The following is a 1,153,433-nucleotide window of genomic DNA, read 5'->3' on the forward strand; positions in this document are numbered from 1 at the left end:
GACAAAAGTATGCTCTTTGGTGCTGAAATTACATCAAGAGTTAGCATACAGGGTCAATGTGGAAAAGGTAGGCAGCTTAACTGGCTTCTTTTTGCTATTGTCGTTTCTTTTGGTTTTTATTCTTTTTTATTATTATATTTTAAGTTCTAGGGTACATGTGCACAATGTGCAGGCTCGTTACATAGGTATACATGTGCCATGCTGGCCCGCTGCACCCATCAACCCATCATTTACATTAGGTATTTCTCCCAATGCTATCCCTCCCCCACCCAACCCCATAACAGGCCCCTGTGTGTGATGTTCCCCACCCTGTGTCCAGCTGTTCTCATTTTTCAATTCCCACCTATGAGTGAGAACATGCAGTGTTTGGTTTTCTGTCCTTGTGATAGTTTGCTCAGAATGATGGTTTTCAGTTTCATCCATGTCCCTGCAAAGGACATGAACTCATCCTCTCTTATGGCTGCATGGTATTCCATGGTGTATATGTGCCACATTTTCTTAATCCAGTATATCATTAATGGACATTTGGGTTGGTTCCAAATCTTTGCTATTGTGAATAGTGCCACAATAAACATACGTGTACATTTGTCTTTATAGCAGATTTATAATCCTATGGGTATACATACAGTAATGGGGTCGCCGGGTCAAATGGTATTTCTAGCTCTAGATCCTTGAGGAATCACCACACTGTCTTCCACAATGGTGGAACTAGTTTACACTCCCACCAACAGTGTAAAAGTGTTCCTATTTCTCCACATCCTCTCCAGCATCTGTTGTTTCCTGACTTTTTAATGATCGCCATTCTAACTGGTGTGAGATGGTATCTCATTGTGGTTTTGATTTACTCTGATGGCGAGTGATGATGAGCATTTCTTCATATGTCTGTTGGCTGCATAAATGTCTTCTTTTGAGAAGTGTCTGTTCATATCCTTTGCCCACTTTTTGATGGTTTTTTTTCCTTGTACATTTGTTTAAGTTCTTTGTAGATTCTGGATATTAGCCCTTTGTCAGGTGGGTAGATTGTAAAAATTTTCTCCCATTCTGTAGGTTGTCTGTTCACTCTGATGATAGTTTCTTTTGCTGGGCAGAAACTCTTTAGTTTAATTAGATCCCATTTGTCTATTTTGGCTTTTGTTCCCATTGCTTTTGGTGTTTTAGTGATGAAGTCTTTGCTCATGCCTATCTCCTGAATGGTATTGCCTTGGTTTACTTCTAGAGTTTTTATGGTTTTAGGCCTAACATTTAGGTCTTTAATCCATCTCAATTAAGTTTTATAAGGTGTAAGGTGTAAGGAAGGGATCCAGTTTCAGCTTTCTACATATGACTTCCTTTTTTTTTTTTTTTTTTTTGAGATGGAGTTTTGATCTTTTTGCCCAGGCTGGAGTGCAATGATGTGATCTCAGCTCACTGCAACCTCCGCCTCCTGGGTTCAAGTGATTCTCCTGCCTCAGCCTCCCGAGTAGCTGGGATTACAGGCACCTGCCACCACTCCCAGCCAATTTTTAGTATTTTTAGTAGAGACAGGGTTTCAGCATGTTGGCCAGGATGGTCTCGATCTCTTGACCTCGTGATCTGCCCACTTCGGCCTCCCAAAGTGCTAGGATTACAAGTGTGAGCCACTGTGCCCAGCCTTTAATTGGCTTCAATCCAAAAGGTTCAAGCTGAGAGAGCAACTGCAGGTATGAGATAGCAAATTAGAAACCAGAGATGCTAGAAATGCCGCCCAGCAAAAAAGAGGCCTGGATAAATTCTCCATACTGCTGGGGCACAAATGAAGACACTTTTATAGGATATCTGTGCTTCAACTATAGATGAAGAGAGCTGTTCCATGTTGGTTTGGACACATTTCTTTTTTGTCTTTTTTGGCTCTGTCGCCCAGGCTGGAGTGCAGTGTCATCACAATCTTGGTTCACTGCAACCTTTGTTTCCCGGATTCAAGTGATTCTCCTGCCTCAGCCTCCTGAGTAGCTGGGACTATAGGTGTGTGCCACCACACCTGGCTAATTTTTGTATTTTTAGTAGACATGGGGTTTCACCATGTTGGTCAGACTGGTCTTGAACTCTTGACCTAAACCGCTTGCCTTGGCCTCCCAAAGTGCTGCAATTACAGGTATGAGCCACTGCACTAGGCTCCAGACACCCCCTTTTATTTGACAGATATTTAGCAAGAACTTCCTATATGTGCCAGGCCTTGTGCTGAGTATTGGGGAAGTAAAGGCCATTAAATCCTTAAAGTTTAGTTGAAGATAGAGATAAGGTAGCAATTACCAAGTCCTGTAAAAAGATAGAGGTAAACATGGGGTTATATAAGTGCCCCCAAAGAGGCATCTCTGTTATTCACCAGTTTGTGTTGGTAAGGGATGGTGAGGGTGTCAGGCCAGAGATAATGTTCCTGAGACCTGCCACTTGAACTGGGTCTTGAAAGGACAAATAGGGGTTGGCAATGTGAAGGAGAGAAGGAGGGAGAAAAATGCCAGGCAGAGCAAAGCAGAAAAAGTCTGTGTGAAAGCACTGAGGTTCAAAAAACCATGATGCCTCTATACAAATTCCATTTCTGAAGAAATTGACCAGGAAAAGGTAGTGGTTTGGGAAACACTCTCAAACCAGAGCCTCTGCTGAGAGTGAGCCATAGAGCTGAGCAAGGGCATTAAAAGGAAGACTGCACAAGAAAGGTGAATCTTCAAGCCCCGACCCTATGTTCAGAATGCCAGCATGCAAGCTGCTACCACCTGGGGCAGAAGTTTATTCTAGTTCAGTGTTTCTGACACTTTAAAGTATGTATGATTATCCTGGGTATCTTGCTTTGCAGATTCTGATGCAGTGGGTTTGGGGAGGGGCCTGAATATTGCATTTCTAAGAGTCTTCTGAAGGATGCTCACTCAGCTGGTACATGGACCATACCATGAAGAGCAATGGTTTAGAGTGGACTCGTCTCCAGAGCAGACATGAAAACATTGCATGGGAGTGAAGGAAGAAAATATTAGAACCTACAATTTTTGTAAAAACTGTTTTATAAAACATGTAGGAAATTAAACTTCGCTAATGTAATGTAGAGATCAACGCTGGTACCTTCACCCACTCTGTCTGATGGATGCTTGAGAAGCATAATATGAAAGGAATTTTGAAGGCAGTGTGACATTCTGGAACTTGGAGGCATTGACAGTGGCACTTTTTCTCACGTTGAATTTCAACTTATAGCCACATATTGCAGTTATAACATACTGTTCAATGGATATTATATTACCTAGCATTAATTAACATTCAAAAAATGAACAATTAGCTTAAAAGGATCCTACAAACAAACCACTGATCAAAAGTAATACTAGGGATATAAATACAAGTGAACAATAAAGTAGCGGTAAAAACATTTCCACTACTCCCTTCACATAGGGAAGTCAAAATGGTGATTCCAAGATCTGACTCCAAATTGGTCAAAACAAATCAAAATTATGAATAAGACTTTGTGAACTATGAATTTACATCTAGTAATATTAGCAATGAAGCTGGCTATGATATTTTTAAATTACCTATATCTTGTTTCCATATGAATGTGTTTTGTTTCTTGGGATATTAGTGAAGCCATCATGATTGGCAAGACTTTTTAAAACAAAGCATCACCATGAAGCAAACCTCTACTCTTTTTTGGCTACATTTAAAGACATGCAATACTCAACCTGGGACAACACTGTTTTAAATTTGATGATAAATTTTTAGAAACTGTTTTCAAATTTTCTTGCATAATAGCAGAGGCGAAAAAGTCACATACTAGGAACAAGTTGCTCTTTCTGGTGGAACAAAAATGGCTGAAACATTACAGGGAAAACAGTCTGGCATCCAAGCATGTTGAATATACACTGATCACCAATACTGTTTGAAGACCTATAGAAAAATCTGCCAGTATGTAAGTCCCTTAGAAAAATATGCCAAATATTTAAGAAACAAAAGCTGATTAAAAACTAGTCAGCTTTTCACAGTTCCACTCTTAAGTATGAAGAAACATCTAAGGATCACTAGGTATGTGAGGAAATTCTCTAATGTGAGAAAAAGAAACAAAAACTAAATCTAGAGCACATAAAGAAAGGAGAAAAAAAAGTTTTTTAAAAATTACCACTAACACTTTGAGAGAGGAGAGAAAAGATATTGTGTATGGTGTCCATGAAAAAGATGAAGGGAAATAACCAGCAGATAAAAATAGTTCTTGAAAATTAAAAATAACACAGCAGAAATAATTCTGTAGAAGAGTTGGGAGCTAAAGATGATAGGGAGATAAGGAAAGTTGAACCAAAAGACAAATAGATTAAAAGCAAGAAAGATAAGACAAGCTGATTAGGCCCATAGGTTCCAGATATGAGTAAAAGGATTTCTAGAAAGAGATTACAGAGAAAACGAAGGGAAAGAAAAAAGCAATATTGAAAGCTTAAAGAAATGTCTTTGAAATTTTGAAGAAAACAATATTTCAAATTCAGTCAAATTATTGCATTGTGAGAATTTTAAAAAGACATTTTCAAAAATGTAATTATTTAGAAATGTTACCTACCATGTATCTTTCTATTTTTTCGGCAAACTACTAGAGGATATACAGTAAACAAACAAACAAAAAGAGGCAGTAGATCAAGAAATGTCTATTATTCGGGCTGGGTTAACTGCTATTTAAAAAAACCCCTAAATCTCTGTGTTTTGGCACAATAAGTTTATCATTTATGCATCAGTCCAACAGCAACTCTTGAGACCAACTCTCCTCCAAACAGTGATTCAAGGACCCATTGTTTTAGGTCCTGAATCCCCGCCATTCAGCGGGAAATTGGGAATAATATCAGGGAAATTTTTGATAGGCCTTGAAGTGACTTGCATCACTTTTGCTCATATTCCACAGGCCTAAACTCAATAACTTGCCTGCAAATAATTGCAAAGGAGCCTGGGAAATTTTATCTACCAAAGACTTAAAAAGAGCTGAGTTGGTATCCCTGTTGAGTAAGACTGGATGCTGAGTAGTGGGGCAGGGTATATCATTTTACTTACTGGTTAAACTATGTGCATGTTGGTTTTTAAACATTATTTTGAAGAATAACTTTTTAAAAATAATAAAAACAGAATAAGTGGACATCTAGCAAGGCATTTAGGATCAGCAACCAATCTGTTTTAGGTATGTGTGTGTGGTATTTTTAAAAAATTTTTTAGAGGCTATACCAGTACCTAGATCTATTTGAAAATGTAGATAAACAAACAGGAAGGTCAGCTAAAATTTTACTCAAAATACGTACAAACACCTTTTTACTAGATTCCTACAAAATCAATGAAAATATTGATAAAATTTGAGGTTATGTTAAAGACTAAGCATTAAAATATATGAATCTAGGTAAGTTTACTTTCTTTTAATATTAATCTATAAAACTACTATCTTAAATTACCATTTATAAATGCTTAATTGATATCTAATAATATTCTCTAGAATTTAGGGAATTAATCTAATTAATTTTGCTAAGCTGACAACAAAAAGCACAGAAAACAACTCAAGAAATGCAGACCATATAACAGATGACTGTTCTTATTACCTCTGGAAATAATAATTCCCAGGGAAGATAAAATGTTCATCATACTGTTGTAAAATGAATGAAAGCTGCAATTTAAAATTCTGAATCCTGATAGCATAACTGTACAAGAGGGGAAAGTGAAATTTACAAGGAACAATTAGAAAAATTATAAATACTTGGGTTTTCTAAAATTATTTTATAATGTATTTGATCACTGAGCTATTAAGATTTTTCTCTTACAAAATTATAATAAATCCTAGGCAGTCTGAAAATCCTATCAGCAGGAAGCATGTGTCTTTTTTTAATGCAATGTGGCTTTAAAATGAGCAATTCCCAATTATTAACCTTAAAACATCTCAACAGACAGAAATAGAGATAAATGCATTGTTTTTCTGGAGCCCCATACTAGGCATTTCCATCATCTCCTCTTTCCTTCATGGGAAGCAATTAAATTTTGCATATAAGATTTACAGTCTTTGGAAAAGCTAAATCATTAGAACAAAACAATGTGGCCATTTGAAAAGAGTATCAGGGTAGGTAGTAACAATTGAACTTTGAGTTATTAGAGCAATAAATTTTTTAATCAATTTGGAAAGTATGATGAGTATCTGAAATCTTTAGTTGGTATTAGCTAATTTTTCTATTCTAAGACAAATATTCTCAGAGTGACCTCTTAAGATCTCTTCAAGACCTAACTCAATTATTACATTTTTCTTCAGACTTCCTAAAGAAGTATAAAATACTTTAAAAAATCAGTACAGTCTTTATTTTGTTTAATTCTTGTGACAGTTACTTGTTCCATAAGTCTTAGGATTTTTATAAATACACTTCTGCATTTTAACCTGATGTGATATCTGTAGTTGCCAAAAGCAGTACCACCACCATTTATTGCTCTAAGTAGAGTTAAGGTTAATTCAGGATGATATCTAGCACCTCATAGCTGATAACATCATGTTGGGACAGTCCCACCAACAAAGGTATGAAACAAGTTACATAACAGGTTCAGTATTTGAATAAGAATTCTTGAAGTTGTAGACAGGATCCAAGAAACCAAGACTGGAATATTCTTTCAAATCTCCTGGGAAACTCTTTCCACTCAGGAGAGTGCAAACACCACAAAAAAATCTTTCGGTTGTTGAACAGCTGAATGCTGATGAATGTGTGCCCAAAGTGCTCACACCAGCAGATTTGCTAGATATATGGTACTGTTTAGGGGAGTCAGCACAATGTTGTGTGCTCATGATCAACCAAAGACTCCAGACAGGCTGCAGCCCAAAGATACAGATAGGAAAAGGCACGATTCAGAAATATATGACTGTGAGCCAAGATCAATTCAAAAATGCTCCCAAATATTTCCAAAGGGATGAAACAATTTGTGTGGCAGTTACTTTTAACAAAACAACAAAAATTCTTACAGTACTGCCTCCATCCTTGTCATGGTCCTAATGCCTCTCACCAGGGTTACTGATGCAGCCCCTGATATCTCCTTAATTTCAGTCTCTTCCATGAATTCTCATATCTATGTGGACTATTGCCAAACTAATCTTCCTAGAGAATTGCTCTATTTTTTTTTCATATTCTCCATACTGCAGTGAGATGGCCCATGTGGAAGACTGCAAAAGTAGCCTTCCCTGTATCCTTTATGATGTGACTTTGCAGCTCCTCCCATTTAAGTCTCTACCGCTGGAATCCAGGCTGGCCTTGTGATATGCTTTCACTAACAGAATTTAGCAAAAAGCGATAGTGTGCCAGGTTCAGGTTGATGCCTCAAGAGACTTTGGAACACTTTTGCTCTTGCTCCCTTGTATCCCTACCATGTGAGGAGAACAAGCACAGACCAGGCAATTGGAGGATGAGAGAATAAACAGAGGTGAGCTGAGGCACTTTGGCCACCAACCAACCAACAACCAGCCAATGAGCCTAACGTGTGAGTTACTACAGACCAGCCCACCACTGCCTGACCTTCCAGCTAACTGCATCCCACCTGATAGAAAGTCCAGCTGACATCCACAGAGCCTGGCCCAGATAAGCAGAATCACCCATCCAGTCTTACAATAACGGACAATGGCAAATGGCCTTTGTTTTCAGTCACTATGTTGGGAGATGATTTGTTACATAGCAAAAATGAATGAATGTAGCCCCCACATACTACTTGCTTATTCTCACCTCTAAGCTTACATCTACACAGTGATCTTCCTGGAATGCTTTCTTTCTCTTTCCTCCACTTCCATCTGTCCAGACACTTTAGGTTCCAAGTCAGTCCTCTCTTACAAAGCTTTCCTTGACTACTTCAATCCAAATAAATATCTCTTTTTAGTTTAGTAAAAAAAAAAAAAAAGTTATTATCTAATATTTCACATATCCTTTATTATATTACATAAGCCCATAGTTATCTCAGTCCCTAATATAGAGCTAATTCATTCTGGAGGCTTAATAAAAACTTACTAGCTGGAAGCAAGTATTCTCCCAACCCCTTCAACCTGTGGCCTGGTTTAGGCATCAATATAAACTCTGTCAACTGACTGTGTCTTGGAACCAATTCACAGGTGCAAAAATTTCCCTGTGGAAGATCTTTATAAGGAGAATTGATGGCTATACAAATACAGTTTACTTAAACCATCAATTTCCTTTAAATAAAAGAACTATGTTGATAGATTTTTCATATATATATATAAAGCTTAAGAGAGTTCCCCCTTTGTAAGAGCTATCAGTTTTTGTTTCTACTTATTAAGGATGTACTTCATATTCATTTTACTTGACACCACAGGAAATTGTGCATGCCTCAGGCTACATAATTCTGAGTGTATTTCTGAGATCCTTTGTCTATTATTTCAAACTGTCACAAGCTCAGTTGACTCTTAAAATACGTCAGGTGAAATAAGGTCACTTAATATTTTATGTGTAATATTAATTTAAATGTCATAATAAATATCCATGTTCAGTAACATCCATGATTGCCTCATGTTCTGACATTACTTTTTCCAGAATATGATACATACACATGATAATGCAAGAGTTACAGCACTAGAACTTTAATGCAATAAACAATTTTAGCATTATTTACAATTTTGGACTCATTTGTTACCCCCATATAATTCCAACAATTAGGATGAAAAATTTAACTATTCAACCTATTTTAAGTGTATTTTTTCCCTTTACTGAATTTTTATTAGAAATCACAAATGCATACTTGTCACCAAAAGAAAAAAAAAACTGTCTCAGCTCAAAACTCTTATTCTAAGATTAATATTAAATAGTGATACTACTGAATATTATACACAGGACACTCAAGAAGCAAATTTAAGTCAATGTGCAATTTGGTTTATGCAGAAAAAGTTATCTGTTAGAAGTGATACTGGCTAGGAGTGAAAGTAGCTATTTGTTATTTAAAGGCAAACACTTCCTGAGTATTTGCTATGTGAGGTACATGTAAAGGGCTTTACCTTTAGGATCTGATGTAATTCTCACAACAATCTCATGAAAGAGGTATTAATATCAGCTTCATTTTTGTGAATAAGGAAACTGAGGCTCTTCAAAGTAGTCACTTGATCATAATCACACAGATAATGGGTCATATTTTTAACATCACGTACCTTGCAGCTTGCTCTTGTTTTCAAAAATTCCAAATGTATTGTTAAGGGTTCCCCTTGAGATTATTCTGAAGACAAAGCTTCTTCCTATTAACATTTCCACCCATATCACCTTTACCTAGGTAGCTGCTGCCTTCTGTGTACAACCAGCGCAGGACAGTGGGTGTGCTGCATATGCGGTTTCCACACATGTATAACTGTAACTTTAATGCTTGTGTCTTCATTTACAAAGTCTGCTAAACTCACTAGTCTAAATTATTAGAAACTTGATGTATTAAATCTTTGAAAAAAATTATGTTTTAAAAGAAGATAACCAAGAAAGAAAATAACCAAAAAGGAATTGCTTAGTCTGAAGGAAACAGTTACTCATGACAGAATTTTAGACAAGTGTGAGGATATGTAATTAGATGAGTGGTTCTCAGTCTTGGCAGCACATTAAGATCACCCGTAGCACTTAAAAAAGTTCTTAATCAGCAATCCCTAGAGGTTCTGATTCAATTGCTTTTTGTGGTGGATACTGGGTACCAGCATGTTTGAAAAAATTTCCTAAGGTCGTGATAATTGTCAACCAGGGTAAGAAAACCACTAATGTAGATAAGGAGCTCCTAGAACTGTTCACAAAATGCTTACATATCCAAAAAATTGGATCCATCTTTGGTTTTCCTCAGACAGTGAATCGGTCTGTGGCACTGAGCTTGCTCTCTAAATGAAACACATTTTTTTCTTCACCAACATAAAAAAATGTGCACTTTAAGACTTTTTAAAATATAGTTTTCTATGAAAGAATTTGAAGAAGACATTGGGAAAATGTTTTTAACTCTGAAGTGTGGAATGGCTAATAAATTAATCCCAGAAGCAAAACAAGAACGGTGGGCAAATTGGGCTGCAAAATGATCAATTATTTCTGAACAGGAAAAATTAATCACAAAGTCAAAACAAAAACTTCACACTGAGAAAAGCTACTTGCAATACATGTGACAAATGAGTAATTTTCTTCAACTATAAAGAAAGGGCTTGAAAGGCCCAAGAGAATTGCAGCAGCAACACCCCGATAGCAATATGCACACCTAGCAATCAAAGTTTAGTTTCTAAGTACCACTCACCATTAAAAGGAATTGGGGTCCTTAGAGAAATGGCTGATTCCAGGGCTGGGGCAGAAAAAGGACCAGATGAGCCCAGAACATCTTCTTGTGCCAGGAAGTAAGCAAGTACTAAAAAAAAGGTAAGGACATGTGAAAAGGACATGGGAACCACCTTCAAGGGGATCCCACTGTCATTTGAGTACCAGAATAAATATAGTAACATTATAATCCATTGAATGAAGTAGGAATCTAAGAGTCCACAGTGAAACAAATAGAAAGTCAGATATGGAACAAGATATTTATGTAGCTTACAAGTTTCTCCCCATAGAGCATTTATTGATTTAAGAAGGGAAGAGGTAAATACAGATAAGACTGGTAGGTGTGACTTTAATAGCGTGATCTAAGTTAACATCAGCTCATCAGACAAATTAAAATCACATTCCATCTGATAGGCTACAATGAGAACCAACATCCCTTTGGTGGTATTCCTGCCAAAATTCATACTGTGATTCTAATCATGAGGTAACAAAATGACAACCATTCTATTAAAAAAAACAAAAACAAAAACAAAAACAAAAAAAACTAATCTGTAATCTTCAAAATTGTCAAAGTGAGGAAAGTCAAGGAAGCACAGAAACCCATTCCAAAATGAAGGCAACTTAATTAACAACTAAGTGAAACACTTGATTCTGAATCAGATGTTTTTTCTGTGAAGGATATCGTTGTGACAGTTGGCACATCTTGAATGGAATCAGAGAGCTAGATAGTAGTAAAATATCAATTTTGGGCTGGGCCTGGTGGCTCACACCTGTAATCCCAGCACTTTGGGAGGCCAAGGCGGGCGAATCATGAGGTTAGGAGATCGAGACCATCCTACCTAACACGGTGAAACCCCATCTCTACTAAAAATACAAAAAAATTAGCCGGGCGTGGTGGCGGGTGCCTGTAGTCCCAGCTACTCGGGAGGCTGCGGCAGGAGAATGGCGTGAACCTGGCAGGCGGAGCTTGCAGTGAGCCGAGATCACGCCACTGCACTCCAGACATTTAGGATTACCACTAAAAACCGTAGCAGATTGCTGGAAGCAGAGGGACTTCTTGGAGGAGAAATGACTTATTTTCCCCCTCAAAATTCAGTGGAAGAAAGAAGGAATCTGTAAAGAGAAAGATTATGTAAATAAAGCTCTGAAGTTTTGCGGCAGCTCTCTAGCAAATCTGAACATTTAACTGCAGTTAAAATATTGTTTAAAGTACAGATACTTATGAAGTTTCAACAAATATTTCACAAGTACAATTTTTTTCAAAAGCAAACACAGTTTTTTAAAATGCTACCTCTTCTCAGAGATAAGAAAGACAGTGGTCATTGAATTAGAGCTTAAAGAGACCTCTGGAGCTCATCTAACCCATATACCTCCTGCTGGATTATAACCCCATACTTTTTGTTCTGCCCTGGTGGGTGTGGAGAACAGATGGAAGTCATCCTCTGATCTGGGTGAGCTCCAGGGTCTGCAGATAGAGTGCCTAGCCCCTACGCAGCCTACAGTCATGTCGTGCCTGATTCCTGTCAGATCTCCTCCAGCTGATGTCAGTGTTGATATTTTGTGGTTCACAAGCTCCATGGGCAACAGGCTTTTCAGACAATGCTTACCTCCTGGCTGACATTTTCCTAATGCTCCTGAACCATGTAGCTTGTGGACCAAGCTAAATGGGAAAGGGTGGAAATTGGCTTTCATCATATTCTGAGGATATCTCTGGGATGCACAATGGGCATATTTCACCCCTTCCTAGAGTATAATCATCTTTCAAACAAGATTGCTTCCTAGAATCACTTGTACAGTTTCTGTTCCCAGACTTCAAATGCCCTGCAGAAAGAACAGCACTATCAGTCTCCTGTTCCTCATTCCTTGCCCCTTCCTTCTATGTGATGTATTAACCAGTCATCAAGTGGATTGACTGAACGACCCCTTTATTTTTTGCTTTCACCTAACATGAGATGACTGGGCCCAAAGTGGAGAGTTCCACAGGAGAGGGAAGACATGGACAGAGATAATGCTAAAATTAGGGAAATAATCAGGGAAATCTATCTCTGAGAAATCCGAGTTCACATGTTTTATACCTGAAATAAACTGCAGGAAATCAGTGAATCTTCATAAAACCACAGAGTGGGAACAGACTTTATAGCCACTTGTTCCAGCTGAATCCTGTTTACCATGAATACTTATAGGAGTTCTTGAGCTATAACCCACATTCCAGTTACAAAAGCTTTTTTCTTTCCTCTTTCATCCATAGAAGAGGCAAGTTTGTGTAGTACTGCTTGGTCCCTACAAGTTGTAATGTCCTTACTTCTGGCTAGATAAGAATATACAAAGTCAGTGTTTCTTAAGCCTCCCAACTTACCTATGAGGTAGGAACTATTATTTTCCCCATTTCTCAGATGATAAAACTGATTCTTAGAGAGGTTAAGTGACTTATTCAGGATAAGTGACAGAAGCTAGGAGTGGCAGAACCAGGATTTGAAGCCAGACAGTCTGATTCCAACGTGTGTTAATAATCTCATTTCTGAAAAAAAATTGCAGTGTTTGATGCATAAAAAAGAATATATGTGACATCATGTTCTGACTATCTCTTGTATGACCAACCATTTCCAACTTTGTGGCTTAGAACAATGATGTACTACTCTCTCTCACAGTTCTGAAGGTTAACTGGGCTCAGTTGGGCAGTTGTCTCTTGGGGTTTCTCATGCAGTTGCAGGTAGTGGCTGGGGCTGGAGTCATCTGCAGACTCAACTGTGTTGGACACCCATGATGGCTTCTTCACAGATATAACCAGCGACTCAGCTGGGAATAGCTAGCCAGACATCCCTTGTCTCCAGGCAGCCTCTCTATGTGACTCACTTGGGCTTTCTCACATGGTAGTGTCTGGATATTTGGACTTCCTGCATGGTGGCTTGCTTTCTCAGAACATGTGTTCCAAGAGGCCCAGGAGGCAGATACAAGGCTTCTTATGATCTAGGCTTACAAGTCACACGTGTCACTTCTGCTGCATTCTCTTGATTAAGGCCCCAGGTTCAATGTGGGAGAGGACTATACAAAAGCATGAACACTGGGAGGCACCGTGCTTTGGAGAGCCATCTTTGCAGACTAGTTACCAAATATAAGTTATGAAGCATAATCAAAACACAAACAGCCATCAATCCACCATTCAACTACTGAAATAAAATGTTATCATCACCATTGAAGATACTGTGTATTTTATCCTTAGCCAAATCCACTGACCTCAACAAGTGGTAATGCTGTCCTAAATTGTGTGGTTTTATTCCCTTGCTTTGTTGAAAAACAATGTGTGTATATAACTATTTAATTTTATTCACTTTAAAACCATATTTGAATGGTATCATATAGTATTGTCAACCTAAATAGCAAACAGAGAGAGGCTATCTAAAAATATTTAGTTTAATCAGGAAAAAATAGGGCATTGCAACATGGGACACATATTCTATGACAAATCACAGGCACATCCAGGAAAGCAAAGAAAGACAAGCATTTTTAAAGGTAAAATGAGGAGGGTTACATAAGTTGTTGTGAGACAATTATCCTGGGTTACAAGGATCAATAATAAGGGTAGCATCAGTCCAAGACTGGAGAGGCATTTGCTAGGCAGATGTCCGCACAAAAATATCTTTTTCTTTTTCTCTTTTTTTTTTTTTTTTTGTTCGGGGGGGAGCACAGTGTGCAAGGTTGTGGTGGTTTTATGCAATATTATGGGTTTGGCAGAATCTTGTGATAGTTTCTGGCAAATATGTGTAAGAATCCCCCCACTTCATGACTGCCTAACTCCATTTTGCCAGCATCTGACATAAGTCACTCCATTTTGATCCCAACAACTTTCACAGTATGTAGTCTTTCATTACTGCTTTTTTTACTCTCAAAACTCTGTAGTAGTCCTTATTTATCCACAGTTTTGTTTTCCGTGGTTTCACTTACCCATGGTCAACTGTAGTCCAAAAATATTAAATAGAAAATACCAGAAATAAACAATTCATAAGTTTTAAATCACAGGCCATTCTGAGTAGCATAATGAAATCTTGCACTGTCCCACTTCTTCCCAGCTGGACACAAATCATACCTTTGTCCACCATATCCAAACATCCATGTTGCCCACGTGTAAGTCACTTAGTAGCTGTCTCAGTTATCAAATCAACAGATCACAAGAAGAAGAAGGCTAAGTACAGTACAATAATATATTTTGAGAGGGAAAGAAAGGGAGAGATCATATTCACATAACTTTTATTACAGTATATTATAATCATTATCCAATTTATTATTCATTGTTAATCTCTTACTGTGCCTAATTTATAAATTATAAACTTTATCTTAGGTATGTATAGGAAAAAACATAGGATATATAGGGTTCAGTACTATCCAAGGTTTCAGGCATCCACTGGAGGTCTTGGAATATATCACCTGAGGATAGGGGTCCCCCCCCATGTTTGTAACATTCATCTATTTAATTGCATTTAGATTTGAATCATTCATTTTCACTGTTGTAGCATATCCTTTTATGGGAAAACACCAAAATTTATTCTCCTATTCATAGATATTTGGGACAGTCTTTTTTTTTTTTGCTACTCCACACGTTACTACTATGAACACTTTTCTACTGTTTCCTAAGGTACATATATCGGATTTTTTTCTCAGACATATACCCAGGAGAGGAGGCTGGGTCCTGAGTTACAAAGAAAATTGTCTTTTAATCAGTCTCCCTGTCCCCAGAATCATACCCCTCAAGTCTGTTCTCTACGCTCTTTGCACAGTGATCTTTCTAAAATACAAATCTGTTACTCCCTTACGACAGGGTCTTCAGTGGTTCCCCACTGACTATACCAGTGGCTCTCAAACTTTTGTGTACACCAAAAGCACCTAAGGGGCTTGTCAAATACATGTGTCCTGATCCTGCCACTGGAGATTCGGATGTTGTCACTCAAGGGCAGATGCTTGTGTTTTAATAAACCCCCCCAAGTAATTCGATTGCATACGAAAATTTGAGTATTACTGAATACATCATTAAGGTTCAAATTCTTACTGTAATGCAAAAGACACTGCACAATTTGGTGCCTGTCTATGATTCCAGGCTTATCTTTGGCCCACCTTGTCAAGCACCCTCAAATCTAGCAAGGCCAAAGGGCTTGAAATTCCTGGAAGGCCTATTGCTGTCCCTAGACCCATCCCATCTATTTCTTATTGTGGCAAGTGTAGCTCTTTATTATTATTTTTTTGCTGCCAGTCTTTCTCAGGGGAAAGCCGAGGAAGTTTTCCTATTGCCATTTTAGCTCCGACATCTTGCATAGTACCTAGGTGATTAAGGAATATTTGTCAAATTCATTGATTTTTCCCAAGGTCACAAAACCAGTCAATGATGCATCTGGGATGAGAACCTACAGTTCTTCCTTTTTAGTCCAGTGACCTTTCTACACCATGCAGTCAGTCATAATAACCAAATATCACATTACTATAGTGCTCCTAATATCTGGACTAAAAGAAGGATGACCCTTCATTCTCCTTAGGAAAGGAGTACAAATTCGGTCCTGAAGGATTACACTGAAAAGAATATCCTCCTTTCAGAAATACAGGTTGAGCATTCCTAGTCCAAAAACCCCCAATCAAAAATGCCTCAAAGCCGAGCACGGTGGCTCACGTCTGTATCCCAGTACTATGCAAGGCTGAGGTGCGCTGATCACCCGAGGTCAGGAGTTCGAGACCAGCCTAACCGACATGGCGAAACCCTGTCTCTACTAACAATATAAAAATTAGCCAGGCGTGGTGGTGCATGCCTGTAATCCCAATTACTTGGGAGGCTGATGCAGGAGAATTGCTTGAACCTAGGAGGCAGAGGTTGTAGTGAGCCAAGATCGTGCCATGGTACTCCAGCCTGGGCGGCAAGAGTGAAACTCCATCTCAAAAAAAAGAAAAAAAAAATGCTTCAAAATAGGAAACTTGTGGAGTACCGACATGATGCCCCAACTGGAAAATTCCCCACCTGACCTTGTGTGACAAGTTGCAGTCAAAACTTTCTTACACAAAATTATTTTAAAATATTGCATAAAATTACTTTCAGGCTATGTGTATAAAGTGTGTATGAAACACAAATGAATTTCATGTTTAGACTTAGGTCCCATTCCTAAGATATCTCATTGTGTATATGCAAATATTCCAAAATTTAAAAAATAATTCTAAATTCAATAATACTTCTGATCCTATCATTTCAGAAATACTCTACCAGTACCTGTAAATCCTTGAACCTCAATTTCTCTTTTTTTTTTTTTTTTGAGACAGAGTCTTGCTCTGTGGCCCAGGCTGGAGTGCAGTGGCCTGATCTCAGCTCACTGCAAGCTCCGCCTCCCGGGTTCAGGCCATTCTCCTGCCTCAGCCTCCCGAGTAGCTGGGACTACAGGCGCCCGCCACTTCACCCGGCTAGTTTTTTGTATTTTTTAGTAGAGACGAGGTTTCACCATGTTAGCCAGGATGGTCTCGATCTCCTGACCTCGTGATCCACCCGTTTCGGCCTCCCAAAGTGCTGGGATTACAGGCTTGAGCCACCGCACCCGGCCCATTGAACCTCAATTTCATCCCAACAGGACTAAATTATGGTTCTCCAAAAAATACAAAGTTTGTTTCTGTTCACTTTAGTAAATAGCTTTGAAAATCTACCATTGTTTTTAAAGGTTGCCTTTGAAAAAGTCATAGAGGTTTGCTTATTTTGTCACCCATCTTGTTTCTATTTGTTTTAAATCTATTTACCTTCACTTATTTTATAAATCTTTTCTGCATTATTTATAACTGATTCCATTGTTTTAATAAACTTAGGCAAGCCGTGTGTAACCTCTTCAAAACTATCCATATTTTATTATGCATTTCTGGGAGGCCTTTTTTGGAGATTTCCCATGGATCAGAATATGAATGGAATTGTTATTGTTTTGTCGTTGAACTCGGCTTCTAGCTTTAGAATTCTCTCTAAATGTTTTTTCAATCAGACTCCTAGGGTCTTCTACAGTTTAATGTTCTCACACTTCTGAATTTCCGCTCTTTTAGAAAAGCAATGTTGTATGCAACTTCAAATAAAATATAAACAACAAAAAGATTTATCTGAAAAATCAGATAAGGTGATTATTGGGTAAATGAAGTTAATCTCATGTTGAAATAAGCCAAGATATTTCCATTGAGCAACATATCCTATATTACTGATATGAATTCTTGCCCTGACAGTGAGCCACAGCAGACAACTTGAGACAAGAATAATTAATTAAAAGATACATTTCATGGAGCAGATGACATTGACAGAGTAAGAAATAAGTAAAGCAGGAAGGCAAAACAGAATTTACAATCTATAGATGAGGCACTAAAAAAAACTCAGCCCTTTCAAGTGGTATAGGTATTTTATTCCGATGAACAAAAATTCAGAAGGCAATTCAACCCTTTAGAGGTCTGTTTTTCATCAGCTTTGATCTGAAAATTGAGACAAGTGTTTGGAATACTGTCACTGATAAGGAGGAAAGTGAGGGCTGGAAGCATAGTCGAACAGAATGTGGTTACTTACACTCTGAGCGATTAAACACTCACTGCATTTTTTAAGGCAATTTCCACAAGTCACACAGTTTCAGAAATCATTACAGGGAAAAAGAACACCACACTCAGTACGTTCATAAGAGCAAAAGCTGTCATGACCACAGAATACCAAAGCATAAGCTGTGCACATATTCCCAGTTTCATCTTTAGTTTCTCTTATTTGTTTCTAGACACTGTTTTCTCTGCTACCGACAGTGTTTACAGTCTCTGATTGTCACATAATGAAACAGAAGCAGAAAGCTTTTATCATGGTGTTCATACTTTGGAAGACACCAACATAGCTGGGTGCCACACTTGCTTTTGTTTTATTTCATTTTTATTCTCTCACCTGGAGAAGGTTATTTCCTTGCTCTGAGGATCCTAAGAAGTTTCAGGTCAGCAGGTTGTTAGTAATTAAAAGATCAAATTAATAAGTCCAGTTGCATGGTTGAGATACAAGCCAATGGGACCTAAATTATTATAGACATTTGCTTCCAGAAGAGGAAGAACCATTCCATAAGCCCATCCTTCACTGTATTCTAACACTTTTTGGTCCAGGCAAGAGTGAAACTTCTCCAGTTGGCCTGGGTTGAGTTTGTGGAAAATCTGACCATTTTATTCAGTGCCTCTCTCAATTTAAGGGTCGGGCAAGACCTAATCATCAGCTAAAAAACAGAAACTTCTGACTTAACCATAGTGCTTTAGTTTCCTCCTTGTTAGCAGAATGCGTGAAATCTCTTTAGAGTTGCTCCCTTTCTGTATCTGTGCTAAATGACTGAGCATGTGTGACAAAGAAGTATAGTTAATGAAAGCATTTAAACATTACTCAGCACCCACTATGTGGCAGATACTGCAAGGCACTGGAGACACAAAGAAGAATAAAACGTAATTATCCCAGGCCTCAAGCAGTCATGGTCTAGTGGGGGGAGACAGATCTGCAAACATCTAATTACAACATAATGACATAATGCGGAAAATGCTGTAATAAGGAGTACACAGGGAGCTGTAGGAGCATAGAGGAGGGATGAACTCATTCCACAGGGTTTCCAGGAAAAGGGAGACTGGGACCATGTGACAAAGATAATGATATATCTATCTGCTAAGCCAGAGTTCTCCAGGTAGAGACGGAGTAGAAAGGCACTCCCAAAAGAGGATCTAGCAAAGACCAAAGCTGGTTGAATGTTTGAAAATATGTTTAGGAAACAACTGATTTGGAAAGTTTGTTATCAAGGGACCGCATTCAACAGGGGAAACCTTGGAGAAAAGAAATAATCCCCTTTCTACCGACACACAGAGGAGAGCAGATGAAGTAAACATTAGAGTTGCTTTGAAAAGGAAAAGAAGTAGAGATGGTTCAAAGAAGCAACAGACAGTGTGATGGGGAGGGAGGAGGGTAAGATAAGGTAAAGCCAGTCCCAGATGGATGCCCTCATGTTTCCATATTGTTTCTAAGTCCATACCTTTATCTGGTGCATTCTATTCCATTATTACACACGTTCCCCTCGCCACCTGGTCTCTGAAGCAGCACTGAATCCCTTCAGTGACAGGGTTCAAAGATGAGTCCAGATGTGGCCATGCCCCAGGGATGGTGTTATCTAAATTCCAAGAGAGACATAGACTAAAGGTCCCCTCAAAGAACAAAAATAAAAGGGAGACAAATATTTCCTCAGCCAAATTTGGGATCTGGAGGAGGAGAAAGGCTCTCTGGACAACTGAACTCCTGGCAGAACTGGGGGACAAAGCAGAGGCTTGTTACCTAAAAGACCAGGAACATTCAGCAAGAAACTAGTGATATGGATTAATTTCCAGGATATACTTTTTTTTTTTTTTTTGAGACAGAGTTTCGCTTTTGTTGCCCAGGCTGGAGTGCAATGGCGTGACCTTGGCTCACTGCAACCTCCGCCTCCCGGGTTCCAGTGATTCTCCTGCCTCAGCCTCCTGAGTAGCTGGGATTACAGGCATGTGCCACCACACTGGCTAATTTTGTATTTTTAGTAGAGATGGGGTTTCTCCATGTTGGTCAGGCTGGTCTTAAACTCCTGATCTCAGGTGATCCACCCACCTTGGCCACCCAAAGTGCTGGGATTACAGGCATGAGCCACTGCGCCCAGCCCCAGGATATACTTTTAAGTGAAAATACTGGGGCTGTTATGCACATCCTAGTGTGTATAACATAGTATTAAAAAGTATACACATAAGGCCAGGCATGGTGGCTCATGCCTGTAACCCCAGCACTTTGGGAAGCTGAGGTGGGTGTATTTCTTGAGCCTAGGAGTTCGAGACCAGTCTGGGCAACATGGTGAAACCCTGTTTCTACAAAAAATAAAAAAGTTACCAGGGTATGATGGCATGAGCCTATGGTCCCAGCTACTCTGGAAGCTGAGGTGGGAGGATCACCTAAGCCCAGGAGGTCGAGGCTGCAGTAAGTTGTGATCATGCCACTGTATTCCAGCCTGTGAAAAAGCGTGAGAGTCTAAAAAAAAAAAAAAAAAAAAAAGAAGAAGAAAGAGAGAAAACAAAAAAAGGAAAAGAAAATATACATGTATCTTCTTGTTTGTGCAAATAGAAACACAGTAAGAATAAACCTGAACTAATGAGATTGGTTACCCAAAGGAGATGGGTAGGGACTCGATAGAAAGAATGGGAGAGCAGGAACAAAGGAGAAGGACTAAAGGGAGGTGACATTTCTCTGATAATATCTTTAGATATAGATGTGTGTATATATATATATGTACACACACACATACGTGCTTTGACTTTTGGTATCACGATCATGTTACTCAGATTGAATAAATAGTCAAAATGAATTAGGAAGTAGAGAATATCCAAAATGAAATACAGTAACAAATTTGAAAAACAATGTTTTGACTATATTTTATAAGGCTAAAGACAAAAAAAAAAAAAAACTCTTCACAAATATTGTTACTGAATTTGTTTTTCACCAGCAGATGAGTTAGCAATTCAATAACTACTTTGTAAATATTCTAGGACTGCTCAAATAAATAAATATATTGGGGGTAATGAAAGTCTGGTTCCTCACTGTTGGAGACAGAGATGGGACAGGCTAGAATGAACCCTGAGTTGGTGGTTTGGAATCTGAGATATCAGTGTGAACTTATGTTTTTGATATATTTGAGATAGCTAGAGATAGAAAAAGATGTAGATGGATGTACATGGAACTTACGTATGTGTATACACGCATATATTTCTCGTCTGTTTTCTCTGTGAGCCCCTAGAAACAATAACACCTTGGCAAATGAGCCCACCCAGCACTAAGATCGCATTTTCATTTTAAAACCATTCTCAAATAAAAGGAACCAGGGCTCTTTGGCTGATTCCAGAGTTGATGAAAAAGAAATACAAGGGGAGCCTGAAATATCTTGTGATGGCAGAAAGTAAGGAAACGATAAAAAATTGACGAGTCATGTGAAAAGGATATCAGAGTCCACTTGAGGGAACTCCCCACGGTCAAAGCTGGGAACGGTAACAAAATAAATGAGACTAATAGATTATAACCTACTGATTACAATAAGTATTCATGAGTATATCAACACTGATAAAAAGATATACTGTTTTCATGTGGGCCTTTATTTTCTACAATATCCCCATCTATAATAATGGAATTAGTAATATTTATCTCACAATATTGTTGTGAGGATTCATTTGGGAGAGGGTTTGAAAGAACTATTTAAAACACATGAAAAGTGCCTAGAAATGTTAATTGACTTCCCTGCCTCTTTGTACACAGTCATTTTCCCAGAAAACCAAACTATCACAATTTTGAAGCTGAATCCCCGGTAGAGTTTTGATTTAGTTTTAGAAATACGGAGCTAGTCACTTTTTAGCAGCCTCCTTCAAACTGAAACCTTCTACCCATTGACTTGTCAGTGGTATTTAACCTAGAATAGTTGTTAGGAATTCATCATCATCTCCCTATGCATTCTGCCTTCAGTTTCTTCCCTCCAGGTAAATTGCGGAAGTGATGCTCAGAATTAAACCATCAGGATGCTGCGATTCTGCTGCATGCTCCGGACAGCTGGCCGTTAGGGAGCACTACAGGCTTGGAAGAGGTGACTTTTCTCCCTGTGTATAGCCCTCTGGGTAGAGCAGCTGTCATCTGAATACGGATGCTGACCTCCAAAAGAAGTTCCAGTTTGATTACAGATGTCATTTCGGCATTTTTTCCTTTCTCTCAATATTTGAGTGGTCCATTTTTAGGATTGTTTAGAAGAGCTTCAATGGACCTATTTTCCTACCTATTTTCTATGGGTATTGTCTTCCCCTTCCCGTAATATGATCCTTGAAGGCAGAAAATGTTTCTACTTTTCTTTGCTGATCCCTCAGCATCCAATTTAATAATCTGCACACTAGACTTGATGCTATCAATCCAGTTATGGGTGCAAACTAATCTTAGGAAGCAGATATAAATCCAATCCTCCTTCTGTTAGAGGGAGATAATAATATCTGTTTTTTACCTATCATACAAAGATGTATGTTCACATCATTTTTTTAAAAGTTAGAAAAACATACTATGATTTGTGTGTAAGTGCTTTAGATTCTCTGGCATAAAGACAGTTAATTTGTTGATAACACTACGATGTTACTTATTCAACAAATATTTATCAAGCATTCATGACAGCCCTGGTATTGTGTTAAATAGTGAGGATAAATAAAACTCAAGGCAAATAAAAGACTATAGCATCTGTCCTCAGTGAGTTTATAATCTAATAATACATGACAGATGTATAAATATGTTCAGCAAAGTGCCATAGTATGTGTGCTATTATAACCATCTGTACAAGACACATTGAGGCACAAGGAAGGGCAAGATGTTCTATTGAAATTGTTGAGAAATGCTTCACAGAGAAGCTATCAATTTGAGCTAAGTTGGAAAGACAGCCTAGCAATGGCATGAAGAACAGATAAAAAGGAGAACTGACTATAAGCAAGGAAACCAATTACGAGACAATTCCAAGAGTCCAGGCTGGAGACAATGAGTCCTGCAGCAGTGACAATGGCAGCAGCCAGCACTCTGTAGGCCCCGTATGAGGAGCTGAGTGAACATTTATTGAATATGTGAAGAATATCCAAGGAAACTGATAGAGACAATAAATGTTGAAGGAGTAGGTATGATAGTAATTAATAATACAGTCATTTAACAAATGTATGTTGTGTCTCTACTAAAGATTGAACACTGTTCTAGGTGATGAAAATATAGTTAGTAAACCAGACCCTGGTTTCAGGGGATGCACATTTTAACAGAGAAAAAAAATAAACAAACAAAATAAGTCAGGTGTGTAAAAGTGCTACGAAGGAAAATGAAGCTGGATAGGAAGACAAGAGAACAGTAGGGGAGTAGGTTGCTAACTTTATGTGGGGTGGTTAGGAAAGGCCTCAAGGGCAGATATTTCTATCAGTAGACAGATGAGCAAAGGAAGGTGGGGAGCTGTGTATCTGGAGGAAGAAAGATCCAGGCAGAAGCAGGAAGGTTAGCATTTCTGGCACAGAGGAAGCAGGAAGAAGAGAAGCAGAAGGTGAGGGCACAGAAGAGGAATACAATGTGATAATGTGGGATGGTCTTTCCAGGATCACAGGTTGTCCCGTAAGTCCTGTGTGCGAACACTAAGTGAAATTCTGAGGGCTTTTCTTGGCAGCTCCACGGATGCTGCAGGTGGTGTCTTTAGGAGTACTCAGGGCTCTAGCCTTTGAGGAAAAGGAGTGCTCTGGAGTGGCTTCATGCTTCCTTGTTGAATTCCTGTGCCATTCAACCAGATAAATAGTAGAGGTAAAGCCAACCAGAGTGGTGGTGAATGAGATACGTAATGAGTGTGTTAGGATATGTTGAGGTTGAGGTGTCTATGAGTGGCCAAGAGGGGCTGTCTAGTAGGCTGTCTATATAAAAATCAGTATCCCAGGAGAGTGTTCAGAGCTGGAAATAAGTGTTGTGTGCTAGTTTTTGATAGTTCTCCCATGGGAGTTGATGTGGTCACTGAAGGAGGGGTGAGGGAAGCAGAGGATGATGCTAGCACCTGATGATTGCCAACATTTTAAGAAAGGGCAGAAATAAATGAGATTGCAAGTAAGACTGAGAAGGAATATTTGGAGGTAGAAAAAGGAATAATAAAACTGTGATATCATAGAAGTCAAAAAGAGGAGATTTCTCAAAAAGGCAGGAATGGCCAATCACGGTGGCTCATGCCTGCAATCCCTGCATTTTGGGAGGCCACAGTGGGTGGATCACTAGAGGCCAGGAGTTCAAGACCAGCCTGGCAAACATGGCGAAACCCCATCTCTAATAAAAAATACAAAAATTTGCTGGGCGTGGGGGTGTACGCCTATAATCCCAGCTACTTGGGAGGGTGAGGCAAGAGAATTGCTTGAACCCAGGAGGCAGAGGTTGCAGTGGGCTGAATTCAGCCCACTGCACCCCAGCCTAGGTGACAGAGCAAGACCCTGTCTCCCCTCAACACACAAAAGACAGGAATAATGAACATTGTGCGGTGAGGAAATGCCAAATGGGAGGTAAAAATACAAAGACACTGAGCACAAGTTACTTTTTCAAGGAACTTGTATAAAGGAAAATGCGTGGGATATTAACAGGAGAAAAATCAAGGGAATTGAAATGAGGCAGTTCTTGCTTTTGTTTTCGTTTCAAAGGTGGTTGGAACTTAGCAAGTTTGTAGGCTTTGGGAAACGAATGCCTATACAGAAGCTGAAAATTTAGGAGAGAGAAGAAACAGTTAATTGAGCAAACTCACAGGAAACAAATGAAAATGGGAATAAACACATTCCACTTGGAAGCCTGGTTCACTAGTGGGAACAGCACCCTTATCCTAAAGTCTAATCCTGTCTTTATTTCAAATTTTGATATTCTATGAATCATGGGTTTTTTTGCATTAAGTTTAATTTTTAAAGTATATTGCATTAAAATACTATTTACTTTTATCACAGAGTTTTTGGTCCTCTGAAATTTTACAGCAGAACTCACACACACACACACACACACACACACACATATATATAAATATATATGTATATATATCCTTTACTCACCAATGAAAATATTATTAGGATTAATTATTCAGGAATAAGGTTAATCCTCGGACAAACATTAAGGACTAGGGATGTAGGACATAAGGTGGAGGTGAATTCTCTCTGGGGCTCAGGGCCTGGACTCCCAGGAAGTAGAAATACTGTGACTTCCCTCGTGAAGGAAATGAAACAGAAAGGCACCACACAAGGCGTCCCCCTCTACAGATGGGTCTGGCTTTGAATGTGAGCCACATTGACAATAGCCATTAGATGTTTACTAAATCATTCTTCTGTGACCTGATCCCAGGATCTTTAGTAAAGCTTTCTATCAGGGACAAACTACTGCGCAGCAAATATACAGCAACTAATGAACTCATATAATTACCAAATTATGAACCCATGCAGTGCATTTTCTTATATTAGCACATTGTTTTCACAAAGCACAATGTATGTCCCTCCCCTTGTGATAGCTTTTCCTCCATCTCTGACTGATATATTCATGCAATAGACTTATGAGTTTCATATATTTACTTCTTTTCTAACAGCATAAAATGCTACCCACATAGTTGATTGGCATCATTTTTATTTCTTGCTGAAACCCAATTTAATTCTTTATTGCTGCTGATTTACAATTTTCACTGGTGATAAAGAGAGAATGAAGGAATTCAGTTGTGAGTATCAAGGCTCACAATATTATAAAAATAGCTAGTTGATGGCAAAATATCTCACTAGCCAGTCATGTAAACATAAGTAATTGTTTTGTGAAGTATTGGCAAAGGAATTGACATCTATTCATACTCTCATTGTCAATGGTGTGATGGTAAACATTTAACAACTAGTTCTCTTGAAATAAATCAATAGCCCTATGTTTTCGTGTTTGCCAGTTTCCATGGTGTAAATGCTCCTAGTTTATTTCAAGCTACCCATGTGACATCACTGAACGTGGAGTGGAAAAGAGTTGCACAGTTTTATATGATATTTCTACCATGTAGATAATATGAACATAAATAATGAGTATAGATTGTTGTAAAATGTAGTAAAATCACTAAGATGTGAAAAGTTTGGATTATTTGTTACCTTTTTAAAAAGAAATCTATTTAATTCTAAGGTTATACAATTTAATTTTTGATAGTGATATGTATTAGTTTGCTGCAAAAGTAACTGCAGTTTTTGCCATAACTTTTGATTACTTTTGCACCAACCTAATAAAATAAAATTCCTGAAAATGTAACAGTCAGCTCTAATGAGCCTGTATTGTCCAGCTTCAGCATACCACTGTTCCTTCCAACTTTAATGAAGAGAATTAGTTAGGAGGAGACAGATAGGAAGCACATAACTTCTTATTTACTGTAATAGCAGCAGCTCTCAGAGATGGTGGCTGCCTGCTTTGAAGGAACAACAGAGAAACTGAAAACTCAGGCAAAGAAGGTTTTCAATGCAAAGGTACAACACTGAAATATATAATCATGATTGTCACATACCATGAACAATTCATAACACTTTGACACATCTAGCTTTGTGCTATGCAAGTAGGGCCTTACTACTGAATGCCCAACTCTGCTACTCTGCCAGGTAGCTTTGTTTAGGATATGGAAATGTTTTTCCCTCGTAGATTTATAAAAACCAAGGGTTCCAGTCTAGAACTGGAAAATGGGGACTCATCTTAAAGATGGTTAGTCTTCTCAAATATAATGCAGGGGATTGCTGTTTGTAGAATAGTGCCTCTAGGATCAAAGTTCCCTTTAGCAAAACAAGGTTTGGCATGCTTGTGTTGGAAGAAAAATTCTTTCTCTCCAGTCTTATGTCAAAGTCTAAGCAACTTAGGAGTATATCTTTATGGTGCAGGATTTTTGTCTGCTACTTTGCCAGTTGGGGCCCTCCATGGCCAGCGATGCACCCACCTGGGCCTCACTTGGCCCCAGGCCTGCTGCAGGAGGCACTTCACCCACTCGGCCCACCAGGCCACACCTGGCTCGTGCACCAGCTTAGCCCACAGCTGTGCCCCTGCCTGCCTGTATTACAGCTTGCACCTGCATTTGGTGGTTCTTGAGTTCTTATCTCATGTCCAAGAAGAATGAGGTTACACTCACAATCAAAGGGTAAGGAGGATGGAGAATTTTATTGAGTGAATGAACAGTTCTCAATGTGGGGGGAGGGAAGGGTGGTCCCCCACCCAAAGCTGGGTGGTCTCTCTCTCAGTGTGTCTGGGTCCAGGGCTTTTATGGGCTCAGAATGGGAGAGTGCATGTTGATTGGTTTATGAGTATGCAAAAGAGGCTAAAACAAAGGCACCACAAAAGGTGGGCATGATAGTGTAAAAAAACAATTAGGGAAGGGTAGGTATATGTTAAATAGGTGAAGGGAGGCGATCAATCAGAGGAAAGCATGCCAAACAGGAAGAGATGTTTCCAATCCAATCCATGGATTTATCCGAGACTTGTGGCTTGGTTTTCAGGCTTTAGTTTAATCTTTGGTTTCAAGGTGGGGTTTCACCAGCAGCCTGCCCCTATCTGCCTAGGCAATCACCTCCCACCACTATCATTTGTACTGTCTCGACTGGGAATGTGGGTTCAGAATACGACCCATTTAGGTTTTCTCCCAAATGGGTCGTATTCTGAACCCACATTCCCAGTGTTTGGATCAGTTACCCAGTTTGAAAGCCCTAGGCTTAGGACATGTGCAACGTTGAATTTTTGGGAGGATATCCATTCAGGAGAGAGGCAAGAGAGCTAACTGCTAATGTGCTGCTCCAGAGCCTCAGCCCTTCCCACCTGTAGGAGATGGGGAATGCAGACTGGGAAATTCAGTCTTGAACCTGTGTAGCCATTTCTATATCTGGTCACAAAGCCTAATCTTGGAATTCAACTTTTTCAAGACCATAGTTACTATATATTATTTTCTACATATGTTACTTAACAAATTTCTATTCTTTGAGCAACTTAGATTTTTAATGTTCCTCTATTCTGGTTAGGAAACCTGTCAGTGAAAGTATTTTTGGTATAGGGCAATGATTTTCCAGATAGGAAATACTTCCTGAGCAGTTCCACTATGCTGTTGGGTTCTGAGTCAGATTTTATTTGATAAGAGATTTCTCAGCACAAAACGCAAGTTTGAAAACCACTAGTAAAAAAGAGACTGTACATGTGCTACATGACAAAAGTAAGAAAGAATTAATCTGGAAGCATTTGAAAGTCACTGTTGGAATTTAGACTATGATACAAGTCAGTTTAAAGCTAAAAAAGATGTGAAAAAGGGCCCTCAATATTAAATTGAAGATTGTTGTCCTGATGTCATTCTTACTCAAGTACTATTGATTTTTTAAAATTCAAGCTGTTTAAAAATGTGGTGCTAAGAATGAAACCATATTCAATGACAAATGAACTGCATAAACTGTCTTCACAGGGCCTTATCAAAGCCTTTCACATGGTGCTTCGATGGTTTGTTTTGATGGGCAGAATCTGAGTCATGTACCCTTATCTAGCTTCATTATTATGGATATGAACTTGGTTCCCAGAGACTCTCACTAGTTCCACAAAGGGAGATTTTAAAAAATGCAGCCTGATAAATTCTCCATTCAATGAGAGATGGAGAATGTTTTATTCTACTGTATTGCAGCTTAAAGAGATCTGACCTGAGTTTCTGCAGGAAGTTGTATTTATAGGGAGAATATTTAGGTTACAATCTTCAATATTGCTCTCCTCCCTTTACTTTCACTTTCTCCAAACCAGGTTTAAATATTCCCACCCCATTCACCCCCCTCTCACCCACCCCTTTCACTTAATAATTCAGGAGAACTTAGAATGAGAGACCATGATTGGAATAGAAGGAATTAAGAGCTTTGCTAAACATCTGGAAAAGCATTTTGGAGGAATATCAATTCACTTCATCACTATAGTAGCTCAGTTCAACTCTCCTAAGAAAAAAAAAAAATAGGCTAATCTTAGATCTGAACCCCCACAGTGCTAGATTTGCTATGACAGATTCTCTAGTTTATGCAGTTGTTCTTTTCGGTTTTTGTCATAACTTAAAAGTAGAAAAAGATTTAATACGTCGGTCAGGAAAAGAAGAAGCCTTGCCATTGGGGTCAACAACATCAAACTCTGAATTTACTAGCAAGGGTATTTACTACAGACTGCTATTATGCTAAGAGTACCTGATCTATTTCTGTATGAGTACCATGTACCAACTGATTGTGCCACTGAAGCTCCATACTTGATCTATCTGTTATAACAACTCTGAGAAAGAAAACATTATCCCTACTTCATTGATTAGAATATTGAGGCTTAGGTCAGGCACAGGGAAGCTCACACCTGTAATCCCAGCACTTTGGAAGGCTGAGACAGGCGATCACCTGAGGTTGGGAGTTGGAGACCAGCCTAACCAACATGGAGAAACCCTGTCTCTACCAAAAATACTAAATTAGCCAGGCATGGTGGCACATGCCTGTAATCCCAGCTACTCGGGAGGCTGAGGCAGGAGAATCGCTGGAACCCGGGAGGCGGAGGTTGCGGGGAGCCAAGATTGCAGCATTGCACTCCAGCCTGGGCAAGAAGAGTGAAATGCCATCAAAAAAAAAGAAAGAAAGAAAGAAAGAGAGAGAGAGAGAGAGAGAGAGAGAAAGAGAGAGAGAGAAGGGAGGGAGGGAGGGAGGGAGGAAGGAAGGAAGGAAGAAAAGAAAGAAGAAAGAAAGAAAGAAAAAGAAAGAAAGAAAGAAAGAAAGAGAAAACTGAGGCTTAGAGGATTTAGGTGACTTACTCAAGGTCATTCAGCTAGAAAATGGTAGAAAAAGGATACAAATCCAAGCAGCCAGATCCCAGGGTCTCAGCGCTTAACTGCATCCTGTACTACGGTAGAGTCAAGGATGGAGGGCTGTGATTCTAACACATAGCAATGTGACATGATGCATCAAAACAACAGAAGATGGAGGACAATTGGTTTCTTAACATTCATCTATGCTCTAGGCTACTTTTTGTTTTCATATAAAATGCAAATTTTCTACATTTCTAAAACTTTACTGTGTTCCTTATATAATAATTTGTATAAGGTCAAATTTGCATAAGTCAAGTGTTGAGTAATCTGGTGAGCATCTGTACATCATTATACTGTAACTAAATAGAACAGCAAAGGAGAAAGATAGGTAGGATTAGGTTTAGGTTTGGTTTTTTTTTTTTTGAAGGCTACGAGAGAAAGGATCACAAAGAATAAAGAAGTGGAAATGGGCAGGAAAACTGAAATAAGAATAAAACAGCAATTGGAGGAGAGAAGTTAGCTCTTACTTGATAAGAAGAATGATCTCTCTTTTTCTTTTCTTCCTTCCTTTCTTCCTTGGTGGTTTTGTTATTAAACTCTCTCAGATTTTCAGGATCACCAACATGCCTAGGGCATCTCAGATAATAAGAGTTATTTGTAAGGATATGTTAAAAAATAAGGAAGGAAGGTAGGTAAGGTAAACACACACACACACACACACAGAGAGAGAGAGAGAGAGAGAGAGAGAGAGAGAGAGAGAGAAACATCCAAGAGTTAAACAAAACCAGGTCTTCAGGATAATAGCCCTTTGCTCACCAAGTCAGACCTCAAGGAGAACTGGAACACCCTTCAGCTACCACATGGTTGTGTTTCATTATTTCACCCTCTTCATCCACAGGCTCCCAGTGTTTCTCTCTGTCTTGGCTTCTACTTTTCTTGACACCACGGATTCTCCTGACCCTCTGTTCACCTCATATCTTTTTCTCACCCTAGACTTCTGATGACCCATAGCTTTGGCTTTCTTCTGTTTATATCACAGCGTTTGCCAAGCCATCCAAGAAAGTTCTGTGTATTAATTCTTTCACTCAAAGAATATTCAGCTTGGACGAGATGTCTCTCACACATATATTCTAGACACCCATTTCTGTCCTGTATTGAAGACCTTTTGAAAGCTCTGACCAATTCACAAGAAATTCCCTTAACTGCCCCTCTGTTACGGGTAGTTAAGCATGAGCAGGGCGGGAGAGGGCGCCCTCCCCTCCACCAGGAATGTTGAGTGATGGTTTGGCAATTATCACATTGCCTGTCTAAAAGTGATAAATTAGCAGCCAGTGCCAGGGAGAGGCCATTTCCTGATGGTCTACACCTGTTGCACCAAAGTGTTGACTGACTGCAGATGTGAGAAAAAGCAACTTCCTGGGCATGCGCATTATGAGACAAAATGGTGGCGCATGACCTTCCTGTGGCACTCCATCAGAAAAGGGAAGAACGCCTCAGGTGGCTAAGCGTACAACTTCCTAAACACACTAGGAGTGTTCACTTCCTAAAGGTAATGAGGACACTGTGCATGCGGGCAGCCCACGCTAAGGGAAGAATCGTGGAAAAGGGATGCAAGACACCAGAAGTGGGCCAGCCTTTAAAGTCCTAGGATCAAGGTTAAATGCCGAACTTGTCCTTCAAGTTGCCTGCTTGGGTCTCTTCCAAGTGTACTTTCCTTTCTTTTCTATTCTAAAGCCTTTTTAAAGAAATTTCCACTGCTGCTCTGAATCTTGCCTTGGTCTGTTTTTCTGCCTTATGCCCCTCAGTGGAATTCTTTCTTCTGAGGAAGCAAGAATTGAGGTTGCTGTAAACCCATACAGATTCCCAGTGGGTAACTCTGATACATTCCACTGGTAACACCCCAGCCGACCTCAACATAGATGTGGATACAACTGTCATTTTGTACATAATCCCACTCTTCTATCAGCCCCACTTGTCCCAAGATAAGCCAACCAGAATTCTTTCCTGGTCATCTGAAATTTAAGAAAGAGAATGAGTCAACCTCTCCAGGTGGCTAAAACTTTAGCTTGTGTGACTTGGTTGTTCCTGCTCCCCGGCACTGTCTTATTTTGCTGCAACCCAGACAGCTCAGCTCTTTTGTTAGTTTCCAGTAAAATATCCGTCATCCCCAATATCTTATAATTTTAATAGTCTTTACTATAAATGGAATGGAGGTGGGAGAGTTCATTCAGTCCCTCCCCTCTCCCTCTCCTTCCTAACTCTGTCTCTCTCCTGGGCCCCACTAATTCTCCTCCACGTTTGGTGCATAGTAATTTACAGCAAGCATCTTTTCAGACGTGAGCATGCCCTGAGGGCTCACCTACTAAGGCAATCAACTAATCGAAGAGCTTATTGAAGCATTACTTTCAAGAGTAGATATTCCTCCTTAGGGGAATTCTGGTCAATATAATTGTCTTCTCTGGACAGGTCTGTACTTAAAAGCTGTGACCAGTTTTACAACAGCACTTGGACTGGGGAGCAAATAAGACAGTTTTTGGGAAAAGAAAAGGAGAAGCAGAGAGGAGAGTCAGAAAGAACATTTCCTAGGGAGACAATGACTCTCCAATTCCCAGTCCCTGTCCTCCCAAAAGTCAGGCTGTGTTCCTCCTCTTGTGTTCTGCCAGACACCCCATTAACTAATAATTCCCTTTTTAACTTGGATTAACTAGGCTATCTACTTGTCATACCAAAACTATAACTAATCATATATTCCCCCTATCAAAAAAGTATTACTTGGCCAGGGGTGGTGGCTCATGTCTGTAATCCTAATATTTTGGGGGTTGAGACAGAAGGATCTCTTGAGGCCAGGAGTTCAAGTCCAGCCTGGGCAACATACTGAAATACCATCTTTATAAAAAATAAAAAAAAATTAGCTAAGGGCGGTACCACATGCCTGTAGTCTCAGCTACTCAGAAGGTTGAGGCGGGGGGATGGCTTGAGCCCAGGAGTTTGAGGCTACGGTGAGCTATGATCATACCCTGGTACTCTGGTGTGGGAGACAGAGTGAGACCCAGTCTCCTAAAAAAAAGTATTACTTTTTATTATGCTATTTGCCAGTTATCATTTTCTCTGTGCTTTCCACTTGAAAGCTTCTTAAGGGGAATGACTGCACTTGTCTTGCTCACTATTTTATTCTCAGTAATTAGCATGTTCTCCAGACACTTGATAAATATATTTTGAAAAACTGTAGAGTTATTGACTGCCAACTGTGTACCAAGCACTATTTTATGCACTGTGATTATAAAGATGAATGATATAATCCTTTACCTCCTATTGCTTAGAGCCTAGGTTACTCCCAAATCTATCTTGTTCAAGTTTAATTTTTCCTTGTATTAGTCAAAACTCTTTCATGGGGCAGTGTTGGCTCAAGTGGACAAATATTATGAAGGGCAGAGATAAAACTGGACCTAGGGGACGGCTGGAACCAGGATCAAATGTGGTCAGGACCCTTTCCCCTATTGTCTCCATCCACAGGTTGACTTCACCATCTCAGACTCATTTCCGCCTGAATATGGAGTATGGGACACTAGGCAACAGCAGTTTTCAAGCTTATGTTATTCCAGTTTTATCACTCTCCATGGTTCCAACTTGAAAAATTGGAAGAAGTCTTCCAATTGGCTCAGCTTGTGTTAAGTGTTCTTCTTTGGGCCAATTACCGTGGAGGGAAGGCAGTAGGATTATTTTAATTTATGTTTCCATTTCTACATCAATCACCACAGCAGAATCTGTAGGAGGATGGCAGCTTCCAAGCTCAGCCATATGAATGGGGCATGGCCAGAAGGGGAGTGGATGCTCTTCTCTGCAGATAAAATAGTAGTTGTGTGTCCACTCCATTCCGTTGTTCTCACATCCATAAACTCTTTCCCTGACTTTAAATAACAAATGTTTATAAAATGCTCATTGAGCACAAAACATTGTTCTAGGCGCTTAGATTAAGCTTTTAGATTTTGTATATCAAAATTAATTTTTTTAAAAGAACATTTTTTCTCAATTCCTGTAATAATAAGCTAATCTTTTCTGTGTTTCTTTTCCAGAGTTACAGCGTAGTGAAACTTCAAGCACTAGTTTTTTTTGGACTATCCCAGTGCACATGAATCAGGTGATTTTATCTTTTGTTCCTCTTCTTGCTATCCCTAACCTGTCAGGCAGTCCTGAATCTATACCATCAGGCTTGTTTGTTCCACTTCTCTATCCTTTTATCATGGTTCTATTAACTCACATCCAAGGGTGTCAAGAGAATAAATAGCCCAATAAAACAAAAGAATATACTTCCAGATTTAAAAAGAAAGAAACATATGAGAAATACATAAATCATACTATGTGACAATAGCCCAAGAGATTGCATGGAGGATCTTTGCGTTTCCTGTAGAAGAAAAGAAAAATGGAATTTCCTTCTCTTGCACCAGCACTTGACAGCTGGAGTTATTGTTTACCAGGCACCAAGAAAGGAGGGATACGCATCAAAAATAATTTTGCCTGAAATAAGCACAACTCCATGGAGGACAATGACACATTTTCTCTGGGGATCTTATAATTGGGGATGATGTAAACATGAGTCTAATCTGCATTTTATCTAAGAAATTATTCATCATGAACATCTTCTCCGAATAAAACATGGTTCCTTACAACATGGGTTTGCATGACAACTTCTTACCACTTCATGTCACACCTATATAATGGAGACTCATGTCTCAATGAACGCTTTCCAGATAAACAGAAGGCACTTGTCCAAGAGTAATAAACACCTGCCATACAGGTTGCTAAGAGCTCAAATAAAGATAAATTTGTTGGCTTGACCCAAACATTCTCTGGATCTCAAATTAATCTAATGTTATCAGACATTTGGCACTTTCTCTATCTCAACCAAAAAGACCAGTCTTTGATCATGGTCTCATCACTCTTTTTCAAGAAGTAATTGTTATTTTTCTTCCTGGTGTTCACATGCTGCTTCAGTAGGGTACATCGTGATCTCCAAACGTAGCACCCAAACTCGAACAGAATATAATTCCCAGTCAAATCAAATGTTTGCTTCTTGGAATTAATGTTAATGTAAGGCTAAGTCTAATGTCAAAGGAGAATTTTTTTTTTAGGTTCTCTACATGATTTAGAAATTATATTAATATTTAAAAAATTAGAAATTATATTAATACTTTAAAATGCACTTTAAAGATTTCTTAATTTAGGCTTACAGTTTTACTAGAAGATAACTTTGTTTTACCTTAATTATGAAGAAAGTGAAACCATTTAACTTCAAAATATTTTCTATATATCTTAATGTGTTTAGTTATGACAAATAAAGAATTTTTGTATGTCAATGAAAGCTGGCTTGGCAAGCAGCCAGCAAGCTTATCTATTAGCTTCTATAGATTTAAAAGTTAGTAATTACCTTACCTTTCTATGACGCAAAGATTCAGTACAGAAAGCTCAGAGGGAAAAGTCAGTGCAGAGAGGGAGAGTAACCACTGAGAAGGTCACCAGCTGTGGATGCAGAAAACACCTGCCCCAATCTCCCCCATTAGATAAAAACAGACTTACACTGTTAATATTATTATTACTATTACTGGTTTTATTCCATTTAGTCTAACCTCTGATGTCCTCCCAGAGCAAGCTCTAAAACATAGGTTACAGCACTTAGGAAACTTTTTTTTTTCTAAGCAAACTCTTTGTGCTGTTGTCTGGAAGCCTGGAATTTGCAAACAACAGCTTGCTGACAGCTGAAATTGTAAAGAAAGTTTTTCCTCTTCATTCCCACTGGAACCTAAACTGATCTGAAACAGGTGAGATGGGCTTACAGTAGAACAGAAGAGACCGCCGGAATTGCACTGCATCTGCCTCAAACCCAGGAGTCCAGAGGGCTTTGGGATTGCTGTGTGTTTCCTGCAAACCCAGGAGTGCAAGCTTCCTTTGTTTACCGTTTTAGCCAGCTCGTTATCTGTCTGCTTTCTAGCTCTGCCAACACCCTTAACAGGATTACCACACAATCTTACTGATTTTCCCAAACATGCTCTTAAGTGACTTTTTTTTTTCAACTTTCTCCTCTTAAAATAGTTTATTTAACCATGCATTTATTTTACATCACAGTGAAATTTAAACAAAAGGAAATACACTGTTCTATATTCTGTAGGAGGCAGATTACAGAAATCGTAAGTCCAGTGACAATGAAAAACAATTCCAGCCTCACGCGCGTCATGGATGAATTCCCCAAACGTAACGTTGAGCAAGAAAAGGGAGATGCAAAAGAGTACGTACTGAGTAATTCCGTATTTGTGAAACTCAAAAGCAGCAAACCTAATCTGTGGAGATACAGGTCAGATACCAGTTGCCTTCAGCAGTGGTATCAACTGCAAGTGGGCATGAGCAGGCTGCTGATGACACCAAAAGATCTCTCTTGACCTGAGTAGTGGCGAAATGAATTTACAGTTAAATAAATATTCACCTAGTTGTAGACTTTAGATTTTTGTACTTTACCGTATATAAATGTATATATAGTCATGCTTTAATTTAATTTAATTTAATTTAATTAATTTAATTTAATTTAATTTTTTGAGACAGAGTCTTGCTGTGTCGCCCAGGTTAGAGTGCAGTGGTAGGATCTTGGCTCACTGCAATCTCCGCCTCCCAGGTTCAAGCAATTCTCCTGCCTCAGCCTCCCAAGTAGCTGGGATTACAGGTACCCACCTCCACACCCAGGTACTTTTTGTGGTTTTTAGTAGAGATGGAGTTTCTCCATGTAGGCCAGGCTGGTCTTGAACTCCTGACCTCAGGTGATCTGCCTACCTCGGCTTCCCAAAGTGCTAGGATTGCAGATGTGAGCAACTGTGCCTGGCCAATAGTCATGCTTTAATTTGAAAAATTATAAAAACATGTTATATCACTACTTAGAAATATAATCTTTTTTTTTTTTTTTTAAGATCCAGTGTTGTGCTCCAGTCATTGATTCACATAAGAAACATTCCTTGGGGTTACCATTCCTATCATCACAAATTTCCTTCTAAGGTTTCACAAGTCTATAGTCCTACTCTTTGTTGATGGAGGGGCTCACCTGTCTCTACCAGCCTGCTTGCTCCACCCGGGGGAAAATCCTGCCAAGCTGCTCTTCAGGGAAGGTAGACTCCTCACACTTCTTCACTGGAGTCAGTTGGATCTTCCAATGTGGCTGTGATCTCTTGGTGTTTTCTCCTGGTTGGAATCATCGTCCAGATATCCAGGGTACCCACACATCTTTCACCCACAAGCATAATTTTTGAAAGCACTCTGAAATCATCTTTAAAACATTTTTAAAACAGTTGTAATATAACAGCATCATAATTGCAAAGAATACTGTGGTACATTCACAATCATCACAAAAATAATATTAAAAATACAGGACAGGGATCCCAATGATTATAGCAAGCTAACAGGCCATTTATTTTCCTGGGTTCATGTTGTTTATCAGTCCTTGTCTGTAGGTATAAATAATTTAAAATATGTAATATAAAACATTTTTACTTAACAATTGACCAAACATTTTTTGAAAAATTAGTTGAATTGATAAAGTCAAGTATCCTCATTTTGTACAACATTTGAGGTTTTCAGCTTTTTAGTATTGTAAAGAGTAAATCTTCAGGCATATAACTTTCTTCATAGTTTCAGCACTGAGCGTGGCTTAAATTCCCAGGGGCAGGATTACTGGATGGAAAGACTTGTACCGCTCATGGAGAGTATAGTCAAATTTGCTTCAGAAAAGAATTGTACTGATTTCTAAGCTTTAGAAAAGAATTGTACTGATTTCCAAGCTGCTAGTAATATGTAATTGTACCAATTTCTTCAGTCCTGACAACATTGAATGATACAATTTATTTAAAGAACAGATTTATTGAGATATTGTTCATATATCACCCATATCCGTTAGGAGCCACTTCCCATTTTCCTTTCCTCCCAAATCTTGGCGACCTCTATTTACTTTCCGTCTCCATGGACCTGCCTGTTTACAGAAATGAAATCGTGTAATATGTGATCTTTTATGACTAGCTTCTTTCATTGAGCCTAATGTATTTTAAGTTCATCCATGTTGTAGCATGAGTTAATACTTCATTAATTTCCATGGCCAAATAATACTGCATTGTATGGAGATACATTTGGTTCATTGATTCATCAGTTGATGCACATTTGAGATGCTTCCACTTTTGACTATTATCTGCTATGAACATTTGTGTACAGTTTTTGTATGGAAATGTTTCAAATTATTTTGGGTATATAACCAGGAGTGGAATTTCTGGGTTATAGTAACTCAGATAACTATAACTATTTCTGAGTCAACTATAACTCAGTAACTAAAATTCTTTCTGGGTTAACTATAACTCAGTAACTATAACTCTTTCTGGGTTAACTTCATGAAAAATTGCTAAACTGTTTTCTAAAACAGTTTCACTTTTTGTATTACTACCAGCAATGTATGAGAGCTCCAGTTTCTCCTTATCCTTGTTGACATTTGTCTGTCCTTTTTGGTTATAACCATCCTCATACATGTGAAGTAGTATGTAAATTGATGATGGTTTAATTTACATTTCCTTAATGATTCATGATGTTGAGCATTTTTCCATGTGTTTATTGGCCATTTGTATATCTTTCTTGACAAAATGTCTACCCAAATTGTTGTCCATGTTTAACTGAGTTATTTGTATTTTTATTGCGAAGTTGTGAGAGTTCTTTACATATTCTATGTGCAAGTCCTTTGTCAGGGACTTGATGTATGATTTGTAAGTATTTTCTCCCATTTCTGGCATTGTCTTCTCACTTACTTAATGATATCTTTTGAAGCACGAAAGTTTTAAATCTTGATGGAGTTCAAGTTATTTATTTTTTTCTTTTTGTCATCTTTTGATGTCATATCTAAGAAACCGTTTTCTACTCCTAGGTCACAAAGATTTATGCCTATGTTTTCTCTAATACTCTTATAATTTTAGCTGTTACACTTAGATCTATGAACCATTTTGAGTTTATTTTTGTGTGAGGTAGAGTCCAACTTTATTTTTTTTCATGTAGCTATCCAGCACCATTTGTTGAAAAGACTATTCTTCATTGAACTGCTTTGGGATTCTTGTCAAAAATCAGTTGCCGAAAGTAGAGGATTTATTTCTGGGTTCTCAATGTAATTCCTTTGTTCTATGTTTCTATCCTTATGCAATCTATCACATTGTCTTTATTACTGTATCTTTGTAGTAAACCTTGAAATCAAAAAGTGTGTGTCCTCCAAATTGGTTCTTTTTCAAGAATGTTTTGGCTATTCTGGGTTCTTTGAATTTCCGTAGGAATTTTACAATCAACTTGTCAGTTTTTGCCACTAAAAAGGCAGCTTGAGGTTTTGATAGGCATTGTGTTGCATCTGCAGATTAATGTGAAGTGTATTGTCTTCTCAATAATACTAAGTATTCCGATTCAGAAGCATGGGTTGTCTTTCCATTTATTAAGATCTGTTTAAAGTTTTTTCAGTGATGTTTTCTGGTTTTCAGTGTACAAGTCTTGCACATATTTTGTTTAATTTATTCTTATGCATTTTATTCTTTTTGATGCTTTCATAATGTAATTGCTTTAATTTCATTTATACATTGCTCATTTATAGTCTATATAAATACAATGTGGCTCTTATAGCCAGTAACCTTGCTAAACTCATTTATTAGTTACCATAGATTTTGTGGCTTTCTTTAGATTTATGTCATCTGCAGTAGAAATAGTTTTACTTTTTCATTTCCAATCTGAATGTCTTTTATTTCGTTTTCTTGCCTACTGGCTGTAACTAGTATCACTAGTACAATATCAAATAGAGCTGATGAGAGCAGATATTCTTATTCTTGATCTTAGGAAGAAGTAATTCCATCTTTCACCATTAGCTTTGATGTTAGCTATGGGTTTTTGTAGATAGCCTTTATTAGGTTGAGATGATTCCCTTTTACTTTTAGTTTACTAAGTGTTTTTTTCTTTCATGAAAGGATGTTGTATTTTCTTAAGGCTTTTCTAATTTACTGAGAGATTGTGTGGGGTTTTTTCCTCCCTTCATTCTGTGTGTGTGTGTGTGTCTTTTTTTTTTCGAGATGAAATCTCACTCTGTCACCTAGGCTGAAGTGCAGTGGCGTGATCTTGGCTCACTGCAACCTCCGTCTCCCAGGTTCAAGCAGTTCCTCTGCCTCAGCCTCCCAAGTTGCTGGGATTACAGGTACACGCTACCATGCCCAGCTAACTTTTTTATATTTTTAGTGGAGACAGGCTTTCACCATGTTGGTCAGGCTGGTCTCGAACTCTTGACCCCAAGTGATCCACCTGCCTTGGCTTCCCAGAGTGCTGGGATTACAGGCATGAGCTACCATGCCCGACCCCCTTCATTCTGTTAATGTGGTCTGTGACATTGGTGACCTGGGATAAAGCCTGTTTGGTCATGATGTATAATCTGTTGTTGTTTTTGTTTTGTTTTGTTTTGGTTTGGTTTGGTTTTTGTTGTTGTTTGGTTTTTGTTGTTGTTTTTAGAGACAAGGTCTCTTTCTGTCACCCAGGCTAGAGTGTAGTGACACAATTATAGCTCACTACAGCCTCTACTCCTGGGCTCAAATGATCCTTCTGTTTCAGCCTCCCAAGTCGCTAGGACTGTAGGCACATGCCACTGCATCTGGCTAATTTTTTTTTTTTTTTTTTTTTTAGTAGTGACAAGGTCTTGCTATGCTCCCCAGGCTGGTCTCCAACTTCTAGGCTTAAGCAATCCTCCTGCCTTAGCCTCCCAAAGTGCTAAGATTACAGGCATGAACCACCACGCCCAGCCTGTAATCTTTTTTATGTGTTACTAGATTTGGTTTGCTAGTATTTTGTTGAGGATTTTTGCATCTGTATTCATAAGAGACATTGATCTGTAGTTTTCTTTTCTTATGATGTGTTTGTTTGTCTGATTTTGGTATTAGGAAAATAGTCATCAAATGAGTTGGGAATTATTTCCCCCTCTTCTATTTTTTTGGAGGAGTTTGTGAAGGATTAATGTTAATTATTCTTAAACATTTGGTAGAATTCACCAGAATATCATTTCTCTTACACATTAAAGTGGTGTAGGATATTAACACAATTATTTTAGCTTGTTTTTCTTTGATAACTAGCAAGGTTAAACATTTTCCCATATGTTTGCTTGCTAATTATCTTCACTGGTATGTATTGTTTATTCATGTCTTTTGCTCATTTTCATATTGGGGTCTCAGTGTTTTTCTTATCAATTTTAATGAGTTCTTTAGAATAGTAACCCTCAGACCATTATGTTCTAATCTAGTAATTTTTCACTATCCGGAAGTATTAATGTACTATAGGCATACAGAGGACAAGTCATGTTTTAAAGACACTTCTGTTCATAATTTTCTCGACCAGGCACAGTGGCTCACACCTGTAATCCCAGCACTTTGGGAGGCCAAGGTGGGTGGATCATTTGACGTCAGGGGTTCAAGACCAGCCTGGTCAACATGGTGAAACCCCGTTTCTACTAAAAATACAAAATAATTAGCAGGGTGTTGTGGCACACACCTGTAATCCCAGCTACTTGGGAGAGGGGGGTGGGAGAATTGTTTGAACTCGGTGGGGGAGAAGGGGTGGAGGTTGCAGTGAGCTGAGATTATGCCATTACAGCCTGGGCAACAAAGCAAGACTCTGTCTCAAAAACAAAACAAAACAAAACAAAAAAAACTGTTTTTCTCACAACTTTCATCCTGTTGGCATACAAAATTATTCCATATTTGGAGAGGGAAAAACAGGAGATCACAAATCTAATTAAAATATATTTATGTCTCTTGATGCCCAGACAAATTTTTAAAATTTATTTTATTGAATATTTTATCATTGTTACTCATCAAACTGGGTATATATGTCAGACATAATCAAATCCATCAAGTTTTACTCTTCCTGTGACTTCCTGCTGTGGGTTCCAGTCAGTGAGTTTGACTTACTGTGTATCATGCCTGAACACTTAGTTCAACATCTAATTCAGCTTCCTCTTTTTCATTTCAGGAATATAACACAATAGGAATCAAAAATTTAACAAAGACATATATTCAAAAATCAATTTTGTCCACTATGCTAATAAAGAGCCAATTGTATAAGAAAATGCTTGATGAGCTCACTCTAGGGTCAAGGATCTATTTAAGAAGACAAGTTGGCATAAGCTATTATTCCCCACAGGCCTATCACAATGCCTGTACCTCTCCCATTAAAAATGTACCATTTGTGATTAGATCTGGAAAAGTCCTATTCCAAATATATTTTGTGTGAGTTATTGTGTGTGTGTGTGAGGGTGAATGTGGGTATGTGATTTGAAATGCAAGAAAAGTAAATAAAACACACAGAGGCACAATGGTGTACTTTGGTAGCACAGATTAGGAATCAAATTACTCTTAAAGTCTGTCTCAAGAAAGTAATTTAAACTGGCTGGTAAACAAGAGTTTTGTTGGCTGTTTGCACTGTCACTAGAAACAAAAACTGCTGTTTGGGTTAGGAGATTTTTATCTCCTATTCTGTTGTCACATTGGATAGGTATTGCACACAGTTATACAACTTCTTCCCATTCCAGAACTATAGAGATAATGTCCACACAGACTATATGGAGAGCAGAGGGAAAAGTGTACTTTGTTTTCGTAATTCTTTAGGTTTTCCCTTCTATTTTAGTCCATTTCTCCTGATCATAAATTGACACCGATCCTGTGCTTTACAAATCATCCCCACACAATATGTTTCCATATGTATAACTTAACAAAAGTATAGCTATCACCAGAAGCTTGCTAGAGAGTATATTGAATACAATTCTCTTTCCCCCCAAGTTATCATTTGCATTTCATTGTTTGAACTAGACAAGCCTGCAGGCGCTATCATTTATATCTACATAATCCTAGTACAAGTCACCTAATCTCTCTGGGTCTCAGTTTTCCCATTCTTAGTAGGATAATCCTTTCCTTTTGAGATTGTTGAGAGGGTGTGCCAAACTTGTTCTCATGAAGCTTAGGTTGTAAGGCTCCTTACTCAGTTTGATGAATATAACATGCCTATTCTCTTCCATCACAGCTGGATCCATGTTGACAGAATTGCTGAAAGATTGAGGAGTGGGAAGAAGTTTAAAACTGTTTCTGTATCCTTTCTCATTGTTATATCTTCCATGGATATTCCATTCCTTATTATATCCTAAGTGTTGACATAAATACTTAGATATCTGCTTCCTTTCTGTTGCTGTTGTTGTGGTTGTTTGAGATGGGGTCTCACTCTTTTGCCCAGGCGGAAACACAGTGGTGCAATGTCAGCTCATTACAGCCTCGGCCACCTGATCTCAAGTGTCCTCCCACCTTAGCCTCCCAAGTAGCTGGGACTACAGATGGATGCCACCATGCCCAGCTAATTTTTGTATATAGAGGCAGGATTTTGCCATGTTGCCCAGGCTGGTCTTGAACTCCTGAGCTCAAGAGAGTCACCCGCCTTGGCCTTCCAAAGTGCTGGGATTACAAGTGTGAGCCACCATGTTCAGCCTTCTGCTTCCTTTTGAAGCAAGATTTTTAAGCTACCCCTTGAAAACTTTTCTCCAACCTTATCACTATTTATGTTTGACCTATTGCTAATGGAAATATTTTATCCAATGTCCAGGAAAAATGTACCCTTTACTCACCTTACTCACATAATAACTCAAATTATGAAAATATCTACAGTCCTAAGTGTATCAACACTAGAAATAATTGTAACTAGGTCATTGGAACTTGAAATTGATAATAAGCATTACTATTAGCAGAAGCCCAGAGAGCAGAGGTCAAGAGTTAGGTTTTCATGCAAACTAAAGGCTTCTAAAAGCTTAACACAGGAAAGTATTGATTAGCCCTTTGCATCCAATGACGTGGGTAAGTTTTATTCATCTAGAGAGTGAACATTGATGCTGTGAAGGAAGAAATTGCCTCCCTATAACAACTTTCTCATCACCACTAAGCGATAAAGCTCTTGATAAGAGTCAATGCTGTACATTCACATTACCTCTTTCTACAGCCATAAGCCCTTCTCAGCATATCATCAAGAGCAGGAAAATGAAAACCTGAAAACAACTTGAAGAAAACGGAAGCACCTCCTTTCTCATTATGGAGTTTAATTAACTGAAACGTTTTCCCTTGAGTTTGGTACAAACTCATTTGGCAGCAAAACCTGAGCTGATATAAGGCTGTTTAAAGACTTTATTTATACAACTTAGTATGAATATTCATTCCTTTTTCCACAGAAGTAACAATGTGCTTGATTACAGGGCACAGACCTCTTGGTGATGTTATATAATATATATCAGTACATTACAGAAGGCATATGCATTCAAGTACCTTTCTGAAAGCCTAAATAATTTTCTAGCCTAAAATATTTTCTAGCCTAAAATATTTCTCGCCTTAAATGTTTTTAAGAAGAAAGGATGAATCTATACTAGTTTTTCCTATTTAGGTTATATGGAATATTTCTAGACACTTTTACTTCATATAGCCTTATACTTGGCCCATAGTCCTGATCCTAGTTCCTTTCCTCCTTCCTTCCTTCCTTCCTTCCTTTCTTTCTTTTCTTTCTTTTTTTATGAGACAGAGTTTCGCTCTCGTTGCCCAGGCTAGAGTGCAATGGTGCGATTTCGGCTCACCACAACCTCCATCTCCTGGGTTCAAGGGATTCTCCTACCTCAGCCTCCCAAGTAGTTGGGATTACAGTCATGCGCCACCACACCTGGCTAATTTTTTTTTTTTTTTTTGTATTTTTAGTAAAGACAGGATTTCTCCGTGTTGGTCAGGCTGGTGTTGAACTCACTACCTCAGGTGATCTGCCTGCTTCGGCCTCCCAATGTGTTGGGATTACAGGCATGAGCCACCGTGCCCGGCCGGTCCTAGTTTCTTATTTTGTATCCTTAATGCATCTCATCTTAATCAGAGTACTAGGTAATTAATAATAGCTAACCATTTAAAATGATAATACATATATTATCATATATATATTCATGTGTATACAAACACACACATAGCCGCTACAACAAATACCTTGAATTTAGTAAACATAATTGATAATGGATACTTTCACTCAGTTCTCAACAACAACACTTTCTCAACAGGAAAGCTTTCACGAAGAGCCCAGGCTGCCAGCAGGTAGGAAAGTGAACCATTGAAATATTGTTTGGTTTTAAAGAGGCTATCTCTAGGCAGAGAACTCACGGATCATTCTTCCAATTGCTGAAAGTTTTAGAGGAGCCTAATATTCCTACTGAAAATTGATTTATCAAAATATTGTTTAAAGAGCTTATATGTGACATATATATCTATGCAGAGCACTGTAAGCATTTCATGATTGTGTTGCAGGAGTATCTTAGGTTTCTATTATGGTTTTTCAAAGAGCTGCAGTATATAGTCTCTATATTTGATTTTACATAATGGGATGATAATAATCATATCAAGAGTTGTTTTGAGAATTAAATAACACATTAAATGTCAAGCCCACTGCGTTCCATTTGGTATCACCGTGCATTATTATCCCCAGTTTTCAGATGGGGCCCAGAAATTGTTGGTCACTTGCCCAAGGTTACATGACTAGTAAGTTGGAAAACTGACGCTTGATCTCATTTTGCTGTCAACAATTGTTGTTCAGTGTTCTTTACATACTATTTCACTATCTAAAGTAAATGATGGTATCTTTTACCATAGCTTTTTGTAAGATGGAAATGACTCTGCTGTTTTTACTGATTATTCAAATAGTACATGCTTAGTGTAAGGACAATAGCACAGATCTAAAATTGAATCAATATTAAAAAAAAAGTACACAGAGAAATCTCTTATTCAATCACCCAGAGAGAGCCTGAATAGGAATATAAACTTTAAGACATTTTTCTAGCTGGGCATGGTGGCCTGGGCCTGTAGTTCCAGCTACTTGAGACACTGAGGCAGGAGGATCACTTGAGCTCAGGAATTCAAGGCCAACCTGAACAACTAGTGAGATTTTACCTGTAAATAAATAAATAAGGCACTTTTCTATGCTTAAACGCATGTAAATACAATATAACAATTTGAATATAATAACATATTTTATAATGTGGTTCTTTCATGTAATAATATATTGTAGACACCTTTCCCTATCAATACATATAGATTTTGTTTATGCATTTCCAAGTAGTTACTAAGATGCACAAAGAGTACCTTTCTAAAATGCTACTTAATTTATTCTTAAGATCCATGACTAGTTGAAAAGTCAATCTGGCCAATTCATGATCAACTCAGTAACTCCATTGTTTTCTTGGTTACTCCCATTTGACCTAATCTCACCACTTCAGGATTTTTTTCTCTCTCACTTCTCTGTACCTTCACCTGGGATGATTTTTGTTTTCTGTTTGTTTGTTTGCTTTTTTTGAGACAGAGTCTCACTCCGTTGCCCAGGCTAGAGTGCAGCGGTGCAGTCTCGGCTCACTGCAACTTTCGCCTCCCGTGTTCAAGCAATTCTCCTGCCTCAGCCTCCCAAACAGCTGGGATTACAGGCATGCACCACCACACCTGGCTAATTTTTGGTATTTTTAGTAGAGACGGGGTTTTGCCATGTTGGCCAGGCTGGTCTCGGACTCCTGAAGTAATCCACCCACCTCGGCCTCTGAAAGTGCTGGAATTACAGGCGTGAGCCACCATGTCCGGCCCACCTGGGATGAATTTCAGTAATCACACAAGAGCTAAAAATCATCTGGACAGCAGAGAGGCTAAAGTTGCATCTGTCCTTTGGACAGTGGCCTCTCCACTTGCTACATCTGTGAAGAAGTTGGAATCATTCCTTGACATCTGCCTGTCTGTCAGATTCCTCATTCTTCATTCTCCTTATTCCAAATACAAGGCCTCTTCAAGTCTGCCCATCAGTCTGTGCTCTCTCAGCCAACACTAAACTGAGGTTGCCCTTGGGACCATTTGCTGACACATTTAACGTAGTCATTGCTATTCTACTGTTAGGGGTACTATGTGGTAGTATGCAGAGTAATGACTCTCAAAGATGTTCAAAATTTCATTTGCAGAACCTGTGAATGTACTATCTTACATGGTAAAAGAGACTTTGCAGATGTGATTAAATTAAAGATCTTGATATGGAGAGATTACACTGATTATCCTGGTGGGCCAAATGTAATCACAAGAGCCCTTATAAGAGGGAAGCAGGAGAGTCAGAAGCAGAAAAGGAGGTGTGATGATGGAAGCAGAGATAGAAAGATTCGAAAGTGCTGTGCTGCTGGCTTTAGAGATAGAGGAAGGACGCTGGAGCCAAGAATGGAGACAGCCTCTAGAAACCATCTTTCTCTTAAAAAGTTCATGTCTGGCTGGGCATGGTGGCTCATGCCTTTATTCCCAGCACTTTGGGAGCCTGAGGTGGGCAGGTTGGGAGTTCAAAACCAGCCTGACCAACATGGTGAAACCCCATCTCTACTAAAAATACAAAAAGTATCCGGGTGTGATGGCGCACACCTGTAGTCCCAGCTACTCGGCAGAAGAACAGATCCTCCCTTCAGGCCTTCAAAAGGAATGCAGCTCTCTCACCTGTCTCGATGTTTAGCCCACTGAGACTGATTTTGGACTTCTGACTTCTAGAATTATAAGGTAACTAATGTGTGTTGTTTTAAACAACCAAGTTTGTGGTAGTTTGTTAAAGCAGCCATAGGAAACTAATATATTAATACATACTGAACAGGAAGTTTCTTTAAAATTCATGCAGTATTCCTGGGCTATACCTAGAAAAGTAAAACACAGGTGCCTTTTCCATGAATGCTCCCCACCCAAACTCATTGGATTTCTATTGTTCCTACTCATCCCACCTTCAAAGCTTGGCCAAAAGGGCAGCAGAGAACTGTATTTCTTCTCAGAGACCACCACCCACAGCCAACTCCATTACTCTATTCTCTGTGAAAAATAAACCTGTTTCTCTGTCCGGTAAGGGGAAGGACATTGTGCTTCCAAATCTACCATTTATTTTTAATATCTTAGGACTTTTGCTTTTAACATGCAAAGACAAACTTTTCAAACTAAACATCTTTCTCTTAAAAAGTTCGTCTCTGGCTGGGCATGGTGGCTCACACCTTTAATCCCAGCACTTTGGGAGCCTGAAGTGGGCAGATCAGCTGAGTTTGGGAGTTCAAAACCAGCCTGGCCAACATGGTGAAACCCCGTCTCTACTAAAAATACAACAATTAGCCGGGTGTGACGGAGCACTCCTGTGTCCCAGCTACTCGGGAGGCTGGGGCAGAGAATCGCTTGAACCCAGGAGTCGGAGGTTACAGTGAGCTGAGATCGGGCCATTGCACTCCAGCCTGGGCAACAGAGTGAGACTCCATCTCAAAAAAATAAAACAATAAAAAATAATAAATTCAGCTCTTACAAACCTAAAGCTTATTAAGTTTAAAATTTTATTCCCAAACATACATTTTCTCAGTTATATTTGTCCTCTTCTTGAGTCAAGAATGCATTAATTTAACAATAGGTGGGGAGAGAATGTGGGTTAATATCACTGCAATTTAACTCTGTTCATATAGGACTCCAACAACACTTTAATAACTGCGGAATACTCTATTATATGACTACTCTATTTACCTAATTCCTTTTTGATGAACATTTCTATTATTGCCAAGCTTTTACCACTATAGATAATGCAGAATAGAACATTCCTGTATATACATTTTGGTCAACTATATAATCAGTTTTTTAAGGAGAAAACCCTAGGAACAGATTTTTTAGGTTAAAGTGTGTAGACATGTTTGATTTGTAATCTTACAGCCAAACTGCTTTTCTTTTTTTCTTTTTTTTTACATTGGTAAATAATAATTGTACATATTTATGGGGTACATCTATTTCAATGCATGTATACAATGAATACTGATCAACTGAGGATAAATATCTTTCTGACCACAATGAAATAAAACTAGAAATCAACACAAGAGGAACTTTGGAAACTACAAACGCAGACATACCTCTTTTTATTGTACTTCACTTTATTGCACTCCGTAGGTACTGCAAGTTTTCCAGATTGAAGGTTTGTGGCAACTCTGTGTCAAACAAGTCTATCAGCACCATCTTTCCGACAGCAGGTGCTCCCTTTGTGTCTCTGTGTCACATTTTGGGAATTCTCATGATCCTTCAGACTTTTCCATTTTATATTATTAATGTTGTTTCATTATCTATTATGGTGATCTGTGATCAGTGATCTTTGATGTTACTACTGTCATTGTTTTGGGGCACCACAAGCCACACACACCCATATAAGACAGTGACCTTAATCAGTAAATGTTGAATGCATTCTCACTGCTCCATTTATGGGCCATTTCCCATCTCCCTCTCTCCTTGGACCTCCCCAATCCCTGAGAACAGCATTATTCAAGTTAGGCCAATTAATAACCCTACAATGGCCTCTCAGTGTTCAAGTGAAATGAAAAGTCACATGTCTCACACTTTAAATCAAAAACTAGACATGGGCTAGCTTGAGCAACACAGTGAGATGCTATCTCTACAAAAAATGAAAAAGTTAGCTGGGCACGGTGATGCACACCTATAGTCCTGGCTACTTAGGAGGCTGGGGTGAAAAGATTGCTTGAGCCTAGGAATTCTAGCTTGATGACAGAAGGACCCTCTGTCTCAAAAAATAATAATAATATAATAATAATAATAATAATAGCTAAATCCAGAAGTGATTAAGTTTAGTGAGGAAGGTATGCCCAAAACTGAGACAGGCTGAAAGCTAGACTTCTTGCGCCAATCAGCTAAGTGATGAATGCAAAGGAAAAGTTCTTAAGGAATTTGAAAGTGCTACAAGTGCTACTCCAGGTAAACACACAAATGATAAAAAAGCAAAACAGCCTTATGGCTGATGTGGAGAAAGTTTGGGTGGTCTGGATAAAAGATCAAACCTACCACAACATTCACTTAAACCAAAGCCTAATCCAGAGCAAGACCCTAACCCTCTTCAATTATATGAAGGCTGAGAGAGGTGAGGAAGCTGCAGAAGAAAAGCTGGAACCTAGCAGAGGTTGGTTCTTGAAATTTAAGGAAAGAAGTCATCTCCATAATATAAAAGTGCAAGGTGAAGCAAGCCGCAAATGCTGATGTAGAAGCTGCAGCGAGTTATCCAGAAGATCTAACCAAGATCATTGATGAGGGTGGCTACACTAAACAACAGATTTTCAATGTAGACAAAACAGCCTTATCTTGGAAGAAGACACCATCTAGGACTTTCATAGCTTAAGAGGAGAAACCAATGCCTGGCTTCAAAACTACAAAGGACAGACTGACTCTCTTGTTTGGGGCTAATGGAACTGGTGACTTAAAGCTGAAGCCAATGCCCATTTACCATTCTAAAGATCCTAGGGACCTTAAGAATTATGCTAAATCCTCTCTACCTGTGTGTTCCAGAAATGGAAAAACAAATCTTGGAGGGCAGCACATCTGTTTAAGAATGCTTTACTGAATATTTTAAGCCCACTGCTGAGACCTGCTCAGAGAAAAGTGGTTCATTTCAAAATATGACTGCTTGTTGACAATGTACCTAATCACCCAAGAGTGCTGATAGAAATGCACAAGGAGATTAATGTTTTTTTGTGTGTTTTCTTGTTTGTTTGTTTTTGAGATGGAGTCTCACTCTGTTGCCAGGCTGGAGTGCAGTGGTGCCATCTCAGCTCACTGCAACCTCTGCCTCCTGGGCTCAAGTGATTCCTGTGCCTCAGCCCCCCAAGTAGCTGGGATTACAGGCACGAGCCACCACACCCAGCTAATTCTTTGTATTTTTAGTAGAGACGGGTTTTCACCATGTAGGCCAGGATGGTCTCCATCTCCTGACCCCGTGATCCACCTGCCTCGTCCTCCTAAAGTGCTAGGATTACAGGCATGAGTCACCGCGCCCAGCGTAATGTTGTTTTTATGCATGCTAACACATCCATTCTGCATCTTATGGATCAAGAAGTCATTTTAACTTTCAAGTCTTATATAAGAAATACGTTTCACAAACCTGTAGCTGCTATAAATAGTGATTCTTCTGGTGGATCTGGACAATGCACATTGAAAACCTTCTGGAAAAGATTCACCATTCTAGATTCCATTGAGAACATTTGTGATTCATGAGAGCAGGTCAAAATATCAACCAATATTAACATGCGTTTGGAAGAAGTTGATTTCAGCCTTCATGGATGACTTTGAGGGGTTCAAGTCTTCAGTGGAGGAGACAACTACAGATGTGATAGAAACAGCAAGAGAACTAGAATTAGAATAGGAGCCTGAGGATATGCCTGAATTGTTGCAATCTCATGATAAAACTTTAACAGATGAGGAGTTGCTTCTTTGGCTTCTTGAGATGGAATCCACTCCTGGTCAAGATGCTATGAACATTGTTGAAATGACAACAAATAATTTTAAATATTATATAAGCTTAGTTGATAATGAAGTGGCAGGATTTGAGAGGATTGGCTCCAATTTTGAAAGTAGTTTGACTGGGGTAATATGCTATCAAACAGCATCAAATGCTACAGAGAAATCTTTCATGAAAGGAAGAGTCAATCGATTCAGCAAGCTTCATTGCCTTATTTTAAGAAATGGACACAGCCACCCCAACCTTTAGCAGCCACCACTCTAATCAGTCAGCAGTCATCAACATTGAGGCAAAACCCTCCACCAGAAAAAAGATTAGGACTTGGCTGATGACTTAGCTGGTTGTTAGCATTTTTTCTCAGCAATAAAGTGTTTTTAATTAAGGTATATACTTGTTTTTAGACATAATGCTATTGCGCCCTTCATAGACTATGGTATAGTGTAAACATACCTTTTATATGTACTGAGAACCAAAAAATTGCAACTCACTCTATCTGAAAGAATAATTAATACTTTTTCTGCCACGTCTGTCCTTTGCAGGATTGTTTGAATTTTGGAAAGAATTCAGAACACTTAGTCTCTAGACTTTATTGCGATATTTGCTGCAGTGGTCAGGAACTGAATCCATGCTTTTCTGAGACATGCCTGTACATGGAAATTAATAGCATGGTTTTTTTTTTTTTTTTTTATTATACTTTAAGTTCTAGGTACATGTGCATAACATTTATATCATGTATAACTCCCCAATGCAATCCCTCCCTCCTCCCCCCTCCCCGTGATAGGCCCCAGTGTGTGATGTTCCCCTTCCCGAGTCCAAGTGATCTCATTGTTCAGTTCCCACCTATGAGTGAGAACATGCGGTGTTTGGTTTTCTCTTCTTGTGATAGTTTGCTAAGAATGATGGTTTCCAGCTGCATCCATGTCCCTACAAAGGACACAACTCATCCTTTTTATGGCTGCATAGTATTCCATGGTGTATATGTGCCACATTTTCTTAATCCAGTCTGTCACAGATGGACATTTGGGTGGATTCCAAGTCTTTGCTATTGTGAAGAGTGCCGCATAAACATACGTGTGCATGTGTCTTTGTAGTAGAGTAATTTATAATCCTTTGGGTATATACCCAGTAGTGGGATGGCTGGGTCATATGGTACATCTAGTTCTAGATCCTTGAGGAATCGCCATACTGTTTTCCATAATGGTTGAACTAGTTTACAATCCCACCAACAGTGTAAAAGTGTTCCTATTTCTCCACATCCTCTCCAACATCTATTGTTTCCTGACTTCTTAATGATTGCCATTCTAACTGGCGTGAGATGGTATCTCATTGTGGTTTTGATTTGCATTTCTCTGATGGCGAGTGATGACGAGCATTTTTTCATGTGTCTGTTGGCTGTATGGATGTCTTCTTTTGAGAAATGTCTGTTCATATCCTTCCCCACTTTTTGATGGGGTTGTTTTTTTTTTTCTTGTATATTTGTTTGAGTTCTTTGTAGATTCTGGATATTAGCCCTTTGTCAGATGAGTAGGTTGCAAAAATTTTCTCCCATTCTGTAGGTTGCCTGTTCACTCTGATGGTAGTTTCTTTTGCTGTGCAAAATCTCTTTAGTTTAATGAGATCCCATTTGTCAATTTTGCTTTTGCTGCCGTTGCTTTTGGTGTTTTAGACATGAAGTCCTTGCCCATGCCTATGTCCTGAATGGTACTACCTAGATTTTCTTCTAGGGTTTTTATGGTATTAGGTCTAACATTTAAGTCTCTAATCCATCTTGAATTAATTTTCGTATAAGGGGTAAGGAAAGGATCCAGTTTCAGCTTTCTACTTATGGCTAGCCAATTTTCCCAGCACCATTTATTAAATAGGGAATCCTTTCCCCATTTCTTGTTTTTGTCAGGTTTGTCAAAGATCAGATGGCTGTAGATGTGTGGTATTATTTCTGAGGACTCTGTTCTGTTCCACTGGTCTATTTCTCTGTTGTGGTACCAGTACCATGCTGTTTTTGTTTACTGTAGCCTTGTAGTATAGTTTGAAGTCAGGTAGCGTGACGCCTCCAGCTTTGTCCTTTTGACCTAGGATTGTCCTGGCAATGCGGGCTCTTTTTTGGTTCCATATGAACTTTAAAGCAGTTTTTTCCAATTCTGTGAAGAAAGTCATTGGTAGCTTGATGGGGATGGCATTGAATCTATAAATCACCTTGGGCAGTATGGCTATTTTCACGATATTGATTCTTCCTATCCATGAGCATGGTATGTTCTTCCATTTGTTTGTGTCCTCTTTGATTTCACTGAGCAGTGGTTTGTAGTTCTCCTTGAAGAGGTCCTTTACATAACCCTTGTAAGCTGGATTCCTAGGTATTTTATTCTCTTTGAAGCAATTGTGAATGGAAGTTCATTCCTGATTTGGCTCTCTGCTGTCTGTTACTGGTATATAAGAATGCTTGTGATTTTTGCACATTAATTTTGTATCCTGAGACTTTGCTGAAGTTGCTTATCAGCTTAAGGAGATTTTGGCTGAGACGATGGGGTTTTCTAAATATACAATCATGTCATCTGCAAACAGGGACAATTTGACTTCTTCTTTTCCTAACTGGATACCCTGGATTTCTTTCTCTTGCCTGATTGCCCTAGCCAGAACTTCCACACTATGTTGAATAGGTGGTGAGAGAGGGCATCCCTGTCTTGTGCCAGTTTTCAAAGGGAATTTTTCCAGTTTTTGCCCATTCAGTATGATATTAGCTGTGGGTTTGTCATAAATAGCTCTTATTATTTTGAGGTACGTTCCATCAATACCGAATTTTGAGCGTTTTTAGCATAAAGGGCTGTTGAATTTTGTCAACAGCCTTTTCTGCATCTATTGAGATAATCATGTGGTTCTTGTCTTTGGTTCTGTTTATATGCTGGATTACGTTTATTGATTTGCGAATGTTGAACCAGCCTTGCATCCCAGGGATGAAGCCCACTTGATCATGGTGGATAAGCTTTTTGATGTGCTGCTGAATCCGGTTTGCCAGTATTTTATTGAGAATTTTTGCATCGATGTTCATCAGGGATATTGGTCTGAAGTTCTCTTTTTTTGTTGTGTCTCTGCCAGGATTTGGTATCAGGATGATGTTGGCCTCATAAAATGAGTTAGGGAGGATTCCCTCTTTCTCTATTGATTGGAATAGTTTCAGAAGGAATGGTAACAGCTCCTCCTTGTACCTCTGGTAGAATTCAGCTGTGAATCCATCTGGTCCTGGACTTTTTTTCGTGGGTAGGCTATTATTGTTGCCTCAATTTCAGAGCCTGTTATTGGTCTATTCAGGGATTCAACTTCTTCCTGGTTCAGTCTTGGGAGAGTGTAAGTGTCCAGGAAATTATCCATTTCTTCTAGATTTTCTAGTTGATTTGCGTAGAGGCATTTATAGTATTCTCTGATGGTTGTTTGTATTTCTGTGAGGTCGGTGGTGATATCCCCTTTATCATTTTTTATTGCGTCTATTTGATTCCTCTCTCTTTTCTTCTTTATTAGTCTTGCTAGCGGTCTGTCAATTTTGTTGATCTTTTCAAAAAACCAACTCCTGGATTCATTGATTTTTTGGAGGTTTTTTGTGACTCTATCTCCTTCAGTTCTGCTCTGATCTTAGTTATTTCTTGCCTTCTGCTAGCTTTTGAATGTGTTTGTTCTTGCCTCTCTAGTTCTTTTATTGTGATGTTAAAGTGTCAATTTTAGATCTTTCCTGCTTTCTCTTGTGGGCATTTAGTGCTATAAATTCCCTCTACACACTGCTTTAAATGTGTCCCAGAGATTCTGGTATGTTGTATCTTTGTTCTCATTGGTTTCAAAGAACATCTTTATTTCTGCTTCATTTCGTTATGTACCCAGTAGTCATTCAGGAGCAGGTTATTCAGTTTCCATGTAGTTGAGCGGTTTTGATTGAGTTTCTTAGTCCTGAGTTCTAGTTTGATTGCACTGTGGTCTGAGAGACAGTTTGTTATAATTTCTGTTCTTGTACATTTGCTGAGGAGTGCTTGACTTCCATTATGTGGTCAATTTTGGAATAAGTGCGATGTGGTGCTGAGAAGAATGTATATTCTGTTGATTTGGGGTGGAGAGTTCTATAGATGTCTATTAGGTCCGCTTGGTGCAGAGATGAGTTCAATTCCTGGATATCCTTGTTAACTTTCTGTCTCGTTGATCTGTCTAATGTTGACAGTGGAGTTTGAAATCTCCCATTATTATTGTATGGGAGTCTAAGTCTCTTTGTAGGTCTCTAAGGACTTGCTTTATGAATCTGGGTGCTCCTGTATTGGGTGCATATATATTTAGGAGAGTTAGCTCTTCCTGTTGAATTGATCCCTTTACCATTATGTAATGGCCTTCTTTGTCTCTTTTGATCTTTGATGGTTTAAAGTCTGTTTTATCAGAGACTAGGATTGCAACCCCTGCTTTTTTTTGTTCTCCATTTGCTTGGTAGATCTTCCTCCATCCCTTTATTTTGAGCCTATGTATGTCTCTGCATGTGAGATGGGTCTCCTGAATACAGCAGACTGATGGGTCTTGACTCTTGATCCAGTTTGCCAGTCTGTGTCTTTTAATTGGAGCATTTAGTCCATTGACATTTAAGGTTAATATTGTTATGTGTGAACTTGATCCTGTCATTATGATATTAACTGGTTATTTTGCTCATTAGTTGATGCAGTTTCTTCCTAGCCTCGATGGTCTTTACATTTTGGCATGTTTTTGCAATGGCTGGTACCGGTTGTTCCTTTCCATGTTTAGGGCTTCCTTCAGGGTCTCTTGTAAGGCAGGCCTGGTGGTGACAAAATCTCTAAGCATTTGCTTATCTGTAAAGGATTTTCTTTCTCCTTCACTGATGAAACTTAGTTTGGCTGGATATGAAATTCTGGGTTGAAAATTCTTTATTTTAAGAACGTTGAATATTGGCCCCCACTCTCTTCTGGCTTGTAGAGTTTCTGCCGAGAGATCTGCTGTTAGTCTGATGGGCTTCCCTTTGTGGTAACCCGACCTTTCTCTCTGGCTGCCCTTAAGATTTTTTCCTTCATTTCAACTTTGGTGAATCTGGCAATTATGTGTCTTGGAGTTGCTCTTCTGGAGGAGTATCTTTTTGTGCGTTCTCTGTATTTCCTGAATTTGAATGTTGGCCTGCCCTACTAGGTTGGGGAAGTTCTCCTGGATGATATCCTGAAGAGTGTTTTCCAAACTGGTTCCATTTTCCCCCTCACTTTCAGGCACCCCAATCAGACGTAGATTTGGTCTTTTTACATAATCCCATACTTCTTGCAGGCTTTGTTGTTCTTTCTTTTTCTTTTTTCTTTTGGTTTCTCTTCTCGCTTCATTTCATTCATTTGATCCTCAATCGCTGATACTCTTTCTTCCAGTTGATCGAGTCGGTTACTGAAGGTTGTGCATTTGTCACGTATTTCTCGTGTCATGGTTTTCATCTCTGTCATTTCGTTTATGATCTTCTCTGCATTAATTAGTCTAGCTGTCAATTCTTCCACTTTTTTTTCAAGATTTTTAGTTTCTTCGCGCTGGGTACGTAATTCCTCCTTTAGCTCTGAGAAGTTTGATGGACTGAAGCCTTCTTCTCTCATCTCGTCAAAGTCATTCTCTGACCAGCTTTGATCCGTTGCTGGCGATGGGCTGCGCTCCTCTGCAGGGGAGATGCACTCTTATTTTTTGAATTTCCAGCTTTTCTGCCCTGTTTTTTCCCCATCTTTGTGGTTTTATCTGTCTCTGGTCTTTGATGATGGTGACGTACTGATATGGTTTTGGTATAGATGTCCTTCCTGTTTGATAGTTTTCCATCTGACAGTCAGAAGGACTGTCTGTTGGTCTGTTGGAGATTGCTTGAGGTCCACTCCAGACCCTGTTTGCCTGGGTATCAGCAGCAGAGGTTGCCAAAGATAGAATATTGCTGAGCAGCGAGTCTACCTGTCTGATTCTTCCTTTGGAAGTTTCCTCTCAGGGATGACTCCACCCTGTGAGGTGTGGGGTGTCAGACTGCCCCTAGTGGGGGATGTCTCCCAGCTAGGCTACTCAGGGGTCAGGGACCCACCTGAGCAGGCAGTCTGTCCGTTCTCGGATCTCAACCTCCACGTTGGGAGATCCACGGCTCTCCCCAAAGCTGTCAGACAGAGTCGTTCGCGTCTGCACTGGCCCCCGCTCTTTCCCCTATTGGACTGCAGCTGTGGGCTGTCCCCAGAGGTGGAGTCTACAGAGACAGGCAGGTTTCCTTGAGCTGCTGTGAGCTCCACCCAGTTCGAGCTTCCCAGCGGCTTTGTTTACCTACTTAAGCCTCAGCAATGGCGGGCGCCCCTCCCCCAGCCTCGCTGCTACCTTGCGGATAGATCGCGGCAGACTGCTGTGTTAGCAGTGAGGGAGGCTCCGTGGGCATCGGACCCTCCCGGCCAGGTGTGGGATATAGTCTCCTGGTGTGCCTGTTTCCTTAAAGCGCAGTATTGGGGTGGGAGTTACGCGATTTTCCAGGTGTTGTGTGTCTCAGTTCCCCTGGCTAGGAAAACGGATTTCCTTCCCCCTTGCGCTTCCAGGTGAGGCGATGCCTCGCCCTGCTTCAGCTCACGCTGGTCAGGCTGCAGCAGCTGACCAGCACCGATTGTCCGGCACTCCCTATCGAGATGACCCCAGTACCTCAGTTGAAAATGCAGAAATCACCGGTCTTCTGTGTTACTCGCGCTGGGAGTTGGAGACTGGAGCTGTTCCTATTCGGCCATCTTGCTCCGCCCCCCCAATAGCATGGTTTTGAATGAACAATGGGTCATTGAAGAAATTGAGAAGAAAATGAAAAATTTCCTTGAGATGAATGAAAACAGAAAACATACTAAAACAACTAAAACATACTAATACAACAAAAGCAGTACTAAGAGGGAAGTTTATATTAGAGGTATATATCAAATTACTTTTATTGTTTACATAAAAGAGGAATCATTCCATTGCTTGTACAAATTTTTGCTTTCATATATACCCCAATGTGTGAAAGTCCTAGTTTATCTACACTCTGCCAATTATAGATGCTATTCTTTTTTTCTGTGTTGTCTTAATAATCAAAATAATATCGAAGTGATATTTTACCTTTTACATCTGTAAAGTCAGATTAATCATCTTTTCCTATGTTTATTGACAATTTCTATTTTTTTCTCTAGATTCTTCAACCATATTTACAGCCCTTTTTATGATGTTTGAATATCTTTTTAGATTCAGGGTCTCACTCTGTCACCCAGCCTAGAGTGCAATGGTATGATCATAGCTCACTGCAGCCTCAACCACTTGGGCTCAAATGATCCTCCCACTTCAGCTTCCCAAGTAGCTAGGACTACAGGTGTGTGCCACATACCCAGTTTTCAGACCATTTTTCTATGTTTTTCTGCTTTATATTAGCTTTACGTGTCACTATAAAAATTTCCAGCATCCTTTTTGCTTGCCTTTTTAAAAATTTTTACTTTTTATTTTACTTTCATGGTTTCTTTGCCCTAGGAGGTTTTCAAGTATGTCAATCATTCCTTTGAATTTTCTGATTTAGATATTACTCCAGCTTTTAATTTTGGTACTATGGATGATTTGCAGAGTGTGATATCTGAATACTGGGGTTAAGTAAGAAAGTTTTAAAAAAAACTTTTCAATGACACATGTCAACAGAGTTTATTTCATAATAAATAAATAAATACACTTTGATTTAACTAAAGATTCAGGGTCTTTAAAAACTGTCAGGCATAATTGAATGGCTTTCTGAAATTTTACAGTAATGTTCATAGCAGCATGTCTCCACAAAACACGCTCATTTAATGTTTCTGGTTCAACTAATGATTTTTATTTCACATTTGGCATCTTTTTCTTCTACAAACTAATAGACTCTCCAGAACCTATTCACCTGAGATTTCTTTTTCTACCATGCCTGTCCTTTGCAGGATTGTTTGAATTTTCAAAAGAATTTGAAACACTTAGTCTCTAGACAGTTTCTTTCAATGTAGCCCTTTGCTCTTTAGACTTATGTGACAGGAGTCAAATCACTGTCGAACACACCAGAATTACCTCTGTGTCTGCTGAAAGGTTAGCGTACTTTGTTCAGTAGGTGCGTGTCTTCAGTCTCTGAGGGTAATGCAACCTTGAAAGTAACCAGGGGGAAACACTGGGACAGTATTTATACTAAACTACCAGATTAAACATTTGAACTAAAATGAACAGTCAATTCAGTTAGGCAACTAAACTGGCTGTTAAGCAAGCAGTTGTTTGTATAAATTAATGAAATCAATAAGTGATTTGGTATTTTGTAAATACCAAACTATATTTTGGATTCTATAAAACTGAAATCATTGTCATAGCCTTGATATTTTATTTCTTTTTTACATTCTTCTTAAAACTTTTAAGTATTTAATTGACAATTGAAACTTGTATGTATTCAAAGTGTAAAATATGATGATTTATGTATACATTGTACTGACGACCACATCAACTTAGTTAACGCATCCATCACCACTCATAGTTACCATTCGTGTGTGTGTGTGTGTGTTTGTGCGTCTGTGTGTGTGTGTGAGAGAGAGGAGAGTGGTGAGGATACTTAAAATTCTGCTGTCATCAAATTTCAAGTAAATAATACAGTATTGTGAACTATAGTCACCATGCTGTACCTTATATCCCCAGAATTGATTTTTTATTTCAACACCTTGTTGCCCTTGGTACTCTAAAGTGTGCGCGCGTGTGTGTTTTTGTGTGTGTGTGTGTTTGTGTGTGTGTTGGAAAGCGGGTGGCAAAGAGAGTAATTCATGCCATGTAATTGTTTATAGAAAAAACTGTTTTAACATGGAATTTTTTAAAACATCAATGATTCTTTCAAATACATTCTTGACGAGCGGATTAACTGATTAATAATTATCTAAAAAGTACTATTATAATTATGTACCAGATAACTTTAATATTCTTACTTAAAATAGTTACATAAAAGATACTGTGGAATAGTACAGAGCCACCAAAAAGAATTAACATAAATTAAAAATTGTATTTGCTGGCTCTTTCTCTCTAATGTACTTTTATCAGTTGAAACTTACTTTTTCTAACTGATACATACATTCAAGAATTGTTAAGCTATGAATGGAAGCAAAACCAATGTACTTATTTCTTAAAATAATAACTTCTGGCTCAAAAAAAATTATGTTGACTATTTCTAAATGTTAGATAGCTGGAATGTTAGAAATCTTTAATTTGGTTTTACTAAAACAGCTTGGTTAAAAGTTGAGACCATAGGTGCTATGTTTTTCCCCTGATAAATTCAAGTGGCTTGCATGAAAAAATCTGATATATTTTCATCTTATAATCTTTACTACAGACATCAAGAAAGCTTTGATTTCTCTTGACCACGGTCTATCTAAATCAAATTCATTTTTCTTCAAGAAAAAGTTCAGGAAGGCATCATAGAAATATTATTAATGTTGAAATACCAAACATTTTCCAGATAATTCTACAAAAAGATAATTTTGAATGGGATTTTTATCTTGATAATGTGTTACTATTCACTTTTCTTGGAACTATTTTTTCCTGATATATATAGTTTTACTCCTGTGGTGGTGAAGCCACTGTTTTGCTAATAGTTAACAATATATCTCCCAGATGGTCACTCCCTCTGCTTTGGTTCCTTGACCTTTTCCTTCAGCAGTGTAAAATTCTTTTCAACAAATACTTTTTAAAGATATCCACCAGCTTTTAACAATTAAATTGGCAAGGAACCCAGTAGGTCCTCTGTCTAATTGCTTTTCATCTCTGACTAACTTGTCATTGGCTGCTGATTCATGTATATACAGAATCCCTAACATCCTTACCTTGCTATCATGCTATCAACTGTTACTTTGGCAAGATCTTTCTTATTTCTAAATGGTAAAAATGTCTTTTCATTTTTCTTTTTAAAAAAAGATTTTAAAAAAATGACTTCAGTGATACAGTCATAGTTTTTTGCTTGTCCTCATTTATTAGCATATTTATTTCCTTTAGGTGATTTTCTTTGAGTGATATATTTGTTAACATCCTACTGATTAGTGTTAATCCTTTTTTATTATTAGAATATTTTGCTTACTTACAAACACATATCTTTTCATCTAAAGTAACTTCTCCTTATCTGATGTGTTTGCTTTGCTTCCTTGTCATCTTTTCCTTTGCCACACAGATTTTATTTGTCAAAAATTCTTTTAGTGGTATGTACTCAAGTCACTGTTCTATAGAGTTCTCATTCTTAAAGGGTGAAAAGATGCGCTGGGTTTTAATTAACATCTCTTAGACTGAATACTTCCTTCACACTTCTTGATTTTAGTACATTTTTTTTCCTCTGAGCAATTTTCAAGAGTTATTATATAGTTAAGTCTCTTCTATTATTCTGGAGCTAACAATCTTCTGCACTCCTACCTGTTTTTATATCTATAGTGTTTGGCAAAACATGTATTTACGTTTAATCAACAAAACATCTTTTAAGAATTTCTAAAAAGACTTAGTCATAGTACTCTACCTTTTTTGCATCACCTAACATTTAAAACGAAGAACTAATTTAAGAATATAGTGGGCCGGGTGTGGTGGCTCACTCCTGTAATCCCAGCACTTTGGGAGGCCAAGGCGGGCGGATAACCTGAGGGTAGGAGTTTGAGACCAGGCTGGCCAGCATGGTGAAACCCCATCTTTACTAAAAATACAAAAAAATTAGCCGGGCATGGTGGCACATCCCTGTAGTCCTAGCTACTCAGGAGGCTGAGGCAGGAGAATTGCTTGAACCCCAGAGAAGAGAGGTTGCAGTGAACCAAAATCGTGCCACTGCATTCAAGCCTAGATAACACACTGAGACTGTCTCCAAAAAAAAAAAAAAAAAGTGATTAATACTAGAATTCTTTGGATTTTTTTTTTTTTTTGAGACAGGGTCTTACTCTGTTTCCCAGGCTGGAGTGCAGTGGTACAATCATAGCTCACTGCACCCTCAAACTCCTGGACTCAAGTTATCCTCCCACCTCAGACTCCTGTGTAGCTGGGACTACAGATGCCAGATGCGTGCCACCACATCTGGCTCTTATTTTGTTTGTTTGTTTTTTGAAGAGATGAGGTCTTGCTGTGTTGTCCAGGCTGGTCTGAAACTCCTGTCCTCAAGCAATCCGCCTTTCTTAGCTTCCCAAAATGTTGAGATTACAGATGTGAGCCACCACACCTCACCCTTATTTGGAATGACTACCTTCTACTTACTTATTAGCAAGTAACTCGAGGCAACTTGTTGAAATTGAAAAAGAAAGCACAAAATCTATATTTTTATAAAATATTTGAGTTTTAACACTGCTGTTTACCAGCTATGATCTTGGATGGATTACATAAGCAATCTATGTCTGGCATCTTTATCTATAAAATAATACAAAAGCACTTTGAGAATAAAATAAGAGCATATAATTGAAAGAGCTACATAAAATGTAAGAGACTCTCTAGACATCAATTTCTGTTAAAACTCCCTCTTTGTTTATGTATGCGTTCAGAAAATGTGATGTGAATTGATTTATACATAAAGATTTGATCAGGGAAAGCATATAAATTAAAAGAGTCAAGGTTGGAGAAAGGAGGAGGAGAGGACTTCTCATTCTTCTCTTGATGGATTTAATTCTCTTTTCTCGGTTTTCTATGGTTAAAGTTAATTAAGAGAGTGCCTTTTCTCTCTCCCACTATTGCTCTTTTCTACATTTCCACTTACCCTATCATCTCAGGACAACATTGACTTTGATTTGGAGGATGCAGGCAGGTCATACTAACTCTGGAGGATGGTAGGTCACTATTGCCTGATGGAGCCTTTATAAATATTTTATACCTAATCACCTCTCCCCCATGAAAGTTTAATACTGTAGATTTAGTGTATATGTGTTTTCATAATGTGGCCCTTCAGAAAGCTGCAAACCATGGTAATAGCTCATTTTTTTGACCCTATGTAATAATTTTTACCTTCTTCGAGGTAATACTGCCCTTATTGAAAATTTGTGCTATGATGGAAAGACAGTAGAATTAATTCTTCCAAGTTCATCCTCCTCTTCCTGTCCACTCTTATAATAAGGCTCCCCTTAGCTAAACATAGCAGAAATCCAGGAGGCGAAAGTGTTCACAGTCATAGTCTGTACAGATCAGACTCCTAGGACACAGAGATGAAAGAAGGGTGAAGAGTGGGTCTGGATGGGTGAACAGAAGATATTAACACAGACAGTAAGCCAATAGCCATGAAATGCATTCAACCTATGTGGGTTGGTTTTGAGAACAGACAAAGTCAAAAGTCAGATTTGTTGATGCTCTAGAGGAGACAGAGCAGACAGGAAATCAGAGCAATAAAGAGAGAGCTGAATACAACACACAAAACAAATAGCAGGGCTAGGCAAATTCAACACCTAGATCTTCTTCCCAAATCTTCAAGGCAGGAGTCCTCAAACCTAGTGACAGGATTGATGATACTCTACTGTGGGTGTCTTGATGGATTTCCTTAGTTAAATTAGGTTCTGCCAGGGATGTGGCCCAAAAGGGTTGAATAAAAGATTCCATTTAAAAGAATAAATGAGGCCCAAGAGAAGTGATTGGAAAAAATTAGAACTTCTGTTTAAATCTCTAATATACTCCAGGGCTTTCCTGGTGTACCACATTGTGTCACTACATTTCTCTTGCTGACCCAAATTTTCCAGCTCTTTCCTGAAAGTGTCCAGTTTATAACTATTAATACTACTTGTAAAATGTTAAGAGAAAGACTCCACTTTCCTTCCCTTAAAATTTCACAAGTAGTATTAACAGTTATAAATAGTTATAAAAATCATATCTAATAAATTGTTTTTGAGTATTTACATGGTTGATTCTTCCACTTTTGATTCATAAATAATCGCAGATTTTCATGTCATATAATACAGTCATCTATCAAGGGGCAATGGGCATATGTTCTAACAAATGCTTTGTTAGAGCAGTTTTGTTGCAGGAACATCGTAGAGTGCACTCACACAAATCTAGACGATTAGCCTACTACACATCTAGGCAATATCAGTATAACCTATTGTTCTTAGGCTACAAATCTGTACAGCATGCTACTGTACTGAATACTATAGGCAGTTGTAACACAATGGAAGTTTTTGTGTATATAAACGTGTAAACATAGAAAAGGTAACCCATTGTGCTGCAACTTTATGACAATTACAGTGTCACCAGGCAATAGGAATTTTTCAGTTCCATTATAATCTTATGAGACTATCTTGTACATGCAGTCTTTCTTTGACTGAAAGGTCTTATGCACATATGACTACGATTTGTAATTTTGCTGGGGATGCTGATTTTAGTTCTTTGTATTACATGGTAGCTGTCCCTTAGCTAGTGAGTAAGGCTGGTCACCTATCCTGTGTGAACATTCAAATGAGCTTTGTGTTTAGCAACTTTTATGGCCATCACAGAGCAGCTAAAAAAACTTTTTGTTTAGTGACTCATATGGTCATTTAATGCCAGAAATTATGCATTAGGATAGTATTTAGAAAAAGAGGAATATGAAAATATATGGTAAAAGTTCACTATAGTTGAAAAACTAAGTGTGTAAAACATAAGAGAATGATATTTCTCATAAGATTTTAGTTTTGTTGTCTTTTAGATGCCACAAGAGAGAAGTCTTCAATAAATGCAGTCAGAAAGAAAAAAGGAAAGAGGCTTAGTCATTATTCTCTTTCTGATAAAGTCCTGTCACAAACTAAAAGTTTTCTCAATTTGTCTAACACTCTTTAGAAGAGGTGCAAAATGAAACAAATGGTAATTTTTAAAAGCACAAATACTGACTCCGTTCTGCTTAAAATAAAATTACATATTCCCTCATAAAAGAAAAGATGTCAGAGTTAGCACAGAAGAATGAATTCATGTTATTAAGAATTCACAATTAAAATATTAAAATTCTGACATTATAAAAATGCTCATAAACCCATAACCATCATTTGATGTCAGGATGATATTATAGTCATTAAAAAATAATATTACCTAGAAATTGCACTTTGAACAAAGAAATTAGATAGAAGAATTTTATTAAATAAAATTACTAAACCTAAAGATGTTTGAAATCTACTTTGGATAACTTTTGCATTTATGAACAGTAAATATGAGCATTAAGTGCATATTTAAACCTGAGGAGTTACATTAACTTTTTATTTTTGTCACATATTTAGTTCTCCAGTTTGTAAGAAATACTAGCAAATTTATATTTAGAACAGCTTTCAATTTTTATATGCACATTTAAACATGTTAAAGATAGATTTCTCAGCAATGTGATACCTTATTAGGCACCGTACATAGTCAACTTAGCACTGTGGATGAATTGTATTCATCTATACATTCATCAATAAAATATAGAACATGCTTATTTATTTTTGTCTGCATAGTAAAGTGACATTGACAGATAGTCAGCCTTTAAATGGAAATCAGAACCTATCCCTTAGCTTTATTTCACCTGGGATTAGAAGCAAGTATCAGTTAATGATCCAGTTTGTGCAGTGTTAGGAATATACAAGGTACCTGCAAATTGATTACAAATACATTTAATCACACAAATGACTTTATAATAACAATAAAGTGTCATTTAAAAAGTATATTTTTCTCTGTGCCATGAAAAAACAAAAAAGTACACTATTTTTCTTTATGATGGAGGAAATGATATTTGCTACTTTACAGAGCAGACATTTGGCTTTATCATATTGCAAATGTGGAAACAAAGATTTTATGAATGGGTTTGTTTTCAGATTTTAGGGGATAGTTAAATCTTGAATAGCAAATTATCATTTTTATATACTCCAGTAAACTGTTATTTTTCACTATCTTTATTATGTATGTTGACTCTCTAAGAAAACATTTTGAAATCTCGGGGTTTATTGTAGTTCCACTGGAAACATCTTCATTTTAACCAGAAAAATCTTTGCTGGTTGTACCAAAGTATTATTTTCCACACCTATTTTTAGTCCCAGTAATATACATTTATTTAATTACCTGTCTTAATTTGTAAATAACAGTTCTGCTATAAAAATATTTCAGTTCTTATGAGTAGAATGATCCAAGACATAGAATAGTCTTGCCCAGCTATTTATTCCATTTCTATGATTAAGAATTAATGTTTCATGTTTTCTTTCTCACTGTCACTTATGTTTAAAATGCCTTTCTCTTCTCATTCAACTAAACTTCCTCACCTTCTTCATAGTCTCTCTGAAGTCCTACCTTTTAAAAACTTTTTCAAATAGCTAAAATGGGACGGTTTCCTTTTAGAGTAAATGGCAACGGATGTTGACTGCTCTGGTAGAGAGAATAATGGCCCACCAAAGATGTCCATATCCTAAACCCTTGAAACTGGTGAATATGTTATCTTACATAGGAAAAGAAAGTAAAGGGTGCAGATGGAATGAAGGCTGTTAATGAGCTAACCTTAAAATAGGGAGATTATTATTGCAGTGGACCCAATATAATTATAGGGAGTCTTAAAAACAGAAGCAGAAGATTGAGTCAGAGCTGCAATGATAGATGAAGAAACAGATGAGGTTTAAAATTTGAGACATCTTGATCCTCAGTTGCTGGATTTGAAGACGGAGGAAGAGAGATTTAGTAAAGGCATCTGAGTGGTCTCTAGAGGCTGGGATCAGCCCTCAACTGACAACCAGAAAAGTAATGGATGCTCAGGCTACAACAGCAGGGAAATAAATTCTGTCAACAATCTGGATGACCATAGACATGAATTCTCCCCTCGAGCCTCCAGACAGAAATGCAGCCTTACTGGACACATTGATTTTAGCCCGATGAGACCCATTTTCAAAGTTCTGAACTCCAGAACTGTAAGATAATACATTTCTGTTGCTTTAAGCCTATAGAGAGGGTTGGGTCTGTCCCACTGTGGCAAACTGAGCCAAAGGCTTTTACCACCCCTTTTCCCAGAATTCCGTTGAAATATTAGTAAATAGAAGAATTTACTCATAAAAGACTAAAAAACAAGGCTGGTCTGATGGTAGTGGGTTATCAAAACATAACATTAGTGTCACTAAAGTTAGTCTACAACCCCTCACTGCTAAATTTGACTGGCTTGAAAGAAAGAAATCAAAACCAAGAGAAGGAACATCCACAAATATTTAATGAATTGTAGAAGATAGAAAATAGTTGGGAACATATTGATGAGTAAGCTGAAGTGGAAGAATTAGAGACCCAAGCCTGCACAGACAAGCCTGTGTTGGAAGCGAGCATGGCCATTTTCTGCCAAGTCCTGGAAGACTGGCAGTTTAAAATTAGGGAGTGAGAAGTGAGACAGAAATCACAGTGCCTATGAGAAGAAATATCTATAGATCAGCTGTGCAAGTTTCTTCATTCCCATCCCCAGGTAAAAAAATTAGTGGAATAATCTTGCAGAGGAGTAAGGTTTCCAGAGTGGGGGTTGTCCACTGGTGTAAGCCCGCTTCAGAGTGAAAGGTGGGAAAGAAGACTTCCTGCCTGTTCCTGGATCTTGTACTTAAGGGGAAAGAGTCAATAGACTTAATTATACTTTTGGGTAAGTGGTATAAACTTTGATAATGTAAACATAAATAGTTGATAGAAATGACAGGGGGAGCTGCCACCAGGGAGGTAGAAAGAAAGAATTCCCTCATTTTATGGTGGTTGAGAGATATTATCTAAAGATGTTGAAATAAGAAGCAAGATTTAGTTATGTATATTGTTTAAAATTATAAGTGTGATCTATTGTAGTAGGCAGCCCCTAGGATCATCCCTATGGGTCCCTGCCTCCTGTTATTCACTTTTTGTGTAATCCCCACACCTTGCCTGCGGGCTGGGTTTACTAACTTCTGAAAAAACAGAATAGAACACAAGCAGGACGTCACTTGAGACTAGGTTATAAAAAAGACTGTGACTTCAACCTTAAGTGCTTTCTCATGCTCTCTCTTGGATTGCTTAGCCCCCAGGTTATGGGACAATCCTGTGGAAAGGCCTTCTTCCAGAGGTGAGCCTTTCATTAAGACTGAGCTCCTGGCTCAGAATTTGACTGCAGCCTCATGAGAATCTTGAACAAGAGGCACCCAACTAAGCCACATCCAGACTCTTGAACCAAAGAAACAATTAGATAGTAAATTGTGCTCTATTTATTTTTGTATTATTTATTTGTTATGTATTATTATTGTGTTATTTACATTATTAGGAAGGTAATTTATTATGCAGCAATAATGAATATACATATTTATATGTGTATTTGCACACACAAATATATAACTTGTTGACTTTGTAAATTTTGAACTTTTGTGTAATCAAATATGTCTCATTTCTTACAGAAATTTTAGTTTTCCTGTTCATAGATTGTACATATAGTATCCCAGGTATTTGTGTAAGAATGTCTTTTTCATTTTACATTTGTATTCTCGATCCGTATAAAATTTGTTTTTTGTCCAAAATGGAGTAATGTACTTATATGACCAGTCAGTTTTGCCAGCAACATTTATTAAATAATCAATTATTTTCCCACCTAAATGAATGAATATAGTAAGTTTAATGAATTATTATATACACTTGGATTTGTTTCTGGAGACTCTTCTTTTCTGCAGATCCATTTGCCTCTTCCTGTACAAATATCACTGATTTGATAAATGTACATGCTGCTACATATGGTGGTGCAAAAGTAATTACGGTTTTTGAAAAAAAAAGAAACCACATTTACTTTTGCACCAACCTAATAGTAAAGCAAGGTCTGACCCCATCCCAAATGCTTTTCTTTTTCACATTTATTGACTATTCAACCTATAACATACAAAGAGCTCAAGACGGGTAAGAAAAAGACAGCTCAATTTTTAAATGGGCAAAGAACACAACAGTAATTACAAAATAGCAAATCTGGCTGAATGTGGTGGCTCATGCATGTAATCCCAGGTCTTTGGGAGGCGCAGGAGCATGAATTGCTTGAGGTAAGGGCAGATTGCTTGAACTTAGGTGTTCGAGACCAGCCTGGGCAATATAGCAAGACCTTGTCCCTATTAAAAAACTTTTTTTTTTTAATCAGCAGGGCATGGTGGCACACACCTGCAGTCCCAGTCACTCAGGAGGCTGAGTAGCCAGGAAGTTGAGGCTACAGTGAGCCTTGATTGCACCATTGCTCTCCAGCCTGGGAGACAAAGACCTGTCTCAAAAAAAAAAAAAAAAAAAAAATCGCTTTGCATGGTTTTAACTTGCATGGCCATTCCAGTAGTGCTGTCCTACATGCAAAGAGATTGGCTGCCTCTGTAGATTTTTTTGGCCACTGTTTAATGTTGAGATCATATCACCTGTACTTTTCTGCGTTTTGCTTTTCTCATTTGACAGTTCTTTGTGGAAATCTTTCTAAATCAACTGATACAGTGTTAAGGAATTTTTAAATAATCATTGCAAATTTTGTGATATACATGTACTATAATTTATTGAACTATTCACTTCTAATGGGCATTAAAATGCTTTTTTTGGGTGACGGGTGCCTGTAGTCCCAGCTACTCAGGAGACTGAGACAGGAGAATGGCGTGAACCTGGGGGAGGCGGAGCTTGCAAAAAAAAAAAATTTTTTTTTTTTTTTGTACCACAGTGGTAATCACTTCAATAAACATTCTGTACAAATGTTCTTAAGTATTGCTTGATATATTTCTGTGAATTAAATCCCTAGGAGTGAGATCGCTAGGTTGAAAATATGTGGTCTTTAAAAATTATTTTAGATGTCATCAGACAAATTTTCCAAAAGTTTGTGATGTTATACACTCTATTAACTGTAAGTAAGTTAAAGTAAGGAAAGTAAAGTTAAAAAGTTCCTCACCAGAAAGAATTAGAGCTATTAAGTTGTTGCCAGACTCATAAGATAAGATTATATCTCATTGTTAATTGGCTATCATTGACTATTAGAGAATTTGAACATAGTTTATAGTCTGTTGGTCATTGAGACTGGTTTTTGTTATTGTTGTTGTGATATAGGGTCTCACTCTATAGCCCATGCTGGAGTGCAGTGACACTGTAATGGCTCACTGCAGCCTCAATCTCCTGGGCTCAAGTGAGCCTCCCACCTCAATCTCCCAAGTAGCTGGGACTACAGGTGTATGCCATCACCCCCAGTTAATTTATTTTATTTTATTTTATTTTATTTTTGTAGAGACAAGGTCTTACTGTGTTACTCAGGCTAGTCTCAAACTCCTCGACTCAAGGGATCCTCCTGCCTTGGCCTCCAAAACTGTTGAAATTACAAGCATGAGCCACCACACCAGGCAGCAAAGTGATCTTAATAGTAAATGGAGAAAACTATAACTGTTTTGAGACCTTTAAAAATTTGGTCCAAACATTAAGTTTTTTTTACTATAAGTTATAAATATGTAGGGAAATAAAAAAGTTTAAATCTAGTATTTATTTAGTATGCTGTACATGAAAATATTAGAAGCATTAAAAATTAAAGCATCCTTTTTGTAAAATCATATTAAAATTCATCCATGTAATCAAAAACCACTTGCACCCTAAAAGCTATTGAAATAAAATTACCTATACACATGTTTAAAAAAATAGCTGGCCACAGAAATGTTGACACTGCCAATGTTCAGAAGACTAGCTATTGTGGCTAGAGGAACTTAGTGAAGGTGAACTTACTGACGTAAATGAGGAAAACAATTTTTAATTGTGGTGAAAAAACATGAAACATAAAATTTAACATCTTAACCTTTTTTTATTTTGTTTTTTGAGACAAGATCTCACTCTGTCATCCAGACTGGAGTGCAGTGGTGCAATCAGTGGCTCATTGGAGCCTTGACCTCCTGGCCTCAGGTAACCTTTCTTCCTCAGCTTCCCAAATAGATGAGACTACAAGCATGCATAACCATGCCTGAAAATTTTTTAAAGTTATTTGTAAAGACAGGGTCTCACTATGTTGCCCTGAATAATCTCTTAACTCCTGGACTCAGGTGATCCCCCTGCTTTGGCCTCCCAAAATGCTAGGATTACCAGTAGGAGCCACTGTGTCCAGTCCTCTTAATCATTTTTAAGTGTACTCTCTGGTAGTGTTAAGTACGTTCACATTATTGTGGAACAGATGTCCAGGACAGGTGTGGTGGCTCACACCTGTAATCCTAGCACCTTGGGAGACCAAATGGGGTGGATCCCTTGAGCTCAGAAATTCAAGACCAGCCTGGGCAACATGGTGAAACCCCGTATCTACCAAAAAATACAAAAATTAGCTGGACATAGTGGTGTGTGCTGGTAGTCCCAGCTACTTGTGGGGCTGAGTTGGGAGGATCGCATGAGCCTGGAAGGTTGAGACTGCAACGAGCTGAGATCAAGTCACTGTACTCCAGCCTGGGTGACAGAGTGAGACCCTATCTCAATTTAAAAAACCCAACAGAACAAAAACCAAACAAGCAGATGTCCAAAACTTTTCATCTTGCAAAACTGAAACTGTATATCCATTACACGAAGTGTAAGTTTTATATAATTATGTAATCATGAAGAAATATTGAAGCATTCTTAGTAGGTTGCAAATGTGTTAATGGGAAGAGACTATTTCTGAATTGCGGGAGGGAGAATTAGGTTAAAAAAAAAAGACTGCATTTAAACAAAACATATCATATTTATGTGCTTATAATAATAAATGTAAATATATTTGTGTGTATACTTGTGAATAAAAATAAAGGTAGCTAATTGGATAGAAATAAACATTAGCAAAAATTGGGAGGAGGAGAAGCGATGGCAGAAGGTAGAAATAAGTGAACTTTTTCATTTTTTCGTAATAGCCAGTTGATACCACTAAGCACCAATAAATTGAGAAAATGAGACCTAAGCATAAAATTCAGCATTTTTGAGCTAATGACCAGAAGGACTTGAAATAGAAACAGTTAAATGTGGTTATCTCTGCTGAATAGAATTGGGAGTAGAGAATGGGAGATTTTTACTTGGTATCTTATAATCTTTTATAATGTTGAACTTTTTAATTACCATATTTATCTTATTTTTATAATTTTAAGAAATAGTAAACTTAGTACATATTCTCTAAGTGCTTACAATCAAGTTATACTTCACATAATTAATTAAAGTACCATATAGGGCAGTATCATTCGACAGCATAATTATCTGTTTCGAAATACATATATTAATATGATCATTTTTCCTTAAGAAGTGAAGCTTAGTAGCAGCATTAATGAGGAGAAAGGAAGTACTACATTTAAAACTTCTATGATCATTATGCAGACAGTAATATCTAACACCATAAAATACTAAGATGGATTAAGGTAAGTAGCAGGACAGCAGTAAGAACATTAACCTAAAATTTGAAACCAATTTAAATAGTCTTTGGTCAGCTATACCATATAATGGATAAGCATGTCAGTTTCCTCCTTAAGTGAGCCAAGGCACTTTACCATTACTTGTATGAGGCAGACATAATAGAAAAATGGATCCCGATTTAAAAGGTTTTCTAGAACATCCTTGATATTGAGTAATTTAAGTAGAAGTTATTCATTTCTTTTAAAGTTAGCCATATTTAAATCATGGCTGTAGATATAATTGTGGGCCAATTTCCAGACTTTCAGAGAACATGTGTATGTACACCAGTATCAGAAGGGGCAATGATTGAATTTGCCAGAATGTATGAGTGAAGATCTAATAATATTTTAAAGATGTTAAAACCCTTTGAGAGCATGATAGTGTGGTAGTAGTTCTGTTTGTTTTTCTGCTGCTGTTATTAGAAAAATGAAGTTGTATCTTGGTATTAAGCTGAAGATTGGTGTGGGTTTTTATTTGTGCATGACACAAGACTGTAGTTGGTACCAGGCATTCTTCTCCCTAAATTTTGGTATTGAAAGGATGACACATTAATGGGAGAGATTAGATTTTGCTTACCAAGAAGAGAAAATTCGATTGTACCTTCTCAATACTAATTTTCAGAATCGCTCATGTAAATGGACAGAAAGAATAAAATAAATTAGCAAACCACATGGAGGAGAACATCTGTTGTCCAATCTTATACATGGTGATTAAGGCAAATAGACTTATTTATTTGCCTATTTTTTGGTACCAGCTATTTCTGAAGGCATGGGAAAATCCATTTTGTAGCAATGACTATTGCTTTTCCAAGATTTTGACTCTATGTTAAAAAAAACAGAGAGAGAGAGAAAAACATAGGGCATGTATTTAACATTTAGCATGCTTTCTTGAAGAAAATATTCAATATTTATAGAGGTTCCATAAATGAGTGCACATTAAAAGGTTTACAACCTTTTAGTTATGTACTACATTTTGCAAACATACATACAGAAAAAGACCTATCAACCATCTCGTATGATTAAAAAATTTTTTAGTCCTCCATGTAGTTCTGAAGGTATGATCCACATTAACCTAAGTGAAGTACATTAAAAAACTCAAGGTAGTTAAATAGAAAATTTTCAAAATGTTTAGCTTTTAAGAAAACTGGTTATTTATATCAGTTATGAGTCAATTCTCTTTGTTACTCTGCCAGTGTAATAAAAACAAAATGTTGATTATACTTTTATCTTTTACCAGTTCTCTTGTTTCTAATAAATTCTCTATTTAACTCTTCCTAGAAATTTAACTTTAGTCCTTTCTCTTTGAGGGTGTAGAGAGCTGCTTTATCGTCTTTAATGAACTTTCAGTAATGCATGAGCTAAGGTTTAACCAGTATACCCATGTGTAAAAGAAAGGAAGCTCTGGAATATACTTTATAAAGTTGAATGAGAAAGACACAGAAATAAAACAGCTTGTATACCTGAATAGGTAATGAATAGTAGGGAACCTTTAGAAAAGGGCTCGTCCTAAGACTCTTGGAAAAGTTATATTTGGTAAATTTTTAAAATTCCATCTTGTTATCTCCAAAATTTCAAAATTTTTAAAATTCCATCTTGTTATCTCCAAAAGACAATTTGTTTATCATTACAAATTGTCCATCTGTACTGAGGGAAATTAAAAGACAGATGATCAAGTTTTTACAAATAATGTGTACCATCTCTATTTAGGAAAACCTGTTCTGGAAAAAAGTTACAGTCTTTATATTGCAAACACAAGTTTCTTGTCACCTGTCCTGCCATTTGTCCTTCAGCTTTCTCTCAACCATTATATTAGTGGGTTTTGCAGAAGAGATTTAGAACCAGCCAGAATCACTGTGCAGTTCATCTTTACATACAGATTTGAAAACCGTACCTCTACCCCAAATTAATGATACAATTCTTTATCTGGGGCCCACACTATCATTAGAAAATATAAAACAGGCCGGGTGCAGTGGTTCATGCCTATAATCCCAGCACTTTGGGATGCCGAGGCTGGTGGATCACCCGAGGTCAGGAGTTCGAGACTAGTCTGACCAACATGGTGAAACCACATCTCCACTAAAAGCACAAAAATTAGCTGGGTGTGGTGGCACATGCCTATAATCCCAGCTATTCAGGAGGTGGAGGTTGCAGTGAGCCAAAATTGTACCACTGCACTCCAGTCTGGGCGACAGAGTGAGACTCTGCCTCAAAAAAAAAAAAAAAAAAGGATAAAGAAAATATAAAACAGGCCGGGTGCAGTGGTTCATGCCTATAATCCCAGCACTTTGGGATGCCGAGGCTGGTGGATCACCCGAGGTCAGGAGTTCGAGACTAGTCTGACCAACATGGTGAAACCACATCTCCACTAAAAGCACAAAAATTAGCTGGGTGTGGTGGCACATGCCTATAATCCCAGCTATTCAGGAGGTGGAGGTTGCAGTGAGCCAAAATTGTACCACTGCACTCCAGTCTGGGCGACAGAGTGAGACTCTGCCTCAAAAAAAAAAAAAAAAAAAGGATAAAGAAAATATAAAACGAACGAACTAATATTTGTTGAATGCCCATAATGTAGTATTAACCACTTCATTTAATCTTCACAACTGTGAATTGAAAAGATTAAAAAACTACAACCAGTAGGGTGGCAAATCAAACCCAGTGGGTTTTATGTGGTAATTTCAGTTTTCCTTGTTTAGGATACTGTTCCATCTCATGTTTACTGGTAAGAGCATTCCAGTTTCCTTTAGGAGCCCTTCCCCAGTTCCTTGTGATTTGGATGTATGGGTCCATACCATTATTTCACATGTATAACTCCACCTCTCCCCCGCAGATCACCTCAACAGAGAGGCTTTTCACTTAGGCCTGACCAATCAGAGCCCTCTCTGAGACCTTACGTGCTTGAATTAGCAAAGAAGACTGACTCATCCCCTCTGCAGTAGGAGACAATGAGGAAAAGAGAGAAGGAAACAAACAAACAAACAACCAAAACCAAAAAGTAGATATAAGACATTTCAGACGGTAAGAAGGGAAGTCCTGGTTGACTTGAATCTCCAGCAGGACCAAGTTTATGGGCATGTCACATGTATAGTCACATGCAATTCTGATCCTAGAAGGGCCCCCACACTTGGTTTCATGCTCTACCATCTAGAAATTCTTAATAATTTTTAAATAAGACATTTTGCTTTTTAATTTTGCAAAGTGTGTAGGCAGGCCTCATTGCCACCTACAGATCTAGTTGCTTCTATCATGTGAACTTCCCAGGTATTTTTCTCAGTGTTGTGAGAAAATAAAATGCCCTATGTGCTTAAACTAGTTTGAGTTGAGAATTTGTGACTTGCAGTGAAGCGGTTCTGACAAATATATCTCTGAACCTGCACTTTCTATCAGCCCTCAGATTGTGGTACTATCAACCCCTGATTATCTGTGAAGGATAAATTATTCACTTATGAGTGATTTATGACACAGTTCTAGTACTAAGTGTTATTTTCTTGCCATCTGTCATGCTTTCAGCTAACTTCACAACATCAGTTAGGTAGTCCATGGAATGAAAACTAATGTTAACAACATGTTAAAATATATCTATTTCTTGTATACATAAAGTATATTTTAATATATAATATAAGAATAATGTAAATATTTAAAATATAACACATTTGAAAATATACATTCTATATATTTGTGTATATATAACTATATCTCATATATATGTAACTATATATCATATATATATTTATATATTCTGATACCTATATAGCATACCAGAGAAAAACATACTGGAGAAATTTACAACACAAAGAAAAAGTTGTAATTTCTTATGTGTATATATATATATATAATTTTTAATGTATATATACACACACATATATTTGGAGACAAAGTCTTGTATATATGTATATATATTTGGAGACAGGGTCTTTCTTACTCTGTCACTCAGGCTAGAGTGCAATGGTGTGCAATCACAGCTCATTGCAGCCTCAACCTCCTGGACTCAAGTAATCCTCCTACCTCAGCCCCACAAGTAGTTGGGAGTACAAGTGCATGCTACCATGCTTGGGTAATTTTAAAATCTTTTTGTGGAGATAGGGTCTCACTGTGTTGCACAGGCTGGTCTCGAACTCCTGGGCTCCAGAGAGCTTCCCTCTTCAGCCACCCAAAATGCTGAGATTACAGGCATGAGCCCCATGCCCAGCCCATAATTTGTAATTTTAGAGTGATTTCCAGTTTATAAAATGCTTTTACTTACAACATATTACTATAAGAAGTTCGAGGCAGGTGGATCACAAGGTCGGGAGTTCGAGACCAGCCTGGCCAACATGGTGAAACCCCGACTCTACTAAAAATACAAAAGCCAGTCGTGGTGGCCCGGGCCTGTAATCCCAGCTACTCGGGAGGCTGAGGCAGGCGAATTGCTTGAACCAAGGGGGAGGAGGTTGCAGTGAGCTGAGATCTTGCCACTGAACTCCAGCCTAGGCGACAGAGCCAGACTCAGTCTCAGAAAAAAAAAAAAAAAAAAAAAAGTTTTCTGTTTTGAAATGAACTCATGGGTCATTGTTAGGTAAACTATTTTGAAATGGGTACATTTTCACATTCGAATCTTTAGAAAATGAATGAAAACTGTATCCCATTGCCATATAAAAGCATGGTTCATTTATGTATGAAATTCAGTCTGTGGTTCTGTTTATCACATGTTAGTAAAGACACAGAGAAGTAGAAAAAAATTCATCTAAAATCAACCAAAACATCTGAAGGGGCTGAGTGCGGCTATATTGAGGTAAAGCTCAAAGATGGGAATGCTTTCCACCAAAAGAATGAGACTGGGGGAGGACATTCTCAAAAGGCCTAAAATCATATGTGTTAATTCTATGGAAAAGAACATGTACTTCAAATTCTGAATTATTAGAATGAAGTCTTGTGTTCTGAAATACCTGTTTAGAAAGTTGGGTCAAATTAGAAGTACCATTTAATTTAAAAAAACATTTGGTCAAATTTACTAAAGACACAGGAATAAGTGGTTACCAAAAGAAAACAGACTATGCCTGAACCTTAGGGTTTAACATACATTTGAAGGAGGCTAATACCTGTTTGCACAGTCTTGTGGTTTTTAGGTGGGACCTTTGGGAGGTGACTAGGACATGAAGGCAGAGTGCTCATGAATGGGGTTGGTGTCCTTATGAAAGAGACCGCAGAGAACTTTCTTGCTCCTCCAGTATGTGGGGCTGTGGCAAGAAGACATGCGCCTGTGAACCAGGGAGCCGGATCTCACCAGACCCTGAGTCTGCTGGCACCTTCATCTTGGAGTTTCCAGCCTGCAAAACTGTGAGAAGTAAGTTTCTTTTGTTTATAAGCTGCCCAGCTATTTTACTATAACAGCCCACATGGACTCAGACAAGTCTTCTAGGTGTTCATATCTCAGAAGTACTTCAGCAGGGCCATGGTGCACCAGAATTGTCTTTTCAGCATCTTTGGTAGTGCTCCTCCTCTCTTCCTTTGCCAGTGTGGTTTGTCCTTGCTCAAGACCACTTTCAGGAAACAGGTAAGTTGCAACTCTTTCTTGTCATAGTGAATGTTTTATTTTGTTTATGACAGTTCACTCTCTCCTGTCAGTAAGAAGTGGAAATTAGGTTTAGGGAATCATAGAACTGAAGAGGTGAGAAACAGTTATAGAATGGCAAGACCTTAAAATGAATTCAGGATTTAGTAGCCACCTGAAGGACAATAACAGATGGTAAGTTTAGAGGTGTACGAATATAATGGGAAGAGGTCAGGTGAGTTTCGATAGCAATTGCAGAAGAACTGCATGATAGTTTTGAGGAATAAAGAAGAGAAGAGAAACCATATGGTGAGATGATAATTAGGCTCAAGTATTTGTCTTTAAGAAAAGAAAAAATATTGGAGACGTATTTATGAAGACACAACCTGAGGTAAAGGAAAAGAATTACTGGAAAAGAGAAGAAGGAGAGACGGTGATATAGGTCTAAACTAAAGAATTTTGGAGAGATTTTGCAGTAAAATTAAAGCTAGGAAAATGGAGGAAGGAAATACAGTTATACATTGCTTAATGGCAGGGGTATGTCCTGCAAAATGCATCATAGGTGATTTAGTCATTGTGCAAACACCATAGAGTGCACTTACATAAACCTAGGTCATACAGCCTACTACACAGCTAGACTATGTAGTATAGCCTATTACTCCTAGGTGGAAACATGTACAGCATGTTACTGTACTGAATACTGTACAGTATAATATATTGTGAATACCGCGTAAATAATTTCATTTTGTTTATATATTGTGTTAATACATTTATTTTATTTTGTTTGTCTTCTTGCTGGATCCCCACAGGGTGGAGGGGCAAGAAAGTTATCTGAGGTCCCTATTATAAGGACACTAACCCCATTCACAGGCACTCTGCCTTCATGTCCTAGTCACCTGCCAAAGTTCCCCCTAAAAACCACAAGACTGTGGAAACATGTATTATCCTCTTTCAAATATATGTTAAACCCTAATGTTTAGGCATAGTCTGTTTTCTTTTAGTAACCACTTATTCCTCTGTTTTTAGTAAATTTAGCCAAATGCTTTTATCATTATTATTATTATACTTTATTATTATTATAAGTTCTAGGGTACATGTGCACAACGTGCAGGTTTGTTACATATGTATACATGTGCCATGTTGGTGTGCTGCACCCATTAACTCGTCTTTTACATTAGGTATTTCCCCTAATGCTATCCCTCCCCACTCCCCCACCCCACGACAGGCCCTGGTGTGTGATGTTCCGCTTCCTATGTCCAAGTGTTCTCATTGTTCAGTTCCCAGCTATGAGTGAGAACATGCAGTGTTTGGTTTTCTGTCCTTGTGATAGTTTGCTCAGAATGATGGTTTCCAGCTTCATCCATGTCTATACAAAGGACATGAACTCAACCTTTTTTATGGCTGCATAGTATTCCATGGTGTATATGTGCCATATTTTCTTAATCCAGTCTGTCATTGATGGACATTTGGGTTGGTTTCAAGTCTTTGCTATTGTGAATAGTGCCTCAGTAAACATACGTGTGCATGTGTCTTTACAGCAGCATGATTTATAATCCTTTGAGTATATACCCAGTAATGAGATGGCTGGGCCAAATGGTACTTCTAGTTCTAGATCCTTGAGGAATTGCCACACTGTCTTCCACAATGGTTGAACTAGTTTACAGTCCTACCAACAGTGTAAAAGTCTTCCTATTTCTCCACATCCTCTCCAGCACCTGTTGCTTCCTGACTTTTTAATGATCGCCATTCTAACTGGTGTGAGATAGTATCTCATTGTGGTTTTGATTTTCATTTCACTGATAGCCAGTGATGATGAGCATTTTTTCATGTGTCTATTGGTTGCATAAATGTCTTCTTTTGAGAAGTGTCTGTTCATATCCTTCACCCACTTTTTGATGGGGTTGTTTGATTTTTTCTTGTACATTTGGTTAAGTTTTTTGTAGATTCTGGATATTATCCCTTTGTTAGATGTGTAGATTGCAAAAATTTTCTCCCGTTCTGTAGGTTGCCTTTTCACTCTGATGGTAGTTTCTTTTGCTGTACAGAAGCTCTTTAGTTTAATTAGATCCATTTGTCTATTTTGGCTTTTGTTGCCATTGCTTTTGGTGTTTTAGTCATGAAGTCCTTGCCCATGCCTACGGCCTGAATGGTATTGCCTCGGTTTTCTTCTAGGGTTTTTATGGTTTTAGGTCTAACATTTAAGTCTTTAATCCATCTTGAATTAATTTTTGTATAAGGTATAAGGAAGGGATCCAGTTTCAACTTCCTACATACGGCTGGCCAGTTTTCCCAGCACCATTTATTAAATAGGGAATCCTTTCCCCATATCTTGTTGTTGCCAGGTTTGTCAAAGATCAGATGGTTGTAGATGTGTGGTATTATTTCTGAGGTCTCTATTCTGTTCCATTGGTCTATATCTCTGTTTTGATACCAGTACCATGCTGTTTTGGTTACTGTAGCCTTGTAGTATAGTTTGAAGTCAGGTAGCATGATGCCTCCAACTTTGTTCTTTTGGCTTAGGATTGTCTTGGCAATGCGGGGTCTTTTTTGGTTCCATATGAACTTTAAAGTAGTTTTTACCAATTCTGTGAAGAAAGTCATTGGTAACTTGATGGGGATGGCATTGAATCTATAAATTACTTTGGGCAGTATGGCCATTTTCACAATATTGATTCTCCTATCCATGACATGGAATGTTTTTCCATTTGTTTGTGTCCTCTTTTATTTCATTGAGCAGTAGTTTGTAGTTCTCCTTGAAGAGGTCCTTCACATCCCTTGTAAGCTGGATTCCTAGGTACTTTATTCTCTTTGAAGCAATTGTGAATGGGAATTCACTTATGATTTTAGCCAAATGCTTTTTAAAATTAAATGGTACTTCTACTTTGACCTAACTTTCTAAACTGGGATTTCAGAACACAGGATGTCATTCTAATATTTCAGAATTTGAGGGACATGCAATTACATACAATTACAACACAGTGGCAAACGTGTGTATCCAAACATGCCTAAACATAGGAAAAGTACAGTAAAAATACAGCATTATAATCCTATGGGACTACCATCATATTTGTGGTCTGTCATTGACCAAAATGTTATGTGGCGCATGACCATATGTAGTAATTTAAACAATACAGAACTATGAATCAGGCTTAATTGTAAGAATAGTAGAATATTGTGTTACAACAAATTCTATATTAGAATATGTTACAACATGTTCTAATTTTTAGAATGAGAAGGTTGAGACTCACCTGACCTATAAAATTAGCAATTCTGTGTTTCTGAATCCAGGATTACATTATAACTATGGGGGACCATGACACATGTGGTTTTGTCCCTGACAAATTAAAGAGTTCCCAAAGAAATTATTTATGAAAGCAAATAAAAAACATTTTGACACTGAAAATAAACTGAGTAAAACTTTGCTAAACTCAGGGATTACTCCTTTACCTAGACTAGGCCCAAGTTTGTTTCTTTTAAGGTCAACAGAAGGTAGGTTTCATGACATAAAGCAACTAGTTAAAAGGTTTTTCGGCCGGGCGCGGTGGCTCAAGCCTGTAATCCCAGCACTTTGGGAGGCCGAGACGGGCGGATCACGAGGTCAGGAGATCGAGATCATCCCGGCTAACACGGTGAAACCCCGTCTCTACTAAAAAATACAAAAATCTAGCCGGGCGAGGTGGCGGGCGCCTGTAGTCCCAGCTACTCGGGAGACTGAGGCAGGAGAATGGCGTAAACCCGGGAGGCGGAGCTTGCAGTGAGCTGAGATCCGGCCACAGCACTCCAGCCTGGGCGACAGAGCGAGACTCTGTCTCAAAAAAAAAAAAGGTTTTTCTTCTGCCAGTTTTCTAGTCAAGGCAATATTGCTATATAGCTTTGTAGCAGTTTCTCCTGGAGAGGTTTCCCCTCCACACATTTCTTTGAGGTGTTGGAGGGGTGTGAAGTGGAGTAGCTGGATTTTAAACTGTGGGAGTTATGTAGATGATCAGACATCCTTTTTGCAGAAAGCACCGTGGCAACAGCCTGCAGAATGCGTTGGAGGGATCCAAGACATAGCCTGAGAAAGCTGGACTGGGTCACCTGTCTCGGGGAGCAGGGCCAGAGCCTGTTCTCAGGTGGAGCAATGATGTGGAGAGAATGGATTTGAACTATATTAAGGATGAAGAATTGACAGGATTTAGAGGCTGGATGTGAAATGGACCAGATTTCTTCTTAGGTAATCGGGTAGGCTGTATTGCTATTGAGCGAGATGAGTTTATTGGGTGAGACAGGTGTTGGGGTAAAAATGCTGAGCTTACATTTGTAATGCGTTGGATTTTTAGATGTCTGTGGGATAGGCTCATTTTTTTTCTCCTTTCCAATTCTGATGGCCAAACTTCTGGTTAATATTCTTCTTTGCTGATAGATTAATATACTCTTGAAATCAAAGTTACCAGTTCTTTAACTCAGAAAACAAACAAAAAATAATCTTCTTCCTATTATATGTTAATGTAATTGGTTTAATTCTCAGCAAGACAACCTATTTCATTCTTTCTTCCCAGAGTTTTGGGATAGTACTCTTTGTTCACCCTATGCCACCTTGAATTAGGTGTAATTTGTCAAAGAGAGGGAAAAATCAAAGAGAATGTTCAGGATTTCTGCCTGGAATACTAAAGAACAGTGCTAATGCTGGCAGACACTGGCAATTGGGAGGGGAAGGTGATAGCAGTAGGACTGTGAGAGATGGCTTTTTATATGTTTAAATTGGGAAGATCCAAGTAGAATTGTAATTTCATAGAATGTCAGACTGCATGAGACTTTCAAGGTGAAAAAAAATTAACCTTTATTGAGTATGTAATATGTACCAAGTGCTTTCTCCTGTTTTGTAAATGGAAATAGAGATTCTCAAGAATAAGAAAGTAGCTCGAAGTTACCCAGTTATTTATCTAGTGAGTTATTTAGGGGATTTAGGGTACAGAGGGGGACTATTACCCTTGAAAATTTACATTTTGAAGTTATGAAAATTGGTTCTTATGAAAATTAGGGGGCAAAGAAATGTTCTTTTTAGATATAAAGCAGTGATATACATACAGTACATAAACATATACAGTATATCTAAAGTATTAACATTTCATAGAGGAGGACAATTAGGAAAAAATGTCTAAAAGATTTTTTAAAAGGATGATTTATTTATTTATTTGTTTGTTTATTTATTTATTTGAGATGGAATGTCTCTCTTGTTGCCCAGGCCGGAGTGCAATGGTGCTATCTCAGCTCACTGCAACCTCTGCCTCCAGGGTTCAAGCAGTTCTCCTGCCTCAGCCTCCCGAGCAGCTGGGATTACAGGCACGTGCTACTACGCCTGGCAAATTTTTGTACTTTTTTTAGTAGTGACCGGGTTTTGCCATGTTGGCTAGGCTGGTTTCAAACTCCTGTCCTCAGGTGATCCGCCTGCCTTGGCCACCCAAAGTGCTGGGATTACAGGCATGAGCCACCATGCCCAGCCTAAAAGGACGATTTTGAAAAAAGGTTAAGAAAGCCTGTGATCCCAGTACTTTGGGAGGCCGAGGTGGGAGGATCACTTGAGCTCAGGAGTTCCAGACCAGCCTGGGCAACATGGCGAGACCCTCATCTCTAAGACTGAAAGAAAAAAAGGAAGAAACACTGATTTGCAACCCATTTCATTTAATAAACTTTTTATTCTTTTTTGCTGACTTCTTTTTTTGTTTCACATGGTACCTCATGTTGAATAATAAAACAAACAGGTAAAAGCAATGTCAGTTTAAATGTCCCTACAGGGAGGGTCTAGAATCATACCATGTGGATGCTTTTTCTCTCACCTTCTGTAGTGGTCCCTGAAGTACTGGTGTGAAAACTTAGAGCTCTGAGCATCCCAGTTTGACTGTCTGGGGGATACAATTTAAACTCCTCATTTTGCAGGTGAGTAAATTGAGGCAGATTTGTCCTGTGTAAGCATTCATTCCTCCAGTTGTTTTATTATTTGGAAGTTGCCCACATAGTGGAACTCAATCGGGCTTTCTGTCTCAAAGCATTCTACACAAAGAGGCACACCATTCCACTAGAAGATGGGGAGAGAAAGAAAAGCCCAAGCAGAGGTCAGGGAGATAATTTTTAGAGAGATGATGAGAGAAATAAGTGAGAAAAGAGTCTCAAGAAGGATACTGTGATCAACAGCAGCAAATAAGGAGGGATCAAAGACTGAGAATGAGGCTCTGGCAGTATAAAATTCTCTGGCGACTTGTGACTGCCGTGTCAGGACAGTGTGCAGGCATAGCTTGATTTCACGAGAAACTGTAAATATTTCAGACATCTCAGCAAAAAGGTAAGGACGCTAACTTGTCCTTGTAACTGTTGCAACTAATTACACATTACTCTTTCATGACCCAAATATAAACACCAATACCTTAATCAAAGCAAATTTAGTAAATACTTTTAAGTCTATTTTGTTACAATGAGTTCAAAGAACAAAACAGAGAGCAAATAATGCACCAAATGGACACCCTAAGGAGAGACGTAGATACAGACAGGTTTTATGTACATTTGATCTTAAGGAATGTCCACAACACAGCAATTCACCTGAGGATAAAAAGAAAAGCATATATGGTGATGAGACAGAGATATAGATGAAAGAAACAGACAATTTGAAAATCTCTATTGGGCACCGCAGAATTCTTATTGTTTATTTTACACTTCTATTTAGCTTTGGGTGACATAATTTCTATTTGCTATTGTCAGACAAATTATTTTCCAAGTGACTCAACAAATTATATTTAGGTTTTAGTAATTATACTTTAAAGGAATTAGACTGTAATCTTACAACAGTCTTAATAATTACATAATTCCTTTTTTCTACTTATTTAATACTAGGAATACGATCTGGTAGTGAAATCTAACACTTTCAACTGAACCTTAGTTAAGTATCTCACACTAATAGGAATATTTCTGTTCTCCTTTAAGCAGCTCTATCATCTACAAACAGGGGCAGATTAATTTTCTAATCAAAACATTCTGGGAAACTATTAAGCATGACATTAAACTGTGTTATACTAATTACATTCCCTATGAAGAATTTCTCTCTGAACTTAGAGCATAAGACCCTGGAGAAGACTTATCAGAGCACAAATTGCTTTAATGTATTTTAAGAAGAATCACATATCCATATAATAATTTTATTAATTTTAATAATTTGGCTTTTTTTGCCATCTCTTCCTGCTATCATTTTGCTTTTCTCATGTACCTGAAATCAATTTGGTTCTGCACAGTAATTCATTATGATGGCAAGATCTTTTTGACCTTGTTAAATAGGTTAAAGAAAAAAAAGGGATGAAAGCCTGTGTGGGTGTATAATATGGCAAAGGCAAGTACTTGGCTCCATTGTGAACACTTGTCCAAAATTAGCATTTACTTTTTACTAGAATACTACTCTCACTGAAGAAAAAGAAATAACCAAACAAAAGTAATTGTGATACAATAAGGGAAAAAACATCCTTTAGCAGGGCTCGGAAAACATTTTCTGTGAAGGGTTTGATAGCAAATTCTTTAGGCTTTGTAGGCTATGTGATCTCTGTTAAAACTTCTTACCTCTACTATTGTAGAGCAAAGGCAGCTATAGACAATATATAAAGGAATGGGTGTAGCTATATTCCAATAACTTTTTTTTTTTTAACAGAAAATAGCAAATCAAAACCACTTCATACCCACTAGGATAGCTAAATTCAAAAAGTCAGATATTAAAATATTGCTGATGAGGATGTGGTGAAATTAAAACCCTCACGCACTGCTGGGGAGAATGCAAAATGGCCCAATTCCTCAAATACAGGATTACTGTATGACCCAGAAATTCCTCCACTGCATACTGACAAAGATTCTTTCCTTTGACCAAACTTCAGTCAGCCTCCTCTGAGTTCCTTCTGACTAGGCTTGACCTTGAGTGTCCCTCTCTGTCCTTGCAGAATCCATAGTAAGCAAGAATCCTGCTAAGTCAGTGTATCCTCCACCACTGGTATCTGACTGTTTTTTTTGTTTGTTTCTTTTTTGTTTTTTTTTGTTAGGCAGAGTCTTGCTCTGTTGCCCAGGCTGGAGTGCAATGGTATGATCTCAGCTCACTGCAACCTCTGCCTCCCAGATTCAAGCGATTCTCCCTGCCTCAGCCTCCTGAGTAGGTGGGATTATAGGCGCTTGCCACCACACCCAGCTAATTTTTTGTATTTTTAGTAGAGATGGGGCTTCACTATGTTGGCCAGGCTGGTCTTGAACTCCTGACCTCAGGCGATCTACCCACCTTGGTCTCTCAAAGTGCTGGGATTACAGGCGTGAGCCACCATGCCCGGCCTGACTGTTTCTATCACTCGAGTCTGTTTTCAACAATAATTCTGTTGAGTCGGTTTAGCAGGAATCTCCTTACCCCTGATATTTCCTCTTGGTAATTTTCCATCTACTGACCCTCTAACCCAGCTCCTTGGCTATAAATCCCCACTTGACCTTCTTGTATTGGAAGTCAAGCCCAGTCTTTCTCCCGCCCTGCAAAACCCCATTGCATTGGTCCCTATACTTACCTTGATGGTAGCTTTTTGAATAAAGTCCTCCTTACTTTCTTTAACAAGTGTCATGAATAATTTTTTCCTTAACAGTGTATACCTGAGAGAAGTAAATACTTAGGTCCACTCAAAAAGTTGTACGTGAGTATTTGTAGCAGCATTATTCAATATAGCCACAAAGTGGAAATGTCCCAAATGTCCATCAACTGATGAGTGGATAAGCCAAATGGAAGTGTTATGCCCATATAATGGAATATTACTCAGCCCCTCAGGGATATCTGGAAATGTCTGGGGAAATTTTTAGTTGTCACAACCATGGATCTGCTACTGGCATCTATTGGGCAAAGGCTGGGAATCCTGCTAAACATCCTGCAATGCACAGGACAGCTCCCACACAAACAATTATTCAGCCCCAAATGTCAATGGTGCTGAGGTTGAGAAGCCTTAGTGTAGACCCACATGTTATGTGACTATATCAGTGGTCATTCTTTGTACCTATTTTGTTTCTTTCCCATGTAACCTTATATTGTTAAACAGCAGCCATCTTAAGACACAAAAGCAAAAGCATGTGATGAGTGTGGAAAGTGCCATGCCACAAATCCTGTAAGGCAAGTAACAGCGTTATATCTTACCACCGAGGGTTTGAAATGGAAGGTGCAAAGTCAGTGCTGTTGGCAAGATAATTATTCTAATACCTTGTCATTAAGCACAAAATGCTATAAGATTTGTGTACAGTGAGGTATATTTCTGCTGTAGTCAGATGGTGAAATAATAATGAAAGTTGTGAAATTAAATCAATTAGGCATTGAAGTAGGTAACTGAATGGTTCTTCTTTTAATATACTGACCACTTGGAAAGCATGAATGGTAAAGAACTGAATTTTTAGTCTAACCTGAAACTGGAAGAGTGAAATGTTTTCCTGTCTTTTGACTCTCTGTCTCTGCAGTACTTTAAGGGAGAGAAGAAAAAGGGATGTGAGAAGAGCGAATAGAAGAAAGTGGAAAGGTAAGGTGGAGCGGAAAGAATATATTTTATTACCCAGAATTAAAAATCAACTTAAAATCATCCTAAAAGGAAATTAATTATTTTATACTTTCTTATATAGACTTAATATCTCATTGTGGGCTCAATGCCAATAAACCAAGAATTTGTGGAGGAACAAAGTTAAGGGACCTACTTCTAAAGTTTCTATTTTTCTGTTAATTTGTGTATTGTGTTAAAAATTTAATATGAAGCATTTCCAACAAACAGAAAATAATAATATAGACACCAATATCCCACCACTGAGATTAAATACATGTTAATATTTTGCTAGATTTACTTCAGATCTTTCCCTATTAATAAATAAAACATTTACAGATATTTTAGCTATAAAGTTTCAGCTTTAATTCCTTCCCCTTCTTTTTTCTCTTGAGGTAGGTGAAGTTGTTATGTATAATTCCTTTGTGTTTTCGCTGTTATAACGTGCACTTACGTCTAACATATTATATATACATATATGCACATATATATATACACAATTTTGTTTGTATGCCGTTTATATTCTGTGACTTGATTTTTCTGTTTTTGAGATGTATCCATATGTAGGTTTATTTATTTATTTTATATGTAGTGTAGAATTCCACTGTAACAGCTCTTTCACACTGTAATCGCTTGCTCTTTCCCTGACTACAGAACAGTTAGGTTACCCATTTTTGCTACTATGCAGTATTTAGAAAAAAACTGTCGGCCGGGCACAGTGGCTCATGCCTGTAATCCCAGCACTTTGGGAGGCCGAGGTGGGCAGATCACAAGGTCAAGAGATCGAGATCATCCTGGCCAACATGGTGAAACCCTGTCTCTACTAAAAATACAAAAATTAGCTGGGCATGGTGGCGGGCTCCTGTAGTCCCAGCTACTTGGGAGGCTGAGGCAGGAGAATCGCTTGAACCCAGGAGGTGGAGATTGCAGTGAGCCGAGATTGCGCCACTCCACTCCAGCCTGGCGACAGGGTGAGACTCCATCTCAAAAAAAAAAAGAAAAGAAAAAACTCTCAAACTGTTTTTCTTCTGCTCTTACACATCAACAATCAACACAGAAGACTTCTGTGACTCCAAAATATGTAAGGATTTCTCCCCACCAGCAAGCAAGCAATCAGTTCTGCTGTGGACACCAGCTGAGTGTCTTCCAATTCAGTTCTGATACTACTTATGCAGAGATAGTGTCAGATCTCACAGGTTGAGGGCTCAGTCCTACAAGATTGCATCCTCCTTCCCATCGGTCACAAGTCTGGGCCTCTAGAACTTCTGTTCCACTGGCTTCAAGCAGGGGTTTCCATTATACCTTCTTTGGGTTGCATTAATTTGCTAGAGAGGCACAAAAAACTCAGGAAACACATTTTCTGGTTTATTATGAAGGAAATTTTAAGGGATATAGATAAACAGCCAGATGACAAGATACCTAGGGTGAGATCTGGAAGGGTCCCGAATGAGCTTCTATCCCGGTGGAGTTGGAGTGTACCACCCTCCCACAATGTGGATGAGTTCTTGTTCACCTTCCTGTCAGCCTCCATGTGTTCAGCTCTCTGAACCCTGTCCTTTGGGCCTTTTATGGAGACTTCATTGGTTGTCCATGGTTGAAGTATGGACAATTATGTCGAAATGTGATTGCATAAAAGCGTATGCTCTAAACCCAGCAAGGCCTGTCTGTGCTGTTCAGATTCTTCCTGGTCTTTCTGTGCAGCATTCCTTCCTCCAGAGTATAGGGCAGGACTCTCTCTGGCCTGAGGGTCTTATGACCCACAATCAGATTAGATTCCTGTCTTGGGCAGGTGAAAGGAGAGCAGGAGAAGGTCCCAGAGAGAGATTCTGTTCCCTGAGGCCTACTTCTAAGGCCTAAAGCACTCTCACATTATAACAAAAGGCTGTAACATGGGTTACAAGACTTAGAAGTAGGAACCATGGGCGAAAATCTCTATCTATCTATCTATACATACATAGATAATCATAATATGGCAGAAGTGTTCAAGGAGTATTTTTGTAAGTGTATGTTTGGGCTTTTCCAGGGAGACATCTAGACATGGAATTGCAGGGTTATAGGTACACATACCTTCACCTTTACTGGGTATTACCAAGTTGTTGTCCAAAGTGTCCATACCTGTTTTGCAATTCCACTATCTATCTAGGAATTCCCAACTTGGCCAGAACTTGGAGACATGGAACTTTGTAATATTTGCAAATTTAATGAGGGTAAATTACATCTCATTTAAAAAAAATGATTATGGATAATCAATTCCTTTCCTCAGCTTTCAACAACTTTCTCATATGGTCCGTAAGAGTGAGCCATCAAAAGAATGGCATTAGTAATTTTCTGGATGTTGACACTGAACAGAAATGATAAAGGAAAGACAAAACAACTCATCTGCTTCTCATTCCTTATTTCTGTTCTCTAGCTTTTTTCTGCCTAAAAGCCAACCTCCTCTGCTTAGCTCATTGGAACACTGATTCTATTTTAGGGAATGAAATTTTGCCTATTCTGGAATTGCAAATAAAAGCCAATTAGATCTTTAAAGTAAATTTATTTTGTCTTTTTTTTCACCTTCAACTTTTTACCAGCTCTGCACACTAGGCCTGGCACCAGGTAGCATTTCCATGACTATTGACTCAGTGGGGTGTATCATCTTGCTGGGTGATCAAAATGAGGGTCAGTGCATGCTGTTACGAGGTTTAAATATGTTGTGGGCACACATGTAAACTGTACTTAAAAAAACATAAAACTTAAACAAAGATATTTTCACTAATACACTGAAGTTCCAGTGCATTTCTATGAGAAAAAATTCAGACTGCTGTACGTAAACTTGAAAATTAATTATCATGGCTCCTGTTTACTTACATTTAGTACCTTCTATGTGGCAAGGACATGATAAAGAAAGGAGCAGCCCTTGACATCAGGGCACTAGTTTGACACTTACAGCTAAGCCTCAATGTTTTTAGAAACTGGCCTGACACTCATAGCTAGGCCATGTTGTTCTGATGAACAGCATCTCACAGAACAACAGTATCAGACAGGGTCACTCTGTGACCATGATGAAGTTAGACAAAACAAGACCACTTCCATGTTTTTTCTAAGCACAGACAATAACAAGGTCAGTGTGCAAATCACAAAATATCAATGTAAAATACATTCATGGGAAACGATTATAGACTAACCTGTTTTACACTAATCTGCTGCACTAGACTCCGGCAGACCAGACCTAAGCAGAATGGTCCCTCATGCTTATTGCCACATAATCCAACTCACCTCTGAAATTAGCCAGTTTTCTAAAACCAGGAAATTCATAGCACCCAATCAGAAGGGGCCAAGTTTATCTGAGCTGGTATGTTAAGAAAGTTCCCCTCTGTTTTAACCCTATAAGGAAAGTAACTTTGAAACAACTCATCTGCTTCTCATTCCTTATTTCTGTTCTCTAGCTTTTTTCTGCCTATAAAACCAACCTCCTCTGTTTAGCTCACTGGAACACTGATTCCATTTTAGAGAATGAAGTTTTGCCTATTCTGGAATTGCAAATAAAAGCCGATTAGATCTTTAAAGTAAATTTGTTTTGTCTTTTGAAATCAAACATTCCCCTCTCTCCATGATATGGATTACTAATGCTTCTTTGTCAGTTACAGCTTTAGGCTTGTCTTTTAGCCTGCCATCCTCCTAGATATGAACTGTCTGCACTTCCTGAAGGCACCTAATCTTGAGCAACCCTTCCCACCTCTTTCCATGGAGTCTTCCCCAAATCACCTAATCAAAGCCCAGATCCTTTAAGTGCTTTCTAATACCATTTACCTAAGACACTCCATGGCTCCGCATAATTATTACTCCCTGAGTAATAATCCCAACTTGTTCAACTACAAAATTCCTGTAGGAGCATTTACGAAACTCTAAGGGCTTTACATATGCTATGTTATTTAGGCCTGAAAATGACCCTCTTTCATACGTATTAGTATAATTAGCCCCCTTTTGTAGATGAAGCAGCAACGAAAGTTAAACATCATCTCCAGTACCAAATAGCTAGTAAATGGTAGGAATAAAATCTGTATCTGGGTCTGTCATCAAGACATAAGGAACTACTTGTAGTTCTCCTGACCTTGCTGTTCTCCTGTAAGCTTTCATACAGATTATGTGCTCTTTGAGGACAGAGCTGTAGAGTCTGGCACAGTAAAACAAATATTAAAGAAGAAAACCTGTAGCGTGAAGACTGACTGAGAACTAAGGCTCATTTTTTGAACCTCTGTGCCAATCTCCTCAGAGTACCTAGAGTTGCTTCTTTTACCAAATCAATACTGCATGTTTCTCAGAGTCTTGGCCTACACCACCTCCATATAATCAGAAGACAGATATCTGAAAGGAATAGTTCCCAGGAAAAGCTCATTTTTAAAGGGGCTATATTGATGTGTTGAGAAAACAGTATTGGCCTTGTAGCTTGACTTTGGGTTTACACAACAAACTCTTTTGCATGGTTTCAATTCAAGGCCCTTTGTTATGTGACCTTAAAGTTTCTTCACCTCTATGCTCTCTTGGCCTTGCTCCTGCCTGGAATGGAATGCCTTTTTTAAATGAATGCCCCACCACTGTTTCCTGCCTAGTGAAAACCTATGCAGCCTTCCTTTTACCTTTCCAGATCCACTCCTTCAGATTTAATAACTCCCCTTTTTGTTCTCAAGGAACTTCTAAAACAACTGCTATAGACATTTACATTCCTTGGTTAATTGTGTTAGGGTTTGCGAACCAGATGAGACTGTGAGCTCCTAAAGGGCTCAGCCTAGCCTAGCTCTGTCTGATTTTGGGTGGACCCCTCTGCACTTAGGCAGGAAATATGTACAGAAGGCTTCCTTTTGGAGCGTCGTGGGCCCCGTCGTTTTGTCCTGCCTAGTACCCCTTCCAGCAACATACCCAGCACCATACCCAGTCCCAGAACTACTTTTTCCAGCCCCAGACGTGCAAGGAGAGGGCTAGCAGATGGTTTTATGTTCCAGCACTGCTCAAATGGTGGCGCAGGGTCTGTCTCGCCCGCCTTCCAGTTCTGCTGGAACCCTATTTCCAAATCCAAAGAAATCCAGACCGATGACTTCCTCCATGGTCCCCGGCCCTTCTCCAAATCTGACGCCACTCTATGCCCTGAAGGTGAGTGGCCTGGACCGCCAGAAGGGTTGAGCGGCGGCATTGACAGGCGGCATGGCCAATCATGTTTCGCGAGGCCCGGAAGGGGCGGTACCTCAGCGTGTCATTGATTCGGCGGCACGGGATTGGCCAGTCCGGGCCAACACGGGTGGCGGGAGTTTTCAGTTGTGTTGGCTGCGGCCCCGACTTCAGCGGTTGGGCTAGGCTTTGCTGACTGGGTGGCGGACCCCGGGAGACAAACCCGTTGCCGATCCCTCAGCTCCCCGCTGCAGCTTGCTGAGTGGCCACCTTCTTTCCGGTCCCGGGAGCTGCGGGGAAAGATGGAACGGCACCGGCCGCGGCTGCACCACCCTACCCAAGGCTCAGCCGCTGGGACTCCCTACCCTTCCTCAGCCTCACTCCGCGGCTGCCGGGAAAGCAAGATGCCGCGCAGGAAGGGCCCCCAACACCCTCCGCCGCCCGGTGGCCCCGAGGAGTCTGGGGAGAAGCGCCCCAAATTTGTAAGTATCGCCTGGAGCTAGGGTGGGGCCGCTCCCGCCCCGCCGTAGGGCTGACTGCCGACAGTGGGCCCACAAGAATTTGGGGACCAAATTTTATTCTAGAGATCCCGAGGTGCCAATCATCATAGATTGACAACGACCGGGTCTAGTTGTAGCTGGATCCTGTGACAAATGCCCAGATCTTTGTGTTGCCCCCAAATTTCTTAGGGCTGATGTGAAAAGCAGTTCAACTGTATATATGCATTGACGTCATCTAGGTGGACAATGCATTTTTTAAGTCGAACTTCTCCCTTCTTCCCTAGTGTAAGAAGGTATAAGATGTGTCAAAGTGAACTTTTAGGTCACAGCATTTTTTTTTTCTGCTTATTATTTTAATCTAATAAGAACTTTTAATTACGTATAAGAACTTTTAAGGTGAGTATAATTTTCCAAGTTGAAACAGCTCGTTTTAAAACTTGGCGGGTGATGTGGTCACTACTAAAGAATGTTTTGCTTAGCTTGGAAAGAATTCTAAATATTTGAAACTTGCTATTCTGGTTTGCTTGTCTTTAACGCTTAAGGAAAGTGTCATGATTAGCACCTTGTCTTTTCGTTGGTGTCAATTAGTGAAAGTATAGGCAGTGATGATTATTTTGGGGTATGTGTGTGTAAATAAATCACATAGAGGATTGATAGATTTGGGATGAGTCCAACAGAATTGAAATTTCACATTTACCACTCCACCATTTTCCTTAGGAATATGGAAAAACTATGTGTGTGTGTGTGTGTGTGTGTGTGTGTGTGATAGTACAGTATTTGTCTTATTTGGGCAAGTAAAAATTGTGAGAAATTTAATTCATGATTCGCAAATTAAGGGAATAATGGTTTGTGAACCAGTTGCTAACTATAACATTTAGTTAAAAATAATAGTTGAATAAGACTGAGAGCCCATATTCTGATACATGAGATATATCAGAATACTGAAAATGAGGAACAGCATAGATTAGTTATGCCAAATTAAGTATCCAAATGGTCATAGGAATAGTGACATTTTGCGGAAGGATCAGATATGAACTTGATCATTATCTTGACAGATCTGAAGAATGAATAGGACAGAGTTAACTTCCCAGTGAAAGATTTTTGCCTCATGTGAGAAGAATCCTCTAAGGCAATGACTTTTCTTCCTTTTATAGTCTACTCTCTGGGTTAATAATCATATTTTATTTTGTTTTAACTTCTGTGGTCCAGAATACAAAGTGTTATTTTCTGTGACTCATTCCCAGCAAGGAGGTCATGAAAACAGGATCTAAATTAATATTTATGTTAAGTTTCATTGAAGGACTTGATCATTTGGTTTCCAGTCTCTGTGCTGTTTTTCATTCTTATGTATGTCACATTGACCGTCTCAGCATGCCATTTGTTAAAACGGTTCTCATAAAGATGAAATGACATCTAAAAGATGGAACTCTTAAGCTGTAAAGGTAAAAAACACATCTAAAACACTGTGTTTTGGGGCGGGAGTCTGATTTGAATCATGACTTCCAATTAATTTAGAAGTAATTTGGACTCTTCTTTGAAGCTAATTTAGATTTTTGCTTAGATGGTAACTTCTTTAGTTGTATCTTCCAGTTCATTAATTTTGTTATCAGCTATGTCAAATCTGCTGCTTTTCTGAATATTTGATTTTAGCAATTATTTTTTATTTTAATAAGTTCCCTTTGCTTATTTTTCAAATCTGCCTGGGCATTCTTGATAGTCTTTTGTTTCTTATTCATTTATTTCTTTAGACATTTCCTATTTGGTTGTTCTTATTCTTTATTTGACAGTTCTGCTATTTGCAATCTGGGCAGTCTACATTGACTCAAATTCATGATGCCTTGCTCTCTTTCGTGTGCTTCTTTATCTTTGTAAGCTCATTGCTTTATCTTCACCCTTAAGATTCCAGAGATGCTTTTCTTTGGAGAGAGTTTGAGTTTGTCTGGCAGGAGCCTGGGCATGCTACTGATTTTGGACCACCTTCCTGTTGAACTGGAAATCTTAAGATGGACAGAAGTTCCAGGCACAACTCTACTCTGTTCCTGTCCTAAAGCTCAGTATCCCAGTCTCAAGGCTGCTTCCTGAGCAGCTCTTCCCAGTTTGCCTACCTTTCACTGCTCTGGATTTCATACCAGGAACTCTTGTTTTTTGGATGGAGAGGGATCTTTGAGACCATCAAAGGTCCCAGCAATGCCTCAGAAAGTAATTGTACTTGCAGGTGTCAAGTCAGTCACTGTTCTTGCAGATCTCATGTCAGTTCTTGGCTTTTTCTTGATTGGATGAATTGACGTTATCATAAATCTTTTCAGGTCACCCAGTCATTATCCGAGCCTGGGACAGCTACTTTTGATTGGAACAAGTAATATAGGTTGGTGATATGATGGATAGGAATAATTTAGGTGGCTAGTGTTTTGCACACTTCTGCAAAGCAGCAAGCAAGTAGTGGAATGGAGTGGTAAACTGGTCACTCCCTTCTGTCTTAGTGTAAGAAAGCAGGAACTCTGGTACTCGCTGAAATCTTACTTTGAGTCCTGATAAAGTAGGCAAACAAATTCTTGTTTTCTACTAAATGTATAGTTGCGGGCTTCACGTCACTTGTGAGTTGGGTAAAAGAGTTTGTAGCATAGATATCTGTTCCCATAGATAAGTATAAATAGTAGAAATTAGTCTATTGTAATTGTATGATACTTTGGCTATGCCATGAATCAATTGACTTTGGGCTGCTTGTGAATTAACCAACATGGTCTCATTTTAAAATATCTTAAGCCGTGAGCATTGAGATGGTAGGGATAGCTACTGGGGCATAGAAGAGAGATGGAGGAGGCTGAGAGGACAGGGCAAGTATCTGGGTGGAGACTTTGTGAAAGCAGATAAAATTCCATAGGAATTAAACTTGGAACCTGCCCTAGGCCACCCTCTTAATACCTGGACCCGAGGCCTATATCCTTTGTAGAACAGAACAGTTGTCCTATAGATTGTGGAAAGCCTTTCAGTAATACCTGTTTCTCATTGCTCTTAGCAACACACAGGTAGTGGTGGCAGAGCAGGACATGTGGCTTCTAGGAGAAGTGTCCATCTCCAGGATGTAGGTCAGTCCATTCAAAGGGAGCCTGTAAATTGGTGGTCCAAGTTGATGAAGGAATTGGTTTTAATTAAGAGAGTCCTCTAAAAGTTCTTACAGACTTCAGTTTAAATCATCTAATCGTTTCCATCGAATAGATTGGTAATTATTGATTGATTATGTCATTGTAGTACTTTCAGTTTTGGTTTTGAGATTTTTCTTTTTCTTTTTCTTTCTTTCTCTTTTTTTTTTTTTTTTTTTGAGACGGAGTCTCGCTCTGCCACCCAGGCTGGAGTGCAGTGGCCGGGTCTCAGCTCACTGCAAGCTCCGCCTCCTGGGTTTACGCCATTCTCCTGCCTCAGCCTCCCAAGCAGCTGGGACTACAGGCGCCCGCCACGTCGCCCGGCTAGTTTTTTGTATTTTTTAGTAGAGACGGGGTTTCATCATGTTAGCCAGGATGGTCTCGATCTCCCGACCTCGTGATCCGCCCGTCTCGGCCTCCCAAAGTGCTGGGATTACAGGCTTGAGCCACCGCGCCCGGCCTCTTTTTTTTTTTTTTTTTGAGACGGAGTCTCGCTCTCGCTCTGTGCCCTAGGCTGGAGTGCAGTGGAGCGATCTTGGCTCGCTGCAAGCTCCGCCTCGCCGGTTCACGCCCTTCTCCTGCCTCAGCCTCTCGAGTAGCCTCCCGAGTAGCTGGGACTACAGGCGCCCGCTACCACGCCCGGCTAATTTTTTTTTTTTTTTGTATGTTTAGTAGAGACGGGGTTTCACGGTGTTAGCCAGGATGGTCTCGATCTCCTGACTTCGTGATCCGCCGGCCTTGGCCTCCCAAAGTGCTGGGATTACAGGTGTGAACCACTGCGCCCCGCAGGTTTTGAGATTTTTCATCTTGTCCTTTAATTTCTGTATATTTACCAGTTAACTTTTCTGAGTGAGCCAAGCACTGTTCTAGGTATGTTATAATTAAAAACTCCTTTAATTCTTAGAAGAATCTTGTGAGGTAGGTAGTATTATTAACCTTGTTTGCCGTAGGAGTAAACCAAGGTATACAGAGATTAAGCTGCCTAAAATTACGCAGCTGCCAGTTCATGAGGCTGAGATTTGAACCTAGGCATGCTGGCTTCAGAGTATACAATCCTTTTTTTTTTTTTTGAGATGGAGTCTCGCCCAGACGGGAGTGCAGTGGCACAATCTTGGCTCATTGCAACCTCCACCTCCTGGATTCAAGCGATTCTCCTGCCTCAGCCTTCTAGTAACTAGGATTACAGGCATGCGTCACCATGCCCAGCTAATTTTGTGTTTTTAGTAGAGAAGGGGCTTCACCATGTTGGCCACGCTGGTCTTGAACTCCCGACCTCAAGTGATCCACCTACTTCAGCCTCCCAAAGTGCTGGGATTACGGGCGTGAGCCACTGCGCCTGGCTTCATCACTGTCCTGGGCCTGTTGAACTCCACCAGGAGGCAGCCCCAAAGTTCCACACATCTGGACATCTGGTGCCTTGGACAGTGATAGGGTCAGCACATAGAGATTGAATCTATGTCTGAGGTGGATACACATTAACTTAGCTCACAAGCTTAATGAATAAACTGTAACCCAACTCATTAATGTATACCAGCCAGTGTGTGGCAGCCAAATCCTTCAAGGCATGCAGGCCCCAGAACAAAGGGGATTAACAAAGAGCAGATGAAAACAATTCTAGCCAGTAAGCTAAAGGAGAAATCTGCTGGGGAATTCTGAGAAAGACGTCTTTGCTCTGTAAAAAGGGACTAGCAAAAATTTTGCATCCAGTATTGGCTGAGTGGCTCTCATTGGACCACAGACCTCTCACATGACAAAATTATAAAAAGCAACTATTAAAACACTGGAGAGTGATCAAAAGACATGGCTATTGGAGTCAATACTTGAAGAACGGAATAGCACTGGATAAGTTTGTCATTTTTTGCAGCTTTTTGCATAAGGGAAGCCCCTAATCAGGGTCATGATGGGTGGTTAAAACTAGAATATAAGCCCACAGTTGTACTGGCATAAAAAACCAGAGGGCAGAGTTCTGGTGACCATACAGCTGATAAATGAGGAGGAAGTCCTGGAAAGGAGAAGGAGCCACAAATGGGTAGCCCCAGATTCTGTGTGTAGACTCCTCAAATTTCTGAACCCCATATGTATGGGACAGACTCCAAGCAGCACAGGTAGGGCTAACATATCTGAACTAAGATTTCAGGTCCCATCCAGCAGATGGGACAGTATGTGCAGTTTGAGAGTTCAGCCAAGTTAACTGCCTGCTAAAACAAACACAAAAAGCAATACTTCTCAGAAGAATAGAAGGAATTCAGAGTCCCGACACCATACATTCACAATGTTCAGGATACAGTGCAAAGGTACTTGACGTTAGGAAAAAACAGGAAAATGTGATCCACACAAACAAGAAAAAGGAATCAGTGGAGACCAACCTCAAGATAACTCAGTTGTAAACATTAATAGATAAGGATTTTAAAGCAGTTGTATAACCATATTTAAGAATATAAATGAAATATGCTCACAATGAATGAAAAGATAGGAAACCTCAGCAGAGAAACAGCAACTTTAAAAAGACCACAGTGGCAATTCTAGCATTGAAAAATACAACACCTAAAAGAAGAAGGCTAACAAGAAGCAATAGCCCATTTTTTTTTGCCTTTGGCCGTAGTCAGGATGTGATGCTTATTTTGCCATAGTCTTCTTCTGGTCATGAGGATAGTTAGCTGAGGACATATGTTCTGTGCTACATATGGCAGAGCAAGAATATAGGAAGGGACTGGGTACTGTGGCACATGCCTGTAATCCCAGCACTTTGGGAGGCCAAGGCAGGTGGATCACTTGAGGCCAGGAATTCGATGCCAGCCTGGCCAACATAGTGAAACCCCATCTCTACTAAAAATACCAAAATTAGTCAGGCGTGGTGGTGGGTGCCTATAATCCCACCTATTCGGGAGGCCGAGGCAGGAGAATTGCTTGAATCTGGGAGGCAAAGATTGCAGTAAGACGAGATTGCGCCACTGCACTCCAGCCTGGGTGACAGAGTGAGACGACTCTGTCTCAAAACAAAACAAAACAACACACACACACACAAAATATATAGGAAGGATTTGGGTCTCTGAGCCACTATAGATTAGGTTAACCTAGGAACTTACCTGCCAGCAGACATCTTGTACTGGTAGAAAAAGAAAATGCACTTATTCAAGCAACTTCTGTTTGGAGCTTATGATACTAATATGAGAAAGAAAGCATTGTTAGGGCTCAGAAAATTATACCCCCAAATATGCCACTCTGGACTTCAAATCGAGAGAACCTGGGAGCCGGAAATGCAAGAAAGGGTCTTCTCTGAAGTTCCCCTATCTACCTAAAGGTTGTATCCTCCAGAAGATACTCAACTGTTGTGAATCCCTTTCTCAGACATCTCAACTCAAATAGATGCATCCTGTAGGAAGGAAGACTAGAGTTGACACCACACTGAGCCCAGACAAACTTTGTCTCAGACTGTTATCTCTTCTTTGGGCCCATTCATCCCCCCTAAAGATTATTTACTCATCCTGTAAATTGCCTTAGATCCCCCACTTCCCTCTTCCCTATGAAGAGGGTATTTAAGCTTTAGCCATCTGGCCCTTCTTTGAGTTTCGTACTTTGTATGACTCCACACTTGCCACATTGGCACATAATACCTCTGTATGCCTTTTCTCCTGTTTTCTTTTTTAAAGGACTTTACACAGATGATTAAGGATTTTAAAATGAGGAGATTATTCTGGATTATCACAGTGGCCCCTAAATGCAAACACATATATTGTTATTTGACCACAGAAGAGGAGAAGGTGTTGTGACTGCAGAGGCAGAGATTGGTAATGCAGCCATCTGAAACTGGAAGAGTCAAGGAGTGCTACTCCCCTAGAACTTCTAGAAGGAGAGCAGCCCACCTTCATTTTGGTGCAGTGAAACTGATTTGGGACTTCTGGCCTCTAGAACTGAGAGAATGAATTTCTGTTGTTTTAAGCTGCCAATTTGTGGTAATGTGTTAACACCTGCCATAGGAAACGAAGCTAGGTATAGTTACAAGGAGGACCATCAGATTCATTTAAATCTCTCCTTTCACTTTATTTCAGAGGGTTCGTAATTTGGGAGGGCAGAAGATAACCAAATTACAAAAGCAAAATAAACAGTAACTGGAGTAACAACCAAAACCTCTGTTCATGTTTTGTCTACTCTATGATATTTATAGTTTCTGTACAGCTGGGAAAAGATAGAGGTGATTTCTGAATGCTCTTTTTGGTTTTTTGAACTTGTTCCTTCATTGAATTCTCAGCTTAAGTGATGCTCTCAGTTGTCCTAGGGTTAAACCGTCAAGAATTTAGATACTGTTTTTAGTTGAAAGCTTTAGGCACCTACATTTTATTCATGTCAGAATTCTACCTAACGTACACCAGACGTTGTAACCTTCAGAAGGAGGTAAAATCATTTTATTCAGGCTGCTCCTCTAAGAAATTGCTCTCAATTATACCAGCCTTTCTTTCCTTTCTATGCTTCTTAATAAAACAGAAAAACCCCATTTTTTTTTTTAAATAAATGATTTATCAAAAGAAACCATATATGTTAAGTGGCTTTTTGGGGGATATATTTAGTTGCTGAAAGTAGATAACATATGGTATTTAATACTCCTGGACCACTCTGGGTCTTTTCTTTGAGGGTAAAAAGGGGTAGGGGTAGGGATAGAGATGATTCTCAGATTTAGAGCAAGGCTTAATTGCTTTTTTCAAAGACTCATGTCTTTAATTATGAAGCAAGCAAACTGACATACATTTATTACATGGTGAAACCTTGCATCTCATCTAGTCTATCTTGTAGTAATTGCTTCTGAACAGATGTTACCTGAAACACCTTTGTGCAGTTGGTGGAATGATAAAATTTGTCATGCTTTCATTATTGTTGTCTTGAATTAACTCTACTTTATGATATAACTTTATTGCTGTGTCCTAGAATCTTTATGTATTTATTGCCTTATAAATTGGATTTAAAATTGGCTTTTTATATAGAATGTAAATTAACATGTGTATAACTTGTTTATGCTTGCAGAATAATACAGGAAAAAACTGCTACGTATTACACTAATGTAATTGTCTTTAACTCAGCACATAGTATCCTCTAAACTAGGAATCAAATGAATGCTAAAGAATATGCTTATCCTTACACTCTTGCTTGTTTATCTCAGAAACTAATTTGACTTTTAGATCTATAAAATATAGATTAAGCATAACCTTTTACTTCATGGGATATTCAGGATCAAAGCATGGGCTTTCTTTGAACAGGATCTACAAAGGTAACTTTTCTCTCAGTAGCAGCAGGATGGCATTGAAATACCTTACCATTGGGAGTAATTTTTCTCAAATAGCAAATTGAATAGTCTTTATTAACTTAGGGGAGAATTTAAGAGTTTAAATAAGCTTTGGTCCTGAAACATTCATGTTACTAGTTACTTAGTGAAAACTATTTGGAAATGCTTACCATAGATTTTATTCCTCAAAAGACCCACTGCTATCTTTTCTTACAGTTTTTTGTAGAAGAAGCATTATGAGTAACATTTATGAGCAGTGACTTGAACCACTCTCAGGGGTTGAATCCCAGCAATATCACTTATTAGCTGTGTGAACTGAGCAATTACTTAACCTTTCTCTGTGCCTCCCCTTTCTCATGTGTAACATGGGGTTGTCATGAAGATTAAAAGTTATGTTTTGGGCCTGGAATAGTACCTGGCTCATTGTAACCTCTATATAAATATTTACCATTTACAGGATTGTTGTTTTTGTTATCATTAGTAGTAACAGTAATCATAGTACAATTTTTGCCTATACCTTAGGGCATTAGGAATACATTGGATATTTTAATAGCTTTCTAATACTGGAAAACTTAATTGAACCAGGCTTTTTCCTTTTGGTGTGGTAGAGGCAGAGGCATTCTGTTCTTAGTTCTTATCCTGGCATACCAGGTGACATTTGGATTGATGCAGACTTCTGATCTGATGGCTGAATGGTCAGAGCAAGTTTCTGAAGCTTTCTTAGGGGCCTGTTCTTTATTTCTAAAATGGGGGTAATATGATGATGAAACTTGGGGTACAAATGTAACTTACAAAAAACCCTATAAAGGAAACAACTTCAAACTTAGGAAAAAAAATTCTTGTGATACTCCAATGTGGACTTGAATGATAATAAAAATAATGTTACTAATATATGTACAGATAAAAAACTAAGTATAACTCTTTATGCCTATCACTTTTTACAGCTATAAAACTAAAACAGATTTACATCTACAATCCAAAACAAAACTATAAAACCCATAAAATTCAAATTAACGGCAACATTAATTTAATGCGATTGATGATGTTTTGCTGAAATTAAGTCATCATTATTGGATTTAATAGTGAAAAATATGTGTATATTTTGCTGTTTTTCTTTCTATCAGTTTGATTCTTGGGTGGAAATGGAATCCCAGAGGCTGAGGAAGATATGTGTAGACTGAGGAGTTCACAGATAGCCTTACACTGTTAGTAGGGGCCTGTCATCAGAGGCCTATTATCTTTTTCATAGTTCTTGGCTTGAGGCTGTAGATGAAGTTGTGAACTGTTATACACCTGTTTTTAAAAAGAAAATAGCCATATATATACATTTTTTAGTAAATGTTATGAAACTGTTGAAGCAGCAGAAAAAATCAAAACTCTTATACTACCCGCTTCTATATTCATTTTTCTCTTGAAATCTAATTTTCCATATCTGTGGGTGCATAGTTCCCAGAATAGGGTGATTTTGGAATTACACATAGGCTTTTGGAACTGAATTCTTCCTAAGTGGAAGAGCTTGTGAAAATCTGTTGTGTCATGATGTTGCTTGGCCCTCATTGGGTACCATATTGGTAGTAAATACAAAAGTATTTACAAAAGTAAAACCAAAAGTTCCTGACAGAACACGGTTATAGAGTGGGTCATTCACAATGTCCAGAATATGCTTACTTTAGTTCTAATGTTTAAGATGATCTTGAAAAAATGTAAGACTTAAGTAGAATTTGTGGAAGGCCTCTGTAGACCACTTTGGGGTACCCAGAGATGACTTGAGTCAAGAAATTAGATGTGTACCTGAACCAGGCAAATGTTTTTCACCTTAGTCCTTTGTTTAGTGATGAGATACAAGTGATTAGTAAGTATTTATCAGTAGTGAAGGATGTATACAATGTGTTTCAAACCAGTTTTCTTCTAATAGTTTTTTTGGGTAAACAAGAAACTTGCAATTTTTAAAAAATATATTTTATATATGTGTCATACAAAAGAGGTGTAAAACACTGTATACTCACCAATAAGCTTAAAAAAATGAAATATCAGAAATTCCATTGAAATGTTCATTTTCTCCCTTCCTATCTTTATCTCCTTTTAATCTTTACTCTTCATTTCCTGGGTTTATAGGGCTTTTTTTTTTTAAATTCAATTTTGATTTTTTTAAATTCAATTTTGATTTTTTAGGGTTCCAATTTATATATATATATACACACACATATATATGCACATATATACATAGACACATATATACACATATATGTGTGTATATATATTTTGCTAATATATGTACAGATATAAAACTAAGTATAACTCTTTATGCCTATCACTTTTTACAGCTATAAAACTAAAACACATTTACATCTACAATCCAAATATATATAGATAGCTAGATAGCTAGATAGATATATGTATCTTTCCCTAAAAGTAAATCTGTGAATGGAATTAATACTCCATAGCTTTCTGATCTCTCCATCTTTGAGGATCATGGCAGATCTTAAATATTGGAAAGGAAGGAGGAGACTATCATTTAATGTATCAAATGTGAGTTCATTCTGTGTGCTGAGGGATTTGAGATATAACCAAGCAGCTGTGGTCTTCAGTACACACTCTCTTGAGTTGAAGATGGCTGAATACCTGTTTAGAGTACTGTAGTTCTCTCAAATGAGTTATGATGTAGAATTTCTTGAAGCCCTTAGTAAAAGCCCTTAGTGGATTAATTATGAGATCCATAATGCTGCATTTATTTGGTTAATTTTATTATGAAGTATCTTCCCAAGATATGGAGAGTTTATCCCATAATTTCTGCATTTTTTCTGAGGTTGGCTGTTTATTTGAGTGTCATAAAATGAAACTTTGTAACATTCAGTTTTTAAATAAAAGATTTGCAAATTGGTGACATTAGTTATGGACTTTACTATAGAATTAAACTGTTTTTGTTTATTAAAACGTTTGATTGAATTCATTGCATAATGACAATTACAATTCTTTTTTAATGAAAAAGTTGACAGCCTGGGAAATGAACATGAAAAATGGAGTGCATATAATCTGCATTGAGAAATTCAATGTGACAATTTCACTTCTTTATAAAAGATGACGGTCTCAAATTAAAACCATGTTCTAACTCCACTCGATCTCTTTTGAGGGTACAGTTTTGCTGTTATTGTTATGTTATATTGAACCTGCTTTTAGTTACTTTATGCATGTGTTTGTAAGCTTTTGGAAGTCACTTTCTCTGTGGTGCCTGGTATAGACTTGTGCTTACAGTAGGAATCTAAATGTTTGGCTAATTGAAAATCGAAACAAAGTATTCTTGTAACTTTATATTTCCTGGTTCATTAACCCATTCATGATGAATTTGTTTAAATGTTATTAATATACCCTAATTATTCATGTCTTTTTATAAAAGATCCTAGTGGTGGTGGGCAAGGGTATGTAAAGACTACCAGAAACATATGTGGGTTATTGAAGAACTTGGGCCTGGCATTGTGGCTCTAAAGTCCCACCCTTAAACTGTGATAAAAAGACTTGAGAGAGACTCAGACGTGGCTGTATATCCTTGGGCAAATTATTAACCTTTGTGCCTCTGTTTTCCCTTCTGTAAAATGGAAGTAATTAGTCTCTATGCTTATAGATTGTTGTGCGCATTAGTTAACACATGTTAACTCAACATGTTAGCTTAGACACAGCACAATTAGTATGTGACAGCTATTATTAATAGGGAAGATCTCATCACTGTAGTGTTAAATTCCCAGTTATTGACAACATTTTAACCTCTTCTTCTTGTTTCCTACTTCCTTTCTCCTCATAGCATTTTTTTTTTTTTTTTTTTTTTCCTGGGGGACACTGGCATTGTGTCCAGGGACTCAGCCACTCGTTGCAGTGGTACACACACCGGAGGTTTGTTTGGTGCCTGGATATATTCCCTTCCTTTCTGTTTCATGTAGACCTACAGCCTCTTGACATTGCCTCTCTTTCTCTCTCTGCCTCCTGCTGTCGACATTTGCTCCACACTAAACCCACACTCCACAAAAGTAACCATGGAGCTCCCTTTGAACTGGGATGCCTTCAAACTCCTCGCTGCCTCACACCTCACATAAGGTAGAATATCAATAAATAATAGAACCTTTGGCCTCCTTGTTCAGTTGCCTCAGATCTCCAAACCTGGAGCAACCTGGCAGGCTTCTGTGGCTGAACTGGGTTCCTGCATCCTGGTGGAAACCACTCCCAGCTTTGTGAACTGATGCCCTTAGACATTGGGTATCTATGTGTCCTCAGTACTGCTAGATAACAATCATCATCACAATAACTGCATTTGTTCAGCTCGTACAATGGGCTGGGCAGTGTTTTAATCTCTTATCCCTCACACAGTGCTTTGAAATGAGCACTCTCCCTACTGTTATTTTGCACATGATGGGGTTGACACAGAGAGAGGTTAACTGGGAATGGGGTATGATGGGTCCTGGCTTTTAACTAGCTCTTTGGCCATCTCCTTTTCCATTTCTCACAGCATTTATGCTAAACCTTTATCACTGTCTTTACCTTATCTATGGGCCTGATTCTTTTTTGTTCAAATAGTTTTTTTCAACTGAAAAAGCGGCCGGGCATGGTGGTTCATGTCTATAATCCCAGCACTTTGTGAGGCTTAAGTATGTGGATTGCTTGAGTCCAGGAGTTCAAGACCAGCCTGGGCAACATGGTGAAACCCCGTCTGTACAAAAAAATACAAAAAAATTAGCCTGGCATGGTGGTGCATTTCTGTAGTCCCAGCTGCTTGGGAGTCTGAGGTGGGAGGATTGCTTGAACGTGGAAAGCTGTGGTTGCAGTGAGCCATGATTGTGTCACTGCACTCCAGTCTGGGAAACAGAGCGGGATCCTGTCTTAAAAAATAAATAAACTGAAAAACAACGTCTGTACTTCTTAAAAAGTCCAACAATGTAGGAGTACAAAAGGAAATTCCCTAAGCCTCCCTTCCATCCTAGACCACCAATTAAGGTACCCCCCACCACCCGCCATGATGACATTTATTATTTTTTCTTTTTTAATGTGAAAGAAAGTACCAGAGAAGTAAAGAAACAAAAGATGGCTACTCCATAGGGAGAGCAGCTCCAAGGGCTGCTGGTTAGCTTATTATTTTCTTTTATATCCTTTTTTTTTTTTAAGACAGTGTCTCACTCTGTTACCCAGGCTGGCGTGCAGTGGTACAATCATGGCTCACTGCAGCTTCCACCTCTTGGGCTCAAGCCATCCTCCCACCTCAGCTTCTGGAGTAGCTGGGACCACAGGCACGCTGCACTGCTTAGCTAATTTATTTATTTTTTGTAGAGACAGGGTCTCATCATGTTGCCCTGGCTTGTCTTGAACTCTTGGGTTAAAGTAGTTCTTCTACCTCAACCTCTCAAAGTGCTGGGATTGCCGATGTGAGCCACTGCACCTGGCTCTTTTGTATTGTTCCAATGATATTCTGTGTATGTGTCAAGCACCCACTTGTTTCCCACATGGGAACATACCACAGCATTCACTTAAGGTCTTAGAAATGATTACTTCTGACTCTTAGCATGCCCCTTGATACCTGTTTCAGAGAAAGTTTTCCTAGAGCTTGCTATAATTGTCTATATCTGCAACCATTCTTCATTGTTTCTCCTCCAATATCCACACAAGGAATATATTTTCCTGTTCAAGGTTAATCTCTTTACTGCTGTTTTTGACCCATCCACATTCTGTCAGGAAAGTTTTGCTCTTTACACGCTCCATCCTGTAATGATGCTGAAATGTTTACCATTGTGAAAGAAAAAGCAGAAAGAAAACCAAACAACTCCTCTCTTCAACTTTCCCTTGACCCTTTGTCTCTCTGAATACCATGCTCTGCTTTCTTCCTTTTTAGCCACTTTTTGTGAATCACTTGTTTTCATTTATTCAGTAAAGTTTTGAATGCCAGTTATACTGAGCATAGCACACAGGTAGATGCAATTTGGTCCTTGATTTCCAGAGGTTTATATTCAGTCTGGTATGGGGAAAGAGAGGTGTGAATCAATACATATGCTTCAGTGTTACTGGGGAGTTCATGTAGCATAATCTGTAAGAACTCAGGCTGTGGAGTTCTTAAAGCTGTGGGCTTTTTTTTTGAGTCAGGGTCTTGCTCTGTTGTCCAGGCAGATTAACTGCCAAACCCAGTGCTGATTTTTGTTTTAAGCCTCACCCTATATGACTTCTTCATTGTATTTGTACTAACCTTGCCCTCCTTGAAACATGTCTAACATGTTCTTCTCTTCTGATCTTTGGTTAACCCTTTCCCTACCCTTTAAAATGAGTGTTTCCAAGTAATCTATTTTTCTCTTTTGACTTTATGCGTGCTTCTAGTGTGAACTCATCCATTTTTTTTTTTTTTTTTTTTTTTTTTTAGCTTTTACTACCACTTAGATTAGTGCTTTCTGAGACGATGGAAATGTTGTGTACTGCCATGTTCAATTTGATAGTCACTAGCTATATGTGGCTTTTGAGCACTTGAATGTGGCTACTGCTACCAAAGAGCTGAATTTTTAATTTGTGTAATTTGAATTAAGTTGTGTTTAAATAGCTACATGTGGCTAATGGCTGGCATATTGGACAGCTCAGATTTAGAAGCTGATGACTTCTTAAACTCCATCTTTATTTTAGGATGCTCTTTTGAGCTTCTGTCCAAAATATTCAACCTTATTTTACATGGATGGCTTAGAGGTACCTCAAACTCACCGTATCTCAACTCGAATTTATCTGCTTTCTTATAAACTTCTTTCTTTTGTTTTCTCTTAGTCAATGCCATCATTTTATCCTTGGATTTATTTGCAACTTCTTGATCTTTAATTTCCATATGCATTGGTTATTCAGTAACCTTGATTATGCTTCCTGGATACTTATAGCAGTTGCCTCTTCTCTTCTCCTACTGTCCCTGACCTCATTTATCTTACCTTCCATCTCTCTGCTGGGTTATTGCAATAGCTGCCTAACTGATTTCCTTGGCTCTGGTTCTTGGGTCTACCCTGTTTCATCCACCATGTTGCTGCTATAATAGTTTTCTTTGGAACCCAAGTGTGATTATGGAACCTGCTTAAAACCCTTCAGTTTTTCTCCTGCAATCATCCACAACTTAAAGGCCAGGTAGCATGATCTTGTCCTTTAATGACTTTGTCGTTGCCCACATTTCTAGGTTGGATCCCCCAATTTCCACCTGAAATTCCAGTTCCTCATCCACACAATTTACTTGTAGGTCCCTGCATGATTGCAATGTATTTCTACAAGCTAGACCTCCTGTCTGGAAAGCTTTTGCTCTGTGCTGGTTTGGTCCATTCCAGTGTCCTCTGTGCATGCTTGAAGCAAATCTGCACCCTGAGGTGTTCCCTGGTATCTGTAAGCAGCTCTTCTGGAATGCTTAGATCAGTATCAGTTATAGCACTAATCTCACTGTCCTATACCTTACTGATTGAAGTTTCTGTTAGCCTTACTTATCTGATAGATGTGCTGGAGAGGGGAAGGGGAGGCCTAAGAGAAAATTTTCCCTATTTGAGTCTCTAGTTCCAAACATGTACCAAGTAGACTGATGAACAAATTACCTTTTTTTTTTGGTCCCAATCTCCTATACATAAGAACCTTGGCTGCTCAGTCTTCCAAAAATGGCTATATTTTCCAAATGACCTTTTCTCTGTAAATAGAAATTTGCACATGTTCAAGACACATGCTGAGAATTTTCCTATGGTATTCTTGGCCGCATTTTTTTTTTTTTTCTAGTTCTCCTTCAACTGACAGACATTGGCCTACATTCAAGTTTAAAGGGACTACCTATGGCCCTTGGAGGCTTCACCTGTGAGTCAGGTATTTCTTATAGACTACCTTCCAGTAACATGATTTAACTCTTAGAGATATCATGGACATTTTATTCTGGCAAAGATGATGCACCTTTATAGCCTATGGAGCTACCCTCAATAAGTTTATGAGTGAAACAGTATCAGTGATGACAGAAACAGGCATGTGAGAATTATCTTCACATCCTTGCGAGATCTGCAGTCCTTAGTAATTTTCACTAGATTATTAGGATCATTGGGTGCCTTCCCTTACCTGTGGCTGTCAGCTGCTAACTTCCTGCAACCCTTGTTGCCTTTTTTTATTAGTATGTTTGAATGGTGGGATAATCAACCTAAAACTATTGTACTTTTTAAAGTCCTATACAAATATGCTTGAATCATTGCTGAAGTCTCCTTTGGCATTGTTGGAAGATTTCCAAGGACAGTTAGACTGCAGCTGCTTGAGCTTGTGGCTGGACTACAGAAATTGGTGTGTTCATAACCAAAGTGCAATATAGAATGTAATGTGTTAGGATTTCACTGTATTGCATATCTCACAGTGCAAATTAGATACAGTATTGGGCCGCTCTGTATCAAATCCCATTCTAGAATTTATCTCTCCAAATTCCCCACATTGCTTTGGATGACAAGTGCAAAGGAAAGCATTAAGGAGATGAATCTGTGTTTTTCAATATGTTTAGCTCTGGCAGGCAGTTACTAATGTTATATTATTTTTTGAATCACCAAAAAGGGAAAATAAGTGACCCAGCTTATTTCTTTTTCCTCTAGAACTTATTGGATTGTAAACTTCTTCAGGGCAGGTACTGTGTTTTATAGGTCTTTATGACCCAGCCCTCACCTGGTGGCCTGGTAACTTAAATGTGCAGTAACTGTATCCTGTTCAGTTAATATTTCTGAAAGAAATGTAAAATGTAATCTGTATCTTATGTATAGTACTGGAACTGCGTGTAAAATCTGGAATTGTGCTCTTCATTTTTCAGATGCTAATTTTATAAATATGTAATCATCTTTTTGATTCCTTTTAAGAGATAAAACAATTTACAGGGTATAATAAAAAGTAGTATTAAATTATGCAAGAAAACTTAATGGTAATTCAGTTATTTAGAAAAAGTTCCACTGTTATCAGTAATTTAAGAAATTAAATTTTCTTTAGCTGTTGTATTATAATTCCTGACAAGCATTTTTTAGCGACATGTTGGAACGTGGATAATTTTGGCTCACGCTTCAGTCTGAATTGGGAGGGTATGGTTTATAAGGTTTGTGATATATACCATAGCTTTAAAAATCTATAAATGAGAAATAAAAAAGCTTTTCATTTCTATTATATATTTGAGAGCAACTTAAAAAAAAAAGGGAGGAAACACCTTAGCAAATCATGTGTTCTTATTAGTGTTAGTCAATTGACAGAATTGCAACCCTCCTCCATGCCCGTTTATCTCTGAGGTTTTAAGATATGGTTTTGTAGTCAGTGTTGTTGTTATCATTTAGTAATCATCCAGTTGGAATTATGCTCTTTTTTCTTGTTGAGATTTCATTTTTGAATTCTTTGCTTCATAAATAATTCAGAAACTGCTTCAGCAGCTAGCTGTCCCATCATAGTTCTGGGGACTGAGGGAAAGGAAGGAGAATGAGGCTGGATTTTTGACTCATTCCCAGCCTAGGCACTCACCAACCCTTATAAGTCACTTCTGTGCTATTCAATTTCCTGTTCGCTAAGATGGGGATAATAGCAAATGTTTAGGGTTGCTGGGTATACTAGTAATTGCGAAGTGCCCAGTAAGTTGTAGTAGTAGTGATAAAGTGGGCTGTATCATATGGGTACTTTGGGACCCATTTAGCAATTTTGGGTTCTGTCTCAAAGGCTCAATTAAAGGTCTAAAGGAACAGATCCCTATATAATATCTACTTTAATCCTGAAAGGAGGAATTGTAAAGATACGTAAGAGTAGCACCTGGAATCAAGCTGGCCCTCATGAAGGACCGGAACCAAGAACTAAAAGCTGACAGCTTTTCTCATTCTCTCTCCCTTTCTCAGGCCATCCAGCGTCTCTTTGCTTCTCACTAGGCATAGCTCCACTGTTGGTTCTCTGCATTGTGTGACTTCCACTGCTTTGATCTTCACACAGCCAAGCCTAGAACCTCATAATTCCAGATAGACATGTATGTCCTTGGTGCATGCAAGAGTAGAGCCTGATTTTTCATCTCTGAATTCCAATTCCAGAATTCTGGGAAAATGGGGATTTGATTGGCTATGCTTGGGTTTATATTCTGTCTTGTGTTTAGCTGTGGCCAGGGCTGGCTTACAAGGAACAGTGAAGACTGGTGGGCCTACCTCTATGGCACAGGCATTCTCAGAGAAGAGATGGTGTGCAGGAGGCAGATACACTCATAGGCGTCTACCTTGTTTACATGTGGGGATCTTTGGAGATTCCTTGATGACAGTCTTGGTACTGAAAGACTGAGTCTAAAAGAGTTTACCTAGTTTTAGTCGTTTGTATCCTGGTTGCACATTAGAGTTACCTGGGGGATCGTTAAAATTATCCGTGGCAGGCAGCTTTTCACGTGTTGTCATATTTTTTTGGGGGCTCAAATATGGGGGTTGAGAAATCTACACAGTGGCAGTTTCCTAATGCCATCCCCAGAGCCAGCATGTTGCTAGGGCCTCAGGAGACTCACAGTCAGCTGGATGAATGAGATGTGAGGTAGACAGATCGAGTAGGTACTGCAGATAAAAATTTAGAGTAAGGGTGGATCAACCTTCATTATTATGGAGAAATGATTTCATTTCCATCCTCCTACAGCTCCATCTTTGGGTATTGATTCATTTGGCCTGGGATATTACATAGGCATCTGTACTGGGAAAAGAAAACAAACTTTCAGGTGATTCTCATATGTAGCCAGGTTGATAACCACTGCCTAAAATGTTCCCTGCACCATGGTAGGGCTGGGATTCAAAGTTGAGGGGAACATAGTACCTGCCACATGCAAACAGAAGAGGAGGTATAAACACAAACTGCATCCCCTGCCACATACAAACAGAAGAGGAGGTATAAACACAAACTGCAAGACAGACCATGATCAGGGACCCGACGAAATTGTAAACAAAAGGCTGTGGGAGGATGGAAATGAGATCATTTCTCCATAATAATGAAGGTTGATCCACCCTTACTCTAAATTTTTATCTGCAGTACCTACTCGATCTGTTTACCTCACATCTCATTCATCCAGCTGACTGTGAGTCTCCTGAGACCCTGGCAACATGCTGGCTCTGGGGATGGCATTAGGAAACCACCACTGTGTAGATTTCTCAACCCCCATATTTGAGCCCCAAAGAAATATGACAACATGTGAAAGGCCCCAGAGGGCAGTCCAACATAACTGACAGCCAGCAAAACAGAGCTGCTGGTAAAGTGACCATGACAAAAATCAAGCCGACAGGAGAGGCAGTTCACATTTAAAATGGATTCAGATGGATTACAGACTGGTTACAGGGCCCTAGAGGAGAAGACTGTTGGGAGTATCCTTGGGGAGAATGATTAAAAGCTATGAATCTTACTGTGAAGGGAGCGGAATAACATAGGTCAAAGTTTCTGAACCTCAGGTGTAGTATTTTGTGTACTACAGCCTTTTCTATTAAGTCTCTTACCAACCCTATGGGGAAGATGCTTGTTTGCCTCATGGCACACTTAAGAAATTCAGGCTCAGAGGGTTTAAGTGCCCAAGATCACACAGATGATTGGTATCAGAGCTGGATTCTAATCCAGGTGAGTCTTATCCCAAGGCCCAGGCTGTTCACCTCTGCTCAGTACTGCTCTATTGTGCCACAGCGCAAGGCAGGACGTAAAAGTCCCATGAGAGGCATGCTTGATGTGGATAAGCTTAGAGAACCTTCCTGAATCAGGCAGCATTTGAAAGGTGAGCCAGGTATTGAGAGGGAGAGGACTGCAGTAGTGTCTTGGTCAAGGCCCGGAAATAAACAGAAAACAAGGTAGGTTGGTTTAAGGTGGGGATTATTTAGGAAAGTAGAAAGGCTGGCCGGATGAGATGGCTCACAACTGTAATCCCAGCATTTTGGAAGGCTGAGGCAGAAGGATCACTTGAGGCTAGGAGTTGAAGACCAGTCTGGGCAACATAGTGGGACCACCGTCTGTACCAAAAAAAAAAAAAAAAAAAAAAATGTGGAACATGGTGGTGTGCTCCTGTAATCCTAGCTACTTGGAGACTGATTGCTTGAGCTCACTAGTTCGAGACTGCAGTGAGCTATGATCACTCCATTGCATTCCAGCTTGGGTGACACAGCAAGACCCTGTCTCTTAAAAAAAAAAAAAAAAAAAAAAAAAAAGGAAAAGGGCATATTGGAGATGCTGAGGTAAATCAGAGATTATTAACTGCAGGAAGGAAAAAAGTCCCTGATTGTAGGTGCTGTAGGAGGGGCAACCGTGGCTGGTGCTGGACTGTCTGCAAGGGTTCCTGTTGCGTGGACTCACACATGTATGGACCACGTTACCATCTGAGTTTAGACCTCTTTGGGGGACTCCTTAGGGTTGGCGCTCGAACTTCCGAAGGGCCCTCGGATTTATGTTTAAATGGTTGTAAATACTGTTTTTCTTACCCTCTTTTCTCTAGACATGCTTAACTGGTCCCTCTACCCCCTGGACTAATTCCATATTAAAAAAAAATAGTTGATAGAATTAACTGAGTTTTTCCAAAAATTGCCTGTATTGGCTTTACAGTGCTTTGAGAGTATTTCTAATACCTTCTGGTAAATAACTCGTGGAAGCATAACCAAGCCACTTAAAGAGCACTCAAGTAAATAATGATTATTTGAGTACAGACCTTCCTCTCTGCCTTCAGTAATTTGTATAATATGCTGATCTGATTATTATTTACTGTGTAAGTTTATTACTTATATTTGTATACTTAAAAAAATTTGTGATTATTCAGTTAGAAAAGTAAAAGCCCATGTCTTTAAAATGGTCTGGGACTGATCTGCCTCCTTCCCTCTCACTGACTTCACTTTGTGCTGTTGGAGCCAGCAAGCTCTCTTGTTTCTTGAACATCAGGCATACTCCTGACAGCCTTGTTATGGCTGTTCTTTCTGTTGGAAACACTCCCCTGCCCATCCACATAGATGACACCTTAGCCCACTGGCAACTCTGCTCAAACACTACTTTGTCAATGAGGCCTATGCCTACCTCAGTTCCCCATGTTTAAAATTGCAACCTGCAAACCCTCTTGGCTTACGCTACTTTTTATTTTTATCAGAGCATTCATCACCTTCTAACATCTTAAATAAGTAATTTGCTTATTGTCTGTTTCCCCAATAAAGATAAGTTCCTTTAGGGAAACATTTTTGTTTTATTTATTGATCTCTCCCTTGTCAAGAATATAGCAATATTTAATTAACAGTTGTTGCATGAATGATTGTTTTAGGAATCTCTCATTCTGTTAGAAGAGCAAATTCTACATTCCAAGTTTTACCTGAATTATAGCTAAAATTTTATTTGCCTTTAGTTTTAGATCATTGCTATAATGCTTGCCTCTTAATTAGCATGCATTTAAGCATATGTGATTAGCAGGTGGAGACTCCGCCTCTTCTTCCAATCACCATTGAATACCTTGTTATGATGTATTTTGGTTATTGGTTTATCTTGTTCTTTTAGTTGTAAGCTCATACGGGGAGAGACTGGGTCTGCATATTTAATGTGTCTCACACATGTTGTTGGCCTAATTATATTGTCTAGTAGAAAAAAATTAGAATTATGAGACTATGTCTTGCCTAAAATCTTAATCTTTTATTTTATTTCTTATATTTCAGCATCTTGACCTTATTTACATTAAGGAATTATCTAGTAAGTGGTATTTACCCTACCTTTCTCAAGGTGGCATCATATCATTTACATTTACAATAAAGAAAAATGATAGATTTCTTTTAACTCTGCCATTAATAAGTGTCATAAAGTTGAAAAATAAAGCAAAGTCAATATATTATTGTTGCCACAGAAATTGAATTTGTGTCAAAAGGATTTGTGCTTGTGATGTAGTGATTCGTATATTTTTCTTGGAATTAAGTCTGTAGCAAGTGACAACATCAATAATTCACAGAACCAAGGAGCTTTTTGAGATTGGTTAATTTATATATGTGAATTAGAAAACAAATGAATAATGAGCTTAATATATTCTGACATACTTGAAAATATGCATTAAAAACTAGCCTATTAAAAAGTTTGTACATAATATTTATTAGATGTTTTTTAGATTTTCATTTTTTCTTTTTCTAATACATACATTTTTATTTGAAAAGGAACAATCTATATTTTCTGCTCAATCTGAAAAGTATTATCCATAGTAACTTAAAAAAAACTTTCTAGGCCGAGCGCGGTGGCTCAAGCCTGTAATCCCAGCACTTTGGGAGGCCAAGACGGGCGGATCACGAGGTCAGGAGATTGAGACCATCCTGGCAAACACGGTGAAACCCCATCTCTACTAAAAAAAAAATACAAAAGATTAGCCGGGCGAGGTGGCGGGCGCCTGTAGTCCCAGCTACTCAGGAGGCTGAGACAGGAGAATGGTGTAAACCCGGGAGGCGGAGCTTGCAGTGAGCCTAGATCCGGCCACTGCGCTCCAGCCTGGGCAACAGAGGGAGACTCCGTCTCAAAAAAAAAAAAAAAAAAAAAACTTTCTGTATTGAAAATAAATATGCTTATTGTAGACAGCTGGGAAAATACATGAAGCTATGAAAAAAACCCCACAAATCCCATAATCCAGATGTATAAAATTACCTGTGATTCCTGTTTTATTTTTTCCATATATATGTATATTAATGAAGGTGGAATTATGTTACATATGCAATTTTAAATGCACTTTTTTTCAGGTACCATTATATTTTAAGCATTTTTCCATGTCATTACAGTCCATATTGGTAGGACTGTGATTTACTTAATCTTTCCTATGTTTGGGGAAATGTCAGGCTGATTACAGTTCTAGCTATTTAAAGTAATGCTGTAGTGATACATATTTGTATATAAACTTTTAATTCCATTTCTTAATTCCCCAGTATAGATTCTAGAAGTAGAATTATTAGGTTAAAGTGTGAACATGGAATTTGTTTTACCAAATTGTTTCCTAAAATGATTTAACCAAATTTCCTTTGTTTAGGGTGATGCTGAAATATAAACAAAATCTTTCTCAAATATATGTGAAAGAATGGGTGATGCTCTGTTAGTCTCAGGAGCATCCAATCTAAATTTGTGTTGTGGACAAGATGTCTAGGATGCTAAGCCACTCTCAGAAGTAATTTAGTAGTTGGGATAAGCTTCAATGTGATTCTGGGAGTTCTGCGATCATTCTAATTCTCTGTATAGCCAATACTGTAAATGCTTTTCAGCCTTCTCCAGACAGTGAAAAAGGTCTTGGATTCCCATAACCTAGAACTGAACCTACTTGTAAAGTGGTTCAGAGATTCGATTTGCTTTTCCCTGGACATGTTGCAGAAGAGTTTTTGATCTGGTAGTATAGGTGAAAAGAACTGGAATAGATGAAGAGACATCTTAAAATAAGTACAAAAGCTGTGTTACTAAATTAGCCATTATATTTTTCCTTTTACCCCAACATTGAATGAGTTCATTCAAGGGAAAAGAATATTGGAGTTATGTTAGAATGGAAAATGACTTGTTAGGTACCTAGCCTCTGTAGGGTGCAATCTAGTTCAGAGTTCCAAGCTACAATATGAGAACTGTTTTTTTCTAGAGAGACAGTTCTTTCCTAGCAGGTATGTTGCCTCCTTAAACCTTGTGTTCTCAGAGTAAAGAATCTTTTCACTTCTGTGGACACTTGAATCATGCCTCCTGAAAGCTGATCTCTCTTGTTGGCTCTCCTTTCACGATGGAGAAATTGAGGGGCAGGGAGTTCTGGATACTTGAGTGCATGACAGTAGAGAAGCCTTGGATAATGAGTAATACATGGTATGTTTGTCTTTCTGAGGTTGGCAGAATTACAGTTTTGAATAAATGAGCAGATTAAAAGAGGCTGAAGAGTGTTTCCTAATTCTCACCTGTTCCTAACATCTCCCCTTTCACTTTTTTCCACCTTGGACTGAAAAAACATGTGAACTTAAAAGTTTTTCTTTGTAGTATCAAAGAGCCAGCTCTACTCTTGTCCTCAGTGCTATGAAAGCTTCAGTGTTATTTTTGGACCTTTCTTAGATGTTAAATCTGGAGCCCTTGAAGAATAATATTTTCACATCTATGTGTGTTGTGTAGTTGCCAGGGAGATGATCCATAGATAGACTCTGTAGGTGTGTTCAGTGTCATGGCTGGTAGGAATATTACTTTAAATTTTCATAGTCTTTATAATTGGTGTTGATGTTAAGATAAACACAGGTGTGTGGACTAGAAATGTTATTAAATTGAAGTACATATTCATAAATTATTGGTGGAAAAGAATAATCTGGACTTCAAAACAACAATGGGAGCAACATCTCAATCTATTATCAGCCATAGATTATGATTAAGAGAAGACTGATCTTTCCTTTTTTCCCTTAAGATATCCTCCCCTCCCTCCCTCCCTCCTCCCTCCGTCCCTCCCTCCATCCCTCCCTCTGTCCCTCCCTCCCTTCCTTCCTTCCTGTTAGTAACCTGTGATTTATTCATTTTGTCAAGCAAATGGTGTCATGTCATAGTCTGATATAATGAACAATTTTAATACTTAGGTACTAAGTTTATATTTGAGACTGAATGATTTGTACCTTAGACTAAGCATTTAAATAAATGATGCAATTGGTAATTCATCCTACATACCAGAGACTGTTGAATTATCTTAAAACAGTACTAATTGATACTTTTCACTTCATGGCAGTAAGGCCTGTCCCAACTCTATCAGCTCCCTGTCTTCACTTCTTTGAAATCCTCTTGTACTTCTTATCTATACTCTTCATGTGGCTTGTTTCAGGTATGTCCAGTTTTTAAAGTGAGCTACATGATGAGAAATTCATATGTGTGCAGGCTGAGGGAATGTTTAATGGCTGATAGTGGTGGAGTATGGAGTAGAGTTTCTCATGTGGTCCTGGGCATGCCGCCACTTCATTACAGGCATGACTCCTTAAACATGTGGGTTCCCAGGTCCCACCTTAGACTTACTGAATAAGAATATTGGTAGACTGAGGCCCTGTAAGCTAGCTTTTCAAAGAAAGTCTTGGTGTGATTCTTGTGCATGCCAAATGAACAAAAACCTGGAAGAACCAGCTGGTCCAGAGGATCTAGCTTATGAAAATTGTGTTTGAGTCTGTAATCTTACAAGTTTTCCTCTTGTTGGTCATCCCTCATAACCCACTTAAATGATGTAAATTTTTGGCCAAGCGTGGTGGTTCACTCCTGTAATCCCAGCACTCTGGGAGGCCAAGGTTGGAGGATCGCCTGAGGTCACGATTTCGAGACTAGCCTGGCCAATATGGTGAAACCCTGTTTCCACTGAAAATACAAAAATTAGCCGGGCATGGTAGCGCATGCCTGTGGTCCCAGCTACTCGAGAGGCTGAGGCAGGAGCATCACTTGAACCTGAGATCAAGTGCACCACTGCACTCCAGCCTGGGCGACCGAGTGAGACTCTGTCCAAAAAAAAAAAAAAAAAAAAGTCACTTTTACTGGAATTAAACTGTGTCAGCCAAAGATTATTTAAAAATACTACCACATATTGGTTCTTATAATAGTAAATTGATACAAGCCTACTAGCTTGAATCTGATGGTGGCTGTCATGTTCCTAATGATATCATTGGACACATCCTTTGCTCCACTGGCCTGCTAGTTCAGATGTGCTAACCAATGAAAGAAAACATAAAATTTGCGAAAAGTCTTGGGCTACAGCTTGGAATCTTTTTCACTGTGTGTGTACCTCCTGGGTTTGTCTATTGCTTTGTGTACTACAATTTATCTGTCTTTGTTACTTGTAAACTAAGTTAGTGGGGAAACTATTTCATATGCCTCTTGATATTCACAGCATTTAGCACAGTTCTCTGAAAGCTCTAAATCCATTTTTTGACAGCATGCACTGTCTTCAATAAAAGTTTTGATGCATTGCTTAAATGGGAATATAGAGACCGATGTTCTGTGTTTCTCCTTTTTTTCCCCCGACTCCTATGTTCTTTTGAAGAAAAATCTATAAAGGCTTTTTTTCCTTTTTCAGTTCCAGAGTGACCCTCTTGACCATTCATCCTAGGAACTGTCATTAACAGAAAACACTGTTACCCATCTGTATGTGGGTCTCCTTACTTTTTAGGGAGAAAATAGAAATAGTAAGTTGAGAAACATAGGACCATAGGAAGAAGGATGAGTTTTTAGCTTAGGAAAAGAGTCCTCATGTTCTTTAATGTCACACCTTAAATTATAAACAGAACTGTTTATAATTTAATATCATGAGTTTTACTTGATTTCAGTGCCATAAAACATTAATAACATCTATAGAGTCATAGGCCGGGTAGGTAATATACACAGGGATCACAAAGTTACATTTAGATATGAAAGTCTTAATAATGTCTAAAACTGTATGCTTCTACCTTTTTTTTTTTTTTTTTTGGTAAATATAACCCTAAAAAGTTGCTATCAGGTTATTATTAGTTTTAAAGGTGTTCCTAGTTGCTTCCATTTAATAGTCAATTTTATGTTTATATTTCCTTTTTGGAGTAGATGCCCACAATGGCTACTCAGGAACTGGATTGATGTTTGCAGTTCCTGTTTTCCTGAACTAGAAGATAGTAAAGAGCATTGCTGGTGGCTATAAAACAGAAATACTTCATTTTAAACAGTACCTCAAGTTACACCATAAAATCAATGTTTTTGTGTTACAAAGTTTTTTCTTATTTTAATTAAGGATATTACCCTTAATATTAAGTTTTGTATTTACAAAAGTAAGTCTTAAAAGCCTCAGAGTTATGTGAGGATTTAGTCAGTCATTCTCTTCCTTTCTCCCTCTTCTTGGCAATTTCTACTTCATGGAGAGTCCCTATTTTATGTGTATAATACAAGCAGGCAGGGCCTTGAGATCATGTAAACTTTCTAATGATAAACTTGCGTTTAGTATTAATATTCCAACATCCTACAAAAGAGTGCCACTTGATATAGTGTTTACATTTTTTCACTAAGTATTGAGTGTTTATTTTTTCTTTAATTCACGTTTAACTTTTAAAGTAAACTATGATGAGACATTCCAGTTTTTAAGGGAAATTATTAGTGCTTAGATTTATTTAGATTTTTTAATGCTAGCCTATCTTTAGTGGTTTAAGATTGCATGTGTGTACTTAACTATGTAATCTCTATTCTTCAGCAAGCTAAATCTTGAAATGAAACCTATTCTGACTTCATTGTTTTGATGTAGACAAACACAATTCTAAGATCAGTTTTCCAGCTCGTTACTCTGTTAGTCAGTTTCTCCAGTCCTATCTGGACCCTTGAATTTGCTGTGATTTCCTGCCCTATTGACTTCTCTTGCTGATGGTGAGAATTGATAGGTAAGTGTTCTCTGGAAGAGAAGGAATAATGAATTTGACCTTCTTTTCTCTCAGACTCGGTTATACTCTCCACATCTACATCCCTTTGAGTTTTCTTACTTCTCCCTGCAAGATACACCTGCATCTTAATTCTGTTGTGATTCATCACATGTTCTTTGGGAAATATAATAATATAGGTTAACTGGGCTTATGTACATACCTATACAGTTTGAAAACAGATCAAGCCTTTAGGAAATTAAATCTTTTAAAAAGCTATACCCTCAATGAGATAGTTTCAGAATGTATATATTAAAAAAAAAAAAAAACAAAAACCATGACCAAAAATGAATTCTTGTGTTGCCTTGTTTTTACATAACAGTGTCTGTTCTTTTTCCTGAACATTGTGAGCCCAGCTGAAATTGTAAAAAGATGGTCTAATTTTAGACCTTTGACAGTATATAAAAGTGTTTCTCTTGGATGTTTACAACTGGATTTTGCATCATGTAACTTGCATTTCCTATTTTCCTATCTAGTGTTATTTTCCTTTTACTTTCTGTATCTTTTATGTAGTTTTTAGATCATAAATCTTGCCTGGACCCCAGTAGTCTTTATTTTAAAATTACTTATCTATTTTTATTGTCTTTTCCTTTTTAAAATATCACTTTTGTGACACTTTCCTGAAGCAACTCAAGCTGGTTTTTGGGAATATTTTATTTGTTTAAATAGATGTTTTCTCTTTATTGTGGCATACCATCCTAAATAGGATTTCAGCTTTATACTTTATTTCTTTGGCTTTACTTTTTAAGCATTAGCCCACTTGGCATGCCATTGTGCCAGAAGTTCACTACATGCCACTTTTTGTTTCTTTGTCACAGGAACTTGAACCCTTTTGAGAGTGAAACGAGATGTGATTGGAGTGATACCTCTGATTGTAGAATAACAAGAGTGAAATGTGGTTAACCAAATGCAATAGGCTGGAAGCCTCTACTGGCGGGAAGGCACACATACAACTGTTAGAGGAAGGGCGCCCCACACAGGCATTGCCCCAGCTCCTTTCTCTGCAAACTCAAGAGCCCTCTACATTTGGGTTTAATTTTTGTAATGGTCTCTGGGGTGACACTCTGGCCCTAAGTTCCTTACATACTTTACGGTCCCGCTCAGGATCCCAACCACTTTTAAGGACCACTGTGCATACTTGTTAATTTCAAAGGCTAAAGATAGTATTGATTAAAAAAGCAAATTCTGTAGCCTAGTATTAGACACTAATCCTTAGTTAATCCACTATTATTACTTCCTTATTCCCAAGTCAGTGTAGGTGATTCTAATTCAACAAGGCAGTTCAATCTGGAGCCTAGTGGTGTGGCTAATGGTCTTTCATTTGGCTACGTTTTCTTTGATAGACACAAAATTCATTTTAGATCCCAGTTACCTTCTTTCCTTTCTACTAGAAGAAGGAACACCTTGGTGAAAGAAAGGGAGAAAGGAATCTGAGATGGTGATTTACATTGTACAGATTTTTAATCTGGATCATCACTGAGATGGATTCATGAGCATGAAGGTGTACTTGAGTATACAAACATGAATGATAAATTTCATTCTATTAAGTAAATGTTGAATTTAACTGTGTACCACTTAGTCTGTTAGATAATGGTTGTTAACACCTGTCCTTATAAAAGAGTAGACCTTGTTTCCTACTTAGAAAATGTGTTTTACTCTTTCCCTGCCCCTTTAAAAATTGAATGCTCCAGTGAATAAGAGAAGGAAGAATTGGTAATTGATTCCAGTTACTTGAATACAATATCTTGCCTGACACTGGGACTTATACAACTTAGATTTCTGTGTTTTTTCTCTAAATAATTGTTTTTCTTTTGAGTTGTATTTTGTAGGAAACTATTCACTCTCTAGAATGGTCTTATATTTGTCTAGCAAGGAAATCAGCAAAAGGGTTCTTGAAGCTAGCAATGCAATTGAAAATGTCTACTGTCACCACTGGTGATAAATCAAACTGATGTTAAAGATGCAAATAGTCATTTTAGTACATTTTTCTCTGTTACTAGAATTGTTTAAGTTAATTAAGCCAGCAGAGTACTTTATCATCTATTATGCTGCATATTAATGGTAAATTTAAAGTTTCACTGTTTTATAATATGAAAAGTTTTCTGAAAAATCATCACATTATAATCTTTTATATCCAGTGTTCTTTTTTGTTTTATTTTTTTCTATGTGCCCTCATTCTCAGACAGATCCATTGTGTTCTAAGTTCATATACTTAATGGTAATTAATACTGTTAATTGGGGTAATGTATTTATTGTACCATAGTTAATTTTTTAGTTTATGAGGTTTACAAAGTAAAAAAATTTTAGTAAGTGTTTGGAACTACCGCATGCGGGGTAACTTTTGTCCGTCTTTTTGAGAAAGAGATTAAAACGATTATATATAATGTGTTTTTATTGGACTGTCAACAATTTAATTACATCCAAGTTAGGATTGTAGAATTTTGAATGTACCCTATTAACTAAAATAAAAAAGCTGTTATAAATTACTGATATGATTGCTTTTTTTTAAATTTGCAGCATTTAAATATTAGGACACTGACGGATGATATGGTAAGATTATCCTCAACTTTTCTTTTGTTATGAATTGTAACTAACCATATAATGTTGATGGTGTGCTGTGCTAACATCTTTGAAATTGCTAAAAGTCACAAATATTGGAAACGTACTGTTCTTATAGTGCTGAAATAAGAGGCAGAAATGGTAAAATACACTAAATTATTGGTTTTAAGTTGTAAAGTGAATGGTGGATATGTTAATTTAAAAAATTTATTTAATTACAAATTGTTAGTCAACTTTGAATCATTCAAATCAACTCTCATTCTTTAGGAATGAGTTGCACACTTCAAAAAACAGGTAAAAATAGCTAAAGACATGTCAGCTTTTCAGAAATATGTAGTTGCTAATTAAAGTAAGCCAGACTAAAATATTATGCATGTATATTTTTAAAATTTTGCTTAAAAATGAGAGAACCGGGCATGCCTTACTATGTTTTTTATGTTGAAAATAATAGGGCTTCTCATAGTAAGTAACACTTTAAAGCACCATTATAGATTCTTGCATAGTCAAGTAAGTTTTTCTGAGAAATATATTTTTAAATGTAACTTGTGGTTAATAGTAAAAGAATAACCAGAAGAACAACAACAAAACACAAATAAACAATGACACCAAAAATATGTAAGTGTGTTGTAGAGGAAAAAACATGGCCCCCCATCGACCAGGCTTTGCATTCAGCTTCACCATATATGAAGCATGAAGAATGCCTAGATCATAGTAAGCACTTAGAAAATACCACCTGTAATATCCAAAGTACTGTCTTATGCACCTGGTAAGGCAGAATACAAAGATGAATGAAACGTAGATCTTGACATGAATGATTTAAAAAATTGTATTAGAATGTTGATATGTTTTATTCCTTTGAATAGTACCTAAGAAAAGCATATTTACATATAATTTTCTGGATGACATTTTCATATACTAACACATAGAAATTGGTAACAGTACAGATTTCTCACCTTGCAAGGTAGATGTCTTTATTTTGCAGTTGACAATATTGAGGCTCAGACAGATTAAGTAGCTTGCCCAAGTGTGCCCAGCTGGCAAGTGGTACAGTCATAGCTTGAATTTTGTTCCACGTTGCTTCAAGTCTTATACTTACTATGCTAACTTAACCCAGCTTGCAAAATGGCTTCTTAAGGCTGATAAACCATCTGCAATTTTTATGTTTGTATTTTTATGATATTCAATGGTATATTTGTAACAGCTTTGATCTATAATTCATGGAGCATACAATTCACCCATTAAAAGTGTGTAATTTAGTGGTGTTCAGTATATTCAGAAGAATTGTACAACCATTACTACAGTCATTTTTGAACATTTTTGTCACCCTTAAAAGAAACGTCATGTTCATAAATAGTCCCTCTCTGTTTACCCTCAACTCCCTCAGTTCTAGGCAACCACCAGTCTACTTTCTGACTATAGATTTGTCTGTTCTGGACATTTTATATAAATTGACTCATATCATATGTGATGTTTCGTGACTGACTTATTTCACTTACCATAATGTGTTCAAGGTTCATTCTTACTGTTGCATGTATCAGTACTTCATTTGCTTTCTTTCTTTCTTTTTTTTTTTTTTTTGAGACAGGGTCTCACTCTGTTGTCCATGCTGAAGTGCAATGATATGATCACGACTTACTGCAGTCTTGACCTCGTGGACTCAAGCAGTCTTCAGCCTCCTGAGTAACGAGATTACAGACATGCACCACCTCACCTAGCTAACTTTTAAGTTTTTAATTTTTTGGAGAGACAAGGTCTCCTTGTGTTGCCCAGGTTGGGTTTGAACTCCTGGGCTCAAGCAATCCTCCTGCCTTGGCCTCCAAAAGTTTTGGGATTGTAGGTGTTGAGCCACTGCACCAGCCTTATTCACTTTTATTGCTGGTAGTATTCTGTATGATGACATTTTTGAGGTTTATTCATATTTCATGGACATTGCATTTTTTTCTCTTTTAGAACTGCCCTTACTTTCATTATATGACAGTCCTTGTGCACTGCCAACCCACAATCTTTACCTTTAGTTTTAGAAACTAGAGTCATGGGGTGGCTTCGGAATGACATTCCAGAAGCCATGTTGCTCTATCTTATATTAATAATTGGATTCCTCATTGAGGACTTTCTTAGTTCTGTCTCTGACCTTCTGCCATTCCTCACCTCTCCCCTTATCCTTGCAATTGGCCTTGGTAAGGTAAAAACTTTTGAGTTGTTACCATAATGCCTAGTGCATATCTTCAACAATACATCATTTATTATCTGCCTTTCTCAATAGTTTAAACCTTTTGAAGGCAGGGACGCTATGTAATGAATACTTCTAGTACCTAGCATGCTTTCTGGTACATAGTGAGTATTTTAATAAATTTTTTGTTGAACAAGTGAGAGAGTCACTGCTCTCATAACCTGCCTGGTATTGGATCTCAGCCTGACTTAGCGCTACTCAGGCTTCCCAGAGACAGAGTCTTGCTTTTTTTGCACAAGGTATGGTAGCTGTAATGAGGACCTTCTGTCAGTCTTTGTGACCGCTTGCCTGGATTGCTGAATGTTGCCTTGCCCCTCCTTTCTTCTTCTTAAGTGTACACATGTCTGTCTCTCCTGGATTCCTCATTGACCCTCTTCACATGGACTTGCTGACAGAACTACTGTCTGTTCACTCTCACTGTTCTCTTTTGATCTTGTGCTTTAGCTTGTCTCTTGAGTAGGCCCAGAGTTAGTCCACAGAAGGATCAGGCAGGTAGCCTAGTTTAGGCATCTGTATCTGTTGCTCTACAGATTTGAGAATAAGCATGGCTATCTTCAACAGGAGACACCAATGAGTAAATTCTTTCTTATTCATTGTTGACTGATGCAGTGTAGAAAGAGCATTGTTGGAATTGGAATCAGAAGATTCTTATTGAAAGACAGAATTTTACTACTTCTTAGCTCTGTTACCTTGGCAAATCAATTATTTGATTTTTCACTTATTTGTGAGTTGGGACTAATTAAATTGTTTCTTCCTTTCTCATAGAGTTTTGTTGAGTTTCTTAAATTTAAGAGAGTTGACCTGCTGTATTCAGTTCTGTCCATTTTTACTCCTTTAAAAAATATTTCCTGATATATGGACGGAGAAGTGGTGTGATACATTTGCAGCTGAGCCTTCCAGGGTATATGTGTTACAGATCAATGCAGAGTTGTGAGAAGGGAAAGGGTAGATGGATATTTTGAGGGCTCTTTAAACTATTTCTGGTGTGTTAGACCTCAGGGCAGCATTTGCCAATGCTACTTTGATATGTGCTGGCAATATGTTTTCTGATTGAAGTTTGCCCCCTTACAGCATATACATTGCATGTATGCTTTCAACGTAGAAATTCTTCATGTGAATAACCCTTTTTTTGGGCAGAATTTGAGAGAGGCATATAAAAATAGCATTGTGCTGTAGTCATACATTTGAATAACAGTATTTTAGAAACATTAAATGGAAACATCACAGGAAGCATTTAGTTGTTTTGTTAAGGGTCTGCAAAAGTACTTCATGTTATAAGATTATTTCTTGAGTTACTATCAGAATTGAATTGCACTGTCTTGTTAGAGGAATAATGGATTACTATAGTGTTGGGTTCCCTAGGCAGAGTAAATAGACTATTAGCAGTGTTTGTTCTATAAATATGAGCATTCTCTTTGTATAAAGTGCAGCTTAGGTGCTAGGGTAATAAATAAAGGTGAATAAATAATTGTTTAGCTTATAACTTCCATTGTTTATACCTGGGTTTTGAAGAAGGTTTTCCTCATAGAGGAAAAAAGTTGGGAGGAGGGAGAGTGAGGGGAGACGGGTCTGAAAAGGTAAGTTGGGACACGTTGAATGTGGATGTGACAATGCTGAATTATCCATCACTGTGTCCACTGAGTGTTTTTGGAGTCTAGGAGTTGTTTTTGACTTGCTCTTTTCTCCCCTGTCCTTCACAGCCATTTGTCTACAGTATAGTACTTCTATGATCCTCATCTCTTTGTTCTTCTGACTGCAGCCTGCTTTATTGTTGTAATCCCTTGTTTGGCCTGCAGCAATGGTTTTCAAATCTTTTTGACTAGGTACTACAGTAAGAAATACATTTTGTTTTGTAGCCGGGCATGCATAAACTCCAAAACTCTGCTTCTCAGTTCAAACAAAAGTTTAAAAACCAATATTTAACATTTCTAAGCAAAATGAACTCATCTTTTTATTTCCATTCCTTTCTCATTTTCTTAACTCCTCTCCATTCCTTAAAAAAAAACCAAAAAACAAAAAAAAAGGGTGATAAATCTACTAAACTGATTTCATGACCCACAAATGGTTAACAGCTATAGCTAGAAAACCAAACATTGGCCTGCACAGAAACTAGAGGAAGTCATGAGATCTTTTCATTAGTGTCTATTGTTTATTATATGTAGTTGCATGTAGGAAAGCCAGGTTAGAGTGCCACCTCTGCCATTTACTAGCTGTATGACTCTGTGTAAGTTATGTAGCTTTTGAGCCTTGGTATAGAGATAGTTTAAGGGACAAATTAAGTAAGATGCTTGGTAAACCATGCATTTATAATTTAGTTCTATGATTAGTTACATACACTTTTAAAAATTGAGGTGTGATCCAGCAGTCTCATTGCTGGGTATATACCCAAAGGAATATAAACTTTTCTACCATAAAGACACATGTACACATATGGTCATTGCAGCACCAGTTACAATAGCAAAGACATGGAATCAATCTAAATGCCCATCAATGGCAGATTGGATAAAGAAAGTGTGGTACAAATGCACCATGGAATACTATGCAGCCATAAAAAAGAACAAGATCATGTCCTTTGCAGGAACATGGATGGAGCTGGAAGCCTTTATCCTTAGCAAGGTAACACAGGAACAGAAAACCAAATACTACATGTTCTCACTTGCAAAGTGGAAGCTAAATGATGGGAACACATGGACACAAAGAGGGGAAAAACAGACACTGGGGCATGCTTTAGGGTGATGGGTGGGAGGAGAGAGAATAGTGGAAAAAATATCTATTAAGTACTAGTACTAGGACAAGTACCTGGCTGAAATACTCTGTACAACAAACCTATGTGACTTGAGTTTATCTATATAACAAACCTGCACATGTACCTCTGAACCTAAAAGTTAAAAAAAAAAATTGAGGTATGATTTACTTACAATATAATGCACCAGTAGTGAGTATAATCTGATGACTTTTGAGAAGTGTATGCAATAATGTGCGCACTAGTTGTGATATGAAATATTTCCATCACCCCAAAAGGTTCCCTCTGTGCCCCCTTGCAGTCAATTCTCTTCTCCCATCCTGACTTTTGACAAACAATTATCAACATTCTGAGCTATAGTTCAGGTTTTAGAATTTCATATAAATGGAGTCATAAAGTGTGTTGCCTTTGTGTCTGGCTCTTTGGTAATACTACAATTCGTTTAACTATTCAACAGTTTGGGTTGTTTCCAGTTTTCAGCTATTATTAGTAAAGTTGCTATGAGCTTTTGAGTACAGTGTTTTTTTGTGTGTGTGTATATGTTTTTATCTTTGGTGGGAGTCATATAGTAAATGTGTGTTTAACTTGATAAGAAACTGACAAATTGTTTCCCACAATTACTAACGTTGAACATTTTTTTATGTGCTTATTTGACATTATTTTCTTGTTTAAATGTCTGTTACTAGACATAGGACTATTCAAGTAATCTATTTTTTCCTAAGTGAGCCGTGGTAGTTTATGCCTTTCAAGGACATACATTTTACCTATATTGTTAAATTTAAATTTTTACCTGTATTTAAAATTTTACCTATGTTGTTGAATTTATGGGTCTAAAGTTGTTTGTGGTATTTTCTTATCCCTTTAATAAGGGATCTGTATTAATTACCCCTTTGCAAGCCTCATATCGACAATGTGTTTTCTGTGTTTTTCTCTGTGACTAGTTTGACTAGAGGTTTGCCAGTTTTACTGATCTTTTGAAAAACTAGCTTCTGTTTTCACGAATTTACTTTATAGTTCTTTTGTTTTTGTTTGTTTTACCTTTATTATTTACTTTCTTTTGTGTTATTTTTTTTTCTCTGATTTCTTAAGGTGGAACTCTAAGTCATTGATTTAAGACCTTTGTTTGCTAGCATATTAGATTTTTTATGCTATAAATTTTCCTCTGACAGCTGTTTTAGCTGCATTCCACAAAGTTTCATTGAATTGAATATTTTTAAACTTCTTGTTTTCTTTGACCCATGGGTTATTTTGGTATGTGTTATTTAACTTCCAAATATTTAGGGGTTTTACTGATACCTGACTGTGTCTGATTTGTAATTTAATTCCCTCATGGTCAGAGACCTGTACTTTGCATGAATTCTGTCCTTTCTGATTTTTTAAGTCTTACTTTATGTCCCACAACGTGGTCTATCTTGGTCAGTGTTTGTGTGTATTCTGGATAGTTGATAGTGCTGTTCACATCTTCTGTATTCTTGTTAATTTTCTATCTGTTTTAACAGTTACTGAGAGAATTGTTGAAGTCGTCAACTGTGATTTTAGATTTTATTTTTCCTGTTTGATCAGTTTTTGCTTCATGTATTTTGAAGCTTTGCAGTGAAGCGCATATGTATTTAAGATTGTTGGCCTTCTTTATCTTTAATAAATGATGTTTTAAAATCACAAGTAATTTTCATGAGTTGTTAGTTCTTGGAAATTTATTGGATTTACCTACTCTACTTGATATAATCGTATGCTGCTTCTTTGGAGAACAAAGATTTCTTGACTTCTGTGACATCAAATTTTCTCAATTTCATACCCCTTTGACCTTTCATTATCTATCTGATAGCATACTTTTTCCTTTTTGCCTTAAATTATTGTTTTTTTCTCAGTTATTTTTCCTGATTCTACTGTTCTTTTCCTCAGTATGTAGTGTTTTACTTAGGTAATCACCTCTGAAGTTTTCAACTAACCATGTATATCTCTGTTTAGGACCTTTTCCTCCAGTTGAGAAATAATTCATTGGCCTACTGAATAATCTCCATGGATGTCTCATCTATTCTAGAAGCACTGTGTGCTTTAAGTTAAACCCTTTACTTTCCTCGTAAACTTGTTTTATTCCTTATAGTCTCTTAGAAAGTAGCTTCACCTTTCCAATGTTTCTTTCTGATTATTTCTTGAATCTCTTCTTCTCTCTGTTCCTTCTATCAGAGTCCTAGTCTTCTCATTTTTTCCTCACTGGACTCTGGCAGCTTGCTGTTGCTACCTAAAATGCTGCCTTCTCACACAGCTATCAGACTGATCTGTCTACATTGCCTATCTGTTCATGTTTTATGCTGTTTGAAACTGCTTAATTGCACCTGTTTTATATAGGTCAAGTCTAACATGGCAGATAAGGTCTTCATGGCAGGACCCTGCCTCTCTAACTTGATGATGTATCTCTCATTAGCATGCAGAAATCTTCTAGGGAATAGAAAGATATAAGTTGCTGGAGAATTTACTTAGGGAGTATAAAAACATAATTGGGGGCTAGGTGTAGTGGCTCATGCCTGTCATCATAGCACTTTGTTTGGGAGGCTGAAGTGGGAGGATTGCATGAGCCCAGAAGTTCGAGATTAGCCTGGGCAAGATAGGGAGACCCCGTCTCTACAGAAAAAAAAAAAAAAAAAATTAAAAAAATGAATAGCTGGATGTGATGGTATGAAGACGTGAACCTATAGTCCTAGTTCTAGCTACTTGGGAGACTGACGCAGGAGAACCACTTGAACCCAGGAGTTTCAGGCTACAGTGAGCCATGATTGCACCACTATACTCCAGTCTGGGTGACAGAGGGAAACCCTGTCTTAAAAAAATAAAACAAAACAACTTAACTAGGGAATTGTTCTTGCTAATTAGAAGAACAGTGTGCTAAGTTACAGTAAGGACTATGTAATTGTTAGCTATGTGCTAAAGAGTGTTCCAAACGTTTACTATATAAACACATTTAATTGTAACACCAAGCCTCTGAGTAAGCACTGTTATTGCTCCCATCTTTAAAGATGGGGAAACGGGGGGTGGTGGGGGAAGAGAGAGCTTAGGTATCTTGTTCAGAGTCATAGGGGGCAGCCAGGAAAACTCTGGCAGATTGGCTCCAGATAACATGATCTTTATCAAAAGCATTACAATGCCATTTAAGTACTATCCTTTTCTCCACTGAGAGCACCAAGTGTAAAATCTAGACGTATATCTCATTCTTTCCTTTTTTTTTGAGACAGGGTCTCGCTTTGTCACCCAGGGCAGTGGTGTGAACACAGCTCACTGTAGCCCCCACCTTCTGGACTCCAGCTCAGACCCCCAAGTAGCTGGGAATACAGACATACACACCTTGACTGGCTAATTTTTGTGTTTTTTTTGTAGTGATGGGGTTTTTCCATGTTACCAAGACTGTATTTTCTGCTTTTCCCTTGATACTATCTATATGAGACTTTTAAATGGAAAGGAGAAATTGTATCATAGCCATTGACCTTAATCCTGAGAAAATCATTATAATTATAAAGACATACTATATCTTAGATGTTTTCTAAGATGAGAAATGTTTTGAATATCTCAAGTAAACAAAACTGAAAAAAGTCCACCCCAAAGAAATAGCGAGGTGTTGGACTGAGAGGTCATCTGTTAAAGGATATGAGATTCTTTTAATTGTAAAGGACATGGAAAAACTTATCTGTATAGAAAGCACTTCACATATCTCAGAACAACTGCAGCCTGCACCCAGATACAGATACAGGCTTTCCTCGTTCTCCTCAAAGTTCCCGGGGTAATGGGGTCATAGAGCCACTGCAGAAATCACCTGCTGTGAATGTAGGTTCTAGTGAGTGAGTGGAAGCCTTCACCTCACTATTCACTTACCTCCTGACTGTTCTCTGGGCCTTCTTACTCAGTATAACTAACTGTTACCAGACAACTCTAGTACATTCCTGTGTGATTGCTGTGAGACTTCACTCAAAGATGAGTGCAGCCTAATAGGACTGAGCTTTGTTTACCTGTGCCTACCTAGATGTGATGTGCCTTGTGAGATATATGCTAAATTAGACATCATATTTATGAAAGAAAGGAAAATGACTTTAATTACCAGAATTTGTGCCTAACTTTAAAGTCAAGTAATAGAACATAAGTCAGTAGCTTTTAAAAATAAAAGCTCAACCTAGAATTAAAATAGTTTTATCTTATTCTAGTAGGATATAAGGCTTTCTGTACTATAATTTGCTTTCTATTTTCATTAGCTTTTTATATTTTCCTTGGTAAGTTAATAACAATGAGTGATTAGAAGTGTGACCTCCCATCTGCCCCACCACATTTTTTCAGTAAAACTATATATGCATATTATACTCTTCTGTGTAAAGTAGAAATACCAGCATGGACTGGGGTGACTGAATGTAAAATACATCAAAACAAGTTCTGTTTTAAAGAACTTAAACTATTCACTTAGTCAGGTGGGCCTTTCTTAGCCCATTAATGCGTTAATTAGGACTTCCTGTACTTAAAATTTCAGTAATACTTAAGTACTATCTTAGAATCTTTAAATATTTATAGGATAGTTTAGAGAGCTCTTCCTCAAATCAGCACAAACTTGGGAATAAGATCAAGAGCTCTCAGAGTTGAATATACTAATATGTAGTAGGGTGTACAGACTTGTTTATTCATTCTTTTGTCCACTCGTTCATTAATAATTTGTTGAGTGCCTAGTACTATTTCAGAAATACAAATATGGAGAAAGAAGGTCTCTGTCATCTGGGTGCAGTAGAGAAATGAATGTATAGACAATCAGTAGTTTTGGTGTGGTATGATAGGAGCTGGAAGGTCAACTTGATCTTGGAAGACTTCATGTGAGGGTGAATTTTCAGCTGAGTTTTGAAGGATAGGTTGGAATCTGGGCTGGCAGGAGTTGGTGTAATTTTTACTTCTTAATAATTTTACTTCTGGCATACCAATGAAATGGATTCGTAGTGGAAGCATGTCAGGTTGGCGAGTAGAAAGCGATTACTGATGTCTTCAGATGACTTTTTGTGTATGAGTAATATAGGTCTATGCTTTTTAAAATAAAATGTAATATATACAGAGCTAATTTACATTACTTCTCAAGTATACAGTATTAATATTTAAATATATGCAATAAGAATTGTACTTTGAGTAGATGGGTAGATAGAACTTTGGGGTTTCTTGAATGTTAAATTTTTTTCAATGATGTTTGTGCTCCTTTTTGAATGGATGTTTTTCTTATTACCTTTTATCATGGTATTCAGTAACATAAATTTATCCTTGTTTTTAATGTAGGGGACTACTCTAAATTATCAGTGTTAGGAAGAGTCTGGGTTTTCCTATTGAATATATAAAAAGCATAACACCTGACATTCTCCCTTGATATGCTATGTTAATTATTTTTTATTTAAAATATTGTTGAGAAAAATTTAGCAAGGCAAGAAGCAATGGCTGGGGTGTTCCAGGCCTAGAAGAAATTATTTATTCACTTAACCAATATTAATATAACATCCACTACATGTTTAGAACTATGGTAAGTTCAGAGGTGATTTAGTGAATAAAATAACAGTATCTGTTCTCAAGGACTTAAAGCCTAGTTCACAGGTAGTTAAAGAATTGTATACAAATTGACTGGGTGCTGTGGCTCACGCCTGTAATCCCAGCACTTTTGGAGGTCAAGGCGGGCGGATCACGAGGTCAGGAGATGGAGACCATCCTGGCTAACACGGCAAAACCCCGTCTCTACTAAAAATACAAAAAAAAATTAACTGGGCGTGGTGGTGGGCGCCTGTAGTCCCAGCTACTCGGGAGGCTGAGGCAGGAGAATGGCGTGAACCCGGGAGGCAGAGCTTGCAGTGAGCTGAGATCGTGCCACTGCACCCCAGCCTGGGCGACCGAGCGAGACTCCATCTCAAAAAACAAACAAACAAAAAAAAGAATTGTATGCATATTATATGATGCAAGCACTAAGTCTTTGAGCATCTAACTCAGTCTTGAGGAATCAAAATAGGCTCTTACATGAGCTGTAGTTTAAGTTGGGAGCTGAAGATTGAGTTGAAATTAGCCAGGTAAGGGGTTGGGGTGTGAGGTGTGGGTAGGTTTTAGGCACAAGGAACAGCCTGTGCATGTTTAGGAGGCTTTAGGTTGTTCATTGTCTCTAGATCATTCAGTGTAAGGTGGTGGAGTGGTGAAGAGTTTGTCTAGAGAGGAAATAGGTTCAGATCAAGATGGACCTTTGAGCCAAGAATGTCATCCTTTGAGTAAGGAGGGGCTATTGAAAGAGTTTAACTACAGAAGTGAGGAGCATGATTGAATTTGCATTTTCAGGAGTTTGAATAGTGTTGGGGTACAGAATTGCTATAGCATGGTAGGGGGGAGGGCAGTGAAGAGATGGAGGCAGGTTAGAAGGCTAGGAGGCAGGTTAGAAGTGGCCTGAGCTAGCGACAGTAGGGACAGAGAGATGAATTTAAGGAGGTGCAGTCCACATGCTTTATGTCTTTATTAATTTTCATTACAGTTATCACAATTCAAATCACCTTTCAGCAGAGCTGAGTCATAATCAATTCATATCATCAGTAAGCACCCCTTTGCTTCTCTCGCCATTGAGGTCCATTCATTCTTCTAATCTGATATTATCTCTCAAGTCCTTCAGGCTTTCCAAACCCTCCTACTTTGCCCTTTGGAACTCAAAGTCTGTCATCTTCTTTGAATGTTCTCTTTCCTCCTTGCTGTAGTTGAAACCTGCATGTTCTTTGATGGCTTTATTTTCCTGGTGGCTCCTTACTTCAAAAGCTTCCAGCTCTCTTTGAAGCATAAACCATCAGAGTATACAACCTGTTGGTTCCTCCTTGTTGGTGGTCTCAACTGTAGGTCTTTTAGTCCCTCCCAGTGATTCACTGAAGGCATTGGAACTTGAGTTACTTTCTTCTTTTCCACCACAATTTCTGCTATCATTCCGTGTCCACCTACCAGAGGTTCTTAGTTTGTGGTCCATGGACCACCAAGGGGTCTTGGTGGAATTCGTGGTGTCTTTGAAGAAAAAATTAAATCTTTATTTTCTTTAATCTGTAAATGAAATTTGGTATTTCTTTCAATTATGCATATAGGAAAAAAAACCTATCAGCATACCAGAAAAATCCACAATAGTATTTGGCCTGTGACTTTATCACCAACAGAAATCAGATATTTTCAAAGCACAGTAGTTACTGAAGATATTTCAAAATGTGATTTACATTTGACACTATGTTGAAATTAGACTTGTCATTACCTTTGTTATTTAATGCAATAGTGAAGAACATTTTCTGATATATTAAAATTTATTAATATTTTGATAACCTCGTTTTACTTTCGTTCTTCGTATATATTTTAGGCATTTAAAAGTATTCTATGAGGAGCTCTGTAATTATCTATTGCTATATAACATTTCTCAAAACTTGGTGGCTTCAAGCAATAATAAACACTTGGTTTCCAAGCTGTTCTTGGATGGTTCTGTTTTGAGGTCTTTCGTGAGATTATAATCATCTGTAGCCTTGATGGGGCTGAAATACCCATTTCCAAAGTGGCTCACTCATGACTGGCAAGTGGGTGCTAATTGGTGCGGGGAGGCCTCGGTTCTTCCTTGTACGGGCATCTCCAAACACTGCTCAATGGCATGACAGCTGGCCTTAGAACACATATTGCATGTTGTAACTTATTTTCAAGCAATTGAAGAAATTTTAAGATCATAAATGTGTTTTTCATTTAATAATATAAAATACTATGTGAAACCTAAATGTGGACTAAATATAGGTAGATAATCAAGTATTTTTTGGCAGGGAGGGAACAGTAAGTTTTCGTCTTTTCAAAGAAGCCTCTGGCTAAAGAACTTCTTATAAATTTCACCAAAATACAAATTAAGAGCCAAAAAAAGCCCATTTGTAACGTTGAGGAATATTGAAGTCAGAATGCAGTTGATGGGATGGTAGGAATTGTTCCTGGATGATAAGTCTATGGCCTAAAACTGGCCTCGGCTTATCATACCTGAAAGATCGAATGGTTGGTTTTTCTCTCCACAATAATACATCTTTGTACCAGTGATGTCACTAGTGTTTAAACGTAAAGACCATGGAACAGGCAGACATACTGCTTAGCAGTTAACATGTACTATAATTTTCATATCAGCATCACAAGTTCCCTGTTGTACTCCCATTCCAAAGCCCCTCTTAAGGTACTTTTCCCCACTCTAGAATTAATCGTTCATTCCTGTTGCTAGTTCACTTGGCTTATTTTCTTGGGGGCATTTAAAATATTGTACCTTAAATTATGATCCTTTATTGTATATTTTTCTCTCAAATGGTAAGCATCTACAGGGATGGTAACTATGTTTTATATATTTTATCATCTAGTAATTGCTCATTCATTCATACCTTCAGCAAGTATTAATTGACTGACTGCTAACTATCAGGCACTGTGCTATAGGCTGCATATACAACATTACTGTAATGGTTATCTGTTGGTATGTAACAAGTTGCCCCAAAACTTAGTGACTTAAAATAGCAAACATTTATCATTTCATACCACTTCTGTGTGTCAGGAATTTGGTAGTTGCTTAGCTGGGTGGTTCTGGGTTGGGGTCTGCCTTGAGTTTGCAGTAAAAATGTTGGCTGGAGCTACGGTCATGTGAAGGCTTGACTGGTACTTTCAAGATGGCTCACTCACATGGCTGTTAGCAAGAAACCTGTTTATCTTTTGGCGGAAGCCCTCAGTTCTTTGTCACGTTCTTTGCCTCCCTTCGGGAGTTCTTGAGTGTTCTCATGATCTGGCAGCTGGCATACTCCAGAGTGAGTGATCCAAGAAGGAGCAAAACAAAAGCTGTAAAGTCTTTTATGATCTAGTCTTGAAAATTGGACTCCATAATTTCCACAATATCTGTTGGTTACATAAATCAGGATCACTGGCGCCATCTTAGAGACGGGCTGCCACAGTGATTAAAACAGTTGATGGTTTGTCTAGCATGGCTCTTACATTTTAGTTGGAAAGAGACAGAGTTAAAATTACAAAATAAATGAGATAATTATAGATTTTTGTAAGTCATGTGAAAGGACATAGGAAGAGAAGGTACTGTGTGTTGTGATGGAGAAGGGGTGGGTACATGCGCTACTTTAGGTAAAGTTGTCAGGGAAGGCATTTCAGCCTTTTAAATCCAAAGATGAGAGTGAATAGCACTTTTATTTCCTGTTAACACCTCTCTGTGACAGGTACTATCATGGGAGGTTTCAGTAGCTTGGTTATGGTAACACAGTAAGCAAGTGGCTGGGCAGGATTCTGAAGTCAGACTCCAAGAGCCTTGCTTGTTTTTAATCAGCAAGTTCCCAGATTAGTAATAAAGTTAACTAAAGAGCCAAGCTGTGTTAGCTGTTAGGTTTTTGCCCCCTCTTTAAGCATAGTGTAAGACTGCATGAAAATAGAGAATTTCAAGCAATATATTTTATTCTGTATTTCAGGTATGTATTTGTATAGAATTGATTCTATAATGAAAAGGAATTTTTGTTTGCTTAATAATTCTCCTGGATTTCGTGAAAATTTCTACTCCCTTCTGGGTTCTAATGAAGTATGTTTATGATCATATGTAGTTTTTTCATACTTGTGAATTGTAAGATGACTAATTACAATATTTTCCTTTTATTTTAAATAAAAAAATCACTGCCCTTGTTGTTTAAAGTGTTGTAATACTGAAAACCTCAAACACCGAGTTTTCACTTTTACAGTGATATACTATAGCTAAAAATTCAGATAGAGTTTTTGAAACTTTTTTTTGTTCAATTTTTTCTAAACTGTCATTACTGATTATCAGTGTGATTACTCAGTATGAGATAATACTCAGTAGGGTGCTCATTTAGCTTCCCCTGAAGATAAGTAATATTAATTTATAAAACTTAGTATACCCCAGACACAGTCAAAGCCATATTAATTAAGTGTGGTGTACCATCTCCAAATTGGCATTATAACAGAATCTCCTCAGTCTTGCATGTGTTTAATTCTTCAATAACGGCAAATTGTTTGTATACTTCACCTCTCTGGCTTGTGTTTCTTGCTCAACTTTAAGAGAAGAATTTCGTATAAAATTATGAAAATTTTACATGAAATAGGAAGTGCACAAACTGTAATACACACACATACACAACCCTCAGCCAAATTGCCAAATACAAGATAACCAACTTATGGTCAATATTAGGGGGATTCCTGTCATATTTTTATGTAAAAAGTATTTTTAAAGTTTGCTCAAGTGTTCTATTGTGCCTTGGTTTAAGCAAATTGTGTGTGCAATTTAATCAAAGATAGATTAAGAGTGATTTTTCCATGTGTGAATGGAGTCATAGTAACCTCTCTTTTTAAAAATGAAACTTCTTTTAAAACATGTAAAATGATTTGATAGTAAAGCTCACTTTGCACCTAGCTTTATAATAGTGCCCACATTTTGTAGAATCTGCCTGGAGTGCTCCATAGTGCATGGAATGCTTTTACTTTTAGCCTGAGGTATTCACTGGTTGCTATTCCAGTATAGGAGGAAGTTTCAAGTTGCTATTCAAGTTGCTATTCCAGTACAGGAAGAAGGATTGTACTTACTTTTTTTTATGTTTCTTTCCTTATTTTTTCTTTTATCCCTTCTTTTCTGGGAAAAGGAATAAAAGCATTATATTGAAAATGTGAAATACTGATTGATCCTTTTGTATCTCATATTACTATTTTGCCCATTGTGGATTTAGAAGCTAGAAGAAGGGAGTGCTATTTTTTTCCTATCTTGCCTTCATCCGTCTCTACTAGTGGTAGTGTACAATTTTATTTTTCCATTTGGGTAAAATTTATCTTTTCCCCAGAGTTTTAGGTGCTAAGCTTATGGGATAGGTGTGATAATTATATTTTATTATTAATATTATTACCTTTACAAATTATGTTATTGGTACAAGTATGGTTTTACTAGCTTTACCCTTGAAAACCTTAAGGGCAGATTTTTTCCTTTGTCCTGTTTTTGCGCTCAATACTATGAAATTGTTAGGTACAAAAGTGTTTTGGAGCTTGTTCTTTTATTTTTTAGACATGCAGTTTCCTCACTGTAAGGATTAAACAAATGTATTCAACCTAATGCTGCATTTCAAGCTCTTAGCCTGGTGCTCTTCATATAGAAAAGGCTCAGTAAATATTAGTAAAACTCTTGTTAATTTTTATGACTTTTAAGGATTCTTTTTAAAAAAGTTTTGGTTTTTGGTGAAAATTAAGATTTTATGTCTTTTATCACTGTTAGAACCATTAAGTTATGCATTTACAATTAGCTTGTGAAGTGCTTAAGCTTATTATTCCCATTTATTGACATGTTTACATTTATAATATTGATGTTGCATTAATGAAGTTTTGCTTAATTTCACTTCATTATAAGTTTGGCATATTAATTAAGCTACACTGGATTGTTTTGGAGGGTGTGTGTATGTAAAGAGCCAGGATAGTTTCTGTGCTTAGGAATTGATATTATCTGCACAGAAATGATGGCAATGAAGTAGTGACTTGGGAGATAAGTAACCAGTCCCATTTCCTAAAACAGTTTTTTTGGTTTCTCTCAGTTTTTTAAAAAAACATCAATAATGAGGGTACAAATATACACAGGGATAGTATCTTCTGGACATATATTCATGTGGAGACAGTTTTATTTTTCTGAGTTATTCCAGAGTAGGAAATGCTTATGGTGGTGAGTTAGATGCCACTCTTTTTTGCTATTATAATATATTTCATATACCTCCTACATTTTCTGTATAGCTATATAATTACCGGTTTATGTGCTTGTCTCCTCCACTTGATAATTATTTAAGGTAAGTCTTATAAAGGCTCATTTATCTTTGTATCACCAACGTCTAATAGACAACTGTTGATTGCTCTTCATTTCTTTTTGTAGATCTGGGATTTCATTCCAGAACAAGTTAAGAAAAAGTTATATATGTATCACTTCCCTACAGCCTGAAAAACTTCTTTTACACTTTTTGTAGTACAGGTCTGCTGGAGACAGATTATCTCCGTTTTTGTCTGAAAGTGTGTTTCTTTTGCTTCTACTTATGAAAAGTAGTTTCACTGTATATGGAATCCCAGGATAACACTACAGTTGATCCTGGAACAGCATTGATTTGAACTGCACAGGTCCCCTTACACACAGGTTTTTTTTAAAGAAATATATTGGAGATATTTCGAGATTTTCAATAATTTGAAAAAACTTGCGGACAAACTGATTAGAAATATCGAAAAAAGAGATAATTCTGTATGTCTTGAATATATTTAAATAGTAGTCTATTTTCTCACTTAATACCGTAAAACATTTACAGATCTATCATAAAAAAGTTAAAATTAATCAAAACTTATACGCACAAACATGAACTAAAGATGGTGCCATTTGCAGTCAAGAGAAATGTGAACAAATGTAAAGATGCAGTATTAAACTATAACTTTATGAAATTAACTGTACCGCACACTATATTACTGTGTTAATGTTGTAGTCACCTCTGGTTGCTATTACGGTGAGCTCAAGTGTGTTGAGTATCTACTTAAAATGTCATGTGGCACTAATCATCTCCACTTGAGCAGTTAATCTCTCCAGTAAATTGCATATTTCAGTAAAAACTGATCTCTTGCAGTTCTTGAGTATTTTTCATCGTGTTTAGGGCAATACCGTAAACCCTGAGTAACACCATGGGACCCATACAAAGTGCCACTAGTGATGCTTGAAGTGCTCCCAAGAATCAGAGAAAACTCATAACATTACAAGAAAAAGGTGAATTGCTCAATACGTGAATTGTATAGATTGAGGTCTGTAGCTGCGTTGGTCACCATTTCAGGAGACAATTCATCTTGTAAACATATGATGTAAACTTACAGTATTGATAAATATAGTACAGTATTGTGAATGTATTTTCTTTCTTTTTAATAAAATTTTGTTTTCTCTAACTTATAAGAATACAGTAAATACATTTAACATACAACAGTGTATTAATTGACTGTTTATGTTATTGGCAAGGTTTCCAGTTAACAGGAGGCTATAAGTAGTTAAGTTTCTGGGGAGTCAAAAGTTATATGTGGACTTTGACTGCCCCAATCCTTGTGTTGTTCAAGAGTCAACGCTACCTTTCTTTTTTTTTTTTTGAGATGGAGTCTCACTCTGCCGCCCAAGCTGGAGTGCAGTGGCCAGATCTCAGCTCACTGCAAGCTCTGCCTCCCGGGTTTACGCCATTCTCCTGCCTCAGCCTCCCGAGTAGCTGGGACTACAGGCGCCCGCCACCTCGCCTGGCTAGTTTTTTGTATTTTTAGTAGAGACGGGGTTTCACCGTATTAGCCAGGATGGTCTCGATCTCCTGACCTTGTGATCCGCCCGCCTCGGCCTCCCAAAGTGCTGGGATTACAGGCTTGAGCCACCGCGCCCGGCCAACCCTACCTTTCTTTCAGCACTTTAAAGATGCCATTCCATTGTCTTTTGCCACCATTGTTTCTGATGAGAAATTAGCTGTCATATCATTTTTTTCTTGTGTATATAATGTATTTTTATTTCTCTGGCTGTACTTTTATGGTTTGCTGTTTATTTTTAACTTTCAGCAGTTTGACCATGAAGTGCTTAGGGGTACGTAGGGTGTGTGTGTGTGTGTGTGTGTGTGTGTCTCTGTGTGTGTGTCTTTTGTATTCTTTTTGGGTTTTGCTGAGCTTCTTGGATCTGTGAATTGAATTATACATATATATATATTTAATCAATTTTGGAAAATTCTTAGTCATATCTTCTGAAATATTTCTTCTGTACCATTTCCACTCTGTCTTCTGCTTCTGGACCCCTGTTACACTTGTGTTACAACATCTGATGTTGTATCACAGATCATACTCATTTTTTTTTCTATCTCATTATTTTGTTTGTGTTTGAGTTTGGAACTTTCTATCAATCTGGGTTTAGGTTCACTGATTCTTCCTCAGCTTTCCAGGTTACTGTTAAGCTCATCTAAGTAAATCTTCATTTCTGATCTATTTTTTGTTTCTAATTCATCCTTTTTTTAAAAAAAAATAGTTTCTGTGACTTTGCTGCTGAAATTATCTCATGTGTAATGTCTACTCTTCATTATATCCTTTCAGGAAAAAAAATGCCAATTTTAGGGTTAATGTAGAGTTCTCTTTTTGTTTTCAGTTCTACTTCTGGCCATTTCTTCAGGAAATCTCTTTGACCAGGCTTTGCCCCAGCCTTTAGATGGCATTATGACATGCTCTTTGAAAGTCCATAATGTGTCATGGGGATTTCTCTCCATTCTTTTGCCTAGTCTATGGCCTTTGGAGGGCACCTGTTTGCATATGCCTTATGGAGTATTCATACAGCTTTCCTGTTCTGCTCTGAAGCATTGGCTTACTACCCCATTCAGTTGGTGAAGACTAGGGGAAAGAATTGGTAGGTGGGTATAGACTTGCCAAATGGCTTGGGCTTCATGTGGGGCTCCTTGAAATTCTAATGCCAGCACCCATGGAGCTATCAATATTTCCTTAAAAATTTGGCTGACTTTTCTTCACCCTTGTTTAACTTATTCTTCTTCCTCAACTGTTTGTCAGGGATAAGAGCATCTTGTCGTTTTCTGGTATTTGATCCTTGTAGGTTTCTTTGGGTCCTCAATTTTCTGTTGGATTGACAACAGCAGCAAGTATAACTTTATACGTTTTCTGGTTTGTTTTGGTCGTTAGAAGGAGAGCAGTGGGCCGGGCGCGGTGGCTCAAGCCTGTAATCCCAGCACTTTGGGAGGCCGAGACGGGTGGATCGCGAGGTCAGGAGATCGAGACCAACCTAGCTAACACGGCGAAACCCCGTCTCTACTAAAAAATACAAAAAACTAGCGGGCGAGTTGGCGGGTGCCTGTAGTCCCAGCTACTTGGGAGGCTGAGGCAGGAGAATGGCGTAACCCGGGAGGCGGAGCTTGCAGTGAGCTGAGATCCGGCCACTGCACTCCAGCCTGGGCTACAGAGCGAGACTCCGTCTCAAAAAAAAAAAAAAAAAAAAAAAGAATGAGAGCAGTGGTGTTTTTTGACAACTTTCTAAATCCTACAGGAAGCTGTCATATTCTTAGTACTTTAATGTTTAAGTGATATTAGGTGGACCATGGGTGAGTGCAGTACATAGTATTTTTCGTAGACATTATCTTCACAGTAAATTTAGAAACCTATTTTGAAAGATAATACTTACCTTTACATCTCATTATTTGAAGAAATCCTATTTCTTTAGTGAATTGAGTAAACAATACTGTGACTTAATTGTCCTTTTAAATTGAGACTTTGAGGTATCAGGTGTTTTTAATGGCTATACTAGCTCTGTCCATTAAAACTTTTTGCAATGATGGAAATGTTCTATATGCATTAGTTTGCTGGCCACAAGCTACATGTGGCTCTTGAGCACTTGAAATGTAGGCTAGTTCAATGAAGGAACTGAATTTTTAATGTCATTCAATTTAATTTAATAATCATACATAGCTAGTGGCTACCATAATGAATGGTACAGGTTTATATACAGTATATGTGGTGAGAATAGTAGCTTAAAATGTATACAGCAATGATGAAAAACTCATGGAATTACTGTGCTGTTTGAATATACTTCTATTCTTGATGCCTGGTTCAGCTTAAGACTTTTTGCATTTTTTATTGTTGAAACATTGTATGACTCATGAAGTGTATGAGTCTGGGTTCTTTGTGAGCAAGAGAACTTGTGAAATTCAAACAATTTTGAATAAATGAATTATTAGCTTGGTAAACGAATATCTATGCTTTTTTGAAATGTCAGCAAGCTATTTGATTATCTAGTTATAGAAGAAATCTAATTGCAACAAAAATCTAGCTTATTTCTTAAAGCCTTAACCATTCTGCCGTGTAGATATTCAAGAAGTTTGCATACTGACCAGCCTGAACAAAGATAAATAGTTTATCAGGCCAATAAACTATGAAGATAATTCAATTCCTAAAAATTCCTAAATCATGTTCCCCTCCCACCCCCACTCCAAGAGACAGTATGCATTATGGAAAGGGCAATAGGCAAAGGGGCCAGGAAGGGGTGGGGGATGTGGCACTGAGTGCTAGTTTGGGACCAACCCTAAATTAAGTAATCTTTCTAAACTGCTTAATTTACTAATATATAAAGCAAAGGTCACCTGTCATTAGAATCTCAAATCTATGTGAGGTTTTAAGATTAGAAGGACTCTTTCAGTGTTGTCTGAGCTCTCTTCAATCTTTAGATAGAATGGTTACCGAAAAATTTTCACCACTCTTTATTATTATTTTTAATTTTAAATATTCCAATGCTAAATGCCTCCTGATGAAATCACAATGATAACGCGATTGGCCCTCTTTGTTTTTCTCATTTTTGAGATGAGATAAATGTTGGGAAAGGAAATACTTAACGTGTGTCATTCTGTCTTTCTTTGTAGCTGGACAAATTTGCCAGCATAAGAATTCCAGGAAGCAAGAAAGAGAGACCTCCACTTCCCAACCTGAAGACGACATTTGCAAACAGTGATTGTGCAGCGGCACCTTTAGAGATGATGGAGAACTTTCCAAAGCCATTGTCAGAGAGTGAACTCTTAGAACTTTTTGAAAAAATGATGGTAAGAATTTGATTCTTTAGGAAATGTTTGAGGAAAAAGCCTTAGCTTTTGCTCATGTTAATGGAACTCTAAGCATTTTTGGTAGTCATATTCCATGGGCTAATTTCTGATGTCACTTAAGATAGCACTTTGGCCACAAAGAGTTTTTGGATTACAAAAATATGAAATCTGAAGAAAAACAACCTACCATGTTTTGGTTTCGTAGAGAGTATGTAAAAACAAATACTCCAAAGTATCGAATGGTATATTTTTGTCTTGAGTAGACTATCTAAGTCAGCGGTCCCCATCCTTTTTGGCACCAGGGACTGATTTTATGGAAGACAATTTTTCCATGAGCGTTTCGGGGGTGGTGGAGATGATTTTGGGATGAAACTGTTCCACCTCACATCATCAGGCATTAGTTAGATTCTCATAAGGAGCATGCACAATTCACCATGGGTTTGTGTTCCTATGAGAATCTAATGCCACTGCTGATTTGACAGGAGGCGGAGCTCAGCCAGTAATGCTGGCTGGCCTGCCGCTCACCTCCTGCTGTGTGGCCCAGTTTCTAATGGGGTTGGGGATCCCTGACCTAAGTGGTCTGAGTCCAGTCCATGTTAAAATGATAGTCATTGTGCTCTACTGTTTTCTTTGTTACGGGCTGGATCTTAGACATGACTTGTTCTATTCTTTCCTTAGTTTTTAGGATAACCAGGTTCTTTATGCAACATTTATGTCTGTAGAGACTTGAACTCACCCTTAAGTCTTTTTCTGGGTGCCTAACCTTTTTCTAGTTAGCTTTTGTCTCTGTTAATGAGGCTTATATAAAGATAACTCTCTTCAGTACTATCTTTGAGGACTCAAGATCGTCAAGTGCCGTTTTCTCCCATCCATGTGCTATGTATTGAACCACTCACCTAAGTTATCCATCCATGAGATTCCAGGATGGCACTCATATGGTTCACTTGTGGCTACTAGGTTAAAAAATTTCATCATAGGCCGGGCGCGGCGTCTCAAGCCTGTAATCCCAGCACTTTGGGAGGCCGAGATGGGCGGATCACGAGGTCAGGAGATCGAGACCATCCTGGCTAACACGGTGAAACCCCGTCTCTACTAAAAAAAATACAAAAAACTAGCCGGGCGAGGTGGCGGGCGCCTGTAGTCCCAGCTACTCGGGAGGCTGAGGCAGGAGAATGGCGTAAACCCGGGAGGCGGAGCTTGCAGTGAGCTGAGATCCGGCCACTGCACTCCAGCCTGGGTGACAAAGCGAGACTCCGTCTCAAAAAAAATAAAAATAAAAAAAATTCATCATAATTGTTGCTGCCATCTGAGTAAGTGGACTAAGTAGCCCATTTATGTTAAACATTTATGGAGGCCACATTTTATTTTCAGAAGTTAAAAGTACAACTACCTAGGAAGTACTGAATATAGTTTATGCTAGTTTTCTGTTACTCTTAGCTGGGAGGGGGCTAATACTATAAATTTTAATATTATTTAGAGGTCAGATGAATATCAGCATTTTTGAAATGTTTACAGAATACTTTTTAAAATAACTGGGCCACATCACTTTTTCATCCTTAAGCAGGTCTACCTATTGGCATTAGATTTTGGTGATTAAATCCTCACTAGAGTAACTCAGCAGAAATAAAATGAAATTGTTGCCTTCTCAGGGCTGTCCAGTTTGCTAAGGGACGAGATAGTTACAACGAAGGCCTTTTTAAAAAATAAGGAACAGATTCTTTCTTTCCCTTACTGATTCCTTGAGTATATTACAATACTCTGTAGGGAAAACCTGCTGTTGATTCTGAAGCTGAAAGGCTTTTGAAGGGTATTGTTGCCTTCTTTAAATGTGGATTAGGATATTTTTCAAACTTCTCAGCATACCATATTTTTGACAAATTTAGAGCTATTTCTATGTCTGTGGAGAATGCTAAATTTATACTGGCTTGATTTGTGGCTTATACATATCTGTTACATTTTTATTAGTAAGAATTCTCTTGAGAAAGCAACATTAAATAATCAGCCATGGTAACCTTTTGGCATTTGTACCTACAGAGGCTTTATACCATTTAAAGTTTGCATCTAGGTTCTTTGCTTTGGCATTGTACAATTTTTAAAATGATTGTTCTTATTTATCATTATCAAAGGTATTTAGTAATTTTTACATGAAGTAACAACTTTGTTTTGAAGAACACCTCTTTTCCCTCCTCAAGACAGTCCTTTGAAAGACTGTGCTGACTTGATTACTTAATGAATGTGAAGTATAGTGTAATAACTTCAACATTTGTACTCATTTCACTTGGGAAATTGATTTACTTCATCTCTGGGTAATAGTTTAGTTTCCGTGTGCATTCTTAAAAGTGGTGTTGAATTTTTAATTATACCTAAAGGCTTTTTCCCCTGTTTGTCTTTAGGTGAAAGATGAAATTCTAGCTCAAAGCCCATATTGGTTTCTGTATGAGTATTAGATATATGAAATAGTTGTATTCGTCACTGCATTTACAACTTACGTTTCTAAAGTCAATTTCAGTGATTACTCCAGAACTCTTAGATACTTGTAAGTAGTTTCTTTTGAACAAGGTGATATAATCGGTATCAGTTGGAAGTGGCTAGTTTATTCCAACTGTTGAACAACCTTTAAATCAGCCCTCTCAGCTTATTTTTCTTCTGACCCTGGTTAAAAGTCCCAGGTGGGTTCCAGATATTTCCTGTCAGTTTCAGATAATAAAAATCCTAGCTTAATATAAATTAATTTTCACCCAAAGAAAGCTGCTCCTTTTCCCCTGTTCAAGTTTGTTCCATTTCTAGTCTCCGGGAGGGGCAATTATTGGGGATGTGGTTGGCCTCTTCTGTTTCTCCATCTTGCTTTTCCATTCTTCCCTATTCTCTGGGCTGAATCTGTCTCTTCTAAGATTAGATTGGGGTAGGGGGAGGGAAGGAATGAGCACTTGCTGGCCTAAGGTATCTATTGGTACCCTAGAGTGTTGTATTAGTTTCCTATGGCTGCTATAACAAATTACCATGGACTTTTTGTTTAAAGCAACACACATTTATTATAGTTCTGTAAGTGAGAAATCCTGGTCGGCTTGACTGGTTCTATGGCAGTCACACACCATGTGAAAGAAATGTGTGTCACTGTGACACACACTTGTTTACTTTACTTTTCCTAATTTTCCTTCTCTCTGGCCAGTTTTTTCCAGTTTACTCTCCATATCCCCTCTTCTATATGTTCTTTTACTTCCTCTGAGTGTTGCCTCTGCCTCTCAGTCTTCTTATCTTTATATACTTGAGTTTTCTGCGCACTCCTTTTGGGGGACTGGAGCCCTTTCACATTGTAGAATATCTTTTATATTGTGACACCTTGGTATGTCTTCTACAGAAGAGCAGTTATAATCCAGCTCTCTAAAAGATGCTGAACCTCAACACATCAGAAAGTGAACTCATCATATTAAATACACCCCCCCAACACACCTACCCACCCACTCACCAAAATTTCTGCTTCACTCTTAATTCCCTATCTTAAAAGTCCCCACTGAAGTCATACTTGGGAGTCATACTTGATTTCATTAAGGCATCGGTCACATCCATTTACTTCTCTATCCTTATTAGCTCTTAATTTTATTTCCCCCCTGCTTTAGTTCAAGCTTTCATGTCCTCTTATCTAGGATATTGCAGTGTTCTCTGCCATTTATCTCCCTTTATGCCTCTGTTAGAGAATTCTTATACTTCATTTTTGTATTTTTTTTTTTTTTTGAAATGGAGTCTTGCTGTGTCACCCAGGCTAGAGTGCACTGGCACGATCTTGGCTTATTGCAACCTCTGCCGCCTGGGTTCAAGCAATCCCTGCTTCAGCCTCCTGAGTAGCGGGGACTACAGGCACACACCACCATGCCAGCTAATTTTTGTATTTTTGGTAGAGATGGGGTTTCACCATGTTGGCCAGGCTGGTCTCGAACTCCTGACTTCATGTGATCCACTCGCCTTGGCCTCCCAAAGTGCTGGGATTATAGATGTGAGCCACCGCGCTTGGCCTTATACCTCCTTTAAGTCTTAGTTCAAGCATTACTCTAATTATCTTCGCATGTGTTCTCTGAGTTACGGATCCCTTAAACCTGCCTATCAGAACTGCTTGTGTATGAGTCCATTGTGAAATACATTCTTTTTTACTTTTCATTTTTTAGATATCTGTCTTCCCATTAGATTAAATCCATGCAGTATCATCCATTGGTTTATCATAGCAAACAAATGTCTGTTAAGTGCAGCTTCCTAATGTAGATTTCTAGGATACTGTATTTCTCTTCACCTTAGACACTATACCTAGATGGAGATTAGCTTTAATTGCTAGTCAGCCCAATAACACAAAAATATTAAAATAATGAAAGGAAGATAGCTTTTTTCATGCATTCATACCTTTTCTTCTTTTCACTATCAGTTGAGAGAATGAAGGCTGTGCAAGAAAGCTCATCTATCAGGATGCTATCATTAACAGGCATTAAATGAGTGCCAGTGATATCAAAATCATTCTGACAAAAATTATTTTAATTCTGGACTTCCTGTCTAGAATTGTTGTAAGCGTAGAAAAAATGACCTGATAAAATTGCACAAAGTACTTAAGTATGAATAGTGATGTTCTATTCTTTTATTGGGAAGATGTTTATCAGGCTTTTTTGTAATGTAGGAGAGAGCACATTTATAAAATGCCATCATCATCTCTTAAGCATATGTTTGAAGTATGTCCTGGTAGTAAGAACTTAGATGACCTACTGTCTAATACATATATTGGCTTTTCAGTGTGGGAAACCTGGTTTGGATAATACCAAAGACATTAATATTTGACTTTGAAACAATTTTCCGTGTATAACATAGAGTGGAATCTAATTTTGTCCTGCAGTGTTTTTTTTAATTATACAGTATTTCAGGCATACCAAAAATATAGAACATAATATTAAAAATACAACCACAGGTATAATTGAACTCCCTTTTGTAATTCTTCTAATTCCCACTTTTATCTTCTTTTCTTCCCTGAGGTGAACAGTACCCTGAATCCAATAGTTTTGGTCCCATACATTAAAGAAACTTTCCTTTTTTTTTTTTCTATATAAGAATACAGTTGTATGGAACAAAACCTTTTTTCTTCTGAGATAGTTGTTGGTAAATTGCTGATTCAATGCCCCACAATCCTCTAATACTTTAGTGTATATTTTCTACAAGTAAGGACTTCCTTCTATATAATCACAATACAACCACCAAAATCAGAAAGTTAACACTAATCAATTTCTACCTCAGACACTATTAAAGTTTTACCAATAGTATCAATATGCTCTTTATAACAAAATAATCTAGTTCAGAATCATATGTTGCATTCAGTTACGTGTTTAAAATCTTCTTCAGTCTGGAATAGTTCCTATGTTTCCTTGTATTTTATGAATTTGACAGTTTTGAAGATTGCAGCTGGTTGATTTGTAGAACATCCCGATTTGCATTAGTATTAGACTTTTTAAGTTTTGCAAGTAAACAAATGTGAACAGGATATCTCATACTTTAAAGATTTATATTTTTCTGATTATAAATGTGTCCGAACATCTTTTCACATGCTTATTGGCCCTTTGGTTTACTCTTCTGTGAATTTCCTGTTTATATTTTTGCTCATTTTGTTGTTTGAGATTTCCATCTTTTTCATATTGATTTGTAGAATTTCCCATATAGCCAGAATAATACTCATGTGTTCAGTTTTTATGTGTTGCAAATATCTTGTCCTAGTCCGAATCTTGTCTTTTTACTTTTGTTAGTGGGGGAGCTGAAGTACAAAAATGTAAAATTGTGGTCAAATTTATCAAGCTTTTTATGGTTTGTCCTTTTTGTATATTATTGAAGAAAGCTATCCTGACATCATAAATCCATTCTCCTATATTTTCATTTAAAATTATTAGAAATATATATCTCTATGCCTGATGTGAGATCTGGATCCAATTTTTTTCCACATAGTTTTTCCAACAGCATTTATTTGAATAGTTCATTCTCTTTTATGATTTGTAATATCTCTAGTGTTATAGATCAAGTTTTTGCACATGTGGGTTTGTTTCTGAGGTTTGATTTTTGTCCATCAGTTGGTTTGTCTAATTCTGCATTTATGTCTGTTGTCTTAGTCACTGCAACTGTATAATAAACCTTAATATCTAAGAGCCCTTTTTCCAGAGGAGAAAAGAAGAGCTCAGGTGAACCGATAAAAATCAGATATGACCATGTTCTTTTGATATTTTCGGTATAGAGGTGGGGAAGATTCATCTTGCTAAGCTTATTCCATATTGCTACTCTTAGGGTACATACTAATGGCAATTTTTCTTTCTTTCTTTATTCTCTTTAATTCTTGGTGTTAAAAACTTACGCATAGCTATTACATTGGTCAAATAAATGAATACCTATTGTGTTGAGTGTGCAAGGAATATCTTAAGGGTCAACCAAGGGTCTGAATGAAAAGAAAAACCAACAAAGACCCCTTTGTGTTCTCTTAAGTGTTTATTAACAACCGTAGATTTCTACCAGCAGCTTATTTCAAGTATTAGTATTCTTTACAACTCTACTTTCCTATATCATGAACATTTTCTATTTCTTACAAACTAAAAACGTATATTAAGGCTTGACTAGATAAAATGAGAGAGGTTCTGTGGGAATGCTTTGTTCTGATTTATTACTTGTCACTGTTTTCCCTCTCCATTGAGTAGAAATTGAAAAATTCAGGGAAAGGTGGTTTAAAAGCAATCCAAATAATAACCCAAGTATGAAGAGGAAGAGGGAGAGAGTATAGTAGTTCAAGGCAATTATCAAGTTGATTCATGGGTTGTGTTTGTCAGGGGGATAATGTTAATGTTTAGTTGTTTCTTCTAGATCCAGATAAATAAGAAAATAAATGATTTAGGTGTATTGGATTTTGCCTGGTGGGATTTTTTAGCACCACTAAAATGGTTAGAGGGAGGAATTTTAAAGGGATAAATGTTATGGTAATATTTCAGCATGCTGTTTCACCAATTAGGAGCTGTGCAGGCAATTATTTGTGTATACCTGTGAAGGCCTTTTCTCAGTCATGTTTTCTTCTGTAAAAAAGTTGGCCTTAAGAAAAAAGTTGTATCTTAAGTCAAATGACCATTTTATCCTTTATGTAATTTATGAAGAAATTATCATTTACTTAGAAAAGTTGAAAAACAAATATATGAATGAAGGTCCTTTTTCATCACTGGTAGTGGTTTTTTTTTTTTTTTTTTTTTTGAGATGGAGTCTCGCTCTGTCCAGGCTGGATGGAGTACTGTGGTGCGATCTCAGCTCACTGCAAGCTCCGCCTTCTGGCTTCATGCCATTCTCCTGCCTCAGCCTCCCAAGTAGCTGGGACTACAGGCTCCCGCTACCACTCCTGGCTGATTTTTTTGTATTTTTAGTAGAGACGGGATTTCACCGTGTTAGCCGGGATGGTCTCGATCTCCTGACCTCGTGATCCGCTGGCCTCGGCCTCCCAAAGTGCTGGGAATTACAGGCATGAACCACCACGCCTGGCCAATCACTGGCAATGTTCTTATCTGTAGGATTACACAACAGTTGTCTGTGATTGTAGGTGCTTATGCATATACTTGAACAATTCTGGCAAGGTTACATTCCAAAATAAATTAGAGTTGTGCAGCTTTCTGAATATTCAGCTCACTTCTTGTGTGTTCTGCTAAAATTTACAGTGTATGAAAGAAAAGTGATATTTAAATTTCTTATTTTCTCATTGTGTATGTCTGTGTGTGTGTGTGTGTGTGTGTGTGTGTGTTCCTTGATACTACATTAGGATAAACTGAAATTTGTTTTTCAATTAAGATAGTTTACACTCTTCCCATATTCTCCAGTTAGAATATTTGGCCAAAAAGTAGTGTTTATGAGTTCATTACCAATCTCTGGGTAAATGTCATTCTTTGGCTGCTGTTCTATTAATGAGCCAGCCATCTGACTTTCTTTTAATTTTAATGGGAATTGAATAATCCAGTGTCTACTGGATAATACGGTGGAATTTCAACCCCACTTATGGTAAAAGCAAAAAATATAACTTTTTAATAATCACATTTATGTTAAAAATGATTATTTAAAGGTTTACTATAAGGACATAGTAAAGCTCATAGGCAAAATATTTTATAGCTGTTTTAAGCTTTTTTATAGCCTCAATGTATTTATAGACATCTTGAATATAGAAAAGTAGTAATAAAGTTAATTTTAAGTTCCAGGTTCTTGGTAGTATTTATCTTTTAGTTTTCTAATTATGTCTAAACACAATCTAAGAATAAAATTTATTAAATTGCAGAACTAGATGAGATTCATTTAGTCTGCCCTATTCGACAGTGTATAATGACCCTGAATGAGGTCATGAAATCTTCTGTTTTTTTAATTTGGCACTGAGCCTTTCATGGTAGTAAAAACCTTAGTGTAATGAAAAGCTTGACCATTTGATATTGTGTGATGTCAAAGATGAATTCAAATGTAGTTAAGAACAGAATTACACTTTTAGCAGAACTCTGGATAAAATTGTGCTTATATGATGTTGAGCTCTGTCACAAGAGGGGAAATTAGGGGATCATTGTGGACCTCTTAAGATGCTTAACCAATTTGTGGCTTTAATAATATAATGCTAGCAAAACAGAGACTGCTACCAAGAATAATTATGTTGGCTTTAACCCCTAAAACAAAACATAATGTTATTGAAATTAGATGATTGCTGTTGACTTAGTATGAATAAATGTTTGGTTTTGCTATGGCAGTGCTTCCAATTTTTATCTTCCAACATTATGCTTATTGTTCCATTATAATACTGTATTTCCCGTATCCATTTTGTAATGCTAGTCATGCTCTGCCTGTCTGTAGTGTTTTTCCTTTTTGGTTGAATATCCTTCCACCTGACCATCTTCAGCAACTTGCTGCTTGTATATATTCACTTAATTCTGCAAATAGTCAATCATTTTAAATTTAATCTGACTCTCCATAGTGTTAACTGTCCTGCTCAACTTGATGTATGTAAATTTAATGAGCATGCTGTCTTGTAAAATCCACAGCCATGAATGAAAATATTGAGTCTAATGTGTGTAATTCAGTTGGAAAAATGTCTGCTCTCTCCTTGCTCTTCTCTGCTTGATTGTGCCTTAGTGCTCCAATAAGTTGCATGTATGTGCACAGGTACTAAATTACATATTTTCCCCCTCTGTTTTTCCAATAAAATGTGAAAAATATTTATTTTGTACTATTTTTAAAAAATCAGTCTAGTAGGGACTTAGGGTCCCTAAAAGCAGTAGCAAACTGGCAGTTTGCTGGTGTGTGGGAACTTCTGACCCCATGCAACTTGTGGGAAGACTGTTTGGGAATGTCTTAAAAGTTACTTGCTTGACCTGGTTTCCAGGTCAGGGCTGCTGCTGACTAATTTGGTGTCCTTGCGCAAGTTACAAAACAGGTGTATGCTTTCATTCTGGATGGACACAGCACCATACAAGGTCACAAGTTTGGAAGTTTGGAAGGGATGATGGAGTGAGTCTGGAAGGGACCTTGACCCCATTCATTCCTCAACCAGGTACTGCTTGGCAGGGGTCAGTTGTTATATTGACTATGTTCTAGGCCACTGAGGTTTAGTGTGGTTCTGCTAGTGTTCCCTGGAAAAGTGGTGGATTTTAGCTTGGCCATCTCTGTGTCAGTGCCACGACCTGAAGATTTCTACCTCCAGAGTTGGAACTTATTCCCATCGGTGTTATCTGAAGATTCTTGAGAATCTTAGGAGCAGCAATTGCTCAGTGTTCTAGTCTGAGGCTGTATCATCTCCAGCTTCAGTTCCATCTCCCAGAAGATTACCTGCATCTCATATGTTTGTCCTAAAATAGGATGAGCAAATTCTGTTTGAGAACTTTTCTGTCATCTTCTTTATTTAGGAAATATTTAAAAAGTGACCATTGTGTTCCATGCACAGTGAAGGAGGCAGCATATATAGAAATATTTCTTTTAAATGTTATCTGTGAGGGAGAAAACAGAGAGTTACATATAAAGAGCCAGAGTTGAGGGAAGTTTTTTTGTTTAATTTTGATCCATTAAAGATTAACTTGCTTATATATTGATACTCAACCAACTGAGAGAATTTAGTGAAATAAAATAGAAGAGGATAATAGACGTGTAATGCCCTTTTTGGAGGTGGGAGGAAAGGGGATCTCGAGCAGAAATGAATAGGAATGTCTTTGGATAGATGCATTGGTTGGGTAGGGAAAGATATTAGTGTGCAAATAAAATGGTAAAACAGAAGGAAATGGAATTATAGCTTTCTTTTCATAAAGGGAATTGAAATTTATTTACTGAGAGTGATAGGCAGAAGTAGTAGTTTCATAGCTCCTGGAAAATAGCTAGGGTTTGAAATAAGTACCGTATGAAATGTGAAAAGAGAGACTAGTAGGATTTTCCATAAATGTTGTAAGAATTGATGAATCAACAGTGGCCTGCATTGGAAGAAAATGGAAGGGTCAAAAAACTGGAGGTTTTTATTGGGGCCAAGAAAAAGTGGTTTGGGAGTGGGAGAAGTGACAAGATGGAAGATTGAGGTCAGAGATAAGGATTATGGAGATTCTGATGGTGCCTGTGGCGGAGCAGGTTTTAGATAATGAAAAGGTACAGATGTGGTCATTAGAACTGTAGCTGAGGACAGTGGAAGTGGAGGTTGCATTGGCGAGGAAGCCAAGGACACTCTAGGGCAGGGGTGCCCAGTCTTTTGGCTTCCCTGAGCCACACTGGAAGAAGAAGACTTGTCTTGGACCACAACTAAAATACACTAACACTTTTGTAAAACATTATGAGATTATTAGAAAGTATTCGAATTTGTGTAGGGCCACATTCAAAACTGTCCTGGGTGCGAGCTGGACAAGCTTGCTCTAGGTCCATTGTGGGTGATAGCAAGGTGTGGAGTGACAGAGGAATCAACCCAAGTTGATGGCAGTGGACATGTTCAGTTAGATGGTACTAGCCCCAGGGAAATCGGATTTTAGATGATAACATAGATAAATAATATGGAAATAAGAATGAGGGAGATAAGATAGAACAGAGTTTAAATCTAAGTTAAAGAACATGGTCAACTTCCAAAATTTTCCTAAACCTCAGCTCTCGCCTCAATAAAGAGGACATACCTCAAGTTACTGAGGATTAATTAATGCTTATAAATGTTTAGCACAGTGCCTGGCTCAAGAATTTGACCATGTTTTAAGATTACAGGGGTACTAGAGGTCTTTGTAAAATGGTTCTGGGAGAATGGGTGAGAAGGTCAGTGCACAGAGCAGGTTTGGAATGAAAATAGGAGGAAATGTAAACAGTTGGAGAAGTTTGTGTTTTGAATGGAATTCTGTTACCTGTGTCTGACCTACTTAACCCTTCCTCTCAGGACCCTTGGATTTGTCTTGATTGTGGTTTCGTTAGTCTCCTTTCCTCCTTCAATTCAGTGTGTATTTACTATAGCCGAATATTCTACAAACCTCTTCTTTTTATTTAGGGAATATAAAAAAAAAATCTTTTTTTTTTTTTTTTTAACAATGATATTCTGTTTTTCTTTTTTTACCCCAAATGATTTATAAAAAGTTCTACTATTAAAATATTTTAATTTAGTCTTTTAAAATAACTTTTTATTTTGAAATAATTTTAGACTTACAAAAGAATTGCAAAAATAGTATAGAGAATTCTTGTATACCTTTCACCCAACTAACCCTAATGTTTACATCTTATGTAACATTAGTACAATTATTAAAACTAAGAATTGAATACTGAGATAATATTACTAACTAAACTACAGACTTGCTTCAGATTTTGCCAGTTTTCCCACCCATGTCCTTTTTTTTCCCTTCTAGAATCTAATCCAGGATCACATCTTGCATTTATTTGTCATGCCTCCTTCAGTCAATGACAGTTTCTTATCTTTTATGACCTTGATACTTCTGAAGAATTAGGGTTAGTTATTTTGTAGGGTGCTCTTAATTTGGGTTTGCCTGATTTCTTTTTTCCTTGTGATTAGATTGAGGTATATTTTGGTACGAATACCACAGAGGTGGTCACCCTTCTCATTATGTCATAGCTGGAGGTTTGAAATATCAGTATATCCTATTACTGGTGGTGCTAGCCTGGACAACTTTGTTAAGGTGGTGTCTGCCAGCTTCCTCCCTTGTAAAGTTAGTATTTTCCCTCTGTAATTAAGGAGAAAAAGGATATCTGCACAGTCTTAAAGTATCTCCGCAATTTATTTTGCTTTTTAGGTTTTAATCTAATAATATCATTTTATTTTTCAAATTGTTCTAGTTTTGGCCACTTAACAGTTCTTGCAGTTTGGCTCATGTCCTTTTGACTTCCTTCCTCCTTTCCTTCCCTCCTTCCTTCCTTCCTTCCTTCCTTCCTTCCTTCCTTCCTTCCTTCCCTCCCTCCCTCCCTCCCTCCCTCCCTCCCTCCCTCCCTCCCTCCCTCCCTCCCTTCCTTCCTTCCTTCCTTCCTTCCTTCCTTCCTTCCTTCCTTCCATCTTCTTACTTTCTGGTACCACACTAATTGGGTCTTTCTAATTCTGGTCTTTTTGGATGACATAGCTGTGTTCCCATGTATTGAATGAAAAAAAAAGTTTTCCAACTATTCTACTTCTGAAATCTATTCCTAGTACTAGTCAGATTAGCACAGTAAAACAGCACAGTGATTCCGTTTAGGTATAGATTTTAGTTAGAAAGTAATTGGCCAAAGGAAAACTATTTTTTTGATGTTGCAACTCTCAGTTTCCCCTGTCAAAACTGTGTCTACACATTTACAGGTGGTCCCCAACATATAGCAGTTTGACTTCACAATTTTTCAACTTTACAGTGGTGAAAGCAACATGGATTTGGTAGAGACTGTACTTCAAATTTTGAATTTTGGTCTTTTCCTAGGCTAGCTATATGCAGTCTGACACTCGTGTAATGTGGGGCAGAAACTGAGAGTTGCAGCTCCCCTGTCAGCCATGCAGTCATTAGGCTGAACGGCTCACTATACTGTGTCCCCAGCATTTTTTGGATATTGTGCTTTGTGTGTTTGCATCCCACCATGTCTACAAAATGTGCATCTCTGTATTCAAAATGTTATTATAAAATAGCATTTGTGTTAGATGATTTTGTCTACCTGCAGGCCAATGTAAGTGTTCTGAGCACGTTTAAGGGAGGCTAGGCTGAGCTGTGACATGCAGTAGGTTAGGTGTATTAAATGCATTTCTGCATTTCAATTTTTAATGGCTTTTTTGGGACATAACCCCAGTGTAAGTTGAACATCAGTATATTAGGAAGTACTATAAATGAGATAATTCATAATGTATATTGCTAACATGTTAATAGAACTTTAACATCAAAAACAATAATATGCTCTTCAGACAGATTAAAATTTTGGATAGGTGACTTGTCAAATAATGTTTTTGAATGAGATATATTCAGCCCGATAGCCAGTTGATAAGATTTTTCCATTTAAAGGGTAGAGATTTATTTCATACATCCATGGAAATTTTAACCTCATTCAGATTACTCACTGAGCCTTATGTATTTATGTTTTCTTTGTATTTCCTGTTCAATATTTTACCTGTAATAGATATTTAATGAGATACGTATATGTATCGGCATACTGATAGATTGAGGTAAATGGCCATTTTAGAGCTGTTTTACAATCTGTGTCTGCAGTGTCATTTTGTACCTATGCAGTGTGGTAGCACAGTAAAACAGCATGTTTTACTGACCTGTGTTTGAATGGAAGGATCTGTTAATACACAATAGTTTATATTGTCTTTTTTTTTAAGGTCATCTATATGTGTTTCTATATTTATTCAGTTCAATTTGAAAGAAGTCTTATTTTAATATCAAGTAAATTATTTTCAGATGGTATAGTGGGTACTGTGGGTACCCCCCCCCCAGCTCCTTTTTACCAGGTTGGTGCACCCATGCCCCAGGTGATGAGCATTGGCTTCTAATGGCTCATAGATGCCCCTTTCTCCAGAGATTTGCCCTCATCAGAACTAGGATTCTGCAGCTAATGACTAACTTGAGGTTGTCGAGGCTGGTTTCTGCTACCAGGTTATCCTGACTGTGGTGCATTTCAGGGTGAAGTGAGAATCCACCAGAGGCCACCTTTAGTATGTCTTTTTCCTCTTTTGTCTTACCTCCTTTACTCTATCCTGAGAGCAGCCCCACCTACACCTGAATCCCTGTTTCAGGCTTTGCTTTTAAGGGAAACTGACCTTAGATAATGGAGATACAACATGATAATTTTGAGGAAATATAAACTAAGAAGCATAAAAAATGATGACTTGCTCACTTCTCCCCCACTGACTTTTCCCAAGTCTAGTTTCTTAGATAGCCTTGGGAGATGCTTAACCCTTCTGGAATTGCAACATAAAATATGGATATGCGTTTTTTAGGAAAAAAACCTCCCAATAAATTTTCTAAGGACTTTGTGACTCCCTGAAGTTAAGTGCCACTGCCTCATGGAGTTTTCTTCTTTCAGCCTTGTTTTCCATAAATAGAAATTCAAAATATATTCTAAAAATACCGTACCCCTAATGCTTTCACTCATATTTTCTCTCTATTGCCCCCTTATTTCTTTTTCTCTCTCTCTCATTTTTCTTTTTTAAAGGGCAGAGCTTTTCTTACTCTTTCAAGTGCCATTTCCTCCTGGACATATGGAGAATGACCTGTTAGATGAAGTTACATGCCTAGTGGGTATCCCACAAAGGTTTAGGGTGTTATGTAATTGATTCCAAACTTTTTTTGTTTTGTAGTATTGTCTTAATCCATTTTTATGTTGCTATAAAGGAATACCTGAGACTAAGTAATTTAAAAAAGAGGTTTATTTGGCTCTCAATTCTGCAAGCTGTACAAGAAACATGGGACCAGCATCTGCTTTTGGTGAGGGCCTTCGGGAACTTCCACTCATGATGAAAGGCAAGAAGGAGCTGGTGTGTGCAGAGATCACATGGTGCGAGAGGAGGCAAGAGAGAAGGTGGTGGGGAGGTTCCAAACTCTTATTAACAGCCTACTCTCATGGGAATTAATAGGGCAAGAACTCAGTCGCCCCCACCCCAGGAAGGTCGTTAATCTATTAATGAGGGAACTACATCCATGACCCAGACACCGCCCACTAGGCCCTACTTCCAACACTGGGGATCAACTTTAAATATGAGATTTGCATGGGGCATCATCCAAATTAGAGCAAGTATTATTTGTCTCCTTTTTGTTTTTTACACTAGGACTGTCATCACACTTTTGTCAGGAAGGTGAGTGCCATATTTAGGCAAAAGAGGTCGGATAAACCATTGGAAGCAGCTGGGAGAACTTTGGGTTTTTCCCTTAATTTCAGATGTATCACTGTACTAGTCAGAGTTCTCCAGAGAAACAGAACCAATAGGATGTCTGCCTGTCTATGAGAGGGGATTTATTAGGAGGACCGGCTCACATGACTATAAAGGGTGAGAAGTCCTACAGTATGCTATGTGCAAGCTGGAGAACCAGGAAAGTCAGCAGCGTGGCTCAGTTCAGGTTCCAAATTTTCAAAACCAAGGAAGTTGTTGATGTAATTCAGTTGGAGGCTGAGGAGGTGGCTTAAGGCCTGAGAACTCCAGGGAGAGTGCCACTAGTGGAAGTCCCAGGGCCCAAAGGTTGAAGAACCTGTAGTTCTGATGTCCAAGGGCAGAAGAAGTTTGTCCCATTTCCAGAAGAGAGAAGGAGACTTAGCCTTCCTTCTGCCTTTTTGTTCTATTCAAGCTTTCAGCTGATTAGATGGTGCCTGCCCACATTGAGGGCGGATCTTCCTTACTCAGTCCACTGATTCAACTGCCAATCTCTTCTGAAAGGCATACCTAGAGATAATGCTTTACCAACTATATGGGTATACTTTAAGCCAGAAGATTAACCTAAAATTAACCAACCCCCAAAGTTAACCATCACAACCACTTTTGTGTATGAACTGGTGTTATCATGAAGATGTGTTTCCAAAAAGAAAGCAGAGGCCTTTGTAAAAAATTCTTTCTCCTACTCACCTTGAAGTTTTATTTCAGTCAGCCATAACTAAAGGACTTTCTGTTTTTTGATATTCTGTATATATTAAGTATTTTAATTTACTAAAGAGACTGGATAATGTTTGGCCATTAGCCTGAAAATAAAAATACAGTGAATAATTTAAAACATAATTTCCCAGTGCTCTCAGGTTCCCCCACGTTTTATAACAATTATCCCCTAACTATCTCATTACTTTCTTCCAGTGAAATTCTTTGTGGATAATGTTACCTATGTTCATAAATTAAGAACATCAATTTGTCTTACTGTACTATATAATAAAAATATGTATTTCAATTTAAACAATTGGCCATGACTACTCAAGAAGGTATAGTAAATTCACACTCTTGAATCTCTGCTTCATACCTCTGTGAGTATAGAAGTGGCATTGTAGATTGGTAGATTGATATAGTTGTGCTGTTTTGGGGATTCAGATACCACAAACAGTATTTCCCTGGGACATCTACATTTCAGAGATGAAGCACAAGTATTGGTAAAGCTTAAAAAAAGCACAGTGTAACTATAATTTACAGAATAGTTTGATTCTTGGAAAATTCAGTAAAGTAAAACCATGCAATATAAAGTATTTAATACGTAATCATTTAACGTTTTACATCTATTTCTGGAATAGGAGACTGACAGAACGTGTTTTCTAGTCACAACACTGCTGATCAAAACAGAAACTGGTCCAGACAGACTAAAGTATAAAAAAAAAAAAAAACAGCAAAAACTGGCAGATGGGGCAAAAGCAATCCCTAGCTGCCCTCATTACTCATTAGTATAAGACACTCCCACGAGCTCCATGACAATTTACAAATGCCATGGCAATGGCCCAGAAGTTACCACCCCTTTCCTAGAAAATTCTAAATAATAATTTACATTGACCCACCTCCTAATTTGCATATGGCTAAGTGGGTTTAAGTGAGTATAATTACAGTTGCCAAGAGCCCATACATTGCTGACTCTGGGCACACTGCCTGTGAGTTAGCCCTGCTCCGCAAGGAGCAGTACCATTCGATAAAAGGTTGCTGTGTAACACCACCTTGCCTTTGAATTCTTTCTATGATGAAGGCATGAGCCCCGCTGGGCTAAGCCCCAGATTTGGGGCTCACCTGTCCTGCAACAGTTCCATTGAATTAGGCTTAATTAAGGAGGATTCTTTCTCTCTCTCTTTTTAAGGTATGTGAATCTCTCTGTGGGGCACAAGGTAGTTTTTACTGTACAGGTCAAACTGTGATGCTACCCCTGTAAATGCTGGTAGCATCACCTCAATTATTGTGACAACTAACATGCCTCAAGAAGTTTCCAAAATTTCCAAAATGCTTCCTGTGTCGTATTACGGCCTACTGAGCCTTCCCTCACTAGCTTAGACAAGAAAAACGAAACAAAACAAACCTTGATTCACACAATTGGGTGTTTCTAACTAAAACAGCAAAAGTGACTTTACTAATTACTACCTTTTATTGTAGTGTCAAATGGAACAGCTTCTAAGATCTTAAATATTTCTATCAAGGTAAAATGAAGGGAATTTTGACTTTTAAGAGCTTGAAGGGTTTGGTAGCCAAGAATTGAGTCAGCTAAAGACATAAACTACAGTGTTTGATTAATGTAGCACCCTTATAAAATCTGTAAGAAATTTAACTTGCTAGGCTCCATAGGTGATCCAAAGTCCTGAATTTTATGATCCATTCTGAGTAGATACGAAGTTTATATACATTCAGATATTTTACATTGCACATTACAAATGACTCAGGGCTAAGTTCATGAGGACATTCATTTGAGCTGCCCTTCTCCTTTAGCCATTTCTGTCTTACCTCAGACGCCCTTTCCTTTGCCAGAACAGCCTCTTACTTCAGCAGCTTAATTAAGAGCAATTCATATATTTATGTGGATGTATACCTGACTTGAATTTTTAGTTAAAAATAAGCCTGTAGCAAGATCTTGGTTACTTAAACCCTTATTTTGGTTGGTGCTGTTGAGAAATGTTCGATTTTAGGTGGTAGCTGTTTTTATAAGTACAACTTTTATGTAACTTAGAACATTCAATAAGTTAACTAGTTAACATTTTTGATAAGAGTAGGGAAAAGACAAAACTAGAAAGTGCTTTGTCCTTTGCTGGAATCAGTACTGGATATTTGATATGTGCTTGCGGCTGTCAGAATCTGAAACTTGGTTGGTTTATTTACTTTTTATTTTTTATGACTCACACGCAGCTCTTTCAAAGCAAGTGCAAGATAGCTTCAGGTGCAGCTGTTGTAAAAATACATAAATATATTGAAATTGTGAATCCTAATGACCTTATGAATGGCAGAAATCTGCAACTGTCTAATTATCTATAGTGATGTGAATATAATTTTATTTGCCTGCTGTGAATTTTAAAAGTTCTTTTGGTAAGTATTTTACCTGTTAAAATGATCTAGAATACTTTCTTCTCTCCCTCTCCAGCTCTTTTTTCTCTCCTTCCTTCAGGCAGAACTACACGTAAATCATTCCAAAACAATTAATGCTGCTTTAGTCACAAATTATTGATTTTTCCATTCGTAGTGCATGTAGAATTGCTGCTCTACTTAGATTCTAAACTGAGGCATTTTAATTGTGTTTTCCAGGAAGATATGAATTTAAATGAAGATAAAAAGGCACCATTGCGGGAAAAAGACTTCAGTATCAAAAAAGAAATGGTGATGCAGTACATTAATACTGCTTCTAAGACAGTAAGTAAAACTGTCAAGTTGAAAAATACTGCCGAACATGTTTTAATATGGAAAACAACACATTTGTTTAATGAAGTGCTTAAGGTTGTGGGCAACTGTAATCAGAGGGCTTCTGAATATATAATTAAGGGCACAAGTATTATACATTTGTTTAAATTAAAAATATTTCTCATCTTACAACTTTTAAGCTGCTTGTGTTTTTTAGCTAGTTACATTGCTAAGAAACACTGTGGGGGGACTACTCTGTCACCTTTTCTTATTAGTGAATTAATATAGTCATTGATTTTTAATGTCACTTATAAATCAGAGTGATATTTGCATTATAGAAAAGTGAGACTGATTTTACTGTCTACATCAAGGTACATAATAGTGGCTTAGAAGTGTATCTTAGTAATGTGAATCTCCCTATGAATAAAATTATCTTGTAACAAATTATAAATGTTGGTATTAAAAGGAGCATTATGCCTCTATGTGGCTGCCAATTTTCTAGAGACACATGAAATATGTGGGCGGAAGTAATGACTAAATGTCTAAGAAACCATGACTGGCACACAGAATCAATTGCATTTATTTCATGGGAAAACAAATGAGCTTGACTAGTCATATACAAATTGTGAATAAATGGATTGGATGAAAAATATAAAATGGAAGCCAATGAAGAAGCAATCAGTAGAAAGACAGTAGAAAATGATTTTGGCTCAATTTACAACAGAATTGGATTAGGAAAAAGTAGCTTAACACACTAGTTTTCCTTATGTATTTTAACCTAAGTTCAGGTTACAAGAACATAAGTTATTTATACTTTAACTACGTTTATCTGCTAGACCAGTGACTCTGAGGTATTTCTTTTGGAAGAAAGACACAAGTGATGTTTAATTTTTAAACATGTCTCATGTTTTGGCAATTTGCTCTTCAGGTATAGAAATCACTATGAGTACTGTGCTTTTTTTTAGCTCTTTGTATAGATGGACTCTGTATCCCTGCTACTATGATACTGATACTAATTGCCTTTGTCCTTTAATGATACTTATATATCACAAATTGGTATTGGTCGGTTAAGAGTCAGAGCTCTGGTGTTTTGGATCTGCTTATGTATCTCTGCCTGACCTTGGAAATCTTATTTTACCTCTTTGATTCTCAATTTCCTTACCATAAAATGGGAATACCTACATAGTGGACTCATTATCAGAGTTAAATGGGCAGGCATGGTGGTTTGAGATGTCAAGGTGGAAGGACCTCTTGAGGCTAGGAGTTTGAAAGCAGCCTAGACAACATAGTGAAACTTTGTCTCAACCAGAAAAAGAAATTAGCTGGATATGGTGATGAGATCCTGTAGTCCTGGCTACTTGGGAGACTGAGGTGGGAGGATTGCTTGAACCCAGGAGTTCAAGGCTACAGTGAGCTTCGATCACATCAGCCTGGGTGACAGAGTGAGACCCTGTCTCTAAAATAATAATAAAAACAAAATTAAATTGTTTATTCCATGATTAGAACACAACATATTTTATGACTAGTGACTGCCTCTTGTGGTAGCAGTGGTGGTGGTAGCAATCGTTTGTTTTTCTTTGTAATTTATTTATTGTTCTTGTTATCGTAATAAAAAAAGTTCCTTAAAAAAAAAAAAAACCTTAAAAGTTCACATTTCTAAGGTTTTTTTTTGTTGTTGTTGTTTTTTAAGTGTCTATAAGGCCAGGTGTGGTGACTCATGCCTGTAATTCCAGCACCTTGGGAGGCCTAGGCAGGCAGATCACTTGAGCCCAGGAGTTTGAGACCAGCCTGGGCAACATAGTAAGGCCCTGTCTCGACAAAAGATACAAAAATTAGCTGGATGTGGTGTCTTGTGCCTGTAGTCCCAGCTACTCAGGAAGCTGAGGTGGAAGGATTGCTTGAGCCCACAAGGCAGAGAGCCGAGATAGCACCACTGCAGGTCAGGCAGCATTTTAGGCACTAGAGGATAATCTATCACTGTGTCCTCTGGAGCAGCACTGGATGTACATAACAGAAACACATAAACATATATGTAATAGGAGGTGAAAGGTGATATGGAAAAAAAATAACAGACGGGTGAGTGTAGATAGTGTTCATGTTTTGTGTAGTGTTCATGTCAGTGAAGACTACCCTGTTAAGGAATTGTAAATCTAACAAGTAGGAATTCATTTAATATAATTATAAGAGATATGACATCAGTTAGAACTGGTTTAGAAAACCTTGGCATGATAGATCATATTAATTCTTGAATTTGAGATAATAAACATACTCTAAAGAAACAAACTGTTTTGAACGTTGTTATGTGGATCTATTTCAGTTTGCATTCACTGATTTTCAACTTTAATCCTTTAATCATTTTGGACTAAGGTTGAAATTTGTTTACCACAATTAGGTAATTAAATTATCAGGATTGAAATAGATTAGTTATCTAAAGTGTGATTACAGCATTGACTTATTTAATTAGTGTGTGGAGGATCATGGCTCTTCCTAGGAAGGTTCTGAATAATTTGGCAGATGGTTAACATTCTAGAAAGTTCAAGCTGACCAGTCATTTATTTTTGCTCTGGAAGTAGAAACACATTTTATTAACTCTAGGGTACTGACTTTGTCATGCCACTTTATTTACATTAATGACTGTTGAAAAAGTTATGCTGAAAAGAACAGAATCAAAATTCATAGATACATTGTTCTACAAAGGATATGAAAAGGATAGAGGATAAAAAAATATACTTTTGTTATGGTTTTAGGCTTACAATTGCTTCAAGATTCTCTTTTTTGGGTAAGCATTAATATTATTTTTTGGAAATTAGTACTGATGTCTAACAGTGTATATGGTTTGAAAATATTTAACCCTCAAAATATTAACCCTCAAAGTAGGCCTAACGTAGATAAGGTTGGTTTTTAGAATTTAAAAAAAATGCCACCAATCAAACTAAGTTATTTGTAAACCTTAATAAGTTTGCATTTAGATGGCACAAGAATAAAACTGAATTTGTGCAGTTAGGAAGGATTATTACAATTTTATTAAGCAAGTGTTGTATTTAGAAGCAGAAAATACCAGATTTACATTTTTCTAACTTCCAGGTCGTGGGAACGTGATCCAGGTTATTTTTTTATGTACACTCTCGTGGGCAGTTCCACTTGGGGGTTTTTGAGAAAGATTTCCCTCCCTCATGAAAGGATCTAGAGTTGGAGAGCCACTTTGTTCTGCCATTGGATGTGGTTGTGAGAGATTGTACAGTGCTTGATGTCACGGAGCTGCTTCTCTGGCTTAATGCATTCCTGCCCCTAGACTCTTCATTACGTGAAGTGATGCAGGTTCTCATGGAAGCTGCTCCGAGTTTTTTCTTTGCCACTGTCAAAAGTCCTGATATACCATCCACATGCATTTTTGCCTGTGCTGGATCTTTAATTCTAATTCATTCTGGAAATTACTGTTTCCATTCAAAGGAGCATCCTTAAGACGCTCCCCTCACTCAGTGTGGGCTCACTCATAGCATAGATGAGAGAGGTACTACAAGGCACTATGCCCATTCCATGGTAAATGACTCAACTCAGATGTTTAACAGCAAGTTTATTGGAGAAAATGTCTTTTAAGAAGAATCCAGACTTGACTTGTTTGATCATATAACTGGAGGGTAAGACTGTGATGCAGTTAGTGGTAAAGACCTTGATAGCAGGATGTGATGTGAATAGGCCAAATGGAAGAGGATCCATAGTTTCCAATAAATGTAAGAACAAAAAATTCTGGACCAGAACAGAGAATGCTCTTGTAAACCACAACTGCCTGAGGATTTTCACTATTTTTTAAAATAGAAAAGAATTAGAAATTAATATACAAATCTATTATATACATATAGATGTATGTAATAGTAATGCTTAACCTTGAGTATAGTTCTCATTCGTTATTAGAGTTTGACTATTTTTAATCTTATCTTCCCTTAGAATGCTTAAAGTACTCCATCAGATACTGTTAAAAGATGATTTCTGTGGTTAAGCTTCTTATGTTCAAGTGCACAAACCAAACATAGAAGATATATCCTAATAGAATTACTGCCTTCACTTAGTTTTCTTTTTGGGATGGTGCATCATACCCTATGTCTGTGATAGAAATGTTTATTAATGCTTATTTTATTGTAGGTGCTTGAGTTATATTAAAGGTGAGCTGTTTCTAGATATATTATTTCTGGATAATGTGAGAAAAATCTCATGATGGGGGTCATGGGACACCATGGATTAATTTATATACAATTAAAGTATGTGTTAAAAAGGATTCTTATTGATCTAAATCCATTCTGAACAAGATTTATATATTTTTTCTCTATCAATCACAAAGGGTTAGTAAAAATAAAATATATGGCTGGGCTTGGTGGCTTACGCCTGTAATCCCAGCACTTTGGGAGGCGAAGGCGGGTGGATCATTTGAGGTTAGGAGTTCCAGACCAGCCTGGCCAACATGGTGAAACCCTGTCTCTACTAAAAACACAAAAATTAGCTGGATGTGGTGGCACGCACCTGTAATCCTAGCTATTCAGGAGGCTGAGGCGGGAGAATCACTTGAACCCAGGAGGCGGAGGTTGTGGTGAGCCGAGATTGTGCCACTGCAGTACAGTCTGGGCGACAGAGTGAGACCCTTTCCCCCCCCTTGCCCCCCAAAAATAAATTGCATTATACCTTTCCTGTCTGTTGAGAGGGAGGAGTCTTCTATTTGCCATTCTACTTTTAGGTTTGACAGGGTAATCTGCAGCAATATGAAACTAGGGAAGTCCTGAGAGGCCAAAACCTATATTCCAGACAAGTGAAAGCAGACCCTTGAAAGGAGGAGAAGATTCTTGAAGTCGGCAGAGACTCAGAGGGGCAGAGTAAGGATAGAGGGAAGGAGGCCAAGTTTGAGAGATAGATTAGAAAGGAGAACCAAAAAGATGTCTGGTCCTTTGTGGGGAGGTGGGGTTTCTGGGAGAGATTTGGAGAGATATTTAAAGAGATTTTGAGGGAAATTTTGGTTTATGTTATGTAGTGCAGTGTGTTTGTTGTGTCTCCAAGAATACTTCAGTGGAGATGAACATTTGCTTATCAGTGCTTTGGGAGTTATCTTCCCCCCCAATTAATTTTCGTAGTTCAAGATGATTAAACTGTCCAGACAGTTTAATTACCTACAGATTACAACTGGACTGCTACCTGTTTAGCATATTGCACCGCCCCTGTCCCCCCCACCCCCACTTTTTGGCTATACCATTAGGTTTAGATAAATGCTTTAAACATTTCTCTTTGAACTTTGTACTTCTACTTAAAAGTTCTTCTGAATGCACTAGCTTGGAATCAGAAGTTGTGATAGACTCCTCATCTCCCTTATCCACATATCATTGGCATCTGTATTACAGCTGCATTAACATGTCCAGTTTAAGTGAGCTGATATCTAAGGATAGCCTAATCTCACATTTCTAAGATTCTTAATTATAACATACATTCTTTATTTTATATGTATGTTTTTGTTTTATCTTTTTTGATTTTTTTGGATCAAGAAGCAGAATTCCTCTTTTATAAATGCTCCTGAAAGTTTGCTAGCTCCTTCTTTTTTCCTGTCAAGCTGGTTTCCAAGTGAATGTAAGGGCTATTCTGAGGCATTATTAGAAAAGTTTTGGATACAGTTTTAATTCTTTGAACGCTTCCTTAAGTATTATTGTAGTAGTTCTTCCTCAGCCTTTTTAAACGTGAAAGTTAAATATCAAGTATTAATGATCATAACTTTACGAGGCGTAAAGATCATAACAAAAGTTTTTTAAGCAACACAATGAACCAAATGAGTCTAAATTGAGTTCATAAGTGTAGAATTATAGTTTCTTGTGTGTGTATGTATATATTTGTGTGTATGGATATATGTATAATATAGTGTTTAAAAGTATTTTGAAAGGTCTTGTCATAGTACTGTTGTTCTAGCTCTATAGGCCATGATGTTCTCAAGGATGGAAGACCTTGTATTCTGCAATATTATTTTTCTAGGCATATCTTGATCAGAAAAGAACTATATTTAAGAAAATATCAGTCATATATTTGGGTTTATGTGCACAGTCGACCCTCTGTATTCATGGGTTTTTCATCCCATGAATTCAACTAACCACAGGTTGAAAATATTTGGAAAAACAATTGTGTTTACGCTGGACATGCACAGCTTTCTTTTATTGTTATTCCCTAAACAATATAATGACTATTTACATAGCATTTACATTGTATTAGGTATTGTAAGTCATCTAGAGATGATTTAAAATGTATGGGAGGATGTGAATGTTATATGCAAATACTATGCCATTTTATATCAGAGCCTGGAGCATCTCTGGATTCTGGTGTCTGTGGGAGGTCCTGGAACCAATCTCCCATGGATACCGAGGGGTGACTGCGTTTTCTCTAGATGGAAAATTTGGAATTGATTTGTTACTTTTAGCATTGATTTGTTAATATTGTAATATTAGTAGGGCATTTTAATGCATTTCAGTGTCAGTTTTTCTTGCTTTCAGTTACAGTTTCCAATGTTAATTTTGTAAAACATTGTCAGGTACAAGTAAATTAAGTTCTTTTTGTTTTCTCTCACTTTTTGGTTGTTGTTACTTAAAGGAGGCTTACATTTTAACCACTAGAAACTTAGAAGAACCAAAGTTTCACACATTCTTGTTAACATTAACTTTTTTTTTTTTTTTTTGCTTCTATTTCGGATTACGGATTTGATAAAAACACCCCTGTAACACAAAAACTTAGTAAAAAGTTTGTGATTGACATTAGATGTATCTAATAAACACAATGCCCTTATGATGCTTTGCCTGCTTGTTTCCAGGTCTTACTTGCTGACTAGCAGAAAATTTTAGAGCCTCAGCACAATGAACTGATTTCTTGTTAAGACTATTTTCTAATAATCTAGCTGGCACTTTAGTTTTCATTTGTCCCTATATAGGATAGGTTTTATGTATGCACAGTGAAAATGATCTTCCAACAGCTAAAATTCATCCAGATTCCTTGTGAGTTGTTTCTGGGCAGCACCAGTGGTGTTTCATGTTCTCTAGTATTACTGAATTGTGTTTTTGTTTAGGTAGGAGATGATAATGAAGAAACGGATCATTTTTTCTTTTTTTATAGGAGTAAATTATATTGCTCACGTTAGAATTGTATACTTTTGATCTTTAAAAAATCTTATAGGTAGTTAAGACAGCTTTTCTTTTATTATAGCATTTTTTAAAAAAGGTTTCATCAGATATAGAAAAACTGCTATTTACTAGTTGAATTTTATTAGATCCTGAGTTGATTAATGATGTTTATACCACTTGTTGGCATTAGAGGTCATCCAAGGTTGTTTTCATCTTGTCACTGAATTGTTTTCATCTTGTCACTGAGTTGTTTCTTGGCCTAAGACATTTTGCTATGCTTGTGCTTACTTTTTAGATTTTTATGAACATAATTAAACTTATGTCAAGTAACCATGAATGTAATGATAACTTTGAAAGTGCCACAAGAGGCATGTGACATCCGTATATACAATTATAAAGAACCTTTTAAAACAAGGAACGCTTCTAAAGGAAAAAGTGAAAATTTATAAATGCTATGTATGTGCAGGTGTCTTTCAGTGAGCAAAAGGGCTAAGTAATTGATGAAATGAGGAAAAAGTGTCCAGGAGTAATAACTCTTGATCTTGATAGCCAGTAGAATCATCTGGGGAACTTTAACTATTTAAATGTCCAGGCCTTACCACTTAACACTTCCATAAAACAGTTCCTGTGGATGGGACCCAGGCATCAATATTGAGTAAAGCCCTCCTGGTGATTCTAGGGTACAGCCAAGAATGAGAACCACTAGGCTGTAGAAGATGAGCCTTATCACCAGATGTCTCTTAGTATAACATTAATTTAACAAGAGATCAGGAATTGACAGAATTTAAAGGCTAAGCATGGACCATTTACTATTAAAACTATTATCTAGTCACAGTGGCTTCAAGGATAGTTTGCCATATGCATAACATCAAAATGAGTGTTCAAGTAGCATAAATACAGGTAGCTGCCAAGAAATTCTGTATGACGTTTGGTTACTAGTAGAAATAATCAAAGGAGAAGGTTAGCTATTGTAACAGAGAAGAACCTGCTTTATTTTGGAAAAAGATGCCCAATAGAACAGGTATCAGTAAGGAGAAGAGTATGCCTGGTTTTAAAGCTTCAGTGAACTTATTCACCTTCCTAGTTGGTGGCATTAAACTTAAACACCAATTTGATTTCTTAGTTATTCCTAAAGGGCATAAATTCTATACATACTTTAAAAAAATCCTTAATAGGCTAATCAATCACCTTGATGCCCAAAAGGCATTTGTTCCCAATTTAATGGTTTCCTGACTTGTTAGCATTTCCTCACCAGCTCAGTGTAGTGGTTTCCCCCACAACCCTCAAGACAATAAATATGGTTGGTATAGCCTCTTACTATCAATGTGATGCGCAAATTTTTCAAATGCTTTTATTACCAGAAGGCCTTCCAGAGTAGATTAAGTAAATTAAGGATCTGTCCTTAGGATTTGTTGAGGTGTGGAAACCAAATAGTCCAACAGTAAATTTAATCTTGGGTTTTGACTATTCCTTGTATATTACTGTTATGGTAGATTTTATTTTTGGATTTTTTTTTTTTTTTAAATTTTCTTGGGAAACTGCTTTGTACTACTTTGGTGAATTTAAAACCTTTTTTCTGCATTTTTGTTAAGGATGACTTTGTTATACTCTCTTATTTAGTAGATATATTTAGTAGTAGTTTTTTTTATTTTTTTATTTAGGTCTAGAAGATATCTTACACCATCTTTAAAATTTGCACATGAGGGAATGGTTCAAGGGAGTGTGTGACATTCCCACGTTAATGCCATGGCTAGGACTAGAAACTAGGGTTTTTGACTTAAAGAAAAAAAAAACCCTTTGTCAAATAAAAATAGTTACAGAAGACATCAAAAAAACAAATGTGTAGCTTAATGAATTATCATAAGGAGAACACCACACAGATAAGTAAATAGAACCTTGCCAGTCATCCTGCAAAGTACTCCATCTGCCCTGTCCCATGCTAAAACCTCTCTTCAGTTTTATGTATATTTTAGCCTAAAAGTAATCACCATCTTGACTTTTATGGGAATCACTTCCTTGAGTTTCTTTCTAGTTTTATCACTCAAAAGTGCATCCGCGGACTATAGTATATTCTATCTATCTATCTATCTATCTATCTATCTATCTATCACTCAAAAATATATCATCAGACTATAGTTTATTCTTCCATCCATCTGTCCATCCATCCATCCATCCATCCATCCATAGGATCTTGCTCTGTCACCCAGGCTGGATGGAGTACAGTAGTGATCATAGGTCACTGTAATACTGAATTACGTAGTGATCATAGCTCACCGTACATAGCTAGAGTACAGTAGTGATCATAGCTCACCATAATACTGAACTCCTGGGCTCAAGTGATCCTCCCACCTCAGCCTTCCAGAGTGCTGGGATTACAGGCATGCACCACTGTGGCCTTTCTTTATTTAAAAATTTTTTTTGAGAGAGAGTCTCTGGGTCTATTCTGTCCAATCACTGTTGAAGCAAGTGGTAGATCCATGGGGTCAACACATGTGCTACTGTTGCTTATATCTTAAAATTTGGAATATCTCTATGTCTTGTTTTATCTTCAGTTATTTTATCCAGGACATTCTGAATTTTGCTGATTTTTATGTTTGTGGTAAAGTGAACATCCTATCCTCTGTATTTCCTGCACAGAGACAGCTAGATCTAGAGGCATGATCAGACTCAGGTTTCATCTCTTTAACAAGATCATAAGGAGTATTATATTCTTTCATTAATATCTAGTTTGCAATTAGAATTCTATAATTTCGTTTTCATTTATTGGAATACTTTTACAAAGAGACGTCTCTCAAATACTGTTTGGTTAGCCAGTGATATCGGAAATTTAGGATAAATGCTTTATTTTTTTCCTTTATTTGCCAGTTTTCAATACATTGATTTCATTCTCTATCATTCTCTGAAGATGATCAATCATTTTTAATATCATAAAAATTTATGCATTACAATTATTTTTAGTGAAAATCAAATTGTCCCATCTTTGGCCACTGGGACTTGTCTAGTTGACTCCTAGTCATTTTGGTCTGATGATCAAGCTCCTCCTCTAGAATATTTATCCTGCTAAACCTGGTATCAGTTGACTCTTTCCTTTAGTGTGGGGAATGATATTTCAAAGTTTACAAGCTGAGGGCCAAGGATACTTACTGTTCTTTTTGTTTAATTGCTGTTTTTAGTGGAGAGATAGAAGAATAAAAAAGCAAGTGTGGATGTGTATTTAAAAAGTTTTTATTTTGCATATGTTCTGTCTCCAACTGCTATTTTTGTCCTACTATGTCAACATTGACTAAGTATATAGCCATTACATTTCACACTTTTCCTTTTAGTCCTCATTTAGTTTTAACCTCATTTAGTAACTATATGTGAATGCTCACCACTGTCCTTACATTATTTCTGCAGACATTTTGTTTGTCTGAAGTTTGTTCTTTAGTAGATTCCTCTGAAGGACTCATGGAAACAGTATTTCCTGAGTTTTGCATGTTGGTAATAGTGCATGCCCTTTATTGTTTAGTCAGCTTTGTTGGATATAAAATCCTTGGCTCACATGTTTTTTTGCTTAGGATCTTGAATAATACTATTTTTTTTTTTTTTCTAGCGTAAAGCTTAATGGCATTGTTGTCAAAAGGTCAGCTGATAACTAACTTTTAGTTATTGTCTGTCTTTCTTTGGGATATCTGACTTAGGATTATCAAGTACACAGTATGCTCTTTTATTGTGTTTTTCTTTTTTTCTTAAATTTCTTTTACTTTCATTGATGTGTTCTAGTTTTTTGCTTTGGTTTTCTTTTTCATGGATTCTGTTATCTGTATGTTGGATTTTTGTCTATCTGTAATATGCCATCTTCTCTCAAATGGTTTTTATCTTATTCTTTATTTCTTTTTAAGTTTTAAAAATTTTATTTAATTCATGTCTGCATTCTCTTAGGACATTATGTTTATTCTTGTGTTCCGTGTTAGTTTTTATTTCTGAAATGATTTTTTAATTTCTATTTTTTTCTTGAATTCCCTCACTGCATTTTTGAGTGTGTCTTAGTCTACTTTAAATATTTTTTCATGTCTTGTATATTCTCTTAATGTCTGTTAGTTCACTTTGAAATTGTAAGTTACAATTTGATTTATGGATTTGTCTTTGAGGTGTCTTTCATCTTTTACAGGAATTTTCTGCTCAATTTTGATTTCACTTTCAGCACTTTCTCTTCAGTGTAGGGTTCTGTTCTGGAAGGAGCTGTGGCAACCCATGGGACATAGAGTCCTCCAGCCCCTTCAGATCTTTTCTGGGCCTCTTGTAGTCACCCACATTCCTTCTAGTTTCAGCTGCTGCTTTCAAATTGGCCTACTAAGATGTCCAATGGATATCTCTGGGCCATTTTGGAGTTACCTTGTTTTCATGTTCATTTAACTACTCTGTTGCCTCCCTTTGGTTCTTTCCATAGGGATATTGCTACTGTGGGGATTTTGTGGGTGTTGGTGGTTTGTCTTCAACTTCCTTTAGTTTGAGGATTGTTGAGAAGGTATTTTGTCACTCAGTACTGTTGGGTATTTGATTTTGCTACTTAGTTATTTTGTCTTTTTTTGTGTGGGAGATCAGGGAGTTTTCAAAATTGTATTGCTGCTGCCATCTGCCTAGATCCTCTAGTCTGATTTTGAATCTCATATTCTTTTCTTTATTCTATGCCAATTTATGTCTTTGGTTAAAAAAACAATTCAGGGTTATTAGCACCCCCCTGCCCTAACTATTAGGGTAGAAAATAATGACATTTTTTCTATGTAACTTTTAGCTGTTAGCTCTTGGTTTTGCTGTTATTTCATCCATAAACTTTCATTAAATCTCTTAATGGTCCATGACCTACAAATAGTTTTAAGCTTAATTTCTACACTATGCTTATTCAGTGTTATCACTTCCTTATGTAGTTTCAGTAAATTATGCAGGATGCATCCCTTTCTGAATCCCACTGATAGCTGGGAAATTCAGACTGCCCTTCAGTACTATACCCCACCCCTAGAAAAATAGGTCTCATCTGCTTGTGTATATCTATAAATTAGTGAGTGTGTTAAATCTATCACAGCATGAAATCACTTCAAGCGCTGTGAAAGACTATCTTAAAGAATTTAAATTGATTGCAGATGTTAGTGCAATTAAGCAGGCCTGATGAGCTCAGAATCATGTTTCTCAGATTTGAATATGAATTCATTTAAAAAAATTATAGTGATGTACTCCATGTAAATGGAGTTCATAGGCATCTAAGAGTTTTTATCACCTTCTGTTTTAAAATGGCTGAGCAATGTGAAAAGTGATGTGTGACCCCTTGTGCAGATACTTGTATTACTTTGGATAAATGTGTATTATTTGTCTTGAGTATATAGAGGTGACACTGAATGATTATTTCCTTTGTTAATTCATTTGTCTACTGATTAGTTTGTCTATCTTTCATGTCTATAATTCATTTAAAAATTATCCTATAGACAGAAAGTATAATGTTATTTTGTTGCATTTTTTAAGACAAAAAATTGAGTATGACAAACAAGTCAAATGTGTTGGCTTAGATTACAATTTTACTCTTGAGTTCAGATCTCTTGACTAATCAAACTTTATCTACCTTAATTTCTTTTACTTTATTTTAGCTGAAATGTGAAAGCTTTCTAGTTATTATTTTAAAATACAACATACTGGGTTTCAAATTAGAAACTAAACTATAACAAGATTAAGTAGAGTGTACGGTATGTTCATTTTCAATTTATTTCAAATTGATCTGTGCACATTAAGTAATTACACTCATCAATTTCTATAGCACATTGTAGAACGTTATGGACATTAGGGCTTTATTATATATACAGTAGTAAAATAAAGTAGAAGAATGGTGAATCATTGTATTTTGCTACTGTTTTTAAATACTAAGAAAATCACTGAAATATTGTTTGAAGGGTAATGACATTAATGATTTTTAAATAGGGACAAAGAATACAATATATTTTTTCTAGATGGTAAAAATTAAAGCTGTATTCTGTACTATTTTATAATAACTTATTTAGCTTTTAAGACTAGACTTTGTTTCCTGGAGTTAAGAATCTAGCTTTGTTGCTTCTACCTTTGTGATTTCATAAAATTCATTATTTTTCTCTAGGACTCAGTTTACTAAATTATAAAATTTAGGGGTTTTTGTGTGGGAAAGTATGGAATAGGGGCTAGGTTTAAAGTCTTAACAGTTCAAGTCTTCTAATCCAAGTTCAAGTAAAGTGTAAAATGAGCCTGAGTAAGTAAATGTTACAGTTGAAGCCTTCTTAAATCTGATTCATATCTGTAATGAAAAGTTGAATAAAAAGTTAATAAAACTGAGTATAAGGAAAAATAACACATATTGTATTTTTCCCACACATGAAATATACAAGTATTGTATTCACAGCCAATCTTTAGATACTGAGTCAAACCCTTTTCTTTGAGTAGGAATGGCTCTCACTTTGTTTTTTCCCACGTAAGACATGCCCATAAGACATCATCTGTGATCATTTTTGTGTATGTTTTGAGTAGACCAATAATTTATACTTGTAAAGCAATCTAAGTTTAGACTTATAGGAGATGTATATGGTTTTTACAATGTGATTTTTTATCTTAAACCTATATGTAATTTTTAAGATAAATTGTTTTAAGAACTTACCCTAATCTTGTCTTTCTTAAGCCCTAATAATACTCTTTCTTTTAATTTTCATATATGATTACATTAATGAACACAGAACAGTACATAAACAGGGCTACAAAAAGTCAACTCTTGGTATTCCCAGAATTCGATTTACGGAAGTAGATGTGTAGCCTTCGGTATGCTTTGTGCATCTATTACTTACTATGTTATAGAATAATGGAAAGCCTAATATTGAATATCTGTCTCTGGAATCTTAAGTAAATCATGCTTTATTTTTTCTGGTGAACTTTGTTTTCTACCCCTTCCTCAACGGAGTCATAGCAATATATTTTTCTGTAACTTGTTTTATTTTTCCCCCAGTTAACTTTTCTACCCTTTTTTTCTGTCAGAAATGACCTACTGAATTCAAACTGACTCAAAAACAGAGCATATTGGCTCGTGCATCTGAGAAGCCTAGTATTGGCTTCCGGCAGGCGTAGATCTGGGTTCTCAAATGACTTAAGGATCGGTTCTTTCCGTATCTCTTAGCCCTGCTTTTCTAATCTTGGCTTCATTCATGTAAGTTATTTCTATATATAGAAGGTTAGTAGAACCTCCCAGTTTAACACCTATATTTTAGGTCTATTAGTCTCCAAAAATTTTAGGTCACTGAACCCATTGATTTTTAAAAAGTTGATTATATGTTACTAAGCTAATATATATGTATTATGAACATGTCTATACCTCATATTTGTTATATTCATTTTATATGTAATATAGATTTTATTTCAAATATATGTGAATTGAAAATATAAATAAAACAATGTATTACTATTTCATTTGCAAACTTTGCCTCTTTTTTTTTTTTTTGAGACAGAGTCTTGCTCGTCACCCAGGCTGGAGTGCAGTGGCGCGATCTTGGCTCACTGCAAGCTCTGCCTCCCGGGTTCATGCCATTCTCCTGCTTCAGCCTCCCGAGTAGCTGGGACTACAGGCACCCGCCACCACGCCCGGCTAATTTTTTCTGTATTTTTATAGAGACGGGGTTTCACCGTGTTAGTCAGGATGGTCTCGATCTCCTGACCTTGTGATCCGCCCGCCGCGGCTTCCCAGAGTGCTGGGATTACAGGCATGAGCCACCGCTCCCGGCCCAAACTTTGCCTCTTAAATCAGTTTGGTCTCTATTTAATTTTTAATATTTTAGGTATGTTAGATTCATGACAAATTCTTTTTATTAGTTTTCTTCTAAAAATTATTCCCTTTTCCACTCCTGAATTTTAACTTTAAAAGACCCATTCTATTCAATCCCGTATAAATGAACTTAACCATATTCACTCAAGGATGTTCTGGGATCATGTGCAAACATGCAGTAACCATTATACTTCTCCAAACTTCGTGCTGACCTCCACCTTGCCCACTTCAAGTCTTTTTTTGTTCTTGCCTTGCCTGGACTAATTCTGCCCTTCTTATACCACAAGCCAGCTCTTGTTCTCTCTTTAGCCACATTTAATTATTCATTTTGAATTTGCTGTTTTGACTTCAGCATTGCCACTCTTTTTGCCTATTGAGTTAGTAGTTGAGGGCACTGAGTGAGATATAATATGCTTTGGTTCTGCCTTTTTGTGTTGCACTTGGAGGAAAAGACATGTACTGAGGTAATGTGTCATTCAGGCAAAATAAATCCTTAAAAGAGTATTACTTTTGTGAATTCTTCATTATTCACTTTGATGGGGATCTTGGAGGCTCACAAACTTGACTGGTCAACGTACAAAGACTCAGTTTGCATTTCATGAGCAGGCATACAATCTGTTTTAATGGAGACTGGTGTGTAAAAATCCAAATGTCACTTTAGTAATATACAATCAGAAATATTGTTCTTAAGACTTTTGTAGTCTCTTCTCTCCTTATAGGCTAGTCTACACAGGAAGCCAAATGATAGAGAGTTGCTTACTTGGTTTGTTGGATGACCCACTATGGAGATAATCGGGCATATATTTAGACTAAGATCCTGCCACTGTGCTTGCACCCAGCATCATGTGCTTTCCTTTAATGTAATAAACTAGAAGCTCCACGAAGGCAGAGAAATCTTGCTGCAGCAAAAACTAGATAATTATGTTTATGTGTCTAAGTACTCCCTTTCCTGGGGAGTTGCAATGGTATTTTGCAGCACTTTAGGTCTCTGGACATGTTTGCAGGTACCACACAGACTGCCTCCCCCTGTAACACATGCTCACCTCTCTTAGAGTACTCTGAAATTGATAAAGTCATACTTTCTTATGGCAACTAAAATAAATTTATTTTATTTTGAGGTCACAAATTAATTTTATTTTGATATTGGTGCAACTGTGTGTGTGTGTGTGTGTGTGTGTGTCGCCTGGGTCATTTTACTGGGAGGCTCATTTTATCTCATATTTTGATTTTCCTTAATTTAATCTGAAGTTAATTATACTTTAAGATTTGGGAGTATCTTATAGTTGGCAAAATGTATCTCTCCTAAAGTATACTTCTTGTCTGGTTCTGTTTTAGAGAAGAGTTAGATGAGAACTGGTGTTCTCATTTTAGTTTTTCACTATTTAGATTTTATAGCTCATGATCTTTACACATTTCCCCCTGTCATTTTTGAGGATTTTTTTTTTTAGAACACAAAGGTTGTTTCAGTAATCAAAATAAAATAATTAGAAATTCTAAGACCAACTTGTTTAGTAATCAAGTAACATTCCAAGTATCATTCATTTATTCATATGCTCAAATTTAAAATTATTAAAATCAAAGATACAACTTAAAAGAATAGAGTATCTCTTAATGAAGCAGTCTTTAACTAGTGTGAAATAATTTGTTTCTATTTTATTGCTTTGTTTTGTCTACTTATGTGAAAAAGGTGTATGATTTATATATATTTCTCACATTAACAGTGCTATAGAAGTAATGCTTTTCTTCTGATATATGATCAGAATTCAGATATCATTTTAATGCCCAATAAATAAGTAACAAGACAAATGAGTGAATAAAAGTCTTTAAATAATTACTTTTGTATAATGCTTATTTAAGATTAATGGCAAAATCCAAGTTAAGATTGTGACCAGTGGGTAATGTGCTAAGTAAAGATATTTAAAATATAACAGTTTTAACAGTCTTTTTTCTTCTTTCAAAAGTGATTCATTGTTACAGAAAATTTAGAAAATATAAGACATTATGCGGAAAGAAATAAAAATCCTACTAAAGATAAGGCATTTTTATATAATATTAAGGTTGTTTTGATTTTTGAAAAGCCTATATAGGAATATTATAACAGTAAAACTAAGATTTCTATAACAGAAAAATTAAATATGACTTTTCCTGTTATGTCAGCATTTTGACAGAAGCCCAGAGGCTGAGGCTATCAGGGGCTGAAACAACACAGCCATGAAAACAAATTGCGAAGCCTACTGTGCTACCATTAGCCTGTCATCTACTTTGAAACTATACAAGATAAGGTTCACAGTAATTTAAGAAATGGAAGGTTGACAGAGGGGGTTTCTTTGGAGAGAGAGGTGTCAGAGTGCTGTGATATTATTTCTGACCCTTTGTGAGGGACTGGAGCCAAATGAGTAGACATTTGACAGAAGTACTCAGAGGTTGATGTGTATCCCTTCCAGTTTGGAGACACAGATTGGAACCTTACTGTATTCATTCTGCTAGGTCCTAAAGGCAAGAAGCTATTCAAGCTGCTTTGGTGGCAGAGCAAAGAAAAAAGATTAGATTTATGGTTGGAACAAGCTGGACTTGTGCCAAAACATTGGCCAGATGTGGATCTTTCAGGAGCCGTTGACTTTGACTTGTCTTAGGAGGAATTTTGTCCCAAGGGGACGCCCTGAATGTGCAGTGACCCCAATAGGGGCAGTTTATGTAGGGTGGACTGCTATTTCTTTAGTAGTATTTCTTTACTGTCTGAGTAATGCACATATGCATTCCATGGAAGATGTAGTCAACACTTGGATTTCAGCTACATCTGGAGGACCATGGCACCAGAATTTAACAGTGATGCTTGATTATTGCAGTTTTCTGCATCTGTCTCCCTTTCTTCCCCACTGCGTCCAGCCCTGAAGGTAATGGAGGAAACCTGATAAGATGGCATGGTGGAATGGAAGTACAAGGTGGGAAAATGGTGAAGATCTGCAGCCCTGTTCATCACTATAGATTTCTTTGAGTGAGGTTCACACTGAGAAAGGGGAGAAACTTTAACATAGTTAAGACTGTCTCTTCAGAAAGAAAAACTTTATGAGGCTAGATAAGTTAGCTGAAAATTATCATCGTGAGATATTACCAAAATTAAACTTGAAGTGAGAGAGTGTTATTGAGCAGGTTAAAATCCAGAAGTCATAAGGGAAAAAAGATGGCTACATTTGCTAAAAACTTTTGTATGGGTAATGAAGGAGACAGAGAGAGGGAGTAAGCAAAGTTACAAGAAATAAAAAGCTGGAAGAAAATGTTTGCTGTGTATCAATAATGTGTAAAGAACACCTACACATCATTAAGAAAAAGATGAACAAACCAACAGGAAGAAATTTATTTCATGTGAATAGGCAGTTCACCCAAGAAAAAAATATGAATGTCATACATCCATATGAAAAGATGTTCCGTTTCAACATGTAAATTAAAATAGGTATGGAGAACATTTTTTGTCTGTTATAATAGAAAAACTAAAGATTTTTGGCAGTAAATGTTTGGTGAGAGTGTAGAAATATATATCAATGCAAACTATTGCTAGTATAATTTGGCAATATCTATCAAAATAAAAGCTTGTAAACCCTACTGATGTAATAGTCCCACTATGTTGAACCTATTTTGTAAGAATAGCTTGAACGTATAAAGATCTATGTATCAGGATGTTCTTGCAGCACTGTGTGAAATGTCAGGAAATTTAAAACTAAAATATTTATCAATAGAGACATGATTAAGTAATTTATAGTACAGTCATGCAGTTGATGGATAACACAGCTATTAAAACCAATGACTTAGATCTGACTTAGAAAATTACCCAATATTAAAAAAAAAAATAAAAGCATATGTATAGTACGAACCAATTTTTGTTTAAAGACAGTGTGTGAGTTTATACTGTGAATGAGTGGATGTCTGTGTGTATCTGCCCATGTAAAGGAAAACCCTTGATGGATTCTAACCAAACATGTAAAAGCATTTGCAGTGATTATCTTGCACTAGGATTGGGGAAACTGGGGCAATAACTTTCATTTCCTTGTGTACTTCAAAAAGAGTAGTGAGATTATGGTTGACTTTTTATTTTGAGTGTTTTTGTGTATCTCAGGATAGTATTTTTTGACACACACACACACAAAGGAGAATGTGGTATAAAGAGCTAGGGGAATAGGAAGGGCAGCCATCCCTCGGATCACATCAGTCTTCTGGAGTGGTGAGATATAAACCGTTGCATAAATGACTGCTTCTTGATTTTAGGCTAAAATAATCCAGTCTTTCTTCTGTTAAGTGCAAGAAACTTGGCGTAATGTGAATAAGATAAGGTGTGTAGCACTTCAGAGAGCTCACAGTTTAGTAGAGAGAAAATGTATAAGCAGGTAAGAGGAGTACAATGTGATATATGGGCCCTAAGTATGTGCTGAAGTGCTGAAATATTGGCAGGAGCACAGTGTTGAAAATGCAGTACTCTGACTTATTGGATTTAATGGGAGAGACCCTGGATTGTCATCAGCATCTTAGCTGGCAACCTAAGCACTGCAACAAGCATCTCCTACTGTGGCTTCCTTTATCAAAGTTTTCAGCATTGGTACCAGAAAATATCCCTTTAGAATAATGTTTTCTTAGCAGAAACAACATCTGATGTTGTTCCTAACAGAAAACACCATTTTTGTCTTGTTTACCAGGTCATTTTGCCACAGTGCAGATGGCCTGATAACATGGACCACATTTCAATTAGGAAAAATAAAAACAAATCAGCAGAGCTAATAATATACTGTTTGCAAAGCTTTTAAATGTGACTTGGAATAGCACACAAATTCATTTTATATTCTTGTAGTAAATTGGCACTCATTTAATCAGTTTTATTTACAGAATTTAAAGTTTTGGAAACCTCTGGGTAAACCTATGAAGAATTTAAGTGTTCAGTTTGTGATCATTGCCAAATAGTGTTTATTAAGCATTTACCTATGTGTTACAATGCTGAATGCCATAAATATCACCATAAATGAAAAATAGAGGCAGCTTGGATATTTATCTCATAAAGGAGGTATATTACTACATTAAAATATATGAAAAGTATGATTTTATATTTGAAGGATTCATGTATTGTCCATCTGCGAGTTTATTTAATGTTACGTAAACGGATTTCTTTAAATCTAAAAAATTAGAGGACTAGATTTGATAACATCTAAATTACTTTCCATTTTGCAAATCTTTCATTCCTTCATTTACCAGGAAATGCTGCCCAATTATAATTCTTGCTTCCAAAACGATTCAGTTGAAAACTTGATATTTTCATCTTTTTTTTTTTTTTGTGAGACAACATCCCATTCTGTTGCCCAGGCTGGAGTAAAGTGGTGCCACCTTGGCTCACTGCAACCTCTACCTGCTGGGTTCAAGTGATTCTTCTGCCTCAGCCTCCTGAGTAGCTTAGATTATAGGCACCTGCCACCATGCCTGGCTAATTTTTGTATTTATAGTAGAGACGGGGTTTTGCCATGTTGACCAGCCTGGTCTTGAACTCCTGACTTCAGGTGATCTGCCCACCTTGGCCTCCCGAAGTGTTGGGATTACAGGTGTGAGCCACTGTGCCCAGCCTATATTTTCATCATAACACAACTTTTCAAAAGTGATATATTATCATGGTAGAAAATACACAAAACAAAATGCAAGCCATTCATAATTTCTCTACCAGAGGTAACTGTTGTTAACATTTTTGGTTACTTTATTTTCAGTGCCTGAAAATGAGATTGAAGACACCAACCTCAAAAGGTTGTTGTGAAGAATAAATGAATATTACTTTATGTGTGTTGGCTGGCATATATGTTTGTTAAAGTATCTAGCAGTACTAAATGTAGGTGCATTCTTTAGTTATCTTTTAAGTGTCAGCCTTATTTCTGATATTATTTCTCTTTTATTTCCATGATGTCCAGATTACGTTTCAACTTTTTATTCTGAGGTTTGTTAGAGACCTTTAGTAACTATAACTCATAGTAAGCACTATAAGGTACATTTTGATGAAGATACATTTATAATCTAGTGTTTCTTGGTACTATCCAATTTTCCATTTCAAGGAAAATGTTAATGTTCATATATATGAAAGTTAAGTCTGATAGAGTACTTATCTGTAGAGAAGCGCAAGGAATACACATTTTCCTCTGAAATTAATAAAATTAGTTATGGCCTGCTATAGATTGGTTTTCTTGTTCATGTGTGTAAATGCATGTATGAAAACTTATCAATGACGTTAACTCAGTAAGAAGAGAAAAAAGACAGAGTAATAGTGAAAGCCTCTGTTAAGTGGATAGATGAGGAGAAACGCATGAAAGGACAATGACCAGCTGCTACAAGCATATCTATATCTATAGGTACAGTGGAAAGAGGTAGAGAAGAATTAGATGAGATAGTATAGGAAGAGGGCGGTTCAGGTAGGAAAACACATAGTATCTTCCTTCAGGAGATTGGCAGATGCACATCGAGAAGAGACTTGTAGATTATGAGGTTCCTGATGGTCATTTGTCAGAGCTACCATGGGAGAGGACCCATGGGGGAAGGTAACCAAATCTATGGAGCCTTCTGAATTGAGTGTCTAGTGAGGAAGGGGGTTGGTGAATGTACCCAACACTGCTCAGATATTTGGTGGTTAGCAATGAGGGATGAATTAGTAGCCTAATGGGAAGCAGAATTGAGGGAGGTTTGGGTGAGAGGGTGAGTGATTGAAAGGTTTGTAGAAAAGGAGTCACTAGGGAGAAAGAGATCGAAGATAAAAGAGGCAAATAGATATTGGGATTAGATTGATGGTTTAGGGTTAAAAGTTTTAAAAATAAGAAATCACACATATTTCTCTGGGCAGAGAGATCAAGCATAGATAGAAGAAAACTTGTTTCCTTGACAGAGGAAATTTGAACCAGTTCACACTGCGTAGCTTCACTATTCTCAGTAAAGTAAGGGGCAAAGTTATGTGTTCAGAGTGGAGCAGATTTGAGGATAGTGTTGAGAAGAGCTCATAGGTTTTGAAGAGGCATTGAAAGAAATGGGATATGATAACAATATCTGAAAGCTATCTTGAGGGCCCATGTGAGATTGGAAAATATAAACAAATAATAATGCAGAATAATAGTTCTTAAATTCTGTTTAGTGCAGGAAACCTTTCTATAAAAATGGAGTCTTACACAGTCCTCCCTCCTCCCTATATCTGAAAGATAAATATGGAGCTATTCTGTTTGAAGAAGGATAGTGGGACTTAGAAGCCACGGTCAACTCTCTTACAGTCAGTTCTGAATCCTAGAACTCTGAGGAACTCCATGCAGACTGGTATTGTCTGTCCTGATGGGAGAGGAGTAAAGTGATCAGAAAAGGAAGATGATAAAAGAGAAATGGAAACTTTGGGGACAGCTTTTCCTTGGCTACAAATAGGTCAGAACAATCTCCATCTGTAAGTAACACAATAGTGATTCTGAGGTTAAGGCTAGAGAACAAACATATAAAATGGGAAATATTTTCTGATATTAAGTATTAGCCATTGTATCCATAACTTTTGAGTGAATGGAAGTGGGAATAAAAATTTTGTGTATTTAAGAAAAAGAAACATTTGTCAAATGGAAATTCTAAGTGTATTATTACTGTGGTTCTTAGGAATAATTTAAATAATAATGTCAATTATACATCAATTTCAAAAACTTTAGCTATTGTGCATCAAGAAATAATTCAATTCCATTTCTCTCAAAATAAGCCATGTAATGATATGTTCTTTGTATAAACATGTGGAGACTTAGGAACGCTGACATGGGTAGTGAGAATGGAAAATAATTTGTATAATACCAATTTTCTAGTACTGACATAAAAACTGCAGTGTATCAAACTCAACAATTCAGTTGGGTAAGTACATGACAGTGTTAGATATCTTTGGGTTGTCGGTGACAGAAGCCTAACTTGAGATAATTTGAGCAAAAAGGGTAATTTGATTTGCTTGAATATTTGGAAAGGAAGGGGTAAGGTTTGGGATGACCAGAATGAAGTCTGATGCCAGGACATTTTCTCCTTTTTTCCCTTGTCCTCTTTCTGAATGTTGATGTCCTTTTTGCAGACTGCAGAGCAGTTTTCTCCAAAAATCGAAAACTTGAAACTAAAATAAAACATTAGTCAAATTAAGCACAGGAAAAAGACAAATAATAGATCTGGTAAAAAATATTTCTGATGATTTTTACAAAGAGCTACTACCAATACCCTGCAGTGGGCTTTTAGGACTTGGCTAGAATAAAAGACCAAAAAAAAAAAAAAAAAAAAAATCCAACAGAAAAGCCAAATCAAGAATGCAATCCCATTTACAGTAACCACAAAAGGAATACAATACTTAGTAATGCAGCTGAGACATGAACGATCTCTACAATGAAAATTACAAAACATGGCTGAGATTAATTGGAGAGAACACAAATGGAAAAATATCCTGTGCTCATGAATAGGAAGAATCAATATTGTTTAAATGGCCATACTGCCCAAAGCAATTTGCAGATTCAGTGCTATTCCTATCAAGCTACCAACAATATTTTTCACAGAATTAGAAAAAAAAATGTATTCTATAATTTCTGTGAGCCAAAAAAGGAGCTTGAATAGCCAAGGCAATCCTAAGCAAAAAGAACAAAGCCAGAGGCATTTCACTACCCAACTTCAGACTATACAACAAGCCTACAGTAACCAAAACAGCATGGTATTGGTACAAAAACAGACATACAGACCAGTGGAACAGGTTAGAGAAATTAGAAATAAAGCCATACACCTGTAACCATCTGATCTTTGACAAATTGACAATAACGAACAATAGGGAAAGGACCCCCTATTTAATTAATGGTGCTGGGATAACTGGCTAGCCATATGCAGAAGATTGAAACTGACCCCTTCCTTACACCATATACAAAAATTAACTCAAGATGGATTGAAGACTTAAATGTAAAACCTAAAACTACAAAAACCCTTAGAAGAAAACCTAGGAAACACCATTTTGGACATAGGACCTGGCAAATATTTCACGATGAAGACTCCAAAGGCAATTGCAACAAAACCAAAAATTGACAAATGTGACCTAATTAACCAAAGAGCACCTTCACAGCAAAAGATACCATCAAGAGAGTAAACAGACAACCTACAGAATGAGAGAAAATATTTGCAAACTATGCATCCAACAAAGGTCTGATAACCTGAATCCATAAGGAACTTGAATCAACAAGCAAAAAACAACCCCATTAAAAAATGGGCAATGGACACGAACAGACCCTTTTTCAAAGAAGGCATACAAATAGCCAACAAGCATATGAAAAGTGCTCAATATCACGAATCATTAGAGAAATACAAAGCTAAACCACAATGAGATACCATCTCACACCAGTCAGAATGGCTGTTATTAAAAAGTCAAAAAATAGCAGGTGCTGGCGAGGCTGTGAAGGAAAATGAATGCTTATACACTGGGTTAGAGTGTGAATTAGTTCAACCATTGTTGAAAACAGTATGGTGTTTCCTTAAAGACCTAAAAACAACCACCATTCAGTCCAGCAATCCCATTACTGGGTATATAACCAAAGGAATATAAATCATTCTCCCATAAAGACACATGCATACACATGTTCATTGCAGCACTTTTCACAATAGCAAAGACATAGAATCAACCTAAATACCCATCCACAGTGGGCTGCATAAGGAAAATGTGGTACGTATACACCATGGAATACTACACAGGCACACAAAAGAATGAAATCATGATCTTTGCAGCAACATGGATGGAGCTAGAGGTCATTATCCTAAGCAAAGTGATGCAGGAGCAGAAAACTAAATACTGCATTTATAAGCGGAAGCTAAACATTGAGTACACATGGACATGAAAAAGGGAGCAAGAGACACTGGAGCCCACTTGAGGGTGGTGGATGGGAGGAGGGTGACGATTGAAAGACTATCAGGTACTGTGCTCATTGCCTGGGTGGCAAAATAATCTGTACATCAAACACCATAATACGCAGTTTATCCGTGTAACAAACCTGCACATGTATCCCTTGAACCTAAAATAAATATTGGAATAAAAAAAAAAAAGAAAAAAAAATGGGCTAACGATCTGAAAAGTCAATTCAGGAAGAACAAATTGAAATAAGTAAATACATCTGTAAAGACAGTATGGCCGGGCGCGGTGGCTCAAGCCTGTAATGCCAGCACTTTGGGAGGCCGAGACGGGCGGATCACGAGGTCAGGAGATCGAGACCATCCTGGCTAACACGGTGAAACCCCATTTCTACTAAAAAGTACAAAAAGCTAGCCAAGCGAGGTGGCGGGTGCCTGTAGTCCCAGCTACTCGGAAGGCTGAGACAGGAGAATGGCATAAACTTGGGAGACGGAGCTTGCAGTGAGCTGAGATCCAGCCACTGCACTCCAGCCTGGGCGACAAAGCGAGACTCTGTCTCAAACAAACAAAAAAAAAGACTTACAGTATGGATATCCAAATTAAAGTAACCTTATACCTACCAAGTATCTTTACTTTTCTAGTGGAGAAAAAATACCTTCATACGTGGCTGGTGGAACTGTGATGTAATATAGAATTTTGGTAGAGTTATCTGAAATGTCTATGAAAAAAGAAAATATGCATGCTCATTGACCCAAGAGTCCACTCCTGGAACTCTATGGTATAGAAATGAAAGCACCAATAGGTGAGCACATATGCACAAATGTGTGTTTTCTACAGTTTTATTCATTGCTGTTAAACAGTTGGAAACAAAAGGAGATGGTGAAGTGAATTAAGACTATTCATGTTATGGAGTAATATGCCCATATTAAAAAGAATGAATTTGAATAATACCAGATAACTTGAGGAACTTCCATGAAGTGAAAAATGAGAAAAGCAAATCTGCAGAAAATCATATAAGATGATTCTGTTAAGAAATAATGGAGTTATTCTCTATGTGTATATGTGTGTGTTTGCATGCACACACCTATATAGGATTTTATCTGTAGGGATTAAAATACAGAAAAGTATATATACCAGGCTTTTTACATGGATTACTTTATAATGGGAAGGAGATAGAGAAGCTAGGCAAAAAATTGTGCTGCTATGGATTTATGGAAAAAAATCAGATAAATATACACTCAATAAAGAAGAGTTTAAAAATTGTTTAGAAAACCATACTAAAAGGGTAATATAGATTTGGTTACTTTCAGGAGTTATGACTAAAGGATTTCAGAATGCCATATTTAAAGTCCACTTTTCAAACCAAAGAAGTTGAGAAACATGAAAATGAGTCTCCGGACATAGTTTGAAGATGGCAAGTAGACTTACTGTGAAGGAAATTAGCTTGAGGTAATGGCATATATAAGTCTAATTGTATCTCCTCATCCTAGCAAGGGGTCAGCTATCTGTACATATCCATGGCTGTATTTGGCATTTGATAGATGTTGATTGGGTAAATCATTATGCCTATTTATCCAATATGTATACCTACCAGGCCTGTATATATTTGACTTAATAAATGTTGGTTGAGTAAATGCATTGGAAGATGTAAACAGTGTGACTTTCAGTAAGAAAGTATTTTTTTTTTTTTTTGAGATAGGGTCTCACACTGTCGCTCATGGTGGAGTGCAGTGGCGTGATCATGGCTTACTGCAGACTCAATTCCTCGTGCTCAAGCAATCCTCTCACCTTAGCCTCCAGAGTATCTGGGACTACAGACTTATGCCACCATGCCTGCCTAATGTTTTATTTTTATTTTTTGTAGAGATGGGTGTCTCATTGTATTGCCTTGGCTGGTCTTGAACTCCTGGACTCAAGCGATCCTCTGGTCTTAGCCTCCCAAAGTGCTGGGGTTATAGGCGTGAGCCACCTTACCCAGCCAAGAAAATAATTTAAAAAAAAAAAAAAAAGCAATTTAGAATACCAATTATATACCTCAATAAACATATAGTTCCTTTTAGGAAAGATCTGTAATTCATTGTCACTTTGATATATTTTGGTTAACTTGATGATTTTGAGATATGTATGAAATCAGGTTGATGATTGAGCAATCTAAAATGAATGTAAGCTGTTGCCAATTTAAGATGGAAAAAATAAATCTGTTTTAGATTTTTAAGCAGTTTAAAATTCATATGGCATTGTGCCATTTCTGATTTTCACAAGAACTCTAATTTCATTGAGGGCAGGGATTATGTAATTTTTAATCTCCTCAGCCTGTAATGCAGCATATGAACAATAAGTTATTGATGAATAAAAGTGATTTGTAACTACAGTATATCTCAAACACAAGTTAGTCTAGCACAATATATCCTTCAGTGGTGGTCTAGATTCACTTTCTCCTTTGCATTCAGTGACATTGCACTGGTTGCTTGTAATCAGCCATCTGGAAGTATTTACATCACATAGGTTGGCAAACAATATTAGATTGTTTCTCTGTTACTGAGAAATGGTTGTTAAATATTTACCAGCAACACCACTGTATTTATATGTATGAATCATGACCTGTGGTATGGTGACTATACAAATTAATTCATGAAAGTGAATGTTACATTCTGTAATTTGTGGTGTAATTGTCTTCATCAGAAATTAGATATAACATTTATAACATATAAGATATTTTTCTCACTTATAAATTTTATTATTGTTTTATTGATTATTATTAAAAAAATCTGTATATCCAAGTGTGAATTACTCCACGTCCACTACTAGATTTGAGGGTGATAGTATTTCAAGGATAAACCAATTTACTTTCATGTTTAATGAGTGGCTTATTGCTTATGATACATGTTATTGAGTGCAAATGGCACTTAAAAATTATACTTCTATGAAAGTTATACTATTGAATTTTCTTAGCTTGTTTCTAAAGAAATGATTTATTTAAAATGACATTTTATTTTGATATATATGATTTGTAGGAAATGTGTAGGTTTCTGCAGATCATCATGAATATTAATTATTCTGAAATATCCAAAACAATGATTAAATAATGGCTTTTCAGGACCACTGTATTTTCTCCTTGGTTTTCCATTCAAAATTAGAAAGATACTTAATTACTTACCCACCCCCACCAGTTTTTTGTTGCTCAAAGCTGAGATTGTTGTGCTTTTCTCTCCTGTTAGAAGTTATTTTAGTAGTTGGCCTGGAAGATAGCATATTGATAAACTATTCTGGGAACTTGTGAAAATTTTTTAAAGATCAACTCCAGAAATGGAAACTTATTGATGAGTTGACATGGATCATGTCTCCAAGACATACATGTCTCCACTATCTCCTTTAGTTTGAGATACTGTAACAGCAGAATATCTCTTAGATTAGTGGAATTGTTTCATCTCTCCCTTGTTCATTCATTTTTCTTTTGACAAATATTGCTGTGTGTCAGGCACTGTTACTAGGCAGCAGGAATACTATGATGAACAAAGTTGATCATAGCCCTACCCTAATGTAGCTTACATTTTATTAGGGGAGTCAAAAAATCAGTAAGTGCAACCTAAGATCAGATCTGGGAACAGAAGAAATTGTAATAGTTTTATTATAATAGTTTAATAGTTGTGTTTTTACTATTATTAATATACATATACCTTGTTTTATTATGCCTTGCTTTATTAGTCTTTACAGATGCTGCTTTTTTTTTTTTTTTTTTTTTTTTTAAATAAAGGACTGGAAACCCTGCATTGAGCAAACCTATTGATGCCATTTTCCAACAGCATGTGTTTACTTCATATTTCTGTGTCACATTTTGGTATTTGGTAATTCTTGCAATATTTCAAATTTTGCATTATTTGTTTGTATATCTGTTATGCTGATCTGTGATTAGTGATCTTTGATGTTACTTTTGTAATTGCTTTAAGGTGCCACAAACCACACCCATATTAGAAAGTGAAGTTAATAAGTGTTATGTGTGTTGTGACTGCTCCATTGACCAGCTCTTTTCTGTTTCTCTTCCTCTCCTTGGGCCCCCCTGTTCCCTGAGGCATAGCAATGTTAAAATTAAGGCAGTTTATAACCCTACAATGACTTCTAAGTGTTCAGGTAAAAGGAAGAACCCCAAGTCTCTCATTTTAAATCAAAAGCTAAAAATGATTAAGCTTAGTGAGGAAGATGAGATAGAATGAATAATTTCCTGGACACTTACACTCTCCCAAGACTAAACCAGGAAGAAGCTGAATCCCTGAATAGACCAATAGCAGGCTCTGAAATTGAGGCAATAATTAATAACCTACCAACCAAAAAAGTCCAGGAACAGATGGATTCACAGCTGAATTCTACCAGAGGTACAAGGAGGAGCTGGTATCATTCCTTCTGAAACTATTCCAATCAATAGAAAAAGAGGGAATCCTCCCTAACTCATTTTATGAGGCCAACATCATCTTGATACCAAAGCCTGGCAGAGACACAACAAAAAAAGAGAATTTTAGACCAATATCCTTGATGAACATCGATGCAAAAATCCTCAATAAAATACTGGCAAACTGGATCCAGCAGCACATCAAAAAGCTTATCCACCATGATCAAGTGGGCTTCATCGCTGGGATGCAAGGCTGGTTCAACATACGCAAATCAATAAACGTAATCCAGCATATAAACAGAACCAAAGACAAAAACCACATGATTATCTCAATAGATGCAGAAAAGGCCTTTGACAAAATTCAACAGCCCTTCATGCTAAAAATGCTCAATAAATTCGGTATTGATAGAACGTACCTCAAAATAATAAGAGCTATTTATGACAAACCCACAGCCAATATCATACTGAATGGGCAAAAACTGGAAAAATTCCCTTTGAAAACTGGCACAAGACAGGGATGCCCTCTCTCACCACTCCTATTCAACATAGTGTTGGAAGTTCTGGCTAGGGCAATCAGGCAAGAGAAAGAAATCAAGGGTATTCAGTTAGGAAAAGAAGAAGTCAAATTGTCCCTGTTTCCAGATGACATGATTGTATACTAAGAAAACCCCATTGTCTCAGCCCCAAATCTCCTTAAGCTGATAAGCAACTTCAGCAAAGTCTCAGGATACAAAATTAATGTGCAAAAATCACAAGCATTCTTATACACCAGTAACAGACAAACAGACAGCCAAATCAGGAATGAACTTCCATTCACAATTGCTTCAAAGAGAATAAAATACCTAGGAATCCAACTTACAAGGGATGTAAAGGACCTCTTCAAGGAGAACTACAAACCACTGCTCAGTGAAATCAAAGAGGACACAAACAAATGGAAGAACATACCATGCTCATGGATAGGAAGAATCAAGATTGTGAAAATGGCCATACTGCCCAAGGTAATTTATAGATTCAATGCCATCCCTATCAAGCTACCAATGAGTTTCTTCACAGAACTGGAAAAAACTGCTTTAAAATTCATATGGAACCAAAAAAGAGCCCGCATTGCCAAGACAATCCTAAGTCTAAAGGACAAAGCTGGAGGCATCACGCTACCTGACTTCAAACTATACTACAAGGCTACAGTAACCAAAACAGCATGGTACTGGTACCAAAACAGAGCTATAGACCAATGGAACAGAACAGAGTCCTCAGAAATAATACCACACATCTACAGCCATCTGATCTTTGACAAACCTGAGAAAAACAAGAAATGGGGAAAGGATTCCCTATTTAATAAATGGTGCTGGGAAAATTGGCTAGCCATAAGTAGAAAGCTGAAACTGGATCCTTTCCTTACTCCTTATACGAAAATTAATTCAAGGTGAATTAGAGACTTAAATGTTAGACCTAATACCATAAAAACCCTAGAAGAAAACCTAGGTAATACCATTCAGGACATAGGCATGGGCAAGGATATCATGTCTAAAACACTAAAAGCAACGGCAACATAAGCCAAAATTGACAAATGGGACCTAATTAAACTAAAGAGCTTCTGCAGAGCAAAAGAAACTACCATCAGAGTGAACAGGGAACCTACAGAATGGGAGAAAATTTTTGCAATCTACTCATCTGACAAAGGGCCAATATCCAGAACCTACAAAGAACTCAAATTTACAAGAAAAAAACAAACAACCCCATCAAAAAGTGGGCAAAGGATGTGAACAGACATTTCTCAAAAGAAGACATTCATACAGCCAACAGACACATGAAAAAATGCTCATCATCACTGGCCATCAGATAAATGCAAATCAAAACCACAATGAGATACCATCTCACACCAGTTAGAATGGCAATCATTAAAAAGTCAGGAAACAACAGGTGCTGGAGAGGATGTGGAGAAATAGGAACACTTTTACACTGTTGGTGGAATTGTAAACTAGTTCAACCATTATGGAAAACAGTATGGCGATTCCTCAAGGATCTAGAACTAGAAGTACCATATGACCCAGCCATCCCATTACTGGGTATATACCCAAAGGATTACAAATCATGCTGCTATAAAGACACATGCACATGTATGTTTATTGCGGCACTATTCACAATAGCAAAGACTTGGAATCAACCCACATGTGCATCAGTGACAGACTGGATTAAGAAAATGTGGCACATATACACCATGGAATACTATGCAGCCATAAAAAAGGATGAGTTTGCATCCTTTGTAGGGACATGGATGCAGCTGGAAACCATCATTCTCAGCAAACTATCGCAAGAACAGAAAACCAAACACCGCATGTTCTCACTTATAGATGGGAACTGAACAATGAGATCACTTGGACTCGAGAAGGGGAACATCACACACGGGGGCCTATCACGGGGAGGGGGAAGGGAGGAGGGATTGCATTGGGAGTTATACCTGATGTAAATGACGAGTTGATGGGTGCTGACGAGTTGTTGGGTACAGCACACCAACATGGCACAAGTATTCATATATAACAAACCTCCACATTATGCACATGTACCCTAGAACTTAAAGTATAATTAAAAAAAAAAAAAAAAGAAAAAGAAGTATTTATACATTATCTGTTTAGAACATAATAGTGCCCAGGATTCTAGGAAATATAAAAGGCATATGAGACAATCTGTTCAGTTAGTTACAAGGAGGATGAAGTATAAACAAATGAACAACACAGCTTTTCTCATTTTGATCTATTCATTTGTTCAAGTTGTTCCCTTACCCTATCCCGCAAACTATGGGTTAGTACTTTCTTCTTTTGCTTTACTCTATTAACTGCATAGCTTTAAAAACTGTTAATCATAATTTGCTTATTGTGACAACAATGCAGGCATTTTCCCAGTATATTTCAATTTTGCAACTTCTTCCACTCGATAACCACTGTTAGCATTTTATACTGAGTAGACCGGAGGCCAAAGTCCCATAACAGATTGTAGTAGAGTGTTATCCAATGATCCAAAGATTTTGTTTTATCCTCTCTACTGTTTATTTTTTACCTGTATTTAGCTGGTACTGTTGTTTATATGAATAATAATCTAGAAAGTGAATTAGATTTTATTCTGTTTATGTTTTTGAGCTTTTTACTAATATAAATGATTACATTTATAAGCTAGCTTGTACATATGAAGAGGCAAGGTGGTGTTCTTCCAAAAATCAAGAAAATAAAAAGAAGGAAGACAGACTTAAAGTGTAAATGTAACAGTGACACTTGAAAGTAGTACTCTGAATTGTGGAGGCAAATAATTGTGCAATTACCTGAGGGATTGAAAAACAAATTGCCTAATTTTAAAGACTGGAACAGCTGGTGTTTTCTTGTCCCTCCTCCCCTTTTGTTGGTAAATGCCCAGTGAAGTTCTGTTGTGGCTTTTCTTTTTACATAAACATAATCAATGCAATAAAGACGATAATGAACCAATGACTAAGAACATCAATGGATTTTTTCTGTCTGTTCAGATGTGCTGAACACATCTTCATCCTTCAATGAACCATCAAATAGAGGCTGGCAAATTAGAACATCCATGTTTATTTAATCAGCTCACCCTCCCCCCAACTTTGAGCTGCCTTTAAATCACAATTTGTTTTTTAGGTGAGATTAAACATTTTACAGTACTAGAGGCATACTGAAGATGCCAAATAAAAACAAGTGGTCCTGTATGACACCATATGACCTTTTTATTTCATTTTATTGTTCAGAAAGGAAACATAATAATGATAATCTATGTAAATAAAGTATTTTAAATGGCATGTTTAAAAATCTGAATTAAGAATCAGAAAAATTTGATTTGAATGTACCTTATAAATAGCATAAAGCATGAAACATTTGTAAATTTAAAAATAGTTGTCTAGTACTTTTAAATTATGTTTATACAGTAAAATCTATAAATCTTAAGGATACCACTTGATAAATTATCAATGAATAAACACACCCATGTAATCAGTATCTAGCTGGGGAAATAGAATAATGCCCATAAACTCAAATGTTTCAGTCACTGCCCTTTCTCCTCTTCAGGACAGCTTCTCTCCTGGCTTCTAACACTACACATTAGTTTTTTTCCATTTTATAAATGTTTTTTAAAACTTTTTATTTTTTAGTTTTTTAACCATTAAAAAATTTTTACTGAACATATAATACATATATAGAACATGTAAATCATACTTTTTACACATATCATATTAACAGTTTTTAATCTAATTCATATTTTTAATTTTAATTTTATTTCAACAGCTTTAGGGGTACAAGTGGTTTTTGGTTACATGTATGAATTGGATAGTGGTGAAGTCTGGGATTTGCTGCACTTGTCACCTGGATAGTGTACATTGTACTCAATAGGTAATTTTTCATCCTCCAGGCTTTATTATACCACTCTGTATGCCTTTGTGTACACATAGCATTGTTCCAACTTATAAATGAGAACATGCAATATTTGGTTTTCAGTTCCTGAGTTACTTACATAGAATCATGGCCCAGGTTCATCCGAGTTGCTGCAAGATATGATTTTCTTCTTTTTCTATGGCCAAGTGGTATTACAGTGTATGTGTATGTGTGTATATATGTGTGTGTGTATACACACACACACACCCCAACACACCCATACACACCACATTTTCTTTATCCACTCACCAGTTGGTAGGCAGTTAGATTGATTCCATGTCTTTGCAATTGTGGATTGTGCTGTGATGAACATATGCGTCCTGGTGTCTTTTTGATAAAGTGATTTGTGTAACTGCTACATCGAATGGTACATCTACTTCTAGTTCTTTGAGAAATCTCCCTACTGTTTTCCCATAAAGGTTGTACTAATTTAAATCCCCACCAGCAGTGTATAAGTGTTCCCTTTTCACCACATCCATGCCAACATCTGTTATATTTGGCTTTTTAATAATGATCATTCTAGCTGAGTAAGGCAGTATCTCATTATAGTTTTAATTTGCATTTCCATAATGATTAGTGATGAGCAATTTTTCATTTTTGTCCATTTTTATATCTTCTTTTGAGACTTCTTTTGTCAGAAGTGTCTATTCTTGTCATTTGCCCACTTTTTAAAGGAATTATCTGTTTTTTCTTGCTGATTTGAGTTCCTTTTAAGTTCTGGATATTACTTCTTTGTCAGATGCATAATTTGCATATATTTTCTCCCATTTTGTAGGTTGTCTCTTTACACTGATGATTTCTTTTGTTATGTAGAAGCTTTTAAGTTTAATTAGGTTCCATTTATTTTTTGTTTTTTGTTGCATTTGCTTTTGGGGTCTCACTCATAAATTATTTGCCAGGGCCGGTGTCCAGAAGAGTTTTTCCTAGGTTTCCATTTAGAATTTTAATGATTTCAGATCTTAGATTAAGTCTTTAATCTATTTTAAGTTAATTTTTATATGCGGTGAGAGATAGGGATCCAGTTTTATTCTTCTACATGTGGCTATCAAATTTTCTTAGCACTATTTATTGAATAGGTTGTCCTTTCCCCAATTTATGTTTTTGTATGCTTTGTTGGTGATTAGTGGTTGTAAGTATTTGGCTTTATTCCTGCATTCTCTATGCTGTTCCCTTGGTCTATGTATCTCCTTTTATACCAGTACCATGCTGTTTTGGTTACTATATCCCTGTTGTATAATTGGAATGTGATGCCTGCAGATTTGTTGTTTTTGCTCAGTATTGCTTTGGGTATCCCTTTCAGGGTCTTTTTTGGTTCCATATAAATTTTAGGAATGCTTTTTCTAATTCTGTGAAGAATGAAGTTGTTATCTTGATAGGAATTTGCATTGAATCTGTAGATTGCTTTAGGCAGTATGGTCGTTTTCATGATGTTGATTCTTCCAATTCAGGAGCGTGAGATGTTATTTCCATTTGTGTCGTCTGTGATTTCTTTAAGCAGTGTTTTGTTGTTCTCTTTGTAGAGATCTTTCACCTCCTTGGTTAAGTATATTCCTTGGTACTTTATTTTTTTGTAGCAGTTTTAAAAGGGATTGAGTTCTTGATTTGATTCTCAGCTTGGTTGTTGTTGGCATATGGCAGTGCTACTGATTTGTGTACAGTGATTTTGTAACCTGAATTCATTGATCAGATCTAGGAATCTTTTGGAGTAGTTTTTAGGATTTTCTAGGTATAAGATCACATCATCAACAAACAGAGATAATTCGACTTCTTCTTAATGCCCTTTATTTCTTTCTCTTGCCTGATTGCTCTGGCTAGGACTTCTGGTACAGTGTTGAATAGAAGTGGTGAAAGTGAGCATCCTTGCCTTGTTCAAGTTCTTAGGAGGAATGAAAAACTTGTTTTAATTGGGCAAAATTTGAATAATATAAAATTTATATTTTAAATTGCACAGTTCAGTGGCATTTAACATCTTTACAATGTTATGCAGTAGCACTACCATCTAGTTCCAGCACATTGTTGTCAACCCAAAAGGAAACTTCGTATGGTTTAAGTAGTAACTCTCTATCTCTTCTCACTCCCCCAAATAGATTTGGCCAGTAGAAGTCTCTTCAAGCTAGTTCCTTTGTCCTTTTTTGTCCCTATCATTCTTTGAATACTTCCTCATTATCTTGCACACTGTCTTCCAGGATCATTTGGTACTGTTCTACACCCAGCCTTGTAGTCAGGCATTTCTCCAAGGACCCCTACTTCCTTTTAGTGGAGAATGTTATTTAGAATTCAAGATCTGGATGTAGGTCTTTTAATGGTATATCTTCTGGGCCCTTATAGACAGAGCTAGGAAAAATAAAATAAAATAAAATAAAATAAATGAACATACACACAAATACATATGGGTGTGTATTTACCTGTATGTGATACCTGTATATGTACATGAGTATATGTGTGTATATGAAACATGTGTAGATCCATGTATAGAAAAAACATATTTGTATACACATACCCATCTTTATTTTTCTTTTCATCTATATATATCTATGTATCTCTATCCCTCCAACTCTCTCCTTTCTCTGTCTCTATTTCTCCTTCTCTCTCCTCTCTTTTCTCTGTATATATAGATAGATATTATAGCAGATAATATATCACATATATAAAATAGATAATAGATAATATAGGTATTTTATATATATATTCAAAAACCGGAAGTTCATGTTGATAATCTTCAGTTAGAGTCTAACATTACAGGGTTCATTCTAGCCTTCCATATTTTTATTTTCTTATTTCTCTGACATTATTATTCATTTGAAATACAATTAGGTTTCTTGTGTTGGGATTTTTAGGATTTCCTTCCTCTCTTTCTGATATTAATATTTCTCATTTCAAGTATATGAAACATTAACATAGTTCCAAAAGTCAGAACTATACAAAGAGGACTATTCTAAAAAAAGTCAGAACTTCACAAAAAATAACTATGCAAAAAAATTGTCGCTTAGTCTCTCATCCCCCTTTCTTCTCTGGAAGTTTTCTCTCCTCATCTTTTCTACCATATTCGCATCCACCCCGAAGTATATGATTGTATTAGTTCCTTGTTCCTTCCTGTGTCTTTTTGCACAAATGAAGAGATACATGTATGTTTTCATTTTTTTCTTTCATAAACTTAAGGTAATATACTGTAGATATTCTTTGGCATGTTTTCCCATTACACATGATTTCTAGGATATGATTTTATCAGCTCATAGAGATATTGTCTGTTTTTCTTATAATTGCATGCTACTCCATTATGTGGTTCATCATGGTTTGTTTCAACTAGTATTCTCTGGCTATGGGAGAAACAGTTGACTGTTATCTGTATAGTATATCCTTTTTGAGGCTTAAGAGCTAAAACAATATTTCAGTTCTGGTCATGGTAAGCAGGTAAAAGTGTTATAACACTGGAGTACTGCATTCAGCAGTTGAAGCAACACTTCTTAAATATGTAAAATAGTCTAAATAATCAACTGTCTTATTGAAGGCAATGGGCCAATGCAGGAAAGCTTTTCCATTAGAATGGAGGTCTTGCTGGTTAAATATTGATGGATAATAAGAGAATGTTGTGTGTCAAATTTCTTCTGTTATTTCAAGTTAGTTTCTAAGGGTCTAAAATTAGTATAAAATCATTATAATTATTCTTTATAGAGATATTTTAGAAGTGAAAAGGGAGGGAAGTAGCATATTTTCTGTACTTTATCTTTTTTTTTGGGTAAAATAGAGTTGGTAATTTTAAGCTTTTTAATGTACCCTATAACCAGCTTCCAAATTATAGGCAGAGTCTTTGGCACATAATGATACTCATTAAATGTTTGTTTAAAAAGCCAAGTAACTCTTTAAGCTAATTCCTTGCTAAATTTTATTTTGTTGGTGAATGTACCTTTCTGCAATATTCTTCAACTTTCATAGTTTCTACTATGTGTTTGCATAAAATTATCTGTGAATAACAGATTTTATTGGCACTGGAGATCTGTTTGTATATGTTCTGAAAATGAGTTATTCATACAGCAGTGACAGCTTAGAGTTTCTGTTGATCAGTTACATTAGAGATGCTTGAAATCATTTGCAAAATGCAAGGAAATAGTCGCAATGCATTTTAATAGTAATATGCATGGTAGTAATTTAGATTATAATTATCCTCTTGGCAGCAAGTGTGCTTACCCTTGTTTTGTACTGTGCTGACTCTGCTCTTTTCTGAAAATATTGTCCCTATCAGTGCAAACTATTTCTTTAAATAGTCTTGACATTTCATATCATCTCATTCTTGTTCACAAGTCTCATCACCTGAGTAGGTACTGGGAATTCAGCAGTTGCAAAACCAAAGAAAAAACGAGGCAGTTAATTAATGTTTATTGACTTCAATAGAAATCTACAGACATAGAGATAGACACATATACCCATGCAAGAGTGCATGTAGCTTTCTTATCACTATGAGAACATAAGCTTTTTCACTATTTAGGCTTTATGTGGATAACATTTTTCTGTTTTTAATTTACTCGCTTAAAATTACAAAGTAAATGTTACAGAGAAGGATCTAGAATCTAGTAACTAACTTCACATAAAAATTAAAGTTCAACCTATTATAGTTCTCTGATGTTTTAATATTTTAATCTCTAGAGGCTATATATTATGGGCCTTCATGTTAAAAAAAAAATACTGGTTTTTCTTTTATAGGTTTAAGTGTGATTTAAAGATTAAGCTAACACCAGCAGTTGAAGATGTTGCATGGTGAATTTTGGTATAGGCTATTATCTGGGAGAAATAAGGTATCATTTAGTGAGTTGGAAAACAGTCTACTGTGATTGGAGTAGTGTTTAAGAATATAATTTCTGACTCCTTTGATATCACAGATATTCTAGGCAAACTTTTGCTTTAAGCAACTACCATATGTTAGATACTTTATTAGGCAGATAAAGAAGGTCATTGTCCTGATCGATATTGGCATTATGCTGTATCATCTTCTTTCAGAGTGTGTAGATATTTTAGATTTAGTTTTTTATTTTTTTTTTACATTTTTTAATTTTAAAAATCTGGTCATTAATAAATGGTAGATTCTTCATGGTTGTATAAATACCATTCGGTTATTTCAAAAATCAACTGGTAACTAGAAATTCAATGTATTTTTACTTTGTCATAGAAATGGTATTCCAAATACCATTTCCTTTTTTTTTTTTTTTTTTTTTGAGACGGAGTCTTGCTCTATCGCCCAGGCTGGAGTGCAGTGGCCAGATCTCAGCTCACTGCAAGCTCCGCCTCCCGGGTTCACGCTATTCTCCTGCCTCAGCCTCCCGAGTAGCTGGGACTACAGGCGCCCGCCACCTCGCCCGGCTAGTTTTTTTGTATTTTTTAGTAGAGATGGGGTTTCACCGTGTTAGCCAGGATGGTCTCGATCTCCTGACCTCGTGATCCGCCCGTCTCGGCCTCCCAAAGTGCTGGGATTACAGGCTTGAGCCACCGCGCCCGGCTCCAAATACCATTTCTATGCAAGCAAACAAATGAGATAGAATAGTGAGTGAACATATACTGAATAAATGAACACCCGAACTGAGATGAAATGTAGTCATTTAGATAGGGACAAAATAATCTTTTCAAGACAGGTCAAAGGAGAGGGTTACTATTACCTGAAATAGTTATCGAGCAAAAGAAAGAGTGTTTAGTTTTAGACAAACAGAAACGGTAAGGGAAATAAGTATGGGAAAGGGCATATTACTTTTTCTACCTTAGAATACATTTAATAAAGAATATGATAAGAGGAATCTATGTACTTTTCTTTCTATCCTGCATTTGGTATTTTAGAATAAAATTTGCTAAGGGATTTAAAAGATTTAAAAATTATGTTAGATAAATATCCTTCTAATTTTTGTGATGTCAGGCAGACATCCTTATCTCACTAATGTGTTTTGATACCACAGGGGATAAAGCTTTCTAAGTATTTTCATCTTCATGGCTAATAGACTTAAAGATATGCAGCCGTGAGTATCCTTTCCCCCCTCCCTGTACTTCCCTCTTCCTTTGAAGTTATGTGAAATGAAATACAAGAGCTGTTCTTAAAAGGAGTATTTCTGATTATTCTTGTAATATAATATTTTTCCCCTCAATTTCCTTTCTTTTATACCTGTGTTTGGATAGTAATATAATAAAAGGTAGTTAATTGTGTTGAAAAATAGTCTCTCTGGTCTATTTCCTATTTCTTTAATTTGAGGGGTGTGTGTGACTTATCTTCTTCTTTCTTATTATTATTTCTTTTTTCTTCTTTTGAGATGGAGTCTGGCTCTGTTGCCAGGCTGGAGTGCAGTGGCATGATCTCCGCTCTCTACAACCTCTGCCTCCTGGGTTCAAGTGATTCTCCTGCCTCAGCCTCCCAAGTAGCTGGGCCTACAGATGGATCCTACCAAATCTGGCTAATTTTTGTATTTTTAGTAGAGATGAGGTTTCACTGTGTTGGCCAGGCTGGTCTCGAACTCCTGACCTCAGGTGATCCGCCCGCCTTGACTCTTTTCTTATTTTAACCCTTAGTCTATGTGTACCTTCCATTTTATTATAACCTTATTCATTCACTGAACACCATTCACTTTGCAAAGGACTGGTGATACAGTGATGAATTAGGCAGAAGCAGACACTGCCCTGTTCTAGTGGAGAAGATGGCATCACACAGAGATGCTGGCATGTATGACAGACTTCTTATACCTTGACGACTGGGCTACCTAGTTGATTGCTTTTCCTTATGCTACTACCACTTCTATCATCCCTAATGAGTTCATTATTCACGTTGGTGATCTGTCCAAGATTCCACTTTCTCATTTACTTGACTTTATCACTCCTAGTGAACTTTGTTTTTTCACCCAGTCTCAGCCACCTGGGACAGTAAAATACTACTTCTAAATTTGATTTACAGACTTGCTTTCCTGAGCATTGTCTATCTTTCCTATTTACTTGGTATCCTCACTTTAAGAATTGTGCAACCCCATTGGCAATTCTGACCCATTGACTTTACATTTTTCATGTTCGTCACCTCCCTGTTCCTGCCATGCCCTTACTTCTCTCCTTATATACTTAACACCCTCAGATCTTCACTCTCACACAAACCATCAGTTCGTTTACCTCATTGTTCATATAAATCCTGCCCTTGGTTGAACTAAATTGCCCCCCCTCCTCTGTATCTGCACCTCAGCACAGCATGCATCTGGGAGGAAGCAGATAGCTGCTACACTGACTAGTCTTTTGAATGACCACAGTTAATAAGCAAGCCCTTAACAGTGCTCAGATATCCTACCACATGACCTTTTTTATTGCACTTCTTTACTTCCTGAAAACAATTTCCTACCTTCAGCTTGGCGTTCTCACTTTTAGTTGATTATATTGCTGCTTTTTTCACTGAGAATGTTGATGTAATCAGAATAGAACTGCCATACCTCACTTTCTAATCATCAGATCTGACAGTGTACCAGAATCTGTTTCCTTAAACTCTGCGTTTGCTCTTTTTACAGTGATAAACTTTCCTTGCAGCTGTATAAGGTCAGTCTCTCCCCTTGTGTAGTAGGGCACATCCTCTGTCATCTTCTCAAGTGGTTTTTGTTTGCTTGTTTTTTTTTTTTTTTTTTTTGAGACAGAATTTCTCTCTTGTTGCCCAGGCTGGAGTGCAATGGTATGATCTCAGCTTACTGCAACCTCTGCTTCCCAGGTTCAAGAAATTGTCCTGCCTCAGCCTCCTGAGTAGCTGGGATTGCAGGCATGTGCCACCATGCCCGGCTAATTTTTGTATTTTTAGTAGAGACAGGGTTTCGCCATGTTGGCCAGGCTGGCCTTGAACTCCTGACTTCAGGTGATCCACCGTCTTCGCCTCCCAAAGTGTTGGGATTACAGTCGTGAACCACCTTGCCTGACTGCTTGTTTGTTTTTCTGAGCCTGTACCTACCTACCTACATCAGTTTTGTTTCCTTTACTTGGTCATTCTCATCAGCATGCAAACATTACCATATATATATGTATTTTTTCCCACTCTCCCAAAATCATACCCCAGCATTCCCTCTAGCCACTGCACCCAGTTCTTTTCTCCCCTTTACAGAAAATCTAAGAGTTGTCCATTCTTATTGCTCTTCTTCTTGAATTTATGATCAGGCTTATCCATAATCCACCGCTAAAACTGGTCTTTTCAAGGTCACAGTGATCACTAGACAGCATTCATTTACTTGCTGAGAACAAAAATCTGGACATCATCTTCAAATTTTCCTTTTTTCATTCTTACATCTAAACTGTCAGCCTCCTGTCTGCTGTACATTGAAAATTTACTTTCATATTGAGGACATCTAATGTTTTCTATCACTACATCTTATGCCAGGCTACTAACAACTCTTGACCAGACAATGCCATAGTCTTCTAACTGACCTTGTTTCATGTTTTGCCATGTATAGTCTGCTGCCATACAGTAGTTAGAAAAATCCTTAGAAAATGTGTATTTCATCTTATACTTTCCATGCTCAGAGCTCTCCAATGCTTATCCATCCCACTCAGAATAAAACCTAAAGTCCTTACCATAGTTTATAAGATCCTATCAGGGGATGGCATACTTTTTCTTAAATGGCCATACAGTAGATATTTTAGACTTTGTCACATATGATCTCAGTTGCATCTGCTGCTGCTGTTGCTTCTGATTTCCTCACTACTTCCTCCTCCTCCTCTTCATTCTTTTCCTCTTCTTTTTAACAAGCATTTGAAAAATGTAAAAATCATTCTCAGCCCAAAGATCATACAAAAACATTTGACACTCAGGCTGTAGTTTTTCAGCTGCCTGCCTACAGGATCAGTCCTTGTCATCTGTAACTCTTACCATGTTCACTGAGTCTTCTTACTGTCCTCTAACTATGCCAAGTTCATTCCTGCCACAAGGAATGTGTATTTTCTCTTCTGTTGGCTAGAAGTGCTTTTTCTCAGGTTTCCCATGTCCTCTTCTCTTCATTCTAGTCTCTGCACAAGTGATATTTTCTTTGTTTCTATCTTTTCTTTTTTTGAGACACAGTTTTGCTCTGTTGCCTAGCCTGGAGTGCAGTGGTGCAATCATGGCTCATGGCAACCTCAAACTCCTGGGCTCAAGTGATCTTCCAACCTCAGTCTCCTGAGTATCTAGATCTACAGGCATGCACCACCATGCTGAGTTAATTAAGAAAAGTGTTTTTCGTAGAGATAGAGTCTCACTATGTTGCCCAGTATGTTTTTAAATTCCTAGCCTCTAGCAATCTTCCTGCCCCAGCCTCCCAAAGTGCTGGAATTACAGGCATGAGCCACTACGCTTAGCCTCACAAGCGTTATTTTCTTAGAGCAAAAGATAATATTTTCTCTAGAGGTTCTTAAATAGCTACTTCCCCATCACTCACTCTCTTTATTCTATCTCCCCCATCTGAGTAGATGGTACCATGTTTTGGCATAGACCAAAGTCCTAGGACTCGTCTTTGACTTTTATTTCATTTCTGTGTTTATATCATGTAAACAGTACTTGGCACACAATAGGTGTTCAATATATCCTTTAAATAATAAGTAATAATGAAAGTTATTTTAATACTGAATAAGAGTTATGAAAAATGAATCCATAGATTGGGGGAAGGGACTTCTTGTGTGGCTCACGAGAGGCCTTCTGTGGGAAGTCACTCTCAGCCCAGGTCTAACCAATGTTTAGGAGTAGGCCTGGGTAAGGCTTGTAGTAGTGATGGTGAGGGTTTGGGTAAGCGGGGAGTGTGTTAGAGGCAGGATTCTCAGGTGAGAATGCAGAATCCTTGAGGCAACAAACTGTTCAAGTTGGACAGTTCAATATTGCTGAAGTAATTATCGTTAGCTAGTGGATTTAGTCTGTCTTTCCCAGTTTATTGGTTAAATCTACTTGCTGCCCTATTTAAAATGTTGCCTCCTTTTTATCCCATCCTTCAGCCAAACACACCAAATTTAATAGCTCTGCTTCTGTGCCTGAATTGTAATGGCCCCAGAGAAAAGACTGACAGGTTAGTTTTGGTTTTTCATATAAATAGAACCATCTACTGTGTACTTTTTGTTTGGGCTACTTCAACCTAGCATAATTTTTTGATTCCTTTGTCTTGTTGCATTTATCAGTAGTGAATTCTTTTTATTGCTGCATAGTATTTCATTGGGTGGTTATACTATAATTTGTTGATGAATCCCTGGGTTGTTCTCAGATTTTGACTGTTAAGAATAAAGGTATTCCATACATTGTAGATTTTTTCATTTTTTTCCTCCTACTTAACACCTAACTGTGCAATTGCTGAGTAATATGGGCAATGTATATTTAACTTAAAAGAAACAAACATTTTCCAGGGTGTTTCGTTTTATATGTCCACCAGTAGTGCAGAAGAGTTCCAGGAGTATCAAATTCTCACTACTTTAGGAGACTACTATAGGGACTATGTAGCACTCCCTCATTTGTGGTTCCAATTTGAACGTCCCTGCTGACAGGTGATCTTGAACATGTCCTCATGTGATTATTGGCCATTCACATATCTTCTGTTATGAAGTTTTTAATCTGTTTGTTAATTTATTTGTCTTATTACTATTGAGTTATAGGAGTTCTTTATTCTGAATACTAGTCCTTTATGAAATGTATCATTGGGAGAGGCAGTGTTGCGTGGGTCCTGAGTTTCCCTACATCTTGCTGGCTATTCCAAGAACACAAAGTTTGATTGCTCTTTACTCATCCCATTTTCAGAGTTGAATTTGCAGTGAGTAGCCTGGAGAGGCGAGGTTTTGCCTCCCTCTGCACAATGAGCATGTCTATTACTGCTCACTATAAAAATGGTGAGTCCCCCAAGCTCAGTGTTCTTCTCTTACGATGCAATCCACTGCATGTGCAGACATTCACCATGGGCCCTGCATTGTCCCCGGATTTGGTGGGTTAGGGACCCAACGCATGCATAATAAAGTCCTTTGTCTCTAATCCAGGAGTCTTGTGTTTTCTGCTAGCATCTGTGAAACACTAACAGGCTAACTTAGCTTGTATGTAAGTTGAAATCTCAGACTCTATACAGTTCTTAACTGTATTGCAAATATTTTCTCCTGGTTTGTGCTTACCTTTCATTTCCTTTCTGAAACTAATTTAATAAGAGACTTTTGAATTTAATGAGGTACAATATTTTGGTTTTATAGCTATTACTCTTTGTGTCCTATTTAAGAAATCATTTCCTTCTCCAAGGCAGGGAGGATTTTTACCTGTTTTCTTCTAGATGTTTTATAGTTTTAGCTTTTACTTTTACGTCTAGGATCCAGGTTCACTTTCTTTCATATGAAAGTCCAATTGTTCTAGCACCATTTGTTGAAGAGATTCTTCTTCCCGCCATTGAATTACATTGGAAACTTGTGAAAATCGTTGACGATATGTTATATTTCTGGACTCTCTATTCCACTGATGCATGTACCACTCTAATTTGATTACTATAGATTTATAGTTAATCTTGAAATCAGATCATGTAAGCCCCCCAACTTTGTTCTTTATCACAATTGTTTTTCCCTATTTTAGTTCTCCTTTATTTTCATATAAATTTTAAAATGTACTTCTCAATTTCTACAAAACACTTGATGAGATTTTGACAGTAATCATTGATTGAATCTATGGATTTTTTTTTTCAGCAAATGTACTTAATAGATTTCTTAATAAAATTATGTCTTCTGATCTATGAATATGGTATGACATATTTTAAAAAAACCTTTTTTTATAGGTTTTCTTCAGTTTCTCTCCACAAATGTATTGTAGTTTTATCTATAGATATTTCCTTTTTTCTTTTTTTTTAAATACGTAAATTTCTGGGATACATATGTAAAACATGCAGGTTTGTTACAAGGTATACACATGGCATGGTGATTTCCTGCACCCATCAGCCCATCATTTACATTAGGTATTTGTCCTAATGCTATCCCTCTCCTAGCCCCCAACCCCAGAAAAGCCCCAGTATGTGAGGTTGCCCTCCCTGTGTCCATGTATTCTCATTGTTCAACTCCAACTTACGAGTGAGAACATGGGGTGTTTGGTTTTCTCATTCTTTTTTATGGCTGCATAGTATTCCATGGTGTATATGTGCCACATTTTCTTTATCCAGTCTATCATTGATGGGCATTTGGGTTGGCTCCAAGTCTTTGCTATTGTGAACAGTGCTGCAATAAACATATGTGTGCATGTGTCTTTATATAGAATGACTTATAATCCTTTGGGTATATACCCAGTAATGGGATCGCTGGGTCAAATGATATTTCTAGTTCTAGATCCTTGAGGAATCGCCACACTGTCTTCCACAATGGTTGAACTATTTACACTCCCACCAACAGTGTAAAAGTGTTCCTATTTCTCCACATCCTCTCCAGCATCTGTTGTTTCCTGACTTTTTAATGATCACCATTCTAACTAGTGTGAGATGATATCTCATGTTGGTTTTGATTTGCATTTCTCTAATGACCGGTGATAATGAGCTTTTAAATGTTTTTTGGGCCACATGAATGTCTTCTGTTGAAAGTGTCTGTTCATATCCTTACAGTATTGGGTGTTTTATGATTGGGACATATAATATCCTATTGAGTGATGATAAAATGAACTAAAGCATTAAGATTTTTGGATGCCTGAACTCATCTCTGTATGGATGTAGCTGTAAGGACTTTATAAAATGTGGATTCAGTTAGCTCTCATTTCATGAAATGGCATCTTTTGGTTCAATTGAGTTTATTGCTATTCAGGAGATGAAAGAGAAGAGGTTCCAATGTTTTAAGATAATTAAAATCCTTATTTTTCATAATACAAATCAAAGGTAATAATGAATATTTAGAAATCTAAAAATATCAGGCACATTATTTAGACATATTAAGTAACTATCAGAAGAAACTTAAAGGAATTAAGAATTACTATCTTTGTGAGACAGGGCTAAGATGTAGGATAGGTGGTTTTTGTTTTTTATCTTTTAATACCACTTTTATTCTTATCCACATGCACTTATTGGTTATTCTCATACTTAAAAAGTATTTGCTACATGGAGCTTACTTATTGTTGAAGAAAAAATCTATTTATTCAGTTGTGGTTTATTTTGATCCTACCCGAATTGCAAGTTTTTCGGAAATAAATTTAGAATGGGCTACAAGAGATCATCTAGTTAACCTCTACTGCTGTATTTTTGGATAAAAATATTGGCCTGATAGCATGCACAGGAAACTTGAAAAATTTATGATATCAAGAAATTGTAAACAACCTTCTTGCCCAAGAGCCAGAGACTAATTAAGTAAGTAATGCAATAGTCTGTAGACAGGAAGAGGTCATATTTTTTATGGCTTATGTATTGACATTGGAATATGTTCATGAAATGTTGCCTAAAGATAACAGTAGCCTATAGAACAATAGGTATCAAATGATGTTTTAAATAAGTAAAGTATATTGTATTAGTTTGTTCTCACACTGCTAGTAAGATGTACCTGAGACTGGGTAATTTATTTATTTTTATTCTTATTTTTATTTTTATTTTTTTTGAGATGGAGTTTCACTCTTGTTGCCCAGGCTGGAGTGCAATGGCACGATCTCAGCTCACCGCAACCTCTGCCTCCCAGGTTCAAGCGATTCTCCTGCCTCAGCCTCCTGAGTATTATAGGCATGTGTCACAATGCCTGGCTAGTTTTGTATTTTTTTTTTTTTTGGAGACGGAGTCTCGCTCTGTCGCCCGGGCTGGAGTGCAGTGGCCGGATCTCAGCTCATCGCAAGCTCCGCCTCCCGGGTTTATGCCATTCTCCTGCCTCAGCCTCCCGAGTAACTGGGACTACAGGCGCCCGCCACCTCGCCCGGCTAGTTTTTTGTATTTTTTAGTAGAGACGGGGTTTCACCATGTTAGCCAGGATGGTCTCAATCTCCAGACCTCGTGATCCGCCCGTCTCGGCCTCCCAAAGTGCTGGGATTACAGGCTTGAGCCACCGCGCCCGGCTGTTAGTTTTGTATTTTTTTAAATTAATTAATTGATTAATTAATTTATTTTTATTATACTTTAAGTTCTAGGGTACATGTACATAACGTGGAGGTTTGTTACCTATGTATACTTGTGCCATGTTGGTGTGCTGCACCCATCAACTCGTCAGCACCCATCAATTCATCATTTATATCATGTATAACTTCCCAGTGCAATCCCTCCCCTCTACCCCCTCCCCATGATAGGCCCCGGTGTGTGATGTTCCCCTTCCCGAGTCCAAGTGATCTCATTGTTCAGTTCCCACCTATGAGTGAGAACATGCGGTGTTTGGTTTTCTCTTCTTGTGATAGTTTGCTAAGAATGATGGTTTCCAGCTGCATCCATGTCCCTAGAAAGGACTCAAACTCATCCTTTTTTATGGCTGCATAGTATTCCATGGTGTATATGTGCCACATTTTCTTTCTTTTTTAATTTTTTTTGTATTTTTAGTAGAGACGGGGTTTCACCATGTTAGCCAGGGTGGTCTCGATCTCCTGACCTCGTGATCCGCCCGTCTTGGCCTCCCAAAGTGCTGGGATTACAGGCTTGAGCCACCGCGCCCAGCCTGCCACATTTTCTTAATCCAGTCTGTCACTGATGGACATGTGGGTTGATTCCAAGTCTTTGCTATTGTGAATGGTGCTGCAGTAAACATACGTGTGCATGTCTCTTTGTAGTAGAATAATTTATAATCCTTTGGGTATATACCCAGTAGTGGGATGGCTGGGTCATATGGTACATCTAGTTCTAGATCCTTGAGGAATTGCCATACTGTTTTCCATAATGGTTGAACTAGTTTACAATCTCACCAACAGTGTAAAAGTGTTCTATTTCTCCACATCCTCCCCAGCACCTGTTGTTTCCTGATTTTTTAATGATTGCCGTTCTAACTGGTGTGAGATGGTATCTCATTGTGGTTTTGATTTGCATTTCTCTGATGGCGAGTGATGATGAGCATTTTTTCATGTGTCTGTTGGCTGTATGAATGTCTTCTTTTGAGAAATGTCTGTTCATATCCTTTGCCCACTTTTTGATGGGGTTGTTTGTTTTTTTCTTGTATATTTGTTTGAGTTCTTTGTAGATTCTGGATATTAGCCCTTTGTCAGATGAGTAGATTGCAAAAATTTTCTCCCATTCTGTAGGTTGCCTCTTCACTCTGATGGTAGTTTCTTTTGCTCTGCAGAAGCTCTTTAGTTTAATTAGGTCCCATTTGTCAATTTTGGCTTTTGCTGCTGTTGCTTTTGGTGTTTTAGACATGAAGTCCTTGCCCATGCCTATGTCCTGAATGGTACTACCTAGATTTTCTTCTAGGGATCTTATGGTATTAGGTCTAACATTTAAGTCTCTAATCCATCTTGAATTAATCTTCGTATAAGGAGTAAGGAAAGGATCCAGTTTCAGCTTTCTACTTATGGCTAGCCAATTTTCCCAGCACCATTTATTAAATAGGGAATCCTTTCCCCATTTCTTGTTTCTCTCAAGTTTGTCAAAGATCAGATGGCTGTAGATGTGTGGTATTATTTCTGAGGACTCTGTTCTGTTCCATTGGTCTATATCTCTGTTTTGGTACCAGTACCATGCTGTTTTGGTTACTGTAGCCTTGTAGTATAGTTTGAAGTCAGGTAGCGTGATGCCTCCAGCTTTGTTCTTTTGACTTAGGATTGTCTTGGCAATGCGGGCTCTTTTTTGGTTCCATATGAACTTTAAAGCAGATTTTTCCAATTCTGTGAAGAAAGTCATTGGTAGCTTGATGGGGATGGCATTGAATCTATAAATAACCTTGGGCAGTATGGCCATTTTCACGATATTGATTCTTCCTATCCATGAGCATGGTATGTTCTTCCATTTGTTTGTGTCCTCTTCTATTTCACTGAGCAGTGGTTTGTAGTTCTCCTTGAAGAGGTCCTTTACATCCCTTGTAAGTTGGATTCCTAGGTATTTGATTCTCTTTGAAGCAATTGTGAATGGAAGTTCATTCCTGATTTGGCTCTCTGCTTGTCTGTTACTGGTGTATAAGAATGCTTGTGATTTTTGCACATTAATTTTGTATCCTGAGACTTTGCTGAAGTTGCTTATCAGCTTAAGGAGATTTGGGGCTGAGACAATGGGGTTTTCTTAGTATACAATCATGTCATCTGGAAACAGGGACAATTTGACTTCTTCTTTTCCTAACTGAATACCCTTGATTTCTTTCTCTTGCCTGATTGCCCTAGCCAGAACTTCCAACACTATGTTGAATAGGAGTGGTGAGAGAGGGCATCCCTGTCTTGTGCCAGTTTTCAAAGGGAATTTTTCCAGTTTTTGCCCATTCAGTATGATATTAGCTGTGGGTTTGTCATAAATAGCTCTTATTATTTTGAGGTACGTTCCATCAATACCGAATTTATTGAGCGTTTTTAGCATAAAGGGCTGTTGAATTTTGTCAAAGGCCTTTTCTGCATCTATTGAGATAATCATGTGGTTTTTGTCTTTGGTTCTGTTTATATGCTGGATTACGTTTATTGATTTGCGTATGTTGAACCAGCCTTGCATCCCAGGGATGAAGCCCACTTGATCATGGTGGATAAGCTTTTTGATGTGCTGCTGAATCCGTTTTGCCAGTATTTTATTGAGGATTTTTGCATCGATGTTCATCAAGGATATTGGTCTAAAATTCTCTTTTTTTGTTGTGTCTCTGCCAGGCTTTGGTATCAAGATGATGTTGGCCTCATAAAATGAGTTAGGGAGGATTCCCTCTTTTTCTATTGATTGGAATAGTTTCAGAAGGAATGGTACCAGTTCCTCCTTGTACCTCTGGTAGAATTCAGCTGTGAATCCATCTGGTCCTGGACTTTTTTTGGTGGGTAGGCTATTAATTGTTGCCTCAATTTCAGAGCCTGCTATTGGTCTATTCAGGGATTCAACTTCTTCCTGGTTTAGTCTTGGGAGAGTGTAAGTGTCCAGAAAATTATCCATTTCTTCTAGATTTTCTAGTTGATTTGCGTAGAGGTGTTTATAATATTCTCTGATGGTAGTTTGTATTTCTGTGGGGTCGGTGGTGATATCCCCTTTATCATTTCTTATTGCGTCTATTTGATTCCTCTCTCTTTTCTTCCTTATTAGTCTTGCTAGCGGTCTGTCAATTTTGTTGATCTTTTCAGAAAACCAACTCCTGGATTCATTGATTTTTTGGAGGGTTTTTTGTGTCTCTATCTCCTTCAGTTCTGCTCTGGTCTTCATTATTTCTTGCATTCTGCTAACTTTTGAATGTGTTTGCTCTTGCCTCTCTAGTTCTTTTAATTGTGATGTTAGAGTGTCCATTTTAGATCTTTCCAGCTTTCTCTTGTGGGCATTTAGTGCTATAAATTTCCCTCTACACACTGCTTTAAATGTGTCCCAGAGATTCTGGTATGTTGTATCTTTGTTCTCATTGGTTTCAAAGAACATGTTTATTTCTGCTTTCATTTCGTTATGTACCCAGTAGTCATTCAGGAGCAGGTTGTTCAGTTTCCATGTAGTTGAGTGGTTTTGATTGAGTTTCTTAGTCCTGAGTTCTAGTTTGATTGCACTGTGGTCTGAGAGACAGTTTGTTATAATTTCTGTTCTTGTACATTTGCTGAGGAGTGCTTGACTTCCAATTATGTGGTCAATTTTGGAATAAGTGCGATGTGGTGCTGAGAAGAATGTATATTCTGTTGATTTGGGGTGGAGAGTTCTATAGATGTCTCTTAGGTCCGCTTGGTGCAGAGATGAGTTCAATTCCTGGATATCCTTGTTAACTTTCTGTCTCGTTGATCTGTCTAATGTTGACAGTGGAGTGTTGAAGTCTCCCATTATTATTGTATGGGAGTCTAAGTCTCTTTGTAGGTCTCTAAGGACTTGCTTTATGAATCTGGATGCTCCTGTATTTGGTGCATATATATTTAGGATAGTTAGCTCTTCCTGTTGAATTGATCCCTTTACCATTATGAAATGGCCTTCTTTGTCTCTTTTGATCTTTGATGGTTTAAAGTCTGTTTTATCAGAGACTAGGATTGCAACCCCTGCTTTTTTTTGTTCTCCATTTGCTTGGTAGATCTTCCTCTATCCCTTTATTTTGAGCCTATGTATGTCTCTACATGTGAGATGGGTCTCCTGAATACAGCAGACTGATGGGTCTTGACTCTTTATCCAGTTTGCCAGTCTGTGTCTTTTAATTGGAGCATTTAGTCCATTAACATTTAAGGTTAATATTGTTATGTGTGAACTTGATCCTGCCATTATGATATTAACTGGTTATTTTGCTCGTTAGTTGATGCAGTTTCTTCCTAGCCTCGATGGTCTTTACATTTTGGCATGTTTTTGCAATGGCTGGTACCGGTTGTTCCTTTCCATGTTTAGTGCTTCCTTCAGGGTCTCTTGTAAGGGTGGCCTGGTGGTGACAAAATCTCTAAGCATTTGCTTCTCTGTAAAGGATTTTATTTCTCCTTCACTGATGAAACTTAGTTTGGCTGGATATGAAATTCTGGGTTGAAAATTCTTTTCTTTAAGAACGTTGAATATTGGCCCCGACTCTCTTCTGTCTTGGAGAGTTTCTGCCGAGAGATCTGCTGTTAGTCTGATGGGCTTCCCTTTGTGGGTAACCCAACCTTTCTCTCTGGCTGCCCTTAAGATTTTTTCCTTCATTTCACCTTTGGTGAATCTGGCAATTATGTGTCTTGGAGTTGCTCTTCTCAAGGAGTATCTTTGTGGCGTTCTCTGTATTTCCTGAATTTGAATGTTGGCCTGCCCTACTAGGTTGGGGTAGTTCTCCTGGATGATATCCTGAAGAGTGTTTTCCAACTTGGTTCCATTTTCCCCCTCACTTTCACGCACCCCAATGAGACGTAGATTTGGTCTTTTGATCCTCAATCGCTGATACTCTTTCTTCCAGTTGATCGAGTCGGTTACTGACGCTTGTGCATTTGTCACGTATTTCTCGTGTCATGGTTTTCATCTCTATCATTTCGTTTATGACCTTCTCTGCATTAATTAGTCTAGCTGTCAATTCTTCCACTCTTTTTTCAGGATTTTTAGTTTCTTTGCGCTGGGTACGTAATTCCTCCTTTAGCTCTGAGAAGTTTGATGGACTGAAACCTTCTTCTCTCATCTCGTCAAAGTCATTCTCTGACCAGCTTTGATCCGTTGTTGTCGATGGGCTGCACTCCTTTGCAGGAGGAGATGCTCTCTTATTTTTTGAATTTCCAGCTTTTCTGCCCTGCTTCTTCCCCATCTTTGTGGTTTTATCTGTCTCTGGTCTTTGATGATGGTGATGTACTGATGGGGTTTTGGTGTAGGTGTCCTTCCTGTTTGATAGTTTTCCTTCTGACAGTCAGGACCCTCAGCTATAGGTCTGTTGGAGATTGCTTGAGGTCCACTCCGGACCCTGTTTGCCTGGGTATCAGCAGCAGAGGTTGCAGAAGATAGAATATTGCTGAACAGCGAGTGTACCTGTCTGATTCTTCCTTTGGAAGCTTCCTCTCAGGGATGTACTCCACCCTGTGAGGTGTGGGGTGTCAGACTGCCCCTAGTGGGGGATGTCTCCCAGTTAGGGTACTCAGGAGTCAGGGACCCACCTGAGCAGGCAGTCTGTCCGTTCTCAGATCTCAACCTCCGTGTTGGAAGATCCACTGCTCTCTTCAAAGCTGTCAGAGTCGTTCGCGTCTGCACAGGCCTCTGCTGCTTCCCCTGTTGTTTTTTAGCTGTGCCCCGTCCCCAGAGGTGGAGTCTACAGAGACAGGCAGGTTTCCTTGAGCTGCTGTGAGCTCCACCCAGATCGAGCTTCCCAGTGGCTGTGTTTACCTACTTAAGCCTCGGCAATGGCGGGCGCCCCTCCCCCAGCCTCACTACTGCCTTGCGGTTAGATGGCCGCAGACTGCTGTGTTAGCAATGAGGGAGGCTCCGTGGGTGTGGGACCCTCCCGGCCAGGTGTGGGATATATTCTCCTGGTGTGCCCGTTTGCTTAAAGCGCAGTATTGGGTTGGGAGTTACCCGATTTTCCAGGTGTTGTGTGTCTCAGTTCCCCTGGCTAGGAAAAGGGATTCCCTTCCGCCTTGCGTCTCCCAGGTGAGGCCATGCCTCATCCTGCTTCAGCTCTCGCTGGTCAGGCTGCAGCAGCTCAACAGTACCGATTGTCCGGCACTCCCTAGTGAGATGACCCCAGTACCTCAGTTGAAAATGCAGAAATCACCGGTCTTCTGTGTCGCTCGCGTTGGGATTTGGAGACTGGAGCTGTTCCTATTCGGCCATCTTTCATACATTCAGTTTTGTATTTTTAATAGAGACAAGATTTCTCCATGTTGGTCACGCTGTTCTCGAACTCCCGACCTCAGGTGATCTGCCCACCTTGGCCTCCCACAGTGCTGGGATTATAGGCATGAGCCACTGTGCCTGGCCGAGACTAGGTAATTTATAAATAAAAAGGTTTAATGTACTCACAGTTTCACATGGGTAGGGAGGCCTCACAATCATGGCAGAAGGCAAAGAAAGAGCAAAGTCACATCTTATATGGCAGCAGGCAAGAAGTGACGAGCGAAGGTGGGCGAAAAGCCTCTTGTAAAACCATCAGATCTCATGAGAACTCACTGAGTATCACGAGAACAGCATGGAGGTAACTGCTCTCATGATTCAGTTACCTCCTGTAGGGATTATGGGAACTACTATTCAAGATGAGATTTTGGTGGGGACACAGCCAAACCGTATCATATATGTTTTAAAATATAAATATATGCCAATATATTAATACTCTCTCTATGAGAAAATGCTTTATGTAGAAATATATTAGTAGTGCTTATTTTGAGGCCCCTTTGTTCTTGTTGCTCTTCTGTGTTTTCCAAATTTTCTCTTTTGAACAATCAATCTTTAGGTAATTCAGAGCAAAAAGAGACATCAATAAGTGCTGTGTTGGTGCAAGTTGAATATGTTCTTTGAATGATATCAGTGACTGTGATAAAAATAATCGGATGTTCATTTTCATAGCTCTCACCATTTCCCCTTTTATTTTCTGAGATTGTACCATTGAATTCTTCTTTATTAAATTACTACTTTGATATTGACATGAATAAAAATAACCCTTCTTTACAGTGCTAATTTGTTTTGCTTTATTGGGAATGTTTTCTTGAATAACATTATATTAAATTAATAAAAACAACAAACATGAAAAACACCTAATTTCCTGCCACTTCAGCTGATCTTCTTTTGAACTTACACAATTCATTTCCTGCCATTGGATGGTGAATCTGTAATTTAAATAATATAATTCAGAACTCTATTATTAGTTCGCCATCCTCATCATTTCCTATCTAGGCTATATAGATACCTTCTCAACAGATCTCTCTGCTTCTTATCTCAGAGTAAAAGTCCAAGTTCTTTGAGTGGACTGTAAAACCTACAGTCCCCTCTATCGCAGTGTTTTTTTCCTGTATCTGCATGGTTAGCTATCTTATCTCCTTTAGACTTTTTATTTAAACACTAAAGTTTGAGTCCTTTGAAGTCTTCTCTGTGAGGCTTTCTTTGACTATCCTGTTTAAAATTGCATGTCTCATATGATGCTACTTGTTCTCTTTCCTGCTTTACTTTTTCTCTGCAGTGTGTATTATTTACAGTGCAATGCATTTTAGTTATTATTTCTCCCCATATGTAGTAAAGCTACATGTAGGTAGGAAGTTCAATCTTTTATTCTTCTTTCATCCCTGCTCTATTCTCAGTACTTAAAACAGTGCCCAGTATTTAGTAGGTACTTAATGTTCGTTGAATAATGAGTGAACTCTAACTCTTCTAATTCATATTTCACACTCGAGTGATCCTTCCAAAACTCCGCAGGAGAGCTAATTGCATAGTAGTGCTTTATCACTCCATGATCTGGCCTCTGTCTTCAGTTGCATATGTTTTTGTTTTTCTCTCCATGTGTACCTGCTTGTTATGTTTTGGTCTTGAAGTTAATTCCTTTCTTATTCTTTGCCTGCCTAATGCCTACTTACAAAAGAAAAACCAGGAAGATGTATCCCTGTTATGGCCTGATCTGTTCTGCCAAGTTAGATGTTCTTTCTTTGAGTCTCTTTGTGCTGTGTTACAGGAACTAGACGGTACTGAAAATTATTATTTTCTTGCTTGCATTTCTTCCAGACTTCGCTTTTTGTTAATCCATGTGTCTACAGTGCCTAGAACTAGGCTTATAGTGGTAGTTGAATGAATTAATACTTAATAGCCTTTTCTATGCTGCTCAGAATACTAATTTTAATAGGATAGTTCTTATACTGAGTTTTATTTTGTGTGTGCCTAAAAATATTACTGTATTGTAAGATATTTTATGTATTACACAATTTTTCTCCATGACATTTTACATTTGACAAAGCAATTATTTCAATTTGCACACCTTCTGATGTTATATTAATATCTTTTGTGGATATCACAGATTATGAATTTATAGATTTTTGGGCAGAAGTAAGGAAATTATCTACCACTCCTGCCCAAATAGCGCTAATTATAGTAGTTATGTGATGCTGTTAGGGGGATTAACTTGTTATTTTTTAATGGGTAATCTCCATGCAGTATTAATCAAAAATTTTTTTGACTTATTTTATAGGGAAGTCTTAAGAGAAGCCGACAGATCTCACCTCAGGAATTCATTCATGAGCTGAAAATGGGGTCTGCAGATGAGAGACTTGTCACATGCCTGGAGTCTCTCCGAGTGTCTTTGACCAGCAATCCTGTGAGGTAATTCATCTATTTGAACACCAACAGGGCAGATGTCATTAATGTGTTCTTTTAGTTTAATATTTTTTTCATTGTGCCTGGTAAACCTCAACAGTTTCACAAAGTACAAACTGAATACCTGATGTTTATATGCAGGAAGAAATATAGTCTCAATAGTACCTTTTGCATTTATTACTGAGTGGTACATTGCTCAGGGACTTTTGAAAAGGTCTTTTCCCACATAGAATTTTTAGAAACCTAAGGTGTTTCTGAAAGAGAACTGTCATGTGAGAAACTATTAATTTAATATGACTGAGTTTCACCCTGAATTTTGTCATTATATATTTACTTGCTGATCTTATTTGACACAGTAAGAAATACCACTAATTCAGTTTTTCTGTTGTTGGAAATGATGTCGTTGTAGGACCCTATAGGTTAGTTTTGCTGTATTTACCAAATAACAGTACAAAACAACCAGAAATATTCAATTCTAGACACACACTAAAAAAAAAATTTATCTGAAGTTCAAATTTAAGTGAGTATCCTGTACTTTATATGAAAACAGTACCATAGGTGTTTCCATAAGTCTGTTTTGAAATGGGGCTAATTTTTGGTGCCTCTAAGAAATAGTTGTGAGCAAAATTTAACAATCAGTGTAAATATATTTTTATAAACTGGGCATATTTAAACTTGTCAGATTATTGCATGGTAGGAGACAGACTTGTTAAAAAAACATAAACCAGGAAGATGTACCTGAAACATATCACATATGTTAATTGTGGTGCCTAAAAAGAGAGATTTTAGTCTATTCGGAGGCCATATGCTAACTCTGAATTAGGTGGCTAAACAAGAGTATTCTTGAAAAAATTCAAGCAGAAGTTGTTATGAAATAAATACCTAAACAGTCAGAATCAGAGAATTTCAGAGCTGCAAGGATTGTAGATCACTTTTGGGTTTTTACTGTGTAAGAAATGAATGATTATTTTTGCATAAGAATATATGTATATGTAGTCATGTATATGTAGTCATGTATATGTGTGTGTGTGTGTGTGTGTGTGTGTGTGTGTTCTGAAAGCTACAATTGCATACTATAATTGGAGGTTCATGATATGGAGAAGAATTTGCTCTGATTATTACTTTTTTGGAGATTTCTGTGGCTGGATTATAGTATGCAGAAATCCTTGACCGTACAAGTATTTAAAAGAAAACAACCTTAACTGCTGAGATGTGAGACTGAGTAACATTTAACTAAGGAGTATGATGAGTAAACAAAGAAACTTTATTGTATTTCAACTTTATTTTTCCATATTTTGCCATTTCCAGTCTGTCCTATAGACTGCAAACTAATGGTGGGCATGAAACTAGGGCTTCATGTGTATAATTTGCCTCTTGTTACCAGACACACTGTTTAGCATGTAGGAAATGCTCCATAAAGATTTGTTGATTAAAACAATGAGGTTTTAATTTTAGCCTTCTTTAATCTTACCTTGGCTAGTATTAGAAACTGAGAATGGATTAGGGAATTTGACAGGTATATTCATAAATGAAGAGCTTTGGTGTCCAGCTTAATCTTTGCCTGTAAAATATGTTCATTTAAAAAAATATTTGGCCAGATGTGGTATCTCAAGCCTGTAATCCCAGCACTTTGGGAGGCCAAGGCGGGTGGATCACTTGAGGTCAGGCATTCCAGACCAGCCTGGCCAACATGGCGAAATCCCATCTGTACTAAAATTACAAAACTTAGCCGGGCATAGTCGCGGGCACCTGTAATCCCAGCTATTTGGGAGGCTGAGTCAGGAGAATTTCTTGAACCTGGGAGGCGGAGGTTGCAGTGAGCTGGGATCATGCCACTGCATTCCAGGCTTGGGTGACGAGAATGGAAAAAAAAATTACTGAGCACCTGCTGTTGTCCAGTAGTATGTGTAGGTGTAGGGCTTGAGGAAACAAAGCAGATTCACACCGTATTTCTGTGGAATTTAAACATAGAAAGAGAGTATTTGGGGATTGACTGGGGAGACAATTCACACTCATTTCTCAATTTATCTGTCTGCCAGTGGGCACAGGAAATATTCATAGTTTTTCAATATAATGAGAAGTAGACCCTTTATTTACTACCATTATTATTCTCCTCTTCTTCATCTACTCAAAAGTAGGTGTCTGTGCTAACAAAGGAAAACAAAATAGAAGGTATATATGAAATCATACATCTTACAATGGATTATTATTGTGATTTTACCTAAAAACACTGGGAAATTATGCTATGTCTGGTTCATTTGAACCTTATTTAAAGAAGAAAAACTAGAAACTGGTGGAATTGTTTCTCTAAGGATTCACAATTCTAGAATATGTTATTAGGAATCCATGATGTTACCCATGAAGTAGTTTTTTAAAATTAATTGAAAAGAATAGAAAATATTATAATTGGAGAATTTTTTCTGAAATCATGCCACTTTATTTTTAGAGAGAAAATTGAGAAGATCCCCCCCATTTTTTTTTTTTTTTTTTGAAGATGGAGTCTCACTCTGTTGCCCAGGCTGGAGGGCAGTCGTGCAATCTCGGATCACTGCCGCCTGTATTTCCCGGGTTCAAGTGATTCTCCTGCCTCAGCCTCCCTGGTAGATGGGATTACACGTGCATATCTGGCTAATTTTTGTGTTTTTAGTAGAGGCAGGCCTCAGGATGTTGGCCAGGCTGGTCTTGAATTCCTGACCTCTAAGGATCCATGTGCCTCAGCCTCCCAAAGTACTGGGATTATAGGTATGAGCCACTGTGCCTGGCCCAAGATGATACTTTTTGAGTATTTCTTTGTCCAGTGTTCCTATTAGATAAATGACTTAGGTGGACATGTAAAACTGGGAATTTATGCCTGTGATCAAATTTTTGGACTTTCCTGTTAGTTATGATGTGCCTGCTCTTTAAATAAGTTTTTAATTTTTATACAGTATGTGACTAAAAAGAATTTCTAATTTTTGTCAAGTTTTGAGATCATTGTTAGACCTGTCATATCATTAAGTACATTAAAGTTTTTAAAATGTCTGAATAGAACAAAAAAGAAAATTGAATTGATTGATGGTTTTCCAGTGCTGGTGTAGGTTCAGGATTTATTTAAATAAAAAATGAAAGAAGGCCGAGTACGGTGGCTCGTGTCTGTAGTCCTGGCACTTTGGGAGGCTGAGACGGGCAGATCACTTGAGGCCAGGAGTTTGAGACCAGTCTGGCCAACATGGCAAAACTCCGTCTCTACTAAAAATACAAAAATTATCTGGACATGGTGGTGCATGCCTGTACTCCGTGCCACTTGGGAGGCTGAAGCACAAGAATCCCTTGAACCTGGGAGGCAGAGGTTGCAGTGACCTGAGATCATGCCACTGCACTCCAGCCTGGGCAATAGAGTGAGACTCTGTCTCAAAAAAAAAAAAAAAAAAAAAAATCAAGGAAAAAGTAGACTCCTCCGTACTCCCAATTACCTCTCCCCTCTCGTCTCTGGATATGTAATATTTTTAGAGCCACTCTTCAACTTCTGAAACTGCTTAGCAATTGTGAGCCATGTCAGCCTTTTACTCTCTATGAATTATGTGAAAACCAGTATGCTAAATACTAGATTATTTGCCTTGCTTTATGAAGATTTGATGTAGAGATCACAAACATCTTCTATTTGTTGTTTATTGATTATCTAGTATTCTTGGTGACAGTTTTGAGCTAGTTCTGAACACCAGGGAAAAGACCAATTTCTTCAAATTATCAGATATTACTTTTAGTGGATCTTGACATAGTCAATAATTATGTTTGAATTATGGAATACATTTGGTTAGAAACATAAAGTGGTAGACAGCAACATCATTATGATTGAAATCAAGCATTTATAGATCATACTCATCTATGCATATAATAAAGGTGTCTTTATTTTCTCAATTTGACGTGCCTGTCAAGGGCAAGATTCTTTGTCTCAAAATCTAGGCTTATCAGGTTTTTGTGTTTTGAGATTTTAGGCTTTATTTTCCATTAATCATAGTTAAAATTTTCATTTTCAAATTAACAAGAATAATTTTTTTTTTTTTGAGACAGAGTCTCGCTCTGTCGCTGGGGCTGGAGTGCAGTGGCCGGATCTCAGCTCACTGCAAGCTCCACCGCCCGGGTTCCCACCATTCTCCTGCCTCACCCTCCGGAGTAGCTGGGACTACAGGCGCCCGCCACCTCGCCCGGCTAGATTTTTGTATTTTTTAGTAGAGATGGGGTTTCACCGTGTTAGCCAGGATGGTCTCGATCTCCTGACCTCGTGATCCGCCCATCTCGGCCTCCCAAAGTGCTGGGATTACAGGCTTGAGCCACCGCGCCCGGCAATAAGAATAATTTTATCATAAAGTTCTATTTTTGTTAGATTTCTAAAGGGATTCTTAAGTTGATAACTATAATTTTGAGAAAATCATTTTGGAAAAGTTTGCAGAAATGTGTGTTTACATGAAAACAAGTAAATGGCCTTTGAATGTCATTATTCCATTTAATAACTGTCATTTTTGGAATCTATTTTTTCTTCATTTCTGGAATTTAAAAACACAAAGCAGGTGGAAGATCTTGTCTTTGGAGTTGATCTAATTCATATGTAAAGACAGAAACAGAAAAACTTGTGACAAGCAGTGAGATCAATGTACTCATTTTTATCAACATGGTCTGAGGAAGTCTTTCAAGATCAGAAATTTGAAGTTGCTAATACTTTGACTTACTTTAAATTTTCAGGTAAAATATTAAACATTTCCAAAAGACAATTTGTCATAACAGTAAAACATGCATCTCCTTGCCTATTAATGAGGCTGAGACATATAATATTGCCTATAGCTTTGAAGCTTCCTTTCATCCCTTCTTAATCCTATACCGTCATTCATTCCTAAGCACCCCTTCCCCACACTATTCTATGGTAACTACTATCTTGAGTTTTGGGTTTATTGTTCCTTTCCGTTATAGTTTTAGCATATACGTAATCCTAATTAACCTTCCGTTTGGTTTTATATATTTTTGAAGTGTATGTTAATGGATCATCTTCCATGAATTCTTCTGAGAGTTGTATTTCCTCTCAATGTTGTTTCACAGATTTATCCACCTTGATGTGTGCAGCTTTTCACATTTTTCCCAACTAATCATTTTCATACCTTATATTTTAGGAATATCTATTATAAATAGCATATGAATAATTTTTTGTCTCATCTGATAATCTTTGTCTTTACCTGGTAGTTTTAACTTTTTGTATCAATTGTGAAAATATGTTGGAATTTATGTCTGATGTTTCTTTTTGAATTTTTAATTTACGCTGCTTTTTCCAAGTTCATCATCCAAACTGCTCCTGCTCCTCCTCATCTCTTCTTTCTGCTTCTTCCTTTTCTATATTCATCATTTCTGTTTATTATCCTTAACTTCTTTTGGATTGATATTTAATTTCTTATTTTATTTTTCCTCATTTACTGATTTGGAAGACAAATGATCATTTTCTAATCTTAGAAAAGAAATTTAAAATGAACCCACTTTAAAAAGAAATTTAACTTGCATGTACTTAAAAGGTACAAAAGTAAGCAATATCTGTTCTCTTGAACCAAAGAAAACTTTAATATCTTTTTCACTTATATGCTTTTTTTTTTTTTTTTTTTTTTGGGGAGACAGAGTCTCGCTCTGTCGCCCAGGCTGGAGTGCAGTGACCGGATCTTGGCTCACTGCAAGCTCCGCCTCCCGGGTTTACGCCATTCTCCTGCCTCAGCCTCCCGAGTAGCTGGACTACAGGCGCCCGCCACCTCGCCCGGCTAGTTTTTTTTGTATTTTTTACTAGAGACGGGTTTCACCTTGTTAGCCAGGATGGTCTCGATCTCCTGACCTCGTGATCCTCCCATCTCGGCCTCCCAAAGTGCTGGGATTACAGGCTTGAGCCACCGCGCCTGGCCTTATATGCTTGTTTTGAGTGAAATTTCAGTGTATCTGTTTTCTTTTAATAAGTTAGATTTTACTATTATTGAGTCATATTATAAATATGTGTATATGTATATATGTTTCTACATACATCATTCTTTTTTATTTTTGTTTCCTGCCCCTGATTATTTTACTTTTGCTTTAAGTATATTGTTAAGATCCCTTAGTGAGAGTGTGATTGCAAAATTCTGTTTGAAAGTCTCTTTTTAAAAAATGATGTTTAGTCAAGTTGACTCACAATTTTTTGTTGTTGTTGTTATACTTAATGTCTCAAAGTATCTATTTGCCTTTGCTTTGGAAGGATAGTCTTCCTAGGGCATGCAATTGAGATGCAATTCAGGGTTTTAGATATCTATGCTTAACACATTGAAGATACTATTTTCTCTTCTGACTTTCATTGCTGTTTTTGAGAACTTGGCATTTAGTAAAACTAATTCCTTTCCATGTAATCTGCCTTTTCTCTTTGTCTGGTTCTATAATGTTTTCTTTATCTTTGGTGTTCTAGAGTTTCTTTTACGTGTCTGCGTGAGATTTCTTTCTTTTTTTATTCTGATAGGGTTTTTTTTTTGGCTTTTTAAATATGATGGGTATCTTTCTGTGAAAATTTTGTCATTGTTTTGTCAAGTATTGCCTTTTCCCTTCTAATTATGTATATGTTAGAACTTCTTGTTCTATGCTGTATTATTTCCTATTCTATCATTAATACTTTCCATTTATTTGTCTCTGTCTATTACATTCTGGATTTTTTTTTAGATTTGCATGGCATGTTTTAGTATTTTAGATTAACAAGTTATAAAAACTTATTAAAAATTCACCTTAGGTGAAAAAGAGTTTGAGAATTAACAATATATTCAGGTTCATTTTGATACTGGTAGTGATAATTTCTGAAATGGGCAAGTAGAGTAAGGTTTTCCTGGGTGTATTTCTTTTCTCTTTTTCCTTCCCTTTTTTTTCTTTCTCTCTCTTCTTCCTTTCTCTTTGATATTGATACATGGAGGTAAGTAATGCAGGTATCTCTGTTTTCTTTCCTGTTATTCAATATGGTAGCCACTAGTTGCCTGTGGCTATTTAAATTTAGTTAACTAAAAATGAATAAAAAGAAACCCCACAACATATTTGCTTGAGAGCCACATGTAGTTAGTGGCTACCATTTTGGACAATATATATAGGCCATTTCTGTCATTGTAAGCAATTCTATTAGACAGTGCTGCCTAAGGGGCCTTGGTTCTGCATATCCACTTCTTTGATATATTAACTATATTATTATTACATTCTCAATGTTATATTCCAGATGGTGAGATTATTATAAAGAAAATAAACTCTGACAGATTGAAGATTATTTTAAAATCTGCAAGAATGATTGGACATTAATCTCAAGAGAATCCCAAGGGAATAAAAGAGTGATCTAAGGAAGGTTCCCTTCAGCAGGGAGTGCTGTCTTAGCAGGATGAAGCTAAGGGAGCGAGTGGGCTTTATGCCAGGTATTAAGGAATAGAAAAGGAGAGGTGAAGTATGTCTGACAGGAAGTGCTATAGTTATGGTCCCTGGCAGTCATTGGTGTAACTGCCTGTAGCTGTGATGAGGGAATCAGCAATATAGTGCATCATAGAAGTCATAGAAACATCTCCTTTGGTAAATTAAAAACATTAGTGGGATGCATTTTTTAAACAGAGTTTTTGTTAGAGAGATGTGCCTACGTGTACTTCTTAAAGACATTTTTTTCAAGATTACTTTCCAATAAGTAGTCAAAAAGTATTAGGTAGGATATTAATATACTTCTTTACCTGTTTATCTTGACACTGCCATCTATCTTTGAATATGCCTTCTATTATTTGTTAATTGCCATTCAGAGTAGCATTGCTTATTAAATAAATATTTATTGAAATTTCTAATTTTAGGTCATGTGACTGTCCTTTCTAAAAGCATGTCAGATTGATCAAATATTAATGAAAAAATGTCCTGGAAGAAAGTAACTATTAATGTTTTCGAATAAGTACTAACTTTATGTTTTCTTTTCTTTTTTTTTTTTTTTTTTGAGACGGAGTCTCGCTCTGTTGCCCAGGCTGGAGTGCAGTGGCTGGATCTCAGCTCACTGCAAGCTCCGCCTCCTGGGTTTACGCCATTCTCCTGCCTCAGCCTCCCGAGTCAGCTGGGACTACAGGCGCCTGCCACCTCGCCCGGCTAGTTTTTTGTATTTTTTAGTAGAGACGGGGTTTCACCATGTTAGCCAGGATGGTCTCGATCTCCTGACCTCGTGATCCGCCCGTCTCGGCCTCCCAAAGTGCTGGGATTACAGGCTTGAGCCACCGCGCCCGGCCCTAACTTTATATTTTCAAAGGACAAGCCATTACTTTCTCATGCTTTCACAGTCCTTCCAAACCTAGCACCATTTCTCTAAGAGACCTCTAGAAGACTGAATGTTCCCTAGGGGTAGGAGACTGCCTCTTTTGTATGTTGTCATTCATTCTATAGCTTTTTTTTTTCTGGTTTATAGATGTAGCAAAATGTTGTATAAATATTGGTTTAAAAGTGTATCTGTATCTTAAAAGCTTTGGCTTTGAATACAGAGTTAACAGTAAACAAAGAACACATGGAAAATGTATTAATTGCTTTTAACAGACACGTATCTTCTATAGATGGTAAATAAGAGCTGCTCAGCTTAATTTATAGTTGACCTGAGAGGGCCTGGAATTGTAAAGTGCTCCAAATCTATTTTTTAAATATCTATATCTATATATGCCATGTATATATATATACACACACACACACAGCATATATACATATACATGGTAAATATATCTGCCATATATATCTCCCAGTTTATTTAAAATATACATTTCTGTTTAAATGGCCAAGATTGACTATCTTTTTAAAAAAAATTTTGTTAACATGTAAAGTAAGTCACAATGTGACACAGAATCCAAAATCTTAATTTTTTTTTTTTTTTTTTTTCCATTTTCAAGTGTTTACTGGGTGACATCACACTGTGGATTTAACCAAAGTGCTGTCTGGATTATCCAGTAAATGTCACATAGTAGTACTTGAGTAGCTCAGATAAAGGCCTCAGAACACCGTGAATGAATTCATACTGCGAAACAGTTTCCCAGATGAGTGCGTCATCTTAACTCCATGTCATTTTACTTTATGTTTTTTCAGGTATAATTCTAACCCCATAAATGACATTCATTTTGTATAGAATGATGGTTTTGTTTCAGAAAGTCAATCCAGTAATATGAGACAGTTTCTATTACGTGCATAAGAAAGCATACGATCGCAAATGTAGCCCTAGATTGGTAAAATAAATATTACAATATTAATCCATCAGGGAAATGCAAATCAAAACAATGAAATACCATTTCACGCCCACTAGGATGTCTACAATAAAAAAGAGATAATAACATGTGCTGGTGAGGACGTGGAGCAATTGGAACCCTCATACACTGCTGGTGGGAATGTAAAATGGCGCAGTCCCTTTGGAAAACAGTCTGGCAGTTCATTGCTTCTTTAGTTCTTTCAGCTGTTGTTTAAACTGTACAAATTTTTCATTATTTTGAAAGTCTGCATCAGAATTCTTGTTCTGTAAAGCCAAAAATTTCTTCTCCACCAATAATTTTAAATCTGGTATTTTTTCTGGACGTTCTTCTTTTACATGATTTATTGTAGATTGAACAGCCTTTACATAATGGTTTAGTTGCCGATCCATTGTAGCAAATTCAACCATTGCCTTGTCCATACTATATTCACTACTCACTTCAGTCTGACTTCCCACAAGATCCAAAGCCACACTAGAAGCTGTGTCCATACCAGAGTTGATACAGGCTTGGAAGTTTTTCAAGGAGGAGAGAGCAGACTCTACACCGCTGAAGGAGATGAAACCAGTTGAACCTGAATTTGAACTGGAACGTCCTGGCATCTTGAAATTATTACCTGGTTGTCCGAGTTGTCTCCGTCTGGTGGCACCCCAACTTCCCCTACCTGTACCCCCAAAATCTTAATTTTTAACGCAGTTTCATATAAACTACGAGAGCTCATATATTTCTAGAGTAGTTATATTCAACTACTCTATTAAAAAATAGATTTTGGACCCTATGTTACTGATATTTAAGTACAACTGGGAGAAAATGTAACTAAAACCTAATTATTTGAGCTGGGCATGGTGGCACATGCCTGTAGTCCCGGTTACTTGGGAGGCTGAGGCAGGAGGATCTCTTGAGTCCAGAAATTCTGGACTATGGTGCACTGTGCCAATCAGGTGTCCACAGTAAGTTCAGCATCAATATGGTGACCTCCGGAGAGCAGCAGACCACCAGATTGCCCAGTGAGGGATGAACCGGCCCAGGTCAGAAACAGAGTAGGTTAAACTCGCATGCTGAACAGTAGTGGGATTGTGCTTGTGAATAGCCACTGTACTCTAGCATGGGCAACGCAGTGAGTCCCTGCCTCTTAAAACAGAGCAAAATAAAACAAACGTAATTTTTTGAAACTATCATTTTACTGTTTAAAAGACAACAACAAAAGGTAGAGTGTTAAGCCAAAACAATTTGGAAAAAAATACTGTTAAACTTTACAGTTTCTTATGGATATAAAGGTGGAATATAATAAACTGTCTTTCTTTTTAATTGTTATTGCCTGTTTTCTGAGAATGCAACCTTATGTGTTTATGGCTTTACAGCTATCAGTATGAAGCTATTAACTGAATATTTTGGTTTCTGTTGAAAGATAAATATTTTAAATGAGAGAAATTATTGAACTGCAGATACTAAAGCCTCTATTAGTATTTTACATAAAAAGAATCAGTATAGTTTATTCCTTAGATTAATTTTCTGGGCTTGTTATTATGTCTTAGAGTATTGCCTGGTTGGTTAAGTAAAATATTTTTAAAATGATGATGTTTATCTTGATATTCCCTTACATATCTATACATGAAGAAAGGCCTTAATACAAAGGAGGCATCACATTGACAGTAGGCGGAAGTTTTAATTTTTATGATTGAGAAAGCTTTATAAGAGTAAAACTCAATTTTATCATTTAGGTTGGTGATGGATTTCTAGTTCTTTTATTAGAGGGGCGGTATATGTCTGAAAGGAACAGGTGCAGTTTATTTCAGCCTCTATTGTATATTAAATTTCATAAGTAATAATTGACATAGTTTGGGTATTTGTTCTTGCTCAGATCTCCTGTTGAATTGAATGCTGAAGATGGGGCCTGGTGGGAGGTGTTTGGCTCATGGGAGTAGATCCCAACGAATTTGGTGCTGTCTTTGCAATAGTGAGTGAATTTTCATGAGATCTGGTCATTTAAAAGTGTATATCACCTCTGCCCACATTCTCTTTCTTGCTCCTGGTCTCACCATGTGATGTGCCTGTTCCCCCTTCACCTTCCGCCAAGCTTCCTAAGGCCAACCCAGAAGGCAAGCAGATGCTGGTGTCATGCTTCTTGTGCAGCCTGCGAACCATGAGCCAATTAAACCTTTTTCCTTAGAAATTACCCAGATGCAGATATTTCTTTATAGAAATGCGAGAATTGCTTAATACAGAAAATTGGTAATAAAGAATGGGGCATTTGCTATAAAAATATCTGAAAATGTGGAAGGAACTTTGATACTAGGTGATGGGCAGAGGTTGGAAGAATTTGGAGAGCTGAGAAGAATATGGGAAATAAGGGAAAGTTTGAAACCTCCTTGAGACTGGTTAAATAATTGTGACCAAAGTGCTGATAGTAATATGGACAGTGACATCCATGCTGAAGAGGTCTCATGTAAATGAGGAACTTATTGGGAACCTGGAGCAAAGGTCATGCATGCTGTGCCTTAGCAAAGAATTTGGCTGCATTTTGCTTCTGCCCTTGGGATTTGTGGAAGGTTGAACTTCAGAGTGATATAGGGTATCTGGTGGAAGAAATTTCTAAGCACCAAAGCATTCAAGATGTGGCCTGGTTTTTTCTAATTGCCTGTGTTCCAGTGTTGGAGCAAAGAAATTTATATTTGAACAGGAAGAAAAGCATAAAGGTTTGGAAAATTTGCAGCCTGCCCACATGGCAAAGAAAAAGCTTTTTTCAGAGAGGAACTCAAGAAGGCTGTGGAGCAACTACTTGCTAGACAAATTTGCATAACTAAAAAGGAGTGGAGAGTTAATGTCCAAGACAATAAGGGAAAAACCTTGAAGGCATTTCAGAGACCTTTGGCAGCCCCTCCCATCACAGGCCCAGAGGCCTCGTGGGGAAGAATAGTTTTGAGGGCCAGGCCTGGGGCCCTGCTGCTCTGTGTAGCCTTGAGACACTGCTCCTTGCTTCCCTGCCACTGTGGCTCCAGCCTCAGCTCAAAGGCGCCCTGGTCCAGCTTGGGCCACAGCTCCAGAGAGTGTAAGCTGTAAGTCTTGGTGACTTCCATGTGGTGTTAAGCCTGTGGGTGCACAGAGTGCAAGAGTTGAGGTTTGGTAGCCACCACCTAGATTTCAGAGGGTATATGGAGAAAGCCTGGGTGTCCAGGTAGAAGACTACTGTAGGGGCTGGCAGAATCCTCACATAGAACCTCTGCTAAGGTAGTGCCAAGGGGAAATGTGGGGTTGGACCCCCTACACCGAGTCCCCAATGGGACACTACCTAGTGGAGTTGTGAGAAGGGGGTCATTGCTCTTCAGACCCAGGAATGGTATATCCACCAGCATCTTGCACCCTATACCTGGAAAAGCCATAGACACTCAATGCTGGCACCTGAGAGCTGCTGTGGGTGGTGCACCCTGCAAAAGCTACAGGGGCAGAGCTACCTAAGGCCTTGGGAGCCCACCCCTTGTTACCAGTGTGGCCTGGATTGGGACACGGAGTCAAGAAGATTATTTTGGAACTTTAAGATTTAATGACTGCAGGCCAGGCGCAGTGGTTCACACCTGTAATCCCAGCACTTTGGGAGGCCGAGATGGGTGGATCACGAGGTCAAGAGATTGAGACCATCCTTGCCAATGTGGTGAAATTCTGTCTCTACTAAAAATACAAAAATTAGCTGGGCATAGTGGCATGTGCCAGCTACTCGGGAGGCTGAGGTAGGAGAATCACTTCAACCTGGGAGGCGGAGGTTGCAGTGAGCCGAGATTGTGCCACTGCACTCCAGCCTGGTGACAGAGCGAGAGACTCCATCTCAATAAAAAAAAAAAAAAAAAAAAAAAAAAAGATTTAATGACTACCCTACTGGGTCTCAAACTTGCCTGTGGCCTACAGCCCCTTTGTTTTGGCTGATTTCTCCTATTTAGAATGGGAATGTTTACCTAATATCTGTACCCCCGTTGTATCTTGGAAGTGAATGACTTGTTTTTGATTTTACAGGCTTGTAGGTGGAAGGGACTTGCCTTGTCTCAGATGAGACTTTGCACTTTGGACTTTTGAGTTAATGTTAGAATGAATTAAGACTTTGGGGGACTATTAGGAAGGCATGATCATATTTTGCAATTTGAAAAGGATATGATATTTGGAAGGGGCTAAGGGCAGACTGATACAGATTGGATATTTGTCCCCACCCAAATCTCATGGTGAATTGTCATCTCTGGTGCTGGAGGTGGGGCCTGGTGGGAGGTGTTTGGATCATGGGTCAGATCCCTCGTAGCTTGGTGCTGTCTTTGTGATAGTGAGGAGTTTTTGTAAGATCTCATCATTTACAAGTGTGCCTCCCTTGCCCCCTCTCCAGCCAACACATACACTTTGGCTCTGGCCATGTGACATGCCTGCTACCCTTTCACCTTCTGTCATGATTAGAAGCTTCTTAAGGGCTTCCCAGAAGCAGAGTAGATGCTGGTGCCATACCTCCTGTACCACCTGCAGAACTGTGAGCCAATTAAACCGCTTTTCTTTATAAATTACCATGCCTCAGGCATTTCTTTATAGCAATGCAAGAATGGGCTAATACAATAATATGAAAGAAACACCCGAAAGAAACACCCAAAAGAAAGTTAGAGCCACTGATATCACCTGGAATCCCTCTGCAGGGCTAAGTAGAAGTTTAGCCCATTTGAACAGAAGTCTGAGAGAACTTTCTACGATGACAAAAATGGCCTGTGTCTGTCTTGTTCATTACAGAAGCTGCTTACCACATGTGGCTGTTGAGCACTTGAAATATTGCTAGTGTGATTAGGATTTAAATTTTAATTAAAATTTAAATAGCCACATGTGTCTAGAGGCTACCCTATTGGATAACACATCCTTAGAGATCAGAAAAACATATTTCTCGTGCACTTGTTTTGAGTCTTTGTACTTTTGAGTCTGTGTATGTGGCTGCCCTTTCCAGCATGCTATGAATTTCTGAGGAGGGGGACAAAGTGTTGTGTCATTGTGAAGCCTTAATATGGGACTCAGGAGAGAAGATCAGAGTACATGTTAAATGGATTTGAATAGTAAAAAGAGAATAAGGAGATTAATACTTGAAATAAAGTAAAATACATGAGCCTGCACTGCTCATTTTGCAAGACAGGAGAGCAGGTATTTAAAGTGTTTTTATGCATTCTCTGTTTGGGATACTAGATGAGGTGCAAGGATTTCTTTTCTTAAATTGCTGAGATTCCTTTTAGAGAGAAACATCTAACATGTGAAAGAATAAAGCTCTTAAGCTCCTAAATATGTGACATGGATAACATGTCACTAAAATATAGCACAGGATTTTGTAATTTGTACATGCAACAGGTATTCCAAGGGCTATGCTAGGTGCCACAGTAAATGAGAAGCATATAGGAGAGAGAAACCTAGAACACAAAGAAATAAAATAAAAAGGTGTAATCAGTTCAGTAAAGAAAAAATGGGGACTGAGAGTGATTAATGGAGAGGTTTTTTGATGTAGCTGATTATAGAAAGTCTTTTTTTTTTTTTTTGAGATGGAGTCTCGCTCTGTCACCCTGGCTGGAGTGCAGTGGCCAGATCTCAGCTCACTGCAAGCTCCGCCTCCCGGGTTCACGCCATTCTCCTGCCTCAGCCTCCCGAGTAGCTGGGACTACAGGCGCCCGCCACCTCGCCCGGCTAGTTTTTTGTATTTTTTAGTAGAGACGGGGTTTCACCGTGTTAGCCAGGATGGTCTTGATCTCCGACCTTGTGATCCACCCGTCTCGGCCTCCCAAAGTGCTGGGATTACAGGCTTGAGCCACCGCGCCCGGCCTAGAAAGTCTTTTTAAGGTGGTGAAGTTTGACACCAAAGGACAAGGAACTAGTTTAGAGAGGAGTGGACAGTAGTACTGAACATGAGGTGGAGAAACCGTGTGGCAGAGGGGTGGAGAAATCCAAAATGCTGTCAGAGAAGGTGGGCAGTGTCCAGGCCATGTGGGAGGTCATGGCCATAAAGATCATGGTAAGGATACTGGATTTTCATTCTATGGAAGTTGGAGTCTGTTGAAGAGTTTCAAGCAGGAGATGAGCTATTCTGGCTTTCTAAAAAGATCACTTTAACTGCTACAGGGAGTGTATTAGTGTGCTCTCAGGCTGCTATAAAGAACTGCCTGAGACTGGGTAATTTATAAAGGAAAGAGATTTAATTGACCCACGGTTCTGCTTCACTGGAGAGGCCTCAGGAAACTTACAATCATGGCAGAAGGCAAAGGAGAAGCAGGCACCTTCTTCACAGGGTGGCAGGATGGAGTGAGTGGAAGCAGGGGAAATGACAAATTCCCTTTATAAAGCCATCAGATCTTGTGAGAACTCACTTGCTTTCGAGAGAATAGCATGCGGGAAACCACTCCCATGATCCCATTACCTCCACCTGGTCCTGCCCTTGACATGTGGGGATTATGGGGATTACAATTTGACGTGAGATTTGGGTGGGGACAAAAACTCAAACCATATCAGGGAGAATTGATTGAAAGGAGGAGAGGGCGGACAAGGAAGTGTGAGATAGGAGGCTCTGGCAGTAGTCACATGAATTAGGAGGGTGGCTTGTATGAAGATTGTAGCAGTGGTGGGTCAAGGGGTGGGTGAATCTTGCAGATAAATTGGAGGTGCAAACTGTAGGACCTGTTGATGAGTTAGATGTAGGATGTGAATGAAAAGGAGGAATCGAGAATAAGTTTTTTTTTTTTTTTACTTGAGCAAATAGGCAGATAGTAGTGCTGTTATAGGCAGATAGTAGTGCTGTTAACTGGGGTGGAGGAGGTTGTTACTTGTTCCGTGAATTTTGGAGAAGAAAAAAAATCCCCCCCCACCTTTTTTTTTGAGATGGAGTCTTGCTCTGTCACCAGACTGGAGTGCAGTGGCACTATCTCAGCTCACTGCAACCTCCGCTTCCCAGGTTCAAGTGATTCTCCTGCCTCAGCCTCTTGAGTAGCTGGGACTACAGGCGCCCACCACCACACCTGGCTAATTTTTGTAGTTTTAGTAGGGATGGGGTTTCACCTTGTTGGCCAGGATGGTCTCAATCTCCTGACCTCATGATCCGCCCGCCTCGGCCTCCCAAAGTGCTGGGATTACAGGTGTGAGGCACCATGCCTGGCCCAAAATATCCCTTTTTAACATGTTAAGTTTGACATGTTTAAAATAGAGTATCACAATTTGACACATCAGGCAAGCCCCTAGATATGTGAGTCTGGAGCTTACATATATGGAGTGGAGATATTTAAGCCCTGAGAATGGATGGAATCCCAGTGTGGGCAGGTTGTTTGGAGAAGGAAGCTAAAGATGTAGGCGAGTGGTCAGAACAAGTTCTGAGGGACTCCGGGTTCAGAAAGTTCAGAAATAGATGATCCAGAAAGGGAAGAGGAGGCAGAAACACAGACTGGGAAGTAGCCAGTGGGGAGGAGAACGCCAAATGCTGATTTCTGGACCTAAAGAAAAAGTGTTTCAAAATAAGGGAGGGACAAACTGCATAGCGCGCTGCTGTGAGGTGGGGCAAGATGATATTATTGGAATTGGCAAGAGGAAGGTTGTTGCATCCTTTGAGAAAATGGATTTTTTTGGAGTCTTGGTGGTAGAAGCCAGACTGAAGTGAGACTGAGTGAATGGATGGCAAAAAGTGCTGACCATGCTTGTGAGAAATTTTTTGAGACCTTTTGCTATAAAAGAAAGGAGAGAAATGGGAACTAACTGGAGGGGTATCTGAGGTCAAGTGAATGGAACTCGGTGAACACATGGAGAAATCAAATTAGTGAGAATTCAAAGAAGATGGAACTATGAATTGGCCTTGAAAGATGAAATTATTTCAGTTGTTACAAAGGCAGTTCTGTGGAGGGAAGCATTACGAGTGCATTGCCACACAAAGGTAGCAGTGAAATTTATAGAATCAGGGGAAAATTATGGATTTAATAATTAGGACTGCTCTGACTAGCATTGGGTAGTAGTGACAAGTATTTAGGGTGGCAACAAGTGGTGAAAAGCCTGAAATGTGACCATAACGTCTTTTCCACATATATTGTTGGCAAATTAGTCTATATTTAAAATGAATAATTTATTGTGTTTTTTGAACTAGCGATGTTAAATTTGATGCTAAGAAACTACTTAGTATCCAAACAAGGTATTTCCTTTTCTATAATATGTTCCTTTTAATAGTGGACTTAAGTTTTGATTAGAGCACATACCAGTATCTATGTTTTAAAATCTATAGTTCTTTTACTGTTTTTTCATCTAAAGGTCAAGAACTCTTGTTTCTTGTGCTTTGTTTTTTATCATTCCTGTTAACCTGGTTTTATTTTCATTTTATTTGGAATGCTTTCTCTAGATATGTTATGCCTTTCAGTATGTTATAGCCAAAAAGAAACTAGGAGAACTTGACATTTATTACTGTGTTATCTTATCTGATATGAAAAGTGGGAATAAATGATTGTTTTTAAATATACAGTTTCCTTAAGAAGTATATTTCAAGAAAATATACATATTCGTGTATTTTGAAGGTTAGTAGATTTGACAATCTGAACATTATTTATAATAGTTCCTGAATTCCCAGCCTGGCTGTGTAATTTAGTATAATTTGGGTGGATGCACCATTGAATGGCATGTAGGTGTATGTTTGTCTTGCCCCCAGGGCATGCTAAGTACTTTGTACTCCCTCCTAGAACTGTTCATTTTAAGTATTTAGTCACCTTGGTAAAGGTAGGTGAAAATGAAAGCTTAAAATAAGCTATAATTATATTCAGCATTGGTGATATATTACTCTGACAGAGGAATGTAAATTGGATCTAGATATTATACAGTATTAAAGCTGACCTTCCAAGTTTAAGGTACGAAATTTGTTAGTTTGTCACATGTGAGCAGTAATGTATTGTTTTCTCCTTTTAAGAAGCTTTGTGTATTGATTTTAAACCGTCTAGGTTTGTGTTTCCCTAGGCATTCATGTAAGATTATTCTTTTGGGTAATTAAAAATATTTTTCTTATTACAAAAAATATAAGTTCATTATAGGACAATAAGAAAATACACAAAAGCAAAATCAAGAAAAATGTATAATATTATCTACTTAAATAGACACTAACTTCTTGGAGGAAGAGAGAGAGAGATAGACAGACACTCTGTCTACAGAGGAAGTCTTCCTGTCTAATACCGTTGGTTGATTGGTTAAAAATTTGCTTAAAGCATGTAATCATCAAATAAATGATTCAAATATACCCCAAACATTTTTTTTTTCAATCTAAAGTATAAACATTTTTTCTCTAGACATTTCATGTGAAGCCCAGACCTTTTCTTGGAGTGGGCAAAGGCTGATTGCAAAAAGCATACCCATAATGCATTGTCTTCCTGATGTTGGTGTTTTTTTTTTTTTTTTTGAGACGGAGTCTCTCTCTGTCACCCAAGCTGGAGTGCACTGGCCAGATCTCAGCTCACTGCAAGCTCCACCTCCCGGGTTCATGCCATTCTCCTGCCTCAGCCTCCCGAGTAGCTGGGACTACAGGCGCCCGCCACCTCGCCCGGCTAGGTTTTTGTATTTTTTTGTAGAGACGGGGTTTCACCGTGTTAGCCAGGATGGTCTCGATCTCCTGACCTTGTGATCCGCCCACCTCGGCCTCCCAAAGTGCTGGGATTACAGGCTTGAGCCACTGCGCCCGGCCTGTTGTTGTTTTAAAGTAGAACAGGATCATAAAGGCTCTGGCAAAGCAATCTGAATGCAGAACTATACTTCTGCTAAAAAAAAAAAGAAAAAAGAAAACTTTTTTTTTGGTACTATGATTTCCCTTTAATATATAGTTGGTTCCCACATTTACTTTTACAGCAATTTAAAAAGTAATCTATTTTTAACTTTCCAAATCATTAGGCTTAGTTTTCACAGAAGTACCTCTTCCCCCAATTGTGTGTTATCTGTTTATATAATATTAATTATATAAATACAATAGTAAGTACAACTGTCAAGAATGGATTTGGAAACAAACCCAACTGGTTCTGTTGGGAGCAGTGTGTGGGGATGTATAAGAGAGTAGAACACAAGCTTTGAATTAGCTGACTAGGTGGAGGATGATTAAGAATGTGTTTGTATAGCTACACATATGTAATACATTTCTTATATGTAAACCAAAACATTGAAGAATAATAATAGAAAACGCCTTATATACTATTTCTGCTTTTTAAACTTAAAATATATGAGCATCATTCCACTTCAAGATTGTAGGCATAGTTTTTTAAGTTTGGTTTTGTTCCTAGGCCCTAGCTAAGTGAGGTAAGCATCTTCATTGCTCCTCTAATATTCTCTGTTTATTTTTGTAATAGTGTTTATTGCACACATTTTTTTTTTTCATTATCCTCATCTCAGTCCTCCTACAAATTTCTTCCATCAACTCTTTAATCCCAAATTATATGTTTTTCTTTCTTCTTACTACCCCTTTTGTCTTTTCATTCTTTTGCAATCAGGATTTCACTTCCACAGAATTATTTACAAACTCCTCTTGAATTCATTTATTTATAGTTCTTTTTAGCCCTTATTTTATTTGACCTCATTTTAGCACTTGACTCTTGACTCTTCTGTCTTTTGAAACTTCTTCTTTCCTTTGGATTTGTTATGTCAGGTTTACTTGGTTCTCCTCTTACCACTGTCACTGCCTTTTTCTGATTTTCTTGGTGGTAGTTTTTGCCTAGTCTCACACTCTAGCAGTGGATGTTTCAGACTTGTGTTTGAAAGATAGACTAAATCTACTCTTTCCTATTTTTTTATTTTTTATTTTTTGCTAAGCACAAGTAGAAATACTGGACATTATTGTGAAACAAATAGAAGAAGACAGGCTAGGAACCTTGGTACTTAAGGAACAATATGCCTGTGAGTTGCTGGGTTGTCTTTCTGCCTTTTTGTCAGATTTGGAGGTGAAGAAGTGAGTAACCCAGAAATGACAGTGGGCACAGAACAAAGAAGTCCCAACAGAAGCCTTCTCTCTTAAACCAAAGGACTACAAAAATGGCAGCAAACAAGACAGAACATGTTGGCAATAACTGCTCTGTATTTCTGCTGAATACCACAGAAAGAAATCTGTGGCCCCATTCCCACTCCCCCGACCGCCTGTCCCCACTATCAAAAAGCAAAGTGGGTAGCCTGGATTTCTACCCACAGGTGGCAGTAATGAGGCATTCTTCCCCCTCCCCACTGGCATTGTGTCCAAAGAGGCCAATAGAGTCAGGGCTTTCACCACCACCTAGTGATAACAGACGTCTACACCCCCCTTCCATGGTGCTATTGTAGGTTACATGGTGAGCATAATGAGACAGTCTCTCCATCAGGGAGTGCCTAGATTCCCATCCATGCCAAGTGGTAACAAAGAATCTCTCTTGGACTTCTGTTTCCACCTTGCAGTAATGAGGTGGTGCTTTCTCTTCTTCCACTGGAACTGTGTCACAGGAAGCTTACTGAAATAAGAGGTTTATATAAGATTTATATAATCTTCTAACATGATATCCCAAATTTTCAAGCTTCAGTATAAAAAAAAATGTTATACCAAGAAGCAGGAAAATCAAAAACTGAATGAAAAAAGACAATAGATGACAACACTGATATGACAGAGATGGTAGAATTATCTGACAAGAATCTTTTGAAAAGCAGCCATCATAAAAGTGCTATAATAGGCAAATAGGAATGTACCGAAACAAAAGAAAAAAAATAGAAAGTCTCAGCAAAGAAATAGAGGAAACTTTATTTCTTCTTTTAAAGAACCAAATGGAAATCTTAGAAGTGAAAAATACAATAACTGAAGTAAAAAGCTTATTGGAGGGCTTCAAAAGCAAAACGTGAGGCTGAAAGGAAAGAATTAGTGAACTGGATTATAGAATGATAGAAAGTATACAATCTGGACAACCAGGAAAAAATAGATTGGGAAAAAAATACATATGGAGTCTCAGGGAATTATGGGTCTGTAAACAAAGATCTAACATTCTTGTCATTGGAGGTTTGAGAGGAGAAAGAGGACAGGATAAAAAAGTACATGAAGAAATAATGGCTGAATAGAGTGGGCACGGTGGCTCATGCCTGTAATCCCAGCACTTTGGGAGGCCAAGGCAGCCGGATCACCTGAGGTCAGGAGTTTGAGAACAGCCTGGTCAACATGGTGAAACCCAATCTCTACTAAAAACACAAAATTAGCTGGGCGTGGTGGCATGTGCCTGTAGTCCCAGCTACTCGGGAGGCTGTCAGGAGAATCGCTTAGAACCCGGGAGGAGGAGGTTGCAGTGAGCCAAGATCGCGCATTGCACTCCAGCCTGGGTGACAGAATGAGACTCTGTCTCAAAATAAATAAATTAATTAATTAATTAAAAAAAAATATATATATGGCTGAATAGTTCCCAAATTTGGCAAAAGATATAAACTTACATAAACTGAATCACAAACAGGATAAACTCAAAGAAATTCACACACAGACATATCAAAGTCAAATTCCTGAGAACTAGACTGGGTACGGTGGCCCACGCTTGTAATCCCAGCACTTTGGGAGGCTGAGGTGGGTGGGTGTCTTGAGGTCAGGAGTTTGAGACTAGCCTGGCCAAGATGGTGAAATCTCGTCTTTACTAAAAATACAAAAATTAGCTGGGTATGGTGGTGCGTGTCTGTAGTCCCAGCTACTTGGGAGGCTAAGGCAGGATAATTGCTTGAACCCAGGAGGCAGAGGTTGTAGTGAGCTGAGATTGCACCACTGCCCTCCAGTTTGGGAGACAGAGTAAGACTCTGTCTGGAAAAAAACAAAAAACAAAAAACTGAAAACTAAAGATAAATAAAAACATCTTGAAATCAGTGGCCAGATTGCCAATTTCATGAACTAAATGGGAGATATTACCAAGATATCAACAGGGTAATAAGGGAATACTTTGAACAACTTTAAATACACAGCTCAACAACTTAGATGAACTAGATCAGTTCTTTAAAAAACACAAACTACTAAAACACACCCAATATGAAATAGATAATTTGGATGGCCCTCTGACTATTAAGAGAATTATAAGTTCCTCCTCCCCAGCAAAAGATCTTCAGGTGCAGGTGATTTCACTGGAGAATTTTACCACAAACTTAAAGAAGAATTAATGCCAATTCTCCATAGTCTCTTCCGGAAAATAACAGAGCAGAGAACAGTTAAATTTTTTTCAAATGAGGCTTGAATTACCTGATAGCAAAACCAGACCAATACAGTACCAAGATAGAACAAAACAAAACCAAAAACCTCAAACTTACAAACCCATGTTCATCATAAATATAGTTACAAAAATCCTTATATAATGCATCGTATTGACAAGCAAAAGAGGAAAAGTCACTTGATCATTTGAATCGATACAGAAATAGCATTTGACAAAATTCAACACTTGTTCATAATGAAAACTCTCAGAAAAGTAGGAATAGATGGTGAGTTCAGTTGTAAACCTAGAAAGATATATGTAAATTCTTAACACCCTCTCTCTGCAGAATGTGGCCATTTTTGGAAACAGAGTCATTGCAGTGTAATTACTTAAGATGAGGTCATAAGGGAGTAGGGTAAAGTCTTGATCCAGTATGACTTGTGTCCTTAAAAAAAGAAAGCAGAGATACAGAAAGAGTCTCATGTGATGACTGGAAGGATTGACAGCTTCCATCAGAAGCTAGGAAGAGACAGTGAAGGATTCTACCCAGAGTGCCAGGCGGCAGCCCTGCTGACACTTTGATTTTGAACACCTCCCTTCCAGAACTACAAGAGAATATATTTGTTGTTTTAAACTCCTCAATTTGTGGTACTTTGTTGCTGCAGCCACAGGAAACTAATACAGAGGGGAACTTTCTTAACTTGGTAAAGAGATCTAAAAAAATCCTGTAGTTAATATTCTATTTAGTGATGAAAGACTAAATGCTTTCCCTCTAAGACAGATTGAGAACAAGGCAAGGATGCCTGATTTCAGGATGCTTATTTTACACCACGGGGAAGTTATAGGTAGAACGCTGAAGCAAGAAAAGGAAATAAAGGCATGCAGGTCAGAAAGGTAGAAATAAAACTCTCCCTATTTGCAAATGACATGATTGTTTAAATAGAGAATCTCAAGAAATCTACCAAAAACTCCTAGAACTTATCACTGAGTTCAGCAAGGTTGCAGGATTCAAGATAAAAATATAAAATTGTATTTCTATGTACTAGCAATGAACTTGTGGAAAATGAAATTAAAAACACAATACCATTCATAATTGCTCAAAAAATAATTATAATTTTAATGAATTAGCCATAGACTTTTATGCCGAAAACTACAAAATATGGTGAAAGGGGTTAAAGAAGATCCAAATAAATGGAGACATCTAGTGTTTATGAATAAGAGACTCAACTCAATTTGTTTGTCCATTTGGGTTGTTGGCAGAATCCAATTTCTTGTGATTGTGGGATTAAGACTCATTTCTTTTCTAGCTGTCAGTTGAGGGCCATTCCCAGGTTTTTCAGTCTACCTACATTTTTTGGCTCTTCTTTGGTCTCCTTCATTTTCAAAACCAGTTTGTTTGTTTGTTTTGAGACAGAGCCTTGCTCTGTTGCCCAGGCTGGAGTACAGTAGCACCATCTTGGCTCACTGCAGCTTCCGCCTCCTGGGTTCAAGGGATTCTCCTGCCTCTGCCTCCCAAGTAGGTGGGATTACAGGCACTCACCACCACACCCGGCTATTTTTGTTTTTTAGTAGAGACGGGGTTTCTCCATGTTGACCAGGCTGATCTCGAACTCCTGGCCTCAAGTGATCCACCTACCTCAGCCTCCCAAAGTGCTGGGATTATAGGTGTGAGCCAGGGTGCCCATCCCTTTTTATGCTTTGACTCGCTTTCTTTCATCTCATCTCTCTAACTAAGCTGGGAAATTAAGAATTATATGATTAGATTGGAACCACCTGGATAAACTAGGTTAATTTTCCTATTTTAAAATCATCTGATTAGCAACCTTAATTCCATCTGCAACCTGAATTTCTCCTTTGCTACATGAGCTAATATATTTATAGGTTCTGAGTTTAAGATGTGCAGATCTTTTGTTGGGCAAGGGTAGAATTACTTTCTTTACTACGTATGCCTAGTCCTTTTATACCCTTCCATTGCCCGTGGCATTATATATGTGGTTTTTCAAGATCAAGTCCTTTCTTACCTGTTTGGTTTTATCTCTGATACAGCTTTCTCTGTTGCTCAGCACAGGCCATTTCTTTTATGTTTAATGTTTTCGTGTGTATGCCCTCCTGCTTAGAAAGACTCAGGTCAGACAGCAGATGCTTTGAAGTTCCCAAGAGAGGTAGATATTGTACGTTCTGTTCCCAGAGAGCCATGACTATAGCATTTACTACATTATGGAAATAATTTTGTTTGACATTTGTTTTAACCACTAGTCTGTGATCTTTTCAAGGGCAGAGAACATATTTTATTCAGTTTTGTATTTCTCATATCTAGTGCAGTATCAAGAACACAGTGTTCCCTTTAATAAAGGCTGACTTGCCCAGGCATAGTGGCTTACACCTGTAATCCCAGAAGTTTTGGAAGCTAAGGTGAGAGGATTTACTTGAGGTCAGGAGTTTGGACTGGCCTGGGCAACATAGTGAGACCCTATCTCTACAAAAATTAAAATTAGATGAATGTGGTGACACATGCCTGTAGTCCCAGTTACTAGGAGGGCTGAGGCAGGAGGATCGCTTGACCCCAAGAGGTTGAGGGGGCAGTGAGACATGATTGTGCCACTGTACTCCAGCCTGACAGAGTGAGACCCTCTCTTTGGTTTTATCATCTTTGATTCAGTATGGGTAAATAACAGTTCTGAAATTGCAATTGAAATTTCTAGCTTGAAGGTTGAGACAGGTTCAGTCATGGTGTGGAGATCTGTCATCTTTGTGTTTATTTCTGCATATATAATGGCCACAAGCCTGGTTATCAGCAGACCTAGATGTTATTTCTAAGTTATTGTAACCTCTTATATATAACAATAGAAGGGACTTAGTTTCATTATAAAATGATTTATTGAGTGCTCAGTCTATCCCATGCTTGAATAAATATGATATATAAGAAATGATCCCTATACTCAAGGAGTATGCATCAGGTAAGATTGCTCTTATGATCTGAGATTGCTCTTATGATCTGGTATGTTTATTCCAGACCATAAGGGTAATAATTCCGAGATGAATTCCATTATAATTTGTGATGCATTTGTCTTTCCCTTTCTACAGCACATCTGGGAAGAAAGGTAGTAACTTTAAACAAAACAAAGGAAGGGTAGGAGGGTCAGTCTTTGGGAAAAAATACTTGAGAGTGCTTTGTTCCTTTTGGCCAGGAGGTAAATCTGAGACCTGATTGTTGCCTGTCTTGCTCAATGAGGTGACTGAGTGTATTTGCTTCCTAAAGCCAACAACATATCAGAAACCACTTTATACACTTTCAGTTTCATCCTGTGTTTCTGGAAGTAGTAACTGAATTTCAAAGCCTAAGCTGCTTTTGACCATTTAAAGGCGGGTTAAACATTGTAATTCTGGGAACCTGTTCTCCCTCTCCCACTGTTTTGTTTGTTTATTTGTTTGTTTGTTTTAATTTTTATTAAGTTTTATTACCTCTTCATCTCTTCTTTTCTCCTATATTGAGACCCCTACTAGGAAGTGCTAAAGGGTAATGTACTTAGAAGTTTTCCTTGAGGCAATTAGAGGAGTTTGATATTTCCTGTTACAGAATTTTAAGAGGTAGATTTTGTGTTAAATTAGTATTTAGCTCACTACGGTTGCTGTTTTAAAGCAGTTTTTTCTGATACAAATGTCATACTGATCTCTATGTCATTTCTATTCATGAAAAAGAAACATGTGCATATTTATCCATGAATGCAGTTTATAGTTAAACCACATAATGCCTGATGGTACTGTGCTGATAGGCACAGAAGAAATAGTGCAGATTTTAGTTCCTGGAGATTGATCATTTATAGATCAGTTGATATTTTTTTTCTAGGTTGCTTCTTACACTGATGATGAGAAATTTTTCATTTTTTAGAAAGCTATGGATCTCAATAAACCTTTGTCAAGACAGCAGACCTACCTACTCAATATCACTTTTTATCTTGAACATCTTTTCCGGTGGAAGTAGGAGGTGATATTCGTACCCCGTCCTTAAAAATAATATTGCTGAAAATAGTAGGAGTGAGAGCGAAACACTTGAGATTATTGCTTATGAGTGATACTTGTTAATACAACAGTATGTTGAGTTTGCAAATTTTTAAGAAAACAGGGAGACATTTTATGCATATTTAATTTTTAATCTTTTTAATAAGTACTTTTGTTAGCTTTCTTTTAATTTTTATATTGTTTCTTTGGTTGTCAAGTGTCTCAGTTTTCTTTCCCTGTACCCTGTCCCACTTTTCTTGTTTTTGACATGTTTTATGAAATATAATATGTAATCTGGTTTTCAGAAGGCCATTGCCCAACTCTCATTTTATTGTTGTTGAGAAATTCTCTCGGTGACTTAAAAGATTGTAATAGATGAAGTGATTTGGTTTAATGCCTCTTTACATGGAACTTTAATAAGTTTTGTTTTATAGAGAATTAGTTTATATATAAAATGAGTGAGTAGGCATAAATTGTATTTGAATAGTTCATATTCTGTAGTTTAGGAGAGAGTTATATAGTGGGTCTAGAAATAGTTGACTTTAGACCATCTATGAGTCCCACTATTCTAGTTATAATTATGTTAAGGGTAATAAATTTTAAGTAGCTATTTTTATTATTAATTATGTAGATCAGAGAACTTACTGATTTACATGGATTTGTGTTTCTTAAATTTTATAATGGGTCATAATGTAAGCATACTAAGTGTAACTAAGTCTTTTTGTTATATTCACATAATTTAAAATTACTTTGCCTGTTTTGGTGTGAGGTGGTTTGATGAACAGTGATTTTATTCTTCACAATGATTAAAGGTGATAGCAGTATGAATAATCTGAAACCATTTATGTTGGCTTTAGAATATCTTTGTGGCTGTACTTTTCAATATGGAGATTGTTGAAAATTTACTTCAAACAAAATACTGAAGGCCCTCTGTGAAGTATTAAAGAGGAGTGCCTTATGAACAGTCTCTCTCCATGCATCTCAATGTCAGCCCAAGTAAAACTCTCAGATTACTCCTCACTTCCCTGCTGCATGTGAAATAGGAATAAATTCAGAATAGGATGTCAACAAGGCAGACAGTTAAGTGAGATGCTGTGTTGTTTTCATGAATCATGAAAACAAGATTCAAAATGCCTATAGGTAATCTGTCTGTCGCTGATAGTAAAGAGTAAACCCTTCACTTTTGAAGTAGCATCCTGGTTTGAAAACAGCAACCTCTGTTTAACTTTTTTCCTGACCTTACCTATAATAGCAATCTTGAGTCTTTCACAAGAGAATATCTTTCCTGTTTAAGTGCATTTTAAAAATTAGTTATTTCATGGCTTTCACTGGCAAGAGATGAGTAAAATATTGTCTGACAAGAGATTGCCAATCTAAATGGCAAATTTCTTTTTCTTTTTTGTAAAATCAGAAATCCTCAACATTGATAGGTGTCAAGTTGTGTTTACAGAAATGTGCAAATGAAGAAGCTGGATTTTAAATAATATTTGTATTTTTTATATAAATATATTGCATTTGATTTTTATTCTCTTGTTTTCACTAGAAATGTTATATTGTATCTTAAGGAAAAAATGATATTTTGGTAGTTTTTGATATATGATTTAAGCTTATTTTTATTCTTTATAATATTCTGTTTTTCATTCCTTGAAATTTTTTTTTGAGATGGAGTTTTGCTCTTGTTGCCCAGGCTGGAGTACAATGGCGTGATCTTGGCTCACTGCAACCTCTGCCTCCTGGGTTCAAGCGATTTTCCTGCCTTAGCCTCTCCAAGTAGCTGGGATTATAGGCATGCACCACCACGCCTGGCTAATTTCGTATTTTTAGTAGAGATAGGGTTTCACCATGTTGGTCAGGCTGGTCTTGAACTCCTGATCTCAGGTGATCTACCTACCTCTGCCTCCCAAAGTGCTGGGATTACAGGCAGGAGCCACTGTGCCTGGCTGAAATTTTGTTTTTAACGTCTTATTGTTCAAACACTACATATATGCATACAGAAAATCACGTATATAAGCACATGCATCCAAATAAACATACACACGTATATCTTTTCTTTCCTTCATTCATTGGCAACAGATTATTATCATTGTATTATTTATTGGCCTAGGTTTACTAATCTCCACTGAAAAAAGGTATTCATTTCTACTAAGGTAGTTTTCCTGTAATCCGGGCAAGCTGTTATTTAGTGACAGTAATGTTCTAGTTACGTAAAGTCCTGTGATTAGGTCAGTGGGTTTATTGGACAGATTTCGTTTGCTGAAGATGGAGATACTCATTTAAAAACTGGCAAAGCATTTTTTTTTTTTTTTTAATCGACTGAGCTTTGAAACTTAGGAAATTCTTAACATTTATAGAAATGTAGTTCAGTGGTTTGGGAAATTCTGCTAAAGCATCTCCTTTTTTTGATTAATTTTTGCCAGCAATCTTTTTCTTTATGTTGATCTACATCTTTCCTCCATAGATCTTTACTCACTTGTACAATTTGTCTTCTTTGGCATAGCCCCAAATGGGCAGTAATTAGTGGTGTGCTGGTAAATGTTTAGAGCCAGCTCTGGGTGCGTGGGCAGGGATGGCTCTGATTGGTTTGCCAGTTTCTTTGGTGTGAATACTTTTACTGTGGCTGATTTCAAGCTACTCATGTGATGTCCCTAAACATGAAGCATGTAAGAGAGGTGCACAGTCTGCTCTTACAAACTTGTGCAAGCAGAGTTTAGCACACTATTGGCATATCCCATCTTTGCTTCTTTCGCAACCAAGATTATGAGTCATGAATAATTTTTATATATGGTGTTATCCTTATGTTTTAGTTACAATTAGGAATATAACAAATATAAAATACTTGTAGGTATATAACATTATGATAACACAAGCTGCGTTACTGACAATGTGTGACTATCTTTTTTCTGTTTTTCAGTTGGGTGGAAAACTTTGGACATGAGGGGCTTGGATTATTACTAGACATTTTGGAAAAACTGATTAGTGGAAAAATGTAAGTAATGCTAATAATTATTTTCAAGTAAGCATCATTCATGTGTCCAATTATAATTCCAACACTGCTGTTTTTATGTCAATACAGCCAAGAAAAAGTTGTAAAGAAAAATCAACATAAAGTCATACAGTGTCTAAAAGCCCTGATGAATACACAGGTATGTACATAGGTAATTAGTATTTGTCCATGACCAGTTTTGTAATATATGATTTTCAGTTGCAGTAAAGTGATGGTATATCCTTCCGATGTGTTTTTCAGTCATGATGGAAAAATGATTGAATTTTCTTGAATTCTAGTTTCACCTGTCTTGCAATAGGAGAAACTTCATAATGAATAAACCTCTTCTGATGCTGAACTCCTCCTCATGTGTAGGTTAATTCTCTCTCCCCACCCTTTCCTCCCCCTCAACCTTGCCCACCACAATCCCATCTTCTTTCTTTTTTTTTCTCCCTCTACCACCTTTTCTCCACTTTTTTGTCCTCCTCTTCCTCTTTTCTTCCTTCCTTCATTTCCTCTCTCTCTTAACTCTCAAAAGTATGGCATGAGTCAGCTTTAAGATCATGATTATTAAATGTGAGCTGCAATAATACTTATTACCAAAGGTTCAAGTTGGGAAGATTTCTATATTCTAGAAATTTAAAATCTACAATGAAATTAATGTAAACAGATATAAGCAGGTCTCAGAAATGGAGCAATGATGTAATATTGAGAACAAATATAATATGGAGGAATTTGCATAAAGAGTTTACATTAGAAGGGAGAAACCTGCTTGTGGCTCTCACCTATAATCTTACCACTTTGGGATGTCGAGGCAGGAGGGATTGCTTGAGGCTAGGAGTTTGAGACCAGCCTGGGCAACATAGTGAGGCGCCGTCTCTACAAAAAATAAAACAAATAGCTGGGCATGGTGGCATGTGCCTGTAGTCCCAACTACTCAGGAGGCTGAGGTGAAAGGGTGGCTTGAGCCCAGGAGTTTGAGGTTATAGTGAACTGTGATTGAATCCCTGCACTCCAGCCTGGGAGACAGAGTAAATCCCTGTCTCTAAAACAAAACAAAACAAAACAAAACAAAAAAACTAGAAAAAAAGAGGAATTCTTAAGCTCTTTACTGAAGTTAGATTCTAGGTTTATCTAGCAATGTTTCTTTTTTGCTTTTATACTGTTAACTACAGAAATTAGCATTATCTTATGCCTTTTCTTTAAGCTCCAGCATCTAAACACATCTACCTCATGATGTGTGAAGTAATGATAGGTGTTTAAGTTGCTGTTAGACAGCATTGGAGGAAATTTTACCTGTGGTTGTATGATTATTTTTGTTTTATATCAAAACCATCTGTATATTTCTGATTAATTTTAATTTATAATATTTTGCCTTATTCTAATTTAAAAATAAACTTTTATAGGGCTACACACTTAAGTACTAGTACATAAATTATTAAGATTTGTTTTGTATTTCTTTTACTAAATGTATTGGCAAATATTTATATTTTCTAATTATTTTTGTCTTATTAAACAATGTATTTTTAAGCATTTTCTGGAGGTAAGCTTTCTATTTTTAATCAATGAAATGTTTTTTCTTCCTTTCCTACTCTAATCAGATATTATTTTCAAAGAAAATATGTGATGTTGGAATCACAACTCCTTTTATGCTGAATTCATGGTTCTTTGAAAATCAGATATTAGATATATAAGGTAGCTTTTTACATATCTGTTTTAAGAGTAAATGAATGAAAGAATCAAATTGCTGATAGGGAAAAGTCTTTTCCCACTAAGTACATAGAACTAGTTTAGGAAGCCCTTTCTAAAGTGAGAATGTAGCAATTGGGAATTTCATTGGTGATGGAAAGGCCAAAAGTAGAAAAAATCTAGGAATTTTTTTAAACCAAAGGGGCATTTGGATCATAATTTGAATTTAGAAGAATATCATGGTTAAAGTAAGGTGGTAAATAGAAGATAATATTCTTACTTTGTTTCAGAATGAATCTGAGGAAGATTTAACTTTATTTATTTTCTAATTAATATACTATTATCCTTTTAAGAGATTTTTGTTGCTTGTAGTTTATATACGTGGACCTATAAAATATTAACGTGTTATTTGGTGCTTTTATCTGTGTTATTAAGAATAAAAAGTTAAGTTATTGGTACTTATAGTGTCTGAACTCTAAACCTAGCAATATGTGAAATTTTTGGTAAAGTTTTTTTTCCCTTCAAGATTGGTTAATGATTTTCTTAATCTTTATTTGATCACATCTATAAGTACAAAATTTGTTAAACCTCACTTATACAGTATTTAGTAGCATTCATTGAATGATGAAAATTTAAGTTTTAAGAGGAAAAAAATGTGCCTTATTTGGTACTAGTAATTAATTATACAATTAATGAGCAAATTTGATAACATTACATGAAAGTGAATTTCTTATAACATTAAATTGGACTAAGAGTATTTTTTAAATGGAAGAGAATTTTAATTGCCTAGGGGAAAGAAAATAAAAGATAATAAGGATGAAAAGTTAGTATATTCAAATTGAAAGGTAATTAGAACAGAGGCTTCAGTTTGGTCAGTTAACTTTGTGTGTATTGCTTTGAAGAGTGCACCCAAAGTGAGGGTGCTTTGCTCCTGAAGCCAGCAACTTTACTCACATTATTTCTGCTACTGGGATTAACTCACTGTGGGTGGCTGCTCAGCACCAGTAGTCATGCTGTGTGGGTCCAGATGTTGGACATCCTACATGAGGATTTAGGGCATTAACTTTCTTCTACCTAAAACATCATCTTCAGTGCCTGAAATTCCATCTATTAGCTAATAATAGGCCTCATGTGGAATGCAAGTGGAACCTGGCATGGATCCTCAGTTTAGAACAGGCCAGTTATATTGTCCGGAGTGTGTCCTTGACATTCAGGAAAGATACATCCTTAGACCTTTCAAAATTTGTCATGCCCCTCTAACCTAAAACAGCCCTCATTAAATGTACTTTAATCCTAGCACTGGTAAGTTGACAACTTCTCACACAGAGTCAACCGTTTTTGTTTTGTTTTACTGTGTTTTTTAAATAATTGAGAGTAATTTTATACAAGTAGCAATTCTGTATTTAGGTATACTGAGTAGTAGTAATTGGCCTCATTCCAGTCTTAAAATGAGTGTGACACATTTTTGCATTACCAAAATCAGAGAATGTTACCTGGTATGGACTTTTGGGGTCACAGGATGATGGTTAAAACTGTGAAATCAGAGTAGGCTCCTGTTTCACCTTTCATACATGAAGGTTTAGGGACAGAGGGCTTGACAGAGAAGTTAGGTAGTATCACTTGGAGGAAGTCAGCATGAGTCACCTTGGGTGGCTAGAGGAGTCACAGGATTCTGATTCTGGAAGGGCAGGTGTTAGCTAAGGACAGCCAGGTAGATGGGAAAGGAAGAGGGAATACTGGAGGCAAGCTTTACTCAATTCCCAGGTTTATTAGGACAGAGCCAGCTCTTCTGTACTTGGTAATCATTGACTGACTTTTTGAATTGAATCTAAGTGGTACTTTAAACTATAAACCTGACAATTCCCTGGAATGATTATCAAGGCATATTGTAGTTTCTGGTCCTGTGCCTGCCTTTTCATTCTTTTTCCAGTTAGATAATAGCCCAGGCTATCTTAAAAGTAAGTATTTCCTGACTGTTTAGCTGTCTTGTTGTAAACTTTTCCCTATTACTAACAAGACAGATTAATCTTTCCAAAATTCATATTCTGGGGCCCTTGGACTTTCCTTGCACTGTCCCCATTGTTCCTATGTTTCTTAGATAGTGGTTTAAAGTAAATGCAATATTTCAGTCCAGTACAAATGGCCATATACAAGATAGGAAAGTTATAAATAGGATTTTATAACAATCAAAGTACTTGCGTATAAGCTGGTTATAGATTCAACTTTGATGCTTACATGTAGTGCTGATCTTGAGTTTAGTTCATAGGCCTGTAACTGAGAATAAGGCCCTTTTTCAGTGTTGGGTAGCAACTCTCATTAGTCAATTTCTCATGCTTTAGTAGGATCCTCTGAGATGCATGCTAGGTAAATAGTACTGTTTTATTGTTTCTATTCATCCTCTGTATTTTGACAGTTACCTTTCATAGATATATCATTAACATAATTCTTATCTTCTAATTGGATTTGACTTCCAGGCAGTAGTAAATAAACTTTGTCTTAATCCCAATCGTCCCGTTTATAGAATGAGTTTACAACCGCATTGTTTTCCTTATAATAAATACCATTGTGATTAGAATGCCTGTGCCCATTATGGCAGTTTCTACATGGTAATTGCCCAAATCATACTTCAGGTTTTGCTTATTTATGAACTAAATGCTAATATCTAGGCCTATATTTTGTAATATGGTAGCTACATGTGGCTTCTGAGCATTTGAAATGTGGCTAGTCTGAATTGAGATGTGCTACAGTGTAAAATACACACTGGATTTCAACTGTTTAGGAAGAAAAAGAAGTGAAATGTCATCAATAAATGTTTTATATTGGTTATATGTTGAAATAATAATATTTGGGATATATTGGATTAATTTTATTGAAAATAGTTTTGCTTGCTTGAAATTTCTAAATTACTCATGTGGTTTACTTTACATTTCTCTTGGACAGTGCTGATCTCTGTGTTTGCTTATGGTAATATATCTCTTACCAACCTTCCTTCCCAGGAAAAAGATTTCATGGCCTCAGTGTCTGGTTCCGTATCTGGCTGTTTGTTTCATTTATTTCTGTTGGCTAATCCCATATTTCTTACTGCTTCCCTCTTTCTCCATTTGGCTAATTAACCTGTCTTAATAATTATCAGCTGTATTGTTGTAACATCACCTTGAGTTATCTTTATTTGGTTTAGTTTTGTGGTTCTTGACATAAAGTGAATACCCTTATGAACTTTTGTTTTTTTTGAGATGGAGTTTTGCTCTTGTTGCCCAGGCTGGAGTGCAATGGCACGATCTCGGCTCACTGCAACCTCCACCTCCCAGGTCTAAGCAGTTCTCCTGCCTCAGCCTCCCAAGCAGCTGGGATTACAGGCATGCGCCACCACACTCGGCTAATTTTGTATTTTTAGTAGAGACAGGGTTTCTCCATGTTGCTCAGGCTAGTCTCAAACTCCTGAGCTCAGGTGATCCTCCCACCTTTGCCTCCCAAAGTGCTGGGATTACAGGTGTGAACCACCGTGCCTGGCCATGAACTTTTTAGAGTGTTACACAGTCTATGTTTTTTAGCTTTGGTAAGTGTAAAAATATATTATCCTATAATAATTTTTTAGTAATTACATTTCCTTCAGGGCATTATTTTTCTAACTAATTTCTGACATTTGACATCTTATTTTCAAAATATTATAGTATGGCTTGGAAAGAATTATGAGTGAGGAGAGGAGTCTTTCCTTATTGGCCAAAGCCATGGATCCCAGACACCCCAATATGATGACAGATGTGGTTAAACTTCTCTCTGCGGTATGCATTGTAGGGGAAGAAAGCATGTAAGTGTTATCAATCTTTTTCTCTAATCATATAATAATTTAATACAGATTGATTCATTTAATGTTTCATTATCTACTTTAGGCTAGAATTTACTATAATTTGAATAAATGTTTAAATATTTAAGCAGCTAAGTTAGATTCTTATTGGCTGGAAATTTTTGAGTAATAATTATTTCTCTTAATTGATTTATTAGTTATGGGCTAAAATACTTCTATGAAAAACTGATTTCTTTATCATATTTAAACTGTTTTTTTAACCAAAACCCTAAATTTAAAAAACATTCTAAATGAAGGCTTTGAAAATATATAAATGGTTCTGTTTCTTATGTGATTTTTTTTTTCCCCCAGATAGAATTATTTCAAACTGTAGGTCTTCTCTATCCCCTTGTAAAAGCAAACATATTACGATTTGGAAATCTATATGTAAGGCAGACTAGAAAATGATTTATGTAATTGTAGTTTACTGGTTGAGGGTACAAAGTCCTTGAGCATAAAGCACATACTAGTGCTGTAAAGAACTTAACCACATTTGTTAGGAGTGTAATTAAATACTGTTACATACATATTAAAGATAATTATAAAGATAAATATTTTTTAAAATTAGGGTTCTAATTATAAGGAAGCATTTAAAAATTATTTAAAATGCCTTTTAAAAAAGATAAAAATGTAAAAACTAAACAACCAAAAGAACTAACAGAAATATCCCACACATGTAGGGGTTGACAGAGCCCTGTAAGGGCAGCCTCCTGTGTTCATTTGAAAATCAGCCTTGTGGAGGCCCTGCTGGAGTTGGAGGGATTGAGCAGGTTCAGCTTGATGGTTGGATAGTCAAAGACACCACTTGGCCTTGGCCTAGCAGTCTGCCCGCAAAGTGTGCCTACAGTGTTTATCTATAGAAGAGGTGTAGCCACATCCAGCAGCAGTCCCAAGCTTGCAAAGCCAGGCTTACAGCTTCAGTACTTAAGACCGTATAAATGTTGGTGTACAAATCTAAGAGTGACTTTATGTGGACATATGCTTTCTGAGCTTCCCTTCCCACTTTCTTCCTTTTCCCTTCCCCCATCATTTTTTAATTCTCTCTTAACCTCCTCTTTTCCCCTTTTCTTCCTCCTCTTTTCTCTTGGACTCTTCCTTGCTTTTCTTTTCCCTTCCCTATTCTGTTATCCTTCCCTTTCCTTGTTTCAGAATGGGTGTCAATATCCTGTAAATAACATTTAGGACTTCATGCCCATGTCCACGAACTGTGAGCTTCTCCAGTGTGCTGGATGCTGTTAACTACTATTTAAAAGAAGAGGAAGTATAGTTTTTGCATAATTATTATATTTTATAATTGAATATTTATAATACCATACTATTATATATTTTCAACTATCATACAGCTTTGTTTACTTAAACTTTTGAGGCATAAGAGTGCAGTGGTTGAGAGCATTTATATGGTGCCCACCACATAAACTGTCTGGTTTCAGATTCTTGCTCCACCATTTCACAGATGTGAGACCCTGGACAGAATGCTTGACCTTTTTCTGCCTTAGTCTCCTAACCTATAATATGGGTTAATTATAGTACCCACCCCAAACAGTTGTTATATACTTTAAAATGAGTTGATATTTGTAAAGTGGTTTAAATGGTGCCTGATGTTAGTAAGCATTATATAAATGCTTGATAAACATCTTCACAGGGTTATTGTCAGGGATAACTGATTGAAATGTAATATGCTCAGAACTGTGCTTGATACATGGTATGTACTCGGTAAACTGCTTGTAAAATATATTGGCTGCTTAGGATATTGACTTTAGTAGGATAAAGCAATTGTATTGTGGCATTTGTGTTTGCTACTTGCAGTTTAATTGACTCAAATTTTCTAATAGCCTTGAAGAAGTTTTAGAAGCTTTAACTTCAGCTGGTGAAGAAAAAAAAATTGACAGATTTTTTTGTATTGTGGAAGGCCTCCGGCACAATTCAGTTCAACTGCAAGTAAGTTTTATGTGTATATAAAATCTATTTTTAAATGACATATATTTCTTTTAACTGTTTTGTGATTGGTTTATATGAAAACGTTGTTATGAAGCTCTGCATGCCTTTTAATATTCTTTTATAGCTTTATTTATTTATTTATTTATTTTGAGACGGAGTCTTGCTTTGTCTCCCAGGCTGGAGTGGTGGTGCGTTCTCAGCTCACTGCAAGCTCCGCCTCCCAGGTTCACACCATTCTCCTGCCTCAGCCTCCCAAGTAGCTGGGACTACAGGCACCCGCCACCATGCCCAGCTAATTATTTTGTATTTTTAGTAGAGACGGGGTTTCACTGTGTTAGCCAGGATGGTCTTGATCTCCCCTGACCTCATGATCTGCCCGCCTCGGCCTCCCAAAGTGCTGAGATTACAGGCATGAGCCACTGCATCTGGCCTAGCATTTTTTTGACATATAGAATTCCTATTTGTACTATGTCATAATTTATCTTACAGATACATCTTGGCACACAACAATGTAACCATTTCCTAGGTTGCTTTTCCTGTAGTAGAACTATTAGATTACTTTGTATAAGATATAGTCATATGAACTATTTATTCTATGTTAGTCTCATAAATTACTTTAACTTTTGAGATGTTTTGCCAATTAGGTGAATTAGGTATTTTCATTGTTTTAATGTTAATAACTGAAAAGTTGAGCTTACATGAATAATAAGGAAACCCAAGGTTATAGATGTTTCCAAAAATACTTCTAAAAAGACACATTTAGGCTTAAACATTTTAATATTCAAGCTGAATAACTAATATTCATGTAATTGCTCTTTCTTTTTTTAAAAAAGGAAAAGAGGCTTTTATTGGCATAATTGTTCAAGAGTGATCGTCTTAAAAAATATTAACACCTGATTCTCACCTCCATACTTTTAAAACTTAATTGGCATGGTGTGACCTGGACATTGGGAAATTTAAAATGATCCTCAGATGATCCTAATGTGCAGCAAAATTTCGAAGCCAGTGTGGTAATAGATACGAAGTAAATGTTTCACACTTAATAAAAGTAAAAAGTTATGCTTTTTTTTTTTTTAAAGGTTCTGGGCAGCTTGGCCATTTTATATTTTCTTGATATGACAGGAATAGAAAAGCCAAATCTGAAATAAAAAAAAATAAAGTTAAAAATTAAAAGTAAACAAATGGTGTTTGAAAAATAATAGGCCGGGTGCGGTGCCTCATGCCTGTAATCCTAGCACTTTGGGAGGCTGAGGCAGGTGGATCACCTGAGGTCAGGAGTTCAAAACCAGCCTACTAAAATACAAAAATTAGCCGGGCATGATGGCGAGTACCTGTCCCAGCTACTCAGGAGGCTGAGACAGGAAAATTGCTTGAACCCCGGAGACGGTGGTTGCAGTGAGCTGAGATCGTGCCACTGCACTCCAGCCTGGGTGGCTGAGTGAGACTCCGACTCAAGAAAAAACAAAATGAGAATATGATAGGAGCTGTGAAACTAATAATTTAGTATGGACATTTCAGATGATAGTGTTAGCGAATAGCTAGTGAGGAACCCTATGTTGTCATTTGTTTCTCTTGGAATAGGCAGAATTGAAGACCTGAGTAGAGGGTCTCTATGGCATGGGTCCGGCAGGAACCTTTGGAAGAGAACCCCTTTTCATGCATTCTGGGCTTGTTAGATGACATTGGCGTGGAGATCTGGGATGTGTTCCCCATCACTGACATAGACCTTGCCCATTTAGTTGCTTGAGAGACTAGAGTCTTTTAATTCATACACTGCTAGCCTCATTTCCCTTCTCCTCCTCCTCTCTTTTCTCTTTGCTTTCTTCCGTCTCTTCTCTTCCATCTTGTCTCTGAGCTCCCCCTTCCCTTCTCTCCTTTTCCTTCCTATTGCTTTTCTTTTTCCTTTCTATTTTTGTGTCTTTCCTTGTCTGGTTGGTCTGTTGTAATCCGGTGCTTTTAACAAGTTTCTTTGTCATCTGATCCCAGGCTTTTTATTCATCTGAAGATTAATGAAGAGTAACCCTAAAGAAAAGTTTGTAGAGGAAAGTTGAACAATTACTTTATCTGATCTTTTTGCAACTATCTATGAGTCTATAATTATTTGAGAATAAAAGGTTTATAAAAATGTTGGTGAAACTGGGGTCCCATCCTTTTGTTTACAACAGTATTACATTACATGAGGTTTTAAACTGTGAGGGAATAATGGCTTTAACAAGCCATTATTGTCCTGGTAAATGACATGATCTCCTCATTTATTGGAAAGTTTTGACTATTGCAGTCTAATTCTTGGTTATTTGGAATATTTGTTTTGGCTGTCAGACATAAAGGTAAGTCTGTCTGACCTTTATTTTAATTAACTACAAATTAAATTGATGAGTATGAACTTGAAGGCAAACCACGTTGATTTAAAAAATTTAGGGGGTAAATTAAGTAATTTCTTTTATGGGTAGTTGTTCTAATTTTATTGAAGGTGCTCTTCTGTGGAAAAATAACATTTCTATAGTCATGATAAATTTATGTTTAGCCAGTAAATATCTAGAAAGAGAACTATCAGTTAAAAGTTTGGAATTTTATAGGTTACTATTCTATAGAAAATATTAAGACTTTAATAAATATTGAGAATTCTGTTTATATAAAGTTTTAATACAGGTTTAATTTCTTTTATTAACAACTCTAGTCAGACTAAATTAACGTATCATAACATTTACCCATTTAAAATGTGCGATTCAGGTCAGGTGCGGTGGCTCACGCCTGTAATCCCAACACTTTGGGAGCCCAAGGTGGGCAGATCGTGAGGTCAGGAGATTGAGACCATCCTGGCTAACATGGTGAAACCCCGTCTCTACTAAAAATACAAAAAAATTAGCCGCGTGTGGTGGCAGGCGCCTGTAGTCCCACCTACTCGGGAGGCTGAGGCAGGAGAATGGTGTGAACCTGGGAGGTGGAGTTTGCAGTAAGCTGAGATCGCACCACTGCACTCTAGCCTAGGCAACAGAGCGAGACTGTCTGTCTCAAAAAAAACCAAAAAACAAAAGTGTGATTCAGTTTTTTTGGTATATTAACAGATTTGTGGAATCTTTACCATAATCAATTTTAGAAGATTTTCATTGCCACACCAAAACAAAGTCCTCATCCCTTAGCTATAACTCCACAATCCTTTATTCTCTGTAGCCTGAGACAACTATTGATCTACTTTCTGTCTTTATAGAGTTGCATATTCCAGACATTTCACGTAAATGTCATCATGCATTATGTGGATCTTTGTGATTGGCTTCTTTTATTTATTAATAGCAAAATATTTTAGAGGTTCATTCATGTTGGAGTACTGCATTTTAAAAAAATGCCACATAATCTTCTGTCATATGGGTGTAACACATTTTATCAGCTGTCAGTTGACAGACATTCAGGTTGTTTCTGCTCTTTGGCTGTTATGAAAAATGTTGCTGTGAACATTTGTAGAGCTGATTTCTTTTTAAACTGCTGCTTATTTGCCATATTTAGTGTTGAGTGAATACAGCCAGGGAGGAGGAGAGTTTAGAGCAATGTTTTCCTTCCACAATTATGGAAGTCACGGGTATAATATAGTTTCTTTTTAATTTTTAACTTTTGTGGGACATAGTAGATGATGATTCAATTTAAAAAAATTTTTGCCTATATATGTAGCTGATTATATTTGCTTTTAAGAAACTAATTGACTTAGTTGTAATTATATTTTCTGTTACAGTTAGTAGTAGTGTTAATTATTTGATATCCTATAAACAGTAAAATAAATTTCTTGGTGTAGTTCTCAGAGCTTAATTTTTAAGAAGTGAAAGTTTATTTTAGCATCATTCAAATGTATTTCTTTCTCATTTTCTGATATGCTCAGGTTAAATTTCCATGCTCTTAATTGGGAATAGAAAATGGAAAGAATTGTTCTACATTCTTATTTTTTCTATTCAAATATTTTGTTGAAGGTTTTTACTCCTTAATAAAGGTTTCTCATTGTTTTTAAGCCTAATGTGTGAAATAGGTAGCAGGTAACAGGCTTCAGAGTAAAAGGTACCATTTTCTAGAGTTCTAACTTAGGCCAAACAAACGAACAAAAAAAGGTAACATAGATTCTGTTTTCTGCATATTGCAGATTATGCTCTTCTATATTCTTTAAAATTATCAAAAAACATTGTAGCAACATCTAAAAATACTTGTTTCTCTATGTCTTTCTGAATTTTCCACAAATAAAGTATATTTTCGAGGTGTCTGGCTATCAATTTTCCCATAAAACTATTTGTACCCATTTTATTCCATTTTAATAAATTGCATTACTAAAATGTGCTAAACTAGATGACATTAGCAAATCATCAGTTAAAAATAAAACTTTTTTATTGGTGAATAAAATAGGAACCAATTATTTGCTCTTAAATTGGAGAAAATGAGATAGCAAAATAAAAACATTCTTCATTGTTCTTTTACTGCAAAGTATATTTATGACAAAGTCTTTTTTTAAAGGAGAATAAGGAGAATTGTTACTTTTTTTGTTAGTCTGATCCTAATAATGATAATTTATGATTATGATAGAATTGAGCAGACTTCCCCCATTTGATATTATATAGTAAGAAAATGATAAACTTTGTACCTGGAATAACTTTATTCTCATTATTATTATAATTCTCATTATTATTATCAGAATATTATTATCAGGGGCTGCGTATGGTGGCTCACGCCTATAATCTCAGCACTTTGGGAGTCCGAGGTGGGCAAATCATGAGGTCAGGGGATCGAGACCATCCTGGCTAATGCGGTGAAACCCTGTCTCTACTAAAAATACAAAAAAAAAAAAAAAAATTAGCTGTGCGTGGTCCTGGGCACCTGTAGTCCCAGCTACTCAGGAGGCAGGAGAATGGCGTGAACCCGGGAGGCGGAGCTTGCAGTGAGCCGAGGTCGCGCCACTGCACTCTAGCCTGGGTGACAGAGCAAAACTCTGTCTCAAAAACAAACAAGCATATATATGGCTGCAAGCAACATAATCACTCTAGGTATTTTAAGCAGAAAATGGTATTACAGAATTAAATACGCTATGAAACAAATTGAACAGATTTCATCATAACCTATATCAATCAATTACTTTACAAATTTTATACCTACCTTACAAGATTTCTAGTAGGCCCAGGGAGTCATGTGAGTAGTACATAGCTAGAAGTAATACAGAAGAAATGCTGTATCATATCACAGCAATGCTCTGATGGAAATGCCACTCCCAACTCTCTGCTGTGGTTAGCACTTGTGACACCAGGGACAGACAGCCTTCTGCCACAGTTGCCCCAGGAGAACCAAACCCTTCATCACAGAGTCCAGTATTCATGTGTGTGGTTGTCCCTCATGTTGGCCAGTTTTTCCTTAGTAGAAAAGGACTGGGATAATATTGGTTAACCAATCTCTAGTTTCTGCCACCCTTGAATTTTCTGTTATTTTTATTTCTATCCTCTTTTTCTTTTCCTTTCTGTGTCTTCTGTCTTGTTATCAAGAGTATTTTCTAGATTTCAAAGAGTTTGTTGAAATCTTGCTGTTGGTCATAGGACTGATTGAATTGTGATATATTTTTTGAAGGGATTCAAAACATGGGAATCCTGGAGCTTTTGGGGTAGATATTTGGTTCTTCTTCAGTGTATATGTCCTCAAGCCTACAGTGATAGAATGCTGTAACTTCCTTTTCCTGTGGTTTCTCTCTGATCCAGTACCCATGGAGTTGCAGATGGGAGGGTCAGGAACATGAAGGGTCTTAGAGGATCTGCCACTTATAAACTGACATGTTAGTCTGCCACAGTTCTATTGGTGCTGTCAAAAGACATGAACTCCTAGGTTAAAAACAAAGGATTTTATTGCTCACAGCAATAGCAGTAGGCTGACTATCGGCTTTGTGTCAGTTCCAAAGCCCATATTATAACACTCGTAGTGTAATGTGAATACTGCCAGTTGCAGTGGGTTGTATTTTAGGAAAGAAACCTTGAGCATAGGGAATATTACTTTTATATTATGGGCAGCAATGACTGTGATTGATCTGAGTGATACAGGCTACGATGAAATCATCTGTCTAATTTGTTTCATAGCATGCTTAATTAAGGATGCTGGTCATTAGGACTGTGGGTAGCAGAAAGAGGCCTGTCTGGAGTATTGGCCTCAGTCCTGCCTTCCAGGTCCCAGATCTAGTCAGCTGAACAAATCCCATAATCTAATAAATCATCAGAGTCTACCTTAGAACATCAGGTGGCTTTTTTTGTTTGTTTGTTTGTTTTACATCTTGTTTATTGTACTTTATATATCTTTCAATCAATACAAACAGATCTATCTCCCTTTTTATTTTTATTATATTTTAAGTTCTAGGGTACATGTGCACAATGTGCAGATTTGTTACACATGTATACATGTGCCATGTTGGTTTGCTGCACCCATTAACCCGTCATTTACATCAGGTATATCTCCTAATGCTATCCCTCCCCCCTGCCCCCACTCCATGACAGGCCCTGGTGTGTGATGTTCCTCACCCTGTGTCCAAGTGTTCTCATTGTTCAATTCCCACCTATGAGTGAGAACACGCGGTGTTTGGTTTTCTGTCCTCGCGATAGTTTGCTCAGAATGATGGTTTCTAGCTTCATCCATGTCCCTATAAAGGACATGAACTTTCTTTTTAAATTTTTTGATTCATCTTTCCACTTGGCCTGAGGTATTAATTCAGATACAGTATGACGTGTTAGTGATTATACAAACTTCCCCAGCAAAGAAGTCTAGTATAATTCTTTCATTCATAACAATCCTGGTCATTGAGTTGAAGCTGACCTGATTGTTCCCCAGGGCTGATGTGGTGTTACTGATCACTTTAGCTAAAATCAGGCACAGATTTTTTACCACTTCCCACTGTAGGGATAACGACCTGCAGAGTGCACATAGTAAGTCAGTTTTTTTCTCCAGGAAGCTCCCCAGAGTAACTAAGGATAGCTTCAGTTTGGAGAGATCTCCATAGTTGCCTAAGGGTTGCATGATATAATGGTGACATTTCTTTAAACACTTGAACATTTCTTATGATCATACCTGTAGGGTTCAAGTCATGGTGTTTTTGAAGAGAGAGGCAAGTTAATGCCTGTCTTTCACACAAGATAAGTAATCTTGAAAGGTGTACATGGTGCTCCTGGAAGGAAAGTGTTGTTTATAGTTGTTGGGTGACCAAACAAAATAGGACCTTTATTGGTTGAGGGACTACAGGGTGGCAGAGCTTTCAACTTGGCTTCCAGCTGGCTGATAAATATTACAGTTCTTGGTTCAGGAAATAATTAAGTCTAAACATTTTTGGAGGGACTGTCTGAAGACAGTCAGTCCAACTTATCCTCTTTGTCAGTACCATTCACCCACCCCACAGAATGACTGAGCTACAGTTATGGGACTTGGAATGGGGTAGACATCCAGAGAGAAGGGAAGATGTTTTGCATGGGAGATGCAGGAGCTCGATCTATTCTGATTGACCTCTTAGTAAAGTGTAGGTAATGATAATCAAATCATGGTCAGAACTTTCTGGTGGTGGATGAGAGGATGTGCTGTAGGAGAGGAACTTTGAACCTGCCTGCACTTTGCTGTAAAAGGAGACATTATCTTTATTATACTAGACATGAAGTGAGCCTGCTCTTTGCTCTGGAAAGAGATGCTATTTTCCAAGATTGTTTGGTATACACACATCCTTGAAGAGCATCTAGATAAAAGACCATCAATGTCTTTACTTGCAATACAAGTGGAAATGAAATATGAGAGACCCAGGGAGAACTGTCTTGCAACAGACAGAAGACCACAACCCTCCTAGTGTCACCTTGGCTACTTTTCCTTAAGCCCGGTGCTTCCAATGTTGTTCCTATACATTTATTATATCTTGGATGTAGATTAAATGGAATGAAACCCTCATTAATTTTGATTCTAGGGATACTTAAAGAATATTTTCCCTACATTAGTTACTGAATAAAGGAAAAACATGATTTCCACAGTTTCTGAGTCCAGAGAGGAGAAATAATTATGTCAGAGCAAATAAAGGAAAAGATGGGAAGCTTGTTTCAGGGAGAAAAAATTGTTTGGTTGTCTTGGATGGTTTGATGTGAATCTGTAGCATCTTTAGTTCTGAGCTTGCTCACTTAAAATATATACTTATATCCTTTTACTTAATTTCATTCAGGTTTCTAAATATATGATTTTAGTATACTCTTTAGATATAATACCAGTAGCTGGGTTTACGTTGTCCTTCCGTGGATCTCTACTTTTTATGATTATCTAGTAGAGATAACCCAGATCTTGTCATTTCTTTACCCACCGTTGAAATACATAGCCATTATTCACTTTAGGTTTTTTTTTCCTATTGTAGTAAGATATATAACATAAAATTTACCATTTTAACCATCTTTGAGAATATAGTTAGTTCAGTGACATTAAACACATTCACATTGTTGTGCAACCCTCATATCTTCAGGCTTCTTAAGCTATAGCGATAGCATTGATGCAGTACTGGACAGGGGTGGCTGGTGGTTGATATGTCTTTCTAGGATTCCTGTGGTAGATATTTCTTTACCCTAGGATATATTTTTCAAGGAAGCAAAAGCAAGGAATATAATCCAGGCTATTGGTGTCTCTGGAAATATTACTAGAGAAAAACTGTGTTCCAAATGTATTTCAGTGTCTGGCATGCACATTGACATGGTCTTAACACATATCTCATGATAACATATGAAAATACAGAAGGTGGTCATATATAAAGAAAAATAAGAAAAAGTAAAAGTGTTCTGTTAAATACCTAAAAAATAAGAAATTTGATTAAGCTTCAGGTATAATACTTATGAGTCTAACAATTTGAAAATGACAACCGTTTTTGAAACTTGCTTTGTGAAATGAGGCTATTAGTCTTGGTTCTCTGAGAAGCAAGAGGTTTGATGTTTAAGGGACTAGAGGAAATGCCTGTGAGGGATGGTGGAGGAGGAGCTGGGGGAGGCTGGGAGAGCTGTCAAACTCAATGCAGACCTGACCCTAGGTGAAGGAGAAAGGGAAGGAGTGGAGATTGGGTGAAAGTGTCTCAGGCTGCCCTGCAATTCTAGGAGAGCTTGGCAAGCCTGTTGGGGAATCCTTGAGCCAAAGTCCCACGTGTCCCAGGAACAGGTCTATTTTAGTATATTTGCTATGCTCAAGCCTTGGCTGGGAGCAGGGAACTGTGACTTCAACTCAAATACTGTGATAGGTTTCAGAAGGTAGCAGCTGGGGCTGCACGCCATTTATGTTTCCTGCAGTCAAAGATTGTGAGTTGCCTTGTTATGGCTGCTGCAAAGATAGTTAAATGTTTCCTTAACTTAAAAAAGAAAAAAAAAACTCTTCAATCTGTGGATTTCATTAAGTTTAATTAGAAGATAGATCTTTGAAAGTTTGATGGGATCTCATTTTTCCATGTCTGAAAACGTAGAAAAAGCAATATTTTTATAAATGAAAAAAGGATAACTTTTTATCATTACATAAATAGTTTCATTAAAGTTTTAAAAATAGTACCAAAAACCTTTCTTAATTGGGTGATAATCACTATATTTTGAAACTTGTCATTGGACAATAATCAGACATGACATTGAATACTCACATTAAAACAAATCAGAGGTTAAATGCCTTTCTGGATTTAGCCAAGTATATTTGCTTTGGTTGATTTTGTTCCCCCTACCACTTTAATCTTCAAAGTTTACCCAGGTTTTATTATGCCCAAGACCAAGTAAAGGTCTTCTTATAATGAATAGTTATATCTTGATTTACTATTTTTTGTTTTAAGTATCTCTTCTGTCCCATCAAATCACTATTAATTAATTTTCTATTTTAAATAATTTTTCTCACATTTAATGAAGGACTAAATGAAGAATACAGACTATTAGTAAAAGGCTAATTTTTAGGATCATTGTTGAGCTATCCCAGAAGGATGCAAAAGTTAATTTAATTCCTTTCTCTTCTGACTACTACTTTTATTGGGGTTTGCATGAATAGGATTGATATTTAAGTACCAGTCAATTAAAACATCAACTATATTAAAATGAGTCAGTAAATACTAAACCATTATGTTAGTAGACATTAAAGAAACAGATAATATTCTTACGTGAACTCATATTGTCATATGGAGCATACCCACGTGTAAATTAATGGTTACCATTATCTTGAGTTTACTGGCAGTTTTCTGAATCTACATTATAAGTCTATATAATACATTTCTTCATTTATTCTACACTGGACAACTAGAAAGATAATGTCTTGAAGGTAACTAAAACGTTTCATATTTAACTGATCAATTACTTATTCAGTGACTGCTATGTACTGGGCTATACTAGGTATTGGAACTACAAAGTTGAAAGAAATACACCTCTGCCCTTAAGAAGCTTATACTCAAGAATTTAAAGCCATCTAACATTTCATATGAAAACTGCAATAAATGCAGTTTTAGAAAAAGGCATGGGAGTACATAGAAGAAATTAATGATGTATTGGAGGAGTTTCTGAATAAATATTTTAAGAATTCAAGTTTGTTCTTTTGTATTCCTGGTATAAATTATAGCTTCTTGAGTCCTGCAGTTTATTTCTCTGAGTCTATATGGGGTACATGCAGTTACTTCAATGCATGTGTGTAAAATTTTAAAATCTTTGGAATTTCTTTATTTACACTGGAGGCAAAATATTTCTCCATAAGCATCATTTACTCATTTTAACTTGATAAATGTGAAATTTAATTGTGCAAAGAGAGAAATAATTTCTGCTATGGAGTGGGAAAGATGAATAGCAGTCTAAACTGTATCTTCCAGGCCCAGATAACAAGTTTTTGCAGACTCTGATGGAATTTTTATTTAAGTATTTTACTGGTTCTTGTTTTCAATCTGGATTTAGTTCCTGAAGCTGATATGTTGTTGCAGTGTAGAGCCATCATTTAATTGTAAAAACATCTACTTATATCCAGGATAAACATGTTGACTCGAGTAAACTTTCTAAGAACTACTTACTTTTGCTGTTAGACAACTTTCTAAATCTTGTCAGCACAATCAGATTGAAAGCGTCTGCTCTGGCGGCCTTTGGAAAAACTGGATGGTCCTCGTGGATGGGGCTCAGGGATAGTGCCTGTTAGTGAACGTTGAATTTTGTGCTTAAGTTTGTTGTCCAAAAAGGGTCAGGGAACCAAAGGTTAGAAAAAACAGTCTCATTACTGAGTATCCACCCAAAAGAAAAGAAATAAATATTTCAGAGAGATGCTAGTACTCGCATGTTTATTACAGCACTATTCACAGTAGCAAAGATATGGAATAAACCTAAGTGTTTATCAGTGGATGAATGGATAAAGAAAATGTGGTACATATACACTGTGGAATACTATTCAGCCATAAAAAGGAATGAAATCCTGTCATTTGCAGCAAAATAGATGGAACTGGAGGCTATTATCTTAAGTGAAATCAACCAGCACAGACAGACAAATACCACATGTTCTCACTTATATGTGGGAGCTAAAAATTGTGATCACATGGATGTAGAAAGTGGAAAGATAGATAACAGGCTGGGAAGAGTGAAGTGGGGGCAGAGAAGGAAGGATGAAGAGAAGTGTATAAAGGGTGCAAACATATGGTAGAAGAGGTAAGTTTAATGTTTGATAGCAGAATAGAGTGGCTGTATCTGACCAAATAAATGTATTGTACTCAGAGAATAGACACCGTAAATATCTTGACTTGATCACTGCACCTTATATGCATGTAACAAGATTTCTCATGTACAATAAATTTGTATAAACAAACACATTTGTCTTTTCTCATATTTGTGTTGAACATAGTAATTGCAGTAAATTATATACCAAAGGAAATTTAGGTACTATGTATTCACATATGAAGAAAACTTCTCACTTTATTTTCAAGGGCAGAAAGCCACTTTGCTGATTCAGTGATATAGATAGCGGCATGTTCCTCTATTTTGTTGTTAACCTCTTTCGACTTCTAATGATTTTCCTTTGATCATTTGCCCTGTTCTTAAGATTGCCTTTGACGGGCTCTGTCCTACATATTGAATATCTTTGAGATTTCTATTTACAGTTTATCTACTTTATTGGCCCCTGTTATGTCTTTACCTTCCTAGTTTGTATTGCTACTTTTGTCCCACTCTTTGTCATTACCTTTTTGGCCACTCACTTTCCTGTCTTAGGCTATCTGGAGTTTGCTGGTGTCAGTCCTTGTACTATACTTTTAGTTTACTGCTTCCCTAAGGACATCCTCAAGTATCCTGAATCATAGATGGACACACACCCCTCCAGCTAGAAGTTACCTTTAAAATACCTTGTCTCACATAAGATCCTTTTTGATAATTGACACAAGAGTAATAAAGTGAACTTACAGTATTGACTTTCCAAACCATTAGAATTGAATTTGTAATCCATAAAACCTAGAGATAAGTGTCTTTAAACAGACTTTTTAAAAACAAAGATAAAGGAGCAGTTACTTCTAACATATAAAGATGCATTTAGGGCAAAGAGGAGAATATTTTAGAGCCAATTGCTTTGTTTACTGGCTGCATATGGCATCTGTGGGGAGGCAAGTGGTTTCCACTTGGAACAGTAACTTTATCCCTTTGTAGAAGCTATTCTTGTCAAGTCACCAGTGTTTTCATTTTGCCAGATGCAGTGGTATTTGGTTAGTCCTTGTTTTATTTGACCACATTTGACACAGTTGATCACTCTCTCACTGTTGAGATCACTTTCCATACTTCCAGGACACCACAATCTCCTTGTTTTCCTTCTACCTCACTTATGGTTTTTAACTTTTTTTTTCTTTAACTTATTTCTCTAATCTCCATGTTGAACCTTACAGTTGAAAAATGCCCTAAACAGTTCTTACTCCTCCTTTTTCCTCTGTAGTGTCCCCTGGGTGATTCCATCTGAGATCTTGGTTTTTACATATTATTGCTATGGTAATTGCTTTATTTTGAACTGGAGTCTTCTGTCTTCAATTTCCTTGTCAGCTTTTAAAATTTAGATCACTAACAGACATTTCCAACTTATCATCTCCAAAACTGAATCCTTCTGTCTTCCCAAGCCTGTTTCTTCTGTGGTCATTTCTGTTTCAATAAATTACAGTTTCATCCTTTAAGTTGCTCAGGCCCAAAACCTTGGAGTCAGTCTTGATTCCTCTTTCTCTCAAAGAAATTTCCATCTTTTTTCACACCTGTATATCTAGTACCACAAAGTTGCTCAGGCCCAAAACCTTGGAGTCAGTCTTGATTCCTCTTTCTCTCAAAGAAATTTCCATCTTTTTTCACACCTGTATATCTAGTACCACAAAGTTGCTCAGGCCCAAAACCTTGGAGTCAGTCTTGATTCCTCTTTCTCTCAAAGAAATTTCCATCTTTTTTCGCACCTGTATATCTAGTACCACGAACAATGCCTGGTGTATAGTAGGCATCAATAAATAGGCTTTGAAGGAATGAAGTATGTGAGCCAATATCAGGGTAAAGTGCTTCTGATGCCCAAAGATGGAAACTTTAGTTAACTAGGTGCTCTCAGGAAGATAGAAGCTCCTTATTTTCTTACCCTTATTAGCTTGGAGGGAAGTTGGTTTTGTAATGTATCACAATGATTTCTATAACATGCAAATTAAGAGAGATCATATGCTACATTTTTGGAACATCAAGTAGAGCACAGAGATTACTTCCTTATGACAAATCTCACTTTTGTTTTTCATTTTTTGAGTATTAATATCTCCAGTTGACAGAAGTTGTAGGTACTCAGTAATTATTTTTTTTAGTGAATGAATGATTCTAATATACATCTCAATCAGAATTTTGGAAGTAAGATTTATCCTATTCTCTAAAACCTGTTGCTCTTCTTACATTTTGTATGTCTGCTAATGGTACCACTTTCTATCTAGTTAAACAACAAAAGTGGGAAGTCTCTTGTAAATGCTTTTCTTGTACCTCATTCTATCACTTTATATTTCAAATGTTGTTCAAACCTTCCTCCTTGCTCAAAAATTTACTTCTACAGTAGCTTCTGAACTTGAATCTATTGCCTCTGTTATTGTCCCCCCTTTGCATAAAATTCCTTACGATTTTCACTATTTCTGGTTGAATCTGAATTTTGTGACTTGACACACAAGGCTATGCCTTATCTGTCTCCTGTCTCCTTGTTCAGCCTAATTTCTTGACTTCTTCCCATTACTCCCCTTTCTACCTTGACAAACTAGTCACAAAATTTGAATTACTTGTAATTTAAAGGTTCCATGTATTTGAACATGTTAATTCCTGTGCTTTGAACTTTCTTCTTCACTTCTGCATCAGGTCATTTTATTAATCCTTGAGTCAGTGTTTTATTCAGCTGTCCTAGTTCTCATTTAGCATCTCCATATTCCCATTATTTACCAAACATATTTCTTATAGTATATAGTATATTTTAATCATTTTACTGATATATCTTCATTGGACAGGCAAAATGTCCTGTTAGCCTTTGTAGGTTTTTTTTAACCTTTCTCGGTGTTTCTAGGAGTTGATTGATATGGCATAAATGCTGATTGACACTCCCTTCTGCTGGTATGCTAAATTATTGTGAAATTATGTGATACCACAAGTATGTATCTCATTATGTATAAAACCTGGAAGGAACTCCTTGGTCTTTACCTTGATTATAGAATTATTTATCCATAAAGAACAATACATTTTAGTGCATACCTATATATATATTCACAGACATGTTTGCATGATTTAAATTAAATAGATTTTAAGCCATGCTAATGGAAAATTATGATTAGAATTGGGAAGCAATTTTATAAATTTAACTTGAATTCATTATTTCAATTTAATTTCCTATTTCTTCTTCTATGGAGAATTACCTTTTTGAATATTTCCTGGAAATACTTTGGGTTATCCTTTCCCTTATTTCTCAGTTTCATGCTACTGTTGTCTACATATATTTATTTTCCATTTAGGTGATATTTGCTGCTAGTTTTTGTGTTCCTTATTTTTGCTACTTTCTTTGAGTTGTCTGTAATTTGTGGTTTTCTAGAAGCCAGGTGACTGAGTTTGATTTAGTTTCTCTGAGTGTAGAGAAACATTATTTATTTGCTCTTTGAGATCTTTGAAAATTATATGGCATTGCTGAAAAAAACATTTGTGGGTCCTGGGTAATGACTGGCAAGGGGGTGGAAGGAAAAAATTTTAAACTTGACTTTTTGACATGAACTGGTTACAGCTGAATGAACATGTACTGGAAAGGTAGATTCTGTTAAGTTTTTTTTTTTTTTTTTTAAATATGTTTTTCCTCTTCCTCTCTCTTCTGACATATTTCCCATTCCCACTTTAAACAACCTTAAGTTTCGACAGTAGAGGCATGCTGGTCAGATTTTAATGCTTAGATATCAAATATAACAATTACTATATATTTCAAACAGCGGGAATTGAGACTCCTGTTGGTGTCTTACTCCAAAACAGCATTTTAAATTCATATCAACCTTGCCTTAAGGGATGGAGAAAAGACAATTTAGGGAACAGCATGAGGTTAAACATATTGATCAGTAGTCCAGTAGTTCTTGCTAGACTTGGATAGAATGTAGACTTTAGAAAAATAGTATTATCAACAACAACAAAGAATGCTTCTCTAGAGAGACTGTCTTTTGTTTGCATTTTATGGATTTTGGAGGATGAAAGATATATTTTAGCCAGGGATAAAAAAAGTGGAGAAGTTGAAAGATGAAGTGTTAAACATGAGCTGAAAAATTTTGTGATTTAAAAATTTTTATCGTTTAAGTTCTATATTAAAGGATTTGCTGAGCTCTGTTATTTATTTCTGGTTAAAACATAGGGTAATTTTGAATTTTTGCCCAAGTATGAGAACCATTGCCTGATAAATTAACTTCTGGAAATTAATTATACAGTGTTTATCTATAACCTTGTTAACCAGAGTTAAGACCCTTGTTGACCTTGAAGTCTTTGGGACTTTGAGTCTCTCTTGATGAATGGAAAATTATTTTATTATCCTATTTTAGGTAAGTGTTATCTATCCAATAGGTGTTTATCATTTTCAACTAGGATATGTTAAATTTCTGTTGTATGTGTGTAGAGTAATATTATTGGACAGGAACTTAGCTTTTGGTTACAAGTGTTTTTTGTTTGTTTGTTTGTTTGTTTGTTTATGGAGCAATAGTAATGGCTAATGTTTTTCCATCTTCCTTTCACCTCAGTAACTCTCAAATAAATAAGAAATAAATAACTCCACTAAAACTTTATTTCCTCTGTAGTTTATAACTGACTAAAATATTTTGCTTACAAATTGTTTTAATAGGAAAGATATTTAATAATGCTGGAACAAAACATTGAAGTTTAGTTTTGTTACTCTTTCTTTAATGTTGGAAACCCAGTCTGTCTCACTGTTTGATCTCTTGTAGGTAGCTTGTATGCAGCTCATCAATGCCCTGGTTACATCTCCTGATGATTTGGACTTTAGGCTTCACATCAGAAATGAATTTATGCGTTGTGGATTGAAAGAGATATTGCCAGTAAGTGCCCTGACGTCTCCTTATTAATATTTAAATTAAAAGAGTACTTGAGTAGGGGGAAATTTAGATAAATTACCTTGAAGAATAATTTGTCTGTGGGAAAAGGCTTGAGTTTAAAAATCCATTTTTGAAATATAGATGATAAGATTTGAGTGTTATTTAACACTTTAAATGTTTGAATGCTATAAATCAAGTTGAGTGGTTGGTTTATTGTTTATATGTTTTTTATTCTTTTGCATAATTAAAAACAATCATTCATCATAATTTCTATTTCTATCTCTAGAATTTAAAATGCATTAAGAATGATGGCCTGGATATCCAACTTAAAGTCTTTGATGAGCATAAAGAGGAAGATTTGATTGAGTTATCCCATCGCCTCGAAGATATTAGAGCTGAACTTGAATATCCTTTTGTTCTAAAGTCTAGTCAAATCATACATAAAATTATTGCTAAATCCAAAATACACAACCACAAATATTTAGCTCATTTCTATGTAAATAACATGAAATCAAACCTTCATGCATCATAAGAATGTTATTATTTTGTTAGTTTGTATGTTTTTATGAATACACATATATGTAAGTGTATGCTGCAACTAACAAATGGATGCTGTAGATTGACTTATATGTATGTGTGCATTCTATTCTGTTTTCTTTTTATATTTGACACTTCTCCTACTCCTGGCTTTTCAGCATTAGGAAAAGGGCAGCCTTAGTCACTGGCTGCTCTTTCCCTGCACCTTGGGTGCATACTCTTGGGTCGCATGTTAATCTGTGGGTCTGCAGATATCTGTGCTCCTCATGAGACCCACCAGGTTCCTATCTTCACCTGGGGCTTCTTCATGATAGATTATGCCTGACCACCAGCTCTGTTGGTCAGGCAACCTTTAGAATTCAACACAGTATTCATAGCTAGCTTCCCTACTATCTTTGTTCTCAACCGCCTCTGTGCTTAGGCGAGACAGATAGTTTGAGCTGATTGCAGAAGGGATGTCAGGAAGTGTCAGGTTAAGTCAGCATTTCCAGAGATTTTCCACTACCCTCAATCCTGAATATCTGTATTTTATGTTGAATATATAAGATGCCTGTATTAGAGTTTCAAAACCTTACAGAACAAATTCTGTCATATTATTGTAGTTGTTTGGTGTAGAGTATAAATAAATCCATATATTCCTTAATCAACTCACTGAAGCATATGATGTTTACAACATGGTGTGGAGCACAGTTAAAGAAACTAGAGCAGAGGGATATTTTATTTCTATTCTTCAGCATCTTTTGCTGATTCGAAATGATTATTTTATAAGGTAAGAGAAAGTTATATTCTAATGTTTTCTTTCACTAATAAAAATCTATTAATTGTGAAATTCACATCATATTTGCCTTTGACAAGCAAATGATTTTTTTTTTTTTTTGTCATAACACTGATTCCTAGAATGTGTTGTTTCCTCCGGGCATATATTTAGGTAGATAGATGATGGTAAAATGATAGTACTATTACTTTTTAAGCTCCTGTGGATTCCTGGTTACAACCTTTCATCTGAATAAAAATGCAAACTAGCAACAAATTACTAGTTTATCATGTGATAGATAATATTTTCTGGTTATTCCTCAGGCAGTAGAAATGATGTTGATAAGTTTCTTCTTATAAATTACATGAAGGGCACTAAACATTGCTTTTATTCGTGTTTAAGTAGCTGGCAAGTCTTAATAATACAGTTGTGTTTAATGTTGCCAATATATCAAAAAGCCAGACAAATGGCTTTTAAAGATTGATTATGTCCTAACCATCTGAATTTAACAAATTATTTATCTTTTTTTTTTTTTTAACCTCATCTACATTATAATGTGACTAAATATGGATGTTAGCACTTAACTCACTGGGTTGTTCGGCAGGTGAAATATGGGAAAATGGGTAAAATTTCTAGCCAAACCCTTGGCATATGGTGTATGCTTAGTAAATGTTCTCTATATCTACTTTGCATTTCTATTATTCTTTTATAGTGGAAGCTGAGCTCTTTGAATATAAAATCATTTTGTTGCCACCAATTTAGGTTTGCTGAAATTTCATTCTCTTATACTTTGGGTGGTTTTTTTCTTTTCTACTTAATTTCAAGTAGAAGAATTTTTTAGACAAACTTCATTCAGGCTGTGTCCTCTGAGTAATGTCAGAGGGTGTGACTCAATGATTTTTTGATGCACCCAACAAGCAAGGAGGAGACCCAAAATGTTAAAACTTTAGGTTTTTCAGGATGAGGATAGGACATACATCAAAATTACTCTTTGTAGCCAGAAATCCCACTGATATTCTAAAATGTGAGTTTAGTAACTGATTTTTTAAAATTTGCTTCTTTCTGATATTTTATTAAAAATAAACCAGTTTAAATATTTACATACTTTATAAATGCTAGATCAAGAATTTTTAATTTAGATTTTAAAATATCATTTGTATCATGCTGTTTATGATACCATATTACTACTCCAAATTTACTTAAAAATGAAACTGAAACTTCTACTTACTCTAAAGTAAGCTCCATACATTTTTTGCTCTGTGTGTGGTCGGTCCTGTCGTCTTTTGGATATTTGACCCTGTTTGAGTACTCAGGAATTTAAGACTGTTGTTTTTTTTCAATGGTTTGAACATGCCTGTAGTCCTGCAGGGGTTTATCATGCTTATGACTTTGATCCCTTCATCTGTGCCCTGAGAGGGCATGTGGTTGTATCTAGCTTCAAAACAGATTAAAAACACAACTGTTTTGGGTTGTGTTCAGGTGATCCTATCATTTGAGTTAACTCAAGAGTCTTGGAGAAAGATTAACTTGTGGCATTACCAAAATGACATTAAGGCATAGAAATTTAGGTATTTGGCCATCTTTTGAGTATGAACTTCTACATTTGATGCTCATCTATGTTAATTCCTTCTTTGGCTCTTTAAACTCCAGGTATCTTGGTTCCAGATATGGTTGCCACAAAGGCAGTGTTCTTCTTGTGACTGCTATACTCAAGACAACTCCATCAATTTTGTCCTCATGTTTCCAAAGTCTCCTATTTATTATCGTGGTTGTTAATATTTCTTAAAAATATGTTATGTTTTTATCCCAAGATTGTGTCAGAATTGTGATAATTCACATATATTTTTGTCGTGCATTTATTTTTTTAAAGTTTTATTTATTTAAATACAGTAAAACTTACTCTTGTTGGTGTAAACATCTATGAGTGTTTTTTGTTTGTTTGTTTGTTTTTACCTTCATTTTTTGGTTTCATCTACCTCAGAAGGACCTCTATTTTACTGTTTCAGCAATCTTAGATAACCTGTAACATTTTTTGTTTAATGAGCTCTTTAAACTACTTTTGATATGAACATACATATTTTTTCTTTTTCTTTTTACAAACAATAGGTTGTTCCATTGCAGAATGTTAAATGTTCTCATTTGAAAGAATTGGTGTGGCCGGGCGCGGTGGCTCAAGCCTGTAATCCCAGCACTTTGGGAGGCCGAGACGGGCAGATCACGAGGTCAGGAGATCGAGACCATCCTGGCTAACACGGTGAAACCCCGTCTCTACTAAAAATACAAAAAAAAAAAAAAAACTAGCCGGGCGAGGTGGCGGGCGCCTGTAGTCCCAGCTACTCGGGAGGCTGAGGCAGGAGAATGGCGTGAACCCGGGAGGCGGAGCTTGCAGTGAGCTGAGATCCGGCCACTGCACTCCAGCCCGGGGGACAGAGCAAGACTCCGTCTCAAAAAAAAAAAAAGAAAGAATTGGTGGATGGAAAAATTAGAATCTTTTTTCATTTCTACTTTTGGAACAAAAGAAAGTTTGACAGAAATGGAATTTGATTGGAAAATATATGTCAAAGGCAGCCCCTTTTCCCCAGGAGAAAGGGAGGGGCTGAAATAAAGCAAGATAATTGGGTGGAGAAGATCAAATTCAGTTTTGCATCGAATAATTAAGTTAAGGCTTACCATGACTAAAATACTATGGTAGTTAAATGAGCATGGGAGATAATTTCTGACATTTGTTAACAATATTACAGAGAAAAATGAAGATTTCAAAACCTCCTCCAACAAAAATAGCATTTTATCAGTAATGACAACTTAATGTTCATCCCTTAATTAAGTTATTTGCATATTCCTCAGACACATTTACTACCTCACCAATATTGCTCATGGAGAGTAGTTTCTAGATTTACATTTTTGGAATCCAGAAATGTTGTATATTATTCTTTGCTAGTATTGCCTCCCCAAAGAGGTTTTTGCATGAAATTTCAGCTACATTATAGATGAATTCAAAATTGGACATTGTGGAGTTGAGGAAAAACTTACTAAAATTATGATTTCTTAAAAAAAATGACATGAAAAAGCTTGTGTTGTTCATTTAAAACATTTTCATTTTAAAAACATTAGAATAATATTAAGAGTAAAAAAGAAATACATCATCGAGATTTTTAAATGTGATAGATATAAATGTGTTTAAACGTATGTACCACGTGTAAATGTGGTTATTACAGCAGAAATATTTGGGGATAGGAGATAATGTCTTGAAAGAACTTGAACAAATAGAGGCATAGATAACACTTTTGATTTGTGCCCAGGAACCGTTTCTTAAACATTTTTACTCTATGGACAGTTAATGATCATTAGTCATCTTTGCTAGTGTTAAGCTGTAGTAGATTTTCTTCACCATAATAGATGGTTTATTAGGTGTAAGGTAAGTAGGTCAAGAGCAGTGGGTCATAGTTTATGGAAAGGAAAGCCTAACTGGCTTCAGGGACCAACACTTAGGTGATGAGGAGGATTTAGAGAGGAGAAGTATGCTAAAAGTCATTAAAGAAAGAAGTTCTAGGGGATGATTTGGTATGGAGAACTGTGCTTCATTAGAATAGTACCCAACCTGTTTATCACTTTAGTTTGGTTTTACTTATAAAATCTTTTATCTGTTTCACGTTTATTAAATCTTAAGGGATGTTTTGCTTATTACCAAAGTAGATGGACTAGACTTAACTGTAATGACAACATAAAATCTACTTGGAGATTTTAGTTAAACTTCAATTTTTGGACAAATATTATTATACTGAATTTTTCATTTCCCTTTGAGTAAGAAATGTGAATTTGATATTGTATATAACTTACAGTATGAGTTTTAAATTTGATTTCACAAACACTTGGAAAACAGTACCATATACTGCCATAAAACTTTTTAGAAAAGATTTTTGTTTATTTTGATTGTATTATGAAGTGAGTTAATGGTAGCTATTTCAGTGTGGTACGGTGGAAAGTTGATGACCTCTGAGCACTAATTTTAAGCACTTATCACTTCACTTTCAGTTAATTTACTTAATTCAAGGTTTTGACTTTTATAAGAAAATTAAGGGACACTATATTTCCTAAAAGACTATAAAAATATGATGTTTTGAATTCATTAAAAGCAAAGTGATGACAATTGTATTTACTCTCACTTCCATGTAAAATCTGTTATGTCAACTGTTGAAACTATATTACTAATAAATCGTTGAACTTGAAATCAATCTTAGCAAAAAAGTTTTGTTTTCATGTAACGTTACACTAATGACTGATTGTACATTTACTCTTTTCTTTGGTTTTAGGCAACAGTACTTCAAATTAATTGATGAGTGTGTATCCCAGATTGTATTGCATAGAGATGGAATGGATCCAGACTTCACATATCGAAAAAGACTAGATGTAGATTTAACCCAGTTTTTAGGTGAGTATTTCTCTATTATTTAAATGGAAATATCTTATTGTCTCTTATTCTATGAATGAGCTCTAGGGTATTGGTTCTTGGGTTGTGTCTCTGGACTCCTGAGGGCCCTAATTGTCAAAACTGTTTTCATAATAGCACAAAAACATTATTTGCCTTTTTTATTGGGTTGGTATTTTGCACTAGTGGTGCAGAACAATGGTAAGCAAAACTCCTGACACTTTGTTATGAATCAAGGCAGTGGCACTAAACTGTGGGAGTAGTCATTGTCATCTTTAGTGTCAATAAAACAAAAAAACTGCCATTTTTTACCTAAGAATGCCTTTGATAAGGTCCTAAAAATGTTAACTTTATTAAAGATCGACCCTTGCATACACATTGTTTTAATATTCTGTGTTAACAAATGGGATTTATACATACAGTACTTCTGCTGCATATGACCAGTGCCTGATATTACAAATTCCCCATAGGCAAAAGATCTATTAAAAGAGTTCAATAAGAAAATATTTGTGTAATTGAGTTGCAAGCAGAATTGCCTGCCCCACCGCCGAAGCCTTTTTTTTTTGGAACTTGGAATGACTTATACAGACGACAGCTTCTGTAACTTGAGAGTTTTTTTTTTTTTTTTTAAAGATAATCAAGCGTTATTACTTAGTGTTGTAACATTTGAGTTTTTAATTAAGTTTTCATCAGGCACTCGCTTTCTTTCTTTCTTTTTTTTTTGAGGCAGAGTCTCACTCTGTCGCCCAGGCTGGAGTGCAGTGGCATGATCTCGGCTCACTGCAAGCTCCACCTCCCAGGTTCAAGCCATTCTCCTGCCTCAGCCTCCCAAGGAGCTGGGACTACAGGTGCCTGCCACCACGCCTGGCTAATTTTTTTGTATTTTTAGTAGAGACGGGGTTTCACCGTGTTAGCCAGGATGGTCTCGATCTCCTGACCTCGTGATCCACCCACCTCGGCCTCCCAAAGTGCTGGGATTACAGGCTTGAGCCACCACGCCCAGCCGCACTTGCTTTCTTAAAAATGAAATAAAATGAGCCTATAATTTCAAAGAAAATGGCCGATAAATATGCTGCCAATGAGAAAATTTGAGTTTTTAGTGGAAATTTGAATTTTGGAAAATTTATATCTGCTGCTTTTAGGCTGACAGGTTCTCGATACTAAAATTATTTCCTGATGTCACTGGTGTTATTAAGCTAATTATTCATTGTGATATTGTAGAAAGACATGTTAACATTTGGAACATTTGCATGACTCAGCACACCATTCTTTTCCATATGACCAGTGCCTGATGTTACAAATTCTAGATAGGCAAAAGATCTATTAAAAGTGCAACATTTATCAAGAGATTTTTAGGGTAACAGTACAAGTTAATTGATATGATATGTGATTCCACATATCATATATGTTTAAACGTGCAACATTTATCAAGAGATTTTAGGGTAACGGTAAAGTTAATTGATATGATACGTGATTCCACATATATGTCTTTAAGAAGTCACCATTTGTCAGATTTCGATATACATCAAAGAAGATTATCCACAATGATTTGAAAAAGCTATTAAAATACACCTCTCATTTTCAGCTTTGTATCTATCTGTGCAGAGTTGTGTTTCTTTTCATATATTATCTGAGTCCAGGGAGAAGAATGAAATGTAATTAGTGAAGAACTAGATAATATTAATGAAAATGCTTGTTTCTCTCTATAAGAGATAAACAATTAGAAGTTCCTGGGGTGGGGGGAGTGGGAAGAGGACACAGAAATTAAGGAAATGGTGCTGTAAATATGCAGCACACTAAAATGTGGAATGATTTTGAATAGTATCTGAAAAAATTTATTCCACTGGGTCATTTAGGAATGGCAGCTAAGAGGTTTTTTTCACTGAGCTCTTGAAGGAAATAAAATATTTGAACACCATTTGCCTGTATAAGTGATGCATGCTTACATAGTTTTAAAAAATTAATTGTATTTACTGATTTTTAAATATTTAGAATAAACTCATAAGTAAATACAAAATATTTAAATACAGAAGAGAATGTCATTGTATTTCTTGAATAGGTGAGAGAAGAACCAAAGTTGGACAATAGGGGAGAAAGGTGTTGGAAAGCATAAGGCACAGATAATTTGACATACTATAGCAAGAATTTTAAGTTATTGTTAAGGTAATGGGAATCAAAATTAAATGTTTCGTGCTCTGGAGCAATCCAATTTAGTAAATATCAAAAATTAGGATTAGATAGAGAACAGACACTGTTTTAATCTTTTATACCAGAAAGTTATCTATAATGTCTTAAATAGATAAATCAAGAAATAATAGTTATGTACATTTTATTTAGAGTTAAGAAACTAACCACCAAAATAATCTGGTATAGAAATGGCTGTAAGAGGTTGCATTTAGGAAGTGTGATTGAGATTTGGATGCAGTAACTTTGTTGACTTATTTTTTACTGTAAATTCTTCTGTAATATATTTTTATAAACCTTGTTCATGTATCACTTTCATTCAATAAAAAAGAAGGGATAGCGTATATTATGGGAAATCCATATGAATTACTTCTCCTACATTGTGTTCTGTCATGTATATATATCGTAACTTATTTAAGCAGTTCATTATTGATGGGCATTTAAGTTATTTTCAGGTTTTTTGTTTTTTTTTACTAACATCAGAATATATTTTAATGATTATTCTGGCCTAATGGACAAGTCTTAGAAATGGAATTGCTAGGTTAAAAGAAAATCCATATTTACAATTTTAGTACATATTGCCTAGTTTTTCATCAGCAAAGTTCTTAACTTTCACTATTGGTTTCCTCATGTCAACTCCAACACTTGGCATTATCAGTCACTTAGTCTTCACATTCATATTGTTAATTTTCATATTGTTAGGGAATAATAAACATTATTCATCTGCTTTAGTGATTTTTTTAGTTTCAGTTTTTCTAACTTTCTGTTTATTACTGTTGCCTGTTTTTTTTTTTTTTAAGCTTGGTTAGACATCATCTTTTTTCTTTAAAATATGTACCAATTGGTGATAGAAACACTTGAGTGTTTTTACAATTGAATGTTCTCCTTTTGCCTGCTAGAAGTTTAAAACTGTTATTGAGTTTGGCTTTTCCCTTGTTTTCTGTTTTCTGGTATCATGCTTAGAAAAAGCCTTTTTCATTCCAACATTATAATTTTTTTTTCCATTTTATTTATTACTGGTAGTATCAGTATTATTTTCTATGATATTTTTTCTTTCTAAACTTTTGAATTCATAATGAGTTTAAGAACTATCACATTAAAAATTTCCTGTCATTGCAATTTTAGACATTTGCGTCGATCAAGCAAAACTAGAAGAGTTTGAAGAGAAAGCATCAGAACTTTATAAGAAAGTAAGTAGTTTTGACTAACTTTGTAGTACTCTCTGGGGAACCACTGCAGGCATGCTTCTGCCTCAGGGAATTTGCTTGTTATTCCTTCTTTCTTCTTTATCTGCTTCAGATGTGTGCACAGATGCCATCCACCAAGGAGGACTTCATAGACCATTGTATCTAAAAAATCTTAACTTCCCACTCCCAACCTTGACCTTCCCTATTCTTCTTTCCTTGTTTGTTTTCTTTCAATATATTTATCATCATCTGACATACTACATAGTTTAGTATTTATATGTGAATGACTTATCTATTTCACCCTAAGAGTAAACTTTGAAGCATTTTGTTGCTTTATTTACTATCCCTGCACCAAGAACTTTTCCCAGCCCTTTGTAAGAACTAAAAAGATACTTTTTGAATGAGTAGATGATTGAGCAAAATGTATGTAATCAAAATTTTAAGATTGTGGTAATTCTCAAGAAATCATATTATTTAGGCCCTTAAGAATGAAATCATATATAAAAATTTTAAAAGTTAACTTGCTTTTAGTTTTGATTAAAGTTGCTTCATTGTATTAGTTGAACTTTATAAAATTGCCATGTTCATGGGTCATAGCTATTGGATATTACCAGTTTTGTTTCAACCCAGTAGTATTTCTAACCATCCAGCCAATTCCTTACTTTTCTTTAACCCATTTATGCCTGAGATTGTAATTTTTTTGAATTTTGAAAAATCAGACATTGGCAATGACCTTGAGTAGTAGGATATAAATAACTCCCACATGCTCAACGTTCCAATAGTGGAACAGTAGGCATAAATTTAAGGTACTGTTTTGTCCTTTTATCTCTGGCTTAACAAGTACCTATTCAACTTTTAATTTGTTGTTTCAATTCTTTGCATTTTAAATAGTCAATCTGATTTGAATTGTTCAGATGGTTTTTCACATTGAAGGAGTGATAATAATTATCACTACTATTGCCCCCATGATGAACCCACAGCGAACATTTACTAAGTGAATATTTATTGTGTGTTAGGCATCATGCCAAGGAGTTTACGTTTTTGATGTGGCAGATACTAAATATATCTTGAGGCAGTTGCACATTTCTATAAACTTTGAAGATAAAACATAAATTATAGGCACTCTTTCGGAAGTTAAGAGTAACTTAAGAAAAACATTATAAATGTCCTCAGGGGCCTTAAGGTTCTGACTTCACCAAACGCTAAATGAGAGGTTGTTATTTCCCAGGCCTTCGGCTGCAGGTTAGGATTACAGTTGTGAATATGATATTGTCGTTGCTCTGAAGTGACTTAGTTTAGTGGGGGAAACAAATTAATGGATCATTTAAATTTAGTCTCATAGTGTTACAGTGGATAGATGTTCATGTTGTGGGGTGACCTTTCATCCAGCCAACATTGTATTCTGAGCTCCATAAGCACTTTAACTCTTTATAGGAAAGTAGTAGTAGACTTTCAAGTACTTGATTTGGATGCATCCCAGATAGTATAAATTTGATTTTGTTATCATTTTTAGGTATAAAGTATATATGAATGGAGTTAAACATGAATAGAGTTAAAGTTTCTCAACAAATTTTAAAAAAAATTGTAGGCTTTAAATATGAATAGAAGAAAGACCTTGTTCAAGGTTAGTTGTCTCCTTTTAGTCAGAAATTATATGTCTTAGGTGTATTCAGAAAATACTGTTTGCTCCATAAAATATTTCTATTGCCATATCATTTCGTATATATCAGCAAAAACTTTGTTCTGATAGCTTTATAAGGACACATGTAAATACTTTGCTTTAGGCAGGAAGCTATCATAGTTGCTAAACACATTCTTTATTTTGGTGCATAAATTTGAAAAATGAAGACCAGAAATGTCAGAAAGTATATAGAGAATATTGAATTACCAACCTTCTTGTACAGATACACTAATACATTCACCCTAGGGAATGAAATTAAGCAGAACCTCAACCTTAACTGTGTTTTTCAGCATTTTTTGCGTGTAATTTTGTAAGTGTAATATTGCTCTAGTAACTCTTTTTGGAGAAGAAGGGGCTATCGTATCAGTTTTTATAAGGTGTGCTTTTAAGGGAGATTCATTTTGTCCTCAAGGTTACAGTGATTTGACTAAAGATATTACAAAAATTCTAAGGCAAAGTTTATATTTCAGCTATCTTTTTATAGGGGAGGATGTGTAAATTTATTTTTTCATAAGTAATACTGTTACTTTCAGTATGAGTAAGTTAATTTAATAAGTATTCTTAGAGTTTACCAATTATGACTGTGGTTGTTTTTATAATTTTTATCTTAAGTCCTGAAATAATTCTTTTTCCTTATGAATTTTAGTCTAGGGTTTATGAAATAGGATAGTACACATATTGATATTGTAGTAAGGCTTTTTCATTCTTACTCTTATAAGAATAATGTAATTTTTTTCTTACTGTGTAGCAGTGAACTTTGTCTTAGTTGTCAAAAAGAGAAAATGACGTCTCAAAGATTTCTGATGCTGGGAGAGTGACTATGTTGATACAGTCATTCAACATATAAAGGAAGATTTGATGGGGTTGACTCATCACTTCGTTCAGCAAATATTTATTTGACTTTAATTATAAATGTATGACACTGGAAAAGTGATGAATAAAGTAGAAAAGTTTCTCACATTTAATGAGCTTTCAGGTTGGTGAGTGTTATCGAGGTGTATTATAGTAATATGTATGTTGGCGATTTTTTGTTGCAGTGTGCAATTGATGTGGTAGACAAACCCTATGTGGTATGTAAGCCCAGAGGAAAGGTCCCTTACGTAGTCATGGGTGGCCAGGGAAGCCTTCTCCAAGGAAGTGATGTCTAATCTGCGCCTTGAGGTATCACTATGAAGAACAATGCGAGATAGCCAAGGAAGGATGTGTATCTAAATTTCTTTTGAATTTCCTATACATATCTCAAGCTGAGCATATCCAAAACTAAATTTATCTTTCTTCTCCCTAAAAATATCTTTTTCTCCTGCATTTTATAACCTTATTTATTTTCCCCAAATAACAACACTTTTTTTTTTCCAGCCTATAAAACAACAAAACCCTGTAGTCATCTTAGATATACTCCTCTCTCTTATTTCCTTCTTTCAGTCAGATACTAACATTTTTGGGTTCTGTAGTCTTTTTTCATTTCTTTGTCATTACTGTCTCCTCCACCTCAATTCAGGAAGGCCTTCAGTTCTCTCTTTGATAACTGCAATAGCCTCCAAGCCAATTTCCATGCCTCTAGTATGTCTTTTTCAGCCCATCTTTCACACTGCTGCTGGTTGAGTTTTTGAAAGTAAAATTTTGATTATGTTATTTACTTATTATACACACCCTAATAACTCTCCAGGATTTTTAAGAAGAAAGGATTAACTCTTTGGCTTATTGCAAAATTCCTTTCAGCAATTTTATTTCTGTGTACATTCCTGGCTTTATCCCCTTCAGTTTGTTCTCATATCTCTTTTTGTGCCCCTTACAAAGTATTGCAAAGTATTACAAAGTATTCATCCACACGCTGAAATGCTAGTAAGTTTTTCAGACTTTGAGGTCAAGCATCATTCCTCCAGGAATCATTCCCCAGCTTTCAGTCTCTCTCTCTCTCTCTCTCTCTCTTTATTGCTGGTATTTTTAATGGATTTAGGGTTGTTAGTTTGCTTTTACTTCTCCACCAGCCACTGTGCTTGCTAAAAAGGACACTGATCATATTCTGTTTAACTGTGTCTCTGGAACCTACCACTCTGAGGGGGCATATCTCGGGTGTGTTGTTAAATATTTATCATGTAATGAGAAATAGGTAGGTTAGGGCCAGATCCTAGAGGGTTCTTAGATACTAATGATTGTAATGAAGTCACTGATAGTTTAAGAACAAAGGAGTCCTATTATTTGAGCTGCCTTTTATAAAGAATAGCAACATTCAAAAAACAAATCTTATAGGGGGAAACATGTTTGGTTTTGAAAATTTTTTTTTTTTTTGTCTGTCTTGATAAGTTTTCATGAAGTGGTTGGACATATATTCATGGACTGATTTGTAGCCTGGAATTCAAATGAGCAGCTGAGATGTTGATAGGGATTTGTAAGCCATCGTGTATGCATGGTGACTTAAACATGGGTGTGGAAGATGAGACAAGTAGAAGGGGGATGAGGAAAGAGTCCTATAGAGTGCCAACATTAGTGGGTTGGATTTTGTAGAAACACATAACAGGAATTGGTAGGAACACTCAAGGAGTAGCAGGAGAACCAGAAGTGTGTGTTGTAATGGAACATATAGAAAAGAGGTTGAATATGAAGGCCTATTTGTAGGTATTTATGCTATAGAACTGGCCTGTCTAATATGGGATGGTGGAAATGTTTTATAATCTATATTGTTCTACATGGTAGTCATCGGCCATATGTACCTATAGTGTACTTTTTAAAATGGCTGGTGTGACTGAGGAACTGAATTTTTAAACTTGATTTATTTTGGTAATTTATGTTTACATTTAAATAATCGTTTGTGGTCAGTGGCTATGATACTGAAATAGCATGGCCCTAGAGAGACCACCTAAGATGAGATTGAGAGAAGTCCAGGGAATTTGGACTTCTGGAATTGGAATTTGGTAAGTCAGGGTTTTTAGAATGAATTATAGCTAAGTTGTGACAGATAATGACATGAATGGGGTTCAACAGGTCAGAAAAGTGAGTATGGCTTAAGAATACTCTTTGAAAAAGTTGACTTTTAAGCTAAAGAGAGATTATGGTAATAGGGGTTATAAGGAGTAAAATGAGGGATGAAAGTACAGAGGGGTTAACTATGCAAGGACGGTGTGAAGGCAATTGATTTAGCAAGTCCTTAGGTGGAAGTGCTGGGTGACGGGAGAGGGTGGGCGGACCTCTGAGACTCATGCATGGCTTGTTTAGTAGATTAGTAATTTGATTAGATTTAGGCTTAGAATCTTTTAAATTATTTAACGGTAAGAGTGGTTTGTAGGAGCTGTAGTAGTAGTGGGGAATGGTAATGTTGCTGTGGCTTAGGTCAACTGAAGGTCACTTGGACAGTTTTTACCTATCAGTTTTTGTTATCTTAATAAAGGAACACAGGGTTGAGACTGAGAGGATCAGTAGTCTGAAATTTACCTTCCTTCCCTGTAAAATGGGAATTAAAGCAATATTTCTTATTTCACAGAGTTTTTGTAATGAAATCTAAGAATGCTTATTTTTGTACTTTAAAAACTGTAAAGTATGGGGGGAGATAATGCATGTGTAGGGTTAGGGAGTATGTGGAAAATCTCTATTTTCTGTTCAATTTTGCCGTGAACCTAAAAACTGCTCCAAAAATTCATCTGTTAAGTAAAACTGTAAAGCATTATCTAAACGTTAATTGCAGGGAGGTGGCATAGTTTCATTTGAACTCAGACTCTGAAGGCAGGAAATCTGGCTTTTTAATCTCACATCTTTTACTAGCTATGAAGGACTAGCAACCGCCTCTGTGTTATTAAGGACAAAATAAGATTCCCTTTATAAACTAAGTAAAAATAAAAGCCCTTTGTAAACGGTGGAGTTCTACATTGTTATTTTCCTAATTGAGGTTTGAGTATATTTAAAATGTAGAGGCCACATTTGTGAGATAGTTGCATTTTTTTGATGAATTTTTTTTTCATTTTTTTTTTTAAAGAAAGTCAAATGCTCATGTTTGATTGTGAGACAAAAAGGAGATTTTTAGTCATAATAATGACAAAGTTGAATCTATTTGAATGCAAGATGAGAACTGGTGATGAGTGGATATATAAATTCTTATAGAAAACTCACTGGATTCACCAAATTTTATTGTTTGCTTTTTTTTCCAGAAGGTATTTCACTAGGGATTTTGAAAAATTAATTTATCGTTACTTTCCCAAAGATATTCGGAGATATTATGTTGTTATAGGAAAAAAAGTTAGAAACTGAATAGAATGGAGTTGTTTAGTAATAAAAAATATTAAAATGGAATCCCCTAAATCATGTTGATATACTTCAGATAAGTTTCAAGAATAAGTTTTTGCAAGTGGGGGGTGCAAGGAATTCGTACAATGCTTTGCTCTCTATTATTTTACACAAAGTCACAATAATATTGAGAGACTTTGAAGAAAATGCCAAGGTTACAGATAACTGTGGCCAGTTTGCTCTGCAGAGAGGTCACAGCTTTTGTCTGTGGCTTTTTTCTGCCCCCTTGTGAATGAATGATTTTGGCTGGAACCTGGAGGGGCCTAGAGAAAGACTCTCAGTGACTTTTCAAAACTCTACCACTCCTTTCATAAAACCAATTCAGGAATTTGTGTTCTACTGGCAGATCATTCGAGTCATATTTCTGTAAGAAGAATAGTGCTTTTCATTTTCATCTTTCTGTTTTTGTTATTATTTTTAATTTGTTTCAGTTTGAAAAAGAGTTTACTGACCACCAAGAAACTCAGGCTGAATTGCAGAAAAAAGAGGCAAAGATTAATGAGCTTCAAGCAGAGCTACAAGCTTTTAAATCTCAGGTAAAATTCCACTCCGAGTGAATTTGGGTATTAAAAACACAGTGAGGGAGCAAAGGTTATGTTATATCTTCATAGCATCAAAATGTTTAAACTTTAATTTTGCTTGTATATTTTTATAGCATTATTTATATGTACTTCTGTTTTGCTTTTTTTGGTCTTTTTTTTTCTATATGTATGTATATCTAAGCTTTTACTAATTATTCTGCTTTCTTATGTTTTGTTTGGATTTTGTTCCTAATGTCACATGTTTCCTAAGTAATTAAGCATAAAGAGTAAGAAAATCTTTTACTCTCAGATTTGTTATTCATCACTGATCTTTATCCCACTACAGGAAATTATTGCTCAAGCTATTTATTTTTCAAAACCTTCAGCCTAGGGGTCCCTTGCAGTAAAAGATAACCTCTAGCTGAATGAGAACATTTTCTGATAATTTTTCAATTTCCAAAGTAAACAGATTTAAAACATGACAAAAAAGAGAGTAAATCTGGATTATGAAGCAGATAGCTCCCATGCACCCTCTACACATAAAACATTTAGCAAGAAATACGTCATCTGCATGCTGTATGTTGATGTAAGTAAGGAGGTAGAATATTCATAGCTAAATTTCTTCATGTAGATTTACGTACAGGATGATGAGCAATAAGTATAGTTTTGCTATTTTGCTTTCATCTTAATTTATGGTTATGTTGAAATAGTCTTAGGTATACTGTATCCTCTCTTATTGGCAATTTTGTTTTCTTTTAAATGCTTAGTGGATAGTTTTGTTACTGAGGCTGTCTGGAGATACCTTAAGAGATAGCTATCTGTTAGTATTCAATTTGAGAAAAAAATTAAAATCTCCTATCTACAAGAAAATTATTCTCATTCATCTTCATTCGTTAGTGCTGCAAGAGGGAAGTATCACATTTTATTGAATTTTTAAAAAAATCTTTCCCATATGGCTCCTTGTCTCTCATATTGAAAGAAACATTTGATTGTGTCTGTACTTCAGACTGAGTTGTAGACAATGGCTGAAATATATATGACAAGTTTTTCTTGGTTTGGGCTAATGTAAATTTAAGAACTTTCGTTTCTTTTTAATTATATTCAGTTGAAGGTTTATTTGTAAATCTTCTCCAGAAAATTCCAGTTTATAAAAAATGTATCCACCATTTTTGGATAAGTTATTGCTGCATAGTGCTTTTATATGAAATGGGAATCAGTATATGTTTTGAAAGTGAGATAAAATCAAGGAATCTCCTAAATTGTTTCAAATTGTATGCAGTGATGACAATTGTATACAGTGATGACCCATGTTTATGGCTATGAGAAGAAAAGCTAGAATTAGATACTTAATATTGGCCACCATATGTTCATGTTGGAACAACTGGCAAATTCTTTCTTTGGATGCTGGTTTATTTCTTATGAAATGAGGACATTTATCTTAAGATCCTTCTTTTTGTTCAAAGCTATGCTGACTATGAAGAGTATGAGTAAAATATGTTCTGTTATCTATGATTTAATTCCTTTGCTCCTGTAGTCTCTTCACAACCAGGTGCTGGAGAGACATAGTGATGAGCCGATAGTCACAGTGTCTGGCCTCCCAAACCATATCTTCAAGTCAGTCTTCACACTTTATCAAATGAACTATTCTAGAGCAGAAATTCAGCCATATCTTTAAGACACTGATAGTTAATTATCAAATACATTCAAAGGGTGGTACCATCTTTGAACACAGCAACCCAGATTACCACTGAACTGGTTTTTCTTTATACTTACTGGTTTTGATAAGGCATGCTTTTGATTTGTGGCCTCAACTTCTTTTATAACACTGTTTTCTTTGTCATGATTTCGGACGTCATTGATTTCAAGCTTTTATACATGGTCTATTTTTCATAATTGTGCCATGAAAATTTAAAATTATGTAACATTTATTAAATGCCCACCATGTGAAAGGCAGTTAGAATTGCAGTTTGTAATTTCAAGAAGCTAATCATATTACAAAAGTTATTTATTAACCCAGAATATCTTCTTTGTTGCCATTGAAATGCATCTGTTAAATTCTTATTATGCCATGGAAACATGAGGACAAAAGTGACCAGTGGACACAGGCGGTTCTTTTTCACCCCTGATTTTACCTTGCTTCTCTGTGGCGTTTGATTCTGCAAAGCAGTCTTTTAGGTGATACTCTCTTCATTTATGGTTTTTGACCCTGTGCTTGGCTTTTTCTCTTCTTGTCTTTCATGCATTTATCCTATGCATTTCTTCCATAGCTATCATGTACCAGTTACTGCTTTAGGTGCTGGGGAAAGAGCAGTAAATAATACAAGATAGTCACCTCATCAAGCTTATAATCTGTCAAAGAGATAAATGCTAATGATTCCTTAAATAAATTAACACTTTTGATAAGAGCTATTGAAAAGTACAAGGTGCTATGAGTGTATAATGAGTGGTCAGATAAGGCTTTCCCAAGGAAGGGACCTGGTAGCTCAGACTGAAGAGGCTAGTAGGAGATGGTCAGGTGAAGAGAATGTTCCAGGCAGAGAGGGAGCAGCACGTACAAGGGCCCTGAAATTAGCATGAGGTTGGCACATACATGGAATTAGAAGAAAGTCACCTGCAAGACCAGATGGCAAGGACCAGATCATGACATACTTATATAGACCCTATGAAGAATTTTAATTTGTTGTTGTTGTTGTTGTTTTCTCAAATGCATTAGGATACCATTGAGAAGATCTGAGCAAAGGCATGATGTGGCAATATCATTTAAGTCCTTTTTTTGAAATCTTATTTTTTACTTATCACTTAAATGGTTGCGTTCCATAGAACTCTGTGCATAGACTCTTTATCATGCTACATATTCTCTCCATACTGTGAGTGAACTTCTCTGCTTCCCTGACTTCAACTGTTCTCCAGAGACTACTGATTTTCAAATCTTCTAGATCCACATACCCATTTCCCTCCTGGACATTTCTACCTAGATGGTCATAACTGCCTCAAAACAGGGAATTATACTTCTGGCGATTATGTTTTTATGAGGAAAAAAAAACCCTGCAATCTTAAATTAGAAGAAAAATTGTTGGAATTTTGAATTTTGGTTAAACCATAGGAAATTACTGATATGTAATTATTTTGGTTTAAATGAATACCTTATTTTTGAGCAAAGTGTATATTTACAAGTTTTTTAGACATGTTCTTAGTTATGTCTCATTGTTTTTTTTCTCCAGTTTGGTGCCTTACCAGCTGATTGTAATATTCCTTTGCCTCCCTCTAAAGAAGGTGGAACTGGCCACTCAGCACTTCCTCCTCCGCCTCCATTGCCTTCTAGTGGAGGGGTGCCGCCTCCACCCCCTCCCCCACCACCTCCTCCACTTCCAGGAATGCGGATGCCATTCGGTGGTACTGTGCCTCCACCACCTCCCCTGGGACTCCTTGGAGGACAAAATTCTCCTCTACCAACCCTGCCATTTGGGTTGAAACCAAAGAAAGAATTTAAACCTGAAATTAGCATGAGAAGATTGAATTGGTTAAAGGTAAAACAAATTAATAGAGGAAAATACTTTTACCTAGATCTAAATCTAATTTTGGATTTGCATATACATAATTTCTAATGGAATTTAATTTATACATAATTTAATTTATATATATGTAATTTCTAGTGTCACTAATCAAAGTGATTAGTGACAATAAAATAGCGTTTTTTTTTTTTTGTTTTTTGTTTGTTTGTTTTTTTTCTTAAAGTATTAGGATAAAGCCCTTTGATATTGACCAAGAGATATCAATATGGTGAGAGTTGATGTTGTTCCAGTGGAATGTGATTTGTAATTAAGTTGATAATTAAATATTATTGCAGTGAATCCTATGTTTATGAAGCATTTCTCGAAAAAAAATGATGGTGTTCCTAGGAAATTTTCTCTATTGATAGATGTTGGGAAGTGTTAACTAGTTGTCAGAAGCTAATGTCTAGTCAGATCTTAAGAATTCAGATTCCTGCAGAAAAATGGTTTTATGGTAACAGAAACATGGAAAATGCTGTATAATGTATCCTGCCCTTCAAGATGTATATAGTCCAGGTGAGGATTGTTAAAGACTATGAGAAATGCAATTGAGAAGAATCTAATTAAATCATATTTCAAATCCTCAACTATTGGATCATGGAAGCGTTTTCTTCCTAATAAGACCTTAACATTCTGCAGAACTTGTATCTCATTGAACACACTTTGGGGAAAAATCTTACAGATATGACTTTATAAATTTCTGCTGGCAGCTATGATAGTCTATGCTTGGCCTCGGACAGGTGAACACTCACCTGTTTATGAATCAGTCTTCTCTCTGATTGTAGATCAGACCTCATGAAATGACTGAAAACTGTTTCTGGATAAAAGTAAATGAAAATAAGTATGAAAATGTGGATTTGCTTTGTAAACTTGAGAATACATTTTGTTGCCAACAAAAAGGTAAGTTTTTGATTATTTATTAATTTATTATAATTTATTGATTATAAATTATTTATTATTTAATTAATTTAATTTTAGAATTTTAACACGATGCTTTTTACATACTAATTTTTAGAAAACATTGGTTTTTGAATCCTGTACATATTTTTACATTCCTAATGGGCAAATAAATGGTATAATGAAATAAAGTGCTTAAAAAGTAAATTCTGTTTTAAAAATACAAAAGGTTAATATAAAATTTTGATTATTAAATTTTCTATATAATATTATTTTTGAAGATATTCCATTGGGATAAATTAGACTTTTGTAAAAGAGGACATTTTCAGAGACAGTTTTGGCATGAGAATGTCCTTTAGTTTGAAAAATAGAAAAACAAAATGTGTGCTTTCTTTTAGTTAGAATTTTACTACCCTTTAGTAGTATAGTGACTCGGGGGGCTAGGAGAGGGATAGCATTAGGAGAAATACCCATGTAGATGACGGGTTGATGGGTGCAGCAAACCACCACGGCACATTTATAACTATGTAACAAACCTGCGTGTTCTGCACATGTATCCCAGAACTTAAAGTATAATCCAAAAAAAAATTACAGTGACTATCACATAATTTAATTAATTGCTATGAGTCACATGGGATAGAAATATCGAATTTAGAGTATCTTAAAAGTTAGCTTGAAAGAGAAGTATCTGAGTAGATTATATGATCTTTTCATTAAAAGCAATGGCATTCATTTTCCAGAATGTTTTGTGATAGGTTTTACCTATGCAGTGTGATTTTTAAAAAATTGTTTAGATATTATGTAAGTCTAAAAGTTGAACTTATTTCATCCAATTTCGTGGACCTGCTACTTATATTTCAAGACTGATCTCCACAAATAATTTTTAAGTATTATATAAAACTTACATTTTAGATCTGTAGTGCAAAACACTTAGATCAATCATTACCTTTTAATTTTCCAAAAGAACTTTTTCACTGTAGACTTATGCCACCTATATCCCTGGGCTCATAGAACAAAGGAAGAGGTGGCAGGGAGAGATTGTACTGGATGGATACAGGTCAGAGACCTTTGTGTAGAGGGTTGAGTTGACTTCTTAAATGTTGACTGTTAGCCAGGCACCATGCTAAATGCCTTATACATCTGATTTAACTTGAGCACAGCAGCCAAAGAATGTCGGCAGATATTTTAAAAATGTATTTGTATTCCTTTGAATGACTTTCTGAAAGATTAGAAACTCTTTCTAAAAGGTAATTGTAAATTAAGAAATTCTTAATGTAAATTAGAAACTCTCTCTAAAAGGTAATTGTAAATTAAGGTAATTTTCTAGAATTTGGTAAATCAAAAACCGTTAACAGATATTTTTGAGTACCATTTATCCTGACTAAAATATTAAAAATGGTATATTTTTGGTCTTTGAACACAGAGAATTTTCTCAGCAAGCTCACCCTAGTAAACTTGTGAATAAGATTTTAATTTTACCTTTTGATTATGGAGGATCAAAATTTTCTTTGAATAAGATTAGTGTACTCTTCTGGCAATCAAGGAAAATATATGGCAGTTAAAATTTGTATTTACATGTAAAACACTTCAGAATTTCAGATTTCATTATCTGGAATTGATTAGTTTTCCTTTTGCTTTCCTAGTAGGTACAAATGGTGGTTCCTAAAAACTATTTAAGTAATGCTGCCATAGAGCTACTCTCTCTTTTTTTCTCCTTACTCTGATTACTTTCTTAATTAATGAGGCTCAAAAGGGAAACTTGTTAGCATGTCTTTAATTTAGCTGTAGTGTTAGCCCTAAATGAAATAATTGGACCTTTAAAAAATTCTTAAGTCATCTAACTTTAGCCTTGAGCTTCAAGGTTGAAAAAAAAAAACGATATATTTGCTGAATCTAATAGTAGTTAGAAAGATTAAGGTGAAAAGGGATCAGTTTTTGCATACTCCTTATTTCCATCTCTCTCTGCCTTTCTATTGCTGGTCCTTTGGCCTGGAATCTTCACTTGACTTAGAGGCTGGCAGAGGACTATGATACCTTATGTTTCAACTCAACTCAAATGCTGCTTTCTTTTTTTCTGTGACAGTAGATGACATTTCCAAGGGGAACACAAAAGGTGGGGAAGCCCAGGGTTGTGACTTCGAGCAGTGCTCACATTTGTCAGTGGTAAGCAGAGATGAGCTGTAAAGGTGGCTATTTTTTTGAGACTTCATTTTAAAGGATAATTCCTAGAAAGCATTATTTGAGGAGTCCTAAGAATGCTTTTTGGCATTTCTGGTCGTCTGGCAATCAAGGAAAATACATTGCAGTTAAAATGTGTATTTACGTGCAAAACACTTCAGAGTATTTTATAGGAAAGGTCAATCATTGCTACGTTCAGAGAAACAGTATTTTATATTGCCATTTAATAGGAAAGATCAGAAACGAAGGAAAGAGAAAGAGGTCCAGAGAGCTTAGACAAGACTGGTCAAGTAGACAGGTTGTTCTTTGTGGTCTCTATTCGCGGCCTGGCTGCTGAGGCATTGAGTCCAAATGTTCCATTCACTTGTCCCCCTGACTCCAACATACTTCATTTGAATCAATTTTGTAATTGCTGCATAATTCAAAATTATGGCCGGGTCCAGTAGCTCCCGCCTATAATCTCAGCATTTTGGGAGGCCGAGATGGGTGAATCACTTGAGGCCGGGAGTTTGAGACCAACCTGGCCAACATGATGAGACCCCCATTTCTACTAAAAAAAATTAAAAAACAGACAAACAAAAAAAAACCAGCCAGGCATGGTGGTGCACACCTGTAGTTGCAGCTACTCCGGAGGCTGAGGCATGAGAATTGCTTGAACCTGGGAGGCAGAGATTGCAGCGAGCCAGGATCATGCCACTGCACTCCAGCCTGAGCAACAGAGTAAGACTCTGTCTCAAAAAAAAAGAAAAAAAAGAAAAAAACCCAAAACAAAAGTAAACCTGGTCACTTAAATATTGTTCATTCCAAGGTGAAAATCCATTTGTCTTTCCACCCTTTAGCAAGCCAATGTGAGAGATAGAGGCATTGGCTGCTGGCTGATTTTCATCACAACCAGGCGGGGAAGGATGGTAATTACTGAAGAATAGTGGGTTTTTTAGAGAAATGGCGTATCTCTGTTTTTTATTGCAGTAGTAACTGTTTGGACGGAGAATCAAGGCTATTTCTTTGATTATAAAGAAGGATATTCTATCCCAGGCGTTTAAATGATAGATGCCAATACTTTGTGCTTCCCAAGCATTCAAAATAGGTAGTAAGAACAAAGGAACTGAATCTAATCATTTAAAGAGATCCTTGAAGATTTCTCTCATGTAGCCTTTATTTGTTGTCAAATAAGTGGGTTTTTTTTCTTACGGTAGACACTACTTTAAGTTTTCAGGACTTTTAATGTTTAGACCACTGGGATTTACAGGTCTAATACATTGAGAGCTGGAAAAGGAGCTAATATCTATTGCACATACGTGATATATCAGTGCCTGAGCTGGGTTGTCTTCATATTATCTTGTTTAATCTTTACTGTATCTCAGCTGAGATCTTTTCTTCTGGTCTGCTGATGGCAAAACAATTCTGACTTCTTGCTATACTGTCCTGCTCTACCTACGTTTACACTACCAAGATATTCTTGATAAGGGCTTGGATATTTCCTCTTAATTCCTGTTGCCTTTTATTACATTCCTACTTTTTTTTTTTTTCAATTAGATCTTACCTATTCTGCTTTTTAAATTAATCTTTGTGACCATTTATAACACTTCTGTGGGACAGTACCTTGTGCCATATCTGTAGAGGAATAGGAATCCTCTCTAATTCTTTTCCTGTGAAAAATCAGTATTTTTTTCCTGATTCACTTACATCATTTTCTTTTATACTTTATTTTGCTGTTAAGTAATTCACTTTGGTTTTCTTGATTCTCTCTTGTAAGTTTTTAGGATACATCTCAGCTTTCTATATTTTAAATTATTCTGGAAATATATATAGACACTTTTCCAGATTATCTTTTTTCTTTTTCTCATACCTCCTCTTTTTTTTTTTTTTGTATTTTTTAGTAGAGATGGAGTTTCACCGTGTTAGTCAGGATGGTCTCGATCTCCTGACCTCGTGATCCGCCCGTCTCGGCCTCCCAAAGTGCTGGGATTACAGGCTTGAGCCACCACGCCCGGCCACCTCCTCTTTCATGTCTTCCACTTTTTCTTATTGGCTACCACTGTCCCACTCAACAAATATTTATTGGGTGCATATTGCATGTTGCGCCTCATGCTGGACATTGGGGATGCCAGCATGAATAAGGCAGGCGTGCTTCCCATACTCATGTTGCTTTTATATTCCTGATGAAACTCAGTCAAGCTCTTAGTTGAAGCATAATAACGAGGAGTGGAATAACAAATGCTGATTTTGATTTTAGAAAAGACTGACATATTTTACTAAATTCAGCTTCTGTTAAGACTTAACAAGGTTATAAAAGAACATTGTTTATATTTCTCTCTGAAATTTAATCATAATATTCACATATTGAACATTTGGTATCATCAAAATAATGCTAATGACCTGTGTGTATTTTTTTTTTTTTTTACCAGATTGGAAGCATCTGTTGGTTGATTTTTACAGACTGCTAGAAAATGGATTAGAGTATACTAACAGGTTATTGGTGTTGGATTTGTCAAGTAAAATTAATATTAATTACTTTCATTATTCACAAACTGTTAACTTAATAGGGATTAAAGGGCTTTCTGAAAGTATATGAATAGTCTAATTCACTTAGACTAATTTATTATGAAAATGTGGTTCCACAATTGTTAGCTTTCTGAAGTAATCATATTTTATAACAGGTACGTCATACTTGCCAGATAGGGCCCATAAATTGGTTTATAAATTATTTCTCAAGTGAATAGTTATGGCATATGGAAAAAATTAATGGATTATCCACTTAAAAACAAATCAAGCTTAGATTTCTTACATCATAGTTCAGTGGACAAAGAATTGAGGTAGTAAGTGATAAACATGGATTATCCCTGCAACTTGGCTGTGTTCAAGATGTTGCATTGTATTTGAAACATAATTTATTCCTCTGTACAAACAAATGTGTATAAAAATTTTGAAACTACCTAACAAGGGTACATTAAGGTGAACACATAGAAATATGTTTATTTATTTATTTTTGGAATACATGCTAATAAAGAGATGATGCCAAAATAAATGGAACATGTTTTATACATAGTAAAGTTTTCTGAAAATAACAGCATATTTCACAGATGCTAATTTGGAAGATTGGGGAGAGAGTCGGTAGAGAATGAAATATTTCTCTAGGGACATATCATTTGATTCTTGTCTGTGGCTGAATCTCAAAAGTACTAAAGAATTAAGGAAATTATGAAATAGGTCAAGAATATCTTATCTTCTCATTAAAGGATCTCATTGTTACCAGTTACAGTATTTTCTCTGTTGAGGTGCTGAAGAAATGGGAATTTATTTTGAAAGCTTTAGAGAAATAGGAACTAAAGAGAGAGGCTAAAGAAAGTGGATTTATTTAGCTTGGAGCCACAGAAGACTTGCAAGTCCACCAAATGCTTTGGTGAAATGCTTAGTTACAGCATATCTTTGGTATAGTGCGGTCGAAATTTATGCATTGTAACGTCTGTACAGTATGCAAGAAACATGTCTATTTTGAATCCCTATAGACATGTTTCTTGCATATTGTACAGATGTTACAAACAGAAAGAGAGGAAACTAGGGTGTATGTGTATTGGGGTGTGTACGTACATACACATAGCTTTTTCTTTCTTTTTTCTACTTTCTTACTTCTACTGGAGAAAGGAATGATATTAGGGTAATGGATTTGACTGGAGTCACTTGACTAATGGTAGATTGGAGGATACTGTTTCTTTTCCATTTTACAAGTTGACCTTGATATTTTAATATTGGTAGTAAGTTCTTAGTGGTGTGTCTATAGCTATCATCCCTTAACAAAATTATAAAGTTGTTACATTTCATTGTTGTTATCTCACACCTTTTGTCTCAAAATTTGTCTTACATTTTCTCTATCTTCTGCCTTACTCTCCATTTCATCAGGGCAATTCTAGTTGCCCTCCTATTGCTTAAAGTGCACTTCCCTATTTTAGGCAGTTCTTTGCCTTATCTGCATCATGTTCTGTCGTTCAGGACTCCCACTCAAATTAGTGCTTGTTATTAACCACCTGGAAATTTAAATGAGGCTTATCCTTCTGAATGCTCTCTTGTAATCTTAAAGCATTAATAACATTTTGAGGCTGGGCACAATGGCTCATACCTCTAATCTCAGTGCTTTGGGAGGCCAAGACAGGAGGATTGCTTGAGGCCAGGAGTTCATGACCAGCGTGGGCAATGTATTGAGACCTGTCTCTACAAAAGTAGACATTGGGTGATAGAGTGAGACCCTGTCTCTATTTAAAAAGAAAAATTTGTAAATGTAGCTATTCACATACCTATTCTCCTCCTTCCCCTCCCCCTCTCCTTACATATACTGTTTGCCTGGCTAGGAGATGGAGTCATCTAGATTTAGAATGGTAACCTGATACCATCCTTGGAACACAGGAAGAGAATAGGGTCAAGATAGGAGATTCAGAAGTAGATACAGGGTACTTCTTGCTGGATTAAGTGCTATATAGCAATTTGGTATTAAATAAATAGTATAGCAAATAAATGGTATAAATATAGTAAATAGTGAGTTCTATATAGCATTTTGATGTTAAACAGTGTAGTATATTCTTAGAAAAATCTGTATAAAATAACTTTATTATATATTTTAGAACCTTGAATTTCACAATTTAGATTTTTAGGTGATTATGCATTCATGTGTTTAGGTAAGCTATTTAACCTCAAGGTTAAATCATTTGGGCATATGATCTTATAATGTATTCTGTGCAGTAAATAGAAGCTTTCACATGTTTGTTGGCATCTAAGTAGGTAAGCCAGGTTAGAGACCTTTTGTTACCACAGCTTTCACTTGTCGAAGTTCATCTCTGTATCTTAAAAGAATGGATGTTTCAAAGTCAGACACTTTATCCCAGAATTCTTAACTTGGGGTCTGCAGTTAGAATTCTGGGGTCTGAACTTGGATAAGAAAAACAATCACATACTTTAACCTCTAATTGAAATTTAGCTTTTTCTTCAATTATAGGCAACAAACATAGCAGTACCTATTAAATTTCCATGAGTACAGTACATATATACTTTCAAAATACATTAGAATTATTTTAGTTAAGTTGAAATATCATTTAAAATGATCAGTATTTCAAAATTAGAGTAGTTATAAGACCTGCAACTAGATCTTGTTATTTAATTCATTAATAAAGCAGATTTTGTTGATTGGTTCCACCTGGAAGCAGACACGGAGATGTTGGAGTGTGTGTGTTTTTTTAAGGGTCAGGATGCAAGACTGGGCAGGTAAAACCTTAGACCATGGTGCAAACCTGACAAATTCTCAGCCAGTCTAGCTAGGAAGGAGCTCTGGAACAAATGATGCTCTGGAACAAATGAGGGGAGTCTCTCATTGGGCCCTAGTGGCAGTCGTTACTACTTGTGCCAGGCTCAGCCATAGGCTGAGGGCTGCCCAGGAGGAGTGTGGCCTGGACTCAAAAGTTAAGGAGGATTCTAAAGTTGCTAACAACTTGAAGCCTGTCAGCTAAATGCACCCCTTGCAACTGAATGGGAAGTTCTTCCTAAATGGAGATCTGAGCAGCACATCTACATTGCTTCCTCAAATGTGTATTACTATGTCATAAACTGGTGTTTAATGCATTTTGATAGCTCCTTTCAAGTATAATTTGCTTCCTTTGAAATCCTAAATATTTTTGTTTATGCATTTGAAAATACTATTTTGAGAAAGGGTCTACTTCTTTGACTATCAATGGAGTCTTTGGTAAAAAAAAGGTTAAGAATTAATTCAGACTCTCTCATTTATGCAGTAGTGAAAGTGAAGTAACATCAAAGACCTGGGCCTGAGCCTGGGCCAAACTGCTGCCTATTTAAATTTATGTTGCCCTTTTTTTTTTTTTTTTTTTTTAATTCAAGAAACCAATACATGTAATGAAATATTTCATCTAACTTAGAATAATGTTTTAAGGCAATTTTAACATCAGACTGTCCATTTTTGAATCTCACTCACTTTAACAGACTACTATAATGCATTTATTAATAAAAGTATACTTAGATCAAATCTGGACAAAATATGAAACTCATTAATTAGATGATAATAAAACAACATATTAATAATGTATTTTTTACTAGTTAAATGTTTGCTTATGTTACTTTATTTGCTCCCAGAAACATTTATGTGAAAGAACCAAGACAGATGTTGTATACATTTATATGTAAGAAAGTTACATTCTTTGGTGAATTTCAGCTAAAAGAATCAGCCACTCTGAAGGGAATACAGATCCAAGTCTAAAGCCATTGGTCTTTGTGCTATGCCATGCTGCTTCTCTGATTAAAAGAAATCCTATTATGTTTTATTTAAAGTGCTCTGCTTTGATTTAAAATAATTTTCCTCTCATCTCCTGCCACCTTACCACTGCCCCACAGCAGTTCACCCTCATTCCACAACTCATATTAAAGGCTTTAAAAACTTGCCGTTTTTTATTAAGACCATCTTTCATCATTTGGTACCTCTATTCACTTCTGTAAGTATTTGAGCTGTAAATACTAACACCATACTGTGTAATATACACGCGAAGTGAGGGACGTTGTGGAGCCCACCCTACAAGTGTGTGACCCTGGCTTTTACAGCTGTAGTTTCTTTCCTCTATAAAATGGGGGACATAATACCCATCTCATGAGGTTATTGTGAGGATTATGTAATGCATATTGTGAAGCATCTTTTGCAGTGCCCAGCTCATTGTAGTTGCTCAGGAAATGTTAGCTGAACTTAAATGTTGAGAATACAGAACTCATTTCAACTTATAAAATTTTGTGTATCATCTCTGAATCTTCCACAGTGTAACAAGTTAAATGGCCTATGTTCACTGTAGCCGTGCTTTCAAGTGAAACTTTCTAAATCATGAAACTACTGTGTTAACTGACCTATGTTAATAGCCACTTATGGAGACTACTGTAACACTAGTTCATACCATTAACTTTAGAAAATAATAATAGATTATTCTGTATATCTAGTTTCATTTTTATGTATGTCTTAAATGTCAAGTGCTTCATTAAGTTTCTTGAGACAGGGATTTGTTGAATCAGGAATAAATATAAAGCTCTTTTTTATTTCCTGATTTTTTTTTTCCCCATGACTTCTTTCCTTTCAGTTGATGACTCATTCATGGAACTGGGGCCAAATCTCATGTTTGAAATTTTATGAGATTTGAAAGCTGAAATTCTAAACTTTGCTTTTCTTGTGATTTCAGTTTTAGAGCATTGAACTGGTGACTTTGGGGGTGATCTTGAAAAGCTCATTCACTCTCTTATAAAATATTACTTGTTTTTGCTAATAATTCATTATTTTTGATGGTGATTTACATTTTCAGAGATTAGTGAGGATGGTAGAGATGGCTCAATACAATTATGGACCTGGGTTGAATTAAGGCGTAGAGAACCTTTATTTGATAGGCAAATAAGAATGCCAGATAAAGTGTATGGCTAAATTCTCTGAAGGGTTTGCAGGAGGCATGATAACTTTTAGTGTTTTTAGTTTCATAGATTGCTAGCAGAAGGTTCGGAAGAGTGATAATTTTTTAGGAATGGATTACTCCTTTTTTTCTCCTCCATTTGTGTGGTACAAGCTAATAGAAATTAGTTGGGTGAACCATATGTCATTATGCCATTTTGACAATCGAAACCTTCACATGGTTCAACTAAATATTCATTTCCTAAACTGCTGACAAATTATTAAGGAAATACATAAAGAAATGTCTTTTGTTTTTAGCTTAAATGAAAGTGAGTATTTATACTTCTCTACTAGCTTGACAGGTAATAGATGAGGAGGACAGAACTCTTGAAGTGAAAATTATTCAACTCAGAATATGACTTACAGCCCCCAAATCTGTGATTGGAAAAAAAAAAAAAACCTTAGAATTTTACATTCTGTATTAGTGTATATAAATCAGTCCTTTCTTGTGAATCAGTGAGGAAACTTGCCTGCAGGGAATGATTAAAACAAGAAGTCTGGTGGTTGGTGGTCCTAGAGTTGGCTAATTCAACATCCCAGTGATGTCAGAACTCTACGTTAACTTCTCATCTATTTTTCTTAGCTTTCCCTTCAATTTCAGCTTAACTTAGCTAACAGAGACTGGAAGAATCATTATGCTCACAAATGGGGTTTGTATTAGTTTTCTATTGCTGCTATAACACATTACTACAGATTTAGCAGCTTTAAAAATGCAAATTTATTATCTTCCAATTCTATAGAAGTCCAGTATGGGTTTCACTAGTCTAAAATCAACAGGACTGTGTTCTTTTCTGGATGCTCTGGAGGAGAATATGTTTCCGCCTTTTCCAGTGGCTAGAGGCCACCCACATTCCTCAGCTTGTGGTCTCCTTCCTGTATCATCAAAGCCAGCAACAGCAGAGCAAGTCACCTTGTTACATCTCTCTCGTCTGGCTTCCATGATTCCATCTCCTTCTCTAACTCTGATCTAACCTACGAAAGGTTCTTTTAAAGACTCACATGGGATTAAATTGGGCCCACCTGGATAATCCATTCTGCTTGTCCCCCATCTCAGAATCCTTAACCTTGATCACATGTGCAAAGTTCCTTTTTCCATGTGAGGTAAATTATTCACTGGGTCAAGAAATGAGGACATGGATATCTTTGGCAACGAGGGCTGTGGAACAACTCTATGCCATAAAATTGCAGTGTTTCACAGGATACTTGGGTGTGAAACGAACATTATTTATGTTATGTCACTTTCTTTTAGCTTGCATTCCTTTTATAGGAATGCCATTTTAAAAGTCCTGGGGCATTTTGACTCAACTTTTTAAATCATTTATTCTCTTCACAAAATGTTTATTGAAGACTGAGTGCAGTGGTTCACACCTGTAATCCCTGCACTTTGGGAGGCTGAGGTGGGTGGAGCACCTGAGGTCAGGAATTTGAAACCAGCCTGGCCAACATGGTAAAAGCCCGTCTCTACTAAAAATACAAAAATTAGCTGGGTGTGATGGCGGGCGCCTGTAATCCCAACTATTTAGGAGGCTGAGGCAGGATAATCACTTGAACCTGGGAGGCGGAGGTTGCTGTGAGCTGAGATCGTGCCATTGCTCTCTAGCCTGGGAAACAGGAGTGAGACTCCGTCTCAAAAAAAAAAAAAAAAAAAGTTTATTGATGTTTAGATCTATATCAATCACATTAACATACTTTTTTGTCCCCATAGCCAAATATGCCTTTCTAGATTTTTAGGAAAAATTCTTATATTGTATTTTCTTATGTACCAGGAAACATTTTTTCCCTTCTTTGTCAAAATGTTATATTTAATTAATGTGCATCAAGTATCATAGCGTATATTTTGCAGTTTGTAATATATACTACTAATTTCATTTTTTTCTGGGAAATAAATAAATTATATGTATTTTTATTTCATATATCTTTTTAAACCTAGAAATACTTTCTATAAACCTAGAGTAAAGAGCCACTGGCATTTAAAAACATTTTTTGTGACTCTCACTACTATTTAAGATTGAAAGAGAAACTATTTCTAATCTAGAAAAAAGTTTATTAACTTTTAAAAGATAACAATGAAACTAAATTTCCTTATCTTAAAGTTTATATTTTAAAACATGAATTGTTACTCTTGTTTTATGATGTTTCACAACATATTTTTACTTGAATATTTCTGTTCATGTGATAGAGACTCTGGGAATAGAGACCTTTTCCCCGTTCAAATGTTACTCAGACCTAATAATGGATATGAATATATATAATTTTATCATAGTATGGAAATATATTATAATTACATATTTCAATGGATAATTTAAAATACAGTATATAAAGTTTATTTTAATTGGAAAAACTTCATCACTGAGGGAAATCACATTTATCAAAATATCTCTTGCTGCGACATTTCACACAAAATAAGCCATTTATTTTAATTTAATTGTTGGCTCTTAGTCATTTTCCAGTCCACTCTTCTATCATCATATTACCTTAGACTCATTCTTCCTGAAGCAGGGCTGTTCTTTCTCGTTTAATCTTCTTTTCTTTTTCAGTAGAGAGCCAATTATTTTTCAGGGTTTCACAGGTCACAGTGGGACAGTTTGGCTTTCTGTTCCCCTAGCATAAGATTCAACCCAGGAGAGCTAAAATAGCCAATGGGATAATTGTATTTGTTTTTAAATGAGGGGTATTAGTCTTTAGAGCTTTTATGTTTTTCTATTTTACAATTAGCCTTTTTCTGAATATTTTGTTTTCCCAAGTTTTATTTTACTTCATTTTTTATCCTCTGTATCTGTATATACATAAATGACATTTAAAAATTGACCAATTATTTGTATTTTCATTAAATACTTTTGCAGATTCAGCAGTTTTTCAGTACTAATAGCAAGAAAAACTACAGTTTGTGTCAGCTTCAGCATGGTAACTGTAATCGTCTGTTCTCACGCTGCTAATAAAGACATGCCTGAGACTGGGTAATTTATAAAGAAAAAGAGTTTTAATGGCCTCACAGTTCCACATGACTGGGGAGGACCCACAGTCATGGCAGAGGCAATGGAGGAGCAAAAGCCCATCTTACATGGTGGTAGGCAAGAGAGCATGAGCAGGGAAACTGACCTTTATAAAATCATCAGATCTCATGAGACTTATTCACTATTATGAGAACAACATGGGTAAAACCCACCTCCATGATTCAGTTACCTCCCACTGGGTCACTCCCACAACACGTGGGGATTATGGGAATTAAATTCAAGATAAGATTTGGATGAGGACATAGCCAAACCATGTCATTCCGCCCCTGGTCCCTCCCAAATATCATGTCTTCATATTTCGAAACCAATCATGCCTTCCCAACAGTCCCCAAAGTCTTAACTCAAAAGCATTAACTCAAAAGTCCACAGTCCAAAATCTCATCTGAGACAAGGCAAGTTCCTTCTACCTATGAGCCTGTAAAATCAAAAGCAAGTTAGTTACTTCCTAGATACAATGAGGGTACAGGCATTGGGTAAATACACACATTCCAAATGGGAGAAATTGGCCAAACCAAAGGGTCTACAAGCCCCATGCAACTCTGAAATCCAGCAGGCGGTCAAATCTTAAAGCTCCGAAATGATCTCCTTTGACTCCATATGTCACATCCAGGTCACACTAATGCAAGAGGTGCATTCCTATGGTCTTGGGCAGCTCTGCCTCTGTGGTTTTGCAGGGTACATCCCCACTCCTGGCTGCTTTCATGGAGTGGTGTTGAGTGTCTGTGGGTTTTCCAGGTGCATGGTGCAAATTGTCGGTGGATCTACCATTCTGGGGTCTGGAGGACAGTGGCTCCCTTCTCACAGCTCCACCCAGCAGTGCCCTAGTGGGGACTTTTTGTGAGGGCTCCCACTCCACATTTCCCTTCCACACTGCCCTAGCAGAGGCTCTCCATGAGAGCTTCATCCCTGCAGCATGCCTCTGCTTGGGTATCCTGGCATTTCTATACATCCTCTGAAATCTAGGTGGAGGTTCCCAAACCTCAGTTCTTGACTTCTTTGCACCCACAGTCCTGACAACATGTGTAAGCTGCCGAAGCTTGGGGCTTGCACCCTCTGATGCAACAGCCCAAGCTGTACCTTTACCCCTTTTAGCTATAGCTGGGACACAGGGCACCAAGTCCTGAGACTGCATGAAGCAGCAAGGCCCTGGGCCCAGCCTACGAAACCATTTTTCCCTTCTAGGTCTCCAGGCCTATAATAGGAGTGGCTACCATGAAGACTTATGACATGCCTTGGAGATATTTTCCCCATTGTCTTGGTGATTAACATTTGGCTCCTCATTACTTATGCAAATTTCTGCAGCTGATTTGAATTTCTCCTCAGAAAATGGGTTTTCTTTTCTATTGCATCATCAGGCCGCAAATTTTTTGAACTTTTATGCTCTGCTTTCATTTTAAACATAAGTTCCGATTTGAAACCATATCTTCGTAAATGAATAAAGCTGAATGCTTTTAACGGCACCCAGGTCACCTCTTGAATGCTTTGCTGCTTGGAAGTTTCTTCTACCAGATACTCTAAATCATCTCTCTCATGTTCAAAGTTCCACAGATCTCTAGGGCAGGGGCAAAATGCTGCCAGTCTCTTTGATAAAACATAGCAAGAGTCACCTTTATTCTAGTTCCCAAAAAGTTCATCATTTCCATGTGAGACCACCTCAGCCTGGAGTTTATTGTCCATATTACAATCAGCATTTTGGTTAAAACCATTCAACAAGTCTCTAGGAAGTTCCAAACTTTCCCACATTTTTCTGTCTTCTTCTGAGCCCTCTAAACGATTTCAACCTCTGCCTGTTATCCAGTTCCAAAGTTGCTTCCACATTTTTGGGTATCTTTACAACAGCACCCACTCCCTGCAGTGCCAATTTACTGTATTAGTCGCTTCTCATGCTGCTAATAAAGATATACCTGAGACTGGGTAATTTATAAGGAAAAAGAGGTTTAATTAACTTACAGTTCCACATGGCTAGGGAGGCCTCACAATCATGTAGGAATGCAAAGGAAGAGCAAAGGCACATCTTACATGGTGGCAGACAGGCGAGTGTGTGCAGAGAAATTGCCCTTTATAAAAATATCAGCTCTCATGAAACTTATTCACTATCATGACAATAGCACGCGAGAAACACACCCCCATGATTCAGTTACCTCCCACTGGGTTCCTCCCATGATGGGATTGTGGGAGCTAGAATTCAAAATAAGATTTTGGTGGGGACACAGCCAAACCATATCAGTAATAATAGTTTCATAATATAATTTTTCATATATAAAAATACATATGTACACATACAAATGCAAATATATATCAAAGTGTGTGTATATATATATGAAAGAATATTCCATAAACCAGAAAATCTAAAGTTGAGTAATCATTGGATTATTTCATTTGTTATTACCTTGATATGGTTTGTCTCTGTGTCTCCACCCAAATCTCATTTTGAATTGTAATTCCTGGTGTTGTAGGTGGGGCCTAGTGGGAGGTGATTGGATCCTGTAAGTGGTCACTAATGGTTCAGCACCATCCCCTTAGTGCTGCCTCATGATTGAGTTCTCATGAGATCTGGTTGTTTAAAAGTGTGTAGCAACTTCACCTTTGCTCCCTTTTCTTCCTGCTTCAGTCATATAGGATGTACTGGCTTCCCCTTTGCCCTTCTGCTATGATTGTAAGTTTCCTGCCCTCTCTACAGCCTGTGGAACTGTGAGTCAATTAAACCCCTTTTCTTTACAAATTACCCAGTCTCAGGTGGTTCTTTATAGCAGTGTGAGAGTGGACTAATACACACCTATATTATTTAATAAGATAGTCAAATGTAGAGAAGTCAACTAACCACCTGACATGATCATCCCCTGTCCACTTTTGTATCTCTGTGGTATCCATTATTAAGACAGTTATTTTTTGAATATGTTCTTGATGAATAAGCCTGTCTTACAACCATAGTAACCCAAATTTTAGCATTATTTATGATTATATTAGGGTTATAAGGCCAGAGCAACTGTTGGAAGCGAAAGGGAATGAGATAAAGGAAGTGACTTACAAGTTAAAGGAAAAATGAGTGCTTTGCATAACCCCAGGGATGGTTCCCAGTCCTCACATTTGTATTTAAGGCTTTTGCCTTGTTTTAATGTAAGAGGCTGAGACTCAGAAATTAAAACTCTGGCCGTCAAGGTTACATTATTAGAAAGGAGTTGAGAATCGAGAATTTACTTTTTGACTCTATAACTTTTGTTCTTTGCTCTCTATCCTGTTCACAGACATTAGAGAACAGGAGGGAGGGAAAGGCATGAGAGCATACAGTGTGGGGGAATCTTGAAGAACCTTATGCACTGGTATGGAATTGACCTTGGTGTCGGGAACCCTGACTACTTGTACAGCACAGTTACATCTCCTATTTTGCCTTATTTTGTTTCTTGACACTTAGAAACAGTGATAGCCTTTCATTTATTACATACTTTCTTCAAATGCTTTTTAAAAAAATAGATTCCAAATTGCTCTTTTCATATTCTTTTTTAAAGACAATAATGCAAACTATCTTCAGATTTGTGGTCATGAGAAATATCACATTTGTCATATCCTGTGTATGCACACATACAAAAAGATTAAAAAGAAAAGGGACTTCTCAGTCCGGCATTTGTAGCCTTCTGTAATCAGGTCTAACTTGTGTATCTAGCTATTTTCTCCTTGTTACTTTTCTGCTCTACACATCCTATACTCCAGTAACATTGGTCTACTTTTTCTCTAAATTGGGCTTTGCATTTCATTGCCCCTTTCTTTTGTCCTTGGCATTTATGCTTGAGTGTTTTAATTTGTAATCCTTACCCATTCTTTATCTCCTACCAAAATTCCTATTGGGAGCTGTTGCTGACTGACTTATAGTACGTCTTTCATCAGGCATTGGAGAGCCCACCTGGATTCTGCCCCTGTCCTCCACATTCCATGTAGTTCTCTTTCTACTTTCAAACAATTGAACCCTTTTTTTCTCAGTACCTGGAAAATGCTGAAGCTTTTGGAAACATTTTATTCTCCCGCTCCTTGGCTCGCCAACTTCATTTCCTATTACCTCTCTTTCAGTTCTTTCACTTCAACCATACTAAGCAACCTTCATGATGTACTGCAGACATGCCGGGTTTACTCTTGCCTTGGGCTTTTCCCTGCCAGGAACATTCATGCTCCAGATATCTGCTCCAAAAGCCCCTTACTGCCTTCAAGTCTTGACTCAAATGTCGCTTTCTCAATGAGGCTCCTACACTCAACTCCCAGATTAATCCTGCCATGTTTTTCCTTTGTCCTCACCCCATCCCCATTTTCTCTACCGTGTTGTAGTTTTCATATTATTTATCTCCTTCTAACATATTGTTAGTTACTTATTTATTCAGTATGTTATCTTATTCTCTTTCGACTCCCACTGGAATTTAAGCTCTTTTACTAAAGAGCTCTTTGTTTCATTTACTGATGTATCGCAAGCACCTAGAAGTATGCTTGGCACATATAGGCACTGAATGTTTGCTGGATAAATGAATGCTTTTTCATTTCTTTAAAGCAGAAATGCAATAATTTCAGCCTCCTCAAGCAAACTGTCTTTTTTCATTTTAAGCAAATGGGAATTTTGGAAGGAGAGTAGAAATATTTAAATGATCTAGATTCCAATTAACTCTGCCACTGATGACTTTAGCTCTGAGTGAATAGCAGACTCTTTTGTAAATTAGGTTAAAAAAATTCAGAGAGTAATGACTGTGGTTGAGAGTGGAATAAGTTCAGGACCTAGATGCTAAAATGATTCACCTTTTTTTTCCCTTCTGTTTTAGCAGCAAAAAGTAAGAAGGAGGAAAGTAAAAATTATAGGTAAATTCTGTATTATTGTTGGATGCATCCTGATTGCTGTCTACAAACCAGGAGCAACTAATAGCAAACATACTTTAACATTTTTTGTAGGTATTTTTCCTGAAAATTGCTCCTTTGTTTGGTGTTGATTTTTGCTAAATTGTAATAAAATTTATATCACATAAAATTAACTATGAATAATTGTGGCCTTTAGTACAGTCACAGTCTTGTACAGTCACGACCCCTATCTAGTTCTAAAACATTTTCATCATTCCAAAGTAAAACCCTGGACCCCTTAAGCAGTCTCTCCCCATTATCCACTTCCCCTAGCCCCTGGCAATCATCAGTCTATTTTCTGCTTATGAATTTATGTGATCTGGATGTTTCATATCAGTGGAATCACACAGTATATGACTTACTGTATCTGGCTTTCACTTTACATAATTTTTTTGAGGATGCATTGTAGCATGTGTCAGTACTGTATTTCTTTTAGTGATTGAATAATATTCCATTGTATTTTTATACCATGATTTGTTTATCCATTCATTCACTGGTGATTCTGCCTTCTGGCTATTGTGAATAGTGTTTCTGTGAACATTGGTGTACATGTATCTGAATGCCTGTTTTCAGTTCTTTTGGATAAATACTTTGGATTGGAATTGCTGTATTATTTGATAATTCTATGTTTAACTATTTGAGGAACTGCTAAGCTGTTTGCACAGTAGCTGAATCATTTTACATTCCTATTAGCAATGTATAAGAGTTCTAGTTTCTCCACATCCTTGCCCACACTTGTTATTTTTCAATTTTTATGGGTGTTGATTTTACGCTTTAAAAACCTCGAAATTTTACTGAAAATGATGCTTTTATAAAACTTTGATGGGACATAACAGAAAATCAAGTATATTGACTCTTATTCTTGTAGAAACTAATAAAATCTTTAAGTAGGGAAATATGAAGATCAAAATAGTATTTAATTATGAAGTTTGTTGAGTAAATAGTGGCAGAGGATTCATAAATGTGACTGAGAAGCTTGCAATTTTACATGAAAGATAGATGTGTTATAGGTAATACAGTATACAGTATTATGTACGTCTGTATTAGTTCATTCTCACGCTGCTGATAAAGACATACCTGAGACAGGGTAATGTACAAAGGAAAGGTTTAATTGACTCACAGTTCAGCATGGCTTAGGAAGTCTCAGGAAATTTACAATCATGGCAGAAGGGGAAGCAAACACGTCCTTCTTCGCATGATGTCAGGAAGTGCTGAGCAAAGTGAGGAAAATGCCTTTTATAAAACCATCAGACCTTCTGAGAACTCACTCACTATCACAAGAACAGCATGAGGGTAACTGCCCCCATGATTCAGGTACCTCCCACTGGGTCCCTCCCACGACATGTGAGGATTATGGGAACTACAGTAGGAGATTTGGGTGGGGACACAACCACACCACATCAGTGTCTTAATAGTTAAGTACACATAAACCATTACTTATGTATTTCATTGAGATTATATAAAGATTGTTCACCTAACCTGCTATAATTTATTCATTATAAAATAATTATGTTACAGAGAATTTAGAAAATTGATGAAAGAAAAAAATAGCACCCTAAACTCCAATACTCTATTCAGTTTCATCGTAGAATTTGGATAGATTTCCTTTAAGCTTTTCAAAACTTTTGTTTTCTAGTAGTGTTAATACTTCTAGGATAAATAACAATATATGTACATAGTTATTTCCACATATTTCTCATGCTATTAAATAGCCTTTGTAATATCTTGTCTGATCATATAGTATTACATTTAGTCATTATATCACAGCTATTAAGTATATTTAAAAACTTGTTGATTTTAATTGGGATAATTAGAAAAGTATCATTAAGGAGATAGCATCACCTTGCTCACCCCATATACTTCATTTCTTGGCTTATATGTCATCTTCTTTGGGAAATGACTTCTGTTACTTCTCAGCTTGGCATAGATTTTGTGATTCAACCCCACAGTGCCTTTTATTTTTCATTTATAGCACTGGTTTGTAATTCTAATGAATTTCTTAGTTGTGTGAGTAGTTAGGAACTATGTCTTCTGCTTACTCTACTCCTTTTACTCAGGGCAGTGTCTGATGTTTATCATTGCTTAATAAGCTTGTTGGATGGATGAGTGAATGTACAAATAAGGAGAGGAAGTCAAGAGTGTGAACAAAGGCACTGAGACATGTGCTGCTGGGATACTTGGGGAAATATGTAGACTTGGGAGCTAAAGATCCACAATGAAGTATACTGCACTGGGTTTGAAAATGAGAAGACATATATGGGACAATGTCACTGGAAGATGAATCTAGAAAGAGTTGTGTTTACATTAGGGAGGTCTTTATATACAAAATCTAGACATTTATATTTTCTTCTGTCACTTACGTTTGTAAATAATTTAAAATATTAAATTATATTGTCACAAAGTTTTAAATGTTTTGGATAGAGACATAACATTATAATCTTGTTTTAGCATGACACCTTAGTATCACACAGCTCTGGGTTGCAGTAGGTAAGGTCCAGAAGCTGGAATATCAATTAAGAGACTACTTTTATTACCAAGGGCATTGGTGATGAATTTATGAATCTAGGTTATTTCCATGGGAGTACATAAGATATAAAAGCTCTTTGAGGAAGTACGATCCACAAGGTTTAGACAATCGTTAGCTGGTAGATTTTGGGAAGAAAGAAGAGCATGGGATGATTTAGGATTATAGAGTGAATCAAGCTGGTGTCTGTAGATTTTAGGCTAAAGACAAATGGGTTTTATTTTTATCTCCTTGATTCAAGATACTGTTATGGATCTCCACTACAGATTATAAGTTGGCAACATTTTTTTATACAAGACTGAATAGTAAATATTTTTGTAGGTCATATGGTCTCTGTCACAGCTACTCAGCCGTGCTGTTGCAGTGTGAAAGCAGTTACAGACTCTATAAAACTAATGGTCATATCTGTGTCCCTCTTATACTTCATTTATTAAAACAGGTAGCAAACTGGTCTTGGCCCATGGGGCTATAGTTTACTGACCTTGGTTATATTACTGAGGTTTTATTTCAGATTATATTAAATTATAGTAGATTCCATCGTAGGTGATGTGATTTCCTTCAACAAGGAGCACTAATCACAAGTAGGACTAGAGATGTAGACTCTTGTATCTATTAGCTTTGTTGATTCCTGTCTCTCAGATATTTGTGACTAAATGTTGCTAAACAGTATTCATGGGAGACCATTGTTTTCGACTAAGCTTTTGCACTTGGCCTTAACAAACCAGATCAAACCAGAATGGAGTAACTTGTGCTAGGTGCCATTTAATCAAACTGAACTTTGACATGGGCCAATTTTCCAAAAAATAGGAGATTCATAGCAGCCAATCAGAAGGGGCCTCTTTTACCTGAGCCTGTATGATCAAGAAGTCCCCTGTTCTAACCCGATAAAGAAAGTAACTCTAAAATGACCAGTCTGTTTTTGTTCGTTTTTCCTGCTTTGTTTATCCCTTCTCTAGCTATAAAATCAACCCTTTCTACTCAGTTTATTGTGGCACTTTTCTACATTTTTAGATGAGATGCTACCTGATTCGTGAATCACTTATAAAAGCCAATTAGATCTTTAAATTAAATTTGTTGATTTCTTTCTTTCCTTTTTTTTTTTTTTTTTAATGTCAAGCAAGACAGAGAAAGGGTGTAGAACAAACCACATTAAGAAGTTTGATTAGAAAATCTAAGCATGGGCTGGTGAGGTAGTTCACACCTACAATCCAGTGCTTTGGGAGGCCAAGGTGGGAGGATCACTTGAGACCAGGAGTTTAAGACCAGCTTGGGCAATATAACAAAAACCTGACATATATACCAAAAAACACACTGGTCGTGATAAACACATACCTGTCGCTCTAGCTACACAGGAGGCCAAGGCAGGAAGATAACTTGAGGCCAGGAGTTTTGATCTGCAGTAAGCTATGATTGCATCACTGCACTTCGGCCTTGGTGACCAACTGAGACTCCATCTCTAAAAACAACAACAACAAAAACTACGTGTGATGGAAGTGTCAAAGGGAAACTAGGTAGAAGTACAGGGACTAGAGATTATCTAAGTGTTAAGAGCAGAGCTTCTTGGACACAAGGAGAGTCGAAAATGTGGAATTATAAATGCTACGTCTTGGAATAAAGACCTAGAAATAGGTCTAATTCTACAGAGTCAAAGAATTGTACAGCTGAGGAAATGGGGTGAAATAATGGAAAATAAACAAGATTCTAATGTAGAAATTAACAATGAAGCCAGGTGAAAAGCATCAGCTTTGGAATCAGACTACCTGGTTGGAATCCTGTCTCCATAATGTTTTGACTTGGGATGAATTTTCAGTCTCTTTCAGATTAGCTTTAATTTTCTCATCTGAAAAAGAGAGTTAATACTACTTTTAGGATTATTAAGAGACTGAGTCTATTGAGTGCCTGGCTTGATACCTGATTCACATTACTCTAAAGATGGTAATAGTATTATCATTATCATATTAATTCCATTTTATTTTTACTGCCTTATGGCAAAGAAGTAGCTGTCACAGCTGTTATGAATAGGATGTTGGACTGGATTCTAAATTCCCTTCCATATGTAGGACTCCTTTTTAATTGATATTCTAGATTTCTTCAGTGATATTAACTTATTTTTCTGAATTGACAATTTAAAGCAAAAATAATAAATAATGATTTTATGGGACTTTATACAAACGATTGTTTTGGTGTTTTTTTTATTTTTTATTTTTTTAAATACAGAGTCTTGCTCTGTTGCCTAGGCTGGAGTGCAGTGGCATGATCTCAGCTCACTGCATCCTCTGCATCTGGGGCTCAAGTGATGATCCTCCCACCTCAGCCTCCTGAGTAGCTGAGTCTACGGGTATACACCATCAGGCTCAAAACAATTGTTATTAGTAAGATGTGAAACTTTTCTCTTCCTCCCCCTCTGCCTCCTCCTGCTTTTCTGTCTTTAAATGACATCACAAATTTAGATCATGTCTGATTGTACCACATTAAAAATATTACTTCTATTCATGAAATAGTACAGTAACCAGGGTCAATGTTTTTTATTGGTTTATTTCAAAATAGGAAAGTATTAAGAGAATCAGGTGGTGGACCATGCAGAGTTAAAGTTAGCAGAGATTGCTGTTTGTGATAATGACATTTCCTTTACTTCTATTGAAAGCTATTCAACATGAACATGTGACTAATTGTAATGCATTACAGTACACCATAATCTATGGGAGTGTTCACCTCTGCACTCTGCCTGTCCAGCTGTTGTCTTGAACAATTATCAGCGAGTTATGATTCCGGTATGAGCTGTGTCATGCTCGAAAGCGGGATGGAAAAAATGTTAATGAGCATGCATGAATGTTGGTTGATGAAGGTTAAGTGGTTGCAGATATGCCCTCTGCATTCTTTCCTATGAATGTTCAGACTGAGGCAATGGGTTCTGATGAGGGATTACAAACAAATGGTGCTGATTGACAGTTCTTGATTTAATATTAAAATGGTATCTAAAGGCAAATTCTGTGTTTCAGCTGAATAATAGACACAGTGTTGTTGACCCCTGGGTGCAACTCAACACTTCAGCATCCATTTTATTTTGAGAGTTTTTTTCCCCAATCGTACCAGATTTTCAAATATTCTCATTTTTGTATTACATTTTATTTTAAAGTTGTGCCTGGCAGTTGTGGTAGAGTTAAAAAAAAAAAGAAAAAAAATTAACATATCTGTTATGTACTTACATTTTTAGAATAATAACTTTGCAATTTTAAGTATGATTCAATTAAAATATTGTGCACAATAGCTGTCTATGTAGGTAAGCATGAGCCAGAACTCATCAGCAACATGTTTCTCTTTGTGTGTTTGCATGTATTTTAAATGACTCAAGTGCTTTTTTAGCATTTGTTTATTTGTATGCTACTTCAAATTAGCTGTCTATATACTCTTTAGGAACTTTTAAAATTTATTGTTGTGAACATTGTGTTTCATATGCTATCTATTGAGCATAAACTTAAAATACTTTTTTTTTTTGGAAGAAATGAACAATGCAAGGAATAGTATCAGGTAGTGTTCGGGAGGTTTTTTTCTCTCATCATTTTCCCCATTATTAATAATCCTGAACTTGGTGTGCAAACTGGATTCTGTGCTTTGTAAACTGTAAGATGTTGTGCAAATATTTGTTTTTACTGAACTATTTTAGCTGAAAGGACAACATATTAGGAACACAATGCTTTGCAACATGTAACAGAAGTACAAAAAAATGAAAGATTGTTCAGTCATCATCCTAGCTATCATTTTCTCATTTAATAGATGAAAAATTTGAGAGCTAAGTGTGGAAGCCATAAAAGTGTTGCCAATAGAAATATCGTTTGACATATTTGGGTTATTTGTTGATCATTGAGAAATATTTTCTTATTTTTTATGTCCCCTATGGAGACAGCTCCCTGTAACTCACTGCCTGCTTAATGTATAAGCTTTCAGTAATAATCCAGAGTGTTCTTCATTTTTTCTTTATAAGCATATTTTTAATATGTGAAGCTTGCTTTTAAATTTTAATTCATAAGTTTTTAATCCTTTCTGGTAAAATTCATTTGTAATTGTTATAGAAAATACTTGTAAATTAACCTTGAGTCGTAAAGGAAACAGGACAGAAAAACTCACCTGTACCTCTTGACCCTGGTTCTTATGTCGATATTCCTCTGTGAAAGAGGGCCTTCCTATTTCCTAGCCCAGCAGCTTTGTGCTTAAGGACTATTTCTTCTCAGAGCTCTGTAATTCCTATTGTATTAAGTGCTTAAGTCTTAGTGCTAGTGTGGCTTTTTTTTTTTTTTTTTTCCTGTCAGCAAGTGAAATTGGATATACAAGTCATACTCCCTGAAGGCTAGCTGCTACTTAGTACTATGCTTAGGATTGCAGCTATCTGCCATCAGTAAGCAGGCTCTCGTTTTGGTTACTGGGTCCATCATGGCAAATCATGCAGCCGGCTGACGAGTTATTCGGCCAAGCAACAAATAATATTGGATGCCTCTCCCAAGAAAAGTACTGTCCTAGCTCCTGGGATACAGTGCTAAGCAGATAACTTCTTGCTTTCCTGTAGTATATAATTTAATGGAGAAGATAGAAAATAAACAGGCCAACAAAAATGACTAGTTTTTGAATGTGCTATGAAAGTAAATGAGCAAGGAATGATGAGGGGTGTGTTTAGAGAGGATGGTCATGGAAGATCCCCAGGTTGGAAAGAATCTGTGATCTAGGATCCATCAGAAGTTTAGTGTGACTGGAGACAAGGGCAGGAGATGAGATTTGAGGTGTGGATTGTTTGGAAAAGCTTCAAAGAAACATTTGAGTTGTTTTGAAGCATGAGTATATGATTTTTGAAAGCAGGGAGGAAGGAGAAAGCCAATCCAGCAGTAGGAGTGGTGGAGGCAAAGGAAGCCTTGGTGCAGTAGTGAAATACCCATAGCTTAGGGCATAGTTATGCAGATGTTGATGATGGTGTCGCTGGCCAGCAAGAGGGAGTGGTGGGGTTACAAGTTAGTTAGTGGCCAGATATGAGCCTGGAAAGATTGATTACTAAGGGCAAGTTCTTTCCAGATGTTTTGCCTCTCTCCTTTCTAAAAGGAGGTGTAAAGGATAATAGGCCTTTTTTTTTTTTTTTTTCCTAACACACAGAAAAGTTGCCAGAAAAAAGTTAGTGTTAAACATAGTAGTTTTTTATTCAACTATGCATTAATAATAAATGTATATATTTAAACAAACTATAAAAAATATCCCATTGTATACAAGGTATGGGTAGCAGTAGAAGTCAGATCTATCAATTTTTCTTTCCAAATTTGGGTCCTTACGATTCTGCTTCCTTGTGAGGATTGGTTTGTCTTGTGTCCCAGAGATGCACTAGGAGTTTATGTGTGATAATTTTTGAAATAAGTGTTCTTATTCTTCAGTTGCCTTCTAGAAAATAAAACTGGAAATGCCTAAAACTTTTGGATTCATCTATTTTTTAGTCAACTTTTCTTCTACACTCTATGGAAAACTTATTCAGAACTATAGCTTGCTTCTTTATATGTATGCAAATGCATATATTTATATTTAGAAAATCACTCTTCATAGGGAAGAGAGGAAAGGAATACATTCCAGTTCTGTCCCCTGTTAACCATTCATGGCCTACATGTAATACCATTTACTTTGTGAAGATTTTCCTGGTCCATCTACTGAGATGTTATTGCCTCTTGTTATTGCCTCTTTTAACTTTCTAAATGCTCCATCTTTTTTTTTTTTTTTTTTTTTGAGACAGTGTCATGCTCAGTCACCCAGGCTAGAGTGCAGTGACATGATTATCATGCACTGCAGCCTTAAATTCCTGGGCTTAAGGGATCCTCCTGCCTGAGCCTCTCAAGTAGCTAGGACTACAAGTATGTGTTAGTATGCCCAGCTAATTTTACAATTTTTCTTGTAGAGACATGGTCTCGCCATGTTGCCCAGGCTGGTCTTGAACTCCTGGCCTCAAGTGATCCTTCCACCTTGACCTCTCAAAATGTTAGTTTTGCAGGCATGAGCCACTGTGCCCAGCCTCCATCATCTTTTCCCTTGGTAGGCCCCAAGGAAATAGTAGTAATTGTTATTATTAATGAGTATTAGTGAGACCTCAAAAAATCGAGGCCAATGAAAGCCTTTGGTCATTGAAAAATTTACTAACCTTTTAATAAACTTTTACTAGACTTCTGATAGAATAAATATCAGAATTTGCTTGAACTCTGTAATGCTTTTCACTTTATATAAATGATTCTGTTATTGTGTAATTTTATATCTTCACATCTTATTGTTCCAATTTCAACTGAGGTTCTTTATGAACAAGCCTTACATTTGACTTTTCTGTATTCTTCAATAGAGAACCTAATTCAATGACTTGGGAGTGAGTGAATGAATGAATGAATGAATGAATGAAATAGATTAAGATTTTCTTTTTCATGACAGGGAAGCCCTCAGAGGAGCTCCATATTGAGAACTATTACATTTCCAGTTGCTATTATTGTTCTAACGGGACTTTCTTGGTCCCGTGTGTCTGTGTTCGTCCTTCCCCAGGAAATGGAATGTGGTACAGTAATTGGCCTAGAACCAGGGAGCTGATTTCTTGTCTTGAATCTTCCACTAGGTAGCTGTGTGGCCTTGGAGAAATCAGTTCTCCAGGCCTTAGTTATATATCTATAAAATAAGAATTCTTGGTAGCTTAACATTCTAGGATTCTTAGAAACTGCTGATCTTTGTTAACATTAAGAAATAAACTGCCAAAATAAACTTTTTTAAAAAACCAGAAAGCCGCCGGGCGCGGTGGCTCACGCCTGTAATCACAGCACTTTGGGAGGCCGAGGCGGGCGGATCACAAGGTCAGGAGATCGAGACCATGGTGAAACCCCGTCTCTACTAAAAATACAAAAAAATTAGCCGGGTGCGGTTGCGGGCGCCTGTAGTCCCAGCTACTCAGGAGGCTGAGGCAGGAGAATGGCGTGAACCCGGGAGGCGGAGCTTGCAGTGAGCCGAGATCCGGCCACAGCACTCCAGCCTGGGCGGCAGAGCGAGACTCCGCCTCAAAAAAAAAAAAAAAAAAAAAACCAGAAAGCCCATTTTTTTCAGACTTAATAGAAGAGGAGATGTGCTAATGGTGTTAAATTGATCATATTTCTTTTCTCATAAGAGAATGAGATTATTACATAGGCACAGTTAAAAGTAGATGCAACAAATGCTTATATGAAAAAACGTGCAAGAATATTTATTTTAGTAATATTGATAGCAAAGATTTATAAACAACTTAAATGCTCATTAAAAAGGAAAATAGCTAAATTCTGTATGATATGTAGCCAAATTATGGTACCAGGTGATATGCTATGAAGCTGTTAAATGTTGTTGATCTAGACATATGAACATGGAAAATTACACTGGGTTTATTGCTTTGTGAAACAAGTAAAATGCAAAATAACGTATATGATATGAGCTCATTTAATTAAGGAAAAAACCCTTAAATTGTATATTTGTATACATGTGTATACATCTTTTTTGTTTAGGTACACTCTTATACACTAATAAGCTTTTGTTGACAATAACTATGATTTCAATAGTTTCCTTTGGGGAATATTTGTATTAATGTGTGAGGAAACTTTACTTTTTAAAAAACTGTACTTCTATACTGTTTGAATTGTTTCACAATGAACTTTAAGAAATCAGTATCTTCCTAGGGGACAAATCTAGAATAATATGGCAATTAGCTGGAATAGCATGTTTAGTTTTTTTAAAATCTTTATATATTTTGATGTGTATTGTTTAACTAGAAAATAAAAAGGCAGCTTTGCCTTAGTCAATATAAATGAATCTAAAAAAATTGTTGCAAGATCTGAGTCATTTGTTTTATTTTTAAAGTTACAGCTTAGAAATGACCTTAACTTTTCAAAGTGAAAGAAATTTTTGTCAAGTATATTACATACGCAGGGTTCCATTAATTCAATAAACTCCATTCAGAAAGCAATATATTTGATAGTTAATTATTCCAAATGGTGCCTGTGATCAAAAGGGATACTCGTTTGTAATGAAGGAAATGTGTGTAATGGTTATCCTGAAGAATATTTGCTCAAATGTGAGGATGGAAGTAATTGATGAAGTGAAAAATCATATATATCTTCTTCAGGCTTAGAAGGAGCAGCTTATGAAAAACTGAGAAATCTTTATGAGTATTTGAGAAACTAAGCCAAAAGAGCTAAGTTCGGGGATAAGATGTTAAATTTGATAATTTGAGATAAGGTATTATATAGGTCAATAGAAATACAGGTTTTATGTATTATAATCCCTTTGGGCCTTTGCATGTACATATTGGGAAGAAATAGATATTTTTCTACTGTCCTTCTCACTGCCTTATTTTTTGAAATTTGAAATCTAATATTTGCTTCTAGTATAGATTTTTTCCTAATTGATTTGCAGGGGATTTTATATCCAATGAGAATTTTTCAGTTGTTACTTGAAAAATCTAGTGTGATGTAGTAAGTATTTTTTGAAAACATGCCCGCTGACTCTTTTAGTGCTTTCACATCTCCCATTAACCACTTACAAAGCAAGATGTTGTCACAAGCACACTTGTCTAAACATACTATGCACTATTTTTGTTCTCTAGCGCTTGCCCCGTATTGGTAGAGGCTACTGTGAGATGGTCTTCCTGTGGAGATCCAGACAGGAAGCTGGCCACAAATACCCTCTGCTCTGGGGTCTCCAATATCTCTTTAGTCGTCTGTTACTCCCCAGGTGACTCTCCTCCAGCCCTGCACCATAAGGGAGGAGGAAGAGAGCACACCCTCCAGAGATGTATCTGAATTCTGATCTTGTCCTTCTGATCCCCTGTGAGTTCTCCCTTGGCCTAGGAAGGGCTTTTGTGTCTTCCCCATGTCTGACACTCTGTCCTTTTCTCATATGCTGCATCCTTCATAGCCACTGCTTATAGTAGCACCCTGTTCTCAGTTTTATATAGTTAAGGGAATGTTTTGTGACTGCATTAAGTTTTTTTTTTCCTGTAAGCCCCCAGCTTTTGCAATTGAACCACATAACTTTCTTTTTTTTTTTTTTGAGACGGAGTCTCTCTCTGTCACCCAAGCTGGAGTGCACTGGCCAGATCTCAGCTCACTGCAAGCTCTGCCTCCCGGGTTCATGCCATTCTCCTGCCTCAGCCTCCCGAGTAGCTGGGACTATAGGCGCCCGCCACCTCGCCCGGCTAGTTTTTTTTATTTTTTATTTTTTAGTAGAGACAGGGTTTCACCGTGTTAGCCAGGATGGTCACGATCTCCTGACCTTGTGATCCGCCCGCCTCGGCCTCCCAAAGTGCTGGGATTACAGGCTTGAGCCCACCGCGCCTGGCCAGAACCACATAACTTTCAAGACTATTGTCTCACTGTAGATATTAACGGAAATCTAATTTTACACTCAGTGCTGAAGAATGACCTCTTATTCTAAGGTTTATCTTTTCTCCCCAGAGGAAATAAAGGCCATTGATCCTGAAATGGCAATGCTATGGGACAAATTTCAGAAAAGAAAAATATTAATCTCCAGTTATCATCTCCAATTATTATCTGGCTCCACTTTCTCTGCAGGGTAGAATGAATCTTAGTCATTCTGCTTTTAATTCCATTTAGTTCTTTTGTCATCACATTTGCAGTTTCTACTGATGGGCTAGATAGGCTTTGAATGGCCAGGATGGCATAAGCACGAGAATGAGTATCCAGAGTCCTCATTTTCATTTGCCAGACCCTTAGCCTCTTATGGGTTAGTTTTCTTATTGGAAAATGAGATTTTTTTTTTTTTAATTAGATGATATTCCACGGTCCATTTTAGTTGGGAAAAAAAGGATTTGAATCTTTCAGAAATTCAGGAAATTATATGAAATACAGATTTGATGTTTCCAACATGAAGTAAAATAGTCTTAAGAATATGAATATGATTTATTAAAACATTTTAGAGATTAGAAATTTTGACATGAGCCAGAGAGTCCCAATTAATAGGTGTTCCTGGATGTCGGAGGTGTTCTGTTTAGGATTGTGTTTCTGTTCTGCGTTGGCTTTTTGGTGTATGTCTTTTGAACAATAACTTTTACTCTCTGACATTTTCTGGAGGCATTTAAAGTTAAAGATAGTTTTTAATTAGTTAGGTTGGGCAGTTTACAGTGAGGGATATTTCAGTTCTTGTAAAGATTCTTCTTCACTAAGATGTTAATTCTTCTCTCTGCCCGAGTGTCAGGTGGCCAAACATAATTGTGAAGTAATTAAATTTAAAGTGAGATTTCTAATACAATTTAAGCCAGTGCATTCCCATTAATGAAAGGTTACCTTGCTCCCCATTTCACAATACAGCTCTGTTAAATACGTTCTTAATAGCAGATATGGTTGTTACGCTGAAAGTAAGATTGTTTAGGGGGGTGGGGGCAGGCTCGAAAATATTGGGAGATTTTGATTTTATAAGTAGCCTAACTTCAAATATGGACATTGGCAAGGGGATGAAAGTGTTGTTTATTTTATATTCTTTGGAGTTTTTGTTGGGGCTTGGAGGATTATAAACCTTCCAGGGATTTCTGAATCCTGACTTGGCTTAGCTCTCCATTTTTCCTGTGGGATTCCTTGGTGAGACACACACACACACACACACACACACACACACACATACATCTCATTCTCTCTGTACATACATATACATATGTATTGTTTAACTAGAAAATAAAAAGTTGACTTTGCCTTAGTCAATAGAAGTCATTATGTATATACAGGGATCCACAACAAACCTAGATAAAGAGCCATTTCATTGTTAACTTGACTTTTGTCTGAATATTCCAGATACATCTTACTGGTCTCTGGTCCTGGGTAAATGTTTTGAGGCTTTGAAGCATAAGGATGGCTTGGGTTTTCTTTCCAAAATCTAATTCTATACATTATCCATGTGCCACCTGTCTTTATGCGACAAAGAACAAGAAGCTGAAGAGAGTCAGTTTCTGTGTAGGAAAAGATGAAGATCTTCCTTTCGTGTAAAAGTCTGCCCTGGCTTTATCATTATCACTATGCACCTTTAATGACAGAGTAATTGTTATGGGCTACTACAAGCTTAGAAATCTGAGAGCTGGGTATTCAAGGAAATAGGAATGTGATTAGGTTCTTGAAACATGGAATTGCCCAAGAATGAAATTCTTTTTACAATTTGGAGAGGAAATCTGGGTGAAAGGTAGAAGAGGAATCATTATTTTGTAACAGCACTATCTATACCATCATGTAAATAGTCAAACCAATGTATAAGTTTGAGGTATGTAGTGAATAAGGACCACCTTTGCCTTTGAACAGCTCTTGAGAAAGAACGTATACATTTTAAATGATCCCAGTTTGGTCTGATTAATTTTACAGCCACTTAGATTTTGTTCTTCATTTGACAAAGCAAATTATTGACTACATCATTCCTACATAAATTTTCAAATCAAAAGGTCAAATTAAAATGAGTGATTTGAAATCGAGCCTCATAAATAATTTTTTTCTATTTTTAAATGTTGTGGTTAAGTATACATAACAAAATATTACCGTTTTAACCATGTTTAAGTGTACAGTTCTGTGGCATTAGCAACAATAATGTTGTGCATCCATCAGTACCATCCGTCTTTAGAACTTCTCGTCTTCCCCAGCTGCTACTCTGTACCCATTAAACACTAACTCCCCATTCTCTACTCTCTCATAGGAAGATTATTTTTTAAAATATCATTTTCTAATCACAATATAAAATGAATCCTGCTAGTCTTCCTTTAACCTCACCTCCTTATACTACTAGGGAAGTGTATATGAAACATTTGGGTTGCAGTTCGATGGTACGGTGGAAAAGAGGTCTGCATGTGAGCTGAACATTTTATTAAATTTTTTTTGTTGTTGTTATTCAAAACAAGATCTGCCACTGTTGCCCAGGCTGGAATGCAGTGGCATGATCTTAGCTCACTGCAGCCTCAAACTCCTGGGTGAAAGTGATCCTCCCACTTCATCCTCCTGAGTAGCTAGCACTACAGGTGCATACCACTATGCCCAGCTAATTTTTATGTTTTTTGTAGAGATGAGTACTCATTTTGTTGCCCAGGCTGGTCTTGAAATCCTGGCCTCAAATAGTAATCCAGCCTTGGCCTCCTAAAGTGTGGGATTACAGGTTTGTGCCACTGTAAGCCGGGTGTTATAAGTAGCTATATAGGATGTACACAACACAAGCTCCAGCCAGAAGGTAAGATAACATAGAACTACAAATTTTAACAGCCCAGATTAACAAAATTCCAAATTCAGGAGATTGTGGGGACAGAAACTAGCACAGAATAGTTGATTCTAGAACACAGATCGGGCAAATAATGGAACTCCAATTAGCTAGACTAATTGGAGACCAGAATAATGTGGAATGCTAACTGGAGCATTATTCTTAGAGCACAGAGGAATAACGATTCAGTAACTGAGAAACTGGGCAAGTGACTGGAATTCCCAACTGAGCTATCAAAAACAAGAACATAAAAGCAGAGAGAGGATAATTACATATCAGAAAGTCTAGATAATAAAAATTGAGTTCAGTTGAACAAATACTTAGGTATTGTCTCTACCTTGCCCTCCTTTTTTCTACCCTGGCACACTCACACCCCATGCCCCACAGAAGAAAGCATTTTCTTTCTTTCTTTTTTTGCTTCCCCTCCCATCCCCCACCTTCCCTCTCTCCCAATACAAGATCACAAAATTTGTATTGGGATTGGGCAGGCTGTCATCAAATATAGAAGTAAGTTTATTGTAAAATTCTACTACTTAAGCTTGACCATTTTGCTATCGTTGTAATTCTTTTTCAGTATTTTGGAATAATGGTCATTTTTGTGTCAGATCACTTCTCTTCTATCAAGTTTTGGATAATCACTCTGGCTGTTTATTTTTTTATTTTTTTTCAGATGGAGTCTTTCTGTGTTTCCCAGGCTGGAGTGCAATGGCACGATCTCAGCTCACTGCAAGCTCCATCTCCTGGGTTCACACCGTTCTCCTGCCTCAGCCTCCCAAGTAGCTGAGAGTACAGGCACCCACCACCACGCCCGGCTAATTGTTTTTGTAATTTTAGTAGAGATGGAATTTCACCGTGTTTGCCAGGATGGTCTCGATCTCCTGACCTTGTGATCTGCCCGCCTTGGCCTCCCAAAGTGCTGGCATTACAGGCGTGAGCCACCGTGCCTGGCCACTCTGGCTGTTTTGATGATTGTGTTCTGTTTTCCCCAGGAATACACCAGGATGGTCTGCCCATGATTTAATATGGCATTCCTTTTTATCTGTTGGTTAATATAATGTATTGTTACTTTTTCTGTTCTCAAGTTGCTTAGCATTGTTTGTACAAATACTAGTAAGTTGGTTTATCAACTCTTTCCATTCAACACCATGCTAGAAATCCTGAATTACCTGTGTTATCATTTGGATTTAATTCTTCTAAATTAGGAATGTACACTGAGTTCTCATTCTTGACTGTTCTCCTCTCTTGTACTTTCTCTTGTATATGCCTTTGGATGTCATACATTAACTTTCAGAGTTGGCTTTGTAATTTATTTTAGCAGAGATATATTTCTACCTTCTGATACCATCAGAGAACATATGAGAGAATGTTATACATAAAAATAGTGGAAAAATATTATTATTATTGTTATTATTATTTTTATTTTTTGAGACGAAGTCTCTCTCTGTTCCCCAGGCTGGAGTGCATTGGCGTGATCTTGGCTCACTGCAAGCTCCACCTTCTGGGCTCACGCCTTTCTCCTGCCTCAGCCTCCGAAGTAGCTGAGACTACAGGCGCCCGCCACCACGCCCGGCTAATTTTTTGTATTTTTAGTAGAGACAGGATTTCACCATGTTAGCCAGGAAGGTCTTGATCTCCTGACCCCCTGATCTGCCCACCTTGGCCTCCCAAAGTGCTGGGATTACAGGCATGAACCGTTGCACCCGGCTGGAAAAATTATATTTTATGAATGTACATGTGTTGTTCCATGATTGGGAAACACCAGCATTCAAGAAGAATTCACAGGGGCCAGATACTAGCAGTATTTCTTATGATGGGGAGATTTTGAGGACACATGAAAATTTAGGGATGTTTTCTTAAGAAGTTGTGATGAGCCAAGAGAGATCATGTTAGAACAGGATTCAGTTTTCTTTCAGTTGGGTTTTTAACTCTCTTTCCTGATATCTTTTACTTCTCTTAGCCCTTAAATCCATTCAGTCAGAGCTTATCTCAAATTGCAATGAACCCAATTAACGCTAAGATATATGTGATAAATAGGCTTAACTTTTCAGGATTATTTTTCTCCCTAATCTACAGCTTGTGAATTTAAAAAGTTGTTTCATCTGCAAATTTGAATGGTGTTAATATTTCATTTGATTTGAACTCTTGTTTTTCTGCTAGTTAAATCTTTCGTTATAAGAGGACGATTATACCCAAGGAAACCTCAATAAAATGGTTCTTTTTGTAGGGGTCATACTTTTGAGATGAGCAAAGTTGCTAATTATTATAATTTAGAAGATCCTTGGATATTAAGCAGTTTTTATGAAATATTTTGATTTTTAATTTCTTATAGGAATAAAGAGGCAGGGGAAGCATTCTTTAGGTCATCTTTATAAAAATTGTTATTGTTTTGAGGTATATACTTTAAGTTTTTTTTAACAGAATATTTCCCAATACTTTAACAGTTCTTTTGTACATATAACTGTGGTTAAAAAAACTAGATATACCCGTAATGAAGGGTTTATTAAGTAGTGAGGTTCTTATTCCTGTGCATATAGGACTTGAGTTGCAGAGAAAAGACTATTTGTTTTGTGACATTGTCTGCTAAAACAGAATGTCACAGAAAGAGAAATATGCATTTATCTGCTACATTTTTGATGATTGCTACAGTTGAAATAATCTGTTTCACAAAATTTTATTTAGGGCTTCAGCTACTCTTTCTATATATTATATAATTATTAGCCTTGAATTGTCAAACAGATTTCTTTTTGTTAGTAAAATACACTGATTAGTTATGGCAGTCATATATTAGTATTTGAATAGAAAAATAACCTATTTCTCCACTGATTATTTTATATGTTTTTAGGTACATACCCATTTATTTATGTGCCTAGAAATATTAAAACTTGGTTTGAGAGGCCAGATATGAGTAAAGTGATTTATACAATGTGGTTTTCAGTACCAAAGCATTTACTTCGATGTTTTCCCAAGGATCTATTGCCAACTCATAAAAGCATTCCAAATTTTTTCACTTTTTTCCCTATGTATTCTGAATCATTTGCTTTTGAGCTACCTAAACCTTCTTTGAAACTATATTGTCCTATCAACCACTAATGTTGTTAACTCTCAGAAATTTAGTTTTTTTCTCAGTCGTTTGCCTATTCTCCATTTCTGACCTTTAAGTTTCAGATTATCAGGTGTATTCCATTTACTATATGGCTGAATAACTGAACCCTATCCAAAGTTACCTACTACTTGAGAGGTAGTGATAGGCAAATTCTTGACCTTTTCTTTGGAACTAGAGTCTTCCTTCTGTATTTGCAGGGGATTATTTCCAGGAACCCAACAAATACTAAAATCCACACATACTCAACTCCTAAAGTTGATTCTGCCCAGCCTGCAGTTGACCTTCCATATCCATGGGCTTTGCTTCTTGAGAATACTGTAGTTTCAGTCTGTGCTTGATTGCAAATGGGAATCTGCCAGTATGGAAAGCTGACTACATTTATTGAAAAATATCTGCTTATAAGTGTACTTGTGCAGTGCAAGCATGTGTTGTTCAAGAGTCAGCTATATAGTTATTTCCCAAAGCTTTAAATCCTGTTCATTGTGTTCTGGAGACTAAACATTTCTCTTCCCTCCCTCAGGCCTATTTAGTTTCCCACTGAGTGTCCTGGTGAACATATACAGGAAGGGAAAATTTGGATTAAGTGTAAATGGAAAGTGTGGGGAGTTATCCTTACTAATGTGTTTGGTTGCAGACTGCTTTCCTCATGCAAATTCCCTGTCCTGGAGGATGATCTAGGCTTGCTGTGTGGCGGTCAATTCCTGGTCTCAGGACTGCTCATAGCCAAGCCTTGTGCCACCTTCAGCAAGTAACTTATATTCTCTGTGCTTAGGTTTCCTGATTTATAGAATGAAGTGGTTAAAGTCCATACTGAAGGGCTGTTCTGGTTCAAAAATTTGTATCTTTTAAATTTTGATACTCTTTATCAGCCTCTTAGAATCTTATGAGTTAGAAAGCAAAGAAAAATAACAGCAATTATGCAAATATTTTATAGATATCTCCCCATTTGAAGACTGTTAGGGACTGGTGTTTTCATTTTCTAGACAAATTATTTTGCTTACTTAATTTTTTTAGTTGAGTTGAATTTATTGACTTCTCTCTATGTCATAGAGAAGAAGGCTTGCTTATTTAATCAGATATACTTATTTTGATCCTCTTAAGGCTAGTGTAATTACAGTCTATTTAAAAAGGTAATTTATTATAAACATTAACATGTAAAATTTAATAATATCTATGCTAAAGACATACCAGAAAAAAAGCTTAAAATGCTTAATATTTTAAATGCATATTGTCATAAGATACATTTAACCAGGGAGCACCAAGAAAAGCAGTATAAACACTTATTAGTAACGTTTGCTGATTTAAAATACTCAGTTATAGAAAGAGAAAGGTGTTTTTTATTACCTTTTATGCCTATACTGACTACTAAAACATTTAAAACTGCATATTCTGAGGTGTTTTTTCTTTTGCAATGGTGAAATAATGTATGATAACATTTATATGGAGTCTTACTCCTAGAAAGCTATATTTTTAATCAATCTGATTAGTAGATTAATCAATCTGATTATGTACTAATATGTATAACCATGTGACATGGAATTATAATTTTTTAAATGGAAAGTTTAGTATGAAAGAAAATATTTTGAAAGGATAGTCTTTATATAATTTTGCGACTATTTTTGAAACTTTGAAAATAGAAAAAGAATGAAGGGAAAATGTAATTAAAAGAGACTTTTTCAGTTCGTGGCTCTTGGCAACATAGAAACTTTTGTCATCTTTGACTTCATTCTGACATAAAACCCTTATAAAATGCGGCATATGCTGTGTTAGTGATCAGAACAGTTTTTGAACAGTATTAATCTTCTCTTGGAAAAATGGAGCCTTACACAGCATCTCTAGGAAGTAAGATTAAACACAGAACTCTAATGGCAACAAAGCTAGATCACAAGTATAGATGGCACTAATTATCTGACTTTATGATTCAGAGTTTCATGTTATATTTGAGAAAATCTAGTATTTCAGTGTAAATGTATTTTGAACTGGCTTTAGAAGAATAGCTCCACCGATTCATGGGTTTGAGCCTAAAGTGTGCTTTACTCTTGAATGCTAAATTGTGTTTATGGACTCTGATTGTATTCTTCTTTGTCACCACAGGGGGAGGGTTACATGAAGGTGTTTATCATCTCATTTCATTTTCATAACTACTGGTAGAGGGACAGTGTCCCTATATCATAGATGAGCAATCACAGCCATAATGATGTTTAGTGACTAGTATGTGGCGGGCTGGGATGTAGAACCTGCTGCAGGATACCAGGCCTGAGTTCTCTGAAGGAAGACCGTGCCCTTCCTCCAGGCATGCTAGTATTTTACCAGAGGTTTTGCCAGCATGACTAACGGAAATAGTATTCTGTATAAAAACTTTATTCTCACTAAATGTCCTCCTTTATTCTCATTCGTTGTTAATTCATCCTTATTGTTGCCAACATTAGGTTATCAGTGATCTTTGCATAAAACATTTTTGCTGGTTTTCCACTGATGCAGCCCTGATTACATTAAAACATAAAAAACAAACAAACAAACAAACAAAAAAACCCCTTTTGTTATCTCTCAATATGAAAGATTTTTCCAAATCAATCTTTTTGGATAATAGACTCATTATCTGGCTTCATATCAACAAAAAAGTATTTCTCTTTTGGTTTTAAAATTTCTATTGTCTTCTCTCTTAGGCAATTCTGCTTCTTTGTATCCCTTTGTCCATATTCTCACTCTCTAAGTGCCATTGATCCTTTGTTCCAACAATCCTATGACTATATGATAGCAGCGAAGATGGGAGAAGAGCATTATCTTACTGGGTATATACTCACCATCCTGAGTATCCTGATACATTAAATTCAGTAAGAGTCTAATTTGTCATTTTTATTTTCAAAAAGTAGAATTGGTTAAATTATGTCAGTGTCTTATTTGGAGGTTGAAGTGGTGAAGGTTGCTTGTATTTGTTTTTTTTAAACTGTGACACTTAATGTACTTCATAGGTAGTGAAAATAATATTGGAGTCCAAGTCAGGTGGTCATCTTTCTTTTATCAGATTTGTTGCTTAAAATTAACCTAAGCATTATTTTTTCTTATTGTGATGATGATGATGACAATGATAGTAGTAGTAGTATTAGGATGACTATAATGAGAATTATATAAGGAAACAGAAACAGAAAGCATTCAGTGCAGTACTTAATAGGTGTTCAGAAAGTGTGATTTAAAATTTACAGTTACTTGTGTCTTTGACATTTTTCTTTTGGTAGACTACGAAATGTTTCAGAATGTAAAAGGATACTGATAATGATGAGAAAAATAAACATTTTAAAAAGTTACAGTCTGCTCTTAAGAATAAAGACAAGAAAATAAAACATATATATTTTCTGAGAAGTTGAGGATTGCTATTTGGTCAGGTTAAGGAAGGGAATCCTACTAACTTTTTTATTAGTCTTCATCTGAAAATTTTAACTAATACAACAAGACCAGAAACAAAGTTTAAATTCTGGGAATAAGGAGATGAAAGTGTCATTATATGGTACCTGGAAAACTTGTGACAGTCAATGAAGTAGTTACTAGGACTGATACCTGTATCATCATTCCCATTGTCTCTTCTCCACTTCTGTATGTCCAGCTGCCTCTTGTACATGACTATGTGGATATAGAAGCGCTTCTGTAACTGAACATGTTTTAAACTGGACTAGTGTCCAAACCTGTTCCTCATTTGTTGCTGAATTAAATAAACATCACCATCATTTATCTAAATAAACACCATCATTATCATCTATCTGATAGCTTAAGCCTGACTATCCTCTTTATTCTCTTTTACTCTGCCGATTCATACATACATACACACAAGTGACCATATGTATATCCATCCAAAAGATATTTGTTGAGTACCTGATGTGTTCCAGGCTTTAATCTTGGTGCTAAGAATATAGTGGCAATCAAAGTTTCTGCCTCTAAGGGTCTTATTTTCTAATGGAGGAAGTGGGACAATATCAAATTTATAATATGTAAGGAGTAAGTGCTTTGAAGGAGAAAAAAGGCAGAGCAATGTTGATACGGAACACCAGGTAAAGAGTTTGCTTTCTATATAAGGCAGTAAGGGAAGGCTTTACCAATAAGTTTTAGCAGGATTCATTTGCTGCACTGTAGTGGAGAGACTACAGCTGGTTAAGCCTGAAAGCAAGGAGACTAGTTAGAGACAAGTTGTGGTCCAGATGAAAAAAGATGTTAACCACGAAAAGAAATTGTACCAGGGCGATGGTGAGGAGTGATTAGTTTAGTGAATATTTTGGAGTTAGAATCTACTAGATTCACTGATGGATTGAATATTATTGTGAGGGGAATAGTAGCAAAAATTCAAGTGTTTGACTTGAAAATAACAAAAAGAACATTCCCATTTTTTAAGCTGAAGAAAATAGTTAGGAGAGCAGATATGGAGGTAGGCATGTATATGTCAGGAGTTTGCTTTTGGGCATGTTAAGTACAGTTGCTCATCAGACATCCAAATAAAGATATTGAGAGAGAGTAGTTGGTTGTTCAAGTCTGGAGTTCAAGAGACAAATTTGGGCTAGATCAATAATTAGTCTATTTCCCACTATAGAATCTACTTTTGGAACTCATCCACACTCCTCCTGTTGTTACTGCCCTTGGTGAAGGTACCCTTTACTTTCTTTTGGATTACTGTCAACTTCCTTCAGTCTTGCCCTTCTATTGTTATTTTTGCCATTCTTCTAAACCACCTTCTTTAGCCTGAGTTTTTCCTAAAATGTAGTTCTCCTGATGTCTCATGTGCTTAAATCTTCAGTGGCTCCTCATTACTGTGAGAATAAAATCCAAATGTCTTATTCTGGCTTAAAATATCTTGTGTGATCTGGTACCTGACTCATTTCTGGTGTCATTTATTTCTGTTTATATTTTCTGTTCTTATTATCCTCACATCTTTCAGTGCCTTTAGAGTTTTTGCACCTTTATACCTTCAAATATTATCCTTCTATTATTGTGTCTTTGCCACATATCCCCACCTTCTTACCTGGCTGACTCCTTTTTCCTTTCAAACTTTGCTTAGGTATTTAACCCAAAAGGACTATTTTTTGACAAGTATGTTTAGGGTGCTCTTCTTTATTCTTGTGTAGTTCTCACTATAACATCACTAATACATCTATGTATTATAATTGTCATTTATTTTATAGTCACTTCAATTAGACCTTAAATTCTTTGAGACAAGGAATTTCTCTATCTTGTCTAGCGTTGTATCTTTGTTGCCTAACACAGTCTCTTTTAATTGCTTAATACATTTTTTTTATCTGAATGAAAGACAAAATAAGTAAAATCCTGATTATAAAATGTGTATGCAAAATTAGGCAAAGTTTCTACATAATACCTAGGACTATAAATTAAATGTCCTTTGGATACCTAACACTTAACAAAAGATATATAGGTCATGCATGAAGAACAGTGTGCTAAGTTGAATAATTATAAACACATGCCATGTTTATGATAAGGAAGTTAGGAAATTGTCAAGATATCAAATCTCTCAGAATCTATTTACAATTGCCTTGCAATTCAAATACAATTTAAATGGATTTTATTTTTAGATCTTTTGGGTTGCTCTAAAGTTCATGTGGAAAAATAAATGAGGGCCGGGCGCGGTGGCTCACACCTGTAATCCCAACACTTTGGGAGGCCGAGGCAGGTGGATCACTTGAGGCCAGGAGTTCGAGACTAACCTGGCCAACATGGTGAAACCCCATCTCTACTTAAAAAAAAAAAAAAAAATACAAAAATTAGCTGGGCATAGTGGCATGCACCTCTAGTCCCAGCTACTCAGGAGCCTGAGGCAGGAGAATTGCTTGAACACGGGAGGCGGAGGTTGCAGTGAGCCTAGATCACACCACTGCACTCTGGCCTGGGCGACAGAGCAAGACTCCATCTCAAAAAAGCAAACAAAAAAATGGACAAAATTTAGATATGGAGAAAAATAATTTGAACAGCCAATGAATAAAATGTATCATAAATCTATAGTACGTAAGACAGGGTGATAGCAGTGTTAACAGTACCACAGGGAATAATGGAGCAGAACTAGTAGCCCAGAAAAATAGAAATAACATATCTAGACAGTAAGTATATGATCAAAGTGTAACTTAAAATCAGTTGAGAAAGATGGTTAGTTATATAAAATGACACAGAAATATCAAATGATTTGGAAAATGGAAAATTTGATTCTTACCTCATGCTATGTAACAAAATATGTAATTGTAATATACAGGTTGAATATCCCCTATCTGAAATGCTTCAGACCAGAAGTGTTTTGTATTTTAGATTTTGGAATGTTTGTATAATACTTACTGGTGGAGTACCTCTAATCCAAATCTCTCTAATCTGAAATGCTCCAATGAACATTTCCTTTGAACATAACCTTTGAGTGCCATCTTGATGCTCAAAGTTTCAGATTTTGGAGCATTTCAGATTTTGAACTTTACCTTTAGTGATTTACATATGTACCGAAACACATTGCTACACTCTTCTTTCTTATCACGTTCCCAATTTTATCCAATAGCGACCTTGCCATCTCCAGTGTGGGACTGCCATACGATCACATGTGCCACCTGACTGTTACTGCCAGTGCCCAAGTACAACCCCCAGGGGCCCAAGGACTGGTCTTCCCAGAACCTATGTTTGCTGCTCAGGGGATTAAGGACTGATATGACTAGAGCCTGCTGGTATCCATATGCATGCCACCTGGGCTCAAGGACAGACCCACTTTGGGTCTGGCTCTTCATCTTCATCACTAGGAAAGTAATACCAAAGCCTCCACAAACAACTGCAGCCTAAGCCACTGAGGAAATCTCAGACACTGCTGATGATTATAGCTGAATAAATTACACAGAGACTATGTGGCTGCTCCCACCCAAAACTCCAAACACTCTACTTAATTGATGCTGTAAATCTACTGTATAAAATTAGAAGTCATTATTATAGGAGGTGCACGGATATCACTATAGGGACACAAAAAAACATGAAAAAGAAAAGAAACATGATACCTCAAAGGAACATAGTAATTCTCCCACAGCACACCCCAAATAAAAAGAACTTTATAAAAGACCTGAAAGGGAATTCAAAATAATGATTGTTACAAAACTCCATGAAACACAGAGAATACAAGTAGACAATATAAATAAATCAGGAAAACAATTGATTAGAATGAGAAATTCAACAAAGAGATAGATATAAAAAAAGAGCCAAATAGAAATTCTTGAATTGAAGAATTCAATAAAGGAAATAAAAAATACAACCAAGATCTTCATCAGTAGACTAGGCAACAAAAAGAAGTAACTTCTGAGTTTGGGAATAGGTCTTTTGAAATAACCCAGACAAGCCAAAAAAAAGAAAAAAGAAAAATAGAGAAGAAGATTTAAGAAAGTCTGTGTGACATGTGGGACACAATTAAGCAAATACATATTTGTGTTTTGGGATTACTGGAAGGAGAAGAGATGAAAAAAGGCATCGACAACCTATTTAATGAAATAATAGCTGAAAACTTTCTAAGTCTTGGGAAAGAAATAGACATCCAGATACACAAAGCTCAAAGATTCCCAAATAGATTCAACTCAAAAAGTCTTCTGTGAGACATATTATATTCAGATTTTCAAAAGTCAACGGCAAAGAATGCATTATAAAAATAGCAAAAGAAAAGTGTCAAATCACATGTAAGGGAATCCCCATCAGACTAACATCAGTTTTTTTTAGCAGAAAACTTACAGGCTGGGAGAGAATTGGATGATACATACAAAATGCTTAAAGAAAAGAACTGTAAGATAAGAACACTTAACTCACTATAGCTATTCTTCAGAGATGAGGGAGAAATAGTCTTTCCCAGCCATGCAAACACTGAGGGAATTCATCAACACTAGACTCCTTGCTTAAGAGAGTCATATATCTGGAAGCCAAGAAAGCTATATCTACCACTGTTAAAACACATAAAAGTGTAAAACTCCCTATAGAGCAGATACACAAATGAGAAAGGACGCAAATATTGTTATTACAGAAACCCACCAAACTGCAAAGATAAACAGAGAGGAAGAGAGGAACAAAGCAAGTACAAAACAATCAGAAAATCATCAACAAAATGACAGGAGTAAGTGCTCACCCATTAGTAATGACCTTGATTATAAGTAGTGTAAATTATCTAATTAAAAGTTATAGACTGGCTGAATGGATTAAAAAATATGCTGCCTACAATAACTCACTTCATCTGTAAAGATACACAGTGACTGAAAGCGAAGGGATTGAAAAAAAATGTATATAAATGAAAAGCAAAAGTGTGCAGGAATAAGCTATACTTGTATCAGTCAAAATAGATTTTGTCAAAAAAGATAAAAAGAGACAAAATCATTATATAGTGATAAAGGGACAAATTCAGCATAAGAATATAACAGTTTTAAATGTATGCATGCCCAATGCCAGAACACCCAGATGTTTAAAGCAGATATCTGCAAGGAGAGAGACACTCCAATATAGTTGTAGTTGGAGAATTTAACTTTCAGCATTTGTCAGACCATCTAGCTAGAAAATTGTCAAATAAATATCAGTCTGAAACTGCATTGTAGACCAAATGGATCTAACAGACATTTATAGAACATAGCATCCAGTAGGTGCACAACATACATCTTCTCTTCAGCGCATGGAACATTCTCCAGAATAGACCATTTGTTAGGCCAGAAAACAAGTTTCAACAAATTTTCAAAAATCAAAATTATATTAAGTACCTTTGTAGCTCACAATGGAGTAACACTAGAAATCAACAATAGGAACTTTGGGAACTTTTCAAATGATATGGAAATTAAACAGCTTGCTTCTGTAATGTACAATAAGTCATGAAGAAATTAAGAAAATAAAAAAAAATTTCCAAAATGAGTTAAAGTAGAAACAAAATATACCAAAACCTTTGGAATATAGCACAAACAGTACTAGGAGGGAAGCTTGTAGCAAAAAATGCCTACATAAAAAAATAGATTGCAAGTCAAGAACTTAGTGATGTATCTTAAGGAATTAGGAGAAGAACAAACCAAACCCAAAGTTAGTAGAAGGAAACAAATAATAAAGTTCAGAGCAGAACTAAATGAAATAGAGACAAAAAAAGAAGACACATTGCTGGGTGAGGTGGCTCTTGTAATCTCAGCACTTTGAGAGGCTGAGGTGGGAGGATCACTTGAGGGCAGGAGCACTTGAGGACGGGGTTCATGACTGGCCTGGGCAACATAGTGGGACTCTGTCTCTATGCAAAATAAAAAGAAATTGGCTGAATGTGGTGGCACACATCTGTAGTCCCAGCTACATAGGAGACTGAGGTGGGAGGATCAATTGAGCCTGAGAAGTCAAGGTTACAGTGAACTCTGATCATGCTGCTGCACTCCAGCCTGGGTGACAGAGCGAGACCCTGTCTCAAATCAAACAAACAAACAAAAAACAAACAATATGAGATTAAAGAAATAAAAAGTTGTGGTTTTTTTTAAAGATTAAATTGATAAACCATTAGAAGAAAAAAAGAGAGAAAACCCAAATAAATAAAATTGGAATCACAAAAGGAGATATTACAACTGATACCACAGAAATAAAAAGGATTGTTAGAGGCTAATTATGAACAAATGTTTGCCAACACATTGGAAAACCTAGAAGAAATGAAGAAATTTCTGGACACTTAGCTACCAATATTGAATCAGAAAGAGCAGGAAACCTGAACAGACCAATAATGAGTAAGGAAATTGAATCAGTAGTAAACAGTCTTCCAACAAAGAAGGGCCCAAGACTGGATGGCTTCACTGCTGAGTTCTGCCAAGATTTTAAGGAAGCACTAACACCAATTCCTTTTAAACTATTCCAAAAATATGAAGAGGAGATAATTCTTCCTAACTCATACTACAAGGCCAGCTTGACACTGATACCAAGACAAGAGTAGGACCCAACATAAAAAGAAAACTTAGACCAATATTCCTGATGAATTTAGATGCAGAAATCCTCAACAAAATAGCAGCAAAACAAATCCAACAGTACATCAAGAAGATAATACACTATGATCAAATGGGATTTATTTCAAGGATGCATAGATGATTCAACATTCACAATCAATAAAATCTATTATTTTAATTTTCCATAAGCCATGTTTTTAAATAAGAATGATATTGTACATTAGACATAAAGTGACTGTGTTTTAGTTAGCATTCTTAGAGCTAGCTTCATAATCCAATTTAAAAATATAATCCAATTAATATACTTGCAACTTGAGTGCAAGTATATTAATTTTTATAACTGTGTCCTGTATGCTATTCAAATGAGCTAATTGTAGTTATTCTTAAACCCAATGGTATTGGTTTCCATAGTATACATGTTTTTTTTGTTGCTTTTCCTGTTAGACCTTCAAATACTTACTTTCCATAGTTTCTCTGACATAAAAGCTCCCAGTTTCTATCTTCAACAGTTCAGGTCTTGGGATATCTATTGTTTTGTTTGTTTTTATAACTTTTATTTAGAAGAGTTACATCCTTTTTAGCTTATTTAATGATAAAAGTTCACTTTTTATACTTCTGTATTTGAATGAATTACTGCCCCTAACATGGACCTACTCTTGGTTTTACAGAGAGAAGAGAAGAGGAAGATGCTGAAGAGAAGAAATCAATTAAGAAAAAAATTAAAGAACTTAAGTTTCTAGATTCTAAAATTGCCCAGAACCTTTGTAAGTCTCATATTCCAATACCATTGAAAGACAGTGGAAATAATTCTTTAAATGATTTCATTTTCTTTAAGACCGATTATTCATTATTTGCTATTTTCATTTTGTTATTATATGCATGATAAATACACAGATAGCTCCTTTAGGTAAATTATGGGATTAAATGCTTCAAAAGATAAGTGCATATTAGAAAATACAAATAAGAAAAGGTTTTAAAATGAAATTCTACCTTTCATAACTGAAAAAAAAACTACTCTTTAAAGTCCCTTTTTTAAAATATAAAAATAAAGACTTAAGGAATTTAGGTAATGACATCATATTTGAAAAAAAATCGGTAATGTATTGCTTCTTTTACAACTCTGAATTTCTAATATTTGTGATACTTGGCTACGCATAAAGGAGGTTAGGATATTAACGGAAATAAGGATAGTGGGTAAAGTGAATTCAGTTATCGCATCTGAGCAGTTGAAAGCCTTTTCTCAAAAGTTCTGAGTAGAAATATTTTAGATTTAATTACTGTTACAGGAGCTAAATACGAAGTATTGAATTATCTTCTTGACCAAGTTACTGTGAAAGAAGAAGGGAAATAGTTTTGCTCTTAACTCATTTCTAACTACTCTAAATTCATCAAAGGTAGTTATGCTTAGAGATGATACACTGTGGTCTGTAATATCACTTTCTGATGGTGCAAGAGGGATATAAATAATGTGGAAAATCTAGAGTGATGAAGAATTAACATGGTTTTTAGTCTGTCCCTCAATTATTGCATGCCTTAGCTGAGCTTTTAGCAAATACTGGAATAAAACAGTTCTTCAGTGAGAGGATAAAGATCTATGCTACTGATTAAAGAGGGAGTTACGTTAGAGGCAATGTATCCAAATGGTAGAGTTGGCATTCCTTTTATGAAAATTTCAGAACCTCCTCTCCTTCGTAATTGCTTTGATCTAAACTCGTCCCTTTTCTACAATGCAGGCCTGCCAAGATCCCCATGGATAGTATGGTGGCATTGATGTATTGTTTAGTAGTCAATTCTCTATTTCCGGGCACTGCTGATTACACATCTCTGCCCCTGTCAAGTTAGGAGTCACCAAGTGACATGCTTGGACCAGTGAAGATGGGAGTGGAGATAATGTCACTTTTTGGGTGGAAGCATTTCATTGGTGGTTGAAGAAGCTCCCCCTGGCACCCAGAATGGCATTCAGAGTGGTGTCCATCATCCTGATATAGAGATCATAATTAATAGAGCTCTGCATTTCTGGTTTGATGAACATGTGGTCTTCATGAGAAATAATTTGTGTGTGTTGCTTAGACCACAGAGATTTTGTTTGTATTTGTTTTTTGTATGATATACATATTTTAGGGAATTTCCCTCCCAAAAGAATTTAGTCTCAGTTCAAAGCACTGTGTTTTGAACTATGTCAGATAATGTCAAAAAGTTCTGTATCTGTGATCTAAAGAGATGATTTTGTTTTGAAGAATGTTCATGAACTGCATTACAATTTAGTAGTGTTGATTCTAAATAGTCTTGTAATAGTTCCTGAAGAAATATAATGTTTAATAGAATTCTTTCTGGATGGGTCAGCTGTGATAAGTTAGCCTAAATGTCCATCTCAAAGTTAAATAACTTTTTGAACAAGGTTATTTATTTATGTATTACAGAACAAGTTCTACATGGGATTTCAAATTTAGTTAAAACAGCCAACAAATACTGATTACCTTTGTTTATTAGTTATGTATTTGGCCTTTAATCTTCACTACAATCCCACCAGGTGGGTATTAGCATTGACAGTATAGACAGGGAATCTGGTGGGTGTAGCAGTTAAGTGATTTCACTAAGATTGCTCATTTTGAAAATATTTTAATGTTTATATAGTTTAATATATATCTGTTCCTTTTTACAGATAACAGAATAACATTTTTATGGAAAAGGATCCTGTTTGCTTTGTTTCATTTAGCTAGAGTATATATATCCTATTCATTTAATTGAGAAACATGTTTTAAAGTGTAAGATGAAAAGATACAGAATTTATACCATGTCATGTTATGATGTAATCCATTTTTAAGATTATTCTTGCCCTCTCTGATGGTAGCAGGCATTATGATTTAAGCTTTAAGAAGCTTTAGCAGCCTATAATCTTTATTGTAATTATAGTTTGATTCACAGCTGGTTTTTGTCATGAAATTTAGAGTTTTGAGAGTCTGAATTCTGAGAAGAGTCTTAAAACTGTTTTAGATTGAGATAAATTGAAATAAAACAGTGGTCAGTAGTAGAATACTGATACTGAAATGGAGAGGTTCATTTCTAAAGTTGATTGAAGAGAAATATTATGGTTGTGTAATAGATTAGAATTTTGGAGAAAGAATCTAAAAGTCATTCATTTGTCTACTTGTTTATTTAAGAGTGTTTTTGGTTTCCTATATTTTTGAGTTCGTAAAGGTTTTGGCCAAGATTCTGGGCACATCATGAAGGATAGAATTCCAGGCACTCTAGGATCAAGAGAAGGCTCAGGAGTTTTGTAAGATTCATTTGTTTTACCAGATTTGTTTCCACTGGCGGTAACAGCTGTAAAAGGAGGAACTCTGGAATGTACACATTATCATCAAGGTTTAAATATTTGTAAATTTCCTAGCAGAAAACAAGCATGACTGGCTCCAAAATCTGTACACTTTACACTTTCAAGCTGAATCCAAAGCTTCCTATTGGATCTGTATAGTCATCTTCTGAAAGATAAAGATGTATGTTAGTAAAAAGATTCCTTTTGATCGATCTCTTGGACACATTAACTGAATATCTCTCATTTTCAGTAACTTGAAGTATTTAGAAAATGTATATTTGTCTTCTGAATTGTCTCTTAGGCATCAGGTCATTTTCAACTCTTGTATTTTTTTTTTTGTCCTTAGTTGTTATAACAAATGCTTTCCAAAAGACAGTTTATTCATAAACTATTTTTTAAACCCTAGTTTGATCTTTATATATGTGCTAGGTACTACTTTAATTATAGAATATCTCAAAGGAGTGAACAAATGACAACTATAGGAGAAAATAAAAGAATATTCCATCTGTAAAGCAAATTCTACTATCACCATTGTATCCTTTCTGCTTTTTCTTGTTTTTATTATTTGCTATTATATTTAGCATTATGTTATGCTATCTATTTGTTTATCTTATGTATTTGTTTGTTTATTTACTTTTTTGAGACAGAGCCTTGCTCTACTCTGTCACACAGCCTGGAGTGCAGTGGCATGACCTCAGCTTACTGCAGCCTTCACCTCTTGAGTTCACTCTCATGCCTCAGCCTCCTGAGTGGCTGGCTGTACAGGTGTACACCACCACACCTGGCTAATTTTTTTTTTTTTTTATTATACTTTAAGTTCTAGGGTACATGTGCATAACGTGCAGGTTTGTTACATATGTATACTTGTGCCATGTTGGTGTGCTGCACCCATCAACTCGTCAGCACCCATCAGTTTGTCATTTATATCAGGTATAACTCCCAATGCAATCCCTCCCCCCTCCCCCCTCCCCATGATAGGCCCCGATGTGTGATGTTCCCCTTCCCGAGTCCAAGTGATGTCATTGTTCAGTTCCCACCTATGAGTGAGAACATGCGGTGTTTGGTTTTCTGTTCTTGTGATAGTTTGCTAAGAATGATGGTTTCCAGCTGCATCCATGTCCCTACAAAGGACACAAACTCATTCTTTTTTATGGCTGCATAGTATTCCATGGTGTATATGTGCCACATTTTCTTAATCCAGTCTGTCACTGATGGACATTTGGGTTGATTCCAAGTCTTTGCTATTGTGAATAGTGCCGCAATAAACATACGTGTGCATGTGTCTTTATAGCAGCATGATTTATAATCCTTTGGGTATATACCCAGTAGTGGGATGGCTGGGTGATATGGTACATCTAGTTCTAGATCCTTGAGGAATCGCCATACTGTTTTCCATAATGTTTGAACTAGTTTACAATCCCACCAACAGTGTAAAAGTGTTCCTATTTCTCCACATCCTCTCCAGCTCCTGTTGTTTCCTGACTTTTTAATGATTGCCATTCTAACTGGTGTGAGATGGTATCTCATTGTGGTTTTGATTTGCATTTCTCTGATGGCGAGTGATGATGAGCATTTTTTCATGTGTCTGTTGGCTGTATGCATGTCTTCTTTTGAGAAATGTCTGTTCATATCACTTGCCCACTTTTTGATGGGGTTGTTTGTTTTTTTCTTGTAAATTTGTTTGAGTTCTTTGTAGGTTCTGGATATTAGCCCTTTGTCAGATGAGTAGATTGCAAAAATTTTCTCCCATTCTGTAGGTTGCCTGTTCACTCTGATGGTAGTTTCTTTTGCTGTGCAGAAGCTCTTTAGTTTAATTAGATCCCATTTGTCAATTTTGGCTTTTGCTGCCGTTGCTTTTGGTGTTTTAGACGTGAAGTCCTTGCCCATGCCTATGTCCTGAATGGTACTACCTAGGTTTTCTTCTAGGGTTTTTATGGTATTAGGTCTAACATTTAAGTCTCTAATCCATCTTGAATTAATTTTCGTATAAGGAGTAAGGAAAGGATCCAGTTGCAGCTTTCTACTTATGGCTAGCCAATTTTCCCAGCACCATTTATTAAATAGGGAATCCTTTCCCCATTTCTTTTTCTCTCAGGTTTGTCAAAGATCAGATGGCTGTAGATGTGTGGTATTATTTCTGAGGACTCTGTTCTGTTCCATTGGTCTATATCTCTGTTTTGGTACCAGTACCATGCTGTTTACTATTAGTTTACTATTAGTGTGTAGAAATCGTACTGATTTTTATGTTGATTTTGTGTTCTGCAATTTTACTGAATTTATTTGATCTAACAGTTTGTTGGTGGTGTCTTTATAATTTTTTTTATTTAAGCTTGTTTTCTGCAAGCAAGTACAGTTTAACTTATTTCTGCCTTTTTTTTTCTCTTGCCTAATTGCCCTGGTTAGGACTTCAAGTCATATGTTTAACAGAAGTGGTGAAAGTGGAATCCTCATCTTCCAGATTTTGTAGGAAAAGCTTTTAACTTTTCTCTATTTGTTATGATGAAAGCTGTGTGTTTGTCATATATAACACATATATTTATTGTGTTGTGACAAATTTCTTCTATTCCTAATTTGTTAACATTTTTTATCATAAAAGAGTGATGAATTCTGTCAAATTATTTTTCTGTCTATTGAAATGATTATATGATTTTGTCCTTCATACTGTTAATAGGATGTGTCACATTTATTGATTTACATATTTTGAACCATCCTTGCATCTCCGGAATGAATCCTATTTGATCATGGTGATTGATCTTTAAATTCAGTTTGTTGAGAATCTTTGCTTCAGGGTTAGTGAAGCAAACTTGCAGGTTTTGGTGTCGGGGGAATGCCAGCCTTGTGGTGTGAGTTTGGCAGTATTCTCTACTCTTTTATTGTTGTTTTGAATATTTTCAAAATAATTGGTAATAGTTTTTACTTACATGTTTGATAGAATTAAGCAGCAAATATATTAGATCCTCAGCTTTTCTTTGGTGAGAAACTACTTATATACTGATTTCAGTTTCCTTACTGGTTATTAGTTTATTCAGGTATTCTATTGTTTTATAATTAAATCTTGATAAGTTATAATTTTCTAGGATTTTATCCATTTTTTTTTTCTAGGTTATCCAATTTATTGATGTATAAGAAATCATTCAAAATAGTCTCATAAATTCTTTTTATTTTTGTGGTGTCAGTTGTAATATCTTTTCATTTATGACTATATTTATTTGAGTCTTCTTAGTCTAAATAAACATTTGATTATTTTGTTTATTTTTCCAAAAATCAACTTTTTGTTTTTTGTTTTCTTTTTTTTTTTTTTTTTTGAGGCGGAGTTTCGCTCTGTCGCCCGGACTGGAGTGCAGTGGCCAGAGCTCAGCTCACTGCAAGCTCCGCCTCCCGGGTTTACGCCATTCTCCTGCCTCAGCCTCCCGAGTTGCTGGGACTACAAGCGCCCGCCACCTCGCCTGGCTAGTTTTTGTATTTTTAGTAGAGACGGGGTTTCACCATGTTAGCCAGGATGGTCTCGATCTCCTGACCTCGTGATCCACCCGTCTCGGCCTCCCAAAGTGCTGGGATTACAGGCTTGAGCCACCGCGCCTGGCCGGTTTTCTTTTTTTTTCTTTTTTGGTATTTTCTAGTCTCCATTTCATTTATTTCTGATTGGATCTTTAATATTTTCTTGCTTCTAATAATTTTGGGTTGAGTTTGTCTTGTTTTTCTAATTCCTGCAGGTGCAATGTTAGGTTGAGATTTTTTTTTTTTTTTAATGTAGACATTTATTTCTATAAGCTTCTCACTTAGATCTGCTTTTGCTATATCCCATATATTTTAGTATATTATGTTTCCCTTTACATTTTTCTAAATAAATTTTAAAATTGAAGACTTAATTTCTTCATTGACCCATTGGTTATTTAGAAACATGTGGTTTAGTTTTCATGTATTTGAAAAGTTTTTGAATTTTCTTCTGTTATTGATTTCTAGTTTTATTCCATTGTGGTCAGAAAATATACTTGATATGATTCTAGTCTCCTTAAATTTGTTAAGACTTGTTTTGTGGCGTAACATATGATCTGTCCTGGAGAATGTTCCATATGCAGTTGAGAGAAGGATGTTTATTCTGATTTTGTTATGTGAAATGTTCTGTAAATATTTGTTAGGTCCTTTTGGCCTAGAGTTCATTTTCTATTTAATGTTTTTTTTTTTTTTTAATTTTCTGTCTAGATGATTGTTTTATTGCTGAAAATGAGGTGTTGAAGTCTCCTAATATTATTGTATTGAAATGTATGTCTCCCTGTAGATCTATTTGCTTTGTATATTTAGATTCTTTGGTGTTGGATACATTATACACACACACACACACACACACACACACACAGACATACATATATATACACATATGTATGTTTACAAGTGTTACATCCTTTTGCTGAGTTGATTACTTTATTATGTAATATCCTTCTTTGTCTCCTTTTACAGTTTTTGGTTTAAAGTATATTTTATCTGATGTTAATATAGCTACTCCTGTTCTCTTTTGGTTTTCATGTACATGAAGTATCTTTTTCTATCTTTACACTTGGGTTGTATGTGTCTTTACGGGTGAAGTGAGTCTTCAGTAGTCAGCATATTGTTGTAGTTTTGTTTTGTTTTCATTCAGCCACTGTCTTTTAATTTGAGAATTCAATCCATTTAGATTCTAGGTAATTATTGATAGTGAAGGACTTATAACTACCATTTTGTTGATTGTTTTCTAGTTGTTTTGTAGATCCTGTTTACTTTCTTCCTTTATTTCTGTTTTCCTTTGTGGATAAGTGATTATTTTCTAATAATATGTTTTGATTTTTTGCTTTGGATTTGTAGTGCATTTAGTGTAGATTTTTGCTTTGTGGTTATCATGAGGCTAACTGAAATATTTTTTATAGTTAAAACAATTTATTTGAAACTGATAACCTTGATCACTTATAAAAAAAATAAGACTACATGTTAATTGTACTCTCTCCTTCAATTTTGAATTTTTGATGTCACAATTCACATCTTTCCATATTGAATATTCCTTAACAATTTATTGTAGTTACTGTAAATTTTAATAGTTTTGTCCTCTGTTCTCTCTTTTAAAGATATAAGTGATTTTACATTACCACCATTACATTATTAGAATATTCAAAATTTGACTATGTACTTACTTTTACTGGTGAGTTATACTTTCAGATATTTTTGTGTTTCTCATTATCATCCTTTTCTTTCAACTGGAAGAATTTCATTTAGCAATTTTTATAAGACAGGGCTGTTGATTGTGAACTTCCTTAGCTTGTGTTTGTCTGGGAAACTCTATCTTTCCTTGATTTCTGAAAAATAAATTTTTATGGTACATTATTCTTAGTTAGAAGTTGTTTTTCTTCAGCACTTTTAATATGTCATCATATTTTCTCCTGGCATGTAAGGTTTCTGTTGAGAAGTCTGCTGTTAGGTATACTGGAACTCTCTTGTTTGCTATTTTATTATTTTCTCTTGTTGCTTTCTGGATCCCCTCTTTGTTTTTCATCTTTGACAGTTTGATTATAATGTCATGGTAGTATTGGATTCAAATCATACTGGACACCTTTTACCTTCTCATATCTGGATATTTATATCTTTTTCCAGGTTTGGAAAGTTTTCTGCTGTTACTTTTTAAAATAAGTTTTCTACAATGTTATCTACTTTCTCAAACCTCAGTGACACGTTTTTGCTCTTTAATGCTGTCCCATAAATTTCACATTTTCTTCATTCCTTTTCATTCATTTTTCTTATTCTCTTACTGAATACGTTTAAATGAATTGTCTTTAAGTTTACAGATTTTTTTTCTTCTGCTTGATCACTTCTACAGTTGATGCTGTCTATTGAATTTCTCATTTTGTACCTTGTATATTTTAGCTCTAGTATTTCTGTTTAATTTTTAAAAACTATTTTCTTTGTTAAAAATTACTATTTTTTTTAATTTTCTTGAAGTTCACTGAACCTTTTTTGTTTTGATTTTTTTTTATTATTATTATACTTTAAGTTCTAGGGTACATGTGCGTAACGTGCAAGTTTGTTACATATGTATACTTGTGCCATGTTGGTGTGCTGCACCCATCAACTCGTTGGCACCCATCAACTCGTCATTTACATCAGGTATAACTCCCAATGCAATCCCTCCCCCTTGCCCCCTCCCCATAATAGGCCCCGGTGTGTGATGTTCTCCTTCCCAAGTCCAAGTAATCTCATTGTTCAGTTCCCACCTATGAGTGAGAACATGTGGTGTTTGGTTTTCTGTTCTTGTGATAGTTTGCTGTGAATGATGGTTTCCAGCTGCATCCATGTCCCTACAAAGAACACAAACTCATCCTTTTTTATGTGTGCATAGTATTCCACGGTATATATATGCCACATTTTTTTAATCCAGTCTGTCACTGATGGACATTTGGGTTGATTCCAAGTCTTTGCTATTGTGAATAGTGCCGCAATGAACATACGTGTGCATGTGTCTTTATAGCAGCATGATTTATAATCCTTTGGGTATATACCCAGTAATGAGATGACTGGGTCATATGGTACTTCTAATTCTAGGTCCTTGAGGAATCACCATACTGTTTTCCATAATGGTTGAACTAATTTACAGTCCCACCAACAGTGTAAAAGTGTTCCTATTTCTCCACATCCTCTCCAGCACCTGTTGTTTCCTGACTTTTTAATGATTGCCATTCTTACTGGTGTGAGATGGTATCTCATTGTGGTTTTGATTTGCATTTCTCTGATGGCCAGTGATGATGAGCATTTTTTCATGTGTCTGTTGGCTGTATGCATGTCTTCTTTTGAGAAATGTCTGTTCATATCACTTGCCCACTTTTTGATGGGGTTGTTTGTTTTTTTCTTGTAAATTTGTTTGAGTTCTTTGTAGGTTCTGGATATTAGCCCTTTGTCAGATGAGTAGATTGCAAAAATTTTCTCTCATTCTGTAGGTTGCCTGTTCACTCTGATGGTAGTTTCTTTTGCTGTGCAGAAGCTCTTTAGTTGAATTAGATCCCATTTGTCAATTTTGGCTTTTGTTGACGTTGCTCTTGGTGTTTTAGACATGAAGTCCTTGCCCATGCCTATGTCCTGAATGGTATTACCTAGGTTTTCTTCTAGGGTTTTTATGGTATTAGGTCTAGCATTTAACTTTTTTTTTTTTTTTTTTTTGTATTTTCTTGAAGTTCACTGAAATTTCTTAAACTACAGCTTTGAATTCCTTGCCAGATAGTTCATACATGTCCGTCTCTAGTGTGCATCACTGGAGCTTATTTTTTCCCTTTGGTGATGTCATGTTTCCCTGATTGTCTTTTTGCATTGTGGTCAAGTGTTGCTGTCTACACATTGAAGAAGTAGATATTTATTCCATTCTTCTCAGTTGGACTTTATTTTAGGTCATCTTTCAACAGTAAGTCTGTCTAGGGTTTCTGAGTAGACCCTCTGGTATGGATTGCTGTTGTTGGTGTAGTACTAGGGAGTGCCCTAAGCCTAGAAGTGCTTTGGGTGGTGCAGCCCAGGCTGGAAAATTTTTGGCTCCCATAGCTGACCCAGCATCAGGCTTACTTTCATGGTTCCTAATGCTATTGCAGTTCTGGGTGGTTCCTGAAGCCCACGGCTGCTGTTGCCTGTTTGCCGCTAAGTATTTTCTGTAAAGGAAGGTCGCTGCAGTCATCTGTCAGTGATATGGGCCAGAACTCGAGTTTTTCTCAAGGGACCATTGGATTCCTGTCTGGTACCAGTGTCAGTTTAGATGGTTAGATTGCAGGTACCTGTCAGGAATCAGAGTCCATGAGCATTTTATACTGGTAGATTTGTTGTTAAGCACAAAGGCAAATTTCTATGTTAACTTCCCTCTCTATTTTTCAAGTGGACAGTATCTTTTTTTTTTTTTTTTTTTGCTCTACTGGCTGACATTGTGGGAGGGATTGATACGGGTAATGTAAAACATTCTTTACATCATCAATGTTTCTTTTTTAGTATTAGTCTATAGTAGGTGCTATGATTTTTTACTTGTTTTCTCTCTGTTGAAGGTATTTTCTTTCACATATGGCTAGTTCAAATTCATGTTTCTGTGAGGGTGGAGAATTACTGGAGAGCCCTACTTCACCATCTTCAGTGATTATATTTTTTTGCATGTTCTATTATCTGCTATGGAGTTATCTTTTGTAATTTTACAAATCTCTACTACTTTTTTTTTTTTTTTGAGATAGAGTCTCACTGTGTCGCCCAGGCTGGAGTGCAGTGGTGCAATCTTGGCTCACTGCAACCTCTACTTCTTGGGTTCAAGCGATACTCCTGCCTCAGCCTCCCGAGTAGCTGGGACTACAGGTGCATGCCACCACGCCTGGCTAATTTTTTATATTTTTAGTAGAGCTGGAGTTTCCCTATGTTAGCCAAGATGGTCTTTATCTCCTGACCTTGTGATCTGCCTGCCTCTGCCTCCCAAAGTGCTGGGATTACAGGCGTGAGCCACCGCGCCTGGCCAAATCTCTATTTACTCTTATACCATTTATATATTTTATCTTGTTCTTGGGATATTAAGGATTATAGACATCTGTGAGTTTTATCATAATTATTTCATATTTAAGACTTCTTGGGTTCAGAACTGTGTGTATTGGTGATATGAACACAGATGGTGCCCTTGTTAACCTGTAGGTGATACATGATAGTCTCACAAATCAGGTATACAACCTCAATACAGAACAGAAGCTGATCCTGTTTCCTGAGTTTTATAAAAAATAGTCATCCTTTGATATCAGAGGGATTGGTTCCAGGACTCCTGATGAATACCAAAATCCACAGATGCTCAAGTTCCTTATAGTCATCTTTTATATCTGTGGTTTCTGTATCTTTAGATTTAACCTACTGTGGACTGAATGTGATCCACGGTTGGTCAGATTTGTGAATGTGGAACCCACAGATATGAGGTGTTGAACATATTGTCTTTATCTAGAAATACACATACTAGATGACATAGACATTCATTAAACAAAAAAGAAAAATAATAGACTATTGATTTGCAGGTGCTGAGTATCGTTAAGAAGTGACATCTTGAATGTAGAAACATAATAGTAGAATAAGGGGTGAACTAGCAAAAGCATTGTATCTGTTGCTGTGAAAATATCCTACTTCAGTAACTTTTGAGAAAATCATAATAATAGTTGATATAAGAGGCATCCAGAAAGATGTGAATAATGTTTAGAATTCTCAGTAATAACATATTTTACTGTCTATTACATTTGGATCATTTTCAATGAGAATTTGTTTTCTAAAATTGGATATTTTAAGCTTTGGTTACATCTAAAGATTTCTCTAGCATACTGTTTACAATGTTTCTGAATAGTGAAGTGCTACTATTACTTGTAAAAGTGTTAATGTACTGCTTAGCAGTTTTCTTAAAATACTTTTTGCTGAACTCTTTTCTTTTTTTTTTTTTTGAGGTGGAGTCTCGCTCTGTCGCCGGGACTGGAGTGCAGTGGCCAGATCTCAGCTCACTGCAAGCTCCGCCTCCCGGGTTTACGCCATTCTCCTGCCTCAGCCTCCCGAGTAGCTGGGACTACAGGCGCCCGCCATCTCGCCCGGCTAGTTTTTGTATTTTTAGTAGAGACGGGGTTTCACCGTGTTAGCCAGGATGGTCTCGATCTCCTGACCTTGTGATCCGCCCGTCTCGGCCTCCCAAAGTGCTGGGATTACAGGCTTGAGCCACCGCGCCCGGCCTTGCTGAACTCTTTTCTAAGGCTAGAATAGATACAAGCAACTAACACCTATGTTTAGACAAATATTACACGCACCTATTGTGGTTTTCTCATTATTTTCATTACAATGTGATGTTTTTATTGTGTACCTTATTTCATTTTTTGTTATCACATGAAAACTGGCATCATTCTTATGGTAGATAAATAACTGAGCATTTAAAAATCAACCTTGGATCCAGTGCAATAACACAGGACTGTTGTTTAAACACTAGTTTTAAAACTAGAGAAGAGTATAAAATGTGGTAATGAAAGTTTCCCCCATAATAATTATATTAAATGTTTGAATTCTCTTGTTTTCTGAATTTATTTTTGATTTTATAAATAGAACTACATCTGAATTACTTTTTTAAACCTTATTCATTATAAACCTTTCTCTCTTTCTTCCTCTTAGCAATCTTCCTGAGCTCTTTTCGGGTGCCATATGAGGAAATCAGAATGATGATATTGGAGGTAGATGAAACACGGTTGGCAGATTCTATGATTCAGGTAAACAAACAGGCACAGCTTAAATTTCAATATTTCATTGCAAGCTTCTCATTAAATAGAAATCTGTAAGTGAAGCAAAATTCTTCACCCAAATCATTCAACTGGAAAATCATTGCTGCATAATTAGTTTTAGCATAACTTCTGTATTGCCAGGAGATAAAGCTACATCTTCTCTTAACTGCTCATGAAATATAATGCTATCAAATGATTACATTTTAAGTATTTTAAGTTATTGTTTCTGAAAGGCAAATTGTTTAATTTTACGTTTTTGTTATACTTTAGGTTATTAATGTGTTACTTAAAATTTGTTTCTATAGCCCTTTTAGAATGTGTTTTTCTTTGGCTTGTGAAGATATTATTATATGGTTTAGAAGATTGAGGGAGTTTTCATTTGCAGTTACCTTTACTAACAATTCTTCTTTGAGTCATTTGGGCTCCTATGAGTATTAGAGATTGTTTACATAGTATTCTGAATTTATTCAGAAGGCTAGAAGATTTTTGTTAATGATTTTTATTCATAGTATTTTCAAATGAGTGCTAGCATCGTGTTGAAGTTATTGCTGAGTTCCACATAAGAAATCAATAATGTATATCTTGATAAAATTTAAAGTTGGAGAATCAAAACACAAATTATATAGTGAGAGATTATCTTCAGCTTACCATCTTTTGTTCTGATAGCGGATATATTTAGGAAAATGATTACTTAGCCATATAAAGAAACCAAATATTTGTTAGTGCCAACAAGCAATTAAAGTTATTTTGAACATTTTAACTAATCAATAAATTATATCTTTGGAAGTTGTTCTAAATTTTGCCTTTCCTATCTTGTCTTCTAAATGTAGTGGTCATAATTTCACTAGTGATTTGTGCTGTGAGTCTCTGAGACTCATAAACTACCTGATTCAGCTGCTCTTATTTAAGCATTTTTTTCTCTTTCACTTTCTTTTTACTGGATTTTCATCTTCATTCATGTTGATTATGTGTGTGCCTTCTTGCTGGGAATAGATTCCAACTTCCTTAAATAAAATTTTTCTACTTAATACTTGTTTGTATTTCTTATAATGAATTAGTTAAATATTTACAGAGTAGCTTTTAGCTTGATTACATGAATGTTTTAAATGAACATGTTGTTTTGTTATATAATAGAAAAGAGATGATTTGCTTTTTAAAATTCATGTCCAAAGTACATTCAGCTCCATATATTTTGTAACATATTAGTTTTTTATTGGTACTATAACAATTCACCAAAAACTTATTTGCTTAAAATAATACAAATTTATTATCTTACATTCCTGTAAAACGGAAGTCTGGTATTGGTCTTACTATGCTGACATCAAAGTATTGGCCGAATGGCCTGTGTTTCTTTTTGTAGGCTCTAGGGAAGAATCTGTTTGTATTTCCAGCTTCTCATGATTGCTCATACTCCATGGCTGATAGAACCATTCCTTCATCTTCCCAGACAGCAGTCTTGCATTCCTCGATTCCTTTGTCTCATAGTCACATCTCCCTCCAGGTCTATTGTTTTTCTCTCTTCTACTTTTAAGAACTTTTTAATTACATTGGGTACATCCAAATAATTCAGGATAACCACTCTAAGGTCAGCTGATAGCAACTTTAATTCCATCTATACCCTAAATTCCCTTTGCCATGTAACTTAATATTTTCATAGGTTTTGGTGATTAGTCATGTACATCTTTAGGAATGGATGTCATTATTGTGCCTATCATACTTTCTAAATATAAAACCAGCCTTGGGTATTTCTAAAATGTAAAAATTTATTTTGAACATATATAAGGTTTTAATATATTCATTAAAAAGTAAAAATTTCTTGCTATTTGAACTCTTAATTTAAAAGTGTAGTCCTCATTTTAATGTGAAGAACTTCCTATTTTGACCAGGGCATGGAAACAGAGCTTTATGTTGTAATAATCATGATTTTGGTTCTTTGTGTTCACTGTGATGGTTGTATTTTGACATATTTAGTTACTTATTTGTGTATATGTACAGGTCAGCAGTATGTCATTGTTTTGCAATTTTTCATGCCACTTTTCCACATCATTTCTTACCCATTTACCTTTGTTTGTCACACCAATCATTTATTAATTCATTTTGCAAATAGTTTATTTTATACCATGTCCAGGGCATTGTATTAGGCTCAATAATTTTTATTTTTTATTACCTTTGTTTCTTTTTGAGACAGAGTGAGACTCTGTCACCCAGGCTGGAGTGCAATGGTGTGATCTCGGCTCACTGCAACCTCCGCCTCCTGGGTTCAAGCTCTTCTTCTGCCTCAGCCTCCTGAGTAGCTGGGATTTCAGGCGCCCACCACCACGCGCAGCTAATTTTTGTATTTTTAGTAGAAATGGTGTTTCACCAGGTTGGCCAGGCTAGTTTTGAACTCTCGACCTCAAGTGATCTGCCCGCCTTGGCCTCTCAAAGTGCTGGATTACAGGCGTGAGCCGCAGCACCCGGCTGTATGTTAGGCTCAGTAAGAATTAGACTTGAGCTTCTTGGAATTTATGATTTGGCAAGGGAAATGATATTTACATACATAATTGTAAAGCAAGGAAAGCAAAGTTTTAAGATTGGTTTAGACCTATAGAATATGTTGAGGCCATATGCTTTGTGAGTGTACGTGTGGAGGCAAGGGTATGTAAAGGTTGAATAGGTATAGATGTAGAATAGAGCAGAGGAGTTGCATGAAAAATGTAGTGAGAGACAATTGTTTTGGCAGTAACAATACTGTGGGCTGTGAGGGAAGCTGGGCATGTGTGCATATCTGTGCAGAATTTAGCTGAACAGGAGCTTAAGATTTGCAAAGGGTATGGGGAATTTGTAAGGGGAGAAACAAAGGAAGATTAGGACCATTCGCTTAAAATCACAATAGTATTTTTATGTTAGAATGTAAAATTAATGAAGTGAAAAAATTAAAATTTGGATTAAAGATGAAAATCTAATTATATATGACATATTCAGGGGGATTTGATTGTCATCTAAAAGGATGCTAAAGAAATTCAGAAGCCTGAAGTAATAAAATCTAACTCACAATCCAGCTGTCAACTAGAATGGGTAAAAAGAAAATATAAATAACCATGTCTTTTGGTCTCAAGCAATTCCACTAAGACAAATTTCTGTTTATGTGGGGAAATCATATAATTTTATTTTTATTCAATTTGGTATTATTAATAGTGAATGCTTGTCTAGGGATGATCTTAAAATGCCACTTTTTGTTTTGTTTTGTTTTTGGCCAGTTAACCAAGTTTTTGTCCAAAGGTACACAGTGAGTCAATAACTTATTCTTTGATCTAATTGCATTTGATGTATAACATTCTCTAACAGTATTTTTAACTAATAACACCTTTGGGGAATTTCCCCCCATAAACCTATATAGCATGATTTAGGCTTAATTATAGTTTGTTTTCGACTTTGGGCTTGTACAGAATTTACTTATGCTGTAATTTGGAATTGTGAACACCAACCACTCTTTTTTATCTTATTTTTAATATCAATGCACTAACTTCTTGTAACACTATTATAGTTGACTGTATTTTGATACAGAGGATCTATATAGACTTTGTCCAAGGGATTGTTTAATCATTTAAGTTCGATCAGGAAGACATAGTCTTGTGTATTCCTTTAATCTTTCTTCAAGTAGTTCTGTTGTTTAAGTGTGTGGCTTACTTAAGTTTCTAAAGGACCTCTACATGCCTTTTATCTGCAAGGTATATCAATCATCATGTGTCTTCAACACCTTTTAAAATTTCTTTCACATCAGAAAAATTACTTTGTTTTAGAGACATCTTCAGTTTTTAATATTAAAACTGTAATCCTATTAGTAAATCTTGCAAGCACTGCCATTAAGATTCCTTTGATTTCTATTCTGTCCCTTCCCATGCCTTTTTGTAACAATATGATGATTTCTTTTATACCCCTGAGTGAAGTGTTAAAATATGTTTGGCTTTGCCTGAAATTTCTGACATTTAATTCCCTAAAGCTGAAATGTAATGGATCACATTCATCCAGGTGAGAAAGCTGTTCCTTTGGTATAGGTTGAGTTCTCTTTCTCAATTATATAGCTAATCAAATAAACATTCAGTTTCAGTAGTGCTTGATTTGAATATATTATAACTCCAGGATAGAGAAATGGAAAATTGACTGTTTTCAAGATGCAGGGAATTTTGCTTAAGGCTTATTAGGAGGGAGGTTACCTAGAAATAAAACTGAAGATTAACTTCACTGGTTTTCTTTCAGTAGTTTTTAAATTATATTTTTAAAATTTAAGAAGTACATTTAGTGAAGATCTTTCCTTCTGGTTTTAATTTTTAGAACTTAATAAAGCATCTTCCTGATCAAGAGCAATTAAATTCGTTGTCTCAGTTCAAGAGTGAATATAACAACTTATGTGAACCTGAGCAGTTTGCTGTCGTGGTAAGTACCGAGTCTCAGATAGGATTTTTATACTGTGCCAAACAAGAGAACCTGTCAAATGTTTTTATATCGCCAAATGTAAAAAAGCATGTAAGCAATTACCTACATTCCATATCCATCTTACTTTTTTTTAACTTAAGGTTATTCATGTGAAATTATCTTGATTTAAAATATACATTGAAACTCTGGCATTAAGTGAAGTCCAAAGGGCTTTTGAGAAGTGTATGTATAATTTTTTTTGCTCTCTATTTAATGTCCAAATATAAAATAAAACTGTACTTCTTATGAATAGAGAGATATATTTGTGGTTTATTCTAGAACTGTGTATTCCAACATATTGCAAGAGTAGCTTCAGTTTCTCTTTCTGATCACTTACTTGAATTCAACTCATAGTAGACTGAAATTATAAATATAGTCTCTTTCTTGGCAATGAGGATGAAAAATGAATTCACTTTAGAAAATCTTTGAGGTACCTTGATCATCATCTTGTTCCAGCCTTTTATTTATAGAAGCTGGGGTCTAAAGAAGTGAAAAAGAATTTCCAATGGCATATATTAGCTGTATTGCAACTTAAAATTTTAAGATTTTTATCAAGATTTCTTTTCTGTGCTTTTTTATCCTACCATCAAATTATTATTTTTAGGTTGGTTATATTTTGTCATTATAACAATACTATAGTGTTTTTCTCTAATAAGATTATTTTTTCCCTTTTATCTTCAGTTATATTAATAATATCCAGGAATTTTGTTTGACAGAATTTTAAAAATTCAGGTTGATTTACTTAATAGCTGTGCCTGCACCTCATATTTGGCATGTTGTAGACATTTGCTTTTAAATTCTTTCCTATCTCTTCATAAACGCACTCTACTCCTCGCTACCACCAAAGTTAAAAAAAAAAAAAAAAAAAACTCCAAATAGAACACAAAAGGAAAAAGCATGATTTTCCTTATTCACACTCTATTTTTTTTTTTTTTTTTTTTAATACTTGAGACAGAATCTTGCTCTGTCACCCAGGCTGGAGTGCAAGTGGTGCAATCTCGACTCACCACAACCTGTGCCTCCGGAGTTCAAATGATTCTCCTGCCTCAGCCTCCTGAGTAGCTGAGACTACAGGTGCCAACCACTACACACAGCTTTTTTTTTGTATTTTTAGTAGAGACGGAGTTTCAACATATTGGCCAGGCTGGTCTCGAATTCCTGACCTCAGGTGATCCCCCTGCCTCTGCCTCCCAAAGTTCTGATATTACAGATGTGAGCCACCCCACCGGGCCTGTTCTAAAACTTTTAAATTCATTGTCTTTAAGAAAACAAAAAAAGTTTTTGCTTTTTAATCCAATTCTTCAGGGTATTCTCTTCCCTGCCTGCCCTTTTTCTATCTCCTTTTTTCTGTATTTCCTTGCTTGCTTTCTTTTCTATTATCTGGTCAGTTTGTCTGTTTGACACTCTATTTGCCGTGTCTTCCATATGAGAATAGGTGGATAAGGGAGAATTTGCATTACATTTTAACCACAGACTATTTAGAGTGTTTGTTTTTACCTATGTTTTGACACTTGAATTAAAATAATATGTTAAATTACAATTTTGAAATATTTCCCATATACATTAAATCTGATACCATGCAAGGTTATATGAAAATGTCTATCTAACAAGTAGCTTTTTATGTTGCCTATCATTATAGTAAAGATTTAAAACTACTTCTGTATTCTAGTGATTCAAGAAGACTGCTCAAATTTGCAGATATTTTCAATTTACTTAAAATCGCCATGTTATGCCTTGTTAAGAATTCACATCAAAGAGCTTTGATTTACAAAGAGTGTACTTTTAGGGATCAGCAGTTAAAACAAATGTATTCCCAGATACCAATGCCAAAGGTAATAGTTTTGATTTTAAGATGGGGATGGACCACTTCCCTTTCAGGACATGTCAACTCAAACTTGATCTGGAATCTACACATTCCATGCTGAATCATACCTGAGTGCCAGTGGAATATAATTTGGAAAGAGTAATGCTGTTGAAAAACATCGTCTATAAGCAGTATGAACAATGCTTTAGTCACCTATTGATTATGACAATATACTCTTGAACAAATTGTTTTAAGTTCTGGTTTCTGTGGTACTAATATTTTAAAAGGTAATTGTATTGGTGGACAAATCAGACTGAAAGTTGAGGAACAAAATGAAATATTTTTGTTTTGTTCTATTTTTTGTCAAGTAGTAATGTTCTTAAATTTTACCTTTTTCCATTTCTATTTTTCACCATTTCCAATCTGGCTCCCACTACGTCTCAACTTCTGCTCTCCAAACAGAAGTTGGAAACCTGCTTAAAGATCCAACAATCCTTGATAATTAACTAGACCCCCCACCAAAAAAAAAAAAAAAAAAAAAAAAACTGGACAAAGAGTGTTAGACAGTCTGGCATGTCTGAAATTTTCTGTACTCCTTTCTAGATTAAAAACTTTGCTAACTTACTAAACGATGTGTTTTCAGTTTATCAACATTGTATGATTTTAAGAAATTGATTATAATTACCATGTTTATTTCTGTAAGTCTTCCATAATAATATTTCATTTTTAAAGTAATACACTTTTTGAAATGTTTGTATAAAAAAATGGGCAATTGACTTGAAGTGAACTAAACTTCAGATATCTACAAGACATCCTTGCCTTAAAAACATGTTTACTTCTTGATTTAGCCTAGATTTAAAGTACGTTAGAAATGTATTAATCATTTTTACCTCAGAAGTCATCACACAGTTAGAAATAAGAAAAAGTCAAGAGTTTGGGTTAACGTTAGTGCTTTCCCAGCTCCAAATAGGACCAAAGCTTGACTTTTCATTTGTTTTTCACTGAATAAAAATTAGCTCTTAACTCTTTCATCTTTAAGTTCCATAGACTGATGTTGTGATTTCTAGCAATTTCATTTGAACAAAAATCAGTTAAAATTCTACAATTTTTACTTGCCACTAAGTTTAAGTTTTCTTTTATCCAGTTATATGAATTCATTAATTTGATTCATATTAATTACAAATTTTTCTGAAAGGTTGTGTTTATTTAAACTGACACCCAAACTTGAGACAGTAGATTAAATTCAGTCAAGTTGCTTGCATTATATAATCAACTTTAATTCCCCATAAGAATTAGTTAAAAAACATAAGGTGTAGCTCCACCGGGACATTAATGTTTATTTATGTCATTTTCTTTTTGATAGGCAGGGTGTAAAAGTACCACATCTAAAATATTAGTAACCAATGTCAATTAAGGTCAATTAGCATATATAGTTTGTATACTGGAAATGTCTTACTTTTTTGTGTGTGTGTGAGACGGAGTCTAGCTCTGTCACCAGGCTGGAGTGCAGTGGTGTGATCTTGGCTCACTGCAACCTCTGCCTCCTGGGTTCAAGTGATTCTCCTGCCGCAGCTACCCTAGTAGCTAGAACTACAGATGCACACCACCAAGCCCAGCTAATTTTTTTTTGTATTTTTAGTAGACATGGGGTTTCACTATGTTGGCCAGGATGATCTTAATCTCTTGACCTTATGATCCGCCCACCTCAGTCTCCCAAGGTGCTGGGATTACAGGTGTGAGCCACTGCGCCCGGCCATATGTCTTACTTTTATCATGTATTACTTAGATACAGTTTTCCAGGGCTCTATATCCTATAGAATATGGTATGCAAATTTACTATAGGAACTATTATGTCAATTTCTATTAACTTGTATATCCTTGAAACTTCTAATCATTAAACCATGTAATATTCTTTTTTTCATGTTTTCTGTAATATAGACTTTATGTTCATATTTATGTCTCTGTTGAAATTGGAAGCAAAATTATTTAATGCTGATATTACCTCTCTTTCTAATTAAGGGTCTTTTTTTTTTTTTTTATTATACTTTAAGTTCTAGGGTACATGTGCATGACGTTTATATCATGTATAACTCCCCAATGCAATCCCTCCCTCCTCCCCCCTCCCCATGATAGGCCCCAGTGTGTGATGTTCCCCTTCCCGAGTCCAAGTGATCTCATTGTTCAGTTCCCACCTATGAGTGAGAACATGCAGTGTTTGGTTTCTCTTCTTGTGATAGTTTGCTAAGAATGATGGATTCCAGCTGCATCCATGTCCCTACAAAGGACGCAAACTCATCCTTTTTTATGGCTGCATAGTATTCCATGGTGTATATGTGCCACATTTTCTTAATCCAGTCTGTCACAGATGGACATTTGGGTTGATTCCAAGTCTTTGCTATTGTGAATAGTGCCGCAATAAACATACGTGTGCATGTGTCTTTGTAGTAGAGTAATTTATAATCCTTTGGGTATATACCCAGTAGTGGGATGGCTGGGTCATATGGTACATCTAGTTCTAGATCCTTGAGAAATCGCCATACTGTTTTCCATAATGGTTGAACTAGTTTACAATCCCACCAACAGTGTAAAAGTGTTCCTATTTCTCCACATCCTCTCCAACACCTGTTGTTTCCTGACTTCTTAATGATTGCCATTCTAACTGGTGTGAGATGGTATCTCATTGTGGTTTTGATTTGCATTTCTCTGATGGCGAGTGATGATGAGCATTTTTTCATGTGTCTGTTGGCTGTATGGATGTCTTCTTTTGAGAAATGTCTGTTCATATCCTTCCCCACTTTTTGATGGGGTTGTTTGTTTTTTTCTTGTATATTTGTTTGAGTTCTTTGTAGATTCTGGATATTAGCCCTTTGTCAGATGAGTAGGTTGCAAAAATTTTCTCCCATTCTGTAGGTTGCCTGTTCACTCTGATGGTAGTTTCTTTTGCTGTGCAAAAGCTCTTTAGTTTAATTAGATCCCATGTGTCAATTTTTGCTTTTGCTGCCGTTGCTTTTGGTGTTTTAGACATGAAGTCCTTCCCCATGCCTATGTCCTGAATGGTACTACCTAGATGTTCTTCTAGGGTTTTTACGGTATTAGGTCTAACATTTAAGTCTCTGATCCATCTTGAATTAATTTTCGTATAAGGGGTAAGGAAAGGATCCAGTTTCAGCTTTCTACTTATGGCTAGCCAATTTTCCCAGCACCATTTATTAAATAGGGAATCCTTTCCCCATTTCTTGTTTTTGTCAGGTTTGTCAAAGATCAGATGGCTGTAGATGTGTGGTATTATTTCTGAGGACTCTGTTCTGTTCCATTGGTCTATATCTCTGTTGTGGTACCAGTACCATGCTGTTTTGGTTACTGTAGCCTTGTAGTATAGTTTGAAGTCAGGTAGCGTGACGCCTCCAGCTTTGTCCTTTTGACTTAGGATTGTCTTGGCAATGCGGGCTCTTTTTTGGTTCCATATGAACTTTAAAGCCGTTTTTTCCAATTCTGTGAAGAAACTCATTGGTAGCTTGATGGGGATGGCATTGAATCTATAAATCACCTTGGGCAGTATGGCCATTTTCACGATATTGATTCTTCCTATCCATGAGCATGGTATGTTCTTCCATTTGTTTGTGTCCTCTTTGATTTCACTGAGCAGTGGTTTGTAGTTCTCCTTGAAGAGGTCCTTTACATCCCTTGTAAGCTGGATTCCTAGGTATTTTATTCTCTTTGAAGCAATTGTGAATGGAAGTTGATTCCTGATTTGGCTCTCTGCTTGTCTGTTACTGGTGTATAAGAATGCTTGTGATTTTTGCACATTAATTTTGTATCCTGAGACTTTGCTGAAGTTGCTTATCAGCTTAAGGAGATTTTGGGCTGAGACGATGGGGTTTTCTAAATATACAATCATGTCATCTGCAAACAGGGACAATTTGACTTCTTCTTTTCCTAACTGGATACCCTTGATTTCTTTCTCTTGCCTGATTGCCCTAGCCAGAACTTCCAACACGATGTTGAATAGGAGTGGTGAGAGAGGGCATCCCTGTCTTGTGCCAGTTTTCAAAGGGAATTTTTCCAGTTTTTGCCCATTCAGTATGATATTAGCTGTGGGTTTGTCATAAATAGCTCTTATTATTTTGAGGTACGTTCCATCAATACCGAATTTATTGAGCGTTTTTAGCATAAAGGGCTGTTGAATTTTGTCAAAAGCCTTTTCTGCATCTATTGAGATAATCATGTGGTTCTTGTCTTTGGTTCTGTTTATATGCTGGATTACGTTTATTGATTTGCGAATGTTGAACCAGCCTTGCATCCCAGGGATGAAGCCCACTTGATCATGGTGGATAAGCTTTTTGATGTGCTGCTGAATCCGGTTTGCCAGTATTTTATTGAGAATTTTTGCATCGATGTTCATCAGGGATATTGGCCTAAAATTCTCTTTTTTTGTTGTGTCTCTGCCAGGCTTTGGTATCAGGATGATGTTGGCCTCATAAAAAGAGTTAGGGAGGATTCCCTCTTTTTCTATTGATTGAATAGTTTCAGAAGGAATGGTACCAGCTCCTCCTTGTACCTCTGGTAGAATTCAGCTGTGAATCCATCTGGTCCTGGACTTTTTTTGGTGGGTAGGCTATTAATTGTTGCCTCAATTTCAGAGCCTGCTATTGGTCTATTCAGGGATTCAACTTCTTCCTGGTTTAGTCTTGGGAGAGTGTAAGTGTCCAGGAAATTATCCATTTCTTCTAGATTTTCTAGTTGATTTGCGTAGAGGCATTTATAGTATTCTCTGATGGTTGTTTGTATTTCTGTGGGGTCGGTGGTGATATCCCCTTTATCATTTTTTATTGCGACTATTTGATTCCTCTCTCTTTTCTTCTTTATTAGTCTTGCTAGCGGTCTGTCAATTTTGTTGATCTTTTCAAAAAACCAACTCCTGGATTCATGGATTTTTTGGAGGGTTTTTTGTGTCTCTATCTCCTTCAGTTCTGCTCTGATCTTAGTTATTTCTTGCCTTCTGCTAGCTTTTGAATGTGTTTGCTCTTGCCTCTCTAGTTCTTTTAATTGTGATGTTAGAGTGTCAATTTTAGATCTCTCCTGCTTTCTCTTGTGGGCATTTAGTGCTATAAATTTCCCTCTACACACTGCTTTAAATGTGTCCCAGAGATTCTGGTATGTTGTATCTTTGTTCTCATTGGTTTCGAAGAACATCTTTATTTCTGCTTTCATTTCGTTATGTACCCAGTAGTCATTCAGGAGCAGGTTGTTCAGTTTCCATGTAGTTGAGCGGTTTTGATTGAGTTTCTTAGTCCTGAGTTCTAGTTTGATTGCACTGTGGTCTGAGAGACCGTTTGTTATAATTTCTGTTCTTGTACATTTGCTGAGGAGTGCTTTACTTCCAATTATGTGGTCAATTTTGGAATAAGTGCGATGTGGTGCTGAGAAGAATGTATATTCTGTTGATTTGGGGTGGAGAGTTCTATAGATGTCTATTAGGTCCGCTTGGTGCAGAGATGAGTTCAATTCCTGGATATCCTTGTTAACTTTCTGTCTCGTTGATCTGTCTAATGTTGACAGTGGAGTGTTGAAGTCTCCCATTATTATTGTATGGGAGTCTAAGTCTCTTTGTAGGTCTCTAAGGACTTGCTTTATGAATCTGGGTGCTCCTGTATTGGGTGCATAGATATTTAGGAGAGTTAGCTCTTCCTGTTGAATTGATCCCTTTACCATTATGTAATGGCCTTCTTTGTCTCTTTTGATCTTTGATGGTTTAAAGTCTGTTTTATCAGAGACTAGGATTGCAACCCCTGCTTTTTTTTGTTCTCCATTTGCTTGGTAGATCTTCCTCCATCCCTTTATTTTGAGCCTATGTATGTCTCTGCATGTGAGATGGGTCTCCTGAATACAGCAGACTGATGGGTCTTGACTCTTTATCCAGTTTGCCAGTCTGTGTCTTTTAATTGGAGCATTTAGTCCATTGACATTTAAGGTTAATATTGTTATGTGTGAACTTGATCCTGTCATTATGATATTAACTGGTTATTTTGCTCGTTAGTTGATGCAATTTCTTCCTAGCCTCGATGTTCTTTACATTTTGGCATGTTTTTGCAATGGCTGGTACCGTTGTTCCTTTCCATGTTTAGGGCTTCCTTCAGGGTCTCTTGTAAGGCAGGCCTGGTGGTGACAAAATCTCTAAGCATTTGCTTATCTGTAAAGGATTTTATTTGTCCTTCACTGATGAAGCTTAGTTTGGCTGGATATGAAATTCTGGGTTGAAAATTCTTTTCTTTAAGAACCTTGAATATTGGCCCCCACTCTCTTCTGGCTTGTAGAGTTTCTGCCGAGAGGTCTGCTGTTAGTCTGATGGGCTTCCCTTTGTGGGTAACCCGACCTTTCTCTCTGGCTGCCCTTAAGATTTTTTCCTTCATTTCAACTTTGGTGAATCTGGCAATTATGTGTCTTGGAGTTGCTCTTCTGGAGGAGTATCTTTGTGGTGTTCTCCGTATTTCCTGAATTTGAATGTTGGCCTGCCCTACTAGGTTGGGGAAGTTCTCCTGGATGATATCCTGAAGAGTGTTTTCCAACTTGGTTCCATTTTCCCCCTCACTTTCAGGCACCCCAATCAGACGTAGATTTGGTCTTTTTACATAATCCCATACTTCTTGCAGGCTTTGTTCATTTCTTTGTCTTCTTTTTTCTTTTGGTTTCTCTTCTCGCTTCATTTCATTCATTTGATCCTCAATCGCTGATACTCTTTCTTCCAGTTGATCGAGTCGGTTACTGAAGCTTGTGCATTTGTCACGTATTTCTCGTGTCATGGTTTTCATCTCTGTCATTTCGTTTATGATCTTCTCTGCATTAATTAGTCTAGCTGTCAATTCTTCCACTTTTTTTTCAAGATTTTTAGTTTCTTTGTGCTGGGTACGTAATTCCTCCTTTAGCTCTGAGAAGTTTGATGGACTGAAGCCTTCTTCTCTCATCTCGTCAAAGTCATTCTCTGACCAGCTTTGATCCGTTGCTGGCGATGGGCTGCGCTCCTTTGCAGGGGGAGATGCGCTCTTATTTTTTGAATTTCCAGCTTTTCTGCCCTGCTTCTTCCCCATCTTTGTGGTTTTATCTGTCTCTGGTCTTTGATGATGGTGACGTACTGATGGGGTTTTGGTAGAGATGTCCTTCCTGTTTGATAGTTTTCCGTCTGACAGTCAGAAGGACTGTCTGTTGGTCTGTTGGAGATTGCTTGAGGTCCACTCCAGACCCTGTTTTCCTGGGTGTCAGCAGCAGAGGTTGCCGAAGATAGAATATTGCTGAACAGCGAGTGTACCTGTCTGATTCTTTCTTTGGTAGTTTCCTCTCAGGGGTGACTCCACCCTGTGAGGTGTGGGGTGTCAGACTGCCCCTAGTGGGGGATGTCTCCCAGCTAGGCTACTCAGGGGTCAGGGACCCACCTGAGCAGGCAGTCTGTCCGTTCTCAGATCTCAACCTCTGCGTTAGGAGATCCACAGCTCTCCCCAAAGCTGTCAGACAGAGTCATTCGCGTCTGCAACGCCCCGCTCTTTCCCCTAATGGACTGTAGCTGTGCGCTGTCCGCAGAGGTAGAGTCTACAGAGACAGGCAGGCTTCCTTGAGCTGCTGTGAGCTCCACCCAGTTCGAGCTTCCCAAGGGCTTTGTTTACCTACTTAAGCCTCAGCAATGGCGGGCGCCCCTCCCCCAGCCTCGCTGCTGCCTTGCCTATAGATCGCCGCAGAGGGCTGTGTTAGCAGTGAGGGAGGCTCCGTGGGCATGGGACCCTCCCGGCCAGGTATGGGATATATTCTCCTGGTGTGCCTGTTTCCTTAAAGCGCAGTATTGGGGTGGGAGTTACCCGATATTCCAGGTTTTGTGTGTCTCAGTTCCCCTGGCTAGGAAAACGGATTTCCTTCCCCCTTGCGCTTCCAGGTGAGGCGATGCCTCGCCCTGCTTCAGCTCAGGCTGGTCAGGCTGCAGTAGCTGACCAGCACCGATTGTCCGGCACTCCCTAGAGAGATGACCCCAGTACCTCAGTTGAAAATGCAGAAATCACCGGTCTTCTGTGTCGCTCGCGCTGGGAGTTGGAGACTGGAGCTGTTCCTATTCGGCCATCTTGCTCCGCCCCAAAATCAAGAGTCTTAAATGTATATGTAGTAGACATGGATACTTTTTGTGGTACTCAGTTCTTAGTCGTTCATCTGTCACTTATATAGTAATTCAGAAACTTAAGTTACCTTCTTAAACTGATCTCCTTGTGGTTCTTGTGACTGACCATGCACTCATTTGATCAGGATAGCTCTCAAGTGTTCTAGGACTGATCATCCGTGTGTGGGGTGAAGTAGTGCTGGTGACATGTGGTCGTAGGTTGACTTGTACCTGTTAGGATTGAAATCCAGTTATATGATTTCAAGGCCTTAGAGCTTAATTATATTATTGACTTTTTTTTTTTTTTATATGATCATATATTTATTTATCCTATGTTTTCTAGGAGATTTTGGTATATGAAAAGTAACACATCAAAAATCTAATAACTCTCATTTCATGCTAAACGACTAAGGATCCTGGCCAAATGGTGTTTTAGAGGAGTGCCCTGAGAGTTGGTCTACCTCATATAGTGGCTTGTAATGAATAAGGCCATTTACATGCTGTTTTTGTTTGTTTAGGTTCTGGGCAGAGGACACTGAATACTGACTGATGTGCTTAATTTGAAATATTCTTTTCCCTGGACAGTCCAGGACAAAATTTTCTTGTGGAGAAATTGATTTATATTTGAGAGGCAATAGCCTTCTCTTTTACTCAGCTTAATTTTCTATCACTAGATTAACAAATGAAAATCTACTTTGTCATTAATTGGAGTCATTGCTTGTGTCTCTTCTTGGATTCTTTCCATCCTTGTTTATACCCAACACCTTCTCGTCCATCTTTCCAAAATATTACCTACTTACCAAAGGTTGGTTCCGGTGGAATAGAGCCTGACTTTAGTTGTATGACTGCATTTCTTGTACTTGTAGGCTTTCTTTGATCAATAAGCTATTAGGTAAAATCACTGTGCTCACAGTGGCATGATTTAACTGTGAGAAATGATTTATGTAAATATACAGTAGGACCAGAAGATTAGCTGAAGTTTGAAAAGAGGCCTAAAAGTTTGCAATTGAAGCTTGGTGTACTAGACTTTCTTTGATTAAAAATTCTAGGTTTTTGAGTATTTGTCTCCGCGTTATTTAATTCTATTAAGCTTCCTGTTCTTCAAAGAAATCAAACATTTATAGGAAGATTGAATCGAACAGGTGTCCTGTTTGTGTGCTGTATTTTGATCTACCACCATTTGGTGTCACTGTAGGGCAGGGCTTTTAAACTTTGTGCAGCTGAGGCCTTTTTAATGAAAAATGTTGTAGGAAGTTCATGCGTATCTCCCTGCATTAAAAATCCCTCACTTTAAAATACATCATATATTCTTGTTGTAAAACATTCAAATAATATAAAAATATCGAATACAACGTAGATATCCACTGTATCCCACTGCCTCATTTCATTCCACACAAATGATTATTTTTAACAATCTGTTGGACTTCTAATTCCATTTCTATGTATTTACCAATGTGTGCATGTTCATATGAACATTAAAAAAAATCCATTGTTCTGAAACTTTTTGGCTGTGTCATATGTTTTGAATATGTTTTTCATGTTGTACTATTTTTAAATTCTTGCACTGTATTTCATAGCCCATATTATGATTTTTCCTTTTAATCATTCTCTTAATGAAGGACACTTAGCTGTAGTTTCCCCCCCGCCTCAGGTTTTCAAAAAAATAATTCTGTATGCATCTTTATATATGTATTTGAAGGCAGTGCATTAGTATTGCACATGGTCTGGGTTTAAATCCTAGCTGTACCTCTTCCTAGCTATACAATCTTTGGAAGTTACTCATTTTTTTGTACTTCCGTTTTCTTGTTTATGAAGTAGGACTATTTTAGTTTCCTGTTGCGGCTATAACCAATTAACTACAAACTTAGTGGCTTAAAACAACACAAGTTTATGATCTTACAATTCTGGACATCAGTAGTCCAAAATGGTTTAACTTGGGTGCATTCCTTCTGAGGACTCTAGGGGAAAAATTTATTTCCTTGCTTTTTCCAGCTTTGAGAAGCTGCTTGCATTCCTTGGCTCATGGTTCAGCATGCTCTGACTTCTATTTTTGTTGTCACAACCCCTTCTCTCACCCTCCTGCTTCCCTTATAAAGACCCTGTGATTATATTGGGCCTTCCCAGATAATCCAAAATAATCTTCCCCGTCTCAGGATCCTTAATGACCTCTGCAAATTCCCTTTTGCTACGTAAGGTAACACATTCAAAAGTTTCGGGTATTAGGACATGGATGTCTTTGAGGGACATTATTTTGTCGGTAACAGGGACAATAATAGTGCCTACCTACTTTGTATCGTTCTGAGTATTAAATAAATTGAGAGTGAATAGGTGTAAATCATCTCACAATCATACTTAGTCTTTGAATTGCTAAATTGAAAGACCTTTTTAATCTTGCTAGTTACTGTCAAATTGTCTTTCAATAAGACATGTGAACTTATACTTTTTTTGTTTTTTTTTGGAGATGGAGTCTCACTCTGTCACCCAGGCTGGAGTGCAGTGGTGCGATCTTGGCTCACTGCAAGCTCCGCCTTCCGGGTTCACGCCATTCTCCTGCCTCAACCTCCTGAGTAGCTGGAACTACAGGCGCCCAGCACCATGCCCAGCTAATTTTTTGTATTTTTAGTAGAGATGGGGTTTCACCGTGTTAGCCAGGATGGTCTCGATCTCCTGACCTCATGATCTGCCCGCCTCGGCCTCCCAAAGTGCTGAGATTACGGGCGTGAGCCACCACTCCTGGCGGAGCTTACCCTTTTATGAATAGTATAAGTGAGGATTCTTTTCCTTGCATAATCACTGATATTGTTTTTCTTTTTTGGTTGGTGATTTTTATTTTACTGATTTCATATTTCCTGGTTATTAAATGAGATTGAAGCAGTTATTATATATTTATTGGTTGTTTATATTTTTTCTTAGAATTGCCTATTAATATTATTTTCCTATTTTATTGCCTTGTAGATTGTAAGAGCTCCTTATATATTCCATAGTGCTACTCTTGTAAATATTTGCAGTTCTTCTCACTGCCTCTTACTTGTCTTTTTACTTTTATTTATGATGTCTGCTGTAGCTTGCATCTTTGAAGTTTGGTTTTAAAAGTGAATTAAAATAAAGAAGATCTGTATAACTCTCTTAACGATAGAGATATGATTTTTTTAGGGACACATTGGTCCTTTGTACATGATAGGTGCATGGAAAATAGCAGTTGATTAATTCTTTAATTTGATTAAATAGAGGATATTGTAAAGATGTAAAATGGAGAATGAAATGCCCCTAAATGAGTTTCACTGACTCTAAATTCCTTCAGTTGCTCCCCGAGACTTTCACACTGATAACCAAAATTCTTAGAATAGCATTAGAACTTTTAAAAAAAAGTATCATTTAGGTAAACTGATACAATAAATGGCATGTATTTGAAGTGTAGCAGTTGATTAATTTTGACATATGAAAACATCCATGAAATAATTACAACAATCAAGATAATGAACATACCCATTACCCTTAAATGTTTCCTCAGGCTCATCTCTAATCCCGTCCTTCCCACCCGGCATTACGTCTTTAAATGAAGCAGTTCTTGCCATTCACCTTCTACCTCCTATCTTACTTTTTTCTCTCTGCTTCATCATTGCTAGACAATTTGTTGAGCTCTGAAAGCATCATGCTCAAGCCTGTCAATATTCCGTCTTTCCCTTCTTTCCCCTTTAAGGAAGCCTCTTTGGGGAGCTTTCCCTAACACTTCATTCTATACAAAATTCAGCATCTTTCCTCTTTGTTACCACAGAACCCTGTGCATATCTCTAAATAGCTTGTATTAGACTGGAATATAAGTGTGATTTTACAAGTCACAGTCTTCATTTGTTCTCTGAACTTTTTGACAGGCTAGAGTGTATTGTGCTCATCTTTCTATTCACAGCACATGGCACATCTACTGGCACATAGTGCCACATAATATATACATATAGGTTAAGTGAATGTAAGAAATAAGGAAGTGTTGAACAGAAAGGATGGAAAAAAATATAACAAGAACAAGGAAATGAAAACAGTGTTTTTAAAAATCATGTTGAGTATTTTTGATATTTTTGTTAAAAATGAATCTGTAGATGATTTCTCTGTGAGTGAAAATGGGTTAATTCAAAAGTAGACCAAGAAATCAATAACTTGGTGCATAATTCACTGTTTTGTTTTGTTTTGTTTTTTTAAAGAACAGAACTTAAACCCTAAGTGATCTTGCCATTTAACTTGTAGGTTTGTCTAGTACAACACCTTAGATTGAGCGTTTTCCTGATCTTTACCTCAGAAAGCCATGTTGTTTTGAGTGTGACTACTCATGGCACTCTATACAAATACTTGTTTTAGTACTTAGTGGTTTTATTTCATAAAAGATGTTGAGGAAATTGTGATTTGGTATAAGAATCATGGCTTACTGAAACACTTGTAAAAAACATTAACCAAGATAGGTGAAAGGATATCTCCACCAAACCAACGCTTTCCCAGACTAAATATCTCCAGGTCTTTCTTGCATTCCTTAGGTGTTGAATATTTCAAGGCTTTGCAAATATCCAGATACAAAATCAGTCATGTTTCCCACAGTTCAATCTCCTAACAAAAGGCAAACAGTTACTCTGATATATTTTTTTTCAAGAACCCATTTTGGTTTCTTATAATTACTACTGCCTTATCTCTAATAATTCATCTTTGATCTTGTCTGTCAATTACATAAATTGTACCAGTCTGAAGTTGGCAGAATCTACCGTCTTCTCTTCCTGGAAAAGAGAAGTTCCTTTCATCCACTGCTACTGCTTTGTCCAGTTGTCCAAGGTCCCTCAAGTTCCATGATGCTTTAGGTAGCCATTTGGTAATCTCCTCTGGAAATCTTTCATTACACAGTGAGAACATTTGTTTGAAATAATAGACTATTATTTCATAGCTATATTTTTAGCTATTTCAAATCTTAGAGGTATGTATCTCTTAAAATCATAAGCATTCAGTCATTGTTTTCAGTTATTTTTGTCACTTTATTTTTACTTTTATTTTTTGAAGACAATTTCACTTTGCTGCCTGGGCTGGAGTGCAGTGGCATGATCTTGGCTCACTGCAACCTGCACCTCCCTGGTTCAAGCGATTCCCATGCCTCAGCCACCCGAGTAGCTAGGATTACAGGTGTGTGCCACCATGCTTGGCTAAATTTATTGAATTTTTAGTAGCGATGGGGTTTCACCGAGTTGGCCAGGCTTGTCTTGAACTCCTGACCTCAAGGGATCTGCCTGCCTTGGCCTCCCAAAGTGCTAGGACTATAAAGAAATACCTGGCACTGAGTAATTTATAAAGAAAATAGTTTAATTGGTTTACAGTTCTGCAAGCTGTTTAGGAAGCATGGCAACATCAGCTTCTGGGAAAGCCTCAGGAAAACTTATGATCGTGGTGGAAGGTGTAGGGGAAGCAGGCATGTCTTACATGGCCAGAGCAGGAGTATGGTGGGAGGGAGGTGCAACACACTTTCAAACAGCTGGATCTCCTGAGAACTCTTATCGTAAGAACAGCACCAAAGGGTGAAATCTGCCCCCATGATCCAGTCACCTCCCACCAGGCCTCACCTCTAACATTAGGAATTGCAATTTGACTTGGGATTTGGGTAGAGGCTCAAATCCAAACCATATCAACCATACACATTTTTTCTTTACGTGTTTAACAGTCCAAAATAATGTGTAATCCATTCATTGATTTAACCAAATATACTGACATTCATGAAAAATTAGAGGCTTTTTAATGGTGAAACTTAACATTGCTTTTACTGCTGATAGGTTGGGTATACTTAAGAACTTTGTACATTTTTATTTGCACTCTCATTAGGTGATTCTGGGGAAATGCCTCCTGGTAGCAACTATTCCAGTAGTGTATGTTTCAGTCTTAGGATGTTTTAGGGACTTGGATTCTGTTGGATGAACTTAAACTTTGAGTTTGTATTGGTAGACTGTACCATTGTCTGATAAATTTTCTTTGATTACTTTGTCTCCTTGATTCAGCAATAATTTATTCATCTTTTGACAAATACATATTGAACACCTACTGTGTGCTAGGTATTGCTGAAGACTCTGAGTTTAATGCGAAGATCTTTCCCTTAGACCTTATTTGTCTTATATTTTCATTGGAGATGGTAATAATATATGCATAAATAATAATGTAATATCAGATAGTAGTGAATGCTCTGCAGGAAGTGGTAGGATGAGTGTGTTTGTGTGTGCAAGTTTCGTGGTTAGGAAGGACTTTGGGAAGAGGTAAGAGTTGAGCAGAAGGCTGAGTGGCTTTAGTTAGAGGTGTGGATATCTCAAGGAAGCATGTTATAGACAGAGGAGACCACAAACACCAAGGCCTTGAGGGATAAGTGAGTTTGGCTATGTGAGGCCAGTGGCTGTGGCAGACGAGACTAGGGAGATGGTGGGAGATGGTATAAAGAGGCCACCAGGGCCTTGATCATGCGTGGCCTTGCAGCCATAGTGTGAGAATCATGGATTTTATTCTAAGAAAGCTTTTATTCTAAGGAAGCTGTTAGTGAGTTATAAACAAAGGGGTGAAATGATCAGACTGATGCCATAGAAGTGTTATGCTTGTAGCTATATGGAGAAGCAGATAGTAGGGTGAGGTGAGGAATATAATTAAAGCCAGTGACTGATTAACATGCTATTTCAATGATCTCATTAATAATGTGTGAATTAGTGGTAGCTTGACAGACTTGGCAGCAGTGTCATTGGTGAGAAGTAGACTCTGGATGATTTTGAAAGAGGGAAGTAGAGTTTCCGACAGATTGGATTTGAGATATAGGAGGAATCATGAATAACTCCACGGTTCTTAGGCTGTAGAATTAGATAAGAGTTTTATAGAAATGAAGGAAAGTCTTGAAAGAGAAGCAGATTATGGAAGGGAAAATAACTGTTGACCTCTAAGTAGACATATGAAGTATGCATTTGGGGGTATAAGCTGGGAGTTCAGGGATGGAGTTATAAATTTGGAAGCTGGTAGCATACAGGTCACATGCAAAGTTATAGGAGTGGATGAGATCACTGAGGGAGTGAGTTAGAAATATAACGCAAGAGGCAGTGAAAGGCAAGGTGAAATATGCAAACCTTACTGTTTTTCTCAGTCTTCTCTCTGGAGAGGGGCACACCATCAGCAAGGTTTTGTTTGTTTTTGCTGCTGGTTACCACCTCTCAAAGGACAATTGCAAGCCCTTATCTAGGGAACTCTACAAGTTGATTTTATAATATGACACTATTGCAGTTTGTTTCAGAAGCTAACCATGAGTTGGGGTGAGAGTGATATTTGGCATTTGTAGGGTATATAATTCATCAGGGACATTTAGAAAGAAGCTAGTGGTCATGAGAATGTGTGTCTGTGCAGTGAAAGAAAAAAAAACTGCTTTTGCCTCCAGACCTTGCTCTCATATAGAAGAAAATGGAATAATCTCTAATACATCATGATAATAAATATATAGTTCCTATATTATGAACTAAGACAAAGTTAAAATGCCAGAAGTGTGCAGGCATATTCCTTGATAAAATAACTCTCATTTAATCAAGGGATTGAGTTCATTTAGTTCAAATCTCCATCAAAATAGTAATATCAAATCCTGCCATTACAGGGAAAAATCACTCACATGCTGCCAATTGTGTTCTCTGTAGAGTGGGAGGATAAGTGGAATTGAGCTCTGAATGAATTCTCTTATGAGCTTTTGTTACTCTTGTTCCCTTGAAATTAGTAGAATGTCAGCTATATTAAATAACTCTGCAATTCTTTAATTTATTAGAACTAATAAAAACACAGCATGATCAGAATAATATGCTATTCCCTTGAGCTGCTAATACTGGTGAGTTTCTCAAAAAGTTTGAAATCTCAACTGTGACTTATATTGATCTCTCTTCTTTTTAATTGATGGTAAAAGGTACAAAATTTTGCTTGTGTTTTGTATCACATGCATGTAAAATTTGTGAAAGAATTTGATATAGCATCTCAAGTTATATTTAATACAGTCTATTATTAACACAACAGCCAACGACTTCAGTCACATAATGTTCTGTTTTACCTATTACCCTACAATGGCTTCCCACCTCAGAGGAAAGTCCAAAATTCTTGTAGTAGTCTACAAGGCTCTACATAATTTGTCCCTGACTTGGTATTTCTTACTTCATCTTCTACTATTCCCCCTGGCTAAGGCAACTTTAATCTTATGGCTTCTATACTGTTTCCTAAACATGCCAGTCACATTCTTGAGAATTTCTCACTTGTACCTTGCCTCCTCCAGTTATTCAAATGGCTTGTTCTCTCATTTCTTTCTGGTCTTTTTTCATAGGTCCTTTGTAGAAGTCTTCTCAAAGCACCTTCTCTGAAATTGCATAATCAGTTGCTCAGAATACTTCTTTTCCTCTTGTATTAGTCAGGGTTCTAATAGGAGTAATAGAATAGATGTATATATGAAAGGGAGTTTATTAAGGAGTTTTGACTCACCAGATTACAAGGTGAAGTCCCACAATAGGCTATCTGCAAGCTGAGGAGCAAGGAAGCCAGTGGGAGTCCCAAAGCCTCAAAAATAGGGAAGCTGGCACTACAGCCTTTAGTCTGTGACCAAAGCCCGAGAGCCCCTGGCAAACCTCTGGTGCAGATGCAAGAGTCCAATAGCTGAAGAGCTTGGAGTCTGATGTTCAAGGGCAGGAAGCATCCAGCACGGGAGAAAAATGGAGACCAGAAGACTTAGTCAGTCTAGTCTTTCAATGTTCCTCTGCCTACTTTTATCCTAACCATGCTAGCAGCTGATTAGATTGTGCCCACCCAGATTGAGGGTGGGTCTGCCTCTCCTAGTCCACCTACTCAAATATTAATCTTCTCCTTTGGCAACACTCTCAAGATATACCCAGGAACAATGCTTTGTGTCATTCAATCCAATCAAGTTTTTTTCTCGCTAGTACTCATCAGCTTATCATTTACTGTATTATGCTCTGTCCACTTACCTAGTTAGCCTGCCATAAGTATCTATGGTGGTAGGAATATTCTCTCAGGTAATCACTGGTGAATTCCTAATGCCTCAAACAATATCTGGTATTATATAATAAATACTGATGAATGAAGAAGTAAATTTCCCTCAGATGCTTTATTTATTTTAAATATGAAAAACTAAAATCATTTAGCTCTTGGCTTATTGAGGCTTGCCTGGCAATATGTTCTTAGTATTGAGACTTGAATCTGGGTTAAAACAACTTTGTCTTAGTATTCCAGATACCTTCAACTGTCCTTCTTTGTGTTTCTAATCTGATTATGAAGACCTGGGTTTGTATTCTGAATTTACCACATCTAGTTATGCAACTTTGTATGAGTTTCTTACTACCTCTCAATTTCGTTTCCTTTATTTATAAATATGCATGAATACAGAACCTGTCTCAGAGTTGTGGTGCAGTTAGGAGAGCATGCATGTGCGTCGTGTATGGTGAATAGCAAATGCCCAATTATGTTAGCTGCTATCATCATTCTCTTTTTTTTTTTTTCTTTTTTTTTTTTTTGGAGGTGGAGTCTCAGTCTGTCGCCCAGGCTGGAGTGCAGTGGCGCAATCTCAGCTCACTGCAACCTCCACCTCCCCAGGTTCAAATGATTCTCCTGCCTCAGCCTCCTGAGTAAGTAGGATTACAGGCATGTGCCACCATGTCTGGCTAATTTTTTTCTATTTTTAGTAGAGACGGAGTTTCAACATGTTGGCCAGGCTGGTCTTGAACTCCTGACCTCAAGTGATCTACCTGCTTCGGCCTCCCAAAGTGCTGGGATTACAGGCGTGAGCCACCATGCCCAGCCTTCATTCTCTTATTTTTATTTTACATGTTTTTCTTCTCATCGTTTGTGATCTAGTTCAGCACCCACTTTCGTTTATTTTTATTTTTGTTTCTTTTTTTTTTTTTTTTTGAGATGGAGTCTTGCCCTGTTGCCCAGGCTGGAATGCAATGGCATGGTCTTGGCTCACTGTAACCTCCGCCTCTTGGGTCCAAACGATTCTCCTGCCTCAGCCTCACCAGTAGCTGCAATTATGGTACACACAACCATGCCCAGCTAATTTTTGTATTTTTAGTAGAGACAGGGTTTCACTATGTTGGCCAGGCTGGTCTTGAACTCCTGACCTCGTGATCCACCCGCCTCAGCCTCCCAAAGTGCTGGGATTACAGGCGTGAGCCACTGTGCCCGGCCAGCACCCACTTTCTTTAAGAACTATATTCCGCTTTAGAGTTCGAATTTTCTCTCTCACTATTTTACGATTCTTTAGCATGTTATATATATATATGCTTTTGTTCCCATCACTGTTGTAGAGTTATTCTCTTTGTGATATAGACAACTTCATAATTCCAGATTCAGCTTAGGTCCTTTCATTTCTCATTTTGTGTGCTCTTGACCTCTGGTCAGCATTTCACCCTATTAGTTTTATCTACTTTTTGTTCTCTCTTCTGGCTCCCTTGTGCTTTTAATGTCTGACTCCTCCCTGGCTCTTTTCCCTTATCTTCTAACAGTTGAATAAGAGTCTTACTCAGATGCTCTCCTCTACTCTGTCTTCTTTTGATACCCTCTTCTTTCTCAATGATTTTGTGAAACACATATAATTTTTTTAATAACTCTTTTTTAATAACTCTTTTTACCTTCCAGACTTTCTGTACTTTGGCTTTCAAGCAGACACAATTGATTTCAGTGAAAAGTAGCAAAGGGGATGCCATATAGAGATTGACATAAAGGTGGATACTAACTGATGAGCATTTCAGTGTGATCAATTATTGTGACTTCCAGATTTCATATTGAGACACGGTGCTGGGTTATTTATTTGCTTTTCAACAGAATGTGTTTCAAGAGTATAATCTAAATTACTAAAACAGTAATTAGAATAAGCTTCTCTTCTGATATTAGTTGCACATGTTGGGGCTAGAAATATGAGCCTTTAAATGCATTTTACATCTAACTCTCTGACTAGGTATCCCGGATTTCTCGGAATCCCCTGAAATTAAAATCAATGAGTTGTATATAACAGCCTAGTAGTTGTTATGGAAGTATGTTCAAGGACTGCCCCCCCGACCCGCCTCCCCCACCAAAAATACTGCAGTTCATGTAATTATCTGAGATACTATAAAACATCAGGTCAGCCTTCTGTTTGTAAATCATATAATGCTTTAGGATACCTAGAGGAGATTAAAATCTTACACTACATTCCTTTAGTCCGATTAATTTTTAAAATATGGTATCTGTGACTTATGATACTCAAAAGATGATGGTTTGGATAAAGCGAGCGGGGAGAGAGGTCAATTTTGGAGTTTCAGGTTAATGGCATAATATTGCATCAAATGAGCCACTATAGAGCAGACAAGAAATTACATAACAGTTATATGAAGTTTATTTAGTGATTTACAGTTCACAAAGTATGCTTATATACATGTATATGATATATTCTTTATAATAGCTCTTCAGGGTTACAAGAACAGAAACTCATATAGAATAGACTACTTATCCCAGACTCCCTCCACATGCCATAAGCAAAAGAGAAAAATTGAAACTGAGGATTTCTAAACTTACATTTCCATATTTCATTTTGTTTCTACCACACTGTGTTGTTTTTAGGCACAGAGTTCTTGATATATTTGGTAAAGGATTAGATGTACACAGGAGGTGGGAAAAAGGTAAATGAATGCAAAGGGAAAGGTTTTAAAGAATAGAGTTTAACTTACTTATGTTTTTGTTTAGGATTGGTCTCGTCCCTATTTTCAGAAATAAAAGACCCAAATGGGAGAGGAATGCCCTGCCCATCCTTAAATGTTGACTACCTTGTCTGGCTCATTATTCTTGTGGCCTGACCACCGACTTCTCTTCCCTGACCACCGACTTTCTCCATTTTCTGTCCCCAGCTTAACAAGGAAACTGGCACTCTGTGGCCAAGCACTTGAAAATTTCTCTGAGATACTCAGAATCAACTTTTAGAAGTTTTATTTAACTTCGTTCACATTGTGGCTACTGGGACATAGGGTGGTGGTGTTTTGGCCCCATATGTATTTGGTTAATTATAATCTTTGTCTGAGTTGATTTTTCTTCCCTTTTTTGCTTTTCTTATATTTTTATTTTGTATTAAACTATATGCATCATTAGACATCCTTGTCTTTCATACCAGACTTGGCTCTTTCTACAAGATAAATGTGTTTTGTCGTTTTGTTTTGTTTTGTTTTTCCTTTAACATTGGGTCAAGTTTCCTATCCTGCAAGTCTGCTGTTTTCCATTACTGCTATTTTTCTTTGTTTTCCAAGGATGCCAATTTTATATCCATGTCCAGATATTACAGTTATTTAGAAGAGCAGATACCGAATAGCCAAAGTGATTTTTTCCCGTTTAGTGAAACACTAGCACTAACTTATATGCCACCAGCATCGCCACTACCAAATCATTTGATTTACTGTATTTGTCCAAATTCCTTCTGCAGGGAAAATCTAGGAATTTGTTAAAATTGTTATATGTTAGGAAAATCCTTTTTTTTGTATTTATACTGTCCCACTTACAGTAATATTGACTTACATTTATGCATTAAATAGTCAAGAATTAGTAATATAAATTTTAATTTGTTTAAGGGTTCTCAGTTTGTGGCTTTATGCTGAAACTGTCATTAGGTCAGTTTTTATTCTGTCAATATTTTGTTCCTTGTTGTAGCATTATGTGTCATCTTCTTATAGTAAACTATGTAGCGTTACTGAAGTTTTATGTTGTGGACAAATGGAGTCTTTCTACCCTATTTTATCAATGTTTTCCTTTTTAAGTAGCTCCCCTTGGAATCACTAGCCACAGTAAAGTGCCTAAATCATTCTGATCACTTGAATGCTAGTGTGTTCTGAAAAGATTTAAGGTTCCAGTAGCTTTATATTATTATAAGTTTCCTTGATACTGTATTTGTTTTTCCTAAGTTCTGACCCAGAATTTCCAAAAACATTTTATATTTTTAATGTAATTAAGAGAGAACTCGTTCAGTTAGCTTCATGACAATCTTTATTTAGTGATCTGCAGTTCATTTACAGGAGTTCTTTACTGCTCAATTGTCTGTTCTATTATCATTCTATTACTTTATGTGCTTTTGGGTGGGTCGGGGAGGCTTCTTTTCTTCTCTCTCCTTTTTTTTTTTTTTTTTTTCCTTGGGAGGGACTGTGTCTGCTATGGTTAGCTCCTTACTTCTTACTGAATTCTTATTACCACTTCCTTTGGAATTATCCATGATTTTGACTGCTGGCCTCACTAATGATCTCTTGTAGCAGTTAGAGACCACTGTTTCCTCAACCTGTACTTCCTAAAATGCAGGTTTCTGCCTATTTTTTTATGCCCACGAGTCTTAATTATAGCCTCATCCTTTATTATGTCCATCACCTGAATGCCACCTGATGTCTCATCTTCAATAGGTTTTCCTTTGTCTTCCCACATTTTAGTATCTCCCATTCTGCTTTAATTGCAGATCACAGACCTGGCCCTTCTGACATCCTCAGACAATAACAACGGGCATACTTTATTACTGAAGAGCAGAGGAGTTGCCTGGAAAAAAAAAAAAATGTATCACAGTGATTTGATCTGAATGCTCCCAAAATGCACCCACCAAATCAAAGGCTTGAAGTAAAGCATAACCCAAATACCAGATGAATTATTGAAAGGCCACCAATTTATTTTTAGAAGTCCCTGAATGAATTTTACTTGTCCTAACATGGAAACAAAGAATAAAAACTGTATGCAATCAATACTAACACAGAAAGCTGTAGTTCTTAATGGGTTTATGTTTGGAATATAGAGAAATACTTTTGTCATTAGTATTCTGGCATCAGTGAAAAACAAGAATTTGTAAAGTCACATAGATTAAACTTAAGGCAAGGAATTAGTCATTTAAGAGTATGTGGCCAGAGTTATTGTTCAAAATATGAGCTGGTTAGCAAATATCATAGAAAAAGGTTCTCTTGTTCATTATTTTTTAATAAACTAATCTGCAACATAAAGGGCTTTTCCTGTGTCACACGGTGTGTATCTCTACCCCTGACCCTGCCTCCCTAAAAGACCATCAAAAATTTGAATGTCTACTGGTGATGTCCACTTTTTCTTTTTTTTTTTTCATTTTTCATTTTTTATTTTTTTTATTATACTTTAAGTTCTAGGGTACATGTGCATAACATGTAGGTTTGTTACATATGTATACTTGTGCCATGTTGGTGTGCTGCACCCATCAACTCGTCAGCACCCATCAAGTCAGGATGTCCGCTTTTAAAGATAGATATAAAACCATTAGCTGGCTGGAATTGCATTCAGGGATCTGACTGCATTGTTTTTTCTTTGGATCCTACCTCCCCAGCTCCAGCTTTCCCTTTTACTCTGTGACTAACTGACCTTTACCTGGTCCACTGATCAATCTTGAACATGTAGTTAATTAACCACTTGCAAGTTCAGAGGATTTAGCCAAGTGACTATAGAATGTAAGTATCACATTTGTAGCATTTTAACGAATTCTCAAAATCCCTCTTTTGTTAAATAAAATTCTGAAAATACGGCAGGGGTTGTCATGCTTATAGTGTGTTTGTTTCGTAAATGTTAATGAAATGGCAATGGAAAGCCAAATTTAAAGTAGAATAAAATCTGGTTATTAATCTTAGAACAATATTGTTGAGAAAAGATGTAATGTTAGAGTTGATGATGCTATGGTGGTTCATCATGCCATATGTATTTTTGTATTTGCCTTTTATTATTTACTGTGTTTCAGGACCTGTGCTTCGTGTTTTGAATATACTATTTTCACATAGCAGCTACTGACTCTTGTTATAAAATTAAATGAGATTTTATGTCATTCACAAGCTTCAAATACTCTAATGGTTTCTGAAACTTACTTTGTGTTATCTTAATATAGCCACTTCAGCTTTATTTTGATTAGTGATAGCATGCTATGTCTTTTTCGGTCCTTTTCCTTTTAACCTACAGTTTTTATAGACAGTCTATTATAGATTTTTGCTTTTTAATCCAATCTAACCACTTCTGCCTTTTAATTGAAATGTTTAGACCATTTTAATTTAATCTGGTTATTCATATGGCAGGGTTTAAATCTAGCATCTTACTATTTATTTTCTATTTATCTCATCTATTCTTTGCTACTGTTTTTCTACCTTCTTTTGGATTGAGTATTTTTAATGAGTCTATGTTATCTTTTTTGACTTATTCACTCTTATTCTTTATTTTGCTATATTATTGGTGCTTTAGGACTTGGAGTATTTATTTTTGAAATAAATTTTAAGTCTTTTTATTTAAAAAAAGTCTTTTATATCTACTTAGCTATATGCCATTTCCACTGTTATTCATATCATTGCATAAATCTAGCCTTCTATCCTAAATCACTTCCTTTCTTCCTGAAGAAATGCCTTTAACATTTCTTTTAGTGCCAATGAATTATTTCATTTTTTTCTTTGACCCTTCTAATGGTTTCCAGTTTCATGATAATTTCTAAGATAATGTAGTCTCTGTTTCTGTAATCCCAACTTTTTCTACCCTTGTCCTTTTCCACTGTTTCAGCTATGTACATTTTCTTGTTCTTGTTTTAGGTTTTTTCTTGCTGTTTCCTCTAGGGCCCAAATGCCACTTCCTTATAGAAGTTTTCATTATTATGATGCTGCACCCATCATTCTCTATCTATGTTACCCTATTTGTCATTTATTTATAGCATTTATTTTTGTTTACAATGATCTGATTTGTTTGTGGTTTTTCTATCTCTTTTTCTCCCCTTCTCCCTCTGTTTACTTATGGTATATTCCATGTGTACCAAATTCTTTTTTTTTGTTGTTGTTGTTGCTTGTTTGTTTGTTTAATATGAATCTTCAGGGCCTAAATCAGTGTTTGACACATAAATAAGGGTTCAATAAATATTTGATACACAAATGAATGAGTAAAGTTAAATCTCATTTTCATATAACCCCAGAAATAGGCATTATCATTACATAGATGAGGCAACTTTTTAACCTGTGTTCTCAGCCGGTAACTATTACAGCTCAGCTATGAACCATGGTTTTTTTGACATTAAGGCCATGCTTCATTTCTTATGGTGGCACTCACTCTTGTGTTTCTGTTTGCTGTAGGTGCCTACTGTACTTAAAGTTGCTTTTAGCAGTGGTTTCTCTGTTTCAGTGCTTTCACAATTTATTTTTAATGGCTGAAGATTAACTTTGAGGTAAAAACTTACCTAGAATATTTAAGCAGGAACTTGAATTGATGGCTAATTCAAAGTATGTCTTTGGAACTTTTCTTAGTTTCTGCTTTTTCTAATTTGTCATTTAAAATCTAAAATCCCCACTGCACCACTAAATTCCTGCTAAAAAGTGGGGGCATTTTATTTCATCATAAAATTGTGGATTGTTTTTATTTTTTTTGATGCTAATTTTTGGGTTTTTTTGGATATGGAAACATGATGCTTTCTAGTTAGACCATCTATGTAGTGTTGAAATTTTATGGCACAATCTGCTTAATTTCTTTCATTTGGAAAAACAAAACAAAACATCATTATAGTCACATACTAAATACTAGCCATGCATCATTCATTTGAAATACAGCCTAAAGCATTTTGTAGTTATAAGCAAAAAGGTCTCTTATGATTCATCACTTTGCAAACAACATTGTTTTAAAGTTGCTTTTAGATCTGACTTTCATCTAGTGCCTAAGAATCATTTTTCTGTACTCTTCAAATCTCATTATGAGGTTTGAGATTTGCTTTACCTATACTCTTGTAAGACTATTTTGGAAACATAATGGAAAAGAGGAGGCTGGACTTATGGAACTAAATTACTGAAGAGTTAGGCAATTTTGTTGCAGTTGTGGCTTAAAGGGTAATTATTGTAGATATATTCTGGTTCATTTGCACTTTTATGTCATGCTCTTGAAGGTACTGTTGTTTCTGAAAGGGTCCATAAAATTCAGTTTTAATAAAGTTAAGTAGATTCTGTATTTTTCTAGTTAGTATGCTATGTCTGTTGATACAAATGTGAAAATTTGGTGAAAATAGGTTATATACATACTATTTACATAGCCTCGATGCAGCTCCCCATAAATTATTAATTATAAAGGAAATAAATAGTAATTTAACATTGGAAAAACTTGTGGAGAGCACCTTATACATTCATACATACATACATACATATATGTATATATGTGGAGAGGAAGAGAGAGAAAGAATATGATAGATTAAGTGGAGCAATATGTGGACAGCATGTTTAATTTGGGTACACGATTTTTTTTGTATTTTAAAAACAAATTATAGTAAAAAAGTTGTAAAAAAATTATGTTGACATCAACATCAGAAAACTTTAAAAATGCTTAGGAATACATATAACAAAACATATATAAACTACTAACAATGATAAAACTGGACAAAATATCCGGGTCAACTGTTTTCAGACAGTGGACAAGCAGTAGAGAAAAGCTGCAGTTCTTGAGAGAACAGAAGCTTACAAGTTTCATGAATACTCCGCCTATGGCTTGGTGACAGTTTTCCAGTTAGATCTCAGAGATTTGAGTTCTACCAGAGAATATAGTTCTCTGAGCTGAGGAGGCAAAGATCAGAATTTATGGCAGTGAAACAGCTGGTATCTACAAGGCAGAGCACTAATGGGGAAGGAATTGTGCAGAAAGGAACTCCAGTAGTCCATGTGGGTATCTACCTTGTGTCTGTGCTGGGAGCTGGAGTGTTCATACACTGAGCAAGACTAGTCAGATAGCAGCTGCTACAGGGTGAGAGTGGAACAGAGATACTAGAGGTTCAGCTTTAGACTTCTGGCTCTGCCAAATTACAGAGATCACCTTAACACTTCATTAGCATATTTGGCATTCAGTCAAATAAGGAAAAGCTGGTGCTTTAGGAAGTAGGGCCACATCCTAAAGAAAGACCTACTCTAGAGCCACCCTAATAAAACCTACATCACATCTTGATGAACTACCCAGGGAAAACAGTTTGGAGATTGAGTTTCACTAAGAGGGGCTAAGAAAACAAATCTTACTTTCCACAGAGCTACACTAACAAAGTTTATAGTGAGCTGTACAACTTAAGGTGATCACCCAGTGATTGATTTGATGGCTAAAATAAGAAAAAATAGTTTTCAATGGGTATTACAGAACTGAGAGTGGTTATATGTAAGTAAGTATTCAATATTGAATGCAATATTGAATAAAAATTAAAGAATAATAAAATAGGATGTATTGTCAAGAAAAAAAAAGTCCAAAATGGCCCAGGTTTTGGATTTCACTTGCAAAGACAAAATATGGATACTATAAATATGTTCAAAGAACTAAAGCAAATGATCTTCAAAGAATTAAAGAAAAACATGGTCATAATTAAGAATATTTGCAGGGAAGTGAAAACTTTCAGAAAAATTGCTATGTAGAAATTCTTGAAAAACTCAACTAAATTAAAAATTTTAGTGTGTGGGTTTAATAGTATATTGGAGAAGGCAGAGGAGTCAGTGAAATTTGAAGGCAGTTTTATAGTGATTATTTTCTCTTAGTTATGTAGGAAGGAAGACTGAATTAAATACTAAATAACAGGTATTATTGGGTAGATATCATTCAGTCTAAAATACCTGTGATTGGAGTCCCCAAAGGAGAAAAGAGTGAGATTGTGGCTGACAAAATATTTGAAGAAATAATGGCCAAAAAATCTCATTCAGTGAAAAACATAAACAGGGTTTAAGAGGCTCAGCAGATCCCAACCAGGATTAATATAAAGAGAAAAAGATATCATGACACAGCCTAGTAAAATTGCTGAAAACCAAAGAAAAAGAAAATGATAAAAGTATCTTGAGGGGAGGAAAAAGATAAAAGGCACAGTACATATAGGAAAACAAAGATAAAAGATTTTGTTGGCTTCACAGAAGTGATAGATAGCAGAAGTAACAGAAGAGTGTTTAAAATGCAAGAAGCTCAACAGAAAGGTGTTAAAAAATATCCTGTAAACTCAGACTTCTCTATCTTTATGGATATCTTTAAAAAACAGAAGGTGACATGAAGACATTTTCAGTATTATAAAATCTGAGTTTGTGACAGTCATACCTACCCTACAAGAAATGCTAAAGGTTGTCCTTCAGGCAAAAGGGAAATATGCCAGATGGAAACTCAGATCTACAAAAAGTAATGAAGAGTACCTGAAATAGTAAATGAAACCTTTTTTCTTATGATTTCTTTGAAAGAAAATTTGTAATAAACATACTGCAAACAGGGTTTATAATGTACATAGTGTAAAATATATGATATAATTGCACAAACGATGGTATAGAACAAATAGAATTGTGCAGAAAGGGTGAAATATGAAATCTGGAAGGGTGAGGTAGAAAATAAGAAATATGAAGAGGTACAATTTTGACTTAATAGTAATTCTAATTAGATTGATACATTATGATATATTAATCCTAGACAAACCAGAGAAAATATAAAAAGAGGTATAGTTAAGCCAGTAGACGAAATAGAATACTAAAAATTGCTTGACTAACACAAAGCAGTAAAGGGATAAAAGAGATTGTCTTGGTCTATTTTAGCTGCTGTAACATGCTGTAACAAAATACTATAAACTGAATGGCTTATAAACAACTGAAATTTATTTCTCACAGTTCTAGAAGCCAAGACTTCCATGATCAGGGTGCTGGCAGACTCCATGTTTGGTAAGGGACCACTGATTTCTGATTCATATATGTTGCCTTCTATCTGTGTTCTCAGATGATGGAGGGACAAGGCAGCTCTCTGTACCCTCTTTTATGAGGGTGCTAATCCCATTCATGAGGACTCTGCTCTCATAATCTAATCACCCCCAAAGGCCCCATGTCATAATCCTATCACACTGGTGAGTAGGTTTTCAACATTTATGTTTGGTGGGACACAAACACTCAAACCATATCAGTGGGGAAAAAAGCAGAGGACACATGGAAAACAAATAGTAATAAAATAAGCACATGAAAAGTATCATGGGTATGTGTGTTTCTAAGAAGGTATCTTTCAAGGCAAACTATATTATAAGAAATAAAGTATCAGTATACAATAACAAAAATAATAACTTGTCAGGAAGAGATAATCATCTTAAATATGTATGCCTAAAAATTGAGCATCAGAATTTATGAAGCAAAACCTGGCAGAAATAAATGGAAAAATATACAAATTCTCACTAATAATGAGACTTTAACACTCCTCTTCGAGTAAATTCTAGAAAAAATATACCCAAAAAATCAGTAAAATACTTGGAAAATCAAGATACTTCTATCATCGAACTTGTTCTGATATTTATAGAACACTATCTACAACAACTGCAAAATACACATTATTTTTAAACGCATATCAAATGTTTACCAAGGTGGACCATATGGGAATATAAAATAAGCCTCAGTAATTTTCAAAATATAGATATCTTGCAAGATATGTTTTCTCTCTATAACAGAATTAAGTTAGACGACAACAATAATAGAACATCTACCACAGTCTAAAAATTGCATAACATAATTTAAAATTACTGGTGGGCCAAAGAAAGAATTATTTTGAGCCAAATGAAAATGAAGCATTGAAAAAGAAAGCCAAATTCTCAAATTACTGGTATCAGGAATCAAAGAAGGGAATCTAGTACAGCAAAATTAGAAACTCATATCATATATGAACATAGATGCAAAAGTTGTCAACAAAATATTTCTTGTATCAAACATTGCTGAACTTAGTAAGGAGAGTGTGTTATGACCACATGGAATTAATCCCAGGAATGCAAGGTTGGTTTTACATTTCAAAATTAATTAGTTAGCCATATTATCAGATAAAAAAAAACAGGTTATTATGAGAAAAATCATAATCACCTAAATACGTGTGAAACAAGAAGCATTTGATAGAATTCAGTCATTTTTTATGAAAAAACTCTCAACAAACTGGAAATAGAAGCAAACTTCCTCATTTTGATAAAGGATGTCCATGAAAAACTTGGAGTTATACTCAACTTAATGGTGAATGATTAGATACCTTGTCTTTTATAGTAGAGAACCTGGTAAAGGTGTCTATTTGCATTACTTCCTTTCAGCATTATAATGTACTAATCTGTGTAACAAGAAGACATAAAAGATGAGTATATGAGAGGAAAGAAAGTATACCATCTTTTTCTTTTTGTCAGCTGACCTAATTGTCCATGTGAATTCAGCAGGACATAGAGTACAGTCAACGTACCAAAAATAGTTATTTTTTTCTACAAACAGCAAAAATTTAAATGAATTAAAACAGTATTATTTACAATGTCATAAAAAAAAAAAACTAAAAATACCTTGGGATACATTTCACTAAATATGTGCAGATTTTCCACTGAAAACTGTAAGATATTGCTGAGAAAAATTAAAGAAGTTGTAAAGAAATGGTGATACATATTATGCTTATAGATTGGAAGAGGTGGTATTGTTAAGATGTCGTTTCTCCCACACATGACCTAGGAATGTCACACATTCCCAATCAAAATCCCAGCAGGTTTTATTATAGAAATTGACAAATGGTTTATAAAACTCATATGGCATGCAAAGGACATAGAATGTAGAAAACCAATTTTAAAGAAGAACAATCTTGGTGGACCTAAACTACTGATATGGCATCAGGGTAAAAGTTTTTGCTTAAGGATATAGAAATAAGCTTTCTAGAAGGTTAGAAACAGATCCACAAACATACCATCATTTGATGTTCAGTGATGTTCTTTGTATCAAATGGTTTTGTAAAGTCTATACATCTTAGGGACCAAAATGTATCTCAACTCCTGCATCAGACCTCACTGAATAATTAGAGGAATGGAGTACGTACCTATACATGAAAAGAAAAAAGATAGCTAGAATAAAACATAAGTTTGTGAAGGGAATATAGAATCATTTAATCTACTTTGTAAAAACAGTTTGGCAATGTTTTAGGTTAGATATACATTTGTACTATATTTTTTACTAATTTAATAGAAATGAAAACATCATACAAAAGTATTAATAATAGCCTGTGTTAGTTTCTTAGGGCTGCCCCCACAAGTGTCTATGATCTTAGTGGCTTAAAACAATGGAGATTTATGCTTTCACATTTCTGGGGTCCAGAAGTCATAAATGAAGGTGTTGGCAGGGTTCCTTTCTTCCAGAGACTCTGAGTGAGAATCTGGTCCATACCTCTCTGCTAGCTTCATTAAGCCACGCGCAATCCTTGGAGTTTCTGGGTAGGTGCATCACTCCAGTCTAGGGCTCACCCTAAATCCAGGATGATTTCATCTTGAGATTCTTAATTTAATTACGTGTGTTAAAACTGTTTCCACATATGATCACATTCAAGGTACCAGAGGTTAGGATTTAGACATACCTTTTGTGGGTCTCTGTTCGACTCAACCCACTACATAGCTCCAAACTGGGGTGGGGTAGGGGGGAAGTCCATCAGCAGGAAAGTAGATACACAAATTTTGGTATATTCTTGCATGGAAATCTATTAATAAAAAGGAACAAAGTACTGAATTATACATGTATATAAATCTCGAGGTCATTTTTTTTTTAGTGAAAGAAGCCAGCTATATAAACTGTTTACTGTATAGTTTCATTAATATAAATTTCAAGAACAGGCAAAACTAAGCTATAGTGATTGAAATGAAAACACTGGTTTTCTATGATGGGATGGCGATTGTCTGGAAGTGGGCATGAATGAATTAAGACACTAATATGATTCTGGGGTTTATGCCAGCTTTTTAATTCAAGAGATATGGAACTTATGTGTTAAGACTGTGTGCTGAGATTGCCAAATTAAATAGGAAGTCTCTTTGTTCTTTAGCTTTACCATTCATAGCTTTACTAGTTGATGATCCTGAGAATCTTCAAAACTCATTTGGACCTCCTGTGAAATCCTTAGTGACCCAGAATTGATAAGGATTTATAAATAAAGGTACAGCAGTCTATGATGTCTATAGCTGATTATTTATTTCTTGACTAAGTGGAGGAATATACATTTTAGCCTTTTAATATTTTTGTACAAGCCTTGGCTTTACCTTTCTCCTATGAAATATGTAAAAATTATACCATATGTACTTTGTTTTTGTGTAGTTTTCTTAAATGACTTTAGCGTAGCAGCTTTAATATCATAAGAGTACATTTATTTTAAAAACATTTTTGATATTCTGAGTATTACCTCAAGTATAAGTCACTTGAATAGCTTTTTTTTTTTTTTTTGAAGCCTTTCTCCAAGTGAAATGAACTTGTGTTTTTTCCTGAGAATTCTAGAGATCATGAACATATTGGTCTGTTAACAATGAAAGATTTTTTTTATATCATTAGAAAAATCAAGTTCAAGAATTGTTTCCCTAGTGTCTTAATTCTCTGTGATGTATTAGATCACACTACTTTCTCTTGTCTTTCATAAAAATGCATTTGTTTTTTCACATTCTTCTTGCTTATTATACCTCTCCCATAGAGAACTGAAGAATTAGCTAATAGGAGAATATGAGTGGAGAGTGTAGTGTGGAGCAGCAGTCCCCAGCTGTTTTGGCACCAGTAAATGGTTTCATGGAAGACACTTTTTCCACAGATGGCAGGGGGATGGTTTTGAGATGATTCAACCACATTACATTTATTGTGCATTTTATTTCTATTATTATATTACACTATATAATGAAATAATTATACAACTCACCATAATGTAGAATCAGTGGGAGCCCTGAGCTTGTTTTCCTGCAACTAAATGGACCCATCTGGGGGTGATGGGAGGCAGTGACAGATCATCAGGCATTAGATTCTCATAAGGAGCAGGCAACCTAGATCTTTTGTCTGTGCAGTTCACAATAGGGTTCTCGCTCCTGTGAGAATCTAATGTCACTACTGATCTCACAGAAGATCGAGCTCAGGTGGTAATGCAAGAAATAGGGAGCAGCTATAAATACAGATGAGGCTTCACCTGCTCCTGCTTGCTCAGGCCAGCTGCTCACCTCCTGCTGTGCAGCCTGTTTCCTAACAGTTACTGGTGTGGGATCCCTGATGTGGAGGGACAACAAAAGTAGATCTGAAAAAGTATTAAAGATTCAGCACAATAGGAGGTAGTTGGGTATACTAAGGAGAAAGGTAAGAAATACTGAGATAGTAGAGGTGGCAGGCAGAGCTCATTGCAGGGTCATTTTCTGTAGTGTGTTACTTGATAACTACTGTGAAGAAATTAAAGTTAATTCTTACAAGAAAACATAGGAGAGGAAGTTTGAGTTCCAGATGATTTGTAAATTGTAGTTATTAATTCCCACATTGTGATGCTCTGAGTGGTGAGGACAGTTGATTAGCAGCAAGTTAGCTCTAGGCCTGGGTCCTACTTGCCAGGTGACTTGAAAGAGTCATTTCATCTTCCTGAAATGCTTTTCTATTATTCCTTATAATGTGATATCTACAAAGTATATGAACTAATGCTTTTAGAGTATTATAAATTAAGACTGAGGCCAGTAAATTCCCAGTCAGCAGGTTATTGTACTGTTAGAAATTTAAGTGAACAGTTAGTTTCATAATGACTTCAGGGAAGAATAAAAAATAAATCCTTTTGAGGGGTGCTGTGTAAGTCTGCATAGTAGGATAGGGGGAAAAAAACATCAGACAACCTGTATTTATAAAAGAAAATGTGTAAAGAAAACTAGATATGGTGTTAAACAAAGTTGGTGTAAAAATGATTTTTTTCTTATAGAATAATGGATAAAATTAAAATTATATGTGAAAAATATAACCATAATGAGATTATGAGAGATTATGTCTTCCTGGGAACCTTTCCAATTTTCTACTCCTTAAGACAAGCAGAAAGAATTCAATGATAAGGGCTGCAGGGGCAGCTACTATGGCTCCTGTGCCCCTCACGGCACTGAATGGGGCCCAGTCAATACTTGTTGGTTCACTGATTTTTCTAAAGGTCTTTTTATGTTGTTCCCTCTCCAACAACATATATTGCCAACAAACAAAATTTTGAAATAAAATTACCCTTAAGGTTCTGGATATTGCTTCTTGGTTTTTACCAGTCATTGGTTTTAAGATCTCTTCATTCTGACATATGACATCTGTGGGTGGGGAGGTTACAGGAGTACTGCTCCCTGCCTTCAAGAAAAACAGGAGTGAAATCACTGTATTTTTACTTTTTTGGATTGATCTTCAGATTACATCTCATTATTGTCATAGATTTGGGTTTCGTGAATTTGTATTGCTAAGACTTCATAACAATAGATTTAAAGGATAATTGTAAAAATGAAATTCTAATTTCTTCTAACATTCTAGTTATTAACTAGCTTACATTTTATGTTTATGGATTTTTTACCCTTTCCTTCTTCTCGTTTTTAAAAATGACTTTCTGTTGCCTTTCAGAATATTATTTGAGCATCATAGTTCTCCATTTCTGCATTCTACTTAGCCTTAGACAAGTCAGAAGTTTAGTTTTCTTAGCAGGAAAACAATGCAAATCCTCAGTGTTGATAGAATATGAGAAGTGGTGAGGATGGGGAAACATTGGTCGGGGTTTTTACATATGCATATATTCCCCCCGCCCCGAACATTTTTTATTTGATTCCACCTGAAGAAGTAGTTTGATCAAATAATGAGGAAAATGGCTGGGTGCAGTGGCTCATGCTTGTAATCCCAGCACTTTGGGAAACCTAGGTGGGCAGATCACTTGAGGTCAGAAGTTAGAGACCAGCCTGATCAACATGGTGAAACCTTGTCTCTACTGAAAATACAAAAAGTTAGTCAGGCGTGGTGTCTCACGACTGTAATCCCAGCCACTCAAGAGGCCGAGGCAGGAGAATTGCTTGATCCCGGGAGGCAGAGGTTGCATTAAGCGGAGATTGTGCCACTGCACTCCGACCTGGGCAACAGAGTGAGACTCTGCCTTAAAAAAAGAAAAATAACCCTTCTGTTATTATCATAGATTCCAAGATTTAGATCTTGGAACATTAACCTTAAATGATACTTTGTTGTTAAATAAAAAGGGCAACCATTTGGCCTTGGGGTCATCATATGGCTGAATAGTGACCTAAAGACAGGCACCATCTCCAGGTGACCTTTCAAGTTCCTTTCCCACTCAATAATTTTGTTTATTAAAATACGTTTACTCAATAATAGTCAAATACTGATTTATCTAAACTTGGAAGAAAGAACAATAGGAAAAGGACATCTAATTTTTTTTAAAGTGTCGTTCAAAGCTTTGTTTTTAGGTTACTTTCCTGACTTTGTCTTGTCAGGGATTTTCATGAACTCGTAGCACTTTGTTCTGCATTACATCATAGACTTACTCTGTCTTTTCAAGGTACCTGTCCCTAGTGCCAGATACACTCATTATTCATACAAATCTAGGTTATATTTTTCTAGGAGAATTAATTACTTTATGCTGGCTACATATGGTTAGCTTGTCAGCAGGAAAGCTTTAACATATTTTGGGGTGGTATAATGTAGGCATTTAAGCAGTCTCTTTTTTCTTCTGTGCATGAAAATAGTAGTACATTAATATATATTAGAATTAATATATTTCATAATACAAATGTTTTGCGTAGAATACTGGATAATTTCTTCTCATATTTATTGCAAATATCTGGCTTCATAATCATGAGTAATGGCAGTTACTGAAAATAGAGATGTTATGAGCCCGTTAGACACCTTTAGAATGGCCATAACTACAGGTGCTACATGTGAGTGCTCTTTTGTACGTCTGACTGCTCTAAAGGACATATTACGTGTAACAGAGCATTACTCATGTTACCAATGTCATATGAATATCTTCCTTTTGCAATGGTTAAGGATAAAAAAAATCCAGACAAGTGAACCCATCTGGAGACATATAATATATTTTAAGACAAAAGTCTTTGTGGTAAGTGATCACTGCTTTAAAAGAACAATTCATGCCCGGTAAGAATCAATATTCTAATAGTGCATCTCTTTGTCTCTTTATAACTTTTATATTGCTTACACTTACTCTATAAACTTTTAATGATGTTTCTTCTTCTTCTTCTTTTTTTTTTTTTTGTCCTTGTTGAGCTTACATTCTTTCTTTTTCCTAGACAGTGGAATGTGAAGACATTCCCTAAAGTGCCTTGTAAAGTAGACTTCTTATTAATAACTACATTAATTGACCTCTTAGAATCTTGATTGTATACACATAACCATTTAATTTGGCAAGGGGCTGGGGAGAAAGCTAAGTATAAATTAGATATTTATATTATTTGAAAATGGAACTTTTCATTCACTATAAGGCTTTAGTCTATATGAAAATATTCTCTCAGAGTTGTGTACAAAGAACTAATTGCTCAATTTTTGTCAGGTGAGTAAACTGAGTTATGTTAAGTCATTAAGGCAGTGTCTATAAAATATTGGAGTCTAATAAGCCTTTGTCTAGTATACTTTAAGTAACGGTCATTATTATATTATGAACTGATAGCTTTCTGTGTCCCAAACAATCATGATTTTCATTATATTTGGCATCCTACAGGCTTCATATAGCATTGTTTTTTAGCCTTTCCTTTACAGTCTGTGACTAAGAGAAACAGTCCCTATTTTAACCTGTCTCTGCTTTTTTTCTGACCTTGCCTTAACCTGCTTTTGATATTTACAATAGTCGAAGTTCAACAATTTTACTATTACTGCCCCTTCAGTGCATTTTAAGTCCCGAATCCCTAATACGTTTGGTCAAGGAATTCATATCTAGCTTAATATGTGGTATGTCTTCAGCCTACACCTAATTGATTATTTCTTGCATGTGTGTTGATATAACACAGGAGTAAGGATAAAGGCAGGAACTTGCCCCTTTGTTCTTTTAGACATCTCTAGTCCCCCACATTCCCAATAGAGAAACCCAGAGTCCCAGACAGGGTTAACTTGGCATGTGATAGATTTGTGGGTTTGCACTGCTTCTGCGGTTCTACTGCTCCCATGTTTCCTAACTCTGATTCTGCTAATTTAGTATGTGTCAGGAGTCATTCTACTTTCCTGTGTTTCTGAAGAAAGTCAATTTAGTACAAATTGGGACCTATTTACTCTCCCTCTATCTAACACATACTGTTAGCCAGCAGGGTTTCTGAGGACAGCAGTTGCTATTTGAAGAAAACAAACCCTCTTTAGACTTTTCTGAATATGTTTTAAACATGACCCAATGTATTGCAGTATTGAACAAAAATTATTCAAAATAATGACATGAATGCCTTGTAATTTGTGGCCTATGTGTCCTGTTACCTTTTTAGAATTTAGTTTAAAAAATGCTTACTTTATTACTTAATTAAACATTGTCATTTAATTAAAGCTTTCTTTTCATTGGGCATCCAAATTTTTAATTTGAGTTTTGAGGGATGACTCTGAATTCCTTACAAAAACAAGCAGGGCTTTTCTCTCTTCCTGCTATCAGTTTTAGGAGACATATTGCTTCTTCGGTACTGTCATACCAATAAATCATCCCAGATTACTTGCAGTCATACAGTACTAAAGTATACCATGCATTTTAAAGGAAATCTGCTGTTTTCTTTTCAATCAGATGAGCAATGTGAAGAGACTACGGCCACGGCTCAGTGCTATTCTCTTTAAGCTTCAGTTTGAAGAGCAGGTGAACAACATCAAACCTGACATCATGGCTGTCAGTACTGCCTGTGAAGAGATAAAGAAGAGCAAAAGCTTTAGCAAGTTGCTGGAACTTGTATTGCTAATGGGAAACTACATGAATGCTGGCTCCCGGAATGCTCAAACCTTCGGATTTAACCTTAGCTCTCTCTGTAAAGTGAGTTTGTTTTTTAAAAACACATATTTGCCTGAATACTTGCTCTTAAATGTCAGCCCTGATTACATTATTTAAATATTTTTTATTTTGATGTGCTCATTATCAAGAACTTGAACTGAACCATGAACTCAAACCCAGAGTGAACTGAGCTAATTTACTCAACCTCTGAACGAAATCCAAATACTAATTTTCTTCAATCTGTAAATCCAATTCAAGGATTTTATTTAATAACAAAATTATATCATAAACCTATGCTTTCTCAAACCAATGAAATGGAACATCAAAATATTATTAATACTGACTCATACTTACTCAGTTCAGATACCTGTATGTATATTGAATATTGCTTAGGATTGCCATAAACATTTTTGCCTTTAACCATTTAAATATTTCTCTGCATTGCTTTCAAAAGCAGACTAAAAGGAGAGAAAAATGAGATTCCTTTATATAAAGGGGAAATTATTATTTTGGAAATACATGCAACTCAGATATCATTGATTTTGAAGTGTTTCTATCTAAATATAATTGTAGAGGACATGAAAATAGAGTAAGTTTAGAGCCTTTTTTTCCTTCTGTGTTTTTCATAGGTTGAATTTCCTTACAGCAAATATATTCAATGTTTTATAAAAGAGAGCTCTTTCCTGAGGAATGGGCCATAGTAATAGGGCTTTATTGATCTGCTTACAACAAATGCTTCTCAGTTACACATCACAAGAAAACCGTTTTCTTGTTCTTGACCTCATAACAACTGCACTCCCTGATTAAGGAATTTGATTATTGCTATTGCCAGTTAGGTAGAGAAGGTGAAAAACAAGTTCAGCTTTACCTATAAGTTTACTGCATGAAATTTCTTATACAATTTCCCTAGCCTAAGCCTCTCATTTCTATCAATGCCTTGTGAGCGTTTTCCTTGCCCCATCTCCATTCTTTTATTTTCCTCTCTGTTTTCTTAGGCAGCTATATTTGGTGAAGATCGCTAGCATGGGCGATACAATTCCTAAAACACATCCTGAAGACCTGGCACATCTATCCTGGGCTTACTCAGAGTGAAGTCCTGTGCCAGATACTTTGCCAGATTCTTTAATGTATGTGATTAATATTTACCTAGCATACATGATACTCATATTTTCCACATGTAAACCATTCATTATGATTAAATGCTTTAATGAAGCCATATACAAAAAGTATGGCAGCAGAGTTTAGACAGAGAGCCTAGCTCAGCTATGAGAGGGTAGTTAGATATTCAGAGAGAAATGGGAATTTAAGCTGGATCTTGAAGGATGAGCAGATGTTCTGTGAGAGGAAAAGGCATTCTAAGCAAGAGTCAGCAGCTTCCATAAGGGTTATAGCATGGCATGTGTGAGTACAATGAGTGGCCTATTACCTGTGCAGACTAGATGGGAAAGGAGTGAGGCTAATGAGACTGAGGTGGAAGTTGGTCTAGATTGTAAAGAGCTTTGAATATCCTGCCTAATGATGGGGATTTTATGGAGACACATTCCGTAAGGCAAGTAATATGATCAGATATTTTGTAGTAAGATATGTCTATCAGCAGTATAGAAAAAGATTAAGCTGCACTGTTTAGTACTGTTGCCATTAAACATATATGGCTACTTAAATTCAAATTAGTTGAAATGTAAATAAAATTAAAAACATGGTTCCTCAGTCACACTCGCCACATGTCAAGTGCTCAGTGTCCATACCCATTGGCAGCATATATATGGCACATTATCATCATTGCATAAAGTTCTGTTGGACAGCGCTGGGTTAGAGGGTTACAGTGAGGAGGTATTTGGTGTTTGGCTGACATGTAGTGTGAGACCTAAGAGAGCAACAGAGGAAACCAAACTGAGAAGGTAATGGGAAGGATGGTATGGGAGGTGGCAGAGGAGAGAAAGGTCAAAGATAATTCCTAAGTGTCTACCTTAGGCAACTAATGGGAGATATTGCTACTGGCATGTTTGAAGTGATTGCTCAAAGAAGAATAAGATCAGGGTTTTTTTGTTGTTATTCTACTCTTGTTTACCTCGGTATCTTAAAGGGCATATGATTGAAGCTGCCTTTTTAATTTATTTGGCAAAGGTTTGAGTGTCCACTAAGTTAACTATCATTGTGCTTTGAGATGCTGGAGTGCCAAGCTAAAGAGGGGGTTGAGGTAGAATGTAGTGGGGATATAGGGAAATATACAAATTCAGGGACATCTGAGGAATTGTCAGGGTGTGCTGGTTACGAACTTGGAAGCTGAAGGAGAAGGAGGCAAGCAAGAATGGCAGATTCAGGCTTTCCCTAAAAAGGAAGGCAAAGTAAGAAAAACAGGGTGAGGGGCAAGATAGGGGAAAGTTAAGTCCACAGCCACATGTGTACTACAGTCTGTTTCCTTGTGCAGAAGTGTCTGTGATCCTCTTTAAGTTTTACATCTCAGAACTATAGTTGACTCACAAAAAAACTGGCTGCATGCTCTTCCTCATGTCCTTATGCCTTCTTCTAAGGAAAGCTGTTGACAGGAGACTAGGTCTGATTAATGAGGTAAGATAGCCTACTGCAGTGGTTGGTATATAGGAAGTACTCAATAAATAGCTTGAATGAATGAAATTTATTGTCGTAAGACAAAAAGTAGTGTCTTATGTTTATTTTGTAGTTGAAAATAAATAGACATCCTCTCATTGAGATACAATCATGCCATAGTAATTTTTAAATCTTTTACAAATCTAATGTAGCTGTTATTATTTTACTACAGTTAGTTGGCAAACCAGTTAATCTGTCTGCAGATAAAGAGTTGACTTTATTTTCATGCAATGATACTAAGTATTTTGATCATCCCTCTTAGGAGCCTTCTGTTGTGGAAGAAACAAAATAAATACTACAACTTTATGTTTTTTATTAGCCTACATGTCAAGTTGAAAGCATATATTGAACAAGATGATATCTCATCATATTTGTTATCAGAAGTAGCAGCTTGATCTTTGACAATTGTGATTGAATTTTCACACTGAGTATAAAGCATTTGGTTTGATGATAAGCTCCTACACAAGGAATTCCATATATATTTGACAGTAGAAAGATGGGGAAGTATTTTAATCTGTTAAAACATGCTGGGTAATTATATGACATTTAACATTTTATATCCCAAATCCTTACTTTTAAATGCCCTTTACGAATTTAACTCAAGTATGAAAAATTCATGAAAATTCATGTTAAATTAACTTTGCATTGTTTAGAAATAAGAGCATGAATACTTGAGTTTCATGCCAATTATACTTTAGTTTGGGGAGCTGTATCATAGCTTTGTAGACATTTGTAGTCAGGATAGCAATGAGTAACTATAATATCTCTGGATTCAGAGAGAAAAGGATTTACTTTCTTATATCCCAAAGATTTGACGTGGCATATGACAAAAAAGTAAAATATGACATATAAGGTAAACATAACTGAATTTATGATTAAGATCTAAATAAAAATTAAAGTTGCTGTATAGGTGCTTGACTTTTTGGTGATCAAAGTGATGTGAAGACTTCATGAGCAAAAACAGTGCTGATTAAACCTTCATAAGAAGTTTTGCATATGTATCTTTACAAAAGATATGTATCTTTACAAAAGGAAAACATGTTGAGTAATGTTATAAACAACAAATGAGTCAGTTTCATCAGAATCTTTTTTTTTTAGAACCATCTCCCTCTGTCTTCCTCTCTTCCCCTCTCCCCCAAAATATGTATTCTGGGCCTCTTAAGGACCTGGCACCCCATGCAAACCCTCATGATGAGAAACAAAATGTACGTTTCAGTCACAGTAATGCTACTTCTAGTTTAGCTAAAATAGTGTAAGTACCTTGTTTTCTGATGACTTGACTTTTTAAAAGGATAAGCCTTGTAGAAATAATGGAGAACTGCTTGTCATTAAAAAATCCTCCAAATACAGTACTGAACTTTAGATAAAAAATGTATAATAGGCATTTTGAGATTATTTTAATTTTGAGAGTGGGGGGACTGCTGTTGATTAAGTGGAAAATATATCTTTAGAAATTAAATTGGCAGATAGTAGATGTTTATCTGACCAAAATGCCGACCTAGAAAAGTTTGTATCTGGTTAGTGTCAAAGATATTTCTCCAAGAGATGTGTTGATAGGGCCAAGTTCATTTTTTTCAAAGGATTTTAGGTGAAGAGTGAATTGACCCCACCATCAAAGTTCATCACCATATTAAAATATATGAGATAATTTTGACTGGTAAATTTAAGAAGCAGATGTTACTAATCCACATATAATAGCTATAACATGTGTTTAACAATGTTTACTAATGTCTAATAAGATGTGTAATTTCTGAGTAACAGATCATTCTGATCAGTACAACGGGGTGATGCAGCTCTTTGTTCCAGGTGGTTAGATCAACTGACTTCCTATATTGGGGTAATAGATACAAATTTTGAAGGAGTTTACCACATGTAATAACTAATTTTTATTAGTATTTATGCTGTTATTCTTTGGGAAAATTGCAGAAACAAATAACTATTGATCCCACTTTAAATTGATCCATACTGTCACTTTGTAGGAAGCCTTCTGTTTTCTGTGGCAGTAGAATATCTAATGAGTTCATCTCAAAGTTAAAGTCATCGAAGAATACATGGTAATGGGGCTATGAGTGTTGAGGATTAGGTGCTAAGACGGTGAGGGGGTGACAGACAAAATTACTTTTTCCTATATTCTCTTTTCTAATGCATGGATTTTTTATCTGAATCTGGATATTCCTTTTATAAGCAAAAAGTAGAAAAAGTAGAATAACTCCACCAGGGTTGTGATGGGGATAATTAAAACAACATAAACAACAATAAACATTGAATTCTCATATTCTTTAATGTTTCCACTAAGCCTGATGAGACTCTTTCCAAAATTGTGACAAATCTCTTTCGGATGACATTGATTAGCAACCTAGAGTACCCTTTAAGAAATACTGATACCGCAGTCCCCACACAGTTCAATTAACTTAGAGAAAGAATGGTTGTGGATCCTGACTGGTGGCATTTTTAAAACCACTTCCTAGGTGATTTTAATACTCAACTTGAAGTGTGAATCACTTGGTCTTCTGCCCTGCTTTCATATCCCAGAATGGAAAATCCCTGACTGGTGGTCTGGAACCAAAAGCAAACATGAAAAAAATGAAAATTAACCAACACCAAAGCCACAACAAAAAAGGAACAACTTTACTTCTTCACTTAAGAATGAGTGGTGAGGCCGGGCGCGGTGGCTCACACCTGTAATCCCAGCACTTTGCAAGGCCAAGGCGGGCCTGTCACCTGAGGTCAGGAGTTCAAGACCAGCCTGGCCAACGTGGAGAACCCCTGTCTCTACTAAACTACAAAAATTATCCGGGCGTAGTTGCAGGCGCCTGTAATCCCAGCTACTCTATTCAGGAGCCTGAGGCAGGAGAATCGCTTGAACCCGGGAGACAGAGGTTGCAGCGAGTCGAGATGGTGCCACTGCACTCCAGCCTGGGTAAAAAGAGTGAGACTCCGTCTCAAAAAAAAAAAAAAATGAGTGATGAAAATATTTTCAAAAATTGCTACTTTCCTCTCATGCCAAGCTAAACATTACTCTGAAAATGAAAACTTTGAAAAGGAGTGTGAATTTCAGGCATGTAGTGGAACTGAAATAAGTTGAAGGCCTGTTTCTCGAGTCATTTTGCAAGTCTCTACCTTGTACACGTAGAGTTTCAGTGACTATAAAAGCGTGAGACAGGATACCTTTGCCTATTTCAGGCAGTTTGTATTTTGCATACCTGTCACACTCACACAAGTTAATACTGTGAGTCATTTTTGTGAAATTTTGATCCCTATGTATCACTTTTTCCTTTACTCTATGAATTTATTTTTAAGAAAGATCTCTGCCAAGCAAATCCATTGTTCCATTTGCATTCAGGTTATTTTTGGGAAGGATTTTAATTCTTTATTAGATTGGCAAAATTATACCAGTAAATTTTGGCAACCTTTTAAAGTAAAGCAGTATGGGCCAAAGATTTGCAAATAACAAATGCCATTCTTATTTTACATGCAGCCAATTAAATCACAGAAATACTGATTTCCAAAGCAATGTGAAACTATTTAGAATACTTAACCCCCTTTGACTCATTCATTAACACATTTAATCTATGACATTTTCTAAGAAATATTTAATTGGCTTTTCTAAATAGCGTTTTTGGTAAATTCTTTTCACGTCACCTTTGTTTTTCAATTGCTATTAAATGTTGTAAATGAGAATGATTCTTTTAATGGAATTATAAAATATAGAGTGACTTTGCTTAGGCTCAGTAAATAGGCTACTTGTGTGCCTTCATCTTCCTGCTCTCGTAGCAAACATCGCTTCTCTATCGCACTACGCTTTCCCCCAAACACCCAGCCTCCGAATCCTCCTCAGCATCATGCTTATAGACAACTGCCTCCTCAGAGATAGCACCTAAAGTGAATATTACCATCCCTGGTTTAATTCAGACTTATCTTTTTATATTTTTTAAGTGAAAAATAAAAAATGGAAACAAGGCACTCCATTCCTGATACTCTAACAAGTGTCTTACCTCTCCTTTATCAAGGGTCTGCATTGTTTCTACATTTCTGGAATCAGAGACAAAACATGCAACATTATTATCCACATAGTAATACTTAGCCATTGGTACCTATGAACATTTGTTCTTGGGAGATGGGGAGAGGATGATGATGAAATGTGTCATAGGTGGCTTTGAACTATGGTTCCAGCATTGGGAGGTACATAATCCACCACCACCAGAACAAACTGAAAAATATCACTTGAGCTGTATCAGGCATGTGTTTTGTTAAGTCCTTTAATGTAAAGTTCAGAAGTTTCTGTATTTATATTTTTAAAAACAAAAACATCTCATTTAAAATTATTGTTTGATCTGCTTATATGAAACACGAAAATGAAAATACAACTTATAAAATTTTGTTGGAGGCAATGAAAGCAATGCTTACAGGGAAATTTATAGCATCAAGTGCATAATCAGAAAACAAGAAAGATCTAAAAATAATGATCTTTAACCTTAGGAAACAAGAAAAAGAAGAGCAAATGGACTCTGAAGAAGGTAAGACAAAGAACTAACATATACTAGAGCAGATATCAATGAAATTGATACAGAAAATTAATAAAGTCAAACCCACCAATATCTGATTGAGTCTTTAAAAAGATCAATAGCCAAGCTAACCAAGAGAAAAAGTAGATACCAATTACCCATATCAAAAATGAAAGAGAGACTATCATTACTGATCCTATGGATGTTAAAAAGATAGCGGAAGAATATTATTAACATGACCAAGCCTACAAATGTGATAACCTAGATGAAATGGACCTTCATAGATGCCATCTACCAAAAGTCACACCAGAGGAAATGGATAATCTGAATCTATTAAAGTACTTGAATCAATAATGAATAACCTTCAAAAACAGAAAGAGCAAGACTCAGATGGTTTCACCAGTAAATTCTATCAAACATGTAAGGGAGAAATAATTTCAGTTCTCTAAATCTGTTCAAGTAAATAGAAGCAGAGGGAACACTTTTTAATTAATTCTTTGCATCCAAGCTGGATGCAACATTTGAAAATCTGTTAATGTAATCTATCACCATCAATGAACTAAAGAAGAAAACTCACCAACAGATGCAGAAAATGCATTTGACAAAACCCAACATTCATTAATGAGAAAAATTCTCACCAAATTAGGGATGGAGGGGAACTTCCTCAAGTTGTGATAAAGAACATCTACATAAAACCGACCGCTAGCATCATACTTAATGGTAAGAAACTAGATGTTTTTTCCCTAAAATTGCAAACAATGCAGGTGTGTCTTCTCTCACTACTCCTCTTGAACATTGTGTTGGAAGTCCTAGCTAATACAATAAGACAAGAAAAATAAAAGCTATAAAGATTGGGGTAGAATAAATACAACTCTTTCTTCACAGATGAAATGATTGTCTATGTAGAACCCCCCCACCTGCCCACCAAATTGACAAAAAATAAACCTCCTGGAACTGTTAAGCAATGATATCAAAGTTTTAAATGATGAGGTCCCCTATTTTAGAAAGCCATTGGTTTCCTGTATACCAGCAATGAACAACTGGAATTGGAAATTTAAAACATAGGTATTAATCTAACAAAATACATATAAGATCTGTATGAGGAAAACTACAAAACTTTGAAAGAAATCAAAGAAGATCTAATAAAGTAATAGATACTTCATGTTTATAGAAAGCATGTCTCAGTATGGTTAAGGTGTCATTTCTTCCCAACTTGATCTATAGGTTCAATAGAGCCCCAGTGAGAGTTCCAGCAAGTTGTTTTATGGATATTAACAAAATGATTTCAAAGTTTGTATGGGGAGGCAAAACACCCAGAATAGCTAACACAATACTGAAGAAGAAGAACTAAGTTGGAAATCTGACACTTGACTTCCAGACTTAGTATAAAACTGCAGTAAGGAAAAGATTGTGGTATTAGCCACAGGAAAAAAAAAATAAAAATAATTTTAAAATAATGGACCAGACTATAGTCCTCAGAAATAGATTCGTATAAATATAGTCACTTCATATTTGATAAAGGAACAAAGGTAATTCAATAGTGAAAGAATAGTCTTTCTTTTAAAGAAAAGGTGCTAGAACATCTACATTAAAAAAAAAAAAAAAAGTTGCCAGACCTAATATCTTTCACAAAAATTAACTAAAAATTTATCATAGACCTAAATGTAAAATGTAAGACTATACATTTTATAGAAGATAAGAGAAAATCTATGTGACCCTTGTTTTGATTATGATGTTTTAGCTATAACACTAAAAGCATGATCTATGAAAGAAAAAAATGATAAATTGAACTTTATTAAAATTTAAAACTTCTGTGGCAAACAGTTAAGACAATGAAAAGACAACAGGCTGTAAGAAAATCTTTCCAGAACACATATCTGATAAAGGACTTTTATCTAAAGTGTACAAAAACTCTTAAAACTAAGAAAATAAACCAGTTTAAAGAAATGATCAAAAGATGTGAACAGATACCCATCAAAACGTATAGGTGTTACGTAAATATTGAAGGGATTAAAATATGCTATTCTGGTATATTGACTATTTAATTTAAAGATACTTGAAAAACAGCAGGTATAGAAAGATCACTTTGACCTCCTTGCTATTTTTTAAAAGCAAAAGATAAAATTTTGATGCAAAGATGGCCTTCCTATACCAGAAAGATGCAGTATCTTTAATCTTCAACAATAAAAAGTCTCAACAAAGAGAATTTTGTAGAGGCCTTGTTAAAAATAATTTCCCACCTGATGTAGTTGCTTCTTAACAACTCTTCTTTGCCCAACCCAGTACATGGGTAACTGACTCTATTTCTTTCAATCTTCATTCCCTTGATGGTCTTTGTGCTACGGAAAACTTGCATTACACGTTTCTCCTGTTAATCTATCTCACGTCAAATTAAATTGTCAGACCAGCAAGGACCCTAAGAGGATGGAGCTGGAATTTTTCTGACCCTATAATAGTCAGCAACCTATGTCATTAAGGAATTGCAAACTAAAACAATGAGACGCCACTGCATATGTACTGGCATTGCTAAAATACTAAACGCTGACAGCACCAAGTGCTGGTTAGTATATAGTACAACCTTCATTCATTGCTAGTGGGAAAGCGAAATGTGGCACATCAACTTTAGATAACTGGCAGTTACAAAGCTATATGTAGAACAAACCATCCAGTAATCACACTCCTGGGTATTTACCCAAATGAATTGAAAACAACATCCACACAAAAACCTGCATACAAATGTTTACAGCCATTTTATTCATAATTGCCTGAACTTGGAAGCAAGCAACATGTCCTTCAGTAGGTGAATGGATAAACTGTGGTATATTCATTTGGAATATTATTCAATATTAAAAATAAATGATCTTCTTAAGCCAAGGAAAGACATGGAAGAACATTAAATTCCTATTGCTAAGTGAAAGAAACCAGACTGGAAGGGCTATATACTATATGATTCCAACTATGTGATGTTCTGTAAGTGACAAAAGTCTAGAGACGGGAAAACATCAGTAGTTGCCAGGGGTTCTGGGGAGAGGGAAGAAGGAAGGAATGAATAGGTGAGACACAGAATTTTTTAGGGTGGTAAAGCTATTCTGTATAACATTGTAGTGATGGATGAATAACACTGAGTTTATCAAAACACATAGAACTGCAGAACACAAAGAGCGAACCTTAATGTGGAAACTGCTTAACAATAACATGTCGATACTGATACATTACTTGTGACGAATGTACCACACAAATGTAAAACGTTTACCACAGGATAATTTGTGTGTTCGCATAGGGAAGGATATATAGGAACTCTGTTTTCTGTTCATTTTTCCTGTAAAGCTAAAATTGCTCTAAAATATAAAGTCTGTTAATTATTAATAAAATTTTAAGGGTTAAAAAAACTTTAATTTGAAATTAATATATTTGGTCCATTTGTATAAACAATCTAAACATGTTCACTTTCTAAGCACTTTCTCCAATTTTTGTTAATTGTTCCCATGAGAAATTCTTATTGTTAGATTAAGAAATCCATGCTCTAAAATAGCAGTTTAGTTATATAGCTTTGGCTGGACAGTATTGGACTCCAGTGAGTTTTCTGAAACTACTCCAAACAAGAATATTTTTAAAATTTTTGACATATGTGACTAAATTATTTGCCTGGAGGTTTTACTGATTTGCACATGCCTGCAGTGGCTTTCATAGACTGGCACTATGAAAGTGCCGGTCTCACTGCAACCCTGCCATGATTCATTGTTCTTGGTGAGAGTGTTTTTGTTAGGGTAGAGAGTGCTGATATAGTTGGCGAAACAGTATCTTGTATTTTTTTATGTCTTTGATCATCCAAGTTTAGCGTTTTAAAAATATATTTGTATTCTAATCGTATTTGTTCCCTTGCAGATTGTTTATTCTAGTAGTTTTTCCCATTTGCCTGTTATGAATGTGTGTTTTCTGATCTCTCAGTACTAAAAGAACTGAAAATAGTCCTTTTTTATAAAGAACATTGAGATGTTTTATATCTTTTGAGGGAAAAAGGGGGCAGTATGAACAGAACAGTACAATATAATAGACAATGTAGTATGCTAAACTTTTACTAAAAAGCAAAAATGCTTTTTATATAGAAGTTTCTACACTCACTGTAATTCAAGAGAAATGTGTTAAAAATATAATTCAGAGAAAGTGTGTGGGGATATGGTAGCATATTATAATTATGGAAGTCCACATTATTTAAAGCACTTTCTTGGTCACTTAATGTTTTAATTCTCATCATTTTAAAATGAAAATTAATATAAATTGTTTTTATATACAAGTGCCATAGGTAATTTAATATTTATATGCCTTAATATCTAATTTACCTAATATCAATTGGTTTCTATCTTTAAAATTATTAAGAAAGTTGTATTTTGGTATTAACGGTTATGGTTATGGCAGTGGCATAAGCACCTCGGGCTTGTTATGTTTTGTTGTTTAGGAGCCGGGTCTCACTCTGTCACCTATGCCTGGGTACAGTGGAGAGTTTATATAGCTCACTGCAGTCTTGAACTCCTAGGCTCATGCAATTCTCTTGCCTCAACCATCTTGTTTTATTTATTTCAAGATTTTCATTGCCATTTGTCTTGGAATGATATTGTTTTGTTTTGAAAAATTTCATTAGCACAATGATTATTTAAAATATATATATAAAAACATTTATATATATATATATATGTAAATAAAGCAAGAGCCCATCTCAAATACACACACACACACACACACACACACAAACACATACCAGGCACACACACAAGCACACACACATACCAGAAAACAATATCCATTCTATAATGGTGGTTGGTTTTATTAGTGAATTTGTACTACCACATTGACTTTTTGAGCTTTCTTTCTGAGCAACTATGATATATAGTCTTTGTTAGTGTGTCTTCATACATTCATTTTCACATGGATACCTTTATGCTATTTTATGCATACACAATCCACTTTGTTCTGCAAAAGATTTGAAATGGGATATGATGCTATTAAAATATAGTTGTATAAATCCATTGAAGGTTAAACTTTATAGATACCTTTTTCTTCAATCATATGATATTATATTTTGTCAGCAGTTATCCATTAGAAATATATAAAGAGTTACTATTTGATTGATATGATTCAGATGGCATTTTATTTATTTTACAGATAAAACAATAGAATTTTGTGCTCTGAGAACTAGAAATGACCTCAAGGGAACGTGGTGTCTGTTTTTAGATGCTTTCCATGCTAGAATTAGCAGGTTAAAGGGTGCTAGTATTTTAAATTGCATTAATGCTCTTTTGTTGTTTTACTACTATTTTTTGAGAATTTGCTTTCTTTTGTTACTAATAAGTTAGACTAAAGACTTCCATAAAGGAACTATATTTTATAGTGGATAACAGCTTTGTATTCACACAGACATGCGTTCCAATCATTGGCTCCATGTGATCCAGTGTAAGCTATATGATCTCTCTAAATTTCCATTTTCCTTTTTAAATAATGGGTATAATACTAGTTGGCGGTTGTATGTTTTAAGCAGTTAACATGTGTTATATTATTTGACTAGTGTCTGTCTTGTAGTAAGTACCAAACAAGAATTGCTTACTGTCATCCTCAGCATTAATATTATTCAAAGGTTGTATTCTTCTAAACTGTTAATGGTGACATGACAAGATTTTTCAGAACTTTGTCATGTTTCTGGTGGTCACCAATGTCCACAGCATCTAAACATCTAAATATGCAATGCTGCTTTGATACATACCTAGATTATAGGAACATAATGATGTGGAATAGAGTTATTAATGTGATAATATTCTTAAGATGTAAGTTTCATTATTTCAAACAGGAAGGGATTCTAATTTCTTGACTTCCGAAGATCATCAAGATGCTTAGTTTTTATTTTAGGGTTTAAATTTAAATTATTTCTATGTAACTAAAATAATGGAGTATTCTTTAAATGTCATCCGAATTTGTGCTGAATACCTCAAAAATATCCCCAAGCCTTACACTGTAACTACAAGGGAGTTTTACTCCAGACTGACAACTAGGCCATGATTTATTATAGGATCCACTTCTAACATTATTTTGTCTGGAATGAACAGAGTGGTTGGAGAAACTCCATCCATCTTTTGTTTATTTGACATTTATGCCACATTAAATGTACCTTAAAGAAACAATACATAAATAGGAAATTCTATTTAACACTGATGATTACTCATCAGTAAGAAAAATCTCTTGACAATAATACAAAAAAAATCCTGTCAAGCACTGACTGTTAAAGTTTAAATAAAGCATACTTTTAACCTGAACGTATTTTTAAAGCAAATATTTTATTTTCTTTCCAAGATTTAGCATTTCAAAGTGTACTTAAGTTGTTACTCATCTTCAACAAAATTAACACTGTCTTCCAAGCTTTACTTGTTCTAACTCAGAAACTGATTATGATATGAATGAATATGATAGGAGTAGAAGTAGAATGTGCCTTTTTAGTTAGTAATGTTCATTAATGAAACGAAAAAATATTGAGCAAATGGATAAGGACCTAATACATTTTATACTTTCATGCTTTTGGAAGACTTTTTAAAAAATGATTAGAGAGAGGGGAAGGAGAGAATAGAGTAGTTGAGGCAGGAAGAGTGTCTTGGCAGCATTGTGAAATTTTTCTAGAGAATGTTAGAACATAAATGAAAAATCTGTGCCCTGGAGTTTAGAGTTGCGTAGTAATTTCTAAATGAGACACCATGCATTATCAACAACATGCTTCTTTTCTGAACCTCTTATTTATTAGGCTTAGTTTCAAATTTATTTACTTGAAAGTTTGAGTGATGTCTTTCAATTGTTAAATACCCATTTTGAAATGATAGGAGTAATGTGCTACCCTTTACTATTCAGTGAGTGTACTTTTTAATATTAGACTGTTCCCAATATGCTGCTCACTACTCAGTTAATGTTTTCTTTTTTTTTTGTATTTTATTTTATTTTTTTTATTTATTTATTTATTTATTTATTATACTTTAAGTTCTAGGGTACATGTGCATAACGTGCAGGTTTGTTACATATGTATACTTATGCCATGTTGGTGTGCTGCACCCATCAACTCGTCAGCACCCATCAATTCATCATTTATATCATGTATAACTCCCCAATGCAATCCCTCCCTCCTCCCCCCTCCCCATGATAGGCCCCAGTGTGTGATGTTCCCCTTCCCGAGTCCAAGTGATCTCATTGTTCAGTTCCCACCTATGAGTGAGAACATGCGGTGCTTGGTTTTCTCTTCTTGTGATAGTTTGCTAAGAATGATGGTTTCCAGCTGCATCCATGTCCCTACAAAGGATGCAAACTCATCCTTTTTTATGGCTGCATAGTATTCCATGGTGTATATGTGCCAGGCATGGGCAAGGACTTCATGTCTAAAACACCAAAAGCAACGGCAACAAAAGCCAAAATTGACAAATGGGATCTAATTAAACTAAAGAGCTTTTGCACAGCAAAAGAAACTACCATCAGAGTGAACAGGCAACCTACAGAATGGGAGAAAATTTTTGCAATCTACTCATCTGACAAAGGGCTAATATCCAGAATCTACAAAGAACTCAAACAAATATACAAGAAAAAAACAAACAACCCCATCAAAAAGTGGGGAAAGGATATGAACAGACATTTCTCAAAAGAAGACATTCATACAGCCAACAGACACATGAAAAAATGCTCATCATCACTCGCCATCAGAGAAATGCAAATCAAAACCACAATGAGATACCATCTCACACCAGTTAGAATGGCAATCATTAAAAAGTCAGGAAACAACAGGTGTTGGAGAGGATGTGGAGAAATAGGAACACTTTTACACTGTTAGTGGAATTGTAAACTAGTTCAACCATTATGGAAAACAGTATGGCAATTCCTCAAGGATCTAGAACTAGATGTACCATATGACCCAGCCATCCCACTACTGGGTATATACCCAAAGGATTATAAATTATTCTACTACAAAGACACATGCACACGTATGTTTATTGCGGCACTATTCACAATAGCAAAGACTTGGAATCAACCCAAATGTCCATCTGTGACAGACTGGATTAAGAAAATGTGGCACATATACACCATGGTATACTATGCAGCCATAAAAAAGGATGAGTTTGCGTCCTTTGTAGGGACAATGTTTTCTTTTTCTTTTTCTTTCTTTTTTTTTTTTTTTTTTTGAGACGGAGTCTCGCTCTGTCGCCCGGGCTGGAGTGCAGTGGCCAGATCTCAGCTCACTGCAAGCTCCGCCTCCTGGGTTCACGCCATTCTCCTGCCTCAGCCTCCCCAGTAGCTGTAGCTGGGACTACCGGCGCCCGCCACCTCGCCCGGCTATTTTTTTGTATTTTTTTTTAGTAGAGACGGGGTTTCACCGTGTTAGCCCGGATGGTCTCGATCTCCTGACCTCGTGATCCGCCCGCCTCGGCCTCCCAAAGTGCTGGGATTACAGGCTTGAGCCACCGTGCCCGGCCTCAGTTAATGTTTTCAACAAGACAACCCATGGTAGTGCCCTCCGCCTAAATCATTGTTTAGCTTTATAATTGTCTCTGAATAACTCAAATCTGTGTTTGACTTGAGTACTTAACATTTATTAAACTAGTAGTTGCTACAAACTACATTGTGTTCCATGATTCTAAATTCTGAATTCTCATTGCTTATAAATAAAGACCAAGATTGATCCAATTGGTTGTTCTTCCATCATTGAGATTTCTTGATATGTTAATCCTAGCAGTTGCTGGCTGTTTAGCTATATCACAAATACTATTGGAATACTCTCTCTAGGCTTTACAAATTATGGAAGTAGATGGTGATTGTCTTAACATTCCACACAGACTACAAGGGTGTAGACTGGTAACAATGGATTGCTGAGAGTTCAGAGTAGGAAAGATGTTCCCCAAGTAGTCTTTGCTGTAAATGAGGGTAGGTGAGAAAAAGGATCTTTGCTACTAGGGTGGTTTTTAACAAAACAGAATACAACTTTCATGTTAACTTTTGGTGGCTGTACAAAGAGAAAACTATTTGTAAGAGTTTGCTGCTTTTAATCTGGCCTTACCTATTTAAAATGATAGTATGAATGAAATTATAGGATTATAAGGAAACTTTTAAAAATTGTATTTGACATTCATGAGTCTATATGTAAAAACAGAAGCCTATAGAATGATTCCAAGTGACCCAAACACACAGAAATAACTCTGAAATGAGATTATTAATACATTTCTCCATTCTTCTAGTTTTTAAAAATTAGATTGTACTGTGTCTACTAACTCTTAGTTCCACTATAATATATACTTAACATTTTTAGAGTAAAAGGTGAGTTTAGAGTTCCTATGTTGTTTCATTTTCTTATTTTACCTGTGTGAAAGCTAAAGTCCAGTAACTTGCTCAAGACTATTAATTAGTCAAGGGCATGCTTTAACATTGCCAAATCATCCACATATGTTAGTGACAATTTGTCTAGGTAGTCAATGGAGTCATATTTTTGAAGCGTCCTTTTATAAAACACTCAGCTCTATGTTGTGAAATCTGTATTTCTTTTAAACAAGGTACTAAATAATGGACTAAGTATTCATATTCAGTCTGTTTTTAAAGTACTGGGAACCACTGTATAACTTGCATGTTGTGTAGGTCAGCATAGCATTTAAACCTATTACATGTGTCATGTTGTGAAAGTAAGGCTGTCTAGGTGGGTAACTCACTGTTCCCAGGGCTATGATAATTTTTGAATCAATAAGTAGTCAGTATGTTAATATGTCTGATGGCACAGAAATCTCTCATTCTTCCACTACCGGACATTCACAGTTATTTGGTATTTTTCTAATAGAGATAGAATATTTAGTGAAGTTGGATTTTTAAAAATATTGCTTATGGGAATTTATTTAGGAACCAATTTTAAAGTGGGAAATTCTTGGAAAGGAAGCAAGTAAATAGAGCTGAATTTCCAGCTCTAAATTAAATTCTGGTGGAAAAGACGGATGTTTTTAAACCCTTTATTTGTATCACTGCTCTAAATGATTACTTGATGGTAGGGAATGCTACTAGATTACCTATTAGTCCTGTGTTCATACCACTCCTCCTTGCCAATACTTTCTACCCCAACTCTACACAAAACCCAAGATAGCTTCTATCATTGTTCAAGTTTTTGCTTAACTACCTCTCCCTGTGATTGTACTCCTTAGCCATTTCAGATTAGGATTGGTCCACCCTGGTCATGTCAAGCCCGTATCCTCTTTTCATTCATTCTACATACCTGTTTATGTTAATTTGATCAACTGGTCACCAGTTGGTGCCCCAGTTTATTCCTCTGAGGTCTAACCATGTATCTTCAATAAGTATCTTTCAGGGATAAAAAATTGGTTCTTGGAGAGCAAAAATGTCTTACTTGTTTAACTAGTTTTTCGGTGTAAAACACAGAAATGCATACAGTATATAAACAAATGCATCACCTTTGTGGTTTTAAAATTTTATAAGTGCAATTAGGAAAAAAAACTGCCTAAAAACTCCTTAGGGGGCAATCATGAAAAAAAATAATGAAAACATGTTCTATACATAGATAGATAAATTTATGTTCTTTCAAGATGTATCCACCTGGATACTGCCGAAAAGCTTCAAATTTTCCTTTGTTCAAAGCAAACAATTTTCTTCTTTGGCCACCTCACACAAATCTGTTTCTCATCTTTTCTGACCTGTGTTAGTTTACAGCATCACCTGGGTTTCCACACCCATATGGTCTCATTGTCCCCGTTTCCCAGGCACAACCTCCGTTCAGACTGCCCTCTTTCCCTGCCTGATTATTGCCACGGGTTTTTTAATTACTATTCATGCTTCTCTTAGTACTCTTGACCTAATCTTTTTAGCCACACTCACTGGAGGGAGCTTTCTAAAATGTATATCTGATCATCTCTCATCTAGATGGAAAACTGGCATTACTTCAAAATCAAAATCCTATTTCCATTGCATGGCATTACCTTTCCTTTTATTTTCTGGTCTTTTCAGATTTATATCTTTGCCATGTCCCTACTTGCCTTCCCTAATACAGATACACTTTAATTCTAGAGGCACTCAGCCACCTCAGATGTGTCATATCCTTCCTCATCTATAGTCCTTGTAAATGCTGCTGCATGAACCTGTGTTATTGCACTTTTGTATTTTTTTCTTCACTTCCCTAAGCTCATACAACTTCCTGTCTTCGAAGTTTCAGTTCTGATGCCATGTCCTCCTAGATGAACTTTGTGATTATTTTTACTATACTGTTTGTCACACCAAGGAAAATATGTATATTTTTTAACTAAACAGCTTCTTGAGGAAAGTCTGTGATTTATTTGTTGTTATCTCCAACTACTACAGTGTCTAGTAGGCATTCTATGAATATGTGCAAATGATAAATGGATGAATGCCCAGGGATGTTTAAATATTCCTATTAAATAGACTTATAGGTTACTCTGTTTTCCTAGACATTTTGCCACATATTTTTTTTTCTATAAAACATTGCATACTAGATTAAACTTACTCCTTTTTTGCAACAAATAATGATTTTCACCAAGCAGCAGCAAGTCAAAAGTAGTTTGTCAAGTATTTAAATAGTTGTTTTTCAAAAACGAAATCAACTAATTTTACAACTTTGAGTCCTTATCTACAAAATACAGTATTAACATTATTTAAGTAGACAGAATATCAACATACTTATGACTCTGTGTTTTTTCTCCCTCCTATTCTATTTAGCTAAAGGACACAAAGTCAGCAGATCAGAAAACAACGCTACTTCATTTCCTGGTGGAAGTATGTGAAGAGAAGTACCCTGATATACTGAATTTTGTGGGTGATTTGGAACCTTTAGACAAAGCCAGTAAAGGTTTGTGCCTTTTTAAGAAACATTTCATGGCTCTGGTCTTCAGCGCTAAAAGACTGAAAATTATACCTTTTATTTGTATATACTTTCCACTTTATCACAGTGTTTTCATACCCAGTATCTCATTTTAAAAATAGAGAGTTGTAGAATATTGTGAGTTGTCATGAATGGAGGTATGAGATTAATTTGTTTAGTTAGATGATGAGACCTTATATTATAAATTACTTTGCAGTTTAAACCTTATGGATACCTGCTAGCCCTACCTTCTACTGCTAAATCTCCACTTTGGCCAGGGTGATGCTCTCTTAATTCAATGTCATTCATAGGCACTGATAGCCTATTATGTTCCTGAGACCAGAACCAGCAATCAGTATCCCCACTTGCCTGAGTACTGAGTCTATCTCTGCCCAACTTGTTGGTGCTCTCTTTTTTTGTTATAGAAGACACCATACCTTCCAGAGTTTCATTTCACCCTCTCCTAATGCCCAAATTTCTAACCTGATTCTAGTCTCAATTGTGGGCTTAGATCAGGCCGTAAAGGGTCATAGAACAGATAGACCTATTATTAATACTTGGTTATAATATGATTTAAATACAATTTTTTGACTACCTTAATAATTCAATTTTCTTCCTTTTTTTTTTTTTTTTTTTGGAGACAGTGTCTCGCTTTGTCACCCAGGCTGGAGTGCCATGGCCTGATCTCGGCTCACTGCAAGCTCCGCCTCCCAGGTTGACGTCATTTTTCTTCCTCAGCCTCTCAAGTTGCTGGGACTACAGGCACCTGCCACCATACCCAGCTAATTTATTGTATTTTTGTAGAGACGGGGTTTCACCATGTTAGCCAGGATGGTCTTGATCTCCTGACCTCATGATCCGCCTGCCTCAGCCCCCCAAAGTGCTGGGATGACAGGCGTTAGCCACTGCACCTGGCCTCAATTTTCATTTATATTTCACATTGATTCTGTCAACTGTACTTGGTGTCAAACAACCAATTTATGAATACATTTTGGAAAACAGCTCATCTGGAATGCTGGAATATCTGTATTCTTTTTTTGTTGACTACTAGTCATTAGTAATATGAAATTGTCTTTATAATCTCTTTATTTTCTTTTTAATATTGGAATTCAACTTAAAGAAGGATATTTTATTGTTTTCCATATTAGAATGAATATTTCTTCTTTAAAAAAATCAATTTTATCTTTTCCTGCTCCCTTTAAATTATTCTTCTTCTATAAAATGAGGCTTATAGAACTTTGTTGACAAAGAAACATGTGATTGGATGAGATGTTCTTTGAAAGTTTGTTCTGAGATGTATGTTTCTTTGAAGTAAATATTTCATATGGCCTGTCTAGATTTGTAAGACAAAAAATAAGCTTTTTACTTAAATTTTTAGTAATAAATCCTAGTGTTATAATGAATGATTGAATTACTTACTTTACCCCTCTGCTACCAAAAAATGTCCTTGCTATAAGAAGAATCCATATATATAGTTATAGATGTTTTAATAGGATTCAAGAAGGGAAAATAATTGAAATTATTTTCTTGTGTTAAACCACCTGAGATAGGGCAAAAGGGCATTGATCTGAATGGATTGGAAACATTCAAAATTACTCAGTGATATTCAAAATAGCTCTTACTGATTGGTCCGTTAACTCAGGGAAATCAACTCTTCTAAAGAGAGAATTCTGATATTTTGGAATTTTTGACCAAATGGGATGAAAAAAATTGGAAATGAGTATTCTTGATGGATATTAAGCAGTTTGATAGATAGCAGAGTAGTGGATGAAAACATAGTAGAAAGTACCTTGAAATACACAGGGAATTTTTTTTCCTGGAGAAAAACATGGTTTTAGTAGATGTATTTTTTATTGTAGAATTTATTGTTTAGCAAGTTTTGCTGTAAATGAAATTTTTAAAATATTTATGTTGACTCATACTTAAAATTCTTTATTAATATTCTAATTTGTTCTTTAGAAATATTTACCTTTGATAAGGACTTGCAGAACTGTAACTTGGTTTGATTCTTCTGGGTATTTTTCCGTTTGTTGCTTTGGTATTTCAGCAGGGCGTGCTGGGGTTTGGGGGCTTTTCAGTTTCCATCTGTTAAGAGTGGAGTCTAGTGTCTGTGGATGGGTCCGCAGATACCGTTAATATGTTTCACAGGGAGCAGCCAACTTCATCTTTAACACAGAAAAGCCATCACTGAAGCACTTTTTATAGTATAGGTGATTGTTGAGCATAACTTTTTAATTATTATATTACTTTATTAATGAATGAGACTTGAGGAGCAAATGTAATGTTTTGAATTAACTAAGTCTGTGTTTGCTTTGGAGTGTTTTCGTGCTCTTATACATGTATTATGTATCATCATTTAAAAGTTTCCAGATTTGAAACCTCCTTAGTGAGCTATCACATGAATTAAAAAGTACCTTTGTTTTTGAGACATAACAAATCCTGATCATTAAGTACTCCTAGATCAGCAGGGAGAACTTTCATTGCAACTAATGAGCTTACCTGTATGATAGTTTTCAAAAATCTACTTCATTAGGACTGCTTCTTTTCTAAGATATAATGGCTTACAGTTTTTCTGTTGCATTTCAGTGGAAGTATTTTGAGTCATTATTGTATTTCTGTATACCATTGTAATATTTCTCTTTTTTTGTACTTCTAAGGTTCAATACATTTTTCCTTTTCCAAGCAGTTAAAATTAATCTACAAAAGTTTTATTGATTACTTCCCAGTAATCTGTTTCATTATTAAATTTTATTAAAGAGTAGAAAATACTACAGAACTTACTTTTTCTTTTTTGGTTGGTGAGTATATTAAAATAAAACCAAGGTAAGTTTACAGCATCACCTTGATCTGACCTTCTTAGAGTTATCATAATTTTACCATGTATTTCCATCCTTTCCTAGTCAACTCTTAATTCTAGAAATGCCATGCTAGTTCAGTCTGTAACTCATTCATCTAGTCATTAATTTAACAAGCCTTTATTGGGTGATTACACTGTGTCAGAAACTGTGCTGTTGTCTTACTCTTGGTTCAGGTTTAATGTCTGTGTCTTAGTGAAACCCAATCTGTCTCACTCCCATCTATCTCTTTCCCAGCTGGCTCTTCTCTCTTACGGTCAATTTCCTCTACTTTCTCCTCTTCTTCTGTGCAGTGTCTATGCATTGCTTTTTTGAAAGTGCTTTTCACTAACCTAATGGTGAACCCTTCTCTTTTTTTTTTCTCCCTAGATCTTCTCTTTAGGTGATGCTTTCAATTCCCGTAATACCACCATTATGTTAATGACTTACAAATTTATATCCCAGACTTTCCTTCTAAGATCCACACTTGTATAGACAACAGCTTTTGCCATTTCCATTGTACCTCAAAAAGGTATCAGAATCATATTATGCCACAAAATGGGACTCTTGATTCCTACACCCTTAACCTCTCCTTCCAAATTTTATTTACTTGAGAAAATCCTGCTTGCCCCGCCCCCCTTCTTTGGATATCTTTTCTCTCATTTATCATATCTCTATATAGCCTTCAGCATCTCAATACAGAGCTGCATGGTGGGTTTTGCCTAAGTTAAATCCATGGGAAGCTGCAGCTGTGACCAAGAATGTTGTCTAGTTTTCTCCTTCATCAAGAAACTTAAATGTCACCTTCCCTTTGGTGCTTTTTGCTGGGAAACTCACCTAAATTTGTGTGTTCTACTCTTTCTTTAAGGATAAATTCATAGGTTTTCCAGGAATTCTTATACTACTATTTACGAACTGCTGCTCTAGACCAGGGTTTATTCCTGGGACAGCTGGGAATAGAATTAAGCTTCTAGAAGAGATCAATATTCAGTGTATTATCAGAGTAGATTCAATGATAACTCATTTTTAATTTTTGCCATATTTCTCTGTTTCCATATTTTAGCATTAAGAGCATTCATTGATGTATTTGATTTTTAAATCCTTTCCATTTAATATTACCCTTTCTGCTTTTAAGACTCTGTTTGTATGTTCTTAGCTAGCAATTCCTTGATTTGACCCTAATATTTGTCTGCTTAAATATGTCTCCTGGTTTCCAGTTCCTCGTGAGTTTCCATCATTTTATGATAAATGTCTTACTAAATACCAAATGTTTATCTTTTACTCACCTACTGTGAGCACTTAGAATACTTAATTTCCAGTTGACAACCACCTGGAAAATTTATAGTATTTGAAAATTTCAAATTCATCTGCTATAACAGGCAGATATGTTAATCTCTTTGTTGCCATAGCCTTCTAAAAATGCCAGTTAAAATTTGTCAGTGAGTTTGATACATATTTTGAATAATCAGTATTAGTTATTAGTTTAATTGCATTTTATATCCCCTGAAGCAGAGTCAACACAGCTAACATTGTATTGGTTGGAATCATTATGTCATGGAAGTTGTAGGTTGGGGCCTCATAATTTGTGTATGATCTGTTAATTCATTTGGTCTTTCAAATCAGGTGTAGAATATTAGAATGTTATGAAAAGACACTTTTTTTTTACCCATATCTGCCTATATGATGTAGTTAATAGGATACATTGTTGGTGGTGGAAATATTTATAATAAAATAATTTAGTTATAGAAGACAACCATGTGGGATATTGCTTTTATTGAATGGTCAAGGGAACAAAAATGTTTTCTAACTGTTACAGGCTGTACTGTGTCCCTCATGAATTCCTATGTTAAAGCCCTAAACCTCAGTATGTCAGAACTTGATTATGTTTGGAGATAGGGCCTTTAAAGAGAGGAGAGTTAAAATGAGATCATTAGGATATCCCTAATCCAATCTGACTTGTATCCTTATAAGAAGAGGAAATTTAGAGTCACAGCCATTCAGGGATGTACATGTACATAGGATAGACCATGTGAAGACACAGTGAGGAGGTGGCCATCTACAAGCCATGGGGAGGGGCCTGGAGCAAATCATTTCCTTATGGCCCTCAGAGGACCAACTCTGCTGACACCTTGATCTTGGACTTCTGGCCTCCAGAATTGAGGAAATGAATTTCTGTTGTTTAAGCCACTCAGCCTGGGATATTTTGTGAAGGCAGCCCTATCAAACTAATATACTAAGTTAAGACATTTTTCTCATTTGCTTAGAGGTCTTTGGCTATAGAATAGAGTAGCCTATACTGAATGACTTTTCACTTTATCAAATCAGTTGAAGTAGCAGTTGTAGACCTGCTGTGTTGGATGTGCACTAGTAATCAATTTAGAAATATCAAAGGTTCTTCTACAAACTATGAATTATCACATGATTTGAGATAATTGCAAGTATGCTTCAATTCCTCTTTTGAGTAGACATGAAACATAAATTAGTACATATATAAGGATATGTTAAGGCATTTTAAATAAATATATTCATGAAAATTCTCATTTAATTTCAGGATTAGATCTATGGCATTTTCTAGATTTTGTTTTAGAATTCACTTAATCATGCTGTACTATACTAAGTTTTTGTGTTTTTCTTTTACTCACTATATCCATATATATATTATATATATATATGTCCATAAATATATATTTATTTTCCATTTCTCCCTGTTTTGCTACTATAATAGTTGTAATTTTCATGTAAGCAGGTAACTGACAAAAATCAGTACACTTTGCATTATTTCTTGAGACCTTTCCAAAAGTAAGGCATAGGTGGATGATGTTACTTTTTTTTTTTTTTTTCATTTTCCTATGGGAATAATGAAAGTATTTAGTATATCCAAGTTGTGTACTGCTGGTTCTACAGATAGATTGTGGAGTAAAAGCTATGTTCGTAAAGCCAGCTTGTGATTCCTAATGGTTTTATGTCTCAGGGAACTAATTTGACTATCTGCAGTCATCTAATAAATATACTTAGGAATTTGCTTAGGAATTTTAAAGCATACATTAGTATACTTTACGTATATATTTATATATATTTAGTAAGTATACTTAGGAATTCTAAAATAATTTTAATGTTAATATAAGCCAAATATAATAAAAGTTAAATTTATTTTTAAAATATAATTTATATATGTTTGCATATACTTACCAAAATGTTAGAATATGTAAAATTTTATGTTCAACAAATTAATACTTTTTTCACAAAAAGGTATGATGAGATATAACTGGGCCATTCCCAAGGTAATCATAGGATTTGTGAAAAATATTTAGAGTATATTGCAAGTGTGGTATACTGGTAAGAGACCACATGTTTAAATCCTGCCAGTTTATTTCCAGTGATTATCTGTATAGAGTTGGCATCAAAAGTTTAAGTTGTAGACTTGGATATAAGATTGTAAGAGTGATCATTTTGTAGTGCAAATATAAACTGTTTTGGAAAGCAGCAGAGTGGAATAGTACTTAACCCAGAGGTTTGTTGTGAGGATTAAATAGGTTAATATGTATAAATGTTTATAAAGTTTGAAAAGTACCTATTAATCATTGTATAAATATTCTCTATGTTTGTTATAGTTGTTGCTTTTATTTTTCCGTGATTATTTATTGTTGACACACATCTGCCTTTCTGTCATTAACAGTGCAGGTAAACATGAGTCTATGTGAATAATATGTTATTATAGAATTTTAATATGTATTGTCAGAAATTATTTGAACAGATTCAAATAATTGAATCTCTCCACAACTCTTTTAGGTTTTCCTCAAAGACCACTTTCTCTACAGGACCTTCTGTGATCATTCAATCTAAAACTGCAAAAAACCCTGCCTGGCATGCCAGAGCCAGACATAAGACATCCATTGACCTCTTTAATTGGCTGGGTTCTATATCTGCCACCTAAAATGTAAACTTCTTTTTAGTTTGTTGTGTGTTGCCTGAGGCTTATTCAAACTTTAGAACATAACAACCACAAATTTTATAGGCTTATGTTGTTACTTTTCTAAAAATGTTGGTACTTTTCTAAAAATTAAAGAATAATACACATACAGTTACATAAGTGTACATAAGTGTACAGGATCATAAGTGTACAGCTCAATGCATTTTCATGAGTTGGACATGCTAACATAAGGAATGGAATTTGGAAAATGGGTTCTATTTTTCTTCCTCTGCTTCAGCCCGCAACACTTTATTTTGTATTTTGAACTTTGGCATAAGATTTCTTTTGAAAACGGAGTTCTGGACCTAAACAACCTTTGAAAACAACTGGTCTCCAGCAACTCTTCAACTCTGAGTTTATTTTTTGGAGGTGTATGCATGAATTTAAAAAAGAAATTTTTTTCATTTCAGCCAAGAATTATGAAGGAATGCCATATGGAAATATGAAGTAACTTGTGAGAAATGATATAAGTGATAGGAAAATCTAAAATGATATTTATTCACACTCATAGGAAAACCTAAAGAAAATAAGATCTTGAGTAATCGTCCTTTGTCCCCTCAGCAGCAATCACCCTTAAGCACAGATTTAAAATTGATCAGCAGTGAGACCCTTTTGTCATATAAATGTCTATCACTGTGATAGTGGTTTCTCGGCAGCTATCTTTCAACCTACATATTTTATGGAAAAAAAGAACTAGTGTTTTTAGTAGTTTTTGATATGTTTTGACTCTATAAGGAAAGGACTCTCAAAACAGCTTATCGAACTCCTGTTTGGTAGGCATTGTGCTAGGCACTTGTATTAGCAAGGATTAGGCTTGACTGTGAGTGACAGAAAAAAAAAAAAGTTAGTTTAAATAAGATTCATCTATTTGGCTGGGCGCAGTGGCTCACGCCTGTGATCCCAGCACTTTGGGAGACCGAGGCAAGGTGGATCACGAGGTCAAGAGATTGAGACCATCCTGGCCAACATGGTGAAACCCCGTCTCCACTAAAAATACAAAATTTAGCTAGGCATAGTGGCACATGTGTGTAATATCAGCTACTCGGGAGGCTGAGGTAGGAGAATCACTTGAACCCGAGAGGCAGAGGTTGTGCCATTGCACTCCGACCTGGGCAAAGAGAGAAACTTTGTCTCAAAAAAAAAAAAAAGATTCATCTATTCATTGTCTAATCAGTCATTTAGTGAATACCTCATCCATTCCAAGGCACCAAAGAGCTGTGAACACAAAAGCCTCTACTTTCTTGAAGTTTACATTTTAGGTGGCAGATATAGAACTCAGCCAATTAAAGAAGTCAATGTATGTCTTATATCTGGCTCTGACATGCCGAGGCAAGGTTTTTTGAAGTTTTAGATTGAGTGGTCACAGAAGGTCCTGTAGAGAAAGTGGTCTTTGAGGAAAACCTAAAAGAGTTGTGGAGAGGCCATTTATGTTGGTATTTGAGAGAAGCCTATTCCAGGCAGAGGGAAAAGCAAGTGTAAAGGCCTCAAGGTATGGAAGTAAGACTGGAGCAGAGGAGGGAGGGGGAACATAATAGGAGATAAGGTCAGTAAAGTAACAGATCCTGTAGGGCATTACTGTCCATTGTAAGGATTTCACTTTACTCTGAGATGAGGAGCCACTGGAAGGTTTTGAGCAGAAGAGTGACATCTGACTTAAATTTTCAAAGGATTGTTTTGGCTGCTCTGTTGAGGAAAAAGTGTAGATGAATAATGGCAGAATTAGTGAAACCACTCTGATGCTGTTAAAATAATCCAGAGGAGTAATAATGTTGGCTTGGATCGGGAAGAGTAGTGAGGGTGGTAAGAAGTATTTGGAAAATCAATGCATTTTGAGGTTAGAACCAACAAGATGTGCTCTGTGGTTAGATATGTGGGGCATGAAAGAGAAAAGAGTTATAAAAACTAATGATTTACTGAGATGTAGAGGCAAGTCAAGGAGGAAGATAAATTCTAATTGTAAATGTGAGTTTAAGGTGCCTACTAAACATTAAGGAAACATGTCCAAATAGGCCATTGGAGTTCAGGGGAAGGATCTAGGCATGAGAAAAAATTTGGACATTTTGAAGTCCTACTAATATGCAGTCTTGGACTTCTGGGGCTGACCTGGTCTCCAATAGCAGCAAGTGAAAACTAGTCTCATTTGAAAGTCAGTTAGTCTGCACTTAACATTTCCCCTGTGACAAAGTAAAAAGCAGTAAAATTGCCCTCCCATGTACATGTACACAGAACCATTATACTAAGAGAATATTTTGAATATTGTTATTAAACATTTCTGTTATGCACCTCTTTTTATTTAATATTTATACCATGGTTTTGAACAACTTCTCTAAGGGAATTCTCAAATCTTATAAGTAAACATGATTTCCTTTGAGATGGGCTTCTCCCACTAATACACTTTCTCTTCTAAAAAGCTGTGTACTTGCTGTAGTTTTTGATACCCTCGTTGTACTTGTAGAGGACAGGGCTGGCTCTTTCTCTCAGGGGATGAAATAGCTCAACAGAATTGACTGGTGGCCTTTAATTGGTTGTATTCATTTCCTCCATTTGCCTTCTCCCTTTCCTCTTTCCATGTTCCATAGCAAATGAAGGCATTTCTCTTGCAGTATTATGTAAAAACAACAAAAATTAAACCATCATTGCATACATTATAGTAAATTAATTAGGGAATGCAAATTCCATTTGTTATTACATGGGGTTCTATCAAGAATCAGAACAATGGGAAGAAAGATCTGAGTCAAGTGAGTCAAGGAAGGTACGACTACTTGATGAGGATGACTGGCTGTTCACTTAGCATTGCTCCTTTGTCTTTCTTTTTTTTGAGACAAGTTCTCCCTCTGTCGCCCAGGATGGAGTGCAGTGATGTAATCACTGCTTACTGTAACCTTAAATTCCCGGACTCAAGCTGTCCTCCTGCTTTAGCCTCCTGAGTAGCTAGGACTATAGGCAGACATCACTACCCCTGGCTAATTTTTTTAAAAGTTTTTATAGAGATGGGATTTCACTACGTTGCCCAGTCTGGTCTCAAACCCCTGGCCTCAAGTGATCCTCTCACCTTAGCTTCCCGAAGTGCTGGGATTATAGGAGTGAACCACTGCACTTGGCAGCACAGTTTCCTATTTATCTTTGCCTGTTACGAACCAAGTTTGCCTGTTACGAACTACAATTTATTTTTACCTTGATTTTTTTTTTACAGTGTTGTTTTAGTTTCTTTTTGTCATGTAACAGATTTAATAATGATATTCTAGAATTTAGGTTTTGTTGTAGACCTACTTAATAGTCAAGTTTTTTTTTATACTACTGAGGTTTGTTTTGGACCATCTTGTCCATACAATTTTATTATTTTAACTTGCATTTATAAAATGTTGCTATAGCTTTATACAATGCTTTTATTATTACAATTGTCTAGGAAGAAATGTATTGCTTGGAGCCTGAAACTAAATAATTCGCACATGAAACAATTGATTCTGTGAGTGTAGGAAGGTTGATTTAGTTTGCATATTTAAATTGTCTGTGGTAATAAGTTGTTCTTTAAGCTTTCCTTAAAGAAATCAGTTTCCCTGGGTTGTATCATGATATGTAAGAGTGAGTGTGGCATTTTTTAGTAAGCTTGTTATGAAATAATGACCAACACCTCCAGGAGATATTCATAGAGGATTTTTTTTTTTAATTACAAAGATTACTTTATGTAACCTCTCCTCTCCTTTCTTACTTGAAATCTTAATCTAGTAAATCACAGAGGCCATGGTGTTATAAAAAGCATGTATTCATGATTGCTTTAAACTTAAATATTTATAGTTTCGATTTTAACTTTTACTCTGAAGCTTCTTTAACACCTCTGGTGTATAATTATCATAATAATAAGACACTTGGAAAAAAGTCTGTGTCTTAGATTTTAATGTCTGGGATATTTAATCTGTTGTATTTTCCTATTTCATTTTTAATGCTTGTATCTGAAGAGGTTAAAGTTAAATCCAAAACCCATTCCTTCAGCAAACATTTGAGTATCTGCAATACATTTTGTAACTGAAAATACAAAGAGGAATGGTGTCTTCTCTTAAGGAATTCCCAGCCATTTGGGAGAGGAAGACAGATAACAAGATAAATGTAAATGGAGAGTAGTAATTGCAAAGTTAGAGATAATTACCAGTTGTGATGGGGAGAAAGGGCACTTTACCTGTGTACTTGCTGTAGTTTTTGGCTCCTTGTAAATTATGAATGGTTATGACCTATGGGTGAAGTGCACAAGGCAGATAGACACACATTGTTTCAAGGGTCAGTGACAGATTAGATGAGGAGTGATATGGACAGGGGAGCTATAAGCAGTATGTGTTTTTGAGATGAGTATTTGACAGGATCTGAAGTAGAGCACCCCAGGTTGTAGGTGGTCCCTTGTGTAGAAACTCAGATGTTGGCCGGGCGCGGTGGCTCAAGCCTGTAATCCCAGCACTTTGGGAGGCCGAGATGGGCGGATCACGAGGTCAGGAGATCGAGACCATCCTGGCTAACACGGTGAAACCCCGTCTCTACTAAAAAATACAAAAAACTAGCCGGGCGAGGTGGCGGGCGCCTGTAGTCCCAGCTACTTGGGAGGCTGAGGCAGGAGAATGGCGTAAACCCAGGAGGCGGAGTTTGCAGTGAGCTGAGATCTGGCCACTGCACTCCAGCCTGGGCGACAGAGCGAGACTCCGTCTCAAAAAAAAAAAAAAAAAAGAAAGAAACTCAGATGTTATGTAAGCAGTTTACTGACATGCATTACACAGGAAAGGGGCAGCTTTACTGATTGTCTGAAAACCCCTATGCATAGTGTAAACAACACTGGAGAAAAACAGTAGGAGACCAGAGATCAGAGAATAGAAAAGGGTTCCCAATGACTTTAAAAGTGTTAAGTCGGCCAGGTGAGATGGCTCACTTCTGTAATTCCAGCACTTTGGGAGGCTGAGGGAGGCAGATCATGAGGTCAGGAGTTCAAGACCAGCCTCACTAACATGGTGAAACCCCATCTCTACTACAAATACAAAAATTAGCCAGGCATGTTGGCGGGCGCCTGTAGTCCCAGCTACTCAAGAGGCTGAGGCAGGAGAATCTCTTGAACCTGGAAGGCGGAGGTTGCAGTGAGCCAAGATCGTGCCAGTGCACTACAGCCTGGGCAACAGAGTGAGGCTCCATCTCAAAAAAAAAAGAAAAGAAAAGAAAGAAAAAAAAAGGTGTTAAGTCAGGAATGAATGAAGTACTGTTTGTCAAGTAAAATAACTGAGTGTCATGATTGTTTGAATCTGAGAATTGCAAGAGAGGAAAGGGTCAAGACCAGCAGGTTTCTAGCACAAGAAATGGAATGTATGGTCCTTTTGCCTTCTGGGGTGTGGAGATTACAGATAGGGAGCTGGTTGGAGGTAGAGACACATGATATCTGAAGTGATGAGAGATGTCATCTGGTGGAATGTTAACTGAGGAAAATGCAAAAGTCAAAATTGTCTAGCTAGCTCTGTTTGATGATGGCTCTGTTTTGTTACTTTTCTTCCAAAGAATGAACAGGAATACAAAAAATATGATTAATTTCTTGGTGAGAAGATTGAAAGATAAAATTCACACATAGGTCACATATAGAAACACCAGTAAATTAACACTTCTTTGAGAGTGTACAGTTTAATACTTCCTGATATAGTTCAGATTTTTAAGACATAAAATATAGTTCTTGATTCAAAGAACTTGACACATGTGAAAAATGTGGATAAAATTATGTTTGAAGATACATACAAGAATTGTCTATAGAAATTGAATAATTGCTGAAAAAATAAAAACACCAAGGGAATTTTTTTCTTTTTCCTTTCTTTCTTTCTTTCTTTTTTTTTTTTTTTTTTTTTGAGACGGAGTCTCGCTCTATCGCCCAGGCTGGAGTGCAGTGGCCGGATCTTCTTCTTTTTTTTTTTTTTAAGTTCTTGGGTATATATGTAGGATGTGCAAGTTTGTTACATAGGTAAACGTGTGCCATGGTGGTTTCCTGCCCCTATCAACCCATTACCTAGGTGTTAAGCATGCCATGCATTAGCTATTTTTCCTGATGCTCTCCCTCCTCCTGCCTGCCACCGCCACAGGCTCCACTGTGTGTTGTTCCCCTCCCTGTGTCCATGTGTTCCCATTATTCGGATCCCACTTATAAATACACCCAGGGAATTATTAAAATGCTCTTTAGTTTTACCCATCAGATGGCATACATTTGCTTAGCCCAGAATTCTCACACTCCTTTCTTTCTTCCAAGTGTGTGTTGGTCCTTATTTAAATACCAAGTGAGAGGTTGGTCAATTACATTTAAATCCGCTTAACCATAATGTACAAGTAATATAATCAGAGACTTCTGATGAAGCATAAGAAATGACTTAGTGAGATTTGCATCTGTAGAGTAGCCTCAAGAACTATTTTATCTTTTTGAAGATAGCTTGCTTATTTTTCATGATGTTGACCTGAAATATTTGAATATGCCCCAAACATTCCTACTATTTTACTCTTTAAAATAGCAACCCTTCTTCTTAGACTGACTGTCCCTGGTCTGGTGATGATGATGTTGAAGATATGATGACTTAACTTTTTCTTTGATTCTAAGACTCTGAAAGAGGATAGGGGAGCTTCTGGGTTGGTAACACATGGAGGTGCTTGGAGAGTGGATGTGCTGGAAGGGCAGTGAAACTGTCCACCACCCCTGTCCCTCCATTCCTTGTCCTGTGCATCTCTTCCGTATGGTTGTTCATGAGTTGTATCCTTTATAATAAAGCTATGATCATAAGTATAGTGCTTTCCTGATTCCTGTGAGTCATTCTAGTGAATTGTGGAACTTCAAGGAAGGGAGTTTTGGGAGTCCCCAAATTTATAGTGAGTCAGTCTAGAGTGGTCTTCTCGACTGGCAACGGGCATCTGAAATGAGGGTAGTTTTGTGGGAGTGAGCTCTTCTACCTGTACAGCCTGATACTAAATCTGGGAATTTAGTATCGGAATTGAAGGATTTTGCTCTTAATTTATGGAGTCTGCACTAACTCCAATTGTAGGACATCCAGTTGGTATTGGAGAATTAGACAATTGATTGGTGTTGGAACAATGTATTTGGTGTCAGAAAAAAAAAAATCAAACAATCTATGTTCTCTCCCAACATTTGCCCTGTGCATTTTCTCATATGGGAGTCCCTCAGACCTATTGGTCTGTTCTCTAGATCTTTTGCTAATTTGACATGTGTGCATAATAAAATTGGTTAAGCAGACTAAGTATTTTAAGTACATGGTTTTATTCAAGGTGAGATACTACTTTAATATATAGACTACTTAAAAATACATATATAAAAAGTTATATATATAACTGCACACTCACCCATCCATCCCGAATGCTTAGGCATATATTCCCTGGGTTTAGGAAGGGAATATGGATTGCTTGTGATTGCAATGGGCAAGAATGTACAAGAAACCCCTTATTATGTGAAAATTATATCTGTTTATTTAAATGTTACTGACGGGGTTATGAAAATAAAATGGTGATTTCTATAGTAATTTATAACACAGTGGTTAAAAATAAGGTCTAGAATGAAACTGCTTGAATTCAAATTCTAGCTTCACCAATTTTTAGTTGTTTGACCTTTTTACTTAGCTACTGATCTCCAGTTTCCTCATCTGTAAAACAAGAATAATAATAATAATGCCTACTTCATGATGTTCTTGTGGGTTTGAATGAGTTAATTAATAGAAAACACTTAAGACAGTACCTGACATACGTAAACACTTACTACATTTTAGATGTTGTTATTACCATTACTGTAATTTTTATTGTTACTGCTACTATTATAACAATTACTACTACCATTATACTACTAATACACTACTTTTTTGAACCTAATTTATAGCACAAAGTGGATGTATGGCTTATAAACATTTCTGAGCATGAATTTACTTAATAAAAGAGACAGGGTCTTGCTCTATCATTCAGGCTGTAGTGCATTGGTGCCATCACTGGTCACTGTAGCTTCAAACTTCTGGGCTCAAGAAATTTTCCCACCTCAGCCTCCATACTAGCTGAGACTACAGGCACATGCCACCATGCCTGGCTATTTTTTTTTTTTTTTTTTTAATTTTTGGAGAGACAGAGTCTTACTTTGTTGTCCAGGCTGGTCTTGAACTCCTGGCTTCAAGTTGATCCTCCTGCCCAGCTCCTAAAGTGCTAGGGTTACAGATATGCATCACCATGTCCAGCTTGCTTTTGAACTTTTATTTAATCAGAAGTTGCAGAGTTTTTGGAAGTATAAAAAGTGACTGAACCACCTGTAAGAGTTCTTGAAAAATGATAGAGGAAATGCTAATGAGACTTTAAGGCAGAGATCAAATAGACTAGGAGAGCAAAAGGAATCTCTTCTGTAATGCAGATAGAGAACTTTGAAAGAAGCAAAGAAAAAAAATTGGAAATGGGAAGAGTAAATGAAACACCATTGGCTTAATCAAATAGAATTTGGTTGTGGATAATTGACAAGCAGACATAAAAATGAAAGAGCATAGCATAGGAAATATGTGTTACCACTATAAGCAGCGTACAGCAAGGTATTGGGGAAATGAGTTAAACAGTTAAAAAGGTAAGAATCTGTGATTCTTAATATTGAGACAATGACTCAGATAATGGGGTGCATTATAGCATTTGTTGTGTAAATTCAAAGAATCACAGAAAGGGAATACATGAGAAGTAAAACAAACAAACAAAAAAACCTATTGAGAAAATATGCATGAGTATAAATCCACACTAGCTTCATCACGGTGGGAGCAAAAAGTTAAAGTACCATCACTCTTCAAGCACAAACCAAGTATTACATGTGGTTCTCGGAAGAGTTCAATCATTGAACTCCTGAAACGTTGTATCTAAGAATTAGATTGCTAATTTTTTAAAATAAGAAAATACATTTAGGTTGTATTAAAAGATGTTAATGTCAGAATACCAAATGTTATTTTCTGTACAACTAGGCTTAAAAAAAAAACAATAAAACACCATTTCATATTCTTATACATTATTTTTAATATCTCCTTACTATTTTATTCTTTTGAACCAAGCTTAAAATTAAAAAAAAAAAAAAAAACTCAGTTTCATTTTGTTGGGCATTTAGATTGCTTCCAAGGATATTCCTATCCTTACAGATAAAACTTGAATTGTACCCATTCTTCAGGATTAATTCAAATTCTAAGAATGGCAGATTACTTGAATTTCTATATTCATTCTTTAAACATCATTTTATATAGTTCACACTGATCAATAACAATAGATTTTTTTTTAACCTAGAATTTATTTGTACCTAAAGCAAATAGTTTAAAAGTTGGTTTAGGTCACTGTATCTTTTTTTGCACTACTAAATCTTTTTTCTAGTGTCATATAAAATTGACTATGAAAAGATTTTCAGAAATGATCCTTAATGTCTGTTCTGCTGGGTGACCAGTATATTCTCTTAGTGACACAGTGCCCTGGTTTACCATTTCTTCTTCCTGTGTACTGTGAGAGCCACTTTAAGTCAAAGAAGGAAAAATATTATTAGATAATAAAGTATTCAGGATATCAGTAAAGAAAGCTTGACATTTGTCATTATAAATGGCCTCTGCTACTTTTTCTTTCCCATTGTAGATAAGCTTGGGCAATAGAAAGCACTTTTCCCCATCTTTCCCGTCTACTCACTGTTCCCTGTCAAGAGATGATTTTGAAAAATGTTAAAATTATATTTAAATCAGTTGACCTTTAAAAAATGTTTTATTTTTGTCTGTGAATAGACTGATGATTTTGTAATATTTCCAATGGTCAAGAATTCTAATAAAACTTATTTCTTAAGTGTGGTTATTTGTGTGTGTGAGCACTTCTTAAATTTTGTCTTATGTTTTAAAGACTGTCTTACTGAATTTCTTTTATAACTAGATTTTAAATTGAAAGGTTAAAAAAAGTGAAATTTATTTTTCTTTATTTTATAATGAATTTTCTTACATTTTTATGAATTTTTTTCGTGAATGTTTTGTTTCTAGGGTGTCTTACCTTTTATATATTATAATTTTGTCCCTTCAAGGCATTTAATATACTCTCTTTTAGTCTCTGTAGAAATGCTGGAAAAGAATTTGAGGCAGATGGGAAGGCAGCTTCAACAGCTTGAGAAGGAATTGGAAACCTTTCCCCCTCCTGAGGACTTGCATGACAAGTTTGTGACAAAGATGTCCATATCCTTTTGATATCTAAATAACTTAAGTCACTAGTCAACTAGAGATACAGTTTATTTAATATTTTAGGTGTCTTTGTGTATCCAGAGATCATTCTGTAGTGCCAAATTACAGAAAATTTAACCTTTGCCTTCTTGCAGGGAAATTTATCAAAGTGTCTGTCTATTATGAATAATACACAAATGTCTGTCTGTCTGTTTGTTTGTTTGTTTTTTGAGACAGAGTCTCACTCTCACCTAGGCTGGAGTGCAGTGGCATGATCTCGGCTCACTGCAACCTCTGCTTCCCAGGTTCAAGCAGTTCTCCTGCCTCAATTTCCTGAGTAGCTGGGCCTACAGGCTCTCACCACCACACCCAGCTAATGTTTTTGTATTTTTAGTAGCGACAGGGTTTCATCATATTGGCCAGACTGGTATCGAACTCCTGACCTCAAGTGATCTGCCCGCCTCAGCCTCCCAAAGTGCTGGGATTACAGGCATGAGCCACCATGCCCGCCCACAAATGTATACCCATTAATTTCTATTCTTTTTTCCTTTTTATCAGCTTGGATAATAGTATGTTCTCTCATCTTTTCCCTGTCATGTTCCTTATTTCCTTCTGATGTTCATTAAGAATTGAAAAGACATTAAAACTTAGTTTGTAGGAAGTTTGACTCTAAAGTCATGATGTGATTTAGATACCTTTGAAATGTTTGAGGAAGCAGGTACAAGACTTCATAAGCAGGTTTAACTAGTCCGCTTAACTTCAAGAATTGGCATGTATTGTAAATTAGTTTGTGCTCTATAAAATTTAATATTTCCTTTAGAAATACTATATTCTTACAAAGTCAAAATGGAGTTTATTATAGTCACTACTTGTATTGATATTTTCCTAACCCAAATAAATTGATAAATATATGTGTGTATATTCATACACACACACACGCGCGCGCGCGCACACACACACACACACACACACACACACACATAATAAATAGCATGAAGCTTGTGTCCTGTTTAAGGTTTCCTTTGTATTCAATTATATTTATTATCACTAACTTTGTAGCTTAATCTCTGAGTAACTGAAGTAATAAACTTTTTTTGTTTCTTGAAACTAATGTTGAGTTGCTTTGCAAACCACTTTGTGAAATTGCAGACTGATATCTTTTGTGTTATAATAAAATATTACTACAATGCATTATTAAAATCCCATATGGACAAATGAATTCTGTGTGAAAGATAACTCACTTCTAAAATGAGCTCTTATAAATAGACACTCCTAATATCTTAAACTGAGGTACTTGAAATAAAATGACTATTTTCCCTCTTTCTACCTCTTCTCTCCTGAGATTTAGTGAATCACAAAATTAATATTTGGCTTGTCATAGATTTTATTGTATATGCTTTCAGCTTAATTGTGAACTAGTTGAATTTTAGCTTCCTTCACTGTCTCTGTCGGGAAATATCATAAAAATATACTCCAGCAACAATCAATTCAGGCTAATGTGTTTGTTTCCTTTTGTATCTTCCCACCCATCCAGTTTCTTATTTCATTACGAAGGCTGCCTTTATCACCATACTGAGGAAGGCTTTTTTTTTTTTTTTAAGTAAAGATGAAGTCTGTATTCACCAAAAATTTTTTGTGCTACCTTCTCATATGACAAAGTATGCTTTTTAAAATAAATGTATTATTGCCATTATATGTTTCATCATTCTTAGCTTTTTTCTTAATTTTATTATGTTAAACTGTTCATATGTAACAGTTTGTTAATAGCTAAGTACTGTTAATTGAACTACTTATTGTTCCCTATAGATATAAAGCAGTGCAGAAAAGATTTTGCTTGCATGTAGCTTCTGGTGGTACACTGTGAGTGCACTAATTATGAAGCTCAGGTTTATAGAACCAAGATGAATTCCTGAGCTTGGAGTAAAGGTTGTAGAATCTTGCTTAGCAGACAATGTCAGGACATATCTATACTTGTATTTATATGACACAAGAAACTGAATGATGTCGGCTTCTTGAAAGGTATGTGGCTCATAAAAAGCAACCAGCAGGAAATCAGAAACAGGAAGGATGATGCTTTGTTGGAAACAATTTTTCATTCTGAGTACAATTATACTCCATGGACAAGAAAGCTACTACATCCTGTCGCTAAATATCACAACCTAGAAGCCTCTAATGAACTGATTAGCATTCATGTATCTCTTGGAAGTCAGATATATGAACAGTTGGTGCACTTTGCTATTGACAAAGCTTATAATCATAAATATTCTTTGCTGAGATTAGATTGCACTCGTTTGCTTTTCATCTTAGTTAGACATACTAGTTTTGAAGTAATTAAATTCATTCATTGAAAGTCTTTGTTTACTTTAATTAGGACTGACAAGTCAGATTTTGCATATTAAATGCATTTATACAGATCTTATTAAAATGGCAAATTGTGAGCTCCTTAGATGTTAAAAAATTGAAGAATTTGGAATCTAAAGTACACAATGAATAAAATATACTTGAAGTTTATTAACCACTTAAACTTTGTTCATGTTTTTCATTTAAATGCTTGTTAATCGAGGTACATATCGAACGTTTGGTTCATTCACCAATTCTGGAAGAATATGTGTATTTTTTAAATTGTTAACAATGTATCTTACAAGTATGTACTTAAACAATTATGATTTAATGAACTGTTAAATCAATTAATTGAATTGTTTTAAATTATTGAGATACAATTTTATTGTAATGTGAAATTTTACTAATAGCATTTGATGATAGTATATTGTATTTTTATTCTTTCAATGTATGCTCACTCTTTACCTATACGGCTTAATATTAAAAAAGTTGAATTTAGTGCATCCTTTAAAAAGCATGCACTATCATTTCAAATATCATTGACTTTTTAGTAATAATTATTACCTCCCACTTGCTAAGTCTAGTCAGAGCCTTAATTAGAGTTGACCATTTCCACAGTAACTACTTGCTTGAAAAATGTGAAACTAAATTCAATGTATATCAGTATTGTTACATGCCAACTATTGTATGTGAGGTGTATGTACTTACTAAATTTTTATCGGTGAGAAAATTAACAATATGCCAGGATTTGTGTCATGTAGTGCTTGTTCCTTTCTCATGATCTTTAAATTCTGTGATGTGTCTTATTTTAAGGAGAATAACAAATAGAACTTAGAGCATTGCACTTGAAATTCTTCTTGCATGAGCACTTGCCTTTCTATTTTCTTCCTACTCCCTCTCCTGTGTCTTTCAGAAAAACTTATTTTGCTAGACATTTATATATTTCTGTATTTATTATAACTTATGTGACAAGTTACTTGACTCCTTTCCATGTTATATTCTTTAAATTTGTTCATTGAAATCCCACTTTATTTTCACACTTTTGTGTGTGTTATTCTATATAGCAATGCTTTAGAAACTTCTGAAATCACTGGGTAGATGCTAAAGCCAGCCCAGTAAATTCATTGAGAGAAAGATTTACTTATATCTATATTCTACACTGCATAATGTACAGCATTTTTCAAATAAAGGAATTTAGTATGTTGAACTGTGGCGACTAGGAAGTAAAATAGAAGGTTGGAATGGATGAAGTGTAAACTTGTGTAATACACAGTCCAGTTGTAAGAGTGGGAAATGGGGCGATTGGGTGATTTATTTTAGCAGATTTTTCTTCTCTTGAATTAATCTTCTCCCTTTCTTCTCCTTTTTTTCTTCCGTTCTTTCTTTCTTGCCTGTCTTCCACTTAATTCCTCCTTAGCCAACTTTTAAAGCTAGCATTAAATGTGCTGCTCTTAATTCTCTTGGAGTCCCCAAATTTATAATAATCTTTTCTTTCTCTGAAGTCGTATTATACTTGCAAGGGAGTACTACCCAATGGAGGGCTCACTGCTCTTTAACGGTCAAGCCTCTGTTGTTTTAGTTAATCTGACTTTCTTAGCCAAGACTTTAACTACCTAACCTCTGTCACTCTATGTAATATCAATTTTTTTCCTACATCATACTTATACTATGTTGAAAATCTGATTCATTATTTATTATCTGTCTCCATACTCTAAAATGTTTCATGACAGCAGGGACTTTGCCTGACTTGTTAGCTACTGTTTTTCCTGGTGCCTAGAATACAGTGGAACTCAGTGAACACTTACTGAATGGCTTGCTGGATCCTGTGTACTTAAGAAAGTCTATGAAATATATTAGACACATAGGACTGAATGATGCTGATCCTTGTAAAGTGTGTTAATGGAAGTTGTGGGCATCCTCGGTGACAGAACCCTAATAATGTCAGTATGACCTAAGAATAAATGCAGGATATGTTTGTGGTAGGTGGTTTGGTGATGAGCAGTACTGGCAGACTAGGAGAAAAATTCCAAGTCTTAGTTGGCCAACACTTAATGCTTGTGTTTCAGTGCATGTAAACACAGATTTGGTTGTTGTATCTGCCTCTCAAATAGGAGGATGACAGTGATTCTAGTAGAAATTCATGAGAATTTGGCCTCAATGTTGGTAAAGGAAAACAAAATAGATTTCTCAAAACATCAAGTAATTGGGCTTACATTAATATTTTATAATGAATTTTATGAAATGTTTATTTTGTTGAGTATCCCACATATTTTTCCAAAGCTCTTGACAAATCCAGAAGTTGGAATTTAACAGTTTGCACAAGGACAGCTAACTACATTTGCGTTTTCTTTTTGATGATGATGATGATGATGATGATGATGATGAAGAATTAGAATTCTGTCATATGCTAGTCTACATTTACTCCTTACCTGGCAGTAGTGCTGTCTCTTTTTTCCTTGGTCTTTCATTGTTTTTCTCAAAGTAAAGGGCCTGCGTCAGTTTCCTTATTTATCCCCTACGGATGAAAGTTCTGGCCAGAATAACCATATATTTTTGAAATTGTGGGCCAAAAAAAATTGTAGACATAAAAATCCCATTTTTAGCTTCTTTCTGTTGGCCTGCCTGAATACTGTTTTTTATTTGTTTTACATTTTGCTAATGGCTAGTCAAAGTTAATAAAAGGACTTCTGCAAATTTAGCTATGTTCCATTTCTTTAAATGTCCCGATTTAAAGGAGCCATGGGCAATTATGAGTGATGCTCTCTCTAGAAGAATCATTTTTTCTGGATGTGGTATAGTCATATTATATCTGACTGCATTAGCAATTTGCCACACAAGAAAGAAAATTTCACTTTTTATTTAGAAAATGTTTTCTAATATCAGTGACTGTCACATTCACATTAAATTCATCTTCTTAATTTCAGTGTGTTTTGAACTGTATTGTCATGAGTGAGAGAAGAACATTTCTATATGTGTGTGCCTATGTATGTAATAATAATTTTTAATAATCTAATGCATAAAGGAAATTATAGACCAGTTTTGTAAGAGAAGTTAGAACACTAATTTGCTTACATAATGGAAGAAGTTTTCAGTTTAACTCTTAAAATTGTATTTTGTTTGCTTTTAGGACCTTAAAGTTTAAAATAAATGAGGGATAATAATAACAAGTATTTTTGTGTGCTACTAAATGCCCACGTTTCTGAGAACTTTGCATGTGTTAACTCATTGAGTCCTCTCAGTAGCCCTGTCAGTTGGTGATATTATTATTCCCATTTTACAGATGAGGAAATTGAAGCACAGAGACATGAAGGCACTTGCCCACAGGCACACTACTACTAAGTATAGGAGCTAGAAATTGATCCCAAGTTGTCCAATTTAACTGTTGTGCTTAATGCTTGTACTGTTGATTTCAGTATCATTGCAATTACTCAGCTGCCAACTACTGAACTATAATTTTAAATCATATTGTATGACCTGCATATTATATATTATTATGGTAAGTTGGAAGAAAAAATTTTTAAATATGTTAAAGAGAAATATTAAATACATAAATCTTTTCTAATGATTTCCCAAAGTTAATTGACAATTGAATTTAAGATTTTGTTGCTGTGCAGTACAGACTGACTTTAAGAATGGTAAACTATTAGAAGTAATTTTAGAATTTTGGAAATGTAATAATGGTGGCTATTAGACTAAAGCATTGGATTTACAGAGTTCTCACCCCCCAAAGCATTACTTTGTAAATTTCAGAACACCTTAACTATAGTATACAGATTTGTTATCAGTGCAAAAGAACAATATGAGACAGTTTCGAAGTTACACGAAAACATGGAAAAGTTATACCAGAGTATAATGGGATACTATGCCATTGATGTGAAGAAGGTGTCCGTGGAAGACTTTCTTACTGACCTGAATAACTTCAGAACCACATTCATGGTATGGTAAAAAAAAAATTGTTTTTTAAAAAGTTTTTTTATTTATACTGTCTTATCTATTATCTCATTATGTCGTTCTACTCTTGTTGCTGTAGGAAAACCTATCTTTTCTGATTTTGAAAGTCAGCTATAAAATTTCAGATTTAAAAATCTATTGAAAAATGTAGTTTGTTCTCCTTTTGACCGTTCCAACATTAAGCTGTAATCAGACATTTTGATTGAAAAAGTGACAAATTCTGAAGTTCTTCATAAAGACTCCCTTGCTGACTGATTACAGAACAATTCTATAATAAGTTCTTGGCTATGAATTTGTTTCTTTATACTTAAGATCAATTTGTATTTTTGTGATATAATTTTACCAAATTCCATGCAGCTTTTATAAAGCTATTTTTTCCTTTTCTTAATGCATTGTACAATAAGCTACACGCAATTTGCCTTTGAATAGGTTTTACATTTGTAGGGCTTCCTTTCGATACTTTAATAGGGAGGTCAGGCCTTTGATGTGGAATCCTTTCATTTAGGCATTAAAAATATCTTTTCAAAAATATTAGCTGATTAGATGGGGGAAAGAAAAGAACTACACATATATTAAAGTGAGGAGGCATTGTTGCCTCCCTAGGGAAACTGGTGATATATTTCTACAGTGAAAAATGGTTATTCTTAATAGATGGGTAAGTCATTTCTGTATTTTAGCAATTGTTTGTGGCGATTAAAAAGTTTTGAGGTGTGAAGAAAAAGAAGGTTGAATTTAAAGAACTGGTTCTTTTTAATCTCAGGAAAACTTTATTGCTGAGGTTGTTGGACTTGGTTATAATTATTTAGTTAGGATTAGATAACCTTTTAATAAAAACAGTATGTTAAAGGAAAACTAGTTTACAAGAAATACACACTTGGTCACAGTTCTAATTTATTTTCTCCACAAATTCAAAGCAGTCTGTAAATTATTTTTCACTGTCAGAATTGAATTTGGTTAATAAATATATTTATGATATACCTGTATGTGTCATATACTTTGCAATATATTATTTTAAATTTTGCAATGTTTTGTGAAGCAATATGGCTTAGTGGAACTAGTAAAGACTTTGCTGTCTGAGAGAGCTAGATTTGAATTTTATATGAGTTATGTGTCTATGAAGACTTATTTAACCTTGACCCTCAGTTTCCACATTTGTTTTAAAAAAGGTATGTGAATTCCTTCCCCATGAAAATGTTTTAAGTATTAAATGAGATAATATATATTTAATGTTTATCATAGGTCCTGGCACATGGTAGTTGCTCAATAAATTATGCAGTAAACGGTTAATTCAGCAGGCTTGGGGTGCTCAAAACCTTCGTATTCCAGAGAACACTGGCCCCTGACTGGCTACTAAGAGACCTAGAAATATCCTACCTGATAAGGACATTTTATATACCTGGGGTCTTGGGCCAACCTATATGGATATGCTAACAATGTGATTTATGGTGAACACCTGTTTTGTTTACCTGGGGCCCTGGGCCACACTGTCTCCATTTGACCTCTTACTGAGCTGGAGATAGAATAGCTGAGATTAGTCTTCCAGGCAGTCTGTGCTTAAGTGACTGACTCTCAATAAAATCCTTGACACCAAGACTCACAGAAGCTTCCCAAGTTTGCAATACTTTGTACATGTTGTCACATATTGTTTTGGGGAAGATGAAGCACTGTCTGTTGGACTCCACTGAGAGAGGCCATGGGAAACTTGGACCTGGTTTCTCCTGAAGTCTGCCCTTTGCACATTTTTTCTTTTAATAGTGTTTGTAATAAACCATCACAGTTAATATAATGGCTTTTCTGAGTTCTGTGAGCCTTTCCAGCAAATTATCAAACATGAGGCTGTCTTGGGGACCTCTGACACAATTGTGCATCAAGTATAAAATGGATATATGAAGTAATAATATCCTTCTGAGTATTTTCTATAAGCCAGGTGTTCTTCTAAATGCCTTACATATAGTATGTCAGACAAGCCACACAGTTCTTCTATGGCAGATAAAGGAGCTGAGGCACAGAGATGGAACATATCCAGCTCAGTGTTATACTGCTATAAAATGGTCGAACTAGAATTTAAACCCATAAAATCTTCTTTAAAGGATTAAGGGCCCTAACTCTTAAACATTATGTCACGCTGCCTCTTGTATTCTACAGTTTATGTTCCATTTCACAAATTATAACACTGACGTTTGGAGGGTTTCCTAATGAGATCAATGCCGTATTGATTCTAAGAGATCCAGTTGGGATTTGAATCCAGATCCCAACTTTGTAAAGTATACATATTTTAGATCAATTGTTCCAAAAAAATGACCACTTTTTCTTTTTTTCTATTGGGAGAGGGGTTAGGTTTCAAGCTAGTCCGGTTTGACACAGCAATAGCAGTCATGCTTTTAATAGATGTTCTTAGATCTAAAAGGATTAGAGGATTTTGGCATTCTATGAGTAACTTGGCATTTCATGTGGGCAAGTAGTGGGCAGAGAGAGAAAATGTTTGAATGGGAAAATGGTTCCAAAAAGTGGGTAACAGAGTGACAGCTATACTTTGTTTCAGAGTTTTTATGGGTCCTAGAAGTCACTACTTCCACACACATTCATGCGTACACTGCACTAAATTAAAATTGTTAACATTAGATTTAATAAAAAATTATTAAATCTAAACAATAGTATATAGAAGAAATTTTATTTAGGAGATAAATAAGCATGAAGGCTGGAAGGGAAGTGATTGTAACAAGGTGGTGAGATTTTATACAGGTACTTCATTCTCTTCTAGTTTTCTTTCTTTTTTGGGGATAAATATGATTATACTGCTTAAATTTTAAACAAAATATATCTCTTTGAAGTCTGGAGTGGTAATATTGGCAAAAACTCCTGACAAATAAATGTCTCATTTTGTCAGAGTCTTCTGAGCTCTTGGGTTGCTCTTTAATTCTGTATTATTCAACTTTGAAAACCAGGTTAATATGAGTAAGTCAGTATGGAAATATTAGATCTGTAGCTAAAGAAAGATGTAGAGTTTTATTTGTTGAAGATCTTGTTCTGGAAATCCACAATCATAGGCAAAAATTTTCTTCTTAAAAGGAATGTTAAAATGTTTCCATTGTTTATCCTTTGGCATTTAGGTATACTTCTGGTCATGAATGAGCAGGTTTTATTTTAAGGTGAAGGCTAATTTTTGTATTACATATCGGGGGTTGGAACCACTGTCTTCACTCCATACCTACTCCCCATATTGGCAGTTTTCCATGGAATGTTTTCTCTCAAGTTCAGGCCACTGTACTTAAGTGTTTCCTATGCTTGGAGCACTTTCTCCATACTCTGCCTAGCTAAATTATCATACTTATCCCTCTAATCTCTGCTCAGACATTTCTTCCTTTAGTAAGATCTGTGTCTGCCATATTTATCTTTGTATCTCTAGTGCAATTCATGGTATATAATAGATAAATTTGTTGAGTAACAGATGATCAATGGGTGATTTAATAGCTAACATATATAGAGCTAACCATGCATCTGAAGCTATATTTACTCATTTAATCCTTATGGTAGCAAACAGATGTAGTATGTGTACTGTTATTATTCCCATTTTTCAGATGAGAATACAGGTATAGAGAGATCCTGACTTGTCCATCATTACATAGCTGGCAAGGAGCTAAGATACTTCCCCAGGCTGTCTGACTCCAGCGTCTATACTGTACATGGCTGACCTGTGTTAACATCTATAAAATGCATAACTGCTATTGCTGTGTCAAACAGAACTAGCTTGAAACCTAACCCCTCTCCCAATAGCAAAAAAAAAGAAAAAGTGGCCATTTTTTGGAACAATCATTTGGTTTGTGAATAATTGATCTAAAGTATGTATAATTTAAGATTGTCTTGGGATTTAAACTTAAGCAGTTAAAGGCTGGGTTTAAAAGCTTTCTGCTATACATTTGACTAACTCATACAGTCTCTCCTCAGTGTTTCTGGGATCTCATGACTAATTTGTATAGATACAGCCCTTCGGGTTCATTTTTTTCTTTGCTCTATGAGAGCCTTGTTACAATAGCTAAAGAAGGAACATCTGTTCCAGACTGCTGCCTCAAGCCATGTAGACCAAGGGGGAAAAGTTTCAAAATCGTGTAGCTTCTCTGAGGAACAGCTGTTTATTTTGACAGCAGTTTCAGTCAATCCTTTTCTACTTAAGAATTCTCAACTGGGAATTAATTTGTTTAAACAGTCTACTATAGATAATAGGAGTGGTTCTATTTCGAACTACTGATCAATTTCCCAAGAAATAGGGAGTAATTTTGCATTGTAATTTTGTTTAGCTTTATTTTTGTTACCATGATCAACAGAACAAAACCAAAACAACTACCATGGTTTGAGTAGTTGCTTCTTACTAGATCCAGTGTCTAGTGCTTTGCATGAAGCGTCTCACCTCATCTTTACAGTGTTTTTGAAGTCCAGAATGTGACAGGTGAGAGAACTGCAGGGTGGAGAAGCTCCATGTCTTTGCAGAGAAGCTTCAGACTTGGTAGGGCTAAGACTGAAGGGAAGCCTGCCTGCCTCCAAGGCCTGTTCTTTAACAGCTTCAGGTACATTGTTGCTCAGAGAGTTTGCAAGAAAAGCCAAGGTTGTAATTTTTAAGAGTGTTTTTGATAACTTACTAGACAGAATCAGCACAGGGGCATACTTTATTTTCATACTCCTAGGGTATAATAATTGTCTATTTATATTGATGGGTTCATGATAGAAGAATGTTTTCAGATCTGCTTCTATTTCAAAGCATGAAATGTGTTCTCTTAAAATTAGAAGACTATTAATGTAAAGCCAGGTTGCTGGGATGAAGGATAAGGTGAAGGGTAGAGGGTCAGCATCTTTCCGTAATAGATTTTTATTTACTGTAAGACTTGAGTGAAGATAAAAGTTCAGATTGGAGGTACTAGGTGAAAATATCTGACCTCATACTATATGCTGAGTAAATCGGTAGTGTGTCAGGCATCAAGCTTTATACCAAGTGAAGTTCATACCTTTATTCATGTATTGTTGTATAGCAATAATCATTGTTTTCTATTTGTGACTGGTTTTAGATTCATTACATGCTATTAACCAATCTATTTGTTATTAGCAAATGATATCATGCTTCTACAGGATGAATTGAGCTCATGGAATTTTTGTTGAATCTTGTGAGCAACCTCATCCTCCTTAATCTGTCCAACAGCTGTAGCATGTTCATGTTTGTCCTTGGAGTTTAAACCTAATTTTTCTGCCTTTCATTGGTCACTGTGGCTTTGAAGCATAATGTATGTACTGTTTCCACTTTCCATTCATATTAGAGGATTTTGATCTAATTGCTTTTTCTTACATACCCCAAACTACATGGTCTCTTCCTTAATGCTCTGTTATCCGGGTGATGCTTCTCCTAATTAGTACGAGTGGAAGCCTGTACTAATTAAACCATAGCCCAACTTTGCTGAAAGTTCTTTTACTATTTCTTTATCCAAAATTATTAGCATGGCACAACGCTCTTAGCTACTTAAGCAAATTTCATCTGACATCTTATTTGTTTTGCTTAACATCTCATCTTAAAGAAATTCTTCCTAATGCTTTCATCCTCTTCACACCCCTTTGTTACAGATCTCCTTACAGGTAACCTATTTCAAAAGAATTTTTCTACCAAATTATACTTCTTAAAAATGTGTCGTTTTTCTGCTTTAGTAAGACATATGTAGCTATTATGTGGACTCTCTTGAGTTTGCAGTATCACCTATTCTCATATAGAATACTTTTTTTTTTTTTTATTTCTGTGGCTTATTTTTGAGCACATGAACATTTCCTGTTGGGATTTTAAAGTAAAAGGCCACTACATTCCTTTCTTAATCATAGTTTCTAAGACCTTGAATATCTGGAAACCCCACTTTGAGTTTAGGATTTAGAGGGCAACAAAAAAAAAATCCCTGCCTTAAAAAAGATTATTTCTGCATACAAAAAATGGAGAAGCATTATATTGGTATTATCTTTTTTTGTATATGGGTATAGACATATGTGCCAAACTTTGTAGTTTTTATTTTCTAGTTCATAAAATCCAGTCTCTTTCTCCCATAACTTAATTTCCTATATATAACTCCCATCTGAATTGCCTGTGATGACAATCAAAGAGAGACATGGTTAGTCCTGTTTTCTTCAAATCTTGCATGATTGATGAAACCTGCCTATGATAGGCCTCAGCCAATTCATTTGTTATTAATAGTGGTGTTTTGCTGTTTGCCATTCTAGTGGGAATACAACAGTGGTTGAGATGCAAGTCCTGGCATCAGAGCACCTTGGAGTTGAGTCCCATCTCTGTAGATTATTAGTGATATGAGTATAGGCAAATTACTTAACCTTACTGAGCCTCAGTTTTCTGATAATAACAGCATGCATCTCTTAGGGATATTACTTTTTGAAGATCAAATCACATAACATACATATACCTTCAAAACAAGTTAGCCATGTACAAATAATAGAAGTCTAGTAATTTTACATTTTCAATCTCATTATAACAGGATCGATACTGTATTTTATCCTTTTTTATTTTTATGCTCCCATATAGAATACTGTGAAATAAATAGCTACCTATTTTGCATGTATAGTTCTGGCTTTAGAGTATTTCTACAGTTTTGTTAAAGTTATGTTTCATTTAGGTAAAGATTTGTCATTCATGCTGTTTGCTGACTTTAAGTCAATTTTTGGTTTATAAAATTGAAATCTATCTTGTGAACAAATATAAAATCAATTATAACTCAGTTAATCTTGCTGCATCTGTTGATCAAATATAATTTATTATTCTACTGAATTCTCAGACTAAAGTAGTGAAGTGCCAAACAAAAATGAAATCATCCAGTCAGAGGATATTTTTAGTGTAAAATTGTTTTTGATAAGGAGGACAGCCAGAACAAAACTCATTTTGCCAAATCATTTAGATTACACAAATTTGATCCTTGTCAACTCTAAATGCCGTTTGTGCTGACTACTATGTGGACCAACTAGATCATCAAAAGGAATGTCAAAGCACTAAGCATTTCCTGTGTGCTCCTAAATCTTGTAGATTGACTCATTATATGTGTTAGAGGAAGGAAAATCATGTACAAGTCCTGTGGTTGAGTGTTGAGCCAGCTTGTGCAATTATAATAGGAAGCATCTTCTATCCTTGCTTAATTTGGTGGGTTTACAACTTGAAAATTGTATTTGGAGTCTTTTCACATAAGACTTATGTCTTCATTAGCACCTTTGTTATTCTGAGATCAAACTTGGAGCTATAATGCTCCAAACCTAGAACAAAATAAATATGCTAACTATAAGACTGTTTTTCTTATTATCCTTTAGTATCTGTTTATTAAGGAATTTGATCAATTTCCGGTGCTGAATATTTTGAGTTTGCAACTTTGAAAAATAATTTAATTCTGATAGGTTCTCCTAATCTTTAAGTTCTTCACAATAAAAACAGACCTTACTAATTGGCTTACTTTTCTTTCTTTCTTGGTAAGATTTATTCTTACTATGCATTGCTAAATGGGATAATAAGTGGATTTGACTGCCAGGTTCTGTATGAGTAAATGACTGCTAATTTTTATTTCTTTTCCACGTTTTAAGTATTTTGTTTGTCCCCTGAAATAATATAGCAAAAGGTAATGCCTAGATTATTCTAATACGGTAGTGAGATAAAAATAGATTGATAGTGTAGGGAAAAGAAATCAACTTAATAACTAATACATAATAATAAGATATATTAACTTGTGTAATTAAAAAGGTGACATTAACCGAGAATACCACAAACAAAAATGAATAAAATGGTATGTTCTTTGTACATCAGATGCAGTGGCCTTTTCTAGATTATTCTCATACACCCTCACATAGAGACAAGAGGAGAGGGAGAGATAGAGAGGAGATACATGTTAACTTAAGGCTATTTTTTATGTTACATTTTAAACGTAATTAGGTTTATGTGGCCGGGCGTGGTGGCTCATGCCTGTAATCCCAGCACTTTGGGAGGCCAAGTGCGTGGATCATGAGGTCAGGAGATAGAGACCATCCTGGACAACATGGTGAAACCCCGTCTCTACCAAAACACACAAAAAAATTTGCCAGGCATGGTGATGTGCTCCTGTAATCCCAGCTACTCGGTAGGCTGAGGCAGGGGAATCACTTGAACCCAGGAGGCAGAGATTTCAGTGAGCCGAGATTGCACCACTGCACTCTAGCCTGGCGACAGTGCGAGACTTTGTCTCAAAAAAAATAAAATAAATAAATAGATAAATAAATTAGGTTCATATGAGACTAGTGGGACTTTAGTTGGATGTTTGCCTTGAATTAGCAGCAACTCAAAAAACTGCTGCCTTATCAGCAAGCCTACCTTTAAGCACACTATGGCTGCCATCTTGTGCATAGCTAGCTGTGCTTGTATTTAGCCTCGTAATTGGGAGATAGAAATAATATTTTTATTGTATAGTACTTCCGAACAAAAGGGAACAGAACACACAATGGGAAATCAAATTATACTCTGGGAAAAACCTTATTACAAACATCTTATACTTTATCTATTAAAGAAATGTGAATAGGTTGAAGTATCTCATTTACTTGAAAATTTTGAGAAGTGTGGAAGGAATTGCAAAGAATCTCATAGCAAAGTTAAGAAGGGCCAGTAATGTTACATCCTTGATGGGTTAATAAGTAATTTGTTGTTTTGCCTGAGACCGATTTCACAATAAATAGCAACTTAAGCTGAGATAGTTTAATAATCAGCACCTGCACATCCTTTGGGATATTCTAGTTTGTTCCTCAAAGGATAGTTTCCCATCTTCGTAAGTTTCATGGTCATAAAAGTTCAACTAATAGCAACGCGTATTGAATGTTAAGATGATGAATTGTTTGTGCCAGAGCACAGTATATCATGTTCTCCTATTTTTATTGATAGCAGTTTTTTAATTGGATTTGGTAATACTAGAAAAATTATTTTGATTAATTTTACTGTCATTCAAGATTTTTTTCTAAAACATCTACCTTGTAATTATTACAATAAAATTATTTTCCACAAAGTAGCTATAATTTATTGTTTGTTTTTGGCACTTTGGGAAAATTTTTACAGTTTTACATTTAGTTACCAAAGAAAATAATTTTAATGGAAAACTGAAAAGTAGATCACATAATTTCTATATTCTTACAGACTTTGGTGACTAGTATTAATGTTTTAAATTTTTTTCCTGTTCCACTACAGGAATATGTATGAGAATATAGAAATGTATTTTTAAGGATTTTTTTCCAAATTAAAATATTTTCCACTTATTCCTAAAACTGAAGTCATCAGGAGTTTCTAGAAAGTAGTAATTAAGTATGGTGAAGCATTGCCTTTTCTTAAAGTTAAATAACCCTAAGCAAGGTGTTTAGTGGGAATGTGTGAGACCTGCATGTGCTTGTTTACCTTGAAAAAATTAGTCTTGTTTTCATAGTAGCTAACAGTCACTCCCCTGGAAAACATGGAGATTTAAGTTAGGTTTGTCTAATCTAATCTCATTTAGTTGAATACTTAGGAAAAAGTAAAGATTTTTGAGTTGAGTGAAATCTGTGCTAAAGAGATCCCTGACTTGTATAGCTTGAGTATCCATTAATGTTGAATGAAATAGAACTCTGAACAAGAAGACATTCGTAAGCTTTTCAACTTTTTTTTCAAATAATTAAATCTCCTAGTTTTCTATGTCACAAAAATATACAGGATATCATGTTGAAAAATGTTGAGTTGGATAGGTGAATCTATTTATATGGACTAAGACTCAAATAGAGATGAAGTACAATCAAAATGTCAGAATCTATGGCAGCCTACTTGTATTTAATGCTATCATTTTTATATTTCATGTTTTATTAAAATTTTATTTTATAACATAAAATTAGACTGATATACCTGTCAAGTAAAGGCATATTTGGAATATAGGCTGTTTATGATGCTTGTTTTGGCAGGAGGGGAAAATGCACATTGATATTTTAAATTGTACTTTTAGGGAAAAATATAAAACAAATGTTAATTGTATTATTGGGCAGTGTTTTAGGTTAATTTTTTAGGAATGTCTAATTTCAAGTGAAAGCAGTACTTTTGTGGAGAAAACACAGGAGAGCTAACTCTTATTTTCCAGAATGAAATATAATGAACATTAGATTTAGAATATTAAAAACAATGTGCATATATATGTAAATTAAATCTTTAGAGGTATAATAGCTAGACTTGAGGTTGAGAACTACATCTTGCCTTCCATATTTAATTCGCCACTATAGCTTCCCTGCCAAGTGATGCAGCTTGTATTGGATGCAACCATTTTACTCCTGATCAACTCAGTGTACCATCGTATTCCAACATCTCTGAATAGAAAGCATTCATATTCTCATAGGAACTATGAAAATTGGCACTCCCCCATATGTTTGATGGAAGCATATATAATTGATATAAGCCAGAAAATGTTTTTTCTTGAATTGTTGCTGGATAAATGTGTTTGAGGCATTTCATTAATGATATTGTAATAATAAAAAAATTATTGATGTTATTATAAAGAAATAATACTTGTTAACATTTATATAGGGCTAAAATTTATGTGTGAAGCAATGATATAAGCTATTTGCATGTTTTATCTCATTTATTTCTTAAAATATCCTTATATTGCAGGTACTGTTTTGTCCATGTTATAGTAGAGGAAACTGAGACATAGTCACACAGCTATTTAGTGCTAGGTGGTTATTTAAACCAAACAAATATAATTTCAATTTCTACCCCCTTATCATTATACTGTCTTTATAATATGCAGCAATAAGCTCAGATCGATTTTTTTTTTTTACAACTTCTAAAAGTGGTGAAATGTCATATTTAATGTATTCTTGAAGACATTCTTGATCTTCAGTTCCACAATCTTTTTTTGAGTGCTTGTTCAGGACTCATTTGATATGGCTGTCCAATTACCTTTTTTTTTTTTTGGTTTATAACCTTTGGATCATGAAACACACATGTATAAAGTATCCCCCAAAATATATAATGAATAAGAACTGCTACATTATATGAACATTTTTAAAAAATAAGATCTCTGTGTTGTTCAACCCTATAAAACAGTATACTTTTGAGAACTTTGCTTATCACAATACGATTTACTAGGGACTCTTAAAAATTCATGCCACCAAAATACAACAAACTATTTTAAAAACGTGGCTGCCCTGTGAGAAAATTAGGGAAATCTCCAAGGCAAAAGTGGTTAAAGAGAAAGAATGAAGATGAAACTTGAACAATAAGCACAGGTGAGCAAAGGGGAAAACTAGGCTTGCCCTGGGAAATGAAAAACAAGACCACAACTTGGTGAATACAATGAATAGAACGTTTACAATAAGCCTGTGACAAAAGCAAATTAAAGTTATTCAGGTTAGAAATGATCCCTGGCTATTTACAGAAGCAAATTCAAATCTGTGCCAGAGGACCGTTACAATTTAGGTGCTCAAGATTCTCACAAATTAAGTTCAATTAAGTAAGAACACTCAATCGTAACCACCAAACACACAAAGAAACAAGGGACTGTGCGGTGAAATGATCAGAAAAAGTTAATACATATAGGCCTCCAAGACCCCAGATATTTAGTATCAATATATGAAATACTTAAGGAAATATAACATTAAAGTTTTAAAAGAAAAAGCAACAGGAGAACACTAAAAATGAGCAATTTTGAAAAAAACAAATAGAATGTATGGAAATGGAAGTGTGATGGTTGAAATTAAACATTCAGTGGATTAAAGAGCAGGTTATGCTCACTTAAGGATAGAAATGGTGAATTGCACCATACGTCTGAATAAATTGTCCGGAGTGCAAACCAGGGAGACAGTATAATTAGAAGTGTAAAATACTCCTTAAGAAACATGGAGAACAGGATGAGAAGGCCTACCACTTGTATAATTAAAGTCCCAGAAGAATAGACTCAAAAAGAATAAAAGACAAAATTCAAAATGGTGGCTAAGAATTTTCCAGATCAGGAATCCATAGAATAGGAAATACAACTTATACAAAGCCAGATAAATAAAATGAGACTCACTTCAAATAAATAATGAAGCTGCAGAACACTAAAGTCAAAAAGATTTGCAGCCAGAGAGAAAAGATATGACCCCCAACGCAACAACAATTAGATACAGGTTACTTTTCGGCAAAAATGGAAGGCTGAGGAGAGTGAGATCTTTAAGTGATGCACAAACATAAATGTTCTTCTAATTTGGAGCATACAGCAAAAGATCTTTATAGAGCACAGGTGGAATTATCTACTATTTGTAGATAAACAGAAAACAAGAGTGTTTTTCATCAACATCTTTAGGTTAAAAAAGATTTTTTTTAAGAGACTGGCAAACTTTTTCTTAAGTGGCCAGATAGTAAATATTTCAGGTTTGCAGGCAATACAGTCTCTGTTGCAACTCTTGTGTAACAGTGCAAAAGCAGATATGCCCAATATGTAAATAAACGGCTGTGGCTTTGTACCAGTAAAATTTTATTTATAAAATATATGGTCAATCTAAGGATTGTAGTTTCCTAGCCTCTGCTTTAAAGGTTGTATTTAAGAAGCAACAAATTGAAAAAAAAAAAAAAGAAGAAAAAGATTTGAGAGATAAGAAGCCATAGGTATTATGGAAACAAATGTAAAGAAAGTACACAATAAAACAATGTTATATAAATTTATAAGTTGAGTGAGAGAGATTTAGAATTTGGGTTTTCTTTATTTTATTCAAGGGAGAAAGGGAGATACAGATATTAATTAACTTTAGGTCTAGTTAAGTTGCTAATTTGTGTAATAAAAATACAAGGATAACCAGTGAAAGTATAGAAATATCAAGTATAAATTCTAAACTGTAGTGAGAGAAATAGACTAAGAAAGACACACCAAAAAAAAAAAATCAGGAAAAATAAAAATAAATGCATAGCTAAAGCTAGACAAATAGATGGAAACAAACATTTTATAAATCACAATAATTTTTTTAAAGGACTGTAATATCATATAAAAAATAAAATCTAGTTTTATGCTCTTTGTAAGAGACCCCCCGTAACCTATGAATATAGAAATGTTTGAAGTAACAGGACAGTTAATGAAATATAAGACAAATATTAATCAAAAGAAAGAGGGAAACTATGTTAATAGGTACAATTGACCCAAGACATTAATTACTTCATGACAACAAAAAGCTTAATTCATGTGAAAGATACAATTTAAAAATGGCATGTGCTTAATAACATAGCCCCAAAGTGACATTGTAAACATTAATAAACTATATGGATAAGTTGACAGATTTAGGATTATGTTAGAAAATTTCAACAAAGTTCTCTAACTTACTAATAAGCAGAAAAATATCATTAAAAACAAGGGTTAAACAATTAACAGACTTGATTTGATTAGTGTATATAGAATTCAAACTCAGTAATTAAAGAATACACATTTTTTCATGTGCAAGTTGAACTTTTATAAAATTGGTTATGTACTAGAGACCATGAAATAAATCTCAATACATTTTTCAGTGTCAGTTTTATTTATTTATTGACCACAATGACATGAAATTAGAAATAAAATTAAAAGGACGAAATGCTAAAGCCTCTATTTTGAAAATTCTAAAAACACATTTAAAAAGCCATACGTCAAAGATGAAATTATGGAAAACAATTATACTTGAACAATATTGAAAATACCCCACATTAGAATTTGCTGGATGCAGTAAAAGTGGTATAAAGAAATTTATACCATATGTGCTTAAGAGAATAAGTCAAATGTTCCTACATAAAGAAAAGATAAATATTTAAGGTTATGGATGTTCCATTTACCCTGATTTGATCTTTGCACATTATGTAAATATATCAGATTATCATATGTACCCCCAAAATATGTACATGTATTTTGTGTCAATAAAAAAACCTTTATCAGAAAGACTTAAAGATACAAGCATCTGACTTCAGAAATTTAAAAAGGATTTATATGATCCTAAAGAAAACAGAAGGAGGGATATGAAAGATTAAATGAAAGAAAAAGTGACATAAACTTAAGAGGCAAAAATGAGGTTATTCTGAAAAGACAAGTTAATTCGATATATTGCTAAAAAGATTAATCAAGAAAAAAGAGAAGAGAAATAATATTGAGAATGTAAAATGGAATGTAATTAAAGATACAGAAAATAGTAAAAAGAGAAGAACTTTCTATAAAAATTTGTAGGATAGTATTGGAAAAGGTGAATGAAATGGATAAGTTCCTAGAAAAAAATAACTTATTGAAATTACCTTAAAAGAAATAGAAAGCACGAATAGTTCCATAACTGATTTTTATTTTCATGACTTTCAATCTTCAAAATAAATACTTGGCCTGGAAGTTTTTCAGATACATTTTACCGAATTTTAATGAAATGATTATCTCAAACAAATGGAATACAAAAATGTATTTTATGACTAAATGTTCGAAAAGATAAATTCTTCCTGTCCAAGTTGAGTTTATCCCAGAAGTGAAATTATGGCTTAATATTAGAATATTCATAAATATAATTCACTATATTGAGTCTAATGGGAAAAAAATTGTGAAATTTCTCTCAGTCAAGTCAGAAAATCCTACTCAGATTTCAAAACAAGAACCATGAACTAATTTAACCCTCCACCCTACTCCAAAGTAGGAAAGGAGTCAAAGGAAACCCTGTAACCTAATACTTAGACTCTAACTCCTAGTCAGTATAGTAAGATAAGACAAGTAGGAGTTGAAAATGTAAAGATTGAAAAGGGAGAAAATCAAGCTGACATTATAGCACTCTAAGAATAGCAAAAACAAATCCTATAGGAAAACTATCAGAAATAATAAAAATTATCAGTAGCATATATAAAAATTACATTTTTTAGGCTGGGTGAGGTGGCTCATCCCTGTAATCCCAGCACTTTGGGAGGCTAAGGTGAGAGGATCACTTGAACCCAGGAATTCAAGACCAGCTTAGACAATATTATCAAGACCCCCATCTCTACATAAAGTAAAAATTACCTTTTTATATGTCATAAAACAATAGAAATCATAATTTTTAAAGAAGGCACCATTTGCAATAGCAAAAGAAATGTAAGGTGTAGAGAGTAAATCTAACAAAACTGTCCAAGACCTGAATGGAGAAAATGAGTTTTTTTCCTAAAGGCTTTTTTAAAGATCCAAGTTAATAAAAAGCCACATGCTGTTCACAGATATAAGACTCAAAATTGTGAAGATACCAATTAAAAATCCTTATAATCCTTTTCAACAAAACTTAGCAAGTCTATTCTAAAATACAGATGGAAGAGCAAAGGCCCAAGGACATAGAAGACATTCCTAAGTAAGAAAAATAAGATGTAAGCCATAATAATTAAAATAGTGTAGTATTCTTGGAGACATGGATATATTGATCAAATGGACCAAAAGAGCCCTAAATCAACACACATGTGCCAATTGAAATCCAAAAGAAGTGACTTTGCATATTAATGGAGAAAGGATGGGCAAAAATGAATGGATCTCCACCTCATACTGTTCAAAAATGTTGATTCCAACAATGAATGATTGGATTTTTAAAACGTGGTTTATATACACAGTGGAATACTATTCAGCCTTAAACGAAAAAATGGAAATTCTGTCATTTGCAACAACATAGATGAAACCAGAAGACATTATGTTAAGTGAAATAAGCCATTCACTGAGAAATAAATACCATAATATCATCTCACTTACGTGTGGTATATGAAAAAGTCCAACTTACAGAAATGAAGAATAGAATGGTGGTTATCATTCTACTTCGAGGGTAAGGGGGTTGCACCAAACTCTATCTGGCAAGTAACACTCAAAGAATTTCTTTAGGCAAAGTGTAGCTGAAAGTAGTTGGTGGCAGTAGTTTATTTGCCAGTTGACTAAATATAAAACAAGGTCGGCCAGGCGCGGTGGCTAAAGCCTGTAATCCCAGCACTTTGGGAGGCCGAGACGGGTGGATCACGAGGTCAGGAGATCGAGACCATCCTGGCTAACATGGTGAAACCCCGACTCTACTAAAAAAATACAAAAAAACTAGCCGGGCGTGGTGGCGGGCGCCTGTAGTCCCAGCTACTCGGGAGGCTGAGGCAGGAGAATGGCGTAAACCCGGGAGGCGGAGCTTGCAGTGAGCTGAGATCCGGCCACTGCACTCCAGCCTGGGCAACAGAGCGAGACTCCGTCTCAAAAAAAAAAAAAAAAAAAAAACAAGGTCAAGAAAAGATGATGTTTTTTAAAAATCAATGTCTTATAGCCAATTATCTTTATATCTGGCTAACCCTTAACTTTTCTTTCTTAATTCAAATTTAGGATGGAAGTCACTAAGAGGCAGTCACATCCAGAATAATATTGTTCTCTTTTAATTATTAAGCTTTTCTGTTTTAAGCTACTTTTACTTCTTAACATTTAGAATAAAAGAAAATCTCAAATTACTGTTTGAACTGGGATATTAGTCTCAGACTGAACACCTATTTCTGTGTTCTCTATTGGTATTTTTTTCAACTAAAATTATACTAATAGTTATAATATCAGAATATGGTGTGTTTTAAATGAAGTAGATTTTTAAATGAAAATCAATAGTGCATTTTTCATAAAACAAAATAGGTTTAAATACCTCTTCAGACCTTATTTCTAAATGTAAACATTGTTTTTATAGATCTTAGAAAAGTAATTTTGACTTTTTATTACCTATGGGAATGCTAAAAGGGTGTGGCAATTATATCTGATAGCAGATGGCCTATTATGTACTCACATTTAAATGTATTCAGTCATTAGAGTAGAAAATTCACATCAGAAAATGTTATACCTTAATTAGACTCATAAATAAGCTACATGATATTTATTTATTGTAGGTTCCTCTTGTTAATTTCTCTCAAGCAAGAAATACAATTTTGATTCCTGAATATTTGCTTATCCTTTCTCTATCACAACCTATCTTATTACCCCATCTCCCTTATAGATACATAGATACATGAGTATGCATGCACACACACATACAAATATATACACTTGTCTTTGAACCCATGATTATCTTCTCCTACCATTCTCATATGGATGTGTGTGTGTGTGTGTGCGCGCGCACGCGTGTGTGATGGAGTCTTGCTCTGTTGCCGGGCTGGAGTGTGGTGGTGTGATCTTGGCTCACTGAAACCTCCGCCTCCCGCCTCCCGCCTCCCAGGTTCAAGTGATTCTCCTGCTTCAGCCTCCCAAGTAGCTAGGACTACAGTTATGTGCCACCATGCCCAGCTAATTTTTGTATTTTTAGTAGAGGTGGGGTTTCACCATGTTGGCCAAGATGGTCTCAATCTCCTGACCTCGTGATCCACCTGCCTTGGCCTCCCAAAGTGCTGGGATTACAGGCATGAGCCACCGCGCCTAGTCTCTTATGTTGATTTTTTTTTTTTTTTTTTTTTTTTTGAGACGGAGTCTTGCTCTGTCGCCGGGGCTGGAGTGCAGTGGCCGGATCTCAGCTCACTGCAAACTCCGCCTCCCGGGTTCACGCCATTCTCCTGCCTCAGCCTCCCGAGTAGCTGGGACTACAGACGCCCGCCACCTCGCCCGGCTAGTTTTTTGTATTTTTTTAGTAGAGACGGGGTTTCACAGTGTTCGCCAGGATGGTCTCGATCTCCTGACCTCGTGATCCGCCCGTCTCGGCCTCCCAAAGTGCTGGGATTACAGGCTTGAGCTATGTTGATTTTTATTACAACTTTTGTCTCATTAGCTGCCTCTTAATATATATGACCATAATATGAAGCAATATGATAGAAAACCACTGACTGTAGCTAACTTTCAAATCTTGCAACTTACTCCCTCATACTACTTTTATTACAGTAAACAAGTACTTAACCACTCTGGGCCAGATTAGAGAATGCAGAATCCAATTTGAGAATTAAAGGGATTGCATAATAAAGTATTTAGTATTGCAGCTGGTATTTTATAGCTTAGCAATGATAACTATCGTTTATATATGTCAAGAACTGTGAAGAGTTTGAGAGTTTACCTACTAACAGGCTAACAAGTTAACTTGACACCGTTTCATTCATTTGGGGTCAGAGACAAAGAATTCTTTGCCACTCACACAATAGCAATAGCCAGATTAAACATTTTTTTTTTAGGTTTCTGAACCCGTACACCCACAGGGCTATGTAAAAGGGACAGATGACACTTGCATCCATAGTGGTTTGTGTCATTGGAGGGAAATCCTGAATTTAGGGAGTGCAGTCTTTTATAATAGGTAGTAAGACTGTCCAGCCTTTGCTCCAGTTTATCATTCTGGGCAGTAACAAACCCCTTAGCTTAGGAGGGAGATACTACGTCTGTCTTCAAATACTGTTCATTATGCAAATATCTTTGAAAAGATAGTTCAAAACAAAGGTGCTTTGTTGGTGCTTGTATCTCAGTGTACGTAGTTTTGCACTTTTCTGCTTGAAAATCTCTAGTCATTTTCCAGAAACATTAAAAGAAAATCCAACCTCTCTATCTTGGCCTAGAAGACCTGAGGGATCAGGCCTCAGCATACCTCCCTGACTTCATGTTATACCTTTATACTGGCTTTCTTTCTGTCTCCTAAACCCACCAGCAGCCTTTGCATTAGCACTTCCCTCTGCCTGATGTGTTCTAGATCATCACTTACCTAGCTCCTTGACATTCAAGATTCAGCTTGAATCAAGTCAGAGTGAGACCTTGTCTCTCTACCTAATGTAAAGTAACCTCTCAGGAATGCTATCACAGCACTCTTATTTTGTTGTTGTTATTTATTGTTTATCTCTGCCTCCTGCCATACCCTACCATATAGAATGTAAACTTGTTTTAGTGTCTTTTATGCACTCTTCCTTCTCCCCTCTCTACCTTCCTTTCCTCTCTCTCTCTTTTTCTTTCTCCTCTACTTTACAACAATACTGTTTAGTAGTTTCTCAGTAAGTATTAATTGGAATGGATGGATGGATGAATGGATGCATGCATGAGTTACTATCCCCTCTACTCTATGCTTTTTGTTTCTTTTTGTTGTTGGTTAAAAATATTAAACTTTATTATTTGATTTTTAATGAAGAACTTGTGCTAACTCTATGGTTGAAATAAAGAATACCACAGTAAAGAAATAAAGGCCTTCCCCCAAAACAACATAAACCCCCTACTTGTTATAGTTTAATTACACACTTTTCTATTTAGTACCAGTGGTGATAAACTTCCATTGTGTTAACCTGTTTGGTTTCATTGGTGTTTTATATAATGTTACTCTCTTTGTTGGCACTTGAAAACCCCATATTTACCTGCTAATTCCCCTTAATGCCACATGAGAGGCATTTCTTGATGTGTATAACACTTAAGAAATAAGAAATTGGCCGGGCGCGGTGGCTCACACCTGTAATCCCAGCTCTCAGGGAGGCAGAGGCGGGAGGATAGCTTGAGCCCAGGAGTTGGAGACCTGCCTGGGTAATACAGCGAGACCCCGTTCTCCACAAAAAGGAAAAAAAAAAAATAAGAAATTAAACAAATAATCACATATCTATTGAGATCTTCTTATGATTAGCATGTTATTATTAGTTTTGATCAATAGCCAGAGGACCTGGCTTAGAAATGACAAACATTTCTTTAGTTATCTTTACGATATTTCTCTCTATATGAGAAAAATTCATATATGATTATAATAAAAAGTAGCCACTACAAGATTTCACTTCTTTTATCATGTCTTTAATTTGATAATTTGTCTTGTACTTGATAATTTGCTTTGCAAGGAAGATATGGAAAACCCTAATTCAGTTGCTAGACACTTTTGGAAATGTATATGGGAAAACAGTTTTGATTTGTGAATTAAATGCTTGTTTTATTTTCAGTTTCTGTCTCCTATCTCCCTTTTAGTTAGTTAATTCCATCAAGATGTAGATGTTTTAAAGATGCAGGTTTAAGTTTAATAACAGTCATATTTATAGATATATAACGTATTTAACAAGGGTTTCTGTGCATACCTTTTAGAAGAATGTATTACTAACATAACTTACCATTATCTAAAAGATAATCATGTCTCTACCTTAAGTATATTTTCAAATAGATAATTTTCCATTTTGCGGGGTGAATCACTGGTTAAAATTGATCATTTTTCAAAAATTTTTGTAATAGCAAGCAATAAAGGAGAACATCAAAAAAAGAGAAGCAGAGGAAAAAGAAAAACGTGCCAGAATAGCTAAAGAATTAGCAGAGAGAGAAAGACTTGAACGCCAACAAAAGAAAAAGCGTTTATTAGAAGTGAAGACTGGTGAGTACTATCAAATTTGCTATTTATTCTACGTATACTTAAGATTTATACTGGCTGCTTTATTAGCATATTAGTGAACTTAGTGAAAAAGGAAAATACAATCACTTGTTTCTGTAATTAAACCATAGAAAATTCTTTCTTTATGGTCTTCTCTGCCTTCCATTTACTAACATATAGTGTAGTGTCTTCATTCTAATGGTCATAGGTGATTTGGTCCTCTGTTCTGCTGTTTTGCTTCCAGCGTATTCACATTTCTTTAATTACTACCTCAATAAACAATCTTTAATAATGTATGTCAGTTAATAAAGTAACTATCAGAAAATTACTGTGGAGAATTCTATAGGACATGTAACCTGGTTTCTTCAACAAAATATCCCAAGGGAGGGAAAAAAATTGATGGAGGATAAACATTGTTTAAAAGAAAGAGACTTACGTGAAATATTAGCCAATTGCAATGTATGGAATTTATGTGTATTCCAATCTGTGGTCCCAGCTACTCAGGAGGTTGAGGTAGGAGGATCGCCTGAGTCTGGAAGGTTGAGGCTGCAGTATGCCTTGATCTTGCCACTGCACTGCAGCCTGGGAGACAGAGTGAGATTTTGCTTCAAAAAAACAACAAAAAGAAAAAAGCAGTCTGAACATTTTGGATACTTTTTTTCCCCCTGTAAACATGACAAAATTGTTGTCAATATGTTTCAAAGTATCTTTTAGAGTCTGGTACTGAAATTTTACAGAAACATATGTATATATGTATTTCAAGAAGCTAAAAGATACCACTTATTTAGAAGCAAAAGAATTATGTAAAATGTAGTTATATTTTCATTCCCTGAAAAATTTGGCTTTTCTACTTTCAAGTCAGTAAGGATTGAACAAGGCTTTAATTAAAATCCATCCGCTTCACTGCTAAATCACCATAGTTTACAATTCAGGGTTGCAAATTCACCTCAAGTTTCCCCAGGAATAGATAGAGATGCCTACTTTGCCTTCTTTACTTTCACTTTACAGGTATATTTTGTGCTTACTAAAGTGAACCGAGTACCTTAATGTATTGCACTTGTTTCTTCCTGGGAAGAAAAATCATCTAAGCACAATTTCTTCTTTATATTTGAAATTCAGGGAATATTCTCAGAATTATTTTTAAGTATGAATGAAAATGGAGATCAGAAAGATTTAGTATTTATTTTAAAAATATGCTTCTGGGCCGGGCGCGGTGGCTCAAGCCTGTAATCCCAGCACTTTGGGAGGCCGAGACGGGCGGATCACGAGGTCAGGAGATCGAGACCATCCTGGCTAACACGGTGAAACCCCGTCTCTACTAAAAAAATACAAAAAAAACTAGCCGGGCGAGGTGGCGGGCGCCTGTAGTCCCAGCTACTCGGGAGGCTGAGGCAGGAGAATGGCGTAAACCCGGGAGGCGGAGCTTGCAGTGAGCTGAGATCCGGCCACTGCACTCCAGCCCAGGCGACAGAGCGAGACTCCGTCTCAAAAAAAAAAAAATATGCTTCTGGAAAGAATTTTAAATTAATATATTATTTCATAACTTACAGAAGATTCTGGTGTTTGAACATTAGCTCTTTATTTATTTATTTGTTTTTGAGATGGAGTTTTGCTCTTCTTGCCCAGCCTGGAGTGCAATGGCGCGTTCTTGGCTCACTGCAACTTCCACCTCCTGGGTTCAAGGGATTCTCTTGCCTCAGCCTCCTGAGTGACTGGGATTACAGGGGCCTGCACCATGCCCGGCTAATTTTGTATTTTTAGTAGAGACAGAGTTTCACCATGTTGGCCAAGCTGGTCCTTAACTCCTGACCTCAGGTGATCTACCCGCATCAGCCTCCCAAAGTGCTGGGATTACAGGCATGAGCCACCGCTCCCAGCCTAAACATTAACTCTTTTAGCATTGGCTAAAGTTATCTAGATGAGTTGCTAGATGGCAGATTGGATGCATTGTTTGTGGGTTTTGCCCAGAGTCTGATCACACAGAGTGTCTCAGTCATTCTCTCTTATACCAATTTGAAAGATTAAAACTTGATAGGGCACAGAAATTCTAATAAAACTTCCAGTGTAATCTCAGTAATGTTTTAATTTAAATTTGTGTCTCCGTAAGGACATATTCATTTTTAAGAATAAGTTTATTTTTCAAATTTATTTACATTATAGAAAACACCTAAAAAATAGTAGATCAAAAGACTGTTACCCATAATCTTCCTATCCAAAGAATCACTATAAACATTTCTGCACACTGTTCTTTCAGTTTAAAATTTTTCTGCTTTCTAATAGTAGCTATGCAGTTCAGTGTCACACTTTATATTGCTGAACTTTTGAATGTTTCATGTTATTCATAACTTGTAATTGTTATACTTTTTAATATCTATATGATTGATTCCACTGGATGTGCCATGTATAATTTAACTTGCATTAGTCAGTAATGAAGTCATGGAACAATAGTTATTGCTGACTTTTCAATGTGATTAATCTTTTTATTCATAAATAGAAAATAATTATTTTATTGGACATGGAATAGAAAAGGATATTTTTAAGACTTTTGATGCATACTTACAAATTGATTTGCAGAAGCGTAACTTTAATTTTCTCAACTTTCAACATTGAGTTATGATTGTGCCTTGGTTTCATATTCTTATTTTTTAAAGATTTTTGCTAATTTTATAGATTTTAAATTTATGTTTTATTATCTTAATTTGCATTTCTTTGAGTATTACTAAAGTTGGACTTTTAAAAGGGTTTATAGTTCACTTTTCGTTCCTCTGTTGTGAATTGTGTTATCTTTTTTTATTGATTTGTACAAGTTAGCTCAGTATGTATTCATATTTACATTTTAAATATTTCTTTCCAATGTGGCTTTTTTATTTCTATATCTTGACATATATAAAACTATTTTATTTTCATTCTATGATGTTTTAATATTTGCCTTTGTTATTTTTTTCTATCACCTTTAAGTTTATAAAATCATCCTTTCAGTGATTTCATATCAACTTCATTTCTTTTCTAGTTTTGATTATTTATAATATGACTCTACTCCACTTATTTATAATTCTTCCTTAATTATTCATATATTTGATATATAGGTTTTAATATACTAGGATCTGTTTCTGAATTTTACCAAAACCATTCTAATATTTAGCCATCAATTGTGTTTTATAGCTGTTTTATGTTGCTTTAAAATAGGTAATTTTATGTTGATGACATTACCTTCTTTTCTTAATTTTAAAATAGGCTTGAATGTTTTTAATTTTATCAATAGATTTAAAGAAAGATTTTATTATATCTTTCGTTAATCATAGAGCCCATCTTATTTGACCTATTGGATTATTTTATTAGACTTTTTCTGTACTATCTCTTCCTAAACATGGTCTGCAAATTGTCATAGGTGGGCCTCAAGTAAATGTAAAATCCTCACCCAATAGGACTTTCCAAACCTCTAATTTGCTGAGGTGCATATGCATCATACATTTTAACATTTTTCAGGAGTGCCCTCTGCAGAGCATAGTCTGAGTAACTTTGATTTATATAAATGATATTAAAATAATTTTAAACATATTTGTAAAATAAATACAGATATATGCTGTATCTGTATCATACCTATGAATATGCTGTAGATGTAATAAAACTCATTTGATACAAGATGCTGAAACAGCTATGATTTAAAAAGCTACTGTGAGACTTTGTCTTTTAAAAACATTTGAAATTTTTGCAAGTCAACTTTGAGGTTTTTTTGTTTAGACTGTGGGATTTAAAATAATCTAGGGATAATAGCCCAAATTTCATAATATTTGTAAACACATAATTTTCTCACCAAAGTGAAAGACCGCTTCTAAAATCCCAATAAATTATGATGATTCTGAATGGTCCTTAGTTTTCCTTTAAAATCAACACAATTATTAATGTAGAAGAACCAAGTATTTGATTTCTTAAAGTAATTGTTCTTACCAAGTGAGTCATATAATCATATAACAAATATATTATTACATGCTTATTTATTGATAACTTTTTCATTTTTAAAAACATCACAAATATACAATCACCTTTTTTCCATATTATATGTAGAATATGCTTTTTGTCAAGTCATGATTTTTATAACATTTGAAGGCTTTATGAAATGGAGGTTACTAAAGTAGTGTATCTAATTTAGCACTTAATTACTGAAAACATGTAAAAGATTTTTTTTATACTTTTAAATTGATACATTGAATTTTATCCTTATGTGATATTTGACAAATATGATCTTCAATAAAGACACTGTACTATTATAAAAATATGTGTTATCATTTCTATTATTATTTTATTGGTAAAAAACGAAACATAGCAAGGCCACTTTTTATTGTTCTTTTATTCATCAAGTTTTTTTCTATATGTTGAGATTACAGTGATAAATAAGAATAAAAAAGTTCCTGCTGTAATGAAGTTTAAAATTCTAATGAGTGCTTCAAATAACCAAATATAAAATAATGTCAGATAATAATTTATAGGAACTAAAATAAGAATGATAATGAGATGGAGACTGCTTAGGCTGGTGGCAGTAACAAAATTTGGTCTCAGAGAACTAAGGATACTATTAGTATATATCAAACTTTCTAATTTAAATATTTAATAAAAATCCTCAGAAGTTGATAAGATTTATATAATCAGTGTATGTGGTTTTTGGATAAACAAGTTTATAAGCTATTCTTTTTTTTTTTTTTTTTTTTTTTGAGACGGAATCTCGCTCTGTCGCCCGGCCTGGAGTGCAGTGGCTGGATCTCAGGTCACTGCAAGCTCCGCCTCCCGGGTTTACGCCATTCTCCTGCCTCAGCCTCCCAAGTAGCTGGGACTACAGACGCCAGCCACCTCACCCGGCTAGCTTTTTGTATTTTTTAGTAGAGACAGGGTTTCACCGTGTTAGCCAGGATGGTCTCGAACTCCTGACCTCGTGATTCGCCCGTCTCGGCCTCCCAAAGTGCTGGGATTGCAGGCTTGAGCCACCGCGCCCGGCCGCTTATAAGCTATTCTATATGTGCTAATGGGGTGTATATTTTAAACATTGTGAGGATCAGTTGACATTTTATGTAATTTTTCTCCTCAGGTGTTATATTTTAGTACAGAACATGGTACTGCTCAAATCTTTGTAAAAATTTTTAGCCCGACTTTCTCAGCCTTAAAAGAATGTGGACGGGTGAATTATTGAATTTACATTAGTGTTTTGTTACCTCACTGAGCCAAGAACTTTTTGTTTTAGTTTATTTTCGTATGTAAGACACATATCCCTGGATGGTAGAGGAAGAGAAAAATCTTCACATAACTCTGCCATAAACCCACAGGGAGCTTCCTTCCATATATTTTCATGGCTTTAGTATTTCCTCCATGCAAATAAGAACTGAATTTTTTCACAGGTGTTGAAATTCTTATATCACTATCTGAGGTAGCAGAGTAAATTAAATTCCTTTTCTTTCTTGCCCACAGTAAATCATTACTTGCCCTTGGCAAGAGAACAGGCAACTATTTCCAAATCTACTATTATTTATTATCACTATCATTTCAAAATGTGATTTTTGTTAATAGAATGAAAATAAAGGTAAAAATAGTGGATTAAATTTCTCCAAGAAGAGAAATGAAGCATTAAAAATCCTTTTGAGCCTCAAAACTAAGAAAGCAGTCTCCTATTATCATATTATGATGTTAAAACATGATGTTTTTCGTTTCTGTTTTCTCATTTTTTTTTTAAATGTTGAGCGTGAAGGTCTCTTAAATATTCACATACACAGTTTTGGTTATTTCTGTTCAATGTTTTGGTATTACATAAACAAGCAAGTTACATTTTCACGTTGTCTTTACTTAATCAATATGTGAATTTTGAATAAACATCTAAGGTTGATCCTTGAGTTTGAACTATTTTAATTTAAGAAATACCTACAGTATTCATCTGACATGAAGACTAATAAGCATAGACACTGGTGTTTATTAATTTAAAATGCATAACTAATCTTATGTGTAATCATTTCTAGTAAGGCAAGTAGTAGTAATAATTTTATGTGATTATGCACAACTTTCTCTAAATTCCATTTCTGTTTCTTAATCATGGACACAAATAGGGCATTTGATAATAGAATTCAAACATTATACTCTAAGACTTCCTGAGTATGTAAGTTGATTCACATCATTTTTAAATAGCAGATCAAAATGGCCTTGAAATGGACCCAGTGTTGTGTAATTATGTTTTGTGGGGGAAGTAAATAAGAGCTTATTTAATGGAGTAATAAAAACTGTATGAGCAGCTCCTATATTTTAGTCTTTAGGTTACAATTTGTCTATTATTTATTACACTTAAATGTCTCATTTGGTGCAACTTCAGTCTATTAAATAAAGAGATAATTAGCTTTTAGAAATCTGTTGTTTACCCACATGGCCAAAACTGCTCCTTTGTTTTCCATTCTGCAATTTAGAATAACTAAGCAATTAGGCCTCTATTTTAGAGGAAATGCATATTACATAAATACTACTTGGGAATGTCTCTGCCAATCTCAACAGATATGCAATTAATGTTTGTACTTGCTTTCATAAAGGCTTTAACAATTACCCTGACTTCTACAGATATCATAAAACTTAGATTACTTTCCATCATTGCCCATATTCTAGTTTTGTGCAGTAATGCTTTCAGTTTTCTAGTGTTACTAGCAATTGGTTCATATAAAGAAGCCAATAGTTTTAATACTTTCTCAATATAGAAGGGTAGAATAAATGGAATTGCATTGGCTTAGATATATTTATCTTTTCTTTACTCCATCATTTATAGAACAGATATTGTAATAATAACAACAACAACTACTACTACTACTGCTAGCATTTATTGATCAGATATTATTTGCCAGCCTATATTTATTATTACATGTAATACTTAAAAATCATGAGACTATTTTATCTATCAAAAAGTTTAATTTACTTGCATGTGATCACAAATTTAGCAAGCCATGAAGCCAGTATTCAAGTCTTCTCATGAGGTCATATTTTTAACTATTGTGCTATTATATTTTACCACTGTTGATTTAACCATGGTACAGGAAAAAAGGGCCCAAAATGATTATTAGTAATTGCTAACTGTCACTAGACTATACCTATATAAGAAGATTGAGAATTATTTTCCATGGAAATCTGTGAGAGGGTCAGCTGTGTCTTTGGTAACATAATCAGTGGTTTTAAGCCAGGTGGTCTCTCCCTTTGTATTTGGAACTTCTGGGAGGATTGTCACAGTCAAAGGAGGGATTCTTCAATATTCTGAATAGTTCTGACCCAACATAGTTGCCAGAGGTCAACTTTTCTGAGGGAGGTAGAAATGTGTCCAGTACTTTCATTGTTTGACTCAGAATAGAAGTTAAGGAAACAGAGAATTTGTAATATAGTAGGTTTTAGAAGTAGCACAAATATTTTATGTGCTACTATGTTACAATTTTTTCCTTCTGATGGTATTAAGAAACTGAAATTCTGTTACATGCATAGTATCAAGTAATATCTGGTGGGAAATTTTTCCAAGAGTCTCTCTGTCAGTTAGCTATGCAGCTTTTCACTTCTGTGCAGGCATGTCTTTCACTGGAATAACGTAGCTTAAATTATGAAAACTCATTCAGAGTTCAACCATTTTGTGCACTAATATGCCTCTTCTCCATGCAGCTATACAAGGCTCACACACCATCCTTTGTCCCCTTCCAACAAGACCCGGAAAAGAGAAGGAGGTTCTCAGACTTCTAGCATAACTTAATTTGAAAGTGATTATTTTTTTCTTTTGTCTTTTTCTTTCTTTCTTTTTAAACTTTCTTGAGGGTTATTAGTGCCACTCTTGTTAAACATTTTTGTGGCACATCATCATACTAATTAGTTTATTGCTCATCTAATATTTTAAAATCATTTTCAAAATGTTTTTCATATTATTATAATATGATATTTACTATAGTCTCAGCTTTACTTTTTGTTGTTTAACTTTTTTGGGAATAAAAGATTAAATGCCAATTTTCATAAACTTTATTTGAGGCAAAATAATTTAAGTTTTTAAGGTGTAGCATGGTCTACCTCTAAGAATTTTACCCAAGAAATCTTTATATTAACATCACTTATTCATAACTTCACCCTGTTCATATTCTAGGACAAAAAAATCATACCAATCAGTCCTTTTGATCTTATCACAATGTGGAAAACTCTGTAACTTTGATAATATCAGCCACATTTATTGTATTATAATTGAGAACTCAATCACAGCATTGCATCTTCTGTGTCTGTAACATTCAATACTCCTTAGCTGTCTCCACTAATCAACATAAACCATATATCCCACAAAACCTAAAATATTTGCTAGCTGTCCCTTTACGGAAAAATTTTGCTGATTCATAATATAGATCAATAATTCGTAGACTCTATTTTTTATTTTAAGGGACAGAGTAAAAAAAAAACCCATAAAGTAAAAAAAAAAATTTTTTCTTGTCTTCCTAAATGCAAAAGCATGCATTTGCAAAATGACCAGTCTGTGTTGAAAAATAATAATGAGTTATTGTTATTTTGATAAAATTGATATATTTATAAATTGCTAAATAAATAATTGACAAATTAAAATTGATATATTGATAACATTAATTATAATTGTCAGGGAAAACATCATCTTTAAGCATATCTCTCGCTGCAGAGAATTGTGTGATTTTTAGATCTATTAATTTGAAGTGGAAAGTCATGCAGTTGAACTTTTGAAATGCTAGCAAGCATCTGGGCTGCTGATTGTTTCAGTAACCGATCTAGCACAACCATTGTGCTTCTTAGCCTTTTAGCCCAGCTTATAGACCCCAGTATTTCTATGGTATTGTTTGTATATCTTTCAAGAGGAAAATATCAGTGTGTCAAAAGGTCATAGGTGGAGCCAGGTTTTTCTTTTTTTATTAATAGGCTCTCTTCTTTGTATTTTTGGTCACTCTGACATTAAATCCTTAAAGTTGAAGGAAATCTATTCATTGGTGTTGAACTTGGTCATGAAGGTTGCTCAAAGTCTAAAGTGATTATCTCAAAGAGAGGAAAAAAAAAACCAACTCAGTAGTATTTGGCATTTGATGATGAATAAATATACCTTAGGGCAGACTGGGAAAATTAAGCAAAGAAATTGAATATTGATATGTTACTTGTAAATGGTATAAATAGGCATTAGTGTTTAGATGAAATTAGACTTTATTTTGTAATAGGATTTTAAAATATTGTTTCCTGGATAACTTCCTTCCTCATATATCCAATGTTTTTCAAGAGAACTATAAGCAATATGATAGTAACAGAGTTAACATTGAGGGCAGCCTTAACACAGGCTAGAATGCCCCAAGGCGGGAAGAATATGACAGACTAGCGTAGTAACAGAAAATAGATGACTGACTGTTTTTAGAGCAAACAATTCTTGGAGACCATTGCCTGACTAGAGTGAATTGCCATCATAGAACTTCCAATAATAATTATCATTAATGGGTATAAGTGACAGTAATTTCAGTTCAATAGAATCCTTTGAATGTTTATTTTTAAACTATTAGTGCTATTCAGGCAGGAACTCTTGTAAAATTAGTGCTGAATCTGAGGTTCTATTACTAGCTTTCATGAGTGTTGTGTAAAGGATCACTGCTTTAGGAAACTGGATAGATTCCCTCCAAAGTCATTCCAACTCTGATTCTGTGACTGGCAATTAGTTTGAAGATTCTAACTGTGTAACGGTTCCTCTTTTTAACTGCAAAGTAGCCTTCAAGTGTTACAAAGTCAAGAAGATTGTTTGCTTGGGGAACAAAAGATTATTTTAATTCAAAGGCCAAGAACTAAGAAAAAGACAGTCTTTCTGCTGCATTTTCAGATATATTTCAGAAGTGATGATTCTGTTAATGCTGAATTGCAATTATGATCTCTGATTTGCAGTGGATGTTCTCAATGCTAATTAGATCGTACTTTCTGCTGGAATCACGTGTGAAGAAAAGTACTTTTTTAAAACCTTTATCCTTTATTATTTATTTTAAGGTTTGATATGGAACAGTAATGCTCTGTACTTCTCTCAAAAAATGGACAGTGCCTTTTGATAGTAGTCACTCATTATTTCTTGAATGCATGGGATATTTTTGTTAGATAAAAAATAAATTTATTAACTATTTTAACAGCTTATTTTATCATTTTGCTGTGACTCTGTTAATTGTACTCTGTGATTTTGGCTTTGGTAGACGAAAATGTTGTTTATGATCATTGGAAATACCTTTCGCCCTTGAGCAAAGATGCTAGTTCTGCTCCCCTACCCATAGACAAACTTTCAGAGACCCTTTCCATGAGATTCTGAAGGAATTTGGTATGAGGAAACATGTGGTTTGGATTATACTGTATTCTAATTGATTCTACCATTAAGGTAAATAGCATTACAGTCTGAGGAAATGCTGTTTCCTAAGTCATGATATCTGCTGAGATCAAGCATAAAATGTCATAATGTTACATTTGAAGGCATTGTGGGAAATTAAAGAAACGTTCTTATCTGCCTAGAAAATATTGGAAGAACCCAAATGATGTCAAGCTTTGTTCAGAATTGTTACACTCATGTGATGGGGAAATCTTGGGAAGGAGTGTTGTTTTTCACATCTTCCTATGAGATAATTCCTATTGTATGCTTGATACTGTCCTATTCCTAAAGCGTTGCACTTTGATATAAGTAGAATATGAACTCGGTCATCTTTTATCAGCTATAAAAAGGGAAAGGTAAGAAAAGAAGGGGAAAATATATCTCATGGTGTTTACCATTTTTATCTCCCTTAGAGATAATATTTTCCATCTGGATGTATTGTAACTTAACTAATGGGGGTTTCTATATGGGGGAGGATGCATGTGTACGTTTACACACACACTTGTGTGCATGTTTTTAGCCTGCTCCAATTTGAGGTCAGCTGATTCTGAAACAGAAGTTTTGACAATTTGGTGTATTCCTCCTAGAAACTTCTTCAAAAGAAGTCTTTTTGAAGAAAGGGTTTATCTCATTTCATTAATTAGATACTCAGTATTAATCTTTAATGAGGTACAAGAAAGGAGGGACATGATATGAAACATTTACTGTAGTTATTTTAAATGATATTTCAGTTAATATTTTGATTTTGCTATGAAAAATTTGCTTTTTTATAAAGATCAAACATGCCATTATTTCTCAAATAATAAATCTTTCAAAAATAACACTTTTATACAAAATTAGCCATGTTTAAAAAAAAAATCTTTTACAGTGAGCTGTTGCTTCTAATTTCTTTTCATAGCAGGTGTTTAATAAGCACTTTAAAAATATTTATGGAATTCACATTTGTGGGACAAAAACTCCTCAACTGTACATGTTCTATTTATGCAGAGCCACATAAAATAGATTGGCAAAATCCTAGGACAAGATATGACATATGTCAAGTTTGTTTTATGTGCTCTTATAGTTTTGGTAACAAATGGGGAATTTCATAGTTATGACAGCAAGTTCAGATATGCAAAAATATAACTATTTCTATAAATGCAGTTTAATTTGTGACTGAGCCATCAACCTACCTGATGGTTAACAATGTAGTCAATTCTCTGTCTCTCTCTCTCTCTCTCTCTCTGTGTGTGTGTGTGTGCGTGTGTGTGTGTGTGTGCATAGTTCCAGTAATTTCAGTAGAGAGTTGTTATTTGTGTTTGAAATTCCCTTCCATGATCTCTTCTTATCTCCCTTCTTCCTTGGATGAAGGAAGCCAGTTGGGGCACCCTTCTGTGCATGTGCCCTCTTTCTGGTTCAGTTGGCATCTAGGTCCATAACAGCCTTCCTGCTTTGGCATCATTCCTCCTGTCTGCTTGTGGTAAAGGTGATGTCTGGTTTGCCTTTGAATGGTAACGAAATAGTTCCCTCCTCGGCTTCCTTATGTTAATGATTCTTGGAAACATTTCTCTCTTGCACTTGTGCTCTTTCTTCGTGAACTTTTTTTTTCTTCCCCAGGCAGGGCGCATAGGAAATTACTGTGCTTCAACCACAGTACTCAGCTTCTTGTGGTGCTTCTGCAGCCTTCTTGTACCCTAGTCTTGTTTCCTTAGCCCATTCTCAAAAATTCTGCATGTTGGACACAAGACACCTCCACTCTTGGACTCAACTCCCTGTGATTTCCTAGGAAAGTCTGCCCAACATGCACCACTTCCTCCCGGGATGAATGCGCAGGGCTACTGCACTGCATGTAATCTCACTTCCAATTTCTCTTCCACCAGATGGGGACATCTTTTCTGTTCATAGCCTAGGAATGTGGTGTACATTTTCTGCTACATGGTTAGTTCCTGTACTAAGAATTATCCTTTGGCTCGCATATTGGGGTGGGAGAAAGGAGGATGGATTGACATCTGAGCAATAAATGCAAAAAAAGACTACCTTTGTTGTTCCTTTGAAGTGTGGAATCTTGAATTAGGTGGGTACCAAATGAACGCAGTGAAATAAAGGACCAGAGTTTCTGTGCCTGGGCATCCAATGGGCTAAGTAAATTCAGATACAGAGGTGTGACATTTATATATGGACTAACAAGTAATGTAGCAGGCCTGAATGATCTTTGGGTAGAACTGTGGGCAGAAATGAGGCTAAATTAGAAGTCAAGAGAGCATGCTATGCTTTGGAATTTTTTTTTTTCTTTATTTCGTAGGTACATTTCAAGGGCATTAAACAGAGCAGTGATATGATTTGCTTTTAGAGAAATGGCTCCGTAGCAAAAACGCAGATGGATCAGAGGGTGTTGGGACTAAGAGGAATGAGACCAATTAGGACTCTGTTGCAATTTTGCAAGAGATATATGCAGAAGACCTTAACTAGGATGCACTAAGAAAGAGAAGACAAGATGGATTTGAAAGGCAGTTTAGAGGCAGAATCAATAGGGCTTTCTAGTGGATTGAGTGTGAGAAGACAGGGAAAATACTTCATGAACAGGTAGATGATGCTGCTCGTACCAGCTTTAGAACGCATGGATTTTACATCTCCAATTTAAAGGCTTTTTAATCTTGGGAATGCTTTTTACCTGAATGGGCCTGGCATAGGGTAAGAAACAACATCTCCACGTAACTATTAACTTCTTTCATAGAGGAAAATAAAAACAAATTTGCTAATAACGACAACTGTGCAAGTTTTTATAACTAGATTAACCAAGAACCTCTGAAAATAAATCATGTTTAGCTCATGAGGATAAGCTGGAGGTGGCCCTTTCCTGGAGAATCTGAGGCATGGGGTTCAGGTAGGGTAAGGGAGAGAATGTGTCCCATTATCCCCTTGAAGGAAAACAGGTCAGTCCCACTCCTTCCCCTTCATCTAAAAATAGCCCAGACATTCAGTTCCAAGGCTCTAGGATTCTCATTATTGAAGTTTGCATTCATTTATTTTGCTGGCATGTGATATTGTTATAGTCAGTCTTTAGTCATTGTTTTTTTGTTAGGTACTAATTACACTTTATCTAACATTCTGAAAGATATTCCCAAGTCTCCTGTATGATTTGCTTTTGTGACCATTAAATTTCTGACAAAAGGAATTATAAAAATCGGCATTGAAATACTTCGACCATTAGTAGAATTATTAGTGTGATGGTGAAAAAAAAACTATTTCTATCAAAACTTTCCTTCAACAAATATTTATTTATCGCATATTATGTCATGATACTATCCTAGGCACTAGGGTTACAGCAGAAAATAAAACAAGCAAGTGTCCTGACCCTCATGGATATGTATTCTGGCAGGAGACAGACAACATTTAAGATAAATACAGCATTAGGAGTCCACAACTTATGAGGAGAACAAACTAAAGTAGGGATGGGGGGATAGGAAGTGTGGGAAGGAGTGACATTTTACATAGGGTGGTTTTTTTTCATTTACAAAATTATTGACATTATATACAATATTGCTATTCTCTGTGAATAGTGGTGTCATGAAATGTTTCGTGCTCAAACTTAGGAGTTGGGTTACCAGTATTCCAGTCCCTGCTCCACCAGTAGCTAAGTAATATCAGGCCGGTTGTCTTCAGACCATAATTCTCCTTATCTGCAAAATAAGATTCCTTCTAATTTGGACAATTCCATCTGTATTCTGTAAATTAATAACAAACTTTATTAGAACCCAAGGAATCAAGTTTTGCCTACTCTTCCACTCGTTCTATGACACTGTCCTCTTTTACAACATAAACTGTACTTTAAGATACTCTGTATTACACAGTAAAGATGACTCTCTTCTTATACAGTATGGTTTTTTTACCTTTGGTTATAGGATGAATTTAGTTTAAAATTACCTGTTTAGAATGGTTGCCCACAATATGGATCAGTAAAAGATATGTTTAGAAAAAGTTACTGATATGGGGAAGTTAGGGAAATATATCTGTATGCACATATGTGTGTGTATATGGACAACTCTTCATTTATCTAGTTTCCTGTCTCTAGAAAACTAGAATCTGTAGTTTTCTGTCTATGCTCTTAATTTTCTGAATGGAAGGTACTTAATATGTGTGTAGAACAGAAATGAAAATGTCATATATTATAGAAATGGTTGACCTTTCAACAGATTGACACCTTCTCATTTTCTCTGACAAATACTCAATCTGCACTTCAGTCTATTAAGAACAGACCTCATTAACATGCATAAACTAGCAGTCGGATCTAGTTATGATGCATCCTTAATGTGTGACATGTTCAGCATAGTGTAACTGCTTAGTCTTGTCATAAAAGGTAGAGTGGCCTCCAGTGATCGAGGTTCTGAGATCAATTTAACCTGGATAAAATCTTTATCCATAAAAACTGTCATTAGAAATGACTAGCATTTCCCTAATTAGCCCACCATTTACACCCCATAAGCTTCTCACAGATGGTAAATGTTTATAAACACCCACAGATGTGTGCACAGCTGACTCTCAGTTATCCGCAGGAATAGGGGACATAGATAATTTAGATTCACTTACAATACAAACCTCTCATTTTAGCTAGTTTCAATCTTTTTTCTCCTTGGACTTTTTACCACAGCTGTTAATGAAGTAGCAAATTAACTAATCTAATTTCAACTTCTCCTCTTATTGATGCACTTACCCCCTGATGAAAGCACTAATATGGACAAATGTGGTCACAAGATGGCTGGTAAGAGGGTGGAAATGGTAAGCATGAGCTTAGATAAATACATTGAACAATGGAGAATATGTTTGTAACTGTCTGTCTAGTAAAAAACTTTAAGTTGTGAAACCACAGCAAGCCACCCAGTTCAAGAATGATATACCTGGCCGGGTACAGTGGCTCACGCCTGTAATCCCAGCACTTTGGGAGACTGAGGCAGGCGGATCACGAGGTCAGGAGATCAAGACCATCCTGGCTAGCACAATGAAACCCTGTCTCTACTAAAAATATAAAAAATTAGCCGGGCATGGTGGCGGGCACCTGTAGTCCCAGCTGCTCGGGAGGCTGAGGCAGGAGAATGGTGTGAACCCAGGAGGCAGAGCTTGCAGTGAGCCGAGATCACCCCACTGCACACCAGCCTGGGCGACAGAGTGAGACTCCGCTCAAAAAAAAAAGAGAATGATATACCTAAATTCCCTGGGACAGAAGCATCTCCTTAAATTCAAGAGAAGGGAAAGGATGCCATTTTCCTTGGTGGCCAGGCCCTGTAGTAATAATGATTTCTTTTCAGGTAGTTCTTCGTGAAATTTAGTCTTAATTTTTCATTATATCATCAGCCCATCTACTGTCTCATGCTGAATGAAGATGAATAAATGTAAATATAATAACCCAGAACACCATGAAGTCACCTTTTTGTCTTACTTCCTTTGACCCGAAGAGTCTTGGGTCTTGTGCTTCTCGTACATTCTTAATCTGAAGCTTTCGTTCAGTCTCCCTTGTGCAGTTGTCCAGGCAAATTTAAAGGCAATATTTGATGGAGCCCACACAGAGTGAGGAGACGTGTGGAGCTAACTGCAGCCCACAGGCCATTTACAGAATGAACTATGAAGGACAACCATTTTGTTTCCTAATGACCTACAAAGCATGTACTGCGTCTTGCAGACTGAGGCATTCACAGGTTAATACAAATTGTTTTCCAGAGTTTCATTACTTGAGGAACATGTCTGTCTTTCAGCTTATTGGGAAGAAAAATTAATCATTCCTAAACAGCATGTTAGAAATATTCTAAAATGTTTAAAGAAGAATACTTACACTAGGCTGGGTGTGGTAGCTCGTGCCTGTAATCCCAGCACTTTGGGAGGCTGAGGTGGGAGGATCTCTTGAGGCCAGGAGTTTGAGACCAGTCTGGGCAACACAATGAGACCCTGCCTCTATAAAAATAAATCAATAAATGATATTTATAGTGGATTAGATAGTGATCAGAATTAGTATCAAGCACTTGAACAGAAGAATGTAGCATTGAAGAAAAAAAATCTTGCACCACTGGCACTATCCAACAGATCTGTAACTTTTCAAATAAATGATAAGTTTTTTAATTGTTTTTTTTTTTTTTTACTAAAGATTTGAAATTGCTGACAGGCTATATAAGAATCCTATTGTTGGGGGACTGAGTCAGGAGAATGGTGTGAACCCAGGAGGCAGAGCTTGCAGTGAGCCGAGATCAGGCCACTGCACTCCAGCCTGGGCGACAGAGTGAGACTCTGTCTCAAAAAAAATAAAAATAAAAAATAAAAAATCCTATTGAATATTCCCCTAATAAGAAATGTGCTTGGAGATACAGAAATCCTTCTATTATATTTACCTTCGACAGCTGTCAAAAAGCACTCATAGTGTTTTGACATGAGTAGGTGATGCCATTCACTGAGATAAGGGACACAATAAGAGGTAGAAGTTTGGGGAAAATGGTAATTAATTCAAGTTTGTATATACTGATGCACCTCGATTTATGATGGGGTTATGTCCAGATAAACCCATCATAATTCAGAAAGTCAAAGCTGCATTTAATACACCTAAGCCTTCCAAACATCACAGCTTAGCCTAGCCTACCTAAAACATTCCAGAACACTTACAGTAGCCCACAGTTGGGCAAAATCATATAACACAGAACCTATTTTATAATTAAGTATTGAATATCTCATGTAATTTGTTGAATACAGAATGTGAAAAACAGTGGTTGTATGGGTAGTCAAGTACAGTTTCTATTGAATGTGTATTGCTTTGTATCATTATAAAGTCAAAAAATTGTAAGTTGGGAACAGTCTGTATTATATTTGAGGTATCTGTGGGACATCCAGGTTAGCATGTCTAGTGAGTAAGAAGGGGCTAGTATGACCAACTCATCCCAGATTGCCTAATTCTCCCAGTTTTATCCCTGAAAGTCCTGTGTTCCAGGAAATTCCTTAGTCTTGCAAGTCAGGGTGGTTGGTCACCCTAGTTGGAACTCAGGAATAGCACTTGTTGCTGGTGATAAAAACTTGGAAGTTTCCAGTAAATGAAACCATGGAATGAATAAAACACCAATGGAAAATTCGAGGAATGGTGTAAGAATGAGCAGAGCAAGAAGATACAGAAGGGAACCTTGAAAAGGGAGTCACCATGGAGGTAGGAAGACCAAGAAAGTCTGGTATCATGAAGCCCAAGGAAGAGACCGTTTCAAAAAGGAAGGGGTAGTCAACACAATCAAATGCTGCTAAAAAATCATGTAATGAACTAACAGCCATCCCATTGACTTTTGCTCAAAGAAGAGCGTAAAAAGTTAATGAATGAATATGGGAGATAAGACTGAAATATGAGTAAGAAAGGATAGTAACTACAGGGGATTTGGAAGTCAAAGGGGAGGGCAAAGCAGGTGTTTTAATTTGTTTAAATGCAGACTGTAAGGAATGAGAAAGGAGGGCAATTGGAAGAGAATGATAATCAATGGAGTAAACTGCTGAGGGCGGCAGGAGGGGTGGAGAGCAACAAGATACTAGCACAGGTGGAGGAAACTGTCTTGGAAATCCACATGCTCTGCCATTGTGATAGGTGGAAAGGAGGAAAGGTTGGGCCTAAGTGCGGATACATTTGTAGGTTTGATGGAGGGAAGTTAAGGAAGCTTTCATCAAGTGGTTCCTGTTTTCTATCTAAAAGGAAGGCCTTTGCAGAGGAAGGGCAGTTGTTGGTTGTGAGGCTTGAGTGAAGTGTGTAAGCATGTAAACTTTCAGGGAGTGGGAGATCCTCCTGATGAAACACAGAGGAGTGCTGAATAGCAGTAAGAATCCAGTTGAGGTAGCAGTTGGGCGTATGTACTAATCTGGATCCTGTCATATTGTTTCTCACCAGGACTACTCAGCATCTGGAGTAATGCCAAGAAGATGGAGTTTGAGGCTTATTTACATTTTAGTGGGAGTCTGAAAAAGTAGGAGAATGAAGGAGGGAAGTAAGATACCAGCATGTTAACCATGGTCAAAGTGATGCACCACAGAGTCTAAGCTAGATAGTCAAGGCTGTGAAGACAGTGGGGCCCAGGGCATTGGAGATTTTCATGGATAGATGACAGGAAAAGAGAGAGAGGAAAAGGAAAAGGACATGGGTCAGAAAATGGTTGTATGAATTTAACTTATTAGAAGTGAAACAGCTCTGGGTAGTGACAAGATTTTGATTATGGCCAAGGAAGTCGGTAATGGGAAGTAGAAGGGATTGCTGCCTGGAGAGAAGGAGGTCAAGGAACTCTTAGGACCTGGTGTTGGATTAGATATTAACATTAAACTGAATTCTCACAAGATGATGGCAGAGTCTGGCTTGATGAGGAAGACTGACAGTTTATTCTGAATGAGAGGGTAGACTTGTGCATGATTAGATGACAGTGACCCAGAGGGATGGCAGCAGTGTAACTGAATGACATGTGTCTCAAAGGCGAGTGCTTTTTACATGTGGGGGAAAAAGTGACAGCCTGACATAGCTTTGATCAAGGAGAAAGCAGACATTCCCATGTACTCCACTTGTGCCCTGCAGACTTTAAGCATGTAAGATAGGAGGGGAACAAGCAACATCTACCAGAAGGGGTCAGTGGAGATCATCTGTCTAGTTTCCAAGTGGAGCCCATTTTCAATTAAGAGAACAAGGTGAAAAGAGTGTATGCTGAAGAAATTGAGGTAGTAGAGAGGTTGTTCATGCTAATAATGCTGGAAGAAATAAAGATCAGAAGGACATTGTTGTCTAAGAATGATGGTGATGGTGGTTTAGCTGCCTTCAAAGTTTTAGCCCAACTACAGCAATCCCCAGTGGCTAGGTTGTAAAGAGGAGTCAGGAGGCCATGGCAGATTGAACTAATTTTAATATTTTCAGATACTCCTGGTCTCAGGAGGAAGAGTGTTTCTGGTCTTTCTCTGTGAGGAAGGAGCATCTGTGAATGACCTGCATCTCTCTTATTGTCAGGTTCTGGGAAAAGGCTCCCATTGAATTTGGAGAAACGAGTTTGTGCTTGCCTGCTCCAGTTTCCTGCTCTGAAAGCTACTATCCCTTTGTGCCTTAAGGCATTTCCTAAAACACCTTTAAATATAAGTCAGTAAACCTAAGAATCTGAATAGTTATAAATTTTCATGTAACACCTCTCTCAAGAAAAGTCTGTAGTGGAAAGAATGAGCTTTAGAATCAGAAAGATATCAAATCTCCCCTCTGCTACCACCCTGTGGCAGGGCTTTGGGCACCTTACTTTACCTTTTTGAGCTCCAAGTTCCCTAACTTTAAAATGGATCAGGTAATAGTTACTTTGAAAGAGGGGAGTGAGAATTAAATTAGAAAATCTAGGTAAAATGTTCCACACAGACCCTAGCACATAGACATTCAATCAAAGTGATAGGTCCTAGTGTATCTTAATTCATGTTTAAGTTTTTTATTCTTTATTTTATGTATCCCTTATTTCCTAAATAAAACTGTTCTTGGTCAGGAATGATGACTCACACCCGTAATCCCAACACTTTGGTAGGCTGAGGTGGGAGGATTGCATGAGGCCAGGAGCTTGAGACCATCCTGAGCAATATAGTGAGACCCTGTCTTTATAAAACAAATTTTTTTTTTTTAATTACTTGGGCATTGGTCCCAGGTATTCAGGAGGCTGTAGCAGGAGGATCCTTTGAGCCCAGGAGTTTGAGATTATTATGGTGAGCTATGATTGTGCCACTGCACTCTCTAGCCTGGGGCAACAGAGAGAGACCTCATCTCTTTCAAAAAAGTAAATAAATAAAAGTAAAATAAAATTGTTCTCAAAGTTACCTAATATCAGCTTTTATGGTGAGGCTCATGTATTCATTGTGTCAGCTTTTTATAGTTGTGGGACAGAGGGAGGGAGTCTTTCATTGTTCTCTTGAGACTGTAGCACATTTTTGCCTCCAGTTTTTTTACAATTGTTAATGAGTTCATTGAAAGTTCAGTTGTCTCCTCTTTTCATTTTTCTCTTACTTGCTTTCTTCTGAAAGCATATGTCAATTCTTTTTCTCCCCCAATTTTCACTCATTCAGATTTGCCTTATTCTCCTTGCTGACTTCCTCTTTTTCATAACTATGTTGCTGTTATTCTGAATAGGATTCTAAAATTTCCTCTGTATTTAATACTAATGGGATGATTTCTACATCTCATTGTGGAAGGAATAAGGAAGGACATTGTATTTGGGCAGAATAAATCTGCATTTCTCCTTTAAAATGAAACAGAAAGTTAATGAATACCTACAGTACTTTGAACACAAAGTTTATGTTAGAAATGAACCAAGAACTTGAGTCTGGTAAAAATTACTTTGTGCAAGGTTGGCAGCAGTGAGGTGGGCTTTAACTCTTAAAGCTCAAAATGAGAATACACAGATGTCCACAGTTTACTGTGATATCTATATGGTTCTGTGCTTTAAGGTACAAATAAAACATATCTTCAGAAATTTAAGTACAAATCCAGGTATCAAAGAATAACCCCTGAAGTCATCACTAGGCAACCATAGCTATAGGTCTTCACCTCCACTGCCTCAGTACTGAGCAATTTTATAGCACCCTGATTTATTTTGTGTAACGTTCATCATATAGGTAGTCACTAATTATGTGTTGAACTTGCTCTTATGTTTAAGTCCCATGGGAACAGGGGCTGGGGCTAGTTCAGTGCCTGACACTTAGTTCTTAGTGTACCTTTGTAGAATTGAATTAAATTATAGACTTTATAGTTTTATATTCCAACTATTTCCTGAACAAAACAGAATATTCTGCCAGTACCTTAAAATCAATTCATCTAAAACCTAACTTGTCATGTTCCACATAAAACCTGATTTTCATGTTCTTATTTTGGGTTAATGATACCACCATTTTCCCAGTCACCCAGGCTTGACACCTTCACACTATGCCAGCTTTAATCATCATGGAGTACAGTTTTGATTATTTCGCACCTTTCAAAAGCATTTGATGGCAGTTCTTCAGCCTCAAATCCAAGTTCCCACAGCCTGCCTTCCTGACCTTATTTTCCCCTTCTTCCAGTGCGCACCATATGCTGCTGTCAGAGCATGACTGCTGGGCCCCTCTGGGCATCATACAGTGTTCCAGGCACCACTCACTGGCTCCTCATGTCCTCAAGTCCATTTATCCTGGCTTCTCCTGAAAGAAAATTCCTGTGAAATTACCAATATTATTCCCCTTCTTTTTTAAATTCTTGTTGAATTAAGCATTTTCATTATCTGAAATCATTTCATTCTTTATTCAAAAACTTCATAAGGAAAAAAGCCATTGAAAAGTAAATTCTTCACTAATAAGAAAATACTAAAACAAATCCTATATATTTTCAATGAGAAGTAAGCATTTGTCAAGCTTAAGCTTGTCACACTTAACTCAGAATAAAGTGGAGCTCTTGTGGGTGACAAGTGAAACTTCTACCCAGAAGTGGAGGTGGTGTGCCATGTAATTAACCTTTCCCTCCCTGGGTTACTCTGTGATGAAAAGATCGTGGGTGTTCGCTAGGTGTGATAGTCACATTTTGTTAAATGTCATTATCGCCTCACATCTACATATGTATTTAAATAGATACATTTTTTCCCCCTGACATTCTGTGCTTTTGCAACTGAAGGCATCTGTTCAGCCCCCTAGATCCTAACACACAAGGTCGACTGTGGTAGCATTCTTTTTGCCAGAGAGTCAATGCCAGTTTTTAAATTTTGCTTTCTTTAGTAATTTTAGAATAGGTCAGAGTGTACAAGCTTACCAGAGTGGGTCACTTGAATACTTACATGCAATATATTTTAACAATCATTTACCACTGAAGAATGATTAAGTAGTGCCTTTCTTCAGCACCATGTGGTGGAATAATTGCTAAGCTGCTGGAAGTCATAAAACCTATTGCCGGCTCTGTAGCTAATGGCCATAAGCGGTCATAGAAAGGTCTTCATTCAATGTCCTCATTGATAAAATAAGGACTTGGCTTATTTCACTTACTATATTTTGGAGATGGTCCATATCAATAATTTAGATATGCCTCATTTTTTCACAGTACAAAATATTCTGGTATATGGATGTCATAGTTTATTTAGTCAGTCTCTTGTAGATGGACATTTAGTTTGTTTCTAGTCTCCTGTTACAATAAACAACAGTATAACCGACATCCTTTTACATATGTTTTTCCACACATGTAAGTTATACATGTAGAATAACTTTCTCAGAGAAAAATTATTTCATTATGTGATATATGCAATCTTTTTTCTTTTAAAACAAATTTTTTTTAGAGGAGAGGTCTCACTGTGTTGCCCAGACTGGTCTCAAACTCCTGGCCTCAAGCAATTCACCCAACTTGACCTTCCAAAGTGCTAAGATTATAGGCATGAGCCACCACAGATGGCCACAATTTTATTTCTTTTTTTTTTTTTTTTTTTTTTTTTGAGGCGGAGTCTCGCTCTGTCGCCCGGACTGGAGTGCAGTGGCCAGATCTCAGCTCACTGCAAGCTCCGCCTCCTGGGTTTCCGCCATTCTCCTGCCTCAGCCTCCCAAGTAGCTGGGACTACAGGCGCCCGCCACCTCGCCCAGCTAGTTTTTGTATTTTTAGTAGAGACGGGGTTTCACCGTATTAGCCAGGATGGTCTCGATCTCCTGACCTCGTGATCCGCCCGTCTCGGCCTCCCAAAGTGCTGGGATTACAGGCTTGAGCCACCGCGCCCGGCCCACAATTTTATTTCTAATAAAAATTACTAAATTATATTCTGAAGTGATTGTATTAATTTTATATTTTCAGCAACAAATGTGTGAAGTGACCTGTTCCCCAACTCTTCACCAAATACTGATTTATCGTAATTTTTTATTGTTGCTATTCTGTTAGATGAAAATGATCTCTCACTGATGTATTTGGAATATCTTTAATTATGAATAAGATTGAGGATTATATCAAATCTAAAGCATAGTTTATTTATTTTTGTTATGATGTCTTAGTCCATTCAGTCCACTATAAAAAATATCACAAACTGAGTAGCTTATGAAGAACAGAAGTTTATTTATCACAGTTATGGAGGCTGGAAAATCCTAAATCAAGACACCAGCAGATTGGGTGTTCACTGAGGGCCTGTAACCTCCTAACTGTGTCCTCACATTGTGGAAGGGACAAAGGCAGCTCTCTGGAATCCCTTCTATAAAAGCACTAATCTCATTAACAAAGGCTCCGCCCTTATGATCTCCTCATCTCCCAAAGCCTTTTCTCTTAATACCATCACCTTGGGATTAGGATTTCAACATATAAATTTGTGGATGGTAGGGACACAAAGATTCAGATCATAAAAGATGGGTTCCCTGAATAGTATTTGCCCATTTATTGGTCTGTTTCTTACTGAGTTATAAGCATTCTTTATTTTAAGAAAATCAGACCTAGGGAATGCCCATGTTTCAAATGTTTTTTTCTAGCTTATCCTTTCATTATTTATGTGTACACTTTGTTATTATTTGATTTTTTATTATTTTTAATAGAAACAAACTCTCACTATGTTGTCCAGGCTGGTTTCAAATTCCTAGGCTCAAGTGATTCTCTCTCCTTGGCCTCACACAGTGCTGAGGGTACAGGCATGAGCCACTGTACCTGTCCTATTTGATTTTTAGATATTTATATTACTTTTGGATTTTCTTAGGAATATCTTCCCATTCCAGAGCTATTGAAATTTTATACTTTTCCATATTCTCTGCTATAGTTTTACACTTTAATCTTTTAATGTTGAAATATTTGATCCAGTTGGAGTTTATTTTGGTATAAATAAGGTGAGATCCAAATAGGCTGTTGCTACCACAGTAGTTATTGAACACAATTTTTTTAATCTTCTACTGATTTGAAATGCCACCTTTATCATGAATTGACTTGTCATGTGTATTTGATATAAATTACCAAGAGTAGTACATGTTACACATTATTATTATTATTATTATTATTATTATTATTGAGACAAGGTCTCACTTTGTCACCCAGGCTGCAATGCAGTGGCTCAACTATGGGTCACTGCAGCCTCAACTTCCTGGGCTCGAGTGATCCCCTCACAGCCCCTCGAGTAGCTGGGACTACAGGCATGCACCACTATAATGGCTATTTTTTTTAAGGGACAAGGTCTCACTATGTTACCCAGGCTAGTCTTGAACTTTTGGGTTCAAGCAATCCTCCTGCCTCAGTCTCCCAAATTGCTGGGATTACAGGCATGAGCCACAGCACCCAGCCTCCGTTGCACATTATTATCCAAACTTATTTGACCACAGAGCCACCTTCTCTACCTCCTGTCCCTAAACACATACACACAGAGCTTCTTATAGGACTAGTCTTCTGTGGTGCACACTTTGGGAAATGCTGTCTTATGTATTGAAGTTTTTTTTGTTTTTTTTTTAATGTGATATATCTCCTTATTTTGTAATGACAAATTCATCCATTATATGGTTACTCTTAAATCTTGTGCCTTAGTATGTTTATATTCCAAAAATGATTGTACCTTTTTTATTTGGGTAGACAATGAGCAGATAAGTAACTTTTTTATCTTGAATTATTTTCTTACAACCGAATCTAAATCATAAGAAATTTGGAAATTAAGACTTAATAACAATATGATACAATATGTTATAGTATATTTATATTACCATTTTTGCTGGTTGTGTATATAGTTAAAATTCAATCATAGTTTATTCGTGATATCCAAGAACAAGTTTTTTTTAAGCTGGAGAGTTTGTACAATAATAATCCTTTATTTCTTAAATCTCATCTCTATAATCCTGTTTAGTATAAGACATGAAATTATTTAGATTCAAATTTGGATACAATGTAATAAATTGTATACTAATTATGGTTGACACATTCTCATGTAGTTGCAAAATATTTTTCACTTAAACTTTGAAAATGTAGCCTTATTTTTTATTGTTGGTCATGGGATTTTTTTTAGAGAGGGTCTTGCTGTGTCACCCAGGCTGTAGTGCAGTGGTGTGATCTCGGCTCACCGTAACTTCTGCCTCCTGGGCTCCAGCAAGCCGTATGTTTTATCCAGAGCAACTAAAAGAATGATCTTATGGTCTGTACTCATAAGTATAAGATGGATGCTACAGATCCAAGCCTATTCAAGATACGAAGAAGGAGGTGGTAACATATGATAGCAGTCATAGCTGCCATAATTCCAGGCCATATTTAAGATAGGAAGAGAAAGAGTGATTATCAGCATATACATCTTTTATTTCTAGAAATACCATACTTTATGTACACATATGCCTTATTAGACAGAAATGCATCACATGGCCACCCCAGCTTAGCTGCAAGGGAGCCACAGAGATAAATTTTAGCTTTCCTAGCCTCTGTAGGAAGGAAGGAGAAGGTAGGGAATGAATGTGTTGCACTGACTAATCAACAATATTTGCTATATTAGTGAACAAGAATAGTCATCAAAATATTAAAAATATGAATAGCTGATATTTTTTAGGCCTTACATATGGGGGGCACTGTGCTAAGGTCTTTATACCTTGCTTAATCTTCCAGTAGTTTTTGAGGATAAATACTATTATTATCCTCATCTTATAGGTATGAGGAGGCACAAGGAGATGGGGTGGTCTTTAAGGAGCACACAGCTGATGAGAGTAAGAAGCAAGATTCAAGTCCAGGAGTTTCACTCTTTAACTTTGCTCTTAGGTGCTCTATTTTAAGGAAAAAATAATAATAATAATAATAACAAAACTTCCTTTTTTGTGAAATATTCTAATTTTTTCATCTAACTTAGAAATATGTTTAATGAAATTCGTACAAATCATGAAGAATAAGGGGGAAAAAAACAGAAATATTAACCTATTAGAGTTTTTCCCCATAAAATTCCACTTCTTATGGTTGAGCCAGTCACTTAATTACAGTATGAAAGAGAACTGTTCTGATTATCATTTTATCAGTTAAATCCCAGTGAAAATTGGCTTTCTAACTCCCTTGACTCAAATAAATTTTCAGTTTCACATCTGGATTAAGACAAGTTCAAAGACTTTGTTTGAAGTTACTCCTGTCTTTTTGCTGTCTGGTTTAAGTAGTATTTTGAGCTTTGTTCTAGCTGGTTAAAGACTGAACTGGGTTACCAAGAGAAGCCGTATAATCTTTTTCCCAAAAATCTCCATAACCAGAATCATAGAGGAATAATTCATATAATTATGTTAGGGCAGCTATGTGTGTGTGTGTGTGCCTGTGTGTTTTTTCTTCTAGAACTGGGTTAAACTATAAGCCTATGAATTTTGTATATTAACTGCACACTTTCAGCCTTTGGGGAAACTGAGCTTTCCTTCCCTAGTGCCATTCCAAATTCCAGGTTGTAATCTGTATGTCACTTACTACTACTGAAATATTAGAAAATGTCGCTAGGCACGGTGGCTCACACCTGTAATCCCAACACTTTGCGAGGCCAAAGCGGGCAGATTGCCTGAGCTCAGGAGTTCAAGACCAGCCTGGGCAACATGGTGAAACCCCATCTCTACTAAAAATACAAAAAATTAGCCAGGCATTGTGGCACGTGCCTATAATCCCACCACTCTGGAGGCTGAAGCATGAGAATCACTTGAACCTGGGAGGCAGAGGTTGCCATGAGCTGAGATCACACCACTTCACTCCAGCCTGGGTGACAGAGCGGTCTTCAAAAAATAATACTAATATAGGCTGGGAGCGGTGGCTCACTCTTGTAATCCCAGCACTCTGGGAGTCTCAGGCAGGCAGATCACGAGGAGACTGAGATTGAGACCATCCTGGCTAACATGATGAAACCCCATCTCTACTAAAAATACAAAAAATTGGCCTGCCGTGGTGGCGTGCGCCTATAGTCCCAGCTACTCAAGAGACAGAAGAATTGCTTGAACCCGGGAGGCGGAGTTTCTAGTGAGTTGAGATTGTACCACTGCACTGCAGCCTGGGCAACAGAGCAAGATTTCGCCTCTAAATAAATAATAATAATAATTATATATATAGTTGTTTGACTTTAGGAAAGTATGTCCCGGAGACAATGGGGAGTAAAAGGAGGAGATATAAAAGCACACACAAAGTAAACACAACAGAAAATGGCCACAGGTTGATAATAGTCATTTCCTCTTAAAAGCACCTTTTCCTATTAGTTTGCCTTGTGCATTACCCTCAGCTCTTCTTTCTTGTCACTACACACTGTCTCCCTAAGAGAGCTCAAGCTCACCATAATGTAAGTAAGCAAAATAACAAAGATTCGCTGTTCGTAAGCTCTTAGTCTGTGCCAGGCACTCTACTGAGCATTGTATGTGATTTATCTCTTTTAATCCTCCCAATATTTTGTGAAATAGGTGCTGTTTTTCTTGCCCTTTCAACGTTGAGGAGGAATAGATGAGGGTTTTAGAGACTAAGTAATATGCCCAGTAACACTGATTGTTAGTTGGGGAGCCATTGGTTTGAATCCAAATGGATGAATTCAAAACTTGTGTTCTCTACCACTTTACCATGCTTGTACTCTTTTCCATAGTTTCAGGTACGACCTATGCTTCTAAGTTGAATGTATTAGTATAACCAATTCCTCTTTACCAAGTTTTAAACCTGTGACTCTATCAGCCCTGTAGACACCTTGAATCACTTTGTATTTGTATATCTCATGAACATTTCAACTTAACATATCCAAAATTCAACTAGATCCAACTCATTCTACCACCAAACAAAGTCAGTTCTGTACTTGGCAAATGATATCAATATATATACAATTGGCTGAGCCAAATGCCTGGAAATCAACCTTAACTTTATTTCTTTATAATATTCACATCCACGCAGACCAAGATTTCTCTATGTCTCCTCCTTTCTCTTTTCTATTTTCACCACTTCTATAACTTACTTGGGCCCTGCAATCAATCACATTTTGTCTAGATTTAAATCACTAAACATGCCTCTCGGGTTTGTTTTTTGTTTGTTTTTTTGCCTTTAGTCTTGTCTCTTCTCAAAATATTCTTTCTGAAGTAGAAATTTGACCATGTTACTTCCTAGCTTAAAATGACTTCATGACTCCTTTAAAGTCTAAACTCCATAGCATGGTATATTCAGCCCTTGGTGAGTCGGCCCTGGCTCTCTCTTCACCTTCACCTCGCAGCATTACCCCTGTTATCTCTTCCTACTCATATTCTTTGCACATTCTTCAAGAACCCTGGCCTTGTACAGCTTTACTGACAGCTTTAGCTGGGTCTTGTCTCTTTTGGCAGCTCTGGCACTCTTAAATCGGTTCTTTAAGTCTCAGGTATTCTGAGTCTTCTGTGACTGCTGTTCCTTCTCTCTCCGTCCCATGCTACATGCCCACCACCCTGTACCACATGCTGAATATCTCTGTCATAATATTCATCCTATTGTGTTGTACCATTTTTACCTGTCTTTCTCCCCTTCTCAGAGGTAAGCACCTTTAGGTCAAGAATCAACCTCTTCCTTCACATTCTCTTCCTCAGTCATCTTCTTTCCCTTTCAAGAAAATTTTTGGGCCGGGCGCGGTGGCTCAAGCCTGTAATCCCAGCACTTTGGGAGGCCGAGGCGGGCGGATCACGAGGTCAGGAGATCGAGACCATCCTGGCTAACACGGTGAAACCTCGTCTCTACTAAAAATACAAAAACTAGCCGGGCGAGGTGGCGGGCGCCTGTAGTCCCAGCTACTCGGGAGGCTGAGGCAGGAGAATGGCGTAAATCCGGGAGGCGGAGCTTGCAGTGAGCTGAGATCTGGCCACTGCACTCCAGCCCGGGCGACAGAGCAAGACTCCGCCTCAAAAAAAAAAAAAAAAGAAAAGAAAAAAAGAAAATTTTTAACTTTCTGGTATTATCAATGTCTGCAAATTCCTCAATTAAATATAATAGGCTCATAGCGTGATAAAATATTTTCTCCCTCACTCCTCTCAACCTTCTCCCAACTTCCCAGAGGCAATCACTTTTAATTCTCAGTTATTTCTTCTGATATTTATGTGTTCCCTATTTCTAGATAATAACATAAATTGTTATGTATCAATTTTTATTCTAGACATTACTGAGTTCCTGATTTAGTTCCCTAATGCCCTCTCACCACTAATCCACCTTGTGTACCCCTCTTCCTTTACCCCATTGTCTTGCATTATAATTATATCACAGCTGATGGTCAACAGAATGGCCAGTGTTTATAATATTGGCAGTGTGTAAATATACCTCATTTTCTTTATTTTTCTTCTTTTTTTTAACTTTTAAGTTTTTTTTTTTTTCTTTGCCCTAAATTTTAGTAATCCTTGTTTTCTGTCTTAGTTTGTTCCTGCTGTTATAACAAAAACACCTTAGACTGGGTAATTTATAAACAACAGAAATTTATTTCTTGCAATTCTGAAGGCTGGAAAATACAAGATCATGATGCCAGCAAATTCTATGCCTGGTGATGGCTCACTCTCTGCTCCATACATGGTATCTTGCTGCTGCGTCCTCACGTGGTGGGAGGAACTAACAACTTCCTGGAACTCTTTTATAAGGCCACTAATCCCATTCATGAGATTTCTGCCCTCATGACCTAATCACCTCATAAAGATCCTACCTTTTTAATACGATTACATTGGAGATCAAGTCTAACATATTCAGACTGCAGCATTTCCTATGGGACGATCTAGGTTTTGCAAATGGTCTGACACAATAGATTTGCTATCAGTTCCATGGCCACTATTCTGTCCCACGGCCCAGTTTCCTCCCATGTGATCCGTGTGATCTAAACTGGCTGCTCTGAGACTGGGACATCCTGGGAATTCCTTTTGCCACTTTGCTTTCTTGTCCCTTGTCCTTTTCTGGATGCAATGTTTTCCTCTTTCTTACTCTTCTACCCCTCTTGTTTTGGTTTTGCAAAAGCACATCTTGCAGTTGCTTTCTAAGACGGCATGTATAGACACTCACATGTTTGAAAAATGTCCATTTCCTATCCTCGTCCAATTAACAACATAATCATTTCTTCACTGGAAATAATTTCACTTCAGAATTTGGGAACCATTTCTTGCCTATCTTTTGGAATTCAAGGTTGCCATTGAGAAATCCAGTCCTAGTCTTATTTCCTTCTTATGTATTTGACCTGTTTTCATTTGTTTACTTGCTTTCAGCATTCTAGAACTTTCAGGATCTTCTTTGCATCCTTAGTTATCTAAAATTTCAGTGCTGTACCTTGGCTGAAGAAAATGGAATAAGGAAAGAGAGTTCTTACTGGATCACTGACTTTTTTCTCCTGTCCTTTAAATTTAGGTGGTTTCCAAGATGCCACCTCTCTTTATTCAGGCATTTACTTTTCCAAAGTGCTGAATGAGTATTTTTTACAATATGGAAATGACTTCCAAAAATACTACCCATGTTTTTGTCTGAATTTGAGGCCACAATTTCCAGCTGTCTTCTGGAAGTTATCTGCAGGTCCCTGCTAGCACCTTCCATTAACATGTACAAAAGGAAACTCATTATATTTTCCAATCTTTGTTCGCCATCAAAATCAATATTTAAATTTCATATTTTCTTTTCCGCCAGCCATAGGCCACAGAGATCTCAGACATGTGCGTAGCAGCTCCGCCTTCTTTCGGTTCCTAAGACCTATTGATTCCACTTTAGAAATGTCCTAACTCTCCCTTCTCCATTTCCTTTGACACAGTGCAATTTTTTAAAATACCATTTACAAATTAAGATGATATGTTATTCAGATATAGAAAAGCTTTGACTTTTGCAGTTAGTCTATTTAAGAGTTTTCTCAGCAGGGGAGAAACTATAAATATTTTTAATATAAATTATAGCTAGAGAAATTGAATTCTGCTCTACAAGAAAAACTGACTAATTTTAACTTCTCTGGTCTGTGTTAGAATATTGTAAATATAAATCATTTAGACACCTTACTACATCTCATTTTTTGTTTTTATTCATACTTTTTGCCTTTGTACCTGTTATTCCTTTTGCCAAGAATGTTATTCCCTCTCCAGTCCCTAACATGAGTAACTCCTGCTTATTCTTCAAGTCATCATTCACTAGGAAGCTGTACATCTCCAGTAACTCATATATACACTTTTTTTGCTTATGAGAGCAGAAATGCTTTCGTGTTATACCCTTGGGGCCTAGGTATCTTGGTGCCTAGTAACATCCTGGCACACAGTACCATATGCATGGGTCTTAGGTATCTTTAGTGCCTAGTAACATCCTGGCACACAGTACCATATGCCAGGTGAACATGTGTTGATTTAATGTTCTAAATGCATTTTTAACATTTGGAAGAACATCTTCTTCATATGTCCCCATATTACACTTTGGTTTATTTCAAGAGTCTGTTTGTACTTCAAGTCAGAGTTTTTCTTAGAAATGATGTTATACCTAATGAAGAACATAATAGAATACACTATAAAAGACTTCCTTCGGCCGTGTGTGTTGACTTATGCCTGTAAGCCCAGCACTTTGGGAAGCCTAGGCTGGCAGATCACCTGAGGTCAGGAGTTCGAGACCAGCCTGACCAACATGGTGAAACCCTGTCTCTAGTAAAAATGCAAAAATTAGCTGGGCGTGGTGGTGCACACCTGTAATCCCAGCTACTTGGGAGGCTGAGACTGGAGAATCACTTGAACCCAGGAGGCAGAGGTTGCAGTGAGCTGAGGACATACCACTGCACTCCAGTCTGGGCGACAGAGCAAGACTCCATCTCAGAAAAAAAAAAAAAAAGATTTCCTTCATTTGTAATATATCTAAAGCATTGTTTGAAACATTTAATAATAAGCGGGTATTTCATACATGTCCTATAATTTACTATGGATTTTATCTGTGAATTTGTTGCCCTATATTTTTATGACACTTAGCAATTTACCAAGTGCTTTCATTTGTATTTTCTCATTTGATTCCCTCATTAACCCTAGATAGGTATTGTCTGTATTGCGTATGTCAGGAATGATTATGTAAATAATAGTCTAGTGTCTCACAGGCAGTTAGTTGAAAGCTCAGACTAGAATGCAGGTTGTTTTACTTCATTATTATATTCTTCCCCTTATGCATGTGAGAGTGAAGGCCAAAAATAGCTATCTGCTCTGGGGGATGACAGCAGGGGTAGAGGTTCCAGGTGGACAGTGATGGACAAGAGAAAGAATGTTTGTAGAGAATCACAGGCAGTTGTCTTTAGCTAAAGAATAGGTTGTGATGGTTCGAAGTAAGAGGTAAGATTGGAAACACAATTGAAATCATTGTTGGGGTAAGAATAAGAGTTTGGACTTTGTCAGAATCCATTTGAGTGAAAAAAAGAAAATTAAAAATAAAAATGAAAAAAGGAGTTGGGACTTTATATTGTAAGAGCTGAGATATACTGAAACTTTGTGACCGGGGAAACTGAAGATCATTTCTGCTGTTGGACTTCCTTGTCAGTAATGCATGGGCTGAATTAGGGAGAAACTGGAAGCAATGTGACTAGGCACCTCATGCAGTATTCCAGGTAAAAAATAATTCAGTTCTGTTCTACCAACATAAAGTGTAGTTAGAAAAGGAACAGCAGATTAGTTCAGGAGATAATGGGGAGTTTCAATCTGTAATATTTGACAACTAAATAGATGTATGAGACAAGGGAAAAGGAAGAAAGAAAGCTGTGTTGTTTAGAATGGTGGTGGGAATGTACTCCCATCTCTTCCCTAGACCCCTGTCCATCTATGACCTTTATTCTCCTGCATAACCAACCCTTCCAGCTGACCATCTTAGTTAAGTTAGTCAACATATATTTAGCTAATTTAGCCAACATATATTTGTTGAACACTCTCTATGTAATAGTTGCATTTTGCCAGGTGTTGAAGATAAATGAAATCTATAATCCCTGCCCTCAGTGAGCTCATGATTTAGTGGTAGAAACAGTCACATAAACAATGTAACATTGTAAAGAATTTATTGTTATATGTATTACAGACCATTGGGACACAGAGGGGCACCTAGTTTAGGTCACATGGGTCAGGAAAGGATTCTCAGTTCTCTGTTTTGAAGGAAAGGTAAGAGCTAGCTTGGTGAAGACAGTGAGTCAGATGTTCTGTGTAGATACAATAGCATGTTCAAAGGCATGAAGTACTAAACATGAGACTGTGTAAGTTGCTTTGTGAGCCTAAAGCTGTGAGCCTAAGAACAATGAGATTATTCTAGTGAACCATAATACAGTTATCACACTCTGATAACTTAACATTGGTACAATGTAATTATGATATCCAGTTATATTAAAATTTATCCAGTTATCCCAATAACGTCATGTATAACTTCTTCCAGTTCAGGAGCTAATCAGGGACTCCTCTATACTTAATTGTCATGTCTCTTTAGTCTCCTTTAATCCAGAATAGTTCTCTAGCCTTTTCTTCTCTCTTTCTCTATTTCTTCCTCTCTTTATCTTTCATGATATTGATACATTTTTAGATCCTAGGCCAATTGTGTCACAGAATGTCCCTCACTTTGGATTTGTATGATTGTTGCCCCACATTCAGATTCAAGTTCAATATTTTTGTGCAAAGTGCTGCACAGATTAAGTTGTGCATCACTTCAGGAGGCAATTGCTATCAGCATATTCCACATTATTGATAATGTCAAATTTGATTATTTGGATAAGGTGGTATCTACCATATTTCTCTATATCCTGTTCCTCCACATCCTTACACACAATAGTTTTTGAAGCCATTGACGACTCCTGCCTGAATCATTTCTTACTATGTGAATTGTAATGTGGTGAATTTTGTATTTCCCTCATATCTTTGACATCTATTAGTTGACACTTTTCTTTAAAGAGGAACTCTCCTTCCTACATTTTTAGTACTATATGTTTTTTAGTATCACTATGGATGCATGATTCTTTTTTCCCCAATGTGCAATAATCCCATTCCCATCATTATTTATTTGATATTCAGTTGTCCTAAATTTGGCCAAGGCAATGTTTCAATCTGGCTTCTCTGTCTTTTCAACATATCACTATCTATTTTTGAGCACTGTCTTATTTTCTGTCACAACAATATGTTTCTGACTCATTTCACACTTTTCTTGGCCTCAGTTCTAGAATCAGCCATTTCTGTAAGCATTGTCATTCCTTTTAGGGAGTAATGGTATGTAGAAACCAAGATCTGACGGAGAGAGAGGTAATTGGAAACCAAGATTTTAGGGCTAGTAATGGTAGCTAGAAACCAAGATCCGAATGCTCATTGATACTACTACAGTGTTACAGGAAAAGGGTTTTTTTTGTTTGTTTGTTTTGTTTTTTTAAGCCTTGAGTTTACATTAATACCTATAAATCCAATCCAACCCTTCATGGTTCTTTTTCTTTTTCTCCAATTCCATATTTTCATTTTCTTTCCCACAGTGAGCACATCAGCACATTTACACGTCTGCTCCACCTTTTATACACACACAATAGTCTCAGAATCACTACATCAATACCACTACCAACAACAAATTTAAGAAGAAAGTTCACATTTTCTTTATAGTTTTTTCCCTTAAACTTTATGCCATTAAAGTATTCAAAAGTTACTTGGATTTATTTTTTCCCCTCCTTTATAATTAATGCTATCAATTTGAAAACATGTTTATTTGATTTCAGTACTAGGATTTTTTTTCAATCTCATGACTGCTTGAAAAAGATTTAAAATTTTAATTTTAAATTTTGAAATGTTTTCTTTTTCTTTTACTACCTTAAATATTTGACATTGCCTGCAGTTTTTAAGGAAAAAATATAGTTGAATTTGAATATAAATTTTCAAATACCTACTTATTTAACTGTCTGAAATATTTAATGTATTTTAGTTAAAATAGCCATCAAATCACTTAGAATTACATTTACTGTAAATTAACAACTTCCAAATATTCTATTTCTCACCCACCTTTTTTGATAACACCTACAAGGTTTAGTACTGTTCTAAAAATATGAAACAGCAGCAGATGGAAAAGTGGCTGATACATATTTATATTTATATATCTGTGTATAAACTGTAAATGAGTATGTTATTTGTATTCTACTGCATTCACTTTTCATCTTTTCTCTGTAAAGGAATTGTGTATGAAAATGGAAAAAAAAAATAAAAAGTTCGAAGGAAAATAGCTTTCCATTATTTTAAATGTAGCAGTACACCAGCCATACAATTTCATAAAGAATGACTGCAAGTTACCTTGTCTGGTCGGACAAAAAGTCCTTAGTATTTCCTTGAATTTGGTTTGGGCCAGTAGTTCCTTTGAAACTTTTTCTCCTGCTTTCTTTGAATAATATTTAACAATGATAACTATAAATACTTATAAATATTACAGGCATAATTTGTTCTTTGTAGAGATAATTGGCTCTATATCCATGTCTTTCGTTAATTATATACAAGATATCACTTTAAAGTAATCTTAATGGAATGCAATCCTTTTTAGAGAGCCTCTTTTGATTTATTTTACATTATAGAAGATAAATTTATACATTCTGTAAAATTTTGTAGTGATTGTTCTGTGTCACCTCAAGTCAGGGGATGATTATCTTCTGATATGAAAAATCAGTTGTTGGAAGCATGTTCACAAAAGTTAGCATGGAAATATAATTTGATAAGTTTAGACAGCAGAATATCAGTAACAACAAAAACGCTCTCCTGGGCCTTGCACGGTGGCTCACGCCTGTAATCCCAGCACTTTGGGAGTCTGAGGTGGGCAGATCACGGGGTCAAGAGATTGAGACCATTCTGACTAACATGGTGAAACCCCATCTCTACTAAAAATATGAAAAATTGTCTGGGCGTGGTGGCGGGCACCTGTAGTCCTACTCAGGAGGCTGAGCAGGAGAACAGTGTGAACCTGGGAGGTGGAGCTTGCAGTGAGCAGAGATTGCGCCACTGCACTCCAGCCTGGGCAACAGAGCTAGACTCCGTCTCAAAAAAAAGAAAAAAAGAAAAAAAAAAAAAAAACACTCTCCTATACCTGGTTGACTTTATAATATAGGATGATGCCTTGAAAATAGCTTATTTCTACAAAGGAAATGTGATTTATGATAACTGAAGACTCAAACATTACTAGAACCACATTCCATTTAAGGTAATTATGCTGTTGGACTATAAAAACAGTGCTCTGAAGTGAATCAGTGGAACTCTGTCCTTTTTAGTGCACAGTAACATAGGCACTAATGAGGCACTTTTCATTAAAAGATAGTTGATTTATGAGAGAGTTAAAGTCCTGTCTTATTTTGAAATTGCTAGCTTAGTCCCAGCGTCTGATCTTTTTTCTCCCTACCATCACCATCACCAGTTTCTGTGGAGCTTTGACATTGCTATGGTAACCCTGAGGGCTGATGGAATTCCCTGCATCTCTTTTCACAGAGGGTGATGAGACAGGAGTGATGGATAATCTGCTGGAGGCCTTGCAGTCCGGGGCTGCCTTCCGCGACAGAAGAAGAAGGACACCGATGCCGAAAGGTGAACCCTGTATTTGTTTCATGCTACTTTCTAGGGAGCTATCACAGAGAAAGAACCTGCTTTTCTCATTCTTTAAGTCGTGTCAAGAATGCAGTGCCGCGGGCAACAACTGTTCAGAAGTTTCATAAGTTTGCTTAATCCCTTGCACAGACAAATGTCAGAGAGATATGCATTCCAGTTGGCCGATGTCAGTAGCACATTAACAAATCAATGCACTGAACCTAGAAAATCCTGATTAGTGTGACAAGTCTCATCTAAAGAACCATATGTACCTTATCCCAGTGGAGTTTACAGTAGCATAATTAAATGGGAAGTAAAAGTCATAACATTATTGCTTCAAGTATTTCGGGGTATTGAAGCATTACTTTGCTGCCAGAAATACTTAACCTTGGAAAAAAGTATATCTAATACTGTTTTCCTTCTTGAGATGCGTAGACCTCTATATTAAGTTTATTTTATATATTTTTTAACAGATGTTCGGCAGAGTCTCAGTCCAATGTCTCAGAGGCCTGTTCTGAAAGTTTGTAACCATGGTAATAAACCGTATTTATAAATTGCACATTCTTCTTATCTACTTTTATCCTATTGATCTGTGATTTTAGTACACTGCTGTGAAATTCTCAAGTTTCAATATAACTAAAATAGTAAAAATATGTGCATGTACATATTTGCTATGAGACTGTGTACTCGCATTTTTAATCCTTATATTATTGCCTTGAGGTTGTGTCTTAGGTTCTTCTATCAGGTCTTTAGTGAATGTTTTGTTATAATTATCTGAGGTTAATGTTCAATCATTGCTGATCAGTGTTATCCAAGGCACTCTTTCTCATAACACTTTTTAAAATAGTGGACTTACTATATGTCAAGATACAATTTGAAGTATTGAATCTGTCATCTGTTTTAATCTCCCACATTCACCAGTGTAGTTAGAAATACCTTAACTGGCATTTTGGCAAAATCATAAAAGTAGATGAGCTTCATGTGATATTATTGTGGAAGGATGAGATAAAATCACTAAGAAGGTGAATTAACTTAGTCTCTGATATTCATCTAAGATGGACTCCTCTCAAAAGTCTCTAACCAGTCCTCCATACCCAACCTCATAGAACTCTCTGCTCTGTTCAGGGTGCCATTTCATGTTGATTGGGTTTTATTTGCTTTGGTTCTTTTGCCTCTGTGTTATGGCCTTGGGACCTGCCTACCTTCCACAGCCAAAACACATTCATTGATTGTGGGTGCTGTTTTTCAGAGTGAGATTGTCACTAATGTTTGCCAGATTTATAAATGTAAAAAAACTTGACAGATTTTGTACGAGTGTTTTGGGTGCAGATGAGTTAAGTAGAATTATTAACATGTGACTGAGAGAAAAACCTGTGCCAATTTCTAAGGAAGCCTAAAATAATTATGAGGTAAATAAGAAAAAGACATGGATGTAATTATCTTTTAATAGGTGTGTGGATCCTTACTGCCGAAGGTAAAGTATATATAGTAGGTGCTTAACAAATGACAGTAAAGGTAAAAATATACTGCAGTCTCTTAAATAGATCTTTTTTGTGATTCGTCTTGCCTTTCTCTTGTATAGCAATACAAACAGGAAGAGTTGGAATAAGTCAGAGAGGTTCACTGTGAATAATTAAGTAATTCCTAAATTTAGGGTTATGATTTAGAGCCATTGTGACATATTTTACAATGGCAATACCTGTAGAGAGGAGAACTATCCTGATCTTAGGATTATTTTGTATTATCCATGAATAAATGGAAACCCAGAGAGGCTGAAAACTTCCTAAGAGTACAGAGCTGGTTAGTGACACAACTGTGACCAGAATATGGTTCCAATTCCTATTGTATTTCTTTCTTGATTTTGTATATGTACTTCAGTTATTTTTTATTATTATTAACAAGATAATCAACTCAGCCCCCATTTTAAGTCATTAACAAAGAGCCACAGCCAAACAATGATTGTGATATGATTAATGATAGGCATATACCATTCTACAGTTAACTTAAAATATATATTTTTAGATACTATTTGGGGCAAAATGAGTTCAGATAACTTTGTACACTGGTCTTGAAGAACTCAGCCTTGTGACTATAATATTAGTAAAGTGTCTGGGATATAATGGCTCAGATGCAATTACTTATAAATTGTGATGTTTCTTATATCTGTTTTATTATATATACAGCAGATGAGCATTGCATTTTTATAAAGCTAATATGTACTGGCTTAAGTTCTAAGGCTGTTGTGATAATTAAGCTAGTAGATTATACAGCAAGCCAAACAAGATGTATCAAAAAGATCAAATTCTCTATTCTAATATAAATGTGATGAGTTCCTACATTTTTAGAAATTATTTTCTATTCATATTTCTGTTGTGTTTTCCCTTCATATTTCTAACCAAGTAGAAAGAAATCCAAATGATCAAATTTATCTTAAGAATTGTGTGTATGTAGATTTATTGGACTAGATGTTGAAAAATGCAGGATTTGGTTAAGGAAAATGTCTTCATTGAAAAAAGTCTAGTGATTGTTTTTACTATGGGATGACATTTTGGAGTTCATTGTGTAATCTATTTCTAAAAACTACTTTGTTTTCATTGAAAATACTAACCCTACGACTCAACTATGTGATTGAAATGTAAGATTGAACTTACTTTTTAAATTTGCTTTTATATACTTAAAAGAAAATTGATGTCTAATATTTATATTTTCTACAAGTATATGTTGTTGATATTGATCTCATAACTTATTTTTAAAGACATAAAAGATTTTCTACAGCTATTTGAAATTCATTTATAGGCTATGTAAAATAATAATAATATTAATAATAAGCTAATGTTGACTGAGATATTTGGCTTACTAAATGCCAAGCACTATGATGAATATCTTATGCATATTACCCATATAACCTTCTCAAATATTTATCTCAGAGAGTCAATAGTTTTATCTCCATTTCATAGTTGAAACCAGTCAAGTATTAAGCAGGTCTGATAACTTGTTTAAGGGCATGTAGTCAAATTTTGAATGCATGCCTATCTGACTTCAGAGTCCAAGTTGTTGATTTCTTTGCCATGCCATACTCTTAACATAACTGCTTGAATCCATGTCTAATTCCCTTCCCATCCATGAGCTGATGACTTATGTGCGCACTTTTTTTAGCTTGTAACATAAAGTTGATCAATTGAGACACAGCCTCTCAGAGGTTCTCCAGCCTCTGGTGTGCCTCATCTCTTCTTCCCAAATTTAACCACTAGATAGCACTGTTTTCCTAGTCTGAGGTTGGGATTATGAAAATAATCTAGAATTAATTATGACCACTTTTTATTTCTTTTAAAAAAGTCAGTATTAAAACATTTATGTTAATTTTAATAAACCTATGCTCTGTTAGAAATATTATAGAAGACTTGGGTAAAAAATAGATATCCAAAGCCCAAATTTGAGTTTATTAGCTGCAGTTTTAATTTCTTATTGTCTGTGTATCTTTTGCTGTCTGTGTATTGTCTGTGCTTTCTTAAATCAAAGCTATAGTCTCAGACTTCTTAGGTTTCTTTTTATATATAGAGAGAGCATCTTTTATCTCAGAATAGAAAAAAAAAAATCTGCTAAAGTATCCTCCTGGACGTTGGGGCTAAAATGTCCCTATATGTATTTTAGCAAACTGACCTCAAGCATTCTAACTTCAGTGGACTTCAGAAGCAGACGTCTCATGCACTGAATTATCCAGCCTTTGTGCTGTGGTCCAAACGTCTATCAAAAACACTTTGGTTACAAGTTGTACCTGTTCTCTTTTTCTTTGGCTGTAAAACCACAGGCAGAAATTAAGTATGTGCTAAATCTTTCTTTATTCAGCAAAATTTATTAAGCGGTTGCTAGGCACTTAAGATTTATAGATATCTTCTAAGAATGCACCATCTAGTTGAAAGACAGACTAGTAATAATTGCCCTACTTGTGGTAAATGCCAGGTTAGAGGTAACACAAAACATTTTGGCAAGGAAGTCAGAAAGTCAGAAAGACTGATCCAGACTTCATGAGGACAGTTTAGAGTTGGCTTCTAGAAAGGATCTGAAATGCAAGCTGAGATTTGAAAGATGAATAGAAATGAGGCCAAAACCCAAGGACAAGAGTGAGCCCAGCAGCAGCAGCCGCAGCAGTAGCATGTATGTACGTTTTCAGGAGGTTCTTTCTGAACCCCAGTCTGAACCTTGTAGAACTGTACATTCTAGTGACACCCTAGTCTTCCCACTTTATAATACACACTGCCCTGAAGATGTTTTTATTCAATGTCTGTCACACTACTCATGAGTTTCATCAGAGTGGAAATAAGGCATAAAGGAGCATATCTGTCTTGTTGACTGCTATAACCCCAATACTTAGCTGGATTGGTATCAGGCATATAAGTGTTTATAAGAATATGTTGAATGAACAGACATGTTTATGTTTATACTTGAATGGAACTATTAATGTATATATTAAGGAGAAAAATCAAATCTCCTAATGTCACCCAAATAAGTGAAATTTGATGTGCCAGTTGCTAAAGTTCCAGCTGTGAACACAGTTAACCGCTTCCCATCTCCTCCCTTTAAGTTATCTATCATCAAAAGGAGATATTGATTGTTTGGTCTATGCATAGCTTCAAAGAGTTGTTGGATCAGATGCAGGGAAGGTTCGATTTTGATTGGGTTACTCACTTCTTAGAAGTGGAGGGCTACTTATTAAATATCTTTCCCTTAGTCAAGCAAAGTGTGGCAACATTAAAACAAAAGAACGTATTTGTTGATGAGTACAGGGCATTATCTATTTTCTTTATTCAACACAGTCCAAACCTAAAGATTTTCTGTAGTCTACAGAAAATAGTAAAATTCCTTCTTTTAAATCAAGATAATTAAAATATTTGTTACTGCATTTTAATAAATATCATACTATGGGGTTTGAGTGTTAAGAAATCAGCTGGCCAGTTGAAAATAAAGTACCAGATGGGGAAGAAGTATATTGCAAGTCTGACACCACGCCAGGAAATTTGGACTGTTGAGGTTTTTGAGCATGAAAATGATAGGTCCCCATAGTTTGTATGGAACTAAAGTGTAAGTGAGAAGGAGGGATTGAAAGGACTTCATGGCAAACTCTGTGCCAATATGAATCAGCTGCTAGGGATGGTGGAAAAGTCAAAGAGGGGAAGAAAAAAAAGTCAAAAGGAAAGAAGCCCAGCCTAGAGCTCTAGGTTAAGACACCCCCACAGATAATTGCTAACAATTCATAAGCAAGTGAGTTAGCTAAAGGAGAATCTTTAAAACAAAAGAATGGCAGGTTAAGGACTGAACCTTAGGAATGGCGTCAGGTGAGTAATGAAGTGAAGGAGAAGCAGAAAAGAGATCAAGAAGTTGGGAGAAATTACGCAGTGATGGAGCCTATACAATGAAGGTTGAAAGAAGACTTTGATTTTCTCATTTGTTTTTCTTTTCTTGATTGTTTTCTTTGTAACCTCTGGTATACCACTGAGTGACTAGTGTTTTTCAGGATACATTTATTCCTACTCTCCTAGGGACTTCCCTTCCTCTGTACACTCTGTAAACTCTCTGTAAAACTTCTGTGACAAAGGCTCCACAGATGTGAATTGTTGAACCATACCTTATGCTGCATCTGCCTGCAGTTTGTTTGCATCCTCATTAGGTGGTTCTCTTTTCATAAGTGGTACAGTGGGATTTTTTTTCCAGTTAAATGGATAGAGAGTAATCAGAAAGAATTCTATAAACTATATGCAATTAAAACCCCTAATGATAAAACTATTTAACTGTGACAAAATAAGATAAAACATAATCAAAATTTTAGGCAAACAAGTATTATGCATTTTTAGAGAGCATCCATAACCTAAACAAAATCTTGCTATATTATCTTTACACTAAATCAATTCTTAATAGCCTTAATTTGGATTTGATTATCTATTTTTACTCTTCCACTTATATATGGCACTTTGAGAGATTTTTATAGAAATAAGATTGTATTGCCTCCAGGCACAGCTGCTCTGCCACTCCAAGATTTGAAGTCAGAGTTAAATGTGAAGCTGGTTAGATATCTTTAAATTAGCATATTTTTCTAAGGGAGGCACACAAGACAGGCTTCGTTGTTGATACATCAAAACTCCATATAGAGCCACCTCTCCCCCATCTGTAATCCACTCTATCTTGGGTTGCCTTGTTTCTTGACCTACCTTTTCTCAAACAGCAAGAGTTTGTCTTGAGGCAGAATTAGGAAATTTCTAAGGTTTCTATTGGTGTCTACTGACTGGAAAAAATGAGGACAACTCTATCGAAGTAGTGAATGAGTGAATGTTGACAACTCTGCCGAAGTAGTAAATGTTGACAACTACCATTTTCATTTATTTTAACTGTATCTTATTTTAAAGTAGAAAGAGCATAAGGAACAATATATTAAAATTACTTGATTTTCTAAATGTCATTGGCCTATTTTCTTGAGAGTATTTTTTGTTCTTTTCCTGATGAACTTATGCCTGCCAAATAACCTAAGAAAGGGAGCTATTAAAATACTAATTGTTTTTGACACCCTTACACTTGGGCTTTCAAGCAGAATCACGTGCTACCTGTAGCTGTCAAAAGACTTAAATATTTTTTAAGGAGATTTTTCGAGGCCAGGAATGTAAAATAATTTGGACGATTTCACAATTTATTCAAACATCAGTCTCTTATATTTACCATGTAGTCAAGCAAAAGGCAGAACGGACTCAGCAGGGCTCCTGCTTAGGTAAGGATGCCCTGTGGGTAGACAGGAAAGGCTCTTCTTATCTAATTTATAGTCAGGGCAGGACAACCTTTTGGCATAGTCATTATCAAACAGACTCTTAAGCATGAACAGGTTAGAAAAGTCTCAAGTAGTAAAGACTTCAAGTTGTTTTAAAAGGACATTTATGCAAGAAATAGCAAATGTCTTCCATTTAATGAGCATTCACAAATGTATGCTGAAGGCTGGAATAAATTTAGTGAGAAGGAGATAAAGAACTGTATTGTATAAGGAAAGTAATGTCCTTGACTTCCCTGAAATGGTTGTTATGATTAATATGTCTCTTGTTCTGCTTGTGTTCCATAGTGGACTATAATTATTATGATCTTTTTAAATTGTTTGCCCATTCTGAAACTCTCCCTTTTCTCGTAGCAGAAGTTCAGAGTCTAAATTTATAAGGAATCAATGGACAGACTTTAGAAGCTCCTTGAACTCTATACTTTTGTTTTAAATTTTGTGTTTGGACTTTTAAAACAAACTGGTGAAAGGATATATTGATTTCATCAAATTTCTCCCAAAATAAAAATCCCTTTTAAAAGAGGATTAAAGAATTACTGATTTTGTCTTTTGATTACTGATTTGTTATACATTGTCTCTGTTTCTATGTGTTGTGTAATTTTGCATTACTTAAAAAGGAAGCCTTTTCTATGATATTAATACTTGTTTGCCATTTGAGAACTTAACTTTCATGGGCATGTCAAATGCTTGGTGAATCTACAGTTTTAGAGACAAATAAATTGTTTAGCCTAAACAGTTACAGTCCAACGAGGTGGTGCTACTGTGGAGGTTCACTGAGCATACAGAAGAAATGACATCATCTGTACTTGGGATAGTCTTTGGTCTTACTGGATCTCCCAAGCTGGAAGGAGTGCAGGGCTCATCTGGGTCATACAATTTGGAAGGAGCAAGAAAGAAAAAGAGGAGCCAGAGGAGGAGCATTCTCCCCTAGGAGCCACCAGTGACACAGAAGTTGGGAAAAGGATAACGTTAGGAGATATACCTAATGTAAATGATGAATTAATGGGTGCAGGACACCAACATGGCACATGTATATATGTGTAACAAACCTGCACATTGTGCACATGTACCCTAGATCTTAAAGTATAAAAAAAAAAAAAAAAAAAAAAAATTAGTGTGGAAAAAAAAAAGAATAGTCACCAAAGCCACATGTTCAGAAAGACCAGGTAGAAAAGGATGCATTAACACCTGAGCACAGATTGGTTTGAAGGACCCAGGTATCACTGCTTACCTTGAGAAACGTGGTATTGGTAGAAACTGAAGCCAGGTAGCCTTGGCTAGAGAAGGAGTGGAGCTGTTTTTCTTTCTTTCTCTCTCTTTCTTTTTCTTTCTTTCTTTTTCTTTTCCTTTCTCTCTTTCTTTCTTTCTTTCTTTCTGTCTCTCTGTCTCTGTCTCTCTCTCTCTCTCTCTCTCTCTCTCTTTCTTTCGCCAGGTAGCCTTGGCTGGAGAAGGAGTGGAGCTGTTTTTCTTTCTTTCTCTCTCTTTTCTTTCTTTCTTTCTTTCTTTCTTTCTTTCTTCTTTCTTTCTTTCTTTCTTTCTTTTCTTTTCTTTTCTTTTCTTTTTTTTTTCTTTCTTTTTTTTAAAGCCTAGATATGAAGAAAAGAAAAAGTAGGGAAATAGCTGGACCAAATGGCTTGTGATTTAATGAGCATATTATGTTTATTTGCCATTCATATGACAAAGGCTTTCCTGTCTTTGTATTCTGAAAGGAAGGGTTAATAGCTCTGGAGGTGTGGGGTTAAGACTTAGGGGAGCAGTAGTTAGGTTAGGTTAGGTTCCTGGGGTATGGGATATTAGAGCATAGGTGCAGAGCACCTGGACAGTTACAAAGGAAGGATGTTTGAACAGAAGTGGTGGCAGACAGTAATTGAGGGAAAATTCGGAACTCCCACCTGATAACACCTGTTTTCTCTGAGAATTAGGAGATAAGATCTCTTCCTTAAAGTCATAGTCTCTGGCTGGGGGAAGGAGGCAAGGTCAATGGGGGATGATGCATCTCCTCTAAGGAATGTCAGAGGAAAGTGACCAGGGAGACACAAACTAAGTTTTACATGAATTGCAGAGGGAGATGATTACTTATGTAGTGATAGTACAGTGTGTAAAATCCACGGGAAGAAAAGTAGCCAAGGTGCCTCCCAGGCCCTATGAAAAAGGGCAAATTGTCCCCAGTAACCTAAAGGTTCTAAAAAGTAATCTCCGCGTGTGACCACAATGCTCAGTTAGGCAGTAGGCAGACTGGGTGTGCTATAGAGCACCAGCCAAGCAGTCATCAGATTTTCTGAGAGGATGAGATATTTTGTGTTCTGAAAAGTGTAGTAGTTATGGGAAAATAATGAAAACTCTTTTGGATCATAACCATGTGTAGTTCACCAGTGTTTTTGCTGTTATATTCCATCTGTAGTAGGCATTAGGGCAGGGATGGGGGACCCTACTGCAGCTGAATTTCTTCCAGGCATGTGCCAACTGCATTTTGTGTCTGAAATCTTTTCTAAGAAAACAACACTTGGTATTTATTTATAAGATACCATTGGATTTATATTTTACTTTATTTGCCCTCCTTAAAGGTCAGTTCCAAGTAGCCACAGATACAGAAACCACCTTTTAAAATTGCTGTCAGTATTAAAAATAAATAATTTGCAAAATACCTTACACATAGTAGGTACTTAAAAAAAAATAGCAGTAGTTGTTCTTATTCAGTAACTATTTGTGAATGCATAAAACCAGCCAGATTTTCAAACACTGTTTCTACAAGTGAATAGTCTGGCAGAGGAGTTTGACCTTGAAAAACAGTTCAGAGTCAGGTTTGGGCTTTGAGTTCAAACAGGTCTTGGTTTAAATTCTTGACTTACTATCAGGGTGACTGTGGCAGGTTATTTGTCTTTACATTTTCTTTTCCTCAGCTATAAGAAGAGAAATTACACTATGTGTTTCATAGGCTGTTAGGAAGACTAAATGAAAGTGTGTGAAGGTGCCCAAATTTGTGATGTAGTGTCTGGAATTGAGTAGCTACTCAATAAATTCAAACTATGCTGGCACCTCCTCATTCCTTCCTCTTCTTTACTTTCCTTCCGTGATACATTTGCCAATAGAAAGTTATTGCAAATCCTTCAACGAGAATGGTACATAGAATGGGTTTAGTAATTGGAGACATGGAAATTAATTTTCTTGCCGTGACTATGTCTTGGACTGTACTTAAAATACAGAAGTAATATAAACTAGTTTAGCAGAAAAAAGTTGAAAATTAAGACTATGGAGAATTTTGCTCTTAAAATAGAATAATAAAGATATTTTTTACCTCCTTTTGTCCTTGGGAGTCAGTCACCACAGAGCCACCAAGAGAAAGAATCACAAAAACAATTCCCAGTACCTGTAGCATCAAGATATCTTTAATCTGGAACAACAATATATAGAGACGGGAAAGATGGAAAAGATGATGATGCGAGGGTAAAGCTGGAATCCAGACGTATTATTTTCCTAGGGCTACCATAGCAAATTATCACAAATTGGAAGGCTGAAAACAAAAATTTATTGCCTGACAATTCTGGAGGCTGGAAGTCTGAAATAAGATGTTGGCAATGCTGGTTCCTTCTGGCAGTTCTGTGGGAGAATCTGTTCCATGCCTCTCTCCTAGCCCTGGGCATTGCTGGCGGTCCTTGGTGTTCCTTGGTTTGTTTCTGCATCACTCCAGTGTGTGTCTCCATCATCACATAGTGTTCTCCTCATGTGTCCTTTAACTTGTCATGTGGCCTCCTTATAGGGACACCAGTCATTGGATGAGGACTCAACTTCCTCTAGTATGACCCTGAGTTTGCCTGATAACATCTGCAAAGATCCTATTTCCAAATACAATTGACATTCACAGGTACTAGGGGTTAGGATTTCAACATTTCTTTTTGAGGGGACACAGTTCAACCCACAACACCACAGGACCCCAGTGGCAAATGGACTGATCCATCCCTCCCAGGACTCTGAGGGCTCAGGAATTATTGGGGCCAGAAACTGCTGACAGAACTAGTGAGCCATAAAGCTGAAAAATGGGACTGGAAAAGGAGCAGTTCAGCCACCATCTAGACAGTCTGACTCCAAAGTCCAGAATTTTAACCATTATGCTGTACTGCATCAATTCACTTGCCTTTCCCCCACCCTTCCAGGAGATCAGAGATTTATCGTTTGAAACAATTGCACTCAAGAATCTAGAATGGGAATATGAAACAGGAGCGAGATTTCCACTGCAAACAGGGATTATGTAAACACAAGATGACCTAAAGAGAAAAAAGTGGAAATGAATGGAAAAAGCCTCTTCTGACTCCCTTCTGCCACTTGGTTCTAAGCATACAGAAGCCAAGTTTATGTTCCAAGCAGATGATAGAATACATCTCTGGATTTAATAAACAGTCTAGAGAACAGGCTTTCTGATACTAGTCTGCTCCTCCCCACAGTACTAGCTCAGATCAAGAGAATTACACAGAGAAACCCATTAGCTGACCAACTTACTTATTCACACAAAATGTTTACTCTTAAATATTAATTTGGGCGAGGAATTCATTAGCTAACATTTGAGGAAAACATTTAACATGGAGAAAAAAGGAAAAACAAAGGAGCTCTTAATAAAAAGAGAAAATATGAAGAACAAAAGAAAAATTTCAAGCAAAACACCACAATTATAATTTCAGAGATATCAAAGACAATTTTTTTTTTTTTTTTTTTTGTGACAGGGTTTCTCTCTGTTGCCTAGGCTGAAGTGCAGTGGCATGATCATAACTCGCTGCAGACTTGATCTCCCAGACTCAAACCATCCTTCCACATCAGCCTCCTGAGTAGCTGAGACTACAGGCATGTACCACCATGCCCAGCTAATTTTTTTATTTTTTGTGAAGACAGAATCTCACTATGATGCCCAGGCTGGTCTTAAACTCCTGAGTTCAAATGATTCTCCCTCCTGAGCCTCCCAAAGTGCTGGGATTCAGGTATGAGCCACCGTGCGCAGCCTCAAAGACTATTTCAATGATGAAAGGAAGAGAATTCATGCATACACATATGTGTGTGTGTACACACATATATGTATATACATATGTACACATATACATATATTTACATATATGTATATACATATGTACACATATACATATATTTACATATATGTATATATACATATGTGTATACACTTATGTGTGTGTATATATACACATATGTATACACATATATAAAGATGTATGTATGAAAAAGAATTAGGAAACAAGGATCTCTTGGATATGGCAAACAAGGTAGCAGAAAAAAATTAGTACAGTATTTGAAAAAGCATAAAGATAGAAGCTTCTTGGAGGTTGTTATGTCTATTTTTTACTGTTTTAACAGATTACACAGACTGGGTAAGTTATTAGGAACAGAAGTTTATTGGCTTATAGCTCTGGAGGCTGGGAAGTTCAAGATTGAGGCTGTGGCATCTAGTGAGGGCCTTCTTACTGCGTCTTCCCATGGTGATGGGCTAAGGGAGACCAAACAGGTCTGGACTCATCATCCTTTGTAAGGAACCTATTCTCACAATAATGGCATCAATCCATTAATTAAGAGACGCGGCCGGGCGCAGTGGCTCAAGCCTGTAATCCCAGCACTTTGGGAGGCCGAGGCGGGCGGATCACGAGGTCAGGAGATCGAAACCATCCTGGCTAACACGGTGAAACCCCGTCTCTACTAAAATTACAAAAAATTAGCCGGGCGTGGTGGCGGGCGCCTGTAGTCCCAGCTACTCGGAGGCTGAGGCGGGAGAATGGCGTGAACCCGGGAGGCGGAGCTTGCAGTGAGCCGAGATCGCGCCACTGCACTCGAGCCTGGGCGACACAGCAAGACTCGGTCTCAAAAAAAAAAGAGAGAGACGCCTCATGGCCTAATTACTTTGTAAAGTTCTCATGTCACAATACTACTGCAATGGCAATTAAATTTCAATATGAGTTTGGGAGGGGACAACCATTCAAAGCATAGCAGGGAAGATCAGGGGAAAATGTGAAAATTACAGTTAATCAGAATGATCATTTGTACAATTGTATTCAAAAGCTTTGGGGGCAATTTTAGAAAGCCTTAATGATAGACACTAAAAAAGAAAGATAATTATTAATTTTAGAAAAAAAGACATGATATATGATTATGGTACACTGTTCGGCATAGTCCTAGATACTATTTTACTTTGCCATAATAATAGAAACATTGTAACCAGACTTTAAAATGGTACCCAATGATCTCTGCCTCTTTGTTTTCACACCTTTTAATAATCCACTCCCCCCTCAAACATTGTTCCAATTAAATATGGCAGGAATGATATCTCACTAACAAGCTTGGATTATAAAAGATGCAGCCGGCACGATGACTCACCCCTGTAATCCCAGCACTTTGGGAGGCTAAGGCGGGCAGATCACAAGGTCAGGAGATTGAGACCATCCTGGCCAACATGGTGAAACCCCGTCTCTACTAAAATACAAAAAATTAGCCGGGCATGGTAGCACGCGCCTGTAGTCCCAGCTACTCGGGAGGCTGAGGCAGGGGAATCGCTTGAACTCAGGAGGCGGAGGTTGCAGTGAGTTGAGATTGTGCCTCTGCACTCCAGCCTGGCAACAGAGCAAGACTCCGTCTCAAAAAAAAAAAAAAATGATGCTGAAGCTTTCATCTTGAGGGCTCTGTTCTCTCTCCCTCTTCTTTGGCTATGGGAGACACCATGTTGTGAGCAGCCCTTTGGAGAAACTCAAATTGTAAGGAACTGGATCTTCCATCTAGCAGCTGTTTGAGCTTCTAAGTTTATCTCTATTAAGATATAACCAGAAGCCGAAATATCTTCTTTCATTTAGTTATCTATCTCCTTTCCTCCTAAAATACACTGGTTGTACTTTTATTTTGCATTATTCCTCTTCACTTTCTCTCTTCCAATACTGTATATAAACCTAAGGGGGAATTTTCTCTGTTCTAACTCTCAGCTTATCATTTTTATGTGATCCAGAAACTAAAGTGCTCTTCAATATGCATTCCTAAGGAGTAATAGGGATGATAGGAGTCAATAACGGTAGTGCCACTAGCTCAGGATAATAAATGTGCTTTTGCATATAAAAGGAACACCCTTCCAACCTTTTCTTTTGTGTTCTATAGATAACATTGGCCAGTGATTTTGCAGCACATTTCTGAATTATTTTCCTCCCTTGTCATTCTTAATGTGCAAAAAAAAAAAAAAAAAAGATACGAGCAATAGATAAAAATCAAGTACCACTGTACTTTTTTTTTTTTTTTTTTTTTTTTTTTTTTTTTTTTAGAGCAAAGGTGCCCTTCTGGTAGTGTGTAAAACTCTAGTAGATAATGTGTATGCACTGACTCCTTAGTACGCAAGAGGGTAGGATGAAATTAGCATTTTGAAACACTGATGTTAGTTATAATCATTGGCTTTTTTGTAAAGAAGCGACTTTTCATATATTACACTGATCTCATGAAAGCCAGGGATACAGTTAGCATAGCTGGACCTGTGGTTTGGAGGGGAAATGATGGTTAGACAGCTTGCTATTTCGTCTAGGTAAAGAGATAAATACTAAATATTTTTCTACTTTTAAAGGGTTTATGAATTTTTTGAAGCAGGAATTGACATGCATTAAAAATGCTATAATGTCTCATTGATTCCCAAGCAAATTAGAAATTATTAATTTTAGCCATGATGTACGTTATTGTGATGTGACGGCATTGGGCCTAAACAGTTTTGCCATTTATTAGCACTAATATTGGAATAAATGAGAATGATCATTAAGCGCTATATACATGATCATTTAAGTAATCATGCTTGCTGTCTCCTTCTATTAGTCAGACCTCTTTGGGTTAATTAGTCAGAGGAGCTGTCTTATTCCAATTTCTAGAAGAATCATGAAACAAAGAAACACTGAGATATACCAAAGAAAACAATAGAGCATCACTCATTTACCTCATATATTGACTTTATGTACCCTCACCTAGTTCGTATTGCCATCTTAAGGTTAAAAAAGTCTAACAACATTTTTTATTTTCAGATAAGATAATTAGGCCTATTAAATTATATTTGCATACTTTCCCCCATTAAAGCATGTATGCAGCATAACAATGCTAATATGATATGCAAATAACAACAAAGTACACATTTACCAACATATTCATGCTGAAAAATGAACTAGTAAATACTGTTAGGATTTAGCATTTAAAAATGTTAAAACATCTTGTATTTTAGCTCTGACAAGCCAGTAACTCAATCTATATAACTTCAAGGCTACAGATATAAGAGACAACTAAGAAACTTTTATTATCAGCTCTTTTATTACTCACATCTTGTTAATATAGTTACTCTGAAGAGTTTTTAAGTTGATATTTGATAAACCATGAACAGAGTTTTATTAAATCCAAAGTGCTATTTTTATCACTGGATGGAAAGAATATTTTATAACTTTTTCTTAGTTTTCCCCATGCACTAAAGGAGGAGAAAATAGAAAGTAAAAGATCTTTTAAAATTATTTGTTATCTGTTATCAGGCAGCTTCTCAAATGAGAGTGATGATGTATGCTCTATTTTTTAATATGCCAGAAGAAAAAAGTGAAGGGCATACTGCATTAAGGAAAATCTCTGACAGTCTTATAGGGCAGAGAAAATCCTGCCTGAGACATCTCCCAGGACCTGTTTCTCCACTTGCAGCCTTTGACAATAGCAGCCTCTCTAATAAGTCTCAAAGCTTTCATCACTTTTTGTTTTTTGTTTGTTTGGTTGGTTGGTTTGTTTTGAGATGGAGTCTTGCACTGTCTCCTGGGCTGGAGTGCAGTGACGCAATCTCGGCTCACTACAACCTCCACCTCCCAGATTCAAGCAATTCTCCTTGCCTCAGCCTCCCAAGTAGCTGGGATTACAGGCACGCACCACCACACCTGGCTACTTTTTTTGTATTTTTAGTAGAGGTGGGGTTTCACCATGTTGGCCAGGCTGGTCTTGAACTCCTGACCTCATGATCCACCCACCTCTGCATCCCAAAGCCACAGCGTCCAGCCGCTTTCATCACTTTTTAAACACTGATCTCTCTGTTTGCTACTCACTTACTGGAAGCTGAATACTGCCTATTACTCTTCATTCTGTTAACTTACTTTCTCTTCATTTACTGATCCCTGTTTCCTTTCCTTACCTAAATATAAGAAGTCTTGATCTGCTGAGGATGAGAAAGAAATATATTTAGTGATGGGATGAAGTAATACAAGTCAGTAACTCTAGGTACTATGTTGTAGAAATGTGATACTTCCTAGAAATTGTGTCTTCTACATATTGTTTTCATAACTAGAAAAGGGGTTTTGAGAATAATTGTTTAAGTTATTTGTGATTAGTTTTCATATCCTGCTGATACCACTCTCCTTGTGGTAGTTTCTGTGCCCCTGGGCCCATCCTTATATGTTTTCCAAAGTTTGCTTTTTTGTGTTGTAGGCCTGTATGTTTCACCACACACTCTTCTAAACAGATCTCCAGTTCTATCTATAATCTCTTTGTATTTTTGCACTAAGATCTTCTTTAACCATGTTAAAAAGATATTTTTCTTTCAAAAAATGCCAAGCACTATTTCAAAATCAGAAATAAAAGACTATAACTGATCCAGATGTGGTGTCTTATGCCTGTAACCTAGCACTTTGGGAGGCTGAGGCAGGAGGATAGCTTGAGCCCAGGAGTTTGAGACCAGCCTGAGCAACTAGTGAGCTACTGTTTCTACAAAAGGAAAAATTCAAAATTAGCCAGTTCTGGTGGCGTGCACCCATGGTCCCACCTACTCAGGAGCCTTAGTTAGGAGGATCAGTCAAGCCCAAAAGGTTGAGGCTGCAGTGAGCCGTGATCCCACCACTGCACTCCAACCTAGGGGACAGAGCAGACCCTGTCTCTTAAAAAAAAAAGAGAGAGAGAGAGAGAGAGAAAATTATTGCCTCTGTGAAGCTGAAGCCCCCTCTTCACTGAATTGCTTGGCATTGTGTATTGAGATTTAGGAGGGTTTTTAAAATTTTATTTAAACTTCCCATATACTCCCTGGCTTCTTCCTTCATTTTAAATGTAAACTCTATATGGTAGAATCACATACATATGGAAAAGTAAACCATCCTAAGTATATGGCTTGATGAATGCTGATTAAATGAGCTTGCCTGTATAACTAGCACCCAGATCAAGAAACAGAATTTAATTAGAAACACAGTAGCCCCGTGGCCAGTCATTACCTCACATTCCATACATGTCCTGACTCTGAGCATAAACTAGCTTTACCTTGTTCTTTCCAAAAATAGGATTGTACACTTTGTATCCATGTTGTTGTATGAAGCTGTAATTCATTTATTCTTACAATTTTTTAGTATTCCACTATAAGGGCATATCACAACTTTTTTCCCTTTTATCAGTGGATATTTATGTTGTATCTAGATTTGAACTATTACAAATAACATGGCTAAGAATGTTCTTATTGTGTATGTCTTTTGCTTCTATCAGACATACTCCTAGGAGTGTAATTGATGTTTTGTTGGATATGCATATATTCAGCTTTAGTAAATACTGTCCAACAGTTTTCCAAAATAGTTGCACCAGTTTAACTTCCATAAGCCAGGTATAAGAGTTTTAGTAATTCCAGTAGGGTATCTCAGTGTGGTTTTGATTTGCATTTCTTCTATGAGACCTTTTCATAGGCTTATTTGCTTTTGTGGATATCCTGTTATGTGAAGTGCTTATTCAAGTCTGTCCTCTGTGTTATTTCGCTATTAGGATAAATTATTATCATTACTGTTGATGATTTTTCAATGCTGCCATTGAGTAGGTTTTATTTGCCCATTTTTCTATTAGCTCACCAGCATTTTTCATACTGAGAATAGATTTTGATGCAATTTTATCATAACACATTTCAAACTGCCAGTTGTGTTATGAATGTTGTCCTTGTAGCATGTACTCTTCTCCCAGTGTTTCAGTGGCTGCATGGCATGGCTGTGTAGTAAAGATGACCCATAACAACTAGGTTTCCTAGGGTTTGACTTTTATGTGTTTTTTTTTTTTTTTTTTTTTTTTTTTACCATTATATATAGCACTGTTTCTTCAGGATAATTCAACACATATGAACAATTTTAAAGCTTTTTATACATATTGCCTCACTGGTCTGGGTAGAGTGAAGAGATTATACTAAATTATAGTCCTACCAGCAGTCTCTGGACATGTCCATTCATCTAATCCTCAATAACACTAGATGTGTCTCAGAATTTTTACTATCGACAAAATGGTGTCTTATTGTTTTGCATTTTTCTTTAGCTGTGAAATTGCATGTATTTTCATCCTTTATTTATAACTGATAAAATTAAGGGGGCAAAGGAACCAGAAATGAGATAGGAGGGAGAACCTTCTCAGTATTTCTTAGCAAACTATGTCATCCTTAAGGAAAAATCAGAAACTTCAATATTATTATTTTCTCTGTCTTATTTCTCTATTAGGATAAATTATTATTATTACTGTTTGTGATAATTTTTCAGTGCTGCCATTGAGTAGGTTTTATTTGTACGTTTTTATCATTACTGATAATAAATACTATTAACTCTGATGTACTGGAATAATGGGTTGGAAATAGGTGAATGAAAATCAGACAGACCTAAATCCCAGTGTCAAGAAATAGCTGGAACCTCAGATGTGTTCTCACCTCCTTTCCCAAGGGTTTTGGGTAATTAGGTAGCAGATTAATGGATCTGTAAAAATAACTGTGACTAACCTTAGTTACATGATGTCAACTGAGCCAACCAATGAATTAAGTTCTCTTCCATGCAATTTTAACAGCAACTTTAGCAGATTTCCCCCGCTGCCTGCCTGCCTGCCTTCCTTCCTTCCTTCCTTCCTTCCTTCCTTCCTTCCTTTTCTTCCTTTTCTTCCTTCCTTCCTTCCTTTCTTCCTCCCTTCCTTCCTTTTTACTAAATTTACCACAGGTATCTGTTTAATAAAAGGTATCTCAATAGTGAAAGTATTAGTAGATTATAACTTTTTAAAAGTTAGTTTATATACCCTACTTATTTCTAGGAAGAATTTGAAATGGCTTAAAAAGGAGGCACATAATAATTATGTAATTAAAAGAGAAAACAGATGCTATAAGAAAAGAAAGTTGGCTTCTTAGCTTATAGCCTTGGTTCTCAAATTTCAGCATGCACCAGAATTACCTGTGGTCTTGTCAAAATAGAGGTTTCTGGGCTCAACCCAGAGTTACTCATTCAGTAGGTTTATGGTAGGCATGAGAATTTGCATTTCTCAATTCCCAAATGCTACTCATTTAAGAACCACACTTTGAGAACCACAAGATCTGGATCACCTTTATCCATTTTGAGTATTTGGAATCATCATTGATTAATATTTTTATTAGTCTTTTTGTGAGACATATATTTCAGTGTCTGATCATACATAATAATAGCTATTATTTTTTATAAGGCTAATTATATGGCTATACAGGATATGATTAATTCTATATCATATCCTACATATTATCCTGTATATTCATATGTATTCTGAACCTTGGCCACATTAGAAATATCTAGAGAATTTTTCTATTGGCTCCAATATGGAGCCTTATCTCCACATATTCTGATTTAATTGGTCTAAGATGGGGTCTGGGCACTGTATTTTTTTGAAACTATCTTTGTGATTTCAATGTGCAAAACAAAATTGTAAGCCACTGATAGGTAAAAATAAAAAAAATAGCCCCTTTTGCCAACAAGTAACAGATTGTTTCATCTGTGGCTTTTTTTCCATCAATGTGCCTAGCCACTCATTCTCTTTTTTTAATCTGTGTGGTATGTTTTTGGTTCTTGAGTATACCATTTTGTTCTTCTCTTAATTGAACTTCATCCTGTTTTTGATGAACCATTTCTCTAATCTATCAAGGTCATTTTAAATTCTATTTCTTCTAAAGCATTTAACCCCTGCCCAACTAAGTATCATCTGCAAGTTTAATGAGCAGATTTTCAATTTCCTAATTGAGACTGTGCTCATTAAGTTTTAATATTTTATAATTTTATTGCAAATTATTTCCAGCATGTGGGTGATGCTACCTTGACCTTGCCCTGGCTGTGCACATTTTCTTCATTATCAATGAACGTTTATTTAGTGCTTAGAAGTTGTGTGGTATTGAAACAAGTTCTGTGACTTCTAAATAATTGAAAGTAAGTACTGAATCTGACACCATGTAGTTTGAACTCTAAGGAGAATATGTATATAACATAAGCTGTATGAGCAATACAGAACATATAAGCATTTAAATAGAAAAATTAAACATTGAACGAATAGTTCATGGGTCTGTTCATAGGTCTGTAATGATCTTTACTATACCTGTATGGAAAAGAGGTTAAGGATGTAGGTTGCCACTTTACTGGCTGTGTAACCTTTAGCAAGTCACTTGCTTCTTGTGCCTCAGGTTTTTTGGTCAGTAAAATGGGATCATAATCATTCTAGCCTTGGTTCTATGTGAGGCTTAAAATCCAGTAATGCCTGGAAACTTCTCATTACAACCTAGCACATAGCAAAAGTTCAAGTAAATTAAGAGCCAAATGAGAAATGGATAGTAGAAAGTATTTTAGGTTTGGTTTGACAAGACTGATAATAATCCAAGTGACAAAAGGATGATTAGTCTCAGGTCTACCTTCTTCAGTGACTAATTAAACTAACGTGGAATCTTGCAGTTTTACAAAGTAGAGTTTATTTTTCTGTAAGCAAACAGTTTTGATTTTCATTCTCAATTTGCTATATTTATCATTGGAAAGGGTGCTTTTGCAGCTCATTATAGCTATTAAGTGGCAGAGTCAAGATACAAATTCAGAAATTCTGTCTACAGGTTGGTTACTACTAAATGGCAGAGCGGAGGGAATAGATTGCCCCAGACATAAGAGGTGAGAGAAGTGAGAATCTATTTTAGAAAGATAAGATTCCAAAAAGAATAAAGTAGCTAGTGTTTGACCACTTACTACATGTCAGACACTGTTGAGTGTATTATTTGCATTGTCTCAAAATGAGGCTTAGAAAGGTTAAGTAACTTGCCCAAAATCATAAAGCTGATAAATGACAGAGGCAAGAATTAAACCCAGATCTGTGACAGCAAATTCCATTCTCTAAATCACTTCAATAAATTGCCTTTCTTTGAATGGAATCAGGAGATTACTTTTTCTGGAACAGAAGATGCACTCAAAAATATCAGAAGTAGAGAGCAGAAAGATAAGTTGGATACAGAAGTTGTGTTTACTCCCTGTTTTGTGACATATTAAATGAGAAAAATCAGCTGAGGGATTTCTCTTCAGTTTAGCATGTATTTAAATTAGTTAAATAGCTAAAACGTGAAAGTGTCTCAGAAGGAGGAGGCTGGAGATGGCCTAGATGAGGGTTTTAGAAATAGAGATAGATTAGAAGGTGTGGGTTAGAAGGGTATGGAATTTATATACTTTATCTTCTTTTGTTCTTTGATTTTCTTAAAATAAGTAAATGCCAAGGGTGATCTCTTTGAGCCCATAAAAGCTAATGCTGTTTTTGTGAAACACACATTTTTATAGTACTTTACAGTTTTCAGAGTGCTTTCAGATACCATATTTTGTTTGATCTTAATATATTACTGGCACTTTTACAATTTTGTTTCTATTATCCTAAAACATCCATCAGCATAAGAAATATATTTATAACAAATTGGATGGAAGACACACCTATTCTGGAGTTTCTTTGAATATACCTGTTTAAATGTGTTTATTTCATTGTAAGTGACAAGTATAAATATGATCAACAATTAAAATAAAGATATTACTCATAAAATACCAGCCATTAGGCAGTGTCACCAGAGGATCTTTGCTTTTCTTTCTCAAAAATCTCAATACTGCTACTGCTCAAACATGTTCAAAGCAAAGTAGTTTTCCCCCATGCAGTAGTTTTGAGTCCCAAAAATAACAGTATAACAAAAACTTATATTTTCAGATTTGTATTACTGTATTATTTGGAGTCACGAAAATCTTTCAACTGCATTTTGTCTGAAGTTTAGTGATTTATAAACACTCTTGATCTCATAAATTAGAATTACATAAATATCTGTGATTCATGAGAGAGTAGAAGTCTCAGATATCGAATTTCTTGAAAAGTTTTCTAATATTTGCCCTTTACTAACAGATTGGACAAAAGTTAGGCTTCGTCCAGTTTGTCTATTTATAAAAATCATTTTTAACCTTGAAATTATTTCTGTTTTTGTTCTTTAACCCAACTTGTTTGGTATTAGCCTCAGAACTAAATAATACAGTATGATCTGAACTATCCAGATAGTATTTAAAAAGCTAGAAAGCAGAATCATTTCTGCCAGACAGTAAAATATTTGTAATTTTCATTAGTAGCTACTTACCGCTAATAAATTTACTTTTAAAAATAATCTTTTATAAAATGAAAATAGATGTCTAAATGTGTTCTTAAGGGAGATAATTTCTGTTCAGACACTTTACATGTATATATTCAGACATTTTATACCAAAACCAGAACTAGCTAATGTGTTTCATTCTCTCCATTCCCCACTTACTCACATCCCCAGATAATTATTTAAGAAATTTGAATGATTAAATTAAATATTATTCTTACTTGCTAAGAGTTTTTTGTTTAGACCTTTCCCATTATAGAATTTGTACTTACCCTTGTTCTAAAAGAGACTGAAGCTTTAAAATGACTACATTAGCTAGGTGCAGTGGCTCACGTCTGTAATCCCAGCACTTTGGGAGGCCAAGACGTGGAGATTCTTGAGCCCAGGAGTTGGAGACCAGCCCTGCGCAACATGACAAAACCCCATCTCTAAAAAAAATACAAAAATTATCTGGGTGTGATGGTGTGCACCTGTAGTCCCAGCTACTTGGGAAGGTTGAGATGGGAGGATTGCTTGAGCCTGGGAGGTTGAGGTTGCAGTGAGCCATGATAGCACAACTGCTCTCCAGCCTAGGTGACAGAGGAAGACTGTGTCTCCAAAAAAAAAAAAAAAAACATTGACTACATTATTGCTTATTGTGGTACAATACTAATAATGTACCTGAAGTAAAGAAAACCCTATAGAGGTCTACTTAGTTTTGAATCCCAGCTTTGCTGTTTATATGTTGGTAGTTACTGAATCTCTTTGCACCTTGGTTTCCTTATCTAAATTATTCCTACCTTATAGAGTATTTGTGAAAACTAAATTAAACAAGCCATACAAAGCATTATGCACTCAATAACATGTTAACTGTTATTACTGATGATAATATTTAGTTCTATACTAACAAGGATGTTGGCTGGGAAAGAGATTGTACTCTGGAAATATTTGAGTTTTGAAAATTTTAGACCACCGTCATCTGCCAGGTTATACCAGCTAGCCCCATTGTCCTGTGTTACTTGAATATATTCTGCTTCTTGGCTCATTAAGAAGTGTTACTGGATAAGATCCATAGAATGTTTTACATGACTATGAGTGGCACTGATCCAATTTATGAAGCTTGACTGCAGAGGTATTTAATAGTGGCTGAGGTAACCCACTTTTATGTCATTTGATTAATTTTTCCATTTTACTTATAGTACTGTTACCACACCAATTTCAAGATGTTTTCAGTGTCCTGCTTTAAAAGTTTACTTCAAAAACAGTGTAATAGATATTCTCCTGTTTGATGTAAAATTATTTAGAAGACATGCAAGGTTGTAGCTCCTAATATAAAATGCTTAGATATGGTTACTCCTTCCTTCATACAATTACAGACATCTAGAGGTTGAATATCCAGGTGTAAAGAAGCAAGTTAATTTTTTACAGGTTGTATACATTTGTGTCATAGCAGTTGATTGAAGAAAAAATGGATTTGTAAATAGCACTTGTAGCAATGAAAGTAAAGGCTGCCTTTTAAGGTGTTTACAAATAGAAAAAATCAAATTAGGAGGATTTTAATTTAATGATTAATTATTTTACTGGAATTTTAAAGGAATGGATCGATAATGATATTTGTTTCAGGCTATTAACAGCCAGAACCTTGGCTCCCAGAATTAAGAAATCAGTTCTTGTTAATTAAACTTAAAGATGATGGCAGAGATCTTTGCGCCGTGAAGCGGGAGCCTGATCTATGGCTATTTTGTTCCATACTTGGTATAACGCAGTACACTGTTCTCAGCCAAAGCCCTATGTTGTCTGGGCAACTCCCGTTGCCATAGCAATGAAATTCTTTTGCGGGAACAGGGCGAATGCTAATTGTAGCCATTTGTTGTTCCTTCTGTCGATCCCTTAACTAGCACAGTTGTAGAGCAGCCAGAGACTCTGGGTGAACAGCACGCAGTGCCCCCAAGAGCATTGCTGCTGAAGGCAACCGGCTGCTCTGCTTAAAAAATCGTTTGAGCAGCCGACGGTGCTGACAGTGCCACTATGTGGGCAGAAGCACAGCTTGACTCAGACCCTGACAACTGTTGATCTGGGACTTAGAGAGAAAGAGAAGACTGTTTAAAACCTGTTGAGAAGGTACTGATGACATGGAGATTAATTTGACACCAGTCCCTCAGAGGTAGGTGCTAGGCGTATCATAACAACTGTTTGTACAGACCTGAACTCAATATTGGAATGCCCAGAGGCTGTAGGAGACAGCTCAGTGGTTATTCCTTTTATTTCAATCTGAAACTGCATTACCGTGGCCTACGGTAAAAATATTCATTTGGTTGGAACCAACCAATTGTAATTCACACAGGTATTAGATTCGGTTTGTACTGGTAGCTCCCTCCTCTCTTTATAATCCCTTATTTTTAGAGACTTATGATTTAACTGCCAAAAGTGACTTGAAGCTGAAAATCAACTCAACATAAACGAGAGCAGACCCCTTTTGAAAAATAAAAGGCAAAGTGATACCTAACCAATTGCATGATCTTTCATGCTAGTTTAATTTGATAAAATGTTCTTAAACCTGGAAAGTGGTAATTCTTGTAAAACCTAATTGCTATAGGTACTTGGAGATGAAAAAACTTATCATGGTAAGAAGAAACATGTGAGGTACTATTTATACTATTATATCCTCCTTTTGAAAGTGTATTGACCCATAAAAATGGTTAAGTTCATGAGGTTTTTAAAACCAGCTATTGTGTAAACAGCAATAAATTTCAAAGTAGTTTTTTAGGTATAAATTTAACGTATGTGCCTCTTAATTGAGTAGACTGATAGTGCATCCTAGCTGAAATGTTCTTAAAATTCAGGAGAACTAATATTGTAGGCTCGTTATATCAAGCTATTTCTCACTATTGCTTTATGGTTTTCTGTATTGAGAGAGTCAAAATCAGTAATAACAATGACCCAGTCATTACCACAGATTCCTCTTTTTATTGACCAGGAGGGAAGGAAGGTTTCAACTCAATGTGGTTTTCTTTTCCGTGAAAGAACTCCATGTATGTTTAATGTTTGTATCACTTGTCCTGCTCTTTCCAGGGAGCTAACAGAGTGTCATGAAGGGCCCTGAAATAATTAGTTTCTGATGATGGTGATCCTAATATGTCATTCGTGTGCATCAAACACTTGACAAATTAGTTTCATTAAAACAGATACCAATCCATAAATTCTAAGGAGAAAAAATTTGAAATTTATTTTTTGAAATTTTCTAAGACCTGTTTTTTCTTTTAAGAAATACCTATGAACTGTGTAACAAATACTATTTTTAAAATATTATATACTTCTTGTTTGTGAATTGTGTATGCAAGGTATCTTGCATATAAAATTGTAAATTGTATATGTGAGATACTCTTTAATAAGCCCTATTGGATATAATAAAAGGTTATTTTATTAAATCATCTACTTTAAAATATTTGGCTTTACTTTTTTTTTTTTTTTTTTGAGACAGAGTCTCACTCAGTCACCTAGGCTGGAGTGCAGTGGCACTATCTCGACTCACTTCAACCTCTGCCTCCCGGGCACAAGCGATTCTGCTGCCTCAGCCTCCCAAGTAGCTGGGACTGTAGGTGCATGCCACCACACCTGGCTAACTGTCTCACTCTCAGTAGAGAAGGGGCTTCACCATGTTGGCCAGACTGGTCTCGAACTCCTGACCTCAAGTAATCCACAAACCTCGGTCTTCCAAAGTGCTTGGATTATAGGCGTGAGCCACCACACCTGACCTGGCTTTACTATTGAAACACTGCGTGCTCAGTGTGATAAAAGAGCTCTAAAATGTCAGAAATACTCTTAATTCCTCAGTCAACGGAGATTGAGATGCTGTCAGATTACCACCAACCGTGGCTTCTGGCTTCTGGCCCCCTCTAATATAACATGCTTAGATATGGTTATGCCTTCTTTCATACAATTACAGACATCTAGAGGTTGGTTGAATATCCAGGTTAAGGAAGCAATTTAATTTTTTACAGGTTGCATACATTTATATCATAGCAGCTGATTGAAGAAAAATGGATTTGTAAATAACACTTGTAGCAGTGAAAGTAAAGGCTGCCTCTTAAGGTGTTTACAAATAGAAAAATCAAGTTAGGAGGATTCTAATTTAATGATTTATTATTTTACTGAAATTTTAAAGGAATGGATCAATCATGATACTTTGTTTCAGACTATTAACAACCAGAAACGTGGGTAGGTCTCCTATAGGATTCTGCGAACAAGTGAAGTCTAAAAGGTCTTTATAATGAGGCTGCACATCCATTTTTTTCTTGGCAGAGAGTATTTGTGTTTTCACAAAACCTTGCAATGTATTGCATGAGAACTGGTAGGAAAGATTTCCGTAATGATCAAGCCACAGCAGCCTTCTGGAGAAATAAGACTAGATATTCCACCCTCACTCTGCCAAAGTTCTTTTCCCTAATGACCAAAGATCTGAAGGGCCTAAAACTGGAATGTAGGTTGAGGAGTGCTCTAATATCAAGAAGTTTTCTACAAGTACATAATATTCAAACTTATCAGGAAAGCATCTCTTTTGGTACCGGGAACTCTACCAGTGTTGTTCCGGGGGCAGAATCAGAGCCACTGCTGACACTCTGTTCCATAGTCTTCCAGTGTAAAAACCTGCAGCCACTTACCTTATTGCATGGTTTGTAGACCTTTGCTTTTAGTGGTGCAGCATGCTCTGGCTAGCTAAGCTCATTTGGGCCAAGACATAGCATTCTCAAATAATTTATAGTGGAAGGCATAGAGTCTGCAGGCGTTTAGAATCAGGCCACTTGATTGTAGTGGCATTTATAAGAACTATTACCTAGGAAGGAAGAGTTGACTAGGTGGAAAAGAAATCCAGGAACCAAAATGTCTCTCCCCTCATTCTTGTGTGGAGAATAGGACAGTCACTTCCTGAAGTGAGAAGAATGCAGTCATAGATGTCATTAAAATTTGACACATTGCCACCTCGAGGAGAGAGTGCCTCTATAGTAGGATGTAACTCAAGCCCAAGAGGAGATCTTGTCTGGGTGCTCATAAGGTTAGATGGCCCTCTCTTTCCAGCTTGACATTTCTTAGGTCCCAGTGGCCAAGGCAGGACCTGTTGGCTTGAAAATACACTCCAAAGGGAGAATAGGGGAATGAGTGGCCTGAATTTTAAAATTCATTTTTTAACCCTTACTTAAACCACTCATGCCTTGTCCCTCCTTTTAAATAAAGGAAACTTGAAGGAGCTACATCTCATGAAGATCCACTCACCTTCCTCCCGGGAAGGCTGATGAGCCATTCTAGCAACATATGGGTGTAAACGGGCTGATTTAAAATACCTAGATGCAAAATCTGTAAATCACATAAATATTTATTAAAAGATTCATTCCCTCTTGATTTATGCCAGAGTCAAGCCTTACCAGGACATTGTCTGGAAAATCCTTCCCTAAGTGCACATGTTTCAGTGATCATCCCAAATAATACTGATTTTTTTTTCATATTGGTACTTCGCAATCAGTTATTTTTTAGTATATTTGTATTTTGTAGTTTGGTTTGCTATTATGGTTATTTTCTCAATCATTTTCAGCCAAATGTGCCTTCTTTGCAGCTTAGTGATGTTATCGGAATTGTTTTTATTGTATGCAGCATTAAGCAATTTGCTTCTAAGAAAACCAGTCAAAAATGAATGTTTCTGAGTAATTATATATTCATAATTTTTTGTATCTCATGATTTTATAACTTGTGGGTAATAGTAGTTCAAGACTTAAATTCATTTTTCTCTTTGTCAGTCATTGTAGGAAAATGATGAGTCAAGCCAGAAACTATCACTATTTAAATCATAAATTATACATAATGAGAAATATGCTGTCAGTGGTTCCAAACCTTGCTATGTGTCATAAGCAAGTGGGCAGCTTCTTTAAAAAATACTTTTATGAACTTCATTCCAGACTTACTGAATCAGAATTTCTGGGCATGGGTGCCTAGGAACTGTTTTTAAACAAATTCCTCAAAAACTTGTTGTGTAGCTGAAATGTCTCTGATCAGAAAACGAGGATTTTGGAGATAATGATCTGGAATAACTCTCACCTTTCAATGTCAAGTTCCAATGTGAAAACGGGTTAAAATCTTGAGGGTGACTATTCAAAACCCAGCTGGTGCTGGTTGCAGTGGCTCACACCTGTAATCTCAGCACTTTGGGAGGCCGTGGTGGGCAGATCACTTGAGGTCAGGAGTTTCAAGACCAACCTGGCCAACATGGTGAAACCCAATCTCTACTAAAAAAAAAAAAAAAAAAGCTGGATGTGGTGGCACACACCTGTAATCTCAGCTAATCAGGAGGCTGAGACACAAGGATCAGTTGAACCTGGGAGGCAGAGGTTGCAGTGAGCTAAGATCGTACCACTACATTCCAGCCTGGGCAACAGAGCAAGACTCTGCCTCAAAACAAACAAACAAAAACCCAGCTGGCTTATATTTTTCTTGTTGGTCCTTGTTTGATGTTTTGTTTTTCACTAAAAATAAAATATTTTTAAAGCTACCTGAATATAAAAGATATATACAATAAAATCATGCTAAATAAGTAATATTATTACTGACTGAAAATAAACATCAAATAAATGTAATATACAACATGGACAGAATTGCTGTTTTTAAGATGTAAACATTGTTTAAAAAGAACAACCTGAGAGTGCAAAAAGAAAAAAATTATTGCATGAACTTAGTGATTAGAAATATTCACTTTCAATCCATATCACTCCAGAATATTTACTCAGAGCTTGAAACGTATTTTCAACATTAGTGAAAACTGCCAAACAAGCAGAGCAGAGTAGTTGGGTGAAACTATTAGAATATTTCTTCGTTTAAAAAATAATTTTTACATATCCCTAAAGTATGCATTGATTGTATGCATTCTTTTTTTTTTTTTTTTTAATCAGTTTGCTAGTGACAGTTTGCTAGAGCTGAGAACAATGCTGGGTAGGCTGCTCCTCTCCAGCCTGCCTTGTCTAGCTAATAGCAATACATTGTTTCAGTGAAGTCTGGGCTTCTGATTAACCAGAGCATTATGAATAACTGTTTAACTTAATCTGTGTTTGCATATGCAGGCTTACCTCATATGTTACATATTCTTGAGAACTGGCAACCATTGACTTGCAGGTAATTCTCAGTTGTACAAGGAATATCTCTATTACACACATTAATCATTTTTTTTGTGAGTCAATTGTCTTTCTTTACCCACTAAAATCATGAGAAAACTCAACAACCTTGGTACACTTGTCTGAAATACCTCTTCCAAGATATTTTGCTGATCCCCTATTGGAAGTGTCATTCTCTAGATATACCAGAAGAAATTACTAAAACTTTAGTATTCTGTTTTTAAAAGATAATTAACCTCTAGGTTAAACAATTCAGTATTCACACTCGAAATAGTACTGGCCCTGCTGTGTTGTTTTTTAGTCCCATCTCCCTTCTCTTTCACCTTCTCTTTCACGTTCTTGCTTGGTTCTTGTTAAATATGCTGACAAACCTCAGGCTGTGTATTAAAGCTAGAGGAAAAAGCAAAGCAAACAACCAAGTTTTTAAATTCTTCCTTTCTGGCAGGCTAAAGTTGTTCTTATGAAAGCAACTATAGCAGGAAACCTTCTTGAAACAAAAAGGCTCCAAGTCTTAAGGTTATCTGTAAACTCTACTCTAGCTATTTGTACTGTCATGCAGACCTATAAGGGGTGAGTCCAGGATGGGAGCATTCTCTCCCTGAGTGTTCTCATCTACTCGATGACTCTTCCCTCAGGCATCCCCAACATGGTACATCTCTATCCTCTTAAAGTGCTTTTGACTTCGCATCTTTGGTCAGTCACCCTGATTGGAACTTTTTTCTCCCTTGTCCAGGTGCACTGTTGATTCCAAAACTCTCTTTCAGATGTTGCCTTCAAGGCCCACTCTTGCTCCACACCTGGCCAAAGAAAGCTAACCAGGGCTGCTCTGTGCTACAGTAATAAGTTATACCTCTGTTTAAACTTGGTTAGTGGTGGTTATAGTTGTCTTTCCTAATAGAGAAGGAGTCTCCAATCTTTTGGCTTCCCTGGGCCACATTGGAAGAAGAAGAATTGTCTTGGCCCACACATAAAATACACTAATACTAATGATAGCTGATGAGCTAAAAAAAAAAAAAAAAAAAAAAAAATCACACACAAAACTCTCATAATGTTTTCAGAAAGTTTACGAATTTGTGTTGGGCTGCATTCAAAGCCATCCTGGACCGCAAGTTGGACAAGCTTGTAATAGAGTGTGCCCTCTTGGAGGGCAGAGGCCATCTTCTTCATCACTGATTCCCTAATGCCTAAGAGAATACCCAGCACCCCAACACATAGTACATATTAACTGAACTTGGTGGACATTATTTCTACTCATAATGTCATCTGTCCCTGAGTCACAGTTTTCAGATAATTGACCAATATAATCTGTGCAATAATTGGATATCATGTCATCATCTGGTATCAGATTAATTCATAACTATCATTAAAATTTGGGGTTTTATTTTTAGTGATTGTTGTTATTATTTTACTGAAATGTTATATACATGCAGAAAATGCACAAGTCATAGGACACAGTTCAATGTATTTTTCTCAAAATGAACGTATGTGACCAAGACCCATATAGTTGTTTAGAAATATAGAAACTTAACCCCCAAAATAAAAAGTTGATCCTAACAAATTTAGTGTAAGAATAGCATGATTTGCCACCATTTTACCTGATTATGTGTGTATATGTGTGTATTTTGAGCCAAGAAAGGGACAGTGATGCCTGTGGGGTGTAGACTTTTTTCCTCTATTAAAGTGCTTTTTTTATTCTCCCTATTGCAGTCCCTTGGCAATTTCAAAGGAAACTGAATTTAAATATGCTTTTCTAGCTGCATTTAAATGTATGTAAATGGATTGTAAATAAAAAGTTTAAAGGAAATGAAAATGCTTTACAAATATCCCATTAATTCCCCAAGCATCCCATGTAACTCTGGAAAAGGCAGTTGTCATAGAATCAAAAGGGCTAGAAGAGACCCTTCAGTAGATCTGTGAAGGGTCATTAGAGAAAGATAATATGCCACTTTTTCTTTAAAATGTTCAGAAAAGGAATATTTCCACTTTTGCTTGGCAGTTCTTAGTTTGAGCTCTCACACAGACTTTTAAGGGGTGAGACCAGGGTGAGAGCACTCTCTCCTTGGGTGTTCTCATCCACCCCCAACAAGGTACATCTCTGTCCTCTTATCTCACCTCCCAAACTCCAACCCAACTTGCTCTCCCATGCTGGAAACTTCCTCCTTTGCCTTACTCACGACCACTACCACATACACACCACATTTGTCACCAAGCACAATTTATTGTATCTCCTTAAGGTTGCTGAAGTCTGGCCTTCCATCTCTTTAAGTGCCACTGCTTTATCTCAGGCTGTCTTCATTTCCAGACTGCTTTGTTATGGTAACATCCCAGTCATTCTCCCTTCCTCCAATTGTCCTCTTATACGTTTCATGCCTTCATACTATCACTGCCAAAGAGATCATCAAAAAATATAAATATTTTCTTGGGTTCTCTGTGTAAGTTCCAGTAGTTTAGAATGTGAATTCCCCACGTGATTTTGTTTGTGCCTCCTAGGCTGATTTCATCCCTCTCCATCACCAGATTCCACTGCCTGGCTATACTTGAGCCACTGGTAGTTCCCAGTATGATCCACACTTTTCAACTCTGTACAGTTCTTTCACCTTCTAGGAATGTTACCTCTATTTCATATTCCAACATTTCATTAAGATTCAAAATGTGATGTTCTCTTTGAAAATGTGTACCCCAAAATCTACCATTTCTTTATTTCTGTTGAGTCATGTCAACTTATGAAGGATGAATTGTCAAAGCTACTTAAATATCAACATAAAATATAAGCATAAAAAGTAAAAACAGGACCTACTGTGTAGAAGAGACATGCTTCTTTTCTTTTCCTTTTATTTCTTTTCATTCTTTCTCCCTTTCTTCCTTCCTTTCTTCCTTCCTTTCTTCCTTTCCTTTCCTTTTTCCTTCCTTCCTTCTTCTTTTCTCTCTTTTTTCTTTCCTTCTTTTCTTTTCTCTTTTCTTGTTTTAGCAGCATCCATGGTTACATCAGAAGCCAGCCCTTTTAGATTACTACTCATCTGTGGATTGACTCTAAGGTTAGTCATAAGAACCAGAAAAGTCCTCCCGATTACCCAGAAGGATGCACAGATACATCAGGAAGAATATAAACAAACAAGCCTTCATAAGTCCCCCACAGTTTATCTGCATGACTGTCCGCTTTTTGTCAAACCTAAGTATAAAAATATGCAAATTTTCCTGTTTCTTTGGGTCTTCATTTCTGAAGTTTCACCTGTCATGTAAAAATTACATTAAATAAATACATATTTGATGTGATTTGGCTCTGTCTCCCAAATCTCATCTTGAATTGTAATAATCCCCACGTGTCTAGGGTGGGGCCAGGTAGAGATAATTGAATCATGGGGGTGGTTTCCCTCATACTGTTCTCATGATAGTGAATAAGTCTCATGAAATCTGATGGTTTTATAAATGCGAGTTCCCGTGCACAAGCTCTCTTGCCTGCTGCCATGTAAGAGGCATTTTTGCTCTTCCTTCTTATTCTGCCATGATTGGGAGGCCTCCCCAGCCATGTGGGACTGTGAGTCCATTAAACCTCTTTCCTTTATAAATTACCCAATCTTGGGTATGTCTTTATTAGCAGCATGAGAAAAGACTAATACAATATGCTTTTCTCTTGTTAGTCTGTCTTTTGTTACAGGGGTCTCAGTCATGAACCATGCAATGGTTAGGAAATCTTTTACCCCCCTACATCATTTTGAATTTATTTAAGATGATATCAGTTCTTTAGAATTATAGAGTGGAATACCTCATTAAAAGTTGTATTTTGTAACCCTCTTTTTTCTCTTTTCTTTTCTTTTCTTTTTTTTTCTTGCTTTGTTGCCTAGCCTGGAAGTCAGTGTTGCAATCATGGCTTACTGCAGCCCCTACTTCCTAGGCTCAAGCAGTCCTTCCACCTCAGCTCCTGCCTAATTTTTTTTTTTTCTTTTTTTGAAACAGGATCCACTATGTTGCCCAGGCTGGTCATGAACTCCTGGGCTCAAGTGATTCCCCCTTCTCAGCCTCCCAAAGTGCTAGGATCACAGGCATGAGCCACTGCACCTGCCCCCAACTTTCTTATTGCTAACAATACTTATAGTTTTGTCTTCTGTTTTTGTCTCTCTGAAATACACTTAAATCTGTAATATTTTCATTAGGTGGAATATGAGAAACTCACATATGTAGTACAATAGCATAAATGCTGCAAGAATATAATTTTTCTTTCCCCTCTATAGATAGTCACTCAGATTTTTTGTTTATGTGTTTGTTCTCTATAGATACACTTTTCAAAGTATCCTTATAATGAAAGGAAATTCAACAAAAAAGCTTCCCTTTGTATTTCTTCTTTCCTAACTACTGCATCCCTTATACTCATTCATTTTCTTTCAGAAAACACCTGCTTTATTTTAAAGTCTTCTTTAAGTTGATCATGTTTGTTTGTCAGGAGTAACAGTGGGTCCAAGCTGTAAAAATAACCTGTTAACAACTAGAGTGAGACACAACAAATAACTAGTCACCCTGCTTTCCTACAATTCCAGGTCACCACTTACCCTTACCTCTATGTGCTCGTCATCCTTATTGTTTCTTTTCTCTTCCCAGCCTTGGGTATAGATTCTTTGAGCTGTTCACCAATAATCTTTGAGAAAATGGCCTTCATGCTTTGGGGCTACACCTTCTTTGTTCATCTCTTCTTATTTATTTCCTCATTTCCTGACCCCATTCCTTTATAAAAAGTGTGAAAAATATGAAGGGAGAAGTAAATATATTTTTTCTCTAATATAGATCAAGTGATTCTAACTTGTTACAGAAAGGTAGGTAAGTTACCTAATTCCAGCTTGCTGTACGTTACTTGACCCTTTATATATAACTTGTTGAAATTTTTCTCAGGATACCTAAGTTAAAATTAAGTTTGCTTTTGCTTCCTTCTGTGGCATTTTTATTTATTGCTTAAATGTACATTGTTTGCTAATTTTACAAACTATAGAAGAGCTTTGTGCTTGGTGTTAGACTTAACATCTGAGAAATCCCTGCAAACAGGCTAATTAAATGTCACCAGTGCTATCACTGTAATTAATATTCTCAGACATCACTTACTGAGCACTCTATATGTGACAGGTACTATCTATTATCTTATTTAACTCTTACAACAGTTCTGGAAAACAAGTCACATTATTCTCATCTCCAAGGTAAAGAGAAAGAGATGAAATCTTTAGTATACAGTCTCATAGGTATAATATGGTAGAGGTGAATTGGAACTCAGATCTTTCTGACTTGAAAATAGGTATTTCTTAAATGCTGTACTTAAAATGTTCCTTAATGGTTCTTAGATGGGGTGTATTTTTAAGGAAACAAAGAATAGTCTGAAACAATTCTGTACCATAATCTCAAATAAGTAGGTAAATGGGTGTACACACCTCAAAAATGTGAATGGTGTATGTCTGCTGAAGTTTCATTATTGGCATGTAAGTATAGTCATCCTTTAGTATTTGTAGGAGAGTGGTTCAAATCTCCTACAAACATGGTATAGTATCTACATATAACCTAGGCACATCCTCTAGATTATTTATCATACCAAATACAGTACCTACACATCACTTCATTCATGTGGATTCAAGTTGTCGGTGCACAGCAAATCCAAATTTTGCTTGTTGGAACTTTCTAGAACTTTTTTTTCTGAATATTTTTGAATCACAGTTGATTGAATTTGTGGATTCGGAGGGTTGACTTTATACTCTTGTGTATTTTTCAGGGTCCTCCATTATATTTGTGTAGTGCTTTGCAGGAGTCTCTGTAGCGCTGTGATAAAGAGGATGGATGTTGGGATAAGCAGATTTGGATTCAAATCTCAGTTTTGATATTTACTTGATGTTTAACCTCTCTATGTCTCAGTTTTCTCTATTTAAAATCAATAAAATAAACATATTCAGTAAATGTCTGTGGTTACTAAATAAGTTCTGTATGTAAAAGCAGTTCACAGAATGCCTGTTCCAGAGTAATACTCAAGTAGACCTGAAAGACCACAGAGACCATTGTACTTCTGATGCTACTAGTACCGGTGTTGTAATCATTGATACTCAAAAGGGTATTGTGAGGGCACATGTTGATATTAGTATTCCCAATTGACAAATGAATACTTAGAGGAGTTAAGGCACCAGCTCACAGTGTTACATATGGAGTTAAAAATTTCTGACTCTTATATTTGATGTGGTTTTTGTATTATACCATGCAAGCTCCGACAGCTCAGTGTTAGGATGCCAAATACATTCAAGATTCGAATTGCAATTCAATAGATGAAACGTAGTCAGTTTATTTTATACAGCACATTATTCTAAAGGATCACATTCTTAACAAAATGCAAATTCAAACCTTCAAATCCCTGTACTAATCCCTCTACTAACAGTTGTTAATTTTGATACTTTGGACCTAAGCACGAGGGATAGTTCTTTAGAAACATGATCAGGAGAGATGGGAGGCCAGTAAGGAGAGCGTTTAAATGTCAGCCCTAAAATGTTCTTAATACACGTAATTGTATTGCTGCTATTCTGTAAAAGGAAAAATTCAAAAAGGAGGAAAAAGGAAGCAAAGCTTCCAAAAGTGAGAAAGCCATTGGTTGTAAACATAGTCGAGTTATGGACAGATGATGTGTTAGGGAAAATATCTCAGTATACAAGGAGCCATATAGGTAAATATGTACAGTGGTCAAACTGACTTTCCAAAATTTGAAAAGATACATTTCAAGTCAGTCTGTAACTATTACTGGAACAGATGCAGAACTGACTTGATCTAAAGAATTCCCTTATGGGTGTTGCAAGCTGTTATGTGAAGGAGTAGATTTTTAAAGTGGTGCCACTTAAAGATACCTTCATGGATTAGTGGGATTATAGGTTTTCATCAGTGGAGGAATATATTCCCTTGTGCATATCCTCTTCTTAGTAGTCTTAGTATTTGACAGTAGGGTAAATCCATCTTGGTAAGGGCCTGCCTGTCATAACAGCCCTTCCCTTCCCCAGTACAAGGAGGGAGAAGAAAGCTAAAGGAGTAAGACAATTCTTAAGCAATTTAGGTACTAGTTTAGCAAGTTGGCATGCTTTGGGTCTGGTCAGTCCACAGAGCTCACTGTTTCCCTGGAGGCTCCTGTGCTGAGTCTTTTCTACTCCTTCAGCCAGCCACTCCTGATCCCACTCATTCCCCATTCACCCCCACCCTCTTGCCTCTGTGGTCCCCTTGCTTTGGCAGGCCACCTTCTTGAGCAGGATCTCTCCTAAGATGACCCCAGGCCATTGTTGTCATGGACACCAGTTCTGTTCAGATAATTCTATACATCAGGTAATTTTATATTTTATTTTATTTTATTTATTTTTTGAGATGGATTCTCTCTCTGTCGCCCAGGCTGGAGTGCAGTGGCATGATCTCAGCTCACTGCAACCTCCCCTGCCAGGTTCACACAATTCTCCTGCCTCAGCCTCTCAAGTAGCTAGGATTACAGGTGCCCACCATCACACCCGGCTAATTTTTGTATTTTTAGTAAAGACAAGTTTTCACCATGTTGGCCAGGCTGGTCTTGAACTCCTGACCTCAAGTGATCTACCAGCTTTATAATCCCAAAATGCTGGGATTACAGCCATGAGCCACTGTGCCTGGCCTAATTTTATATTTTAAATGAAGAAGATAGGCCTTGTATATTTCTGATGATGGCAGCTAAACATAGAATGTATTTGAAGGTAAGAGTTTGTGTATAATGAGCAACTACTATAATGGCCAGTGTTTTGTTGTATAGGTTCATTAATTTGGAATTCAGAATAACCTTTTTGCGGTAAATCCACTGTTTACAGACGAGAAAAAGGTGAGGTTAAGAGAATAAGTTACTCCAGGCCTTACAGCTCTTGGCCTAAATCAAGATTTAAATCAAGCTTTATAAGTCCACGTATGTTGGGGTTTGGAGCTAGTAAAACTATTGCTGCCTTACTATGATATTATCTTTTTTTATGCTCTGTGACCAACATAAAACTTCCCTGGTTTTATGCTGATTTTGTTTAACAATAGTCCCAATACCTAAGTTTTGTTCATTTTTCTATGTCTGATGCTTAGCTTAACATAGAATATATAGTAGATTCTCAATAAATGGTGAATAAAATGAGAAATGAGTATGCAAAGAATATAGGCATTAAAATTAGGCAGAACTGTTCATGTCCTTTGCCCACTTTTTAATGGCGTTATTTTTTCTTTTGTAAATTTAATTTCCTTATAGATGCTGGATATTAGACCTTTTTCAAATGCATAGTTTGCAAATATTTTCTCCCATTTTGTAGGTCGTCTGTTTACTCTGTTGATAGTTTCTTTGGCTGTGCAGAAGCTCTTTAGTTTAATTAGATTCCATTTGTCAATTGTTTTTGTTGCAATTGCTTTTGGCGTCTTCATCATGAAATCTTTACCCGTGCCTACGTCCTGAATGGTATTGCCTAGGTTGTCTTCCAGGATTTTTATGGTTTTCGGTTTTACACTTAAGTCTTTAATCCATCTTGTGTTAATTTTTTTTATATAGTGTAAGGAAGGGGTCCAGTTTCAATTTTCTGCATGTGGCGAGCCAGTTATCCCAGCACCATTTATTGAATAGGGAATTCTTTTCCCATTGCTTCTTTTGTCAGGTTTATCAAAGATCAGATAGTTGTAGGTATGCAGTCTTATTTCTCTATTCTGTTGCTTCAGTCTGTTTCTGTTTCTGTACCAGTACCATGCTGTTTTGGTTACTGTGGCCCTGTTGTATAGTTTGAAGTTGGCTAGCATGATGCCTCCAGCTTTGTCATGTTTGCTTAGGATTGCCTTGGCTATTGGAGCTCTTTTTGGGTTCCACATGAATTTTAAATTTTTTTTTCTAGTTCTGTGAAGAATGTCAATGGTAGTTTAATGCGAATAGCATTGAATCTATTTTTTGCTTTGGGTAGTATGGCCATTTTAATGACACTTCTCAAAAGAAGTACATACATGCAGCCAACAAGCATGTAAGTCTCAAAACGATGGTGAGGTACTTCCTCATGCCAGTCAGAATAGCTATTACTAAAAAGCCAAAAAATAACAGATGTTGGTGAGGTTGTGGAGAAAAAGGAACACTTATACACAGTTGGTGGGAGTGTAAATTAGTTCAACCGTGTAGAGGACAGTGTGGTGATTCCTCAAAGACCTCAAAACAGAAATACCATTCGATCCAGCAATCCCATGACTGGGTATATATCCAAGGGAATATAAATCATTCTGTTGTAAAGACACATGCACAGGTATGTTCACTGCAGCACTAATTCACAATAATAAAAACATGGAATTAACCCTTGGCCATCAATGATAGCTTGGATAAACAAAATGTGGAACATGTACACCAGGGAATACTATGCAGCCATAAAAAAAGAATACAAGCATGTCCTTTGCAGGGACATGAATGGAGCTTGAGGCCATTATCCTTAGCAAACTAACACAGGAACAGAAAACCCAATACTGCATGTTCTCACTTATAAGCGAGATCGATCTAAATGATGAGAACACATGGGCGCATAGAGCGGAACAACACAAACTGGGGCCTGTCGGAGGGTGTAGGGTGGGAGGAGAGAGGATCAGGAAAAATAACTAATGGATACTAGGGTTAATGCCTGGGTGATGAAATAATCTGTGCAACAAACCCCATCACAAATATTTACCTATGTAACAAACCTGCACATCTGCATATGTACCCCTGAACTTAAAATAGAAGTTAAAACAAACAACAACAACAAAACAAATTAGGCGGAACTGAATTCAAATTCCGTCTCTTTGACAGGATCCTATGCCTTTATTTTTGTAAGTTGGGAAAAAAATATCTACCTTATGGGTTTGAGCAGCCAATGAAATCATGTCTGTAAGGCATCTGTTATCATCTTATAGAAAATAGACACTTGATATATGTTACTTTCATTCCCTTCTCTTCTCCCCCTCATATAAATGCCTTATGGTCTTTTGAATTACCTTTGTTCTGCTCATACTGTGCAAGATACCTGCAAAATCATTCTTTCCCATTTAATTTAGCATGCCACCTAATATGATGTCAAATGTATCCGGATTTTTTATTAAATATTTTTGACATTGAAGATTGCATAGTAAAGTGTTAACAGATTTTCCAAATATTCTTCAAATTCTGCAAATTAGATCAGTGTTGTTTTCTTTTCCTTCAAATAACCAGGTGTTTAGCTTCACAAAATATCTAAAGTATAGTGGTTTTAGTCTGCAACTGATAACTTTTCCAATAATTTTATATTTTTATATCTGTAAAGCCAGTCTTCTATATGCAATTAATATTCAGTGCTACTAATATTTGCTTATAATACTGCATTAAGTTTTTATTTCATTTTTGTAATCACATTGCTTAATAGTAAAAAAAAAAATTCTGTTTTTCAAGAAGTTTTATTAAAATATTTTGTAAACATTCTGTTTAAAACATGGCCTCATATCTGGAATAACCTGAAAGAAAATGTCATTTTTCTTACTAAATATAAAAGTCACAGATTTCAGAATAAAATTTTCTCTTTCAAAGTTTTAGTGACTCGCTTTAGAAATTGAATTAAATAATAGGAGTCTTCTGTGGTGTTAAATTTTTGTTTAGAGTTTCTGTATTATGGGATTACTTACAGGTAATGTTAGATACTTCAAGAAATAAACTTTTGGCATTAATCTTGCTTAATAGTTATATATATATATATTTTTAATTTGGAAATAAAATGAGACCAGATGGACTGAAGAAAGCCGCCCGCACCTTTCTGCGTGGTGGAATTGCTATTGATTTATGACAAATGCCAGGCAGAGAAGGCAGGGACTGGGTTGTTGCTGTCAGATGAGAACTGAAAGCAGACAGGTTTTGTTATCAATCACTGGTTGTCGGTGTAAGACAGCAGCGGCTGTTATAATTGATCTGATGGCTCCGAATGACTTGAGCTTTAGTGGCCAAAGCGGATTGTAGCAACTCAGCCATGCATGACATTGACATGAAGAGGAAGTGACATGACTCCTCAGAGGCAAAGTTAAATGATTTAAAGGGGCAAATCTACTCATCAATTCAATAATTCATAAACTTTAACTTTTGATATGAGATGAAATTGATGAGAAAAAAGGAAAAAAATAAGCTTTTATTTTTCATAGTTAGGCTTTAGGCGCTTTTTGTTGGGTGAAACCAACTTTTCGTACCTTCTTTTTTCACCCTCAACACTCTGTTATCCATAAATGTTACTCATATGTTACAATGCAGAATATCACATATTATGCATCATTCCTACTAAGCTGTTTAATGGGAACATGAGTTTAAAAGGGGAGCCAAAAAAGGAAGATAATAAGAACCAAATATCTACCTTTTATATATGATCTTACTCCTCAGTTTGAAGAATGTAAATAAATAATTTCATCAAGTCAGGTAACTTTAGGAACTAAACACAATAAAAGGTTAGAATTCCTGATGATATATTGCCTAATTATAATCTTAAATCAACCATATTTCTGAAGGCATGTATGTATTAGCCAATTGGGCATGCACCCTGGGAAGGCATAGGGTGTGTATATGTGATGACAAGTTGGTTTCCATACTAATCTTGCCATAGATTCTGGCCTGGGCCAAATAAGAAACTGTCTCCTCTCAACAACTCATTGGTTGGTATTCGCTTCTTTGAGCACTGGGTTGGAAAATGCTCAATTGGAAAGAACATGGTGCTCATTTAGTGATGTCTGTGGTGATGGGTGCTGAAGAGGGAAGTGTCGTATTCCATACCGCATGTCTGTCCTCACTGAACAGTGCTTGAACTGTCGAGGTTAATAGTGGAAAGAGATTGGGGGTGACTATTACCTTGGGATTTTTGTTTCCTATACAAGCATGGATCAGAAACCTAAAGGGCGATAGTACTGGCGGTACAGAAGACTTTAATACAACTAAACCTTCATATCTTAGATATTATTCTTCAAATTTTACTTGTAGAGAATTCTTCAAAGTTATATATTTTTCTTTTATAAAGACATATTTCAGAAATCTGAAATTTGGTAGCTTTATTTTAAACTTCAGGACAAGATGATAGGACACAAGTTACACACTAATTTTTCAATATCACCTTTCGTTATTTTGTTTTCAGTCTTTATACTCACATTATGGGTGTTTTAGATTGAAAGATTTTGTGGAAATTAAGTTCTGACTTTGTTGTTTGTTTTGAGGAAAAGAAATGGTTAGATATATATTTCTTGCAAGTTGTACTCAATAGTGAACATTTTCATATTCATTAATGTGCTTATCTATTAAATACTTTTTAATAGTCTCCTTTAGATAAAATTTCTATAATTCAGTAATAGTTCTTAGTGAGCTGTGATGTAAGAAGAAACGTTAACATCTAAATGGCCGGGCGCGGTGGCTCAAGCCTGTAATCCCAGCACTTTGGGAGGCCGAGACGGGCGGATCACGAGGTCAGGAGATCGAGACCATCCCGGCTAACACGGTGAAACCCCGTCTCTACTAAAAATACAAAAACTAGCCGGGCGAGGTGGCCGGCGCCTGTAGTCCCAGCTACTCGGGAGGCTGAGGCAGGAGAATGGCGTAAACCCGGGAGGCGGAGCTTGCAGTGAGCTGTGAGATCCGGCCACTGCACTCCAGTCCGGGCGACAGAGCGAGACTCTGCCTCAAAAAAAAAAAAAAAAAAGAAATTAAAGAATGTAGATAATGAAGAAACCTAAACATCATCTATCCTAGTGGCTTTCAAACTTTTTTAACTGAAACTCACATTTAGAAAAACATAATATACTAAGACCCACTACATACAAATACACATACACACACACAAACCTCTACCAAAAACTGAAAACAAAAATTTCACGACTTTCACTTGTACTGCAGGTGATATATTCTATTTTCTTTTCTAATCCATTATTTTCTACTTTTTCCACTAAAAAAATGGAATATATAATGCCAGTTTTGGTGGATGGAGAACTGAAGTTTAAAAATAATGTTCTAATTGTCTGATTTTACTGAATAAGTAAACCTAAAACTTGAGAGGTACTTTTCATCAGACATATGTATATCTACCTTATGGATTTGAGGAGCCAATGAAATCATGTCTGTAAAGCATCTGTTATCATCTTATAGAAAATAGACACTTGATATATGTTACTTTCATTCCTTTCTCTTCTCCCTCTCATATAAATGCCTTATGGTCTTTTGAATTACCTTTGTTCTGCTCATACTGTGCAAGATACCTGCAAAATTATTCTTTCCCATTTAATTTAGCATGCCACCTAATATGATGTCAAATGTATCCGGATTTTTTATTAAATATTTTTTGACATTGAAGATTGCATAGTAAGGTGTTACAGATTTTCAAAATGTTCTTCAGATTAGATCAGTGTTGTTTTCTTTTCCTTCAAATGACCAGGTGTTTATTTAACTTCACAAAATATCTAAAGTGTAGTGATTTTAGTCTGCAAGTATAACTTTTCCAGTAATTTTATATTTTTATATCTGTAAAGCCAGTCTTCTATATGCAATTAATATTCAATGCTACTAATATTTGCTTATAATACTGCATTAAGTTTTTATTTCATTTTTGTAATGATACTGCTTAATAGTAAAAAAAATTCTGTTTTTCGAGAAGTTTTATTAAAATATTTTATAAACACTCTATTTAAAATATGACATTGTATCTGGAATAATCTGAAAGAAAATGTCATTTTTCTTACTAAATATAAAATTCACAGATTTCAGAATAAAATTTTCTCTTTCAAAGTTTTAGTGACTTGTTTTAGAAATTGAATTAAATAATAGGAGTCTTCTGTGGTGTTAAATTTTTGTTTAGAGTTTCTGTATTATGGGATTACTCACAGGTAATGTTAGATACTTCAAGAAATAAACTTTTGGTATTAATCTTGCTTAAGAGTTATATTTAAATATATATATATATATCAGGCCAGCACAGTGACTCACACCCGTAATCCCAGCACTTTGGGAGGCTTAAGTGGGCAGATTGCTTGAGCCCAGGAGTTTGAGACTAGCTTGGGCAATGTGGTGAAACCCTGTCTCTACTGAAAATACAAAAAACTAGCAGGCCGGGGTGGAATGCACCTGTAGTCCCAGCTACATGAGAGACTGAGGTGGGAGGATCATCTTAGCCCAGGAATTCGAGGCTGCAGTAAGCTGTGATCACCACTACACTCCAACCTGGGCAATGGGAGTGAGACCCTGTCTCAAAAAAAAAAAAAAGTACCAAAAATTAAGCTCCAGGCCCTCAAGGAATTTACAGACTGAATTATAAATAGGATAAAACAATTAAACATGCTTAATAAATATGCTATTTATAATTCAGTCTGTAAATTATATTTGTTATTTGCAATTCTATTTGTTTTAAGTTGGTATTAAGGGGGTTGGTTGTAACACTAGTGAGAAGAATATAGATAGACTCAAACAAAGGCTTGAGATACTAAATATAATTTGAGCTAAATTTTGAAGGAATGGAAAACAATAAGCTTTTTTTCTCACAAGGGGACTTTTTTAGGAAGATGTTAAAAAATAGCATTTTGTACAAATAAGAAAACATGACAAACCAAATCTTATGGAACAATGAGGGTCAGAATAAGATTAATTCGCTTTGGCTATATTAAGAATACTATGCTGATGTTGTTCTAATCTAATCCCTAAACTAATATCCCACAAAGATTCAGCATACTTTAGCACAGTGGACCAATTCTCATAATAATAGGCTTTTAAGTATTTTCAGTGACGTAAGACACCAGGATTGAGAAAGATGGTCAGTAAAGACATCTAGATGTTAAAAATCTTCAAATTCAAGTGAAACCAGCAGAAAATAAACAAGAAATCTTTCTAACTTTAGGTACAAACATTTTTCAGCTGTGAAAAGCTAAGCAACTTTACTTTTTGGTTCTTCTTACTATTTTCCTTTTTTATTTTTTAATAACTATATTGAACTGTAGATAACAAGCAAACTCATATGATCTTCTAATATGGCAATTATGTCTCTTAACATTGATTTACTCACTCATTCTGTTTCTAAGCTTTTTAACTGTGGTGATCAGTGTAATTACAGAACTACCTTTATGGTGAGAAGGCACAATTTATAGTTCAAAATGTTATAGAGAAGTAGGTATGGTGTCTGTCTAATTAGATTGCTTAATATTTATCACAATGGCATTCTTTTTTGTTGTGCTATTGCTTGACTCTGAGTCTCAAATATTCTTTCTTAATATAATTATATAATTGGATTTTCTGTGAACTTTATAGAACATTAATCAGGATTAAACATTTAAGCTTGAAGTTTTATTTGCTATTGGACATAAAATCGACAGTTTTTTCCCCAATGTCTTATAGTTTAATGCTAAGAAATTCATTCCGTAGAGGTTCATTGTCCAGCTCCAGGGAGCATCTGTTTTAGATGCTGGATTGCTCTAGCTGTTCATGCCCCTATAGACTTTATAGAGTCCACCTTCTTCTGCAACAGCAAGTAAAATAAATAAAGTAGCAGCTTATTATGCTGTCAGTGAAACAAATGAGAATATATGATAAGCAGCAGAAGTCTTTCTTAATCACATTCAAGCTACAGTGAAGGGAGGTCCCAGAAGTTTGCAGGTAAGAAGCAACAGTGAATGGAAGGAGGCAGGAAACATCTGAGCTTTTTAGAAGAACCAGTAGAAGAGTGATGTTGACAAGAAGGGAATAATGGGGAATGGCAAGCAGTTAGAGAAATTAGCGAGGTAGGCTGGGACCATACAGGTAAGGTAAGGATTTGGGATTATATGCTGACAGCAATAATACTATCTCATTTTTATTAGGCACTGATAGGTGCTGGGAACTATACTAAATGTTTCACATGCACACTCATGTGATCATCTCAACATCCTATGAAGTAGACGGTAATACTATCTCTGCTTCATAGATGGCAAATGGAAGATGCAAAGAAGGGAATTAACTTGCCAATATAACAAAAGCAGAGTGTTTTGAGGGCAAGGCAGAGTGGCCTCAAATCTCAAATGTCAGGTTCCAGAGCTCACATTCTCAACTACTACTATACTTTTTATACCAATTTCATTTTACCTTTAACTAAGCCTATATTTACTTTCCTGTTTTTTTTTTTTTTAAGCTATTTTCTTGGAATAGCTAAATGTACGAGCAACAAAAAAAATAGCAGACTTACTTTTCTGTGATGCATTTCCACCCTACAATCTCTCCTTTTATAATGAAAATAACTGAAAAGCTATGGACTCTTCTCAGTTTATTGTAGTTCCTTTTGTTTTGTTTGCCCTTGTGTAGTCAAATGCTACACTTTTCCTTTATGATTTTTTCAGGCACTTCCAGATTTATGAAACATAAAGGTGTAAAATTATTCTACTGGTAGAGTAGAAATAAAAGCTAAAAAATATTGCCAGAAACTAGGCATATAATGGAAATGGGCATACCAGGCAGAGGCCTGAGGGGGATTGAAGAGCGTGTCCTGTCTGAAGAGGTCAGTTGCTGCCCAGTTCAGCCACATGATGTCTAAGACTAGTTTTGCTATTTCTCACAGAAATATCAGAAATCTACATTTTTATGTGAAATGTCACATTTAAGATTTAGGGCTCCCTGCTTTTTTAAGTAGCTGACCAGATAAAAACAAATACTGTAATAGCTTTCAACTCAAGAGCCTAACTAAACTGTTGTCCTCTGATTTTTTTAGAACTATTCTTAATTCTGTGATCTATCTGAATTTTATTTTGATTCATAGTATTTTATATAAATTTCAATTCGCTGAAGTGGGAAGATCACTTGAGCCCCAGAAGTCATGGCTACAGTGAGCCAAGATCACACCACCACACTCCAGCCTGGTCAACAGAACAAGACCCGGTCTCAAAAAAAAAAAAAAAAAAAAAATTAATGTATTCACCGGAAGTCACAAAAATAGTAGAGAAAGATTCCCTGGACCCAGTTTTCCCCCAATAATAATATCTAGTACATAACCAGAAATTGGCAAATTGACATTGGTACATTCTACAGGCCTTATTCAGACTTTACAAGTTTTACATGCATTTGTTTTTGTATGTGTGTTGTGTATTTGTATATAGGTCTTTGCAATTTATCACATGTATAAATAACTAACATCACAATCAAGATACAGATTTCACTACCACAAAGATCTCATGCTACTGCATTATGGTAAAAGTAAATTGTTTTTTGTTCTCCTCCCTACCCCATGCCCCACCCGCACCTCTCCTCACCCCCACACACAACTGCCAGGAGTAACTGTAGTACAAATTATTGAATGATATCTTTCTAATCTATTTAATTACTGTTTGCTTCTGTATTAGAGTTCTTTCTGGTCATTATTCCCACTCATCTCTATGCCTGCTCACAGTTACTGTAATCTTACTGGACTAAAAAAGAGAAAGAATATGATTTCAGACCAGCCAAGGGGAAAGGTCATAAGTAACTGCCTGACTGATACATACCTAGGATCTTGCTTTTGCCAAGATGAGTGCTGGCTGTGTGGTTTTTTGAGCCAGTCCACTGACTATAGTCAAGCTTTTTATATTACATTGGTGGACATTTTCACACCTTGCCAGGAATTCTGATGCCTCTCTTCTTTGCCGCATGAATGTCTTGGTCACAGGCCGTTCCAGTGTACTTCACCAGGAACATTCTTGTGCCTTCTGAGCATCTCATTGTAATTAGTGAAGTTATTCAGAGATATCAGCTCCCAGTAGCTAGGAAGGTTCGTGGTGCACAGTCAGCTGTCCTCTCAAGAGACTGATTTATCCATCCTCTCACAGCCCTTCTTTGGAGCTTCCTACTTCTTCTTATAATATATACTACCTTTGTAAAACCATGTTTCTTACTTAGAGTTCCCCATGTATACACTTTTCTACTTCATACATAGAGAAAAATTCATCTACATAAGTACATTTTTTTCCATTAAATATCAATACTTTCCTGTGTATTGGTAAAAGTTAAATATATCCTATTATAGTCACCTGTTTTTATATTACTTCACATTCTATATATTAATTTTCCTTTTCAGCATGCCATGATTAGTGTTTATGCATAATTCAACTTATTCCAGTTAACCATGATTATATTCATTTTATAACTTTATTTTTAATAGGTAATACATTATTATACCTAAAAATGGAAAATTTACAAAAATTTTACTCCTATGTCCTTTATACACACAATTTCTTTCTACAGTGTCAATGTAACCACTATCTCTTCTATCTTTTCTTTTTTATGTAACTTAAATCTCTTTATATCCTTATACCTTAAATCTCTTTTCCTGTTTTTATTGGGTTATTAGTTCTTTTTCTTAATTCCAGGAATTCTTTATGTATTAATTCATACAGATGTCAGTCAACATTACATCATTTACAATAAAAATTATCTATAGAAGTTTTCTTAGGAACAGATAAGCTAATTCTTAAATTCAAATGGAAAAGCAAATAAGCAAAAACTAGAGAAAGTAAGAATTAAAAATAAAAAAAGTAACCAGTGGGGGTGTCTAGCCTTACCAGATACTAAAACATGAAGCAACAAACAAGAAACTAGGAGAATATATTTCAACTCATGTAGGACTTTCTCCTTTATTTTCTTTTTGATGCCCTGTCAGACTGGTCTAGTAAGGACTTTCTTTAAGTTTCAGTGTACTTTTAAGACTACTCTAGGCATTTTTAAATTTATCTTTAAAAGTTGACAACAACATGTCCCAGGCCCATTTGACTTTTTTTTTTTTTTTTTTTAACTCTGCTGCGGGACTTAAAATCAATTACTCTCCACGTTCACCTTCTTTAATGGAAGAGAGTGTCTGAAACCAAAATAAGGGTATTAGGGCTGCATGTCAAATTGTGTGTGGTGGTAGACCTGCTGTATGAAGCCGCAGTCAGGCCTTTTTAATAACAGACTAGACAAGAAATTCCCTTTTCAAGTTCACAAGTTCATGATGGTTTATTTATTTTCTCTACATCACATCTTCCTAACCATAGAAATAAGAGCCAATGCTTATATAGCTCCTACTCTAGGTAGGCAGTGTTTTGCCCTTATATGTGCCAACTTCATCCCCAAAATCCCATAATGCCCAGGGCTTATATATATGTATACACATACCACGCACATAGGCGAGGAACTTTAGACACAGAGAGGTTAAGTAAACTTGCTCAAAGTTAAATAGCTAGTAAATGGCAGAGATGGGATTCAAACCCATATATTTATCCATATTTTTTATTTGAGAAAGAGGGATGGATGTTGATAATGACTCCTATGGAAAAGTTTCCAAATTCCCAGTTTCATTTGAGGCAGACATTTGGGAAGAAGACAGATTGTGGATCAGCCCAGAGAAGTTCTAAGTCTTCTTCCCTGAATAACAAACAATTGTTTTATTTTGCTCTGTGTGACCTCAGGGATATTGGACCTAATTATCATCCCAGTTTCCTAAACAACCACCTGTACCACTAAGGAACTATAGCCTGGATTTGACCACCAGCTGTTGTCAGGGGAGAGTAAACACCTACTTTGTTAACTGTAGGTCACAGTAACCTTCCAAGAAATCCTCAGAGGGTTGCTTTGTTTTTGAAGAGGTTTCTTCAGATAGAACTAATTCACTGCCCCATTGAAAGACATAAAAAGGAACAAAACATTAATGTAAAAAGAGACCCATTTCTATTTCTTTGAAGTTTTTAAATCTCTATAAAGAGAAAAGATAATTTATATGAAAAGGCTTTATAAATGAGTACATTTTATTATTATTCTTGATTTCTAACATCTAATTTCTACTCCATTCACCAGGACCTCCTAATCAATAATCTTATACAGTTTTAATTTTTAATATGTTTGTATTTACATCTTTGATCCTAAGGCTAATGTTTTATTATATTGCATTTTAACACTCAATTACTCGTTTTTCTTAAATGTCTAGTGAGGACAGTTAAACCATCAGTTGAAAACTAAAACGTTGAGACAGAATGGTCCCACAGATCACTTCTTTTATGAGTGAAGGGTCACTACATCAGCCATCTGAACCCCTCTTGGCCAGGCATTGAGGACTGAGACTCTCAGACTGGATCCATGACTAAGTACAAATGGAAGAAATATGTAAAGGATTGGGGGATTCTTGAGTTGGTTAACTGGACCAGGATGCTCAATTATCCCATGAAAATAAGGTCCTGAGGTAGATATCAGGAGGTATACATTGTATGGAACATAGGATGGGAAAATCAGATAAGAGCAGACAAATAGACCTACCCATTGCTTGGGACTGATGGCTGCCCTTTCCCAAAGTGTTATATTCAGATTAACTGGTTCTATCTGTGAATAACACATTCACACAAATTCAGCATTATTTGATTCAGTGATCCTTGTTTTATTGTATGTGCACTCCAGAGAATACATCAGTTACATATAAAAGATGACATATATAGGTCCAGAAACACACAAAAACACACATGGACACACACAGACATATGAGCATATTAATTATATAGAAATAGAAATAAGTGGTTTTATATAAAATGCTTTCTATAAATTTGGTTATATGAAATAATATATGCAAATCTATATAGTTCTAGAATAATGTACTTGTAAAGTGAAATTTTTTTTTTTTTTTTTTTTTTTTTGAGATGGAGTCTTGCTCTGTCGCCCAGGCTGGAGTGCAGTGGCCGGATCTCAGCTCACTGCAAGCTCCGCCTCCCGGGTTCACCCCATTCTCCTGCCTCAGCCTCCGGAGTAGCTGGGACTACAGGCGCCCGCCACCACACCCGGCTAGTTTTTTTGTATTTTTTAGTAGAGACGGGGTTTCACCGTGTTAGCCAGGATGGTCTCGATCTCCTGACCTCGTGATCCACCCGCCTCGGCCTCCCAAAGTGCTGGGATTACAGGCTTGAGCCACCGCGCCCGGCCGTGAAATTTTGATTCATAGAATGGAATAGGCTTTTTATATTCTGTTAAATATGGCAGCTATGTTTTCAAGAGAAGTATTTCCCCACCAAGTTAATAATCAGGTTTGAATTTTAATAAGTAATTATAAATTTTTAGCAGAGGAAAGGCATTGGTCATCAAAGCATATGATGCTATTTTTCGCCTCTCTCTTTTACCTTTGTAATAAGGCTTTTTTCTTAAGTTGCTTTCTGCTGTTTAAAACGGTAGCATTCGTGTTCTAGCAATAATTGTAGAGGTTTGGGTTATTATAAACTTTGAATATCAATTCCTCCCCTTCTGTGACAGTTCTACCACTAGGGAAGTCAGGCTTGCAAGGTCTAATTACTGCAGCATTTTGATATCCCTAGCTACAATATTGGCAGGAATTTAAGCTATGGTAGAATTCATTGGTGACACTGTTGTAACTAAAAAGCACAGAATCTGTTTTCAAGCCTGTTCAGTATGGAATCAAGTATCGGATGATGTCAAATAGTCTTGCTGCAAGTTCAGAAGTGACTTGGAGGAATCCAATATGAAATGCTAATTATTTGCAATAGAATGTAAATAAGGTGGCACTAAGTCTTATTTGCAGTGACTAATGAAAGCTGTTGTACTATAATCATTGGGATACAGAGCAACAGGACAATTCATTAGGAAAACCATAGTTGACAAGCAGTTAATGCATGCCAGTCTGGACTTTCCCTCTTGCTTCTGTTTACTTCTATTATTTCTTCTTGATAATAAGAAGTCCCATATGGAAACATATAACAAGGATAAGAAACTAGCAGCTAAATTTTGCCAAGCTATGCTGAATATCTACAGACTGTAAGTCTTCCTTAGCTTTTCTTTGCCTATGAAAAACAACTGCCATATTAGGCTGATTGAAAATATAGTCATTTTCTAGTCAGCAAATTGCTAGTCTGAAAATTTTTCATGTTATCTCTCCAGACTTGAGCAAAACTTAGCTATGCTGCAAATTATTTTATTTCCCAGACATATATTACATTTCAAAGTTTAGCCACATTTTCACTTTTCAGATTTTAGCAGTAGAACACTTTTAACAACTAAAAACAGTAAATTGCTTGATACAGCTCTCTTCTATGTATTATAGAATACAGGCCTTGGTAAATAAAAGTTGAAACTCCAGAATAGCTTTTCTGTTGTGGGGCATATATTCATCACAGCAACAACAGTGCAAGATGCTATCCTATCCTATTTTCAACTCGTATAGCCAAATTTTGAACTTATAGGAGAATTAAACAAAGTATTTTCTATTCCCAAAGATGTAAAAATTAGGAAGGTGATTTATATTATGTGTAATTTTCAGAACTATTTATTTCACTATCTGTGACTACCATAAAGGAAAGCCAGCTCATTTGACTCAATCAGCAATTTATGGCCCATCCCCTTTTGAAAGGATTTCAGGTAGCTTATCTTTTTAGGGATGAAAAAGTAAAAAGTTAATACTGTGATTTATTTTTGAGCTTCCTAACAGCCAGGGGAAAAAGAGGAAATAGAGCTGGTCATAGAGTGCCAAAACTTGGGCTGCATCCTCTAGGCAAATGCATACTTGAATTTGGGCTCAAGGAAATAAAACCCAAGAAATACCGAGAGTAAGGCCAACCAAGAGTTTCGTGTACCATTTGTTCCTCATGATGATTTATAAGGCCATAGATTACCCACACTGAGCTCATTCTTTCTATCTGAAAATGGGTGTCTTAAATTCTTTAGACACTCTCAGGCTCCTTAGCTGGTGTGGAATAAGATCATTCTGCAGTGACAGTTCACGCGAGAGTTTTTCTACAACTAGGGACCAGATAAAACATAGAAATGTCAGTTAAATTTGAATTTCAGGTAAACAATGAATACTTTTTAATATAAATATGTCCTAAATATTGCATAGGGTATACATATACTAGAAAGTTGTTCATTGTTTATCTAAAATTCGTATTTCACTAAGTGTACTTATTTTTTATATTGTTTTATTTTGCTAAATCTCACAACCCTACCCACATTTGCTGTTGAACCCCTCACAGTGTCTAATAGAGAACTATTCCTTTATCACAAAAACTGAAGACCCATAGTGACAGCCAGTCATATTCTTTTTTTTTTTTTAACTTTTAACACATTGAGGTGAACAGATAGAAAGACTATCATTTTCTGGCTGGGTGCAGTGGCTCATGCCTGTAATCCCAGCACTTTGGGAGGCAGAGGCAGGCGGATCATGAGGTCAGGAGTTCGAGACCAGCCTGACCAACATAGTGAAACCTCATCTCTACTAAAAATACACAAAATAATTAGCGGGGCGCGGTGGTGCACGCCTGTAATCCTAGCTACTCGGGAGGCTGAGGCAGGAGAATTGCTTGAACCCAGGAGGCGGAGATTACAGCGAGCCGAGATCGCGCCACTGCACACCAGCCCAGGCAACAGTGTGAGACTTTGCCTCAAAAAAAAAAAAAAAAAAAGGAAGACTATCATTTTCTATCAGTGACACTTAACGAAGAATCTAGACAGAGTACAATAAAACAAAAAAACTTTTACCAGGAGACTTGAATACTTCAAGTGAGCTATGGATTGGTGGGGAAAGACCACACACACGCACACGCACACACACACACACACACATGCGCGCACACACACTCGATATAGTTAAATTAGGTTTCCACTTTCATTAGCCAGTGGTAGAACATCTTATGGAAAGTTGGATGGCTGCATAACAGGAACAGATGTAGCATGTCTCAGAACCCATTGCCTCTAGAAATGAATGGGCACCTGCAGCTACCAGGACACTGTTGCTAGAAAATAGGGTCTCACTGACTCTAAGAAGCTTAGTTCTTACTGTACTACTGTCCTTTTATACTTGGGGTTTACATTCTAGAAGTACCCTAACAATCTGGACACCTCAGCTCAAACAAATACTTTAAACATTGAGCTCTCCTGGTCCTGGAATATATCTCAGTGTCACCAAGAACACATCTTCATTCAGAGTGGGGGAAAGAGTTCACACCCATTAGTCCCTGAACATTATTCTGGAGAGTTATTTTTCCTATAGACTTTTAGAACCTCTTCCTCATCACTACAAAATAGGAAATCCATTTCTTGTGAGGGGTATGTATGTGCTGGCATACTGTATAGGTCAGGGTTCTGGCTCAGAGACTAGAATCCAGTTTAAGCAGTGAAGTATTTAATCATGACATTGTAAGTGGATTCGGGGTCATTAGGAGGACTGAAGAAGCAATTTAGATCAAGCTTTGGTGAGCGACATGTAAAGCCCTAACACAGGCTACCATGGCATTTGCTCCCCGCTCTATGATACAGCAACTGCCTGCTGAATTGGGTAGTCGCTGGCTCCAGAACCTCACTGCCATTCCCTAACAGGAAGTCCCCATGATCAGGAAGCCACCACTGTTACTACCAGATACAGAACCTTGCAGTGCCTGTTACAATCCACACCAGCATAACAGAGAGCTGTCTTTCTGCCTTTTAGTACTACACAGCTAGTGACTAGATACAGGGAATGCTGCTGGTGCTATGAGAGAAAACCAAATGCTTCCACAGTCACACTTGCAAGCAAAGCCCACAAAAACGTGGCCTCCACCTTACTTCCAACATCCTAATTTTGAGCAGTTTGAAGACTGGCCAAACCAAATCACGTCCAAACTGCATGGGATCTCTGATGTGGTTTTTAGCTTTCAGCCACTGCAGTACTGGAAGACACTCTAGTAGATGGTTAAAAATGGATGTTGAATGTCAGTCCACCATAACTAGGACCCATTACCTGTTCACAAGTAATAATCACATTTTATTAATTCCTTTGAACCCTACAAAAGGGAAAAATCAATAAAGGCCATGTCATAAGGCTCTCAGACTCTTTTTGAAAAATGTTTCCGAAGGACCTCTGTAGGTTAAATCATCATTATTTCCTTCTGTAAGGACGTATACCGATTCTTGAAGAGTGGCAAGCTTTTTTTGTGGCTTTGAATTCCTAAGGGCTCTGAATGCAGAACCTTTGACAGGGATAATTAGATGTTTTATGGACAATATTTTGACAGCAGCTTTATATAAAGTGTAAAAGCTGCTTCATATGGTTATATCTTTATTCAAAAGCTTTTATCTTGCTTTTGCTGCCAGGTAAAGCCCTGCTTCTGAAAGAGCACAAGCAGCCAGTACCATTCTGACCATTACTTTGGCGGTGCCCAGAAGCTGCTTTCAAAATTCCCTATTATCGTCCTTGATTAGTTTTGCTCTTGTTCCTCTGGACATAAGCAACCCAATGGGACTGAAATTCCTTCCCTCTTTCGCCTACTGTCATGTCTGGATTGGTGCCAAATGGGACAAACTCAAATCCACCCACATTTTGTTCTGTGTATGATACAACCTCTTGCCCACTGTCGTTACCATTATTTTGTCAGATGAACATAAAATGAAAAGGATCCTAAGTCAGTGGTGAAAGGCAAATAGAGTAGAATTAGTGATAATCCACAAATATTTATAGGGCTATTACACTCATTGCTTTTCCTTGGGATTTTTTATGATTTAGAACATAGAGAAACTCACGCTGTCAATTCACCTAGTTCTTATGCAGCTGAAGAGACATTGACAAATAACTTTAAAAGAAACATGAGTTAACAGCTTGAGTACTGAAATATGGTTCTTCCTTTTATGTTACTTGAAGAACCATGCTTGTATAAAGATCACCGTGCAATAAATGCAACAAAATCATCTTTATTTATCAAAATAACATTTATTACCAAGACATGAAAAATGAAACCGACAAATTAAGTTACATATCCCTATCAATCTTTTGAAAGTTTTATGCATTTGCTCAGTGAAAACTCCTTACTTGCCAATTCCATTTGAGCTGTTCTAATCAAATTTTCATATAAGCTGGTTATAATTGTTAACAATCCCTTTTGGGAAGATGGGTGATTTTTGTAATAGAACTACCCAAAAAAAAATGTGTTGTATATGTAAACTATCAATCAAAATTCTTGATTTGTGTAATGGTTAGCGAATTATTTGCAGAATTTTACAGTATTAAAATTTAGCCAAGTGTGCATTTAGTTGTATTCTTTTGGGTTGCTTTAATAGAATACAAATATTAGAAAAACAAAAATCATGGAAATTAGGCTAAATTCCTACAGTGCTCCTTTAACGGCAGCTCTCCACCCCACCCTACATTTTATATACTTTTAAACTTTCACTTGGGAATTATTACATATGCCAGATAGTCAGTGAATACTTGCAGAGGAAAATGAGTTATTGGGGCAGATAAATAAATGGGCTTATAATGTTTGCTTACTAGCTTAAATAACTACCAATAACTGTGTTCTGCTAAGCTTCTTCTCAAAAATTCTAATCTTTTTTTTTCTGTGTTTGCCTAAAATCTTCCTCATACATTCAGTTTTGTAGATAACTGTCAGGCACATACAGAGGACAGCTCTTTGCAATGGGGATATATTTTACAGCATTTTATTTGTTCAACCATCGTTTACAAGCACCAGCCACATGCAGAATACCGACTGGATGTTCTAGTTGCAAAGATGAACACAATGTTTCCCGTCCTGATAAAATTCTCAGTTTTGCAAAAGAAATGATTATAATTTATATCACATTAACCATGTTTATTAAAATAAATATTTTATGTTCAATTTTTTTAGAACTTTTTCACAAAAAATATTTTAATAATTTCTAATATTTTGAGCATAGTGTTTTTATGGTTTTTAGAATTTAGTTTTGGACTAAGTAATATATCTGGTTCAAAATTCAAGTTTTGAAAAGAAAATACAGTCATATACCACATAATGACATTTAGATCAATGACAGACCCAATACACACTGGTGGCCCAATAAGATTATAATGGAGCTGTCCTATACAGGTGTACCATTTTTATCTTTATATTGTTTTTTTACTGTACCTTTTCTGTGTTTAGATACACTTAGATACACAAATACTTATAATTGTGTTACATTATAGCCTAGGGGTATAGTAGGCTATATCAATTATGTAAGTATAGTCTATAATGTTCCCATGACAGCAAAATCGCAATAACACATTTCTCAGAACATAGTCCATTGTTCTCCAGCTATACAGTTTCCCCTTCCCAACTATCCAGTTTCTCCTCCTCAATTGTTTAGGATTAAGTTCAAGTGCATAGGAGAGAATCCTCAAATTATCATTGACTTTTATACTTCATTTAAACGGAGAAATTCAAAGGTAGTCTGATGCTTGTCTGGAGGTTCCAAAATGTCACCACAGACTTGGGCTCCCTCTGTCTTAAAGCCTACCCTCTTTATCCTTTAGCTTCTAATTCCCAAGTCTGCCTCTCAGTCCAATTTCACCACTAGCGTGCCGTCTGTCATTTCCTTATTCAGAGAGGTAAAAGGAGACAGTAACAGCCAGAAAGCATAGCTCTTTAAAGAGCTTTCTCCAACACCAAGAAGGAGAGGTATAGACACAAATTCAGGTCGCAGGGTACTTCACATGAAGGAATGTCTTTAGCAGATAGGCCATGAGCAACATGAGAGAACCCATTGCCTGGAATGTGTTCTCCAGTAGCTGCTCATGGCCTAACCAAGGAAAGCAACATCCAAAGCAGGCTTCATTTAATTCACCTTTTTGCTTAGAGCCAACCTCTCTCCGTAAGTTTTAAGTATCATAGCTTTCAAATTAATCCATTCTTCATTAAATCAGTGTTTTATTTGTTAACTAAAATTTTACCTAGAAATAGGAAACAGAACTAATGTTAGTATTGTATTTGATAGATATCTTCTCTAAGTAAAAATGTGGCTCTCTTCATTATATGTGCTACAGTTGAACTCAAATCACACAAATATGTTTGTCCCCATTCACTAATATATTGATTTTCAAGCAAGACATTTTATTTTATGGCTTAATTTCAAAGGGAAAAATATTCTGGAAGGAAGGCTTTATATGGTATGTCAGAAGAAAAAGAGCAGTCTACTGTTTTGTTTTGGTTTGTTTCTAAAGAAAACTGAGTGCTTTTTAGAAACATGCATTTCCTTATCAGAGGCATACCATGAGCTAAATCTCAGGGAAAGAAATGGACTATCCGTCATCATTATACCGTGTTTGTTTTCAGGTTATATTCTGAATGTATTTTCTTTAAGTTATCAGTTAGGTGGGGGGGGGTACATTTTGAGGTGGCATTGTCCTTAAAATATATGAATTTGAAGTATCTATTACATCTCTGAGAAGCCTTAATAAAATATACAGAAAGATATTCTCCAACCTTTGTGATGATTGAAAACTAGTTCAAGATATTACTTTCTTGGAATACAGCCTACCAAAAGGATTCAACAAATAACAATTACTTTAAAAAAAGAAGTATTACATTTTCCTATTTCAACATTCCACTATTGAAAATGTCTCAATTATATATGTTGTATAGTACATGTGTTAATATTAATGTTTCTTTACAAGATCTATTATTGGACGACATTACAATTTGACTTTGGAAACTTGCTTTTGGTGATCCCCTTTCTATCTTGTATCATCTTAACAGGCACATTAACCTAATTCATTAAGTTCTTTCTATTCAGTAGCTAGGAATAGGATCAGAGAGTGTTTCATTTAGTCCAGTGACATTTTAGTGTTTATAATTTATAATGATTTGCCTTGAGTAAAACACTATTGCTGTTTCTGAAAATTTGAACGAATTGTCAAGTGCTAAACATCTGATTTTCTTTTTGAGCTATTCAAGGAGACTTCAGAACAAGAATTTAGCTTTGTAATGACAAGAACTTTCAATAGTAATTCCTCTAAATGCTTAGGACATTATTAGGGTGGCTTATGTTCTGTGATATTCTTTTTAAAGAAAGGAAAGTTAAGTGTGAGCTTTTTCCTTACCACCAGCAGCATGGTATCAGAGAGGTGGCCAAGAGTCTGACCTTGTGCCTTTAAGACTGTTTTCTCACCTGTAAAACTGGAATAACAGTTCCAACCATGAGAGACTGTGATAAGTCTGAAACAGAATAAATAATGTAAAAGGACTTGGCTAGTGCCTAATATATACAGTACCAGCTCAGTAATTGTTAATTTTTCTGTCATTGTATTGTTAAAATTACAGGTTGTATATTTAGTGATTTCTGTATAGGTGATTAGAAATAAAAAGTTCAGTACAATTGATGACAAATAAGATTGTCCATTTTAAGTCTGTCTCTTTTTTTCTTTTTCTTTGTGTGTTTTTTTTGTTTTGCTTTGTTTTCATTTGTTTGTTTGGTTTGGTTTGGTTTGGTTTGGGGTTTTTTTGTTTGTTTTTTGAGTAGGGTAGAATGGAACTCCAAGGGTAGCATTTCAGAAGATTTATCCTCCTATACCTATAATTTTCTTGGTTGCCACCTAACAATGCTGAGGTGGATTTACAGTTATGTGGGAAAGCCAACCAGTATTTTGCACAGATAACTGAAAACAAAACCTAATCATTTATGGAATTTTTAAAAGTTCTTTAAATACAATATTTGTGTTGTAAAATCATTTGTAACTGAATAGGAGGCAAGTGGCTAGAAAGTAAGATTTATCCCAAATGGTCTGAGTGAGTGGTCAGACTGTACTAACTGGCCTTGGTTGGACCAGGAAGAGTGGGCTGTTGGGTGGCAAATTAATGCAAGACTTGAAAGTAGAGGAAGCAACAGAGACCAGAAGTTCCTGCCACCATGGATCACTGGATGGCACTGAAGGTAACTAGTTGGCTGATGGCTACTCCATCTGCACACTGTTAAGTAGGCCCCTGAGAAGATACTTCAAAATACTTAAAGTATGGAAAAAGTACTTAAAGCTTAATCAGTATGTATAGATACCATTCTTATTTAAAAATTTAACTGACATATTATAAATTCTTAACATTTTAATGATTTTTTAATTCCTTCACAAACTCAGAGTAGTTCTAAGGTATCATTAACTTACTGAGTTTAATATTTTTTTTCTAATGTCAACCCTCCTGGACTGCTGCATTGCAGATCTTTTGAATATATTTTGTCAGTGTTTTTAAGACAGTATGTACATGCTTGACACTATACTGTTCTTTGTTTCTGTTGCATTTTGTGATAGTTAACACAGTACATGAAATTTTTAAAAAATTAAGTGACAATTTTTTTTATTTTTACTACTTTTATTTTTTTAATAGGTCCATCTGTCATTGTAGTTACAGAATCATCACAAAAGAGAGCTGACGTAATAATGTATGCTACCAAAGAGTCAGGTATTCCCCTGTTGATAATCTCATTTAAAGCAGAATTTAGTGAGTTATATATTTTAAACACAGTAATTGTGTCAGACCCACCCATTACATGTATTAAGGAAGCAAATAAAGGGAGTCTAACACCAAAGAACAGATTTCAAATCCAGCCTCAGCTGCTTATAATGTGATCTTTGAGTTATTTAAGCGATCTTACATTCACTTTCATATTTGTAAAATGGAGGTGATAATAATGTCTATTTCAAAAGGGTTTCCGAGCACTGGAAGCTATTCAGCATATGAAGGGTTTAGTGTATTGCCTGGCACAGAGCACATCTCCATGAGAGGTACCTGTATTTTTGTTGCCGATATTTTTCTTTGTCATCTCTTTTTAAAAAAATGTTTCTTGGATATACAAGCCCAGCATTATTACTGTGAATGTAAGAAAGGCAGAATCATGAATATTAATGCATTTTAACTTAAAAATAGTCATCAAAAGATTAGCATGTCCATAACCAACTGCTTATAATATGTAGCTACAGTTGTCTATTAAGTGACATTTTTGTGCATTAAGACTTTAAATATATTTAACATTAATGTGGTATATCCACTTAAAAAATTTTTTAACTTTGATCTTTCTGTAAAGGGTTATCCTTAGAAGTGTCCAGTGGTATCATTATCTTCTTGCATACCTTAAAAAAATGTTTTATCTGCAAGCAGGCACTGTGTACTTTCACTTACATAATCTCACTTATTTCTGAAAATAAATGTGGCAGGTGAAGATTATCCTCATCTTAGAGAAAGAAAAAAAATGAATCTCAGCAAGATTGTGCGCCTTGTTCAAAGTTACACCTGGTCTTGTGTCACCAGGTCACTGTTAATTCCATTAAACCACAACCACTTTCTTCAAGTGCTATAATTGGGACAAACGATGGAAATTTCCTCTCCCCTCTGAACGGGGGAACAGATTTTTTTTTTTTACTCCAAAGAACATTATAATGGTCAGGACTGTACAGTGATATACTGACCTCTCTTAGGACAGCATGACTTCCTTACAAGTTGTAATATTCAAGCAAAAAAAGGATTGTTGTTTGTCAAGGATGTTATGGAAGAAATAGAGGCATGCATGTTATGTGTCTATAAGGAACTTTCAAAGCTTAAAATTATGCTTTCTAGTCATCTCTTTCCTCATCCCCTCCTCTAATCAGATGCCATATCCTGAAGCTTTTATCTTCACAAATTTTCTTTAGAACCCTCTAAAAAATGTAATGCTACAGAACAGATGCATTAAGCAAATATTTGATCATCTACCATGTGCTGGGAACTTTGCTAAGCAGATAATTTGTGATGTCTTCTTGAGGTGAATTCTGAATTATTCTTGGAGTGCAGAGATAATCATATGTTCTCATTACCATCTAGATAATAGATGGTTACATCATAAATGGTAACAAATATTAAATGAATGAAAGAGAGGAGTACAAGTGTATGCTGCATCTAGATAGATAAATGGGGAAAACAGGGTCTATCCTACTTGCTAGCTTATAATAAGCATCTCAATTTTTGAGAAGCTGGTTAAAAGAGAAAAACTATATCAGTACTGCCCCTCTTCACTCTTCTCCCTCTCCCTTCTTGTTCTTGGGAGAGGGAGAATATGGATTGGTGATTTTTTGTTTGTTTGTTTGTTTGGACAGGTAGAATACTTATTTTTGTTCTCAAAAACAATTTTCTTATAAAATTGAGCTGTATGATTCATACTAGAAAATGGAGTTGCACACTCTTCACACCCCCAGCCAGCTCCCTGAGGCCCCAGTTAGCCGCACCAAAACGCCAAAACTTAGGATTTCTTGTTAAGTGAAACAATAAATACACCTTGTAATAAGCAATCTGCCACTTTTGGGAACATCCTAACTGATACAGACAGGATAGATGGAAGAAGCATTGGGAAGGTAAAGTTGAGGATGTGGCGTCTTATTAGAGGAAGGGGGACAAGAAAAAGGTAAAGTTATAAACTGAGGTTTCACACCTGAAGTTTGTTTCCTTATCATTAAAACTTATTTCTAATTTAGACAAGGTCTCACTCTGTTGCCCAGGCTAGCAGGCAGTGGTGTGATCATAGCCCATTGCAGTCTCAAGCTCCTGAGCTCATGAGATCCTTCCACCTTCACCTCCCAAGTAGCTGGGACTACAGGTGTGCACCACCATGCCTAGCTAATTTTTGAAAACAGTTTTTGTAGGATGGAACCTCACTGTGTTACCCAGGCTGGTCTCTAACTCCTGTCATTAAGGGACCCTCCTGCCTCAGCCTACGAAAACACTGGAATTACAGGCATGAGCCATGATGCCAGCCCTGATTCAGACTCTTAACATTCCTCTTTGCTCTCCATGGCTGTTATCCGTGGCTCAGCAACTCATGCTTACAGAATAACTGGCATCAGATCCACACACAGCTGTGCCCAAAGACATATGGATCTTGGGACAGGCTGTCTTCTTTTGAGTCTCTGTTTTTATGAGGGAGAATTGTTCTTGGAAGTCCTTTAGCAGACTTTCTTTTTTAAGCTTTAGTAGCCAGAACTAGGTTACATGGCCATGTAGGTGGCTGGCTTTGCCATCAAGAAAACCTCTTGCCTATAGTAATTTAATAGCTCCCCAACAGCTCCCCTTCCTCAACTATTAACACACTTTAGTCCCCCACATGGCTGCCAAATTTTTCTTCCTAAAACACAGATCTGATCCAGTCACTCCACTGCTTAAATTGTTGAGAACTTCCCTTTGAATACTATTTCCTCATCCCAGATCAGTCTGCATGGTGCCTGTATAATGTCAGTCCTCAGTGGAGGTGGACTGAATTTTAGTTCTTTTAATTGTAAGATGTTTACAAACACATTTGAGATCATTTATTGAGAGTTTTTTTTGTAGGTTTCAGAAAACAGACTGTGCCAGATGTGGCAGCACATGCTTGTAGTCCCAGCTACTCCAGAGGCCAAAGTGGGAGGATTGCTTAATACCAGCCTGGGGAAAATAGTGAAACCTCATCTCAGAAAAAAAAAAAAAGAGACCTTCAGATTACTACAGAGACCTTCAGATTACTACAGATGATGTATTTGTTGAGAAAATATGTTTCACTTCTTATGTGCCAGGTACTGTAGCACTGTACTTGGTGTACAGGGGTCCCCAACCCCCAGGCCACAGATAGGAACTGGTTAGTGGCATGTTAGGAACTGGGCCACACCTCAGGAGGTGAGCAGCAGGCAAGCGAGCATTACCCAATGAGCTCCGCCTCCTGTCAGATCAGCGGCAGCATTAGATTCTCATAAGAGCATGAACCTACTGTGAACTGCACATGCGAGGTATCTAGTTGTGTACTCCTTATGAAAATCTAACTAATGCCTGATGATATGAGGTGGAATGGTTTCATCCTGAAACTATGCTTCCCTCTCACTCCTGTGGAAAAATTGTCTTCCATGAAACCAGTCCCCGATGCCAAAAAGGTTGCCTCTGGTGCATAGCATTAAAGAAAACAGACACAGGATTGTTTTAATAAGGGAAGACTTATTAAAGTGAACAAGTAACTGTAAGTGTGGTAGTGTTACGAAAGGAAAATGGGGAATGACAAGTCAATAACAGGAAGATCATCCTACTTGGAAGGTGAGCCTCCCCAAAAGAAGTAGTATTTAAGTGAGAGCTGAATACATCTGAGCTAGGTGCAGAAGATATGTGTGAGAGCCAGCTATATGGAGAACAGATTGAGGGGGCCAGAGTCCATGACTGGAGACTAGGTCAGAGGGAATTGCTGTAATCCAGATAAGAGATAGTGTGGCTTGGGCCAGAGTTCAACCAGTGGGAATAGAGAGAAAATACAGAACATTGTATGTGATTGTATATGGGGAATAAAACATATGGCTCTTGAGTTACTGACTTGAACAGACAGATGAGTCTCTTGTTTCCTGAGAAAAGGACCACTGCTTTATTAGAGAAAGAGAAGCCAGACAAAAAGTTTAAAAGACCATGCCAGCAGCTACCTAACCAACCACTTGGAAAACTAGAAGGTTGTTCAGGATATTGCCATTGCCCCAAGAGTGCAGTGTCATCCTAATGATGTATCTTCTGCCTCTCTCTGCCTCTGTTTCTCTTGTCATTACCAGCTGGATATAAAGCTGTTACCTTTTTGGCTAATATTTACATGGTTTTCTTGACTTTGTGGTTCTAACATATTGTCTTCTCTTTGGTCCTTGATTTCAGTGATCCTATTCTATTTGTAACTTTCTCTTTGTGTTTTATTGTCCCAAAGAGAGGAGCTTACAGGGTGAGTTGGAGATCTAGTATAGAATGTCTCATAAGGCATTCTTCTGCCAGGTTGCCTCATGCCAAGTTCACACTGCCTGTGGATCAGATACCATCCTTTGTCCATTGAGCCCTGTTACCCAAAGCATGACAAATTGTATTTATTCGTGCAACAGATTTTTCTTAGTGTTAACTCTGTGCCAAATGATATGCTAAGCCTTGGAGTTATTCAAACTTTGATCTGAATTCTGGCTTTCCCATTCATCTAATATAGGAACATAGGCCAAAAATTATTAAGTTCTCTGTGCCTTGATTTCCTCATCAACATAATGAGTACAGCATATCTTGAATTGTTGTGAGGACTAAATGAAGTAATTCAAGTAAAGGACTTAGTTTACTTCTAGCTTATCATTAGTGGTGTTGGTAAGAGATGGGGTAGTGGTGGTGATGGTGGTGGTGGCAACGATGGTACTGGTGGTGTTAGTAAGAGAGGTGGTGGTGGTGTGGTAATGGTGATGGTAGTAAGAGCAATAGCATTCATTGTGGTAGTAACAAAAGAAGTCATTGAGTCAGTGAGAATGGTGTGGTAGAAATGAAGGTAAATAGTTCTTGATCATGACAGTTGTGGGGATGGCGGTAGTAGATTATAGGAAAAAAAAAACCTGCTGTTAGCTGCAGGATGCTCAGAAGGGCTGTGGATAAGAAAGCCACTCAAAGCTTCAAGGACTGTCCAGTACAAAGGAGTTTTTAAATGTGGTTGGGCTCCATTGTTAGGAAACAAATCACTATGCTCACTTAAACTTGGACCTTGGGGACTATATTTTATGAGTTCAGTACTTAATTACTTTCACAGTTCAAGAACACTGGCAAAGTGACTTAAAAGTACACAACAATTATCTAACTATTTCATAAAGTCAATTTAAGGGTGGAAAGTCTATATTAAAATGACAAGAACAGTGCTCACTTGCATGTACTTTAAAGAGCAAGATAAAGCCTCGCTTCTTGGCCAGGGTGCATTATAGTCATTCAGTTAAATCCTCTGAGTATTTTTGTCTTTTTGACAGAAGAAACATCTCAAAGTATAGTTTTGTTCTGTATAATAAATTGTGTTGCTTAAAAACTTTCAAGCTGAATTCAGAGCTCTGTGAATTTTCTCTTTAATTTTTTATGTGTTTATTTGAATAGCTTTTGTGAGTAAACCTGTTTTGAAAAAGAAAGTAGTAAATCAGTTTAAGAAATTAATACAAAGGCAGTAATAGCCAACTTTTGTTGAAAAGGCCTGATACTCTGCTAGGATATTTCTGTATATTATCTCACTTAATCACAACAATGTTAAGATGAGAGCCAGCACAGCATTATCTTCTGTTTACAAATAAATGAAGACTCAGATTTTCCCATGCTCACACAACTGGCAAGCCATTCTGTTGCCAGAGCCATTTTAAACCAGATTTGATTGAGCAAGTTCTTTATTATTCCTTCTCCCTTGATTGTTTAACAATAAGAGAGATGAGTCACCATTTTATTAATATATCCCTAATCTGCTCCCATATTTTAAATGGTATATCTTTTTCAGCTTTATAATTTGTTGTGCCATTTTTTAACTAACTTTAAATGTAGAGAGTACATTTGAAATAATCAAAATGAAGTTGTTGGGTTTTTTTTTTTTAAGATCTTTGCAGATACACCATAGTATTACTTTTTAGCACTTTTCTATCTTCGCTGTAGTCAATCTGTTGTTTTGAAAGAAGACCAACTTAATAAAAGTAAATCATGTTAAACTAATGATTCTGTAAAATTATAGGCTCACCCAGAAATAAAAGTTATTCATCTGAAAGAATACAAAAGATTATGTATTCATTTAAAAACTTTTTCTCAGGTATGATTTTGTTCCAAATGGACATAGATCTGCTTTTTAAAGAGTTTATGTGTGTATGAAAGTAGTTATCTCTATGTGTTGAGAGGACGGGTGATTTTTAAGTTTCTTTTTTCATCTTTGTAGTCCTCATACCTGGTAACTTTTTAAAAAATTATACATGGGAATAAAGGTCTTTTGGTAAAGGATTTTTAGTCTACACAGTCTTTTTAAAATCCAGAATAAATAGGATGTTTTTAAAAAATATTTATTAGTGCCATAAAAGCAGTATGTCTTATTTAAAGCATTCAGAAAATGCATTCCAGAGACAGGTCAGAGCTGTGGAAATATAAACTGGGGGATTGCCAGTAGGTAAATGGTATTTAAACAATATGACTGGAGTAGATTGCTTTGAAATTAAGTGTAGATATAAGAGAGTTAATATTCAAGGACAGCCCTGGAACATCCTGACATTGGGGCTCAGGAGGAGGAGGAGGAAACACAAAACACTGAGAAGGAAAACCAAGCAAGGGTGCAGTCCTGGAAGCCAAAGGAAGAAAGAATTTCAGGTAGCAGAGAATGACAACTGTGTCCAGTCTGCTGAAAAGTCAAGTAAGGTCAAAATTGTAAAACGATGATTGGATTTGGTAATGTGGAGGCTACTGTGGCCTCAAGAAGAAGTGGAATTTTAGTGCTGTGGTAGGGACAAATATCTGATTGGAATGAGTTCAAGAGAGAATAAGAGAAATTAGAAACTGCGATTATAGGTGACTCTTTCAAGGGAGTTTGCTATAAAAGGAAAAAGAGGATGAGGTTGGAGGAGTTCAAGACTAACCTGGGCAATATAGTGAGACTCCATCTCTATAACCTTTTTTTTTTTTTTTTTTTAGTTAGCTAGGCATGGTGGCTCTCACCTGTTGTCTCAGCTACTTGGGAGACTGAGGCAGGAGGATCACTTGAGCCCCTGAGTTCAAGACTACAGTGAGCTATGGTGATGCTGCTGCACACCAGCTTGGGTGGCAGAGCCAGACGCTGTCTCTAAAAAAATAATCAAATGAAAGGAAGGAAAGAAATGAATTAGTAGTTTGAAGAGGAATTAGGATCAAGGGAAGGTTTTGGTTTTTTTTTTTAAGATGAAAGAAATAGTATGTTTGTTCGAATAATCAAATGAAGTGGGGAGAAATTGGTATGTTAGAAAAAGATGAGTAAATTGTTGGAGCATTGTCCTTGAATGAGAGATTATGAAGTCTAGGTTGCAAGTGGAGGAGCTGACCTTATTGGAGCATGGACAGTTCATCGGTAGAAATGGGAGGGAAGGTAGAGTCTACTGGCAAAGTGATGTAGGTGGAAAGATGTCAGCAGTGAAGGGAGTTTGAGGAAGTTCTTGTTTCACTGGCTTAGTAATTTATTTTCATTTCTTACCTTGCAGTTTAAGAATTTAATAAAAGCTTTTTTTGAATCATACAATATATTTAAACCACCTTCATAGAAATATTAAACCTTGATATGAAATGTGTCATCAGCTCTTCGAAGTTATAAACTTTGGGGAATTTAAACTCCCAGAAATACCAGATTTTCTACTTCAATCCCTTTGATTCCAATTCCCTTTAATATGTTCACCCATTTTTAACTTTCTAAAACCTTATTCTGCAGTTTTCTTCCTGATACGTTGTAACTGTGAGAAAGTCCATTTTATTTCTGTGAGCTTTCACATTTAACTTGAGAAACCTCTGTTTTCCAGATACTTAACCAGTTTCTAAATTACTTAACCAGGTGCCAGCGTACTACATTGAATGTACCAAGTAATGATTACTGATTGCTGGTCAATCCATATTCTAATTACTTTTCACCTCAAGGTATTGTTCTCTTGGGGGAAATTGTCAGCTGTTCAATGTTTTGAGACCAGAAACATTTAAAAATGCATTAAAACTTAAACTTGGAGCTTAGTAGAAACACATTTAGCTGGCTTTACTACTAGGTTCAAACCATTTCTTTCATGTAACGAATATGACTTCGTTTTGTGTTAAAGTCTGTTTTCTCAGACAGATGGATATAACCATTTTCTGAAATTATTGCCACAATAACTGCTAATAATATAATCATAATTACTTCCTTGCATTTATATGCATGTGTCAATTCTACCCAATCAAACTATTTCCATGGAAAATATGTGTTATTACTATAAAATAGCAACATATTTTTGTTAGTACTTTCCATTTGAAGAAATAAATTAGGCTATCTTGATTGTCCACAAATGCAAATATAGCCAATCAGAATTATTAATAGTAATCTGAGAATGACTAACAGGAGAGAAAAAAAAGGAGACAAAAGAAAGTTGACCTCTCAGAGGCTACTTTATTTCCTCTTATTAATAGCAGACCATTCACAGTCAAAGCTTGTTTCGTTCAGGATCTAGATAAAATAAATAGTCTCTTAAAGTGGTAGCTTATGTATGGGTTATGGACACTTTAAAGTGTCTTATCATTTGGAGTTCTATAGTAGTTTGTAAATTAAAATATCAGAACTTTTGCAAAGTATACATTAAGCAATATATTAGAGTAACTTAATCACCATTACGAGCAGCCAGCTTTCAGTTTCGTAGTTTGTATTAGTTTGTATTTTATTTTGTATTCTTAATATTTCTCTTTTCTTTCTTCTTCCCTATTTGACCTACTAGCTCCTCAACTGAAAATGGGAACAAGTTACTTTTCTCTTCACAGTTGTTTGTTATTTTATGTGTTCTCAAGTTCATGTTAGAGGGTGATTCAAAAATTATATGATGTAAAAGATAAACAGTTGGCCCTCCGTATCCAGGGGTTCAGCATCCATGTCTGCAACCAACCACAGATAAGAAATACTCTAAAATTGTGTCTGTACTAAACATGTGCAGACTTTTTTCTTGCTATTATTCCTTTAAAAATATAGTATAACAACTATTTATAAAGCATTTACCTTGCATTAGGTATTAGAAGTAAATCTAGAGGTGATTTAAAGTATACAGGAGGATGTGCATAAGTTATTTGCAAGTACTGTGCCATTTTATATCAATGACTGGAGCATCTTTGGATTTTGTTATCCTTGGGAGGTCCTAGAACAATCCCCCATGGATACTAAGAAATGTCTACATAGTCCTAGTGGATAACAACAGTAAATAAGGAAAACTGAAGTATTATGTACATAGTTCAAATATCATGAAACACAAAATAGAACCACTCATTATTAAAAGCCTGCTTAGTGATATTAGCACAGGAAAGTTGTGCATTTTAAACCATGAAATACAGGATTTGAGAAATCTCAATAGTCTCATGTACCATAACAATTAGTAATATACTTCCCTATATTCCCGATATACTAGTTGTTCATCCCTGCATTCTTTCATTCTTAACTTTCAGTGGGTATTGTATACTTTAAAAATTGTATGTTCAACCACAGGACTAAAATAATGAAAGAAAACACTAAAGTACTTACTTCAACAATATTTTCATGCTTCTATATTTTCAAGTTTCTTGAAGTTGCCTTCAGAGCCAGTTTACAAAACACACAAGAAGTCCTGCGTACTTCATAGTTGTCCCTCACTGATCTGAAATGATTTTATGAGGTTCCTTTTTTATCAGGCCTCACTCCAAAGGGCTTCTGACTGTTTCTAAAGTCAAATCTACTTTCAAGGGGAAAAATGTTTGCCACCATTGAAAACAAAGATGCTACAAACCCTGAAGGCAATTATAGAAAAATTGGCAGAGTGTTCTGAGTAGAATCCGAGTGGCACCGTGGGAGTAATAAGAGTATAACTTCCCACAGAAACTTTTGAAGGGGTTTGTGGTTAATTAGGGTCTTCATGTGTTTAAAACTTCATGGCTGCTCTCTTGTCATGAGTCAAGAAAGTAGGTGGTTATTTTGTTGTTAATCCCTATTTTTTTTTGCTGGTCTGTTTCTTTGGAGTGAGGATTATGCTATAATCATTTTTGAATGCAAACCTCTCACACACTGTTTGGCATACAGTAAGAACCTAGTAAATTATGGTAAAAAAAAAAATTCTATTTTCTTGGCTGTCAGACTGGGAAGACAAATCAGTTCTTTTTTATTTAATAATCACTTTCATTCAGCTTTCTCCTATCTTACCATTGTAATGGCTATGGAATTAATTTTTTTCACATTTTTGAGGGTGCAGCTGTGAAAAGAATAGTCAAACCCTAGCCCTCCCTGGAAGTTACATTCTGCTGAAGGAAAATGATGATAAACTACATAAATAAAATATAGTCAGATGGCACTTAATGATGAAATACATTGTCAGGTGATTTCATTGTCATGCGAACATAATAGAGTGTACCTACACAGACCTAGAAGGGATAGCCTATTACACACCGAGACTGTTGGTGTAACCTGTTGCTCCTAGGCTGCAAACCTATACAACATGTTACTATGCTGAATACTGTAGCCGATTATAACACAATGGTAAGTATTTGTGTATCTAACCATATCTACACATAAAAAAGATATAGTAAAAATGCAGTATAATCTTATGGGATCACCATCATACATGCAGTCCTTCATTGACTGAAGTGTCATTCTGCAGCACATGACTGTACATAGCTTGTTAGATGTTAAAGAGTACTAAGAAAAAAAATAGCACAGCAAGCTTCTGCTTCTGTATGGGAGTGAAGATGGTGGCAGATCAACATTCCAGCCAAGAGCAACCAGCATACCAGAGGAAACAAAGATCATCCAAGAGCTGTGGAAACAGTGAGGACCACAGCTAGTTAAATTTTGGAGCAAAGTCTACCTGCCTGTAGGAAGATACTTGCAGCTGCCAAGGCGAGAGATTGACAATCTGGGTTTGGCCCCAGGCAGAGGGCTTCTGCTTTGGGCCAAGAAGCCAACCACGTTTTGGCAGTTGTGTGGGGCTGGACTGGCAAAAAGGAAACTTGAAGGGCCTCAACACAGAGTCCATTTCCCCTTCATAAGATTTACTGAATTCTGAAGCTGTGGATGGTGAGGGGTTGCACAAGAGAGGAAGTCTAAGAAGACCTCTTTTTGCTGAGGAAATGATAACCTCCCAGACAATGAGGAAATGATAACCTGCCAGACAATCAGTCGAAAACCCTGGAAGCCTATGCCCTAGGAAACAGAGCAAATCAAAATAGGCCCAATCTTTCTAAAACTGCACCTTAGCGTGGGGTTAGCTCAGTTCCTGACTGGATGGAGGTTAGTAAGACATTGACCTTTTCTTTCCAGGTGAAGAAAGTGAATCCTCAGAAGACAACATCATCTGGGGCCTCCTAGGTTTTTGTTTTCTTTTTATATTTTGTTTTTTTACTATATATACAATGTCCGGATTTCAATAAAACACTGCTAGACATGCTAAGAGATAGGACATTTGGACACACAAGCACATAACCATGCATATAAGAAACAGTTATTTAGATGATCCAAGTACTGGAGTTACTAGACAGGAACTTTGAAATGAATATATTTCAGAAACTAGAGGAAGAGAAAATACATAAAAAGAGGGAGTGCTTCACCTGATAATCTATCAAAAGAATCTAATGGAATTTCTAGAACCGAAAAATACAAAATATAAAATTAAGAACTTAGTGCTGGATAAAATAGCAGTTTAGACAAGCAGAAAACAGGATAGGTGAACGAAAAGACTCTCAGAAATTATCCAAGCAGAAGCAGAGAGCAAAAAAAGATGCTGTATATAGAAAAAAGTATAATGGACATGCAATACAACAAAAAAGTTTAATACTGCATTCTCCAATCGACTCCTAATGTGGAACACATATGTTAAACAGATGAAGTTAATTTTAATAATTTATTTTACCCAATATATTCAAAGTATTATTTCAACATGTAATTAATATGAAAATTTTAATCAGATACTCTGATTTTTTTTAGTCATGCAAAGTCTTCAAAATCAGTGTGCATTTTACACTTCACCACATCTCAAGTTGGGCTAGCCATTTCAAGTGCTCCATCATCACAATTGGCTATGGCTATATTGGACAGCTCCGATTTACATGTATGTAAGGAGACTCCCAGAAAGAAAGAGAAAAGAAAGGAGAGCCATATTTAATTTTTTTTAAAGATTAGGAAAAGGGATAGACAGCGCCAAATATTGGTAGTGGCAAGCATGAGGGCATACAGTTTTAAATGGAGAGATTCCATTTAAATGGAATAAAGCCTGATATAAGGCAGGCTTCCCCACAGGGTAGTGTTTGAGGACAGACATAAAGGAGATGAAGAAGTAAATGAACCTTGCACATGACTGCAGGAAGGAGTTTAAGGACGGACTCAAGGCAGAAGTGTGCTGGTATGCAGCAAGAAGGTAGATATATTGTAGAGGGATTAACTAGGAGATTAGGTCAGAGAAGCAAAGGAGGCCATAAAGCCTTGATATACTTCTTGATATACAGATGTACAGATAAAGAATATATCTGTGTATTTTCATGTTTTGTGTACACACTTCATCTTAAGGAGGGGGGATCTCAAGGCTTAAATATTAGCTTTGGTTTTCCTACCGCTGTTAATAAGAAAATAAAAGTACTTCCTAAGAGAGACTGAATGGTAAAGTCCTGTAATGCCTTTGTAAGTGCAGTGTGAAAGGTCAGGGAAGGTTTGTGTGTGTGTGTTATAAAGCTGATTTTCAGAAGTCCTTTTCCCCTAATCAAGCTCTGTCAGCATAAAGTATTTTAAATAAACAGCTTTTCTATATTGTGAATATAATATCTAGCAAGACCAATATAATGCTTCATTTTCAGATTTCTCACATTTTGTTTTCTTTTTAAAAAACTGAAAATAACCACATTCAATTTGTAAGTTAAGTATAATTTTTTTTTTTATGACAAGTGGCTCAGTCTTCATTATAAGTTAGGTAATGAGAAGGCATCTAGTTAGAAATCTAGGGCATTTCTTCGTCTCACAAATGCAGATTTTAATACTGAGTATGCCTGGCTGTTATATATCATCTTCCTAATTAAAGGTAAGAAAAATACAATTACTATGGCCAAGATGGTAAAATAAATAATAACAAATCTTTATCCGTTGAGGTTGGATGAGAGGTTTACTTTTGGTAAAGGAACTATCTTAGGAAAGGAAAACAAACAGTAAGAAGAAAAGGTTGAGAAGTTTAAGGAATAGGTTTCTTTAGGGATTGATATTAGCTCTAGGCTTACTTAACACTTTTACAAATAATCTGGAGAAAGGCAGTACTCAGTCAAATATCAGAGGTTTTAAGGAACGCTAAACTTTCTAGTAGGAAAGAATCAATAAGTTGGAGAGCTTCCCAGGGAAGACCTTGCAGATCTGTGTGGGTGGGCAGATGAATATGGGGTGGTAAGAATGCAGTGATGTATGTATGACCATTAAGTTAGTATGTTTATGTATGTGTGTATGTGATCTTCAAACAATGGCTTTTAGCCTTTTTGAAAGATTTCCCAATTCCTTTGAGAATCCAATCATAGTTAACTTTTTCTGTAGGGAAAAAAACTCACAACCCCCACAATAGGAAGCCATGGTCTTAAATGAGCTAAACATTTCAGAAATAATTTTCTTCAGTTCATTTATTCAGTGAACAAACAAATATTTATTGAGCTTCAGCTATGAACTATGACCTACGTGAAGTGCTGGGAATACACAGAGATAAAGACACACTTGGCCTCTGAACTCAAACTGACCTAGGTTACAATTTGGAAGGAGCTAGATAAGCAAGCATTTATGCAGCAATGTGATCACTGTTTCCCACCTCTATGCCAAAGTGCTGTGTATGTCTCTAGAGAGGCACTGGATTCAGACTGTGGAGGGAACCAAGGATTTCAGAGATGGCTTGTGAGAGAGCATCTAATTAACATACAATGATTACCTTCCATCAAAATTACCAAAAATGTCAAAGGCCAAGATCTTTGTTATATCATATTGTGAACATTCAGTATCTGTGATTTTGATGTACCTCAAGGTAGGTACAATGGAATGCATGCAACTAAAATTAACAGAAGGATAAAATCAATTTATAAATGTGTAATTTTTTAGACTTGGAGGCAAAGACTAGGAGAGAACGTTATAAAATATACATACATGCAATGTATATATATACATACAGAAAGAGAAAAATGGTGTTAGTAAAGGCTGATATACCAAATCTTCAAATACTAAAATAAAAAATGAATATCCTTGAAACTCGATCTGAGTAACTTATTTTACTAAGTAAATAAACTGCTGAACTAATTATCTCAAAGAAAATAGTAAAAGGAACTATTAACGGGAATGATTTTTGATGAATTTCCAAATGCCAGAAGTACTAAAATAATCTACTCTTTAACATTTATGGTTGATTTAGCAAGGATAACCGAGCAATCTTTATTTTTCAGCATAAAGACTGTTATAGCAGATGAACTCTAGAATCTCAAGGGCTTAACACAATAAAGGTTTGTTTCTTTCCCATGTGAAGTCCAGTGTGTGTCAAACAACTTCTCCCCGTCAACTGGCTTTATCCTCTGGAAGATCATGGTCTTTGCACCATGGAAAGAGGGATGGAGGAGCTACTTTGACTCTTAACCTCACCCTAAATATACCACAAGTTACGTCATACCCGTGAACCAGAGATTGTCACATGGCCTCAACCTAATTGCAGAAAGATATAGGAAAGGAAGGAAAGTACATAGAATATTTGGTGAGCTCTCTCTCTCTGCCGCATCCTACAACGTTACATTCTTCGGGATACTTGTCAAAAAAAAATATCACTGTGGCATAATAAAGGAATTTGTGTGTGTCTGTGTATTCACCCTGCAAGCACACATTCATCCCTCTATTCCAGAGTTCTCCAAACAGGAAGTCCCCACCAGAGAAATATTTGGCTACTATTACAAAGGTTTCCAGCTGAGTAATTGCTAGATAAAAGGGAAGGGGGCAATTAGGTGTTATACTATGGGGAGATGCACTCTTATTAGAATTGCTCTTTCCTCCCCATTCATCTTTCTCTTTGGTAGAAATAATGGGCTAAATGGGAAAATGGTGGTACCACTAACTAAAATGAGGAATGTAAACAGAAGCAAGTTTTTTCTTTCAGAAGAAAAACAATGTCCATTCAGATGTGAGGAATTTGAACAAGAGTGAGATACACTATACACAAATAGAAAGAGATTGCAGCTCAGAAATGTATTTAGCACAGATGTATAAAGTTTGAAGCTGAAGCCTGTGTTTAAGCCATGGAGACAGATGACCTCCAGCTCTCTCCCTCAGGGAAGTGTTCACATTTAAAGCTGACCAAGGTAGAGTGTGTGTGCAGTTGGAGCAGCAAGGGTGGGTGTCACCAGGGTAAGAGAAGTGAATGAGCTGTATACTCAAGTTTGGAAGAAAAAGAATAGCTCTTTCCACTTGACTTAAAGATTAGAAAATCCAAGTAAGCCTATCATTCTAATTCAGCTCCAGCAGCCCATAGGAGATCACTGCACGGACTTTCCCCAGTGGGCTCTGATTCCAAACTGTTCAAAGTCCTGTAAGGAAGCCCTGGAGAAAATCCAGCTATAAATGAAGATGGAGTGAATTACTGAAGTCACTTTCTGATAAAACCTGGATTTAAGACCATTCTGTGCCCCGAAGTGTTTCTGAAAAGAGTGGGACACAGGGAAATAAATTAGTAAGTCATTAAAATAATTGTTATTGAATTGACGTATCCCATTTTCTCTGGATCTCTTAAATAGGAGAACAAATTAATTACATCACTCTCACCTGGGTTATTGGACTTGCCCGTCACTGGCTTTCTTGCTTCCACCTTGTCCTCCACCAGTCTGTTCTGAACACAACAGCCAGGGTGAGCTTGCTTAAATGCAGATTGGATGAGATAACTCTTCTCAAAACCCTCCAGTGAAGTAAGAGACCAAGGGCCAAACCATCTGTCCCATCATCTCTCTGACCTCATTTCTGCTACTCTGGCCCTGGCTCACTCCCCTTCAGCTGTTCTAGCCATCTTGCTATTCCCAGAACACATCAGTCTTTGTACTTGCTCCTCCTGTCTGGAACATCTTCCAAATATATGTATACTCACTCCATCTATTCATACAGATCTCTGCTCCATTATCCCTTTATGAGAGAGGCCTACACCGAGCATTCTTTGTAAAATAGCAACCACAAACCTCAGCATGTTGACCCTGCCTTTTTCTCCAATATACTGACCACCCTCTAACGTATTATGTGTTTACCTGTGTGTCTCTTGTGAGCTGCCTCCTGCCTGACTCCTAGAATATAAGCTCCATGAGAGCCAGGGACCTTTTCAACTTTGTTGTCTACTATTCCTAGAACAGAGCTTGACCCCTATTAGAAGTTCAGTATATGCTGAATTAATAAATGGGTATTAAAGATTATCCTTTGCAATCACTAATATTTTACTCTTAGTGAGCATGTTTTAATACCAAAAAGGAGAGAGAACATAATTTTAAATTTGTATAAATTTAACTTCCAGAATCATTATTTTCTCTTTTTGCCTCAGTGAACACATGTAAGCTGCAGTTGGGGACCACTGCACCATGCCATCCTAATTCTTTTAGGTCTGTTAATCCTTGCCATCCAGTATTTGTGTTCTTCACAGGAAGTAAATGACTTCAAACTGATTTGAGGAAATAAGAATCTTGCTTACTTCCTAGTTTTTAAGGAAGCAGGAATATGGCTTATTGTGCTATTCCTTTTGATAATACTTTTTCATGCACTAATTTAGCAACTTTTTTTGCACATTTGCTCTAATATTTATGCAAGAGAGATTTTAAAAAGATAGATGAAAGGGATTTTTGCTTTGTTAAGTATTGTTAAATAGAATTTCTATATTCAGGTTGCTTCAGCAACTGTTGTGTTTGGTAGCTCTGATTTTCAAATGTAGCAGGTTGTCATGCAAGGTCTGTTGTTACTTCATTTATTTTTTTTCTTCCATTAGTTGTTTCAGTCTGTAAAATAGGCTTGTGTTCCCTCAACTACAAAGACATCATTTTAAGTTATTTTAAGTCCTTGGGAAGATCAGTTTACCACAAGGAAGAGACTTAAAATCTCATTTTAAGCTCAGAGTGAAATTGTAATCAGACAAGCAATTATTTAATTTTCTTCACGGTGTACTTTGTAAATGTCAATGTGATAACTTGTTGAGAGAAAAATGACAAAAGCATGAAATGTATTGGTAAGTATGAGGAGAGGGAAGACAGATCATTGGAAGGATGGTACCCCGTATTTTAGTGGTTGAACAATAAGCATTCTTTAGTTTATGCACATTTGGGCATATGCATTTTATTGGACTTTCTTGAGCGTTTTATTTTTACCAATACATAACTTTCTTTGACTACCATAATTTAAGATAATGTAAAAAAATGCCAGGAGCATTATTTACTTCTGAACAAAATTGTTTGTAAAAGCAACTATTATTTTCAAACACGATTAACATCTTAAAATAAAAGCATAATTATACACTGTATCTAACCCTTTTCTGGGAATATAAGACATTAGCACAATAATCAAGTAGCTGATAATTAGTTGAATAATTTAAAGTTGTTTTTAAACATCCTGAACATTTATCCTTTCCTTTTATCAATAGGTAATCTTTTTCTCATTACTTGTGTTAACGCGAAAACCCAACCTCCCATCCTCAGATTCCAGTTTGTTACAGTGGTGGCCTTCACAGGGAGTAATGATTCTTAGATCTGTCACATATCTCTAATAATACTTCCGTCAGAGCTGAAGAGGCAGTGCAGTTTCCTGGTAGCTGTGATGACTAATGATCATTCACATAGAGTGCATTTGTAGTGATATTTAAATAAATTTCATGAAATAATCACAGATGTTGGTATATGAGTTGAATCCCCTCTTATAAAAACCTTTCTGCTCTCTTACCTATCCAATTGTCAGCATGTGGAGTAGTTTGAGGAAGTATTATTACTAATATTTCAAATTGGAATTTCTGAATTTTTACAACTATCATTAGGGTATATAGCCCTCAATATACCATGTGTTAGTCAAGTTCCTACTCAAGTTAAATGATTCAGAGGTTTAGAATTGGATAATCCAAATCTATTGGGATATGGTTCTCTAATTCATTTGAAATACAATTAAAAGTTTATTTTACAACTAACTAGGATAGAATTACAAGTTTACTTTTACTTTCTGCAAGCAGCAGCAAATACATGTCAATAAGATGAGAAGATGTTTTTGGTTTCTTTATTAATGATTTACATAAAATCGGGAACCTACTTAACACATACAAATAAGGGAACAAAAAGCACCATAGAAAATTCAATTTAGCATTACAGAAATTACTGCAAACCAACTTTGTCTGTACTAGTGTATAAAAACACTTTTAACAGTGCATCCATTTTCACAGCCATTTAGTAGATTAGAAAGCAATTGTAAACAGCGTAAAACCCACATTAATGCCTGTCAACATCCTGCCTTTTGCTCAGTTATGGATTTGTTTGAAATAACAGTGAGATCTAAAGTGATTGCATCAACATCACAGACTGTATAAATATGAATGAACCCACTGTAATGGGATGCATAGCGCTATATAGCAGGCATTCATCCTCCCTGTCATGGTAACAGGTTTGTGATGTATGAGAACATGGCATTGTCTCAAAGAAATAACTTCACATGTTCTTATACTGTAATCATAGCAACTGATGAGTTTTCATATTGCCCTAAATTTTATATTCTAATATTGTACTATTAATAACCATCTGTTGTTTAATGTTCAAAAATCAATCCAGATAATATGAAATCCATTGAGCTATTTCTAAAAAGTGATTGTTAATTTCAGTAACATGCCATTTTGATTTTCAGTGGATTATCTTGATTGATCTCTGCCTAAAAGCATAAGATCAACAGAACCATCTCATCTGAATTGAAGCTAGTGAATGGGATTGGGTGCAGTAAAATGGAAATCCTTTTTAATGAAAGATAAGAACTGCATCCTTACCTCTCAACCTTTCAGTCCTTTCATTTGAGGATTTAGTAAGTTGTTGTTTTCCTTTGTTTGGAATATAAGGATGTATGTTAACTTAGTTCTAGTTCTATTGTTTTATTTTTAAAGATGACCACATTAAGAGGTTTTGGTGGTAGAACAAATAATTTTTTAAAGACCTTTTTTATATTATTAGATTAGAAGAAAGGGTACCAGTGCATATCTTTTTAATTGCTTGACTCAGCTTAAATTGTCATTCTTATTTAGATAAGGGTCATTTTATTATAGTACTTAATTTTTTTTGTTGGAATACTCTTATGCTGGTAAAAGTTTTAGTATTAACTTCTTAAGTACATGTTTTAGTCTTCAGAAAGGGTAGAATGTACATTTCAGTATTAAAACCATTAATCCAGCTTTGTTGTATATTGACATTTCACCTATTAGCAGGTCATTTACCTGACTGCAGATCTCTCTTCTTTGTTAAGAATGTTGTTTTTACAGTTTTCTGATACTTAGGAGAGGAGACCAATGGCCATTTAATAGTACTAATATTTGTCTAGTGACTTTTCAATGTGAGGTACTGTGCTTTGTGCTTTCATGCATTGTGTTATCTCATTTAAGGCATTCTCCCTTTTACTTCTATTTGAAGGGGGGAACCATCTGGATTGTAAGAGCAGGTTCTTTTCAAGCACGAAAGTTCCAGGAGAGAAAATATAGATTTAGTATTATTCCTCCTGGCATTCCTCATTCTAACTTTTGCCATCATCTGAGTTCCAGCATTGGGGAAGATAAGAGCACCAGAGTGCACATCTTTAAGGACATTTATGCTGCTTGCCTTCAAGTAAATATCAGCTACAACCAGGAATGTTAGACACTCTCCTTTTTCCCTGTAACGTGGGCCTTTAATGGGATGGCCACACTTTATTGATGGGAATCCTGTGTTCAAGTTGAGATCACAGGTACAAATGAAGCCTAACTAGTAACCTACGAAATATATGCACTAGAAGCTATGGCAGTGGTTCAAAGTGAGAAAGATGATTAGTATATTCATTTTTATAGACTGTAGCACTTCATGATGCTTATGGAAATATTCTTAGTAAATTATTCAATCAAATAAATTTTACATGAGGGTTTTACTAACAAGTCTAAAATATTATTTTCAACTAGGTTCAGTCAGACAGATGGATTTTGTTCTCCAGGTGGTTGCGTATTTTTTGCTTGATAACCTATTTGGCAGCACTCTTTTGAACCTGTGAATATTTATATTTTAGGGCCCTCTCAATAATTAAGAAATCCACTTTCAGTACCAGATGTTTCTGATGACTGAACAACTTTGTTTCATTCTACAACTGTAACACTTTTTTTTTACTTTGTTTGTGTTTTCAATAATATTTTCCCAAGAACCAGGAACAAAGGAAGCATTTACTAAAGTCATATGTTCACTAAGAAACTGTATAAAGGCTAATTTACTTTATTAAGCAGAAATGTAGGCATCCCAAGAGCATTGTTTATTTTAATAATCAAGCATTTTAGAAGCTATAAAAATTAGCTAGTTTATAACGTTTTCAGTGACTTTTCTTAAGTTGTTGAAGTACCCAACTAATACACAAATTTAATTTTAGAAACCATGAAATTATGCTTTCCTGTAATGTATTATCTAACCTTTGAATGAAAAGCTTTAAATTTTTCAACAACTGTGCAACAAATGAAGAGTAAAATAACTTCTTTTATAGTAAACTAGACCAAAATCAGTGTATAAACCTCATACACTTACTCTTGGAATAAACCTTGGCCTGAGACAAGATTTTTATTCTTTAGCAAATAAATCTTGAGTATCCTGTGATGGTTAGAGTTATACACAATTATCTGAGTTTTTGCCAGTCTCCTATTTCATTTTACCTTGACTAAGTCCATTCTACAATTATGTTTCTTGATGTCACTGAGGCTAACTATTGGTTCTTAATATTTCAAAGACAAAAGTATTTAATATCTTTCATATCTGTCCTTTCTTATAATGGTAGACAAATTGAAGGGGGAGTATTTGGTGACTTTGGTTTATATATAGCACCATAAGAACAATTAGGAATCACAGGAATGAAGTCACTTATTTAAGAATCACATTTTAGGATATTACTTTAAGAATGTTGAATATTGGAGAGGATGTGGAGAAATAGGGATACTTTTACACTGTTGGTGGGATTGTAAACTAGTTAAACCATTATGGAAAACAGTATGGCAATTCCTCAAGGATCTAGAACTAGAAGTACCATATGACCCAGCCATCCCATTACTGGGTATATACCCAAAGGATTACAAATCATGCTGCTATAAAGACACATGCACACGTATGTTTATTGCGGCACTATTCACAATAGCAAAGACTTGGAATCAGCCCAAATGTCCATCAGTGACAGACTGGATTAAGAAAATGTGGCACATATACACCATGGAATACTATGCAGCCATCAAAAAGGATGAGTTTGAGTCCTTTGTAGGGACATGGATGCAGCTGGAAACCATCATTCTCAGCAAACTATCGCAAGAACAGAAAACCAAACACCGCATGTTCTCACTCATAGGTGGGAACTGAACAATGAGATCACTTGGACTCGGGAAGGGGAACATCACACATCGGGGCCTATCATGGGGAGGGGGAGGGATTGCATTGGGAGTTATACCTGATGTAAATGACGAGTTGATGGGTGCTGACGAGTTGATGGGTGCAGCACACCAACATGGCACAAGTATACATATGTAACAAACCTGCATGTTATGCACATGTACCCTAGAACTTAAAGTATAATAATAAAAAAAAAGGATATTACTAAGGATTTTTCTTTATGTTGAATTTAGAAGGTTGGATACTAAACATGTCATCATTTCATCATTTCATCATTTATTTCAGAAATTATTTCCTGGAAAATTCACTTTTGGCCTTGCTTTCTAAATGAGGATTGTAAGGATCATTTAAAATTCAGATTTAAATATGTAATTCCCTATATAAATGAAAACTTCAAGTTTATTCTGCAAGTAAGAAACTCAAATTTGTCATATAATTTTACAATAATTTTCTTTCTCTTTTTATTAAAAACATTATCATTTTTACTATTTTTGAGATACTCCATCACGTGCTTCATGAATTTTGCATAAACTTTGTTACTTTTTTCTAAGATTGGGAAATATGCTGTTTTTGTTCTGCAGTGAGTTTTCATGTGAGGTTGCAGATAATTCTGATACTATATAAAGACCATGCAAAGAGCATTTGGCTTTAAATTGTCTTTGCAAGTAAGAGAGAGTGATTTGCACTGATAATTTTCCTAATTCCTTGGAATAATGTCACACACTTTTAAGCCTGAGTTTTGACAATCAGAATCAGACAAAGAACTGAGTTCCATGACATCAGAGAGCTTATAAAAGCACATCTGGCCAGCCCATACTCCTGCCTAACATCTTTTAGTGGCTTCCTGTAGTTCTTTGAATAAAATCTCAGTACACACAATGTCCCAGAACACCCTCACCCACAGGCCCAGGATACCTCTCCCATCTCAGTCCAGTCACTCTTCTCTTTGGTCACTACCTTCCAGTCATAAGCGCCTTCCACCGGAGTCCTTCCAGCTGTTCCCTCTACCTGGAATGCCATTCTTCCAGTAAACCTGTCTTGCTAACTCTTTCTTGTTCTGGTCTCAAATATAATTTTCTCATAGTAATTTTCCTGCAACTGCCTTCCCTCTAAAACTTAAATCAGGTCCCTTGTTACACTTCATAATTGCACCCTTTACTTTTCCTTCATTGTACTTACAAGTTATAATTACATATTTATTTGATTATTTGTTTAATGCCTGCCTCTCCCAATAGAGTGTAAGCTCTGTGATTAAAGAAAGAGTTGGAGTCAGAGGAAAGATTTTATTATAATCAGTATTTCACACTTTTGACAGGTAAATTAGACCCAAAATAACTCCCAGGGAGCAATACACAGCCTGGAAAACATGAAATCAAGGAGAGGCTGTTGGTGTAATAAAGGAGGAGCACCAGGCTGAATTTTCAGAGGCCTAATAGAGTAGGTTGTGGTTGATGGAAGTGGTGGTAGTGGGTCGATTTCTGCATGGCAAAAGAGTGTACCCTGACTATTTCACTGTGTCATTTGGGGCATGTCTTTGACCATTCTGAGCCTGTTTCCTTGTCATTAAAAGGGAAACTAAAGTTCTATGACTATAACATTGTCACCTTCAAACAGAAAAATGGAGGAAGGCTTGGGCTTCAGCATTCTTTAGTGTCCAGAAGATGGATTATATAGTGGTGAGCCTTACCAAGAATTCCAGACACAGCCAAGAATATAGACCTTATTTGGTGGGGGGTGTCAGTTGGGGAAATAGGGGGATGTAAAAGGTCTGGAAAAGGGGATACAACTAGAAATGATTTAAATGACTCTTTGGCTCAAAATTCATAATTATTTATTTACCATTCATACCTCTTATTAGCCCTTGAATTTTAAACCTCAACCTTCCTTTTGCCTCATCAGATTTCATAGATATATTCTCAGGTACTCAGAAAGATAGCAAAGCTATCAGGAGTAAAAGTTTGTATTCTTTTCTTAAAAAAAAAAAAAAAATTTCTCAAAACTATGAGTAATCTGTACCAAGTAATTGAAAAAAAAATAAGTTTTATTCTATTATTTTTATCAAAACCATAGAACAGAGAATACTGTGAACTATACATGGGGTATTCTACATTCTAAATTCTATACTTGGCTTTTTAAAATCCTTTTGACTTGTCTTAGACTGAATGAAGTATTTGAGTCCTAACGTGTACATTGCATAAGCTTCACACTGAAGAGTCAGAATTATTTTTAACTAATGTTTACAAAGAATCAGTGGACTGTATCCTTTTGTTTATGTTGTACATGAAAGAAATACAGTTTACATAGTCATAAACACCCTCTCTCTGCAAATGGGTTATGTACTTGAATATAAAAAGTTTCTCACACATTTTAAATGTACTTGAGTTACAACATTCTTTCCTCCTTGTTTACTTCTTTCCCTTCTCTAGCTTTGCTTCCTGTCTTTTGCTTATTTTATTCGTTCTACATGCTTTAACTAAAATTGATTAATATACAGACTGCAATTTCAGGTTGAGTTTTATTCTGAATATTCCTTAATCATTTGTTCACAGTGAGACTTTTTCTTATGGTCAAAAAGATTATAATTTTGCTGATATAAAGTATATTAATTTAACAGAAGCAAACATAAGGAAATGATTCAAATGTGCCAGGTTTTATTTTAACCACTGATCTTTTACCATATTTCCTAAAACACTTAGATATCATTAAGTAAGCTTTTATAATCTTTGATCTGATCTCATAGTTGAGCAAAACGTTGCTGAAGGTTGACAGTATGACCCATGGGAATAAAAAACAAGACTAATGAAATGAGCAAGCAACAATTCTTATCTTTTATGCAGGGCAGGGTCTGTGTAATTTTCTCAATCTCGTCATCCCCTTTCCTTTGGAAAATCCAAAAAGATAAGATAATTGAAGAGGTCCCGATATGGACTAACCTTGCTTATATACTAATTTTGATTCCTATTAGTTTTTTCTCCAGAAATTACTTAAATTTTTAATGACTAAAAAGCAACTGATAATTAACAGCCATCCTGCCTTCCTGTGTGTTGCTGCCATCATTTTCCCTAAACACCAAACCCTTTTACCTCCCAACATTTTGTATTTACTCCTTCCTCTACCTGCAGTGCCCTACTATTCTTTATTTGACAGACTCCTACTTACATGTCAAGACCCAACACAAATATACTTTCATAGTAAATCCCTTGGAGGCCTAGTTCCTCTGTCCTCTTTGCTTCTGCAGTATTTTTCCCCATAGCTCTATTTTAGCACTTATTTATAATTTATTTGTTTTAATAATTTGTTTCTCTCTAATAGATACGAGTGCCTCAAGGCTTAAGATCTTATTCATCCTGGCATTCCTGGCCTCAACACAGTGGCTGGTAGATGCATACTAGGCAATCCATTATTGTTTGCTACAATTGCACGAATTAAGCAACCAGTTACATGAAATGTCCGACCAACAACCTTCTACTTTGAAACCAGTGTATTCCCAAAGTTAATTTTTAAATCAGTTGTTTTGGAATTCACAAAGCAATTTCCCATAGAAAGAATGTTCTAAATGGTGGTTAGGTTCCCAGGCTAGCCCTCAAGAGTCTATTTAACCCATAATGTAGCTGTAACACTATGCAGTTGTAATAAAAAATAGCAGAAAACAACACTGTTACAAATGTGCAATGTTTTCATTACATTAAGTAAATACAGTTCCTCTTCTGTATAAAAAATGCAATCTAGGGCAAATTATACCAACCAGCAAGTGTAATATGATCTAGTGACAAGAGCAAGACAGCTGAACATAGGCCAAGCTCTTTCACTAATTTGCCTTATAAATTGTTTAACTTTACTATGCCTGAGTTTCTGCATCTGTCCAGCCAACTTGGTAATTCTTGCCTGCTCACCCTGAAGAAAAGGTAAAGTAATGTATATAAGAATGCATTGAAACACATAAAGCCCTATAAAAATGCAAAGTGTATCATCACATAAAGTGCTCACAGACAAATGAAATTATACTGAATTTTGGACTTTTATTTGAGTGAAAAATAAAGAAGCAGAGTTGATATTTCAACTTAAATTGCCCAACCCCATTACCTGGGAGCTGGGTAACCACCATGTTATCCTTTCTCTGCCATGACCAAATTGAAAACACATGAGTTAATATCTCTGGGCCTTGGTTTCCTCTTGGGTAAAGTGACATTGTGCAAATTAGATGACCTTCCAGTTCTTTTAATCTGGATATCTGTATTTAACATTATTTGGATAGAGTAGCAACTTTTATGGCATAAAAAAATGTCCTGGAAGGGTCATAATTATATGGTCTGAATTTCTTCAGTTTTCTCTTCTGTGATCAGCTTACTTAAAGCATCACTTGCATAGCATACACACACAGACACACACTGCTTAATACAGTTTTTTTCTTACTCTGCCAAATCTCTCCACCCTAAAACCAACTTGTCCCCCAGCATCTGCCGAATCTTTCCACCCTAAAACCAATTTGTTCTCCGACGTCTGCCATCAAAATCAGCATGGAAACCAACTTCCGTCAAATAATATCTCCATCCAAACCTGCAGAATAGCAATCTTCTCATTTCTTACTCAGATTTTTGCTTTCTTCCATGAAGAAGAAAGTTTTCCTTCATGATTTGCCTAAAAATTTCTCCTTGATTCTGGTGCAGCAGATATATACTCCAGCAAACTGTCTAATCAAATTTTATTCTCTATTAGGAGCCATCTGTTTGCTGATGATGACTCTGTTTTTTTGTATTTTAGTGCAATGCATTTTCAATCCTTCATCTGTTTTATCATACCACCTGCACTTCCCATTTTCCTAGCTCATTCCTTCCTTCCTCTTGTGTGGGTGAAGAAAGAGATAGGGTGTGGACAGCAGGAGGCCGCCGTACTCCAAACAAAATACTTGAGGCTCAAACTCTTCTCTCTGACTGATTAGAATGCCTCTCTCCCCAGGTAGTCCAGGCCTTCTTTACTTTCTGCCCTGTATTTAAGCTTCCTCAGAAATCTTGTGGCCTTTCAAGAGACTTTCCTGCAGCAGAAGAAAGAAGGTGCTAAATTCTTGCAATCTTTAACTTTCTATAACAAGAGATTCACAGTTATCTCTCCCTCAATCATTGCTTTCTTTCTGTGCCTGGGGGTTGACTAGCACATAATAAAGATGAAACCCAGTCTAAGTCTATGTAGTTGATTGCTTTTTGGTGAAACTCTATTGCATAAACATCTTCTATGTGAAATTTCCAACATAATTTGATACTAAAAATGTTAGTATTAGGTAACCCATGTTATGTTTTTTCCATTGTCTTCATATATTCATCTGCATGAACGTGGCCTGTCTTGAATCCTAACCATCCACTGAATAGGTACTTGGTAGCATTTTTAATAGATTTTTCCTTTAGGTAAAGTTCCCTGCAAGTTGTTTCTGATGTATCTAATCCCATTGTTACTTCCAAACTGAAATGGGACCCTGCCCTTATGAAGCATGGTATCACTTAAACTATCTCTAGGTGGACCTCATGCCACCAAAATTCTGTTGTATTTATTGTGTGCACAATTCATTTGACACTTGAATGACACTAAAAATGAGTCAACATAAGCTCCTCTTTTGTCCCTGGTCCCTTAAACTTCTTAGTGGTTCCTGGCTCTGTGTCTTGTGCATATAGGTGCTCAATAAACATTTATGGATTCATTATTCATTTATGTTTGGACTTATTTGTGAGGTTGAAATGTTCAATTGATCCACCTTTTGACCTTTTCAGTTATCATTTTTTTTTTTTTTTTGTTAGTGGTTTTGATTATTCAGGTGCACTTTTACCATCAATAGGTCATATCTATAAATAGAAGTCTAGAGACATTTTTAATGTGTTTGGGAAAAGAATAAAGAAATTCAGGTTTTAAAACTGCAGATGGATATTATGCTAGTGATTAGTTTGACCAACATATTTTGAAGCAGTTTATCAAGCTGAGAAAAAGACAACAATAGAACCATCCCTTCTGACCACAATTTCAATGACTTCCTTCAAAAATAGCCATTTTAAAGTTTTTGTTTCCTTCTTCTTTTAATCTCTCATGTTATGAATAATATTTAGCTGAACTCCCAAAGCAACTGGGGGAAGAAAATCTTTGGTGTTGATTTTGGATAAAATATGAGACATTTACTTTTGTGAATGCTAATCTCTGAAGGCTTCAGTGCAATCTTTTGTTCTCTGGGTTCTTGTGTTGTTCAAAGATTTAAATTTAAACACCAATATGTTTTTGACCACAAGAAAACCCTCTGAAACACCTAAGTATGAAAGTTTTAGTTGTTAATATCTATAGGATTTCATTATTTTAATTACCATCTCAGCAATTCCCAGTGGGTAATAATGGCAGGTGGTTGTCCTGCCTGTACTTCTATGGGCAGTTCATAGAATAATCATCCTTATGTTACACTACATTGTGGTTCATTGTCTCTCTGGACTTTTTATTTTATCTATATTTGCTTAGCAACCAAGCTATAATTGTTTAAAATTTCTCCTAACATTCTCTGAGTTTTTTCGATACATCATTTTAAGACACTAAGAGGGGATGTCAGATTTGTCCTGACTTCTTGTCAAATGGGTTAAAACTCTACTTCCTGTATTCTTAGCCTCATAAAATCCTTTCTTCCCATAAATTCCAAAATCTGACTGATCACAAAGCATATTCATAGATCTAAAAATGAGTATATTTTCTTTAAAACTGTATTTGTTGGAGACAAATACTTATACTCCATCAAAAGTTTTATCAGCTATAATTCCCTCTTATAATTGTTTTTTAAAAGTCCAAACTAAGTTATTTTGCTCTGGTTGAGGCATGTTGGCTGATTTTTAGACTTGGATGAATTTCACTGTAAATTGCTGTTGAATGTGACTGGAGTACCCAGGAGCTGTCAGGATGGCTCAGTGATTTAACGTTGGTGTCCTGCAGCTTTGACTGTAATCAGCAGATGCTGTGGTATTACCATAAATGTTTTCCTAACTGCTTCTGTCAAAAAGAGAAAATTCTTCCTGCACCGAGTCTACTGCTTCTGATTAAATTCAGTTTGCCTTCTTTTGCATAATTAATGTCCCATGATGATCTCTAACCTTTTGTTTTTAATATTGCCTCTTGGTCTAGACTCAGTCTTTACAGGGAAGCTCAACTAAGAGCAGACAAAGAGAAATGGATGGTGCTTTTACATGAACCCCCAGCACCTCCATGTCTGTGAAGTCGTTACTGTTTTATATACCATGACTTGTCAAAGATCATGAAAGGTTCTGGTCTTTGCAGTGTTTTTCATTGTTGTCCTAGTGCTCTGTTTTACTTCAGAAGGCTATTTCTATAATGCTTTGGTGCACATGGTTTTGCCTGAGGATGTGTGATGAGAGGGTCTGCTTTAGAATGTGCTTACCCTGGTTGTGTAAATTGATAAACCTCTGACACAAGCCAGGCAAAAGGCTACCTATTCTCCGGCAAAACTTTCTATACCTCTAGCCCGAAATAACTCAGAGATTATATTTGCTACAACAAAGTAAATGTATATAAAACATAAGTATGTTAAAAATGAATACCTTGTTTTTGTCAGTGAACACATTTTATACATTATCTCAATGGGAAAAGATCCTTGAGTTTATTAAAGAGCAGTACTTCTTTTTTCCTGAAGAGCCCAAAGTGCTTTCTTATTTGTTCTTTTCGAACCTCTGAGTACTCTTGCCTGACAGCCACCTGTGAGCTGAATTTTTTTCCTCTTTTGAGTTGAACATTGATGTGAATAGATATCCTTTGTGATTTTATTCTTACAGTATAAGATAAAAGGTGTACGTGACATCTCTAAGGTACTAAATAAGGCCTGTAGTAACTGGCAAATTTACAGCTTAGAACTAGCCTGTAATCAAATTTTCTGAAGTTAGAATTCTTCCAGTTCCCTTTGTTTCAGAAAAAGAGATGAATGACTGAGCGCCACATTTTCTGGGATTTATCTACTTCTTTCTCCTATAGCAGATTCCACTAACAAATATTTATAACATTATTTTCAATGTCATTTTATGTGCTTATAGAATCAAATACCTTTCAAATCAAAAAGGATCTTAGAGATCACACAGTATTTTGTGACTGATGAAGCTGAGTCTAGATACACAGAGTCACATGCAGTGGCACATTTAGTTTGGGGATTGCCAACTTTTAACTACTGCAATGTTAACTTGGACTATAGATTTTAGTTGATCTCAGATTAAAACCAAATAAAAGAGAAACACAGGAATTTCAAAATAATTCTAGCAGTCCCCACGTATCTTCCACATAAAAACAAAGTTTATGATCAATAGAACTTTATTTTTTCTTACTCAAACTGTTACTACTGTATTTTTTCTTACTCAAACTATTACTACAAAATCTTTAAGCCTGTAGCTGCTTAGATCTCCTGCAGCTCCAGTATATTATTTTTTTCCCACACAACCAACAGTGATACCACTTTTCCATCTCTATTTACCATCTCTTTGTATTACAAGAGAGTCCACCCTTTCAACAGAACAACTAATCCGTGATCTAGAAGATGACAGAGTACTCCTTGAAACTGAGACTTTCAGGTTTTCATTCTGGTTCTGTCTTTTCCTTGCTCTGTCACTAAAGTGATCCACTTAACTTCTGGGCCCAATGTTTTTGTTGGTAAATGGAGATAAGCAATAACCACCTCAAAGGAGGTTTCAGTGGATGCTCTGTGGGCTAATGTGTCCACATACCTGCTTCTTTGAGACCTATATTTAATAGCCAGCAAGAACTTGGAAAAGGCAAGAATACAAGAACAAGAGGTCTTCAGTGTAACTAAATAAGAGGTATCAATTGTTCTTCTTAGTCTGTTTCTCATTCTCATTTATTCATGAGCATAATGTATTCGTTACTACTCAGAACAAACGTCACAGATATTTCAATATATTTGAAGGTATATTTCAAGATATTTGAAGGTAAGAGTAGAAGGAAGTCAGTTTAAAAAGCACCAATATTTAAGAAAATGTGAAATGTTTCTCTGACTCTAAGAAAATCTCCTTCCTACCCTTCACCCCTACACTCCCCAATAAGCTTTCCATAAATTCTTTCTTACCTTGATAACTCTAGGTGCCCTGAAATCCTCAAACTTGATATTAAGTGTATTGCTGTTACCATGCTGCAAGAGAAAGCTGTCAGGTTATTTTAATGACAAAGAGCTGTAATTCATATGTATTACAGCTGCCATTCTTATAGGATATATTATTCTGAATTTGGATATCCACCCACCTTATCCCCAGCAAATTAGCACATAAATCCACATCATAGGATTTATCATTGTAACCATGAATTTAATGATACTACGTGTAAGCATAAACCAGTTTGCTGATGAGATAGATTACATTGAAAGTCTTAGATATGAAAGTTCTTTATTTATACAACATTGAAAGACATATGTTGATCAATTATTTCCAAAGCTTCTGTGACTATTTTAACCCAGAGTTATCTATCTTTAGTTAGTGTCTGTTACTAATCTATCTGCTGTAACCATCAGAAAAGAGGCCCAAACCCAGCCACTTTCAAGACTTGTGATGAGTATGATGATCTGTACTTTTCAAAGAGCTTTTGCATATGTTGTTTTTGTCTTAAAAATCCTTTGTAGGTTTAGCTTGTTTAATCATCCCCAGTAAACAAAGAAACGTGCTGAAATCTAAAGAGATGAAGAGCATTTTTCCAGGATATAAAAAGTAAATGATGGAGCCAAGAAGAAACCTTTGCAACTTTTCCTTTTATATATAAACTAACCCCATAATACAACACCCTCTGATCTAAGCTGTCACAAATGTACAGTTTGCAGCTAACCAGATGAGCCGGGGAAAATTGTTTTGGTTCTCTTTCATGTGAATCCATAGAACAAACAAATCAATAAGCGTACAGCTTGATAAACAAAAAGGTTTTTCCGTGGCAGAAAGCTCAGGCAGAAAGCTCCAAATCTGTGGAAACAACAGATGCTTCCCAACCTTGCTTCCCACAAATGGGTTTTTAATTTGCCTGAGATATTCAGAGTTCTTTTCAGAAGGCCCAGAAGAAAGCCACAGCAGCAAACCAAGAACGTTGTCAGAGTCTCACAGGCAACAGCTGGCCCCTTGGCCTTGTTTTTTTTTTTTTTTTTCCCCCTGCAGGATGGGAATATTAACAACTTCACTGGGTATGTCAGAATTAACAGGAGAAATGTTATTCAAGTTCCTCCTCATGTCTGGCACACACACAGGCACATTATGTAAGTGGTAGCATTACCATCATCACCATTTGGATTAAGACCTACTTTCAAACTGACTGTGAAGAGAATGGGAAACTGGAATACTAATCTCTTAGGAGAAGCCCAGGTGGAATGATGAATTCATTTTATTCTCCCTCTTTAGTATAGCATTGACAACAAGGAGAGTAAAAAGAGGTTAACCTCAGTGAAAGAACGTTAGAGGAAGCCGCCATTTTTATTGACATCTGGGACAGACGTGTCTCAAACTCAGACTTTTGATTATAAATCCATTTCCTTTTTCACATGTTGCTCTTCAAATTCTGCCCAATGCACCCTTTATAAACTCTTCCAGATTTGATCACTTCATGCCTGCATTTCTATGCAGCTTCCTTTTTATTTCCTGCCTCTTGTCTTTCAGTGAGTCCCCTAAATATCCTAGTTCGTTAGTTTGGATTAGAAGATTTCCTCTAATTAGTGTCTAGTACCTTCACATTGGTTATGTTCCCTTCATTCATCATCTACTGCTACAGATGATACCCCACCCCCAGCACTGTGTATTTTCTTTTGGAATCTAACACAACCACAGGACTTAAATGTTTGTATTTAGTATTTAAGACAAAATGGACCCTAATTTTGCTAAAAGTCGTAACAGATTCCAGATTCAATACTGCTTTGAAAAAAAATGAGAGGTTTGACTCACTACTCAACACAATCCAAGCTGTTCTTACTGTTTCTACTTGTTACATAGGGAAGGTAATAAGCAAATCTCTCTGTCAATATAGCTATATGAATGTGATTAGATTGTAGGCTTCCTGAAGGCAGGGACTGTGTCTGTTTATTCTCTGCTATATTCCTGAAATGTAAAGCAGCGTGGCCCACTGTTCATACTTTTGACTAAATGAAAGAAAGCATATTCTTTATCTTGTGTCTTGCAGTACACCAAAGAATTATGAAACATTGTCCTCTTGAATGTAGGATCTTATGATGAAATATGACACATCTGCATTAAAGTACTGCTTTTAACATAAAGAATGGGAAGTACATAGACTCTACTTCGAATAGTTTATAGTTTTATCACTAGACTTGAGTATGTGGCAGGGGCACAAAATACAACACCAGGCTAACTAGGATACAAAACGGAGAGAAATACAATACAAGTTGGCATCTCTATGTTTTGGAAAATCAGGAGGTCATATTTGATTGAGATTTCAGGGACCAAAGATTATTATAGACAATGATTCAGACTAGGGAATAGGGTATTCCCTATTATATAGAGTGTTTATGCACTGTTATATACAGAGTTTAATGCAGTATTTTATATAGAGTTTGCTGCATAAGTACAGCTAAAAAATTTAAAGGCATTTTAAGAAATTATACTATTTTCTAATAGAAGAATAGTGTCCTAAAGCATAGATTGCTAGTGAGAGAAAACTATATGCTAAAACTTTAACCTTTAAAATAGATTGAAGCCAGGCATGGAGGCTCACACCTGTAATCCCAGCTACTCAGGAGGGTGAGGGAGGAGGATCACTTGAGCCCAGGATTTTGAGGCTACAGTTAGCTATAATGGTGCCACTGCACCCCAACCTGGGTGACAGACAAGACCCTGTCAATAAATAATTATTAAATAAATAATAGAGCCAGATTTTTGTGGTTAGCTCATTTTTGTTAAAAAACAAAACAACTGGAAAATAATTTTATGACTCTGGACCCTTCGTACAAATTGGGTAGTATTTGTTAAAATGTGAGGATTTATGTATAATAACATCAAAATAACTACATTCTAATATTTTCTAATGTACTAGTGAACCTGGGCCATAGATTTTGCTGCTTTTGTAAGTAGATATACAGCAAAGGTAAGTATGGACAGTACTCTGTACCATATAAGCAGAAAACCTGGAAATTAATATTCCTATTCCTGGTTCTCTTTAGAGAGCTAACTAGATTTTTAGGATATTTCTCTGAAGCAGTATCAGTAAAAATGAAGTGTCTCATAGTTTCTTTTTGGTTTGTTGTACTGATATATAAATACTTCCTGCTTCTTTTACAGCATTTATAGTTTTAAAATGTTATTAAAGTGCTATAGTTTGGAGCCAGGAGCTGAATTGGATTACTTGAGCTTGAATCAGAGCTCCACCCTAACTTGCCTCTTAACTAGGACAGGTTTCTTAATCCCACAAAGCCTCCTTCCTCATTGTGAATTGGAGAGTATAAAAATTATACTTTCTTAGGCTATATGATGATTTTTGTAAAGCAGCTTGTGCAAACCTGGCACTTAATAAGTGCTGTAACATACTAGTATTGTTGTTATAATGAGTCTTGTAAAACAGCCTGAAATGGGGGGGGGGGGGAATTAAAAGAGTTATTTTATTAATAAGTTGGTGAGAAAGTGAACATAATTTTATTATAACTAAATTTGAGTTCCTTATTTGTGGATTGTGTTATAGTGGAAAATTTTACTATTTTTTAAATCTTTGTTTTTGAGAGAGGCTCTCACTCTGTTGTCCAGACTGGAGTGCAATGGTGCAGTCATGGCTCACTGCAGCCTCAACCTCCCAGACTTGAGTGATCCTCCCACCTCAGCCTTCCAAGTAGCTAGGACTACAGGTGTGTGCCACCATGCCCTGGCTAATTATTTCTCTTAATTTTTTGTAGAGATGGAGTCTTACTATGTTGCCCAGGCTGATCTTCAAGTCCTGGGCTCAAGCAATCCTACATCTCTGCCTCCCAAAGAAAGGGTTGGGATTACAGGCATGAGCCACGGAGCCCAGCATTTTATTTTTTTTAACAAAGTATTTGTGATATGTCACATAATAAACCTCATTGGAAAGATAAGGAGTAACACCCCCCCCATTATAATAATCTTTAATAAGTAAAGCTATAACTGTGTACAATAAGGTTTGTATATACCAGGAGAAAATAGGCAAGAGATTCGATTAGATAAATAAAATTATTCAGATTGGAAAGTTCGTAAGAGTTGTACTACCAAATGGGTTTGGTAAAACTACAGAGCACATTGCTTCCGTGTTCTACTCCAGAGAGCGGTCTTTTCATATCATGAGATTCCATTAATTGCGAAGGTTTCTAGATTCCATTATTGCGATATTTTCCTTCCTCTTCCAAATAAAATGAAAGCCAATAGAGAAAAGTAGCACCATTGCAAAATGTAAGACCTTTAGAAATAGAATAATTAATTAGTAAACATATTATTATTATTATACCATAATACTTTTAAATGCGTGTACTGTGTTCTATATTTTTTAAGTCAACAAAAGTTACGCAGGGTACTCCAATGCCCCATCAAATTTAATGATTGGTGACGGGTGTAGCTGTCTGACCTCTAGTGGCTATAGCTTATAGCTGCATTTTCATTGATTGAGTTTAAAAAAAAAAAAAAAAAGACTAAGGAAATAAGTCTTCTTAGATCCTAATAATAGAGTTCTACAAGTAAGTGTACGATTAGTGTCCCTGAAGTTCTGCTGGTCTAATTGTTGGGGTACTACCTCAAGGAACAGAGGTCAAAACCAACTTCGTTAATCTATGAATTTAAATGCTTGCAATGTGTCAGCAGATCCTGCCCTGAGGCCCAGCAGCCAAGCAATCTCTACAGCATTTTTTTAATAGACATTGTAAAGTTCATAATAAGCTCTCAATGTTGATATTCAACAACATGTCATAGGCTTGCATGAAATATTTTTAAAATCCTGATAGGATACCTATGTATGACAATGTATGTTTTTATTAGATATCTATATGAATAATATATCTTTCCTAATGAGTAGGTGTGTGTTTCTTAAATATTTGGGGATTTAAATTTACAGCATTACTGTTCCTCATATACTCCACCATGTTTTTGAGACAACCCTTCTGAGTTCAGGGTGCTGCTTATGACCAAGAAACCAAACGGAATTGACCAACAATTTGAGGACATAAACCTGATTATTTTGAATGATTGAACTTATAGATGCTACATTTACTATGATGCCCCAAATTGAAAAAAAGTTGGAAAATTTGTATTTAGATTTGAAAAATAAAAAAGAGAACATTCTGCCATGCGATAGTAACATATTTGTCTTTAACATAAACCATACCGTAATACTTGATGTAATTTATTCTTTTTGTGCATTGTGTCTCCACTGAGAATTCTAATTTCTCTCAGTAACTTAATGAATTGCCAAGTATTTATGGCCAATATGGGTCTCCAATATTTTTTTAAATTTCAAATACCATATGGATTATAAAGTTCCACATACTTTAAGGCTTCTATGCTAACACTTGTAGCTCGTTTAAGAGGATGTATGTGAAATGGAACAACTAACAGTTACTGTATCTTGTCCTCCTTGTCCATTTACCTGCCGTTAGCACCTTCTTTAGCTTACCAAGTGTACTGTACTCTAATTTCTTTCTTTTCTGCCCTCTGTATGGTACATTTCTAGTCTTTGTGTTTTGTGTTACCATAGAGACAGGAGGTGCTCCAAAGTCCAAAACCCCGAGAAGGCAGACTAGAAGCAGGTCTTTGAGAAAACAGTCCCTGCGGACAAGAGAAGCCTGAGGCAAGAATCTACGGCAGTAAACGGGAAGAGGGGGATTGTGTGGCCCAATCTGACTGTGTGTCCACAGTCTCAGAAAGCACAAGCTCTGCTAATGTTGTGTTAAAAATGAGTTGTTTACTGAAACCAATTTTACAGAGACCTCAGTGCAGCCTGGCATTTCATAGGAATCAAACGTGGTGTTTTATTTGCAAAAAAATAACTGAAGTGACATTGACCTATTCCTTTTACTATTTTCCTCATTAAAAGGGAGCAGCTTCTGAGAAAGGTCCTCTTTGACTGACTTATTTTGCCGATCAAAAATCTCACCTTTAAAATAAAGGTTCATATTCTTCGACTCGGCAAAAACCATCAGAATTGAACCTGCCATTTGAGTGCAGGAGACTCTACAATCAGCACCCAAATCATTGATCCAAATATGCTAGTTATAGAAATAAGTATTCTATTTATCCTAAGTTGTCATGTAGTCATGTACTCCCTTCATATTTTAGATAACTTACAGCTTTTAAACGTTTCTCTGTATTTAATGAATTGTTATGTTTCCTACTATATTAACTCATGTCATACTTTTTAATATTTTTATTTAGGAGGAGGCTTCTGAAAGATTTAAAAATAATACAGATTTTTGTTTCTCTTGTCTTTTTCTTAGAGATGTGATGTGAGGTCCTGTAGGGGAAGTGGGAAGAAGAGAAAAATGAAAAATTTAACAACAAAATAATGTGAAATAGAATTTAAACGAACAGATGTTTTCTGAATTACCTTTAAAACCAATTTCTTTTTTGGAATGGGAAAAAATCCATGCTCACGGTGTTTGCTGGACATTTTTTCACAGATCTAGCAGTCTAAGCAGGGAAGAATTCAGAGAAATTCAGAGAACATCAATATTTCTTCCTAGGTTATCTGCACAAAATTGTCCTTTGAAGGAAGAAGGCCACTTGTCTGTAAATCTGTAAATAGAAATAAGGATGAGTAGGGCTCTCTCACTTTCCTCAAACTGACAGTAGGAGGCAGTAGTGTACTAGCCTGAGTACTGTCTTTAGGGTAATGTCTATGACTCATGCCAGATTTCTCTTTTTCACTCATTTTCTAGAAATACATGAAACTAAAATCTCAGAAATCATTTCACATTTCATAATGAAGCTTGGTACCATCAATCTAGTACAAGATAATGCTGCTGTGCTATGAAAAGAACAATAAAAAGAGGCCAGTCCATCAGTTTCTCACAGTGGCAACACTTGAACCTAACCCCCACATAGGTCTTGATCCAATATGAATAGGAGAATAGCATGGAATAAAGGTCAATCTCATTTTGAAAGGAAGGAGAATTAGATTTAATAAGTTAGATCCTCCTAATTTTCATTTATTTACTAAAACATGTACAGAACTAGTAAGTAAAAGTAGAAGAGTCTCTGAACGGTAACCCAGTCTCCCCATGCCTAGATGGCTGGATAAACAGATGCCAAAACATAGACGGTAGCAACAGTAGGCTTGTCATTATTAGCATTCAAATTTTGTGAGTATATTTTTAATCTTTAGCCTTTGTCTATTTTGCCATTCACAGAAGCTACCTAAATCAAAATTACCTAGAAATGTATAACTGCTCCTTCCTCTTTATATGAAACAAAATCACAATAAAGTGCTAAATATTGGAACAATTCATTTTCACTTGATTGTTTATAATATATACATATTCAACTCAAAATAATGTATGGGTAATAGCACTGTGAAAAACTCCAGGTTCTAGATCTGTGCTGTCCAATATGGTAGACAATAGCCAGGTGTGGCTCCTTTTTTTTTTCTCTCTCTCTTTTTTTTTTTTTTTTTTTTTTTTGAGATGGAGTCTCGCTCTGTCACCCAGGCTGGAGTGCAGTGGCGTGATCTCAGCTCACTACAAGCTCTACCTCCCGGGTTCACGCCATTCTCCTGCCTCAGCCTCCCAAGTAGCTGGGACTACAGGCGCTAGCCACCACGCCCGGCTAATTTTTTGTGTGTTTTTTTTCAGTAGAGATGGGGTTTCACCATGTTAGCCAGGATGGTCTCGATCTCCTGACCTCATGATCCACCCTCCTCAGCCTCCCAAAGTGCTGAGATTACAGGCCTGAGCCACCGTGCCTGGCCCAGGTGTGGCTCTTAAGCTCCTGAAATGTGGCTGGTCTGAATAGAGATCTGCTGTAAGTATGAAATACACATTTGATTTTGAAGACAGTACAAAAAAATGCCAAAGATATCATTAATATATTTTTGCTATATCTATGTCAAAGTGAGAATATTTGACATTGGGTTAAATACAACACATTATTAAAACTAATTTCACCTGATTTTTTTTTCAATGTTTAATGTGGCTTCTAGACATTTTTACCTTGCATGTATAGCCCATTTTTGTCATTCTCATTAAATTTCTATTGGACAGTTCTGTTCTAGACTCAATGTTGAGTCCTCAAGGGACCCAAAAGCATAAAAAATGTACAATAAACCAAAAATGATATGTCATCAGCTGTATCTGGGTAGTATTACCCTAAAGTGTTTCTTTTTTCTTTTTTAAGGTTTAGTTTAAGACATTAAGTGAAACAAAATGATAAAATCATGCCATACTTAGGTTTAGTCACTCAAGAAATAAATTATCAAGCCCTTGTTATGAGGCAGGCACTATGCTAGGGCTTGGGAATACACCAGTGAATAAAACAAAGATACCTGCCTTCATGGAACTTACGTTCTAGCAAGTTAGGTCACAGTTAGATGGATATGAATTAGATTTCTTACTACTTGAACATATTTCTATGTTTAGACATGGCTAATGTAGTATATATGTAGTAATAGGCCAGAGAGAAGTAAAGGAACATTTCTTTTTTTTTTTTTTTTTGAGGTGGAGTTTCGCTCTTGTTGCCCAGGCTGGAGTGCAATGGCACTATCTCGGCTCACTGCAACATCCACCTCCCAGGTTCAAGCGATTCTCCTGCCTCAGCCACCCGAGTAGCTGGGATTACAGGCATGCGCTACCATGCCCAGCTAATCTTGTATTTTTAGTAGAGACACGGTTTCTCCATGTTAAGGCTGGTCTCGAACTCCTGACCTCAGGTGATCCGCCCGCCTTGGCCTCCCAAAGTGCTAGAATTACAGGCATGAGCCACCATGCCCGGCCGTAAAGGAACATTTCTATGTATATAGTCATACATAAAATTATTTTATTATAAAATGGTTATAAACACATATGTATCCCAGGATTGAATTTTCTAATGAATAAAAACATTATTTTAAGCAGATTCTTATTAAATGCATACCAAAAATCAACCTGAAGTATTAAGTCTACATGGAAATTTTTTAAGAGTCTATGAACATATAATCATATTGTTTTACAGTACTGGACACCCCTAATTGGCTTCAGCTTTTCCCCAGAATTTTGAACTACTAAGCAATATTGTTTTGCATGTTCATTATAGAAATGACAGGATCTTAAATGTTTCAAAAACTTCGCACGTAGGATGGTGGGCTAAACCCTCATTAAATTAACTAATAAACTGACTTAACCATAATTTCAACTCATGATCACTGAAGGAACAGTTGAAGAAACTATACCTGTTTGGCTTAGGGAAGAAAAGATTGAGAAAATATAATATCTGTCTTCAAATATTTGATGGGCTAGTGGGTGGAAGAGGAATTGGATTTAATACAGCTCTAATGGAAAAAAATCAACGGAGCCAGTGACTAAGATTTCAGAGAAACAAACACTGGATAAATCTAAGGTAAAACATGTAATTATTAGAGCTGACCAAAGGTAGAATATATTGCCTGATGAGATTGTGAGGCAATGACTCCAGGTCTTCAAAGTGAGGCTGGAGAGCCACTTGATAGGATGCTAACTAAATGTAATTCAAGCATTGGCTAGGTGGTTCCACCAAGTAACAAGGGGTCTTTCCATTTGATTCTACATTACATGATTCCGCGAATCAAAATGAAATGAAACAGGAATAGCATAAGTTATTCAGAAGAAATACCTGTACATTCAAAATGTCTAATAAATGTTGAAGAAGTGTAAGAAATAAAGGAATATACTTAAAAGCACACTATGTGATGAGACTTAGAAATGGCTTCAGAAATATGTTCTAGTCCTAAAGCATTTTAAAATAGTTGGCTAGTTAGTTTCTAATACAGCTCCCAAGTTGTTAGCACTTGGAACCAACCTCTCCCCAGCCTCTTCATCCTGGGGAAGTGTTCTTTCCATTTCACAGCATGTCTATTTGCCATGGCCTAATCATGTGCCCCCAAAACCAAGAGGGCCAACGATCTGGACTGAATTTGCCAGAGGCAAATAGCAAAGCCTGTGTGGCCTTGGCAGTTCATGGACTTCTCTAAACCTCAATTTCCTTATCTATAAAATGGGCTTGTTGATACCTGCACTTTGGGATTGTTGTAAAAGTTTTAAAATAGCATGTACAGGCTAGGCACAGTGGCTCACACCTGTAATTCCAGCACTTTGGAAACTGAGGCAGGAGAATCACTTGGGACTAGGAGTTCTAGGTGAACATAGCAAGACCTTGTCTCGATTTTTAAAATTTTTAAGTTAGCCAGACATGGTGATGCTTGCCTATATTCCTAGCTACTCCGAAGGCCAAGACAGGAGGACACCTTGAGCCCACGAGTTCAAGGCTACAATGAGCCATCATGGCACCACTGCACTCCAGCCTGAGCAAGTGACAGAGCCAGACCCTGTCTCTAAAAACAAAACAAAAAACGATAGCATGTAAAAGGTTTATCAGGTATGTCATAAGTGTTTAATAAGTATACTGTCAAACCATACCCCTGTATTATTTCTCTGCCGTCTCCCTCATGAACCACCAGATCAACTGACAAAATTACTTCCGACCCGGCATCTATTAGCTGACAAGCCACTACATACTTTAGAAATATTTATTTAATATCTGCCAAGCCACCTCCAGGTGACCACAAGTGTATAGTAGTCTGAGACAGCTGTCAATAACAGAGAGCATGACTGCTAAACAGATGCTATGGTTGGTTTCGGTCTGTTAGTATGAAGAGCATGAAAGCGTGGTTTGAGAATGTGTTATTTGAAGTAGTCGTAGGGCGTATGTAGGAATGTTTAGGGAGGCCACGGTGCATACAGTATTGGAGCTCTGTTGTCAGGGCTGGAAATGCAGATGTGAGTCTTCTTCCTAGAGGAAATGATTGAAGCTGTGAGATCTTGATGGAGAGAAGGTAGAAAGGGCAGAAAAGTGGGCCAAGGATGTAACTGTGAGAAATGGCCACATTGAGAGTTATGATTGTTTGGTAGAGGTTGGGAAGGTAGAACAAATTACCATAAAAGATTTAAAACGAATCATCAAAAAGTAGAAGAGCAAGCACGGTCAAGGGCCATATCATGATAGAGCACATTAACCAGAAGTCTGAGGACTTAGTTTTATCTCTGGCTCTGCCTGAAAGTTATCTCTGCTTTCTCAATTTTATCAAACAAGGTAAATATACCCATATTACCTATCTCACAGGGCTGTTATAAGAATCACATAAGTGGATATACAGGGAAAGTGTTTGCAAACTATAGAATAACCATATATAAAGATAATATCATATCTATATTATTCCATAATAATGTTCAAAGTCACAAATAACATCTACATTGACTTCTAACACCAGCTACATGAAGTTAAGCCAGATTTCACAGGTAACAGTCCTCTAAAAGATTGCCTTTACTTCAGTACCAGTTGCAAATTTGAGGGTCCCTAGGTTTACCCTCACTTTTGATCACTTGACTACAAATTCAGTGCTTCCTACTACCCTCTCAAATTCAATAATTTGCTAGAATGACAGAATTCAGGAAAGTACTATACTTACTGTTACAGCTTTATTATAGCAAAAGAATACAAATCAGAAGTAGCCAAAGGAGAGACACATGAAGCCCCTATTGTCTTCAGAGACGCATCACCCTCCCTGCACATTGATGTGTAAGCATGCACAGAGGATTACCAACCAAAAAACTCACCTGAATATCAGTGTCTTGAGTTTGCACTGAGGCTTTGTTACTTAGGCACAATTAGTTGAATCATCACCCACATGATCGAGCTCAAGCTCCCGTACCCGTCTCCTGCTCAGAAATCAGGCTGATAATAATTTGGCTCAAAACCCCAACCCTCTAATCACATGATTGGTCTTTCTGACTTGGGTAACCCCCATCCTGAGTCATTCATTACTATAAACTATCTAGGGGCCCACCATGAGTTACCTCATTAGCAAAAACTATCAGTTTAGGGTTTCAAACTATACATCTCAGGGGCCCAACATGATTAAAAAATTCCAAGGCTTTAGAGGCCACTTCCCAGGGACTGGGACAAAGACCAGCTGAATTCTTTATTACACACATTCCAAAACATTGCAAATGTAAGAGGAAAAAGAGGCATGAGTAAATGCAATTGAGTTTAGGAATTTTGATGCTTTGGGTAATATTGTAAGAAGCAATTTCAATAGAGAGGTATGGAGGAAAGCCAAATTAGAATTGCTAAGAATTGAGGGGAGAGATGAAAAAGAAGAAAGCAGATACGGAGAAAAGTATCCAACTCAAGTAGCATATTACAAATCAGGAAGATAAGCAGTCAAACAGAAGAGTTTATTTTACTGTTCTCTTAAAAGGCTGAACCTATCCTGGGTGTCGTGTGCACAGAGCCTGTGTCATCTTGAACTTCCTTCTAGCCCTACACTCAATTAGAAAAACTCAGCATAGGAAACTGTGAAATGGCAGTGCTGTCTTTGAATTTTATTTAAAGGGTAGTGATACAGAACGAGAATGAATAGAAGTTTACATATGAGTTTTTGCAAAGAAAGTTCTTCATCAATTGTCTCCTCTATTTAAAGATATCATTATCTTCTGCTTTGCCTACTGTGTTTAGATAGGGAGAGTATTGTTTTGTTTAGTTGTTTGTTTTTACTTAATTGGTTTTAATAAGAGTTTCTGGCACCCCTAAAAGATTTTAACTATATGCAAAATGACCTTTTGCTCTTTGAATTATTTTTATATATTTTCAATACATAAGATAAACAGCAAAATGAAAGCAAGGAAAGACAATTATTTATAGCATCAGTAAATCAACGGTAAGGAAAACCACAGGGATATGGGCTGCTGGCGGCCACCACTAACTTCCGTTACTGCATAGATTAAAAACATATATTTGTCTCACACACTGTACTATCATGTAGACCCAGTGGTGCTTTAAAATTGTATTTATGGGTGATTCTTTTTCCTTCACCAAAGTAAAGCCATTGCTGGGGTGAAACAAAAAAGCTACTTAGTAGGTCAAAGTGATAGTTAGAAGCAAAAGGTAAAGAATTGTGAGGAGAGACCAAATTTCAGGAACACTGAATAGATGCAGTCAATTTATAGACACCAGAGTTCTACATTCTTCCTCCTTTCAAAGCTGCCACAGACTCACCATTGACCACAAAAGACAGGAGCTCAATTTTATTTTTCATCTGAGAGTTGGCACTCCTAAGAAGCCAGTGCCCATTAGAACCACAATGTGAGGGGGGATCAATACTGACTTAAAAGGAATAATGCCTCTTTCTGAACCATAACTGATATTTCCTGCAGCAGAGAAGTCTTCCCCAAGGGCCGTCTGCCAGGGCCTTAGTTAGCCTTACCTTCTTAGCTCAAGAAGCATAAAAACTATTGGTTGAAATATTTCCTCATTTAGATGCCAAGTTGCATATATTCATATATATATATATATATATATATTTTTTTGTCAGCAACTTTCCTAGTTTCCTGTGTCTTTTGTGTTTCTCTAGAAACAATGGAAATGTTAGCACAGGATGATTGAGTTTTTTTAAGCTTTCTTTGTCATCCAAATCTACGCTCTGCCAAAGGTCATGTGGGACCCAACACTAGATATAGCTTAAGGCCTTTATTCTCATTTTTAAGTCCAGTGGGTATCAGTATTTAAGAGGCATTCAACTCTCCAACAACGTTCAACTTTTAGTTCGGTTTCAAAGAAAAAGCTGTGGTGGGTCTCTAGATTTAATTCTTATAGTAAGAATCCTGTGAAGAATTACACTGAAATGAGTAAGTATTCCTATCTTAAAGGAAAATAGCATGTATTCTCATCGTGTTTATTTCCACAGAAACACAAATACAAGATGTGTGGATTGCATTTTCATAGTGAATTGGTACTAAGAATAGCAGCTGGTTCTTTGCCTATCAGTACTACAATCAACAGTGGCCCTGAATATTGGCAGTAGTCCTAGATATATTGTACATAGAGATCAATTGTAGTATCTTAAACAGAAAAAAAAAGGCCTAGGATTCAATTTGTAAAATAATAAAACTAACTCCTCACCTTGAAGAATTAATCATCCCACTTTGCCTTAATATTTTTAGTTTCCATTTAAAAGTGTGTATGGTGAAGATTTGAGTTGAGAAAAAGAAATGCTTGTCTTTTTATTGATACCCCAGCCTTACCTTTCATTGAGTCCATATGTCCTAGGTATCATCTTGCATTTGTAACTAACTTCATATGAATGGGCCCACCTGCCTCAAATTACAATTTATTTATGCCTCTGAGCACCTAGATCGAGTATACATTTTTCTCCAACTTACAGGGTTGTGGGATCACTCTGTTGTTTGCACATCAACCATTTAGAAATAGTGCATGTTTTTGCATGGAATTTAGGTCTCCAGCCCACACAAAGCCACCAATAACAAACTTCTAAAATAATGGTAATAACAGAAGACAACTGGCCTTGACACAACATTATAATAAGATTTCTGTATAAGAGTGAACTTCTGGGGTCAGCGGGCACAGAGACTCACACCTGTAATCCCAGCACTTTGTGAGGCTGAGGTGGGTAGATAGCTTATCCCCAGCCTGGCAACAAAGCCAGGCTTAAAAAAAGTGAACTTCCAACTTGAGCACTTTCTCTTCCTGCACTATCTCTAATTATAGTGGGATAGGCAACCTTCTGTCCAGCTTCATTTACCTGCTTTGCAGTTTAAGATCTGACTTGCTCAGTTCTACAGTTTTGGTCTCCCATGGCTGGAGACAAACCAAAAAGAAGGTGAGGACCAGAATGGGGGCTGTTGGGGTGCTGAGAGCTAATGTGAGGGCTGAGAGTGAAGAGTTGTTATCTAGGAATTTCTAACAAAGCTATAAACATCCTTTAAAAAACTCTTGTGCACTTTTCTTTTTTATTTCTTCAGTGGTCTTAGGAATGGTCTCTCCTTTTTACACTGGTTTGTCTGTTGCTTCTCATGAAAGATTCCTCACCTGAAACCACAGAGGAGATAAATACCATCATAGTTTTTCTCTTATCATTTTGTCCCTAAAGCAAGCCCACAGCTCTTTTGAGTTTTCTCAGAAGGATAGAAATGGTTTTGCCTGCCTTGGCCCATCCATTATTATTTACCTAAGTCTCCAAAGAAGTTCAAAGACCAAACACTAAAAGAAAAACCCAGGCAATGCTAGGCATTTCATCCTTGGATCTGGTATAGATCAAGGAGTCCTAAGACATTCAAATAGATATACAGTCCTTGTTTTTGGCAGCATGCAGTTCATTAGCGACCTTGACAAGAACTGTTTGAGAAGAGTAAAGGGTCAAAAGCATGATTGGAGTGGGTTCAAGAGAAAAATAGGGAGAGAGAAATTGAGAGAGTAAGTATGGGCAATTCTTTCAAGGTATTTTGCTATAAAGGGAGCCAAGAATTTAGATAGCTGGAGCAGGATGTGGAGACAAATAGAGATTCCCCCCACCTCCTAAATTTATTATTATTAGAGCTTCTCTGCTGAGGGGAATGAGCACCTGGAGAAGGAAACCTTTACAATGCAGCAGAGAGAGGGCAAAGCAGCCAGAGGGATGTCCTTGAATAGACAAGCAAAAATCACATCCATCCCTCACCTTGAGGGCTGTCCTCAGAGGGGAGCTTGGAAGGTTGATTCATCCTAATAGGAGGGGCAGATGTATGTGTGTGCAGTAGGCAGATAATAGGTGTTGGGGAAGAGGTGAGACACGTGCAGGGGCTCCTTCTGATCGCCTCTATGAATGAGTTAAATGAGAAAGAGGGAGGACATGTTGGAAGTTTGGAAGAGTGGGGAAGGTGTGAAATAATTGTCCAGGGGAATGGAAGAGTGAATGGACTAGGGAATTGTAGTGGGTTAAAGGTCGTGCTTTCAAAGTTCATAGTCATGAATCTAAGTGAGACCAGGAAAGAAACGGAGGATGTGTGTGACCTTGGACATACTGTGTTAAGGTAGTTTACATGGGTGTACTATCTGCTTTACAAAACTGTTGCGAGAATTCAGAGTGTCAGAAGGCATTTTGAAGTATAAGTACAGGACACCATTATTATGAAACTTAGCTTTGAATTACTTAGCACTTTCCTTTGGCAAAAAGGTTTTCAAATTTCTTGAAGACAGCCTCAGTATCTCTAGAGACAGCATTTGGCGTCAACCACTGATGTAGTCAGTAACTAGGTCTAAGCAAATTACTTAACCTCCTTTCGCTTTTACCCCTCAATCTATATGCTGAGGGTGTTAATGTTTGAAGTGCAATGCTTTATACATAAAAGTACTATATAAATACAGATTATTCATAAGATGGTATGTGTGTATGAGTTTTGTGTGTATGTGCATTTGTGTGTGTGTGTGCGTGTATATATATATATATATATATATATAAAGTTGTAATTGCCTACCAAGTTCAGTATTTCTCTGAAGGAAAACCACTGACTTTAAAAATTCTGATTAGAAACTATCCTTCTTGCTTTCATTCAAGAAAGAAATTAATGGCATTACTATTCAAACTAATGCTTATCTTGTGTCATAGACTGTGGAAATAATTCTTTACCCAACACATATTTATTGAGCACCTACTGTGCGCCAGTGACATTGTAGGCACTAAAGCTATAGCAATATTTAAAACAATGTCCCTACTTTCTTGGAGTGCATACATGCATGCGCACATACACACATACACATTTCATATTCCAGACCCGTATTTTGGCTAATTTAATCTCTTCTTTGCCATTAGACATTTAACTAGAGTTGTCCAATAGCAGAATAAACTGGTTTGTTGGAGATACCATCATGATGGAGTGGTTTGCAAGAAATCAAAGAAGCAAAGATAAGAACATTTTGGGGAAGGAGCAGTAAGCTGGCTAACATTCTACATTTAGCTACAAAGGCAGTTTTCAAGCATTCTTTGGGACAGAAGTGTGGGTGCTAGAAAAGAAAAGGATGCGGTCATAGGAACTGCAGGAATACCACATCTACTGTGCTCTTTCCAGCAAACACAATATGTACATTATAAGCTACAGAGCATACACTCCTTTAAGAGAAAATCACTGCTCTATTAGATTTTGATTTTTGAGTAACAGTTACCCACCTGATATAGAAGGTGAAAGAAAAAGTGTATTTATTTTCTTCCAGCAGCTAAAAGGTGATCATACTTCTAAAATGTGTTGAGATTGTCCAAGAAAGTGTGTAAAATCCTCATCCATCACTGGAAGCCCCTGGTCAGGAAATGACAGTGCAGTAAATATCTTTAGCAGCCACCTTTTAATGTACAAGCTGTTTTCAGTTGGAATTTTCAGCACTCACATAAAACACACTGTCATGAGTGACTGCTTGTGCTCCAAAGTCATTACTATTGGGACAATGGAACATCTCTCAGAGAATAACCAAAAAACTTTAAATGTCATGTCAGGTTTGTTGAAGCCATTTTCAAGCCCCGTTCAAGGTTACATGAATATTGAGGTTGTCTGTTTTTTATAAGTCACCATTATCATCACTTACCAATAAAAGGATGTATGTGTGTATGTATATATGTACATGCATGTATGTATAGATGTGTATATACTTGACAATTACATATAACATTTGGGTTTGCTAGGAAGTTTTAATTGTTTGCTTGCCAAGTTCATGATTTCTTTTTTTTTTTTTTTTTGAGACGGAGTTTCACTCTTGTTGCCCAGGCTGGAGTGCAATGGCACGATCTCGGCTCACTGCAACCTCCGCCTCCCAGGTTCAAGTGATTCTCCTGCCTCAGCCTCTCGAGTAGCTGGTATTACAGGCATGCGCCACCACGCCCAGCTAATTTTGTATTTGTAGTAGAGATGGGGTTTCTCTATGTTGCTCAGGCTGGTCTCGAACTCCTGACCTAAAGGTGATCCACCCGCCTCGGCCTCCCAAAGTGCTGGGATTACAGGTGTGAGCCACTGTGCCTAGCCAAGTTCATTATTTCTTTAAAGGAAAATAATCGACTTTTTAAATTCTTTTTTTTTTTTTTTTTAGATGGAGTCTCACTCTGTCGCCCAGGCTGGAGTGCAGTGGCGCGATCTCGGCTCACTGTGAGCTCCACCTCCCGGGTTCATGCCAGTCTCCTGTCTCAGCCTCCTGAGTAGCTGGGACTATAGGTGCCTGCCACCATGCCCGGATAATTTTTTTTGTAGTTTTAGTAGAGATGGAGTTTCATTGTGTTAGCCAAGATGGTCTCAATCTCCTGACCTCGTGATCCACCCATCTCAGCCTCCCAAAATGCTGGGATTACAGGCGTGAGCCACCACACCTGACCCTTAAATTCTTAATAGAAACTTTTATTCTTGATTTCATTCAAAAAGGAAATTAATCTCATTATTATTCAAGCTAATGTTTATCTTGTGTCACAGAGTGTGGAAATTATTTATCCAACAAATATTTATTGAGGACCTACTTTGCACCAGGGCCATTTTAGGCCCTAAAGTTACAGCAGTAGTTAAAATAATGTCCCTACTGTCTTGGAGCACACATTCTAGTAAGACAGACAATGGACAAGTGAGCAAATATATGATGTGTCCAACCATCATGAGTCCTGTGAAGGAAAACATGATAGGGAAGGATAGAGCATTGCAAAGGGCAAATGCTATTTTAGATGGGTGGCTAGAGAAGGCCTCTCTTTTTAGGTAGTGTCTGAACAGAGACCTGAAAGAAATCTGGGACCAGGCCCTGATAATAACCACGTGACAGGCATGTCAAGCATAAAGGAAGAAGGAAATGGGCATTAGTGCTAATGAAATGGTTGGCTGTTATATTTTAGTTTATTCTTAAAACCCTGTGTGATTACTTTAAACCTGTCTTACTCTGTTGACTGTTTCTTTGTTTAGTCTATGTAAGAAGACTACTTATTTATTGAGAATAATTACTTTAAATGTGTTTTATAATGTGCACAGTCCTTGGTTTTCATGGTGATAAGTTTTATGTTTCTTTTTTCCTTACTGTAGAAAATCAGAAAGTGCAGTTGACAGAAGGGTCACGTTCACACTACAATATCAATTGCAACTCAACAAGGACTCCAGTCGCCAAGGAGCTTAATTATAATCTAGACACTCATACGTCTACCGGGAGGATCAAGGCAGTTGAGAAGAAGGAAGCCTGTAATGTAGAAAGCAACAGAAAAAAGGAAACAGAACTTCTTGGCTCTTTTTCTAAAAATGAATCAGTTCCCGAAGTTGAAGCCCTGCTGGCGAGATTACGAGCTTTATAAGTTAAACTGGTTTAAAGAAAAATGATTAAGCCAAATATAAAGCCATGCTCTAAACTATAACACTTGAAAAAATTGCTTTTATGTAAGTGACTTTATATAGTTTTAAATTATGACATATATTAGAAAAATAAAGCTAAATATATGATTGCAATGCTTTTTCTGTGTACTGGAGGTTTTGGTTTATTCAAGAGTGTAATGGGCTTTAATGCTTTTTTTTTTTGTCTCCTGGTATTCCTCTGTTCTATATTTGGTGGTTAAATTATACATATTGCTTTAGAGAGCAGGTAGGTGGCCATGTGTTCAGCAGTGTGTCCTAAAGAAAATACCATCTTTCTAAGCCACTGGAATTTTTACTTTACTATGTTTAACCCATTAACGGATGTCAGGTCATCAACCTCAAGTCTTTACATATCCATGTATATTCCATATATATTGTTTATATAGGCCCAGGTTTCTCCCTAATTGGGATCTACATACTACCAGCACAACATCAAAAACATGTAATTGAATACATTAGGGCTATATATGTAAGGAAATGACTGGTGACCTCATTATCATCATTGTTGAATTCGTGTTAAGTAGACCCTCTAGGGGACCATAAAGCAATAGAGCACGTAACGAAAAAAGATACAATAAGAATGTACGCACTCTCTTTGCCAAATGCATGTGCTTTTGTGTGACGTGAATATAAACAGTATTGCAGTGCTGCCGAAACTCTTGGTCTTAGCTAAGACAGTATTTTTCCCCTTGTAATTATGACTCTGAGATAAAATTGCCATTTTGAAATTTCCAAAGTAACAACATTTTTTTTTTTTATGAATAAACTTGGAATTGCAATTTCTCTGATCTGACAATCAATAACTTTAACAAAGATCTAAATTAGTGTGTCAACGGAACTTTTCCTATGCAAATGTAATATTACCTCATTTGGGCATCATTGCTCTGTTAATTCTATATCAAAGAAAATAAACTTGCTACTTGCACTAAATGAAAAAAAATACTTTCTTTTGTCTCTTTTTTTGAAAACATATTCTGTGGATAAGCTGGGAATAGCCTGTGCTGTGCAGTCTGTCTAAGCATCTATTTTGCTTTATTACATGTAATAAGTAAGTGACTGTTCTTTTACTTTCAGTTAAAAAGCAGTTATATGGAACTAGTCAGGCAAGGTCTATTGCTTTTTATTTCCTTAAGTTGCCACCTCCTTTCAGCTCCAAGTTAATAAAGTTAATTAATTAGAACTATGAACCAGGCCCTGTTTATAGACATTGGAGAACAGAGTATTCTCTACAGCCAGTGTAGGAGTAAATGTGAAGCTGTATGTGTTGCTAAAGTGTGCATTTTGCCCTCCAGTTGCAATTCCTGTTTTTCTGAAAACAAACCTTAAAAATCAAGAAAGGTGAAGGACATTTACACATTTAAGCTGACAGCACCCCTAACAGCAAGGCAGGATTGTTTTGTTTAGGAAAGAATTTAAATGAAAGAACTCTGACTATCAGTTCTTAATGTGATTTTGCAGACTTGGGTTTTTCAGAAACAAAACTTAAATTCAACTGGATAGTTTGGACACACCAGGAAGCAGGTAAACACTCTGGAAACTTGGGACCAGGGAGCAGCCACAGGGAAGAACCCTGGCAAGTAAAGGAAAGTGAAGATGACAGAGACTCCCGGGGCAGAGGAAGGCAGGGAAGTCCAGTAAAGGAGCAGTCAAGCTCCAGAGCATCTGTCTGCAGGGGCTGAGGACAACTTTCAAGCAAGAGGGCCAGGAGCCCAAGGCTAGCAGAGTATCAGAAGCGGCTGGCCACCCGCAGGTCAGCAGCCAACACTCCCTCTCCCTTGATGACAGCAGCTGGCTCCAAAAGGGACCATAGGTGTGGAAAGGAAAGCTCTAAACGGCTGATAAAGGTGAGTACCAACTCAAGGAACAGATCATTTGGAGTTACTTTACTTGCTAGATGCCCCTTCAGTAATGGGCTAGAGGTATGATTAGGGTTTTAAAATGCATAATATTTCCTTGGCCAAACCATAGCAAAGACATTAAATTTGAGGGCAGGCGTTAAGGTACAAGTTTATTTTTTTGAATAAGCAGTTTGTTCATTTGAATGAGCCGGTGTGAGTATTAATTTTTTTTTTTTTTTTTTTTTGAGATGGAGTCTGTCGCCCAGGCTGGAGTGCAGTGGCGCGATCTCTGCTCACTGCAAGCTCCACCTCCTGGGTTCACACCATTCTCCTGCCTCAGCCTCCCGAGTAGCTGGGACTACAAGTGCCTGCCGCCACGTCCGGCTAATTTTTTTGTATTTTTAGTAGAGACGGGGTTTCACCGTGTTAGCCAGAATGGTCTCAATCTCCTGACCTTGTGATCTGCCCGCCTCGGCCTCCCAAAGTGCTGGGATTACAGGCATGAGCCACTGTGCCCGGCCAATGATTAATTTTATGTGTCAACTTGACTGGGCCAAAGGATGCCCCAGACAAGCGGTACGGCTTTATTTCTGGGTGTACCTGTAAGGGTGTTTCTGGAAGAGATGTGCATTTGCATCCTTAGACTGAATAAAGAAGATAGCCCTACCGCTGTAGGTGGGTATCATCCAGTCTCCTGAGGGCCAGAATAGAACAGAAAGTGGAGGAAGGGCAAATGTGCCCACTCTACTTGAGTTGGGATATCATCTCCTGCCCTTGCTCATCGGCCTTCCTGGTTCTTGGACCTTTGAACTCAGACTAGGTTTTACATCACGGGCTTTTCTGCTTCTCAGGCCTTTGAACTTGGACTGGCATTACACCTTCAGCTGGCAGGTGGCAGATGGTGGGACTTCTCAGCTTCCAAAATCACCTGGTCCAATCCCTCATAATAAACCATGAGCTCCTTCTTCTCTCTCTTTCTTTTGACTGTCTCTCTTTCTCTAAGTTGTTTGCATGTGTGTATGTGTGTGTGTGTGTGTCTTGACAAGGATGTTCCATCCAGGCCAGTGACAAACCCCATGATATGGTTTGGCTGTGTCCCCACCCAAATCTCATCTTGAATTGTAGCTCCCATAATTCCCATGTGTCATGGAAGGGACCTGGTGGGAGGTCTTTCCCATGCTGTTCTCGTGATAGTGAGTAAGTCTCATGAGATCTGATGGTTTATAAAGGGGAGTTCCCCTGCACAAGCTCTCTCTTGCCTGTCGCCATGTAAGACATCCCTTGCTCTTCTGCCATGATTGTGAGGCCATGTGGAACTGTGAGTCCATTAAACCTCTTTCCTTTATAAATTACCCAGTTTTGGTTATATCTTTATTAACAGAGTGAGAACAGAGTAATAAACCCCTGATCCCAGAAAGATCATTGTGCCCTTTCTCATGTTAGTGTAGAGAATTTGGCTAGAACACAGACAACTGGGTGGTCATTGTGTTGTCCTAGAGCAATGACCCACTGCTAACAAGTTTTCCCCAACAAATATTTAAAGTAACTTAAAAATAATGGAAGTAATCTCATTACATGAGCCTGTATCTCCTTTATTGTTAACATATTTGCATATTTAAACAAAATATATCAAAGACACCTAGTTTTTATATGTGGAAGTGGGTATTTCAATAATTCATATCAAAATTTTCTGGTAAATCTAAAAAACACAATTTACAACAAGTTGCTCCAAAAGTTTTTTAGTTGTTAACATACTATTTATTCAAAAACAAGAACTATTAATGACATTAAAATACTAATTTACCCATAAGTGATCATTTCCTGGGTGATTCATTTTTATTTTAAAATATGATAATCTGAAATAGATCTGCATTTAGCTAGAAACTAAATTATTTAGGCTATAACATATATTTGTGCCAGATTTCCTCTGATTAATTAAGCTTTCTTTGACATGTAAACACACGTAGACTGGAAATATTTTTGGTGATAAGTTGTGTGGCAAACTTGTAGGGACTGTGTGACTTTTGGAAAGTAATAGGACCTAATATGTAAACTGCTAGTTTGATTGAAAACCAAAAAAGTGACATGTACTTTCTTTGCCTTTCGTATAAATTATTTAAAATGTTGAAATGTAAGAATTGTAGCTGGCAGTGACCTGGTAATCATTTTTGTCTGGTGAATTCTTAAATGGTAACCAGGCATGAGGGTTCTTAAAATATGTCCTAGGGCCCCATTGTTCAATCGCGTTGCCGAAGAGCTGCTGTTTAGCAAAACACGTGGAGTTCCCAAAGACCCACAGAGACCGGATAGTATTTCAGAACTGAATCCAGATCTTCCGTAAAATGAAAATAATGAAACCTTGATCCATGAAAGTTCATTATTCCTAAGCAGACCTTTGCCTTTTAAAGTGGATCTAAGAAGAAGGTTAAAGCTAGAATGGGGGATAGGGCTTGAAGTAGAACAAAATGTCCTCAATTAGGATTCAACTATAGAGGCCTCTTTGTCTCCTATTTGGCTAGTTATATTTGAGTGTTGTATTTTACTTCAACAATAGACTCCCTTTAGGCATCTCCAAGAAGGAAGAATTTAAAAGGAACCTTGGTTTCTTTCAGAAAACCTCTAAAATGATAGATGTTATTCTTCTATCCATTTTGAAACCCCAACCATTGGACAAAAAATGTTTTAAAAGCTCCAGATATTGCCTTCTTGCAAGTGATATTATCCACATTCACCGTGTTCCTATGGATCTACATTATTATAGATTTCTTATTAGAAATCTAATTGTTGAAAAGGCATTCTAATGAGAGAATTGGAAACTAAATATCTGGATTATCTCTTTATGACAAATTACTCATTTTCATTTACAACAGCTTTTTAAAGTATTTTAGTAAGTTTCTGTTGTGTTACTTAACTACTTTTTAACAGTATTTAAAGATTAAGACTTTCCATTTTTATCTTGACATTTTTATCTCATGTTATATTTGGACTATAACCTCATTAGCAAAAATTTATTTTTTCTCCTTATTTTCTAACTCAGGGTTACTAGCATTTATTTTAAAGATGAATGTCCAATCAGAATCTAGCTAATCTTAATATTTTATGTATAATCTGAGTTTGTGTGATTGATGGTCAAACATGAGGCCTATTATAGGAAGCTATAAAAAAAATTAGATTAAACAGATTAAAACAAATGTTCTGGTTTCTTGAGAGTGGGACTTAGTCTTCAGATATGTATATTCCAGTGGAGTTCTACCTAAAGTATCTGCTTTCTCACAGACATGACTGGTTCTGGTGGAGAATATTCATCTATGCATCAAAAAAATAGAAGGTTGACTATAAATATTTAATGTGTAACTAATTTAATACACTTAATAGCCATAAAGGCAAATATAGTTAGGTGCAGATATTAGTATATAGAAATGTCTATTTACATATTTGGTAATTATTTCCTTTCAAGGCTTAATCTGTGTGAAGTATTCTCTATTAAAAGACTACAAAATTAGGCAACAAAAGCTTAGACTTCATAACTAAAGTACCCAATTCATCAGGGATGAAATCAAACTCAATTTTGATTTTAAAATGGGATATTTCTTTCCTTCCCTTATTTCAGGCACAAACACATGGCTCTTTCAATGCAAAACCAACTAGGTACCTAATAAAAGCAAACAGGTGCCTCTCCAGCCTGAAGAAAATGACATTTTCTCTGGAGGGCCTCATCTTGAAACCTTTCCTTTCCTTAATGACCTAATGAGAGCCATTCTGATGAGTGTAAGAGCCATGACTGACATTCCACACCTGTGGCCTACCCAGGCATAAGAGTCCAATTTGACTGTGATCATAAATAAAATCTTGTAGTACTATTATAGGATGTTTGGCAAGGACAAGAATTAAGGCACCTTTACAACTCCCCAAGGAATCTGGTGATATTTCTAACATGATCTCACACATCATTCTGTCCAGCCTGACCTTCCTTGTGTCACCTTCCTGAGTTATAGCTTGTATCCGTTACCCTCTCCTCCTTCCACAGCCTCTCCCCAAAATAAAGAATTGCTGACCTGAAGAAAACAAATTTGTTTTTTTTTTTTTTTTAATCTTTATAAGGACATTGGTTAAAATGTTCTGGAAATCATGCCATACATTTTCTGCAAAATATTTACTGCCTCCATTAGATTAAATGTTGTATCTCCCGTTGTGAAATGAATACTGAAGGTCTCTTAGAGATTAAGGGACCTCATCAAGAAGTGTCCAGCTTCATCCTTTAATAACTTCTGTGGCCCGGGATCTTAGAGGAAACATTATCTACTCACCAAGTCCACCAATTCGCCACCCAGCTTCTCAGTGATTAGTTCCTTTATGCTGGCAGTCAATGGGGAAAGTTGCCTCTCAGGCACTTCCTTGTGAATCCACCTGGAAAAGGAGTTTTTTTTTGATATTGTAATAGCTTTTCTCATACTCTCCAGAGATGCCTAACAACTTCTGTCTGATTAGCCAAAGAAAGCACTCTTATATAAGAAGAACAGGCACACTTCAAGGACACTATTAAGCATGAGGATGTTAGAGGCACACGGGGATGGCAAGCCTGCAGAGACCAAATGCCCTGTTCACGGAGAGTCACCCAGGGTGACCGTTCTCTAGGCCTGGCCCAGATACAGCACAAGGAAGGCAAAGTTAGATTTTGATCAGCTCCAGTCTTCCTGAGAAGCTACACCTTTGCTACTCTTATGTCAGCTCCAGTCTTCCTGAGAAGCTACACCTTTGCTACTCTTATGGCTTCTCTTTCTCTGTTAACTGAGCCTCCTTTCAGTTCTTTAGGTGGATGGTAACAGCAAAATGTTACCCTTCCAGGGGAATATTTGCATTTTAACTTACATCTGACCTATAAGGGTTAAAAGTCTACTAATGGAGAATTGGGAAGCAACAAACTAAGGGAAACTATGCTCACTTATTTAACTGAGCCCTGAATCGCACCTACCTCTTGGCATTCTTTCGGTCTGGATATCCTTGTTACCACCACCCTGGGCTTCAAAGGAAGTTACTTCCCCTTAATGATGAGGCCAAAGCACAGACAAAAGTTCCTCCATTCTTTGTGGCGTTGAGACAAGATGGGTCTTTAAAAAAGCTTGCTCTGAATAGAGAAGTGGAGAGTTAGAAAAAGGCAGCAAGAAATAGATACCCAAGCTAACAGACAACAGTTTTCATCCTCTACAGCTACCACGTGCCTCTCATTTTGAGAAAAAGCCGTTGAGTGTGTCCTCTGATAGGACAGCAGATGATGAAGGAGACCAAGGTTCATTCCTGAGGAACCATGCAGCCACCTTTCATCTTCAGGTATCTTGCAGAATAACAACCATCGATTCAGTCCTAGAATTATATCCCACACACCTAGGAGGATTGTATGGGCATTTTGGCCTTTCCTAAACCTCAGAAACGAGACAAGAGACCTTACCTGAACTGTACAGTGTTGTGAGCTCTACTAGAGTGAGTTGGACCTTGTGTTTGATGTTTGTGTTGATGTGGACATGTGGTTCCTTTGCTATAAGCTGCACAATGCTAAACAGCAACTGCCTTCAGAAGTCACACTCACCAACTGGCTGACGGGTACACTGACTGGAGGGTGTGGGTGAGGACAGAGACCATGCACACATATGGAGAGTGAAGAGAAGGGCAGAATAAGAAGCATGAGATAAGAGGAGTTTGCTGAGGGGGGGATGAAGCAGGAGTCCTCGGCAGTGAGGGCTGGACACTATACACATCACAAGTTCAGAGGGAGGCAGGACTCAAAGAAGACAGGAGAGCTGCCGGCAAATCCTTCAGGAACTCACATGGAGAAGATAATGAACTGACTTTCTGTGTCTCCAGAGGACAGAGCTAAAGCCAACAGATAAAAATAGAGTATAGTGTGTATGCGAAAGCATTTTAACTGTAGAGCTGCCCAGTGATGACAGAGGCTGCCCTCCAAAGTTATAAAGTCATTGAGTCTTAGAATTTGAGCAAGTTCTTAGAAGGAACATTGGAAGTCATCTCATTGGAACCTCTTGGTCTACTCCTGAGGGGGAAGTGACCTGCCCCAGCTGGAGCTCCTGTCTCCTGGCTCTTCCCACTCCCTCCTTCATCACACAGCCTCTCTCTCACCAAGCTACCTCAAGCAAGCAGAGGCTAGTCTCGGTTTGGTTGGGAGATAATAAAGGAATCTATTACTCAGGGAGGAGGCTGGCATGTATGAGCTCTGAAGGACTTTATCTTGCTTAGAATCAGTGTTCTGTGATTTTATGGAATCATAAGTGGGCACCGTAGCCTTGGGGCTTATCACCTTCCTCATGCCATCACATATTCCGTTTGCTTATCTCCTTGAGGGACATAATAACTGTCTTGGTTTATTCATGTGCCTGCACCAGGTCTTGTAACTGAAATAAATCAGCACTGCCCTCGAAAGGAGTGGTCTGTACAGGCAAAAAGCCTAGTGGGAAGGAGCACCTAGCAAGGACCTGGGCTGCCACACTGCTCAGTCTGAGCAGTAAAGCAGCTCACTCCCAGCATGCGGAAATGCAGTAAGGAATCAAAGCACTCACTGATGCGGCCTGTGCACTCACACGCCAGGCACTGTTCTAAACATGTTATGCATATTATCTTGCTTTATGTATATGACAACCTTATGGGAAGAAATTACTATTGGGGCTGCATTTTAACAATGAGGGAACTCATGTGTAAAGAAGTTAAGTAACTAACCCATGGTCACACAGCTAGTATGAAGCAAACGGTAAAAATGTGAGCATTCCCAAACTCTAGACGCTGTGATCTTAGAACATCACTGTTTCCCTGCACTGCTCTGAACTGCCCCATGGAACAACACTGGCAATTAGCACCGAACACACTGCCTCTGCCGTGCCTTGCACGCCGTTGTGCGGCTGCCCTTGTGGACGACTCTCCCCTCAGCTTCCTTGTTCCAGAGTGCTAGGAATCTTCAGAAAACCTATGTACCAAAGACGACAATGGAGAAATTTCTCATTTGAGTTTCTGTCATCTCTGTTTATCTTTTAGTATAGTGTTGTGAGATAATCACATATATAAACTTAAGGTACGTTTAAACGTGGATGTTTGCTGCCAGAGTTGGTCAAACGACCATCAGTTGCCAGGAATTTCAGGTCCTCTGAGAGTGGCGCCTTCCCGTGCACTGCTCCCCCAGGAGTGCTGCTTCCGCACAGACGAACAACTGGTCAGACCCTGTGCGTTTGGAACACCCTGAGGATTTCTGCCAGCCTGGTTTGTACAGGAGGTGATGCTTCCCAAACCGTTAGCCTCTCTGGAAAGTACTGAGGCTCATCATTCTTTGCTTTCTTTTTCCTTTTCTTCTTTTTTTTTCCGAATTTAGGGAGAAATAGAAGCACAATACATAAATAGAAACTTCCACAAGCCTGGTTTTTTGCCAAAACAATCACTTTGTTTAAGATAGGCCTTTTAATAGTATCTAAAAAATAGAGTACTTTCAAGTGGGATTTTTAAAATTCCAAATGTGTGAAGTTCTAAGGAGACAAGTCCACTCGTGACAGTATTTCTCACACCTTGGATTAGTAGTAAGCTGTGTGTTTGGGAATACCATATTTTGAGAAATTTCTGACTTTCATCATTTGGATAAGAGGCAATTTTTGTTCCATTCATACTGAACATTGGATAACAGGCAATTTATATTCCATTCATACTGAAGGTAAGAGATTTATTGTAGATGAACTAAAGTTGGTGTGGTCCTGCCATAGATAATGCCTTTTCTAGTCCATAACCAGCAATACTGACAAACAAATAATTGAGTCTTTAAAGACAACTTAAAAAGCAAATATGCTCCTGCTATTGCTAAAGCATTCCCACGTAAGTCTTCTATCTGTTCGTCCTATTTGTTTCCACAGTTTAATCCTTATATTATATTTTCATTATAATTATATGGAAACAAAGTTAAAAGTTCCTGACATCCTTTGCACACTGATCTAGTACCATATGTACCCATTATCTGATTTGCTTACCAAGAACAAGAGTATTCATGGTCCTGTATGACACCTGACATAAAGCTCAAGAAAATTTACTTCATCTGTAAAAAAGTAAAATAAAATCTAATCAACTATTTGTTGAATCAAAGAAGACCAAGGGATTCATTAGAGAATTTTCTTGGTTTATTCTTTAAAAACTCATCCTTTTATTAAATCACATGTATGTATACACAATAGCAATTAGAAGCAAGAGTCCGTCATACGCTGTTCAGATGTCTATCCCTAACATAGACCCATTCATTCAGTAATGCCAGGGACTGTGCTAAATGCCAGGAATGTAAAGTGCAACAAGCAAATACAGCTGACCTTTGAACAATGCAGGGGTTAGGGCCATTGACCCCCTATGCTGTCAAAAATCCACAGATAATTTTTGACTCCCTAAAAACTTAACTACTAATAGCCTACCATTGACTGGAATGCTTGCTGGTAATATAATCAATTAACAGTATTTTGTGTGTTATATGTATTACATACTGTATTCTTTTTTTTAAGACAGAGTTTCACTCTTGTGGCCCAGGCTGGAGTGCAACAGTGCAATCTCAGCTCACTGAAACCTCCACCTCCTGGGTTCAAGCAATTCTCCTACCTCAGCCTCCCAAGTAGCTGGGATTACAGGCATGCACAACCATGCCCAGCGAATTTTTGTATTTTTAGTAGAGACGAGGTTTCACCATGTTGGTCAGACTGGTCTCGAACTCCTGACCTCAAATGATCCAGCCACCTCAGCCTCCCAAAGTGCTGGGGTTACAGAGGTGAGCCACTCCACCCTGCCTACATACTGTGTTCTTAACGAAAGCTAGAGAAAACTCTATTAAGAAAATCATAAGGAGGCCGGGCACAGTGGCTCATGCCTGTAATCCCAGCACTTTGGGAGGCCGAGGTGAGTGGATCACGAGGTCAAGAAATTGAGACCATCCTGGCCAACATGGTGAAACCCCATCTCTACTAAAAATACAAAAAATTAGTGAGGCGTGGTGGCGGGCACCTGTAGTCCCAGCTACTCGGGAGGCTGAGGCAGGAGAACGGCGTGAACCCAGAAGGCAGAGGTTGCAGTGAACCAAGATCACGCCACTGCACTCCAGCCTGTGTGACAGAGCGAGACTCTGTCTCAAAAAAAAGAAAAAAGAGAAAAGAAAAGAAAATCATAAGGAAGAGAAACTAAATTTACTATTCATTAAATGGAAGTGGATCATCATAAAGGTCTTCATCTTCATTGTCTTCACCTAGAGTAGGCTGAGGAGGAGGAAGAAGAGAGGTTGGCCTTGCTGTCTCAGGGGCAGCAGAGGCAGAAGAAAATCTGTGTGTATAAGTGGACCCACATGGTTCAAACCCATATTGTTCAAGAATTAACTATATGGTCCCTCCCCTAGAGGGGTGCATAATCTAACAGAGAAGACAAACATAGGATAACTGTGTTTGGTGTAAGAAGTACAGGTTTAAGGGGAGAATATAATGGAAGGCTAACAGAGCTGAAAGGGGGATCAGGGAAGCCCTCCTGTGTAGCGACTTAAGTTGAAGTTAAGAGGATGTGCAGGACTAGACAGAGGTGGGAAGGAGTGGAAGAGTTCCAGGTAGAAGGAACAACATGTATAACAGTTTGTAAGAGGGAAACAGCATGAAATTTTCATTTGGGGCACAAAATAGGTCTGAGATTGAGGGTAAGCTAAGCATATTGCAGCTTCTATAGCATTAAAGTTCATACTTTTTTAAAAAGTCATTGGAATTTATTTTTGGGAGAGAGGGCTGTATAAATTTTACCAAGCCAACTACAAAATGAAAACAACTAATAATTACTCATGGTATCAAACTTCCTTAAATTTTGTTTCATCTTCATAAAAATATATATAATTAAGTTAGAAGCCTTCAACCTTTAATTTTAAATGCATTAAGATTTCTATTTTTAAGGTATTGCAAGGTGAACATCTGTTATATTAATTATTCCAAAGATTTCTCTACACCAAATTATCTTGGTATTTAAGGCAAGCACATCACCTTCCTACATGATACAAGTGTATTTTTTTCAAGTATACATTTCAATATATGCTTTCATGTGTGATTTTAGAAAGTAACCATACAGTTTGAGATGAAGTCTGTCACACCAATTTTTAACATTGCTGGTACAAAATGCCATTAGATCATCCACATCACCATGGGATGTACATTCTTTAGAAATGATGGGAAGAAAAAAAAGAATATGTAAAAATAGCCATTTTGTCTGATTTTTCAGAGAGCCCTTTTTTCCTCCATAGATACATACTTTTATGACAACTACGAACAGTGGTGTTTTGTCTAAGATCCACGCAGGCAAGGTTGTATCCACTAGGGAGCTTCCCGGAGACAGTAATTTTTAAACAATAGAGGAAAAATGCATAGATCAGCCAACTAATTTTTGCTACATCAATTTTACACACCCAGAAAGCATGAAACTTTAATATGATCTCACCAAAGTCAAGCAAGACAAACAGAGGCTACCAAAACAGACTTGGCCCTTTCATCTAAACAAGCTTATGTCATGCCGGCTTTCAGAATACAATGGATTCCGAAAGAGCAGGGTGGCCATGCTTCTAAATGTATGTTATATTAGACAGCAAAGAACTACAAAAGACTCTCAAAGCCAAGTGTCTGGACCCAAGTTGATTAATGTGCAGCTTTATTTCACTCCAGGGGCAAAGGACTAGAGGGAAAAGAAAAAAAAAAAAAAGACCATAAGCTCATTTGACAACTGTAAAGGTCACAGAGGAAATGATGGTAGGTAACGTGAAGCTGTCAAAGACCCCATACTCAGAAGCGTGCGGCACAGGCCCCAGGAGTGAGGTGCCAGGTGGGTGTTGGCCATCAGAGGGTTCAGGCCAAAGGAAACGCGTGTCCCTAGAATTCTCAGTTCTAATTCAGGGTTCTCATCCCCAGTAAGAGACAGGAAGCAGATCATCCAGGACTAGGAGTCTCAGCCACCCTCTTGGAGAACTTAGGGCCCTCATTGTGGTCAGATATCCCAAACTCGCCTGCTCACAATGGCTCCTGGCAGCTCCTAACACAGGCCTCCCGTCCAGTGACACGACAAAATAGCAGTGCCAGGTAATCACCATCATTCCTTATCGTGAAGCAAGGCTGAGGGACAGCTACAGCGATCGCAGGGGGCAGGGTGGGTGCTCCAGTTTGATTGCTTCAGGGAAAGCTCCAAGCAAACAACCTGAAGAAGTACTTGTCCTCCAGGATTATCTAAAGGACAAGCAAGGCTTCCAGAACTGCTCTTTTATGAATTCCATAGCACTAGAATCCTGGGTAAAAATGGAAACAAACAGAACATTTAAGAGTAAATCTTTGCATCCCTAAAGGCTCTTCAGTCATTTCTCAAGTGTTTGGCAGCGCACTGAAGCATCTGCTCCCCAAAAATGATAACCAAGAATTACAACTGGTATCTGTAGAGATCAAAGCCGCACCCCCAATTTCTGGGCCTTGCCCTTCCACACACTTCCCCGGTTCATTCAGTGAAGGGCTACAGTGCTGTTGGGGGAACTAACAGCTTTTCCTTGAAAAGTGGAAAGAGCATAGAAAAGAATTTTATGATTAATACAATATCATAAAACTTCAATATTATGACAGAAACAAAAAGATTCATACTTAGGAATTCACAACCTTTTTCCAACTTCTGTTCCTTTCCCTGGACCTTTCCTTCTAGCTCAGTGTAGTGAACAAGGCATGGAGTATCTGAAGGAACTGTAGCAGGATTTGCCTTGAAAAGAACAGAGGAGCTAGCAAAAGAAGAGGGAGAGGAAAGAGGAGGAAAGCAAAGAGACGGCCATGGGAGAGATGTTTGAGCAACCACTGTAGGGAACTGGTAGAGATGGACGGGTGAAGAGGAATTTTAAAACATTTTTCTGTGTGTCCCGTGTATAAAGTCTTGCAGCACTCCTTGCAGAAATCTTTAATCAATATTCATATAATTTCTCAAGGCTTCTAGAGTCAGATTTGTGGGATATGTGTAAATGGCCCCGCTACATTTGAGTGCCATCTGAGATAGGCTAATGAAGAACAGTCAAAACAGCGGGCTCATTCTGGAGGAGACAACTCTCCTGCAATGTCCGCAGCCTCTTCCAGAACAGCACACGTTACAGGAGCCTCCCCGTACCCGCAGGCATACGTTCCAAGACTTCCAGTGGATGCCTGAGACCAAGGATGGTTCCAAGCCCTATGCAAAAAATGTTTTTCCGTACATACACATCTATGATAAAGTCTAGTTTATAAATTTGGTACAATAAAAGAGTAACAGCAATAACTAAGAAAATAGAATGATTATAATAGTAAAGTGTAATAAAATTATGTGAATGTGGTCTTTCTCTCTGAAAATACCTTATTGTGCTGTACCGCAGGTAACTGAACAGTGGGAAAGAAACTGAGGATCAGAGAGGACTACTGGAGTATTGAGTTTTAGTTATAACCATCACTTTAAACCTTTGGTTTTCTCTAAATAGGAAACTTCTGCTATTTTTCCAGTTTGAAAACTGCAGTTTCAGCTTCCACATCACATTCCCACCCGAAATTGCAACAAACCAAATGGATGTAGTGGAAAACACGGCTCTGTGTAACTTTTGGCATCTGAGATGTACCCCCACAGAGTGTGCCTCTGTTTCACACTGAGTGAAAAGATGAACAGTTTTGCACCCAGGAGATCAAATTAACTAATGAGGTAAATCTGACATTCATGGGTGAAACACCACACAGTGTTTGAGGAATCCTCTGAAGAGGACGGTTACAAATAAAGTCATTAGAGAAAAAAATTTCATTCTCAAGCTATTACGAGCCACTCTTGAGAATGTGCCACTGTTTTCTTTAGGGTAGGCAAGATAGTGGAAACAAGCAGACCCAAAGACTCAAGGCCTGACAGCAGCTAATCTCCTGAGCACACGTGGTCTAGAGAGGTTTGAGGTGGCAGCGGCGGTGGGAGCAGCACGCTTCACACAGTCATTCAGAGCCCCAGGCTGATGGTAACTTTGCCATTTCAGCATGTGGCTTTGTGGTTGCCGTTGGTGGGGAGGTGAGTCAGGTGATGGGTAGGGAGCCTGAAGGAAAAAAGAGTTTGGAGGAGGGGATGTGGGAGTTTTTGATGGCCAGGCCTAGGAGTAGCAGACAGCACTTGTGCTCACATTCCATTGAAGAGAACTTAGTCACCTCATGATAGGGAAGGCTGAGAATGCTAATCTAGCTGTGTGCCCTAAGGAGGAGAAACCAGTGGGCAAAACAACAGTCTCTACCACAGCCATTTCTCTGATCTGATTTTCTGCTTTTAAATATATTATTTACACATATTAATAATTATAGAAGTCCGACAATGTGGAAATCCTCTGTTAGAAGGTGACTTAGTCTTATGCAACAGCATGAATTACAGATTTCTGTTTCGATAAAATGATCTCTTGAAGGGAGAATGATTGCCAAAATACTAACTTCCATGTGGGAAAAGATGATGACAATGAGAGCAGATATGGGGCTTTACAGTTTCTAAAGCACAGCCCACCTTAGGAAATTCAATTAGAACATTAAAAACTACAACCAAAATAATGTTTTCAGGGCAATTTCTAGGGAATTACAAACACTGGTCTTTTCAAGACACAGAAAAGTCCCCTTGTTACATCCTGCAATCAGATGAGTTTAGTTTTATACATATCTGGGGTATTTTATGTTAACATTATAAATGAAAACAAAGAAACTAAAAGTCACCTGAAATTTCACCAAAGATCATCACCACTAACATTTTGTGAGTGAGGTGTTTTGTTTTGTTTTGTTCTCAGACAATGAAATATCTGATTCCTTAATTCATGTAAGTCAGATGTTGTGACCTGAGCTGTCACCTCATTGGCCAGTAGAAAATCCCCCTCATCACGTCTAGGACCCCATCCTCTCCTTCATGGGATCGTACAATTCTCCCAAGCTGAAATCGTGCCAGAGAAATCAGGAAGGGAATGTGGGATCTTAATCTATGTTTTTCTCCATCTTCACCATAGACCCTTCGGCTACCAAAGGTGCTGCTGAGAACTGGTTCTCGGGTTCCCTCTGTGCACTCCACTCTTGGCATTTAGAGGCACCCTTGAGTGTATCCTGTGGCCAACTTCACTGACCCTAGACTAAGGGAGCCATGTAGAGTGCCACAGTTTGTGTTCCGCCTCCACAGACTTTCTTAATTTTGTGTTCACTGTCTCTTACTTTTGTGATATTTCCATATATATGTGTGTGTATATGTATGTATACATATGTATGTGTGTATGTGTATATATACACACACTCTCAAACAATGCGTTTTGGTCTCTCTTCCAACTATTCCCATCGCATTACTTTCCTCTAGAAGTTTAGAAATTATGCATTTTTCTTTTAGTGGTTTCCCTAGCTATTTTGATAGTCTAACTTTAAAAATCTAAAGTTAATTGTTTTTATTACTATTCTTCCAAATAATGCAAGCTCTAAATAAATAACACCAATTAGGCCCTCCAAAACTATATGCTTAAATTGTCCAATATTTTACTTCAACCTCTCTTTAGCTCAATATATTTGACATTCTTACTGCTGTTTTACACAATTTTTTCTTCATCCCAAACCTTTCTGGAACCATCTTGCACCTACTTTCAAAAATTGCCTTAGTAAAACTCTATTGGTGGTAAACTCTCTCAGTTTTTGTTTGACTGAGAGATTTTCTTTATTTCACTCTCATTCTTGAAAGATTTTATGTTTGCAGATTTTCTTTCAGCACAATGATGATATTATTCCACGCATTGCACTATGGCTGTTGAGACATCAGTTGTCAGTCTAACTGCTGTTCTTTAAAAGTAATCTCCCTTTTCTCTCTCACTGCTTTCAAGTATCATTATCTTTGGGATTCTGCAGCTTCACCATGACATATCTAGGTATTGTTTTGTTTGTATTTATTCTTCCTAAGATTCATTGAATTTCCTGAATTTGAGCTCTGATGTATCTCCATAATTCTGAAAAATTCTGGCTATTATCTCATCAAATATTGCTTTTCTGTTCTATAACCTTTGGCACTTCTATTAGATACATGTAAGACTTCGTCTATGTCCTAAGTCTCTTAACTCTGCTTTACAATATTCTATGTGAGCCAGGTGCAGTGGCTCACGTCAGTAATCCAAATAATTTGGGAGACAAAGGCAGGCAGATCATTTGAGGTCAGAAATTTGAGACCAGCTTGGGCAACATGACAAAACCCCATCGCTATTAAAAATACAAAAACTAGCTCGGAGCGGTGACGCATGCTTATAATCCCAGCTACTCAGTTGGCTGAGGCAGAAGGATCGCTTGAACCTGGGATTCAGAGGTTGCAGCTAGCCAAAGTTGTGCCATGCCCGGAATCGGTGAGTTCTTGATCTCGCTGACCTCAAAAATGAAGCCACGGACCCTCACGGTGAGTGTTACAGTTCTTAAAGATGGTGTGTCCAGAGTTTGTTCCTTCAGATGTTCAGATGTGTCTGGAGTTTCTTTCTTCTGGTGGGTTTGTGGTCTCGCTGGCTTCAGGAGTGACACTGCAGACGTTTGTGGTGTTACAGCTCTTACAGGCGGTGCATCTGGAATTGTTCATTTCTTCTGGTGGGTTCGGGTCTTTCTGGATTCAGGATGAAGCTGCAGACCTTTCCCATGAGTGCTATAACTCTTAAAGGCGACGCAGACCCAAAGAGTGAGCAGTAGCAAGATTTATTGGGAAGAGCGAAAGAACACACCTTCCACAGGGTGGAATGAAACCCTAGTGGGTTGCCACTGCTAACACCAGCAGCCTGCTTTTATTCCCTTATCTGGTCCCGCCCACATCCTGCTGATTGGTCCATTTTACAGAGAGCTGATTGGTCTGTTTTACAGAGAACTGATTGGTCCGTTTTGACAGGGTGCTGATTGGTGTGTTTATAATCCCTGAGCTAGACACAGAGTGCTGATTGGTGCATTTACAATCCTTTAGCTAGACACAAAAGTTCTCAAAGTCCCCACTAGATTAGCTAGACACAGGGCACTGATGGGTGCATTTACAAACCTTGAACTAGACACAGGGTGCTGATTGGTGCATTTAGAATCCAGCTAGACATAAAAGTTATCCAAGTCCCCACCAGATTAGCTAGATACAGACTGCTGATTGGTGCATCCACAAACCCCGAGCTAGGCACAGAGTGCTGATTGGTATATATACAATCCTCCAGCTAGACATAAAAGTTCTCCAAGTCCCCATCTGACTCAGGAGTCCAGCTGGCTTGGCCTAGTGGATGCTGCCCCCGGGCTGTGGGTGGAGATGCCTGTCAGTCCGCACCACATGCCCGCACTTCTCAGTCCTTGGGTGGTCGATGGGACTGGGCACTGTGGAGCAGGGGGCAGTGCCCATCGGGAGGCTCTGGCCCTGTGGGAGTCCCTGGGGTGGGGGCATTCTCAGGCATGGCAGGCTGCAGGTCCCGACCCCTGCCCTACAAGGAGGCAGCTGAGGCCTGGCGAGAATTTGAGCACAGCAGGGGCAGGCCGGCAGTGCTGGGGGACCTGGCGCACCCTTCAAGCTGCTGGTCCAGGTGCTAAGCCCCTCACTGCCTGGGGCCAGCAGTGCTGGCTGGCGGCTCCATGTGCAGGGCCCGCGGAGCCCACACCCACTCGGAACTCATGCTGGCATATGAGCACCATGCACAGCCCTGGTTCCCGCCTGCGCCTTCCCTCCACACCTCCCACAAGCAGAGGGAGCCAGCTCCAGCCTTGGTCAGCCCAGAGAGGGGCTCCCACAGTGCCATGGCGGGCTGAAGGGCTCCTCAGGCACCACCAGAGTAGACGCCAAGGCCAAGGAGGTGCCCAGAGCGAGGATTGCTAGCACGTTGTCACCTCTCAGTGCCACTGCTCTTCAGTCTGGGAAACAGAGTGAAATGCCATCTCAAAAAAAAAAAAATTATATTTGATGTTCTATATGGTACTCTGGATAATGTCTTCCAAACTATCTTTCAGGATACTAACTTCTTTCCATCTGTGTTTAATCTTCCGTTTAACCCACCCACTGAATATTTGGTATTAATTATTATATGGTTCAATTTTAGAACTCTACTTGCTTCTTTTCCAAATCTGCTTGTTTGCTTCTGATAGTCTCTCATTCCTTTCTCATCTTTCTAAGTTTCTCATACACACATTTACTTACACATACTAAATGTGTTATTTTATACTTTGTGTCTGATAACTCTAGTATCAAAAGATGTTGCCAGCTTATATATGCTGGCTCTTGCATCTGGTACCTTGTTTCTTTCCTTTTTGACTGCATGCTCATTTTCTTTTTTTTTTTTTTTTTTTTTTTTTTTTTGAGACGGAGTCTCGCTCTGTCGCCCGGCCTAGAGTGCAGTGGCCGGATCTCAGCTCACTGCAAGCTCCGCCTCCCGGGTTCCCGCCATTCTCCTGCCTCAGCCTCCCGAGTAGCTGGGACTACAGGCGCCAGCCACCTCGCCCGGCTAGCTTTTTTGTATTTTTTAGTAGAGACGGGGTTTCACCGTGTTAGCCAGGATGGTCTCAAACTCCTGACCTCGTGATCCGCCCGTCTCGGCCTCCCAAAGTGCTGGGATTACAGGCTTGAGCCACCGCGCCCGGCCTGCATGCTCATTTTCTTTGGCACATTATTTGTGAGAGTTCTTTAGGCCTGGGTTGAATTTACATGTCCTCAGAGAACATCTGCACTTGCTTCTGCCGGTTGCCTGGGGCCATGGCTAGCTTGAATTTTCTTGGACTAACTGCATCAGATAATGAGAACTCTGGCCCCATGAGGCCTGACACATCCTCAGAGTAGGTTTCCCTTCTGTCTGCTCAGTGCCAAGGTGGTCCTAGACACTTTTCCTAGCTTTCCCCTTCTATTCAACAAGGTGTGTTTCTCATTTGCCCCAACAGTAAAGGGCCAGGCCCTTGCTTCATTGTGTCCCCTTCTCCCTGAGCAACCACCATAAAGAGCAGGTGTGGTGGCAATGCCCTGAGAATGGAAACTGTTTCCGTGCTCGCTCAGCTCACAGGCTCCTGCTTTAATTTCACTTTTGACCTCTGCAGATTCCTTAATTTCTGTCCAGCTCAGCAATGTATTTAAATAACTTAATTTTTTTTTTAGCTGAACTTTTAGTTGTTTTCAGCAGGAAAATTGTTTAGGCTATTTTTTCCACAATAAAGCCAATAACTAGTTTTGTCAGTTTTTTTCCTCATAATGTCATCTTCTAAAAAATATATAGAATTTTGTATTTTCTAAAAGAAAATTTAATAATGTTCTGTATTATTTATTTTCATATACTTAGAAAGAATTATACACACTTATTCCAAGATTATAAAAATATTTAAGTATGTGTTTTTCTAGCTTGGCTTTTTTCCCATTAAAATATTTGATTCCTTGGCTACTTATTGTGATATAAGTAATGAGGTTGTGGATCCAACTTCTTATTTTTTACAAATGGCTGGCCAGTTCCCTAACGTACTTTATTAAATGATCATTATTTTCCCTAATGGTTAGAAATACTATGATTTTTATGAACTATATTTCTATATAGTACACCCATCTATTCTGGTGTGGATTTCTAGGTCCTTGTATTAGTCCACTTTACAAAGTGCTGACAAAGACATACCTAAGACTGGGAAGAAAAAGAGGTTTCATTGGGCTTACAGTTCCATATGGCTGGGTAGGCCTCAGAATCATGGCAGACAGTAAAAGATGCTTCTTACATGGTGGTGGCAACAGAGAATGAGGAGGAAACAAAATAAACCCATCAGATCTCATGAGACTTATTTACTATTATGAGAATAGCACAGGAAAAACTGGCCCCCATGATTCAATTACCTCCCCCTGGGTCCCTCCCATAACATGTGGGAATTCTGGGAGATACAATTCAAGCTGAGATTTGGGTGGGGACACAGCCAAACCATATCATTCTGCTGCTGGCCCCTCAAAATCTCATGTCCTCACATTTCAAAACCAATCATGCCCACCCAAAGTCATAATTAATTTCAGCATTAACGCAAAAGTCTGCAGTACAAAGTCTCATCTGAGACAAGGTGAGTCTCTTCCGCCTATCAGCCTGTAATATCAAAAGCAAGTTAGCTACTTCCTAGAGACAATGGGGGTATAGGTATTAGGTAAATACAGCCATTCCAAATGGGGGAAATTGGCTTAAAAAAGGGGGTTACAAGGCCATGCAAGTCTGAAATCCAGCAGGGCAGTCAAGTTTTAGGGCTCCAAGATAGTCTCCTTTGATGCCAGGTCTCACATCCAGGTCAACTGATCAAAGAGGTGGGTTCCCATGATCTTGAGCAGCTCTGTCCCTGTGGCTTTGCAGGGTACAACCTCTCTTCCAGCTGCTTTCATGGAGTGGCGTTGAGTGTCTACAACTTTTCCAAGTACACAATACAAGCTGTTGGTGAATCTACCATTGGGGAGTCTGGAGGATGGTGGCCCTCTTCTCACAGCTCCACTAGGCAGTGCCCCATTAGGGAATCTGTGTGGGCGCTGTGATCCCACATTTCACTTCTGCACTGCCCTAGCAGAGGTTCTCCATGAGGGTCCCATCCCTGCAGCAAACTTCTGCCTGGGCATCCAGTCATTTCCACATACCCAAAATCTAAGCAGAGGTTCCCAAACCTCAATTCTTGACTTCTGTGCTCCCACAGGCTCAACACCATGTGGAAGCTGCCAAGGCTTGGGCTTCCACCCTCTGAAGCCACAGCCCGAACTGTACATTGGCCCCTTTCAGCCATGGCTGGAGCAGCTGAGACACAGGGCACCAAGTCCCCAGGCTGCTCACAGCATGGGGACCCTGTGCCTGACCCACAAAACCAGGGTTTTCTCCTGGGTCTCAGGGCCTGTGATGGGAGGGGCTGCTGTGAAGGTCTCTGACATGGCCTGGAGACATCTTCCCCGTGGTCTTGGGGATTAACATTAGGCTCCTTGCTACTTATACAAGTTTCTGCAGCTGGCTTGAATTTCTCCTCAGAAAATGGGTTTTTCTTTTTTACCGCATCATCAGGCTGCAAATTTTCTGAACTTTCATGCTCTGTTTCACTTTAAAAATGGAATGCTTTTAACAGCACCCAAGTCACCTTTTGAATGCTTTGCTGCTTAGAAATTTCTTGTACCAAATACCCTAAATCATCTCTCCCAAGTTCAAAGTTCCACATATCTCTATGGCAGGGAGAAAATGTTGCCAGTCTCTTTGCAAAAGCATAACAAGAATCACCTTTGCTCCAGTTCCTAACAAGTTCCTCATCTCCATCTGAGACCACCTCAACCTGGACCTCATTGTTCATACCACTATCCGCATGTTTGTCAAAGCCATTCAACAAGTCTCTAGGAGGTTCCAAACTTTCCCACATTTTCCTGTCTTCTTCTGAGCCCTCTAAACTGTTCCAACCTCTACCTGTTACCCAGTTCCAAGGGCAATCCCACATTTTCGGGTATCTTTTCAGCAATGCCCCACTCTACTGGTACCAATTTACTATATTAGTCCTTATGCACGCTGCTGATAAAGACATACCAAAGACTGGGAAGAAAAAGAGGTTTCATTGGACTTACAGTTCCACATGGCTGGGGAGGCCTCAGAATCATGGCAGACAGTGAAAGGCACTTGTTACATGGCAGGGGCAAGAGAGAATGAGGAGGAAGCAAAAGTGGAAACCCCTGATAAACCCATCAGATCACCTGAGACTTATTCACTGTCACAAGAATAGCACAGGAAAGATTGGCCCCCATGATTCAATTACCTCCCCCTGGGTCCCTCCCACAATGTGTGGGAATTCTGGGAGACACAATTCAAGTTAAGATTTGGGTGGGGACACAGCTAAACCATATCAGCCCTCTATTTTCTTTAACTGATCTATCTTCTATTCCTGTACTAGTGTTACTTTGTTTCAGTTAGGGAAGATTTGTAGTCAATTTTAATATCTGCTAAGTTAAAAGCTTTAGGCTAGGCATGATGGCTCAAGCCTGTAATCCCAGCACTTTGGGAGGCCAAGGCAGGATGATCATTTGAAGTCAGGAATTTAAGACCAGCCTGGTCAACACAGCAAGATCCTTTCTCTACAAATAATGAAAAAAAATTAGCCAAGTCTGGTAGTGTGTTCTTGCTTCCTAGCACTGGGGAGACTGAGGCAGGGGTTTGAGGTTACAGTAAGTTTTAGCCCAGGAGTTTGAAGTTACAGTGAGCTATGAGTGCACCACTGCATCCTAGCCTGGGCAACAGAAAAAGATCCTGTCTCCAAACAAACCAAACAAAACACAGCTCAGAAAATTTATAAAAAATGCCAGATTTTTCCTGACTATATTCATAGAAATTTTTCTTCTATAAGAAATTTAGAATTATTCTATCAAGTTTCCTAATACAGCTATCAAAATGTTTGCTTGTTGGACACAGTTGTTCCCATACTCACTTTTATATTATTTTACAAATAGTACCTTATGAAAATATGAGTGTTGTCTCCATCAGAGAGGACACAGGAAACACATGACACCCTTAAAACGTTTCATTGAAAAGAGGCTAATAAAGGGATGACTTACAGGGGTATGGGCAGGTATGGTAGAACCAACAAGGGTTGGGGAAGCCCTGAGCACCCCTGAACCTGAAGGGGCAAAGTTAGAGTCCCTGCTCCTGGAGGCCACAGAGGGGCCATCCAGCAGGAACCTCGGCAGGGCAGGTAGGGACTAGCAAGGGGACTGAGGAAGTTGGTACCCTGAGTGCTTTTACATCCTGCCCTGTGGTCTCCTACTGGTGCCCCCATTACACAAACCCAACCAGAATCCAGAGAATGGGGAGATTAGTGAAGCTCTTTCCCTAGAGCAACCTCCTGCCACATAGAGAAGGCCGGAAAACAGACCTGAGGTGCAAATGGAGAATAACTGGCACAGCTCCACTTACAGCCTGGTAGCTTTTCCGCGTGCAACCCTGAGTGCTGTTAAAATTTGAAATGTATTCACAGAGAAATTCTATTGAACGTCATTCCAGAGAAATAATGGACTCATTATCCTGAAGCCAGATGACTTTGTGAAAATGCATGGTTACCTGCATGGGTAACACTTGTTTTTCACTTGAGGTTTGATGTGTTCTAGGCTGCAAACCTTCCTTGTCAGGTTGTAAAGTTGAAATTTTTTCTGGTGACAGAGAACAGCAGCCGTCAAATTGCCTGTTTCCTTCATCCCTTCCCTTCACAGACACAGAGCCTTGTATCTCACCTATTACAGGATGATCTCTCATTAGCTTCAGCTTTGAAATATAATTTTCTACTTCCTGATTGTAAAATCCCCCAAGATGCCTCAGAAGTTTTTATAGACATTTTGCACCCAAGAAATGCAAGAACAATAAATCTTTCCACAAAGAGAATCCACAGAAACTAATAAACAGTAGTTTAAATTCCAGAGCACCTGACAGGAATGCAGAACTCAGCAGGTGAGAACAAACTGGGCTTTTTCCAGGAAAGATTGTCTGGGATCATCACGCTCCTCCTTCTGCTAATTTCTCCAGCAGCCTAACCACAAGCAGCTGCGGTCAAATGCTTTTGACCTAAACAGTGGCAAATAAAAACCCAGTGAAATCAGCCTTTGTCCATCCTCTGCTGGGTGGACATTTTGCCTCCGGGTTATACCTAGAGTCAAGGAGGATTCAGAGCCTTCATTCTAAAGAACAGACACATCCCATCCTTCCCAGGAGGCAAGGGCAGCATGAGAATATAGGGCAAGCAGACAGGATGCTGTTGAAGGCCAGATGTAGTATGCAGCTGAAGGACAGATATAGGCTGCAGTGAACTCTCAGTCCTCACATTATCACCAGTCATCTCCCTTGTTATATGCCAACAGGGTGGTATTAACCACAAGTCATTGTTTTCTATGGAAACAATGACCTTCAGACTTGATAATGTGCTTTGGCATCGGGGCTTCAAAGCAAACGCAGAGAATGCCCCTGCGCCTGCCCTGGCTGCTCTGATAAATCACCCATCAATGGAGTCTCGAGAAGAGACTCTAGCAAATGAACAGATTATTGAATTTGTTCAGGTCATTCGAAGTATGCGAGCCTATCTTGGATAAAGAAAGCAAATAGGTCTGTCTCTTCTGTGTCACATTCTTCATGATGCAGGCTCTTGAATAGAAGGGGGCAGAGCCAACCCTAAGGCTAGACTCACCCTGGCTAATTTTATTATGTAATTTCTGGTTAGTGCACCAGGCTGTTGATGTATTTTGATAATTTCAGAAACAGATATGTACTTTGTTTGCTTTCTGGAGATGGATTTCCTTGGGGCTGATTTCACTTTTCCTTCTTAAAACCCTCCTTGTCTGCCTCTTGTGGCTTTCTGCAGTCCTGGGTCACTTAGTACCTTTTCCTCTCTTCACTCAGTGTCTACCTGAAGATCGTCACCAGGATCTGTCCTTGGGTACCTTCCCTCTCTCCTGTCTCTCAACCCTTCACCCGAATCTGCATCTACATCACCTGTCCCTTGCTTAAGTCCCACATTTGCTCTAGTCTGTTAGCTACCCCACTGCATGTCCTCCTAACACCTTAAACTGGACACATAAGCTCAGTTCACCATTTCCCCTCAACACCAAAACAATCTTTCTCCTAACATCCTTGTTTCTCTCCTATTAGCTGTATGTCGTTATCTAATACCCAGGATAAAACCTTGGAGATAATTTTGCAGTATTCCTCATCTGCCCACTTTCAGTCTTTTCAGGTGAAATTCATCGTCTCTCATCTTGAGCATTGGAACAGGCTCCTAACTGCTCCTCTCTGTGCCTCTAATCTCTTCTGATTCCGTTCGTCAGAGGTGTTCCTAGATTAAGAATACTGACATGGTTTGGCTGTGTACCCACCCAAATCTCATCTTGAGTTGTAATCCAATACTCCCCACGTGTTGAGGGAGGAACCTGATGGGAGGTGACTGGATCTCGGGGGTGATTTTCTCCATGCTGTTCTCATAATAGTGAGTCCTCATGAGATATGATGGTTTTATAAGGGTCTAGTCATTTCTCTGCTTGCTCTTCTGTCTCCTGCCACCACGTGAGGAGGTCCAAGTTTGCTTCCTTTTTGCCTTCTGCCATGATTGTAAGTTTCCTGAGGCCTCCCCAGCCATGCGTAACTCTGAGTCAATTAAACCTATTTCCTTTATAAATTACCCAGTTCCAGGCAGTTCGTTATAGCAGTGTGAAAAAGAACTAATACAAATACTAAAAATAATTTTACTCACACACCTTCTTTTACATCTTTACTCACATACCTTTCAATCTGCTCTGACTTCCTATGAACTACCTAGTGAATTATTAAAACTCCACAGCTTAGGAGTAAGGGTACTACACCAGCCTCCACTTATAGCCTTCTCAGTATTCCCTAGACCAGGCGTCAGCAACCTACAACCCAAGAGCCAAATCCAGCCCAGCACATGTTCTTACAAATAAGATTTTATTAGAACTCAGCTACACCCACTTGTACATCTATTTTCCAGGTACTCTGATACACCATATGGATGCTGTGTGAAATAGTGGCCTACTGAAGCTTACCATCCAATGGTAAAGAGTCACATCAAATGAATAGTCACATACCTAGGTGTGTGATTGCAAACTGTAATCAGTGGTATGATGATAAAGTCAAGGTGCTATTAGATAATATGACAGAAAATCTAATTTAAATAAGCAATCAAGAGAGCCCTCCTTAAGGCTAAGAGCAAAGGATTGGGGTGACAGTATTCCAGTCTCAGGGAGTGGCTGGGAGAAGGCCCTGGGGCAGAACAGAACATGGCAAGTCTGAGGACCTGAACACAGGGGCCCCTGTGGCTGGTACCTATGTGGAGAGCAAGGAGGAGTGTGGACCAGGCAAGGCTGAAAGGTGAGTAGGGGTTTTGAAGATCATACCAGGAGTGGGATTTTTTCTTTTCTTTTCTTTTCTTTTCTTTTCTTTTTTCTTTTCTTTTCTTTTCCCCACATAGATCTATTGTATAGTTTTGAGCCTGGAAGAGCCTGCTTTGAGCCTGTGCAGTTTATTTTTAACTCATTTTGGCTTCTCTATGGAGACAGAATAGAAGCGATGACAAAGAATATCCTCTCATCTAACTCTCACTGCACTTTGTTAATCCTCTTTCATGACCTTCACCACCTTCTACCTTGTATTATAGTTATTTGCATAATATTGTGCATTGTAGTTATATGTGAACATGTCCTGTTGCCCTGCTATGTGGAGGTCCTGAACTCTCTTCTCCATCTGAAAATCTTCTGCACCATCCACCACAGTATATTGCACAAAGTAAACACATAATAAAGAATTGATGAATTATGTTGAATTAGTTGTCCAGATTACCCTGCTTTCACAAACCTCCACATTTCTCTGACCCTTAATGTTTTATCTTCAGCTCTATTCATTAGTCTTATTGCAAAAGAACTGAATTTATCCCTCAGTATTTCCATAGGCAGAAGTAGGACTGATGGGGGAAAATTACATACATGCTGATTTGGGCATTACATGAAGATTATCGTTTATGAAATTAGAGTTTAGCAAAAAATGGAATCAACTGTCATGTGAGAGAAGAAATTGCCAGTCATTACAAATTTGAGCTGTGATCATACACTGTTGGTCAGAGATGCTATGGCTGATGTAATATGTAGAATGATGGCTCCCAAAAAGATACGACTATGTTCTAACACCAGAAACTTGTGAATGTGGCCTTATTTGGAAAGACTATTTTTGCAGGTATAATTAGGTTAAGAATCTCAAGATGATATTACCCTAGAGTATCCAAGTGAAGTGAGGGGTATGGCTGGCGCTCTGCATAGTGGGCATGCTGGCAGGTCTGGGAAAAAAAACTCAACCCAGAAATGGAGAAGACGTTAAAGAAGTTGGTTCCAGATACTCTGTATAACACCAACAATATGTAAGATCATCTATGCTGTCCAGGTGAGGACAGACAGAATAAGCCCTTTATCTCTCCACTGTGTCTCTTAACCTGGGAATGGAATCTTTTATTTAGGATCAGCTTTTGTGTATTTAGTTGTATTAGTTCATCCTCATACTACTGTAAAGAAATACCTGACACTGAGTAATTAATAAAGAGGTTTAATTGGCTTATGGTTCTGCAGGCTATACATGAAGCATAGCAGCTTCTGCTTGGCTTCTGGGGAGGCCTCAGGAAGCTTACAATCATGGAAGAATGTGAAAAGGAAGCAGGCATGTCTTACATGGCTGGAGCAGGAAGAAAAGGGCAGGGGTGGGTGGTGGGGTGCCATACACTTTTAGACAACCAGATCTCATGAGAACCCTATCATGAGAACCTCACCAAAGGGCGAAATCTGCACCCATGATCCAATCACCTTCCACCACACCCCACCTCCAACAATGGGGATTATAAATGAACATGAGATTTCGATGTGGACAAAGATCCAACAATATCATTAGTCAATTGAATAGTTATGTAAATAAACCATTCAACAACCAAGCATTTGAAACACGCTAGTGATACAAATACAGTGTATAGGTATAGGAAGGAAAGGAGCAGAAAATACTAGCTATCCAAATAACTTCACTATCAGTTTTTTGTTTGTTCGTTTTTTTGAGATATAGTCTTACTCTGTTGCCCAGGCTGGAGTGCAATGGCATGATCTCGGCTCACTGCAACCTCTGCCTCCTGGGTTCAAGTGATTCTGCTGCCTCAGCCTCCTGATTAGCTGGGATTACAGGTGTGTGCCACCACACCCAGCTAATTTTTGTATTTTTAGTAGACAGGGGGTTTCACCATATTGATCAGGCTGGTCTCAAACTCCTGACCTCAGGTGATGCTCCTACCTTGGCCTCCTAAAGTGCTGGGATTATAGGCATGAGCCACTGCACCCGGCCCACTGTCTGTTTTAAAATCAGTTCTCAGGAAGAAAAATTAGAAACCTTGTCACTAATATTTTTATTGAAAGGTGTTGAGGGTAAGGAGCCCTAAAACTAAGGAATATGGGTATGCTTATCGTGTTAGATAGCGGCATACCAAAGATACATGCAAACAGCAAACAACCCTGAGCTCATCACTGTGCTGGAAGGATAATTTCTGGTTGGCAAAGTCCATTTGTCACAGGATTGGGATCTTAGGGTAGTGGTTAAAAGCAGATGGTCAAGTCCCATCAGACTTGGGGCTAAATCCCAGCTGCACCACACCAACTTACTCATGATATGACCTTAAGCAAATGACTTTTTCTCCTGTGCTATGAAAAGGGACAGCATAATTCCAATGAGGCCCGAGGAGTGACACATTGAGACCTAGACATGGGTCTCATGCCTATACCTAGCAGGTTCTCAATACATTCCTGTGTTTACCTATATTATTTGCAAGGTGCTCAAGCCTCTGGTTTCTGTGTCACTCAGGGAAACGTAACTGAGGAAAACAACAGAGAGGAGGAGAATTTGGACCACCTGCTCCCCATGGCCCAGAGCAAGGGAACTAAACACTAAGTTCATTTACTGAGTGTTCCTATCAAGACGCTCAAACCTGGTGTGCACCAGCTGGTTTAAAGCACATACAGCAGAAACTTAAGAATCAAAGTAAAATCTAAGTCTGAAGAAAAAGAGAAATAATCTCTGTGCCCAGGAATAGAACTTCCTGAAAGTCCTAGAATTCCCTGGTCAGAGGGGAACTGTGTGCTTTTGGTGAGCAGGCTCCTGTGGGGAGCTTCTGGTTTACCAAATACACAGTCCCACTCCAGCTCCCCAAACTGTCTCCCTTGGCTTTCCCCAGATCATCCACATTTCCCTCTAACTTCACAAAAATGCCCCCACTCTGAGCCTTGTGCTGTTACTTCCTACCGACTGTTGATAAATATTTTAAGCAGATGTAGTGGAATTAACAGAAAATCTATTTATAGGATATTTTTCTTGAGGAACTTGAAGATAAAATTTGAGAGATGCCAAAGTCCTCCTGGAGCTATTTCTGTACCTGCAGAAAGGTAGATTAGAAACATGACTGCCGTCTGATGAACGGTGTGGATAGTCTTCGGGCTACGATCCTGGAGTTTCTGTGCAAGCTATGCTGCCCACCCACTGGCAGGCTGAGGCACATTGCTGACACTCGCTGTGCCTCAGTTTTCCCATATGCAAAGTGGAGATAAAAATATACCTCCCCACCGGTGATGTTCTGAGGATTAACGAAACAATATCAGTGAAGCACTTTGTGGTGTTATATACCCCAAAAGGTATTACCATTATAAAAATGCACAATATAAGACTCTATTTTTACTTTGTGACTTTGATGGCATGAACAAACTTCACCCTCCAGCTTTTTAATATGATTATAAGCCCTTTACAAGAATACAGCTTTCACTTTGCACAGCAGGATACATAATATTTCTTATAAATTTAATTTAGAAAACGGCAGGAAAATAATGTTAAGGATTTGCCTTAAACCTACTAAAGCAAGGCAATTCCATTAATATTGCCACTCCATCTTTAACTCGACACATTGTGCTTTAAGATGACAGTCTTCTAAGATCCCTGCTATTCTTTGGAACAATAAAGGTAAACTTGAGATACAGGACACATTTTGTCTCTTAATCTTTTTTTCTAAAGCTGCCTAGTCAGATCCTTAACAGCCTCCTTAATGTGGATTTCTTCTTTTGAAGCAGCAGTCTGAAAAGTTCTGAGGTAAGTTTCACGTTGACTTCCAATAATGGATGTCCTTCATTTCGCACTCTGCCCATCTAGAACTTCTGAATGCCTGCGGTCACAGGGGATCTGGCTTAAACTCTCTATGCCACAGGAAGAAATGGAACTTAGGAAGCTTTTAGGTTGTGGTTAAAGATGAGAAGTTGCTCTCTTCAGGGACTGAGAATATGATTGGCGGCTTTGGACAAATCGGCTGGTGGAACGAATCCTGCATATCCTCTCAGAAGGGACCTGTATTAGTTTCCGATGGCTGCTATAACACATTCTCACAAACTTTGTGGCTTAAAACAACACAGATTTGTTATCTGACAGTCCGTAAGTTACAAATCCAATATGGGTCTCACTGGACCAAAATCAAGGTATTGGCGGGCTGCGTTCCCTCTGTAGCCTCCAGGGGTCACTCCATTTCCTTGCCTTTTTCAGCTTCTAGAGGCCACCTGCATCCCTTGCTGGGAGGTAACTCTCTTCCTCCATCTTCAGAGTCAGCAAGAGTGGGTCAAGACTTTCTTATGTCATCACTCCGGCCTTCTGTACTGCTTCCTTCCTCCACTTTTAAAGATCTTTGTGATTACATTTGGCCAAACGAGATGATCCAGGATAACCTCACCCATCTCCAGGTGAGCTGATTAGCAACCTTAATTTTATCTGCAACCTTTACTCTCCTTTACCACGTAACTTAACATATTCATAGGATTAGGACGCAGACATCTATGGAGGGAGCATTATTCTGCCTACCACAGGACCCAAATATATTTCCAAACTCTTGCTAAAGTGGACAGCAGGGTCGCCTGAGCTACAGGGATGGTGTAATAGGAAGCTGTTACCAGTGTCAGAAAGTATGCTGGACCACCAATCTTCCCCACCCCTAAGTTTCTCACTCCACAGGCAATGAATGCCCTCTTCCTTATCAGACCCCACACTCCAAATTCCAGTCTGCACTCTATTCACAGATAAGAAGCCCATCAAACTGAGGCCACTGCTGACCCAAGTATCCCATGTAGACAGCAGCCACCTTCCTACAGTGATCTGGATGCATCTTGATTATTCTAAATGCCCAAAGTGGAGGTTACGAGTCTCACCCTAGACCCCCACCCTCCATCTGTTGAAGTAGCTACTGATTTGTGTTTTTGTGTTCTTGACAGAAGCCAAGTCTGGCCAAAAGTAAATTTGGCAGTGAGTGGTATTTGTATTTATTACAATGCATCTACATGGTGGGTCATATAGTTTAATGACCTTGAACAAACCCAGATGGTTTGTTTGACTTTAGGGTCATGTTGCATCCTCACTTAGAGTCTTACTACTTGCAGGGACCCAGTGCCCTCAAATGTCTCAAAACACCCAGAATCCCATCATCAGTTCCCTTTTCCTTTCCTTTCCCCTTACCTCTGTATGAACTCTGTCTTAGGACACCACTGCCTTGTGAGAGGCAATTGGTTAATTTTTCCAGGAATTCTTCATTCTTGGAAAGAAGTCCTCAGGAGTAATGGAAAGGGGCTAGGAGTGAGTTCCCACACCCTGACACTCTGACAAGAAGACACCTTTGGTTGTCAGGGCCCTCAGATCATTCTATAGGGCAGCTGTCTCTGTTTCAGCCACAGCTCATCTCATAGGGAAGCAAACGAAGCCCAAAGCATCCCCTCTGCGAAATTCTGTAGTATGCAAGGAGGGAAGTGTGCTGGATTTACTGGCAACCAAAGATTAATTGGGTCTGTGTGGGTAAGTGGTTGATGGGACAAGGTCAGCCTTTGCTCTGTGTCAGCTTGAAAGGGGATGTTGGGAGTGGAGTCAGGAGGCTGTGAAGGGCGGCCTCGGGGTCAGAATGACAGCAGCTCGGGGAAGGCTCTGGGCTGTGAAGTAAAACAACCACAAGTGTAAATGACCCGAGGCTCTGATGATGTGCAGCAGTGATGTGCGTGCTTTTAGACTGACATTCAAATGACTGAAATATCACCGGCCTCAGCAGCCTGATCTATACTAAGGGAGAGTGAACTCAGATCATCAACTGAGGGTTTAACGTTTACTAAACAGAGTGTTAAAAGGTTTCTCAGTCCCTGAGGTTTGAAGCCTTTGTGATAATGTCACAGCAAGGTGCAGTTAATGCAGTGCATGGGTGGCCTGTTTAAAATATTTACCTCTAAATGAGCCTATTAAATTTCTAAAAATATTAAGTCTCTAACAGATACAACCCTTTTCCACAAAGACAGATTCAAAGAAAAACACATCAAATGCATAAGCGGGCATCACTCCTGATCCATTTGAAGATGGGAACTGAAAAACAACCCTAGTTATTTCTTATTCCATCTGGATATCTGTGCTCAAGGAAAGATTGGAAGGAGGAAAGTAAAAGAAAAACAGGAAATTTTCATTATGAAAATGTTACCATGTAGAAGAGTGATCAGATTTAAGGCATGTGCTTCTACATGACACAATTGGAATGGCTGATGTTGAGACACAAAATCCCATTGTCAGGACAGCCCGTTGCTCACTCTCCGAGGGGTGGGTCTTCTTGGTGCAGTCACTGATCCAGGGTGTGAACTTTGTCCTCAGAACACAAAGCACATCTCAGAGTTTGGTTCTTCTTAGAAATGAATATAAGTTTAGGGGCCTGACTCAAGCTAACCTAACTCAACAGAAACTACATGTAAACACAGTGTTATCTTCTTATTATTCATTTAGGAATATGCTTTTATTGGTGGCCAAGACACTCATAAAGCAGCTCTCTAAGAAGCCAAGTTAATAATCAGAATTTCCTGATTTGTAGAGACATATATCAAAAGAAGGTAGACGCTGTGAAGTCTAGTTTGTCCAGGTCATGGAGTGACCTGCTAGTTTTCTAAGCCTATCACAGGGCATACCTAGTAGTATCACAATAAAACTAATATTTATTTAGCACTCAAACATAGCAAGCAAAGAACTAAATAGTTTACAGTCTGGCAATTATTACTCCTATTTTACAGAAGAGGACATTGCGGCTTAGAATTGATCGCTTGTTCTAGATCACATGAGCTACAGAGTGATAGATTTGAGGTTAAACCCAGGTCTGTCTGACTCCAAGCCCAGACTCTTACCGGCCATTGTATACTTCCTCTGTAGTCACTGGGATGCTCAGATTCTCAGATTTACTGCCTCTTCCCTGACAGTGTTGGAAAAACACTGCCAAATCCCTGCTTTCCGACTCCCCTTTGTTTAAGCTGCCACATTGACCATTCCTTTCTGTTAACATAATTTTTCTTCTGTCTTCTGTCTTCTAATTCATTCTTTACATCCCAGCCACAGTGATCTTTCTAAAACACAAATCTGATCCTGTGACTCCCCTGCTTAACACCTTTAACTGGTTTCCATAGAATAAAGCACAAACTGTTTTTCTTGGATTTCAAAGTTCTTGATAATCTGCCTGCTGCCGGCCTCTCCAACCTCTCCTTTCCACCTTCTTCTTCACCCCACTTTATACTCCTGCCGCATTTAAATTTTTCCATCTTGGAGTCCCAATCTCAAAGCCAGTTAATTTCCTTCGCTGTTGCTCTGGCTCTCACTCTGCTAAATTTCTCCGTATCTGTTCATTCCCCAGTCTCTCCTTTTCTCCTCACCTCCTCTCCCTCCAGTGCTCATTACCCCCTCCTCTTCTACTATCATCATTCATCCATTCATTCCACGTATATTTATTGAGCATCAAATGCATATCAGGCAGAATTCTAGGCCCCAGGGATACAGTAGCAGACAAGATGACAAAGAGTTTCTGTTCTAGTGATGGTAGAGAAATATGAATCAAATAAGCCAAAAAAAGAGGGTAAATCACAGACGTTGATAAGTGGTATGCTGAAAATTACAGTGGTAGTGATATGAAATTGAGTGGAAGGTCAAAGAAAGTGTCTGAGGAGGTGACCCTTCTTTGTGATCCGAACGATGAGGAAACCAGCTCTGTGAAGATCAGAAGGACCAGTCTTTTGGAAGATCAAAGGCCCAGAGCTGGGAAGGAAGTTGGTGAATGGGAGGCACAGAAAGGTCAGCATGTCTGGACGAAGGCAACAATAGTGGGAATTGAGGCGGGAGAGAGAAACAGGGGCTACATCACATACGCCTTTATAGGACAGGAAGAGGAGCTTGGATTTGATTCCACATGCACGGGAATCCACTTGATGCTGGTAAGTGGCACAGTCTGGTTTAGCTTTTAAGAGAATTATACTCTGGATGCTGAGTCAGGAAGGGATGTGTGTGTGTTGGGCTTGGACAAGAAGAACGGAAGCAGGGGGACCTGTCAGGACCTCTTCCCCGTGGGCCACATGAGAAATGACAGTGCTACGCCAGAGAAGTAACTGTAGAGACTGTGAAAAAAGGGAAGATTCATGGTGTGTTTTGGAGTGGGCAAAATTTGTTACTGGATTGTGTGTGGATCTGAGAGGACTGGGAGTGAGGGTAGGGGTTTGAGGTTGAGGGAAGGAGAAGAATCAAAGATGACTCCTACAATTTGGTTTATGCAATTGAATCGATGTGGTGACATTTTTACAGCTGGGAAAGACAGACCGAAACTGGTAAATCGGTACTATACGTTCTGTGAGGGCAGGGAAAGGTACACATACAATACATGTCATATATGAGGGAGTGAATTCAGTTCATTATTTCTACATGTCTATTCATTTTATCTGGATTAGATAATAGCTCCAATTTAACACATGCATAATTGTTTATCAGTTATGTGTCTTAACATTTTCTCAGCCAACCTGTACAGATTATTTCTTGAGGTCAGTCATTTCTATATCTAATGAATCTCATCTCTTGGCTTTTGATTCTAATTTTACTTTCAGCAGCTGCAGAGGTGTCAAAGGAGGGCAGAGACTGTGCTTTGTTTTATTATCAGGACCTAGTGCAGTGTGTAGCAGGTGGCAGATGTTCAGTAATAATTTATTAAATGAATAAATCGACCAATGTCTAAAAAATACTTGGAGTCAGACTTCAGCTTTATCAAACATTTTATAACAACAGGGACATCAGGGAATGGCAATCTGTCCTCTCCCAAATCTGAATTTTTCACAATAGACATAGCTGGGTGAGGTGACATATGTACTATAAAGAGATATAATTCAAGGAATGTATTATTTACAACACAACAAAATTAAGTTTCAAACATTCCTGTGACTTTATTTATCATCATCCATTTTCTTATGAGAAAATCATTTGGAAACTTCTCATACTGAGGAGGCCCCTGGGAACGAAATGATGTTCTGAATGTCTGCTTTAGATCTCCAGACCAATTTCAAGTCGCTCAGTTCCTTTGCTATAATGCAAAGGATCATATTATTTCCTGCCTTCTGCCCACCAACTTCATGGATAACTTGTTTGGGGACGAAGAAATGGGTGTAAAACACTTTTCTCAAGCCAGTGCTGTGTGTTACATTACACTGCCAATTTCAGCAACATCCGCATTTATCTGATGGCGCTGGCCTTGTAGTAATACGTATTTAATTGTTCTGTAATACTAGGGCTATGGTCATTTTGGGTGCAAGTTCTTAGGTTGAGTAAAAACACAAAGCAGCCTGATACTATTTGCAAGGTTTGGACTCCAGAATGGCTTTTGTCTCTCTTTCAATAATCAGGCTTAAAGAAGGCTTGGTTATTCAACCATCATTTACTGAGGTTTGTCGTGGTTATAAAGTATGTGACAACATAAACACTTTGGGATTCAGAATAAGCACTCTTTCAAGAGTGACAGAAATTTAAGTTTCTTCCATGATTAATTGTAAGTTTTTAATGGAAAGCAATAATGAGTAAAGATTCCAGTCTTAACAAAAATTTCCTTGGGCGCTGTGGCACCAGCATGATCTTACAGTCAGAAGAGCACCTAGGTAAGGCAATCAGATTATGTCTTGTACTTTAGGTTTATTCTTCTGACCTAGAGAATGGATACTAAGACAGACTAACTAGGTAATTGAGGATTTTTTTTTTTTTTTTCAAAGAGGAAAAAAAGGCAGGAATTAACTTGTTTTCTCATACAGGAAAATAAAACAAACTCCTTCAATGTAGCTAAGTCTTGATGATTTTGTCTTCCAACAAACCCCTAAACGTAGATAAAGTGGTTCAAGTGCCAATTTGAATTTGGCAGGCAAGTTGGGCTGCAAATGATCTAATTTATCTCAATTCAAATCAGCTTAGCAAATTTGGAAGATGCTACATGAAAATAGGTAACATGGGAGTCACAAACACATGAATTTTAAGGTCTTTAAGCAAAGTGACTTTCTAGGACAAACCACTTCCTGTTCTCCTTCCAGCAAACAGTGCATGCAGAAACCAGGGAGACAGGACAGGCTACTGGGTACACAGCTTTCCGATTTAAATGCCTGGCTCAAAAATAAGAATTATAAACCACCCGCCTTCATTTCAGAAGGAAAGAAACTTTCAAAAGGCAACAATCTAGCTGAAACCCTAGGAAGAAGTGGGAGTACAAAGAGAGGCCTCAGTAGGAGAACACAGTAATTATTCAATAATTATTGGCAGTGAATAAAGTGCATGAAATGCAGGTGTAAATTATAATGCAAGAATGCCATCATCGTCTAATGGCAGTGCCTCCTCAGTCCAGAAAAGAGCACCCCCATGGATTCTTCTTCCAAACCCTTTACTTTGCTAGGGGAGTTTTAGAAAGAGCAGCAGACTGTGAGTTTAAGAAAGCCACTGAAATTTTATAAGAGGATTACAACTCGTGTCACCTAAGCATTTTGGAATTTTATCTTCCCTTTTCTGAGTATGGCAATTTTACCATAAAATACAAAGGACAAGTTGCTGATTTGGTTTCTTAACTTACAAAAAAACAGCAGCACAAAAAGAAAACTGAGCCAAAAATTAGACTTTTGGGCATGGACAAATCTAGTCCATTATTTTTAAGGCAATTAGGGCCACTGAAAACAATGACTAGTGGTATACAATGACCTACGCTGATATATTGCTTTGTGGTTTTCACAGTGCTTTTATATCCATTTTCTCATTTGACTCTCACAGCATCCTGTTGTAGGTAGGAATTACTAAGTGAAACAAGGAGTATATAAGGTCTCTGGCCTACGCTTGGCTCATGGTTGGTGTTTTACAAGTGAGACCATTGGGATGCAGAGAAGTTAAGTGAGGTGCCCAAGGTCATGCTTTCTGTTCAGGCCAAAACCACCTCTCAAATGCAAGTCTTCTGATTCCAAGAGCAAATCACTTTTCCACTACCTAATTCTGACTTTCTGACTTCCCAAGGCACATGAAGAGAAAACCTGAAAACATCCATCTACACAACAGCTTCCAGTCCTTCCCTGGATGGAAGCTGTTAATTGGTGGTAATGTCAAATAATTTACATATCACCTCTTTATTTCATCTTTTGTTCTTTTATAGAGATGAAGATGGGCAGAAAAATGAACCATCAAAAAAGGAGAAGGAGGATCAATGCACGACTCATGAATCAGTCTTGCTTGACTGAAAAATTTCAGAAGAAAATTCAAGATTTTCTTCATGCACTCAATTTGTGGTAATACAACCTCAAGCAAATCGTGCATTTATCTGATATGTGCACGCTGGAAACTTTCTGTCTCGTACTCTCCAGAATCTCAGGACTCACCCAGCACAAGAGAGGGCTGGAATTTGGAAAACGTAAGTTTGATTTAAAACCGAAGGACTCAGTGAAGATTTCTGTATCTGAATCTCTCTGCCTACCTATTAAATGTTGTTCCCAGGGAGATCAGCTCCAACTGGAACCAGAGTGAAGCTTCAATTCCCCTATCGATGGACAACACCTTCACTCACCTAGGCATCTAGACATCTAGACAGCAACCTATGTCCCACCTAGACATCTAGGCACCGAGACATGTCTAGACACCTTCCCAGCTCAAAATCCCAATCCAACTCGTTCCTGGTTGTTCCTACTTGGATGTCTCACAGACACTTCAAAATCAACGTTATAAATGAAATTAATCCTCTATCTCCTGACCCTCAATGGCCTTCCCTCATCATTTGTGTCTTGCAGAATGACCCACCATTCATCAGTTGTTCTAGCTGAAACCCAAGAGGCCACAACAGGATGTGAGTGACCCACAGAGGTCCAAATGCTACTGAAAGCAGCACTGAGGGCCCACTCAACTGCAGGATGAGGGGCCCTGGCATGACAGGTACTCCTGATGAGTACTTTAGCCATCCTGCTCCAAACTACTTCACTCGCTTTATCCCTGCAGTTGCCTAAGATAACAGTCCCCAGAACTGATCAGCCAGTTTCATCTAAGGCGGGGTCAGTAAACTGCTTAATTTTCCAAATAAAGTTTTATTGGGACTCAGTCACACCCATTCGTTGATGTCTTATCTATGGCTGCTTTTGCTCTACAGTGGCAGAACTGAGTGTTCATAACAGGGACCGTATGATTACAAAGCTAAAGTGTTTATAATCAGGCTCTTTACAGAAAATGTTTGCTGGTTGTGCCTTAAGAGGACATCAGGATTAATCCCTGATATGCTATATTACTTCCTACCTCAGTTTCCGCACATAAAAAAGCCCACAACCCATCCAAGGAACTATCTCTGTAATGGCTCCATGCAGCCCTCTTCTGACCCAAGCCCCTACTCCTCCCTGAGTTCCTAGACCTTGCAGCTGGGTTCTCTGGAACTCACAGAATGCCATGAGCAAAAATTCTTAAATCCTCAACCTCAATAGTCCTTTCATTTTGCTCTTGCAGATACCTGACTTTCCCTTGAGACAATGCTTCCCATGTCGACTCTCTCCAGTGATGCCTGTTTTTCTCCCACCATCCCATGTACCACATGTTCATCATCACTTCTAGACTATTATTCTCCCTGCTCCTCTCCCCTACAAATGTCTCTGACTATCATACTTGATACTCCTCCTTTTAATAATCACTTACTATCCTTCCAGTTTTCTACCTTTATTAGTTGAAGAACTTAGGCTTGGCTTGCTGGAACTTTCCCTATCACTCTGTTATCATTCTTTGTGTCCTTAATATCTATGTAGATAATTTGTCCACCTTGTCCTTGCCTTCAATGACTTTATCTTCCATTGCACCTTAGTTATCCAAACCCATGGTATGCTTTGTTACCAACACAGACATCTCCAAAATCTCGGTTTAAGGCATCCCACTTTGATCACCACCTCCTATTTTTCTAGCTCACTTGCTCTAATACATTCATACCAATGGTTTTGTTTTGTTTTGTTTTACCCCATTGGAATTTTCTATCCATTGGCTCTACAGCTTTTTACTTTCTATCACTGTCCATGTTCTCACTTCCATTCTTTACCCAACTTAGACTCTGTGGTCCATACTTATAATTGCTCCCTTCCATTGACCCATGAATCACTTCTCCCCTTCTCTCTCCATGTTCACATGTAAAATCCCAATCCCTATTAAATCTACCATTTCACACTCTCCATTACTGCTCCCAAGCAGCTGGTCATGGCTGAGAAAAACAGGCACACAACCCTGCTGGTTTTAAACTAATGACTACAATTCTCAAGGGGCTTTCCACGTTGCTCAGGAAATCTTCAACATTTCCCATGTCAACACATTCTCCCACTCTCTTAAATAAATATTTCACACTTATTCCTCTCTCTTGTAATCATCAACACCCCACAACCACACACATACACAGCAATACCCTTGCTTTGTATTCCATCAGGGGAATAGGTAGAATACACTGGTCTCTCTCTGTCCCTTCTCTCTTGTTCCACCTTTACCCTTGTTAACAAAGGCAGAGTGATTTCTGTTCCTGTCAAGATCAACCCCTCCATGTGTACACTGGATCCTGTTGTGCTCTGGCTTAGCCAAGCGCTGTACTTCTACTTTTAACCCCTTTTATTCCTGTGTTATCCTCTTCGCTGTATGCTATATTCCCATCAGCAGACAGACTTGCTGAAATATCTCCAATGTAACAAATAACAACGCAGCAACAAAAACACCTCCTTTGACCACACATTGCCCTTCAGCCCCTTTTTTCTGCTCCTCTTTGGAATACAATTTTTTGAAAATATTCTCCACACTGCATCAAAAGTGAACCTTCAAAGCTGTAAATTAAATCATGCTACAATTTGGGCTGTAGATTCTCTGAAGTTTTCCCAACACACTGAGAATAAAATCCCAAGTCCCTACCATGGCTTATAGACTCCCTCCTTGACCTCATTTTTTATTTCTTTCACCACTAAATGTCCATATTCTAATCTCCAGAACCCATCATGGCAAAAGAGATTTTGCAGATGTGTTTAAATTAAGGATATTGAGATGTGAAGATTGTCCTAGATTATCTGAGTGGAACAGGAGCCCTTGCAAGAGGAAGGTAGGAAGATCAGAGTCCTAGAAGGAGCTATACCACAGAAGTACAGGTCAGAGTGGGGCCATGGCAAGAAGGGAGCCAGGAGCCCATGAAGGCACATGGCTTCTGGAAACTGGAAGAGGCAAGGAAATGGATTCTCAGAAGGAACACTGTGCCACTGACACCTTGACTTAACCCATAAGATTCTCTTTTAGACTTCTGACCTCCAGAACTGTAAGAAAATATACTTAAGGTATTTTAAGTCACTCAGCTTATGGTCATCTGTGACAGCAGCAATAGAAAGTTAATGCAATGGTATTAATTTGTTTCTTTACCTGTTTATTATCTGTTTTAACTAGTGCAATGTAAGCCCCATAAACTGAGGGGTTTTCTTTCTCTTTTTCACTGTAACGTTCCTAGTGGTCAGTACAGTGGATATTTGTTGAATTAACAAATGTTTGTAGAAAAATGAATGAGAACCACTTCCTCCTTGACTGAAATATATTTTTTTATTCTTCTTTTTACTCTTTGCCACTCGTCTCTGGTACCAAAGACACAATACATAGCCTGAGGCCCTCCTTTTACCCCATATGTCTGCATTTCCATGTTCAGTCTAACAGTATTGAAAAGCAAGCCTTTGAAAACTGAACTCTCGGCCGGGCGCGGTGGCTCAAGCCTGTAATCCCAGCACTTTGGGAGGCCGAGGCGGGCGGATCACGAGGTCAGGAGATCGAGACCATCCTGGCTAACACTGTGAAACCCCGTCTCTACTAAAAAATACAAAAAACTAGCCGGGTGAGGTGGCGGGCGCCTGTAGTCCCAGCTACTCGGAGGCTGAGGCAGGAGAATGGCGTGAACCCGGGAGGCGGGACTTGCAGTGAGCTGAGATCCGGCCACTGCACTCCAGCCTGGGCGACAGAGCGAGACTCCGTCTCAAAAAAAAAAAAAAAAAAAAAAAAAACTGAACTCTCGGGCTAGATAATCTGCCTCAGTCCATCATTTTCAGAATACAAAACTAAGGAATTTGTTTTACCTTATGGAAAGTTGTCCCTATCTCCTGTATTCTGCATGATAAATGAGGGGACAGATTAATAGGAAGGGTACCAACTAGAAATTAATTAAGCCTTAAATTCCCTTAAATCCATTCATTATCTTTCTCTCTCACTAGAATATAAGCTCATGATGGCCCAGAATGTCTTATTTACTGCTTTATCCTCAAAGCCTAGAAGTACATTGGTACTTATTAGTAATAGGCCCTCCATCAAAGTTTAGTGAGTCAATGAGATTTCTTTGGTTCCTCCTTCCTCTCAATCCCAAATCCAGACAGTCACCAAATCCAACAGATTGTTTTTCTTAGCATGTTTAAATCTATTCTCTATTCCCCACCCCTCACCTTCACTGCACTTTGCCTTAGTTCAGGGTTCCCATGAGGACACTGAGATGAAGGCAGTATTCTCTACATTCCCAAACCTTCTACCCTCTGCTGTCAGGGGGGTTTTCTCAGATCTGATTATTTTAGCCTCCCCTCCCCACAAGACGTCTTCTATGGTTTCCCTATTGCCCATAGGGTGGGATCCTCACCCCTGGGTATGGCCTCAGTGATCAGCCACATCCTGCCCCTGATCCTGCTGCTTGGCCATTCTTTCTTTCTATCGCCTTCCTCAGTCTCAGTGAACCTGCAACATCCAAGGTCTAGCTGTTACTTAGCATCTCTGTGCGGTTACATAGGCTTCCTCCTGTGTCTGCGTTCTAGTTGTCTGTTACTGTATGGTAAATCATCCCAAAACATTGCAGCTTAGAACAACAGTCACAATGTTTTGTGGTGATTTATTCTTCCTATCTTCATGGTGTTAGACATTTGATGCATCTACATGGTTCTTGCTTGTATTCTCTCATGAAGTTGCAGTCGGCTGGTGGCTGGGGCTGGAGGCATCTCAAAGGTTTCTTCATTCATATGTCTGGCAATTGTTGCTGTCCATTGTCTGGGAGCTGGGGGCTCACAAAGGCCTCTCCATGTGACCTGGACTTCCTCATAACATGGAGTCTGGATTCTAAGAGCAAGCATTCCGGACAGACTAGGTAGAAGTGGCATGGCCTTTTCTAACCTAACTGTGGAAGTCACATGGCATATTTCTGTCACATTCTACTATTAAAAGTGAGTCAGTAAGATCAGCCCATATTCAGGGGCAGGGGAAATCCTCTGACACTTGATGTGAACAGCATCGTGCGCGTACACGAGGGGCAGGAATTGACGGTGACAGTCTTTGGAGACTAGCAACAGTGGTCAGGAGTGCATTCTTCTCTTCCATTCTTCTGTCTTCATCTACTAGCAGACACGCCATTCACATTTCAAGATCAGGCTCGTCCCTGACTCCCACATCTTGAGGCAGAATTCAGCCCTCCCTCTTTCATGGGCCTACTTGTTCTTCCCCTGGTTTGCTTCTCTCTTGGCATTGATGGGGTTCAGGACACACTATCCCAAAATACGACACGGCATTTGAGAAAACAGCAGAAGCGGGAAAGTCTCTCTGCCCTTCTCCTGCCCTTCCTCCTTGAAGCAGGCAGTGAAATAGTTCTCTGACTTTCCTCTGACATGGTTTAAGACCCTCATTGGAGAAGTACTATCTGTAGACCCAGAGGAAAGAAATATGCTTATCCTCAGAGAGAGAGAAAGAGAGATGCCAAGAAGAATCTGAACAAACAGGCTTTGCTAAGTTTCCCCCAGTTTATTACCATTCGCTCACACCCACTGTGTTCAATCATACTTTTCCATGACTGTCCACTCTTCCTCAAACTTAGTACAAAAATACATAGATTTTCCCTTTTCTTTAGATCTTCATTTCTGAAGGCTCATGTGTCATGTAAAATTTGTATTAAATACATTTGTAGGCTTTTCTCTAGTTAACCTGTCTTTTGCTGTTGGTGTCTCAGCCATAAATCTAGAGAGAGATGAGGGAAAAAAATACTGTTCTTTCCTATGGCATCTACAATATATAATTTAAATTCCTTGTTTACACAACTGTCTCTCCTGCTAAACTGTAAGCACATTGGGATCTGAGTCTGTGTTTTCTCATCTGTGCCCAGGAAAGGGTTGGGTACAAGGTAGGCCCGTAAAAGCATGTCTTGAAGGAAAAAAAAAAAAATAAGTTTCTTTGTTTTTGAAGATTAAATTAGCCAGAAACATGCTTCACACAATTGGTATTTGATAAAAGGAAGTCTAAATGGAAAGGCTGACAGGTGAGTTTTAGGAAGCTGTCATCTGAGCCACACAAACCATGTTCTGTCTGTGTATTGGTAGGATTTCACAGGATCCTGGGTACATTTAAGGCAAAAGACAAAAAATTACCTCAGTATAAGAAGGTATTTTAAACTCATTTGAAGAGGTCGAGGGTCACAGCAGTAAATGAAACTTTCTACTGAAGAAAAGAGAAATTTTGAATGTCGCTGAGCCTTACAAGTCCTGGTAAGCTGGAAACACCTTTGCAGGTAGAAAAAGCTTTAGTGTTTTTTTCTCAGTGGACTCCAGCTGTTTGTGGTTTGAGCCCACAGGGCGCCAGGGCACCCACAGAGATAATGGTCAGGCTCTCAAGCTCCAGCTGACACTATGACTGGGAATTAGCCCAAAAGTTTGCCGACTTTTAAAGCGCATAATAAATTAAGAAAATGTTTAGCCAGGAGTGATAAGAAAATCTAAAATACTTCTCTGTTCAGATTTAATTTTCCAAGCAATAAAGTTTCTAATATTAACAAAGGTGGTGGAGCTCCTAAATTATTTTTTAATCTTTTTAAATTTCTTTGAATATCTCCTTCCAATGACTAATCGGGAGATGGCACCAAAATAGCAGGTGAGCTGAATTGTTCCCATCAGCATTACAAAGCCAACATTTTAAGGATTCAGTCCTTTTGGATTTAATTTCCTAATTAACTTTTTTAAAGAGAAGTACAAAGGTTCAAAGCTGCTGCCTTTCTAGAATTCAAGTATTTGAAGCTCCACTGCAAACCTGGAAACTTAATTTCAAAATTAAACAAAGCAATCTGTACAGAGCATCTAAATAAATATCTAATAAAATCTGTTTATAGTTTAGCCAAACTGAAATTTAGGACAAATCTTACTATGATCTGCTCCTTTTAAAAATCTAACACTTTGTGGGCATAAATCGTGTCTTCATAAACCCTGTACTGAGGTTTATTTCATGCTGTTGGTAAGGTGTGAGACAGCAATTTTATAAATATGGCTGATATTCTTTAAGCTGGTTTTCTAGATTAGACTAACAGGAGGTGCTGATTTTTCCCGAGTGGTTAGGGAAGCAGGAAAGAGTTATGAATGGTAAAGGGCAGGCTAGGGAACGTAATAACTCTTGTATTTCTCGAGAATCATGTCTATATAGCACAGTTTTTCTGTTTAATTTGACTCAGCAAATTTTAAATAAATTCACCCATCAACTGTATGCATCCTTTCCTCTGATTACTTTCATGAGTTTATATTTTGAAAGCTCCTCCAAATCCAGAATTTAGGGAAATGTACACCTGTATTCTCTTTGGTAATTGTATTTATTTATATTTTTACTGATGTCAAATTCATATAACATAAATTAACCATTTTAAAGTAGTATTTAGTATATTCACAATGTTGTGCAACCATCACCTTTACTTAGTTTCAAAACATTTAATCACCTCCAAGGCAGAACAAACATTCATAAAGCATTCATTCCCTATTTCCTATTCCCCCCAAACCCCAGCAACCAGTGATCTGCTTTCTATCTCTTTGGATTTAGTTATTCTGGATATTTTATATAAATGGAGTCACATGATATGTGACTTTTTGGTATAGTTTCTTTCACTTAGTATGTTTTTCAAGTTCATCCACATTGTAGCTGACACAAGTACTCCAATCTTTTAAGTGAATAATATTTCATTGTATGACATACCACATTTTGTTTACCCATTCATCCATGAACAGACGTTTCCACCTTTGTGGAAATGGGGTGGAAAAGAGGTATTTCCACCTTTTGGCTATTATGAACAGTGCTGCTGTAAACATTTGTGCATAAATATTGGTTTGAATCCCTTCTTTTAATTATTTTGAGTATATACCTAGAAGTAGAGTCGTTGGGTCTTAGGATAATTCTTTATTTAACATTTTGAGAAACATGTTTTTATTTTTGTGTTTAATTTTTAAAATCTATCTGTAAAGTTAGGTTCTGAATGGATTATTTTCAAATTACCCATTTTACCTAAGCTATTTATTGAATAATTCATTCCTTATTCTTTAAATTTGTGATTCTGTTGCTCTACCTGAGACATTTTCCAGCGTCAGATACTTAAAAAAAAAATTATTACTATGGCTCTGAAGATTTTCAAATATCTTGTAAAGAAAGACCTTTATTATTTATCTTTTTCAAAATTTTCTTGGTTTCTTTCCTTTTATTACTTTTCAGATTAAATTTAGAATCATTTCTGTAAAGTTAAAAACATTTCATTGCTATTTTAATTGAAATTACATTCAAGTTTTATATGTTATTTTGGGAGGAATTGACATTGTATACTTTTTAGTTGGTATGATTCTGAATTTTGTTATATATTCTTTAGGATCTTTCTTATAATTTATTTCAGTTTGGTATTGCATATTCCTTGGTAAGGTGTCTGGCTATTTTATCATTTTACTGCCTTCATGAATAATATTTCCTCCCAACTTTAATTTGGAGACTGCTATAAACTGAATGTTTGAGTCCCCTCAAAATTTCTATGTTGAAGTCGAACCCCCAAGCCAATGGTATTAGGAGATGGGGCTATTGGGAGATGACTGGGTCACCAGAAGGAAACTCTTTTAAAATTAGTGCCCTTATGCTAGAGGCCCCAGAGAGCTCTCTGGCCTTTCTGTCCTGTGAGGACACAGTGAGAAGATTGCTATCTATGAACAAAGACACTGACCATCATCACAACTTGACTGTGCTGGCATGGTCTTCCAGACCTCAGACTTCCAGCATCCAGAACTATGAGAAATAAATTCCTATGGTTAGTTTATTAGTCACCCAGCCTATGGCTGTTTATTATTGAACCTAAAAAGACTAAGACAGGAACATTTATATTTTTAATCTCATTAATTCTAGAATATTTTCAGTTTATTATCTGATATTTTCTGCATAAACAATAACATTATTTGTAAGTAGTGATTATTTTCTTTCTCTTTCATATGTATATATATATATATTTTTGAGACAGAGCCTCGCTGTGTCGCCCAGGCTGCAGTGCATTGGCGCGATCTCGGCTCCCTGCAAGCTCCGCCTCCCGAGTTCACGCCATTCTCCTGCCTCAGCCTCCCGAATACCTGGGACTACAGGCGCCCGCCACCTCGCCCGGCTAGTTTTTTGTATTTTTTTAGTAGAGACGGGGTTTCACCGTGTTAGCCAGGATGGTCTTGATCTCCTGACCTCGTGATCCGCCCGCCTCGACCTCCCAAACTGCTGGGATTACAGGCATGAGCCACCGCTCTCTAATAGTTATATTTTTATATATTTTTGTTTAGTCAGAACTTTCACAACAGTAAACTTTATTTTGTTTGTTATTATACTCCCAGTGCCTATGAAAATGTGTGTGAACTTTACATATATATATATATATTTGTCTCACATAATAGTTGTACATATTTATGATAGTGATGTTTCAATACATACAGTGTATATTGTATAATGTATAATGATCAGATCAAGGTAATTAGCATATCATCATCTCATCATTTATTTGTGTTGGGTACATTCGTTATCATCCTTGCAGCTATTTGAAACTACATATCATATTTATTGTTAACTACAGTCATCTTGCTGTGCTATAGAAGGCTAGAACTTCATCCTATCTAGTTGCAATTTTGTCTTTTTTAACAAACATCTCCCAATCCTCCACTTCCCCCTACTCTGCCAGCCTCTAGCATTCCCCTCTACTCTGTCCAGCCTCTATTCTACTTTTTACTTCTATGAGCTCAACTTTTTTTCAGCTTCCACATATAAGTGAAAACGTGCAGTGTTTAACTTTCTGTTCCTAGCTAGTATCACTTAGCATAATGTCCTCCAGTTCCATCTAGGTTGTACAAATGACATGATTTCTTTCTTTTTTTATTGCAGAATAGTATCCTGTTGTGTACAGATAACACATTTTCCTTTTCCATTCATCTGTTGTTGAACACTTGGGTTGATTTCATATCTTGGCTATGTGAATTGTACTGGCAAAAACATAGAGATGCTGATGTCTCTTCAATGTACTCACTAATTTCCTGTCTTTTGAATAAATGCTTAGTAGTGAGATTGCTGGATAATATGGTAGTTCTTTTTGTAGCTTTTTTAGAGAAAGCTTCATACTGTTTCCCATAGTGGTTGTACTAGTTTACATTCCCAGATACAGCGTGTAAGTGGTCTATTTTCTCCACATCTTCACCAGCACTTGTGATTTTTTTGACTTTTTGATAGTAGCCATCCTAACTTGAGTCAGATAATACCTTATTGTGGTTTTGATTTGCATTTTCCTGATAATTAGTAATGTTGAGTATATTTTCATATATTTATTGGCCATTTGTATGGCTTCTTTCAAGAAATGTGTGTTCAGACCATCTGCCCAATTTTTAATCAGACTTTTTTTTTTTTTTTTTTTTGCTGTTGAAATGTTTGATTTCCTTGTATATTCTGGATATTAATCTCCTGTTGGATAAATAGTTTGCAAATCTTTTCTCCCACTGCAGATTGTCCATTCACTCTGTTAATTGTTTACTTTGTAGAAGCTTTTAAGTTTGATATAATACCATTTGATTATTTTTGCTTTTGTTGCCTGTGCTTTTGAGGTCATATTCAGGAAGTCTTTTTCCAGAATAATGTCCTGAAACTTTTCCCCTATGTTTTCATCTAGTAGTTTTGTTGTTTTGGGTCTTACATTTAGGTTTCTAATCCATTTGAGTTTATTTTTGTTTAGGGTGAGAGGCAGGAATGTAGTTTTATTTTTCTGCATATGAATATCTTGTTTCTCCAGCACCATTATTGAAGAGACCATCCTTTCCCCAGTATATGTTATTGGCATGTTTGTAAAAAATCAGTTGGCTGTTTCTATGAGGGCTAATTTCCGAGTTCTCTATTCCATTCCACTGATTTGTGTGTCTTTGTGCCAGTATCATGCTGTTGTATTATCTCACTTAATATTATCTTTTGAAGGCTGGTAGTGTAGTATCTCCAGCTCTGATTTTTTGCTCATGATTACTTTGACTATTTGAGTTTTTATATGGTTCCATACAAATTTTAGGATTATTTAGGGTTATTTTTTCTATTTATGTGAAGAATGTCATTGATATTTTAATAGGAAGTACATTGAATATATAGACTACTTTGGGTAGTGATATGGTTTGGCTGTGTCCTCACCCAAATCTCAGTTAAACCTCCTTTTCTTCCCAGTCTCGGGTATGTCTGTATGAGCAGTGTTAAAACAGACTAATACAGGTAGTATGGTGTTTTTTTTTGAGACAGAGTTTCACTCTTGTTGCCCAGGCTGGAGTGCAATGGTGCCATCTCGGCTCACCACAACCTCTGCCTCCTGGGTTCAAGTGATTCTCCTGTCTCAGTCTCCCCAGTAGCTGGGATTACAGGCATGCGCCACCACATCTGGCTAATTTTGTGTTTTTAGTAGAGATGAGGTTTCTCCATGTTGGTCAGACTGGTCTCAAACTCCCGACCTCAGGTGATCCACCCACCTCAGCCTCCCAAAGTGCTGGGATTACAGGCGTGAGCCACCATGTCTGGCCAGTTATTTTGACAATATTAATTCTTCAGATCCATGAGCATCAGATGTATTTTCATTTGTTTGTATCCTCTCAATTTATTTCATCCATGTTATCCATGTTTTGTAGTTTTCCTTATAGAGGTCCTTCATCTCCTCAGTTAAATTTGTTCCTAGGTTTTTTTGTTTTGTTTTGTTTCGTTTTTTGTGTTTTTGAGGTGGAGTCTTGCTCTGTTGCCCAGGCTGGAGTGCAATGGTGCGATCTCGGCTCACTGCAACCTCCACCTCCCGGGTTCATGCCATTCTCCTGCCTCAGCCTCCCAAGTAGCTGGGACTACAGGCGCCTGCCGCCATGCCTGGCTAATTTTTTGTGTTTTTAGTAGAGATGCTGTTTCACCATGTTAGCCAGGATGGTCCCGATCTCCTGACCTCATGATCCACCTGCCTCGGCCTCCCAAAGTACTGGGATTATAGGCTTGAGCCACTGTACCCGGCCACTAGGTATTTTATTTTATAGTGATCATAAAAAACAGGATTGCCCTCCTGGTTTATTTTCAGCTAGTTCATTATGTGTAGAAATGCTACTGGTTTTTGTATGTTGATTTTGTATCCTGCAACTTTACTGAATTAATTTAGCAGTTCTGAGAGTTTTGGGAGAGTCTTTAGGTTTATCTATATATGATCATGTTGCCAGCAAACAGAGATGATTTGATTTCCTCTTTTCCAATATGGATGCTCTTTATTTCTGTCTCTTGTCTAATTGGTCTGGTTAGGACTTCTAGTATTATGTTGAGTAAGAGTGGTCATAGTGGGCATCTTTGTCTTGCTTGTTCCAATTCTTAGAGAAAAAGCTTTTAGCCTTCCCCTATTTGCTCTGACATTAGTTGTGCCTTTATTGTGTTGCTGTACTTTCCCTCTATACCTAACTTATTGAGAGATTTTATGATGAAGGTTACATTTTATGAAATGCTTTCAGCATCGATTGAGATGAATTATATGGCTTTTGTCCTTGATTCTGTTCATGTGATGTGTCACATTTATTGATTTGGATATGTTGAATCATTTTTGCATCCCTGGAATAAATTCCATTTGATTATGGTGAATAATATTTTTGATGTGTTTTTTGCTGGTATTTTGCTGAGAATTTTTGTGTCTATATTGGTCTGGGATATTGTTCTATAGTTTTTTGTTGTGTCTTTGTCTGGTGTTGGTACCACGGTGATACTGACCTCATAGAATAAGTTAGGAAGAATTTAATCCTCTTCAATTTTCTGAAATACTTTGAGAATAATTGATATTAATTCTTTAAAAGTTTGGTAGAATTAAACAGTAAAGTCATCTGGTCCTGGACTTTTTTTTTTTTTTTTTTTTTTTTTTTTTTGAGACGGAGTCTTGCTCTGTCGCCCGGGCTGGAGTGCAGTGGCCGGATTTCAGCTCACTGCAAGCTCCGCCTCCCAGGTTTACGCCATTCTCCTGCCTCAGCCTCCGGAGTAGCTGGGACCACAGGCGCCCGCCACCTCGCCCGGCTAGTTTTTTGTATTTTTAGTAGAGACGGGGTTTCACCATGTTAGCCAGGATGGTCTCGATCTCCTATTACTGATTCAATCTTGTTACTTGTTATTGATCTGTTCAGGCTTTCTATTTCTTCTTGAATCCATCTTGGTAGTTTATATATTTCCGGGGTTGTTTCCATTTCCTCTAGGCTTTTTATTTATTGGCATATGGTTGTTCACAATAATTTCTAATGATCCTTTGTATTTATGTAGTATCCATTGTGATGTCTCCTTTTTGACTTCTGATTTTATTTATTTGGGTCTTCTTTCTTTTTTTTACAGTCCACTGAGTGGTTTGCCAATTTTGTTTATCTTTTGAAAAGCTAAGTTTTTATTTACTTGATCTTTTGTATTTTGGGGGAGTCTCAAATTCATTTATTTTTGCTTTAATCTTCATTATTCCTTTGCTTTTCCTAATTTGGGGTTTGGTTTGTTTCTGCTTTTTCAGTTCCTTGAGATCGATCATTAGTTTGTTTATTTGAAATCTTTTACTTTTTTAGTATAGGAATTTATTTCTGTAAACTTGCTTCTTAAAACTGCTTTTTCGGCCGGGTGCGGTGGCTCACGCCTGTAATCCCAGCCCATCGGGAGGCTGAGGCGTGTGGATCACAAAGCCAAGAGATTGAGACCATCCTGGCTAACATGGTGAAATCCTGTCTCTATTAAAAATACACAAATTAGCTGGGCATGGTGGCATGTGCCTGTAATCCCAGCTACTCGGGAGGTTGAGGTAGGAAAATGGCTTGAACCCAGGAGGCAGAGTTTGTAGTGAGGGGAGATGGCACAACTGCACTCCAGACTGGGCCGCAAGAGCGAAACTGTGTTTCAAAAACAAACAAAAAATGCTTCTTCTCTTTTCCAAAGCATTTGGTATGTTGTGTTTCAATTTTTATTTGTTTCAAGGAATTTTGCAATTTTCTCCTTAATTTCTTCCTTTACCCACTGGTTATTCAGGAGCATATCATTTAATTTTTTTATTGGTATAATTTCCAAAGTTTCTCTATTATTTATTTCTAGTTTTATTTCATTGTGGTCAGGTAAGATGCCTGATATGATTTTGACTTAAAATTTGTTGGGACTTGTTTTGTGTACTAACCTATGGCCAATCCTGGAGAATGTTCCAGGTGCTTATAAAACGTTCTGCAACTGTTGGATGAAATATTTTATAAATGTCTGTTAGGTCCATTTGTTCTATGGTGCAGTTTAAAACTTATGTTTCTTTGTTCGTTTTCTGTCCACATGATCTCTGTCTAAAGCTGACAGTAGGGTGTTGAAGTCCTCAACTATTATTACATTGGGGGCCTATCTCTCCCTTCAGATCTAACATTTGCTTTATATATCTGTGTGTTCCAGTGTTAGATGCATGAATTTACAGTTGTTATATCTTCTTGATGAATTGATCTCTTTACTATTACATAATGTCCTTCTTTGTCTCTTTTAACAGCTTTGACCTGAAATCTGTTTTATCTAAGTATAGCTACTCCTGCTTGCTTTCGGTTCCTGTTTTTGTGGAATTTTTTTTTTCCATCCTTTCACTTTCAGGGTATGTCTATCTTTACAGGTGAGGTGAGTTTCCTTAGGCAGTATATAGTTAGGTTTTTTATTTTATTTTAATTTATTTTATTTTTATTCAGCCAGTCTTTATCTTCTAATTGGAGAATTTAGTCCATGTATATCCAAGGTAATTATTGATAGGTGGGAGCTTACTCATTTTGATTGTTCTATTTTATTTTATTGATTGTGTTCTGGATGTTTTGCATACCCTTTGTTCCTTATCTACTTTCTTAATGTTTGTTTTGGCTGTTGGGTATTTTTCTGTAGTTAAAATGTTTGATTCTTTTCTCTTTCTCCTTTAGGTATCAGCTCTTCCATTGATTTTTATAACTTTGCGTGTTTTCATGATGGTGGTTATTGTCTTTTCACCTCCAGATGTAAGATATCCCTTGAGCATTTTTGTAACACCAGTCTAATGCTTAGTTTACGCTTCTCTGAAAGACTTTATTTCTCTTCGTCTCTGAAGAATACCTTTTCTGAGTATGATATTCCTGGCTGGCAGTATTTTTCTTTCAGTGCCTTGAATATGTCATTCTATTCTCTCCTGGTCTGTAAGGTTTCTTCTGAAAAATCTGGTGTTGGTCTGGTGGAGAGTCCCATATATGTGACTTGATGCCTTTCTTTTGTTGTTTTTAGAATTCTTTGTCTTTGACTTTTGACAATTTGACTAAAGTGTGTCTTGGAGAGGACCTTTATGAGTTAAATCTATGTGGGGACATTTGAGCTTCCTGAATCTGGATGTCCACCTCTCTCCCAAGACTTGGGAAGTTTTCGGCTATTTTTAAATTAAATATATTTTATACATGTTTTCCTTTTCTTCTTCTTCTGGAACACCCATAATGCAAATATTTGTTCACTTAATGGTGTCCCATAAATCCTGTAGGCTTTATTTTTTAAATTTTTAAAATAATTATTCTTCTTCTCTTCTTCGTCTTTGTCTGACTGTTATTTCAAAGGATGCCTTTGAGTTCAGAAAGTCTTTGTTCTGCTTGTTCTAGTCTGTTGTTGAAGCTCTTGATTGTATTTTTTATTTCCTTCAAGAATTCTCAGTTCTAAAATATCTGATTCACTCTTTTTAAATGATATCTATCTCTGTTGCATGTCTCACTCCATAAGTTATTTTTCTGATGTCATTAAATATCTGTCTGTATTTGCTTATATCTCCCTGAGTCTCCTTAAGATCATTATTTTAAATTCTTCTCCTGACATTTTATATATTTCCTTATGATTGAGGTCTATTACTAAAGAATTATTGTGTTCCTTTGGAGAGGGGTCATGTTTTCTTGATTTTTTATGTTTGATGTGTTAATATGTTGATTTCTATGCATCTGATAGAAGAGTCACCTCTTCTAATTTTATGGGGTAGGACCAGGTGTGGTGGCTCATGCCTGTAATTCCAGCACTTTGGGAGGCCGAGACAGATGGATCACTTGAGGTCAGGAGTTCAAGACTAGCCTGGGCAACATGGTGAAACTCCATCTCTACTAAAAATACAAAATTAGCCAGGTATGGTGGTGCACACCTGTAATCCCAGTTACTTGAGAGGCTGAGGCAGAAGAATCACCTAAACCTGGGAGGTGGAGGCTGCAGTGAGCTGAGATTTTTTCATTGCACTCTAGCCTGGGTGACAGAGTGACATTCTCTCAAAAAATAAATAAATAAATAAAAATAAATAATTTTATGGGATAGGTTTTCCAGGGAAACACTTATTTTTATGGGTGGATTTTGGCATGTCAGTTGGGCAGGGTAGGTTTCATTATAGGTAGATGCAGTCGTATAGTCTTTGTGCAATTTCTTCAGCTATAATCCATGCTAGTAATGTTTGTGAGTGTCTCAGTGGCATGGGCGGTGTATTGTGGCAGTGGAGGCATAGCTTTGCTGGGGGTTGGTTTCCTAAAGTGTTTCTCCAGTCAAAGGCATTTGTGCACACATGATGGGTCCGCCAACTTGAAGTCTGGCTTGCTTACGTTGGGGTCACAGGGCTGTTACTCTGGCCAGAGGCTTAGGCATGCAACTCCTCAGCCAGCTCGGAGGCATGACTGCCTGGGGTGGGACTGCCTGGCTGTTTCTCTGGCCTTGGGTGCTGCTGTTCATCTGCTCAGCCAACCTAAAGGTGTGTCTGTTGGGGTGGGCCCATTATGTCTTTTTCTCGGAACTTAGGTGCCAGTGTGCAGCTGCTTGGCTGGCCTGGGAGGTGTTTTCACTGGAGATGGCTCCTGAGTTTTTTTCTCAGACCCAGAGTATGCGTGTGTGTCTCCTTCAGGACTAGAGGTGTTTCCACTAGGAGTGGATGTGCTGGGCTGTTTCTCAGATCTACAAGCCTGCATGGGCAGCCTAGGGGTGTGTTTGCAGAAAGTGGCCCACAAGGCTGTTTCTCAGACCCCGAGTGTAAGCACAGGGCTGTCGGGTAAGCTAGGGACATGTTCATGGCAGTGGAAGACGTGGGGCTATTTCTCAGGCATGGAAGGCAGGCATAAGCCATTGGTCAGGTCAGAGGTATGTCTGCAAGAGGAGAATGCCCCAGGTCTGTTTCTCAGACCTAGGTGTGGAAGCATATCCACTCTGCTGGCCTGGGAGGGTGTCAACTGCTGGTGGTTGTGGATCTCTCTCTTAAGGGAGGGTGTGCAGCAGTTTGGCCAGCCCAAGGGTAGATTTATTCTGGGTAGGACTGCCAGACTCTTTCTGAGACTGGAAGTGCAGGCAGTGGGAGTTGGTATCCTGGTTGTGCAGGACCAAAGACACAGCTGATCCTGGGCCCAGGCTTCACACAGCTGGGGTTGTGGACTTCAGTCACTCATGTGAGCTTGGTATAATGAAGATGGAACCCCAGTGCTGGAGATGTACAGTGGCTACTGGCCCCTGGAGCAGGGTGCACTCCAGAAGTGGCTCTGGTGTCTAGATGGGGCCATGCTGTGGCAGCTTGGCTCACAGGGGTTTGGTAGGGGATAGAGAGTACACACCTTGTACTCCTAATGTGGAATACAGATGCTCGAATTCTTGGAAATTGTCCAAACTGGGCTCAGAGCTTGTGAGGATTGTTGGATTCTCCTGTAGTAAAGATTATAGGGTTTGTGGTGGCAACGGGGACTGATAGGGTACTTCTGCTTACTTTCCCCACAAAGGGATGTCCCTTCTGACTCCAGGTCAACCCAGGCATGAGAGCTAGGGCTACAGGGGCCAGGTTCTTGCAGTGGGCTTGCAATTAGTACAGATTCCTCTCCATCTCCCTGCTGAACTCCAGTGCTCTCCCTTCAATACTCTAGTCAAATCTCAGCTGCTTATGTGTTGTCTTGATCCTTTCTTGTAGGGGAGATGAGTGCCAGGTGCCTCTGGTCAACTGTCTTGCCAATGTCATCTTAATATATATTTTTAAGAAGAAATGGACTTTGCATAATTATTGTAGTAGACATCCTTTTTATTTAGAGCTCAGTAGAAATGCTTATGGCATTTTACCACTAAATGTTGATATAGTTTGTACATTTATTCCCACTCAGATCTCACGTTGAATTGTAATCTCCAGGATTGGAGATGGGGCCTGGTGGGACGTTTGAATCATGGGGGCAGATCCCTCATGAGTGGCTTGGGACCATCTCCTTGGTGATGAGTGAGTTTTTGCCCTGAGTTCACACGAGATCTGGTCGTTTAAAATGTGTGGCCTCCTTCTCCCCATTGCTCCCTCTTTTGCCATGTGACATGCCTGCTCCCCTGTCACCCTCTGCCATGATTGTAAGCTTCCTAAGGCCTCCCTAGAAGCCAAGCTGATGCCAGCACCATGCTTCCTGTAAAGCCTGAAGAACTGTGAGTCAATTAAACCTCTTTTCTTTACAAATTACCTTTATAAATTAGTCTCAGGTGTTTCTTTAAAGCAATGCAAGAACAGCCTAATACAAATATGATAGGACCTTTTGGGTTGAGATAGACATTCATCATTATAGAAAAACAGTCTTCTATGCCTAATTGTTAGAGACCTTAAAATTAAGAATGGAAATAAATTTTTATCAAATTCCTCTTCAGCATATACTGAGACCATCCTATAATATTTTCTACTTAATTGACTTTTTATGTTTTTATGTACCTTAGCAAATTTTCTGTAACAAATTATGCTTGATGATAGTGGATTATTATTTTAACATACTGTTGAGTTAAATGCACTGGTACCTGATTTGGAATTTTTGCAACAAGTTTCCAAAGTAGCTTGGAGGGTATGAAGTTCAACCACATGCCACTAAGTTTACTTCCTGCCTCACTTCCTCATGGAGTGTATCCCATGTGTTCCTGAAAGGAATGGAACTGATACCAGAATGGACAGTATTAGCACAGCCTCTAAGGTAATTAGCTGATCTTGCACCCAGGCTCTGTGTAGCCAGGGTTGTGGCACCCATGTGGCCTTGGAGGAATGAAGATGGACCTCCAGGGCTGGAGAGGTACAGTGGCTACTTGGAAATCAATCCTCTTTTCCTTCAAATCTTCTGAAGCCACTGACTGACCTTAGCTAGTGATGTCTGATTCCTATTGTTAAGCCAAAGACCTTCCACCAATCCCTAATTATCTGAAGATTTTTACTCTCTTTTCCATTGTTGTTTCCTTGAATGAGACTAGAGTTATCATAAAATTTGCATTTTCCCATCTTTTGGGATGGTTTTATTGTTGTCGTTTATTTGAGACAGGTCCAGTACTGTTATTTGCACACACTTTGTTGGACATCAGAAGTTAAAGCCCAATTCATCTCAGAATAACTAGTAAAAAGGATTAAACAATACACAGGCAGAGCACGACAACACAGAATAACCTGAGCGCTACCTGACTGGTCACCATCAGGGACAACTGTTAACATAGCACCAATAATGCACAGTGCAGTCTACCATGCAGATTTTTGTCTCTCAGAGTACGTAATGGTGTACTCTGGGCATGGGGAAAATCATCAAGTAACTTTTTTTGGTGGGGAGGAAATGCTTCAGACACAAACTTTTTGGACTAATCAGTGCTACTTATGACAGCATTAAACAGAATATGCCTGCTTTAGAAAACCCCCAAAGACAAACAGATATGATTATCTTTAATGTGCCAATTTGAATTATAGAAAATATTATTGCTTCTTTGCAGAATGTAAAGTTGACTCTAATCTAGGTCCATTTCTAGGTGAACACGGTGGATTTGGAAGAGGCCAAAATCATGTTTGGGTTGTTAAACTGTATTTCTTCACCCACACTGTAGGTGGAGTTATGGAAACATTCCTGAGGTAAGTTGACTTGACCTAAAGTCAATGCCAGATCCACTAGATACGGTATTCACAGTACCTGGTACATTCTAAATGTTTAATAAATATTTGTGAAATAAGTCTATGAATGGCTATTTTTGTACCTAAAGATGCAGCTGTTGTTTTAATAAATATGAAGAAAGTGGTCAATATTTTCCACCTTTTGTGTAACATTATAATCTTTGACATAAGAACACTATAATCTTGAAATACACAACTTAAAAAAAAAAAAAAAAACAGAGCACCAACTTGCATGAAACTACTTAAAATATCTTAGCCAGAGACATTGGGTAGCTCAGAAAGTTATGCATGCAAGATTTACCTGAGCATATTCTTTTTCCCTCATATCTGTTCAAATTAACGGAGATGGGGATGGGGTGGGGTAGAAACTCAAAATGGGCTTTACCGAAGAGCAATAAAAATGAGCACGGGCGGGGCGCTGTTGCTCACGCCTGTAATCCCAGCACTTTGGGAGGCCCAGGCAGGCGGATCATGAGGTCAGGAGATCGAGACCATCCTGGCTAACACGGTGAAACCCCGTCTCTACTAAAAATACAAAAAACTAGCCGGGCGTGGCGGCGGTCGTGCCTGTAGTTCCAGATACTCGGGAGGCTGAGGCAGGAGAATGGCGTGAACCTGGGAGGCGGAGCTTGCAGTGAGCAGAGATCTGGCCACTGCACTCCAGCCTGGGCGACAGAGCCAGACTCTGTCTCAAAAGAAAGAAAAAAAAAAAAAAAATACAAAAAATTAGCCGGGCGTGGCGGGCGCCTGTAGTCCCAGCTACTTGGGAGGCAGAGGCAGGAAAATTGCTTGAACCTGGGAGGCAGAGGTTGCAGTGAGCCGAGATTGCGCCACTGTACTCCAGCCTGGGAGACGGAGAGACTCCATCTCAAAAAAAAAAAATGATGAGCAGGTTGGATGTGTTATCATCAGGAAAGGCTAAGGGAATCAGGACTTCAGATAGGTGAAGAAGAGAATAAGGAGAACAACATTTGTCTTCAAGGATATGAGAGGTTATAATGAAGAAGGTGCTGATCAGATGTTCTTTGCTGTCACAGAGGACAGAACTAATAAAACAGGGATACTTTACAGAGAAGTAATAGAACTTCATAGTGAGACCTATTTAATACTTGTCTCTATTACCAAAGTAGGTGGGCTTTGGGCAGATGAGAGGGTCTCAAGTGTTGCCAATGAACCAGCATCATTAATATCACCTGTAAACTTGTTAGAAATGCAAATCCTTGAACCTTGCCCCAGACCTGCTGAATAAGATACTCTGGGATTGGAACTCAGCACTAGGTCTTTTAACAAGCCCTCAGGTGATTCTGGTAGATGTGAGGTTTGAGAATCATTGGGATAGATAAACTCTGTGGACACTGTGCTTTCAGATGTCCTTGGAAAGCAGGGTTCCAGAAGAAATGAAGTCTTTAAGCTTCTTCCAGCTTACTGTTGTCTGTCTTTTGTGAAGAAGACACCCTTGTCAATGTAGTTTATATCCATCTGTATTCTAAACTATAAGGGATAAAAGCTGTCTGTCTTGGAAGATAAAGTTAGCGGCTATAGTGAGGTATAGTTTGTAATCAATAGCAGTAAAACTTGCCCCAAAGGAAAACGAAATTCCTTTTGCTCCGGGAGTTATTGAAGATATTCCACAAAGAGTGCTACCTTAGAAAAAATGTGAACCACCAGTCTGATGTCAAGACTTTCAGGATCTAGCAAGTGATGTGAGCACACAGAGGGATGATTATGATTAGAGATAGTCTTATAAAGTAGAGTCAGTGAAGAGATAAGTATAAGGATACTGAAAACTGGGGAGGGTGCTGTACAACAGGCCCTCATGTACTCTGTGATACGGTTAGGCTTTGTGTCTCCGCCCAAGTCTCATCTTGAACTGTAATTCCCAGGTGTTTAGGAAGTAACCTGGTGGGAAGCAGCTGAGTTATGGGGGCGGTTCCCCCGTGTTGTTCTCGTGATAGTGAATTCTCACGAGATCTGATGGTTTTATAAGTGTTCGGCAAGTTCCTCCATGTACTTTTCTCTCTCCTGCCACCACGAGAAGAAGGTGTCTTGCTTCCCCTTTCGCTTCACCTTCGGCTGTGATTGTAACTTTCCTGAGACCTCCCCAGCCATGTGGAACTGTGAGTCAATTAAACCTCTCTCCTTTATAAATTACCCGGTCTCGGGTAGTATCTTTATAGCAGTGTGAAATTGGACTAATACACTCTGCTAGGTGGATTTATAAAGGCCACAACCACAGTCTATCTTGAGAAAAATGTGGCAACATCATTAAGAATCTTAAAAATGTTCTAACTCGGCCGGGCGCGGTGGCTCAAGCCTGTAATCCCAGCACTTTGGGAGGCCGAGACGGGCGGATCACGAGGTCAGGAGATCGAGACCATCCTGGCTAACACGGTGAAACCCCGTCTCTACTAAAAATACAAAAAACTAGCCGGGCGAGGCGGCGGGCGCCTGTGGTCCCAGCTACTCGGGAGGCTGAGGCAGGAGAATGGCGTGAACCCGGGAGGCGGAGCTTGCAGTGAGCTGAGATCCGGCCACTGCACTCCAGACCGGGCAACAGAGCGAGACTCCGTCTCAAAAAAAAAAAAAAAAAAAGTTCTAACTCATTAATTTGCTAGTTTAACTTTTAGGAATTCAGTCCAAGGAAACAATTGGAGGTATAGTCTAAAATGTTTGTTGCAGTTTCATTTGTAATAGTGAACATTCTTAAAGCAAACGAAGAAACCCAGAAGCCACAAAGAAAAAGAGAGGCATGCTTGACTATATACAAATCAAACATTTAAACAATTGCTGATAGCAAATACAAAATCAAGACACAAAGCATTTATTAGGAAAAATAAGTGCAACACATATATGATGGACTAAACTTACAATATGCAATAACCACCTACAAGGCAGAATAAAAAGATCTTGTTAAATGGACAAAAGATATAAATAGACGTTTTACAGGAAAGGAAATCCAAGTGGAAAATAAACATATAAAAGGATTAAACTTTACTAGTGGTCATGAAAAGACTCATTGAACTAGCAATGAGAGAGATGATTTCTCCCATTAGAATGACAAAAATTAAAGAGTGATCACACCTCCCACTGGTGAAAATCTGAGAAAAAGAGCACTCTTCCACTTGGCAAACAGATGTGTGAATTCTGAAAGGGTTTTTGGCACATGATTTGGCAAAATTCATTAGAATAAAAAATATACACAATCTTCAACATAGCAATCCTACTCCTAGAAATAGTCAAAGGGATAAAAGTGCCTGGCATATTGAGAATGTAAGAAGATAAGTACTCATACCTGGTTTGTAGGGACCAAAAAAAAAAAAAAAAAAAACTAGAAATAAATAGGAATCCCCATTATGCAGAGAATGAATAAACTCCAGCTATCTATATTATGGAACATTATGCTGACATTAAAAAATGAATGAAATGTGAACCATTGGCTTGGAGAAATGTACAATGTTTATTACTAAGTGATAAAAGCAAGATAAAGTGAAGAATATATACAAGTTTTCATTCAAAACAATGACAAGTCCCCCATGTATGTGTACATATGTTTATGATTCTACTAGAATGTGTGACTGGAAGTAAGCCACGATTTAAAAATTGTTAAATATGTTAAAAAAAATTTTAATTGTGTTAAAATTTAAAGATGTGTTAAAGAACCATGATATGATAAAAGTAACATGGATAAGATGGTCCCATTTATGTAAAATTATACAAATCTATGTGTATTTGTATTAATAAGACATAAGTTTGCTAACAGTGGCACTCTTTGGATTGTAGGAGTTAAGATGATTTTTACTGATTTTTTTACATGTTCTTTTTATACTAGGCATGTAGAATAAAGCAGAGCTTTGTTTAATTATAAAAAGAAAAATATAGGCCAAGTGCAGTGGCTCATGCTTGTAATCCTGACACTTAGGAAGGCTGAGGCGGGAGGATTGCTTGAGCTCAGGAATTTGAGACCAGCCTGGCAACATGGTGAGACTTCATGTCTACTAAAGAAAAAACAACAACAAAAACCAGCCAGGTGTGGTGCAGTGTGCCTGTAGTCCCAGTTACTCAGGAGACTGAGGTGGGAGATCACTTGGGTCCAGGAGATAGAGGTTGCAGTGAGGCCAAGATTGTGCCACTGTACTCCAGCCTGGGCAACAGAGTGAGACCCCATCTGAAAAAAAGAAAAATATAGCAGAAACATAAAAATGAACAGAATCACTAGTTGACATCATTTTGGAACTAGAAAGCAGAGGAAAGGGTGTGTTGAAAAGTATAAATGACCAATTTTTGCTTTATCTGGAGATCTAACAGTCTCTAGAAAAGTGTTAGATCAGGCTGAGTAGAAAGGAGGTTGTTAAGGAGAAATGGTGGAGACAGTAGTTTCAACAGTTTAGAGTTGGTTGGTGGGAAATGGACTCAGAATGGTGTGTATTCTGTGAAGAACAAATCCATGTGTCTAAGGACTGCTGAGGCTACTGTACCAGCTCTGCTGGTGATTGGGGAAGTTACGAGTTGAGTGTTCATAGGACGCTTTCATGTTACTCTCTGGCACTGATGCTATCTGTCCCCTCTAACTAACTATCATGATTTCTGCTATGAAATGTTGGTGTCCTGCAAAATTCATGTTGAAACTTAATCCCCAATGTGATAGTATGAAGAGTGGGGGTGGGGTGGTGGGCGGCCATCAGGAGGATGTTAACTCCTGAAGAATTAGATATATGGTATTAATGCCCTTGTAAAAGAGGTTGGAGTTGCCTTTCACTTCACCATTTATTTATTAAAATAAAACCCACTCTTAAGAGAAAAGACCATTGGTGAAGTGAAAGGCAGCAGAAGGCACCATCTTTGAAGTGGAGAGCAAGCTCTCACTGGACCCTGAATCTGCTGGTGGCTATATCTTGGACTTCCCAGCCTCTACAACTGTAAGAAATAAATGTTGCTATTTATAAATTAACCAGACTAAGGTATTTTGTAGTAGCTCAAATGCACTAGACAATTCTAATTCTCTACTCCTGGCTAATGCCTCCCTAAATATTTTCCATTCTTCCCTAGTTGTACTTCTAGACAACTGAGACAGGAGGACTGCAGGAAAAGGAAAAGTGGGAAAGGTGATTCCTGACTCTTGACCCTCCCACAACCAGTCTTGGGTCTCTGGAAACAGAAAACTGTTTCCTCTCTATCAAAAACCCTGTCATGGGCTTCCCATATAGCACTTACCATGGTTGCTACTTTCTTAGCTGTTGTTGTTACAATATTTGTAATTACTTTCAAAGTTCTTTAGCATTATCTAGAAAGCACAGTCAAGAAGTGGTCAGTTAGTCTACCAGTTAAGAAAGTGTAGCCCAGGGTGTCAAATAACATTCTGTCAGCAAGGACCACACTCCAGAGGCAGCTATCACAGGTCTTCCTGTTATCCACATCTCCATCAGCACACTACCTGTCAGAAATAGGCTTTTATTAGTGTAAAACAGCCTGTTGCTTAATGTGAGTAATATTAGAAATGACCTGTCAATTGTGAAATAAAGATATTAAATATACATTGATTGTTTTTAAAATAACATGAATAGGATATAAGAATTCAACAGGATCTGTAACTATATGCATCCTTAGGGACTGCACTTAAAGGGCCTGGTTTCTAGAACTCTAGATTCTTTCAGATAAAGGTGGCAGAATCCTGCCTCTGGAATCTTGCATTGTTCTAGAATGAGCCTTTCATACAAAATTGGTGGTCAGATCATCTGAAAAAAAAGATAACAGAAGCTTTCTCCAGTCTACGGAAGTCATATAAATAGTTTATTTAATATTGTCTTTGCTAATAAAATTTTAATTGATAAACATCTAATTAATTAGCAACTCGGAGATTGCTTTTAGTCTAACCTATTGTAAGGAACCAGCTGATCCTCTCCACTTCAAACTTCTTTGGCAGACACGATAATCTATAAAAGACCTTAAGAGTTGTGCATACAGTCAATAGGTCAGTCTGGAATAGTTTGCATTATTGTTGATTGTCTTCCTCCTTTCTTAGACTATAAGGTCATCATGTTTATACATGGGAGGCTAGCACGTGGACGGCTATGGAAGAGATATGAAAATAATTAGGTGCATGTTGTGAATATGTTGGCTGAGCTCGCCAGAGCTCTTTCCCACTCTTCTCCAATCTTCCCGCTGAAAGTAATCAAAGTAGCAGGATCTTTTGAACTGCCCAGAGCATAATCCAAAGCTTCAGTGGGTTCTGGCAGTGAAGAGATGCTTTTTCCAGGCTAAGTTAATTTTATTCTTGGGCCTTTTGGAAGTTTTACATCATGGCCATATGTTTACCCAAACTTCTCTTTAGGTGTGGTTGTGGCAGATTGGACAAGTGTAGATAGAATAGTGTTGTGATACAAAGAGTGGTCATGGAATCAAATAGCAGAATTAAACTGTGGTTCACTACTTACTGGTATGATTGTAGGCAGCTGGTACCTTAGTCTTTTTATAAAAACAGTAACTACTTGTAGGTTTGTTGGATTAAAGGAGATAATACATACAAAATACTTAGAAAAGTGCCTGCCTGGCCTGAGGTAAGCTCTAGGTGATAATTAGCATTTCTTATTACTATCATTATTTATCCCAGGAAACACAGAGTTGCAAATAGTGTGTGGGTGCCAGGTGCTCATTTTTTTTAAGTAAATGTTTTCAAACTGGAGCAACATTAGAGTCAGCTGGAGAACCTGTTAAATATTCAGATTTTCAGCCCCTGCCCCTGGGGACTGATTCAGAGCGTCTGTTATCTGTAGCCAGAGATTCCCCTCAGGTGATCTGTATTATAAGGCAAGTTAGGGAAACACCACTTTAAGTGAATAAGGAAATGAATTTCTAAGCCTACAATCAACTAGTTTAAAGTTGGCTTCTGATTAAGAAGCCTGCCTAGGGCAGTTTTTGGTGCCTTAGGGCACCTTTTGGAAGTCAGAGCTAATTTTATTTCTTAAAGCAGTAGGTTAAGAGTATGGACTTTGGACTTTAAAACACTAGGTTTGAATTTGTTATTGGAATGTAACCTGGGGCCTTTCTTCACTTCTATTTCCTTATCTGTAAAATGTAAATAATAGTTACTTCTCACTGGGACTCCTGTCGGACTAAATGAGATAATGTATAAAAAGCACAGTTTCTGTGCAGAGCAAAGACTCAGTAAGTGATTATAAATCATAATCAGGAATGCTGAATTTTCCCTTCCTGTGTGACTGAGTAGCTCCCACTAAATCTCACCCTCCTGCTAATAAAAACCGCAAATTCTGGATAAGATAAAATACCAGTGACCTAAACTCACTGGGGAGAGAACAAAAGGTTGATTCTGGAGAAGAGCTTTTTTTTAACAACATTCTGTCTGAGGGTCGGTCAAAGTTGATACCAAGATGTCACTATAATTCTGAAAGGAAATTCTCGTTTTTTCTGGTCTGAAGAACCAAATAACAGGGCAAGTGAAAGGGAAATTCTGGAGAGCTAGGGACAGAGAAATCACCCAAGTTCTGTTACAAACTCTGCCCAAATCTTTGTCTAGCTGCCAAACCATCAACATGTGTGATAGACTCCAGCTACAGGTTAAAGAACTGAACTGAACTTGAAGGTGCTTCCCAAGAGTCTGTGTTTGCAGTTTGAATCCAACCAAATTGATGCTTGCTAAAACAGCAAATGTACAATTTTCAGAAGAATGTAAAAGAACCCAGTCTCTCAAACAATATTCACAATGTCTGAGATAAAAATCTCATTTGACATTCAAAGAACCAGAAAAATCCATTCTTAAGAGAAAAGACAAACACTGAGATAAGTGAGATGTTAGAAATAGTGAATAAAGATTTAAAGCAACTTATTTAACTATCCTTGAGGACACAAAGAAAAATATATTTGCAACGAATGAAAATATTTTTAAAATTCAGCAGAAAATAGCAGCAATGTAGAAGAAACATTTAGACATACTAGAACTGAAATGTATAAAATATCTGAAATTAAAAATCACTGAATGAACTTAACAGCAGAATGTAGATGACAGTAGAAAGTAAGACTTCCTGGAAGACTGATTAAGAATAATCCAATCAGAATAATAGAAAATAGATTGAAAAAATTGAATGGTGCCTCAGGAACATATGAAATAATATAATAGTATAACATATGTAAAATTGTATGTAGCATAAAGGTGGGAGAGATAATGAAATAAATCATTAATTTTTTTTTCTTATTTTTTTTTGAGACAGAGTCTCACTCTGTCTCCCAGGCTGGAGTGCAGTGGCGTGATCTCGGCTCACTGCAACCTCTGCCTGCTGGGTTCAAGCAATTCTCCTGCCTCAGCCTCCCAAGTAGCTGGGGCTACAGGCATGCGCCACCATGCCCAGCTAATTTTTTGTGTTTTTAGTAGAGATGGAGTTTCACCATGCTGGCCAGGCTGGTCTTAAACTCCTGACCTCGTGATCCACCCTCCTCAACCTCCCAATATGCTGGGATTACAGGCGTGAGCCACCGTGCCCAGCCAATATATCTTAATTCTAATCCAAATAAGTGAATAAAGACGAGATAAAGAGGTAGGAGGAGGCATAAGAAATTTAACAGAACTTCACCCTGTGGGAACAAGTTCTTTTAGATGTTTTTGTGTTTCATCTATGGAAGCCCTTTTAAGCTTTCTTTTTTAAAAAAAGAAAAAAGAAAAAAGAATCTTTTTATATAAATTTACAACTTATGTATGTAATTTTGTTACATGGATAGATTGCATAGTGGTGAAGTCAGGGTTTTTAGCATATCTATCAACAGAATAACATACATTGTACCTATTAAGTAGTTTTTCATCATCTACCTACCTCTCATCCCCTCACCTCTCCAGGTCTCCATTGGCTAGCATTCCACCCTCTATGTCCACGTGTATACATTATTTAGCTCCCACTTATAAGTGAGAGTTTGTGGAACTTGTCTTTCTATGTCTGAGTTGTTTCACTGAAGATAATGGCCTTCAATTCCATCCACGTTGTTGCAAAATACATGATTTCACTCTTGTTTATGGCTGAATGCTATACTATTGTGTATACTTTGTAGACTTTCAAAGTGAAAATGGGCTGTCCTATTTCAAGTGATGATTCTCCTTCCTCCCTCCCTCCCTCCCTCGTCTTCTCTCCTCTCCTTTCCTTGTTTTTCTTTTTCCCTTCCTTTCTCTTCCTTTCCCTTCCTTTCCAAACTTTTCCTTTCCTTCTGCTTAATGTCTTTCCACTATATTTTGTGAAGAACAATTATTTTATCTAGTTCCTTTGTGTTACAGCCCCACCTGAGAGTACTGATAAAACTCTCTACTTGGTTAAAAGGGTTCAATGCATGCCGAGGATGAATTGAAGGAATCTGATTCTGCAGAATTTTTTTCCCCCTTGAGTTATAGATTTGGTTGAGGTGTGAAAGGTCAGAGGCAAAAAGCCACAACTATCATCTACTCAGAACGCAGTGGAAGCCTGGTCTCCATGGCACCATGGATGTGGATGCTATAGATGCTGCTTTCATTCTCTTGAGGACTTCTGAGAGTATTTACTTACGTAATCTCTGTACTATTGCTGCTAGTAGCTTCCTTGCATGTTTCCATTCCTTAAACTTCTCTTTTGCTGGATGAGAGTAATTTTTCTTGAATAAAAATTTTTTTATTTGAACAAACTTCTAGAGTACATGAGTAATTTTACTACATATATATAATGTGTGGTGATCACGTCAGGGTATTTAGAGTGTCCATCATATGAGTAATATACATTTTTTTTTTTACATTTTGAAGCGAAGTCTCGCTCTGTCACCCAGGCAGGAGTGCAGTGGCCGGATCTCAGCTCACTGCAAGCTCTGCCTCCCAGGTTCACGCCATTCTCCTGCCTCAACCTCCTGCGTAGCTGGGACTATAGGCGCCCGCCACCACGCCCGGCTAACTTTTTTGTATTTTTAGTAGAGACGGGATTTCACCATGTTAGCCAGGATGGTCTCTATCTCCTGACCTCGTGATCTGCCCACCTCGGCCTCCCAAAGTGCTGGGATTACAGGCGTGAGCCACTGGGCCAGGCCAAGTGCAATATATTTTTGATACGAGTAGTCACTCTACTATCAAATATTGAATTTATTTATTAAATCTTAATGTTTATACCTTTTAGTCTGTCTTCATCTTCCCTCTTCTCCCATACTCTTTCCAGTTTGTTATGTATATTTCTCCTTTCTACTTCCATGTGATCAAATATTTTAACTCCCACACATAAGTGAGACATGTGATATTTGTCTTTTTCTGTCTGGCTTCTTTCACTTAAGATAATGACCTCCAGTTCCATCCATGTTGCTGCAATCATGTGATTTCATTCCTTTACCACATTTTCTTTATCCATTCAACTACTGATGAACACTTTCAGCCTTCCAAGTGGCTGGGGTTGCTGGCGTGAAACACTGGGCCCAGATGAAGTCCCCCACCATTATTGTATTGTGATCCATCTCTCTCTTTAGATCTAAGAACATTTGCTTTATGAATCTGGGTATTGCAGTGTTGGATGCATATATATTTAAAATTGTGTATCCTCTTGCTGGATTGATTTTTAAAATTATTATATAATGACCTTTTTTTCTTTTCCTACTTTTCTTGACCTAAAGTCTGTTTTATCTGATATAATATAGTGACTCCTGCCCACTTTTTGCTTTTGATTGTGTAGAATATCTTTTTTCATTTCTTTCCTTTCAGTTTATGTGACTTTACTCATAAGGAGTTTCTCATAAATAGTATATAGTTGGATCATTTTTTAAAAATGCATTCAGCCATCCTATGTCTTTCTAGTAGAGAATTTAATCCATTGACATTCAAGGTTATTATTAATATGTAAGGCTTTGTTTCTGTTATATCAGAAATTTGTTTTATATATTTGTTGTTTCTTTATTTTTCTCTTATTGTTTGTTATGGTTCGGTTGCATGCTTAGTTGCCTAAGGTGGTGGATTGTGTTGAGCAATCCCCGGGAACCTGGGCTATGTGCTCTTTCTTAGAGCTAGGGAGTGAAGCTGGGCTAGGTTGGCTAGTGTTCAGGTTACCCAATGGTGAGAACCAGCACTAGCCATGGTGGACAGAGTAGGGTGATCCTCGGGTTCCAGGTGGAGTGCTCAGGTGAGGGGCAGTAGCAACTATGGTGAGACTTTACCACTGGAACAGGTTGTGCCATCATCATTGCCCACAGCATAAGCTGGTGGGTGGGAAATGTGTGTCCTTCCTGTGCCCCATTTTTGGTGGGGCTCACCCTCTGGCCCTGGTGGCCATAGCTCAAGCCTAGCTCATGTCCCTGCCCTGTCTGCAGGAGCAAACACCCAGCTTGTGACCAAGTCCCAGTAGCACCTCTATGCTTGCATTCTGGTAGCAGTCCTGGCAGTGTTCCCTTTCTAGCACTGGCAGCTGTAGCCTGTGCCGTGCTTGCTTCTTAGCCCTGGCAGTATTCCCAGCTGGCTTCCCAGTCCCAGCAGTGACAGCCTGATTTCCATAACACTTCAGTCCCGGTGCCACTGGGCCCAGGACAGCATCCAGTCTGTGAGGTTTGAAAATGTCACCTTGCTGTAGCTACTTAGCTCACAGAAAGGGTGTAGGACCCAGCATGAGCTCCATCTCAGAGCAGTTCTCCCCCATCCTCTTCCAGCAGCTTCCCATGTTAGTTTCAGGGGTTGGGAGGGTCAAGGGGTTCTCCTGTAGCATGGATTGCACAATCCCACGGTGGGACTGTGGGCTAGTGGAAGTCCCTTACTCATCCTTCCCTGCATTGGGAAGAAGTTACTCCCTGCTCCCAGCCAATCTGTCTCAGCAGATTGCCTCTTCCTTCTCCTTCCCCACTTTTGGTGTGCCCTGTCACTGCTCTGTTCAATTCTAGCATTCTCTTAGATAATGTATTCAAAATGTGGCTATCTATTTTTGTTTTTTCTAAGTGAAGGAGGTGGGTATGAAATGCTTCTAGTCATCCATCTTAAGCCTCTCTGAATCAGATCCTTACACTCGTTTAACATCTTGGTAGCTCAATAGTAGCTTGCCCAACAGAGTCTACGCTTCTTGTTTTAACATATAGACCCTTTTGACATTTGTCTAGATATCCAGACTCATCTTAAGTTCTCACCAACTGCTTCAGTCCCCAGCTTACCCTGTTGCTTTATGTCTCCATGTATTCCCTTTTATACCTGTTGACTACTTGTTCAACAATTAATACACGAACAGAAAACCAAATGTGGTCAGGTGTGACTTTTTCTCAGAAACCATCCCCAATAATCCCAGCAAAAACATAACCATTCTTTCCTTTATACTGTCATATCAAATCCAAAACACACGATTTTTTCCTCCACATCTTAGTTCTGAAATCAGGATGTCTTTATCATTACTGATATTTTATGATCACTGGTAACTGGGAAGCAGTTATAACATGGTTGTTGTTTCATGCACATACTCAAAGCTGGTTATTATTCATGGAAGCATGACTGAAAAACTGCAAACTCATTGTCAACAAACTTTAAGAGAGCCATTCAAAGAAGGATTATGGGTCTTAATTATTTGAAAGTCTTTTGTTGACAACTTCTCCATAAAGTCAAGAAAGAGTTGTCATCAAAACTTGCAGATACTTGTAGAAAGAGTATCAGCAACTTGAAAGTAAGTCCTAGAGACATGAGTAAAGCACTCTTTCAAGAATTGTTGCATCACTATTATTATTGAGGGCACAGAAAACTATACTGTGTGGAAAGACATAGACATGAAGAGCTCTGACTCAAAAAATGATGTTAAAAAATAAAACTCTGAATATGAAGTTTCAGGAACATGTTAGCCAATTTATTTTCCTTTAAATGTATATATAATATAAAAATCTACATCTGAATAAATTTTGTAAGTTCTTTCAATAAGTAAAACATAAAGATCCTGTTATAAAAATGTATTGTGTTTAAGCAGCAGTGGCTTTTCCTTCTTAATGGTACATAGAATTATGCAACATCTATGGTATCTTAGATTTGATAAAATACGGTAATTCGCATATTCTATTTTGTATCTTTCCTTCAGTATTTTATTTATTTGAAATCTATTAGTTGTAAGCTTCTTAAAAGCCAGGTGATATCATATATCTGTATCTGTAGATATAGATAGATACATAATCTTGCACAAATCAGTATCTGTATGTAAAAGACTTTTATAAGTCTTTTTCAAAGTGAGCTAAACAAAATACGTAAAAGAGATCAGAAGCTGGCGGCCGGGCGCGGTGGCTCAAGCCTGTAATCCCAGCACTTTGGGAGGCCGAGACGGGCGGATCACGAGGTCAGGAGATCGAGACCATCCTGGCTAACACGGTGAAACCCCGTCTCTACTAAAAAAAATACAAAAAACTAGCCGGGTGAGGTGGCGGGCGCCTGTAGTCCCAGCTACTCGGGAGGCTGAGGCGGGAGAATGGCGTAAACCCGGGAGGCGGAGCTTGCAGTGAGCTGAGATCCGGCCACTGCACTCCAGCCTGGGCGACAGAGCGAGACTCCGTCTCAAAAAAAAAAAAAAAAAAAAGAAGCTGGCAAAACCAGCATTAAAAAGATCAAATGAATCAAACAGTCCCAGATAAATGGTGCTCCAGACACAAAACCTCCGTAGCTAACCCCCACTCATTCAGTCTTTGTTGAGATTAGCATGGAGTCTACTGTCCTCACACTCAGAATCCCTGAGACTGGCTATGGGGAGGGTTCATAATGACTGTGACAGAAGTACAAATAGGAGAGAAGCTGAACCTAGGAAGCAGTGTGAGTGGCTATGTGGCCATGTGTGAGTGATAGATGGTCTGACCCAGAGTGGTTTGGGACCAGCTGGAAAAAGGAAGGGGATAGTTCTGAAAGATGCTGGGCTTATGTATATGGTCTTCAAACCTTTTTTTTTAATTTGCCCAGCCACACATATTTTAATTGACCTCGAAGATTCTTCGTAACTTTAATTGGGAAAGACGTAGTTTCTGGTGTTTTATAAATGCTGACGTTTAAATATAAAACTGCTACATCATTTTCTTAAAGTATCCAATGGTATCCAAATATGACAATAATTTTAATACTATCATTCATTTAAAAATATATAATTAAGTTATTCATTAAACTTGAAAAATTATATAACTTTTGTCTCCTTGGACTTGAGTTTCCAATTTCAGGAAAGTATAGTATATTAAAAAGATGCTATCAAGACTTATAAAACGATAAACAATTTTACATATTTTTTAAATTTAGAGGCATCCTATTTACCCAAGCAAGCCCTATTCAGAAAAGACAGGGAAAATAAAACATTGTTGATTTTATTATACTTTTTGCCAGGATAATATATTTGATATAGTACTTTCATTTTATCATGTGGCTTAAACAGTTTTTTACCTAGAGTAGAAAATGTAGCTCATTAATGATCAATACAGAGCCTAGTTAGAAAACAAGGACATATTGTTAAACCAGCCAACCAAATGTCTGACTTCATTTTTTGGAAAAAAAATTTTAAAAATTATTTTGAGATAATGATAGATTCACAGAAAACTGCAAAAGCAATAGAACAAGGTCTCATACACACATCACTCACTGAGTTTCCTCCAATGGTTACACCTTACATATCAAAACCAGGAAATTGACATGGGCATAATGTGGTGTATAGTTCCACACATTTTTATTGTATGTATATATTCCTGTGACCATACCACAATCAAGATACAGAACTGTTCTATCACCACAATGTTATTGAGGGCACAGAAGACTCAGAGATCTTACTTATGATATCCTTTTGTGGTCACACCCAAAATTCTCCCTAACAATCATCTCTGGCTCAATCAAGTCTGTCATTTTGTTTTCCACTTATTCCCTGTGTTTTCTTTTCCTTTTCTCATTTTTGTCTCTTTTTCTTTATTGCCTCCCTGTGCATTACTGAAACATTTTAGAATTTTATTTAGATTTATTTAAAGTGCTTTTGAGTATATATCTTTGTGTAATTTATGTGTGTGTGTGGTTATTCTAGATGTTACGTAACTTATCACAGTCTATTGGTATTGACATTATACCAGTTTGCGTGAAATATACAAACCTTACTTCCCTTTTAACTTTCCTTTTATCCTTCCACATTTCTAATATAATCATCTTAAATATTTCCTCTATGTACACTGAAAACTAAAGAGAATGTTATTAGTCTGGCTTGAAACATCAAACTTAATTTAGAAAACTTAGAGGAGCCAAGATCTACTGTATTTACTCATATTTTGATTCTGTCCATTGTTTTTCTTCATTCCTTCTTAGGAAATGACATTAACTATTCTTTTAAGGTAGAACTCCTGGTGAAAACTTCTTAGTTTCCCTTCTTTTAAAAATGTTAATTTCCCTTTCATTCTGAATGATATTTTTGCTGGATATAAGATTCTGGGTTGACAGCAATTTTCTTTAAGCATATGAAAAATGTTTTACCATTTCTTTCTGCCTCCAGGTTTTCTGATAATAAATGTGCTATCATTATAATTTTTTTTCCTTTATAGGTAAGATGTTTCTTTCTCACTGCTTTCAATTTTTTTTTCATTGGTTTTCAGAAGCTTAATTATAATGTGTCTTGGCATGGGTGTCTTTGGGATTAATCTGTTTGAGATTTGCTCAGTTTTTTGTGTCTGTAGGCTTACATTATTTTTTAGATTTGGAAAATTTTCAGCCATTATTTTCTTTAAATATCTTTAGTACTGCTCTCTTTTCTCATCTTGGGATCCTGATGATATAAATTGATATGGTTTGGCTGTGTCCCAACCCAAATCTCATCTTGAATTGTAGTTCCCATAATTTCCACAGATTATGGGAGGGACCTGGTGGAAGATAATTGAATCATGGGAGTGGTTTCCCCCATACTGTTTTCGTGGTAGTAAATACGTTTTCTAAGGGGTTTCCCTTTTCGTTTGGCTTCATTCTCTCTTGTCTGCCACTGAGTAAGATATGTCTTTCACCTTCTACCACGATTGTGAGGCCTCCCCAGCCACATGAAGCTATGAGTCCATTAAACCTCTTTTTCTTTGTAAATTACCCAGTCTCGGATATGTCTTTATCAGTAGTGTGAAAATGGACTAATACATAAATGTTAGATTTTTAATTACAGTCTGATAAACTCCTAAGGCTCTCTTTATTTTTTCAGTTTATTTTTTTCATCTATTCTGATTGGGTAATTTCTATTGCTCTGTCTTTCAGTTCACTGACTGTCATCTCTACTGTGCAGTTGAGCTCACCAACTGAGCTCTTTATTTCAGCTACTGTATTTTTAGTCCTAAAATTTCCATTTTGTTCTTTTTTTTATCTTTTTCTTAGCTGAAACTTTTTTTTTACTTTGTTTAAACCATGTTCATAATTGCTCAATGAAACATTTTTTCTCACAGCTACTTTAGAATATTTGTCAGACACTGTCACCATCTCTACCACTTATGTGGGAGGAGTGTTGATGATCTTCATTCATTCATTCATTCAAGTTAAGCTCTTGGTATGATTTTTAAATTTTTCCTGGACATTTTGAGAATCATGGGACTCTGGATTTTATTTAAATCATGTGTTTTAGGGCATATCTTTTTGACACCATGATGGTCGTGTCACCCAGTTGATGTCAGGTTGGGGCAGATGTCTACGTTTCATTAATACCCTGGGGGAGGGTACCTCATTACTGCTGGGCAGGGCTGGGAGGTCAGGCTCCCCATGTGGCCTTCACTGACACCATGGGTGGTAAAGGGAGCTCTAGTTACCACTAGCTGTTGGTGGAAACTCTGGCTCCCCACTCGCGCTTCTCTGACACCATCCCAGCAGTAAAGAGGCACACTTTTAGACTTCTGATGAGATGGAATTCTGATCTTCCTATTTGGCCTTTGTACCTGATGGAAGCATGGCCTTAGCTTTTTCCACGTTGTATGGCCAGAGTAAGGAAGTCATTATCCAAAAGTTTTTTTCTTACTGGGCAGCCCTTTCCTGGTTTTTTGGCTACAGAGAGCGGACTATTAGGGAGACTTTGTAAAATCTCCACCATTGATGTTTCTGGATTACTAGCTCCTCTATCACCCCATATAGGGTATGTATACAAAGCAAACAGAAAAACCAGGAAACTCTTTGCTAGGTGTTTCTTGGAGCCCAAGGCCCCACACTAGCCTGCCTTCTTCTTTCCACCTTTCAGTCTTCTTGCTTATTTTTGTATAATGTCCAGAGTTTACAGCTGTACTTAGCAGGTGGAAGATGGATATGTATGTTTACTCTTGTCCTAGAAGTGAAAATAACTCTGACTTAGTTTTTGAATTAAACAAGCATGTGTCAATAAGCATGTTTTAAGGTATACAATAGAAACTCTAAAGAAAGAAATTATAGAGTGCATCTTATAAAATGATTACCAAGGCCAGGCCTGGTGGCTCATGCTTGTAATCCCAACACTTTGGGAGGCCAAGGCAGGCGGATCATGAGGTCAGGAGATTGAGACCATCCTGGCCAACACGGTGAAACTCTGTCTCTACTAAAAAATACAACAATTAGATGGGCATGGTGGCGTGTGCCTGTAGCCCCAGCTACTCAGGAGGCTGAGGCAGTACAATAGCTTGAACCAGGGAGTCGAAGGATGCAGTGAGCTGAGATCATGCCACTGTACTCCAGCCTGGGTGAGAGTGAGACTTCATCTCAAAAAGACGGGGGGTGGGGCGGGGAGGGGGAGAGGGAGAGGGAGAGAAACTTAAATCAAGATTAAAATACTTCAGATCTAATATAACTAATTTATCCCTTTTGTACAATGATATAAAAACAAGATAATACATACTTTCTAATTACTTAATTTTCTAAAAATGTAATGTAATATGTAGGTAAAATTATAAGTTACCAGATGGGTTTGATATGGTTTTTCTATGTCCCCACCCAAATCTCATCTTGAATTGTAGTTTCTGTAATCTCCATGTGTCATGGGAGGGACCTGGGGAGGTAATTGAATCATGGGGGCAGTTATCCCCATGCTGGTGTTCTTATGTTAGTGAGTGAGTTCTCATGAAATCTGATGGTTTTTTTTCTTTTTCTTTTTCTTTTTTTTTTTAAATTATACTTTAAGTTCTAGGGTATATGTGCATGAAGTACACATTCACTGCATAGGTATACATGGTATACTGCATAGGTGCCATGTTGGTTTGCTGCACCCATCAACTCATCATTTACATTAGGTATTTCTCCTAATGCTATCCCTCTCCCAGTCCCCCACCTGATGACAGGCCCCAGTGTGTGATGTTCCCTGCTCTGTGTCCAAGTGATCTCATTGTTCAATTCCCACCTATGAGTGAGAACATGCAGTGGTTGGTTTTCTGTCCTTGTGACAGTTTGCTGAGAATGATAGTTTCCAGCTTCATCTATGTCCCTGCAAAGGACATGAACTCATCCTTTTTTATAGCTGCATAGTATTCCATGGTGTACGTGTGCCACATTTTCTTAGTCTATCATTAATGGACATTTGGGTTGGTTCCAAGTCTTTGCTATTGTGAATAGTGTTGCAATAAACATACGTGTGCATATGTCTTTATAGTAGCATGATTTATAATCCTTTGGGTATATATCCAGTAATGGGATCGCTGGGTCAAATGGTAATTCTAGTTCTAGATTCTTGAGGAATTGCCACACTGTCTTCCACAATGGTTGAACTAATGTACACTCCCACCAACAGCATAAAAGTGTTCCTATTTCTCCACATCCTCTCAAGCATCTATTGCTTCCTGACTTCTTAATGATTGCCATTCTAACTGGTGTGAGACGGTATCTCATTGTGGTTTTGATTTGCATTTCTCTGATGACCAGTGATGATGAGCATTTTTTCGTGTGTCTGTTGGTTGCATAAACTTCTTCTTTTGAGAAATGTCTGTTCATATCCTTTGCCTACTTTTTGATAGGATTTTTTTTTTCTTGTAAATTTGTTTGAGTTCTTTGGATATTAGCCCTTTGTCAGATGGGTAGATTGCAAAAATTTTCTCCCATTCTTTAGGTTGCCTGTTCACTCTGATGGTAGTTTCTTTTGCTGTGCAGAAGCTCTTTAGTTTAATTAGGTTCCATTTGTCTACTTGGGCTTTTGTTGCCATTGCTTTTGGTGTTTTAGTCATGAAGTCCTTGCCCATGCCTATGTCCTGAATTGTATTGCCTAGGTTTTCTTTAGGGTTTTTATGGTTTTGGGTCAAACATTTAAGTCTTTAATCCATCTTGAATTAATTTTTGTATAAGGTATAAGGAAGGGATCCAGTTTCAGCTTTCTACATATGGCTAGCCAGTCATCCTAGCACCATTTGTTAAATAGGAAATGCTTTCCCCACTTCTTGTTTTTGTCATTTCTTGATCTTTTGTCAAAGATCAGATGGTTGTAGGTGTATGGTGTTATTTCTGAGGCCTCTCTTTTGTTCCATCGGTCTATATCTCTGTTTTGGTACTAATACCATGCTCTTTTAGTTACTGTAACCTTGTAATATAGTTTGAAGTCAGGTAGCATGATGCCTTGAGCTTTGTTCTTTTTGCTTAGGATTGTCTTAGCAATGTAGACTCTTTTTTCATTCCATATGAACTTTAAAGTAATTTTTTCCAATTCTGTGAAAAAAGCCATTGGTAGCTTGATGGGGATGGCATTGAATCTATAAATTACTTTGGGCAGTATGGCCATTTTCATGATATTGATTCTTCCTATCCATGAGCATGGAATATTCTTCCATTTGTTTGTGTCCTCTTTTATTTCATTGAGCAGTGGTTTGTAGTTCTCCTTGAAGAGGTCCTTCACATCCCTTGTAAGTTGGATTCCTAGGTATTTTATTCTCTTTGTAGCAATTGTGAATGGGACTTCACTCATGATTTGGCTCCGTTTGTCTGTCATTGGTGTATAGGAATGCTTGTGATTTTTACACATTGATTTTGTAACCTGAGACTTTGCTGAAGTTGCTTATCAGCTTAAGGAGATTTTGGGCTGAGATGATGTGGTTTTCTAAACATACAATCATGTCATCTGCAAGCAGGGACAATTTGACTTCCTCTTTTCCTAATTGAATACCCTTTATTTCTTTCTCTTGCCTGATTGCCTCGGCCAGAACTTCCAACACTATGTTGAATAGGAGTGGTAAGAGAAGGCATCTTTGTCTTGCGACTGTTTTCAAAGGGAATGCTTCCAGATTTGCCCATTCAGGATGATATTGGCTGTGGGTTCGTCATAAATAGCTCTTATTGTTTTGAGATACATTCCATCAATACCTAGTTTATTGAGTGTGTTTAGCATGGAAGGCTGTTGAATTTTGTCAAAGGCGTTTTCTGCATCTATTGAGATAATCATGTGGTTTTTGTTGTGGTTCTGTTTATGTGATGGATTACATTTATTGATTTGCATATGTTGAACCAGCCTTATATCCCAGGGATGAAGCCGACTTGATTGCGGTGGATAAACTTTTTGATGTGCTGCTGGATTCAGTTTGCCAGTATTTTATTGAGGATTTTTGCATCAATGTCCATCAGGGATATGGGTCTAAAATTCTCTTTTTTTTGTTGTGTCTCTGCCAGGCTTTGGTATCAGGATGATGTTGGCCTCGTAAAATGAGTTAGGGAGGATTCCCTCTTTTTCTATTGTTTGGAATAGTTTCAGAAGGAATGGTACCAGCTCCATTTTGTACCTCTGGTAGAAGTGGGCTGTGAATCCATCTGGTCCTGCACTTTTTTTGGTTGGTAAGCTATTAATTATTGCCTCAATTTCAGAGCCTGTTATTGGTCTATTCAGGGATTCAACTTCTTCCTGGTTTAGTCTTGGGAGGGTGTATGTGTCCAGGAATTTATCCACTTCTTCTAGATTTTCTAGTTTATTTGCGTAGAGGTGTTTATAGTATTCTCTGATCCTAGATTGTGTTTCTGTGGGGTCGGTGGTGATATGCTCTTTTTCATTTTTTATTGCATCTATTTGATTCTTCTCTTTTCTTTATTAGTCTTACTAGCAGTCTATCAACTTTGTTGATTCTTTTTTTTTTTTTCAAAAACCAGCTCCTGGATTCATTGATTTTTTTTTTGAAGCATTTTTTGTGTCTCTATCTCTTTCAGTTCTGCTCTGATCTTAGTTATTTCTTGCCTTCTGCTAGCTTTTGAATGTGTTTGCTCTTGCTTCTCTAGTTCTTTTAATTGTGATGTTAGGGTGTAGATATTAGATCTTCCCTGCTTTCTCTTGTGGGCATTTAGTGCCATAAATTTCCCGCTACACACTACTTTAAATGTGTCCCAGAGATTCTAGTACATTGTGTCTTTGTTCTCATTGGTTTCAAAGAATATCTTTATTTCTGCCTTCATTTTGTTATTTACCCCGTAGTCATTCAGGAGCAAGTCGTTCAGTTTCCATGCAGTTGTGTGGTTTTGAGTGAGTTTCTTAATCCTGAGTTCTAATTTGATTGCACTGCGGTCTGAGAGACAGTTTGTTATACTTTCTATTCTTTTACATTGGCCGAAGAGTGCTTTATTTCCATTTATGTGGTCAGTTTTAGAATAAGTGTGACATGGTGCTGAGAAGAATATATATTCTGTTGATTTAGGGTGCAGAGTTCTGTAGCTGTATATTAGGTCTGCTTGGTGCAGAGCTGGGTTCAGGTCCTGGATATTCTTGTTAACCTTCTGTCTCATTGATCTAATATTGACAGTGGGGTGTTAAAGTCTCCCATTATCATTCTGTGGGAGTCTAAGTGTCTTTGTAGGTATCTAAGGACTTGCTTTATGAATCTAGGTGCTCCTGTATTGGGTGCATATATATTTAGGATAGTTAGGTCTTCTTATTGAATTGATCCCTTTACCATTATGTGATGGCCTTGTCTCTTTTGATCTTTGTTGGTTTAAAGTCTGTTTTATCAGAGTAGTCTCTGATTGCAGAGATTGAAATCCCTGCTTTTTTTTTTTTGCTTTCCATTTGCTTGGTAGATCTTCCCTTTATTTTGAGCCTATGTGTGTCTTTGCATGAGAGATGGGTCTCCTGAATATAGCACACTGATGGATCTTGACTCCTTATCCCATTTGCCAGTCTGTGTCTTTTAACTGGGGCATATTCCGTTTACATTTAAGGTTAATATTATGTGTGAATTTGATGCTGTCATTATGATGTTAGCTGGTAATTTTGCCTGTTAATTGATGCAGTTTCTTCATAACATCGATAGTCTTTACAATTTGGTGTGTTTTTGCCATGACTGGTACCGGTTGTTTCTTTCCATGTTTAGTGCTTCCTTCAGGAGTTCTTGTAAGGCAGGCCTGGTGGTGACAATATCTCTCAGCATTTGCTTGTCTGTAAAGGATTTTATTTCTCCTTCACTTATGAAGCTTAGTTTGGCTGGATGTGAAATTCTGTGTTGAAAATTCTTTTCTTTAAGAATGTTGAATATTGGCCCCCACTCTCTTCTGGCTTGTAGAGTTTCTGCTGAGAGATCCACTGTTAGTCTGATGGGCTTCCCTTTGTGAGTAACTCGACCTTTCTCTTTGGCTGCCGTTAACATTTTTTCCTCCATTTCAACCTTGGTGCATCTGACCATTATGTGTCTTGGGGTTGCTCTTCTCAAGGAGTATCTTTGTGGTGTTCTCTGTATTTCCTGAATTTGAATGTTAGCCTGCCTTGCTAGGGGTTGGGGAAGTTCTCCTGGATAATATCCTGAAGAGTGTTTTCCAACTTGGTTCCATTCTCCCCATCACTTTCAGGTACACCAATGAAATGTAGATTTAGTCTTTTCACATAGTCCCATATTTTTTGGAGGCTTTGTTCATTTCTTTTTACTCTCTTTTCTCTAAACTTCTCTTCTCACTTTATTTCATTAATTTGATCTTCAATCACTGATACCCTTTCTTCCACTTGATCAAATTGGCTATTTGAAACTTGTGCATGTGTCATGAAGGTCTTGTGCCATGGTTTTCAGCTCCATCAGGTCCTTTAAGGTCTTCTCTACACTGTTTATTCTAGTTAGCCATTCATCTAATCTTTTTTCAAGGTTTTTAGCTTCCTTGTGATGGGTTTGAACATCCTCCTTTAGCTCAGAGAAGTTTGTTATTACTGGTCTTCTGAAGCCTACTTCTGTCAACTCGTCAAAGTCATTCTCCATCCAGCTTTGTTCCATTGCTGGTGAGGAGCTACGATCCTTTGGAGGAGGACAGGTGCTCTGATTTTTAGAATTTTCAGCTTTTCTGCTCTGGTTTCTCCCCATCTTTGTGATTTTTATCTACTTTTGGTCTCTGATGTTGGTGACCTACAGATGGGGTTTTGGTGTAGATGACCTTTTTGTTGATGTTGATGCTATTCCTTTCTCTTTATTAGTTTTCCTTCTAACAGTCAGGTCCCTCAGCTCCAGGTTTGTTGGAGTTTGCTGGAGGTCCACTCCAGACTCTGTTTGCCTGGGTATCACCAGCGGTGACTGCAGAACAACAAATATTGCAGAACAATAAATATAACTGCCTGATCCTTCCTTTGGAAGCTTTGTCCCAGCGGGGCAGCTGCCTATATGAGATGTCTGTTGGCCCCCACTGGGAGGTGTCTCCCAGTTAGGCTACACGGGGGTCAGGGACCCACTTGAGGAGGCAGTCTGTCTGTTCTCAGAGCTCAAACTCTGTGCTGGGAGAACCATTGCTCTCTTCAGAGCTGTCAGTCAGGGATGTTTAAGTCTGTAGAAGTTGCTGCCTTTTGTTCAGGTTTGCCTTGCCCACAGAGGTGGAGTCTAGAGGCAGTAGGCCTTTGTTGACCTGCGATGGGCTCTGCCCAGTTCGAGCTTCCTGGCTGCTTTGTTTACCTACTCAAGCCTCAGCAATGGTGGACGCCTCACCCCCAGCCATGCTGCCACCTTGCAGATCAATCCCAGACTGCTGTGCTAGCAGTGAGCAAGGCTCCATAGGTGTGGGACCTGCTGAGCCAGGCACAGGAGAGAATCACGTTGTCTGCCGGTTGCTAAGACCTTGGGAAAAGCACAATATTTGGGCGGGAGTGCCCCATTTTTCCAGGTAGTCTGTCACAGCTTCTCTTGGGTAGGAAACGGAAATCCCAACCCCTTGCACTTCCCAGTGCAGGCAATGCCCCACCCTGCTTTAGCTCACTCTCTGTGGGCTGCACCCACTGTCCAATCAGTCCCAATGAGATGGACAGGTACCTCAGTTGGAAATGCAGAAATCACCGTCTTCTGCGTTGATCACGCTGGGAGCTGCAGACCGGGGCTGTTCCTATTGGCCATCTTGGAACGTCCCCTCTCTTTTCTTTTTTATTTGAGTCAGAGTCTCACTCGGTCACCCAGGCCGGAGTGCAGTGGTGCGATCTCGGCTCACTGCAACCTTGGTTTCCCAGTCTCCTGCCTCAGCCTCCTGAGTAGCTGGGATTACAGATGTGTGGCTGTAATCCCAGCAATTTGGGAGGCCAAGGCAGGTGGATCACTTGAGGTCAGGAGTTTGAGACGAGCCTGGCCAATATGGTGAAACCCTGTCTCTACTTAAAAATACAGAAACCTGATGGTTTTATAAGGGGCTTTTCCCCTTTTTGTTTGGCACTTCTTCCTTGTTGCCATGTGAAGAAGGATGGGTTTGTTTCCCCTTCTGCCATTACTGTAAGGTTCCTGAGGCCTCCCCAGCCATGTGGAACTGTGAGTCAATTAAACCTCTTTCCTTTGTAAATTACTCAGTCTTGTGTAGTCATTTTGCTGTGTGTGCATATGTGGTATGTGCATTTCATATTTTGGTGTTTGTTTTTTACATATAATTTAAAAAATTCCGGTATAAACAGAATACATAACACCATTTTTTTAGTTTGACATTATAATCAAAGTTCCACAGATGAAACAAAAGAGAAAGGTATGTAAACTGCTAAAAATGAATTGGCCTGGCAACTAGCATAATCTTGTATTTTATTAATAAGAGGGGGACATGTTAAACTTTTCATAAGATGAAGTTTAAAATAAACACTTTAACGTATAACACACACCAAATCTGAAAAGTAATTACATAGAAGTTTATCTGTGAGTTTTATCAAATCTATCTTAAACAATTTGGAGACCCAGAAAACATTCCACTTACATTTAAAAGATCTGCATCACTAACCCATACTGTTTTGGCTAATGGAAGGTGCTTTTCTTTGGATGATGGAAACTGCTTTTTTCCCAGCTAATAACGTGTCTTAGGAATGAGCATTAAGAATAGCTGTAAAAGAAGTGCTTACATTTAAGTATATGAAAAATAACCATTTTTTAGTGTTCAGCATTTCCCACAGATGCCCTTTTTACCTTGCTGTCAACAGATTTGTCCTTGTAAATAATGAATTCTTTGATAATAGGAGAATAGAAGAGGTAATGTCATTAAACAAAAATTGTCATCACTCCCACCTACTTTCATTTTTATTTTTATTATCATTAACTCCACTTTATTGTATACCTGAATTTAGAACATCCAAACAGGGATCCAAATTTCTCTTTGGTTTTTGCCCAAAGGGCTAATTTCTCTTTAATGCTCAGCTTCATCCTTATCAGGAAAGTGTACATAAAAGAGAAGGAATGATGGGAAGCCCTAAGACCTTACACTGTCTTGTGTAGTCATAAAAGGAAAACTCCACCTTTTTTTTTTTTTTTTTGCACCTGATAATTTTTCACTGAGTGTGAAGCAATGGTTCATTTTTGGTAAAGTTGAAAAAAAGGGCTATTGGTGAATACATTGTATACTCAGGTAAATCTTATTTAAGAGAGGGTGTAAATGGAATTTGGGAATCTGGAAATTGATTTTCTGACAATTACAGGAATTCTTTTACCCCTTGGGAAATCATTCTGTAATGCCAGGGCTGTGAGTACCCCAGTTTGATCATCACTGTACAGATTATTGCTCTAACGTGGACCTTGGGGTCCACATGCTAGAGCAATGAGAGGGAATAAAAGAACACTTAGGAGCACTGAGGTGATATGTGCTCGGTGATAGCACTAACATACAAGTTGTGAATTATACCAGAATACCAGCTGAGCTTGAAAACTTTGAATTGCTGTTTTCCACATTGGTTAGAATAAGCAAATATTCCCTTTCTGTGCACTCTTGTTGATTTCTGAAATTGTGACTCTCTTCATTAAAGTTACATAGGGGTAATCACCCATCAAGATAGGTTTTTACATTAGCTGGAAGGGTACACTAACCGGATTAATTAAATCAAACAATGAAGCTTTCTCAGGGTGAAAAATACTGCACTACACTCTCTTTCTCATGTGACTACTTCAACTTTTGTTGATCACATTAGCATTTGTGAAGATAGGAGGCAAAACAACCTGCAGGTTGCTTTTCTAGCAGTTAAAGAAACCCTATAGGAATTTTGCAATTGAAATTAAGACCTATTTGTTAGGAATCATTAAGATTGTAAAAATCTGAGCCTGAAAACTGATGATGTAACATTCTTGAGTAGGAAAGACTGAATTGGTATTACCATTAATATACGTGTTTCTGAAAAGCCAGAGTGGAAATAATTTCATATGTCAGAAATCACAGGCATTTTATCAGCCTCTCTGACTGACAAATACATACTTGCTATTGCCAATCAGGTCCAATGTGTTGAGTTTGCAAATTAACACTTCCCTCCTGTGCAAAGTTTTATGAGATGGTTAACAAAACATTTGAAGGAGCTGTGAAAAGGAAGTTACATGCAGCACAAACCAGGCAACCAAGAGCTTTTGGTGGTCCACTGAAGATGGAAACTGTGGTAGACAGAACTCTGCTTCCTGAAGAGAAGCTACGTATTGAGTATGCATGATCTGTGTGCCCGGATGTCATCTTTACCTGCTTTGTTCTGTATCTTGTCAAAGAGGATTGCTTTGGGGAGCAGTGTGTCTGTACACTCTGTATGAACCCCTCTGAAGCAGGAGGTAGGATGGAATACTTGTACTTTTGTTTAAAACATGCCTGGGGCCTATATTTACAATTTTGTTAGGTTCTTTATTAAAAATTTATTTGAATAAACCATAATTAATTTATGCCAGAACAAAGCAGCAGAAATTGTGCTGCTTTTCACAGGTTATGGCTGAAGGAATTTATTCTAACCAGTGAATCTGTACATTTGAGTTTTATTTCCTGGATCTTTTCTCAGTAAGTCCAATGGAGTGATGAGCTTGGGATGGAGGCTTTATAGAGATATCTTTTAATAGACTTTTGATAAAGCACTAAGAAAGTTTATAATAATTTTAATTGATAATGAGGAAGCAGAGGAGCAGAACAGAAGATAGTTTCTCAGTGTTTAGAGACCTTGAATTTATTGTTTCCTTTGCAAAGTCTATTAGTCACCCCTGACAAGAAGCCTGTAATTTCAGGTGTTTGCAGTTTCTTGACCCTTCAGAGCTACTCTCTGTGGGCTCTTTATCTGGCCTGGCTGCTGAGACTGTGGCTGTTTTATATTTATTATTTGATTAAAGACTCAACAACTTTATTAAGGAGGTGTCTCTCTCGCTTTGCAGCTGGGAGGTCAGAGAGGAAAGTGCGCTGCCCATGGGCCACAGCTGTAGTCACTGTTGAAGCTGAGATTGACCCAGATCTGCTCAGCCACAGGACACACCCTTTCCACTATATTATTCTCACCCCAACCATCAAATCAAAGGGGCAGAGTGAACACAGACAGAAGTTTCTCAGGAGCTAGCTGACAGTTTGTGTCAAACAAGGTGAGAGTGGACAAGTCTCCTCCAGGAATATCCCCTACTTTCTACTGAGCAGCAAACCCCAAAGTAGTTCCTGTAGTCTTGGCTTGTAGAAAAGGGTTGAACTCTAAATTAGGCTTCACAGTCCTAGCTCTGTGCCTTCTACTTATCCTTTAGTGCTTAGTCTAGATTTGATTCCTTCCAGAAAAACTTCTGTGACATTCCTCTAAAATGGGTTTCCAGATCATAACACCTGCCAAGTCATGTTTATCTGTGGCAAGCATTAGACTGTGAGATTTGTAAGTACTTTGTTTACTGATTTTTCATTACCTAGCAAAAATGTCTGGAGCTCAAATATTTGTTGAGTAAAGGAAGAATATCACTAGCAGCCTGAGTGACTTGGGGAAGCAAGATGTCTCTAGATCTCACTTTCCCCTAACGAAAAATGAGTTTTTCGTAAATGATCTTTAAGATCATTTCAGATATAGTATTTTATGATACTAGCTGCAAGCTATGCATCCTGCTAGAAGATGCTTGACCTTCTTGACCTAAATTCCGGGAACATTTTTATGCTTATTGCTGAAGGGGAAAGAAAGGACTCTGTCTTTTTTCCATTGTTTCTGAGGCCCCAAAATATGTGCTCCATATATAACTATCAAATGGATGGATATGTAGTTCCCAAAACCAACATACAAATACAACAAATCTCCATCAGCATTATCATGTGGTTTTAAGGGCACAATTCCAAATCTGGCTCTGAGACAAAGTCAACGTTCTCCATAACTGTCTTCATTTAAAGTTATTTAGTTAGAGGGAGTGGGAAAAGGCTCAGTTCCACATTGAGACATAGAAATGTATACGTCTAGTCACTTTTAATATTCTATTGACATTGCACAGCTGAGGATATCTGAGATCCTTGGAAGTGGAGTGATTTTTCCAGCATCCCACTGGCAGGGAGTGGCAGAGCTGGGACTAGGTCCCAGGTCTTCTGACCCCAAGTCTAATGCATTTTTAACCCCCTTTGTTCCTTCCAATATGTCAATAATCTTTGCTGACCAAAACCAGCATCCTGAAAATCCATATCACTGATCATACAAGAATGATTTACTGTAAACCCGTTACTTGAGATAATGGCAGATACGTACCCTGTTCCTTAACAGAACACCATTACAGTGATGATGTTGAGATGAAGGCGTGACTTACAGTCCATAGAACACCTTTGTTCAATACTATTGAAATTCCCACTGAGAATCAGGGATTTCCTGCCTGTCCTTGCCTCCTTCAGTGGATCACTAAATGATTGTGTTGTACCAATCAGTATATCTATGTGTTTTCTCTCCAGACTGTCAGGTTCCTCAGGCCAGTGACCGTGAGTATCCTTTCTGACAATCCATACCTATCACAGTAACTATCTCACTGGGACACTCACCCATAGATGCTGAATAAATGAAAGGGCTTAGAAACTGAGGTGACCTGTCTAGATTGAGTTAGCAGTGACAGAAGTTAAATAAACATTTTGTTATTGAAACAAAATAAAACCTTAGATGACTCTACTAGTGACAGGCCACCTAGAAATGCCAGTTTCCTTCACTGTTAGAGGCTTCCTCCAGGCTTGCTGAATTTGACTCACTAAGACAACAGTTTTATTGGCTGCAATTCTGAGGATCCAATCTTTCCTGCTCTGTTAATTGTCAAGCTGCTTCCCTTTTAATGCAGCATAACAAACTATTTTAATAATGCATTCATTGTAGAATGAGGTCCTCCTAAATCTAGTTCTGATGGTCATTTGGAAGCACGATGTGCTTATAGTCTTCAAATTTTACTATTAAGGAAAAACTAAATCTGAATATTTCTCTATCATTCTGATAAATTTTCATCATGGACCCTCATGTGAATAGTACAATTTAGCCAATGGCCTCTTATAGATAATAGACCAATATATCAGGATTAAACGGCGCAGAGTCCATGCATCTTTTAAAATCATCAAATGCAGAGTCCTCCTGGCCACATAAATATAAATGAAAGCTTGATTGTATCCCAGTCTGCAGGCATACAGTGCTTGTGATGATAGCCAGCATAAGCTATCGATTATTAAAGACAGACATGAATTTTTCCAGCAGTGTCTCCAGAGTTTGTACTCTTTAGTTTTCTCTTGTTGGCCACATTTTGTAAAATCCATATTCTTCCTCATCTCTCCTCTATGCAGGAAGGAGGGAATCTTTCTCCAGGGGCCAGAACAGTGTCTTGGATATCAACCCAAGGTCTAGTATGAGAAAAATGCATTATCTTCTCACACTCGCATGTGATGGCACTGTGTCCTCAGCAAAGCAAGACCACAGTGGCCTTTGGTAGGGGGTCCTGGGATGCTATAGGAGGAGCCCACATCTCTGCACTAATTCTGATACAAGCTAGACTGTAGGTGGCTTTCCTTTGTTTTTTGTCCAAGAAAGCCCCTACCTTTTTCAGAATTCCTTGTTATTTCTCACCAAAGCCAACACAAACTTTATAGGAGGGAGAATCCTCAAGCAGAGTAGAAAAAGTTGGGGAGTCACAGAGGTGTATAACAGGTGGCATAGGCAGAAAGAATGGCTTAGAATGTTTTTCTTCCCTATGATCTCAGAAGGGACACATTCTGTGTAACAGTGAATCCAGAATTTCCGCATATTAACTTGAACCATGTGAAACTGAGGACAGTCAACTGTGCTTGACATATAAAAAGGGTTATTCAATATGGTTCAACCTAGTAGAAGGGGCTTAGGAATAGAAGCTAGTCAGAGGTGGGGACCAGGGAGACGTGTAATTGGGTTTGCAAAAAAAAAAAAAAAAACACATGATTTTACTTGCATTTTTACACTGTACTTGTATATGGATTACTTCAGGGAAGCACTAACAGATATTATTGGGGGTGGGCGGTGGAGCAAAAACCCTGTCTGTAGCCGCTCCTTGACACCACCTCTTCTGGGCTGGATGAGAAAAGGCAAGTGAGGAAAGTGAGGAATAACCCTGATATAAGCATCAAAAATTAACACCAGTTTAGATTACTTTTATATACACAGTCTGTTTTTTTCCTTCTTCTTTTTGGTTCTTTATTTTATTTGCCAGTGACCTGAAGAAGATGGGAAGAGAGAATTCACCAAGAATTAGAAAATGCCCCCAAAATATATCAGCTATAAATAGTCAAAATTCAGTGAAGCTGAATCAGGCATATGAATCATAAGCTGTGATTTTACTAGTGTAAGCACTTGTAGGAGTCCTTTTTCCAATATAAAAAGACGTATTTTGAAAATCAAAGAGAATGTACTCGATGCAAGAGTATGTCTATTCCATGAAGTGCAAGAACCCTATCCAAACAGATGGTGTGTGCATGGCACGAATAGGATTCTTTGACCACTCATGAGACTTTCTCTAGCCACTCTCTGTTTCTGGGGCTCAATTTGTGTGTGTGTGTGTGTGTGTGTGTGTGTGTGTGTGTGTGTGTGTGTGTATGATTTAGATTATAAGAAAGTTTATTGGTATAAAAACCTCTTTGCAGTCGGGGGGCGGGGGGTGGCTCACACCTATAATCCCAGCACTTTGGGAGGCCGAGGTGGGTGGATCATGAGGTCAGGAGATCGAGACCATCCTGGCTACCACAGTGAAACCCCATCTCTACTAAAAATACAAACAATTTAGCCGGGCATGGTGGCAGGAGCCTGTAGTCCCACGTATTCGGGAGGCTTAGGCAGCAGAATGGTGTGAACCTGGGAGGTGGAGTTTGCAGTGAGCTGAGATTGCAACACTGCACTCCAGCCTGAGCGACAGAGCGAGACTTCATCTCTAAAACAAAAGAAAACACCAAAAAAAAAAAAAAAAAATTCCTGCCTCCAAGCTTCAGTCTTGGATGTCAACCTGAGCTATAGTTCCTTAGTGGAAAGAAAAGATGTTTTCCCCTCACACTGCTATGTGCTGTGTCTGCAGCACCACAAAACCACCCAAGGCCCTCCTCTGTGAAATATAAATACTTCTAGCAAGGGTGATAGATTGCTGTTTTCATTTCTATTTTCTTTTTATATCCTAATGTTTTTCAAGGTTTTTTATTTTTGTTTTGTTTCTCTTTTTGCTATGTCAACCCCCACTACCTCATTTCAGTCTCTCATCACCTTTGTCTTTTACTTCTGCAGCCACCTCCTAATGGTGTTTCTGCCTCTAGGAGGGTCAAGGTGATCTGCCTCTAGGAGGGCCAAGCATTCGAAGCTGGCCAATTACTGTTCAAAAACACTTTCTCCACAGTCGGGTCATCATTGCATTCATCACCCTGCCTCGCCACCTATAGAAGGGTCCAGTCTCTTGCACTGCCCCTTCACACTTGTAATTTGCCACAGACTGCATCACACTTCACACCTCTTCCCTCGCCTCAGGCTGTCTCTTCTGCCCAGAATGACTTTAATCAGGCCCACACAGTATTTGATGTAGTCCCGCCAATGGTGAACTGGGCTTCCATGCATTCATTCATTTACTTATTCTTTCTTTCTCTGCTGTGTTGTAATGGATAGAAGGTCAAACCCCAGGGGATATTGGCCTTACTTCTACTTCAGGATAAACACTAACTTTCAACAAGTGGAATTTTGAACTGTGGGCAGAAAAGGAATAAGAAGGCATTTTGTCTTGGATTAATTGTCTAATATTATTCCTTAGAGATGGGTTCTTACCTTGGGGCCATGGACTCTGTATGTCACTATGTTTCATTTTAGGAAGAAAGTCTATAGCTTTATTTAGATTATCAAAGGAGTCCAAGACCCTAAAGATAATAAGAACCATTACCTTAGAGAAAAGTATGTGTGTGTGAAAGTATATTCAAAACATTCTTTTTTATTAAAATTTTCTTCCATTTTTGATCATTTCTCATCACATACTATTTACAATAGTTTTTCTTTTGTGCATTTCCATTTATGACTCAAAAAATCTTTGCTGACATTTAAAGCCATTCTTTATTTTTTCAGTGAAACCATGTTATTAGTAAAAACAGATCTTTGACAGTCCATAGAAAACATTTAAGCCTCAGCTTCAAAGTTTTTGAAACATGTCAGATTATAGAAATGATTACTTTTATCACAAATCTATTACTAAAGCTTAATGCCATAAAATATGAGTCGTCAACAGAAGTTAAATAAAGGTAAAACAAGAATAATTATCACAATAGATAAAGAAAATATATAAAGGGGTTAAAATGTACACTTAAATCTGTTCTTGAAAATAAACACTTTAACAAAATAAAGCAAATAAGTAGGCAGACAGACAAAAAGCCTATCAAATGCTTGGTTAAAATACAACTACCTAATAAGGCTATTGCTCTGAAAGAAGATTTTTATTTTGAAAGATAAATGATCTTAGATAGAGGCGGAAACTGAGAAAGTTTATAAAGATTGTATGGGGGAATTTGCAAATACTTCCCCTGATACTTAAATACATACATCTTTGCAGTGAAAGATCAAAGCTTGAACTCTTAAAGACAAATGACAAAGATTGATTTTTTTTATGCTAGAAAGAATAATTTAATGTAATATTCTCAAGGTTATTTTTCTTCTTGCATGTGCCAAGTTTTCTATGACATAGTAGGCCTGAAAATTAATCAGGAAAAAGGTTGCTTTGGGAAACTTAAGTAGGGATTGGGCTTCATTCCATTTGGAGAAGGAAATAGAGGTTAGAACTACCAAAATGAAGAGTGCAAGGTGAAGGAGAAGAAAGAATTAGAAGAAAAATAAGAAGAAAAAAAGAGTAAAAAAGAACACGAGAAGAAAAGGGCTAAAAGGAGAGAGAATGAAGGAATGAATGAATGAACGAATTAGAGACTGCTTTATAACTTTGGTCTCTCAGAACCAAAGTTGGTGGGGATGCAATGTGTTGCTTGTGATTGTTATGTGATCCTGAAGAAGCTTAAGAATTATGGCAAGATTGTATTTTGCAATGTGAGAAGGACATGAGATTTGGAAGGGGCCAGAGGAGGAATGATGTAGTTTGGATATTTGTCCCCATGCAAATCTATCTCATGTTGAATTGTAATCCCCAATGCTGGATGTGAGGCCCGGTGGGTGTGTTTGGGTCATGGGATGGATCCTTCATGGTTTGGTCCTGTCTTCATGATAGTGAGTTCACACAACATACAGTCATTTAAAAGTGTGTGGCACTTCACCCTGCACTCTCTCTCTCTCTCGCTTGCTCTTGCTTTTGCCATGTGACGTGGCTGCTCCCCCTTTGCCTTCTTCCATGATTGTAAGATTCCCGAGGCCTTCCCAGAAGCTGGGCAGACGCCAGCACCATGCTTCCCGTAAAGCTTGTAGAACCATGAGCCAAGTAAATTTCTTTTCTATATAAAAAAAAAAAAAAAAAGAATTATGTCCTTTGGGCCGGGTGCCGTGGCTCACGCCTGTAGTCCCAGCACTTTGGGAGGCCGAGACGGGCGGATTATGAGGTCAGGAGATCAAGACCATCCTGGCTAACACGGTGAAACCCTGTCTCTACTAAAAATACAAAAAAATTAGCCGGGCATAGTGGGGGGTGCCTGTAGTCCCAGCTACTCGGGAGGCTGAGGCAGGAGAATGGCATGAACCCGGAAGGCAGAACTTGCAATGAGCTGAGATTGCACCACTGCACTCCAGCCTGGGTGACAGAGCGAGACTCCATCTCCAAAATAAATAAATATAAATTAATTAATTGAAAAAAAAATCATGTCCTTTGACCCCAACATGTCTGGAAAAGGGTAAAGGAGGACTGTATGGAGGCAATATCCCAGGGGACACTACTCAGTTGGAAAATGAAGGATAATTGCCTTTCATAAGGTCTGAGCTAGGGCCAGAGTTTATGGAGCAAAGGATTTATTTCAAAGCAAAATACATGAGCCAATGTGCTCATGCCATGGGATTCACTGGTCTTAGTGTGTACTCCACCGTCTAGAAGCAGCTGGACTAACAGCACAGTGGAATGGTCCATTTAAGACTCAGTTACACCTCTGTCTGGGAGACAGCTCCTTGTACAGCCCATGTACTGTTTAAGATGTAGGTTTGATGTGAACCAGTGACCAATACCTGGTGCTATTTCCTTCATAGCCACAACACAGGGTTTAATGAAACTAAGATGTGGAAGTGAGAGTGGTGCATCTCACTGTCATAACTCTTGGCTCCAGCAGCTAGAACAAAATATTAGAAACTGGGTGGCTTATCGAGAACAGAAATTTATTTCTCACAGTTGCGGGGGCTGGAAATGTGAGATCATGGTGCCAGCATGGTCCAGTTCTGGTGAGGGCCCACTTGCAGGTTGTAAACACCTGACTTAAAATAAATCTTCCTATGGAGGTAGAAGCTTAAGCTAGCTCTATAACCAAATTACTCCAATCGCCTTTGTTTTTTCTATGTCTTTGGAATCTCCTTGTTTAAGTGTGTTAGTAACCAAGAGAAAAATGTTTCTGTCAATAAACGCAACAATGATGGAGGTTGAGATTGAGATGAGTTGAGAACACCATCTAGCATTCCTCTTGCTTCTGGAAAACAGGCAAAGTTTAGAATTCCATGTTAACTGAGGTGATGGATCCTTATTATCAATGAAAAATTGATAATACTTTTATACATGGAGACAGACAGGAAGAATTCTTCATGTAACCCAGGGAATCTCAGTGATGTCTCCTAGTTTTTCCTTATTCAGTGATAAAGATAAAACTACAGTAACCATCTACAGGCAAGATTACAAGGACTTGTATATTCTATGAGTAAGATTTTGAGAATCCCACCATGTAAAGAACCTTGACCAGCTGAGGTACTGGCTGCTTAGATTGGGAACATGGAATGGATAGAAGAGAAAGAAAATTTAAAATACTGTAACTTTGTCACTAATTCAGAGACAAGTACTATTGTTCTTACTCATATTTTCTTCCTTACTGTTTCATGTATAAATTTACGTATACTAACTTTCCCTGTTTTCCTGTTGCCTTTCATATTTTATTTACAGTGAGTAAAGTTTACAAAATAGTGCATAACTGAAAGACTGTCCAGATGGAATTGTGAAAGATGTAGAGGAGGAATAGACCTTTCAGAGCTCTTGGATTTGGGCCTGGAGGCAGTGGCAGTTAACGATTTATCTCCTTTTTACAGATGTCTTCTATAAGGGGTATATTTGGTGGCAGTATTTTGCATTGCATAGTTGCTAAATCTGTTGCTGCTTAATTATAAGCATGGAAGAAGTATGTGTATGTGAGTGACAGCCAAGTCCTCGAGTGGACATTTGTTATGTTATTCGTAATAAGCCCCTCTCACCCATACCTGAGTTTATGTGAATCAAGCGGCTCTGGATGGGGACTGGTTGCCAGAGGCACTAACCATGTAATAGAGGGCTGGAACTTTTAGCCCCATCCTGCAACCTCCTGGGAGATTGAGTTAATCACCAAAGGACAATAATTTAATTAATCATGTCTAAGTAATAACTTCTCCATGAAAGCCCTAAATGACAAGGTTAAGAGAACCTCTGGGTTGGTGGACACATAGATGTTGGAGTACTCACCCTGCATTCCAAGGGGATAGAAGCTCATGCACTCAGGATCCCGTTGGACCTTGCCTGATGGACCTCTTCATCTGGCTGCTCATTTGTATGCTTTATAATATCCTTTATAAAGGATACAAATATAATGCTTGGTAAATGTATAAAAGTGTTTCTGTGAGTTCTGCGAACCATTATAGTAAATTATTGAACCTCACAACGGGATGTGGGAACCCCAGATTTGTAACCAAGTCATACAGAAGCGTGAGTAACCTGTGGATCAACTATTTGTGACTGACATCTTAAGGTGGGGAGCAATCTTAAGGGACTGAGCTCTTGATGTATGGAGTTTGTGCTAAGTTGGTTTTAATGTCAGAATCGAATTACATTGTAGGACACCATTTTGTGTCCACAGACAACCAGAGAATTTCTTGGTGCAGAAAATCCACACATTTGGTGTCATAAGTGTTGAGTAGAAACAGTTTTTTCCTTTAGCACTTCTATCATGTAATTATTTTAACTACCCAGAAGGGATGGGAGGAGAACTTGTCACAATTGAGAGTATGTTGCAACAGCGTAAGTTCATTGTTGTCAGAATGTATCAATATTCACTAGACAAATTGGTTTATCCCCAGTACACCTGCTACTGTGATGGATCAGCTACTTACCATCACAGGAGCATTAATTCTTAGAGGACATCAGAGATCTCTTCTAAGTATTTCCTATAATATATGACCTGAGTCTTTTCTGCTCATCCTTTCCAAGACTGGAGGGATGAATTCTGAAAAGCATTATTTCTCCTTCTTGCTTTTTTCCTCCTTTTTCTTTTATTTATTTAATTAAAAAACCTTTATTTCCTTTCTTTTTCATCTCCTCCTACTCTTCTTGGCCTCTGGTAACCACTAATTTACTCTCTGTTTTCATGAGATCCATTTATTTTATTTTTCTTTTTTAGCTCTCACGTATGAGTGAGAACGTGTAACATTTGTCTTTTGTTCCTGGCTTATTTCATTTAACAGAATGACCTCCAGTTCCACCCATGTTGTTGCAAATGGCATGATTTCCTTCTTTTTATCACCAAATAGTATTCCACTGCATATATATTTGTATACATATATATTCTCATATATATATATACACACACACATATACATACACACACACTTTCTGTATCTTTTCATCCATTGATAGACATTTAGGTTGATTCTATATCTTTGTAATTATTTTATTTATTTATTTATTTATTTTTTTGAGACGGAGTCTTGCTCTGTCGCCCGGGCTGGAGTGCAGTGGCCGGATCTCAGCTCACTGCAAGCTCCGCCTCCCGGGTTTACGCCATTCTCCCGCCTCAGCCTCCCGAGTAGCTGGGACTACAGGCGCCCGCCACCTCGCCCGGCTAGTTTTTTGTATTTTTTTAAGTAGAGACGGGGTTTCACCATGTTAGCGAGGATGGTCTCGATCTCCTGACCTCGTGATCCGCCCGTCTCGGCCTCCCAAAGTGCTGGGATTACAGGCTTGAGCCACCGCGCCCGGCCTATCTTTGTAATTATTAATAGTGCTGCAATAGACATGTGAGTGCAGATGCCCTTTTGATATACTGATTTCTTTTTCTTTGAGTAAATATTCAGTAGTAATGATATAGTAGTTCTACTTTTAGGTTTTGGAAAAATCTCTATACTGTTTTCCACAGTGGCTGTACTAATTTAAATTCCTCCTAACAGTATACAAGGATTTCCTTTTCTCTACGTCCTGGCCAGCATCAATTCTTTTTTTTTTTTTTTTTTTTTAAATAAAAGTCATATTACTTGGAGTGAGATAACATCTCATTGTGGTTTTGATTTACATTTCTCTGATAATTAGTGATGCTGGACATTTTTTTTCTGCATGTGCCTGCTGGCCATTTGTATGCTTTCTTTCAAGAAATGTCTATTCAGGTTTTTTTTTTTTTTACCTATTTGAAAATCAGAATATCTCTCTCTCTCTCTCTCTCTCTCTCTCTCTCTCTCTCTCTCTCTCTCTCTCTCTCTCTCTCTCTCTCTCTCTCTCTCTGTGTGTGTGTGTGTGTGTGTGTGTGTGCGCGCGCGCGCGCTATTGAGTTTAAACTCCTTGTTCTGGTTATTAATCTCTTGTCAGATGAATAGTTTACAAATATTTTCTCCCATTCCATGGGTTGCCTCTTATTTCCTTTGCTCTTCAGAAGCTTTTTAGCTTGATATAATCCTACTTAATCTATTTTTGCTTCGGTTGCCTGTGCTTTTGAGGTCTTTTACACACAAAAAAATCTTTGCCCAGATCAATGTCTTGCAGCGATTAACAAATGTTTTCTTCTAGTACTTTCATAGTTTCAGGTCTTAGATATGTCCTTAATCCATTTTGATTTAATTTTTGTATATGGTGAGAGACACACACATAGTTTCATTCTTCTGCATATGGATATCCAATTTTTCCAGCACCATTTATTGAAGAGACAGTCCTTCCCCTAATGTGTGTTCTTGGAGCCTTTGTCAAAAATGGCTATAAATGCATGGACTTATATTGGGTTCTCTATGCTGGCAGTGGTCCCTGTGTCTGTTTTATGCCAGTAGCATGCGATTTGGTTACTATAATTTTGTAATATACTTTGAAATTAGATATTATGATACCTTTAGCTTTGTTCTTTTTGCTCAGGATTGCTTTGGCTATTTGGAATCTTTTGTGGTTCCACATGAATGTTAGGATTTTCTTTTTTCTACTTCTGTGAAGAAATTATATTTTGATAGGAATTGCATTGAATCTGTGAATTGCTTTGGGTAGTATTGCCATTTTAACAGTCCATAAGCATGGAATATCTTTCCATTTTTTTGTGTCCTATTTAATTTCTTCAGTGTTTTGTAGGTATTTTTTGTATAAAATCTTTCATTTTTTGGCTGAACTGATTCCTACATATTTTATTTTCTGTGTAGTTATTGTACATGGGATTGCTTCCTTGATTTCAGATTGTTCACTATTGGCATATTAAAATGCTACTGGTTTTTGTATGTTGATTTTTGTATCCTGCAGCTTTACTGAATTTGATTACGAGTTATAACAATTTTTTGGATAGAGGTTTTAGATTTTTCTAAGATTATGTTTTCTGTGAACAAGGCTAATTTGACTTCTTTTCCAATTTGGATACCTTTTCTTTCTTTCATTTGCCTAATTGCTTTGGCCAGGATTTCTAGTATCATGTTGAATAAAACTGATGAAAGTAGGCACCTTTGTCTTGTTCAGATCTTAGATAAAAGGTTTTATGTTTTTCCCCATTCAGACAATGTTAGCTTTTGGTTTGTTACATGTGGCTTTTATTATTTTGAGGTATGCTTTTTCTATACCCAGTTTGATGAGTATTTTTTTTTTAACCATAAAGGGTGTTAAATTTTATTGAATACTTTTCCAGTGTCTATTAAAATAACCATGTGATTTTTGTTCTTGATTTTGTTAATGTGATATATCACATTTATTGATTTTCATGTATCAAACCATCTTTGCATCCCTTGGAGGAATCCCACTTGATTGTGGTGAATAGTCTTTTTAATGTGTTTATGAATTCAACTTACTGCTATTTTATCAAGGATTTTTTGCATCCATTTTCATAAAGGATATTCTCTTGCAGTTTTCTTTTTGTGTTATGTCCTTCCTTGGTTTGGTAGAAGAGTAATGCTGGCCTCATAGAATGGGTTTAAAAGTGTTCTCTCCTCTTTAATTCTTTTGAAGAGTTTGAGTACAATCGGTATTAGTTCTTTAAATATTTAGTAGAATTCAGCAGTGAAGCCATCCGGTCCTGGAGTTTTCTTCAATGGTAGACTTTTTATTACTGCTTAATCTCATTACTCATTGTTGATTTGTTGAGGTTTTCTATTTCTTCAAGGTTCAGTCTTCAATGTATGTGTCCAGGAACTTATCCATTTATTTTCCATTTGTTGGTGTATATTTTTTCATAGTAGTCTCTTAAAATTCTTCATATTTCTGTGGTCTCAGTTGTTATGTCTCCTTTCATTTCTAATTTTGTTTAGTTGGGTCTTCTTTCTTTTTTTCTTAGGCTAACTATAGGTTTATTCATTTTGTTTATCTTTTCAAAAACCCAAATTTTTGTTTTGTTGATATTCTTTATTGAGTTTTTAGTCTCAATTTCATTTATTTCTGCTCTGGTCTTTATTATTTCTTTCCTTTTACTAATTTATTTTTCCTTGCTTTTCTAGTTCCTCGAGGTGCATACATTGTTAGGTTGTTTATTTGGAGTATTCCTACTTTTTTTTATACAGATGTTTATTGCTATAAACTTTCCTGTTAGTACTGCTTTTGTTGTATCCCATATGTTTTGATATATTTTATTTCCATTTTCATTTGTTTCAATAAATTTTTACATTTTCTTCTCAGTTGGGCATGGTGGCTCTTTCTTGTAATCCCAGCACTTTGGGAGGCTGAGGGAGGAGGATAACTTGAGCCCAGGATTTCAAGAGTAAGCTGGGCAACAATGTGAGACCTTGTTTCTACTTTTTTAAAAAAGGAAAAAAGACAAAATTTTCTTAATTTCTTCATGACCCATTGTTTGTTTGGGGGAAATTAACACATGTTAATTTCCATGTGTTTGTATAGTTTCCAAGGTTCCTCTTGTTATTGATTTCTAGTGTTAGTCTTTTGTGGTCAGAAAATTTGATATGATTTCTATTTTCTTGAATTTGTTGAGACTTGTTTTGTGGGCTAAGATATGGTCTATTCTGGAAAATATTCCATGTGCTGTTGAAAAGAATTTGTATTCTGCAGCAGTTGGGTAAATGTTCTGTAAATGTCATTTAGGACTATTTGGTCTAGTGTGTAGCTTAACTCGAATACTTCCTTGTTGATTTTCTGTCTGGATGATCTGTCCATTACTGAGAGTGGGGGTTGAAGTCCCCTATCCATTATTGTATTGCAGTCTCTCTCTCCCTTTAAATATATTAATGTTTGTGTTTTACACTTGGGAGCTTTGGTGTTCGGTGCTTAGATATTTATAAATGTTACATCCTTTTGCTGAATAGACCTTTTTATCATTATATAGTAACCTTTTTTATCTGTTTTTACAGTCTTTGATTTGTAGTCTATTTGATCTGATAAGTATAACTATTCCTGCTCTTTTTTGGTTTCCAGTTGTATGAAATATCTTTTTCCACCTCTTCCCTTTCAGTTTATATGTGCCTTTACAGGTGAAGTGGGTTTCTTGTAGGCAGCATGTAGTTGGCTCTTATTTTTTATCCATTGAGCCACTCTCTTTTTAATTGGAGAACTGAGTTCATTTACATTCAGTGTTACTGCTGATAAGTAATGATTTACTATTGCCATTTTTTTGCTTGTTTTCTGGTTGTTTTGTAACTCCTCCTTCCTTTCTTACTCTTTCTTTGTGGCTAAGTGATTTTCTCTGGTAGTATGTTTCAATTTGTTGCCCTTTATTTTTAGCAAATCTATTGTAGGTTTTTGCATTGTGGTTACCACAAGGCTTCCCCCAAACAACATATATGTGTGCATAAATAAAAATAAATATGTGTGTATGTGTATATGTAATATACATATCTACATATATATATATATATTATTTTAAAGAGATGGCAGCTTATCTTAGACCATAAAGCAAAGAACAGAAACAAATTAAAAAGAAGAAAAATTCTACATTTCAAATCTGTCCCCACACAGTTTGACTATTGATTCTCATTTTATATATATATATATATATATATATATATATTTTGTCTCATTATATATATATTTTTTGTTGCCTATCTCTTAACAGATTGCTGTAGCTATTATTTTTGATAGATTTGTCTTTTGGCAGCTTCATACAAGAATTATGAGTGGATTACACATCATCATTACAGTATTTGAGTATTCTAGGTTTGTCCATGTACTTAGTTTTACCAGTGGGTTTTATATCTTCAATTTGTGTGTGTGTGTGCACATTAGTGTTTTCTTATTTCAGGTTGAAGAACTTTCTTTAGCATTTCTTGTAAGTCAAGTCTGGTAGTGAATTCTGTTTTTGTATGTCTAGAAAAGAATATTTCTCCTTCAGATTTGAAGAATAGCTTTGCTAAATATAGTATTCTTGGATGGCAGTTTTCTTTCAGCATTTTGAAAATGTCGGATTGTTATTTATGTCTTTTCTCTTGCTGCTTTTAGCATCCTCTCTTTGTCCTTGGCCTTTAAGGGTTTGATTATTAAGTACTTTGGGCTGGTCTTATTTGGGTTGAATTTGTTTGGTGTAATGTGACTTCTTTGTATCTGAATATCTACATCCTTCTCAACTTTTGGAAAGTTTTTTGTTACTACTTCTTTGAACAGACTTTCTACTCCTTGCTCTTGCTCAAATCTCTTAAACACCAATAATTCTTAGATTTGGTCTTTTGAGGTAATTTTCTATATCTCGTAGGTCATCTTTGTTCCTTTTTATTCCTTCTTCCTTTTACTCCTATGACTATGTATTTTCAAATCTATCTTTGAGCTCTTTGATTCTTTCCTCTGCTTGATGCATTCTGTCATTGAGAGCCTCTAATGAATTTAGTTCAGCACATATATTTCTCAGTTTTTACATTTCTGTTTGGTTTTTAAGAATTATCTCAACATCTTTGTTACATTTCTCTGATAAATTTCTGAATTGGTTTTCTGGGTTATTCTGGAGAACATTGAGTTTGCTTAAAACTACTATTATGAATTTTTGGTTGGAGAGCTCACATATTGAGGTCAATCACAGGGTCCTTGCTACATCCATTGGAAGGTCATGGTTCCCTGTTTGTTGTTGTTTCTTGTGGATATATGTCTATGTCTTTGCATTGAAAGATTGGTTATTTATTCCAGTCTTCTCTGTCTAGCTTGTTTTTTTTTTTTTTTTAAATCGGATATATTTGCCTAGATTTTCTTTGTAATCTACCTGGTTGTCCTGTTGATTTTCTTTCTTTTTTTTTTTTTTCCTGCTCTGTCACTGCCTCCTTTTCAGTACTAGATGGCACCTTCAACATAGGTTTGCCTCTATTCTAGCAAACAATCAGAGTGCTTCCTATCCTGAGTGAGGAAGATCCCAAAGGGGATATCTTGGTAGTGTAAGAGGGCTGGTTGGGGGTTTGTGTCCAGGATACCTGTGGAACAAAGCTCTTCCAGCATGCTGCTGCTGAACAGCAACTTTGATTTGGTGTCTCCTTTGGCTGAGTGACACAGTAGAGTTTCTAGGACTAGGAATGTCACTCTACCCTCCCTCCTTAGTCTCTGGCTGTCTTCGGGGGTATCTCTCTCCAGGCATTCTGGATGCTTCTCGTGGGTCGAGACAGGAACAGGGCTTCTGGCAGGGAAACCAGGATGGTGGGGAAGCTTGTTGTCCAACTCAGTCTCACTTTTTCTAGTATACAAACCATAAGCTGAGGATAAATTTTCAACATACTTGGTGCTGTGCAGATTAAGGGAAGGAGCATCTTAAATGGAAGTCCAATTTTCACTTCTCTGTGACCCCATGAACTGCCTAATCCTCATAATTTGAATTCTAAGATATTGCTGGGGATAATCTCAGCACTGTATATTTGTTTTTAATTTTCTATGTGTGGGGTGAAGTCAGCTTGCTTCTATACTGATATTCAGGAACTCAGAGTCCCTCCCCTTTTTGCTTTTAATAAATATGTTTCCTTGGCTTTGTAAGCTTGGAGACATAGCTCCTCAATTCAAGGCTCCCAGAGGACTCTGTTGGTGCTACTAAGCTCCAGGTCTCTGCTACCCCTGGCTTTTTGCTCCCTGGTGGGCTAATCCTTTCTCTTAAATTACTTTACAATTCTTTTCACTACTTTTCCTCTTCCCCACAGAAAGGAAGGTTCTGGAAAAATGTTATTTGCATCTACTGCTTAGATCTAATAACTTTTTTGGCTGGAAAGAAAATTCCTGATTTTTGAAATAATGTCATACATAACATTATTTCTAGGTATGAGCCTTTTCTGAAGCTAAATAATTGCTCTTCTTCATAGTGTTTGCACCTATTAAATAATTGCAGATGTTTCTTTTGTATTGAAATTATAAATATTTATCCCTATTAACCTTTTTATTTGCATCACCCTTGGTGATTCTCAGTTCAGATCTGTTCCGTAGTCTCAGACTTTTCCAGGTTGAATACTCGGTGCCAAGTTAGACATGCTGTTCTATGTTCAGCTCCACAGAGTCAGGAGGAAGGGAAAATTTCTTCTCTCCCATAAAGCAGTATCTTCATATTTACCCTAAAATAGGTCTCTTTTTTGGGAAGTGGGTTTAGGGTGGGATGATAGCTTTCATATAACATCATGAAATGTGCATGTTCTGTGTCACTTTCAGACATGTCCTATCTTTCCCCCTTTTTTCCTTGTATTTTTAACCATCGTGAGTTTATTTATTACTCTGTTGTCTTTACTGGTATTAGCAACAGCTCTGAATTTAGCATCTGCAAACTCATAAGTACCATTTGCTGTCTCTGCAAGATCCTTAATAAAGATGTCAACCAGAGCATTTTAGAAAGTTGCTACAATACTTCTTCATCTTCAAGAAAAAGACAAAGATGTAGAGAAAGTTTACTCTGATCTGAACTATTGAGATCTTCTCCTTGCTTGTTTGAGTTTCAGGCCCTCACAAGTATCTTCTGAGAGACAGCCCATCTCTTTAGCAGAGACTTGGCTACATGCTGCCTCTTGTCATGTTTTCACTGTGTGTTGAAATTAATTTTCTTAAAAAAAAAAGCAACCTTAGGATAAAATTGTCCAGTAATTCCAAAGATTGACTTTCTTGCCATCCAGATGACACAGGGCTTGGGGTCAGATTGAAAATATTTGAAGATAAAAAAGAATGTAATTACTTATTCCCACCTAAGTTTGTGGTCTGAGATGTATTCTGTATTTATTTATTTGTATTTATTCTGGTCTGAGATTTATTCTGCTGTAATTTGACTATCTGGTTGCTCAATTACCAATAAACTAAAGCAGTGACTGGTTTACTAATCACCAGTGTTTCCAATACTAACATAAGGACAAAAAGCATACTTAGATATTTGGGAACAGTTAATAAAGGATCTTTGAGGACCAATTATGTTCTAGTAGGTGTCGAAGAGATTATTGTCCCCAGCCATCCCTTCTCTCCTTCTTCAAGTCATAGAGCACACTGCCTCTCTGCCTACTATATTTCTTAGCCTGTCATACAGCTATATGACAATGTGATCAAATTTTGGCTAATGAGATGTGAGCAGAGTGATGTGAGCAACGTTTGCTACACATCCTTAAAAATAAAAGTGCTTGAATTTGCTGCTCTCTTTTCCACTTCCTGTGGGCTAGAACATGGGCATGGCACCAACTTAGCTTTGATCATGCATAAAAAAACAACCAAAACCAAAAAAAACTCAGAGAAAGGTCAGGTACCAAGATAAAAGAAACATGGTTCCCTGAATGACCTTGTAAGATAGAGCTACTCAGTGAGCCTAGATTAGCCAAATGATTAAATGAGAGAGGAATAAATCTTGTCTTATTTAAGCTGTTGCCTTTTTTTTGTCTCTTTGTTACAGCAGCTTAGCATTTGCCTTAGCATATAACACAAATACCAATCTTTGTTATAATAAATCTTTCTCAAAAATATAAATAATGATGTTAGTATATTCTGTTTAAGAAGTGCAGGGATTGAATTCAAGAGTTTCAAAAGAAAGATTTGATGTTCAAGTTTTAGGTAATACCATATACATGAACATATAGCTTTATGTTTGAATTTTGCATTTAAAATATAATGAGCAGCTCCACCTCCCCTTTCTCCCCACATCACTGAGTATTCTTTGGAAACATTTTTTTTAATGGTATGATATCTGGGTATACATAATCTATTACTAAATCTCATGTTGTGAGGCATTTAAATCACTTCCACGTTTTCATTTTATTTGTAGTGCTACCATAAATATTTGGTACATAAATATTGGTCTTCATTTTTTATATTTTTCTAGGGATGGCATCTTAGATGGAGAATATGCTGTATCACTTTACTCTTTTTTCCTAACTGTGGACCACCCAAGACCCATCTTCAAAGAGCTCTAATACCAAAACTTTCCCACATGTACTCCAAAAAGAAAATATTTTAAAATCCAGTTTTACCTAAAGTTGCTTCTAGAATTAAATTTGTCCTCTCTAATATGCACTTCAGGGCCCTCCTCAATTAGCCCACAATTTACCTTTCACAACAGTATTTTTTATCACACCGGTATATGAACACTGCTGCAGTTGAAATACCCTATTCTACTTTTTAACCATATCTAAACATGGCTTATCTTCATGTTCTTTAACCTTTTGTCACATAGTCAAACTGTGTCATTCTCAAAGACACCGCTTTACAGTCACTTTCTCTATTTAGACTTCCCAGTGCTTACAGTTCACTTAGATATCTGATACCATGGAATTGTTGGAGGACTCCTGTTTTTACTATGTGCATTGGGCAACATACAATGTATCTCATGTGATACCTTAGAATAGCTGTGAATGACTACCTTTGCACAGCGCTTGAACTTTTACACATGTATTGTCTTAGTCCATACAGGTGGCTATAACAAAGTGCCATAGACTGGGTGGCTCATAAACAACAGAAATGTGTATCACTGTTCTAGGGACTAGAAGTCCGAGATCAGAGTGCTAGCATGGTGGGTTCAGGTGAGAACCCTCTTCCTAGTTGCAGACTGCCAACTTCTCGTTGCATCCTCATATAGTAGAGAGAGGGTAAAGGAGCTCTCTGGCTCCCTTTTATAAGGGCACTAATCCCCCCCCCTTTTTTTTTTTTTTTTTAGACGGAGTCTCGCTCTGTTGCCCAGGCTGGAGTGCAGTGACGCAATCTCAGCTCACTGCAAGCTCTGCCTCCTGGATTCGCGCCATTCTCCTGCCTCAGCCTCCCAAGTAGCTGGGACTACAGGCATCTGCCACCACGCGCGGCTATTTTTTTTTTGTATTTTCAGTAGAGACAGGGTTTCACCGTGTTAGCCAGGATGGTCTTGATCTCCTGACCTTGTGATCCGCCTGCCTCACCCTCCCAAAGTGCTGGGGTTTGCAGGCATGAACCACCGCGCCCAGCTAATCTCATTTTTTGAGGGTTCTACCCTCATGACCTAATTACATCCTGTAAGTCTCTACCTCCTAATATCACAGTTTTATAGGGGTCAAATCTAGACTCCGTGTGCTCACAAACCTCCTGCCAAGCCAATTGACAACTGATAAATTTCTTGGCCAAGGGCAAACAATGCAGCTGACTGCAATAATGAGGGGGACACTGCCTGACAGAAAAGAGAGATATGTGCGGGTAGCATAAAGTGATGGACTCCAGAGTTAAGAGTCAGGCTGCATTGGGCCATTTTCAGATATGCCAGCAGAGGAAACCGGGTGAAGTAGAAAGGAATTCAGAGCAAATAACCCATGGAAGGTTGAGATTAGAGAATTCATCCTGAGCAGGAAAGATTAAGTGCCTGCCTCAATCCCTAACACTGTTTCACTTTGCAATTCTGGTTTACTTGGCTCAGGCATACTTCCTTTTCTTTCTTTGAAACAGCCTTTCAATAAAGCATCTGAGTTATCTTGAATGGGTTTTTGTTCATGTGACTTAAAAGAACCTTGAATACAATGTCTAGGTTCTTCAATGGTAGGAAGAATATCTTACACTCTTTTGCCTCTCTTGAAGCATAGCTCTATAAATTAGTTTAATTATAAATTTTTCTGTGTCTCTTCACAATCTGTTATTCTATCACAAAGGATATGTTCTCCAAAAATGTACTGTATCATTCTGAATACTCTTTTGTTGTTGTTCTGTTTTTTGTTTTAAGGAGCAGAGAGTTTAATGGGCAAGAAGGGGCATGAATGAAGGGAGAAGGAAGAAGCTCCCCTGTACAGAGAAAGAGGGAGGGGGACTCCAAAGCCAAGAGAGGGAACCCCTCATTCTATATGTTATCACAACTTCAACATTTATTTCTGGGTCTGATTGGATTTGAGCCCAATTCTATCATTTACTAGCTGAGAGATCTCACTAAAGAGAGAGATCTATACCAGAAAACTCCTGGAAAGCTCTTTCTGTTGGGATTGGAAACCGTGATCCACCAGGGAAATAAATTTGAGTTAGTGGCCTAACAATTACATTCATAATTTTCCCACTGAGCAAATGCTGTGCATAGAATAAAAATAAAGAATTTTCAATAAAACTAAGCTCATCAATACAGCAAACGAAAATACTTATTTAGGGTTGGAAGGTGCAGTACTCTATTTAGATACAGTGTGTATTTATATAAAATACCATTTAAGGGAAAATAAAATAAATATAAAATTGGAAGGTAATTGAGACATTGTTACTGAATAAAATTTTAAAAATCTAAGACAGACAATAAGATCTTTAAGGTAATACACTACCAAGCTTTGTTATAAGCATTCATATTTAACAGAAATCTTTATTTGGGGATAGTAATAACAAGAGCTCACATTTATGGATAACTTAATACTTGCTTGATTGCTTTTTGCATGTACTAAATTAGCCCTTAAACAGACCTATAATATGAACCATAGTATTTTCCATTTTATAAAACAGAAAATTGAAGTTTAAGCAATAATCTCATTTTTCCATGGATTGAACACAGATAATCTCTTATATTCATGTCAAACTATATCATTTCATTTAAAACTCTCTTTCAACATGTAAGAGTGAACAGGAGCAACAAACTCATAAGTGTATCATGGTGTTTTTGCTTATACCTGATAGAGTAGAACCTTCAGAGCTTTGTCAAGTTCAGCCTAGTTATTTCTAGCAGTGCCTGGGGGTGTTTCATATGTGTTAATGACCAGTCCTGATTGGCCACCATGGTGTGCTGCAATTACTTGAGGTCAGGTAATTGAAAGGACTCACAGGACTCTAACAAGGTATACTTATGAAAGATTTATTACAGGCAAAGTATACACAAAATCAGGAGCAAGAAAGCATGTAGCAACATTATGACAGCCAGGAACACCTGAGCCCGGTGTTGGTCCTCTCTGTTGCACAGACTATGCTCTATCTCAGGATCACGATCCACCAATATGAGAAAGAGATATCTGTCTCAAGCAAGGTGAGGAACAACTGTACTGGGTTGTCTTTGATTTTTCTGATCAAACAACTAACATTGGGCTGAGTGACCAGGTAAACCAGGTGAGGACCATCAATCCATACATTTTCACCAAACAATGTAGACAAGCTGGTACCCAGTGCCTCTGGGGGAATTCCAGGCTTTAAACAGTACATTATAAATCATTAGCTAGTACATTTCATCCCTATTTTGCCCCAGGGTTTGTACCATAACTCCAGGCTTCCTTGAAGATGCTGCAGATAAGCTATAATTTAATCTTATTTTTACATATGTGGATTTGTCATTTAAGAAGTTCTTCCCTTGCTATAGCCCAGTGCTGTCTACTAAACTTTCTGTAAAAATGGAACTGTTCTTGTCCAAGAGGGCAGCCATTAGCCACATGGCTCACTTGAAATGTGGTTAGTGTGACCGAAGAACTGAATGTTAAATTTTGTTTAATTTTAGTTTTAGTTTAAATAGCCACCTGTGTACAATGGCTACCATATTGGACAGTGCAGCTATAGTTCCTCCCTGTGCTTGACTCTGCTGTCTGTTGGGCACCACTGTGTCTACCAGGAACCACTGATGCTTCTGTTTGGTACTGCCTTTCCTTCTGGGCAATGCTACCTCTGGTAGGCATTGCAGCCACTTCTGCTAGTATGGTTCTGTCTACTGGTCACTGCTGTGCCTTCTTCTAGGTATTGTAGTGGATATTCTGTGGCACCCAAGGTGAGTGGTAGGCACTGTTAATAAGTTTGCCTATCCAACAGCCATTCCACACCCCCACTTAAACTTACTAGCAGAACCTGCCTCCCAGTCTAGAGATGGAAAATCCCACCTTTCCTTGTTCTGTTCTCCCTTGTATTGATAGCATGAGTACGTGACCCAGCCTGGTGAATGTGACCTGGAGGAATGCATACCTGCACTCCATACATGCAATGGATGGAATGTTTGTGTCATCGCCAAACTCATATGTTACAATTCTAACCCCCAGTGTAATGGCATTAAGCGATGTGTCTCTGGGAGGGAATTAGGTCATGAAGGCTGAGCCCTATGAATGGGATTGGTGCCCTTAAAAAAGAGAACCCAGAGAGCTTGCTTGCTCTCTCGCTCGCTCTCTCTCACTTGCTCTCTCTCACTTGCTCTCTCTCACTTGCTCTCTCTCACTTGCTCTCTCTCACTTGCTCTCTCTCACTTGCTCTCTCTCACTTGCTCTCTTTCTCTCTCTCTGCCATATGAGGATAAAAGAAGTCAGTAGTCTGCAACCCAGAAGAAAGCTCCTCTATAATAAAAGAGAGATGCATGACAGGAAACAACTCTTTTCTTCACGTAGATATTGGGGGCTATGGTAACTTCCGTGGGACTACTACACCGGGGCAAATCTGAGGACCAAGTCAGTGATCTGAGGATGCTAGTGTAGAAGCAGCTTGGCTCCTGAGGGCATTGCGTTGCATGACTAAACCAATCTTGGAAATAGCTACTTCCTGACTTTTCATTATGTTCAATAATAAAATTGTCCTTCAAATCTCACAGTGCAGTTAATTATAGCTTCGCTTCTCCGAAGACGTGACTGCATGGTGGGTGGAGGTAGGAAATAATTATAATTGATAACATCATATTTAACTCTGAATTTATCCTATTGAAGCTTTGTTTAAAAAAAAAAAATCTTTAAAAGAAAAAGTGGATGGGAGGCAAGAAAATGGAGGCCTCATGTATAACAAACCCTTCCAGGCAGTTTGACTGAACAGGCTTTAACTGCAGGTAGGAACAGTCACTGCAAGAACCTGAATGCTGATGGAAAAAACAAATCAAAACAGAGACGGAGAAGTGAAAAAAAGAGCCTACATGGATAGATTGAAGAAAAAGAAAATATCTTTTTTTTTTTTTTTTTTTGAGACAGAGTCTTGCTCTGTTGCCCAGGCTGGAGTGCAGTGGCATGATCTCAGTTAACTGAAACCTCCACCTGCTGGATTCAAGCGATTCTCCTGCCTCAGCCTCCCGAGTAGCTGGAATTACAGGTACCATGCCACTATGCCTGGCTAATTTTTTTTTTTTTTTTGTATTTTTAGTAGAGACGGGGTTTCACCATGTTAGCCAGGATGGTCTCGATCTCCTGACCTCATGATCCTCCTACCTTGGCCTCCCAAAGTACTGGGATTACAGGCATGAGCCACCATGCCTGGTCAGAAGATATCTTTGATTTAAAAGTTTTTATTGTTTTTCATGTTATTTTTCTCTTTCTTGTCTCTTTAACTTTTCCTTCCTACTTTATCTAACTGTATTACTTCACCTCATTTGCTTAGGAGAAATCATATTTAGAGAAATAAAACATCCTATCATGGAAACACTGCAGAGCCTACTCATTGTCCTTGCCAAGAGGCAACCACATTCTGAATTAGTTTATTTTTCCCATGCAAGATTTTATTATTTAGTACATATTTTCGTAGAAATAAAATATAATATTGTATTTCATGTTTTTTTAATAGTCAGCCATACTCTACATATCTTTTTCAATTTGCTTGTTTTGTTCAGCATTGTTATTGGGATTTTTCCATCTTGAAACATGAAAGTTCCATTTTATTACTTTAAGAGCTATACAATCGGCCAGGCGTGGTGGCTCACACCTGTAATCCCAACACTTTGGGAGGCTGAGGTGGGCAGATCACAAGGTCAGGAGTTTGAGAACAGCCTGACCAACATGGTGAAACCCTGTCTCTGCTAAAAATACAAAAATTAGCTGGGCATGGTGGCATGCGCCTGTAATCTCAGCTACTCAGAAGGCTGAGGCAGGAGAATCACTTGAACCCAGAGTGAAGGTTGCAGTGAGCTGAGATTGTGCCACTGCACTCCAGCTTGGGTGAAAGAGGAAGACTGTCTCACAAAAAAAATAAAAATAAAAAAAAAAAAAAAAGCTACACATACAATCCATTGATTAAATATGCCAGTGGTTATTTTCATGGTGATGGAAAACTATTTGTTACTCTTGAAGTGTTTTTAAAAATCAAAGCTTTATATATGCACATAGTTTAAAAAGTCAAATTGTTCTACAAGGCTTGTTTTCTTTAAAAAATTTATTAGATTTAAGCGGCACATGTGCAGGTTTGTTTGTTACAAGGGTATATTGAATCATGGTGAACAGGAGGCAGGACTAGATTGCAGCTCTGGACAGAGCAGCATATGGAGGCTTGCACTGTGAATTCTGTCTCCAGATCAACTGCAAGAACAAACCAGCAATCCTGAGAGGACTCACAGACCCTCTTAAGGAAGGGGTCTGCTCCTGCAAGACCCGGGAGACACCCCAAATACTGTGAGTACCACAACTGCAGAAGTGGGAAAGGGACAGCCTCCTTTCCCAAACACACACTCCCACTGGAGAAACTGAAGGTCTGTTTGCAGGAGAAGTTTCTGACCTTATCTGGAACTGAGTCAATTTAGAGGGCTGAGCAAAATACAGGGGTAGATGAAGCAGCAGAAAAGCCCTTGGAGCTCACTGGGTCCCCAAGGAGACCATTCCTGCCTGGCACCACAGGGTTCAATTGGGAGGGTGACCAGAAGAGTGAGGGAGAAAAATCCACAGGAGAAGGAAATCTCTAGTTGAACTGTGTAACAATTTGAACAGAGTAAGAAGTCTCCTGGCCAGAACTTGGGGGAGGGCGCAAATCCAGTGTGCAGACTCCACAGGCAGGGGAAGAACCCAAGACCTTTTCTTTCACAGCTGGAAGGTGGGTAGTCGGGGGCAAGTTTTCAAGCCCAGCTAACCCCCAGCTTGGAAACAGACTTGGGACTTTTGGGGGCAGGGGTACGGAGGGAGTGAGAGCAGCCCTTCAGTTTGCACGGGAGCTGGCTGAGGCCTGTGACTGCTGGCTTTCCCCCACTTCCCTGACAACCTGCGTGACTCAGCAGAGGCAGCCATAATCCTCCCACATATACAATTCTAGCAACCTGTGACTCTCACCCGTATCCCCGACAGCAGCCGCAGCAAGACCTGCCCAAGGAGAGTCTGAGCTCAGACACGCTTAGCCCTGCCCCCAGCTGATGGTCCTTCACTACCCACCCTCATTGTGGAAGACAAAGGCCCTATAATCTTGGGAGTTCTAGGGCCCTGCCCACCAGTGGTCCCTATTCAAACGATCATAACTGATGCTCTCTGGAAAGCGCCACCTCCCGGCAGGAGGCCAACCAGCACCAAAATTGACCATTAAACCACCAAAGCTAAGAACCCTCACCGAGTCCATTGCACACCCCTGCAGCCTCCGCCGAAACAGGTGCTGGCATCCACAGCTGAGAGACCCACAGATGGTTCACATCACAGGACTCTGTACAGACAACCCCTAGTACCAGCCTGGAGCTGGGTAGACTTGCTGGGTGGCTAGACTCAGAATTCTGAGAGACAACAATCACTGCAATTCAGCAGACTGGAAGCCACATCCATAGGAAAAGGGAGAGAGTATTATATCAAGGGAACACTATGGGGGACAAAAGAATCTTCACAGCCTTCAGCCCTAGACCTTCCCTCTGACAGAGTCTACCCAGACGAGAAGGAACCAGAAAACCAACCCTGGTAATTTGAAAAAACAAGATTCTTTAACACCCCCCAACGAATTAAACCAATTTCACCAGCAATGGATCCAAACCAAGAAATCCCTGATTTACCTGAAAAAGAATTCAGGAGTGTGGTTATTAAGCTAATCAGGGAGGCACCAGAGAAAGGAAAAGTCCAATGCTAGGAAATCCAAAAAATGATGCAAGAAGTGAAGGGAGAAATATTCAAGGAAATAGATATCTTAAATCAAAAATTCAGGAAACATTGGACATACTTATAGAAATGCAAAATGCTCTGGAAAGTCCCAGCAATAGAATTGAATAAGTAGAAGAAAGAAATTCAGATCTTGAAGACAAGGTCTTCTAATTAACCCAATCCAACAAAGACAAGAACAGGAAAATATGAACAAAGTCTCCAAGAAGTCTGGGATTATGTTAAATAACCGAACCTAAGAATAATCAGTGTTCCTGAAGAAGAAGAGAATTCTAAAAGTTTGGAAAATATATTTGGGGGAATAGTCTAGGAAAAATTCCCAGCCTTGCTATAGACCTAGATATCCAGATACAAGAAGCACGAAGAACACCTGGGAAACTAATCACAAAAAGATCATTGCCTAGGCACATTGTCATCAGGTTTTCCAAAGTTAAGACAAAGGAAAGAATCTTAAGAGCTGTGAAACAGAAGCACCAGGTAACCTACAAAGGAAAACCGATCAGATTAACAGCAGATTTCTCAGCAGAAACCCTACAAGCTAGAAGGGATTAGGGTTGTATCTTCAGCCTCCTCAAACAAAGCAATTATCAGCCAAGAATTTTGTATCCAGCAAAACTAAGCATCATATATGAAGGAAAGAGAGTCTTTCTCAGATAAATGCCGAGAGAATTCGCCACTACCAAACCACCACTACAAGAACTGCTAAAAGGAGCTCTAAATCTTGAAACAAATCCTGGAAACACATAAAAACAGAACCTCTTTAAAGCATAAATCACACAAGATCTAAAAAACAAAAATGCAAGTTAAAAAGTAAAAACAAAAAACCAAAGGTCACAGGCAACAAGTAGCGTGATAAATGCAACGGTACCTCACATCTCAATGTGAACATTGAATGTAAATGGCCTAATGCTCCACTGAAAAGATACAGAACCACAGAATGGATGAGAACTCACCAACCATCTGCTGCCTTCAGGAGACTTACCTAGCACATAAGCACTCACATAAACTTAAAGGGATAGAAAAAGGCATTTCATGCAAATGGACACCAAACATGAGCAGGGGTAGCTATTCTTATATCAGACAAGACAAACTTTAAAGCAACAGCAGTTAAAAGACACAAAGGGGGACATTATATAATGGTAAAAGGCCCTGTCCAACAGGAAAATATCACACTCCTAAACATATATGCACCTAACACTGGAGCTCCTAAATTTATAAAACAATTACTGATAGACCTAAGAACTTATATAGACAGTGACACAATAATAGTGGAGGACTTCACTATTGCACCAACAGCACTAGATAGGTCATCAAGACAAAGTCAACAAAGAAAAAATGAATTTAAACTTATACCTTTGATCAAATGGATTTAACAGATATATAGAGAACATTTCATCCAACAACCACAGAACACACGTTCTATTCAACAATGCATGGAACTGTGTCAAGATAGGGTATATTATAGGCCATAAAATGAGTCTCAATAAATTTAAGAAAATTGAAATTATATCAAGCACTCTCAGGCCACTGGAATAAAACTGGAAATCAAATCCAAAAGGAACCCTCAAAACAATGCAAATACATAAAAATTAAGTAACCTGCTCCTGAAAGAACACTGAGTCAAAAACAAAATCAAGATGAATATTAAAAAATTCTTTGAACAGAACGACAATAATGACACAACCTACCAAAACCTCTGGGATACAGCAAAGGCAGTGCTAAGAGGAAAGTTCATAGCCCTAAATGCCTACGTCAAAAAGATTGAAAGAGCACAAACACGTTCTCTAAGGTCACACCTCAAAGAAGTAGAGAAACAAGAACAAACCAAACCCAAACCCAGCAGAAGAAAGAAAATAACCAAGATCAGAGCAGAACTAAATAAAATGGAAACAAAAATATACAAAAGATAAATGAAACAAAAAGCTGGTTCCTGAAAAGATAAAATTGATAGACCATTAGCAAGATTAACCAAAAAAGGAAGAGAAAAAATCAAAATGACCTCACTAAGAAAAGAAGAGGAGATATTACAACTGACACCACTGAAATACAAAAGACCATTCAAGACTACTATGAACACCTTTATGCAAATAAACTAGAAAATCTAGAAGACATGGATAAATTCCTGGAAAAGTACAATCCTCCTAGCTTAAATCAGGAAGAATTAGATAACCTGAACAGACCAATAACAAGCAGTGAGATTCAAATGGTAATTTAAAGATGACCAATAAAAGAAGTCCAGGACCAGATAGATTCACAGCAGAATTCTACCAGACATTCAAATAAGAATTGGTACCAATCCTTTTGACACTATACCCCAAGATAGAGAAAGAAGGAATCCTCCCTAATTTATTCTATGAAGCCAGCATGACCCTAATACCAAAACCAGGAAAGGACATGACCAAGAAAGAAAACTACGGACCAATATCCTTGATGAACATAGATGCTAAAATCCTTAACAAAATACCAGCTAACCAAATCCAACAACATATCGAAAAGATAATCCACCATGATGAAGTAAGTTTCATACCAGGGATGCAGGGATGGTTTAACATATGCAAGTCAATAAATATGATACACCACATAAACAGAATTAAAAACAAAAATCACATGATCATCTCAGAAGATGCAGAAAAAGCATTTGACAAAATCCAGCATCATTTATGATTAAAACTCTCAGCAAAATCAGCATACAAGGGACATACCTCAATGTAATAAAAGCCACCTATGACAAATTAAGAGCCAACATAATACTAAATGGGGAAAGTTGAAAGCATTCCCTCTGAGAACTGGAACAAGACAAGGACACCCACTCTCACCAGTCCTCTTCAACATAGTACTGAAAGTCCTAGCCAGAGCAATCAGACAAGAGAAAGAAAGAAAGGGCATCCTGACTGGCAAAGAGGAAGTCAAACTGTCACTGTTTGCTGACGATATGATTGTTTATCTTGAAAACCCTAAAGACTTCTCCAGAAAGGTCCTAGAACTAATAAAATAATTCAGCAAAGTTTCTGGATACAGATTAAAGTACACAAATCAGTATCTCTTCTATACACCAACAGTGACAAAGCAGAGAATCAAATCAAGAACTCAACCTCTTTTACAATAGCTGCAACAAAACAAAACAAAACTTAGGAATATACTTAACCACAGAGTCAAAATGGAAACACATCCCATGCTCATGGATGGGTAGAATCAATATTGTGAAAATGACCATACTGGCAAAAGCAAACTACAAATTCAATGCAATCCCCATCAAAATGCCACCATCATTCTTCACAGAATTGGAAAAAACAATTCTAAAATTTATATGGAACTAAAAAAGAGCCAGCGTAGCCAAAGCAAGACTAAGCAAAAATAAAAAATCTGGAGGCATCACACTACCTGATTTCAAAGTCACCAAAACAGCATGGGACTGGTATAAAAATAGACACATAAACTAATGGAACAGAATAGAGAACCTAGAAATAAACCCAAATACTTACAGCCAACTGATCTTCGACAAAGCAAACAAAAACATAAAGTGGGGGAAAGGACATGCTTGTCAAGAAATGGTGCTGGGATAAATGGCTAGCCACATGTAGAAGAATGAAACTGGATCCTCATCTCACCTTATACAGAAATCAAGTCAAGATGGATTAAGGACTTAAACCTAAGACCTGAAACTATAAAAATTCTGGAAGATAACACTGGAAAAGCCCTTCCAGACATTGACTTAGGCAAGGATTTCATGACCAAGAACCCAAAAGCAAATGCAATAAAAACAAGGATAAATAGCTGGGGACTTAATTAAACTGAAAAGCTTTTGCATGGCAAAAGGAACAGCAGGGTAAACAGACAATCCACAGAGTGGGAGAAAATCTTCACAATCTATACATCTGACAAAGAACTAGTATCCAGAATCTACGATAAACTCAAATCAGTAAGAAAAAAACAATCCCATCAAAAAGTGGGCTAGGGACATGAATAGACAATTCTCAAAAGAAGATATACAAATGGCCAACAAACATACGAAGAAATGCTCAACATCACTAATGATCAGGGAAATGCAAATCAAAACCACAACGTGATACCACATTACTCCAGCAAGAATGGCCATAATCAAAAAATCAAAAAACAGTAGATGTTGGCGTAGATGTGGTAATCAGGGGACACTTTTACACTGCTGGTGGGAATGTAAACCAGTACAACCGCTATGGAAAATAGTGTGGAGATTCCTTAAAGAACTAAAAATAGATCTATCATTTGATACAGGAATCCCACTACTGGGTATCTACCCAGAGGAAAAGAAGTTATTTGAAAAAGACACTTGCACATGCATTTATATAGCAGCACAGTTCATAATTACAAAATCATGGAACCAACACAAATGCCCATCAATCAATGAGTGGATAAAGAAACTGTGATATATATATATATACACACACATATATATATATATATACACACATATATATACACACACATATATATACACACACACATATATATATACACACACATATATATACACATATATATACATATATACACATATATACACACACATATATACACACATATATATACATATATACACACATATATATATATACACACACATATACATATATACACACACACACACAATGGAATACTGGTCAACCATAAAACGAAATGAATTAACAGCATTTGCAGTGACCTGGATGAGATTGGAGACTATTATTCTAAATGAAGTAACTCAGGAATGGAAAACCAAACATCGTATGTTCTCGCTGAGCTATAAGAACACAAAGGGAGCTAAGCTGTAAAGACACAAAGCCACAAGAATGATACAATGGATTCTGGGGACTTGTGGGGAAGAGTGGGAGTGGGGCGAGGGCTAAAAGACTACAAATATGGTGCAGTGTATATTGCTCGGGTGATGGTGCACCAAAATCTCACAAATCACCACTAAGGAACTTACTCATGTAACCAAATACCACTTGTACCCCAATAACTTATGGAAAAAATAAAAGGTTCCCTGAATTAAAAACAAACAAAAAACAAGGGTACATTGCATGGTGCTGAGGTTTTGGATTCTACTGATCCCGTCGCACAGATAGTAAACATAGTACCCAATAGAAAGTTTTTCAGCCCTTGTCTTCCTCCCTTCTTCCCTGCTTTTGGAGTCCTCAGTGTCTGTTATTCACATCTTTATGTCCATGTGAACCCGAGATTTATGTCTCACTTATTAGTGAAAACATGCAATATTTGGGTTTCTGTTTTTGCATTAGTTCCCTTAGGATAATGGCCTCTAGCTGCATCCATGCTATTGCAAAGGACGTGATTTCTTTCTTTTTTATGACTATGTAGTGTTCCATGGTGTATATGTACCACATTTTCTGTATGCAATTCACTATTGATGGGCACATAGGTTGATTCTGTGTCTTTGCTATTGTGAATAATGTGGCAATGAACATATGAGTGCATGTGTGTTTTTGGTAAAATGATTTATTTTCCTTTGGGTACATACCCAGTAATGGGATTGCTGGGTCAAATGATAGTTGTATTTTTAGTTCTTTGAGAAATCTCCAAACTGCTTTTCACAGTGGCTGAATTAGTTTGCATTCTCAGCAACAGTGCACTCCCTTTACTTTACAACCTTGCCAACATCTCTTGTTTTCTGACTTTTTAATAATGGCCTTTTTGACTGGTGTGAGATGGTATCTTATTGTGGTTTTGATTTGCTTCTCCTGCTGACTAGTAATGTTGAGCATTTTTTCATATGTTTGTTGGCCACCTGTATGTCTTCTTTTGAGAAGTGTCTGTTCATGCCTTTTGTACAAGGCTTGTTAAAACCACCTCACAACCTCCAGAATAATCATATTCAACTTTTGTAGCTGACTTTGCAATTTGCCTCTAAAGCTCTAAATACATATAGCAATCACTTATTTTTACATTTAGGCTTTATCTATTATCATATGGAAAACAAAGCTTTAGCTGTCTTTCTCACAAATACTCTTCTCCACCACAGGCCAGCACTGTCATTCTTCTTTCCACCTTTTCAATATAAGTTTATTATAATTTTGATTAGATCAATATGTAGTTTTATTGAGACTCTGAGAACACTATCAGATCTGAGTCATACAAAGATCAATGATTATTATCTTTTTTTTCTTTTTGAGGTGGAGTCTCGCTCTGTCACCCAGGTTGGAGTGCAGTGGCACGATCTCGGCTCACTGCAAGCTCTGCCTCCCATGTTCACACCATTCTCTTGCCTTAGCCTCCCCAGTAGCTGGGACCACAAGTGCCTGCCATCATGCCCGGCTAATTTTTTGTATTTTTTAGTAGAGACAGGTTTTCACCATGTTAGCCAGGATGGTCTCAATCTCCTGACCTTGTGATCTGCCCACCTTGGCCTCCCAAAGTGCTGGGATTACAGGTGTGAGCCACTGTGCCCACCCTATTTTTTCATACATAACTTATTGCTATCGCTGAAGTTAATAACTGCTTTTTAAAATTTCCATAGTTTTTTCATATACTTAAAATTACTGCACATGAAGAACCTTCCCTACTTGTGTAAGTATTCTCTGATCCATATAAACACAGTTGATATGCTCTCATTTTTATCTTTTTATTTTTTAAGAGACTTAAAAAGCTTTTATGATTATCTTTAAATGACACATAATTATAGATATTTATGGGGTATAGTGTGATGTTTTGATACATGTATAAAATGGGCAATGATCAAATCAGGGCAATTACCTTATCTATCACCTCAAATATTTATCTTTTTTTGTGGGTTCAGAACATTCAAACTTTGCTCTTCTAGCTATTTGAAAATATATAATAAATTGTTCATTAGAGTCACTCTACAGTGCTATAGAATATTAAAACTTATCCAGCTGTAGGCCAGGCATGGTGGCTTACGCCTGTAATCCCAGCACTTTTGGAGGCCGAGGAGGGCAGATCACCTGAGGTCAGGAGTTCAAGATCAGCCTGGCCAACATGGTGAAACCCCATCTCTACTAAAAATACAAAAACTAGCTGGGCGTGGTGACAGGCACCTCTAATCCCAGGTACCAGGGAGGTTGAGGCAGAAGAATTGCTTGAACCCGAGAGGTGGAGGTTGCAGTGAGCTGAGATTGTACCACTGCATTCCGGCTTGGGTGACAGAGTAAGATTCTGTCTCAAAACAAAAAACAAAACAAACAACTTCTCCAGTTGTAATTCTGTATTTATTAACTAACCTCTGGCTGTCTCCTCCTCCTCATTACCCTTCCCATCCTCTCATAACCACTATTCTACTCTCTACTTCTACGAGATCAACTTTCTTTAGCATCCACATATGAATAAGAACATGTGGTATTGTCTTTCTAGGCATGGCTTATTTCCCTTAACACAATATACCACATTTTCTTTATCCACTCATTTTTTTGAGGGTCAGTTAGGTTGTTTCCATATCTTGGCTATGATGAATAGTGCTGCAATAAACGTGGGAGTGCAGATATCTCTTCAACATACAGATTTCCTTTCCTTTGGATGCATATCCAATAGTAGGATTGTTGGATCATATGATAGTCTTATTTTTAGTTTTTGAGGAAAGAATCTCCATGCTGTTTTCCTTAACAGCTGTACTAATGTACATTCCCACCAACAGCAAATAGGAGTTTCCCTTTCTCCACATCCTTGCCTGCATTTGTTATTATTACTATTTTTTGGTCTTTTTGATAATAGCCATTCTAACTAGAGCCAGACGCTATCTCATTGTGGTTTTGATTTGTATTTCCTTGATGATTAGTAATATTAAACATTTTCTTCATATACCTGTAGGCCATTTGTATATCTTCTTTTGAGAGATGTCTATTTAGCTCGTTTGCCCATTTTAAAATTTAATTATTTGTGAGTTTTTTGTTTGGTTTTCTGCTATTGAATTGTTTTAGTTCCTTGTATATTCTGGACATTAATTCCTTGTGGGATGAATAGTTTGCAAATATTTTCTCCCATTCTGCTGGTTGTCTCTTCACTCTGTTGACTGTTTCCTTTGCTGTGCAGAAGCTTTAAAGTTTGATATAATCTTGTTTATCTATTTTTACCTTTGTTGCCTGTGTTTTTGAGATTTTATCCAAAAAACCTTTGCCCAGACTAATGCTCTAAAGTGTTTTCTCTATGTTTTCTTCTAGTAGTTTTATAGTTTCATAGTTTTGTGTCTTACTATTAAGTAAGATGGATCACAAGGTCAGGAAATCGAGACCACCCTGGCTAACATGGTGAAACTCCGTCTCTACTAAAAATACCAAAAAATTAACCAGGCATGGTGGCACGTGCCTGTAGTCCCAGCTGCTTGGGAAGCTAAGGCAGGAGAATGGTGTGAACCTGGGAAGTGGAACTTGCAGTGAGCCGAGATCACGCCACTGCACTCCTGCCTGGGTGACAGAGCGAGACTCCGTCTCAAAAAACAAACAAAAGAACAATTACCTTTTTAAAACTTCTAGAGTGGCTTTCATAAGGAAAGACTTCCACCTGCAGATGGGTCTTAGTGTGCTGTTTGAAAAGGATGTGTTAAATCTGCTTCCAGATATACAGTGGTACAGTCTCCATGCAGCTTCTTTGGTTGTGTTTGACATCAGCAGTAACTTTAGGTACTTCATTGGCCTAGGCTGTAGAATTTTGGAAGCTGTAGAATGGCATAGGTTGTTAAGGTCCTCAGGAGCAAGGGTTTCTGGGGTCTTCCTATTCTCATTTTCTCTATGATAAGCTGAAAGTTTCCTTCTTGATGTCAAGTCTGACATGTCCTACAGGTAGCTGCAGTGGTTCTGGGCTCTGGGTGCATATGCCCAGAGCATCTGTGGGACTCGGGTCCTAGGCTTAGGGTCTCACATACTGTGGCACCGGAGTCTTGGGGCATAGCTTTTCTCTCTGTGGCAGTGTGGGTATAGGTTGCCCACAGCCAGGACCTGTGACTCTGAGGCACCCCCTAGCAGCTTGGGCCCAGGGGCCCATTTGTGATTCTACCCTTGGGAGACGGAGCACAGGACTGGTCTAACTCTGAGTAAGAAGGGGTGCTCTGGATGTTTGAGCTCAGAGACCAGAGTATAGCTGCAATTTGGGAACATGAGCCAATAGGCCTCAGTGGCAATTTGTGTCCCAGAGGATGAAACACTGTGTAGTCATCATGCCTTTAGCCCTTGGGATGGCAGACCTTGGCTGTATTTCAGACTGTGCATCCAGGTATAAGTATCCTAGAATGGTGGAACCCACCTCTTGTTTGGGTGCTGGGTGGCATGGAATAACATAGTGATGAGTCCACTCTGGGGAGAGGGGTGTCTCAGCAGTTCAGACTCTAGAGAACTAGTCCAGCTCCAGGGGAGCAGGATATTAGAGCTGTTTGGCCTGTAGGGTGGGGTGTCTTGGCTTAGCTACATCTGTTTCCCTGGAACACACAGTACTATGTCAGTTCAGCCCTGGATGTGCGGCTGCTCAGTTTGGTCAAAGCACTCCCACCCCAGGGGAAAATGTGCCTCTTCAGCTCAGGCCCAGAAGGCATGACTATTCTAAATGGCCCGGGCACTGTTTCCCTGGGATTTAAGACACTGTATCAATTTAGGCACTGGGAAGGTGTGACTGCTCTGGGCAGTGAAGACACTGCTTTCTCAGGAGGGCAGGGTGTTGCTTCAGCTCAGGCACAGAAAGGTCCTTGCATTCTCTGTGTGGTTATTATGAGTTTCTGTGCTCTGGGTAGCCAAGGCACCATTTCCCCAGGATGACTGATACTGTTTCAGCCCCAGCACAGGAGTGCAGGGTGCAGCAGTGACTAGGAGAGGTATCTGAAGCAGCTCTGCCAAGGCACCATGTCTCCAGGAGGCAGTGTGCAGCTTCAGCTTAGCACCCTAGGGGCAACTGGGAGAGGCAGATAGAGTTGTTCTGCCAAGGCACTGTTTCTTTCAGAGAGAGTGGGCAGCTTTAGCACCAGTTCCCAAGTGCAAGGTGCAGCAGCAACTGAGATGGGTAGATGGAGTAGCTCTGCCAAGGCACCATTTCCCTAGGAAGGAGTGTGCAGCTTCAGCTTTAGCCTGAGTGGGCAGACTGCACCTGGGCACTCTGAGAGAAGTAGGTAGAGTGGCTCCACCCCTAGCTGTCACACAGGGTTGGGTGTAACAGCTGGTTGTAGCTCAGTTTGGAATTGTTGGGCCACTGAGTGGGGCGGGTTCAATGGCAGCTTAGCCTCAGGGATTAAGGGGTGCCATGAGCACTTGCCCCAAAGCAGGACATACTCCAGTAGCAGTTTCAGTTCCAAGATGGCATAGCAGAGTAGCCAGGTGGGTGGTCACAGGGAGTGGGGCACAGTGCTGGCTCCTTCTCTGAAGGAACACAGCTATGTAGACTCCAGGTAACTCTCTTAGCTGGGCTTAGTGTTTGTGAACACTGCAGGGAACCCCAGTGGAGAGGACTGCGGGTGTTCCAGGTATTGATGGGACTGCTGAGACTCTCTTGCTTAGCTTTTTCCTGCAGGGAGAAGTTCCTTCTGGTTCCCAACTGAGGGATGGGATGGTAGAGGTCCAGGTGTTTTCTTTTGTTCTCTGTGTGGTTATTCTGAGTATCTGTGCTCATCAGAGTTTCTGTTACTACTTTGATGCACTGTGGCACTTTCCTTTTGCTATTTTCATTAAAATCTAGTTGTTTATTTGCTGTTTTTGGCTGTCTTTGCTGGAAGGACAAACTCATGGCCATCTTGCTGATGTTGCTACAATTTTATCTTCTTGAAGCAGTTTCTACCAGAGCCAAATGATCTGCTTCAATCTAGGGCACTTGTCCTCTATACTGAGTGACTTGTAGACTTTGTATTTTGCTTCGACATAATCTATAGATCCAAGAAATGGAACCTAATTCCTAGGGCTTTTTTGTTTGGTTTTTTGAGACGGAGCCTCGCTCTGTTGCCCAGGCTGGAGTGCAGTGGCGCAATCTCAGCTCACTGCAACCTCCACCTCCTGGATTCAAGTGGTTTTCCTGCCTCAGCCTCCTGAGTAGCTAGGACTACAGGTGCTTGCCACCACGACCAGCCAGTTTTTTGTATTTTTAGTAGAGATGGGGTTTCACTGTGTTAGCCAGGATATTCTCGATCTCCTGACCTCGTGATCTGCACGCCTTGGCCTCCCAAAGTGCTGGGATTACAGGCATGAGCCACCGCGCCCGGCCTATACTGAGTGACTTGTAGACTTTGTCTTTTGCTTTGAAATAATCTGTAGATCCAGGAAATTAAAAGTAATTCCTAGTTTTATGATCCCATGTTTTTATTTTATTTTATTTTCTGATTTTGATGAAGACCACTCTTGGTTAGCTTCCTGAGAAAAGGCCTATGGGAGATAAAGAGAGATAGTCACCCCTCATGTTTATTTGATAATATGGCTGGGGATAGAATGGTAAAGATAAGTTTCCTTCAGAATTTTATCAACATTGAGCAAGTCATCTAGTCTTCAGTTTATTTAAAGTCTGGCGCCATTCTGATTCTTGATTCTTTATATAAGTCAGAGGTTAGCGAACTACTGTCCACAGGACAAATCCAGCACAATGTCTCTTTTTGTTAATAAAGCTTTATTGGAACACAACCAAGCTCATTTATTTACTTGCTTTCTATTGTTGTCTTTCATGCTACAAGAGCAGAGCTGGGTAGTTTTGACAGACTGGCCCCAAAAGCCTAAAATAGTTATAATCTGTTGTCGTCTTTTTTTTTTTTTTTTTTAATGTTTTTGTACATAAAAGGTTTTCAATCTCTTACGTAAATGCTGGGTCTGTTTTCTTAGAAGTTTGTGAGATTTTCTTTTTCCTCAGTGTTTTAATGTAGCTTGGTATGGGTCCATGTTTTTGTATTGTGTTGAGTGCAATATCCTTCATTTCTGGTATATTATCTTGAATTATTTCCACCATACTTTCTCCTCCTCCTCTTATAATTTCCTCATATCTTTCTTTTTATGGTTTCTATTATTTGAAACATCTTCTATTTTATTCTCTTAAAATACTTTTTTAACTTGTCTTTTTACTCTAATTTCTGAAATATTTTTGTAACTATGTTCTAAAGTTTCTATTAAGATTTCTGGTTCTGCTGTCACATTTAATTCCCCCCTACACAAGCCCCTAAACAGCATCCTATTTGTGTTTTAATATATTCCTTTTCCTCTCTGAGGATAGTTAATAGTAGTTTTCCTTTTTGATTTTTTCCTCTTTCCCGTATAGCGTCTGTATTCCATGAGTTTTGCTTGTTTGTTTGTTTAGGGCTCTGATATTCATATCTGCTGCCTTTCTCAAATGTTGTTGATACTTGGTTTATATCTAACATGTGGCAATAACTAGTTGTTTAAAGATGTATATTCATGAGTTTGTTTGCCACTGTGAGCTTCTCTATATAGTGATTTGACATGGTCTTTTTTGGACAAAGATATCAGTATTTCTCAGGTCTTTTCTCTTGGGTTGGTCAGATTCTCTAGGGAAAGCTCTTCCAGTATCTGGCCCAGAAGGTAAAAACCTGGCTAATACCTGCAGGAGTTGATGGGGGAAGAGAGCTAGAAGGTCCGAACATTTAATATGTTTATTTTCTCTTAACTGCCCTGTTTTAAGAACTGTATCCCCCGCCATCAACTGAGTTTAGTGTTCTAGTCTAGAGATCATCTGTTTTATACCTCATCATCCTGCACCAGGGAGGGGCAATTACGCAGTTGGACAAATGAGGAATGGGGCCCAGGAAGTGCTCTCTGCTGGACTGACAGATGGCAACACACTTCCATGAATCCCTCTGCTCCCCTGCCATCATGCCTCTTCTGCCTCCTTAGTTCAGGGGCTGGAAGACCAGGAACTCTGTTCCCAGAGTCATTTGCCTGTCATATTCTGGATTGAAGTCTGACAATGAGAGGAACACCTCAAGATTTGGAAAGCATGAGAAAGGCACAAACTATATTATTGCCATCAGCAGCAGTAGGCAATTTTGCAGATTTCAGCAAAAATGAAATTTTACAGCAGCCTCAGGGTGTTTCTTTGCAAATCCCCTGCTCTGATGCTTCAGATAGCTATAGTCATCTCTGACACTTTCTGAAGTTCTTGCAACTTCCTGACTCTCTGATAGCCGACAAATCTCAGGAGTAGCCATGACTTTCCCTGACCTGTGCTTCTCCAGTCTTTGCAATTAGGTGGCTAATTCTCTGTATTACGTTCCTTCCTGACGGGTACAGTTTAAGTGCTTCTTGAATGGTGTTTTTAACCAGTCCTTTTGTTTTTAGCCTCGCCCTTCCCCTATTTCACCAGGTAAATCGGTAAACTGGGTAACTTCTTAGCTTTCTGCACTGTGGCTTTTGTCGGATTTGATAAAACCACTTTTGACAAGCTTTTCAAACTCGAAGGATTCTATTATTTTACCTGCATCTCTCTTTGTTCTTGGGGATTTATGCCTTTCATAAAAAAATTACTCTCTGTTATTTTATAATGGGTATTTGGAAGGGGGCAGAGGAATTCGATCCTGCATTCCATCCATTACCATTCTGTATCGAGTTCCCCATTCACTCTTCAACCTTCTCCCATATGGACACTGGCCACCTCTCCAGCCTCATCCTGGGCCGTGTTTTCCTTTATTCCAGCTATGCTGACCTTGACTGATAGTCCTCGAACTCATCAGGGTCTTTCCTGCTTCAGGATCTTTTGCATACTGTTGCTGTTGTCTGGTCTCTCTTCTCACCTAACTTGTCTCTGCTCTTTGCAATTCTCAGAGAGGCCTTCCCCGATGACATGTACAAACTGGGTTATCCTTTTTTTTTTTTTTTTTTTCTATCCTAGAACACCATTCTTTTCCGTTATTGCACTTGTATTTTATACTCATATTTATTTGTTAATTTATTTAATGTCTGTCTCCTGCAAGAGCATAAACTTTAGACCTAGTAGACATAATCAGATCCCCATTAGTAATTGAAAATAGAGAAGAATTATTTTTAAGGAAACTTACAGAAAGAAAATATTATGCCCTGTCTGGTCTGAGTGTTGCAATACTGGCAATACCATTCAAATAGAAGGGACATTACAAAAGAACCAATTTTTAAAAGACTCAATCTCAAACTATAAGTTTTCCCATACTATTTTAATTCTACAAACTACCATCAAGGAAAAAAGAACAGGATCAATTTATAGCTATAAGGCTTAGTAACCCCATAAGCCATTTCTTTTCTTTTCTTTCTTTCTCTTTCTCTTTTTCTCTCTCTTCCTTTCTCTCTCTCTCTTTCTTTCTTCCTCTTCCTCCCTCTCTCCCTCTCTCCCTCCCTCCCTCCCTCTCTCCCTCCCTCCCTCCCTCTCTCCCTCCCTTCCTCTCTCCCTCCCTTCCTTCCTTGCTTGCTTGTCTTTAACAGGAAAAACCCCATTCATTTTCTATTATATCCCCTTAGGCTTGAGCCTGTTGAAAAAACTTCCTTAATAGTGTTCGAATGAAAAAAAATAAAAAGAAAAAAAAGGAAAAGTGATGAGAAAATTAATATGATGAAATAATCAATGCAAATGACATACCGTTGTCCAGAAAACCCCTCAATCAACTCTCTTAGAATTACTGAATCTGAGGGGTAATTGTGCCCTAATCTCTAATTGTAAGATCAAGGCATGCTGTCAGAAGTACTGCCAATATTAAATAGATATTTTATGATACTCATTTTAAGGTGGAATTTCTAAGAAATCAAAAACCATTTATCCAAAACATAAATCATTCACATAAGTATTAACTAAAAATCCTTAATTTTGGTAAAACCAAAATTTATATTCATCCTCAAATAGCACCCATCAATGCTTTATTTTTCTAGAGTCTGCAAGTGCAGAAAAAGTTTGAATAATTTTTTAAATAATAATTTTAAATTATACCTGTATCAGGTGAGTTAATCTGAAGTGTGTTGACATAGCTAAAGAATCAGAGGTTTGGGAGGAGGAGAAGAAACTTATGTATAATATTTGTTTTATGAAAATATATAACAATGTATCTACTGTTTCTATGTTGTTTTGGGGAAACAATTTAATGTGCATACATAGTAGCGGTTTATAATTTATAAATGATTTTTCATTTATTACTCATTTTACAATACATTTTATGTTTATAATGATTTTTTAACCTCACCTAGACATTATAAAATGATGTGATTGGCTTAAGCAATCATTAAGGTTCTTTCCAGCTTTGATTCCATTATGTTTTCAAACTGTGACTCTGCCTAATCACAAGTACAGCTCAGTAAATCCCCTTTCCTCTGTTTCTGTGTTTGTCTCCGTCACTTTGGTGTTCTCCCAGTAGACACATCGAAGGGCATGCTGATTAAACTAGTCAAATTAACTCTTTGCCTGACTCCATCCTCATTAGGCTAATGAGCAGACTTAGGAGTACATCTGTGTGTCTCAGTTGTCTTAGGTCAGAAGTACTGTCACTGGGAGTACCAGTGAAAAGTTGTAATTGTGACATTCTTTAGGAGTTTTTAGCTGGCAGCTCATTTTCCATCCTTTCTCAAGAGGGAGCATGTGGCTCTGCTGAATGGAAGTTATAATGTGTTGGGCAATCTCATTTTCTCTGCTGGATCATTGTTAAAGAGGGTGTAATTTTGTTTCCTCCCCTGGAAAGAGTTTCTTGGGTAGGCATGTGTGAGAGATGTTGAACATGTATTAATCAAAGGGTGAGGGGGGAAGATTCTGTTATCACCATAAGGTGCTGTGAAGTGATCGATCTTCATGATGAAGTAGCCATGTGAGTAGCTACACTACAGATTTGTTTATGATTAAGTGTATGTTTGTGTGTAGGGGATGAGAGAAGGTGTCTTGGAGATAGATTTGGGGGAAGGACAGACAAGGAAGGGAGAGAAAAAAAACAACCAGTTTCAAAGGTTGAGTGTCCTCTGATTCTAAAAGGCATACTTCCCCTGTTCGAATTACACATCAGAGCACTCATTTGACTAAGTGACAAGTCATATACATATTAAAACATAGGTCTAAAATTTTCACACTGGTCAAATGATTTTTAGTGCTTGGATATATTTGTAAAACATAAAACACTGAGGGCTGATAGCAAAGTAGCCAGCATATGGTAGGTGCCAAATACATGTTTTTGGATAGACAGAAGGACACTGTGAACAGTAGTTGTGTTTAGATATTACAGCTGGCTGAGTCCCCCAGTGGGAGCTGGTGATAGCCTACACAATACCTTCCTTTGGCTCATCAAATAGTGTGAATGAAGATATGGTAATACCGCCAGGGACTATGGTCCATTTATGATGGAAACTATTTGTTTTCTAGGAAGAAAAAAAATGTTGCTGTCTCTAACTCTGAGATTGGGTTAGGTAGAAGTTTCTCTCTTTGGGCCTCTCAGGGGTACAACTGTGTTGCTACATGAGCCCTACATGGGCTAAAATGTGAATATAATCATACACTGCATAATGATGTTTTGGACAATGACAGGCCACATATACCGTGATGGTCCCATAAGACAACTGTATTTTATTAATTTTTTTTATATTTAGATATGCTTAGATATACAAATACCATTGTGTACAATTGCCTACAGTATTTAGTACAGTACATGTTGTACAGGTTTGTAGCCTAGGAACAATAGGCTATGCCATATAATCTAGGTATATAGTAGACCATATCATTTAGGCTTGTGTAAGTACACTCTATAATGTTCACACAATGACAAAATCACCTAATGATTCATTTCTGAGAACCTACACCCCTAGTCAAGTGATGCATCACTGTATATACAACCAGCAAACATCGAATATTCTGGAAATTATGAGGAAACTATGAGTTTTCTAAAAACATAAGACATTTAAATTATGGCTTTGTTTTTTTACATTTCCAATCTTACTACTTTCCAGTTGTGTGACACTATCCTCACAGGGCTCAAAGCATTAAACAGTAGATCCCAGTGCTTCATTTATGGTTCTGTGGCAGCTGAGAAAGTCATCTATTGGGAACTATAGCAGATCCAGGGAGTGCCTGGCACAATTTCTGTATCAACAGTCTACGTTTCTATGTTTCCTAACTTTTTATTTGCACAGATCTTGCCAAAATGCTTAGCAATTGTAGAACATCTAGACCCATCTTTGCAATGAGGATTAGGTATACTGTAGAGACCAGTACTATGTGAAAAACAAAACCTGTTGGTAATGGAAGACTCCTTTGTCACTATACTGTTTCAGATTTCACCAGTAGGTTTACGTCCTGGCTCTGCCTCTTAGCATGAGTCTGTTCTTTTTGTTTTTTTTTTTTTTTGAGACGGAGTCTCGCTCTGTCGCCCAGGCTGGAGTGCAGTGGTGCGATCTTGCTCATGGCAAGCTCCACCTCCTGGGTTTACACCATTCTCCTGCCTCAACCTCCCGAGTAGCTGGGACTACAGGCGCCTGCCACCACACCTGGCTAATTTTTTTTTGTATTTTTAGTAGAGATGGGTTTCACCATGTTAGGCAGGATGGTCTCGATCTCCTGACCTCATGATCTGCCTGCCTCAGTCTCCCAAAGTGCTGGGATTACAGGCGTGAGCCAACGTGCCTGGCCAGCATGTGTCTGTTCTTATCATGAGTCTCCTCAACTATAAAATGGAGATAATTAAAACCACCTACATCGTAAGTTCATTGTGAGGCATAAATGAAAAAATGCATGCAAAACGCTTAATACACTTCTTTGCACATAGAAAGCTCTCAGTAAATGCCAGCTGCAATTAAAAATGTAGCTCACTGTGGCTGGATTGGAGTAGCTTCTTGAATCTCAAGGTGTTACAATAATCAGTGACATAACATTTTTTTTTTTTTTTTTTTTTTTTTTTTTGAGTCTCGCTCTGTCGCCCAGGCTGGAGTGCAGTAGCCAGATCTCAGCTCACTGCAAGCTCCACCTCCTGAGTTTACACCATTCTCCTGTCTCAGCCTCCCCAGTAGCTGGACTACAGGCGCTCACCACCTCGCCCGGCTAGTTTTTTGTATTTTTTAGTAGAGACAGGGTTTCACCATGTTAGCCAGGATGGTCTCGATCTCCTGACCTCGTGATCTGCCCGTCTCGGCCTCCCAAAGTGCTGGGATTACAGGCTTGAGCCTCCGCGACGAGCCCCGACATAACATTTTTATTTGATAAAATGCAACTTTTAAAATTTGGTGTAATTAAATCCTCCTAGCCAAGAGGAGGCCCCTCGGCTACTGTGGTACCAGGGAACTAGAATGGTTCCTTGGAAATTTATATCAGTGTTGTCTCTCTTGCAAAATAAACAGGATGCTCTACTCTATTTTTCTCCATCAGAGAGAAAGGCTACCCAAGCAAAGTGACTTAAGCCCTACAGTATAACTGAGTTTGGGAATTAGCTCTTTTTCTGTGAACACCAGCCTGTGCCTACCCATTATGCACAGAGGAATGAACTTTTAAAGGTGCACTGAAGTATCACAGGAGTTTATTGATTATGGTGAACATTCCAACCCAAACCATGCTCGAAGACCGGAAGTTTAAGAGTGTAGAAAAAGTTCAGGAGATGTGAAGAAGAATTGTTGCTGATGTTACCTGGGCCAACAATGAGGGGCAGCCCAATAATCTGGACATAAAAAATCAATTATACACCAAATGTTTCTATAAAACAAACAATATATCAGAGCAAAGATATATGATTATCTTAAAAAGGCAGAATATCTTCCATCCAGGCCAAACTTGAAGGAAAAGTATTTTTATGGCAAAAGGAAAAAGGAAATAAAAAAAGTCTTAAAGCCGATTGATCAACGGTATGGCAGGGCACAGTGGAAAAATATAAACTTTCCATCTCTAGCTATGTCCAGAAGACTGGCTTTCCTGAGCTGTGGGTCCAAGGACCTGGCCTGTGCAGCACACACATTCCTCAGGACTCTGGTGACTTGACCACAGCAGCCATTTGGCTCAGGCAATAAGCTTCTAATTCTATATCCATCAAGCAACTTTCCAGTGAGCCTTGGCCTGCCCAGATCCATCAATGGAGCATTATATTTTTTTATCATAAGTGAATACATTGGCATTCTAGATTCCTTAATGTCAGACTTGTGAATTGGGTTGGTGTGAGTTATTTCCTGGTGCCTGATTAACTCTCCAGTCTCCATATTTAAGACCATACCCTTGGTAACTACACCAAGGTGACTTTTTTCAGGAAACCACACCAGCTGGCTTTTCCCAGGAAGTATTGCTTTCTCTTTCTCAAACTGCAATGTGCATATGACATGAATATAAGGAAATATCAAGACTTTATCGATACAGGTGGTATTAACATTGTGTTAACATCACCAATGAAATACTTGCGAAGGGGATTTAAAAGTTGCCTCTGAATTTGAACTTCTTTCCAAAGTCTGCTGAATACTGAAAATAAACATCCAATAGGAGATGATGGAGCAAAATGGCTGAATAGAAGCCTTTGCTCTTCATCCCCCACAGCAGGAACACTAAATTTTAACAACTAGGCATAAAAACGCACCATCACAAGAACCAAAAATCAAGTGAGCAATCACAGTACCTGGTTTTAACTCTTCTTGCTGAAAGAGGCACTAAAGAGGGTAGAAAAGTCTTGAAACGATAATGCCACGCCTCTGCCATCCTCTGGCAGTGGCCTCCCCCAAAAGTCTGTGCACTTGGGGGAGGGAAAGCACAGTGACTAGGGCACTTTGCATTGAACTCAGTGCTGCCCTGTCACAGCAGAGAACAGAGCCCTGCTGTGCTCAGCTGGTTCCCACACATGGAGGGAGCATTTGGACCAGATCTAGCCAGAAGGGAATCACCCATCCCAGTGGCTGGAACTTGAGTTTCTTAGCAAGCCTCACTACCATGGGCCAAAGTGGTCTTGGGTCCCAGGTAACTTGAAAGGCAGTCTAGGACACACTGATTCCTAGGCAACTCCTAGTGGCACGTGGCCCAGCCGTGTGGCGCGTGGCCCAGCCATGTGGCGCGTGGCCCAGCCGTGTGGCGCGTGGCCCAGCCGTGTGGCGCGTGACCCAGCCATGTGGCACGTGACCTAGGGAGATACCAGATGAGAAGGCTAAGGAAGTTCTTGTGCCACCCCTCCCCCATCTCTAGGCAGTGCAGCTTGCAGCAAATGAAAGTGACTCCTCCCTTCTGCTTTAGGAGAAGAGAGCAAATAGTGAAGAGGACTTTGTCTTGGATGTTAGATTCCAGCTCAGCCACTGTAGAGCACTGGGTCATGAGGTCCCCATTCCAGGCCTTAGCTCATGAACAACATTTTGAAACACTCCCTCAACCAAAAGGGAGCCTGCTGCCTAAAGAGCTCTTGGGCCCTAAATAATCAGCAATACCCAGGGAGTGTGCCGTGGGCCTTAAGTGAGACTCTGAGATGTGCTGGCTTCAGATGTGACCCAGCACATTCCCAGCTGTGGTGGCTATGGTGAAAGGCCCCTTCTGTTTGAGAAAAGCAGAAGGAAAGATAAAGGAGACTGTGTCTTACACTTTAAGTACCAGCTCAACCACAGTTGGATAGAGCACCAGACAGGCTGTTGGGGTTCCCAAGTCTAGGTCTAGGCCCCCGGACAGCATTTCTGGACCCACCCTTGACCAGAGGGAAGCCCACTGCTCTGAAGGGTGAGTCCCAGGTCTGGCAGCATTCACTACAAGCTGAAGAGCTCTTGGGCCTTAAGTATCAGTGGTGGTCTGGTGAACCTCCCCTGTGGGCTGGTGGCAATGGTCCCCACAAGGAGAGGCTCCTTGGCCTGTAGAAAAGGGAAGGAAGAGGGGAAAGGACTTTGCACTGTGATCTGAGTGCTAGCTTAGCCACAGTAGAACAGAACATCAAATGCATTTCTAAGGTTGTTGACTTCAACCCCTGGCTCCAAACAGCATTTCTGGACCTTCCCTGGGCCAAGGGGAGCTCACTACTCTGAATGGAAGGAAACAAACCTGGTTGGCTTTACCACCTGCTGATCATAGAGCCCTAGGGACTTGAGTAGACATAAGTAGTAGCCAGGTAGTGGTTACAGTGGGCCTTGGACGAGACCCAGTGCTGTGCTGGCTTCAGGTCTGAACCAGTGCAGTTCCAGTGGTGGTGGCCACAGTGGTGCTTGTGTCCCCCATCCCAGTTCCAGGTGGCTTAACACAGAGAAAGAGACTTCAGTTGTTTGGGAGAAAGGGAAAAGAACCAGAGTCTCTAGTAATCCAGAGAATTATTCTGAGTCTTATCCAAGACCACCAACACAGTACCTCTATGAGTCTTCAAGAACCATAGCATTATTGGGCTTGGGGCCAAAGTTCCTTTGAATATTTACAAAGTCTCCTCAAGAAGGATGGGCACGAACAAGCCCAGACTGCAAAGACTACAATAAATACCTAATTGTTTCTTGCTAAGATACCTATGAACATCTATAAGTATCCAGACTATCCAGATGACCTCACCAAAAGAACTAAACAAGGCATCAGGGACCAGTTATGGAGAAACAGTAATATGTGACTTTTCAGACAGATAATTCAAAATAGTTGTATTGAGGAAACTCAAATTCAAGATAACACAGAAAGAGAATTCAGATTTCTATCAGATAATTTTAACAAATAGATTGAAATAATTAAAAAGCAGAAATTCTAAAGTTCATAAAATGCAATTGACATACTGAAGAATGCTTCAGTCTCTTAAGAGCAAAATTGATCAAGCAGAAGAACTAGTGAACTTGAAGACAGGCCATTTAAAAATACACAGAGAGGACAAAAGAAAAAAGAAAAAAACAATAAAGCATGCCTATTGGGTCTAGAAAATAGACTTGAAAGGGCAAATTTAAGAGTTATTGGACTTTAAAAAGAGGTAGAGAAAGAGATGGGGGTCAAACATTTATTCAAAGGGGTAATAGTAGAGGACTTTCCAAACCTAGAGAAAGATATCCGTATTTAAGTTCAAGAAGGTTGTAGAATACTAAGAAGATTATACCCGAAGAAGACTACCTGAAAGCATTTTATAGGCTGGGCACCGTGGCTCACACCTGTAATCCTAGTAGTTTGGGAGGCCGAGGCTGGAGGATCACGAGGTCAAGAGATTGAAACCATCCTGACCAAAATGGTGAAACCCCGTCTCTACTAAAAATACAAAAATTATCCAGGCGTGGTAACACACATCTGTAGTCCCCAGCTCTTCGGGAGGCTGAGGCAGGAGAATCACTTGAACCCAGGAGGTGGAGGTTGCAGTGAGCTGAGATTGTGTCGTTGTACTGCAGCCTGGGCGATGGAGCCAGACTCTGTCTCCAAAAAAAAAAAAAAAAAAAAAAATTATGATCAAATTCCCACTTATTTGTGGGAACATCAAAATAATAGCGATTGAACTCATGGAGATATAGAGTAGAAGAATGATTACCAGAGGCTGGGAAGGGTTGTTGGCAGTTGGCTGGGGGGAAGTGGGGATGGTTAATGAGTACAAAAACATAGAATGAGTAAAACCTAGTATTTGATAGCACAACAGGGTGACTATTGTGAATAATAATTTAATTGTACATTTTAAAATAGCTAAAAGAGTATAATTGGATTGTAACAGAAAAGAAAAATGCTTGATGGGCTGTTTACCCCATTTCCCCTGATATGATTATTATGTGCTGCATGGCTGTATTAAAGTATCTCATGTACCCCATAAATATATACACCTATTATGTACTCATAAGAATTCACAATTAAACTCTACATAGGACTTTTGCACTTTCAGTAAGACAAGAACAAAAGAGAAGTATCCCTTTGCAACAACCATCTCAATTTGCTCTTTTTAAAGTAAGAATGTGTTGATATAAAATTTGGAAGACAATAAACCTACTATCAATGGCATATTTTGCCATAAAAGCTGAGCCTTGAGCAAATGTGAGAATAAACTCTGGCAACTTTGATCAACAAATACTAATAATGCTGTATGGTTATAAGTGTTTTCAATATTTCTAAAGTTCTTTGTACTTCTTTCATATCATTTGATATTCAATAACACCCCAGTAAGGCAGTAGAGAAGGCAGAATTGTTATTCCTACTTGAAAACAAGAAGCAAAGAGACAGGGAGCTTATCAGGCTTCCTCAACATAAACTGACTAGTTTAGTTAGTGGAAGAGCAGAGGAGGTAAAGCTCACCTGCAGTCCCTGTGTGTTTCCCTCAACACAAGATACTGTCTGTTCATATTCACTTTGGCTGTTGACAGTACTCATGGCTATAGAATGGATGGTAGAACAATCTCCACAGATAGTAAGGATTAATAGATTGTGCTGTAAATGATCAGGTGCGGTGACTCATGTCTGTAATCCCAGCACTTTGGGAGGCCAAGGCGGGTGGATCACTTGAGACCAGCAGTTCGAGATCAACCATGGCCAACGTGGTGAAACCCCATCTCTCCTAAATATACAAAAATTTTGGAGTGGTGGCCCAAGCCTATAGTCCCAGCTACTAAGGAGGCTAAGGCAGGAGAATCACTTGAACTTGGAAGGGGGAGGTTGCAGTGAGTTGAGATTGTACCACTGCACTCCAGCCTGGAAACAGAGGGAGATGCTGTATCGGAGGAAAAAAAAAAAAAAAGGTTATGCTGTATTCTGCTTATTTCATGTCAGTTGTCATTTGTCTATAGTCATAGCCTAGGAAACTTTCAGCTCTAGTCATTCAGATTATTTTGTGGGGACTGTTTTCAATTAACATTGTAACACTGGTCCTTTGTTACATATTGTTTTTCCATAAGTGGTGATGGAATCAATTCTATATGATCAGTTCTGTATTTCCACATCTTTTCAAGATGTTTAGCCAAGATGGAAATCTCGTTTGTTGTCATGGAAAAAATTTGATTCCCACAGAGGCATCGCACCTGTAATTCTGGTCTTTTCATTATAGCCTCAGATAAAAAATATCAGCTTATCCTTTCCAACACAACTCTCGAAATAGCTATGTATTCTTTCATAAAACCTTTTTACTTTGTTGCAGTTTCCTTCTGAGACTTCCTGATTTTCAATGATTCTACTCTGGATGGTTGAAAATGCTAAAACATTTTTCTTTTTCATCAGATCTGTTCTCTTCAAATCCCTCTGCTGCTTTTCCAAACCACATTTAAACTTTGTGAGTTTTTTTCTTTAAGATTTCTATCAAACTAAAATTTTAAACCAATCAAAAAAAATAATAACTATAATACAACTCCTCAATTTTCAGCAATAAATAATTCTGGCAACAAGAAGGAAAAGAAAAGAAAATTAAACTACTGAATGCATTTTCATACCATGCTGGGAAGGACAGCTATAGAGAATTATTAGATTCTCCTCTATAAATGTCTTAGTACAGAACCTGGTGTTTTGCTAAGTTTTTTTTTTTTTTTTTTTTTTTTGAGACGGAGTCTCGCTCTGTCACCCGGACTGGAGTGCAGTGGCCGGATCTCAGCTCACTGCAAGCTCCGCCTCCCGGGTTCCCGCCATTCTCCTGCCTCAGCCTCCCGAGTAGCTGGGACTACAGGCGCCGCCACCTCGCCCGGCTAGTTTTTTGTATTTTATTTTTAGTAGAGACGGGGTTTCACAGTGTTAGCCAGGATGGTCTCGATCTCCTGACCTCGTGATCCGCCCGTCTCGGCCTCCCAAAGTGCTGGGATTACAGGCTTGAATTGCTAAGTTTTTTAAAATCCCCCCAAAGGATGTGAATTATCTAGCCAAAAATGTTTAGAGAGGTAAATGAGAACCAGATACTTTATAAATAGAACAAGAAAGGGAGCCAGGGAGGGAAGGAAAAAGGGGAGGGGAGTGGGAAAGGATCAGGAGAAGAAGAGAGAGAGTGAGAGGGAGTGAGAGAAGGAAAAGACTGGAGAAAGAAAAATCTGCCCTGCACAAGCTGGTGCCTTGCAGTAGTCTGACATGATACTGGGTAGTAGAAGGATCTGGCAGGATTCTTCTACTATAGATGAAGCAGGAAGCTCTGAAACTTTCCAATTTCTTTAGAACAATATGGGATAGATCCTATAGTTCTTCTGTTGTCCCAAGGACTAGGACCTGACATATAAAGAACAACCACAGAACCATTCACTTGTAATAGTAAAACTGAATTTTAATTTTTGTTGTATTTTATAAATGCACAATTTATTGAACAAAATGATCAATGCACTCCACAATGCATTGTAAATATTTCTATAGGCAGTTGTAAAGGATATTATCTCTTGAGAAAAGTGCTTCTGGTATTTTCTATAAATGTGGCTGGGGTCAAGACCTGTTGGTCTTGACTAACTGGTATTTTATGCTGTTACAGGAAGTCTGGGGCAGGTGGGGGATGGCTTAGTAAACATTAGCTCTTTCTGAATCAACAGGAATATTGAACCTGATATTTGAATACTCAGAATGTTATTTCAATCCTGTCAGTCTCCCATTAGTAGGTACTGATTGCAATAAGCTCTAGATTTTCAGAAGTACTTTATGGAAAATGCCATAAATCAGAAATTAAGACAAAGTGCAATTTTGACAAAAGTACATTACAATTAGCATTAACTGTATTGATTGGTCTATAACAGAGCACTGTTTACCGATGGAATCTAGATGCATCTGCTCTTCTGTAATTGCTTATTTAGGTGGAAGTTTATGAGTTTTCTATGCTAAGTGTCTTGCTTTAAATCTCTTTTTCTTTCACGCTAGTAAATAGAAATAAGTTTTCTCTCTTATACAGACCAGAAAGAGATTAATAGAATGCCAGTACTATGCTTTTCAAGATTAATAGATGTTAATAAAATGAAGTGATAAAATTACTAATTGGATTCAGAAGGTAGAACTGTGACAAGAAATACTTTTTAAAGGGTTTTTAAAAATTGTGATTCTTATTGGAAGGAGGTGGATGGGAAGATACTCCTTATGTTAGGATCTGGAATGGCCTAATTATCTTTGGAAAGTCTCTGTTTTATTTAATTCTGTATTAATATCTTCCTTAGAATACTTAGTTTTCTTAGATTTTGTTCTCTCTTGCAAAATGAGAGGGTTCAAAATTACTTAATTTCAATTGATGCCATTTTTTCTGGAAAGCTGCAAAAAGTCATCAGACAGCAATTATTTATGCATTTACTATTTTATTGTTAGTGCTATGTGCCTTCCAAATGGAACTGCTACAAATAAAAATTTCATATTTGTCAGCCTTCACAATGTTACATTGGTAATATTAACTGGGTCTACCTTTGCACATGTGTGTATATCTGTACATATGTCTTTCTAGAAAAGAATATTCAGCATATGGAGAAATTTTAATAAATAGTTATCTAAGATAGACTACAAGAAAACACACATTTAGTTTTAGGCCTATTGCAGAGATAATTTGAGGCCTAAAAATCGTAAGCCTTTCATTAACACATTTATTTGTAGAGAAAATTTGTCTCTGAATATATAGTGGATTGAAAATTCCTGGACAGTGAATAAGTCATGTGCCTTTGTATTTGCCGTAGCAACTAATAAGAAGCCTGAGTAATTTACCTGGTAATCTGTAATCTTGCTTCAAAAAAGTATTTAAGGTAGAGTACTGTAGAAGCCACACATAGAGGTGCAAAAGATAAAAGAATTAAAACCTGTTAGGAAAGAGAATGACGCTCTCCAACCTGGGCTAATATTGAATTCTGCAATTTTAGCTCTGAGTTTCCTGGAAAATAAGACAAGAAGTAAAACATGATGGATAAATATTTGTCATTATCAAATGTAAGAAAGTAAGTCATTTTGACAACAACAAGCTTTTACTGATAAAAGAATCTGAAATGAATTCATATGGAACTGTATGAGGAGAATATTGAGCTACATGAAGTGCAGCTTGAAGACCAGATATTTAAAAAGCGGAAATGTTTTTAGTATAAATATTTCTTATATTGATATTTGAAAAAAAAAGCTCTGCCTGCTTAATATTAAAATATAAGTCAGCAGTCATGAACAAAAATGTTATGTGGAAAGATTGTCATATCCTAGAAATTAGATGGCTGCCTAGAGAGTTACATAAACAAAGAATAGCTGGAAAGAGTTCAGCATAACAACAGCAGCTACAAAAATAAACTCGGGCAAAAGCTGTGCTAAACAAAAGCTTCACCCTGGCAAGCTGCCAAGGGAAGTTACTCAGGCTAGGCAGAGCCTTTCCTGAGAAACCTCTGCCTCCTGGTCGGGAAGTTTTCCCCTCAAATCCTAAGCTTTTCTGGTCGTTTTATCTAAGAATTCTGCCTAGAGTAACATTTGTTAGCTTCTACCTCGCTTAGCATACTGTGATCTTGACATCAGGGCAAGGAGCTCGCTCTTATCTGGGTGCATCTGCACAGTCAACTTCCTCAGTTACAAACCTCTCCCACCTACCCTCAGCCCCTGCTGGGCCCAGTATCTACTTATCAGTTCACATATAGCCTCTGCTTAACTACTACTTCCTTCAGGAAGTCTTGCCTGACTGCCTAAGTCTGAGTAAGTTTTCCCCAGGTCAGTGATTCTCATGCCTGGCTGCACATCAGTATCACCCGATATGCATTTGAAATACACAAGGCCTAGGCTCCACTTTTGGTAATTTAGACCAGGAAGTTCTGCTTTAATTGTCCTGGGTGAGGCACAGGCGTAGAGAGTTGTGAAAGTTCTCCAGGTGATTCATTTTGCTTTAATTTTTATTTCTCAGCGCCAGCACACTGGACCCAGCTGATTCTAAGGAGCAGGTGATACTAAGAACCTCTATTCTGTATTATCTATTAGCTCTCTGCATTTCCCTGTCATAACACTTACCAATTCAATTTAATGCAATATTAATTTATTGAACATCTGCTATGTGTAAAGGATAACTTGGTGAATAATTACTGAATAAAATATACAGTATCACTATGTTTATAAAGCTTACAGAAGACTAGCGCAATGAATACTGAGCCAGTTATTTGTAAATGCAGAGTATTTAAAGAGGAATATTACAGAGTACAATGTACTCTGTATTTTGTAACCAAAAAAAGTAATCTGCAGCAGGTTGAATGATGTTTTGCAATTTTTTTTTTTTCCTTAGGATCTCACTCTGTTGCCCAGGCTGGAGTACAGTAGTATGATCTTGGCTTACTGCAGCCTTGACCTTCTGAGCTTCCCGAGTAGCTGGGACCACAGGCATGCACACCATGCCTGGCTAATTTTTGTATTTTTAGTAGAAATGGGGTTTCACCATGTTGCCCAGGCTGGTCTCAAACTTCTGACTCGAGCAATCTGCCTGCTTCAGCGTCCCAAAGTGCTGGGGTTATAGGTGTCAACCACTGTGCCTGGCCTATCTTTTGCAATTCTTGACACCAACCTATCTATATTGACAATACAATATAGATGTATTAGAATTATACATCTATATCTTTTATCATATGTCTTTGCAGTACTTTCCTACAACGGGCCTTTCTTGCACTATTGACATTGAGCACATGGGAATTGCTTTGGCCAATGGAAAGTTAACGGACATCATGGGGCAGAGGCTTCTAATGTATTTGACATTTTGTGCTCTACCGATTTACCAGGCAGAGAACATGCTCTGAGAAGCCTGTGCCCCAGAATTAACACAAAAGTGTCTTCGACCTGAACCCAACTCATAGTGAGGAACCATGCCCAGACAAACTGCAGTCTGAAGTAGAACCTCCCACTGGAGCCTAGCCTAGATCAAGCAAAGTATAGAGAACCTGCAGACCCATGAGCATGAGAATGAATGCTTTTGTAAGCCACTGACCTTTGGGATGGTTATATAGCATTACTGTGGCAACAGCCAACTAACACATGAGTCTGGGGCTCAGGCCACACTGCATTTGCCTAAATAAGCCATGTTTACTTTATCTTGTTCATCATTGTATTTCTTATTCCTATTATACTGTGTGATATGTAGCAGGTGCAAAAAATGTGTGTTGAAGGAATAAAAATACGGTTTTTGACCCCAGCGATCTCATAGGATAGTGTATGAGACAGTTCTGTGAACAAATAGTTACAATGTGAAGTGATAAATGCAGTAATAGAAGAGCTATGATAGCATGGAGGTAGGAAGTCTTCAAGTCTGGTGTTACCTACACCAGGGAAAAGTGTCAAAAAAAAAAAAAAAAAAAAAAAGAAAAAAACAAAGCACCCAGATTTGAATATAATAAGAGCTACTTATTTTGTCCATCAGAAGTTTTCATTAAACTTGCTGGTATAAGGTGGGCTACTTTGGAAGTCATATAAAAAGACTTACAGTTCCTGCCGTGACTTAATAAATTATATGTTCAAACATTTTCAATATATGCACTGAATAACATGAGATATATAGAATCTACATTGCACACAATAAAAAGGGCAATGGGCTTACAGCTGGGGTCTAGTGAGTGAAGTTCCAGAGAGTTGTAGACTGGAATATGTGTTTATTCTGAAAAGGCAAGTTGTGGCCTTATAAATCAAAGTGAGAACTCATCAGAAATTGCATAGTGAGGGATAAGGAGTGGGAGAAGATGAAAGTGCAAGATGCACCTACTCCCTGTTTTCAACCGTGCATTATAAATAAACGTCCTCCCCAAATCACCAGTGACCAACAACTGTCTTCCTTCTTCTGACTACGTGACTCAGTCCCTTTCACACATGGTCCTGTGAGAGCTTATGGATTCATAATTTGATCAAGGTTAGAAATGCATTGCCACTCCTGACTAGGTATTGCAGAGAGATATTTAGAAGGGTTGTTTATAGGGAAGAAATAGCAACATATTTTGAAGAGCTGTGCCTCTCAGTGTTCATTAGTACCAATTTGTTGGCTTCTCATTGGAACTCCTCTGCAGCCTTCTGCTAAGTCATTTACTCCTCTCTATTCTTTGTCTTCCAAAAAATGTGTTAAAATCTCTAACTTGCTGAGATCTCCTCTATTTTTATCTTGCAGATATACACTGAAATCTTTAATTTGCTGAGATATCCTTTACACTATCTTTTTTCCTTATGGATTAATGCCCCCTTTCTGGTATTTTAGCAGGGTTTGGGGAAAGCAGAGGGCTAAAGTGTGTGTGATCAGTCTGACATTTTTAAAACCAGAAATCGACAACTTTATTCATTATAAGTAAAAATTGGAAACAACGTACATTTGCAAAGACAAGGAAGTTGTTAAATAAATCAGGTATATGCCCAGGCTGAAATTACATGTGAGCACTAAAAGTTATGGCTTTGAAGATTATTTAATGACAAGGTGAAATGCTCAGAATAGAAATTAAGGATAAAAGTCAGACTGTAGAATTCTCTTTACAGTCTGACCCTAATTCTCCCATTCACATATCAAAATGATAATAGTTGCTAGTACATTTGGATGGTGAGGTTATAGCAAATTATCTTATTTCATTATTTTTGCAATTTAAGATATCAGTTTATTTTGTGTATTGCTTTTATAATTGAAATAATACAAAATTCTATGTAAGTCTTTTTTTCATCTGATGTTTTAAAGAGCAAATCCCTCAAATCTTAGCAATAGATGCTTTTATCTGTAGGTGACTAAAGCAATCACAATTTGATTATTTTACTGTTCAATTTCCAGATTAATTGATAACATTTTTTAAAGATCCCAAACTCCCAAATTTTAGATGATTAAAAGTCTCCAAAGATACCATTTCTTCTGGAACATTTTGCTGTCCCCCACTACTTTCCAGATAATAAGAGAAGATGATGGGGTTTTGGAGATAAAGGTCTTTATGCTATAGCACTGCTAGCACAAATACACTTTTTCAGCACTCCACCCTTATGCATTCAGCTATGCACAACTGGGTATGAAAAGCATTCACATTTCATCTATATTAAATGTTGTAAATTACATTCTCAAAAGTCCCTGAGGTGTACCTACCAGTCGCACTAATAACTTTCAAACAGCATGACCAAAGCAGGAAGTAGCATCCCTAAATAAGACAGGAGGTTCTGCTTAAAGCCTCACCATGGGACATTTCATTTATTTTGAATGTGTGTGCAATGATTTGTTCATTTCTAGTTTTTCGGATTCCAAGCAAGCCTTCTAGATTATAGAGGTGAGAGTATTAACATTTTCTTCTAGGTTGTTAAGTTCCTTAGCTCAAGTGACAGGGTATATCTATAGTCGATTATCTTAAATGTTATGATGGTTCTGTTTTTTCAAAGTCTATTGCCCTGAATAAAAATCCAAGCTCCCTGTTATGTTCTTCAAGGTTCTGTATTGCTGACTCTAAAGGTAATGTTAAAGGAATGAACAAGGTCAACAAGGGTCTTGTTGGAATGGTCAGAAATAGCTGTTATAAATGTGAAAGATGAACACAGTGTGGACGGGAGCGCAGAGACTCTTGGCTGTGGTTGAGTGGGGTGGAGTGGGGTGGATCTTGGCTTTTTCAAGGGATGGAAAGAAAGCCTATGTGACTGTAGCACATGTAGCAAGATGGAGAATCATGCAATATGGGACCTGGGGAAGCTGTGGTTTTCAACAATACTAGTCTTGAGTAACCCAGATCTCTGACTTGGGCATTATTTTCTCCTCCTCAAAGTTTCGATTCAATGCCCTGTGTTCCTGATAGCCAACACTATGTGTCTTCTTCTACCCAGCATCGTGCCTTGCAGTGGGCCCTGTAGCAGGTGAGCAGGAGACACAGAAGTGGGCTCCAATCCTAGGACAGAAACTCTCTACAACAACCTTCTCTGCTGGCCAAAGATGGCCTTTGACTGAGAGTTAGTTCTTATAGACTGCAAGATCACAGTTCCCTAGATTTAGACAAGAGAGAAATTTAGAGATTATTAGAAGGTAACTTAAGACTCATTCCAATACCTTTCAATTCAATTGGTGAGAAATTTGTGTACTTTACAACAACAGGGTAAATGAGTGTGAGGCATGGAGAAAGAAAAAGATTAATGTCTGTCTCATCTACTTCCATTAGGAAAAGCACAGTGTCTACTATGGCCCATCACCATATTTGTGGAGCCCAGCAGAGTGCCTTGCATATGGCAGGTTTTATAATAATGTGTGTGATGCAAATAAATAAATGGCTACTTTCAGGACTGCGGCAGGGAAGGTCCAAGATGAGCGTGGACCATTCTGTTATACCAGAAAGTAAGGAAGTAATTAAAAAATTTGTGGACATATTGAAAGGATCTAGAAGCCAGCTTGAAGAGGTTTTCACTGGCCAAATACAGAACGATTTTAATTATAAATGTAAATAAGGACATAACTCATGAAAGAAAATAGAAATTGGCCAGGCGCGGTGGCTCACGCCTCTAATCCCAGCACTTTGGGAGGCTGAAGCAGGCAGATCACGAGGTCAGGAGATCAAGACCATCCTGGCTAACACAGTGAAACCCCGTCTCTACTAAAAATACAAAAAAATTAGCTGGGCGAGGTGGCAGGCACCTGTAGTCCCAGCTACTCAGGATGCTGAGGCAGGAGAATGGCATGAACCCGGGAGGTGGAGCTTGCAGTGAGCTAAGATTGTACCTGTGCACTCCAGCCTGGGCAACAGAGTGAGAGACTGTCTAAAAAAAAAAAAAAAAAAAAAAAAAAAAAAGAAAAAGAAAAAAGAAAATAGAAATGTATGAGTCTATACTGAAAAGAATTAGATAGTAAATAAAAATGGGAAACAAGAGGGCCTTTCCTTACAGGTTATTTTAGACAGATAAATATGGATAGGATAGTGAAGTCGGAAATTCACCATTTTGCAATGATCATAGTAAACATTGGTTCAGGCTAGAATCATCAATGGACGCTAAATCTATGGAGAAGAGTGTGATGAAGAGCAGGATATTTACAGGATATTTACATGTTCTTAAGATGACTAATCCCAGATAGCTTACTAGTTGCAGTGATACATGACATAACTTAGAATAAATGCAATCTATATACAACATGTGATCTTAGACTGGATTCTGCATTGGAAGTAAAAGTAAATATCATAAAGGACTTTAGTAGAACAATGAACAAAGTTAGAATATAGACTGCTTTCTTAAAAGGTATATATCATTGTTAAATCTCCACAGTTACATTAATGAATAGCCTTATTCTTAGGAAATACACACTAAAATATTAAGGAATAAAAGGGCGTGACATATGCAACCTATTCAAAAGAAGTTCAGGAAGGAAATATACATAACATACACAGAGAAAAGAAAAGGTACAACAAATATTGCAAATGTGAAAATATCTGTGCAAGGGGTATTATGTTCAGTATAAGTTTTGTAACTTTTCTGTGAGTTTGAAAGTATTTTGAAATACAAAGTTAAAAAACTAATATGATGAGTACATAAAACAAAATAAGGTCAGGGAAGGTACAAACTGAGTACTAATACTAGTCAAATAATGAGAGGAATTTTGACCAGTGGAAATTAGAGGGCGAAGAAGTCAGGGGGAAAAAAAATGCAGACAAAAACTGTAGGAACTGAGCTACCAAAGAGGGAAAACAAAGGCATAAGGGAGAGCAAAGGGTCCTGTTCAACTAAACTGTATAAAGTTAGAAAGATAAATCGGCCGGGCATGGTGGCTCATGCCTGTAATCCCAGCACTTTGGGAGGCTGAGGCAGGTGGATCACGAGGTCAAGAAATCGAGACCATCCTGGTCAACATGGTGAAACTCCATCTCTACTGAAAATACAAAAATTACCTGGGCATGGTGGCTCGTGCCTGTGGTTCTAACTACTCAGGAGGCTGAGGCAGGAGAATTACTTGAACCCTGAAGGCGAGGTTGCAGTGAGCCGAGATTGTGCCACGGCACTCCCGCCTGGCAAGAGAGTGAGACGCCATCTCAAAAAAAAAGAAAAAGAAAAAGAAATAAATCAGCAGTTGTGATTTGGAGATACGTTGTTAGAAGCTATCTTGAAGTCCAAGGGCAGACTATCAGTGCATGCAAATTCAAACCACCACTGAGGTTGAGCATCCCTAATCCAAAAATCTAAAATCTGAAATCCTCCAAAATCCAAAACTTTTTGAACACCGACTTTATGGTACAAGTGAAAAATTTCACACATGACCTCACGTGATGGGTCACAGACAAAATGCAGTCAAAATTTTGTTTCATGCACAAAATTATTAAAAATATTGTATAGACTGGCCACAGTGGCTCACACCTGGAATCCCAGCCCTTTAGGAGGCCAAGGCGGGTGGATTCCTTGAGCTCAGGAGTTCGAGACCTGCCTGAGTAACTTGGTGAAATCCCATCTTTACAAGAAAAAAAAAAAAAAAGGCCAGGCGCAGTGGCTCACACTTGTAATCCCAGCACTTTGGGAGTCTGAGGCAGGTGGATCACGAGGTCAGGAGTTCAAGACTAGCCTGACCAATATGGTGAAACCCCATCTCTACTAAAAATACAAAAATTAGCCAGGCATGGTGGCAGATGCCTGTAATCCCAGCTACTTGGGAGACTGAGGAAGGAGAATCGCTTGAACCTGGGCGGCAGAGGTTGCAGTGAGCCAAGATCGTGCCACTGCACTCTAGCCTGGGTGACAGAGTGAGACTGTCTCAAAAAAAGAATAAAAAAAAAGGTATAAAATTACCTTCAGGCTTTGTGTATATGGTATATGTGAAACATAAATGAATTTTATGTTTGAACTGGTTTTCCATCCCCACAATATCTCATTATGTATATGCAATATTCCAAAATTGAAAAAATTCAAAATTTGAAATGCTTCTGGTCCCAATCATTTTAGATAATGGATACTCAGATTGTACTATAAATAATACATCCAGTCTTAATAAGTGATAACATACCATAAGGGTCGAGAGAAAAAAATTTTAAGTGTGATTTTAGAGAAGAAAATATTATTTCTAGCTCTTTCTAAATATAAGTAAAAAAACCAAACAGAAACCCCAAATATGCTGCTCATATATTTATTTATAAAACTAAAACTCAAATATGCTACTCAGAAAAAAAAGGGATAAGTTTTTACAGTGAACTTTGGACTCAATTCAAATTCCTTCAGAATTTTTATTTTATACTGCTATTTGTTAAATTGCTGTAAAATTATTTGAAAGAAGGTCTGCATTTTCTAATCATTGGCAGCTCTTTCTTTCCTCAAGGTACTTCAGCATACTCGATCAATCCTTCATTCAGCATTCAAATGATAAAACTGATTCTCATCTCAAGGCTCCCCCCTTTAGCTGGGAGCTACTTTACTGCATGCAATATGCCCTGGACAGCCAGCTGCTTCATCTGGCCCTTGTGGGAGCCATCAATTGACCCAGAGAGAGTGTTTGACAAGATCAAAGGCAGCTGTACGGTCAAGGAGGCTAAGGCTGGCACAGAGGCCAGGAGGCTTAGCCCCTGAGGAGGAGGTAATTGGTAGTTCTGTATTTCAACGGAGTGAAGTGGGTAAAAGCCAGATTAGAGAAGGTCAAAGAGAGAATTGAAGGAAAGAAATTTAAGGGCACAGATGCAAACTATTGGCCAAGAAGAATTGATTAACCAAAAGAATAAGGTTAAGAGGAGAAGTAATCAAAGCCAAAGGAGACAACAGGGGATACAGCACTCTCCTGGGACATAGTTCAGAGTTTGGGCAAGATGACAGAAAGGAGAATGGCATTACAACCAGATGAGGGGGTTGAAAATAAAGGTTATAGAAAAAGCTACCAGTTATGAGACAGAGTTGGGGAAATTGGACTCAGAGAAATTAGATCCTATAGAGTGTAATAAGAAGGGCATTTAAATCCATATGTCAGAGTGGTTAATGGATTAGCAGCTGTGAAAAATACATGTGGGACAAGGATAAAAGAGGAAAGAGTGTTACTAAAGAAAAAGGAACAGAGAGAGACTTCCAGGAAGAAATATTTTATGTTAAAAGCCGTCACTAAGCCAAAAAAAAAAAAAAAAAAAAGCCCAGTACAATGTTCCTTTATAGGTGCCTATAAGATTTCTTATTAAAGAAAGTTGTAACCATAAAATATTGCTTTATAAAAAGTCTATGTTTAATATACATGTAGAATATAAAGCATAATAATAAAATACTCATGAACCTATCACCCTAACAAGCAGAACTTTACCAAACACATGTAAAATTGAAGCCTCTTCTCCTGACTCCATGCACAGCAATAATATGCATTTATACATTTGTGCTTATCCTTTCCTAAGATAATTTTTCCACATATGTATATATTGCTAACATTAGATTGTTTAGTTTTCCCTCCTTTTTGACCTTTCTAATTATGGTAGAGCAGTACCACTATACTCAGTTTTATATGCTTTTTTGCACCAATGTTTATGTTTTGTCTTTGTCAAGACTCTCCACAGAGACAGAGTCAATAGGAGAAAGAGGTGGGAGCAAGAGAAAGAGAGCAAGACAAATTTTAAGACATTGACTCATGCAGTTGTGAGGACTGGCAAGTCTGAAATGTCTAGGCCAGGCCAGGAGGCTGGAAATGAAGACTCAGGCAGGGTTGGATTTCTTTTTTCTTCTTTTTTATTTGTTTTAAATCAACAAATATTATATATATTCATGGTGTACAACACAATGTTCTGAAATATGTATACATTGTGAAATGGCTAAATTGAGTTAATTAATATATATATCACCACACACACTTATTTATTTGTAATGAGAAAGCTCAAATCTACTTGCTCAGCAATTTTCACGTAATGTTATGAACTATAGTCCATGTTGTACAATAGGTCTCATGAACTCATTCCTCCTGTCTGACTGAAATTTTGTGTTCTTTGACCAACATCCATACAATTCACTGCCCTCCACCAGGCACTAGTAACTACCATTCCATTCTCTGCTTCTATGTATTTGACTTTTTAAAATTCCATATATAAGTGAGATCATGTGGTATTTGTCTTTCTGTGCTTGGTTTATTTCTCTCAGGCCAATGTTCTCCAGTTTCATCAATGTTGTCACAAATGACAAGATTTCCTTTTTTAAGCCTGACTAGTATTGTATTCTGTTCATATACCACATTTTCTTCATTCATTCATCTGTTGATGGATAGTTAGGTTGATTCAATAAGCTATTTTGAATAATGGGGCAATGAACATGGGAGTGAAGATAATCTCTTTGATATACTCATCTCATCTCCTTTGGATGCATATCCATTAGTGGGATTGCTGGATTATGTGGTAGTTCTATTTTCAATTTTTTGAGAAACCTCCAAACTGCTTTAATGGCCATACTCATTTACCTTCCCATCAACAGTATACAGGTTTCCTTTTTCTCTACATCCTCACCGACACCTTTTTTCTCTCATCTTTTTGATAATAGCTATTCTGACAAGTGTAAGGTTATATCTCATTGTGGTTTTAATTTGCATTTCCCTGATGATTGCAGATACCATTGAATATTTTTCATATACCTATTGGCCATTCGTGTGTCTTTTTTGAGAAATTTTTATCCAGGTTTTTTGCCCATTTAAAAAATCTCATTATTTGACTTCTTGCTATTTAGTTGTTTGAGCTCCTTAAATGTTTTGGATATGAACCCCTTATCTCATGTGTAGTTTGCAAATATTTCTGTCATTGCAGAGGTTGTCTCTTTACTCTGTTGAATGTTTCCTTTGTAGTACAGGAGTTTTTTAGCTTGATATAATCTTGCTTGTCTAGTTTTGCTTTTATTGCTTGTGCTTTTGGAGTCATATTCAGGCAGTGTTTCTATGTTGCAGTCTTGAGGAAGAATTTCTTCTTTTGTGAGAAACCTCAATCTTTGCTCTTAAGACCATCGACTGATTAAATGAGGCCCAACCACATTATGGAGTGGGGAGACTCTGCTTTACATAGTGTCTACTGATTGTAAATGTTAATCTCATATAAAAATAGCTTCACAGAAATATCTAGACTAGGTTTTGACCAAAGATCTGGGCTTTATAGCTTAGCCATGATGACACATAAAATGAACCATCCCATGTTTCTAAGAGTGACTTATTGTTGTGTGTAGCTCTAGTTGATTTTAGAACACTTACCATTCCATTATTTTAGCATTCTTTTCTCAGTGGACACTTAGATGTTTTCATTTATCTGGTGTTGTGGACCAAGCGGCAATAAATATTCTTGTACATGTCACTTGTGCACATATGCAAGAGTTTAGGAATGGAATTGCTAGTTCATAGGCTACGTTAATTAAACTTTAAAAGACTGTAGACCGGGCACAGTGGCTCACGCCTGTAATCCCAGCATTTTGGGAGGCCGAGGTGGGTGGATGGCCTGAGCTCAGGAGTTCAAGACCAGTCTGGGCAACACAGTGAAACCCCATCTCTACTAAAAATACAAAAAATTAGCCAGGGGTGGTGGCATGCACCTGTAGTCCCAGCTACTCAGGAGGCTGAGGCAGGAGAACTGCTCGAACCTGGGAGGTGGAGGTTGCAGTGAGCCAAGATTGTGCCACTGCACTCCAGCCTGGGGGAAAGAGCGAGACTCTGTCTCAGAAAACATAATTTAAAAAAAGTGTAAAAACTGTTTGCTAAGGTGATTGTATCAACTTCTTTCAAAACATTTTAATAAATAGTTATAATTTTCAATATTTGAGTTCCAAAAATAGGTTTAGGTACATGAAAAGAGTTCATTTATTTTAACAATTTGACCCTCATCTACTCTTCTACTCCCTTTGTGCTTTTATATTTACCCCAGGTGATTTAGAAGCAGGAATCAGAAGTGAGGAAAAATTTTTAAGGAGCTTTTAGTAAAGACATTGTAAGCTACTCCTTCGTGTAGTAAATATTTATTGAGCATCTGCTATGTACCTAGCACTGTGCTAGGCATTAGATAGGGTATATAATGATTTATCACAACTCATACCTGCCTTCAGAACTAAGAGATTGAAAGACAGATGTGTAAATAGGTAAATAATTACTAACAGTTTAAAGTAAGTGTAGGACACCATGTTTGCACACAGGAGGATTACTTATTTATAACCTTGAGGATTGAAAGGCATTCCATAAGATAATTTAACCACTTATTCTAACTATAATATGTAGGCATGGTTAGATATGGATAGGTATATGCATAAGTAGATGTGTGGCATTACATCTAATCAATATTTGAATTGTTATGTAGTATCTATTGGAGTTTGTACTAAGTCCGCCTCCCTGGAGTTGTACATTATAGAACTTCTCACATGTACAGAGATATGATGGTTAATTTTACGTGTCAACTTGACTGGGCTAAGAGATGCCCAGATAGTAAAACATAATTTCTGTGGTATGTCTGTAAGTACGTTTTCAGAAGAAAGGAGCATTTGTATCAGTAGACTGAGTAAAGATTGCCCCTACCAATGTAGATGGGCATAATCCAATCCACTGAGGGCCTAAACAGAATAAGAAGGAAGAATAAGAGTGCATTTTCTCTCTCTGTTTAAGCTAATTGGACTGGGGACTTAGCACCATCATCCCCAGGCTTGGACTGAATTACTTCACCAACTTTGCTAGTTCTCCAGAGGGCAAGTTGTGGGATGCTCAGCCACCATAATCGTGTGAGACAATTCTTGTAATACATTCCCGTGTGTGTGTGTGTGTATATGTGTGTGTGTATCTCCTGTTGGTTCTATTTCTCTGGAGAACCCTGACTATTGCAAGGGAAATTCAGTAGAACAGTTTTTCAGCTATTTGCAGCAAGAAAGCACTATCCTTAAACGAGGAATGACTAGTAATAGGTACCCCAAATCCTTTAGGTCATGTCAAAGCCATTTCTGAACTCATCTTACGGACAACTGACTCTATTTCTTTCAGCACTAAACCAAAGTAGCTTGAGAAGTGAAATTTTCTTAATCCTGACATGAGCCTAACTTGAACTGAGAGTCTAGAAAGAATGTAGAGAGACATTTCTTCGTTCCCTCCCAGTGATGACACAAGGTAAAGTCCTCATGGACTAAACCCTTTTCATCTGCTTGAAGTTCACATAACTTTACCAGATGATACAGGTTATTTGTAAACAATACATTTCTTAGAATAATAAGCATCTATTTTTAAGATAGTAGCTGGTTTTTAGCCTATTGTTTCTTTGCTGCGTATTTGTTAACAAGCATTTGTATTAAGAATGTAAGATCTTTCCTTTGCATAATTCATTTTCTGTAGCTACTTTTCATAATCAGGTATTTGCAGTCTGTAATAAGTGTCTTTATAGGAATGCATGACTATAAAAATAGGCTAAAATTCAATACATAGAAACAGTGAGCTTCAGACCAGCTACCAGGAAGATTTATTTTAGCAATATCACTCTATGTGAGGCTGCTGCCTGGTACTTTTTATCCAGCTTACAACATTTTATCTCCTTACGTTGGCTAGAGTTAGTCCTAAGAGTAGGATTCATCTTTAGGAAACTTTAAGTGTCAATAAGCTATACTGGTCTTGCAGAAGACTCCAGCCCCATCTATTCTGAAGAGTATGACACTTCATTCCAGTAATCTAACAGTTCCTTTAGTTTCTACACTTCATCTGTTCCTGGTGTCAATTTGTCTGTCTTCCTTCTCCTAGTCACACTAGCTATCATAGTACTTACAACTGTACTATAGAAGGCAGGGAGTAGTGAGGGCACAGAGCTGCAAGCAGGCTATTACATGAAACTCTATGCACCAATCTTTAAAATCATCAGTGATCTCCCGCTGTCCCACTTTTGGAATTCTGATTGCCAGAAGTATGATGTGTATTCACAAAGTTCCCTCACCTCCAGCAGGGAATTAGATAATTTTTGGAGAAATATAACACTTCTAGAGTTGGGATCCCCAGATTCTAACATTTGCTCTCTCACCAAGCCTTGTTTACTTCAGAGCTAAACATCTTCCAAATTCATTCATCGGTAGAGAAATCATGGCCATGCACGCCACACTTCCACTGATGGATGAGTCAGAATCATGAACACTGAGCTTCCAATCATCAACTTTGGAATTGCCAGCCTTAACTGTGAATGTACAGCCAAAGAACACTGTATATTTCAGCAAGTCATCCACCATTAAAGGAAAAAAAAACAAACAAACAAATAAAAAAGGACCCATAAAAAACAGAGGTGAAGAAGAAAACAAAAATCTATATTTAATATCTTCAGAGCAATAAAAGATACTACAGCTACAAAACAAATACAGGTGCCATAAAAAGAAATAATCAAGGGATTAGAAAGAGCCCTGAAGAATGAGAAATATGGTAGTAACGTAGACAATTCAATAAAAGGATTGGAGGATGAAGTTGAGGAACTCTGAGAAAATAGAACAAAAAGAATACGGAGGAAAGAGAAGGATACTAGAGCAATCTAAAAAGTTCAACATCAGGTTAATGAGAGATAAATCAAAAACAAAGATGAGGAAATTATAAAAGAAATAAAGGTTTTTCCAGACATGCAAATAGTGAAGGAAAAAAAGAGAAGGATGTCCCTTGTTCCTCTTTTTGGGAAGCTGCTGGAAGTTGTGATTAAGCAAACTAGGGACTGAGCAAAGATAAAGACCAAGAAAAATGGATATTCATCTAACACAGGAGAAGGAAGAAAGGGAAGTCCTAGGAAGTCATTGGGAGGGAGGACTGACTATATGATCTATTTAAACATCTGGAAACATTAGGAAAATATTAGAGATAATTACATAGAAATAATAACTCTTAACTTAAAAACTGTACAGGAAAAGAAATCATGTAATCATAGCACAGTCCTTGGCTTAATACAATATTTACATTGCTATAATGAAATTAAATGAAGGTTGTGATATAACAAAATTGGGAGCAGGAAAGGACAGAAAGTAAAGATGAGTGGTGTTCGATGATGAGGGGAGAGTGGACATCTCGGCCCCAACAATATCGAGATAGTTTGTCTAAAACTGGAAAAACAAAATGTAGCAAGGTAAGCATATTATTTAAAAATATGGAGTTACATATTAGAAGAAACATCAAAGAATGGAGGGAGGTAGAAACTGAGGAATGGGCTTATGGGAATGGGGAGCCTTGAGTCAAGGCTGCTACGTTCACTAGAGGCTTATGCTATGTTGTAAGCCTTATAACCTACTTTGTATTTCAAACATGCACCCATATTCCATTCACAGAAATAAAAATTAACTTTAAAATAATGTAATTCTTATATACAAATTGCGAGCATAGCTCTAATTTTTTCTCTTAGGATTAATTACTGGAAATGGAATTACTGGGTCAAAGGATTTGATCATTTTTGCAACTATTTATATATCTAACTCAGTTTTCTCCAAAGCTCACTGGTGGTACAGAGAATGCCTATTTCCTCACATCCCCATCAATATGGGGTATCCACTTTTAAAAAGTCTTTGCCTGTTTGGGCAACCTACAGAATGGGAGGAAATTTTTGCAACCTACCCATCTGACAAAGGGCTAATATCCAGAATCTACAAAGAACTCAAACAAATTTACAAGAAAAAATCAAACAACCCTATCAAAAAGTGGGCAAAGGATATGAACAGACACTTTTCAAAAGAAGACATTTATGCAGCCAACAGACACATGAAAAAATACTCATCATCACTGGTCATCAGAGAAATGCAAATCAAAACCACAATGAGATACAATCTCACACCAGTTAGAATGGCGATCATTAAAAAGTCAGGAAACGACAGGTGCTGGAGAGGATGTGGAGAAATAGGAACACTTTCACACTGTTGGTGGGAGTGTAAACTAGTTCAACCATTGTAGAAGACAGTGTGGCGATTCCTCAAGGATCTAGAACTAGAAATACCATTTGACCCAGTGATCCCATTACTGGGTATATACCCAAAGGATTATAAATCACGCTACTATAAAGACATATGCACATGTATGTTTATTGCGACACTATTCACAATAGCAAAGACTTGGAACCAACCGAAATGTCCATCAATGATAGACTGGATTAAGAAAATGTGGCACATATACACCATGGAATACTATGCAGCCATAAAAAAGGATGAGTTCATGTCATTTGTAGCAACATGGATGAAGCTGAAAACCATTCTGAGCAAACTATCGCAAGGACAGAAAACCAAACACTGCATGTTTTCACTCATAGGTGGGAATTGAACAATGAGATCACTTGGAAACAGAGTGGGAAACACCACACGCTGTGGCCTGTTGTGGGTGGGGGGTATGGGGGGGAGGGATAGATAGCATTAGGAGCTATACCTAATGTAAATGACAAGTGAATGGGTGCAGCACACCAACACGGCACATGTATACATATGTAACAAACCTGCACATTGTGCACATGTACCCTAGAACTTAAAGTATAATTTTTTTAAAAAGTCTTTGCTTGTTTGATGAGTAAAAACTGTTTTTCAATTAGTTTAAAACATGTTCAACTCCTCCACATTCTGCACTCCCCTAGGAGTGGCCCTGGTTAACAGGTTTCAGATCATTATGTATATACATATATAAAAAATACTTATTTTTATATAAATGAAATCTTACAACCCATGTCATTTTGCAAATTGCTTCCTATGCTTAAGAATATGTCTTGGGATTGTAGCCACCCGGGGCTGAAGCTGGCATTTTCCCTGAGTCTGTTAATAATTTTGATTTGAGTTTTAAGTACCTGTAGATTTTCCTTTACTTTCCTAGAAGTGTTGATCCAAAAGCAGCATGTTTCACTTAAAAGTGCATTACTAAACCCAATAAAAAGTTCCAGCAGACTTAGTGATAGCAAAACTTTCGTGTTTCCTTTTTGTTAGTGACTATTATCCCTGCTATACGGATAATAATTAAGCAAAATATACAGCAATGAATGCTCTCTGTTCAATATTTCAGTTAGAAGGTGCTACTGTGTATAACTCTGTTGCAAATAGTAGAGTGAGAACAGCAATTCCCACAAGTGTGGTATAGTAGATAATTTCCATCTAAAATTTTACTTGCCAAGATATAAAATTTCCCTTTGGCGGTTTTGAAGTTCCTTGGTTTTATTTTCCCAAACAAATTTCTGGGTTATGGGCATCCTACTTACTTTCATTACCTGGCAGAATTTGCAGGATAATTGCCCAGAACTAGCATATTGATTTAAATTTTTACATCACCCATCCCCCCATTTTTTTATCCAAGCTGCAGGAGATCACTGCTTGATTCACAAAAATAAGCAGGGTTAGTCTAAAATGTAGGCGAAAAGCCTAAAAACAATTCGTGAGACTAGGAATTCATGACATAGCTTTGGAGCAAAATTTTTCTCTCCAGTTTTCATTTTTGGTAAAAACCAATTATGAATAAACTTTATGCTTGGCCTGATTATTTGCATAAAGTGCAGCATGAATGGTTATTTCTTTTTTTTTTTTTTTTTTTTTTTGAGGCGGAGTCTCGCTCTGTCACCCGGACTGGAGTGCAGTGGCCGGATCGCAGCTCACTGCAAGCTCCGCCTCCCGGGTTCACGCCATTCTCCTGCCTCAGCCTCCCGAGCAGCTGGGACTACAGGCGCCCGCCACCTCGCCCGGCTAGTTTTTGTATTTTTTTTTTTAGTAGAGACGGGGTTTCACCATGTTAGCCAGGATGGTCTCGATCTCCTGACCTCGTGATCTGCCCGTCTCGGCCTCCCAAAGTGCTGGGATTACAGGCTTGAGCCACCGCGCCCGGCCGGTTATTTCTATATAGGCTTCTTAAAACCAAATAATAATAATAATAATGTCTTCGATGTCTCCTGGTCAAGTATTGCCAGTATGCGTTTTAAACAATGTGTTGTGGTCAACCCACAGAGGTGGGGTGGATCTCTAACTCAAATTCGGTTGAGATGACATACATGCACCAAGAATGTGCAAAGGTTTATTAGTCATAGAATGAGACTCTCTATGGAGAGCAAGGAAAGCTCCAAAGCTGGTCTGAAAACAGCTTGAGAAGGCAGAGAAAGGAGATTTTTATAGTGATTAGTGAGGTGTGGCCAGGGTGAGATTTCTGTGCATGGACAAGTGGCTTCTGTTATTTGGACTTGTTTTTGATGCCAAAAGAGGGACCACCTGGGCTTTCTTAAGAGAGTGCTCAGACGTGGGGCAGAGGAAGAAGGAGTAGTGGGGCTTAAAAGCTGTCAGCATTCAAACGTCAAAAATGGAGTCTGACTCTTCGTTACACGGTGTTTGCTATTCCTTGAGTGCTGAGTTACACAGATCCTCTTTACTTTTGGAAAATAATCCTTACAATTAAAAAAAAAACTGGACAGGGCAGAGTGACATACTAAGGCAGTGAATGTGTGTTTCTCTTTGGTTTAGTAACCTCCCATGCATGAGGGCTGTGCTCCTGATGGCAAAGAAATGGCAGTGACAAGCCCCCGTCAAGCCGGCACACACAGCAGCATCCAGCACCATCCAGAGTCTCCATCTGGAGAGGCTGATGCCCTCTTGCTCTTCTGGCTCTGGTCTGATGTTATTGCTTCGTGCAAACCAGCCCACCTCATTCTTGAGAGTCCACGTTGCCAGCCTGGTTGTGCCCTAGGTTTGGAATGTGGCCTTGTATTGCTTCAGGCCTGCCTCCCATATGCCTCTGAAGGGCTTTCTCTGTCTCTTTTCTAAAAGTGAGTTATACTCTGCTTTAGTCCCAGGAGGAGCACTCATCTTTGGTCTTCTCCCTTCAGTGCTCTGTAGGCACAGAGATTAAAGGTGGAAGGAGGCCTAATATTTTTCCAATCTCAGAGCCACAGGATCAACTATTGCCTGCTCAGCAAGTGTGAAGGGCTAAGTGAGAGTAACCAGAAGGCATGCCGACTGAGGTCTAATCACTGCTTTTTGGGTAAAAGCTTAAAAACGGCCTGTTGATAGTACATAATAGCCAGAACAATTATTCTCTCCCTTGTAAAGAATTCTAATTAATGTGGAAATGTAAAAGAAAAGCCTGGGCTTAGAACATAAGGTCTAAGGCAATAAGATCTTAGTTCTCCCAGAAGCATTTAGAGCACTAGGAAGTGTTTAGGCGCAATTTCACATTTCAGATCAAGCAGATGAAAGCACGTGGTTTTTTTCCACCTGGCATAATCCTAGCCTATGGAAGCCACAGTTAATAATTATTTCCCTGAACCTAGAGGGTGTTTCACAATAGAATCTCTTTTATGCTGGCAAACCGAAGTCATATTGTGGCCAGGATTTTCAAAGCTGGCAGACAAAGGTTTGGCCTGCTCTGGGTGAAAATGTCTTTAGCATGACAAGCACTGTTGTTCCCTCACCCTCTAGCACTTTCCGGGCCACGTTGTGTCTTTGCATCATGAATCTGTCAATTCCATTTGTGCCTTTTGTACTTCTGGGTGACTTTGCACTTCGAAGATCTTGCGGGTGTGTGGAGGTAAAGAAGGGAGAGGTTAACGGTTTACATGTTGGGGATACATCAGCCAAAGATTCACAGTAGGTATTCTCTGGCTATGTTTGGTCAAGCATTTTGGAAATCTGAATTGCTGACAAACTGAGGGGTAAGGATTTGGACACTCACTAATGACAAAAATGGGGAGTCCCTCAGGACACAAAAAAGTATAACCCGAAGCAAACTAAGAAGTGAATGTTGGGCATCTGCTCTACCCAGGATGCTGTGACAGTTATTAGGGGACACTCAAAGCAAAGCTGATAAAATAGCAGATAATGTTTCTCGAGGAAGGCCTATAAGGCAGAGCTTCTGCTATTGACTTTCTGTTATCAAACCACAGGCACCAATTTTGTCATCCATAAATGATGTACATTTGCTCAGTTACTTCTCCTATAGGTAAGTATTTGGAGACAGGTATGAATCCAGTAATTATTACAGTTTGTTCCAGGAGATCTAAAGTCATAAATGCCATCAAATAAGATAAGGTATATAAATCGTAGCGTGTTGCTGAGAACACAGTGCTCATGTAACTGTTGTTACAGTCTACTTAAAGGTGTATGTGCCATCCTTTGCCCTTCAGCCATTTACATTTTCCTTTTCCACCCATTTCTCTCTTCCCATCCCTTCCTCTGATCTTGATATTGTTGGCCATCTTTCTACAGAGATGCTGTCTCTCTTCCGTGGAGCTCTAAGCTCGTGAGAGTAGGGTTTGTGTTTCTATGTTCTTTCTACTCTTACTGACTTACGCAGCATAGGGGCTTGCTGTGGATTGACTTAAACACACCAGAAAGTGTCTTGTAACTATAACATCTTCTTATCCCAAGAGGGCATTAGCTCTCAATGGGAATTGCCCACCCCATTATATATTTACTCAGTTTAAAGCAGAGTAGGACCTGCTTAGGTTAGAACCCCTAAGTGTCACCATAATCACCTTGTCCAGCATAGCACACACAAGGTTTGAAGGTGGGAAAAGGGGAAGAAGGCAGAAATGTTGCCAGATGGTCACTGTACATCTTCTCCTATACTTTGTGGACTTTAGAACTTACTACAACATTCTTGAGGAAGCTTTGTAGCAAAATGATGGGAAGATGGACTTGTTTGGGAGGTTTTCCCTTGCTGTCTGAACTCAGGGAGACTTTTCTAAAATGGACTTTCTGGTTAAAGGATTGACCACCTTTTGGCCATACATACCCAGAGAAAACCTTAGGCAAGAGTGTTTAAAATAGACACAGAAGTTTTCTTGCCTTTTCTGAGTGAGAAGTGGTTAAAAAAGGAAAACACTCAGTGGAGATGGTAACGCTGGTCAGTGGTCATTCATGGTTTCCAGTGTGTGGGTATTAGTCATCCACTCCAGTGCTCTTCATCAGAGTCTTGTCTCTTTTATTTCCCAGTCTATTATAAGCACTCACTTCTGCCACTTCAAAGCTTGTTTGCTATCCAGACCTTCAGATTCCAGGTACTCACTATTGTTCTCAACCATGTCTAATGTCCCTTGTCATTGCATTCTGTCAGTTGCCTCCATCAAATATCATCTGTCCCCTGTCGCACCAATTTAGGCTCTGATTTCCAGCTTGGTAATCATACTGAAGGATTCCTTGGACAATTTCAGGGGATAGCCCCTGTTGTATAATACATGATTTCCATTTTAACAGTGTTCTCCTAGGAATGCAATGGTGTAAATTTAGAGAAAGACCTACAATGGTGAGATTTTCAGGCATAAAACCAGACTAGAGGTGATGACCTATTTGGGTGGAGAAGGAAACAAAGTTCTACTCTTTGGTATTGCATTTCTCAGGCAGGAGCAAAGCTTCAGGCTTTACTTGTGACTCTCAATAACCCTTACTGACTCATGCTCCAGTACATGCCCCAAACTATCCCTGGCTTTGGTGTCAGGAAATTTGAGCTTCAGTTCTAGTCTACTGCGCTAAAACTGTGATTTTTTGGACAGTCTGGGTCTGAGTTTCTCATTTGTTAAATGAATGTAGGGGTTAGAGAATCTGTAAAATTCTTTTCAGCTATGATTCTATGACTTTCTGATACCAGGCTTTATAGCACTTGATGTAAACATGGCAGTAGGAGATAATCAAATGGTACTTAGAAAGGAAGGTTGACTGAGAATGGAATACCACTGTAAATCTGGTAATCTTGCCTGCTCTGTGTTAAAGACAACTATGGAGGCAGTACTTCCCTAAACAGCTCTAATTTGTGTGGAACTTCTATAGCCAAAATAGAAAAACTCAACTAACACTTTCAATTAAGTTAAATGACTTCATATTCTGTTAAGTTCAGGCTGGCTGGGAATTTCATAACTTTAACTGACTTCATTACAAAAATGGTTACCATTAGGTTCACATAGGTGATGTCTACTTGATAGTATTTTCATAATTGTACAGCTATCATCAAATTATGTTGATTTATAGCTGGATGAAAAATGACAGTGAATAGCATAATTGTGAAATTTCACAAGGCACTGACATTTGTCTTTAAAGCAGAAAAATTCAGCAAGTACGACTACTGCAATGGAAGTGCAATTGTAAAGACTTCATGGAAAGTTCACGGATTCAAATGTAATTAAGCATGAATTAAACATGATGAGCTACAGGGCTAATTCTAGCACTGCTGAAGCTCCATTATGGAAATCCGCTTCAGAAATATGACCAGCTCTTTTTTAACATATGTCAGATGCCTAACATATGGTCTCCTAAGGCCTCCAGCATACCTTGGGTGATCCAGGGCAGTCAACGTATGTTTGGCACTGTTGAAGGTCTAGTTTATTGAGCCAAGAAGCTAGGAAACATAATGGAAAATCAACCCATGCTTGTCAGAATCCCACTTCTTCTCCTTTAGAACAAGTATTATAAATTCAAAGAAAAATTTGAGCCCTTGTAGTGCAGTGTTCTGACTTTTCATGCTGCTGCAACAAACAATAAATCATGAATGTTGGCTAATGCCTATTTACAATTAATTTATCAAAGATAATAAACTAAAGGGACAAATTTTATAAGCCACAGCCACAAACAAAACCAATTGCTTGACAACTCTATATCTTGCATATGTTGTGGGACACAGATAACCTGGAGAACATCTTCCTGTCATATTATCTTTCATCCTCGACCTCCCTTGCATCTCAGTCCCTCAACCTCAAAAGGAAAGAGCAAAAAGCTAGGAGACTGAAAGGCAGAAATTCAGGCACAAATCTTCCATTGATTGCTGTGGCACAGTTGATCTGCTTCATTTGGTGTAGCTTTTCTGTATGTAAAATTAAGATAATTATATCACTGAGGCCAGGCATGGTGGCTCACGCCTGTTATCCCAGCACTTTGGGAGTCCGAGGTGGGTGGATCGCGAGGTCAGGAGTTCAAGATCAGCCTGGCCAACATGGCAAAATCCCGTCTCTACTAAAAATACAAAAATTAGCTGGGCGTGGTGCCGGGCGCTTGTAATCCCAGCTATTCGGGAGGCTGAGGCAGGAGAATCGCTTGAACCTGGGAGGCGGAGGTTGCAGTGAGCCGAGATGGCACCACTGCACTCCAGCCTGGGTGACAGAGTGAAACTCCATCTCAAAAAAAAAAAAAAAAAAAAAAAGATAATTATATTACCTTACCCATGTCACAGGGATCCTAAGTGAAGGTGATGTGATAAATGCAAAAGTCATTCATGTATATGTATACATGTGTTTATGTATGTATATATATGTGAACATACATACATAACTATCTAATCTCCCTAAATAGAAGACATACTAATACATACTAACAGTTGCTTCTGTCCTCTGGTCATATCCCCACTGGAGTATGGGAGTTGATAATCATAATGACAATAATAACAACAGCAATGATGACGTTTGTTATACTTACCCTGTGCTAGGCACTAGCACCATGTTTATATACACAAGTAAATTTTATGAAAATCTTTTCTGAATCCTAGAATAATGAGTAAGAAGAATAAAAATGTCAAAAATGTAATAGCTAGTATCTCTTTTAAAAAAATAATGTGCTTTTGGCCAGGTGCAGTGGCTCACGCCTGTAATCCCAGCACTTTGGGAGGCCGAGATGGGCGGATAACGAGGTCAGGAGATCGAGACCATCCTGGCTAACATGGTGAAACCCCATCTCTACTAAAAATACAAAAAATAAGCCGGGCGTGGTGGCGGGCACCTGTAGTCCCAGCTACTCAGGAGGCTGAGCCAGGAGAATGGCGTGAACCCGGGAGGCGGAGCTTGCAGTGAGCCGAGACCGAGCCATTGCACTCCAGCCTGGGCGACAGAACAAGACTCCATCTCAAATAAATAAACAAACAAACAAACAAAATTAGCTGGGTGTGGTGGTGGGTGCCTGTAGTCCCAGCTACTTGGGAGGCTGAGGCAGGAGAATGGTGTGAACCTGGGAGGCGGAGCTTGCAGTGAGCAGAGATCGTGCCACTGCGTTCCAGCCTGGCAGCCTGGGTGACAGAGCGATACTCCGTCTTAAAAGAAAAAAAAAAGGGCTTTTCTTTTGCCTTTCATTACTGGCAGTGGTTTGTGGTCTTTGTGTTGAATGAAAGTAGTGGCTGTATCCTGCCCCAGTGAAAGATTTGGGGGAACAGTATTGTGCCATTTTATCTCCTGGTTTTACTCAAATGTTTTCTCCTTCTTTAGCCCTTTATTGTTTTTTCCCCCTCAAATCTAGGTATATCGGAGTGACCCGTTTAGATCTGAAAGAAATAAGTTTGGAATGTGAGAAACTCACTGTCCACAAATGTTAGAGGAGGCTAATAACGTAAATAGCTTGTCAACCTGGTTTAGATAAATAACAATGACAGATCATTAACGGAAGTTCAGGCGTGTCTTAGAGGTTGCTGTGAAAGAGCACAGAGACGTCCTTTTGCAGCATAAATTTCAGTGCCTCTGACAGAGACAAGGTCTGCCACCTGTGATTCTGCAAGATGACTGTATTTTCATGTAAAACCCTCCTTAAGGTTACCAGGTTCTGGAAATTTCTCTTGTCAAACGTATGTCATATAGGTGGGTTAGAGAAGAGACACTGTTGATCAGCATCTTCATTGTCATCACTTGATCATTTTTTTCATCATTAATTACCTGGGGAACATCAGTTATAACTTGAGTTTCCACTGAGTGCGATACAATTCTTATCTTATATGTGTCGATACTCAAAGCTTTCAGACAGAAAAAGCAAAGATCTTATCATCCCTTAACCAGGAGCATCAGTTAGAACATGTTTCCACTGAGTGAAATATAGTTCATCTTACCCTGTGTGTGTCTATTCTAAAAGATTTCAAAAAATGAAAAAGCAAAGAAGAAAATGCTAACAAATCATTCCCAATAGAGGTAAAAATAAGAAAGAGATCTCGTGGTTAATGTACTCTTTATCCCAAATTGCTCTGCCTACTTACATGTGGGTTGTAGAAATCAGAAATTCAATCTTTAAGCCACTGAAGGCCTTAACTGATATCATGTCAACCATTTCTTCCCAAGGAAACTGGAATCTGAAGTCTGCTGGGCCCACACTTGGCTTTCTGGGCACCTTAACGCTGGGATGCAAATCACCAGATCCTCTGCTGAGCATCTCAGTTATTTATTTATTGAACATTTATTGAGTTTTTACTAGACGATTACATAATTTTTTGAGTACTTTTGTATGGAACCCTCTTCTAAATCTTTTACATATAATGAACTCATGAAATATTATGCAATAAGTATTATCAACTTACCTATAATGTACTGATTATGAGGGGAAGTAATGATATTCTTCAGATTGGGAATAACTTATATGACATGCTAGAAGTTTTGTTATTTTCCCCCAAATTTGTCTTTTAAAAAATAAAAGCATAGAACTCTGGAGGACAAATTTAAGATAAGAGTATAGCAGAGGCGATGAGATAAATTAGGAGTGGAGTCCCTTACTACAGTTCCGGAAAGTAATGATGAGCGCCCTAACTGTAGCAGTGAAAGTGAAGATAGACTTGAGTAGAGCTGTTAAGACTTATTTAAGAGGAAAAATCAATCATATTTGGTGAACAACTGTGTGAAGGGCAAAGGATAGGCAAGATTCTGGACTGATTCTTAAGCTCTGGGTTTGGGTGACTTGGGGGGAATTGAGTAATCATCAGAGACTGAAAACAACAAAATAAGGAATTTTTGTGAGGAAGCGCATGAGTTCAATTTGGGATGTGATGAGTCGGAGATCGTTCTGGAATGCTCCCATAGAAACGATTAATAGACTGTTTGCACAGAGTAGCCTGGAGCTAAGGAGATCAAGGTTGGCTCTTTGAAAGTCCTCTGTATATATGTGGTTGGTGAAAGCTGGTGTCGATGAGATTTGATAAGTAATAAGGGTACTGTAAGAAGAGAAAGGGAGAAGAAGAGATATCAGTGAAACAGTCTATGAAGCAATAGAGAGAGAATAAGAATAAGATAGAAGAGACTGGTATCACGAGAGCCAGTGAAAGAGAAAGTGGACAACAGTGTTAAATGCAGTGAGTGAAACATAGAATAGTGTCCATTGGTTTCCATCATGAGCAGGTGGTTGTTGACTTGGTGAGGGCTGTTTCAGTTGTGCCAGGTGAATAGGAGGTGACAAAGGAGACATTTTTGAGTTATAGAAGAGCCTTTTAAGTCACCTGGGAAAATAGGGAAGGAAAAAGGTAAAGGTATAACTTTTTTCTTTTTTTAATGTGGAAAGAGTAGCTAAGAGTTGGTGCAAGAAAGAAGTTGAAGATAGAGGAAAGGAAAGGAGGATATAATTGATGGAGCAAGTTTGCTGAGGACTTGAACGGGGTATAATTCAGAGTGCACGTGGAGGGCTTAACTTTGAGGAGCAGAAGAGTCACCACTTTTTCTGGGGTTGAAAGGAAGAAGGTCAGGTGCGGTGACTTATGCCTGTAATCCTAGCGCTTTGGGAGGCCGAGGCGGGGGGATCGCGAGATCAGGAGATCGAGACCATCCTGGCTAACATGGTAAAACCTCATCTCTACTAAAAATGCAAAAACAAAATTAGCCAGGCATGGTGGTGGGCGCCTGTAGTGCCAGCTACCTGGGAGGCTGAGGCAGGAGAATGGCGTGAACCTGGGAGGTGGAACTTGCAGTGAACTGAGATCATGCCACTGCACTCCAGCCTGGGATACAGAGCGAGACTCTGTCTTAAAATAAAAATAAAAATAAAAAAGGAAGAAAGCAAAGGTCCAGATACCTTTTCAAGTCAAAGGGTAGGGGCAGGAGATTGAGTTATTTTTACCCTAAGATTTTGGTTCTCTTCACAAAATAGAAGGTCCAGTTGGCAGAAAGTCGTGGTGAGAATGGAATATAATGGGAGTGGAGAGGTTGAAAGAGCCCACTGAGATGTCAGTATTTTTAAATGGAATCTTGAGGAAGATGACTGGGTACACTGGGCACGCTCAGATGGAGGCGAGCTAGGTCATTAATTTTAGTAATTAGACCATCCTGCCTCAGTTAGGATAATTTTCTCCTGAGTTACCTGATTAGCTGACCAGGTATGTGAATGGAGATGTAGGTGGTTGAATTGATCCAGGGTTGGGGATGTTCCTGGCAGATTCATCACAGGGACAAAGATAAAAAAAATGAGCCCATTAAGAGCGTACACACTTACGGAATCTCAATAAAATTCAAAGACGAGTGTGATGAGCGACAGGGAGTCAGTCTGGTTGACTTTTTGTCCTCTCTGTTTCTCAATTACCCCTGCTCCTTTCAGTAAACCAGGTTTACTTGGCTAAGGACAGTGATTCTTCTTGCCTGGTTACTACTGGCCCCTTTCTTTGAGTTAGATGCTGCTTCTGTCATCTTTCACAGCCCATGGCTCAGGCACCACCTGATGCCCAGAACTCCTGCCACCTGTAAGTCCTTTGTGGTGCTCAGCCAGCACCTGGGGACTGGAGACATGCATACTGACTCCTTCCTGGAGTAGGTGAGCATTCACTGCATACACTGAGCCCAGTGTTTGGCCTCTTGGCTCCTTCCCAGAGGTGGCCATCTCTCCTCCCTAGGTTGGTCACTTCTCTGCCTTCCACATCCCATATGGTCAAGACGTGATATCTTTGTGGGAGCTATAAAAGAGAGGGTCAGAAAGCATTACCCTTATTTTTGTCTCACTAAAATATGTCACCTGGAAACGCCAGAAAGAAGAAAAATCACTGTCAAAGCATTTAGTCTCTTGCTTTTGGAGGTTAAAAAGATGATAGCACATTTGCAGATAATACAGCGCAGCTGAAAAACGGTCATATATTTAAACATTGGTCATATATTCAAATTGTCTGGAATAATTCCAAGACAGCAGCTCACCCCTTCTCTACATTTTTGCCATGTTTGACTGGACCTGAGAGGGTCAAAGCCGGAGCTAGCCTTGTATTTTATGGATGTCAACAGGCTGCCGGCACTCGGCTCTGGAGCATCATCCTGCTCTCTGCTTTATATGCGGGTCATATCTGAGAGCCATTCTGCGAGGCTGCTGCAGGGTTTCCATCTGTCTTGAGCACAGCAGAACTTGCGGGATCACAATAGGAGATTCACGTGCCCTGACAGGATTTTTATTCCACCTGCTGTTGATGGTTGATGAAGAAAGCAAAAGTGAAAATTCCGTATATTCAGGCTATTTCTTTTCTCTATCCAATATTCATTCAATAAACACATATTGATTACCTACTAAGTGCCAAACTCTGATGCTCTTAGGAGCAAAGGACATTATAGAGAACCCACATGTAGTCTAGTGGAGGTAGAAAAATAGTAATTAAATAATTTTCCAGACACATGTAGAATTTCAACTATAATTAGTGCTGTGAAGAAAAAGTCCATTGTATTTTGAGAATACATAAGAGGTACTCTGACTTTTTACATGGGGGCTAGGGAGGATTTCTTAGTGGAGGTGACTTTTGTATTGAGTTATGAACAATGGTGAGGAATTAACCCAGTAAAGCAAAGAGGGAGGAATAGGCAAAGTCCCTGAGGAGAAAGGAAATGATCTAGGAGCTGAAGGATGGCTGTGGGCTTGAGTTCAAAGTGAAGAGTGGGTCAAGATGAGTCCCCAAAAGGGACCAGACCAAGCATGGTCTTTTACCGACAAGAAAATGGGAGGCCTTGAACATTTTTTTTTTTTTTTTTTTTTTTGAGATGGAGTCTCGCTCTGTCTCCCAGGCTGGAGTGCAGTGGCATGATCTAGGCTCACTGCAAGCTCTGCCTCCCGGGTTCAAGTCATTCTCCTGCCTCAGCCTCCCGAGTAACCAGGACTACAGGCGCCCGCCACCACACCCGGCTAATTTTTTGTATTTTTTAGTAGAGAGAGGATTTCACCATGTTAGCCAGGATGGTCTCAATCTCCTTACCTCATGATCCACGCGCCTCGGCCTCCCAAAGTGCTGGAATTACAGGCGTGAGCCACCACGCCCGGCCGAACATTCCTAAAACAAAGCAGTGTGATGATTCAATTTATATTTGTGAAAAATGACTGAGTGGCTGCAGTCACAGAGGATGGATGCAAGGTGGGAAAAGTGAATATTGGGAGAGGAGTTTAGGGGCTACCTCAGTGGTCCACTAATAGTATATAGTGGGCTGGATTAGAGCTGTGGCTGTAGAGATGGAAAAATGCAGATGAACTCATGCTGCATTTTGGAGCTAGAACTAATAGGATTTACTGATGGATTGAACATGTCCCAGGGTAGAGAGAAATAGAGGAGTGATGAATGATTGCTATGCTCTGCCTTGAGAGGATGCTGTGTGGATATTGGTGACATTCAGTGCTCAATTAGAAGACTAGGGGAGGGGCAACTTTGGTTAATTAGGTCCTAAAACTAATAGAACACAATAATGCAGATTTTTTCCATTCCATATGAAATTCAGAACTCCTAAATTATTATTAATTTCTTAAAATTTAAAAACAAATTTTTCATGAAAAGTGTATTTGCAGGTCAGTTGATATCAGAAATACTTTGTAGTCAAAGATAGAATAACTCCATTTGCAGCAAGAGTCGTAATAGTTATATGGAAATTTATAAAAGAAAAAATCAAGTAGAAGTGGGAATTTAAGGTTCCCAGCGATGGAGATATGTATGTGTGTGTGTGTGTGTGTGTGTGTGTGTGTATCTATATATCTATATCTTTGGGGGGCTGTATGAAGAGGTACATGTGGGTAGATTATAGTCAACAGATGAGCTTATTTCCACAGCTACCATATCCATAAATTTGCTATGGTCTTCCCCCACCTTAGTGTGTTATAAGCATAGTAGGCCTTATCCGCCTGTGTAATGATAAATTGAGAGAGATTTTCTCCTTATTGGTTTTATGGATATTTCTTCTCCCTACAATCTGGAATAATATTTTTTCTTTAAGTTATTGTAAATAACCATTTCAACTTCAATGACTGAGTATTCCAGCTATTATTTTTTCCCTCTAGTTCATTGCTATTGCTGTTTTGTGTTAGATGGGGCACTGGGTCCAATTATAGCTTTGCATTTAATTATAAACTTTGCATATGTGTGCATTAATTAGAAGATTTTATTGCTTTGTATTTTATGACTGGAGGTTGTGAACTATAGCAATTCAATATACCACTTAAGGGGATAATACAAATTTAGAATAATAAAAAGAAATTTATAATGTTCATCTCAGGCATCCAAAGTAGTATATAGAAAAATAATATAGCATAAATACAATATGAACAAGAGTCAAGCCTATTCTTATTTAATGAAGAGCTTTAACCTGATAAGGAAGACAAAGATCTGGTACAATATATAATTGCCACTCAATTAGACTGCACATGAAAAGCAGGGCCTAAAAGTATGACCTTAAAAGCATGTTTAGTTGTGTCTGCCCTAAGAATGAACTACCTAGGTAACTCTGGAAAAAGGTATTTTGACTAAATATTGTAAAGACAAAAATAACTGTATACAAGTAATGTATTTTAGTTAGTAAATGTTTTTCTCACAGGGTCATGGGTTAGAAATCCTGAAATACTTTATGCATACACTGGAGTTGAATAAACAAGTAAATATATCTACTTATATAATAAATAGAATAAATCAGAAAGTAGATAATAAGCCAGATCTTTCACTATTGAAGAAAGATGTTACAGATAAGGAAAGGGGTAAGGCTAAAATAAACCTATGGTGCTGGACTAGAATCAGAGGTATCAGCATAAACTCATGGACTTTGATCTATATATAGATAGATAGGTACAAAAATATAGATATGTGGGGTATGCATAGGTTAGTCTACAGATACACATTCCCACCTCTCCCTGCTGAAATGGCCTACAAGCAATGACACTACGACAGCAATGAATACACCTGATGCCCAGATCCTGGTTTCTAAACACTGTTTTTCAATAAAGGAAACCAGAGCTTCATAAAGAAGTGATACATTCCTGGGTAGGCTGGGAAAATACAAAATTAACCTGGATCATCTCATGGAGTAAGGAAATGTGTAAAAAAGAAAGATCTCTTTCTGGAAAGACACAAGTGTCAACCTAGAGTAACTTTTTTTGTCGTTGTTGTTGAGACTGAGTCTCCCCCTGTTGCCAGGCTGGAGTGCGGTGGCGCCATCTCGGCTCACTGCAAGCTCTGCCTCCCTGGTTCAAGCAATTCTCCTGCCTCAGCCTCCTGAGTAGCTGGGATTACAGGCATGCACCACCATGCCCAGATAATTGTTGTATTTTTAGTAGATACGGGGTATCACCATGTTGGCCAGAATGGTCTCAATCTCCTGACCTTGTGATCCACCCGCCTCGGCCTCCCAAAGTGCTGGGATTACAGGTGTGAGCTGCCGCGCTCCAACTCAGAGTAACTTTTAAGAGTGCCAAAGTTGGAACAATTTGAGCAAGAAAATAAATGATAGAAATATCAGATGATAACGAGGGTTTCCTCAGGGAGTGCCTAAAGAGGGTTAGCTTCTTTGAGAGGAGCTGGCCCCAGAGGCTATAAGGAATTCCAAGAAGCAGTTTGGAGGTCTAAGGATGGAAACTGGCAGGAGTCATTCAGGCTGTTCTTTGGTTGCTTGTTGGAGCGGAATCAGTCCCCCAGGGGAATAAAGCCTGTAGGGGATGGTGAGGGCAATGACTAAGTGAAGTGAGGCTTCTGAAGGAAGCAAGCCTTACTTAGGCAAAGTAGGTTCCCAGGGGAAGAGGACCCTGGAGCCTGGGTTAGTTTGGGTCATATTAGGTTGGTGCAAAAGTAATTGTTGTTTTTGCCATTGAAAGTAATGCCCAAAACTGCAATTACTTTTGCAGCAACCTAATATGTGTGTAACAAGACCCTCCCATGCTAATCATCCAGGATAAACAGACCAAATGTTCCCCTTGTTTTCTTCTCAAAGGTAAAGGAAGGTCTTTGGAAGGAGAATGGAAAGAGATTTCTAGGATTGACATCAACGGGGCAGCCAATCTACATCTCTCTGCAGTGAACATACTGGTTCTTCTCTGAGGGAGGGGTCTAGGAGGAGATCTTAAAAGACATGGTGATCCCCTACCTTCAGGCTCTCAAAAACCTTGAGAGCAGAATATGCTGGGAAATATTATGGATTATGCCATAAATGTCTGATGTTCATTATGAAGCTTGCTGCCTTTCCCAAGTTTTGCTCAGGTGCCTCCAGCTGGGGTGCTTTGAATAGCCTGACATCAGTCTAACGGCTTTCCTTAGCTCCTTTTACTGCTTCCATTAATTTCTTTAGTTGGTTATTACCAGGAGAAACCACTTTCTTTCTTCTTCTTTTTTTTTTTTTTTTTTGTCCCAGCTACTCAGAGGCTGAGGTAATCCTCCTGTCTAAGCCTCTGAGTAGCTGGGACTACAAGTATATGCCTCCGCGCCCAGCCAATTTTTTAAATTTTTTATAGAGATGGGGGTCTGTCTATGTTTCCCAGGCTGGTCTTGAACTCCTGGCCTCAAGTGATCTTCTAGCCTCAGCCTCCCAAAGTGTTGGGATTACAGGCATGAGCCACTCTGCCTGGCTGAGAAACCCCCTTCTTGTTAGCATGTAAACTTCAGGTAAATTGTTTCCTCAGAATTCTAAGAGTAAATTATATAAAGTATTACAAACTGTTGGAATAGCAAAGATTAAATAAAACTACTGGACTTGATTAGTAATCATTCCTTCTACCGTAAATGATGATAGCATAAATGGATCTCTGAAAAGAAGTTTCTACCTATCTAGTTTGGACCAGGACTCCTTGGAAGAAAAGATGACCTGAGACCTATAAGCCCCTCTAAGATTTGACATGCCCATCTGTCAGTGTTGATGATGGTCGTGGTGGGAAATGAAGTGTGAGGATGTAGGTTGCCTAGCTAGCATTTGCTCACCACACCTTCTCATAACATTAACTCAATATTGTTCTGTAATTCATCCTCCCCACCACAGCCATATGACTTAGGAGAGGTGGATCTTACTTTTTGCACCAAGGGCTTGATTAGTTCGAGGGTTATAACTCATTCAATTATGTAACAGTATCAAGGACCCTTATTATGTGACAGGTACTGTTTTAGGTGAATAAAACAACCCTGGATCCCTAACACAGTGAAACTGACATTCTCGTGTGTGTGGAAGAAAAAGTACAAATAACAAAGCAAATTGTGTGATGATAAAAACTAAGGAGAAAAACCCGGCCTCAGCAGGGGCAGAAGGGAATGCTGGGAGATGTTGTCAGGCGCACTTGCCGTTTTAAAAGGGTGATCAAGGGATCAAGGAAGGCCTTGATGAAGTGACATGTTCTCATTCCCTTGCCTTGCTTTAAAATTAGGTCAATTCTGCCAATGAAACCAGAGGGAAGTCTACCAAGGGAACTTGTGGGAAAACGTTTCCTCACAACAAAGATAGAGGCACAGGAAGAGACAATCGCCCTTCTTCCTCTGGATGTTGTTTTAATTGGATGTGATGCCAGAAAGAGCCACAGACACCTTGCTCCCAACTTGAGACACAAGAATGTCAGGGTGGAGAGAGAGAATGAAACTGGGACCTTGATTATTTTTCTGAGCCACAGAGTTAACTAACCCTGAAGTCTGATCCGTGTCTGTGCTTCATGTAATGTGAAATAGTAATTTTTCATATTGTGTGTGCCAGTTTAAATCAGTTTCTTTTTCTTGCAGCTGAAGGCATCCTAACTGATATAGAATGGGTCTTGGTAGCTTTAATAGGCTACAGTAAACCAGTTTGCAAAATTCCATGTAGATAGGAGTAGAAACTTATGATACTCGTTATAACACTGGCACTTCCCCTGTACACACTATTAGACATTAGCAACTTCTTAGAGCTTGAAGCGGCGGGGATAGAAAAATGATTACCTGTTAGAGCTCATTTTCCCAAGACAATGACATACAGGATTCTAGACACTATTCTTGAAAACCTCATATTCAGGTACTCATAGTCCACATGTCCTAATTTACAACTATGTATGGAGAAGAGCTGTACAGATGCAGGGACAGATGGGTAAAGACTACTTTCCAGTAAATAACAGCAACAATTTTAGGCTATTGGGGTTGCTGTGTAGTGGTTGTGGAGGGGATTGGGCCACATCGAGGTTGTAGTTAGCTTTTTAAAAATCCCCATTGTAATGGAGAGTGGGTGAGAACTAGAATCTCTGATTTCTTCCTTTTTTTTTTCTTTCCTTTTTTTTTTTTTTTTTTTTTTTGAGACAGGGTCTCGCTCTGTTGCCCAGGCTGGAATACAGTGGCATGATCACGACTCACTGTAGCCTCCATCTCTTGGGCTCAAGAGATCTTCCTGCCTCAGCTACCTGAGCAGCTGGGACTACAGGTACATGCCACCACACCTGGCTATTTTCAAAAAATCTTTTGAAAGCAAGGGGTCTGTGTTACCCAGGCTGGTCTCAAATTCCTCAACTCGAGTGATCCTCTTGCCTCAGCCTCCCAAAATGCTGGGATTACAGAAGTGAGCCATCACTGCCAGGCTGTCTCTGATTTCATTGCCATAAGTTGCCAACTATTGTAGTCAGAATAATGTATCCCTTCTTTTTTGAAAATATCCACATCCTCATCCCCAGATCCTATGAATGTGCTATGTTATGTGGCAAAAGGGGCTTTTTACAGATGTGATCAAGGTTATGGATCTGGAGATGGGGGGATCATCCTAGATTATCAGGGTGGGCCCAGTCTAATCACATAAACCCTTAAAAGCGAGAAATTTCCTCACTGGAGTCAGAGAAATGTGATAAATGAAGAGGCAGGAGAGATTCGAAAGATGAGACGGACTTGACCTACCTTGCTGGCTTTGAAGATCAAGGAAAGGAACTAACAGCTGAAACATGTGGGTGGCCCCTGGAGGCTGGGAACACCCCTTAGCTCACAGCCAGCAAGAAGACAGAGCTCTCCATCCTACAGCAGCAAGAAAATAAATTCTACCAACAATCTGAATAGCAAGGAAACTGATTCAGAGCCTCCAGGAAGGAACACAGTTCGGCCGACACCTTGATTTTAACCTGGTGAGATCCACGTCAAGCTTCTGACCTACAGACCTTGGAGATAATAAACATGCATGCTGTTTTAAGTTGCAACGTTTATGGTAATTTGTTATCATAGCAAGAGAAAACGAATACGCTTACCCAGCAGAGAGTGGTGTCTTGAGTGGATGAGGCATCAGACTGAACTACCGGCTAGTTGAAGAGGGTAGGCGAGAGTTGAATAAAGGAGTGCGGCTTTGAAGCAGCCCAAGTAAGCAAGAGACAAAGAAGATAGTCTGAGTATTAGGGTAGAGAGGACATGGGAAGTGGGTAGGTGGTGTACCAGTTGCCTCATGTATATAACGAACTACCTCAAAACTTAGTGGCTTAAAACAATAGCAATGTTCTGTGGATCCGCAGTTGGGACTGGTCTCAGCTGTGTGGCTCTTCTGCTGATCTCTATTGGAGTCTCTCATGCATGTGCGGTGACTGTCTGGGGTTTGACTTGATGAGCTGACTGGCCATGTTATCACCCCATCCAGCAGATCAGCCCAGACTTAGTTGCTGGCAGGGCTCTCAAGAGCAGCAGGAGATACTTTCCAAGTCTTTGCTTATATCATGTTTGCTACTGCCCCTTGGCCAAAGAAAGTCACATGATTGGCCCAGTGTCAGTATATTAGTTTCCCTGGGCTGCCATAACAAAATACCCCAGGTTAGGTGGCTTAAACAACAGAAATGTGTTTCCTCACGGTTCTAGCATCTGAAACTCCAAGATCAAGGTGTATGGGGTTGGTTTCCTCTGAAGCCTATCTCCTTGGCTTGCATATGGCTGCCCTCTTGCTGCCTCTTCACATGGTCTTTTCTCTACGTTTGCATCTCTGATGTCTCTTCCTCTTCTTATAAGAACACTGGTTATGTTGGATTAGCGGTCATGGCCTTATTTTTAACTTAATCATCCCTCTGAAGACCTTATCTGCAAATGTGGTTACATTCTGAAGTACTAAGCGTTAGGCCTTCAGCATATGAATTTTGGGAGGATGCAATTCAGCCCATAACAGTCAGTATGGGAGGAGACTCCCCCGGGGCCCGGAGAGTGGGAGATATGAACAAATGAGGGAGCTCCGGCTCTAATAATCTACCACAGAGAGTTATCAAAGTGTAGAAAAGTAAATAAAACCCACAATATTTCCCAGAGCTGACTTTGTTTAAGATACAGTGTCTTAGAGAAGAGATCCCCAAATTATGGCTGTGGGCTAAATGTGACACCCAACCTATATTTGTAGATAATGTTTTTTGGGGTTCAGCCATGCCTATTTATTTGTGTATTGTCTGTGGCTGCTGTCACGCTATAACCTCAGTGTAAAGTAGTTGTGACGGAAACTGTATGGTCTGCAAACTTTTAATCTATTTACTATCTGTCCTTTTACAGAAAAATTTTTCTGACCTCAGCGTTAGAGGATTATAAGAAAGCTATGAATCAGGTGGTGAAAGGGTAAAATAAAATAACCAGACAACTACCAGCAGGAAACATATGGTCTAAGGGAGGGAAGGAAGGCGGCAGGCATGATTCTCCTTGCTCATTTTATGAAAACAAATGACCAGATAAGCAACAGTCCAGGAATTGTTACACAGATGGGTCCTAATGGTGCCACTTATGAAACTCGCTGAAACTCTTTCTTAGAGGGTTGTTTTACACAGCCTTGGCCTCCCACCCATCCGCTGCCACACCTCTCAGTCCTTTCAAGTATTATCTAGAGAGATCCAATTGTCAGACACTGAGAACAAAGCATGAGTCTCAGCTTTAATAGAGGTTTCTCCTCCTGTAATATTTCATACAAAGCCTCATTCACACCCAATATGAAGGCAGTGCTGTTTTAAAAACCCATTTCACATTTTTAAACCAATTCTGTTAAGCATGACTTCAGCTGTCACTTCTTGTTATTTTTGGAGAAGCTTGATGCTCGTAGGTTTGAAACGTCCCATCCATTTGTTCATTGGGCTTCTGATAACGATCCCTGCCCATTGGGTATGAAGTTGACACCAATTAAGCAGCTGACTGCCTTCATGATAGAGTATTTTAGAACAGGCCACAATGCCACGTAGTTATAATTGTTCTTACCTTGTCTAGATACTTGGCACTTACTATTTTAGAAAACCCAGGACTTCCAAACTGGTGAGATTTTATTATTGCTGCAAATGATGAGTGCAGAGAGAATTTGGGAATGAATGAATGTTGATGGTGGGCTCGAGGCTGTCCGCACTGCAGACATAGTCTGTAACCCCCCTGGAATCAAGAGAAGCAGGCTTTCCAAACCCTTGCTACATAAGCCTTGTTATCGCTGAAATAGACCACTTGAGATGGAAGCACAGACAGATTTGCTGCTGATGACAGCTCACCAGGACCCAGCTCTCCATTCAGGTACATTGATATGCATATTCACTCTACTGGAAAAAAAATCATCTCCTCTTCTACCCTGGGACACGGCTTCTGTAGGCTCCGGAATTTGCTATTTTATACCCACCTGCTGGTACAATATAAGCAGCTGCAATAGGCATCAAGCTATGAAAAGCTCTGAGGAGCACTATTGCAGTGCGAATTGCTTCCTTGCTCTGCACTGTTTGGTGATTGTAAGATGGATTGCCAGATTAGCACAGACACACAGCATTTGTGTAGGGAACAGGGAGGGTGATTTTTCCCTACTTCTCCTACCAGCTATTTCTTACCAGTCCCTTTGCCACCTATAAAAAATTGGATATTTGCTAATGTTTCTTAGTGGAAATTCAAAGGCTGGAATCACTAACTCAAGTCCACAGTAATACCACTCTGTTTCTTTCCACCCTCGAACTGCCACATAAGAGCCTCTGATGCTACTGGCCAAAGAGGCCACTTGCCTATGCAATTGCTCACTCACAGAAGCTTCCAGCACAGCAATTCCCTGTTCTTAATGTTTTATATCACCAACTAACTAAACATAGCCACCTTTCACAAATGCAGAAAGTTGTTTCCAAAACACAAAAACAACTTGACCAAAAAAAAAAAAAAAAAAGTAGAAGTACAGATAACTTGGAGGTGTGGAGGCTGCTTCATGCTTTGGGAGACTGGTGCAGCCGTGTAGGTAATCTATGTTAACATCTTATCTTCAAGATGCTGACCTCACTTTGATTCAGACATTCTAGAAAAGGATTCATTTCTTCTCCATTTCAAAGCTGTTTATCTGGCTTGGAAAATAGCTGTTTTAAACAGAAGCCTTTACACTTGTCTGAGTAAATTCCATTCCAATTTTTGTTTTGGCCATAAGTCAAAGATAACAGCTGTGCGCTTGTGGGTTCACTGAACTCTACGTGCTTGTTGGCTGCATTACCGACCAGAGGGAATAACCAATAATTAGAACATTTCGGGTCATCTTGGGAAGAACAGAGTTTTCTCTTGTTTGGAAAGGTGGTGTGACCTCCCTCTGATTTTCCCAAATGCGGATCTTTCAGTGACTGAGCGTATAGCTGAATATGTAAGCCTGGACTCATCGCCACTGTGTCCTCCCTTTCCCAAAATATTGCCTGATAAATGGAAGCTTAAAGCCATATTTACTGTTTTTCAGCTTAATTCTTGCTCTGCAACAGGCCTGGGCCATGATAAATAAGCAAAAATACTTGTGCATTCCTAGCACATCAGCATTTCTGATCACAATGATTTGCGACTCAGGCCTTGAAAGCTGTGGGGTTTCTTCCTAGTTGAATCAATACAAGTTTACATAAATATATGTTTCTGTTTTTCTTTCGTTCTTGATTCAGCATGCATGTTTACTTGCTGGTAACTACAGATAAGGGGAGCATGGGGGCGGGGGGAAGTCAAGCAGATAGATGATTCAGAAGAAATTATGTGGGTGGGTTCTAATGTCTTAACTGATTATGACTTTTTTTTTTTCTTGTGAAGAGTAATGTGTTGGAATTTTCATTTGAAAAGATAAAATTTATATATCTAAAGAATATAACTGCTCATCTATGACACTGAGTATACACTACTATATCCGTGCCTACAGTAGGAAGTGTTCTTGTATAAGGGCATTTGGTGTGCTAGAGCCTTTCGTATCAGAGATATGTATCCTAAAGCATTATTAATCCAATAGTGACATAGGGGCTGGTTTGCTACTGATGCAAGAGCATTTGTTCTATATTTAAAATCTCCTCGAGTCAAGGAGACAAAGTTGGCAAGAGATATGGCGATTATTTTTTGCTCAGTTTTATGTCATGACAGGGAAACCTTTCACTTTCACTTGAATAAGCACAAGGATGAAGGAGAGGCCACCTTTCCAAAGATCCTCCTGCAAGACAGTCTCTGTTATTAAGCAAGGACTCATTACTGATCCGCTCTCACACTCTGTTGTGGAATGCAGCTTGGGCTGCTTTCGGTGACTGTACTGTTTGTGAAATGTAAAAATGCACCTGGCTGAGGTAGAACAAGGGGTCTGAAATTTAATCCCCCCTACTTCTGTTCAACAAACTCTTGGCCCACAGGGCTGCTCAGGGTTGGAGTGGGAAGACAACAGGTTTTTCCTGGATTGTCCACATTTTCCATATTGACTAATGGCATGTCTGAGCATGTTTAGGCTTCTTCGTGTCAGTTTGAACCCAAGACATTTTAATCATCCCTGGTTTCCTTACCCATAAGTCCTGTTTCAATAAGGAAATAAATGATTTATTAATAAATAAAAGTAAATCAATAATTATTGGTTAATATGGGTACATTTTCTATGACTGGTTTCATTTAGGTAAAGCCTGCCTAGATATAGATTTTTTTGTGGAATATCCACATATTTTTCATTTATTTCCTTAGGAAGACTTTAAATGACATTTTATATTCAAAGGGAAAAATTAGAACTAATTTGAAGTTGATGTGATTATATTCTATTGTGCTATTGGTCAGTGTAGGATCATTTAAATAGATTCTTGAAGTGTGACCTGGATTAGATATTACTGATTGGTAACAAAAAATCCTGCCTGGGAAGTCACGATAAGACAATATCCTAGCTGGCCAGGTGCAGTGGCTCACACCTGTAATCCCAGCACTTTGGGAGGCCAAGGCGGGTGGATCACCTGAAGTTGGGAGTTCAAAACCAGCCTGACCAACATGAAGAAACCCCGCCTCTACTAAAAATACATAATTAGCCGGGCGTGGTAGCGGGTAGGCTGAGGTGAAGAATCGCATGACACCCAGGAGGCAGAGGTTGTGGTGAGCTGAGATCGTGCCATTGCAATCCAACCTGGGCAACAAGAGCCAAACTCCATCTCAAAAAAAAAAAAAAAGAAAGAAAAAAAGAAAATCAGTAGCATACTCCCATCCCTGAAGGTATGTATTCAAAGTGCTGTGCCCACTACCGCCATTGTGTCCCTGCAGGCAGCTTCCTAAACTGGTCCTAAGAACAAAGGACTCTGAATAAGCCAGAACTGTTTAAAACTTTCTCCAAAGATGGAATGTGTGAGTTCAACTAGAGGAGACTGAGAAACCCTCATCTTCCTGAAACAAGACACAAATGTGTTGCCACACTTCTGGGTCACATTTCCTGTCTGCTTGGAGCATCCCTCTAGGATTAAAAGAACAAAGAGGGGTGGTAGGGAAAACCCACTGAATCCCAGAGATGCCTGTGCTTGCAAATTATTTTCAGTGTGAAGATTTAGAATCTGGGGAAAGACAGGAAAGTGTGCAGCAGGGATTTTTTTTCCACCTCAGCATTTCTTGCAATGGACTGATTGGTGTGAGAAATTAGCTGTCCTGCTGAGAGTTAGGTGTAGCATCATAAAGAGTACTTCAAGGAAGCCTTTGTTTCTAGCATAGTGGTCTTTAAACTGTGGGCCCTCTCCACGAGTTTCCCTGATTACCTTTATCATGTTTTCACACAGTGGGTGTAGAAAACAGATTGCAGGTCTCTATCTACTAATGCACTTAATCTGATTAACTTTTATGCTAGTGTCTTTTCTCTTTTATTCCTCAAAGTGCCTTTATCTCCTTAATCTGTGACAATACCACATAGGTGCTCATTTAACAATGAAAAAGAGCCTCCAGAATGTCTCCTTCTGTTGTGTGAACTGAAATAAATCTAATGATTTTAGCAGGACAGATCCCCTCCTAACACACAGGAATAAATTATGATTCAGTTTTCTAGGGACCAAAAAAGAAAACCATAGACTTTTCTATTAAAGAAATAGAAGCCAATTTTCTTACATTTCTGAAACTAGATATTATTAGTGATTATTACTATTATTACACTCATTTAATTCGTATATTGAAGTCATTCTTTCTGACCTATCTACATTAAGAAAAACACGCATTTGGGGAAATAATAAATCAGTAGATATGGTATAGGCAGCAGTGGCTTAATGACAGAACTAATTCCCCACTTCCCACTAGGCTTTTTACCTTAAGCCATTAGTCCCTTAAGAGTGTTTAGTAAGGGCTGTCTGTAGCTTAAGGAAAGAAGGAAAGAAATGAATATAATTGGCCCTCTGTACCCATGGGTTCCACACCATGGATTCAAGAAACTGCAGATCAAAAATATTTGAAAAGAAATGTATCAGTAGTGAACATGTACAGATTTTTTGTCATTATTCGCTATACAACTATTTATATAGCATTTACATTGTATTAGGTATTATAAGTAATCTAGAGGTGATGTGAACTATATAGGAGGATGTGCACAGGATGACACCTACAAATCCTACACCCTTCACATCAAGGACTCTAGCATTGCTGATTTTGGGATCTGAGGGAGGTTCTGGAACCAATCCATACAGATATCAAGAGACAATTGTATTTTTAAACTATCTACTGTATGTCAGGCACTGTGCTAGCTCCTTTTTATTCTGTCATTTAATAAAAAGGAGCTCATCATGATACTGTGAGGTGGGTAGTGGTTTTATTTTTCAGATGAGGGAACTGAGTGAAATAGAAGTGGGGGCCAGAAGAAAGGGGCTCTGGGGTTTCAGTTGTTAAATCATTTGACTTCTGAGTTAAATAGACTTTCTGTTCTTGGAATTATGAAAGGGGCACAGCAGAACTCTTGCAGTATGGCCGTAAGCTGTTCCTGCTGGGAGGCTACAGGGGCACAGTTGGAATCTTCTGGAATGAGTCCTTTCTGAGTCTCAATAGGATGATTTGCTGGAGCAAGCACAAGATGTGAGAGCAGGTCATGGGACATATTTCTGCTTTGGGCAGATAATGATATGGCCCCACCCAACTCAAAAGAGGTCAAATACCATATGTGTAATAAGGACTGACACCTGCTAAACACTCTGAACCAGGCACTATCCTAATGACTTAATGAGTATCAATTCATTTAACCCTCAGAACCAGAGAAGGTAGATGTTAATATTATTCTTACTTTATAGAAGGGAAAACTGAGGTAGCGGTTGAGTAGCACAGAGATTAAGTAACTTGTCAAGGGTCACAAAACTAGTAAATAGCGAAACTGGGGTCTGATCCAAGGGAGGCTGGCTTCAGAGTCATTGCTGTTTAAAACTTTTACTTACTGCCTTTAACCCATTCTCTTCAGAATTGTCCTTTGTTAAGCTGACTTTCTGGGATAAGTCTTCTGTCCCTGTTCACCTCCTCCTTCTCAGTTGCTTTCTTCTGACTTGCTTTCATTCTGGGGGAATCTTTCTCTCTTAGAGGAACTTCAGCTCTCTTGAAATTTTATTTTTCTTTGTTCTTGCAGAGTGGATGGCCCATTACACTTAGAACCCTTGGCATCCAAATTGTCAGCAACTCATCGGCTAGTGTTTCTTTCTTGAAGGGCGAAGTCTCAATCTTCAGATGTTCTAGGAGGTGAGTAGAAATGTTAGCATTCCATCCTTTTAATGTAGCAAAGCAAAAAACAACAAAACCGCTGAAAAGCGTAGTTCACAAAACTACTGTAGCATCTTAGGCTCTGATGTCAGCCTGGGTTTATGTCTCCACCATTCCATTCTACATAACTAGCTGGCTGAATATGTAACCAGTGCAAATCCTTGGTATGTCCCCTGTAAATCGGCTTTACTTTCTAGTTCACTGAGTGGCTATCAGAATCAATGGAAATGGTGTGTAGAAAGTGCTCATCACTATACCTGGTAGCTACAAGCTTTTAACAACAGATATTTTCATTAGTTTTGATGATGATAATTATTACAGCCCTGGATGACTAATGAACTGGCTAAGGTTATTGCATTTTAACTCTGCAAATGCATAGAAGACACTCCCTGTGACTGGGACTCTTAAATCAATATGGGACTTGCCATATTCTGATGGCTCCTTATAACACGTTAAGGTGGCCTCACCTAATTTCAGATTTCACTCAAGATCTCTTATGAGAGGCTGGGAGGAGACTTTTATAAAGCTGTTTTCAAAAGCAATTATATTATTTTCAGTGTATTTTTAAAAGATTCAGAAAGAATGAATTATTTTCCAGAAGTAAGATTTTTAAAAATTCCTTGATAACATATAAGGCTGGGCATGGTGGCTCACGCCTGTAATCCCAGCACTGTGGGAGGCCAAGGCAGGTGGATCACAAGGTCAGGAGTTAGACACCAGCCTGGCCAACAGAGTGAAACCCCGTCTCTACTAAAAATACAAAGAATTAGTCGGGCATGGTGGCGGGCACCTGTAATCCCAGCTACTCGGGAAGCTGAGGCAGGAGAATCGCTTGAACCCAGGAGGCAGAGGTTGCAGTGAGCTGAGATCATGCCATTGCACTCCAGCCTGGCTATCAGAGCGATATTCCATCTCAAAAAAAATTAATAATAGTAAAAATAAAAAAAAGATAATATATAAGAAGCCAAATATATAAAGAGTCAAATATGTAGAAAGGGGAATGAGGAGAAGAGAGGCTGATAAATTGAATTAACAGTTCAGCCATTTAGATCGAAAATAGCAAAATTTGAAAGTAAGGTCATGGTTTGGTGCCAGACAGAAGACCACCCCAATTGCTAGTTGTGCATCTTTTCAAGTAAGATAGTAAGAGGAAGAAAGGGTCAAGAGAGGGAACTGAGTTGACTGTTCCGAACAGGAGAGGAGGTAAAGCTCTGTACATTGTTTTCTTTTTGAAACAAAGACACAAAACAAGCAAACACACAAACATGTGAGCGGCACAGGCACATAAATGCTGGTCCAAGGAGCCTTAAAACAATACAGACACAAATTCCGTATCTGACCAACCATATTGGGAAAAGTGGCAAATTCTCATTTCACAGATAAAATATCTTCCCAGACATGGGCAATAACCAAGCACATAGGGTAGGAAGTCTTGACCCTATGAGTCAGAGGAAACCTACAAGCTAAGAACAGATCAAGTGGTAACTAATAAAAAGCAAGGATTATAAACAAAGAGCCAGCCTCTGAGATGTTCAGTAATTCTGTTTTCAGTCTTTCAGTAAACAAATCTTTCTCAGGCATCTATTCTATGTCAAGCACTGGACAAATCATGATAATAAAGATTTCAGAATAATCCCTAACCGCGGAGAGCAGGCAAGTTAGTTTCTGCCAATCTTGCTTTAAATGGAATTTTCCATAAGCCTAATATGTAGACACAGGTCTAATTTTCAGTTAAGATTCATTGTTATATAAAAGTAATGGCCATATTTTTAATAGGGAAATTTGTAGTACTTAAATTATGTGTGATAACTTTTGAAATCTTAGAGAAATACACTTAGCTAAAGTTTCTGAGGGATTGGCCCATGCCTAATGATAGACACTCTAATTTTAGGCACAAAGTGGTTATGAGGATTTAACCATTTTCTAGAAAGTATATATGAAAATTGACTTATGGGCTCCAATACTTTATCCTGCCTGGTATCCACATTGCTTGCTGTGGGACTTTGTGGCCTGTCCCCCTAGTGGGGAGTGCTACTTGATTACTTGATCTTGGTCTCAACCAGGTAGTTTCTATTGGATTTCGGCACAATTGTTTGAACTGTGCTCAGATGTTGGCCTTGACTGCTTGCACATCTGCTGTTTGACAAAAGAAGAGCCAGTTCTAAAGCATAAAAGACACAAGGATTAACCTATACCAGCCTTCATGGAGGTTAAGTCCAGCTTAGTACCACCCAGATCAACTGATTCCAAGCTGGCCAACTGATGCATGTATGAGAATCCATGAATATAGGCTTGGAGTGGCATATTACATGGCAATAGTTGACTGATACAACGTACCTTGTGATATAGTTTGGATGTTTGTCCCCTCCAGGTCTTATGTTAAAATAGGATCCCCAGTGTTGGAGGTGGGCCTAGTGGGAGGTATCTGAGTCATGGGGGTAGATCCCTCATGAATGACTTGGTGCCCTCCTCTTGGTAATAAGTGAGTTCTTGCTCTATTAGATTAGGGGAGAGCTGGTTGTTTAAATAGCTTGTCACCTCCTCCCTTCCCTCTTGCTCCCTCTCTCACTGTGTGACACATCTGCTCCCCCTTTGCCTTCTGCTAGGATTGTAAGCTTCGTGAGGTTGCACCAGAAGCAGATACCAGCACTATGCTTCTTGTACAGCCTGTAGAACCATGCACCAAATAAATCTCTCTCCTTTATAAATTACCCAGCCTCAGTTATTCCCTTATAGCAATGCAAAATGGAGTAACACACCTTGCAAATTCAATTCTATTTCAGTGAGCAAACACTGGAGATATCATTGTGAGTTTTCCTTGGAGCCATTTATAATTCAAAATCATGGAAGTCCCAAGTTCTTTGCCCAAAAAGTACCTTCCATAGAGAAGGCAGTCAATAAATGCTTAGTGAATTTGGCCTCAAATATATCTCAATCTGTCTTACTGTACAACATGAATCCAAGTGAAAATGAGAAAACAACCATTTGAACAACACCTATGATGTTTGGAAACATCTCTTATGTATAGGCAAGTTCTTAGTGGCCTTTGGAGGTGTAGGCTGGAAGGACCTTGTTCAGCTAATGAATTCCCTTGCACTCTGTATTTAAATAAATTCCCAAAGCTGCTTCTGCTTATATCCAGAATAGTAGCGCTTTGAAGAAAAATTTAACACTCCTTCAGTGGAAGACATTTTTTGTGTTACTAGCCTGTGAATCCTCACAGTGGTATGGGAATTTTGTTATTATTATTACAATTACGAAGACCACTATTATTATTTGAGTGTTCATTGTTCTGAATGATACTGTTTTAAACCCATCTGCACTAAGTTTCTAAAGTAAAGGTTTTCCATCTTGCTTTGACTCACTACCAGAATCAAATAGAAGTTTCCATACATGAAGGCCAACTGGGTAAGGACACATCCCTAAGTAAGAAATTGGATACTAAAACCCAAGATGATTAGAAGTTTCCATGAAAATATAACGTAATGGCAGCAGCCAATATTTATTGAACACTTTACAGCATGGGATGCCGTGAAGTATTTTCCACATACTTTGTAATATTCACAAACACCTTATGAGGCACATACATCTCTAGACTCATCTCATTCAGTGGTTCAACCCTTTTACCAAGTTCTGCAGCTGGGAAGGAACAGAAGTGGGATGTGAACCCAGGCTTCAGAGCTTACCCACTACATTTTGCTTGTGGCCAGAAACAGAAGCAGGAAGACTCAGTGACAAGATTCCAGGTTTTGGATGGAGACTGTTAAGATTCAAATTCCGGAATGCTAAGTGAACTTAATCCTCTGTATCTCTGATTCTAGTTTCTTCCACTAGAAAATGGCAAGAGGATGACCAATACCACATAGCTTTTTTTAAGAAACAAATTGGCCAGTGCGGTGGCTTACACCTGTAATCCCAGCATTTTGGGAGGTCAAGGAGGGTGGATCATGAGGTCAGGAGATCGAGACCATCCTGGGTGACACAGGTGAAACCCCGTCTCTACTAAAAATATAAAAAATTAGCCGGGCATGGTGGCGGGCGCCTGTAGTCCCAGCTACTCGGGAGGCTGAGGCAGGAGAATGGTGTGAACCTGGGAGGCAGAGCTTGCAGTGAGCCGAGATCTCGCCACTGCACTCCAGCCTGGGCGACAGAGCAAGACTCCATCTCAAAAAAACAAAACAAAGCAAAAAGTAAGTTACGGCCAGGGGCTGGCATTGATGCTAAATGGATCTGATGTTATTTTTCCCACAGCATAAAACACTTGAGGTCGGAATGGGTTGAGTGTTGGTTGTCTTCCCACTTCAGGGAAGCCGAGCAATGGGTTTACTCAGTATAATGAAGCTGCTTTAGGAGAAAGTGCTCACCCTGCAAAATAGTAGGGAAGGCAGTCTATTTCCACAAAACCCACTTTTCACCTGTTGGAATGTGACTAAGAGAACACTCTAAATATAGAAGATGTAACCATCAATGACCAACTATTCCTTTCCAGAAGTAAACCTGATTCTTTGATAAGAAATTGTAAATTATCTACTTCCGGTTCTGCAGTTACAATAATGTGGTCAGGAAACAAAGAATACGCTAGGTCCTGAAGGCATGAGTTCTGTGTTAAAGTAAATCAGTTTATGGCAAGTGAAAACCTGAATAACTTTGTAAAATATTGCCCAGAGAGCCCAAATTTTCCACTAGTCAGCCTTTTGATGCCATTATATGCATCATTTTGACAACAGGCATAAAAGGATGATTTGAGTCTATGACAATTTTGCTTCCTTGCAAGGAATTTTGCTAGTTTGATTTTAAATATGTAGGGAAGGCTTATTCTTATAATATTTGAAATAAAAATTTAAAATGTGAATAAGGTGGTAAATGAAAAAAAAATCAACAATTCTCTAAATGTCACTTCATTCAGCAATATACATTGTGTTTCTCCTCAGCAAGTGGGGGAATGAAAAATGTCATGTATACACAAGGTTGACAAGTTGATTTTTCTTTGTGAGTGTACATCTTTGCATTAAGAATCAGAAAAAAACATTTGTACTTTGCAGGTTTAAATGCTGAATTTATACCATTTGGCCCATTAAAAAATTGCTAAGAGGAGCATAGAGGTAAACTATCAATATTTCTGTGATGTTTTGATTCTTACTGGTGATGGTTTCTTAAATACCACCTGCTCCACTGAAGCTGAAATCAGAAGATAAATCATAATTTTCAGACATTATTGTTTATTTTCAGCATTTCTAGATAGAAAACATAAAATGTTAAAAATACTTCAAAAGTGACTTGATATGTAATTCTTGTTCTTTCAAAAATGGCTTGGCATGTCATTGTTGTTCTTTCTTCACTCAGAATTCCTAGATGCACATACGGCTTTTGCTCTAAACTTTGCCCCTCTGAGAACCCACACACCTCAGAATAAATATAAAATATATAATTTTTCCCCTGAGACCATCTGTAAGATGATTTCCTAAAAGAACGAAAAATTGCTTTTAAACGAGGGATAAACATGGAGTTCTGGTAACTCTGATTAAACTTCTTTGAAAGTTTTAAACCAAGGCGGAGGAGGACAAGTGAAACTGCAATGGAATTCATCTTGCCAGCAGCATCATACAACATTTGCTCTCCTGAACGCTAACTTCAGCTGTGATTTATTAGGGGACCAAATTCATGTCATTGTGTCTGATCTTCAGAGACCTGGCTTCAAATCCTGATTTTACTCACAATTGAAAATGAGGCTGATGGTCAGATCCTAGCCCCATGTGACATGATCGTCAGCCTGCACTCGGAGAACGGCCCTCTGGAAAAACAGGGAGTGTTAACTTGCAGGTCAGGGACTTAAGTGCCTATCAGTGGAGTTTTTATCTGCAATGAGGCTGGGAGGGGCTGCAACTCCTGACCCTCTCAGTGGGACACTTACTAAACTGCCTGATAAAGTAGGGTAATATTATCCTAATGTCCTCCTAAGGAGATTTTGTCCTCTATCTTTTCTTGTTGTTGTTAAAGCTTAAGAAAATGACTAATTATTAAAAGTTTGGAAAATAAATTGCTCTGGGACTTGGAATGTCTGTGTAAAATCTTAAAGGCAGCCAATTTTGCTTCCTGGCATTTACTTGCCTTGTGCAGCTTACAAATAGTTTCCATGTGGTTGCTGCTCCAGTACAGACCTCTGATAAGAGGATGGGGAAATTAGTTTTGTAGAAGTCTATCAGTCTAGGCATAATGTGTATGCCTAAGTGGATTTTTTTTTTTTTAATGTTCTAGGGAAGGAGGGTTGTTTGCTAACTTTTGTGGACAATAGGGAAAGCTGAAGATTTCTGAAAATTAATTTTATAATCTGAGATAAGACAAAAAATCCAATCAGTGTAATTAAATTTGATGCTGAATTTGCAAAAAGAGACATATGAAAAGATATATGTCAGTTATAATGCTAATTTGTTATCACATCCTGGGATCTCTGCTCCTTTAATATGAGAGAGCCTCTTGTGTTTTTCGAACATCTATTGTTAATTCAGGAGAAGAGGCGATGGGTACCACCATGCCAAGAGTCTTTTGGGAAAATGTATTCCATTCATATCTGGAGGGAAGGGGACCCTAGAGCTATTTTTAATTTGAATATGGTCAGTGTATTAGGGTTCTACAGAGGGACAGAACTAATTGGAGATATATAGAGAGGAGTTTATTAAGTTGTATTAACTCACACAGTCACAAGGTCCCACAATAAGCCATCTGCAAGCTTAGGAGCAAGGATACCAGTCCAAGTCCCAAAGCTGAAGAATTTGGAGTCTGATGTTTGAGGACAGGAAACATCCATTATGGGGGAAAGATGCAGGCTGGGAGGCTAGACCAGTCTCTTCACATTTTTCTGCCTGCTTTCTAACTGTGCTGACAGCTGATTAGATTGTGCCCACCCAGATTAAGGGTGGGTCTGCCTTTCCCACCTTTCCCGCCTGTCTGTGTGGCAGCACCCTCACAGACACACCCAGGATCAATACTTCGCATCTTTCGATCCAATCAGGTTGACACTCAGTATTAGCTAACAGTCACGGTAGGTCTTTTTGGTTGAGATGGAGGCTACATCAGACATTTTTTCCCCCATAGGAAGGTCATCTCATCCTTAGAAAAAGCAGGTATTACCTAGAATAAATGCTTCAGCCACCCTGTCTTGAGAGACTTTGAATTAGGGGCCTGGTGACACTGACATTTACTTAACCCGTTCAAAGCACTAAGGGTCAAGCACTATTCTAAATACTATAGAAATATAAACTTATTTCTTTCTCATAACAACCCTATGAGGTAGATATGATTATTATCCCCATTTTTCAGGTAAGGAAAATGATATAGAGAGGTTGAGCTGAAAGTCAAGTATCTAGTAAATGGCAGAACCAGGCTTCAAACCCAGTCAGTCCAGCTCTGGAGTCCTTGCTTGTTCGAAGCTGCTTGATGCTGATGCATTCCTGACTAGCAAGACTTCCCCAATAAACCAACTACAGATTGCCTACAACGTACTTAGTACATGAGGATTTTCTAAGGGGGCCAACGAGTTCATCTTCATGTCAGATTTCAAACTCCTTTGAATTTGGTAATGTGGTTCCATAATAACTTGTTTTGTGTGTGTCCATCATTGTTCTACTTAAATTCCTTAGTCAAACTATAAACTCTTAGAGCTGGTTAACCCTGACTAAGCATATCCAGGTCTGCCAAAACCTACATCAGAATTAACTTCTAAGAATGAACTCTTGGAGTGACATTTTCCCCTAATTGGTCAGGAATCCATTCCTGACCCTCAGTAGGCAGCTGCCCCTGTTATATTAATAAATCTGTATTATGGTTATTCTTTCTTTAATTGTCTCCCTTGTAAATACATCAGCTCTGTGAGATAGAGTTTATGCCTTATTCGTCCTCTTGTAGCCTCTGCCTAGCAAAGTGCATAATAGGTAGTAGCTATGCAAAGGTGCTCAGAGAGGTTTGTTGATTGAGTGAGGCCAGTTGACCTTTGCTGCCTACTTTCTGTAGATCTCCAGGCTGTGCTGATGGACAAAGACTCTGTCTCCTCTCTACCTTGGAAGAGAGTTTTGTGACTGATTTTATGAAGTGATAAAATAGCTTTACTTGAACTTGTCAAACAAAATTTAATGATTATTGGAAATTCTGAAATAGAAATGGGGAAAAAATGGGATTTTTATTGGGAGAAACTCCCCAAATAGCTGTTAAACACCAATTTCACAAAAGAAACTAGAGGGACTTTAATTGCCTCTGGATCCATTTTGCCAACTCTAAGGTGCCTTAAAAAATTAAAATTGTACCTAATGAGAGGTTATTATGAAAGCAGAAGCAGCCATGTTAAGAGTAGGAAAGCTTCCTTCATATTTGTCCTGTTTGTGATTTGCAGTATCTAAATTATAGGACGTGGTATAGTAACGGATCTTCCTTGATCTAATATCCCACATTTCCCAAGTAATCTAAATAGTCTAACCTCTTAGCCTTCACACGACACTCCTACTCACTCTAATCATCACTGTTCCCTGGAGTTTTCTGTCTTGTCTATTTTATTGTCATCTGGGGTAATTTTCAATTTTTATGTGATTGTCTCTGTCTCCCTCCCACATAGCTACACACACACACACACACACACACACACACACGCTCTCTCTCACACACACACACACACACATGCACACGCACTCACACAGTGTGGAGAGATTTTAATCTCATTTTGCTCTCTTCTCCTTAGTTTTGTAGTAAAGATCAGAAGATAGCAGGGCTGTTTTTATGGATGTGGAGGGAGGAGATAATTGAGGATGAAAATCTGCTACTCTTCACCTTCTAGATGTGCTGCATTTTCTTATTAGCTTGTAGGAGAGGGTTAAGGTTTACTCAGTTAGGAAGGAGTTATTTTCAGGAGTCCAGAGGATTTTCCAACAGGAGTGGGTTGGACTGTTTGCTGAAGCAGTGAGATTACAGGCAACCTGGTGAGGGTATTTGTAGCACTGACCTCTAAGCAGGAATGCGTGTGTTAGATCCAGCCTCCCTTTGAGGTTTCTCAGGCTTGACTGTTTCTACGTCTGGTGGGTACATCACTGTTTAAAAAATAAACTCAAAATTTGAGAATAACCATATCCTTGACAAGATGTATTCTTTTCTAAGGAGGATTGCTGCAGCTGCCTAACAATGAATTACAACATTCCACAGCTGTCTAGGCAGGAAATGAAGAAAATTATCCTGGCTATCTCAAAATGGGTGTTTGTGGAATGGGGGAGGGTGTATGAGTTGCTAGAGAGTATTCTGGAATTGGGGCGGTGGGCCTGCCTGATCAATCTTATCTGGGATTACAGGGTCCTTGGCCATCAGATTTCAAAGAGTATTAAAAAAATCTGAATAATCTAAAATAGTATGGTTACATAGATTCCAGATAGTGAACTAAAGTGAAAAATATGTTATTTTTGTCTACAACCTGATTTTACTGCCTTATCCTCCCATCTGATGAATAAATTGCACTTAAAAATTAATACCCTAATTACCTTACAGTCAAATATGATGGAGCTATGAGTACAGGAGTATCATTTATTAATCATCATTCCAATAGATGACTGTTCATATTATTTTCTATTTTCACTTTCTATGGTTTTTCTAGTACAAACCAGAAAACCTGCTAGACCAATTCTAAAAGAGCTGAAACACTTAACATTCATATTTTCAAAAGATTTTGTTGGTTGAGTAACTGCTCATTCATTTGGTAATTCTGTGTGCCCTCTACTCTGCTTCCTAAAGTTGCATTTCCCAAGCACATCTAAGAACAGATAACTCCTCTCTCCCAGGGACCTCCAATGGCTCCCCACTGTCTGCAGGAATGTTTCTCAAACCTTCATGTGCATATGAGTCACCCGAGGATCTTGTAAAAATGCAGATTCTGATGCATTTGGTCCAGGGTGGCACCTGGGCTTTTTGTATGCTGAAGTTTCTAAGTGTTTCCAAGGATGCTCTGGCTTTGACCTCACTTTGAGGGGCATGGGTCTACAGGATGGGCCTGTCACTCTACTCTCTGGCCTTCCCAGGACATTCTTGTTTTTCCAGAGACCTGCACAACCTCTGCTTCTATGCTTTTGGGATGCTAGTATTCATTCACATCTTACTTGCCTTTATCCACAGAGCCCACACTCTCCACAAGCTCTTCTCACATTTGTCTCTACCCTGACCAACAATTAGAATCACTGTCTCCCTCTCTTGTTCTCTTGCACTTTGTTGGAAATCAATTTTCCAACTTAGTATTGTCTGCCGGACTATACATATTGGGTGTGTATCTGTCTCTACCAATGAACTGTGAACCTCCGGTGGAGAACATCTCATTCTGTACATCTTACCCTCTTCTGCTGTGTTCTGCACAATTCCTACATAGAGCAACTGTAAATAAAAGTTGAATTGAATAGAATTCACAAATTGTATAAAATCGCTTTTCTAGATGGATTTCTTTTGACTAGGTGAAACTTGCTGACATTCAGATAAACCTCTTCAATGTTCTTTCTTGAAAGGATGTCTTACTCCTTGGTAGTTAGGGATCGCTCCTGGGTGTTTTTAAAAAAGATTTTGACTTAGACGATCTATGAATGTGACTATGTGGGCTAAGCTTCTTAAAGGGGCAACCCAGCTGAGAATCACAAAAGAAAGAGGAGGCTGCTACTTTTGCCGACCGTACAAGCTGGGTTTTTATTGTTGCTAATGAGAGCCACTCGTGTTGACTGTCTAACAGGAAGTACCTTAATCTTTTCTCATTAGACTTCTAAAATTAGCCTTGCTTTGCCTGGCTGGAAGAATCATGAGATGTGCTACCTTTTCAGATTTAGGTGGGATGATAGAATTGAAGGTGCATTCTGGGAATCTGGACAGATATTCCTATAGAGCTGGGCATCATTAATGAATAAGCTTTTTGAATCAGAGTGACCTGGGCTCTAATTTTCGTTCTGCAATGTGGTAACTTTGTCATCTTGAACAAATTAGTTAGCCCGTTTGATCCTTGGTTTTCTCATCTTTTAATGGGGTAATCATACCACTTTGAAGGATTATTAAGATTAAATGGAAGAATGTGTATCAACAAATAATGGTGAATGTTATTGCAATCAGAGCTCTGGCATGTCACCAGCCAATCTTTCAGGGCTGTAAGGGAAAACTATTTCCTTCTCTCCACCAACTAAAGGAAAAATGTTTTTTTCCTCTACTCTCTACTACCCTCAATAATTTACTTCTGACACCAGATGTGTGGGTTTTCCACACCAGGCAATTCTCCAATTCTCTGTGGACACCAACTGTGTATCCTACAATTTAAATCAATTCTGACATGATCTACTTGGAGATAGCATCAAATCCCACAGGTTAAGGGATCAGTTCCGTAAGACTGGCTGGGCGTGGTAGCTCACACCTGTAATCCCAGCACTTTGGGAGGCCACGGTGGGCAGATCATGAGGTCAGGTGATTGAGACCATCCTGACTAACATGGTGAAACCCCATATCTACTAAAAATACAAAATATTAGCTGCACACAGTGGTGTGCGCCTGTAGTCCCAGCTACTCGGGAGGCTGAGGCAGGAGAATGGCGTGAACCTGGGAGGCGGAGCTTGCAGTGAGTGAAGATCATCCCACTGTACTCCAGCCTGGGCAACACAGTGAGACTCTGTCTCAAAAAAAAAAAAAAAAAAAAAGACAGCTTCTACTTTAGGTCACTGACAGGTCCAGGTTGCCACCTTTCACCTGTGTTGCTGACTGGCTGGCTATAAATCAGAGGTTCCTGTGACGTCCTCCTTGGGTTTGACAATTTGCTAGAATGGCTCACAAAACTCAGGAAAACGTTTATTTACATTTACCAGTTATCTCAAGAACAGCTAAATGGAAGCGATGGAGGAAGGGACACGGAGCTTCCATGCCCGCTCTGGGCATGTCATCCTCCTTAGTCACCCACCCAGAAGCTCTCTAAACCCTGTCCTGTTGAGTTTTCATGGACATTTCATTCTGTAGGCATGACTGATTAAATCACTGACCAATGATGATCAATTCAGGCTTCAGCTCCTTGCCCCTTGCAGGTTGGGGGTAAAGTTCCAACTTCTAATCACATGATTAATTCCTCCAGCATCTAGCCCCATCCAGTGATTTTCTAGGGGCTTTTGAAAAATCACCTCATTAATATAAACTTGGGTGTGGTTGAAACGGGCTTGGTATGAATAACAAGAGATACTCTGGAGCTAGTTTAGGAATCCGGAACAAAAGACCAAATATTATAACCAAAGATACTTCCAAAGCTCTTATCACTTAGGAAATTACTAGGATTTTAGGAGCAGTGTGTCAGAAATGAGATTACAGACCAAATATGTATTTCTCATTATAAATCACAATATCACGGGACTTAAAGTCTATCACCAGTGTTTATTGATCACATCTCAACTATTAAAAGCTGGAATGAGAGAAGGGCTCTTGACTTCAGCACACAGGTTCTGTTTTTTTAACAGAACTCTGGCTGCTGTGTTGTACCCACTCACTGCCCCGACTAGTGGCAGAGGCAGTAACTTCATCAGTGACTTGATTCTATTCCAAATCCATCAAAATTGAGACTTTTTAGTCTTTTCTGGATCATGGACTTCTTTCAAAATCTAATGAAAACCATTAGCCTTCTCCCAAGAAAAAAAAAATGCAGGTTTTTATATAATTTTGCTTTTATTTTCTGGAGGTTGATGAGCCCCAGGGTAAAAAACACTGCTTCCTCTATGGGCTTACAAACTTCTGGTTCCTCATGAGGCAAGAAGCCAAGAATAACACAACGAAGTTGATTTGGCACAATTAAAGATTAGGTAAGTTAGTGCAAGGATGGAGAGAATCACTCACATCTCCCCCAGTTCATTTTTCCTGCTCAGGTAAACCTAGAGCCGAGATTAAGACTTGAAGGGTAGGGGGAGAGTGGTTTGATAATCTTTCCTGTTATATTTTGCACTGGGAATTATGGTCATTTAAGTATATCTGTGTATTTTAGATGGTTTCTGATATAATACATTAATCTCCAAAAGGGTTATGATAAAAATGAGTAATATCCCAATTTAGGAAACTGTTTTAGACATGGAGTGAAAGCTGCCCCAGCAGCGAAGTATACTGCTCACCATTTTTCTTGGTCCAGGTGGTAGATCTCTGTGCAGGACTGACTTGCATTAACAAACATGGACACAGTAGATGTGGAAACATGTCCAGGCCTTGCTCATCAGTTCCCATTTTCATACTTCCCGAGTAGGCTGGGAAACATGGAAGGACAGCATGAATTCAATTTAACAGTCCAGTAAGTGCCAAAGAAATGATCACATCTCTGAAAATAAGTGTTTTAGACAAAATTTTTCAGATGGTAAAAAAAGACAAATCCTTTGTTTAGTAAACAGCAAACACTTCATACATTAATCATCCAGCTGACATTAAGTGTAATCAAAGGTTCCGTTTTAGTTCAAATACAACTTATGTTCCCAATTAATTACTTGCAGGACTACATAGTTTGCATTTTAAAATAAATGTTCTGCTTCCCAGATGTCTTCTTATAGGCATGCTGTGACCCTTCTTTGAGAGGCTGATTCTCTTATCACAGTGATTTCAAGGCCTGCTGGGGTGTGAAAAAACTGATATGGTTTAAGTACCACCTGCCATTTTGGACCTAATAAGGAATTTGTGGAGCTGGAATGCAGTTCCTACACTTAAGTAGGTTATATTCTTGGCAAAGAAGCTGTGAATTGAAATGATGTCATTCAAATTTGATTGTTTCCAGAGAAACATTATTATAATGGAGTTTTCTTCCTGACCAAGGGTCAAGTTTTAGTGGGTTCACAGAAATGAGGCTATCATACTGGTAAGGAACCTCAAGGGAAATGTGGGTCAGTCCTCTTTCCTGAGTCAAAAAAGTGTTATCCTCACTTTTCAGATGAGACAAGTGAGATTTCTTTAGAGGCTGTGTTCTGCTAATATTCTAATTATGAGTAGGGATTTTGGAGGGTAAGGATAGGATCTAGAATAGAGCCATCCAATAGAACTTTCTGCAATGATAAAAATATTCTGTATCTGTGCTGTCCAATACAGTAATCTAGTCACATGTGGCTGTTGAGTGCTTCAAATGTGGCTAATGTGACTAGGATACTAAAATTTAGATTTTATATAATTCTAAATAATTTAAATTTAAATATATATAGTTACATGTGGAGAGAAGAGGTAAATTGAATGTAATTCCTGGCATTTTAAAGGCAAGGCCTATGTAACAAAGTGAAAAGTATAACCAAGAAAATAAAATCAGATGAGATAACTACCTTGCTGGCTGCATTGGTTATTTTAAAATAAAGTTTGTTTGTTTGTTTGTTTGTTTGTTTTAGACAGGGTCTCACTCTGTTGTCCAGACTGGAGAGCAGTGGTATGATCTTGGCTCACTGACCTTCCCCTCCTGGGTTCAAGTGATCCTCCTGCCTCAGCCTCCTGAGTACCTGGGATTATAGGCATAAACCACCATGCTGGGCTAACTTTTGTATTTTTAGTAGAGATGAGATTTTGCCATGTTGCCCAGGCTGGTCTTGAACTTCTGGCCTCAAGTGCATAATGAAGTTTAAAGATCATCAATCTGCTGGACAATACCAAGGAAAGTCTCAGAGTCATTTTAAAAAAAATATTTATGGTATAAGGAAGGAAAAGCACACACAAACAAATCCCAGGGGTATAGACAAGTACCAAATAAAATATTTAAACTTGGCCCGGTGGGGTGGCTCACGCCTGTAATCCCAGCACTTTGGGAGGCTGAGGTGGGCAGATCGCGAGGTCAGGAGATTGAGACCATCCTGGTCAACACAGTGAAACTCCGTCTCTACTAAAAATACAAAAAAGTAGCCGGGGGTGGTGGTGGGTGCCTGTAGTCCCAGCTACTCGGGAGACTGAGACAGGAGAATGGCGTGAACCCGGGAGGCGGAGCTTGCAGTGAGCCCAGATTGAGCCACTGCACTCCAGCCTGGGCAACAGAGCGAGACTGTCTCAAAAAACAAACAAACAAAAATTAAACTTAAACAAATGCCGTATTTAATGACAGAGTTAGGACACATTTAAAGAAAAACTTCCTAAGGGTAATGGAGGAAGTTGCCATGGAAAATTATGGAATATACTTTGAAAAACAAAACCAAAAGCAGTTTTGAACTGTGGCTGGCCATAGGTCTAGAAGCAAAATTTATACTACTGTAATTCTTTCCACTTATTTGGTTTTTACTTTCAATTTTAACATATGTACTTTCTCTTAATTTTGATACGAAATACATAACATGAGATCTGTCTTGGCAAATATTTAAGCATACATGACAATATTGTTAATTATAAGCACAATGTTGTTCAGCAGACCTCTAGAACTTTTTTCATCTTGCATGATTGAAATTTTATGCCCATTGAAAAGCAGCTCCCCATTTCTTGTCACCCCAGCTCCTGACAGCCACCATTCTATTTTCTGCTTTGATGAATTAGACTCCTCATATAAGTGGAATGATACAGTATTTGTCCTTTTGTGACTGGCTTATTTTGCTGAGCATAATGTCCTGAAGGTTCATCCATGTTGGTATATGACAAGATTTCCTTCCTTAAGGCCAAATAAAATTCAGTTATACGTATATGTCACTTTTTTGTCCATTTATTCACCGATGAACATTTAGGTTGTTTGTACGTCTTGGCTATTGTGAACAACGTTGCAAGGAATATGGGACTGCAAGCATTTCTTTGAGATCCTGATTTCAGTTCTTTTGGATTAAAACTCAGAAAGCTGGATCATATAGTAATTCTATTTTTAGATTTTCATCATAGTGGCTTCCACCATTTTACATTCCTCACAGTGCATAAGGGTTCCAATTAATTTTTCCACATCTTTGTTTACCCATATATATACACACACATATATACACATGTATATATGTATATATACACACAATTATATATATATATATATTATATATATATAATTTTTTTTTTGGAGACAGAATCTTGCTCTGTCACCCAGGCTGGAGTGCAGTGGCACAATCTTGGCTCACTGCAACCTCCGCTTCCTGAGTTCAAGTGATTCTCCTGCCTCAGCCTCCTGCATAGCTGAGATTACAGGCACCCACTGCCACGCCCAGATAATTTTTGTGTTTTTGGTAGAGATGGGGTTTTACCACATTGGCTAGGCTGGTATCGAACTCCTCACCTCAGGTGATCTGCCTGCCTCGGCCTATATTCTTTTTTAAAATTTATTTTTTTATAGGTGCGAGATGATATATCATTGTAGTTTTGCATTTCTTTGATGACTGGTGATGCTGAGCACCTTTTCATATTCCTGTTGGCTATTTGTATGTCGTCTTTGGAGAAACATCTATTCAACTATTTTGTTTATTTTGTAATAGTGAGAGGTGACAATGTGCTAGTAGCCCTCACTCTCAGCACCTCCTCGACAGTCCACTCTGGCGGTGCTTGAGGAGTCCCTCAGCCTGCCACGGCATCGTGGGAGGCCCTCTCTGGGGTGGCTGAGACCCGAGCCTCCTCCCTCTGCTTGCCAGGAGGTGTGGAGGGAGAAGCGCAGGCGGGAACTAGCACTCTGTGACTAGCTCAAGGATTGTAAATGCACCAATCAGCACTCTGTCAAAACGGACCAATCAACTCTCTGTAAAGTGGACCAATCAGCAAGATGTGGGTGGGGCCAGATAAGGGAATAAAAGCTGGCTGCCGAGCAAGCAGTGGCAACTGGCTCAGGTCACCTTTCACAGTGTGGTAGGTTTGTTCTTTGGCTCTTTGCAGTAAGTTTTGCTGCTGCACACTCTTTGGGTCCACGCTGCCTTTATGAGCTGTAACTCTCACCATGAAAGTTTGCAGTTTCACTCCTGAAGCAACTGAGACCACGAACCCACTGGGAAGAACAAACAACTCCAGACCTGCTGCTTTTAAGATTTGTAATGCTCACCGCGAAGGTCTGCGGCCTCACTCCTGACAGTGAGATCACGAACCCACCAGAAGGCAGAAGCTCCAGACACATCTGAACGTCTGAAGGAACAAACTCCGGACACACTGTCTTTAAGAACTGTTAACACTCACCACGAGGGTCTGCTGCTTCGTTCTTAAAGTCAGTGAGACCAAAAACCCACCAATTAAGGACACAATAGGACTGGTTTTTGCTATTGAGTTGTTGACGTTTCTTATATATTTTGGATATTAACCCTTTGTTAGATATGTGGTTTGCAAGTATTTTCTCCTATTCCATAAGCTTCCATTTCACTCTATTGATTGTTTCGTTTGTTTTGTAGTTTACAGAAGCTTTGTAAATTTGATGTGGTCTCACTTGTCAATTTTTGCTTTCATTGCCTGTGTTATTGGTGTCACATGCGAGACACCATTGCCAAGACTAATGTCACAAATCTTTCTCTCTGTGTTTTCTTTTAGGAGTTTATAGTTGCAGGTCTTATATTAAGTCTTTAAGCCATTTTGAGTTGGTTTTGTGTATGGTGTAAGATACAGGTACAATTTATTTTTGCATGTGGATATCCAGTTTTCCCCGACATCATTTGCGGAGGAAATAATCGTTTCCCCATTGTAAATTATTTGTGTTGTTATTGAAGATCAGTTGACCATGTGAATGTGGGTTTATTTCTGTGCTCTGTCCTGTTCCATTGGTCTGTATGTCTGTCTTTGTGCTAGTACTATACCATTTAAATTTCTGTAACTTGCAAAATGCTTTGAAATCAAGGAAGTGTGGGGCCCTTAGCTATTTTCTTTTTCCTTAAGATTGTTTTGGCTCTTCAGGACTGTTTGCGGTTTCATACAAATTTTAGGAATATTATTTCTATTTCTGTAAAAAATACCAGTGGGATTTTGATATACAGTGCACTGAATATGCAGATAGCTTTGGGTAGTATGGATATTTTAATAATATTGTCTTTTAACCCATGAACACGGGATGTCTTCTAATTTATTTGTATCCTTTTAAGTTCTTTCAGCAATGTTTTGTAGTTTTCAGTATATAGGTTTTTTTTCTCTCGTTAAGCTTGTTTCTAATTATTTTATTCTCTGATGCTTTTATAAACAGTATTGTTTTCTTAATTTCCTTTTCGAGTTGGACATTGTTAGTATATAGTAACATAGCTGTTGATTTTGAGTCTTGCATTTTTTTTTTTGTTTTATTTTTTGAGACAGAGTGTCCCTCACCCAGGCTGGAGTGCAGTAGCGGGATCTCGGCTCACTCCTAGCTCCGCCTCCCGAGTTCACGCCATTCTCGTGTCCCAGCTTCCCGAGTAGCTGGGACTACAGGCACTTGCCACTACGCCCAGCTAATTTTTTTGTATTTTTAGTAGAGACAGGGTTTCACCGTGTGTTAGACAGGATGGTCTCGATCTCCTAACTTCGTGATCCGCCTGTCTCGGCCTCCTGAAGTGCTGAGATTACAGGCATGAGCCACCGTGCCCAGCCGCAATCTTAATGAATTAATTTATTTAATAGATTTTGTGGGATCCTTAGCGTTTTCTATATATAAGATCATGTCATCTGTGAACAGAGATAATTTTACTTCTTCCTTTTGGATTTGGTTGCCTTTTCTCTCTTTTACCTAATTGCTCTGGCCGGGACTTCCAGTATTAGCCAAATTATTCTGTTAAAAAGAAGTGGCAAGAGTAGGAATCCTGGCTGTGTTGTTCTTATCCTGGCTGTGTTCTTAATCGTAGAGGGAAAAGTTTCAGTTTTTCACCATTGAGTATGATGTTAACTGACGGTTTGTCATATACCGTCTTCATTATGTTGAAATATATTCCTTCTATGGCTAATTTGTTGACAGCTTTTATCATGAAGGAATATGGAATTTTATCAGTGCTTTTTCTGAGTCTATTGAGATGATTATATGGTTTTTGTACTTCATTCTGTTGCTATGATGTATCACATTTATTGATCTGTGTAAGTTGAATCATCCTCGCATCCTTGGAATAAATCCCAGTTGGTCATGGCATCTGATGCCTTTAATGTGCTGTTGAATTCTGTTTGCTGGTGTTTGGTGGAGGATTTTTGCATATACATTTATCAGAGTATTGGCCTGTAGTTTTATTTTCTTGTAATGTCTCTATCTCAGTAATGCTGGCCTCATAAATTGAGTTTGAGAGTGTTCCTTCTCTTTAATGTTTTTGAAGGCTGTGAGTAGAATCGGTATTAGTTCTTTACGTGTTTGGGAGAATTCAACAGTAAAGCCACCGGGGCTTTTCTTTGACGAGCAACTTTTTATTAAGGCTTTAATCTCATTATTCATTATTGGTTTATTGAGGCTTTCTGTTTCTTCGTGATTCAATCTTGGTACGTTGTATGTGTCCAGGAATGTATCCATTTGTTAGACTACAGTTGTTTGTAATAGTCTGTAAGGATGTCTGTGGTATCAGTTGTTATGTCCCCTCTTTTGCTTCTGATTTTATTTGAGTTATCTCTTTTTATTAAGTTTGTCTTGCTTTTGTTGGTCTTTTCAAAAAACAACTCAGTGTCATTGATTTTTTTTTTTTTTCTATTATGTTTCTATTGTTATTTTATTTATTTCTGCACTGATCTTTATTGTTTCCTTCCACCTGGTAACTTTGTGCTTAGCTTGTTTTTCTTTTTTTATTTCTTTGAGATCTAGAATTATGTTGTCCATTTGAATTATTTCTTCATTTCTAGTGTAGGCATTTACTATAAACTTCCCTCTTAGTCTTGCTTTTGCTGCATCTCATAAGTGTTGGGAATGCTATGTTTCCATTTTCGTTTGTTTAATGATATTTTCTAATTTCCCCTTTGACTTTGTTCTTCGACCTGTGGGTTGTTCAATAGTGCGTTGTTTAAATTTCACATATTTGTGAATTTTCCAGTTTTACTTCTGCTTTTGATTTCTAGTTTCATTACATTGTGGCTGGAAAATAAACTTGGTATGATTTCAGTGTTCTTACATTTGTTAAGACTTCTTTCTTGACCTAATGTGTGATTCTGTCTTGGAGAATGTTCTGTGTGTGCTTGAGAAGGATGTGTATTCTGCTGCTGTTGGGCGAAATGTTCTGTATATGTATGTTTGGTCTATTTGTTCCTTAGTGTCATTCAAGTCCTGTGTTTCTTTATTGATTTTTCTGTTTTGATGTTCTATTTGTTACCTAAATTGGGGTACTGACATCTCCTATTATTGTGTTTTTGTGTATTTCTCCCTTCAATTATGTCAATGTTTGCTTCATATTTTAGGTGCTGTAATGTTGGCTGCATTATATATTTATATTTTTTTATTTTCCTGGTAAATTGACAATTTGCCATTATATAATGTCTTTGTCTCTTGTGACAGTTTTCAACTTACAGTATATTTTGCCTAGATAAATATGGCCAGCTGTGCTCTTTTGGTTACAATTCGCATGAAATGTCCTTTTAAAAAACGTTTTAAAAATCCTTTTACTTTCAGCCTATTTGTGTCTTTAAATCTAAAGTGAGTATTTTGTAGACAGCATATAGTTGGATCTTGTTTAATTTTTATTCATTAAGCCACCTTATGTTTTCTGATTGGGGAATTTGATGCATTTACATGTGAAGTAATTAATTATAAAGAAAGACATACTACTGCATTTTATTACTTTGTATGTGTCTGATAGCTCTTTTGTCCTTCTTTTCCTCTCTTACAATATTTTGTGTTTTGTTGATATTTTTGTAATAACATTTTTCATTTCATTTTCTGTATTTTTCTAGGTATTTTCCGTGTGGTTACCATAGGGCTTACATAAAACATAGTTACAATGATCTAGTTAAAGCTCATACAGATTAAGTTTAATCACATATGAAAACTCTGCACTTCACTCTTTCCCCCCAAACTTATGATATTGATATAACAAATTATTTTTATATTGTGTCCCCATTAGCAGATTTTAGTGGTTATAGTTATTTTTTATACTTTTGTCTTATAACTTCCACCAGAATCAAAAGTCATTTATGCATCACTATTACAATATTACAAAATTCAATATTTGTTTATATATTGGCCTTTACCAGCATGCTTTATATTTTCATATACATTTGTGTTGTTGTTTAGCATCTTTTTATTTAAATTTGAAGGATTCCCTTTAGTGTTTATTAGGCAAGTCGCGTGGTGATGAACTTCCACAACTTTTGCTTATCTGGGAAAGTCTTCATCTCTCCATTTATGAAGGACAGTTTTGCAGTATATAGTGTATTTTAATGTCAGTTTTGTTTTCTTTCTGCACTTTGAATATATAACCCTACTTCCTCTGGCCTATGATGTTTTTGCTGAAAAATCTGCTGATAGTTTCATGGAGTGTATTTTTATGCGATGAGTTGTTTTTCTCTTTCTGCTTTTGAAATTCTCTCTGTTTCTGAATTTGGACGATTTGATTATAAGGTATCTCAGTGTTAACTTCTTTGAATTCATCTTATTTGAAATTTATTGGAATGTTTAAACCTGGATGTCCATTTCCTTCCTCAGATTCAGGAAGTTCTCAACCATTATTTCTTTACATAAGTTTTCTGCTCCTTTATCTCTCTCTATTCTCCTTATGGAACTCCTATATGTATTCGTTGGTCTGCTTGGTCGTATCCCGTAAGTTCCTTAGGCTTTTTAATCTTTGTCATTCTTTTTTCTTTTTGAATCTCTGACTGAATAATTTCAAATCACCTGTCTTTTAGTTTACTGATTTTTTTTGTACCTGATCAAGACTGCTGTTGAACTCTTCTAGTACATTTTTCTCTTCAGTAACTGCATTCTTCTGCTGCAAGTTTTCTATTTGCTTCTTTCTTTGAAGAATGTATATTTTTGGCCGGGCGCGGTGGCTCAAGCCTGTAATCCCAGCACTTTGGGAGGCCGAGATGGGTGGATCACGAGGTCAGGAGATCGAGACCATCCTGGCTAACACGGTGAAACCCCGTCTCTACTAAAAATACAAAAAAATTAGCCGGGCGAGATGGCGGGCGCCTGTAGTCCCAGCTACTCCGGAGGCTGAGGCAGGAGAATGTCGTAAACCCGGGAGGCGGAGCTTGCAGTGAGCCGAGATCGCGCCACTGCACTCCAGCCTGGGCGACAGAGCGAGACTCCGTCTCAAAAAAAAAAAAAAAAAAAGAAAAAGAATGTATATTTTTGTGGAAATTCTCATTTTGTTTATGTGTCTTTTTTATCTTATTGAACATTTTATTGACAGTTATTTTGAATTCCTGTCAGGTAATTTATATATCTCCACTTCTTTACGGTTGGTGTCTGGAGATTTATTCTGTTCCTTTAATTGGGACTTTTCACCTTGTTTCTTAATTGGTTTTGTCACTTTGTGTGGTTATCCCACATTTGAAACATAGCAACTCTTCCAGTCTTTATGGACTGGCTTCATAAAGGGAACCTTCACCAATCAGCCTGGCTAGAGATTTTGGGACCTTCTCAAATCTTTTTTTGCATGTTTGTCTTCTCTGAACTTGTATATGTAGATTCCCAATTAGAGAGATCAGCTGGTTGTTTCTTCTTTTTCTACTCCTTTGTCTTTTTCTTCCTTCTTTTTTCTTTCTTCTTTTTTTCGGAAGCTCATATTTCCTGGCTTCCGCTGGTAACTGTCTGCTGTAGCATGTGTTCTTTGAAACTGAAACACGCCTCCTCACTCTTTCTTGTCCTCAGTGGCATCAAGACTATGTTGGGTCCCCTAAGTAGACAGAAACCAGTCCCTTGGGTAGCCCCCTTAAAAGCTGGAACATGAGACTTATGACAGAAACCAGTCCCTTGGGTAGCCCCCTTAAAAGCTGGAACATGAGACTTACGTTTCACTCTTCTCTTTCTCCCTAAAGGAGAGGTCACAGAACTGTATCAACTTCTGTCCGCTATACTGTGGGTTTTCTGGAGCAACAGCTCACCACACAGCTCTTTTGTTATCAGTGTTTCCCAGGCATCTAGAACATGCTGGGTTTCATCAGCACTTCTAGACAGGCAAAACCAAAACCTGGCTCTTCTGAAGTCCCCTGACAAAAGTCACAACATTAGATGTATGGTTCAGCCTTTTGTTTCTCTCCCCAGGAAGAAGCCAGGAGATAGGAGTTTCACCATGCGAAGGGGAGGAACTATAGTGAGATAATGCCACCATTTTTAGTTCTTCCTTCAATATGGGCTGGTTTAACACTCACCTGGGTTGCAAGAGCCTCTTAGCTAATTTCTGGATTTTACATAGAGAAAATTTGTCAGGTATTGTGGAATAAGTATTTTTATGGGAAAAAGGAGGCTCTGGGTCTTCCTATTCCTCCATCTTAATGAGGTTGCTTTAATATACCTACTTTTGATTGTGTTTAGTGCTCTGATGTAGGCCTAATGATTGCAAAACACCATATTCAAAATCTATAAATGATTTTACTTCACTTCGTACTTATATCAGTCAGGGTTCTCTGGAGAAACAGAACAAATAGTATGTATATATATCTACATTTAAAGGAATTGCTGCTGGTAAGTCTAACATCTGTAGGGTTGCCATACTGGAATCTCGGTTAAGAGCTGAGGCAAAATTGCTTTTTCTCTGTGAAACCTCAGTTTTTGCTCTTAAGTCCTTTGACTGACTGAGGCCCACCCATATTAACAAGGATATTCTCCTTTACTTAAGGTCAACTGAATATAAATGTGAATTACATCTAAGAAATATCTTTATCACAGCCGGGTGCAGTGGCTCATGCCTGTAATCCCAGCACTTTGGGAGGCCAAGGCTGGCGGATCACGAGGTTAGGAGATCGAGACCATCCTGGCTAACATGGTGAAACCCCGTCTCTACTAAAAAAATATAAAAAATTAGCCAGGTGTGGTGGCAGACGCCTGTAGTCCCAGCTACTCTGGGGGCTGAGGCAGGAGAATGGCTTCAACCCGGGAGGTGGAGGTTGCAGTGAGCCGAGATTGCGCCACTGCACTCCAGCCTGGGTGACACAGCAAGACTCTGTCTCAAAAAAAAACCTTGATCACGTCATCTAGACTACTATTTGACTAAATAACTGGGCACCATAGCTTAGCTTAGCCAAATTGACACATAATATTTATCATCACATTACTCTATACAGCTAACCTAAGCTCACAGAGAATCGAATATTATCAGGGCTAGAAAGGACGTGGGAGATGATCTAGCTAACGTCTTTATTTTACAAATGAGAAGGCTGAGATGCAGTTAGGCAGGATGACTTAGCAGAGGCAGCATTAATTAGTGAAAAGGACTTTGTGGTTTGAAAGATATAAATATGATGGCTAGGTTCATCTTTTATCACCTATCAGTTTTCAGATAAGATACTTAACCTCTCTGTGCCTCTGTTTCATCATCTGTAGGATGGAAATGTTATATACCACCCTTATGGCAACATTTTGTAATAACAATCATAGAGAGTAATTACTCAATAAATGGAAATTAGTTATTATATTATCATCATTGACAACATTATGGGCACTTAAAATGTAGCTTGTAACTCACTCAAGAACTCACTGGTAAAATGGGAGAGTTCCCTTACTCCCCCTTGCAGAGGATGTAAGACAGGGGTGTGGCTCCTCTGTTCAGCTGCTGTTGGCGCTCAAACCCCCTACAGGACGGGGAGCATGTGGACAGGCACGTGTAGGAACTGGAGCGAGCACCCCTGGGTTCCAGCCCCACAGGAGCATCTAGGGGTGGGAGCCTGCGACTCCTGAAGCCCAAGTGGGCATGTGTTACAGTGCTATTTTAGCCTTGCCATCCATGGACAGCTTAAGTGTTAACCAGCTCAGTGCCCTCTTGGTACCTGGGTCCTTGTCCAGGTGTCCAGGAAGAATCAGGTCACACATGGACTTGAAGGATGAATGTGAGGATTTTATTGAGTGTTGGAGGTGCCTCTCAGTGGAATGGATGGAAAGCTGAAAGGCAGGTGAAGTGGGAAGATGATCTTCCCTGGAGTTTGGCCATCCAGCCGTAAGTTTTTTCTTTGACATTCCCAGCTGAACTCCTCTTGACATTCAGAAGCTCCTTCTCTTCTCTCCTTCTCTACTGCTCTCCTGCTTCTCTGTCTGCTCATCTGCTTGTGCAGCCTGGAGTTTGGGGTTTGTATGGGTTTAGAATGGGGGGGGGCATGGCAAACCAAAAGGTAACATTTGGGCATGAAAACAGGAATGCCTGTTGCCATTTAGGATCATGTGTTTCTAGTACTGAAGGTAGGGTCTTTCACGGAGAACTTCCCTCATCTACCCAGTATTTCCTTGTCTCCTATCTGTATCACTAGGAAGTTAAGACTGTCATCATTCTTATTATTTATTCTCTGTTACAGTGATGCTATCGCTAATAATCTAAAATTATGTTACTTGTAATGTACTATTCAATCAACTGCATATACTTTTTAATCTACATATTTCTCACTTATTTATACTGAAATAAAATCAGAGGATATTCTGTCAGTTGCTGATTCTTATCAGGGTTAGTGGATTCAGTAGGATATTCCCAGCAAGATTTTGAAAAGTATTTTGAGGACTGTTGTGGGTAGACCTAGGTCTATGTTGGATAAACTTTTGAGGTGTTGATCCAGGGCTGTTTGTTTTGTGGCTCTCCCTTCCTTATGAATGCCCCTTCGCAGGCATAGGCCTTAGAGATCATCCTGCTGTCCTCTCTGTGCTTGGAATCAGAATGTGTTTTTGCTGCCTTGAGCCGCCAGCTCACCAACTTAGTAGTTTCTCTGTGCTTGCTGATGTTATGCAGAGAATACCTGTGTTGGCAGAGGCCAAGCTAACCTCGACATGAAGAGAATTCTCCATCCTTTGATCTGTGACTATGTTGTTGCTTCATAATGTCAAGAGCCTAAAAGCTTTGGTTTGAATGGTGGCCAAATGCAAAGGCATTCAGAACTGAGTTTGATCCTTAATCCACAAAATCAAAGGTTCTTCTCTCTCGGCCACAGGTCCTGATTGTTGCCTTATAAAATTGGATTACTACTGTCACTAGAGCACTGCATTTTCCTTTTTATCCATCATGTTAAAAGCTTGACTATGGGTGTGCTGATAAAATAATGAGCTATCCCCACCCCCCACAAACATAGCAGAGAAACTGCCAACTATATGTGTCTTTGGAAATCATTTTTCTTCAAACATTTCTGTAACTCACATTTTAGAACTATTTTAAAAATGCCTTCTTGTGACAATTTTACTGAAAGAAAAAATTAGTTTTTCTATACTATACTCACAAGGCATTCTTCCAGGCTGTACTACATTTTTTTCTCTTCATTTTTTCCTCTTCCTTTTTTTCTTGAGGGTGAGAAGTGGGGTAAGGAAAGGTAGCGTTAAGGCTAGAAGTCAGGGAGAAGCCGGGGGACCTGGATGGGGAGCATTCTAGAATGATTACATAGGGTAATACTTTTCAAGTTTTAATGTGCAGAAATTTGGGGGGATAATATCCAAATGCAGATTCAGATTCAGTGGGTCTGGGGTGGGGCCTGGGAATCTACATTTCCAACATGTTTCCAGGTCATGATGCCACTGCTGGTCCATCCACCACGATTTGAGTAAGAGGACTTAGGAGGAGGAGGAAGTCAAGGTATCAGGAGCACTCTGAATGAGGCATTTTACAAGTTTGCTCAGTCACGTCTCAAAACAGCCCTGTAAGATTATTCTTCCTGTGTTACAAATAAGTTTACAGATTTAGAGAGGTTAAGGAAATGGAACTAAGCTGGAGTATAAATGCGGTTTGGGGTGACATCAGGGGCCACAGGTGGCTTCCTCTCTGCATTCCTTCTTGTTGATATGAGTGCTTCCCTCCTTCCTGCTGTTGCTCAGTGTCCTGGCAAGGTGAATACATTCTGCTCGAGGGACGTTTCTCATGGCAACTGCCCCTTTCCACTTGCACTTGTTCAGGGTCTTTGGTTTGACTTATTGTGGGATCTGGCCAGCAGCGCACAATGCAATGGGACTCTTTCTTTGTTCCCAAGTGGATCGGCAGGTGGAGAAATAATAGACACACACAAGATAGTGAAAGCTAGGTCCAGGGGAGTCACTGCCTTCTGGTGCCGTGGTGCCGCCAATGCACTGGATACACCAGCATTTATTATTAAGTTTAGTAACGGCAGGGGTAGGTTAGTGAGGGATTTATGGTCGTTTGACTATGAGGGGTGATGGTCACATGGGAATGAAGTAATTCTTTAATATAACATCTGTATGCAGAAGTACAGTATACAGAGAGAAGAATTTACAATATAGTGTGTGCATCAGTAATTTCTAACAGAGCCTTAAAACAGAAACACAGTCTTTCCATAACCTATGATTAGCAAGATATTAATCAGCAGTGAGAGTTGCAGCAAAAGCTGGTTACAAACAATCCACAGAAACAGGACGTGAATCTAGACAACCGGTTAGACCAGAAATTCTCATAAGGGAGTATGCCTTAACCCTAAAGAGGCCTAGAAGAGCCGTGGCAAGATGCGGGCATTTATAGCCCTATCTTATCCATATGAACAGGCGCCCCTCGTGTGTCCATTTATAGGCTCTCCACAAGGGTCACATTCCATTCCCAGAGCTATGAACATCTGCTTTTCTGGGATAGGAATCTTGGTGATGTGAAACCTCCCTGACTGCACGTCCGTTCATAGGCTCTCTGCAGGGGGAAGCACATCATGTGCTATTGGCTCATTCTGGCAATCCAACATGGCATTGTCTTTACACAATCCTGCATGCAACTTTATATTTACAATAATCAGGAGGATTTCATCTTTTATTCCATAGCAATAGTTTCAGGGTGTCTCCCTACATCTCCCCCTTTTCTCTGATTTAAATGAACCATAGCAATCATAACTTGGCACTGATCACGATTGGATTGAAGAATTTTTTTTTCCAATTTTACACATGAACAATAAACCAATAGCACAAATTATACACAGAACAAAATTAATGATAGTGGATCCTCCCAAAGATTTTACCCATTTTGTTAGACTCCATATAGATAGTATACATATTTTGGGATGGTACTCTTTTTTGTGAATGTGGAGTAGGGGGGAATAGGTTGTATGAGAGGTGGTTGGGGGGACATTAGCAACAGGGGGAAGGGCATAAGTCCACATAATCTTTACTGTCCCATCTTTGAATTGACTTTGTGGTGATTGCCATAGTGATATTTTTGGCTGCGTGGAAATAGTAGTGTAAATCAATCTGTTGTCTTGGTTTTCGAGGTGACAAGGTGAATTTACTTGTAACACTTTCTCCAGCCCAAAGTCTCATACCAGTCATAGCTATGGTTAATCTCCATAATTCTGAATATTCAGGTCCTAAGTGGGGAACAATGAGTCTTGGCTTTGGAGGGGCAACCCCTGCCCCTTTCCACTTAAAAGGAAAAGATGGTTTGACTATTGCTCTCTTCCCTGTCCACAGACTCTTTTTCTCTTCCAAACACCCTACATGGTGCTGCTAGAGCGAGTTTAAAGTGCAGCTCTAACTAAACACTCTTTAGTTCCCAAACCTTCTGAACATATGAAATGCTTCCTGGCTTCACATTCAAGGCTCTCCATAATATCATCTCCCCTTTGCAGGCTTCTCCTGCATATTTCTTTGGCCACAACCAACCAAAACCAACCAAATGGGGCTTAACTGTTTGTTTGAATAGACCCTGAACTTCCCGACCTCCCTACCTTTGCTTATGTGAGCTTTTTCCTGCAGTGCTCAACTTTCCATCACAGCACAATGATATCCTTTCCTATACCTTGCCTGTCCCTTCAGCCAGACACCAGTGCTTCCTTCTTTGGAAACTCTGTAGGCTCTTTACTAACAGCATATTTTTTATTCCATCTCACATGATATGAACACATTTATTTGTACTCACCTTATTATTAATAGCCTATGAAAAATGTGAGACAGTCTTCCCAGGCTATTATCATTTAGTGATGTGTAGTCTTCCCTCACCCTACATATCAATAGCCAAAATAGCAAAACAAACACTAACTAATATTTCATGAATTAAGTTGCACGATACTATACGGTTAAGAATAATAAATGAGATTCAATGGTAAGTGAATTGTAACTTAGGTACTCTTAGAGTACTAGTTTTAAGGGTTTTTGTTTATTTTTATTTTGAGACTCTAATGAGCAAAATGGACCCCAGAATAAAACCTATGAATAAAACAGTAAGTAATGTGTCCAACAGTAATTCTCGTCATCATCTGGAAAATGCAACAAATAAACTTTGCCTGCTAGAACTGCAGTGGAAACTTTCTGAATCAGTAGCAATAGAATCACTAGAACAGTGACCAGCATGAGGAGAGGCTCACTAAATGTTGAATTCCATCATTTTGCTCCCTAACTTAATTTTATAGGACTGCTGAAGGGATTTCTTTGATCTAGAAAGCTTGCATAGCAGTAAGAAAAAAGCATTTGGTTTTCAGCATTTCATTTAACTGCCAGGTGTAGAAACATCTTGTGAAGGAGAAGTGGAAAGCCACATCTCCTTGGAAACCTTTTTGGTATTCTTAGACAAATCAGAAGAGCAATGAATAGCCACTGATAGTACAATAACCCACTAGGCACCATGCTCCTTTGTTTTGGATGAATAGTTTAGAATGATTGCCAGTCTTGGTAGTTCTCCTATAAAGCAATCCTCTTGTTATGATTCAGTTTGAGGAAAGGCTATAACTTCTTCTTCTATGATGGAGGTTAAAGAGAGAAGACAAAGTATAATACAGATGTCAACTTAGAGATTATTCCAATTACTGCTCCTCTTTTTGGCATTACTGGAACTGATGCACACATCACTAGTGCTGATGTTGACATAGAAAAGACTGTTCCTTATATTTATTGATGATAGTGATTCAAATGAAAATGTGCCTAAGCATCACCTGGGAAGCTTGTTAAAAATGTAAACCTCTGAGAAATTCTGATTCAGTAATTACAGGGTAGGACTTAAGAATGTGATGCAAGTGACTCTTGGATCACTTTACATTTTTCATATACTGTTGAGGGAATTGAGGGTCAGAAATGCAAAGTGATTTTCCAAAGGTCACTCAAGTAGAAATAGAACAGAACCAGCCTAGGTCTTTTGATGCCAATCCAAGGCTGTTTCATCTATCTCACAGCTGTTTCCAATTATCTGGAGATGTGCATCTCAAAAATTAATGTACATGTGAATTAGCCATAAGACTTGTCATAATGTGGATTCTGCGACACTAAGTCTAAGGACGGGCCAGAGATTCTGCATTTTGAACAGTCTCCTAGGTAATGCTGCTGCTGGTCTGTGGACTGCATTTTGAGTAACCAGAATCTAGGACATCACTGGGCATAGATTAAAACATTTAAGGAAACAAGAGCTGGCCATGGAACTCAAATACATTGGCCTTTTGTGATGTTGTAGCCTCTACTGTGGCTAACACAGGATTGAGCACATGAAAGGCTATTAGAAAAACAGGAATAAAACTTAGCTGTTGAAAGTCCCATGGGAGTAAGTGAGCCCCAAATCAGGTGGTGGTCTCAAATTACTCTTTCCTTGACTGTTTTTCCTCTTTGGTATAGTTTTCATGGTGATCTGTTTCCTTGGAGTACTGAGATAGTCTAATGAAGGCAAATGCTGGTTCCTAGAGTTATAGACAAGGTAGCAGGAAATGGAGAAGACGCACGGGAAAAAATAGAATCGAAAGCATGGCTAGGGTTCATGAGGATTTTTTAGTTTATGAGATGACCTGAAACCAAAAATAAAATGATAAACATTTAAGTGTGTTCATTAGTATACTTAACAGGGTTTTTAAAAATAGCATAAAATTGCTGGGCGTGGTGGCTTACGCCTGTAATCCTAGCACTTTGGGAGGCTGAGGCACGTGGATCACTTGAGGTCAGGAGTTCGAGCTCAGCCTGGCCAACATGGTGAAACCCCGTTTCTACTACAAATACAAAAATTAGCAGGGCATGATGGCTGGCACCTGTAGTTCCAGCTACTCAAGAATCAGAGGCACAAGAATCACCTGTGCCTGGGAGGAGGGGGTTGCAGTGAGCCCAGATCACACCACTGCACTCCAGCCTGGGTGACAGAGCAAAACCCTGTCTCAAAAAAAAAAAAAAAAAAAAAAGCATAAAGTTAGATTATCAATTGAGTTATTTAACCAGGAAAAGAAAAATGGACACATACAATTACCTGATATGTTTTGGAAATTTTCAAAACCAGTTGTATACATCCTTAGAAAAGAGAAAAGAAATAAGAATTTGCATTGAAGTAGCAGTATCTTATTTGGTATAAAGAAGAGTTTGGATTCTGTAAAGTCAGAGAATAGTATATGGGGGAAGGATACAGACATAACATCTCTAGAAATTTTTATAAAATGAAGCACCTTCTTTGGAGGACTTTAATCAGTCAAGGTTTGAGTTCCTATTATTTTCCAGGCACTGGGCTAGGTACTGGGGCTGCTGCAGTGACAAGATATGGTAGCTACCCATAAGACAGGAAACAGATGTACAAATAGATAACGTAATACAATGGAATGAGGACAAGAGTGGAATTGTGATCTCAATGTGGGAGGTCAGAGGAATTCACTTTGTCCTGGGCAGTTAGGGGAGTCTTCAGAGAATACTTAATATAAGCATTGAAGGATAAGTAAGAGATGGCCTGAAGAAGTTTGCTAACATTCACTTTAGCGAGTGTTATATTGTTACATGATAAGGGTAATAAAAGAACATGCCCTATGGAATCTAACACTCCTGAGTTCAATTCCTTGCTCCACCACTTTCTTCTTTTTTTTTCTCCCCCCCTTGAGACAGGGTTGCCCAGGCTGGAGTGCAGTGGCATTATCTTGGCTCACTGAAACCACCTCCAGGGTTCAAGCGATTCTCATGCCTCAACCTGCAGAGTAGCTGGGATTACAGGCATGCACCACCATGTCTGGCTAATTTTTGTATTTTTTTGGTAGAGATGTGGTTTTACCATGTTGATCAGGCTAGTCTCGAACTCCTGAGCTCATGTGATCCACCTGTCTCAGCTTCCCTGGGTGCTGGGATTACAGGCGTGAGACACCACGCTCGGGCGACTTTCTGATGGCATAGTTTGGGCATATTATTTAATCTTTCTCTGAGCCTATATTTTCTCTTTTGAATAACAACATGGTATACTGCATGAGAAAATAAATGAGATAAATGAGAAAACAGTAAATGCATGCCTTTGAGTCTTATAGATATTTCTGTACCCAACGTCAACAAATTTAAGGTCTAACTGATATCCTAACTACACTCCTGAACACATAGTTATTTGGAACAAAGCTGCTCTTTTTATAAGTGCCCACATTCTTTGCTTGAACCCTCTGTTCTAAGATTTTTGTTCATTTTCTGTTCTAGATTTTCCCTCATAACACTTGTATTGGATTGAATTCTGTCCCCCACAAAATTCATGTCCATATAGAACCTCAGAATATGACTTACTTCAGAAATAGTGTCTTTGCAGATATAATTAATTATATTATGATGAGGTCATACAGAATTAGTGTGGGTTCTAAATCTAGTATGACTTGTGTGCTTATAAGAGAGGGGAAGACACACAGGGTCACAGGGAAGAAGGCCATATAAAGAGAGTGGCAGAGAGTGGACCAGGCTGCCACAAGTCACAGAATGCCAAGGATTGCTGGCAACCACCAGAAACTTGAAGAGGCAAGGAAGGACTCTTCCCTAGGTTCTGAAGGGCCTTTGGAGGAAGCATGCCCTTGCCGATGCTTTGATTTTGGATTTCTAGCCTCTAATGCTATAAGAGAATAAATTTCTTTTGTTTTAGGCTACCTAGTTTTTGTTACTTTGCTATAGCAGCCCTTGGAAACTAATATAACATCTATATGCCATCTACCTTCCATTTAAAGTCATGAGTTAATTCTGAAGGCACGTGGTGGCTTTGTAACACGTTGAACTGACAGGGCTGTGTTGCATTTCCTAGAACCCCCTTCTCTGTCTGTTTCCAATTAAGCTGTGCCACAAGATACATTTTTGTGCAAGGTTTGGGGGCACAAACGTTAACAGCAGTCATTCTGTTTTTATGCTTAGACTGTTGAGGCAGGGCCACCAAGTGCTTTTGTGGCTCATATACCTTGCTCCTTATCTGCCTGCTCACCTCATTGATGTTTAAGGCAGCAGCCACACCTGCAATTGCTGTGCCTTCCCCTGCATCCTTTTTCAGCTTCTCTGACTCCTGGCCCAGGTGTGTATTTTACCTCTGTGAAGAAAAGTCCATCTTCTCCTGCAGGAGACAGTGAGAAACTGACATGGTTTGAACTTATCCTTGTTCTCCCTACTTGATTTACATCCACCCATTTCTTCCAGACTGCCTGCCCAGCAGACATCAAGCTCCAGTATCAAATGCAAAGACAATGGCCTTGCAGACACTGTTTTACCAGCTCCATCAATTTTCTAACGTCAAATCTCTATAATAAATTGCTTCTCTAATTAGACCTTCACAGATGTAGGCACTCAGGGTCCCATAGCTTCGTCCCAAGTTTTCAGACAAGATCATTTCTTCCTGTCTACAGATGAGACAGTTATAATTTAAAAATCCTTGTACCCAAAGTTCTCAAACATACCAGGTGAAATGCCAAGTGGTGTTTTATGTGAACTTACTTTTGTGGTTTTCAGCCTCCAGTGAATTTAGTGGCTCAGCATAAAGATCTCTCATTTCCTCTCCCTCATGTTTGTGACACTTCTTTCCCTTGTTCTGCTGCCACAGACAAAGAAAATTACAGGCAGCTCCTACTGTTCCCTTCTTCGACTCCCACCAGGAGCTGTAGGCTCCAGGGTTCACATTCTGTTTTATAAAGGCTTTTTCAGCCATCGTTCGGGAAGACCTTGGCTCGACTGTCAGCAGGAAGCGTGGCTATCTGCAGCTGGAGCCTCAGAGGAGAGGCCCTGACTCCACAGTGGCAACTCTTCCCTTCAACCTTGTCCTAGTTCTCTTTCCCGAGAGCCAGACAATGTAATCTGAGACATCCTGGTGCTGATGGGAAGAAGATGAATCACAATGTAATGGGCGTTGGATTTTTTTTTTTTTAAAGCTATCATTTCCTTTGTGTGTAAAAGCTGGACATGACATTTGCAGCTGGCTCTACCAGGCAGTTCTCCTTGTGCCAGCACCGCGTATACTCTCACAATATGGCCCACAGTGAAAGCTTCATGCAATTGTGATAAAGATCCTGTAACCAGAATGAATGACTCCATTCACTGCAAACATAGAACTTGCTATGGATGTTCAATTACATTTGATGTCTCCTGGATAGTGTAGAAGAGGAGGTGAACAGTGATGTCAGCTTGGGCGAAGACAGGTTAGAATAAACAAAAAGGGGGCTTGCTGTTCTCATTTCTAGTCAGCATGCCAGTAGAATGGTGTCTGTAACCTGGTGCTCTGCTCTTAATAGGTTATTGATAACAGTCTTTATTTGTTTTTAGAGGACTCTTTCATAGCTCCAGTTGCCCCACAACCCAGCCCCAACTCAGTGTCTCTAAGTTGTCATATTTCTGTGACTTGATTTGCCCTATTCTTTCTGCAAGGATATTTCTTGCCTTTTCTGTACTCAAAGAACTCCTGCTCATGTTTTGAGAACTAGCTGAAACATTACTATCACTGACATCTTCAGAGAAACAAAATCTTTTAAGAACCTTTATTATAATCCACAGTACAAATAACATAAAATTATTTACTTACCTGTCTAGTATCTAAATTTCTTGTGGACTTGACTGATTCATCAGAACCTAGAACAGTTCCTGGAACTAATGTGGAACTAATAGCTTTTCTTTTTTCAAGAGAATTGGATAATATTGAGAAAAGAGTGATTAGCTTGGCTAAAGAACATTAAATTAGCATTTTGAGTACCTGGATTGTAATCCCAATTCTGTTACTATCCATATGACCTTAAAGGTTTTAAATGGCTACTCAGGGTTGAATGACACTGACCGGTGAAGCAAGTCTCAATTTGTTTTGCCTTGATGTCTTCATTTGCTAATTGGTGGATATGATAATCACCCTTGCTAACTCATGGGTTTGTCTTAAGAATCAAATGAAATACAAAATATAAAAATGTCCCTGTTCCGCCCATCAATAGAGCATAGAGCAGTGCCAGTTACTTTTGTTAACGCTTTTATAATATCTTCAGAGGTTCAGGGATGGACATGCTCTTTGTAACCTAAGGCTCTTCTCTCTGATGCTGGGCTGTTAGAACAGGCTGTCCTGGACTAAGGACTTGTTTCTCTGACCTGTGATTGTTGGGAGGAGTCCCCGTGAAGGCCATTGGCTTCTGAGATTTAGGAGAATGAACTTTGTTATGTGGTTTGTTTGTTGTGGGCTTTCTGCCTGCCTCCCCAGGCTCCTAACAGGTGATATACATGGTAAAAATACTAGTGATCACTTGGAAGACACGAGTTTAGTGAATGGGCTGACTTCCCTGGGAACAGTCATTCAATCAATAAATATTTCTTAGGCAGCTATGGAAAGAGCTGTTGAGGGACATTACAGATTTTTCAGAGATCTTTACAAGGAAAGAGATTCTCATTGGTCTGGGATGGACCAGGGCTTCACTTATTTGAGGTTCTTTCTACTTCCTCCTCAGGTATGAGCTGACCTAACTCTTTTCTTTGGCAGTTAGGTTAGCGATAACCTGGGCAAAACCAAAAGTCAAGTAAAAATAGCATCTGGTGTCTTCACATCTCCCTTATGTACTCATTCCAACTTCCTTCCAGCTCTTTTCCTTACCTCTAAGGGTGCAGGGGCCTCATTTTGTCCCTTAGCTGTCCAAAAATCACTGCCCTTTTGCCTTTCCCCAAACAGTAGAAAAAGATTTAGTAGCTTATTCTAATTATTAAAAAGAGCTCTTCCTTTATGGATTGATATATCTTTTTTCCCTGTGTCTTCAGACTTTTGTTGGGGATAATATAGTACAATTTCAAAACAGATTATAGTGATACAAACTACTGAGGGACATTTTTCTCTGATAAACTCAGCACCTTTGCTAATCAATAGTTGTGGACATCTGCACATTTGATTATGATGTACATTGTCAGAGTTTTAGTGATTTTCCCCATGTCTATAAATGAAAGATGAGTTTCAAAAGCTTTCAAAATGGGGATTTTTAAAATCAGCAAACTGTTCACACTGTTTAGGGAAGTCACAATAAGATTAGATTTTGGAGGGGCAAGACAGTGGAAGTAAGAATAAAAGGAGCAGATTTTGTTTTGCTTTTGTATTAATAACACAGATGGTCACACTAAAGACAATCACATCTTAATAAATTATAGTTACACCAGCAGCAGCAAAGACACCAGCAATGAATACAAAGTGAAGATACCACGTCTTAATGAAGTTTAGTGATAAGAATTGTCATTAATGTGATGTGTATTTAGTGGTCAGGTAAAAATAAAATTTGTTAATGAGATGCGATAGCCTTAAATAAGGCACAGAGAAAGGGTTTACATATTAGGTATAGAAAAAAAGAATTTCCTAGTTGTAAACATAAGATATTTGTATCTCATTAGCAAAAAATAAATTAAATAGGTGATAGCCTTGTTGTATCAGGGACATTGAGAGTGCCTTAACAGTTGTAATTCTGAAGAACTGCCTTCTATGCATGTTAGCAACATATACTAAAAATATCCCCTGTGAAAACGAATGATTTGTTGCTGTTCCTGAGACAGGAATGGTTTCATTTAGAGCAGTAATAAATACCTGGCATTTGCTCATCTCTGTCTTCTCTTTTTGTCAAGCTTTTCTCTCCATTTCATAGACTCTTAGTTGGGAAGAAACAGGAAAGGTCACCTTGTTCATCCACTCATCTGATGCTTGGATCTTTTCCAAAGAAGAACAAACAGAAGGGCTTGAACTGCTCTAGTGAGTGACCTCCTGAGGTCACCCATTCTGCCTTTGGATGCCCCTAACTGCTCAGAAGTCTCTCCTCTGTGCGTCTCCTTCGCACTGGCCCTGACTCTGCCCTCTGGAACTACACAGAGTAGTGCCAACTGCTCCCAAAAATGACACAGTCATAGGTCACTCTTGAGGGCTTTTCTTTTTTCTTAGGTTAAACTTCCACATCCTATCATTCCTCACATGGCAAGGTTCAAAATCCCCTTCACTCATCTGGTCACTTTCTTCTCAGCATATTTCTCGTTGTCCACATGCATCTTAAATGTGGCTTCAAAACTGAATGCAACACTCCAGGTGTGTTCTAACCAAACAGGACAGAACTATAATTGTCCTTGCTCTGTGCTAAAATCAACATATATAAATACTGCTCGAACTGAAATTAACCCGTTCAAGTCATATAAGACTTTAATTGGAGTCAGTGATTGTTGTTTAATCATACAGTTGCTAAGTCTTATCTTCACCTCATCCTGTTCTTGTTCAGTTTATATGAATCCACATATTGGACTTTTAATTTATTCCTTTGTTTTAGGTTTGATTCATTATTCCCACCTATCATATTTTTTCAAATAACTTTCAGAATATGAGATAAACTAGAGATCATCTAGTTCAATCTGAGTCAAAGGCAAAGACTTGTTGACCCCAGTGAGAAACTGAGTTAGATCTCCTGAAGTTTTATTGCATCTCCTTCATAGCATCTCTTGGTCTTTCTTCCCTTGCAGTAAACTCTGTGCTTTCAGCAATATTGTCTTTCCCCTTTGGGTTGTTGCATTTAAGAGTCCATTTACTTTTGGCCAGGCATGGTGGCTCATGCCTGTAATCCCAGCACTTTAGGAGGATGAGGTGGGCAGATCACTCAAGCTTAGGAATTCTAGACCAGCCCAGGCAACATGATGAAACCCCATCCTAAAAAAATACAAAAATTAGCTGGGCATGGTGGTGCATGCCTGTAGTCCAGCTACTTGGGAGGTTGGGGTGGGAGGATTGCTTGAGCCCGGGAGATTGAGGCTACAGTGAACCATGATCACGCCACTGCACTCCAGCCTGGGCAACAGAGCCCAACCTTGTCTCAGAAGAAAAGGGAAAAAAAGCCCACTAACTTTAGTTTAGATAACTGCTATAAAGCATTATTGTGGAATACACTTTCTCTGTTCCTTTATGGAAGAAAGTTTGAAGTGCTGTCCATCTGCTGTCTGAGATCTGGTCTGCCCTTGCCTCTTTTTGGGAGACAAAGTTAATCATCATGTTGATTGGTCAGCACTTACCTCAAACTGCAGCAGCCTTCATAATAAGAAGAATAAAAAAAGATGAAGCTGCTTGCAATGTTGAGATCTGAGAAATATTAGTTCTAATTCTAGCGGCATCTTCTTGGACAAGTGAGTTAATCTCTCTGGGCCTCAGTTGCTGAAATGAAAAGAGTGGGATTGTGCTTTGTGGGTTATTTATAGAAATGCCATAGTTCCCTCATTAGGAAAACAAGCTTAATATTTCATCATTAGAAATTGAGACTGGGCACGGTGGCTCACACCTGTAATCCCAGCATTTTAAGAGGCCAAGGTGGTTGGATCACTTGAGGTCAGGAGTTTGAGACCATCCTGGCCGACATGATGAAACCCCATCTCTACCAAAAATACAAAAATTAGCCAGGCATGGTGGCGTGCACCTGTAGTCCCAGCTACTTGGGAAGCTGAAGCATGATAATCACTGGAGCGCAGGAAGCAGGGGTTGCAGTGAGCTAAGATCGTGCCACTGCACTACAGCCTGGGTGACAGAGTGAGACTCCATCTTGAAAGAAAGCAAAAACGAAATTGAGTCCTCTGTGCTAAGGAAAGACTTTCCCATTCAAATCCAAAAACTCCACAGGAAGGTTAATGCATTTAATTTAGCTGCTAGTACTTTAGGGCATTTCTTTCTGGAAGGTTGCCACAGGGATGGCTTGCTGAAGCAGGCTCTGAATCTGATGAGATACACAGTAGAAAACTGTAGGTAAGAGAGAGCTGATAAGTCCCACACTGGGGAACTGCCTGAAATCAGAAGTTCTAAAAATATACTTTATGGAGGTACCTCGCTGCTGGACATGGACTTAGAAGCGGAGAGCCCAAGTGTGGAAGGATGATGACAAATTATTGTAGGAACTGGAAGGGAATTAGGAAAGAGTCCAATTCAGTCCCTTCATTTTAGGGATGAGGAGGTTGAGGCTTAAGTGCCTTGCCCCAGGTCACATAGCTGGTTAGTGGTGGGGTCAGAGCCCCATTTCCTGTAGAGTACTTTTCCTCTACATCACGAAGACAAACGATACAATTTTGCCTAAAATGGCACTGCTCTCAGGTTCTGGCACCATGCAAAGTGAACAAGATTGATGAAGTGCTTGAAGCAGTCTATATGGGAGTAGATAATGCCTGTCCCTAAGGCTGCCCAGCCATCCCCTTGGTAATGTTTGAGTAAATGGATCAGTGTGGTCTGTCTCTGCAGAGATTGGCAGCCACCACAGAATAGAGTCCTTGCATACCGTTTTTCTGTGGAGGCGGATTGGACTGATTAATAGGACTCAAAGTTCTGGTTGAGGACATTCACAGAATAATTTGATGCTGAACATGTAGTCACAGATGAAGATAAATATCACAAATCAAACAGATCCTAAATGGATGGAGAATGTTCCTGGAATGATGTGTGAAAGATGTGATTGTGGAGGTACCCAGCCACATCATCTCTGCTCTCTCCCGGGGCACATGCTGGGTACTTTGAGTATTAACATTTTAGGATTTGTTCCTGAAGGGTTGACTGTTTGGGATTTCTCTTAAAGCATCCAGTTTGCTCATTATGGCTGAGTAACTGGTGGTCATCTTTTGGATAACAACTTTGCTCTCATTTTCAAGGACAGCTTCCTAGGGCAGTCCCCACATGGACTTTGCTTACTTAGCATAAGTTGGCACCAAGAACAGCCTTCTATCTTGAGCAGGCTTGTATTTGAATACAAAGGTGCATATGAATCACTTGGGTACCTTATCATGATGCAAATTCTAATTTAATAGGTCTCGGGTAGGGCCCAAGATTCTGCCTTCCAAACAAACTCCCAGAGGAAACCAATGCTGCTGGTCCCCAGACCACACTTGTAGTAGCAAGGCAAAGTTCCAGATTAGCCTTCAGCCTGGCTTGGGGGAGGCTCATGAGGTTGGCTCAGGCAGGGCTTTCTCCACTCCAATCCTAGAAAAGTGTTTAACCAGGACCTTCCTGGGCCCAGAGGGAAGATTATTGAGCCTATTAGGCACTAGCAATGAACATGGATCTTTGCACCTAAGCCTTCTTAATCAAATCTGCAATATTTGTGGGTGGGACTGTTTGCTTGCACAAACACCCTACACTTGCCCACAGTAATTAGGTAATTGAATTGCAAACAGTAATTAGCTGCCTAACTGCCTGCTTGTTCATGCAGGTATCCAATTTGCTTTTGAAATGTGGGCTTATACTGGTGAAAATGGAAGCTGGTGAAAATGGAAATGCAGACACAATTAAGAAGGCCCATTGAAAACCTGGTCCTGAATGAGCGGCTGGTATATATATACTTCTCCCTGATATATTTTCTTTCCTCCTATTTCAGCTACTCCGATTACATTTTCTCTGTGACTATGAGAATCTCAGTTCTATTACATTACTTAAGAGAAATGAGAGGTGGTATTGGTCTTCTGCTTTCCTGTCTTTGGAATAAAATTAAAAACTAAGTGTTGTGCAATAGAGTGATAGCTGGTCTGCTGCTTCCATAGTGAACTGACAAGCTTGTTTGCTTCCCAAGAGCTTGTCTGTCTGCGCAGCCCATCATGAAAACAGGTGAGGGCTTCTGATGCCGTCTCTCCCATTACACCGGCATGCATGCTCCAAATTGTGGCCCAACACATGCAGTTCTCTTTTAACCTGTGATCATTTTCATAAGAAAGAGAAAAACAGAACTTGTAAACATCTGCTTTTCTGGTGAAGGACGTTTGTGTCCAAGCTTCCCAAGAAACTTCAGTGAGAATATTAGATTATTTCCCTCACTCTTTAGGAACTGTTAATTCTTTCAAAACATGTCTCACAGTTTCAGAGTTTCCTCTTCCTACCTATCTCAAATACGTAGCAGCTTGACTCTCCTGTATCCCTGGCTTTGGGTCCCAGAGCACCAGGGCACCAAGCTCTGCTGAGGTCCCTACACATATCTAATTCACATCACACCTTGGGGCTCTTCTGAAGCCACTTCTAAAGGATGACCTTGAACTTCCTGACCTACAAAACAGTGCTCCACTGAGCTACCTCATCCTTTCTAACAGGTAAAAATCTGTGGAACACACAATTATCTTGAGCACGGATCAATGGAGAGTTTTTGTTAGCACGGTGCAATCTTTGTAAATTTTGATGATAGCGTTCATTTGTTAATCCTGCATGCTGCATGGATCCTTTAAGTTCTTGCACATGACAATAGTTTTGACTGGATTTTAACATTAGAGCTACATTTTTAGGGAAAAATGTATCTTGCAAAATCTCCCTCCTCACTTTTTTTTTTTTTTTTTTTTCATAACTGGCACAAAGACCATTGTGCAGTCTACAACTTTAAGGATGTCTATGCAAGAGGACTGGGAAACATATAAACTCAATCATTGAAATCCACTTAGTTTTAATTTCATTATGAAATGTACTAAAGGGCTGAGGGTCAAGTCTGTTACTGGAGCTTTCAGAGGCAGAAATCTGAGGCATCATTAGGAAAATAAAGTAACAAAAATTGGGGCATTTTTATGTTCAGCATATAGGAATACATTAGGATGCAGAAAACTATGGCTTTTTAAAATAATAGGGAAGCAATCTCCATGTAAATATAAGAAATTAAAATATTAAAGACTATTGTACTATAAGATAAAGAAGTCAGGGGTGTAATTTTAAGATCTTTTTAAAAGAGTAATCTTCAACAGGCACCTTCCAAGTCTCCTTAATATTGTTCCTCATATATAAGGGGCTGCAAAAATCCAGAACGGGATTTCTCAGGGAGTTTTCTCTTGCATTGTTTCCTCGAAGTGAAGGGAGTCAGTTTTCCCACTGTATAAATCTAACCACGAAACTGAACTGGGTCCTTGCTCTCCACCCCTCTAGGAGTCTGGAGTCTGGCCTTCATCGTCTCTCTGCCAGACCTTGGCAATCTCACCAAATTAGTCTCCCTCTCATTCACTTTTTTTTTCTTCTTGTGCATATTGTTCATACTGTCACCAGAATTATTTATTTAAAACAAAATCCATCACATTATTCTCAAGGCTTCCTGATGCTCAGAAGGTAAAATTCATACCATAGCATGCAAGGCCATTCACACGCTGCCTCCTATCTCTTCAGGCAGATCTCTCAGCAGCCCCTGCCTGACCATGCACCTAGCACTCTTGTCACATTAAATTTTTCGATATTCCCTGAATGCTGTGTCTTCTCACTACACTGTCACTTGGTCCCGTGGATGGGGAATCAGAATGGGGTAGAAACAGGGATCAGTTGGAGGATATAGTGAAAACTCAGAAAGGGAAGAACAGATAATTCGGAGTGATTGTACTTTAATCCTTTCAAAGGTTTATTGAGTAGAAAGAACACTTGTCTAAATAAGCTCAGTGCATAGCAGTCATCCATATCACATTGCTTTATAACCAACATTCAAGGAATTATATTAGCCTCTGGGCTACAGAGCATATGGAAGTCCAGATGGGTGTAGATTTTTTTCTCTTTTCATTTTGTTCCACTTGTGCTGACAGTATCAGATTTTCCATCTCCAGAGTCAGAGCTTGTACTTGTAAACATAGTGGGTTCAGTGGAGGAGTGAGGGGGAAAGACAAAAATGTGTTTTATGAAGAGAGAACAGAGTTCACCTTCCTTCTTAATGTCTAGCAATAGACAGGTATCCTTGAAGATTAGTTCCTCTCTAGCAGGAAAAATTTCAGGTTTGGTGCTCTTTAGGAAAGACTCAGTTTATAACATCTTTAGCTTCATGGAGCTGAACGAATTTTTTGGTTGAGTTAAATTTTCCCTTTAGATAATCTATAATGCAAGAACGAGAACAAAATTTTTGAAAACAGCATCCAGTGTTTCATTTTGCTGCTTATTCCACTTTCTCCACCCTGGTGCTCCACAGATCAGGTCAGGGACCCTTAGTCTTCTAACAAAGAGGAATGACCTTCAGTTGCAGGAAGCTATGGAAAGAAGGAAGAGAAAAAAAAATATTAGAGGACGCTGATGTGGAGATTCCACTTGTAGTTGGGCGCTATCTCTAATGATTGTTACATGCTTCCTTCCTGGGAATCTTGGCAAATGAGAGGATAGAGGAGTCCTTGCACAAGGAAATCGAACCATGAAAGTAGACAGACTTTACATTTGCATAGACCACAATAAAGATACCCCTGGACACAATCTCCTTTCAGTCACATGATGGAAATGAGCACTTGTTCATTCGCCATCTAGGAGGACACTTTGTGTTTGGATCAGTTTATTGAGAAATGTAATACAATGGATAATGTCAGATATTTGATTAGAGGAAACAAAAATTACTCTGCACTGTGTGAAAATATAAAAAGCACCAAGATTTCAGTATATGTGCTGTTGCTGACAGATGCCATCTTGTGAAGGCTCTTCCTGATTGGGCTGCATGTGAATCAAACCAAAAGTAAATGGTATCAAGGGAAGGTTGTTCATATTCAGAGTTATCTCCTTCAGCTACATAAAATAGTATTGTAACTAGATTGTATAGAGAGGTAGAAAAAAAGTGAAATACCCATGATTTATGATAACATCTTCTCTTAGCTAGAATGGGCAGAAAAATCTGAATCACATTACTCAGAAAACCCAAAGGCAGTAATATTTGAAATTACAACTTATCTCACCTATGACTGTGCTAGCTCTAGCTCTAGAACTTCTCTCTTTTTTTTTTTTTGAGACAGAATCTCGCTCTGTCACCCAGATTGGAGTGCAGTGGTGTGATCTTGGCTCACTGCACCCTCTGCTTCAAGTGATTCTCCTGCCTCAGCCTCTGGGTAGCTGGGACTACAGGTGCCCACCACCACGCCCAGCTAATTTTTTTGTATTTTTAGTAGAGACGGGGTTTCACCATATTAGCCAGGATGGTCTCAATCTCCTGACCTTGTGATCCTCCTGCCTTGGCCACCCAAAGTGCTGGGATTACACGTGTGAGTCACCATGTCCAGCTACTCTAGAACTTGTCTAAAAGAGAAGGTAAGCTCCCTCTGCAGGTTCTGAGTGATTTCTGTGTGTCTGCTACCATGCTGGGAGCTGGGGAAACGATGTGCATGTGGCAAATCCCTGCCCTTATAGGAGTCACTGATGAGAGGTGCAAACAGGAAGGGGTATAATGACAGCCAATATACCAAGACATGTACTACTCAGATAGCTCCTAATTGTTCTAGACCCTGTACTAGGCAGGGCTTTGAAATCTGCTAGTAGATCCCATGTTCTAACTTGAGATTTCTAAAGTTTTGACACTTATAATCCACATGGCATTGATGTATGTAGTCATTTCCTCTCTATTGCCAGGGTAGAAGGGCGAGACCAGAAACCTTAGGAGGGGTTAGGCTACCTTAGCAGTCCACATTGTTTTGCTAATTTTTCCTCCATTCAGGCAAATAACAGAGTTGCAGCTTTCACAGCTGAATAAGACAAAGCCTCCATTCATCCTTTGAGCAGGAAGAATGTGAAAAACTTTAGGAATGGAAGAGTCATTACCACTGAGCCCAACCAATGGTTCCCACATTGCTTGCTGGTAGGGGCAGAATTGTCCTCCCCTCCCCTCCAGTTCTTATGTCAACACCCTAATCCACAGAATGTAACTGTTTTTGGAGATAGGGACTTTAAAGAAGTCATTGGGTTAAAATGAGGGCATTAGGGTAAGCTCTATCCAATCTGACTGGTGTCCTTGTTATAAGAAGAGATTAGGAAACACTGGTACACATTGGAAACAGACACAAAGGATGCTCGTGCACAGAGCAAGACCATGAGAGGACACAGCAAGAAGGTGGCCATCTGCAAGCCAAGAGGAGAGACCTGGAAAAGATCATTTCCTTATGGCCTTCAGAGGAAACCAACTCTGCTAGCACCTTGATATTGAACTTCTGGCCTCCAGAACTGTGAGAAATAAAATTCTGCTGTTTAAGCCATTCAGTGTGTGCTATTTTGTTTTGGCAACACAAGCAAACCAACACATATGCCTTTGCATCTTTCAGATATTCTGTGCCTTGGTAAGTTGATGGACTAACCTCCGAAAGGAGAGGAACCTCACCTTTTCCTAGTTCACATTCAGACAAGGAAAGGTGCTTGGATTATTCCTCTACCACTTTCCATGGCCACCAAATTGAACACCTTATGAATACTTTATTTACTATTTGGTCATCTCTCAAGTCCACAGGGGCTCTATTAACTTTGCGGATTAAGATTCTTTAAGAGCAGAACCCAAAAAGTCTTCCAATATTTGATATTTTAATATTGACATGCTTGAAGAGAGTGCTCAGAAATAAATGACCACTTCAGATCTGTTCTGGCTCAGTGATCCACAAGCATACCTTGAAAGGACTTTGGTCTTCTCTAAGGCTTTATAAAAATTCAAATTAGTTAGTGTTTCAAAGATATTATCTGCGATTTAAATTTTTTTTCTATTGGATGCGGTTGAAAATCACATAGATAATATTTAATAATCAAGAGATTGACGTGTAAATCACCATTGTTTGAAAAAGCTCACTGATGCAAAGATGTAATTTTCTCTCTCCTCCCCAAACCAGTGAGAAAGCAAATAACAACCTTCTTGTAGTCCTGTGGTTAATAGATTGAGGATTTGTGTTGGGAGATATCAGAAATGCTTTTTTCTGGAGCTTTCTGGTTGATAAAGTGCTAGATAAAGCAGGCTTTTTACCGAAATTCATTTCCTCTGCTTAATGACTAATTGCAGCAAAATAGACATGGCTTCAAAATCATGTCTTTCCTATTTGCATTTTTTCTTCTGATTCTTAGATTTAAAATTCCAGTTGTGCTAGAAATCATGATATGTCTAACACTTTTTGAAAATTATATAGATCAAAAGAGAAAGCATGTTCATAAAAAGCTTTGATAGTCTCCTTCTAATAAACCCCCTTTTAGACATTTTTTAATTTATACAGAAAAGTAATGTTCAGTTGGGAAATGCTCACATATTATGCTTTAAAGCCCTAATTTATGTGATCAGCTTGATCCACATGGTGCACATTACCCCTAACTTGTTGGCAAAGGGAAAAATTTAGCTTGATAATATCTTCTACCCTTTGTGAAAAGAAAATATGGTTATTAAGAAACCAGGGAGCTGAGCCCATTCTCGGCTGCTACTAGCACAGGTACCAGCCCAGTGAATGCAGAGCTGTTCTGGGTGGGCTAAGGACACCTCAGCCTGTCTAATTTTCTGTTGCTCTGGTTCCCAAGAGATTACTAATTCCTTTCTTATTTTATAGCCAAAGCCAATGGTAATGGATGACAACATCTGTGTTCAATAGGTATATTTTTGCCAGCTTGCATTAAATCATTATGGATGTTTGTAGGGCTGAAATTAGCCTTTATTAAATATAGAAGCAGGCATCACCACCATTCTCTAATGAGAGCAATCAACCCCTTTAATGATTTCTTTCTCCAAGTGGAATTGTCAGGACTTAAAAAAAATTTTTTTTTTGGTGTTTCCTATTTACCAACTGTTATGGATTGGATTATGCTCCCCCCACCCCAAAGATGTTGAAGTCCTAATCTCCAGTACCTGTGAATGTGACTATTTGGAAATAGAGTCTTTACAATGATCACGTTAAGATGAGGTCATGGGTTGGATGTGGTGTAATTAGGTATGTCTCAGGACCTTATAAAAAGGGGAAATTTGGATGCAGACACAGACATGCACAGAGGGAAGAAAGGGAAAACACTGTAAGTCAAGGAAAGCCTGAGACCACCAGATGCTGGGAGAAAGAGATGCAACTGATTATCGCCCACAGGTCTTCAAAAGTCGCTGCTGACACTTTTACTTCAAACTTCTGGTCTCTGGAGCTGTGAGACAATAAAATAGCTGTTTGAAGGAGCCAGTTTGTGGTACTGTGTGACAGCAGCCCCAGGAAACTAATGCACCAACTGATTAGGCCTACTCTACCAGGGTTAGGGTATTTCCAATCATTTGAAGACTTTGTATGGATGACATGGGCTCCCACGTTAAATGATCACCTCATTTAAAATTGCACTCCCAGACACTTTTTATGTCCCTCTATTGTATTTTTCTCCTTACTTATTGTTAGTGCACATTCTATATTATATCTTTTTGTCAGCTTTTCCTCTCACCAAAATAGGAGCTTCACAGAGCCAGATTGTTGACCGTTTTTGCTTATGTTCCCCAGCAGTAAACAACGTCGATACTCAGATATTCATGAAATGAATGAATTGCTTCCTCTTCTTTGTCATCATATTTTATTCCACATAAACCTCAACACCTCTCTTACTTCTGAACACAGCCACTCCACAGAGACCCCTGCAAGGGGAAGAAAAAAAGGAATGAAAAAGGGTTCTGTATAAGATACCAGGAAATTTGCCTAATCTAAGATATATTTTATTTGAAGTTGCAAGTGGTAGGAGAGTAAGATTATTATTCTTTAGGATAGATCTTTTCATCTTTCCTTTCTATTCATCGCTATACCTTGGTGTCAGCCCATTTCAAGTCCATGGGATTTTAATAATTTTTGAATAAGTAACATTTATTTCCTAAAGGATGATGCTGCAATTTTGAATGTCCACATTTTACTTGAAATCTCTGATTTTAGATTAACTACTCATAGAGAAAGGCCATGAATTTATAATATGCTTGGGTTCAGATTTTCATCCAGTATACTTTAGTAGGCACTATGCATGAGTGGAGGAATCATCAGCCCCATGTTCAGGTTCTGAGATGATTTTTATGCCTGTGAAATTACTGTCCCTGGAGACAATAAGTAATACTTCATAATAGTGGCCCCTATGGACTGGGCATCCTATTGTTTGTATGAGGTTATGATGTCCTAGGCTGGATCCCTTCCTTTGTCTCTTCTAACCTGGAATAGTATGCTCTGGGCTTCCCAAAGGTTTTTCATTTATTTTAGGATTAGCCCAATATATAGTTACTACCTAGTTGATGGCCATGTTTTTATGTTGCTGAAATCGAAATTTACAATTTACTTGTGTGTTCTAGTTCCAATCCCAGAGCAAAGTAGAGCGATGCTTTGGGATCAAAAAAAGTCTTGCTGTGCCTGTGACCTTGGGCAGATTATTTAGACTTTCGAGGCCTATGAAAAAGAAACAACAATAGCTAACCCTACGTAATTATTATTTAGAGAACAAAATGAATGTAAGGCTCTTGAACATGATAGGTATTCTGCAAATGGCAGAAACTGCTATTTTCCCTTGTAGGCTGGCATGTTTGATTCAGTATTTACTTAAGGACTCCAGGCTGCTCAGATTTCAGCAGAAATATTAACAGCGGAGCCTTTCCTCACAAGTGTGGGCAGCGCAGGATGCCTCTGATCCACTTTGATTCTTGCACATTGTAGACATGGATGTGATTCTGTGCAGAAAATTCAGACTGCGGGTGCCAATGGGAAAAGGAGGGATGTGTGCGAGTGCTCAGAAAGAGCCTTGAGGACTCTCTAACAAAGTCCTCCTTAAAATTCCACTTGGAAAACTTCCCAGTGACCACAGCCCTCTTTCTTTGATAGTTGCTACGATTGTCCAAAACCTACTGGGAGGTCTATGAGTCCACTGCTGTATCACTCAAACAGAAACACTTAGTATGTCCTTCAGCAACAACCTCACCTGTTTTTCACAAATAACTCACTCCCAATTCCACTGAGGAGGTGTAGATGTTCATTAAAGCATTCATTAGCTTATAGAGAAAAAGAAAATCAACCTGAAAGATAATTTATGAGCAACTTTCTTCAGTTTGAAAATATGCCAACAAACCTAGCAGAAGCCACTCTGGTTTTTATGTTTTTTTTTCGTTGTGGTTGTTATTGTTGTTTGTCATTTTGGTATGATAACCACCTGTAGTCATTAACACTTCCTATTTCTAACACAGGGTCTCAAACATCTGCTGCTGCAGCCAAAATGTCCCTCAACACACTTAAACTTTATGTCCCTGAAATGGGAATTTCATATCCCACTGTTGGAATTATGCACATGCCTTCTTTCACCTGCAGTCTGGTGATTCTCCACTCTAGCTCTGCGTTCCTAAAGTAGTTTGCCCCATCCTGTTCATCCTCACAACTGTGCTTTTGTTTTTTAAGTATCCCCATAAGTGTCTTACCTTTCCTGCTGGATTTCAGGCTCACTGAAGGCAAACATGAAATCTCCTATGATTTTATGTCGCCCTGTGCACCTAGCAGAGTGGGGGCTCAGTAAATGCTTAGTGGATATATTTTTCATGCAATTCTGTAAACATAATAACACAGAGGCAACAGAGAGAGTGGGATAAAGGATGAGGGAAAGGAAATAGAAAAACATCATTTTTTTTTTTTTTTTTTACGGAAATTATTTTATAATATATAGTCAAGAATTAGGTCCTAAATTCAAGGTCCCAAATTATGCCAACACTTTAAAATAGCCAGTCTTGCAAGGATTGAAAACTCCATGTTTGTATATATTAGAGTTTTTTTCTTCCACCCTGAACATAGGTTCTGAAAATAAAGAAGCTTAGATTGAATTTTCCTTGCAAATGGTTTATCCTGGAAATCCTTTTCTCCTAAGCACAACTCCGGGTATCAAATGGCTGCTGAAGCTCATCAGTCTCATCTTCAGTAAATTATCCTAAGAGAACACAATATCGAGTCTCGGAGGTTTTAAAGATATTAACATTCTAATATGATGCTTTTTTTTTTTTTTTTTTTAACTGGAAAGAAACTGATGTAATTTGACCTTAAAATATGAAATGTGATCTTCCATTCAGACCAAACAGAGGCTCTGTATCTTGTGGACCACATTTCCTGTAAATGCCCTGTGTGTGTTCTAAAGGATGTATTTTTTCATGGTCCCTAAGTGAAACTTAAATTGCGTGTGCTCAAAAATGTTGTTTTGCTTTCAAGAATTTCATGACGCTTTAAAAATAATTTTCAAGGATGAACCATAATGTGAACATAATTTGCCATCCAGATAGCAGTTATTTTCACTAAAGAATAATTTCATTTTGTTTAGATACAGGCATATTATTCTTATAAACAGAGAATATTATAGTTGTGTATTTATGATACAAAAAAAGTAAACGTAGAAAATTAGACATTTGTATAAAGGCAAATGCAGAATTAAGCCCATGTAGAGCTGTGTGGTATCCTCTGGTAGGTGAGAGTCACTGTCTCGGCCTGGACACTGACATTGTCTGGGCTTAACACATACCATTTCTAAATAGAAAAACAGATGAAACCAGGGAAAGCAACATGTATTGTTTTTCTTAATTTAAGGCATAAGTGACAAGGACAGCATCTGCAGAGTTGAGGATAATACTGCCGAAGGCCCCTCTTTAGGCTTTCAAGAGAGCTCCCCTGGCAGGCTTATTGAGCATAGAAATATCCAAATGAATCTGGAAAAGAAAAAGTCTTTCTAATGTTGGGTCATTAGAAGTAGAAGACGAAGACGTGTAACATTCCTTTCTGCAGGCTCAAGTTTCTGGATAATGTCTAGTCTGTGTTCAGCGAGGCAGAAAATAAATGATATAAAGAAATCTTAGTGAACATTATGTTTCTGAGTTCATTTACCTCATGATTCGGGCAAGGGAATGCCTGTGTATGTGAGTATGTGTATGTGTGTATGTATGTATAGTGTATGTATGCAGTGTTGTGTGGGTGGTTTATATGTAGTATGTATGCATGTGTGTGTGGCGTTGTGTGGCATGTTTGAGTATGCATATACATATGTGTGTGTGGTATATGTATGGAGTGTGAGTGCATGTGGTATGTGTATGTGTGGTGTATGTGTGGTGGTGTGTATATGTGCATATGTATCTGCTATATGAATGTATGCAGTGCATATTTGATGTCTGTAAGTTGTATGTATTCACATGTGTATATTTGGGGTATGTGTGGTATATGTGTGTTTATGTGTAGTGTATGTGTGTGAGTTTTGTGCGTGTGTGTGGATGGTTTTGTAAATATATTTTTATTGAAAGAAAAGTGGCTCCAGCTTTCATACCTTCCAATCCATGCTTCTCTTTGCTCCAGGCTTATCTTTCTAAAACACAAAGCCGAGCTTAGCTTATCCCTGTTAAAAAACAAAAACAAACCCCAAAACACGGCTCTTCAAAGCCTGAAAAGACAATTGGCAGCACTTGTCAGCCTGACCCCAAGATACCTTTGTCAGGTGTTGACTGTCTGGCCCTGCCCCACCCATCGCTCCTGAATTTCATATGCAGTCTCTGCAGGGGTGGTGCTTGCAGGGGTCAGGAGAAGTTAGGAACACAGGCTTTGGAGCCAGATCACTGGGGTTCGCTCTACCATGTACTAGCTGCTGCTCGCATTTAGACTAGTTACTTGATCTCTCTGAGCCTTGTTTTCCTGATTTATACAGTGGGAATGATAATAGGACTTCTCCTCATGAGAGATATAAGACTTAGTTATTATTTTCCCTGTCTTGGGGACTCATGCAGTAACCTCCATGTATCCCTTTCTTCCTCTGGAATGCCTGTCTCCCTCTTAAACATGTTCAAATCCTGCCTGGTCCAGCTAAAATGTCATCATTGAAGTAAACTATAATACTTAAACTAGGGAAGCATTACAGGTTAGTAGTTTAGTGTTTAGGTTAGGCATCAGAGACTCCTAGTGTCAAATCCAGGCTCCGCCCTGTGTCAGCATCTTTTTAAAGTGTAGCTTTCTTGTCGGGGAACTGGAGGTATTGTCAGTGTTAAATGAGCTAACACGTGGGAGGCATGTAATGAAGCAGTTCCCTCCAATTTGTATTCCCTTGCATTTTGCCGTCTTCTGAACATGTACATCCAATTATGTGCTTTGTGTTATCTTGATGTTGGTGCCTGTCTAGATTGCATCAAGTATTTTTCTTTTCCTCCATTGCCTAGCACAGTGCTATGTTAATAATGCATCTTCAAAAAAAAAAACATTATGAAATAAACAAATAATAAGAATGAAACAGGAATCAGAAAGTGAATCGTGAGCTTCTAGGGTCAGCCTAAAAGCCATTACTGTAAGAATATACAACAATATTGATAAGCATTCAAAGAGCTGCCTTTAAAAGTTTCATAGCTCAAAGATACCCTTAAATCTTTAGAAGGCAAAAAAGACTTTTAAGAACTTACTTTAATTTGTTTTCATCCTCCATTTCTTTTGTTGTCATGTGGTGAAGAAGCCTGATTCTCAGGGTCATTGCAAATTGATTTTGTGCTGTGCACTTAAAAGAACTGAAGTAGGTTCTTAGAGTTTTGTTCACTACTATTGCTCCTAAGAATTCTTATTCTGATCATTGATTTAATTTTTTTCTTTTGGTAATAGCTTTTGAACTACAATAAAAAATTATTTTAGCAAACATATTAGCCCTGTGGAAAAGTGGCATAAGATGTTTTTGGTGTTGTAAAATATATGTACAGAAATACCATAACTCATATGATTCTCAAAAATCAAATGCAACAGAAAGGATGTATTTCTGGTAGTTAGGTTTTTAAATGCCATTAAAAGTCTTCAGATAATTTGTTTTGGAGATGTGCATGACCTATATTGGTAGTAAAAATTCTGAATGTAGGCGGGAATGTGTGTAAAATCTCATATTTATTATTTTGTTATTTGCATATTTGTATATCTTAAAGAGGATATTCTTAAAGCTGACATTTCTTTCTTAATTTTTCTCATTGTACTTTAGATGGACTTTCAGGTTGCCTGTTCTAGCAATTTATAGCAGAATCTAACAATCACCTTTGTAAATATCAGAACTGGTACCTAAACTCCAGAGGGACCCAATCTTCAGCAGCCTGAGTTGGTAACTGGGAGATTTATTTTATGAATTGGTATTCAAAGTGTTTCTTGCCTTGATAAAATGTAGCCTCTTTCTCTACCTGAATAGGGTTCTATAATCCACCATTTTTTTTTTCAGATTCTTCAGCTGTTTTTCAGATAGTATTCTGCTGAGATGCTGTGTCCAACCGTTCTACAAAATAGTAATAAATAGAATGCTTGCCCTTTGCTGTGGTTTCAGTCAACACCTTGGAGAGCAGAGGTTAAACCATAAAGAAGGAAGTGATGAAAAATAAAAGGGGAAGTTTCACAAGGTGATAAAAAATATTATTCCAATTATAAGTGGGAGATGTATATGAATGTTCCATTGATGAAATGGCTTTCCTCACAATGTGAAAATTAAAGAATCCCTGGACCCAAACCCCTTTAAAACCCCCAAACAAGACTCCTGCCACTGTAGGAAGTCAATTATCTCCATGGCAACCAAAACAAATGGTGACTATTGCCTTAGCAGACAAGATGGATAAAAGGTGCATCTAAAATTAATTTATGTCTTGGGATGAGACACTTGAGATGAGAGAACTGGTCCATAGAGTACCCAAGAGAAGCTATTAAAAGAGAAACAAAATAAGTCCCTTGTTGAGTTCCCAAGGGAGCTGTGATTGAAGCATATAAATCCTGTTTGTGTCTGCCTTTAAGGGGGAAAGTTGTCAATATGTCCCCATTTACATGGCTGCTTTGATGACTGCCCCCTGTAAATCTCAGACCTGCCAAAGAATGTTTAAGAAATGTCTTAAAGGGTGATCTCTTAATCCAAACTTTCGTATAGTTGGGGACTTTATTATTATTATATAACAATTCTGAGATGCGGAGATGCCCCCAAAGTTCAGAAGATTTTGAGTCTATAAAAATCTTGCATTAAAAAATAGGAAGAAAGAAAAAATAACACACAATCACACAGAAGTTTCAAAGCAACCATGAAGCTATAGATTTTTCATTAAATTTAGAAATTAAGAACACTAATTAAACCACTGTTTGGAAAATAACTCCAAATATTAAAAGGAACTTTTCAGAAGGAAAAAATGCCTCTGCTTTTCTCTGCCTGGAGATGTGGCTTTTGAAGTCAGGGGGATTCCAGTGGGGAGCCTGCTTTGTGGAGGAGTCCATTTCTTACCTTTAAATGGGAAGATGGTGGCACGTGAAGGCTGAGCATGATGGAGACCCCAGCTGTTCCTTTTTAGGGCAGAGCTGTTCTCTCTAGACTGAATTGCATTTACTGCCTTACCTGACTCAGGTTCCCTCTTTGTAGCAGATTTTACCCCATTCCTCCCGACCCCTCTTTTTCCAAGATCACAGTTATTCTCTTTCATGTGCAACCTTCAGTCAAGCCATACTCCAGCTGTTTCTTTCTTCCTGGAATCTCTCACCAGTATCCCTTCCTCTCTATCAACCTTATTGTACAACTGGTTGATTATAATTTACTTGGCTATCTTCCACCCACCTCACTCCCATCTTTCCTGTACACTGATTGAATTCACTTCCGCGGATCATTTTAATTTTTCAGTCTTTCACTCAAAAACCTAATGATTTCCTGTAGCCTGTAGAATAAAACCCAAATTCCTCTATGTGGCACTTACGGCTCTCCACTGGCTGACCTTATCTGTACTCTAACATACTATTCCTCTAATTGTTCTCACAAATTCATCATTCTAATCATCATCACTTATCACAAATGTCTTACACTTTCCTGTGGCTCTACGTGTATGATTCTTGTTGCTTTTCTGGACAGCTTCTCCCATAGGTTTATACTTTTTCCTCCCCAACACAAGGAGGACCTTGTAATACCTTACATATCTCTTAAAATCCAACTCAATTTTACTTCCATGGATACTTACTAATCACCCAGCCTACAAAAATGTCCACATCCTAATCCCTGCATCCTATGATGTACTCCATTATAGGGTAACAGGGAATGTGCAGGCGTAACCTGCAAACCTTAAGAGAAAGGGTTACGAACTTTAAGAGAAAGAGGCTATCCTGGATTATCTGGGTGTTCCCAATTAATCACATGAGCCCGTAAAAGCAGAGAAACTTCTCTGACTGCAGTCAGAGAGGTGTGGCAGAAAAGGAGGTTACAGATTCTAAGTGTGAGAAGAATTTGAGGCACAGTTACTGGGTTGGAGATATAAATATATATATATATGATATAATATGTATTATATATAATATATTGTATCTTATAGTATTATATATAATATATATTATATCTTATAGTATTATATATGTATATTATATCTTATAGTATTATATATAATATATTATATCTTATAGTATATATATAATATATATTATATCTTATAGTATTATATATAATATATATTATATATTATAGTATTATAATCATATATATTATATCTTATAGTATTATATATCATATATATTATATCTTACAGTGTTATATATAAGTGGGAGATATATATATCTCCATATGTAGGCCTCTAGGAGCCAAGGGTGGCCTCCAGCTGACAGCCAACAAGAGAATGAATCCTCAGGCCTTTGACTGCAAGGAACTTAATTTTTCCAGCAAACTGGATGAACTTGCCATAGATTATTCCCAAGCCTCTGAGATAATAACTCAGCCTTGATTTAGTCTTTGTGAAACCTGAAATGGAGAAACAAGCCAAGCCACTTCAAACTTCTGACCTACAGTACTGTGAGATAATACATTTGCATTGTTTTAATTCACTAAGTTTGTGGCAAAGTGTTATGACAGCAAAAGAAAGCTTGTATGATAGCCTTACTGTATGTTTTATAAAGTATAGTGATCAGGAGATTGGGATTTATAGTTTGATTGGACCTGAATCTGCTTCAGCATCACAGACTGTATGACCTTTGGCAAGTTACTTAACCTTTTATGTAGTACAGTTTCATCATCTCTAATAATGACGTTTATATTCATTTATGGTCATTCATAGAATCATAATAAATGCTTAGATGTTGCATATAAAGCATTAGCTGGCATATGCTGGCATTCAATAATGCTTTGCTTTATGGTATTTATGATGTAAGCAGTGGATTAAAGATGTTCATGAACTCTTCACATCTCTTTTGATGAGGAGATGATGCCTTTTTTCCCCAACACTTGCATCTAGGGTGGACTTTGACTTTCCTTGACCATAGTAGATTGGGAGAGAAGAGGAAAATGGTGGATAAGAGGCAGGACTAACTTGCAGCTCCCACTAGGAGGGAGAGAGCAGTGTGTGGAGACCCATATAGTGAACTTTTTTTCCAAGAACTACCACAGGAACATACCAGGAAAGCCAAGAGAATCTACAGACCTTTGAAGGAGGTAGATTGCCACTGCAGGCTCCACGGGACAGCTGAGGAACTGTGAGTGTGCTTGCTTTCTCAGCTGGGAGGCTTGTAGCCTGGGACAAGTATTCAGCCCTGCTGAAGGGCTGCCTGGAAATAAACTCGGTGCTGCTGTGGGCACACAGTGGGAGTGAGACTGGTCTTTCTGGCTGTGGGTAAGGCCTATGGTTGCTGACTTTACCCCCTTCCTTGGCAACCTGTGTGATGCAGCAGAGACAGCCATAGTCCCCCTGGGAATATAACTCCATTGGTCTGAGAACCACACCCCTTGTCTCCCATAGTGGCCACAACAAACCCTGCCCAAGGAGAGTCTGAGCTCAGACATGCATAATCCTGCCCCCACCTGATGGTCTTTCTCTACCTACCCTGGTAACCAAAGACAAAGAACATAATCTCTTGGGAGCTCTGTGATCCTACCCAATTCCTGAGAAACCTGAATACTTATCCAAAGGCAACCCTAGGGCAAGCATGTATCCTCCCTATGCAATCACAGCTGATGTGTTCTCAAAAGCACCTCATCTTGGCTGCAGGCCGGTTAACACAAAACCATCACACTTAATGAAAATACAACCAAGAACCATCACAGAGTCCATTTCATTCCCCTGCTGCCTCCACCAGAGTAGGAGCTGATATCTACAGCTGAGAGAACTGAAGACGGATCATATTACAGGACTCTTTGTAGACAGTCCCCAATACCAGCTCAGAGCCTAGTAGCTCTGCTGGGTTGCTAGATCCAGAAGAAAAATATCAATCACTACAGTTCAGCTCTCAGGAAGCCTCATCCATAGGGGAAAAGGGAGAGCACCACATCAAAGCAGCACTCCCATGGGACAAAAAAATCTGTAAAGCAGCCCTTGAGGACCAGATTGTCCCTCTGACATCATCCATCCAAATGAGAATAATCCGGAAAAACAATTCTAATATGACAAAACAAGCTTTCTTGACACCCAGAAAAGATCACACTAGCTCACTAGTGGTGGATTCAAGCTAAGATGAAATCTCTAAATTGCCAGAAAAATAATTTGTAAGGTTGATTTTTTTTTTTTTTTTTTTTTTTTTTTTTGAGACGGAGTCTCGCTCTGTTGCCCAGGCTGGAGTGCAATGGCCGGATCTCAGCTCACTGCAAGCTCCGCCTCCCGGGTTCACGCCATTCTCCTGCCTCAGCCTCCTGGGTAGCTGGGACTACAGGCGCCCGCCACCTCGCCCGGCTAGTTTTTTTTTTTGTATTTTTTAGTAGAGACGGGGTTTCACTGTGTTAGCCAGAATGGTCTCGATCTCCTGACCTTGTGATCCACCCGTCTCGGCCTCCCAAAGTGCTGGGATTACAGGCTTGAGCCACCGCGCCCGGCCAGGTTGATTATTAAGTCAAACAAAAAGGAACCAAGAAAGGTGAAGTCCAACTTAAACAAAAATGATACAGGACATGAAAGTAAAAAATCTCTACAGATAGCATTAAAAAAATCACCACTTCTGGAAATCAAGGACACATTTACAGAAATAAAAACTGCACTGGAAAGTCTTAGCAATAAAATTGAACAAGTAGAAGAAAGGACTTCAGTGCTCAAAAGCAAGACTTTCAAATTAATACAACAAAGCCAAAGAAACAAGAATTTAACAAAGCCTCTAAGCCTCTAAGAAGCTTTAACATAAGATTATGTTAAATGACCAAATCTAAGAATACTTGGTGTTACCAAGGAAGAAGGGAAATCCAAATTTTGGGAAACATATTTCAAGGAATAATCAAGGAAAACTTCCCCGACCTTGCTGGAGATCTAGACATTCAAATACAAGAAGCTCAAAGAACACCTGGGAACTTCACCTTAAACAAAACAATTATCAACCAAGAATTCTGTATCCAGCAAAACTAAGCTTCATAAATAGAGGAAAGATAACAATCTTCAAACAAACAAATGCTGAGAGAATTTGCCACTACCAAGCCAGCACTACTAGAACTGCTAAAAGAAGGTCTAAATCTTGAAACAAAGCCTTGAAACATACAAAATAGAATCTCTTTAAAGCATAAATCTCACAGGACCTATAAAACAATAACACAATGAAGAAAAAACAAAAACAAAACCAGGTATTCAGGCAACAAATAGCATGATGAATAAAATAGTACCTAATATCTCAATACTAATGTTGAATGTTAATGGCCTAAATGCTCCACTTAAAAGATACAGAATGTCAGAATGGATAAAAATTCACCAACCAAGTATCTGCTGTCTTCAAAAGAGTCACCTAACACATAAGGACTTGTATAAACTTAAGGTAAAGGGGTGGAAAATGATATTCCATGCAAAGGGACACCAAATGCAAGCAGGAGTAGCTATTCTTATATCAGATAAAACACACTTTAAAGTAACAGTAGTTAAAAAAGACAGAGGGACATTACATAATGATAAAAGGAGTAGTCCAACAGGAAAATATCACAATCCCACAAATAATGCACCTAATGCTGGAGCGCCCCAATATATGAAACAATTGCTACTAGATTTAAGAGATGAGATAGACAGCAACATAATAATAGTGGGGGACTTCAATACTCCACTGATAGCACAAGACAGGTCATCAAGATAGAAAGTCAACAAAAAGACAATGGACTTTCACTATATTCTACAACAAATGGACTTAACAGATATTTACAAAACATTCTGCCCCAAAACTGCAGAGCATACATTCTATTCATCAGCACATGGAACATTCTCCAAGATAGGCCATATGATAGGCCACAAAGCAAGTCTCAACAAATTTAAGAAAATCAAAACTATAGCATGTAGTCTTAGACCACAATGGAATACAATTAGAAATCAACTGCAAAAGGAACCCTCAAAGCCATGAAAATTAAATAACCTGCTCCTGAACAATTTTTGGATTAACAATGAAATAAAATATTCTTTGAACTGAACAATAATAGTGACACAACTTACCAAAACTTTTGCTGGATACAGCAAAAGTGGTGGTAAGAGGAAAGTTCATAGCATTAAATGCTTACATCAAAAAGCCTGAAAGAGCACAAGTAGACAATTTGTGCTTTTGAATTAACCCAATCCAACAAAGCCAAAGAAAAAAGAATCACCTAAGGTCATGCCTCAAGGAATTAGATAAACAAGAACAAACTAAACTCAAATCCAGAAGAAGAAAAGAACATATAACCAAGATCAGAGCAGAACCAAATGAAATTGAAACAAAAAATACAAAAGATAAAATAATTTAAAAGCTGGTACATTTAAATGATAAAATTGATAGACCATTAGCAAATTTAAACACAAAAAGAAGAGAGAAGATCCAAATAAGCTCAATTAGAAATGACACAGGAGATATTACAACTGATACCATAAAAATACAAAAGATCATTCAAGGATACTATCAACACCTTTACACACATAAACAAGAAAATCTAGAGGGGATGGATAACTTCTTGGAAAACTACAACCCTCCTAGATTAAAACAGGAAGAAATAAGAACTCTGAACAGAGCAATAACAAGTAGCAAGATTTAAATGGTAACTCAAAAGTTACCAACAACAACAAAAAATGTCCAGGACCAGATGAATTCACAGCTGATTCTATAAGATATTCAAAGAGGAATTGGTACCAATCCTATTGACACTCTTCCAAAAGATAGAGAAAGAGGTAATCCTCCTTAAATCATTCTATGAAGCCAGTATCACCCTAATACCAAAACAGGGAAGGATATACCCAAAAAAGAACACTACAGACCAATATCCCTGATTAACACAGATGCAAAAATCCTCAACAAAATATTAGCTAACAGAATCCCACAGCATATCAAAAAGATAATCCACCATGATCAAGTGAGTTTCAAATCAAGGATGCAGGGATGGTTTAACATACGTAAGTCAATAAATGTAATGCATGACATAAACAGATGTAAAAATGAAAGTCACATGTTCATCTCAATAGACACAGAAAAAGCATTTGACAAAATTCAGGATCCTTTATGATTAAAACCCTCAGCAAAATTGGCATAGAAGGGATATATCTTAAGGTAATAAAAGCCATCTATTACAAACCCACAGCCAACATTATATTTAACAGGGAAAACTTGAAAACATTCCCCCTGAGAACTGGAGCAGGATAAGGATGCCCACTTTCATCACTTCTATTCAACATAGTACTCTGGGAGTCCTAGTCAGAGCAATCAGATAAGAGAAAGAAGTAAAAGGCATCCAAAGTGGTAATGAGGAAGTCAAAGTGTCGCTATTTGCTGATGACATGATTGTATACCTAGAAAACCCTAAAGCTTCATCCAAAAAGCTCCTAGAACTGGTAATTCAGCAAAGTTACACAGTACAAAATTAATGTACACAAATCAGTAGCTCTGCTATACACCAATAGCGACCAAGCCAAGAATCAAATCAAGAACTCAACCCCTTTCACAATACAAAAAAAAAAAAAAAAAACCCAAACAACAACAACGAAAAACTTAGGATTATACCTAACCAAGGATGTGAAAGGCCTCTACAAGGAAAACTACAAAACACTGCTGAAATAAATCATAGATGACCCAACAAATGCAAACACATCCCATGCTCATGGATGGATAGAATCAATATTGTGAAAATGACCATACTGCCAAAAGCAATCTATAAATTAAATGCAATTCACATCAAAATACCACCATCATTCTTCACAAAACTAGAAGAAACTCCCTACAATTTATATGGAACCAAAAAGAGCCCGCATAACCAGATCAAGACTAAACAAAAAGAACAAATTCATGGGCATCACATTACCTGACTTCAAACTACACTATAAGCCCATAGTCACCAAAACAGCATGGCACTGGTATAAAAATAGTCATATAGAGCAATGAAACAGAATGAAGAACTCAGAGGTAAAGCCAATGCTTATAGCCAACTGATTTTTGACAAAGCGAACAAAAACAGAAAGTGCAAAAAAGACACCCTGTTTAACAAATGGTGCTGAGATAACTGGCAAGCCACACATAGAAGAATGAAACTGTATCTTCATCTCTCACCCTATACAAAATTCAACTCAAGGTAAATCAAAGTCTTACAGACTTGAAACTATAAAGACTCTAGAAGATAACATTGGAAGGAACCTTCTAGACACTGGCTTAGGCAAAGATTTTATGACCAAGAATCCAAAAGCAAACACAACAAAAACAAAGATGAATAGGTGGGATTTAGTTAACCTAAAAAGCTGCACAGCAAAAGAAATAGTCAGCAGAATAAACAGACAACCCACAGAGTGGGAGAAAATGTTCACAATCTATACATCCAACAAAGGACTACTCTCCAGAATCTCCAAGGAACTCAAACAAATCAGCAAGAACAAAACAATCCCATCGAAAAGTGGGCTAAGGATATGAATAGACAATTCTCAAAAGAAGATATACAAAAGGCCAATAAACATATGAAAAAAGCTCAACATTACTAATTGTCAGGGAAATACAAATCAAAACCACAATGCAATATCACCTCACTCTTGCAAGAATGGGCATAATAAAAAAAATCAAAAAATAGTAGATGTTAGTGTAGACGTGGTGAAAAGGGAACACTTCTATATTATTGGTGGGAATGTAAACTAGTACAACCATTATGGAAAACTGTGGAGATTCCTTAAAGAACTAAGAGATCTACCATTTGATCCAGCAATCCCATTCTTAGGTATCTACCCAGAGCAAAATACATCATTAAATAAAAAGATACTTGCACATGCATATTTATAGAAGCACAATTTGCAATTGCAAAAATATGGAACCAGTCCAAATCCCCATCAATCATGGAGTGCATAAAGAAAACATAATATTGGCCAGGCGCAGTGGCTCATGCCTGTGTCACAGCACTTTGGGAGACCGAGGCTGGCAGATCACCTGAGGTCAGGAGTTCGAGAACAGCCTGGCCAACATGGCAAAACCCCGTCTCTACTAAAAATACAAAAATCAGTTGGGTGTAGTGGCGGCTGCCTGTAATCCCAGCTACTCAGGAGGTTGAGGCAGGAGAACTGCTTGAACCCAGGAGGTGGAGGCTGCAGCGAGATGAGATCGTGCCACTGCACTCCAGCCTGGGTGACAGAGTGAAATAACATGTCAAAAAAAAAAAAAAAAGAAAATATAGTATATCTCTTCCTCTTTCTCTCTCTCTCACATAAAACTACTCAGCCATAAAAAGGAACAAAATAATGGCATGCACAGACATCCTGGATGGAATTGGAAACCCTTACTCTTTTATTTTTTATTTTTCCATAGGTTATTGGAGTACAGGTGTTGCTTGATTACATGAATACGTTCTTTAGTGGTGATTTGTGAGATTTTGGTGTACCCATCACCCAAGCAGTATACACTGCACCCTATTTGTAGTCTTTTATTCCTGGCCTCCCTCCCATCCTTCCTCTCAAGTCCCCAAAGTCCATTGTATCATTCCTATCCCTTTGAGTCCTCGTAGCTTAGCTCTCGCATATCAGTGAGAACATACGATGTTTGGTTTTTCATTCCTGAGTTACTTCACTTAGAATAATAGTCTCTAATCTCATTAAGGTTGCTGCGAATGCCGGAAATTCATTCCTTTTTATGGCTGAGTAGTATTCCATTGTGTGTGTGTGTGTGTGTGTGTGTGTGTGTGTGTTTGTATATATCACAATTTATCCACTAGTTGATTGATGGGCATTTGGATTGGTTCCACGGTTTTGCAATTGCGAATTGTGCTGCTATAAACCATGCGTGTGCAAGTATCTTTTTAGTATAATGACTTCTTTTCCTCTGGGTAGATACCCTGTAGGATTGCTTTGTCAAATGGTAGATTTACTTTTAGTTCTTTAAGGAATCTCCACACTGTTTTCCATAGTGGCTGTACTAGTTTACACTCCCACTAGCAGTATAGAAGTGTTCCCTGATCACTGCATCCATGCCAACATCTACTGTTTTTTTATTTTTTTGATTATGGCCATTCATGCAGGAGTAAGGTGGTATTGCATTGTGGTTTTGATTTGCATTTCCCTGGTCATTACTGATGTTGAGCATTTTTTCATACGCTTGTTGGCCATTTGTATATCTTTTGCGAATTATCTGTTCATGTCCTTAGCCCATTTTTTGATGGGATTTTTTTTTTTTTTTTCTTGCTGAGTTGTTTGAGGTTGTCGTAGATTCTGGATATTAGTCCTTTTCCCGACGTACAGATTGTGAAGATTTTCTCCCACTCTGTGGATTGTTTGCTTACTCTGCTGATTGTTCCTTTTGCATGCAAAAACTCTTGTTTAATTAAGTCCCAGTTATTTATCTTTGTTTTATTGCATTTGCTTTTGGGTTCTTGGTCGTGAAATCCTTGCCTAAGCCAATGTCTAGAAGGGTTTTCCAAATGTTATCTTTACACCTTCAGGTCTGAGATTTAAGTCTCATTCCATCTTGAGTTGATTTTTGCATACTGTGAGAGATGAGGATCCAGTTTCATTCTCCTACATGTGGCTAGCCAGTTATCCCAGCATCACTTTTTGAAAAGGGTGTCCTTTTTCTACCGTATGTTTTTGTTCGCTTTGTTGAAGATCAGCTGTCTGTAAGTATTTGGTTTATTTCTGGGTTCTCTATTCTGTTCCACTGGTCTATGTGCCTATATTTATACCAGTACCGTGCTGTTTTGGTGATGATGGCCTCATAGTATAGTTTGAAATCAGGTAGTGTGAAGCCTCCAGATTTATTCTTTTTATTTAGCCTTGCTTTGGTTATGCAGGTTCTTTTTTGGTTCTATATTTTAGGGTTGTTTTTTTCTAGTTTTGTGAAGAATGATGGTGATATTTCAATGGGAATTGCATTGAATTTGTAGAATGCTTTAGGCAGTTTGGTAGAGACCATTATTCTAAGTGAAGTTAGGAATGGAAAACACTGTACATTCACATTTATAAGTGGGAGCTAAGCTATGAGGATGCAAAGGCATACAAATAATATCATGGACTTGGGGGACTTGAGGAAAGGTTGGAAGGGGAGTGAGGGATAAAAAGACTACACACGGTGCACGTTGCTCAGGTGATGGGTGCACCAACATCTCAAGAATCACCACTAAAGAACTAATTCATGTTATTAAACACCATCTGTTGCCCCAAAATTTACTGCAACAATTTGAAAAAGACCAAAGTAAATTGGATGCTGTGGGTTCTCAAGGGGGATTCGTGGCTTTAGCTCTTGCTTTTTGGAATGCTTCTGCCATAACATTAAGAAACCTGGGATAAACGACCAAAGTGCCAGAGGCTTGGCCATCTCTGTCATTTTAGACACCCATCTTAGGCCCCAGATATGTGATAGCCCCAGCGTTAGAGCATTCAGCACCAACCAAGCTACTTACTGAAGCCACTGAGTCCAGGTGAGACCAGCAGAACAACTGCCCAGTCAGTCCACACAATTTTGAGATCAAATCACTTGTTTCTCCTGCTCGTTTTATTTTGCTCCTGCAGTAACACATGGATGATACCTGAGACTCTCCTAAATTGGTTTTGCATCCTCCTTAAAACATAGATTAGAGCCTTGTACTTTATAAGCATTCAGATATTTTAATAGAATTATTCCCCACTCTTTTCTTGATTTTTTTTTTTTTTTTTTTTTTGAGGCAGAGTCTCACTCTGTCACCCAGGCTGGAGTGCAGGGGCACGATCTCGGTTCACTGAAAGCTCCACCTCCTGGATTTACACCAATCTCCTGTATCAGGCTCCCAAGTAGCTGGGACTACAGGTGCCCACCACCACGCCCGGCTAATTTTTTTGTATTTTTAGTAGAGACAGGGTTTCACCGTGTTTACCAGGATGGTCTCAATCTCCTGACCTCATGATCTGCCTGCCTCAGCCTCCCAAAGTGCTGGGATTACAGGCATGAGCCACTGTGACTGTCCTCTTTTCTTGATTTTTAATATCTTAATCTGGTTATAAAGAAACCTAAGCACATGTTTGCAAACTAGTTTCATAATATGGGTAAAAATATGTTTTCCATAATATTGTATAGTCTGGGTAAGGCAAGTAAAAAAAGTTCTCACTGACTAAAATAACTAGAAAAATTTGGGAGTAATAGGGCTTTAACTCATTATAGTGATTTTGTGCAAGTCACTTATCCTTGATGGATGTTAGTGAGCTCTTCTGTAAATTGGGAAGTTTGTATCAGATGAGCTCTACCCTTTCTTCTAAATCCACATTCTATCATGGAACCCATTGTAAAGACCAAGTTTAAACAGCTGTGGCTATGGGTGCAGGAGTTGAGTCCTTCCAAGTTTAAATCAGTCATCAGAAAGGAAAAAGACTGTTGCTTCTGGGGTAGAAGCCAAGACCCAGTGGCCACTGGTTTAAGTGATTCTGTTTCATGATATGTTTTGTCATTTATTGGAAAGGAAATTAATTGGTGATCTTTGTCTAGCTCCCTGTGTCCATGTCATAAAGTACATCACAGTTGGCAGGTGGCTGGCAGCTTCAGCAGGGAGAAGAGAACAGAATCATTTTAAGAATGAGTGGACCTCTTTATACCTCATCTAAAGGCAGTTTATTTCGCATAAACACGTGTTGCAGCAATGCTACAGGATGCTCAACATAGTCCTATGTTTGGTCAGTAAGAGGAAGTAAGAAGATAATTTTCTTAATCTAAACCAATCTAAATAATATCTTATGTCTCCAGGGACACAGTTTATGAATACAAATTATTTTTTGTTATACAATTATTACTCTCTCTTAGTAAATGCATGCTGCTGATCACAACAGAATGAAAACAATCTCTTCCCCTAGACAGAGTATCCAAGTGCCTACTAAGGGACAGAAGTAGGTGTTGGGTTACACTTTTACTGTGGCTGTTTTCTTTGTTCCCCACTCCATAGTTACGCACTTGAACCTGCATTCATCCTGCTCCCCCTTTTCACCCGCTCTCCTGATCCTAAGTCAGTGACCTGCAGTCTGAGGGCAACTGTCCTCCCCTCTCTGAGCCTCATTAAGCTCTTTGAACTTACAGTTTTTTCCTGGCTTGAGAAGTACAGATAAAATATCTTTCAAGGTTTCTGTAGCAACAGAAACAAGTAAACTGAATCTCTCAAAAGTCCTCTAGTCTCCTTCGTGCAAAGAAAATATACCTCCCTCCACAAATCAATGGAATGAAAATAATTTCATTATCATTCAAGGAAGCTAGCCATTTCCAGTGTGTTTAATCATGAATCATGTTATAGATAGTCATGTGTCACACACTTGCACATTTTATAACTTCATTCCAATGTATTTCACATAGCAAACTTACAAATCATTGTCAAATATTTTGGACCTTTTTTTTTTTTTTTTTAAAGAGCAGCATGATAAAAGAAATGGCCATTAGACCACCTGCAAAAGTTTAATGTAGATTAAAGAGGATAATATTGTTAGAAAAATTTTAATAGCCATGTATTTTAAGCCAGTATAAACTGACTACATGGCAAAGTGTGCCATAGTCACTGAGCCTTAAAGATATAAATATTGGAGTTAAAAATACATTTCAAAACTTTTGCAAGTACTTCTGTTTCCAGTTATAGTAAAGTTCAGGGACCAGAAGTACCTTCCTTCCTTAAACAAATGGAAAACTGGACAACACCTATGAAATAATGGTGTTTAGCTACTGTGCCAGAGGTACAATGTAACAGTGATTCCTGAGAAAAGGAACACAAATAAGGGAGCCCTATGACTGTCCCAGTTTATTGATTAGAGAGCATTTTCAGGCTACAGTGTAGGAAGAAAGAACCAAAACAGAGCCAGAAGGTCTCACAGACTCTAGGGTAGAGATACGTATGGATAATAATTTAATGCAATATTTTAACAATGAAATTTAATGTAAAAAGTTACAATGGAAAAAATATCAAATGTTAAAGACTGACTCTGTACTTTCACAAATCTGGCTTTGTTTGCCTTATCCTAATCCTAGCCCTGTCTGAGAATTTTCATTTTGATAAAGTCCAACTTCTCATTTTTTTCTTTTGTGATTAGTGCCTCTTCAATCCGGTTTAAGAAACCTTTGGCTATATCACGTTTACAAAGATTTTCACCTGTATTTTCTCCTGGGAATTTTACTGTTTTCATTTCTAAATTTAGATATGATGAATATAAAATTAATTTTTGTGTATGGTGTGAGAAAGAGATCAAAGTTCATTTTCTTCCACATCAGGTATCTAGTGGTTTCAGCACCATCTGGTGAACTGGATGTGTTTCTTGATCACATTACCTTGGGGCTTTTGTCAAAAATCAATTGACTATATATGTGTGGAGGTATTTGGACTCTATTTTGTCTGTCATTACATCATTATCACGTTGTCTCAATGTGACACAGTATCAGAAAGTGATTACTGTCACTTTGTAGTAAGTCTCGAAATCAGATGGTATAATTATTCTAGCTTGTTTTTTGGTTTCAAAATTGCTTTGGCTGCATGTTATCGGCAGCAGTCCCCAGGCTTTTTGGCACCAGGGGTTGGTTTTGTAGAAGACAATTTTTCCATGGATGAGGGGTGGCGGGGGATGATTTTGGGATGAAACTGTGTACCACAAGCAGTGCAAGAATGTGAGCCTTGAAAAAGGAACTCAGGATGTGAGTCCAGCTGTCTGACTGGGGACAATTCCTGACTAGAGTGCAATGAGCTGCTGTCCAAGCAGATTCTGGTACCCGTCTGCGGCCTGGGGATTGGGAATCCTTGAATCTGGAGAAGGCTTCTTTTGTTTTAAACTGCCAGTCTGCAGTTCCATGATTGTCTGATCATCTTGCATTGTATAACTGTAGCCTTAGTGATATACTTTGTTAGGGCAGATATTTGGAAAAGCCAAGGTGTTTTCCAGACCTCTCTAACCTGGTGGACTAAGCCTCTGAACTCTGTTTTCCTACAGATCTTGCTGGGGTTTTGTTTTCGACTTTGTTGGGTGGGCATGGAATAGGGCACAGCCCTTACTTCTAAGATGCAGCCTTTTTTGTGTCTCTGGAGGATATCTGAGGTATTAACAATATTTTTACAAGCAGAGCTTGACCACTAATCTCTTTCCAATGTTGCATCCTGAAGCAGCTTCTTAATCTCACTCTGACCATGCATAGCACAGCCATTAGCAGAAGACCCATTCCAAACTTTTGGAGTCCCCTCTCTGTGCAGCTTCCTCCTCTGCAGTCCTGCCCTGTAGATTCCAGTTGCTTCATCTGCTCCTGCTGCGATCTCTGCCTCCTCAGTTGGGATGGACTAGCACCATCTGCTTGCACAGCAACTCACTGCTCACTAGTCAGGAATTTGTCCCGAGTCAGACAACTGGGCAGTTGTGAGACTCACATCCTGAGTTCCTCTTCTCAGGGATCACATTCTTGTACTGCTTGTGGTCCACTGTCTCAACACAGTTGCCTCATATATTTGACCTAATGCTTGTTTATGACAGGAGCACTACTTTGGTACCAGTTACTCCACTATTATCAGAAATCATTGCAGTCTTTATACAATATTAATGAAAGGGCTCTTTTCTATTTATTTGGATTAGTATTTTTTAAATCATGCATAATTCCTGTGCATAAATGAAAACTAAAAATATAAGTGAAATGAATTGGATAAAGTATTTCTAAAATGTCAAATTCTCCTGAATTACTTCAACTCAGTGTTGTTGTTGCTTGTATTTTTCCATACAATAGTGTTCTCTGTGCTATTGAGATCATTGGCGATCCAGTGTTCCTCCAAAGAGTGATACACTATTGATTCTGTGGTTGTTTATTTCCAAGTTGCTGTCACTTCTGAATTTTGATGTTGGTACTTTTTAGAAGTGTAAATGTGCAGACAGTGTCACTGTGTTATGATTGCCACCTGGTCCACTGCAATTATAAGATGTAAGAATTATAAGACAGTAAGAAGGCATTCAGATTTCAAAGATACTAAAATGTGAAAAAAATGTGCATCTTAGGATCAGTGTAATATGGTATTTTACTTTTAAACACATGCATTTTAATTTTGAGAGAAAGGAAATTAACTATTTAAAAAATAAAAATATTTTTTCTTATATCATGGAGACCAGCAAGATGCCAGAATTGATTCCCAGTCTTTACTGTTGCAGCAAACACAGAGTATATAACTTAATCACTGATAATTTTTTATTAATGTAGTTAATAGGAGGTAGAAGTTAATTGTGAATATCAATGCACAAAAAGAACATAGAACAAAGAACAGTATCAATCTATAAATGTCTATTTATTTCCTGACAAGAAGTCAGGAGAAATGAGTTCTAAACTTGTATATTAATAGCTAACATTTGTTCAGTGCTTTATATATGTTGGCATTGTTCTATAAACTTTCAGTAGAAACTTCCTTAACCACTTGAATTTAAAAGATGACTTGGCTTTCTTCATTCTGTCTGTAAAGCACACTGACATACTTATAGCACCCTGACAGCTCCAGGGAGTGGGCCCACCTCCAGGAAGCTGATCACTTTTGCTCCTGCAAGTTGAGATGGATGTTGTCAAGAGAGTCGGGGGTGTTTGGACCCAATTTGATTATACCAGTTGCACTTATGAATGCAATTGCATATTTGCATTAAATATAACAAAATTCAATGAAATAAGAACTTTAATAGAATAAAGATTGCTTTTGTAAAAACCAAGTTAACTATATTGGAAAGATTCAATTAATATACTTTGTGTTTTTAATGCTGTTGAATTACGTAAAGGTGTGCTTTGGTCCAAATGTTTGTGTCCCTTCAAAATTCATATATGGAAACCTAATCACCAATGTGCTGGTGTTAGGATATGGGGCCTTTGGGATGTGTTTATGTCATGGAAGAGAATCCTCATGAATGGGATTAGCATCCTGATAAAAGAGGCCCCAGAGAGCAGCCCACCTCTCATACTACATGAGGACAAAGCTAGAAGGCAGCATCTATGAACCAGGGAATGGCCCTCATTAGGCATAGAATCTGATGGTGCCTTCTTGGTCTCAGATTTCTCAGCTTCTAGAACTATGAGAAATAAATCTCTGTCATTTATAAGCTTCCTTGTTTATGATATTTTGTTATAGTAGTCTCAATAGACAAAGACAATGTGAAACAACAAGTACAAAATGGGAAATTATAAAAATCTAAAAGAATGCTGTATTTAGAGTGACTCATAATTGTATTTATTTCTCCAAATTAGAGGGATGGAAGCTTATGGGTATGGTTTATATGAAGAAAAAAGAATGGAGGCCGGGCATGGTGGCTCACATCTGTAATCCCAGCACTTTGAGAGGTCAATGTAGGTAGATAAGGTCGGGAGTTTGAGACCAGCCTGACCAACATGGAGAAACCCCATCTCTATTTTAAAAATATGCAAAATTAGCTGGGCGTGGTGGTGCATACCTGTAATCCCAGCTACTCGGGAGGCTGAGGCAGAAGAATCCCTTGAACCCAGGAGGCGGAGGTTGAGGTAAGCCGAGATTACACCATTTCACTCCAGCCTGGGCAATAAGAGTGAAACTCTGTCTCAAAAAAACAAAAAAGGAAAGATGAATGGAAACAACATCAGAGGACCCATACTCAAAGAAAGGGCCTTGATTCTACATGAAAATGGGTAAATTATATGCACATACACACACATACCAACAACACACAGCTGACCCTTGAACAACATGCATTTGAACTGCACAGGGTTCACTTATACATGGGCTGTTTTCAATAAAAATTACACCAAGTATGACTCCCTCTCTTGCTTCCCCTTCTACCTCCATCAACTCTGCTTCTGCCACCTCTGAGACAGCAAGACCAAGCCTTCCTCTTACTCCTCCTCCTCATTTCTATTCAATGTGAAGACAATGATGATGAAGTCCTTTATGATGATCCATTTCCACTTAATAAATAGTAAATATATTTCTCTTCCTTGTGATTTTCTTAATATTTGATTTTCTCTAGCTTAATTTTAATAATACAGTATATAATAAATATAACATACACAATGCATGTTAATTGTTTATGTTATCAGCAAAACTTCTAGTCAACAGTAGGCTGTTAATAGTTATGCTTTGGGGAGTCAAAAGTTATATGAAGATTTTCAACTGAGTCGGGGAATCGGTGCCCCTAACCTCACATTGTTCAAGGGTCAACTGTATATGTCTTAGGTTAAAAATAAATAATTTAGTGTTTGATATGTTTAGGCTTTGTGTCCCCACCCAAATCTCATGTTGAATTGTAATCCCTAGGTGTTTAGGGAGCGACCTGGTGGGAAGTGATTGGATTTGGGGGCAGAACTCCTTGCTGTTCTCATGATAGTGAATGAATTCTCATGAGATCTGAGGTTTTCTAAGGGGCTCTTCCCTCTTTGTGTCTTTCACATGCTCTCTTGTCTGCTGCCATATAAGATGCGTCTGCTTCCCCTTCCACTATGATTGTGAGTTTCCTGAGGCCTCCCCAGCCATGTGGAACTTTGGGTCAATTAAATCTCTTTTCTTTATAAATTACCCGTTCTTGGGTATGTCTTTATAGAAGTGTGAAAATGGACTAATAGAGTATTTGTATGTTTTAATGAGTCTCTGCTTACACTAATGTTTTACTGCAATTGTTTTTATTATCGCAGCTATTTTCAGATAAAGAAATTGAAACCCAGATAAAGTAAGGAACATGCGTATGGTAACACAGTCACCCAATAGTGAAGATGGGACACATATTTAGATAACACAACTTCAGAGCTCCCCACCTCAAACTTACCAACCTCCCATTAACTTGCTGTGTGTCCTTTGAGAAAACATTCGGCTTCTCCAAGTTTATTTTTTATCTGTAAAACAAGGAAGTTGTATCAGATATCTTAGGTCCCTTTTTAATTCTAAAAAAATTAACTTCTATCATTTAATTCTGTGCCACAAAAGTATGGCTCTGATACCTATGTTCTTCATGAGTATTTTTACTGGAAAAGTCCCTACCAACAGCAGGTGAGGAAAATACCTTCAGTCTTTGAATTATCACTACCTCACACTGATTACAGCACGGTGAAACTGGGGCAATCCTGGTAATAAATAGTTTCTCTTTGATGATTTTATACTTATTCTAAGATCAAAATCTTATTTATTTATTTATTTGAGACAGGGTCTGGCTATGTTGCCTAGGCTGGTCTCAAACTCCTAACCTCAAATGGTCCTCCTGCCTTAGCCTCCCTAGTAGCTGGGATTGCAGGCATGTGCTACCATGCTTGACCTTCAAAATTTTTTTTTTTTTTTTAAGAGTTCAAACATCAAGATGGTGGTGGAGTAAACCAGCTGGAGTCTTACCAGTGGTTGGTTGGAGGTATATTGCTGAGTTTCTGGGAGCAAATGGCTCCTGTCCAGGGTAATCAGTGCTGATCTTTTGCCTCTCCTGAGGACCCTTCATACTAAAGCTTGTTTTAAAATTCCTCTTGTCAGATGTCTTACAACTAATGCCATTCACGTTTTTGATACCTAGATTCAAACACCTTTTTTGGATAAGGTCATACCCTGCTCCTTTTGTGGCCTCATTAATCTTTCCTGGCCTTGAATAATGAATGGCCTTTGGTGAAAAACTAATATCACAGTCTGATAGCACAGCACTGGTCCTGGAACCCTTTGACAATCTCTCCATGGTGGCCAAAATGTGGTAGGTATTATTATTCATTTTAATCATAACCTTAAAATCTACCCTTTATTTGGTTAACTTCACAAAGCATTTGGTTTTGTTAGTTACTATTGGGCAGTATATCAAGACTGTATATGTCTTTATAAGTAGACTTGAACTAAAAATGCATATAAAATAAATGATGTTGATTAGTTTGGAGAGTCATTAAGAAAGTATATAACAAGTGCATTTGTCGGTTTTGTGTTACTATAACAGAATACCACAGACCGGGTAATTCACAAATAAGAGATTTTTTTCTTACAATTTTGGAGGCTGGGAAGTCCAAGGTCAAGGATCTCACATCTGAAGAGGACCTTCTTGCTGCATCATCCTATAGCAGAGGTGGAAGGGCAAAAGAGCAAATGCAGGCCAGAAAGAGCAAGAGAGGGTCAAACTTGCTTTTATAACAACCAACTTGTGATGACAAACCTACTCTCCTAATAAGGGTGTTAATCCATTCAGTGGGGGCAGAGCCTTGATGACCTAATCACCTTTGACAAGTTGTACCACTCAACCTTGTTTCACTGGGAATTAAGTTTCTACCTCTCGAACTTTGTGGGGGGACATGCAAACCATAGCAACACTGTATAATAAAACAGATATTAACAGGGAAGTACAATCTTGCAAGGTATGGAAAAAAATTATTTTCTCATAATTTATCATTTGATTTAGGTCACGGAATTTTCTAATTAATTCCCAATCAATTTTTGGCAATGTGTGTTGCTTCTACTTCCAGAAGATAAAGCACATAGCAAAAGTAAGCTATTTCTGAATTTTTTCATGGTCTTATATCCTATTACCTCAGCCCTGCATTTATCTCTGGGTGTTCATGTACAATGATCTAAATGAAATTTTTGAGATGAATATTAGTTTTTCACAACACACCAACATCTGTTCCCAATCGAGGTAATAGAGTTACAGTCAACGGGATATAAATAACTCACAGAAACATTCATGTTGAGAAAGAACCTTCTGGGACAATTGAAAGATGGATTTTCTGTTTCCCACGTGAGTGACTTACATTCAAGGGCTGGCAAAGCATTGTGACTGGAAGACAACACAGATTAGGGCAGATACAAAGATGAACCTTGGGCACAATCTAAGATCAGCCACCCACAGAGTTTTGTTTATTTTTTAAATGGATTGTTCAGATATGGCATTCCTCATATAGAAAAATGTAGTAAATGGAAAGACGGGTAGAGGGGTGACTTTTCTCAGATAAGACTGACAATTTATTAAACATTGTTTGACCTTAAACATTTCAGCAGGAGACTCTAAGTGTAACGTAGACTTCATTTCAGGGTGGAAACTGGGGAAACTAAGCATGTCTCAGAATATTTATCTTTAAATGGATTCTCTTTTTAAAAAAATTTACTTTAAGTTCCAGGATACATGTGCAGAACATGCAGGTTTGTTACATAGGTATGCATGTGCCATGGTGGTTTTCTGCACCTATCAACCCGTCATCTAGGTTTTAAGCTCCGCATGCATTAGGGATTTGTTCTAATGTTCTCCCTCCCCTTGCCCTAACCCCCCTAAATGGATTCTTTAGTTAACAATAAAAAAAAGAAAAAAACCCACAAAAACTGTGTTCTGATCCATATGAAAATTTGAGGTTTCAGAAACAAAGGGAACTATGTAGAATAAGATACTAGTAAAGAGAACAGAAGTAATTATACACCTCCTTGCCTTTTTTATGTTTATTAGCCTTGTTTAATTCAATTTTAAAGTGCTTTTGTGTCAAATGGCATATTGGCAATTATTTTCAACAAAACCCAAGCAAGAGTGAGGCAATGTGCTCTGAGCTGGCTTTGTCACAGAGACATTGTTTCCTTTCCATCCTAAGACAAACACTGTGGAGATGTGTGCATCTGTCTTCCCAAACTCCTCACTTTTTAACAGGCAGCACGCACATTGCCTGAGGATCTTGTAAGTGCTTGCCCAGGTCTTGGTGAGCTTCCTTGGTCACAGCTGCTCTGACAGTGTGACTGGCTCAATTTCCTCATTATGTAAAAGAACAAATGTTTAGTCTATACTTCTTGAAGCATGCATAGCCCCTGGGAATATTTCTGAATAAACAGTTGTCAGTCAGATGACTTTTTCCCCTTTAGTCCTTTGTTATTCTAGAGGATTGATATCCTAGAATAGGATATCAATTTGAGGCTCTCCTAGGCCAAGCATGCAAGCAATGTCACCCAATTTAGGTGACCCTAACTTGGCCACTTATTTTGGTCATTTACTTAACATTCTCTAATCCAGGCAACTACTGAAAGAACTGTCCTCCATATTAAATATATACAAGTCTTTAGAAAATAAGTATTCCCTCCTTCTGCCGTTAGCCACTCCTGTCTAAACCTACAGAGCACATCCTAAATACAAATGATCTATAGGTTTTGAGATGGCACCTCCTGTGTTGCTCTCCTTTCTTTTACTCTCACTGCCTCAAACCCCTTTCAAGCCCTTTATGAAGCTGGGATCGTCCTTAACCAGAAAGCTTTAAAGTGAACTCTACAAAGTGTGCATGTGTGCATGCATTTTCAGACATGGAAGGAGAATAATACCTTTTAAGGACTTCTTACAAAAAAACCTATTAATTAAAAATTTTCAGAGTTCATTTAGGGTCCTAGGGGGAAGGACTTGGACAAAAGCAGGCCCGAAATAGTTGGGTTCGCCTAAAACCTAAATTACTCCTAGGAGTTTATCAAATGGTTTTATCCTTTAATTAGAAGAACAATTTTTGAACATGGGGTAAATCCTGTGAGGTGCCACTTAGTTCATTGTAGTAGTAATTTCAAAAATGGCACCCTGGTGACTTGACAGATTTCATACCATTTTCAAAAGTACCAAGCTTATACTCAGACACAGGAAAAATCTGGAATGTTATCTGCATAAACCTTAATCAGTGATTTCTTCACAAAGAGACTACAATTACCAGTGCACTACAAAACCAGGGTTTCTGGAGGTGTTATCAGTGCCACCTCGCTGAGCTCTCAGGAGCAGTGACCTCTGTTCACCTTAAAACTATTATGCCTTAGCTCTGTGTTTTACAAGGGTTTCACCTCCACTGCGCTATTTCACTGCCAGGCTCTTATCTCAGCGGAGAGAGTCAGTGCCAGTGCCCCCACTAACATTTCAAGAGGGTAAAGGAAAGAACTCTCATCTCGGGTCAGAGATGTCAGGATTCACAGACCTTAACACCAGGCTCAAGGCTGGAAATCTGATACGAACATGACAAATCAAGACAAAATGGTCAAGCATTGGAATATAATCACCTACTAAGTCACTGCTATTCAAAAGGCCCTTTAGAGAACAAATTGGCATAACACGGAATAGGAAGACTTCAGGTTTAAGAAGAAAGTGTAGAGGGGGCAACTGTTGCATTGTCAGAATTTACAGGTGGTGAACTCTAATCCTACCTTCAAAGTTTTCTTATTCCTTGTGATTTTGTTCCCTCATTTGTTATAACATCCTCCTCATGGGATTATGGTGATAAATAATATAATATGTTTTAAGGGGTTTTCTCCATTTTTAACTTTCTTTAAAAAAAAGGCAATAATTATTTTTTATTTCAAGATTATTTTTCTCCATGTGAGGTGTTGAACAAGTTGGAAACTGAATATATATATATATATTCTTTCTTTCTTTGAGACGGAGTCTCACTCTGTCATCCAGGCTGGAGTGCAGCGGCGCAGTCTCGGCTCACTGCAACCTCTGCCTCCCAGGTTTATGGCATTCTCCTGCCTCAGCCTCCCGAGTAACTGAGACTACAGGCGCCCGCCACCACGCCTGGCTAATTTTTTGTATTTTTTTAGTAGAGACGGGTTTCACCATGTTAGCCAGGATGGTCTGGATCTTCTGACCTTGTGATCTGCCAGCCTCAACCTCCCAAAGGGCTGGGATTACAGGCATGAGCCACTGCGCCTGGCCTGTGATCAAATATTTTTAAAAGCAGTAACTAAAAGGAATTTCTATTACATGCCAGGTGTGTGGCTCATACCTGTAATTCCAACATTTTGGGAGGCCAAGGTAAGAGGATCACTTGTGTCCAGGAGTTTGAAACCAGCCTGGGAAATATAGCAAGATCCTGTCCCTACAAAAAAATTCAAACAAAAAATCGAGTGTGGTGGCACATGTCTGTATTCTCAGCTACTTGGGATGCTGATGTGGGAGGATCACTTGAGCCTAGGAGTTTGAGGCTGCAGTAAGCCATGATCATGCACTGCCCTTCAGCCTGGGTGACAGAGCAAGACTCTGTCTCTAAAAAACAGACAAACAAAACCCAGAAAAACAAAAACTAAAGGACATATAGCAATATAGCAGACATTTTAACCCCTTACATTGGGACCTAGTTGACCTTTGGGTCTCTTTCTGTAGACCAGGCTAGAGGGTAGTGGTCCAATTGCAACCCTGAACTCCTGGGCTCAAGCGATCCACCTGCCTCAGCCTCCTGAGTGACTAGGACTGCAGGGTGCACTACCATGCCCAACTAATTTTTTTTTATTTTTTGTAGAGACAGGACCTCACTATGTTGCCCAGGCTGGTCTCAAACTCCTGGCCTCAAGCCATCCTCCTGCCTCAGCCTCCTAAAACATTGGGTTACAGAAGTGAGTCACCATGCCTAGTCCATCTAGCAAACCTTTAGATTAGTAGATTTTCAGAAAGAATGATTTCTGTAACTACATGCTTTCTCTGTACTTGAGAATGGAATACATACAGAATCAATGAGTTCAACCCCACAGTATGAATGATGCATCATGTTACTCTTCATACACTATAACTCCCATTGCCTAATTATACACAATGTTTTAGTGATTTGGATTTCCTCCCTCAGTCCTAACAAAAAAAAAAAGAGCACAAATTTTCTAGTGTTACTAGCATGCTCTGTGATCTTTCTTCACATCCATTTATGGAAATTTTTGGTTACAGGACAGCCTCCATCCCAATCCCTGTAGCCAAGAACTTGGTGGTAAAATCTCTGAAGGAAATGTTTTCGGCTGGAGCTTTGTCACAGAGCCATAGGACTTTCTTGGGAGTCTAGGTATTCATGGAGTCTTAGTATTAGTGGTCCATACTGTCTGGACCTGTCTTTTTCCCCAGGAAAACAGCCATGACATAGGATGGTTTTTGGGTATTAGGTTTACTATTGAGTAGGATAATTCTTTGTCGTGAGGAGCTGTCCTGAGCCTTGTAGGACATTTAGCAGCATCTCTGGCTGTTATCCAGTAGATGCCAGTAGCACCTCTCCCCTTCCCTCAGTTGTGACAATCAAAAATGTTCCCAGACATTGCCAAAGAACTCCTGGTGGCAAAATCTCTCCCACCTCCACAGTGAAAATCAATAGATTAAAGGAATGTTCCGCAGTATCGTGCTGTTAGTACTTGGAATTTCAATCTCATCTGAGTTAACACATTAGTAACAGTGTGTTGCATTTATAATTTGCAGAAAGTTTTTCACATAGAGCACTATATTTAACTCTCACAACAGCCCTGAGATAACATTTGTTGATATCCTTCTTCTACAGACTTAGAAACTGGCTAAGTGACAAACTCTTAAAGTGACAGGTGACTAAGCACATAAAGTGGGGTTTCTGGGACTTTCACCTTGGCCTTCAGCTTCCTCATTCCTGTGGTTCAGTTTGTCTGACATTACTGTGCACTAGACTGCCCTGTTAATTTCTCTTACATTAGGGTTGGAAGAAATCTTAGAGGTTTTCTCTTCCTTCTTAGAAAAAACTGGATTGCAGAGGAATTAAGTGACTTGCCCAGATAACCAAGTCTACATTGGTTTAAAAATATTATTCACAACACTTGTTAAAGAATGCTAAGGCAGACTTTATTCAGGACCACCATGATAGGTATAGGGACCACTGAAATAAGATTTTGCAGGAGGGAAGAGAGTCTGGGCTCAACTTTAAACACAAGGAAAAATGGGAATTCATAGCCAAGGAGGAGCGAGGTGGGGGTCAGTGGATGGAAAATTACTAAGAGGAATTAACAGATGTAAGGGAGAGGGAATTCTACCAAAATTGACCTGATAGAATTCTTGCTGAAGGCAGGCCAGGGTGATCATCCATCATCTGAGGGATGATGCAGGAGGAAGAACCTGATCTGACATCAAAGGTGATCAGATACTAAGGATGGGAGCTTCTTGCTAAAGTGACTTAGTAAGATTCTTGTTAAAGTTGAACAATGCAGAAACTAACACCAAAGTCTAAAAGGTCTTATTGAAGAGAAAGTTAAGAGGAGCCTGATTAGTTTGGTCAAGGAGAGACTCTTTGTCTGACTTAAATCCAGCTCTCCAAGCTTCCTAAACAGTGCTGTTATATAAGTGTTACATGAATGAATGATAAAATGGATACAAACTAAATACATTTTGGGGTGTGTGTGTATGTATGTATGTACGTTTCAGGGAGAGTAACTTTAGGGGAAAGTGGATTGAGAGGAATACGTGATCTCAGAATAGAGTCATATCAGTGGGGCCAAATAATCAGGAAAAAACCAGGATGTGTTTGAGAGCCACTGCGTTCCTCAAAAAGCCTTTTCCTGGTCAATTATAACTTAACTGAAGTAACTAATTGTTGTGGGGAGGAGTAGGGATGAAGGAGGAAATGATAATTATCTGCAAAGAGTCAAAACCAATGTGTAAGAATTGGTTAAGGTGGCCCTATGCAGTCCTATTTAGCACAAGGATGTTCAACTTCATTTTTTCCCCTATAGATCCTTTGGTCCTGGCTTAGGCATCTCCTCCCCTGAGATGCTCTCTCCCACTCTCCATTCAGCTGGTTGCTGGCTTAGTGCTCCTTCTTTATTCTCTCAGCACACTGTTTGTATTAGTCTGTTCTCATGCTGCTAATAAAGACATACCTGAGATTGAGTAATTTACAAAGAAAAGAGGTTTAATGGACTCACAGTTCAACATGGCTGAGGAGGCCTCACAGTCATGGCGAAAGACCTGAAGGAAGAGCAAAGCGACGTCTTACATGGCAGCAGGCAAGAGAGCTTGTGCAGGGAAACTCCCATTTATAAAACCATCAGATCTTGTGAGACTTATTCACTACCATGAGAACTACTGGTATGAGGGAAACCATCCCCATGATTCAGTTATCTCCACCTGGTCCCACCCTTGACACATGGGGATTATTACAATTCAAGGTGAGATTTAGGTGGGGACACAGCTAAACCATATCACTATTGTAGCACTAAACACACTACATTACATCTTTGTTTCCCCTACTAGCCTGGGAGCTCCTTGATGGCAAGAACACTGTTTCATTCATTTTTATAACCATAAACCCTCAGCGATCATAGGCATTTGGGGAATCAAGGGAGTTGATGACGGTGGAAGAGCAATTCATCCCAGTGCCCTTGATTTGTAAACAGGGACCCTAGTTTTAAAAACATTTTAATCAACCACTATTTGTCTTTCTTCCCTCCACTCTCACCCCTTTATTTCTTCTCTTTCTAGATACTCCCCTCTGGCAATGCAGGATTATCTAACTGTGTTCTTGCTTAAGAAATTCCAGAGGCTAATCTTGAAATAAACCAGGCACAGAGCCCAGATTGCAGAATCCTCCCGCTTAGCAGGACTCATGAACAATTAGTACATGACCATTGGGCCATAGTCAACATAATGCCAACTATGTCTATCTCTTACCCGAGATAGCCATTGGAACAAGACACACAGACCCCGCACCCTGCACCACTCCCACATATCTCCCATGTCAAGTTTTCCTTTAAAACCCCTGTGGTAAATTGAGAAATTTAAGATGGTACTTTAGAACACTTGTTCACCATCTTCTCTGTTTGCTGGCTCTCTGATCAAACCTGCTTTTTCTCTCACCATCTTTTGGGTTTTCAACCTGCAAGTAGAGACTAATAGAAGGGCCCCTGAGGACACCATTTGCTCTGATTCTGTGCTCATCCATTAACCTCCCTTCTCTAGCCTGGACACCTGAGGCTGGACACCTGACTTCCCACAATAGGAAGCAAGACCTGCAACCTCATCAGCTCCTTGAGGCTCATGTTAGGTTTATCTCCCACTGTAAGTTAATCAAGAGGAGTGAGAGAAATGGCCAGAAGAACCATTCAGAAGAGAGCTGGAAGGGCTCAACTAATTTTATTTTATTTTTTTAATGGAGTCTTGCTCTGTTGCCCAGGCTGGAGTGCAGTGGCACGATCTTGGCTCACAGCAAGCTCTGCCTCCTGGGTTTGCACCATTCTCCTACCTTAGCCTCCTGAGTAGCTGGGACTACAGGTGCTCGCCACCACACCTGGCTAATTTTTTTTTTTTTTTTTTTTTTGTATTTTTAGTAGAGATGGGGTTTCACCGTGTTAGCCAGGATGGTCTCGATCTCATGACCTCGTGACCCGCCTGCCTCGGCCTCCCAAGGTGCTGGGATTACAGGCATGAGCCACCGTGCCTGGCTGGGTTCAACTAATTTTGTAATTTTGCCAGACGCCACCCAATAGTTTGAGCCCAAAGTGCTCTAGTTGGGAGATCTTAATGCATCCCAGGAGGTTTTAGTAAGGTTACAGTGGTGTGTGTGTGTGTGTGTGTGTCTGTGTGTGGTTAGACAGAGGGTGGGCTGATAATGATGGAGCTACTGCCTGAATTTCCAGCATTCAGAAATGTCTGTGGCTGGGCTCTTCCAGAATTATCAGGTAGAATATTTCTGCTTTGAAATGAATATAAGAAGAAGTAAAAAAAAAAAAGTGATAGGAGGAGGGAAATCTTTTAAGGAAAGATTAATTATTGTACTTAAGAAGACAGCATTTCTAGTAAACCTCATTCCCTACCCCAACTCCCTAACCTCTTTCCTGACTGTGGATGAAAAATTGTCAAATCCTATAAACTCTACACTTGTGGCGAAGGTGTGGGATTGTTTGCCTGGCCAGGCTGTCTGAAAATCTGAACGCACTATGCTAATAGTACTCTTGTCATGCACACTGATGCTTTGTTTCCATGTCCCCAAAGTCTTTGCTATGCAAATCAAACCACAGGGGCACTTTAACATGTAAATCACATAATCTCCCTCACGTGGGATGAATTGACGGATTTTAAACTCCTTGACTGTTGGGAGGTAATGAACTGTGCTTATTTAGCCAGCATTATTGCACTGGGCATATCCCCTACACTGGGCTTTACTTTGTGGTACAGCTATGCCAGGGGAGAGCTGGGGCGATGATTAATATTGCTGTCAAAAGAATAAGAGAGGCTCAAACCTGAGAAATTCTGACCCCCTTTGGGGTGGAAAATAAGGCCCTCCTCAGAAACTGTGTTGAGTTCTGTGTCCCCCTTGAGGGGTGGTGGGTTTTTCTTCTTTGATTGGTGAATGAACACTGAATCTTCCTGGGAAAGGCTGTTTTCAGCTTGTTTCACAGGTGAAGGGAGCCAAGGAGACTTAAAGGGACATTTCAGGCCCTGCAGCTGGGAGGAAATCCAGGCTGGGGCAAGGAGCCAGGAACCTGTGTGAAGGCTATGGAAGACTGTGCTTTCACCAGCTGCTGCAGTCCTGATCCCTAGTTTGTGGCTAAAGTCACTTAAGCACCTCGTGCCAGCTTCCTTTTCAGTAAAACAGGGATAATGCTAGGGATAGAGGGAGCAGTGACTAGATCCTGTTTGTAATGACAGCTGAGCTGCTTGGCAAGATGTGCTTGTTCCAGAAATGAAGTGTGGTTCCATTAAAATGTGTGATCTTTTGAAACAGCCTACCTTGTTTTGGAGTATGCGGTACTGGATTTATTTGTTGGGAACAAAATTGATGAGAACAATATTTTGGCCTTAAGGCATCAGTTTAAGCAAGGCACAGTTAAAAGCAACTTCGGCTCTTAATGGGCTTTTACTCTTTCTGTATGCGTTTAAAGAGTTTGACAATTGTAACGTGCTCATTTTAGCCATTACCTGTGTGGCAGTCCTCACCCGGGCACTGTTCCAGAACTTCTTTTGAGCTTAGTGTTTGGAACTCAATATACATTTTCTCATAGAAACAATGGCTGTAAGCCTTCTTGGATGGTGGACAAAAATTGATCTCACCCAAATGTAACTGAAATACTGTGCATTTGCAATTAAAAGCTAGCAAGATAAATTAGAAATGAGTATTAAAAATTCCCTTTAAAAATATTACAAAATGTATTTAAGTCTATCAGAACATACAAAATTTAAAACCACCAGACCCTAGACCTAAGCTGCTTGCCTTTGCATGACACTTTTGGAGGAGCGGAAGCAGGAGTTCCCTCAGGGTATGACCCTAACGCATTGCTGGAATTTGCCAGCAAGGAGGAATGACAGAAGGATGTTGAACCAAATGGAGAGTGGAGAAAAGGTAGTTACATCAGCCTAAACTCTTCCTGACATTATTGGGGTGACAGGATATGAAGGTTCTCTGGGGCACCGCTCACATTCATCTTCTGGTTCAAGACCCCTATTCCCCAGATTCTGGGAGTGTTGCTGCTGAGGGCTCACAGCTAAGCCTCTCTCCAGAAATAGCCCTCTGCCTGCTGGAGCTGCCTTGTCCTCAAGGTTATAACCTTTTCCTAGAGCAGCCTTTGCCTAAGAATCTGTTGATTTGGGAATATAAAGTCCTGGCCACATTGCCTGAATTTGGAAACAATGAATAAATATGTCAGCTTCAGAAGGCCCTGTACAATTGGCCTCTGTTGTGACTACATCTCAGTTCAATTTCTTCTACTCCAAACCTGCTTTCTTCAGTCCCTTGGATGTGTGGATCCTAACTACATTCCCCAGTAATTCTGCATGCAAATCTTTCTCAGAATCGGTTTCCTCATGAACCTAACTCAAGACAAACAAGCAGACAAGGGTAGGTATGGAGAGGCGATTAGTAAAGACTTCATTATTATTAGTTGGTAGCAGAGGGCTGAAAGCTGATCTACAGGAAAGGGGAGTACCAGCCAGGATACTAGTGGAGAGAATGCTAGAAATGATAAGAGCTATTCTGGCAGGGTAGGCATTCAAGATTACTTCTATATGAAGTAGATCCGATGACTTAGTCAAAGCCACTAAAGATGTCCAATTTTTATGCAAATAGAGGTCTGAAAACAAGCAACCTACAGAATGGGAGAAAATATTTGCAAGCTATATATTTGACAAAGGTCTAATATCCAGCACCTATAAATAAACAAGTTTACAAGAAATAATCCCATTAAAAAGTGGGCAAAGGACATAAATAAACGTTATTCAAAAGAAGACATACATGTGGCCAACAAGCATATGAAATAAGTTCAACATCACTGATCATTAGAGAAATGCAAATGAAAACCACAATGAGATACCATCTCACACTGCTCAGAATGGCTATTATTAAAAAGGCAGAAAATAGTGGATCTTGGCAAGATCGCAAATAAAGAATGCTTACACACTGTTGATGGGAATAGAAATTAGTTCAACCATTGTGGAAAGCAGTGTGGCGATTTCTCAAAGACTTGTAAACAGAACTACCATTCACCCCAGCAATCCCATTACTGGGTATATACCCAGAGGGCTATAAATCATTCTACCATAAAGACACATGCATGTGAATGTTCATTGCAGCACTGTTCGATAGCACAGACATGGAAACAACCCAAAAGCCCATCAATGATAGACTGGATAAAGAAAATGTGGTTCATACACACCATGGAATACTATGCAACCATAGAAAAGAATGAGATGTCTTTTGTGGGAACATGGATGGAGCTGGAGGTCATAGCAAACTAATACAGAAGCAGAAAACCAAATACTTCATGTTCTCACTTATAAGTGGGAGCTAAATTATGAGAACACATGGACACAAAGAAGGGAAAAACAAACACTAGGGCCTACTTGAGGACAGAGGGTAGAAGGAGGGAGAGGAGCAGAAAAAATAACTATTGGGTATAAGTACCTGAGTGATGAAATAATCTGCACAACAAACCCCATGACACAAGTTAACCTATATAACATGCCTGTACATGTAATTGTGAACCTAAAATAAAAGTTGGAAAAAAAAAGAATTCAAGTGAGTTGGTCCTTTAGAACTATACTCTCTTTGAAAACAAACAAACAAACAAAACAAACAAACCCAAAACTCTGCCAAGTCTCAGGAAGACCTCAACTCTTGATCTTCCTTGAGTTTTAGCTTGAATAACACTGTCTTCATTTATTTTGCATTGCTGTAACAGAATACCACAGACTGCGTAATTTATAAAGAAAATAAATTTCTCTCTCACAGTTTTGGAGGCTGGGAAGTCCAATATTAAGATGCCAACATCTGGTAAGGGTTTTTTTTTTTTTTCTGTGTCATTCCATGGCAGAAGGTAAGAGGATGAGAGAGAGAGAAAGCTCAAACTCACAGCCACAAGCTATTTTTATAATTGGAATTAAATTATTCATGAAGTTGGAGCCCTCATGATCTAAACACCCCCTTTTAGGCTCCAGGTAAAACTGGCCCAATTGTCCCTTAGAACTCCCATAGAACTGATATTTATGGTTTCTTTTGAATAAACGTAGGAACTGACCCTCCTAGTCTTAAAACTTGAGAAAGTTACACTTGTCTTATCTGAGTTCCTTTCTCAGGAAACTCATTGGTTAACCATCAGTCCTCCCAGATAGTATCAAAGAACTGAAACTTACCAGATTATGCATCTAAACAATGAGACACCAGACCTCTCACCCTTCATGATTGCCTAACCAACCACCTGCTTCCTGTTGACCAACTCCTCTTTCTTAACCCTCCTTAATTCCTGTTTTCCTGCATGTAATTAAATTTATTTCCTGCTATTTAAACCCTTGATTTTAGTTGCTAAGGGAGATGAGGAGATGAATTTAAGACTCATCTCCCATCTCGTTGGGTGCAGCACCCAATTAAAGCCTTCTTCCCTGGTAATACTCCTTCTCTCAGTGATTGGCTTTCTGTGCAGCAAGCATTAGGATGTAGACCAAACCCCTGGTGTTTTGGTAACACACCTTCCAACACTGCTGCTTTGGGGAGGACACATTCAAACTATAGCAAACACAGTTCTATTGCTGAAGCAATTTGGAAGGGTTGCTTTCTCAGAAAGCCTCTTATTTAGTTCCAAGCCTGGTATTTCTATATAAGATGTTCAAAGGTTATTGATCACAAAAGCATCTCTCCTCCAAATGACTTCTTGCTGCCAGCTGCAATCAGTAATGGTGCCAGATTGGGGTTGGGGATTTGCTTACTTTGTCGGTCTTAGGTTTGGATTACAGTATTACTCATTCCATAGCTGCAGTTCTTAATTTTATCACACGAAGTTTTTTCCAGTGCACTAGATACACACAAAATAAATGAATAGTATACGAAAGTGTTTCTAAGAGATCTAAAAGATTTCTAAGAGCTAGCCATCTTCCTCAAAAGCTGAGACTAAAGTATGTCCAGCAAGCAGTGGGCTCTAAACAGATGTGAATGTATAGTGCTGTGGGAGGACTTGGGAGGCAGGGCAAAGATCTTGAGATCAAAGTGTAACGGTCTCCCATGACTGGCTGGCTAGAAGGACAAACCTCAGAAACTGGCTGTCAGGGTCCATCACCTCTTGTTTTCCAAGTCTGTGTTCCTGAGGACCAAATGTGGTGCAATGCTATTACGGGATCTCACAAAACAATTTGAAGGCCAAACAGAGATTTTGACCTGACACGCTTGACAGACCCCTGAACAAAACATTGTTTCATGCTCTGACGTTTAGCTATTGTTTTCCGGAAGGATGAAAAATGTAAAACTGCAGTGCTGACACCCATCCAAAGATCAGTAGTTTGTAGGAACTACCAGAATACGCAGAATTGTTCTTGAGTCAGAGTGGATGATTTAAACCCAATCTTCACAAGTCCAGCTCTGTATTAGCTAATCTGAGGGTAACAGATGCAAGGACTGAGTTTTAAGAGGCAACCTAGATGGAAACCTAGGTTCTAGGGTAGAATTACTACCGGGATTGCTACAGAGAAAGTCTGTCTTAACATGTCAATAAGAGATCATTTAAAAAACCTCCGATTTGGAATCACTGTGATGGTAAGATGTGAATCATAATATCCTCAGAAAAGGCCTAAACCAGTCATTTATTAAACAAATGTCACTGAGTGCCAACCATGTGGTGCTGAGCAAATGTTTGAAAAGCTGCAAAAGTGAAAATTTCTTTCCAGACTATTTGCAAATTATTTTACAGGGAACAAATAATTTCAGTTATTAATTTTAATATTTTAGGAATATTTTAGCACTTGTATTGATGTCAGGGTAAAATACAAACTCTCTACCAAGGTTTATAAAAGACTCTTTGTGACTCTCCCTCTGCTAATCTTTTCATAGACTGTGTCCCCCAGCTTTATGACCCATTCAGTATGGACTGTAAATGTGTCTTGCTCTCTTTCACACGAGCTCTTCTCTTTGTCTGGGAAACCAATTTCATTCAACAACTTTCCCTACCCCCTTCACCAATTCTCTCTTTGTCCTGATAACACTTACTCATTTTTGTAACTAATATTACATTTCATTTTTCTCTTAGGACGCCTTCTATGAACCCCTAAAATTGGATTAGGTGCTCCTATAACACTCTGCAATTTTCCTATTGTGTTAGTCTGCCTGGGCTGCCGTTAAAAAATACCATAGACCAGGTGGCTTACAGAACAGAAATTTATTTTCTCACAGTTCTGAAGGCTAGAAATGCCAGATCAAGGTCCAACAGGGATGGTTTCTGATGAAGATTTTCTCCCTGGCTTGTAGATCGCCACTTTCTTGCAGTGTTCTTACATGGTGGAAACAGAGTAAGTTCTCTAGGGCCTCTTATAAAGACACTGATACTATAAGATCAGGACCCACCCTTATGATCTCATTTAGCCTTAATTAGCTCCATAATGACTCTGTCTTCAAGTACAATTACATTAAGGGTTGGGGTCCAAACATACGAATTTTGAGGGGAGAGAGAAACATTCAGTTGATAACACACATTATATATTTCTTTAAATTTTTAAATTTTTAATTTTTGTGGGTACATAGTAGGTGTATATATGTATGGGTTACATGATACGTTTGATACAGGCATGGAATGTGAAATAAGCACATCATAGAGAATGGAGTATCCATCCCTTTGTGAATTTATCCTTTGTATTATAAGTAATTCAGTTATACTCTTTCAGTTTATTTTAAATGTATAATTAAGTTATTACTGACTATAGTCACCCTGTTGTGCTATCAAATAGTAGGTCTTATTCATTCTTTCTAACTTTTTTTATTCATTAATCATCCTTACCTCTCATCCCACCCACCCACTATTTTTCCCAGCCTCTACTAACCATTCTATGTGTATGAGTTCAATTATTTTTATTTTTGGATCCCACAAATAAGTGAGATCATGTGATATTTATCTTTCTGTGTGCGGCTTTTTCCACTTAACATCGTGATCTCCAGTTTCATCCATGTTATTGCAGTTGACAGGATCTCATTCTTTTTTTATGGCTGAATAGTACTCCATTGTGTATATGTACCACATTTTCTTGATCCATGCATCTGTTGATGGACACTGAAGTTGCTTCCAAATCTTAGCTATTGTGAACAGCGCTGTAACAATCATGGAAGTGCAAATATCTCTTCAAAATTCTGATTTCCTTTCTTTTGGGTATATACCCAGCAGTGGGATTGCTGGATCATATGGTAGCGCTATTTTTAGTTTTTTGAGGAACCTCCAAACTGTTCTCCATAGTTGTTGTACTAATTTATATTCCCATCAACAATGTATGAGAGTTTTCTCCATTATATTTCTTATCCAGGGCACCATTCACATTGTAGTTTGTGAAAATGTACTTCAGGGGTGTCAGTTACATAGACTACTTATCTTTATGTTTTATTAGAACTTAAGCTTCATGAGGGCAAGAAACATGCTTATCTTGTTTATTATTGTCTTCTTAGCACTGACCACAGTGCTTCAGAAATACAAACACTTAGTTAATATTTATAAGCAGAATTCAATAAGACTATTCTGCTGATTTCTGGCCTCTTCCAGCCATTCATTGTCAGTAATATTTTTCTAAATTGTACGTACAATTATGTCATTCCTTTGCTTAGAGTCTTTTATTGAAACCTGCATCAGTTAAAAATATTTTGATAGGAAGTAACAAAAAATAAATCCCAAACTGGCTTAAATAATAAATAGAATTGTACTGACTTACTAGTTTGTTAGGGCTGCCATAACAGAATACCACAGATTGGGTGGCTTAAACAATAGAAATTTGCTTTCTCACAGTTCTGGAGGCTGGAAGTCAAGGAGTCAGCAGGTTTGGTTTTTACTGAGGTCTCTCTCTTTGACTTGTGGATGGTGGTATCCTCACATGGTCACCAATTGAAATGGACTACGGCCGCCTCTAACAGCCTCATTGTAGCTTAATCACTTATTTTAAGGATCCTGTCTCCAAATACAGTCATATTCTGAGCTACTGGGGGTTAAAGATTCAACATATGAGTTTTTTTGAGAAACAATTCAGCTCATAACATTCACATAATTGAAGATCTCAATATAGGGGGACTTAAGGTAAGGCTTGATTTTGGAGTGTTTAGGTTTATACTGTTTATGATTTCCTAGAACCATGTAAAGCTCCCAGTGGAAAATGGAGGCTGGTGGGAAGTAGAGGAGGTATGCTGAGGGAGCAACCACATATTTCCTCCGAAGCACTTTATCGTTTTGAGAATAAAGTGCAAATTATTTAGCATGATTTATAAGGCCCTTTACCATGTGGTCTCTTTTTCTCTTTTTCTTTTTTTTTCTTTTTTTGAGACAGGGACTCACTGTGTCACCTGGGCTGGAGTGCAGTGGCGCAGTCTTGGTTCACTGCAACCTCGACCTCCTGGGCTCAAGTGATCCTCCCACCTTAGCCTCCTGAGTAGCTGGGACCACAAGCACATGGCACCATGCCTGGCTAATTCTTGTATTTTTTATTTTTTTGGTGGAGACAGGGTTCTGCCATGTTGCCTAGGCTGCTCTTCAACTCCTGAGCTGAAGTAATCTGCCCGTCTCAGCCTCCCATCATTTTATCTTTTGAATATAATTTTTCTATCATATATACATTCCATCCAATATGGCAATGGTAATCTTGCAATTGCATATTCATTTCATTCATTCTCATGGACTTTTTCCCTTTTCTGGAATGAACTAAACAAAATGTCACCTGTATGAATCCTTTATTCACCTTTGTTACCAGAGGGGCTGGTGTCCATGGCTTCTAAGGTCATGGATTATACAACTCCAGCTGCGTTTTCTCTCACATACACTGTGACATAAATATTGCCTCCTGGATTGTACAGTGTAAAATCTTCATAATTGTATATGATTGCCTTGGCCTGCTTTCCTTAATATAAAATTACATTGTAGGGGTTTACTTAAATGTCTGCCATCCTTCTAGTCTGTAAGGCCAGCATGATAACTTAAATAGTACAGTTACATTGCTTGTGTTTTTAGATCTTTATCATTCTTCTCAACTACTAAAACACTAAAATATTTGCTAAGTAAGTGATTCAATCAATATACATCATTTTTAATGTCAAGCTAAAAAATTATTTAACCGTGACATCATTCTTATGAGGTAGGTATTCTTTTCTTTATTTTTCAGCTGAGGCAACTGAAGTTCAGAGAAGTTTGGTCATTTTCCCAGGACCACACAGCTAGTAACAGAATTGAATAGTGCTCTCTCACTCTCTCTCTTTCTCAAGTCAGGGTTTTCAGTTTTGATCAATAGTGGACATAAATTTCAGCATTGAGAATGATTATGTCTTGTTTAGTTGCTTTAGCTACATAATGGAAAGACTGACCACAGTCTACCTCCTAGAGTTCCCAGAAGTAAATGGGATTATGCATGTGACTGTACTCTGAGCACAGAGGTACCTATACTAGGCAAATATAAGGTATTATTTTATAATGATAGTTTTGTATTAATAGCTTCCAATTCTATAACTAGCCTAGGATGCATGTTTTAAGAGATGCATGTTTTAATATTTTTATTGATGCAATAATGGAATCTTGAAATACATTTGCAGAATCAGTGCTGTGGCCCCAAAGGGAAGCAAAGCAACCTAGTTTTATGGCTCATCTAAGGACCAAGATGAAGCAGTTTTGCAAGAAGTCCTCCTTTTGCCATTAGCTCTCGTTAGCTGAATTCAAATTCCAGTAGTGATAATACACAATTCTTCAACTACATATAGATTCTGTCTCTATAAAAGGAAAAAAAAATCTGTAAATGTAATCATTTCTCCCTTGTCAGCTAATGTAACATAGTGGTAACTATAAAACAGTTTTCTTTAGGTGCTTTTGTGTGATTTATTCCTCCTGGCATGGATGGGGATATGAGCAGCATTTTGTTTCAATAGAGCTTTTCTGTAGCTTTTAACCAGTTACAAAGGGCGTCTGTCTATACCTGGACACAATCCTGCAATAGAAATGAAACAGGCTTTTAAGGATTGAAAAAAAGCAAAATAGAAGGCCAGGGGCAAATTGTCGTTTCATGGTTTTGTGAAGCAAATATTATATATCTGGGAAAAAGATTTTTTAAAAGTGTATAATTTAGGAGTGTCTAAAGGCATTTTGTTAGGTCAATTGTGTATCAGAAGTATAAAAGGAAGGGCTTATAGATCTTTAAATGTCCCCTAGATAAGTGAGCTTAATCTATTTCAAATTATACTTCCCACTCTCTGATCTGAGAGAAGGGCTTTCTGTCTTGCTTTCAGTACTTAAAATCTGAAATAATATAGACTCGACTACCCAGGGATCTGCCTCTTGGCCTGGTGCTTTGTCACCACAATTGAGATGGGCAGGTTGGAAGCAGCGGCATGCTCCCCAGCATCACTCACAAAAGTGGGAGGTAGTGTTGTCTGACTTTTTTCCAGAGGCTGGCTGGCACAGTACTCCCCTTGAGTTTCTGCCAAGGCACATCACTAAATAAGAAGGAGGTAAAATAAGGATAAGATTTAACTGCTTCTTTCCAGGGAAGCTTGGAGACACTATCACTTCCTTTTTTTAAAGTTGGAGGCAGTTTTATTTGGTTGGGTAAATCCCATGGGAAATGAATAAGTAAAGTTATCAACTGACATGCTTCAGAGGCTGAAAATAGATCCCAGAACATGATTTCCTTTTTATTTATCAACCATATATATTTATTCCTGGTTTTCTTCTCATAGGCTCCCAGATTGGGGGAGTCAGAGATAATAATAGCTAAAAAGAACTGATCTTTTTTAGTTTGCTTGTTTTTGGGAGTTATCTCCCCAACATTTTGTTTAAAAAAATTTCAGACCTACAGTATAATAAACATTTTTCACATTTGCTTTCTCTCTCATTTCTTATTTTTTTTATTTGGCTGAAAGTTTGAAAGTAAGTTTCATGCAGAGTCATGATACTTTCTCTCAAAACATTTGAACATACATCTCCTAAGAACAAAGATATTACCCTATCATTATCATATCCAAGGTATTTAACATTGATACAATAGTATATTGTAACATGCAGTCCAATTTTAAATTTCCCATAGTTGACCCAATTATGTTTTTTATAGTCATTCTTCTGTTAAATCCAAGATCCAAGGAAGGATAACACATTGTGTTTGCTTCTCTTGTCTCTTTAGTCTCTGTCCATCTAGAACAGCTCTTCCTTGCCATTTTGTTGTTTGCAACATTAATATTTTCGAAGACTCCAGGGCAGATGTCCTAGAGAAAGTTCCACAGTTTGAATTTGTCTGATACAATTCCACCAAGAATGTTTAGTCAGACAACTGTGTTCAAAACCTACTTAATTATTTCTCTTTTTTTGTGTGTGGTTATATTATCAACTTGATATGTAGTTTGTTTCATTTGTTTCTGTTTGATTTCAATTTTAAGAGTTTGCTTTTGGTAAGTCCTTTTTAATATAAATTTAAATTTAGAATTGTGAAACATTTACATGGTTCAAAAGGCAAAACTACATTTAAAATGTCTGTTCAGAAGTTTTACTCCTGTTTCTTTCTTCCAATTTCCATCCACCCCTTATGATATACCATTTTCATTAGTTTCTGATTTGTTCTTCCTATATTTTATTTTTTAAAAATAAGCAAAAAAGTTATACATGAATGTATATATATACATAGGTATATATGGATGTATATACATATGCATAGGTATATATATGTGTGTCTATATATACATATATATTTTCTTCCCTATGGGAAATATATATATATATATATATATATAAAATATTTATCAGTCTATATATCTTCTGTGGCTGCACATTTAGGTTTTTCCCAATATTTGCTATTATAAATAAAGCCTTGGCAAATGATCTTGTGCCTTTGCTGTACTTGTGGAGAGGCAATTGTAGTATGGGTGCCATGCTGTACCAAAGGTAAGTGCATGTATCGTTTTAGTCTGTATTGCAAATTGCCCTCCATAGGGTTGTATCATTCTTCACCTCCACAAGCAATGTGTGAATGGATCTGGCATGAATCTGAACACTTTACATTATCTCACTGAATCCTCACAACAACTTTTCCTTATTATGACATTATTTCTTTCTTTTATGACCCTTATTGTATACTTAGGAGATTAAGGCTCAGAGATCTTCAGTAATGTCTCCAGGGTCATATGGTAAGTAAACGGCATAACTGGGATTTGAACCAAGATGTTGATTCCAGACTCATGCAACTAACCACCTCACTGTACCATATACCCCTTACATTAACCTTCTTGAATCATACTTTTGGTGTCTGGATAGGATTAATAGGAAACTTCCTATTCCCAGAGATGATGTTCCTGAAAACCTCAAGGACTTGTGGAGAATCAAAAGAACTTACTTCCTCAAGGAATGCCAGAGAAGTACGAGAACAGCTTTCATGTTCATCCTGTTTCTTAAGGAGATGAGTGTTTAATCCAAGTTCCTAGGTCCCATCCAAAGATTCTAACCTAGTAGGTTAAGCTTTGACAGCAAGAGTGTTTGAAAGAGGAGAAGTTTTAGGAAGGCCCCTTTCTCAGAAAAAGGCATGAGAGTACAGAGAGCTGGATCCAGTTCTAAGGCAGAGTAGGCTGTTGGGAGGAAAACAGGGAATCAAAACCAAGGTAAACAGTTTAGGATTTAGGGCAGGCTCCAGTCCCAGCAGAGAACTGGAAAACAAACCAGGAACCTGGAGAGGCTCTTGGGACCAGACTTAGGGGGTCAGCTTTTCCCATGACAGAGACAAGAGGTAAATAAATGTTTTCAGATACAGATAAATGCTATGGTCCAGCACAGTAGAATAGAGAGGAGTTAGGATGTTTAGGGAAGACGTCTCTGAGAAGGTGGCCTTTGAAGTAAGACATGAATAATGAGTTGGCCAAAGACTTGGGGGCAACAAACTTCCAGGAAAAGAGAACAGCAAATGCAAGTCCTGAGGGGAAAATGAGGCTGGAAAAATAAGTTACATAAAGCCTGGTACAGCTGGAATAGATTAGGTTAAAGAGGAGGTTAAAGGCACAGATCAGGCGGGGCCTTGTTGGTTAAGGTAAAAGAGTTTGAGCTGGATGCTGTGGCTCATGCCTGTAATCCCAGCACTTTGGGAGACTGAGGTGGGTGAATCACGAGGTAGGAGTTTGAGACCAGCCTGGCTAACATAGTGAAACCCCCTCTCTACTAAAAATACAAAAAATTAGTCGGGCATCGTGGTGGGTGTCTGTAATCCCAGCTACTCAAGAGGCTGAGGCAGGAGAATTGCTTGAACCTGGGAGGCGGAGGTTGCAGTGAGCGGAGATCGTGCCATTGCACTCCAGCTTGGGCAACAAGAGTGAGACTTTGTCTCAAAATAAAAAAAGAATTTGGACTTTATTCTAAGAACATCTGAGCATGCCTGGGGGAGGCAAGTTTTGATGGATTTCTGGAATGTGTTGCAATTTAGTCATCAGGAAATGTATTTAAATTCAGTTCTATGTGGTATGATAAGTTCTAAGGAGATAAGAACAGAAATAACTGCTATTGATTGTATATACTTATTTAAGTAAGAGTTATGCTATGGATTGGATGTTTCTGTCCTCACCTGAAATTCGTGTTAGAACTTTAATCTTCAGCAAAATGGTAGTTGGAGATGGGACCTTTGAGAGGTAATTAGGTTACGAGGATGAAGATCTCAGGATGGAATTAGTGCAAAAGAGACCTAAGGGAGCTTGCTCTCTCTCTTTACTCTCTGCTGTGTAAAATGAGAAGACAGCCATCTGCAAACCAGGAAGCAAGCCCTCGCCAGGCACCGGAAGTGCCAGCACCTTGATCTTGGAATTCCTAGCCTCCAAAACTGTGAGAAATAAATGTTTGTTGTTTAAGCTGCTCAGTCTGTGATATTTTTAAATATGTATAGCAGCTGAACTGACTAAGACAAGTTATTTTTTTTTAAGGCAGGGTACAATAGGAGGCTGAATGTGAAGTTTGGCCAGTAGTGTGAGTTAAAGAACATTTATACAAAAATAAGGACCTTGCTACTCATGCTTACTGCCCTCAGATGATTGATGAAGCGAAGTATATTCTTCACGTTCTAGTAAGGATACAATACTTATTCCAGTACTATATGCATAGTCAACATGTTTTATGGAAAGAAATAAGAATTTTAAAATATCTTGTTATGTGCCACATGTGAAGCTCAGAAAGAATGCCACTGATGAATTCATTAGACAGTACAATTTCCCCACACCCGGTTCATCAAATTTTCTTTTTTTGTGTGTTTGACATCAGGTAACATAAGCTTTCTTTTGATTATCTCTCTCATTTTGTCCTCAGTATTTTTTGTAGATCCTTGAAATCAGAGAAGTTACCATTAAGTGAGAAATCTAGCTATGGCATAAATCCTGAAGAAAGAATGAAAAAAAAATGGCATCATGCCATATCCTAATCATGAGAGAGCTAAAATAGAGCCAATGGCAAGAGTGTCACTTAGAAGAAACATTGAAATGAAATGAATGACAGTAAATATATTTAAAAGTCATGACGGGCACATCAAAATAAGGATAATTTAGTACTAAGTCATCTTTATAAGGAAAAAAACCTCAAACATAAAATATAACATTTAAGCAAAATCATTATTAGCTGAGTAAAAATTCAGTAAGAATACAAAAAGCATATGCTTTATACATTTTAACTTTTCTTCTTAAGCTGATCTATAAGATGTGTCAATGATCCAGGTATTTTTAAATATCTAGGTGTTTGATACCATGCAAAAAATGCAGACATTTGGCTCAATTTTCTATTTTTATCTGGCTATTTAGAATCATATAAATCATATAGAATCATATAAAATCATATAAATCGTATACAAAATCACGCAGCATGAACCATCTTTTCAAATCCTATAAATTAGGCACAGACCATTTTCCTTGTAGGTAACATATAATAAAACCAGAAGAATGACCATAGAATCAACTAAAGGTGATAGCTGTTTAATTATGAAAGATAATCATGTATTAGTAGATAGTTGTTTATGTAATAAACATTTTTAAAGACATCCTTCTGTGGAAATTTACCTGGCAGGTATTTGTGGCTGTCAAAGGGTTATAATATTTGGCTGATGGAAATAGACAAACTACATAAGTAGCTTTAATGCAGGTAAAAGATAACTATTTATTGTACACAGATGGCCTCTTATTGTGGAGGTACAGCAACCCTCAGGGTTGAAGAATGATGATTTCCTGGACTTCAAATCCCCCTGAGGATGCCTGGTGGAACCTGACAGCATGTAACTGGGGGGAAGGAGTGCTTCAACCCTGTCCAAGAAACTTTTTCATTTCTAAAAGGATTCCTTCTTGCTTTTGCCAAGTTTTATGGAGTCTCTGGCTCCCCATTCACTTATCCCTAGTGTACTGTACTCCTGCGTGTTAGCTGTGAGACTGGCCAAACCGTAGACCAGCTTCCCAGGCATCTTATTCTCCCAGTAGGTCTATTTCTATAGGCTGTTACTAGTTCCTTCTACACACACATACACAGAGAAAGCTGGAAGAATTTGAGTTTGCTACTAAAGCAAGAGCTACAAGATGGAAAAATCAGTCTAAGACTATAAAATGTTGTCAGTTTAATTGGTTGAAGCCATCCTAATGATACCCAGAGTCTAAGTCAGTGGTTAGACTTGATCTGATGGGCAATAGGGAATCATTGTACATTCTAGAGGAAGGGAGAGCTAAGATGAAAATTATGTTTGAGAAAAATACTGATGCATTCTTTATAGTGGCCTAGAGATGGGAGAAATGGAAGAGAGGCAAAATAAGTGATATAGGCATGAGAAGAACAGGTTTGTCTAACTTTCTCTGCTACCTTCAGTTTCAACAATTGGCTATGTTCCTAGCTTGAGTCAGGAGCCTTTTACAGGTGATCTCACTGGGAGGTAAGATTTAAAGGGAAACGGCTGGAGGCAATCAGGTAGAGCAAACCTGTCTGTTCTCTAAGGGGCCAGCAGACATGAATAGAAAATGCTAGATGTGGTGACAAGAGTTTCTTAGAGAGCTAAGTTAGCCTGAACAATCACAGAGACTGAAAATATTTGAGAAATGCTTATCTCTAATGGGATGGTGAAGAACTGACTTAGCTTAGGATATAAGATTATCCCCAGGGGATCTTGGCATAGCGTCTAAAAGAAGAGTGTAAGGAGGATGTACAGCTCATCTGTGTCCGTCAGAGTCCAGCCAGGACATAAAATACATACCTGTTATTTTAATAGAAGGAGTTTAAAATAAAGAATTGTTAACTAGGAATTAAAGAAATGAAAAGGCAAAAAGAGAACACTATAACCCTAGGCCTGGAGGATGAGGGAAGAGGTTGAAATTATTAACACTTAGTGACTTGGAAGACAGGCTCTGCAGAGCTGGTGAACCAGAGAGGTGAGACGAGGCTGGTCTTTAAGTGTTGGAAAAATTGCAAACTGGTATCAGCTATTCTACTGGAACAAACCAGTGCTTCCAGGTGTAAGGGTTGCTAGAGTGACATAGGAACAGGAAACTAAATAAGAACAGAAAACCAATACAGGAGCAAGACGCAAACAGGAAGTGTTTATGGTCCTTGCCTTTAGTCTGGCTGTCTCTCTCTGGTGCTCCTTAGTGACAATGCTTAACAGAACCGCTGGCAAAAGAAAAATAAGTCTCAGCCCCAGCATTACCAAAGGGAATATAGAAAAATGAGTTTGGTGCTGAGACAACAGTCTAATAACTGGGAAGACATGCATAGTCACTAGTTCGTAGGATGAAGTGACCAGAAGTGGTCACTTCTGTGACTAGAGTGACTAGAGTGAAGTGACCAGAAGACACTCAGTCATGGACATTCTGGGACAGAACATAATTGAGACAAATAATGAGCTCAGAGTCTCTTCCCAAAGGAAGACTTATATCTTGAGATAACCTAGAAGCTAGTGATAAATAATAATAATACTATCAACAGCATCATTTCATGAGTTCTTTCTATGAGCTAGACAAAGTTACAGTTCATCTTATTTAATCTCCACAGCAGCACTAAAACAGTAGGTAGATATTATTATAGCCATTTTGCAGATGTGGAAACAGGAGGCAGGCAGAAGAACATCTAGTATGGTTGATAGATCATGATTGAAACCCAAGTTTTTCTGATTCCATGGCCTAGGAACAAAAGTGCTACTTGGGTTTGACTCATGATTTTCAGCTTCATCAAATTCTTAAAAATTGCTATCAGGGATTGCTTTAGTAAATTTCAACTATCAACATGGGAGAGTACGTATAGAAGAACATGGGGAAATTAAAATTTGTGTTGAGAATGGAAGTGCCCATTCAAAAAATATCTACGATTGCATGTGAGGACTTTGTAGCAACCCTGTGCATGCTCCACAAATATTGTCTAATAAATATACCAATGTTGGATACAGGTTAAGATGGCAGATAGGAGGCAGGACTAGCTTGAAGCTCCTGCTTGGATGGACAGAGCAGCGTGTAGAGACTCACATCATGAATTTTGCTCCAAGAACTACCATAGGAACATACCAGTAAAGTAGAAAGAATCCACAGACCCTTTGAGGGAACTACATAACTGCTTCAGGCTCCCTGAGATGCTGAAAAACTGTGAGTCTGCTTGCTTTCTCAGCAGAGAGGCTGGTGGTCTGGAGCAAGTTCTCAGCCATGGTCACCTGCTGCGAGGAAGTAGACTCGGTGCTGTTGTGGGGGCACGGTGGGGGTGACACCAGCCTTTAGGCCTGTGGGCTATGTGGGAACAAGGTGAGGCCTGTGACTGCTGCCTTTCCCTGGCGAACTGTATGACTCAGCAGAGGCAGCCATAATACCCCTGAGAGTATAACTCCATTGGCCTGATAACCACACCTCCGTCACCCACAGCAGCTGCAGCAAGCTCTGCCCAAGGAGAGACTGAGCTCAGACATGGCTAACCCTGCCCCCAACTGATTTTCTGTACCCACCTTGGTAGCTGAAGACAAAGGTCATAATCTCTTGGGCACTCTATGACCCTGTCCACTGCCTGAGAAGCCGGAATGCTTAACCAGGTGTCCCTAGGGCAAGTTTGCATCCTTCCTATAGGACCACAGCTGATGTGATCTTGAAAGTGATACCTCCTGACTGGAGGTCAACCAACGCAAAACCAGCACACTAAACAAAAACACAGCCAAGGATCCTCACAGAGTCCGCTTCACTTCCCTGCTACCTCCATTGGATCGAGTGCTGATATCCATGACTGCAAGACCTGAAGATGGTTCACATCACAGGACTCCTTGCAGACACTCCCCAGCACTAGCCTGGAGCCTGTTAGCTCTGCTGGGTGGCTAGACCCAGAAGAGCAAAACAATCACAACAATTTGGTTCTCAGGAAACCCCATTCCTAGGGAAAGGGTGAGAACACCACATCAAGGGACCACTCCCATGGGACAAAAGAATCTGAACAGCAACTCTTGAATCTCAGATCTTCCCTCTGACATAGTCTACCCAAATAAGAAGAAGCCAGAAAAACAATTCTGTTAATATGACAAAACAAGATTCCTCAACACCCCCCAAAAATCATACTAGCCCACCAGCAATGGATCAAAACCAAGGTGAAATCACTGAATTTCCAATAAAAAGAATTCAGAAGGTTGATTATTATGCTAATCAAGGGGGCACTACAGAAAAGTGAAGTCTAACTTAAATAAAAAAACATGATACAGGATATGAATGGAAAATTCTTTAGTGAAATAGCATGAATAAAAAACAATCACAACTTCTGGAAATTAAGGACACACGGAAATGCAAAAGGCACTGGAAGATCTCAGCAATAGAATCAAACAAGAAGAAGGAACTAAAGAGCTCAAAGACAAGTCTTTTAAATTAATTCATTAGAAAAAGAAAGAAGAATTTAAAAAAATAAAGCCTCCAAGAAGTTTGGGACTATGTTAAATGTCCAAACCCAAGAATAATTAGTGCTCCTGAGAAAGAAGAGAAATCTAAAAGTTCAGAAAACATATTTGAGGGAATAATAGAGGAAAACTTCCCCAGCCTTGCTAAAGATCTAGATGTCCAAATATAAGAAACTCAAAGAACACCTGGGAAATTCATTGCAAAGAGATCATGGCCTAGGCATGTAGTCATCAAGTTATCTAAAGTCAAGACAAAGGAAATAATCTTAAGAGCCATGCTATAGATGGCAACACAATAATAGTGGATGACTTTAATAGTCCATTGACAATAGTAGACAGCTCATCAAGACAGAAAGTCAACTAAGAAACAATGGACTTAAACTATACCCTACAACAAATGAACTTAACAGATATTTACAGAACATTCTACCCAACAATTACAGAATATACATTCATCAGTACATGGAACATTCTCCAAGATAGACCATATGATAGGCCACAAAACAAGTCTCAGTAAATTTAAGAAAATTACATTCTATCAAGTGCTCTCTCAGAGCATAGTAGAATAAAATTGGAAATCAACTCCAAAAGGAAATAAAACAATGCAAATACGTGGAAATTAAATAACTTCCTGAATAATCAATGTGTCAACAATGAAATCAAGATGGAAATTTAAACATTCTTTGAACTGAACAATAATAGTGACACAACCTATGGAAACCTCTGGGATAGAGCAAAAGCGGTGCTAAGAGGAAACTTCATAGCATTAAATACCTACATTAAAAAGTCTGAAAGAACATAAAGAGACAATTTAAGGTCATACCTCACAGAAATGGAGAAACAAGAACAATCCAAACCCAAACCAAAGAAGAAAAATAATGATAAAGATCAGAATGCAACAAAATTAAATTGAAACAAAATACAAAAGATAAATGAAATGAGAAGCTGGTTCTTTGAAAAGATAAATAAAATTGATAGACCATTAGCGAGATTAACCAAGAAAAAAAGAAAGATCTATCATCAAAAAGTTCCAAGAACTCATAAATCAATTCAGCAAAGTTTCAGGATACAAAATTAATGTACAAAAATCATTAGGTCTGCTATACAACAACAGTGACCAAACTGAGAATCAAATCAAGCACTTAACCCCTTTTACACTAGCTGTAAAGAAAATAAAATACTAAGAAATATACCTAACTAAGGATGTGAAAGACCTCTACAAGGAAAACTGCAAATATAGACAAGACAAGCAAATGGAAACACATCCCATGCTCCTAGATGGGTAGAATCAATATTGTGAAAGTGACCACACTGCCAATAGCAATCTATAAATTCAATGCAATTCCCATCAAAATACCACCATCATCCTTCACAAAACTAGAAAAAACAAACCTAAAATTCATATGGGATAAAAAAAAAAGAGCCCATATGGACAAAATAAGACTAAGTAAAAAGCACAAATTTGAAGGCATTATGTTACCTGAGTTTGAAGGCCATACTCACCAAAACAGCATGGTACTGTCATAAAAAAGGCACATAGACCAATGGAACAGAATAGAGAACCCAGAAATAAAGCCAGATACTTAGAACCAATTGATCTTTGACAAAGCAAACAAAAACAAAGTGGGGGAAAGGACACTCTATTTAACAAATGGTCCTGGGATAATTGGCAAGCCGCATGTAGAAGAATGAAACTGGACCTTCATCTCTCACCCTGTACAAAATCAACTCAAGGTGGATCAAAGACTTAAATTTAAGACCTGAAACTATAAAGATTCTAGAAGATAACCTCAGAAAACCCTTCTAGACATTGGCTTAAGCCAGAACCCAAAAGCAAATGCAATGAAAACAAAGATGAATAGATGGGACTTAATTAAACTGAAAAGTTCCGGCACAGCAAAAGAAATAATCAGGAGAGTAAACACACAACCCACAGAGTGAGAAAAAATCTATACATCCAACAAAGGACTATTATCCAGAATCTACAAAGAACTCAAACAAATCAGCAAGAACAAAACAAACAATCCCATCAAAAAGTGGGCAAAGGATATAAATAGAAATCCTCAAAAGAAGATATACAAATGGCCAACAAGCGGCCGGGCGCGGTGGCTCAAGCCTGTAATCCCAGCACTTTGGGAGGCCGAGACGGGCGGATCACGAGGTCAGGAGATCGAGACCATCCTGGCTAACACAGTGAAACCCCGTCTCTACTAAAAATACAAAAACTAGCCGGGTGAGGTGGCGGGCGCCTGTAGTCCCAGCTACTCGGGAGGCTGAGGCAGGAGAATGGCGTAAACCCGGGAGGCGGAGCTTGCAGTGAGCTGAGATCCGGCCACTGCACTCCAGTCCGGGCGACAGAGCGAGACTCCGCCTCAAAAAAAAAAAAAACAAAAAAAACAAAAAAAACAAAAAAAAACAAATGGCTAACAAGCATATGGAAAAATGCTCAACATCACTAATTATCAGGGAAAGGCACATCTAAACCAAAATGTGATACCACCTCACTCCTACAAATATGGCAATGACCACAAAAAAAAAAAAAAAAAATTGACATGGATGCAGTGAAAAGGGAATACTTTTACACTGTTGGTGGGAAATTAAACCAGGACCACCACTGTGGAAAACACTGCAGAAATTCCCAAAAGAACTAAAAGTTTATCTACCATTTGATCCAGCAATTTCATTACTATTCAGAGGAAAAGAAGCCATTATACGAAAAAGATACTTACACACACGTTTATAGCAGCACAATTTGCAATTGCAAAAATATGGAACTAGCCCAAATGCCCATCAATCAATGAATGGATAAAGAAAATGTGGTATCAGTGTATACTGCTTGGGTGATGGGTGCACCAAAGTCTCAGAAATCACTTCTAAAGAACTTATTCACGTAACCAAACACCACCTATTCTCAAAAAAACCTATTGAAATAAATAAATAATTAAAACATGCGTAAATAAAGCACTGTTGTCTTTTTCTTCTGCATATTTTTGTTCTGGATCATTTTGTCCTTTCCTTGTTTGTTCTGGCATCTTGAAAGCCTTGCTCAGGAATTTGATGACCATTGGTTGACCATTCATACCTTGGTGTGAGGCACTAAAAACTTGATGGAACCTATGTTTCCTGCAAGAGTTTGTTGACTGGGGTTCTGGTAGCTATCTGATTTTTCCTTGGGCAGTTCCTTTTTTTTTTTTTTTGCAATGGAGTCTCGCTCTGTCATCTGGGCTAAAGTGCAGTGGTGCTATCTTGGCTCACTTCAACCTCCACCTCCTGGGTTCAAGCGATTCTCCTGCCTCAGTCTCCCAAGTAGCTGGGACTACAGTTCCCAGCTACACCACCATGCCAGGCTAATTTTTGTATTTTTAGTAGAGACGGGGTTTCACCATGTTGACCAGGCACACAGGTCTCAAATTTCTGACCTCAAGTGATCCAACCACCTCAGCCTCCCAAAGTGCTGGGATTACAGGCCTGAGCCACTACACCTGACTGAGCAATTGCTAATTATCAATATCTGTAGGCATTTTCTCTGATACCAGTTCCTATATATATTTAAAAATTTTTCATTTGAAAAATTCAAATTTACAGAAAAATTTTAAGGGTACTGCAAATATACCTATTTTTCTGCACTGTTTGAAAGTAAGTGGCTTACCTTTTCATATGATACTTTTGCGTGTATTTCCTGTATACAAGTACTTCCCCATTTACAACCAAATTCATGAAAATTAGGAAATTAATGTTGATGTTCATTGCTACCATCAAATCTTCAGACTTCATTTAAGTTTTCCCAAAATGTCTTTTATAAGAAGAATCCAGGAGAAAGTTATATGCTGCATTTTAGTGTCACGTCTGTTAGTCTTCTTCACTCTAGAAAAGCTGCTTAGTTCTTCCTAAAATTTTATCACCTTAACATTTCTGAAGATTCCACAGTTTTGTGTTTTATAGATTTTTTTCTTATGATTATTTTCAGGTTGTGTGTCTTCTGAAGGAATATCACAGCAGTAAAATTTGTTATTGCACTCTACCAAGTGATGGTGTACAATTTTGATTTGACCCATTATTAATGACATCAAGTTTAATCACTTGAATAAGATGGTATCTTCTATGCGTTTCCACAGTAAAGGTTCTATAGTTTGTGGGTGAGGTACTTCAAGATTTTTAAAATACCCTGCTTTTCATCCAATTAATTAATATCTTTATCAATATAAATATCTATATTAATTGCCATTTCTATTTTATTCAATGATTATCATTTGTTTCTATTCTTGTTTATTTTGATGCTTAAATTGTCCAGATTTGACCAGAGGAACCACTTCAAAATGATCTTTGACTCATCCCCATCATTCTTTGAGCATTTTCTTTTGTCTTGACACACCAAGTTGTTCCAGGTCCATCTTGAAGTTTTCTAGTTCCCAACTTGCAAATCGGCGCTGGTTCCTTTGATTTACAAATGATATTTAGCGACCACAATCAGCACACTGGATATGTTCTACTTAAGTCCTGACAGCCCATTCTAGGTGCTCAAGCCCTCAGCTCTCCTCACCCTTCTTAGGCTCCAACATGCCATGTGCTGCCATGACCCTCCATTCCTCCCCCGCAAAGATGGTGACTCTGCTTGGCTTAGCTGCAGGATTTTCTGGTAAATTTTTCAAGAATGAAAATTAAATAAAATTTTAAAAAATTTTTAATAAAAATGGAATAAAACAGAAATGGCAATTTATATAGATACCTATTTATATAAATATTAATTAATTAATTGGATGAGAAGCAGGGTATTTTTAAAATTTTGACATACCTCCCTCACATGCTATATTAACATTACTGTGGAAAAGCATGGACAATACCACCTTATTCAAGTGGTTGAACTTGATGTCATTAATAATGGGAAAAATAAAAATTGTACACCATCGCATGATAGGATGCAATAAGTTTTACTGCTGTGGTATTCCTCCAGAAGATACACAACCTGAAAATAGTCATGAGAAAGGAAGAGAAGAGGAAGATCTAGTATCTGCATTCTAAATAAATCTCTCACAGGAATGATGAAACTTCTAGAAATAGAAGTGGGAAGGCAGAACCACAATTTTGAGTCCCCCTATGATTTCAATTCTAAGGAGATACATATACAGACATACATGTATACATACTCTGTGTCCTCTAAACTAAGTCAGTTACTTTACTAGATCCTTAACAAAAAAGGAATAATTTGTTTCCAGATTTATTGAAGAAAAGTGTGGCTATAGTAGATTTATTGAGAGGTAGTGTCTTGATTTGGATTCCCCAGAAGCTGACTCTGGGACAAGGATTTAAGTGTATGTAATGTATTATTTGGGAGATCATCCCAGGAAACACCAAGAGAGAGAGAGAATTCAGTCGGGAAAGGGAAGGAAGACAACAAAATATGTGTTCTGAGATAGTTATGTCTGAGGACCTCTGGAGCTCTGCCCCTGAAAGGAACTCTGGGAGACAGTGAGCATACATTTCACTTCTTTCAACTGATAGTTAAGGTAGTGATGACATTTATCTACTGATTTCTTTGTTTTCATTGGTTGGGGTTCTGGAGGGCATTAGCTCTCCAGACTTCCAGCTGACCCTGCCCATGAATTGAGAGTACTCCTATAGCCAAATGAAAACTCCTTAGGCAGAGAGTGGCAGATGTTTGTGTGCAGTAACTGGTCTCCAATACACAAAATATCAAGAGGGCATCCACAGTGTTTGCTACACATGCTATGTCTTTGCCAGACTATGTACCCAAGAGAAGACATACCGCTTTAGGAGGATTTTCAAGAGTGTGTTATATTATACTATAATTTTTTGTGTTAAATCCTGATGAGCCAGGTGCAATGGCATGCCTATAGTCCCAGCACACTAGAGGCTGAGGCAGCAAGATTGCTTGACAACAGAAGTGCTAAGCCAGAATACACTGTAGTACACGATCATAGTACACTTGCTGTGATCACACCTGTAAATAGGCACAGCACTCCAGCCTGGGCAACTTAGCATGACCCTATTTCTCTTAAATAAAAAATCCTAGTGAGACACCAGTGAACCAGAAACTGTATATATGTATCTATATGTATACACACACTTACACACACACATCTATCTATATATATACCTTTAAGCATTTATATATTTGTTATATATGTAAAAATAACAGCTTATAGCCCACAGTTTGAGTGCTAATTACACTGTTATAGTATTTCTTATATACTGCTTAATTTAATCCTCAAACCACCCCTTTAAATATGGTATTGTAATTATTTACATTTAATATATGAGGAAACTGAGGCTTTGGGAGGGTTAGCAACTTGCTTAAGTGACATTGGTAAGAGGTGGTGCTGGTATAAATCAAAGTAGCATAGCTCCGGAGCCCATGCTTACAGCCATTTGATCTGTTTGCTAAAGCAAAGCTGTTGGAGATTCCCCAAAAGCAATAGAAAGAAGATGTCAGAGGAAGATCCACTGAAATGCTCCCACAATCAATCATCTAGTAAAAAAGCTTTGATCCAGTGATAATTCAGCCAGTAAGTCTATAAATTCAAGTAATCAGCCTTAGGTTCTAATTGGAACCCTGGTGCAAAATTTTACCCTGAATAAATCTATTCAGTTCAAAGCATCAGTCCTGTTTGTAAAACTCACTTCCAGCTTCTGATGAGAGGATCCCAGCAAATGCAACAGGGAACTAGACTCTAGGAAAACACCATTTTGCTATTCTAGGACTCTGAATAGAGACGTGATCCATACAAGTCATACACTTGAGATCTTTTACTCAGTTTTCAGTTAAAAAAAAGTAGTTACCGCACTTAGTCTTTTTGGTCTTGATTTCTGACAGAGTAGAAATTCTTAATATAACTAAGATTCTCATTTACAACATAGAGAAATACTTCTTGTTTCCAGAAAACTCAGGAAAAAAAAGAAAGATGAATAATGGATTGTAAAGTCAATCTAAGTTTAACTTTGAATGGAAATGCTTGAAATTCATGTTAGGATAATACACAATAACTTATATTGCATTTTTAAATGTCTTTAAGAAAATTTTAAACTGCCTTCAGAACATAGGTGTAATACAGTGAGAATGTTTTTTGTTGAAAGTAGGTCACTTCTTATTCTAACTAGGAAACTTTTGTTTTAGCTTTAGTATATTTTTAAATATTATATTGAAAAAGTACAGTTCTTCAGAGACATTATTTATATCTCAGCTGATGACCTCTTTAAATGTGTACCCAGGAAAATGGGTAGAGCTTCGAATCCAATTAATGTGGATCTCAATTGATGAGATTTAAAGAGCTTATTAATCCACATCTAGAGAAATCATTCAACAAGGGGAACTAGACAAAAAATACCAGGGCATAAGGAAGAAAATGAAACCTGTGGGTGTAACAGTGAAAAGGAGGCCTAGCATGACTAACTCCGTTTTGCTCCTAACCCCCACTGCCATGATACCTTTTAGGTTAACTGCTTTGTCTTATCTCTGAACTTCAAAACAAGAATGATAATAGTCCCTTCCCAAAACAAATCCAAGTACACGCAAGTAACAATGTTGTTAAAAATTTATAAGAGCATGGTGATGTGACCAAGGACAATGATGTTTACCTTCTTTTTTTTTTTTTTTTTAAATACTTTAAGTTCTGGGATACATGTGCAGAATGTGCAGGTTTGTTACACGGGCCATGGTGGTTTGCTGTACCCATCAATCCCGTCATCTGTATTAGGTATTTCTCCTAATGCTATCCCTCCCCTAGTTCCACACCCACCAACAGGCTTTGGTGTGTGATGTTCCCCTCCCTGTGTCCATGTGTTCTCATTGTTCAACTCCCAGTTATGAATGAGAACATGCGGTGTTTGGTTTTCTGTTCCTGTGTTAGTTTGCTGACAATGATGGATTCCAGTTTCACCATGTCCCTGCAAAGGACATGAACTCATCCTTTTTTTTTTTTTTTATCACTGCATAGTATTCCATGGTGTATATGTGCCATATCTTCTTTATCCAGTCTATCATTGATGGGCATTTGAATTGGTTCCAAGTCTTTGCTATTGTGAATAGTGCTGCAATAAACATACGTGTGCCTGTGTCTTTATAGTAGGGTGATTCATAATCCTTTGGGTATATCCCCAGTAATGGGATTGCTGGGTCAAATTATATTTCTGGTTCTAGATCCTTGAGGAATCACCACACTGTCTTCCACAATGGTTGAACTAATTTACAATCCCACCAACAGTGTAAAATCATTCCTATTTCTCCACATCCTCTCCAGCATCTGTTTCCTGACCTTTTAATGATTGCCATTCTAACTGGCATGAGATGATATCTCATTGTGGTTTTGATTTGCATTTCTCTAATGACCACTGATAATAACCATTTTTTTTGTATTGACACCATTCTCCTGCCTCAGCCTCCTGAGTAGCTGGGACTATAGGTACCCACCACCACGCCTGGCAAACTTTTTGTGTTTTTAGTAGAGATGGGGTTTCACCATGTTAGCCAGGATGGTCTTGATCTCCTGACCTCGTGATCCACCCCTCAGCCTTCCAAAGTGCTGGGATTACAGGGGTGAGCCACCACACCCAGCCTAATGTCCTCTTTTGAGAAGTGTCTATTCATATCCTTTGCCCACTTTTTGATGGGGTTGCTTTTTTTTCTTGTAAATTTGTTTCAGTTTTTTGTAGATTCTGGATATTAGCCCTTTGTCAGATGCGTAGATTACCAAAATTTTCTCCCATTCTGTAGGTTGCCTATTCACTCTGATGATAGTCTCTTTTGCTATGCAGAAGCTCTTTAATTTAATTAGATCCCATTTGTCAATTTTGGCTTTTGTTGCCATAGCTTTTGGTGTTTTAGTCATGAAGTCTTTGCCCATGTCTATGTCCTGAACGGTATTGCCTAGGTTTTCTTCTAGGGTTTTTATGATTTGAGGTCTTATGTTTAAGTCTTTAATTAATCTTAAGTTAATTTTTTGTATAAAGTGTAAGGAAGGGGTCCAGTTTCATTTTTCTGCATATAGCTAGCCAGTTTTGCCAACATCATTTATTAAATAAGGGAATCCTTTTCCCCACTGCTGGTTTTTGTCAGGTCTGTCAAAGATCAGATGATTGTAGATGTGTGACATTATTTCGGAGGCCTCTGTTCTGTTCCACTAGTCTATATATCTGTTTTAGTACCAGTACCATGCTGTTTTGGTTACTGTAACCTTTTAGTATAGTTTGAAGTCAGGTAGCATGATGCCTCCAGCTTTGTTCTCTTTGCTTAGGATTGTCTTGGCTATACGGGCTCTTTTTGAGTTCCATATGAAATTTAAAGTAGTGTTTTTCTAATTCTGTGAAGAAAGTCAATGGTAGATTGATGGGGATATCATTGAATCTATCAATTACTTTGGGTGGTATGGCCATTTTCATGATATTGATTCTTTCTATCCATGAACATGGCATGTTTTCCATTTGCTTGTGTCCTCTCTTATTTCCTTGATCAGTGGTTTGTAGTTCTCCTTGAAGAGGTCCTTCATATCCCTTGTAAGTTGTATTCCTAGATATTTTATTATCTTTGTAGCAATTGTGAATGGGAGTTCACTCATGATTTGGCTCTCTGTTTCTCTAGTATTAGTGTGTAGGAATTGCTTGTGATTTTTGCACATTGATTTTGTATTCTGAGACTTTGCTGAAGTTGCTTATGAGCTTAGGGAGATTTTGGGCTGAGATGATGGGGTTTTCTGAATATACAATCATGGCATCTGCAAACAGAGACAATTTGACTTCTTCTCTTTCTATTAGAATATGCTTTATTTCTTTCGCTTGCCTGATAGCCCTGGCCAGAACTTCCAATACTATGTTGAATAGGAGTGGTGAGAGAGGGCATCCTTGTCTTGTGCCAGATTCCAAAGGGAATGCTTCCAGCTTTTGCCCGTTCAGTGTGATATAGGCTATGGGTTTGTCACAAATAGCTCTTATTATTTTGGGATATGTCCATCAATACCTAGTTTATTGAGAGTTTTTAGCATGAATGGGTGATGAATTTTATCAAAGGCCTTTTCTGCATCTATTGAGATAATCATATATTTTTTTGTCATTGGTTCTGTTTATGTGATGGATTACGTTTATTGATTTGTGTATGTTGAACCAGGCTTGCACCCCAGGGATGAACTCAACTTGATCGTGGTGGATGAGTTTTTTGGTGTGCTCCTGGATTCAGTTTGCCAGTATTTTATTGAGGATTTTCGTATCAGTGTTCATCAGGGATATTGGGTTGAAATTTTCTTTTTTTGTATGTCTCTGCCAGGTTTTGGCATCAGGATGATGGTGGCCTTATAAAGTGAGTTAGGGAGGAGCCCCTCTTTTTCTGTTGTTTGGAATAGTTTCAGAAGGAATGGTACCAACTCCTCTTTGTACCTCTGGTAGAATTTGGCTGTGAATCCATCTGGTCCTGGCCTTTTTTTTTGGTTGGTAGACTGTTAATTACTGTCTCAATTTCAGAACTTATAATTGGTCTATTCAGGGATTAGACTTCTTCCTGGTTTAGTACTGGGGGAGGTGTATATGTCCAGGAATTTATCAATTTCTTCTAGATTTTCTAGTTTGTGTAGAGGTGTTTACAGTATTCTCTGATGATAGTTTGTATTTCTGTGGGGTCAGTGGTGATATCCCCTTTATCATTTTTTATAGTTTCTATTTGATTCTTCTTTCTTTTCTTCTTTGTTAGTCTGGCTAGCAGTCTATCTATTTTGTTAATCTTTTCAAAAAACCAGCTTCTGGATTCACTGATTTTTTGAAGGGTTTTTTTGTGCCTCTGTCTCCCTCAGTTCTGCCCTATTCTTAGTTATTTCTAGTCTTCTGCTAGCTTTTGAATTTTTTGCTCTTGCTTCTCTAGTTCTTTTAATTGTGATCTTAGGATGTCAATTGTAGATCTTTCCCGCTTTCTCCTATTGGCATTTAGTGCTATAAATTTCCTTTTAAACACTACTTTAGCTGTGTCTCCAAGATACTTGTACATTGATTTCAAAGAGCTTATTTATTTCTGCCTTAATTTTGTTATCTACCCAATAATCATACAGGAGCAGGTTGCTCAGTTTCCATGTAGTTGTGCGATTTTGAGTGAGTTTCTTAATCCTGAGTTCTAATTTGATTGCACTGTGGTCTGAGAGACTGTTTGTGATGATTTCCCTTCTTTTATATTTGCTGAGGAATGTTTTACTTCCAATTAATTGGTGAATTTTAGAATAAGTGTGATGTGGTGCTGAGAAGAATGTATATTGTGTTGACACTGGGTGGAGAGTTCTGTAGATGTCTATTAGGTTTACTTCATCCAGAGCTGAGTTCAAGTCCTGAATATCCTTGTTAATTTTCTGTCTCATTGATCTGTCTAATATTGACAGTGGGGTGTTAAAGTCTCCCACTATTATTGTGTGGGAGTCTAAGTCTCTTTGTAGGTCTCTAAGAACTTGCTTTATGAATCTGGGTGCTCCTGTTTTGGGTGCATATATATTTAGGATAGTTAGGTCTTCTTGTTGCATTGATCCCTTTACTATTATGTAATGCCCTTCTTTGTCTTTTTTGATCTTTGTTGGTTTAAAGTCTGCTTCATCTGAGAGTAGGATTGCAACTCCTGCTTTTTTTGCTTTGCATTTGCTTGATAAATGTTCCTCTATCCCTTTATTTTGAACCTATGTGTGTCTCTGTACGTGAGACGGGTCTCCTGAATACAGCACACCAGTGGGTCTTGACTCTTTATCCAATTAATTTACCAGTCTGTGTCTTTTAATTGGGGCATATAGCCCATTTACATTTAAGGTTAATATTGTTATGAGTAAATTTGATTTGGTCATTATGATTCTAGCTGGTAATTTTGCCTGTTAGTTGATGAAGTTTCTTCTTAGCATTGATGTTTTTTACAATTTGGAATGTTTTTGCAGTGGCTCATACCAGTTTATCCTTTCTGTATTTAGTGCTTCCTTCGGCAACTCTTGTAAGGCAGGCTTGGTGGTGACAAAATCCCTCATCATTTGCTTATCTGTAGAGGATTTTATTTCTCCTTCGCTTATGAAGCTTAGTTTGGCTAGATATGAAATTCTAGGTTGAAAAGTCTTTTCTTTAAGAATGTTGAATATTGGCCCTCACTCTCTTCCAGCTTGTAGGGTTTCTGCAGAGAGATCTGCTGTTAGTCTGATGGGCTTCCCTTTTTGGGTAACCTGATCTTTCTCTCTGACTGTTCTTAATATTTTTTCCTTCATTTCAACCTTGGTGTATCTGATGATCATGTGTCTCGGGGTTGGTCTTCTCGAGGAATGTCTTTGTGGTGCTCTCTTTATTTCCTGAATTTGAATGTTGGCCTGTCTTGCTAAGCTGGGGAAGTTCTCCTGAAGGGGGTTTTCCAACTGGTTTTCATTCTCCTCATCACTTTCAGGTACACCAATCAAACGTAGGTTTGGTCTTTTCACATACTTCCATATTTCTTGGAGGCTTTGTTCATTCCTTTTCATTCTTTTTTCTCTAATCTTGTCTTCATGCTTTATTTCATTAAGTTGATCTTCAATCTCTGATATCCTTTCTTCTGCTTGATCGATTTGGCTATTGATTCTTGTGTATGGTTCACAAAGTTCTCATGCTGTGTTTTTCAGCTCCATCAGGTCATTTATGTTCTTCTTTCAACTAGTTATTCTAGTTAGCAATTCCTCAAACCTTTTATCAAGGTTCTTAGCTTCCTTGCATTGGATTAGAACATGATCCTTTAGCTCAGAGGGGTTTGTTATTACCCACCTTCTGAAGCCTACTTCTGTCAGTTTGTCAAACTCATTCTCAAACCAGTTTTGTTCCCTTGCTGGAGAGGAGTTGTGACCCTTCTGAGGAGAAGAGGTGTTCTGGTTTTTGGAATTTTCAGTCTTTTTGCACCAGTTTTTCCTCATCTTTGTTGGTTTATCTACCTTTGGTCTTTGATGTTGGTGACCTTTGGATGGAGTTTTTGCGTGGATGTCCTTTTTGTTGATATTGATGCTAATCCTTTGTTTGTTAGTTTTCCTTTTATAATCAGGTCCCTCTTCTGCAGGTCTGCTGGAGTTTGCTGGAGGTCCACTCCAGATCCTGTTTGCCTGGGTATCACCATTAGAGGCTGCAGAACAGCAAAGATTGCTGCCTGTTCTTTCCTCTGGAAGGTTCATTCCAGAGGGTCACCTGCCAGATGCCAGCCAGAACTCTCTTGTATGAGGCATCTGTCAACCCCTGCTCGGACATTTCTTTCAGTCAGGAGGCATGGGGGTCAGCGATCCACTTGAGGAGACAGTCTGTCCCTTAGCAGAGCTCAAGCACTGTGCTGGGAGATCCACTGCGCTCTTCAAAGCCAGCAGGCAGGAACGTTTAAGCCTGCTGAATCTCCATCCACAGCTGCTCCTTCCCCCAGGTGTTCTATTCCAGGGAGATGGAAGTTTGATCCGTAAGCCCCTGACTGGGGCTGCTGTCTTTCTTTCAGAGATAACCTGCCCAGAAAGAAGGAATCTAGAGAGGCAGTGTGGCTCCAGTGGCCAAGCTGCGGTGGGCTCCGCCCAGTTCGAACTTCCCGGTGGCTTTGTTTACACTGTGAGGGGAAAACTGCCTACTGAATCTTCAGTAATGGTGAACGCCCCTTCCCCTACCAAGCTCAAGAGTCCCAAATCAATTTCAGACCGCTGTTCTGGCAACGAGATTTCAAGCCAGTGGATCTTAGCTTGCTGGGTTCTGTGGGGGTGGGATCCGCTGAGCTGGTCACAATGCCTCATACCTGTAATCCCAGCACTTTAGGAGGCCAAGGCTGGTGGATCATCTGAGGTCAGGAGTTTGAGACCAGCCTGGCCAACATGGTGAAACCCCATCTATACTAAAAATACACATACACAAAAATCAGCTGGGCATCGTGGCATGCACCTGTAATCACAGCTACTCAAGAGGCTGAGGCAGAAGAATCGCTTGAACCCAGAGGCAGAGGTTGCAGTGAGCCAAGATCACACCATTGCTCTTGTTGTCTGGGCAACAAGAGCTGGGTACCTCAGTATTGCCAAGGAGCAATACTCCATCTCAAAAAAATATAAAAAATAAAAAATAAAAAACAAACAAACAAACATAAACTAGCCTGGCATGATGGCACATGATCTGTAGTCCCAGCTACTCTGGAAGGCTGAGGTGCAAGGATCAAGTAAGCCTGGGAGGTTGAGGGCTGCAGTGAGCTATGATCACACCACTGCACTCCAGCATGAGTAATGGAGTGAGACACTGTTGAAAAAAAAAAAAAAAGGAAAAAAAATGCTATTTATAATGTCTATACTGTTGTTGGTAAGATTTTCTGGCTATAAAGATGTTAAGAGATTACCTAAATTTTCAGACTACTGAAGGGTCTGGAGTAGACTGGTAACTAAGTTATTTAGCTTTGGTCATAGTTAGGACCCAAGTGGATAAGGAAGGTATTGTTTGGTACTCCATGTCAGTCACACATTTTTGTGGGAAAAAATATTAAATTGTTTACCTTTTTTTTCCTTGTGAAAGATGGATACATTTTGGAAGAGCTGGTCTTGGCTTTTTGCATCATGTACACCAGTGATCTAAATGATTAAATGCTCTTCCCCTACTTCTTTCCATAGATTTTGAGCAATGGTCTTAGCTTCCTTCTTAGTCCTGTACAAGAAAACTTTCCAGTAGTAACCATTAAAATCCAAATAAAGTTAAGAGATAACCAAAAAAGTGAATATGTTTCCATCTGGAATCTCTTCATATTTCAGTGTGAATAAATTGGCAGATACCTGGTGGAGCCCTAGGGCCAAAAACGGAGCTTATTTTGTTTCTGTTTTCCTTTCTCCTTTTTCTTTCTTGTCAGTTGGATAACATCTCTGCTGATTCGTGGAGACTCAAGCCTTCGTGATGGCCATCTGTCATTCTCTCGGCTTCCATGGGTACTGGGTACTGAAAAAGCACCAAGGTGAAGAAAAATCAGGAAATCATATTTATCCAAATATTCTCTTCCAGAATTTCAACCAAATGTGGAAACCTAAGCCAAGTGACAAAGTAAAGATTTCCTTTCCATGGATCTTCTAATTGCCCCAAAAAGGCGGCCCCTGGGAGCACTGCAGCTTTTTCAGCATTCAAGGTGTGTGACTGTAGACTGTTAGTCATAAGGCAGATGGCAGGGAATCTGCTGGAAGGCTGAATTTTCACTGGCGCCAAATAGGGCTGACTGCACAGTAGTTAAGTGGGGAAGCTGTCAAGGAAAGAGACACTTTCCCTCCCCTACAGGGACAGTTGAACCACATACTTCCCTCCTTCTCCGGTTTCCAGTTGCCCTGGGCATTTTTCTCTGTTACAGCATTTCACTCTTGAAATGAATGGCACTTAGCAGGGAAGGTGTCTTTGGTAAGTATTTTACAACAGTGCAGGAGTTAACAGTTTCTTTTTTCATTAAAAGTGAGTTTTTGGTGGCTTTGTGACTGGCAGCCTGGAAACTTCTTACTTCCCTTTGATCCAGTGATTTCATAAAGAGTCTCCTTTTCCCAGACATCTGCCAAAGGGAAGGTTACGCTCCTTTCCTTGCTTCCTTCCGCCTTTGTTCCCTGCTTCCTTTCCCTCCCAAGAGTCATCAGAGAGATTTTTTGTAAGATCCCTGTGAATATATGCACAGTGATGGATGCTGGATAGCACTCCAACCACAACAACCTTTCATTCACTGTGTTTGTGTGTGTTTGCACGCGCACGTGCATGTGTGTTACTGTGTGTTTGTGTGTGTGTGTGTGTATATGGGGGAAGAGTTTTAAAAAGTGACATGGAAGGTAGCCGTTGCTCATTTTAGAATATAAAAGAGAGGAGAAGAGAAAAATAGTAGTCATTTTATAAAATCAGTGGACATACCAATTGTAATTTTTTAAAATGTAGATCTGCTGCTGTTAATATTCCACTTACAGCCAATTAAATATTGACAAGGTAATTCTATTGCAAGGGAAATAATGTACTGTTCCAAAGTCAAAATGTATCCTCCTTAAGGACAGGCATTATATCACACTTATTACTACTGTCCAGAGCTTACCACAGGGCTTGGCGCAAAGAAGGCACTAGATAAAGATTTGTTAACTTGGATTGAAAAAAAGTTAGTAGATCACTACATCATGAACTCTGCAAAAGTATTTATGAGAATTAGGATAGTGATGATATGTAAGTGGAAGCTGATTTATCTGTTATTCTTCTGACCTACACTTTATTAGCGCAATCACTCTTCCACAGGAGGATGCACCTGAGACGTTACAAGGGCTTAAAGTATCATCTGAAGCATCCAAGAAAAATTTGATTATATTCTGTGGAATTTTAGTACTTTTAGTCTTAAGGGTATTTTACTATACTTTAATTCTTTAAAAATTAACAATTCATTAATGATATGTAGGATACATTGTTATAATCAGAGTCTATAATTAATCAGAATGCCGAATGTGTAGCAACAAAATATGTTTTTACATGGACAGAGCGGGTTGAAAAGTGGGTTTGACTGTTGCTAGCTTTGTCATCTTGGGCAGGTTCTTTAACCTGTCTAAACTCTGGAATCCTCATCTCTGTAAATGGAAAGACCTAAAATAACCTCCACCCTCCAGGGCTGTTGTTAAGATTAAAGTAGGTAAACTATGTGGGGAGCTCAGCATAGTGTCAGGGATTTGGCAATTCTTCAGCAAGCAGTAGGAATAGGAGCAGTAGGCTACCCTGGAGTCTGTGGATGCTCCCCATTTGTGGCCCTGTGATTATTGTATGGAAGACATACTGGGGCAGAGGAAAACCTGGGTGTGTGCCATCGAGCAGCCTATGTTCCTGCTCCAGGGCTTGGAACCTTATAAACAGACAGAAAGTCATAGGAGCTGGAAAAGCTTCTCCAGTATTTGGCAGCATGTATTTAGTGACATGGGTAGAATTAGTCTAGATGTACATTTTTCCAAATATAATTTGTTGCTTTCTAAGGTGGATCTATACACATACCTGTGTTTTTCCTCCAGTCCCAGAGGCAATTTGAGATCAATTCACTGAAAATGCCATCTGTTCTTTGCAGTGGGAAATGAATAGAAACTGAGTTTTCAGCATCACTGGGAGATTTGCATTTGAAAAATAGGTGTCACATACTTTGGTCCCCATTTCTTTTAAGTGTGAAGCTAAATGCTAGTGACTTCACTAAGTGTTTGGAAGCAAGATGTTAATATCATAATTATCTTTTTCCTTAATGAGATAATATTGAGCAGCAGCTTTAGAAAAAAAAAAAAAAATCTGAATCAGATGCTGAGAATAAAAGAAAGATGAGTTGACTGGCTTTCCTTTCTTTCTGTTGATGGGGCCCAGGCTGAAGAGATGGGGATGTACCCATGCGAAGTTGCTTGAAAACTCAGGCTACCCTTCCTGTATACCCTAAACCACTCTCTGTGAACTGTATAAGAGCTAAAGTCTGAGGAGGCTCTGTTTTTAGACAACTGTTGGTTTCTTTAGGCGTAGAACCCTCAGGAAGTCACTGTAGAATTTCTGGAGAGTTTCAGTTTCTCCCCCATCCCTCCATGCAGTTCCACTTGCAATTTCAGGAGTTTCCAAGACCACTCTCATTTCTGAAACCGAATGCACATTCAGAGATTCCCCCAAGACCTGCACGGAGACCCCGATTGAGAGATCCCTGTTGTTCAGGCTTGATAATTCACTAGAAGGACTTTGGAGAACCTAGAACAGCTGTTATATTCATGGTTACTGTATCAGTCTGTTTTCACACTGCTATGAAGATACTACCTGCAACTGGGTAATTTATAAAGGAAGGAGGTTTAACTGACTCACAGTTCTGCATGGCTAGGGAGGCCTCAGGAAACTTTCAAACATGACAAAAGGCAAAGGAGAAGCAAGGCATCTCTTCTCGTGGTGGCAAGATAGAGAAAGAGCACAGGGGAAACTGCCACTTTTATTTATTTTTATTTTATTTTTATTTTTTTAGACAGTTTCACTCTTGCCACCCAGGCTGGACTGCAATAGTGTGATCTTGGCTCACTGCAACCTCCGCCTCCTGGATTCAAGCGATTCTCCTGCCTCAGCCTCCCGAGTAGCTGGGATTTCAGGCGTGCACAACCAAGTCCAGCTAATTTTTGTATTTTTAGTAGAGACAGGGTTTCACCATGTTGTCCAGGCTGGTCTCAAATTCCTGACTTCAGGTGATCCACCCACCTCGGCCTCTCAAAGTGCTGGGATTACAGGGGTGAGCCACTGTGCCCAGCAGAAACTGCCACTTTAAATGTCAGACCTTATGAGAACTCCCTCACTATCATAAAAACAGCATGAGGGAAACCACCCCCATGATCCAATCACATCCCACCAGGTCCTCCCTCAACACATGGAGATTACAATTCAAAATGAGGTTTGGGTGGGGACACAGAGCCAAACCACATCAGTTACTGTTTATTACAGCAAAACGATGCAGATTAAAATCGGAGAGGAAAGAGGAGCATGGGGCAGGGTCCAGTGGAAAAGGCATGGGGCTTCCACTTTGGCTCCCCCAGTGGATTTGTGTTGGATAGTGTCTATTTATTTCAACAACATGTATGGCAATGTACATGCAGTACTGCCAACCATACAAGCATACCTGATTCTTGCTGTCCAGAGTTTACTGGAACTTAGTCATGTAGACATGGTTGACCACCGCATGGCCTAGCTTAGGCTCTAGCCCCATCAGAGGTTGAGCTAATATCACATGGACCAAGGCTCCCCACTCTAGGTCATATTGTAAACTTAGACTATTTGGCATGGCCCAAGTCCCCCAGGTAAGCAAGGACACTCTTATCAACAAAACATTCCAAGGCCTTAAAGGTTACCTCTCAGGATCTGAGGGCAAAGACCAAACCTCAATATGGACGAGGTTAATCCTTTACTCTACAGCATTCTGCCTTTTGTCAACACAGATATGCAATTTAAGATCCTGATACAGATTTAAGTGAGGTTGCCACACATATCAAATCTAGGTACAATTTATTCCTGGCCCCTTGATCTTCTGAAGCTTGCAATTATTGGTAGCACTCTGTATGTAGGTAGGATCCTGCCAGAATTCAGGAAATGGACAAATTGTTGTTATGCCACCACCCTTTTGTACTCAGGCCTGATCTCACCACACCATAAAATATGGCCTAATAATTATGTAATTTTGTTTAAGGGACGGTTTATAAGTTATTATTTTCCTGATCCCTGAACCAAATTTAGCACTGGATAACAACATCCTCATCCTTGAAAGAAAGTGCATATTCTTGCTAGTATTTATTAGAGGAGTGAATTCCTTTAAGTGTGCAAGTTCTCTCATCCCTAACAACTGCAGAAGGCTTTCTTAGGAAATATTAAGAAACAGAATGACTTTTTTCCTTTAGTTTATCTTTTTTTTTTTTTTTTTTGAGACGGAGTCTCGCTCTGCCGCCCAGGCTGGAGTGCAGTGGCCGGATCTCAGCTCACTGCAAGCTCCGCCTCCCGGGTTTACGCCATTCTCCTGCCTCAGCCTCCCGAGTAGCTGGGACTACAGGCGCCCGCCACCTCGCCCGGCTAGTTTTTTGTATTTTTTAGTAGAGACGGGGTTTCACCATGTTAGCCAGGATGGTCTCGATCTCCTGACCTCGTGATCCGCCCGTCTCGGCCTTCCAAAGTGCTGGGATTACAGGCTTGAGCCACCGCGCCCGGCCTCCTTTAGTTTATCTTATGCATCCATCCATAAGAAGAAGGTTTGCAAAAGTGAAATTTAAAATCAATGTTCTCATTTTCTTACTGCATTTCCAACAAACTTATTGTTAGAATGTTTTCAGTTATCATCAGAAGTTCATGTCTCTCCATATCTCACCTCCCACTTGGGTGAGATACACTCAGCTTAGGAATCAGACACTGAAATACTTCTGGAACTAGGTGAGTAATATAAATGTGTGCAGTGGTACAAGTATGTGACAACTGATATTACTGGAGAGTGTTGCAAGGTGTAGATTGCCAGCCTGCCTAGAACATTCATATTTAGACTTTTAAAGTATTTTTCAGGTAGTCAGGTGCAGTGGTGCATACCTATTGTCCCTGCTACTCAGGAGGCTGAAGCAGGAACATTGCTTGAGGCTAAGAGGGTAGGGGCTGTAGTACATTATAATTGCACTTATGAATAGCCACTGCATTCCAGCTTGGGCAACACAGTGAGACCCCATCTCTGATAAAAGCAGGCAAATAAAACACATCTTTTGACATGGCCTATGCAATACCATTTTAGGACTGACCTAAATGACCAAATATTAGTAGGAAAGCAGATGGAGCTTAAGATTTGGCTCTACATTTCAAGTATTTTCAGATTATGGAATTATGCCTGAGGTTGACCATACAGATTCAGTTTTCCAGTTTCCCCAAGAAATGTAAAAAACAAAAGCTAAACAAGTAAATGTCTCAAACATTGGGTGGAGAAACTAAAAAAAAAAAATTCCCTTTCTTATCTTATTTGTCTTTATTGTTTATGGCATGAACTCATAACACTGGAGATTGTACTTGACTTGGAAAGGGGAAGTTAGTGAAAGTTTTTTACTTAAAAGCACCTGAGCTGCTCTGTAATAGGAATAATAGAAATACATATTTTAAAGTTGCAGGAAGTAAATAACAGTATCAAATATTTAAATTAAATTCTACACGTTGAAACAAGGGTGGTAGGAAGATTTATGCAGTAACATTTTTGTCATTTTCTGTCTAATTTAAGGTTGCACAAAAGATATGTGGTCTATAAGGTATATTTATGGAAAGCAAATATGTAATTATTTTATGGAGATTGAAGTAAAGTCCAGTATCCTGCGTTTCCAGCACATAGTAGTCATGAATACATTATTACTGAATGAATGAATGAATGAATGAATGAATGTTTGAGTTTCCTTCTCAGTGTCAAGTGTACCAGGCTCTCTAATCATACATAATTCACATCATGTGAAAAAAGATAAACGATTCATAATAAACAATGACCATCTTCTTTTCATCTTATGGAAAATAAGGAGCAGAAAGGCCAATGTTTGAAGGGAAGTTATTCTCTTGATAAAATTCCAAGTACTTAAAGTTTTCTAAGGCCGACCTTCCCAGTGAGATTTTAGATCCAAAGAGTTTCAGTAAAAATTGGCGTAAGCACTCACAAGTTTGGGTGCTTATCTAATCCGAAATTAATCTCTGAACTTTTTGAGGTTTTCTGACTTCTAAAGAAAGCTGAGAAAGTCAGAGAGGGCAGAGAAATCACAGAGAAAAATGGAAGAGAGTGATCATAGGATCACAAAGTCAGAGGAGGGCAGAGAAAGGGTTAGGAAACAGAAGAGAGGGATAACAGAGGAGCAGAGGTAGCTTGGAAAAGCCAAGGAGGCCAAAGCAATCACAGAAGAGATGCTGAGGGCAGAGAGAGCACCAAGAAAACAGAACTGAGTGGAGAGATTGGAGAGGAGCAGGAGGTGAAATTGTGGACAGAGCAATCAGTGTAGAGGAGGAGGGGGCAAGAAACATGCACTGAAGAAGGGCTAGACTACAAACTCCGACTGCTTAAGGGAAGAATGTTTGTCATGCCTTTTATTTTGATTGTGATCATTTGAAACCTGGAAAAGATTTTCCTCTTCTTTCCTCTTTTCTCTCCTCTTCACCCTTGTCTCATCTCCTCTGAGAGAAGAGGTAGATAGGAGGGGAGAGTAGGGGAGTGAATTGAATATTTCCTAGAAATTTTGCAGTTTGATTATCAATATGTCATGCTAAATGAATGCAAGTCTTAAAAAATGAAACTGATTTGAAGTAGGATACAAGCTGTGTTTCTTCCTTCTGAAAATTAATCTTTCTTCCGAAACTACTATATTTGATGAAAAGGAAAAAGCATGCATTTTTAAAAAGAAATAAAGAAATAAAATGTTAGTAAAGCACAGCAAAATCAGGTTTTGTTGAAGAGTACTACTGTTTCCTGGACAGGCTCCCTTTATCACACGATGAAAGAGCAGCTTGAGTGAATTACATCAATGTATTGCAGTGTGTTGCAGACCACTTACGCATGACACAGTGCCTAGAGTCACAGTTTTAGCTGATCTCCTTGGAGGCCATACCTCTTCTCAATTCAACCCCATCCTTTACAGTGAAGAAATTGACATCCAGGGAAATTGGCATACTGTCTCTAGGCCATGCACCTACTTAATAGGAAAGCTTTAAAGTTCATCTGTGCTAAACAAAATTCTGATAAGATGTGTAACTGCATTTTCTCAGATTCTGAATTACAATTTATCTACAGGCTATGTAGATTGTAATTGAAATGAAAAGTAGAGAAAGCAGCTATTTTAGCCCCACCCTCAAAATAACTCCTTGGTCTGGCTTCTGGGTACTTTTGGTGGTATGTCTCCTAGTTCCATTGTAACATGTTGATCAGAGAGCCAGCTTTCTTATTTTCCCCAAATAGCTCTCACACAAACACAATAATGCAATCCATCTGGGTTTGTATTGTTCAGTTATTGTAAGTGTGTGATGTTTATTCAGGACTAGGGTGGGGTGGGGGAAGAGTCAAGCCAGAGAGTCGATTAATAAGCCATATCTACCACCAACATAAAAACATGCGACTAAGAACATAACAGGTAGAGTCAGTTTTCTTTATATTCAAAATACAACATAGAATTTTTACCATTATCAAAGTCTCCTTTTCTCCAACTGCCTTGCTACAGAACAAGTGACAAAAATAGCATTGTTAGTATTTCCTCTTACTAACTTATTCTTTCTGGGTTCTATAACTTCTTATATTTTCTGGGTAACTTCTTATACTTTCTGCGTTCTATAACCCTTACGCTTTATACATGCTACTCTCAAACTTCATAACTAATTTTCCTATCTCAGACCTTGGGCCTGAGTTAAAACAATGGAAACTTTTAACATTACTTCTAACTTCCAGCAGCAACTGAATTACAAGTCCTCAAACCGCTGCATTGTTCTACTCATCAAAACAAAGTCCTTTGATTCATTTCAAGAATCTCATCTAATGACTGCATTGTACTGTTTACTCTATTTACTTTTTTCTCAAGAAGAATTTTAATATTGATAGTTTCTTTACCAGTAATCACTGTTGTTTTGTGTCTTCTTTACCAGTAGCCATCTTCTGGACTAGAGGGATACAAAAAAAATTAGAAGACAGTGACTTTTTCCAAGGATCTTTTTTGGGAGATAAGGTAGACCAACATGAACTCCTGTTCTTATTTACAATGACTTACGTGCATCTGTCCCTTTTTCTTTTTCTTTTATTTTTTGGAGATGGAGTCTCTCTCTGTCACCCAGGCTGGAGTGCAATGGCACAATCTCGGCTCACTGCAACTCTGCCTCTTGGGTTCAAGCAATTCTCCTGCCGCAGTATCTTGAGTACCTGCGACTACAGGTGCCTTCCACCATGCCCAGCTAATTTTTACATTTTTAGTAGAGACGGGGTTTTACCATGTTGGCCAGGCTGGTCTTGAACTCCTGACCTCCTGATCTGCCCGCCTTGGCCTCCCCAAATGCTGGGATTATAGGCATGAGCCAACACACCCAGCCATTTGTCCCTTTTTCTGATGGTAAGTTCTTTAAGGTTAGAGGGTTTGGCATCTCCTCGTAGCCTATGGTATGGTCTTCATAACCCAGTAATTGTAATTTCTTGGCTGATAGTCCTCTGCTAAGCCTCTCTAGGATCTTGAGCAGTGTGTCTGTCTTGCTCAATCATTGGTGTGGGCAAGCCAGCTTGATTTCCTTTAGTCATTGGTTCCATCATTTTCCTTCTTCCTCCTGTATTTTTCAGAGTTGATCCTATTGTCTGTTGTCTTCGATGTTCCCATGCCTGGTTGCTTGGTCTTTCACTCTGAGAAAATAGCACCTACGTGGCTTCATGAACTTGCTGTGAGGACCAAATGAAATGCTGTGCACATTTGGGAAGTAAATGCGGAAATTTTTACAACTAGATGTGATTTTTACAGAGCTGATTATTTTAGAGAGAAAGTAGAGAATATAGGTAATTTACTTGGGAAATGCTATAAATATGTTATTCATACATTTGGTATGTATGTAGAAATACCAGTAATTTTATAACATTTAATAACAATTAGAAGCAAATTTTTATCTGAGCAACTACCACTAGTAATAATCATGAAAAACAACAGGTAATAGAAAAGCAATTTTGTTTTATTGCTCCATAGACCAGAAATGTGCAATTAGATGCAAGCACTTAGATGTGCATGAAGCACAGTCGTAAGCACACGCAGTTACCCTCATAGGCTCAGTAAATACTGTCAGGCCGGAGTGTGGACTCTGGACAAAATTGCCTAGGTTTGAATCTGGCTCTTCTCCTAACAGCTGAGGGATCCCTCCTCCCTCTTGTTCATTGTCTGTAAGATGGAGATGATGGAAATAAGAGTATTTACTTTTTTGGGTTGTTGTGACAAGTAAGTTAGATTTACTATCTATAAAGTGCTCACAAAAGTGCTTAGCATACTGAAACACCATATAATTGTTAGATGGAATTATTCTAGTACAACAAACATCTGAATTAAAGATGAAAAGTATAGGGAAAGATTTGTTAAAGGAAACAAAATTACAGCTAAATAGGAGTAAGTTCTAGTGTTCTACACCATTATAGGATGACTCTAGTTAGCAATAACATATTATGTAGTTTCAAATAGCGAGAAGGAGGATATTAAAGTTTCCCAAGACAAACAAATGATAAAAGTTTGAGATGATGGAGATGCTAATTACCCTGACTTGATCACTATACATTACATGTATCAAAACATCACTGTGTTTGGTGGCTATGTACAGATATTATTTGTCAATTAAAAAAATAAAATTAAAGGAAGATGTGACATATAGCCAGGGATACCAGTTTTTGTTCGTTAAAGTCATTTAACATCAAGTTGTTCTTGACTTCTAACCCTGACTGAGGTTTCCTGGTGAAGATCTCAGATTCAGCTGAGGAGGGTGAAGAGCAACAAAGGGTAGACTAATTCAAATGCTGGATGAGAGGAAATCAAACTGGAAAGTCTACTATCACCAAATGGTCAAGGGAACAGGCAGTGGGTAAGTTCTGGGTCTTCATCCCAGCTTTGCCAGTGGCCAGCTGTATGGACTACATCTCCCAAGCGGGGAGGCTGCATTGTGGTTGCGACGTGATAGTGCATGAATAGCAGTGAGTACATGGCAGAAGGGCATGCTGTGTGGATGTTAGTTTCTGTTCCGTTTGCCAACTACGCATGATTCTGTTTTGTTTCAACTCTCCGGCTTTGCTTTAATGACTTGGAAGAAACAGCAGATTTCTATTCCCTTTTGCAAATATTTTAGCACTTAAACATCGTCATTCACACAGTTGTTACATCGATAACAAAGCAAGCCTGAGCCCTGCTTGAGCAAGGTCTGTTCCTAGGGAAGTAGCCTGTCTGTTTCCACTCTGCCTCATCTGCCATATTTTAGTTGTTAATTGGAGATGGAAATATTTCCAAGTTTTCTTCTTCCTAGGAACTGATCTTTTGGGTGAACATAAGCCTTAACCCCTTAAGCTTTATCACCATGCTTTCTCTACCTTATCAGTTCAAATGGATTTAGCATGTATTATCGGTATTTAGGTCTTGATTTGCTTTCTACTTCATTCTCCTTTAAAGCAATCTGTCTAGCTGAAAACCTCTTGTTAGAAGAGATTATATGATTGTTTTTTGGTTTTATAATCTGTTTGAAGAAGTGGCTGCACACTTGAGGATTTAAAATGATGTCTCAACAGGAAACGGCTTCTCTGTTGAAAATCTGATTTCTCACAGGGCTGCTTATTCTTTATAAAAAAAAAAAAAAAAAAAAACAACTTTTCAGATTTGATCACATTGCTGCCAGGACACTTAGTTTTATTTAAATGCAACAACACAAACATCACTAATCTGGTTTCCCCAAATTCATTTGCGTATTCCCTGTCAACAATGGTTTTATCAGCCATCAAAATCTAATTGAAATGGCAGTGCAGCATGTAGTCATCCAATAATTATAAAATAAGCACACTGAAAATTCAGATGCATTTGGAGAAAAGCCATCAAAGTAACATAAACAGGAGAAAAGGTAATTAAAGAGCTTTCTCTCCTCAGCTTTCCACACTGCAGGTTGATTTAAATGCAGCTCTAGCAGAAGACCAGAGGTGGATTGATTGGCCAAATCTGTTGGCTGATGCTATTCTGAAATGTGTCCCATTAAAAATGTGGTAAAGAAATTTAAAAAGCATGACAATCATGGCACCCAGAAGCCTACTTTACTTCCTTCTCTGAGAACTTCTGTGGTAATGTGCACATGTGACAGTTAGTAATAGGTGACAAAGAGCCTTGCTGTTTATCACCTGGACACCAGATCTTTAGAGACGTGGGCAAACAGAACAGTCTTGTTCCTGACTATACAATTTTGACGTCATAAGGTTGCTCAGCATAGCCTGCACATCTCCACTTGGAGTTTTCACGTGCTGGAGAAAAGGAAGCTGCCCAACGCTCAGAGGCTGTAATGTGTGAATGCAAGCAATTTGGCAATAAGAGATTCAAACTTTTGAAAGAGAGGTAACAAAGCCCTAAGAATAAGCCCTGGTCATGAATGTATATATAGTCCTGGGACTGGTTGGCATAGCAACTATTTCTGAGAACCCTGGTGCTGCTTAAGTAAACAGCTGAAGCACAGAGCGTGCCTCAGCTAAGCTGGGTCCGTCTGTAGTATCAGCATGTGAGGATCAGAACAGGAACATTTTCTCCAGCGAATCAGTGATATTTTGGTATCTCCTCCTAATAACTATTGTTCTCAGTACTTCATGGCAAGCCTCCCATTATTTCTGGTTTTCTGAATGGCTGTTTTGTTGAACAACCCCAACATAGATAAAGCTAACGAAGTTGGTTTTGGAATAACTGAAAAGGTCTAAGCTCAGCATCTTTCATTTGTTATTTGCCAATAATTTCCAAGGAAGGAAAATTGATGATTAAACAGCAACTCGTTGTGATGATCCAACAGATAGGATAGCTATTGGAGTTTTCATTTCAAAGTTCAGCACACTGGGTAATGGCAAATGTTTTAGAATCAGAAAAACTTGGCCATGGTGTCTGGTCCCACCATGAAAGAGGTGTGACATTACTGATCCATTCGGGCATATGACTGATCCTTTCTGCAATTTTTTTCTCATATGTAGAATAAGCATAGTGATAACTACCTCACAGGTATTTGAGGATTGACTAAGATAATGTATTTAAAATGTTAAGCACACACACTTCTCAAGAAATGGCCATGCTAACATACCCTGTTGAGTTCCTATACCATGGCTATTTTAGAATTGGATGCATTTGCCAGGTACGGTGGCTTATGCCTGTAATCCCAGCACTTTGGGAGGCCGAGGTGGGTGGATCACAAGATCAGGAGATCGAGACCATCCTGGCTAACATGGTGAAACCCCGTCTTTACTAAAATTACAAAAAGAAAATAAAATTAGCTGGGCATGATGGTGGGCGCCTGTAGTCCCAGGGAGGCTGAGGCAGGAGAATGGCGTGAACCTGGGAGGTGGAGCTTGCACTGAGCCAAGATCGCGCCACTGCACTGCAGCCTGGGCGACAGAGGGAGACTCTATCTCAAAAAAAAAAAAAAAAGATTTGGATGCATTCAGTGTCCGGCACTCTCCATGTGATTCAGCAGTAAATTCTAACTTCTCTAAGCCCGGTGTGGCGGTCTAAGTCCCTTCACTTGTGTCTGATTTATGATGGACATGTAACCTAGTTTTGGCCACTGAGATAGAGGGGAGGTCTCAGTACACAGAATAGTGCTAAGAGATCAGACGCACTTGGAGTAGGAGAGCAAGAGGCTCCTAGGAATGTTAAGGTAACAGAGTGTCCAAGAAAACACACTGTGAGAGTTTGTATGCACTTGCAAATGGACCCTCTAAATATCTGAGATTCGTGAGTAATGATAAGAATTTCTGTGTGGGCTGGGCTTCATTATATGTGATACTCTTCTGAAAGTGGACTATGCAGGCTATAGCATTTCAAAAGTACAAAGCATTTAAAAATATACAATAGGCTGGGCGTGGTGGCTCACGCCTGTAATCCCAGCACTTTGGGAGGCCGAGGTGGGCGGATCACAAGGTCAGGAGATTGAAACCATCCTGGCTAACATGGTGAAAACCCATCTCTACTAAAAATACAGAAAATTAGCCAGGCGAGGTGGCAGGCTCCTGTAGTCCCAGCTACTCGGGAGGCTGAGGCAGGAGAATAGCATGAACTTGGGAAGCAGAGCTGGCAGTGAGCCGAGACCGCTTGCCACTGCACTGCAGCCTAGGCGACAGAGCGAGACCCCATCTCAATAAATAAATAAATAAATAAAAATAAAAATATACAATATAGGAGGCTGGGCACAGTGACTCACCCCAGTAATTCCAGCACTTTGGGAGGCTGAGGTGGGTGGATCACTAGAGGTCAGGAGTTTGAGACTAGCCTGGCCAACTTGGCCAAACCCCGTCTCCACTAAAAATAGAAAAATTAACCAGGCATGGTGATGGGTGACTGTAATCCCAGCTACTGGGGAGGCTGAGGTAGGAGAATCGCTTGAACTTGGGAGGCAGAGGTTGCAGTGAGCTGAGATGGCACTGCACTGCAGCCTGGTAGACAGAGCAAGACTCTGTCTCAATAAAAAGAAAAAGACACACACACACACACCACACACACACACACACACACTCTCTCTCTCTCTCTCTCTCTCTCTCTCTCTCTCTCTCTCTCTCATGCTTTGAAAGATATGTAGTTGAATAATTCACCTGTGTCTTGTTTCCATAGAGAAAGGTTACAAGAGAAGAGTTCTGTCTCTTGGAAACTTTTGAGTTCTTTCTGAACAGCTCTTTTTGGACCAATATGAGAACCTAGTAAGGGCTGTAACTGATAGGTCCCTTCCTTCCTTGGGGAGTCTTCTCTAGACCACCCATTTCTGATGAGGAAGAAACTTTAATGATTAAAAATCAGTGCTGAGGCCAATTTGAGTCTCTTTTATTAACATCAAAAGAACTGTGCTTTCTGAGAAACATGAACTGAGAAATGAGAACTTCTGAGTGTCTGGAAGAGAATTCTGAATGTTTTATATTCAGACTCCCATGTCTTGATCTCCCTTATAAATCTTTGCCCAAAAAGTAGTTCTTCTAAGTCCAGAATGATTTATTTTTATATTGCTTTTACCACTGATAATTTTAAAGTTTTGTGTTTCTAAGAATTTGGAAGTATTTTTATGAATCATATTTTTTTCTGATTATTGTAAGTTAAGATTTTTCTTATTCTGTAAAACAGGATATGGTGAAGAAGGATCAGATAACAAAGGATGAAACCTAGTGTCTGTGAGCTGCAAGTTCCTCTCTTTGGGACTTTCACTGAATAATCTGCCTCTAATATGATGCATGATATTGTCTTGGCAGTTTATTATTTTAAGGCAGTAGAACATAATACATGGGAAGGAGCTATCTTGATCTATTATATCAAGAATCCACAATTTATAGCTCTATTTGGTAGTAAAAAGATACTCCGTGAGAGCTAGAAGGCTGTGTATATCTGTAGTGATAAGAATGCAGTCCTTTAAAAGTATCTTGATATCATTATATTTGTATGAAATCTATCATTGGGATGAAAATTCTTTTGTTTACAACTTTATATTTTATATAAACATATGAAATATGTGTGTTTGTTAATATGCATTATTACATTAAATTTCCACAATAGTCCTGTAAATTATGTGAATTCCTGATTCACAGCTAAACAACCTGAAGTATAGGGGAAGTTGGCTAACTTGGCTGGAATCACAGAGCAAATGAGTGGCAGAAGGATTCAACTCCCAGTCTTTTGATTAACCATATTGGTTTATTGTTTTTATTTTGTTTTGTCTTTTCACAGTTGTTTCTCTGAGTATTTATGGTTTGGCATAGGGCTAACACTATTAATAACTATTTGTAAAAATTTTGGGAGATGTTTTATACCCAGTTTTAAGGCCATGGCTAAAGGCTAGTTAGTTCTTGTCTCACAAGGCTGCATATGCTACTATGCACCTGCCTTAATTACCTCTGGGCCAAATACCAAACAACTAGGGCAGGTCCTCTGCCCTGGAACATGAGTCCCAGGAACTATTCAAATTAGCCGATTCACAGGAAGCCCTCTTAAGTTGCCTTTCATAGTCCCAGCTTGCTGTTATGCTTCCTCTGTCTAACTTCCTGTGTGGCCCTGCCTGGCAGCCTTCTCCCTTTAGGAGCTGTGGGTAATGAAGAGTTCTGCTTTTTATCTGTCTGAGTTTCATTGTGTTGTGTTTTGCCCTCCAAAGAATCTTTGGAGTTTAAATTTGTCTCTTACCTTTTTAGTTGAACTGTGGTATAACTAGAAAAGCTTTGGATAGGAAGAAAGGCAACTGGGTTTCTTCTACAATAGGCTTTGCATGGCCCAGTAGAGGTTTATTCAAATCTCAACTTCCTTCCTATAAAATAAACAACAATCCTAAAAGCAATGGTTCCTGATCTGGATTGGAATTCCATAATTTTGTGGTATAAATTGGTGGTGCCAAAGTACAAGAGCACCCGAGGACAAATTGAAATACGAGTATTCAACTGGAAGGCAGTGCCTGTATTTTATAAATGGGAATATATTAGTTTGGTTTATCCACATATAAGTTATGATAACATGATACAAGATATCATGAGGCTGGGTGTGGTGGCTCATGCCTGTAATCCCAGCCCTTTGGGAGGCCAAGGCAGGCGGATCACCTGAGGTTGGGAATTCGCAACCAGTGTGACTAACATAGTGAAACCTCATCTCTACTAAAAATACAAAATTAGCTGAGCGTGGTGGCACATGCCTGTAATCCCAGCTACTCAGGAGGCTGAGGCAGGAAAACTGCTTGAACCTGGGAGGCGGAGGTTGCGGTGAGCTGAGATCATGCCATTGCCCTCCAGCCTGGGCAACAAGAGTGAAACTCCATCTCAAAATATATATTATATATATATATATATATATATATATATATATATATATATATATCATGAAGAAACCGTTTTGTCAAAATGATTTTTTAAAGCACACATAACTAGGCACTAGCTAATAAAACAATAAAGATAAGTGCCTGCTTGGTAGCCCATTATTTTAGCACCAGGAGCTTGTATGTTGTAGGACTCTGAAAGTCTCCTTTCCGGAATGTAAACTATGAATTCTGAGATGGTTTGTTAAAGTTCCTTTGAGATTTTTTTTTTTTTTTTCACATTGTCTCCCTCTCTCTCTCTCTCACTCTTGTTTTTTTGGTCAGGAACTTCAGAAGCTGCTGAAGCTGCAGATTTTGGTGTCATTGACCTGCCTTCCTCTTTGTTTGGCGGTTGATGAATCCTTGGGGAGAGGTGTCTGCAACCCTGATGGAGAGCCAGAAAATAGAGTTTCTCTGAATGGCAGCCCCTAGACACTTGATTTTTCTGAAAGATAGGCTCTTGATCAGGCCAGCAGGGGCTTAATGATTTATTCCTTTATGTCCAACTCCAGATAAAGTTAGACTACATCCTAAAGCGTGCATAGGAGGAAAAGCTATTACTGTACTTTGCTTGTTGGTGATAAATTCTACTAAAAAAAAAAGAGAAAAAGAGAGACAGTATTAAATAGCTTTTATTTGAAATGGTTTCCAAATTTTGCAACCTAGGGAGGATGATAATAGAATAGGGAGTATAAAACACTTAGGTGGGTCTCATCCCCTTCCCACCAGGCTTCCTTTTTATTTAGGATTGAGGCCAGGGTTTTATGTAGTCTCTGTATTTTAGAACCAGAATGGATGAATAATAGCATTGCTAAAGTTTGGGAGAAGCATGTGATTTTTTTTTTAACCTCCTATCACTCCTTATCTAAAGACAAATTATTGTGTTTAATAACTTAAATAAGAGATGAACTCGAGATTCCTCCTTGGGACTGGAAATAGAATTAAGAGCCCAGGTTATAGCTTCCCATCATTCTAGAGCACCTGGAGGATTCTGCTACTTTTAGAATTAGTCTTAGAATTGTAGATTCTGTAAAATACTTTCTCCTCCATGTCTACACCAATTCTGCCTGTCCTTTAAGGCTCAGTACAGGTGAAGAGCCAGCTCCTTCAATGAACCTTTCTCCAACAGAGCAGACCTTGATGCTCTACTTAGATGCCCTCAGCTCCCTTTACCACTTCTGTGTGTTTTCTTGGGCTCAGTGTGCTCTTCTCTCTGACCACAGGCACCTGAAACTTTCTTTGAAGGACTGCCCAGGCTACTGCAGCCACTTAGTCTACATGTCCAGAGGCTCCCGCAGAGAGCTGTAGTGCCTAAGAGCTCGCTTCCCAGAGAGGATCGTGACCAATGGGTGACTGGTGCAGAAGCTTAGAAGCTTGTTTGCTTTGCCGCAGGACAATCTCTGAGGTGTTAACTTATTCTGCAAACATCCTATGGAGGATCAGGCAATCTTCTGTGAGATGTTGAGATATTACCCTAGCTTGACTTCTTCCCCCTTCTGGTCTGGCTTTCCCCATTCCCTTAGCAGTTTATTTTAAGAGTACTTTCATAATGCACATCCTATCTCAAGGTCTGCTTCACAGGAAATTGACCTAAAACGCAACTTTTCTGTTGTACCATTTCTTTGAATTCTAAGAGCAATTGCTAGTTAGTTGGACACTAGTAACAGGCTCTGCTGTATTGTTTGCTCTTTTTTCCCTCGGAGATTGTGATCTCTCTGATGGTGGCTGGAATCCTATCTCATGTTTACTGTTTTTATTTTGTTGTTTTATCTCTCATCTAATTTTTAAAAAGGTCTTTAAGGCCGGGCGTGGTGGCTCAGGTCTGTAATCCCAGCACTTTGAGAGGCCGAGGTGGGCGGATCACCTGAGGCCGGGAGTTCGAGACCAGCCTGACCAACATGGAGAAATCCCGTCTCTACTAAAAGTACAAAATTAGCCAGGCATAGTAGCGCATGCCTGTAATCCCAGCTACTCGGGAGGCTGAGGCAGGAGAATTGCTTGAACTCGGGAGGCGGAGGTTGTGTTGAGCCGAGATCACGCCATTGCACACCAGCGTGGGCAACAAGAGCAAAACTCTGTCTTAAAAAAAAAAAAAAATCTTTAACAGCTTTGCAATAAATGAGTAAATAGGATAAAACAAAACCAAAGTCAGTGGATAAAAAATGAAGTATGAGAATCAAAAAATAAAGGGAGTGGGGAAGAGGAAAAACCAGCAATTTCAGACTGAGAAAGGCAACTGAAATCAAGAATCATATTTAGTCTGTGCTGCTTAGCAGCTTGGACAAAGATGGAGACATAATTTCCTAGATAATTTTTAATCCTTAGTAGTACAAAGTTGTTTTAGTTATCTATTGCTGTGTAACAAATTACCCCCAAATTTAGCTGCTTGAAACAACAAATATGTATTATCTCTCACAGTTTCTGAGGGGCAGAAAACGGGGAGCAGCTTAGCTGGGTGGCTATGGCTCACTGTCTCTCACGAAGTAGCAGTCAAGCTGTTGGCAACAGCTGCAGTCCCATCAAGGCTTGACTGGGGCTGGAGAATCCATTTCCAAGCTCACTCATGTGGTTGTTGGCAGGCCCCAGTTCCTCGCTGGCTGATGTCCAGAGGCCTCCCTTCCCGCCACATGTGCCTCTCTACAGGCTGCTGAATGTGCTGATGACACAGTAGCTGCTTTCCCTGGAGTGGCTTATCTGAGAAAAAGAGAGAAAGCTGAGATGGAAGCTGCAGTGTATTATAGCCTACTCTGGGAAATGATAAACTCTCACTTCTGCTGTGTGTTATGCATCTCACCGATCAACCCCAGTGCAGCGTGGGAGGGGATGCCATGCTGTGCGAATGCCGGGAAGTGGAGATCACTGGAGGCCATCCTGGAGGAGGATGACTGCAAAAGTATATGGCATATATTAATTTCTCCTGAGTAGATGAAGTTAATAGGCGTGAAAAAGATAATTCAAAGGAGGATCATGTGTACTTTCTTTTTGTATGCTCCATTTACTCATCATATAAAGGGTTCTCAGCAAATATTTATGGATATTCAAAAATCTGCTATCTTCCAAGTTGTTTTCTCCATGAAGAAGAGTAGGTCAGCGGCAAGCATAAAGGACAAAATATAATATACAGCATACTGTAGTGGATGCTAACTTGGGTATTTTAAGTCAATGTTCTTTTAAAAAGTGTCCTAGCTATGTCATCTCCTCTATGTCTCTAATGCTAACACTCTAAAGCAAGTGCTTAGAGTGTTTCTGCAGCAGCTTCTCAATGTACTTTCTGCAGCAGCTTCTCAATGTACTTTCCCTTTGTCTAGATTCTCTTATGCTATATCTCACTTTCATCATGTCATTATTGTTTAATGACTCATCACTAATAGCATAAAATCCAATCACCTTGACTTTTCAAAAGCACAGTTCATCTATTCAAGTCTCTATTCCATTGCTTCCATCAGGAGCCCTTTACTTTAACCTGGAAGTATTCTCACTGCTTCCCAAATGTCCATGCTAATGTTTAACTCTTAACTTTTTCCTGTTGCTGTATCCCCTTCTGGGAATTTCTTGTTCTATTATTTGGCATCTCCATGTCCTTGTTCAGCCAGCCTTCCCAGTGTTGACATGTCTTCAGCATGTCTGCTTAGCGCAAGGCCTCAGTATTTCTTAGGTGGATTGTTATCTTAACGACTTTTTTGATTCCCAGTTTCCTTCTGCTTTATCTTCCCTATTTTTCCATTGTTGTTTTTACACGTCAAACTGATTGTATAATTTTGTTTACAACAAAACACTTTGAGAGTTTGACACTTAGTAGGTACTCAGTAATTGTTAATTGCATGAATAAAATGTCCAGGCAAATTCCCACTCCTATTTCCATGAAGTTTTAACATGATTTTGCCTCTCACTTTGATCTTTTCCTTGTTTGAAGTCCTGTGATACTTATTGTCTGCATCAATTATTCTGATGTTCTATAATATGCTTCCTCCTATTATCACTTAATTCTTCTCTTATCTTTCATTCATTCATGTATTTGTTCATTCATTTATTCAACACCTTTCTTTATAGGCTACTTTATGTCACAGATCATGCTAGGTCTTGGGAGAATAGAATGCTTGGCAAACACAGATAAGATTTCTGCTTTTATGGCCCTTGGAGTCTACTTGTAAACAGAGACAACAATTAAATTATCACATCAAGAGAGTGTATTAGTTCATCTCACACTGCTATAAAGATACTACCTAAGACTGGGTAATCTATAAATAAAAAAGTTTTAATTGACTCACAGTTCCACATGGCTGGGGAGGCCTCAGGAAACTTACAATAATGGCAGAAGGCGAAGAGGAAACAGGGACATCTTACCTGGTGGCAGGAGAGAGAGAAAGAGAAGGGGGAAGTGCCAGACATGTATCCACAGATCTTATGAGAGCTCACTCACCATCATGAGAATAGTATCCATGATCCAATCCCCTCCCACCAGGTGCCTCCCTCGACACGTGGGAATTACAATTTGAGATGAGAATTTTGTGGAGACACAGCCAAACCATATCTGAGAGTGTAATTACAGATTGAGAAAAGGGCTGTGAAGGAAGAGTACATGGTTGCATGAAGGTATATAATAAAGGAAGCAGTTCTAGACCTGGACCTCAGAGAGGCTCCTCTGAGGAAGTGCCCTTTGGACTGAGATCTGAACAATGAGTAGAAACCACACAGTGAAGAGGGCTAGGAGGAAGGAGTGAGGGTAAAAGACAGTGTTTTAAGCATTGCAGTGGCATGCACAATGACCCTGTGGTGGGATAAAGATTTAAAAGAAGGCCAGGGTGTTTAGATCCAGAAACAGAAAAAGGACACTAATGGAAACATTGATGAAATCTGAATAATGTACAGAGCTTAGTTACTAATTAATGTTCTAATGTTAGTTTCTAGGTTTTCACAAACATTTCACAATAATGGAAGATGATAACATTAAGAGAAACTGAACCTAGGTGAGGGGTATACGGGAACTATCTACGCAATTTTTCTGTAAATCTAAAATTCTTCTAAATGTAAATTTATGTTTAAAAGATAAGGTCAGAATGAAAGAAATTCACTGCATAAAAGAAGAATGGTACAAGATAAGGTTGAAGATTAAGACCAATCTAAGACTTCCAGAGGCTTTGAGCACTATCTTAAGAATGTTGACATTAATTTTGGAGTAAGGTGTGATGGTTTTACATAGTGAATGACACAGTGGGAGCTCCATTTGAAAATATCACTAACCTAGGGGCAGTGTACAGAGTGGATTGGAGGAGTACATGGGTGGGTAAAGGAGGTCAGGTCAGACACTCTCACAGTTTCCAGACTAGATATGTTGAGTTAAGGTGGGGACACACTCTCTTTAGCAAGATATATGTTTACAAACTGCATTTATCTTTTCTTTCTTTCTTTTTTTTTTTTTGAGATGGTGTCTCGCCCTGTCGCTCAGGCTAGAGAACAGCAGTGCGATCTCGGCTCACTGCAACCTCCGCCTCCAGGGTTCAAGCGATTCTCCTGCCTCAGCTTCCCAAGTAGCTGAGATTACAGCCATGCCCCACCACGCCTGGGTAATTTTTGTATTTTTAGTAGAGACAGGGTTTCACCATGTTGTCCAGGCTGGTCTTGAACTCCTGACCTCAGGTGATTCACCCGCCTCAGCCTCCCAAAGTGTTGGGATTACAGGCGTGAGCCACCATGCCCCAGCCCATTTTTCTTTCACTTACGTACCTATCATAGAATTCTTTAGATAATATCTACATAATACATATTCTTTGGATAAATAAATGAATAGATAAATAGATGAATTAATTAAAAAAGGGTTAGATCAGGTTAAGCAGTCCTTGAAGACAGCAGCCTCTTGGCAGTATTATGGTGGCTCTGTCCCAAACTCTAGAACCAGGACTGGTGATTTCAAATAGAAATCAACAGACTACCTCAGTTTTTCCCTCTGCTTCCAAGGACCCTTTTTCCAGAAATGAGGTCTTATTTTTGGAATGCCCATTATTTGCACAAAGGTTCAGGGAGGAGCACTGGGTGGAAAACAGAGGCTCAAAAGACATTTTGAAAGAAAATTTGAAAGTGTTCAATACCTGGAAATGGAAGAAGCAAGTTAAAGTGTGGTGAGCCATCTGCATCATGCCTTGTTCTTCAGAGCAAATTCATTCTGCATATCATTTGCATTTTGCCCTTTTGGCAATAGCGGTAATCTTAGCTTTTTTAGAGGCATCTGTAATTAGAGGTTCTTCACCTTCTGGGGGAAAGTGCTCTAATTTCTCAATGGATAAAGGAAACCTGGGGAAAGACTGCAGCGTAAGGATGAGGAAAGGGCAGCATCAAGAGTTCTGCTTGTTTAGTTCAGTTGAGATCCAGCAGTTTAGACAGTAGCAGGTGTGTGTTTTCTGCAAGCCTTTCTCATTTGAAAAGACAATGCTGGTTTTTAAGAACCATATCTTGGGCTAATTAGTGTGAAGATCATCAGGTGGAGACTGCTAGGTTACTTTCAATTTAGAGAACGAAGAAAATAAGAATGATTAACATTCCAAGATTATTTCAACCAGGTGACCCTAAGATCCCAGTTTCTCTCCTAGAATCTTTGTTCCAACATTTGTGCTCAGTGTTCAGACAGGGCTATCACTACCCATGTTTGTTTTCCAACACATGACCAATTTTAGACAATGGAGTTTATATCATGGATCTCAGAGGTTAATCTTTTCCCTTTCTTGTCTCCTCTGCTTCCCAGACATGCATTCATTTGACTGGCAGCCTGGAAAATTGAAAAATGCCACAGGGGTTATTAAGGTGGAAATCGTTTCTGCTCTTTGAGGCTCTGCAAGCTAGTTATTGCTGCACCTATAATATCCAGGCATCAGAGTAGCACGCATTGTTCTTAACTTGCCTGACACAGGCCCATATCAGTTGTAACACCCAGATAGAATGAAGGGCTCTCAAGATATCATTTCTCTACTCAAAATATATCCCTTTAGTCGATTAAAACAGAGTCCCTGAAGTTATTAGAATGTATTCTGTGTCTTTGTGCACACACGTTTGATTTACTTTTGTTCTTATTAAAAGGGTAAGCCTAGAGAAAAGGAGAAAAGAGAATCTTCCATAATCCATATTTTAATAATTGCCTGAGTGCACATTTACTCTACAGAGACTTTCATGTTTCTCTAACTATTTACTTGGCTCTTTTACGCAATGCGTATTACTTACCTGGCCCGGTAGACCATGACCCAGCTTCTGGCCTATCATATAATCCTGCATTTGGTTCCCTCTGAGCCATTATGGCATAGTCTGGCTGTAGGATGGAGATACTATTTTAATGGATTGTTTTTCACAATAAATGGCTCCATATTGTATAAATTGTATTGAGCTGTTATGATGTTAATATATAAATATTAAGAAACCATTGGGGAAAACTTACTGTGTAATTGAGATAGCCTATTTTCCAATGTTAATAAGTTCTTCATTAATTTTTTTCTCCATAAAAATATTCAAGGAGTTTAATTCACATTAAAAACTTATAAACATATATTTTAAAAAATGAAATTACTTTACATCCCAACTCAACAACAGGAAACAATACCACTCCTCAACTGGAAAACCTCTATGCATCATTTAAATAAGGCATAGAGAAAAGAAAAACACCCCAAAGCCAAAGTACCCCATGGTAACAAAAAAAACTTCAGAGAGGTTTTTCAGGAGAGAGAATTTGTTTGTTTCTATTTAGCTTTAGGGCAATGATCTTTTTAACCATGTTGCTGCAGGCAAAAGATTCAATATTAGCATTAATGCCTGCTTTTGATAAAGTATAAGAGAATGAAATATAATCTACAATAACACAAAACCCTGATCATAAAAGTGAACTTAAATTCATGTCCTGCTTCAAAACTGCCAGGCATGTTGTTGGCCTCCTGTCTTGGTATATCAATCAGGGCCCCGGCAGGAAACAGAATTCATTCCAGATGGTTCAGATAAGACTTTAATAAAAGGAGTTACAGGGACATAAGCTGGAATCAAACAGAGGATGGTGGGGTGCTCTACCTAGGGGCTGAAAGCAGGAAGCTGTCACCACACCTAGGACCTAGGGCTGAGCAGAGGAAATAGTGTACTGGAACCCAGCGAGCCCTGGAACTGTGCAGGACATGCAGCTGTCTTAGTGGATGGACATAGTTACTGCCAGGGAAGTGATTTGAAAACAGAATGAGTGGAGATGAAATGCCCTGTCACTGCTCCTCCTGTCATTCATCTCTCACTGGTGCCTCTGTTGGCCAATGCCACCCAGAAGGCAGCCAGTGAGGGTGTAGTTTTTAGTGGGCACTTCCTGAGCTTGAAAGTTGGGCAGATGAAGTGGGGAAGGGGATGAAAAGTGGAAAATATCCACAACAGTTGGTTTTCAGATCACTAAAGTGTTAGCATTATTGGTGTCTAAATAACAAAATTACTATAAAGGGATTATATTTTTTAACCCCTCATGAGAAAGAAGCTAGAAGTTCTATATTTTATTTTATAGAAGGCTGGATGTAAAAATGACTATTAGCAGGGTTTTCTTCTTGCTGGGCAAAAAATGTTCAAAACTTTACCTAATAGTCTAATACTCCTGTAGGAAATTACAGTTTCCAAAGGACTTTCCACTGATAATATTTCATTGAATTCCAACTAAAGTCCTAAGAGGGAGGTATTATCTTATTAACTTTATAGGTGAAGAGTCGAGGGTCACAGCCTCAGATGACTTTCTTACTATCCAAAGTTAGAACTCAGCAGCATCAAGATGCAGATTTAGGTCTGACTTTACATCCCAACTCAACAACAGGAAACAATACCACTCCTCAACTGGAAAACCTCTATGCATCATTTAAATACAGCACAGAGGAAAGAAATACACCCCAAAGCCAAAGTACCCCATGGTAACAAAAAGATTCTTTATGTCAAACCACTATGCCATTTTAAAAATAATAATGTCACACACTTTTGATAGCATATATGCTGAAAGAAGAACAGAACTGTCTGTACTCTGCAGAAAATTGCATTTGCAGGGGAACTACAGTCTCTGTGTCAGGTAAGCTCAGTATCAAGAAGCAAAGAACAGTCCAAAGCATCAAGTAGTCCAGTGGAATAAAATGATTCAGGAAGAGAGGCAAGGAGAACATTTGGGAGGAGAGACTGGAAAGAGACTCCCAGGAAACAGTAAGAAGCAAGGAGGATCCTTTTATGAGGTACGTGCATGCCTGAGAGTGGTTGGGAAGAGACTAGTTAGAGTGTAAAGCGAGGTTTCTCAAGAGTTAAGGCAGAGGCTACAATATTTCTCAATGTATTGTTCATGGACCACTTGCATCAGAATCACCTAGGTTACCTATTTCAAAGGTCAATCCTGGATCCCCCTCTGACTTGCAGAGTCAGAATCTGCATGAGGAGAACTCTGCTGTTTGGCATTTTGACATGTCCTCTCCATTAGTCCCTGCTCTCCCCATTACTCCCACCACACACACACACACGTACACAAAGGTTGAGAACTGCTGACAGAGAGCACATTTGGGCAGCTTGACTAAAAAGAGCTCTGTAACAGAACTATAAATATTTGGTTACAGCTCAGTTTTCTGGCATGGCTGAACATAAGCCATCTGACTACCCATCGATCATTCCAACTTCTGTTTCTTTGCTTCAATCATAGTTTTTGAATAATCTTTTGAAAATATGTTTCCTAATTTTATGCTTTAATAAACAAGGCATATTAAACACAAATTGACTTTTCAGATTCTTATAGTGCTTTGAGTTAAATATTTTAAACATCAATTATGGTAAACATTAAAGATGTAAATGTAGTAAGTTAGGGAATTGGGTTAAACTGTATGGATGCTAAGATTGCTTTTCAAAAGGAATCCCTAATATGAGCCTGTGTTCTTGTTATTTAATCTTATTTTCATAAAAGGAGTGTGAAGAATGGGCAACTGCAAGACCTCAAAGGTGAGATAATAAGGCTACCTTTTCTTTTTTTGCAAAATTAATTAATGAACACAGATGCAGTCATCTGCAAGATGTTTTCCAAACAACACTAAGAGCTTCTTTTCTGTTTTCACCATTATCCTTTTGCAGCATCAAAAACATATATTGCTGCAGCATGAAAAACAATATCTCACTTCAACTTCTCTTGTTAGCTTTAAGACTCTTTCCCAGTGCCACGTATTTGGGTAAGAGTGTTTATGGTATGAAGCAAAATGTTGATTATTGTTGTTGTAACCAAAGGTCGTTTTGGTCATTTGGAACATTATTTTGTAGAGGATGGATGTGCTACCTTTATACTGTAACTTTTTTTTCTGGTTGAAACCCTATAATCTTGAGTCATGGTTCAAACAAACAGTATTTCAAATACTGTTTATCAAAAGTTTTAAAACAGTAACTGAGGCTGGCTGTAATTTAACTGTGAATTTGATTTGCCTTGCTGATTTATAGAGAGGTGCAGATACTTTGTAACTAGTACTCAGGTTAAGTTTGAGTTAGTTGTAGAATTTTTCTTTGTTTATTGTGATTCAGAATGGCAAACATATTGTTTGTGTCCCTTAAAGGAAGGTAGAATTATTGATTAACCACAAAACAATACATATTGGTTGATTCTTCCCCCCACATTAATAGGTTATCTTTTGGCTGAGTCTCTCAGCCAAAAAATAACACTTTGAGTTACTTTCCAGTAATGGCCATGAGTTAGAGTTGACCTCTTCACACTAGAGAGTAGTCTCTGTTGAATCAATAGCTGCAGTTTTGATCTGATTGGCCTGAGATGAAGTTACAACCTATAGTCATGGAACAAACCAAAATAAACAGCTTATTTTAGAATTAACTCAAGAGTATGACCTCACTTGGAACATGCTCTATACCAGAGTTCACTGATATTAACTTAATGGCTATTTTAAAAATTAAAGTCCTTATCTTTGGGGGCTTTTCCAGAAAATCCAGCAATTACTTTTTCAAATATCCATTATTTCTTCAGGGACATATTTTATAAGAAGCAGAAGAAAATATAAGCATTAGATATTTTGGTGTATATAAATTACTACAGCAATCTCTGTAGTATTTTCCTGTAAGTTCTTATCAAAGCAATTTAAGACAAACAATTGGAAAGTGAGAATTAAATGCGATCATCTTTCTTAGAGAAGTGTGTTCACAATGCCAAATAATCCATTTTATTGAATTTCCACCCCTCAGAACTGACCAGTTGTTTTGCTTTCCAGCAGTGTCACCTACATCTATCCCAGAGAGCTTCTTTCTTTCTTTCTTTCTTCCTCCCTCCCTCCCTCCCTCCCTTCCTTCCTTCTTTCTTTCATTTTATTTTTTATTTTTTGAGATGGAGTCTCACTCTGTTACCCACGCTGTAGTGTAATGGCACAATCTTGACTCACTGCAACCTCTGCCTCCTGGGTTCAAGCAATTCTCCTGCCTCAGCCTCCCGAGTAGCTGGGATTACAGGCATGCACCATCATGCCTGGCTAATTTTTGTATTTTTGTAGAGGTAGGGTTTCACCATGTTGGCCAGGCTGGCCTCAAACTCCTGACCTCAGGTGATTCTCCCACCTCAGCCTCCCAGAGTGCTGGGATTACAGGCATGAACCACTGTACCTGGCACAGACAGCTCTTTCTAAACTGAGAGACCTTAACAGGTGTGTCCTTCTGAATTAGCCCATTATATTTAAGAAAGCACTTTTATAAGACCTGACTTTGACTTAGGTATTATTTATTGTTGGATTGGTATGAAAAAAATCCATCAGCTTTTTTTTTTAAAGGTTTAATTACATGGACACATGAGTGTATGTCACTGCTCACACCCAATTTTCTTTGCCTTCTGTTATGCTAGGACTGGAAAGCAGATGTTTGTTATAAATTGTATTTCTTTTAATATGTGACTAAGTAAATATATGGGATTGAATTATTTCTTTTTGGAACTTCTGCCTAAAACATTAAACTATACTAATATCAACTCTGTAGAATCTGTTTAAAAATAGGAGCAACTGGGGTGCAGTATTTCATGAGTGAATGCTAAAGCTTTCATTTCAAAAGAAAGCTGGGAGGTCGGAACAACTGAAAGACTCCAAATGCGTCATGTCTGAAAAAGCCAAAAGACAAGCAAAAGCTATAAAAAGTTCTTGTCATATTCATTTCTTCTTTCTGTCTATACAGTAAATGTACTATAAAGCTTTTGATTTCTTTCAAAACTCCTGGCTGGACATTTGTTCTCAAATTATTAGAATTTTTTTATTGTATAGAGAGTGTATATTCTTAATTTGTTCCTAGGAGGCAGGACTTGACTCTGGAGGTGGGGCTGGGACACTGGAACAAATTGAGAACTAGCTAAAACAGGGATGGGGTGGAGGCAGCTTTCCATAAGACACTCCCACCAGCGTGCCACGTCAGTTTACCATTGCCACTCTGAGCACACTGCCTCTGGGGTAGCCCCGCTCCACAGGACGCAGTGCCTCTGCTGCTACTGGACACTGCTGCTTCAGTAAAAGTTTCTATCTAACACCTCCCGCTCACCCTTGAATTCTTTCCAGGGTGAAGTTAAGAACCAACCATCCTGATCTAAGCCCCAATTTTGGGACTTGCCTACCCTATATCCATGCCCTGAAATTAAATAAAATTACAGTCCAAAACTTTCTCCCAAAGTTATCTTCACTTGCACTATTGCAGAACAGAACAACATTAAAGAACTGCTGATTTCCATCCCCTTAGTTGACAGTCATTGCTATTTTTCTTCTTCTGTTTACCATTTGAAATGTTGGCACTTTTCCCTCTATATTGATATGAAACAGAAAAGTTTGACGTGACAAGAGACTGAAACTATTTATGTATTTCTTTCCTTGTGGTTTAAAACATAGGTCTCTGCATTCTAAAGTTGTAGTTTTCAACTGAGGGTGGTATTGCTGCATTTCCCCCTACCCTCCAGGACACTGGGCAACGTCTGGAGATATTTTTTTACTGTCATGCCTTGGGGACTAGAGGAGCTACTGGCATCCAGTGGTTACAGGTTGGGGATGCAGCTAAACATCTACAAAGCACAGGACAGCCCCCACAGCAATTATCTGGCACAAAATGTCAGTGGAACCAAGGTGGAGAAACTGTTCTAAAATAATCCCTCCAAAACCTTGCTCAACCCTTCTAGGCATTCTCAATCCGGCTTATGACAATCTGGCAACTCCATTCCATCTGCTATTGGGAGTACTACGGTCTTGTGAAATTCAAAGGCCTTTAAAAATTTTTTTTGCATGTCATCTCCTTTAATTATGGGTCATTTGATCCTTCTGGTGCATATATATATGTGTATTATTTTTCTGACATTATGCCTCCCTTATCACTCCATTTTTATGTTCTTTCATGTCTCCCCTTCATCTTTCTATTCTCTAAACAGTTCTTTTTGTAAATTTTTTTTTTTGACTTTTACTTTTTAGATGTGGAATCTTGATTTGTCACCCAGGCTGGAGTGCAGTGGTGCAATCATATCTCACTACCTTCTTGAACTCCTGGGCTCAAGGAATCCCCTGCTTCACGCTCCCAAGTAGCTAGAACTACAGGTGCATGCCACCATGCCTGGCTAATTAAAATATATATATATTTTTTTGTAGAGTCTGAGTCTTGCCAGTTTGCCTACTCTGGTCTGGAACTCTCGGGCTCAAGCAATCCTCCCACCTTGGCCTCCCAAAGCGTAAGGATTACAGGTATGATCCACTAACAGTTCTAATCTATGATGTCCTTACATCATTCCCTATGTGCTCAAATACTCCTGACTCTATTATAAGTTTGTGCTGTTTATTAGGTAGTGCTGAGACTTGAATTGCCCTGTTTGGAGCAGAGAGAAACCTGGGAATTGTTCTGCTGACTCTGTTTTCTTTAGCTTACTTTGGGGTCACATTGGGAGTATCTGGTCCTGAGCCAGGGGAGTGTAACTGCATGGAGATTGTGCTGCTAACAGAGGACTCACATCACTGTTGTTGGCTTTTCTCCATAGATGGCCAACTACATGTCAGGCCCTGTGTGAGGTGCTTCTCACATATTTATCTCTACAGGATAGCTGTTATTAACCCTACTATGAATAAGAGGAAAGGGATGCCTAGCAAGTCATCCAAGGACAATGGCTAGCAATATGTACAACTAGGAATTGTACCCAGGATGATTTAAAACCTTCACTCTTTCCATAGGACGATGGTGTCCTGAGTGCTGCAAATAGTTAGGGACATCTCAACACAGCTAGGTTTGTTTTAGAGCTTGGTGAAACCATGTAAAGGCTTTTAGATGACCAGAATGGCTCGAATCAAATTGACCTGATATTCTCAAGGCTGGAAGATATTTCATTGCTTATTACTCTCTCTCTCCCTCTCTCTCTCTCTCTCTCTCTCTCTCTCTTTTTTCATGGCCAGAGGAGAATTGGTTTCATTCACATATTCAATTTATAACATAATTCAGCAATTATGCTAGTTGCTGGGGTCTTCGGCACGTGACGTAGAATTCTCGTCAGGGTGGTGTCCCCTGGCTCTGCAGTCTTACTGGCGTGGCTTGATACCACACAGCTCCTCCATGACTCACCCTTTCTCAGTCATCTAACTTGAATTTTCTAACCCTCAAACTATTCCCCTTTCAGATCAGGATAGTGACACTTCAAATCACAGTGTTTCCAGGAGGCTCAAAAGACCCCATGCACAAAGACTTCACTGACATGAAGTAAGGAGGGATGAAAACACCCTTCATTTTCCTCTTCATTAAAGGAATCAGGGACATGGTACTGGGTGTCCAGCAGGGCATGCCTGTGAACAAATAAAACATCCACAAACAAGACAAAGTGCCTTAGCACTGCATAAAACAGATGTCACTTGTTTGATAACAAACCAGAGAAGAGATAGATTGAAATGTGGAACATCGGTGGGAGATTCTTTAGGCAGATACAGTCTATTCTTATAACCCGTTTTTGTAGTTTTGCTCTTGTGAAAGTGGCTTCTATTTCCATGCTTAACCTGTGTTGGAAAATTCCTGTGTGCAGCGTGGCAAATTACTGCCATATCCTGTTTCAGAGATGGCTGCTCTTTTGTCACAAGTGGAAATTTTCCAGTGCATAGAAGTATGAAAGTTTATTTTAAGGGTGTGAATGTTTTTGTAAACAATATATTCTAGGCATTATTTCTACCCACAATTTACTTTTGTGCTTTGTGTGTGCGTGTGTATGCTTTGGAAAAATGTTTCAAAATCCCATCCAGATGGTTTCAGTCCCTCAAGCTAATCCCACCATCACCTGTATTTTCTTACATTCATCTGTCTAAGTGTGGCAGACAGTCCCTTGGCAGACTCTCGGTCTTTCCCAATCTCTTTTTGCCAGCTAGTCGGGGCTCCAGAAAGGCTTTCCGTTTTCCTAATAAAGGGGGCCCATTTATTCTTTCAGTCCCCCTTTTGTTCGCTCCTCTCTGCTCCTTTTCTTTACTTTTTTTAAAACTTTGATCAAAGTTATGATGACTGGAGCTGTAGCAGCCATCTTGTGGTCAAGAAACAGAGCCAAGACAATCACAGAACTTCCAGCTCTTGTCTCTGAGACTGCAGACCTAACACCAGCGGCTGATCTCCAGATTTCCTGTTAGGTGAGACAAAGAAATGCACATTGCCTTGAATTGCTGTCAGTCACATTCGTCTGTTACTCGTATATCCCTACATTCTGATATGGTTCCGTTCACTGGTGAATTTTCATAGATCCTCTCCATCAATTCATTTTCTGCTAAAAACTCATCTTTTTGAGGAAAGCATGAATGATTGAACCCTCATTCTCATCCCAAGTATATTCATTTTCTTTTCATGGTGCTCAGTGAACATTATCATTGAGCAGTCCTTTACTTCCGTTAATACATTGCACTTTGCAATACTAATATATCCTATTTGTCACTATGTTATACTACAGAGGCATTCTTCTTTTTGTGTTTTGCTTTTTATCTTTCCAGATAAATAGTGAGTGATAAAGTCTGAGTGTTTTTTTTTTTTTTTTTTTGTATTCACTTAAGATGTATAATCCAGAACGTTCTTCTCATTAGACACTTTAGTAGGTATTTTTGATGGATGGACACACTACACACTGAATTAATTCTTGCAGCTGCTACTAGGCAACAAGATAAGGTGTCAGTGTGTGGTGGTGGTATTCACACATATAGAGTTAGGCCTAGACAGACTTTCATAGTGTCAGTTACTTCAACTGGGCAAGAACCAGACTTGTAACTAGCTCCCGCGCCCCCCCCCCCCCCCCCCCCCCCCCCCCCGTCTTTTGCTCAGAACTGCTTTTCTCAATATCTTCCCACTGCAGGATTCCTTTCAGAGCTCAAGCCCTGAACGTTTACATGTGGCATATGCATAAAGAGAGTTCTTTTTTTTTCAAGTGCAGATCTTTTCTTCTTGATTTGGCATCTGACTGTGGTTATTTCTATTATTAAACATCAATGGTTCATATTATATAACAGTAGTTATTCAGAATGAGAAGGTATAATATAAAGTAATAAGGTACCTTCAACTATGCATTGCTTTACAGTACTTGGCTTATTTAATTTTTTTATATTTCACTTCTAGCTGTCCCTATCATTTCCATTGAATTGCACACACAGTATTTCCCTACATAAAAATTTATCTCTTTTTTTTCTTAAAGGAAAACATTGAAAAGGGCAATAGATTCAAGCCCTTTGAATGTTGACTCCCATTCCTTACACAAATACTTGAAAACCATTGTTAATTAGAAACAAAACAGCACCTCCCACATTCATTTTGCTTCTTCGTGTCATCTCTGACAGTTATGAAAGACAAATGTGTTCCCCTTCATTACTGGCACCACTCAAGCAGTAAAGCTCAAAGAGAAGAAAATGTGAACAAATGCAAGGACGTAGGAAATGTGTTAAATATGGTCATAGGCTAACACGTACAATGATTTCATCTTAAACAGAGACAGGAAACACCCAACCTCATTCTATTTTTTTTTTTTTTCACATTATCAAGAATTTGAAGCCTTAAATAGCTCTCCCATGTCATTTCTTCAGGAACTGATTTAATATCCTTGTTTCTGATTTGAAAACGGTAAGAAAGAGACTGCATTTTTGTTTTATAAATTCAAAAGGAATGCTGGCTGGGAAAGACTCGTTGACTGAAATGAATTGTTCAGGCACAGGACGAAGACACTAACACACCTTCAAAAATTCTGAAGCCTTCTCTCTGCACTTGGTACAGGGTTATCCTACTCTTGTCCCACTGGCTTATACAAAAATCTAACTTCCTGATATTTCCCTTTTTGCTGTCTTCCCATTAGACTCCCGCGTGAGAGGCAGGAAAGCTGCTGGCAAATGCATTTGAAGCACAAGTGTACTCTGAGATGAAAGTGTTATGGATATAGAACTGTTATCACACTCGCATAGTCTCATTCTCACTTGCTTTTCAGCTACATAATCTTGGCTTCCTGGCAATCCACTTGATTACAACGTGTAAATGTCTAGGTCCAAAGTCGGGTTCACATTTTGATCTACTTGTGGAGATTGTTTTTCTTCCCTATCTCCATATTACTTTGCTTTGACCCCTTTTAATTAAAGAAGCTGAATCTTTTGACTTCTGAATCCTGTATTCCACTGATTTTTGTTGTCGACAGATGGAAGTAGGACACTAAGCTGCCTGGAAATGTGTTGCTGAAGAGAAAACTGCTTCCTGGAAGACACATCCGGGCATGTAGGTCTCAGCTATTCTGTTTGGAGATGAAAGTACGGCAGCCCATAGTAGTCAAGCCATGAGCTGCTGCCATTCACCTGCCTCTACATGAGCAACATTATTTTGAGCTGATCCTCTTCTACTGCTGTTTCCATCTTGCTACACTTCTCAACCATCCCAGTCTTTCTAAGCATGGCAGGGGCACAAGTAATGGGCGCAATAGCCCCCTGACTAGCTCGTTATACTTGCAGCTTTCCTTCTTTTTCTTTTCTTTTCTTTGAGACCGAATTTCACTCTTGCTGCCCAGGCTGGAGAGCAATGGCGTGATCTTGGCTCACCACAACCTCCACCTACTGGGTTCAGGTGATTCTCCGGCCTCAGCCTCCCAAGTAGCTGGGATTACAGGCATGCACCACCACGCCTGGGTAATTTTGTATAATTTTGTGTTTTTAGTAGAGATGGGGTTTCTCCATGTTGGTCAGGCTGATCTTGAACTCCCTACCTCAGGTGATTCTCCCACCTCAGCCTCCCAAAGTGCTGGGATTACAGGTGTGAGCCACTGTGACTGGCCTTTATTTATTTATTTTTGCTCTTGTCGCCCAGGCTGGAGTGCAATGGCACAATCTCGGCTCACTGCAACCTCCACCTCCTGGGTTCAAGTGATTCTCCTGCCTCAGCTTCCCAAGTAGCTGGGATTATAGGAGCCCGCCACCACACCCAGCTAATTTTTGTATTTTTAGTAGAGATGCGGTTTTGCCATGTTGACCAGGCTAGTCTCAAACTTCTGACCTCTTGATCCACCCGCCTTGGCCTCCCGAAGTTTTGGGATTACAGGCATAAGCCACTGCACCCGGCCTACTTGCAGCTTTCTAAAGGAATGGTTCTTTGGATTGAGTGTGTTCTGTTGTGAGAGAAAACATTTGAGAAATCACCCAATATAATAGCTGTCACTGCTATATTATCTGGAAGTTCTCTACAATTGCAGAGTACCATTTCATACAGCACATCCTTGGACTGTTACACAAGACTTCACAGTAAATGGTATTATTAAGATAGTGTTATTATCCCCACTTGAAAGATAGGGAGTCATGTTTAGTCATACAATTAGTGAAGTCAGGACTGGAATTCAAACCTGTTGTTGCTGACTTCACGAGTTTTGCTCTTGATCGTCTTATTCCACCACATTCAGAATAGTGATTAAAGACCGTTTTGAGGCCATCAATGCCTTTGAAGTCTCATAGAAAATATGAACATTTCCTGAGAAATATGCACAATATTTTTATATAAGGTTAAGAGGTTTATGGTCAACTGTTTCCATAATGAGATACAGTCATGTTTTGGGATGGGAAAGCAGAAAGAGGGATAGGACAACATAGAATTAAGCTTATCAGGGCAGAGGAGCCACACCAAAATTAACCACTGCCTATGTGTTTCAGAATGATTACGATGATGCAGTCATTGTTTTTATTGGGTGCTTATTTGTGTATTCTTCTGAAGTATTCTTATTCAGGTATTCTTCTAAATGTTTTGCAGAGATTATTTCATCTCATGCTCATTGCAATTTCTTAAGTTAAGTACCTTATTATTCCATTTCCCAAAGAGAAACTAAGTTTAAACAGTGCACCCAATGTCACATGATCATTTCGACTGTTGGTGTTTAAGCCAGAATTTGAACACAGACAGTTTACCTTCAGATCTTGACTCTTTATCCACTGTATGGATGAACTTCACTTCAAGTTATGATATGGAGCTAACCACATGAATTTTGTTGTGGTCTGTCTTCACTATGATTCAAACACTATGTACCAGGCAGGACGCTCTCTACCAGTCCCTCGCAGACAGCATCTTTATTAGAGAGGTAGAATGCTCTGTGTTCTCTACTCTGCCTAAGAAGAGCTCTTTGAAATATTGCATTATTTTATTCTCTATGACTTTATTTGATTTACTATGTCTAATGCTGTCCTTCTTTCGCACTGGTATTAGTTTTATGATGTTAACCTACTGTGTTTTATGATGGGGATGATTTTTCTCTCCAACTTAAATTGCAATTCCCTTAAGTGGGAACCACACGTTTGTACATACCTTATAGTCTAGAGTAGTGCTTCTCAAACATTTTCATGTACATTAGTCTCTTGTGGGTTTTGATAAAATGCAGATTCTGATTTAATAGATCGAGGGTGGAGGCTTAGAATTTGCATTTCTATCAAGTTTCCTAGTGGCACTGGTTCTTGGACCACAATTACAGTAGAAAATTATAGAGCATGCAATGCTTACTGTCAACCTAAGCAGATAGCAAACATATGAGGTAGGAGGTACCTATATGTCAGGAACAAGCTTATTTATTCAATAAACATGTATTAAGCTCCTACTGTGTGCCAGATACAGGTACAAGATAGAATACGTTTAAACACTGGCTCTCTCACTATCCTACTTCAAGAATGACAGAATGGATAAGCTTATTTCCACTTGCTGTGTAAAGTAAGGACATTCATCTATGACTACCTGGGAGTCAGTATGGCACATTGGAGGAAGAAAGGATTTTAAATCAGATACATTGGTGTTTTAATCCTTCTGCCCATGATTTCATAGCCACATAACATCTATTCATTTCTGAGTCAGTCAGTAAAGTTTTATTGAACACCTTTGAGGTGCCAGGCATTGGGCTATGCACTGGGAGCATAAAGGGCTTATGGGCTTTTTCTAGACACTAGAGGAAAGATCACCAAATAAATCCCTGCAGATGAGTAAGACAGGTGCTGTGATAAAATAATAGTTGTTTAGAGAGAGTAGGGAACACCATCTAATTCAAATTATGGAGTAAGAAACATTTGTTTGGAGTGTGAGTTAGCCTAACAAAGGGCAAGGTGGGGCATGATACATGACACAATGAACTTTAGAGGCAAATTCCTCCATTTAACCTCTTAAGGCTGTGAATTATTGTATAAGTTACTCTTTAAGCCTCAGTTTCCTTGTCTGTAACAAAGAGTAATAGTTATTGTAGTCTCTCCAGGGGTGTTCTATGAGCCGTTCACATTGAGCAATTGGAAAAATGCCCAGCATAGACAATAAGTCATCAAATATAAGTGTAGGTAGAAACAAATAAGGATGAAAGAGCATGTTGCATGTGTGGGTCTGATTTTTTTTCCATATGGGATGAAGAGTGAGAGCAAAGACAAGCCAGAAAGTGGTTGGAAGGAACGCTCTTGGAAGTCTGTTTTTTGTTTGTTTGTTTGTTTTTTGTTTTTTGCCACCCAGGCTGGAGTGCAATGGCGTGATCTCAGCTCACTGCAACCTTCACCTTCTGGGTTCAATTGATTCTCCTTCCTCAGCCTCCTGAGTAGCTAGGATTACAGGTGCCTGCCACCACGCCTGGCTAATTTTTGTATTCTTGGAAACCTTTTTGTACTAAGATAAGGGGTTTCAGCAGAAACTTACAAAGATGGAAGTGGTAATATGGTGATAGGGTGACATAGGGGCTATGGAATAAACAAGATTGTACATGAGTTTGATCAACCTCAATTTCCCCATCTGTGATAGGAGAGTTTGTTTTCCTGAATTTAGATTGAGCACCTCTCTGCAGAGCTAGGTGGATCCAGCGGCCTGAGGGCCCAGGTTCTCTCACGGGCTTCACTATCTGCCCAAGTATCTGATCTTTCTCTTTGTTTTCTTTAACCTGAATTTCTCATTCCTGTTGCCTGACTCCCAGATGTGTCAACTTTAGCCACCGAGAAACTGTTATCTGTGAACTCACTGAGATAAGTTTGAACTTGGAATATTGTAGGTGCTCACTAAATATTTATGAGTGTTGAATGGATGAAGAATGTTGAATGGATGAATAACTTCTCGTTGACAAATTCAATAGATATCTGTTCGCACCTTGTCTTGGCTGACCTTCCTTAATTTGACCACTGCTTGATTTATGCTTCTTACTTGATCATCTCTAATTTAACTAGAGTCACATACAGCCCTATTCTGAAAGGTATTTTCCCGCAATTCTAGCATACAACTTTTTTTTTTTCCTGAATGGGGTATATTCTGTTTTAGTAATTACTAAGTATTTGAACATTGCATGGAATGAAAAAAATATTGTTTATCTATTTTGGGTTATCTCTGTGAGTTTTACTGTATATTTTTTTCTCTCTTCCATGTGTATGCACGTACACACATGTGTACGTATATGCATGTGTGCGCTTATCCCAGGCCTAGTGAGAAAAGTTTGACAAATTGTGAATTTGCTAATGTGTATGTGGGGTGTGTGTGTGTGCACGTGTGTGTGTGTATTTGGGTAGAATCCAATATGTTTCCACAAAAACAAATACATAATTTATTTGAGCCTTGTCTCAATGCAACATACAGTTTTGTCCTCCTGTTTTCAAAGTGACTTGCTCCCAAGGCTTCCTACTGTTGTCTGCGTGCAAAGATTTACTGTAAACTGGGTCTGTTTAAGTTGTGAAATCATACTTCCCTGCAGAATGAAGTCAGAGATGAAGTTAGAGTATGGACGCAGAGAGTAGATTGTGTAAAATGAGAAACCCCAGAGAAAGGAAGTCATTTTTATTTTTGTTGATCCTTTCAGGCTGTTTGGCTGATTGCTTCTCCTGGGGACAAGGCTACTTCCTGCCTGTCCATTGCTTGACTTGCTGCTCATCTCCTCTATTAATGGAAGAGAAATATCTCTCCTTATGTTTCATTGTCTCTGCTAACTAAACAACCTGGGTTTTCTTCTTTCCAACTTTCTCTATCAGAAAAGATCAGGTGGAAGTGACTGTTCTTGACTGACAACTGAAATCGTAGGTGGAGTTATGCCAACCATTGAGTTTCAAACTGGATGTATGAATCGAAAAAGGAAGGGGGATATAGAGAATTCTAAGAAAACGAAAATCGAACCTTAGCATAGAAATGATTTGGTGTTTAGGTAACCTGAAGTTGGCAGTAAGTGATCTTTTTCCCATTTGGGTTTCTAACAAGTGTCCTGTTGACTGGGTAGCTTTCTTTTTACTGAGCATACAATCATTATATGAGAATTGTGGACTGTTAAGGTAACAGACTCAACTCTGGTTACTTGCTTTTTGAACTTTACCGATTATTTTTAACAACTTCTAAAACATACATGTTGAATATGTTTGTGGTGAATGTAGTGAAATGATTCTACATGCTACTTTAAAGGAGTGTCACAGTTGCAGCACCTTTTCCTTTTTCTTCATTTTATTCCTTTCCATAAGTTATTCCTTAAGTTTCTATTCTTTAATAGATAAAGAATAATATAAAGTTATCTTATTTCTAAACACCATATAAAAGTTATATCAAAAATAAAATGTTCATGAAAACTATAGGTTTTCCTAAATTAACTGTCAACGTTTTGACACATGTTGTGTTTATATATCAGCACTCAGTGTCCACTAAGAATAGTGTGGGGTGTGTGTGTGTGTGTGTGTGTGTGTGTGTTGTAATGAGGAAGTAGATTTTAATTCCTGCTAGGAAAATAAGGATTCTCAACTTAAAATCAACCTAAGTGTTTTCTGTTTAAAGCATTTAATATAATTGACCCAAACCATTAAATCATGGTATTAAAAAATTACCTGGTTTAATTTCTTATGTTGCAAAACTGCAGTAGTCCTTATAATTTAGTTTAGTATTCATAGACCTCAAGAAACAAAGGTGAAAGGACTCAATTATATATAATTGATCCCCTCTTCCTTGAAACAAGGGTCAGAATCCTTCTGTATCTTCATCTTTACTCTTTGGATGAGTAAATAAATTTGCATCAGTTGGTAAAGTTGGAGAGAAGAAGAAATTCATGTATGATTTCAATGCATTCTCTACATGTAGCCAAATGTGTTTCCAAGTTTTCTGAAAATGCATTTACTTTTCTGAATTGTAATTGCCAATGCTTGTGCAAATTTTGCATAAACCTTAATTTCTCTTTTGAATACTTTTCACATCTGGTCTTTGCCCTTCCTTTTATTATTTTACTTGACAAAGCTTAACCTCAGTACAGACAATATTCTCCCCCAAAATTGCTGTGCTGAAATAGACTGATTATCATTGCATAAATATCATCTCCAAATAAGATTTTTTGACTGAACACCCATGGAAGGCACTGAACTAGACCTTGCAATAAATGTTATTGAATAACTTCCACCTCCATTCATAAGATTTGTGCTGCTCAAAAGTAAGGCAAAAAATTACCTCATATCCTATCTCCCCTTCTATCCTCTGAATGTAGATTTATAGTTGGATTTCTTCTTTCTACTTTGTGATCTGGAAACTCTCATTATGAAGTAGTTGTTCTTTCCATAAACTTTTTAGATCTTTGTGAGCTCCCTTTTATTACTTTTTTATGCTGATAGGCTCTGGCATCAGGGAGTCCTTACAAGGGATATCCATGGACCTATTCTTTGGTGATTATAGAAAACCAGACATCTTCCATAAAATATAAATTTAGTGCAAATGTGAATCATAGGCTAAAGTTCCATTCACTTAATGGAAAGTTTATCACTATCAATTTAGTAATGTTTTAAGTACTTTTGATTTTTAAAATTAATATTATGTATGGCTACATGATTTGATTTTTAATTTTTAATTGACAATAACTGTATATATTTATGGGGTATAATATGATATTTTCATATATGTATACATTATGAAATTATTAAATCAAACTAATGTATTCTTCATCTTACATACTCGTTTTTTTGTTGTGTGAACATTTAAAATCTGTTCTATTAGCAATTTTGAAATATATACTACATTATTATTAAGTACAGTCACCATGCTGTGCAGTAGATCTCTAAAACCTCCTCCTTCTGTCTGACTGAAACTTTGTAACCTTTGATCAGATTCTCCCCATCTCCCTCCTGTTAGCCCCTGGTAACCACCATTATACTCTACTTCTCTAGTTCAATGTCTTCAGATTCCTCATACAACTGAGAACACACAGTATTTGATTTTGAGCCTGCCTTATTTCACTTAGTATTTTGTTCTCTAGATTCAACCATATAGTCTCGAATGACAGGACTGCCGTCTTTTTAAAGGCTGAATAATCTTCCGTTGTATATACATACCACTTTTTCTTTATCCATTCATCTGTTGATGGATACATTGGTTGATTCCATATCCTGGATATTGTGGATAATGCTGCAACGAACAAGTGAGTGGTTAGATTTTAAACACAGTCAAATGAATTGGTTTTAAAAAATTAAAGGAAAAGTTTGATAACATTAATTGCTTGCTTGAGTTTCACATCATTTAGAAAATATGTTAAATGGTTTGTGCATGAGCATTTTGGAGGTGTAGACAAGTAATAAATATACTCATAAATTCATATCTTAGAAGAGGACATTGCCTCATTTGCCCTTTTGCTTTTAGTGTAAAAATTTGCATTTAAGGTATGCATTCAGTATTGCATTCAAGGTATGGCACTGAACAAACCGGGATTCAAATCATGGCTTTGTCTTGCTTGACTGCATGACTTTGGGCACCTTTATGACCCTCAATTTCCTAACCTGTAAAATTGGAGCAGCAGTATCTATTTAGCAGGGTGGTTGTTACGAATATTATAGATAATTCAATGTAAAAATGCCTTATACATAGTCAGTATTAGATATATAGTAACTATTAGTATAACTTTTAGCAGACCTCGAAAATGTGTTCAGAACTCATTTAGGGCTCTGAAATTATATTTGATCTGTAAATTTTATTAAGCCTATCATGTTTAAAGTGATAGCCTTCCTGCTTTTTCTCTTAATATTCCTATACCTCACATTGCTTTCCTTAACCAATTAGTTTATAGAAAATATACAATGTATAACCACAAATGAATTTTTTAAAAGCCTACATAGCAGGACTTAAACATACAAATGAGTCCTTTAAAATGCCCCCACAGGGGAGCTCTATGTTACACCAACATTACTGCTATTGTTTAAGATCATTTTAGAGTTTCCCTTTGAAAATTGCCTTCAAAGTCAGTATGTGAAACACCCAAGAAAATCGATTACATTGCTTTAGAGTCATTCCTTATTGTAGTTGAAAGAAAAGTGTCACCTAGCTTGACTCTCCATTTATTAAAATAAAATTTACCTTAGAATTACTTTTAGATCTTGCCCTTTCTTTTCCTTTTTCCTTCCTTCCTTCCCTCCTGCTTTTGGTGCCTATCCAATTTGAATAAAAAAATATTTACTAAGTACTTACTATATGTTGCACTGGTGAGCAAAAAAGACAGATTCCTGTCCTCATGAAGCTTTGCATTCTAGCATTCATTTCCTTTTTTCTTTTTTTACTAAAGAAGACTCCAACTCCCCCTCCAGTAATTCCCTCTCCTTCATCCCGTGAGGACTGAGTCGGAAGGTAACTCCATGTGCTTGCTATCTTACTAGGGACACTAAAAAGGCCCTGTAGATCCCTTCTCTATATAGATCCTTGTTCTTAACTCCGGTACTGTCAAGAGCATCTTGACCAACCAGATATAATTCTTCATGGGAAAACTGAACCTTGAACAGGGTGACGCAGAAACAGATTTTATTTATTCTTATTATAGTGGTGCCAAGGAGGGACTTCCAGGTGTTTCCTGTGACTGAGATAGGGACTGCTGGCTGTCTAGTCACATCTTACTTCCTTTTGGTCCTGTGAATATTCATGTCCTTCCAATAAATTATTAATATTATGATTACTAGGCTGGCTAGCTAGTAGTAATTTCTGCTGCTGGTATGTACAGATAATATATCAGCTATTATTTCAGCTCTGATAGTGATGTTAGGTTTGTGCTCAGAACAGTATTTGTGCAATTATTTGAATATTCTATTTTATCCTCACCATTGTCCAAAAATATGTTAGAGAATGCAAAAAGGAAAATGCTTATATGAGTAATAAAAAATAAAACTCTCAAATGAAGATAGTAGAGATAAAATGAAAATTTGGCATGCAGACAAGAATCATTAGACTCAATAGAATTAAGCTAATTGATTGCAAATTCATTTATGAGAAAAAAGAAGAAAACCAAAGCATACCCATTAAATACTTAAAATATACCACCAAAGTTTGCATCTCTAAGGAGAAAGAAAATAGAACAGATTTTTAAAAATAAATAATATTTAATCTCTTTAGGAACTTCCCTGTATATTTTTAAGTCAATTTTTATTCTGTTGACACATACATATTTTTAGGCATTAATGATGCAGTTATGTAATAATAAACAATAAAGAACATTAAGTATTTAACCATAGAGAAATGGTTAAGTAAATTAGGATACATTTATATGATGAAATACTATATAGCCATCAAAAACTATTTTCCATGAATATTTACAGATTTGGGAAAATGTTGACCAAGATAAAATTACCTGGGGAGGAAAGAATACTAAATATGAATAATGAGATATCTAAAATGGTCAAACTCATAGAAGCAGAGTAGCAATGCTGGTTGCCAGGGGCTGGGGAAAGGGGGAAATGAGTTTCTGTTCAAAGAGTATGAAGTTTCAGTTACACAAGACAACAGAAATTTGCTATACAATATCATTACTATAGTTAACAACACTATATTGTAGGCTTAAAAATTAGTTATGGGAAGATCTCATATTAAATGTTTTTCACACACACACACACACACACACACACACAAAGGTAGATTAAATATATTATCCCAAATTTGCTTTTAATACTCTTTATTTATTTACTTATTTTCTAGAGATGAGATCTTGCCCTGTTGCCCAGGTTGGAGTGCAGTGGTGTGATCATAGCTCACTGCAGCCTCTAACTCCTGGACTCAAGCAATCCTCCCATCCAGTCTCCTAAATAGCCACCACCCTGGCATAAAACTCTTTATACACGCACACACGCGCACACACACATACACACACATAGATATAAACACTCACAAGTATGTGTATATATGTGTGTGTGTGTATAAAGAGTTTTTCTGTGTGTGTATATATGAAAGAAATACACCAAAATGTTCATTGTGGGTAGTGAATTTGTAGGAGATTTTAAAAATTGAAGCATTCTTATATTTTCCCAATTTATTTTGAAAACGAATTTGTAAAATCTGTAAGAATTTTTTTAACAGGAGAAAAAAATACACATCTGTACTTAGAGTTAAATATTTGGAAATAAACTAACAAAATATTTAAAGATAAGGTCAAATGGTTTAGATAAAAAGTGACAAATAGGCCTGACATTCTTTAATAGATTACATATTCTCAAATTCTACAAAATCTCATGTGGTACTCTTCTGTGTTTAAGCAACTCTTAATTGTCATTTATTTTCTGTGATCTGTACCCAAGTGTTAAAAATTTAGAGGAGTATGAGGAACTACCCATTGAATAAAACTAATATGGAAAGCATAGCTGGAAACTTCAGCTACTTAAAGTGATTTTCTGCTTTAATATTACTATTCCACCTTATTTAGGCCCCCAACCAGCCTCATAAATAATCAGTTATCAAATCAACCAAAATTAATTCTACTTATGGGAGCAACTAAAAGTTTCAGATGCCTTAAACCATTAAATAAGCCCTTAAACGAATAAACGCAATGAAACTCCACTTGTAATATTAACAATTGGTTATAAACTTAGAAATAGCTACAATCCAATAGAGCTCAGTATTGCTTATACACAATATTTTAAAAAATTTTAATCAGCACAGTTTTATGTTTCCCCAAATTCTTCTTAATATTGTAAACTGCTGCTGTTGCTGTGGTTTCTATCCAGATATGGTAATGAACTGGATAAAAATGAAAGTAGTCTGTTGTAGCAAATTCTTCCTTGTTTTATTTTTTGGATTGTATTCATTGTAGCATTGCTGTGACTTATTGGAATGCATTGGTCAAGTCTATTCTGCCCTAATGAGCAGTAAATATAATGCCATACAAAGCATATCTCATATGCGTTGTGTTGAATAGTTAAAACAACAATAACAATAAAAGCATCATGGACCTTAATGAGATGGCCTCCAAATATTTTCCAGAATAATTTGACATGTGTCATAGAATGCCAAAACTCCCCAAATGACTCACAGTTAAGCCATAGCTCCTTTTAGGCATGAATACTACCAAAAAGTATCTGAAAATCTTGACTTTGAAATTCTAGAGAGTATATTTAATTTCTCTGGTCTTCAGAAATATGCTTGACTACATGCTGGGCATTCAACTTCATTTTTCATCTGAGCAAGCTGTTGAATGTGAATTTGTTGATCTGTTGGGGGCTGGTTTGTGTGTAGAAGAGACCATTCAGGAGTTAACTTGCTTTTAAAGAATAATACTCATTTTATTAAGGTTAGATATTTAAAAACTGAATTCCTCTTTAAACTTTTAGGTTTATTTGACAAAACTTACTATTCTGCTTATAATCCCAGGCTGGGATTACAGGTGCCTGCCACCACAACCAGCTACTTTTTGTATTTTTAGTAGAGATGGGATTTCACCATGTTAGCCAGGATAGTCTCGATCTCCTGACCTTGTGATCCGCCCACCTCGGCCTCCCAAAGTGCTGGGATTACAGGAGTGAGCCACCACACCTGGCCCTTTTAGTATACTACATGATTTGTTTGTTTAGAAGCAGACACGTTCTCCTAGAAGAAGATCCTGAGATAAAATTTGAGTCAGTAGTTTATTTGGGAATTTACTCCAAGCAAAACAGACAGGGGAGTAGGGTAGCAAGTCAGGGGGAGGTAGATTATTAAGCACATTATCTCTGTGGACAACAAAAGCTCGATAGCTTTCCACCAAAAGGTGAGGAATATGGGATATGGATCTACCAGACCCCTTCCGTCCTTGGTTGAGAGCTGCTTTTGGGACTTGCACAGTCATTTCTGCCTTGCCTTGAGTGTGGGTGGAATGTGCTTCTCGTGCTTGGGCAGAGAGTTGCAGTTGTTCACAGTTAACAGTCTTCAACCAGTGAGTGTAGAGGAGATGTGAACAGGGCACTGGTATCATCAGCTATACTTGATAATAATGTTTACTGTATTTATCTCCTAACTAGAAAGCAAGGTCTACAAATGTAGAGACTTTTTCTGTTTTGCTTACTTCACAGTTTCCAAAATAGTACTTGGCACCTAGTACTACTCAATAAATATTTGCTGAATGAATAAATGATCATCTTAAATATTCTACATTCATTCTACATTTGCTTGGCTTGAACAATGTTTCCTTTGGGAGGTATAATTTTGTTGCCTCAAACACTTTTGAGGGTAGCTTTCTCACCTGATGCTTTTGGTTGCCTTCTCAGTTTGCTGAAGTTATTAATAATCAGAGTTTCTGGTCAAGAAACAACTGGTTCTTTGTGATGTGGATAGGACAGACTGATCCTGTGCATTGTGTCTGACAAGGATTTCATAACTTAAAGTCAAAATTAATCATAGAGTCCAAAACTCAGACTGCTCCATAATCCTCTCCCAGGCTATACTTAATGATTGGATTTTGCATTTCTTTGGCTCATAAAATATGCAGAATTTTTTTTTCCTTTTAATGTTAGAGACCATGAACTTAACTAAATTGTGTGTTTTTATTATGTAGTTTAAAAAGCTTTTAAAATCTCAACTCTTAAGAATGAAAAATTAATACCTGACTGAATTCTGGACATCTCATATAACTTCCAAGGTTATTCCACTAAAAGAAACATTTTATCAAATAAAATATTATTTGAAAGCTTGGTGAACTAAACAAATTAATTCTGATATTCTCTTGGAAGGAATGTGAGGTTTGGTACCCTACTTTCTTGAAACTCCCCATAACTGAAGAAGTCCTGGAGGCACAAAGGAGGTCCATAGGAATGGAAGATTGGGAGAGGCCCTTCCAATTTCAACTCTCAGGATTTCTGTGCAAGAATCTGCTGCCTTCTTTTGGTCTCTTCTTAAGCTTTCTAATGCTCTTTAGCATTTTATTAAAGTATAACCGTAATCTTAAGAGTCATCATTCAGCCTGGTGCAGTGGCTCACACCTGTAATCCCAACACTTTGGGATGCCTAGGCAGGTGGATCATGAAGTCAAGAGATTGAAGCCATCTTGGCCAACATAGTGAAACGCCATGTCTACTCAAAACATAAAAAAATTAGCCAGGCTTCTTGGTATGTACCTATAATCCCAGCTACTTGAAAGGCTGAGGCAGGAGAATCACTTAAACCAGGGAGTCAGAGGTTTCAGTGAGCCCAGATCATGCTACTGCACTCCAGTCTGTGACAGAGCAAGACTCTGGCTCAAAAAAAAAAAAAAAAAAAAAAAAAAGTCATCATTCTTTTTGGGTACTTGCTATGTGCAAGACCATAGTAATATGATTTGTCCTCTAACTTTCATAGTCATCCTGGCATCATAAGTAAAGTTATTCCCATTAAACAAGCAGAAGTAGGTGCAGGAGTGTTGTTTCCAATTTATACATCTAGTAAGTAGAATCAATATTTGAGCCAAGACTGTTTGTTCTAAATCTTCCTGGGTTTGAATAATGCTTTATCATTAATGGATATTCAATAAAGAATAGTTAAGAGCCAGCATTTAATGTAAACAATGTTACTGGTTTTGTTATTGTTTTGAGGAAGCTCAGGATCTAGGATCCAGAATAAAAAACACTTTATTTGTGTGTGTGTGTATTTATTTTCTTTTAACTTTTAAGTTCAGAGATACATGTTCAGGGTATATAGGTTTGTTACACAGGTAAATGGTGTCATGGGGGTTTTCCATACAGCCTATTTCATCAGCCAGGTATGAAGCCCAGTATCCGTTAATTGTTTTTCCTGATCCTCTTCCTCCTCCCACCCACTCCCCTCCTCTAGGCCCCAGTGTGTATTATTTCCCTCTATGTGTCCATGCATTCTCATCATTTAGCTCCCACTTATAAGTGAGAACACGCAGTATTTGGTTTTCTGTTCCTGCATTAGTTTGCTAAGGATGATGGCCTCCAGCTCTGTCCATGTTCCTGCAAAAGACATGATCTCATTTTCTCTTTTTTTTTAATGGCTGAATAGTATTCCATGATGTGTGTGTACCATATTTTCTTTATCCAGTCTATCCCTTTCTGCTCAAGGAATTCGCTCATTAAAACTGTTATGTTGGAGATAAAATCTTTTGTCTAATACAATTTTTACATCTCATAAAAAATACTGGTGAATTTATTAACACTAGGTAAAAATAATAAAGTATTTTCCTTCCTTCCTTCCTTCCTTCCTTCCTTCCTTCCTTCCTTCCTTCCTTCCTTCTTTCCTTTCTCTTTCTCTTTCTCTTTCTCTCTTTCTCTCTCTCTTTCTTTCTTTCTCTTTATATTTTTTGAGACAGGGTCTTACTCTGTCACCAGGCTGGAATGCAGTGACACAATCTCAGCTCACTGCAACCTCTGACAGATTGGTTCAAGCAATTATCCTGTCTCAGCCTCCCGAGTAGCTGGGATTACAGGCACGTGCCACCACATCCAGCTAATTTTTATATTTTTAGTAGAGATGTTGTTTCACCATGTTGGCCAGGATGGTCTCGATCTCCTGACCTTGTGATCCACCCTCCTTGGCCTCCCAAAGTGCTGGGATTGCAGGTGTGAGTCACTGCACCTGGCCACCTTACTTATTTTTATGATCTAGTGTTAAGTTAACAAATTCACCAGTATTATATGTGAGAGATAAAAATTGTATTGGACAAAAGTTTTCATCTCCAAGATTGCAGTTTTAATGAGATAATTCCTTGAGCAGAAAGGGCGTGACCATTTATCTATGCAGTTTTATCCCCAAGGGACAGATAAATGAAGCCATTATGAAGGAATATGATGTTGTTGCAAAGGTCCTTAAAGAGCCTTAGATAGTGGGGAAGAACAGAATAAAGGGCAGGTGAGGAAAGATCACCAGTAGTATTCGTGCTATTGTGAACATGTTCAAAGTGGTAACAGAGATGAGAATTGAAGGACAAAGTCCTATATCAACTCTAAGATCATCATTTTGTCATTCATACCCATTATTTTGGCCAGAAATAAAATATGCCTTCAATGATACCAGCTCAGGTGAGGGGAAAAATATTAATAAGAGAAACAGAATACCAAGGCATTGGAATACAGGGAAGCTATAAGGGCAAGATAAAATTATAATAGTTATAATCATTCTATTTTATGAGAAGCAATATGAATGCAATATCTGTTTGTCAGCTAGACCTTCTTTCTTATATCATGAATGCATCTTTGAATAATAATGTCTCTAAATTGAGTATGCTTATATCATAGTGATACGATTTAGATAATTGTCATGATCCTGAACATGTTTTGCATTGCTTCTCAATTCCCATTTCTAACTGCTTCTTCCTTCTCTGGGACCCAAGAGAGGCAAAATTTGAGGAGATGATTTTTGTAGCCAGTTGCCCCTCTTAATGAGATTAATTTATATTAGATAGAAATTAAATATTAACTTAATCTATATTAGACAACTTAAATATTCCCTTTGAAGTCCCCAGTGTGATTTTTCCAAAGCGATGTTATGATTTATGTAAATCATATGCTATAAAAGACTTTGGATAACTTAATACTCTACATTCAGAAAAAGTTTTGCAACATCATCACAGCAAAATGAAAATCTAAACTAAGTAGAATTTTAGAAAGTCACCAGAAAGAATGTTCCTTACTCTTTCACAATATGTTTTCTAATATTAGTGCCATGTATTGAGAAATAAAACTTTCCTTACTCCTATTCTAATTTACTCCTTTTGCCTCATAAGGCTATTTCTTTACTTATCAACTGCCATTATCTACTGATACATGCTTTAGCTATCATCCTAGCCCATGCTATTTAGTTCCATCAGATTCTGTGGTATATTCCTTTGGAACTGAAAGGCAGGATAACCTATGAGAGCCCTGCAACTAGACAGCTAGAGTTCAAAATCCTGATTGTGGGAACTTATGGGCAAAATTGCTTAGTAATTCTAGATCTCAGTTTCTCATGGAGTTAGTATATAGCTCTTAAGATGGTTTAAGTACTAAATGGGACTTTATAGGTGAAAAATACAGGACATTGCCTGGTATATAGTAAGTTCTTGATACAATTAGCAAATATTTTTCCTATCTTCTTATTCTAAGATAATTTATTTTTGATAAAGTAGAGATTCTTTGACTCCTGGAGTCTATAATTTCAAGCTCAATTTCACCAGACTTTTTTGTTTTTTTTTTTTTAATTTTTCAATTTTGCTCTTTGAGTTATCTGACTGGGTATCCTGTTGTATAGATCAGAAAATAACGATAAATATTTGAAGGTTTCTTTAGCCATGTACTCATTAAATATGCTTTCAATGATACCAGCTCAGGTGAGGGGGAAAATATTAATAAGAGAAACGGAATACCAAGGCGTTGGAATACTGGGAAGATATTTTTTTGAAATACTTTTGAAAGATTGAGTATATTTATTCTTTTGAGTATATCCAGCAACTGATATCCCAGACATACCATTGATTGTCTATATGCTAGAGATTGTTCTTTCTCTTTAATGTAAATCATAATAAGAAACAACTCGAATCCATTTATTGTTGGTCCTGCTGCCTAATGAAAGCAACTGGTTCTTTTGAGACCTTGTTCCCTTTATGCATCTTTATTTCCTCCCTTGCTTGGCTTTGCTTTCAAGCTGAACATCAACTGACTTCTCTTGATCTCTGAAAGCAAGTCTGATTTTCTAAGCCTTGTGGTTGATAGTTTCTTTTGTCTATCTAGCTATCTTCTATCTATCGACACTTATTTATTTTTCTTTGTGCTTGTTTTTTTGTTCTTTAAACTCTGTGTAACTTTCTGTATAATGATTGTGGCCCAAAGTACTGCACTTTTCCAATTTTGGCCTAACCAATAGGGTTGAGAAATGCTACTGCTGAAAAATTACCTTGCTTGTTTTACATGATATGTCTATTAATGCAATCCGATATAGCATTTGCCTTTTGGTGACAGTGTTACACTGCTGAATCATATTCAATTTTTCATCCATTATTTCTTCCCTGGTGAATCATAGTATATTTGTCTTTATTAGCCCTCACAGTATTGATTTCTGCCCTTTCCTTCTTCTGTTGATATCATACCACATTTTAATTATATCTTCCAAACTGGATTCTTGTGTCTTAACATAAAAAATGTCCAAGTGGGAAAAAAATTAGTAATCAATTTCAGCAAGCTGCATTCTGTTTCGTTATGTTATAAAGTACTGGATATACAGGATCTTGGGGAATGGTGGGAAGCACTCAATCAATGATTGACATTATTTTTCTTTTGCCTTGAAGAGGGCTTTGTAGATTATATTAATAAATTACCAGTGGCAATTGGCTTAGGTGAATTTACCATGGAGAACAAAGTGAAGATTTTATGCTTACAGAACTCTATAGAATGGGCAGAACTGGTCTTCTCATCAACCAATATTTCTTGAATGTTTACTGTATTTAAGGCATCATTTTAGAAGTGATTTTGAATAAAAATGTTTTCTTTTTGTGACAATTTAAACACATATCCTCAGATTATATAAGTATAATAGTGGTTATTTTGATATTTATTTTCAGCCAGTTAAATATTACAACTATGCAGCATTTATAGAATGCCACACTTTTTTCAAAATATAAGCACAATAATGTTATATTTCATACCTCAAACTATTTTTCTTTAGTTAGTATATTTTAGAAAATAATTCCTTTCCCAGTTCTTATGAAATCATTGACTGTTTGTAACTTGGCCACTAGAAACTTTCAAAACTTGGTCTTGCATGAAAAAATTTCATTTAAAAAAAATTAACAGAACATTAAATAACTGAGTAGGATCCAAATTACCAGCTAGCAGTTTACATCTCAATCGAAACAAAATATTAGAAAGTTTCATGACAGAATTGCTACAAAGAATGATTAATTGGATCAGATTTCTTTGACATATGACTTTGCTTTCTTTATGGCTTCATTTATTTGTAGCCTCTAAAAGGGTGTTTTAGTCATGGTAGCTATAGGCAATTCATTATTCCTTTTAAGAAAAAATATCAAAATGACAACCCTTTATTTTTAAATGATCAACTGCATTGTCCTTGCTATTTCTAATGATAGCTATTTGTTGAAAGTGACTGTAAAAGCTGGCATAACCTAAAAAGAATATTGGTTGTATCTCTTCCAGCTGTGAAGATTTTTCAAATAGAAAAAGCCTGATTTAATTTGGTTCTCTATTTTTTATATTTAAATTCACAACAGAACTCTGCGATAGTCTCAGGTGGGCTCAATCAAGGTACACTAGTTTGATGCATCATTGTAAAATTCTGACAGCATCTCACAGGGCTGCTGCGGTGACAGCGTTCATAGACAGAAAACATGAAGGCGAAAGTCTCTGCCTGTTTCTTTTGAGTGTAATTTACAGTGCAACTTAAACTCTGGACCTGTTTAATGGTCCTAACAGCAGAGTTTCTAGGCCAACAGCTAAATCAGCTGCAGTGCTCTGCATTCACAGACAAGCCTTATGATTTACAAAATTTAATAAGCTGAGCCCTTCTGACATTTCCCCCCGAAGATTCTGCTTTTATAATCGCTGCCAAGAAGGTTGTCAAAGGAGCATATACCCATTGACATGATGAAATCTTACTGTCTTTTTTCTTTTTTTTTTTGGCACAAAAGCATATAAATATACTCCTACTATTGTTAATTCATTAACAGTGAATAAATTCTAGAGCATTCCTCTTGCGGGATCTGATAATACATTAGTGACTTCTTTGCGTTGCTTTACGGAAGTGATATTTCTCAGGCAGTATTTTTGTGAGTGTCTGCCAAATAGAGTACAGACGAAGGTCAGATGACTGAACGGTTTCTCATCTGTACCCTGATGCTTTGTCAAGGTTTGCCGTATGTCAGAATCCCTTGTCACAACTTGAAAGTTTATCTTTTCTACCGAGGGAACATACAGTGTCTGGCTTGGGTTTCTTTGTCTTCATTTGCTTTGAAAGGTACAACTATTTAGCAGCTTTGCCTAAGAGGCTATCATTATATCAGCCTGGGTTGTGCTGTTTTGTTATATCAGATGGCTCTTTGAGGCCAAATTTGGTTTTTGAATAGGAAAACAAAAGTACTTGGATGATTCTATTTCATGAAAACAGGCACTACTCTAGCCACGCTTTGGTGGCCTCTGGTATCTTGGCTTGCCCATTGCGTGATGTTACTAAGTGAGAAGCCTGCAAAAATCACAGCCTAATCTACCTGGAATACCTGGCTTGGTTAATAGTCATTTGGTAGCTGACATATATAGTGGTATTCTTTGCTATTAAATAAAATTATAATATTCATCAAGCATGAATTAGAAGTTACCCTGAGGCTACTCTTTTGAAGGGATGTTATTTCTGTTGAGATTGTATACAAAAAATAATGGATCTTCCATTGTTTTAGGCGTATTCTCCCTTCCTTTTAAAGATATACTTCCTGATACCAAAATAGGCACATACTCCAAATCTTCAGATCAAATTGTCTTCTGTGTCCTGTTTCCTGTCTCCCATTGTTCTTGTCTCTTTTATTTCTCCCAAAGTCTTGTTTTCCCCATTACACAATCCAAGTTCATGTAGATTAGTTCTGCAGCTTCCCCGCCGCCCCCAGTTCAACTCAATCCTGGGGGAGTAGTATCCTTGTTACAAATGTACACATTTTGCTGTGTTTGGGAAGATTGGCCTAAATATAATGATAAATGTGAGAAAAATAGATACATTCTATTATCATAACCTGACTGCTCTATTTTCTTTTCACTACGGGGAGTTTTCATGGGTGCATGGCAAAACAAATTGCAATCACCTGGGTATTTTCCACTCTGGTTCTGTCATTCTGAATGATAAATGTATTTATTCTTTAGCTGAGAATTAATGTATCTGTACATCTCTCTCTATATACACATATATCTTTCCATATGCATGGGCAGATGATAAGCAACAACTAAGGAGAACAAGTTGAAACTATTTTTTTATGAGATCAATGGAAAAATGTTTTATGTTCACACTGAAACGTTTAAGGCCTGGGGTAAGACAGCTTTTAAGGTCAACCAGAAAGGAAGATTTTCTTCTCGTAAGCATCTATCAAAGGTCCTTGGAGGAGCAGTCAGCGCTAGCATAATTTAATATGCCTTCTCTGTGAAAAGAATGCCTCTTTGACATCATGCCACGACTTGTACTTCAACTGAAGATTTTCAGGTGGTCTATGTTTTGCTGCATTGATTTCCTTTTATCATTTTAGTCACAGTTTCAAATCCCTTTTTGTCTTATGTGTTCTAGAAACAAGGAAAATAAAGACTCATACAAAATATGTATTCCTCTGGCATTCTCTTTCCACACTGAAAACAAGGAATAGTTGCTGCCCTGCAGATGGTTAGGCAGCCCCATTCTAGGATCTGCTGAAGCTAGAGGTTAATTGTGGCTAGACTGTGGCATGGCTCCTTGGAAATTCAGGCTTGAGAAGCAGAGCTGACGAGGGAGAAATTGTATAGTGTCTTTTACCAGCAGGGGCCGCTGCAGAGCAATAATAGTTGGGATGCTTCTTTAGTTTGTTCTTCGGAAATAGAACATATAAGAATGTTAATTCTGTTGAGGCAAGAGATTTGTGGGAAGGGAAAATAGCAGGAAATAATGAATACAGTTGAAATCAGTCAGACAAATAAAGTAAGCTTTTAAAAAGTTTTGCCAAAATCATATGTCGAAATAATGTAGATTTTTTACCTGCATTTTACGCGTTGCTTCTGCACATGTGTATGTAAAGCAACATATAAAATTATTGAAAAAAGAAGAATGAAGCAACACCAGAGGAGTTCAGGATTTGTACATGGCAAATCTAACTTTTTAAAAAACACTTTGAAAATCATAAACATTTTTGGAAATATGACTAGAACTATAACAGTGAAGACTGCAGAAAAATGACTCCCTCTTAACCCTCACCATTCTTCACCCAAGACAAACCATATACCTTGAATATATTGCAGTAATTTTTTTTCCTGGGAAGGTCTCTTCTCAGAAAAATAAATCAAGCATTTGTATACTTTTCACAATGTTTGTTTTTAAAGACAGTTTTCTGTGGATTGTGGTGTTTTAAAGATATATGGAGATTGCACAGATGGGTAAACAGTTATATGTTTACCAAAGAAAGTTATCTGGAATATACGGATTCATGCTGGTATGTAATTTTGGAAGGGGGAAAATTAAGCTATGATTTCTTAAGAGTGAGGTTTTCCTTCTGTTTGGAATATTGAGAGTTGTGAATATAAAGATATTGTCCTGGAATATCTTTTTCTCCAATATTTCAGTGCTGAGTGAAGGTATAGGAAAGAAAACACCAGGATGCTATCTATTGACCATACATCACATAATGTTGAGGAACAGTTGGCCCCCTAATTTTAATTCTGTATGTAATCCAGAATAGCCTTATTTATTTAAATAGATCTGGCCTTTTCAGCAATTGCAGTAAATTCTCTTGTTTTAGTAATTAAAAAGTAAAGGGAAAGTGTACAGATAATTAAGAAGCTGGAGCACCTGTTGATAGAATCCCATGGGAAAATACTGGCTCTAATAGAAATGCATTTGCTCTATCCAGCAGTTCAGAAATATCAGCAAAAATGTCATGCTAAATGAAAGAAAGGAAATGGAAGAAACTGTTGAGTTTAGCTTTATATAAATACCGCAAACACTTACGTATGCATTGGATTTTCTGATACCTAATTTAAACTAATATTGATCAGAATTCTTTTAAAATGAATCTGGTACCCTGAAAGTGGTCCAGAAAGTTTTTATGAAATGATATGTTATCATTCCTTCCAGGTATGAATAGGGATTAGCTGAAAAATGGGTTGAAATCTAATGCATGAGTAAATCAGGTTATAAAATTGATACCATCTCTGAAACTCTTCAAAGATTCAGGTCACTTTGATGAAAACTTATTTAGCATCTACTAAGTGCCAGATACTATGTTAGGAATTAGCAATCATTAGAAGAATAAGACAGTGTTGCTATCCTAATGGAACTTAGAGACTGGTGGAAGGGATCTCAGTGGATTTCAAAACAGTGAAAAGAGTGCTATGAAACAAATATTCCCATAGAGCCACAGCAGTTCAGGGGTGTGTGTGTGTGTATGTGAGTGTGTGTTGAATACTTAACTCAGACTGGGAGTGAAGACAGGCTTTTCAGTGGAGATGGGTGCTTGCGTTGATTTTTAAGGATTAATAGCCATTAACTAAGGAAACAGAACTTGAAATTATCCTAAAGGGATTATCTTACGTGTTCTACCACCTTGCTTTTTAAAAACCATTTCATATATGAGATTTATCTTATGTTTCAGAACCTTTGAATTAAATCTCTCTAAGGACAGCCTGACACTTCAAAGAATAGGATTTAACCGTTCAACAAATGTGGTTAATAAATTCTTCTGTTTGTTAGCTTATTTTAATAAGAGGGATAGCCATTTATTCATTAACAAGCAAGTAGTGAGCTTCTACTATGTTCTGCTACTGTTCTCAGCACTGGGGTTAGAGCTGTGAATAAAAGACTTTCCCTGCCCTCATCAATCTTATCTCACATTACATAGGCTTAAATCAAATCTATGAACAACAGCTTTTCTAGCTTATAAAACACTTTTGCATGCATAGTGTTATTTAATTTACAATCCTTTGAGATGGTGACAGCATCTGCCTTGCTGCCTTTCTTTGAGGCAGCATGACTCACCAGCACATCCACAGAGCATTAAACGTGAGGCCTAGAATCCCAAGACCACCTCTCCTCCAACTTGACCCAGCTTGATCCGGAACTTTGATGCTTTGAACTTTAAACCCAATCTTGTCTATGGCCTCTTGGTCAAATTTAATAGATCAAATTCAATAAAATATTTGTTGTTTCCTGGGCCAAACCTTGTTTAGTATTAAGAATATGACTTCAGGGGGCTTCCAGGATAGTCATGGAGTAAAATAGTTATATAAGCTTAAATCAACGCATAATTAGACACTGTGAAAAAACAGTAAAGGAAATGCACATTGTGCTATGAAGAGATATAATGGGGAGGGGATTAGAGGTGAAGGAGGGGCAGGTTATGAAGATTTGTTTATGTATTTAGGAATAGTGTATTTGAGTCAACTGAGAAAAGTTGTGTGTGTGTGTAAGAGAGAAAGATGGAAGCGATGGATAGATAGATAGATAGATAGATAGATAGATAGATAGATAGATTCCAGGAAGAGGAAAGAATACAAGCCAAAACAAAGCGATAGAATGTATGAGATGAGAGTCAGGCTGGAGAGACAAACAGGGGCCGGATCATGCGAGGCCTTGTAAGATCCTAAGAGTCATCAGAAGCACTAGAAAGCTTTAAGTGAGAGAGTGACAAGATCAGATTTGAAATATAATACTAGTTGTACTGTAGAAAACCAATTGGAGGTCGGGCACCGTGGCTTACACCTATAATCCCAGCACTTTAGGAGGCCAAGCGGGGGCAGATCACCTAAGGTCAGGAGTTTTGAGACCAGCCTGGCCACCATGGCAAAACCCTATCTCTACTAAAATTACAAAAGATAGCAGGACGTGGTGGCACATACCTGTAATCCCAGCTACATGGGAGGCTGACGTACAAGAGTCACTTGTACCTGGGAGGCGAAAGTTGCGGTGAGCTAAGATCATATCACTGCACCACTGCACACCAGTCTGGGTGACAGAGTGAGACATCATCACAAAAAAAAGAAAGAAAAAAAGAAAAAAACTAATTGGAGGCCAGAGTAGATGTAGAGAGATGAGTTAGGGTTTGATTACAGCAATGTGAGGGAAAGATGATAGTAGTTTGGACTGGAATGGTGACTGCAGGAACAAAGAGAAATGGAAAAACTCCAGAGATATTCAGGAGGTAAAATCTTTTGGCTTATAAATGAAGTGGATATGGAAATATAAGCATTACTCATACATTTCTGGATTGTACAAGTTACATTAATTCAAAGAAGGAACAATGTAAGAAAGTCAGGTTTAGGGTGAGAGAAGATCTTGAGTTCATTTTGGAGCAGGAACAGCTTGAAAAATGTTTGTACTAATGGGGATTTTAAAGTAGAAAGTTCAGTTTGTGGAACTAGAGACCAGAAGAGAGGACTGGAGTGAGTATAGACATTGGAGGTTATTAATTTACAGATGGGCATGGAAGCTAGTCATGGGAGAGAGCATAAACTGAGAAAAGGGTTGGGAAATGATGCTACCAATAGCTAAATATTAACAGCCAAGTAGAACAGGATGGGTCAGGAAAGAAGATTAAGAAGGAATAAACCAAACAAAATAGCACAGGAGAATATGTGTCCTGTTACTTGAGCTGCGTAGAGTTTCTTAATTTCTAGACTGAGGGAGTGACCATTGTTAGGAGTGATTCCTAAGAATTCAAGCAGGGTGAAAGCTGAAAATGCCAGCTGAATGTGCTCAAGGTGGAGTGACCACAATAGAACTAAGAATCACTTCAGTAGGGTGATGGACTGGGAGCGAGTTGAAGAAGGTTAAAATTAAAGAGGTTGATGGCAACATAGGGACAATGAGACTGAACCTCTCTACTTAGAAATCTAGCTCAGACCTGGGGTAGGGGTTAAAATAAAAATAAAAAGAAAGCCTTGGGCATTCTTTTTTTTTTTTTTTTTTTTTGAGCCAGAGTCTCGCTCTGTCACCCAGGCTGGAGTGCAGTGGCACGATCTCTGCTCACTGCAAGCCATTTTCCTGCCTCAGCCTCCCAAGTAGTTGGGACTACAGGCGCCCGCCACCATATCCAGCTTTTTTTTTTTTTTTTTCAGGCGAGACGGGGTTTCACCGTGTTAGCCAGTATGGATAGCCATCCCTTCCTCTTTAAGGTCTTGAGTGTTTTTAAGAGTGTGCCCTGCTGTGGGATGGAGCCCTATTCAGGTTCAGTCCTTCCTGGTGCCCTGACCTGCTGGCATAGGCTCTGGCCACCCCAGACCCTGAACTAGAAAAGTTGGGTAAATAATTATCTTACTTATTTTTATTAATCTTTCTTAAATGTGTGTATGACTCCTTACAGCTCTTCAGGTGATTCCAATGATTAGCCAAGATGAAAGCTCTAGTCTAAAGACAGGATTATCATAGTAATTGATCTAAGGTCTCTTGTAGACTAGGATATTGTAAGTCAATTTTGTACAATCTCTTCCCCTAAATTGGCGTTGATATTTAATAGCAATGTGATCCTGGGCAAGCTATTTTGCTTCCTTTAGCCTTAGTTCTCTCATTTGTAAAATGAATATGAAAATATCTATTGCAATGAGTGAGATTAGATGTGTGAAATACACTGTTTAGTGACATATACATAGCAGGAGCTTTCTAATTCCCTTTTACACCTCTGTCCTTTCTGGCCCATTCTTCACACTACTAACAAATTGATTTTCTGTGTCCCGTTTCTTTTGTCACTCTTGCTTATAACCTCAGTGGTTTCTCTGACTTTGCGCAGTGATACTCAGACCCCTGCTCTAGAGACAAATACGTCTCATCAAGAGTAATTTGTGTTGTTTAAGTGCCTTTAATTTTTGATTTAGCATTCATGTAATTTGAAGTCTCAAACAGGTTGCTTTCTAAAAGTATGGATGTCAGTGGTTTTGAAATTTAGATCATGTCCCCTCATTGAACAATATTTTTTAAATTGTTATATTTCATGCTACTCCACAAAAATGCATTTAGCCTTGTATAGCAGAAAACTATATATTTATAATGAAAATATTAAAAACAGTGGAAATAATAGAAAACAATTACACTGTACAAGTATATGAAATACTTTATCTGCATACATTTCTGGAACAGGCCACTGGGCAATTCAGCTAGGTCCACCTTGACTCTGAGACATATCCCCACTAAGCTGTAAAGGACTGATTTTTAGATCAGCCTTTGTGCTGAAAGCAGGAAAAAGGAGAGAGAGCATGAAAATTTGGATGCCTATGTGGAGTCAGAGGTAGTAACAAAAATAACTTTAAATGTCTTACTAACATGATTTTATTGTGTTGGCCTCCTGCAATCCATGCAGGTCATTTACTTTTTATGTTGTCAGGTGCATTTTCAGTCTGCTTTTTCTAGTTCCCATTAATGATCAGGGTTGAAGAGTGTGGCAGTTCCTCAAATAACATCTTTTTGTTCAATGTTGTTTCTTTATAACGTTGATAAGAAAAAAAATGATTCTGGGCCGAGGCCACCATCTGTGTGAAGTTTGCACTTTCTTCCCATGTCTTTATGGGTTTTCTCTGGGTGCTCCAGTTTCCTTCCACATCTGAAAGATATGCATGTCAGGTGAATTGGCATGCCTACATTGTCCCTGCATGAGTGAATCTGAGTGTTTGTAAGAGTGTGCCCTGCTATGGGATGGAGCCCTATTCGGGTCCAGTCCTTCCTGGTGCCCTGACCTGCTGGCATAGGCTCTGGCCACCCCAGACCCTGAACTAGAAAAGTTGAGTAAATAATTATCTTACTTATTTTTATTAATCTTTCTTAAATGTGTGTATGACTCACATTTACTTCAATGTTTGATGTTGGAATTGTTTTGGTCTTTAACATTTCATTGGTATTTTTGTGACCAGAAATATGTCATGGAAACTTAACCCTTGTTTATATCAATTAGCCTATGGTAAAACTGGTTTGGTTTTATACTTCATTTTACTTATAGTCATGCTTTCCAAAAACTTATCCAAGATGTTAAGTGAGGACTTACTGTATTGTTATTAGCTGTTTGGAGTATAAAGAGTAAAAAAGCGGCTGGGTGCGGTGGCTCATGCCTGTAATCCCAGCACTTTGGGAGGCTGAGGTGGGAGGATCACCTGAGGTCAGGAGTTCAAGACCAACCTGGACAATGTGGTGAAACCCCATCTCTACTAAAAATACAAAAGCTAGCTGGATGTGGTGGCGAGCACCTGTAATCCCAGCTACTCGGGAGGCTGAGGCAGGAGAATCACTTGAACCTGGGAGGAGGAGGTTGCAGTGAGCCACAATCGTGCCACTGTACTCTAGCCTGAGTGACAGAGCAAGAATTCATCTCAAAAAAAAAAAAAAAAAAAAAAAAGAATACAAAAGCTTTTCCTAGAACACTCTATGTATACCTGAGCTCCCTCACAGACAGGCACCAAGATCTTAAAGAGGAAGGGATAGTTGGCAGCTATTTTTAAACATTCTTATTCTACATGTACATTCTTATTTTTACTTGCTATATATTGTTCCAAGGTATGGCTCTTCCATAATTTATTTTAAAACACTCTTATTGATGAGCATTGATTTTTTTTCATTATTGCCAACAATGCTACAATGAACATTCATATATGTGATGTACCTATGGATGTATAAGAGCATTTAAAAAAATCATTCCTGGACGTAGTGAAGGGAGACTCTGTTCTAGACAAGAACAGCAGCTTTAAAGAAAAGATGCAAGTAGTGAAGAAAGAAATTGGAGATGATAATTTCCTTTTTCTTGTAATTATTACATACTTCTGCAAGAAATTCATATTTTTAAAGTAGAAAATTTCCTCTATGCTGAATTTTTAAATTAAAAATTAGCAATGTAGGAAGCTAACCATACTCCTGGGGAGAAAGAAGATGTGAAGCTGGCCCTTGCTGACTCCGATATGGTTTGGCTATGTCCCCACCCAAATCTCATCTTGAATTGTAGTTCCCATAATCCCCCTGTGTTGTGGGAGGGACCAGGTGGAGATAATTGAATCATGGGGCTGGTTTCCCTGAATCCTATATAATGAGTACGTTCTCACAAATCTGATGGTTTTAAAAGGGACTTCCCCCTTCACTCAGCTCTCATTCTTCTTCTCCCTGTCATCGTATGAAGAAGGATATATTTGCTTCCTCTTCTGCCATGATTTTATGTTTCCTGAAGTCTCCCCAGCCAAATTGAACTGTGAGTCAATTAAACCTCTTTCCTTTATACATTAGCCCGTCTCACGTATGTCTTTATTAGCAGCATGAGAGCAGACTAATACAGAAAATTAATACTGCGGAGAGCAGAGTGCTGCTATACAGATACCCAAAAATGTGGAAGCGACTTTGGAACTGGGTAACAGGCAGAGATTGGAACAGTTTGGAGGGCTCAGAAGAAAACAGGAAAATGTCGGAAAGTCTGGACCTTCCTAGAGACTTGGAGGGCTCAGAAAATAGGAAGACGTGGAAAAGTTTGGGACTTCCTAGACACTTGTTGAATGGTCTTGACCAAAATGCTGATAGTAATATGGACAACGAAGTCCAGGCTGAGGTGGTCTTAGATGAATATGAAGAAAGTGTTGGGAATTGGAGTAAAGGGTCACTCTTGTTATGCAAATAGACTGGTGGCATTTTGCCCCTGCCCTAGAGATCTATAGAACTTTAAACTTGAGAGAGATGATTTAGGGTATCTGGAGAAAGAAATTTCTAAGCATCAAAGCATTCAAGAGGAAGCAGAATATAAAAGTCTGGAAAATTTGCAGCCTGACTATAATGTGATAGAAAACAAAACCCCATTTTCCGAGATATTCAAGCTGGCTGCAGAAATTTGCATAAGTAATAAGGAGCTGATGTTAATCACCAAGACAATGGGGAAAATGTTTCCAGGGCATGTCAGAGACCTTCACAGCAGCCCCTCCCATCACAGACCCGGAGGCCTAGGAGGGAAAAATGGTTCTGTGGGCTGGACCCAGGGCTCTCCTGCTCTATGCAACCTCAGGACGTGTTGTCCTGTGTGCCAGCTGCTTCAGCTCCAGCAGTGGCTAAAAGGGGCCAAAGTATAGCTCAGGCCATGGCTTCAGAGGGTCTAATCCCAAAGCCCTGGAAGCTTTCATGTGGTGGTGGGCCTGTGGGTGCACAAAAGTCAAGAATTTAGGTCTGAGAACCTCTGCCTAGATTTCAGACAATGTATGGAAATACCTGGACGTCCAAGCAGAAATTTGCTGCAGAAGCGGACCTCTCATGGAGAACCTCTGCTAGGGCAGTGCAGAAGGGAAATGGGGGGTCAAATCCCCCACATAGAGTCCCCACTGGGGTATTGCCTAGTGGAGCTTTGAGAAGAGGGCTACCATCCTCTAGACCCTAGAAGGTAGATCCACTGACAGCTTGCATCATGTGCCTGGTAAAGCCGCAGACACTCAATGCCAGCCTGTGAAAGCAGCCAGGAGCAGGAATGTACCTTACCAAACCACAGGGGTAGAACTGCCCAAGGCTGTGGGAGCACACCTCTTGTATCAGCATGCCTTGGATGTGAGACATGGAGTCAAAGGAGATCATTTTGGAAGTTTAAAGTTTAATGACTGCCCTATTTCATTTTGGCCTTGCATGGGGCTTATAACCCCTTTGTTTTCTCATTTGATCTAGGAAATAACTAACTTGTATGATTTTACAGGCTCATAGGCTGAAGAGATTTGCCTTGTCTCAGATGAGACTTTGGACTTGGACTTTTGAGTTAATGCTGGAATGGGTTAAGACTTTGAGGGACTGTTGGAAGGGCATGATTGTGTTTTGAATTGTAAGGACATGAGATTTGGGAGGGACCAGGGTGGAATGATATGGTTTGGCTGTGCCCCCACTCAAATCTCATCTTCAATCATAGTTCTCATAATCCCCACAGGTCATGGGAGGGACCAGGTGGAGATAATTGAATCATGGGGGAGTTCCCCCATCTTGTTCTGATGATAGTGAGTTACTTCTCTGAGATCTGATGGTTTTATAAGGGGCTTCCCCCTTTGCTTGGCTCTCATTCTTCTTCTCCCTGCCATCATGTGAAGAAGGACATGTTTGCTTCCCCTTCTGCCATGATTGTAAGTTTTCTGAGACCTCCCCAGCTATGCTGTGCTACGAGTCAATGAAGCCTCTTTCCTTTTTAAATTACGCAGTCTTGGGTATGTCTTTATTAGCAGAGTGAGAGTGGACTAATACTGACCTCTAGGTGTTTAGGATGGTCTTTCTTTGAACCAACCACATAGCACAGAGGGAGAAGTTTTAGGTTCCCTCTCTCAGCATGAAAGCCACCTGCTTATAATGAAAATATTATCGGCCTTAATAGGCCCATGCACACACAAACCTTTTCCTATGTTAACCACAAATTTATTTCCCCCCCCAAAATGCTAACCTTCAAATTAGCTTTATAAAGCAGTGATGAATGGGAACTCAGTGCTCTCCATGCTCTCCATGCAACTCATTCTTTGAAAGACTCCTTCTTTGCTACTGTCTCCTGTCAGGTCTTTCTGCCCCTCTCCTTCATCCTCCCTCTCACTTGCAGACCTGGATAAGACCTGACTTGTTTCTGTAAAATTTTATTTCAGAACTTGTAAAGAAAGCTGGCTAAGAAAGTTGACCTGCCACTTAGGCATTGGGCTGACCTGAGGAAGGGACATAATTTCCCAGAGCCTCAATTTCCCTACCTATGAAGTGGTGATGCAGAAATTCCCACCTATGCCATTACTGAAGGAACCAGTTGATATACTGCTTGACTTGATGGTGATGTCTGTCTATTACCTGAAGCTCCTGCTGTGGCTCCTGTGCATGCTAGGTACTGGAAACACGTTTGATGATTTCTTATCAGTTTGTCTGTTAGTCGATGCCAAACTACTTTCCTTTCTGGTATAATATACACTGCTGAAGAAGGAGGAAAGGAATCAGAAGGAGACAGAAGAGATTGAAGATTTCTCCTAACTTTCTGAGGTCTGCTTTGATCTCTTGCCTCTGTCAAGAGTTCTTTTTTTCACTTTTATCTTGTAGGCAAGGCAAACAGATACTATTTATAAGATATTTGAGTTTATCCAGCCCTTATAATATATTCTTTTCACCTCCTTTCCACCACAAAGGCCATAATGATGGTCAAGTGGCTTGCACAGAAGGAAACTATTAGTGGGACAGAGCTCCTGTCCACTAGCTCAGTGGTCTCCAACTTTTTTGGCACCAGAGACTGGATTTGTGGATGACAATTTTTCCGTGGATGGAGTATGGGGGTGGAGGATACTTTTGGGATGAAACTGTTCCACTTCAGATAACAAGGCATTAGTTATATTCTCATAAGGAATGCACAACCTAGATCTCTCACATGCATGTGCAATTCACAATAGGGTTCGCACTCCTATGAGAATCTAATGCCGCCGCTGATCTGACAGGAGGCGGAGCTCAGGCGGTGATGCTCACTCGCCCACTGCTCACCTTCTGCTGTGTGGCCAGGTCCTTGGCCTGTTAGGAACTGGACCACAGAGTAGGACTCCTGCACTAGGGTGCACCCTTGGTGGGTGGTGGGGGGTCCCCACTAGGAGACCTAATAGACTGTTTCCAAATGAGGCTCTTTCCTGCACTGGGGACCCCTGCACTAGCTCATTTAGAAGGAGCCTGTCTTACTAGAACATTGCTCTTTAAGGGGGACTGCTTATTTGCTTTGGTCTGTTCACTGTAAACATCAGATTTTTCTTCCTGAGGGGAAAAGGTTTTCAAGATTTTTTTTCCTGAGAGAGGTTTATACCTGTTCTTTGAAAAAAAATTGAGAAATGTGAGTAAAGTATAAGAAAATAATAGAAATCACACACAAGATTACCACATGAAGATTCTTTAGTTAACGAAAATTATTTCACTCTGTGAGGGCACTATAACATTTCTCACCAGACTCTTATAAGTTGTGTAGAGATTTTTCCAAAACAATACTAATGCACAATGCAGTGATGTGTATCTTTATGTGCCTCATTTTTCCTATATGTCCATATCTTTTTAAAATAAATTCTTACATGTGTAATTTCTCAATGAAGGTATGCACTTATGAAATACTTTTAACACATGTTTTGACACGCTTTTCATAAAGGCAAATACCAGATTCCAAAAGATCTTACAAGTCACTTAAAGGCATTTTAGGTTTAATGTGAGAACAGTAGTGAACCAGTGAATTATTTAAAGCAGAAATGTGATGTGGTCAGACATTAATTTTAGATAGCTGCATTGGTCGAGGTTCAGTAGTGGACAATGGAACTCTCTGGCCAGTTTTAGCAGAATGGGATTTGTTACCAGGTATGAAGCAGCTTACAGACTTGTTGGGAGGGCTGGAGAAGCTGGCTTTAGGCTGATTTTCAAGAAACAATAATCACGCAAGTCACACTGCTATGCTGACTGGCCAAAAAACTGCTGTGTCTGTGGCCACCACCTCCTACACAAGAACTACACTGGTCACACAGGAAAGCTGCTGAATCAGGATCAGCTGCAGCTACCATGGCCTAGGCTTGGCAACTAGAAACTTAGGGACCAGCTGGACATCACAGTAATGTTTCCCAATTCTGACTGCATGTCAGAATCACCTGGAGTGCTTTATAAAAGTACTGGTACTTGGTTAGCACCCCCAGAGACTGCATTTAATTGATCTGGAGCAGGGCCCAGCCATGGTATTGAAACAAAACAAAAAAGCCATGGGTGATGCTTGTGCACAGTCAAGGTTGAAAGCCAGGGCAGAAGGACATCCATGAAAGCTGCCACTGACTAACCAAGCTACTTCCCTGCCAGTGCTTTCAGATGGCTTGTGTGGCTGCCACTTCCCCATACTCACCTCTGTCCTCTAACCTGGAGGGTGATTCTGCTTGGAAGTTCTGTGTGTGAAAAACACAAGATGGAAGGCAGATTGGGAAATGTAGTCCTTAAACATATCAGCTTTTGTTCATGCTGTTCATGTGAAGATTATGAGGGGTGTTGCCTCAAAGGATAAAACATTTGATATGAGAAGACCAGTTGGGAATAGAGTAGAGAAGTCATTACTGGAAGTTCAGATAATTAATGAACAGGGCTGATATAGGTGATTGATAATTAAGTAAAGGGCAGAAAACCCTACTTGGAGGACAATTTAAATTTTGCCCAGAATTTAATTTGGTCACTTTAGATGTACAGTTGATGAAAAGGGAAAAGGAGGATAGCCAGAATTTGAGCTTGGGTGTTTTGCTGAATTATTGGACCATTCATCCTGGGAAAAATGGGTTGGGGTTTGGTGGAGAACAATAAATTTAAATTTAAACATGTTCACTATTTAGTTTGATAGCCAAATCTGGATATTAAAAGAGAGAACTGAACTGGAGAATTAGAAATAATTGACTTTTAGATTTTAACAAATGCCTGAGCATGGATGAGATCATCCTGGGATAGGATCTGGGGCAGAATAATGAGGAAATTCAATATTTAATGCAAGGACAGAAGATGAGGAACTCATACAGGAGACAGAGGAAAACCGATAGAATGTGATCTCGAAAATCAGGGAAGAATAAACATTTCTTCAAAGAAGACATAAAGATGGCTGGTAAGCATATGACAGATCTTCTACATCATTAGTCATTAGGGTACTGTGAATCCAAACCACAATGAGATACCATGTCGTATCCACTAGAATGGCTATAATTTAAAAGATGGACAGTAACAAGTGTTGACAGGCATGTAGTGAAATTGGAACCCGCTTGCATTGCTGGTGTAGCCACTTCAGAAAAGAGTTTGGCAGTTCCTCAAAAAGTTAAACGTAAATTAACCATATGATTCAACAATTCCAAGCCTAGGTATATATCCAAAGAGCATTTGAAAACATATTTACATAAAAACTTACATGCGAATGTTCATAGCAGAATTGTTCATGATAGTCAAAAAGTGGAAACAACTCAAATGCCCATCAATTGATGAACTGATAAACAATATGTGATATATCCATGCAATAGAATATCATTCAACCATAAAAGAAATAAAGTTTTGATATATACTACAATATGGGCAAATCTTCAAAACATGCTAAGCTAAAGAGGCCAAATATAAAAGGCCACACATTATATGAGTCCATTTACATGAAGTGTCCAAAACAGGCAAATCTGCAGAGACAGAGAGAGGGTTGATGTTTGTCAGGGGAGTGGACAAGAGGTAGTGACTGGTAATGGGTAGAGTGTTACTTTCTAGGGTAATAAAGTATTCTGGAATTAGTGGTCATGGATACACAACTTTGTGAGTATACTAAAACGCGCTGAATTGTATTCTTTAAAAGGGTGAACTTTATGGCATGTGAGTAACATCTCAATAAAACTGTTATTTAAAAATCTCAAGGGAATAAAGCATTCAAGAAAAAAATATCTAGAAGTTAAAATGTCAATTGTTGCCAAAATGCCAAACTTCAATTGCAACAAATAACATTGACAAGAGAAGTTTCAGTTATGGGGTGAGAATGCAAACATACCAAGGAGTAAGTGGGAAATAAGAAAGTGTCAACTGTGAGTATAAATAGTACTTTCAAGGAATTTCCATGGAAAAAGCAGAAGAGAAATAGGGCAGTAACTGGAGAGGATCTGAGGAAAAAAGATGCTTGGACGTGCTGTTTTGTTTTCATGTGGACAGGAGAGAGACTCATGGATGATTCAATGCTGATAGAGAAGATCCAGTAGAGAAGGAATACAGGAGTGGGAGGAAGACACAGATTGCAGTCCCTGAGAAATTAGGTGACTGGGCTTGGAGTTTGAGAAGAATGACAGCCAAAATAACTACTTCAAAAAAAAGGAGAGAGATAACTACGAAATAAAGCTTCTGGGTAGCTCTGAGGTTCTCCACGAGGATACAGGCCTTAGATTTATGGTAGCATCCATCCATTCATTCTACTTACTAAACACCTACACTGTCCTAAGGGCAGTATACCCAGTGGTATGCCCTTTAAAATTTTATATGTATTTATTATTTGGTGGCAGCCTAGGGCGAGGGTTTTACAGACAGAATGCATTGGAAGTACAGTGGGACAGTGAGGTGAGATTTGAGAACATTGGTAGGAGGGTGACTAAAGTGAATGTCCAAATTGTCTAAGACTGGGGTGCAGGGTGGTTGGGGGGAAGAGAGTTTAAAAATTGGCTAATGAAGAAGAAAGTGGAAGAGTGAAGTAACTAGAGGTCTTGATGAGGTCAGGTAATAATAAAAAGGAGTATGATATATTGCATGTTTTGTCAGTGTTGTCATGCTAAATGTTATAGTTTATATTATCCTCCCAATGATAACTATTATTTTCACAGGAAAGACAGATGCCTAGCAAGATTAAGAAACTTGCTTATGTTCACACATTCTGAACATGGCAGAATTGCTCTTAGCCTAGGGCATCTGATGCCAGAGCACTTGCTGTAACCATTGAGCTACTTTGCAGCTAGAGGCATTATATAAGTAGCCAAGTGAGACAACTGGAAGGATAGGACTTGTGGTTATTAGATAGCAATATTTTTGTTTAGGAAACCAGACACGAGCATTTCAAGGGATGAAAAAATACCAGGCCTACTCCATGGAATGTGGAGAGCAGAATTAGAATGGTGGGAAAGTCATTGAAATTATGAAAATAATGTTTGAAGTAATATTTGAAGGCACTGAAAAGTAGCGTTTAAAGCCAAATTTGGAGGTATTGTCCATTTATATGCTCAACTTTCTGGGAATGATGGCAGAACTTGGAATGGAGAGGAAGACTGTGAATTAAACTGCTTGGAATTGTCTTTCATTTTCTCTCTGAAAAAAATAAAAGAAATATCTGCCCAGAATTTAATTAGATGCATCAAGATTTACCCTGTGGAAAATCAGAAAATCTGGTATAGTTGTAAAAAATGTTACATTCTTCTTTCATTTCTCGATGAAACCTCAGGAAAAACTGGTCTCAATCATGTTTGGTATTTGATGAAGTTAATGATTTTCTCAGTGGAAAACAAGATTTGATGCCAATACATACCGATGGCAATAGCAATGATTCACAGAGACATATGGAGTCTTTTTTATTCCCAAAGCTATCAAAAATATCAGGCACACTCTAGTCTCGAGTCTTTTCACTTGTTCCCTTTGCCTGGAACATTCTTCTCTCAGACATCTGTATAGATCACTCACAACTTCCTTCATATCTCTGCTCAAATGTTATCTTAGAGAGATCTCCCGGTCTCCTTTACAAAATGTTACCAAGCCTTCCCCTAGGCAGCTGCTATCCCTGCACCTTACTTTGCTTTTCTCCATTACATTTCTTAGCATGCGACATAATTTGTGCTTGTTTATTGTCTATCTCTTGCACAGGGCCCTATGCTCTACAGAGGCTGGGACATGGTCAGTTTTGTTCACATCTGTTATCCACAGCACCTAGAACAGTGTCAGGCACTGAAAATATAGATTTGCTGAATCAATGTTCCATCTATGTAGAGTACAAACTTTTGTGTGAGGATCTCTAGAAGAGGAGGGCATATGTTTCCTGGGTTATTTTCCTTCACTGTTCATTCCTAACTACTGCTTAAGGCTCCTCACGAATACTTCTGGCTTTGCTATCACCACACTGCAAGCTGCTCTCCTCTCCCCACGCTGCTTTGCCTCAAGCATAAATAAAGCCCATTTATTTCCTTCTCTAAGGCTATACTAACATGTTTTGCTAAACATGTGAGGCTCTCATAGTAGTAAATTCTTATAATTCTATATTGCCTCAGCATTAATTTTGAATCCAACTTTATCACACCAGAAGCAAGGCTCAGTGGTCCTTGACAGTTTGTAGTTCTACACCACACCCAGCTGGCTCAAGCCAGTGGCCTGAGATAAGAACCTAGAAGCATCTCTCCCACCTAGCAGGTTGGGATCCCCGCTTTTCTGCTTCCTTTAAACAAGTCATTCAGGCATTTGCTGCAAAGTTAAAGTGACCTACATTCGATTCCTTTCTACATACTGCCAGTGGCCACACACGCTCGCTCGCTCTCTGCCTGACTCTTCATTCCTGCCTCGCGGGAGATGGAGGACTGACCTCTCCACTCATTACACCCTCTCTTCCTGGGATCTGTGAGTAAAAATCTTTGAACTTGTTTCCTACTGTGATGGTGTATTGAATTTGCGCCTTCCATCTGAAGAACCACGGGCTGCCCCAGGCCATTTTCCTCAGGATGCCAGGGAGAACACAAAAGTGAGCTCCCAGTGCCAGAGCAATGGTCAGGCGGGCATAGATGGGATACAGGTCAGACAAGAGCCACAAGGGCATCTGCCAGGATAAACAAGTTTCCTGTGTGAGGGCCTCCGTGATCTTGGGTCGAAGAACTAGGCATGAGGCCATCTGCCAGCTAATAAAAGGATCTTGCAAAAGCCATGCTGGAAACATCGGCTTTCAGCTCCGCCGCTTTTTTTTCCTGTTAGAGCAGGATTGCTAGCAGTTCTGGTACCAGAACCCCAGTTTAGCTGGGGGCTTGCAAAAGACTCATAAGAGTATTACAAAGCAGAAAAAGAAAACTCGGAACTCGGTTAATTTGTCATTATCTGTCACAAGGGGTTCCTTGCTGGTTTCTTCTCTTGACTTCAGCCATCCCACGGGTTGATGCAATCTGTGGTCTGGTCTTCCTCAAATCAGAACCTCTCTGACCCCATGAATGCTGAACCCAAGAAGACAAAAGAACTACTCCTTTCTTTGGTCAGAGAGATGACAAATTAAAATTCCCTAGCATTAGAAAAAAACAAGTCAACAAACTCTCATTACCCAAAGACATCCCCAAATTTCTTCATTATCTTACTTGCAATTACACTACAAATTAGCTCCAAGAACTTTAGTCTTCCATAAACTAAACAAAGTGATTTTTAAGCTTTTATTCCACCCCAATACAGTTTCCTCTCCATCATACCTCTCTGAGTTTTTAAACAGTTATCCCTCAGTATCCTTGAGGGATTGCTTCCAGGAACCTCTAAATGCCAAAATTCATGAATGCCCAAGTCCCTCATATAAAGTGGTGTAATATTTACATATAACCTACACACACCCTCCTGTTTACAGCTGATACTTGAACAACATCGGTTTGAACTGCATGGGTCTACTTATACTTTCTTCTGCCTCTGCCACCCCTGAGACAGCAACACCAAATCCTCTTCTCCCTGCTCCTCCTCAGCCTACTCCACCTGAGGATGAGAAGGATGAAGATGATCCACTTCCACTTAATAAATAATAAATATAGGATCTGGGTGTGGTGGCACATGCCTGTAGTCCCAGCTACTCAGGAAACAGAGACAGAAGGATTGCTTGAGCCCAGAAATTCGAGTCCAGCCTTGGTAACATAGTGAGAACTATCTCTATTTAAAAAAGTATATAAAATATGTGTTTTATTCTTTATAATTGTGTTAACATTTTCTCTAGCTTACTTTATTGTAGGAATACAGTATATAATATATATGACATGCAAAATATGTGTTAATTCACTATATTATCAGTAAGACTTCCTGTCAACAATTGGATAATAGTTAAGTTTTTGGGAACTCAAAAGTGAAACAGATTTTTGACCGTGTGTGGGGGAGATTGGCATCCCTAACCCTCACGTTGTTCAAGTGTCGAACAATACTTCAAATCATTTCTAGAGTACTTATATCTAATACAATGTAAATGTATGTAAATCATTGTTATACTGTATTGTTTCTTACTTGTATTATTTTATCTTTATATACTTCTTCCTAGTATTTTTGATCTGCAGTTGTTTGGAGCTGCAGATGTGGAACCCGCAGATAGGGACGACCAACTGTTTCAAAAACACCTCGGTGTATGTGCCCTCTCTTTGTCTCCAATACAAGAATCACCCTGCCTGAGTATAGAATTTAGGATAGGAAGGAGTAAAACCAGAGGCTCAGAAAATAATGTAGCAATTTTAAGAGCCAGGTAATAGATGGCATTGGCTTGGACGAGGTGATCGATGGCTGTGGGTATGGAGACAAATGGATAAATTTGAGAGGTATTTAGGGGGTTTGATACATAGGAGTTGGAAAGTGAGTAGATGTGGGGTCAAGGATGAGCGACACAATAGGTCTTGATTCCTGGTTTGGTAAATTTTTGGTAAGGTTTCAATATTTCCAATTCAAGTGTTCTCATTTTTAAAAAACTCTACTAATTCAAGGTAAACCTTTATGTTTGTTGGTTTTGTGTTTCTATTCCTATACACCTTCCAACTCAGCAAAGATTGTGGCTTTTGTATCCAACTTCAAAGATAAAAGCAAAACCAAAGGATACAGAAGCATCTTCAAAACCTTTATAACCTCTGAAATTTTTTGCTGCTTAATCATGCATAAAGAATGATGGATTTACTTAATCATAAAGCAGAAACATTTTATTTATTTTGTCAAAGGAAACTCTTCTAGACATTGTAATATGGTTTTGATGATGATTTTATGTTACTTGATCATATATACTAAGTAACATAGACCATTTGATGTGAGGCAATATTCTTTTTTTTTCTAAATTATACTTCAAGTTCTGGAATACACGTGCAGAACATGCAGGTTTGTTACACAGGTAGACATAAGCCATGGTGGTTTGCTGCACCCATCAATCCATCATATACATTAGGTATTTCTCCTAACGCTATCCCTCCCCTAGCCCCCCACCTCCTGTGACAGGCGCCAGCGTGTGATGTTCCCCTCTCTGAGTCCACATGTTCTCATTGTTTAATTCCCACTTATGAGTGAGAACATGTGGTGTTTGGTTTTCTGTTCCTGTGTTAGTTTGCTGAGAATGATGATTTCCAGCTTCATCCATGTCCCTGCAAAGGACATGAACTCATTCTTTTTTATGGCTGCATAGTATTCCATGGTGTATATGTGCCACATTTTCTTTATCCAGTGTATCATTGATGGGCATTTGGGTTGGTTCCAAGTCTTTGCTATTGTGAATAGTGTTGCAATAAACATACGTGTACATGTGTCTTTATACAATAATTTATAATCCTTTGGGTATATATGCAGTAATGGGATTGCTGGGTCAAATGGTATTTCTGGTTCTAGATCCTTGAGGAATCACCACACTGTCTTCCACAATGGTTGAACTAATTTACAATCCCACCAACAGTGTAAAAGCATTCCTATTTCTCCACATCCTCTCCAGCATCTGTTGTTTCCTGACTTTTTAATGATTGCCATTCTAACTGGCATGAGATGGTATCTTATTGTGGTTTTGATTAGCATTTCTCTAATGACAAGTGAGGATGGGCTTTTTATAATATGTTTGGCCACATAAATGCCTTCTTTTGAGAAGTGTCTTTTCATATCCTTTGCCCACTTTTTGATGGGCTTTTGTTTTTTGTTGCTTTTTTTTTTTTTTTTTTTTTGTAAATTTGCTTGAGTTCCTTGTAGATTCTGGATATCGGCCCTTTGTCAGATGAATAGATTGCCAAAATGTTCTCCCATTCTGTAGGTTGCCTGTTCACTCTGATGATAGTTTCCTTTGCTGTGCAGAAGCTCTTTAGTTTAATTAGATCCTATTTATCAATTTTGGCTTTTGTTGCAATTTGCTTTTGGTGTTTTAGTCATGAAGTCTTTGCCCATACCTATGTTCTGAATGGTATTGCCTAGGCTTTCTTCTAGGGTTTTTGTGGTTTTAGGTCTCATGTTTAAGTCTTTAATCCACCTTGGGTTAATTTTTGTGTTAGGTGTAAGGAAGGGGTCCAGTTTCAGTTTTCTGCATATAGCTAGCCAGTTTTGCCAACACCATTTATTAAATAGGGAATCCTTTCCCCATTGCTTGTTTTTGTCAGGTCTGTCAAAGATCAGATGGTTGCAGATGTGTGTTGGTATTTCTGAGGCTTCTGTTCTGTTCCATGGGTCTATATATCTGTTTTGGTACCAGTACCATGCTGTTTTGGTTACTGTAAACTTTTAGTGTAGTTTGAAGTCAGGTAGCGTGATACCTCCAACTTTGTTCTTTTTGCTTAGGATTGTCTTGGCTATACGGGCTCTTTTTTAGTTCCATATGAAATTTAAAGTAGTTTTTTTTCTAATTCTGTGAAGAAAGTCAATGGTAGCTTGATGGGAATAGCATTGATTCTATAAATTACTTGAGGCAGTATGGCCATTTTCACGATATTGATTCTTCCTATCCATGAGCATGGAATATTTTTCCATTTGTTTGTGTCCTCTCTTATTTCCTTGAGCAGTGGTTTGTACTTCTCCTTGGAGAGGTCCTTCACATCCTTTGTTGTATTCCTAGGTATTTTATTATCTTTGTAGCAATTGTGAATGGGAGTTCACTCATGATTTGGCTCTCCGTTTGTCTATTATTGGTGTATAGGAATACTTGTGATTTTTGCACATTGATTTTGTATCCTGAGACTTTGCTGAAGTTGCTTATCAGCTTAAGGAATTTTTAGACTGAGATGATGGGATTTTCTGAATATATAATCATGTCATCTGCAAACAGAGACAATTTGACTTCCTCTCTTCCTATTTGAATATGCTTTATTTCTTTATCTTGCCTGATAGCCCTGGTCAGAATTTCCAATACTATGTTGAATAGGAGTGGTGAGAGAAGGTATCCTTGTCTTGTGCTGGTTTTCAAAGGGAAGGCTTCCAGTTTTTGCCCACTCAGTATGATATTGGCTATAGGTTTGTCATAAGTATCTCTTATTATTTTGAGATACTTTCTATCAATACCTAGTTTATTGAGTGTTTTTAGCATGAATCGGTTTTGAATTTTATCGAAGGCCTTTTCTGCATCTAATTGTCATTGGTTTTGTTTATGTGATGGATTACGTTGATTGATTTGCGTATGTTCAACCAGCCCTGCATCCTGGGGATGAAGCCAACTTGATCGTTTTTTGATGTGCTGCTGGATTCAGTTTGCCAGTATTTTATTGAAGATTTTTGCATCAGTGTTCATTAGGGATATTGGCCTGAAATTTTCTTTTTGTTGTTTCTCTGCCGAGTTTTGGTATCAGGATGATGCTGACTTCATAAAATGAGTTAGGGAAGAGTCCCTCTTTTTCTATTGTTTGGAATAGTTTCAGAAGGAATGATACCAGCTCCTCTTTGTATCTCTGGTAGAATTTGGCTGTGAATCCATCTGGTCCTGGGCTTTTTTTGGTTGGTAGGCTATTAATTACTACCTCAATTTCAGAATTTGTTCATTGGTCTATTCAGGGATTCGACTTGTTTCTGGTTTAGTCTTTTGAGGGTGTATGTGTCCAGGAATTTATCAATTTCTTCTAGATTTGCTAGTTTATTTATGTAGAGGTGTTTGTAGTATTGTCTGATAATAGTTTGCATTTCTGTGGGATCAGTGGTGATATCCCCTTTATCATTTTTTATTGTGTCTATTTGATTCTTCTCTCTTTTCTTCTTTATTAATCTGGCTAGTGGTCCATCTGTTTTGTTAATCTTTTTTAAAAAACCAGCTGCTGCATTCATTGATTTTTTGAAGGTTTTTTTTTTGTGTCTCTATCTCCCTCAGTTCTGCTCTGATCTGTTATTTCTTGTCTTCTGCTAGCTTTTAAATTTGTTTACTCTTGTTTCTCAAGTTCTTTTAATTGTAATGTTAGGGTGGCAATTTTAGATCTTTCCTGCTTTCTCTTGTGGGCATTTAGTGCTATAAATTTCCCTGTAAACACTGCTTTAGCTGTGGCGCAGAGATTCTGGTATGTTGTGTCTTTGTTCTTACTGGTTTCAAATAACTGATTTATTTCTGCCTTAATTTCAGTTATTTACCCAGTATTTATTCAGGAGCAGGTTGTTCAGTTTCCATGTAGTTGTGCAGTTTTGAGTGAGTTTCTTAATCCTCAGCTCTAATTTCATTACAGTGAGAGGCTGTTTGTTATGATTTCTGTTGTTTTGGATTTGCTGAGGAGTGTTTTACTTCCAAATATGTGTTCAATTTTAGAATAAATGATATGTGGTGCTGAGAAGAATGTATATTTTGTTGACTTGGGGTGGTCAGTTTTGTAGATGTCTATTAGGTCTGCTTGGTCCGGAGCTGAGTTCAAGTCTTGAATATCCTTATTAATTTTCTGACTCATCGATCTAATATTGGCATTGGAGTGTTAAAGTCTCTCACTATTATTATGTGGGAGTCTAAGTCTCTTTGTAGGTATCTAAGAACTTGCTTTATGAATCTAGGTGCTCCTATATTGGGTGCATACATATTTAGGATAGTTAGCTCTTCTTCTTGCATTGATCCCTTTACCATTATGTAATGCCCTTCTTTGTCTTTTTTGGTCTTTTTTGGCTTAAAGTCTGTTTTATCAGAGACAAAGATTAGAACTCCTGCTTTTCTTTTGCTTCCCATTTGCTTGATAGATCTTCCTCCATCCCTTTATTTTGAGCCTGTGTGTGTCTTTGCACGTGAGATGAGTCTCCTGAATACAGCACACCAATGTGTCTTGACTCTTTATCCAATTTGCCAGACTGTGTCTTTTAGTTGGAGCATTTAGACAATTTACATTTAAGGTTAATATTATTATGTGTGAATTTGATCCTGTCCTCTTGATGCTAGCTGGTAATTTTGTCCGTTAGTTGATGCAGTTTATTCATAGTGTTGATGGTCTTTGCAATTTGATATGCTTTTGCAGTGACTGTTACCGGTTTTTCCTTTCCATATTTAGTGCTTCCTTCAGGAACTCTTGTAAGGCAGGCCTGGTGGTGACAAAACCCCTCATCATTTGCTTATCTGAAAGGATTTTATTTCTCCTTTGCTTATGAAGCTTAGTTTGGCTGGATATGAAATTCTGGTTTGAAAAATCTTTTCTTTAAGAATGTTAAATATTGGTCCCCACTCTCTTATGCCTTGTGGAGTTTCTGCAGTGTGATCCACTGTTAGTCTGATGGGCTTCCCTCTGTGGGTAACCCGACCTTTCTCTCTGGCTGCCCTTACCATTTTTTCCATCATTTCAATGTTGATGAATCTGATGGTTATGTGTTCTGGGGTTGCTCTTCTTGAGGATTATCTTTGTGGTGTTCTCTATATTTCTTGAATTTGAATGTTGGCTCTGTCTTGCTAGGTTGGGGAAGTTCTCCTGGATAATATCCTGAAGGGTGTTTTCCAACTTGGTTCCATTCTCCCTGTCACTTTCAGGTACACCAATCAAATGTAGGTTTGGTCTTTTCACATAATCCCATATTTCTTGGAGGCTTTGTTCACTCCTTTTCATTCTTTTTTCTCTAATCTTGACTTCACACTTTATTTCATTAAGTTGATCTTCAATCTCTGATTTCCTTTCTTCTGCTTGATCAATTTGGCTATTGATACTTGTGTATGCTTCACGAAGTTCTTGTGCTGTGTTTTTCAGCTCCATCAGGTCATTTATGTTCTTCTCTAAACTGGTTATTCTAGTTAGCAGTTTCTGTAACCTTTTTATCAAAGTTCTCAGCTTCCTTGCATTGGGTTAGAACATGCTCCTTTAGCTCTGAGCAGTTTATTACCCACCTTCTGAAGCCTACTTCTGTCAATTTGTCAAACTCATTCTCCAACCAGTTTTCATCCTGTGCTGGAGAAGGAGGTATGATTCTTTGGAGGAGAAGAGGCATTCTAGTTTTTGAAATTTTCAGCCTTTTCGCACTAGTTTTTCCTCATCTTCCTGGATTTATCTACCTTTGATCTTTGACGTTGGTGATCTTTGGATGGGGTTTTTTCATGGGCATCCTTTTTGTTGATGTTGATGTTAAGGCTTTCTCTTTGTTAGTTTTCCTTCTAACAGTCAGTCCCCTTTTCTGCAGGTGTGCTGGAGTTTGCTGGAGGTCCCCTCCAGATCCTGTTTGCCTGTATGTATCTCTGTGTCCAGAATTGGTGGGTTCTTGGTCTCGCTGACTTCAAAAATGAAGCCGTGGACCCTCGCGGTGAGTGTTACAGTTCTTAAAGATGGTGTGTCTGGAGTTTGTTCCTTCTGATGTTTGGACGTGTGCAGAGTTTCTTCACTCTTGGTCTCGCTGACCTAAGGAACGAAGCCGCAGACCTTCGCAGTGAGTATTACAGCTCTTAAAGGTGGCACGTCCAGAGTTGTTTATTCCTCCCAGTGGGTTCATGGTCTCACTGGCTTCAGGAGTGAAGTTGCAGACCTTTGCAGTGAGTGTTACAGCTCATAAGATAGTGCGGACCCAAAGAGTAAGCAGCAGCAAGATTTATTGCAAAGAGTGAAAGAACAAAGCTTCCACAACGTGGAAGGGTGAGGGAGCAGGTTTCCGCTGCTGGCTTGGGTGGCCTGCTTTTATTCCCTTATCTGGCCCCATCCACATCCTACTGATTGGTCCATTTTACAGAGAGCTGATTGGTCCGTTTTGACAGAGAGCTGATTGATGCCTTTACAAACCTTTAGCTAGACACAGGGTGCTGATTGGTGTGTTTACAATCTTTTAGCTAGACAGAAAAGTTCTCCAAGTCCCCACCTGATTAACTAGACATAGAGCACTGATTGGTGCATTTACAAACCTTTAGCTAGACACAGAGTGCTGATTGGTGCGTTTACAGTCCTTTAGCTAGACAGAAACATTCTTCAAGTCCCCACCCCTCCCAGAAGCCCAGCCAGCTTCACCTCTCACTGGCACTTGCCCTGGGCACTCCAGCAGCACAGAGGGAGCTCATCCCTCGATCAAACCCCTCAGGGGCTGGCCGGTTGCACTTGGGGCCGCCAAGCCCACGCTCACTCAGAACCCATGCCCGTGATGCCGCATGCAGCCCCGCCTCCCACCCAAGCCTCTCCTTCCATACCTCCCTGCAAACAGCGAACAGAGGGTGCTGGCTCTGGCCTTAGCCAGCCCTAGAGAGGGGCCCCCACAGTGCAGCAGCAGGCTGAAGGGCTCCTCGAGCATGGACAGAGCGGAGGCTGAGGCCAAGGAGGCGCCAAGAGCGAGCGAGGGCTGCTAGCACATTGTCCTTCTCATCACTAGTGGTGGCTGCACAACAGCATAAAGATTGTCACCTGCTCCTTCCTCTGGAAGCTCTGTCTCAGAGGGGCACCCACCTGATGCTGGCCAGATCTCTCCTGTATGAGGTAACTGTTGACCCCTGCTGGGAGGTATCTTGCAGTCAGGAGCCATGGGTGTCAGGGACCCACTTGAGGAGGCAGTCTATCCCTTAGCAGAGCTCGAGCACTGTTCTGGGAGATCCACTGCTCTCTCCAGAGCTGGGATGCAGTAACGTTTAAGTCTGCTGATGCTGTGCCCCACAGTTGCCCCTTCTCCTAGGGGCTCTGTCTCAGGAAGATGGGAATTTTATCTATAAGCCCCTGACTGGGGCTGCTACCTTTCTTTCAGAGATGCCCTGCCCAGAGAGAAGGAATCTAGAGAGGCAGTCTGGCTACAGTGGCTTTGCGGAGCTGTAGTGGATTCCACCCAGTTCAAACTTCCCAGCAGCTTTGTTAACACTGTGAGGGGAAAACTACCTACCCAAGGCTCAGTATGGCGGACGCCCCTCCCCTCCAACCAAGCTTGAGCATCCAAGGTTGACTTCAGACTGCGGTGCTGGCATCAAGAATTTCAAGCCAGTGGATCTTCACTTGCTGGGCTTCGTGGGGTTGAGATCCGCTGAGCAAGATGTCTTGGCTCCCTGGCTTCAGCTCGCTTTCAGGAGAGTGATCGGTTCTGTTTTGCTGGTGTTCCAGGTGCCACTGGGGTACAAAAAAAGAAAAAAAAAACTCCTGCCACTTGCTCAATATCTGCCCAAACAGCTGCCCCAGTTTCATGGTTTAAACCCAGGGCCCTGGTGGTATAGGCATCTGAGGGAATCTTCTGGTCTGTAGATTTCAGAGACTGTGGGAAAAGCCTAGTATCTGGTCTGGGTAGCATGGTCCCTCATGGCACAGTCCCTCATGGCTTTCCTTGGCTAGGGGAGGGAGTTCCTCGACCCCTTGTGCTTCCCGGGTGAGTTGACGCCCCACCCTGCTTCTGCTCATCCTCCGTGGGCTGCACCCACTATCTAACCAGTCCAAATGAGATGAGCTGGGTACCTCAGTTGGAAATGCAGAAATCACCTGCCTTCTGCATTGGTCTTTCTGGGAGCTACAGACCGGAGCTGTTCCTATTCAGCCATCTTGCCAGCCACACGATATGAGGCATTATTCTTGTAATATACTAACAATTTTTAGTTTAGAAAGATGTATATAAAAATAGCAAAAAGGAAACAATAAATTTTTAGAAGTATTTCACTGAGTCCTTGAAACAGTTCACGGATCTCCTGTTAGAACTTTGGATTTCTAACTAAGGTGGAAGATGAATTGTTCTGAGAGATTGAATATGTAAGGATTAATCAGATTGGGGTTCCAGAGAATGCAGATGAATGATTTGGGAAAGTGGGGAACAGTGGGGCATGGGTTGGTAAAAACAAGTAGCAAGCAGTTTTGGGGTTGGAGGGCTGAATAAACAAGAAGGTTTAGTTTAGCATCTAACAAAGATAGAGTGTGAAGTAGCTAATTTGAAGACTGTCACACAATGCATCCCAGACATTCTTTCACTGATGGGGAATGGTTTGCAACTCAGAAGGTACAAGGACTTGGATTGATTATGACTCCAAAGAGCTCTAGTCTCTTGCATATAGGAAATTGGTTCTGTGAAGGAATTAAGCAGGAATTCATATGGATTGTGGAAGCGGCTAACATATCTTGGGGGCATTTTTGAATGTTTCATGCTTATTTTAATATTTCACTTTGGCTTCAGTACTCTCTTACAACAAAATGAAGAGGAAATGCATTGCTCCTTGTTTTTACTAATCTGGAAACAAGAAAGATGGAATCCTTAAAAGAAACTATCAGCCCTAGATCCTGAAAAAAATAAGAAAGAAAAAACAGAAAGTAATTTGACCCCATTCTTCTTTCATAACTGTTATTAAAGGGCCTTATTGAATTTTTCCCTTTTTTGAGAATCTTTCTTTGAGAGTCTCTTTCAGACTTCTGGAATGGACTCTATGTGGTTTGTGGAAAGATCCAGATATTTTCGTATCTCTTTTACACATATCAGTCACAGTGACACTGGATCATGTTGTTCCTGTTTTTTCTTAAAACTTTTTTAGAGATGGGGTCTTGCTATAATTACTTAGGGTGGAGTACAGGGGCTATTCATAGGCACAGTCATGGCACACTACAGCTTCAAACTCCTGGGCTTAAGTGATCCTCCTGCCTCAGCCTCCCAAATAGCTGGGACTACAGGCACACTCCACTATGCTTAGCTTATCTCTGTTTTTCTCTTCCATGGCACTCTGTTGCTTTTCTCCATGTATTTATAATTTAATAAATTAATACTTCATATTTGATCAGTATCTGTCTCTCACTAGACTATAGGTACCAAGACAGTTTGCTTTTACCTACACTACCTAACACAGTACTTGGCATAGGTAGTTGCCATTGATTGATTGGTTGAATATATGCCCAAGGAACTGTTTTGCCTTTTTCTATTTTATCTTACATATTTCATATGAAGAAAACATTTCAATCTGTTTTTAAGGAAGAACATTTTCTCATTTGAGGAGGGAATTTGACCATACTGACAAAGAACAAATTGTACAACATGGCTAACAGTGCATGTGTAAATAATTTATGAATTAAAATGTTTTGGGGGTGTTAATTCTTAAAGTTAGATATTTACATTGTTTAATTCTCATTGATCTTGTTTGATTTTTCTCTTTGGTGGTATAATTGAACTTCTTCATTGCTGAGAAGACAAAAGAGGTAGGTGGCTGTATTAGCTCATTCTCATGCTGCTAATAAAGACATATCAGAGACTGGGTAATTTATAAAGGAAAGAGGCTTAATTGGCTCACATTTCAGCATGGCTGGAAAGGCCACAGGAAACTTACAATCATGGCATAAGGGGAAGCAAACACGTTCTTCATATGGCAGCAGCAAGGAGAAGTGCTAAGCAAAAGCGGGGAAAGTCCCTTATAAAACCATCAGATCTTGTGAGAACTAACTTACTATCACAAGAATGGGATGAGGGAAAATGCTCCCATGATTCAATTATCTCCCACTGGGTCCCTCCAATGACACGTGGGGATTATGGGAACTACAATTTAAGATGAGATTTGGGTGGAGACACGTCAATCCATGTCAGCGGCATTAGAGCTTGCTTTCATTTCTGGCTTTACATGTGACTTTTGGCAAGGCATAAGCTGTGAGCCTAAGCCTCATCAGTTGTAAAACTGAGAGAAACTCATTTGGCTATATTGTTTCTCCATAGAATGTCGTGAGCATGAAACAAAATAATTAAACGTGAATTTTCTTTTGGTAAAGGTATTTGATAAATAGTATATGTTTGTATGCATATGCACACATATATAATTATTCCTTTTGTTTTGCCTATGCCAAATTTTAATATAGTATATAGTATTTGAATGATAGGGATGACTCCATAGAAATGATAAAAAATAATGATGACAACTATTTAACAGTACGTTATAATGGCCAAGTGTTGAGTTAAATCCGTATGTTTTCTTATTTCATTTTCCCAAAAATATGTTAATGACCTTTTTCATTCCTATTTTCACCCCTGCCACTCTCACTTGAACTCACTCCAGTGAATAAGGCATTTGTACCCATGACTCCACCCCTGCCACTCTCACTTGAACTCATTCCAGTGAATAAGGCATTTGTACTACTGGCTTCTATGTTGCCAAAGGTCAGTGGTCCATTCTGCCCTCATCTCACTCAGCCCCACTGAACATATGACAGTAGGTTCTTCTTTCTCTCGATGTACTTTGTTCACTTGGCTCTAGGGCACCACCATCCCCTGGTTTTCCTGCATCGTCCTCATCTTCTTGACCTCTAAATATTGGAGACCCCCAGGGCTCAGATCCTGGCCCTCTTTTCTCTTCTATTTCAGTATATTCCTATAGGGATTTCGCTCAGTCCTCATAAATTAAATATGTTTTATTCTCAGATAATGCACAATTAAGATCCATTTTTGACCTCTTTCTCGAATACATACCATATTCAATGGTCTACTAAAAATTTACATGTGAATATCTAATTCATATCTCTAAACTCTTTATAGTTCACTTTCTTTTTACTTATTGCGAATTTAGTCTTCCCCATTTCAGTAAATGGCACTGCCATTTACTCAGTTACTTAGGCCCAAAACTTTAGAATCATTCTTATTTATCACAACTCACAATCTACCAGAAGTTATATTGAATCTACTTTAAATTCATCATGAATCCAACCACTTTTAGCTACTTCCAAGTGTCATCTTCCCCTTTTAAGTCACTGTCATCACTTGTCTGCCCTATTGGGACTGCCTTTACCTGGTCATCCTGTATCCATTCCTGATTCCCTAGGGTCTGCTCTCCACATAGGAGCCAAAGTGATGATTTCAAAACACAATTGGATCATGATACTCCCCTACTCAAAAGTGCAATGGCTTCCCATCATAGTTAGAATAAAATCCAAAATTCTACTGTGGCATATAAATTTCTCTATAAGTTACTGGGGCTACCTTTTATTTATTTTTTATTATTGTTTTGAGACAGAGTATCGCTCTGCTGCCTATGCTGGAGTGCGGTGGCATGATCTTGGTTCACTGCAACCTCCACCTCCCCTGTTCAAGCAATTCTCCCACCTCAATGTCCCAAGTAGCTGACACTACAGTCACCTGCCACCATGCCTGGCTAATTTTTGTATTTTTAGTAGAGATGGGGTTTTCACCATGTTGGCCAGGCTGGTCTCAAATTCCTGACCTCAAGTGATCCACCTAGGCTAACTTTTAAATTCAACTTGTAAGTCAGTGAATAATAGTGCTACTGATTTCCTTGCTTTTTCTCAAATTCAGCAGAATATTCCTGCCAGTAGTTCTCTGATTTGTTCTTCCCTCTGCTTGAAATGCTCTTCCTCAAATATTCACATGGATCCCCATCCCATATTCTTCATGTCTTGACTCAAATGATAACATCCTAAGAGGACTTACCAGCCCTTACTCTTGTCTGATCATGATTAGCTTATCTAGAGTTATTTTCTTTGCAATCATTATTACAATCTGAGATTACATTTAATTTCAATCTTGTTATTACAAGCTGTATGAGGGTAGTTCACTGTCACATCCTTGCTGTCTAGAACAGTGCTCAGCATATGGTAGTGTGAAATGTATTTTAAAAATTTACCTTTGGATACCCCCTCTGTGATCAGTCTGATTTTCCATCTTTTATAGGAAAGGTAACTGAGACTCAGGGTGATCAAGTCACTTTGTCAAGATCACATAGTATATTATACAGCCTGGATTCGAAGACTGATCTGACAGTAAATCTTATACTTCTAGCTACTATACCATATTGCTTTCCTTTGTATGCTATACTGTCTTCACTCAATAATTTTGGAAATTAAGAATGCTGACATTTCCATAAACATTAAAGTTTTTTAGAATACTTACATGTGTGCTTTATTGCTTTCCTAGGATTTTTTTTAAGGTTCACACACATACATGCTCACCAGCTTGTTTCAGCTTCCCTGAAGGAGATATAAAGAGGAGAAAAACACCTTGCAAAACACATCAATACAAAAGATTGTTAAAAAACAATCAATGACACATCACTGACAATTGGATAAATGTACAGATCCTTAGAATTTCAGACTCTAAAGTGAAATTGATATAGTCAGGTGACTTTTATCTCTTTGATCCCATGTGCAAGTTTAGCATAGGCCTGAAGCAGTACTTAAACCATAACACTGTTACAAGAGGAGCTATTGACTTTGGCATTAGAGAAGACCTAATGCCAGTTATTGAAGTAAGGTTTTACTGATTTTTAACACTAAAAAGATTTCTCTAAAAGTAGATCTAGCAATTGTCTTGTTAAAACGCTCTTAAGAAATGCTAAATTGTCTCCTCTATTAGCCATTACTTCATTTTATCTACATTTAAGACAAAAATCTAAGTACAGAAATCAAAACACACAGCTTACCAATTTTGTAGGAGTTTTGTAGATGTTTGAATAGAAGTGGAAAAGTTGTCATTCTTGTGGCAAGAGTTGGACATCTGAAGACACCTGAATAAGTTTTTCCTTTTCCATGAAATGTAATAGTTAGCATTTAGGGAATCCTGGTTCTACCCCCTACTAGTTGTGTGACCTTGTGTACATTACTTCTTTTTTGTGTTTCTGAGTCTGTAACCTGGGTGTATTACTAGAACCAACCTCATGGGATTTTGGTGAGGGTTAGAAGAGACAATGCTAAGCACTTAAGTGTGATTACTTGGGAAATGCCAGCTATTATAATGCATGTATGACCACTACAACAGCGTTTCTCATCCTTGGCACCACTGACATTTGGGGTTAGGTCATTCTTTATTGTGGGGTGCTATATGTATATGTAGGATATTTAGCAGCATCTCTGGCCTCTACCCACTCCCACCAAAGCTGTGATAACCAAAAATGTCTCCAAACATTGCCAGATGCCTTCATGGGAGGCAAAAATACCCACTTGTTGAGAGTCACTCTATTAGACTAATGCTTTCTGTATGCTATCTCATTTAATCTTTACAAACAAGTTTGTGGAATAGGTAATAATGTTATTTCATGTTTACAAATGAGGAAAGTAGAACTTAAGACAGTTAAATATTTGCCCTAGACACAGAGATGATGCGAAATGGACTGTTGGTAGAATCTGACTCTGCCTAACAACAAAGCTTTGATGGTGTGTTACTTGCATTGACCTCAATTAAGATTGTCTTTGGTAATGTCTCTAATTGGTAGGTTGCTCCCGTGCAAATCGCCAAGTCAACATTTCACTGTATTTCTACTAACCCCTGACTCAGGAGCCTATGCTATCTTTATAGCCCATTCTCTTTCCTCTTTACAACTTGTTGCTCTTCTTCTCTTTTGCATTGAAGAATGGTATACCTTTCTATTAGGACCAATTTGTGAGTGAGGCTTCACAATTCTCACAAAATATCAATTGCACTCTCAGCTTGACATTAAAGCAAAATTTTCTACCCTTAACTAGCAATAGATACAATCTGTGCTTCTGACACTTGTTACTAAGAATAACATTTAACTGACTTTTGCATAAAATTTACTACAAGCTTAATCGAGAAGAATGAATTCAGGAAGTATTATCTAAAGAATTTGTAGTGCTTTGAGGACTAAGCAGAGAATAAATAAAATAAATGGATACGCCTTCTCTTGCTTAGAAATTAAGGAGGCCAGGCACAGTGACTTATGCTTATAATCCCAACACTTTGGGAAGCGGGGGTGGGAGGATCGCTGGAGCCCTGGAATTTGACAAAGTATTCATCTAGAAGGAGATGGAGAGGGAGATTAGGTATATTTTTCCATCTTTATCTTACTGCACCTCTCTGCTGTGTATTTCACTTTTGTGGCTTTCATAATATTAACATTACGGGTTCTCCTCCTATGACTGATGAACTCCTTCTGTTTCCTTTCTTGGCTTCTTTTCTTTTTGGCAGTCTCTAAAATTATTGTGCCCCAGGGTTGGGTCCTCAATCCACAAGTCATCTCACTTTCTATATTCTTTCAGCAATGTTATTCAGCCTTATGGTTTCAGATACTATTCTTTACCAATAGATTTCAAGTCTGTGTCTTTAAGGCTGTGCTCTAGCTTGAAACTCAACTGTTCAATTACCAAATAAGCATCTCTAAGGAATGTTCCACAGTCACTTCTGTTTCAACAGGCTCCCCAAAATGGGCTCCATTTCCTCAGGTGGTGGCACCACCATCCACCCAGTTGCTTAAACTAGAGTTTGTGCATCATATAGAATTTTGCAATTACTTACCCCTCCATGCCCAATCAATCACCAAGTTCTAATAACACTAATTCCTAAAGATTCCTTCAGTTCATCTTTTTTCTGCATATTTACTGTCGCTGCCATTATCTGTCATCAGAACTACTGCCACCACCACCCCAAAGATCATAAGACAGGATAATGTCCAAGTTGTTAGCAATGACTACCAGCCTTTCTTGGTGCAGCCTCCACCATTGCATTACTCTTTGTTCATTACTCTTTGTTCCTGCTACTTGTCTTACAGTGAACACTCAAGCAACACTTAACTCCTTGTGATTCTCTATACCAACCAGACTGATTTTCACTTCTCTGCCTTTGCCCTGCTGCTCCTTTTGTATGGAATGCCCTTTCTCAATTATCTCATTTCAGAAAGTTTTTGGTAAACCTTACTGTTCCCTCCCCAATACCTCTGTCTCATGATCTCTACCTTGATATACCTTCTGCATACACACAGCCAGCTCTTTGGGACAAAGCCATAGCAAACATTTCTTAAATGTTTGTTGAGTGAATGACTATGTCAGCTATCTCACTGAATTGGTAGCAATCTACTTCACTAAAAGTACTTTTTAAAATAATGATCTCAATGCAGTTTAGATTTTATGTGATTTACAGATGAGGGTTAGAGATGGCAGAGATCCTGGCTTATCAAACTAGATGTTGGTATAAAGTTCTTATGCAGTAGGAAGAAATGTATGGACAGTGGAATTAGATTCTGGGTAGGAAAGCTGGATGTTTGATCCAGTATTTTTGTTCAAATCTCTTGGCTCCAACATGCAGCCCTTGACACTACAGCTCTCAGCATTACTTCTGGGGGAAGAGTAATGGGGAAAATTCCAACAACAAATACAGGCATGTAGGTTAGAATTTTTTATATTAAACACAGTATTTAAAAATCATAGGTATAAATATATAAAGTGGCAAAACAGATATAGAGAGGATAGTTTTTTATATTATTATCCTCATTTACTGAAACGATCATTGCAAAATTTATTCAAGTAATCATGTCTCAGTGAATTAGAATACTACATGATTTTAAAAAGCATTACATACATTTTAGGAACAGATTGCACATATTAGAAGATATCTGTTCTTTAGATCCAGAAATACACATTTCTCATTAGTGTTTATATTGTTATGTGAATATACATTCACTGCCTCTTTTCAGGGTTGTTTAAATGTGACCATATTTATGATATATGCTATGTATTTGAACATGTATCATGTATGTATATAAAGTAACAAGCCTTTGGAAATGTCATTGTCCTGAATATTTATAAAATGTCACATCAGCGTTCAAAAGAATTTCAAGTAATAGATATTCTGTGGCATATGCAGTAGTTGTTGAGTGTATCATTTAATGAATTAAAATTGTTGGAATTTTTAGGGTGTATCATTATTGACCAGTTTTAACCAAAAACTCAGGAAGTTTCATTATTTTCTTTGTCAAAAATCTCTCTCACTGAGGGCTGAAAGACATCTATACAGTTATAAATAGCGTTGTAAGGATGTCAAACTTGACTCAGGTGGATCAACAAGCCATTCTTCCTCTCATTTGTACTCATTTTTAATGATCAGCACCTGAGCTCAACAGTATTTTTGTGACAATTTCAATCTACAGGACTGAGAGAGCTGCTGTTTATCTATATCTCACTGGAGACATTAGCATTAACGAGCTGACTCCTGCACTGCCTGGTGCCACTTGTGGGTCACATTGGTATGAAGGTAGCTGCCTCTTGAGGTGGACCATGCCATCTCTATTTTCCGGGCAACAACTGGCAGATAAATCTTCCACTATTAACATCAGTGTGAACTGTAATGCTAGCTACCTGCATTATGGCCTCGGGTCTAGGAAGGGAAGCATGGCACTATTAGCACAACCTATACACATTACCCATAAGAAGCAGAAGGAGTTACATATATCAGGTGAACAAAAGACACCATTAGCCTTCCCCTTATCCATATACAGTTAACTGATACTGTTGTCCTAACTATTTTGAATCAACATGAACAAATTCAGAGCTACCAATACACTGATTCTAGGTTGGCATAGTTTTCTTTTATAGTGGTTTATAGATGTCTGCTGTAAAACAAGTAGGGTTTATTCATTGAAACAATTACTTTGATTTTCAATCATCTGCATTCTCTGAAATCCACTAATATTAATAATATTTTGTGTGCCTGTGTGTTGAAGAGGGAGGGGAAAAATTACCATATTCTTTTCGATGTGAAGGTTCTTTCTGTTCCTGGTAGTGAAATCAAGCTTTTAGAGCAAATATGACCCTAGAAATCTGTTTTTAACAAAAAAAAATATTATTGCATTACTATTTATTAAAAATTTTAAAAAATAGTTTAGTTTAGTTTTTCTTTTTTCTTTTTTTTTTTTTTTGAGACAGAGTCTCGGTCTCTTGCTTAGACTGGAGTGCAGCGGCGCTATCTGGGCTTACTGCAACTTCTGCCTCTCAGGTTCAAGGTACTCTCATGCATCAGCCTCATGAATAGCTGGGATTACAGGCACACACCACCATACATGGCTAATTTTTTGTACTTTTTTTTTTTTTTTTCTGTAGAGACGTGGTTTCACCATGTTCCCTAGGTGGCCTCAAACTCCAGAGCTCAGACAGTCCACCCCCCTTGGCCTTCCAAAGTGCTAGGATTATAGATGTGAGCCACCATGCCCGCCTAAAAAGTAGGTCTGATTGGCAGAACTTTGCATAACAAATATTTCCTTCTGTACTTCCTGGGATTCTCACAGTTCTTTGCACTTTCAATCTTAGAGTAGGATAACATTTGATCAATTTAATTGTTGATGGCCCAGAACATCTCCCAGTAAAAATTCTTTTTGCTTTGAGCAAAGGATGAATAAATTTGGGAAGGAATGAAAGTATCCTTTAAAAGGTGGCTGCACAATGGCAAAGCAAACAACTGGAAATTGAAAACTGGTTATTTGCCTTATTTTAGGTGAAAAAAAGGGAAAATCTCATTATTTAAATTTAGTTTTTAAAATGAACTAAAGGAGTTACTTGTTGAGATACATACCAAACCTAGATTGGAAACACATGTCTTATGGAAAAATTATTCTTACTCTGTACCTCAGAAAAATAGTTTCCTATCCATTTTTTCCTGGTGCAAATATATGAGTTCTTGCTATTTGCATCATTTGGAAAACAAACGCATCAGAATTACTTTCTTTTTTTGCTCCCCAAGGGCATAGTAGTTTTATCATTAAATTCAGGAGTAGATAAATGCTGAAATAACATAAACAGATCCCATTGTATGTAAGTAAGCCAATTTAAAGTAATTTAGTAAGGAAAAGGCTCTATTGCTTTCTTAATTTTTTTTCGGAACACTTTGCTTCATTGTACCATGTACTGGGCCTCCATGTTTTAATGTTCTTTTTTCTCTTTACGTCCCCTTTTGGGGTTTCAGTCCACTAAACTCAAAAATCATTGCCTTTTGGGGATTTATTGATATTTAAAAGCAGATCCCAACATCTTACAAATTGCAATTGTAGCCTGTGTAAGGTAATGGTCAATAAATAAGGGAGAATAAGAACACTACAGCTAGATTGTGAGAAAAGAAAAGGAAAAAAGCTTACTACATTCTTTCTAAACAAACAAAAAGGCATAATTGGAAAAATTCATTTTTATGTTTCCTTACATTAGATGGGACCACTGAGTGAAACATTCACTGATGAATTACTTCTGTAATCTGTGTAGGAAAAACAGCTACTGGCAAATTAAAGAGTCCTGGAACAGAGCCATGAGAACTAAATGGCTAAAAATGAAAACAGGAAAACATTTGAGAGTATTCTACAGAATACAGATCTTTCAACACCTCCCCCTTTTCACTGGTTAATTCATCGTCATGGAAACAGAATTTATCAAAATGTACTTGCTCACTCCTAGTGACCCAGTGAGTAGACTTAGAGAGCTGGTGAAAGGTAACTCAGGCTGAAGCAATTTTTTACAAATGATATGCTGCGGTTCATACATTGGTGAATTTTGAATGGTGCCATTGTGTCAGTCGAACAGGTTTCCAAATCTCAAAGGGTTCGCTTTTTTGTTTGATTTTTAAAAATCTGCCAGGCAGAGAAACCAGAAACCTTTGCTAGTGAGTGAGCACAGGTGATTAACTCCATGGAAAGTGGCCAAATTTAGGTTTGAACTCACCTTTGCCCCTCAATTTGCTTCCCCCCCGCTTGTCTAAAGGATGTTCAAATCCAGAATTTGGTAGACATTTCTTTGGTTCATTTATCTGCCTCAGCAGCTCTCTTCTGTTCTGTAGCTCAGAAATGCAAAAATCCTTCATTCCTCATTGTAACCATCTCCTCTTATCTTTACCAAAAGCTAGGTGTTGGTAATCAAAGCCTGGCGCATCTGGGCAGTTTGCAGCTGACACCTTTGCCAGACTAGAATTAACCCTACAATGGAGTACCTTCTTGGATTCAGGAAAATGACTCGAGGGATTCCCTAAGGAAAAGTGCCATTTCACTGTTTAAAAAAAAATTAGGCATCATCTTTGTAGCTGCCAAATTCAAGGAAGGCTGATTTTTTACTTTATGTTCGCAATTAGTGACTTGTTGTCATGGAAACCACGCTTCAGATGATTCTTGAACTTAAATGGCTGAATGTGATCAGGCAAAAGCCCTCCTCTTTTTTAGGCTCAGTAGTCAATGTCTCTCTCTTTGGTTATTCTGATAACAGAATCACATGAAACATCTATAAACATGCAAAATAATAGCATGGGGCAACATCAATTAAAACTGAATATTCAATAATTCATTCTTTAATTAAGGCTCTTTCCTCCTTTCCCGAAGCTGTAACCTTTCAAGTGTTAAAACAGACATAAGAACTAAATCATTTAGTAAAAGAAATCTTTTCTAATTAGCTGTTTGCGATACACTAATGAAGAAAAACAGGATTTGAAATTCCTTTTTGGTTTTTAATGTTTTGATACAGAAAGAAAAATGAAAGGGCTTCATTTGAAAAGTCTATTCAAGGTGAAATAACTATGGTTTGAGGCTGTAGCCTCTCTGTGTGTGTTTCTTTTGTCTCTGAGTGAGGGAGGGTTGGGGTTTATCATGGAAACAGCATAGCCCACTCACGGTTTCTGGCAGCTAGATAATTAATCTATATTGAGACTGCAGGCAAAGTGTCCGTGTTTGCATCTGTGACTACTCTGTGTTAGAGCTGGAAAATGAAAACTTGCAACCATCAGAGCAGCTCATCTTTAAAAAGAAAATAATCAAGCACTCAGACACTCTGGATTTATTTGCTGACCTCTGTTTGAATATAGAATTCACTACTCTTCAGAAATACCATTATGCAGCATGTACACTAAGGTATATCTGGGGCTTGCTTTACTCTCCAGATAAGGGAAGTTCACTCTTGTTCCTCCCTTCATGAATGCTAATTCATGGACAAGAGACTGGTAAGACAGGGAACAAAGTAAGTCTGGTCAATTTTCTTTTTTAATTTAGGGAACATTTTGGCATATTTTTTTCCAGTGAAAAATAAAGTTGACTTTGAACGTCTTTTTAATTAAAACAGAGTGTAAAGTCACAACAAATTTTATGTAACTGAGGTAAAAGCAAATACTTGCATTATGTTACATGATTATCTACCTATTAATATCTATCTATCTACCTACCATCTATCTATCTCATGCTTCCTAAAGGATGGCAACATTTGGAGCTGTTGTGTGAAATGTAAGTGAAGTGACTTGGCTGTCAATCACTAAGGCTGACTCAAAAAAAATCTCATTTTTGCAATTATATTCCATTTCTTAGTTTCGATAAATCATCTAACTTATCTGTGACTTTGTTTCTTCATCTTTAAAATGAGAAAAGTGTCCATTTTAAGTTCCCACAGACATGTATAAAGAACATTTATGAATATTGAGGCACTCAATGCATTTTGGTGACTGAATAAATAATTGTCATATTTTCTTTTTCAAATTGAATAGTGACAATGGTGATAGCCATTTTTTTTTTTGTAAGACAAAGGTGTTATGGAGGACAATGTTTGCTTCTTGTTCCCTGAAAATCTATCCAAAGAAACAGATTAGGATGAAATGCATATTTTACAGGAATGTAGCAATTGGGTTATAATGTATGTGGGACCAGAGAAAATTGGTAAAATGGGAACACTGTGTTGCTACATATTTTGTATGTCTTTCTTAAATACATGTTTCTAGTAGGAAGCAGAATTCTCACTCTATTTCTTACCGAGAAATGGTATGCATAGCGGGCAAAGATAATAGAAAAGAAGTGATGCATGAGACCTCTTCTTTTGATTCTGAGGCCAGAGAGGGCTGGTTAAAGACAAGAGGGTTCTTCATCTCATAGCCTTTACTCACACATAGCCCTCCATGTGGATGTAGAGCAAAGCACTCTCCTCCTCCCTAAGAAAGGTGTCCAGGAAGGTCAAACACAGTCGAGAACTAAAAGGAATGATGTTGTCCTGATGCCTTTCCCTTACTGCTGTGTGTCATATGTGTACAGAGGGGAAGTTAGTTTAATGTGATCCCTTGAAAACTAGGAGAGAGGAAGCACATTCATCTTTAACTTGAATTCAAGTGAAAAGCAAGCACTAATATAATACTATGCTTTCTTCCTACATTGATTTTATATGCTTCAGAAAATTGACAGCCTAAATTGAAATCAAGTAGATGAAAAATATATTTCTTCAAACATTGTGCTCTTGAGGGAAAAATTATGCACACAGAGTGATATGTGCATGCACACATGTGCACACACACAGAAACACACACACAACCCTAGGCTGCAGCCTACATTTTTATCTTTGCTTCTTCAAGCCACGTGTTTAGTAGAGGCATAGCTAAAAATATTTTGGGACAGGTGACATAGTGAAATAACTCAAGGAATGGGACTGTCAAGAATGTACAGCTGTACAGCTGCTTGAGCAATGAATGTACAGTGTACAGCTGCTTTTGGGATGGCAGATCAATATCTTTCTACTCTCTTTGTCCCTGTCAGTCCTGGTCTGTCACAAGAGTGCACTGGGTGGTCTGAGAAGTCTGGCTTGGGTTCTGTTGACTGTCAGAGTTTACCCCAGGACTGTCACCAGCAATGTTACATTTCACACTCCCTGTGGCTGCATTGGTGATATCATTCTCCATTGGGGTATTTGTTCTCAATAGTTGACATTATTGGTGGGGAATGCACAACATAATTTCAATGAGAGTTTAAGACAGAAATGGAGCTCAAGAAGAAAAGGATATATTGACTCAAAGTTATCATTTTCTTTGGAAACTTGTTTGCCTTTTGCAACATACTACCAAATGCCTAGAAATTTTGATAAATTAATAACATACTATGAGGCCACCATGCCAATGGTTCCTTCCAAACATGAAGTAGGAAGCATCTTCTTGTCTTTAATTCATTTGATTACATGACTTTGCTTTGACCTCAAAGATTATTAGATTGGGAATTGACACCAGAGCCAAATACAATCATCAGTCAACCTATCAGATGGCTTGACGAATGAATTATGTCTAGTAGGGATGGTTATGTTAGGGAGTGATTAACCCAGTCAGATTATCCCTTGTGGAGTAGAATAGGAACATAGAGAGAGGGACGCAGACACTGAACGGATCAGAAGGCTAAGAGATACCCAGAGAAAAGCAGCTGGCATGAGGTGGCAGAAATCATGTAAACAAAGGACATGAGGGAGAAGAAGGAAGAAAGTAGTCAGAAAACAGAACCAGACCCACTCATAGTAGAAAAATGATCTATGGGAATATCTACCACTAGATTATGTTGTGTGATGAGACAGATAAGGTATTCTAATTCTCCATGAGATACTTTCCTTGGTAGCTGAAACAGTTTTTTACATTCCCTAATTTCCTCTTTTATCCTCGTAACAAGTCCCATCCATTGAAAATTCTTGGCCATTAATGCTGCAAATATTATTTGTCTTTTTTCTTTCTTCTCTTTTGGAAATTCTTATTATTTGTATGTTCCATCTTTTCTATTTGCCCCACATTTCTTGGATAGTCTACTCCTTTTTTTCCAGATTTTTTTTTTTTTTCTGTTTTAAATAAATCTCTGCTTTTTAGTTTGAGGAGTTTCTATTGACATATCTTCAAGCTCACTGATTCTTTCCTTGGCTGTGTCTACTCTGCCAATGAGCCCATTAAAGGCGTTTTTCATTTCTGTCACAGCAAATTTTACTTCTGGCATGATTTTTTTATTCTTAGAGTTTTCATCTCTCTGCTTACATTACCCAACTGTTTTTGCATATTGCTCCTTTTTTCATTAGAGTCATTAGCATATTACTTGTACTTAAATTCTAAGTCTGATCATTCCAGAACCTCTGCCATACCTAAGTTCAGCTCTGTCTCTTCAGACTGTTTTTTTTTTGTCTTTTAGCATGGCTTACTTTTTTTGTTGAAAGGTAAACTTCATATATTGATAAAGGAATGGAGGTAACTTTTTGTGTGAGGTTTTATAGTTTGTCTGTGTTTATGATTTGCTGTAGCTGTAGATGTCAGAGGCTAAAATTTCTTTTGATGTCCTGTTTTTTACTTCACTGTTGTCTTTGCATTTCCCTATAGGCTCATTTGTAAATAGGGTCTGAGACTTGCAGTGCTTTTTAGCTGTAATCTCTTATTATTATTTATGAGCCCTATTGATGTGGTTGTAGGATATGTGTGTGGAGTAATAGTGATGGGAGAATAACTCTATAGTCCTCTGATTTTACTTAAGTCTTTTAGTTGGCCTGTGCCCCTGGGCTGTCACTTTCACTAATGCTTCTTAGTTTTGTTTTGTTTCTCAACTTAAATGAGACAGGAAGGCTAGAGGGGACTGAAGTTGTGTATTTTCCTTCCTCTGGGTCTATTAGGGTCTGGTAAATCCAAGTCAGTTAGGGTCTGGGAAATTTTTTTTTCCTTAAAGGGAGCCCTTGTTAAGAAGGCTAAAATGCTCTGGGCATATTTCAAAATGGTTACTTTTCTCCCTCCCTTACTGGAAGGATAAGGTGATTTTTTTTTTTTTCCTTTGATATTTCAGTAAGAATCTTGTGGGGCTACTCAAGGTAAAACTCATGAAAGTGTGAGGGCACCCCCAAGGCTGCCAGGAGTTTTTCTTTCTTAAGCTAGTCCATGTTTACTCTTCAGTAATTAGTCAACTACCCTTTAAGAATTCCTAACCAGTGCTGGTGCTAGCTGAGGTTTCTGATCCTGGTAAGCTGTGATTCTCTATGTCTGCCTGTCTATCATGTTTCAGGGATGGTACTTTGTCCTGTGACCTCAATTTTCTGATGGATCTAAGAAGAGTTGTTGATTCTCATTTTGCTCAGCCGTTCAGTTTTTTTTTTTTTTTTTTCTTGTGAAGATGGGAATGATGACTTCCATGCTCTTTACAGGCTGAGCTAGAAAGTAGAAGTGACCCCTACCACTGACATAACCTAAAACAATGTTGTTTAAACCATGACTAAGGACTAATTTTTCTTTCTTTTTTTTAAAGTTGGCCAGACATGACCTCTTTTATCATATTTGAAAATTCTCTTATTAGATGTTCTGAATCGTGTCTTTTATTCAGTATGAGCTGAGACAAGTTACTCAACTCATTTCCTTCTCAATTTCTTTATCAGAATAAAAGAGAGAAAAGGGAAGAGAGAGTGAGAGAGGATTTGTCTAATTTATAATCAAGTAGCCACAGAAAAATACTGCTAAGAATTCATGCATAGATGATGTTTGAAAAATGTGCAGCGCTATAGAAATCTAAATAATGTAATCTCACATGTCCTTTTTGACTCTATTTTGAAGCACCTGATGCAGAGTAGTTTTTTTTTAATTGTAAAGTGATATATTTTAGTATTATTTAAAAGAATTTTATTCCTTTAGATTCTTCTCCCTGCCTCTTATTTTCAGATATGCCCATTATTTCAGGCAACTCTTCCATATCTATAATTTTATAGAAATAATATATGAGCAGGTATACCTTTGAGAAAGTATTTTCTCATTATCAGATTGCACAATATACCTATTATATAAAGGCAGTCTTTGAAATGTAATTTGTAACATCAATAACCATTTTAACAATGTAATTCATATACTACAATAGTCTCCATTACATTCTCTGCATTTTGGTTTGTTTCATGCATTTTTGGTGCCTATACTGTATTAACACCTCTTATTTGTTATGCTAATTTAATTGTTTTTATGAACTTACCAAATTTTATCTCCATGTGCATTAAAAATATGTTGAGTGAAGAGGAACAATTTACTAATTCAAATTTATAAAGAACAAAGCACTTGCCCTTGAATTTGTATCATGGCTACTACTTTGCAGTGTCTTCAAAGAGAAAAATAAAAGCCCTTTAGTGTCCCGACCCGCAGGACAGTTCAACAGGCCCTGGAAGGGGGAGTGGGAATGGAGGAGACAAGAAAACACGAGAAATGGAGACAAGACAAATAGCCTGATCAAGTGTCGTTTATTGAATGCAGGGTCATGCCTTATATAGGCTGGCAGGGGAAGAGGTTGGGCCAGGGGGGTGACGGGGGCCGGGTCTTCTCAAATTACAATCGCGCATGCGCCGTGGTTTGCACTTTTCCGGGGCGCGGGATCGCGCCTGCGCCCTAGGCTGCATATCTTCCTGGGCGGGAAAATGTTTGCGCGCGCGCGGGAAAGGTTGGCGCGCGCGGGAACAGTTTTGGCGCGCGCGGGAAAAACTTAGGTGCGCGCGGGAAGGGTTTGTAAATAAAGAACCCGGGAATGTGCCCTCTTGTCTCCGCTTTGCGGAGATCAAGCAACAGAGGTCGGCTAATTCCGGGCCTCATGGCTCCGGACACTTTAGAACAGCAATGTTTTTGTTTTTCTTCTTATTTATTTAGACACAAAGTAGCCTTGAAAGATTAGCTATCACATAATCCTGGAGACATTTTTCTATTTACTTACTTATTTAATACTTTGAGGGGGTGGGGAAGTCTGTGTGTGAAGAAAAATAATTAAGTGTGACAGGTTATTTGACAGCTTGCTAACACAACTTAACTTTCTTTTAACACTGGCTGCATGTGAACATCCAGTTTTACTCCTCCGGCTTGGTGACACAGTCACAGTTTGTAGGGACTATCCTAAAGCACATAAAAGTTTGGAGAGCAAAGCTACTTCTGCTCTACTCTGAGCACTGTGAATCTTTCCATGAACAATGCAGTTTTTGCTTGACTTGAGACCTGTCTATTGATGATGAGTACTTTGGGCAAGAATGCATTTTCCCCTTCTCATTTAATGATTGAAGAAACGAATGCACAGTGAAATGATATGGCTGAGGCAGGGCTGTGAGACTGAGATCAGCCAGCACTCACCATGCTCACATTTGTTGTTGTGGCTGTTGTTTTTGTCACTTGTATTTTAGGCTCAGGGAGTACATGTGTGGGATTGTTACATGGGTAAACTGTGTGTCACTGAGGTTTGGTATACAAATGATCCCATCACCTAGGTAGTGAGCATAGTACCTGATAGGTAGCATGTCAACCCTCACCTCACTCCCACGCTCCTCCATCTAGTAGTCTCCAGTTGTTCCCATCTTTATGTCCACGTGTGCTTAATGTTTAGGTCCCACTTACATGTGGGAACGTGTGGTATTTGGTTTTCTGTTCCTGCATTAATTTACTTAGTATAACAGCCCCCAGCTGCATCCATGTTGCTACAAAGAACATTATTTCATTCCTTTTTATGGCTGTGTCCCATTGAGGACATACTTAAAAATAATAAGAGCCATTTATGACAAACCTATAGCCAACATTATACTAAATGGGAAAAAGCTGGAACTAGAACAAGACAAGGATGCCCACTCTCACCACTCTTATTCAACATAGTACTGGAAGTTCTAGCCACAGCCATCTGGCAAGAGAAAGAAATAAAAGGCACCCAAATAGGAAAAGAAGAAGTTAAATTATCTCTGTTTGCTGATGATATGATTCTATACTTAGAAAATACTAAAGACTCCACCAAAAGGCTTCTAGAGCTATTAAATGATTTCAGTAAAGTTTCAGGATACTAAATCAACATGCTCATATTTGAATCCTGTTGCTTCACCATCTGCCATCTTGCTTGTGGTATTCTTGAGTTCAGAGATAATCTCTTCTTTCTTAGAACCTCTGGGGCTCTTTATCTGTATCTCTCTCTGAAAGGACACACCATTGTACAGATTATGTATTAGCTCCTTATGCATGCCTTATCTTCTCTCCTATCCTGTGGAATCCTTGAAGACAGATGGATCCTATTCTCACTCATGCATGTAAAATGTCAACACTAGCCCGTAAGGCTAATAATAAAAATGTTATCTTCTGTACAACAGTTGTATAATTCAAGAAATTATTTTTGTATACCATGTGAATGAGAACTCCATATCATATCCCACTAACTTTCTGAACATTTGTGTATGTTTATTTTATGAAACAGAAACATGCTTAAGTGAAACTCAGTGAAGGACATGAGTACACTTACAGACCAAAGACACCTATCCCTCCTGTGCTTGGGCATGAAATTTCCAGAATCAGAAGAAAAGAATCTCTTACAGCATTTAGCAGAGGAGAAATGAGTCCCAGAGCTTGTAGATGCTTTATCTCCATTTGGAACATACATTGCCTAGCCTACTACTTAGCTAACCCTCTCTAGGCACATCTGTCTCTAACTACAACAGCACAAACCTCATATAACCCAACTCTCATTTTCTGCTGATCCCATCCCAATTCTTCCAATTCCTACTTATCAAGTGAAAAGCTGCTATCACCACAGTGGTCATCATCAGCTTTCTTTTATCCAGCATGGCAGCATTGACCTTTCCCCTCCCTCACAGCCTGGTTTGAGGGATTTGAGGTTTAAACTATATTTTATCTCTGTACCTTCCTGATATTGGTAATAGAATAGGTTGGCTGGAAGACAGATTGTGAATGAGAAACTATGTTTCTCCTAAACTGTGAACCTGGCTTTACACTCTTAAAAATCTAGCTTGAAAAATGACTTTTACTCTCCTGGTATGAGGTAAATGCCGCTCCTGACCATTTTCATTTTGCCTTTTTGACATAACACTAGTTGTGGAAGCAGAGAAAAGTGGCAGAAGTTCCTTATAGGATGTCTGCCCTTAGGTGTCAAACCCAGAGATTAGTTCCTGATTAAATTTACAATGCCCTTGCTAAATTGCCAGTTGGCTAGATTTCAATTTCATTTTTTTTGTTTTAAAAATAACTAATTTAGGTTACATTTATTTTGGTTATTATTACATCCTGTGGGCTCAATATATTTGATTTTAGCAGGTAACCAAGTGAATTCGATATCATAACACAGATGGTAAATATCTCACTGGTGTCACCAAGCTTAGTGAGCAGGGTATGTTTGAAATATGGTAATGGGAGAACAGCTCCAATTCAGTAGGAACAGATTTTGTTTAGCGGAAAAAGTCACAGTCATATTCTGTGTCATATCATTTATGCTTAGAACTCCAAAATTCTAAGAAAATAATTTATGGGAGATCATGGAGTATTAATGAAAGGTGAAAGGACAGATGTACTATTATTGTGAAGATGTACTAAATATCATTTAGCTTCATATAAGAAATAAATGACTTATTTCTGATTTAGGTCATACAAGTTGCACAGGTATAGCATCTAGAAAAAAAGGGGAATTTTAAAAATTGGGAGATATGCAATGGAACTCTCGTTCACTTAATAGTACGTGTCTGACAACTTCTTACCTGCTTTGTCTCAAAATTTGTCATCCAGAGTTATTAAAAACAACTGGAAATAATAATTACTTTATATTTGTATTTGATAGTGAAAAGATAATTTTTCAGCAAAATGGAAGTTGTTATGTAATTGGAGAGGACATGGCCACCTCCTTTCAAGAAATGCAATAGCAAGGAAAGGAATGAGCAGGTATAGTCATACTTATTCTCTGGATTTTGGAGAAGTAAATTTCCACATGTTCAGAATGATACTGTGACATGAAGATCTGAAAGGGCAACTGTCTCAAGAGGAGTCGTGTAACTGAAGGCTTGTCACTTAGAACAGGAACTGAATGTTCTGAAATGGCTCTAAAGATCAGGACTAGAATGAGTGGATTGAAGCTAGAGGAAAACAGATTCCAGCTTAATGTAAAATACAACAATTTAACTTTCAGAATTGTTCAAAGATAAAAATGGGCAGACGTGGGAAGTATAGTTACTCATCACCTGATGTAGCCAAACATAACTGGATGACTTCTTACCTAAATATTCTAGAGGAGAGTTGAGCATCAGATGGGTAATTAAACTGGTTGATTCATGATTCTTTTCAATACTAAAATGTGGTAGTTATTGACAAAAATATTTGCTTAGGTAGAAGGTCTGTTGTCCAACTCTAATGTGGGTAATAGTGCTCTCATAAGAAGTGTTTCCTTAAGTTGTGCTCTGTATTTTCTCCTGCCCTGTTAATTATTACTAACACTGCCAATGAAAATTTCCAGGCTGGGTGCAGTGGCTCATGCCTGTAATCACAGCACTTTGGGAGGCAGAGGAGGGCGGATCACAAGATCAAGAGATCAAGACCATCCTGGCCAAGATGGTGAAACCCTATCTCTACTAAAAATACAAACATTAACTGGGCATGGTGGCACACACGTGTAGTCCCAGGTACTCAGCAGGCTGAGGCAGGAGAATCACTTGAACCCCGGAGGCGGAGCTTGCAGTGAGCTGAGATCACGCCACTGCACTCCAGCCTGGAGACAGAGTGAGACTCCATCTCAAAACAAACAAACAAACAAAAAACAAACAAAAAAGCTTCTAATTCCCTTCTTCTTCCAAAGGACACATATTTAGCTTCAACTGTATACACACTTCATCTAACGGGGGCACAACATTGAAATTGTGCTGGCAACTGACCTGACTATAATCACATAGGCAAGATAGAAATTTGTTTTTCTTCCACACAATTCAAGTCTGGAGCTGGAAATTCCAGAGCTGGTATCACAGCTCCGGAAAATCATTAGAGACCTGGCCTTACAAGATCTTTCTGTTCCAGCATCCTCAAAATTACAAGATGACTCATTGAGTTCCAGCCATCGTGTCTTCATTCCAGGCAGGGATAATAATAGTAAGAGCCAGGGGCAAAAGAGTTTCCCTGGAGGTCTCTTACATCACAGTGACTACTTGGATTTGCAGATGTGGTTGGGAAATACAATTCTTCAGCTAGGCACATTCCTCAGGTTCTCTCGTTAAGCATGAAAGGGAGAAAAGCAACTTCCAGTCTTTGCCACAGGCATCTTATTTCACATTTTCATAGCTGGGCAAGCAATGACTGCTTTCCCTAGTATGTATGTAATTTTCAGTGACATACAGCCAAGCCCTAACAGATTTATAAATGTCCTACCAGTTTGCAATTTGGCATCCTTTAAAAAAATCATCATTCCTTATTTGTTCAACAAAGGTTTACAGGAAACTCTGAACTCTAAATGAGGAAGAGGAAGAGAGGAATAGCAGCTGGTAGGTGCACTCAGCCTTTTTTTCTAGAGACTTGAGAAAATCAGCGCTGCTCTCTAATTTGCTTACCCTTATCCACAAGAGAAAACGCTGTAAGCAGTGGGGCATACCTTCCTTATTAAGGAGCTAAACTTGATATGGTCTTTTGAATCTATGGGGCATACCTTCCTAATTAAGGAGCTAAGCTTCTTAATATGGTCTTTTGAATCTATCATGCATTCATTCATTTATCCGTTAGTCCAACAATTATTAATATTTATTGAACAGTTACTATATGCTAGGTAGTGTTTTTGGAGTATAGAAATGACTGAAATAGACAAAATTTCTTATCTCCATGATACACACATATAATATGCTTCCTGAAAGAAGTTCTTGGGAAAACTTTACCTTTATATTCAGATGATGCCATAACTGATTGGCAGCTATCTAACTCTCTACAAGGGATATCAATCAAGACCGTTCACACACTCCATTTCCCTTTCTCCTCCTCTGTCAGAGGCCTAATGTGCCCCTCTGGCAGTTCCAAAACTCCTGTACACTCCCGCAACATCTGGTCTCTTAAAAATCCAAATTCTCTAAGCTTACCTCTCTCACGTTTGCCCCCAGAATCTTCTTTAAAAACACTTGTCTCTTGTCAAGAAGCAGTTTGGTTATAGTGGATTTTTTTTTTTTAAAGCTCATATTTGCTAATTGCTTGTACCCTGTGCTAGGAGTTCATTGACTCTTCCTAAGAAGTGTATTTTAAAAATTAGGAAATTAAACCTTAAAGAGGTTAAAAGACATGTTCGATGTCTTTGAATACTTTGCTAAACTCTAACTCAGATCTGCCTGGCTTCAGAACCTTGCTCTTAACCACTGACTGCATGCATAGTTTTTGCTGTTTCAATGCCTGAAGAATTTAACTTGCTCAGAGAGCATCTAGATTATATTTCATTAAAATATTGCTTATTATCCTAAACACATAAATGATTTGATGTGTGTGTGTGTGTGTGTATGTGATATACTCTTTCATTCACAAATTTTTCAACGATGATCTATTCTCCAGGTGAAGACAAATAATGTAGCTGACATCTGTTCCTAACTCTTAAGGAAGGCGGATGTCGAAAGTTTCCAAAAAAAAAGATGTGTCTAACCCTAGAATGATCTAGGCAAAAATTACAGATGATTGAAGTTGGGAGAGAGAGTAGGCTTTCAACGGGGCAGATTTTAACATCAGGAAGAATGAGCTGAACTTTGATGGAGAGAGGATGGGACAGTGAAAAGCGCATGGGTTTTAGAGACAGGCAGCTTAGGATTTTTGTCTTGTGTTCGCTAGTTAGTGGCACAAAAAATATAAGTTATGTACTTCTGAGTATCAATTTATTCATATTTAAATGCAGGTAATAATATTATAATATTATTAGTCTATTAGCCTTATTGTGAGGACAAGTGATAATATGCTTAGTAAGTTTTCATTTAATTGCTCTCTGGTGGAGGCAAGGTATGAGCATTTAAAAAAATCTCCTCAGGTGGAATTCCAAACACTAAGTGTAGACAAACACCATTAGACAAACACCAAACACCATTAGACAAACACCACAGTAACAATTGTTGTAGACAAGATCTATCAACGGATGTTAAAATAAGTGGGTGCAAGTTTGACAAGAAACAGGATTTGCAGAGTTGCAAAGTGTTATCCCTAAGATATGTGTAACTACAAAGGGAAAAATAGTAATATTACCATGGATAAACCCAGTCAATGTGACCTGAACCAAGCAATCAAAGTTAACAGCAGCAAGAATAGGACATTAATATCACAAACCCCTTGATCTGACACACTGAGAAGCGCCCATCACTTCTGTGGTATTCTTACAGAAATGCATCACTTCATTCTGAATGTGAGAAAACATGAGGAAAACCCACACTGAGGGAAATTCTACAAAATAACTTATCAGCACACTGCAAAAGTTTTGAGGTTCTGAATGGTAAGAAAAGACTGAGGAAGTATCAAAGATTGGAAGAAACTAAGAAGAAATAACAATTAAATTCAATACTGAATAAAGAAAAAAATGTTAGTGAGACAACTGATACAAGTCTCATAATCTAGTTAATAGTGTCTGACTCTGGTAATTGTACTATGATCATGTAAAGAGTTAATGTTAGAGGAACCAGGCAAAGGATATATGAGAACCCTTGGTGCTATTTTTTCTACCACTCTGAGTCTAAATTAATTTAAAATAAAAAGTTAAACAAAACGAAACAAAAATTTCTTCAGTGATTCTAATATGTAATGAAGATTGAGAACCTGCGGCTAAGCATATAGAGAATTCTCAGCGAATGATAGCTATTACCAAACCTGGTTACAGAGTTATACACACCAATTAGTTTTATTGTTAGGGAAGTACAGTTCATTTTTTAAATATTTGTCTGACTGCCGTGTGTGTGTCTTTCCAGATAGTGATTCTTGGACATATTCAAATATAGCATAGTCTTGAAAAATATAAGTAGTCAAAGGAACTTTTGCATGATTCAACTTTAGGAGTTCTGTGGTTTTTCTAGATAACGGAAACAAGGGAACACTCTTGACTTCCCTGTCAAGAATGTGAGTGAACTTCACCCTTGCTTGACTCTCTTGATCCTCCTTAATTTTGCAAGATTTTTTCACAAATAAGAAGGGGTGCCTCTTTAAGTGTGGTTTCTCATATGAAAAACAATAGTATCTGTTAGTCATTGGGCAATTTCTAGGGCAGAACAATTATCTTGGTTTGATTAGCAAGGAAGGAAGGAAGAGGAACTACGGAGGGGAAACTTTTGTTTATTTTCCAGACCCAAATTTAGACATTCAGATTGTTTCTCTTAAGTAGAAAATGTTAAGTAAAGCATAAATATTTTCTTCAGCATGTATCACCCACAAGAGAGTTTAGGAAGGAAAGAGGCTGCAATAGTTATTTGCCTGTTCGTAGAGTTTAATAATTACTTGTATAGGCAAGACTGCTCAATTTGTAATCTTAGATAATTTGAAATAAAAATTCCACTCAACTTTGTAGCAGAGTTTAAAGTTCTTAACTTCTTCCAAAAGGATCTGCAGATAATGGCATGGTTATTTCTACATGCAAGTGAAAATGGGAAATTTTAATTATTTTAATGGAAAATATTTCAGGTTTTTCCCCCTAAATCATGAAGACTTTAACCTGTAGAAGCAAAGGTCTGTGAAGCTAGTAGTTCCGAAAGTGGTATGGTTATCTTCATAAGTTGCTTAACATCTTTGTATATATCTTCATTATCTGCAAATGGCACTAATAATAGTGATTTCCTCACAGATTGGTGTAAGGAGCAGCGAGTTTATGTTTTTAAACAGTGCCTAGCATAGTACGTGATACATGGTATTAAATATATATTACCAATTTTGTGTTTGTGTGTGTTGTGTGTGTGTGTGTGTGTATGTGTGTGTGCTTTCAAGAAGCATGAAAAAGAAAAAAAGGAAGGCTTGGTTAAGGAAAAAATCTACACCCAGTTCTGGTAGAAGCTCTAGACAGTGGCCAATACTTACAACTCCCTATGGCTTAGCTGGATATTTTTGGCTAGTTACTGATAGATACCAGGAGTTCTGATTATTATATTATTGCTAACTAAATTAACATAATCTTGCTAACTAAATGATTATTGCTAACTAAATTAACATGATCTTGCTCTTGCAAAAGCCCTCAATTGCATTTGCTCTCCATTTCTCTCCATCTTGACCTACAATAGCTCGTGTTTAGTTGAGTCCGCACAGCTTCTCCTTGGCTATCCCCGGCTTTCCAAATATTGCTGGAGAAAGTTACATAGATGGGCTGACTGGTTTCACTTTAAATTATTACAAACTTCAAATGGACCTTCCGCAGTACTCAGAAATCATTTCCTCTGTAACTCTGCTTCTCTACCCAGCAAGATTTTAATTTCAAACTTTCTCTATTCTCACACCTCCCACCCTCTCTTTCTTAGCTGAATACTTCACTTCATTTTTCATTCAGAAAATAGAAAACACAGAATGAAAACTCCATCTGCCCACAACTAAATCTAGAAACCTAAATTCATGGGCCCCCATCACCGTTACATTCCCACCCGTTACTATGGAGGCCAATCTCTCCACTAGGGCTCTGAATTCTCTCTGCTGACTGTCAAGGACACCCTTTTTTCTGATATATATAGCCACACACACACACACACACACACACACACACACATTTTATAGCATTCTTAATCTCTCCCACTTCCCTTGATTATTTCCATGAATATATAAACATATCCCATTACTTCCCTTCTCATAGTGTAATCTTCCATTGATCTGAGATCCCCTTTAGCTATGGCTCCATTTCTCTGTTCCTCTTCAGAACCCAGCTTTATGAAGGATCAAGTATTATTTTCTCTCTTACTTCTTCACTTTCTGTAGGCTCTTCATCCCACTCCAATTTCACTTTCACCTTCATCATTCCAGGTGGTGGGTTTGTAGTATGGTGGTTTGAGTTCAGTTCAGGAGGATATATTAGGAAAGTCATTGGCCTTAAATCCAAGCCACAGGCTCTAGTTTAGATCCATTAGTAAATGATAACTTGATTTCTAATTCAGACTTCCATCTAGAATCTTGGAAAGGAAGAAAGGAAGGTCATTTATTGGCCCCAATGAAACCTTAGCATCTTTGTGGATTAGCTGAGAACAGTAAAAATAGACAAGGACTGGAAATTGGGACTCAGTATGAAGATTAGGTTTTCTAAATGGTTACTTGGCTTTTGTAAGTGTGCATTGTATTGATTTAGACCTTGGTGGGATATAGCAGGTAAATATGGCTGATGTCTCAAGAGCAAAGATAATTTTGGTTCTCAGAAGTAAAGATAATTCTATCACCTTACCAAGGTGAGGGCTTTGGTAAGAGAAGGCTTGATGGACAGGCTGGGGTGGCAGATGCTGACCTCAGTCAGTCAAGTGCAGTTTCTACCTAAATGGCATAGCCAATGTATAGATTCATTTATATGGAAAAATAGTCTTTCCATCCTAATTAAAATTTGCCTCAAAACAAGAAGAGCTTTAACATATGGAGTGAAAGTAATTGGAGTTGAGAAACTCAAGAAATTGACAGGGAATGTGTCAGATGGCAGACAAAAATGGAGAACAGGATCTGAGTCAAAATAACAATTTGCAAATTTGGTTGGAATTTTCTATAGAAGAAAATCAAGGAATGTTTTGTACAATTTTGAAAGATTTCCATGAAAACAAGATTTTTTAAAAATAGTTTTGGTGTTCAAAGTATGTTAGCTATTTGAACAATTTACTCAAGTGAATTACATGAATCAGCCCATTCTCTAATGGAACTGTTGGCTCAACTTCTAATTTGTATCTTGAATACAGTCCTATCCCAGTCATCATCGTCTTTTACCTAGGCATTGCACTAGCTTCCTGGCTTTCCTTATATTTTTGCCCCTCTAGAGTCTTCCTCTACACAGCAGCCAGAATGACCTTTTACAAATGTAAATCAAATCATACCACTCTCCTGCTTCAAATCCTACAGTGGTTCCCATAGCAATTAAGTTAAAATCCGCATTACTTACCATGACTTACAAGGACCCTACATAATCTGGTCCCAATCATCCCTCATCATCATTCCCCTGACAGTTATGCTCCAACTACAATCCCAGGCCATTCTGTTTTTAGAGACTGTGCAAGTTTTATTCCTTCTATCCTGGAAGACTTTCTTCCCCCCACCTCCCTTCGGACCTTAGTTCAAATATTATCTCCTGAGAGGGGTGTTTACTGACCTCATTATCTAAATCAGTGCCCAACCTCATCTTGTTCCCATCTTTTTTGATAATTATTATTTTAAAACTTTTTAACTTTTATGGTGGACAGTCATTATTTGCCCCAACAGCCTTCTGAAGCCAATAGTCCTGATTATTAAAAATAGCAAAGTTGTAAAAATGTTTCTCTTTTTAAAAAAAAAATTCATTTTCTCTTTATGAAACAAGGATGTCTGCAAAGTCTTGAACTGACTATTTAACCCACGGAAATAACTTTGTTTAATCAGAGTAGTGAGCCAGCTGCTTCATTAGGCGACAGATCCTCTCTGGAAGTATGCAACCAGTGATTGTATATAAGGATGCTTTGCCACCACTGTCCTTGGCTGACGGCAGCATTGAGTTGATATGAGATTATTAGGCTCATTGTTTTTGTATAATGCCAAGCCAAAAGAAAACTAAATTTCAATGGCTTCTTTTCCTTGGAGGGCCAAGACATTCTTTCAGACGTCTTAGAATCTGAGTTAAAGGATAAACCTATCAAATCAATGAAAACACTAAATGTCATGATTTTCTGCCAGAATACTCAGGTGAATGTCCTTGAAGTTTAGTTTTTTCATGTCTTTATCCAGTGATAAAATTAATTTTCTGTTTCATACCAGGGCAGTAATATTATCTTCATTAATATTTGCATTGTATTTTAGTGCATTGCATTTTAGTGCAACCATGTAATCGTGACAGTGTGTCTCCGTGAGATGCAGGTGGTATAACTAGTGGCAGAATTTGGATTTCTGGCAGACCAACAAGTGTTCAGGGGCCTCTTGCAGGGGCCTCTCTCAGCTCTCTCTGGGAGCTATGCGCACCTCACTCTCATCTTGCTACCTTCTAAGCCATGGCTTTTTTCTTTCCATAATGCCTAGACAAATATCATCTTATTTGTTTATGTATTTGCCTATTGTCTGCTGTGTCTCAGAAGAATGGAAGCTGGATGAGGACAGAGACTTTGTCTGGTTTGTGGTTGTAGCCCTAATATCTAAAACCATGCCTGACACTTGATGAATATTTGTTGCATCTTTTATTAAGCTATTTGCCTCTTAATATCAAACTCACCTTTCTATATTTTGCTTTGTGCAATTGGGGCTGGGACCCTGCACATCATGTTTCTTCCTTAGAGTTGAACCCCTGTTTGGTTCTGCCACTTTGGGGGCAATAGAGGAAACCTGCAAGACTAAGGAAGGCAAAGAGTTCATCCTTGTTTCTCTATTGCCCCTATCAGAACCACTGTAACAACACCTCTTTACCCTGGCAGGGACAGTTGATTCAGCAGCAATTGGTTCCAATTTGCAGATTTTTACAGTGCTGGAACCAGCCTTATCATTTACTCTCAAATACACTAATATCAGCCTCTAGCACCCTCTCCAAAGACTGTGTCCAAGCTCCATGGGAGCCTTCCTCTGAGCCTGTAAGCCAGCCCTGTCCAGTGAAATAACATGCAAGTCACATATGAAATTTTAAACTTTGTAGTAATGACATTATAGATATTTTAATGCTATTACAAGGAAGTCATGATTTGTTATAAGTAAAAAAGAAATAGTTGAAATAAATATATGTTTAACCCAATGTATCAAAAAATATCATTTCAACATATAAGCAATCTAAAAATTATTGAGATATTTTACCTCCTTTTTCATACTAAGTCTTTGCAATCTCATTTGTATTTTACGCTTTCAGCACATCACAATTTGGGCTAAACACATTTCAAGTGTTCCATGCCACCTGTGGCTAGTGACTACCATATTGACAATGTAGCTCTAAGTTTAATATTCCCAACATCTCCCCTTATTCTCCAGCCCTTGGGGAGGTAGTTGCTTTCTACATTTAGCACCTCTAGGAAACCTCCATGTTTTCAGTTTTGTAAATCCTATTTAAAATTTCTTTGCATTAATTAAATTCTCTTTATTAAAATAACTGGTATGGTTTTGATTCCTTAACTGGATCCTGTCTGATACTTTTGTTCAGCAAATGAATGATGATGCTACAAAACTGAGATTTATTTATCTTAAAATGCTGCATAGACAATATGGCATAACTGTACATTTGGAACAGGGCAAAAGGATAGTGTACTCCTGGAGAAATAGAGCATGACAGATTGGCCATGTAATCTGAGATCTGCCCACACATGAGCTGGGGAAATTCTGTATTTCTTTTGGACTGTGAAGTAAATCCCAATTAGGTCACTTTCCAACCCCCTGTTTTACCTCACACCACAAAGAGAGATGTGACCACAAAATCTGATGGATTTTGTTCAAGACTTTTACAAAACCACAGGATGGGTTTTGGAATTACTTATGTATAATACCAAAGTGTGGTATAATATCTTAGCCCCTAACAATTTATGTAAATTTTAAAATGTTTACCTTTTGTAGGCTCTATAGTCAGCTACTTCGAGGTAAAGTTTAAGTGATTGAGATTAAAAAACAAACAAACTGATCAACAAAAAGCTAACCATTTACTTGATTGTAAGAGCCTGTAAACCAATATAATTATGTTCAACTTTTCAACTAAGTTCTGTTAAATTGCTTTTTTGTATACAAACACAGTTTTGGTGGTGGTCAGTATATTTTATGGTAGAATATCTGAATATGAATAAAATATTTCTTTTTGCCATATGCCAAGAGGCTAGACCACATCCATTTTATTTGGTCAAATTATTTTGTATCGGGAAGGTGACAGGCTGGGCTAACTCTGATTTCATGAAGTCAGGGAAGCAGTCCTTGCTCTTATACAGAATGGGAGCTAATGGACTCTTAGAGATCCTGTTAAAGTTCTTAAGAGCTTCATTCTCTATTGTTTCATCATGCCTCTTACTGCCTTTTAACCTTTTTCTTTCTCTTCTTCCCTGGTATTCTTTTGCTGCTTTTTTTTTTCTTTTCTCCACTTAGAATCCTGATTCTTTTCCGGTTTAATGAATATACTTCCCTTTAGCACCCACAGGAGCATTCCTTGATGGAGCCAACACAGCCGGAGAAAACCTTTCCTACTGCCTACTTTGTGTCTGATCTTTCATCTTTTCCTTAGACCTGCTTCAACTTATATTTTTCATTATAACTTTGTGTAAGTTTCCATTCCTTTTGCCATTCTCTAGTCTTTCCCCTCCCACTAATATAAATTTTCAGCACTTAAATCAAGACTTTTCTCTTCAAGGCAGTATGTGAACTTTAGTTAATCCTCAGCTCACGCTCCTTTATTACCACTGCTATATAAGGCAGGAAGGAGATTGAGACTTCCCTAACTCCCAGAGGGGTCAATTTGGTGTCTGAACTAGAAGTCAGATAGGCCTTATGCTTAGTTCTTTATTAAGACTGGGAGATAAAGCCTCCGTCTCTCTCACATAATAGTCCCCTGGATTTATACAGTGCTCTTTTCCTGAGGATCCAAAAGCATCTGAACACATTTTTCCCATAGCCTCTCAGGTCCGAGGAAATAAATGTTTGCCAATATACCTGTTTGCTAAACATAATCAGAATGGGTCAGATAGGATTCAGTCAATAGCACTGAAACAAATATAATAGTCTTCCTCTTCCTTTCTCTGTAATTTGGATTTTCCAGGGAATGTGTATATAGAAGAGAACTCTGCCTTTGCATTTACCGCAGGCAGGTGCTTGCCTCCTTGGCATAGCTGCATGGTATGCAAATCAGTAGCTCTGGGAGATACAAATCTCATAGGCTGAATGGATTTTCTGTGGGCCAAAGGGCATTTACAAATTAATTGCAAAGCTGCCCTAGGACACTGTTGTGAAGTAGGTTAGTAACTTGCTCTAAGTCACTTTGTTGATGAATGCTGGACCGAGAGAAGAGTGTCCTACTCCAGGAGCTTTCCTTCCTATCACTCCACACTGGCCTCTGAGTTCTCCCTACCGGTGAGATGTACAAACTGAGGTGCTACCACAATGCTTCCAGTTGGAACTGGCTGCAGTAATTTGCATGGAAAGTGATGTAGTCACTTACCCTCTGCCTAACTGTGCTACTGAGTGGGCTTGCCTGTTCTGATTCTACAGAAGTTTGAATCTCCTCTGGTGTGAGGATACTCAGGAGACTGCCTGCGCTCAACAGCCTTCAGTTAAAGCAGTTAAAGCTCTGCCTCTTTTATGAGGTTACACGCCCAAGGCCCTGAGTGCATTGTATAGAACTGCTGAATGCAGAGTGAATGATGAGAAATTTCCCCATTCTCTACTACACCCAAGGCATCTGTATTAGCTTCCTGTGGCTGCTCCAACAAGTTACTACAAACTTGAAAAAGTTATTCTACGATGGTTCTGGAGGTCAGAAGCCCAAAATCAGTATCACTGGGCCAAAATCAAGGTGTGGGCGAGGACACCTCTCTCTATGCAGGCTCTAGGGGAGACTCCTCCTTTGCCTCTTTGAGCTTCTGGTAACCCTAAGGCTTCCGTGGCTTGTGGCCACATCAGTGCAGTCCCTGCTTCCATGGTCACATCCCTTCTCCTCTTTGTCCATATCAAATGTCCCTCTGTGTCTCTCCTACAAGGACACTTGTGATTGCATTTAGGGCCCATTCATGTAATCCAGGATCATTTTCCCAGCTCAAAACCATTAACTTAATCACATCTGCAAAGACTCTTTTTCCTTATTAGGTGACATTTACAGATTCCAGGATTGAGAACCTGATATCTTTGGCAGCTATTGTTCTTCTAAGGTAGTGTGCTAGATCAGGGTAGGTATGTGTCTAATTTCTCACCTCTCTAAAACTACTTAAACAATTTGTCATTTTAAAAACGTGAGACAATTTTTTAAAAAGGTGTAGTGCCAGTAAATACTACTCAGGGTAATTTAATATACTCATCATGTTTGTTGTGCAGTTCTTTTGTAATGATTGGAGAATTTTCTGGTTTGGCCATGTATTTGCCGGGCTATATCCAAGCCTTGTAATGTTAGGGTATTGTTTTTCCCAGACTCAAACCTATCAACATACATTTACTGGATTTGTACTTTTGGCCATCCAGGGAAGGAGCAGTAAAAGAATAATGTTCTCTTGAGTATTGTGTGAGTTGGCTTGTTATGTGGGGTTTGGGGAAGATTTTTCTTTATGAACAGCTCCCTTGCCTCTTCTCCCTTCGTGTTATATAACTGATATTTTTAGCACCCTATGGCATTTATATTTTCTCAGAAGTCTGTGTTACTTTTATTTCCTTAAAAGAGACTATCAGGATGGTATGTTTGGATTTTCACTGTTATTCGTCTCTGTTTGCTCAAGGCACAAACTACTATTTTCCTTTTTTTTTTTTTTTTTTTCTTGGATAATGGTTGATGTAGTAAAAGGCAAAGACTGGATGATACTTGGAACATTTTGAAATGTGCTTATATTTATCTTTGCTTGAGAAGTCTCTTAATAGGGAACTATACTTACCATATCAATTTCATGCAAATATGAAAAGGATTTCAGTCTATTCTCAGATTTTTAGAGGAAGAAGAACCCTAACAGCTTATAATTAGATTTGAGGTTTGCTTAAATTCCAAGTTCAAAGAAAGACTCATAGGATGTGAACTCATGTAAAATAATAGTTATAGAAACTTCTTTTGATTTGAGCAGAAACACCACACTAAATTCAGAAACACATCAGATTCACTGAGGCATTTAGGGTTGTTTATTACGCCATTAGTAATTTATATGTGGAATACTAATCACAAACTTGTCATTATTCTTATCTTTTTAGGTATTTTTCATTTTTGTTCCCTAGGTATAATCTTGAATGTTCCATTTTTTGTTTTCCTAGAGCAACGAAAATATAACTGTTAGTTGGACAAGAAGTTTCACATTTGTTAGTGCTCTTAGCCCATCAGGGTAATGACTAGATGCAGCCCACATAGCTGCCTTGGGTGACTTCTTAGGATGGTTAGCCACCATGAGTGATTAGGTTCTACAGATCACATAACACAAAAATAAAATAAAAAATACATGATATAAATAACTTAGAGAGATATTTCTTCTTTTTAAAATCTCTACACTTACATATAGCAAGTCCCATTATTGTTTCCTCCTTAATACTGTTCCAATTTATCAATGTCTTTCCAAATCATCTCCACTGTCTTGGGTTAGGCCATCATTACCTCTTACCTGGGTTACCAAAACAATCTCCAGACTGTCTCCAATCTTGTCTTTTCCCATACCAATGACTTATGGTCTTTCTAAAACCTAAATTATGGAATTATTTGCTTCCAAGTACAATTCACAGTCCTCAGAATAAAATCCAAACTCCTTAACATATCTTATCAGATTTTTCATGATCTTGCCTTTGTTACCTTTTCAGCCTCTTCTGTCTTTTCTTCCATATAGTATATGTTACAAGATATTGAAGTATTTGCAAATTCATTAAAAATATGCTTTTCATTGCTTTTGATGATGCTGTTCTTTCAGACTGGGAAATCCACTCTCTGTCCTCTGATGCTTTTTTTCCCATTCCTCTGCCGCCCTTCTTTACCGAATTAACTCAGTATCTCAGTATAACAGTGATCCTTCCACCCTGCCTTCTTGCCACTTGCAAGTCCTTGCTAAAGTCCCTATGTCACTAAATTATGTTCTTTACTCCCTGCTTTCTCAGTTTATCCCTGATCACACATTGATTTTCTCTTTGATTTTTAAAAACCTGCCTGATAAGCTTCAGGGCAAGGAATGTGGTTTGCTAACCATTATGTTCACATAATAGCAAAGCAATAAGCATGTATTGACTGAATGAAGAACTCTAGTCAAATAAGTTTGTCATGAAAATGAGAATAGGCAAGGAAAAGACAAAATAGATACTGATTGGAAGTGTCAGCTATGTTTCATATTTGCTATTGCTAACAGGAACTTTAACTTTCTTTGTTCTGTTTCTTTCTCCAAAGAAGCAAAAATGTTAATAACAGAACTTTGCAGACTAAAGCTACATGTTTTCTTACTACTTACTTATGCAGTACTCTAGGCCTTAATAAGTGACAGCTATTATTCACTGTCAGCTCCTCCTCCAGCTTTAACTCATGTAAATTAACTATAATCGTTTTTTTTTTTTTTAATATTCAAGTTTTCTTATTCATTCCTGTAATAATGTTTTAAAAGATTTTTGTATTTCATAAAGAAATGGACTTTTGGGGCTTTAAGATTTAATGCCTCCCCCCTTCCAAAAAAGAAAGAAACCATGAACTATAGTTTAATTTTTGAAATGTTGTATTTCATGATTGTAACCATGACAGTCAGTTGCAGCTGTCTGGAAAGAAGGCAGCAACTAGACAACACAGTGGAGAGATATGGTACTCTTCCAGTGGTACAGCAAATTCACAAGTACTTTATAAACAGTTGCATTTTCCCTCGCTTACTTTGTATAGTTGCACCTTTTAATTGAATAGTAGACATTTTTGGACTTGCATAACTCTACAGGCCTTAAGAAAAAGTGAAGAAAGTTAAATATTTAATTAAAAATGGCTTTTCCTAAAAGATTTGTTTTTACTCTGTCTCCTAATAACTTAAAATGCAATTTAGAATAAACCCTCTAGTTACTGAATTGTTTCAGAAGGTCTATTAAAGCAAAGTAATTAGCAGGAAGATAGAGGAATAGAGATACTCAGCCTTCTCTCTACTTTACTGTATGGATCTACTGAACATTTCATAAGGAATGTTCGTTGAAAAACTTAATATATAAATGGCTGAGCTCCTTTCTTTCTTTCTTTATTTCCCATCTTTCTCTCCTTCTTCCACTCTTCCTTCCTTCCTTTGTTTCTTCTTTCCTTCTTTCTTTCCTCAGTCTCCACTTCCTTTTCTTCCACCATCCCTCCCTTCCTTCTTTTTTCATTCAATAGTCACAGAATTTATGTGTGTGTCATTTAGTCCTGCTTCCAGAGATGAAGACCAGTTAAGAAATTTAACATCTATATAAGAAGAAAGAAGATAAATAACCATTGTAAAGCAGTTTGATAAATGCAATGTTCGAAATATGCATAGATATCATGGGAAGAATCTTCTACTCAGTCTGAACCCAGTGGTATGATGAAAAGTAAGCATTAAGATGAACAAAAGCTATATGGAGGAAGAGAGGCGTGAGTTGCTGTCTTGAAATGTAGGTAGTAAATGAGAAATACATCTAGATAGAAAAGAGAAATAGAAAGAAGAGCACAAAGACAGCAAATGTGAGGAGAAAGAGCAAAGAATACTCAGACACCTGTAAATAATTTGGTAAATTTGGAATTAGAACTCATATGAGAGTTAAGTAGAAATTTGTGGGGCTGTGACAGGACACAAAGTTGGAGAAATAGTCAGGGTCAGATGTGGAAGGGTCTTGTATACAGGTCAAAATATTTTGAATATACTACTTAGATACATTGCCAGGCATTGGCAATATAATAATAAATGGGAAAACATCTCTGTAATGCAAGAACTCCAAAGAACTAGAAATGTAGTAGAATAGAAAGATATGGCAACAAATAATTGCAATAAACACAATACTGACAGGCATTTGGATGTTATCCTGGAGCTGACTGGGAGCACTTAGTTTTAAGTGGAAGAATAGTGTGATTATATTGCATCTTAGAATATCTCAGAATTGCAAAGAACGAAATGGAAGGCTGTGAAGTCAGAGACTAGGACATCATTTGGGAGATTCTGCTGCACTGATCTAGGGGACATGAAGAAAATACCAGTGAGGATGGGCAAGTGGAGACAAGGTTGTGATGTATCTGGAAGACAGAACTGATAGGACTTAGGGATTGCCTGATTATCATGAGAGAAGAGAATAGAAGAAAACTATCAGGGGAGAAGATGATTCTCAGGTTTCTGACTTTAAAAATATGGGACAGAAATTTTCTGTTCTTTTTATTCTGCTGTAAGTTTGACTTTTGCAGATTCACACTGAGAAAGCAGCTCCTGCCTCTTTGTTTTCTTTGAGGAGGCGGGTTGGTCAATCCACTTGGCCAGAGTTGGATACTCCTTGGACTATTATTTATTAAAAGGAAGGGCAGCTGTCTTCTAAAGAAAAATCTAGGTAGGAAACCTCCCCTTCCTTTGTCTGTGCTTATGTGGAGAGGTTTCCTCTGCATCTTGTCTCCACCCGCATCCACAGGACTGGGCCCCTCTTCTTGGCAGATGTACTTGCCATTTGATCTGTCTCTCCCACCTCTGTCTGGATTTAAGAAGGTGCTCCTTGATGCTGATGGAGATGACTACTCAGAATCTGCCCTGTGGAAGATTGACTTGGAGTAAAAATTAAGTGCTCTTGGTAGATCTCCTCTATAGTGCTCGAAACCTCTCTTTTTGTTGTTGTTCTTCACCAGCCATTAATAAAGTAGATCATTTGGCCTCATTTGCCACTAATCTTGGCATGTATTCTCTAAGGGCCAGAAACGTGAAGCAGAGACTAGACCCTAACTTTTTTTTTTTTTTTTGAGACAGAGTTTCATTCTATTGCCCAGATTGGAGTGCAATGGCAGGATCTTGGCTCATCGAAACCTCTGCCTCCCCAGTTCAAGCGATTCTGCTGCCTTAGCCTCCCAAGTAGCTAGGATTACAGGCATGTGCCACCATGTCTGGCTAATTTTGTATTTTTAGTAGAAATGGGGTTTCTCCATGTTGGTCAGGCTGGTCTCGAACTCCCGACCTCAGGTGATCTGCTCGCCTCAGCATCCCAAAGTGCTGGGATTACAGGCATGAGCCACCACGCCCAGCTAGATCCTAACTTCTGATGAGTGATTAAGTTCCATTCACCAAGATAGGAGAACACAAAGTTAACCTGTTTAGCCCTCTAAGTCTTTCTTCATTCTCCTTTTCATTTCCCAGGTGATGGAATAACACCCACCTTTACCCAGGCTCTACAGCTTGCTCGTGATCTGTAATTATTCCCTCTCTCTCATTACCAAGCAGCAGCAACTTCATACTTGAAACAACACCTGAATCCATCACATCCTTTCTATTTCAGTCATCACAGTTGTGGTTCAGATGACTGCAGACATTTTTTCACCAACCTTTCTCTCTCCAGTCCCTTCTCACTAGCCTCAGGGTTTTCTCTGGTGTGATATGCATGTCGGATCATATCACTCTCAGAAACTTCCAACACTCACCAGAGCCACCTTCCACAATATGATGCCAGCCTACACATGGGATGGTGCAAAAGAAACTGGTTTGGATGACAGAGTATTTGGGTCCAATTCTGGCTAGAAGTAGTTATCCTTGTGATCTTTACAAGTCACTCTAGCTACTTTTTGTTTCTTCATCTATAAAACTAGGGAGTAGAATTGGATGGTCTCACAGGCATATTCAGATGTACATTTCTAGGTGGCCATGATTCTACTTTTTAGCTTTACATTTTGCAAGTAACTCTTTTGTTGTTGTTGTTCAAATGGAGTCTCACTCTGTCACCCAGGTTGGAGTGCAGTGGCGGGATCTTGGCTCACTACAAGCCCCGCCCCCCAGGTTCAAGCCATTCTCCTGCCTAAGGCTCCCAAGTATCTGGGATTACAGGCACACTCCATAGAGCTTGGCTAATTTTTTGTATTTATAGTAGAGACGGAGTTTCACTATGTTGGCCAGGCTGGTCTCGAACTCCTGACCTCAAGTAACCCACCTGCCTCAGCCTCCCAAAGTGCTGGAATTACAGATGTGAGCCACCATGTCAGGACCCTTTTACAAATAACTCTTGACTTACAAAAGGATATCTATATTACATAAACACACTATGTACTTTCTTGTGCTCTGTGACTTTATCATCACATTTGTTTGACATATGCTTACTTTCTTATCCTTCACTGATCATACTTGTTGAACTCTCACTCATCTTTCAAGACCCAGATCAAATTAAACTTTCTCTTTTCGTGATCCCTTCAACTGAAATTAGTCATTCATTTGTAAGTACTCTAAGAGCACTTTGTTATAAATAATTTAAGGTACTGGAATTGTCCAAGTAAGGGAAGGAAATACTAAGCAGAAGAGGGTGGTTCCTGGGAGGGCCCCACCCTCAAGCCTGGAACCATGGCCCAAAGTGATAACTTTACATCCCCATTTTCCCCCCTTGAACGTTGCCTTTTCAAAAACTGCCCTGGCCTGGCCTACCCCCCATCCTATTAAAACCCCATAAAAACTCCAGGTTCCCATAAAAACCCCAGGTTCCACTGGCAGAGGAGCAGCAGAGAAAAAAGAAAAGAAGTAGCCAAATGTCAGAGAGAAGCAGCTTGACTTTAGAGGGATGGCTTGATGCTGGGACTTCAGAGAAGAACCTGGCAGGGGATGGCCAGCCTCCGGAAGAAGACCACCTTCTCACTCCATCCCCTTTCCAGCTCCCTTTCCCCTTGAAAGCCTATTTCATAGGCAATAAAATCCTCCATATTCATGACCCATCAGTTTGTTCATGTGACCTATGACCCTTCAATTCGTTCATGTGACCTGATTCTTCCTGGATGCCAAGTAAGAACTTGGGAGCCACAGGTATGGGCGCTTGAGCTGTTTAACATTTAAGCCATCTAGCAAAGCTAAAAGAACACATGGTAACACAACCTCTGGGGCTCCAGGGGTCTCAGGTAACCTTCTAGATGCTGCTGTAGGTTTGCACGGAGTTCTGTTCCTGCTGGCACCCAGAAACATTTGTTCCAACTCCTGTGCCTGCTCACCTGTATGCTCCCTGTCCCAGCTGAGAGCTGCAGACTGAGTAAGTGAGGCAACCTTGTCTCAAGGCCTGTGAAGGGGTCAAGGAGAATTTCCCATCTGGGAGATGGGAATTTCCCATTTCCCATCTGGGAGATGGGAATTTCCCATTTCCCATCTCTCTCTCTCTCTGATACATGGTCAATAAATATTTGTTGCTTAACTAAATGGACATGATAAACATGTTGTTCATTAAGGAGTGAGTGTTGGTTTCCAGAGTAGTCACTGGGGACTCTTGTTTACTGGACTTGACTGATGAATTTCCAAATGAATTTGGAAGTTTTCAAAAATCAAATTCAGCCTGAAAAAACAAATATAAAGAGAGTGAATTCACTCTATATTTACATTAAATTCCAAAACAAAGTATTTAAAAAAATCCAGTGCAATCAAAAAATGATTGGATTAAGTATAGCCTCTCGATGTAACACAAATAGATAAAACACCCTCTCATATTCTTTGCACAAACAAAATCACTAATACTATATTTAAACTTTATAATTACCTAAAGATGATTAAAACTGAAATGACTTATTCTCACGGAGATAAAAGATTGTTTGGTCACTATATTCTGTATAAGCTCTTATTTTAATGTTGAAGATGCTGACCATGTGGTGACTCTTTACTCTTAAATACTCTTCAAATTGAAGTTAGAATACAAAGCTTTAATTTTGTCTTTGTATGCAGAGAAGAGGGATTCATTGCTGCCTATTCAAAAAGTCAGTTAATGGGAAAAAAAAGAAACCAGCCCCATCGTGGGAATGCAGTCCTCCTTTTCTCCACCAGAAATAATCATAGGACACTTGTGTGATTTAGGCTCTTCAGATGCGGAGATGAAAACTTCAGCTAATTGTATCTTTAGAATGGGATAAACACTTGGGTCTTTCTCTGAGTTTCAGCAGAGAGGTTCAGTGTCGTCAATGATGCTTGCCATCTGAAATTGCACTTTCACAATCAGAGTAATTTTCCATTTAGGAGCCTCCTGCAGCAGCTGAACATTGGCAGAGCACTCCAGTCCCCCGTGCTTGATAACTTCATGGCCTTTGTAGCACTGAGGGTGAGGAAGAGGGTAGAGAAAATCTTCTTATATCTTAGCAACTAATTGATTTAGTAGGATTCATGACATTCAACAGACATCCTTATTACTTGCCTTGTCTTGTCCTAAATCCATCTCAGACCACTGTGACATGAAAATGCAATTTCTTTCTGTGGAGCTACTTAAGTAATCCCACAGTGTCTAATAATGTCCAGTGTTCAGTCTGTCTTCCCGGCATGCTACTTCTTCAATTTTGTGACCAGATTTGAGTGAATGACATGCATTTTGCAGGGAGGAGGGCTGATGTATGTATGATTCTTCCTGGCCGGCTGCTTCTTCAGTTTTGTGACCAGATTCGAGTGAATGACATGCATTGTCGGGGAAGGAGGGCTGATGTGTTTATGACTTAAAAAAAAAAAAAAAGAACTTACAAAAGGAGATTTCATTTTAAAAATTGAAGAAATGATGCAGCACCGAGAAGATCTCTGTATGCAAATCAACCAAAATAAACTGTGCTGTGAGGTGTTTGACATGCACAGTGTCATTTAATGAGGCATAGTTATCCTAGTTATTTGAACTGTTTAAAAATCATATTTAGCATCTGGTGAGAGACTGCCAAGTTTTACAGCTAATCTCCACACACACAGAACTGCATATGGGTCACAAGACAGAATAGAGTATACTTGCTCATTTTCTTGCTTGGAGTTGTTTCTGTCCTTTCCCCAACAACTTAAACTCAATTCTCCATGGTGATTCTCTAATTCAGGAACTAGTGCTTCATCCCAAAGCCCGTATTATTTAATAGTTCTATATTTAAATATTGGGAAAAGGTATGTGTAAGCACCCAAGAGAATGCTGTATTGAGACAGAATTAAGTAAATGGTGAGAAGGTGAGAAAAGTAAAAGGAATCAGATTTATCTAGTAGGATGAGAGAGGGTCACTGGGGAATTTGGGAACAGGCATACACTGCAATAGACATCAGCTATTAGTGATACAATAACCATGCTGGCTACATTGTTGGGTAGAATAAGATTATGGGGTGTAGACAGAGGATAAAATTGTTCCAGGTATAGGGTTTAAAGAGGAGACTGTGTCCAAATATGTGTTCTCATAAAAACACATTTCCAAGTTCGTTGGTTATAGTCACATTTTGGGGAGTTGACACATTAATCTAAAAACACAAATTTATCCAAATAGCCTAATCTGTACAAGAATCTTGGGTTCCTTTCCTACATAAATGTCAATTTTTTTTTCCCACCACATTGCCAAATCAATTTCCTCTTTCCTGGAACGTATAAAATGGTTTCCTAGAGGTTCCCACAAGTGGAGTTTGTTTGGAAATATCACTGTTTTGTCCTGTTGGCTGGCATTCATTATTTTTTATTTTTCTCTGGGGGATTAGAAGATTTGGCTACTTTTTCTCCTTGAGGACAAAGCAGGAACGTCCAAATGTCCAGGAAAATAAATGTGTTACTGTCTAGTTGCCCAGTAGAATCATGCAGCTGAAATTATTGTTTATTTATGATTATTAATACTGAATTAAGCTGGCAAAAGTGGTCTAAGATCCTATGATAACAGGCGCTATATAAATATAAAATCACACTGTTAAACAACAGCTGCATCCTCAAAGAATATTGGAAATTCACTTATCTAGATTTAAATATGAGAAAGAGCGTGAAATGTGTTAGCTTTTGAGATAGGGATGTGGATAAATTTGCAGGTTCATATATAGTGATTATTTGAAGTGTATTCTGATTTATCCAGCTGGCTCTTCCCTACTGGATTGATAGCAGATTTTAATATACAGTATTTCTTTCGTGTTTCAGCCACCCATATGACTTATGCCATTAGGTAATGACACAGGGTAGGTTCTAGTAACTGCTGGCCTTCGATAATCAGGGAACATGATCTTTGCTCTAAGTAAATAGAATACAAGGAACATGCTTAACATGCTGCTCTAAATCCTTTATATTTAAATTGGGAATTTTGAAACATTAGGAAAAATCTCTTCCATCTCTCATCTTTTCTTTTTCTCAAATACTTATTAAGGTGAAAAAGTGTAGAATATTTACCCAGGGCTATACCAGAGACCCAGAAGAAGATGTCAGTGTCATGAAAGGGGCACAGTGGGGTAGAAATATCCTCTAAGGGACTCTCCTGCAGGGTCCCTTCTTTTGTCCCATGCCTACAAAATCTCCTTGACACTACCTTCTTAGGTTTACCAGATCCATCCTCTTATACTGCCTCTCTCTCTATTCCCTAAGACTCCATGGGGATATGGGGAAAAATAGAGTGTATGGGACAGAGCAGAGAAGGGACATCTTAGGTGACTATTGACTTATTTCAGCTTTACTTGAGTCTTTTTCGATTCCATGTGTGACATGGGAAACCTCGAATGGGTAACTTGGGAGAAGGAGGTACAAAGCCTTTCCACTGTTTCTGAGCCATATTCATTTGAGGTTTGTTGCCTTTTTTTTTTTTTTTTTTGAGACGGAGTTTCACTCTGTTGCCCAGGCTGGAGTGCAGTGGCGCAATCTCGGCTCACTGCAAGCTCCGCCTCCCGGGTTCACGCCATTTTCCTGCCTCAGCCTCCTGAGTAGCTGGGACTACAGGCACCTGCCACCATGCCTGGCTAATTTTTTGTATTTTTAGTAGAGACAGGGTTTTCACCATGTTAGCCAGGATGGTCTCAATCTCCTGATCTCGTGATCCGCCCGCCTCAGCCTCCCAAAGTGCTGGGATTACAGGCGTGAGCCACTGCACCTGGCCGGTTTGTTGCTTTAAGACAGACCAAGGTTAGCTATCTGTCTATCTCTATCCATTTTTAAAAATTCCTTTAGGGGTAGGGTTATCAGATATAGCAAATAAAAATACAGTAAATACAAATATTGCATGAAACATACTTACACTAAAAAAATTATTTGTAGTTTATCTAAGATTTAAATTTCATTGGCCCTCCTTTATTTTATCTAGCAACCCTATCTGGAAGACAGTGTGGGGTTTACTACAATCCTCAGTTTCCTCAGATTGAACTACGTGTGTGGTGAAATACGGTCTAAGATCCTATGATGTGTTATCACTTGGGAAACATTTTTTGTGTGTGACCAGGGATGACCAGCCAGATCAAGAGAAGGAGTTAGAAATTATCGATATTATTATCTATAGGCCTCTCAATAGTCCCTCTTTCCAAAATTGTTTGCTAAATATTTCGTATACTCTATTGAACAGCCGAGATATATATATATTTAGAGTTTCCTTTAAAACTCTCCCTAAGCCTCCTCAATGATTTCACTTTCTATCGATGACCCTGGCTACCGTTGCAGAAGGAGGTGGAGACCAAGAAGAACCATCACAATGGCCTTTGCGCCTCTGCAGCCTGGAAGAACTTGTTGGCAGATGTCCAGAAGGACCCAGAGCACTAGGGAAGGCCATGCCTCCATAGGCCCACAGCAGCAGAGTCTAGGAGAGTAGCTGTGCCCTAGGAATGAGATTGCCCTTTGTCATTCCCATGCTTTCCTCATTAGGAGTCAAGGGGGAGCTCCAGAATTCAAGCTCTTGGCAACAGCCCCCCTCCCCTAATACTTCCAGCCCCTCCTCCATCATGTTACTTGGTACCAGGAGAACTAATCCCATCATGACTTTTATTTCTGCTCATATCAGTTACTAAAAGAAGCTCAGGAATCCCAAACCATTCCAGACTCTCATCCTCATTGTCTTACTTCTCATTTCCTGAAACACTGACTTTTCTGGAGCAAAAGGCCAACCACTCCTGTGGCTACAGTCTTGATCTTTTCATTACCCATACCCATCCATTATCTCAGTTTCCAACAACCCATTAACTGGTTACCACTCCATGCCTATCTTCCTAGCTTATTCCCTCAATTACCTCAATTGCAGCAATCTTTCAACAGCCACCTCCCATTCTGCCCCAAGTTCCTGCTACCTTTTCTCTATCCCTAACCTCCTCTCCTAATCCTCTCTCACGTTTAAATCCTGTAATCAATCAACATGCTTACTTACTTGCAAATACTTTCAACTCCCTTGCTCCTCTCTGCTTTTCTGGTTATACTCACTTGACCAAATCACAACCTTGGTTAAAACAAGCTTTCTGACTACTCTGTGGTTAAACCCAGGCAGCTAAAGTAAATGGGACCAAATACACGATCAAGATGAATCGTTTCACTTTTAACACGTGATTATTAATTTCAAAGTGGTTCTTAATGCTGCCAGCTGTCCTACCAATCTACTTATTTTCCCAGTCTCCAAGATTACTGCGATATACTTCTTTTCCGTCCTCCAAACCTCTCCGCATCTATCCTGACCCTCACCTGACAGACCTGGTTTCTACTTTACTGATAAAAGCAATCAGGAGAAAACCTCCACATGCTCTCATCACCTACCTGTGTCTTAATCCACATACCCTACCTTCTCTTCTTTGTAAATAAACTATGGGTATTTCTGGCTAAGACCAAATACTCCATGTGTGATTAAACCTCATCCTGCCTTCTCTACTCAAAGACAACAACGGCAATTCTCCCCTCTCATTCATGGCTCACCCTCCCCCCCCCCCGCCGCCCCGCCCCGTTGGATTATTCCGGTTAGTTTACTAATGTTTGTTTGTTATTTTTCCATCATTAAAAAAAATACTCTCTCATGGCCTCACTTCATCCTCTGGGTATTCCTCAGTTTTCTTTGAAAGGGTCATCTATATGTGCTGACTGCTGACTTGCTGTTTCCAATTACTCTTCTTTTTCTTTTCTTTTCTTTTCTTTTTTCTTTTTTTTTTTGAGACAGAGTCTTGCTCTGTCACCCAGGTGGCTGGAGTGCAGTGGCACAATCTCGGCTCACTGCAACCTCTGCCTCCTGGGTTCAAGCGATTCTCCTGCCTCAGCCTCCTGAGTAGCTGGGATTACAGGTGCCCACCACCATGCCCGGCTAATTTTTGTATTTTTAGTAGAGACGGAGTTTCATCATGTTGGCCAGGCTGGTCTCGTGACCTCAGGCAATCCGCCCGCCTCAGCATCCTAAAGTGCTGGGATTACAGGCATGAGCCACTGTGCCCGGCCTACTCTTCTTTTTCACTCAAACCATCTTTTGCCTCCTCTACTCCACTGAAACCAGTCTTACCAAGTTATCTATGATTTCCTTATTGCTAAGCCTAATCAGAAGCTTTTGACATAGGTAACCACTCTGCCTTTTTCTAGATACTAGTTTTCTAGATACTTCTTTGCTATGTTCTTTGTCTTCCCAGTCTCTAAATGTTGAAATGTGTTGGGACTTCTTAAATTTTTTCCCTTTTCTATTCATTCTCCCTCCCTTCCCCACAAAAGGGGATCTCACCCTATTTCATGTCTTTAAATATCATCATCTACATGCTTTTAATGTCTACATTTAGTCTCCTGCCTGGACCTCTCCTCTGCGCTTCGATATCTAAATGCATTCAAATATCTCATATACACAAATGCCTACTTGATGTTCCATGGGGATGTCTATACATTACACACTTAACAATTCCCGAACAAATCTGCTGATATTCCTCCACCTTCACTTGTGCTCTTACATCTGTCTTCCACATCATAGTGAATAGGGGAATTCATTTACCTACTTCTTCCAGCTAAGATCTTGGTGTTGTCTTTGACTCCTCCCATTCTCTGGCATCCTACATCTACTTTGATCTAAATTCTATTGATTCTACCTTCAAAATGTATCTTAAATTTATCCTATTCTCACCACCCCCACAACTGCTGAGTCACTTGCCTGGATTAATGGACACCTAACTGATGTTTCTGTTTCTTCTATTGCCCCTTTTGGCCTATTTTCAACCGTGAAGATAGAGATATTGTAAAGTATAAATTTGTTCCTGTCATGTTCTGTTCACATGGCTCTTCATCTGCTATCAGACCTTATATTATTGTCCCTAGTGCCTCTCTGATTTCACCTCCTACCACGATTGTCTTCATTCACTGAACTCTGACCACACAGGCTTTTTTCTTGTTACTTAAAACACACGGACATGGCTCCATCCCAGGGCCTTTGAACTTACTACTCCTTTATATGGAAAGCTCTTCCCTCAGACATCTCCATAGCTAGTTCCTTTGCTTCAATCAAGGTTTTACTCAAAAGTCAACTTCTCAGTGAAGCCTTACATAATCACTTTATCTAAATTTCAACTCCTTATCTCTATCCTAATATTTCTTTTCCTATTTACCTAATTTATATGTTTTAGACTATCCAACACTATAAATTTCTTAATTATACTGTTTACCATCTGTCTTCCTCGTTAGAATCTAAGCTCAATGAGGTCAGGAACGTTAGTCTGTTTTATTCTCTGTTATATATTCTCAGTGTCTTGGCACCTAGCAGGTGCTCAAATATTTATTGAATAAATAAACATCAACACTCATAGGGAAGATGTTCCAGAATCTGTGAGGCATTCGAAATGAGTAACCTATGGATCTTACTCACTTATCTATTTGTTGGTATGTTATGAATGCAAATATGCTTTTCAGAAAACTAAAGAAAGAGTCCTAGAAAAATTTATGTATTAGGAATCATTGCTTGGGGTACACGATTAGTTTAAGTGAATAAATATTTTTAATAGAATAAATAGCATTCTAAGAGCTTAGACTATTGAGGGGAAAAGGCAGATCATTCTAGATACGGTGGAACAGGTAGCGAGGAAGGAGGAGGATTTTAAATAAAACGATCAGAAATGCTTAACTATAGTGCATCATTTTGTGTATTGAAAAGCACCAGAAATCTGAACATGCAAGTACTCAAGCAGAAATGAGGCTTGATTTCTCATTTTTTAAAAACAGATATTAATATCTGTTCTACGTTGACTTCCTTAGTGAGCTTCTGTGATTATAAAATGATATGGATATAGAAATGTACTATAGCTTCTGAAATGTTACACAAAATGTGAGGAATTATTTTGGACACCACCACTGAGGAATAATCTGGTAGGGAATGTGAAGCAATCAACAGTCAGCAGAATGAAAGTCATAATTTATCTAGAGGCTCACTCTTGGCTATTAAGAACAGGTTGAATGTGGCTAAACCAGCGTGTGCTGATGGATTATTGTGGTCTGCGGTACATAAGAGGTTAAGGCAACCGATTTGAAATCTAATGGAATTTCTGTGTGTAGTTTGAAGTCTGCTCACAGTTACTCCTTGGGGCTATAATGTGATTTGAAGTGGGGGAGAGACTGAAGGCGTAAAGTACGTTTCAGGAATCTGTGTACAAAGCAAACAGCGTCTGACCAATCACTTTGGTGTGCATGAATTCTGGGAAAAGGATCACCAGAGTGTTCATGAAAACTGCCTTGGCAATGCCATAAACTTGAAAGACAAAAGATGGCAGGACAACACAGAGCAAAACAAAGGGTCATGGGCTTTAAGGTTGAGCAGATCCCTGGTTTGGCTAATAGGAGTGATAAATCTTATTTTTTTTAAAAAAAGGTGGCATATCAAAATACTAAGGTTATGCCCACTCTAGAGTCTCACTGCCTTTGCAGTTATAAAGTTTTTCCTTATTTCTAACCTCCTGCAGCAATTTAAGCCTGTCTCCTTTTTTACAGTGGTCATAAAATTATTCAGCCTCCTTTTAAAATACAGCTACTGCATTTGACTCTCTGATCTCCTGCAGCACTGAATTCTACTGTGTGCAGAAGTATTTCATTTTATTGGTTTTTAAATTTTCTTGCTGCGCCATTCATATGAGTGCTTATTCTTATATTGTGCAATGGCATTTTAAGCTTGGAATTGATAATTTTGTTCCCCCTGTACCTTTCCTAATCTTAAATAGTGCAATTAAGTTTCTTTCTAACTATGCTCATTGTCAGGCTGGGAGAAACCAGGTTTTTATAATCTTTCATTGCATGTCAGTCCTGACAGACACCTCACCTCTCTCATTGCCGTAATCTGGACTTTCTACTAAGTACACCGCATCCTACCCTATAATCACCACCAGGCAGCAATTGTGAGATACTTGAAAATTGTGAGGTCATTACTTGACAAAATCTTACGTTTAGGTAATGCTTTTTTCCCTAAAGATACCCATTGTTCTTTACCAACAATCTCTACTCTCTAGACAGCAGCCATCTTGTAAGGAGGCACGTGCTTGTGGTGTGGGTCTGTGTGTGGATCCTTAAGAGGGGTTCACCCCATCTTTGTGGTCGCCACACGGTGGAGTGTATGAGGATTGATAGAGTGGTCTAGTCAGTCTCGCCAAAGGGATCCATGTTTGCTGTCGCTGCAGGCTGGTCATTTAGTTGCTCAGCCAAAAGCCAAATAATAAAGCCAGGTAAAATAAAACAGAATACTGAGTGGTTGCTGGAGGCAAAGAAAAGTGTTAGTCCAGCCTTTTGTTATGTCTCTGCTTTCAGCATCAGTGCATGTAAGAAGCCCTGGACTGGCGCTAGGATGATGCTGTGTAATTTGAAGCAAGCAAAGTACAGATGCTGGTTCTTATTAAATATCTGCAGGTTTTAGTAGTTCTACACACCTTCCTTTTAAAAAGAAGAAGAATCCCTCCAAAGGGGCTCGCCGTTTTTACTATTCACCTGATTCACAGCTTTTTGATGTGACCACATAGCTCCTATCACAGATAGTTTGAGCAACTCTATTATAAACATGCCTAGCAAATGTAAAGGACTTGTATTTTTTAGGGCAACAATAAGGCTGATTGAAGTTATTTAATGCCACCTCTTCAGAGATCATGCGTGGCACAGGCGTTTCCTCATTATCATATAACAATGTGAAGCAAAAAAGCATCGACTGGTATTACACTGCTGGTGTTCTAAGATTCGGAAATGCAGATGAGCTTGACAGAAGTTATGCAAATAGCCAGTGCTAGGTTCTGAAATGCAGGCTAGGACTAGGCTGAAACCCACAAGATCATTTCATAGATCCTCATACACTTTCATCTTGAGTTCCAACTTTAAAAAAGGAGCTAATAAACTCAGCAATCAAGATTTTTTTTTTTTTTTTAACCTTTGGAGACGGAGTCTCCCTCTGTTGCCCAGGCTGGAGTGCGGTGGCACAATCTCGGCTCACTGCAATCTCTGCCTCCCGAGTTCAAGTGATACGCCTACCTCAGCCTACTGAGTAGCTGGGATTACAGGTTCACACCACCATATCCAGCTAATTTTTGTATTTTTAGTAGAGACGGGATTTCACCATGTTGACCAGGATAGTCTCGATGTCCTGACCTTGTGATCCACCCGCCTCAGCCGCCCGAAGTGGTGGGATTACATTCATGAGCCGGTGCACCTGGCCAAGATAATATTTTAATGCAATATTTACAAAATCAAAATTTAGTGCAAAAAATTCATAATAAACAAACTATCAAAATTTTAAGTAAAGGCAGCAACAGTATAACTGATTTTTTTTCTTTTGTCTCAGGGTTCAGTATAGCTTGGCATGGTACTCTATAATGGTACGCAACTCCGGATTTTCCCATCTACTGGAATGTAATAACATGTAACTACTGTCTGCTGTATAAGGTTTATTCTCTGGCATACTTCTTAGAAATATGTAAGGTGTTGAATGTATGTTAAAAATAGAACAAAACAAAACAAAACAAAAATGCCTGGAGTGTGACACTTGTTTCCCTGGGCATTGCATTCCTATTAATATCATTCCTTCAATTCACTGCTCAGTGAATTGAAAATTATGCTATTTTGTTGTGCTTTTTCTGAAGCTCAGATAACTAATATATAAAGTGGTGATACTTTTGTGTGTTGTTTTATTTGATACAATTTTTTAAACCACAGACCCAAAGAGGAAGAAGAAAAACATACAATTTTTATAAAATCATAATTATTTTAAATGGACAAATACATAAAACTTGAGAATTAAGGACTAATCATATACCTGATATGAACTTGCTGCTATATTGCAGGGCAGCTCATAATATTACTCCTGGGCCAGTCTAATCACTCACTCCTCTTCTTCTCAAGACTCTTATCTAAGTTGAGAACTATCATAGCAAGGCAGGATGAGTTTAAAATAACTGTCCTATTCAATTTAGCTCAACTACAGAATTGGGATTGGTCTTGAGACCAAAATGGACCTCCTTCTCCATCCCCACTCTCTTGAATTTTGGTATCCAGTTGCAAGAGCAAAATGTGGAACCTGACTTACCTTATTCCCTGATTCTTGCTTGGGAGTTTGAAGGTTAATGTCCTTTTTTTTTTTTTTTTTTTCTCTCATAGACAGAATGAAGAGACTAGACCAGGAATGAACAGAGACCTTCCCCGTGTTAATTCCACTCAAGAAATAAATGTGGCCAATTCAAGTCAGGTTCTTACCAGAATTAGTCACTGGTGGAGAAAGCCTGAAAATTCAGACTGGTAGAACTATTTCCTGTAGAAGACAGAGATATTGATAAAAAGCCAATTTTGTAAGCCTAACTTCTTTTCCTAAACAATAGACATGTACTTGCTTGAGATCACTGTCTAAATAACAGGTTTCAGAAAAGATTAGGGACAGCTCTTAGAGATTAAACAAATAGAACAAAACAAAAATTAACAGTGACTTAGACAAGAGGGAAATATATTTATTTTCAGGTCATAATTTTGAGGTAGATAGCTTAGGGCAGGTATGGTATCAGGACTCAGATTTCCTCTGTCTTGTTCTACTGTTTTTTGTGTCTTCTATTGTTCAGATCAACTGACAGAGAACAAGGGTTAGTCCAGCTTTTGTCAGCCCATCAGCATTCAGAAAGCAAGAAGAAAGAGCAAATCAAAAAGGGATAACGGTAGACGTCAGCTGCCTCTTAATTAAAGCATTTAGAAACCACTATGTGACTTATCCTTACATCCCATTTGGTGAATCTAAAGCCATGGTTGTACCTAACAGCATGGGAAGCTGGGAAAATTGAAATATTTTCAGTGGCAAGGTACCCAGCAAAAATTTGGAAGGAGAAGGAAGTATTAAGGAAGAAGAGAACAGCTACTGGGGGGTACAACGAGCAGTCTCCACATGACAACAACTATTGTTCTCAGAACTTTGCAAATATGGAGCAGTTCCTTGTGGCATCAAATCACAAGTCTGTTTCTTGTTGAACACGAAATCATTCTTGTTCTAAGGACTAGGTTCCTAACAGTGGCAGCTCAATGATTCAATCATTAAGTGGTTGAAAATTTAAATACATTGATTTTCATGTCCTGCTCTTTTATCTTTTATCTTTGATAACCCTGTTTTATTATATGATCACTTTATTAGCATATGATTATGCTGAAATTCTTGCTTTCATTCTTTTCTTAATGATAGTTTATTTTATAATTTTCTCTTTGTTTCCTTTACTTTTTTCTCTCTGGGTAAAATTAGGTGTTACCTGATTAACTACTTCATTCTCATTCAGTGTAACTTATCCTTTTCTTCTTTCCTGAGTTTTATAATACATTAACCTTATCCACTTCTTACTTTGCAGGTTATTTTTAAAAGATTTCAAAACAATGTATAGAAATATCCCACGGATCGATCGATCTATCGATCTATCTTTATATATCTATCTATCTATTCATTATATTGGCTATGAAAGTTACACTTAGATAAACTTTCAATAGAAATCCATCAAATGTTATTGAACGTCTACTACTGAGTATGTTTAAATAATTGTTGCTTTAACATTAAAAGTCTATTTTCTCCTACCAAAAGCAAAAATTATTAAGTTTAGGGTTTTTGCAACAATTGGCATTAGTAAATTGAGCATTTATGGTTCTGACATTTCTTGAGGGATCCCAATGACTGTAAACATATCTACTTCCTAAAGACATTAAATGATATGACCCTTGGGAGTGCCAATATGAATTTCAGTTATATGGCTGCAAGACTGGAAATTAAGTAAGCTTAATATACTGGTGACAAAACCTAGTCAGCTGCCCAGAATCTGTTTCTCAATTAGAAAAATTCATAGTTTTGAGTGTTATAGAGTTCTGAGGATATACCTATTGAGAATGCCAAAGATGTATATTATATCAATTTTGTGGAGGTCAATTCCTAGATAAGATCATCTTTCTTGTAATTTAGAAATAGGAGTGTCAATTAAGTTGGATGCTGCATATTGTTTGTGATTTTACAGCTCTTTGCTAGAAGGAATTCTTAAAATCCAGGTACATAGAGAGAAAATTTGTCTACTCAGATAAATGACAAATTTAGCAATCTTAGGATGAGGTAATATTAAGACATGGTGTAAATATTATTTATTAAATCATAATGGCCAAATAGTTAATAATCTTAATAATACCCATTATTAAGTCCATGGCAGCAAATTCTTCTCTTTGACCCTTGTTTTAACCCATTATTTTAGTCCCAATATGGCCAAAGAATCTGCTTTGTACTATTCTATTTAGTTTATTCCTGCATAAGTAATGGTAACTAGTAAATTGGCTGGAGGTGGGACAATCACATAGAATAAGTTAATATGTGCAGACCTAAACCTATTACAAAGCAATATTTTATGTGATTCCTTATTGTGGATTCCCTGTTTCAGGGGTCCTAGAACCATACTCTCTTATGACCTGATTTTTCATGGGTGAGAGTTGTGAATGTCTATTAAATCTTTGACCCCCAAGCATAAGTGGCTATTTTTTAAAATGTAAGTCACTTTAATAATGGTAGGATTCATGCTTATGAACATTACACCAATAGCTGTAAATCATGACATTGCATTAAAGATTAATGAGGTAGGGCAAGTGAGATTCTGGTCTTGCATACATGAAAAATAGTCTTAAAGTCAGATTTTAAGGATAGTCCAGGGGGCTTAAACAAACTCTTTATATCTCATGGATCTTGTTAATACTCCCTCTGGATAATTGCTGCTACATAAGCTGAATTTATCTGCCAATGAGAAAGAACTAAATCAATACAATTGGCTAAAAGAAAGAAAGCATATGATGCTCTTGGCTGTAGAATTCATTGCCTAGGTTGGAACAAGAAAGTAAATAACTTTGGAATACAGCCAGCCTCCCACTAGGAAGTAGGGAGAAATTGAGAAAGCCGGATGATGTGAGCAAACTTGGATGCTACGCTACTTTTTGCTTTGATTTGCACTAAGCTTATATCGCCAGTCAAAGGACTTAGAAGCTTAAATGAACAACACAGTAACATTTCCAATAGTGTTAGCTTTGGTTTCAATTTTGAATTTTCAGATCTCTTATTTTTCTTTGTGTTAAATGTTTGTAACCTTTCTCTAATCATTATAAAATTAGACTGGTTCTGAATGTTGTTAAATAATGTTAATTTGTGGCTGTCTTTTACACTTTTGCCTGTTGACATTTTACTATTTGTAAAGTAAATATAGAATTTATAAAAGTGCCAGTGGAGCAGCATGAATTTTTTGTTTTCTTTGTGTAAGAAAACCCTTATAATCTGAGATTGCCTCAAGCAGTGTTTATGAGAAACCCTTGATGTAAAGAATATAACAACCACTTCAACAAAGGTCTTTCTTAAGGTATTATGAATATGCAGGGTCAAAAAATTTCTATTCTCTCCTCGTTTAGAAATTTTAAGTAGATCTTCATCTCTGAACACTTTTCCATTGCGTGAGGGAGTATATAGGAGTGTTTTAGTGTTTTTGACTTTCAGAGAGAGCCCTTCTTAAAAGTATCTCGTCCTGAGGGAATGTTTGGAAATCCATGACTGTGTTATAAAAAGAAGTGCTGTGCAGTGAAAACACACTTCATAATAGCTCATCAGCTAGCAGTGCCAGAAAACAATTTTAAAATATGAACATTCTTGGTTTGTTTTTGTTTGTTTGTGTTTTTACTTAATTATTCTTTGCTAGAGGACTAGTGACCAGACACACACATTCAAACTTCATCGCTGGGATGCTTATACACACACGCAGACACACACATGGACTCAACATTCACACACAATGCTAATTGAAGATATAATCATGGTACTTACTGTAATTTGCTATCCCCTTGCTAGTGTCTGTTTTTATTGCCGGTGGGAGTCAGTGATAGGCATAGAATTATTGCCTGATAATGACACCATTGCTGCATGTCACTACTGTATTTGGATGTAGGGCTATTTGTAACTTGTTTGATCCCCAGCTCAGAGCAGTAACTAAACAGGCTATTCTAAATGTGCACATTTGTTATCCAGATAGCATAGATCAGGGTCAGCTGGGAAGCACCCAGCAGTCCGTTCAGGGCTGTTGTAAACTCATGTTGAGTTATGTCTGTGCACCCAACCCAATACCATTCACTCTTGGCATTTTCAGATGGCACCAGACTCTGTACTGATAATTTGTGCATATTTGTGATTGAAAGTAGGTCCAGTAAAGGAAGCCATATGGTTTGCCGTTCAAGTCTGATGCATTTGTGAAGTAACAGATGCAAAATTGAGCACACCTGGAATTCAGAGGCAGAAGCCCTGACAGAGCAATCTGTTGTGTAACACCATAGATGCTTGAGAATTTGTGGGGATGAAGTCCCTACAGAAATAACCTGCCTTGAGAGAACCCACATCTTAATACATAACCTACATTGGCTGTTGGGCATTTATTTTTTATGGCTGGCTACATTTATACTCTCATTAGTTTTCTGATGATTGAATAAATATGGTCACATACAGTTTATTTGAGTGAATAAAGAGAATAAGAGGTATAATATGAAAATGCAGGCAGTGTCTTAGCTATATTGTTTTGCAATATTATAGTAGAGTTTTTACATATGGTGGTTGTTGTGTGTGGTCATTGCTGAGTTTTGTGTAACTTACACAAAAAGGGCTTCTTTTGCATTATTTTATGTGCTCTACTAATAGTGGTAACTCATCTAGGATAGAGGTTGGCAGTGTTGCAGAATGTCACATGGATTATATGTCTGGATTGTTTAGACAAAATATTACTGTACAAATCTGGGCTCAAGGAGGAGTTGGGCTGAGGCACAATCTATTTCTAATGCATCTGTCAGTTACAAATCCCTCTCATATCTCTATTGCATATTAGTGTAATAACCCTAAGTGACTGATAGCCAGAGAGGTAGTATAGTCACATAGAAACAAAGATTTTTTTATGATCTAGGGATATATAGAAAGGGCTCCTCTGGTTTGGGTGGTATGGTCAGCATCTAAGCTGCCATATGAGGGTATATTGACCATCTTAGAAGAAATTTTAGGGTTTTTTGTATGTTTGAAACAATAGAACAAAGAAAAAGAGCGAATCTGTCTATAGTGGTCAAAAGATATGCTTAAGCAACATGGATGGAACTGGAAGCCATTATGTTAAATGAAATAAGATAGACACAGAAAGACAAATTTCACATGTTCTCATTTATATGTGGGAGCTAAAAAATTGATCTTATGAAGATAGAAAGTAGAATGATAAATACTAGAGACTAGAAACAGTGTGTAGGTAGGAGCAAAGGATGAAGAGGGGTTGGCTAATGGGAACAAACATGCAGTTGGATAGAAAGTATAATTTCTAATGTTTGCTAGCAGAATAAAATGACTATAGTAAGCAACAGTGTATTGTATATTTTAAAGCGGCTACAAGAGAGCACTTGAAATGTTTTCAATACATAGGAATGATAAATGGACAAAATCCTCCCAGATTATCCACAGACTTCCTCCAAAATGGAAATAATTAGGTGCCCACCCTCCCCTAAGAAATTTGCATGGTTTGATTTTAATTATAATGCCATTATCATAAAGTCCTATTGACAAGGCAAACTTCAGTGCAATTTTGATCGATAACTTGAACTTCTTTGGTGAGAGTATTTCTTGTTATTGACTGCCCTTACACTTAGGTTAAAGTAATGCAAATCCTTCCTCAATTCAGCCACATCTCTCCTAGTCTGGTCTCTCACTCTTCAATATGACCTAAAGATTTGCCTCTCTGACCTGCACTTCTTTCTTGACATCTCTCCACTTAGAAGTTTCTAACATTTTATCTCCTCATTAAAAAAATAAAATAAAACAAAAAGCCCATTGGTGAGTTTACCTTTACAAAATTGATTAGCTGGCCAGGCGAGGTGGCTCACACCCATAATACCAGCACTTTGGGAGGCTGAGGTGGGCCAGTCACGAGGTCAGGAGATCGAGACCATCCTGGCTAACACGGTGAAACCCCGTCTCTACTAAAAGTACACAAAATTAGCCAGGCGTGGTGGTTGGCACCTGTAGTCCCAGCTACTCGGGAGGCTGAGGCAGGAGAATGGCGTGAACCTGGGAGTTGGAGCTTGCAGTGAGCCAAGCAGAGATCGCGCCACTGCACTCTAGCCTGGGTGACAGAGCAAGACTCCGTCTCAAAAAAAAAAAAAAAAGTTGATTAGCTTACTTTTTCCACCTTTTATAATTGCTTTTAGAATATACTATTAGTTGAAAAATAATTATACTCTTCACTATTGTAATTCTCATATAAAAACTATATAAAATGTTGAAACTTGCAACTTCTCAATCTACATAGTGACATTCTCTTAACCTAACAAAGTTGCTGGATACTGAAGCAGGTTTTTTAAAAATTGATAAATAATATTTTACTTATTTATGGGGCACTAGTGATATTTTGTTACAAGCATAGAATACACATCAAGTTGGGGTATTTGGCATATTATTATTTGTGATAATCATATTATTAACTTATGTAATTAATGGAAACAATATTACTTTTGTATAAACAGATTAATGAGATAGTGTGCACAAGAGAATTTCCAGGTACTGCTGGTCCGTTGCTACTCCTACTCACTCTTACCATATCAATCATGTGCATTATAACAACATTTTGGTCAATGCCAAACTGCATCTAGGATGGTGGTCCCATAAGATTATAACACCATATTTTTACTATACCTTTTCTATAGTTAGACACTGAAATACTTACCATTGTGTTAAAATTACCTACAGCATTCAGTACAATAATATTCTGTACAGGTTTGTAGCCTAGGAGTAATAAACTATACCCTATAGCTTACAATAGGATATACAGCCTAGGTTTGTGTAAGTACATTCTGTGACATTTGCATGACAAAATCACCTAACGATGCATTTCTCAGAACATAGCCCTTTGTTAAGCAGTTCATAATGGGATGAATCCTCTATCTACCTTACTACCCTGCTACTCATCATCACCATGATTGCTTGGAAGAAGAACCAAGAAATTAGAAACCCTGGACTGAGAAAAGACAGCAGCTCTACTCTTGGGGCCCTGGGAAGGGTTCAGAGAAATCTAGATAGTTGCTGCTCACATTCCTTCCCATCTTTGCCATTATAGCCATAACATCTTCCACAGATCTGTGTCAACTTAGTTCACGCTCTTTCTTTTCATACTATTGTGCATTTGGGAGACAGCTACTGGGATGTGTATTTTGTTCTACTAGCAATTATGCCATGTAACATCAATATGTTTTTAGCAGTTAACAAGAGGATCAGAGTTGTTTCAAAACAGTTTAATTTGTTTAATATATTAGTCTAACACTTATATAGTGCTCAATATATGGCAGGCACTGTTCTTAACACTTTACCAACAGTAACATACTGTCATAGATGTAATTAGATAAATAATTTCAGGTAGGAGGTGGTGCAGTTTATTTTAGTTCAAATCATTTAGATTATTGAAGAATTTATTATGTTTATGTTGGGAAAGGGAAAGAGCAGAGGTTCAAATGTTGAAAAAAATCAAACCTAAAATCCGCATTCACTGAGGTTTTCTTACATCTGGTTCATGGTTTTCAAAAGAGCCTATGAATGGGCTTTCAGGGAACTGCATTTATGAGTCTGCCTATTCATTTTTTTAACGGAGGAAAGGCTATATGTTCATTAGACTCAAAGGCATCTGCAACTAACCATGGTGGTGGTGGGTCACACTGCTTATCTTCTTTTATCATTTCTCCATTCAAGTTCAGTTTTACACAAGTAACTGAAGAGAAAAATTGAAATATTTACTGTGTAAATGTGCATGGAATACAAATTGATAATATTGATGTAGAAGGATTTTAGTTAAATGTCCTCTATCAAAATGCTTTAAATATAGCAATATTAACAAAAAGAAAAATAGAGGTAAACTTTTAAAAAATGATTTGCAGTACAATAAGAATAGTGAAACAACCCTAAACTGCAAAATATTAAGCATACCTCCCAAATCCTTGATACCTAGCTTGAGAGAAGAGAGTTTCTGGGTTCTGACACAAGCCTTCAATCTAAAGCAAAATACAGATCTCCTCCCTAGTGTTACAGTTCTGAATAGCAGTAGTGAACAAAATATTCATTCTGTTATGAAATGTACATGATAGTGTGGGAAGACAGAAATTAAAGTGCTGGGGAAGGGGATTTCTAATAGCGATAAATTCTCTGGAGAAATTAGAACAAAGTAATATGTTGAGTTTATCTTGAGGCTCCGTTGCTGAGGGAGGCCTTTCTGAGAGGACGACATTTGAGCTGAGACCTGAAAGACAAGAAGATGCCAGCCTGGAAAATATTTGGGGGCAGAATGTGCTAGGAATAAGGAGAAGCAAGTGAAAGGAATCTAAGGCACCAGTGATATTGGTAGGGTTAGGGAATAACAAGAGGGTGATTATGGCTGGCCTGAGCCAGCAGGAAATGTGGTAGGGAACTGTTATAAATCTTGGCAAAGTAATCAAATGCAATTAAAAAAATTAGAAGGTGGAAAGAATTGAAAGTGTACTAATTTCTTCATGTTTTTTGTTTTTTTTTTTGAGACGGAGTCTCGCTCTGTCGCCCAGGCTGGAGTGCAGTGGTGCGATCTCGGCTCACTGCAAGCTCCGCCTCCTGGGTTCACGCCATTCTCCTACTTCAGCCTCCCGAGTAGCTGGGACTACAGGTGCCTGCCACCAAGCCCGGCTAATTTTTTGTATTTTTAGTAGAGACGGGGTTTAGCCAGGATGGTCTTGATCTCTTGACCTCGTAATCCACCCATCTTGGCCTCCAAAAGTGCTGGGATTACAGGCATGAGCCACCGCACTCGGCCCCATTTCTTCATCTTTTATAGTAGAGCGTCAGTTAAGACAGGTTAAGGGCCTAAGTTAACACATGTTAAATTGTACAATCATTCCAACCTTTTCAAAATTTTGAACTAAATTCTTACAATTTAAAATTTGAATATCTATTGTGATAAGAAAAATTTTAGGCTTCTGGTAAATTCAAAGGACCTTTAATGTTTGTTTGCTAAAAGTAACATTGGTATGATTCCAGTTTCATCGAGTTTTCCTTCCTTCCTTCCTTCCCTTTCTTCCCTTCCTTTCCATCCATCCCTTCCTCCCCATCCTTCCCTTCCTCCTTTCCTCCCTCCCTCCTTTCTTTCCCCTTCTCCTTTCCCTTCATCCTTCTCTTCTCCTTTTCTCGTTCCTTTTTCTTTCTTTTCTTATCCTCCCTCTCTCTCTTCCTTATTTCGTCTTATGTAGATAGCCTATACATAAGCTGTCTGGAATGATGTTCAATAAATAGCAATGATGGTTGTTTCCATTCATTATCTACTTATTTTTTTCTTAGTTTTACCGTAGGTATAAATTGTCATTTAATTGTTATTCATAGTGGTATTTTGTGGGTTGTTTGCTGTTGTTATAATTTTTTGCTCTTACCATCTTTGGCCTAAGAAATTAATTGAATGATTTTGTGTATGTGTTTCTCTCTTTCCCACTTCATTTCTAGCATTTTAATTTTACCCAAGGTCTTTAATCAGTCTTTTATAAATTGTAGCTCTCTCATTTTTTCAAAGATACTGCAACTTAAACAACTTTATCAAAATATTTTCTAGCCTTTTCTACACTCTTGAATTTGAATGCTTTCTTCCAGCCCATATTAAATGGAATATTTACTTTTTAATTATTTTTACTTTTACATTGATCTTTAATATCTTTCTACAGGTAAGACCTAAAAACTAACATGATAAATTTTAGTAGCTAATGGCTATTGATATGACAAGTTTAAAAATTACTCTTGCTGTTAATCAATATTTTTTTGTATATGGGAGTTTTGAAACCACCAGCTTCTATTTTTGATACATTCTGTTCAATACTTTTCTCAAAACAGTTGTAAATGCTTACCTTTCACTTTGTAAATAAATATGTATCTCAGAATAAGTGTTTTGTCAATCAATTAGTTTTGAACGGGTTGATCTAATTTATTCACTTTTATCTTATCTTTAAGTATAATAACTGGATCCCAGATTGCTCCTTGAACTCAAAGACTAGAAGTATGAATGCTGTAGTAGGTCATATTATTGTTCCTGATTCTTCACTGTCTTCATTTGATAGGTTTACACATTCATACCTCTTACTATGGAACTTTGCAGTACCTCAGATAGTCACCTAAGTCAGCGATCCCCAACCCCTGGACCACAGACTGGTAGTGGTCTGTGGCCTCTTAGGAAGCAGGCTGGAAAGCAGGAGGTAAGCAGCAGGCTAGCCAGCATTACCACCTGAACTCCACCTCTATCAGATCAGAGCATGAACCCCATTGTGAACTATCTAGATTGTGCACTCCTATGAGAATGTAACTAATACCTGATGATTTGAGGTGGAACAGTTTCATCCTGAAACCACCCCCACCCCTGTCCGTGGATTATCTTCCGCAAAACCAGTCCCTGGTGACAGAAAGGTTGAGGACTGCTGACCTATGTGAAGTGTATTTCCTTGCCTCTTTGAAATTGGACCTGGCTATGTGACTGACTTGGTCAACACAACAGGAAAGGGAGCAGAATCTGTAAATGTGTTGCCACTTGTTGCCGTTTGTCTCAGCCAATTGTGCTTCTGCCATGTGCCCCAAGTACTTCCTGCCTCAGAACGATGAGGGAATGAACAGACCTGAATTTGACGTACACCCTGGAGGTCAGACAGAGAAGTGACAAGATACTTATTTTTGTGAGTTACCTGTCAGTCAAGGTAAGGCCACCTATTATTTCAGAACACCCATAGCCTATAGAAAACAAAGCTGGGAGGGAAGGACAGTACAGAGAAGAAATGGGTCATGGATTCATTAAATGAAAGTTAAATCTGAACGAAGACAACAAAATTATGCATAGATAAGCATTAGTGACTACAAATAAACCATGTGTATGTGAGGTGGTTAGAAACAAGTTTCTGTAAAACTATCAGCTATATTCTGTTCTATTGAGAAAACATGAATAAACTAAGTACTAATAAGTAATATTCAAAGTGGCGGTTACAACTGATTTCACAGGCATTAAGTCATGACTTACATATGTACTTGAGTGACTCCTACTTATCAGGCATTGTACGTATTAGGCTAAGTGACCTGGTGAATGAGACAGATACGGCCCTGCCTCCATGAAGTTTACAGTCTTGCAGGGAGACACAAAGGCTGTCTTTTAAAATGTTTTTCTTTCAGTTTCTCAAACACACATAATTCTTTCAACCTCCGATCGGGACCTTTCTACATGCTTGTAGGGGCTCTTCTTATCTCTGCCTGGATCCTCTTCTCCTTTCTCTTGGCAGCCACTCTATGTAATTATAGACTGAATTGCTAAAAGGCAATTGAAATGAGTGTAGAGATAGAGAGCTAACAATTTTGCAGGAAACTGAAGGATGAGAAGGAGCTGGGCATGTGATATCTCAGAGACAGGAAGGAGCTGTGCCTTTCCCAGAAGTGAGAGGAGGTGGCTGTGGCTGGTACACAGAGAACCAAAGTGAGAGGAAGAGCCAGACCATGCAAGACTGTGGGTAGTATATGATACCAAAAAGGGTAAGGACTTTGTTTGAAGTGCAGTGGGAAGCAAAGGAAGTATTTCAAGGAGTACATAATTAGGTTTTGCTTTAAAATCTTACTTTGCATAGATAATGGATTGGGGATGTGGAAGAGATAAAATGGGGAGAATGATAACAGGGCTATTGTAGAAATCCAGTTGAGAGGCAATTAGAGATCTGGAGTAGAAGGACAGTTAAGGAAATACAAGTGGAAAGATTAAAGGGATACTTTGAATATAGAAACAACAGAACTTGGTGATGGATTGTAAGGAGTGACTTGGAGGGAACACTTAAAGACAACATCCAGGTTTCTACAGAGCTGAATAACAATGATCAAAGGAGATTGCTAGCTAGATTTGTAGACCAGGCTGCTGGCTGGAGACATGCCAAGATGACTGATCAGGAGTAGCATTGATTTAAAGAGAGCCTTTGATCATAAAAACTAAAGTACAGACAGAACACGGTGGCAGGTGGGACTCAGAGAAGAGAGGCACAGACAAGCAAAAGTCTAGACAGGTCATGTCCGCAGGCTATTCTCAGACTGGAGACCTGGTCCTACCATCATGTTTTAAAACCACCAGGTCACCAATGCAGGGTGGGAAGCAGCACCAAGGATGACAAAGTGGTAGAGTGCAAAGAGGTTCCAGAATCAAGCATGTCTGAGAAACAATTACTGATTACGAAACAATTAATGATCTTATTTGAGTTCCTTGAATTACTTAACCTTTCAGAACTTCAGATTCTTTATTTATAAAATAAGATGAAAATGTTTACCTAGTATGTTTGTTATGAAGATTAATTCCACCAATGTTTACAAAATACCTTGCACAGAGTGGATGCTAAGAATGTAGTTCTCCTGGCCTCCCCACTGTGTAAATTAATTCATATCATTGAGAGCTCTCACTCATTCAGCTCCATGACTAATCAAATCCTGACACTAAAGGGCTTGGTTCTTGTCCAGCTCGCCTCCAGCCTGGGAGTGGGAAGTGAGGAGATAGGACTGGGAAAGGATGGAACTAATAATTATGGGGTGTTCTAAATATACCGTGTATCCTAAATCATATGACATTATATACCATGATGCGTGGTGTTAAATGCTTTAATTCTTATATGTTCAGAATAACTCTGTGAGAACAGTGTGTTTCTTGCTTTCTTTTATAAATGAGTACATTTAAGCAGAATTTTGGAGATCTGAGCAAGGTTTCCTAGCTCCTGCCAGAAGAATCAAGATTGAAATATGCTGGGTCTGATGCTCATACATTTCTTTCTCGACACTGTGCAGCCTCTGCAAAAGACAGGACTTTCTGAACGTTAGTTCTAAAGCCTTAAAACAAGTCCTGATTTCCAAAGTGAGAAGTTGTCATTGTCTATAAAATAACATTCCCTCCCCCCCGCCCCTTGGGAGGGACATGAGAGGTTTATTTGTGGGAAATGGTTTTGAAGGATTTATATCCTCTTTGAATTTAGTAGAGCTGAGTCATTTTATTCACGAAATTTAGTCATACTTCTTTATTTTACAGATGGGAGACTACTGAGTCTCCAAAAGGTTGTTTGACACTTTGAGACAATTCAGCTGGTGGCATTTTGACTATTTTAGTTCAATAATCTTTCAGTATTTTCATGTTGCCTCAGGCATCTTGTCCTAAGATTTTTTCTTTTATACAGTGATTCAATCTTTTCCAGAAGGGATAATAAATTTTCTTAGTAACATGACCAGTGGAAACACACACACACATGCGCGCGCGCACACACACACACACACACACACACACACCCCCTTCCCCTTGGATAACTGTCATCTCAATTTTGATATGATCAAAACAAAACTCTTAATTTCCCTGCCTTAAATCTGCCCCATCTGCTCCTAGAATCTCTCTTAGTAAATGCTGACTCCAGAACATAAACCTCCATCATCCTTGACTCCTCTTTCTCTACGGACATAGACCTCCCATCTGTACCTTCTTTAAATTGCCACACCCTTCACTACCACAACCCAACACTATTTTTTGTCAGGATGACTTCAATAACCTCCTAAGTAGTTTTCTACCCTTGCCCTGCTCCCTACCCACTCACTTCCACTCTCGCCAGAAGAGCAGACCGATCCCTTGTAATCAGGATCCCTTGTAATCCCTGTTGGATCTTTGTAAGATCTAACATCTGCACAAGGACTTTCTACTCTGCTTGATCTGAACTCTCTGACCTCGTGGTCTGACCTCATGGTCTACTTTTCTCTCCCACTCCCTTTGCTCCAACCCCACTGGCATGTAGCTCCTCCAGTGTGCCCACTAACTGTCATCTCAGGCCTTTTGCACTTTCTATTCTTTCTGCATGGAACAGTCCTCTCTCAGATGGGCAAATTGCTGATTTCCACAAGTGCTTGATGGCTCTGCTAAAAGATCACCTTGTCAGAAAGGCCTTTCGTGACCACTCATTATTAAATAGCAACACCCTCCCCAAACATCAGCTCTCTTTCCCCCTTCCACTTTAGTTTCCTCTGTAGCATTCATCACCTCATCACTGTATATAGTTGTTTCTTGTTTCTCTCACTAGACCCTCCATCCTGCCTTGCTGGCACATTCAGTGAGGACGGGGATTTTTTTTTTGTCAGTTTTGCTCATAGAGTAATGCTTGACTTGAACTAAGAACTCAATTTACATTTGTGGAATGAATAAATTGATATTAATATTTGCAATATACATTGTCATTCTTGTAGGCTATGTCAAAGTTTTAAAGTGTTTTAATTTTAATTATTTTTTGATTGCTTTTAGACTGCTGAACTCCAGATTTATTATAACTAACTATGGCTTTGATAAGAAATAGTCCCAATTTGGGGAAATAATAATTTTTACAGTATATCCTTACCACTGAACGGATAATATTATAGATAAGTCACTTTTTTTTGCAAAAAATATTGTGAAACAACACATATCTTTATAGACCTTATTTTTGGTGTAGAAATTTTCCATATTCCCATGTAATACTAGGTTCTGGTGCATTTATTTTGTTTGCTTTAAAATTTAATGCTTATTGTATTTGCAGAGCTACAACTGAATAAAAGTGAAAACGTTTTCTGATGCTGTTAACAGATATGCTATCAAGAGTTTTTAATCTATTTCTTGTAAGTTTTAACATGTAGGATGAGTAAGGATTCTGTTTTCCTGACTTAATTCCTGTTGACCATCATTTGTGCTGCAAAAATGAAGGTCTGCATTTTAACTTGTCTTTAGACAAACTAAGACTGTCGTATTGAATTTTGAAACATGTTCACTTGAAATTAGAAGTCCACTGTCAGTGAGGAGAACCTGCCTTAACCACATCTTGCCTTCTCTCCTGTGATGTGATACAGCTAATCTCAGCTGAACTACTTGAGATGCTTGTTACTGCTGCAATCTCAATGAATTTAGAGTGGTAATCAATTAACAGTAAATAGGTTTCTTTGTCAATTTGGAAGCATCCCAATGAAGGTAAAGAGAGTGGAATAAGGTGATAAATAATTTATAGCTAGAAAGAATCACTAATTCCTTCTGCCCACTTACAGGTTCTAAGTTATTTTTTAGGGGAAACATGAGACCAACAACCAGAAACCTGGGAAATAAATTAACTCTGTTTAAGAAAGATATAGTTCAATTTAAATATGCGCTAATTTTGCTACTTACACCTGGATTTTATACAAATGCTGCAATTGCAAAAGGCCACTTGTCTCTGACCTTTCTGAGGAACTCTGCTACTTCCCTCTAGTTATTTTGCTTTTTCTCGTGCCCTCTCCTCCAGGATTATTTTCTGATTTATTTGCATTTCAATTTGTACCAGTAAAATGCACATGATAATGCACACACACACAATTGCTGGTAAATCTCTCTATGTCTCTCAAGGTCTCACCTTGGCTAGGCTTTCCCTGTGTTGGTACCTTACCAGCGTGGAGATGGTGATTCGGATATTTAGAGGTTTGAGGCTTCGATGCCCTGTAGAGACTCTCGTCCAGCATGGATAACAGTGAGTCCTCACTTAATGTCATCAATAGGTTCTTGGAAACTGCTACTTTAAGCAAAACAGCTGTATAATGAAGCCAGTTTCTACCATAGGTTAATTGATAGAAATGAGAGTTAAGTTTCTACTGCATATTTTTGGTCCCAAATAGATCACTAAACTTCTAAGTGAAGACTCAAAATGATTCTAATATTAAACATTAAAATAAATGTGAGCTATACATACATTTAAGAAAGATTAATAAAAACAAGTAAGATAATTACTTCCCCAACTTTTGGTGAATGAGGAGTGAGGGTGGTCATAGTGGTGGTGGGTTAAATCAAGGAATAAATGTTTGCCAAGTGAAAATTGGAAGGAGCCCCTCCTACCAGCATGATGGGCTCACTGAACACTTTCCTAATGCACTCTTTATTGTTGCATATTTGGATGATTATCATAGACTTCCCAAACTTTTATTTGACAACAATTTTTATTCATTCATTCATTCATTCATTCACTTATTTCCCAACCCATTTATGCCAGTTCAGGGTCATGGGTGGTTGGATCCTCTCCTAGAAGCCCAGGGTACAAGATGAAAGCCAACCCGAGACAAGAAAGCAACCCACTGCAGGGTACACTCAAACATGCTCACACTCAGTCTGGGACAGTGTAGACACACCAGTTACCCAAGGTGCACATCTTTGGGATCCAGGAGGAAACTGGAGTGCCTGGAGAAAACCCATGGAGACATAGGGAAAATGAGTAAACTCCACATAGACAGTGGTCTCTGCTGGAAATAAATTCTTTTATTTTTATTTTTTTTTTCTCATCAATGTTATAACAACACTCATTGTTATAACAACAGCATGTTATTGGAGGGCTTGCTATGATTTTTCATTGATTATGTGTCTGTCTGGCCCTACTCTGCCCAGGTGGATAATAAGTGCCTGTTTTCCATGACTCAACCCTTGAGACAATGGGGACCCCTACAGTAGGACTTCAGCAGCTTCCTCCCTACCAGTGATAGGGAGAGTGATGTCACAATTTAGTTTGCCCATCTTCTCTATGCACCAATGAGGTCAGTCTATTGACTGGTAGGCCTGGCTTCCTGCTCTTCTCAACCCTTTTCTCCTTCTCTCAAGTCTAGAGGCTAGTCCTAACTCATAGCCTGTTGACAAGATCTCTAGATTTCTCTTTTTGATCTTGCCAGCCCCTTACCTTGCTTTGGATCCCACTTTTGATTTGTGTTTTGTTTTGTTTCTTACTGTCCCACATGGACTTTCCTTTTCTGGAGCTCTCATCCAACCATATTGAGAACTGCCCATACCTTGAACTTGCTTGGCCCTTAGGCACCTGTCCTTCTCCCTTGAATTGCACCCTTAGATACTGACTCTGGCCCAAATTGAAGAATGAGAACTCCCTGGTCCAATGAACTTGGTGATTTTGTATTTCAGAAGGGAGGCAGCTCTTCTGCCTTTTGAGATGCACTTATCCTATGCTAGTTTTATTTGGCTGAGAGTTTTAGGGATTTAGGAGTTGGACTTGGTCTCAATGATAGTGCAAAAATAAATTATCACCTTTAGAAACAAGGTAGATTTGTGTGAAGCTAAAGCATTTTAAGTTTCAGGGTGTTCACTTGCAGGACCCCTTCCAATGTCCTGGCAGGGTCTCTAGCACATGTCCACATAGACATACGCTTCTGTAATTTTTCAAAAGATATCTTATCTGTAATCAGTTAAGACCACTGTGTCTTTTAACTGCAACTTCCCCTCTGTCCTATTTCCACTCATGTCTGGTGGCACTGGAATAAGCTGGGACTTTTTTTGGGGATATGACTAAAAATAATATCAATGAGATACATTCAGTTTGGGTTTATTGGAATGGATTGATATGCTTAGGAATGACTTCTATACATAAGCTATGGCCAGCAGTCAGGGCCTGGAGGTGCATGGCTCATACTTTCCTTTAAGAGAATATGTTGGCATGCTTCCTTCAGAAGCCACACCTTTGGATCCATCTTAGCATCCCCACAAAATCGTACTCTCCCCGAGGTGCTCTCAGCCAGTGAGGAAACACAGCCAGAATTCTCGAGCTGGACAATTCCCGTTCAATGCAGAACTTCCCTGATGGGCAGCCTTTGCCTTCCAGCTGAGACTTTCTCAGAGCTGTACTGCAGTCTGAAGGTCTTCCGACCCAATCCTCCTTTCTTCTCTCTTTCCTTTTATCGGTGTCAGATCTTCATCATGATTTGAAAGGCTGTCAATAGATTCTGTTTCCTGTCTTTATTTTCCATGGCCATTTCCTTCAATAAATCTCTTGCACGTTTAATCCTATCTTGGTATCTGCTTCTTAGAGGACATGAGCTGACACAGTTAAAGATTTCACAGGCTACTTTGTGTCAGATAAGTATTTAAACTGAGGTTTGGCTGATTCTAATGCTAATGATTGTCACATTACACTTTCATATGCCTAGTGGCCCATCAACCAACCTTTGATTCTTTAACTCAAATTTAAGTCATGGTCATCTATTCTCAGTCACTGGCCAGCACTTGATGATATTTCCCACTCCTTCCCTGACTCCAGAGCATTTTTCTAAATTTCTCATTCACTGCTGCCTTCCCCATGTACTACACTCTACCCAAACTGAGTTTTTGTCATTATTGGGACAGACCTTTGCTATGCTCTTCCTGTGTCTGAAGTGTCATTGCCCAACTAGGCCTATGTAGATTTCTTATTAATTTTTTCCTGAGGGGACATGAAAATCTGACATTGATAATGGTAACATAAAATCATAATACACCACTGCAATAATGACATTCATGAAAAACTGGTAAAAATGTCATTAACTCAAAGAGCTTTTATGATTAATCATTATTTCAGAAAAGCTGAAATGTCCTAAAATCTTATAGGTCATTTGTGAAAGAAGCTTGATGTTTTCTGAAATTTGACAACAGCCCTAAACATTTATAAAATATTACCAATTAAGTGTTGCAAAACCAATAAAAACTCTTCCAGAAATATTAAAGCAATTTTTTTGAGCAATCATACTAGAAAAAAGACTTAATTATCTATATGCTATGGACTGAATTGTGTCCCCCCAACATTCATATGCTGAAGCTCTCACCCCCAATGTGACTATATTATTTGGAGATGAGGCCTACAGAAGGTAATTAAGGTTAAACAATGTCAGAAGAGTGAGGCCTATATAAGGCTCCTTATAAGAAAAGACACAAAAGCCAGGCGCGGTGGCTCACACCTATAATTCCAACACTTTGGGAGGCTGAGGGGGGCAGATCAGTTGAGGTCAGGAGTTCGAGACCAGCCTGGCCAACATGGTGACACTCCATCTTTATTAAAAATATAAAAATTATGACCCAGCCATCCCACTACTGGGTATATACCCAAAGGATTATAAATTACTCTACTACAAAGACACATGCACACGTATGTTTATTGCGGCACTATTCACAATAGCAAAGACTTGGAATCAACCCAAATGTCCATCTGTGACAGACTGGATTAAGAAAATGTGGCACATATACACCATGGAATACTATGCAGCCATAAAAAAGATGAGTTTGCGTCCTTTGTAGGGACATGGATGCAGCTGGAAACCATCATTCTTAGCAAACTATCACAAGAAGAGAAAACCAAACACCGCATGTTCTCACTCATAGGTGGGAACTGAACAATGAGATCACTTGGACTCGGGAAGGAACATCACACACTGGGGCCTATCATGGGGAGGGGGGAGGAGGGAGGGATTGCATTGGGGAGTTATACATGATATAAACGTCATGCACATGTACCCTAGAACTTAAAGTATAATAAAAAAAAAAATAAAAAAAATAAAAATATAAAAATTGACCAGGCATGGTGGTACATGCCTGTAATACCAGCTACTTGGGAGACTGAGGCAGAAGAATCTCTTGAACCTAGGAGGTGGTGTTGCAGTGAGCGGAGATTGCACCACTGCATTCCAGCCTGGGTGACAGAGCAAGACTCTGTCTCAAAACAAAAAACAACAACAACAAAAAAAACACAAAAAAAAGACTAGACATAAGAGAGCACACATGCTGTCTCCTCTGTGTGGAGATACAGAGAGAAGGAAGTTGTCCACAAGCCAGTAAGAGAGCCCTCACCAGCAACCAAATCCTGCTGGAACCTTGATCTTGGGCTTCCAGCCTCTAAAACTGTGAGAAGATAAAGTTCTGCTATTTGAGCCACCAAGTCTATGATATTCTGTTATGGCAGGCTGAGCAGACTAAAACACTGTCTCTCTATTCTTTCCACAGAATGGTGATTCTCAATTGAATGAGTCTCCCCGGGGACGTTTGACAATGGCTGGAGACATTTTTGATGGTTATAACTAGTGGGGGATGCTATTAGCATGTAGTAGATATAGGCCAGAGATGCTGCAGCTCCTGCAATACATAGAACATCTCCTTCCCTTCTCCCCTTCTCCTGCTCTCAACAATTACTTGTCTCAAAATGTCAATAGTGCCAAGGCTGCAAAAGCTGAGAAGATCCTCCATAGAACATGTTATAAAATCTTATGAAGAGACAATCAAAGAGTAGCCAATTATATGGGAATAGCATTATAAAGACATGTTAAAAAGCAAGTTATATATTTTCTTAAATTTTCTGGGTGATATTTTCATCTTTTAAAAATCTGTGATTTGCCATTTTTTCCTATTCCCCAGTAGAAACTGATTTTATGTGCAATTTTGTATTATTTCTAAAACGACATCCCTATATCCTATATCCATAACAATTTGGAATTATGTTTAATAACTTACATACAACATGAGTCAATTTTGACTTCACTATGATTTTGGATCTCAGCATTTTAGTTTTCTTTTTTGGAGATATAGTCTGACAATCTAAAAATGTTTAGTAAAGTTTAATGAAACAGAACATTTTTATAAGTGGAATAAAATGCTGTTATTTTTGTATATGCAGGCAGGAGATTTGGCCTTTCTCACTAAATCCTCTCTGCCCTTTGCAGAAGATTTTCCTAAGCTGTTAAATAATAGAGCATTCACATCATGTATCCTGGGGTTTTTCTTTAGTGGTATATGTTCACACGAGTGTTATCCATAACTTACTGACATCTTTCATCTCACCCCCATAAAATTAATTATCGAGTCATGCCAGTTTTACTGTAAAATTTCTTAGATGTTTCTAGTCCACTTATTATCTTACTTGGGGCCTTCATTTTTCCTCCTGTGGACAGCTAAACAGCCTCTTATTTACACTTCCTGCTCCTACTTTATAGTCTACACAGCTACCAAGATGATCTATTTCAACTGTCCATTTGACCATGTCAGTGCATGTTAAAACCATTCGATGATTTCCAGTTTCCAGTTTTGACTGCTAAGACTTGTTTTTTAGAAGAAAGCTATAAGGCCCTATGTATAGCACTGATCCAGCTGAATCAGAGGAAGAAACCTGAGTATCTCCCTCTTGGACCATCCCTTACACTTTGCCCTTTTCTGTGACCTCAGGGCACCTTTCTATATCCCTGAAGGACTAGAATGAGCATAATAATTTATCCTACAAAGGAGGACACATTTGCAAGTGAATGACAAATTTATTACTAATCGTGCTGAGACAATAGGTGAAAAGTTAGGCTTTCCCAGGCATACTGAGATGGGCACTCCTGATATTTCCTGAAGTATAATTTGCAGAATCCATTTGCAAATCAACCCAATTAACTTGGCTTGAAGGTTTCTTGGCCACATTCTACAACCAGAGAATCATAATATTGGGCATGAGGATGAGAGTGGGGTAGCTCTGGGAAGCACAGTTACCACCAGTTTACAGGATCCATGAACTGATTTGTTAACCTTGCTGACTTTGCTCCTGACCATGCCTTGAGACACTTAGCTAAGTGCCTAACAACTAGAGCATTCTCTGAACACCATGTTAATTTTTGAGATTGTATCTTCATCTAGACTGCCTCTTCTTTTTGAATAGCTTTCATTTCCTACACCAGGGATCATCAATTCCTTTGGGAAGTGATTTCTGCAACCCTCAGGTGGAGCTGGGTGTATTCGTCTATGGTCCAACAGAACTCATTGTGTGTTATTGCTGAACTTATATTTGCGGGTTATTGCTGTTATTTTAAGTGTTCATTTCATTCACTAAATTGTGCGATTCTAGAGGATAAGGGCCATAACTTACTGATTTTGGATCGAAACACAATGTTTGACACATAATAATTGCTCAATAAGTAGTTGATGAATAAATGAGTTGGTAGATAAATGAATGAATATAATATTCATTTTGTCTCCTAATCCTTTGACTACCTAGTAACATTCTAGTTCAACCTCAAACTATCTGGCAATTTGTTTTTACTGAATGATTATATTAACATGCTATAGAGAAAGTTCATCAAATACTTGTATGGGTATTAAAGCCCTAAATTTAATATATATGTTTGAAGATCTTATCATATGGCATTTTCAAACTGGGAAAGAGCTTAGAAATCCCTTAGATCAACTCTCCTGTTTAATGGATGAGAAACTAATGCTCAGAATTATCCATCAGAAACAGAACAATGCATCTAGTCCTAAACACAAAGCACAGGTCTGTGTTCTTGACACATTTCTAAGTCTCTGCCCCAAGAGGTAATGCCTGGCCTAAATGTTAGAGCCAGGCACTGAGTAAAATAACATCATTATATGTCTTAATGCTTTCGGTTGGTTTCCCTGGGAAGCTGACTCTGAGTGGAGTTTAGCTTGTTCGTAAGCAGCACCTTTGAGATGGACACTTGTGAAATAGAAGGAGAACAAGCAGGATTGGGCAGAAGGAGAGGTTGCAATGCAGTACACTCCCAATGGTTGCCTCAACTAATACCAAAAGGAACTACAGGCCCTTTAGAATTGTCCTGAGTTGAGTTAGGAAGGCTAGGACTTTATACTACAGTATGGAAGGTGGGTGACCTCAAGCAAAGGCTGACTCTGGGTGAAAGAGCGCTCTGTATTTGAGATAATCCCTACAGGACTGAAAGCTGAAGGCTGTCTGCTGGTAGCATTCCAAGCATCTGGGCCAACAACAATGTTACCAGAATATACTTTCATAAAGATCTGTTTTCACATGGACATAAATGAGGTCTCTGGTTTAAATCAAGTAACCTCAGCACCTGGAGTGGTTTTGCAGTTGTCATCTGCATCTCAGTTCACAATGAAACCCTATAGAGTGATATAGTAGATCAAATTTATATTAGAGACTGCTGAAATTTTTGCTGTGATCTTTTGGAGATTTCCTGGATCTGGAACTTTTCCTTTTTTTTTTTTTTTTTGTAGAGTCTTTGTTACTATGTTGGGATATGTGAAGAATTTTAGCAAATTTCTTTTTAGCATTTATTGAGGTAACTATTTTTGATAATCATTTTTAAAGTTATCATTTGGTAAAGATTTCTTAATATAAATAAGCTTTTGCTGTGTTACAAAAATAAATAGAGCAACCATGGTGAATATATTTTTAAAATATAATGCTGTCATATATTTTATAAGATTTTACTTATAATTTTCAAACCTGTATGTATATTTAAAATTGGCCTGAATTCCCATTTCGCCTATTTTTATGTTTTGGTATCAAGATTATGCAAAAGATTATAAAATAAACTAGAAAGCTCATCATTTATTTTTATATTGCAGAAGGGTTTATACACACAACACCTTGTTGCTCTAATTTGGCACATTTTTTGCTAAGTAATTAACTAGTTAACATTTAAATTTCTTCCATGGTTTCTACTTCGTCTTGGTCAATATTGTTAATTATATTTCCTAGGAAAAATTTACATTGCATTAATAGTTTGAAAGCTTTAGCATAGCTTACTATATGATATTATTTTTAATTACCTCTGTACTGTAATATTCCCCTTCTAATTCTAAATTTGTGTATTAGGATTTTTATTTTAAGTGGTTATTTTATGAAGAATTACTATTTTGATTGATTTCTTTCATTTTTCAAAAATCTATTTCTTAGATTATTCTACTTTTTAATTTTTACCTTAAATTGTTTACTTATGCATTTAAGAAATAATTAGTTTCTTTCTTCTACTTTTCCTAAAATTGCCTTATTGTGCTTTTTTTCCTAATTTATGGCATTAAGAAGTTAGTTAATATTTTTGCCCTTCTTCCTTCTCTCTCTGTCTCATTCCCCTTCCCTCTCCTCCCTCTCCTCCCCTTCCTCCTTCCTTCCTTCCTTCCTTCCTTCCTTCTTTCCTTCCCCCTTTCCTCCTCCCTTCCTCCCTCCCTCCCTTCCTTCTTTCCTCCGTTCCTTCCTTCCCTCGTTCCCTAGTTCTCCCCTTCACCCCTTCTCCCTTTGCCCTTCCCCCTTCCTTTCTTCCCCCTTTCCCCCCTCCCTCCCTCCCTCCCTCCTTCTTAATCTAGAAGAATAGTCAGTCTATTGAGTAGTTCTGGCCACTTCCCAGATGTTTGGTATACAATCTTATCATTAGTGTTATTTTAACATTTTTCTATAATTGTTATTTTTATTTTTTAACGTGAGCTAGTTATTAGATTAATAATTTTTTTCAAACATTTAAGATTTTTGTTTAGCATTTTAATATTAACATGTAGGTTTCTGAGGGTTTTTTGGTATTGGCTTTAAAGAATACGAACCATTTAGACCAGGCGCGGTGGCTCACATCTGTAATCCCAGCACTTTGGGAGACGGAGGCGGGTGGATCACGAGGTCAGGAGATCGAGACCACCTTGGCTAACACGGTGAAACCCCGTCTCTACTAAAAAATACAAAAGAAATTAGCTGGGCATGGTGGTGGGCGCCTGTAGTCCCAGCTACTTGGGAGGCTGAGGCAGGAGAATGGCGTGAACCAGGGAGGCGGAGCTTGCAGTGAGCCGAGATTGCACCACTGCACTCCAGCTTGGGCGACAGAGCGAGACTCTGTCAAAAGAACAAAAAACAAACAAACAAACAAAAAATGCACCATTGAGTTTTTAAAAATTATTTTGCTTGTTTTGTGGCCTCATATAAGAACTATTCTTGCAAAAGTTCCATGAACATTTCTCTTTTCCTTATATAGTTCAATATAAACGTTAAATAAATCTTAAGTATTTAGATTTTTTTATATTATTTTAAATCTATTTACTCAACAAAGCCTATACATTTTGTATTAAAATATCTCCCTACATTGTATTTCTATTTATTTCTTATTTTATTTTTGCCTAAATTATTTTATACTACATTATATAGTATAATTGCTTAGGACTCCAGAATCATAATTACAGATTATATCTATCTATATATTTAGCATATATAGAGAGATATATAAAATTATGCACATTTTAATTTTTGTTACCTTTTACTTTTCTTTTAGTAATATGCCTTATCTGTCTCTTTCTCCTTGGGTTTAACTGATGTATCTTTGCCCAAATATTTACTTTTAGTTTTACTTTGTCCTTTTGTGTTAGGAAGGCTTATTATTGCTAGATTTTATTTTGTAGCCAAGTGTAAGAGTTATATTTTAGTAGGGTGTTCATTATCATAACTGGGATTTTGAGTTTATTCTATCATTTTCTTTGGAGATAATCTGTTTTTTATTGGTTGTATATTTTGCTCCTTTTTTATTTTCTTTGTTTGCTCCTGTTGTCATATGAAATGTTGTTTTGACTTTTTTGTCCCAATGATTTGGAAGAAAAAGCCCCTGAAAACAGTATTTTATGATATTTATTTATTTATATTTATTTTTGAGACAGAGTCACATTCTGTTGCCCAGGTTGGAGTACAGTGGCATAATCTCAGCTTACTGCAGCCTTGACCTTCTGGGCTCAACTGACCCTCTGTCCTCAGCCTCCTGAGTAGCTGGGACTACAGGTGCACACCACCACATCTGGGTGATTTTTTGTTTTGTTTTGTTTTGTTTTGTTTTTCAGAGTCAGGGTTTCACCATGTTGCCCAGGCTGGTCTCCAACTCCTGAGCTCAAATGATCCACCCACCTAAGCCTCCTCAAACACTGGAATTACAGGTGTGAGCCACCAAGCCCAGACACTATTTATTGGTGGTATTTTTATTTTTTATAATTTCAACTGTTATTTTTGATTTGAGGAATACGTGCAGGTTTGTTACATGGGTATATTGTGTGATGCTGAGATTTGGCATACGAATGGTTCTGTCACCCAAGTAGTGAGGATAGTACCCAATAGGTAGTTTTTCAGTGCATTTCACCCCCTGCCTTCCCCCATCTAGTAGTCCCCAGTGTCCGTTGTTGCCACCTTTGTGTCCATGAGGACCCAACCGTTAGTTCCCACTTACTGAAAATAAAAGAGTTAACCTTAAAATAAAAAAGTACATATTTGAACATATATTTTGCTAATAATGTCATGAATAAATCAGAAACGTTGCTACCTTCTTGATCTACCAAGTACCCACTTTTATTCATCCCTTCTTTTGTTTCAGAGTTTTTTTCTTATGATATGGGATTTTTAAATAAATACATGTTTTAAAGTTATTAATAACAAGTATTCTTTCAAAACCCTTTTGGGTTCAGTGCCTTCTGTGCATCTTTTTATGCCACAGGTTAACCATTTCTGGGTTCTCTTTTGACTGATCTTTTGAACAGTTTCACATTTTCAGGAAGAACTCTGGCAGATATCCTTTCTGAGCCTTTGCATTACTAAGAATATTTTTTTCTCATTTTATTATTTGAATGACAATTTGGCTGAGCATAGAGTTTAGCGGTAACCCTTTTCTTTTTAAAAACTTACTTAAGAATTCTTAAAAACAACAACAACGACGACAAAAAACCCTTCTTACTTTTAACTCTTTAGAGATGCCCATGGCCTGCCTCAGAAGTTTTCTTCTGAGAGAGAGAACTCCTGAGTGTCCTGTCCCGGCCTCAGAGATGCATGATTTGTTCCTTTTTTTTTTTTTTTTTTGGAAAATCATAACTTCACCAGAGTATGATGAAAAAAAGGTAAACTCTTTTGATCTAAGACCTCAGTACTTTCTTGAGAAATTTCCTAGGCTTCTTTTTTATAGCTTAAGGAAAAATTAGTGATGTTCTAATCTATTATGAAAACATAGTATTATTTTCATCCATTAGGAAAGTCTTGCTCATTTATGTTGTTCTTTTATTTATTGTCTTATATGTTCTTTTCTCCTTGCCCTCCCCCCACCAGGAAATCAATTACCCATTTCTTATATTTTATTTTCTGCATTCTATTTTCATCCCCCCATCACATAATTGTTCTTGTTCTCTCTTTTTTTTTTTTTTTTTGTGCATTCTTGAAGTGCTCCTTAAGTTTGTTGTCTTACAGACAATTTTCTATCATATTGTCCCAGAGATCTTTCTAGTCTTCATATTGTGAGATTTCTTAGCCCTGCATAAAGGTACATTAAATCAATGATTTGTTTGTAATTTTATGTCATTACAATCTTTCCTTTTTAAAAATTTGCCTTCTTTTTTATATTTGCCTGATCCAGACTGTTCCCCTTCTATCTAAATGCTAACCTTATATTATTTTACAGAGTCTATGTTTTCTTGAATTTCATTGGGAAAAAAATCAAGTTCCTGTAAAAAAAGAATCTATTAGTTTACCATTTCCTATAGTAGATCTTTTTCAAAGGTTTGTTTTTCTTATGCATCTTTAGTAGTTAGGTTCTCTCCTTTTTTGAAAGTGCAGACTATTTTCACGAATACCATGCTTATTTTTGTTTGGTTTTGTTTTTCTTGTCCTTGGATGAACAGAGTATGTTCTTGTATGACATGTGCCTGCTAACAGTTGTTGGTGATTTCCCTTGGGTTCTCTTCATTGTCCATTTGACAGATTTTGGTGGATCCTCAGATTTTAAACTGGAGACAAGTGTTGTTGGTGTTCTGAGTCTCTGAAATTCCTGTTTTTTTTTTTTTATGTAGGGAGGTCTTTTATGTAGGAGTCCTTTATGTAGGGATGTCCGTCCGGCTTTGGAGAGCTCTATTTCCTGGTCTAACTGCATTATATTGCTGTGAGTTGGGGAGTAAATTCCTGGGTAATTGAAGCAGTCTTTAGTTTTTTTCCTTTGCCCTAAACAGTGAATAATGATCAATAACCTTCCCACTGCTTCCAGATCTCTCAGCCTTCGACCTCTAGTTTCATTAATGTCCCTGGAGATCAAGCATCATATTTTGATAAATTTCCCATCCTAGCCACAGTCTGTTTTACATTTCCTACAGTCATTGCCTTGCGATGTGCTATGGTTTGGACGTCTGTTCCCCCAAACCTCATGTTAAAGTTTGATCCCCAGTGTTGAAGGTAGGGCTTAATGGGAGGTGTTTGAGTCATGGAGGTGGATTCCTCATGAACAGTTTATTGCACCTTTGCAGTAATGAGTGAGTTATTGCTATATTAGCTCCTGGTTGTTAAAAAGAGTTGGCACTTATCCCCTCTCTCTCTTGCCTCCTCTCTCATCATGTAATCTTTGGACACACCAGCTCCCCTTTGCCTTCAGCTATGAGTGGAAGAAGTCTGAGGGTCTCATCAGAAGCAGATGCTGACATCGTGCTTTTTGTACAGCCTGCAGAACTGTGAGTCAAATAAACTTATTTATTTCTTTTATAAATTAACCAGCCTCAAGTATCTCTTTATAGCAACACAAAAATGGACTAAGACCCAGTGGATAAAAAGAGTGGTACTATATGCACATGGACATTGATCACAGGAATATAGGCAGATGTTGGCCACGTGACTCTGGCTACATTAGAAAGCAAGCTGCAAACAGAAAGACAGAGTTTTTTCTTTATTGGTCAGGAATGTCTCCAACAAGGCAGGGACAGAGGTCAAGTACTAGTAAGGTTGTTACTGGCCTTAGCACTGAAGCAGGAACTTGCTAGCATTGTTCCTTTAGTTTCTGACTCCTGGGAAGTTCTAGAAGATTCCAAAGAAAAGGCCAGGATTTTTAAGGGACTAGAGCCAGTGCCAATTAATCAAGCAGCTCAGAAATATGTCAATATTTTATCAACCAGTATGGCCCTACTGGTACAGACATCTCCTACATAGCCTCCACTTCCAACCTATTTTTCTGAGAAAATACACCTCATTTAGATAGAATTACTCTTGGAGTCATTGATTATTTCTAGTGGGAATAAAACTTTGCATTTCTTTTTGAGTTTTCAAGAGTCCCTGATTGTGAAATACTATGACAGAGATAAGTCGTGGAGTATCATGAGTATTTACTCTATTTCACAGGGAGGAAATAGAAATTCAACAACTTTGTCTAAATTAACATGGCCTGGGACTAGAATACTTATTTATTCTTTTGCCTCCTGTTATATTGTAACTGTATATCATATTCTTTCCTGTGTGCAGCCCATCCTATAAGAAATAAAATTGTTGCCAAAGAAACTTTGCTTAGAACACAAAGGCACAGAATGATATAATGCACTTTGGCGACTCAGGGAGAAGGATGGGAGGGGGTTGAAGGATAAACGACAACACATTTGATACACTGTGCACTGCCCGGGTGATGGGTGCACCAGAATCTCAGAAAACACCACTGAAGAACTTTTCCAGCAACCAAACGCCTGTTCCCCCAATACTATTGAAATAAAAATAAAGGAAGAAAAAAACTGGCTTAGAAACTATAGATTAGAACTCCAACTCTGTTAGTTTCTTAGCCGTCTCATCTTGAATGACTCCCTTAACCCCTCTGAATTTTATTAACCTGTAAAATATGCTGTCCATAGGATCAAATGAAATGAAGGGTGTGAGAAAGCTTTATACATCATACAATTTTAATGTTAGATGCTTTTGTATGTGTGTATGTTTTACATTTCCCCTATGCTTTAAACATACCTGATGTTATGTGTTTGATCACTATTTAAGGAACAGTGCATTGTGCATGAGATATACTATAAATATTTGTTGATCAAGTGAGTATATTCAGGATTTGTCACCCCACTTTTCAGATAAGTCCTATACAATTCAGAAAGAAATATTTAAATTGTGGTTTAAAGAACTATATTTATTTTGAGCAGTGTAAATGCCCTAAATTTATTTTGGATTATTTCTTATTTCTCATAACCTTCCTTCTTTAAATGAATATATACTTATTTTATCTCATTAGTGTTAAATGGCAAGTTTCTTTCATTGCAAAATTTCTTCTCTTGTTTCTTCCATTTACTCCATTAAAAAAAAAAAGGACATTTTGAATATAATGGGTAGGGAAGGACATAGCTTTTATAGAATGCCCATTCTTTTTATCTTGAGCATATAGATTCCTTTTGGTAGGGGTATGAGAAAATTTACTGATATAATAAATTCAGTAAAAACAAGCTACTAATTTTTTTTGTTTATTCTTTAATAGAACACATTCCAGAGGTTCTGATGCTGGCAGCTAAGGGAGTGTGCTCATGGTGGAAAGGCTGTGGGAATTCAGAGTCTGACTCTCATTCCCTTCCTCCGTGCTGAGCTTTCACTGGTTACTGTTGTAAGCGTGGCCCTGACTTTTTGGTGTTTTTTCCCTCTTCACCCATCAGGCCCCAAGGTGGGAACTGGACATTTGTTCAATTCTGCATAATTTAGTTGAGGGGACTCTGAGCATTTCACCAGCCGTTATTAGATAAAAAGTGTTGGCCGGGCACGGTCGCTCATGCCTGTAATCCCAGCACTTTGGGAGGCAGAGGCGGAGGATCCTTTGAGCCCAGGAGTTCGTGACCAGCCTGGACAACATGTGAAACCCCGTTTTTACACACAAAAAAATAAAAAAAAAATTAGCCGGGAGTAGTGGTCCGTGCCTGTAGCCCCAACTACTCAGGAGGCTGAGGTGAGAGGATCACCTGAGCTCGGGAAGTTGTGACTTCAGTGAGATGAGATTGGGCCGCTTGCATTCCAGCCTGGGTGACAGAGGGAAACCCTGTCTCAAAAACAAAAACAAAAGAAAACCCCACAAAGTGTTATACTAAGAGTGAAGGTACACCGACTCACTAGCTCTGGTGGAGCTCAGCTGGGGCACTTCCTTCACTTCCTTGTGGGCCCTACCCAGGGGTACCTGCTTCATCCTAGGCTGTGGTTTCCGCAGCTCCTGGTCTCCTGACCCAATGGCCTTACCCTGTGTACATCAGAACTGTGCCGTCCTCTCTAGTAGGAAAACAATGTCATTTATTCAAACTAGGACACTTATGAAAATAAAAAAGGGTGAGTTGATAATTTCATCAGGATAACAAGAACCACCTGGGATTGTCCTAGGCAAACTGCGGTAAATTGTTTCTAAAATGATAAGAAATCACATACAGCAGTGAGCAGGAGGAAAGTTGAAGAGGGTATCATTTCCTTATAGAATCGGTAGATTTTAAAAAATAGTAGCCTCCATACAAGAGTCAACTAACCATGCTTAGATTCATCCAGCTTAAGAAAAATGTTGACTTTGACATTTAGAAATAATTATTTTATCTTGCTATAAGAACTGAATCTAAAACTTGAGATTTGGCTTGGCAGCTATTCTTTTCAGAGGACACTCACACACTCAGACAAATTAAAAAAAATTACATTCGCTTTTAGATATTCTATCTGCAAAATATTAGTTCATAGACTTAGAAAATGTGGCTTCATATTCAGAGATCAAATTTATAAAGTGCTACTTTGCAACCCCCTTTTTATCCCTGATAACCGCCCTTGAAATGCATGTCTCTGTCCTGGTTTATTCTTTCATTCCCAGACACTTTTACTGTTTAAATTCCCAGACACTTACTGTTTAAATTGCTCATAGTACTTTTCAAGGAAACCTTACCTGAAACCCAAGCAAAGCATTGCACCATTCCCCTCCATTTTTTATCAAATACTTCCACTCCCTTCCTTCTTTCTTCCCCTCTACCCCACACAGACCTTTATCTGGCAATAGAAAGAAAAACACATTTTATGAAAGCTTTGGAAAAGGATTCAATTCCCTACATCAGAGCTCCACCTCTCCTGGGACCTCATTATTTCTTTGAGGTTCTTGCCCAGCAAATCAGGTCTGTACCTCTGGCTCTCTCTTCTGCTTTTCCAGCCCTTTGCTCCCCTATGGGATTCATCTAGATAGGTGGAATGCACTGTTTTCCAGCTCTGGGCAATACCCCAATAACGTAACTATATTTCTAATTTTTAAAACAACATGTTAAAAATACCAGTGTTTTTTTTTTTTTTTTTTGAATAAAAGACTGAAGACCTGTGAAGACAAGGAAGCCTGGAGCTTAAAGAATTTCTTAAGACTAGAAAATCAAGGAAGCACATGGATTTGGGAAAGTTTGATTTTTCTGTTAAGTTCAAAACAAACAAGGCAGGGGGAAAAAAAGAAGTGTCCTGACAAATGTTACCAGCAGCCTGAAACCAAAGAACACATTTGAAAATCCTGTCTGCTCAGGTGAAAACTTGACAAGTGGCACCCTGAAGGTAGCTTGGACTTGCTCAGTGTGCCTGACCCTGTGGCTCCCGATATTCACTGAGTCTTTTTCCAGCAGGCAGACTGGTCAGGTGGTGTCTGGACATAGCATGGGGTGCCCTGTCCACTGTTTTCAGGGCATTAATACCTGGAGGCAGTCGGGAGGTTCCTTCTCAGTGAAGGATGTTTTTTGCTTTTTTCCTTCTCATCACTGATGGGTGCGGAACCACTTCTGCCTATCATTCTCTTTTAATCTGCCCCAGCAATGAAAAAGACCTACTGGGGCCCGCCTGGCAGGTGAAGCATCCAGATGCTAAGCTCCAGGATTAATTTTACTGGCAGAGGCATCTGGGAGCCAGCTCCTTTTCTCCTGGCTTGGCTGCCAGACTGGGTTAACCCCTTGTAGTCCAAAAGGTGCATCTACGCGTCAAATTAGCAGTCTAGCTCTCTTGGCAGGAGGAGCAGCAGTGATGCTCTTTAAATGCAGGAATCTGTATTTCAACATCAGAGCCTTTGTCCCATGAGGGACAAAGAACAACAGTCCCTGGAGATAAGGAAACTGAGTGATGTGCATCCCTTTCCGAGCAACACCTGCAGAGTGCATTTTGAACATGAGAGGCCACTGTCAGTGTCCATCAAATGAAAGGAAAGGCAGAGCCTAGGAAGAATATCCTCACTAAGGGGAAATGATTCGTAGATGGAAATACTCCTGCAGAATGCAATTAGATGCCCATCCACCCTCAGCCGCCACCATGCACATGCACACTCAACATTCACATCTCACCCTTTTTTCATTTGAATTTTGCTTTTGCTTGGTGAAACCATCTTCCTTGTCTCCAAAAGTCAGGAAGAAAATTTACAGTCCGATTCTGCCTTCATGAAATCTTGCCTCTACTGTCGCGTTTTTTGTTGTTGTTGTTGGAAAGTTTACGACTGAGTGTCTGCAAGCAACAGTACTTTTGAGAGGGGCTCTAAATATTAAACTCATTTCAAGTGTGACTGGAGACTCAGGCAGACTGCAGGAGTGGTGACAATTTATTACTCTTCAGAAGCCCTAAAGCAGAGTAAATATAGATTTACCAGTGATAATATGAGAACAACAGATCAATTTGATTTTAAGTAAATCCTTCCCCCCAAAAGCCAGAATTTGATTAATCCATCGAACCTTGCCGGAATCACAGGGAACTAATTGAAACGTACATTAGTTCCTTTTCTCACACAGTTAAATGTACCCAACTGAAGAAAAAAAATATTCCAAACTTTTTTCATTGGTGCAGATTGTCATTTTTTCAGTAATTGCTTACTCCCAAATTTAAATGTCGGATGTCTAGTTTCAAAACAGTTGGAAAGCCTGAGATAATATATTCATTATGTATGCAGGAAAAACAGCCTCATCCAACAGTGTCATAATGGAATTCTGAGATTCTGTATCCAGCTTTGACCCCAGTCTGTGTGCATAGATGGCTGTTTGCAGCTGCTCTCAAGGACCCAGTAACCCTCATCCAATTTATTCTGTTTGTGTCCTAAGGATAGAAAAGCCCTACAAATTCCAGAGAGATGCGGTAATACTTTAGTGTCATGAAAATCTAACTAGCACTTTAAATTTGCAGGCTGCTTTTTGCTCGGAGTCTCTCAGAGAACTTTTGAAACATTTATGTAGTTCACAGATATTTGTGACTAGTGGAGATCCACTCAGTTTCATAGGCAGGAAAAAGAGAGAGTAGGGACATATCTAGCAGTACAAAGAAAGTCAATGCCAAGATGGTCTAGAGGTAAAATATCTACGGGGTCAACTGAGAAGCTTTGTATACAGGAACTCAAGGTTGTAAAGACTTTATAAAAGTGTGGCAATCATGACCTCTTACATTTTACAGTTTACAGAGTGTGTCTATATATGTCTTCTTCCTTCCTTCCTTCCTTCCTTCCTTCCTTCCTTCCTTCCTTCCTTCCTTTCCCTCCCTCCCTCCCTCCCTCCCTCCCTCCCTTCCTTCCTTCCTTCCTTCCTTCCTTCCTTCTTTCCTTCTTTTTTTGAGTCTTGCTCTGTTGCCCAGGCTGGAATGCAGTGTTGCAATCAGTCTCGGCTCACTGCAGTCTCTGCACCCTGGATTCCAGCGATTCTCCTGCCTCAGCCTCCTGGGTAGCTGGGATTACAGGCACGTGCCACCACGCCTGGTTAAGTTTTGTATTTTTAGTAGAGACAGGTTTTCGCCATGTTGACTAGACTGGTCTTGAACTCCTGACCTCAGGTGATCCCCTGCCTCAGTCTCTCAAAGTGCTGGGATTACAGGTGTAAGCCACAGTACCCAGCCTATATATTTTTAAATTTGATGCTTGAACAACTCCAGGATGACTATTTGAATGCCGTTTTCAGGCGAGGAAAGTGAGAAACAGAAAGTGGCTTTTTCATGTCAACTACTAAGCTGTTATATCTAATACATTTGAGTCTGAGGCCAAGGTCTTTTGAATCACTACTGCTCAGTGTATATATATATACGCATATATATATACACACACACACAAACTATATATATATATATATATATATATATATGTTTTTTACCTAGTTTCGACCCCTAGTATGGTTGTGTAGAAAGTTGAGAGCCTGATTTTGTCTCTTTTTGGAAAGTAGCTGCTGATTACATTAAATTTTTAAGCCGGGAAACTTAAAATTTTTTTGAACATTGAGACTTTAGTTCCATTCAGATTCATGGACTCTGACAGTTAATTTACTGTTCCCCTCACCCCCAGAATATGGCCATTATGCCACTTACTTTAAGAATGGTAGCAATGATATTAACTTCACTGAGTCAAAGCATTGAAGAGTGTTCATATAATGGCAGAGTCTTCATATTTAGGTCCAATTTTTATTCTGGAGAAGTTGATAAGCATTCTTTTATAGGGTTCTTCTTGAAAATTAAGTGGGTATTTTCTGCAAGTGCCGTGAAGTTCTGATTCCATTCATCTAAAAAAAAGAATGATTTATGCACAATTGCATATAAATGATATGTGCGCTATATTCCTGTGTGTCCTGAAAGCTCTATTGCTTTTTAATATTGCTTAATAAAATTGAATATGAGTTTTTAAAAAAGGTTTTACTTTGCTTTGCAAAATAAATAATAGATCCAGGTGGCTTTTGTTCTGCTATACATTTCATCATGACTTCAGGAAATTTCCCCAAATCATGTTGCTGCCCACTTTTGTAGGTGAGATATGAAGTTAAAAATTTACATTTCTTTTAATCCCTTCATCCTGGAATTTCTCAAGTGAGAAAAGTAATGGTTGGAAAGGGCTGTAGAAATGTGCTTTGACTATTGCTAGGAAGGGACTGTTGGTGAAAATGTTGACTAATGAATTTTTCCCAGTGAATTATGAGGCCTATAATCATGCTTTATCAGTTGGCTGCGCCATCAAGTCTAGTTAACTAACAATTTTCACCACTATTAATCCCTGGCTGGGGTTCAGTGCTTTGGATTAAAGCTCTGACCCGTATAGAAGAAATAAAATACAGAAAGGTAGTCTACTTTGAGAAAGATTCTGACTCAAGGTATTGACAGGGCTGGGCCTTCATAGGCCAACAATTCTGAGGAATGTATAGACCCTGAATTAATTTCTAATGACCTGTATGCTTTGAAATCTCTACTTCGCTAAGAGGTGTTAGAGAGAGTAGCTGGGTTAAATTATGCAGATCTTAAAACATAACTCTCCCCTCACCTCCTGCCAAATCTCACAGAGTATTGATGATACACATCAGGAAAATGGCGAGTCATGTTACTGAGAGAACAGCTCTGCCTTGTTATAGGCTGGTGCAAAAGTTAATTGTGGTTTTTGCCATAAAAAGTAGTGTCTAGATCAGGGCCACACTGAAGAGATGGGTAGTTGTGCCTTGCTTATATGAAGACAGGCTCCTGTGTGTATTTCCTACCAATCTTTCAAGGCCCATTTAAAGGTACCTCTTCCATGAACTTTCTCTGATTTTCCTCAAGTGTAATTTCTTATCTCTCCGTTCTCACGTATCGTTTTATGTACATCTTTCTGATGCCATTGATTATGCTCTCATTTTATTAGGAGTATAGATTAAATTTCCTTTTTTAAACTTTTAGACTTTCTTTTTTTACTTTTAGACATTTTTTCACTTTTAGAACTTGAAAGCAATTTCTGTGTCTTATTTATTTTAGAACACTAACTGTATTGAATCCTGTGGTTTACATATAATATATTTTCAATATATATTTGTTACATGAATTAATAAGTGTCCATGATAACTGAATTGTTATGATTATCTGCCCTTCAAAATGAATTCCATGAGTTCTAGCCACATCACAAAATTTGAAAACAATCATAGATCAACTGATACATAACTACAGACATACTACTACTCTTTGTAATAGATACTTTCTAGTAAAAGTTAACATGTTTTAAAGACTAATTTAATTTTCTTATTTGTTTTGATTTTAAAACTAGATATAGAATCTTGTGGGGGAAATTGCTTCAAATTGAACATTTATGGCTGGATAATGTATTATATTATTTCTTTTGTTGCTATATTTTTATATTTTATATTTTTTACACATTTTGTTGTTATTGTTTTGGTGAAGTTGTTTCGCAGAAGAGAAATCTTTGAAAATCATATAGTTTACAGGAAAAATAATTTTCAAATGAAACAATAAAATGAACCCTTTAAAATAAATGCTGTGTTGAAATTGTGAAAAGTTAATAATTATATTAAATGAGGAAGATAAGTCTGATCTCACAAGTGGAAAACTCAGGAGTGGGACATAAATTATAACTGCCTGTTTTCTTAATTTTATAACTTAGATTTACAATCTTTATAATTCAACATTGTGTACATTATTCTGTGGTAACAAACTGAAAATCTCAGAGGCTTGCACAAACAACAGTTATGTCTTACGGATGTTACATGTTCACTGAGGGCCAGCCATGGCTCTGTGCCACATTCTCTTCACTGAGGACTCAGACAGGCAGAGTAGGCCCTATCTGATCATTTTTTATTTCACATGTCAAAAGATAAGACCACCATTCACTATTTTAAATAAAAACCTTAAGGCTGAATTTATTGCTTATTTAAATGAGGGAAAGCTATGTGAATCAAGAATACACTTAAACAAGCAGATAACTGATCCTTTGTAGAGCTTTTGGAAAGACTGGAGTCTGGGGATTGGCAGATTTACCGTATGGGAGTGCGTTGACATCATCTGTAGAAGCACAGTTACTAGGGAGAAACTGTTATTGATTAATTGACATTCAGGGAATCTTTCTTGTATAAATCCATTCTTGAATCAATGTCTTTTAGAAGTAAGAGGTTGTCACTGATTGTCTGATGTTCTCGAGCAGTTCTGATCTATTGAGCAGTTCTGGTTCTATTACTATGGCTATAGAACCATCATTGATTGCTTAGATAGGTTTAGAGAATTCTGGTGTTTACTTGTTATTATACTTTGCATAAAGTTTTTTTCTAAGAGTGTGGAAGCTTTTAATATTTCATTTTTCCATGGCAGTCAGAGATGGTGGAACCATGTGAAGGCTTTTATAGCTTCTATTTGGAAGTGGCACATGTCACTACTCTTCATATCTTATTGCTCCAAGAAACTCGCAGAGACAAGCTTAATAGCAATGGACAGAGAAGGTACAATCACCCCCCCTCCCACCAGGGGCAGCAAATATTTTGAACACTAATAAAATCTACTCCATAGGTAGAAGTGAAATGTAGTGTACTTACATCAACGACAACAACAAAAATCTCTTTAAAAATATAACCAAGCACTGTGACATTAAAAATACCCATTTCTCATTAGTTTTTAAGACCATCTTCTTGTAAGTATCTTCATTTATGGCACCAGAAGGCTGATTGATAGCCAGGAAACCCTGCTCATGAATGTCACAAGTTGTTTTTTAATTTACATTTTCTATAGAAAATTCTAAGAAGCAAGAACATATTGTGTAGATTGTCTTTATTTGCTATCTTTTCTGACTTACAAGAAGAAAAACATGACCCAGTCAAAAGAAGGCCATGTGTGGCTGTAAAAACAACCCATTAAAACATCACTTTGGGCTGGGCATGGTGACTCACGTCTGTAATCCCAGCACTTTGGGAGGCTGAGACGGGTGGATCACGAGGTCAGGAGACCATCCTGGCCAACATGGTGAAACCCCGTCTCTACTAAAATACAAAAAAATTAGCTGGGTGTGGTGGTACGTGCCTGTAGTCACAGCTACTCAGGAGATTCAGGCAGGGGGATTGCTTGAACCTGGGAGGCAGAGATTGCAGTGAGCCGAGGTCACACCACTGCAGTCCAGCCTGGTGACAGTGAGATTCTGTCTCAAAAACAATAACAAACAAACAAACAAACAAAAAAACGCATCACTTTGATCATCTCACTTAAAGTTTCCTTACTGGTTTTTCCTAAGCTAGAGTGGAAAGTCTAACTTCTCTGGAGTAGTCTTTCTAGTTTTACTTTTTAAACCTCATATTAAAGGTATCTCTGATGAATTTAATAATAAATTATATTTTTTTTCCAGTTTTGAAAAATCTTAGAGTTTTCACATGCAGTTCCTCATTTCATATCATACAAACCTTTGCTTTATAGCTGATATGAAAACCAATCAACCCAACATTTAGGCTTAAAGAAAAAGTTCAATGTTCCTATTGCATGCTGGGTAGTAGAAGCTGGGATTTGTCTCAGGTCCAGAGGGCTTTACGTTACAATCTGTTGAGCCAGACAAGTGGAACTACTTGTTACTTTCCCTCAGTACCTTTTGCTTTAGTTGCTTCTTGCCTTTGATCATGTTAACTCATCCTTTATGGCAAGATTCAACTGGTCTATAAATGAGTAGATAAGATAATGCTGTTTTATCTAGGTGGACTAGCTGACAAGATGGGTTAATATTGAACAGATTTTTCTCTACTAATTAGCTGACCATTTGATTAAGTTTGAACTTGGAGATATTTTCCTGAGTTTTATTTCACAATATTTTCTGAAGAAAAATTAACAGAATTTTCCAAAGTCCGAATCTTTGTTAAGCCTTAGACCCCTATGTTCATATACAAACCTATAGAGACTTCCAATCCTACAGATGTACATTGATAATCAATCCTATGAATGTGTGTAATGATAGTGATTTTGACAATGATGATATCTGACATCTATTGACTATTTATTTGGTGCCTCAGGCTGCATTTTCATGTATTATCCTTTATAATACTTGTCACAATAGTATATATGATATATGAACTATAAAATCTCTATTCCATAGATACAGCTTGCACAGCAGTAAATGGTTAAAGTTGGCATTCAAATCTAAGTAGTCTAACTCCAGAGCAAATACTTTTAATCCCAATACATTCTGTCTTTCATGTGCATGACTGCGTGTGTGTGTGTGTGTCCCTTCAGAGGCTGTTTGTTATGGAGAAGGTAGGGAAAAATAGGAAGAATGAATCCAATGGATTATCTGAGGCAGCATCAGTGCTGGGTATGTGGTAGATCAATATTACCATGTCATTACCTGTAACTCTGCCATTTAAACTAGCATTTAGCAAACTGGGCAGCAAAATTTTTAGATTTATCTGATGCTAATGAATATCTTCCTAATGACAGCTATATTTGTCTGACATAAAGTAACTTCTCCACACTTTTTGCCCTTGCCTCTCTCCTGAACTGTTTTGGACCAGTTCTCTCTGGTACACAAATTACTGAACAATCTAGGCTTTGCATGGTATGCTGCAAATATACTCCAGACACCACTATGTGAGTTTAAATTACCCAATGCCAATAAAATACTCACTTTCCATGTCAAACAATGTGTGGAAGAAACATGTTTCACTTCCACTTATTGGTGGACATGATGTATTGGCTCTATAAACAGAGTGCTCAGCATAGAAAAACACGGTTTTCAGATAAACAGACTGTTGTATTCTCTTCATTTTTCTTCCCTGCATATTTTTTCTCAAAAATATGTGAAATATATGTTTTGTTATTGCCTCAATTGGCACTTTCAGGTTGGTTTCTTTTAGGATGAACAGGTTTTAGTTTTCCAAGCAGAACAATGAAAGGAACACTGTGAAATCTGACTTCTGCAACAGCCCAAAGGGATGGAGCAAAGTCAGTTGCCTGGTAGAGGTGGTCTTTAACTAAAGGTCAAATAAAATTGTACTGGAAGCTTTGAGATTAGCTTCAAGTGGCAGTTTTAGGTAGTGGGGCTGACCTTGTGAGAATTGGAGAGAAAAAATAATATTTTAAAGTCACAGTTCTTTGTTCCTTCTGACTCCTCTCTTCCTCAAGTTAAGAAATTGGAAATGTTAACTTGTCTGCAATGTGTTTTCCTTCATTAGATTATACAATGGTGTGGACTAGGTCAAGAAGTTTGTAATGAAGGGTAGCCGAATATACGCCTCAAAATTTACCACTTCTATATAAGGATTATTTTGAGTTAATGCACTTGAAAAACAGCAGATGCAAGAAGGGAATTCTAATCTCTTTTTCTTCCTGAAAACAGGAGATTAAAATTCTCATGTCACAGATGCCCTTCCTGGACCAAGAGAAGAAAAATATTCTTCAATGAGGAGTCAGAGCTGGGAGAATTCTGTACAAACAGATATTACTAAAATAATTCTTTTCTTCCTCTAGCCTCACAACATTATTTAGTTGCTTTACTACAATTACATCTCTTTGTAATTGTACCTAATATAAAAGCATTTGGGTTTTGACACTTCTTTGTGTTTTCATTTCCTTCTATCATGTAGAAGTTACGTGCTTATCTTCTGTTAATCTATCTTACGTCAATTTAATTCTCACGCCCAGCTGGGACTCTAAGAGGGTAGAGGGTAGAGGTTAAAGGTTCGCCTCTCTTACAGTAACAATTTGTATGAAATTGAAAGGTATATCCTAAGGGGCTATAACACATTTTTTAAAAAAATGGTGGCTTAAGACACACAGTTCTCTTGCAGTTCTGAAGGCTGGAAGACCAAAATTAATGTATCAGCAGGGCCATGTTTTCTCTGAAAGCTCTAGAGGATGATTTTTTCTGCCTCCTCCTAACTTCTAGTAGTTGCTGGAAATCCTTGGCATTTCTGGCTGGGCTTGTAGACATTTTGCTCCAATCTCTGCCTCCATTGTCAGGTGGTGTTATTTCTTACTTACCTATCTGAGTCCAAATTTCCTTCTTCTAAAGACCCTAGTCATTGGATTTAGTGCCCACCCTTATTCAGTATGATCTCATCTTAACTTGAATAGATCTAAAAGGCCCTATTTCCAAATAAGGTCATATTCTCGGGTGTAAAAGGCTAGGATATTTTTGGAGACACATACAGTTTTTGGGAGACACAATACTACTCACAACAAGAGGCAAGGCAACATAGTGAAAAAAGCAGTAGCTTTGGAGGAAAAGTACCACCAAGTATTGGATTATATTGCACTGGGATGATGGTTAACTCTCATCATTTCCATCAGCCCCTCTTTTTTTTTTGTTTAGGAGAACAGCTGAGTTTTTTTCAGTCTTACATTAAATGCTATGCAAATGCAGCTTTCAGAAAAGTCTGCTAGTTCCTTCTTCTAACCTGCCTGCCAGTCACAAACACTTTGAATGAAGAAATTATGGAGCCACTGACTTGCAATCAGAAGACTTGAGTTAGCTGCAAACTTCACCACTTCCCAACAGTGTGGTCTTGAGTTATAGTCCGTATACCTTCCAAAAGTCTATCTGATAAATAACAATAAATTACAGCTCTATCAACCCAGTTAGGTTAAATCATAGAATAACACCATAATAATAAGAATGGAAATATTCCTTTTGCCTCAGAATGGGCAACTCTACCCCACAGTTAGAGTCTAAGAAATGGCAATAAAATATATTGTTTAAAACCAAACACCAAGCTTTGAATCTGTATTGCCATTCTCCAGCATTGCCAACATAGTGTCTGATAAACCCCCATGTCCTTCCTCCCACCTCTACCCCACATCTCCTTAAGCAGAGGGCTGAGGAAGAGAGTGAGAGTGGAGGGGTTGTCTGAATGCCCTGTCTTTAGCCCAGTGGGGGAATGCTGTGATTTCTCCATTCTTTCTGTCCTGGAATGCTCCACATTTGCCATAAAGACTGTAAAATAACACTCCCTCCCTTATATCCAAATGCTTTATATTGTGACTTTTCAGGTTTTTCTAGTAACAGGTAGATCTTCACATTTTTTTTTTTTTTTATGGACTGACTTTGCATGTTGCTACCTGTTACTTGACTTGCTTTGGGTAATAGAAAACAGCAGAAGTGGGCCGGGCGCGGTGGCTCAAGCCTGTAATCCCAGCACTTTTGGAGGCCGAGACGGGCGGATCACGAGGTCAGGAGATCGAGACCATCCTGGCTAACACGGTGAAACCCCGTCTCTACTAAAATATACAAAAAATTAGCCGGGCGAGGTGGCGAGCGCCTGTAGTCCCAGCTACTCGGGAGGCTGAGGCGAGAGAATGGCGTAAACCCGGGAGGCGGAGCTTGCAGTGAGCTGCTGAGATCCGGCCACTGCACTCCAGCCTGGGCGACAGAGCGAGACTCCGTCTCAAAAAAAAAAAAAAAAAAAAAAAAAAAAAAAAAAGAAAACAGCAGAAGTGAGTGCTGAGTCTAGTTCTCAAGAAGTCTTGCATATTTCCACTCTCTGTATAATCTAGCCACCACCATGAGAACAAGCCCATGCTAGCGTCTCAAAGGATATGAAGGGCATGTGCAATGGAGGGGACCTGAGCTGTCCCAGCTGGAGCTATCACAGCCCAGCCAGCTTCCAGCTGACTCACCAGCTGACTGCAGATGCATGAATGATTCCATATATGTTCAGCAGAGCCTTGACTGGATTGGCTGAAGTGCCTAGCCACACTTAGATTCTGGAAGTAATAAATTGTTGCTGTTTTAAATCATGAAGTTATGGGGTACTTAGTTATGCAGCATTATCTAAATGATACAGAAATTATTACCTATAAGTAGAATGTTGCCAAAGCAAAATCCTAATGTGTTGTTTTGATTTTGCAATAAGATGGTAGGTGGAGGCTGGAAACATGACCTTTTTTATACAGGAGCACAACAGGTGTTAAAATATGACCTTTGGTAATTTGGAAGTTAAAAACTGTTCCTAATGCACTCTTGAAGTTGATCAAGATGATTTCCAGGCAAATGTTAAAAGTGTCATGTGGTTGCTTATAGCTGAATTGGTAAGGTAACCTAAAGAAAGAGATGACCTAAGAAAAGAATTGGCCAGTTTACAAACAGAATTTAGAGGGAATATAGAAAACTTTCTTGGCTGGAAATAAAAGCTATTTCTCATCTCTAATCTCTTTTGCCTTTAATGGATTCTCAAGGTAAAAATGAAGCCTGATGATAAAGATCAAATTAGAGTAAGGCTGAAAGATCTTTCATTAAGACTTAGGAATTCAGTATTAAGTCTTAAAAATTAAGTCTTAACAAGAAAATTAGAATTATTTTCTGCAATAAGTAAGGCCATGCTTAGTAGGGCTTCTCAGCTGGAGAAAAATGACTTTTTAGGAAACTTTATGTAAGTGTGGTCTCACAGAAGTCTGATCCCAAAGGGACACTGAAAAACAGTTTTGAGTCTAACTTTTGAAACACGAAGTAGACAATAATCAGGTATGTATAAAGTACACAAAGTTGTAATGACAAAAGAGCAGCGTAATCAAACTGAAAGGAGCTGACACTGTTCAACTTTTTGAAAGTAAATTTATTCCCTCAATTTGATATGGGCAGGAATCAGGTTGAAAAAGGTACTCAGCAGTAAGCACAGGCTCTTTCTTCAGAAATAAGATGTGATGGAAAAGAGATGTTTCAAAATCAAGGGGTAAGAGAGTTGTGGCAAGATCTGAAGAGAACATTGGAAAAGAGGGCCACCCCCAGAGAGTAGAACCAGGATCTAATAAAGGAACATTACCCAAACCCTGAATCGGGTGTTCTCGCAACATTTCCCAGACAGGGAAATGATTTAGAATGAATATTGAGGTTATTCTGTTCCTCTTCTTCTCCACATTTTTGAATGAAGTATCATTTCTGAATGGAGAGTATGGGTTATTCTGTCTTAGCTTTGTTTTGTATTTGGACTCTAGAAGGCTTGACTTTTTAGGTAAAAATCTCTGGATCACAAGAAGCCACAACAAGATCTGATGTAGATCACGATCATCATGTCAAGGCTGAGTGGGTGGGACTTGTAAAGGTCTTGGGAGATGGTGAGTATATTTTGCATGGGAAATGTATGCAAATAATTGAGGCTGGAGGTCCTCTCTAGTAATTTGATTACAAAAATTGTCCTAATTTTCTGTCCTTTCCTTTATCCTTGCTCTTTAAAATGTAACCTTTAAGCTTCTGCCATTAATAAGTGGAGTCTGTTTCCCTACTTCTTGAATCTGGGATGAGGTTTTGGCTTCTTTTGCTAAATAACATAGCAGAAGTGATGATATTTCAGTTCTACACCTATGCCTTAAGATACTTTGCATGGTTCCTTTCTCCTTGAGATTTTGCTATTGTCAAGAGAACAAATCCCAGTTAGCCTGTCAGATGAGAGACACATGGAGGAGAACTATGTCTTCCAGTTGGGACCATGGTAGAGTAGTTAGCTCCAGCTTACCTGCCTGATGACTGTAGATGCGTGAATGGCTCCACTGACATGAACTGAGCCTCACCCAGATCGGCCGAAATCTATAGTTGGATCTAGGGTTATTATAAATAATACATGTTTGATGTTTAAGAGTATTATATGACTGTATAATTTCTTATATAGTAATAAGCTAACTAATATGCTGCCTGGGCCGGACGCGGTGGCTCAAGCCTGTAATCCCAGCACTTTGGGAGGCCGAGACGGGCGGATCACAAGGTCAGGAGATTGAGACCATCCTGGCTAACACGGTGAAACCCCGTCTCTACTAAAAAATATAAAAAAAAAACTAGCCGGGCGAGGTGGTGGGTGCCTGTAGTCCCAGCTACTCGGGAGGCTGAGGCAGGAGAATGGCGTGAACCCGGGAGGTGGAGCTTGCAGTGAGCTGAGATCCGGCCACTGCACTCTAGCCTGGGCGACAGAGCGAGACTCCGTCTAAAAAAAAAAAAAAAAAAAAAAAATATGCTGCCTGTGTTTGTCCATTTGTGCTGCTATAATTAAGTACCTGAGACTGGGTAATGTATCAACAACAGAAACTTATTTCTCACAGTTCTGGAGGCTGGAAGGTCTAAAATAGAGGCAAGTTCTGTGTCTGGCAAGGGCTTCTGTCTGCTTCCCAGATGACACTTTGTTGCTCTTAGTTCTCCAGAGGGAACTAATGCTACATCCTTATATGGCAGAAGGGATGGAAGGGAATGAATCCACTTCCTCAAGCCCTTTTATAAGGGTCCTAATCCCATCCATGAGGGCTCTGCTTTTCTGATTTAATCACCCCCTAAATGTTCCACCTCTTAATACTATCACATTTGTAATTAAATTTCAAAACACATGAATCTGGGGGACATTCAGCTATATGGTTGCCTAAGCCAAACAAGGAGAAAGATCCAACAAAACCATCCACAGAGTTTGGGATGCCCATCAGAATGGATGATTAGCATGTATCCCACCACAGGGATTCCCTTATGCAGTGGACTTGTGGAATCCCACCATAGGGATTCCCTCATGCATAGGCTCTATGTGCGTGTTTGAGCTGTTATCCTAACCAAAAGGGTTTGCTGGCTACCAGGCTAGCTGCCTTCTCCCCCACCATCTCCGGCCTAGTGGATTGCCTATGATGTGAGCCACTAGTGTAAGTTGAGGCATGTTAGAAAACTCCGTGCTATAACTTCCTCATCTTCAGGGAAGTACACAGGAAATACGTTATGGGAGAGTTAGTAGTGGACACGTCCACAATGAAGGTAGAGAAGCCAGTCGGTGTTAGCTGGAGAATAGTCACTGCAGCCCAGTGAAGAGACCTTTCTCTCTTTTCTTCCATCCTTCTACATCTCTGATACGGTTTGGCTGTGTCCCCACCCAAAATCTCATCTTGAATTGTAATTCCCATCATCCCTATAACCCCCACATGTCTAGAGAGAGACCAGGTGGAGGTAACTGAATCATGAGGCAGGGAGTTTCCCCCATGCTATTCTCATGATAGTGAGTTCTCACGAGATCTGATGGTATTATAAGTGCTTGATAGTTGATAGTTCCTCCTGCATTCATTCTCCTTTCTGATGTGTTGTGAGGAAGGTGCCTTACTTCCCCTTCAATTTCCTCCATGATTGTAAGTTTCCTGAAGCCTTCCTACCCATGCTGAACTGTGAGTCAATTAAAACTCTTTCCTTTAATAATTATCCAGTCTTGAGCAATTCTTTATAGCATTGTGAAACTGGGCTAATACAGTCTCCAAACTGAAAGAAGCTGAAACCAGGAAGTATAGTTAGGGCCATAATAAGCAGATTATCCTCACTCCTGATGCAAAGCCCCATGGTTGGTTTTGGGGAAGAAAAAAAATATGATACTGTTGTTTTAAATTACACTGGATTGGGTTTTTAAAGTTGAAAGTGACCCCAAATCTATGGGATCTGCCAAAGATATCCTTAATGAACAGAAAATATTTGGTAGAAATTGGAGAAAAATAAAACTGTTTCAAGTGCATAACTGAGCAAGTTAAAATTGTTCAATAAAATGCTCATAAATTGCTATCAATATTTTACATTTGCATCTGTTTTACAGTTTATGAAAAATATTTACAAACATGTTAGTATATAGTTATCAATAAAAATACGTAACATTGGCGCGGAGCAAGATGGCCGAATAGGAACAGCTCCAGTCTCCAACTCCCAGCGCGAGCAACACAGAAGGCCGGTGATTTCTGCATTTTCAACTGAGGTACTGGGTTCGTCTCACAAGGGAGTGTTGGACAATCAGTGCTGCAGCCCGACCAGCGAGAGCTGAAGCAGGGCGAGGCATCACCTCACCGGGGAAGCGCAAGGGGTAAGGGAATCCCTTTTCCTAGCCAGGGGAACTGAGACACACAACACCTGGAAAATCAGGTAACTCCCACCCCAATACTGTGCTTTAAGCAAACGGGCACACCAGGAGATTATATCCCACACCTGGCCGGGAGGGTCCCACACCCACGGAGCCTCCCTCATTGCTAGCACAGCAGTCTGTGATCTAACCGCAAGGCAGCAGCCAGGCTGGGGGAGGGGCGCCTGCCATTGCTGAGGCTTAAGTAGGTAAACAAAGCCGCTGGGAAGCTCGAACTGGGTGGAGCTCACAGCAGCTCAAGGAAGCCTGTCTGTCTCTGTAGCCTCCACCTCTGGGGACAGGGCACAGCTAAACAACAACAACAACAACAAAAAAAAAAGCAGCAGAAACCTCTGCAGATGCAAACGACTCTGTCTGACAGCTTTGAAGAGAGCAGTGGATCTCTCAACACAGAGATTGAGATCTGAGAAGGGACAGACTGCCTGCTCAAGTGGGTCCCTGACCCCTGAGCAGCCTAACTGGGAGACATCCCCCACTAGGGGCAGACTGACACCCCAAACCTCAACGGTGGAGTACACCCCTGAGAGGAAGCTTCCAAAGTAAGAATCAGACAGGTAAACTCGCTGTTCAGCAATATTCTATCTTCTGCAGCCTCTGCTGCTGATACCCAGGCAAACAGGGTCTGGAGTGGACCTCAAGCAATCTCCAACACACCTACAGCTGAGGGTCCTGACTGTTAGAAGGAAAACTATCAAACAGGAAGGACACCTACACCAAAACCCCATCAGTACGTCACCATCATCAAAGACCAGAGACAGATAAAACCACAAAGATGGGGAAGAAGCAGGGCAGAAAAGCTGGAAATTCAAAAAATAAGAGCGCATCTCCCCCTGCAAAGGAGCGCAGCTCATCACCAGCAACGGATCAAAGCTGGACGGAGAATGACTTTGACGAGATGAGAGAAGAAGGCTTCAGTCCATCAAACTTCTCAGAGCTAAAGGAGGAATTACGTATTCAGCGCAAAGAAACTAAAAATCTTGAAAAAAGAGTGGAAGAATTGATAGCCAGAATAATTAATGCAGAGAAAGTCATAAATGAAATGACAGAGATGAAAACCATGACACGAGAAATACGTGACAAATGCACAAGCTTCAGTAACCGACTCGATCAACTGGAAGAAACAGTATCAGCGATTGAGGATCAAATGAATGAAATGAAGCGAGAAGAGAAACCAAAAGAAAAAGGAAGAAAAAGAAATGAACAAAGCCTGCGAGAAGTATGGGATTATGTAAAAAGACCAAATCTACGTCTGATTGGGGTGCCTGAAAGTGAGGGGGAAAATGGAACCAAGTTGGAAAACACTCTTCAGGATATCATCCAGGAGAACTTCCCCAACCTAGTTGGGCAGGCCAACATTCAAATTCAGGAAATACAGAGAACGCCACAAGGATACTCCTTGAGAAGAGCAACTCCAAGACACATAATTGCCAGATTCACCAAAGTTGAAATGAAGGAAAAAATCTTAAGGGTAGCTAGAGAGAAAGGTCAGGTTACCCACAAAGGGAAGCCCATCAGACTAACAGCAGATCTCTCGGCAGAAACTCTACAAGCCAGAAGAGACTGGGGGCCAATATTCAACGTTCTTAAAGAAAAGAATTTTCAACCCAGAATTTCATATCCAGCCAAACTAAGTTTCATAAGTGAAGGAGAAATAAAATCCTTTACAGATAAGCAAATGCTTAGAGAGTTTGTCACCACCAGGCCTGCCTTACAAGAGACCCTGAAGGAAGCCCTAAACATGGAAAGGAACAACTGGTACCAGCCATTGCAAAAACATGCCAAAATGTAAAGACCATCGAGGCTAGGAAGAAACTGCATCAACTAATGAGCAAAATAACCAGTTAATATCATAATGGGAGGATCAAGTTCACACATAACAATATTAACCTTAAATGTAAATGGACTAAATGCTCCAATTAAAAGACACAGACTGGCAAACTGGATAAAGAGTCAAGACCCATCAGTCTGCTGTATTCAGGAGACCCATCTCACATGCAGAGACACACATAGGCTCAAAATAAAGGGATGGAGGAAGATCTACCAAGCAAATGGAGAACAAAAAAAAAACCAGGGGTTGCAATCCTAGTCTCTGATAAAACAGACTTTAAACCATCAAAGATCAAAAGAGACAAAGAAGGCCATTACATAATGGTAAAGGGATCAATTCAACAGGAAGAGCTAACTCTCCTAAATATATATGCACCCAATACAGGAGCACCCAGATTCATAAAGCAAGTCCTTAGAGACCTACAAAGAGAATTAGACTCCCATACAATAATAATGGGAGACTTCAACACCCCACTGTCAACATTGGACAGATCAACGAGACAGAAAGTTAACAAGGATATCCAGGAATTGAACTCATCTCTGCAGCAAGCAGACCTAATAGACATCTATAGAACTCTCCACCCCAAATCAACAGAATATACATTCTTCTCAGCACCACATCGCACTTATTCCAAAATTGACCACATAATTGGAAGTCAAGCACTCCTCAGCAAATGTACAAGAACAGAAATTATAACAAACTGTCTCTCAGACCACAGTGCAATCAAACTAGAACTCAGGACTAAGAAACTCAATCAAAACCACTCAACTACATGGAAACTGAACAACCTGCTCCTGAATGACTGCTGGGCACATAACGAAATGAAGGCAGAAATAAAGATGTTCTTTGAAACCAATGAGAACAAAGATACAACATACCAGAATCTCTGGGACACATTTAAAGCAGTGTGTAGAGGGAAATTTATAGCACTAAATGCCCACAAGAGAAAGCAGGAAAGATCTATAATTGACACTCTAACATCACAATTAAAAGAACTAGAGAGGCAAGGGCAAACACATTCAAAAGCTAGCAGAATGCAAGAAATAATGAAGACCAGAGCAGAACTGAAGGAGATAGAGACACAAAAAACCCTCCAAAAAATCAATGAATCCAGGAGTTGGTTTTTTGAAAAGATCAACAAAATTGACAGACCACTAGCAAGACTAATAAAGAAGAAAAGAGAGAGGAATCAAATAGACGCAATAAAAATGATAAAGGCGATATCACCACCGACCCCACAGAAATACAAACTACCATCAGAGAATACTATAAACACATCTATGCAATTAAACTAGAAAATCTAGAAGAAATGGATAATTTCCTGGACACTTACATTCTCCCAAGACTAAACCAGGAAGAAGCTGAATCCCTGAATAGACCAATAGCAGGCTCTGAAATTGAGGCAATAATTAATTGCCTACCCACCAAAAAAAGTCCAGGACCAGATGGATTCACAGCTGAATTCTACCAGAAGTACAAGGAGGAGCTGGTACCATTCCTTCTGAAACTATTCCAATCAATAGAAAAAGAGGGAATCCTCCCTAACTCATTTTATGAGGCCAACATCATCCTGATACCAAAGCCTGGCAGAGACACAACAAAAAGAGAGAATTTTAGACCAATATCCCTGATGAACATCGATGCAAAAATCCTCAATAAAATGCTGGCAGACCGGATTCAGTAGCACATCAAAAAGCTTATCCACCATGATCAAGTGGGCTTCATCCCTGGGATGCAAGGCTGGTTCAATATACACAAATCAATAAACATAATCCGGCATATAAACAGAACCAAAGACAGAAACCACGTGATTATCTCAATAGATGCAGAAAAGGCCTTTGACCAAATTCAACAGCCCTTCATGCTAAAAACGCTGAATAAATTCAATATTGATGGAACGTATCTCAAAATAATAAGACCTATTTATGACAAACCCACAGCAAATATCATACTGAATGGGCAAAAACTTGAAAAACTCCCTTTGAAAAATTCCCTGTCACAAGACAGGGATGCCCTCTCTCACCACTCCTATTCAACATAGTGTTGGAAGTTCTGGCTAGGGCAATCAGGCAAGAGAAAGAAATCAAGGGTATTCAGTTAGGAAAAGAAGAAGTCAAATTGTCCCTGTTTGCAGACGACATGATTGTATATTTAGAAAACCCCATTGTCTCAGCCCAAAATCTCCTTAAGCTGATAAGCAACTTCAGCAAAGTCTCAGGATACAAAATTAATGTGCAAAGATCACAAGCATTCTTATACACCAATAACAGACAAACAGAGGGCCAAATCATGAATGAACTTCCATTCACAATTGCTTCAAAGAGAATAAAATACCTAGGAATCCAACTTACAAGGGATGTAAAGGACCTCTTCAAGGAGAACTACAAACCACTGCTCAATGAAATAAAAGAGGACACAAACAAGTGGAAGAACATACCATGCTCATGGATAGGAAGAATCAATATCGTGAAAATGGCCATACTGCCCAAGGTAATTTATAGATTCAACGCCATCCCCATCAAGCTACCAATGAGTTTCTTCACAAAATTGGAAAAACAACTGCTTTAAAGTTCATATGGAACCAAAAAGAGCCCGCATTGCCAAGACAATCCTAAGTCAAAAGGACAAAGCTGGAGGCATCACGCTACCTGATTTCAAACTATACTACAAGGCTACAGTAACCAAAACAGCATGGTACTGGTACCAAAACAGAGATATAGACCAATGGAACAGAACAGAGTCCTCATAAATAATACCACACATCTACAGACATCTGATCTTTGACAAACCTGAGAGAAACAAGAAATGGGGAAAGGATTCCCTATTTAATAAATGGTGCTGGGGAAATTGGCTAGCCATAAGTAGAAAGCTGAAACTGGATCCTTTCCTTACTCGTTATACAAAAATAATTCAAGATGGATTAGAGACTTAAATGTTAGACCTAATACCATAAAAACCCTAGAAGAAAACCTAGGTAGTACCATTCAGGACATAGGCATGGGCAAGGACTTCATGTCTAAAACACCAAAAGCAATGACAGCAAAAGCCAAAATTGACAAATGGGATCTAATTAAACTAAGAGCTTCTGCACAGCAAAAGAAACTACCATCAGAGTGAACAGGCACCTACAGAATGGGAGAAAATTTTTGCAACCTACTCATCTGACAAAGGGCTAATATCCAGAACCTACAAAGAACTCAAACAAATATACAAGAAAAAACAAACAACCCCATCAAAAGTGGGCAAAGGATATGAACAGACATTTCTCAAAAGAAGACATTCATACAGCCAACAGAGACATGAAAAAATGCTCATCATCACTGGCCATCAGAGAAATGCAAATCAAAACCACAATGAGATATCATCTCACACCAGTTAGAATGGCAATCATTAAAAAGTCAGGAAACAACAGGTTCTGGAGAGGATGTGCAGAAATAGGAACACTTTTACACTGTTGGTGGGATTGTAAACTAGTTCAACCATTATGCAAAACAGTATGGCGATTCCTCAAGGATCTAGAACTAGATGTACCATATGACGCAGCCATCCCATTACTGGGTATATACCCAAAGGATTATAAATCATGCTGCTATAAGACACATGCACATGTATGTTTATTGCGGCACTATTCACACATAGCAAAGACTTGGAATCAACCCAATGTCCATCAGTGACAGACTGGATTAAGAAAATGTGGCACATATACACCATGGAATACTATGCAGCCATAAAAAAGGATAAGTTGTGTCCTTTGTAGGGACATGGATGCAGCTGGAAAACATCATTCTAGCAAACTATCACAAGAACAGAAAACCAAACACCGCATGTTCTCACTCATAAGTGGGAACTGAACAATGAGATCACTTGTACTCTGGAAGGGGAACATCACATACCGGGGCCTATCATGGGGAGGGGGGAGGGAGGAGGGATTGCACTGGGAGTTATACCTCATGTAAATGACGAGTTAATGGGTGCTGACGAGTTGATGGGTGCAGCACACCAACATGGCACAAGTATACATATGTAACAAACCTGCAGGTTATGCACATGTACCCTAGAACTTAAAGTATATATATATATATAAAAAAATACGTAACATTTAGGCCCAGTACAGTGGCTCATCGCTGTAATCCTAGCACTTTGGGAGGCCAAGGCTGGCAGGCCACTCCGAGCTCCGAAGTTCAAGACCAACTTGGGCAACATGATGAAACCCTGTCTCTACAAAAAATACAAAAATTTAGCCTGGCATTAGTGGATTGTGCCTGTAGTCCCAGCTACTTGGGAGGCTGAGGCTGGAGAATTGCTTGAACCGGGGAAGTGGAGGTTGCAGTGAGCTGAGATTGTGTCACTACACTGCAGCCTGGGCGAGAGACTGAGACCTCATCTCAAAAAAGAAAAAAATTACATAACATTCATTTAAGTGTTTTGTAAACTGTAAAGTTCTATGAAAATGAAGCATTATATCACGTATAATTCCAAATGTTTGTTTCCAAATATTTTATTATTTTAAAAGTAGAGAGAGTTACTAAATATCTAAGACTACCTTCACTTGCTCCTAAATTGAATGATTTTTTTTTTTCACATCCTCATGTGCTCTTCCATGACTGTTTGGTTACAGCCTATAAAAATAAGAATTTCTGACTTTTTTTTCAAATGTACGCTATTCATAGAAGACATTTCAAACCTTAGAGTTAATTTTAACCCAGGAATTTTCAAATTTGTTGACAGACAAAATTATTGTGTACTATCTACTTTGCTGAATGTTCGTGTGTTTTGTCTGCTGTATATGCAGTGCTGGTTCGAGATTGCTTTTATGCATGTTTTGCTCTCTGTGTTAGTCAGGGTTCTCCATAGAAACAGAACCAATAGGAGACAGACAGATAGGTAGAGAGAGATTTATTATGAAAGACTGGCTCACACAATTATAAATGCTGAGATGGTTCCTCTTCTGTAATGCTATACTCACATTAACTTATTCATATCCAACAAAGGCTTAATATCATGGGCCTCCTCTTGAGAATTATTCATCCCTAAGACTCACAGAGTCATCTACCCATTTAAGCATGTCCTGTCCCTGTGCCATACTCACACTATGTGTCTGAACTGATTTTAACCCCAAGCTCCTTTTAATGTTGAAATCATTACTCCTTCTCCCACCTCCCATTAGTACTTTACTTCTTAAGTTTTTTTGTTGTTGTTGTTTGTTTGTTTTTTTTGTTCTTCTTTCCTGAATAGGCCACAATAGTTTTCTCCTTCCTTTTAACCAATCTTGGTGCTGTAGTTTTCCATCTTGGATCTAATGAATACAATTGGATTTATTTGCCTAATATCTATTTGTCTCATAATAGATTATTGATTCCATAAAATATTATTTTTTCTGCATGAAATATAGTATTATTGTATTAATAACATGAAAAAGTTGAAACTTACCTTGACATGCAAAGTCCCCCATACTCTGACCTCTTTAGTTCTCCAAGTTCATCTCAGCACCAATGAGAGTTCATCTCAACCCCATTCTCAAACACCAATGCTCTATTACAGCAAGGATGATTTTTTACTCTCCCCTCAAATTACCTGCTTGGGCTACACTTTAAGTCCTTCTTCAAAATCTTCCTGCCTGCCATGTCCTTCTATTTCTTTCACATTCAAGTTCTAGCAGACTTCAAGGTTCAAATGCGCTCTGACTTCTTACAGGAGCTCTAACAACCCGGACCATATCAATCCAAGTTACCAATTTCTCTGTACAAAAAAGGGCCTTGTAGTCGTCACTTGTTTTATTATTGAGTGAAGATGACACATAACAACTGGTTATTTATAACATATCTTTTCTTTGAGAAGGATTTATAGACACTTCCTACATCTACTTTTTTTTTACAGTTCACAATGCATTTCAACATACATTCCCTCATTTGATCCTTACGAAAACTCTTGCCAGAGAGGCAGGACAGATATTAATCTTGTTTGAAGATGAGAAGCTGTAGCTCAGAGCAAAGAGGACTCAAAGAGTTTAGAAAATAACCTCAGGTTAGGGGACTTGGAATGTCAGGGTTTTGAGCTCAGGGCTTTGGACTTCTTTGGCCGTGTTCCAGCTGTATACCTCAAGATTGTTTTATACATTAAGCAAATGAAGTATGTGCATGGAAGTCTTTTATCATCTGTATGGGATTATGGCAATGAAAGTTTTTAAAATTATATTTTTATAATGTTCTCTATTTCAGAAGCAGGGATTACATTTTATATTCCCAAAATTGATTCTTTCAAGAGGTAGCTAATCTGAGTTTATTATGGATTCTAAAGGTACTAGGATTTGAGGATATAATGATGAAAATATGTGTTTCTGTCCTTATAGAGTTTGTAGTCAAGATGATAATCCTCATAATAGCGAGATAAATGACTAAGGAAGGGCAGAAATAAAGAATAGAAGATGAAGAGGGCAAAGAAGGAAAGAATGAAATGTTTTTTCAAAGCACAAAGAAAACTAACATAATGAGTATCTGCTTTATGAACTGTGCTAGGCTCTCTGACATATTTAATTATTGCAAAATATTACAAAATATTACTATTCCTGTCACCCAAACTGAAAGCCTGAGAAGCTAAGAGATTTTTAAAAGGTCATGCAAATAATGCTGAGTTCATAGTAATACTGATAAATTGTTTCATTGAGTCAAACACTAGCTACAAATGTATTATCTAAAACATTATTTCTATTGAAAGAAAAAAAAAACGGGTTTCCCAACACTGCCTCTGTTTTATTTTAAACGGAATACTTTAGCATTCCTGAAGTATCAATAAGCAGAAGTCCATTTTGGCACAATATGGTCTAAGTTATGTTGATGAGCAAAGGGCAAGTATATCTTAACAAATACAAAAGTTATCTAGGAAAGCTTCATTTTGTGAAATTACTATTTTAGAACACTTTGAGAACTTCTGCATACTTATCAAAGCCATACTTTGCCTACTTTGAGAGTTCAACCAGCCATTGATAATTGAATAATAAGCCAGATTTTTGCTAATAATACATTTTTACAGTGCTTAAGTGTTGAGCTGCCACCACCAACAATCTGATGAGAGTAGAAGGAGTACTGCACATCTGAAATATAAGGATATATCCACAGTAGGATTAGCTGGGTGATGATGTTCACCTGTAAAATTACATATTAGATCTCTGTACCCTGTCAAATATTTAAGTAACAGATCAAACAAGAGAGCCTTTGTCAACCTCTTATTTGGAACCAGATGCACCCTAGACTTTGTCACCATCTGCCTATTTAATCTTAGATATGAAAACATCATATTAGTTCTAAATGCCCAGTAATTACATCTGATTGTTTAGGACATGAGGTTTAGGACTTACTATATGCAGGTGGTATGAGTTTATTACTTATTGCAGGTGGTATGAGTTTTAATAGAACTATAATATTCATGGCAAACTGGACAATTTATTTATAATTCAACCCGAGTGAAATTCATTTCATCAAGAAAGTAGATAGATACTTCAATCATTAGAAAAAAATCACAGTCCCTTTTGTTGTAGTAATTTTTCTTTTTATAATAAAATTTTTTCTTGTGGAAGAAAAACGACTTTGCTATAATTGGTTTCTACTATACTTTATTCTTTTATGCATACACCTGTCTTCTTATCTGCATGTCTCTTAGATTTAAGGCTGCAGCATTGGCTCTAGTTCATGGTGGTATTTGTGATGCACTATGGATTGAATTGAAATCCTTTGAACTCATTTAGGCTGTGACATTTTATGGCAGATTAATTAACATGATTCGTAGTTACTTTAGCCTCAGTGGGAAAAATGAACAGGTTTCTGATGTGAAATTCTCTCTTTGGCCTCTCTCTCTTCCTGCCTGATTACATTGGCAATCTCTAAATTATCATGTTTCCTTTACAACTTATTGAACAATGGTATTTGGGTTGCATACATAGCTAATTTAGTATTTGTGGATGAAGTAAAAACCCTTGCAATACCAGGTGTTTGTAACTCAATACCTATTCTTGAATCAAGGGACACACGAACTTACTGGGAATAGAACATCGGAAATGCTGGATGAGTCTCTGTTCTTATGATTTGTCCCAGCAACGCATCAGCTCGACCTGCCTGAAAAGTAAAAGTTGAGACTACCTTATGCCATAGCACCAAGTTGCCAAGAAACTGACTCCTAAGAGTTCTTTCTTTCTAGACAGTTCAAATTCATGCCAGGTAACATGAAATTTTTCAACAATTTTATCTAAGACTGGTGATTCTTTCACATAGTATCTGAATCAGGAAGTGACAATCTTCTTCTACTTCATTATCCATGAACATTTTAGCTTCAACTGTAATCATTTTCAAAGATTTTGTCTGTTTTAGGCAATCCATTCCATATGTGAATTACATCTAACAGAATACTCTATTAAGTAAGATGAAGAGGGAGTTAACTCTTGATTTTTTTTAGCTGATTTTCCAGTCAGTTATTTCTCCTTAATTTTTTTTTCCTCTTATGTCTTCTCTCTCAAGCTTTCTGCTCCCAGTTGATTATTTTACTGCTCATTAATTCTTAAAAAAAAAAAAAAAAAAAAAAGAAATTGGACAATGCTCAGACTTGTTAACAGTTCTGATAAAAGGTGTACTAAAACTGAAGGAAAAGAGAATCATGAAGTCTTAGAGCTGAAGGAAATTTAGAAGACATATAGTTCAATTCTCATATTTAGATATAAAATTTTAGAATTAGGTGTTAGGTGAATACCCAGAAATATTGGAAAAGAGATTAGCCTGGCAAAAACATTTAACAAGTAATGAGCACAATAATATCTGGTGTTATGTGGAGTTTTCATTTTTAATATCTCTACTAAAAATTGAGAGTTGAATAATGAATTTCAAAAGTCTTATGATACTGTGGCCCATTTTTGGTGGGTACTGTAATAATTACTGCTCTTAATTCATGGATACAAAACTACTGTTCATCATTGTTATATCATTGGCCCAGTTTTTCAATATTTTGGTGGTTACTGTAATTCAAATCTTTTGGTTCCAATCAAAATTTTTTTTTCTTTATACCATGGTACACTTGAGATAAATAATTCAAAAATGAGAAGAATTACATGTACTTTGGAATTATATTATCTTTATTTTATGTTTGTGCTCCTTTTTTTTTTTTTAAAGTATGACATTTATAAACATATTTATGTTCAGAGAGTATTTCCACACCATCTGATGAATGTTAATCTCATCTTACTTCGGGACTTCTGGTTTGAATCAGTCAACTTTAGATATTATTACACTCTAATTCAATGCTCTCTCTCCAAGAGACAGAGCAGAGGTTTTACACAGCTGTGGAGAAGCTTATTTAAAATTTTATAAAACCAGTGGCCAGGGAGAGTGTCAGGCCTCTCTCAGTCCCAGGCACTGTTTGGAGCTGCAGGAGGCTACAGTCCATTCTTGTGATTGTCGGACAGTTACCAATGTGGTCATTGGTTCTCTTCAGGCTGCAGGCCTTCAAATGCTAGATCTTTCATGGGCTTCATCTGGTGGTTCTTTGAGGCCTTAACTGTTCAGTTCCCTGGCCTGGTTACCCTGCTGAGATATACTCTTCCTCCCATTGTCTCCACAGATGACTATTGTTAAAATAAAAACTTTAGACAAAATTAATTTAACACACTTTATTTGAGTAAAGGATGGTGAATGAATTGGGCAGCTCTCAAAACCAGAAGAGGTTCAGAGAGCTTGACTCCAGCAGCTTGAGCAGTGGGCTTTTACAGACTAAATGCAGAAGCAAAGTAAAGGGCTCTACTAGATTGGCTACAGCTGAGCCTTTGCCATATATGGGTATTATCCATGAACATTTTAGCTTCAACTATAATCATTTTCAAAGGCTTTGTCTGGTTTAGGCAATCCAATCCGTTTTTGAATTGGATGAAAGGCCCCAAATTATTTAATCATTGGGCTAGTTGGCTACCTATGACTGGCTGAAGCTTGATTCAAAATTAATCAGTTTCTGCATAGCAAAGGAAACAGTAGACGGAATGAAGAGACAACTCGTGAAATGGTAGAAATATTTGCAAAACCAAACATCTGATACAAGGAGTTAATATCCAAAGTATTATAGGAACTCCAACAATCCAGTGGCTAGAAAACAAATAACTCAATTAAAAAATGGGCAAAGTTCCTGAACAAACATTCTCAAAGGAAGATATATAAATGCCAACAGGTATAAATACTCAACATCACTAATCATCAGAGAAATGAAAATCAAAACCATAATGAGATATCACCTCATACTTGTTACAATGAATTTTATCAAAAAGAGATGAGGGAACAAATTTTGGCAAGGAAGTGGAGAAAAGGGAAACTTTGAACCTCTGCTTGAGAATGCAAGTTAGCATAACCATCATAGAATATAGTATGGAAGTTTCTTAGAAAGCTAAAAATAGAATTACCATATGCTCCAGCAATCCCACTACTGGTTATATATCCAAAGGAAATAAAATTATTTTGAAGAGATATCTGCACTCTCATGTTTATTGCAGCAATATTCGCCAATAGCCAAGATATGAAATCAACCTAAGTGTCCATCAACGGATGAATGAATAAAGAAAATGTGGTATATGTTCATAACGGAATACTATTCAACTTAAAAAAGTGAACATTTGTTTTCAGTTGCAACAGTATGGATGAACCTGGAGGATATCACGTTAAGTCAAAGAAGCTGGGCACAGAGACACAAATACTGCCTGATCTCACTTATAGGTAAAGTCTAAAAATGTTTGGCTCATAGAAGCAGAGAGTAGAGTGCTGGCTACCAGGGGCCATGGTTTGGAAGTTGGAGAGATATTGGAAAAAGGATACAAAATTTCAGTTAGATGGGAACCATAAGTTCAAGAGATCAACTGTGCAATATGGTGACTACAGTTAACAATGTATTGTATTTTTTTTATTAATTAATCATTATTATTTTTTTGAGACAGAGTCTTGCTCTGTCGCCCAGACTAGAGTTCAGTGGTACAATCCTGGTTCACTGCAACCTCCACCTCCAGGCTGAGGCATTTCTTCCTGCCTCAGCCTTCTGAGTAGCTGGGATTACAGGCACGCACCACCAGACCTGACTAATTTTCATATTTTTTAGTAGAGATGGATTTTTGCCATGTTGGCCAGGCTGGTCTTGAACTCCTGACCTCAGGTGTTCGTGCCCGCCATGGCCTCCCAAAGTGCTGGGATTACAGGTGTGAGCCACCACGCCCAGCCCAATGTGTTGTATTGTAAAAATAGCTAAGTAGATTTTGCCTTCTCACCGCTTATCAAAAAAGCCAAGTTTATGAGATAATGAACATTATGAACATTGTCATTAGTTCGTTGATCTATTCCATAATGTGCCTATATTTTAAGATGTTGTACATGATAAATACATACAACTTTCATTTGTCAGTTAAAAAAATAATAACATGTTCTAAGAAATGCCGCTAAGTTTCAGCTTGCTTGTGTAAGGGTTCTGGGCACAGAAACAGCCTCAGGCTAATGGCCTTTTGCTTATTTTGCTTTAACACATATGTCCTACAATCTCTTGCCTACAGGCTCCTCTAATTCTGGTTGGTGACTGGAAAGTTGACCAAAGTCCCAACTGCTTAATGTGGCATCCATTTGACTCATATCAAATTCATGAACCCTCATGTGCTAAGTTCTGGGACTGTGGACTATGTCTATGCAACATGCCTCTCAGTTTCACTGCCTTTCTCCTGACCATTTCCTGGGCACGTCGTTTGTTGCTTGATCATTTAACACTTTTTAGACAGAAGACAGGTTCCAGTTCTCCAGCCTGGGGAATAATGGATTGAGTACCATAATGGGAGGAATAAGTTAAATGTTCCACCACTGCCGATCTTACCCCATGGAGGAAAAGAGAAAGAAATAGCTTATTACTTGATGACTTAAATCTCCTCAGGAAGATATCCCTCCCTTCCCAACAGAAGAAGTTACTTTTTGGAGAGTTATTTAAACTGTGTGATTCTAGGACCATGAATCAAGCTTCCTTTGAACATGACTGCAGATAACTTAGCATCTTTTAACCTGTGAGTCATTCCAATATTTCTGCACCAGTTAGTAGCCCCTTGGGGCCAGAAAGACATCCTAGTTGGTGTTTTATTTACATAGTACTATATGTTTAAATATATAAATTGACAGATATGCATTATATGTATGCAAAAATTATATATTGTTTTCCGAGTTTTGACAATCATGCCTAACAGAAGTGATTGTGCGACTTTAAATAGACACTTGGGAACAGGTATTTAAAGGTCAGGTATAGACCCAATAATAGCTGACCTCTGAGCTGTCCCCCAAACAGTAGTAAAACTAACACAAAGTTTTTGTTTGTTAAAAAATGAAGATTCCAGAGCCCTACCACGAGTGAGTCAGAATGGGAAGGGACATCCTGAAGTCTGCATTTTAAACAAATGTCAGACATAGTTTTCATGCAAATGAAGTTTGAGAATCACTGATACTGGCAATGGGGAGTTAGTGATGAATTTTGAATAAGAGCACAACAGGAGAGCAGCAGTATTTTTCTGTGCCAGGTTGTTCTGGAGAGTGGACTGGAGGAGAGAGAGAGGCTAAAAAGCTGATGGAAGACCCCAGGTAGGGAGCCTTGTAATTGCCCAAGTGAGGAGGTAGATTTGCTGGTGACAGCATGGAAGGAAATGAAAAGATGAGAACAAGAGAGATGATAAATTACAATGAAATCATAACACAGAGGGAAGGAGTCTAAGGTGACTCCAAGCTTTTAAGTTTGGTTGATGGGGACACTCTACCCTCCTCTTCACAGCAAACATAGCTGCAGAGAAGGATAGTGGCAGCTGCTGACTGTGGATGCATGCTGATCTGTGGGCAGCTTCATATCCCACACGTGTGAGTCATGCTCTGTTTGGGAGCACAGGTACGCATAAGAAAACTTGGCCTCTGTTCTGCGTGTGGTGTCTCCCTACTCTACTCGTGGTTAGAAGGGTTAGAGCCCTGGGTAAAGCCCAGTAATGCTAATGCTGCCACATTTAGGCCGAAGTTAGGCAGTTGGGTTTTAGGCTCCCCTAGCATTTAGCCTACTAGGAATTTTCTTTTAAAGCAATTGTTAACTACTCATAGCATAATTACAATCTCTCATATTTATACAGCATTTTACAAAATTCTGCCATGTGGGTCATTCCATCTGCTCTTCAAGCAGCATTCTGAGCTGGATGGAGCTTGCACAGAAGTTATCTTTCTCATTATATCCAGGAGGAGAGTTTTGTGTCTGCTGCCCCTTCAGGTGGCAGACCCTTCATTTCCCACCTCCTCTCTACCTGGTCTTCAAGTCCCTGACCAAATGTCACTTCTCGAAACATTTACCTAATTCTCTCTGACAGTCTCTTATTTTGAGTTGCTGTAGAACTTTCTGCACACTTGTATTATAACTTTTATTTCATTTCTTTTCAATTGCTTATTTATTTCTCTCTCTCTCTCTGAACAGACTATGGACCAGGAGGGCATCTCTAAACCAAAGCTGTGATTACATCTGTATGGAAGAAGAAGACGGGGTTGAGAAAGTCAGGGTTGAGGAAGGATATATAAATTTCTCTCATCCAGTTATGGTCAAACAGCCAAGGTATTCAGTGGACGTCATGAGGTTTTTGCCACTCATATGCTGTCCTAAAGTTAAGGTTAGGGGAAGAATCCCAGACAGTTAAATGAGTCATGGAAGAATGCAGTTGGAGAAGGTGGAGAGAGAACACAACCCAGGATTCTCGGTCCCTAGGGCTTTCCTCTTATCTCAGTCTGTTTTATTTCAGTCAAGAGATAGTTGTTACAGGGATCTCACCTACGATCCTTTTAGATTATCCATTGTATTTTCAAATCTGCCTAATTGTGTTCTATGAAATGCGCTATTCACTGACATGTTATTTACAATTCTGATATACTTTTTCCTTTTCATCAGTTTAGAGAATGCAGTGAATGAGCTTTATTAACTCTAACATCCCACAACGGCCTTCATTGTCATTATCTGTGACATTGTACATTTTTTATTTTCAGGCCTTTTTAGAAAGTATTCATGGCTGAGTCAGTTTTATCTACAGTTGAATTTAAAATTTGTGGGGACCATTTTAAACGCATTGTGATAGTGCAAATAGGCAACACTTACCTGATTCCCTTCTTCCTCTAATTTTGTCGTTCTGCTGAAAAGAGCTATTGATTGTGTCGGGTATGATTTGCTCTTTATAAAACCATGCTGCTTATTGCACATGATTCCATCAACCTCCAGATTTTGATAAATTTCATCTTGTCAGGCCCGTTTCATCATTTTACTGTTGATATTAGACTTACCAGGCCATCATTCACAGGTTCACTTCTCTTGCCTTTTGTTAAATGTGTATTTACCCCCCATACGCCAAGATTATCTCTATTGTACAGTTGGTACTATAGTGACAAATTTCACTGTTTGAGGCTTGCACAATATATTAAGCATAACCATTACAGAAAAACCTATTTTGAAATGCAGGTATTGTGGGAAGTATGGCGTGTCTTTAATATTTTAGTGACAATTTTTAAAAATCATATTGTCTTATATTGAAGTATCATCATGAGGACATCTAGCAGGAAGAGAGAATGTTGAAAAGTAGTGGGAGGAATGGCAAGTGGGGACAGAGGGTAAGTGAAAAGGTGTCTATGCCAGCTTCTTGCTATCTGGAATAAATGGCTCCTTTTTTTTCAAGGAAAAGAACTTCATTAGGTGTAACTGTCCTTCTCACCCTTCCCAAACGTCCCTATTATAATGCTTGAATAAGAATTAAACACCAAATTTTAATCTACATCAAATTTAGAAAGAGAAAAACACTTAATTCATAAATCAACTTTAGGGCAAGTAATACTTGGAAAAAAACAGATAATTTAAACATGCTGTCTGTTTCCCAGAAAAAGAGTCTGGGTTCTCTATAATGATAGTAATCCCTAACATTTATTGAAAACTTACTGTGTGCCAGGGATTTTTACGTGCATGTTCTCATTTAATTCTTCTCTTAAACTTATGAGGTAGATTATATTATCCAATCTTACCTGCAAGAAACTGAGGTTACTTGTCCTGTGAATCAAAGATAAGAATTGGTGAGGCTGGGATTCAGACCCTGTGGTCTAACACCAGAGCCCATGCTCTTCAGCACCACCTGTTATGCTCAAGGTAGTGCCTGGCAGGATTAATCCTCTTTCCTGGAGTGTTTATTTTCCGCTAGAGCCTAGGAAGGATTCAGGCTCCGATCTTGTACTTACACTTGTGTATTCTGCTTTGGATTATTTTTTGGAGAGAAGGTCTCACTCTGTCACCCAGGCTGGAGTGCGGTGGTACAATCATGACTCTCTGCAGTCTTGACCTCCTGAGTTCAACCCATCCCCCCACCTCAGCCTCTTGAGTAGCTGCAATTGCAGGTGCACACCACCATGCCTGGCTAATTTTTTTTTTTTTATGGAGATGGGGTCTCACTATGTTGCCCAGGCTGGTCTCAAACTCCCAGGCTCAAGTGATCCTCTGTCTTGGCTTCCCAGAATGCTGGGATCAAGCATGAGCCACTGTGCTCAGCTGTTTGTTTGTTTGTTTGACAAATAATTATATGTATTTATTGTGTACAACATGATATTTTGAAGTATTTCTAAATTGTGAAATAGTTAAATTTAGCGAATTAGCAAATGCACTGAACGCCATATGCAGGGTTTGTAAAAAGAAACAAAAAAAGGAAAAAAATAAATGCATTACCTCACAGTTATCATTTTTGTGATGAAAGCACTTAACATCCACTCTCTTTGCATTTTTCAAGAATGTAGTATATTGTCATTAACTATAGACACTTTGATATATACCACCTAGATTGCTTGCTAAACATAGCCTTTCAACAATAACGTGTAAAATGGACTTATAGCACAAGATAAGTGATATTTATGAAAATCTATAGGAGAGATTTTAAACTTTCAGTTGGGCAGGAATTCTTAATATGAAAAAGAAGGGGCCGGGCGTGGTGGCTCAAGCCTGTAATCCCAGCACTTTGGGAGGCCGAGACGGGCGGATCACGAGGTCAGGAGATCGAGACCATCCTGGCTAACACAGTGAAACCCCGTCTCTACTAAAAATACAAAAACTAGCCGGGCGAGGTGGCGGGCGCCTGTAGTCCCAGCTACTCGGAGGCTGAGGCAGGAGAATGGCGTAAACCCGGGAGGCGGAGCTTGCAGTGAGCTGAGATCCGGCCACTGCACTCCAGTCCGGGCGACAGAGCGAGACTCCGCCTCAAAAAAAAAAAAAAAGAAAAAGAAAAAGAAGGTAGTAAAATGTGCTAATTTAAAATTAACAAATGCAAACGCTGTATAATTTTTTTGAGAGGTAAGGAATGTTAACCATGTTGTTTCAATAAAAACAAATCTTTATTTAGTGCCTAAAGTTTGAAAATTACCATGCTGAATACAGTAATAGATCTCAAGAAATAGAAAAGCTAATGTAACATTTTATTTAGTTCTGGTTAGATATAGTTAAACTTGCACTTTTATTCAACCATTTATTCACCCATTCATTCATTCATTCATTCATTTGATAAATGATCATGAGACCTCATTGGGTGCCAGTTAGCCAGTTAGGATATTGACTTGCATATAATAAGAAATAGAAAAGGATAAGATTATAGTTATATCTAGGAAGAGCTACAGTACATCTAGAACTGATAAGCAGAAAAATCTAGCCATTATATGGTCAGTGAACACCATTTGGATCTTACAAATAATTTCTTATATTTGTTATCAATTCAGACGTTTACTTTCCCAGAACATACATGTCATGTCATGAGTTGTCCATCCCCATCAAGAACATCAGATTTAAAAGTAAGCTATTGCCAAGGCATATTAACATTGATTACATGATGGGGATTCTGTATCAGTAAGGATTATCCCTGTCTCTTTTCAGGACTCTGGTACTGCTTTCATAATACAGATGCATGCTTTAAAAAAAACAAACAACTAAGTTTACCATGTAAATATATTGGAAACTGTCCCCAAGTATGCTGCAAGTAGAGATTTAATACCTCGGTTGTGCAATTAAATACCTGGCAAAAGTAGCATGATTTTTTTAGAAATATGTGTTCAATTCAATACCTCAGGACCCAGACTATGAATAAAGAGGCTATTATAAAGATGTGGTAAGAAAAGGAAATGACTATGTTGAAGAGATATCCGTACTCCTGTGTTTGTTTCAGCACTATTTACAGTAGCCAAGTTATGGAATCAATCAAAGTGTCCATCAAGAGATGAATGGATATAGAAAATGTATACACTGGTGCAGTGGTTCGTGCATGTAGTCCCAGCTACTTGGGAGGATTGCTTGAACCCAGGAGTTGAGGCTGCAGTGAGCTGTGATCATACTACTGCCCTCCAGCCTTGGGAACAGAGTGAGATCTTGTCTCTCAAAAAAAAAAAAAAAAAAAGGAAAGAAGAAAGAAAATGTGGCATATATATTCTTCAGTCATATTTTTTGGAAAAGTGAAATCTGACCAGGCATGGTGGCTCACACCTGTAATTCCAGCACTTTGGGAGGCCAAGGTGGGCGGATAACCTGAGGTCAGGAGTTACCAGCCTGGCCAACATGGTGAAACCCCATCTCTACCAAAAATACAAAACAAAAAAACAAAAAAAACTCGCCAGATGTGGTGGCAGGAGTCTCTAAACCCAGCTACTTAGGAGGCTGAGGCAGGAGAATCACCTGAACCCGGGAGGCCAAGGTTGCAGTGAGCCAAGACCGTGCTATTGCACTCCAGTGTAGGCAACAAGTACGAAACTTCATCTCAAAAAAAAAAAAAATAATTAAAAAAAAAAAAAATTCTGTCACTCACAGCAACATGGATGAACCTGGAGGACTTTATGTTAAGTGAAAAAAGTCAGGCACAGATAGATAAATACATGTTCTCACTCATATGTGGAAGCTAAAATTCAACTAATAGAAGTAGACAATAAAATAGTGGTTACTAGAGGCTGGAAAGGTTTAGGGGAGGTGGGAATACGGAAAGGTCTGGTTAGAGGTTACAAAACTACAACTATGGAGGGGGAGTACATGCTAGTGCTCTGTAGCTCTGTAGAGTGACTATAGTAAATAATAATTTATTGCATTTGTTTCAAATACCTAGAAGAAAGGATTTTGAATGTTACCAACCCCCCAAAAAATAAAGTTTGGAGGTGATAGATATGCTAATTGGCCTGGTTTGATCATTACACACTCTATACATGTATCAAAATATTACCCTGTACCCCATAAATATGTACAATTATTATGTGTCAATTAAAAATACATACCCAGGTTTTAAAAATTAATTTTAAAAAATTAGTGGTCTGGGTGCTATGGCTAATGCCTGTAATCCCAGAGGCAGGTGGATCACCTGAGATCAGGAGTTTGAGACCACCCTGGCCAATATGGTGAAACAACATGTCTACTAAAAATACAAAAATTAGCTGGGTGTGGTGGCACACACCTGTAGTCCCAGCTACTTAGGAGGCTGAGGCAGGAGAATCGCTTGAATCCGGGAGGCAGACATTGCAGTGAACTGAGATCGCACTACTGGACTCTAGCCTGGGTGACAGAACAAGACTCCATCTCAAAAAAAAAAAAAAAAAAAAATTAAAGAGATTTTTGAATCCTCTAACAAAATGACGTGAAAGGTACATCATAATTTTTCTAACCTTATTTGCTATATTTTGTGTATACTACCATTTAATGCTTTAAAGTTGGCTTAGAATACTAGAAAAGCTTTCTGGAATTATATAGTTATACATCACCAAGATCCATTAAAATTGTGCCTAGAACCTTTATTGGAAGCGTAAGTATATTTTCTAACACGTGAGATTTTAAGTACTTAGTGGTATTTTTTTTTTTCCTTTTTTCCTCTCCACAGAAGTAGACCGAATCCACTGGTATAATTACACTGGTGAAGATAATAAATTGTGTTTTTGTTGTTTTTATCATTCCTCATTATTTTGTTTACATGAATAAACTTACTAAGACATTTTATTTTTAAGTACAAAGACTCCCATAAGCCACTCTTTACAGCTTCCATCTTTTATTCCCTTTGTGAAAACGTGAAGTCCTCACAGCTGCTTTAGAGGTATTAGAAGGTCTGATTTGTTTGAAAAAGCTTCAGGGCTCATAGGCAATGTTTAAAGAGGCTTTGGCAAAATAAAAAGTAGGAAGCGTTTAAGCAGCTGTAGGGATTCTGTCAATTGAGAAGTGAGTCCAAGATGGCAGCGTACATTGGAAAACCATTCAACTTGGGTCATTAGTGGCTTTTTGAGGTTAGTCTAACAGCTAGGGTAGTGTTATGATTGACTAAGGGTCCTTACTGACTGAGGAGCAAATTCAGCCTTATCTCCAGGGTCCTGCAAAAATGCTTTGCTGAGTAGCTGCAATGGTCTAATTTAAGGAAAAAAATAATTATAACTGCTCAGTTATATACCTTTGACTAAGGCAATAAAAACTGATTTCTAAGATGTTAGAAGGCCTTTTCAATCATAAAAGAGAATTGAAATTATGTAATCATATTTTATTTTGTATTTAAAATATTCCTTTCACTTTGAAGTATCATTTTTTCCTCTTTGAAAAATTTATATTATTCATATCAAAGGTTTCAACTAACAATAAGAGAACTGACGGTTAGTGTACTTATTTTGTGTTTACTGAATGTTGATTTATGGTCTGTGCTAGATACTATGAAATATGTAAAAAGCCAATAGGCGAAGTTTTTGCCTTCAGAAAGAGTGTCCTCTCTTTGAGGGAGAAAAAAATGTACAAATGAATAATTAGAATAAATAGCAATGGAAGGAACTATAAAAAATATACTGAGTTCCTTATGGTAGAAAATATAGATAACCACACACCAAAATAATTTTTATAGGTACAGAAGTCCTCTTATAATATTACCGTAGCCCGCAGAAGTGGTGTAGAGATCATTCAGATTTTGAAAAAAAAAATCAGGATTTAATGTCTGTTACTATTACCTACAATTTAATTCACTTTGATTTCCCTAAGATAATTCCTACATTGCAAGATCCTTTTAATCACCGAGAAAGTAAAGGTCAAATGTCAAGATGGATAAACATGGCCCTGCCTCTTTTTTCAAGTGAGACAACACTCATGTCAGGGGTATCATGTAGACTTGAGATCTTTTTCTAAATCTTTCCTTGCCAAGAGCAGCAATAGAGGGAAAAAAAAGCATAAAGGGGTCATCTAAAGGTGAGTGTTGAAGAGCATGGTGGAAGACCACATGAGAGCATGTCCTCCAGTTCAGTGCTCTCAAAATTTGGTCAGGTGAGGCTCATGGACTGCTTATACTAAATAGTGCTGAAATCGAGAGTTCAGTGTTTAGAAATTTCTATAGCAGTTTGACAAAATAATTCTATGCCTGTCAATTTAATAATAAAATTTGAGGGTTATATTTTCTTACATCTTCATGGATTTTTTCTTTTTATAATGAGTTATTTTTATTGAAATTTGCAGTTTTATCAGTGTGCAATTGGTTCTTTATCACAAGTATTTTGAAAAGCCTTGTTCTAGTAGACGCTTTGAACTCCACTAATTGAAACTTGATAGCACATTTTTTTTTAAACTAACTGCACAGCTTCTCCTGTTTTTCAACTGTGATGTACACAATATGTTCTTGTCAGGGTGATGTTGGCAGTTGGGGCTTTGTGGACTTCATGGTACAAGTCTGTCTGTGGGCTGTTTGAATGAAGAACTTCTGGGAGGCAGGCACAATACAGAGAATTTTTGCCAGTGTTTTAGATGAGATGGATGTATTTTCCTCAATAAATTGGTGGAGGTTTATGAACAAAGAATATCACAACAGAAAGGGAATAGCATTGGTCCCATAAACAACATCAAGGAAAATGCCAGGCCCTCTAGAATACTCGTAGGATCATAGGTACATTGCTTCAGGCTGACTGCCGCTATGCAGGTAAACACCAGCAGTCAGCATTTCCCTCTCTGGTGACTTAGAAGACCTAGTCTTAAACTCTGGTAAATAACTTGGAGGAAGTGAGGCCCAAAGAAGAAATTTCTGACATTGTATGTAAGCCACATGGGAAGGGCAGGAAAGACATCCAGAAACAAAAGCTCTCTGTTTCCTGTTCCCATTTCCTTCCAACTTGTTGCTGCTTTTTAAAAATGTGTGTATGTGTTTGTAAAGTTCTCAGGCACAATTGATTCTAGACTCTTAGATCGTAGATGTCAGGAGCTCAGGATGAGCTATTTTTGGATTTGGTGGCTGGAAGTCAGAAAAGTCAGTATAAATTAATCTTACTTTAGATTGTACATAAATTGTCAATGAATGCCTAATTTTAGTCCTTCCTTTTTGAAGGAAAAAAATAGTTGGACAAAGTAATCTATTTGCCTATAAATTCTAGGCTTTTATTTTTTAAAAAGGATTTTTAATAACTCTAAAGTATATTTATAAAAATACATTTTTATTTGGGCATTGTTCTCAGGTCTTCATCTTCAGTAAGAAAAAAACTAAAGGCAGAATGACAATTATAGGAACCCCAGGAAATTATTTTAGTAGTTGTTATTTTATTTAACTTTTTGTAGATAACTGTAGAGTTGCCTGTAGTGGTAGGAAATAAAAGAGCTAGTCTATGGATTTTTTTACTTAGTTTTTCCACAAAATAACAAACACCTTGCATAACTGTAGTACAATATTACAACCAGAAAATTGACATAATCCACAGAATGTATTCAAATCTTACTAGTTTTACATGCACTTAAACTGCATTAATGTATACAAGTGTGTATGTGTCTACGTTAACTTAATGTGATTTAAAGTGCATGTCATGTCTGCATTAATTTTATGCAATTTTCTCCTATCTGTAGATTTGTGTTACCCAAGATAACAGAGCAATTGCATCCCAACTATCCCTTGTGCTGTCTTTCTATAACCAAAGCCACTTTACTCTTTCTCCACTCACGTAACCCCTGGCAAACACTAATCTGTTTCCATCCTTATTGCTTTTTAAATTTAAGTAATGCTATATAAGTTGAATCATATGGCATGCAAGATTATATGCTTGGCTTTTTAAACTCACAATTATCCCCTTTAAATCCATTGAAGTTGATTCAATAATTCATTCCTTTTTTTACTGCTGAGTAATATTCCCTGGTATGAATATACCAATGTTTTTAAGGACATTTAAAACCATTGAAGGACAAAAATACCATTGAAGGACATTTGGATTGTTGCTTTAGAGTCTTTTCTTTATATTGGAAATACTCCTCTCCATTATCTTATGTGAGAAATGTAGTATAAATTTACTGAGCACTCACGTGTGCCAGGTGGTGCACTAAACGTTTTTCATGCACCAACTTCTTCACAGAACAGCTCTCTGCAGTGGATGCTGTTACTGTCTGCGCTTGGTGAGTACCCCAGCCTGAAGTTCCAGGAGTGATCTCAATTCCTGGATGCAGTAGCAACGTGCAGGCACCAAGCACAGCTTCCCCATCCTCGGAGGGAAAGCACTCGTGGAGTGTGGGCAGCCTGTGGCCCAAGAACTCAAGCAGCTGTGTATTTACAAGAATGGTAGTGAGGTCAAAACTGGGAAAATGAAGTTGTCTTTTCTTTGGAGAGACTAGATAGTCTTGTTTGGGCAATCCCAAAATATAGAGGCCAAGACCTAGATTTATTCAACGATCGATCCTCAAGGCTTAGTCAGAATTTGAGGAGAATTTTGGTGAGGGGCAGGCACTGAAGCAGAAAAGCACACACAGCCATGAGGGGGATCATATGGTGGGGACATTTTGCTACAACCTGAGGGGGTGTGGGTTCACATCAAGAATGTAAGCAATGAACTGTTAGGGAGTGAAGAGACTGAGATGATGTCACTAGTTATGCTCTGGGATATGAGGTCAGCAGGACAGGAATGCTGTCAGCTTCTCTCATTTGCTTATTCATCTTTATAATGCTGTCAGTTTCTCTCATTTGCTTATTCATCTTTATTTGATCCTTCAGGGAGTTACAGTGGCCCCAGGTAGGTGTTGAGTTGATCACTTCAACAATTTTCCAGTAAGACTTATAAAAAACCTGAGAGGTGTGTGGTGTTGTTGTGTAAAACACATACAGACACATACAATGGACCAGGAGAGAAGAGACCTTGGCTCTTGTTCTGAGTGGGCAGAGTCCTTCAGGCAAGTCACTTCATCATTCAGTGTCCTCAAATGCAAAATGAGAAGATAATTTTGAATAATTCTTTAACATTAAAATGGAATAATTCTGTGAAAAACACTGTGAACATTTCCATGCTATTTTGAACTATCACACTTAATTACTAATACTATTGTTATTTAAATTGAACAACTTATATTGCAGAATTACTTAGGTGATGTTTATCTGGAGATAACTATACACTATATAATGAAGGTATATATGTACTCTATATAAATGCATTTTCCCATTTAGGAAATATAGAAAGAAGACTCTTTTTGGGGGGTGTACCATTAGCAGCTTTAAATATTTTCTTTGTTTATATTTATCCAAATAAATGTGGTATTTTGTTTTATGATGCTTTCATTAGAATTTGAGCAGGGAAAACCAGAGTGTAGACAGCAAAGGTAGAGGTGATGCTATGTGAATGCATGCTGCTAACCAAGGTAAAATCCATTTGCTTACTGAATGGCCTCCATGGTCAGGGTTGAGAAGAGAGGAATGAGATTTGAATAGGCAAAGCTCGGGAGGTCTTCTTAAAATTGTTCCCTCTTCAATTGATTAAAGATTTCTATATACTGGAGACTCTCCTTTGGGAAAGAGTTAAGCACATAATGCATTGCATTACTAATATTCATACCTAGAGGTGATCTGTTAGGGAGTTAACTGGGGAGGGAATGAGATGAGGCAGAAGAGACAATAAGGGAAAAGAAACAGAGGAGCATCCAGCAGAGGTCAGTCTTTTAAGGGCCTTTTTTTCTTTATTATTATTCTTTAAGTTCAAGAGTACATGTTCACAACTTGCAGGTTTGTTACATATGTATACATGTGCCATGTCGGTGTGCTGCGCCCTTTAACTCGTCATTTACATTAGGTATATCTCCTAATGCTATCCCTCCCCCCTCCCCCCAACCTACGACAGGCCCCAGTGTGTGGTGTTCCCCACCCTGTGTCCAAGTGTTCTCATTGTTCAATTCCCACCTATGAGTGAGAACATGCAGTGTTTGGTGTTCTGTCTTTGCTATAGTTTGCTCAGAATGATGGTTTCCAGCTTCATCCATGTCCCTACAAAGGACATGAACCCATCAATTTTTATGGTTGCATAGTATTCCATGGTGTATATGTGCCACATTTTCTTACTCCAGTCTGTCATTGATGGACATTTGGGTTGGTTCCAAGTCTTTGCTATTGTGAATAGTGCTGCAATAAACATACGTGTGCATGTGTCTTTATAGCAGCATGATTTATTAATCCTTTGGGTATATACCCAGTAATGGGATGGTTGGGTCAAATGGTATTTCTAGTTCTAGATCCTTGAGGAATCATCACACTGTCTTCCACAATGGTTGAAGTAGTTTACAATCCCATTAACAGTGTAAAAGTGTTCCTATTTCTCCACATCCTCTCCAGAACCTGTTGTTTCCTGACTTTTTAATGATCACAATTCTAACTGGCGTGAGATGGTGTCTCATTGTGGTTTTGATCTGCATTTCTCTGATGGCAAGTGATGATGAGCATTTTTTCATGTGTCTTTTGGCTGCATAAATGTCTTCTTTTGAGAAGTGTCTGTTCATATCCTTTGCCCACTTTTTGATGGGGTTGTTTGTTTTTTTCTTGTAAATTTGTTTGAGTTCTTTGTAGGTTCTGGATATTAGCCCTTTGTCAGATGAATAGATTGCAAAAATTTTCTCCCATTTTGTAGGTTGCCTGTTCACTCTAATGGTAGTTTCTTTTGCTGTACGGAAGCTCTTTAGTTTAGTTAGATCCCATTTGTCAATTTTGGCTTTTGTTGCCATTGCTTTTGGTGTTTTAGACATGAAGTCCTTGCCCATGCCTATGTCCTGAATGGTATTGCCTAGGTTTTCTTCTAGGATTTTTTTTTTTTAATTATACTTTAAGTTCTAGGGTACATGTGCACAACGTGCAGGTTTGTTACATATTTATGCTTGTGCCATATTTGTGTACTGCACCCATCAACCTTTCAGCACCCAACTTCTAGAGTTTCTTCTAGGGTTTTTATGGTATTAGGTCTAACATTTAAGTCTCTAATCCATCTTGAATTAATTTTTCTATAAGGTGTAAGGAAGGGATCCAGTTTCAGCTTTCTACTTATGGCTAGCCAGTTTTCCCAGCACCATTTATTAAATAGGGAATCCCTTCCCCATTTCTTGTTTTCGTCAGGTTTGTCAAAGATCAGATGGTTGTAGATGTGTGGTATTATTTCTGAGGGCTCTATTCTGTTCCATTGGTCTATATCTCTGTTTTCATACCAGTACCATGCTGTTTTGGTTACTGTAGCCTTGTAATACAGTTTGAAGTCAGGTAGCATGATGCCTCCAGCTTTGCTCTTTTGGCTTAGGTCTGCCTTGGCAATGCGCGCTCTTTTTTGGTTTCATATGAAGTTTAAAGTAGTTTTTTTTCAATTCTGTGAAGAAAGTCATTGGTAACTTGATGGGGATGACATTGAATCTATAAATAACCTTGGGCAGTATGGCCGTTTTCACAAAATTGATTCTTCCTATCCATGAGCATGGAATGTTCTCCATTTTTTTGTGTCCTCTTTTATTTCATTGAGCAGTGGTTTGTAGTTCTCCTTTAAGAGGTCCTTCACATCCCTTGTAAGTTGGATTCCTAGGTATTTTATTCTCTTTGAAGCAATTGTAAATGGGAGTTCACTCATGATTTGGCTCTCTGTTTGTCTGTTATTGGTGTATAAGAATGTTTGTGACTTTTGTACATTGATTTTGTATCCTAAGACCTTGCTGAAGTTGCTTATCAGCTTAAGGAGATTTTGGGCGGAAACAATGGAGTTTTCTAAATATACAATCATGTCATCTGCAAGCAGAGACAATTTGACTTCCTCTTTTCCTAAATGAATACCCTTTGTTTCTCTTGCCTGATTGCCCTAGCCAGAACTTCCAACACTGTGTTGAATAGGAGTGGTGAGAGAGGGCATCCCTGTCTTGTGCCGGTTTTCAAGGGGAATGCTTCCAGTTTTTTGCCCATTTAGTCTGACATTGGCTGTGGGTTTGTCATAAATAGCTCTTATTATTTTGAGATATGTTCTATCGATACCGAATTTATTGAGAGTTTTTATCATGAAGGACGGTTGAATTTTGTCAAAGGCCTTTTCGACATCTATTGAGATAATCATGTGGTTTTTGTCTTTGGTTCTGTTTATATGCTGGATTACATTTACTGATTTGTGTATGTTAAACCAGCCTTGCATCCCAGGGATGAAGCCCACCTGATCATGGTGGATAAGCTTTTTGATGTCCTGCTGGATTTGGTTTGTTGGTATTTTATTGAGGATTTTTGCATCAATGTTCATCAAGGATATTGGTCTAAAATTCTCTTTTTTTTGTTGTTGTCTCTCTGGCAGGCTTTGGTATCAGGAAGATTCTGGCCTCATAAAATGAGTTAGGGAGGATTCTCTCCTTTTCAATTGATTGGAATAGTTTCAGAAGGAATGGTACCAGCTCCTCCTTGTACCTCTGTTAGAATTCAGGTGTGAATCCGTCTGGTCCTGGACTTTTTTTGGTTGGTAGGCTATTAATTATTGCCTCAATTTCAGAGGCTGTTATTGGTCTATTCAGGGATTCACCTTCTTCCTGGTTTAGTCTTGGGAGGGTGTATGTGTCCAGGAATGTATCCATTTCTTCTAGGTTTTCTAGTTTATTTGCATAGAGGTGTTTATAGTATTCTCTGATGGTAGTTTGTATTTCTGTGGGATCAGTGGTGATATCCCCTTTATCATTTTTTATTGCATCTATTTGATTCTTCTCTCTTTTTTCTTTATTAGTCTTGCTAGCGGTCTATCAATTTTGTTGATCTTTTCAAAAAAACAGCTCCTGGATTCATTGATTTTTTGAAGGGTTTTTTTTTGTCTGTTTCTCCTTCAGTTCTGCTCTGATCTTAGTTATTTCTTGCCTTCTGCTAGCTTTTAAATGTGTTTACTCTTGCTTCTCCAGTTCTTTTAATGGTGATGTTAGGATGTTGATCTTAGATCTTTCCTGCTTTCTCTTGTGAGCATTTAGTGGTATGAATTTCCCTGTACACACTACTTTAAATGTGTCCCAGAGATTCTGGTATATTGTGTCTTTGTGCTCATTGATTTCAAAGAACATCTTTATTTCTGCCTTCATTTCGTTATGTACCAAGTAGTCATTCAGGAGCAGGTTGTTCAGTTTCCATGTAGTTGAGTAGTTTTGAGTGAGTTTCTTAATCCTGTGTTCTAGTTTTATTGCACTGTGGTCTGAGAGACCCACAAAGATATTCCTTGAGAAGAGCAACTCGAAGACACATAATTGTCAGATTCATCAAAGTTGAAATGAAGGAAAAAATGTTAAGGGCAGTCAGAGAGAAAGGTCGGGTTACCCACAAAGGGAAGCCCATCAGACTAGCAGTGGATCTCTCAGCAGAATGGATCTCAAGCCAGAAGTGAGTAGGGGCCAATATTCAACATTCTTAAAGAAAAGAATTTTCAACCCAGAATTTCATATGCAGCCAAACTAAGCTTCATAAGTAAAGGAGAAATAAAATCCTTTACAGACAAGCAAATGCTGAGAGATTTTATCACCACCAGGCCTGCCCTACACGAGCTCCTGAAGGAAGCACTAAACATGGAAAGGAACAATCAGTACCAGCCACTGCAAAAACATGCCAAATTGTAAAGACCATCAATGCTAGGAAGAAACTGCATCAACTAATGAGCAAAATAACCAGCTAACATCATAATGACAGGATCAAATTCACACATACAAATATTAACCTTTAATGTGAATGGGCTAAATGCTCCAATTAAAATACACAGATGGGCAAATTGGATAAAGAGTCAAGACCCATCAGTGTGCTGTATTCAGGAGACCCATCTCATGTGCAGAGACACACATAGGCTCAAAATAAAGGGAGGAAGATCTACCAAGCAAATGGAAAACAAAAAAGGCAGGGGTTGTAATCCTAGTCTCTGATAAAACAGACTTTAAACCAGCAAAGATCTAAAGAGACAAAGAAGGCCATTACATAATAGTGAAGGGATCAATTCAGCAAGAAGAGCTAACTATCCTAAATATATATGCACCCAATATAGGAGCACCTAGATTCATAAAGCAAGTCCTTGGAGACCTACAAAGAGACTTAGACTCCTACACAATAATAATGGGAGACTTTAACACTCCACTGTCAACATTAGACAGATCAACAAGACAGAAAGTTAACAAGGATGTCCATGAATTGAACTCAGCTCTGCACCAAGTGGACCTAATACACATCTACAGAACTCTCCACCCCAAATCAATAGACTATACATTCTTCTCAGCACCACATCACACTTATTCCAAAATTGACCACATAGTTGGAAGTAAAGCACTCCTCAGCAAATGTAAAAGAACAGAAATTAGGTGACTTCTTTAGGCTTCCTCAGCACTTCATTGGACATAAAGGATTCTGGGCTCGAGGGAACCCCTCCAGGAAAACCTAGAGTGAAGTGCCTCTATTATCATTCTGTCCTAACATTAGATATGAATTGCCACTGATAAAAATAACTTTACAGGGAAATTGCTCCTGAGGAAGAAATTCATTGTCTAACTGAAGCAAACAATTTCATCTGAATCTGAATAAAAGCAATAATCTTTAACAAAAAGCTTCTGTCAACACTAAACTCATTTCGCTAGTTTCTTAAAGTGTTTAACCTCAGCAATATGTCTTTCATGCTCATTAAAAGGGAAGCTTTGACATGCTTTTGTTTTTGGATGCTTATATCTCTTTATTAATTTCAGTTAAATATCTTACAAGCTGTCATTTTCTTTCAAATGTTAATACTTAAAAAAATGGTGGATATTCTGATAAGCCTCAATGAATATATTGTAACAGAGATTTTTGACTTTACTATGCACTTCTGTTTATTTCATTACTGATCATTTTACCACTTAGAAGACCAAAGCACTTCACAAACATTAAGAGGAAAACATGATCTATAGGAATATTTCTATTATGAGATAGTCAATTGCAATAATAAGGCTAGTGTATGTTGATGTAACATTTACTGTAAACAATTATTTGTTTATTATGGCATCCGGTAAAAGAAGTAGAACAGCTATAATTTATTGTTTGTATTACCGATGAGGAAACAGAGCTTACAAAGCTTATGGACAGTGACCAAGGCATTTAATTAGTAGGGGTGCAAAGAGAATCTAGAACTTATGGCTCCTGATTTATTTCTCCCTCCCTCCCTCCCCTCTTCTCCCCTTCCCTCCTCCCTCCCTCCCTCCCTCCCTCCCTTCCTTCCTTCCTTCCTTCCTTCCTTCCTTCCTTCCTTCCTTCCCTCCTCCCATAGGATCTCACTCTGTTGCCTAGGCTGCAGTGCAGTGGTGTGATCATGGCTCATTGCAGCTTCAACTTCCCAGGCTTAAGTTATCCTCCTGCCTCAGCCTCCCAAATAGCTGGGATCACAGATACATGCAGCCATGCCCAGCTAATTTCTTCTATTTTTTGTAGTAATGAGGTCTCACTATGTGGCCTAGGCTGGTCTTGAACTCCTGGGCTCAAGCAATCTGCCTGTCTTGGCCTCCCAAAGTGCTGGGATTAAGGAGTTAGCCACTGTGCCTGGTCTTCATTTTTTATTTAATCATTCAAATAAATGGAAAATATTCGGGACCATTTTGGACCTGTTGGATTCTCTGTGGTATTTCTTATTTTGTTAACAACCTCTAATAAATAACTAAGAGGAGTCCTCAAAATTGTAGACAGGAATCCTAGTGACAAATTTGAATTCCTTAACCATTTCAACAATTTGAAAGGGTGAAGAAACTGAAGAGAGAGCAAGTGACTTGTGAGGCCTCTCTGGAGAGAGAAACAGAGATTGTAAGACTCCCATCCTCCTAGGGATGTGGGGATGCCACTGCTTCCTTGCCTCAAGCCTGGAGGAGTGGGCTTCCAACAGCTGGACCAGATTGCCCTAGGTATCTTCCTTCAGTTCATGACTCAATCCCAAGAGCAAGATAGGAAGAGGTCATCATTTTTGATTACTGAAACCCCTAAAGGACAAAGAATGAACTTGCATTTTTCGAGGACCACATGCATGGGGATACCATGGGAGAGAAGAGCTGATTAAAATCCTGCTTAAGAGACCTGTCCAGCGGGTGAGGGAGTAACAAAAGAGCAAGGACCCTAAGGCCCAAGTTAGTAATCTGGGGAGGAGGAGGAAGAGAAAAAAGAAAACCTTCTCCCTTCCCAGTCCCCAGGTTCTAGCCCCAGCTGGATAGGGAGTGAGGGAGTAAGGGTTTTTTTTTTTTAATCTTTCAGTGAACACTGGAGTATTGAATTGGGATGTTTGACTTAAGATTGGAATAAGGATTGGAATATATGGAACTGGGTACTTTTAACTACGGAGTAGAGACTGTGTGTTTGCAACTTAAAAGAATTGGATGTTTTTTGCTGTAGTGAAAACCAAAAATAGGCCAGGAGCAGTGGCTCACACTTATAATCCCAGCACTTTGGGGAGCTGAGGAGGGTGGATCACCTGAGGTCAGGAGTTCAAGACCACCCTGGCCAACATGGTGAAACCCCATCTCTACTAAAAATAAGAAGTAGTTGGGCGTAGTGGCTCATGCCTATAGTCCCTTGGGAGGCTGAGGCAGGAGAATCACTTGAACCCGGGAGGCGGAGGTTGCAGTGAGCTGAGATTGCACCACTGCACTCCAGCCTGGGTGATAGAGCAAGACTGTCTCAGAAAAAAAAAAAAAAAGAGAACCAAAAATAAAATTCTAAGCCTCCAGCCAACTGATAAACCCTCCCCTCTGCCAAGGGCATTCCAAAGTTAACCCAAAAAACTAGTTCAGGACATAATGGCAAATGAGGGTCAGACATTCCTCAATATACCCTCCTCCTGTTGGAATTCAGGCACAGCTGACCAGCATTAGCATTAAAACAGAGACCTTGAGACTGATTGAACAGACCCTTTAAGTCTGATAAGAAATATTTACAATCTGTTCTCTCTGAAATCAGCTACCTGGAGGCTTCATCTGCATAATAAGAACCCTGTTCTCCAATACCCCTCATCTTAACCCAGACACTCCCTTTTATTGATTCTAGATCTTTAGGTAATAACTCTTTCAATCAATTGTCAATCAAAAAGATATTTGAATCCACCTATGACCTGAAAGCTCCACCCACTTCCTGTTGTCCTGTCTCCCTGGGCTGAACCATTGTACATCTTACGTGTATTGATTGATGCGTTATGTCTCCATAAAATGTATAAACCAAGCTGTAACCTGACCAGCTTGGGCACATGTTCTCAGGATCTCCTGGGGCTGTGTCATGGGCCATTGGTCCCTCATGTTTGGCTCAGAAATCTCTTCAAATATTTTAGTTTGACTCTTTGTTGACAGTTGTTTAAAAAGAGATACTAAGTTATTGATTTAGTGGATTTCTTTCCAGTTTTATTCTTTTGCTACCATGAACATGATTTTATATTTTGCTTTTGTGTTTTTTTATGATGGAATTATCATAAGTATTTCCATGCTGTTATGTAATCTTCCTGATCATCATTTTAATGGCAGCATTGTGTTCCCTGTATGTGGGCCATAATTTGCTTTCCCATTTCTGTGCTGTTGGATATACAGGCTATTTTAAAGCTTTCAAAAATAGCCTTTTAAAACTATTTTAATGTTGTTTGTTTGTTTCTTAGGATATGGGTTTACTCTCATCAAGAAATTTCTGACAACTTATAAGCATTGTTTATAATTATAGATTGCTCCCTAAATGTAACTGCAACTTCTAGTATTACCAAATGTATAAGAGAACATTTCTATTTTATGCAAGCCAGTTTTGGATGTTATTTTTTTTAATTTACTAATTTTATAGATTAAAAGTTTAAAAGTTTTTTTTTTTTTAATTGTACCTTTGACTTATACTTCTTTGATAACTAGTGGTGCATGGTGTTTTTCTAATTAATTTTGTACTCTGAAATCATTTCCTGCTCTGTTTATTTATTTAAAGTATTCTTCCTAAATGTGGAATGATTAGGAAAAGACTGAGACTTTAACAGATACGTAGTAAGATAACATAAAATAACATAAACAGGTAGCATACCGGGGTAGAATTATAACTATTAAATAAACATGTGAGACAGTGCTGAATCACAGTAGTTATCAAATAAATGCAAATTAGAAAAGGAATGAGGTTGATAAATGTATTACCTCTTTGTTTACTTGCTATTGATTTGAACGCAATCTTTTATTTACCTTTAGTTTCTATTAACTTTTTCATATGTGAGTGCTTTTATTTTTATGGGGTTGATTATAGGATTATTTCCTCTTTTTTGTATGGTTGTTTTACTTAGAAACTCAGCCTCCAAAATAAATAATCAGATAACTTTTCTTGAATTTTTTTAATAATAATTTTTTTTTAATTCCTCAGGAATTAAATATGTTGTGTGGTATGAATTGAAATGCACATGGATTCTCTCTTCCCTTTGCTCCTTACCAAATTGTACTAAGGTCATTTAATAGATGATCCTTTTATTATTCTTTAATCTGTGATGCCTTTTTTGGTGGGGGGAGGGGAGGGTCTCCCTCTGTGATCAGGCTGGAGGGCAGTGGCATAATCACAGCTCACTGCAGTCTTGACCTCATGGGCTCAAGCGATCCTCCTGCCTCAGCCTCCTGAGTATCTGGGACAACAGCCACACATCACCATGCCTGGCTAATTTTTGTGTTTTTTGTAGAGATGAGCTTTGCCATGTTGCCCAGGCTGGTCTTGAACTCCTGAACACAAGTGATCCACCCACCTTGGCCTCCCAAAGTTCTGGGATTATAGGCATGAGCCGCACTCCTGGCCTGTGAGGCCTCTTTTATCATGTATACAATATCATTTCTTTTTAGTCACCTGAATTGTTGCAATGGTCCATATGTTTATTTGTAGACAAGTAGGCCACTATTTTAATGACTGTACCTATACAATTTATTTTAAATATATGGCTTTGTTACCAGAAAGGAGCAGGAGAAAAAGGAGATAAGAAAACCTTCTGGATTGGAAAGGGGCTCTGATCCCGTACCCCAAGAGAGGGTTGTTGAATCTCATGCAAGAAAGAATTTGGATGAGTCCACAGACTAATGTGAAAGCAAATTTATTAGAGAAGTAAAGAAGCAAAAGAACTCCCTAGACAGAGCAGCAGCATGGACTGAGCACTGAGTATATTTATGGCAATTTCTTCATTATATGTTAAACAAGTTGTGGATTATTCATGAGTTTTCCAGGAAAGGGATGGGGAGTTCCCAGAACTGAAGGTTCGGCTCTTTTTTAGACCATATTAACTTCCGGATGTTGCCATGACATTTATAAACTGTCATGGTGCTGATGGGAGTGTCTTTCAGTATGCTAATACATAATTAGCATATAATGAGCTGCGAGGACTACCAGAGGTCTATTTTATCACCATCTTGGTTTTGGCAGGTTTTGACCAGGTTCTTTACTGTATCCTGTTTTATCAGTGGGGTCCTTATGATCTATATTTTGTGCCAACCTCCTAGCTCATCCTGTGTCTAAGAATGCCTAACATCCTAGGAATGTCGTCCAGAAGGTCTCAGCCTTATTTTACCCAGCCCCTGTTCAGGGTGGAGGTGTTCTGTTTGGAATGCCTTGGAATGCCTTTGGTAGTTTGGCTAGTTATTATCTTTTGAAAAATTTCAAAGATGTCCTCACCTGGTTATTCTTTCTTTTCTTTCTTTTTTCTTTTCTTTCTTTCTTTCTTTTTCTTTCTTTCTTTTTCTTTCTTTCTTTCTTTTTCTTTCTTTTTCTTTCTTTTCTTTCTTTTTCTTTCTTTTTTCTTTCTTTTCTTTCTTTCTTTCATTTTTTGAGATGGAGTTTTGCTCTTGTTGCCCATGCTAGAGTACAATGGCACAATGTCGGCTCACTGCAACCTCTACCTACCAGGTTCAAGCAATTCTCCTGCCCCAGCCTACCCAGTAGCTGGGCTTACAGGCGCCTGCCACCACATGCGGCTGATTTTTGTATTTTTGAAGAGACGGGTTTGCGCCATGTTGGCCAGGCTGGTCTCAGATTCCTGACTTCAAGTGATCTGACTGCCTCGGACTCCCACAGTGCTGGGGTTACAGGCAAGAGCCACCGTGCTGGGTCTCACCTGGTTATTCTTACAGATTAGTTTAATTCCCTCAATACTCAAAAACTGATTCCATTATAATTTTTATTCTAATTGAACTAAGTCTATAGATTAATGTGAGCAGATTTAAAATCTTGACATTATTGAGAAATATAAAATAATAATGGAAATATATATATGTTAGATATAAACATAAAATAAATGTTTACAGTTTTATCCCTATAGGTCTCTTACTTTTCTCATTGGAATAATTCTTAAATTTTTTTTAATTTTAAATGGGAATTCTTGAATTTGGTATGGAGAATTAGAACAAATGTTTTCACATGCATTTCTTACTCTTCCACTTTGATGAGCTCCTCTATGAATTCTATTTTTCAATTAATTGCTTTTCTAGAGCTTTTGCATTATGCCTTCTGCAACTAACAAAAATATTTCCTGTTTCTTTCTATTATGTTTTCATTTATTTTTGATTCATAAATTATGAAATTGATCAGAATTTCTTAAATGTCAGTAGTTTAAAAATAGAGAGAAATCGTATTTGCTTTGCTAGTGATTTAAAGGAAGCAACTGTAGCGTATTCCCACTAAGTATAATACTGGATGTCGATTTGAAATAAACTCTGAGCCCATCTTTCTTGTCCTTTTTAAAGGGTTTTAAAATATAAATGGGCATAATATTTTATCAAATGCTTTTTACCATCCCATTAAAGGGATAATATAATTTTTCTTATTTATCCTTTTTATGTGACATATGATGTTAATCAAGTTTATAAATGTAATCCACTTTTCATTTCTCATGAATATCATTTGGCATAATAAATTGTTGGCTTCTATTCCTGTTGTGCAAAGCAATCATGGACAATGTCACTAGCAAAGCAGACTAGATTTAACACAGGGTTTTGGGGAGGAAATTTACTAGCAGAAAAAAGTAGAGCACAAGCATATTTCCCCAAATCTTATAGACCCACAACTTAGGGAGCATGGATGGCTCGTAATGCACAGAGGCTTATGTGTCAGAGGGAAGCGTCTTGCCCTCTGTATTTATGCAGAGGGCCAGGAGCATCTAGGTGTGTATTTAAGAGTGGAAGCTCCCTGGTCTGGAAGGAGCCTTTTTAGAAAGGGAGAACCCTGAAGACACAATGGCTGATATCAGCCTGTTCTTCCCTCGAGGCAACTCAAGTCTCCTGAGCCAGCTCTGCTAAATTATCAAAAGGGAGAGGAAATGCACCTCTAGGGATAGGAAGATTTGTCTCTCCTCTGTTCCCTGTTACTTTATTTCCAGTTTGAGTGTCCATATTTGTGGGGAAAAGAAAGAGATCAGACTGTTACTGTGTCTATACAGAAAGAAGTAGATATAAGAGAATCCATTTTGTTCTGTATTTGAGATGATGTTAATCTGTGACCCTAACCCCACCCTTGTCCTTGCCTGTCTTGTATCTCTCTTCAAACTTGACCTTGGCCTCTCTTCTATTGGTACGTCCAAGATGACAGAGAAAAGAAGGAACAATGGTTGTGCCAAAAAGGGCCGTGGCCATGTGCAGCCTATTTGCTGCACTAACTGTGCCCGATTCGTGCCCAAGGACAAAACCATTAAGAAATTTATCATTCGAAACATAGTGGAGGCCGCAGCAGTCAGGGACATTTCTGAAGCGAGCGTCTTCTATGCCTATGTGCTTCCCAAGCTGTATGTGAAGCTACATTACTGTGTGAGTTGTGCAATTCACAGCAAAGTAGTCAGGAATCAATCTCGTGAAGCCCATAAGGACTGAACACCCCCTCCCTGATTTAAACCGGTGGGTGCTGCCCCACATTGGGTGTCAGATGAAGGGGTGGCCTGCCCCTCCACACCTGTGGACGTTTCTTGTTAGGTGGAACGAGAGACTTGAGAAAAGAAATGAGACACAGAGACAAAGTATAGAGAAAGAAAAAGTGGGCCCAGGGGACCTGCGCTCAGCACTCAGAGACCTGTGCCAGCGTGGGTCCTCTGTATGCTGAGCGCCGGTCCCCTGGGCCCACTTTTTCTTTCTCTATACTTTGTCTCTGTGTCTCGTTCCTTTCCCAAGTCTCTCGTTCCATTTCTTTTCTCAAGTTTCTCGTTCCACGTAACGAGAAACACCCACAGGCATGGAGGGGCAGGCCACCCCTTCATCTGGTGCCCAATATGGGTGCTTTTCTCTAAGGTGAAGGTATGCTTGAGCATGGTCATTGAGGACAAGTCGATGAGAGAGTCCTGAGTATGTCTCCAATCAGCCTTGCAGTAAGCTTGTGAGCTCAGAAGAACCTAGGGTAACAATGGGGCAAGCCTCTTATCACAGCTTTATTAAAATTATCTTAAAAAGAGGGGAAGTTAAAGTCTCTACCAAAAATCTAATTACACTATTTCAAACAATAGAACAGTTTTGCCCATGCTTTCTGGAACAGGGAACTTTAGATCTAAAAGACTGGGAAAAAATTGGCAAAGAATTAAAACAAGCAAGTAGGGAAGGTAAAATCATCCCACTTACAGTATGGAATAATTGGGTCATTATTAAAGTAGCTTTAGAGTCGTTTCAAACAGAAGAAGATAGCATTTCAGTTTCTGATGTCCCTGAAAGCTGTGCAGTAGATGGTGAAAAAGAGGCAGGGATAGAATCCCGGAAAGGAACGGAAAGTTCACACTGTAAATGTGTAGCAGAGCCGGTAATGGCTCGGTCAACGCAAAATGTTGACGATAATCAATTACAGGAGGTGATATATCCTGAAACATTAAAATTAGAAGAAAAAGGTCCAGAATTAGCAGAGCCATCAGAGTCTAAACCACGATGGCCAACTCCTCTTACAGCAGCTCAGATGCCTGTAACTTTACAACTTCAAATGCAGGTTAAACAAGTACAAACTCCAAAAGAAGATCCAATAGAAAAAGATAGAGTCTCTGTCATGGCAATGACAATCCAAATACAGTGTCCACAATATCAGCCGGTAGAACATAAGACCCAGCCACCAGTAGCCTATCAATACTGGCCGCCAGTAGAACTTCAGTATTGGCTGCCCCCAGAAAATCTGTATGGACAGTCAGGAATGTTTCCAGTGCCACAAGGCAGGGTGCCATATCCTCAGCTGTCCACCATGAGACTTAATCCTACAGCACCGCCTAGTAGACAGGGTAGTGCATTACATAAAATTATTGATGAGGCAAGAAAACAAGGAGATATTGAAGCATGGCAATTCCCAGTAATATTAGAATCAAGACCACCTGGAGAAGGGGCCCAAGAGAGAGAGCCTGCCGTAGCTGAAGCCAGATATGAGTCCTTCTCTATAAAAATGCTAAAAGAAATGAAAGAGGGAGTAAAACAGTGTGGACCCAACCCTCCTAACATGAGAACATTATTAGATTCCATTGCTTATGGACATAGACTCATTCCTTATGATTGGGAGATTCTGGCAAAATCATCACTTTCACCCTCTCAATTTTTACAATTTAAGACTTGGTAGATTGATGGGGCATAAGAACAAGTCCGAAGAAATAGGACTCCCAATCCTCCAATTAACATAGACATAGATCAACTATTAGGAACAGGTCAAAATTGGAGCACTGCTAGTCAACAAGTAATAATGCCAAATGAGGCCATTGAGCAAATTAGGGCTATCTGCCTTAGGGCCTGGGAGAAAATCCAAGACCCAGGAATGGCCTGCCCTTCATTCAATACAATAAGTCAAGGCTCTAAAGAGCCTACCCTGATTTTGTAGCAAGGCTTCAAGATGCTGCTCAAAAGTTAGTTACCAATGAGAATGCCCATAAGGTCATAGTGGAGTTGATGGCATATGAAAACGTCAATCCTGATTGTCAATCAGTCATTAAGCCATTAAAAGGAAGGGTCCCGGCAGGATCAGATATAATCTCAGAGTACGTTAAAGCCTGCGATGGAATTGGAGGAGCTATGCATAAAGCTATGCTTATGACTCAAGCAATCACAGGAGATGCTTTAGGAGGACAAGTTAGAACATTTGGGGGAAAATGCTATAATTGTGGTCAAACTGGTCATCTAAAAAAGAATTACCTAGTCTCAAATAAACAAAATGGAGTCTCTTATGTCTACTTCTTTCTATATAGACACAGTAACAGTCTGATCTCTTTCTTTTCCCCACACATATTCATCTAGAAGATTGAGCTGTACTATTACAGTTTCAAAATTTTCTATGTAGTTCTGTATTTTATACTGTATTTCCTCTGAAATAATAGTCATTTAATACTATTCCAAGGCTTGGGGGTATTTTCATTTGAACCATTTGATTAATATTGAATTTAACTTTATTATAATTGATTTTCATTCTTTTTCTAGGCCTGACTTGTGTTATTTTATGCCTCTTTTAGTGAAGCTGTTTCTTTCACTGTGTTCTGTTGCATAGAAAATGTTTTGTGTGGAAGGAACAGAAAGGGATGATCCCTTTCCTCCTCATCATAAGGGTCACAATTCATATCCCTATAACAAAAGAAAGGTTAACAAGAGAAAAGCATAACAAATTTCTCAATGTATATAAGCATGGTAGCCGAACAAAAAATATGAAGCGTCAAAGGATGGCCAGATGATTGAAGCTTAAATACTCTCTTCAAAGGGGAAAGGTAAATAATGGCTGTAGGCAATTTTAGACAGACAGTAAATGATTTTAGGAGAGATGAATGGACAGAAATTAGCTTATAAATGAGTCTCTTTGTAAACTGAGTGGGACCAGAGAACAAACAATAGCTTGAGACAAAGTTTATTTGGGTTGTAGGTGTGGTGTTTAATTTTCAGTCTCTGTGATATGAGTTTTAATCTTCTCTGGTTAATGAAATTTTAGAGAAGGGATCGAAGGCAATTGTGTTCTTCTTTGGCAGGTCCGGTTTCTAGGTAGATAAGGGCACTTCAGAGAACAGTCTCATCCTATGTTTTGGGAGAGACAGAAGATTGAGAGACAGGAAGGAAGGGGGGGAAGGTCAGAGAGACCTTGAGACAGCTGCTTTAGTTCAGCATGTCAAAGTGACAGATTTGGGGATATTATTTCTGAACCCCAACAGTATTTTCTTATCATTTGTAATAATTTGGAAAATGGATAATTTGATTTTAATTTGATTATTGGCAACTTTAGCAATTTTCATAGGTTAATTTGTATATGTTAGCTGTTATAAAAACAAAAAATGACAACTTTGAACTCCATGGAAACCTAAGTATAATATTTTTGTGCTTTTTTTATTCCTATCTGATATATTTTTAATCTGGGGTTGCAAACTCTGCTATTTTTCTTAAAAAGTATTCTTTTTACAAAACATATTTTGTCATTCACATCCTATGTTAGTTACCATAGTTACATCAGTTATTGAGACCCAGCAGCGTCAATCTTTTTCCCAATAATGCTTAGTGATTTTTGAAGATTTTTCTTGCTTGTTTCTGTATTTATAGCTAGTTCTTTTCTATCACAACTTCTCAATGATAAAGTTTTAAATGTGATTCATTTTTGTTTTCCAGTGGGCTTATTAATATCTTTAATCTTGTTTTCTTCTTTAGGAATACTGGAGTATTTCAGTTTTTGTTTTTCCAAAACTCTGAAGCTCTGCCATTCTGCTGTAAAACATGAGTGCTAAATTGGCTGGTGATTATATTTTTGAGTCATCACCTTCTTCAATTTTCACTGCCAAACTCAAAAGACATATTTCTATATTGTGTATGGCAGACAAAAGAACAAAAAAATTGAATTCTTCCTGATTGTAAGTTAATTATTGGAAGATTACTTGTTTTTCAGTTTAGGTTTCAGGATCACTTTGATTTTGTTGGATATAAAATTCAAAATTGTGGAAAATACATTGGTTGTTAAATTTGCCATGACACAGTGAGACATCTTAGTTTCCATTGGTATCAGGTCCTTTTTCTAATCTGGAAAGATCTTTTCTAAAAATTGACTTTTGATCCATTTTTCTCCTCCTTTGGAGTTGACCATTACTTGTAAGTTGGCTCTCTGTCATTTACCCTTTATATATATTATCTTCTCTTACCATTGTGTGTCTTCATTCTAAATTGTAGAATTACATCTCAGGTTATCTTTTTATGCTTAAAAATTTATTGTTCTGCTGTGTTATATCTGCCATTTTGTGCTGAAATGCAGAATTTATTTCAGTTTCTAAATTTAAAAAAACACTGATTTGACCTCTTCTTATGTTTGCCTATTTGCTAAGAGCCTGGCTTTATATCTCATTAAGAACTTGAGTCAGGAATCAAACTTTTAAAAAAAATTTTCTGAGTCAGAGTCTTGTTCTGTCTCCCAGGCTGGAGTGCAGTGGCGTGATCTCAGTTCACTGCAACCTCCCCCTCCTGGGTTCAAGTGTTTCTCCTGCCTCAGTCTCCCGAATAGCTGGGACTAGGGGTATGCTACAACACACAGCCAATTTTTGTATTTTTAGTAGAGACGGGGTTTCACCATGTTGGCCAGGCTGGTCTCGAACTTCTGACCTCAAATGATCCACCTACCTCAGCCTCCCAAAGTGCTGGGTTTACAGGTGTGAGCCACCGTGCTGGGTCAGAAATTAATTTTTTTCCCCTGTTTCCTGGAGTAAATCTATTTCTGGGAAAGTATTTTTAACATTTAAAACTTGAATAATATTAATATATACAGAAAATTGCATAAAATATATGTATGGTATAACCAATGGTTAAAACTTAACACCCATATAACTCCAATGTAAGTCGAGAAGTTGAACACAGCCAGCATCGTAAAAGTGCTTTGCAAGACCAGTTATACAATACGCAGGACTCAGTGCAAAATTAAATTGTGGGTTTCTTTTTCCAAAGTATTAAAAATTTCAGGACACTAAGAGTAGAGCTTTAAACCAAGCTGGTCCAGGGCCTTTCTGAGCATGTGTTCCCCGGACAACACCATAAGTTGTATGCTAACTTTCAAAGATGGTGTGAGGAGTAAAGGAGATTATGTATGTGTAACCAGTATGTTGAATAGATGTGATGCATGGATTTTGATCAACATGCAGCTTTATTTTCTTGTCTCCCACAGTCAGTCAGGGTAATCTTTTGCTCCTGGAAGAAACTTCCAGCAGGCCCAAAATTATCATGCAGATTCTTAGATAAGACACAGCTCTGCAGAAAAGTAAGTTGCAAACCTTATCTCAATTAAATCATTAGAATGCTTAGTACTGTTAATAATTGACACTTCTAACTTTTATACCTTAGTATTGTCCTCCTTTAGCTTGGACCTGCTTCAGCCTGGAGACCTATCGTGGGAAAAGTAGGGTCTTCAACCATACTAACTTGCTATTCTTTGACTCTGAATTTAAGTAAGAAAGAGATTAATCGAATGGGACATTATTGCTTGGTTTTGTGACTTAAATCAGTGGCCTCCATAAAACCACCTTTGCAAAAATTGTATCAGTGAGAAAATTATGACAGTGAAAGAGATCTGAGCTAACCCACCCCCCATCTTGTTACAGTAGGTGGGTAGGTAGTCAGGCATGAGTGAGGACAGGACTCTCCCCACCCACCAGGAATGTCAGGCGACCATCAGGTGATGGTTCAGCAGCTGTGACATTAAAATAATAGTTGGTTGCAGATGCCAGGGAAAGGCAATTTTCTAGTATGTGAAAACACTTGAAATTTATCACTGGCAGCTTCCAATAAAATCTCAGGAACTGGACAAGTGGGCTCGAGCATGAGCGTTAAGAGACAAAATGGTGGAGTATGACCTTGCGGGGGCATTCCACCAGAAAAGGGAAGAAAGCCTCAGATGGGCATGTGCACAGCTTCCTAAACAAACTGCACATGCTCACCTCCCAAAGGCGAGGAGGGCACTGCACATGTGGGAGCCTCACCCTAAGGGAAGAATGAAGGGAAAGGGGCACAGGACTCTGGAAGAGAGCATATAAAGTCCTAGGATCAAGGTTGAATAAAACACTTGACCTCCAAAGTGCCCACTTGGGTCTCTTCCAAGTGTACTTTCCTTTCTTTCCTGCTCTAAATATTTTTAATAAACTTCCACTCCTGCTCTGAAACTTGCCTTTGTCTCTTTTTCTGCTGTATGACTCTGTCAAATTCTTTCTTCTGAGGAGGCAAGAATTGAGGTTGCTGCAGATCTGTATGGATTTACCATTGGTAACCTGGATATTCGCCAGCCCCAACAATCTTGTCTTTCCCTTAATTATTCCTGGGTCATTGGGCCAAGCTAACTTTGGAAGATATTTTGGCTGTGGTTTAAATGATAATAGACCTTGCCCAAACTCGAAGGTTTTTGCGTAGCTAATGAAAGTTCTTCAGGCTAGCAGGAGGAGAGGCATCAGAGTCCTGCTACAGTGCAGACATAAATAATTGTCAGCTATTATTACAGATGTTATAAGATAGGCAACTTCCCCAATCAATCCTGCAAATATCATCACTACCGTAGAACCTAGGATCAATTGGCCTTTTGAGATATCTTTTCAAGTATTGTAACGTCTGACACCAATGGATCCACCTGCACCCACCAACCCCGCTCCTGTGGCTCCATCCAGAAGTGATTTAGCCTATAGGAGGACAGTTTCAACCCTCTATGATTTCATCTTTGCCCCGACCAATCAGCAGCAAGCACCCATCACCTGGCCACCCCCACCCCTTTCCCCAAACTGCCTTTGAAAAACTCCTAACCTAGGAGCTTTGGGCAAGAGTGACTTGAGTACTAACTCCACCTCCCATGAGGTGTGGCCAGCCTCATATCTATTAAACTCTTTCTCTACTACAATGCCATAGTCTTTCTTTGTGCAGCTGGCAGGAAAGCCATCTCAGGTGGTTACATCTGCAGATCTTCCAAGTTGCCTTTCTTTCTTGTGTATTTAATGAGTGCTTCAGTTCAGGTTGGCTCCTCTTTTGCAGTTTCCTAAAGCATCATTCCCCATCCTTTTTGGCACAGAGACTAGTTTCATGCAGATAGTTTTTCCACAGGCTGGGGGGTGGGGGAATGGTTTCAGGATGAAATTTTACCACCTCAGAATCATTAGATTCTCATAAAGAGTGTGCAACCTAGATCCCTGAGATGTGCAGTTCACAGTAAGGTTCACACTCCTATAAGAATCTAATGCAACTGCTGATCTCATGGGATGCAGAGCTCAGCTTTGCTCGCTCACTGCTCACTTCCTGCTGTGTGACCCTGTTCCTAACAGGCCAGACCACAGACCGGTAACAGTCCATGGCCAGGGGTTGGGGACCCCTGCCTTAAAGGATGTGTCTCAGTTCTGTGGTTGCAGTGATTTCTTTCTAAGTTAACAGCAATTTACAGTACCTACTTATTGCTGCATCTTTCTGTTGTAGTTCTCCTCCATCCCATTGTAAATCCTACATAATTTGGGGTGGGAATTATTGTACATTCAGTTTACTATCTGATAACTATCTTTTGGAGCCCAATCCTTCTAATATCCTGAAACATGTATAAAATTTTTAGAATACTCAATAAATGGTAACCATTTGTCTTCCTCAATAGATCTCATGACACATTTTTTTCCCCTACTTGTGCTTTTATAGAAGAGTAAACCATGTGGATTCATTGGGAGAGTTGCTATAAACCACTTCACAGTGGATCTGGGTAGAAAAGATGTTCCTTTAAGGACTGAGACAGGCAAAGTCAGTTTGTCTCCCACTCTGAAACAGTTGTGGTCCACAGTAGATATTTTTAAAATGCCATTTCTTCTTTCCAGGGAAGCTAAAAAGACTTGTGGATATCCTGGGAGGAAAAGGTGGGGGAGCTTATACTTCTGTAGCTTGATGAATTTCAAAGTTCCTGCATAAAGAAGCAAAAAGAAACTTGAAGTAAGAGACTTTATATGGAACCTGAAGGCAAAATGCAAATTTGGTCTGAGGCAACTGAGCTTCCACCCTAAGAGGTGGAACTCTAAGAACCAGTTAACTTGAATAGCTAGTGGAAGCAGAGAAGTGAAATTAAGAGAGCAGTTTCCAAAAGGGAGCAGACTTTCAATTCAAATTCATGAATAAGGCATAAGGAGAATAGTGTCAAACCCTAGAAGAACACAACATTTCCTTGATCTTTTTTTTCCCCATTGAAGTGCATAAAAGATTCTTTTCAAAATAGTTTTATGAGTATTTTAATAAAAAAATTTGCAAAAGGAGTTTTGAAGTTATCTTCTCTAGCATTTTTCTCACACATCAGAAGTTGTTGCTTAAAACATAAGAAAAAGCTAATTTTGCTTTGTTATCTTTAACATCAACATTCACTCTTCAGCTTAACACAATGTTTCCCTAATAAATTGTTGCTGAACCTGTATTATGTCAGGCATTTTGTAAGAAATAGGGAAGCAACAGTGAACAAAAGTAGGTAAAGTCCTGTTCTCCTAGAGCCTGCCTTTTAGAGAGGGAATCAAGAATAAACAAATAAACACAGAAATATGCAATATTTTATTTGCTTGTAAGTGCCAAGAAGAAAAATAAATCATGGTAAAGGGATAGAGTAGAACAAGGAAAAGTGGAATGATGGAGCATAATTCATTGAGATAAGTTGTCAAGGAAGTGATGTTTCTTGTGGCAAAATTCTCAGATACTTAAACCAGATGAGCTATTTGAAGGAGAAGTATCAGGCATGAGAACAAATGCAAGTTCAAATATTGATGATAATAGTTATAGAAGTATTAATAATTGTGATAGCAATAGCAGTAGGTACAATCCATTAAATACATACTATACATCCATTGTTCTAAGCAATTTCTGTGTGTGCTTATGGTAGTGTCAGTTTTTTTGATGCCCTTAAGAGTTTCGCTTTTTGTTCTTTGTGCATAGAAGGGACTATTTGAGATTTACTTCTCTTTTTATTATGTTTTAAAAAAACGTGATTGTAGATTCATGTCCAGGTGTAAGGAATAATACAGAGAAGGCCTGTATACTTCACCTGGTTTCTCCTAACAACATCTTACTGTACTGGAGTACAGTAAGATAATGAGGATATTGATGTTAATGCAATCCATTAATATTATTCAAACATTGCCAGTTTTACATGCTCATTTGTATGTGCGTTTTTTTTATGCAATTTTATCACATTGTAGATTTGTGTGACCACCACTGCAGTCAAGACACAGTTTCATAAATCTGAGGATTCCTCATACTGTCTTTAGCTACACCATCTTCCTTTTCACCCTGGCTTTTGGTAGACTGTAACTCCTGGCAACCACTAATATGTTCTCCACCTCTATAATTTTCAGTGGTATAATATGAATGAAACCTGACAGTATATAATCATTTAGGATTGGCTTTTTTCACTCAGCATAATTCCCTAAGATTAATCCAAGTTGTTGCATCTATCAATAGTTCATTCCTTTTTTACTGTTGAGTGGTAGTCTATGGCACAGATGTACGACAACTTGTTTAACCATTTACTTTTTAAGGGGCATTTGTACTGTTTCTACTTTTTGGCCATTAAAAATAAATGTGCTATGAGCAGTTATGTGCAAGTTTTTATGTAAACAAAATTTTTCATTTCTCTTTAATAAATGCCCAAGGGTAGAATTGCTGAGTCATATGGTAAGTCATGTTTAGTTTTGTAAAACACTGCCAACTATTCTCCATAGTGACTGTATCATTTTACATTCCCAAGAGCAATGTATGAAGGATTCAGTTTCTCTACATTATTTCCAGAATTTGGTATTTTTGTTATTTTTTTATTGTAGCTATTCTAACGGGTTACTTTGTTTTTTAGAATTAGTGTTCAGTTTACCACATTCATACATTCAAAACGACTATTTTATCTTTAAGTATGAAACTGCAGCTTTTGAGACTTATTCTGTTAATATTTCTAGAAAGTTTTAGCAATTTACAAGGGCTTTTTAATAGTGTTTGGTCTCATTTGCACATTTAATCACTTTTCAACATTTTAAACAGTATTTATACCTTTTATATGATCTATTTTATTTTAAATTACTTCAGTTGTCTGACTAACAAATGAAAACTTCAAAGTACTCAAAAATTATAAACATAACAAATTCAATTTTTAAATAAGGTGAAACTGTGTCCCATAATGGCTTTGGACTTGTGATTTTAAATTGAAAGCTTATTAAATTTACACAGCTAAACTAAAGTTATAGTTTTTGACAAATGTGCAAAAGTAATTCAATGGAAAAAGGATACCTTTTACAAATGATGTTGGAACAATTAGATATCAATAGCCCCAAAAAAGAACCTTGACCTAAACTTCCCATACAAAACTTAACTCAAAATGGGATTCTTATGACCTAAATGTAAAACATAAAACTACAAAACTTTTAGGAGAGAATATAATAGAAATTCTTCCTGACTTAATGTTAGGTGACAAATTCTTGGACATGACACCAAAGGCACAATCCATAAGAAAATCCGTAAGGTGGACTTTTCAAAATTAAAAACCTTTGCTCTGTGAAAGTCCTTGTTAATGCAGTGAAAAGACAAGCTACCAACTGTGAGAAAATATTTTGCAAATTATATATTTGGCAAAGAAGTCATTTGCAGAATATATTAAAAAATTCTTCAAACTGAAACTTAAAAAAAAATCTAATTAGAAAATGAACAAAATTCTTGGACACTTCACCAACGTAGACATCTAGATGGTAAATAAACACATGGAAATATGTTTAACATTTTTGGCGGTCAAGGAAATACAAATTAAGCCTTTAGGAGATATCCTACACACTAATTAAAATGACCCCCCCCCAAAAAAACAAATAATTCCAAATGCTAGTGAGAATATGGAGAAACATTCTTTCCTACATTGTTGGTGTGAGTGTAAAATGGTACAGAACTCTAGAAATTGGTCTGGCACTTTCTTGGAATTAAATGTACACTTTACCTATGACCTCTCAATAGACAGTTCTATTTCTTCCTCTCAAATATGTATGCATTTTATTTTTATTTTATTTTGTTGCTTCAGCTAGGAATTCAAGTATAATATTGAATAGAAGTGAAAGTGGACATCTTGACCTTGTACCCATTCTTAGGAGAAAAGTGTCCAGTTTCTCACAATTAAGAATTGTGTTGACACTGGGAATTTTGTAAATAGTCTTTACCAAGTTGAGGACATTTCCATTTTTCCTGTACAAATTGATGTGATCATGTGATTTTTCTATTTTATCCGGATAATATGTAGGATTACATTGATTGGTTTTCAAATGTTGAACCAGCCTTGCATACCTGGAGTAAATTCCACTTGGTCATGGTATATAATTTTTAATATATTGTTGGGTTTGCTTTGTTAATGTTTTCTTGCAGATTTTTCTGTTAATGTTCATGAGAAATATTAGTTTGTAGTCTTATTTTCTCATAAAGCTTTTATCTGGTTATATTAAAGTAATTCTGGTCTTATAGAATGAGTTAAGGAGTATTTACAGTGCTTCTATTTTCTGAATGTGATTGTGGAGACTTGGTACTATTTCTTCAATAAATGTTTGATAGTGAGTGAAACCATATGGGCTTGATGCTTTCTTTTTTGTGATGCCATTAATTATTGATTCAATTTCTTTAAAAATAAGGACTTCAGGTTACTCATTTCTTCTTGTGTGAGTTTTGATAGTTTACATCTTTCAAGGAATTTTATCTAAGTAATGATGTAAGTGTAGTTTTTGGCCCTAGATTTATTCATAGTGTTCCATTATTACCTATTTAACTTACTTTTTCATTTCTGATGTTGCTAATGTGTGTCTTCTCTCTACTTTCTGGGTTAGCATGACTAGTGGTTTATCAATTCTATTGATCTTTCCAAAGAAATCACTTTTGGTTCTATTGATTTTCTCAATTGGTTTCCTGTTTCCAAATTATTGATTTCTGTTCTACTTTTTATTATTTCTTGTTTGCCTGCTTAGGATAAGTTGATTAAATCTTAATCTTTTATAGGGCTGATGTCTTAGGTTGGCTGAGAGGAGATGGTGTGGGGAGGAATTCCCTTCCCCCAGAGGGGAACATTTCAAAAATGTGCTTTAGAAAAGCTATTTCGCTGAAGAGTATGCCTTTTTTATGGAAAAAGCTTTGGACATGTCCTACAGTATTATTCTTTCCTTCCCCGTGCCAGAGCCTCAAGGGGATCTTTCTTAGCTCTCCATCTGGAGAACCTGAAGGTGGGCTTCCTGGAGTTAGAGTCCATGAAAGTGTGATGCCCTCCTGTGAGTGTGGTCACCAAAAGTGTCTCACTGTCATTCCATTCCACACTAGGCCTCCAGAAATGTGTTGAAATTACCTTTTAAGAGTTCCTACCAACTTATGCTCCACTGGCTCCGCTCCCAGTGCAAAGATTTTGGTTGATGTATCTTTTAGGGATACACCTGTTTCTCCAGATTTCAGGGTGACAATTTGCTTAGTAACCTCAGTCCTCTGACGGGTCCAAGAAAAATAATTGCTTACAGTTGATCCAGATTTTCTTGTTATAGGATGGGAATGACAACTTTGCAGTTGGTGGAGTTGAAATAAGAAGCCTCCACTGTGTTTAATTTTAAACAGGATATAATTAAGAACAAATGTATCCCTTTTGAAAGATGTTTACGACTAGGAAGAAAATAATTATCTTGAATACCTGAAATTTTATACCATCTGATAATTTGGTTTACTGTGTGAGGTGGAGTTTCAGATGTCCAGGGCCTTCTTTGTACTGACTAACTTCCGTAATAGTACCATATATTTGTATTAATAGAAATTATATTCTAGATTTTATAATTTTAAGAGTCCCGTGGTCAAGTAACACAAATCTTCAGTTTAGCTGTCTTCATGACATCATGGAAGTCTGCCAATTTCCCCAAATTGCTTTTTTTTTTTTTGATTTTCCATTTTAAAAGATATTTTACAATATTTAAGTATCTTTATGAGTAGGTCTAAAGGTCTTACCTTGACAGGTATTCCACAATATGTAAATATATTTCTTGTCTTTTGAAAAAAATCTTTGACCTTGATTGAATCCTGTATTCTCAGGATCTCAAACATTTATAGATATTATAAATACTGCTAATGATAAAGAGATAATATTACTTCTATTTCCATGTAGAAAAACTTACACTTTGGAAAATTAAGTGACATTTTGCAAAGGAGAAAATTTGGTTAAGTGTTGGATCTGATATTTAAATCCAAGTCTTCTGACTTTAGATACTAAACTCAGTCACTATAGAGGTTAGATGAGCAATAGTCAGAAATATTCATAGCATAAGACACCATGTACCATGGAATTTTAAGAAATAACACACTATTAGGGTTGTAAGGAAAGATTTGTCACATCTTATTGGGGAGATTTGGAAGGTGTGAAAATACCATTGTTGAAAAGATTTAAATAAGATTCTACATATTTATGCATAACAAACTTCATCCCTAAAAGGTATGACAATAGAGCTTTAGTCATTTAAGAGCTTAAATGTTTAAATAGATATGAAATTTTAATTCAACAATTTCCCACTAGTAACGTTTTTTAATAGAGCTAATACTAAGTATTTCCATGTATGAAACAATGTTTTTGTACTGATTGAGATGTTAAGAGGAAGATTAAAACGTTACAAACTCTTGAAAAATATAATATGCAATGGTAATGATTACCCCTAGCAAAATCTTGGCTTCTAAATACCATTCCTTACTCAAAGGAACCAGGGATCACTGGATAAATGATTTACTCTGCTTGTGGCAGGGAAAGTATGCGGTGGATACATTGTATCGGAAAGTAAGGTAGCACTTGAGAATTTATGGGGACATTTCATACCTACTTAAGAGCTGGCCTGAAGAAATTCTCATTGACCAAGTTTCAAAGACTTTGAACTTCAAAATAGATTATGAGGATAATGAATTATAAATATTAAATAAAAAAGAATAACATAATACATGAGCCAACTGAGCTAACTTCCCCCAAAATAAAGAGATGGAGGGGCAAAGGAGAACTCTTCTTTACAGAAGAGTGCCAGCTAATACTTTGTTTGAAAATGAGTTAGAAATAATTTAGGTAAATTTTTTACCTAAAATATAATAACTATTTTGGGCAAAATGCATAAATAGATACTAAAAGCATTGCATGAAATGTTGCTGGGGAACGAGATATTTACACAATGTCAACATGTCAGCAAACAGATTATTTATGAATTACAAAAAGAAACAGCTATATACATAATGAAATCTGACAGATACTGTGTTAGCACTACTAATAATAGAACAAACTAACATCATTTGCCGTCTAATGTCATGCAGCAGCAGGGGCGAAGAAACACCTATTCCAGTATTTTGGCCTGAGGTGTTTAAAGTAAAATTGATCATGAAGTGACACCAAACAAAATCACATGTTGGGGCATTCTACAAATCAACTAACCTGGAATCTTCAAAGGGTCAATGTTATAAATGTCAAAGGGAGAGAGAGAAAGGGAAAGGGAGGAAGAATCACTTTCTTAGATTGTAAGAGAATAAAGAGGCATAATTCTTGCTTGGGTCACATTAAAAATGTAATTGATGGGGTATTTGGTGTCACTTGAATATTTACTCAGTGTCATAATAGTGCTATTACAAGTATGACCTTTAAGACAGTGCCAGTTGGCTTTTAGATTTTTTTAAAATGGTTTCTATTGATCAACAAGGAGTTAAGTACAGAAATTAAGAGTAAACAAGTAGAAATTTCTATAGTAACTTGACATTGTTGTGGCATAGAGGTGCCTTTTCATTTTCTTAGTAATTCATTTTTATTTTATTTTACAAAAGTATTGTTTCTCAGTAACAGATACTGAGTCTCCTCTATAGATAATTTGAGAAACACTGGATTAGCTAGTATTGTTATACCAATGTTTTATTTCTTGAGTGTGATCACGGTGGTGTGGCTATGTAGAACAATGGCCTGATTTCCTACATCTTAGGACATATAGGCTGTGTTGTTTAATAGTTAGAGGTGAATATTTTATTATGTGCAGCTTAGTTACAAGCAGTTCAGCAAAAAAAAAAAGTACGTGTCTGTGTGTGTATGTATGTGTTTAGACATATAGCATATATAGCATATATGGCAAAATGTTAACAATTGGTGAATATAGCTGAAGGGTATGTGGTATTCATTGTAGTGGTTTTTTTTTTCTTTTTTTTTTTTTTTTTTTTTACTATTTTTATGTAAGTTTTATATTTTTCAAAATAAAAGGATGGGGTCAAAAGAGGTCTTGAGTCAAAGGAAACTTTGCAACCCATAGACCCTTGGACTTTCTAGCTCTCCAAATATATCTCTCTTTAATATCTCTTTTTTAGCTTATAAAAATCATGATCTTGTACCAGAGTTGTATATTTAAAAATGAATAATAATCTTTATAAATGAAATAATATATTCATTATTACAATATAATGCATATTAGATAAGTCATCTCAGAAATATATTCAGGGACGAAAGAATAAACATCAACTGTGATCTGAATAAACTGCTGTTGGGAGAAATAGTAACTGAGATAACTTCAAAGTTGTTTCTGTAGCCCCTTTGTCTCTGATATAGGTTGCTATTGAATCCAGAGTTATTTGATTTTATTATAATCATTTTTATAAGTCATAGGCCTCTCCACTAATCTTTATATAGTACTTTTATATTATAATTTATTTCACAGCTGGTTCCTCCCACCCTTCCTGTAAGGTAAATTTAAAAAATTGTTACTACTAAATAGTAGAGAGGTTGAGTGGCTTGTTCTGTGTCATGCTGAGAGCTAATTATATAGGCAGAATGTAAAGGTATAGGCTTTGCAGTTTTAGTAAAAGAATCATAGCAATACTAATAATAAATATCACATTTAAAAATCAAACCCTAATTTTTCTAAAACAAAATGTTGGTAATACTCTTGATTTTATTTCCTTTTCTGGTTCTGATTACTTAAAACTCAAATATAAATTTATTACTTATTATTTAAGACATTCAATAAGTGCCATAGGTAATGGATACCAAATTACATAAAACAAGATCCTTCCCCTCCAGATGATATGTCATGACAAATGAGATAGATTTATAAAGAAGTACAATAAAGTGTTATGTGGTATAAGAGAAGTTTGAATGGGGTGTAAAGATGGAGTGGTCAGATTTATCTGGCTGAGGAGTGTCAGACATCTCCAGGTTTTAGTCACACTCATTGAGATTATTTGTACGAGTTATGAGTGGTTACTGAAGAAATGCAAATACCTTACTCAGCAACTGCAGTGGTTTTCAACTGATTTGTCTTTGACTCAGCTTTCTAGTATTAGAATTTTGTCAGAACAAGCAAAGGAGTAAAAGCCTAAAACATTTTTAAAAATCCATAATTATAATGCTATCTATAATAGAGTATGATGGTATCTTCACGTTTATAAAAATAGTTTGCTCTGTTTCTGTTCAGCATGATGTTGCTCCTTGAGAAGAAAATTTCATTTTCTGGTTGTGCTGTCTTGTCTGTTGTGCTGTCTCTTGTGATCTGTTTAGCCTGTTGATTATTTTTCTTAAGCACAAATATTGTTCATTTAATTTTCAAAATTCATAGTCTTCAAAAATCTTATAAAGACCTTTAGAATATGTAGATATCCAGCTTTCCCAACATCATTTATTAAAGAGACTATCCTTTCCCAATTTTGTATTCTAGGCACAAATATTAGTCAACTGTGTATGTGTGGGTTTATTTCAGGACCCTCTATTCTATTGATATATATGTCTGTTTTTATGCCAGCACAATACTGTTTTGATTACTATAGCTTTGTAATATAGCTTAAAGTCAGGAAGTATGATGTTTCCAGATTTATTCTTCTTTCTTGAAATTGCTTTGGCTATTGCAGGTTTTTTGTGGTTTCATATGAGTTTTAGGATTTCTTTTCTATTTCTCTGAAAAATGACGTTGGAATTTTGATAGGGATTGATTGAATTTGTAAATTGCTTTGAATAGTATGAACATTTTAACAATATTAATTCTTCCAATACACGAATACAGGCTATCTTTCCATTGATTTATGTCTTCTTCAATTTATTTTATCAGTGTTTTATACTTTCAGTGTATAGATCTTTCATTCCCTTGGTTAGATTTATTCTTAAGTACTTTATTCTTTTCTTAACTTTTATTTTAAGTTCAGGGACACAAATGCAGATTTGTTACATAGGCAAACTTGTGTCATGGGGGTTTGTTGTACAGATTTTTTCATTGTCATTAAGCCTAGTACCCATTAGTTGTTCCTCCTGATCCTCTTCCTCGTCCCACCCTCCACCCTCCAAAAGGCCCCAATGTTTGTTGTTCCCCTCTTTGTGTCCATGTGTTCTCATCGTTTAGCTTCCATTTATAAGTGAGAACATGTGGTATTTGGTTTTCTGTTCCTGTGTTATATTGCTAAGGATAATGGTCTCCAGCCTCATCCATGTCCCCACAAAGGACATGATCTCATTCTTTTTTATCAGGCTGTTGATTCTTGGTGCCAGGTTGCTATTTATCGGGGCTTCTGGGGCCTCTTGTTCACAATGAATATATCCACACATTACATGCTTATCTCAGAAAATGTTGTTTCTATTATATATCACATTAATATATTTGGGATTCTTTTTAAGAATCAAATATGCCTAACATAACCTTACTAAAAATATACTAAAGGTAGCTATTTATGTTTCTTTTGATAGGAACATCTGTCACAGATTCTGGCACAGAGTGGACTCTCAGAAGTACTTCTTGAATAAATAGGAGGCTGTCCCAGTAGGTGTGGCTGTCACTTGAATATGAATGAAAAGTTTTGTGTCAGAAAAATTATGTTTCTATTTGTAAAACAAAATATGTTTGGAAGAATTTATTGCATAATAATGTTTTGTGATATAATTGTTAATTTTATACTACAAGCATTTACAAATAATTGGAAATGCTGGTGTTTATTGAAGATCAACACAGTTGTTTTTATGAAGACAACTTGTGAGGTTTCCCGGTTCTCTCTTTTCATCCTCATTCAGTCCTCTACTTCTTTTGTGGGACTCTTTTCCTACCAGCGTTTTGTAGCTAAGCTGTCTTTTCCTACTTTTATTTAAGCATGTTTGGGGACATGTAAGGTTAAAGGTATTAGCAAATAAAGTTGTTTTTTTTTTTTTCTTTTAAAAACTGATACTGTGTTTCAGAAGTTGAAATCTTTTATATGTAGCTCTGTTTTTACTTTTTTCCCACAATTTTGCTTTTGGTATCATGAATAAAATATATGTTATTTTCACTGCTTTATGGATGACTGAAAACAATTACTACAGAAAGTTGTAGGAGGAGAATATGAAGCAGCTTTAACCATTAGAACATGAATGATTATGCTCAGAGCTTTGCTAATTTGTGGGAAGAAAATAGTTAACCAACTACCCACGAATACAGAGCAATATTGCATCTGCTAAACTTTTTAAATATTATAATTCTTTTTTTCTTACTCAATGGTGATTGATTACATTTTTATTTTCCTTAAGAATCACTTATTTGCAACAGCTGTTTGTCCTGATACCAGGTTATGTCAAAATGGTTGCTGACTTAAAAAGGTCTTGCCATACACTTTATTATATACCTAATGAGAACTGACATTACTACTGAGAAATAGGGCTCTCTGCATCAAAACATCTTCTAGATTTGTGTTTGGATAGACCTGCCGAACTAATGCAACCTCACTGTGAACCAGGGCTAGTGTTTTACACTTGGAAATCATAAATCCTGACAGAGCAATGAAAATAAGTCTATAAAGAAAAAATTAAAAATAATAGCAGGGATAACTTATCATCATTTAGGAAGGTTTTATGATTAGTTTTTAATGTGGTCTTTCCTGTGGTCTGGCTCTAACGGTGAGATAAATTGACAGTTGGTGAGGGCCGTGAGTGCTATATTTTTCTCAGGTATTTGGGCTAGCTAGGCTCATTATAGCAGTAAGGTGAACAGTGGAAGGTGTGGTTTGTTTTCAGTGTATTTGGGATTTAAACAAGGCTACAGACACTTAACAACCCCTGACTAGCCCAGTCTGCAGATTTACTAGGCGATTTCCCAGAGGGGTGGTGTGGTTAATTCTTTCTGAACGAGATTTTCCCCCCCATGGTTACCTAATGTTAATAAAATGGTTCTAAAAGCTGTCTTATCTTAGTGTGAGCTAGAGAAGGTCAAGATGAAATGTGTGAGAAACCCTCCTACATAGTCACTAGTCATTTTCACCGAGGATTTTTCATGGCTCTGGATTCAACGTGTTGCAGCTGCCAAAATGCTGTATAAACAACAGGCTGTAGAAAAGATATAAAAAAATGATATTTTCTTTGATGTCTTGAAAAAAGAGTTTTTGTTTGTTTGTTTTTCTTTGATTTTTCTTTCTTTCTTTCTTTCTCTTTCTTTCTTTCTTTCTTTCTTTCTTTCTTTCTTTCTTTCTCTTTCTTTCGTTCGTTCGTTCGTTCGTTCGTTTTTTGAGACGGAGTCTCACTCTTCTCACGCCCAGGCAGGACTGCAATGGCGCGACCTCGGCTCACTGCAAGCTCCGCCTTCTGGGTTCACGCCATTCTCCTGCCTCAGCCTCCTGAGTAGCTGGTAGTACAGGTGCCCGCCACCACGCCCGGATAATTTTTTTTTTTTTTTTTTTTTGTATTTTTAGTAGAGACGGGGTTCCACCGTGTTAGCCAGGATGGTCTCAATCTGCTGACCTCGTGATCCGCCCATCTCGGCCTCCCAAAGGGCTGAGATTACAGGCATGAGTCACCGCGCCCGGTCTTTTTTTTTTTTTTCTTTTTTTCTTTGTGGGGGGTAGAATTGTGGAGAGAGTAACGCTTTTCCCTTAAATGTGTTATGCATGCGGAAAGAACAGTAGGTGTACTGATTATCTTGGGCTTTCAAATTAGAATGAGAGAAAAAATAACAATGAATCTTTTAGCTAATTTAGCTTTGATGAAAAGTGATATGTTTCTGTTTCGCTAGTGTCAATGAATACTTGGCATAAAAATCCCGTACTCATTCAATGTACACCTTGCCCTGAAGAGTAAAATGTTTCATCTTTTCCAAGTGAACAATAATGTAAATTAGGGAATAGGCAATTGATTTGTTGAAAATATAAAATCTATTCAATTCATTACAAATGCAGAGGAAGAAAACACAAGGTCCATTCAGCCATCTACAGTAGGTAGTTCTTTGTTTTGATAATTATTAAAGAATAATGGAAACGTTATGAGACTAATCTTTGTATCTTTGATGTGAGTTTTACAGAATTAGTCATGCATAATTGCTCATCTACCCCATAACATGAAGGAGATCGTGCTTTGGTCCTGAGAAGAAAGTCATATTAAGCATGCAACAGTGTTAGCTTCAATTCTTAGTGTAGGGAGAAGAAATCAGCATTAACGAATAGTCTTACTACAAATTTTACAAATTCTTCCTCAACGAAGAGACAGGGCCTTTGCTTTAATTATTAAGCATTGACTTTTAGCAAGAACATGCTTTTCATCCTGGAAATACTGTAGGAAGTAATCAGTCAATGACTGAGTTATATGCCAGGAGAGTATGATGATTCCATGTATATAATGTTTCTTTCTGACATTGTTTAAAAAGTTTATTTAGTGTTATATCTAAGAGATTTTGCATGTTCAACCCTTTTTTCTTTTCCACAATAGTGTGATAAGGACCTGCTCAACTTCCCTTTGCCTCATATGTAGCCATTGTTTTATCTCAGGGCTTTTGGTAGCTATTCATGGTAAAATATTAAAATAGTTAGAAAGCAAGTAGACAGTATAAATTCACTCTCAAGTACTACTGAGAAAAAAATTGAATATATACTCCCTTATTGAATAGAAAATTTTGGTCTGAATTCATTGCTTCAGCTACTTCTTACTATTCCCCTCCCTCTCCCGCCCTTCATCACACTGATTATCCCAGATCACTTACCATTGTATATCTTTATGCCTTTGCATATGCTTTTTTGTTTTTCCTTGCCAGGGAAAGTTCTCTATTTCAGGAAATCTCAAACAGGAGCTTTATCCTACTAAGCTTCTATGTGTCTATGTATTTCTTTACATTTTCTTTATAGGGCTTTTAAATTACATTGAAACCCAGATATGGTTCTCCTCTGATTTCTCCATCAAGCGTGAAACAACCCTGGGCATTTATTTTGCATTCTCCCAAGATAAAACATGCTCCACGAAGTGTCAGTGTGAAGTGTGGAACTTATTGAAAAAGCATAGTAGAATCCAAACGAAGAATTCTATGCTACACATAACACAAACATTTCACCTCCAAATATCCTCTGGATATCCCCTTTCTGCTGCCAGTTCCTCCCTCTTTCAGTCTTTCCCCAACTCCCAACAGTGTCTCTATTTCCTTCTGCATTCCTGTGCATATAGCTAGACCCCAGGTCTTCAAATCCTAGTTGTCAGCCCTGATTCTCAGCAGATTTATCAAAACACTTCCTAAACAAATGATTGGCTCTCCTTAAGATGATACCTTACTCCGGCTGGTAAGAAAAGGTTTTCCTGCATATTAATATCATGGTATAGGTGATTGCTGATGGTATATCTTTCTTTACTAGATCATGCACTGTTCAGTAGCAGAAAAATGTAACTGTTCTCTCCACCACACATTGTCCTACTACTGTGTACCCTGTCTCAGTAAATACCAGTCAGTTACCCAAGCTTGATTCTTGCATTCTTTCACTACTTCCCTGGTTCACATTCCAGTTGGCCACCAGGTTATACTTATTTTATCTTCAAAATTCTCTCTCTGAAATGCAAATCAAAACTACAATGAGATACCATCTCAAACCAGTGAGTTTGAGATGGCAGTTATTAAAAAGTTCAGACATAACAGATGCGAGATTATGGAGAAAAGAAAACACTTATGACACTTATGCACTGTTGGTGGGAGTGTAAATTAGTTCAACCATTGTGGAAAGTAGTGTGGTGATTTCTCAAAGAGCTGAAAGCACAACTACCAATCCATCCAGTCATTCCATTATTGGGTATATACCCAGAGGAATATAAATTGTTCTATCATAAAGACACATGCATAGGTAGGTCTACTGTATCACTGCTTACAATAGCAAAGACATGGAATCAACCTAAATGCCCATCGGTGATAGACTGGATTAAAAAAAAGTGGTAGATATACATTATGGAATATTATACAATCACAAAAAAGAATAGGATCACGTCCCTTGCAGGCACATGGATGAAGCTGGAGGCCATCATCCTTAGTAAGCAGTGCAGGAACAGAAAACCAAATGCCGCATGGTCTCACTTATAAGTGGGAGCTAAATGATGAGAACACATGGATACAAAGAGGGGAACAAAAGACACTGGGGCATACTTGAGGATGGAGGGTGGGAGGAGAGAGGGGATCAGAAAAAATAACTATTGAGTACTAAGCTTAGTACCTGGTGATGAAATAATCTGTACAACAAACACTTGTGGCACAAATTTATCTATATAACAAACCTGCACATGTACCCCTGAACCTACAAGTTTAAAAAGAAGATAAAAATCCCCAAATTCTCTCTCCATCCCCATTGCTACTGCTCTAATTATGGCTTCGTTAGATCATTGTAATAGGTTTCTATGGGACTTTCTGCCTCTCACATTGGCATTCCTCTCCACCACTTTGCCACCTACTATATTTTGCAAAAATCATGCCACCTGAGAGAAAGAGAAGATCCCACTGTGTTCAGAAAAAGTGTAGTCTCAAGATCTTTGCATAGTAATTCACAGCTGTGGCAATTCTAGACAGCTACCTCTTTTTCTAATCTTGGGCTACTCTCCTCCATACACCACCTGTTCTAGACACAAAGAAGCATTCATTCCAAGTTCCTTGTACCTGACATGTGTGCCAACACCTTCTTGACTTTGCTCATGCTGTTCTTTATGCCTAGGATATCTTTTTCCCCAAAGTCTTTACCTCACTAACTTTAGATCTTTCTTCAAAGTCCAGCACAAGTGTCAGCTTTGCTTTGAAGCCTGTATGTCCTGTCCCTTCCGTTTAGAATTAATTGGATTTTCCTCTCCAAAAACTTGTATGGTACATTTCTTTACTACAATAGTTATCACACTGCATTATGCATTTAATTATTTGTGTAAGTTTCTTTCCCACCAGATAGGAAAACAGGAACCAGGATTTATTTATCTTAAAATTGCTTTTGCCACCTCAGAACCTAGTGCATATTAATTGGTCATTCATTCATTCATTTGCAATATGGTTTAGACAGCAAAGGGGTTGAAATTACAATTTACAATTACAACAGTGAAAAAGACTATTATGAGGGTGCATAGCAGGGAGATACGCTGCTATATCTATGTTGTTATGTCTATGCTGGGGGAGATTTAGTTGAGAAAAGTAAAGTATTATTTAAGATTAAAAAAAGGTTGATGAAGGGTTAAATAAAACCAACAGAGTATCTGAGTGAAAAGCATTTCAGTTAATGGGAGAAGCAGCACATACTCTGGAAGGATGGACCATGCTTTGTTTGAGACGTGAAAGAAGGTAAACATGCCTGACATGCAGAGAGTGAAAGGAGTACAGTGAGAGAGGTAATGGAGAGATGGGCAAGGGCCGTGAATGGTAATGACTTTTTAAAACACATAAACGAAGCCCCACAAACCATTGAAAACTCCTTTCAGGGTTTTTGGCGAACAATGATATACTCAACCTTGTGTTTTAAAAAATATCATTCTGGCTGCAAAATAGAGAGCAGATTTGAGGGAGGCAAGAATAAAAGCAGGAACACCAGTCAAGATACAGTAGAGGGAGAAAATAGGAGATGTATTTTACGAGGCGAAAATGAGCCAGGTTTGGTATTAAGTTGGGTCAGGGTGCAAGGAAGAGGTATTACAAATGATGCTAAAATATGTGGCATGTGCTACTTAATGAAGTGAGATATCCATTCAATGAGATGCAAAACATGAGAATAAAGTTATGGGTAGTAGTGATGGAGTAGACTGTGGCAGATTTTGAATTTAATGTTCTGAAGCCTCTTTTAAATATCCTGGTGGTGGTGTTAAACAGACAGTCAGAAAAGTGGCTGGAGCTTAAGATAAAATTTGGTAAAAGCTTGTAGGGTGATAATGAAAACCATCAGCATGAGTGAAATCACCTAAAGTGATTTTATATTTTAAAAGCAAAGATCCCAAGCCAACATTTAATGTTTTGGTGGCGAAGTTTGACTGACTATACCAAGGAGACAGAGCAGGAATTGTCCAACTCATTGAACTTAGTTCAAAATCACAGAAGCTAAAGGAAGGGAGTGTTTGAAAAATAGGGGAAGGATAGGAGAGTAGCATCAAGGGTAAATATCAAGAAGACATGCAGCAAGGCACACACCACACACACACACACACACACCACACACACACACACACAAACTCTTGAATTTAATTACATGAAGATAATTGGATTGAGAGTGATTGTGAGAACATAAAATATAGATAGAAACTGTAGAACAGTCTTTTGAAATGTTTTGTTGTGAAGGGAGGAAAGAGATCAGTGGTTACTAGAAGTCATGTGAGGTCAATAAACGATTTTCCGCTTTTTGTGTGTGTGTATATTTATTGTATGGGAGAGAAATTTAGCCCATTTACTTGTGGATGGGAAGGAACTACTAAAGAGTAAGAGGTTAGAGGTTAACATACAAAAAAGAAATACCTGAGAGTCCAAAATCCTGAGAAATTTGATGGAAATGGGCGATGAAAACAGCGGTGGGATAGATTAAGTCTCAGTTTAATCATTTCAGAGGCTGAAAGACTTGATTCTCTTGGTTCAGCTGGGACTGATGATGGCGCCAACAATTATGAGCTCAGCTTATGCTTCCTGGGGTTTTGACAAGGCCAGTAGCTTGATACTTTCTATCTACACAACCCAGGCTGTTAGGGCTCCCAAACTTCACATGCACATTCTATGATGATAGAGTTCCCATCAGTTAAGGTTGACTAGGCTGCAAATGTATGATAAGTGTAAATGAACTTGGAATGTGCAAAGAGGTTCCCATATCATTTTATCTTAATCCACATTGTATCACCTCATTTAAACACGTTATGTATATATAGCCAAAGAAGGTGAACTTATCCTAACTATGCAGACTTGACAGACCCTTTCCATGCTGGATAGTGAAGTCTATCCCTTAAGCAACACCAGATCTGGTAGCAATCTTCAGCCCACTTCTCACACTGCAGAAAGTCAAATAGGCTTCATTCTTTAGCAACACCAGATCTGGTAGCAATCTTCAGCCCACTTCTCACACTGCAGAAAGTCAAATAGGCTTCGTTCTTTAGCAACACCAGATCTGGTAGCAATCTTCAGCCCACTTCTCACACTGCAGAAAATCAAATAGGCTTCATTCTTTAGGTCCATCTCAACTTAAGCATCTCTTTATTTCAGAGTGTTTTACTTGTTCAATTCTTCAAGAGGATATCGTTTTGTGATGGGTAAAGAATGTTCAAAAGTAAATATCACAAAAGTAATAATTATTTATTTTGAAAATTTGAAAAATATGGGAAAATATTAAGAAGTAAATGAAAATCTTCCTCTAAAAATTCACATATAACCATGATATATATATATATATTCCTGTATTTTTCACCAGCCTTATGTATCTATTGTCTATTCCCTCTGTCTAAATATGTGGAGAGAGGAAAAAAATAGGAATTCTAATATACATACAATTGAGTTTTTCACTTTTTTTTCTCCTAATAAAAAGTGCCTAATGGGCATATTCAAATGTATCCTTTTAAAACGGCATTTCAGTGGCTGCAAAATGTTCTATCATTAGCATACAGCATCATTATTTAACCATCTTTGGACATTAAGGCTAATTTCAGAATTTATAATAATAATATAACAATTGGCATATTTACACAGAATAATTTATGCTTATTTCTAATAATTTCAGTGGGATAGATTCACAGAAGCAGAATTCCTGAAAAGTGGTGTATGTATATGCCTTCGAGAAAAACTACACAAATTTGTAACCTTATTAAAAGCGATTTATGGAACACTGGAACACAAACCCAAACACTGCATGTTCTCACTCATAAGTGGCATTTCAACAAGAGAATGCATGGACACAGGGAGGGGAACAACACACCCCGGGCCAGTTGAGGGGTGAGGGCCGAGGGGAGGAAGAGCATTAGAACAAATAGCTGATGCATGCGGGGCTTAAAACCTAGATGACGGGTTGATAGGTGCAGCAAACCACCATGGCACACGTGTGCCTATGTACCAAACCTACATGGTCTGCACTTGTATTCAGGAACTTTAAAAAAAGCAGTTTATGAGTGTGCTCATCCCATCACACCCTTATGAGCATTGAGTATTTCAGCATGCACGTATTCATTAGGTACTGCTATTTTTGTTTTTGTGTTTCTCAGGATTGATGGTGTTTTGCTTATATTTCTCAGAGTGTTAGCATTGACCACATTGATTTCATAAGCCTTTTTTAATTTTTAATTTTACTTTAAGTCCCGGGATACATGTGTAGAACGTGCAGGTTTGTTACACAGGTAAACATGTGCCATAGTGGTTTGCTGCACCTATCAACCTGTTACCTAGGTGTTAAGCCCCACATGCATTAGCTATTTGTCCTGATGCTCTCTCTCCCCCCAGCCCCAACCCGACAGGCCCCAGTGTGTGATGTTCCCCTCTGTGTGTCCATGTGTTCTCATTGTTCAGCTCCCACTCATGAGTAAGAACATACAGTGTTTGGTTTTCTGTTCCTGTGTTAGTTTGCTGAGGGTGATGGGTTCCAGCTCATAAGCCTGTTTATACAGTACTTTTTGCTGTTTGTTATGTCACAGCAATGTTGGCCAACTAATTTTTCTACCTTTTAAGTTTTAAAAATATTTTCTGATATTCATATATTTCAAACAGCTGATTGATATTTATGTATTCAAATATATATATATTTTTTATTATACTTTAAGTTCTAGGGTACATGTGCATACGTGCAGGTTTGTTACATATGTTACTTATGCCATGTTGGTGTGCTGCACCCCTCACTCGTCAGCACCCATCAATTCATCATTTATATCATGTATAACTCCCCATGCAATCCCTCCCTCCTCCCCCCCCCCCCTGATAGGCCCCAGTGGGATGTTCCCCTTCCCGAGTCCAAGTGATCTCATTGTTCAGTTCCCACCTATGAGTGAGACATGCGGTGTTTGGTTTTCTGTTCTTGTGATAGTTTGCTAAGAATGATGGTTTCCAGCTGCATCCATGTCCCTACAAAGGACACAAACTCATCCTTTTTTATGGCTGCATAGTATTCCATGGTGTATATGTGCCACATTTCTTATCCAGTCTGTCACAGATGGACACTTGGGTTGATTCCAAGTCTTTGCTATTGTGAATAGTGCCGCAATAAACTACGTGTGCATGTGTCTTTGTGGTAGAATAATTTATAATCCTTTGGTTATATACCCAGTAGTGGGATGGCTGGGTCATATGGTACATCTAGTTCTAGATCCTTGAGGAATTGCCATACTGTTTTCCACAATGGTTGAACTAGTTTACAATCCCACCAACAGTGTAAAAGTGTTCCTATTTCTCCACATCCTCTCCAACACCTGTTGTTTCCTGACTTTTTAATGATTGCCATTCTAACTGGTGTGAGATGGTATCTCATTGTGTTTTGATTTGCATTTCTCTGATGGCGAGTGATGATGAGCATTTTTCAATGTGTCTGTTGGCTGTATGAATGTCTTCTTTTGAGAAATGTCTGTTCATATCCTTTCCCCACTTTTTGATGGGGTTGTTTTTTTCTTGTAAATTTGTTTGAGTTCTTTGTAGATTCTGGATATTAGCCCTTTGTCAGATGAGTAGGTTGCAAAAATTTTCTCCCATTCTGTAGGTTGCCTGTTCACTCTGATGGTAGTTTCTTTTGCTGTGCAAAAGCTCTTTAGTTTAATTAGATCCCACTTGTCAATTGTGGCTTTTGCTGCCGTTGCTTTTGGTGTTTTAGACATGAAGTCCTTGCCCATGCCTATGTCCTGAATGGCACTACCTAGATTTTCTTCTGGGGTTTTGATGGTATTAGGTCTAACATTTAAGTCTCTAATCCATCTTGAATTAATCTTCGTATAAGGGGTAAGGAAAGGATCCAGTTTCAGCTTTCAACTTATGGCTAGCCAATTTTCCCAGCACCATTTATTGAATAGGGAATCCTTTCCCCATTTCTTGTTTCTCTCAGGTTTGTCAAAGATCAGATGGCTGTAGATGTGTGGTATTTTTTTCTGAGGACTCTGTTCTGTTCCATTGGTCTATATCTCTGTTTTGGTACCAGTACCATGCTGTTTTGGTTACTGTAGCCTTGTAGTATAGTTTGAAGTCAGGTAGCGTGACGCCTCCAGCTTTGTCCTTTTGACTTAGGATTGTCTTGGCAATGCGGCTCTTTTTTGGTTCCATATGAACTTTAAAGCAGTTTTTTCCAATTCTGTGAAGAAAGTCATTGGTAGCTTGATGGGGATGGCATTGAATCTAAATAAATACCTTGGGCAGTATGGCCATTTTCACCGATATTGATCTTCCTATCCATGAGCATGGTATGTTCTTCCATTTGTTTGTGTCCTCTTTGATTTCACTGAGCAGTGGTTTGTAGTTCTCCTTGAAGAGGTCCTTTACATCCCTTGTAAGCTGGATTCCTAGGTATTTTATTCTCTTTGGAGCAATTGTGAATGGAAGTTGATTCCTGATTTGGCTCTCTGCTTGTCTGTTACTGGTGTATAGAATGCTTGTGATTTTTTCACATTAATTTTGTATCCTGAGACTTTGCTGAATTGCTTATCACTTAAGGAGATTTTGGGCTGAGACGATGGGGTTTCTAAATATACAATCATGTCATCTGCAAACAGGGACAATTTGACTTCTTCTTTTCCTAACTGAATACCCTTGATTTCTTTCTCTTGCCTGATTGCCCTAGCCAGAACTTCCAACACTATGTTGAATAGGAGTGGTGAGAGAGGGCATCCCTGTCTTGTGCCAGTTTTCAAAGGGAATTTTTCCAGTTTTTGCCCATTCAGTATGATATTAGCTGTGGGTTTGTCATAAATAGCTCTTATTATTTTGAGGTACGTTCCATCAATACCGAATTTATTGAGCGTTTTTAGCATGAAGGGCTGTTGAATTTTGTCAAAAGCCTTTCTGCATCTATTGAGAATCATGTGGTTCTTGTCTTTGGTTCCGTTTATATGCTGGATTACGTTTATTGATTTGCGAATGTTGAATCAGCCTTGCATCCCAGGGATGAAGCCCACTTGATCACGTTGGATAAGCTTTTTGATGTGCTGCTGAATCCGGTTTGCCAGTATTTTATTGAGAATTTTTGCATCGATGTTCATCAGGGATATTGGTCTAAAATTCTCTTTTTTTTGTTGTGTCTCTGCCAGGCTTTGGTATCAGGATGATGTTGGTCTCATAAAATGAGTTAGGGATTCCCTCTTTTTCTATTGATTGGAATAGTTTCAGAAGGAATGGTACCAGCTCCTCCTTGTACCTCTGGTAGAATTCAGCTGTGAATCCATCTGGTCCTGGACTTTTTTTGGTGGGTAGGCTATTAATTGTTGCCTCAATTTCAGAGCCTGTTATTGGTCTATTCAGGGATTCAACTTCTTCCTGGTTTAGTCTGGGAGAGTGTAAGTGTCCAGGAAATTATCCATTTCTTCTCGATTTTCTAGTTGATTTGCGTAGAGGCGTTTATAGTATTCTCTGATGGTTGTTTGTATTTCTGTGGGGTCGGTGGTGATATCCCCTTTACCATTTTTATATTCCGTCTATTTGATTCCTCTCTCTTTTCTTCTTTATTAGTCTTGCTAGCGGTCTGTCAATTTTGTTGATCTTTTCAAAAAACTCCCTGGATTCATTGATTTTTTGGAGGGTTTTTTGTGTCTCTATCTCCTTCAGTTCTGCTCTGATCTTAGTTATTTCTTGCCTTCTGCTAGCTTTTGAATGTGTTTGCTCTTGCCTCTCTAGTTCTTTTAATTGTGATGTTAGAGTGTCCATTTTAGATCTCTCCTGCTTTCTCTTGTGGGCATTTAGTGCTATAAATTTCCCTCTACACACTGCTTTAAATGTGTCCCAGAGATTCTGGTATGTTGTATCTTTGTTCTCATTGGTTTCAAAGAACATCTTTATTTCTGCTTTCATTTCGTTATGTACCCAGTAGTCATTCAGGAGCAGGTTGTTCAGTTTCCATGCAGTTGAGTGGTTTTGATTGAGTTTCTTAGTCCTGAGTTCTAGTTTGATTGCACTGTGGTCTGAGAGACAGTTTGTTATAATTTCTGTTCTTGTACATTTGCTGAGGAGTGCTTTACTTCCAATTATGTGGTCAATTTTGGAATAAGTGCGATGTGGTGCTGAGAAGAATGTATATTCTGTTGATTTGGGGTGGAGAGTTCTATAGATGTCTCTTAGGTCCGCTTGGTGCAGAGATGAGTTCAATTCCTGGATATCCTTGTTAACTTTCTGTCTCATTGATCTGTCTGATGTTGACAGTGGAGTGTTGAAATCTCCCATTATTATTGTATGGGAGTCTAAGTCTCTTTGTAAGTCTCTAAGGACTTGCTTTATGAATCTGGGTGCTCTGTATTGGGTGCATATATATTTAGGAGAGTTAGCTCTTCCTGTTGAATTGATCCCTTTACCATTATGTAATGGCCTTCTTTGTCTCTTTTGATCTTTGATGGTTTAAAGTCTCTTTATCAGAGACTAGGATTGCAACCCCTGCTTTTTTTTGTTCTCCGTTTGCTTGGTAGATCTTCCTCCATCCCTTTATTTTGAGCCTATGTATGTCTCTGCATGTGAGATGGGTCTCCTGAATACAGCAGACTGATGGGTCTTGACTCTTTATCCAGTTTGCCAGTCTGTGTCTTTTAATTGGAGCATTTAGTCCATTTACATTTAAGGTTAATATGTTATGTGTGAACTTGATCCTCCCATTATGATATTAACTGGTTATTTTGCTCGTTAGTTGATGCAGTTTCTTCCTAGCCTCGATGGTCTTTACATTTTGGCATGTTTTTGCAATGGCTGGTACGGTTGTTCCTTTCCATGTTTAGGGCTTCCTTCAGGGTCTCTTGTAAGGCAGGCCTGGTGGTGACAAAATCTCTAAGCATTTGCTTATCTGTAAAGGATTTTATTTCTCCTTCACTGATGAAACTTAGTTTGGCTGGATATGAAATTCTGGGTTTAAAATTCTTTTCTTTAAGAACGTTGAATATTGCCCCCACTCTCTTCTGGCTTGTAGAGTTTCTGCCGAGAGATCTGCTGTTAGTCTGATGGGCTTCCCTTTGTGGGTACCCGACCTTCTCTCTGGCTGCCCTTAAGGTTTTTTCCTTCATTTCAACTTTGGTGAATCTGGCAATTATGTGTCTTGGAGTTGCTCTTCTGGAGGAGTATCTGTGTGGCGTTCTCTGTATTTCCTGAATTTGAATGTTGGCCTGCCCTACTAGGTTGGGGAAGTTCTCCTGGATGATATCCTGAAGAGTGTTTTCCAACTTGGTTCCATTTTCCCCCTCACTTTCAGGCCCCCCAATCAGATGTAGATTTGGTCTTTTTACATAATCCCATACTTCTTGCAGGCTTTGTTCATTTCTTTTTCTTCTTTTTTTTCTTTTGGTTTCTCTTCTCACTTCATTTCATTCATTTGATCCTCAATTGCTGATACTCTTTCTTCCAGTTGATCGAGTCGGTTACTGAAGCTTGTGCATTTGTCACGTATTTCTCGTGTCATGGTTTTCATCTCTGTCATTTCGTTTATGACCTTCTCTGCATTAATTAGTCTAGCTGTCAATTCTTCCACTCTTTTTTCAAGATTTTTAGTTTCTTTGCGTTGGGTACGTAATTCCTCCTTTAGCTCTGAGAAGTTTGATGGACTGAAGCCTTCTTCTCTCATCTCGTCAAAGTCATTCTCTGACCAGCTTTGATCCATTGCTGGCGATGGGCTGCGCTCCTTTGCAGGGGGAGATGCGCTCTTATTTTTTGAATTTCCAGCTTTTTTGCCCTGCTTTTTCCCCATCTTTGTGGTTTTATCTGTCTCTGGTCTTTGATGATGGTGATGTACTGATGGGGTTTTGGTATAGGTGTCCTTCCTCTTTGATAGTTTTCCTTCTGACAGGACCCTCAGCTGTAGGTCTGTTGGAGATTGCTTGAGGTCCACTCCAGACCCTGTTTGCCTGGGTATCAGCAGCAGAGGTTGCCAAAGATAGAATATTGCTGAACAGCAAGTGTACCTGTCTGATTCTTCCTTTGGAAGCTTCCTCTCAGGGGTGTACTCCACCCTGTGAGGTGTGGGGTGTCAGACTGCCCCTAGTGGGGGATGTCTCCCAGCTAGGCTACTCAGGGGTCAGGGACCCACCTGAGCAGGCAGTCTGTCCGTTCTCAGATCTCAACCTCCGTGTTGGGAGATCCACGGCTCCCCCCAAAGCTGTCAGACAGAGTCGTTCGCGTCTGCACCAGCCCTGCTGCTTCCCCTGTTGGACTTCAGCTGTGTGCTGTCCCCAGAGGTGGAGTACAGAGACAGGCAGGCTTCCTTGAGCTGCTGTGAGCTCCACCCAGTTCAAGCTTCCCAGTGGCTTTGTTTACCTACTTAAGCCTCAGCAATGGCGGGCGCCCCTCCCCCAGCCTCCCTGCTGCCTTGCGGATAGATCGCGGCAGACTGCTGTGTTAGCAGTGAGGGAGGCTCCGTGGGCGTGGGACCCTCCCGGCCAGGTGTGGGATATATTCTCCTGGTGTGCCTGTTTGCTTAAAGCGCAGTATTGGGGTGGGGGTTACCTGATTTTCCAGGTGTTGTGTGTCTCAGTTCCCCTGGCTAGGAAAATGGATTCCCTTCCCCCTTGCGCTTCCAGCTGAGGCGATGCCTCGCCCTGCTTCAGCTCTCGCTGGTCAGGCTGCAGCAGCTGACCAGCACCGATTTTCCGGCACTCCCTAGTGAGATGACCCCAGTACCTCAGTTGAAAATGCAGAAATCACCGGTCTTCTGTGTCGCTCGCGCTGGGAGTTGGAGACTGGAGCTGTTCCTATTCGGCCATCTTGCTCCGCCCCTATGTATTCAAATATTTAGCAAAATAAAGTGAAAGAAAAAAAACAATTATTTCCCTTTACTTTGTTTTGCTAAATATTCTTTCTCTGTACAATTATTAGAAAATATTCCCTTGATTTATTTTCAATTTTTATTGGAGTAAATTTTTTTATGTTGAACTGTTTTTATTTATTTATTTTTGTTTAAGACGTGATCTCTTATTTTCTGGGATTCCAAGTACAGTAAAATATTTCTAATGGCTCTAAGCATTAAGTCAACAAATCAGATATCAAATCTTTGATTATATATCAGCTATTTTAGTCCACATGTAGCCCTTACATTTTTCTCAAAATAGGAATGAAATGCAGAATTCAGCTTCTGAAGTGGTTTCAACAAGAAAAACCACTCATACCAAACCTTTCATGATTTATGTCAAATTTACTTAAAAATGATGTGGTCATTCATTGCTGTGTATAGAATCCATCATCTTTCTCTTTTCTCGGTACTATCTATATTCTTTCTTTTTCCTTTCTTCTTAGTCTACCTCCTTTCCTCCTCCAGTATTATCTTAAATTCCCCTCCTGAACTTTTTCATCTCTCATTACCCTAAGCATGCCTTCAATGTATCTATTTCTCAAATTATTTTTTCTAACAAATGCTGTGTTCTTCTTAAAACTAATCTCAGTAAACCAAATTTTCTCTCTGGTTTTAAAGGTTACTTTTATGAAGGTGATTCATGGAATTCCTTATAATTTACATACATCAAATATTGAGCAAAAACATTGAGAATTCTTTAGTTGAAACTTCCAGAGTCACTTTTTAGGCAAATTAGGTCAGCGCCTCTGAGCTGTATTCCATCTAAAAGAAGTCCATCCCGGCTAGGCACGGTGGCTCATGCCTGTAATTCCAGCAATTTCAGAGGTGGAGGCAGACAGATCACCTGAGGTCAGGAATTCAAGACAAACCTGGTCAACATGGTGAAAGCCTGTCTCTACTAAAAATACAAAAATTAGCTGGGTGTGGTGGTGGGTGCCTGTAATCCCAGCTACTCAGGAGGCCAAGGCGGGAGAATCACTTGAACCCAGGAGGCAGAGGTTGCAGTGAGCCGAGATCGTTGCCATTGCACTCCTGCCTGGGTGAAAAGAGTGAGATTCCATCTCAAGAACAAACAAACAAACAAACAAAAAAACCCCAAAAACAAAACAAACAAACAAACAAAAAGAAGTCCATCCCACAGCTGATGATTATGACAACTAAATAACCAAGACAAACCCTAAGTGTTCCTTGAACAAATATATGTCTTCAAGTTCTACATAACGCTGAATCAGACCTACGGGAAATGAAGTTGTCCCACTGGAGGCAAGCACGAGGGCAATTTCTAAGCAGTCGTTATCTTCTGCACCTGTGCTTTTGCACTACATCGAACAGAAACCATTTTTCAACCTGGGAGTTTTGATTTAGCTTCAAATGCCACAAAGCAATGAAACACCAATTGTCTACTCTTCAGGAAGTTATTGCTCAGGAACCAGGCCTTTCACAAACATTCATGTGAACTGTCTATACATAAAGCATATGTTTTAAAGGGGGGGAATTACAGTGCTTTTCTCAAATGAAATGATTGCATTATGTTTGCCACACCAAGCGCTCACATTCTGAATTGTTCGTCTAAAAGCTTTGGCTTTCAAATGTAGCTGTTTGCATGGAAGTGATTCTGATATTTAAGTCTGTAAAGGTGTGTGGCACGTGCCAATTTGCTCTTGTAACGGATCCAAAGTACTTACTTTGCTGGGTGTGGTGACCAAAGAAGCCACGGTCAAGAGAACAAGTTACTTTGCTGGATCATTCTGGAGAAAACCATTCATGATTCTGGGACACTATTCAACGTTTCTCCAAGTGCTCCTAGTTCTAAATTAAATCCCTGCCATCCGGGCACAGCTCCTCTGTGTCACTTATTTACAGCATCTCAGATTGACAGACATTATTGTTTCTGTTATTTTAACCTCAGCTGAGTTTGAGGAATGTGCAGACAGAAACCTTATCGAACCTGTCACAATTGTGCCTCATCACCCTCAAACAAATAGTGAGTCTGAACGCAGAGAACAGATAAGTAAAGGCCTTCTGAAACACATTGCTGGAGGCCACTGGCCAAGAAGACTTGCCAAATTTCTCGTTGCTTAACCTTCCACTCCATGTTCAACAAGAAAAACCCATCCTGTTAATGGTCTGACTTTGGAAGTTGCCTCAAACATTTCCATCCACATTTAAAGGCATACGAGAGACACAAAAACATTTTCAAGAAACCTTTTTGTCTGCACTTAGGCATATAGAGTTTTCACTGCAACTATCCGTTTGCGAAGAATTGTACAACCGGGGTTAAACAAGGTCTTCCCACTATAGGGAGGAGGTGATGGGGCTGTGCTACTTTAAGTCTAGAGTGTCTATAAGTCAAGATTGCTGGGTTGATCCCTGCAAAGACAATTCATCTCTGGGTCACTGGCCCCAGTAGGAAAGTTTTGAGACCATCTGGCTTTTATTTTACAGTTATATCTGATGTAGATTGACTGACTCACAATGTGAAGAAGGAGGAATTCTTCTCTGACCATTCAGAGGGCTGAGATGGCATCATCTGCCATCTCTGTGACTCCTCCACAGAGAGCCTCTCAGCAGTCTGCTCTTTTACCGGCTGAAAAGTGATTTTAGCTAAAAAAGAAAGGATGCCATGCTTGCCATGGGGGACTGCGGCCCAATGTGTGTTTCTTACTTTTAACTTAATTTGTTTTGTACTTTTTGCAGGTCTATGCATGCTTCAGGAATGTGGAGATGGCTTAACTGTGAGTGATATTTGTCATAATAAAGTGCTCTTTTTGAAGACCCTTTGATCACTTGTGTGGCTGCTACCAAAAACAAACTGAGACAAGGATGAATGCAAACAATACAGCTAATAATATCTCTGCCAAAGACTTCAGCACAGCTTTGTTCTTAACTCTTTCGGGTGTTATCTAACACAAATTGTAAGGAATTTATTTCCCTCTATTTCTCTTCCCTTTATTCTTTCCTTTTCATTCCCATTTCAGATGACCAGAATATTGTATTTTTCTGGTAATGTCTGAGAGCACTGGGAGAGACCTCAGGTTTTTAAACTACTCCAAGGAGCTAAGCCTGCCTTGTAGTGGTAGAAGGTAGAAGACAGCTGAGAAGCAAAGCCAGTGTGTACATTCAATATCCCCCTAAACCAGAAGGGCTTCTTCTCTCTCACGTCTGTATTAGGCTTTTGCTTGAAATTTGGTTGAAAACAAGCGAACAGAATCACAAAACTAGGCAACAGAAAGAACTAGCCATGTAAAAATCACTTGATCCCCAGACTGGGTAGTGGTGGTTGCAGGTGCCTATATGTGTGTGCACAGTGATAATGACAGATAGTGGGGTCCAGCAGTGGGAGTAGTGCACGTATCAGTATTACCCAAGGAACCCAGTCAACTTGTACATCCTATCCCCAGATTGGCCTGTATCCCTACCAGTGTGTGTTAGTTTGTGAGACGGACAGACAGAATAAGAACCAGAGAGAGAATGAGAGTGTGTGGGAGGAGGGATAGGGAGTAGGGTGGGGTACAGAGGAAGCATGTGACTACAAAATAGTCAAAAGACTTGTAAGTATTCCACGGGGATTCCTATCTTCTATTTAGAGAGGGGGATTGAATAGAAGAATGGATTGCCCATGGTCCACGGAATGGGGCACTGGACTAGAAGACAGACATGGGCATGTATTTAAAGATTATTAAAATGGAATTATCCAGCAAAATGTGGGAAAAGCAATTTACTTGTGAAAAGAAATTACAGGAAAGGTACTCCGATTTTCCAACCACTCGGCAAAACACAATTGGAAATGGAAATCAGGAAGGTGGAAGAAGTTATGTGGAAATAAAACTTCTTCTCTAGATCATCCTCTTCCTGACTGGGTGGAGTGCTATATGAACAAGCAGTTTAGGGTGAATTGATATGAGAAATTCATGCATAATAAGTAAAATCAGCACTGGTC

General features: G+C 37.7%; 3 protein-coding genes, 1 long non-coding RNA gene and 1 other non-coding gene across 6 annotated transcripts; 3 read left to right on the forward strand and 2 right to left on the reverse strand.

Annotated features, from left to right (window-relative positions):
- The first annotated feature begins 21,754 nt into the window (after positions 1 to 21,754).
- Positions 21,755 to 34,252, forward strand: LOC117063438. Its single transcript, XR_004428928.1, has 2 exons — positions 21,755 to 21,967; positions 33,655 to 34,252. It is a non-coding gene; the product is annotated as an uncharacterized LOC117063438 (long non-coding RNA).
- A 58,331-nt stretch (positions 34,253 to 92,583) lies between these two features.
- Positions 92,584 to 605,176, forward strand: DIAPH3 (diaphanous related formin 3). Of its 2 annotated transcripts, XM_033177601.1 has the most exons (28): positions 92,584 to 92,972; positions 123,281 to 123,313; positions 144,738 to 144,914; positions 163,573 to 163,677; positions 219,869 to 219,999; positions 249,303 to 249,377; positions 249,465 to 249,534; positions 254,735 to 254,871; positions 256,740 to 256,845; positions 273,269 to 273,379; positions 273,663 to 273,781; positions 274,566 to 274,682; positions 278,978 to 279,096; positions 282,403 to 282,467; positions 288,852 to 288,956; positions 292,163 to 292,468; positions 293,278 to 293,392; positions 339,416 to 339,511; positions 352,216 to 352,310; positions 356,637 to 356,738; positions 395,240 to 395,479; positions 414,286 to 414,415; positions 431,315 to 431,439; positions 437,536 to 437,700; positions 457,842 to 457,977; positions 494,651 to 494,746; positions 495,220 to 495,279; positions 603,916 to 605,176. In XM_033177601.1, the coding sequence occupies exons 1-28, from the start codon at positions 92,793 to 92,795 to the stop codon at positions 604,176 to 604,178; spliced, it is 3,579 nt and encodes a 1,192-aa protein (XP_033033492.1). In that variant the 5' UTR covers positions 92,584 to 92,792; the 3' UTR covers positions 604,179 to 605,176. The 2 variants fall into 2 exon arrangements, with proteins under 2 accessions (XP_033033492.1, XP_033033493.1); XM_033177602.1 differs by lacking the exon at positions 123,281 to 123,313 and having other exon boundaries at positions 92,619 to 92,972.
- On the reverse strand, positions 228,922 to 229,919 carry LOC117063719 (E3 SUMO-protein ligase NSE2). Its single transcript, XM_033177600.1, has one exon. The coding sequence runs from the start codon at positions 229,838 to 229,840 to the stop codon at positions 229,421 to 229,423; it is 420 nt and encodes a 139-aa protein (XP_033033491.1). The 5' UTR covers positions 229,841 to 229,919; the 3' UTR covers positions 228,922 to 229,420.
- A 189,782-nt stretch (positions 605,177 to 794,958) lies between the features above and the next one.
- On the reverse strand, positions 794,959 to 795,021 carry LOC117063803. The gene has a single exon (XR_004429087.1). It is a non-coding gene; the product is annotated as a U7 small nuclear RNA (small nuclear RNA).
- A 320,775-nt stretch (positions 795,022 to 1,115,796) lies between these two features.
- LOC117063439 (40S ribosomal protein S26-like) lies at positions 1,115,797 to 1,116,304 on the forward strand. The gene has a single exon (XM_033177076.1). It carries the CDS (start codon positions 1,115,885 to 1,115,887, stop codon positions 1,116,266 to 1,116,268), a length of 384 nt encoding a protein of 127 aa, XP_033032967.1. The 5' UTR covers positions 1,115,797 to 1,115,884; the 3' UTR covers positions 1,116,269 to 1,116,304.
- Positions 1,116,305 to 1,153,433: the final 37,129 nt, after the last annotated feature.

Source organism: Trachypithecus francoisi, unplaced genomic scaffold (assembly GCF_009764315.1).
Source record: "Trachypithecus francoisi isolate TF-2019V2 unplaced genomic scaffold, Tfra_2.0 Lachesis_group18, whole genome shotgun sequence".
NCBI classification, from domain to species: Eukaryota; Metazoa; Chordata; class Mammalia; order Primates; family Cercopithecidae; genus Trachypithecus; species Trachypithecus francoisi.

Excerpts from the sequence above, each read along its gene's own strand:
- DIAPH3 (XM_033177601.1), top strand. The coding sequence starts at position 92,793 with ATGGAACGGCACCGGCCGCGGCTGCACCACCCTACCCAAGGCTCAGCC. Across the intron at positions 144,915-163,572 it reads AACTTTTTGAAAAAATGATG|GAAGATATGAATTTAAATGA; the intron begins GTAAGAATTTGA and ends TGTGTTTTCCAG. Across the intron at positions 279,097-282,402 it reads AGATTTAACCCAGTTTTTAG|ACATTTGCGTCGATCAAGCA; the intron begins GTGAGTATTTCT and ends TTGCAATTTTAG.
- LOC117063719 (XM_033177600.1), bottom strand. The coding sequence starts at position 229,840 with ATGCCAGGACGTTCCAGTTCAAATTCAGGTTCAACTGGTTTCATCTCC.
- LOC117063439 (XM_033177076.1), top strand. The coding sequence starts at position 1,115,885 with ATGATGTTAATCTGTGACCCTAACCCCACCCTTGTCCTTGCCTGTCTT.